The 1,153,433-nt window shown below is 38.6% G+C and overlaps 1 protein-coding gene, 4 long non-coding RNA genes and 5 pseudogenes across 22 annotated transcripts, besides 16 other annotated features; 5 read left to right on the top strand and 5 right to left on the bottom strand.

The window, feature by feature from the left end:
- RNU6-533P (RNA, U6 small nuclear 533, pseudogene) lies at window positions 24,157–24,263 on the top strand (annotated as a pseudogene).
- Window positions 54,151–54,356, top strand: MTND5P41 (MT-ND5 pseudogene 41; annotated as a pseudogene).
- On the bottom strand, window positions 54,364–54,887 carry MTND6P19 (MT-ND6 pseudogene 19; annotated as a pseudogene).
- On the top strand, window positions 54,961–56,084 carry MTCYBP19 (MT-CYB pseudogene 19; annotated as a pseudogene).
- LOC105379371 (uncharacterized) lies at window positions 65,496–138,804 on the bottom strand. The gene is made up of 4 exons (XR_949668.2): window positions 138,751–138,804; window positions 94,387–94,561; window positions 66,855–66,928; window positions 65,496–65,639 (listed from the first exon to the last, which is right to left on the bottom strand). It is a non-coding gene; the product is annotated as an uncharacterized LOC105379371 (long non-coding RNA).
- A 2,100-nt stretch (window positions 138,805–140,904) lies between these two features.
- Window positions 140,905–144,198, bottom strand: LOC105379370 (uncharacterized). Its single transcript, XR_949667.2, has 4 exons — window positions 143,501–144,198; window positions 141,852–142,086; window positions 141,161–141,206; window positions 140,905–140,996 (listed from the first exon to the last, which is right to left on the bottom strand). It is a non-coding gene; the product is annotated as an uncharacterized LOC105379370 (long non-coding RNA).
- Window positions 277,368–278,197: an enhancer, noted in NCBI's record as "OCT4-NANOG hESC enhancer chr8:35913168-35913997 (GRCh37/hg19 assembly coordinates)". NCBI's record gives its function as "activates a minimal SCP1, AML or CMV promoter by ChIP-STARR-seq in naive H9 embryonic stem cells {active_cell/tissue: H9 hESC(naive)}" and the evidence as "EXISTENCE:reporter gene assay evidence [ECO:0000049][PMID:30033119]".
- Window positions 334,431–363,225, bottom strand: LOC124902062 (uncharacterized). The gene is made up of 2 exons (XR_007061176.1): window positions 363,132–363,225; window positions 334,431–339,235 (listed from the first exon to the last, which is right to left on the bottom strand). It is a non-coding gene; the product is annotated as an uncharacterized LOC124902062 (long non-coding RNA).
- Window positions 352,835–353,336: an enhancer, noted in NCBI's record as "NANOG hESC enhancer chr8:35838029-35838530 (GRCh37/hg19 assembly coordinates)". NCBI's record gives its function as "activates a minimal SCP1, AML or CMV promoter by ChIP-STARR-seq in naive H9 embryonic stem cells {active_cell/tissue: H9 hESC(naive)}" and the evidence as "EXISTENCE:reporter gene assay evidence [ECO:0000049][PMID:30033119]".
- Window positions 387,797–388,339: an enhancer, noted in NCBI's record as "NANOG hESC enhancer chr8:35803026-35803568 (GRCh37/hg19 assembly coordinates)". NCBI's record gives its function as "activates a minimal SCP1, AML or CMV promoter by ChIP-STARR-seq in naive and primed H9 embryonic stem cells {active_cell/tissue: H9 hESC(naive and primed)}" and the evidence as "EXISTENCE:reporter gene assay evidence [ECO:0000049][PMID:30033119]".
- Window positions 472,466–473,665: an enhancer, noted in NCBI's record as "BRD4-independent group 4 enhancer chr8:35717700-35718899 (GRCh37/hg19 assembly coordinates)". NCBI's record gives its function as "activates an origin of replication core promoter dependent on BRD2, P300/CBP, MED14 and CDK7 cofactors, and independent of BRD4, by STARR-seq in HCT116 cells {active_cell/tissue: HCT116}" and the evidence as "EXISTENCE:reporter gene assay evidence [ECO:0000049][PMID:35650434]".
- Window positions 478,766–479,266: an enhancer, noted in NCBI's record as "H3K4me1 hESC enhancer chr8:35712099-35712599 (GRCh37/hg19 assembly coordinates)". NCBI's record gives its function as "activates a minimal SCP1, AML or CMV promoter by ChIP-STARR-seq in primed H9 embryonic stem cells {active_cell/tissue: H9 hESC(primed)}" and the evidence as "EXISTENCE:reporter gene assay evidence [ECO:0000049][PMID:30033119]".
- Window positions 504,024–505,223: an enhancer, noted in NCBI's record as "CDK7 strongly-dependent group 2 enhancer chr8:35686142-35687341 (GRCh37/hg19 assembly coordinates)". NCBI's record gives its function as "activates an origin of replication core promoter dependent on BRD2, BRD4, P300/CBP, MED14 and CDK7 cofactors, with strong dependence on CDK7, by STARR-seq in HCT116 cells {active_cell/tissue: HCT116}" and the evidence as "EXISTENCE:reporter gene assay evidence [ECO:0000049][PMID:35650434]".
- Window positions 537,307–1,098,372, bottom strand: UNC5D (unc-5 netrin receptor D). 18 transcript variants are annotated; one of them, NM_001438417.1, is made up of 18 exons: window positions 1,097,960–1,098,372; window positions 784,337–784,555; window positions 765,606–765,749; window positions 738,190–738,293; window positions 650,120–650,300; window positions 649,098–649,265; window positions 647,138–647,302; window positions 627,886–627,918; window positions 611,452–611,637; window positions 609,525–609,596; window positions 607,318–607,695; window positions 602,751–602,835; window positions 585,152–585,320; window positions 583,038–583,265; window positions 574,378–574,527; window positions 566,781–566,945; window positions 559,370–559,548; window positions 537,307–543,488 (listed from the first exon to the last, which is right to left on the bottom strand). In NM_001438417.1, the coding sequence occupies exons 1-18, from the start codon at window positions 1,098,060–1,098,062 to the stop codon at window positions 543,284–543,286; spliced, it is 2,934 nt and encodes a 977-aa protein (NP_001425346.1). In that variant the 5' UTR covers window positions 1,098,063–1,098,372; the 3' UTR covers window positions 537,307–543,283. The 18 variants fall into 18 exon arrangements, with proteins under 18 accessions (NP_001425346.1, NP_001425347.1, XP_047277336.1 ...); NM_001438418.1 differs by having other exon boundaries at window positions 609,555–609,596; XM_047421380.1 differs by lacking the exon at window positions 1,097,960–1,098,372 and adding an exon at window positions 1,073,650–1,082,436.
- Window positions 549,867–550,512: an enhancer, noted in NCBI's record as "OCT4-NANOG hESC enhancer chr8:35640853-35641498 (GRCh37/hg19 assembly coordinates)". NCBI's record gives its function as "activates a minimal SCP1, AML or CMV promoter by ChIP-STARR-seq in naive H9 embryonic stem cells {active_cell/tissue: H9 hESC(naive)}" and the evidence as "EXISTENCE:reporter gene assay evidence [ECO:0000049][PMID:30033119]".
- Window positions 614,356–615,258: an enhancer, noted in NCBI's record as "OCT4-NANOG-H3K4me1 hESC enhancer chr8:35576107-35577009 (GRCh37/hg19 assembly coordinates)". NCBI's record gives its function as "activates a minimal SCP1, AML or CMV promoter by ChIP-STARR-seq in primed H9 embryonic stem cells {active_cell/tissue: H9 hESC(primed)}" and the evidence as "EXISTENCE:reporter gene assay evidence [ECO:0000049][PMID:30033119]".
- LOC101929550 (uncharacterized) lies at window positions 623,527–661,684 on the top strand. Its single transcript, NR_125819.1, has 5 exons — window positions 623,527–627,501; window positions 628,193–628,266; window positions 630,121–630,167; window positions 653,715–653,996; window positions 660,672–661,684. It is a non-coding gene; the product is annotated as an uncharacterized LOC101929550 (long non-coding RNA).
- Window positions 749,467–749,971: an enhancer, noted in NCBI's record as "NANOG hESC enhancer chr8:35441394-35441898 (GRCh37/hg19 assembly coordinates)". NCBI's record gives its function as "activates a minimal SCP1, AML or CMV promoter by ChIP-STARR-seq in primed H9 embryonic stem cells {active_cell/tissue: H9 hESC(primed)}" and the evidence as "EXISTENCE:reporter gene assay evidence [ECO:0000049][PMID:30033119]".
- Window positions 800,022–800,609: an enhancer, noted in NCBI's record as "NANOG-H3K27ac-H3K4me1 hESC enhancer chr8:35390756-35391343 (GRCh37/hg19 assembly coordinates)". NCBI's record gives its function as "activates a minimal SCP1, AML or CMV promoter by ChIP-STARR-seq in naive H9 embryonic stem cells {active_cell/tissue: H9 hESC(naive)}" and the evidence as "EXISTENCE:reporter gene assay evidence [ECO:0000049][PMID:30033119]".
- On the top strand, window positions 808,073–810,249 carry LSM12P1 (LSM12 pseudogene 1; annotated as a pseudogene).
- Window positions 846,027–847,226: an enhancer, noted in NCBI's record as "P300/CBP strongly-dependent group 1 enhancer chr8:35344139-35345338 (GRCh37/hg19 assembly coordinates)". NCBI's record gives its function as "activates an origin of replication core promoter dependent on BRD2, BRD4, P300/CBP, MED14 and CDK7 cofactors, with strong dependence on P300/CBP, by STARR-seq in HCT116 cells {active_cell/tissue: HCT116}" and the evidence as "EXISTENCE:reporter gene assay evidence [ECO:0000049][PMID:35650434]".
- Window positions 901,289–901,489: a silencer, noted in NCBI's record as "peak6991 fragment used in MPRA reporter construct". NCBI's record gives its function as "represses an SCP1 promoter by STARR-seq MPRAs in K562 erythroleukemia cells {active_cell/tissue: K562}" and the evidence as "EXISTENCE:reporter gene assay evidence [ECO:0000049][PMID:32103011]".
- Window positions 956,033–956,532: an enhancer, noted in NCBI's record as "OCT4-NANOG-H3K27ac hESC enhancer chr8:35234833-35235332 (GRCh37/hg19 assembly coordinates)". NCBI's record gives its function as "activates a minimal SCP1, AML or CMV promoter by ChIP-STARR-seq in naive H9 embryonic stem cells {active_cell/tissue: H9 hESC(naive)}" and the evidence as "EXISTENCE:reporter gene assay evidence [ECO:0000049][PMID:30033119]".
- Window positions 956,533–957,034: an enhancer, noted in NCBI's record as "OCT4-NANOG-H3K27ac hESC enhancer chr8:35234331-35234832 (GRCh37/hg19 assembly coordinates)". NCBI's record gives its function as "activates a minimal SCP1, AML or CMV promoter by ChIP-STARR-seq in naive H9 embryonic stem cells {active_cell/tissue: H9 hESC(naive)}" and the evidence as "EXISTENCE:reporter gene assay evidence [ECO:0000049][PMID:30033119]".
- Window positions 1,046,684–1,047,184: an enhancer, noted in NCBI's record as "H3K27ac hESC enhancer chr8:35144181-35144681 (GRCh37/hg19 assembly coordinates)". NCBI's record gives its function as "activates a minimal SCP1, AML or CMV promoter by ChIP-STARR-seq in primed H9 embryonic stem cells {active_cell/tissue: H9 hESC(primed)}" and the evidence as "EXISTENCE:reporter gene assay evidence [ECO:0000049][PMID:30033119]".
- Window positions 1,047,185–1,047,685: an enhancer, noted in NCBI's record as "H3K27ac hESC enhancer chr8:35143680-35144180 (GRCh37/hg19 assembly coordinates)". NCBI's record gives its function as "activates a minimal SCP1, AML or CMV promoter by ChIP-STARR-seq in primed H9 embryonic stem cells {active_cell/tissue: H9 hESC(primed)}" and the evidence as "EXISTENCE:reporter gene assay evidence [ECO:0000049][PMID:30033119]".
- Window positions 1,098,373–1,153,433: the final 55,061 nt, after the last annotated feature.

Below are 1,153,433 nucleotides of genomic sequence, written 5' to 3'. Positions count from 1 at the left end.
CTGCTTTGCATGGTTTCCAAGAAGTCATATTTAATTCTCATCTTTGCTCCTCTATAGGTAAGCTGTGTTTTCCCCTCTGGTTTCTTTCAGAATTTTTTTCGTTTGATTTTCTGTAGTTTGAAAATGATATGCCTAGTTGTGATGTTTTTAGCACTTATTCTGCTTGTGTTCTCTGAGCTTTCTGGATCTGTGATTTGGAGTCTGACAATAATTTGAGGGAATTCTCTGTCTTTATATTTTAAATATTTCTTCTCTTCCTTCCTTTCTTCTTCTAATATTCCCACTACACATCTCTCTAACTTTGGTAGTTTTCCCACAGTTCTTGAATATTCTGTTCTTTTCTAAATTCTTTCTTCCCTTGGTTTTCCAATGCTGGAGTTTTCTATTGATATATCCTCAAGTTCAGAGGCTTTTTCTTCAGCTGAGTCCACTCTGCTAATAAGCCCTATGAAGGCATTCTTCATTTCTCTTATGGTGTTTTTGATCTCTAGCACTTCCCTTTGGTTGTTTCTTAGGATTTCCATGTCTCTGCATACATTGCCCATTTGTTCTTGCATGCTATCTACTTTACCCTTTAGAGGCCTTAGCATACTAATCATAGTTGTTTTAAATTTCTAGTATGATATTTCCAACACCCCTGTCATGTCTCGTCCTGATGCATGCTCTGTCTCTTCAAACTGTATTTTTTCCTTTTAGTATGCATTGTAAATTTTTCTTGATAGCTGAACAGGATGTACTAACTAAGAGATATTGCTATAAATAGTCCTTTAGTAATGAGGTGGTCAGAGCATTCTATAGTGCTATGATTAACTCTCAGTCTTTTAGTGAGCCTATGCCTCTGAACTGTGAGTTTCATAACTGTTTGTGCTTTTTCTCCCGTCCTTAGGCAGAACAGCATGGCTAGAGTGGGCCGGAATTTGGTAATTTTTTTCTCACACATGGAAGGCTAAAGTGGACTGGAGTTGGATATTTCCCTACCACAGGTCAGAATGGCTCTAATAAAGTCCCAATAGGTTAGGCTCTGGTTAACTAGCTTCTGCTGAGAACAGACCTTGTTAAGAAGAACAAAGCTTTCTGGCATATTTCTAAGTGGTCTCCTTTTCTTTTCCCCTGCTAGAAGCTAGGGGAGATTTTTCTTCCATATTTACTGTGAGAACCTGGTCAAAGTCCTGGAGGTAAGACACACAGGTTTGACCTGGGTCCTCACTTATTAATCTAAGAAGAGTGGTTGATTTTTCAATTTTTTAACTTTTTACCTATTGGGACAGATTGGTGGCTGTCAACCTCCCTACATATGGGAATGGAAACAGAGGTTATGGTTTATTTTTTATTCATTTACTCTTCATTCAGTCATCATTCATCAATTAATCGAATAAGAAATATTTACCATGCATTTGCTAGATCTTATCCTAGGGACTGTGGATATTGTAAGAAACACAATAGTCAGAACCATATGTTAATGAAACTTTCAGTCTGACAGAACAGCATATTTCAAACAACTATAAAAATATAAAATTTTATAAATTATAATAAGAATGATTATTGTATACTGTGTAAAAAAAGATAAAAAGTCACGAAGAAGAAAAATAAAATTATCTGTAAATCTTTCCTCCATTTATATTTCCATTCAAGGTTTCCTAAAATAGTAGACACTTGTTATTCCTTCTGTATTTCCAAAACTATTTCTTGGTTATTATTTGGTAAATGTCTATGAGGTTCTCAGTCTATGAAGATTCAAAGGGAAATATTTCTCTTTTTTTCTAATTTTCTTTCTGGTATTTCCAGATCTTGAAATTGACTTCAATGACTCTAATCTAGTTCACGAGCCATTCTAAAAGGGCTTACCATGGTAAAGGGAAGAAGAGTCATTTTGAGGAGATCTAATTATTGGAATAGGCAGCCAAAATTCTAACTCACTACTCATGAAAGCCTCTGAACTAAACTGTGAAGTTTACAAAAGTTGTCCTTTGAGCACTTTAATGTTGGTGTGCCTCTCCTAATGCGGCACCAACCCCTTGCTAGAATCTGGTCTTTTATGCCATCTGCTCAAGGTGAGAATACCACACTGCTAACTGTGGTATAGATCTTTCCTTACCTCCTCAGCTCTGCCAAAATGTGTATGTCCCCTGATCCAGTTCTTTGTACACTTTAAGTGAAATGTGTAGGCATTTATCAAACATAAAAGGCAAATATGTTGAATGTTTGTTTTTGTGTTTATTTGATGACTTCATCAGATGTCATAATGATCTAACTCAATAATTTGTTCGTGTCTTAAGAAGCTCCCTATGCATGCACACACACACACACAGACACACACATTCTAATGTGGAAAATTTTTATATGAAAATTTCTTATCAATGACATTTATAGAGGATGGATTTTTGTCACATGCCTTGAGACAAGTAGTTAATTTTTTTTAAGCATGGCACATTTTTAAATCTGCTCTTAAATGTCACTCTATTATCAAGAGCAGCATTTCATGTAGATTGAGAACAGTTGTGCTCGCTCAAACCAGAGTTTTCAAGAGGACACATTTTATTCTTTCTAAGTTGACTAATATCACCTAGAGGATAAATGGTTTGTATGATTCTTCTTTTACCCCTATTCTTTCTATTACTCCTTCTCCACAGACTTTAAGTAAATATTTGCTGATTTAATTGGATCAAGTTGATGGGATAGATAGATGGGGTCTATCTATCCCATCCCTGGAAAATAACCCCATTTGCTCTATGTAATAAACTCCCACTGACTCCTCACTTAGATAGGGCAACAGTAGGTGTTCAGGAACATGGGGGCTCCAGGAATGCCCCTGCTTACAAAGATTTTTATCCTACTCATTTTCAAGAGCCAGTGGATAAGCCATTTATCTTCTGTCACTGGACTAGGTTAAGCAAGATTCATGACTTTCCAGGATTGAGGGGCAAATAGGTAGGGCCACGTTCCACCTATACCATACAACCAGATCCAATTAAATCATCAAATATTTACTTAAAGTCTGTGGAGAAGGAGTAATAGAAAGAATGGGGGTAAAAGAAGAATCATCCAGACGATTTATCCTCTAGATGATATTAGTCAACTTATAAAGGCATGATATAAATAGCAGAAAATGTTAAATAAAAACACAAGAATCTCATTTATAAAGGCAAAGTGCTAAGAGATGTTATAAGCTAAAACATGAATAAAAGGCTTGGTTTTGAGCCAAAAAAGAATTTTCAGACTAAACCTTTGTTTGTTAAAACTATCATTCATCTTAATTAGAAGAAATTATAAATTGATTATCAAAATGATTTGAACTGATGTTACTGGGCAAGTCACCATGTATTTTGTAGCATTTTTTAAAAGTCAGACCTCTTGGAATGCCTGTAACAACTCTTCCTAAATCTTCCTTTCACTCACAATGACTGTTATCCAGAGTATTTATGAGTATAAGAAGTCCAGGTGAGGACTTCTTACCTGTCAGTCCATCCCCAGGGCTGGCTACAGCCAGGTGTCACTAACGATTTGGCATGGATCTTCCCCACTAGGCTTCTACTACATGGCTCACTTTGGTTGTGTCTCCATGACAACACTTCGGTCTAGGGGAAATTATATCCATTATCTAGTTGCTATGTTTCCATAATGTCCAGTAACTTATGTGAGTGATCCCCCTACCTGTTTAGTTACAATGCCCCTGCCCCCCAGCCTTTTTATTTTATTTTATTTTATTTTATTTTTTTTGAGACGGAGTTTCACTCTTGTTGCCCAGGCTGGAGTGGAATGGTACAATCTCGGCTCACTGCAACCTCTGCCTCCCAGGTTCAGGCGATTCTCCTGCCTCAGCCTCCCGAGTAGCTGGGATTATAGGTGCCCACCACCACGCCCAGCAAGTTTCTTTGTATTTTTAGTAGAGATAGGGTTTCACTATGTTGGCCAGGCTAGTCTCAAACACCTGACCTCAGGCGATCCACCCGCCTTGGCCTCCCAAAGTGCTGGGATTACAGGCATGAGCCACCGCGCCCAGACAACGGCCCCTTTTAAGCTTAGATATAAGTTTCTGAGGTTATTTCTGAGGTCAGTGGATTTGCACTATATTATTTCAATGAACTAGTTTGGACTACTTTTGTTCACCAGTAAATTAACTGCATTGGCCATGAACATACCATTTTCATGAGAATGAAATGGCTGTAGTTCAATAAATAGGGTCTTCTTTTTAACTTTCATTTTTCCCTTATTTTCTCAAGTCTTTAAAGAGAAATTGAGTTAACAGCCATATAACTACTTGTTAATGTGTCAAGTTCTCATTTATATAACTAAATTTTAATAAACACGCATGAGTAATGAATATAGAGGAAGCACCTAATTTCCTTCCCATTTTACCCTCCATAGATAGTTACAATAAAATATCCTGTGTTGTGAACATTGCATTTTAATGAATTTTAATATGCAGAATCCTTTTGGAGAGTTTTAAAAATCATTCTTTAATTACCGAGATCAGCTTGAAGCAAAGGATTTGAAAAGCATTGCCAAAGAGAAAAAAATAGTATTCTAGAAAAAGCCAAAGTAAAGCATTTTGACTATTTTTCTTCTGTTAAACTCATGGCACTACTATGTTAGCAATTACCATCTTTTAAGTCAAAACTTTAAGAATCACTAAATATCAGCTATTCAGCAGCATTGTGCAATTTGCTAAGAAAGATTTAAAGCCCAAGCAAAGAGAAAAAATATTCAAGCAGCTCTGATAAGCTCCCAAAGATCAGTCCTTATCTGAAAATTTGATAGAATCAGAGTAGAATGGAATGTCATAATTAACCAGAGCTATTTTTTAATCTAAACCATTTTTTCTGCTATTGAACTTGAGTGAAATTAATTCAGTTTGAAGAGGTCACTTTCTGATTTCTTCAATAAGATATTTTACCTGTCTACATGAGACTATCTGCCTTGGAATCAAAACTAGAAGAGTTTGAACTTCCAAATACTGAATTCAGGATCAGAAAAAAAACATTTTTTCAAGTGTGTCATCTAGTTAATAGTCAGACAATGGTTTCCTTGATTTATTAGACTGTAACATGCTTTTAACGGACATACATTCATTCATTTATGCAAGAATATGTTTACACTGGGAGTAGTTAATTCACAAGAAATTTTTGTCAATCACTCCTAATGGAGAGCATTCCAAAGATGTGCTATTCACTTTGACCTTGAAGCAAGAAAACAAGTAATAATTTAGAGATTATATGTTTTTACTATTAAGTTTAAGGAAAAATAGTTTGAGTCATACTCTCATTATGTTTATGTAATTTTCTGACTTCCTGACAGTTTCCTAGAAAGGTGAATGCTTAAGGTAATAGACCATCAATTCTCTCTTATTTTGTCTCATTGTGACTAATGTCTACCTTCTCACATCCCTTGCCCTAAATTATAAATTTGGAAGTTATTTTTAGCATTGCTATAATCAAAGTATTCAGCACGTGCTGGGTTGAAAGTGATTTTAGTAATTTGATAATTGTTTCCACTTTTTTCTATTAAATTGACAATTAGCATTAAGAGACTTAGTCATACTCTGCTATTTACTAACAGTGTGGCCTTAGAAAAGTCACTTGACGTTTCTGGACATCATCATCCTCATGTGAACTCCCCAGAGGAGGTTTGGAGCTGTAGATGGTGACGTAGTAGGGAAAACTGTAAGAAAATTTGGGATGGAGGTGAGCAGAAATCAAGAGGCTTTTGGAATGGACAGAAGGAGTAAGGACTTTAACTATCTATCCTATTGGATGTGGTATGAAACCCCACATGCTCTAATCTATGAGGTCCAAGTGCACAGTAGCTCTGTGAGCAAAATCCTAAGGAAGCACGAAGGCAGGGTCCAAGCAGTTTTGAAAAATCCAGGAAAAGCCAGAGACTAAGAGGCAATTCAAAGGAAGGACTTTACTGCTTTTGATGTTACTCCCTGGCCTTTGTCTACAGACTGGAAAGCAGCAGGGATTTGGAAGGAGAATGGGATACCACTGTAGAAACATTACCTATGGGCCTACCTGAGATATGGAACTCAGTTCCATGACTCATAGCACATAAAACGTCCATAGAGAGGGGGCAGTGGGAGAAAAAAAATATTGAGTGCACCATGCAACCCAGAGAAGCAGGCAGGCTTCAAGTCCTTGGGAGTCATGGTTACTGACAGAGTGGGGGAGAGGGCTGAACAAAAGGTATGATTCGAGTGTCAATTCCTGCTCATCCTAGTTGCAATGAGCATCCAGCCACCTGCCCAACACTTCTCTGTAACCAGTGGAGACCAGCTTCACAGGATATCCAGGACTATCATTTTGCAAAGTATTGGTGAAAGAAGCAGTTTATTTACTTCTTTAGTTTTGATACACTGTTCTGGGGAACTGAAACTTCAGAATATTAGAAATTTTGCTCTCAGTGTCCACCCACTTGGTTCAGCAGAAGGCATGGAATCTCAGCTGGACAAGTTAGTGTGAACCTTGGAATTTTGCTGAGAATGCTGAGATAAAAAGGCTCTCTTTTCCTCCCGAATGTAAATGAGGTATCCAACCTAGAGCTGCTGGTAGTCATCGTAAAAGCACAGAAGAGCAGCAGAGTGACAATGGAAGTGACTCCAGAGAAGAACATTTGAAAACTGGCAGAAGGAAAGGCATGCCATGTTTAGATCATCCCCTGGAATGGCCAATGACATGAGCCAGCATATTTCTTATCTTCCAAACCTGTCTTTTTCTTAAGGCAATTTATATTGAGCCTTCCATTGTTTGCAATCAAAAACAATTATTATACTCTCTAACCTAAGCTCCAGGCTCCCTGATCTGCCACTAACATGCTGTGGAATCCAAAGCTTATCTCTGAGACACAGCTTTCTTATATATAACAATATAACACATGGAGATTGGACTAGGATATATTTACAATCATTTTCATATCTAAAAGTCAATGATATCTGTGAACATCGTGTCAAACTCATATCAAAGTCTAGTTAACTAATTCTGGATTCTACCCTGAGTGTAAAATTTGATGGGAGAAAAAAGTTATACCTACCTAAAAGCCAAGAAAGAATGAACTAGAACAAAAGGTATCCAGGATAAACTGCAATGGCTTTAGAGTTTCAGCAATTCATGACCCTGGGCTTTGTCTTACTACTCTACTTAGGAAATACTTCAATAGTTAATGGAAGGTATGTCCACAGTCATATGGAATTATTAATGATGTAAAGGTGTGAGCACAACAATCACTGGGACAATTGGACTGAGATATAAAACAGAGTCAGTCTCTGGTAGAAGAGTTAAAACAAGTTTGGAAATTAAGGAGCATCGAAACAAAGTCAGTCCTCTTTAAAACTGAGATCGTTTCCTCTATGATTCCATGGTGTCTTATGGAGCTGGCACAGCATTCGAGTCAATGCCTGTGAAAATCAATTCCATGAGAATTATTTTCAGTGAATGTCACATTGCTTGCTTATCTCCTTTGCCTAAGCAACCCACTCAGCAACATTCCTGGAAATATCTAAACTCCATCGCAGATAATCCAACTGTATTGTTATTTCAATGTACATTTGTAACATGATGAAATAACATGTAACTAAAATCACATTGCATTTCACAGAATGCCAAAATGCGTTACTGATTGAAATCAAATATTTGAATGGTACCTCCTGCATATGAATGAAGGTGGAAACCTGTTCTAGCATCATTATCCCACATGATCTGAGTGGCAGCCAATATCTATCGCCTTTCTCAAAACCCCAAGTGACACTATCTGTGCTGCCATCTTCTCTGTTCCCTGAGTTATCCTTGTCTTCCATGCCTTCTTCATAGCCCTTTATTAAAGAAACAGAAAAAGTTATAGTTGCTTCTCTTTTTGAAAAGTCACCTCTCCTTTCTTCTGCCCATAATTATCATAGTTCACTCCTCCTGCAGTTCTTTCTGGGCTTAACAAATAATTATCACTAATTTTCATTAGTCTTCATTTCCTCAGTTAGTCCTCTAATCTCCACTAGACCTAGAACACCCCCCACATTTAACTATACACTACTGTGTGGTTAAAATAAGACATTGTGATTCTTTGATGGTTTGTTATAAAGCCAGTGGAATTTTACCCTAAAAACTGACAACCTCAATGTGTCTACTGAGGGTTCAGTTGGTTTAATGTATTAATATGCTACAGTTATAACCAAAGTCATAGTTATAGTTGCTTTATGCTTTATTTTCATAAGCCACAGATATTTGATTTAAGCTCATTGCAGCCTTTATCCATTAATCCATTTTTGGAATAAAAATAACTTGATAACATGGCAAGTATTAAGAAACACAGCTTTATGAACTATAGTGCAAACTTGATAGATGACCAATACCATTATAATGATGACTAAAATTCAAACATCAAATAATAATCGTCAGTCAGTTCACGCAGGCACACACTTATTGGTCATCTGCTGTGTGCAAAGCACAGGGCTGAGAATTGTGAGAGGTACACTGACAAATAAGCTCTGGTCCTTGTCTTTCAGAAGTTTACAGAACAGAGCTGACATCTTCCATCAGCTTAACAAGTGGAAACACTAACAAGATTCTGGCTTAATAGAACAAAGACCATGACAAAGATATAAGCAATGTGCTTTGGATACACAGAGGCAGGATGGTTAATTCTTTCAGGGGAAATTTTTACAGGCTTCCCAGGGGCATGAGAAAATAATTAGTAATGAAGAAAGGACATAGCAGTCCTAGGAAACCAAATGAACAATAGCTGTCCACTAGAAATCCATGCTTTCCATTATTGTTTTTGCCTATATTTATGATGATACAATGATAATCATTAGGTTCTACTTCATTACTGAAGTGGCACAGATCATGTCAGTAGAATGAAGCCACACATAAAAATGAATGGCATCTCATCAGTTTGTAAGTTTCAACTTGTCAAGCAAATTGCTTTCAACGCACGTGAATGGGGATTTCTGGGAGCTATGAACTGGATTACTCCTTCCCACATAGCCCAAGTCAAGTCAATGAAGTACCTTAGTAGAGCTTAATGTGGTACACAAACCTCCCTATCTCAACCATTTCCTCTCCAGCCAATTCCCTGTAAAAATATTCTTATCCAAATTTACATGCTGTTGAACTCCATAGTGAAGTTTTACCTGACTCTGCCTTTGATGGTGTTGTTCTGTCTTAGAGGAATACCTGCTACTTTCCCTCTGCCTTCCACATGGCTATTTGTCATTGTCCCTTTAGGAAGCTTTTAGTGACACTCCCTGGTGTGATTAGCATGCCAAGAGTATCTTCTCAGATTATTCAGGTACTAGAAAGTATGATAGCTTTTATAATACTTAGTTGGCTGTTTGTTTGTTTGTTTGTTTGGAAATAAGGTCTTGCTTTGTCACCCAGGCTGGAGTGTAGTGGGATGATCATAGCTCACTGCAGCCTGGACCCCCCAGGCTCAAGGATCAAGTGGTCCTCCCACCTCTGCCTCCCAAGTAGCTGGAACTACAGGTGTGCACCACCATGCCTGGCTAACACACACACACACACACACACACACGCACACTTTTTTTTGTAGAGATGGAGTCTCACTATGTTGCCCTGGCTAGTCTTGAGCTCCTGTCCACTGCGCCCAGACAGTTTATTGGTGTTTATTGCCTGCTAGGTCATGTGGTCCTTGAAGATCAGATATGTGTATATTATTTTTATTTATTTGTATTTGTCTATTGGTGCTTACTGAGAAATAGTAAATGCACGGCATATTTGGCCCCATTCTCTCTTTTCTCACTCACAACAGAGAGCCATATCCATCACCACATTATTTCTTGCTGAGCCCTTTCTCAAAATCGTTCTCATCCCAATTCTCCAGGCAGATGTTGTCAATCACTCAGAGTTACACACAAATCCACAGGCTACCATTGCCTTTAGCAGGCTGTAAATCCTCATATGAATAATTAGTACAGCAAAGAACACCTCCTGTTTTCCTAATACCACTTAGATCATGTATAAGTGCCTACTATGTTCAAGCCATCATGTTAGGTCATTTCTATGCCTTACCTGATGTAATTGTCACAATAATATGTTTGTGCTAAGTGTTCATTTCTTGTCCTCCCCTAGATGAAAAAAACAGATAAAGAAGAGTTAGACACTTGTCTAAGGCCATGCTAGGGAGTCTGGATTAGAAATCACAGCTATTTGACTTCCAAATCTAACGTCTTTTGTTACCTGCAAGAAGTTTGACTTGTTTTGCTGTTTGCTGTAAAGCCCTAGCTTTTAGCCAGTCATACTCAATGAACCCCAAGTCAGGCATCCACTGTTGCTGCCTCTGATATTGTTACCGACTAATCCTGCGTCCCTGTGCAACAGCAAAGAGACACATAGATCTGCTCAGTGTCAGCAAGTTGAGGGAGACGGCAGAGCTGGCCACACAAAGAAGGTGGGAGGAAGCCAGCTAAATACAAACTCTAGGGTTTTCATAATTTTAGGTGGAATTGGTGCTTTCCCTCACCTTTCCCCAATCACGTTTTCTGCACTCTTTCTTTTTCTTTTTTTAACTTCTTGCCTTTTAATAATATCTTTAAATATAGATATTTCCAATTCTCCAATAAAAAGATGTAGAGTGGCCGAATGTTTTTTCATACATGTTTCACTAGTCCAGACACCCAAGGGTATGTCCTTCTCTTGGGCATAAGAAAATCTAGAGTTATATTTAGGGTATCATAATGTGTGGTGAAGAGTGGACAGAGCTGGCATGCTCACAATGACCAAATTATGTTGGTTATATTTTAATCCAAAACATTGATCCACTATTAACTTGTAAATAAATAATGTACTTGCTTTCTAGACACATTCCAGGAAGACTAGAGAAACTGACGTTTATCTATGTGGAATAATCCACTAGTGAATTTCTTTTAGGATAGACCAAAGCTGATCTAGAACATAATCTTTACATACTTGGATCCTTCCCACCAGACAAAGAAGAACATCTGGGCTGAAAGGCACCATTAGGAGGGCAATGTGGGATGGTGCTGTGCTGACAACTGGTAGTCCCTGCCCTACATCTTTGTAGAGGACTGGAGCCCAGATTGGGCCATGGTCAACTTACATGTTGAAGTAAAGACCTCCTTCTAGGTGTGCATGTGCTTATTACAGATATGCCACGGTGCTAAGTACCCCAGGACTACAGGAAAAAATAAGAATACATCCTGTATCCGTGATCAGGAGGCACACAGGCCAGAGTGCCAGCTGTGGAATCGCAGAGCATGGGCTCAAAGGCTGGCTGGGCCATGACTGCCTGAATGACCTGAGGAATGGTCTCAGGCGGATTTGTAAAAAGAAGTGGAGACCCTGCCTGCCAGGAGGGGATGTGGTAAAGGGCACCATCCAGTCAGGTCAGGGCACCACGTCCTCTACTTGGAAACCTGCGCAGCCAGGCTGGTGGCCCTCAAGGCCAGGGCGGCCACGGAGAAGGCGGGCCTGGCTCCAGGCGGCACAGAGGCACTGGAGAGGCCCTGAGGGAGCCTGGTGGGATCTGGCTGGTCCTGCGCCCTGCTTCCAGCAGGTTCTGGCCCTGTAACCCGGGGGACAGGGCCAGCCAAGACAGGGCCATGGGGTGCTAGTCAGCGCCTGGGCCAGGCACCAGGCGGGAAGGGCTCTGGCGGATCAGTCCTGCACCCCTCACAGCCCCACAGCCCCACAGCGGGGCCCATCCAGAATCACACACCTGCCCCCAGGAGCAGGACGTCCCTGAGGCTAGAGAGTCCAGCTGGACCGGTGGAGGGGCCTAGCGGTTTGCCCTTTGACTCCTCTTGTAGGCGCTCCTCGCTGGGCTCCTGTGCACTCCTCCACACCCTGGCTCTATCACCAGCCCCACCGTGATGTCCCAGGTGCCCAGTGCGCGCAGGCCACAGAGAAGTGGGTGACTATGGAGTAACCTCTCCGCCTCTGACCCTCAGTTTCTTCCGCACACAACTCGCTCAAAATGGGCAATTCACTAGGCATATTTTGTTCCTGGTTCTGCTGCAGGTCCCGGCCATGCCACAGGCAACGTGCTCTTCTAAGCTTTTTTTTTTTTTTTTTTTTTTTTTTGAGACAGAGTCTCGCTCTGTCACCTAGGATGGAGTACAGTGGCGCGATCTCGGCTCACTGCAAGTTCCGCCTCCCGGGTTCACGCCATTCTCCTGCCTCAGCCTCCCGAGTAGCTGGGACTGCAGGCGCCCGCCGCCACCACCCCTGGCTAATTTTTCTGTATTTTTAGTAGAGACGGGGTTTCACCGTGTTAGCCAGGATGGTCTCCATCTCCTGACCTCGTGATCCACCCGCCTTGGCCTCCCTAGGTTCCGCTGCAGGTCTCGGCCACGCCATAGGCAACGTGCTTGTCTAAGAATATTTTGTCCTGGTTCCACCAGCGGTCCAGGCCACGCCATTGGCAACCTGCTAATCTTGTCCGTGAGGCCTTCCCAGCTGGCGGGGCCCCCCCTGCGGCTCCTGTGCCTGTGCCTGCCCCGGGAACCCTGGGCTCTTCCCAATTCCTCTTCAACCCTCTGCGATGTCCTAGGCCTTCTTTTCCAGCCAGGTGGGATGGCGCCCCTACAAGGCTGTGTCTTCTCCCTCAGAACACGGGCACCCCACTGGGGCACCTCCTGACTTCTGTGGTCTGGAGGCTCCCCTCAAGAAAGAAATCCATGCTGTCTGCTCGCAACTCCATCATGTTCGGACACCTCAGCCCCGTGAGGATTCCTGTCTCAGAGGCAAGCTTAACCTCCCACTGCCTGTCTGCTGAGGCACTGATGGGAGCTGGGTCAGACTTCCCAAAGGGAAAGAAGCCTCCAGCAGGGCAACATGGATAAGATCATGGGGGTATTAAGTAGAACATCAAAATCCAGGAAATGAAAACAGCCGCTTGGGAGGAGAAAGACATGGCAGGGCAGGCGCGGTGGCTCACGCCTGTAATCCCAGCACTTTGGGAGGCCGAGGCAGGCGGATCATGAGGTCAAGAGATCGAGACCTGAGGAGCGTCTCTGCCTGATCCCAGCACCATCTGGGAAGTGAGGAGCCCCTCTGCCCGGCCGTCCCACTGTCTGGGAAGTGAGGAGCGCCTCTGCCTGGCTGCCCACTCTTTCTTGTAACTGCCCTGTGAAAGTCTGAAACGGTAGCTGCTTTTCCTACTACATACACTCTCCTTTTCTGTCACACACACAGACTGATTTGTTATTTCTAGGTTGTTCTTGAATACTGGACTGTTGTTGATCATTGATTTTTTTTTTTTTTTCTGTCTCAGGAAAAGGAGCTGCAAGGCACTGCTTTTCAAAGAAAAAGAACGAGCTAGGGAGAGAAAAAATACACACATCTGAAGGATTGCATGGACTTTGTAAATAGATTTGTTTCCAAAAGTTTTTATTTTAATCCAATCAAAACATTTGAGCAACCTGAATGGTATTGCTACCTTGAAAAGAACTTAGCTGCAATTTTACAACAGAAGTACACCATTTTAAAGCTTAACATTAACATGCCTTTAGATTCAGTCGCTAACAGTGGGAAAGGATCATGATGTGTCTCTTTCTCCTGGGTGTTTCCTCTTTTACCACTTTTACCTCTTTTACTCTGCATGGCTTGGTCTTTGTACAGACTTTAATTCTGAATCAGCTTGGTCACTTCTTTCATCTTTCAAATTTCAGATTATATTCATATCCACAGATCTCCTGGTTTACATATCTGCCGAAAAACAATCTAGGAAGGCCGGGCATGATGGCTCATACCAGTAATGCCAGTGCTTTGGGAGACCAAGGCAGGAGGATTCTTTGAGGCCAGAAATTCAAGACCAGCCTGAATAACATACTGAGATTTCATCTCTACAATTTAATTTTTTTTAAGAATTAGTCAAGCACGGTGGTGCTCACCTGTAGTCCCAGCTACTCAGGAGGCTAAGGCCGCAGTGAGCTATGATCTCACCACTGCACTTTAGCCTGGACTGCAGAGTGACAGAATGAAACCCTGTCTCAAGAAAAAACAAAACAAAAACAACAAAAAACACTACAATTTGGGAAAATAACTGTGGCATTCAGAACTGGAACTCATATCAGTGCCTTTTCAGAAATGTATTTAAAATATTTAAAACAAGACCCATCTTAAACCTAGCTAAGTTTACCCAAATACTTTTAGCTGGAAAAAAATAAAACTCCTTGTTTTCTTCTTTTGCATTCTAAGCAAAAATAAAATTTCAACAAAAAAGTTATGTTTTAAGTTTCTAAAACATTTGTTACCCTTACAAATCCCTAAGTCTAAGTTAGCATGGTGGCAACTTAGTTTTAGTATGTGACAAGTTGATTAGAACATTTTGGAAAACAGTAGTGAGTTAAATTACCCTTAATTTTTCTTGAAAATAAGAATTTAGAAGTGGTAAAATTATGGCCCGAGATGTATTTGGTCTTCGATTATGTTTCTATACATTATTGCAGTGATACAAATGCTTATCTTTTTAAAAAATACTTTGATATAAAAATGTAGATATATGTACCCATAAAGTCATTGTAAATATTATTTAAATAGTTATCATAAATAAAATATTTTTCCTTGCTACTTAATACATTAAAGATACAAAATGTTTTTAAAAATCATAGCACAGATATGCAAAACTCTGTCTCTTCCACCACTGTCCCCATTGGAATCACCAATATATCCCATAGATTGCTGAGTTCTATATTATTTACCCTAGGGAGTCAATAGTTTTTTTTAATAAACTAGTAACTCTGAACAAGTACGTGAACATGTTTAGAACAATATTCTCAACTCAGAACAATATTCTGAAAACTTATGGCAGATTAACTCACTTTTAGCTGAAGCCTAATGCTAAAAAGATAAAGATTCTACATCAGTTTTAGGTAGCATCCTTCCATTTGTCTACTTCCGGAACCCAGGCTAACTCTCTTAGCCACTAATGCTTTGGGCGTAAACGCGACAGGAGTGTGTGAAATGAGCAGAGCAGAAACACCCACTGTCACTGTGGAGAAAGAACTCGCGAAGACTTGTCTGATCAATGGGGCCTCTCCCACATTGTCTTCACCCTTATCAGAAAACATCAGCAACATGCAAGGGTTTTATTTTTCTGAATTGTTTATCTGGATATGTTCAAGGTCATTGTAGAAACTTCCATCTTACACTTCTTCAGGAAGCATTTATCAGGGAGGACAATCTATGCAGAATCTCATGCAAGAGGTTAAGGGATGGCATTGGAGGCTTAGGGAAAGGAGGCCATTACAAGAATTTTATTTCTGCTATCAGGAGAGAATATAAGCACATGCAAAATAATTACTCCTTACGTTGTGTTATGCTTTACTGCTGAGTAAAAACATCCACATACACTATGTATTATATTTACCTTCATTATGACTGAGGTGAAGGGACAGATATTATGAATGTCTTTTATTTATTTTTATGTATTTTTTATTTTGATAGATTTAGGGAATATAAGTGTAGTTTTGTTACATGGATATATTGCGTAGTGGAGAAGTCTGGGATTTTAGTGTAACCATCATCCAAACAGTGTCCTTGGTACACATTAAGTAATTTCTTATCACTCACCCCTTCTCCGACCCTCCCACCTCTTCAATTCTCCAGTGCCTGTTAGTCTGCTCTCTATGTCCATGTGAACACATTACTTAGCTCCCACTTATAAGTGAGTCATCTACATGTGGTATAAGACTTTCTCTTTCTGAGTTATTTCACTTAAGATAATGGCCTCCAGTTTCGTGCAGGTTGTTGCAAAAAACATAATTTCATTTTTCATGGCTGAGTAGTATATCATGGTGTATACATGCCACATTTTCTTTATTCAATCCTCTGTTGATAACCACTTAGGTTGATTCCACGTTTTTGCTATTGTGAACAGTGCTGAGGGAAACTTAAGAATGTAGGCATCTTTTTATATAGTTATTTCTTTTCTTTTGGGTAGATGCCCAAAAGTGGGATTGCTGGATCAAATGGTGGTTCTATTTTCAGTACTTTGAGAAATCTTCATACTGTTTTCCATAGAGGTTGTACTAATTTTCATTCCCACCAACAGTTTATAAGCATTCCCTTTTCTCCACATCCTTGCCAACATCTGTTATATTTTTACCTTAATAATAACCACTCTGACTGATGTGAGATATCTCATTGTGGTTTTAATTTGTATTTTGCTGATGACTAGTGATGTTGAAAATTTTTGTACATGCCTGTTGGCCATTTGTATGTCTTCTTTTGAAAAATGGATTATTTTCCTGTTCTAGAAATGAGGAAAATATGTCTAGGAATGTAAGAGAATTACCTGTGGTAGATGGCATGTCTGGCTAAGTTTCTCACTCTTCTCTATCCATCCTCTTTACCATGGGACTTTCATTTGTCACATAAGGAGTGGGGAATATTACCCCACTCCTTGACTGGGACGCTGGCTTTATCACTTGCATTGGCCGTCAGAAAAAGAGGGAAGCAATCATTCTGAGTTCCAGCCTCAAAGCAACTTGCATGCTTCCATTTATGTCCTTGACCCTCCACCCCCACCATCAGGAGGACGTGCCCAGGCTGACTTATGGGTCCCAGGAGAAGGATGAGAAGGACATGGAGCACAGCCACCCTGGCTAAACCCAATTGCGATCAGCTGACCAGACCTGTAAAGAGTAAGAAATGGTTGGTCATTGCAGCCACTGAGTTTTGGCTCAGTTTTTTTTTTTTTTTTTTTTTTTTTTTTTTTGAGACGGAGTCTCGCTCTGTCGCCCAGGCCGGACTGCGGACTGCAGTGGCGCAATCTCGGCTCACTGCAAGCTCCGCTTCCCGGGTTCACGCCATTCTCCTGCCTCAGCCTCCCGAGTAGCTGGGACTACAGGCGCCCGCCACCGCTCCCGGCTAATTTTTTGTATTTTTAGTAGAGACGGGGTTTCACCTTGTTAGCCAGGATGGTCTCGATCTCCTGACCTCATGATCCACCCGCCTCGGCCTCCCAAAGTGCTGGGATTACAGGCGTGAGCCACCGCGCCCGGCCTTGGCTCAGTTTTGCAGGACTAACTAACTAACACATTGCCCAAAACTACACAGGTAGTTCGGAACTGAGACAGAGAAGCAGTCATTCCTTTTGCCTTAAAAACCGTTGACATTCTATAATGCCAGCCTGATCTCCTCCTAAACATATTTGTGGGTAGACAGCTTTTTAGTTGTGATGCTAAGAAACTCTCTTTTTTTTTTTTTTTTTTTTTTTTTTTTTTGAGATGGAGTCTCGCTCTGTCGCCTAAGCTGAAGTGCAGTGGCGTGATCTTGGCTTACTGCAACCCCTGCCTCCCAGGTTCAAGCAATTCTCCTGCGTCAGCCCCCTGAGTAGCTGGGATTATAGGCGCACACCACCACCCCAGGCTAATTTTTTGTATTTTTAGTAGAGACAGAGTTTCACCATGTTGGCCAGGCTGGTCTCGAAGTCCTGAACTCAAATAATCCACTTGCCTTGGCCTCCCAAAGTGGTGGGATTACAGGAGTGAGCCACCGCACCCAGCCAAGAAACTTTCTTTTAGTAAGCCGTACCTTATCTAGTCCAATTTATCTCTCATGAGTCCTAAACACAGCCCTCTGTGACAGATAGTCCAGCGTCCTATCCACCAACCGTTCCTACAAGTGATTTTCTTTTTCCATATACTCTCATGTAGTGCCCGTTTCTCCCTCTCAGCTCAACCGAATCTTCTACTGATTGAACACCCCACTTCTAATCCCCAGTTTTGAGAGCTCCCCTAATTCATCAATTCTCTGCTTACCTGGCACTTAGCATTCTGATGTGGTCTAATCCCACGCAATTACACCCTTAATCCCCACTCTTGAGACTGTATGTCTTGCCTCCATAGCTCAGCATGAGCTGCACACAGGAGCCAAGACCTCTCCTTCCTTGGTGCATCTATATGCACAGATGAGTGAATAAATAAATAAATGTTGGACATAATTAAACTCATTGAGTATGAACTGCACTAGTAGGAGGGCTAAATTAGCACAACATCTTTTTTACTTCTTGTGTAATTGCTTCACATCTCTAGACTGCTAAGAAGCAAACACAAAGATCCTGTGACATTGTCTTGCTCTCTTGTCATCTGAAATATTATGGAAAAAACAAGTAAGTGTACCTTACCCAGAGAGAAGAATGCTTTTATTCTCCACCAGGTGTCTCCTCAGGTTCAGCCATTTTCTGCATCCCTGTAAAAGATCAGCTGTGGCTAGGTCTAACGAGCACAAAACAGCGGAAGCCCACCTCCTGTAAAGGACTGCTGGGCCTGTTACATACCAGAGTAAGGCAGACAGAGTTACAACTTCAAACATTGCCTTCCCTGCGTGCAATGTGGGCACACAAATATTTAAAAGAACATACCTTTTGAAAGATATGTTCATGGATCATTATTTATCAAAATTTTCCAGCTCTTCTTTTAAAATTTAATTTCTACCTGAGGGAAAACCTTGATTACTATGCATATTACATTTATTATCTTTGGTATACAGGTGGCTTATTAGCAGATTTTGGTATTCTTCACTACCCATTTATTGGAGCTTTTGCATTTGAAAGAAAACCAAATCAGCAATAATAGCACAGGATTTTCTCTGTTGTTCTTTCCAGCTTTCCAATTGCTGCACTCAGGGTTGTAGGCTTATATTAGCCTTGCCAAAACTGTCATCCCTGTACTTCATTTCCCCTGATGTGATTATTACACATTGTATGTCTGTATCAAAATATCTCATGTACTTGATAAATATGCACACCTACTATGTACTCATAAAAATTAAAAAGACTGTCATCCTTAAGAAGGGCTGTTATTATCACCAGTATCTCCTCTGTGGGCCCAACTAACTAAGGGGCTTCCCAACATGGAGCGAGGCCTATGGCATTAGAGAGCTGTGTAGTCAGTGAAGGAGGAAGAGGAGAATCTGCCAGCTTGTGTACAAAAAGACACAGTTTTCAACTACACAACTTGTATAAGTACTAGGCCCTCCTGAGAAGACACTTCTTATTCTTATAGAGCATGCACACTGGTATTATTTCTTGCTATTTCTCTTCAAGGGTTTCCCTGGATACTTATTTTAACACAGTTTCCTCAAACGTGTGTGTGTGTGTGTGTGTGTGTGTGTGTGTGTAGAGGGAGTTGCACGTGTTCACATGGATAAACATGATCTAGGAATGAGATCAAATACTGCTTTGTCCTGGGCACTCCATCTTCTAGGGAGGGCTTTACCAGATGAGAGGGAAGGAGAATGCATTGTCGGCCCACTGACTTGCTAATGTCCCTTCCCACAGAGACCCACAGAATTGAATAACCTCGTCTTGCACTTTAAGATTCTGCCTATGACCTAATCAGGTAGATCACATTGAGGATGGGGACCTAGAATGGTGGAGATGTGATGTTGCGGGTTGAATTTTATCCCCCCACCCAAAAAAGATATGTTTGAAATCTTAAATCTGGCATCCCAGGATATGACCCTGTTTAGAAACAGGGTTGTTACAGAGGTAAGCAAGTTAAAATGAGGTCATGAGGCTGGGCATGGTGGCTCATACCTGTAATCCCAGCACTTTGGGAGGCTGAGGCAGGAGGATTTCTTGAGGCCAGGACTTTGAGACCAGCCTGGACAACGTGGTGAAACCCCATCTCTACTAAAAATATGAAAACTGAGGCGAGATAATCCCCTGAGCCTGGGGAAGTTGAGGGTGCAGTGAGCCATGAAGGCATCACTGCACTCCAGCTTGGGTAAGAGAGTAAGACCCTGTCCCCTCCAAAAAAAGCCATTTAAGCCATCATGATGGTGGTGTACGATATGTCACTAGCTCAACTACTCATTCTCAATTACCTCATCTAGTCATTAAGTCCCAAGGAAATGCTTGGGGTATGGCTACCATTGCTATGTTAAGCAAAAAATTCCACAGAAATCCAAGATAAAATAACAACCTCTAATGTCAGTTTTTGTCCTGCATTTTAGGTAGTGTAATGTTTAGATATGGGGGCATTATTAGGTAGCTGAGGAGAATTCGAATGAAGGAGACATTGTTGTGAAGTTCTGTCATACCCATCACATTTCCCTCAGCTCTGAAGCAGGCCTGGTGTGATCTCAGGATTAGAATGAGAGCCTGAACACTAGCATTCCCATCCGCCATTACTGAGGTGTTAAGTCCTACTGCCGAGATCTACCTTGGATGTCTCCCTGTCCTCCCATCCACATTTTCATTGTGGTAAGGTATGGAGTCAAATATTGGTATAGACACAGAGTAATGATACTGATATGGTTTGGCTCTGTGTCCCCACCCAAATATCATGTTGCATTGAAATCCCCACGTGTTGCAGGAGGACCTGGTGGGAGGTGATTTAATCATTGGAGCGGACTTCTCCCTTGCTGCTCTTGTGATGGAGTTCTAGTGTGTAGCACTTGCTTTTTCACTCTCTCCTTCTCCTGCTCCGCCATGGTAAGATGTGCCTGCTTCCCCTTCACCTTCCACCATGATTGTAAGTTTCCTGAAGCCTCCCAGCCATGCCTCCTGTTCAGCCTGGGGAACCACGAGTCAATTAAACCTCTTTTTTTTTTTTATATAAACTACGCAATCTCAGGTAGTTAGTTATAGCAGTGTGAGAACAAACTAATGCAGACACTGACTACTTGCGGATCTAGTTTTATAGCTACATAATCTGGAAAGGTGGAAGTGTAAAAAGGTGTATGAGTAGACAACACAATATGTTCCAGGACATCTAGAAAGAAATAACCATTCTCAATTAAATAGCTCTTCTCACAAGGCAGGGAGACTTCACAATACACACAGCTCTACTCAGGTTTTAATTCAGCCCAATTTAACTCAATATCTATTAAGTGTCCCCTCCCCCATACATCCAATGCTGCATTGAGGTTTACACAATGTTTCTGTTTTTCTTTTCTTTTTTTCACTGTTTTTTCTTTGCCTGCTTTCAAGAAAAAAGTACTGCCAGATTATCTCCCCAATCGGATCTCTTTCATATTAAAAAAATAATAAAGCTTTAAAAGTAATGGAAGAAACTGAAATTGTCTTTTATGAATGTATTGATGTCTTCTTTGGGGAGACACAGGGTGTAGACATTTGGAACTGAGAACCACTGTTAATAAAAGGGATCTTTGGGGTTCTGGGAGCTGCACCAGGACCAAGTGATAGATGCCCTTGACTAGGATGTTCTCCAAAGAAGATGGCCTTGTGCGACTACACATGAAGGCACACAGCTAGAAGCTCAGCTGCAATAAAAAATGCATGTAGACCATGAATGAAGACACCTGGGGGCAGAAGAGCATCCTGGTCATGTTTTATTCCCAGCAACTGACATGATGTCTGGCCCCACATGAAACCTCATCAATGTGTCCTGAATGAATAAAATAGCAGGATTGCTAGTGACTGGACTTGAGATAGATAAAAATAAAATAAAATACAATAAAGCAAAATAAAGATAAACATTGAACTCATTTGGATATTAAGTTCTTCACCCTCAGAATCTTATCGTCTCTACTACTCTTTCTCACTCAGAAGTCAGGGTGAAACTGATCAATTAACAAACCACAAATCCTGAATTGATTCTGTTTGTTTGTCAGGGGTTGAGCAGGAGGTGTGCATGGGTGGTATATTTGAGAACGCTCTAGTGTTACTATGCCCTGTAGGGGAGTCTTTCTATTAAAAAAAAAAAAAATCTATGAAGACTGGCAGTTTTCCATTCTACCGTGACTGCCTACATATTTCTCCTGAAGCTGAAGGCAAAGCGCTCTTATGCCATTGCAGTGCAGCTCAGGGTGGGATGGGGTAGGGAGAGTGATAGACCAAGCCCTGAGAACAAGAGCATGCTGTGGATAGGAAGAAATTCTTCCTAGCATAGCAGACTGTGACATAGAGAAAAATTTCAAACTTTAACTCTCAGCTTTGCCTGGATCTGTGTAATAGCCATTAGAAATAGCAGCAGCTGTAGATACAGAAAGCTGATGAAGTGTGAATTATGAGCAACTGCAGACAGAGACAGAATTCTCTGCAAATGGTTCATAAGCCTAAATACAAGGAAGCAATTATTCCAGGGCAGGCAAGCTTAGGGCACAGAGAAGGATCAGCAGAGTCCAAGACAAAGTATCCCAGACTAAGACCATTACAACAAAAGAGGATTTCCATTGGCTTAGGGCATAAATAACATTTCTCTCTCTCTCTCATACTCCAGTGGTGGTTTAACAGCTCCCTAGTGAGGCAAGATGTGATGCTCACACTGATGCTAAATGGTACCACAAGCATACCACTTGCAATTCTAAATATATGTTCATGCTTTAGCATACTTAGAGTTAACTTAATAGTTCACTCCACAGTATGGACCTGGTTATCTCAGATAATCCTTGTTTGCTTGTTATGATCTCTCAAATAAAAGATATGCCCCAATTATCAGAATATTTTCTCTCTTCTCAGTAGCCTCCTATTGACAACTGCAGTCTGGATTCCAGTTTCTGGATGAGCAAAACAGGTAGAACAAACAAACAAAACCATCTTTTAAATAATGCTTAATAAAGGTGTGCTTCTCACTATATTGCTTCACAAATTCTGGAGCTGGCTGTACCTTAATTGTTTGGATGCTAGCAATGCAAAACGCTGAGTAAAACAGCATCTGTTTGTGAAAACAAATTCTCGTTTTGAAGCTCCAGTAACAGAACTAGCCACACAGACAGTGGTGAATGCAATTTATTTTCTTTTAAGTTGTGACAAATACTAAATGTATACTTTTTAGTCTTTTTTCCCTTGGGAAAATGACTGCCGCAGGCTCCCTGCTGACAAAGCTTATCACTAATTCATTCGCCTTCTTTAACAATAAAAAACATTTTCCATAAGCTGAAGTGAATTTGCTACATTATAACTCAATCACCAACTAGGAGAAGTTTCCTTCTGCATCAGTTGAAAAACATTTAAATTTTTCTCAATTTCTTTGCAATGTTAACAATCTATGTGCTTTTATATTCCCATTTTTAACACTGAAAAAGTGATTTCTCTCATTCTTGAAATCCAGCATGTTCTAGACACTTAATCAAACCTCTCCTGTGTCTTCATAAAGTTGGCATAAATTACATGCATCTGGGAAGGCACTAATTCTGAAATTATTAAGTTTGTACAAGTAAATAAATAGGATATAGAATCTGAAACCAAATGGAAATTAAACTGACCTCCAGCCTTCCTGGAAACTTTTCCTTTTGTTTATTCATTTTCCTTTTCTTATTTGTAAGTGCTCACAACCTAAATTGGAGACAGTTCAGCTGAGAATATATTACAAAATAACATCCTTTGTTTGTAAATAGCTAACACACTATTTGGGCAAATTTCTTAAAGAAATGTGATGCTTTCAAAACAATCATTTAATTTAGAGGAGAACAATTAGTTGTTATATAAATAACTATCGGTTGGTTGTTGAAAGATTATTTTGGAGGCTATAAGTAACTACATCTAAGCATTACACTACTTTCCCCAAATTACACAAATATGAAGTGTATAATTAGGATGGAAAATTAAAGGTCTTTGTGCTGTCATGATATAAAATGGTGACACTGTGACTGTAGTTACAAAGAAAGCCCCATGTAAAAAACAAACCACAAATGGAAAACCCATCACAAAGCAAAGCAGCTTGTGGTGCTCTCACACAAGCGTGGTATCTATACAGTATAATTTAATTCAAGTGTCAGAAAACATTCCTCAGGGTGTCTAGGCTTGCTCTGTTGAGGTACGTGTCACCAGAAGTAACTCTGCTTCATGTTAAAACAGGAATCCCCAAACTTTGCTATACACTGAGTCTCTTGAAGACACTTTAACCCTGATGCCCGGTCACATTCCATCTTAATTAATTCAGAATGTTTGGAGAAGGTAGCCAGACTTTAGTTTTTGTTTTGTTTTGTTTTGTTTTTTAATTGAGACGGAGTTTCACTCTTGTTGCCTAGGCTGGAGTACAGTGGTGCAATCTTGATCTTGGCTCACTGCAAACTCCACCTCCCGGGTTCAAGTGATTCTCCTGAATCAGCCTCCTGAGTAGCTGGGATTACAGGTGCGTGCCACCACGCCCAGCTAATTTTGTATTTTTAGTAGAGACAGATTTCGCCATGTTGGCCAGGTTGGTCTTGAAGGCTTACGCCTGTAATCCCAGCACTTTGGGAGGCCGAGGCAGAGTATTGAGTATTTTTTAAAGATGTGCTTGCTTCGGCAGAACATAAACTAAAACTGGAACAATACAGAGAAGATTAGCATGACCACTGCTCAAGGATGACATGTAAATTCATGAAGCATTCCATAAAATTTTTTAAAAATAAAAAAATAAAGATGCTCAAGTGATTCTGATGTGCAGTAAAGTTTAGGAGCCACTGGGTTAAAGAAAAATAAAGGTTAAAAGATCATCCAAATGTCATTCAATGTTGACGCGAACAGCACTCACATTTTGACAGGATGGATACAAGTACAGGCTCCCATTTTTTATTTTGAAATCTTTGGGGATGATATGTTTTAATATGGGGCTTTCTTTGTAACTGCAGTCACAATGTCACCATTTTGGGAAAGTAGTGTAAAGGTTAAATTTAGTTACTTGCAGCCTCCAAAATAATCTTTCAACAACGAATTTTTAATTCTGTAACAGCTGATTTTTCTCCTCCAAATTAAATGACTGTTGTGAAAGCATCACATTTTTTAGAAATTTCCCCAATTAGTGTTTTAGCTACTTACAAGCAAAGGATGCTATTTTGTAATATATTCAGATTCTTTTCATATGTTATACATTACATAGACCAGAACAGACCAAATTGTGGAGACGGGGCACTCTGTAACCATAAAGCACTAATATTTCTGAAGGAAATAATTCACACTAAGTGAGATAATTGAAACTGTAGATCATCTCACCTCAACTGATGTCAGATTTTGACACCAAATATATTTTTTTCATACATTTGTAAAACCACTGTTGCTCACAGAGCTTTTGGGATTTTGTAATTGTGGATGAAGGCATGTGGACCCATAAACTGAGTCAAACCATCACTAATTCAAATCAGGAGGTAAAGCAAGATTTTATTCACAGCAGCAGCCCCTGCAAGGCTGACAGTGATGAGAGAGTGAATCCCACCACCTTCTCATTACAGTCTCAATCCCTTTTCTCTAGGAACAATTCTTTTAAAAAAATTTGTTTTTTAGTTCACACTCTTTTAATCCCTTAGTCCCCATAAAATAAACATTCTAAAGTGTAAGCAGTAGAAATAATGTAAACACTACAGAAACAGAAATAAATTAGTTTCTTGACAGAAATAAATTAGTTTCTAGACTTGGTGGAGGTCCTTTTGCTGAACACTATACTCCATCGAGAACAGAATTCATCTTGAAGGAAGAAGAAATCTTTGGCCTATTTCTCCATGTCTTCAACATTGCATAACAGACATTTTTCAAATTCAATTTCTTCTCCAACTGCACCAAAAAGGCAAGGATTAGTCTGTTTTAGGAGCCTGGATCTGGTTCTGTGAGAGCCATGTCCATTTGGAACAAGGCTTTAACTTGTTCTGTTTCAGTATCAAAATCTATGTCACAAAAGCAGCGCTGAGTGGGCAGTCCTGGCGTGGTGCTCATCATTCCTACCAAAGGGTAAATGAACCCATTGCCATTCTTATACAAGAGCTGACAAGTTTTCTAAAGGCTGAATTTTGTGTATATGTGTGTGTGTTCATACACACATATCTACATATATCATACACACACATATACATTTGTGTATAATTAAAATGCCAACCCATTGGGACCTATGCCTTCAAAAAATCAACCAGCCACAAGCCATAAGAATAATTAATCATCATGGTCTGTACCTCTTGAGGCTGTCAAATGGAATATTTACAGTTATGTGTAATAACCTGTTATTTAGTATCTATAAACCACAGTTGTGGTTCAACAGCTCATGGCTCTAGAAGTCAGTCTTATCACATCCAAAATAGAGCATGCTGAGTCAGTTATTGGAAACAGCCTATTGGCTTTCTGTCCTCTGGTGGAGTTGCTCACTGGTATTAATCAGATGAGGAGAAAACTCATGGATTTTTACTGGGGAAAGATAGGGATTGTCAATTAGAACAGGACCAAACTAAAGACTGAAGCTTTTACTCTAGAGGCATCTAAAGAAAACATAGCTTCCTAGTATGTGGTGAAAGACCCAAGCTGATTATAGTTTTGGTGCTAGGCAGCCAGTGGATAGCACCTCATAAGTAGTCTCTACAGGGATCTGATAGGATAATTCTATGAAAAGCACATGAAGTTAGAAGAGTCATCCCTGTGGACAAAGTTCCCAAGGCTTCCTTCAGGAACTCATTGAGAAATAATTAGCTTCATTTTATGACCTGAGTGTTTCCTCCACCCACTCACTCAGGGGCACCAAACTCAAGAATCAGGGGGAGAAGCAGGCCTCTCGTTCTAGTATTGTCCCAAATAGCCAAGTGCAGATTTTATCACAGTGAGAGAACTAGCAAGGATAAGAACTACTGACTCCAATTGAAAACCATAGGTAGGTCTTCAGAGCTGCTCAAAATAATCCTTTACTTGTTGCTATTCACCTTTATTCATTATGAATAATAATGAATGTCTTTGTAAATTATACCAAAACATAATTTTTACCATAATAATGGTATGAATGTCATTATTATTCTGAAGTCTTCTATCCCACCTCTCTCTCAGGAAATAGGCCTAGCTGACTAAACAAAATAAGTCTATCATATTTGGTTTCCCTTAGCTTCCTTCCCCACACTTAAAAATTGATTTGCATCCACACCCACTTTCTTGTTTCCTTCTTTCTTGTTCCTAGTCTAATTGTCCCACTTTTGCTACCAGCAGCAGAATGCAGGGACCCTCTCTCCTGCATTTTCTGTATTCCCCCTCCCAAATAGAGCTCTCTTTTACCTGTAAACATGCTAATACATTTACCATCTGAAAAACAACAGCAAAAAGTGAAATGACCTTCAGTTTTTCATAGCTTCACCTTCCTAGCTTTTATAGCCTAGGTTTCTTGAAAGGGGTGAATGAGAGATGAGAAAATGAAGATAGTTAACTTAGCTTCCCTTCCCACTAGTGCACTGAAATTGTTCTGGCTGGGGTCAATTATCCTAGCAGCAGAAATTCAATAGACACCTTTCAGTCACCTCCTACTTCACCTTTCTGCAACACTTTTCCTTCTTCCTGAACTAGAATTGGCTTTTTGTGACACCACTCTCTCTGGGTTTTCTTCATGTCTCTAAGACCTTTATTGTGTTTTCTTTATAAGCACTTCATCTTCAACCTTCCAATTAAATTATCATGATCTCAGGGTTCTGTCAATGATTTCAATTACATCTTTAATATCACTCAAATCCATCCTCTTCTCTCGAGCACCATGGACATTAGCTTAATTTAGAACTTCATCATTTCCATTTTGGATTCATCAACAGCTTCCTAACTGCTCCTCCCATCATTCTCCTGGTCTTGCTTCACTTACCAGCCCTTTGATGGCAAATACCTGTCACATGATCTGCATGTCTCTGCTACTGTGCTCTTGAAAACCACACTTATTTTTAACAATAGGGAAAAATATTATTTCTCTTGGAAGCTGAATCTTTCCTTGACTTATATTTCCATCGATTCCTCAATATGCCTCACATTTTCTAGATACTGCATGGTGAAGTCAAATGCATTCTTTTTGGAAGTGATACAATGGCAGCACACATATTTTTGGAAGTTCTTCCTGGGATAACAGTCATACCTGGATACAAAATTAAGGCTTTTTTTCTACATTAGCCTGAGCATAGCCTCAGAATCCTCTTCAACACAGTGCCAGTTTATGTAGTTTGAACACTAGTTGAAACTAATTGTCATTCTTGCTTTGAATATCCTCTACTCCACTGCACTGTGGTCCTTCTAAAACAAACAATACAATGTGACCCTGATGCCACAGCTGACAATGTTTCAATTGTTCTCTTTTGCCTATAGGATTCGGTCTGACTTTATTCTGACCCAGAAGTTCCCCAGGACCTGGCCTTGCCTATCTCAGCAGTCTTCCCTCCAGCACTCTCAGACTTCCCCAGTCTAAGCTGTGGCTTTCACAAACTACTTACTATTACCAAAGACTGCTTGTGCTCTTTTATTTCCATAGGATGTTTAAGGCTTCTATCTATGAGAGTCAATGATGTCAACAACAACAAAATGAGCATTTAAATTAGACAAAAGATCCCAGGAAGCACCTTAGCAGAAACCTATGATATCATGCATCACTTACGAATGGGCTATGTTGTGAGAAATGTGTCATTAGACAATTTTGTCATTATGTGAACATCATGGCATGAACTTACACAAAGCTAGATAGTGTAGCCTACTACACAGCTATGCTATATGGTGTAGCCTATTATTCCTGGGCCACAAACCTTTACAGCATGTTACTGTACTAAATACTGTAGGCAATAGTAATGCAATGGTAAGTATTTGTGTATGTAAATATATCTAAACATAGAAAAGGTACAGTAAAAATACAGTATTATAATCTTATCGGACTACCCTTGTAAGTGCGGTCACTCAGTCACTGACTGAAACATTGTTATGCATTGCATAACCGTACTAAGGATTAAAGAAAGGAAGAAAGACAGATAAAGAGTGGGAAAGTAAAAGAAACTTGTCAGAAAAACTAATAGAGAAAAGTGTTACAGCAATCAATGGAAGAGAAAAATAAAAAGATGTATGTGAGTGAGTCTGTGTGTGTGTGTGTGTGTGTGTGTGTGTGTGTGTGTGTGTCTTGCATCAGCCTACACTGAAAGTGCTGAGGAAAGAGTAGTGATTAAGAGAGGAAATAGATATATGACCAAAAAGATGACCAATAGTTTCAAATATTGCAGAATAGAGCAAAGTAAATCAGAACCAAGTAGAAGCTATTCAGTTTGGTGTCTAGATTGACGTAACTTGAAGTAGGTGTTTCCGCTGAGAAGTTGGGGGAAATCAGATTACAAAGTGTTAGGGACTGAGTAGGTAGTGAGGAAGTGACACAGAGTGGAGGAAACATGGTCTCCTTCCCCACTGGTCAGTGAGTTTCCTGGAGGCAGAGACTAGCATCTAGTACAGCATTTGTGCAGAGATTTCTTTGATAAGTATGATTTATGAAATATCCAGCTCTATACAGCCTGAAAGCCAAGACCTGACCATTGTCATGAACATGACAATGTGAGTACCTTTGATTGACGTTTATCAAAGCTTGCCATGGGAACCAGGTAGATCTCCTTTGCTCTAAAGGGTGGTCCATTTTTATATTGAAGCCATCGGACTTCAACATCAATGCCCTTTTGCTTGAAAGCAATTTGATACATTTGAATAATCTAAGTAGAGATTGCATAACCTCTGTTGGAGAATTCTGTGAATTAAAGAGCATTTAAGCTAGTTATCCTCTTCATTTTTATGCTTTTCCTTTGTGATACTCTATAGGCAGTGTAGCCCTTGTCTCATTTTTGACCGTCATCCCTCTAAAAGCTGATCTATGTTGCTTCACAGTTTCAATTATACCATGTCTTAATTGTTTTTCCCTTTTTGTTTGTACTTTGCTAAACCTTGTTGCTTTTCACTTGGATTGATTTAACAGCCTTTTTGAAGCTAACAATGTCTTGATTATTTTTTATGTTTAAATTCCTTTATAGATAATTTTCTTGCTAAAAATCAAATGAAAGACATTTTAAAAAATTTCCTTAAGTTGTTCCTTATTATCATGCAAAAATCTTAAACTGATTATCAACACTCACTAATCTGTCATTCATTTTCAATTGTTTCTCTAGTTACTTCTGTATGTAGCCTACCCCCAACCAAATCCATCAGTCCCATTCTTACCAGAGTCTTTCTCTCTAACTTATTCACACAGTTCTCACTCCTTTTCCTCTCTTTAGGGTATATCTAAATGTTCTTTTTCTTCATTTTGTGGGCAAGGAAATGCACTCCAGGAGTCATTCTTAGTCTTCCCCGTCTATAATTTGATTTCCTCATCTGTAAATGTTCACAGCCCTCTGTGCCTTTCTGGCGAGATGTATCATATTCCACCTTATATTATAGTTGTTTGCATGTGTCTTATTTCTTCTCCTAGATCTTCACGTATTTAGCCTAGTGCCATCCACATAGCAATTACTCAATAAATATCAAATGAATGCATAAATGCATGGATGAATAGGTGAGAAGAAAGATACAAGAGATTAAAATGCAAGATTAAAAACCAATCTGTGGGGATTTACTAAGCAATTTATTTAAAATATGTGGACTTCTAAATTGGCTAAATTAGGCAAACAAAGGAACACGGTATGTCTTAAATTTCACAGTTAGTATTAGATCCATCTCAATAGCCAAAGTCTCCTCCTCATTTGGACTGAATTGATGTAGCAAGTGACTGTACCCACTAACAAGGATAGAGGACTGGAACGTTTGTTTGTGGTGAAGCTAATCTTCACTATACAAATCTATGTTTTAAATGCTGATTTGTATATGCAGACCAAACAAATTAACAATCTTATGTTAGCAATGTTCCAATAAGCATTTTTAATGCAAATCTTTTAAAAGCACTGTCAACAATTAGCTGCATTTCTTCCTTAAAATGTTTACCCATAAAAGACCTAAATGTTTCACCCACCTAGCCCTTAAAAAATATATTAGAAATGAGACTGGGAAGCCTAAACCTCCGTCCCTGATCAAATGAGAGAATGAGGCTGGATTGACATAAAAGTATTGCCATTTTTGGAAAATAAAGCAAAATACTTCCCTTATGTAAAGAAGGTCAGAATAGCCATCAACTTGTAAAAGATGCAGCTCATTAAATTGGGGGCGGATTTGAAGATAGAAGAGTCAAGAAATCTGGAGAGAAAAAAAGGACTCTTCTACAGGTGAGCAGGGAGCAAGTTCACTGTTGTCCCAAAAAGAAGTTTGGAAGTTGAAGACTTGGGGGTGAGATGGTTTAAAGTCATTTAGGAGAAATAGAAAAATATTTTTAAAGAGATCCATGGAAGGCTGAATGTCATGAAAATCTACGGAAGAATTTTGTAAATCCTGCTGTTGTTACCAGAAAAGGATCCTGATCCAGAATTCAAGAAAGGGTTCTTGGATCTTGTGCAAGAAAGGTTCAAGGCGAGTCCTCAGAATAGTGTGAAAACAAGTTTATTAAGAAATTATAGGAATAAAAGAATGACTACTCCATAGACAGAGCAGCGGCATGTGCTACTTGACTGAGTGTACTTAAGGTTATTTTTAGTTATATGCTAAACAAGGGATGGATTATTCATGAGTTTTTCAGGAAAGAGGTAGGGAGTTCCTGGACCTCAGGGTTCCTTCCCTTTTTAGACCACATAAGGTAACTTCTGGACGTTGCCATGGCATTTGTAAACTGTCATGACATGGGTGGGAGTGTCTTTTAACATATTAACACATTATAATTAGCATATAATGAGGAGTGAAGACGACCAGAGGTCACTTTCTGTCATCTTGGTTTTGGCAGTTTTCGCTGGCTTCTTTACAGCATCCTGTCTCATCAGCAGAGTCTTTGTGACCTGATACCAGTCTTGCTGACCTCCTGTCTCATCCTGTGACTAAGAGTGCCTAACCTCCTTGAAATTCAGTCAAGCAGGTCTCAGCCTCGTTTTACTCACCCCCTATTCAAGATGGAGTTGCTCTGGTTTGAACACTTCTGACACTCTGGCCCCTTTCTCAATTGTATATATCACCGCATGCTTGTCATACTAGCTTATTGCATTTTTTGAGGGAGTAATAGGAATGGGATCATTATCAATGAGTTTACTCTCAAGATAATTATGCTACTAAGGAACAATTGAGCACAAAACACCATTATTTGTGGGATGAATTAATGCACATATCCCAATAGATAGATGGATAAATAGATGATCGATCGATAGATAGATAGGTGATAGATAAATATATAGATAGATAGACAGATAGATAGATAGATAGATAGATAACTTATCAGAGATTTTCTCTCTAAGACAAATGATGTGGCTTGCAGTTAAAAGTAAACAATTTAGAGGTTGGGAGCTGGACTAGCAGTAAGAAAATGTACCTGAAATTTGAAATTTCCCAAGCATGTGACCCTGCTGGTCTATAAAACTACTTCAAATGAGCAAAATAAGGACATTGATTGAGGCAAAGAAATCCACTGTGAAATGCTCATGTCTCCTTGGTGTGCGGCACATTTCAAAGTAACTAATGCTTCCAAATTACTTTATCCTGTGTACGCATCCACTTCCTGTCTCTGCCTGCAACATACATGTTTATAATGACATATTGATTTCAAGTCCAGCTTAAAATGGAATGGAAGCTGCCCCTCTACTGGAGAGGGGGCCGTTTCTCCTGACTCAGCTCACACTGTGTACATTCTTAATGCATGATCTGTCTACCGGGTGATTGGTCCTTGGACTATGCAGAGAAATAAGGTTGAGAAAAAGGGAATAGAGTAGGGGAAAAAAAAAAAAAGGAGATGGGCCCTTTCTCATTTCAGAGGTGAATTGAGTTCCAGGCCTGAGTTAGTAGTTGTCTATCAAATTCTGTCCAAATTCTTTCCAAAGTCAAACACTTTAAATCTAGCAACCCTGACAACTCAGGATACACATTTTAAACCGTAAAGTTCAGCTCAGCATTCTATTTTGACATTGACAGCCACTGCCAGAATTATTACCCTGCCTCAATTCATCCAGTGACTCATGAATAAGATACCAACCAAGTGAACAGAAGACCTCAGAGAGTTTCCATTCTAATTCCAGAAACTTCATCAATTCTGAACAATAAATACTCAGGAAAGTACACAGTAAAATACAGCAGCAACAAACAACATGAAATTACATAGAAAATATTAGACATGTAGAGGCCAAAATAAAACACAAACAAAAAGTGAGCCAAAATTATGGATGTTTAAAAAGCAAATACAGTTTTATTACTTTCAGCTGCATATAGTAACTTTGAAATAGTGTGTTTTTAGCTAGACAGACAACTGGCTCTGCTCTAATGAACAGATAAAATAAATTTGTTGCAATAACCTTCGATTTTCATAGAAATACCATGACATGTTTTAAAAAATGCTTTTTGATCTTCAGTAAAATAACATGTTAACATTCATCGGGTTATTACTAAATGCTGAAATGCTGAGACCTGTGTAAGATAATTTGCCCATGTTATCTCACTTAATTTAAATTCTAAAAGGCATTTAATATCTCCTTACAGGTGAGAAAAGTAAAGTTTGGGAAGGATAAGTAAAATGTCTAAGTGTGTATAACTAGTAAATGATAGAGCTCAAATTTGAGCTCAGTGCTTTTTGGGCTGCTGGTTCCTGCGGTATAGAGTAAATGTGCCCAAGAGCTCATTTATTTCTATTATTAAAATACATTGATCACCTGAGGTCAGGAGTTTGAGATCAGCCTGACCAACATGGTGAAACCTCATCTCTACTAAAAATACAAAATTAGTTGCGGCTTGGTGGTGAACACCTGTAAGCTACTCAGGAGGCTGAGGCAGGAGAATCACTTGAATCTGGGAGGTGGAGGTTGCAGTGAGCCAAGATTGCATCATTGCATTCCAGCCTGGGCAACAAGAGTGAAACTCTGTCTCAATAAATAAATAAATAAATAAAAATACATTATAGGAAATGTGACCAAAAATTAAGACTAGCTTAGCTGACAAGTGAAATTATGTAGTTCAATTTACATGTACAGATAATGTATATAAATGTTATATAGAAACAAATTTGGAAAGTCATAAGCTTATTCTAGTAATGCCACCAATCCTTAAAAATCTTAAAAATAATTTTAGAATTCTTATTTGAAATACCTTGAGAAATTTGTTTAAGTTCCTTATGTATTCTGAATATTAGAACTTTGTCAGATGCATGGATTGCAAATATTTTCTTCCATTCTGGAGGTTGCGTGTTTACTCTGCTGATAGTTTCTTTTGCTGTGCAGAAGCTCTTTATTTTAAGTAGGTCCATTTGTCAATTTTTGGTTTTGTTGCAATTGCTTTTGGTGTCTGTGTCATGAAGTCTTTGCCAGGTCCTATGTCCAGAATGGTATTTCCTAGGTTATATTCCAGGGTTTTTATAGTTTTTGGTTTAAGATTTTGGTCTTTAATCTATCTTGAGTTAATTTTTTAATATAGAATAAGTAAGGGGTTTAGTTTCAATCTTCCACAAATGGCTGGCCAGTTATCCCAGCACCATTTATTGAATTGGGAGTCATTTCTCCATTGCTTGTTTTTGTCAAAGATCAAATACTTTCAGGTGTGTGACATTATTTCTGGACTCTATATTCTGTTCCATTGATCTATCTGTTTTTGTACCAGTACCATGCTGTTTTGGTTATTGTAGATGCTGGTGAGGTTGTGGAGAAAAGGGAACACTCATACACTGCTGGTGGGAATGTAAGTTAGTTCAGCCATTGTGGAAAACAGTTTGGCAGTTTCTCAGAGAACTTAAAACAGAACTACTATTTGACCCAGCAATCCCATGATTGGGTATATACCCAAAGGAATATAAATTGTTCTACCATAAAGACACATGCACACTTATGTTCACAGCAGCATTATTTACAATTGCAAAGATGTGGAATCAACATGAATGCCCATCAATGGTAGACTGTATAAAGAAAATGTGGTACATATATATCATGGAATATTATGCAACCATTAAAAAGAATGCAACAACATGGATTCAGCTGAAGGCCATTATCCTAAGCAAACTAACACAGAAACAGAAAACCCAATATCACATGTTCTTGCCTATAAGTAGGAGCCAAACATTAAGTACACATGGACACAAAGAAGAGAACAATGGACAACAGGGCCTACTTGAGGATGAAAAGTGGGAGAAGGTTAAGGATTAAAAAACTGCTTATTGGTTATATGCTTATTATCTAAGTGACAAAATAATCTCTATACCAAACCTCCACGACACACAATTTACCTATTAACAAACATGCACATGTACCCCTGAATCTAAAATAAAAGTTTTAAAAAATTAAAATTAAAAAAAGAAATACCTTGAGAGGCAGTGTATGTCATACATGAAACGATATTCATGACATATTAATGGAGCACTGATATGGTTTTGATCTGTGTCCCTACCCAAATCTCATGCTGAAATGTAATCCCTAATGCCAGAGGTAGGGCCTAGTGGGAGGTAATAGGATCATGGGAGCAGAATTCTCATGAATGGTTTAGCACCATCCCCTTAGTGCTATTCTTGTGATAGTGAGTGAGTGAGTTAACATGAGATCTAGTTGTTTTAAAAGCATGTAGCACCTCCCACCTTGCTCTCCTGCTCCTGATCCAACCATGTAAGACACCTGCTTATGATTTGCCTTCTGTCATGAGTAAAACCTCCCTGAGGTCTTCTCATAAGCAGATACTGCCATGCTTCCTGTACAGCCAGCAGGACTGTGAGCCAATTAAACCTTGATTCTATATAAATTACCCAGTCTTGGGTATTTCTTTATGGCAGTATGATAACAGACTAATGCAAGCACTTTTAAGTCACAGTCACTAAGTTGGGAGGGAAATAAACATATATAAATAAATACAGTGATGTAATTACTTCTCTCTAGTCATTTGAAATATATTTGGGAGAATGGGATATTTTCACAAATACCTCAGTGTGAGACAGTTTGCAGTTCACATGTCCTGAGAGGGGCAATTTTCTGCATATTGTACATGAGTACATCAACGGCTATTCTGTAATTACATTTGGACGACTGAATAATTTTAGTTTTATTTTAAAACTAAAATATCCAGGTCATGCTGATGCAAAAGGTGGGCTCCCATGGCCTTGGGTAGCTCCGCCCCCATTGCTTTGCAGGGTACAGCCCCACTCCGGCTGTTTTCACAGGCTGGCATTGAGTGTCAGTGGCTTTTCCAGGTGCATGGTACAAGCTGTTGGTAGATCTACCATTCTGGGGTCTGGAGGATGGTGGCTCTCTTCTCACAGCTCCACTAGGCAGTGTCCCAGTGGGGATGCTGTGGGGGTTCCAACCCCACATTTTCCTTCCCCACTGCCCTAGCAGAGGTTCTTCATGAGGGCTGTGCCTCTGAAGCAAACTTCTGCCTGGACATCCAGGTGTTTCCATACATCCTCTGAAATCTAGATGGAGGTTCCTAAACCTCAATTCTTGACTTCTGTGTACCCACAGATTGAATATCACATGGAAGCCTCCAAAGCTTGGGGCTTGCACCCTCTGAAACAATGGCTCAAACTGTACCTTGGCCGCTATTAGCCGCGGCTGGAGCTGAGGCAGCTGGGACATAGGGTACCATGTCCCAAGACTGCACAGAGTGGGAGGGCCCTGGGCCTAGCCCAGGAAACCATTTTTCCCTCTTAGGCCTCTGGATCTGTAATAGGAGGCACTGTCATAAGGTCTTTGGCATGCCCTGCAGACATTTACACCATTGATTTGGTGATTAATATTTGGGTCCTGGTTACTTATACAAATTTCTGCAGCAGGCTTGAGTTTCTCCTCAGAAAATGAGTTTTTCTTTTCTATTGCATTATCAGGCTGCTAATTTTCCAAACTTTCATGCTCTGCTTTCTCTTGAGTGCTTTGCCACTTAGGAATTTCTTCTTCCAGATACCCTAAATCATCTCTCTCAAGTTCAAAGTTCCACAGGTCTCTAGGGCAGGAGCAAAATGCCATCAGTCTCTTTGCTAAAGCATAGCAAGAATCATCTTTGCTCCAGTTCCCAAAAAGGTCCTCATCTTCCTCTGAGACCACCTCAACCTGGACTTTGTTGTCCATATCACTATCAACATTTTGGCCAAAGACATTCAACAAGTCTCTAGGAAGTTCCAGACTTTCCCACATCTTTCTGTTTCTTCCAAGCCCTCCAAACTATTCCAACTTTTGCCTGTTAACCAATTCCATAGTTGCTTCCACATTTTGGGGTATCTTTATAGCAGCACCCCACTCTCTGTGGTGTCAATTTATTGTATTAGTCTGTTCTCATGCTGCTATAAAAAACTACGCAAGACTGGGAAATTTATAAAGGAAAGAGTTTAACAGACTCATAGTTCCACAGCGCTGGGGAAACCTCAGGAAACTTGTAATCATGGTGGAAAGGGGAGCAACCATGTCTTTCTTTACATGGTGGCAGGAAGGAGAGGTGCTGAGCAACGGGGGAAAAGCCCCTTATAAAATCATCAGGCCTTGTGAGAACTCACTCACTATCATGAGAACAGCATGCAGATAACTGCTCTCATGATTGAATTACCTCCCACTGCGTCCCTCCCACAATATGTGAGGATTATTGAAACTACAACATGAGATTTGGGTTGAAACACAGCCAAACCATATTACTGAATCTGGATGAATAGTTACCAATCTATAAATGGGGGAGTTGGAGAAAAGTTTATCTTTTCTTTCAATCCAACAATGAACAAATATTGTCTATGTGTTGAAAAGTGAAAGGATAAATTCTACAGTAACATATTATTATTTTATGATAGGGGCATCATCTTAAATTTTATCTACTACATCCTGGCTAAAATAATGGGTCTTATTATTTTAAGGTGAATCTGGCCAAAGGTGGATTGGACTTCTACCTTAGTTAACAAATTTAGATTCCATATTTAGAGAATACATTTCCTTTTTTAGAAATGGGCAAAATTGTTCACAGCTATCATAATTGAGGATAGCCAAAAGTCAGTTACAAGCTCTGAAGACAACTTGAAAAAAAGAAGTTGAAATTTATGAATGTCAGTAAAAAACCATTTTAAATGAATGACCAGACTTCCTGGGTGATCCCTTTAAAGGGGACAACTTGCCTTTGTCAGTCACACTTTGCAGTCACATCTCACGTGTAGTATAGTCTGATATGGTTTGGCTAGTCTGTATATTTGTTCCCTTCAAATCTCATGTTATAATATGATTACCAATGTTGGATATGAGGTTTTGAGGGAGGGGTTTGGGTCATGGGGTTGGATCTTTCATGAATGACTTTGTGCCCTCCCTATGGTAATGAGTGAGCCCTCACTCTATTAGTTCACATGAGATCTGGTTGTTAGAGAGGTGTCTGAGACCTCCCTTACCCTCCCTCTCTCTCATGTCTTCTCACCCTATGATCTCTGCACTCTTTGGCTCCTCTTTGCCTTCGGCCATGAGTAGAAACTTCCTGAGTCCCTCACCAGAATCAGATGCTGGCACCATGAATCTTGGACAGTCTTTAGAATCATGAGGCAAATAAACCTTTTTTCTTTATAAAATACCCAACCTCAGGTATTCCTTTGTGGCAACACAAAATGGACTAACACATAATCCTTACCTTGAAAGGTCACCCAAATCATCTAGTCATGGGAAGCTAAACAAATAAGATTTTATTATTTCCATCAAGCAAAATTATCTTCCTTCAGGACTTCACTCACTTTTTTAATGAGCACAGAATGAGGAAAACTTCTTTAGTTCAGAAATCTGTCAAAATCAGTCTTTTTTATTGTCTACTGTGCCTTTCGATGGTTTGCTAAACATTTTTTCTCATTTTAGTAACTCCATCAACAAAAGCATCTATGCTTATGGACAAAGAAAATAGGGACATTTAGTAATTATCTGACTTGCTGGCTGATGCAGAAATCCCCTGTAAATAATTCAATAATTCAGGCACTGAAGTGGATATTTTGGCCTGAGCTGTTCAATTGAGCTATCATAAATCATGACTAAACACAAGATTTTCTCTTTGTTTAGCACTGTAAATCAGGGACAAAATGAAAAGTATTCCTAGGTGTAGTGCAGATAAAAAGAAGAACACAAAAAGCAATTTTGTTATGCATTTTTCCCTCTCAAGGCTTTAGAATTTCTGATTATTAATCTTCCTTGGGAAGTTTCTATCTGCGTTTATTTCCAGTTATCTCATGAGCAGGTATTCTGGGAAGCTCCTTCTTTCTAAATCTAACCTTTTTTAATAGATAAGTAAGTATTCTAGGGGCTGGGAAATCAACAAAACCAAAAACTTGTTTCTCCCCACTAGTCACCAGGAAACAAGCATCAATAGCATATTAAAGGACAAAAATGGCTCAGGCCTGCTCTCTGTGCTGTGGAGACATCCATGCACGCTGTGCCCAGGGCAAAGAGAGAAAGGAACATTTATTGCTGATTTCCATGGTGCATTGTTGTAAAGATTCACAGATACAACTCAAGAAAGCCAAGTACATTGTTCGAATTACAGTTGAAGAAAAGGTAACCAGTGGCGGGCTGAGAGGAATAGTTGGAAAAAAAGTATTAGATATTTCCATGTCTCTCGACATTAACTCAGACAAGAACTAAGCCAAATATGAATTAAATACCTCCTCTGTGTCTTTTCTTACTTTCTATAAGTAAGAAAACTTTTCCTCCTTCATTAAACTTCTAATAACATGCTTCCTCCCTTTCTCTTTTCTCCTTTAACCAAATCCTTTATGCTCACAGCCTCTTTATGGACCCAGAAACTTCAGGTGTGGACACTGAGCAGGCTGCCTAGGCTGCCCCTCTGCTCTCTGGACAGCTTGTTGGCAGACGGAGGAGTTGCTACTCTTCTAGGCCTCACTGGCGAGGGAGGGCATTCCCAGGCTAGAGGAGAAACTACGAGAGCTCTTCACCTCACTAAGCTGCAAATGAAGACACATCCTGATTTTTATATAGCCATGGATTTGTAGTAATTTTATTATTTTTATAATCTCACTATGATTATTATAATAAAAGTTTTAAGTGCAATGTTCCTAACTCAAGGAAACATAAATGCTTAAGGTGATGGATACCCCAATTACCCTGATTTGGTCATTATATGTTGTATGCCTGTGTCAAAACATTACATGTACCCCAGAAATATATACAACTATTATATACTCATAATAATTAAAAATAAATTTAGTTTAAAAAGTAATCATCATTTCAAAGTGGTTAACGTTGCCTTATGAACTGAATTCATATGCGTGCACACACCCCATGATAAGGCAAAGGAATTGTTCTTCTGATTCTTGTTAATGAATCTAAATATTGTTCAAGTAGCATCTCCTATTCAGGGGAATCAAAAAAATAGGCCATTTTCCCAATGGCAAGATCTTCTTGAATTTTTGGTTCATTGGATTGTATGATGTTCTCCTTATTTTCTAGCATCTTTCCAAGTGTCCAGAGTTATCCAATCAAAGGATCATCTTGAACAACCACCGATCTGATGCATGGATTTTCCTTTATGATATAGTCCAGCTTCTGGTTAAAGTGTCCAAAGGGATTTGAAACTCACTGCCTCCTATGGTATTGAATGTGGCTCCAGATATTAGATTCTTTCCTTCTACTGACCTGAAATCTGTCTCCTGTAAGTTCCATCCTTCGGTCCTAAGTTATGCCTTGTTGTTGCATAGTTTAACTCCCCCACAGAAGGCAGTCTTTGAGCACACACACCTTAACTCTCAATTCACTCCTCCAAGTTTGTTCCTCATACCTCCTGATTCTTTTTTTTTTTTTTTTTTGGGATGGAGTTTCGCTCTTGTCACCCAGACTGGAGTGCAGTGGCGCGAGCTTGGCTCACTGCAGCCTCTGCCTCCCAGGTTCAAGCGATTCTCCTGCCTCAGCCTCCCAAGTAGCAGGGAGTACAGGCGCATGCCACCAAGCCCAGCTAATTTTTGTATTTTTAGCAGAGACGAGGTTTCATCATGTTGGCCAGGATGGTCTTGATCTCTTGACCTCGTGATCCGCCCACCTTGGCCTCCCAAAGAGCTGGGATTACAGGTGTGAGCAACTGCACCTGGCTTTTTTTTTTTTTACGGAATTTTTGCTCTTTCCCCCGGGCTGGAGTGAAGTGGCACAATCTCGGCTCACTGTAACCTCTGCTTTGTAGGTTCAAGTGATTCTCCTGCCTCAGCCTACCAAGTAGTTGGGATTACAGGCACTCGCCACCATGCCCGGCTAATTTTTGTATTTTTAGTAGAGGTGGGGTTTCACCATGTTGGCCAGGCTGGTCTTGAACTCCTGACCTCAGGTGATCCGTCCACCTAAGCCTCCCAAAGTGTTGGGATTACAGGCATGAGCCACCGTACCCGGCCCATACATCCTGATTCTTTCAAGTCTCTTTGTTGTAGAATTTTACTCCTTAGTTTGGCTAAAACCAGGTTAGGGTCGCACAACCAGGAAAATTTAGGCATGTAGATACATTGAAGGGTGAGTAGAGCAGGATTTTATTGGATGAAAAGGAAAAAAAAGAAAAAAAAATCCCTCAGCAAAGTGAGACGGAGTCCTGCTAACAGGCACCCCACCTCCCAGATGGATTCCAGGCCACACACACAGGAACTGAAGAGACCAGGCTTCTCTGTACTGAAAATGACATGAACTTCCTGAGGCTCCACCCCACCCTCTCAACGCACAGGTGTGTCGGAGATTCTCCAGGGACCCTCCCCCTTACCTGCCTCCTGCATCTATCATCTTCACCATCTTGGTGCTTCTTCTTTGGCTTATACCTTCATTAAACATGCAAGCAGTCCCTCTAACTTAATGTCCAGAAAGCAAGAATTAAAAGGCTCCCCTCTAAATGTACCTTTTTAAGTCAGTGAGCAGGCAACTTCTGAAAGAACCCCCAAGAAGAATTCTGCAGTTGGAGAAGCAATAGAAGGTAGAATTCATCTCTTGTGTAAACTTGCAAGGGGCACCATCCTCTGGGATGTGATGTGAACTTGCCTGGAGAGGCAGTAACAGGCTCTAGATGGGGAGGAGAAACTTAGATGTGTGTTTTGCTGTGGTCATCAGAACATGGACTTTGGAATCTGGCAGACCTGGATTTGAAGTATCAGGTCTGACACTTACTAACTTATCAATTGACACATTATTTAATATTACCAGGTCTTAGTTTCCTTATCTGTAAAATGAGTAATAATAACCTAAGTCCAGTGACTACAGAATTTTGTTTGTTTTTGAATGGGAGACTTGAAGCTGAGTTTTAAAAAAGAACATATATAGCATTAAGATCTTCCCTCTATTCAGTAGGAAAGAGCATAAAAGGAAATTACATTGTTTTCATGTATTCAATAATTCAATTATTTATTTAGTATGATTTATGTGGCACACACTATTCTGGGAACTGGGCAAAACATGCAAAACACAACTGCTGAAATTCTACTTATACTGATGTTTAAGATTCAAGAAAGAAAATGTTGATAAATATTACAAATAAAAAAGTTATCATTTATGTAATTCTGAAGAAGAAAATATGAAAAAGTCACCCAGTTGCTGCTCTATGTGTACTTCTTGTGCTACTAAGTTCTAAAGTAATTTTCTGTTAAGAACATATAGCAAGGACGCACACAAGAGTAGAGGGTAGAGTTTCCCTGGAAGGGAGTGGATATTCAATCTGTGAACTTGTCTGAAATGATTCAGAGCCTGGAAAAAGATTTATGACACAGTAGATGAGAAGGAAACTATTTTCTCTAACCCTGACTCCATTGAGTCTAGTGTGCTGGCAATACAGACACTTAAGTGTAGCTCTGGGTGACGGGAAGCTCTACAACAGAGCATTCCTCTAGTTAGTCAAGGAGGTTGCTTTGTAGACATCTAGGGAGATCCCTATTTGACATTCAATGGGGATAGGCTTCCAGGTCCTGAGAACAACGTCATCTAGTAGTAAGTTGTAAGTTTCTTCTGCATTAGATGCTTCCTTAATCTTCAAATGTTCCTTACTCTTTTGATAAATATACAATCTGGGTTTAGCTAAGCTGACCATGGCCCTAAAGCCATTACATTAAAGATAGCAACTTCTAAAGCACTGGTTGTCAACCAGGCACAGTTTTGCCCCTCCAAGGGACACTTGACAATGTGTGAGGATATTTTTTATTGTCATAAAAATGAGAAAGCCTCTGAGATCTAATGAGTAGAGGCCATGGGATGACGCTAAACATCCTGCAGTGCATGGGACAGACCCCTAAATCAAAGAGTTGTCTGGCCCAAAATGTCATTAGTCCCAAGGCTGACAGATCCCCTCTAAGGTAGTATTTGCTGCCCCAGACTTGTGCAGACGGAAGTTGATGTGTGCAGGCAAGACTGGTCATCTGTAGCCAAGTAAAGTGAGTGGCAGAGGCAGTGACCAGGATCATATCAGAAGCACATGTGTGACTCACTGTGTCACTCATTGTGGACACAGTGGAGTCCCCTGGAGTGAAGAGGAAAACTTGAAAAAGAAATCGAGGTCCTATCATCATTCTGGTGACACTAGGAAACTTTAGGTTCTACCAGTTAGCTTCTACAGACAGTAGAACTATTCCCAAATGAATCCTATTTTACTCCAAAGCAATCAGTCTTGACTTGGATGTTACTGCCTTTGGCCTTGATCTGCTGAAGCTTTTAAGACAAAAGTCAGTGCCACATTGCCCAGAGCCTAGGTGCTGTCATTGTCCTGAATGTGTGAAATGCAGAAATTGTCCTCATGCTTTGGTGGATGGTTTCGCAGTCTCTTAACAGGAAAATCTTTCAGTCTTCCTTTCCTCAGCCTTATCTTGCTATCAGTTTAGCGTTTGTCAGGGTTTTTAATCCTTTCATCTGAAATACCTGATTCTAGACTGATTTTTAACTTCCATTTTGCTGAGTCCTTGATTCTAAGTCAGTTGATATGCGTATATATTTTCTGTTATCTCTGCACAATAGATATTTGCCTGGATGGAATCATAATGGCAATAGATTTCTTTAGTGTTCTAAGATTGATTCTGAAGTGTTACTGCCCCATTTAGCGTGTCGTGTCATTTCTACAGCCTGCATTATACTTATCAATCTATTCACCTCATTACATTGTGAACAGGACTATGCCCATTATAAATTAAAATGCAATAGTATTATTATTGTGTTTCTTGTGTTTGGGATATATTTTTGCAATAGAACAAAAGTACAATAAATCATTTGCATGTAATGATTTTTCAGCACCTTTTTGAGATAAAAGGCACCCTGATTTGTGTTTTCAAGTATGACCTCCAAAAGATCTTCCTGAAACACAGGGAGCATGAAAATGCTGAGTCTGTAAATCCTTCTCCAGTTTAAGAAAGTTGTCCTGCTGACTCTTTAAGGGTCAATAGCATACGAATCCCTTCATCCTCTAGTCTGGTCTGTTGATTTGGATAAGCTCAGGGCTCTGTGATGCAATTTGAAATGGAAGAAACAAAAAGAATATGGAAGAATGGTTTATTAGGAATGTATTATATTCCATGGTAATGTCAATATAAATGCAAAATAAAAATCCAGCTGGACTTGAATGTTTTAGAAAGATTCTGTTATTCTTCACAATTTCATTAATCCAGTCACAAATAACAGTGGGCTAGTCTATCTCCCCCACCTCACCTCCTTTCCCCTACCTTCAGTCATTGTTCATTTTAAATAGTTTTAATGGCCCGGAAGTATTCATGAATTCTGGTTGTTTCACTCTCCTAATCATGTTGTAGGCTTAAAATTCACATTTAATTAACCTCTTCACCCAAGGCAAAAATCAATAAGAAAACTCCAAATGCTTACCATACCAATCATGATTTTCATTTGGAGGGAAACTGTTGAAAATTAGACATTAGGACGCCTGAAGAAAAGCAGAGAACTAGTGGTGTAGAGCAAAAAGAAGTTAACACATGAGCTATGAAAATGAAAGCACTAGATATGAGAGAAAATATTCATTCATTCAGATATCAGGGCAACTATATATTTCGGATGTGTTCAGAAAATTATATTTTATCTAGAAAAATTAGAGGCCATCTAACTCACTGAAATCCAGGTGATATAGAACCCAACTTCTCAGGACAGGGAAATGATCAAAAAAAGAGTTACAATTTAGAGAAAAGGCCAAAAATTTTATGGCTTGACAAATGTAGTTCAAATTCTGGCAACAATACTTTATCCATATTTCTTTCATCATGGATTTTAACATCGGTAAGTGTCAGTTTCCCCATCTATAAAATAGAAAAATATTTCTATCTAATAGAAATATCCTAAGGATTAGTTATGATTAAACCAATTGAGGAGAAAGATTTCACAGGTATGTGTGATAACACATTCAAACACACACACACATTGATTATTGATTGATTATTGATTATTAATTGACACAGAGGGGCATTGGGATTCAAACCAAACTAATCAGTATTCTTCTTTGGAAGTTGTAACTGCAAAAGGGAGTTAGTTTCCAGCCCCTCTCAACGAAGAGTGTTAATAAATGTAAGCCAAGAAGCCATGTTTCTTGACATGAAGAGAATATAGTGCACAGAAAGTATAGATAAAACACACACACACACACATACACACACACACAGACAGAGAGAAGTAGAATTGAGAGATGCAGAGATTGATTCATGTTGTTATTCATGTCAGGGGTTACAGCAGTTTACAGAGAACTTGCTATATCCACATCCCGCTTGTGTTTGGCTGAATGACTGCTTCCTGACCTTCTCACTTTTGACAGGATTATTAAGGCAAAAGTCACATATCATAAAATACATTGATTGTAAGTGTACAATTAATTCAATGATTTTTAGTCAATTTATAGAGTTATGCAACCATCAACACAGTCCAATTTAGACAAGTTTCGTCACTTACATTTGCTGGTTTGCAGTCAATTCCCATTCTCACCTCCAGTCCCAGCAACCACTAAGCTGCTTTCTGTCTGTATACGTTTGTTTTTCTGGGAATTTTATATAAATAGAATCATTCAATATAGGTCTTGGAGTATGACTTCTTTCACTCAGCATAAGGTTTTAAGGTTCATCCATGTTGAAATATATATTAATACTTTGTTTCTTTTAATTGATGAATAATATTCCATTATATAAATATATCATACTTTGTTTATCCTTTCATCAAGTCACAAATATTTGAATTGTTTCCAGTGTTGGACTGTTATTAATAATGCTGCTATAAAAGTTTGCATGTGACTGTATATATTATTTATATTATTTCTCTTGGGTAGGCATTGGAGTAGAATTGCTAGGTTGTATCGTAAGTTTATGTTTAAATTTTTAGGGAACAAATTGTGTTTGAAGGTGGTTCTACCTTGTACATATATACCAGCACCATTTCTTCATATCCTAGACAGTGCCATATATAAGGGAATAGGGTGTGGGTTACTTTAAGTTTGTGGCAATTGTCTGAATGGTCTATTTAAAAGGAGGCAATGGGAATGTGAGAAGTCCAGTCTGCAAGGCAGGAATGATGCCTCTAAGTTCTGATCTCTAGCCACCAGGTTTGGGCCATTTGGGTGTGGTGTTCTACCTCTAATTCAAGGCAGCAATGTTTGCTTTCTTGTTCCCGTTATAATGCCTCCACTTAAAGGTGATAGGTCATATTTATAAAAGTTCTAAACAGGACAGTATAGAAGTACATAGTGATAATTATAAATCCTTTGATTTATAACAAACACCTATTGCTATGGTTTGAATGTGTCCCCCAGTTTCCTGTGTTGGTACCTTAATCCCCAAATGGAACAATGTTGAAAGGTGGGACATTTAAGAGGTGATTAAGTAATGAGAGCTCTGCCCTCACAAATAGATTAATGTCATTATCGTGGGAGTGGATTCATTATCAAGACAGTGGGTTTGTTATAAAAGTAAGTTCAGCCCCTTCTTGGGCTCACAATCTCTTTTCCACCTTCTGCCATGGGATGACATAGCACAAAGGCCCTCTCTGGATGCTGATCCATTGATCTGGGACTTCCTAGGCTCCAGAATGGTAAGAATAACTCTTTTTTTTTTTTTTTTTAAATAAGTTACCCAGTCTCAGGTATTCTGTTCTAGCAGCATAAAATGGACTAAACCACATATATTACTATTAATGCCCTTTTTTAGGACTGCATTAAAAAAAAATCTTTTTTTTTTTTTTTTTTTTAGATGACGTTTCACTCTTGTTGCCCAGGCTGGAGTGCAATGGTACAATCTCCGCTCACCGCAACCTCTGACTCCCTAGTTCAACTGATTCTTCTGCCTCATCCTCCCCAGTAGCTGGGATTACGGGCACCCACCACCATGCCCACCTAATTTTGTATTTTGTAGTCTTTAAAAATCATATATAACAAGGACACATATGAGCTGGAATTAATCCCTATGCAGGACCTCTCAGGAAGTAGAGTGGAAGGATGAAAAGAAAAGACAAGGCCGGGCGCGGTGGCTCATGCCTGTAATCCCAGCACTTTGGGAGGCCGAGGTGGGCGGATCACGAGGTCAGGAGATCGAGACCATCCTGGCTAACACGGTGAAACCCCGTCTCTACTAAAAATACAAAAAATTAGCCAGGCGTGGTGGCAGGTGCCTGTAATCCCAGCTACTTGGGAGGCTGGGGCAGAGAATTGCTTGAACCCAGGAGGCGGAGGTTGCAGTGAGCCGAGACCGCACCACTGCACACCAGCCTGGCGACAGAGTGAGACTCTGTCTCAAAAAAAAAAAAGAAAGAAAGAAAAGACAAGTACTTTAGAGAGAAATACCATAGAAATGCCACTGATACCAGGAAAAATACACTTCTCAAGCAACGAGGGATGTGGCTTCCTTAGTCACTATTGGGCCAATAGATTGGCCAATATGATCTATTTCCTATTCAAAGGCACAAAGAATTTGTTAATATGAAACTTAGATTTTTATCTGCTCCAATGATTCAAAAGATTCTCTGATATTTATTTTTTTTTTCATTTTCTTTTTCTTTCTTTTTTTTTTGACAGAGTCTCGTTGTGTCACCCATCCTGGAGTACAGTGGTGCAATCTCAACTCACTGCAACCACTGCCTCCCAGGCTCAAGCGATCCTCCTGCCTCACCCTCCCAAGCAGCTGGGATTACAGATGTCTACCACCACACCCAGCTAATTTTGTATTTTTAGTAGAGACGGGGTTTCTCCATGTTGGTCAGGCTGGTCTCAAACTCCTGACCTCAGGTGATCCACTCACCTTGGCCTCCCAAAGTACTGGGATTACAGGTGTGAGCCACTGTGCCCAGCCAAAATAATCTCTTTAATAAAGCCATTATGCCTAGAATTTTTGTAAAATTACCAAGTCTTAAGGTATTTTTATATAAACTTCTATTAAACTAGAGCTACCATGCCTCACTTTCACTACCATTTGCACTAAACCTAAATATGGCAATTGACATTCACTGGTGTAATTCTACTTCCCATTTTTTTCTATGATAAGATACCCTTGAATCCTGATTCTATTGTCTAACTTCTCTGCTATTTCTCTGAAATTTACATAATTGATGCATTACATAACCATGATTTTTTTTGTCTTCACTTAAAAATTTATCTAGAGTAAGAATAATTTTGGATATCACCATGAAACAGGGACCAGACTTAACGTTTCATCTTAAACTACTAAAACATTATAAAAATATATATATATATATATATAAAATAATGATTGTCAGACATTGGACAATATGTAGTTTAGGACTGTGATTCCTAAAAGAGGGGAAACAAATGAGGTAAACTCAGAGATTATTCCAGCTTCTTGCCCAGACTAAGTTTTCAGGAGGCAGCATAGAAAGGGGATACCTAGTTGCAGCCCAATATTCTTTTTGCATAGAGTATATTGAGCTCAGTGTTGAAAAAGAAAAAAGAAAAAAATCTTTAGAATTTTTGAAGCAGATTACTGGAGAGAAAGAACTGTACAGAGAGAGCTCCAAGGATCTGCAGGGGTGATGGTTTCCCTCCAATCTTTGGTATGTATAAGAACTATGCAAGAGCATGGAAATAAGCATAGAAAGCAGTAAAATAAATATTTTTTAAACTCACATAAGGCTAGAAATCTTTTGCAATTCCACCAGACAGAGTGGAATGACCTCTTAATACACTGGGCTTCAGATAGAGCTCTGAGAGGATATCATCTTAGGAGTGGAGATAAATTAGCCAAAATCTAAAGACTAAACTGGATTTACTCTAACAAACCTCAAAAGACTTGAAAAAATCTAAGTGTCATCAGTACTTTAGCTGCATGCCAGGAAAATACATCATCATTTAAAGGAATAAAACAAAACTCAGGACACAAAAATATACAATCCACAATGGCTGACATCCAATAGAAAATTAACAGACATCTCAACAAGCAGGGAAATATTAAACAGTAGAAAAATTAATCAAGATAAACTGATTCACAAATGACAGAGATGACAAATTTAGCAGGTACAGATGTTAAAATAGCTGTCATATATATGTTCAGTATGTTTAAGAACAGAACATGTGAATATGATTAAGAAAGAAATACCCTTCCTCTAAGATCTGAAACAAGACAAGGATGCTCACTTTCACCACTGTTGTTCAACATAGTACTGGAAGTCCTAGCTAGAGCAGTCAGACAAGAGAAAGAAATAAAGAGCATCCAAATTGGAAAGGAAGAAGTCAAATTATCCTTTTTTGCAGATGATATGAGGAAAACCTAAGGACTCCAACAAAAAACTATTTGAACTGATAAATTCAGTAAAGTTGCAGGATACAAAGTCAACATACAAAAATCAGTAGCATTTCTATAGGCCAGCAGCAAACAACATGAAAAAAATCAAGAAAGTAATCCCATTTATAATAGCTACAAATAAAATAAAATACCTGGAAATAAACTTAACCAAAGAAGTGAGGAACTCTACAATGACAACTGTAAAAGTCTGCTGCAAGAAACTGAAGACAATTCTAAAAAATGGAAAGGTATTCCATGTTCATGGATTGGAAGACTCAATATTGTTAAAATGTCCATACTACCTAATCCAAAGCAATCTATAGATTCTATGCCATCACCATCAAATACTAATGATATCCTTCATAGAAATAGAAAAAAGAATACTAACATTTATATGGAAACACATAGGACCCAGGATAGCCAAAGCCATCCTGAGTTTCTAAAAAGAACAAACTAGAGAAATCATTTTATGTGACTTCAAATTATACTACAGAGTTACAGTAAATGAAACATCATAGTACTGGCATAAAAAGACATGTAGACAAATAGAACAAAATAGAAAACCCAGAAGTAAATCCATATATCTGCAGTGAACTCATTTTTCACAAAGGTACCAGAAAAAGACATTGGGGAATGTTTGTTCCTGTCAACAAAGAACAGTAATGACAGTTTCTTCAATAATGGTGCTGGGAAAATTGAATATTCCTATGCAGAAAGAATGGAACCAGACCCCTGTCTCTCACCATATACAAAAGTCAAGTCAAAATGGATTAAAGACTTAAATCCAATACCAAATTATGAAACTACTAGAAAAAACATTGAAGAAACTCTCCAGGACATTGGTCTGGGCAAAGATTTCTTGAGCACCCGAAAGCACAGGCAACCAAAGCAAAAACAGACAAATGGATCATAGCAAGTTAAAAAGCTTCTGTACAGCAAAGGAAACAATCAACAAAGTATAGAGACAACCCACAGAATGGGAGAAAATATTTGCAAACTATCTGACAAAGATTAATAATGAGACATTGTAAGGAGGTCACACAACTCAATAGGAAAAAAACTTAATAACATGATTAAAAAATGGGCAAAAGATATGAATGGACATTTCTCAAAAGAAGCTATACAAATGGGAAAGAGATATATGAAAAGGTGCTTGATATCATTGATCATCAGAGAAATGCAAATCAAAACTACAATGAGATAGCATCTTACCCTAGTTAAAATGGCTTTTATTCAAAAGACAGGCAATGATGAATGCTGGTGAGGAGGCGGAGAAAAAGGAACTCTTGTATACTGTTGGAGGCGATGTAAATTAGTATAGCCACTATGGAGAATAGTATGGAGGTTCCTCAGAAAACTAAAAATAAGGCCAGGCACGGTGGCTCACATCTGTAATCCCAGCACTTTGGGAGGCTGAGGCACACAAATCACCTGAGGTGAGGAGTTCAAGACCAGCCTGGCCAACATGGCAAAAATCTGTCTCTACTAAAAATACAAAAAATTAGCCAGGCGTGGTGGCGGGCGCCTGTAATTCCAGATACTTGGGAGGCTGAGGCAGGAGAATCACTTGAACCCTGGAGGTGGAGGTTGCAGTGAGCCTAGATCATGCCACTGCACTCCAGCTTGGGCAACAACAGTGAAACTCCATCTCAAAAAAAAAAAGAAAACTAAAAATAGAACTCCCATATGATCCAGCAATCCCACTGTTCGGTGTATACCCCAAAGAAAGGAAATAAGTATATTTAAAGGTTATCTGCACTCCCATGTGTACTGCAGCACTATTCACAATAGCCAAGATTTGAAGCAACCTAAGTGTTTATCAACAGTCAAATGGATTAAGAAAATGTGGTACCTATACACAATGGAGTACAATTCAGCCATAAAAAAATGAATGAGATCTTGTCATTTGCAACAACATGAATGGAACTGGAAGACATTATGTTAAGTGAAAAGAGCTAGGTACAGAAAAACAAACTTTGTATGTTCTCACTCATTTGTGGAAGTTAAAGCAATTGAACTCATGGAGATAGAATGTTTACCAGAGGCTGGGAAGGTAGTTGGGGGAAGAGGGGAGATGATTAATGGGTACAAAAATCAAAATAGATAGAATAAATAAGATCTAGTATTTGATAGCACAACAGGGTGATTACAGTCAAGAATAATTTATTATACATCTAAAAGTAACTAAAAGTATACTTGGAATGTTTGTAACACAAATAAATGATGAATACTTGAGGTGATGGATAACCCATTTACCTTGATGTGATTATTATGCATTGTATGCCTGTATCAAAATATCTAATGTAGCCCATAAAGATATATACCTACTATGTACCTATACAAATTTAAAATAAATAGAATACAAAGAAATAAAAATAAAATAAATAAAAAAAGAAATGATACAAAAAAGACCTAAATGAAACTTTTAAATGTGAGAAATACAACATTTAAAATATAAATATATTGGTTTAGATTAATAGCAGATCATACAGTTGATATGTTTAACAAAGGTTAGACAATGTAAAAGAAAAGATGGGTAACCCTAATGACGTAACAATAGAAATTGTACAAAACATGGCACAAAAACAAGTGAAACAAAATGCTGAGTCATGAAAAGGCATCCATGAGTAGTGGGATAATACCAAAAAAAATCTAATGTATGTACATTGTGATTTCCAGGAAGGGCAGGGTTGGGGAGGAAGAGAAAAATATTTGTGGATATGGATGTTGAAAGTATTCCAAATTTAAGTATTTAAAAAGTATAACATCAAATATTTATAAAGTTCTACAAACTCCGTGAGGAATAAACATAAAGAAAATGATGCAAAGAAATATTATAATCAAATTGTCAAAGATCTGTGATAAACAGATAAATATTAAAAACATTTAAATGGGAAAGACATAGTATGTACAAAGTTTAAAATATAAGAATGATAGAGTACTGGTCGTAAGGATCTATGAAAGCTAGAGATGATGGAGGAGAAACCTTTAAAATGTTTAAAGAAAAAACAAAAAGTAAAAAATCTTGTCAAGCTACAATTATATACCCAGTAAAAATATCTTCAAAAATGATGTGCAATAAACACTTCCAGAAAAATAGAAACTGAGAAAAATCATTGCCAGCAGGTTTGCTCTATATGAAATGGTAAAATTTTCCAGCATAATCCTATACACAAAAAATTGAAAAATGCTAGTAATAAAAATTATCTGAGAAATATAAAACATATTTTACTAATTTTATAATCTCTTTAAAAATAAGTGACTGCTTAGGGGAAACAAAATAAAAAGTGTAATGGATTTATTACATGTTGGAGAAAAATGCATGAAAACAACAGCACAAGGTATAAGAGAGGAAAAAATATAATGTTCAAAAGTTTTTATACTATTTGGGAAGTGCTATAATATAATTTGAAGATAGGCTGTTTTGGGAGCAAAAACGGAAATTTCCCTCTACCAACCTAGGTCCTGCGATCAGGGGCCTGCAAATTAAATGACAATAGACAGATTAACAGAAGAAAAGACAAGGTTTATTTACACAGGCATGAAGGAGCATTTGATGAAGAGTCTCATTGAACAGCTGGAAAGAGGGGTTTATATACCAACTCATAGAAGAAAGCAAGGGAGAGGAAAGGACGTCTATGGAAAAATGATGGGCTTTTAGGAAGACTAATGGCAGGTCTGATAGTTTGCGATAATGCTTGTCTGTGCAATTTTTCATCCCAGTGCTAGGGGTTGGCCTCCTTACTGGTTGTGAAGCTCCCCCAAGGAGGGAATTTATGGCAGTATCACTCTCAGAAGGCTCTGACTTTAGTCAGATAAGGGAAGCTCTGAAAGGCTTCTTTTGCTTCTGCTACAACTCAAAATATAGTTGCTTCCAGTGCAATAAGTAAAAAATGTAAATTGTGAATCACAAAGCAACAATTAAAAAAAATATATAGCTAATAAGCCAATAGTGGAAGTAAAATGAAATCACACAGAACACTAAATTACTTCAATAGAAGGTAGGACAAGAGGAAGAAAGACACAAACAACTGAGCAAATAGAAAATGAGTAGCAATATGGTAGCCATGGAAACACATGAGTCATAAAAAACTTATAAATTAGATTTTATCAAAGCAAAAACTATTTTGAAAGATACAGTTAAAATTTCCAAATGCAAACCACAACCTGGAAGAAAATATTTATAAAACACTTATCTGATAAAGGTGTTTGATTCAGAATACACAACATTTACAAATCAATTGTAATAAGAAAAACAACCCAATTTTTCCAATGGGCCAAAGATTTACACAGACAAATCACCAGTGAAAGTATGCAAATGACAAAAAGCACAAAAATGCTTATCATCTCCCCTCCTTGGGAAATAAAAGTTAACTAGAATGTAAAGTAATGAAAGTGAAGCCAAAAGGAGGTACTACTACCCACTGTTTAGAATGGCTATCTACCAATGAGGTATAAGGAGAAACTTGAATTCTTACATATTGATAATGAGAATGCAAAATAGTAGAGCTATTTTGGAAAATAATTTACCAGGTTTTCATAAATTTAAGAATACCCATACCATTCAACACAGCAATCAAATTTCCAAGGAAATTAACCCAGAAAAATGAAAGCACATGGTCAGACTGGAACGTTCATAGTAGCTTTCAACTGTTGAATGAATCAACTCTGATATATCCATGCAATAGAACACTGATCAGTAAAAGAAATAGGGAAGTACTGACATATTCAACAACATGGATAAATCTCAATGACATTATTCTAAATGAAAGAATACACACAGTTCACAGTTCACAGTTCACCGCACAACCCCCACTTAAATCTATCTGTAAGCCAAAATCTGGTATCACTCCTACTAGATCTAATTTGACTAGAAAAATTTATACCAAAGACAATCTCACAAACCCAAATCACTGCCTCCATTACTACAACCGCTCAAAAAGCCATAATTAAATTTTATTTCCTTTCTTTCTTCATTCCACCTGTCCTAACCTTACCTTTAATTGCATAATCTATTGCCCTGAGCAATTTCAGTTACAATATAAACACCAACAAACAATGTCCAACCAGTAACCACCACCAGTCAAAGTCCATAATCACATAAAGCACCCACACCCCATAGAATCCTCCTGAATTAACCCTGGCCCCTCCCCTCAAAAATCACTTAACTTCCCATGTTATTAAAATTTGCTACAACCACCACTCCATCATACTCTGCTGCCCACCAAACTAATGCCAGTTCCATTACTAAGCCCACTAGGACACTCCCTAAAACTTCAATGCCTGACCCTCATGCCTCTGGGTGTTCCTCAATAGCCATCGCCATAGTATAACCAAAAACAACCATCATTCTCCCTAAATAGATCAAAAAGACTATTAGACCCATATAAGCCCCACCATAATTTAGAACAATAATGCCACCTACTACACCACTAATAATTAACACCAAGCCCCCATAAATAGGAGAAGGTTTAGAAGAAAAACCTACAAACCCCATAACTAAAAGAATACTTAACAAGAATAAAGCATATGTCATTCTTCCTACATGGATTATAACCACGACTAATGACATGAAAAACCATAGTTGTATTTCAACTATAAGGACACTAATGACCATAGTACGTAAAGCAAATCTACTAATAAAAATAATCAATCACTCATTCATTGACCTTCCCACTCCATCCAATATTTCTATATGACGGAATCTCGGCTCACTTCTTGGCACCTGCCTAATCCTTCAGATCATTACAGGCCTATTCCTAGCTATACACTATACACCAGATACCTCAACCGCCTTCTCCTCAATCACCCACATTATAGCCGAGACATAAACTACAGCTGAACCATCCGCTACCTCCATGCTAACGGCACTTCAATATTCCTCATCTGCCTCTTCCTACACATCAGCTGAGGCTTATATTATGGCTCATTCTTGTTTTTAGAAACCTGAAACATTGGTGTTATCCTTCTGCTCACAACCATAGCAACAGCCTTTGTAGGTTACGTACTTCCATGAGGCCAAATATCATTCTGAGGTGCCACAGTAATCACAAACCTATTATCCACCATTCCATGTATCGGAACTGACCTTGTCCAATGAGTCTGAGGTGGATATTCAGTTGACAAGCCTACTCTCACACGATTCTTCACTTTCCACTTTATCTCACCTTTCATCATTGCAGCCCTAGCAGCCCTTCACCTACTATTCCGCCATTAAACAGGGTCTGATAACCTACAGGAATCTCCTCACTCTGATAAAATCGCTTTCCACCCTTACTACACCATCAAAGATATTCCAGGTTTAATACTCCTTTTTCTCACTTTAATAACACTAGTGCCATTTACACCTGACCTCCTAAGTGACCCAGACAACCACACCCTAGCCAGTCCCCTAAAGACTCCACCCCACGTTAAACCTGAATGATGCTTTTTGTTCGCATATGCAATCTTACAGTCTATCCCTAATAAACTAGGAAGCGTACTGGCCCTCCTGCTATCGATTCTTATTCTAGCAGCCATCCCTGCACTTCACACATCTAAACAGCAAAGTATAATATTCCGTCCACTAAGTCAATACTTATACTGACCCTTAGTCACCAACCTATTAATCCTTACATGAATCGGAGGACAACCAGTAAGCCACTCCTTTATTACCATTGGACAAGTAGTATCCATAGTATACTTCACTACGATTCTTACCCTAATACCACTCGACTCCCTAATCGAAAATAAGCTACTTAGATGAACCTGCCTTTGTAGTATAACCCAATACACTGGTCTTGTAAACTGGAAATGGAGACTCTTTCCCCAGGGCAACTCAGAGAGAAAGCACTCAACTTCACCATCAGCACCCAAAGCTGAGATTCTAATTTAAACTACCCTCTGTATTCTGATAAGGCATACAACACAACACATATGCACTTTATGATTTCATTTATGAAATGCTAGAAAAGTTAGAATCTAGTCACAGAAAGCAGATTGGTGAGTGCCAGGATCATGAGCTGGGGGCAGGGAGAGGAGATTGACTGCAAAGGACACAGAGGGAGGTTTTTGGAGTGATGGAAATGTTCTATATCTTGATCGTGGTGATGGTTATGTGTCTGAAACAGTTGTCATGACACTGGCACGGTGGCTCATGCCTGTATTCCCAGCACTTTGGGAGGCCGAGGCAGGCAGATCACAAGATCAAGAGATCGAGACCATCCTGGCTAACACGGTGAAACACTGTCTCTACTAAAAATACAAAAAAATTAGCCGGGTGTGGTGGCACGTGCCTGTAGTCCCAGCTACTCAGGAGGCTGAGGCAGGAGAATCGCTTGAACCCAAGAGGCAGAGGTTGCAGTGAGCTGAGATCGTGCCACTGCACTCCAGCCTGGGTGACAGAGCGAGAGTCTGTATCAAAAAAAAAAAAATGGTAATTTTATGGTACATAAGTTATACATCCATGAAGCCGATTTTCTAAAAAGTATAAAGCATCTCCCATGTTCCAGGTTGTGCTAGTTACCACAATAAAAAAGCCACAGTCCCTTCTTTTACAGTCTGGTCATAAAGGTAGACAACAAATGCAGTAACTGCAAATGATATGTGATATAATAGATGTATGCACAGGATTCTAAAGAAATAGAATTTTAGAGACTCAGGGGAAATTACTAGATGAGGCGCTCAAGCTGGCAAAGTACATATCTCTATCTTACTAGCCTATTAAATTTACAATTTTCACTAATACATATCATATAAGGGCAAAGTAATCTACATATCAGAATTTTGAAAATTTTGTTAACAAGATATTTACATTTAAGTTCAGATTCTTAAGAGAATTCTCTATTTTTTTCTGTGCATCCCTTGTACTTTTGTACTCTTATTTTTGTCTTCATTTCTGTGAAGTATAACAGAGTAAGACACAAGTCTTAACTGTACCACAAAATGAGTTTTTGCATGTATATTCCCTCATAACCACCACCCAGATCAAGGGTTAGAACATTCTTAGTCTCTTTTCTTTTTTTAAGGCATTATTTGCTGGTTGATTATTGATCAGTGTTTTGAAATTTGAGGTAGAAAAGAATGTTGCCACTCTATGGAAAATAATGTCTGGGGAGATCAAGATTGTCATTGCTAGGTAGGTTGTGGTGGCTTATTCCTATAATCCCAGCCCTTTGAAAGGCCGAGGCTGGCAGATTGCTTGATTCCAGGAGTTCAAAACAACCTAAGCAACATGGTGAAACCTCGCCTCTTCATAAAATACAAAAATTAGCTGGGCAAGGTGGTGTGTGCCTGTAGTCCCAGCTACTTGGGAAGGCTGAGGTGAAGGTTGCTTGATTCTGGGAGACTGAGGCTGCAGTGAACTGAGTTTACACCACTGCACTCCAGCCTGAGTGACCAGAGCGAGACCTGGTCTAAAAAAAAAAAAAAAAGATTGTAAAAGATTGTCATTGCTTTTTACAGGAATAGTTGAGGATTATCAATTTTGACTCTATCAACTTCATTATGAGGACAGCTAATTTAGGTAACATTTAAGCACTCCCATGGTGAAGCATGTCTTTCTGAGAGATGTAAATATTAATATTCTGCCCTTGGAAAAGCAATTGGAATTTTAAAATTATTCCACTGCAGGGGAAAACATAATTTTCAATAGGAGCATGTTGAACCCTAAATAAGGTGGGTGCATTATAGTGAGTCTCCTGTGTGCTTTTGAGTAAGGAAAATATCTTTGTGAACCAACCTTAAAAGTCACCTTTTCTATGGCAATAATGTGTGGCTACCTACTTAAAATAATAATTAATGCCAATAAAATTGACAATTAGCAGCTATCTCCAATTTTAATTAGACATACAAATATTCTAATTAACCAGTTTTGGACTTGTCTTGAAGCTGAAGGTCTTCTATTCTTTGACAGAGGATGACGACAACTCAGAAAAAGAGCAACACATCTGCTTTGAATTAGCCCATAGATCTGATTATCTTCTACTATGGTTTTCTGTCTTTGCATGTTAGTTGGAGCAATAAGTACCTCCGAAGGAAAAATCGAGTTTCTTTTCAGAAAGAGGATGCTAAGGTCTTAATGGCTATGTTCCCCTAAATATGTATGTTTGAGTACTAACTCCCAAGGCTGATGGTATTAAGAGGTGGGGCATTTGGAGGGTGATTAGGTCAAGAGAGTGGAGCCCTCATGAATGGGATTGGTGTCCTTAATAAAAGATGCCTCCCAGAGACCCCCCTTGCCCGTCTACCATGTGAGGTCTCAGCAGAAATGCACCTTCTATGAACTAGAAAGTGGACCCTGACCAGACACTGAATCTGCCTGCACCTTGATGATGGATTTCCCAGCTTCCAGAAGGTGAAAAATAAATTTCTGTTGTTTATAAGCCAGTTTATGGTATTTGTGTGTGTGTGTGTGTGTGTGTGTGTGTGTGTGTGTGTGTTTTGAGACAGGATCTCATTCCATCGCCCAGGCTGGAGGACACTAGCATGAGCACAGCTCACTACAGCCTCAACATCCTGGGCTCAGCCAATCCTTATACCTCAGCCTCCCAAAATGCTGGGACTAAAGCATGAGCCACTGCACCCAGTTTACGATATATTGTTACAGCAGCCTGAACCGATTAAGACAAGGATACAGCGCCCTGGGCCAATCCACCAAGCTTCCTCTGGCACCACAATCTTCTCTTGTCAGTTCCAAAATTTCTACCTTCAGACTTTTGTCAGGACTTTTCTGCTACTGGATCTTACCTGAAACTATTTCTATCCTGAATCCTGAGCTCACAGTGTGTGAGAACTGAGTACGTACTAAGGCCTGAAAGAGTGATGGAATAGGACACCAGAAAGGTAGATGGAGATGAGTCATAAATGTCCTTAACTCCATACTATGTCCTTTCTAACCTCCATCAATCAAAAGTGGTTTGAGGTTCTCACTTTTCCTTAATCTTGCTCTATTAATGGGGCATTGATGTTTTGTTTGATGACACATTGCTCAACCAAAGCAACATTTTACAAGATGTGTTCTCTTATCTATCCTAACTGAAGGAAGTGAGTGATGAGAATTTCAGGTCCTTTTCAGCTTTAGCAGGACAGTATTTCTGACCAACCTGTCCTTTCCCCTCCCTCGGATTACCCTATATGGGTACTGCCTCCATGTAACTCAGGGTTGGAATATCCCAGAACTTGGACGGCAAGGAGATGATATTAAGGATGTCACTTCTACCCCAGAAAGAACTACACTTGACAGCTGGTTTAACTAGTCTCATTTTGAAAACAATTTTGGACAACATGCCCTATTCCCTTTAATGGCTGAGGAAACTGAGGCATAGTTCTGTCTCTCCCTAGAATCTCAGCAGCTTTCTCTGAGTTCACTTTCACTCTATCAGGACATGAAGGCTACTTTGCTGCTGGTATTCAGGCAAGTTAGATTCCATAGTACCATCATGCTAGTATTCCCACTTCATTGACTGAAAGATTATGGTGTCAGTATCCAGTTTCTAAGACAGAAGCCTCTGGTTACAAATGTCCCGGATCCTGACATTCCCTACTGCAATTGCCAGTCTTCTGATGCACATCATTAGAATGAGATGGGTTTATTTGTTCTTTTTTTTCAAACTAAAGAAAAGGTCATGGCTTCCTGCTCAGTCCATTCATTGAAGGATCCAATGGATCTCTAAGCATCATCTTTGCATCAAAGTGTCCTGGAGCATCAGCACTGGAGGACATTGCATAGACTTCTTGGCGAGCTTTTTTTTAAATGAGGTTTTTATTTAGAATAATGTGGGAGAAACATTTTATTTGTAGTAATTTTGGATTTATCAAAAGTTGCATGCTGGGAGCAGTGGCTCATGCCTCTAATCCCAGCACTTTGGGAGGCCGAGGCAGGCAGATCACTTGAGGCCAGGAGTTTGAGACCAGCCTGGGCAATATGATGAAACCCCCTACTCTACAAAAAATTTAAAAGTTAGCCAAGTGTGGGGCACATGTCTGTAATTCCAGCATCTCGGGAGGCGGAGGCATGAGAATGGCTTGCAGAGGTTTCAGTGAGGCAAGATTGCACCACTGCACTCCAGCCTGGGCAACAGAGCAAGATCCTGTCTCAAAAAAAAAAAACTGTTGCAAAGATAGTACAGAGTTCCTGTATGCCCTTCCAGTTTCAATTTTCCTTAATGTTGACTTCTTATATTACTGTGGTAGATTTGTTAAAATGAAGGAACTAACACTAATAAACTCCAGATTACTTGAGTTTTCAGTTTTTCCATTAATAACATTTTTTTTTCTGTTCCAGGATCCAATTCTGACAGCTTTTCAAATCAGTCCTCTTCACGTCTAATATTGAAACAGGAGGAGTTTTCCCTTATCCCCCTTGCAGGGCATGCAATGGGGATGCGGCTCATTTCTCAGGTGCCCTGCAACTCAAATTCCTGAGGGAGCATGCAGACGGGCAGGTCATGGGGAGCATTTTTGGGCCCCAACCCCACAGCAGTGTCTAGGGTTGAGTGTTTACAGCCCCCGAAGCCCCAGGGGGCATGCGTTACAGTGTGCTCTTTCAGCTTAGCCATCCACAGGCAGCTTCTGTTAATCAGCTCAATTAGACCCTCTGCCTTATTGCAGGGACAGAGGGCTTTCTGTATCCCGGGGTTCTTGCCCTAGTGTACCAGAAACATCAGATCACACATGGGCTTGGAGAATGAGATTTTATTGAGTGATGGAAATAGCTCTCAGCAGATGGATGGGGAGCCAGAAGGGGATGGAGTGGGAAGATGGTCTTCCCCTGGAGTCAGGCCACTCAGCAGCTGAACTCTCCTTCAACTACCCCCAACCAAATTTTCCTCGACACCACATCATTCTGCTGTCAATGGCCTGCCGGCATCCATCAGTGTGTTCTTCTGCCGGTGTGTTCCTTTCAAGGTCCAGCTACTTCTGTGTGTACCCGATAGGGTCTCAGGGTTTTTTTATAGGCACAGAAAGAGGGGTGTGGCAGGCCAGAGTGCTCCTGGAAGATGCAACATTTGGGTGTGAAAACAGCAGCATCTGTCCTCACTTAGGTCCATGGTCACAGTCCTGAGGTTGGAGCCTTCTCCAGGGACCTCATCCTTCTCTACCTAGCACTTCCCTGCCTCTGCCCCATATCAATATGGGGTTCTTTCTAGAATTTATCTTCAAATATAAAACTTTTCTGTCTAATAGTTCTTTTGGTCTGTAGTCATGGATCTCAGTGAGAACAGCATTTAAGCCCCTAGCTGCATGTTTCTTATTTTCTTCCTCACAAGAGCAAACATCCCTTCTTCTAACACTTTCTGCTCTAATTAAACCAAAAGAAAGCAGATGGAGGAGGGATTTTTAAAATGTCTTTCATTCAGTTTTATCAAGGACATGGTGGACATGGGCCAGTCTCCTTTCATTTTCTCTTTCTTTCTTCTGAATGTAAACATTGAGGTCGAGTTTCTCTGAACTAAAAAGCAGCTGAATTTTTTCCTGGAATCAATAGACTGCTTCCATAGCATCCACAGTGAAAGAGAGAAAAAGCCCTTGATGATCAATGCCCCTGATATGCTAATAATTCTCTCCTTTCTGCATCTGAAGGGTCACTTCAGATGAAGTGACCTTTTTTAATAAAGTCATCTGGACCTCAAAATTTAACAGTAAGATGCATGCTTCTTGGTCTGAGAAGTTATGAAGCATCCTAATAGATTCAGTTTGGAATGCAATTCTTGTTTAGACAATCTCACCAAGTATGCAGCTCACGGGTTGTCCCTTTAAAGCTTATATAAGCGCAGCATTTAGTTGTCTTTTTTAAAAAAAATTAAACCTCTGAACCTGAAGTTTACCTCCTCTCTAAGCAATGTCAATTCACAGTCACTCAGTTTACTGATGCATGCCAAGAGAAAGAAAGCAATTATTTCTGAGAGTAGGCAAACTGGTGTTCATGGGGCACAGAGGAAATTGTGATAAGGATTTAGTATATTTAATTCACCTATTCATTGATTGAAGGAAAAGGCAAGAGGCAGAAGGAAATTAAATTATAGATTTTTATGTCCACTGCCTTGAGAATTCTTTGTCCATGTAACTGTTACACAGTTACATGGACAAAGCATCCAGTTAAAACTATCCCCTAGATTTTAATAATGACTACTTTGGTCTGGTTTGAGTTGGGGTTTGATTTGCTTCACAGGAAATCATAATTTCGTATCTCACTGAAACGAATCTAAAATTTTAAGTGTATGCTGGCCTGAAGCTTAATTGACACTGCTATGAAACATACCAAGTAGGTTTTTCTGAGCTGGGCATGTTGTGGGGGGCCAAAATGGCAGGATTGTTTGAGGCCAAGATGTTGAGACCAGCCTGGGCCACACAGCGAGACCCCTATCTCCACAAAAAATTTTAAAAATTAGCCAGGCATGGGCGTGTGCACCTGTAGTCCTAGCTACTTGGGAGGCTGAGTCAGGAGGATCACTTGAACCCAGGAGTCCGAGGTTACAGTGAGCTATGATGGTGCCACTGCACTCCAGCTTGGGCAACAGAGCAAAACACTGTCTCTAAAACATAAAAATTAAAAAGAAAGGTTTTGCAAAGGCAGTGGGGAGGGGAAAAAGAAGTATGTTTTTCTTAATAAATGAACACTATGAACAAAGACTCATGCAAAGCTTTAACCCTGTAAATGAGAAAAATTGGCTTTCAGATAGTGAAGAGGTTCAACTCATTGGGGTAAAAAACAACATTTTTTTTTCACTGTCTGCTACCAGTTTTACTCAGCTGATGTCCACTCATCTTCTTCCTTGAAAAATGGGTTTTCTTAATGAAAATTAAGTCTGATTGCATAATCTTTAATTACATTTGTTAGTAAAACAATTCCATTCACTTAAAAAAGTCATTATCATCACTGATTCAGAGATGTGTTCCTCCCCACCGCTCTAGCATGAGGATGGACTGGTGGCTCTGGTGGCTCCTACGGAAGTTGTGCCCTCTGCTCTCTCTAATCTCTTATGCACCTAAACACACACACGTGCACCTTCTCTGCATTTGCACTTTCAGTGTTTGGACAGGGATAAGGAATAGAGAAAACAGGTATTGTTGTGTGTGTCTGCGTTGAGTAAATAAGTCAATTGCTCATAGCAGTAGATCCAGTTTATTTTTCACTGGATGAGTGGTGCTTCCACAAGCCCTGCAAGAAAAGACTCAAATCCAAGAAGCTCACTTGGGCATGGGTGATTCCTTCTGGTTCTCACCCACATCTTCCAACTGACTGCCACGCAGTAGCATCACACTACAGTCTTCTAATATTTCCCTTTGCCTAGGGCTGCGATGGTTCCTAGCAAGTGTTAGCCTTCATTTCTTCTACTCATCACAGCCCCCACCTCTTGCTCTGGTTCTCCCTCAATTCCCCTTACCCACTAGCTATCCCTTCCCCAGTGCATGGTAAGTACCAGTCTCTCCCATGGGAGAGCAGATGTCAAAGCATAAATAAATGTCAGACTTCCCTTTTGGCTGAGCCCCAGGCTATAAAGTGATTCTCCTGTGGACTCCCTCCTTTAGCTGCTCTCCACAATAAGTGCATTAATTTAAAAGTACTTATATGTATACCTAGCTTTAAATTCACATGTTAGAGCTTTGAAATTGGCAAGTGTTTCACAAGTACTTAAATAACATAAAGAAAAAAAACTAAAGATCATGCAATTAAGTCAAAATTTTCAGTTGTGTTTTTTGTTGTTGTTGTTGTTGTGGTCACAACTCATTAATTTGTTAAATACATAAATAGCTTTTGGAAGAAAGTAAATTTTCATATATATATATATATATATTTTTTTTTTTAGACGGAGTCTCGCTCTGTTACTCAGGCTGGAGTGCAATGGTGCAATCTTGGCTCACTGCAACCTCTGTCTCCTGGGTTCAAGCGATTCTCCTGCCTCAGCCTCCCAAGTAGCTGGGACTACAGGCGCACACCACCACGCCCAGCTAATTTTTGTATTTTTAGTAGAGACAGGGTTTCACCATATTGGTCAGGCTGCTCTTGAACTCCTGACCTCGTCATCCACCTGCCATGGCCTCCCAAAGTGCTGGGGTTACAGGCATGAACCACAGTGCCCAGCCATAGTAAATATATTTTTTAAGTTATTCATAAAATAAAGCAAAGAAGTTATTGTTAATATTTAAATGAGCTATTAGCCTATAGCCCAGTTATATATTTTTTATTCTTTGTCTTATTCATTGTAGGAATGTAACAAGGTTGAAATGAATGCACTTCAACTTAAATGTAAATAATGACGATGACTATAAAGCTTTCTTTATTTTATATTATTGATTTAATCCTGCTGTCAACCTCACATACCGAGAAGTAAGATCATCCACTGGCATTTTTTAGGACAATCTAGCTGTTTTTATTCCTATTGTCTCAAAGGGATTTTAATCGTAAGCAGAACAGTAAAGTCTAAGCTGTTGCTCTTTGCACTATCTTTACACATTTCCCCTCTCACTGAAATCATCATTGCAAAATTATAACTGAGACAGTGAAAGAGATCTGATGTAACCAACTCCATTTTGCTTCTAACCTCCAAGTTGTCCTTGTTCATTCCTGGGCACAGGCTGAACTAACCTTGGGAGAAACTTAGTTTATAGTTTAAAACAAAGACGGTAACAGCTCTCTCCCAAAACAAACCTCCTTCTTGCCTGGGGTCTAGACTGCCTTTGTAAGACTAACGAGTTAGCCACAAGATTCGAAATTATGGTTTAGGAGTCATGCAGCTGGAGGCTACAAGATTCTGACCCTCCCTAAACTGCTCCTAAGATCAGTGCTTGAGATATTTTGCAGACCCTGGGTCAGCTGGCACCACCCCGATGGATAAGCTGGCTCATCTGACCTTGTGGCTCCCACACAGGAACTGACTCAGCGCAAACGGACAGCTTCAATCCCTGTGATTTTCATCTCTGACCCAACCAATCAGCATTGTCAACTCACTGGTTTCCCCCTGTCCCCCAAACTATCCTTAAAATGTCTGATCCCCAAATGCTTGGGGAGACTGATTTGAGTAATAATAAAACTTCAGTTTCCCACACAGCCAGCTCTGCATGAATTACTCTTTCTCTATTGCAGTTTCCCCATCTTGATAAATAAAGCTCTGTATAAGCAGTGGGCAAGGTGAACCCATTGGACGGATACATCACCACTAGAGGCTCTTTTCTTCCTCTTCCTTTGGAACCAGACCTCCAGCCCTGTCATATATTTCATCTTCTCCATTTGTAGATTTTTAAAAGATATTGTTATTCCTTTCTCTGGGTCCATAATCCTCATGGACCTACATTAATGGTGTAAATGCTACAGAGGAAAGAAAACATATGGATTGCTGACCAGTAAAAGATTTCTAACATTATTCTCACTATATAAATATTTGGGCATAAACTTATGAGCATAATGATGTTCCAGACTTAATTTTTTTAAAAACTTGTGCTAATATTATTGATTTCAGTGGCTATGATTTCACTAAATTAGAGCATGTGGCTAACGTTTGCATTCTATTGGCCTTTTCCAAGGTGGCTGATAAGCTCGATTTTCATACAGTGATCGCTGTATTTTGCTGCTTCTTTATCTAGGAGCCACCCTGCTATATAAATCAATGTTTTCTAATTTTTATTTCATTTAAACAGTAACATTAAGAAGTCCAATTCAGTATACACAAGGACCACAGGGTATATTCTCAGAGCTATTGTAAATCACTGTACTGCTAATCGATTGGGAAGGTGGTTACTAGCCTGGATATAAATTCATATAATGTTTGAGTAGTATTTACTTGACAATACTAATGTGGACAGGAGGCAGGGAAATACTGGGTAGAAGAGGGTGGTTCCCTGGCAAAGGATCCACCCTCAAGCCTGGAAACCTGTGGTCCAAAATGGGAACAGGCATTCCTATTTTCATGCCCAAATGTTGCCTTTTGGCCTGCCACACCCCTGTATCCTGTACCTATATAAACTCCAAGCCCCAGGCTCCATGAGCCGAAGAACAGAGGAGCAGAGGAACAGAGGAACAGAGAAGCAGAAGAGCAGCACAGCAGAGAAGGAGACAAGAGAAGGAGTGTCTGAACGTAGAGAGGAGTTCAGCTGGGGACGATCAAAGAAAAGATCAGCCGTGGGACCTCCAAAGTCCAGGGAACATCATCTTTCCACTCCATCCCCTTTCCAGCTCCTCATCCATCCCACTGAGAGCCACCTCCATTCAGCAATAAAATCTCCCACATTTACCATCCTTCAATTTGTCCATGTGACCTGATTCTTTCTGGATGCCAGACAATGTCCCAGGTACTAAGAGGGCACTGAGCTGGTTAACACTTAAGCTGTCTGCGAACAGCAGAGCTAAAAGATAACCGTAACATGCCCACTGGGTCTTCGGGAGTTGCAGGCACCCACCCCTAGACACTATCATGGGGCTGGATCCCAAAAGTGCTTGCCCCAGCTCCTGCACCTGCACGTCTATGTACTGCTTCCCATCCTGTAAGAGGTTTGAGCACATGGTGGTTGAACAGATGAGACATACCTCTGTCACTTGTCCTGCAAGGGAGGTCAGGGAACTCTGCCATTTTAATATTGCAGTAACCCACACAATGCTGCCTATGGAAAAGAAAAAAAAAAACAACAACAGATTGTTGAGCAACTTAAAAGCATGCAATTACAATATTAGAGAATGTATGTTTCTAATAGAATTATGTTTTATTGCTTCTAAAAGTTTGTAAATTTGCTACATAGAAATGGAAATTGAGTACTCAATATAGATCTGAAAAGTTCTCAGCTCTAATTTGTTTTCTATAAACTTAAATAAATGGCATTTAGCTGCTGATATGGAGGCTGTAGAAGGGAATTGAAGCTACATTAATATTCCTAACTACATACAGTTCTTGTCCTTAAAGAAAAGATCATCATCTTTGACCAAACTCTCAGCTTTGGGAGGGAAACACAAGGGGAATCAATAGAAGAAAATAGTGGCTGTCTGGGAGAATTGTACAGTACATTTGAGAATATAGCCATAATAGAGCACCCTTGGACCCATAGATTCTTTATTTTTAAAATTCAGTTAATTATCTTATTAGTTGAGTCTAAATTAGGGCAGTTTGATGTGTTACCCTTTAAAAGAATAGGCTTTTCTAGGTACCAATATTTCTTGTAATTAACCTCATGCATTCAAAGTTCATGTTCTTAAAGTGAGGTAAAGAGATGCTTCTCAGGCAACAACAGAAATGCATGACACCAGCAAAATGAGGATAGGGCTCAATGGAAAACAATGGTGTGATAAGCATGTGCCTTGAAGACTTTTCGCCAATCTCTGCTCCACCCTTGAAGATGAAATAGTTTGCCGGATGTTCAAGCAGCCCCGTGAAAGCAGCTCCATAGAGGTTATTGTTCTCTGACAGTAATTTACTACTTGCAGGAAGCTTTTAAATAGTGGCAACTAGTACTGGGCCTGAATGGCAGAGAAGAGCGTGGGGAAGGTCCCAACAGTTCATCAGAAGCACCAACACACATGAGGCATGTTTTGGGGAAACCTGGTTCAGATGCACCTGACTGGCTCTGGGTGGCTTGGATGAGCCATCTGTTCTTCTGGAACCTACTTTATCATCCATAAAATGAAGAAGCATGTAACTACAAAGATGTCCCTCCCAACCTATACTATTCCAAGCCAACAAAGACTCATTAATAGAGTCTCAATTGCTGCTTTAACTCTTTCTTTGACTAACACAAGCAATTCCATAAAGAGTCATATTATGATACCATGCAGATTGAGTTCTCAAGCAAGAAAATGGATGAGAATTCTGTCCACGAAAGCAGTCTCTGATTGAAATAAAACATTTTGGCTACTACCACCCCAAACATTAGATCATAAAACCCTAAGCATTCAAAAGGGGTAAAATAAAGCCATATGAGTTCAGTACCCTAACATTCAAAACACACACACAGAAATACTAATACTAATACTTCGGGCCAAGATGAATATGAAGTATTAAAAGAGCTGACTTTTACGGTACTTCCATATTGACATAATGTTATTATGTTGGTACTTATAACCACTTGGACACCAGGGGCAAACTGTTGCTGGTGAAAATCTTCAAACAAGTTTATGATATTAAAATAAATTGAAATTACGATTAATAACTGAAGTTTTCAATGACTTTTATACTTCTCTTAAAAAGGTTATTCTCTTGAATAGTTTAAACCATTTGGGACCATTTAATGAAGATATATAGATTTATTTTAAGCAAATGAAAAATACAGAGATTTTGCAAAGGTAAATTATAGCTGATCTTACTTCATTTGTTACCAATTACCAATTTTGAGTCAGTGTAGTAGGATTTAACAATTTAACCAAAGAAAAGTATTAATTCAAAACAAATAGACAAAAAGTGTGATTACAGAAGATTTCATGAAAAGAGTAAACAAATAAATATGTGTCTCAAATATCGCTTTTATCTTTCCATCATAATGTTACTTTCAAAATCTTTGTTTTTTTATTTTTATTTTTATTTTTATTTTTTTATTGAGACAGAGTCTCTCTCTGTCGCTCAGGCTGGAGTTCAGTGGCACAATCTCCGCTTACTGCAACCTCTGCCTGCCGGGTTCAAGCTGTTCTCCTGCCTCAGCCTCCCGAGTAGCTGGGATTACAGGTGCCCACCACGATGCCTAGCTAATTTTTGTATTTTTAGTACAGACTGTGTTTCACCATGTTGGTTAGGCTGGTCTTGAACTCCTGACCTTAGGTGATCTGCCCGCCTCAGCCTCCCAAAGTGCTGGGATTACAGGCTTGAGTCACCACATTGAGAAATCCTTTTTTTATACTTTTTTTTTTTTTTTCCTCCTCTCATCTCATTTAAAGCAAGGGTCCTGCTTCACTGGGCAGCATATTTCAGTCTCTCTGAAATGATTGGCAGATATAGCTGCTGCTCTGAGATTTTGCCTTTTGCCAACTACGTGGTGGTGATTTTAGTAATATCTTCACATTTAAATAGATCATACCTCACAAAGCCCCCAACAGATCCTCACTTACTCATTCCTGTAGTACTTCTAGCGGAGAAGACAGGGTTTGGCTAATCATGCCCTGGAGTAGAGAAATTAGAGATCCATGAGGATATGGAGATGACAGGGAAGCCCAGCACGATGGAGTCTCGGTCACAAAGCAAAGCCACCATAAGAAATCAGAAATCCTTAAGTATTTCCAAGGTCAAATTTTTACCTTATAAATATATTGCCTCTAAAATCCTCTTCCTATTTATAATCATGCAGGAAAGGAAAGGGAGATTACACCACTTCTAATTAGGTGGACTGGTTTGCTCGAAGGTATCTAAGAGGTTCCTCAACTCCTTCCCGCTTCTCAAATTTCTGCCTCTAAAGGAAGTGAGCAGATCCATTCCAGCTACCACAGAGCTTAGCCTAGTTTAGTCCTTCAAGTAACCCTGTCACCAGGACTTGCAGAAAGTTTACAACTTACAAACTACCGCCTCCAGGGCTGAGCTGCACAAGTGCCAAAGTAAGAGTGAGGACTGTGAATGAATTTGCTTATGTTGTGACACTAAAAATTAGTTATAGTTGCAATGTCTTTTTTCTTAACAACAGAGATACCTCCTGAGAAATGTGTCATTAGGCAATTTCCTTGTTGTGAAAACATCATACACTGTACTTACACAAACCTAGATGGTACAGCCTACCACACACCTAGGTATAGCTTACTTCTCCTAGGCTGCAAACCAGTGCAGCAGGTTACTGTGCTGAATACTGTAGGTCATTGTAACATAGTGTGTTTGTTTATCTAAACATAGCTGAACATAGGAAAGGTACAGTAAAAATATAGTAAAAAAGATTTAATATGATACACCTATATAAAGCATCTATTAGTCCGTTCTTATGGTGCTGTAAGGACATACCTGCAACTGGGTTATTTATAAAGGAAAAAGGTTTAATTCACTCATAGTTCTGCACGGCTGGCGAGGCATCAGGAAACTTACAATCATGGCAGAAGGGGAAACAAACACGTCCTTCTTTGCATGGCGGCAGAAGAGAGAAGAGTAAGAGCTATGCAAAAGGGGAAGCCCCCTATAAAACCATCAGATCTCACGGGAACTTAATATTATGAAAATAGCATGGGGGAAACTGACCCCATTATTCGATTACCTCCCACTGGGTCCCTCCCATGACATGTGGGGATTATGGGAGCTACAATTCAAGATGAGATTTGGGTTGAGTCACAGCCAAACCATATCAGAGCATTTACCATGAATGGAGCTTCTAGGACTGGAAGTTGCTCTGAGTCAGTGAGTGAGTGGTGAGTGAATGCAAAAGTCTAGAATATTGCTGTGCACTACTGAAGACTTTATAAACCCTGCACTCTTAGCCTACACTAAATTTATTTTTTAATCTTTCTTCTATAACAAATTAACCTTAGCTTACTGTGACTTTTTGTTTTATAAAGTTTTTAATTCTTTAAATCTTTTTGACTTTTTTGTAATAATACTTAGCTTGAAACACAAACACATTGCACAGCTGTACAAAAATATTTTCTTTCTTTATATCCTTATTCTATAAGCTCTTTTCCATTTTTAAGATATCTTAGTTTTTTCTTTACTTTTTAAATTTTTTTGTTAAAAACTAAAACACAAACAGACACATTAGCCCAGGCTTACAAAGAGTCAGGATCATCAATATCACTGTCTTCCACTTCCACATCTTGTCCCACTGGAAGGTCTTCAGGGGCAGTAACAGGCATGGAGCTGTCATCTTCTGCGATAACAGTGCCTTCTTTGGGAATACCTCCTGAAGGACCTGCCTGAGGCTGTTTTACTGTTCATTATACACACACACACACACACACACACTCAGACATATATATACACACATAGATATATATATACATACACATATATATGTAGGAGTGCACTTTAAAGTAACAATAAAAAGTGTAGTAAATACATAAACCGGTAACATAGTCATTTATTACCATTATCAAGTATTAGGTACTGTATATAACTGTAAGTGCTAGACATCTCTAAGACTGGCAGCTCAGTAACTTTGTTTATAACAGCGTCATCGCAAACATGTAACGCATGTTGCTATTACATTAGGATGGCTATGACATCACCAGGTGACAAGAAATTTTCAGCTCCATTATAATCTTATGGGACATCCATCATATATTTGGTCCATTGTTGATCAAAACGCCATTATGTAGCACATGACTGTGTTACGTATAAAGTATGCATAAGAAACTATTGCAATGCAAAGTTTTTTTTTTTGTTTGTTTGTTTTTTTTTTTTTTTTTGAGACAGAGTCTTACTGTTGCCCAGGCTGGAGTGGAGTGGCATAATCTCGGCTAACTGCAGCCTCTGCCTCCTGGGTTCAAGCGATTCTCCTGCCTCAGCCACCTGAGTATCTGAGATCACAGGCATGTGCCACCACGACAGGCTAATTTTTGTATTTTCAGTAGAGACAGGGGTGTCATCATATTGGCCAGGATGGTCTCGAACCCCTGACCTCAAGTGATCTGCCTGCCTTGGCCTCCCAAAGTGCTGTAATTACAGCCATGAGCCACCATGCCTAGCCACAAAATTTTAATAGACTTTTTAATAGACTTACAATGTGAATGTAAGTGCTATGCATTCAAAAACTTTGCAATTGTTTGTTAGCTGGGGGGCGGGGTTTCTTAAGGATGAAAAGAGTGTACAATAAATCAAGAACAGTTTTCTTTCCTGAGTCAAAATCTGTTTCTATTTATTTAATGGGGGAAAATGATCATCATAACAATTTTTTTAATGTAATTAACATGTATTCAGAATTCAGTGTTTGGGGCTAGGAAGACAAGACAGTTGAGGACACAAGATTCCTCTGTATGTGCTATAATGAACTGTACTTTATCAAATAGACTTATTTTAGCTCAAATGCACAAAGGAATAACACTTTAACAGTCAGGTGTTAAAGTCACAGAACACTAAAAAGGTAATATGTAAAATCTAGTCCAACCACGTCATTTAAAAATATTTTAATAAACCTTTTATTTTATAATAGTTTTAAATTTACAGGAAAAAATGCAATGATAATACAGAGATTTTCCATATATCTCATATTAATTTCCTCTGTTGTTTACATCTTACATGACTACAGCACATTTATCATAAATAATAAACAATATGGATATATTTTAGTCACTAAATTTTCTTATTTATATGGATTTCATTTATGTTTCCTTAACCTCCTTTTTCTATTCCAGGATCTCATTCAAAATACCACATTTTAAAAAAATTATTTATCTAACGCAATCAACTTTTTTTTTTTCTTATAGTTTAAGTTCTGGGATACATGTACAGAACGTGCATATTTGTTACATAGGTATACACATGCCATAGTGGTTTGCTGCATCCATCAACCCGTCATCCACATTAAGTATTTCTCCTAATGCTATCCCTCCCCTAGCCTCCCACCCCCGACAGGCCTGGTTGTGTGATGTTCCGCTCCCTGTGTCCATGTGTTCTCATTGTTCATCTCCCACTTATGAGTGACAACATGCGGTGTTAGGTTTTCTGTTCTTGTGTTAGTTTGCTGAGAATGATGGTTTCCAGCCTCACCCTGCAAAGGGCATGAACTCAACATTTTTAAGGCTGCATAATATTCCATGGTGTATATGTGCCACATTTTCTTTATCCAGTCTATCATTGATGGGCATTTGGGTTGGTTCCAGGTGTTTGCTATTGTGAGCAGTGCTGCAGTAAACATACATGTGCATGTGTCTTTATAGTAGAATGATTTATAATGCTTCGGGTATATGTGCAGTGATGGGATTGGTGAGTCAAATGGTATTTCTGGTTCTAGATCCTTGAGGAATTGCCACACTGTCTTCCACAATGGTTGAACTAATTTACACTCCCACTAACCGTGTAAAAGCGTTCCTATTTCTCCACATCCTTTCTAGCATCTGTTGTTTCCTGACTTTATAATGATCACCATTCTAACTGGCATGAGATGGTATCTCATTGTGGTTTTGATTTGCGTTTTTCTAATGGCCAGTGATGATGAGCTTTTTTTTGTATGTTTGTTGGCCACATGAATGTCTTCTTTTGAGAAGTATTTGTTCATATCCTTGGCCCACTTTTTTGACGGGGTTGTTTGGTTTTTTTCTTGTAAATTTGTTTAAGTTCTTTGTAGATTCTGGATATTAGCCCTTTGTCAGATGAATAGATTGCAAAAATTTTCTCCCATTCTGTAGGTTCCCCGTTCACTCTGATGATAGTTTCTTTTGCCGTGCAGAAGCTCTTTAGTTTAATTAGATTCCGTGTGTCAATTTGGGCTTTTGTTGCCATTGCTTTTGGTGTTTTAGTCATGAAGTCTTTGCCCATGCCTATGTCCTGAGTGGTATTACCTAGGTTTTCTTCTAGGGTTTTTATGGTTTTAGGTCTTATGTTTAAGTCTTTAATCCATCTTGAGTTAATTTTTGTACAAGGTGTAAGGAAGGGATCCAGTTTCAGCTTTCTGCATATGGCTAGCCAGTTTTCCCAACACCGTTTGTTAAATAGGGAATCCTTTCCCCATTGCTTGTGTTTGTCAGATTTGTCAAAGATTAGATAGTTGTAGATGTGTGGTGTTATTTCTGAGGCCTCTGTTCTATTCCTTTGATCTATGTGTCTATTTTGGTACCAGCACCATGCTATTTTGGTTACTGTAGCCTTGTAGTATAGTTTGAAGTCAGGTAGTGTGATGCCTCCTGCTTTGTTCTTTTTGCTTAGGATTGTCTTGGCTATATGGGCTGTTTTTTGGTTCCATATGAAATTTAAAGTCATTTTTTTCTAATTCTGTGAAGAAGGTCAATAATAATAAGAGCTATTTATGACAAACCCACAGCCAATATTATACCGAATGGGCAAAAGCGGGAAGCATTCCCTTTGAAAACCAGCACAAGACAAGGATGCCCTCTCTCACCACTCCTATTCAGCATAGTATTGGAAGTTCTGGCCAGGGGAACAACGCAAGAGAAAGAAATAAATGGTATTCAAACAGGAAGAGAGGAAGTCAAATTGTCTCTGTTTGCAGATGACATGATTGTATATTTAGAAAAACCGCATTATCTCAGCCCCAAATCTCCTTATTAAGCTGATAAGCAATTTCAGCAGTCTCAGGGTACAAAATCAATGTGCAAAAAATCAGAAGCATTCCTATACACCAATAATAGACAAACAGAGAGCCAAATCATGAGTGAACCCCCATTCACAATTGCTACAAAGAAAATAAAATACCTAGGAATCCAACTTACAAGGGATGTGAGGGACCTCTTCAAGGAGAACTACAAACTGCTACTCAAGGAAATAAGAAAGGACACAATCAAATGGAAAAATATTCCATGCTCATGGATAGGAAGAATCAATATTGCAAAAATGGCCATACTGCCCAAAGTAATTTATAGATTCAATGCTATCCCCATCAAGCTACCAATAACACATTATTTGCTAAGGATCCTCTTGAGAGTGACAGTTTTGCAGACTTTCCTTATTTTTGATGGCCCTGACAGTTTTGAAGAATACTAGTTAGGAATTTTGTAGTATGTCACTTAAGAAATAAAAATAAAATTCTAAGCCACCAAATGATTGAACAGATCTGCTCTTGGCCAAGGGGACCCCAGAAAAAATCTTGAAAATGGACTTCATGGCAATGAGATAGATGGGAGGTTGAGCACACCTCATTATACCCCTTCACTCACTAACTACTTTGATGATTTCTTCCCTAAGGACTAAACAGAAACAAGCCCTTGCAAGACTCCACACCTGGCTTCAACCAAACCTCATTGCTGCCCCTCCCTTTTGCAATTTTTGACAGAACTGACCAGCATTTCTTCCTGATAAGAGACTACCAACTGACTACAGAGTGGTTCTGGTCAGTCTACAGAGGATGAACAGTGAGAATTTTTGTGTCCTTTGCTTCACCTTTGAAATCAGAGGACCAAAAACTCCACCCCAGGATTATGCTAACACTGCCATCTTTTATACATGGGACCCATGAAGAAGCACAAAGCTCAGTTGCACATGCACACATTTCTCCTTTCACAAATATTCATGGATCTGCCTACAGCTTATTGAATGTGTATATTTGGCCATTCTGCACTGCATATATTTCTGTCCCCTTCGTTCCTCCCTTCAAGTGCCTCTTTCTGGCTTCTAACCAGAAGCTTCCCTGCTGGTCAGAATGGCCACCCTGCAGGCTGTAGCACTTTGTATGAGAAATAAAGCTCTTCTTTCCAAATTTATGACCTCATTAGTCTTCAACTGACACTCTCAAGTAGAGTTTGTCTGATGTTTTTTTTCTCATGGTTACACTGGGATTATGAGTTTTAGAGAAGAAGTCTAGTATAGAGCTCAGAATATAGCACCCTAAAATATGATTCTAGGGGCCAGAACATGCTGCTTCAAAGGAAGCCTGTTTAGCATAAGGAGTATTTTGAGCTGTTATTTTGAGAAACTGCAGACACAGGAGAAGCTCTGAGAAGTTACTTGTTTGTATGAAAAATTTACATATAAAGGAAATCTCCATTTGTAAGGGTGTCTTCCCCTCTGCACTAGGAAGAGAAGGATGACTAAATCATTAGAGATTATTATCAATGGCATGAATTTAAATCTGCAATACAAGGTTTTGTTTTACAGCTAACTGGGACTTTCCCCAGTCACTTCTTTATTTCTGAGAAAGATGATATTTAGTCTGAAGTCTAAGAGAGTTCTTTGAGTTCTACTCCAGAGATTTACTCATGTCTCTGGATATCTCCCAGAATATAACTCCTGATGTATACCTCTGGTGTACATATATTAAACTCCTGTTTGTTTTCCTCTTGTTTATCTGTCTTTTCATAGAGGAAATCCCAGCTAAGAACTCATTAAGGGTGAAGGAGAAAATTATTTTTCTCTTCTACATCTACAAAGATAAAATACCCTTCTCATTATATCATACAAAGGGTACATGCTATCAACATGACTTATCACTCATGATCTTAGCCTTGATTATGCTGAATAGTGCTTGCCAGGTTTCTGCACTGGAAAGTTACTTTTTTGTTCCATGTTTCATATGTACTTCTTGGGAGTAAGGTACAAAGTACAGCCCACATTTCAGGGGTAGGTAGTTATGCTCTATGTCCTTGAGGGAAGAAAATTTATATAAATTATTTGGAATTATTTTGTATGGACAATTTGTATCTTATCTCTTATTTATCTGTTTATTCATTCATTCAATTAGTTATTTATATCAATATGAATTCATAGATAGGTATTTTATACTTTGCATTATGCTTTGGATTATAATCCAATACTATATTACATATATGTATACATATACACACATATATATATATACACACACACACACACACACATATATCTCAAATAGTTCTAATTTTAGCCATTGGGAGCTCTTTCAATTGGCTCCTGTGTCCCTATAATATTACTTTTTGGAGCTCTCTTTTACTTTCTGGCACTACAAGATGCTCCAGGCTCATTTGACATATTCCCTGCCTCAGTCCTCAAATCAGCCATTTTTCTAAGTAGCACTGGTTCATTTAACTGGCAAATGGTATTAGAAACTGAGATTTGCATGCTAGTAATCAGGTCATCTTATAGATTACATAACTGAAGCTCAGAGATGTTAAGGGATTTGTTCAAGGTCCAAAGGTGACTACTAGCAAAGCTAACACTGGAATACAAGTATCTTGATGCCTGGATCACTAACCCTGCCTTACGCCACCTTGACTTCTCACATTCCAGGGCATGTAAATGAGAAACTATGTCCTTTGTTCCTGTAGTCGGGACATTCCAAGTATCCTGCACTTATGCATTTGTATTTACGCAGGACTTGGAAGCCCTGCCATGAAAGAGAAGATGAAAGCAAGAGAAACACAGTTATCTTAATAACAACAAAAGAAACAATGAGGAGCCATTTCCTCAAGCAAGGGTGAGGCTTAGGTTATACAGAAAATATCAGGTGTGTTCTTTTATGCTTAGAAAATCTGTGAAACTTATTTGAGTACATGGCTTATCACTTCCCAGATTTTTATCAGTTTGTCACATTCTTTTTAAACATATATCTTTAAAGCCACATAGACCCAGAGCAAGGATACCTGCACACACATCTCTAAAGTTTAAAAAAGACTCTTGCCAGGCACAGTGGCTCACGCCTGTAATCCCAGCACTTTAGGAGGCCGAAGCGGGTGAACCACCTGAGATCAGGAGTTTGAGAACAGCTTGATCAACATCGTGAAACCTCATCTCTACTAAAAATGCAGAATTAGCCAGGCAAGGTGAAGCATGCCTATCATGCCTATAATCCCAGCTACTTGGGAGACTGAGGCAGGCAGGAAAATCACTTGAACCGGGAGGTAGAGGTTGCAGTGAGACAAGATTGTGGCACTGCATTCCAGCCTGGGCAATAAGAGTGAAACTTCATCTCAAAAAAAGCAAAAAAAAAAAAAAAAAAAAAAAGACTCATATAGCTAAGAATTTGAAATCGATTATAAGATAATAAGAAATAATGTGTATTGTTCCTTTTGGAGGGACATATGTAGCACATTTTCCTTTAGTCTCTTTGAGATGTGCATGATGTTTTTATTAATTATTAAATAAAACAGCAAAAATGAAAATTATTTGGTATCAGAGGTCAAGCAGAGTACACATATCACCTTATTAAACATATTATATAGCCCAGTTGAAACTGCCTGATGGGTTCTTCTTGCTCATTGCACAGATAAACCCAATTCACTGAGACAGTGTTATTGCAGTAAAGAAAACATTTGTTTAATGAAAGGCCAGCCAAGCAGAAGGACAGGAGCTTGTTATTACTCAAGTCAGCCTCTCTGAGAACTCAGAGACTAGGGTTTTTATCGATAATCTGGTGGGCAGGGGCTAGGAAATGGGTGCTGCTGATCAGTTCTAAGTCAAATCATAGGGGTGTGGAAAATGGTTCCTCCTGCACTGAATCCACCTCTGGGTGAGGGCCAGAGGGCCAATTCAGTCATGAGTCACAAGTCCAGGTGGGGTCAGTCACTTCCCAGAAAACAAAAGTCTGAAAAATATCTGAAAAGACCAATCTTAGGTTCTACAATAGTGATATTATCTACAGGAACAATTGGAGAAGTCACAAACCTTGTGAACTCTGGCCACATGACTCCTGAACAGTAAGAGATTATAGAAAAACTAAGGGCCAGACACAGTGGCTCACACCTGTAATCCCAGCACTTTGGGAGGCCAAGGCAGGTGGGTCACCTGAGGTCAGGAGTTTGAGACCAGCCTGGCTAACATGGCAAAAATCCCTCCACTAAAAATACAAAAATTAGCTGGGCATGCTGGTGCGTGTCTGTAATCCCAGCTACTCAGGTGGCTGAGGCAGAAGAATTGCTTGAACCCAGGAGGCAGAGGTTGCAGTGAGCTGAGATTGCGCCACTGTGCTCTAGCCTGGGACAGAGCGAGACTCTGTCTCAAAAAAAGAAAAGAAAGAGAGAAAGAAAGAAAGAAATAGAGAGAGAGAGAGAGAGAAAGGAAGGAAGGAAGGAAGAAGGAAGGAAGGAAAGAAAGAAAGAAAGAAAGAAAGAAAGAAAGAAAGAAAGAAAGAAAGAAAGAAAGAAAGAAAGAATGAAAGAAAGAAAGAAAGAGAAAGAAAGAAAACGAATGAACTAGGGGACAATGGCTGGTTATTGTTTAGCTACCCCTGTTTCTTAGCAGAATTCAGGCCCCTCCCATAATCCTTATCCTGTGGCCTTTCATTAGTCTTACCAAGACAGTTTCAGTACTTGAAGGAGGAAGGCATCAGTTTTAGGGAGGGACTATTATCATCATTGCTTTCAAGTTAAACTGTGAATTAAATTCCTCCCATGGTTAACTTGGCCTATGCCCAGGAATGAAGGAGGATAGCTAGCCCGTGAGGCCAGAAGCAAGATGGAGTCAGCCATGGTAGTCTTCTCTGGATGTCATAATCTTTGCAAAGGCAGTTTCACAATTTCTATTTTTAAATTCATTAGATCATTCTCGTATTTGAGCCTTAGGTTAATTGTTTTTTTATCTACATGTGTGTTCCCAGTAGATTCCATATGGGAATTTGGATAAATTTGATACATTTTGATAAATAGCAACTAGTAATGCTTATAACTACTGTTAGTTATTACTAAGATTGTTCTAGCCATTATGGATGATATAAAGATGAATTAGTCCCAGAGCTTGCTGGTAAGGGTAACCCTAAAACATAACTCACTGTTGACTTCCATTGCTCCCAGTACAATGTAATATACAGAATAAGCATTAAGCAAGCAATCCTTGTTTAACAAATTAATAGTCAATCTATACAGTATTGAGCTTTTGCAGTCTCCACTGGTAATTGTTTCAATTAAAGTATTTACATTGTAATTAGTCAATAATGCAAATTGTGTGTTGGAAAGGCTTTTAATAATTATTTCTGTATGCTATCAATATCTTTGTAGTTTTGATAATAAATCCAGAAAAGTAAAACTGAGCCCATGACTGTGTAAAGCCTCTTCTTTATTTCATAACTGAAGAAGTGTGAGATATCTCTGAGGTAACATTTTCCTGAATGGCCATGCCTGTTGGTCATCCAAATTATTCCCAATAGTAAAGACAGATTTAACCACTCAAATTTTATTTTTTAAGTGGAAATTATATTTTAGATATACATTCTTAAAGCAATTTCTGTCAATTATTTTAATTTTAGCATATGAAATAAAGAATTTGACATAATGTTGAAATATATGTAAATTGTTCAACTTCCAAAATGTCAAGTTTTTTCACCTTCCAATTATTTTTCAATTTATTCTAAATCAGTATTTTATATGGGATTGCAATTCATGCCAACATATAACATTTATATCAATTACTAGTCATGTAGCAATCAATCTACTGCCATCTAGTACCAAATGTCTAATGCAGGCAAAGCATTTCATACAATAGTAAAAATAATCACATTTCTACTTACATTTACAATGGCTCATCAATATCTATCTCTGATTTATTGAAACACTATTGAAGGAATATAGTCAGAGTTACAGCTAAGGTATTTTATTGAGAGGCCATTTTTTACTGGCTTGTACTAAATAAAGCTAATTGATGTTAAAAGCAGTATCTTAAAGGGCTTGTTAAGAAATTTTTAGTCTCCAAAATACATAGATTTCTTTTTTTTCCTGATTTATATAAATTGAACATATTTATATCTTCTCTAAAGCAGTTTATTCCCAATCTCAAGTGGACAAGAACGGTTGTTTCTTTTATAGCCCTTTTTAGGTGTCCACAACCTTCATAATGAGTGGTTGAGTTTGGAAAGTAGCAGATGTTCATTAGGATGTTGCAGCAACTTTTCCAGCTGGTCCACATAAACCTTCAACCATATACCTGGAAAACCCAGTGGAGTTGATGTAAGCATATTGGTTAGTGTTATTTGTGTAAAGGATGCTGCTTTGCATCTTACTGTAAATCTCTCAAGCTCCCCAGTTTCTGACTCCATAGGAAGAGAAAGTTTTTCAGAACTAATTTATCAGTGGAATAAAGATACATATATTAAATATGGATCATCTTTAACTTTATTCTTAAATTTTAGCTCTTTTCTTTATTCTTGCTTTATTATTTTTAGGGTCTTTGTAAACTTCTTTGGTTTTGGTTAATTTGTTATTTTAGGAAAGCTCAAGTGAGTCCTGGTTTCCTATTAATTTGAAGAACATCTTGAGTAGAATAGAATCAAATCCCTAAATCCAAAGGAACAGAATAATATTCCCTAAACTGATCAAATTGAAATGAACCTATGAGAAAAGGTAAAGGCATTTGTGAAAATGAACTAAAAGTTTATCCCCCACTTTCTAAATCCTGTCGAATGCTCAACACACTGAAGGCTGAGTTCTGGTCTTCAGTCCGGCATATCATCATTCTCTGCACTGACATTTGGACTAACTTCACTGATCTATAAAGATTTCATTTTCCTCTTTGAGGATTAGGTGAAATTCTTCCCATCTAACAAAGGAGCAGACTATTAACACACCCACATTGCTAGTTTTCCTTTTGGTAAGTGAGGTAATCCAAAAACTGTAACAATCCATGGTTTAAGCTCAGATAACAGTTGTATTCTGAATATCTGAATGCTCAGCTTTAGGGAATTTTGAACATTACCCATATTTTCAAGGTGCTAAGAGAAAGATCTGTACCAACATTTTATCTTCTCAGAGCATATAAAACAAAATTGGATTTGCAAAGCATCATCCTGAAGGAAGATTAGTCTGCATCAGTAGGTATAAGCTTTAGGGAAAGATTGTGGTGAACATGCTGCTCAGAGGGATTCTGGGGCATCACAACAAGCCCAATACCTGGGGAACCTATATAGGACTCCTTGCTCTTCTCTCTTCTTGCTCTACAATCCCATCGCAAGCCTCTATTTTATGCCTATTTCTTCAGGGTCAAGATTTGTGGAATGTCAGTAAAATCAGGGGTTCACAGACTATGGCCTATGAGCCAAATCTGCCCCCATTGCCTGTTTTGGTAAATGAAGTTTTATTGCCAGCTGTGGTGGTTCACTCCTGTAACCTCAGCACTTAGGGAGACCGAGGCAGGGAGGATCACTTGAGGCCAGGAAATTTGAGACCAGCCTGGGCAATATAAGATGACTCTGTCTCCACAAATTAAAAAAAAAAAAAAAACTGGGAGTGGTGGCATGCACCTATCATCCCAACTACTTAGGAGGCTGAGGTGGGAGGATTGCTTGAGCCCAGGAGTTTGAGGCTGCAGTGAATTATGATTGCACCACTGCACTCCAGCCTGGGTAAAAGAGCAAGGCTCTGCCTCAAAAAAATAAAGTTTCATTGGAACATAGACACACATTCATTTACACGCTGACTATGGCTGCTTTTCGGCTACAGCCTAGCCTATCTTCTTTCTTACCCTTCAAAACAAAAAAAATGCTGGCCTTGAACTGAAGGATCGACTGATAACTTTGAATGTGTAAACACTGTGGTGGTTTGCTGACTCAAAAGGCCAGGACAGACCACATACATCACTTATATTTCTTCATTGAATAAAACAGCATTTTAAACCCCAGACCATTTTCTCATTTCCACTCTGAAAAGAGAACTATGTGGTACAAGTTAAGAAAAAAAAAAAAAAAAAGCCCGGCAGGAAGGAAACTAGGAATAGTTCATCTGACTTCATTACTTTTCCCACATAAGTGACTCAAAAACGCGGAGAATATTGTGGACAGTGGCACTCCGTGTTTCTTTACAGCTCATCATTACTGATGTTGCAAGAAAGCACAGGCTTCTTCACTGCAGGGTTGGGTTCTTTTGCACGCACACGCAGGCATGCACATGCCCACACGCACACATACACACACGCACGCACACACACATACACACACACGCAGGCATATACACACACACATGCACACACACACAGACATGCACGGAGCTACTCTCCGTGGACACCTAGCCCCTTGCCTCACTTTTTAAGTCCACTCAGGTGCTGGCCGCCAGCTGGCGTAAATGACAGATGATGCTAACTTTCAACAGATGTCTTTCTGACCCCAAAGATAATGGAAATGACAAATAATAACTTTGTAATTACCTTAACTTCAACCAAAGCAGAAGCTGAAAAATCACCAGATGAGAACTGCAGGGGACATGTGGGACGGACTTTCCCATTAAGCATGCTTAAGTGTCCCCTGTGCTGTGCAGCTCAGGAGCTGTGCCAGGAGGGCATGGAAGGCAGCCGAACATGCACCCAACCATAAATCTTCTTGGCCCCCTGATAAACAAACAAGACTTCAACATCTGCACTCACAGCTGACTAGAAATGGAGAAATGAAGATTAAATGGGAACTGGGGCACTGTCAGAGCTGGGAGCTTTACAGTTCCTTGGATCCTATAAAAGTCCTCTAATCAAAAATACATTTTAAATGCTCACATTTCATTTTTCTTTTCTGTTTTCTGGGACTGGTCCATGAGAAGAAACAATAGGAGAAACAAAAATGGCAAATAAAATTTGAACTGATGAGAGGAGAGTGTGCCTTTTGCTGGTATTCTAGGTGTGAGAAGTGGTTTAGACAACTATCCTGAAATGCAGTGCACCGTTTCGAATCTTGAACAATTCTGGCATGGTTGCCTGGGTTTCACGAGATTTCTGAGCACGTTGAGACTTTTCTTTATTTTTAAAAGTCTGGAGCTTGTTTGAGCTATGTCTGAATCACCACCCAGATATAAATTTTTTTAGTTTGACTGAAAATTCTGACCATGCTGTCTACACCTGGATTGAAATCAATCAATCAGTCTCTGGATAGAAACAACTCTCACTTGTGATGACGAACTGTATGTGTCAACCTGACTGAGCCAGGAAGCACCCAGATATTCTAGGTGTTTCTTAGAGGGTGTTTTTGGATGCAAGTAACATTTAAATTAGTAGACTGAGTAAAGTAGATAGTCCTCCCTAACAGGGCAAGGCCTCATCCAATCCCTAATCCGTCAAGGGCTTAAATAGAATAAAAGGGCTGACTCTTCCTTGGGTAAGAGATTTTTTTTTTCTGCCTAATGGCTCTCAAGCTGCAACATTAGCTTTTTTTCTGCCTTTGGACTTGCTCTGAAACATCAGCTCTCCCTGAGTGTGGAGCCAGCTGATCCTTGGACTGGAGCTACACCCACAACCCTCCTGGGTCTCCAGTTGGATGACTCACCTTGCAGATCTTGAGATTTGTCAATCTCCATAATCACATGGGCCACCTCTCTAGAATACACCTTTTTCTATGAAGACATATCTTGGGATTCATAAAACAATACCCAATGTAAGGGTCTCAAAAGCAAAAGTTTTCTCTGATTTTTCTCCTGCCTTCCTGTCTCTCAGTCCTGTCTCTCTCCCTCAAGGCTAGCCATAAAAGCTAGAATTTGTATTCCTCAAGGAAGGTCATAGAAACCAGAACCCCTTTTCCCTAAAGCTAGCCATCAAACCTAGAAATATTAGTCTAATTTCCCCCTACCTTTCTGTGTATAAACTGGCCATAAACAAATGATCTGACTTACTTTGTTTGACTGTAGGTCATAAGACCTCCATTTCAGAGAGGGTCCTGCCCCATACCCAGAGCAAAAGAATGCTGCTCAGAGAGGCCAAGAAGAATCTAGACAGACAGGCCTTGCTCAGTTTCCCCACTCAGTCTAGGAACATTAGGGCATACACTTTTTGTCCAATCCTATTTCTACATGGCTATTCATATTTATTGAACTTATGCATACAAATGGATAATTTCTCCTGTATCACTGGGTCATCATTCTGAAGGCTCCCATGTACACACATTAAATAAATTTGTGTGCCTTTCTCCAATGAATGAGCCTCTTACGAGCTGATTTTTCAGTGAACATTCAGGGGCCCAAGGGCATTGGCTCCTACATATACATCCAATTGGTTCTGTTTCTCTGGAGAACACTGACTGGCCATCAAATCTGAGGGTAATATCTTAGGACAGCATGAGATATCAACAATCTTATGATTGAAATCTTCCTGTATCTTCCTGCCATTGATACTTGTTATCCCCCTTGTAGCTATAATAGAGCAAGCCATATGACGACCATTGTCATTATCTGCGTTTGCAGGCTAACCACTCCAACTTGATCAAACCCTTCCTCATTAGAGGTAATTGTGAGTTCTTCCACCCTCTGTGTCACTCTTTTCTACATGTCCTCCAGTCTGTCTATATCCCACTTGAAGTGTGGTATACAGCCTTCTCTAGGTGAGAGTGGCATCATAACCTGAATCCTAGTGCCACATATCTACTCACCTTGCAGGGTATGTTGTCATTAGCTGTTTTGATGATTATATGAATGTTCTTACCCACATTAGCTTAAATACTGCTGCTAAACTAAATGTTTCTGCTAAATTGCATCTTGGTACAATAAGTTTTTGTTTGTTTTGTTTTGATTTTGTTTTTTGAACTACAAAAGCCTATTCTTGTTTTTTGTTTGTTTGAGATGGAGTCTCACTCTGTCATCCAGGGTGGAGCACAGTCATGCAATATCAGCTCACTGCAATCTCTGCCTCCTAGGTTCAAGCAATTCCCCTGCCCCAGCCTCCCAAGTAGCTGGGATTACAAACATGTGCCACTACACCTGGCTAATTTTTTGTATTTTTAGTAGAGATGAGGTTTCACCATATTTCCATCCAGGCTGGTCTCAAACTCCTGGCCTCAAGTGATCTGCTGCCCTCGGCCTCCCAAAGTGCTGGAATTATAAGCGTGAGCCGCCATACCTGGCTTCCAATCTTTCATCTAGGCTCCAGAACCAATTCCATCACCTACTGGGATGTCCACAGATATCCTACTGCAGTGAGCTTCAAGAGGAAAGAAATTTCTGTTTGTTTTATCCACTGCTGCATGCCAAGTGCCTAATGTACTCTCTGGCATCTAGGAGGTTCTCTACAAATATTTTTGAATGAATAAGCAAATTAATGTTTTGTGTTTTTTTTTGAGACAGGATCTCACTCTGTCACCCAGGCTGGAGTGCTGTGGCACAATCATAGCTCACTGCAGCCTCAACCTTTAGGGCTCAAGTGAGCCCCCCACCTCAGCATCCTGTGTAGCTGCGACTACAGGCACATGCCACCATGCTTGGTTAATTTTTTTGTAGAGACGAGGTTTCGCCATGTTGCCCAGGGTGGTCTTGAACACCTGGGCTCAAATGATCCACCCACCTCAGCCTCCTAAAGTGCTGGGATTACAGGCATGAGCCACCATGCCTGTCCAATAAATGAACTTTAAATGTAACATGCTCAAGTACGGTCTTATTATCTTATTCCACTTGCAATATACACTCTCAGGAGTGTGGTGCTGCCATCTCTGCAGCTACTAAAGCAAAAATTTGAGAGTCATCTTGCATTTCACTCTCTGCCTCATCTTACATATCCAATTACATCTCAAGGAACACAGATTTTTCCCAGAGTGTCTCTCAAATTGATTCAGTTTTCCCTTTCTCATCATTACTGCCATAGTTTAGGTCCTTATCTTTCCTCTATTGATGTTTTTTAATAGCCTCCTAAATGAATTACTGACTTTATTATCATCCCCATTCTTTTAATCCATTTATTCTTCATATTGCTGTCAAAGCTCTCTTTCTGAAATACAAATCTGATCAAATTATTGTACTGCTTAAAATTATTTATGGCTTCTCATGATTGTCACAATAAAATACAAATTCCTTAGCAAGCATCCATCATTTTAAGCTCTTTCATGAACTGGCCCATTCCCACCACTTCAGCTCCATTTTGTTTACTTTGACACCAAGTGCTCTGTTTTCCAGTGGTAATGAACATACCACACTCTCCTGTCTGACCTCTGCATGTGTTATAACCTTTACTTCTCCCCTTTATTTATAGAATTAACTACAACTCACCAAACCATTCAGGAGGTGGTTGCGGATCACCCCCAGGCTGGGTAAGACTCTTGTCTGCACTCACAGAACACCTGTGCCCACCTTTAGTTGTAGACAATCAAAATCAAGTGTGATAAGGGCATTCTCTCACACTTGATCCTAAAATTGGGTGAACTTGTAATCTGAGTGCACAATCCCAGGTTCAGGACATATTAAGTCCTCAGCTGAATGAATTGCACCCTATTAAGCAGGGCGAAAGGTGGGAGATGAAAAGTACTAAGAGAATGAGAGGCATTTCAGGACAGGTCATCCGTGTGAGCAAAGGCACCGAGGCAAGAGAACGTGGCTTGTGTCTGGGGGACTGTGAACCAGGCACATAGATGTTAGGGAGGGAGGAGGGCAGCAGAGGGCTAGAAAAAAGGCTGTTTGTTACAAGGAGAATTTCAGAGGTCAGTGAGTTGCCATCTGGCCTTACTGCAGACCTAGTATTCCATTTCTAGTCTTCTAGCAAGCCATAAGTTTTGTGCGTCCTTCTGACTTTCCTCTGGGTGTCCCACATCTCACATTTTGCACTGTCTCCCCTTCATCAGCAATAACAGCAAAAGTTGCTGAGTTCAGCACCTATTATCTTGTTAGCAAGACTTTCTCTTCAGTGCTTCCTCTTTGCAACTCAGTCTCTCTAATGCTGACTACTAAAATGACTTGATGTCCAGATGTAGATTCAACATCTGAGTCAGGAGCACTGAAATCTGCGCCTGCATTGTGGAAATGTGCTGGCAGATGTGACCATGATTTGTCTGTTGACATTCAACTGAACATTTCAAAGCTCTGAATAAAAACTCACGGCCAGGCACGGTGGCTCACGCCTGTAATCCCAGCACTTTAGGAGGCCGACGCAGGAGGATCACCTGAGGTCAGGAGTTCAAGACCAGCCTGGCCAACATGGCAAAACCCTGTCTCTACTAAAAAATACAAAAATTAGCCAGACGTGTTAGTGGGTGCCTGTAATCCCACCTACTCAGGAGGCTGAGGCAGGGAGAATTGCTTGAACCCAGGAGGTGGAGGTTGCAGTGAGCTGAGATTGCACCACTGCACTCCAGCCTGGGCAACAGAGTGAGTAAAAAATAATAATAATAAAAAAAACCTCACATTTATAGAGTACTTATCATGTACCAGGTATGGTTCTAAGTACGCTATATGCATTACCTCATAAAATTTCTATGAAGTACATGCCATTATTTTTCTCATTTTATAGATGAGTTCACTGAGGCACAGAGAGGTTAAGAAAACTTTCCATGGCCACACAACTGACAAGGGCTGGTGTCAGAATTTTTTAAATGTAGCTCTAAAATCCATGAACTTAATCATTATCCTATGTGCCTCTTTAAAATGCATAAGAAGTACAGGACATAGACAGAGTAGAGCTTCTAATATTTACTTTGCTATAAATTGTATAAATTTGAATAAATCAGAATCCCATGAGGCTTAGTGTATTTCTGTCTACAATGAACACATTTGTGTAGAAAAGCTGACTTCAAACATTTTTACTTTTATAGCCTGTAAAAAAATATATTTTTAAAAATATTGTATCCCATTGTACTTTTTAATAATACATCTATTAATAGATTTTCAATTATATGTTTAAACATTTGCAAAGAAAATAGTTTCCAGCATTTTATAATATAGATCTTAAAATGAAACTATTCCACCACTCTTTTAATATAGGTACTTCAGCTTTCTTCTGGTTACCGTTTGCATGTATATCATTTTCCATCTTTTAAATTTCAATCTGTCTGTGCCTTTCAATTTAAATTATGTCTGTTGCACAAGGCATATCATTAGAACTTGTTTCTTTTTTTTTTAATCTAGTCTGATGATCTGTGTCTCTTGACTGGAATCTTTAGTTCATTCATATTTAATGTAAGTATCAATATGGTTGGATTTATGTCTGTCATTTTGCTATTTGCTTTCCATACGTCTCCTTATTTTTCTTGTGGTTTCACTGTTTCTTTTTTACTGCCTTTTTTGTGCTAGACCAATATTTTTTGGTAAACCATTTAAATTACTTTAAGGTTACTCAAAGTAGTTTACTTTACTTTGAGATAGCCATTAATTTTTAAATTAAATTTCAGAGTGGCTCACTCCAGGGGTTGCTAAATGTATCAATATACTTCAGATTAATACTGACCTCATTCTAAAAAAATATAGCTCCATTCCCCTACTTCCTTTCTGCAATTATTGTCATATATATTGCATAGTAATACAGTGTTATAATCATTGCTTTAAACAATCTTATGGGTACTTTTAAGAAATTATGAGAAAAAAACATATATAGTAAGAGTATTCTATACTTACCCACACATTGGTCATTTTCCTGCTCTTCACTCCTTCTTGTGTATTTGAATTAATATCTGGTGTCATTTGCTTTCAGTCCATTGGACTTTCTGGTGGGACAGATATACTAGCAAATAATTTTCCTCGTTTTTTTTGGGGGGATGCCTTTATTTTGCCACATTTTTAAATGATAATTTTGCAGGAAAAAGAAACCTTGAAGACAGTTCATGAACTTCTACAACCTATTAAATGTGAGACAATTAGAACTTGGGGTGGCATTCCCCAAAAAGTGTAGTCTGTGGCCATTCATTTGCTATGAAATATCCATGATCTAGCATAGTTGAAAAACATTAGTTTCTTTGCAATAAGGATTCTGAGTCTTTCAACCGCTAATACATGTCTTGACTCAAAGAAGGTAGGGCTTGCTTTCTAAAACTCTTTTGACTATTGGGAACTTTTTCTACTGAGCATCTTGCTTCACTGTTGTTCGACAAAGAATAATGGCAACCAAAATGAGTGACTGAGGCAAAGGTCTGAATCATTGAATTTTGTTAAGCCAGCATTAAAGCATGTCCAGGAAAAATAGGAACCACAGAGACATCTATGGCTGTATTTCTTTTTTCTTTTCTTCCTTTCTTTTTATTGTTGCTATTGTTTAAGAAGGGTCTTGCTCTGTCACCCAGGCTGGCATGATGATGGCTTACTACACTTTTAAACTTCTGGGCTCAAGGGATCCTCCTACCTCAGCCTTCTGAGTAGTTGGGACTACAGGTGCATGCCACCTTGCCCAGCTGATTTTTGTATTTATTGTTGAGATGAAGTTTTACCACATTGCCCAGGCTGGTCTCAAACTCCTGGGCTCAAGGGATCCTCTCACTCCGGTCTCCCAAAGTGCTGGGATTACAGGTGTACAGGTGTGAGCCACCATGCCCAGCCCTGTGGTTGTTTTTCTGAAGAAGTTTTCAGGAGGTTTAGTACGTATACGTTTCCTTAAATGGAGGAAAGGCAGGTAGGCAGAGGGGCAAGTAAGATGCAAGATGAATGGTTACATTCTTGTGAGACCTTGGTTAGTATTCAGTAAATCTAGCTATATTTTACATAAGAGAAGGTGAATGTTTGAAGAGAAAAAGGCAGTAAAAGAAGAATCAATTATGCAGACCTCTCTTGGAAGGTGGAAGAATTAGTCTAGTCTTTGTCCTGCACCTGGGAAGACAACATTATCTATGTGGAATCAAACAGACTTTAGTTTCAGGAGCTAGACTTGGATTGTAGACCTAAAGTTATAATTGGCATGTCCTTGTTTAGGGAGACCAGCAAAGAATTTACTTATGGATGATCTGTGGGGGCAGTCCTTCCTAGATCCCTGAGGCCTTTTACCTTTTGTAGGGATCTGCTAAACGTGTAATGTTAGTAACCACTGCTCGTTTGTTTGTAAGAGAGTGTTGCATGACTCAGTCTCTCAGCTTAACCTTTCCTTTTGTATAAGAAGTTTGTGAGCCTTGAGATTTTTTATTTTGCAATATGTTCAAAAATTTTAATATAGTATGGGTAGGTACACTGACACACAGAAGAAACTGAGTGGGACCCAGTGGGTGAAGCCATGGTACGATGAAAAAAAGAGCAGAAGGATTGCATTTCCATCCTATCTACTCCCAGCAGCCTCACAGCAAGGATTATGTTATTGGAGAAGAAAGTCCTTTTAGCAAGGGTTATGACATTTATAGATAATCAAGAAAATATGCTGTGATTTATTTATTATTGGGTGTTTTGTTATTGTTACCTACTACCCTGCATTTAACCACAAAGCTTACTAAGTTATTTGGAATTTGGTCCGTCATCTTCACCTTAATGCACTCACATGCTTGACTGTTATAGTTCAGACTGAATAGAAAAATATATATATATATTTGGCAATTTAAACATCCCTATTTTATAATTACATTTTGATTGCTGAGGCATTATCAGGGCATCCTGCAAAGCTCAACAAATGCAAACCTAATTCTTTTTTAATACCAACCCCAGGAGGAGGTTAACTTGAAAACAGTAAGATTTATTTTTGAGCCTGTAGATTATTTTAAATACCTAACTTCTAGATTTTATGCACTATATAGAAGGGAGAAGACAGATTGTCAGAAATCTCTAATAGTTCTTCCCTTCCGAAGTTGCCAGGGAAAGGCACTGAGCTGAGTGGTCAGCTTTATAGTCTGGAAGGTGACTGCGGGAAATCCAATGTACATGACACAAAATATACAACAGCCCCTCAGGTAAGATGCATGAGAATTGGACTACATCCTTTATGGGATTATAATTATTAGTATGATGAACATTTATTTAGCTTTCGCTGTATATAATTTATCCACACAACAATCTTAGGCAGTAGCTAATATTAATTATTCACACTGTAAAGACCAGGAAACTAAGCTAAAAAGATTAACATGCTTAAGGCTTACTGGAGGTCTTGTTTGATTTCATATCTGTTTTTCACCACTGTTCTCCACTGTGGATAACCATTGACAAAGACTCTGTTTGATCAAATCTGAGTCCAGCTCCCCTGAACCCTCTCTCTAAAAATGAAAATTTGTGTACTTCCTTGTAGAGTTCAGTTTTAGCAAAAATCTTGCTAAGTCCGTTTGGTGAGAATTCCCCACCCTCAATAGCTGGTCCCTGATTAAACTCTTCATCCCTGCTATCCCCAGATGATATCAAATTACCCTAGCATTCCTGCAGCAAGAATTCTGTTAGGTCAGTTCAGCCAGAAGTCCTCGCAGCCTTGATGACCCACCAGTGCCCTACCTCCTCATCTTATTCCTTGGTTATTGATATGGTTTCGCTGTGTCCCCACCCAAATCTCATCTTGAATTGTAGCTCCCAAAATCCCCACATGTCATGCGAGGAACCTGGTGGAAGGTAACTGAATCATGGGGGTGGATTTTTCCCATGCTATTCCTGTGATACTGAGTAAGTCTCATGAGATCTGATGGTTTTATAAAGGGCAGTTCCCTTGCACACGCTCTCTTGCCTGCCACCATGTAAGACATGCCTTTGCTCCTCCTTTGCCTTCTGCTATGATTTTGAGGCCTCCTCAGCCATGTGGAACTGTGAGTCTATTAAACCTCTTTCCTTTATAAATTACCCAGTCCTGGGTATGTCCTAATAGCAGACATACCCAAGAACCTGAGAACAGGCTAATACAGTTAGAAATCCCCACTTGTTGTGATTGTCTTTGGAATTATGTCCAATTCTACACTGGAGTTTCTCATCCCCTATTGCAATAGTTTTTTTTTTTTTTTTTTTTTTTTTTAATAAATCTATCTTCACCTCTTCAACCTCTGTTCATCTCTGGCTTTCTTCAACACCATTCAGCAGTACCTCTCAAAGTATGGTTGTTTTAGCAGCAGCCTCAACCTGACTTGGGAATTTGATAGAATTTAAATGCTTGGACCCCATCCCAGACCTACTGAATCTGAAATTGGGGATAGGACCCAGCCACCTGTGCTTTAACAAGCCCTATAGGTGATTCTGGCACTCTGGAAAGTTTTAGAACCCCTGTCATTTAGCACAATACTTGTAAGTGTGGTTTGGATTGAGTTATATTTTAAGAGACAATATCAAGGATTTTTTTTTTTACTAAACATAACAAATCCATCACTCGAGTTTTCAGTGTCAAACTACAAAGCACATTACAGCATATGCCTTAAGTCCTATTTATGGAAATCCTTGACAAGATTTCTGGGTTTTTTGTCTTGTTTCTTATATCAGTAAGTATTCTTGATGTTACTGCATTGTATGGGCACCTGACTCAGCTGCGTTGGGGAGGTCAATCCACTTCTATTCAAATCTTCTGAGCTTCAATTTCCTCAGGTATCTACCCAATTTACCTATGAGAATTCACCAGTATCCAGCACAGTCTCCAGTGCACAGCAGATAATGAATATTCAATAACTAAATAATTGGTTAAATTGCTGGGTAGACTCTAATGCAGATTTCAAATTATTATTCTAGATACTCTTTTGAAAGTGGATTTTAAATTCTGTTGACTATGTCATTGAAGTGGTTATAACAAGAGTCTACCAAAGTCAAGCAATGACATATTTCAATAATGACAAATGCAGTCATTAGTCTCCAAAAAGGAAACCCCTCACCCCCCATGAACCATAGTTCCCAGGTCCTGTGTGGTGGTATTGGGTTAATTTCAAGACGAGGTAAAAATAAAAATGCCATGAAATTTCTGCATTAGTCTCTTGAAATACATGTTCAGGGAAAACCACTCACCATATAAGAATCTATCTTGAGAACTCCCTGCTGTAAGGAAACCCCAAGTAGCTAGCCATGTAGAGAGGCTATATGAATAAAGAAAATACCCAGACTACTACCAACTCTTCCAAGCATCCCAAGTGAGGCACCAGACGTGTGAGTTAAAAGGCCATCATGAACATCCAGCCCAGTTGAGCTTTTAGATAACACTAGCTCCATTTGCCATCATCATTATGATGGCTAAATATAATAGAATGAGTTAAGGGAGAAGGATAGGCACTATATGTAATTTATATCCTTTTGCTAGCTCTAGCAATACATTAGTGTTGCCTAAATGTAGACTGTAAGTGCTCTTATTGTAGGTAAAAAAAACTGAATTTGCATGGCAGTGTTGCATATTGCATAATTTAGTTGGGTTAGAAATTTCATTAACAGCACAGGGAATATTTTTATGAGTGTCCATGAAAGAAAAAAGAATAAAATTTGTATCCTGTTTAAAATTTTATAACTGGAGTTACACTGTACATTAAGTAGATCGGTTTCTAATACCACCAAAGTAAAGTGACAGAATGTTGACTTGTACTGCTTCCATAAAGCTGCAAACACTGGTATCCTGTGAACTAGCACCCAGTTCTCATTGTGACAGCCTGTTCAGAGAGCCAGGTCAATACACATTACATTTGCCACACTGGGGCCTTCCCTATGACACCTGGTAAGCCTATCTAGTTAGCATAATACAGCTTAAAATTTGTCAAATTCCTGATCCCATAAAATCACCTTTTATACTAAAATTACCTGTCTCTTTCTTCCATACCCTCCTTCATCTCCAATATATAGTAGTAGACTAAATGCATACCTTTATGAACTGCTTACCACTTGTCACATAGTATAAATGCTAGCTTTATCCTGCACAACTATAATAAATAATAATCTATTCATAGGCAAATGCATTTCTTAATTCCTTTTATACCCCCTACAGTACCTAGCTTTGTATATTAGAAATTCTTCAATAAGTACATGTTAAATGAGGGAAATGAAAAAATGTATGGTATGCTTGAAAGATACTGCATTTTATTTTCCACATCCAGATACTTACAGGATTGCAGATAGATTGTACTTTCTTTATCCTTAATCTCTGATTTGTCTACTGAACTCTACTCTTTATTCTCAAATGCCATTCAATCTCTACAATGGGCTGGATTCTTTGGGAATATAGGAGAGAAGAAGTAATATCTGTTCCTCTGCCACTGAAAGTTTCATGGCTGAAATCCCTATAACAAAAGACAGGTTAACAAGAGAAAAGTATGATAAATTTATTTAGCCAAAGTTTCACATGACACTACGGCCTTCAGAGATGAAGAGCCAAAGACCCAGGGAAAACTGTATTTTTATGCTTAAGTTTGATGAAGCATGAACAGTTGTGTAGAGGTGTAGTTGGACAGGCCAGGTGCAGTGGCTGATGCTTGTAATCCCAACACTTTGAGAGGCCGAGGTGGGCAGATCACTTGAGGACAGGAATTCGAGACCAGCCTGGCCAATATGGAAAAACCCTGTCTCTACTAAAACTGCAAAAATTACTCTGGTGTGGTGATGCACACTTGTAATTCCAACTACTCGGGAGGCAGGAGAATCCCTTGAACCCAGGAGGCAGAGGTTGCAGTGAGACAAGATCGCATCACTGCCCTCCAACCTGGGCAACAGATTGAGACTCTGTCTCAAAAGAGGCATGGTTAGACAAAAAAGTAGGATCTAATGGTAAAAAATTGGGGGGAACATAGCAAGGTCTTTTTTTTTTTTTTTCAGCTTTTTCTTGGCATCTCTGTGTCTTCATTTCTTTCCTCCAAGTATAAGACAGGGCACCCGTTACATAAAGGTTTTATGACCCACTTTTACTTGCATGGGAGGTAAGTCAGATAATTCTTTCTTTCTTTCTTTCTTTCTTTCTTTCTTTCTTTCTGTCTTTCTTTCTTTCTTTCTTTCTTTCTTTCTTTCTTTCTTTCTGTCTTTCTTTCTTTCTTTAGTTGGGTTAGAAATTTCATTAACAGCACAGGGAATATTTCTTTCTTTCTTTCTTCTTTCTTTCTCTCTCTCTCTTTCCTTCTTTTTTTTTTAAAGAGATGGGTCACTGAGGCTGGAGTGCAATGATAACTCATTGTCTTGAAATCCTGGGCTCAAGTGACTCTCCTGCCTCCTGAGTAGCTAGAATTACAGGTGTGAGCCACTGTGCTTTCTGAGAATTACTTTATGTAATACTATTACACAGAAAGGCAGGCAAGGTAAGAGTGTGACCTCCAGGGTGCTATATGTTGGGGTAGCATGTCCTACATCCCACCATGGAGAGACAAGCACTGATTTAAAATTCTGTAATGGAACTGTTAGACCCATTCCTCTCAGTTCACCTTTTGACTTGACTCAAATAACAAATACTCCTAATGTCCAACTGTTTTGCCTGTGGTAAAGGCTTCCCTTGGGGGAACATTGGAGAAATAAATTATAAAGTTATGTATGAGTACTCAAGGCTTCATAAAATATTAAATCAGCCTAAGAGGTGACCAGTGAGTCAAGCAACTGATATTTACATGCTTTATGTACACTTAAAAAATCTTAGCATAACATTTAATCTTGAGCTAATGGAAAAGGTATTTTGCAATGTCCTCTAAATTATTCCCAGAACCTTGTTTCTTAGTTTATAATACAAGAATGTTTTATTTGTCCACAATTTGGAGAATTTGGTTCATATGGTGCTGGCAAGCCCACCCGTAAAGAAAAAGTACCATACAAATATATGCTTTACAATACCTCAGGCACTGCAATCCACACCTTGAGATTCACCACCACTAAATACTTTTAACACTTAAAGGTTTAAACAAGAACCCTATTAGGGGGTCTACAATTTTTAGAGCAAGTTCTACTAATGAATTCCACATTGTGTAAGCGCACACACACACACACACATACACACACACAGCTCTACACAGTGTGCTGGAAAATACATTGTGGAGGAGAGCCCAGCTGGCAGGAAGTTCTCTTCCTTGTTCTCATCAAATCTTTAAAGTCCGTCCATTCCATTGCTTAACACGTAATTGCTGACCCCTCTTTTCTCTTCCTTAGTTTTATTCTTACTAATGTTCTCGAAGATTAAGAAAAACGAAAATTAAGAAAAAAAAACTCTATTCGTAAAAAGGTAGGAGAGCCTCAATACTTGGTTAGTAATGGATTGTTATCACTGAGCCGATGAAAGGGAAAGAAGAGCGAGGCACTGGAGGTGCATCAGAATGTAGCATGCATCAGGGGGAATTGAAACCTAAGGGGCTGCTTTCTTGAGGAGGGATGGACAAAGAAAATCTGGGAAGTAAAATAGCCAGAGTCAGGGAATGCAGTTTGCTGTGAGGTCAGGGATTCCAGCAACATAATACTCAAAAATGTAGAATTTTGTATTCATGCTACTCAACTTACTTCTTCGCTCCACTACACTCACCTTTTCAGAAGTAATTATTTTTTTTAACTTAACATGACTAAAATTTTCATAGGACATATTGGCAGCTATGCTTTAGACTATAAAAGTGATGTTATAATGGTAATAATGTTACTGAAAAAAATGAAATCAGCACTCTCTCATTTCCATACAATCCCCAGGAAAGCATCACATCAGTGGGGTTAGTTGAAACATGTTTTGTGTTTTGCAAACCAGTGAGCCTTAATTCTTTCCCCAAAAAAAAATTAGTGAGCCAGGTGGAGATGTGATGTGGCAGGGAAACCCTAACCTTCAGCATCCTTACACTTCAAATTTGTTAGCCACAGAAGTTCTTTGTATTTTGTTAATGGATATGTGGCATCTCAGATTCAACAGGTACTTGAGTTCCAGTGATGATGAGGCAGCTAACACAGCGACCTGTGTCTTTCTTTGCAGTTAAATGAGCCCTCTTGTTTCATCAGAGCCTGCCAAAAAGCCTACCCCTCCCTTCTCAGATGCCACTGATTCAAAGTGCCTTTATTCCCCCTATAATCCAATAGGATCTCTCCCTTCTGCACCTCCATCACGCATAGCATTTATTGCATCTGCTTTAGATCCTACTCATGTCTTTGTGTCCTAACTGTCTTTGTAAATTATCTACTCTTTGAGGGCAGGCATCCCAGCTAGTTGATCTTTGTATTACTTTTAGATTTTAATACACAAAGGATTTTTGTGCCAGGCACTATGATATGCCCTTTACTGCATTATCTCAATCCTTAAGACACCATTGATGTCCCCGTCATATGCCTGTGGGCCTGGCTATTGTAATGCTCCCAGGACTCCAGCTGCAGGACCCACACCTCCTTGCCAAAGGTTTACTTCAGAATCCACTCAGCTCAAGGGCATCACAGACTAAAGTGCTGGAGAATTAATGTTTCTTTCCAATGTCTTCTTTTTAACAGCCCTCCATAATTACTGATGGGAATTGGCATATAAATATCCCAGCAACATATTCCCCTTGGTGAGATAGCTCTGAGAAAGTTATTCTGCACAACTCCCAGCTCCCAGAGTTCTCTAGCTCATTAGTTCTCAAATTTGAGTGTGCATCAACATCACCTGCAGGGTTGTTAGACCAGTTTGCTGGGTCCACATGCAGGGCTTCTAATTCAGTGGGTCTGGAGTGGGGCCTGAGAATCTGCATTTATAACTAATGCCAATGTGATGCTGAGGTGAGTCAACCACAAACCACACTTGGAGACTCTGTCTTTGCTCCAGGTATCACAACAATAACTACTTTCTAGGCCATCCTTCCTTGGTTACCTTTCCTCTTTTCACTCCCTAGCTCCCTTTCCAATGTTTCCTGGGATCATCTCAGAAGTAAACTATTTGTACTCAATCCTTATGGTTATTCTCACCATGATATGCATGAGGAGTTTATTGCATACAGGGATTTGGTTACTTGTCTCAGGTTCCACAGCTGGAAAAGCCTAGTTGTTAACCGTCACATGACACTGTCTCTTTGTCATAATGCTTTCCACATAAAGTGCTCTATCAACAGTAATATAATGAAATCAAATGGTGTTGATCAACTATCAACACTGGCTTATGGTGTTTGGAGTCACAAAGGTATCATTAGGAGTAGTTCAAGTTTTAGAATAGAGCTATGCAACTGAAAAAGGGACCAGATTTATTTAAGCAAGTCTCCTAGCACCCGAAGAGTAGGATTGGCTTGGCTCTGTATTGACACCGTGGCCTCCTGGTGAAACTCGAGACTCCTGTTGCACTCTGAAAACTCACATGATAGCCTGGAGAAGATCGAATATCTGAATGCCCCCCCTCTGGAGATAGTTAGGCCCACTGTCTGCTGTCACTGATGCCCTTTGATTCATCATTTTATATTAGCCAAGAGCCCAGATCCATCTCTCTCCAATATATATCATATTTGCCTCAGCTCACCACTCTTAAAGAATTTTGGAGTGTGTGTGTATGTGTGTGGTTTTTTTCTTTTCCTTTTGTAAATGATGCTAATTTTTCCCCACACAGAACAAAGCATATGTCGCAGTTTGTGAGTGGTCTTATGATGCAGTCACACCACTCTTTAAACAGCCTTGTCAAAAATTTAGAGATGACTGAATACTCAAAGCTCAAAAGCAGAGAGGATTCTGGCTTCACAGATCAGTCAATCACGGAGCATTGGGCGCCCAGAGAGAGTTCTGCGTAATAGGAAAATAATATGTAATTGTGTGAACAATTCACTTTATTAGTTTCCTTGGGATTAAGCCTGTACCATCTATAGTCGATTTGACAGCAAAGAAAGGGGAAAAAAGGAAAAACTACATGCAATTTTCATAACTTATTCTGTAATAAAATTGAATTTGAATTGAATTGTATGGTAAGCTAAAAAAATAGAATGAATGTAAGTTTGATTTATTTTTAATTAATTTCAGTGATGGTAAAATGAGCCAGATTTCCAACTAGAGAGTTAGAACAATACCCAGAACAACAGAAAAAGTAGATAAGCAGGAGAGTTTATATCATGTAGAATGTCAGTATCACTTCCACCATTTTTCATAAGTCAATGGTTTGAAGTGCTTATACACAGCCCTTTGGAAAAGCATCATGGAATGTAAGATGTCTCTGTATCAGGCCTGATTTTTAGGTCAGCTTGTACAAAATAAGAATAGCACAGATATTTTGAAGCAACCAGACTTTTTGCCTTTTCAGTGTCTGCTGTCTACAAAATATTACTATTACTACTAAAAACACATCAGCAGTCACTTATATAGTGCTTATTTCCAGGGTCAACTTCATGGGTATAAGTCTCACAGAGCTCTACACTGAGAAAGGAGATCCCTACTGGGCTTTAATATTCTGCAGTTGCCATCTTGAAATTCGTAATAATTGTATCTCTGAATTTGTGTTTTGTAAGTAAAGTCCAATGGGCCAATACAGCATGTGCTGGAAGCTTGAAGTCTTGATTTATGTGCAGCCTACCTCCCAATGTCTCCCTATGTCCCCAGGATATATTCTCAGCCACCTTCTCTCCCACCCCTTGGCAGTACCCTGATGGCCTCCCTCTCCTTCTGCAGCCTAGTGACCACTGCCGCCCTCTGCCCTCAGCAGGGTACTATGTGTAGATACAGGAAAAATTGAGCTTTCATCCCTAAGACAATGAATATGACGAGATATCATGCCCATGATTACGTTAGGTCACGTAGCAAAAAGGATTCTTGTGAGAGGTAATTAAGGTTACTAATCAAATGAACTTGAGTAATCAAAAGGGGTTTCCAAGTGGGCCCAAGCTGATTACCTGAGACTTTTAAAAGCAGTTGAGTTTTGTCCAGCTGAAGCATCAGGAGAAGTCAGAGACATTGAAAGAATAAGGACATGGTGTGTAATTGATGCATTGAAGGTGGTGGGGCCATGAAAGAAGGCATATGAGCAGTCTCTGGGAGAAGAAGGCAGCCTTTGCTTTAGCAGTCAGCAAGGAAATGAAGACCTCAGGCCTACAGCCACAAGGAACTAGATTCTGAAAACAGCCTGGATAATTTGGAAAAGGATTCTTCCGGAACCTCCAGATAAGAACCCAACCTGACTAGCGTCTTAATTTTGATTTTCTGACAGCCCAGTGAAATCAACCAGGGCTTCTGACATATAGAACTGTGAGCTAATAAGTGAGTGTTGTTTTAAGCTGCTAAATTTGTGGTAATTTATCACACAGCAATACAAAACTAATACACCTCCATTCTTCCGAGATTGTCCCTTGGCACTTTTTTTTTTAAATAGAAGGTGGTTATCATATGAAATTAATGGTTGATTTAAGTAGACTCTTTAAAGACAGCTTTTCTGTGTTTACATCTACAAACAGTATTCCTCTACGAAATAATTTATGACAAGGCTGAATAGTTTTATGAGCAATAACATTTATAGTCATGTTAAATAAAGATGCATTAAAATATAAGAACCCTGTAGTGTTCTAAAATATATTCTAAGTTTCACTCATGTAGAGCCCATGTTTTATGTAGGATATTACAAAACTTAAGAGAAATGTTATAATATTCTGCCTCTCTGAGAAAGCCTCAGAGAGAGAGAGAGGGCAATTTGGTGGAGAGCCATCTATCCTGTCAATTTTACCTTTGTTTTTCAATCTTAATCTGGTCATTGTACATTTTTTATGCAAGTGAATTTTCAGAAGGGGGTCTTTAACTTTTGGCTCCTGTGAGAAACAATGTTGATGAATAAATGGGGCCAGAAAGAAGAAAGAATTTGCACTAGACTAAAGGAACCCAATTTGCTATACAGCCAGGATTCAGGCTTGGACAATTCAGAGTTGATTTTGGTCACTAGCTTAACTTCGTGTTCATCGTAACTCAGTTTCTCTGCTCTCTTTCTTTATCAATCTTTCTTCCCTGGCCTTTCACTGTGTGAGACCCTCCAGAGGCTAACTCTAGAAATGCTCAAGGAAAACCTTTCATTTATCCCTCTGATCTCTGCTGGCCACTCATCATCCCAACAGCAGGTGTCCTTCTCTTTGTGGTAGACTGTAACCATCACACCATTAGAAGTGAACATTCAAATTCCTCCTGAAATTCTCCTGAAGCATCCAAGTTGTCCAGAAAAAATAAAATTGAGTCAATGATCCACACCGAATAAATGAAATTTAAGTCAATACCCATATTATTATTTTAAATTTAATCCCTAATAGAGGAACATTGATTTTACTTTTTTAAAAATTTTATGTCACTCAGCTAGGAGACTCTTAAACACAGCTTGCTACCAACAATTATTTATGCTCCTTTTCTGAGCAGCACCTAATAACTGCTAATTAAGTCTTTTGTAGCCTGACTCTGAACTAATTAGGGTTAATTGAGCCTACTTGTGCATTAGATATTCTAGCTCTTGTCCTGATAATCAGGATTTTGGAGCACACTGAATATTTATTCAGTCTGTTAGCTTAGACTTCGCTCCACTGGACATTCTGCTGCAGGTCTTTGTCATCTCTTAATGAGCAAGAGTGTGCTGCTCTCTGCCTGATTTGCACATTGTGTTGTGTGTGTGTGTGTGTGTGTGTGTGAACAGCCAGGGAATGTGATAGAGAAATAAGTCCCAGAAGAGTGGGCAAGCAGTAGGGTTAGTGTCACATTATTTTGAAACTGCCTTTGCAAAATTATGACAGTAAGAGAAATTTGCCATGGCTGACTCCATCTTGCTTCTAGCCTCACAGGCTGGCTGTCCTTGCTCATTCCTGGGCCTGGGCCAAGCTAACTTTGAGAGAAATTTAGTTAATAGTTTAAATAATAGCTCTTCCCCAAACCAAACCACCCTTGTAAAACTAATGAAAGGGCATCAGGTTAGGAGGATGCGATGGGCCTGAATTCTACTTAAGACGTAAGTGCAGTTAAATGATTACTAGCCAGTATTCAGGAGGTCACAAGATTTGCAACTTCCCCAATTACTCCTATAAATAACATTACTATTGTAGAACCTACGATTGATGTTTTGAGATGTCTTTTCAGGCTTTTACATTTCTGATGACTCGATGGCCCCACTCAGACCAGTGACTCCTCTGTGGTCCTTACTCAGAAATGGACTCAGCACATGAGGACCATTTTTCACACCCTTATGATTGCATCCCCAACCAATCAGCAGCACCCATTCCCCTAGTGCCCGGCCCACCAAACTATCTTTGGAAAAAAACTCTAACCTCTGAGCCTTCAGTGAGATTGATTTGTGTAAAATTCTGTCTCCTGGTGGTGTGGCTGACCTTATGTCAATCAAACTCTTTCTTTACTGCAATGTTATGGTCTCAGTGGATTGATTTTGTCTGTGCAGCGGACATGAATAACTCACTGGGCAGTTACAATTTCACTTTTGACTTTTTAATCATTAAAGAGAATCACCAGGCCAGGCATGGTGGCTCATGCCTGTAATCTCAGGATCTGGGGAAGCTGAGGAAGGGAAGATTGCTTGAGTCCAGGAGTTCAAGACCAGCTTGGACAGCACAGTGAAACCTTGTCTCATTAAAAAAAAAAAAAAAAAAAAAAAAAAAAAAAAAAAAAAAAAAAAAAAAAAAACAGAGAGACAGCGAGAAAGAGAAAGAATTACTGAATTACAAAGGAATATTACTTCTTGGAGGATGAGAATAAAGTTTCTGAGGTTCTGTGTTTGTGGTTCACAAATAAGAATTTTTAGTCTTTCTTCCTGGCCCTATTCATTGATTAGATAGTCAAATCAACATATTTTTCCCCAAATATGGTTGTGTGGTATAATGAGAGTTTTATATTAAAAATCCTTAGAGGTCAACAATCTCTAGAGGAGATTTTTCTCCTATGTACATAAAGACAGGACTGACCCCCAAGGAGAACAGTTGTTCTTGTTCCCCTCCCTCTTATGTCATTATCCATTAGCAAAAATATAACCACACCTGAACAGATCCCTTTCCAAGATAATGACTGTCCCCAAGGAGCATTTAAATTCCAGATAGAACTATTAACATGTTAATTTGTTCACAGATCCAATCCTTCTTACTAATCATTTATTGCCTCTCAATAGAATTTCTCTTCTCTCCCTCCCATGACCTGTTTTATCAGGATCCAAGCCCCCATTCTTTCTGTAACCTCAAGATGGTATATAAGCTTCTCTACCTTACTGACTGGGAAGTTGGGTCTTCATTCTAAAGGCTCCCATGTACACACATTAAATAAATTTGGATGCTTTTTTTCTATTAATCAATCTGCCTCATGTCAGTAATTTTTCAGTGAAACTTCAGCCTGTGAACTGATATTGGATTGTGGTGCACCTGGATACATGTTATTATTAATACCATTATTACTATTATTTTAGGCATGATCATGTGGTTCATATTAATAGGCTCTGTGATAGTCAGCTCTGCATTCACCCCATTTCATGCCACTGACCATCCAATCAGTTTTTGAAATTTCCTTAAAAGATTAGATCATTTACATTGTAATCCCTTCAATTGATTAGTCATCTTTACTGTAAAAACAATTCTACATAAAATCAAATTTTTAAATATAATCACTGTAGTTTCTCATGGCTATACTTTTCTTTTTTCTTTTTTCTGAAAGATATTTCCATTTATTTCAGTGGTATATTAGCAGACTGAGATAGTTTTCAAAATAAAGGAAAGGGAAAGAAAGCAGTTTACCTAGAAAATAGATGTATAAAGTACAATTTTTTTTTCTTGTTTTAATTTTACTTTAAGCTCTGGGATACATGTGCAGAACATGCAGGTTTGTTACGTAGGTATACATGTGCCATGGTGGTTTGCTTCACCTATTAACCTGTCATCTAGGTTATAGGCCCTGCATGCATTAGGCATTTTTTCCTAATGCTTTCCCTCCCCTTTACCTCAATCCCTGACAGGCCCTGGTGTGTGTTGTTCCCCTCTCTGTGTCCATGTGTTCTCATTGTTCAATTCCCACATATGAGTGAGAAAATGCAGTGTTTGGTTTTCTGTTCCTGTGTTAATTTGCTGAGGATGATGGTTTCCAGCTCCATTCACCTCCCTGCAAAGGACATGATCTCATTCTTTTTTATGGCTCCATAGTATTCCATGGTATATATGTATCACATTTTCTTTATCTAGTATATCATTGATGGGCATTTGGGTTGGATCCAAGTCTTTGCTATTGTAAATAGTGCTGCAACAAACATATTTGTGCATATGTCTTTAGAGTAGGATGATTTATATTATTTTGGGTATATACCCAGTAATGGGATTGCTGGGTCAAATGTTATTTCTGGTTCTAGATCCTTGGGGAATCACCAGTGTCTTCCACAATGGTTGAACTAATTTAAATTCCCATCAACAGTGTAAAAGTGTTTCTATTTCTCCACAGCCTTGCCCACATCTATTGTTTCCTGACTTTTTAATAACTGCTATTCTGACTGGCGTGAGATAGTATCTCATTGTGCTTTTGATTTGTATTTCTCTAATGATCAGTGATGATCATATCATGTTTTTCCTAGGTTTCTTGGCCACATAAATATCTTTTGAGAAGTGTCTGTTCATATCCTTTGACCGCTTTTTGATGGGGTTGTTTTTTTCTTGTAAATTCGTTTAAGTTCCTTGTAAATTCTGGATATTAGACTTTTGTCAGATGGATAGATTGCAAAATTTTTCTCCCATTCTGTAGGTTGCCTGTTCACTCTGATGCAAGTTTCTTTTGCTGTGCAGAAGCGCTTTAGTTTAATTAGATCCCATTTGTCAATTTTGGCTTTAGTTGCTATTGCTTTCGGTGTTTTTGTCATGAAGTCTTTTCCCATGCCTATGCCTTGAATGGTATCGCCTAGGTTTTCTTCTAGGGTTTTTATGGTTTGTGGTTTTATATTTAAGTCTGTAACCTATCTTGAGTTAATTTTTTGTATAAGGTGTAAGAAAGGGGTCCAGTTTCAGTTTTCTGCATATAGCTACCCAGTTTTTCCATCACCATTTATTAAACAGGGAACCCTTTCTCCATTGCTTGTTTTTGTCAGGTTTGTTGAAGATCAGATGGCTGTAGATGGGTGGTGTTATTTCCGAGGTCTATTCTGTTGCATTGGTCTATATGTGTGTTTTTGTACCAGTACCAGTACCATGCTGTGTCGGTTACTATAGATTTGTAGTAAAGTTTGAAGTCAGGTAATGTGACTTTGTTCTTTTTGCTTAGGATTGTTCTTCTTGCTTAGGATCATTCTTTTTGCTTAGGATTGTCTTGGCTATATGGGCTTTTTTTTGGTTCCATATGAAATTTAAAGTATTTTTTTCTAATTCTGTGAAGAAAGGCAATTGTAGTTTGATGGGAATAGCATTGAATCTATAAATTACTTTGGGCAGTATGGCCATTTTCATGATATTGATTCTTCCTATCCATGAGCATGGAATGTCTTTCCATTTCTTTGTGTCTTGTCTTATTTCCTTGAGCAGTGATTTGTAATTCTCCTTGAAGAGGTCCTTCACATCCCTTGTAAGCTGTATTGCCAGGTATTTTATTCTCTTTGTAGCAATTGTAAATGGGAGTTCATTCATGATTTGGCTCTCCGCTTGTCTATTGTTGGTGTTTAGGAATGTTTGTGATTTTTGCACATTGACTTTGTATCCTGAGACTTTGCTGAAGTTGCTTATCAGCTTAAGAAGTTTTTGGGCTAAAATGATAGGGTTTTCTAAACATAGAATCATGTCATCTGCTAACAGACAATGTGACATCCTCTCTTCCTATTTGAATATCCTTTATTTATTTCTCTTGTCTGATTGCCCTGGCCAGAAGTTCCAATACTATGTTGAATAGGAGTGGTGAGAGAGGGTATTCTTGTCTTGTGCTGGTTTTCAAAGGGAATGGTTCCAGCTTTTGCCCATTCAGTATGATATCGGCTATGAGTTTCTCATAAATAGCTCTTATTATTTTGAGATCTGTTCCATCAATACCTAGTTTATTGAGAGTTTTTAACATGAAGGGATGTTGAATTTTATCAAAGGCCTTTTCTGCATCTATTGAGGTAATAATGTGGTTTTTGTCATTGGTTCTGTTTATGTGATGGATTATGTTTATTGATTTGTGTATGTTGAACCACTCTTGCATCCCAGAGATAAAGTCGACTTAATTTTGGTGGATAAGCTTTTTGATGTGCTGCTGGATTTGTTTTGCCAGTATTTTATTGAGGATTTTCACTTTGATGTTCATCAGGGATATTGGCCTGAAGTTTCCTTTTTTTATTGTGTCTCTGCCAGTTTTTTGTATCAGGGTGATGCTGGCCTCATAAAATGTGTTGAGGAGGAGTCCCTCCTTTTCAATTGCTTGGAATAGTTTTTTAAAAATGGTACCAGCTCCTTTTTGTGCCTCTTGTAGAATTTGGCTGTGCGTCTGTCTAGTCCTGGGCTGATTTTGGTTGGCAGGCTGTTAATTATTATCTCATTTTCAGAACTTGTTATTGGTCTAGTCAGGTATTCAACTTCTTCCTGGTTTAGTCTTAGGAGAGTGTATGTGTCTAGGAATTGTTTTAGATTTTCTAGTTCATTTGCGTAGAGGTGTTTATAGTATTCTCTGATGGCAGTTTGTATTTCTGTGGGATCAGTGGAGAAAAACCCTTTATCATTTTTTATTGTGTCTATTCGATTCTTCTCTCTTTTCTTCTTTCTTAGCCTATCTAGTGGTATATCTATTTTGTTAATTTTTTCAAAAGAACATCTCCTGGATTCATTGATATTTTGAAGGGTTTTTCATGTCTCTATCTTCTTCAGTTCTGCTCTCATCTTAGTTATTTCTTGTCTTCTGCTAGCTTTTGAATTTTTTTGGTCTTGCTTCTCTACTTCTTTTAATTGTGATTTTAGGGTGTCGATTTTAAATCTTTAAGTTTTCTGATACAGGCATTTAGTGCTATAAATTTCCCTGTTAATACTGCTTTAGCTATGTTCCAGAGATTCTGGTATGTTGTCTCTTTGTTCTCATTGGTTTCAAATAGCTTATTTCTGCATTAATTTTGGTATTCACCCACGAGTCATTCAGGAGCAGGTTGTTCAATTTCCACGTAGTTGTGCTTTTTTGAGTGAATTTCTTAATTCTGAGCTCTAATTTGATTGCACTGTGCTCTGAGAGACTTTTTGTTATGATTGCAGCTCTTTTGCATTTGCTGAGGAGTGTTTTACTTCCAATTATGTGGTCGATTTCAGAATAAGTGCCATCTGGTACTGAGAAGAATGTATACTCTGCTAATTTGAGGTGAAAAGTTCTGTAGATGTCTACTAGGTCCACTTGATCCAGAGCTAAGTTCATGTCCTGAATATCCTTGTTAGTTTTCTGTCTCATCTATCTGTCTAATATTGACAGTGTGGTATTAAAGTCTCCCACTATTATTGTGTGGGAGTCTAAGTCTCTTTGTAGGTCTGTAAGAACCTGTTTTATGAATCTAAGTGCTCCTGTATTGGGTGCATATATATTTAGGATAGTTAGCTCTTCTTGTTGCATTGAACCCTTTACCATCATGTAATGCCCTTCTTTGTCTTTTTTGATCTTTGTTGGTTAAAAGTCTGTTTTTTCAGAGACTAGGATTGCCACTTCTGCTTTTTTCTGCTTTCCATTTGCTTGGTAAATATTCCTCCATCCCTTATTTTGAGCCTATGTTTGTCTTTGCATATAAGATTGGTCTCCTGAATACAGCACACCAATGGGTCTTGACTGTTTATCCAATTTGCCAGTCTTTCTCTTTTAATTGGGTCATTTAGTCCATTTACATTTAAGATTAATACTGTTATGTATGAATCTGATTCTGCCATCATGATGATAGTTGGTTATTTTGCACACTAGTTGACGTAGTTTCTTCATAGTGTCATCAGTCTTTTTTTTTTTTTTTTTTTTTGAGAGGGAGTTTTGCTCTTGTTGCACAGGCTTGAGTGCAATGGCACAATCTCAGCTCACTACAACCTCTGCCTCTCAGGTTCAAGCAATTCTCCTGCCTCGGCCTCCCAAGTAGCTGGGATTACAGTTGCCTGCCTCCATGCCCAGATAACTTTTGCATTTTTAGTAGAGACGGGGTTTCACCATGTTGTCCAGGCTTGTCTTGATGGTCGTTATGTTTTGGTGTGTTTTTGCAGTGGCTGGTACCAGTTTTTCCTTTCCATATTTAGTGCTTCCTTCAGGAGCTCTTGTAAGTCAGGCCTGGTGGTGATTAAATCCTTTAGCATTTGCTTGTCTGGAAATGATTTTATTTCTCCTTCTCTTATGAAGCTTAGTTTGGCTGGATATGAAATTCTGGTCAAAAATTGTTTTCTTTAAAAATGTTGAATATTGGCCCCCACTCTCTTCTGGTTTGTAGGGTTTCTCTGGAAAGATCCACTGTTAGTCTGATGGGCTTCCTTTTTAGGTGACCTGACCTTTCTCTCTGGCTACCTTTAACATTTTTTCTTTCATTTTGACCTTGGAGAATCTGATGATTATGTGTCTTGGGGTTGATCTTCTTGTAGGGTATCTTAGTGGTGTTCTCTGTATCTCCTGAATGTGAATGTTGGCCTGTCTTCCTAGGTTGGGGAAGTTCTCATGGATAATATCCTGAAGTGTGTTTTCCAGCTTGGTTCCATTCTCCCCGTCACTTTCAGGTATAACAATCAATCACAGGTTTGGTCTTTTCACATAGTCCCATATATCTTGTAGGCTACATTCATTGTTTTGCATTCTTTTTCCTCTAATCTTGTCTGTATGCCTTATTCCAGCAAGGTGGTCTTCAATCTCTGATATCCTTTCTTCTGCTTGATTGATTCAGCTATTGATACTTGGGTGTGTTTCATGAAGTTCTTGTGCTGTGTTTTTCAGCTCCATCAGGTCATTTATATTCCTCTCTAAATGGGTTATTCTAGTTAGCAGTGCCTGTAGCCTTTTATCCAGGTTCTTAGCTTCCTTGTATTGGGTTAGAATATGCTTCTTTAGCTCAGATGAGTTTTTTATTACCCACCTTCTGAAGCCTAATTCTATCAATTCATCAATCTCATCCTCTGTCCAAATTTGTGCCCTTGCTGGAGAGGTGTTGCAATCATTTGGAGAACAAGAGGCATCAGGCTTTGGGAATTTTCAGCGTTTTTGCACTGTTGTTTCCTCATCTTCATGGATTTATCTACCTTTGATCTTTGAGGCTGATGACCTTTGGATGGGGTTTTTGCGGGGGGTCTTTTTTGTTGTTGTTGTTGCTTTCTGTTTGTTAGTTTTTCTTCTAACAGTCAGGGCCCTCTTCTGCAAGTCTGTTGCAGTTTGCTGGAGGTCCACTCTAGACCCTGTTCACCAGGGTATCACCAGTGAAGGCTGCAGAACAGCAAAGATTGCTATGGGTATACTTTTCAAGGTAGTTGAACAAGAACTAAAAATTTATTTTTAATTTCCATTAACAATAAACAACATTCCTAATCCCAACAAGATAACTGGCTGCCCAAAAGTTTCTTCATGTGTATTATCTGATGAGCCAGAATTTAGAACAAATAATCTGGCCATGGCACAGATTAAAATGGTGTTTCTCTGATGGACTTCTGATAGGGAGGTAGGGAGGCCATCATGGAAGCAAAGACCCCTATTTGTTTATCTCTTGTCATTAGTCTAATACATACTTCACAAGTGTGTGTTGACTCACGAGGACTGAATGAAGTAGTGACTGAGTGTGTCTTAATGACATGGCAAATAATTTTTTTTTTTTTTGAGGCAGAGTCTCATTCTGTCACCCAGGTTGGAGTGGAGTGGTGCAATCTCGGCTCACTGCAACCTCCACCTCCTGGGTTCAAGTGATTCTCCTTCCTCAGCCTCCCAAGTAGCTGGGACTACAGGCATGCACCACCACATCCAGCTAATTTTTTTGTATTTTTAGTAGAGACTGGGTTTCTCCGTGTTGGTCAGGCTGGTCTCAAACTCCTGACCTCAAATGACCCTCCCAGCTCAGCCTCCCAAAGTGCTGGGATTACAGGAGTGAGCCACTGTGCCCAGCCAGTTATTTTCTCTATCTTATGTATCTGTGTGATCTAGGTGTTTACATTATGCAATTCCTTAATGTCTATACTTCTGTCAGATTAGCAATTGAAAATTTACTGAGCCAGGCTCGTTCTGTCTGTTGTGAAGTGTGCCAATTACTGAGAAGATGAGTTTTGTACAGAGAAAGGGTTATTTACAAGGCAGCCAAGCAAGGAGATAGGAGAAAAGATCTCAAATCAACCTCCCTGAAGATGGAGTTTTAGGGATATTTATGGGATACAGAAGCAAGGTGGTCCAAGGCATAGTGAAAGGTGTTTGGGGGTAAGGAAAAATGAGTCAATTGGTGATCTGCACAAGCACAGTCAAGTTTCATGGCTCTCCATGGGATGCATGTTCACAAAATGGCATCATTAGCATGATCTAAGGGTGGAGATTTTTGCCCTCTGACATCAAAGGGTCACCCATCAGAGATTAATGCAGGCCAGTCAAAAGGTCTCAGCCAGCTCGAGCTAAACAAAAATGGACTCTAAGTTCCCACAAAACAACTTAAGCAACTGTTACTGTGGTGACCTATACACCAGAGATATTACCTATAAGGAAGCCAGTGCAAGGTTAGTTATATATTGCTTAGCTTCATGACTTTTAGGTCTATGGGTTTTAAAATAAACTAAAAGCAAGTGACTAAAAAACAAGGGAGAAAAGTTAACATTGGCGGGCCCAATCAGGTTAGCCCTCAGTTTTAAAAAGACCTATGATTTTTCATTTTGACCCCTCCTTTTTCAAATCATGAAACTGAGAATGATAGAGGCCAAGTAATGGACTCAAGGTCACTCACGATTAAATAGAAGCAAAGCTGAAATCCATACTCGGGGTAAAGGTGGCTCCCTGCAGATGGGTTTCATTGTGAATGAGATTCTGAGTGCTGATGTCATCTGTGCATGGTCATGGGAAGAAGCTCCGTCATCCTCAGGAATGAGACCAAGCCAGTTACAAAGAACTGATTCCAAGCCTCCAAGTCTGAACTAATGTCCACAGAGCACCTCGTTTCAGCTGTCCATTAAACAGCAATCTACAGGCGAACATTTCCTTTTTTTTACTTTATGAAATTTATATAAATATGATTCAGAGAAAAATCTTTGTTACAAAGCTTTTACTTTAGAATAGAAAGTTCCCTTTAATGTCTTATCTAAATAATATAACTACTTATCTATATATAGCATAGGGGCCAAGGGAAAACTTCCCCTTCACCACTGATGGTTTGCTGAAAAATCAACACACAAAAGGCAGATTAATAGGAGAAATGGCACACAAATTTGTTAGTGTGCATGGGGCAGAGTGATAGTGCCACCACACTATGGGTATAGATGATTATATAACCCATTTCTCAGGGAAAGGGAAATGGAAAATTTGAATGATTTTAGGAGATAGTAAATAATTTTTAGGGAAATTCAACAGGCTTGAAGAACATACAATGACCTGGGGCAAAGCCTGTTGGACTCAAACAGCAGACAATGGCTTGTGACAAAAGTCTGTCCAGGTGTGTTGACAGACCTCAGTCTTTCTTCCTGCAATATTGTCAGAGGCATTTGAACCACAGCAACTCCATCTTGAATATGAGCTGAGTAAAATGAGGCTGAAACCTACTGGGCTGCATTCTCAGACGGTTAATGCATTATAAGTCACAGGGTGAGATAGGAGGTCAGCACAAGATACAGGTCATAAAGACCTTGCTGAAAGAAGCCTGCTAACACCCACCAAAACCAAGATGTCCACAAGAGTGACCTCTGGTCGTCCTCACTGCTATACTCCCACCAGCACCATGATGGTTCACAAGTGAGTGCCATGGCAATGTCAGGAAGTTACCCTATATGGTCTAAAGGGGGAAGGCATGAATAATCCACCCCATGTTTATCATATCATCAACAAATAACCGTAAAAATGGACAACCAGGCCAGGCACGGTGGCTCAGGCTTGTAATCCCAGCACTTTGGGAGGGCCAGATGGGCAGATCCCGAGGTCAGAAGATAGAGACCATCCTGGCTAAGGTGATGAAACCCCATCTCTACTAAAAAAATATTAAAAAATTAGCCTGGCCTGGTGGCAGGTGCCTGTAGTCCCAGCTGCTCGGGAGGCTGAGGCAGGACAATGGCGTGAACCCGGGAGGCAGAGCTTGCAGTGAGCTGAGATAACGCCACTGCACTCCAGCCTGGGTGACAGAGTGAGACTCTGTCTCAAGAAAAAAAAAAAAAAAAAGGACAACTAGGAGCCCTTGGGGCTGCTCTGTCTACGGAATAGCCATTCTTTATTCCTTTACTTTCTTAATAAACTTGCTTTCCCTTTAAGGACTCACCCTGAATTCCTTCTTGCATGAGATCCAAGAACCCTCCCTTGGGGTCTGGATCAGTACCCCCCTTCCTGTAACAGTATGAATTCAGTTAATGAACACACAGGAAAGGGGCCAAAGGTAATTGTTTTCTTCTTTGGCAGGTCTGACCTTTAGGCAGATAAGGGAACTTTGGAGAACAACTGCATCTGGTGGATTGGAAGACACGGAGGATTGAGAGACAGGAGGGGTAGGGAAGGCCAAAGAGATACTAAGATTTCTTCAGTTCAAAGCACCATATTTTGGGATATCCATTTCTGAGCCCCAACAACAGATGTGCCCATACATGTAAACATTCAAAAAAAGCTATGTATAAATGGGAGTATATACCTTCATAACAAAGGCTATGGATATTTTTGGATCACTTTCAATAGACTTTACAATCCATCAATAAAATTAATACATTGCCACTGAACTCACAAAAACTTTGTGTCAATGGTTTTACACCAATGAGTCTTTTACATGACTTTAAAAAATATTGCCAACCATTGGCTGTGTATTGAAATAATATCTAATTACTGCTGTAGGTAGGGAAAATAATAGAATCTATAATTGTAGCAGAAAAACTGCAGTTTAAAGCATGCATGTGGCTGCTGAGATTTATGATTATACTAATCAAGTTAATGTCAGGGTTTATTTCATAATGTGAATTTTATGATTCAGGAAAACAACTATGATGGCTGAGAACAAGTTAAATGGATTTTTGTCCGAAGTATTGTTCCAGAGAATGATGTGAACACATATTGCAGTGTTTCCCAGGGAATTCTTTCATTTCTTTTCCTCACAGCTCTCTGCATTCTAGTATGATTAATATTACAGGCAAGTCTTGATTTTACTCATTTGATTACTATTACATGCAATTCTTGAGGGAAAGGAGCAGGGAGAGTACCGATGATTAAAATTAATCATATTATTCAAAGATTCATTACTAGTTTTTGTTTTACCTATACAAAACCATTTCTTGATTGTACCTAGATTTAATTTATAGAAATGACTAAATGATGACACACAAAGTTTTGTTACTCATAGTTCCCAAGAGAAGGGGACACAGGGCCACATAGAGAAGTAGCCTGTTCATTCAGGAAGCAGAAGGAAGGAAGAAGGGAAAAGCATGGCTCAGAGCCTTCACTGTGATTTCCCTGGGAAGAAATGGGTGAGACAAAGTGGGCAAGTTTGATCAAGTTTAGGATTAGATAGTTGGAATAATTTCAGCAGGCTCTGGGCTACAGGGGTGGTCTCTAGTTGTTTAGTACCTGACCCTGGGATAATTTAGGGCAGGACAAATATTGGCTTGGTGTCTGAGAGTTACATAAAGGAGGAGGTTGGAGATAGGAGCTTTGGATTCTTGGTTTGCAAATAAAAGGCATGTTCACAGGGTAGGTGGGCTGCGGCGGGGGAGCACATTTGCTATCTCTGGGAATTAGATAACTTTTGGAGGGACAGTCTCTCCCAAGCCAGAGAGGCCCCGAAGATGTCAAAGCTTCATAAAATATGAAATAGAAATAACACGATTAACATAATCATCCTGTAAGTTTCCTCTATTATTCTTGGTCTGTGCAGCTTCAAAAGAAAAGATCGGTTAAAGAAGGGATGAAGCTGAAATAAAGGAAAACTGGAGGGTCTTATTTGGTGTCACACAAAAAAGTTATTTCCATATCCGACCATGTGGTAAATGTGTTTCCCATCATTAAAATAAAATATTAGGAAATGAATTGCGTGTGTAACAAACATCATACAGATACATACGCATGTGTGTGTTTGTGTGTGTATTACTATTTGTTTGTACTTAAACTTGTTGTGAGTTTACACTCAAACTACTATTTAGGAATATGTCTTTCTTCTATATGTTAAAGCAAACTAAATATGGCCTGAGAAGGACTCCGTAATTCTATATTTGAGTCCTTGTGAATGAACTGCAACCTAACTTAATAGGCAGACAAGATTGTAAACCTAACTTAGGAGTATGCATCTGTAACAATAGCTGAGTCTTGGCCAATGCCGGCAACCATACTTCAACCACTCATTCACTGCTGAGTGTTCAAACTGTATTCAAATAAGGCAAAAACTGAGCTGTAACCTATCCAGCTATTTCTGTAACTCAATTCCTATTTCTGTATGTCACTTTCCTTTTTTTGTCTATAAATTTGTTCTGACCACAAGGCACCCCTGGAGTCTGTCTGAATCTGCTGTGATTCTGGGGGCTGCTCAATTCGCAAATCGTTCATTGCTCAATTAAACTGCTTTAAATTTAATTTGGCTCAAATTTTACTTTCATCATATACAATGTTCTTTTTCCCTTCAGAAACAGTATCTCTGCTCTCTCTCTTTCTCTCTCTCTCTCTCACTGTCTCTGTCTCACACACACACACAGAGCAAGAATTGAAACTTTTTAAATCTAAATTAGCCCTATATTTAATAACTGAAGGTAGCCATGAATTAACTAGATTATTTTTCTGAGACCTTGGACTCTTTACTTTTGAGGGACTGAATTTAAATCTCAATATTTATCTAAATATCTATTTTATTTTTCTTTTCTAGCTATTTTCTTTTCTTTCTCCTTTCTTCCCTACCTTTTCCCTGTCTTTCTTCTTTTGTTTTCTATTATTTTCTTTGAAGACACATTTCTATTATTTTTTGAACACTCAATAATTTATTGAGTTCAAATTATTCATTAAACTGGCTAATTATTAGTGATACAAGGATGAAAAGGCATCATTAAAATCTTCAAAGAGCTCAGATACTGGTGGAAAAACACTGTGCTGAAAAATGAATATTTACTGGACATTCTAGGGGCTATGCTAAGAAGAAAGTGGAAAGGAGGTAACAGAGCAGGGAGATTGAAGTTTGTTGAAAGAGTCAAGGAGTTATTCACAGAGGAAGAAATTTCAGCCAAGAACGAGCAAGCATTTGAAAAGTAGACAAAGGAAGCAAGGAAATTCCGGGAACAGTAAGAATATGTGGCCAGAGGTGAAGGGAAATCTAGCGTCTTTAAGGAGCTCTAAGTAGTTGAAACTGACTGAAGTTTAGGGATTATGGGAAGCAGAAAATATAAGTAAAATATAAGGCAAGGTTCATATCATGAAAGACTTTTTATGCCATGCTATAGAGTGTAGATTTCATCCACTCCATTCAACAAATATTGAGAACCTACTCTCAGATACCATTTGGAACATTGAGAAAAGGCAGCAAAGAAGACATCCCAAGTCCACTTACATTCTATTAAACATATAAACAAATGTGGGCTGGGTACAGTGCCTCACATCTGTAATCCCAGCCCTTCGGGAGGCCGAGATAGGAGGACTGTTTGAGCCCAGGAGTTCGAGACCAGGTTGGGCAATACAGGGAGGCCCCATAGCTAAAAAAATAAAAAATTATCTGGGTGTGGTAGTGTGCTGTGGTCCCAGCTCCTTGGGAGGATTAGGTGGGGGAATTGCTTGAGCCTGGGAGGTTGAGGCTGCAGTAAACCTTGATCACACCACTGCACTACAGCCTGGGAGACAGGGTGAGTCCCTGTGTCTAAAAAAATAAAGTTAAAAAATTAAAAAATGTATAAAGTGTGTCAGCTGGTGATACAAGTAAGGGCTTGGGCTCTGATATGAGTGCAATTTAAAATAGGATCATCAAGAAGCTCTCCATAGGACACATCATTTAAACAAGGGTCTACTTGGCTGTGAGAAAGGACATTGGAACAAACCTGAAGGAAATGTAAAATTAAATAACTCAAACTTAAAGCCATTGAAATTTTAAATTTTTCTGAGCCTTGAAAGGAATCTAGCTATATGGACTGAGTGACGGGGCACATAGCTGAAGCTTTTGCCTTCTTGCCTTTTTTTAAAATTATTATTATTCTATAAGTAATTAGGAAGAACAAACAGCAAGAGAGATAAGACCCACTCAGATCATTATCACTCCTCATAGAGTAATAAAGTAACCTTCCTTGGAATGTAGCAATCTGTAACAAATCAAATTGCTATAATGTATGCATCCGTCTTCTATGGAAAATGCAACCCTGCTGAAACTGCTCTGTCTCTCCCCTTTGTAAATAAAATCTTAACTTCCCTACTTTGAAGCACTGACCCCATTTGTTTGGAGTCAGTGTTTCCTGGGTGGCTACCCTCAAGCTTTTCACTCAAATACATTCTATACTTAATCATATTTTCTGAATCTCATTATTTAAGGTTGACAGAAGGAAGACAGAAAGCCATGGAAATGTTCTAGGCAAAGGCAGAGATGAACTTGAGACAACTAGGAAAGACCATAGGCATAGGCTGTGTGAATGAGGGGTAGATTTGTAGGAGAAAAGGTCAGAGAGATGGGCAGGGTCCTACCTATGTAATTACACAAATGAGAATGTAACCACCCAAGGGTTTCACCTAGACCGCTGCCTAGACAGAGCACTTCATTGACAGGAATTGCAATAGAGAAAGAGTAATTCATGCAGAGCTGGCTGTGCAGGAGTTATAGGGAGTTGAAGATGTCTTCTTGCACTGAGTCAGTTCCTGGGTGGGGGCCACAGGATCACATGAGCCAGTTTATTAATCTGGGTGGTGCCAGCTGATCCATCAAGTGCAGGGTCTGCAAAATATCTCAAGCACTGATCTTAGAAGCAGTTTAGGGAAGGTGAGAATCTTGTAGCCTCCAGCTGCATGACTCCTAAGTTTTAATCTTGTGGCTAATGTTAGTCCTACAAAGGCAGTCTAGTCCCCAGGCAAGAAGAAGGTCTGCTTTGGGAAAGGGCTGCTATTGTCTTTGTTTAAACTATAAACTAGGTTTCTCCCAAAGTTAGTTCAGCCTGTGCCCAGGAATGAACAAGGGCACCTTGGAGGTTAGAAGCAAGATGGAGTCGGTTAAATTAGCTCTCTTTCACTGTCTCAGTCATAATTTTGCAAAGGCGGTTTCAAGAAGGGGAATAGAATTTCATTCTGTGATGGAACGCTTTTGAGAGTAAGAGAGTAACAAGAAACATGAGAAGGTTTATATTTTACAAAAAAGATGACTGGTGTATTATATCTTAATTAGATAATGGTTTCACAAATATATTCATTTGTCAAAACACATCAACACACACACAGTATCTGTATGTAAATTATGCCTCAAAATATTTTTAAAAGCTAATTGTCCATGCTCTATGGAGATTCATGTATGGCCAGGTAGTGAAAGTAGTAGTTGTTGGACAGCCAGTTTTTTATCTTCTTAAAATCAGTTGAGTGTCATTGAAAAACTGGCAAAAAAAAAAAAAAAAAAAAAAAAAACAGGATCAGATTTATATTTCTGAAAAATAAGTTGAACAATAAGACTGCAGAATGAATTAGAGAACCTGAGAACAAAAAACCTGATTACACCACTGCCATTACTAGGTAGGGAATGATGAAGACCAGGGATAACATAAACAAAGAAGTGAGAATAAGTGAAAGAGGCATTCAGAAGACAGAACTGACATGATTTGGCCAATTGGATAAAAAAGGGAAGAGGGATAAGAGTCGAAGGGGAATGATTATCCAATTTGTGGCTTTGGACATTGGGGAAACTGTGACGTATTCATGGAGATAGAAGATATAAATCAGGAAATTATTTGTGGGATGCAGTTCTATTTGCAACATGTTGAGTTTGAGATGTTTAGGTAACATGCGACCATCAATGGCCAGTATGCAGCCATCAAAACAGGTTTGAGTGCTGACAGTCACATGATCTGTAAATAAAAGTTTATGAGTTGCTAATAAATGACCATTGGTTAAAACTATGCATGTGAATATAAATGCCCTCAGAGAGTCTTGACTCACAGCCTACAGTCTTCAAAATTTCAACACTATTATTTAGTATGAAAGAATGACTTTACCTCTCCATATCCCATATAATTTAATCAAGGCTTTACTGTGCATTCTATGTGCTCAGTGGTAAGCTAGACACTACGATTAGCAAAATTTGTGTAATTTACATGGAATTTCTCTCTTAATGGAAGACAGATACAGAAAATAGTTAACCAGAATTATCATACCTTTAAAAATCTATTAAGTCTTAACCATATTTTATAGAGGAATTACCATTTATTGTATGCCAACTACTTGCCTGGAGATAGATTTTCATAGAAATTTTATCCCTGGGTGACAGGCTGAAGTCTAAAGTGTCCCCAGGATTCCTGCATGTGATATGCATGCTCTGCACCATCCTGGGTTTGTGAATATCATAGATTTTACTCCCATGCTTAAGTTATGTTATATGGTACAGCTGACCTTAACGTAGGGAGAGGGTCCAGGTGGGCCTGACCTAAACACAGGAGCCATTTAAAAGCAGACTTTTTTCTAGCTGTAGCAGAAGTCAGAGAGAGGTGTGTTCGCTCTTCTGGAAAAATGCAAATGTTCATCTTGTGAACTGTCCTTGGGGGGCAAAGAACTGCAGGCAGCCTCTAGGAGATGAGGGCAGCTCCTTGCCAAAAGCTAGCAGGAAAACTAGGAACTTAGCTCCAACTCGAAGGAAATGAATTCTGCCCACACCCTGTGAGCCTGAAAGAAGGTCTCGAGCATCAGATGAGAACCACAGCCCAGACCAACACCTTGTTTTCAGTCCTGTGATATCCTGAGCAGAGATCAGCTGTGCTGTGCCTGGGCTTCTGACCAACTGAAACTTGAGATAATGAATGGGTGATGCTTTAAGCTGCTAAGCTGGTGGTAATTTGTTATACAGCAGTAGAAAACTAGTGCACACTTCATACTCAACAATTCTCCATGCTGAAGCTCAGGGAGGTAACATGCCCTAATTCCCAGTGCTGGTAAGTGGAGCAGCAAGGATTGCAACCCAGGAGCACCTGACTCCAAATCCCCTGCTTCTCTCCCCCATTGCTCATGCAGAGAAGCAGAGTCAGCTGGATTGCACAGTGGTGCAAAGGGCATAACTAAAGCTTAACATCCTCACTGAAAACCTTTGCTTCCTGTTTCTGTGCTGCCCGTATCTACGACACAGACCCAGCCTCCTCTTCAGCATCCATTTATCTGACTCCAGGGAGGGCAAGAAACACTCTTCTCATGTACCAATTAATCTTTGACCAGGAACACTGCCTAGCAGAGGTAGGAAGGGTGAAATGGAGTCTTGTTTTTAGGAACTGAACTGAGACCCCTGATTTATTCCACATTGTTTTTGAAACAACAGCTAATGATTTTGGTTCACTACCCACCTGGAGTAGATTCAGGGAAACTTGTTTGGGGGAATCACAGGAGAACACAGTAAGGGTCGGAGCCAATGCACTTCTGCCTTGGCAGTAATTCATCTTCCCCTAGGTTCAAAAGGCTTGGGTAACCAGGGGAGCATTTACTGTGGTCTTATAAAATGATGTCAATATCTTAATGACTATTTGTGCTGAAACAGGTGTATGTTTCAGTTGTTCTTATACTCCAGGTAAACCCAGTAAATATCCCCTTTGTGTCAATAATATACAATCTTAGAAATTCCTGGTTCTTAGATTCCTTATCTTCAACAGTAATATAGTAATACCTCATGGAAATATTGTAATGATCAAATGTGATAGTATGCATGAAAATGCATTAAAACTATACATTGTAATCCACATTTAGGATACTACCAGTTTAGTCTCAAGTTGTCTATAAAAAGCAAAAAAAATCTTAAATAATTAAAACTTCAAGCACATAGAAATTGCTAAATATGAATGGTTGGAAGCTAAATCTATTTTATATGTTAAGCCTCTCTCTCTGTCTCTGTGTGTGTGTGTATATATATATATTTATAATATATACATCTACACATATAGATATAGATGTATGCATATATATGCACACACTATATGCACATATGTGTTTTTCTAAAATATGATGATCCATTTTGACATTTTCAATTCATCTTACATCACCTAAAAAATGTTCAGTTTATATGTTAAGTATACTCAGTTACACTCTGTCTCATTCCCCCAACCTCTTAGAGACAAAGATGATATTACTTACAGCTGAGTCTGCACTTTTCTTAAAGCTGAGTAGTCTTGCTCAGGATAAACGGGGCTGTCTTGGTACCAACTATATCAGAAGCCTATACTAGGCTAGAGAAAACTGACAAATGAGATGCCGAAAGTGGAAGGGGAAATAAATGGAATGTCTCAGCTCCTAAAAGGGAATTACCCTCAATAGTGAGTGAGAAAAAAAGAAGAAAAATTACTGAGTGAGTACTGGAGAGTTACTTGAAATACATTTTTATGCATTGGACAATAGCGAGAAATTTGTCAACACTGGGTAGCATTATGTTCATCAGAGCTATAAAAAGGTTATGGAAACAGTAACCCAAAAGGAATAGAAACACATTAGAATTTATAGGACTAAATTGTTCACTATGTAAATGAAGCTTTCAAATATATATGGTTTATGGAAATTAATGTCTTATATTTATTACTCAGCTCCAAGATTAAAATTGGAACCACACTGATTAGGTAGCATTACAAATCAATTCCCATAGAGAGAAGTAATAATAATACATCAAAGTACAAATGCTCTGATTAAACAAGTTTATATATAAGAAGAAAAAAGACGTGTGCTTTTCTTGACTGCTGCTTCTGAATGCTAGTCAGTTTTTTTCCTCATTCTTTCCAAAACAATGGGCTGAAAGTAAACAGACAAGCTGGGTATGACACTTCTTATTTCAGTAAACACACAGGGAGAAAAAAGAGGGAGAGAAAGATCTGGGCTCCTTTCCCACAAGTTAAATATCAAATCATGTGAAGCTTGTATTGCTGAATGTGGCAACACTTCAAGTGCTACAATCAATGTAGCATTTAGCCAAAGAGAAGGCAGGAAGGCAAACAGAATGTATTACTGGATCATCTTTTAAATCAAGTCTCTCTTTTCCGTGGTTCTTTCCAACTGGGGAAGAGGGTTGTGTGGTGGAAGAGAGACTATTCAAGAATTAAAACATTTATTTAATTCAGTCAGATGTACTCATGACTTAAGAAAACTGACATTAACCATGACATTCAAAAACATTGGAACAATTTTTCCAAAGTGGGGAAAAACATTCTACTGAAAGATGACAGAATGAGAGTAAATTTAAATCCCAATGCCTTTCAGGGTGCATAGGAGGAAAGAAACATTTCTAAAAGTGTGCTTTCAAAGCCTTCCATAGGAGCATCCATGAGCAGGACCAGTGCTCACTGAAGTCACATATATCTAATCGTTTATATCTAAATGATTTGGGACCAGGTCTTCCATTATTAATAGACAGAGGCCTTATCAGGGAAAGTAGCAACAGATAAAACAGAATTCAAAACAGACAGGAAATTATTTTTTTTAATTAACAAAGCTACTTCCCTCATCATGTTCCTTCTGTCCAGATCTACCCTAAGGTCTCATTTGTAAGGCAGATCATGACTGCTCACAGGTGAGCTGATCAGGAAGTTTTTTTCTACTTCATTAAAGATGGATGTGATAGACTCTTAAAGTAGCTTCCATATTTTATAGCAATATTATTTCTTTTATCATGTTCTTCTTTTACTAAGATAAGTATAATGACCATATTCATCCCTCATATGGGAATAATTTGGGTCTCATGGAAATTTCTGGTCTCACTACAGTCATCTTGCAGACATTGATATGGTGTGCTAATGATTGTCCCCCTCACGTCACTTAATCATCTGCAATGTCAAGGTACACTTAGAACATAAAAAAAATGTGGGATTTGCTGTCTAATTGGCATATGCTGTATTGATCAATAAAAGACTGGATAGTTTCAGAACATGGCCATTTCATCGGGACACTGCCAAGTACAAGAAGAAGCCTCTTTATGGCACCAGAATCATCAGTCCTTGAATTTACTATTGTAACAATGCTTAATGTGATCGACACCAGCATGGATATCAATGCTTTGATCTCTCAACTTTTTAACTGGGTGGTCTCAGAATTATGTGCAAGGTACAGTGCCAGGTGAGCCTTGCCTTTGAGCATGCTGTCATCCATCAGTGGAGATGGGACAGATAAATAATGTCCTCATATCATCATTAATTTTAGTGTCATAAGAGAGACAGAACAAAAGTACAATAGGAGTTTAGATGAGTCCTCAGGAGCTATTTTTACAATGTTGAACATCAGCATTATATAAGGTTGGAGTTGGAAAGGTCCCTGATGTCAGCCAGTACTGTAGAAATAACCAGCTATAGCCCTTTCTCAATGTCCAGCCCTACTACCTACTCGAGGCCCCGAGGGGCTCAGTCACCACTCAGTCTTGGGTAATCCCATACTTAGATCTCATTCAGGCACGTCCTGATATCTGTTATGGAATTATGACTTTATTCCACATGTTTACCTTTTTTTTCTAGACTAATGTTGACAAAAAGAGTCAAACTCTGTAAAATATTCTTTAAATATTTCTTTAATATTTTCTTTAATATTTTCTTTAAGATTTATTCTGAGCCAAATGTGAGTGACCATGGCCTGTGACACAACCCTCAGGAGGTCCTGAGAACATGTATCAAAGGTGGCTGGGGTACAGCTTGGTTTTATACATTTTTAAGGAGGCATGAGACATCAATCAAATACATTTGAGAAATGCATTGATTTGGTCCAGAAAGGTGGGACAATTCAAAGCAGGGGGCTTCCAGGCTGTAGGTGAATTTAAACATTTTCTGGTTTACAATTGGTTGAGTTTGTCTAAAGACCTGTTATTAAAAGAAAGGAAACATTCACATTAAGATAAAAAACTGTGGTTCTTTTGAAGTCTCATAGTGGCTGCCCTTAGAGACAATAGATGACAAGTGTTTCCTATTCAGACCTTTAAAAGGTGCTAGACTCTTAGTTAATCTCTTCAGGATTGGGAGGGCCTGGAAGAAAAAGATCTAGCTATGTTAATATTCTTAACAGATGCAAATTTTTCCCCACAAAGGATGGCTTGCAGGGCCATTTCAAAATATGGCAAAGCAACATGTTTTGGAGTAAAGCATTTTGATTTTCTTCTTTGTCACATAGTGTTGTGCCAGAGTCAGATTGGAAAGTAAGTCACGATATATAGGGTTAAATGAAATCCATCTGATGAGAATTTATGACAAGTAGGACATGACTCCCTAGATCCCTTAGATAGGAATTTGGGCATGGTTAAAAAAAAAAAATCAAAGCTTAGCCCTCACTAACATTTCATTCTCTTCTTTTGGTACCAGCCATAAACTCTTCTCAGTTTGGGTTTCATTATTTCTTTTCCTGCAGCTGGCATTCATGGAGAATAGGGAAGGCTTCATAAAGAAAGCAGCATGGCATCTGGCCTTTGAAGGATGGACAGAATTTGGTCACATGGAAATTGGTGTGAAGGGAGGGGAGAGCATTTCTTACAGAAGGTATATCAGGAACCAAGACAGAAAAGGGAAAAGCATGGATGTTGTTGTGCATGTTTCCTGTAGCACAAGGATATAAAGGAGAAATGAGGAAAAGTTTAACAGCTACATTAAGGCCAACATGGGAGATTTAAATATCCAAGGTGTGAGGCCTTAATTTTTTTGACAATGGGAAGCCAGTGTCAGGACCAAGGGAAAACTCCCCCTTTGACCTCCAAAGGTTCACTGAATAACTAACAAAAGGCAGATTAATTGGAGAAATAGCATACAAAATTGTTAATGAGTACACAGGGAGATTTGCATAGTATGACTCACTCTTCTAATGGAGTTTGGAAGCTTATGTACCACCCTGGCAAAAAACATGATAGTGGCAAAACAGGTTATGGGAGTGGGGTGAAGAGGAATTCTGTTGAAGGGCAATAAATGATTACTAGGGAGAATGAATGGGTGGGAAATAGAGACTAAGTTGTCAGTAGCTGTCTTTGGAATTTGAATGATCCTGAGAGACAGACATTATCTTGTGAAAGGGTCTGTTCAAGTGTGGTTACATTCTTGGTCTTCTTTTCTGCAACAAATAATGAGATAGGAGGGAGGGGAAATAAAGAAAATGATTGTTCTCCTGCTGTAGTTGAGTCCAAAGTTTGTACTGCTCATTGCACGACAGCCAATAAATTGAGAAACAAGGAGTTAGGGCAAGAAAAGTGACGTTATTTTGGATGACCAGCAAACCGAAAAGATGGTGGACTAGTGTCCCAAAGAACCATCTTAAAAAATATGGATCTCAAAAATTCTTTTCATATTGGAAAGGGGCAACAAAGAGGGAGTTGAGGTCAGGAGGTGACTGGGGAGGTGTGAGGAGGTCAGAGAGTCCTTCAGGCTTCTTCTTCAGTTCAGCATGTCAAAGTGCCATATTTTGGAATATTGATTTTTGGCCCCAACACCAGGAAGGATATTTGAGCCAGAGATCACAAGGTCAGAGCTACTTTTATGGAAAAGTAATTTGGTAACTTTGTGTGGAATGCTTTAGAGTCCAAAAAGAGAGAAAAATAAAATGAGAAAGTAATTATAATAGTTCCTGAAAAACTTTGCTTGTCTGAATTAAGACCACAGTTATGGAAAAGAGAGGACTCATTATCATTGCCTCAAAGGAAGTGTGGCTAAGCCAAGAAGGAGAGGTGCCTTATAAATCTTGGCTTTCATTTTTCCAAAGTCTAATCCCATAGAATACCTTATAAAGCTTGCAGGAAGTAAATGGGTTGGGGAAGCAGAGTGTGCAAGAAACAAGAGAAAGAGACCCTTGCCCAAACTAGAAAATTTATTCCCCTAGACTGTAAGAGACAGATCTGTGGCTTACAGAACTGTGGGACCAGGGCACCAGAGAGGCCTCACTGCAAGCTTTAATTCAAGCATGTAGGCACAGAATCCTGGCCTCCTGAGATTCTTTCCTCCTATGCATAGCTGGGAAGGACCTAAAGGCACCAAGGAAGCAGGGAAGAGATATACCTCATCATCACAGATATCTATCAGGTGAGGTTCCCTCCAGTACCCCTTCTCTGTGGATGCCTTGGAATTGCATATGGCAATTATATATTTTTGTATCTTGGGCATATAGCACAGCATGTGTTATGCAGTCTGTATTCAACAAATAATAAATGGGGCATATTAATGTAAGTGGATGAGATTCAAGATAAATCCAATTTATTAAAAAAATGCCCTATAGAAAATAATAATAGAAATGTTTGTATTCATTTTTTCACTACTGATAATTACTTACTTTTTCTTCAAATATCTGATTTCATTGTTTTGAAAATTAAATTACTATACCTAGTACAAAAACAAATTCTATTTGCTCATCTGAAAGTTCCTGAATTTTGTCTTGTTGTTTTCCTTTTTTTTTTTTAACTCAAGGTAAATCCAATATTGCTTATACATTTTAAATCCCAAAAGATAACAATTCTTCCATTTAATTATAACATTAACTGGGAGGAAAACAGCTATTCTGCAAAAGCAAAATTTAATTATGGTTTTAACAACAATAAATATCTCTTTTTTAAAAAAACCAGCTAATTGCTTGCTTTCTTGCCACATTTAACTTTTTTTTTATTAATGGTTTCCATCGATTTACGTCAGAATTGAGTGTACTTGCTGACAGAATCTGTCCCCAGTTGTGTGTCTGTTCATTAACCCAGCAATGTCATACAAAGGCCAACTATTTATTCATTCCTGTACACTGAAAACTTCTGGAAGCCTCAAAGTAGGGTACAGCTGGAGCTGGGGACACCTTCTCTTATATTACCTCCCATTTACAGTTGAGGCTAGGTATTTTTCAGTGGCAAGAGCACCTCTTCTACAGCATATTGTAACCAACCTTATTATGCTAAATATTGAACAAAAAATCTATAGCCCGGCCCGGAGTGGTGGCTCACGCCTGTAATCTCAGCACTTTGGGAGGTTGAGGCGGGTGGATCATGAAGTCAGGAGTTCAAGACCAGCCTGGCCAAGATGGGGAAACCCTGTTTCTACTAAAAATACAAAAATTAGTCAGGCATGGTGTCAGGCGCCTGCAATCTCAGCTACTCGGGAGGCTGAGGCAGGTAATTGCTCAAACCCGGAAGGGGGAAGTTGCAGTGAGCCGAGATCATGCCACTGCACTCCAGCCTGGACAACAGAATGAGACTCTGTCTAAAAAAAAAAAAAAAAAAAAAGAAAAAAAAATTATAGCCTGCATACAAAGTCTTACTATTTTTTTTCTTACCAAAATTCCAATGTGGCTATGTACTGGATCATGGTTGTAACTCTCTTATAATAGAAAAAGATTGTCTAGGCTAGGCACAGTGGCTCATGTCTGTAATTTCAGCAATTTGGGAGGCCTAGACAGGCGGATCACTTGAGGTCAGGAGTTCAAGACCAGCTTGGCCAACATGGTGAGACCTCATCTCTACTAAAAATCCAAAAATTAGTTGGGCATGGTGGTGCACGTCTGTAGTCCCAGCTACTTGGGAGGTTGAGGCACGAGAATCGCTTGAACCCGGGAACCCGAGGTTGCAGTGAGCAGAGATTGTATCACTGCACTCCAGCTTGGGTGACTGAGGGAGACGCTGTCTCAAAGAAAAAAAAAAATTGTCTAAAGAGTCTAGGGCCAGGCACTGTGGCTCACATCTGTAATCTCAGCACTTTGGGAGGCTGAGGCAGGAGGATCACTTGTGTCCAGAAGCTCAAGGCCAGCCTAGGCAACATAGCAAGACCCTGTCTCTACAAAAAATAAAATTAGCCATGCGTGGTGGTGTGCACCTGTAGTCCCAGCTCCTCAGGAGGCTGAGGTGGGAGGATCGCTTGATCCCAGGAATTCCAGGCTACAGTGAGCCATGACTGTGACATTGCACTCCAGCCAGGGTGACAGAGTGAAACCTCTTCTCTGAAAAATAAAAATAAATGAATAAATAATAATGAAGAATCTGGAAAGTTTTTATACCAATGATTTTTACCCCAGTTTCTGTGACAGTAACTGCTTTAGGTTCCTTTATCTCATGTTTTTCTTGATCTTTATGGGAACTCATTAGGTAAGCAGATATGTAAAAAAAAGGTGAGAGAAACAAAGTAATACACTCCAGGTCATGCTGGTGGCTCAAGGCATAACTCAAATGTGCACATAATCCTTCTTGGTACCATGTCAATGTTTAAAAGATTTCCACCAATGTTTAGAAGAGCCTACTATGTGCTAGGCACATTTTAGGCCCTTAGAATAAAAAATTGTAAAAGGCTCAGTCTTTGTCTTTTAACAGTATTATGGTATTTTATAAAAGATTGGTCAGAAAAGAGGGCATGTGTAAAATAAACTAATTATTGCAGTTTTCAGGACTGATTTTAGGTTTCTGAAGTAAAGCAGAGAAATTAGAATTTAACCCAGGCACTCTATCTTTTTTTCCCCCATTGGTTTTTATATTACATTCATGCTTTGTAGACACAATGCTCCAGGAATGTGCAATACGACATGGTCTTAGCAAGGAGTGATTGAGTCACAAGATGTAGAAATCATCGTAAGCTGGCTTGGTGTGGGGACCTGAGATAAGAGTACAGAAGTAAGTCATAGAACACCAAAGCAGGAAGCACAGAAGCACCTCCTGATCAGCGAGGCCTGGGCTCTGGAAAGCTGTCAGCGAAACTGCCTTTGTCAAGATGATGATAGCAACAGAAATCTAGCATGGCTGACTCCATCTTGCCTCTACCTTCACAGGCTGGCTCTCTTTGCTCATTCCTGTGCATTGGCCAAGCTAACCATGGGAAGACTTGTTTAATAATAAAAAATATTTCCCAATAAACTTCCCAATGTACATGGGAAGTTTATTGTTCAATTTTGGATCAAGGATGATAATAGTCCCTCCCTAAAACTGCTTCTCTCCTTGTTCTGGGGCTGAAGCCACCTTTGTAAGACTAATGAGAGGCCACAAGATTAGAATTATGGGAGAGGCTGCAATTCTGCTAAAATATAGATATAGTTTCTATAATCCCTTAATGCCCAGGAGTCATGTGGCCAGAGGTCACAAGTTAAGTGACTTCCCCAGTTGCTCCTATAGATAACATCATTATTTTAAAAACTAAGATTGTTCTACTGAGATTTTTTCAAACCAACCTCACTTGGACTCATGACTCATGATTTAACCAGCCCTGCAGCTCCCCCCCACAGAGACAGATTCAGTGCACAAGGACTGTTTTTCACACCCCTGTGATTGCATCTCCAGCCAATCAGCAGACCCAATCCCTAGTCCCCTGCCCACCAAACTATCCTTGAAAAACCTTCACCTCTGAGCCTTTGGGGAGACTGATTTGAGTGACAAATTCAGTTCTCCCATGAAACTGGCTGCATGTTAATCAAAGTCTTTCTCTATTGCTATACTATGGTCTCAGTAAATTGGTTTTGTCTGTGCAGCAAGCAGGAAGAGCCCATTGGGTGATTACATCTGGAACCAGGGCAGGTCCTCTCCCTGACTCTTCGTGTCTTTCATCTTGCCTGGCCACTCATAAAGTCATGTTTCTATATGCATTTAGAAAACAAAATGCACCAGACAACTAAGGTGCTTACATTTAGGATATTGCAATAGGAAGAACACTCATTAATGAGGAACATCTCAAAGAAGATGGAGACATCTTGGGATTTTATAAAATGAGGGAGTCATTGAGGAAGGCTGGAAATGGATTTTGTCTCAGAATATGCAAGGGCAAGTCAGTCCTTTAAGGTTAGCTCTTTTACCCAATACGAAGAATCACAAAAGGGTGGGGGATTTTGCCAGTGCTTCTCTTTGCTGAAACACTCACCCTGCTTGTTCACCAGCATACGTGATCCAAAAATGGCCACTCTGGACCCTGTGTCTACCTAACCTCCCATCTCCACAGACAACTGGAAACCAACTCCTGATCAAATGCTCAAGAGAAAGAAGGTTAGAAAAAATCTCATGGGTCAGATACTTATGCTCAGTCCAATTATCCAACAAAGGCTGGGGTTAGTAGATCACGCACTAACAGAAGGGATCCATCACTTCTGCTGCCTTGGTGGGGATGGAAAAGAACAAGGCTCTCTAAGAAGAAATTATGAGGAAAGAAAATGCACCAATAAAAGTCAGTTACTTAGACAGCTGGATGTGGTGCCTCACACCTGTAATCCCAGTGTTTTGGGAGGCCAAGGAAGGAGGATCACTTAAAGACCAAGAGTTTGAGACCAGCCTGGGCAACATTAGTGAGACCCTGTCTCTACAAAAATTTTGAAAAGAAAATTAGCCAGGTGTGGTGCTGCGTGCCTGTATTCCCAGCTACTCTAAAGCCTGAGACAGGAGGATTGCTTGAGCCCAGGCGGTCGAGGCTTCAGTGAGCTATGATCATACCACTGCACTCCAGCCTGGATGGTAGAGTGAGACTTGGCCTCTAAAAAAAAAGACAGTTACTTAAAGGATAGCCATTGTGCAGCTTCTTGAAATGTTAATATCACTAGATAGTTTATGGGGAAAACGTTATTTACATAGTAGCACAGATAGGATATTGATCAAGGTGGTAGTTTCTGTATGCATATGTAACTTTATTTCTATTGAAAATCTCTAGCAGTGACCACAAAATATTTTAAAAATAACAACTGTTAATATTTAGAAAAATTTAGTTAATAAAATAAGTTAATACTTAGAAAAATTATTTATCCCAGGAATTTAGGGAGGATTTGACATTAGGCAATATATTGAGGCATTTTACTGCAAAAAGTTATAAAGTGAAAACAATAGAAGCTAAAAGATACTTCTTAAATTTAATTTTCATTCTCTATAAAAATTCATAAAAAGTTAGGAATAGAAAGAATCAGCACAAATCTGTTTAAAGTATCTTGCAGAAACTGATAGTAAGCATTATTAATATTAAAAACAAAAAAATTCCTATTGCTGCAAGACAGTAAATTTCCTCAGATTTTCCTCAAGTCGTCAAAATTCCTTTGACCTCTCTTACAGCCCCCAATTAATAAGTAGCAGGAACTGAGGTAAGTAATTCAGGCCAATTAAATTTAAACTAAATATGACCCAATAATTTAAACAGTTTCTCTGGGTATAACTCATTATTTGATGAGATATTGACTGTCTTTCCATTTCCTTGCCTTTTCCCCAGCTCTTCAGATGGCTCCTGGGGTATGAGGAGGCCTTACTCACTGTGTGACACAGGAAAAAAGGGACTTCCTGGCTTCTTACACGCCCCTGAGTGTGTACTGCCTGCCATATGAGGTGTGCACATTCTGCAGTGTCTGTATTTAACCTTGGTGTCTTGTAGAACTCTAGTCTTCTCTTCCTCCTTGGCTCTGCCAGGGCTCGGTCATCCCTCCAAATGCAGTCAGTGTTTTTGCCGCTATCTTTGGTATGGCATCTGTCTCTGAGCTCATGTCTTGTCCTCTCTGGGCCCTGGAGGAGACCCCCATCCCTGAGCATCTCACCCCAGCACAGCAGGCCCAGTGGAAAGCCCTCTAGCTCTAAATTCAGCAACTGGGCCAAATTGGAATGGAAATAACTCTGAAGAATTCCTTGCTGATTCTTTCTACCTGACCCAAGCTGCCCTGACCAATTATACTCTTTGTTGGTGCAAACCCAGCCCACAGAGCAATAGAGAAAGAATAATTCAAATTATTCAAAATTATTCAAATATCACTTCTATACAACAATAACAAAAGGAAGGAAGGAATGCTGAAAGGAAGGAGGAAAAGGTTAATAAAACATACCACCAACCCCCAAAAGAGCCAGTTCACATAAAGGAATTTATCATGGTCAATGCATACATGGAATGAGCCCCAACACCATTAGTAATCAGAGGGATAAAAAGTGAAATAGCAATGAGATCTCATTGTTCTCCCATCAAAAAGCCTGAGTTTGAATCCCAGCTCCATAACTGATCAGGTATCAAATCTTGGACAAATGACTTACTCTCTCCATGTCTGTTTTCTTTTCTGTAAATGGGATTAGTAATACTACCTACCTCAAGGGCTGTCATGACCATAAAATTCATTAATAGGTGTAAAGTGCTGAGAACGGCACCTAGTCAAAAGTAAGTACTCTTAACATGTTTGGCAAATAAATAAAACTAGTGTTAGAAAGAATATGGAGTAACTAGTCATTTATCACTTGTTTCTTGAGCATTTCTGCTGCAACAGCCACTATTCTAAGTGCTGAGGATGCAAAACAGAATCCCTCCCTCAGGGTGTATATATTCTAATGAAGAGTGATGCAGGGAAAACCACATATTTAAAAAGAAATAGGGGCTGGGCGCGGTGGCTCACACCTGTAATCCCAGCACTTTGGGAGGCTGATGCGTGCAGATCACAAGGTCAGGAGTTTGAGACCAGCTTGGTCAACATGGTGAAACCCTGTCTCTACTGAAAATACAAAAATTAACCAGGTGTAGTTGCATGTGCCTGTAGTCCCAGCTATTCGGGAGGCTGAGGCAGGAAAATCACTTGAACCTGGGAAGCAGAGGTTGCAATGAGCCGAGACCATGCCACTGCCTTCCAGCCTGGGCGACAGAGCGAGGCTCCATATCAAACAATAATAACAATAATAAAATAAAAAAAATAATTTAGTTAGATACTTTCAGGCACTAACAAATGCTGTGGAGAAGGTGAGACATGTTAAAGTGATGAGGAGAGGTGGCTTTAGCTATGGCGATCAGAAAATGTTTCTTAGGAAGGGTTACATTTTAGTTGAGATCTGAAGGATAAGAAGAAAACAGCCTGAGAACCTACCAGGAAAAGCGTTCCAACTAGTGGAACAGCGTGTGCAAAATTCAAGATTCTCCCAATAGTTTCTTAGATGGCTGGACAGATACAACATTTTAGGAAGGCCATCTGTCAGTATCTGTCAAAATATTTATGCCTTATGACACAGCAGTTTAAATTCCATGGTGGGAAATAGTGCACAAAAACATGTGTAAGGATATTCACAATAGAATGTTTATATTAGAAAAAATCAGAAACAACCTAATATCAATAGAAAAACAAATGCTATGATACTTCTATAATATAGAATACTATTCAGCATGAAAAAGAATAAGAATGCTCTTCTGGCAGCCAAGATGGCCGAATAGGAACAGCTCCGGTCTACAGCTCCCAGTGTGAGTGACGTAGAAGACAGGTGATTTCTGCATTTCCATCTGAGGTACCAGGTTCATCTCACTAGGGAGTGCCAGACAGCGGGCTCAGTACAGTGGGTGCAGCGCACCATGCGCGAGCTGAAGCAGGGCGAGGCATTGCCTCACTTGGGAAGTGCAAGGGGTCAGGGAGTTCCCTTTCCTAGTCAAAGAAAGGTGTGACAGACGGCACCTGGAAAATCGGGTCACTCCCACCCTAATACTGCGCTTTTCCGACGGGCTTAAAAAATGGCACACCAGGAGATTATATCCCGCACATGGCTCGAGGGTCCTACGCCCATGGAGTCTCGCTGATTGCTAGCACAGCAGTCTGAGATCAAACTGCACGGTGGCAGCGAGGCTGGGGGAGGGGCGCCCGCCATTTCCCAGGCTTGCTTAGGTAAACAAGGCAGCCGGGAGGCTCGAACTGGGTGGATCCCACCACAGCTCAAGGAGGCCTGCCTGCCTCTGTAGGCTCCACCTCTGGGGGCAGGGCACAGACAAACAAAAAGACAGCAGTAACCTCTGCAGACTTAAATGTCCCTGTCTGAAAGCTTTGAAGAGAGCAGTGGTTCTCCCAGCGTGCAGCTGGAGATCTGAGAATGGGCAGACTGCCTCCTCAAGTGGGTCCCTGACCCCTGACCCCCAAGCAGCCTAACTGGGAGGCACCCCCCAGTAGGGGCAGACTGACACCTTACATGGCCGGGTACTCCTCTGAGACAAAACTCCCAGAGGAATGATCAGACAGCCGCATTTGCAGTTCATGAAAATCCGCTGTTCTGCCGCCACTGCTGCTGATACCCAGGCAAACAGGGTCTGGAGTGGACCTCTAGCAAACTCCAACAGACCTGCAGCTGAGAGTCCTGTCTGTTAAAAGGAAAACTAACAAACAGAAAGGACATCCACACCAAAAACCCATCTGTACATCACCATCATCAAAGACCAAAAGTAGATAAAACCACAAAGGTGGGGAAAAAACAGCAGAAAAATGGGAAACTCTAAAAAGCAGAGTGCCTCTCCTCCTCCAAAGGAACACAGTTCCTCACTAGCAACGGAACAAAGCTGGACAGAGAATGACTTTGACGAGTTGAGAGAAGAAGGCTTCAGACGATCAAACTACTCCGAGCTACAGGAGGAAATTCAAACCAAAGGCAAAGAAGTTAAAAACTTTGAAAAAAATTTAGATGAATGTATAACTAGAATAACCAATACAGAGAAGTGCTTAAAGGAGCTGATGGAGCTGAAAGCCAAGGCTCAAGAACTATGTGAAGAATGCAGAAGCCTCAGGAGCTGATGCGATCAACTGGTAGAAAGGGTATCAGTTATGGAAGATGAAATGAATGAAATGAAGCAAGAAGGGAAGTTTAGAGAAAAAAGAATAAAAAGAAACAAACAAAGCCTCCAAGAAATATGGGACTATGTGAAAAGACCAAATCTACATCTGATTGGTGTACCTGAAAGTGACGGGGAGAATGGAACCAAACTGGAAAACACTCTGCAGGATATTATCCAGGAGAACTTCCCCAATCTAGCAAGGCAGGCCAACATTCAGATTCAGGAAATACAGAGAACGTCACAAAGATACTCCTTGAGAAGAGCAACTCCAATACACATAATGGTCAGATTCACCAAAGTTGAAATGAAGGAAAAAATGTTAAGGGCAGCCAGAGAGAAAGGTCGGGTTACCCACAAAGGGAAGCCCATCAGATCTCTCGGCAGAAACTCTACAAGCCAGAGGAGATTGGGGGCCAATATTCAACATTCTTAAAGAAAAGAATTTTCAACCCAGAATTTCATATCCAGCCAAACTAAGCTTCATAAGTGAAGGAGAAATAAAATCCTTTACAGACAAGCAAATGCTGAGAGATTTTGTCACCACCAGGCCTGCCCTAAAAGACCTCCTGAAGGAAGCGCTAAACATGGAAAGGAAAAACCAGTACCAGCCACTGCAAAATCATGCCAAATTGTAAAGACCATCAAGGCTAGGAAGAAACTGCATCAACTAACGAGCAAAATAACCAGCTAACATCATAATGACAGGATCAAATTCACACATAACAATGTTAACTTTAAATGTAAATGGACTAAATGCTCCAATTAAAAGACACAGACTGGCAAATTGGATAAAGAGTCAAGACCCATCAGTGTGCGGTATTCAGGAAACCCATCTCACGTGCAGAGACACACATAGGCTCAAAATAAAAGGATGGAGGAAGATCTATCAAGCCAATGGAAAACAAAAAAAGGCAGGGGTTGCAATCCTAGTCTCGGATAAAACAGACTTTAAACCAACAAAGATCAAAAGAGACAAAGAAGGCCATTACATAATGGTAAAGGGATCAATTCAACAAGAAGAGCTAACTATCTTAAATATATATGCACCCAATACAGGAGCACCCAGATTCATAAAGCAAGTCCTGAGTGACCTACAAAGAGACTTAGACTCCCACACAATAATAATGGGAGACTTTAACACCCCACTGTCAACATTAGACAGATCAATGAGACAGAAAGTTAACAAGGATACCTAGGAATTGAACTCAGCTCTGCACCAAGTGGACCTAATCGACATCTACAGAACTCTCCACCCCAAATCAACAGAATATACATTTTTTTTCAGCACCACACCACACCTATTCCAAAACTGACCACATAGTTGGAAGTAAAGCTCTCCTCAGCAAATGTAAAACAACAGAAATTATAACAAACTGTCTCTCAGACCACAGTGCAATCAAACTAGAACTCAGGATTAAGAAACTCACTCAAAACCGCTCAACTACATAGAAACTGAACAACCTGCTCCTGACTGACTACTGGGTAAATAATGAAATGAAGGCAGAAATAAAGATGTTCTTTGAAACCAATGAGAACAAAGACAGAACATACTAGAATCTCTGGGACACATTCAAAGCAGTGTGTATAGGGAAATTTATAGCACTAAATGCCCACAAGAGAAAGCAGGAAAGATCCAAAATTGACACCCTAACATCACAATTAAAAGAACTAGAAAAACAAGAGCAAACACATTCAAAAGCTAGCAGAAGGCAAGAAATAACTAAAATCAGAGCAGAACTGAAGGAAATAGAGACACAAAAAACCCTTAAAAAAATTAATGATTCCAGGAGCTGGTTTATTGAAAGGATCAACAAAATTAATAGACCACTAGCAAGACTAATAAAGAAGAAAAGAGAGAAGAATCAGATAGACACAATAAAAATGATAAAGAGGATATGACCACCGATCCCACAGAAATACAAACCACCATCAGAGAATACTATAAACACCTATACGCAAATAAACTAGAAAATCTAGAAGAAATGGATAAATTCCTTGACACATACACCCTCCCAAGACTAAATCAGGACGAAGTTGAATCTCTGAATAGACCAATAACGGGCTCTGAAATTGTGGCAACAATCAATAGCTTACCAACCAAAAAGATTCCAGGACCAGATGGATTCACGGCCAAATTCTACCAGAGGTACAAGAAGGAACTGGTACCATTCCTTCTGAAACTATTCCAATCAATAGAAAAAGAGGGAATCCTCCCTAACTCATTTTATGAGGCCAGCATCATCCTGATACCAAAGCCTGGCAGAGACACAACCAAAAAAGGGAATTTTAGACCAATATCCTTGATGAACATTGATGCAAAAATCCTCAATAAAATACTGGCAAACTGAATCCAGCAGCACATCAAAAAGCTTATCCACCATGATCAAGTGGGCTTCATCCCTGGGATGCAAGGCTGGTTCAATATACGCAAATCAATAAATGTAATCCAACATATAAACAGAACCAAAGGCAAAAACCACATGATTATCTCAATAGATGCAGAAAAGGCCTTTGACAAAATTCAACAACCCTTCATGCTAAAAACTCTCAATAAGTTAGGTATTTAAGGGACACATCTCAAAATAACAAGAGCTATCTATGACAAACCCACAGCCAATATCATACTGAATGGGCAAAAACTGGAAGCATTCCCTTTGAAAACTGGCACAAGACAGGGATGCCCTCTCTCACCACTCCTATTCAACATAGTGTTGGAAGTTCTGGCCAGGGCAATTAGGCAGGAGAAGGAAATAAAGGGTATTCAATTAGGAAAAGAGGAAGGCAAATTGTCCCTGTTTGCAGATGACATGATTGTATATCTAGAAAACCCCATTGTCTCAGCCCAAAATCTCCTTAAGCTGATAAGCAACTTCAGCAAAGTCTCAGATACAAAATCAATGTACAAAAATCACAAGCATTCTTATACACCAATAACAGACAAACAGAGAGCCAAATCATGAGTGAACTCCCATTCACAATTGTTTCAAAGAGAATAAAATACTTAGGAATCCACCTTACAAGGGACGTGAAGGAACTCTTCAAGGAGAACTACAAACCACTGCTCAAGGAAATAAAAGAGGATACAAACAAATGGAAGAACATTCCATGCTCATGAGTAGGAAGAATCAATATCATGAAAATGGCCATACTGCCCAAGGTAATTTATAGATTCAATGCCATCCCCATCAAGCTACCAATAACCTTCTTCACAGAATTGAAAAAAACTACTTTAAAGTTCATATAGAACCAGAAAAGAGCCCACATCGCCAAGTCAATCCTAAGCCAAAAGAACATAGCTGGAGGCATCACGCTACCTGACTTCAAACTATGCTACAAGCCTACAGTAACCAAAACAGCATGGTACTGGTACCAAAACAGAGATATAGTTCAATGGAACAGAACAGAGCCCTCAGAAATAATGCTGCCTATCTACAACTATCTGATCTTTGACAAACCTGAGAAAAACAAGCAATGGGGAAAGGATTCCCTATTTAATAAATGGTGCTGGGAAAACTGGCTAGCCATATGTAGAAAGCTGAAACTGGATCCCTTCCTTACACCTTATACAAAAATCAATTCAAGATGGATTAAAGACTTAAACGTTAGACCTAAAACCATAAAAACCCTAGAAGAAAACCTAGGCATTACCATTCAAGACATAGGCATGGGGAAGGACTTCATGTCTAAAACACCAAAAGCAATGGCAACAAAAGCCAAAATTGACAAATGAGATCTAATTAAACTAAAGAGCTTCTGCACAGCAAGAGAAAAAACCATCAGAGTGAACAGGCAACCTACAAAATGGGAGAAAATTTTCGCAACCTACTTATCTGACAAAGGGCTAATATCCAGAATCTACAATGAACTCAAACAAATTTACAAGAAAAAAACAAACAACCCCATCAAAAAGTGGGCGAAGGACATGAACAGACACTTCTCAAAAGAAGACATTTATGCAGCCAAAAAACATATGAAAAAGTGCTCACCATCACTGGCCATCAGAGAAATGCAAATCAAAACCACAATGAGATACCATCTCACACCAGTTAGAATGGCAATCATTAAAAAGTCAGGAAACAACAGGTGCTGGAGAGGATGTGGAGAAATAGGAACACTTTTACACTGTTGGTAGGACTGTAAACTAGTTCAACCATTGTGGAAGTCAGTGTGGCGATTCCTCAGGGATCTAGAACTAGAAATACCATTTGACCCAGCCATCCCATTACTGGGTATATACCCAAAGGATTATAAATCATGCTGCTGTAAAGAGACATGCACACGTATATTTATTGTGGCACTATTCACAATAGCAAAGACTTGGAACCAACCCAAATGTCCAACAATGATAGACTGGATTAAGAAAATGTGGCACATATACACCATGGAATACTATGCAGCCATAAAAAATGATGAGTTCGTGTCCTTTGCAGGGACATGGATGAAATTGGAAATCATCATTCTCAGTAAACTATCGCAAGGACAAAAAACCAAACACTGCATGTTCTTACTTATAGGTGGGAATTGAACAGTGAGAACACATGGACACAGGAAGGGGAACATCACACTCTGGGGACTGTTGTGGGGTGGGGGGATCGGGGAGGGATAGCATTAGGAGATATACCTTATGCTAAATGACGAGTTAATGGGTGCAGCACACCAGTATGGCACATGTATACATATGTAACTAATCTGCACATTGTGCACATGTACCTTAAAACTTAAAGTATAATAATAATAAAATAAAAAAAAAGAATAAGAACACCAACTTGAATTGGAAACCACCCAACTTCTGAAAGAAAAGAAAATTAGTAGGACTGAGTTTGTAGAAAGTAGCTGAGCAGAATTCCAGGTTTCCAGTTGCCTGGTTTCTCTCTGGCTTCAGGGGAGAAATCCACTCTTACCTGGGGATCTGAAATGCTAGGAGTTCCCTGATTTGAACAACCATGGCAGGAATGAAGACGAAGCATATTGACAAAGCATGTAAGTGTCCAGGACCCATCACAATGACATTAATTCCAAGTTCCAGAACCTCACATGAGTCCTTTTCAACATGGATCGCCATGGGTAGCCCATTTGGGAGGTTAGTCCAGGGTTTGAGGTCACTGTTAGGTTCTGTGAGTAAAATCTAGGATGAAATACTCTTGAGAGATAACCACAGGCTTCAAGGCTAGAGGAACAGCTAGATCCTATGCACTGGGAAAAGCCAAGGTTCAAATACTTAAGATCCATGCTCAATTCCAAAGTGAGGGTAGAGGCCAAAGCTAAGGAAAGGGTGAGAGTGCCAGAAGATTAAAGTTGCATGAACCTACTACTTCATTAGGTGGCCTGGCCAGTTTAAAAGGCCATGATCTGAGCAGAAACCATTAGACAGCAAATCTGAGCCTAATAAGATTGGCTAATAAAACAAGTGAGGTAGTTGAGCCTACAGTTGAAGTTTTTTTTTTGTTTTTTTTGTTTTTTTTTTTTTTTGAGACAGAGTCTTGCTTTGTCACCCAAGCTGGAGTGCAGTGGCATTATCTCAGCTCAAACAGCAACCTCCACCTCCTGGGTTAAAGTGATTCGGCCACCTCAGCCTCCCAAGTAGCTGGGATTACAGGTGCACGCTCCCATGCCCGACTAAGTTTTGTATTTTTAGTAGAGGGGAGGTTTCACCATGTTGGCCAGGCTGGTCTCAAACTCCTGATGTCAAGTGATCTGCCTGCCTTGGCCTCCCAAAATTCTGGGATTACAGATGTGTGCCACCACGCCCAGCCCTGAAGTTTCTTTTCATTAGGTGAGAGGCCAAGGAAGAAAATGACTCACAAGTGTGGTAAAATTCACTTCTCTTATTCTGTCATCAGCCAGTGTGTGGCTGTATACACCATAGCTCTTCCAAGGCCAACTGAATACCACTGCGGTACCCAAGGAAAGTTTTCTGCTCCCTGCCAAACTCCCTACTCCCTTTTCTACTAAGAGCAGAAAATTTCTAACAGTGACGATACAGTGTGTCTCCTGAGAAGTAGGCTCCTTTGCTAAAATTCCAAACACAGCATTCTGCTAGAACCCAATCAAGAAGTCATAGCCAGCACCTGACCTGCAGGAAAGAAAGCCTTCAATGCCAAAGGAAATGTGTACAGTTCTCTCACAGGTGATGGTTCAGAGACACTGCTTCAACAACTTTATTATGTAGACACAGGCCAGAGAGAGAATGCTGGGAGGGTGTAAGAGTGAAAAGTGAATAGGCTAAGTTCTTGACAGAATGATGAAGAAAAGCCAAAGCTTCTCCAGTTGAATTTCATGGTGGTGACTTTGTTGACAGAAGAACAACTTTCTCTTGGAGGCATCAGCTAAGACTATCCTTTCAGAGCCTTTAATCAGGGGGATATATATGTTCTCCACTGTATAGAGAACCAAGAGGGGGAATTGGCTATTCCTGGACAAAAGTCACGCAGAGCTTCCTGATGGCCTCCTGTCACAAGGTCAGGTTTATTGACTATTTCAGCCTTTGTTCCATGTAACTTATCTTGTGTAGGGTCTCAGAAGCCCACACACTCCTCCTGCAATGGAATGTGTTTGTTAAGAGTCATATACTAGCTCTCAGCAGTGTTTTCTAGCCAATCAATATGCTGAGAGGCTCTGTGAAAATAGGCGAGAGCCATCAAGGAGTGTCCAGTTTCTTTGTGTTTTCACTTTTATGTCTGTTAAAGGTCAGACACTATATTTATCACAATCAAATATACACGGATATTGAAAAGATATCTTTGTGAGCACATTGTTTGCAATAGGGTGGGGTGTGACAGGGTTTCCTTCTGGTTTCTAAAAACTTCACATGAAACAAAAGCACATTACACTTTTATATGTTCTCTTCCATCAAAGGATTCCAAAGTATTTAACAACTTTCATTAAGTTCCTCCAGCATCTCTCAGGAGCAAATCAATATTTTTTCACACACCTTGTTACAAGATAGGGAAATAAAGTCCAGGCCCCTAGCACATATTTAACATTCTTTTCTTGAAATATGAAAAATTCTTCTTGAATAGATTTAATTACAAGGGAGCAAACTTTTTTCCTTTTAATATGTCTTACCTTTTTTTCCTCAGTTAGAAGTGAGACCAAAAAAAGCAGGCCTTATAGAAGAAGCCTGAGGAAAATATGATTTTTTGGAAGCCTGAGGAGTAAAAGCAAAAACATTTTTTTAATCTCTTAAGCATTATGGTAAGATATCTGATTTTTTTTTCTGACTGTAAGCAAAAGTACAGCCATATTTTCAGAGCCCCCAAATATTTTTTTAAAAAAGATAGATTCACAAAAGCAACTGAACCAAGTCTTTACCTCAAAAGTGTCATCAGAATGAATTAGAAGTTGTTCCTCTGTCAACCTGTGAAGAGGATGGGGGTGATGACTTTTATTTTCTGTTTTCTTTGTAGGATAATTGGGTTTCTCTGTGTCTTTTGATTCAGGATTGACATGCTCTGCTCTCAAAATGTCTAATTGTCTACAGGGGAGAGACTAGGTTCTGCAGCAACCAATAGATCCTGGGCTGTTCTCCACATGATAGGACAGGAAAGGGCTGCTCTGCCCTGTCTGAGGTGGCTCCCTGGGGACTCAGTGGGAAGAAATAATCTAGAAGAACAAAGCAAGTTAACTACTCACATTTCTCCACCTGGAGGCTGCTGTTTGTAGGAAACAAATTGCGATAATAATAGCTACACTTCTGTCACCTTCCTAGGTTCACCTTGGAGAAGGATTAATGCTTCTGAGATGGAGGTTTCTTTGCTGTTAGGGTGAAACCATGAGTGCCTGCAACTCTCTTTTAATGGATTCTGGAAGTGGAGGCCGTCTGCATCTCCTGCCTCTGAAAGCTGGAATCTGAAAGCATCCAGGCTGAGCTGTATCTAGACTTCGTAGTTATGCAGCGGCTTCACTGCAAAATTCAACCTCTAATTCTAGTTGCTTATGGCATAAACAAAGGGAAATGGCAGCTATTTGGTGTGGTAAATGAACATTTTAGGATTATACCCACTTTTTCTTGGGTGATCTGTTCTCAGGCACTTTATTCCAATATTCTCTAAAGTGGTTTTGGCATATCTTGATGGTCAAGAGGGTATTGGCATTCTTCGTCTCTGTTCATGCCTGCTTTGCCAGGAAGAATCACATTCCCAGAGAGGGTTTTGCCTGTTGAGCTGTGTGTACAGATGTAATGAGATGAGTTGGTGGGATGGCTAAGCAATGGTAGCGTCTTCTTTCCCTACTGTCACCTACAGGAAAAAGAAATCAACATTGTGTTTCAAAAGACCCATTGAGGAAGGTCTACTCTGAAAGAGAAAGGATAAATCAAACTATTTTTCCTCCTCTCACACACAATACAACACAGAACACATCTGTGACCAGACCTACGTAGTTTTTCATACACAGCAAGCAATCCGTTCTCCAGTGAACACCAGCTGGATGTCCTATAATTCAATTCAATTTTCACACTGTCTACCTAGAAGTAGCATTAGATTCCACAGGTTCAGAGTTCAGTCCCATAAGACTGTCCTCACTTCAGATCCCAATTACAAGTCACAGGTTGTGATCTGTGTGCTTCTGACCAACTGTCTATAAATCATTTTCCCACTACCCACTCCTGGAGTTCAGTTAATTCTCTAGAACAGCTCACAGAACTCTCAAGGAAACATATTACTTATCTTTATCCATTTATTATGAAGGATATTACAAATGACACAGATGAAGAGCCAGACCAAGAGATGCATAGGGCAAGGTATGGGGTTGGGAGGGGCAGCGTGGAGCTTCCATGCCTTCTTTGGCTGCACACCCTCTAGGAACCTCCATGTGTTCAACAATCTAGAATCTCTCTGAACCCAGTCCTTTAGGGATTTTATGGAGGCTTTATTATGTAGGCAAAGTTCATTAAATTATTGACCATTGGTGATAAAGTCAACCTTCAGCCCCTATTCCCTCCGTCCCTAGATGTTGGGAGGATGGGAGAGTAGGGCTGAAAATCCCAACTTTGTAATTATGCCTTTGTCTTTCTAGTGACCACACCCATCCTGAAGCTATCTAGTGGCCACCAGCCACCAGTCATCTTATTAGCATACAAAAGACAATCTTATCAATAGGAAGATTCTAAGGATTTTGGAGCTGCACTCCAGGAACCAGGGGCAGAGACCAAATACATATTTTTTTTTTTATTATATCACAATATCACATCTACACATAGGAAAATCATATATCCTGGTTTATACCACCTGCTTTCCTAATGTAGTTGTAACTAATACTTGCTTTTAGACTTAGAAGTGTTCTGTTTTGAATGACATATGGTCACACTACCAGGCAGAATTTGCCCCAAAATAAAGAAAGAGAGAGAAATACCTAGTGAGTTAGACAGAAGGGCTGGTCCTAAAGAAGGAGAAGTCATATAGACTGACAACGAAGCAGGGTTTTACCAGGAAACAATTTCCTCATAGCACCCTGGACCTTCCTAGTATGTCTATTGAGGTTGATGCCAGGTGTTAAGAATCCAGACTACAGTAAGACCCCTATGCCCAAGCTTGAGTAGTAACAGGTCTACATATTGTGAATAGATCATGTGTACTTGAACAACATACATATCAGAGACCATCATGGTTGACTGAAGATTAGAGAACATTTCCTCAGTTTCTGGATACTCACATAAGCCACCTGTTTCCAAAAATATTAGAGTTTGAATTTCTTTGGGAGAAAGAAGTTCCATGACTAGTGTAGGCACGAAGTCAGAATCAATTTGATTTAGAAAGAATAAAAATGTAGGATTTGTTACAGCTAGATGCAGTGGTAGAAAAATCATACATAATATACAAGCAGCTAAGAGCTTCTGTTTGAATCACTAAAGTAATTGGTAGGCAGGTTGTTGTTGAGTTCAGGACCAGGTGGTTAAATCTGCAGTCTTGAGATCCCACAGAGAACATGTGAGGTTGGTGTTGTCAGTGGCCTCAGATTCCTGTAGGGTCTTGTGAGCCAAAGTGGAAAAGAATGGAGATGATGGCAGAACTGCTATAAGGTCAGTCATTTATTCAGTTGAGTCCACAAAGAGTTATTAAGCATCATTAATTCTTCCATGGCTGTGATGAAGTCTCTTACCCATGGATTCATAGACTATATGCTGTGAAGGTCCTTCCAACAAGTACACATTGTCTCAGATTGTAGAGTCACCTGTGGGAAGAGTGGCTTAGCAGGAGAGGTTTTGTGATTCATGTAAAACAGACCTTCACTACCCTCCATGTGCCCAAGGATTCATGTCTAAGAGAGAGAGGCTGAAATACGAGAAGAACCAAAGTCCTAACAAAAAGCAAATATATATTTGGAATAAATTATTAAAACACAGATATAATGGAAACATGTCCAGGGGAACTAAAGATTTAAATAATAATGTAATTAGCTAATTGATTAATGTTCTACCTCTTTCTTCAATGAATGTAAGAATGCAAAGGCATAAGTAGAATGTTATTATTAAGGAAGTAGCCTGAGAGAGTGAGTACTCACCTCTTACACAGCATAAATGTGCCTTATTTATTCTAAGGTAAGAATACAGGTGGAATATGGCTGCTGTAGGCAATTTTAGACTTTATATGTTAAGGAGGGCCTCAGAGAAAGACTCCTTGAAATCTTAAACAAGCCATGGTTGTTCCAATAAGGACATCTGAGGGCTTATATCAAGCCAAGTTTCATGAGTCAATGAACCAATGGAAGATTTTAATGTCCTGCCTGCTATTTCTCACTTGAGCATCCACAACCAGAGTACAAAACAATTTGAAGTCATAAGTGATTATGAGCCATAATAGGACCCATAGATAGCAGAAGCAATTGGAATTCATGGGACATCATGGACTTACTGGTCCTGAACAGCTTTGTTGGGGGCTGGGGCCTGAAGTGGACCTTGAAGTGTGGGTAGGAGATGGGTGGAACACCAATAATAAATTTCATCATTGTCCGCTGTTTTCATCTTGACCAACAGAAACTGAAACTAATGTGCTTGTTTTTTCCAAATTCGTGTTCTGCCAGAGGCTTCTCAGAGAATACCTAATAATAATAACAATAATAATCAGAATCAGCATCAGCATGACCTAGACCTTGAGGGGACACAATGATGAGTGTCTATGTCAGGGTTGGTCCTCCCATTTGCAGTGACAGTCTTCATAATTAGTCCTGGGTGGTTGCCCAGGAGGAAAATGGATACGTCCACTCTCTCATTTACTGAGGCCACCAAGGAGCCATTGATGAAAGTGACCTTAAGCCACAATCAACTTTGGCTAGCCTCAAAGCAGTGACCTTGAAGTGGGAGGGTCTAACTATAGACTATCTTTCCTCTGACAGGCTTCAGAGCTCTTGGCACATGGTTGATTTCAGCATTGCAGCTGTTGCATTAAAAATTGTTGTGCTGCCACTAAAATCTTCTTGCTCCTGCCCCTTTCCCCAAATAATTATCAGTTACAGCACAGATATTAAAAGTGTGCTTTAAAAATTAAAACACAGTTCTAAATAGAAGACCATATAAATGTGGAATTAATTGCTGTATATGCTTCGAATTACCGAGAGACTTCACTTTATTTCTGTCACAGCAGAAAGGGCTGCAGCGGGAAGAATTCATGTGGAGATCCAACCATGGCCTAGTTATTTTGTGTTTAATATGCTTCAGACATTTAATTATTTTTTATTAATTCATTTGCCATTAAACTGCCCAAAGACTTAGACACATTTTGCACTGCGTGGCATATCAGTGTGTTAGTTATATGGACTCCTTAAAAGGGTCAACATTAAAGTTCAGTATTGGGGTTCAAAAGAGATTAGAAATCAAACTTTGGCTCCATTACTTAACATTTGTGTGAATTTAAATAGTTAACCACTTCTGAGCTATGGTTATGTCATTTGTAAAGTGATTCCTACTTCCTAAGGCTATTATGAGAATTAAAAATTTTGGACTTAATGACTGTTTTAGGTAAGCACTCTATAAATGGTAATGATTATCTTTATTAGTTTGAAAAAATGCTAACCATGTACTATCCACCAAGGAAAAATACATACAATCATTGTTTGCTTTTCCCTATAGTGGTAAGCAGACTTCTTGAGACGAGCTCAAGTTCCAATTCAAACAGATGAACCTGAAAAAAATCAAGGTAGAGAGGAGTCTTTAGATGGCCTGGACCTCAGCTCACATTTTTCAGACTTATATCTTACTAATAATCCCAAAGAACATGCAATTTTAGTAAAACTAGCTTCTGTAGTGTCTGCTGAGCACTCCAGCACACTAGTCATTTCCCACCTACTCTGAGAAGACTTCTGCAACCACTACCACCTTTGTTGTAACCTCCATTCAACTCTGGCACTTACTGAAGAACCATGGACAGATCAGAGAATTGAGAACTTACAGGAACTCACAGAATGTCAGAGTGAAAAAGGACCTTGGAGATCTTTTTCCAAAAAAAAAAACCTGAGTCCTGAAAGATTAAATACCTTGTTCAAGGTCATACAACTAGAAAACAGCAAAAGCAGAATAAAAACCTGAGACTCCCACCTCCATTTCTACTATCCTGCACTGGGCTGGCACGCTTGGCTGCCTCGGCTTGCTGATTGGTTTCAATTTGGCAATTTCTAGACAAAAGTAACCACTCAAAATTCCTTGCAGGGAGATCTTGGGGGTAGCATAAGCAGCCGTGCAGGAATTAAAGGGAAATGTCTTTGCTTCTGTTGTTACTACCAGTGTGTAAGCATCTGTCTCCAGGAAGAAAGGTGATAATTACTGAGTCTTTACTTTGTAGCTGGCACCATGCTGTTATGGCTTTCCATGGCCTCACATTTTCCAGGCTTCACTAGTCTGGATCTAAAAACTGGAGAAAATAAGGGTGCTTTCTCACCATAATGGGAAAGCCAGATACCCTCCAAATCCTCCCTCCTGAATCAATTCTGGACATCCCATGGGGATGCTTCATATCCGCTAATGAACACCTTCACAGCTGCTGAGTGGCATCTACCATTTTCCTCTTCTCTTACTGCAGTTATTGAAAATTATCTTTTATCACCACAAACTCAGTGGAGATGATGCTGACTGTGAAGCCACCACAGTATGACATCTTTTTGGTGTTTCCCACCATGCATGGTCCTCCCTCACTAATCAAGCTGTTATGTTTTTTTTTCCTGCACCACATCCTGCTCCAGTAGAAAACCAAAAGGAAGGAAATACCGTTTCCTGGCACAAACACAACACATAGCTTCAACAAAGCAGGTCTTATACTCCCAAGTATTCATCTAGTGAAAATTGCTCTTATAGACTTTCCTTTGCTGATTATAGACCATGTTCTAAGACTCAGAAATAAGGTCCATGTGGGCTCTGACATGCTATGTGTGGTCCTGAAATCACATCTCCACTACAACACTTCTATCTTGTCCTTAAACAAAATTTGTCTCCTAAGCTTCTCCATTGCCTTATGATGGGTTACCCTCACATACACACCCCACCCAGGCTCTCCATGACTTCCTCACCAGTCATATCTGAACATGAATCTTAATTTAGAGAACTGCACTGACACAAATTGTAACTCATTTGATTTTAACAAAACTGTTACAGGTAGGAACTATTTTCTTTATCCTTCAGATATCAGCACAAAGTCATAGAACTTATTATAATCTAAAGCTAGGAATGGGAGGCAGGAATTGACCCAAAGTGTGAGCCTATCCTCTGGGCACTTTGCTACTGAGCCTCCTATCAGACTTGGGAAAGCCTCCCCTTGCCACCTCCCAACCATAGTCCTCTATGATAGTACCAGTCGGGTTCTTGCCTACCTTCCCAGTGCTCCTTGTTTGAGAGCTCTTCATGGTTTTCACGTGTTCTGACTGTAAATAAATTTATTGCAGTGTTTTATTCTACTTCCATTACCCTTGTGACCAATGTGGAGTCCCTGTTGTTCTCTAATGATATAGTAACTGCCACCTACTGCCCTGCATTATTGTGTTATTATATGTCAAAGGCGAATATTTTCCAAAGAAAACCACAACTACACCATGCTTATGATTAAAACTCATGGTGGACTAGGTACAAGCAAGCAAAGCCGTTATATATCCTGACAGTGACTAATAGAAGCTTGTGTCCTTGTTAATCTTTTAGTGAATTATATATACTGCACTGTATACACAAATGACAAAAAATACAATTTATCTCCCATGTCTTTAAGGATCTGGCCTATAAAAACAGGTCTATCATGAAGAAGCATTTTAATAAAAGATGGAATGACAACCTGGAAAATAAAACTGCCATATAGACACTCATATGTAATAGGATGCGAAGGGAAGAATGAACCCCTTGACTCTGATTTAGCCTGAAGTCATTGCAGACATCTACAACTTACTGGGAAAATCCTTGTATATTTTTCACATTCAGAGACCATTATTTAATATGAATATGGCACACAAGGAAGGGTTCCTGACATACCAGTCTCCCAGCGATTTATCTATAGTATTAGGGTTTCCAGGAAGGGTTCCTGACATACTGATCTCCCAGAGTTTGATCTACAATTTTAGGGCTTCCAGGAATTGAATGTCATTGTGGATGATCACTTTGTAGAGCAGGTAACTGAGACATGCAAGTTCAACAGGCAGCCAGCCGCCTCTTGCCTTCAATGTTGGAAAAGTACCAGGTCTCTTAACATCTTGGAAGAGGTGCTATCCTTGTTCAATTTAATTATTACCTCCCTTATATGACCAGGAACATGACATGACAGAGGCATTCTGAGCCATTCTGTCCATTTTGGTTTGGAAATCCCATGAGTTTTGGTTTGAAATCAGGCCATGAGTGCTTAAGTGGTAGGAAGACTGGCCTTGAGACACAGCTCTCCACTCATACATTGTATCTGTTCTTCAAGTGCTCCCCTTAACCACTGATCAGGAGGGAAATAATATTAACAGCAGTGACAGACACGAGTCCTTCATCATTTTTTCAAAGTAGTTTTTAGAAATATTCATTTATTTAACTTTCACCATACTATGTCATAATGTCTTTTCTAATTGTTCTACTCTAAAACATAAGCCTTAAACACACATTACCCAGCTTTGCTCTACCTAAAAAGAAAAATGCCCATTCCTTGTTCCCAATTGATTCTTGTTCTCACTCACTGACATTTTATCTGTTCCAGTAATGCTAACATTTTTCTGTAAGGCTCTAGATCTAAGTTGTCTAATAGGGTAACCACTAGCCACATGTGATAATTTAAATTTATTAAAATTAAATATAGTTAAAATTTTGGCTTCTCAGATACAATAGCCAAATTTTAATTGCTCAACATGCCTTGAAAAAGCCACATCTGCCAATGGCTATTGTGGAGCATAGTACAGATATGGAACACTTGCATTGTCTCAGAAAGTTCCATTGAACAAGGTTGTTCTCTGGTGAAAGTTCAGTTATTGTTGATGATATTGTCGATGGTATTGTTGATATTGTCATTGTTTTATTTTCCCAAGTATCTCAAACAAATTATTTATGGTCTATACTCTATTCAAGAATTGTTCTTCAGGCCATGGTGGGGTAACAGGTACCCGATATTTATCCTTTGATCTTAAACAACTAGAAAGTTGAAAAAAACATATGAAATATATTTTGGGGTTTTCAGGCATTGAAAAAGAGGCAGCACAGAGCTTGACCTCTGAAAACATTGAAATAAAGACAGGTAAGTTCTACAATTGACCCAGTGTGTGCCTAGTGACAGTTTTTAGGCTTAAAAATGTCTTAAGGAAGAGAAACCTAAACACAGCATAGATGTCTCCATGAGTATCTGCAGATGAGACAAATATTAGAGGAAAGGGAAGTCAGTGATGTTAGAATGCATGGAGTGGAGTGCTAGGAGAAGTGAATTCATGAGAATGAACTCTAGATTCCAATAGAGGGTGGCCTTCTTGGCTTGAGCTGATCACTGATCTACACTTCAATACAGTAAACTACTAAGTACTGGAGAAATAACTACTGAAAAAAATAGGCCAGGCCAAGCGCAGTAGCTCGTGCCTATAATCCCAGCACTTTGGGAGGCCAAGGCGGACAGATCACCTGAGGTCAGGAGTTCGAGACCACCCTGGCCAACATGGTGAAACCCCATCTCTGCTTTAAAAAAATACCAAAATTAGCTGGGCATGGTGACAGGCATCTGTAATCCCAGCTACTTGGGAGGCTGAGGCAGGAGAATCACTTGAACTCATGAAGCAGAGGTTGCAGTGAGCTGAGATCATGCTGCTGCGCTCCAGCCTGGGCAATGGACTGAGGCTCCATCTCAAAAAAAAAAAAAAAAAAAAAAAAAAAAAAAAAAAAACTGGCCAAAAAACAATTCTCGGAAAGCGTTGTGAAAAGTTTCTGTTCTCATTATCCAGAGTGACAAAAAAAAAAAAAAATATTAAACCACCATAATAGACATCACCCTGAGAAGAGTATCACACTATTTTTAGGTATAAATTAGCCTCATTTAAAGGGTGCACAGGACCCATTGTAACAAAGCTTACAAGCAACTTAACTGTATGCCAGGAAAACATGCAGCATATTTTCAAGAAATTTAAAAAAAAATTTGCCTCCCCAAAACATAAAATTCACAATTTCTGGCATCCAATAAAAAATCACCAGATATGACAATAGCCAAGATGTGGAATCAACCCAAGTGTCCATCCTGGAGGAGATTATGCTAAGTAAAATAATCCAAGCACAGAGAGACAAACACTGGATGATTTCACTTACATGTGGAATGTAAAAAAGGAGTAGAATGGTGTTTACCAAGGGTTGGGGAGATGTTGGTCAAAGGATACAAAATTTCAGTTAGATAGGAGGAATACGTTCAAAAGGTCTATTGAACAACATGGTGACTATAGTTAATAACAATATATTGTATTTTTGAAAATTGCTAAGAAAGTAGAGTTTAAGTGTGCTCATCACAAAATATCATAAATATGAGGTAATACATGTTAAGTAGCTTGATTTAGCCATCCTGCAATATACACATATTTCAAAACAATATGTTATACATGATAAATATGCATAACCTCTTTGTCACTTAAAAAATCATCAGGTGTTCCAGGAAGCATGAAAATATGGCATAAAGATAGTAGAAAATTAATCAATTAAAACAGACCACCAAATGGCATATATAATGAAATTACCAGGCCAGGTGCAGTGGCTCATGCCTCTAATCCCATTGCTTTGGGAGGCTAAGATGAGTGGATCAGTTGAGTGCAGGAGTTTGAGACCAGCCTGAGTGACATGGCAAAACCCCATCTCTACAAAAAATATAAAAACTAGCTGGGTGTGGTGGCATGTACCTATAGTCCCAGCTACTCGGGAGGCTGGGGCAAGAGGAATACTTGAGCCCAGGAAACAGAGGTTGCAGTGAGCAGAAATTGTGCCACTGTATTCCAGCCTGGGTGACAGAGTTAGACTCCCCCTCAAAAAAATAAAATTAAATAAAATATAAAATTAGCAGACAAGGATGCTGATATGGTTTGGCTGTGTCCCCACCCAAATCTCATCTCAAACTGTAGCTCCTATAATCCCCAAGAATCATGGGATGGACCCAGTGGGAGGTAATTGAATCATGGGGGCAGGTCTTACCATGTTGTTATTGTGATATTAAACAAGTCTCACAAGATCTGCTGGTTTTATACAGGGCAGTTGCCCTGCTCATGCATTCTTACCTCCCACAATGTAAGATATGCCTCTGCTCCTCCTTCACCTTCCGCTATGATTGTGAGACCTCCCCAGCCATGTGGAACCATGAGTCCATTTAACCTCTTTTTCTTTATAAATTATCCAGTCTTGGGTGTGTCTTTATTAGCAGCATAAGAACAGACTAATACAGTAAATTTGTACTGGTAGAGTGGAGTGCTACTATAAGAATACCTGAAAATGTGGAAGCCACTTTGGAACTGGGTGACAGGCAGAGGTTGGAACAGTATGAAGAGTTCAGGAGAAGACAGAAAAATGTGGGGAAGTTTGGATGTTCCTAGAGATTGTGAGAACTCAGAAGACAGGGAGATGTGGGAAAGTTGGAAATTCCTAGAGACTTGTTGAATAGCTTTGACCAACATGCTGATAGTGATATAGACAATGGAGTCCACACTGACATGATCTTAGATAGAGATGAAAGGCTTGGGAACTGGAGTGAAGGTGACTCTTGCTATGCTTTAGCAAAGAGACTAGCAGCATTTTGCCCCTGCCCTAGAGATCTGTGGAACTTTCAACTTGAGAGATATGATTTAGGGTATCTGGCAGAAGAAATTTCTAAGCAGCAAAGCATTCAAGAAGTGACACAGCATAAAAGTTTGGGAAATTTGCATCCTGACAGTGTGGTTAAAAAATAAAACTTTTTCTGGGGAGAAATTCAAGCTGGCTGCAGAAATTTGCATAAGTAACAAGGAACAGAATGTTAATCACCAAGACAATGGGGAAAATTGCTCCAGAGCATGTCAGAGACCTTTGGGGCAGCTCCTCCCATCACAGGCCCAGAGGTCTAGGAGGAAAAAATGGTTTCATGGGCCAGGCCCAGGGCACCCTAATGTGTTCAGGCTACGGACTTGGTGCCCTATGTCCCAGCTGCTCCAGCCATGGCTAAAAGGGGCCAAGGTACAGCTCAGGCCATGGCTTTGGAGGGTACAAGCCCCAAGCCTTGGTAGCATCTGCCTGGTGTTGAGCCTGTTGATGCACAGAAGTCAAGAATTGAGGTTTGGGAACCTCTGCCTAGATTTCAGAGGATGTATGGAAATGTTTGGATATCCAGGCAAAAGTTTGCTACAGGGACAGAGCCCTCATGGAGAACCTCTGCTAAGGCAGTGCAGAAGGGAAATGTGGGATGGGAGCCCCCACACAGAATCCCTACTGGCGTACCACCTACTGGAGCTGTGAGAAGTAGGCCACCATCCTCCAGACCCCAGAACGGTAGATCCACTGACAGCTTGCACTGTGCACCTGGAAAAGGTGCAGACGCTCAACACCAGCCCATGAAAGCATTCAGGTGTGGAGCTGCCCAAGAGCATAGGAACCCACCTGTTCCATCAGTGTGCCCTGGATGTGAGACATGGAGTCAAAGGAGATCATTTTGGAGCTTTAAGATTTGACTGCTCTGCTGGATTTGGGACTTGCATTGGGCCTGTAGCCTCTTCGTTTGGGCAAATTTCTCCCATTTGGAATGGGTGTATTTACCCAATCCCTGCACCCCCATTATACCTAGGAAGTAACTTACTTGCTTTTGATTTTATAGGCTCATAGGCAGAAAGGACTTATCTTGTCTCAGATGAGACTTTGGACTGTGAACTTCTTATTTTATTTTTTGAGACAGTCTCACTCTGTTACCCAGTCTGGAGCGTAGTGATGGTGCAATCTCAGTTTACTGAAACCGCTGCCTCCCAGGTTCAACCAATTCATGTGCCTATGCCTCTTGAGTAGTTGGGACTAAAGGCATGAGTCACCATGCCGAGCTAATTTTTGTATTTTTAGTAGAGACAGGGTTTCACTATGTTGGTCTGGCTGGTCTCAAACTCCTGACCTCAAGAAATCCACCTGCCTCAGTCTCCCAAAATGCTGGGATAACAGATGTGAGCCACCACACCCAGCTGGACTGTGGACTTTTGAGTTAATGCTAAAATGAATTAAGACTTTGACAGACTGTTGGGAAGGCATGATTGGTTTTGAAATGTGAAGGCATGAGGTTTGGGAGGGGCCAGGGGCAGAATGGTATGGTTGGGCTGTGCCCCTACCTAAATCTCATCTTGAATTGTAGATCTCATGATCCTCATGTGTCATGGAAGGGACTTGGTGGGAGGTAATTGAATCATGGTGGTGAGTTTTCCCATGTTGTTATAATAATAGTGAATAAGTCTCATGAGATCTTATTGTTTTATATAGGGCAGTTCCCTTGCACATGTTCTCTTGCCTGTCGCCGTGTAAGATGTGTCTTTGTTCCACCATGATTGTGAGGCCTCCCCAGTCATGTGGAACTGCGAGTCCAAGAAAGTTCTTTTTCTTTATAAATTACCCAGTCTTGGGTATGTCTTTATTAGCAGCATGAGAACAGACTAATACAGATACCTAAGCAACTATCAGAAATATATTCTATATGCTCAATAAGGTAGAGGAAAACATGAATATGATGTGGAAAGAAATGGAATATATCAAAGTAACCCAAGTGAAACACCTAGAGATTACAAATGAAATATCAAAAATAAAAAATATACCTTAGGTGGAATTACAGTAGGTTGTATTCTGCAGAAGGAAAAAATGGTGAATTTGAATACAGAAATAGAAATTATCCAAAATGAAACACAGGGGAAAACAACAAAGTGAAAGAAAAAAGTGTACAGATCATTGACATGTGGAGCAATATTGAATGATCTAAGAAACATGTACTGGGAATTTCAGCAGGAAAAAGTAGAATGATGGAAAAAAATGATAACATAATGTCATTTCATTTTTCAAATTTGATGAACACTTAGAATGCAATGAATAAAGAATCTCAATCAATAAACTCCAAATAGAATAAGCAAAATAAAACTACAATAACACACATCATTATCAAATTACTGAAAACCTATGATAAATAGAACGTCTTTAAAGCATTCAGAAAAGAAGAAATATTAAGTACAAAGAAACAAAGACAAAAATTTTACTTGATATCTAATGAGAAGTATGCAACTTAGAAGACAATACAGTAACATATTTAAATGCTGAAAGAAAAAATGGTCTACTCAGAATTCTATATTCAGCAGAAATAGCTTTCAAAAATGAAAATATGATATATTGGACAAACAAAAGCTGAGAAAATGTATCTACAGCAGACCTATACTATAAGAAATGATAAAGAAATTTCCTTTGGCAAAAGGAAAATAGTAACAAATACAAGTTTGGATCTACTTAAAGGAATAAAGTATTCAAAATGTGGGTAAGATTGAATGCAGAATGCATGATGACTAAATAATAAATAAATATAAAACAAAATTTGGGTAAGTATAGAAGATGTTACTAAACTTTTCAATCTCTTTAAAAAGTAACTAACAGTTTAAACAAAAATAATAACAATGTATCATGGGCTTTATAACATATGTATTTTAAAATATAGTCATAGCACATGTTTTAAATTTGTCAGTTATACTTGAAGTGGCATAATTTTATTTGAAAACAGACTGTGATAAGTTAAAAATGTACATTGAAAACATTAAAACAACCAATAAAAAAAAGAGGTATAGCAAATGAAAAAATAGTGGAGGAAGGAAATAATAAATATAATTACAGAAATTGGTTGGATACAGTGGCTCACACCTATAATCCCAGCATTGTGGGAGGCTGAGGCAGGGGGATCACTTGAGTGGAGAAGTTAGAGACCAGCCTGGGCAACAAAGCAAGACCCCCATCTCTACAAAATATTTTTAAAAATTAGCCAGACTTGGTGACATACACCTGTAGTCCCAGATACTTGGAAGGCTGAGGCAGGAGGATTGCTTGAGCCCAGGAGTTTGAACTTACAGTGAGCTATGATCATGCTACTGCACTGCAACGGTGGCAACAGAGAGAGTCCCTGTCTTTAAAAAAAATTTTTTTAAATGATAATAACAGAAATCAGTAAAATAGGCAATACAAAACAATAGAGAATATTAATCAAACTGCATGCTGTTTCAAAGAAAAGATGAGCAAAACTGAACACACTCTGCCAGACTGATTAAGAAAATCAAAGATACAAATAATCAAAGTCATAAATGTAAAAGAGGCCATCACTGTAGATCCTACAAATATTAGGAATCTAATCAGGGACCATTATGAATAACTTTATGGAAAGAAATAGCCATCATTGAGGAGTAAAAATGCTGTTCAAAGACACAAACTACCAAAGTTCACTAAAGAAGAAATAAATAGTCCTATATTTAATTTGTAAAATTAAAATCATAGTTTTAGGAATTACACAGAGAAATATTCAGATCCCAGTAGTTTCATTGGTTAATTCTATTTAACATGTAAGGAAGAAATACTACCCATTACACAAACTCTTCCAGAACATAGAAGATGAATTCCATCCCCCAGCTGATTTTAGGAGTCTAGTATTATCCTGAATCCAAAACCAGACAAATATATTGCAATAAAAGAAACTACAGACAAATATCCCTTATGAACATAAATGTAAAAATCTCTAACATATATTTAGCAAATCAAATCCAGCAATATATGCATCTTGACTATTTGGGCTCAGCCCAGGAATGCAATTTGGTTTAACATTCAAAAATCAATCCATGGTATTCACTATGCTGATAATCAAAATAATTATGATTATTTGATAATTATGATATGTAATCAATATATTATGATTTCAAGAAAAAGCATTTGACAAAATTCAGCACACAATTATCAGCATACTTGAAATAGAAGGGAATGTCCTCATCTGATAAATTACATCTCTTATAAAATTTATGGATAACATCACAATTAATGATGAAAGATTGAATGCTTTCTTTCTAGATTGAGAATGAAACACAAATATCCTTCTTATCACTTCTATTCAACATTATCCTATAAATCTTAAACTATGAAAAAGAAACAAAAAACCCCATGCAAATTGGAAATGAAGAAATAAAACATTCTTTGCCAATGACCCAATTGAGTACTTAGAATCCCAATAAATCTACTAAAAAGATACAAAAAAGGACAGATTAATTTAGCAATTTTGCAGAATAAAATGTCAATACTGTATGCAAAATTTATTGTATACACTATTCAGTGAGATAAATCTATTGATGACATATTTTGATGCTGCAACAATATCCAATTTATATAAAAGTTTCTAACACTCATTCTCAATTTTTGTACATCTCTCATTTTGGGCTTGTAACAAGAAGTTCATGGACTGGCACCAGCCTACAAACCACTACCCAAATGACACTCCCCCTTTTATTAATAAAGAAAGTGTTTAATTTATTCAGTAAGTACTTAGTATACATGAGTCACTGTGCTAAACACAGGGTCCCTCCCTGCAAATAAACAAGACTCAAGATTTTATGATAGAACCTCTAGCATAATATGTGACACAAGACAAGTATACCCATAATGAATATTTCCAAGACAACCTTTATAGCCATATGCTCTGAGAAATTGTCTGCATCTGACGAATGGAAGAATAGGAATGGAAGAGTGTACTGATTGGAAAAATCTTAATGATTGAAGATGCATTTGAATTCACCATAGAACAGCAACATAGCAACCCAAACTTAATCACATAACAATGAACTTAATAGTGAGAGCTAGGCTTTTCATATGAGTTATTTTTTCAAGCAATGGATTTCTACAAAACCTGGGATTTGGAAGGTAAGGAACTGACCTTAAATTCCGCTCTTCCAGTGTCCTCCCAATACTCCAAACCGGCTGATACTTCTGATTCCCCAATACATATGATATTCATGGCTGAAATTCCAAGCATAATATTTATATACAAATTGTGATCTCTGTATAATAGAATCATCAGTTATTAGAAATTGACAGTCTTAAGGAATCATATGATCCTAAAGTTTTACAAATAAGACAATAAGAGAGGAAAGCTTTTTCCCAGGTCATGTGGCTTTCCTGGAAACAAGAGCCTTTAGATTCACCTCTGACACTAAATCTACTTCTCTTTCCATTGTACCATAATGCCTCACCAGGTATAAAAGAAATGAAAAGCATTTGCTGCTGCTTCTGTTATTGCCCATAACTAACAAATTCAAATGAATGATGAGTGTGACAGGATGACAGCTTTACTCTAAGCATAAAGGCATGCGTGGACATCAGTGAAGAACTGAGGACAAGTTCCCCAGATACCTGTTTAAAGGAGTGGGGAAAAAGCATCCTGGGAAATAATGTTTCCAAAAGGAAGAGAAATTGAGGTACGAAGAAATCAATTGATATACATATTAAGGCATGATTGAAAGAATTAGGTAAATCTGAAAATATTAGGTTATCACTAATACTGTACCCAGTCCACCTCTCCTTAACTGACACCCACATCCCAGAAAAAGTAAAAGCTACAAGATGAATTTCAATAAAATATCAATGTGACATTGAGAGCAGTATTGGCCCTGGGCATGGCAATGGCAAGGGTATCAAGAGCACTGACATTGGAGGAACTAATCCCGATGAGGGCCAATTCATAGCTGATTTGTTGGTGCTGTCAGCATCCAGGCAATAGTTTCAACATAAATGCCATAATATAAGGGTCTTATTCTCATATCCCACCAGCAAATGGATTTAAAAGCACATAAAATAAACCAACAAAAATCATGGACAGTCCTCAATAAGACACATAGTAGCACGTCCTTGTTTTCAGAACACAAAGTCCTAACATAGGACAAACTACATTTAAAAAAAATATATCTGGAAATTCCATAATTCCAGAGCCCTTTCTTCCCACTGCTACACTCCTTTCAGTAGAACAAGGTACTCCTTATTTCCCAGTTCACATACAGAAAGTCAGTTTATTTTTTTTTTATTTTAAAGCATTTTTTTTTTGGAACAGTGTTTCTTAAACTGTAGGGTACATTGAAATCACCTTAAGGGCTTTTTAAAACAAACTGCTGTGACCAACTGCAGAGTTTCTGATTCAGTATGTCTGGGGCAGGCCAGAGAATTTGCATTTCTATCAAATTTCTAGGTGTTGCAGACACTGCCAATCAGGATACCAAACTTGGAGAATGGCTGCTTTGGAGCTATAGCCATCCTCCAACCTCTTAACACAACTTTTACATTGTTAATAACATGTGAATAACACATGGACAGTAATTTCATGTGCCTCCTTCCCTGTTTTGTATGCAGAGCTTAGTGCAGGGCAGGGCATAGAATAGGGGTTCAATAAATATTTGTTGTATAAATAAATGAAAAGATGAATGGATGAATAGCTGAATTGTGAATGAATGAATGAATGAATGAATGAATGAATGAAAAAAAGCATTTGCATTTGGTTTGCCTCAAAAACATTTGGAGCTATACTAAATGCAATGAAATAAAACACTACATGATGAAGAAACCCAACCAAAATGATCCTATCCCAGAATAAAGAAACTGTCCTAAAGATAAATATCCCATTACACCTTTTGAACCACAGAGAGCACATTTCTACCACTTTTCAAATAATCATATTTCCCTATTTCTAGGTTTTAAAGGTCAAAACGTTGAGTGCCAGCCTCAGAGTATCTTTCTGTACAATCAAATTACATTAATGATTTTAAATGAAAATAGTTATTTATTTTAAAAAAAGAATATCCTTCTCCTTGAGTAAAATAAATTGCCCACATGTGTTTATTTCTTCTTCCTCCTGGCATCCACTAAGTTATCAACCCACAAAGACAAAGACTGTGAGAGAGAAACAGCACCAGAAAAGAGAGGTCAATGCTATTCTAAAAGATGGAAAAGAATGTCTGAGTGATAACTGCCTGGGCACAGCAGGGAAGGCTGGACCTTGAGTGACTGCAGAGAAAAAAAGTAATGAGCAGCAAGTTGACCCATGCAGAGAACAGGGAGAGCTCCGGGTCTGGAGGTCCCAGATACCTCCTCTGGCCATGGTGAGAAGTGAAGCGAAGACAGGATTAATTGAAAGTTGTACAATGTGAAGTGTGACCTTCAGACACTCGTTCCAAGCCATGCCATTAATTCACATTTGAGATCTCACATTTGAGGAGCAGCGTTATCAGGAAATATAGAGACCAAGTCAAACAGGAAAAGGACGTTCAGAGAAAACAGAGGCAATGTGGGAAGCAGAATATATATATATTCTGATATATATATAAGCAGAATAATATATATAACATATATATTATTAACATATATAACATATATATTATTAACATATATATAATATATATAACATGCATATTAAGGAACTTATATATATAACATACATATTTTACATATAAGTTCCTTAAGGACTATATATTGTTTAGAAAGATGAAAGACACTTTTTTATTTCTGGAACACACAAAAAAGTATAATTTTTTAAAAAGTTCTTTTAGAACTGACCTACAGTTGGATTAAATTTTAAGGAGATGGCAATGCTGAGTCAAAGAGTAGCTTTCTCTCAGTTCGTTCCTTAGCTGGGGCCTGAGTACATGCCTACTTCATGCAGTGTTTCCCTTTGAAATATCCATGCTTTTTTAGTTATAGGAAGCCTGATCTCACCACACACCTTGGTGTCAAGCAGGCAATCCTGTGGTTGTTCCCATGATACTACTAGATATGTCAAACCATCTGAATGATTTTGAATTTAGAAAACAGTTATCATGTCTATATCCAGTGCTAGATAGAGCTGTGAAAAAGACATGCTCACTGTAACAGCCAGAAGCATCTAAGATTTTATAGGCAAATATGAACCATCATTATTGTAACAGTGAACAAATGGATCATCTCTACTTCCAAAATATCTATAAATAATACCCAGAGACCTGCTGCTCCAGGACAGAAGCCCATTTGATTATAAACAATTCAAAGAAAGAAATATATTAGGATTGATCCCAGCCACACATCTCAGCAGCTCTAACCCTAAAACCCTTCTGGAATCATCAGTTAAGATGATGGTCTCCTAAGATTGCTCAAAGAGAAACTAGAGCCAAACCCCTTTTGGCTAATTAGGTCCTATAAGTGCTGAGCTCCCCTGTATCTCTGAGCACTGTACACTTGCTTCTCTTCCTCCTCCATCCCAAGCCTCTTTCTCTGCCAGTCTGAATCCTACTCACCAATCAAGGCTTAGCTCAAGTACCATTTTCTTCAAGAAATGTTCCTGTAATTGAGAATCCAATGGCTTCTCATTATCTTCAGGATAAAAATCCAGATTTAATATGACATATTAAGCCCTTTATGGCCAGGCCGTAGCTTTCCTGTGTAACCTAATTTCTCACCCTTACTTTCCTCCACACTAGTACTTAACAACCAGCTCTCTCATACCTCCAGGCCTTTGTACACACTGCTCCTCCTGTCCTTAACTCCTCTCATTCTTCAAACCCATCTCAGGTCACCTGAATTTTGGTTTTCTTAAATGTTCCATCTACGTACTACCATTGCTTGTCTTCAAATACCCACTTATATCTGTAACTAAGTACTATTTATTGGGTACTTACAGAGTACCAGACATTACAATGGGTGTGTGCTTATATTACCTATTTTTTTTATAATTGCAACACCTGTATGTTATGTACTGTTATGCCTATTTCCCAGAAGATAAAAGCAGGTCTTAGAGAGGGTGAGTAACATATTAACCACAGGTTTAGTACATTGTAAAGCCAAGATGTGAATATAGATTGATTTTACTTGAAAGCCTATCTAGTTTCCTACTCAGCATCATGAACTGTTCTCTTGAATGAGTGCATAATAATGAATCCCATAAAGCAAAGGACCATATCTAGCTTCTTTTCTATTTTTATTTTTTTAGAGATGTGGTATCACCAGGCTGATCTTGAACTCCAGGCCTCAAGCAATCCTTCTGCTTCGGCCTTCAAGAGTAGCGGAGATTACAGGCATAGACAATACATCTAGCTGTATCTAGCTTCTTAGCATTATGTTCACATCATATAGCAGAGGGCCTGGGTTACAAGAGGTACCCAAATATTTGCTGAATGGATAAATGGTCTATTCATCCAATGTGTTCTCCATTGCTTGTATGCTCCTTAAGGATGGGAACAGCATATTAGTCATCTTTGCATCCTGAGATACTAGGCCAGTGTTTGTTGAATGAATGAATGAATGAATGTACCACATATTCTCTCTCTCTCACTCTCTCTCTGTCTCTCTCTCTCTCTCTCAAACACACACACACACTCACACTCACACACATACACACATATTAGTTTTTACTTGTTCATGTAGGGCCTTGGAATCATACTTTGCTGATTTTGGACTTGTATTATTACCCAAACAGATCTGTCACCTTTAATGGCCAAGAGCTGTATCTTTGGGATTAGGCTCTCTCTGCATTGATTAGCACGATGCTTGGCACCTATTAGATACTTAAAAATGCTATGTTGGTTGCCCCTTGCCTCAAAGAGAAAAAGAAATGCATCTTTTGAGTGGATTGTAAAAAAAAGCTTAGGTATCATTTGCTTGAGTAACTCTGATTTATCCCTTCAAGTGAAACACGTTTGGCTGTGGAGATTTGAAAGCCATCCCACATGGATGGTCCTAAACGGTACACTGGCACTGAAAGTAATCCTGCTGGGTTGTGAGCTCTGTGGTTTCCTGTGATGAGAGTGTTGCAGAAAAAACCATACCTGTTCCTCAAAGCTGGTGGGGACCAGGATATGGGTGAGAGGAGCATTAACATTTTACTTCTGTAAATTAGAGGTTTTGGCACCTCTGGGGAAAAAAAATCTTGTGGCCTTTTAGAGTCTGCAAGAGCTGCTGCCAAATGTCTTTCCCCTTGAAACAAAAACTGTGTTCAAGTCTTGATAATTACTACTGAGCTGTGCCAAGCCCAGAAATCCTTCTCAGCCAAGCAGCCCTACAGGGAGTTGAAATTTAAATTTATAATCATTTACCTTCAAAAAAAGTGAGTTTTCAGAACCAAGCTCCACAAACATAACTTTGGGTTAGATCTGATTTAGACCTGAGGCTGGACCTACCCGTATCAACTAAGTAGGAGAAAAGCAGTTCTTTTCTCCCTCTTTAATTTAATAGGGGAAATTTAGAGGGGAAATAATGAAAGAGTTGAACAGCTGAAATATCAGAAGCAAGACTGCCTTTGTTAGTACCATGTAGCCTGTTTTTCTGGAACTTTGTAATCCCAGAAATGAGTAGACTGTTTTTCATCTGATCCCCTGAGGACTCTTGTAGACTCAACAGAGACACAGTTCTCAAATCCATCTGATCCCCTTTGCCTATCTGAGCAGAATCAAAACACACAGAGGCCCAAATATTTGGCCAAACAACACAAGTAGCCAGGCAACAGATACTAAAAAAAAAAGAAAAATCAACTGAAAAAGACGGATTAAGTTGCCTGTCTTTTCTTCTGATAAAGACAGTTTTACCATTGTCACAGAAAACATTCATCGATATTATAAATGTCTGATTAATTCAGAATAAGTCTCTGTTTTCTGTTTTAGGTCCCATTGGTTTATGAATTCAGAATCATTAACAAACTGTGTGTCAATGCCTTAAGCTTTTATTTCTTTTTCTTCCTGGGAAAATTAAAGTCAGTCCCTGTTGGTTTCTTCATCTTTGCCCAACAAATGTACCAAAAAAAAAAACAAAGCAAGCAGCTTCACAATAGAGATATCTGATTGTAGAGTGTATGGTGGAGGCGTGGATGTTGGTAGTTAGATAAGGTGGGGCCAGGGGAGTACTCTCAGCAATGTCTTCCTATTGGGATTTGTCGACAGTGGAAGAAGAATTTAACTGCCCCTCCCTCCTTCTTTAAGTGTGACAAGGGTAATATATTACTGCCAAACCTTGTGCGAATGTTAAGAAACATCATTCCAGCTTTTAGAGTCAATGAGAAAAGCCATGAGTCTTGTCAAGTCCTTTTGCTACTTCACAGCATAAAACTGTCACTTCATTAATTAGATGAGCGTGCTGCCACGTGACTCCAGTATGCTCACTCTTCATCACTGATCTTTGTCAATTTCTGTAATAAAACAGCAATTTAATAATCCCCCCTCACACATTAGTAACTGTTTTATGATGGAATTTCAGTTTCCTGGTGGCACTTGATTAATCAGTCTGGGGAGGTCTTAAATAGATATATTAAGAGTTTAATTAAAAGGCAAGCTGCAAGGAAGACACAGTTCATAGAAAACAAGTTCAAGTGACTATATAATAAAATGAAATATACGAGGTCATCAGTTCATTCTTTGAGTCTTAGTCTAAAGGCAGACAAATAGATGCACTGGGGGCCCTACAGAGCTCCCACGTTCTGTCTACACAATTCCACAAATGTCTTTGTTTATTGTCTACCACCCCCACCTGCCACCTGCCATAGCCTCCTCCCTCCACCACCCGCAGCGGTTCAGGTAGCTCAGAGAACTCCTTGCAACCCTGTGCATGGCAGCTGTTGCCTCTCAAGAACTGAGATAACTTTCTTTCTTTTTTTTTTTTTTTTTTTTTTTTTTGAGATGGAGTCTCGCTCTGTCACCCAGGCTGGAGTGCAGTGGCTTAATCTCGGCTCACTGCAAGCTCCGCCTCCCGGGTTCACGCCATTCTCCTGCCTCAGCCTCCCGAGTAGCTGGGACTACAGGCACCCGCCACTATGCCCGGCTAATTTTTTGTATTTTTAGTAAAAACGGGGTTTCACCGTGTTAGCCGGGATGGTCTTGATCTCCTGACCTCGTGATCCGCCGGCCTCGGCCTCCCAAAGTGCTGGGATTACAGGCGTGAGCCACCGCACCCGGCGGATAACTTTCTTTTAGGAAGAGACTTCCTAAGAGACTTAGAAGTAACCTGATACCTCTCCTGTGGAGTGGAATCTCAGGTATGAACAGAGTATACATTAGAAACTTCTAGATACAAATGGAACTGGAAAAAAAAATTTGGCTTCCTCTCTGGGCACAAGGGGTAGGTAAAGAATGGTCTGGTGAAACAGGAAGTGCCTCAGTTCAGCGCCAAGGGAAATGGGTTTGTTACTGGTGGAGGGTGTCCAGCTTCTTGGCGTCTTGAACAAAGAATTGTACAAAACACACAAAGCAAGGAAAGAAAGAAGCAGTAAGTTGGGTGCGGTGGCTCACGCCTGTAATCCCAGCACTTTGGGAGGCTGAGCAGGCCGATCATCTGAGGTCAGGAGTTCGAGACCACCCTGACCAATATAGAGGAACCCCATCTCTACTGAAAATACAAAATTGGCCAGGTGTAGTGGCGCATGCCTGAAATTCCAGCTATTCGGGAGGCTGAAGCAGGAGAATTTCTTGAAACAGGAGGCAGAGGTTGCAGTGAGGTGAGATCGTGCCACCACACTCCACCCTGGGCAACAAGAGTGAATTCCATCTAAAAAAAAAAAAAAAAAGCGTGAAGCAACAAAAGCAGAGATTCATTGAAAACGAAAGTACATTCCACAGGTGGGAGCAGGCTGAGCACAGGGGCTAAAGAGCCCCTTTACAGCATTTTCTGGGGTTTAAATACCCTCTAGAGGTTTCCATTGGTTACTTGGTATACACCCTATGTATATTAAGTAGTGGCCCACAATCAGTCTGATTGGTTGTGTAAAGCAACCAATCAGAGCCTGAAGTTACAAAGGTTACACCCTATGCAAGCATCTGCTTGGTTGCAGAAAGCAACCAATCAGAGATACTTTCAATTTTCCATCTGCCACATAGAAAAAGGGAGGGGTCTTTTTGCAAAGAAAGTAGCCTCTGGTCCTTTTGTTACTTAGGTGTGGGAAGTTGGGGTTTTCCTTTTGATTTAGTTCTAGGCAGTCAGTGTGAATCAGCCTTAGGTTCCCTGCCTCCCAGACCCTATTATCCTGTCTCAGGTTCTGGTTCAGCTCTGCCACCAGCCATGACAAATGTCACTTGAATTACTCAGTTAATGAATTGAGTGCTTTCAGTCATTCATTTTTATCTCTCTCTGCTTTAATTTCATCTTCTACATGTTTTCTAATGCCTTTTTCACCTCAGACACCCCTAGATCCTCTGTGCTATACCCTGTTCCCCTTCCTGTCCCTACCCCTATGGCTTTGACAAGTGCTTTAGGGTTCTGGGAGAGAAAGATGGCATTAACCAGGAAAAAATGTGGAGTACAGTCTTACTGATAGATAACATTAACTAGAGAATCCAGAGGCAACACTATTGCATTCCTCAGTTAATTATGTATCTCCACAAGACCAAAACCCCAGGGCTGGGTAGGGGAGGGGAGAAGCTGAGTATTATAATAGAGAGGTTAAAAGAAACAGTCACAAAATTCAAACAGCTAGAAAGAAATATTAGAGGCTGGGCATGGTGGCTCATGCCTATAATCACAGCACTTTGGGAGGCCGAGGTAGGTGGGTCACCTGAGGTCAGGAGTTTGAGACCAGCCTGGCCAACATGGTGAAACCCCATCTCCACTGAAAATACAAAAATTAGCTGGGTGTGGTGGCCTGTAATTCCAGCTACTTAGCAGGCCGAGGCAGGAGGATCACTTGAGCCTGGGAGGCGGAGGTTGCAGCGAGCTGAGATTGCACCACAGCACTCCAGGATGGGCGACACAGCGAGACTCTGTCTCAAAAAAAAAAATAAAATAAAATTTAAAAAAATGAAGAAAGAAAGAAATATCAGAGAATATTTTGAATCATTGGAGTAGATAAAATCTAAGGTTCATATTAACAAATTCTTTGTGCCTTTGAATAGGAAATAGATCATGTTGGCTAATCTAACCCCAATAGTGACTAAGGAAGCCACATCCCTCGTTGCTTGAGAAGTGTATTTTTCCTGGTATCAGTGCATTTCCATGGTATTTCTCACTAAAGTACTTGTCTTTTCTCTTCATCCTTCCACTCTACTTTCTGAGAGATCCTGTGTAGGGATTAATTCCAGCTCATATGTGTTGCTGTTATATATGATTTTTAAAGAACCTCAGGTTTACAGAATTAAACATAAGCCTCAGTCCATGATATCCTATCATTAATGATTCATATATGATGTTAATTTACTTGATTTATTAATTTTGATAATATAATAAACACTCAAAAATGTACCATGCAACCAAATAATTGGAACTCTGACAATAATGTTTATCTATTTATATGCTCCTCCCATACTGTTCCCCTATTTTCCTTCCACCCTAAAATAAATACAATCCCAAATTTTGTGTTATTTATTCCCTTAAATATTAAACAGTCTTAGAAGTATATATGTATGCTTAAACCATATATTATTTAGTTTTACTTGCTTTTGATTTTTGGAAAATATTATTTTGCTATATGTTTGATTTGATTTCAAGTCGCTATGATTTGATTTTTTTCTTTTCATCCATATTGTAGTGAATACATGAGGTTGATTCAACTCACTGTCCTACAAAAGTCCATTGTTTGAATATATCATAATTTAATTATTCATTCTCTTAAATTTATTTCCAGGTTTTCACTATTATGAACAGTGGTAATGTGAAAGTTATTGTCCATGACTTCTGGTGATCCTGTGCAATTATTTCTCTCAGGCGTAAACCAAAAATTTGAATTGCTGGGTTGTAAGATACATAACTGTTCAACTTTCCAATATAGTACTCTTGTCCACTGATATCCATGGGGGATTGATTAATTTTACGATCCCCCTGCAAATACCAAAACCTATGTATGCTCAAGTCTCTTACACAAAATGGTGTCATATTTGCATATAACCTATGCAATCCTCCCAGCTACAGTAATTTAAATCATCTCTAGATTACTTATTATTACAGTATTATTTTTCATTTTCTTCATTGCTAATGTTGTTTAAAATTTCTAAATATGATTATTGGTGATAAATATTTTCTGTGAAATAACAATTTTCTCATTTTAATATTATATTGTAGAAGTTCTTTATCCTTTAAAGAGACAGCGAGTATACTTTATCAATGTATCAATTTATGTGCTGCAAATACACTCTTTCCTATTTATAGCTTGTATATTTTCCCATTTTCTTCAGCTATCTTTTGAATAGCAGGGGTTTTTATTTCAATATACACAGATTTATCTGTTGTTTCTTTTATGGTTATCACTTTTGATATCTTACTTAAGAAAAAATTTCCTACTTGTACATTATCTATATTATCTACCAAAACGCTAAAATTTTACTTTTGATATTTGAATCCTCAATGCATGTGAAGTTGTTTGTTTTGCATGGTGTCAAATTGATTTCAATTTTTTAGCCAGTGAAATAAGATAAGAAATTAAGTAATAAGGCTTGGAAATGAAGAAATAAAACTGTCATTATTTGCAGATGATATAATTATTAACATAGAGAATGCCAAAAAATCAACAGAGAATTGTTATATAAAAATATTACAGGTTATTTAATAAAATGTAATTATAAATAATAGGAGAATTGAGCAGAGTCTCACTCTGTCACCCAACATGGAATTCAGTGGCTCAATTATGACTCACTACAGCTTTGACCTTCTGGGCTCAAGGAATTTTCCCACCTCAGACCCCTGAATAGCTGGGGCTATAGGCACGCACGACCACACCCAGCTAATTTTGTGTGTGTGTGTGTGAGAGACTGAGTCTCACTATGTTGCCCTGGCTGGTCTCAAAGCCCTGGCCACAAGCAATCCTCCCACCGCAGCCTCTCAAAGTGCTGGGATACAGGCGTGAGCCCCCATGCATGGTCATCTATTGTATTTCTACACATCAGTAACACATAAGAAAATGTAAATATGTGAATAAAGATGTAATTCACATAGCAAGCAAAACTCCAAACTATTTAGAAATAAATCCAACTAAGATGCAAAGACCCGAGAGCAAAAAATTATAAAAATTTAACTGAGATACAGTCAAGAAGACCTAAACAATTAAAGAGAGGGCTGTGTTTGTGATAGGGATGTATCATAGAGATGTCAATTCACCCCAGATTGATCTAAAGATTTAACACAATTCCAAAGTCATAATTGGACTTTTTTTTTTTTTTTTTTTTTTTGAAACAGAGTCTCACTCTGTTACTCTGTTGCCCAGGCTGGAGTACAATCTCGACTCACTGCAACCTCCACTTGCTGGGTTTAAATGATTCACATGCCTCAGCCTCCAAGTGGCTAGGATTACAGGCAGGTGCCGCCATACCCGGCTAATTTTTGTATTTTTAGTAGACATGGGGTTTCACCATTTTGGCCAGGTTGGTCTTGAACTCCTGACCTTAGGTGATCTGCTCACCTTGGCCTCCCAAACTGCTGGGATTACAGGTGTGAGCCACCACACCTGGCCTCATAATCGGACTTCTAATGAGGCAGATTCTTAAATTTCTATGAATATATAAAGGGTCAGCAACAGACAAGACATATCTAAAGACAAATAATGGAGGAGACCAATTTTGCTATATATCAGGCTTCATGATGAAACTATAGTAATTAAGACAGGGTGTATTAATGCAAGAACAGACAAATTGACAAATGGTACAGAATAGAGAACTCACAGACCAACACATCTATGGAATTGTGAAAGGTGACAAAAGTGGCATAGCAGATCAATGTGAAAAAAATTATTATTATAAAAATGAAATTGGGAAAAAATAGTTGCTCATAATGTATGTAGGTGAAAGTTAGTTTACTGTCATTTGTATAATCAATTAGTATTTATTAAAGTGGTACTTCAAAGCTCCCAGGTTTGTCTTCATTAATAACAAGCTCCCAGAAGTCTTTCTTTCTGGGGAGATGCTGAACGCTATAAGAGGTAGATTACAGTCCCTGAGGAACATGCATGAATCACAACAGCTAGTGCCCATTTCTGTTTCAAAAAGAATGAGGCTAGTCAACTTAAAGCGTTTTTTTTTTTTTTTTTTTTTTTTTTTTTTTGAGTTGGAATCTCACTCTGTCACCCAGATTGGATTGCAGTGCACACAATCTCGGCCCACTGAAATCTCCACCTTCCAGGTTCCAGCAATTCTTCTGCCTCAGCCTCCCAAGTAGCTGGGATTACAGGGACCCACCACCATGCCCAGCTATTTTTTTTTTGTATATTTTTAATAGAGATGGGGTTTCAACATGTTGGCCAGGCTGGTTTGGAACTCCTGACCTCAAGTGATCAGCCTGCCTCGGCCTCTCAAAGTGCTAGGATTACAGGTGTGAGCCACTGCGCCCAGCAGGCTTGAAGTTTTTGTATCGGTGAGTGGGATGTGCAATTTGAGATCAAAGTCGAACTCCGTGAGGCAAAAAGGAAAAGCTGAGTGCTGATTCTGGCAGTCAGGAATCCTTAAAAAAAAAAGTCAAGTAAGTTTTTAAAACTTCAAAACAATTAGCTTATCCGCAATATTCATATATTCTGGTCTGCTTTTACTTCACAGTAGTTAATAAAGTCATGACTCATTTGCTTGGGCCCACACATTTCAGTACATTTCCAAGGTAACTGTCCATCACTGACATGTGTCTTTCCTATCATGCCTGAAACTTAACTTCTTGTAGACTCAATATCTAAGAGTGTGTGCACATTAATTCACTTCAGCCCATAAATGTTCTCTAGGTAGACGTTTACATGTTGTCTATGGAACCATTCCCTTAACCATTCTTTCAGCTACTCTATTGAGATTTATCTAAGTGTCACTTCAAGGATTCCTGCATGGTGCTCTGCAATAATATGTACCCAAAAGTTTTTCTTTTCTCACCACGTGTGTCTTAAAATATTTTGATTCAATGCATCCTGTGTGTCATTTCCTCATCTATTATTGATCTTCTGGGCTCTTAATATTTTGTCTTCGGTCTATAGACTTAAATCTTCCTCTTGAACTTGAGGTTGATGACACCGCTCAGACTCTTAACTTGACTCTGGGTGTTAACTGAAATTGTAATGCTCTTTGTTTTCATCCTACTTTCCAGGGTAATTTTGATTCCATTCCCTAGAACTAGAGCCAAAGCATCCTACCCTAGCTATAGTTCAAATGGCTGGCTTTCCTCCCCATCTTCTGATGGAGGGAGTAAGCCACACAGCACTATTACAAGCCTTCCAAAAAGGCACAGGTTTGAGGAAGCAGGATATATACATTAAATATTTAGAGAAAAAATCCCAGTTAGCATATGACTTCATGCTACATCTCTGCCTATTCAAATATACTCCATGTTTCAAATGCTTGGTTGAATTCTACTTCATATAGGAGGTCTTCCTATGACCTAATTCACAATTTACATTAAAGCTTTCTCTGCTTAGGAAATATGAAAAAGTATTTCAAAATCAGACAGGAACTTAGAACTGGATTTATGATTTGGAATCCTTTTCCACATGCTGGAATCCCTGTAGTTGTTGTCTGTTTCATTCACTTGGCATTTACAGACACATTAAAAATAATTAACATTCATTTGTAGAATATATGTTTCTTCTATTAGATTAAAAGCTTTTTGAGAACAGCTCTACAACCCTTAATGATACTTTCTTTATTAGTCAGGGTCCTGGGAGGAAGCAGATGGCATACTCGAACTGGAATACCAGGAGGAAATTTAATTAAGCCATTATTTACAATTCCTAAGAGATAGTGCAGTAGTCAGAGGCTAGTAATCATAGGGTTGATTCCCTGACTAGTTATAAAAGGCAAGAAGAGAGAGCAATTATCATAAGTCAGAAGCAGAGAAAACTATGTAGAGTGTACTGGCTGATCTTTGTACAAGGTAAGCATCTAGGAGTAGTGTCCTGTAAGGAGGATCCTAGAGACATCGGTGCCCTGGCCACATAAGCCTCCTTCCCTCCAGTTTCCTGGTGGTGCTCCACATTGAAAATCCAAAAGGAAAGCAAAATCAAGTGGAAAGGCAAAACTGAGTCCATTGCTGCAGTCTCCACTGGCAGCCTTTCAAGGCACAAATTAAAGTGGAGAGTTGATAACAGATCTGCAGGGACACAAGAGAGACATAGAGCACATTCTCTGACCCTCAGAATACTCGCCTAGAAAATGGAGCTAACGAACTGGAATTAAATTAGAAATAAATAGCAGAACAGTATCTGGGAGATGCCCATGTATTTAGAAAAATGGATAGTCTGTCAGTCAAAAAAGCAATCAATAGGGGAATTAGGAAACATTTTTCCCTGAGTGAAAAGGAAAGCACAATATACCAAAGTCTGCTGGATGCGTATAAAACAGTACCAAGAGGGAAATTTGTAGCTTCAGAACTACATTAGAAGAAAAGAAAAGCTCAACCTAACAACCTTAGCTTCCATAGTAAAGAAAAAAATATATTAAATTCAACCTAAAGTAAGCAGAAAGAAATAATAAAGGTATGAGCAAAAGCAAAATAACAGAAAGCAAAACATTACAGAAAATCAATGAAACTATAAGTTGGCTATTTGGGAAAAATCAGTAAAACTGAAAAATCTCTACCCAGAGTGATCAAGAAAAAAAGAAAAGTTATAAGTTGTAAATATCAGGAATGAGAAATGTGATGTTACTACAAATTCTTCAAGTATTAAGAAGATACTAAGGGAATATTATAAAAAATGCCCAATAAATTTGACACCTTAGATGAAATAGCAAATGTTGAGGAAAACACAAACTAACAAAGCTAACTCAAGAGGAAATAGATAACTTGAATAGCTCTATAACTGTTTTAAAATTTGAATTTATATTTTAAAAATCTGCTCACAGAGAAAACTCCAGACGCAGATGGCTTCACCGGAAAATTACCCCATTTAAGAAATAAATAATACCAACTCTATATAAAATCTTCCAGACAAAAATTGAAAAGAAAAAAGTAATTTCTATGTAAGTCATAAAGCCATCCCTCTCTGATACCAAATCCAGAAAAAAATCTTTCAAGAAATAAAACAAAAACTGCTTACCAAACTCCTCATAAACATAAGTGCAAAAATACTTAATAAAATTTTAGCCAATCAAACCCCAACAATACATAATATATTATGTCCAGATGGGATTTATCTCAGGAACGCAAGCTTGCTTTAACACTTACAGATTAATCTGTGTACTGTAATCCCTCTTGTCCATGGGTTATCCATTCCAAGACCCTCAGTGGATGCCTGAAACTTAGGATAGTACCAAACCCGATTGCTATCAAATCAAACACCTTTCTGTTCACATCTTCCATTCTCAAATTTAATGCCTTCTGTATCTTAACTAAGCACTTATCATGCACTGTGACCACAACTTTTGCAGCTTGAGGTGCAATGACAAAATTAACATGAAAGCTCTCAAATGTTCTAATTAGGTTTAAAATGAAATCGACCCATTTTGCTTATAAACATAGTTGCATGAAACTGTGGACCACATGTTCTGAAATTTAATCTATAATTCTTTTTTTTTTTTTGAAATGGAGTCTTGCTTTGTTACCCAGGTGGAGTGCAGTGACTCGATCTCTGCTTACCTGCTCACCGCAAACTCCGACTCCCAGGTTCAAGTGATTCTTCTGCCTCAGCCTCTCGAGTACCTGGGATTATAGGCACACTCCACCATGCCTGGCTAATTTTTGTAGTTTTAGTAGAGATGGGATTTCACCATGTTGCCCAGGCTGGTCTCAAACTCCTGACCTCAGGTGATCTGCCTATCTCAGCCTCCCAAAGTGCTGGGATTACAGGCACGAGCCACTGCACTCAGCCTAATCTATAACTCTTGGTCATCAGTTTCATTGCATCTTTGATTTAGTCTGCTTTTTTATCTCCTTTACACACTCTCTGCATCCATACTGATAAAACTGCCATAAGCCCTACTAGCACTTTCAGGTACTGCCTATTTCTCTGCTCGTCTTTATAGAAAAAATAAGTCTCCCCAGTGAGTTGTAGGTAGTTGCTGCAGGCATTTTCTCCCCATACATTCTCTCTTTGTCCTATGTCAATCAGGATTTCACGCTAGCACTTAATTAAAACTCCTCTTCAAAGGTTTCTAACACCTTCCCTTCTGCCAATGCAATGGTTAATTCTCAGGCATTATCTTACTTCATTGATAAGAAGCATTTGACACATTCGATTTCTTCTTTTTCTTCCTTTTTTTTTTTTTTTTTTTTTTTTTTTTTTGCTTCTAAGCCTGCATTTCTGATTTTTCTCCTACAACCCTGGCTGCTCCTTTCCCGTCTCCTTTGCTGGCTCCTCCTCCTCTTCCTGACCAGTCAAACTGCAGTGTCCAAGGATCTTTGGCTTTTTCCCTGGCCTTACTCCAGATGCAAGCATTCAGCTTCCAACCTGATATATTTTCTTGATGTCTACCAGGAATCTTTTTATTTATTTATTTTTTGAGATGGAGTCTTGCTCTGTTGACCAGGCTGGAGTGCAGTGGTGTGATCTCGGCTTACTGCAACCCCTGCCTCCCGAGTTCAAGTGATTCTCTTGCCTCAGCTTCCTTAGTAGCTGGGATTACAGGCACGCACCACCACGCCTGGCTAATTTTGTGTGTGTGTGTGTGTGTGTGTTTTTAGTGGAGACAGGGTTTCACCATGTTGGCCAGGCTGGTCTCGAACTCGTGACCTCAAGTCATCTGCCTGCCTCGGCCTCTCAAAGTGCTGGGATTACAGCCATGAGCCACCATGCCCAGCCAGAAATCTCAAACTTGCTATGCTATACATCTAAAATGCATTTTCTCATTTCACTCTCCATGTCTATTATATCTGCTTTTTCCATAGTCTCTCCCTAAATCATACTAAATGGCAGTAGCATTAACCTGGTAACTCAGACCCCACATTGATAAATCACCTGTGATACCTCCTTTTCCTTCACTCCTACATATACCCCATCAGCAAGTCCTATTGGTGCCACCTTCACAATGCAGTATATCCTTAATCTGATTGCTTCACCCTGCCTACACCACTACTACTCTGGTTATGACTGGTATTATGTATCTCCTAGACTGCTCTCCCTTCTTTCACTTTTGTCCCCCTAAAACCAATTCCCTTATGCTTAGCAGCTGAAGTAATGTTGCTCCAGCTCAAACTTGAGTGATATTCAGAACAAAGTTTGACCGCGATCCGTACTGTGATCGTAGGACTCTACATGATCCAGCCCTTCCCAGCTATAAGAATGAGAATATCTTATCCCCTAACTCTTTATCCTCTCCTCTCACTTTGTTCTAGCAACAGTGGGGTTATTTTCCTATTCATTAGCTATACCAAACTTATTCTTGCTTTTGATAATTTGTACTTGTTCCTTCCTCTGCCTGAAACACTTCTCTTCGAAGGACCTGCATGGTGAATTCCTGCAGTCCAGTCATATGTCTGTTCAAACATCACTAGCTCTGAGAGGCTTTCTCTAATTGTGCTACTCAAAAGAGCTCCTCTCTCTCTATTGTCACTTTCTATTTTCATATTCTGCTTTATTATACCTTAAAACACGTAAACTACATTGAATTGTGTATCTATTTGTTTACATATTTATGATCTGTCTTCCTAATTAAAAATATAAGTCCCATGAGGTAGGCTCTTTGCCTAGATTTTTCATCCCTATATACCCAGTACTTAAAACAATGTCTGGTCCATAGTACACACTCAGTAAGTATTTTACAAATGAAATTTTGAAGAAACTATTGCATCAGGTCAATATATTTAATTAAAATCTGACCCTGTTTTGCAAATTAGCTTTTTCATTTTTATACATGACCTTTTCTTAATTCCATTTTATGAGATAAAAAAGGAAAACGGGAATGTCAATAAAACAAAAGAAATTCTAAGACAAGCTTAGATTTAAATATTAAAAGCATCAATCATAATCATGTCCTGTGTTTCAACAGCACTTAGTGATTTTCTTGGTACTATCTTATATTCTGTCCTATTTAATCCATATAACAATCTTCTATTAGTATCTCCATTTTGCATATGAGAAAATGAAAACGAAATGAATCTGAGGGACTTTAACAAGTTCTTGCTGCTAAGAAGTGTCAGAGACAAGATTAGAAGATGCTTCTGTCAGACTCTTCATCAAGGATTTGCTCACACTCTCAAAGCTAATCTAAAAACTTTCTACTCTGTGCCGGGTCCAATATGAAAATCTGAAAATCGAACAAATTTGAAATTGACATTCCATGGCTCACATTATGAAAATGACAGTTTTCCTTAAGAGTCAAACTCTAATTTGAAAAACATTTTTTTCTGATTCTGGAACTCTGAGAATGAACAAGAAGGGGAACTTGGCTCTGCAAATTCACACTTTTGGAGCAGGGGCTATAACACGGGTGTCAGGCAGAGAAGACTTACTGGCAGGGAACGTACTCAGGCCCTATCTGGTAAAAAGACGTCCAGGTGGGTCAAGAATCAAATGAATTAATACAGAAGAGCAGCTGTAAATGTGCAGGTATAGGCTGAATTCAGGCTGGATATCTTAGCTTGGGGTTGTGTTTTATTTTGTTTTTATTTGTCTTATATTAGTGTGGTGGGGGTTTTTCTTTTTTAATTTGGGTTTAAATATTTCATATTCTGAGTATCTAACATAAAAGTCTGAGTTTCTCTGTTTTATTTTCTTTTCTTTTTCTTTTTTTTAAATAGAAGACAGCTGATTTACCATGCAAAATCATGGCAAACCATGAAACGATGTAGCTGCTGCCTCTTCAAGTGGGGTGGCTACTTTCTGTTTGCCACACTTCCCATTCTTACTCATAACTGCCACCTTTCTGCTTTGCTCATTTACATGGTTTACTTGATGCCTGTAGATATTTGAGTTTGTGATGTTAAATTTAGAGATTCCTAGCTATATGAAGCAGGAGGCACCAGAGCATCATCAATGAGATTGATTTATCAATGGTATAAATGAGTTGCAAGAACATGTAACTCCAAACTGAATATTTTTGTTTGGCAGCAATAAAAAAACCTCCTTGAAAAGTGTCTTCTTAATCCATGTGTTGCAGCTAGATAGAATAGATGGGTAGCCAAAACAGCAGCTTTCTAGTAGGGCTGATTCCCAGGTAATCTGCTGCTTTAACATATGAGCTGGGGATATTTATTATGACCTGATTTCCTCTCAATGTCTTCCTCTACAGCATCCTGTAAAGTCTTGGATGAAGATCTTCACAGGTATAGTATAACCCCCTATTTGTGAAGGGTGGAACGTACTACCTAAAATATAGACCAAGTATTTCTGTTGGTATTGTGTAGAAGAGAGCGAAAAGACAATGGAAAATAAGAGAGAGAACGAGAGACCATGGGCACTTTAAGTAAGGACAATACTGGAGACAGTGAGCTTGTGACAGTCCCTGTGTTACTTAGGACAATGCCACGGTATTGGGCATTGTAAAAGGAGAAGAATGGCACTTGCAGTAGGAGGCGATGTCTACTCCCCTTCTCACGAAGAAAAATACGGGAAGAATCTTCTCACTCCTCCTTCCCCAGAGAGGCAGAGTCACTTACATTACTCCCATATTTAGAAGATGTAGAATATTCTCAACACAGCCTCACATTGTCACAGTGCATCCAGTATGTTTGTTCTCATCCTATGACCTCTGGATGGTGATGGCATCTTCAGTGTGTCACCTCATGAGTGGCACATGCAGAGTAAGTTTCATTTAGAGAGAATGTGGTAAACATCACTTCGATTGACCTCTTTGGCCATTTCTGGGTGTCAGACTCTTGATTCAATAGGTAGAGAGCACCACCAAGCAAGGATTTTTCTAGAATTTGAAACTGTGAAGACAATAAATTGACTTATTGCAAATAACCAGACCTGTATTTTGAAATGAGGTCTCTTATAAATTGATTTCTAAATATATAATTACTTACAAAGAGTAGTTATGGTCTTTGCATCATATTCTATTTCCTCTTCACTGAAACTCTGGTTATAATGGTATAGGGTGGCCACAGGAGCAGTGTGGGTCTAGAGTGGCCCTTCTTCTGTGTGAGGCACATTGCTCTTCTTTGACAAAATCTGGTCTTCTCAGAAGTGTTTGCTTTTTATTTCAGAAACTTAATTAGTAATCACACAAAGTTATTCATATTTTCTAGTTACTCCTAGGCATGGCTTTCAGCCTCCAGGAGAACTTACTACAGCTCAGGTGAGAGATAGTGCTCTACCTGTAGGATCAGAATTCTTATTTCTGGCCTTTATGTTCTTTATATTACCTTTACTTTCTTTTATGTACTGTGATGATGTCGGGAAGTGGTTTTAAACTTTCTTTCAGAGATCTATATCTGTATACCTACTGGCAATGGGAACTGAAAATTGATCTTCTCTCCGATTTACAGTCCATAAAATTTCCTGTATTCCATCACAAAGATAGTGACTCGGAACATTACTTTTTAATCACTTCAGGCCTACTTCAGTGGTTTCCAAATGCCTTTGTGTAAATGGACTGCATCAGAATTGCCTGGGAAGTGTATTAAAATTACAGATCCCCAGGTTCCAACCCAATCATTCAGAAGAAACTCCAGAATTGACTCCCTTTAATCTGTATTTTAAACAAGAACAAAGGCAATGCTTATTCCAGCCCCCAGTTTGGAAATTTATAAAAACACTATGACTAACATGCACCTACAGCCAGCAGTCACTAATTTCTGAATCAATCAATCAATGAATGGGTAACATTCATAAACATGAAAAAGACAAAAAGGGTACTTCTGAGCCTTCTAAAACCCTGACCCCAGACAGCTGAAAGACTACCACCTGTTTAAAATATTAATGCAGCCTAGACTTCTGTATACAAGCCAATGTTTCTGCTGCAATAACCAGAAGTCAGACATATTACCAAACAAAAAAAACCCCAAAATATATTTTAGGCATCAAAGAGCTATGGAAGCAAGGAGAATTAGATGATCTACAGCTCGAGAGGAGAATATTTCCTAGGTGACCTGATTATATCCAACCTTTTTGTTCATCTAGGAGCATTTGCCAATCCTGTGAATAAGATAAGGATAGTGTTCACTGAGAAACTCTTTTGGGGAGAATGAGGACATCAGTAAGCTTTGTAGAGATTCTGTGGTGGTGGACTAACAGTTTAGAAATTTCGGAGAGTGCAAATGCATAGCCAGTTTTCCCTATGAGAAACTTGCTAAATTCCAGTGCTGAGTAGATGACTAGGACAGTAGGCTGAAAGTTTCTACAAGGCAGAGTAAAATTTCCTGCAGGTTCATGGTGCTTAGAATAAAGAAATTTGCAAGTAGGAGGCCTGCTTCAAACTGCCAATCTTTCCCTACAAATATTTGTCAAATTTTGAAGCTATATGGAAGTGGAGGTTGGGAAGCTGGGCTGGAAACTATGGAGAAAAAAACTTGATCTCTGAAATCTTCCAGAGCTAAAATATGAATTGCTGAAGACTCTTAAAGAAAGCTTAGGATGGCCATACATTAAGTAAAGAGGTAAAGCATGGGTAGCTTGATCTGATTAAAACTACAAACCAGTCCTGACTCAGATCTATTTCTGACTGGACTGAGATGTTTAGCTTCTCACACTGTCTTTCTAAGAGAAATGGGAGAATGAAATATAAGACCATTTGGAGTGTCTATAATTTCACTACACACAATAGCTAGCATATATTTATAAATTACTATACAGAGCCTGGGCAACATGGCAAAACTCCATCTCTACCAAAAATACAAAAATTAATTGAGGTAGTGGTGCACTCCTATAGTCCCAGCTACTCAGGAGACTGAGGTGGGAGGATAGCTTGAGACTAGGAGGTTGAGGCTGCAGCAAGCTGTGATCGTGCCACTGCACTCCAGCCTGGGTGACAGAATGAGACCCTGTCTCAAAAAAAATCACTAAGCAGGTAAAGAGACAAGAAAATACAACAAATAATGATAACTGGGAAACCCACAGATGATCTAGATATTGAAATGAGAAGTCAGGCATCTTAAAGTAGCAATAATTAATATTTTGAAAAAAATAGAGGACAAAATGAATGAAAACTGGATAATTTCAACAGAGAATGGAATCTGTAAAGCAGAGTCAAAAGAATAGTCTGAAACTAAAAATACAATATTTGAGATTCAATGCATGGGTTTAGAAGCAGAACATCATAGGATTAATGAAATAATCAGCAGTTAGTGAACAGGTCAATAAAAACACACATATTGAAACAGAGATTTTAAAAGATTAGAAAAAAAGACAGAAATGAGCACAAGACACTAGAGAGATATATTCAAAGAGGCTAATATATATAGGCTTGTAATTCTAGAAAGGATGTAGAGGGAATGAGACAGAGCCATCTTCAAAGACCACAGTGTTGACAATTTTCTCAAAATGGATGAAAGATATCAACCTCAAAATTCAAGAGGGTCAATTAACCCCAAGCAGAATACACACACACACACATGCACGCACGCACACACACACACACACACACACCTATCTATGTAAATTAAGGTAAATTTCCTGAAAACCACTGGCAAAGAGAAAATCTGGAAAGCAATGAGAGGAGAGATAAAATCACATACTGCATTCAAAAGAACAATAAGAGTGACAGCTGATTTCTCAAAAGAAGTAATGTAAACCCGAAGGCAATAAACTTTTATCAGACATTTTTAAAATTTGATCAAATATAGTCCAGCTAGAATGTTATAACCAGTAAAAATAGTCTTTGAAAATGAGGGTAAAATTAAGAAGTTTTCAGACAAAGACTAAAATATTTGTGGCCAGAAAACCTGCCCCAACAGAAAAAGAACAAAGAAAATTCTTCAAGCAGAAGGTCCCATCAGATTCCAGAGAAAAAAGTTAAAATGTAAAAAGAAATGAAGACTATTTGGAATTATAAATATAAGTGAATATTATTTTTATAAAACAATAATTGTAATGCTTTGGGGAGTTAAAATTATATGTAGAACTAAAACATATTAATAACACATAGGAGATATTAAATGGAATTTTAAGATTCTAAGGGTTTAATAGTATTAGTAACACGAGAAAAGCAATCACTTCTGTTGGGCTGTAATAAGTAAGAAATACATGTTGTAAGCTCTAGAAAACTAATAAGAGAACATATAACTAACAAATTTATGAAAAATGTATAATAATAAAAATATTTGATAATGAAAGAGAAAGCAGGAAACTATTTTTAAAATAAAAGAAACATAAAAAACAAATGGGCCCATAGAAAATTACTAGTAAGAAGATAGATATAAACCTAGTTTTATCAGTAACTACATTAAATCTTAAAAACTCCAAATAGAAGACTAAATGAAATTGTCAGAGAAAAAGAAACCATAACTGTGTAGTGTTTAAAAGTAAACAGTTTAAATATAAGACAGACAAATCTTTGAAAAAATATATACCATAGTATCATGTAAGCACTAACCAAAAGAAAGTTTCCAATGTCAGAAAAAGCTAATTTTAAATAAGCAAATATTATTAACAAGAAAGAACCACAGAATATTCTGGCAGTTGCTCAAAAGATTAAACATAGAGTGACCATATGACCCAGGAGTTCATAAGTATGGGGTCATGAGAAGCGAAAATGTATGTTCACTCAAAAACTTGTACAAGAAGGTTAAAAGCTGCATTATTCATGATAGCCAAAAAGTGAAAACAAGCCAAATGTCCACAATAGGGAAACAATATGCAATATGTTGTATACACATTAAATGGAATGCTATTTAGCAATAAAAAGGAATCAAGTACATGCTAAAACACACATAGACTCTGAAAACATTTTGCAAAATGAAAAAAACAAGTTACAAAAGACAGCATATTATATGATCCTATTTATATAAAATCCTCAGTATAGGCAAATCTATAAAGACAAAAAGTATATTAATGGTTGCCTCAGTCTATGAAGGTTAATGTGAGGTAGCGGGGAGTGATAGCTATTGGATACAAGATGTCTTTGGGGATTGCTGAAAATATTCTAAGCATTTGTGGTGATAGTTACACAACTCTGTCAATAATCAAAGATATTGAATTGCATATTTTAAATGGATGAATTGTGTGGTATACGAACTAAATTTCAATAAGGTTCTTAAAATAAATGAATAGGTACAGTTTCTAAAGCAAAAAATGTCAAACAGAGAACATCATAATCCTAATTTGTATAAATCCTGTGGTACAGCTACAAACTTCATAAAACAAAAATTAACAAAACTACTATAGAAGGAGAAATGTACAAATCCTTAACTATTGTGCGAACTTTAGCACATGTCTCTCACTAACTGATAGGAAAAGCAGATAAAGAAAATGAAAGTCCATACAGAATGTCTGAATAGCCTAATAGGCAAACAAACTAAACTGTCATATTTAGAACTCTGCACCCATAGACAACAGAAACACACGGAAACACATCCCATGCTCATGGATGGGTAGAATCAATATTGTGAAAATGACCATACTGCCAAAACCAATCTACAAATTCAATGCAATCCCCATCAAAATACCACCATCATTCCTCACAGAGTTAGAAAAAACAATTTGAAAATTCATATGGAACCAAAACAGAGCCTGCATAGCCAAAGCAAAACTAAGCAAAAAGAACAAATCTGGAGATATCACAGTACCAGATTTCAAACTATACTATAAGGCCATAGTCACCAAAATGTGTGGCATTGGTATAAAAATAGGCACATAGACCAATGGAACAGAATAGACAACCCAGAAATAAACCCAATAATGATACTATTTTCAAGTATACATAAAACCCTTACCATTAGAGCTGGGCTGTACAAAATAAAAAAAAAGCCTCAACATAATTCAAAAGATCGTTATCCTTCACAGTGCATTCTTTGGCCACAAAAATATAACCCCTAAAACTCCACTTTGTGAAAATTAATGAACGCACATTATTTTTGAAAAACTTCAATGGCAAAATAAGAACTCAAAATATAAATTAGAAAATATTTTGAAATGAATGACATAGAAGATACAAAATATCCAAACTTGCAAGTTGTAGCAAAAGCAATGGTGAGAGAAAAATGTACAGCTTTAAAATGTGTATATTAAAAAATAATCCTTTCAGCTGGAGCTGAAGGTAAGATGAAAAAAAGTAAGATAAAAATAAATGTTTAAAGAAAAAGATGAGAAAATAAAGTGAAATAGGTTCAAAGTTGAATGATTTGAAGTTTCTGTTTAAGAATCTAGACCAAAGGAAGATCAAATCAAACTAAAGAAAACTATGAAGAAAAGCATGACAAACATACTGGGAGAAATCAATGGCATAGAAAACAAGTGCAAAATACAGAAAAACCAAAAAAGACAAAATTAAATTATTTAAAATAAATGTTACAATTGATAAGCCTCTAAAACTACCTAATCAAGAAAAATGGGAGAAAACACAATTATCGATACTAGGAATTAAAGTGGATGTCACATTAATAACAGATAGAAAATCAATAAACAGCTGACTTAAGCAACACTGCAGATCAAATAGACCTAAGAAACATATTCAGAATTTTCTACCCAACAGCAGAATATATATACATATTTTTCAAGTGTTCACAGGGCATTCTCTAGGACAGATCATCGGTTAGGTCACAAAACAAGTCAACAAATTTAAGAAGATTGAAATCATAGCATGTATCTTTTCTGAACACAATCAAATGCAATTAGAAATAAGAAGCAAAGAGAAAATGAGAAAATTCATAAATAATAAAAACTAAACAATCCACTCTTGAACAACCATTGTGTCAAAGAGGAAGTCAACAGCAATTTAAAAAAATATCTTGAGACTAATGAAAATGGAAACACAACACACACAACTTTATAAGACACAGCAAAAACAATACTGAGAGAAGTTTACATTGATAATTGTCTACATTAGAAAAGAAAATATATCTCCAATAAATAAGGAACTATAAAAAAGATTAAAGTATAATATTAACAGAAGGAAGAAAATACAAATTATAGCAGAAATAAATGAAATAGAGAATATGGACAATATATGCTAGGCATGGTGTCTCATGCCTGCAATCAGAGCCTTGGGAGGCCAAAGCAGGAGGATCACTTGAGCCCAGGAGTTCGAGGCCAGCCTGGGCAACATAGTAAAACTCCTGTCTCCACACAAAAAATATTTTTTTAATGAGCTAGGCACTGTGGTGTGCACCTGTACTCTCAGCTACTTGGGAGGCTAAAGTGGGAGGATTACTTCAGCTCAGGAGCTCAAGGCTGCAGTGAGCCATGATTGCACTACTGCACTCCAGCCTGGGCAACAGAGTGAGACTGTGTCTCAAATAATAATAATAATAAATAAAAACAGAAACAAAAGAAATATTAACAAATAGATAAACAAAAGATAAAGATAACCCATATTGACAAACCCTTAGCTTAACTAAGAAAAAAAGAGGAGACTTAAGTAAAATCAGAAATGAAAGATGAGACATGACAATCGATGACTCAGAAATACAAAAGCTCTTAAGAGATGATTATGAACAATTATACACCAACAAATTAGATAACCAAAAAAATAATAAATTCCTAGAAACAGACAACCCACCATGACTGAATCTAAAATAAACAGAAAGCCCGAACAGACCAACAGTGAGTAAGGATGTCGAATCAGTAAACCAAAACCTCTCAACAAGGAACAGCCCAGGACCAGATGCCTTCACAGGTGAATTCTGCCAAACATTCAAATAATAATACCAATTCTTTTAAAACTCTTCTTAAAAAACAGAAGAGGGAATACTTCAAAACTCATTTTATGAGGCCATTTGTAATACCAAATCCAGATAAACACACTACAAAAAGAGAAAATGATGGGCCAATATTCCTGATGAATGCAGATGAAGAAACTTCAATAAAATACTAGCAAACTGAATTCGACGGCATATTAAAAGTATCATACACCATGAATAAGTGGGATTTTTCTCTAGAATGCAACATACTAAAATCAATCAATGTGATGCGCCATAGTAACAGAATGAAAGATAAGAACCATATAATGATCCCAAAAATACAGAAAAAGTGTTTGACAAAATTCAATACCATTCATGATAAAAAAAAATACTTTCAACAAAATAGGTATATAAGGAACTTACCTCAGCACAATAAAGGCCATATATAAAAATGCTACAACTAATATCATAATCAATGGAGAAAAACTGAAACCTTTTTCTTTACTATCCACTAAAGAAGCCTTCTCCCACCACTTACATTCAACATAGTACTATAAGTTTCAGCCAGAGCAGTTAGACAAGAAAAAGAAATAAAAACATTTAAATTGGAAAGGAAGAATTAAAATTATCTCTGTTTGCAAAGGATAGGATCATATACGTAGAAAACCTTAAATGCTATACAAAAAACTGTTAGAGGTAATAAATGAATTTAATAAAGTTGCAGTATAGAAAATCAGCATTCAAAAATCAGTAGAATTTTTATGCACTTACAAGAAACTATCTGAAAAAGAAATTAAGAAAATTTCATTTACAATAACAACAAAAATAATTAAATACTTGGGAGTAAACTTAACCAGTGAAATTAAATACTTTTATATACTGATAAACTATTTTAAAATTGATGAAACAAAGAAGACAGATAAATGGAAAGATAGCCCATCTTTATGAATTGGAATAATTAACATAATGAAAATATATGATATTTTCTACATATCTACAAATTCTATGTAATAGCTATTAAATGATCTACAAATGATCTACAAATGATCTACAAATGACCTACAAATTCTATGTAATAGCTATTAAAATCCCAATGATATTCTTTTCAGGAATAGAAAAAACAGTCCTAAAATTCACGTGGAACACAAAAGACTCCAAATAGTTATCAATCTTGAGCAAGAAGAACAAAGCTAAAGGTATAACATGCCCTGATTTCAAAATATACTACAAATCTACAGTAATCAAAAAAGTATGATGGTGGCATAAAATCAGACATATAGATCAATGAAACAGAATAGAGGGTCCAGAAATAAATCTGTACATTATAGGCAACTGATCTTTGACTAGGGTACCAAAAACACACAGTAGGGAAAAGATAGTCTCTTCAATAAACAGTGCTGAGAAAACTGGACATCCACATGCAGATGAGTGAAATTGGACCACTGCACTTAAGTGTGGGCTACAAAGTGATACTCTGTCTCAAAAAAAGCAAAAACAAAAACAAAAAACCCAAAACATATAAAAAGCTCAAACAACTCAATAGGAAAACAGGTAAATCCCAAATAAAACCCAATTATAAAATGTGCAAAGTACCTGGATATACATTTATCCAAAAAAGGCATACAAATTGCCAACAGGTACATTAACAGGTTGTCAGCATCACTAATCATCAGGGAAATGCAAATCAAAGCCATTATGAGTCATTGCCTCACATCTGTTAGGATAGCTACTATCAAAAAGACAAAAAGATAACATGTGTTGGCAAGGATGTGGAGAAAAGGGAACCCATATACATTGTTGGTTGGAGTGTAAATTGGCACAGCCATCATGGAAGACAGTACAGAGGTTCCATAAAAACTCCAGCAATCCCTCTTCTATATCCAAAGGAACTGAAATCGGTGTCTTTGAAGAGATAACCACACTTCCATTGTTACCTGCAGCATGTTTCACAATAGTGAAGATATGGGAACAACCTAAATGTCCATCAAAGTACGAATGGATATGAGTAAAGAAAATCTGCCCTATCTGTCTATCATCTATCTGTCTATCTACCTATCTATCTATCTGTCTGTCTGTGTGTATAGTGACATATTATTGAGCTTAAAAAAAAAAAAAAAGAACCATGTCAGATGTGACAACATGGATGAGCCTGAAGGGCATTATGCTAAGTGAAATAAGCCAGGTGCAAAAAAAAATAAATACTGCATGATCTGATTCATATGTGGGATCTGAGATAGTCAAATGAGTAGAAGCAGAGAGTAGAATGCTGAATTGCCAGGGTCTGAGGGATAAGGGAAAGAGGGAGATGTTGGTCAATGAGGTGCAAATTTTAAGTTACGCAACATGAATAAGTTCTGGAGATCTAATGTAGAGCATGGTGACTATGCTTAACAATACTGTATTGTATACTTGATATGTGCTAAGAAAATAAGTACATCTTAAGTGTTCTTACTACAAAGGAGGAGAAGGAGGAGGAGTGAAAGAGAAGGAGAAAATGATAATTTTGTGAGATGATGAATGTGTTAATTAGCTTAATTATGGTACTGTTATTCAGTTAATTAGCTAATACATTTGAAAATTTGAATGAAATGTGCAAATTCCTTGAGAAATACAAATTACAAAACCTGACAGAATTTAATATCTGAATAGTCTGGCATCTAATAATAAATTTGAAACACTTATTAAAACCTTCCCACAACAAAAACCCAGATGGCTTTCTTGGGGAAATCTTCTGAATATTTAAGGAATAAATTATACTAATTTGTACAAATTCATCCAGAATAATTGAAAGAGTGAATATTCTGTCTTTATTTTTAGGCTAACATAGACTTGATTTTAAAACTTTTCAAAGAACACTCCAAGAAAGAAAAATTATTACCTAATCTCTCACATAATCATAGATGCAAAAATCCTTAACAAAAGATTAGCAAATCAAATTCTATTATATATATGGAGATCTACATATATCTATATATATATACAGATATATATATGGAGATATCTATCTATCTATGTATATGTATGTAAAGATAATAGATCATTATCACGTTGGGTATTCCAGAGTGTAATGTATGAAAATTCAAAAATTAACCTATTGAATTTACCACATTAACAGAATAAAGAAAATAGTCATAGATAGGATCATCCAGATAAATGCAGAAAATATTAACAAAATTTAAAACCTGTCATGACTTTAAGAAATATTTTTAGCAAATTAAGACCAAAGAATATATTTTTTAAAACACTACAGGAAATATCATATTCAATAATGAAGCATGAAAAGCTTTCATCTGAGATTAGAAATAAGACCAGGATACTCACTTTAGACCACTCTGTTCAATGTTGTTGGTAAAGTCCTAAAAATACAATAAGGTAAGCAAAGAAACAAAAGGCAAATTGATTAGAAAGGAAAAGATAAAACTGTCACTGCTGGCAAGTTATATAATTATGTATACAAAATCTGCCAACACACAAAAACTCTTTCAAAAGAATATTGCAATTAATAGGTGAAGTTAAGAAAATTTTAAGATGCTAGGTCAGTATTAAAAATTAATTCTATATTTATATAGTAGCAAAAAATTAAAAATAAATTTTAAACATATCATTTATAATACTATCAAAAAATTGCCAGGTGTGGTGGCTCATGCCTGTAATCCCACTGCTTTTGGCAGCCTGAGGTGGGAAAATACCTTGAGCCCAGGAGTTTGAGACCAGCCTGGGCACCATAGCACGACCCTATCTGTACAAAAAATTTAAACAGTAGCTGAGCACGGTGCCACATGCCTGTCGTCCCAAGCTACTGGAGAGGCTGAGGTGGGAGGATGGCTTGAGCCCAGCACGTCAAAGCTGCAGTGAGCCAGGATCACGTTGCTGTACTTCAGCCTGGGTGGCAGAGAAAGACCCTGTTTCAAGAGGGGAAAACAAAACAAAACAAAATATAAAATGCCTAGGAAAATATCTCATAAGAAAATATGAAGAAATTGTAAGCTAAAAATTGCAAAATATTTTTGGGAGAAATTTTAAAGGACCCAATTAAATGGATGAATATATCACATTAATGGACAGGAAGACTCGGTGTTGTCAACATATCCATTTTCCCCAAAATCAACTTCTAAAATCAATACAATTCCTCTTTTTTTAAAAAAAGTATTTTTTTGGTGGAACTTAAAAAGCTAATTTAAGGATTCATGTGGACATGCAAAGACTTGAGAATATCAAGGCAATCCTAATAAAACCAAGATGCTGACTGACTTACTTTTGCCCAATATCAAGATTCATTATAAATCTGTACTGCAGGGGCAGACAAACTTACCAATGGAAAAGAATTGGATCTAGTAATCCAGTAATATAAGCACACCTGTATTAATCCATTCTCACACTTTTAATAAAGACAAACCCCAGACTGGGTAATTTATGAAGAAAAGAGGCCTAACTGACTCACAGTTAAGCATGGCTAGGGAGGCCTCCGAAAACTTAACAATCATGGCAAAAAGAGAAGCAAACACATCCTCCTTCAAATGGTGGCAGCAAGGAGAAGTGCCAAGCAAAGGGGGAAAAGCCCTTTATAAAAGCATGAGGTAATCTCATAAGAACTCACTCACTATCACAAGAACAGCATGAGGGTAACAGACCCCATGATTAAATTACCTCCCACCTGGCCCCTCCCAAGACACATGGGGATTATGGGAACTAACAATTCAAGATGAGATTTGGGTGGGGACACAGCCGAACCCTATCAATGCCCAATGACACAACAATTTACTTCTATCATACATCCCACAAGAATGTAGATGCAGGCCGGGCACGGTGGCTCATGTCTGTAATCCCAGCACTTTGGGAGGCCAAGGCAGGCGGATCGCTTGAGGTCGGGAGTTCGAGACCAGCTTGGCCAACGTGGCAAAACCCTGTCTCTACTAAAAATACACAAAAAAATTATCCTGACATGGTGGAGCATGCCTGTATTCCCAGCTACTCAGGAGGCTGAGGCAGGAGAATAACTCGAACCCAGGATGCGCAGGTTGCAGTGAGCCAAGATCAGGCCACTGCACTCAAGCCTGGGTGACAGAACAAGACTCTGTCTCAAAAAAAAAAAAAAAAATACACATGTAGGTGCATATTTACTAGAATGTTCACAACAGCGGTATTAGTCATCATTCCAAACTGGAAATTACCAAAATTCTCATTAACAATTAAATCATTTAAAAAGTTATTATAGTCACATGATTTAACACTATGTAGTATTGTGAATGTGAATAATTTACAGCAAAAGTACCTACACAGAAAAATTTAAAAAAACTTACTGTTGAACAAAAGAAGCCAATCAAACTAAATCTCTACTATAGAAGTCAGGGTTGTGGCTATCCTTGGCAGGGACAAGAAGGTAGTCTCTGGAAAAGAGAGAAAATAGCTTCTGTGGTGCTGGTAACATGGTATTTTAAATGTGTACTGGTCCTATAGTTGTGCTCCGTTTATGAAAAGTCATCAAGCTGAAAGCTGAATAATTGTAATTGAGCCTATCTTTGTAAATGTATTATATTTGAATAAAAACTTAAATAAATTAATTAAATATCATATAAATAAATCTAAAGCAGCCTAAACTATTAAAGAGTTCTAGAGTTAAAAGTTATTCCAAAGCACCATATATGTGCTTCCAGTGTGGGGAGTAACTGTAAATGTTTAAATACTTATAGAAGAAATGAATAATGAACATATAATCCTATAGAAAATTAAACAAAAATTTACGGAGAACTTACTATACTAATGTTCTGATGGATGCCAAAATGAATTACCACAATCCCTTTACTCAAGAAGTATACAATACATAACTGATTACAAACTTATAATAGTATCATTGGAAGGTCTAATAAAATAAATGTCATAAGATAAATACAAATAAATCACTGAAAGACAACTTTCAATTGCAAGTGGGAAGAAAGAAAGTCTATGGGAGAATGGTGTTGAAATTTACCCCGAAAGCCGGGTACAATCCTACCAGCTGAAGATGAAGCCAAGGCAGAGTGTATTTATTCCCAGCCTGTTGTTTTCAATACCCATTTTTAATTTTTATTCAAAGAGATGATAGTTCATAAATTAATGTAGTGCCTTTTAATTTAATTTTTCTGCTTGTTAGGCAAATGCCACTCCCTTCCCCCATCTCAATAACATTTTTTTCTTTATAATACTTCCACTGTGGCTTCATTTTTTTGTGGGTGCACAGTTCAGTGTTGTATTTTTCATGATTGAATTTCATCCTAGTATTTTCAAAGTCGTTTTGAATCCTTTTTTCCTTAGATTGTTAGCACTCATCCACGTTTACATCAGGTCTATCCGATGGTATAAATTGACTATGGCATGATCAATTTCATATTTTTCACCCTCTTAGTGATTGGCCATGTAGCAATTGACTGAGCTGAAAGTATAAGGATTCAGCAATTTTTATCACTGTAATAGTCAAAATGGATCATATATCAAGGTTTATTTCAACTATCTAGCTCTGGTATCAGATTTTATTTTATCAAAATAAAATAACTTAGAAAAAGACATTGTGCTTTATCTGAGACAAAGTTCATTCTCTATGAATTTCTTATATGGTGGGACTCTTCTTTATTAGATAACAGATGACAGATATTTGTGCCAGTCTCTGGCCTGTTTGCCCTTAGATCCATTGTTTTGTCTGCTTGCTCTGCCCTGTACTGCAAAGAATGTAGAAGGCTTGTTTCCAGCTGTATTTAGTCAGGAGGAGGTCCTCGTAGAAGATTGAAAGATGGAAAGAAGAGAATATCCGTTTATTTCTCTCCTTCCCTTTCTCCTCCAGAAAGTATGTTTAGAAGCAACTGCATTTCCTTCATCATTCCAACTTCCACCTTACATCTCCATTATGGTTTTAAGCTTCTGCTGGGACCTCCTGATTCTTGGCTCTAATAATGCTACCTCCTGTCTCTATTCTTTCTGACTTTCTTCCTTCTGAGTGGCTTTACTTCCAGTTGCTGGTTTCTCAATTCCTCTCTTCTGTCATCCACATAACCCATTCTCTGCATTTAGGTCTTTCTGTTTTAAATACTCTGAATGCTGTTTGCTGAATAGATCCTGACTAATATAGCATTTCATGCTTAAAGTTATAAATTTACAACCATCTTTTACTCATAGAAGCATGAGTTGATCATTTCATTAATGTTGCAGGGAATAGGAGCCCAGTACTTTTATTTGACACAATTGACAGATCATGACTAAAAATTACTGTTAGTTAAATTAGCCATAGAAGCTCAAGATTTGCTTGGCATGCACTAGCATGTCACCGCATGTATCTACCAAATTCATAACAATATAGGGAAAAACATGCAGCATCACTTTCCTTTTCATAGATGCAAAACCTGAAAGCAAGACACCATATTCATAGACTGTTATGGTCTAAGAGATCTTAGAGAGATAATCTTCAACAGGTTTCTCAATTCACAGTAGTGTGTGGAGGATTTTTGTTGTTTTTAATTTTTGTTTGTTTGTTTGTTTGAGATGAGGTCTTGCTCTGTCACTAAGGCTGGAGTGAAGTGGCATGATCATAGCTCACTGCAGCCTTAAACTCCTCGCCTCAAGCAATCCTTCCACATCAGCCTCCTGAGTACTAGGACTACAGGTGCACCCCACCACACCTGGATAATTTTTATATTTTTTGTAGAGATGTGGTTTCACCATGTTGCCCAGGCTAGTTTCGAACTCCTGGCCTCAAGCAATCTTCCTGCTTTGGCCTGTCAACGTGCTAGAATTCCAAGCATAAGCCACCACACCTGGCCAGGAGGCTGTTTTGGTATTTTTTTTTTTTTAAGAAACAAAAAAGTTGAGAATTCTCATCAAAATATTTTATAAGGGTATAAACTGAGACCCAAAAAAGTGAGAAGGCTTGTTCATGGACAAAGTGTAAGCTCAAAACTTTATGTGTGGTTCTTGGCTTCCAAAACCAAATTTTCAACAAAGTGAGAATTCAAAATACTCTTATAATTATAATTCTTCAATATCCCTTTCTTATCCTGAGAACCAAATAGAATTAAGTAGCTGTTGGGATCATTCATACTAGATTTTAATTTAATAATGGCAAGACCCATGTTTTATATGATTCATAATCCTTGCAAATCCTGGAAAAATGGTTTTAATTTCCATCAACACATGGTTATTAATTTTCTACTACATAAAAAAGACACCATGCTTTTTACTACTATGGCCAACCAGGCTTTAAATCAGATTTCCTGCTCTACACTGTATTCAGCTATATGAATGGATAAGTTGGACCAAAGATTAAATAGGTATAAGCATTTACTTCATCATTTGTTCATTTATTTAACAAATGTATTTTGAGCACCTTTAACGAAATACCAGTTTTGGATACTGAGGATATAGCAGTGCTAGAGCTTCTAAAATCATGGAAGAATAAAACATAAATAAGCAATAAATAATTTCAGCATGCCATAAATACTGTGGATGAAACAAACTGGATGTCGTGGTAAAGGGTTAAGGGTTGCAGGAATGCAACCCTTACATGCATGTTTTACACATTTTACAATCATGCATGTTTTGCACAACACAACCCTAGGAGGCGCCACTTATTTTATGGACATGGCAGATTTGTATATTTATTTCAAAAATTTTCCGGCAGATGGCAGCAAAGTGTCTTGTTCAAACACATTGGTATATTAAAATTATTTTTTTCTGACAGATATAAGTAAAGACTCTTGAAGAAGTGCTGCTTTTTTTCTAATTTGCCCAAAGGCACCATGTGGACTAATGAAAGTTCTGAAAAGGGGAGATAAACTTTAAAAAGAAAGTCAGATAAGACCACTTTGATGAAGTGACATTTAAGCTACGGATAAATAAGAGTCAGTCATTTGGAGAACAGGATTTAAGAACACTCCAGAAAGAGGGAAAAGTATGTGCTTGACATTATCTACTCTTCTCTTGTTTTGCTTATTTTGACATTATATTCTTACAGTTAAAAATCATAAAGTTCTTTGTACATGAACGCGATTTTCACTAGCAGAGTCTCTGCTTTGGATAGTTTTCGTTTCCACTGGTGATGACCTAATCTCTTTTCTCTCTCATTTCCAGGGCTTCTTGCTAAGGTTAAGAATTAAATATTTGGGCCCATAACCTAACGGAATGACCTCATTGGCAGGAGGTACTGAACAATTAATTTGGCCTAATCAGTCCTCGAGGAAACTTTCATTACTATGTATTAGGCCCTTCCATCATTCTTCCTTCTACATAACAGGTACCATGCCTTTTAGCCATACAACAGAGTTAAAATATCTACATATTATATATCTTATTCTGACAATAATAACTGCTAACGCTTGCAGAGTATTTATTAAATGTCAAGTGCTATGTTAAAAATGTCACTAACTTAGCTCATGTAAAAATAACAACTGCCGCCCGGGCGCGGTGGCTCACGCTTGTAATCCCAGCACTTTGGGAGGCCGAGGCGGGTGGATCACGAGGTCAGGAGATCGAGACCACGGTGAAACCCCGTCTCTCCTAAAAATACAAAAAAATTAGCCGGGCGTGATGGTGGGCGCCTGTAGTCCCAGCTACTCGGAGAGGCTGAGGCAGGAGAATGGCGTGAACCCGGGAGGCGGAGCTTGCAGTGAGCCGAGACTGCGCCACCGCACTCCAGCCTGGGTGACAGAGCGAGACTCCGTCTCAAAAAAAAAACAAAAACAAAACAAAACAAAAAACACAAAAAACCCCACAACTGCCTAGAGTAGATATTTTACCTAATCTATAGAGGAATCTGAGGCTTAGCACACCTAAGATGTGTGTTTGAATTTTAACCCAAATATCCTGGCTCCAGACTCATGCTCTTAACTCTTAAGAAAGACTTCAATAAATATTAGTATTACTAGATACCAAAGAGTGTAGTGATAAAGAATACAAACCCGAAAAGTTGAGATGCTCACCTCTTAGGTGACTTCTAATAACAACCCTAAGAGAAGATATTACAACCTGACTCAACTACCATGGGACTTCTGTTCACTTCGTGCTTTCCTATGGTTACTGGCTTTCTTGTTCTTAAAAAGAAATAATCTTCTTCAGCATACTCCTTAGAGTGACACGCTCTTTATTCTCTCCTAGAAGTACCTGATTCCAAGGAGGAGCAGATATAGAGTATGCCTAAAAATTTCTCCATTCACCTAGGTTCTCCCTTCCAAGAGAATCCTACTAGGGTTCTCTAGCTGCCTGAAGCATACAGCAAAGAACTCCAATTAACAAGAAAATACTTCTTGCCATCTCATATATTGCAAGAATACGGTTAAAATATTTAAAGTCTGCATGCAGACTTTTACAGAAATTTGCAATGTTGAAGTACAAGGAAAACGCGCATGATGGTACTAATTTGATGAGAAGACAATTCGAAGCCAAAAGAGTGTTTAGACATGTCATTTTATTAAACATCATAAACTCTGCTGTGTTATAGGCACAGTGGAACCAATAAACCATTAATGTGGCATCATGCAATAGCCAAGAGCAGAATATGAACCAGCTTTGATCAAGAGCAGGTGTGAGCACAAAGCCGAAAGTAAATTGTTCAATCAATTAATGAGAACAGAGTTAAATACTTTTGTTTATCGGTTGATTATAAATGATAGCATCCCAGTGGGAAGGGCTATAATAATTCCCTAACAAAACTTCATTATTCTAAAACACTACAGTAAATCTTTTATCAGCATCAGCCTGGCATCTCTGTTGCAAGAGCCAATCTGTACTTTGTGTGTTCAGCCCAAATGAGTGCCCAGAAAATGAGTGGAAGGGACTTAGGAGCAAAGCCCCAAATGTTCACGTTCCTTATCTTGATAAATACCCACAAGTTCAGTGGCTTATGTTAACTGTTAAAACATGCAAAGACAAGCTAGAATATGTGAGAATGGGCCTTTGGAGTAGAACTAAGTAAGCACTCCAGAGAAGCCAGGGAAAATTAAGAGTCACTCAAGGAAATAGGCATCCAGACAATTTCGATTTTTTTAAGTTTTATTATTGGGAGATTTTTTCCTAGGCAAGTATGTTCTCTAAGTCTCTAAAGAAGCCTCCCTAAAACTGGAAAGTTCCCCCCTTATGTCAGCTAAACTCTGAAACAAGCAACCTGGAAGGCAGCAAGTCGCACTTGAAAATCTGGAAATTAAAAAATAACAATCCAAACTGCAACCAACTTAGATCACTTAAGAACTTTGATCACTTAAGAAAGGGTTCCTTTCCCTTCCCTGGCCTTTGTAATTTTCACCCGGCTCTCAATGATAACAATTATAACCTCAATATTGTTACTGGTGCCCTGAGTTCTTGCAGTGTCCCAGGATCGAAATCAAGAGAGCCTACCAAGTACAGCATCGAAGAGAAAATTTATTTAGCTTATGCCCAAGGGAGCCAGCACTGAAAAAGGAAAAGGAATGGGCTGCTCTCTGAGGATAGCGTGTGGGTTAGTTTTATAGGGTCTTTCTGTAGGGAAGGGTTATATCAGGGCATGTATAGAAGGGCTTTTTTTAGTGCTGGCACAGTGGCTCAACATGCTTTTTCATATGTAGCATTAGCATTTTAAATCTCCAAGTCTAATTGTGCATGCAGGGTCTCTGGCAAAGTCCATAGCCACCTGAAATAGAAATTGGCAGTTAAAAGCTCATTGGGTCTTTTCTTACTGATTGGTTGAGAGTTCGACAAGTTAGAGCTTGAGTGAGGGGCTTTTATCCTTTTCCTCCAGACCATATTAACACAGGAAACCAACCAGCCTGCCTGTCTCAATATGATTACTTAAATCCTGCCAAAAGAGCCAGTTTCTAACCAGACTCTGGGATTAACCTTCACCCTAAATGAGGGACATATATAATGCTTAAGTGTGGCATTAACTCTCTAGTTCAACCTCAAGGGCAGTTTTTATATTGAGTGTTTTTGACCTTGGTAACAAGGTTCTCAATAACTGGATTCTCGACATGCTCTCCAGTTACAATGATTAAGTTAGTACCTGGAACTAATGTACATCTGTGGCTTGATTTTCTCTCTGAACCTGAATTTACCCAATACTTGTTCTAAGTCTCTACATATGCCCATATGCCTCCAACCTATTTGCTTCTATTTGTTTATTATTTCGGATTACATGATGTACATACATTTCCATTCTAACATTAGCAAATTTCTCAGCTTTAGTGTTAAGGATTTTTTGTTTTTATTTTTGTTTGTTTGTTTTTGAAACAGGGTCTCACTCTGTCACCCAGGCTGGAGTGTATTGGCACTATCTTGACTCACTGCAACCTCCGCCTCCTGGGCTCAAGCAATCCTCCCACCTTCGCCTCCCAAGGAGCTGGAACTATAGGCATGTGTCACCAAGCCTGGTTAAGTTTTTAATTTTGCGTGTGTGTGCGTAGAGATGGGGTTTCGCCATGCTTCCCAGGCTGGTTTTGAACTTCTGTGCTCAAGCAATCTGCCTGTCTTGGCCTACTAAAGTGCTGCAATTATAGGCACGAACCACCATGCCCAGCCTACAGTTAAGTTCTTATTCTTTCCTTCCAAACATATATTGAGTGCCTCTTTGGAACTTGGTCTAAAGAGAGAAAATGACAAATTTCCTGACTTTAAGAGTAACTGTGAGTGTCAACATTTGAATAAATCAGGATTCAGTCCTTCTTAACCCTCAGAACTTTCTGACCTTCAGGCACTAGTCTACACCTATTTAGTCTAAGGAACTGAGGCTGAGATCCCAAAAGGACACTAAATAGATTTCTCAAAGCTGATAAGCCTAAAGTATTCAGTGATAGTGTTTCCCAAGTGATGTCCATATTGCTAACTGGTTTGGCTTGAATTGGTTTTCTTTTTGTCTATTTTGCCTAATCAAGTTGTACAATATTAGGGCTAACAATGATACTCCATTTAATATCTGCATTAAGAAAAAATATTTAGTAATTTTTTTTTTTTTTTGAGACGGAGTCTTGCGCTCTCTCCCAGGCTGGAGTGCAGTGGCGTGATCTTGGTTCACTGCAAGCTCCAACTTCTGGGAATATTTAGTAATTTTTACAATAGATGTATAAACTTAATTCCTAGTAAGGATATTTTTAAAATTCCAATTAGAATATTTTGCCTTAGGTTGTGTCATGTTCTCCATCAAATGAAAGCATAAAGTTTTCCACACAGGTATTTAAATGGTGGAGACCCACCCAGTAACTCACTCAGCACCTTATAGTTCTAGCACTGATTAATAACACATAAATTTAAAGTTAAATTCAGAAAATGTATTTCCTTATAAATGAAAGATAATCCGTTTCCTTATTTTAAAATTTTTTCTGGTGGGAACATTTGTCAACATTCCTCTAGGCAAGTGTAGAGTGTAGTCTAAAAGACTACATTGTTGTGAGGAAAACTTTCCAACCAAAACTGATCCAGTGTACTCCTGATCTCTCATTTCACTCTCTCTCTTTACATGCGCGGGCACACACACACACACACACACACACACACACACACGGATAAATGCGTTCTATTTTAAGCATAAGATGAAGTTGAAAAGCAGCAAAAATGCAAGGACAAGTCCTCTATTTTTGTACTTTTGGCATTGATGGAAGAGATACCCAGAATTGCAGATTTCAACACTGAGAACAAACATTATTAAGATACCAGAAAACTAACAACACAGTTTAATGAGAAACAAATACTATGCATCAAATCGTTAACAGTTACCTTTGAGGATTATGGATTTTACCAATTAGCAACTTCTTTACAAACATATTACTTATTCATGAAAATTGATTTGATTTTCTTCGTCTAACCATCAGCAGCCTCATTTAGTGACCTTAGAGATAATAAACCTGGGATTATTCTGAGCCCTGGGGTAGATTTATAAAATGTTTTGTATTTATTTCTGGAAAGAAAAACTGATTTTTGATCAGAAGATATGGGCCTGAAGCTTAGTCCCTCTACTCATTAATTATATAATATTGTGCTAGATATTTAACCTCTGTGTGGCTTAGCATTTTCATCTATTTAGAAGTTAATGACAATATTAATAATAACTGCTCTCAATTTGACTAGGTTTTTGTAAATGTTTTTGATTCTTTTTATTGTAGTAAAATATATATAACAAAATTCCCATTTTACACGTTTAAGTGTTCAGTACTGTGGCATTAAATCTACTTACATTGCTGTGCAGCCATCATCACATCTATCTCCAGAACCTTTTATCTTCCCAAACTGAAACTCTATATCCATTAAACACTAACTCCCCACTGCCCTTTCTTCCGCCCTAAAAACCATGACTCTGTTTTCTGTTTCTACAAATTTGACTACTCTAGGAACCTGAAATAAGAGGAAGTACACAATATTTGCCCTTTTATGACTTAAAATATGTCCTTTTATGTCCTTATTTCACTAAGTAGAATGTCGTCAAGATTCTTATTCATATTGTGGCATGTGTTGAAATTCCCTTCCTTAATTAAGACTGAAAAATTTCCATTGTAGTTATGTACCACATTTTTTTATCCATTCATCTGTCATGGTGATGGGTGCACAACAATGTGAATGTACTTAATTCCACTGAACTGAACATTTAAAAATGGTTAAATGATAAACTTTGATGAAGGCAGAGATGGATTCACTATAAACTCATGAAGCTTAAGCTGCATGGCCCCTCACTTGTATAAGCTCATTCCAAGGTTCTGACAGGAGCCCAGGAAATGTGTGCACAAGGTCATTTGTGTTTGAAAATTTGCGAAAGTTGGCAGATGGCTCTTTCCGTTGTGAGTTTCTCTCTGTCACACTTTCTGTTATGATGGGTAGAATGGAAGAACTCTCTTTGATGACGGTGAGAATTTTGTGGGGTGCTGCTAAGAAAAAGTTGAGTTGGGTGTTCATTTAGTTTGGGTTGATTGGGATACACTGATGCTGTTTATAATCATTTCCCATGGAAGTTAACTTACCGCTAGCCATTCTATTAAAAACAGCATCTGGGATTCTGTCTCTGGACACTTTGCTGACTCAATCATTACAGTAGCACTATGATGCAAAAAGATATAAATATGTACTACAATACCTGGCACAGAAACTCTGTGATTCATGGAGGAAAAACAAGGTTTACAAATATTAAGTCATAAACTTGTCTATATAAAAATTCATTCGATCATTATAAATGAAACGTGACAAGCAGATAACTCAGTTCCTATCAATGTCTAGTCAAAACCGAAATATACTCAATAATGCAACATACAAAATTATAAAACTACCGTACATTTTTTGCATGGTAGTTATGCAAAATAGAATTTACCTAAATTCATATTATTGTAAAATACAAAATGATCCAAATACTACAAATAGCAATGAGTATGATTGTAAGTCATAAATGAAAGAAACTTGATAGAGATTTATAAAAATTTGTCTATACTACTAAAAAAATTATACGATATTACCGGTAATGAATTGTGAAGCAAAAAAATAAAAAGAGGAATGCTTCTAAACCCTTATTCATAAAGAAACAGATATTTATCAACCATGATAGATTTAAAAAATAATTTTTCAGTGGCTCATGCCTGTAATCCCAGCCCTTTGGGAGACCAAGGCGGGCAGATCACCTGAGGTTGGGAGTTTGAGACCAGCCTGACCAACATGGTGAAACCTGGTCTCTACTAAAACACAAAAAAATTAGCCGGGCATGGTGGTGTGTGCCTGTAGTCCCAGCTACTTGAGAGGCTGAGGCAGGAGAATCACTTGAAACCAGGAGGCGGAGGTTAGAGTGAGCCGACATTGCACCACTGCACTCCAGCCTGGCAACAGAGCAAGACTCCATTTCAAAAATATATGTATTTTAAAATGAAATCATTTAGCAATTTTTTGCTTAAATATAAAAATACTTTACTTAAAAAATTTACTTAAATTTCTATATTTTATAATTTTATATTTACTTAAAAATTAAAAAAATATATTTTTCTACCTCTCAGAGACACTGAAGATAGCATCAGGAATTTGCTTACAATCTCATCTTCACCAAATATTTGAAACTCTATTTAGACAAAGGTGCAGAAACACATGTGGTGAAGACATGATATTTCTACTCAGAAATAGAAGTTCTGATCTTGGCTTAAAAGTCTATGAGGTGAGGACCTCTGCATTGCAGACTCCAGGGACACAGGCTCTCTGGTCTATTGACTTGGAAAGCAGAGAGAAAGAGAAGAAATGAGAGACTCAGGCATCCTCTGTAATTATTTCTCTGTCAGAATTATAGTATCTCAGAAAGCAATCTGTCATTTGTAGGAAACTCTGTGAATCAGCCAACATTTTCTACATTATCAAAGAAATGTGATGTGGTTTGGAGGAGAGGTGGAGACAGTGAAAATGAAGATGCTATTATACTATGGCTTTCAATTCCAAGATAAACTTTCAGAGAAATTTGTCAAAATTAGCTACGATGTTCCTTCTAAGTAGTGCTCAGCTGTCACCTACTCTAGGAAAAGAAGAAGCATGAAGGATGACTTTGTATTCTTCACCATGTCTCCTTGTGTCTGTCAATAAGGAGATGACTATGAATATGGAGGATAGTCCCTATTGACATATTTCAATCATGTCAAAAGAACCAGAGAACATTAATACTAAGTATACCAGAAATTATAACAACTTTTTCTATTTAATTTTGCTATTGTGGCTTCCATCTTCATATTTCAAAGCTTATTATAATACATGACTCTTGCATTTATCCCCCACCCCAACCCCAATCAGTCAAGAGAGTTTTATGGATTTTCCTGAGTTTGATAGTGAAATGCCAAGAACCATGGAATACAGCCATAAAGAGTGTTAGTTATGGCTGGGCGCGGTGGCTCACGCCTGTAATCCCAGCACTTTGGGAGGCCGAGGCAGATGGATCACGAGGTCAGGGGATCAAGACCATCCTGGCTAACACAGTGAAACCCCTTCCCTACTAAAAATACAAAAAAATTAGCCGGGCATGGTGGCATGCACCTGTAATCCCAGCTACTCAAGAGGCTGAGGCAGGAGAATGGCGTGAACCCAGGAGGCTTGCAATGCCTCAATGCAAGCTCAGCTTGCAATGAGCTGAGATCACACCACTGCACTCCAGCCTGGGCAACAGAACGAGACTGCATATCAAAAAAAAAAAAAAAAAAAAAAGAGTGTTAGTTATTAGATGAATGTACTCCTCACTAAACACAGTTGTCTTAGGTAGGAAAGTTGTTTATGCCTACGGGAAATAGAGTATGTTAAATAATTAATCGAATTGAATCAAAAGATGGTAATTTGATCAGCAAACGTTTTTTATTAACAAAGTTGGGAGAAGAGATGAGAAGGAGAAAGAGATCATAACCATACTGGTGGGAAGATTTAGAGATATGTAAGATTATCATCACTTCCACTTCTCATAAGATAGAGTAGATATAATTTCCCTATTCTTCCCACTAAGCACAATTTAAAAACTCTAGACATTATATATAAAACAAACATAAGAAGACTCTAAAAGATGGAGAGAAGAAGGCAGACTGGATAGGGATGTCAGCAAGGAACAACATGGTGGTGAGTTTTGTAGGTTTTCTGTTTCCATCATATATCCCAAACTGGTAGCTGAAAAGCCAGTGTCCCAGAAACAGTGTATGAGGAATGGAAAACCTCAACGAAAGCTTGTTCTCTCTAGCCAAAGGATCAGGAAGGGGTAACATAAAAATACAAAAAAAAAAAAAACTTTTAAACTGTAAATTCTCTATTTCAACCAAACATCATAAAAATAAATACAGACAACTCCCCACCCACATCATCAAAAACCAAGGGCAAACACAGAATCCCATGCTAATGACACTGTTGCAAGGTGCCCCAGCAACTCTCCTAGCACGAGGCCCAAGAAAGCCAAGTAGGGAGTTAGGACTTCCAGCACTGTTGGGCCATAACAAGATGTTCCCTGTGGTGTCATTAGAGACTACATAGGTTGCCTGGACTTCCAGCCAACTGAAAATCAAAACAGGAGAGGGCCCTTCTCCTCCCCACTGAAGTGGTATCAGAGGATATCTAGCAGAGAGTCAAGTTTTTCATGACTAGCCATTAGTATTAAGGTCATCCCTCTGTGATTTCAGTGGAGACTACATGAGGAACAGTAACAAGTACTTGCCTCAGCCTGGGTGTTATCAGTAGAGGCCCAGAGGAAAGCCAGAACTCCTCCTCCACCCAACAGTAATGAGAAGCTCTCCCCCTCACTGGATTCAGTGGAGGCCAATGTGAAACTGGGCTTCTACTCCCACCTGACAGTAACAATTCAGCACTCCCAGGCTCTCACTGTTGAAGCAGTGTCAAAGGGAACCAGTTAAAATAGAGGGTTTAAATAAGATTCAGAATTTCATAATATACTACCTCAAATTTCCAGTTCTCAATTTTAAAAATCACTTGTACCAAGAACCAGGAAAATATCAACTTACAAAAAAGGGAAAATCAATAGATGCCATCACCTAGATGACAGAGATGTTAGAATTATCTGACAGAGATTTTAAAGTAGTCATCATAAAAATGCTTCAACAAGCAACTACAAACATACTTGAAACAAAATAGTAGAAAGTCTTGGCAAGGAAATAGAAGGTTACAGCAAAGAAATATATATATATTATATATAAATTATATTACATATATATACATTATATTTATGTATATATACACATTATGTATATGAAAATTTTAGAACTGAAAAATACAATAAACAAAATTTTAAAAGCTCAATGGAAAGTGCCTTGTTTAGCTCAATCTGCCAAAATAAATTACCACATATTGAGTGGCTTAAACAACAAAAATGTGTATTCTCATAATTCTGCAATCTGGAAGTTCAAGGTTGGTGCCAGCATGGTTAGGTTTTGGTGAGTGCTGTCTTTCTGACTTGCAGATGGCCACCTCTCCCTGTGTGCTCACCTGGCCTGTTCTCATTTGCATAACAGGGAGTGGGAAATCAATCTCACTTACTTTTCCTTTTCTTCTAAGGGTGCTAATCTCATCATAAAGGTCCTACCTGATGAAGTCATCCAAATTTAATTAACTCCTAAAGGCTTCAGCTGCAAATACTACAGCATTGGGGGTTAAAGTTGCAACATACAAATTTGGGGTTGGAGGACACAATTCAGTCCATAGCAGAAGGACTCAATAGCAGGATGGAGAGGCCAGAAGAAAGAATTAGTAAACTTCATTATAGAACAATAGAAATTACCCAATCCAAACACCATAGAAAAATTACTCTGAAAGGAATAAATGAATGGAACATCAGGAACATGTTCATCTATAACAAATATTTAACACTCATGTCATCAGAGTCTCAGAAGGAGAGGAAAATGAGGGCAAGGATGAAAAATTATGCAAATAAATACTAACTGAAAATTACCAAATTTGACAAAAGACATTGACCTAAGAGGCTGAGAAAACCCTACACGGAATGTAGCCCAAACAATCTACAGAAAAACAAATGTATCATAAGTACATTTCTGAAAACTAAAGACCAACAAAAAGTTGTAAAAATAGCAAAGTAAAAAATAACACCTTATCTATAAGGAGGGAAAAACTATCCAAATGACAAAAAATTTCTCATCAAAAATTATGAAGACCATGAGGAAGTGCCACAACATTTTCCAAGTCCTTTAAGAATTTTAAGTATAGAATTCCAAATCCTGTGAAATATCCTTTAGAAATGTAGGGGAAATTAAGCTTTTAAATGATAGAAAGATTAAAATAATTTGTCACTAGCAGATGTGCCTTAAGAAATACCTGAAGATAATTCTCTAAACAGAATAATTTGATAAAATAAATCTTGTAATATCAGTAAGAAAGAACAATGAAAAGAGTAGTGCCATGCATAAAAAACATAGATTTTTTTTTCTCTTTTGAGTTTTCTAAGTTATGCTTCATAGCTGAAACAAAATTGTAACAGTATGTGATATGTATCTAAATGTCTGTGGAGGAAATATTTTTTCCAGCTTTATTGAGGGATAATTGAAAAAATTGTTTATATTTAAGGTGTACAAAATGATGCTTTGATATACATATACATTGTAAAATGACTACTGGAATCAATCTAATTAACATATCTGTCACTTCACAGTTACTTTTTTTAATGGTGAGAACACAAGATTTATTCTCAGCCAATTTCAAGTGTACAGTACAGTATTGCTAATTATAGTCAGTATGTTTGTACATTAGAGCTCCAGAACTTATTCATCCTGCTTAACAGAAACTTTGCACCCTTGGACTAGCAAGGTCTGATTTCTCCCATCCCCCAGAACCTGGAAACTATTAATACCATTTTACTCTCTGCCTTTATGAGTCTGACTTTTTAGGTTCCACATATAAATAAGATTATGCACTATTTGTCTCTCTGTATCTGGCTTATTCTACTTAGCATACAATTTGCCAGGTTCATCTAAATTGTCACATATGGTATAAATTTCCTTCTTTATTAAGGCTGGATATTATTCCATTGTGTGTGTGTATGTGTATTCTTACTTTTAATCCATTTTTAAAAAGAAACTTCAAACTGTTTTTAATAATGGCTGTACTAATTAATATCCCCACCAACAGTGTACCAGAGTTTCCTTTTCTTCACATCCTCACTAATGCTTATCTTATGTTTTTTTTTAATATTTGCCATTCTAGCAGGGCTGAGGTTATATCTCATTGCTGTTTTAATGCATTTCTCTACTGATTAGTGATGTAGAGCATTTCTTCATTTATCTGTTGGCCATTGTATGTCTTCTTTTGAGAAATGTCTACTCTGGTCCTCTGCCTATTTTTTTTTTTTTTTTTTTTTTTGAGAGGGAGCCTCGCTCTCTCACCCAGGCTGGAGTACAGCGGCATGATCTTGGCTCACTGCAACCTCCACCTCCCAGGTTCAAGCAATTCTCCTGCCTTAGCCTCCCAAATAGCTGGGATTACAGACACCCGCTACCATGCCCACCTGATTTTTGTATTTTTAGTAGAGACAGGGTTTCACCACGTTGGCCAGGCTGGTCTCAAACTCTTGACTTCAGGTGATCCACCCACCTCAGCCTCCCAAAATGCTGGGATTACAGTCATGAGCCACTGCGCCAGGCCTCCATTTTTAAATCACATTATTTTTTTCTTGTTATTGAGTTGTTTGAGTTCCTTATATATTTTGGATATTAACCTTTATCTGATGTATGGTTTGCAGATATTTTCTCTCACTCTGTGGGTTGTCTCTCCACTCTGTTGATTGTTTCCTTTACTATTTAAAAGCTTTTTAGTTTGATGTAATCCTGTTTGTCTATTTTTGCTTTCATTACCTGTGCTTTTTGTGTCAGAGCTACAAAATCAGTGTCCAGACCAATGTCACATGTTTACTTCTAGTAGTTTTATGGTTTGGGATCTTATGTCATTATCTATTTTGAGTTGATTTTTTTGTACATGTTGTGAGATAAAGGTTCAGTTTCATTCATTTGTACGTAGAGACCTAGTTTTCCAAACACCATTTATTGAAGAGACTATCCTTTCCCTATTGTGTATTCTTGACACACCTTGTCCAAGATTAGTTGACCATAAAAACATGGATTAATTTCTGGGTTCTCTATTCTGTTCCATTGATTTATATGTTTGTTTCTATGCAATTTTCATTTTTTATTGTTTTGATTACTGTATCTGTGCAATACATTTGGAAATCAGAAGAGGCTGGGCCAAATGGCAGACTGGAAGCAGCAGCATTCGGAGGCTTCCATTGAAAAAAAACCATAGTAAGCGTGTGTATCCTTCACCGACAACAAATGTATCCAGGTTCTCTCATCAAAATTGACTAGAAGGCTGGCATGAGCCACAGAGAGAAGGAAGAGCAGTGTGGTGCTACAGCCCACCTGAAAGCCACATGGGGAAGGGGAACCTCCTCCCCCCAGCCAAGGCAGGTGGTGAGTGAGCGTGCAACCCAGCTGGGGAAAATGCTTTTCCCACAGAACTATGCAACCCATGGATGGGAAGATCCCACTTACAAACCCAAGCCACCAGGGTCTAGCGACCCAACCATGGAACCTGCATTCTTACAGCCTCTCAGTGGGAATCTGCTTAAGCTTACCAGGGGGAGGGGTGAGAGTTGCCTGCTGTGTAAGCCATTTGAGCTCCTTGGGGGAGGGTCAGCAGCCAGCACTGGGACTGGCAGCTGCCTAACATATTAAGCTCCCTGGCAGGGGAAGGATGACAACCATTTCTACAGCTCCAGGCTGTGCTCTTCCCCTGCTGGAGCCAGGGAGGCTGGATGGCTTGGTCCCAAGACTTGTCTCCACAGCCCAACACACTGGTTGTGGCCAGAGAGTCTCTTCAGGTATAACTCTGACCTATCCTTCTTCAGTGAGTCAGGCTTCCTTGCAGGATCTCCAATAACTCCAGCCAGAGGCTCAGGGACAGAATTTGGATCTCCCTGGGCCTGAGCCCTTAGGGGAAGGGGTGGCTGTAGTCACTGCAGGTGAGCAGACTTAGCCTCTCCTCCTGGTGGTTCTGAGGAATCCGGGCAGCCCAGATGAGTGGGTTTCCCCCCAGCAAAACACATCCTTTCCAAGGGACAAAGTGCTTCATTAAATGGGTCCTGCTCCCCATGCCACCCAACTGGATAAGACCCTCCAACAGGGGTTGTCAGACACCCTATACAGGAGCACTCCTACTGGCATCAGGTTGGTGCCCCTTGAGGTCAGAGGTCCCAGAAGAAGGTGTAGGCACCCATTTTTGCTGCTCTGCAGCCTCCTTGAGTCACATCTCCAGGTATGGGAAAGAATCAGATGAATAGAGCCTGAAGTGAACCCCCAGCAAACTGCAGCAGCTCTACAGAAGAGGGAACTGACTATTGAAAGAAAAAGAAGCAGAAAGCAACAACAACAGCATCAACAGCAACAACAACAAAAAGGCCCCCACAAAAACCCCATCCAAAGGTCAGCAGCCTGAAAGACCAAATCTAGACAACTATGAAAATGAGAAAGTATCATCAAAAAAATGCTGAAAACCCAAAAGGCCAGAGTACCTCTTCTCCTCCAAATGATTGTGACATCTCTCCATTAAGGGCACAGAACTGAACAGAAGATCAGATAGATGAACTGACAGAAGTAGGCTTCAGAAGATGGGTAATAAAAACCACAATGAGCTAAAGGAACATGTTCTAACCCAAAGCAAAGAAGCTAAGAACCTTGATAAAAGGTTAGAGGAATTGCTAACCAGAATAACCAATTTAGAGAGGAACATAAACGACCTGATGGAGCTGAAAAACAAAGCATGAGAACTTCGTGAAACATACACAAGCATCAACAGCCAAATGGACCAAGTGGAATAAAGGATATCATAGTTTGAAGCCCACATTACTGAAATAAGACATGTAGACAAGATTAGAGAAAAAGGAAAGAAAGGGAATGAATAAATCCTCCAAGAAATATGGGACTTCATAAACACACTGAACCTACAACTTATTGGAGTACCAGAAGGAGGTGGGGAGAATAAAAACAGGCTGGAAAACACACTTCAGGATATTATCCAGAAGAACTTTCCCAACATAGCAAGACAGGCCAACATGAAAATTCAGGAAATACAGAGAACACCACTAAGACACTCCACGAGTAGATAAACTCCAAGACACATAATCATCAGAGTCTCCAAAGTCGAAAAGAAGGAAAAACTGTTAAGGGCAGCCAGAGGGAAAGGCCAAGTCGCCTACAAACAGAAGCCTATCAGACTAACAGTGGACCTCTCAGCAGAAACTACACAAGCCAAAAGAGATTGGGGGGGCAATATTCAACATTCTTAAAAAAAAGAATTTCCAACCCAGGATCTCATATCCAGCCAAACTAAGCTTCATAAGTGAGGGAGAAATAAAATCCTTTCCAGACAAGCAAATGCTGAGGGATTTCGTTACCACCATGCCTGCCCTGCAAGAGCTCCTGAAAGAGGCACTAAATATGGAAAGGAAAAACCAGTACCAGCCAGTGCAAAAACACACCAAAATATAAAGACCAATGGCACTAGGAATAAACTGCGTAAATTAGTTTGCAAAATAACCAAATAGCATCATGATGACAGGATCATATTCACACAAAACAATACTAACCCTAAATGTAAACGGGCTAAATTCTTTTCAATTAAAAGACACAGAATGGCAAATTGGATGGGAAGTCAAGACTCATCAGTGTGCTATATTCAGGAGACCCATCTTATGTGCAAAGAAACACACAGACTCAAAATAAACAGATGGAGGAAAATTTACCAAGCAAATTAAAACCAAAAAAAAAGCAGGGGTTGCAATCCTTGTCTCTGACAAAACAGTCTTGAAACCAACGAAGATCAAAAAAGATAAAGAAGGGCATTACAAAATGGTAAAGGAAACAATTCAACAAAAGAACTAACTCTTCTAAATATATATGCATCCAATACAAGAGCACCCAGATTCATAAAATAAGTTCTTAGACACCTACAAAGAGACTTAGACTTCCACACAATAATAGTGGGAGACTTTAATACTCCACTGTCAGTATTAGACAGATCAACAAGTCAGAAAATTAACAAGGATATTCAGCACCTGAACTCAGCTCTGAACCAAGCAGACCTAATAGACATCTACAGTTCTTTCTATCCCAAATCAACAGAATATACATTCTTCCAAGTGCCACATGGCACTTATTCTAAAATCAACCACATAACTGGAACTAAAACACACCTCAGTGAAAGGAACTGAAATCATAACAAACAATCTCTCAGACCACGGTGCAATCAAATTAGAACTCAGGATTAAGAAACTCACTCAAAACCACACACTTTCATGGAAATTGAACAACCTGCTCCCAAATGACTCCTGGGTAAATGACAAAATTAAGGCAGAAATCAAGAAATTCTTTGAAACCAATGAGAACAAAGAGACAATGTACCAGAATCTCTGGGACACAGCTAATGCAGTGTTAAGAGGGAAATTTATACACTAAATGCTCAATAGGAAAGCTAGAAAGATCTCAAATTGACATCTAACTTCACAATTAAAAGAGCTAGAGAGACAAGAGCAAACTAATCCAAAAGCTGGCAGAAGACAAAAAAAAAAAAAAAAAAAAAAAAAAAAAATTAAGATCAGAGAAGAATTGAAGGAGATATAAACACAAAAAACCCTCCAAAAAAATCAACAAATCCAGGAGCAGGTTTTCTGAAAAAAATTAACAAAACGGATAGACCACCAGCTACACTAATAAAGAAGGAGAGAGAAGAATCAAATAGACACAATAAAAAATGATAAATTGGATATCACCACTGACCCCACAGAAATACAAACTACCATCAGAGAATACTATAAACACTTCTATGCAAATAAACTAGAAAATCTGGAAGAAATGGATAAATTCCTAGACACATACACCCTCACAAGACTAAACCAGGAAGAAGTTGAATCCCCAAATAGACCAATAACAAGCTCTAAAATTGAGGCAGTGATTAATAGCTTACCAACCAAAAAAAAAAAAAAAAGCCCAGACCAGATGGATTCACAGCTGAATTCTACCAGAAATACAAAGCAGAGTTGGTACCATTCCTTCTGAAACTATTCCAAACAATTGAAAAGGAGGGACTCCTCCCTAACTCATTTTATGAAGCCATCACCATCCTGACACCCGAATCGTGAAAAGACACTACAAAAAAAGAAAACTTCAGGTCAATATCCCTGATGAACATCAATGCTGAAATCTTCGATAAAATACTGGCAAACCTAATCCATCGGGACACCAAAAAACTTATGTACCACAATCAAGTCAGCTTTATTTGTGGGGTGCAAGGCTGGTTCAACATACACAAATCAATAAATGTAATGCATCACATAAACAGAACCAATGACAAAAACCACGTGATTATTTCAATAGATGCAGAAAAGGCCTTTGATAAAACTCCACATCCCTTCATGTTAAAAACTCACAATAGACTAGATATTGATGAAACATATCTCAAAATAATAAGAATTATTTATGAAAAACCCACAGCCTATAACATATTGAATGGGCAAAAGCTGGAAACATTCCCTTTGAAAACCAGCACAAGACAAGGATGCCCTCTCTCACCACTCCTATTCAAAATAGTATTGGAAGTTCTGGCTAGGGCAATCAGGCAAGAGAAATAAATAAAGGGTATTCAAACAGGAAAAGAGGAAGTCAACTTCTCTGTGTTTGCAGATGACATGATTTTATAGTTAGAAACCCCATCATCTCAGCCCAAAAACTTCTTGAATTGATAAGCAACTTCAGCAAAGTCTCAGGATACAAATTAATGTGCAAAAATCACAAACATTCCTTTACACCAACAATAGGCAAGCAGAGAGCCAAATCATGAATGAGCTCCCATTCACAATCACTACAAAGAGAATAAAATACCAAGGAATACAGCTAACAAGGTATGTGAAGGACCTCTTCAAGGAGAACTACAAACCACTGCTCAAAGAAATAAGAGAAGGCACAAACAAATGAAAAAAATTATATGCTTATGGACAGGAAGAACGAATATTGTGAAAAGGCCCATACTGCCCAAAGTAATTTATAGATTCAATGCTATTCTCATCAAACTACTATTGACATTCTTTACACAATTAGAAAAAACTACTTTAAATTTCATATGGAATCAAAAAAGAGCCCGTGTAGCCAAGACAATCCTAAGCAAAAAAAAAAAGCTAGAGGCATCACGCTACCTGACTTCAAACTATACTACAAGGCTGCATACAGTAACCAAAATATCATGGTACTGTTACCAAAACAGATATATAGATCAATGGAACAGAACAGAGGCCTCAGAAATAACACCACACATCTACAACCATCTGATTTTCGACAAACCTGACAAAAACAAGCAATGGGGAAATAATTCCCTATTTAATAAATGGTGCTAGCCATATGCAGAAAACAGAAACTGGACTCCTTCCTTACACCTTATACAAAAATTAACTCAAGATAGATTAAAGACTTAAATGTAAAACCCCAAATCATAAAAACCCTAGAAGAAAACCTAAGCAATCCCATTCAGGACATAGGAATGGGCTAAGACTTCATGACAAAAACTCCAAAAGCAGTTGCAACAAAAGCCAAAATTGACAAATGGGATCTAATTAAACTAAAGAGTTTCTGCACAGCAAAAGAAACTATCATCAGAGTGAACAGGCAACCTACAGAATGGGAGAAAATTTTGGCAATGTACCCATCTGACAAAGGTCTAATATCCAGAATTTACAAGGAACTTAAACATATTTACAAGAATAAAACAAACAACCCCATCAAAAAGTGGGCAAAGGATATGAGCAGACAATTCTCTAAAGAAGACATTTATATGGTCAACAAACATATTTTAAAAAACTCAATATTACTAATCATCAAAAAAATGCAAATCAAAACCACAATGAGATACCATCTCACACCAGTCAGAATGATGATTATTAAAAAGTCAGGAAACAATTGAGGCTGTGGAGAAATAGGAACTCTTTTACACTGTTGGTGGGAATGTAAATTAGTTCAACCATTGTAGAAGACAATGGAGATTCCTCAGGGATCTGGAACCAGAATTACCATTTGACCCAGCAATCCCATTACTAGGTATATACCCAAGGGAATGTAATCATTTTACTAGAAAGAAACATGCATACACATGTTTGTTGCAGCACTATTTACAATAGTAAAGACATGGAACCAACCCAAATGCCCATCAATGATAGATTGGGTAAAGAAAATGTGGTACATATACACCATGGAATACTATGCTGCCTAAAAAGGAATGAGATAATGTCCTTTGCAGTCATATGGTTGAAGCTGGAAGCCATCATCCTCAGCAAACTATCACAGGAACGGAAAACCAAATGCCCCATGTTCTCACCCACAGGTGGGAGCTGAACATTGAGAACACATAGACACAGAGAGGGGAACAACACATACCAGGGCCTGTTGGGGGGTGGGGGGTTGAGGGGAGGGAACTTAGAAGACAGGTCAGTAGGTGCAGCAAACCACCATGGCACACATATAACTATGTAACAAACCCGCACGTTCTGCATATGTATCCCGTTTTGTTGTTGTTGTTGTTGTTTTTTAGAAATAAAAAAAATCAGGGCATGTGACACCTCCAACTTTGTTCTTCTTGTTCGAGTTTGCCTTGGCTATTTGAGGTCTTTTGCAGTTTCACATGAATATCAATTGTTTTTTTCTGGCCGCTGACCTCGCAGGCTTCACTTCGGGAGGTTGCGCCGCCCTGCCCGGACCTCGGATCTTATCACATGGGACAGCGCGCACCTTATGATCTTGAAGAAAAGACACAAAATATTCACGTGATGTTTAGAAATAATTTGTGAGGGTGCGTCTGGGAAATCACGCAGCCATTGGGATACAGGCTCCGGGACCCGAGCATCATCCTCTCCTGGCTGAAAATTGTAATTATGACTCCCTCGTCCTCCTCCTCCGAGGCCGACTAGGCCAACAGGGTCTGGCTGATCCATGACGGCTGCGGCATGATCTGGGCCATCATGTCATGGCGTCTGGTCGTCTATGCAGACTTCCTGGTGACTTTGCCATGCTGCTGCCTTCCAAAGACTTTTGTACTCTGTGGTCAACCGGGTCACCTTTAACTGCTTGGCCGCGCTCGCCCTTTCCTCCCACCTGGGTTGCTCTTTGTGTCTGGTCTAGTGTGGCACACAGACCCGGTGGTGAATGTCCGTTCCTATAACCTCAGGGTTTCATTAACTCCTGGACACAAGCTTGTAGCGTTTTTCCTGTCTTAACTGGAGAAGAAACATTGCCTAAATAACAGTGATATCATGGTATATTGATGGAAAATATTAACCCATGGGGCTGTTTATTCAAATGAAGAGATTATGCTAGATAATTTCTAAAATCCCTTGTAGTTTAAATATTTTATTTTTCCAAAGAAGGGACTGAAAGCTGGGAAGCCTGGGGTTCTAGATTTTACCACTTTACCAGTCTTTCACTTGTTCTTTGGCCATAAGCAACTAATTTAACTTCTTTGGGCTAAAGGTTAGATGTTTTTCCTAAGTTCTTTCTAGCTCTGCGGTTCCCTCATTATCATGTCTCAGCTAAAGTGCAAACGTTGTGTTCAGCTAGCTGGTAAGAGTTAAAGGCTCAACCTGCCTGAAAAGTAGAGAGGAAGGATTCCATAAACAGCCATGTCATCATCAGACAGGGCTGATCCTTCCGAGGAAACAGTGCAACCTGGAGTTTAGATCCAGTGCACAGGACGTAGATTGACACAGGTGTGTGGAAACAAGAAAGGTGGATTGGGCCCGTCTTTGGATCAGATTCCTTTTAGGCTGAGAATAAACACAGGCCGGACCTGGCACAGTGAACTACCCTTAGTTCCTGATGTCTTGCAGGCCAGCAGATTCAGCTTCCACATTGGGTTTAAGGCTGCTTCTGAGTTTTGAGACATCCTCCATTTAGGGAAGGGCATTAGGGCCGATGGTACAGAACCTCACAGCTCAGCCATCCTTCACCTGCAGTCAGTGAGTTCCAGACTCCCGTGGGGAGCTTGGGGAAGATGCCCAGTGGCTGCTGGTGGGCGAGGCCAGGCATTAGCTGTCAATAGATTTTAATTTGAAGAAAGTTCTTTCCACTGCTTTAAAAAAATGGTTTTAAACCATGGCACAGGGACTCCTGAATTGTCAATTGAAAATCTACTGGGCTCCTGTTTATTTCTAAGCTATTTACGAGGAAGGTACCCAGAAGTTAATGTTTTATTGCACACCTTTCTAATAAATAAGATTAGGACTTTTTTGAGAATAAGCTGACACTGATCAGCTCACAGAAAAAAAATTTTTTCTATTTCTGAAAAAAATGTTATTGGAATTTTGATCAATATTGCATAGAATCTATGATTACTTCGGGTAGTATGGACATTTTAACAATATTAATTCTTAATATTTGACCCATGAACAAAGGATACTTTTTTATTTGTATCTTTAATTTCTTTCATCAATGTTTTATAGTTTTAGTGGTATTATATCTTTCACCTCCTTGGTTAAATTTATTACTAAGTATTCTATTCTTTTTGATGCCATTGTAAATGGGACTGTTGTCTTAATTTCTTTTGCAGGTCATTTGTTGTTAGTGTATTGAAACACAACTGACTTTTAATGATGACTTTGTATCTTATAACTTTACTGAATTCATTACATAATTCTAACAATTTTTTGGTGGAATTTAGGGTATTCTATATATAAGATCATGTTGTTTGCAAACAAAGACAATTTATAATAACTCTTCCCTTTCAAATTTGGATGTTTCTTATTTCTTTTTCCTGTCTAATTGCTCCGGCTAGGACTTCCAACATTATGTTAAATACCAGTGATGAAGGTCAGTATTTCTGATCTTAGAGAAAAAGCTTTCACATTTTCACCACTGAGTGTGATGTTATGTGCTTGTCATATATGGTCTTTATAATGAGGTACATTCCTTCTATACCTAATTTGTTAATGGTTTTTATAATGAAAGGATATTACATTTCATCATATATTTTTTATTCATTTATTGAGATTATCATATTTTTAACCTTTATTCTGTTAATGTGGTGTATCACATTTATTGATTTGCATAGGTTAAGTCATCCTTGTGTCCCAAGGATAAATCTCACTTGTTCATGGTGTTTAATATTTTAGGCAATTGTATTTAAATGGGGAAAGTCAAGGAACATAATAGGAGGTAAGATTTCTATATTCATTCAAACTGGTAAAACCTCAATCTGAGAAGATTGTGATGAGTCATAAACATATAATGTAATATCTAGAGCATCCTCTAAAAATGCAATACAAAAAGATACATTAAGACACTATTAATTTAAAAAAATATATATATTTAATAAGCCCATAGGAAGACACAAAAAGTAAACAGAGAAATGAAAAGCAGTGAGAAAAAAATCAGGTGGTTTTTTTCTTTATCATGAAAGAATATTTTCACAAAAAAGCAGGTGACTTAAGCCTTAACATATCAGTAATTGCATTAAATGTAAATTACCTAAATATACCAATTAAAAGACAGATTGTCACAGTGAAGTAAAAAGCATGATTCAGCTATGTATTATCTAAGAAACTTACTTCAAATATAATTATATAGGTAGGTTGTTAAGCATAAGGATGAATGTCATGAAAACATTAATTAATTAAAGCAGGAGTCACTATATTAATATCATATGAAGTATAGTTCTTAGCAAAGAAAAGTTCCTTGCCAGGAAGTGAGAAGGATATTATACAATGGTAAAAGATTCATTCCACCAAGAAAACATACCAATCCTAACATATATGCACCAAACAGCAGAGATGCAAAATGTGTGATGCATAAACTCATAAAACCGAAAGAAAAAAACAAATTAACAATTATATTTGGAGACCTTCCTTCAGTAATTGACTGAAAAATTAGACATTGAAAGTATAGAAAAACCCAACCACCCCATCAACAACAGAATTTAGTCAAAATTTATGGAATACTCTGTCAAATAACTGCAGGATATACATTATTTTATGCACTTATGAAACATATAACAACATAGACCATATCCTGGAATATAAAACAAGCCTCAACCTGAAAAAATAATCAAATTCATACAGAGTTTAATCTCTGACCACAATGGACTCAAACTAAGAATCAGTAACAGGTATATAACAGGAAAATATTAAAACACTTGGAAAGTAAACACACTTACAAGTAATCCATGGATCAAAAATAATTTCAAAGAAATTATTTAAATGCATTGAACTGAATGAAAATAAATATACAATATATCAAACTTTGTAGAACACAACCAAAGGGGAAATTTATAGCACTAAAATGCTGAAATTAGTAAAGAAAACTAGTCTCAAATCAATAATTTAAGCTTCTATCTCAATAACTTAGAAAAATGATGTAAACATATATTAATATGAAAGTATAAAGGTGAGGAAATAAAAAGTATATATTAATAAAATGAAAAACAGAAAAAGTTTAAAAATCGATGAAAGAAGCAGTTGTTTCTTTAAAAAAGAAAATAAACTTCAAGCAAGACTGGGGAAAAAGGAAAGAATACTCAAGTAAGCAATATCAAGAATGAAACAGGAATTATTACTACAACCCTGCAGACATCAAAAGGATAATAGGTAGTACTATAAACAATTCTATACACATAAATTTGACAACATAGAAAAAATTGACTACTTCCTCCAAAAATGCAAACTACTTCATCCATTATGAAATGGATAATTTGAACCCTTCTATAATCATAAGGAAAAAGTGCACTTTATTTTTTTTAATCCAAAGAAGTATCTAGGCCCAAATAGCTTTACTGGAGAATTCTAGAAAAAGCTTTTCAGCCTTTTTGCCCATTCTAGTATTATAGATTCTATGTAATGTCTTCTAGAAAATATAAAAGAAGACAAAATTTTCTACCTCAGTTTATAAAGCTGGTATTACTCTGACAGTAAAACCGGACAAAAATTGTATAGATAAGACAGCAGACAAATATTCCTTGTGAATATACATGCAAAGATTCATGACAAAATATTAGTAAATGGAAGTTAACAATATATAAAAAGAATTATACACCATTACTATGCAGAGCTTATTCCAGAAATGCAAAGCTGGTTCAGTATTTGAAAAGTCATTAATGTAATTGACCATAATAATATATTAAAGAAGAAAAATCATACTGCCATAAAAATGGAAACATCTTAAGCATCTTACAAACTTAAATATCCATTCATGATCAATACATTTAGAAAAATAGGAGTAAAAGGAAACTTGTTCAACTTTGTAAAATGTATGTACATGAGAGGCCAGGTGGAAGGACCACTTGACTCCTGGAGTTCGAGGCTTCAGTGATCTATGATTGCATCACTGCACCCCAGCGTTGGTGATCGAGGGAGACCCTGCCTCAAAAAAAAAAAAAAAAAAAAAAGAGAGAGAGAGAGACAAAATACTTACAGCTAACATCTTCTTAATGGTGAAACACTGAAGGATTTCCCTTAAGATCAGATACAAGACAAGAACGTTCACTCTCACCATTCTTATTTAACATAGCACTGTACTAGAAAGTTTAGCTACTGTAATAAGGAAAGAAAACAAAATAAAAGGCATACCTAGTGGAAATTAAGAAATAAAATTGTCCCTATTTGCAAAGCACATAGTTGTCTACATGGAAAATTCCAGGTAATCTACAACAATGTCCTAGAACAAATGAGTAGGTTCAGCAACATTGCAAAATACAAGATAAACATTAAAAAATCAATTGTATTTCTATACATTAGCAATGAACCTATGGAAACTAAAATTTAAAATATAACACTACTTATAATTGATTTAAACAATGAAGTGCTTAGGTATAAATCTAACAAAACATGCAGGAGTTGTTATGCAGGAAATTTTGCAATACTAATGAAAGAAAACAAGGAAGAGCTAAATAAATAGAGATATATACACCATTTATGGATTGGAAGATTTGATATAGTAAACATTGTAATTATCCCCAAAATGATATACAGTTTTATTGCAATTTTTATCAGAATGTCAGAACCATTATTTGTATACATAGGGATTATTGTAAATTGTACATGCAAAGGTGTAAGAACCAGAATAGGTGAACTAACTTTGTAAAAAAAATAACAAAGTGGAAGTAACTGCCTATCTGATATCAAGATTTATTACATAACTACAGTACCAAGACTGTGTTTTAATAGCAGAGGGATAGTCACATAGATAATGGAACAGAATAAATAACCCAGAAATAGAGCCACACATATATGCCAAACTGATTTTTGATTAAAATGTCAAAGCAATTAAATGGAGCAAGAACAGCCTTTCAACAAATTGTGCTGGACAAATTGGACATCCTAATACAAGAAAAAAGAAAGAACCTTAACCTAAGACTCACACCTCAAGCAAAAATTAAGTCAAAATGGGTCACCCCAGAATTAAATGTATAACACTTTAAATTATAATTATATAATTTAAATATAAATTAAATGTATAACACTTTAAATTATAATTAAATTTAAACTATAACACTTTAAATATATTTATATATACAGAAGAAAATCTCCAGGATTAAATATTAGGCAAAGAGTTCTTAGACTTTACATCAAAAAGGTAATCCATAAAAGGAAATATCATTAAATGGGACTTCACTGAAATTAACAACTTTAGTTTTGTGAAACAGCCTTTTAGGAAGACGAAACAACAAGCTACAGAATGGGAAAAATTATTTTCCTACTGCATCGCTGATGAAGAATTACTATCTAGAATATATAAAGAACAGTCAAAACTCAACAGTGAAAAAAATAGATAAAACATTTATGAAATGGGCAAAAATCATGAATAGACATCTCATTGAAGTAGATATAGAGATGACAAACACAAGAAAATATGTTCAACATTAAGAACATGTAAATTAAAGTTATAATGAAATATCACTAATATCTATTAGAATGAACAAAAAAACTAGTGATAATACCAAATGAAGATGCAGAGACAATGAATCGCATTCATATACTGCTGGTAGCAATATAAAATGGTACAGCAACTCTGAAAAACAGTTGTTTCAAAAAACTAAATTTTCAACTACCGTACAAATCAGTGATTGCACTTCTGGGCATTTATCTCAGATAAATAAAAGTGTATCATCACACAAAAACTTGTACACAAATGTTTATAGCAGCTTTAATTGTAATAGTCTCGAATTGAAAACAATGAAGATATCCTTCAATGAGTGAATGTGTAAACAAATTGTGATACATCCATGCCAAGAAATACTATTCAGAAATAAAAAGAAACAAATTATCACTACACATAACAACTTAGATGAATCTCCAGAGAATTATGCTGACTCTTAAAAAGCCAATCTCAAAAAGTTATATACTATATGGCTCCATTACATAATCTTCCTAAAATGACAAAAGTAGAGAAATGGAGAACAGAGTAGCGGCTGGCAGTGGTCAAAAAAGGGGAGTAGGAATGGAAATGTTTGGCATCTTCATTGAATAAATGTTTGTATCTTGGTTGTCAGGTTGCAATATGGTTTTTACATATGTTATTGGGGTGGGGGAACAAACTGAGTACACAGTACATAGGAAGTCTATTTCTTACAACTGCATGTGAATCTGTAATTATCTCAATATAACAAGTTAATAAAAATTACTATAAAAATAATTGCCATTCCTGTTATGTGTTAACCTCCAGATATGAGGAATACCCAAGTATTCATGGTTCAAGGAAATAAAAAATCACTGCCTAGGCTGTGGAATCAGAAACACAAATAGCAAGTTAGGAAAATAGAGATAAAACTGAGACAACACCAGCAAGTTTAGAAGAAGGGGCACACTTGAGCCAAAGCAGTAAAAGATACTAAGTGGTTATTTCAAATCAGTATGGTGGGTTTTCTCCTGCAAAAATTATTGCTATATTCACTTACTCAACAGATCTAAAGTGGAAAAAAAGCTATTTTTAATTTAATTTATCACTGAAATTTGAGAAATGAGATTTGGCATAGTTAAAAACATCCACCACCATCCTTTCCCTGTAAATGGAAAACTTAATAAAGTACTTTACTAAATCTTGAATCACAAGATTCAGCATGTGGTATGGCTAACAGTAAAAAATAAAGACTGACATAATTATAACTATTTTTTCTGAAACTTCATTGAAAAATGGAACAAAAACTAAGTTTCTATTTTGGATTTCTGGAGTATGAATTTAGATCTCCGGTAGAAACCTCCGCTTAAAAAGAAACAAATGAGACTGAAAAATGTACATCACAGATTCATTTTTTTTTCAGAAGGAAAGTAATTTGCTTCAAAATGCACATAAAGTAATTCTCTGAAAACTCACACTATACATTTAAAACATCAGCTAATTTGCGCAACGTATCTTTGCATTTACAACTATGACGTGATAAGCAAAGTATTAAGTTCTCACAGAGACGTCTAAGGTGTTCAATTGTGCCAACCTGGCTAGGCCATAGTACTCATATTATTAGTCATACATTATTCTAGAAGTTTCTTTAAAGGTATTTTTATATGAGATTAATATTTAAATCAGTAGACTTCTAGTAAATCAGATTACCCTCCATAATGTGGGTGGGACTCAACCAATCAGTTGAAGTCCTAAATAGAAAAAGATTCACCTCCCTCAAGAAAGGGGAGAGCCTGCCAGCAGATTGCTTTTGGATTCAAGCAACATCCAGGGACTCTGGCCTGCTAGCCTACCCTGCAGATTTCAGAACTGTTAGCCTCCACAATCCTGTGAGTCAATTTTTTTTTTTTTTTGAGACAGAGTTTCGCTCTTGTTGCCCAGGCTGGAGTGTAATGGCGCAAACTCGGCTCACTGCAACCTCCGCCTCCTGGGTTCAAGTGATTCTCCTGCCTCAGCCTCCCAAGTAGCTGGGATTATAGGCATGCACCACCACACCCAGCTAATTTTGTATTTTTTTTTCTTTTTTTTTTTAGTAGAGACAGGGTTTCTGCATGTTGGTCCGACTGGTCTTGAACTCCCAACCTCAGGTAATCTGCCTGCCTCAGCCTCCCAAGAGTCAATTATTTAAAGTCTCTCTCTCTCTCTCTGTCTCTCTCCCTCCCTCTTCACTGTCTCTCACACACATACACACACCCTATTGGTTCTGTTTCTCTGCAGAACCCTGATCAATACGGATTGGCTGAGAATGTTTCTAGAGGAAGTGAATCTTAAGAATGCATTTTCTGGGCCTGGCACGATGGCTCATGCCTGTAATCCCAGCACTTTGGGAGGCTGAGATGGGTGGATCACAAGGTCAGGACGAGACCATCCTGGCTAACACGGTGAAACCTCATCTCTACTAAAAAATACAAAAAATTAGACAGGTGTGGTGGCACGTGCTTGTAGCCCCAGCTATTCAAGAGATTGAGGCAGGAGAATCACTTGAACCCAGGAGACGAAGGTTGCAGTGAGCTGAGATTGCCCCACTGCACTCCGGCTTGGGTGACAGAGCGAGATTCCATCTCCAAAAAAAAAAAAAAACTGCATTTTCTGAATTGGTCCTGAAATTTCTAGAATCTGAATACAAATAGAATAAATTAGATTTAAAGGCACCAATGACTATTTCCATTAGTAAAGAAGGCACTGATAGTTCATGGCATGATGTAGCAACAGAGATACATAAAGTATCAACACTGGATACTCCTAATCAAATACTTATAAACAAGGTTTCAGGGATCTATGTATATGATAGCTTTGAATATTTTTGTTAGAGTAATGTGTATAATGAGACTGGCTAGTTGCTCCTAATTTTACTAGAGAAAGTAGAGAAAGAAAAAAATGAGCTCTTGACTTGAATTCCCAGCCCAAGTGCTGTGTAAATGTCTTAAAATTCTATGTCTTCCCTTAAAAAGACTCTTATCTTCTATAGCCACCCACTTGAGATTGGTGAAAACTAAACCCAGAATCTCATCCTGCAAGTAGCTGAATTACAACACAAACTGAATTCCCAGGCTCTCAGTGTCTACTATTAAAGGCATTGGTTGGGAAGAAACAAGATTCTAAAATTTGAATGGGGACATATAGGAAGATCCAGATGAGTCTGGAGACATTGAACTCCTAAATTCAGATGCATCTTTGTCAGTAGAAAGCAGCTGCTGTACTCCTAAGGAGATTAACTCTGCTTTGCCTGAGGAAACTGTAATGGCCTCCACTGAGGCAGCTGCCTTCCAAAACTGCTGATTCTCTGTAGGAATCACCCCCATGTTTCTCCTCTTTTCTTCTAGACCTATAACTAACCTGAAGTCCCAGCAAGCAAGCTCCTAAAGGTAAGGTACAAAGTGTGACTCATGAGAAATTGCATTACACTCCAAAAGAACTACGTGATTTCTCCAGTGTATACAAACGGAAGTGCAAGGAATATGAAATGGATATCAAGAATGTGGGATAACAGTAGAAGAAATGTAAAGTTGAGTCAGGGTGAATTTACTGATATGGCCCCATGAAGCAGAGATTATGGATTTAAGGTTGCAGCTCTAGAAGTCAGAAAGGGTTCTAACAATTTGGTAGGTTGGCTGAAATATGAAGCAAAAGTAAATGCACTTAAAATGCCATAACTGCCTTGGGATACTGTAGAGGAAGGAATTCAAAGGCTAAGGGAGATTAAAATGTTAGAGTGCATTTGCCATTTAAGACATGCTCACCCACATGGGGAGAGTCCAGAGAACATACCTTGCATTATGACTGTGAGAAACAAATTTGTGTGGGGAGCCCCAGCATCCTTGAGGGGCTCTGTGATACTCTGTGATAAATCGCTGTGGGTCAGAAATTATAGTGGGAACTGCAGTCACTGAATTGGGAAGCCTAAATGCAGTGGAGGAGACTGAATTTTGAAGTTGCAGGGGCCAAGTGACTGGACTCAACTGCAAAAGGTAAAGTGGGTGTTGTTACCATAATGGACAGCAGAATGGATGCAGTTATCAGAATAGTGTCACACACAGAGACCTATGGAGTTGGTGAGTTGATCAAGGTATGTCCAGAAGTGAAATAGATGGGGAGCCTATTAAATTCTTACTTGATCTGCATAAGCAGAAGGGTCATAGATTAAATGAACAAAAGTCTTACTTGAGCCATAAAAACAGGCAATCATAGCCCCCCAATTAATTCCCAGACTTGAGCTACTTTACAGACCCAGAACCCTTAAGTGAATGAGAAGACAGGTCTCTTTAAGGAAGGCCCCTAGTACAATGCCAAAATTTATACTGTTAATCATTCTCTTAGCCTTTTCCAGAAAGACATACAACCTTTGACCAGGGTAACTGCATTAGAAAAAAGGAAATAATCAGGCCTTTCAGGGACTACAAAACTCTGGCTCTGAAGTGGCACTAATTCAACGAAACTTAAAACATCACTGTTCTATCCATCAGAGCAGGGGTGTAAGGAAGTCAATGTAATTTTACTACGAGTCCATCTTGCAGTGGGCCCAGTGGGCGCCTGGACCCATGATGTGACTATTTCCTCAGATGTGGAAGGCATAATTGGATAGAGATACTCAGAAGTTGGCAGAATTGTCACATTGACTCCCTTGACCTATGGGTGAAAGCTGTTAAGTTTAGAAAGGCCAGGTGGAAGCATCTAGAATTTCCTCTACCTAGGAAGAAAATAAAACAGAAGCATTGCCACATTTCTGGAGGGGTCACAGAAAATTAGTACCACCATTAAGAAGTTGAAGAATGTAGGGATGGTGACTCCCATCCCATCCCCATTCAACTCACCTATTTGGCCTGTGTAGAAGACATGTGGATCTTGGAGAATGATAGTGAATTATTTTAAGCTTAACCAGGTGGTGACCCCAATTGCAGCTCCTGTAGCAGAATTGGTTTCATTGCTTGAGCAATTTACCACATCCCCCGGCACTTGGTATGCAGCTATTGGTCTGGCAAATGCATTTTTCTCTTTACCTGTTAGTAGAGAATGCCAGAAGGAATTTGGTTTCAGCTGGAAAGGCCAAATGTACACCTTTACTGCCCTATCACAGGGGTGGATGAACTGTCCAGCTCTATGTCATAATTTAGTCATAGGTAACTTGACCAGCTTTCCCTTCTACAAGACATCATACTCGTTCTTTACATTTTGCTGATTGGACATAGTTAGCAAGAAGTAACAACTACCCTAAACTTGCTGGTAAAATATCTGCATGTCAGAAGGTAGAAAATAAATCTGACAAAAATTCAGGATTTCTAACTCAGTGAATTGTTTGAGGGTCCAGTGGGGTGGGGCATATTAAGATATCCTTTCGAAGGTGAACAAGTTGTCACATCTTTCCCCTCCTACAGCCAAAAGAGACGTGCACTGCCTAGTGGGCCTCTTGGATTTTGGAGGCAATGTATTTTTCATTTGAGCATGCTGCTCCAACCCATTTACAGAGTAACTTGAAAATCTGATAGTTTTGAGTGGAGCCTAAAACAACAGAAGGTTCTGTGACAGGTTCATGCTGCCATGCAAGCTACCAGCCACTTGAATCATATGATCCATCAGCGTCAATGGGTTTGAGGTGTCAATCGCAAGAACTGTTGTTTGGAGGCATTTACAGCCTCTTATAAGTGAATCACAGTGCAATCCCTTAGAATTTTAAAGTGAAGCCCTGCTATCCTCTGTAGATAACTACTCTTTATTTGAGAAACAGCTTTATTCTACACCTGGGTCTTTGAGACTAAATGTTTAACATGGGCCACCAAGTTGCAACCTGATTTGCCCAGCATGAACTGGGCATTATCTGATCCATCAAGCCATGAAGTTTGGGCATTCACAGTGGTACTCCCTTATCAAATGGAAGTTTTATGTATGAAATCAGCCTCAAGCTGACCCTGAAAGCAATATGTCTAAACCCTTATGGTTCACACTCCTGCTACACTACCTTATTTCTCCCAGCCTGTACCTATGGTTTCATGGGGAATTCCCTACAGCCAGTTCATAGAGGAAGAAGAGACTCAGGCCTGGTTTACGGATGGTTCAGCATGATATTCAGGCACCAGCTGCAATGGAGAGCTGCAGCACTAAAGCCTATTTATGGGACATCCCTGAAGGACAGTAGCAAAAGGAAATCCTCTCAGTGGGCAGAACTTCAAGCAGTTCATCCGGTTGTGCACTTTACTTGGAAAGAGGAATGGCCAGGCATGCAATTATATACTGATTTATGGGCTGTGGTCAATGGTTTGGCTGGATGTGACCATGATAGAACTTGGAAGGAACATAACTGGAAAACTGATGGCAATGAAATTTGTGGAAGAAGTATATAGATGGACTTCTTTGAATGAGCAAAAAAAAGTGAAGATATTTGTGTTTCATGTGAATGTTCACAAAATGATGACCTCAGCAGAGGACATGTTCTGTGGATATCAGTCAGTTTATTTCTCCAGCTATCCCTGTTGTTGTCCAATGAGCTCATGAACAAAGTGGCCATCATGGCAGGGATGGAGGTTACGCATGGGTTCAGTAACGTGGACTTTCATTTACCAAAGCCGAACTGGCTATAGCCATTGCTGGGTGCTTAAAAAGCCAGCATCCTAAGGAATCCCCGACAAGTCACTATTCTGTTCCCTAGGGTGACCAGACAGCTACCTGGTGGCAGGTTTATTACATTGGAGAGCTTCCATAATGGAAGGAGCAGAGTTTTGTTCCTCCTGGAATAAACACTTACTCTAGAAATGGAATTGCCTCCTTGGCATGCAATACTTCTGCCAAAACTACCATCTGTGGACTTAAAAAATGCCTTATTCACCAGCATGGCCGGTACTCCACATAGCATTGCTTCTGATCAAAGAAGAAACTTTGGAACAAATAAAAAGCAGCAATGAGCTCATGCTCATAGAATTCAATGGTCTTACCATAGTTATCCATCACTTTGAAGCAGCTATGGCTTGATAGAATGATGAAATAACCTTTTGAAGACTCAGTTGTAGTACCAGCTAGGTGGCAACACCTTGTAGGACTCAGGCAAGGTTCTCCAGGGGACTATGTATGCTCTAAATCAGCATTCAGCATTTGATATTGTTTCTCCCTTAGTCAGGATTCATGGGTTCAAGAATTAAGAGATAGAAATGGAAGCGACATCACTGACTGTTACCCCTATTGACCCACCAGTTAAATTTTTGCTTTTTCTCCCCATGAATTTATGCTCTGCTGGCCTAGAGATGGTAGTTCCAAGAGAAGGAATGTTTCTGCCAAAACACAGAACAATGATTCAATTAAACTAGAAGTTAAGACTGCCACTCAGATACTTGGACTCCCTTATGAATCTGAATCAATAGGCAAATAAACGGAGGTAAGGAAGAATATGGCTATAACATAGGAGATCCCTTAGGGTACCTCTTAGTATTATCATGCCCTATGATTAAAGTCAATAGAAAAACTACAATTCAATTTAGGTAGTACTACTAATGGCCCAGATCCTCCAAGAACGAAGGTCTGAGTCACCCCATCAGGTTAAGAATCACAACCAGTTGAGGTGCTTTCTGAGGGCAAAGGGAACACAGAATGAGTGCTGAAAGAGGGTAGTTACAAATGCAAGCTCTGACCATGTGATCAGTTACAGAGAACTACAATTGTCATGAATATTTTTTCTGTTGTTATGAATATGTTTGTGTATGTGTGTATACATTTATACATTGTATGGATATGCACAATTTGTTTATAAATTAATTGTTGATGGATATTCATGTTTGCCTATTTGTAACAGACAATTTTGGGTTATTGCAAACCCAATTTTGGGTTATTACAAATAAGCTGAACATTCATGTACAGGAGTTTGGATGCACATATGTTTTATTTCTCCGAATTAATACCTAGTAGTGGAATGGCTGTGAAATATAGCATATATATATATATATATATAATATAGCATATATATATAATATATATTATATATATAATATTATATATAATATAATATATTTTATATATATAATATAGCATATATAATATAGCATATATATATAATATAGCATATATATATGCCAAACTGTAAACTGTTGCATTCCCAGCAACAGTCTATGAGAGTTCTAATGGCTTCACATCCTTACTAACACTTGATATCATGAAACTTAATAATTTTTGACATTCTAATACCTGTGTAGTGGTGTCTAATGTGGCTTACATTTGTGTTCTCCTTATGATGAACAATGCTGAATATCTTTTCATTTGTCTATTTGCCATCTTTAAATATTCCTTGAAAAAGTATCCATTCAAATATTTTTCTCATTTTTTGTCGGTTTGGTTTTTTAATTATTGAGGTTTGAGAGTTATTTACATTTTCTGGATTCCAGCTGTTTATTATATATATGATTTACAAATATTTTCCCCCATCTGTAACTTGTCTTTTTATTATTATTGTCATTTAAAGAACAAAAGTTCTTAACTTTTGTGGTGTCCAATTTATCCATTTTTTTTCCTTTCAGATTCTCCTTTTGGTGTTATATTTAAGAAATCTCTGCCTAACCCAGGGTCACAAAAATATAATGTTTTCTTCTAGTAGTTGTATAGACTCAGGTTTTACATTTAGGTCTATAGTCCACATAAAGTTTTTTTTTAATATAATGTGAAGTATTGATTAAAGTTGCCCTTTTTGCATAGATACATCCAATTATTCCAGCACTATTTGTGGAAAAGTCTATCCTTACTCCACTGAATTGCCTTTACAACTTTGTCAAAAAATCAACTGACCAAATACGTGTTAGTTTATTTCTGAGCTCTCTATTTTGTTCAGTGGGTCAATCTGCCAATCTTGAAGTTAGTATCACAGTGACTACATTTAAAACTCATGAAGTCAAGTACTGTAAGTCCCTGAAGTTTTTTTTTTTTCTTTAATCGTTTTGGCTGTTCTAGGTACTTTGTTTTACCATCTGAATTTTAGAATCAGCTTTTCAATTCCTACCCTACTGTAATTTCTTTCTTTTATTATTATTATTATTATTATTATACTTTAAGTTTTAGGGTACATGTGCACATTGTGCAGGTTAGTTACATATGTATACATGTGCCATGCTGGTGCGCTGCACCCACTAACTCGTCATCTAGCATTAGGTATATCTCCCAATGCTATCCCTCCCCCCTCCCCCCACCCCACAACAGTCCCCAGAGTGTGATATTCCCCTTCCTGTGTCCATGTGATCTCATTGTTCAATTCCCACCTATGAGTGAGAATATGCGGTGTTTGGTTTTTTGTTCTTGTGATAGTTTACTGAGAATGATGATTTCCAATTTCATCCATGTCCCTACAAAGGACATGAACTCATCATTTTTTATGGCTGCATAGTATTCCATGGTGTATATGTGCCACATTTTCTTAATCCAGTCTATCATTGTTGGACATTTGGGTTGGTTCCAAGTCTTTGCTATTCAATTGGTATTGGAAAGCCTGCTGTAATTTCAATTGGTATTGTATTGAATCTATAGACCAATTTGGTAAACGTTGACATTTTGAAATTATTGATAATTCCAGTCCATGGCACATGCTTTATCTTTCTCTTTAATTCTTTAATTTTTCTCAGCAATGCTTATAGTTTTCAGGGTTTACACCTGGTGCATGTTTTGTTAGATTTATTCTTACTTCATATTTTGATGTTATTATAAATAATACCACTTTTTAATATTTTTAGATTCTGTAAGTCTCCCTGCCTGCTTCTTATTTTTGGGTGGAATTCATATCATATAAAATTAACCATTTTAAGGTGAACAATTTGGTGGCATTTACTGTATTTATGATGTGTATAACCACCACCTCTATCTAGATCCAAAAGATTTTCATCACTCCAAAAGAAAACCCTGTATCAAATAATCAGTTGCTCCCCTTCCTACCCCGCCCCCACAAGCCCTGGCAACCACCAGTATGTTTTCTGTCTCTAAGGATTTACCTCTTCTGGATATTTTATATAACTCTATGTGATCTTTTATAAGGTAGCCACCAATATGTGGCATTTTTCATCTGGTTTCTTTCACATAGCGTAATATTTTTGTGATTATGTTGTAACATGGATTGTATTTGATCCCTTTTTATGACTGAATAATATTCTCTTGTGAACTTCCTTGGGCCTGTAGATTTGTTTTATCCTTTGTTTTTTTTGGAAGGCATTTAAGACAAATTCATGTTTTTAGTAGATAGAAGGTTATTCAGGTTATCTATCTCTTCTTGAGTGAGCTTTGGTAGTTGATGTCTTTCAATCAGTTTGCCCATTGCATTTAAGGCGTTGTATTGGCTATAAAGTTGCTTATAATAATCCCTTTATTATCTTTTTAAATATCTGTAAGTAACAACTATAGCAATGTCACTTTTTTCATTTTAGGTTTCTGTAATTTGTGTATTTTTATTTCCTAATCCATCTGACTAAAGGTTTATAAATTTTATTTTCTCAAAGAATCAGATTTTAGTTTCTTTGATTTTCTGTATTGCCTTTCTGTTTTTTTTATTTCATTCATCTTTGCTCTGATATTTATTATTTCCTTTCTCCTCCTTACTTCGGGTTTTATTTGCACTTTGCTTTCTAGTTTCTTTAAGTGGAAGCTAAGGTTGTTGATTTGAGACCTTTCTTCTCCACTAATATAGATGTTTAGTTCCATAAATTTCCCTCTAAATACTCCTTTAGATGCATTCCATAAAATTTGATATGGTGTCTTTTCATTTTCATTTAGTTCAAAATAGTTTTTGATTTGCATTTCAATGTCTTCTCTGGTCTCTAGGGTATTTAGAACTGTGTTATTCAGCTTCCAAATTCAGATATCTTCTGTTATTTATTTTTAGTTTAATTCCATCATGGCTATACAAGATACTCCTTGAATACAAGATATTCCTTGAATTCTTTTCAATTTGTTGATACTTTATGGGCATTAATATGGTCTATTTGGGTAAATGTTTTATATGTACTTGAAAATAACACATATTTTGAGTTGTTTGGTGGAGTATTCTATAAATACCAAAAAGGTCAAGTTGGCTGATGATGTTGATCACCAGTTCACTGAAGTCTTTTTGTATTTTCAGTCTTTTTCTCCCTATTTTCCATTATAGATATTACATTGAAATATTATATTTTCAATCTCTCTAATTGTTTCTAGCTTGTGTTTTCAAGCCTCCTAATTGTTTCTTCTGCAATGTCTACTCTGTTAATCTTATCTGTGTGTGCTTTTTTTTTCAATTTACAGACTTTTAGGGTCACAGCAAAATTGAGCACAAAGTAGAGAGAGTTCCAACATTTTCCCCCTCTGCCACTCAGCTTTCTCCACCATCAATTATCCTCCACCAGTGTGGTACATTTGCTATAACTGATGAACCAATATTGACACTTCATTATTTACCTAAGTCCACAGTTTACCTCATCCTTAGTTTTTATACATTCTATGTGTTCTGACAAATGTATAATGACATATATCCATCATTATAGTATCAGACAAAATAGTGTCACTGCTTTAAAACTCCCCTGTACTCTATTGGTACAAAAAGTAGTTACAAAGAATGAATAAGACCTAGTAGTTGATAGCACAACAGGGTGACTATAATCAATAATAATTTAATTGTACATTAAAAAATAACTAAAAGAGTTTCATTAGATCATTTGTAACACAAAAGATAAATGTTTGAGAGAATGGATACTTCATTTACCATGATGTGATTATTATGCATTGCGTGCCTGTAAAGTATCTCATGTACCCCATAAATATATACACTTCTATGTTCCCACAAAAATTAAAAATTAACAAAAAGAAGAAAGGGAGAAAATTGTACTTGAAGACTAAAGTATGGTTTCCTTCTGTGGGTTCCCCATCTGTCCAACAGATACCAAATACCCTTCCCCCCACTGTCAGTGGAAGTTCAGCTTTCTGCTATTGGAGCTTCCTTCTTTCACTGCACAATAAGAGTGTATACCGGCTTGCTGTCTACTTTTAAACTTGTATAGGTGTGAGCCATTATTCACTGAATACCCCACATTCCAGTGGACATGTCAATTGCTTTGAGATCTTTTCTTGAGCCACCCTTCCTCTCACATGAAGAACATGGGCAACTCTCTAAGAACATATTCTTTGCCAATCTTCAACTTTATGATAAATTTTTAGCCTTGTTTTATGAAACCTGGAGATCTTTGGTAAGCTAGGAGTCATGAAATCAGTCTTTCATAGTCTTAGTACAGCCTACATAGATTATCTGGCAACTACTGTTCTCAGCATTTTAAGGCCAAACACATAGATAGCAGGAAAAGTCTCTTTTGATAACCTGTTTTATATGTAATATTTTACACATAGAGCATTTGTTAGTGTTATCCAGTGTTTCTATGCATCCAAAATCATAGAAATACTGCCTGGCAAGTAATGATCTTTCAATAAATATTTGTTGAACAAACAAATCCGCAATTTTGAGGGTTATCTATGTTTGCTACCATATTAAAAAACCCATCAAGGTTTACAAAAGTTAGAAGACTCATAAAAAGAAATGAGAAATTATCAAAGATGAGGAAAATCTTAAAAGCAACTAAAAAGTAATGGCATGACTTTTTCTGTACAGCAGATTCACATCAGCACCAATAGATTCTCAAAGGCAGTACAATACTATCTCCAAACTGCTGGAAAAAAATAATAAAATTGCTTTCAATAGAAATTCTGTACCCTGATAGGTTATCATGTGGCAGTGGAGAGCAAAATAAAAAGTATTTTCTGACAAACAAAATATTCACACACTTACAAACCCCAAGTAAAATAACTTCTAAAAGGATCTATTTCATTAAATAGGAAATAAAATGGAACCAGAAGAAAGCAAGGTGATACAAAAAATGAGTGTGAGTAAAGAACTGGAAATATGTTGATAGAATTTAAATGAGGATTGGCTATTCACAAAATTACTAATGACCTAGTTTGTTGTGTCTCAAAGTGAGAAAAAACTAAAATAGTAGAAGCAATAATATGGAAAATGAGAGTAAATTGGAGTTAAAATATTACAAAATATCAACCATAGGAATAGAGATTGTGGCTAACTTTAGATTTTTACCTAAAGACTATTAAACATTTTTTTTCTTTTTGAGATGGAGTCTTGCTCTCTTGCCCAGGCTGGAGTGCAGTGGCACAATCTCAGCTCAGTGCAACCTCTGCATCCCAAGTTCAAGCGATTATCCTGCCTCAGCCTCCTGAATAGCTGAGATTACAGGTACCCGCCACCATGTCTGGCTAGTTTTTTTGTATTTTTAGTAGAGATGAGGTTTCACCATGTTGGCCAGGCTGGTCTCAAACTCCTGACCTCAGGTGATCCACCCACCTTGGCCTCCCAAAGTGCTGGGATTACAGGCATGAGCCACCGAGCCTGGCCAAGACTGTTAAACATTTTAAGGGTCAGCACTGAAAGAACAGAGACAAATTATGTAATTTCAAGAAGGAGTCAGAAAAAAAGAGAAATAAGAATTGTAAAAGTTTATAAAGGCTGGGCACTGGTGGCTCACACTTGTAATCCCAGCAATTTGGGAGGCTGGGGCGGGCAGTTTGCTTGAGACCAGGAGTTCAAGACCAGCCTAGGCAACATAGTGAGACCCTCATCTCTCCAAAAAAAAAAAAATTAGCTAGGTGTGGTGATGTGACCCTGTAGTCCCAGCTACTCTGGAGGCTGAGGCAAGAAGATCACTTGAGCTCAGGAGGTTGAGGCTGCAGTGAGCTGTGACTGTGCCAGTGCACTCCAGCCTGGGCAACAGAGTGAGACTCTGTCTTGGAAAGAAAAGAAAAAAAAAAGAATACCATTAAAAGTTTAAAAAATAGATATGGCAGAGTTAAGTTTAAATATGATTGCAAGAAAGAGAAAAAGCAGGCTTTGAAATGCAGGAACTGATCTGACAATTACAAGGCCACAGAGTGGACAGAAGTAGGCCTGGTACTAGAAGTTAGGCTATGTTGTTTTCTTCTTGGACATAAATAATCTCAAAGACCATCAAATTTAGACAAAGTCATTGTGAGGCCATAATAAAGTGAGACAAAATAAAACCACCGCAAAATATTATGTAAGCACAGTCACTGCCATTTAGCAGACCACAAAATACCAAACACCTCCCTCTCCTAGCAAATATGATTGAATGTTACTGTTTTCTAGACCAGTCTTAGCTTTTGTGTCACTCTAGCCCATATGTCTTTAGCTAAGATTTGTTAAGACAGCCAATTATAGAATTTTCCCCAGTTTCTAACAGCACTAAATCAAACATAAACCTCTCTTTTCTTAGACTGTCCTCCAAATCACCCAACTGAAGCCCAAATTACCCAAATAAAGCCCAAATTTGGTCATCTGTCCTTTATAATATCCTCTTACCAAGGTGCCCTGTTAATCTCCATTGGGTACAATCACCCATGATGTGATGAGTAATAAACTCAACTTGTTCAGCTCTAAGTGCACAGACGAGTGCACAGACACCTATAATCACAATAAAATTAAAATGGCATTTTAGTTCACTGTTCTTATCTATTTGTTCTTAGATAAATTTTTCAATAGCCCTACCGACAGTCCCCAAACATCCCCCAAAAAAATCCTGTTGACATTTTTCATTCATTTATTTATTTCTATTTTTCGCTCTCTGAATTTCTACTTCTATATTTTTCATTTATTTTAGGTACAGAATATTGTAGTAAGAAATGATTATCTCTCCAATGCTGGGTTTTCCCTTCCAGAAATATGATATATATCTCCATTTATACACATCACGGCTTATGGGGTTTTTCTGAAATTTTATTCACATAGATAATGTATATGACTTGTCCGATTTATTTCTAAGTAATATATAAGAACCTATTCCTTGATATATGTGTAAGAAGATTTTTACATAGGCATCTATGTATATACATATATATTTCTTTATGTAGTTTTTGTGCTTTTACAAATTACTCTTATTTATTTATATATTTTGTGCTATTATATATCACTATTACACTTTTTGTTTTCTAATTCACTGTTTTCTATTTTTAACTGTAAATTCTCTGTTATATTTTCTTGATCTCTTTTGAGAATTTAGAATAAAATGATTGGTTCATTTATTTTTAATAAGCATTTTAGAATATGGATTTTCCTCTCAGCATAGATTTGACCATATGCTATAAGTGGTCATACTGAATACAGAGTTCTCATTATTCTTAATTCCTAAATTATATGAGATTGCAATTATCATATTTTATTTTAGTTATTTAGAAATATTGACTTTTTTCCAGGTCAATAAAGCTTTGTCACTCTAATTGTTTGTAATCCATCTACATTTTTACAACAGGATGGTGAGAAAATCTTACTGTTATAATAACTGAAAGTTTCCTGTTTTCCTCATCTCTTTTCATTTTAAATAATTTTCCATGAATGCTTAAAAGGCAATATATTGTCCAGAGATTATAAATATATGTAGGCAAATCCTTTATACACATCCTTAATATACATGTATCTTTATGAATAAGCTTTTCCATATATATTACACTGTACAGTACACGTACTATATTCGTCCTTCTCACTATTGTGTCATTAGAGCCTGGCACAAGTACTCAAGAGATACTTTCAGCTGAATAATTAGTCATTACTTTCATTTACTCTTTTCCCCTAAATGATCTGTCAAACAATAAAAGATGTCTTAAAAACTCCCCACTACTATTGTTCTGTCAAATTTTTCCCTACGTGTTTAAAAACATTCAGCTATATTTACATTCTATGTTACTTTGTGTATGAAGGTTCATAACGTTTATATCATCACTGTGGATTTTTCTATCAAAATAAAATTACCATTTATGTCCATTTATTGCTTCCTGGAATTGATTTCTATTTTGATGCATGTGATAGCTCCAGTGTTCTTTTGTATTGCCTGATACATCTTTGTTCCATTTTTTACCTTTTTATTGAAATTCATTTACAGTTGTGTTTCTTGTAAAGGCTATATAAATTCTGTTTTGATAGTTTTAATTAATATGAGCCTATGCCTTCTAAATTGTGACATGTCATAAATATCTTTTATGCTTTTGGGTTTTATGCTTTCTTCTGTTTCTTTTACTATAGTGTTTTATAAATGTCCTTTACTTGTTTTTTTTCTATTTCCCATAATAAATTAAAATATATACATAGTGTCTTAATAGGATGCATTTACAAATATTTAAAATCACAAACTTTCTCAATACATCAGTCTGTCAAAGGAAATAATATACTGCTTTCCACCTACACCAAATTAGGAAAAAAGCATGCTTTTACTCTCTCTGCATCCTCAGCACCAGTTCCCTACACACATTTTTTTTTCTGATCTGAGACTGTAGATCAGAATACAGATACCAATATTGTACACATTATACATCTTCTTTGTTAGGAATCATTCTTGATATTTCAACTGTATTTAATTTATATTTATAAGTCTGTAGTTTTACTTCTATATTTAACTAGTTTCATGGTTTACTTCAGCTTTTATACCACAATTTTCCCATATTTGAGTTCTTTGACTTCATTTATCTCTAAGTTACACAAGAAGACATATTTAAATATCTTTCTTTACAGGAAAATAAATATATTTAAGCAATGTACTGTCTGATCATGTTCTTATGACACTTATTCCTCTTACTTTCAGGTGAACTGTAACTGATTTGTCATCTGATGCTCATACAGAAATTTAATTTCTCTTGTCTAGAGAGAGGTCTAATTTGCTTTAGAACAGATTTGTCCAAAAGACTTTTCTATGATGGCAGGAAAGTCTTTTATCTGCACTGTCCAATACAGTAGTTATAGTAGCAACCAACCACATGTGGCTACTGAATACTTGAAATGTGGCTACTATTAATTAGTTTAATTTAATTTATTATTTATATTACTACATATGGGTTACACATTGGATAGTACAGTTCTAGAATGTTCCAGAATCGTGTGAGAGAAGTGGAGTTCTGTTTTGCTTCTTCTTTCATTTCCAACCAACTCCTCTCCTGCTTGAGAACTGGATTTCCCTCTATTTCCTTTCTCTTGGAGTGCAGATCTGAAATCTTATTGCTTTTGGCAACAGGATTTTTCCTTTCATATTTTCCTTTCAAGTTTTCCTTTCGTATTTTTTCTAGTGGTCTATGACTACACCTGTCTCCTTAAATCACCAACGGAATTCCACTTTGGTCTCATTCTTATTATTTTTTTTTTTTTTTTAGTATGGGACAATGTGAGATACATTCTTTTATTATTTTTTCTTTTTTTAATTATACTTTTAAGTTCTGGGGTACATGTGCAGAATATGCAGTTTTGTTACATAGGTATACACGTGCCTTGGTGGTTTGCTGCACCCATCAACCCGTCATCTACATTAGGTATTTCTCCTTATGTTATCCCTCCCCTAGACCTGCACCCCGCTGACAGGCCCCAGTGTGTGATGTTCCCCTCCCTGTGTCCATGTGTTCACATTGTTCAACTGCCACATATGAGTGAGCATATGCGGTGTTTGGTTTTCTGTTCTTGTGATAGTTTGCTGAGAATGATGCCATCTCACACCAGTTAGAATGGCGATCATTAAAAAGTCAGGAAACAACAGATGCTGGACAGGATGTGGAGAAACAGGAACACTTTTACACTGTTGGTGGGAGTGTAAATTAGTTCAACCATTGTGAAAGGCAGTGTGGCGATTCCTCAAGGATCTAGAACTAGAAATACCACTTGACCCAGCAATACCGTTACTGGATGTATACCCAAAGGATTATAAATCATTCTACTATAAAGACACATGCACATGTATGTTTATTGCGGCACTATTCACAATAGCAAAGACTTGGAACCAACCCAAATGTCCATTAATAATAGACTGGATAAAGAAAATGTGGCACAGGCCTCAATCTTTTTTTCTTCTCCTCTTTCCTAGCTGCCTCTTATGCTATAAGTCTAGAGCTATTATTTCCATCATCATTATATTTGACTGCTGCCTGAGTGAAAGGAAAGTATTATAGTTTTGCTTCACCCAGGAGTTCTATTTGATGGAGGGATTGTCATATATATATATTTTTAAGACGAGATAAATTGGGCTTAGAAGGCTTAGATACAAAACTAGGAGAGAGTCTTCCTCTTTGTACGAGGGTTTGTTGGTTTATTTCCTAGGCTCTTCTCAGTCTCTCTCCTTGGTGTTTTCATCCTTTCCAAAGACACTGAGCTATGAGATGGCTGCAACTCACCTCCAGTCCTTGACTCTTCCGGTTCCTGCATTCTTCACTCTGCCAGCTTGGGTGTCTCACCATACCTTCTTCCCAGTTTTGGCGACTCCAGCAGATGTTGCCATTCTCTTGTTCCTTTTATAGCCACTTTTATACTTCCAGTGTTTTCGAAGCCAAATCAGCACTTTCGCCCACAGCCTCAAGACAGTTTTTTTTGTTTTTTGATTTTTGGTTTATTTTTGGCAAAATAGAGGCAGTTTGGCTGGACTGGGAGACACTAGAAAACACAGGAATCTATTCCTTTAGTTGTGTTCCAGACATCAGGTTCACTTGAGTCAGGAATGAGGTTGGGGGACTTTATAGCAAGTCTAAAATTATCTAGAGGAATAATAGTTTTATGACTTCCAAGACCTATCTTTCCATCTATGATTCAGCTCTTCCTCTGCCTCTATATTTCCTAGCTTAATGGTACCTACTGCTACAGGAGTTAAGAAGAAATCACTTAGGCAGATAGTAAGGGTATGGGCGTCCTCGGTAAGGCTTTTCTGTTTAATGAAAAGCAGCCCCAAATCATTTTCTAACAAAGAGGAGCCTGTAAAGTCAAGCTGCAGACAGATAAGCAAGCTGGGAGCTTGCACAGGTGAATGAAGGCAGGAACTAGGGACTAGACATGTTCGAGATGGCGTATCCATCTTCCCTTCTCTGCCAGCTATGTGTACAGTAAGGAGCAGACAATACGGCACCATCCAAGGAGAATTATTTGCATAATTAGATTAGGGTGGGGCGACCAGCCTTCCCAGCGCTATGTAAACGTCACACCTGATTAAACCAATCTGTGAGCACTACGTAAATCAGACACCACCTCCTCAAGCTGGACTATAAAATCACGTGCATCCGCTGCCAGCCAGTCTTTTCTTCCGGGAGACCCCTCTCTCTCTATAGAGAGATATGTTTCTCTTTCTCTTCTCTTCTGCATGTTAAACCTCTGCTCCTAAACTCGTGTGTGTCCGTGTCCTATATTTTCCTGGCGCAAGATTACTAACCCCAGGGTATATACCCCAGACAACGTAGCTGCTTCACTACTACCAAGAGACCTCTATCAAGGAATTCACTGATTCAAAGCCCCTCTCAGTTTCTGCTGCCCAGCTCATTGCAGAAACTGGGGCTAAGGAATTGATCTGCAGCCCCTGGTGGGCTATCCCAATACTGGTTTGCATCGTGGGGAGCACAGTATCTGTCCTTGAAGCTGTCACCATGCCTGCAAGATGGGAGGATCAATGCTGTCTGTGTTATCACCAGCACTCCCAGCTTTGTTTTATCAGAATTCTGATTTGTTTCCACCATAAAATCATCTTTCCTACATTTATTTCTGCTTGACAACCAAAAATTTTCAGTTACCTTTCCATTCTTTAAAGTTCAGCGCACTCAGTAGGGCACCTAGGTCCTCAAATTCGCTGTGTGACTAAAGCCTTTCAGCCTCTCTGGCTTCCTGGCTCATAAGGTAAACACACCCCTCGGTGCATAATCTTTCTTCTTCTTCTTTCTTCTTCTTTCTTCTTCTTTCTTCTCCTTCTCCTTCTTCTTCTTCTTCTTCCTTCTTTCCTCCTCCTCCTCCTCCTCCTCCTCCTCCTCCTCCTCCTCCTCCTCCTCCTCCTTCTTCTTCTTCTTCTTCTTCTTCTTCTTCTTCTTCTTCTTCTTCTTCTTCTTCTTCTTCTTCTTCTTCTTTTGACAGAGTTTCACTCTTGTTGGGCAGGCTGGAGTGCAATGGCATGATCTTGGCTCACTGAAACCTCTGCCTCCCAGGTTCAAGTGACTCCCCTGCCTCAACCTCCTGAGTAGCTGGGATTACAGGTGCCTACCACCATGCCCGGTTAATTTTTTTGTATTTTTAGTAGAGGTGGGGTTTCACCATGTTAGCCAGGCTGGTCTCAAACTCCTGACCTCAGATGATCATCCGCCTCTGCCTCCAAAAGCGCTGGGATTATAGATATGAGTCAGCAGGCAGGTGCAGAGTCTTCTATGCTTCCTGAGGCAGTTGTCTCCCCTCCTCCAGCAGAGAACAGAAAGCAGTCAAGCACTCTGTGCGTGACATCATCAAGTAAAGGACCTCATTGGCTCTGCACCCTCGCTGATTGGTTTGCAAACCAAGAAGGGGAGGGAAACCAAGAAAAGGAAAAGCCCTTCCCTGAGGGGAGGGGCTTTCAAATTCCAGGAAGTCTTTCCAAGTTAGGTCTTCCCCTCTGTTTCTCCTACTTTGCATCTTTCCTCTTCCTGTCCACCTCTTCTCCCCTTCCTCCTCCTGAGTCCCCCTCAATACCTAATGCAAACCGGGATCCAGATGGCTCACTAGGGGTTAAAGACCATGTTGATATATTAAAAAAAAAATGCAAAGGAGAAAAATGGGAGAATCTGATGATAACAGCAGGTGAGCTTGTCTGGGAGAGAAAAAACTGGAAGTGGGGGTGGGAGGTGCTGATTGCCTTGATCTTTTTAAGTTCAATACCTTTTATAAGGATATGTTTACCTGTGCATCTCATTTTGTTAATTTTGCTTGGTAGCTATTGTAGAGGATATTACATTTTTCCCCGAAAGGATTGATTTGAGTCTATAAAACAAACTCATAATGGATTAATAGGAAAAAAAAAGGCATTCAGATTTTATTAACAATGCATACAGGCACAAGAGTCATGCAAACATGAAAAACTCAAAGAAATTTCCAGATGGTTGAATTTTTTTTTTTTTTTTTTTTTTTTAAGAGACAGAGTCTTGCTCTGTCATCCAGGCTGGAGTGCAGTGGCGTGATCTCGGCTCACTGCAACCTCCGCCTCCCAGGTTCAATGATTCTTCTGCCTCAGACTCCCGAGTACCTAGGATTACAGGCGCACACCACTGTGCCCGGCTAATTTTTGTATTTTTAGTAGAGACGGAGTTTCACCATGTTGGCCAGGCTGGTCTTGAGCTCCTGACCTCATGATCCGCCCACCTCGGCCTCCCAAAGTGATGGGATTACAGGCGTGAGCCACCGCACCAGGCCTGGTTGATGTTTTTATACCATGTTGAGATACAGAAAGAATGGGGACTTAGAGCTTGGCAAAAGAGGTTAAGGTGGCAAGACAGGTTATACGAGGCAGAGAAGAGGAGAAAAGGCTTGGGGCAAAGGCTTCTGTGTTGGGCAGATAAAACCTCACAAGTAGTGCCCTCAGAAGAAATAGACGGTAGCCTGTGGTAAATGTTTCTCTGTCAGACCTTCAAAGGTGTCAGACTCTTCGTTCATCTTTCCTAGATCCAGACAAAGGGAAGCCTCAGAGAAAGACTGTTTGCATCTGCTGTTGATTCCACTTTATTTCCTCTACAGATGCAAATCTCCTGCACAAAAGACAGTTTTACAGGGTTATTCTTGTTTTTTTTCAGGCCCTTTGAAGAGCCACCTTGAAGGAAGTCAAAGAAGTATATTTCAGGGTAAAATTTTGTTGGTTTCCTTAACTATTTTGATTTTCAGTTTTATGCCTCTTTTGAACTTGAGAAAATTGACTTTGATTATGCCTTTATTTTATTTCTTCTCTTTCATATATTCTGTTATCTCTTATTGAACATCAGCTATCTTCATCTTTGATCTCCAATCTCTGTCTTCCATGTGTGCACTCTCTTACTATTTCTGTTCTGTCCACATGCTGGAAGAGTATCTTCAGTATGCCATCCACAGTTTAATGTAACCCGGTGCTGATTCTGCTCTTTATTGCAATTAATATTAATTTAATTATCCTATTGTGTTTTTACTTAGGGTGTAGTCATGCTTTATCTCTTTTAGTTCTTTTTTTATTTCTGCCTTTCACCTAGCATCTTTTAAATTTCAATTTTCTGTTAAGTTTTTTATAAATCAATTCTCATCTGTTATTTTAAAGTGTGGGGGCCAGACAGGCTTTTGGTTTCCTAAAGGTTTGCTGAAAAATTACTGACATGATTGATTAATAGAAGGAAAGGGCATAAAAATTTATTTATTTATTTGTTTATTTTTTGAGTTGGAGTCTTGCTCTGTCACCCAGGCTGGAGTGTGGTGGCGCGATCTAGGCTCACTGCAAGATCCACCCCCGAGTTCACACCGTTCTCCTGCCTCAGCCTCCCGAGTAGCTGGGACTACAGGTGCCTGCCACCACGCCTGGCTAATTTTTTGTATTTTTAATAGAGATGGGGTTTCACTGTGTTAGCCAGGATGGTCTCAATTTCCTGACCTCATGATCCGCCCATCTCGGCCTCTCAAAGTGCTGGGATTAGAGGCGTGAGCCACCTCGCCTGGCACAAATTTATTTAATTTGTATACACCGGGGCCTTCAGAATGAAGACCCAACTCAAGAATAAGTTACAGAAGCTTATGTACTACCTTGAGATTATAGAAAGAATGGGGACTCAGGGCATAACCAGAAGCAGGTTTTAGTGGCTAGACAAGTTATGGGAGGGAGAAAGGAAGGGACTTGGCTAGCAAAGGTGGCCTTCCTACATAGAGGAAGCCTCCTTTAAAGATAATAAATGATAAATGTTTCCTAGACTTTTAAAAATATCAGACTCTCAACCTCTCCTAGATCCAGGAAACATAGAGAAAGCCTGACTACACTAATGGAGATTCTCTACAAATGCAAATTTCCCCTACAAAAGACAGCTTTGCAATGTCACTTCTCTGTTGGCTCTGTGGCAGCCATTTAAAAATATGTCAAATACTTATCTTTGGGGGTAAAATATTTTGATTTCCTTCAGAGGTCTGTTTTTATGAATTTTCTTGAGAGTATAAGCCACATACTGTATGAAATTTACTTACGTATCCAGTTATAGATCATATTTAGCAATACTTTAATCTGCTGCTGCTTTAGTTCTCATGTATATTCCAGAATAAGTCTATGGACTCCATCTGTTTTTCATTTCCTTCCTTCCTGCATTGTTTCCTTCCTTCTTTAGGAAAGCCAGATCCCTTCACCTAAATGAGGAAGTAGATTCTGGTTTATTCCCCTTATTGATTGCTTCCAGACTCCTCCTTTTATAATAGATCACTAGAAGGAGTGCTAAATAAGGTACTGTGAAAGGAAAAGAAATCTCAGGACCCCAAACCCACTAAGCCAAGGGGAAAGTCAAGCTGGGAACGATGTCAGGCAAACCTGCCTCCCATTTTGTTCCTAAATAAGATAGATACAAAGATTAAAAAAGCAACATACCTCCCTGATAATTTGTCCACAAGGATGTTTCTTGTGTGCTTCAAGACCTTTACCCTAAAGCAGTTCTGTTGAATTTCACCCTGGCAATGTAAACGGATAGTTTATCTTCACAGGTGCAAGAAAGTCATCCCTCTGCTCACCTGAGACAAATGCATATCTGATTGCTTTATCTGCCTGATTGTTTATGTAAAAATGCAGATTCACTGAGCCAAACTAAATTGTGTATTCAGTGAAAGACGGACCAATAACTCAAAAGAATGCATCCTTTTGTCTCTTATCTACCTATGACCTGGCAGCCGGCCCCCACCTTTGAGTTATTCCGCCTTTCTGAACTAACATCTTACAGAATATGTGTACATCTTACACATATTGATTGATGTCTTATATCTCCCTAAAATACATACAAGCAAACTGCACCCCAAGCACCTTGGGCACATGTCATCAGGACTTCCGGAAGCTGTCACAGGTGTGTCCTTAACCTTAGAAAAATAAACATTCTAAATTGACTGAGACCTATCTCAGATATTTTGGGTTCGTGGTACACACACTCAAACCCAATTTCCAGTGCATTATAGCCTTTTATGTAGAATGGCTGGCCTTTTCTGCTTCTTGGCTACCTTCCTATTAGGAGCAGAGTTTATTCCGTACAATTTGAAGCAGTCTGTGGTTCTCCCTTATCACAAACAATAAGTGAAAAATATGACTCCCCAAGTGCAACTCTCCTGCAACCTTCAACCCTTTCCCTTTAAAAACTTGCGACCTAACTTGCAGACCACTACCCTCTTTCCATTATAGCTGTCAATTATGTTTCATATTTAAAAGTGTTTGATAGAAGCATGTCAAAAGAGGGGAAAGAGATAAACTAACTGCTCAGGAGAAGTTAGTTTTCTTCCCTTTGAAAATTTAAGACGTCTCTCTCTGATCTTGTGTATACAAGGATTTGATGGATTCAACACCATATCAACTTTTCTCCATGTGGCCTTGTCATTCTGCCTCAGTACTTCATCTGAGCTATGGTACATGGAAATTCTTTATTAAATGTGGCACATCCTAGAGTCAAGAACCTAGACCATTTTTTTGTACTTCTGAAAATTTGCATACTTTGCTGTATTTTCTCAATAATAAGATGAGATTGAGTGGGAGGCAAATTAGACAATTATAACTTTGCCACACATAGTGGTCCAAGTCTGGTCAAGTAAATGCATATATTTGCACAGATTATCTTTGGGCTAGTAATATGGCTCTTCCCTCACAGGGAAGTGGGCCCATATTCACAATCATAAGTGATAATTGAGTGTTGCCTCAACAACCCTCAGGAACTCAAAGAGGGTCTCATTGTTTAACTAAAGCCTTTTTTTTCTTCTAGGTGATTTATGTCGTCATTTCATATCTTTTTTACCTCCCTAGTATTTCCCATGTCTGTTTGCAACATAGCAGTGAGAGAAATCTAACATGGTGGACTCCATCTTGCTGCTAACCTCAAAAGCTAACTGCCTTTACTGTTTCCTGCACATAGGCCATGCTAACTCTGGAAGGAATTTAGTTTCTAGTTTCACTTAAAGCAAGGATGATAATAATCCCTTCCCAAAACAAATCCCCAAAGAGATTAGGAGGGTGTATTCACAAATAACAATGTTATGTTAAAGATTTACAGAAGCATTGTAACCTGACCAAGGATAAAGAAATTCTGCCACACAGTCAGACTCTTGCTGATGCCCAGAGGTCTGTGGTCACCAGTTACCTCCTGACCTCTACCCCCTTTTTGTTCCCTCTTCCCCAAAATAAAAAGAAGTTTGAGATTCATGCCTTTAAGATGGTTCTTTAGAGTGGTAGTCCACCTTCTTCTCAGTTTACTGGCTCTCTGAAATAAAGTCACTTTTCCTGCCACAACACAATAAGTCTGGCAACTCATTGGCTGTCATGCAGTGATCACTATGAGCTTAGGACTCAGCTATGGTAACAACAATCATTCATTTATTTGGCCAGCAGATATTTTACTAGGCTCTGTGTTAGGCACTGGAGATATGACGATGAGTAATGCATAGTTTTTGTGCTCATAAAACATATAGTTTAATGAGAAGAAAGCTACTAAACAAATAAACAAATAAATATTCATAGAAGTTGCATTACTCATTATGAAGAATAAACTGTGAACTTCGGTAGGAAATACAGAGGGGATTAATCTAAATAAGGCAGCTACAGACTCTTCTGTTTTAATTGAGAAGAAGCCAGTTTTATAACATGGCGTGAGGATGATAGTTGGTGTCCTAGGCAGAATTGCAAGTGGAAAGGCTCTGAGATAGGAATCAGGAGAGCAGTTGGAGGACAGTTGGAAGGGAGTCTGAGCATGAGGCTTGGAGAGGTAGGCGTAGAACAAAACATGCAGATTTTGAAGGTAAGGAAAATGGAAAAAAATTCTAAATATGGTGTGAAGCCATTGCAGAATTTTAAATAAGGAATAACAGGACATTTTAAATAGGGAATAATATATTTCAAATATGTGATTCTGCAATGGGGAATGGAGAAAGAGTGGAAGCAGGAAGGCCATTTAGGTTATTACAATACCCACACCAAAACTGGACACATTTGAAATGTATTTCACAGGTAGGATTGATAGGGCTTTCACTGGTTTGGATGTAGGATATACAGTACAAGAAGCAATCAGGGGTACCTTTAGCATTCTTACTTGAGCAACTGAGTGAGTGACAATATCTTGTACTAAAATGTGGAAGATTGAGAGAGCAACATTTTTGCTTGTTTGTTTCATGAGGTGAGGTTTCACTATGTCTCCCAGGCTGGAGTGCAGTGGCTATTCACAGGCACTAACATAGCACACTGCAGCCTCAAATTCTTGGACTGAAGTGATTCCCCTGCCTCAGCTTCTTGAGTAGCTAGAACTACAGGCATATACTCAGCTACAGAGGAACAGTTTTTTAGGAGAAACAGAAATCAAGAGTTTGTGTTTGGACATGATGATATGGATAGGAGACAGGGAAATACTGGGTAGAAGAGAGTGGGGTCTCTAGCAATGACTCCACCCTCAGGCCAGGACCCATGGCCCTAAATGAGAACATGCATTCCTGTTTTCCCTCCCAAATGTTGCCTTTTCCAAAACCACATTGGTCCAGCCTGCACCCCACCCTTTACCCATAAAAATCCCAAGCTCTACTGGCAGAAGAGCAGAGTGGCATGGCAGAGAAGAAGAGAAGAGAAGTGTCTGAATGTCAAGAGGAGAAGAGCCATCTGGATATTGGAGGCTACGGTCAGAGAGGAGTTCAGCCAGGAAAGGTCAGAGAGGAGTTTGGCCAGGGACAGCTGAACTCCAGGGGAAGATTATCTTCCCACTCCATCCCCTTTCTAGCTCCCCATCACACTGAGAGCCACTTCCACCACTCAACAAAATCTCTGCATTCACTATCCTTGAAGTCCATGTGGCCTCATTCCTCTTGGAAACTGGACAAGAATTTGGGATGCACTGGGTGTGAGAACCCAAAGAGGCTGTCACACTGACTCTCAACTGTGCTGGTTAACACTTAGGCATCCATGGATGGCAAATGCTAAAAGAGCATTGTTTGTAACACACACTCTAGGGCTCTAGAGGCTGCAGGCAACCCCTAGACACTGATGTGAGCTGGTATGGGGTTTGTTCCTGCTGGCACTCACTCAGCTCCTGCACCCACTCACCTGCACGCTCCCCCTCCCGAAAGGGGTTTGAGTAAACAAGCCACACCCCTATTGCAAGTCCATCGAAGGGGTCAAGGAAACTCTCCCATCTCAGTGATGTTTTTAGTGAGTCTTTGAGTCAAACATGTAGTTGAATATATGTGCCTGGAATTTTTCTAGACAGCTGAACTCCTAGAGAGAAAACTTTTGCAGTCATAGCATATACATGAAGTTTAAAGACATATGAGTAAAATATATTATCTAAGAAGAGATGGTAAAGAAAGCCCTTGACAACTCCAACATTTAGAAATTGGGTGGAGGAGAAGAACCCCGCAAGGGAGACTAAAAAAGAGAGGACAATGAGGTAAAAGGAAAACTAGTGCTCTGAGTTATATGAAAGCCAAGAGAAGAAAGGAAGGGAAAAGATTAAGGAAGACTTTTTTTAAAGTTGGGAGATTCTGGAGCATGCTTATCTACTAATCATAGTGATCTAGGATAGGTAAAAGAGACTAATGATGCAATCCCAAGAGAGGTTATCTGTAAGTGTGATATTCCTGAGAAGTTTGAAACCAGACCAATTGTCCCATAGAACTGAAGTTTACAGGTTTTTGTTTGTTTGTTTATTTTTTGTAAAATAAACATAGAAAGTGACCCTCTCTGCTCTTCAAACTTGAAACTTACTTCTGAGTTCCTTCCTCAGGAAACCAATCCTTAGGCAAGGACCTGAAACTCACTAGATCACTCCATCCAGACAGTGAGCCGCCAGACCCCTCATTTGTCATGATCACTTTTTAAGCCCTTCCTAATTTCTATGTTGTATCCCTACCCCCAGCTGGAAGCTACATTCCTTCCCTGCTATATAAACCACTAATTTTAGTCAATTAGGAGAGAGGGATTTGAGATTTGGCTTCCATCTTTCTGGCTTATGTCACCTGAATAAAAATTCTTCTTCCCTGGCAATACTCATTGTTTCAGTGATAGGCTTTCTGTATGGTGAGCAACGGAATCTAGACCAAACCCTTGGCATTTTGGTAACAAGTTGAGAAAGAATGGGGTTCAGAACAAAAAGAAGGAATTGAGCTGTGATAACTGGAAGGAAACTTTAGCTATTGTAGTAGGAAGAATGAAGAGAAAGAATAGATGCAGGTGGCCAATCGTGGTGGCTCATGCCTGTAATCCCAGCACTTTGGGAGGCTGAGGTGGGTAGATTGCTTGAGTCTAGGAGTTTGAGATCAGCCGGGGCAACATGGAAAAACCTTGTGTCTACTAAAACTACAAAAAATCAGTGGGTTGTCATGGTATGTGCCTGGAGTTCCAGCTATTCTGGAGGCTGAGGTGGGAGGATTGCTTGAGCCTGGGAGGTGGAGGTTGCAGTGAGCCGAGATTGTGCCACTGTACTCCAGCCTGGGCAACAGAGTGAGACCCTGTCTCAAAAAAAAAATTACATGCAGATAAGTTTATAGTCTAAGAAAACAATTTAGGATTTTACCAACCCCTCCTTATCTGTTAACAATTGAGATAAAGACTCCATCGCATACTCAGATCAGTCATCAGAAGGGCAACCATATCCTACTTAGGTAGCAATGAAATAACAAAGTCAAACGAAGACTAAACCGGCCAGATTTCTCCTTGTTACCTGATTAGCCATAGATTCTAACTTCTAACTTGTTTTGCTGCTTTCTGGAAGTCAGCTGCCTGACTTTGGATAACAGTGCAGCTGTGGTAATAAAGGTAGCTTCAGTTCAGCATTTGAAATAGACTTGCCTGTATTTACCCACACATGGTATGCCCGTTGCTTTGAATCGTTTCTTATCGGTGTTATAAAAACTCATTTGGTTTTAGTGATAAGAATTTAAAGTTGTCATTCTTGTTTCAAAACTAAAAACAGGGAAGTTCACATACAGACTGGGAGAGGAATACACAATGTCTTTTGAAAACTGAGCCACTGCACTGCAATACTGAAGAATAAAACAAAAGCATTTTTGGTATACTTAATTTTTTTTTACATTATCTTCAATGCAGGGCCCTGGGATTTTGAGCCTGGCTGGTCTAGCTCGCTGACACTGACATATTCCCTTATAGATCCTTCTGACAACACACAGCCCACTAGTCACCAGCTTAGAGTAATATTTATGGACACCTTTGAACACAATCACATAGACATACAGAAGAAGGAAAAGCAATGACAATTATTAAATAACACTTGCCTTATTTTTTCATATTTCTTAGACATGAAGTCAAGGTTTAAATGAACACATTAAGAGGGAGAAGTGCCTACTCTTAGGAAAAAGTGAATTGTGTTATGAAGAAAATTTCAAGAAATATCACCTAGTGGAGGATTTTCTCTTCCCAAAATGAAGCGTCACTTTAGGTTTCCACCTACATATGTCAATTTAATTGTAAAACAGATTTTATAAATCAGAAGTAATAATGGGGTGCTGGGTGAGTGGGTGTGTGTGTGTGTGCATGCATGTGTAATTTTTAAATATTCAATGTGCACATTTTGCACTCCAGAGAATTAATCAAACTGTCAAGTCCAGGACCAAAAACTGAAAAGCACACACAGTGGTATGTCATGGTAACTTAGCAACCAGAGCTGAAGAGGTTAAGACAGAAATTGCTGTCATTTCCTTATATTTAAGAATTTCTACCTTATACTTTCCCTGTTCCCTTCCCCTGCCACACACATTCTGATTCTTCCAGGTGGTAGTTTACTGAATCGTATCTTTTATATATTTTAATAATCTTGTGTATGACTTTCTATTTGTGGAGGATAATAGGAATCACCTACTGAGTACTGAATTTCAGAACATCTGTGAATGTGTTATTGATTAAGACTCTAAGTCTTTTGTACATAGCACAGGTGTTACCAACTGGACTCATAATTTCCCATCAAATCATGAAATACATAGGTGATGAACAACTGCTATTTATAAGTCCAGCACCAGGGTGGCATAACTGGTTCCATGGAAGGTCTATTCTGGTACTAAAGGTCAGTTGCTTCTGTTGCTATTACTACAGGGCCTACATATGGCAAGGTTAGTCTTCTGTCAAAGAAATTCTGGCTTAGAATATATAAAGGAAATCTATAAAGGAGCTCTTTATTTTGAGGCTTGAGCAAAGAGCAAAAATAAAGTATTTATTAAAAAGGGGTAAAACAGTATTAGGGTATACAACATGCTGATATATTTAACAAAGTGCATAATGCCCTCAAGGGCCTTGAATTAGTAAGAGTCAGAAATGCATATCCCATGCCTTCCAATCTCATCAGTGCTGGCCTGTCACACTGCACATTTTGCACTAGGTTTATTTGAGGGTAGCAATGGGCAAAGGTGAAGTGGCCCTATCTGCCTAATCTCCCTTATTCCATGCTGACCCTAGGACAGGTTGCTTATAAGATCATGTGTTTCCTTTAAGATACATGTGGCTGGTGGCCCTTTCAAGACTACAAATCCCTCTTGACTGTAATATGATTGGGCCAGATTTTGTGTGAGACCTTTAACAACAACAACAACAACAACAACAACAACAACAACAAATAAAAGGTCAGAAACTCAAGATACTATGTTAAAAAGAAAAATGTGATTTTGCCACCCACAAATAATCTCATCTTTTGACTAAGTCTCAGTTCTCTTCACATTCCTGGTCCTGCTCTGGTACATCTAAAATAGTGCCAGCCTCACTGGCCCATCTTCTCTAAGACTGTTAAACTTGAAAGCAAAATCACTCTAGATGTAGAACCACTGTTTTAAGGACTAAAAAGTAAAACATAAAACTGTTGTTTTTGGTTTCTTTGAATAAACATAAAAGCTGACCTCCCTAGTCATAAAACTTAATAAATTTTCATTTGCCTTATCTGAGTTCCTTTCTCAGAAATCTGACAATCAGGCCTCCCAGATAGTATCAAGGAACTGAAACTTTCCAGATCACCGTTATCTGGACAATGAGAAGCAGACCCCTCACCCATCCAGGCTGCCTAATGAACCACATGCTTATTGTTGACCAGCTCCACTCCTTAGTTCCTATTTTCCCACATGTAATTACATTTCTTTCCTGCTATATAAATCTCTAAATCTAACCAGTTGAGAAGATGGATTTGAGACTCATCTCCTATCTCCTCAGCTGTAGCACCCAAAAGAGCCTTCTTCCCTGGCAATACTTGTTGTCTCCATGATTGGCTTTCTATGCTATAAGCAATGAGACCTAGATCTTATCTTCCATTACTGGATTGTCTTCCATAATCCAGGAGCATGTACCTCCTGGGTTATGGAAGAGAATCCTCTGGAGCATAGGAAAAAATATTAAAACTTCTCTTAATTTTTTTTATTCAGGGAAAGGAACAAAATTATGGGTGGAATCCCATTAGCACATTCTCCTCTTTTTCCTACTTTCAGGGGATCACATGTCATACATGGTACTATGTGAGGTGCCTAAAAGAAAAAACACTAGTTTTGCCACACAGACAGATTAACAGTGGCATCCTTGTTTGCTTTTAGGGTGCTGCTATAGTGTGCAATTTATACTTGCTCAGTTAAGTGGATCAATTTTATTGTCCGGATTTAACTAAACTGATCCTCAAAGATGTACATCTAGCTTCCCAAATAAAAACAACACTGATTGAAGATTATAATGCAAGTATAAGGGAACAAAGACTAATTGATAGGGATGACAATCTGCCTTTCTAGCATATTCTCTTGGTAAATTTTACAAGGGAAAAAAAGGCAATGGAGTGAGACTTACAAGAAGTTACCAGAATTTAAAAAAATTTTCAAGGAGGTCTTTTGGAATGTGGTTTTATATTCAGCATCAATGAATGTCATTTGATTGTGCTCCATAATGAACTCAAGTCTAAGTAAATGTTGTTCCTTATTATGTAATCTAATGCCAGTATTATACGTATATAAGTTGTAAATAAATATTTATGCATTTATTGGGGTACATACTCAAGAAAATTTAATGACATGGATTAGATGTGCATAGCATTTTGCTTACTTCTTTGATCAGAACAAATTATGTATCAAATCCTGAAGAAAGTCTCTTGATTTTAATGAGAAAAAATACTTCACTGATGTCTCATAAGTTGCTCTCTCCTGCTAAATTTGGAATATATATTTTCTGTATGGCTTTTTGCTATTTTCACTTCAAAAGACTGTCAGCCCTTTCTTCCCCACTGCTGGGACCACCAAAAATGTATCCAAATAATGCCAAATATATTGGAGGAGGCAAAATCACTCTAGGTGTAGAACCACTGTTTTAAGGACAAATGTAAAATAACAGGTTGCTATAGTACAGAATATTGGGCAAGGAGGAAGATTTAGATAGGGCTGTTTGAGAAAGCCACTCTAAAGAGCAGACATGTGAGCTGATGCATGAGGAATGACAAGAAGCCAGCCCACCAGTGTGGGTGGGGAAGAATCTTGTAGGTTGCAGGAATACTGTAGCAAGCTGGAAGGCCCTAAGTTTTGAGCTTGATGGACTCTGGGAATTGAAATAAGGCCAGAGTTGCTGGAGTACCATGGAAAGGTATGACATACATGATATAGGCAAAGGCTATATTACGCAGGGCCTTGTAAAACACCAGGTGGATCAGTACAAATCCTAATCCTGTGTTGGAACTCAGGAAACAATACCCAAAATGAAGCCTCCAAAGCAGCCTCAGAAGCAAAAGTTTTTCTCTGACCTTCTCCTTCCCTCTTGTCTGTCAGTCCCATTCTACCCAGAGGCTAGCCACAGAAACTAGAATGCTTTCTCACCCAAGATGGGACGTAGAAATCAGAATGTATTTTCCCCAATGCTAGTTATAAAAGCTAAGGCTATTATTTGAACTTCCTTTCACTCCTTGCCTTTCTGTGTAAAAACTGGCCATAAAGAAGTGATCTTACTTACCTTGTTTGACTGTAGATCATAAGAACCCCCATTCCAGAGAGGGTACTGCTTCAAACTCTGTAGGAAATAATGCTGCCCAGAGAGGCTAAGAACAATCTTGCTGGGAGTCCTCACTCAGTCTATTAGGATTAGGTCATACCCATTTTGTCCAATCATATTTCTACATGGCTGACCATACTTTGTTGAACCTAAGCATAAAAATGGACAATTTCCCCTGTATCTTTAGTTCCTCATTCTGAAAGCTCTGGTGTGCATGCGAATAATTATGTATGCCTTTTCTCCCATTGATCTGCCTTATGTGAATTGATTTTTCAGTGAAACTTCAGAAAGCAAAGGGGAAATTTTCCCTTGGCCCTGACACTTGCAACCATTCTGTGGATCTGGAAGAAAACTACAATGTATAGTATTGTATAACTTTTTGTGATAATATTAGAAGATGAGTCCTATATGAGTTATTCTTACTACTAATTCAAGAGTTTCAGCTTTGTGAGGGGAAGGACTAGTGAGAAACACCACATAATTATGTGTAAAATTGACTGCATGAGGTAGAGTATTGGTTTCTGCGGTAAACAGATTATAGTTAATTTAGAATTAGTTGTTGATAGCTCAAGGAATATTCAGACATTGTTGATAGAAAGGAAAAGCTGGTGAGGGGAAAAAATTTATTTATTCATTTATCTTTAAGTTTAATTTTAGGCTCAGGGGTACATGTGTCAGTTTGTTATATGGGTAAACTTCTCATGGGTGTTTGTTGCACAGATTATTTCATCACCTAGGTATTAAGTCTAGTATCCATTAGTTATTTTTACTAATCTCCCTCCTCTCACCCTCCCTGCTCCAGTAGGCCCCAATTTTATTGGTCCTCTTTATGTGTCCATGTGTTCTCATCATTTAACTCCCACTCATAAGTAAGAAAATGCAGAATTTGTTTTTCTGTTCTTGTGTTAGTTTGCTAAGGATGATGGCCTCCAACTCCATCCATGTTCCTGCAAAGGACATGATCTTGTTCTTTTTTTAGCTGCATAGTGTTCCATGGTATATATGTATCACATTTTCTTTATTCAGTCTACTATTGATGGGCATTTAGGTTTATTCAATGTCTTTGCTATTGTGAACAGTGCTGCAATGAACACACAAGTGCATGTGTCTTTGGAATAGAATGATTTATATTCCTTTGGGTATATATCTAGTAATGGGATTTCTGGGTCTAACAATATTTCTATTTTAAGTCTTTGAGGAATTGCCACACTGCTTTCCACAATAGTTGAACAAATGTACACTCCTACCAACAGTGTATAAGTGTTCCTTTTTCTCTTCAACCTCGCTGGCATTTGCTATTTCTTGACTTCTTAATAACAGCCATTCTGACTGATATGAGATGGTATCACACTGTGATTTTAATTTGTATTTCTCTAATGATCAGGGATGTAGATCTTTTTTTTTGTATGCCTATTGGCCGCATGTGTGTCTTCTTTTGAAAAGTGTCTGTTCATGTACTTTGCCCATTTTTAGTGGGGTTGTTTTTTATCTTGTAAATTTCTTGAAGTCACTTATAGATGCTGGATATTAGACTTTTGTCAGATGCATAGTTTGCAAATATTTTCTCCCATTCTGTGGGTTTTCTATTCACTCTGTTGAGTTTCCTTTGCTGTGCAGAAGCTCTTTAGTTAGATCCCATTTGTCAATTTTTCCTTTTTTTCTCAATTGCTTTTGGCATCTTTGTCATGAAATCCTTGCTTATTCCTATATCCAGAATTGTATTGCCTCATTTGTCTTCCAGGGCTCTATAGGTTTGGGTTATACCTTTAAGTCTTTAATTCATGTTGAGTTAATTTTTGTATATGATGTAAGGAAGGGGTCCAGTTTCAATCTTCTGCATATGGCTAGCCAGTTATCCCAGTACCATCTATTGAAGAGAGAGTTCTTTTGTCATTGCTTGTTTTGTCAACTTTGTCAAAGTTCAGATAGTTGTAGGTGTGCAGCCTTACTTCTGGGCTCTCTATTCTGTTCTATTTGTCTGTGTGTCTGTTTATGTACCAGTATTATGATCTTTTGGTTAATGTGGCACTGTAGTGTAGTTTGAAGTCGGGTAGCATGAGGCCTCCTGCTTTGTTTGTTTTACTTAGGATTGCCTTGGCTATTCTGGATCTTTTTTAGTTCCATGTGAATTTTTAAATAGTTTTTTTCTAGATCTGTGAAGAATGTCATTGGTAGTTTAATAGGAGTAGCACTGAATCTATCAATTGCTTTGGGCAGTAAGGTCATTTTTACGATATTAATTCTAACTATCCATGATCATGGAATGTTTTTCCATTTGTGTGTGTCATCTCTGACTTCTTTGAGCAGTGTTGTGTAGTTCTTCTTGTAGAGATCTTTTCACCTCTCTGGTTAGCATATTCCTAGGTATTTTATTCTTTTTGTGGCAATTGTTTATGGGACTGCATTGCTGATTTGGCTGTAGGCTTGACTGTTTTTGGATTATAGGAATGCTGGTGATTTTTGTACATTGATTTTGTATCCTGATACCTTGCTGAAGTTCTTTATCAGCTTATGAAGTTTTTGGGTTGAGACTGTGGAGTTTTCTAGATATAGAATCATGTCATCTGCACCCAGGGGTAGCTTGACTTCCTCTCTTCCTATTTGGATGCCTTTTATTTATTTTTCTTGCCTGATTGCTCTGGCCAGGACTTCCAGTACTATGTTGAAGAGGGGTGGTGAAACAGGACATCCTTATCTTGTGCCAGTTTTCAACTGGAGGGCTTCCAGCTTTTGCCCATTCAATATGATGTTGGCTGTGGGTTTGTTATAGATAGCTCTTATTATTTTAAGGTATTTTCCTTCAATACCTAGTTTATTGGGAGTTTTTAACATGAAGGGTGTTGAATTTTATTGAAATACTTTTTGGCATCTATTGAGATAATCATATGGTTTTTGAATTTAGTTCTGTTTCTGTGATGAATCATATTTATTGATTTGCATATGTTAAGCCAGCCTGGCAGTCTAGGGATAAAGCCTAGTTGATCATGGTGGATAAGCTTTTTGATGTACTGCTGGAATTGGTTTGCCATGATTTTGTTAAGGATTTTTGCATTGATATTTATCAAGGATATTTGCCTGAAGTTTTCTTTCTTTGTTGTGTCTCTGCCAGGTTTTGGTATCAGGATGATGCTGGCCTCATAGAATGAGGCCAATTTTTTGGAGTAGTTTCAGTAGTAATGGTACCAGATCTTCTTTGTACATCTGGTAGAATTTGGCTGTGAACTCATTAGGTCCGGGGCTTTTTTTGGTTGGTAGGCTATTTATAACTGATTCAATCTTGGAGCTCATTATTGGCCTGTTTAGGGATTCAACTTCATCCTGGCTTGGTCTTGGGAGGGTGTATGTGTCCAGGATTTTATCTGTTTATTCCAGATTTTCTAGGCTATGTGCATAGGGATGTTCATAATATTCCCTGATGGTTATTTGTATTTCTGTAGGGTCAGTGGTAATACCCCTTTTGTTGTTTTTAATTGTGTTTATTTGGATCTTCTCTTTTTTATTAGTCTAGCTACTTGTCTATATATTTTATTCATTTTTTCTAAAAAACAAATCCTGGATTCATTGACTTTTGAATGATTTTTCACGTCTCAATCTCCTTCAGTTCAACTCTGATTTGGGTTATTCCTTCTCTTCTGCTAGCTTTGGGGTTGGTTTTCTCTTGTTTCTCCAGTTCTTTTAGCTGTGATGTTGGATTGTTAACTTGAGATCTTTCTAACATTTTGATGTGGACATTCAGTACTGTGAATTTTCCTCTAAAAACAGCCTTAGCTGTGTCCCCCAGTATCTTCTGGCTTGTAGAGTTTCTGCTAAGAGGTCCTCTATTTGTCTTATAGGCTTCCCTTTGTAGGTGACCTAAACTTTCTCTCTAGATGCTTTTAACATTTTTTTTCTTTTATTTCAACCTTGGGTAATCAAATGATTATGTGTCTTGGGGATGATCTTCTTGTGAAGTATCTTAATGGGGTTCTCTGCATTTCCTGAACTTGAATGTTTGCCTGCCTATGTGAGTTGGGAAAGTTCTCATGGACGATATCCTGAAACATGTTTTCTAAGTTGCCTACACTCTCCAACTCTTTCAGGGACACCAGTGAGTTGTAGATTTTGTCTCTTTACATAATCCCATATTTCTCAGAGGTTTTATTTGCTTCTTTTTATTCCTTTTTCTCTATTCTTGTCTGGCTGACTTATTTCAGAAAGCCAATCTTCAGGCTCTGAGGTTCTTTCCTCCAGCTGGTCTATTCTGCTATTAATACTTGTGATTGCATTATGAAATTCTTGTAGTGTGTTTTTCAGCACTATCAGGTCAGTTATGCTCTTTTCTATACTGGCTATTTTATATTTCATCTCCTGTATTGTTTTATTGTTATTTTTAGCTTCCTTGGATTGGGTTTCAATATGCTCCTACATCTTGAAGATCTTTCTTTCTATCTTTATTCTGAATTCTATTTCTGTCATTTCAGCTGGTTCAGAACCCTTGTAGAGAGGTGGTGTGATTGTTTGGAGGAAAGAAGGTACCCTGGCTTTCTGAGTTGTTAGGGTTCATGTGTTGGTTCTTTTTCACCTTTGTGGGTTGATGTTTCTTTGATCTTTGACATTGCTGAGCTTTGGATGTTTTGTTTTTTTTTTTTCTTTTATCCTTTATGATGACCTTGAGTGTCTGGTTGTGGTATAAAGTGGATTCAGCTGACTGGGTTTATTTCTGGAAAATTTTATGGGGTCACTCCTCAGCTCCCAACTCCTGGACTGTGTGCTGTAACTCTGGGGGTCTTGTATTGGGCACCAACTTTGTTCTCTGGCTCCTTGAGGTCAGGAATTCACTCTGCTTGGGGTGCTGATGTGCTCCTAGACTGCTGGTTACTACCCTCCAATGGGTGGTGTCAGCCAGAGTGTTTCACGGTGCAATAGCAGCATAATCCATCCTTTTTCACACATGCCAGCAGCAGCGAATGTGGCAGCCTGGTGGGGTGTATCCTCTTCAGCTGTGGCAGGGTGCTAGTAGGTGCCAAGGTGCCTGCCTCCGTGCAGGAGTTCACCACAGTGGCAGAGGCAGCTGGCTCAGGAGAGCCTGGGGGGCCCTTGGTGGCAACTGTGCACACAGTCGTGTTGGCAGTGCTATTGGCACAAGGGTGGGGCACTGCTGGACACAGGTCTCTGTGCACTCTTGTGTGCCACAGGCAGGCGTGACTGCTGAAGGCGGGCAGGGTCCACTGTTCTCTGTGACAAGTTTCATCCCTTGGCAGTGTTGGCTCAAGGTCATGGTGCTGGCAGGGTCGAGACTGGCTGGCTCTGTGCCTGCCAAGACTCCAACTGTAATGGTGGTCCCATGGGGGTGGGGGTGCACACTATACTCCCTCCAGTGCTGATAAGGCAGGGTTCACTCACACACACACACACACACACACACACACACACTGGTGGGGCAAGGAAGGCAAAACCTGCCCTCACACACACATGCCAGCAGAGCAATTAGCTGGTTGACTTGGGCCTGGGGGGAAGGTGTAGTGTGGGGAGGGAGCAGGCAAGCTGGTGCATTGCCATGGGGACTGCCCAGCCAGAGCTCTCTGCTGGTCAGGCATGGTCTGCCGGCACCAAGGGGAGAAAATTTAGATGCTATCGCTACAACTTAGAAAAGGTGTTTGCCAATTTCTCTAAGAAACAGTTGATAAAGTAAGTCACTGTGTTCCAATTTGCATAATGAACTTTGGCCAACTCCATGTCTCTAAATTTGTCTGCTTTTCTGCTGTGTATTTGCTGTGCAGCTTCAATTATTAGAACCTCAGTTTCTTAATCTATAAAATGCTAGGGTCTTAAGGTCTATTCATTATCTTAAATGGTGTAATTCTCTGTTTATATTTTCCTCCCTCAAAGTAAATATAATTTACTTTTTAGTGAAATCTTCATAACTATGTAAAATAATTGGGGGAAAAATGTTCTCCTGCATCTCTGTTGTGTGATTACTTGCATTTGCATTTGAGATAATAAACCATAACACCTTTTCTTTCATAACTCAATTTCTTTATCAAAACCTAAAGGTAAAACTGACTTTGGTCCAAACTCCAGCCAAAGATATATCCAGGAGCAATTTGCTGAAAAGAAAAAAACTTTCTTTTGCCAAACTTCCTTATGCCTGCTGCTCTTGAAAGCTATTTCTGCAGGAAAAAAAATCTATAAACACAGATATAAAAAGCTACTGTTGCCTCTGTTCAAGTTCCCATCACATGTGACCTGATTTTCTTATCCTCTGTGATGTCTGGACCCTTATTTCCCAGAGAGAGCCAAGGCGAATTGCTTTCAGGAGTCTCTATCTCTGTCTGCAAACCAAACCCAGTTTGCCCATTAGGCAGACATCTGGTGTGGAGACCATGGCAAAACATCCTTATGGAGCCTCAATCTGAGTGGAAGGCCAAGGTGCACTTGGTCAGAATTCATCTGAAGATCAAGAGGTCAGTGTCAAGGTAGATAAATGGGGTTGTTTCTGACACTAGGACTAAATGGAAAACATTTTGGGGACAATGAATGGCGTTGATGCTGTTTCCTGGAGAAAAGGGACAAAGAGTACAGTTGTCTAATGACTGCCCTTGAAAAAGTTGTTGCAAGGAGAAAGCATGACTCTGTGTGTGTATGTGCTTGTGTGTTTGTGTGTTTGTGTGTGAGAGAGAGAAAAAAATGAGTATGTTATAACTAAAATCTATAGACTATCAACAAATCATTCTACAGTAATTCCACCACTCCTTTAAATCCTTTCTGAAGTCTTTTTAAGAGAGATTTTTTCTTTTCCAAGATTCAGCCTGGACTTCCAGTCTTTTTTGTTATGATTTGTATCTACTCTTTGCTGTAGTAGTTTATTGAAGGTACTTTCTGACATTTTGGACAAAACCAATGCTTTCAGAGCCAAATTAAAAAGTTTGAGTAAGGATGCTTCTGTCCTTGAGTAAAAAAATAAAAAAATAAAAAAATTCTGCAGATATCTCTTTTGGATTTCAGGAAATTATGAAACCTAGGGTTGTTTAAACTTAAGGTAAGATCCTCGAGAATTTAAACACCGTAACATAAATACTACTTAAATCAGTTCATTATTGCCACATAACTGATGATCCCAAACTTAGTAATTAAGACAACATTCATTTATTTAGTTCCTATTTCTGCGGGTGGACAGTTTAGGTTGGTTTTCTCTTGTAGTTCTTCTGGCCTTGGCCAGGCACCCAATGCAGTAAAATGTATGTCAGCAAGGCAAGTCAGCAATTAAGGGCTGTCTGGCTATCGGATGGAGTGATGGCGAGACTGGGCTTCATTTCTCTCATCTTCCAGCATCATAGCCCAAATAGAATCACATGTGGTCAGAAGAGTTCAAGAAAGGAAGAAGTAACCTTGACTGGAAACTGACATAATGTCTATTAGCCCAAAGCAAGTGAAAACCCAAAGCAAGTAAAAAGCCTCAATTCACCAACTGGAAGGTGAGAGAAAGCTCAGTTCACCAGGTGGGGAATTACTGCCAGGGTTTGGTGGGACAGGCTGCAAAGTGCCTTGCAAAGGATGTGATACAAAGAAGGGCCATATTTGCAATCCACCTCACTACTCATTTGTACAAAAGATGCTAGGTAACTTTTGTATATTTTCATCAATGTTTAGAACAACTCAGAAAGTTTCCCTTTTAAAGGTGAAAAAAACAGAGAAGCCATGTAACTTGTCCAGGGTCATAAATGACAAGCAAACAATCTCTATCTTGGACCAGGATTTATGTGGTCTCAAATCTTTACTTTTTCTTTACTCTTATTTCATCTATTTCTCTATTTTCATAGTTTCAGCTCTGTTACATTCTTATCAAATTTAGTGCCTTTCTTCCTCCCTCTCTGTTCAAACTCTCATTAGACTTTATTACTCCATCTGTTTAATGTATTCATTTTCTCTAATTAAAAGAAAATTTGAGATTTGATGGATTTGGCCAAGACCAAAAGTGAACATTTTAGGCTTATTAAGTAAAACCTAAATAGTAATCTATACCATGGATTTATTACATATCAAAAACATTTATTGATTATTATCCAATCTTCATCAATATACTAGATAGAGACTGGTCGGGGATGGCGGGAAGGGAGGCATACAAAACACAGGCAGATATAACTAGGAAATGATAACAAAGGAGGATACATGTTCTAGAATAGACACGTAGTTTTAGTGGTCCCCTGTATCTTGACTCTCTCCTGAGAGGGAAGATCCTCCAAGATGAGTGCTCTGCACACGGTAGAATGCAAAGAGCCATGTCTTGGAAGTCATAACACTTGCATCCTGAGGCCCCTTGCATGACTAACTAGTTGCTTGTGGTTGGTACATCACCTGATTTCTCTAGACCTCAGTTTCTCCACTTATGAACTGAGGATGTTAGAGCTGTAAGCACCATGGATACAAAATAATCCAACCTTCTGATTCACTGTACAAGGACATCTGGAGAAGGGAATGTATAAGGCTGAAATTTAACCAGCCTGCTGTGCTGAGCTCTGCCTGCTAGAACAAAGTGCTACCTTGTTCAGTTTTCAAAGAGCCAGCTTTCAATAAGAATATGAACATCCCATGTGCCTACCAAGGGGAATACCTTTTAGAATTATCTTAAATTGCCATGTGGCTACCCTTGGTATTGCCCTTAATGTTCTCTGCTCATTGTCTCTAGTAAAATGGGAGTGAGACCTGCACAAGTTTTATGTTCTCCTCTTGAGCTGCGGATTAACATAATTACCATTTTCTTCTAATAAGTACAAGCACATGGTGACAGCAGCAATGGCTCATCCTCATAAAAAGATCACCTAATGTTCACTAATTGTCAGTGACATTCTCCCCCCTTATACCTGATGTCTGAGATAAACTTCTTCTTGGAAAGAACAAGTCAAAGGAAGGCTTGGGGAAATGTTTAAGGGAGCATTGGTCAGGCAAGCTCTTCTTTGGGTTTCTGGAGAAAGGTTATTTGCCTTGGTTTGTCTTTTCTTTCTTTTTTCTTTCTTTCTTTCTTTTTTTTTTTTTTTTTGAGACAGAGTCTTGCTCTGTTGCCCAGGCTGGAGTGCAGCAGCATGATCTCAGCTTACTGCACCCTCCACCCACTGGGTTCAAGCAATTCTCCAGCCTCAGCCTCCTGAGTAGTTAGGATTACAGGCACATACCACCACACCTGGCTAATTTTTGTATTTTTATTAGAGACAGGGTTTCACCATGTTGGCCAGGCTGGTCTTGAACTCCTGACCTCAGGTGATCCGCCCACCTTGGCCAACCAAACTGCTGGGATTACAGGCGTGAGTCACCTCACCCGGCTGGTTTGTCTTTTCATGCTGCTTCTCATTATCAGAGGAATAAGACGTTAGTTTTTCAGATGCAGGTATGCGCTAGAGGTTAAGAGCATGAAGAAGTCTATTTTTCTGGGGCATCATAGAATTGCAAGACACAAAGAGCCCTTCCACCCAACAGATGCCCAGCGAGGTGCTTCGGGATTGGTGTTTCCCCTGGTGCTTGGGACCAGAAAATTAACTTTTAATCATAATATTCATTTGCTGGCTTTGTGCCCCATACAGATCTCACTCAGGAATCTGACTTTAGCAGCCACCTAGATGTTCACAATGTCAGATTCTGGTCATTTTGGGCTAAAGTAATATAAATAAACATTCAGAGTGCATTACCTGTGTAAATTCTGCTTAGATAAATTCTTACTACGCTGATCCCTACTAATGCTGAACTTTGCCTCATCTGTGGCTAAGCATTGCCTTTATTTAAAAAATTTGCTTTTACCATCTCTACTTACTCTTTTACTAACAGGGCTTTTGGCTGTGTTGAAAACCACAATTACTTTTGCACCAATCTAATAGAATATCAATAAAGAGTTAATATTTTTTTCTGAGTTTTGTAATAATGCTTTTCGTGACCAAATGCTTTCTTTTTAATAATAATGATAATAATAGCAGTAACTCTATTAGTTTGTTAGGGCTGCCATTAGAAAAAACACAGGCTGGGTGGCTGAAACAAGAGAAATTTACCTCCTACAGTTCTGGAGGCAAGAAGTTCAGGATCAAGGTGTCAACAGGTTTATTTTTTTCTGAAGCCTGTCTTCATGGCTTGCTGTGTCCTCAGATAGACTCTGTGCATAAGCACCCCTGGTGTCTCTGTGTCCTAATCTCCTCTTATTAGGATACCAGTCATATCGGATTAGGGTTGGTGCTAACGGCCCCCTTTTAACTTAATTACCCCTTTAAAGAGCTCATCTCCAAACACTGTTGCATTGTAAAATTCTAGGGACTAGGGCTTCAATCTGTGAATTTTGGTGAACACAATTCCACCCATAACAGTTATTATTCTTATTTCTGGCAGGCATGATTCTAATCACTTAGTATATATTAAGTTCAGAGTTTCTCAAACAACACTGTTGACATTTGAACCAGATAATTCTTTGTTGGGGTTGCGGGTGGGAGCCTGTCCTGTGTGATATCAGATGTCTAGTGTCATCCCTGGCTTCTACCCGTTAGATTCTTGTAACACTTCTTTCCCAGGCAGTGACAGCCAAAATGTCTCTAGACATTGTCACATGGCCCCGGGAGATAAATTTGCCCCAAATGAGAACCAGAGACAGGGTCACACTCTGGTGCCCAGGATGTAGTAGAAGGGCATGATCATAGCTCACTGCAGCCTCTCTCAAATTGCTGGGCTCAAGCAATCCTCCCACCTCAGCCTCCTGAGTAGCTGTAACTACAGATGCACACCACTGCACCTGGCTAATTTTTTATTTTATTTTTTGTAGAGACAGTCTCGCTTGGTTGCCTAGGCTGGTCTGACACCTCTGGCTTCAAGCGATCCTCCTGCCACAGCCTCCCAAATTGCTGGGATTACAGATGTGAGTCACTGTGCCTGGCCAAGTCTAATCTTTAACTCAACATTGCAAGATAACTTAATATCCCTGCTTTGTAGAGGAAGACACTGAGATTAAGAGAGGTTGAATGACTGGCCAAGGTCACATACAGATTGAGTGGCAGGGCCAGGATTTGAACCCTTGTGACATTTTCCACGACATTACACTGCTCATTTGTGGCTACACTATACCTCTTCAACATTCACCACTGTCTCTAAGCCAAGTAAACCAAACTCTGAAATGTTGACCTAAAAATAACTAGTAATTACCATGTGATAATACTTTGTTTTATCTCTTTGCAAAAATCCAAACTATAAATTCATTGTCTTTCCCCAACCACTGACCAAAGATTATTGCAGATTGTCAACCTGACATTATGCTAACTCTCCTCTCTAAAAATGATCATTCATAAGTGAAAACTAGACAGAAGGATACACTTTAAGAACAACAGATTATAAATCTTAGCTTAATCTAACCATCCATCTATCCCTAAAATGTACAACACCCCAATGTTAAAGATAAAGAAGTCAGAGCAGGTGAGTTGAAATATTGCTTTTGATTACACAAAGAATTAGGCATAAAATTAAGACATGCTCTGCCTTGTGAAACATTATTTAAAAACGAAAAATTCCTGAGCAATGCACCCCCCGAAATGTGACAACTTCAGAAAGCTTTTCATTTTTTCTTAGGAGCCCACATTTTCATTAAATATCACCTGAACTTCTAATAACCTCCAGAGAGAAGAGAACACTAAATGATCAGGCAAGTGTGTATTTTGCAGTGTTTGGGGGAAGATCTCTTCCTAACTCTTGAGAGGTAATCTTTGCTTCCCCACCATGAAGCTCAAGACTTGATTAACTTTATCTTAGCATACCAATAAATGTTGTATTGGCCATAAAAACAGTCAGCCCTAGCATAAATCCAACTCCAGTATTTAATTCCTTGACCTTCCATGTCAGAGATTCCCAGAAGCAAACTACATGCCCTGTGAAGTGTCTCCTTTTTTTTGGCTCTAAATTTACTGCCTGATCACTGTGTAGCCCCTACACTCATCTTGCCATGAGACAACATAAAAAACAACTGTTCCAGAGACCTTCGTATTTTGGAACATCTTTATCTGTTCATCTCAGACTATTCCCTCTGCCCCAACTCCTCCATATAGTAATGCATCTCCAGGGAGGGTGCATTCATTTTTATTCAGAGTTGAAGCACATGAGAGAAAATCCTCATTTCAGTTGAGAATGATATCAAGCTAAATCCTCTAGAATGTTGTTTCTGCTGTATCCATTACTTTATTAGAAATATAATAACTTACCTTAAAAGATTTCTAATACCAATTGTTCACGCTACAATCCTTAAAGGGTGCTCTCCCAAAGAATGAATTTTGGAGGTAAATCTTTAAAAAACAAGTTCTGCATAGGAACTGCTAATAGAGGCATTGTTTATTTTTAAGAGGATATATTTTAAACCATATGAGAAGGCTACTTATCCTTGAGGAGACTTCTTTTATTTTTTTGAAATTTTTATTTCTATTTTTATCACACTGGGCTTTTTGTTTTTCTTTTTGTTTTTTGAGATAAGTCTCCTTCTGTCACCCAGGCTGGAGTACAATGGTGTGATCATGGCTTATTGGGCCTCAACCTCCTGGGCTCAAGTCATCCTCCTGACTTGGCCTCCCAAACTGCTGGGATTACAGGTGTCAGCCACCGCTCTCAGTTATTTTTTAATTATAAATTTAGCAGGGAAAGGTAAAACATAATGATCACCCTTTTGGGAGTGTCTGCGCCTGTGATTCTTAACCACGGTCACCAAAGTCACTCCTGAGGATTTTTCTGAACTATACCCCATGATGCTTCCTCCTGCAGAGAAGCAGATACTCTCTGATCTGTTGCAGATCACAGAGCTACTGTTAACAGCTATAGCATGTCTATCTCTTATGTGTATCTGGGCTATAAAATAGTATTAAGAACCACTGGTCTGTATTAAATAAAATGTAATTTGTTAGGTGGGATTTGTTAGAAGACAGAGTTTTAAGTTTCTCTCCTGGGTACTTTATTCTAATAGATAACCCTACAACATGCTCTTCTCTCTTCATGCATTTTTTTTCTGCTTTTTTATTATTATCATTTTTTGAGACAGTGTATCTCTCTATCACCCAGGCTGGAGTGCAACAGTGCAATCACAGCTCACTGCAGCATCGACCTCCTGGGCTCAAATAATCCTCTCATCTCAGCCTCTGGAGTAGTTGGGACTACAGCTATGCACCACCATACCCAGCTAAGTTTTTTGAGAGATGCAGGGGTTCACTTTGTTTCCCAAGCTGGCCTCGAACCCCTGGGCTCAAGTGATATCCTGCCTCAGCCTCCCTAAGTGTTGGGATTGCAGGTGTGAGCCACTGCGCCCAGCCTGCTTTTCCTATTCATCGTTAAATGCCCGGCTCAGCTGTTTCTACTCTGGAATCCCTACTCCTGGCTCACAGGGAGAGTTAGTTGTCCTGGCCTCTGTGCTTTCATGGCACCTTAATGTCTGCTCTCGAACTTTTCGTATAATTGTTCTGGAGTCTGCCCTTCCTCTTGCTAGACTTTCAGGTCTTCACAGGTAGGGATGATACTTGATTATCTTTATATCTCTAGTACAAAGTAACATGTCTAAATACAGTGGAGGCTCAAAAACTGCCTTTAAATGAATGGAAATGGGCACTTTAGGGAGAGGACAGGCAGAGTTTGAGGGAATTGAGAAATGGGTTGTGAGGAGAAGTATGAACAACTCAAAGAAAACTGTTGGCCCGTAACATGGCTGAGGAAGTGGCTTTAGGAAGAAGTCCAAAGACAAATTTTGCCTATTTCACAAATTTGTCTCTAGCCCATTAGAAAAGGACAATGGGCAAGAAAGAAATTTTCACTTTAAGTTTTGGGTTAAAAACTTATTGATTATTTAACCCTCAGTGTCCAGAAGGCTGGTGGGAAGGCTATTTTTTGCTGAGAGAGTTATGGGAAAGTGACACCCCACTTGGAAGTACTGATCCTTTTTTTTTCTCCAACCTCTCCATGACAATCTAGCAGCAACCAATTCAATATAATAGAGGTGTTCTGAAAATTTGATGAAAGCTTCACAGTAAATGTTATTTTAACATCAGAGGCTGCAGCTACAAGAAAACTAATTCCTAGAACTTATGAAAAAAGTAACAAAAAGGATTTGACAGTGTTGTTTCTAGTAATAATAAGAAGTAATAATATTGCCATTTAAATCTGTCAAAACCAAAACAGCCTGACAGAGCCATAAAAAGCGTAGTCCCAAGAGCAGACAGAGATTCCCTTTGCTTCACATGGGGTGACAGAGGGAAAAGTTCTCTCCCCTTTAACCTTTATAACAGGGAATAAATGCCAGAGCAAGACTCAGGGCTCTGTGGCAGAAAAGGCCAGGATCCTTAAACCTTGGATCTGACTCTGCAGATAATCACTTGCCCAGGTGCCCAAGGCTAGTGAAAATTAAAACGGCCTTAGCCTGGTAAGGACAAGATGTTTCCTCCTAAAAATTACGTGTAATATATATGTGAACTTCTCCCCTCTGGCTTGAAATTCTACTTCTCATCTGCATATTCTACTTTCATCCTTTGAACCCAAGAGCTCTTTAAAAGCCAGAGAAAGGAAACACAAAGCTGGCCAAGTCACAAATTAGGAAAGTTCTATTTAGGAGCCTTGGGTAAAATTACACACACCTGCATGAGACCTGATACTGGAAACCAGATGAGAAAGTCTGGGGAGGAAGCACTGCAGTTTTGGAGGCCATCAGGGAGCGTGGAAGCCCAGGAAAAGGGAGAAACGTGGTAAGCAGGTGTTCTGGGACAGCATTTGTGGTTTCCCTGAACATCCCTAGCAGGAAGGGTTTACCGAACCCCCCAGAAGGGGTTGAAATGGCAAGAGGGGATTTTTGTTCTGTTCACCTGTAGACCTCCTATCTACAAATCACAGGTCTGGGCAAAATACCTTGCTAAAATTTGTGTTAAATCATTATCACAAAACTTAATAGAGTAATGACAAACTTGTGGCATTGAAGTGTCTCTGTCAGCATTCAGATTCTCAGATATGGTCAAAACTTGTTTTGCTTCTCTGTTATCTGTTTCTTAAATCCTCTTGAGAGAAACTGTGACTTATAGAATGACTTGGTGGATGGTGAAATAAATGGAATTTATGAATATGCCCTCTCTTCTAGATATGTTTCCTCTGCTGAGAAATTGAACAAAAAAATCTAAAATTGGGACTAGGAGTGACTACTAGCAAAAGTAAAGTGGTCTGATGTAAAGAACATTAACTAGGGGCATGTCCTGTGATCTGTTACTGATTGTGGCAGAGACGGTTACATGCTTGACAAAACTGGTCTCATTTTCCTCTTGGGCACAAGCTAGACTGCTTTTGCCAACCTCCTTTGCTGTTCAGTGTGGCCATGCTACTGAGGGCTGGCCAGTGAAATGTGGGTGGAAGTGACGTTTGCCATTGCCATGTCTGGCCCATAAAAATAGCTGTATTTCTCCCTGTATACTGACTGAATGAAGAAGGCATTGTGGAGATTACCTGCAGGAGGCGGCAGTCACAAGATGGCAGGATGCTGGATCCCTGAATGTCCTAATGGAATGCCTCCCCCAGTTGCAAACATATGTACATTGGACTGTGCATGAGTGTGAAATTTTTATTTGTTAAGCTATTTGGATTTAGGAGCTTGTTAGACCAGATTGCTTCACATACCCTAATCAATTTGAGTACCTGAAATAAGTTGAACGTCATAACTTCGGTTTTTTCATCTGTAAAATGGGGTACTATCTGCCTATCCTTCTCTTTAGCACAGTTTTGGAAGCTCTTAAGTGAAGGAATATACATAATCAATATTGTGAAGCAAAGTATGATATAAGGCATTATTGCTCTTATATTTGATGCCCCCTAGCACTATCTCCTAATATCCAAAACTATTACTATCTCATTTGCCATCCAGGTGTGCCCCAGCCCAGACCTCTTCTTGGCAATGGGAGCGATTGATTCCCTAACACAGTTAGGAGATAGGAATCTCTCCCTAGTCTTTTTTTGGTAAGCATAGTGACACTTAGCGGTGAACTAACTTGCCAGATTCCTTCCTGACAGCAGGGTTTTGTTTTGTTTGATTTGAATTTTTTAGGAGAAGAAGGAAACAAAGCAGATTGGTCCATATAGATAACACGGGCATGAATGTTGACCAAGAAACATTTCTGAGACAGTTTCTCCAGGGATGAGAGTAGGCAGAGGCACATCCTGGTAAGTGTCTGGCTGCTGCTAGGACTCTGAAATAGGTTGATCTTCACCAAGAGAAGCAGGAGTAGAGCCAGTGGCAGTAACAGGACTAAGTGGAAACCTCTTTGTTTTAATTTGAAGAAGGCAAACAAGTCTACCTGTCTTCTAAAATGTTTCCTAAGTTGGCACCAAAACCAATGCCTTGTCTAACACACATGGGGTTTTGGTTCTACGAGTCTCTTGTTGAAATGGATAAGTTACATTTGGGTGTAGTCAAACTCTAACCTATTCTTTTATTATTGAGGCTGGAGTATCTTAGAAGCTATCTAGTTCCCTATTCCTTCATTTTGAATATTTGGCTGAAGATGAAAAATAATTTGCATGATGTGAGACTGTCAGCACCTGAATTTAGATCTCTTGATTTCTCATCCAGAATTCTTTTCATCTTAGCACACTATCTTGTATCCAGTGATAAGTATTATAATATTCTGAAAAAGATAAAACACAATTCTTTATCATTAACCTTGAAGATGGCATTTCTGTGCCTACAAATAGCAACATCACCTATGTCCTTGAATGTAGCATATGACATTTTATACAGTTGTTCATCTCTTGGGGGGTTGGGGCGGGGTAGAGGTAAGGGACAAAAGCTGACAAGTATTCTCTTCTATGCTCAGTACACATTAACATAGAGAATATACTTACTGCTATGTTTGGATATAGTGTGACCAAAACTAGTGTTGAAATTTTATCCCCAACCTAGTGGTATTAGGAGGTGGAGGCTAACGGGAAGTATCTGGGTTGGAGTAGGGAATGAATCCCTCGTGAATGGCTTACAGCTGTTCTAGCAGTAGTGCATTCACACTCTGGCAAGATGGGATTAGTTCTGAGACAATGGAATTAGTTCCCTGAGGAGTGGGTTGTGGGCCAGGTGCAGTGACTCACACCTGTAATCCCAGCACTTTGGGAGGCCGAGGCAGGTAGATCATCTGAGGTTAGGAGTTCGAGACCAGCCTGGCCAGCATGGTGAAACTCAATCGCTACTAAAAATACAAAAATTAGCTGGATGTGGTGGCATGTGCCTGTAATCACAGCTACTTGGGAGGCTGAGGCAAGAGAATCGCTTGAATCCAGAAGCAGAGGGCAAAGTGAGCTGAGATTGCACCACTGCTCCAACCTGGGCAACAGAGCAAAATTCTGTCTCAAAAAACAAAGCGGTTTATTATAAAGCCAGGATGCCCCTTGAGTGTTCTCTTTTCTCACGCTTCCCCCTTTGACCTTGTCCATCATGTTGTGACACACAGTGTAAGCTCTCACCAGAAGTTAGAGCTGTGCTTTTGAACTTTCCAGCCTGCAGAACCATTAGCTAAGTAAGTCTATTTTCTTTATAAATTTCCTGGCCTCAAGTATTCTATTGTAGCCACACAAAAGAGACTAAGATACTTACATTTATGAAAAAAGTAAGAACTTTACAAGTTCTTAGTAAGAATTACATCTTAAAAAATATGAAGGTATAAACATCAGATTTGTTAGACAACAATTAACCTTTTAAGTCAGCCAGAGAGAAGCAGTTGGAATAAACTTTAAGTTATACCATTGATGGGTAGATGGATCTTTGAGATATAATGACATATGACACAATAACTAATATTGTCACTTGGCATTGGTTACTGCATGCTAGCTGAAGTTCCATAGAACTGGCTATCTCACTACAGGTGTGTCATGTTACAGAAGGCCATATGTATGCTCAAAGTTAAAAATGTACTATACTGAACATCTTATCTTCCTTCCCAACTTCCTCCACCTAGATCATCCTTATCTTGGTTAAAGCCAAAAAAAACAATGCTCAAAAACTCTTTTTTTTTTTTTTTTTTTTTTTTTTTGAGATGGAGTCTCGCTGTGTCACCCAAGCTGGAGTGCAGTGGGGTGAATGCGGCTCACTGCAAGCTCCACCTCCCAGGTTCATGTCATTCTCCTGCCTCAGCCTCCTGAGTAGCTGGGACTACAGGCGCCTGCCACCACGCCCAGCTATTTTTTTGTATTTTTAGTAGAGACAGGGTTTCACCATGTTAGCCAGGATGGTCTCGATCTCCTGACCCTGTGATCTGCCCACCTCGGTCTCCCAAAGTGCTGGGATTACAGGCGTGAGCCACCGTGCCCAGCAAAAAAATCTTAAAAAGTTTAGCACTGTCCTTGAGTCCTCTTCTTTTCTTATGCTACACATTGAGTCTATTAACAAATCCTCTCAGCTCTACCCTCAAAATATGCTCCAATATGACTGGAGTTCTTATTATTGCCACCACAATCCAAACTAGTCATCTCTTGCTTGGATTATTTTAACAGCTTTCTTATTAGTATGTCTGCCACTACTCTTGACCCCATCAATTTGCTATCCTATGCCAGCATAATCCTGTTTAAAACATAGGTCAGATCTCATCACCTCTACTCAAAACTCTCCATGGCTTCCCATCTCTCTTGAGCCAAAAGCCAAAGTACTGCCAGCAACCCACAAAACCACACAAGGCCTGGTCCCCTCCTAGCTCTCTAACTTGCTCTTTTGCTTCTCCACTCCACAGTCAGCTTTGATTACACTGGACTTCATCCTACTGCTCAAACATGACACACACTCTCCCGCCTTCAAACACTGTACACTGTCCATTCCCTCCACTGGCACACCTTTTCCGGAACAGTCTCATAGCTTTTCCTCACTTCTGGGCTTTTTCTTCCAGAGGCGTCTTCTCCATGTGGTCTTCTTTGACCACTATATTTAAGATGAAAAACTCTCCTGCATTACTTCCCTCACATCCCCTCTCAATCTTTCTGTGTTTTATTTTTCACCATCCTTCTTATCAGCACCTAGTGTACTATGTTATTTATTTTGTTAATTGTGTGTCTTGTATCTTTAGATTGTAACTACTGTGAGGGCAGAAATTTCTGTCTGTTTTGTATATGGTAGTCTCTCCAACATTTAGAATAGTACTTGGCCTACAGTAGATGCTCAAAAACATATATTTATTGAATGAATAAGAAATTGTTGAATAGAGGGAAAAGTTGGTGTACTTTGGGTTGTTAGTAAGTCCTTATCTTCTGCTATTCTGAGAAATTAACCTTAGGGTAATAAGTTCTGCAGAGACAGCCTCCAGATAGAAAAGATCAGTACAACTACTTTTGTTTGTACAATATTGTTTTTGTTGTTATTTTCATTGGACTTGAATACTTTCAGGCAGATCATGGATATTACTGTTCACTACTTTTCTTATCCTCATGTCTTACACTTGGCTGAGTGACACATTTACCTTACTTGCTTGGCTTTACAAGGCATTTGAGTTTGTGACCCTGATAATATCACTTTAAAGACTTGTCTGTAGAGCAGTTTTACAGAGGCCAAGAGTCATTGATTCATTCATTGATTTCATTTATTGTGAATTGAGCATTTTTTTAAACTATGCTAATGCCAGAGAATCAAAGATGAAGGAGACCTTTTCTCAAAAATGAGAAAAGTATTGGGGTTGTCACAGAAAGTCCAAATCCCATTTCTAGTAAACCAGTTTAATGCAAATAACTCTTATTTCTTCCCAAGAAAGGAACATCTCAGAAATGCCATCAGACTGTAATCACCTGACAAGTTCTTCTTACCCACTGCACAGAAAGCCAATTCACTGAGACAGTGGTATTGCCGTAGAGAAAGAGTTTATGAAATGCAGATCTAGCCAAGTGGAAGGGTGGGAATTTATTACTCAAATTAGCCTCTCCAAGAATTTGGAGGCTGAGGTTTTTCAAGGACAGTTTGGTGGGCAGAGGACTAGGCAATGGAGAATGGTCATTGGTTGGGTTGGGGATGAAACAGTTAGGGTGTTAGAGCTGTCTTCTTGTACTGAGTCAGTTTCTAGGTAGGGGGTTTACCATTCCAGGTGGGATCAGTTGGTTCATACAGAATGCAAGCTCTGAAAACCATCTCGATTACCAGTGTTAGGTTTTACAATAGCAACATTATTCATAGGGGCAGTTGGGGAAGTTTTAAATTGTGTGGTCATTGGCTACATGACTCATGATTAGTAAGTGGTTTTAATAAAGCAAGTTATAAAACAATGACTGGTTAGAGTTTATGCCTGCATCCTAGCAGAAGAGACAATGGCTGGATAGAGTTTAACTATGTCTACATCTTAGCAGAATTTAGGCCCCTATTACAATTTTAACCTTGTGACTTTTTTTATTTTTTAATTCTACAAAGACAGTTTCAGTCTTTGAGCAAGAAGGAGGTTAGTTCAGGAAGGAACCTGTATTAGTCCATTCTCGCACTCCTATAAAGAATTCCCTAGACTGGGTAATTTATATGAAGAAAACACGTTTAGTTGGCTCATGGTTCCGCAGGCTGTACTGGAAGCATGGCAGCATCTGCTTGGCTTCTGGGGAGGCCTCAGAGAACTTACAATCAAAGCAGAAGGCAAAGTGGGAGCCAACATGTCACGTGGCTGGGGCAGGAGGAAGAGAGAGAGGACAGAGGTGCTACGCACTTTTAAACAACCACATCTCATGAGAAATTACTCATTATACAGTACCAAGGGGAGATGGTACTACCCCATTCACGAAAACTCTGCCCCCATAATCTAGTCACTTTCCACCAGGCCCCTCCTCTAGCATTGGGGGTTACGATTCAACATGAGATTTGCGTGGGAACACAGATCCAAATAACAGCAGGGTTGTTACTGTCTTTGTTTTAGAATTAAACTGTAAGCTAAATTCTTCCCATAGTCGGCTTGGGATGAGCAAAGATGCTTAGCCTGTGAGGTTAGAAAAAAAGTGGAGTCAATTATGCCAGATTTCTCCTTCTATCATAATGTTTGCAAAGGCAGTCTCAATACCAACATATTATTAGATGTTTCCTTCCTTTCTTAACGGTCTCCTGTCTCAGGTTTTTCTCAGAATATTTCTCCTACTTTCCCATCTTAACTGAACAGTAGGTTTATCTTTAAGGATTCCTGCTCCAGGCCACAATCTGTGATTTTTCAGACCCAACCAGGCTTTGTCTGTCAGCCTCATGGAGAGAAGCTGCCCTCCCTAGTCCAGACTTGTTGCACAGTCAGTGGGTTAGAGTTTTCTGGAGAGATTTATAGTCAAGTACACCATCCCCTGCCCACACACACAACCACCCCCTTCCCCTACCCAGACATGCTCACGTGCAATATCTGCATTCCTAGTCCAGGGGTCTCCATTTGGAGGGATCTTTCTAGGGGACCTTGGGCTAAGGCACTTTTCTTCACTTTAACTCAGCATTCACCACGCCAAGACTTTCTATCTTTCTCTTCCCCAAACCCATGGGTCCATAAAATGGCAGAAACCTTTTGTTTGGGGATTCTCTATGGTGAGATGATTTTCCTTATCTGTGCTGCATCAACCTACCTCTTGCCTGGTGCTGTTCTGTGGAAAAAAGGGAACATTGGGAAGCTGGTGGCTCTTGTTTCTACTTTTGCAGTAAATGAATTAGGTTTCATTGTGACTTTTAGTTTGGCTCATTGTCCTAAGTAACTGCCATGATACCTAACTGATGGCTGAACACTCTCTATATCAAAGAAGGTTGCAGGGGAATATAATGGACTCTTAATTCTCCTGTGTCTCCCCACCTCTTCCCATTTTCCCTCAATATCATAGAACAAGCAGAAAGTACAATATTCTGTTAGCTCTCCTCTGTCATTTTGAGACTATGACTTTTCACTTTTGTTTAATAATCCTTGCCACTTTGAAGTTAATTGCATCCACTGGAAGCTACTAATGGCTTCCAATTGTACCTAGAATGACATTTAAATTTCTTCTCATGGACAATAATGCCCCAGAGATCTGACCCTCACTTTTTTTCTGACTTTATTCATTACATTTTAGCCATTCTGGCTGTCTTCTTTCTTAAATACATCAAACTTTTCCTGTCTTGGACATTTTCTACATGTTTTACCTCTGGGTAGAATGTTTTCCCCAGATCTCAGCATGGCCAGCTTCTTCTCATGCCTAAGCTCAAATGTCACCTCCTTAAGGAGATGTTCCTTTTCCAGTGGGACCCCCATTCAGTCATTCTTTATTACCATGCTTCAGTTTTATAGTAATTGTCACTATCTTAAAATATGATATTTGAAAATTCACTTGTTTATGACTGCAATGTAAGCTATAAGCTCTCATTTATCATATTCCACTTATTAGCATAGTACCTGATATATAAATAAATAATAGATGTACTTTCTTCTTATCCTCCTAGCTGACATTCACCAACTTCCAGGTCACTGTTTGTGTTCTTAATGTTCTAAATGCATGTCCAGGTCACATTTGTGGCCTATTTAGTACCCTATTATATAGTTTTAAAAATTCTTCCTAAATGTATTTCACCATTCTCTACCTCAATAAGCCATTCTCAGAGCCATAATTTGTCATCATCTTGAACTTCTAAAATCCACCTCCCTTAGACCACAGTTACCTATCACACTCTTTTCTTAATTTCTACTGAATCTTCCCTTGAAGCTCATGTTGATTTACAGATCCTCGAATACCTTTTCTTCTGCTTCATAATTAACCCCTAAATTTTATTTCCTCTCCCATCTTCTCCTGAACTAAATTGCTAGCTGATGACTAAACATTTCGTGTACTCTCTCAAGGTCTAAAAACAATTCCTTAGTCACATGAGTGTATATTGGACTTTGGCAACATATTTGGACTTACAATATCAATGGAACTTTGCAAGGACAATGTTCTTTTCCTCTTGTTCTGTTCCAGAGTTGAGAGCAGAGCAGAATCTTTGCTCTGCTGGGTCATCTTTAAATCACCCCTAATGCCTAAGATGTTCTTTCTCATCTTCAAAACAGTTTCTTCTATTTTTTTTAAACTTCCAACTGTACCCCATCACCCTCATTCTCAATGTAAGACCACATATTTTCTATTAAAAAATAGATTCTTCTATTTTTCTAAACCTCCAACTATGTCCCATCACCCTCATTCTCAACATGAGACCACATATTTTTTTATTAAAAAAATAAAATAGATTCTGTCATATATGGATTCTTTTAATTTCCTACCTCTTAACATTTTTTGTCCTTGTTTCTTCTGATCTATCTCAGAGTATGAAGTGTACAATGTACCTATTTATTTTCAGTACCTAGTACACTTTTCAGTGGGCTTTGTTGTACATTGATTGAATAAATGACACAGGTGAAGGGCAGTTCAAAGCTTTATTAGAAGAAATTGAGATGTTTTAATATTCTGAAGACTAATACAGATGTGCTCAGACAGACCTATGGTCTGGAATAGAACAAAATACTAAATCCTCATGATACATTTAAACTAGTAGACATTTAGCCCTGCTGTCACACTGGGTCATATGTGACTGCATGTTAACAGATGCCACTGTGTTCATGGAGTCAGGAGATATAGTTTTCTAATCTTGACTGTTAATACTGTCATTGGCTCAACTTCAATAACTTCGTCCGAAAATGAGGCCCCTGATTGTCTCTAATTTCTCTGGCTCTAAAAGCGTATGATTCTTTTATTCCTTTGTCATTGTAGCAAATTGACAGCTAAAAGTGAGGACTTTGCTATAGAACAAGTGAACCCAGTGATGGGAAAAATATCTAAAGTGGGATTCTGGAAGAAGAGAATTCACCGAGGACATACTTAGGTTGACATGCTGAGTTTCCCTTACTGTTTTGTCTGGGCCTGGTCATAGCAGGACACATTAACACTTGAGGCCTGAACCTCATTCTTTGTACTTATTTCAAGCAGCAGCAGTAGAGAGGCAGATTCAGGTAGGAACATGAATTAGAAAGACCTTGTACACAATACAAAAGATGTACTCTTGTCAGAGGCATTCTAACCAGAGTGACTCCATCTTGAGTAGAGGCTGGGTAAATAAAGCTGAGACCTACTGGGCTGCATTCCCAGGAGGTTAGGCATTCCTAGTCACAGGACAAGACAGGAGGTTGGCACAAGATACAGGTCACAATGACTCTGCTGATAAAGCAGGATGTGGTAAATAAGCCCACCAAAACCCACCAAAACTAAGATGGCCATGAAAGTAACATCTGGTCATCCTCACTTCTCATTATATGCTAATTATAATGCATTAGCATGATAAAAGACACTCTCCCCAGAGCCATGACAATTTACAAATGCCATAGCAATGTCAGCAAGTTACCCTATATGGTTGAAAAAGGGGAGGGACCCTCAGTTCTAGGAACTGCCCACCCCCTTCCCAGAAAACTGATGAATAATCCACACCTTGTTTAGCTTATAATAAAAAAAAACTATAAATGTACTCAGTTGGAGTACATTTATACTATGGAGTGGCCATTCTTTATTGGAGTGGCCATTCTTTATTCCTTTAGTTTCTTAATAACCTTGCTTTCATTTCATTCTATGGACTCTGAATTATTGAGTGAGATCCAAGAATCCTCTCTCTTGGGGTCTGGATAGGACCCTTTTCTTTCTAGTAACACTTTTAGTTTTGAGGACAAGCAAAAACATGGAAGAGTTTTACATAATGACATAGATATAGTTTGGTGATGGTGAATACAAGAAAACCTATTAATTTTCCAGTGATTTACAGTGCACTACATAACATAATGCATTGTTGATTTGGAGTGTGAAAGCTGTTAATTTGTTCTATTTAGTCACTTTTTAGTTATGGCCAAGAAAGATAAGGGAAAGGACTAAGGATGGGTGAAGTCATTGTCCTCTATTTCTCTGAGAGTATTAATTGGTACTCTCCTCCATCAGACTCAAAACCAAGGTTTTCATAACTTGTAACATTTGTTACATTTTATATTTCTTTCTGTCACTTAGTCTATTCTTATGCCTCATATTAAGCCAAGAGAAATATATGTAGAGTGCTGCCTATGCTATTACTCACAAGCTCTGCTGGGACCAAGAAAATAAATATTTCCCCTCTTCTCAAGTATATTGTGTGTTTCTGTGTAGTTGTAAGGTTGGTAGTGAACCCAGTGACAAAGTCAGTGAGAAAGCAGCTATCCTTAAATTATTATTCACATTGTGTGTGTATGCGTGTGTGTGTGCATGCACGTTGTGCAATGCATTCTTTATTCAAAGATACAAGTTAATCATCTCTTTGTATGATAAGATGAATAATATCAGGCACCTTGGTGATGAAAGGAAAAAGGTGTGTTAGGGCACTACTCTAACTGTGTTTGTTGATTCAGGGCCTTTTGTGAGATCAAGATGGTAAGCTCCATTCCCATCTAGGAAAGCCAGTTTTAGTGGGATAAAATTCTGCTTTGAGCATCTAGATTTGAGTGCTGTCACCTGCCTTTTTTTCCACAAGGAAAAGTGGGCAAGAATGGGTTATCACAGATTATTCCCACAGGAAGGAGGGACACGTCTCATGAACATGCAGCATCATATTTGAGAAAAACAAAGAGTACATATTTGCTTATATGTCCACTTGCCATCTATCAGGTGGGCTGTGCCATTATCGGTTACTGAGAATGAAGAATTCTTTATAAGCAGGTGGTATAAAGTAAATAAGTCATACCCCAGTGGAAGGTCAGGTGGATGCTGAATATATGGTTTTATTTTTTAATGATGGAAAGCCACTTTCAGTTGCATTGAGCTTTTATTTACTAGTGGACATGGAGTGTACGGCATTCTGCAAATAATGCAGCTCCTATTTTTGCAATACAAATGGTCACATTTGGACAGACATGAAGCCAGGTAGTTTCATGTACTTAAAAAATTCACTTCAGTGAATACTATATGGATTGATCACAACTGTGGTCAACTTTGGATGGCTAAAAGTGGTAAAAAGCAAAACAGATGCTGATTTTTTTTTTAAAGGCAATTCAATTACCCTTTATCTTTCCCCTTAATATCACTAAAAAATGATTTAGATTGGAGTCATCCATTGTTTACTTGAAAGAACTTTTGCATCACCATATTCCTATCAAATATCCATGAGCCATGTATATTTAAGGACCTGTAAAATTACCCAATCCAGCTCTTTCAGCCCCACAGTATATAAAGTACCAAATAAAAATGAAAACAACTTTCAGTTCTTCTTTTGCCTAACAAGCAGGAAAACCTATTTTAATACCGAATATTCAATTGTAATGTGTGTAATTTTGTAGTCCTGCTGTAAAGAATATTTTTCCTGCTTGTACAAAGACATAACAGATGAAATTAGAGGATATTATATTGTCATATGCATCGGAGGAATAGAGTTGGTATTAAATCTTCCACATGGCACTCAGACACCAAGGCATCAGAAAAGAAAATGGCATTCCTCAAAATCCCTTTTCACCTTTCAACCCCAGGGGACCTCATTATATCTGAAGGAAGGTATTTGAAGAAGTCAAATGCAGAATGGGCTGTAAATTGTCATGGGGAGTTGTGGGAAAGGAGGGACTCTCATCTTGCCTGAAGCAGCGCCCTCTCAAGGAGCACGTAAAGTGCTGATTTCACATGCTTTGTTGATCCTCGAGTACTGTGACCATAGGAAGGGGAGGTTTGATTGATGAGACAGATCATTTAAGATTGTAGACACTGGCAGGTGATGGTTTTGAATAACAATGGCCAGAGAAGAGCTCATACTCCATTACTTGCAAATTCTGATTACAGACAAGACACCTGCAAATGACTCTGAGATTGGAGGTACCACAATCTATGTTTTATCAGCAACTCAGAGCAGTCTCTGTAGGGTCATCAACTGCCAGTCTTCATTGTATTAATATTCTAGGTTTTATATTCATTCAGATGAAAAAGTAATGAAACTTCAAAACGATGTAATCATATTACAATATCACTAAACTTACCTTCTAAGACACCCCCTGTGCTTTGGATAATGCTTTGTGTCATTCAATATGACATGTTTATTTATGCTGCATTAGATTTATTTTTTAAACTAGAGAGAAATAGTCATGCCTATAGAATTTTCTCATGATGGTTTCTCAAGTCCTGTACTCCTCTTGCATGGATTTTTTAAAAAAATTATTATTAATTGGAAGAGAAACTGTTGTGGCTCAGAAGATAATACCCTAAAATAAAGGCCTCAGAAGCAAAAGTTTCTCCCTGACCTTCTCCTGTCCTCCTGTCTCTCAGTCATTCTCCCATGAGGCTAGCCATGGAAACTAGAATCCCTCTTTCTGGATCATAGAAACCAGAACCCCTTCCCTCCAAAGCCAGCCATAAAGCATAAAAATATCACACTAACATTCCCTCTGGCTTTCTGTGTAAGAATTGTCCATTAAGAAATGATCTGACCTTCCTTGTTTGACTACAGGTCATAAGACCACCTTTACAGAGAAGGTCCTGCCCCACATCCAGAAGGAAGGAATAAGTGCTCAGAGTGTTGGCCAAGAAGAATCTAGACAGTCAGGCCTTGGTGGATTTCCCTACTCAGCCTATTTGCATTAGTTCTTACCCCTTTGTCATAGGGAGTTGTGGGAAGGGAGGAACTCTCATTTTGTCTGGAGCAAGACCTTTTTGTCCAATCATATTTCCACATGCTGCCCATGCTTTATTAAACCTAAGCATAAAAATGGACAATTTCCTCTGTATCTTTTGGTCTTCATTCTGAAGGCTCCTGGGTATACACATGAAATAAATGTGTGTGCCTTTTCTCCTATTAATCTGCCTTTTGTGGGTTGATTTTTCAGCAAACCTTCAGAGGGCAAAGAATAAGTTTTCCCTTGGGCCCTACAAAGCTGATTTGAAAAGAAATTAGCAGTTTTTCCTCACTTTGAACGTGTACATATTCCAAAATGTATTTTTAAATTTATGTAGCATGTATTACAACCCACATATTTTTATACATGTTATTTATTCATTTAACAAATATCTGTTAAGTGCCAGACACTGTCCAAAGAACTAATGATATAGCAGTAAACAAAGCAGACAAGCTTACTTCTTCATGGAACTTGCCTTCTATTCATGGGTGGCCACAAATAAACATGAAAGCAAATAAGAAAATAAAGGTAAAAACAGATTGTAATACATGCTATAACAGAAACAAATGGAATATACCAAACATTTATTGAACATCTACCATGTGCAAAACAAGATACTAGTTATTTTCAGAACACTAAAATGAACAACAAAATAAAGTTCTTGCCCTCAAGTAGCTTACAGAAGTATAAGAAAACATTAATAATCAATCACTTTGTTCGTGTTAAAGTATTATGCATATTATTGTTTATGTGGTTTTATCTTTGAGCTCAATTCCCTAATCTCTTCCACAAAATGTTCCTACATGACAGTGCCATAATAAACAATGGCTACATTTTAGGAGAGTTATGAGCAAATCTGAACTGAAATCCAGGAAGGGAATTAACTCTTTAAGGAAATTCAAAGAAAATGTCATAAAGAATAATTTTGTAATGCCATCCTACCTTGGGTGGGGCAATAATGTGAACTTCTCACTTTTTAAAAAGCTTGATATGTTGCTTAATAATCAAAACTAATAACTGACCTGATTTATTATTTGTTTCTGTTTTTGTTATTGTTTTAGACAGGGTCTTGCTCTGTGGCCTAGGCTGGAGTGCAGTTGTACATTCATGGCTCACTGCAGCCTCAAACTCCCAGGCTCAGGTGATCTTCCTGCCTCAGCCTCCCAAGTAGCTGGGACCACAGGTACATGCCACCACACCAGGCTAATTTTAAAATTATTTTGTAGAGATGGGGTTTTGCTGTGTTACCCAGACTGATCTTGAACTCCTGGGCTCAAGTGATCCTCTCACCTCAGCCTCCCAAAGTGCTGAGATTACAGGCATTAGCCATCATGCCCAGCCTGGCCTGATTTTTGAAAAAGGAATAGACATTAATTAAGTCATGTGGAGTGGGCAAGAGGACATTACAGACAGATGGAATAACATGTATTATGTAGGTGTATCTCCTACTGGTTCTGCTTCTCTAGTTGAAACCTGACTGATACAGTGCCTAGAACATAGCTACTTATTTGTTAACTTCACTTGAATGCATTTGCAATGCAAACACATCATAGTCTGTACATTTTTATTATTCACTCATACTTAGTCATCTCAGTTAATGACACTACCATTCATCCTGTTACATAACCTAAAAGCCAAAAGCCTTCCTTGAGAATTTCTTTTCCTCTATCCTTTATATGTAAACCATCACTGAATCCTACCAACTATACTTACTAATTATCTCTTAAATATCTAACACTCTCTATCTCCACTATCAATAACTTGGCTTAAACTACTCTTATCCCTTGACTGGATGACCCCAGAGCCACCTAACTCTTCTACCTGTGTAATGTGTGCTTAGTACTCAATCAGTTCTCCATTTTGCAGCAGAGTCACGTTTTCTAAAAACAACTATGATCATATTGACCTCCTGCTTCAAATACTTTGGTGCCTTCCTATTGGCCTTAAAAGAAAGGCCAACATCTTTATCCCATTTAACAGAGCCCTATTTGGGCTTCCTCTCAGAAAGCTTTACAACTACAGATTCATGTTGTTTTACTCCTTCCCTTTGTTTTCAGTTTTTTGATTTTGAGTGTTACATACTTCCCAAACCACCCCAGGCCATTATATGTATGTGTGCATATTTATAAACACATATACACACACCATATGTATGTATTTGTTACATGGAATTGGCTTACAAAATAATTTGGGAAGCCTATTAAATCAAATCTCTATAGGAACCTTGTCTCTGAGTCTGATTCAAGAGCTTGGGATTCATAGGACAGACATTCAGGAAAGGAAGATCACAAGCAGGCTGGAACTGAAACCAGCCCAACTGTCCCATGGAACTGATGTTTATAGTCTCTTTTGAACAAACATAGAAATTGACCTTTCCAGTCTTAAAACTTGAGCAACTTAAATTTGTCTTATCTGAGCTCCTTTGTCAGGAAACCAACTATCAGGTCTCCCAGAGAGTAGTGATACTCCAGACCTCTCACCTGGCATGATTGCATAACTGACCACCTGATGCCTGCTGCTGACCAACTCCTCTTCCATAGCCCTACCTAATTACCATTTGCCCATATGTAGTTATAGTTTTTCCCTGCTATATTAACCCCTAAATTTAGCCAGTTGAGGAGATAGATTTGAGAATGACCTTGCATCTCCTTGGCTGTAGTAGCCAAAAAAGCCTTCTTCTCTGGCAATACTTACTGTCTCAGTGACTGGCTTTCTGTGCAGCGAGCAATGAGACTTAAACCAAACACCTGATATTTTGGCAACAGAACTCCTTAAGAACAAAATGAAACCTTATCTGTTTTTGTGATCTCTGACTTTGGTAATGACAGTATCTCACAGAAGCTGGGACCCTTCATGGCAGTACTAAATATTCTCCCCACCACTGCCCTCCTGCCACACACCTGACCTAAGAAACAAAGAAATTGAAGGAGGACCAGAGGAAGGCAGAACAATTGCAGGCCCAGCTCTGCTTCATGCTAGAGGTGAGTCAGCAGTTGAGCCACATTTATGAGCCACAAAATGGCAGCTGCCTCCCTTCCACCTTCCAAACTTTCCAAGGATCTCCTTGTTGCCCACCCTAACAGGAAATATACAAGAAAGAAAATTCTGGAAAATGCAGTTCAGCCTAGACAGGTTGACACATCACAAAGCCATCATAGACACTGTGCCATTTTGAAGTAGTACTATAAAGATTAAGACCACGTTTTCTGACTTTCCATAACTAATGGTTTTCAAATCATATGGTAGGTTTAAATGGAAAAGCATACATAGGTGCCCTGGGAGGCTTGAGAGGCTTTTATCCTTGTCTGGGAGTTCAAAGAAAACTTTCTAAATGAGTTAAGTCTTAGACAATATGTGTGAAATAGACAAAGAATAATAGGAATGCAGTTGCAGACAAAGAAAGCATCAAAGCCAAGATGCAAAGAGGGTGTATAAATCAGCTTTCGCTAGATTACCCTGGAGCAAATTCCAGAATCTCAACATAGATTTGTTTTCTGTTTGTTTGTTTTGCTTACATTAATGTCTATCGCATTTTGGCTGTATCTCCTTCCAATCTTCTTCATTGTGAGCCCCAGGCTGAAAAAGCAGTACCCACCTAAGACATACTTGCCTCAAGGGAGAGGTAAAGAGAAAATAGCCAAATGACACAGTGGCTCCCTAAAGCTGCTCAGGAATTCATTTCCTCTCATATCTTGTTCACCAAAAACAGTCATATGTCCAAGCCTGATTTCAATGAGGCAAGGAAGTATAGGCATCCTATAAGCAGTAACAGCAAATATTTCAAACAAATAAAGTACAGGTGTCTAGGTCACAAATATTCATATCTCTCCATTGTGCGTGCTAAGTCTGCTCCCTCTCCCAGAAGTCTCATCCAGGCTCAAAATCTAGGATCTCTTGGTAATTTTTGTATCGAATCTGGACGTGACTCTTCTCAATCTAGTGACCTGTGAACTAAAAAGATAAATTGTATTTCCTCATATATCCCGTATGTAATAGTGGAACAGGAAGATTATGCTCTCCCATTTGGAGAGAAGAAAACAGGAGACATTCATCAGCCACTGTCAATAGCATTCAAAAAATTCATGAGGCAGATGTTACAATAGGTCCCTATGCTGGAGAACTAAAGGTTTCTTGATGGGGCCCGAGTTCTACAGCCTAGGAGTTGCTCTCCAGTTCATCATCCTCTGTGACCTTTGGCTCCACTCTTTGGGAGGCCCATTCTCTTTCTTTTATCATCATTGGCTACATCAGAAGATGGCACTGGAGAATGTGCCCTTCTTAAAGACTCAACGGCATTCTATACCTGCTTCCTTTTTTAAAAGTTTTGGGGCCCAAGATTAACTGCATTCTCCAAATCAATTTAGAAATTGTAGCAGGAACATTGTTTGCCACACCCTTCATTCAGACCATATCATCAGGCTGAATTTTGATTGGTCCTTGGCTTTCACCAACCTAAATTTGTATCTCTCTAGTTGAAAATGACAATCAAATGTATCTTCAAACTCTGCACATAACATAATTTCTGGATTTTCTATATTCCTTTTAACTCTGTGCAAATCAGCTGGTTCTTTTCTGAGCTCATCTTTTTTTTATGGTACTTTGACAAATGTAGCCAATAACACCCATGTTACCAACAGTCTTTTTCCCTCTTTATTTTCCTAAAGCCACACATTCATTAGATACATTACTTCGGACTTCTGAGTTATTATGGGTGACCATTTTACAGAGTGGAGTCTGGGAGTATAGTGACAAAACACATTTCCTCAGTTAGGCAACACCCACACATGACCCAGAATCCAAAGCCACATATTTTAGGTTTTGTCATGGAAGCATCAATTTTTGTATTAGATTTTGCTAGACTGTACTACAATAACCCTCAATCTTTAATGGCTTACAACAACAAAAGTGTATTTCTTACATCAATGTTGTTTGTTTGTTGGCTGCTCCACATCCTCTTTATTTTGGGACCCAAACTGAAAGAGCAGCCTCTAATTTGGGACACCCAGCCTCACAACAAGGGGGAAAAACAAAATGGTTAAATGATTCAGTGGCACTTAATTCTTTGACATGTCAACAGACACTTTCACCCACATTTTATTGGCTAAAGTCATATAGCCAAGCTAACATAATGAATTAGGGAAGTATTTTCCTTTCACAAGTATGAGCCATAAATATTTTGCACAAATACTGCAAACTCCCACAGAATTAAAGCTGGAGGGTGAGGTTCACTAACATTAGCATATAAAGTGAGAGTATAGGACAGGTAGAGTATTAGAAGAGATGTATTTGGAGGGCCCTATATGCTATCATGTACTTTTTGTTTTATAAGCAAAGGAGAATTATTACAGATCTTTAGGTGGCAACAAAGTGATATTTTCAGTTTATATGCAGTGTTCTAGCAGTGGCAAATACTGGAGACCAGTGAGGAGTTAATTTCCTCAAACTCAGTGGGTGCTAATGAGGATTTGAAGGAGAGCTATGGTAATAGATCAGGATGGGGCATGAGGTGTTGCATTCTTATGTAGCAGATAAAATATTCATAGGAAGAAGGTAAAGATTAAGAAGGGAAGGAAGATTGACTGTATTGAAGATAAAGAGGATAATTAATGACCTTAGAGGACATGGCGGTCATCCTCAAAAGAGGATGTTTGCTTAAATTAAAGGATATGGGAGTTGGGTAGGAGATTTGAATAGAATGCCAAAGATACAGCATCCATGAGGGGAGTAGGAGAGAGAACAAATAGAAGTTAAAACTTTCAGGTAATCAAGAGGCTTGCCTATAATTAGTTTGTAATGACTCTAAGGGATACATTTAGTTGATTTCTCCACCAATGCTTTGCAGCCTTAGAGGTACAGTGGAAATTCTGGGGTTCTCAAGGTAATTGAGAATGTTGATGAGAGAGTGACTGAAGTAATGAACTAGGTGGTCTAGGCTGGTTAGGAAAGTGAGAGAGCCAAGAGGTGGCTGAGAATCTGGAAGACAATGGAGAAGTCATAGGTCCCTTGACTCCCTGTATTTAGTCTGTACTGACTGTGTGGTTGGAGTGAGGACATGAAGAACATGATGGATAAGAGTTTGAGGTTAGAAAGTGGGATATTTGCATTTAACATTTCTGATTTGGTACAGTTGATGATGAGGATTAAGACAAGGAAAGGGTGCAGCTTGACTGATATTCAAGGGAAGTCTTTAGAGTTGGATAAATAAAAGAAATGTGAAGATAATATGTTGAAGTCTTTGTGGAAATGGATATTGAAGTCATTCTTGATGATGTGGAGGGTAGAAATAATTGTTATGTGTGCTTTGGGAAGGGGCAATTGTTGCAAGGATGGCAGGGAAAAAATAGGAAAATTATTGAACCTCTTGATTCCTCCCTGTGGTTGGCAGAATTCTCAAATGACCCCCTGTGGTCCACACCTTTGTAGAATTACCCATCCTTTGAATGTGGATAGTATCAGTAACTTGCTTCTTACCAATAGGATATACAAAAAAGACATATTCCAATGATTATGTTATATTTCATGACATAGATGAGAGATTTAGCAGATGTAATCAAGGCCCCTAATCAGTTAACTTTAAGTTAATCAATAAGGAGATTATTCTGGGTAAGCTTGACCTTGTCTGGTGAGCCACTAAAAGGGTATCAAGGTCAGAGATGGAAGAAAGTCAAAGAAATACTATCCTGCTGGCCTTAAGAAAGCAACAGCCATGTTGAAAATTTCCAAGAGATTTGGAAATCTTCAAAACTCCTATGGGGTGGCATAGGAGCTGAGAGCTCCACTCCTACAACCACATGAGCTTGGAAGAGCACCCCCAGACCACAATAAGACCCCATCCCTGGCTGACACCTTGATTGCAGATTTGTGAGATCCTGAGCAGAGGACCCAACTGAGCCACACCCAGACTCCTGACCCATGGAAACTGTGAGATAGTAATGTAAATTTTTATGTAGCAAGGGAGCACTAATAGACTACATTAAATATACCACCTGATGTTAAAGACTAAAGTGTTTTCAGAAATCTTATTTATCATTCTTTTAAAAATGTTTTCAAAAAAAATTTTTGCCTTCAACTTTTATTCACAGACACAAATATGAGATGGTTTCTAAATTAAGAATGTAGATTAAAGCATGAGAAGCAAGCTGTGCAGTAGATGGATATAGAACAATGGGACAGATCTCAGTCATAATTCTCATCACTCCTACTTCTCTTTAGTCAACTTGTCTGCATGGAGCAGAAACAAAAGGAACAAGTGCTTCCAGTCTGAGGGGCTGGATCTGCTGACAATCAACACCTTAGGAAAGGATGCTGGGCTAGGAGAGAGGTAAAAGAAGATGTGAAGTTTGCTGAATTGCTAAGACTGAGAATGGAATAGAAGTTGGGAGCAAGGGAAACAGAGATAAAGGAAAGAGAAGAGATAATCAACTGAGCAGCTGCTTTAATAGACACACATGATTTCTTGATGGCTAGTGATATTTACCCTACTTCCTAGAATAGTTGTCTTTGCAACTACTATGGGAGAGCTTGCATAGCCAGCCAGTCATGGCAGTGCCATGTTCTTAATAGTCTGAATTCTACACCTACAAAGTTATTAACGGGAACACTCAAACACTCGAGGACACCAGATAGGTCCATATACAAGTATCTTCTATTTTCTTCTTTCTTATCTATAGACTTCATTATAAGTGAGCAGGAAGGGGCTTAGTATCTGTTGGCTACCACAAAAATTAATAGCCAAGAGCAGGGAAGAAAGCCTTAACTATTAAATGGAAAGAAGTATAAAAACGTTTAGTAATCTATGAATACATATCGCTTCCACTTACAGAAAACACATTTTACATTTCAGTTTTGTTCTCAGAGTTCTCTTTGGAGTCAGAATGCAAAACTTTATGAAACTGCTAAGTGTTTCAGACTAAATTATGAGTAATACTTTGGGACATGATTAAAGATTTGTTAAACACACCACAGAAGAGTTTAAAGTGTGCAATGATTCAATAGGGTACAAAAGGGGTTGATATAGTGGGAGCCTTTGATTTATTATTTATGGAATCATACTTGAGCTACTGCTATTGAGTGATTTTTCATTGGTAGGCAAATATCCTTGACTATTTTGCCTCATGGTTATGGGAAGAGCGAAGGTGGAGTTGATTACCCATTCAAGATGAAAAACAAATGTCTTTATTGAACTCAAAACACTCTGGTGACCCTCTGAGAAAAGGCAGAAATCAGCATAATAGCCAAAATGAACTTCTACCAGTATATGTGATTTGAGGGTAATTTGTGTTTCAAAAACACTATTTTCAAAACAGTTCATTAATTCAACAAATATACATATCTTCCCCAGACAGGCAGATAGATAGATAGATAGATGCCCTTTATTCATAATGATCTCGACACATATTTCATTCAAAGAGAAATTAATCTCTTCCCTTCCCAGTTTATAAAAGCTATTTGACTAATTACATTATATAATGGTGTTGTCAAAAGACCTTTACCTAGGTGAGAATTCAATTATGTAGCATAGGCAGAATTAATCACTAATACTTTTACAGCCTGTGTATCTATCTCCATGGCAAGAGAAGTCAGAAAGGAAACTCAGTGGACCAGCAAGTTAAAGATATTCCTTTTGCTAGTTTGCAGTAGGTAAAATGAAGGAGAATGGTGTTCCCAAATGTATGGTTTGACTGAACAAGTGTAGATATGCAGAATTTCACAGCAACATGCTTCATAAAGCTACATCAAGTATTTTACACCTAATATATTAAGTAGATGAAAAATCTGAAGAAAAAATATATATACTTCCACAGACAGGATTAGAAAAAAAAAATTATCACAGTCAGTAAGCCTCTGGTAGGAGACAGGAGTAAATGTCTAGGGGAAATTGCACCAAGACTGAAATAAGACCAAAAGTTAATTGTGGAGATAACCCAGTGATTGTCAGTCCTGATTCTGAAACCACTGATTTTTAAAGAACAATAAGGGGAAAAGGGAATCATTATCACCCTCAGTGGCTTTTTTTTGCATATGAAAAACTTCAAACCAGAAAATACATCTTCCTTGTGCTCTCTAAAATATATATATACATAAATATGTTAATATCTATATATTAACATATGCTATATATTATCTAATTTTATATGTTAGATTATATGTATTTGTATATATAATGCACTACCTCTATATACAACTTTTCAATCTAGCTTTATAATACTTTGTCATGGAAAAGAAGATGATTTTTAAAGAACTTTCCAGCTCCCATCTTCCTCAGAATAAAAAGTCCCAATCCTTTTATATTTTTCTAGGAACAATTACTTTTCCTACCCTTTACTTATCACTCTTGTTTTCCTCTCTGGACTCCATCCAATCTTCAGACTCTTTTTTTTTTTTTAACTGAAGTTAAAACTGGTACAATGTCGTGTTAAGATCTTGGCCAAGTTTGAATAGCATCTATGTTTCTGCATCTTATTAAAACCCCAGAATCATTGAAAGTGAGTCTTTTTGTGCTCAAGGTCAGTGTAGCCTGGCTGCGCCCTCTTAAAAATAGGATATGACAAGAAAGAACTGTAATCTGTGTTCAGCGACCAAAAGAAGTTGCTGTGGATTCTTAAAGTGGTTTAGCTCTCTGTAGACATCACTGACATTGTTAGCTCATAGGCAAAACACTTTAAGCAGTGTTTATTTATAGGTGTTCCTTCAATGAAGTGACATGAGGCTCCCAAATGCTGTTCAAATCACTACATGATGAACTGCACATTAGATGATCTTCTGGCACTTCTGATATTAACTCCAAAGAATCACTTTAGACATGTGTATCTCTTTTCTCCAAACTGTGGATAAATCAAATAACAGTTGTTTGACTTCACAAGATTTAGAGCTGATCTACAATGTGATTTTGTGCCTTGTAGATAGAGTAATCAGCTGGAATTTTCTCAGGCAAAGTAATTAGGCTGCACAGAAATACTGCAGTTGCAGTCTAAAGGGGAAAAGAGATCCCAATCACAGAGGCCTTTTACATTTATTTTTATTAATCCCTAATGGTCATCTGCATGCATTGTGTATTGCCATATTAAAAAAAAAATCACAAATTGTTTACATTCCTTTAAGATGTTCTGATAATGGAATTGGAAAGTATCCCTGATTTAAATATTGCACAAGTATTAACTGTTTTAGAGGGGTGATTACAGATGGGATTTGCAGCCAAGCCATTTTCCCCAAACAAGTTCTCAGCTGCAGGCCATTTAAGTGCAGTTAATTCATTAGAACAAGAAGAACTTCAGTTAAATACATTAGCGATGAACTGTTCATCTGTAATAAGGCTGACTCATGCTGGTAATTTCTTGCATAGTTGTTATTCAACATATACTCTAAGTCCTGGCTGAAGGAGAGAAAAACAATGGCAAATGCAGTCTTTTAGTATCAGGGTTTGAGAATATTTTTTCTACGGCACTGGCCCAATTTGAGCATCCCACTGTTGCACTTCAAAGACAGGTCACACTTAGAACAGGCCAAGCACATTTCTATGACACCTTCTACAATGGCAAAAACCACAATTGCTTTTTTACCAACCTAATATCAGAGAAGGCTGGAGATCCAGGAAATGCAGGGAACAATATCAGAGGAAGAGTAGGGTTACTCCCAAAGGCTCATGTCTTCAGCTCTGGACCTTGAAATTACCTGTTTACAACAAAGCAAACCCTCCTTAGAACCAGTGACTCACCAGGGTCCTTTATTCCCTGAGCAAATGAATTAACTTGATAGTTGCTATTCCTCTTCCCAGAGCAGCCATGTGCTCTAATTGCCTGATTCCTCCTTCCCAGTTTGGGATGAAATAACTTCATATCACTTCCCATAGTAAGTCAAAGCATGTATCAGCACCCAATGGCCTCTCACAGATGTTCCGACTTGTCCTTCTCACCTCCCTTGTCCCCACTCCTTGCCTTCCACCCTCATCGCTAGATTCAAGCCCGTCTTCTCTCACCCCATGCCCTACCTAAAAATTTAGTGTTTCCAAGATCAGGCCTCCAAATCTCATTATTTCTTCTTATGTATTGTGCCTATAAAGTCAAAATTTCAAAGTGATAACAAGCCAGTAGAGATCCCTTTATGAAAACCTTGTGATTATTCCTTTAAAATTAGTGCTTTTCTTGCTAGTAAGTGTATAAGGCTCTTTTAAGTCTCTCTCCAATACTAATCTGATGTTTAGAAATGTGTGCTTGTCCATCAGAGAAATGCAAATCAAAACCACAATGAGATACCATCTCACACCAGTTAGAATGTCGATCATTAAAAAGTCAGGAAACAACAGGTGCTGGAGAGGATGTAGAGAAATAGGAACACTTTTGCACTGTTGGTGGGACTGTAAACTAGTTCAACCATGGTGGAAGTCAGTGTGGTGATTCCTCAGGGATCTAGAACTAGAAATACCATTTGACCCAGCCATCCCATTACTGGGTATATACCCAAAAGACTATAAATCATGCTGCTATAAAGACACATGCACACATATGTTTATTGCGACACTATTCACAATAGCAAAGACTTGGAACCAACCCAAATGTCCAACAATGATAGACTAGATTAAGAAAATGTGGCACATATACACCATGGAATATTATGCAGCCATAAAAAATGATGAGTTCATGTCCTTTGTAGGGACATGGATGAAATTGGAAATCATCATTCTCAGTAAACTATCACAAGGACAAAAAACCAAACACCACATGTTCTCACTCATAGGTGGGAATTGAACAATGAGAACACATGGACACAGGAAGGGGAACATCACACTCTGGGGACTGTTGTGGGGTGGGGGGAGGGGGGAGGGATAGCATTAGGAGATATACCTAATGTAAATGACGTGTTAATGGATGCAGCACACCAGCATGGCACATGTATACATATGTAACTAACCTGCACATTGTGCACATGTACCCTAAAACTTAAAGTATAATAATAATAAAATAAAAAAATATAAAATATTAAAAAAAGAAATGTGTGCTTGTGCAGGATCCCTATAAATGATCAGTATGCATTGCCTTACCCAGGGTTAATCTGTAATTTTAAGAGAATCTTACTATTTCTCTTGAAATTTAATTTAAAGAAAACACTATGTAAGGAGCATTCAAGTATACTAGGACCTAAATGGCATACCCACAATGAATTTAAACATTTTCAGGTATCAGCTTTCTTAAGATCAGGAGAGTCAAACCAAGACTAAGTATCAAAATGTCAGCTGGAATTCTTGTTAAAAATGTAGTTTTCATAGCCCAACCACCTGACCTGCAAAAGCACTATCTTTGGGACTAACACCTAGAAATCTTTGTTTTTAGGGCCCTCAGCTAACAATTTTATTTGTTTTCTCCAACTTTTAGGTTATAGGCTCCAAGAAGACAGGGATTTTTATCTGTTTTCTTCACTGCTGAATCCTTAGTGCCTAGATCAGTGACTGCTATTGGTTGTTCAATATTTACTAGCTGAATGAATCAACTCTCATCTGGAGCCAGGTTTGGAAAGTATTGGTTTAATGATGGATCACTGGAGCCAGATAGTTCTTAGTTTGAATCCCAGCTCTGGCATTTATTAACTCTGTGACCTTGGGCCAGTCCAAGGTCTTTTTGAGCTTCAGTTTCCTCATTTTAAAACTGGGGATCCTAAATCCTAAAATAAATATGTGTTGATTCAGTAAGGAAACTATTGGGTCAATGTAAGGATTGGGGATGACATATGGTAGAAACAGTGCCCCACTCAATAAATGGCATTCACTGTTACTAGTTGGATATAGAGGTAGAGGACTGGCCAGCCAGGGGTCATTTTTATGAGGACCTGGGGAGGCACATGGAAGACAAACTGGACACAATGAGGCTAATGGGTGGCCCTAAGAAAGAGCTGACTGGTGCTCAATTCGCATCATCTAAAATAACCAAATGCCCAGGTTATTTCTAATGATAGAATTTTAAATGTAAAGCCATGTGAGAAGTAAGAAAAATGGGAAATCAGTCTCATCCATAGTGCCATAAAGCCTCATAGAGAATTGACACTTGCAGACAGGGTGAAGCCCATCTCTCCACAGAGCTCTCACTGTCCATCTTTCCCTTAACTCTACTCCCTGCTCTGCTTCTACTCTGCAGGTGCCAAGGGTTCTTCTGCATAATCCACTGTTCTTTTGACTCTGTTTCTGAATCTATGCCTTTCTCTAGCATTCTCTTACCTTACTGTGTCTCACAATTAACTGGTAAAACGAGATCCTGCCTTAGAAAGTTTATGCAGTGTAGACCATCCATGTGAGTAGGCTTCTCATGCCAAGCCGGCTCACAGACCCCTGGGCAGCCCCTATAGATGATTGTGGCTGAATTTTGACCCATAGCATAACCCTTGGCAGTAATGATGGCAAAGTCAAATGCCCCAAAGTTTGTCAACATTTGTGTAAGAAGTCACTTTTGTTCATTTTTCCCAGGAGAATTAAAGGGTTGTCATTTTGATCATATTGCTTGGTGTTGTATCACAGAGATATCCATGAAACCCTGAGTGACTATTTTCCCATTGGTCCCTTGAGGACATTTTACATCAAGAAACAACATTAGATATCATTATAAATAACTTCATGACAATGGTAAACTTTACCCTATGAAGAAAATATGTAGTAAGATATTTTATATCATATCACTCAAATAACATCTATGTCTTAAGTTCTTAAACTTTAAAAAACGATCTTTACCATCCTTGTTTTAACCATACAGGCATTAAGCTTGGAGATAAGATGGATTACATGGAAGGAGGGGATATGCAGACCCCTGATATGAACAGTGGCTGGCAGGCAGAGAGCAGAGAGGATGCTGAGTGCTTCAGGGTGTGTTGTCTCTCAGATTGCCCTCCACCTAGCCTTGCTTTTCGGGAACTAAGTATGTCAGCTTCCTAGGAAAGAAGGGGCTTAAACCTAAAGCAGGCAAATAAAAAGGTGTCAATCTTAGAGGCCTGGCTGGAAAATAAATATGTAAAAAAAAAAAGTGTTCTCTTCTGTGACTTTAATAACAGAATGCAGCACATTCTGGAGGAGGAGTAGCCTTTCTCCAGCTCAGCGGGATGAGTATTGGCACAAGATAAAAGAATATCGCTATGCCAGTGGCAGATGATGGCAGAGAATGAAGCCTCCCATGACCACAAGAGGAAGGCCAGATGGAAGCATGAGGGATAATGTTATTCAGGATCCCTGGATTGTGCCTCAGTCCCCTCCCACACAGGCACACACCCCTCCCACTAGTCTCTTAAACCAGAAAGGAAAATTTAGGGGCTAGGGTTCCAGTGGTTCTTAAGGAGGGTGAGGAACCTTGTATTGATTATGTCTTGCTGCACAATAATTTGCCCCAAAACTTTGTAACGTAAAACAACAAACATTTATCATCCCATCGTTTCTGCAGATCATGAATTTTAGTGGTTTCTGGCTCAGTGTTTCTCATGAAGTGGCAATAAAGTGTCAGTTGAGGCTTCAGCCACCTGAAGCCTTGACTAGAGCTGGATGATCTGCTTCCAGACTCAGTGGTGTTTGGCTGGAGGCCTCAGTCATCACTACATCCTATGCCTCTCCATAGAGCTGCTTGAGTGCTCCTATGATACAGCAATTGGCTTTCCCCAGGCAAATGATCCAAGTGAGAAAAAAGAGGAAGCTACAATGCCTTTTATATTCTCGTCTCTGAAGTCACACCCTGTCACTTCCACTATACTCTATTTATTAGAAATGAGTCACAAAGTTCAGTTCACATTCAAGGGAGGAGTATTAAACTCTATTTCCTAAAGAGAGCAGTAGCAAAGAAAGCCATAGACATATTGAAAATTCACTATTCATACTCTGACTACATCTTATTTATATTTCTCCCACATGCGAAATATATTCATACCACCCCCCACAAGAATCTCAATACACTAATAGCTTGAAATCCCAGATGTGGTTATGTAAATGAGATTGAGGTGTGAACAAAGCTTCTCAGATGTATTTTCTCTTGATCTGAAGACCAGTGAACTAAAGAGAAAAGTTCTCGCTCCCTCCCCATACTCTATTTTCAGTGGTGGGATAGGCACAAGATAACTGCTGTAGGCACTCCTGTTCAAATAAGTGAACATGGAAAATAAACAGGAGTCACTGGTTTATACCAATTCTGACATCAAATCTGGGATGAGTTGTTTCTTGAGTGGAATACAAAAGGACAGGGAATAATTATCTATGGCTCTTGGTTCCACTCTCCTTTCTGCTTTCTGAGTCTTCCTTTCTTTTTCACGGAAGGTATCGTGTTTGTAGCTGAGTAGTTTTCTGAGCCTACTTCCTGTCAGTAGAATTTGGGGAGTCCATTTATTTAGTGCTGTTTCTACCCCCTTCTGTTCAAGCTGGCAGTGTTTCTGCTGATAAAATTCTTTTAAAAACATGTGGGTCTCCTGTGAATATTATTAGGCTCCAATTCATTAGAGAAAGCTACATCTACAAAACAAGATAAGCCCTTCTCTATCTAAGACTTTTGCTGAAGGACAGTATATTTAAGCTTCTTAGAAGCCATAATGTTTGATTGAGGGGAGTTCTGAGACATTCAAATCTTTTAAAGGCCTTTTTTCCCTGACAAAATGACATTCTGAGGCATTTCCATTGATCTTTCTGATGTCTTAATAAGAGATTTTATGGCTGCACCTTTATCATCATTGTTAGACCTGGTGGAGCCCTTGATTTGATATTTTCCCTGAAGCTGTTTCCTAATTTTAACATCTTTTGCCTCCTTTAGAGGCTAAGAATTTTTAAAACCAGAGACATTGGCTTCTTTTTACTTAGTGGACTTTCTATAACATCTCTCTCCTCTCAAATTTTACTATAAGCAGAAAGAAGAAATTAAGCAGCAAAATCAACATTCTGTGTAGAAATGTCCTTAGCTAGTCCATTTAGTTTATTAGATACATTTTATACGTTCCATATTATTGCAGGTGTCAATATTGCTAATGTGTCTGCCACCGTATAACAAGGGCCCCTTTCCTCCAGTTTCCAAGAAGAAATTTCTCACTTTCCTTGGAGACTTGTTGACAGTCTTCTCAAAAGTCCGGACTTCTACTAATAGCCTGGTCAGGGTACATTAGCTTTCACTCTTCTCAAATTCTTTCTAGCTCCTGCACATTAGTTAGTCTCAAAGTTAATCCACATTTTTAGATATGTGCTATGACAGCACCCCACTTCCAGGCACCCAAATCTGTATTAGTTATCTATTTCTACAATAACAAGTTATCCCAAAACTGGGTGTCTCAAAACAATAAAGATTTATTCTCTGTTTCTGTGGGTCATAAATTTGGGAGTGGCTTATCTAGATAGTTCTGATGTCTTTCTCATGAGATTGCAGTCAAGTCCAGGAGAAAGCTACAATTTTTTTTATGTCCCATTGGACTTCACATGCTTTCACTTTGGTCACGTGACAGGAGAAAGTTATGAAGGCCAGCTCCCACTCAAAAGGAAAAATATTAATCTCCCCCTTCTGAAGGTGAGTGTACCAAAACATTGGTCATCAGATTTTTAAACCACCAGAAGCCTGAGACTTTTATTATTGAAATTATTAACAGAACCATATTTTATCCCCAGGCAGATATGCCATAGGAAAATGATGACTACATTTATGTAATCAGAACTTGCCAAGTCTTTCAGCTACCAATAAGCTCAACATAACCAAATATAATGAAACATTCTCAAGTCTCAACTTAACCTTTCAGTAACATTGGACATAATGTCTTTTTTTCCTTGAAGTAGTTTTTTCATTGGGCTTCCAGAGCACTGAATCCTCCTGGCTTTTCTCCTGCCTCTAATTAGCTGCTTGCTTTCTATCGCATGTGCCATTTTCCCCTAATCTCTTTAACCCCAAAGCATTGGAGGGTCCTAGAGTTGGTTACTTGAACCTTTATTTTATCTATACTAAATCCTTAGTGACTTTATGCAATTCCAAGGCTTTAAATACAATGTGTACATATAACTGGCAAATTTATATCTCCCTCATGTAACTTTCCTCAGTTGTAGACTTGTATCCAATCACATCTCCACCTGAATGTCTACAGTCATCATCAACTTAGCATGCCCTTAACTAAGCATTTTATATTTACTGCAAACTTGCTCTTCCTGCAGTCTTCCTCATTTCAGGTCATGTCAACTCCATCTTTCCAGTTGCTTGGAATTCATTTCCATTCATGTTCTCTCTCCTTCTCTCCTTTATTATCTCTGTTTCTTTCTCTCCCTCTTCTCTCCCACATTTTTAATCTATCAGCAAAATCTGTTAGTTCTACCTGCAAAATAATAGATTTGTTGACCACTTTTCAGAAGCTCCACAACAACTACCACTGAGATCAAAGCCACCAGCTTCTATCTCATGGGTTATTGCAGCAGCTTTCTCATTTGCCACCTGTGCTCCCCCTTCCACTTTCACCCCATACAGTCTATTCTCAGCACATCATTCAGAGTGATCCTATTAAACATAAACCAGTTCATGTTACTCCTCTGTTTTATCTCTGCAATGCCTCCCTCTGTCATGCAGGGTAAACATCTAAGTCCTTAAAATGACCCAGGTGATCTCACACTATCTGGCTTTTGTCATTTTCTGGCCTCATCTCCTGCAATTCTCCGTTTTATTCATCTTGCTTTAGCTCATTTTCCTGCCCATTCTTGTTTAAACATCAGGCATGATTTTGCCGCAGGGCCTGATCATTCTGCCTGAACACTCTGCTCTTACATCTCCATATGATCTCACACCAATGTCATATTCTGAGTGAGCCCTACCCTAATTAGTTTATTTAAAGTTGTTCCCCCACCCAATGGTCCCAAATCATCTTTTCTGCTTTATTTTCTCCATAGCACTTATCATCATCTAAAAACCATTCATTTTGGTCAGATGCAGTGGCTCATGCCCATAATACCAGCAATTTGGGAGGCCAAGGTAGGAAAATCACTTAAGACCAGGATATCGAGACCAGCCTGGGCAACCTAGCAAGAACCTAGATCTACAATTTTTTTTAATTAGCTGGGCATGGTGATTCACATCTATATCCTAGCTTCTCAGGAGGCTGAGGCAGGAAAAACACTTGAGCCCAGGTGTTTGAAGCCAAGTGAACTATGATTGTGCCACTATACTCTAGCCTGGGCAACTGCGTAAGACCCTGTCTGTAAAAAACAAAAAAAGACAAAAACAACAACAAAAAACTATTCATTTTACTTATTTTTACAGAATGTAAACTATGAGGGAAGGAGATTTTGTTTGTTTTACTCAGTGATATTTTGTTAGCACCTAGGACTATTTTTGACACAATACATGTCCATTAGTATTTTCATTCTCATCTGCCTGGAAGGCGCTTCTTTCTCTCCTGTGAACGCCACAGCCTGACCACTCCAGACCTGCTCTTCAGCAGCCTTTTCTCACTAACTGAGCTTCCATTGATCTGCCCCACCTTCTCTTTCCTCAGCACTCAAGGCCATAGCCCAGGTTACATTATTATATACTTGTTTGTGTGCTTCATTTTTCTCCATCCTGCTTTTATATTCGTGTCTTGCTTGTCTAAACAGATCTTTGAAAAACCATATTCACTTCCGTTTTTTGGGATCACTCTTTTGCCCCTTTGCAATTATGCAATATACGCTTTATAAATTCATGTTTTATAAACAACTGTTAACCCCCTGTAGTGCACTTCCTAACCTCACACCTCTGATGGAAGATGCTACTTCGAGACAACACAATGTTTTTGTAAAATGCATACAGTCAATTTTGATTTGTACAGTAATAAGTTTCAGGAAAAACCAGCTGAGCTACACAAGCAACTCTGTTCTAATAGTCACACAGTTATTATAGTCTTTTTAGGAAATGGAATCTACTTTTCCACATGGGCTGGAAATTCTAAGATGTTAAAAATACGTTTTTTAAGTTCCGCTGAGATTTAGCTTCTTGTCATGATACTCTCTGAATGATTTCAGTGTTGTGTAAGGCATTATAAAACACTGTAATTTATGTGATCCTGAGCAAGTACCTCTCTAAGTGTTTGCCAATTTGTTCATTTCTGAACCTGCTCCTGATATCCCTGAAGGTAAGTGAGAAAACTCCCTTCATATGCAACCTAAATATAAGACAATGTCAAAATCAGTTATGTCAGCTAAATATTGCTGTAAGAATGGCTCAAAATTTTCTGTTATTTTGAAATTTTCAAGAAGCTCATCAAATGATTATACAAAGAATTATGCACAAATATTTTTTCCTTCTGTGAATTTAACATAATCCTCTGCTTTTTTCTAGATTAATCTCCTTATTATATCATGATTTAGACTTTGCTTAGTAATGTTATAGATTGAAACTGGCTCAATTAGCTCATCTTTGTCTGTCTCATCTCACCTTTGATACAATGCATGTCTGTTTTGGTTCCAATCAATCATCTTAGGTTATTAAAGACACACTTGCACACACAAATCCTAAACATGGAAGAAGGACTATTAAAGCACTAACCCTTCTTGGAGCAAGACCATTTGTATTAGAAAAAAAAAAAAAAAAAACAACTTACATGGTGTTCTCAAATATATTCACGTTTTGAATTAAGACTATCATCTAATAGGATCTGACTCCAGTCTAGAGATCTTTTAATTCATAAATAAATATAAATCGATGCAGCTTCTTTTTTCTCATGAAGAAATCTCATTAACCTGTTTGTTTATGCTGATACCTCTATTAATGTTTTAAATAATTTTGCAGAATATATATGACTACATAAAAATATTGACCCTGTATATCAATTTCACTTAATTTGACTGTAAGTTCCTGGTATTATCTCACAGATATAATTGGAATGTGTTGCTCTTGTTTTTGTCAGAGCCTTTCATGAAGCCTCATCCTAAAGGCTGCCTGTTAAGATGGGAATTTATCACATGTGGCTACAAAATATACATCATATATGTGTATATGATCTCAGAGCTAAAAGGACCTCAGAGCTTTTCTAATCATGGATTTTTGAGCTTTCTTTCATCCCAGCAAACCTGAGAAACAGACCAATCATTAAGAGATACTCACCATAGTAGTGGATTTCTATTTCCTATTGCCACTATAAAAAATTATTGTAGATTTAGTGACTTAACACAAACCTATTATTTTACAGCTCTATAGGTCAGAAGTCTGCAGCGAGTCTCATGAGGCTAAAATCAAGGTGTCCACAGCAGTCATTATTCTACCCACCAGAGGTAATGTTCTCAAGTGATGGAGGAGAATATAGAAGCACATGTTATTTGAAAAATATGCAATACTGCATTATGATTATGACCATGGACTCTGGTACCAGATAAACTCTCTGTGCCTCAGTTTTATAATCTTTAAAACTAGGAATGATAATATTAGTGACTACCTTATGTAGTTGTTTTAAAGACTTGATAAATGTATACATGTAAAAGCACTTAGAATAATTTTCAACCCGTAATGTTTGATATGATTTGGATCTGTGTCACTACCCAAATCTCATGTGGAATTGTAATCCCCAGTGTTAGAGGTGGGGTCTGAGGGGAGGTGATTGAATCATGGAGGTGGAACCTTCATGAATAGTTTAGCAACATGCCCTTGGTGCTGTTCTTGTGATAGTGAGTGAGTTCTCATGAGATCTTATCATTTTGAAGTGTTTATCCCATCCCCCACTCACTCTCTTCCTTCTGCTCTGGCCATGTGAAGTACTGGCTCCCCCTTTGCCTTCTACCATGATTGTAAGTTCCTTGAGGCCCCACCAGATGCCAAGCAGATGCCAGCATCCCTCCTGTACAGCCTGAAAATTGATAAGCTGTTTAAATGTCTTTTCTTTATAAATTGCCCACTATCAAATATTTATTTTTGTATTATTATTATACTTTAAGCTCTGGGATATATGTGCAGAGCATGCAGGTTTGTTACATAGGTATACACATGCCATGGTGGTTTGCTGCACCCATCAACAAATCGTCCGTCATTTACATTAGGTATTTCCCTTAATGCTATCCCTCCCCTAGCCCCCCATCCCCATGCCAGGCCCCCATGTGTGTGATGTTACCCTCCCTGTGTCCATGTGTTCTCATAGTTCAAATCCTGCTTATGAGTGAGAACATGCGCTATTTGGTTTTCTGTTCTTGTGTTAGTTTGCTGAGAATGATGGTTTCCAACTTCATCCATGTCCTTGAAAAGGACATGAACTCATCCTTTTTATGGCTGCATAGTATTCCATAGTGTATATGTGACACATTTCCTATATCCAGTCTATCATTGATGGGCATTTGGGTTGGTTCCAAGTCTTTGCTATTGTGAACAGTGCTGCAATAAATATATGTGTGAGTGTATCTTTATAGTAGAATGATTTATAATTCTTTGGGTATATACCCAGTAATGGGATGGCTGGGTCAAATGGTAGTTCTAGTTCTAGATCCTTGAGGAATCGCCACACTGTCTTCCACAGTGGTTGAACTAATTTAAACTCCCACCAACAGTATAAAAGCATTCCTATTTCTCCACATCCTCTCCATCATCTGTTGTTTCTTGACTTTTTAATGATTGCCATTCTAACTGATGTGAGATGGTATTTGATTGTGGTTTTGATTTGCATTTCTCTAATGACCAGTGTTGATGAGGTTTTCTTCATGTTTGTTGTCTGCATAAATGTCTTTTTTGAGAAGTGTGTGTTCATATCCTTCACCCACTTTTTGATGAAGTTGTTTTTTCTTTTCTTGTAGATTTGTTTAAGTTCTTTGTAGATTCTGGATATTAGCCCTTTGTCAGATGAATAGATTTCAAAATTTTTCTCCCATTCTGCAGGTTGCCTGTTCACTCTGATGATAATTTTTTTCTTTTTTCTTTTTCTTTTTTTTTTTTTTTTTGCTGTGCAGAAGCTCTTTAGTTTAATTAGATCCCATTTTTCTATTTTGGCTTTTGTTGCCATTGCTTTTGGTGTTTTAGTCATGAAGACTATGCCCATGCCTATGTCCTGAATGCTATTGCCTAGGTTTGCTTCTAGGGTTTTTATGGTTTTAGGTCTTATGTTTAAGTCTTTAATCCATCTTGAGTTAATTTTTACATAAGGGGGTAAGGAAGAGATCCAGTTTCAGCTTTCTGCATATGGCTAGCCAGTTTTCCCAACACCATTTATTAAATAGGGAATCTTTTCCCCATCGCTTGTTTTTGTCAAAGATCAGGTGGTTGTAGATGTGTGGTGTTATTTCTGAGGCCTCTGTTCTGTTCCATTGGTCTATATATCTATTTTGGTACCAGTACCATGCTGTTTTGGTTACTTTAGCCTTGTAGTATAGTTTGAGGTTAGGTAGTGTGATGCTTCAAGCTTTGTTCTTTTTGCTTAGTATTGGCTATGCAGGCTCTTTTATGGTTCCATATGAAATTTAAAGTAGTCTTTTCCAATTCTGTGAAGAAAGTCAATGGTAGCTTGATGGGGATAGCATTGAATCTACAAATTACTTTGGGCAGTATAGCCCTTTTCATGATACTGATTCTTCCTATCCATGAGCATGGAATGTTTTTGCATTTGTTTGTGTCCTCTCTTACTTTCTATGATAGAGGTTTGTAGTTCTCCTTGAAGAGGTCCTTCCCATCCCTTGTAAGTTGTATTCCTAGGTATTTTATTCTCTGTGTAGCAATTGTGAAGGGGAGTTCACTCACAATTTGGCTCTCTGTTTGTCGAGTATTGGTGTATAGGAATGCTTGTGATTTTTGCACATTGATTTTGTATCCTGAGACGCTCTAGTTGCTTATCAGCTTAAGGAGATTTTGGGCTGAGACAATGGGGTTTTCTAAATATACAATCATGTCATCTGCAAACAGAGACAATTTGACTTACCCTTTTCCTAATTGAATACCCTTTATTTCTTTCTCCTGCCTGAGTGTCCTGGCCAGAACTTCCAATACTATGTTGAATAGGACCAGTGAGAGAGGGTATCTTTGTCTTGTGCCGGTTTTCAAAAGGAATGCTTCCAGTTTTTGCCCATTCAGTATGATATTGGCTGTGACTTTGTCCTAAATAGCTGTTATTATTTTGAGATACGCTCCATCTATACCTAGTTTATTGGGAGTTTTTAGCATGAAGGGGTGATTAATTTTTTCAAAGGTCTTTTCTGCATCTATTGAGATAATCATGTGGTTTTTGTCATTGGTTCTGCTGATGTGATGGATTACGTTTATTGATTTGCGTTATGTTGAACCAGGCTTGCATCCTTGGTATGAAGTCGACTTGATCATAGTGAATAAACTTTTTAATGTGCTGCTGGATTTGTTTTGTCAGTATTTTATTGAGGATTTTTGTATTTATGGTCATCAGTGATATTGTCCTGAAATTTTCTTTTTCTGTAGTGTCTCTGCCAGGTTTTTGTATCAGGATGATGCTGGCCTCATAAAATGAGTCACAGAGTATTCCCTCTTTTTCTATTGTTGGGAATAGTTTCAGAAGGAGTGCTAACAGCTCCCCTTTGTAACTGGTAGAATTTGGCTGTTAATCTGTCTGGTCCTGGACTTTTTTTGGTTGGTAGGCTATTAATTACTGCCTCAATTTCAGAATGTGTTATTGGTCTATTCAGGGATTTGATTTCTTCCATGTTTAGGCTTGGAAGGGTGTATGTGTCCAGGAATTTATCAATTTCTTCTAGATTTTCTAGTTTATTTGTGTAGAGGTGTTTATAGTATTCTCTGACGGTAGTTTGTGTTTCTGTGGGATCAGTGGTGATATCCCCTTTACCATTTTTTATTGCATCTGTTTGATTCTTCTCTTTTTTCTTCTTTATTAGTCTGGCTAGTAGTCTATCTATTTTGTTGACATTTTAAAAAAACCAGCTCCTGGATTCATTGATTTTTGAAGGGTTTTTTGTGTCTCTATCTCCTTCATTTCTGCTCTGGTCTTAGTTATTTCTTGTCTTCTGCTAGCTTTTGAATTTGTTTGCTCTTGCTTCTCTAGTTCTTTTAATTGTGATGTTAAGTTGTTGATTTTAGATCTTTTCTGCTTTCACTTGTGGGCATTTAATGCTATACATTTCTCTCTACACACTGCTGTAAATGTGTCCCAGAGATTCTGGTACATTGTGTCTTTGTTCTCATTGGTTTCAAATAACTTATTCATTTCTGCCTTAATTTTGTTATTTACCTAGTAGTCATTCAGGAGCAGGTTGTTCAGTTTCCATTTAGTTGTGTGACTTTGAGTGAGTTTCTTAATCCTAAGTTTTAAGTTGATTGCACTGTGGTCTGAAAGACTGTTTGTTATGATTTCCATTCTTTTGCATTTGCTGAGGAGTGTTTTACTTCTATTTATGTGATCAATTTTAGAATCAGTGTGATGTAGTGCTGAGAAGAATGTATGTTCTGTTGATTTGGGGTGGAGAGTTCTCTAGATATCTGTTGGGTCTGCTTGGTCCAAAGCTGAGTTCAAGTTCTGGATATTCTTGTTAATTTTCTGTCTCATTGATCTGTCTAACATTGACAGCGGAGTGACACTATTATTATGTGGGAGTCTAAGTCTCCTTTTAGATCTCTAAGAACTTGCTGTATGAATCTGGGTGCTCCTGTATTGGGTGCATATATATTTAAGATAGTTAGCTCTTCTTGTTGCCTTGATTCCTTTACCATTATGTAATGCCCTTCTTTGTCTCTTTTGATTTTTGTTGGTTTAAAATCTGTTTTATTAGAGACTAGGATTGCAACCCTTGCTTTTTTTTTTTTTTTTTTTTTTTTTTTTTTTTTTTTTTTTTTTTTTGCTTTCCATTTGCTTGGTAAATCTCCCCCCATCCCTTTGTGTCCAGAATTGGTGGGTTCTTGGTCTCACTGACTTCAAGAATGAAGCCGCAGACCCTCACGGTGAGTGTTACAGCTCTTAAGGTAGTGCGTCTGGAGTCTGTCCCTTCTGATGTTCAGATGTGTTTGGAGTTTCTTCCTTCTGGTGGGTTCGTGGTCTCGCTGGCTCAGGAGTGAAGCTGCAGACCTTCACGGTGAGTGTTACAGCTCTTAAGGTAGCACGTCTGGAGTTGTTTGTTCCTCCCGGTGGGCTCGTGGTCTTGCTGGGCTCAGGAGTGAAGCTGCAGATCTTCGCAGTGAGTATTACAGCTCATAAAAGCAGCGTGGACCCAAAGAGTGAGCAGTAGCAAGATTTATTGCAAAGAGCGAAAGAACAAAGCTTCCACAGTGTGGAAGGGGACCCGAGCGGGTTGCCAATGCTGGCTTGGGCAGCCTGCTTTTATTCTCTTATCTGGCCCCACCGACATCCTGCTGATTGGTAGAGCCGAGTGGCCTGTTTTGTCAGGGTGCTGATTGGTGCATTTACAATCCCTGAGCTAGATACAAAGGTTCTCCACATCCCCATCAGATGAGTTAGATACAGAGTTTTGACACACAGGTTCTCCAAGGCCCCACCAGAGCAGCTAGATACAGAGTGTCGATTGGTGCATTCACAAACCTTGAGCTAGATACAGAGTGCCGATTGGTGTATTTACAATCCTTGAGCTAGACATAAAGGTTCTCCACGTCCTCACAAGAGCAGCTAGACACAGAGTGTCGACTGGTGAACTCACAAACCTTGAGCTAAACACAGGGTGCTGATTAGTGTGTTTACAAACCTTGAGCTAGATACAGAGTGCCGATTGGTGTATTTACAATCCCTGAGCTAGACATAAAGGTTCTCCAAGGCCCCATCAGAGTGGCTAGATACAGAGTGTCGATTGGTGCACTCACAAACCTTGAGCTAGACACAGGGTGCTGATTGGTGTGTTTACAATCCCTGAGCTAGATATAAAGACTCTCCACGTCCCCACCAGACTCAGGAGCCCAGCTGGCTTCACCTAGTGGATCCTGCACTGGGGCTGCAGGTGGAGCTGCCTGCCAGTCTTGTGCCATGCGCTTGCATTCCTCAGCCCTTGGGTGGTCGATGGGACTGGGCACCATGGAGCAGGGTGTGGTGCTCGTTGGAGAGGCTTGGGCTGCACAGGAGCCCATGGAGTGGGTGGGAGGCTCAGGCATGGTGGGCTGCAGGTTCCGAGCCCTGCCCTGCGGGAAGGCAGCTAAGGCTCGGTGAGAAATCGAGCGCAGCACCAGTGGGCTGGCACTGCTGGGGGACCCAGTACACCCTCCGCAGCCACTGGCCTGGGTGCTAAGTCCCTCATTGCCCAGGGCCAGCAGGGCTGGCTGGCTGCTCCAAGTGTGGGGCCCGCCAAGACCACGCCCACCCAGAACTCCAGCTGGCCCGCAAGCGCCGCACGCAGCCCCGGTTCCCGCTTGCGCCTCTCCCTCCACACCTCCCTGCAATCTGAGGGAGTGGGCTCCAGCCTTGGCCAGCCCAGAAAGGGGCTCCTGCAGTGCAGCGGTGGGCTGAAGGTCTCCTCAAGTGCCACCAAATTGGGAGCCCAGGAAGAGGAGGCACCAAGAGTGAGTGAGGGCTGTGAGGACTGCCAGCACACTGTCACCTCTCACCTTTATTTTGAGCCTATGTGCATCTTTGCACATGAGATGGGTCTCCTGAATACAGAACACCAATGGGTCCTGACTCTTTATCCAGTTTGCCAGTCTGTGTCTTTTAATTGGGGCATTTAGCCCATTTACATTTAAGGTTAATGCTGTTATGTGTGAATTTGATCCTGTCATTATGATGCTAGCTCATTATTTTGCCCATTAGTTGATGCAGTTTTTTCATTGTGTGAATGGTCTTTGCAATTTGGTATGTTTTTGCAGTGGCTGGTACCGGTTGTTCCTTTCCATGTTTAGTGCTTCCTTCAGGAGCTCTTGTAAGGCAGGCCTGGTGGTGACAAAATCTCTCAGCATTTGCTTATCTGTGAAGGATTTTATTTCTCCTTCATTTACGAAGCTTAATTTGGCTGGATGTGAAATTCTGGGTTGAAAATTCTCTTTAAGAATGTTGAATATTGGCCCCCACTCTCTTCTGGCTTGTAGAGTTTCTGCAGACATCCACTGTTAGTCTGATGGGCTTCCATTTGTAGGTAACCTGACCTTTCTCTCTGGCTGCCCTTAACATTTTTTTCCTTCATTTCAACCTTGGTGAATCTGAAGATTATGTGTCTTGGGTTTGCTCTTCTCAAGGAGTATCTTTGTGGTGTTCTCTGTATTTCTTGAATTTGAATGTTGGCCTGTTTTGCTAGGTTGGGGAAGTTCTCCTGGATAATATCCTGAAGAGTGTTTTTCAACTTGGTTCCGTTCTCCCCATCACTTTCAGGTACACCAATCAAATGTAGATTTGGTCTTTTCACATTGTCCCATATTTCTTGGAGGCTTTCTTTGTTTTTATTCACTCTTTTTTCTATAATCTTGTCTTCTCACTTTATTTCATTGAGTTGATCTTCAATCTTTGATATCCTTTGTTAGGCTTGATTGATTCAGCAGTTGATACTTGTGCATGCTTCACGAAATTCTCGTTCTGTATTTTTCAGCTGCATCAGGTGATTTATGTTCTTCTCTAAACTGGCTATTCTAGTTAGCAATTTGTCTAACCTTTTTTCAAGGTTCTTAGCTTCCTTGCATTGGGTTAGAACATGCTCCTGTAGCTCATAGGAGTTTGTTATTACCCACCTTCTGAAGCCTACTTCTGTAAATTCATCAAACTCATTCTCCATCCAGTTTTGTTCCTTTGCTGGCAAGGAGTTGTAATCCTTTCAAGGACAAGAGGCATTCTGGTTTTTGCAATTTTCAGCCTTTTTGCGCTGGTTTTTTCCCCATCTTCTTGGATTCATCTACCTTTGGTCTTTGATTTTGGTGATATTTGGATGGGGTCTCTCAGTGGACACCCTTTTTGTTGATGTTGATACTATTCCTTTCTGTTTGTTAGTTTTCCTTCTATCAGTCAGGCCCCTCTGCTGCAGGTCTGCTGGAGTTTGCTGGAGGTCCATTTCAGACTCTGTTTGCCTGGCTATCACCAGCAGAGGCTGTAGAACAGCAAAGATTGCTGCCTGTTCTTTCCTCTGGAAGCTTTGTCCAGAGGGGCATCCTCCAGATGCCAGCCAGATCTCTCCTGTATGATGTGTTTCCTAGTCAGGATACCTGGAGGTCTGGGACCCACTTGAGGAGGCAGACTGACCCTTATCAGAGCTCAAACACTGTGCTGGGAGATCTGCTGCTCTCTTCAGAGCTGGCAGGCAGGGACGTTTAAGTCTGCTGAAGCTGCACCCACAGCCGCCCCTTCCCCCTGGTGCTCTGTTCCAAGGATATGGGGGTTTTGATCTATAAGTCCCTGACTGGGGCTACTGCCCTTTTTTTTCAGAGATGCCCTGTCCAGAGAGGAGGAATCTAGAGAGGCAGTCTGGCTGCAGTGGCCTTGCTGAGCTGCAGTGGGTTCCGCCCAGTCCGAACTTCCCAGCGACTTTGTTTACACTGTGAGGGTAAAACCGCCTACTCAGCAATGGCGGACAACCCTGCCCCCACCAAGCTCAAGCGTCCCATGTCGACCTCAGACTGCTGTGCTTCCAGCGAGAATTTCAAACCAGTGGATCTTAGCTTGCTGAGCTCCATGGGGGTGGGACCAGCCAAGCCAGACCACTTGGCTCCCTGGCTTCAGCCCCCTTTCCAGGGAAGTGAATGGTTCTGACTCACTGGTATTACAGGTGCCACTGGGGTGTAAAAAAAAAAAAAAAAAAAAGCTCTTGTAGCCTGCTCAGTGTCTGCCCAAACGGCTACCCAGTTTTGAGCTTGAAACACAGGGTCCTGGTGGCATAGGCACTGGTGGGAATCTCCTGGTCTGCCAGTCGCAAAGACCATGGGAAAAGCATAGTAACTGGGCTGGAGTGCACCGTTCCTCCTGATACAGCCTCACACGGCTTCCCTTGGCTAGGGGAGGGAAATCCTCTGACCTCTTTCACTTCCCAGTTGAAGCGATGTCCCACACTGCTTCGGCTCACCCTCCATGGGCTTCATCCACTGTCCAACCATTCCCAGTGAGATGAACCAGGTACCTCAGTGGGAGATGCAGAAATCACCCGCTTTCTGTGTCAATCTTGCTGGGAGCTGCAGACCAGAACTGTTCCTATTCGGCCATCTTGCCAGCCTGATCAGCTCAAATATTTCTTTATAGCAATGTGAGAAGAGACTAATATAGTGTTCAAAGATATTTATAATTATTATGTGTCCTCATTGTCTGAGAATGATTAATTCAGTCTAAACTTCTATTACAGATGAAGAAATAGAGTCCCAGATAACTTAAATAATTTATACAAAACAATGTACTGGCATTAGATTATAAAACTTGTCACATTAAGATTATTTTGTACTATTGAACCAGTGTGTAACGAATCTGTTTTCAGTGGTGACAGAATTTTAAAAATACCTGTTTTCTTATTACTAATAATTCTTAATTAATTGATGATATAATCAACAAAACACTTCTCTCTTGCTTTAGTAATGAGAATCCTATGAACATATTTTCTTTCTCAATTTCCTGTAACTTGAAATTGAGAAATTGATAGGGTTATATTGTATTTGGTAAAGTATGAGATATCTTGCCAGTGTGGCATGAATTTGAGAAGACCCAAGTCCTATCATTTCACAGAATGAACTTGTCCTTGACTTTTTTGTCTAATAATAGTGTATATTGCCATTAAAATAAGTAGATGACTTTAAGCCTCCATTCAAAATGTGCCCCTAATTTACTTGCATTTATAGATTTGATTTAGTCAGTGTATCGATTAATTCTGTAACACCATCAACTGCTTCTCCCACCAAACTGACCATTAGAATAACCAAATTAAACAGACCATTCAAGGTGGCAAATTTTGGTGATTTTGGTTATACAGGAACTCTCATTGGTTCTTAATTTTTTAGTTTGCTTAAGAATCTTTCCAATCTAGGATTAGGATTCTGAGATTGCTTGTTATAGTTTCTGTGCTTATGATCCTTCCATATCCATCTGGCCTGAAATGAATTTTTTGAAATCTTCTCTTGCTGATGTGTTAAGCATGAACTATAAAGAGAAAAAATAATTTCATATGGAGAAATACTGTCAAGGACACATAACTTTATCTTTCTGATGAAACAGAAATTTTCCACTAAAAGTTCAATTCCTTCCGTACCCTCCTTAACTAAAACATTGAATAGAATCCTGAAATTTAAGAACTGGAAAAGAGCATAGAGATTATTTGATCCCAAGCCCTCATTTTGTAGATGTCTTAGGATATAGGAGAAAAAAATAAAAATGAGCAAGTTAATTTTAGGGACCTGAAAAATAATTTAATCACAGGATGTTTTTGGTTTGGCTCTAGGCCCAAAACATTTCATTTGATTGTGACTAAGACACATTTTCTTCTCACTGCTCTATTCTTCAGGCAGAGGCAACTAAGTGTTAATTATGATACAGTCCTTGATGGTTACTGTATCCTTTTTCCAAATGACTTTTACTGTTGTTTGGCTGCCAGCTAAAGATGGCCTTGTGATCTTAACATATTTTCAATGACTGTTCTACAAGAAATGTTTATATATTCCTAAACTACTGTGCTTATTCAGCTGTCAAGCTTCAGCTTTGTATTCTTCTCCTTTTAATGCTCTTCTCTTTTAAAAAAATCAGTTCCGAAAGACAAAAACTGAAAGCCCTTCCTAGATGCTGCAACTAAACCTGCTGGTTTTTTCCCTGTGTGTCCTTGATTAAGTCAGTTAAACACTTTGAATTTTGTCATCAGTAAAATGAGGACAATAACATATACAAAATGGGAAAATTATAAAATGGAGGCAGGCTTTCTAAATATCTGTTAGTTGTCATTACTCTTATTTCTTATTGTCAATTAGAAATGTTTTCTTTGAGGCCGGGTACAGTGGCTCATGCCTGTAGTCCCAAAACTTTGGGAGGCCGAGTCGGGCAGATCACTGAGGTCAGGAGTTTGAGATCAGCTCAGCCAACATGTTGAAACCCCGTCTCTACTAAAAATACAAAAATTAGCCTGGCATGGTGATGCGTACCTGTAATTCCAGCTACTCCAGAGGCTGAGGCATGAGAATCACTTGAACTTGGGATGTAGATGTTGCAGTGAGCTGAGATCATGTCACTGCACTCCAGCCTGGGTGACAGAGCTAGACTCTGTCTCAAAAAAAAAAAAAGTAAAATAAATGTTTTCTTTGGGCTGGCACCCCTGCATGCCCGGCCCCCATCTGGTTTTTCTCCCCTGCTGACTACCTGAATGCTACATGCTCTGCTAGGAAGTGACTGCCCACGAAATCACAAATTCTCCCTTCACTTTTTCTGTCCCTCTCTTTCATTTGTAGGTCTTCTAATTTTGAGCTGGTTCACTTTATTATTTCTTCTTTCACACAAGCATAGCCAGACTGACCTCACCCCACACGTGTTCAACTTTGTTGAGTACCTGCTTTGTGCTAGGTGATTTCACATATAATATCTCCTATAACCCTCAACTAAATCGGCAAAGGAGATGCTATTGTATTTCATAAATGATGACCAAGCCTCAGAGATATTAACTGACTTGCCTGAGGTAATTCAAATGCAAGTGTCAGGGTCAGCATTTGAAGCTAGCTTACCCCAACAGGTCCCTCAGAGTTGTAAGGAAGTTGTTGTTTTGTTGGTCCAACAGGGCCAATGTGTTAAACAACATTTGGCCCTCTTTTAACAGCTATCAGCTAACATTATGCCTCTGTAATAAGCTCAAAATTTATCTTTAACCAAAGGAAAGTTAGTTCCTATACCTCATTCTCACTTTAAGATAAAATCAGACAGATTATACACTTTGTCTATACAAGAAACATCTGAAAAAATAATACCTGAAATTTACAGAAAAGTACATTAACACAGATGATGATCATGCAAAGCAGTTTAAGAGAAGTTAGCTAGAATGAGAATTTAAGCCTGTTCCACTGTTGTGTGATGTCACCAGCCAGTACTGAAAGAAGTTTACGTTCACGACCTAATATCTTAATAATGGCTTTCTTCATTCCCCAAACAAAAAGGTAATCTAATTTATAAAAGTGGTGTTTTCCAATCAACACAGGGTAAAAGGTATATGTTCAGTAATTCTCTGGCAAATCATTTTATTATATTCATAGAAATGCATATTTTATTTCATATTAAGTAAAACATCTTGGCTAGCTTCAATTCCTTGATCCATAGAACTCAAAAGGGAGCAACCAGGATGAGGGCTCAGCTGCCGATATCCCCAAGTCCATTGTTAGGAGTCAAGTGGGAATTTCATGGACTCAAGTGATACTGCTCCTCTTTCATCACTGAGGTTTCTATCAGCAGAAATCAAGAAGTAGCCTGTGCACTTGATGCGAGACTGTTTCTTTGTCAGCTGGCTAAGATGAAAGGAATCACATAAATTCAAAATTAGACCACTGTGTTGTCAAGACCTCCAGTCACTTCCCAGGCTTTTCTTTCACTTTGGTTACTACTCAATCCTCTTTGCTGGTGTTCTTCTCTTCTCCCTATTATTAAGATGTGCAGCTCTCTGTCCTTGCACCTTTTCCCTTTTTAATGTTAGTCACTCTTTTGGGTACAACATCCTGTAACATGACTATACATACAATCTTTACACTAGTAACTCCCAAATTAATATACCAGCCCCATTCTGTTTCCTGAACTTCATACTTACTCTACTGCCTACTCAATATTTTCATTTGGATTGATCTGAGGCATCTCAGACTTAACAAATCCTAACCTAGATTCCTGCCCTCCTTGCTCCATGAAAGAACTCAATATACAAAATGACCCCCAAATGCTGAACAAGTTTGAAAACCAAAGAACAAGGCAGCCACGTCCAGTTTGTTGGTAACGGATGTTTTACTGGGGAACTTACAGAAGCATGGTCTTGGGCAGCTGCAAGACAGATAGGGCTCTGCACCCATTACCCCCAGACCCAGGGCTTATGTACCATATGGAAAAAGTATATGTGCTCCAGGAAGATAATGAAAGGCAACTCTCCAGAATAGGCAAGACTGCTATTAATACATGCGTCATAGCCTGTAATGTGTGTGGTAACATCAAGGTTGAAACATTGTTACACTAAAGACAGGAAATAAAGGAGAAATCAGGACTGGGGCTAATCAGAAGCCAACATGGCAGATTAGCATCCAAGATGGAGTCACTTTTGTCTCCAAACCCCTCTAGTCCAAACCTACAGTTTCACAATGTCCCTCCCACCCACGCTTCAGATAATGATGCCTTCATTCTGTAAGACGTCAGGGCTACATTGGTGAGGAAAAAAAGAGAGTTCTGTTTTTGTGGAAGTTATAAAACACAGAGACAGATATTAATCAGATAACCCTACACAAATTATGTAATTATGATTGTGCTAAGTGTTTTGGAGGAAAGAAGGCAGCTTGAGAGAACATTTAAACCTGACATAGACTTGAAGTCAGTAAAACAATGAAAGAAATGTCATTTGAACTGTGATCAGAAAGATGAGTTGTGAGGAAGATTTTCAGATGCAGGAAATAGTACATGCAAAGGCTCTGTGGGAGGAAGAGCATGGAATTTAAGGGGACCTGCATAGCTCAAGTAACATGCAGAGGGTGAGAGGAAGAATAGTGAAATAATAGGGCAGAGAGGTTTGCAGATACCTTTTACATGTTAAGGATTTGGGCAATGGGCAATTTTGACACATGATTCTGAGTAGTGTTACTGAGATTTGTAGGAGATCTGAAGTCATGTTATTCAAATACCTTCCAACAAACTATTCAAATGCTGTTTTCTAGTGTTTGAATATTTGCCATGAGCTATAGTTCAATGTAAACACTTTAACCAAGGAAGTGCAAAGAGAGGAAGATGTTTTTGTGGAACACCAACACAAAATGAGAAACTGATTTGAAATCTGAATTAGCAAAAACAATATGGATTTCATGGCAAAACCAAAATCAGGACAAGTAGACAGAATACTTTCATTGATAAAAAGGAAAATAGACATATATGAAGAAATATGTACCTTAATGACAAATTTGAAATGCTTCTGGATGAATTCTTAAAAATTTGACCACAAATGAACAAGGTAAGAAATTTTTTTACATTTACAATATTTGACATGAAAGAAAGGTCAAGACAGTTATAAGAAAGGACAATTAGTACTGTGTCTTTTTAAATTTAAGAATAACTCTTAACTATTAAATGCTATGGTTTCATTTTTCCATTTTAAAATTATTTTTATTTGACATTTATTTTCTGTTGATGTTCCCCTCATTTAATTTTTTTCTGCTCCCAAATGCCTTTATCAGGCAGAAGTTACTTGTACATGCTATTAAAATACTGACTCTTGTCACAATATTTGATTCATGACAATAATAAAGTAACCATTTATTATTATACCTTTATAGGATACCTCTGAAACAGTATATTCATATCACAGAAAAATAATGCACTATTTATTATTATGGGTACTCATTATTATTAAATATACGTAAATATTGTTGTTACAAAGCATTATTACCACCTCTCCCTAAAAAAACACATAAATAAACTGTTGTACATAATAGCTTATGATTTCAGGATTTCTAAGGAGTTCTCAGAAATTCTGATTTCTCATTCTCAAATCACGAAAATTACTATCTGTCAGGAACTTGGAAACACTAACAGAAGTGAGAGAAAGGAATGGTAGTATCTTGAACAATAGTGGTAGCAATGGAGATGGAAAGAAATAGACAAATTAAAGAAATATCTAGGAAGTAAAATTCATAGGAGTGGTAGAATAACTAGATGTGGAGAATGAGCTACAGAAGAGTTTCAAGAATAACTTCTTGTTTCTGTTATTGTGATGGTGAATGCCATTCATTAAGATAGAGACCATTGAAAGAGGACCAATGTATCAGTGAGGATAGACTGAGCTATGCTTAAAAAACAAGCATCACCCAATTACTGCTGATGTAAACAATAGAGGTTCAGAGACAGAAAGCAGAGTAGTGGTTCCTAGAGCTAGAGCTGAGGTTGAGGGAAAGACAATAGGGGAACGAGTGCTGATGTGTATAGTTTCTTTGCAGGGAGGGGGTCGGTATTTAAAATGTTCTAAAATTAGATTGTGGTGATAGTTGCATAACCCTGATTACTAAAAACTACTGAATTAATTTTATGGCATGTGAAATATATTTTAATAAAGCTTTCGTTCACTTCTCATTCACACTATATGTTGATTTCAGGCAAGACAGGGGATCTGCTCAGTGGCATATTCACTTCAGAACTAGGCTTATGGTTTTTGGACCATCTGAAATGTTGATTTGTTTGGGGCAGGGTGCATGAAGAGAACATGACAAAATTCACAGAAGCTTTTAAAAGCTTATACTTGGAAGTAATTAATGTCATTTCTGCTCATATTGTATTGGCCAAAGCAAGTCATGTGACAAACTTCAAGGTCAAAGAGAAGCACAATCTTATCAAAAAGAAGAGATCTAGAAACACACTAATGACTACTAGCACCAGGATTGGGGAGAAGGAGAGATCGAGAGTTCCATTGTAGACATGTTGAATTTGAGATGCTTTTAAAATAACCAGAGAAATATATTAAGTAGGCAGCTAGTTTGTGAGACTAGGAGCTTAGAGGAGCCACTGGGCTTCTTTAGAAATAGATGAGGTGGTCATTGACATATAGGTGGTTATTTAAAATCATGAGCATGGAAGAGATTGCAAAAGTAAATGTCATCTATAGATATCCTATAAGGCACACATTTCTTTATACACAGATACACACACACATCCCATTCTATCATGACTTCTCTCCTGAGCCATCTGGAATTACAACTGCTAAGAGCAATAGGGAAGATGTCATACTTTCTTTGGAATCTTAGAAATATTGAAGGTGACTAGAAGGCAATTGGTATTTTATGTCTGTCATTTTTTATTCAAAAGGCTACCGGCTCAATGAAACCCCTGACATGACATATACTCTCTTTGCCTTTCAATTTCCATAACACTTTATTTAGCTTTCTTTTATAATATACTTCATACTCTCCTTCATCATTCAATGTGTTTATATGCTTGTTTTATTCCTCCTACTAAACAATACATCTCTTGTTGAGGTCTGTGTTTTAATCTTTTTTATAGTCATCATAACACCTACCACCATACCTTCTACAGGGTAGTACAAAACAAAAAGAGTATGTTTTATAAATATGTTTTCTCAAATAAACTATAAGCTCTGTAAGTACAGATGATGTGCCCATTGTATCTTTGTGTTTTGATTTCTGTCTAGCATAGTGGTTTCCATACAGTTGGTGTTTGATAAATGTATTGATTGATGGATTAATTCAGAGAGAAATTAGAAGCCTTTGGCACATTATTTTAAGAGATTATTTAGGTTGCTTTCAGGTGAAAATATTTGTACAAAAATGTTTGGTGTATGTCCTTCACGTCAATGCAAACTTACATATTCAAAGCTATTAGCTACTACTAAGCACAGAACCAAAAATAAAGCTGGGCACTATGGTTCATGCCAGTAATCCCAGCTATTCAAGGAGGCTAAGATGGGAGAATCACTTAGGGCCAGGAGTTCAAGACCAGTCTGGGCAATATAATGAGACTTCATCTCTACAAAAAAAAAATTCAAAATTAGCTGGGCATGGTGGTGTGTGCCTGTAGTCCCAGCTACTTGGGAAGCTAAGATGGGAGGATTCCTTGAGCCCAGGAGTTTGAGGCTGTGAGGAGATATGATCATGCCACTGCACTCCAGCCTGGCTTATAGGATGAGACCCTGTCTCTACAATAAATAAAAATTTTAAAATAATTTTGCCTTCTCTGTCTATGATGTCTCAGACAAGTTATTGTTTTGTAAGGCATATTATTCTCTACATGGTATTCTATGTCTATGGAATTCCATATTCAAAATGTCATAGCAATTCTCAAATCATTTATTCTCACAGGTTAATTTTTTTCAAAGTAAATATTGAATATATTCATTTATCTGTTATATGCACATGTACATATATGGTCCTCTGTATTCTAATACGATTTTATTTAAAGGATCACTAGGAACTTAATAATTTACTAACATTTAAAAAAATATGATCATACAGACCCCATATAACAATATATGTAATTTAATAATGTAGCACATGTATAATTATAACTGATAATAATAAGTCAAGAACATAGCAACATAAGAAGATGCATGTTAAGGTAAAACAACTTTCCTTATAAGCATTATTATAAAAATAGCATTAATCTGACACAAAAATGATATGAAACAATGGTATAAAAATAAAGACACAAATCTCTGAGAAAAATAATAGATAATATATGTAGTATCTAAACCAATTGGTTAAGAAAACTAGCGAGGGGGTTCAGTTTTATTTGCATATTGTACAAAATTTACAGAGCCAAAGTCTAGAGACCCAGTGATATGGTCTTAAAGACATAAAACTAATTCAGTGAGTTAGGAATTGTTGCATAATATTCCAGGCCTACTAATAAGTCAGAAATTAATTCCCACCACAAGTGATCCTTCCAGGACAGACTTTTTCTTTGATTTGTACTGCTTTCTTTATTGCTTTTTAAATCCAATATAAATTACTACATATGAATTAATATGTAAGTTTATATAATAAAACATGTTTTAAATATACGAATACGTAAATATATATATATAAGTAACATATAATACAAATAAATATGCATAAGTAACTATAGCTACCAAGAACAAGCTTACCATTGTAAATTCAACAGCATTGTAGATCCCAAATAGCAGGGAGGTGGGAATTGAGGTGAACAGTGTTTAAACAAATTCACGAAACACAATTCTTAACAATGCTGAATTTTGCTTTGGCTTTCTTTTTGAAATCACGCTTCAGTGAACTACTAAAAATCTTGATCGAGCACTTACTATGAAGCAGTTACTGGTCTATGTTACATAAATGAAAACAATACAGCTCTTGCTTTCAAGGAATTTAGACCCTTAGTGTTGGGTCTTTGCTTTCACTAAAGACTTCAAAATTCTAGTTCTTATTTCCTTACAAAATACCAGCCCCACACCCCAACAGACAGTGAGTTGACTTGGCAAAGTGGATAAATGCTGACTCATTTGGGAAGAAGACAGTCTGAAGTGAGGCTGTCATCCTTGAATGTGCAGTAATAACCAATGGCTATAACAATCCCAGCAACAGATTAGCTCTGTCACATTTAATTACCACAGCTTTAACACAATGGAAAAAAAAAGTGCCTTCCCTTTTTTCACACATAAGCCCACCCAGCTGATATCTCCTGAATGCCTTAGCAAGGCCCTCCAGCACCCACCAAGACCTCCAGTCACGTAAAATAAACTGTAATGAAACTAGCTGCTAAACTAAGCATGATAATCCTAGCCCTTGAGATTTATTTATGCGAGTGAGGCATGAACTAATTCCCAATCAGATTCTAGCTCAGCATTTGCTGCTGAAAAAAAAATCATTTCCAATTACCAACAATATCTAAAGAGAATCATACACCTCTTTACATCCACATGCATACACAGAGTAGACAGAACATACGCGTTTACAGATGTTATTCCTGAATTGAAGCAGAGATCTATTGACCGAACAGATCAATAAATGCCATGAAAGTGAATCTTGACAATGGATGTTTACACTAAATTAGAAGGCAGAATTAAGGCTGACACCTTAAGGCTCAAATACGTTTATTTCCTTTGGTAAATGCACCTTCCCAGTGCCCCCTGTCTTGCCCTCCCTGAGACAAATGCTGGTCTCCTTTCTATCATGATAGATTTGTTTTCATTTTGTAGAATTTTATACAGATTCATACTGCATATACTCTTTTTTTCCTAGCTTCTTTCACTCAGTATAATTATTTTAAGATCCATCTATGTTGTGTGTATCTGTAATTCATTTCTTTCTATTGTTGAGTAGTATTCCATTGTATGTAGCTCTCACAGTATATTCACATGTTATTCACATGTTGGACATTGGGTTGTTTCTAGTTTTTGTCTTTACAAATAAAGCTGCTATAAACATATAGCTCTCATTTTTTTAGGGAAAAAATCAAGGAATGGCTGGTAGTAATGTAGGTATATGCTTCACTTTTTCAAGAAAATTCTTAAATTTTCCAAAGTGGTTACACTGTTTTATATTTCCACCAGCAGTGTATGAGTTCTATTTCTTCCATGTCATTATTAACATTTAATATGATCATTCTATAATTTTAGTCATTCTAATAGATATCTAGTGCTATCTCATTGTGTTGTTAATTTGCACCTCTCAAAAGACTAATGGCATTTCATGTGCTTGTTTGCAAGCTCTATATTATCTTTAGGTATGGATCTGTTCATATCTTTTGCCTATCTTGTAATTGAGCTTATTGAGCTTTTGCTTATTGTAAAGTATTAAGAGTTCTTTCTCTATTGTGAATGCAAGTCCATCAAATATATGATTTTCAAATATTCATCAGACATTTTTTCCCAATGTGTGGTTTGGCTTTCCATTCTGTTAACAATGTCTTTTGCTGAGTAAAGTATTTAATTTTGATAAAATCTTATATGTAAACCTTTGTTTTATGTATCATGTTTTTGGTGTCATAGCTAAAAAAAAAAAAAAAAAAACTTTGCTAACCCAAGGTCACAAAAGTTCTATTCTATGTTTTCCTCTAGAAATGTTATAGTTTTAGGTCTTACATCTTAATTTAGGATCCTTTATTTTATTTTATTTTTTTTGAGATGGAGTCTTGCTCTGTCTCTCAGGCTGGAAGGCAATGTGCAATCTTGGCTAACTGCAACCTCCACCTCCCAGGTTCAAGCAATTGTCTTGCCTCAGCCTCCTGAGTAGCTGGGATTACAGGTGTCTGCCACAATGCCCAGCTAATTTTTGTATTTTTAGTAGGGACAGGGTTTTGCCATATTGGCCTGGCTAGTCTTGAACTCCTGACCTCAGGTGATCTGCCCGCCTTAGACTCCCAAAGTGTTGGGATTACAGGTATGAGCCACCATGCCCAGCCTAGGATCCATTTTTAGTTATTTTTTTGTATATGGTATGTAATATACAGAGGCATTCTTTTTTTTTTTTTTACTTTTTAAAATATTTTACTTTTGTTTTTTACACATGGATATCCAGCTCTTTCAACATTAAGTGTAGAAGAGACTTCCTTTTCTTTACTAAATTATGTTTGTACCTTTATTGAAAATTAGTTATCCATATATGTGTGGGTCTATTTCTCAACTCTATATTCTGTTTTGTTGATGTATGTGTCTATTTTTACACCAATTCCACTTTGTTTTGATTACTGTGGCTTTAGAATAACACTTAAAATCAGGCAGTGTTAGTCTTCTTTGTTTTTCTTTCTCAACGCTGTCTTGGCAACTCTAAATCCTTTGCAGTTTCAAATTATTTTTAGAGTGTAGACATTGCTTCTGTGATTGATTTGTAATTTTAATTTCATTTTGGTTAGAGAGCATACTTTGCATGGCCTCAGTTATTTTAAATTTGTTAGATTTGTTTTGTTAGATAGAGTTTTGTTTTATAGCCTAGATTATGACTTACATGGATAAATGGTTCCTATCTACTGGAAAATATAAGTGTTCTTCTGAGTGAAGGGTTCTATAGATATTAATTAGATAAAGTTACATATGGGGCTGTCCAAATATACATTTTTAGTTAATTGTTTGTCTACTTGTTTAATAAATTATCAAGTAAGGGGTACTAAAATCTCCCACTATAACTGTGATTTTTTTTGTTTCTCCTTGTAGTTGTATCAGTTTTTGCTTCACTTGTTTTGTAGCTCAGCTTCTAGATTTATAAACATTTAGGAATATTATGTCATTTTAATGAATTGACTCTTTCACCATTATGAAATAAATTCTTTGTTCCTGGCAATATTCTGGGCTCTGGTATCTGCTTTGCTTGATATTAATATGGCCACTCCACTTTAATTAGTGTTAGGATAGTATATATTTCTCTATCCTTTATTTTTATGCTATTTATATTTTTATATTTAAATTGCATTTCTTCTAGACAGAAAATAATTGGGTCTTGCGATTTTCTTTTTACATCCATACTAACAATTTTTGCCTTTTAATTTGGGTATTTAGACCATTTATATTTAATGTGACATGGACCATTTATATTTAATGTGATTAATTATATAGGTGAGTTAAATCTGATATCTTGCTATTTGTTTTCTATTTATCTCATCTGTTTTTTGTTCCCTCTTTCCTCTTTTGTCTGTCTACTTTTAGATTAATTGGATTTTAAATTTTTATTTCATCTCTATTGTTGGCTTAGAAGCTATCTGTATCATATTTATTATTCTAGTGGAATTTATAGGGTTTCTACATTGTTAATGTATTATGTTCCTCCTACAAGTGATATTACAACATTTTACCTATGGTATAAGAACCTCACAGCTGCATACTTTCATTTCTACTCTCTTGACTTTTGCAATATTGTAGCTATAGATCTTAATTCTACATAAATTATAAACTACATATTGTGTTGTTATTTTGTTTAAATGGTTTAAAATTATGTTTTAAAGGTATTCAAATAATAATAAAATATTTTATATTAATTCACATACTTAGCATTTCCACCAGTCTTCATTCCTCTGTGTAAATTTCATATTTCTGTTGCCTATCATTTTTCTTATGACTACTGTAATATATATATATAAATACACATACACATATAATATTGCAAAAGTCAAAAGGGAGAAATGGGAGTATGCAGTTTTGAGGTTCTTATACTATAGGTAAAATGTTTAATATTGGTTGAAAGAAGAGTAATACAGTAACAATGTAGAAACCCTATAAATTCCACTTTCAAAAAAATATTTCACAGTAGTAGTCTGCTTGCGATAACTTCTTTCAGCTTCCATATATCTAAAAAAATACTTTTTTCCATTGTTTTTGAAAGAAAAGAAAATTATTCTGGGCATAGAATTCTAAGTTGAAGAGTTTCTTCCTGTAAAGAACATTGCTTCACTATCATCTCACTTACACTGTTTCCAATAAGAAATTTGCAATAACGTTTATGTTTGTTACTCTGTATGTAACATCTTTTTCCCCCACTGAATCCTGTTTAAATTTTCTCTTTTTATTTTCTTTGAGATGGAGTCTCACTCCATCACCCACGCTGGAGTGCAATGGTGCAATCTTGGCCCACTGCAACCTCCGCCTCCCAGGTTCAAGCAATTCTCGTGCCTCAGCCTCCTGAGTAGCTGGGATTACAGCCTCGCACCAACATGCCTGGCTAATTTTTTTTTTTTTTTTCTTTAGTAGAGACATGGTTTCACCATTTTGGCCAGGCTGGTCTCAAACTACTGACCTCAAGTGACCCACTCACCTTGGCCTCCCAAAGTGCTGGGATTATAGGCATGAGCCACCACACTCGGCCAATTTTCTTTTTGTCATTGGTTTTGTGTTACTTGAATATGATCTGTCTGGTGTGGTTTTATTTGTATTTCTTGTGCTTGATGTTCATTGTGTTTCTTGGATTTGTGGGTCTATAATCTTCATAAAAATTTAAACACTTTCATTATTATTTTTTATTTCTTTTGCTTGCCTATTCACCCACTTGTTCTCTCCTTGGGAGATTATTATTATAGTTATATTAGGCTACTTGAAGTTGTCTTCACCTAACTGATTCTCTGTGAGGTTTTTTTTTTAATTATTATTCTCTTTTCCCTTCATGTTTCAATTTTGATAATTTCTATTTCTGTGTTTTACATTTACTAATATTTTCTTCTCCAATGTCAAATCAGCCATGAATCCCATTTTGTTTATTTTTCTTTTATATATTAATATTTTCAATCTAGAATTTTGATATGGGTGTTTACTGTGGCTTCTATAACTCTGCTTAACTTTTTGTACATATGAAATACAATTATCATAACTGTTTTAATATTATTTTCTGCTAAGTCTATCACTTGTGTGTGTTCTGGGTTGGTTTTGATTGTTTTTTTCTCTCAACGTGGTTTATACTTTTCTGCTTCTTTTCAAGCCTGGCAATTTAAAAAAAAAAATTATTATGTTTTAAATTCTGAGATTCATATGCAGAACATGTGGTTTTGTTACATAGGTATACACATGCCATGGTGGTTTGCTGCACACATCAGCCCATCATCTACATTAGGTATTTCTCCTAATGCTATCCCTCCCCCAGCTCCCCAACCCCCAACAGGCCCTAGTGTGTGAGATTCCCGACCCTGTATCCTTGAGTTCTCATTGTTCAATTCCCACTTATGAGTGAGAACATGTGGTGTTTGGTTTTCTGTTCTTGTGTTAGTTTGCTGAGAATGATGGTTTCCAGCTTAATCCATATCCTTGCAAAGGACATAAACTCCTCCTTTTTATGGCTGCATAGTATTCCATGGTGTGTATGTGCCACATTTTCTTTATCCAGTCTATCATTGATGGGCATTTGGGTTGGTTCCAAGTCTCTGCTATTGTGAACAGTGGTGCAATAAACATACGTGTGCATGTGTCTTTATAATAGAATGATTTATAAATCTTTGGGTATATACCCAGTAATGGGATTGCTGGGTCAAATGGTAGTTCTGGTTCTAGATCCTTGAGGAATTGCCACACTGTCTTCCACAATGGTTGAACTAATTTACACTCCCACCAACAGTGTAAAAACATTCCTATTTCTCTGAATCCTCTCCAGCATCTGTTATTTCCTGACTTTTTAATGATTGCCATTCTAACTGGTGTCAGATGGTGTCTCATTGTGGTTCTGATTTGCAATTCTCTAATGGCCAGTGATGATGAGCTTTTTTTCATGTTTGTTGGCTGCATAAATGTCTTCTTTGGAGAAGTGTCTGTTCATATCCTTCACCCACTTTTTGATGGGGCTGTTTGTTTTTTTCTTGTAAATTTGTTTAAGTTTCTTGAAGATTCTGGATATTAGCCCTTTGTCAGATGGATAGATTGCAAAAATTTTCTCCCATTCTGCAGGTTGCCTGCTCACTCTGATGATAGTTTTTTTGTTTGTTTGTTTGTTTTTGCTGTGCAGAAGATCTTTAGTTTAATTAGATCCTATTTGCCTTTTTTTTTTTTTTTTTTTGGCTTAGGCTTGTCTTGGCTATGTGGGCTTCTTTTTGGTTCCACATGAAATTTAAAGTAGTTTTTTCTTATTCTGTGAAGAAAGTCAATGGTTGCTTGATGGGGATAGCATTGAGTCTATAAATTACTTTGCACCGTATTGCCATTTTCATGATATTGATTCTTCTTATCCATGAGCATGGAATCTTTTTCCATTTGTTTATGTGCTCTTTTATTTTCTTGGGCAGTGATTTGTAGTTCTCCTTGAAGAGGTCCTTCACATCCCTTGTAAGTTGTATTCCTAAGTATTTTATTCTCTTTGTAGCAATTGTGAATGGGGGTTCTCTCATGATTTGGCTCTCTGTTTGTCTGTTATTGGTGTATAGGAATGCATGTGATTTTTGCACATTGATTTTGTATCCTGAGACTTTCCTGAAGTTGATTATCAGCTTAGGAAGATTTTGGGCTGAGACAATGGGGATTTCTAAATATACAATCATGTCATCTGCAAACAGGGACAATTTGACTTCCTCTCTTCCTATTTGAATACGCTTTATGTTTTTATCTTGCCTGATTGCCCTGGCCTGAACTTCTAAAACTATGTTGAATAGGAGTGGTAAGAGAGGGCATCCTTGTCTTGTGCCAGTTTACAAAAGGAATGCTTCCAGTTTTTGCCCATTCAGTATGATATTGGCTGTGGGTTTGTCATAAACAGCTCTTATTATTTTGAGATACATTCCATCAATACCTAGTTTATTGGGAGTTTTTAGCATGAAGGGCTGTTGAATTTTATCGAAGGCCTTTTCTGCATCTATTGAGATAATCATGTGGTTTTTGTCATTGGTTCTTTTTATGTGATGGATTATGTTTATTGATTTGTGTATGTTGTACCAGCCTTGCATCCCAGGGATGAAGCCCACTTGATCATGGTGGATAAGCTTTTTGATGTGCTGCTGGATTCGGTTTGCCCATATTTTATTGAGGATTTTCACATCAATGTTCATCACGGATATTGTCCTGAAATTTTCTTTTTTTATAGTGTCTCTGCCAGGTTTTGGTATCAGGATGATCCTGGCCTCATAAAATGAGTTAGGGAGGAGTCTCTCTTTTTCTGTTGCTTGAAATCATTTCAGAAGGAATGCTACCAGCTCCTTTTTGTACCTCTGGTAGAATTTGGCTGTGAATTCCTATGGTCCTGGACTTTTTTTGGTTGGTAGGCTCTTAATTACAGCCTCGATTTCAAAACTTGTTATCATTCTATTCAGGGATTCGGTCTATTCATCTTCCTGGATTAGACTTGGGAGGGCATATTTGTCCAGGTATTAATCCATTTCTTCTAGATTTTCTAGTTATTTGCATTGAGGTGTTTATAGTATTCTCTGATGATAGTTTGTATTTTTGTGGGATCAGTGGTGATATCCCCTTTATCACTTTGTATTGAGTCTATTTGATTCTTCTCTCTTTTTTTCTTTTTTAGTCTACTAGTGGTCTATCTGTTGTGTTGTTCTTTTAAAAAAAACCAGCTCCTGGATACATTGATTTTTTGAAACATTTTTTGTGACTCTAATTCTTTCAGTTCAGCTCTTTCTTAGTTATTTCTTGTCTTCTTCTAGTTTTTGAATTTGTTTGCTCTTCTTTAGTTCTTTCAATTGTGATGTTAGGATGTCGATTTTAGATCTTTCCTGCCTTTCTCTTGTGGGCATTTAGTGCTATAAATTTACCTCTAAGCACTACTTTAGCTGTGTCCCAGAGATTCTGATATGTTGTGTCTCTGTTCTCATTGGTTTCAAATAACTTATTTATTCCTGCCTTAATTTCATCATTTACCCAGTAGTCATTCAGGAGCAGGTTGTTCAGTTTCCATGTAGTTGTGTGGTTTTGAGTGAGTTTCTTAATCCTAAGTTTTAATTTGATTTCACTGTGGTCTGAGAGACTGTTTGTTATGATTTCCATTCTTTTGCATTTGCTGAGGAGTGTGTTACTTCCAACTATATGGTCAATTTTAGAATAAGTGTGATGTGATGCTGAAAAGAATGTATATTCTGTTGATTTGGGGTGGAGAGTTCTCTAGATGTCTATTAGGTCCGCTTGGTCCAGAGCCAGGTTTAAGTCTCGAATATCCTTGTTAATTTTCTGTCTTGATCTGTCTAATATTGACAGCAGGGTGTTAAAGTCTCCCACTATTACTGTGTGGGAGTCTAAATGTCTTTGTAGGTCTGTAAGAACTTGCTTTATGAATCTGGGTGCTCCTGTATTAGGTGCATATATATTTAGGATAGTTAGATCTTCTTGTTGCCTTGATCCCTTTACCATTATGTAATGCCCTTCTTTGTCTCTTTTGATCTTTGTTGGTTTAAAGTCTGTTTTATCAGAGACTAGGATTGCCACCTCTGCTTTTTTTTTTTGCTTTCCATTTGCTTGGTAAATATTCCTCAATCCCTTTATTTTTTTGCTTTCCATTTGCTTGGTAAATATTCCTCCATCCCTTTATTTTGAGCCTATATGTGTCTTTGCACATGAGATGGGTCTCCTGAACACAGCACAATGATGGGTCTTGACTCTTTATCCAATTTGCCAGTCTGTGTCTTTTAATTGGGGCATTTAGCCCATTTACATTTAAGGTTAATACTGTTATGTGTGAATTTGATCCTGTCATTATGATGCTAGCTCATTTTGCCCATTAGTTGATGCAGTTTCTTCATAGTGTCAATGGTCTTTACATTTGGTATGTTTTTGCAGTGACTGGTACCGGTTGTTCCTTTCCATGTTTAGTGCTTCCTTCAGGAGCTCTTGTAAGGCAGGTCTGGTGGTGACAAAACCTCTCAGCATTTGCTTGTCTGTAAAGGATTTTATTTCTCCTTCATTTATGAAACTTGATTTGGCTGGATATGAAATTCTGGGTTGAAAATTCTTCTCTTTAAGAATGTTGAATATTGGCCCCCACTCTCTTCTGGCTTGTAGGTTTTCTGCAGAGAGATCCACTGTTAGTCTGATGGGCTTCCCTTTGTAGGTAACCTGACCTTTCTCTCTGGCTGCCCTTAACATTTTTTTCCTTAATTTCGACCTTGGCGAATCTGAAGATTATGTGTCTTGGGTTTGCTCTTCTCAAGGATTATCTTTGTGGTGTTCTCTATATTTCCTGAATTTGAATGTTAGCCTGCTTTGCCAGGTTGGGGAAGTTGTCCTGGATAGTATCCTGAAGAGTGTTTTCCAACTTGGTTCCATTCTCCCCATCACTTTCAGTTACACCAGTCAAATGTAGGTTTGGTCTTTTCATAAGTTCCGTATTTCTTGGAGGCTTTGTTCTTCTTTTTCATTTTTTTCTCTAATCTTGTCTTCATGCTTTATTTCATTAAGTTGATCTTCAATCTCTGATATCCTTTCTTCCACTTGATCAATTCGGCTATTGATATGTGTGTATGCTTCAGGAAGTTCTCATGCTGTTTTTCAGCTCCATCAGTTCATTTATGTTCTTCCCTAAACTGGTTATTCTAGTTAGCAATTCGTCTAATCTTTTTTCAAGGTTCTTAGCTTCCTTGCATTGGGTTAGAACATGCTCCTTTAGTTTGGAGGAGTTTATTATTATCTACCTTCTGAAGCCTACTTCTGTCAATTCGTCAAACTCATTCTCCATGCAGTTTTGTTCCCTTGCTGACGAGGAGTTGTGGTGCTTCGGAGAAGAGACATTCTGGTTTTTGCAGTTTTCATCCCGTTTGTGCTGGTTTCTCCCCATCTTCATGGATTTATCTACTTTGGTCTTTGATGTTGTTGACCTTCAGATGGGGTTTTGGTGTGGACATCGCTTTGGTTGATGTTGGCACTATTCCTTTCTGTTTGTTAATTTTCCTTCTAACAGTCAGGCCCCTCTGCTGCAGGTCTGCTGGAGTTTGCTGGAGGTCCACTCCAGACCCTGTTTGCCTGGGTATCATCAGTGGAGGCTGCAGAACAACAAAGATTGCTGCCTGTTCTTTCCTCTGGAAGCTTTGTCACAGAGGAGCATCTGCCAGTTGCCAGCTGGAGCTCTCCTGTGTGAGGTGTCTACTGACCCCTGCTGTGAGATGTCTCCCAGTCAGGAGGCATTGGGGTCAGGGACCCACTTGAAGAGGTAGTCTGTCCCTTAGCAGAGCTCGAGCACTGTGCTGGGAGATCGGCTACTCTCTTAAGAGCTGGCAGGCAGGAACATTTAAGTCTGCTGAAGCTGTGCCCACAGCCGCCCCTTCCCCCAGGTGCTCTGTCCCATGGAGATGGGCGTTTTATCTATAAGCCCCTGACTGGGGCTGCTGCTTTTCTTTCAGAGATGCTCTGCCCAGAGAGGAGGAGTCTAGAGAGGCAGTCTGGCTACACCACTTTGCCAAGCTGTGGTGGGCTCTGCCCAGTTTGAACTTCCCGGTGGCTTTGTCTATGCCATGGGGGGAAAACACCTACTCAAGCCTCAGTAATGGTGGAGGCCCCTCCCCACACAAAGATGGAGCATCCCAGGTCAATTTTAGACTGCCGTGCTGGCAGCAAGAGTTTCAAGCCAGTGGATCTTAGCTTGCTGGACTCCATGGGGGTGATATCCACTGAGCTAGACCACTTGGCTCCCTGGCTTCAGCCCCTTTCCAGGGAAATGAATGGCTCTGTCTCACTAGTGTTCCAGGTGCCACTGGGGTATGAAAAGAAACTCCTGCAGGTAGCTCAGTGTCTGCCCAAATGGCCGCCCAGTTTTGTGCTTGAAACCCAGGGTCCTGCTGGTGTAGGCACCGGAGGGGATCTCCTGATCTGTGGGTTGCAGAGACGGTGGGAAAAGCATAGTATCTGAGCTAGAATGCACTGTTCCTCATGGCACAGTCCCTCCCAGTTTCCCTTGGCTAGGGGAGGGAGTTCCTCAACCCCTTGTGCTTCCTGGGTGAGGTGACACTCCACCCTGCTTCTGTTCACCCTCGTGGGCTGCACCCACTGTCTAATCAGTCCCAGCGAGATGAGCTGGGTACCGCAGTTGGAAATGCAGAAATCACCCACCTTCTGCATTGATCTCATTGGGAGCTGCAGACTGGAGCTCTTCCTATTTGGCCATCTTGTCAACTGCCTCCAGGCCTGGCAATTTCTTACTGGAATCCAGGTATTGCATATTTAATGTCCTAAATATATTTGTATTCCTACAAATATTCTTACACTTTACTCCAAAATGCATTCACTTTACTTGGAATCAGTGTGATTCTTTCTTTGTTGATTTTAAAACTGATTAAGACTAGATGAGAGCAATACTCAACTCTATTAGTCCATTTTCATACTGCTCTGAAGATGTACCTGAGACTGGGTAATTTATAAAGAAAAAGAGGTTTAATAGACTCACAGTTCCACATGGCTAGGGAGGCTTCATAGTCATGGCAGACAGTGAAAGAGGAGCAAAGGCATGTCTTACATGGTGGCAGGCAAGAGAGAATGTGCAGGGGAACTGCCCTTTATAAAACCATCAGATCTCATGAGATTTAGTCACTATCACAAGAAAAGCCCAGGAAAAACTGACCCCTATGATTCAATTACCTCCCACTGGGTCCCTCCCATGACACATGGGGATTATGGGGGCTACAATTCAAGATGAGATTCGGTTAGGAACACAGCCAAACTGTATCAACAACATATGGCTAATCATGCTCCTGCACTGAATGTAGACCCTTTTGTGTATTCTTAATGCCTTGTGAATTATGAGGTTTTCCAATCTGGTTGTTGAAACAGGCAACAGGCACTACTTGTAGCTCCTTGTGAGTGCCAGGAACTGTTATTTCTTATCATTTTATGTAGGTCTTTCCCCAGACTTGAGTAGTTAACTGTAAAACCTGTTTTTATTAGTACTATACCAATTAGTACTATACTAAATACTTAGGAATCCTCTTCAGCTCTCTGGGATTTTGTGTCTTTGTAATTTTCTCCTGCCCGGTACTCTGTTCTTTGGACTCTAGTTTCTTTGGTTGTGCCAGACTTGCAGCTCTGTCTTTGCAATTCAGGAATTCTCCCAGGAACTATCTGGATTTTCCCTCTAGTACCTTGGCCTGGAAACTTTTCCAGTTGGGAATTGTTGTTTCATATATTTTCATTCATTTTTTTGTTGTTTAAGGCATGAGAGTAATCCTGGTTCTTATCACTTGTTCTTGACTAGAAACATAAATTTTGGGCATGTGGCTGATTTAGTAATATTCATTTATTTTATTCATCATAGCCAAAAAACTGAGAGCAGACAGGGGAGCTGAGGGTTTCATTTACTGTGTAGAGTAACTGAAATTTTTGTTTATGGCTTGACTTTCCCAGAGTTCTGACTTCCTTACGCAGCATAAATAGGCCCTGAGACCAGTGAATAGTCTCTTACATACCAAGCCAATAATTTAGGAAATGTAGGCATTCTGCCTCAGTCAATCTTCAAGTAACTCTATCATACTTACTTAGCATATTGATTGAGTCAGGCGTCACTGTGAAAATGTCATTAATTCTTAAGACATTTTATTTTCTATTTTCTTATACAGAAAGAATACATTTGGAATCAGCCTAGTTTTATGGAAAGGGAACTAGGTCTTGGAGAGCACTTACTAATCTTTTTCCTGCTCATTTTCAGACACAGAAGCTTGTCCTGGCAAGAATCCTATCTGTAAGCTCTACAGAACTAGCATTTCCTCAATTTCCATCTGCCAAGATGCTAACAGAGAACACATCAAGTAGGTGGAACACACAAGGGACTGACCTTGACTTAAAGCAAGTATGGCAATCTAAGATCTCTGCCATGACATGACTATAGTTTATGAACCATTTACAATGGTAGTAATATCACATTATTCATTGTCTGTATACCATGTGCCCCAGATATTAAAGCCAATTGATGCATACTGTCTTTCACTCAATCCTCATTTTGGTCATTCATTACTAATGGCCTTTTTCTTATTTTGTCCCCAGAAGGAGTCAATAGTCACAACCATTTTAGAAGATTTACATGTAATTATTTGGGTGGCTCTTGTGGAGTTAAAATGTTATTCTTTGCAGCTAAAGAAAAGCTATTATTTATGAGAAATGTGTAAGTTGAAAGTAGACAATTTGTCTAATTTTACGAGGCATTATTTTGTTAAGAAAATTAATCCTGGGCCTGCTGAACATAGTAAGGCATTCACAGAACCTACACAGAATCTTATCAGAACTTGATGTTAGCTGTTTTCCTGGGAATTGGTTATGGTCAATATGACTCTATACATTCAGGAAATATTTATTAAGTGATTTCTATATTCATAGTACCTTTTCATATATTCCTTTAACATTCAAAAGAATTCTGGTCCTATTTTCCTCAATTTACAGATGAAGAAAGTGAAGTATAGAAAGTGAAGCAAGTACCACAATGGCATATAATTGGAGTGGCCCTATCAGGGTTTGATTCTCAAAGTTCAATCTCACTTCAAATTTCTTGGTCTCTCCAGTGCAACATGCTGCCTCCAAGGATAATAGTCTCCACTCAAATCAGATCTTTCACTCTTTTCCATATATCATTCGGAATAGGCATGAAAATTTCATCCAACACCTATGTTTTATACCGAATAATTAAAATTTTTCTTACTATGATTGGTTAAAGCTCATAAATCATCTTGATAGTGATTTTTAAAAAAATTGCTTGACTGTTTATTGTGCCTAGTGAAAGTTATGAAAAAAGACTGTGATGATTTTAGTTTTAACTTATTATCTTAAAACATGCTGTTCAAGAAACCACTAGAATTGCAGTATTGATGTGCATAGAAAGCCTAGCAATAGAAAAAGCAAAGCCCTGAGGGATTTCATTTGTATAATATCCATTTTGGTGCTGAGGAGAAGGATACATTCAGCAATCTCACAAGTCAATTAAGTGTCAAATCTGGGTAAAGTCAGAAAAGAGAAATTTTTAATATGACATCATAAGAGGATTTCATAAATTAATAGAGTATTATGTGTTTTCTGTTTTTTTGTTTGTTTGTTTGTTTTTGAGATGGAGTTTCACTCTTGTTGCCCAGGCTGGAGTGCAATGGTACAATCTTGGCTCACTGAAACCTCTGCCTCCCGGATTCAAGCAATTCTCCTGCCTCAGCCTCCCGAGTAGCTGGGATTACAGGCATGCACCACCATGCCTGGCTAATTTTTTATTTTTAGTACAGACAGGGTTTCTCCATGTTGGTCAGGCTGGTCTCAAACTCCTGACCTCAGGTGATCTGCCTGCCTCAGCCTCCCAAAGTGCTGGGATTACAGGCATGAGCCACTGCTCTCGGCCTTACGTGTTTTTTTAAAGTCTGTTCTCTTTCTGCAAGCAGACCGGACAATGTAGATGAAAAGAAAATCTAAAAATCCAGAGTTAATTCTGACTCTGCTTTTATGCAGATATATGACTTTGGACAAGTCACCTAATCTGGTTGAATTTCTTCATATTGATGAGGAGAATAGGAATCAGAGGTTAAAAAAGTATCTTCCAACATTATTATTCTGGGCTTTTATGGTAAAATAGAAATCTCTTGGTCTATAAGCTTAAGAAATCCAACTTGATGACATCACATTTTAAAATAAGTGCCAAAGTAAGTCATAAGTCTTTTAAGTAGATAACTTATTTGGTTGTAATATGAGGAAACTTTTCCATTGTCTTGCAATATGGAAGTTTTTATTTTTCTTTTTAGAGACAGGTTCTTCTTCTGTTGTCCAGGCTGAAGTGCAGTGGCATGATCATAGCTCACTGCAGCCTTGAACTCCTGGGATTAAGCAATCCTCCTGTCTCAGCCTCCCAAGTAGCTGTGACTACAGGCAGGTGCCACTACACCGAAATAATTTTTTTATTTTAATTTTTGTATAGATGGGGTCTTGCTATGTTGCCCAGGCTGGTCTCAAACTCCGGGCTTCAAGCCATCCTCCCACCTTCACCTCCCAAAGTGCTGAGATTTCAGGTTCATGAGACACCATACCTGACCTAGAAGTTTCTTTTCTTCACTTCTTGTGGTCAGGTTATCTATTTGAGAGTGTCTAAGCATCATAATCAGAAGATGCTTTGGTCAGTAATAACAAAACACAGAAACCAAGCAGGTCGCTAACCATGTACTATTCAACTGCTGAGAAAAAATCATTCTAGATTTATTCTACTCTAAGTCACTGTTGTATTCTGATACATTCCTACATCATTTCTTATCTTTCTTACCCCTTCAACTACACTGATGTTCTCAATTGCCATGGAAAAAAAGGATTCACATAAGTTGTATAATTTTTATTCTTAGACAAAATACACACTGTATAAACACCAGACATACATATGGCAGACACATGGTGAAATTCTCTGTCTTCAAAAATCTCTCTGCCAAACATTGACTAATCTCTCTAATCTCTGTTCTCACTCATTCAATTAGCAGAAAGCTAGAAAAACAAGCAAACAAGCAAAGAGAGGGGGGTTGTCTGAAAAAAAAAAAAACAGCAAGGAAACAAATTCTAAAAATAGTGTATTATTACTAAAAGCTAAAGTTTAAAAGTATAGCATCCATTTGATCTCTTCCAAGAACAGGCAAATCACTTTTAATCTTTGCTCATAAATATCCTTCTTTTGCTCTAATTAAGCCTGTATTGAGTAGCTACTACAAAGAAGATACTATACTGTTTGTTACAGGAAACAAACCACGGTTTGTATTCCAAAGTAACTTACCATGTAACAGAAAAGGCAGACATTTACATGTATTATAAGTAAAAACAGCATATGATGCAGGGAAATGACAAAAGGTACATCTAGTGTATGATTATCTTATGCACATGATAAAAGAAGTTGAGTCAGGTTCATGCAATATTTATTCAATAAATAAGTGGTTTGAAAATATAGCAATACAATAGAATTACCTGAAGAGCTCTTTAAAAATATCAGTGTCTGGGCCTAATAATTAAAGTTCTGATTCAGTTAGACTGGAGTGAGGCACTGGTATTTTATAAAGACTTTACTGAGCATGGTAACAGGCAGGCAGGGTTGAGGACAAAGGCATTAGGGGTGAGGACCAATGTATTAAACATTCTGTTGGTCCCCACCAAAAATCAGATGCTCCTTATTCCCAACACCTGGCAAAAATAAATAAGTTCTGATCTCGGCTTTAAAGGTAATCAGTCTAATGGAGATTCTTGTTCAGTTATTTGAATTTGTAACCAACTGAATGATTGGACCATTATGATCTTGAAGAAAGAATTCTGAGGGAGTAACACAAAGCTCTGTCTTCTACAATGACTTTATTTAAAAAGTTCCCATTCATTACATCTGTGGATCATCTGTGGCTGACAGAAAAATTGCGTATTTGGAACAATTTGTATCAAAATTCAAGTGTATTTGAATGTAAGAGAAAAAATGATAAATCTAAAAAAGATTAAACAGGTCTAAGATCAACAGGGTAATAGTCTACCTTTGGGTCCTAATAGGCAACTGGGTAATTGTAGGACTGATAAGTTGTATCTTAGCAAATGCTAGAGAATCAATGGTGAATTTATTTTCAGTCAAATAAGGGCTAAAAAAATTGAACTGAAAAAAACCGTAACAACATAGTCTGAATAGAACTATAAAATCTAAAATGAACAATGACATAATCTCACTCTCTCTGTGTTGTCAGTTTGGACTTGGATCAAAGCCATCTGTTCATGCCCTCACTCTTAAAAGAGTTTTAGATGACTTATAAAAAACAAATGTAAATTAGCCAAGGCTGTGAAAAGTTTTGCACACAATTTATGTGAAGAATATTGAAGGAACTGTGGTAGAAATGTTAGGACTCTTTTGGCTGACTGTAAGAAAATGCTTAACTAAAAGTGGCTTGAAGAATTGTAATGGACTGAATGTTTCCCCCCAAAATTTATATGTTGAAACTCTAACCCTGAATGTGATGGCATTTGGGATTGGGGTCTTTGACAGGTAATTAGGTCTAATGAGATCATAAAGGTAGGGTCTCCATGTTGGGATTAATGTCTTTTTGAGAAGAGAAAGAGACTACAGCCCTATGTCTCTTTGCCTGGTATACACAGTTATTAATAGAGGGCTACAAACCAGGAAAAACATCCTTGCCAGAACATGGCATGATGACATCCTGATCTTGGCCTCCCAGCCTCCAGAACTGTGAAAAAATAAATAATAATAAATTAATTAGGCAACCTCATCTATGGTATTTTCTTATAGCCACACAAACTTGTTCTATAAGAACTTGGGTTCTTATAGAACCCAAATTTGTTCTATTATTCTCTATATTATCCTCAACTTTTTGCCTTTCATACTGTGGCTTGGTCACTCATGGATGCAAGATGGCTGCCCTATTATTACTTCACACACCCGTGACCAAATCAGGATAGTAACTTTCTCTTTGTGTGCGTTTATTATTTTTTTAATGGTGAGAAAAATGGCATAATACCCAATATGTGCCATTGTCTGATCTGACCACATACTTATCTTAGAATAATCTGTGATGCAGGGAATAAAGCTACCTGACCAATTTGGAACAATCATGATACATTTTCAGGGACTGTGAAATTCTTGGATGTAATCCCATATCTATGATGCTATAGAGAGGACGAACTTCTCAATAGCAGTCTTCCAACATTTTGATGAAATCCAATGTGAAATATGAGTGTATTCAAATATGAGTGGGCTTGCCCACTAAAAAATGGGCAAAGGACATGAACAGACACTTCTCAATAGAAGACATATGTATGAGCAAAAAGCATATGAAAAAAACACTTACCATCACTCATCATTAGGAAAACACTAATCAAAACCACAATGAGATACCATCTCACACTAGTCAGAATGGCTTTTATTTATTTATTTGAATGAGTAAATATATTTACAATGTATATAACAGACAAATGTACAATCAAGAATAGCATATACATGTGTGTGTGCACATAGATTGTTATTTATTAAAAAGTCAAAAAATAACAGATGCTGACAAGGTTGTGGAGAAAAGGGAACACTTACACACTGCTGGTGGGAATGCAAATTAGTTCAGCCATTGTGGAAAGCAGTCTGGAGATTTCTCAAAGAATTTAAATAAGAACTATCAACCCAGCAATTCTATTACTGGGTATATACCCAAAGAAAACTTGAGAAATGCAAATTAAAACCCCAATAAGGTCCTTAATCACATCTGCAAAGTCCTCATTGCCATGTAAAGTGCCATGTTCACAGGTTCTGAAGATTAGAACCTGGACCTTTTTAGAGGGTTATTATTCAGCCTCTCAAGATACTTCGAGTGCTTTTCTTTGCATCTGATTTTTTTTTTTTTTAGAATAGCCTAGCCTAAAAATGCTGAAGTTTCCCCTAGAAAATACATTAGAACTACCCTTAGTATTTCACATTGATATTAAGGAACAGAGTAACACAGATAAGATTTTCTATTTATAGTAATGAAAGATGCGCTGTTCCTTACTGGTTACAAAAATAAACATGACACTAAAGAAACTGTGTTTCTGGAATAGTAATATAACATATAACCATGTAAATGTATTTCCTTTTTTTGGACCACACTAGCCAAAAGATTGGGTACAAGGAGAAATGTGTTCCAAGAGTAGTAGCAGGGAAGAAATATTTCAGATAGCTATGCTCTTAGGTTGAACTATATGAAATAAAAACTCCACTGATTGTCCCATACTCTGCAAGGACACCAAGTTAATAAGTATCTACACCGAAAAAAAAAAAAACCCACCTTCATAAGAACCAAAAATCAGGTGAGTTCCTGGTTTTAACTTCTTATCCCTGAAGGAAGTACTGAAGAAACAGAAAAAAACAGCTGCCTTAAATCGCCAGTGCCACTCTCCCTGACCCACGGCAGTAGCAATCTGGTGCAGAGAGCATCTCTGGGCACAGAGGAAGGGAGATCACAGCAATTGTGAGACACCGAACTCAGTGCTGTCCTTTTAGAGCAGAAAGGAAAACTGGACCAAACTCAGCTGACACCCACCCAAAGAGAGAGCTTGGAAACCAGCCCTAGCCAGAGGGGAAGTGCTGATCCCAGAGGTCCAAACTTGAGTGCCTGAAAACCTCTCCACCAAGGGCTACAGCCCTCTATGTCTCCAAATAAACTTGAAAGGCAGTCTAGGCCATAAATACTGCAACTCTTATGTGAGCCCTCATGCTAAACTAGGTCCAGAGACAGTGGGCTGGAGGGCATGTGACATATTGCGATACTAACTGGGGCAGCCAAAAGAGTGCTGGCATCACTCCTCCCCTAACCCCAGGCTGCACAGCTCACAGCTCCAAAAGAGACTCCTTCCATTTGCTGGAGGAAAGAAGAGGGAAGAGTGGGGAGGACTTCATCTTGGATCTAGAATACCAGTTCAGCCACAGCACAATAGAGCACCAATCACCGTCATGAGGCCCCTTTTTCTGGCCCTAGCTTCCAGAAGACATTTTTTTTTTTTTTTTTTTTTGAGACGGAGTCTTACTCTGTCGCCAGGCTGGAGAGCAGTGGCATGACTTCGGCTCACTTCAACCTCCACCTCCTGGGTTCAAGCGATTCTCCTGCCTCAGCCTCCTGAGTATCTGGGACTATAGGCGCAAGCCACCACGCCCACCTAATTTTTGTATTTTTAGTAGAGATGGGGTTTCACCATGTTGGCCAGGATGTTCTCAATCTCTTGACCTCATGATCCACCCACCTTAGCCTCCCAAAGTGCTGGGATTACAGGCATGAGCCACTGCTCCCAGTCTCCAGACGACATTTCTAGACACACCTTGGGTCAGAAAAGAACCTGCTGTCTTGAAAGAAAGAACTCAGTACTGGCAGCATTCATCACTTGTGAACTTAACAGCCCTTGGGCCCTGAATAACAAGCAGCAATACCCAGGTACTGCATCGAGGGACTTGGGCAAGCCTCTGAGGCTTGCTGGTTTCAGGTTGAGACTCAGCACATTACCAGCTATGGTAGCTACAGGGCAAAACTTCCTCTGCCTGAGAAAAGCAGAAAGAAAAGTAAAGGAGACTTTGGCTTGCACCTTAGGTACCAGCATGGCCATGGTGGGTAGAGTACCAAGTGGACTCTTGGGGTCCCGAGTTCTAAGACATGACTCCTAGATGGTATTTCTGGACCTACTGTGGGCCAGTGAGGAGCCCATTGCCCCAAAAATTGAGTCCCAGGCTAGGTAGCATTCATGGCAAGCTGACTTAAGAGGCCTTGAGACTTAAGGGAACATCAGTGGTAGTCCGGCAGTATCATTGTTGGCTAGGGTGGTGGCAGCTACACTGCGAGGCTTCTCTGCCTTTGGAAAGAGGAGGGAAGAGTGCAAAGAACTGCAACTTGTGGTTTTAGAACACCAGGTAGATGTCAAAGATTTTTGACTCTAGTCCCTGATTCCTGGATGGCACTTCTGGACCCACCAGGGCCTGGGGGTACTTGTCATCATGAAGAGAAGGATGGCCTGGCTGGCTTTGCCACCTGCTGATTGTACAGTCCCAGGGCGTTGAGTGAACATAGACAGTAGCCATGGAGTGGCTACAGCAGACCTTGGGCAAGACCCAGTGCTGTGCTGGTTTCAGGCCTGACCGAGCACAGGCATAGTCATGGTGACCACAGGTTTAATTCATGTCACTTCACCCCCAGGCTTAGGTGGCTCAGAACAGAGATAGAGAGATTCTGTATGTTTGGCAGAAAGTAAGGGAGAGAACAAGTGTCTCTGCCTAGCAACCCAGAGAATTCTCCGAGATCTTGTCCAAAACCATCAAGGTGGTACCTCTATAAATTTTTAAGAACCCCAGTTTTACTGGGCTTGGAGTGCACACTAAAGCAGATACAGCTTAGATCACAACACCCAAGTTTTTTCAAATTTCTGGAAAGCCTTTCCAAGAAGAATGGCTACAAATAAGCCCAGACAGTGAAGACTACAATTAATACCTAGCTCTTCAATGTCCAGACATTAAAGAACATCTATAGCATCAACACCATCCAGGAAAACATGATCTAAAGAAATGAACTAAATAGGCACAAGGGACAAAATCTGGAGAAAAAGAGATATGTGACCTGTCAGATAATTCAAAATAGCTGTGTTGAGGAAACTCAAAGAAATTCAAGGTAATACAGAGAAAAAATTCAGAATTCTATCAGCTAAATTTAACAAAGATATTGAAATAATTAAAAAGCAGAAATTCTGGAGCTTAAAAATGCAATACACATTGGCTAGCTAGTTATCCCAATGCCATTTATTAAATAGGGAATCCTTACCCATTTCTTGTTTTTGTCAGGTTTGTCAAAGATCAGATGGTTGTAGATGTGTGGCATTATTTCTGAGGCCTCTGTTTGTTCCATTGATCTATATATCTGTTTTGGTACTATGCTATTTTGGTTACTGTAGTCTTGTAGTATAGTTTCAAGTCAGGTAGCATGATGCCTCCAGCTTTATTCTTTTTGCTTAGGCTTATCTTGGCTATACGGGCTCTTTTTTGGTTCCATATGAAATTTAAAATAGTTTTTTCTAATTCTGTGAAGAAAGTCAGTGGTAGCTTGATGGAGATAGCATTGAATCTGTAACCATTTTCACAATATTGATTCTTCCTATCCATGAGCATGGAATGTTTTTCCATTTGTTTGTGTCCCCTCTTATTTCCTTAAGCAGTGGTTAGTCATTCTCCTTGAAGAGGTCCTTCATATCCCTTGTAAGTGGTATTCCTAAGTATTTTATTCTCTTTGTAGCAATTGTGAAAGGGGGTTCACTAATGATTTGGCTCTCTTTTTGTCTATTATTGGTGTATAGGAATGCTTGTGATTTTCACACATTGATTTTGTATCCTGAGACTTTCCTGTAGTTGATTATCAGCTTAAGGAGATTTTGGGCTGAGACAATGGGGTTTTCTAAATATATAATCATGTCATCTGCAAACAGAGACAATTTGACTTCCTCTCTTCCTATTTGAATACGCTTTATTTCTTTCTCTTGCCTAATTGCCCTGTCCAGAACGTCCAATATTATGTTGAATAGGAGTGGTGAGAGAGGGCATCCTTGCCTTGTGCCAGTTTTCAAAGGGAATGTGTCCAGATTTTACCCATTCATTATGATATTGTCTGTGGGTTTGTCATAAACAGCTCTTATTATTTTCAGATGCATTCCATCAATACCTAGTTCATTGAGAGTTTTTAGCATAAAGTGGTGTTGAATTTCATTGAAGGCCTTTTCTGGATCTATTGAGATAATCGTGGTTTTGGTCATTGGTTCTGTTTATGTGATGGATTCCGTTTATTGATTTGCATATGTTGAACCAGCCTTGCATCCCAGGGATGAAGCCAACTTGATTGTGGTGGATGAGCTTTTTGATATGCTGCTGGATTCTGTTTGCCAGTATTTTATTGAGGATTTTCACATCAATGTTCATCAGGGATATTGGCCTGAAATTTTATTTATTTTTTTTGTAGTATCTCTGGCAGGTTTTGGTATCAGGATGATGCTGGCTTCATAAAAGTGAGTAGAGAGGAATCCCTCTATTTCTATTATTTGGAATAGTTTCTGAAGAAATGGTACCAGCTCCTCTTTGTACCTCTGGTAGAATTCGGCTGGGCTTACCACAAGATGGATTACAGAATTAAACACAAGGCCTGAAACCATGAAAATCCTAGAAGAAAACGTAGGCAATACCATTCAGGACACAGGCACAGGCAAAGACTTCATTACTAAAACACCAAAAGCAATGGCAACAAAAGTTAAAATTGACAAATGGTATCTAATTGAACTAAAGAGCTTTTACACAGCAAAATAAACCATCATCCAAGTGAACAGGCAACCTACAGAATGGGAGAAAAATTTTGCGACCTACCCATCTGACAAAGGGCTAACATCCAGAATCTACAAGGTACTTAAACAAATTTACAAGAAAAAAAAACATCAAAAAGTGATTGAAGGATATGAACAGACATTTCTCAAAAAAAGATATTTATGCGGCCAAAAAGCATATGAAAAAAAGCTCATCATCACTGGTCATTAGAGAAATGCAAATCAAAACCACAGTGAGATACCATCTCATGCCAGTTAGAATGGCAATCATTAAAAAGTCAGGAAACAACAGATGCTGGAGAGGATGTGGAGAAATAGGAAGGCTTTTATACTGTTGGTGAAAATGCAAATTAGTTCAACCATTGTGGAAGACAGTACTGCAATTCCTCAAGGATCTAGAACCGGAAATACCATTTGACCCAGCAATCCCATTACTGGATATATACCAAAAGGATTATAAATCATTCTACTATACAGACACATGCACACATATGTTTATTGCAGCACTGTTCACAATAGCAAAGAGTTAAAACAAACCCAAATGCCCATCAATGATAGACTGGATAAAGGAAGCGTAGCACATACACACCATGGAATACTGTGCAACCATAAAAAGATGAGTTCATGTCCTTTGCAGGGACATGGATGAAACTGGAAACCATCACTCTCAGCAAACTAACACAAAAACAGAAAACCAAACACTGCATGTTTTCACTCATAAGTGGGAGTTGAACAATGATAACATAGGATACAGGGAGGGGAACATCACACAATGGGGCCTGTCAGTGGGTGGAAGGCTAAGGGAGGGATAGCATTAGGAGAAATACCTAATGTAGATGATGTGTTGATGGGTGCAGCAAACCACCATGGCATGTGTCTATCTATGTAACAAACCTGCATATTCTGCACATGTATCCCAGAACTTAAAGTATAATTTTAAAACAATGCAACACACATACCGAAGAATGTATCAGAGTCCTTTAATAGCAGAATGGATCAAGCAGAAGAAAGAATTAGTGAGTTTGAAGACATGCTATTTGAAATAGTCAGAGGAGACAAAAGAAAAAAGAGTAAAAAACAAGGAAGCACGCTACAGGATCTAGAAAATAGCCTCAAAAGGGCAAATCTAAGACTTAATGGACTTAGAGAGGGAGATAGGGTAGAAAGTTTACTCAAAGGGATAATAACAGAGAACTTCACAAATCTAGAGAAAGATACTAATATCCAAGTACGAGAAGGTTATAGAACACCAAGCAGATTTAACCCAAAGACTACCTCATGAAATTGAATAATCGAACTCCCAAAGGTCAAGAATAAAGAAAGGACCATGAAAGCAGCAAAATAAACAAATAACATTCAATGAGGTTCCAATACATCTGGCAACAGACTTTTCAGTGGAAACCTTATAGGCCAGGAGAGAATGGCATGACATATTTAAAGTGCTGAAAACAACAACAACAACAACAACAACAAACTTTTACACTAGAATAGTATATCTGACAAAAACATCCATCAAACATGAAAGAGAAATAAAGATTTTTCCCAGACAAACAAAGCTGAGGGATTTCATCAATACTACACCCATGCTACAAGAAATACTAAAGAGAGTGCTTCAATCAGAAAGAAAAGGATATTAATGAGCAATAAATAATTACCTGAAGGTAGAAAATGCACTGGTAACAGTAAGTACACAGTAAAACAAAAGTTATTATTATGATATCATAACTGTAGGGTGTAAACTACTCTTACACTAAGAAAAAAGACTAAATAACGAAACAGTCAAAAATACCTACCACTATTCATGACATAGTACAATAAGATACAAATTAAAACAACAAAAAATTTAAAAGTGGGGAAATAAAGTTGAGTTTTTATTGGTTTTCTTTTTGCTTGTTTGTTTGTTTATGAAAATAGTATTAGGTTGTGACCAGGTTAAAATGATAGGTTTTAACGTAGTATTTCCAAGCCTCATGGTAACCTCAAACCAAAAAGCATACAATAAACACACAAAAAATAAAAAGCAGGAAACTAAATGATATCACCAGAGAAAACCGTCTTCACTAGAGAAAGACAGAAACAAAGAAGGATGAGAAGGCCACAAAATAACCAGAAAACAAATGACAAAATGGCAGAAGTAAGTCCTTACTTATCAATAATAACATTGAATGTAAATGCACTAAACTCTTCACTCAAAATTCATAGACTGGATGTATGGATGAAAAAACAAGACCCATTTGTGTGTTACCTACAAGAATCACACTTTACCTATAAAGAACACATAGACTTGAAATAAAGGGATGGAAAAAGATACTCCATGCCAATGGAAACCAAACAAGAGCAAGAATACTATACTTATGTCAGACAAAATCGATTTCAAGACAAAAACTATAAGAAGAAACAAAAAGGTAACTCTATAATGATAAAGAGATTAATTGAATAAGAGAATATAGCAATTTTAAATATATATGTACCCAACACTGGAGCATCCAGATATATAAAGAAAATATTATTAGAGCTAAAGAAACATATAGGCCCCAATACAATCATAGTTGGTGACTTTAACACCCCACTTTCAGCATTGGACAGATCTTCCTGACAGAAGATCAATAAAGAAACATCAGACTTATCTACACTATTGACCAAATGATCTAATAGATATTTACAGAACATCTCATCCAAGAGCTGTGGAATACACCTTCTTTTCCTCAGCGCATGGCTCATTCTCAAGTACATACCTTATGTTAGGTCACAAAAAAAGTCTTAAAACATTCAAAAAAATTAAAATAATATTAAGCATCTTCTCTGACCACAATGGGATAAAACTAGAAATTAATAACGAGAAATTTTGGAAACTATACAAGCACATATAAATTAAACAATATGTTCCTGAATGACCAGTGGTCCAATGAAGAAATTAAGAAAGAAATTGAAAATTTTTTTGAAACAAATTATATTGGAAACAATATACCAAAACCTATGGGATACAGCAGAAGAAGTGCCCAGAGGGAAGTAATTCAAATGAACAATCTAAGGATGCATCTTAAAGTGGAAAGTCAAGAGCAAACCAAACCCCAAATTAGTGGAAGAAAACAAATAATAAAGAGCAGAGCAAAAATGAGTGAAATTGAAATGAAAAAACAATACAAAAAATCAATGAAACAAAAAGTTGTTTTTTGAAAAGTTAAACAAAATTGACAACCTTTAGCCAGATTAAGAAAAAAGAGAAGATTCAAATAAAATCAGAAATGAAAAAGAAGATATTAAAAATGATATTGCAGAAATTCAAAAAAGCACAAGTGGCTACTCTGAGAGACTATATGCCAATAAACTGGAAAATCTAGAAGAAATGGACAAATTCCTAGATACATACAACCTACTATGACTGAACCTGAAAGAAATCCAAAACCTGAACAGATCAATAACAAGTAACAAGATCAAAGCTGTAATAAAAAGTCTCCCAGTAAAGAAAAGCCTGGGACCTGATGGCTTCACTGCTGAATTCTACCGAATATTTAAAGAAGAATCAATATCAATCCTACTCAAACTATTTCAAAAAATAGAGGAGAGAGTACTTCCAAACTATTATTGGTAAATTTCATACCCCTTCATGATAAAATTCTCCAAAACCAGGGATAGAAGGAACATACCTCAACATAATAAAAGCCAAATATGACAGACCCATAGCTAGTATCATACTGAATGGGGAAAAACTGAAAGCCTTTCCTCTAAGATCTGAAATATGACAAGGATACCCAGTCATCACTGTTATTCAACACAGTACTGAAAGTCCTAGCTAGAGCAATCAGATAAGAGAAAGATATAAAAGGGATCCAAATTGGAAAGAGGTCAAATTATCCTTGTTTTCAGATAATATGATCTTATATTTGGATAAACCTAATGACTCCACAAGAAAACTATTAAAACTGATAAGCAAATTCAGTAAAGTTGCAGTATACAAAATCAACATACAAAAATCAGTAGCATTTCTGTATGCCAACAGTGAACAATGTAAAAAAGAAATAAAAAAGTAACCCAATTTACTATAGCAAATCTAAAATTAAATATCTAGGAATTAACTTAACCAAAGAAGTGAAAGATCTCTATCATGAAAACTGGAAAACAGTAATGAAAGAAATTGAAGGGAGGTTCCACGATGGCCAAACAGGAACGGCTCCAGTCTACAGCTCCCAGCATGAGCAACACAGAAGATGGGTGATTTCTGCATTTCCAACTGAGGTACCAGGTTCATGTCACCGGGGCTTGTCAGACAGTGGGTGCAGCCCACAGAGTGTGAGCTGAAGCAGGGCAGGGCATTGCCTTACCTGGGAAGTGCAAGGGCTTGGGGAATTCCCTTTCCTAGCCAAGGGAAGCCATGACAGATGATACCTGGAAAATTGGGTCTGACATCAAGCTGCAAGGTGGCAGCGAGGCTGGGGGAGGGGCGTCCAACATTGGAGAGGCTTGAGTAGGTAAGCAAAGCATCTGGGAAACTCGAACTGGGTGGAACCCACCACAGCTCAAGGAGGCCTGCCTGCCTGCCTCTATAGACTCCACCTCTGGGGGCAGAGCATAGCTGAACAAAAGGCACCAGAAACTTCTGCAGACTTAAATGTCCCTGTCTGACAGCTTTGAAGAGAGTAGTGGTTCTCCCAGCATGGAGTTTGAGATCTGAGAACGGACAGACTGTCTCCTCAAGTGGGTCCCTGAACCACAAGTAGCCTAACTGGGAGATATCTCCCAGTAGGGGCTGAGTGACACCTCATATGGCCAGGTACCCCTCTGAGATGAAGCTTCCAGAGGAAGGATCAGGCAGCAACATTTGCTGTTCTGCAATATTTGCTGTTCTGCAGCCTATGCTGCTGATACCCAGACAAACAGTGTCTGGAGTCAACCTCCAGCAAACTCCAACAGACCTGCAGCTGAGGGTCCTGACTGTTAGAAGGAAAACTAACAATCAAAAAGGACATCCACACCAAAACCCCATCTGTACATCAGCATCATCAAAAACCAAAGGTAGATAAAACCACAAAGATAGGGAAAAACCAGAGTAGAAAAGCTGAAAATTTTAAAAATCAGAGAGCCTTTTCTCCTCCAAAGGAATGCAGCTCCTCGCCAGCAATGGAACAAAACTGGACAGAGAATGACTTTGACGAGTTGAGAGAAGAAGGTTTTAGATAATGGGTAATAACAAACTTCTCCGAGCTAAAGGAGGATGTTCAAACCCATCGCAAAGAAGCTAAAAACCTTGAAAAAAGATTAGATGAATGGCTAACTAGAATAAACAGCATAGAGAAGACCTTAAATTACCTGATGGAGCTGAACACCATGGGGCAAGAACAATGTGATGCATACACAAGCATCAGTAGCAGATTCAATCAAGTGGAAGAAAGGGTATCAGTGATTGAAGATCAAATGAATGAAATGAAGTGAGAAGATAAGTTTAGAGAAAAAAGAGTAAAAAGAAATGAACAAAGCCTCCAAGAAATATGGGACTATGTGAAAAGACCAAATCTACGTCTGATTGGTGTACCTGAAAGTGACAGGGAGAATGGAACCAAGTTGGAAAACACTTTTCAGGATATTATCCAGGAGAACTTCTCCAACCTAGCAAGGCAGGCCAACATTCAAATTCAGGAATTACAGAGAATGCCACAAAGATACTCCTCGAGAGAGCAACTCCAAGACACATAATTGTCAGATTCAACAAAGTTGAAATGAAGGAATAAATATCAAGGGCAGCCAGAGAGAAAGGTCAGGTTACCCACAAAGGGAAGTGCATCAGACTAACAGCGGATGTCTCTGCAGAAACTCTACAAGCCAGAGACAGTGGGGGCCAATATTCAACATTCTTAAAGAAAAGAATTCTCAACCCAGAATTTCATATCCAAACAAACTAAGCTTCATAAGTGAAGGAGAAATAAAATCCTATACAAATGCTGAGAGATTTTGTCACCACCAGGCCTGCTGTACAAGAGCTCCTGAAGGAAGCACTAAACATGGAAAGGAACAACCAGTAACAGCCACTGCAAAAACATGCCAAATTGTAAAGACCATCGATGCTAGGAAGAAACTGCATCAACTAACAAGCAAAATAACCAGCTAACACCATAATGACAGGATCAAATTCACACATAACAATATTAACCTTAAATGTAAATGGACTAAATGCTCCAATTAAAAGACACAGACTGGCAAAAGGGATAAAGAGTCAAGACCCATCTGTGTGCAGTATTCAGGAGACCATCTCACATGCAAAGACACACATAGACTCAAAATAAAGGGATGGAGGAAGACCTACCAAGCAAATAAAAAAACAAAAAGAAAAGCAGGGGTTGCAATCCTAGTCTCTGATAAAACAGACTTTAAACCAACAAAGGTCAAAAGTGACAAAGAAGGCCATTACTTAATGGTAAAGGGATCAATTCAACAAGAAGAGCTAACTGTCCTAAATATATATGCACCAAATACAGGAGCACTCAGAGTCATAAAGCAAGTCCTTTGAGACCTACAAAGAGACTTAGACTCCCATGCAATAATAACGGGAGACTTGAACACTCCACTGTCAACATTAGACAGATCAATGAGACAGAAAGTTAACAAGGATATCCAGGAATTGAACTCAGCTCTGCACCAAGCAGACCTAATAGACATCTACAGAACTCTCCACCCCAAATCAACAGAATATATATTCTTCTCAGCACCACATTGCACTTATTCCAAAACTGACCACAGAGTTGGAAGTAAAGCACTCCTCAGCAAATGTAAAAGAACAGAAATTATAACAAACTGTCTCTCAGACCACAGTGTAATCAAACTAGAACTGAGGATTAAGAAACTCACTCAAAACCCCTCAACTACATGGAAACTCAACAACCTGCTCCTGAATGACTACTGGGTACATAACGAAATGAAAGCAGAAATAAAGATGTTCTTTAAAACTAATGAGAACAAAGACACAACATACCAGAATATCTGGGACACATTTAAAGCAGTGTGTAGAGGGAAATTTATAGCACTAAATGCCCACAAGAGAAAGAAGGAAAGATCTAAAATTGGTACCCTAATATCACAACTAAAAGAACTAGAGAAGCAAGAGCAAACACATTCAAAAGCTAGCAGAAGACAAGAAATAACTAAGATTAGAGCAGAACTAAAGGAGAAAGAGACATAAAAACCCCTTCAAAAAAATCAATGAATCCAGGAGCTGGTTTTTTTAAAAGATCAACAAAATTGATAGACCACTAGCAAGACTAATAAAGAAGAAAAGAGAGAAGAATCAAATCGACGCAATAAAAAATGATAAAGGGCATATGACCACCAATCCCACAGAAATACAAACTACAGTCAGAGAATACTATAAACCCCTCTACGCAAATAAACTAGAAAATCTGGAAGAAATGGATAAATTCCTGGACACATACACCCTCCCAAGACTAAACCAGGAAGAAGTTGAATCCCTGAATAGACCAATAACAGGCTATGAAATTGAAGCAATAATTAATAGCCTACCAACCAAAAAAAGTGCAGGACCAGATGGATTCACAGCCAAATTCTACCAGAGGTACAAAGAGGAGCTGGTACAATTCCTTCTGAAATTATTCCAATCCATAGAAAAAGAGGGAATACTCCCTAACTTATTTTATGAGGCCAGAATCATCCTGATACCAAAGCCTGGCGGAGACACAACAAAAGAAGAGAATTTTAGACCAATATCCCTGATGAACATCGATGCAAAAACCCTGAATAAAATACTGGCAAACCGAATTCAGCAGCACATCAAAAAGCTTATCCACCATGATCAGGTTGACTTCATCCCTGGGATGCAAGGCTGGTTCAACATATGCAAATCAATAAATGTAATCCATCACATAAACAGAATCAAAGACAAAAACCACATGATTATCTCAATAGATGCAGAAAAGGCCTTTGACAAAATTCAATAGCCCTTCATGCTAAAATCTCTCAATAAACTAGGTATTGATGGGATGTATCTCAAAATAATAAGAGCTATTTGGGACAAACCCACAGCCAATATCATATTGAATGGGCAAAAACGGGAAGCACTCCTTTTGTAAACTGGCACAAGACAGGAATGCCCTCTCTCACCACTCCTATTCAACATAGTGTTAGAAGTTCTGGCCAGGGCAATCAAGGAGGAGAAAGAAATAAAGGGTATTCAATTAGGAAAAGAGGAAGTCAAATTGTCCCTGTCTGCAGATGACATGATTGTATATTTAGAAAACCCCATTGTCTCAGCCCAAAATCTCCTTAAGCTGATAATCGACTTCAGCAAAGTCTCAGCATACAAAATCAATGTGCAAAAATCACAAGCATTCTTATACACCAATAACAGACAAACAGAGAGCCAAATCATGAGTGAACTCCCATTCACAATGACTTCAAAGAGAATAAAATACCTAGGAATCCAACTTACAAGGGATGTGAAGGACCTTTTCAAGGAGAACTACAAACCACTGCTCAAGGAAATAAAAGAGGATACAAACAAATGGAAGAACATTCCATGCTAATGGATAGGAAAAATCAATATCATGAAAATGGCCATACTGCCTGAGGTAATTTATAGATGGGAGGGATAGCATTAGCAGATATACTTAATGTAAATGACAAGTTAATGGGTGCAGCACACCAACATGGCACATGTATACATATGTAACAAACCTGCATGTTGTGTACATGTACCCTACAACTTAAAGTATAATATAAAGAAAGAAAGAAAGAAATTGAAGAAGACACCAAAAGTGGAAAAATATTGCATGTTCATGGATTGGAAGAATCAATATTTTTTAAATGCCTTATACTACCCAAAGCAATCTACAGATTTAATGCAATCCCTATCAAAATACCAGTGACATTCTTTACAGAGATAGAAAAAACAATCCTAATTTTTTTTGGTTCCATGTATGAAACCTCAAAAGACTCAAAATAGTCAAAACTATTCTAAGCAAAAAGAACAATACTGGAGGAATCACATTACCTGACTTCAAATTATACTACAGGGATATAGTAACCCAAACAGCATGGTACTGGCATAAAAACAGACACAGAGACCAGTGGAACAGAATAAAGAATGCAGGAACAAACCCACACACCTACAGTGAACTCATTTTTGACAAAGGTGCCAAGAACATACACAGGGGAAAAGACAGTCTTTTCAATAAATGGTGCTTGGAAAACTGGATATCCATATGTAGAAGAATGAAACTAGACCCCTATCTGTCACCATATACAAAAATCAAATCAAAATGGGTTAAAGACTTAAATCTAATACCTCAAACTATGAAACTACTACAAGAAAACAGTGTGAAAAATTTCCAGGATATTGGTCTGGGCAAAGATTTCTTGAGCAATACCCCATAAGTAGAGGCAACCAAAACAAACATGGACAAATGGGATCACATCAGGTTAAAAAGCTTCTGCACAGCAAAGGATACAATGAACACAGTGAAAAGACAATCCAGAGATGAGATAAAATATTTGCAAACTACCCATCTGACAAGGGATTAATAACCAGAACATATAAGGAGCTCAAACAAAAAACTCTATAGGAAATAATCTAATAATCTGATCAAAAAATGGGCAAGAGATTTGCATAGACATTTCTCATAAGAAGACAAACAAATGGCAAACAGGCATATGAAAGGTGCTCAACATCACTGATCATCAGAGAAATGCAAATCAAAATTACAATGAGATACCATCTCACCCCAGTTAAAATGACTTTTATCCAAAAAACAGGCAATACCAAATGCTGGCGAGGATGTAGAGAAAAGGGAACTCCTGTACACTCTTGGTAGGAATGTAAATTAGTACAACCACTACGGAGAACAGTTTGAAAGTCCCTCAAAAAACTAAAAGTTTAGCTACCATGTGATCTAGCAATCCCATTGCTGAGTATATAACTTAAAAGAAGGGTCATCTGTGTAGGATAAGGAAATCAGTATATTGGAGAGATAATTGCACTCCTGTGTTTGTTGCAGCACCGTTTACAATAGCTAAGATTTGGAAGCAACGTATGTGTCCATTAACAGATGAATGGATAAGAAAAATGTGGTACATATACATAATGGAGTAGTATTCAGCCATAAATAAATGAGATCCAGTCATTTGCAACAACATAAATGGAACTGAAGATCATTATGTTAAGTGAAATAAGCCAGACATAGAAAGACAAACATCATATGTTCTCACTTGTTTGTAGGATCTAAATGTCAAAGCAATTGAACTCATGGACATAGAGAGTAGAAGGATAGTTACCAAACGCTGAGAAGGGTAGTGGAGAGCTGGATAGTGGGGAGGTGGGGATGGTTAATGGGTATGAAATAGTTAGAAATAATGAATAAGACCTACTATTTGATAGCACAAGAGAGTGACTATGGCCAATAACTTAATGGTATGCTTTAAAATAATGTAAAGAGTGTAAATGGATTGTTTGTAACTCAAAGGGTAAATGCTTGAAAGGATGGATACCCCATTCTCCATGATGTGCCTATTTCACATTGCAAGCTTGTATCAAAACATCTCATGTACCCTATAAATACACCTACTATGTACACACAATTTCTTTAACTTAAAAAAAGAAAGTAAAATAAAGTACTTTCAGATAAACAAAAAACATCGCAAACATACAGAAACAGGAATATTATAATGAGTATACATCTAGCCATCACCAACCTTTAGTTGGTATTAGTATTTAACTAATAATAGTTAAATACTATTATTATGCAGTATATTTCCTTTTGGTATTTTTGAAATAAATAGAGCAATACAATAGAAGCACATGTGTACTCTTCCCTCAATTCCAGCCTCATCTGGGGAACTGTAGAAAATATTCTTTATAGGCCAGGCAAAGTGGTTCATGCCTATAATCCCAGCACTTTAGGAGGCTGAGGCAGGAGGAGCAGTTCAGGCCAGGAGTTCAAGGCTGCAGTGAGCTATCATCTATCCACTGCACTCCAGCCTGTGCAACAGAGCCAAATCCTGCCTCTAAAAATTAAAATTAAATATAATAAAGAAAATATTCTTGATAGATTTTAGTGCTCCCTAACTGTATACAAGTTTGTCTTTCTTAATTGACAACAAAATCAATGTAGAGTTTCTTTTTATGTCTAGTGTGTCACTCAATCTTTTTCATAAAAAATATATTTTGCATGTTGGTTTAATCTGATTCCACTCAAAAAACTGAATATCCTTTGAACATTCTATCATATATGCTGAGGGGCAAGTGCAAAACTATCTTGAAGGCCTCTCAAAAGTGATCTGATTGGCTACTTGCACTGCTCTTTTAAAATTCTCTTTTACCACTTAGTATTCAACATACATTGGTAAGATTGACAGCTCTTCTTGGTCATGCCACGTGAATCTCTGTCCATGAAGTACACAATACTTGTTCAACACACATAAAAAGATCAGCCATGAGTATTAAGGGAAAGCACTCACAAAGCTCTGAAAAAAGTAAAGAAGTTGGACTTTAACTGATTATATTCAATTAAATACAAATGTGCTTGCACAAGTACAGTCATGTCACTTAATGACAGGGATAGGTTCTGCAAAATGCATCGTTAGGCAGTTTTTGTCGTGCAACATCACAGAGTGCACTTACACAAACCAAGATGGTAGAGCCTACTGACACACTTACTTTATAGTATAGCCTATTGATCTCAGGCTATAAACCTTTACAGCATGTTACTGTACTGAATGCTGTAGGCAAATGAGCAAATGGTAAATATCTGTGTATCTGAACCTATCTAAACATAGAAAAGGTACAGTACAAATATGCTATTATAATCTTATGGGACCTCCATCCTATATGCAATCCATCCTTCGCCGAAACACCATTACGCAGTGCATGACTGCAAAGCTGCAGAAGTAGAGGCAGAATTTTTTTTAAAATAAAAGTTTATTGGAATGTCGGAAACATCTACCTCTAGGGAAGGAATATTTCAAATATTCTTTTCAGTCTCTAATTTTGATTAAAGTTCACATCATTGCCTTCTATCTCTGGGCAAGTAGCCATTTCATCCTAAATTATTCTGGCAGCCTTCAAAATTTAGTGAAGGTTAGAAAGTTTCTTCTAGTAATGAGTGAAAAATTGAAGTTCCTGGTGAAGGATACGCTAGTTGGAGTTTTAAAGCCTGCAAACTTTTACTTGGCATTTGAAGTTTACAAACTTCAATTTTCTTTTCAAAACTGTCCTTGTCAAGGAACCCCTGCATTTCAATTGTGATAAAAAGAATTTCATAGGCCAGAGGTAAGAAAATTGGCTTTTGAAGAACAGGTAGACAAAGCGGAATATTTGATTACTTGTGTTTTAATATCCAGTTTTTAACTAGATTTGGAAAAAAATGGTGATAGCTGCTTCTGATGCAAAACACCATTTATTTCCACTGATATAATTTGAAAACTGCTGAACTAGTTATCACCAAACTTTTCAATGGAATTTGTCACCAGCCCTGGAGCAAAAATGACTGTAGCCTTCACACTCTCATTATTGTAGATGTGGGTGTGTTTCAATGTATACAATCCTAATAGAATTATACACTGGCATATGTAGAAAAGCTTTCATTTGGCAAGTAATTTGATATATGTCGAGACTTCATGTTTGAGTGATTCAATCTTTAGAATAAATGGTCATAAGTAAGGACCTGAGAACAAAGTTTTGCAAAATCTCAAATATAATCATCCCACTCTCCAAATACCATATTTTACTTTTCCAGCTTATTACCTCTGATTCGCTGACTCTAACAGTCAATTGAAATCATTTGAATCTACAATTCACGACCCTCCTTATCCTCGCATTCCCTTTTTCCTTCTCACCTATCTAAATCTCATGCTCTCTCATAGCTGCCTCATTCTCTCCAGCACCACCTTTTCACTGCACTGCACCGCACCACCAAGATCCCCACTGCCAGACAGAGGCATTCATTGTATGATGCTAAGTCTGTTGGTTGTTCCTGGCCCACAACTGAGTGTCATCCCCAGGAATTTCCATCCACAAAAGAGAGCTAACTTGCCCAAGCCTACCCCTCCCCTCCAGGGTAAGCTTACATCCAATGACTGGTTGATGTTGGCGTACAAAGCCCAGCACTTTTTTGCCTCCATTAAGGACATTTCTGAAGGGCCATCTCAGCTCTGTTCTCCCAATATCAGCTAAGAGCTGTGTTCTGTCACAGCCATGTGGCATTTCAGCCTCTTCCTGTGCCTAATCCTACCCTCTTTACTCCCATGCAGGTCTCTTGCCCCAACTGCTGCCCTATAAAACACCTGCATACAAATCTCCACCTCCAAGTCTGTTCAACAGGGAATGAGACTTAAACAGTTGCATGAAGAGTGGTGCCAGAGAGCAGATTCTAAAGTCCAGTTTTGGAAAGGGATCATCTGTCTCCAAGCTGGCAAAAAGGACAACATCACTGGTGGGAGGTGGAGTTATGACAACCCTAGAATGCTGCAGTGCTGTGATTATTAAAACTACCATTGGTGGCAAGCTGAGATGGGATATCCATAGTAAAAGTACACTGGCAGGTACTATGTCTCAAGCATTTGAGAGATTTAGGAAGTACTAATTATATAGAACTATATAGAATTGGATGGGTGTTGCTGGGGGTTATTAAAGCATCGTAGAAAGATAATGAAAGGCCAACAGTAGTTAATCTCCAATTTAAGGTGAACAATGAAAGCTTCCTTGGCAACATGCAGAGTCTTTCATCTTCTGCAGCTGGAGAACAGACAAATCTGAAGGTGAGGCCCAGGACTTAGTTGGTAGTAGAGTGCCATATACAGTTGAATTCTAAAACCTGTAAAGTCTACTACACCAAGACTAGGACTCTGAGAAGTAATGTGACTCTGGGCCTTGAGATGGGAACATGTAGATATTTGAAAATTTTGAGTGACTAGATTTCTTGAACATTTTCATACTATGTCAAACTTTGAGTGACTAGATTTCTTGAACATTCTAGAGCTATAGATCTGGTCCACTCCTTTTTACTAAAGGCCAGTGTTCTCCCCTTGACTAAAGAAGAATCAGCTTCAAAGCTCACTAAGGTGGTTGGCAGAATTTATTTTCTTGTAAATGTGGGACTGAGAGCTTCAGATTGTTTTTGCTTATCAGCCAAAGGCTTCACTCAGCTACTACATGCCATCCACATAGCTCCCTGGCATGTGTCCATAGATGGCTCACAATATAGAAGTTTGGATTATCAAGGCTAGCAGAAGATCAGTAGAAGTCTACCAGCAACACAGAGCCTTATATACCACAATGTAATCATGGGAGTGACATCCCATTACCTTTGCCATATCCTACTAATTAAAAGTACCTCATACGGCCGGGTGCAATGGCTCACGCCTGTAATTCCAGCACTTTGGGAGGCCAAGGTGGCAGATCACTTGAGGCCAGGAGTTTGAGACCAGCCTGACCAATATGGTGAAACCCCGTCTCTACTAAAAACACAAAAATTAGCTGGATATGGTGGCATATGCCTGTAATCCCAGCTACTTGGGAGGCTGAGGCATGAGAATCCCTTGAACCCAGTATGCGGAGTTTGCAGTGAGCCAACATTGCACTACTGCACTCCAGCCTGGGTGACAGAGCGAGAATCTGTCTCCCAAATAAAAAAGTATATCATTGATGCCACACACATTTTAGGGGAGGAGATGTCACAAGGGCACAAACATCAGAAGGTAGGAATCATTGGGGATCACCTTAGGGTCTGTTTTATTATTCTCTTGATAACTTTTCATACTATATCAACAAATAGAGTAGTCATGGCTCATGAGGGGCATGGTGACCAGAGGTTCAGAATCCCGATGGATTAGGGTTTGAATACCTCCCAAGTTAGCTGTCTAGACTAACAGAAGTGCTAGTCAAGGATAGCACTAAAGGATAGCACTCAAAGTCTATAATGGGTAGTAGGGAATAATGTATCAGTTGTGGCCCCAAGACCAGCTAAATTTTAGCAACAGAGACTGTAGTTCACCCTACCAATTTCCCTCTTATAGGTTTCCCCAGGAAAATAGACCATCTGAAACCCTGGGGTAGCTGTCCTCAGATAGTGAGAATTTATCATATGAAGTGAGTGGGTTTCAGTTGCACAAGGGGTGGGCTATAATGAATGCTGTGGTATGCCTCCCAGATCCTCTTTTTAGTACTGAAGGAATTATTTTCCCAATTACCAGAAGTGCTGCCTGCTGATGACTCACAGCTGACTCCTTCCCAGCATTGTCCTCAGCCAGAGGGAACTACCCTATCCAAAGTTACCCTCCATCCCTAGGGGCAGCCCACATCCCAAGACTGGCTAAAATTGGGATACAAAGGCACTCTGCCCCCTTTCCTCAACTGAAGCCATGTTTCAAGGGTCATTCCAGTTTCAGAGTCCTGACAATCTCTGAAGGCAATATCAGAAATCAGTTCTGCTCCCTCCTTCTCTGCAAATCTGCTACCCTTACTCCCTTAGAAATAGTTTTCACAAGAATACTCCCTGCAAAACCACCTGCATGAAAATGTCTGCTTCTAAGTCTATTTCCTAGGGAAGATAACCTATGACACTTGGCTAAATCACTGCCTGGTTAAACACAGTTCCTTTCTCATTCCATCTTTACTTTCATGCAGTTGTTGACGACTGAGAAAAACACACAGCAATGCTTACTGGCATCACTTCAAACTCAAGATTACTAACTTCAACCATTTGAAGTTGAACCCTTAATGCTTCCCAGAAATCTTACTATATTTACTTTGGGCATATCTTCATTTCACACTCTTTTAGACTACTATTTCACTTCTTTTTTCTTTTCTCAAATCTCCAACACCTCCTCTCCATTCTCACTTCCAACTGGCATTTTTGCTTTTTACTTTAATGAGAACATACAAGCATTCAGAATAGAACTTCTACACACTCCCACTTCCTCATCTACTTACCTGCCTGCACTTATGCATGTTACTCTTTATAACATGCATGTTCCTGGCAAGGGCCACTTCCTACACAAGTAAAAATTTATTCCAGCCCCTCTTTCCTCAAGGACACTGCTCCAGAAATTCCCAGTTCATTCCCATGCATAATATTGTTTTGCCTTTCTATTAGATATTATCCATTTGCACACAAATATAATGCTGTGTTTTCCTCTCAACAACATTTTATTGTCCAATCTTCTTTTAAGTAAAGACCTTCAAAAGAGTGGTCTATACTATTTCCTTGATTCATCCCTTCACGTTCCTTTTTGAACCTACTCCATTATGGCTTTTACCATCTTCATTCCATAGAAACTATTCTTTGGAAGGTCACCAGTGACCACCATGTTACCAAATCCATCTGACAATTTTTTTTTGAGATGGAGTCTCGCTCTGTTGTCCAGGCTGGAGTGCAGTGGCACAATCTCAGCTCACTGCAACCTCTGCCTCCAGGGTTCCAGTGATTCTCCTGCCTCAGCCTCCCGAGTAGCTGGGAATACAGGCATGTGCCACTACACCCAGCTAATTTTTTGTATTTTTAGTAGAGACGGGGTTTCACCATATTAGCTAGGATGGTCTTGATCTCCTGACCTCTTGATCTGCCTGCCTCAGCCTCCCAAAGTGCTGGGATTACAGGCGTGAGCCACTGTGCCTGGCAATCCACCAGACAATTCTAAATCCTCATCTTGTTCAGGATCATTTAATATAATCACTCCCTCTTTTGTGAAGCACTGTATTCACTTAACTTCTAGGATTTAATACTGTCCTGGATATCCTTCGACCTCACTGGACACTCTTTCTTGGTCTTCTCTACCAACACTCACCTCATCATCATGATGGCTTATTGTTGGAGCACCTTAGGATCAGTCCTCTGCTCTGTTGAGGCTTCCCTCCCTTGATAAACTCATGCAGCCTTATGCTCGTAACAACAATATAAAAGCTAATAGCTACCATGTTTACATTTTTTACCCAGAGCTTTCCTCTAAACTCCAGACATAAATATTTTTTGTGACATCTATACTGGAATGTCTAAAAGACATCTCAAACTTATTATGTTCAAACCTAAAATCCAGTCCTTCATCCCAAACCTTCTCCTTCTAAAAAAGTCCTTCCTATCTCAGTTAGTGGCCACTTTATCTTTCCATTTTCTCAATCTATAAGCCCTGGAGTTATTCAAGAATGTAGTCATTCACATACTACATCCAATCCCTCAGTACATCTATCAAGTGATTTTTTTCAAGGTGTATCCAAAAGCTGGCCATGTCTCATCCCCTCAGCCATCTTCCTGCTCTAAGTCACCATTTCCCTTCACTTTGTTATTGCAGTGGCCTACTAATAATTCTCCCTGAGATAGTTCCACTTCTTTACATTCTGTTCTTAATACAACATCCAGGGTAATCCTGCCAAAACAGAAGCTTCCTCATGTTACTCATCTGCTGGGTACATTCCAATGGCTCCCTGACCCACTCAGGGTAGAAGTCAATGCCCATATAATGGCCTATCTGCCCTATACATCCTGCATCCCGTCAGCTCTCTGAACTCATTACCCAGAACTCACCTCCCCTCATTTCATTTTAACCATACTGCCCTCAAGCATCCAGGCACTTCCCTGCCTTCAGGCCTTTGCAGTTGCTATTTCCTCAGCCTGTAATGCTTCCTTCTGGAGAGCTGCTTTTTTTTCTCATCTCCTACAGATTGTTATCCAAGTGTCACTTTCTCAGTGGGACCTTCCCTAGCCATATTGTGCCCCTTCCTTCACTCATGCTTCCTATCCCTCTTTCCCTCTTTCTTCTACCTTCATAGCACTTTCCTTTTTCTAACATACTATAGTGTAACTACTTGTTTTGTGTTATCTGTCTTCCCTAAGTAGACCTAGGTTTCATAAGGGGAGAGATTTCTTATTTGTTCAGTGTTTGTATTCCTAAGGCCCAGAATAGCTTATAGCACATAGTAGATATTCAACATTTTCTGAATAAATGAATCAATACAGGAATGAATGAATGAGTAAATGAACTAATGAATGAATAAAGCTAAATGCTTCTGAATCAATCAGGGCCTCAAGCAGGAAATAAATGGAAAAAAATCAAATAGGGAAACTTAGATAAATTTGAAATAGGGGCTTTTTATAAATATGTGTAGGATTGAAGGGTGCCAGTCAGGGTGGTGCAATACCCAGGGCCAGGCACAGTGGGAATTGTTATTCTTATACCTAAAGGATCAAGGGAAGGTATCAGATGCCAGAATGTGAAAAGAGTCACTATAAAATCAAGCTGCCCAACAGAAGTTGTAGCCTTCAGTAGAAACATGCAGTCAATCAAAGGTGACCAGTAGGGAAGCAGGGAAAGAGCCTGGTCCAGTAGGGAAGGAGCCAGACCTCAGCCTCCTCTTGCCCCCATCTATCCTGCAAATTCTTCCCCTTAGCAAAGCCTAGCTGCAAGTTGGAAGACAAGAAAGTCTCCCAGTAGAGTCCCTAATAGCCAGAGCTCAAGTACAAATAGGGTAGGAAAGTTTGGGGGGTGAGTTTGGAGAGGAAAAGGAAAAAAAATTGTATATTTGCATTTATTCTTTTTTATTTACAATTTCTTACTTGGATGGGACAAAACGAAAGCATTATTTAAAAATTAGCATACATTTGTTGTAGAATATAAATTTTGTTTATACTAAAAACTAAGTATTTTCACATTGCTTATGTATCACTTATTCCTTATGTATCACTTATTCCTTTCTTTATAAAATAAAAATATGTAATAATTAGAAGGTTTGGATTTTTTTTAACTTTAAATCATTACAGTTCATATTGTTTTCTCAAAATCAAACACTAACCTTTAAGAGAATGTCTAAAGGCTACACTCTTTGGCCTGTTCTGTTTAGGTGACTAGAAGAAATAGCACTGGGATTTGCTAAAGGGATCCTTGGAAATTTTTTGAAATAAGTCTTATTTTTTTAAACAAATGGAAGCAAAGTATAATGAAAGGAACTGAAGCAACAGCCATGCTGTGGAAAGATAAAACTCAGCCCAGGCTAAAAATAGTATCCATAACTGCTGATGAGAAAAAGGCACATCTGGTAGAAATAATGCATTTATCAGGTGGCACTTTTGAGAAGGTGCCTGCAGCATTCAGGACATTGTAACTATACCACTATGATGATACACTTAAGAAGCTGGAGTAGAAAATAAACCAAGAACATTATTCATAATGTTTAGGGTATAATGTAAATGGTGTTAACTTTCTGTCTTCTAGAAATGGGGCTTTCTATTTGTGAAAGAGGCTTCCCCTGCCTTCATTGAGCCTTTATTTTTAAAAAGCTTTTAAAAAAGTAAAAAAAGAAAAACACACATCTATAAAGAATGTGTAATTGATGACTCAACAAGGAGGTTAGGTAAGAGGTACTAGTTATTGGAAGGACTTTGGCTCAATTCTGAAGGCTCAAATGTGAGTTCTGCAGGCCTGGAGGGTGATGGCATGATACAGGGTTGCGTCATAATTCCAGAGAATTTTATAGTGATTCTCTTTGGAGAGTCCTGAATGTGGTGGTGTTGCTTCTGTGCCCTGTTGAGCATTCATTTCCTATGGAAATGCTGAGAGGGTAGTGTGAAGGTTAATACTGAGTGTCAACTAGATTGGATTGAAGGATGCAAAGTATTGTTCTTGGTTGTGTCTGTGAGGGTGTTGCCAAAGGAGATTAACATTTGAATCAGTGGACTGGAGAAGGCAGAGGGTCATAATTCCAGAGAATTTTATAGTGATTCGCTTTGGAGAGTCCTGAATGTGGTGGTGTTGCTTGTGTGCCCTGTTGAGCATTCATTTGCTATGGAAATGCTGAGAGGGTAGTGTGAAGGTTAATACTGAGTGTCAACTAGATTGGGTTAAAGGATGCAAACTATTGTTCTTGGTTGTGTCTGTGAGGGTGTTGCAAAAGGAGATTAACATTTGAGTCAGTGGACTGGAGAAGGCAGACTCACCCTTATTCTGGGAGGGCATGATTCAAATCAGCTGCCAGCATGGCCAGAATAAAAGCAGGCAGAAGAACTTGGAAACACTAGACTGGCTTAGCCTCCCAGCCTACATCATTCTCCCATGCTGGATGCTTCCTGCCCTCAAATATTGGACTTCAAGTTCTTCAGCTTTGGGACTCAGACTGGCTTCCTTGCTCCTCAGCTTGCAGACAGCTTATTGTTGGACCTTGTGATTGTGTGAGTAAAAACTCCTTAATACACTGCCCTTTATATATACATCTATCCTATTAGTTCTGTCCCTCTAGAAAACCATGACTAATACAGGTAGTTTTGTTTTCCTTCTGAATTTTGCTGCTGAGCAACGTATCTTTCTCTTCTTTAAACTTTGAGTTTTTGGAATTTGTGATCTATTTGTTTCCTTCCATTTCTCTCACAAACTCAAACATGCTACCTTTGGCCCACTCTTTTTGCATCTTATTTCCTCTCTACCATAGTTTATTAGCAAAGAACTTGTGCTCAGGGTGATAGTTACTATTTGTCCAATCAATGTTTGCTGATTTCCAGTAAATCCTATGGCCAAATCACTTGGTCACCTTTTATTCTTTCTACGAATTCCTGGCATCTCTGAATCAATGGTCCTACCTTATTGTTCTTTTCCAGCTCAGTAAATCTAAACTGTAAATAACAAAGAAATGTGCTTTTCTCCGTTCTCTTTAGCCTCAAGACTGACTCAAAACTTTATTTTCTTCCTCTGCATGCAACTCAGATTCAGACTTATGGTGGTCTAGGTCTTAATTCAGCCTCATCTAACCTACCTCAAACTCTGCTCCATCTATGGTCTCTAGACTGTAACAGATTATTTTCTTTGCATTCTCTACAGAATTGGGTGATAACATAAGAGAACCCTAGGGCAGCTTAGTTTAGGGAGCTATTAATTTGGACGTCACTGCTTGTGTGCCCATATCGACATGCATTTGCTTATGGAAATAGGTATCTATGCCAGGGTCCCGCTCCATTAATTATCACATCTGGCCCTTATAACAACGCTGCAAAGTAGGTATTGCTCTTTCTATACCACAGATTAAAATTCTAAGATTTAAATAAGTTATTGGTCAGGAGCATCCTCTTGATAAGTGGAAGAGATATAAAATGAAACTACTTATCTAAATTAGTGCTTCTCAACCCTTGCTGCTCATTGGAGTCACCCATATCAGGGTTTGTTAATATTTCCTGTATACACATTTCACTGAGAATCTTGGTGAAATGCAGATTTATGCTCTAGGGTAGGGCCCCAAATTCTGCATTTCTAACAAAGTCACCGATGATGCCAGTGCTGCTGGTGGTCACAGGACATACTTTGAGGAGCAAAGGCCTTGAGTGCTTTAAAGAAAATGTTTGTGCCAGACCCCACTAAACTATTTAGTCTTTAAAGATGGGCACCAGGCACAGAGATTTGTTAATTGTTGCCTAGGAGACTAATGCCTAGGCATAATTGAAAACTACTGGTCTGACATCAAAGTTTGCATGTATTCCACTATAAACAATGTCTTCTAATAAGAATTTATTTTACTGAAGTCTGTCTATCTAAGTAGTACTTTACATGCTACTTGTCAATGTATCATATAGTTAAGAGAGGGAAGGGAGATGTGTATTGGTTTTCTGTGGCTATTAATAAAAAAATTTATAATCTAGATGACTTAAAACAACAGAATTTTCTTCTCTCAAAGTCCAAAGAACAGAGGTCCAAAATTAGTAGTACTGGGCTGAAACTAAGGTTTGACAGGGCTATACTCTCTTTAGTAGGCAGGGAATAATCTTTTCTTTGCCTTTCTAGCTTTTGACAAATGCTAGTGTTCCTTGGTTTGTGACCATATCACTCCTATCTCTGCCAGTGTCTTCATATGGCCTTCTTCTCTGTATGTCAAATCCCCCCCTACTTCCTTCTTATAAAAATATGTGGCAGGCTACGGTGCCTCACGCCTCTAATCCCAGAACTTTGGGAGGCCTAGGAGGGTGGATCACGAGTTCAAGAGATTGAGACCATCCTGGCTAACATGGTGAAACCCCGTCTCTACTAAAAAATATAATAAATTAGCCGGGCATGGTGGAACACACCTGTAGTCCCAGCTACTTGGGAGGCTGAGGCAGGAGAATGGCGTGAACCCAGGAGGCAGAGCTTGCAGTGAACCAAGATTGTACCACTGCACTCCAGCCTGGGTGACAGGACGAGACTCCATCTCAAAAAAAAAAAAAAAAAAGAGTAAGAGATCGAATTAGAGGAAGTGACGGAATTAGAGCCCACCTGGGGACTCTGGAATCATTGTCCCATCTCAAAATCCCAAATTTAATCACAAAGACCCTTTTTCTAAATAAGGTAAAATTTACAGGCTCCAGAGACTAGGAGGTGGATATCTTTGGGGGCTAATATTCGGCCTACAAAGGATGAAATGGGATTTATAATATCTCAATCAATCTTGAATAACAAAACAAAAACACAGGACTCAAACCACTTGGCTTGAAGACTTATTATGAAACTACAGTAGTCAAGATGGTATAACGGTGGCTTAAGAATCAACAGATAAATCAGTGGAAGAGAACACAGCTCAGCAACAGACCCATCTATGAAGGACTATTGATTTTTCACAGAGGAGCCAAAGCAATCTAACAGATAAAGGAAAGCCTTTTCAACAAACGATGCTGCAAAAACTGGATAGTCACATGGAAAAAAGTGACTCACTATTCACACCATCCACTATAACCAATTTGAGATAGATCCCAGACCTAAACATAAAAGCTAAAACTGTAAAGCTTCTTGAAGAAAATATAGGTGAATATCTTTACAACTTGAAGAAATCAAAGGTTTCTTAGAACACAGAAAGCAATGACCATAAAAGAAAAAAAATAACAAATAAGAGTTTACTAAAATGTAAAATCTTTTACTGACAGACATAATTTAGAAAATGAATAAGTACCCCCACAGACTGGGAGAAGATAGTCACAAAATATATATCTGACAAATATTCAATATCCAGGACACATAAAGAACTCCTACAATTCAATAACCAAAACACAAACCACATATTTAAAAATGGGCAAAATATTTGAATAAATACTTGACAAAGGACGCTATGCAAGTGGCCAAGAAGCACATGAAAAAAGTCCTCATCATCGTTAGTCATCAGAGAAATGCAGATTGAAACCACAATGAGACAGCACTACACACCCACCAAGAAAGCTAAAATTAAAGAGACTGAAAACATCAAATGTTAGTAAAGATGCAGAAAGAAACAACTTTTATATATCATTGGTGAGAGTTTGAAATGGCAACACAATCACTTTGGGAAAAGGTCTGGCAATTTCTTATAAAATTAAACATCCACCCACCCAATGACTCAATCATTTCACTCCTAGGTATTTACTCAAGAAAAATGAAAACATATATTCACAAAAACAGTTGAAGAAGAATGTTGATAAGAGGTTAATTTATAGTAACGGACAATGGGAAAGCCCAGTTGTCGATGAATAGAAGAATGGATAAACTGTGGTATATTGATACAGTGGAATGTGACAACTCTGCACGTAGACCAGATACCCACTCCACATCACGTTCTCCCCATACTCCACATAAAATACCTACACATTCAAGCTAGTTATTTTTCAAGATTGCATCACTGATACATAGAAGAAGCATAAAATGAAGGCATTTATCTTATTTAGTGCTTATAAGCTTGCTCAGTAAAAAGAAACCATTGATACAAACACCGACATGGCTGCATTTCAAAAACACGAAAGTGTAAAAAGCCTGCAGATCAGAATACATACCGTGTGATCCATTTGTATGAAGTTCTAGAATTGGTGAAGTCAGTTTCTGGAGGGAAAATCAGAACAGCAGTTGGCTGGAGGGGATGTTGAGAGTGAGGACAGCCTGGGAAAGAGAAGGTGGAAATTTTCTGTGTGATGGTAATGTTCTTGTGAAGGGGCTGGGCTATGGAGGTTTATGCATTAGTGAAAACTTATCAAACAGGACACTTAAATTTGTGCATTTCACTTTATATATATTTTTTCTAAATAAAACAAATATGAAACTGTAGTTCATACTGAAAGGAAAGGACATGCTGAAAAGAAAACACAGCAATACATACAACTCACTTATAAATGCATCAAAAATAAGATGGATTGATAGATGAATATGTAGATATTAAGGCAAATATAGCAAAATATAAATTTTAGAATCTAGGCGCTGAATATATGGCTTATAATCTAAAATTCTGTACATTCAAAATTTTGTTCACAAAAAAATTTGGAAAAAATGGATTGGAAGGAAATGTTTTTGGGACTCTGAAACCCTTCTTCCCTTTCAGAATGCACCAACCATCCCACTTCTCTTTTTTAATTTTTAAATTGACAAATAATCATTGCACCTATTCATGGGGTGCACAATGATGTTTAAATATATACAATGTATAGTGATCAGATCAGGGAAATTGACATATCCATCATCTCATACATTTATTTATTTGTGTTGGAAACATTCACAATTCTCCATCTTCTAGCTATTGAAACTACATATCATATATTATTTTTAACGATAGTCATCCTATAGTGCTATATAACAGGGGTCTCCAGCCCCTGGGCCACAGACCGGTAGTGCCTTTTAGGAACCAGGCTGCACAGCAGGTGAGCAGGGGACAAGCGAGCATTATCATCTGAGTTCTCCCTCCTGTCAGATCACAGGGGGGCATTAGATTCTCACAGGAACACAAACCCTATTGTGAACTGTGCATGCAAGGGATCTAGGCTGTACACGTCTTCTGAGAATCTAACTATTGCTTGATGATCTGAGATAGAACAGTTTTATCACAAAACCATACCCCTTTCCCCACCGTGGAAAAATTGTCTTTCCCTAACCAGCCCCTGGTGCCAAAAAGGTTGAGGACTGCTACTCTACATCACTAGAACATTTTCCTCCTATCTAGCTGTAATTTTGTAGCCTTTAACAAATCTCTGTCTCTCCCTTCACCCTACCCTTCCCAGCCTCTAGCATTCTCTGTCCTACTTTTTACTTCTGAGATCAACTTTTTTTTTTCTTTTTAGCTTGCTTCCACATATAACTGAGAACATATGGTGGTTAACTTTCTGTTCCTGGATTATTTCACTTAACATAATGTCTTCCAGTTCCATACATGTTGCCTTGAATGACAAGATTTTATTCTTTTTCATGGCTGAATAGTATTCTATTATTTATATATACCACATTTTCCTTATGCATTCATTTGCTGTTGGACACTAAAGCTGCATCTGTATCTTAGCTACTGTGAAGAGTGCCATAGTAAACATGGGGATGGAGAAACTACTCCCTTCACAATAAACAGCTTGTCTGTGACATCTTCAAATAATTTTTATTTTATTTTCACTATGAAGTTATTCCTACTTTCTTTGCTGATGGGGACAGTTCAAATCTCTGAGATGACTTAGTATATTGCAGAGCATGAAATATGGAGTCAGCTAAACATACCAAGGCTTAAATTTTAAATTCACTCTATCTTACACTTATTAGCATGTAATTTCAGCCAAGTTATTTTGCTGATTTTGGTTTCACAAATTTAATTTGGTAATAATGATGATGATATAATACTACTAATAATACTTCTTTCATAAAACCAGTGTGGCAAATCAACACATTTTAAGATATGTGTTCTGTCTATAAACCTTTTTAAGACACTGGATCCTATCACATAGTCTTTGCTGTCCCAAACAGCTAAGTTTTATACCACATGTCTTGTTACTAAACTACTACCACTCTCCTCAGCACACTCCCACAGAGGCACAACTGATTTGGCAAACTGTAAACCAGTAACCAACACTGACTAGCCAGTGACATGTAGTTTGTGACCTAGTTCAAAAGAGGCCCTAGAATTATTACTATTTCTCCCAATAATGTAAATCAAGAGACCAGAGAGAGGTGGTAGTTGGTAAGGTTCTGAGCTGGAAGATCAAACCAAGGCTGGGATCATCCCCACTGGGCCATGGGTATGATGACTCAGTATATAACATTTATTGAGGGAGAAAGAAAAAGTCATGAGTAAGCAGAGAGATGCAGAGATGTGAGAGGCTATGCAGCTCCTAGGATATTAATAAAATAGCCCTGGTTTCTGATTGTTTAGCTTCCTGTTCTAGGGAAGCCTAACTGTTCCTTATTCTAATCTAGGATGTGCCTAAGATTCCTTGTTGAATATTTTCATGACACTCCCCTTACCTTAAACTAGGTTGCACGGATCTCTGTTAGTCAGAACTAGAGTATGCTGTGATAACACACACAAGAAAATCTCAATGTTTTATAGTCACAAAAACTTCTATTTATCTCTTATGCTACATGCCCAGCCCACATTAGTTGGGGCTCTGTTTGACAGTGTCTGAGGCCAACAAAAGGCCTTCTTGAAACCCATCAATCATCAGTTACATGGCAAACCACCGTGAGCTAGTTTATGGATCTACTATGTGGAAGTCACACTTGTCATTTCTGCTTTCATTTCATTGGTAAAGGGAGCCCCATGACCGTATCTGACTTCAACAGGAGAGAATATATACCCTCAGGGAGGAGCATTAAATATTGGTGAATGCTAAGCCAATCCATCACAAGAGTTTGTTTTTTAAAAGTTTTTCCATAAAAATAGCACTGAGTGAGAGATAATATATAGAATATAGCTGGTACCTTATAAATCATAAATCAAAGTGGCATTTGTCCCTGTGAAGATCTTTGCCCATTGAAAGCCTTTCTCAAAGTGTTAGAATGTTCTTATTCCTTCATTCTTTAGATACATAGAGTGCTCTTATATGCAAAGTAGGGTGCTAAATGCAGAATAAAATGAAGAATGAGATAGACAGAGATTCTACACACATAGTCCATAGAGAATAATGGATAATTAAAATCAACAAATAGATAACTACAATGCCTATTTTGATGTCTGTGATAAGACAAGTACTGGGTACCTGAAAACACAGGAGATGAATCTAATTTAGATCTGTGACACACACACATGCACACACACACACACACTCTACATATATATGTATATATATATACATATATATGTGTGTGTATATATATATATATATATATGTATATATATGTAGTACCTTGCTATGTTGCCCAGGGTGGTTTCTAACTCCTGGACTCAAGTGATCCTCCCACCTCGGTCTCTCAAACAAACTACTTCTTAGAGGGTGTAGCAACAGCTGAATCCATATGAATGAGAAGGAATTTGGGCAAAGGGCAAGAAGGAAGGAGAGTTTTATAGGTAGAGGGGGACAGCAAAGTTGCAGATCCAGTGATGAAGAAGGCATGAAACATTCAATGAACCATAAAAAGAGAAAAGAGGTGGGCAAGCAGTTGTGAGCTGTGCAACAGAAGTTGGACTTTATCCTAGGCAATGAGGAGCCATTAAAGGGTTTTAAATAGAAAAGGAACTTTATCAATTTGGAGCCTTAGAGAGATCACTAAGGACATAGCAAGTTTCTAGGGGCTTTGGTCTCCTGGTAAAGCCATGCTTCTATTGGCCAATCCTTACTTCCTATCCACACACTTGTCTTATTAAACAGAAAAGAATGGACTCATGTTTCAACTAAACTATGTATTTTCTCCATTTTTCATTATAACTATTTTGTACATGGTGTGCAATTGTACAGTGTGCTGAAGTAGGGGCAAAAGCAATAAAATGGAAACCAGACAACCAAGCACTAGCCTCAACTTTATTACTTCCTCAAAATATGATTTTGGGCAAATTACTTAACTACTGTGAAACATAGTGATAACAGGTTAGGGGCTTTGAAAAAAATAAATCTATTTAAGATGGGTAGCATTACTGGAAGGTTTTGAATATCATTAATTTAAGCAAGGAAAAGAAAACATCTGTGAAATAATTTCATTGTGAAGCAAACTGTATTAGTGTAGCATAATTTGCTTGTGTCATGTGGATAGATCTCATCAGTAACCTCTGGCAAATAAGATATTCAAGTAGCACTCTTCAGATATTGCTCAGATGAATTAATTGAATTTTTTCTTCATTTTTGTGGGTGACAGTTTACTCTATAGTAAAACAAGAACCTGTGGGAGATTTGATAGGCCTAACCCATGAGACATTTCTGAATACTGAACTTGGTCAATCGACATGAATTGTCCTTTCCTAGTTTGGATTGGACTTTCCAATTTGCATTTGAAATTCAAAATGTCAGGCCTAATACTCCTGCTGCATCTCTGAGGGCATGACATGGCCTTTATAACTAAATGTTAAAACATAACTCGATGCCTAATGCTTGCAATTCCATTTTCCAATCCTTGGTGCTGTCAAAGACACTATGTAATGTGCTGTCAAGCTGGGTTGGTCAAACTACACAGAATACAGTCTCTTTCCTGAATGCTATTCTTAGAACAAGGAGTATCTTGTAACCACTTTCTTGTCTCACAGAACACCAGCAATATCTAGGATTCATTTCATCTCTTTTCAAGTCACCAGAGAAACTCTCTGGAGGATCTAGAGAGGCAAACACCACAGAAATGGCTAAAATTCATTTTTTATTTTTCCTATTGGGCAATTTATTTGTTTTTCAGTTGTTTCAGCTGCACTATGGAAAACTGTCCTGCCAGTAGGTAAAATTAGGTATTTGTCAAAAATGGCCTTCCATCCTCTGCTATTATATGCTTGGGTGGGAACAAAAGTATAGCTACAGTAGTCCAGGCAAAAGGCACCTTAGAGTCAAGAGAAACAGAAATAGCTATCAAATGACTTTGCATAAGAGATATCCATGTGAAAGCTAGAATCAGCACTATTATTCAGTTCAAGGAAATATTTCACTATGGTGATTATCAAAAAGCTGCCTACGAAGGAGCTGAATAAAGACTGACAAACATTGTTTCCAACAGATTAATGAATGATAAATCCTGATGAAACAAAGCACCATAGAAATTCTGACTCCTCTTAAAGGAAATAACACAAAGTGGAAAATAAAAGGTAGGATAAAAATGCATATGATTCTAACCTGTCAGTGAAGCTTAAATAAATATGGAAATTTAGAAAAATGAAAGTAAAGTAATGATGGGTTTTTTCCTTCTGCTAATGGAAGAGTTGGTTACAAACCAACTCTCCATTTGACAAAAACTAGAATAGCTGGACAATTTTTAAAACTTGTGTTTGAAGGCTTTGTGACGTTCCTACAGCAACCAGGACTTGAAGTTTTGAGACACCAGTGAGAAGACTATTGAGATGAGTGTTTTTCCCCTCAAGGCATTTGTCAAGTATCCAGGACAAAAGAGAACCCAAGGGGAAATCAGTGGATAAGAGGTTAGGAAACTTAGCAGAACTTTTAGCAGTCTCATGGGGATGGAGTAACAAAAATATACTTCAGGACTCACAAGTTGGAGGGTGCTTGGTGAACATTTCAGACTACGAGTTTAGACCAAGAAGGACTATATTTTAGGAATAAGACAACCAAAACTAGATCTAGTGTCACAAAATTCTAAAATCCAAACTAGAAACAACTCAGACCTAAACTCTAATTGCCTGTCCCCAAACAAAAGTAAATCTTCTCTTAAGAATGGCAATCTGAGACAGATCCTAAAAATATTTATATACTTCTTTATAATGATGTCTGGCATTCAGTCAAAAATTATTAGGTATGCTAGGAGAAGGTATCAAATGACTGCAAACAAGGTCAGAAAATACCCAATACAAATTATTCAATTATCCAGATATTATAGTTAGCAAGTACAAAATATAAAATAACTATTTATAATATGTTCAAGATAATAACAGACAAGATGGAAAATTTCATCTGAAACTGGAATCTATAAGAAGTCAAATGAAATCTCTAGATCTGAAAAAAATAAAAAATTTACAACTTAATAGATGGATTTAAAATATATTGGACATAACTGCAGAAACAATGAGTAAATAGAACAAGAGAAGCACCAGAGAAAAAAGCAAGGATATAAGAGACATAGAATACTGTGAAAAGGATGATATATAGGTAATTGGAGAGAAAAGGAGGGAGAAAAATAGTATATTGACCAAGATATTTATGAAACTGATATTTTTAAAAAATCACACCAATAAAACACAAAGCTCTCTATATTCCCAAGCAGATCAATTACAAGGAAAGCAACATTTAGCTCTATCATAGTAGAAATTTTAGGGACCAAAGACAAAAGAAAAAAATCTCAGCTAGGCGTGGTGCCATGAGCCAGTCCCAGCTACTGAGGAGGCTGAGGTAGGAGAGGCTCATTTGAGGCTAGAAGCTGAGAGTCGAGTCCAGCCTGGGCAATATAGCAAGAGCTCATCTCTAAAAATAAAAAAAATAAAAATAAAAAACTCATAAGCAGCAAAAGGAAAAAATAAAACAATAAAATGGAAGACAGAAGGCAATGAAAAGTAATATTAAAAACAATGGGGGTGGCAGAATAACTGCCAACATAGAATTCTATACCCAGTAAAAATATCCCTCATGAATACAAAATAAAAAAGAGTTTTCAAACAACCAAAACCCAAACCAGGGGATGTTTTTTACCCGTAGATTTATACTAAAAGAACTATGAAAGTAAGTAATTTAGGCTGGAGGAAAATGCTCCCAGATGGAAACATGGAAAATCAGGAAAAATGAAGAGAAACTGGAAGAGAAAATATGAGAATCAATATATAGGAATGACTTTAGTAAAGTTTTAGCATACAAAATAAATGTACAAAAATCAGTAGTACTTCTATATACCAATAATGTTTTTGCTAAGTGTCAAATCAAGAACATAATCCCAACCAGGCAGAACGGCTCATGCCTGTATTCCCAGCACTTTAGGAGGCCAAAAGAGGAGGATCACTTGAGGCCAGGAGTTCAAGACCAGCTTGGGCAATATAGCCAGACTCCATCTCTAAATAATAATAATAATAATTAGCAAGGTGTGGTGGCATGCACCTGTATTCCCAGCTACTTAAAAGGCTGAGGCAGGAGGATCCATTGAGCCCAGGAGTTGAAGGCTGCAATGAGCTATGATCACACCACTGCACTCCAGCCTGGGTAGCAGAGTGAGACCCTTTCTCAAAACACACACACACACCATACACACACACACACACACACAACACAATCCCATTTATGATCACAAAAAATGGAAATATCTAGGAATACATCTAACCAAAGAGGTGAATGCTATCTACAAGGAAAACTATAAAACACTGCTAAATGAAATCAGCAATGACACAAATAAATGGAAAAATACTCCATACTCATGGATTAGAAGAATCAATATTATTAAAATGGCCATACTGACCAAAGCAATTTACACATTCAATGCTATCCCTATCAAAATATCAACATCAATTGTTGCAGAAGTGGAAAACACTATTCTAAAATTCATATGGAATGAAATGAGAGCCCAAATAGCCAAAGCAATCCTAAGCTAAGAGAACAAAGCCAGAAGAATCATATTACCCAACTTCAAATTATACTACAAGGCTACAGTAACCAAAACAGCATGGCACTATTACAAAGATGGACAAAGACCAATAGAACAGAATAGAGAAGAACCCAGAAATAAGACTGCATACCTGCAACTATCTGATCTTCCATAAATTCAACAAAAATAGGCACTGGGGAAAGGATTATTTCCATAAATGGTACTGGGATAGCTGGCTAGTCATATATAGAAGAAGGAAACTAGACCCCTACATTTTACCATATATAAAAATTAACTCAAGATAGATTAAAGATTTAAATGTAAGACCTCAAACTATAAAAATGCTAGAAGAAAACCTAAGAAATATCCTTCTCAGCATTGTCTTTGGCAAAGAATTTATGGCTAAGTCCCCAAAAGCAATTGCAACAAAAACAAAAATTGACAAGTGGTACCTAATCAAACTAAAGAGCTTCTGCACAGCAAAAGAAATAATCAAAAGAGTATAACAGGTAACCAATAGAATGGGACAAAATATTTACAAACTATTGGTCCAACAAAAGTCTAATATCCAGAATCTACAAAGAACTTAAATCAACGAGCAAAAAATAAATAATCCAATTAAAAATGCCCAAAGAATATGAACAGATAAAGATGTACAAGAGTGAAGAAATGCTCAACATCACTAATCATCAGATAAATGCAAATCAAAACCGTAATGAGATACCATCTCATACCAGTCAGAATGGCTATTATTTAAAAGTCAAAAAATAACAGACACTGGAGAGGCTGTGGGAAAAAAAAGGGAGTCCTTATACACTGTTGGTTGGAATGTAAATTAGTTCAGCCACTGTGGAAATCAGTTTGGAGATTTCTCAAAAAACTTAGAACTATCGTTCAACCCAGCAATCTCGTTCCTGGGTATATATTCAAAAGAAAATGGATTATTCCACCATAAAGACACATGCACTCACATGTTCCCCACAATACTGTTCGCAACAGCAAAGACATGGACTCAGCATACGTGCCCATCAGTGGTGGACTGGATAAAGAAAATGTGGTACCATGGAATACTACACAGCCATAAAAAAAGAACAAAATAATGTCCTTTGCAGCAACATGGATGCAGATGGAGGCCATTATTCTAAGCGAATTAATGCAGGAACAGAAAGCCAAATACTGCAAGTTCTCACTTATAAGTGGAAGGTAAACATTGAATACACATGGATGTAAAGATGAGAACAAGAGACACTGAGGACTGCTAGAGAGAGAAGAGAGGGAGCAGGGCATGGACTGAAAAACTACCTATTGGGTACTTTGCTTACTACCTGGGTACCAAGACCATCTATACCCCAAACTTCAGCACAACACAATATATCATGTAACAAATCTGCACATATACCTACTGAATCCTAAATGAATGAATGAATGAATGGTTTATAACACAGAAAAAGAAGAAGCCATGAGGAAGGAATGTTTGAGTCAGTGCTCTCAGGAACACTTCTGAGCACTGGACTCCAGCGGATTCACCTACTGAGTCAGGTCAGAGTGGTTCAGTCAATAAATAATGTTCTTATACACATACAAAATCAGAAATACTGATTCCATGAAATCAGTTTTTTGAATCAGAATATAAGTGAAATACAAAATAACACAAAAGGTAAGAAGAGTAAAGGGAATTGTGTTCTTAGGTCTTTGGACTGCCTGGAAAGTGGTGAACATTTCCATTTATACCAGACTTTAACAAGCCATGGATTCATCTTATTATCTCTAGAATAACAAATGAAAAATAAAAAATGTACAATTTGCAAGCTAATAGAGTGTGAAATTTGAATAATGATTAGAAAAATACTAATTGATTCAAAAAAAGGTGAGAAGGAGAAGAAAGGGAATACAATAGGTGAAATAAAAAGAAAACAAATATCAAGATGGTATGATTAAAACCAAATACATAAGTAATTACATTAAATTTAAATAGAATATATATTCCAATTAAAAACTAGATTACCAGACTGATTTTAGAATATATTCAGTTATATGCTACTTATAGGAGATACACCCTAAATTACTCATTTAAAAATACATACAGATTGTAGCACTCACAGAAAGATAACAGGAACAGATCAGTAGTATAAAAAGTAGACTTTAAAGCAAGAACATTACTATACATAATGAAATTAATGATAGAAGTGGTAATTCATCCAGAGGATGGATTCTTTATGGAGACAGAAAAGACTAAGCTTTGAGCTCCCATCAAGTCATTCTAAGACCTACTCCCAAAGGTCTAATTTATTAAACATTTATTTCTATAATTATCAGTTTATGATTTGCTTCCCTGGTCATATTATAAATTCACTGTGTAGAAATTCTATTCATTATTGTATACTGAAGATCTAGCACAGGACCAAGCACAGAGAAGGAAATCAATAAATAATTTTTAATTGAATAAAAGGGTGGATTAATGGATGGGCAGATGGTAGATCTGGGCTTCAGAAAAGCAGTCAATTTTGTTTATATGGTAAATAAGATTATATTGTTCCTGAAAACAATTACATAACTTGTAGTTTTTAACAATAATAATTACAAGTGCTTTACTAATGAAAATGCCATGTTAGAAACTTTCTCAAACCTGATCACACTTTCTCCCTTGAGTTTCATTGATCTCATTTTCTAGTAGTTCTTTGTAGTGAATGAGATGTTTATGAGAAGAAAGGTTGTTATAGATGCAGGTGTGGACATTCCTGCATCCTTTAGCCAAATGTCATCAATTTTCCACAATTTCCTCTAACAGTTACTTTAGCTAAACTCACTAGTTCTATGTTTTTAATTTTTTTCCGTTAAAGCTGCTCCCATCTTACTTATTGTATTGTAGTAGAACAAGCCACAGACAAAACCCCTCAGACACTGGGTTAAAGAAGGAAGAGGCTTTATTCAGCTGGGAGCATCAGCAGACTTGTGTCTCAAGAACTGAGCTCCCTGAAGAAAGAGTTCCTGGTCCTTTTAAAGGCTTACAACCCTAAGGGGCCCATGTGACAGGGTCATGATAGATTGAGCAAGCATGGTGTATGTGACTGTGTCCACATATGTTAGCGGTGGGGGTAAGCAATGCAAATATTTCTCCATACCATTGTCTGCGATGTATATATAGCACAAGTGGTTAGGGTGGGGGTTAATCTCTAACTTACAGGCCTGGCCAGTGGTGCCAGTTAGTCTGTTGTTTTTCAGCTTTTACTTCCTCCATCTCTTTGGAGACAGGGGACAGTAAGAGAAATGGCCTCGCTCCTCATTCCCCCCTTGGAGAACCTCACTCACTAGTGGGTGTTCTCACTGTCATCCTCACTATCTAGATCTTCCTGTGAGACAGATTGATAGTGATTCATGTAATACACTTGTGCTGAGGTCTCTTGAGGAAACAAGGTAGTAAAAAAACTCTTTAGTAACTGCAGAAATACGGGTAATATACAAGGGAGTAACATGCAGGTTCCTAACACTATTATTATTCCTAGTATAGGAGTTTTAAATCCTCCTAGAGCTGGAAACCATTTTCCAAACAGGGATCCAGGATCAAACCTATGGCAAACCTTATGGGCACATGTGCCAGCTTTGTCATGTCTCTAACTATATATTTGACTACTTGTCCTTGATCATCTATTTGCAGACAGCAATTGGTCAAGTTGAATTTTTCACAGACTCGTCCTTCAGCTGCTAGCAAATAGTCTAAGGCCAGTCTCTTCTGATCGATGGCATTTCTCATTTGGGTTTCCTGCCGGGCCAAATGAGTCAAAGCTCTGCCAGTTTCACTAGTGATTATTTCTAAGACAGCCTTAACCGTATGATCCAGTTGAGCATGTAGATGGGGGTTTGGTATCCCCTGAGCTGTCTTGTGCCCATGTGGCAGGCCTATAGTACTGTATGATCCTTTTGGAGGTCCACTCATAATCTTTTCAATTTCCTATAGCTATGCTTCTCTTTTCTCGGGAGGCATAGACAGGGAAACGTAGGAGCTCACCTGTGTTCACAGGCAACAAGAAAAAGGATGGCTTAATGGTGCCAATGACACAGCTACCTACCCATTGGTCAGGTAATTTGGTGTAGGCTCTATGCCCACATATCCAGTATAGTCCAGTGGGAGCTGTCCAGTGTCGGTGAGATTCTGGATGGGCCCAAACAGTCTGTAACTTGGGAAATTTATTGAATGGATTATTTTCAGTGCGGTTGAGACCCCACCAGATGACTGTCCCTGTCCTGCTCTTATACAACTTTTGTCCTAGGCAATTGAGCCTTCCTACAGGGATGGTGAAGTCCATTCCCTCTCTAGCTATGCAGTATTGTCCAATAATCAAGGTTTTAAAGACCCAGAAGTTGCTAGTTTGGGCCTTCTGGATTGGAATTATGTCAGGACCTGGATCAGTAGGCACCAATTCTCAGGCTTCCCAAGGCCATCAGTCTCCTACAGTGGTTCCCCCACATACATAACAGGAAGTAACATTGAGGGAATGAGCTACATTTTCTGCTAACTGGAGAAAGAAGTTCTTCATCTCTTTTTCCTTTTTGGAAGCTCTGGTGATGGCAGATTTCAGCTTATCACAAAAGGTCTGAAACACTGTTTTGGGAGAGTGCATCTGGACCTCCGCTTGGACTGAAATATTTACTCAGGGATTCAGTCCAGTTCCACTGATTCCTAGAGTTATATACTCTCCTGTTTTCCAATGGGGATCAAGGGGATTGGTAATTAGTAGTTCTAATGCATTACAGTGACCACTAGTGCAGGAAGAGTTACTCTTTCCTTTTTAAAGGTGGACAGGGTCCTTCTCATCTTCTTTTCAGGTGGACTAAATGATACAGGACCAGTAACTATATTCATCACTACACAGTCCTAATTCATGACAAACAAACTTATTTTCTACTATATATCTCCTTTCCCAATCTAGAGAGCCACATCTTATTCTATTTCCATGTGGGTCACTGTTGATTGCTGCACAAACATCAAATTTTAAGATAATTTGTTTAGGGACTCCTTTTTCTTCTCTTCTAGTTATTACTTTACTCATATTGGCTTTTCCCCAGTTCCCAGTCTTCCACCTTATTTCAAATACTGTGGCCATGGGGGGTTCAGATGGGTTATAACAAACACTAGGTTGTCCATCTTCTGGACTGCATACCTTATACTGGGTGTCATTATATAAAAAAATTCCTTTTAGAGTTCCCATGTATTCATAATTGTAAAACAGAAAGACTGTTTTAACCTTTTGCCCTACCTCAGTAACTTGATGTATACACTGGGAACAGTCCTCAGTCTGAGGAAGGTCTGTTGAAGTCCTTACTGTACAAGTCCAAAATTTAAGGAAAATGAGTCCCAGATGAGTTTCCTCATGCTTTGGCTGTGCAGGGACCAGTCATCTTTCTGGTGTGACTGGAGCAGTGCTTGTCGTCTTTCTTGAGGTCACTTTTCAGAGGTTGCCTGGGCTTGGTCTCGCCTCCCAGGTCTCAGGTGCTGCAGGTTTTACCCGTCTATGGTGGATCCAGGCCGGGATTCCCTCTACCTTTATAGCTGTGGGAGTGGTCAAGACGATGGTCTGGGGTCCTTTCCACCATGGCCACAAGGGGGCTACTTTCCAATCCTTGATACACACCTGATCACCTGAGGAGAAAGGGTGAACTGGGGAGAATAAGCTGATGGGGTACCTCTCATTTACCTAGGCTGAAATTGTTTGTGTAATTTTCCATGAAGTCTGTAGCTGTCACTGTAACTCAATTTCACCTAGCTCTCAAGGAGTGCCTGGGAGTCCCCTTAGTATGGGAAGGGACCCATGATATAATATTTCATAAGGGGAATATCCTGTTATTTTAGAAGAGCTACATCTAATGTTAAACAACACCATAGGGACAGCTTATACCCACTTTAATCCTGTTTCTTGACACATTTTCCTTAAACTATTTTTGGTAGTCTGATTCATCCGCTCCACCTTTCAGGAACTTTGTAGTCGGTAGGTGGTATGTAGTTTCCATGTGATCCCCAATACCTTTGCTGTCTTCTGTACCAAGTCAGCCACAAATCCCAGCCCGTTGTCTGAGCTGATTTGTAAGGGCAGTCCAAACCTAGGAAGGAGATCTCGGAGAAGCACACAGGTTACTTCATGAGCTTTCTCGGTCTGTGTTGGATAGACTTCCACCCACCCAGCGTATGCACACACTAGAACTAGCAAATACTTGTTACCTCCACATTTGGGCATCTCAGTGAGGGCTACTTGGAGATCTTCAAAGGGGGCTGCTCCATAAGATTGTATGCCGGGCAGGACATTTGGACCTTGCCTAGCATTGTGCTGCCAGTAGGTGACACACTGCTGCACCACTGTTTTGGCAAGGGCTGACAGATGTGAGATGTAGAAGTACCAGCCTAACAACTTTTCAAGTGACACTTAGCCTAGGTGGATGGTCTCATGTACAGCCAGTACGACTGTGGCCCCTAGCAGCTGTGGCATGGCTATTCCATCTGGTAACCAGATCCATCCCTCTTCTATCACCTGTCCTCCCTCTATCTGGAGAAAGTCCTTCTCTTCTTTAGAATAAGTAGGCACAAGGTCAGGTGCCTGAGGGAGCAGGGGGGCTGGGACTGACACCTGGTAGGGGGTGGATGCTGCTTTTTGAGCCTTTGAGTCAGCTCAGGAGTTCCCCAAGGCAATCGAGGTGGAAGCTCGCTGGTGTCCTCTTCAGTGCATGACTGCCACGTTTTGGGGCTTCCACACTGCCTCCAATAATTGCAAGATCTCTTGCTGATACTTTACGTCTTTTCCCCCAGAGTTTAATAGGCCTTTTTCCTTGTATAATGCCCCATACACTTGGAGAGTTAAAAAGGCATACCGAGAGTCAGTATAAATGTTTACAGTCTTACCTTCACTTAGCTCTAAGGCCCAAATTGAAGCAATGAGTTCAGCCTTCTGGGCTGAAGTGCCCTGGGGCAATGATTTGCTTCAGTGACAATGTCCAGGGTTACCACTGTATATCCCACACACCTCTCTCCTTGTGGGTTGATGAAGCTGCTCCCGTCCACATACAGCTCCCAGTCTACTGATGTCCAAGGATGGTCTCGGAGGTTGGGCCTGCTAGAATAAACTGAGTCCAACACCTCTACACAGTTATGTTCAACTGGGCTCTCTGATACCAGGAGCAAGGTGGTGGGGTTCAGGGTGTTGCAAACTTCAATGGTTATATGGGGTTTGTCACAGAGCAAACTTTGGTATCTAGTTATTCTAGCATTCATTAGCCAATGGTGTCCTTTGGTATTCATTAAAGTCACCACAGCATGGGGGGCCTTTATGTTTAGGTTTTGCCCAAGAGTTAGCTTATCCACTTCTCGTGCTAGCAGGGCTGTTGCTGCCAAGGCCCTCAAACATGGGGGCCAACCCTTAGAAACCCCATCTAGTTGTTTAGAGAAGTAGGCCACTGGCCTCGGCCAGGGCCCCACAGTCTGGGTCAAAACTGCAACTGCCATTTTTTCTCTCTCTGACACATATAGTGTAAAAGGTTTTGTCAGGTCAGGTAGCCCCAGGGCTGGGGCCGAAATGAGTTTTCCTTTTAACTCATAAAAAGCTCGTTGCTGTTGGGACCCCCATTCAAAATGTTCCTTATCTCCCCACTTTGTGACTCCATACAGGGACTTAGGCAATACTACAAAGTTTGGGATCCACAAAGTGCAGAACCCTACAGCTCCTAAGAATTCTCTCACCTACCCTCTGGTCTTAGGCTCTGGCAGGTCGCAGATGACTTGCTTTCTTTCTGATCCCAGGCTGCGCTCTATCTGATCAGATAGCAAATCCCAGGTAACATACCTGCTATCTGCAGATCTGAGCTTTCTTCTTGGACACCTTATACCCACAGTCCTCCAGGTGCTGGAGCAGGGTATCCATTCCCTTGGCACTCCCGACTGCTGTGGGTTGTCCCAGCAGGAGGTCATCAATGTACTGGAGCAGCACACAGCCTAGGTATCTGGCAGGAAACTTCTGGAGGTCTCGAGCCATTGCCTCTCCAAAGATGGTGGGGGAGTTCTTGAACCCTTGGAGGAGCCGGGTCCAAGTGTACTGAGTGGTGACACCTGACCCCAGATCCTCCCACTGAAAGGCAAACAGTTTTTGGCTCTCAGGGGCTAATCTGATGCTAAAGAAAGCATCTTTTAGGTCCAAGCAGGTGAACCAGCTGTCTTAGCTGCCAGTAACCCCAACAATGTGTACGGGTTAGGTACCATTGGATGCAAAATCACTGTAGCTTCATCGACCATGGGCAAATCCTGTGCCAGCCTGTAGTCCTTGGTCCCCGGCTTGGGAACAGATAGGAGGGGAGTGTTCCATGGAGACTGACAAGGGACTATAATTCCAAAGGCCTTCAGGTTCTTGAGATGGACATGGATGCCCTCAAGAGCTTCTCTGGGGACCGGGTACTATTTTTTCCTGACCGGCTGGGCCCCAGGCTTCACTTCTATGAGTACAGGGGCTTGGTTGACTGCCAACCCTGAAGGGTTGTCTTCTGCCCACACCTTTGGCCACCGCTTAGCCAGGCTGGTCCTATCTCTTGGCCTGGCTCAGTTAAGAAGAGGCTCCATTCCTCTTCCCGAGGAACCATAAGGGCCATGATGACTCCTGTTCCAGGTAACTTAGCTGTAAAGAGCCATGCTTTGTAAAAGAGATAGCGGTTCTCAGCTTGCTAAGTAGGTCCCTTCCCAGTAAAGGCAAGGGGCAGTCAGACATGTACAGGAACTGGTGAATTACCTCATGCCCCCCACAGTGCAGGTTCGGGGCAAACAGAAAGCTTGCTTTGCTGAAACCCCTGTGGCTCCGATTATATCAGTAGTCTTTTTGGATAAGGGGGTGACCAGAGTGGTTACCAGTATTGACAAGAAACTCAACATCCTTGCCCCCGACTGTCATCCTGACCATGGGCTCTTTGGAGGCACATTATCCCGGTCCCCCTCAGTCCAGTAACCCATCTTCCAGATTGAACAAAACCCCTTCATCCTTGTCTGAGGCCTGCTGCTCAGAGTCACCTTGTTTCCCTTTCAACTGGGGGCACTTGTCCTTCCAATGTCCTATTTCCTTACAGTAAGCACACTGGTTACACTGCAAGCATGGACGACCAGACCAGGTATTTTTCCTGGGGTCCCCCTTCTCTCACCCCTTTCGGGGGACCCCTCTAATAGCTGCAGCTAGCAGGTCGGTGTTTTGCCGGGCTTGGCATTCGCTCTGTCTGTGGTTCTCTCTGCAGCTTAATGCATCTCTATTCACAAACACCTGGTTGGCTATCTCCAATAACTGAAGTATTCATGCCTGCAAATCCAGTCTGTTTCTGTAGTTTTCTTCTAATGTCTTCTGCACTTTGATGATGCAAAGTCATCAAACATGTGCACATGGTAAAGCCATGTTAATCATGCACTGATTTTTTAGGGCTTTCAGGATCAAAGGGGGTATACATATGATAGGCCTCACATAGTCTCTCATAAAATTGTGCTGGACTCTCTTCCATTTGTTGAATAACCTCAGAGACTTTTTAACATTTGTGGCCTTCTGAACTCCCTTCTTTAACCCTTCCAGGAGGGCTTCCCTGTACCAGTTTAGCCTTTGCATACCCTGTCTTTCATTTGGGTCCCACTGGGGGTCTGTTCCTGGTAATTGGATCACATACTCTTGGGGATTTTGGTAATCAGCTGGAACATATTCCTCTAGCCACTTAGTGGCTGCTTGGAGCACCCTTCACCTTTCATCCGTGTTAAAGAGGTATATGAGCAACTGGTGGCAATCAGCTCAAGTAGGGCTATAGGTCTGGATAATAGTTTAGAGAAAATCAATTATAGCTTGAGGCTTTTTGGTATAGGATCGGGTATTGTTTTTCCAATTGAGAAGATCGTCAGAGGTGAAGGGTTGGTACACAAAGGCATGCCCTTCCACCATATGCCCATCCTCATATACCCCAGTATACCATTGCTCTCTCAGGGGCATTTGTATCCCAGTTTTAGACCTCAAATGGGCTGCCAAGGGAGGGGTTTCTCCCGAGGGCTCACATCCTTTCTTTTCTACTCTGGGTGGCCTAGGGGCATGTAGGCCTTGTGGAAGCTCTGGCGCAGTGGGCTCAGGAGTGGGAGGGCTTCCTTCTTGGTGAAAGAGTAGGGTGGGGGGCACTGGTGCTGTTTCTTGCCATTAATCTTCTGATGTTGGGTCGGACAGGACTTTAGGAGCTGACTCCCCTCAGCAGGTGGAGTGGGATTCTTCCTTGGCTATCTGTACCTTTGCCACTAGTACTGCTGCTGCCTATCCTCTTAACCACTGTGGGGAGTCTAAAACCAGCTGTAACCAAGTGTCTATGTATGGAAACTGGTCTGGGTATCCTGGCTTACCAGTTATCTTGTGCTATACCTTTGAAACAAGGGACCTGTCTAGGCTTCCTTCTGATGGCCACCCCACTCCTAATGCTGGCCAGTCTATTTCACACAAAGTTCTAAGTTTCTCTGGTGTCATAGTAACTCCATAGTCTCCATTAAAACCTTTTTTGAAATTCTTTAAAACAGTTCCTAATGGAGTGAGCTTACTCTGCATTTTACCATCTCCTTCCCAAGACAAGAAAAGAAAGAAGAAAAGAACAATACTCACACTGCAAGAGGAGATTCGTGTCAATCACAAGTATTCACTCATTTTCATTCTCCTTTCTTCAAACAAGCCAAGCCAAATCAAAATCAAATCAAAACTGAGACCAAAGTGCCAATAAGGGCACACCGTGGGTGATCAGGCCATGCTTCCACTCAAATGGAGTGGGCAAGTTCCCAGGACCGGTCCTACCATATTCCAGATGTCCAGACTCCAAGCACAAGTTCCTTCTGGGTGTTCAGCCACTGAGTTGATCCTCTGCAGGAGTCTGCCGTGCACTGCTCCGACGAGGTGTTCCACCGGGGCAAGTACCTACCTGGGAGCACTCTTAGGATCCACGTCACTCAAGCTAGCCAGAGTCCTCCACAGGGATGCTTTTCAGGGCAAGCCTAAGCTGCCTAAGTGGCTGCCTCCACCGTCCATCAACCACCTCACTTCCCGGTCAGGGAACCAAGAAATGTAGCAGGACAAGCCACAGACAAAACCCCTTAGACACAGGTTAAAGAAGGAAGAGGCTTTATTTGGCTGGGGGCATCGGCAGACTTGCATCTCAAGAACCGAGCTCCCCAAAGAAAGAGTTCCTGGCCCTTTTAAAGGCTTACAACCCTGAGGGTTCCACGTGACAGGGTCGTGATAGATTGAGCAAGCATGGGGTACTTGACTATGTCCACATACGTTGGCGGTGGGGGTAAGCAATGCAAGTATTTCTCCATACCATTTTCTGTGATCTATAGATAGCACAGGTGGTTAGGGTGGGGGTTAATCTTTAAGCTACAGGTCTGGCTAGTGGTGCTGATCAGTCTGTTGTTTTTCAGCTTTTACTTCTTTCTTCTCCTTGGAGACGGGACAGTGAGAGAAATGGCCTCTCTCCTCAGTATTATTTAGACTTTGCGTTTTAGATAAGGTAGCCAAACAGAAATGGTATAGAATTATGGCTCTCTTTCAATGCAACTCATAGGCTCCTAATTCAGTCATTTCCTGTGGTTTTATTGCTGATCATGTTCCTCATTGTCTCTTCTTAATCTATCACATTCACTGTCCATGTTCCCAAACCAAGTTGTTATGAAGAAAGAAAATCAAGAGATTCTTTAAGGAAAACAATCTAGATAACAGTGTGTTCTGTAGAACATTTAAAATCTTCAAGCATCTGTTCAGTTTTAGTTTTTGCACAGAAAACTACCTGATTCACAGTCATAAATACACTGCACCTTCCCGCAGACCTATAATTGAGTTAGTTTGGTTTCCCTGGCAACCACCACGATTAATTAGAATACTTGAGCATGGTAAGTTTATAGATGCAAAAAATATTTCGTGTATAAATAGTGCAATCTGTTTATGCTCAAAGGAATTTTTCCCCTCAGTTGAGAAATGTTTTTTTTTTTCTTTTTTGTCTGGATTAATCACATTTTCTTCCTCATAAACTCTATAAGTAATATTCAAGGATTAATGTTGATTGAACCCATTCAGCAAAATGTGCCAGCACTGACACTCTCTGGGTGGCTTCTGGCCTGAGTCCTGGGCCCCTGCTGGGGGAGACATGATTGCACCCTCACTGTATTTAGTGACAAAGCTTATGAAAGCATCCTATGGGTCTCATGAATCCCAATTGTTTTCCTAAACTACCTTGTAATGAAAACAGTTGTGGGCTGGGCGTGGTGGCTCACGCCTGTAATCCCAGCACTTTGGGAGGCTGAGGCAGGTGGATCACAAGGTCAAGAGATTGAGACCATCCTGGCCAACATGGTGCAACCCCATCTCTACTAAAAACACAGAAAAAATTAGCTGGGTGTGGTGGTGCATGTCTGTAATCCCAGCTGCTTGGGAGGTCGATGTAGCAGAATCACTTGAAACCTGGAGGCAGAGGTTGCAGTGAGCCAAGATCATGCCACTGCACTCCAGCCTGGTGACAGAGCAAGATACTCCATCTCAAAAAAAAAAAAGTTGTGTATAAGAACATTCATATGAAAACTGGTGTCTCCCTAAGATAAACTTTGCATAAAACCAAAGGAGCTCATTAATTAAAAAAAAAACCTCCAGGCAATCAATATTATTAATTAATCATATTAATGTTTCATATTAGAAAAAAATATGAGAGCTATCATTTATTGAATGTCTACTCAATACTTCATTGATTTCAGTGTTTCACATATGCTATTTCATCTTCGCAACATTTCTGTGAGACTGGTACTATGAACCTCGTTTTAGAGATATCCAAGCTGAGACCTTGGTAACTTAAGAAAATTGGTCAGATTCACTAAGTTGGGAGTTGCAACATAGGAAGGTTTATCTAAATCAAAGGCCTATGCATTCACACATCTGCCTGAGCTGTCACAACTTTTCCTCTAAAGTGGCCATGGAAGAAGGAATAAGAGAGATTCTAACTTTACATTAAAACAGGACACTTTCAATCTCTTGATCTGTAAAGAATCTATCTCCATTCTTCCCTGTGAAACAAATAAAATGGGATATACGTGTGATATATCAAAACTTCCTTTTACTAAGACATACTTGGCCACCAAATGACTTTTGCAGCCAGCTATAATTGAATTTTAAGCTAATTCTCAAGAAGTAATTATGTATAAGTAAGTCTTGTGCACCCCAGTTGGGAGTGGGAGGTAACAAAGTGAAGTGCAAAAGGCATTGAACTGGTGCTAAGGAGTTCTTTCACTAAGCAGCTATTTATGCTAGGGAAATGAATTTCTTCAGTGCTAACATAGGTTAGTATCACATATTACCACTTAGAAGTTTGGAGCTGGTAGAGGCTGTAGGAATTACTCATTGAAATAACGATATAAATTCCTCTCCATTCAGTCTTCTGGAAAATACTCTCTAGGGCTATCCCATTTCCTTTCAAAGGATAGGTATAATTTTAACTACAGAAATTCAGCTTCTTCCTGTATTGGCCAAGTTACTAGAGCCATGGGAAACAATGAGAACTTTTAGCTATTGTCTTAAAAATTTGCATATTGGAACTAGTTCAAAGCTCTTAGGAATGGAATCAACTGTCCTAACTATGACTACTTGCCAATTTCACCATTCTCCTCTTGTGTTAATAACAATTTCTTTCATTTAATTCTATTTTATTTCTATTAAATAGTGTTAATAACAATATTTTCTATTTTAAACACTAGAATATCTATGTTTAAAAATCTCTTTCAATTTTATTAAATTCTAATATACATTGTCCTGAGACATCCTGGAAATCAAGCAGATTTGGCATGTTTACTAGTTTTTTACCAAAAATTTGGCAGAAATTCCTTTTTTGTATGCTATTCTGAGCTGTAAATACATACTTCCTGCTAGCATATTTTAAACTAGGAAATGCATTCATAACATTTTAGACACTAACTGTATCAATATTTTTGGTATTTCTTGGTCATGACATTACTTTTTTAACATAGACAGATACTCAGTTTTAGAGTTATCATATAAATTGACTTTTGCTTAAAAACCTAGAGAGGTCTGAAGGTTATGCTCCTTAAATATGATTTGTCAATGGCCAGAATATGTACAGTGTACAGAATATCTAGCTTGTTTGCCTTTCTCCTGTCTCCTTCCCTCCCTCCTTCCCTCCCTCCTTCCCTCCCTCCTTCCCTCTGTCCTTCCTTCCTTTTTTCTGTTTTGAAAAGAAACTACTTCTCTTATTCTCTTCCCTTCCCTGCATCTCAAACTCCCCCTACCCTGGCCTACTCGAGACAGGAAGCTCAAATGATACACTTTAAGCAGCATCCATAACAATTCAGATCCTATGGCTAGGAAGTCCTCCTAAGATAATGGTGAAAACATTTCTCAAAGAGTAGACCAAAGTTGGAGGCAGGGCATTTAATAAATTTGTCTCTAGAATCTGTAATGTCAACTTCATATTTCTAGATCTCTTGAGAGAAAATTAAAAAACTCAATGAGGAAATAAAGACAGCTCTGAATATTTTCTGTCAGTTCAAATACTATAAGCAGGGTCTCATCCTATTCAGCTCTAAATTTTAGTACTAGCATAGGCCCGGAAGATATTAAGGGATCAATAAATGTTTGTCGGATTGAAGTTCAACATTTTTTAATATACTACACATGTTTATTTCTAGGAAATGTAGAATCATATTTGAGGAATTAACCAGTTGAATTAATGTAGCCAATATGTTTTTGCCCAACTATAGGGCTTTAGTTTGTTGCAAGACTCATATAAAAGTTAATTATTTTGCTATTTGAAAGAGTATGATCAAGTTCATGAATTATTAAAATGGTGCTAAAAAAAAAAAACTAAAACAATTGTAAACATTAACTCTGATTCTTTCTATGGTTTATGCAACCAAGATGTTTCTAAGGCAATGGCACCAGACACTACGTGGAGGGAAAATGGTTGTTGTCCCTGGCATCAACTCGGAAGTTGTGGATATCCCTAGATCATAACCCTCTGCACTAACTCCTTACCTCGAAACATTTAAAATATATTTTCTGTTTTCTTTTTCTTTTTCTTTTTCTTTTTTTTTTTTTTTTTTTGAGACAGAGTCTCACTCAGTCGCCCAGGCTGGAGTATGGTGGTGTGATCTCGGCCTGCCGCCAGCTCTACCTCCCAGGTTCACGCCATTCTACTGCCTCAGCCTCCCGAGTAGCTGGGACTACAGGCGTCCGCCACCAGGCCTGACTAATTTTTTGTATTTTTAGTAGAGACAGGGTTTCACTATGTTAGCCAGGATGGTCTCTATCTCCTGACCTCGTGATTTGCCCGCCTTGGCCTCCCAAAGTGCTGGGATTACAGGCGTGAGCCACCGTGCCCCACTTTAAAATATATTTTCAACGCTCAAAAAAAAAAAAAAAATGGCTGAAGGCTCTATGACAAGTTAACAAGTTATGTATTACTTTCTATGTTGAGATACTAATGAAGTACATACTATTTTCTGTTACACGCCTTTGTTTTAACTTTTCAGTGAAGTTTCATAATTCTTTTAGCCTATGCTTTCATAAACACGTCTAATTATGCACTTTGCTTTTTCATAGATATGTTATTATATCACCTTTTGCTTTGTCTTTATATACTTAAGACTCTTCACCATTTATATCCCTTCACATGGTAGCCCTTGAACCTATAATCTCTCAATCATTTCAGATTATCTTACCAAATGTATTCCATATAATGAATCTATAGGCTTTGAACCCAGAAATGGAACAATGTTTGGCCTATGGTTCCAAGAATTAGTCTGCTTATCAGCAGACCCAACCCAACTAATGCCCAAAGCAGGCTTAAGGTAGATGAAAATTGGTGCTGATGATCTAAATGCCTATTTAATGAGCAGTAGGATTCACCAAACAACAACAATCTGTCTTCATCAAATAGGTGGTAGAATTGTGGCTTTAGGTGCAAGTTAAGTTCTCTTGGCCCAGTAGCATCAAAATAGCTTGATATATACCCTCTTCAGTTTTCCCAGTGGTTTCCTAAGTGGTACCTCACATGTGCCCAAAGACCGATCATTTGGCTGCAAACACCACATGACATACATCCTCTTCTACATTGGTCCCACTTGTTATATCCCATGAAGTCTCCCCTGCCCCACTGCTCGGAGTGATCATCAGGAGACTGCAATACCTGAGACAGGGGTGCAGTCTCAGCTGGTCCATCCCAAAGCTGCCATTTCTCAGGGAACAAAAGCAGAGCTGAGTTCTGCGCAGAAGCACAGAGAGCAGCTTTCTTGCTAATGCTGTGTCATATTTTGTTGCCTGCCAAAAGAGCTTTGCTCAAGAATAGAGACCCGTAAATTTTTCTCATAAAGAGTTTCACAATTAAGAGTACTCATCTCTCAATCATAGAGCCCCCCATCCAGTTCAATGGACCAAAAAGAGAACTGGAGTTGTGTCCGTTTTCCTCCTCAGCCTTCAGCTTACATTAATAAGCCTCTCCCAAAAGAACATGATCTCCCCCAGATACCAATTTTCTGCCTCTGCTTTGAGATCGGAATTCTTAATCATAACTATTTTAGTGAAGTCTTTGGGAGAACAGTTATTCAGAAAATAAAAATTCAAACCTCCACATTTGAAGAAGCAGAACATTCTCTACTAGTTTTTCAACAACACATTTTTCAGTGCTTACTCATTGTAAATCTAAGGGGGAAAAAAACATAATCCAGAACAAAACCATCTTATTAAATAGAGAAATTTTTGAATGAAGCTGGGCCCCCAGTTGAACTGAAGGCATTGTTAGCTGTGTCTATCCTCTGCAGAGAGGGAGAGGACTCAAGTCGTAGAACTGGACTAGGCTCCCACCTGTCAAAGGAGCTAGTGAACAGACCAGAAACCAGGAGAGAAATGCAGGCATGGAGATTGGACTCTGTCCATAGGATTAGAGGGATGAGCCATTCCAGGGAAGATTTACCCAGGCAGCAGATTAATCAGACCCTATTGTAACAGGATGGCAGTCTCAGCAATTATTGACTCATGCTCAAGACAGCAGATTTTTGATCCTTCTGACAGCTGGTCCTCAGGCAAGGACTGACACTCCAGCTATGTCATATCTTCCTTGATACATAGCAACCAGAATGGAGCTCATTAACGCAGGTGCAGAAAAGCTCTCCCCACACCCAAATAGTTTGGTATAAAGACTGCAATATGTGCTTTTTGTTTTCAGCATCACTCATGGTTGGATTGCACCTATAGGCTTGTAAATCGATGCTTTTATTCTAAAGTCTTTTGTTGTGTCACATCTTGGAGTGACCTCAGCTGGGGGTCTGATACTGCTTTTCAGAGATTACAAGGTCATGATTTGAATTTCAATGCTAATAATATAAAAAACAGTCAAACAAGTCAGCTTTTATTGGGTCCCAATTTTGTGCTGGTCGGTGCTTGGTGCTTTGCAAGTAGGAAGAGCATGGGCCAGAGAACATCAAGGCCAAGCAAGCACTGTACATGCTCCCGACAGGAGATGTTCCTCTTTAGCACTCTTTCTGCAAGCATCACTTACACCTGAGTCAACTTCCTATCTGTCATTTGTCTGCACTCCTCACACCTAACACATAATGACTACCTTGCAAAGTGTAATCCACTTTACAAAGTCCATGTACACGTATACTCTTTCTTGATGCAGTAACCCTGGAAAGTACATAAGATAACATTTTTTCTACTTTCCTCCCACTGCACTCACTTTTTATCAATACTAACAGACCATTACTTCTCTTTCCCTTTTAAAAATCACATCATTTGGGGTCAGAAATAAACTCTTCTGTGGCTTGTGTTTGTGTTTTATGCTTTGGTTTTTGATCTTGCACCTGGAGGAGGACAAGCAAAGGGTGCGCCTTATGCACTTGCTCAATACACACTAGCAAGCTGTAGAGATGCAAAGTTTGTGAGATGGATCTAATTTCAAGGGAACAATCTTGGAGGAGCTGCCGGGTTCCCATGTGCCAGCTTTCTGTGTTATTTGTTTTCATTATTTGGCTAAAATTACCCAAGTATCCCTGCACCCACTCCCATTTTTTGTTACTATTGTTATATGTTTGTTCATTATAGCTGTTATCAAAGTACAGAGCATAAATAAACTACTTAGTAAATACTTTCTGAACAAAATACGACAAATTGTTCAGCAGTGCAGAAACAGATGCTCATTTACTCACTGAAAGCTTCTGAAAATAAGGTTTCCGTGTACCATAGTAGAGAAATAGGGAGTGAAGTGGCAGTTACATGCTTATTTGGTATGAGTACCACCAACAAGTAATCAAGCTATTCCCACCTTCCTGGCCACAGGACAGGTGAAGCTTTTCTTATTCTCCCTGCAGATGCCTGGGATGATAGGAGACTGAATTGCTGCCCACACTCACAGCCATTGCAGGCAGTGACTCAGCAGCTTCTCAGAGAGAAGTTGCAACTTGGGACCTCCAACACTATGGATAAGACACCTTTTCGCCAGGCCATTCGGGGTCACCTGCACACATACAGACATCCCCAGTGCACTCATGTTCCTATGTGCATAATCACACACACACACACACACACACACACACACACACACTTGCATAAACATCCTTGACAGAAATCTTCAGCTTGTGGCTAACACAGTCCTAAAATGGATTAGAGAAATAAATTTCATGCCTGAAATCTGACATATCTTCCTTCAGCTTACATCTTGAAAAGATGCCTTTAAGATTTTGTAGGTCACACAGAGTTGTTTGGTGTGGAATGGGTGGCAGAAGCAGGTCATATTCAATGTCCCCTGTCCACTGACTCATCAGGCATGGGGCCTCTGAGCATCTGTCAGGAGGGAAAAAATCAAGACACAACAACTATAAAGATTCTCCAGCCCAAACCAGTGAATAAAATAGTTATATTTCTGTAATCACTGATAAAGAGGAAATCTTACATTACAGTTCCTTCCTAGTGCCTAAAGCTATTGCTTGTGAAATATTCTACAATTTGCTTTAGCTATTTAATACCACCTCAGCATAAATTGAGCTGGATTCTTCACATTTATTAGCATACAAAAATCCATTTATCTCTGTCTCTTTTTTGCTTCAGGAACCAACCTTGCATTTCAAATAATAATAATAATAATAATAATAATAATAATAATAATAATAATAATAATAATGTACACGGAGCCCATAAAGACCCACTGATGGAGTGATAGATGTTTTTTAAACCCTGGGGCATTACAGGAGTTTATGAAGCAGTAAAACTTTCTCCAGGCATGAGAAGTGCAGACTGACAGAGACCATTTTATCTGTAAGGCATTAAAGTATAAGTGCTACATTGGACAAGCATAATAGAAGAGAAAAATAATAATAATTTCAGGAAAGGCGGTCAACTCCTCAAGCAAAAACAATCAGACCAGGAGTTACCTAATGATCGTCAGAAAACCTAGAAGGAGATAGCCTACGCGGCATCTGAGTTTTCATTCAGAGGAATATTGGCTGCCACTCTGCCCTCCATGTCATTGCAAAAGGCAGCAGAAATTTGAAGTAATTCCAATAAGACTTTTCTCAAGTAAAGAGAGAATCCTATATTCTCATTCTATCTTACTTCATTTCCCTCATCACTTTAGCAAAGACGTGTGTGGTGCTGTTTTCCATAAGTATTTAGTGAACATCTGCTATGTACAAAACAAGGCATTATGTGTTGGGGAGGTAATAGCCAGACCCCTGCACTCAGAATCTTGCCTTTTTATTGGGGAAGAAGCACTATACTAGTGAAAAAAAAAAAAACCAAAGCTACCAATTATCTATAACAGCAGTGAAAGAAGTACATGAGGATGATACATCAGCAAGAGGAATAAAAGGAGAGAAAATTTTAGATTATGTGATCTGAGAAATGTTGTAAGAAATAACTATACTGTGGGCTTTACTGAATGCCTTTGTTCCTTAGTCTCCTAGGATTCCATTTCTTCAAGAAAGCTCCAAACATTCATTCATTCATTCATTTTCTCTGTCTTTAGACAGCATGGTTCATAAACTATTCCAGTTAGAGGAACACCTGTCCTATTTTAAAGGAAGTGGATTTCAAATATTGTTTTTTTTAGAACATTCTAGGGTTCTAATCTACTGTAATGACACATCTACTTTGATCCAACTTCCTGCATTATTTGATTTAAGCATCTATCCTCTTTTTCCAGTTTTAGTAGGGAACCTAAAAAACTATTATCTCATCATCAAGCCTTCTTTTCTTCAGATAGATATGTTTATTTTTTTATTTAACCTTTAAACATAGATGCTATTTTTATACTTTGGTTTTTCCAAAGTGACCTCTTCTGGGACATCTCAAATATTCTTGCTCTACAAAAGAGCCCTATTTGGACAAAGTAAAGACATACAGTTCTTGATTTAAACTCTTGGTTCATGGCTCAGCAACCTAGAGATGAATTCAAATGACTACCTCATGTAAGGATACAATCATGTCCAAGACTGCCTCTAACAGTTATTCCCCATGCTTCATTTAATCTGTGTGCCTCTTTTGATATGACACTGACAGAGTTAAGTTTGAGTTGGGGAAGTGATTCCTTAAAATTGGTTTATCATTTTACTTATCCTCTCTCTTATCCTCTCTCTCTATAATTTCTCTTCCACAAAGCCATTCTTGTTTGTTTTAGACCATATTAATCTCCTTTTTTTCCTGAAATGTTATTGCAATTATTGTCCAAGTGTCCCTTTCAGCACACTTCATACGTAGCTGCACAGATTCTGCCATATAACTAAGGACTGAACACCTGGGCAATGCACAAACACCCTCTATACAGAATTTAGTGACATAGGAAATGTACCAAATACAGGTTCAGATAGTAACATATAATTATATTGTATATATTATTTTATGCATTATATATTAGATGTTGCATAATATGTGTTACAATATTCTCCTCAGTACATTCCTCGGCATGTAGTAAATATTCACCAAATACTTATTGAATGACAAAGATCTTCAGTGTTATACCTTATTTTAAAACCTTTGTGGGGTTGGGTTTAAACAAATCGGGCACAAATGTTGTCACAGAAGATTTTTTCTGCTTGGAAATTGTAAATTAATCTGTAAGGTTATTCAAGAAAAAACATAATTGTTTACATGTTTATTGGAATGGGTATTACATGGTATCTACACATTTTGAAAAAAATCCAGGAAGTATGGTACTCTGCAGAAGCACAGCCTACTCTGACCAAAACACTCATCTGACAAATGTCCATGGATGGTAGCCAGTGGTCACCAAATTAAACAAATAAGCTTCACCTGCCCTAGACTTTGCCTAAACATTTAAAAGTGACTCATTTTCTGAGGAGAGCAACACATGAGTTAGGATATTCCCAGTCAGTTTGAGTGTGACATCTGCCCCATCCCAAACAGAGGGCTCTCAGTTATCCCAGTACTGGTTGATGGAGAACAATGTTGCCCTGCTCAAGAGTAAACTTTTATTTTTTCTAGGACTTTTGCTGCTCCTTATATCATTTAGCTGTTGTGTTCATCAACCTATAGTCAAACACACCAGGGAATTCTAAATGGTGTGTAAAGTGAACATCTGTCCACTGCAGGATGGACACATCTGTACCCATTAATTTTTCATCATTTCCCCCAATCAGGGGTCAGATGTTCACAATGTGCTAATGTCCTGGCACCCCTCTCCCATGGATTTAGTGCCTCTGAAGCAGATCTTGCAATTACAAGAAAACAGGGTAGCTTCGGCAGAGAATGTGGAGAATCTACCTCCCACTCTCAGAGGAAAAAAGGGAAAACAATTATTTTAAAAGATTGCATCTTCAAAGAAACTGGAAACAAAAAATCAGCTTGCTGCTTATTAAACATGAGATAATCATCTTTGCTATTTCCTATATGCTTGTTTAGAATAAAATGGGAATGATTTACTTGCTGGAGAGCTCCCTCTTTTGTATTCTGTTTTTACATGTAATGGCCCATAACATTATCTTATTTTTCTTTCACCTTTTATCAGCATAGCTTACCAACTATTATCTCATTTTTGCTTACGTATTTCTCATTCTTTTATGCTCTAATTCATCTTTTTTTATTATTCCACAAGAGAATATTTTCAAAAGAGCAATGATTTGGTGCTGCCTAACACCTGCTCTTAGCCAGTCCACTTGCTCAGGTTTTCTGGTCCCTTCTGTTTCATTCTGACACATTGGGCTAGACACAAGGTAGGGACGCAATTTACAGCAAGACAAATAATCACAAACTTTGTATGTGGCTGGCTGGGATTAAAGTCCATAATGATCTAACAAACATTTTCTTTGAGGAGGGAAGCGCCTTCATGCAAATGTTACCATCATATTCTATAGAAACAAACTATTCTCAGAAGCATTGCCTTGGTTAATTACCAATCTCATGGTGTGTTAAATATCTAAAAATAACTATGGATTGTCCTTATTTGCAGAGAGTTGAAATCACAGCAGGAGGGCCATGAAGAGAGAAGATGTTTTTAAAACCTGGATGGTTTCCCAGGATTTTTCTTTTCTTTTCTTTCTTTTTCTTTGGCTTCCCACTTTCCAAAAATACAAAGTAACATCAGAGGTTTCCCAAGCTGTCATAAGGTTTGAAGAGAGCGTGTTGGCATGTTCATTGCCCCTTAGGAAGCACATCTATCTGTTTTTCTTCCCAGCTTTGCAGTCTATGTGAGCATTTTGTTAACAGCAGGTCAGCTGTTTCCAATTCAGTCGCTATCAACATAGACCTTGTTATCAAGGGTAAGAAAATACTTTTTTTGTGAGCCTGGTTTTCTTCAAGTCTCCCTTTTGTTAGAAACCGTAGCCATTACTGCTTTTGTGAATAAATTTCATCCAACAACCTTCCTTCCTTAAATAAAATTGCCTGGCTCCATTCCAGGTTTTTTTCACAATGACTCCAAACCACTGCCAACAGCAGGCACTGGCAAACACCGTAATTATCCAGTGGACATCGTTAGCCCAGGGCTTTTCTTTTCTTTCTGTTTTTATTATTTATTTATTTATTCATTTTTTGAGACAGTCTCACCCCGTCACTCAGGCTGGAGTGCAGTGGTGCGATCTCGGCTCACAGCAACCTCTGCCTCCCAGGTTCAAGCAATTCTCCTGCCTCAGTCTCCTGAGTAGCTGGGACTACAGGCATAAGCCACTATGCCTGGCTAATTTTTGTATTTTTAGTAGAGATAGGTTGCACCATGTTGGCCAGCTGCTCTCAAACTCCATACCTTGTGATCTGCCTGCCCTGGCCTCCCAAAGGGCTGGTATTATAGGCATGAGCCACCGTGACTGGCTGACTTTTCCTTTTATAAAATATAGTAGTTTGGCATTCTGGCATTAAGGTTTTGAGAACTTCCTGTCTTTACTCTTTATTGATCAACCACTACAGACTTTCTGTTTGTTTCTGAGGAGATAACTTTGATCCAGGTGTTCCAGGGTGCAAAAGGAAAGATAACAATAGTGTTTTAGATACAGATAGCACTCTACATTTTATAAAACATTTGCATAGATGTCAGATTTTTCTTCAAACTAGAGATTGGATAAGTATAAGATACAGTAACACTCTATTTTAGAAGACAAGACTTATACATGTTCACTTGATTTTTCAATCAGGAAGGGAGATAATATTTACCTAACATTGTACCAAGCATTGTGGAAAATTTTTACATATGTCATTTCATTTAATCCTCATAATTACTGTGTCCAGAGTTGGCTCCTTCCAGTGGGTTATTGGTCTTGCTGACTTCAAGAATGAAGCCACGGACCTCTGCAGTGAGTGTTACAGCTCTTAAAGGTTGCATGGACCAGAGTGAGGACCAGCAAGATTTATTGTGAAGAGCAAAAGAACAAAGCTTCCAAGGCATGGAAAGGGACCTGAGCAGGTTGCTGCTGCTGGCTGGGGTGGCCAGCTTTTATTTGCTTATTTGTCCCCACCCATGTCCTGCTGATTGGTCCATTTTACAGAGTGCTGTTTTGTCCATTTTACAGAGTGCTGATTGGTCCATTTTACAGAGTAAAATGCTGATTGGTGCATTTACAATCCTTTAGCTAGACACAGAGTGCTGATTGGTGCATTTTTACAGAGTGCTGATTGGTCCATTTACAATCCTTTAGTTTGACACAGATCACTGATGGGTGTGTTTACAATCCTCTAGCTAGACAGAAAAGTTCTCCAGGTCCCCACTTCACCCAGGAAGTCCAGCTGGCTTCACCTCTCAATCCTCCCTCTAAACAGGACCCCCACAGCTACTGTTGGGAATTGGGCAATGACCACTCTAGCTACTTCCTGCTGGATAGGGGTGAAGAAGTGGCCCTGCCGTGGTAGTGGAACTACCTAGGGGAACTCTCTAGGCCAGACAAAGGGTCAGTGCATCGGTCCAGGGGTCCTTGGTAGAAGTTGTTAGTTGAGCTCATTTGGGGTTCCATTTGTAAGACCATCTGTAGCATGATGGCCTCAATCCTGGAGGAAACAAATTTAATAAGGAGGTTAAAAATACAGGGCCCAAAGATGAGTAGCAGCAAGATGGCTGTCACAGGACCTAGAAAGGGGAGAAGCCATGTCACCCAACTCCAGAGGTCAGTATAAGAGTTTGAAAGGTGTTGTCTGATTTCAGAAGCCTTTTCCTGTAAATGCCAAGCAGTGTCTCATACTATCCCTGACTGGTTAGTGTAAAAACAACTCTCTTCCCCTAAGAAGGTGAAGGGTCCTCCTTTCTCAGCAGTGAGGAGGTCTAGGACCCAGTGATTTTGGAGAGTCACTGCTGCCAAAGAGTCTATTTGGGATTGTAGAGTAAGGACAGATTTCGTTATTTCTTGCAAACTGTCTGAGAAATCCTTTGAGAGTGTGTGGTAGTAGGATAATGAAGTGGATAAACCTGCTATTCTGGTTCCTGTAGCAGTGGCCATTCCTAACCCTATAAGTAGGGTTATTAGTTGTACGGCCCTGCGCTGATGGACTTGAGCTTTGAGGGGCACTGCTAGGGTCTGATTTCCACAAGATTAGAAGTTAGGATAATACATGTTACACTGTTAACTTTTAGCAAACTTTACTTTTGTTGAAAACCTTGTAAGTTTGGGATTTTAATTATTCTTTGCTATTAATAAGACCTCATTCAGTCCATATTAATTTAGAATTGGTATAGATGGCTCCTTCCTGATTCTGTAAGCAGTTTAAGATTTGGCTGAGTGCAAACAGCTTGCACATTTGAGCAGACCAATTATTAGGCAATTTTAAAATCCATTTGTGTCTTTTTCCCTTAATCGGGAGGAACCATCTATCATCCTGTTCTGAAGAGAATTTCTCCTAGGTCTGGTCGGACCTTTGTATGATAATTAATTAAGATTTAGATCCCCTGTTAGGAAACCTGCTGGGATAAGGATTTTTGATAGGAAGGCTATGGGTTGTCAGTGGCCTCATTGCTTTCAGGTTATGCCCTTGTTTACACTGAAAACAAGGTGGTATTGGAGTGTTATAAGATTATGGAGAAGACCTTCAATTATCAATTATAGGTTTTAAATTTACCCTGGCTTTTAAAGGAATAAGGTACACTGTTTTTTCTTAACTACTTCTCTCTCTCTCTTTGACTTTCTGTCGCTTTCTCTCTCTCTCTTTGACTCCCTTTTAGTCTCTCTGACTCTTCCTCTCTCTCTTTCCTTCTCTCTTTGACTTTCTGTCTCTCTTTCTTTCTCTCTGACTCCCTTTGTCTCATCCTTTCTCTTTGACTCCCTCTTCGTCTCTCTGTCTCTTCCTCTGTCTCTTTCCTTCTCTCTTTGACTTTCTCTTTCTCTTTTCCTTTCTCTTCTGGTCTTTACCTGCCTCTGCCAGCTGCTTTTTGATGGCTTTGGCAGTGTAAGACTGCCATCTCCTTGGGTTTTTGCACTGCGTGCAATAACTCCATGATTTCCTTGTGGTATTTAATGGGAGTTTCCCCCAAAGATTAGGAACTACCTTTCTTTCCATATGGCAGCATGGGCATGGAGGATTAGATAAGCAGACTTGTTATCTGTATACACATTTATTCTTTTTCCCTTTCCCAGTTCTAATGCTCGGGTAAGTGCCACTAGTTCTGCTAACTGGGCGCTGGTTCCTGGGGGAAGAGGTTTACTTTTAAGTACTGTTACATCACTAACTATGGCATAACCTGCCCCTCATATCCCATTCTCCCCAAATGAACTTCCATCTGTATATAGGTTAAGGTCAGGATTAGCTAAGGGGACTTCTAAGTGATCCTCTCAGGCGGCATAAATCTGGACTATAATTCGTTGGCAGTCTTGCTCAATTGGTTCCTCATCTTGTGGGAGAAAAGTGGCAGGGTTGAGGGCTGCACACGTGTGTATTTGAAGCACCGGTCCCTCAAGGAGTAGTTCCTGGTATCTAAGCAGGCAGTTGTCTGATAGTCATAAACTTCCTTTGGCACCTACTATGCCATTTACATCATGTGTAGTCCAGACAGTGAGATCCTTTCCTTGTATTATTTTGATAGCCTCTGATACTAAGATGGCTATTGCCTCAACTACCTGTAAACAGTGAGGCCAGCCTTTTGCTACTACATCAATTTCCTTACTTAGGTATGCCACTGGTTATGGGGTTGTCCCACAAGTCTGAGTAAGGACTCCAAGAGCTATTACTGCTCTCTCTGTGATGTATAAAGAGAAGTTTTATCTTGTGTGAAGGCTTAAGGCTGGAGCTTGTAGTAGGGCCTGCTTTAAGGTTTTGAAGGCTGTTTCTACCTCTGGTTCCCATTCTACTAGATGAGTATTTGCCCTCTGGGTCTCCTGGTTCCTCTGCCTAAGATTAGGCCTAGATATTTGACTTGTCATAGGCAGAGCTGGGCCTTCAATTTAGATGCCTTATACCCTTGATTAGCTAGGAAGTTCAAGAGATCTAGAGTGGCCTGCTGGCATGAGGCTTCTGAACTGGTAGCCAAAATTAAATCATCCACATACTGAAAGACTAGAGTGCCTGGACTTGAGAAGTGGCCTAGATCTTGGGCCAGTGCCTGACCAAACAGAGGAGGGCTATCCCTAAACCCTTGGGGCAAGACTGTCCGTGTAATTTTGGATGTGTGGTTTGTGGGATCCTCAAAGGCAAAAAGAAACTGGGAGTCAGAGTGCAGGGAGATACAGAAGAAGGCATCCTTGAGGTCCAGAGCCATGAACCATTCTGCTTTCTCTGGTATTTGAGAGATCAGGGTATAGGGGTTTGGTACAACTGGATATAAAGGAATTACTGCCTCTTTGATGGGTATAAGATCTTGCACTAGTCTCCACTGACCATTCGGTTTTTGTACTCCTAGAATTCAGGTGTTGCGGAGACTGCTGCATTTTCTTACTAAGGCTCGAGCTTTTAAATGTCTAATAATATCCTGTAATCCTTTATGAGCTTGAGGCCTTAAGGGATATTGCCTTTGATAAGGAAAAGTGGTGGGGTCTTTTAGCCTGATTTGTCCTGGGCAGGCATTTTTGCCCTTCTGAATTGTCCTTCCAATGTCCAGACTTCAGGGTTGATTCCCTCCTCAAGCAGGGGACAAAAAATGGGTAACTTGTTCCCCATATTCATGTAGATAATGGCTGCAGCTTTGTCTAATATGTCTCTCCCTAATAAGGGTGTGGGACTTTCAGGTATAACAAGAAAGGCATGTGAAAAGAGCAAAGTCTCCCAATTACAACTGAGGAGGTGGGAGAAATACCTGGTTACAAGCTGTCCCTAGGATTCCTCAGATGGTAATGGTGAGGACAGCTCTCTGGGACAGGAGATTAACACTGAGAAAGCTACACCAGTGTCCAGGAGGAAGTCAATTTCCTGGCCCTCAATGGTTAAACATACCCAGGTCTCAGTGAGGGTGATGACATGAGCTGGCACTTGCCATGGGCACCCTGTTGGATCATCTGTTGGGGGCTTCTGGTCCAGAGAGCCTTTGTCCTCTGGGGCAGTGCACCTTCCAGTGATTGCCTCGGCATAGTGGACGTGGGTGAGGGGGCAGCTTGTTTCTTGTTGGACAATCTTTTTTAAAGTGTCCTTGCAAACCACATTGATAAGCCTTACTGGGTGATTGGCCTGCTCCATTTTCTGTCCTCTCTGAACCACCAAGGTTTGTTTGTCTGAGGGCCATGACTAAGGCTGCAACCTTTCTCTGATCTTGCTTTTCCTTTATGGCCTGTTCCTCTTGGTCCCTATTATAGAACACCAAGGTTGCCAGGTTTAATAACACCTCCACATTTTGTTCAGGGCCTAGGGCTTGCTTTTGGAGCTTTCTCCTGATATCTGTGGCTGATTGGGTAATAAACTTATATTTCAGGATCAATTGACCCTTGAGTGAGTGGGGTGACAGGGAACTATATTTTCTTAAGGCCTCCTGTAGCCGCTCAAGGAAGGTGGGATTTTCTTCCTTTCCCTGAATTATGGTAGACATCATTGTATAATTCATGGGCTTTTTCCTAATTCTCCTTAGTCCTTCTAGAACACAGGTCAACAGACGTTTGTGACTCCAGTCCCCATGATCTGAGTTGAGGTCCCACTGGGTATCCATACTGGGGATGGCTTGCTGACCGATAGGGAATTTGTCCCTTTCTTAGGCTGTCATTCTATCATTTACTTGACTAAGATACCAGGTATCTCCAAACTCTCAGGCTGCAGCTAAAGCCACATTCTTTCCATTAAAGGCCAGGGTTTGATCTAACAATAGCATGACATCTCTCCAAGTGAGGTCAAAGGTTTGCCCTAGACCCTTTAGGACATCTATATACTTCTCAGGATCATCTGAAAACTTCCCCTGGTCTGCTTTGACCTGCTTTAAGTCAGAGAGGGAGAAGGGGACATGTACCCGGGTTGGGCCAAATTCCCCTCCCCGTACAGCTTGAAAGGGACATAACTGATAGCCCGGGGGTTTTTGTGGTCCCTTGGAGATTTACTTGCTTGTTTCCTTCTGGGTGGGGAAGATTAGATGAGGCTCATCATTAGTAGGATGGAGAGCTATAGGAAGGCTTGGATATGAGGGTAAGCTGAGAGGTCCTCTTGTGGGATGTAAATTGCAAGCTTTGCTTAGTTGTGGATTCTCCTTCAATGAGAGGAAAGCTTGGACATATGGTATTTCACTCCATTTGCTTTCCCTCTTACAGAAAAGATCAAGCTGCAGGATAGTATTGTAATTTATACTTCCCTCAAGTGGCCATTTCTCCCCATCAGAGAGAGAATATTGGGGCCAGGCCATAGTGCAGAAAAAAAATGAGCCACCAAGGGTGAGCCTGTTGATGCCTGAGTGTTTCCTATCTGAAAGAAAAAACCACTCTTGGTTTTGGTTTTTTTCCACCCCCCAACCCCTGCCACCCAAGAACCCACAATGGTCCCTGGACACTGCTGATTGGAATAGTTGTGCTCACTGACACAGCAGTAGATCCCCCTCTTGCTCAATTACCCACAACGGTCCCTGGACCCTGCTGATCAGAATAGTTGCAGTCACCAACACAGCAGCAGAAACACTAGTTTTCCTCCTAGACTACAAAGAGGACTGAGGAAGGTTGGATTTAGTGGCCCTTACCAATGCATTCTCAAAAACCTGCACTCTTGCCTTTCCTCTTAGACCACAAAGAGGAACAAGAAAAATCGGATTTAGTGGCCCTTACCAATGCATTCTTGAAAACCTGTTACAGTCCTAACTGTTTTCTCTTGTTGGTATTGGGACCTTACCCTTGTCCTATAAAGATGATGTGCCTCAAAAATGGACTGGAGGGCCATACCCTGAGGGAGGGAAGGGATCTCCATGGTTGGAAGAGTGACGCCTTTGTCCTCACCTCTCATCATATAAATAGGAAGGATATAATTTCTGAGGCTTCCCATATCCTAGCTTTGGGAATAGCCTTTGTTAGGCCTGCTAGTCTGAGGGAGGATCCTAAAATTCCAGATAGTGCCCCCCCCACTGATGGGGCTTTGGGAAAAAATTTTGTCTTTCTGATTGGTGAGGCTGGGTGCCTGAAGAAAGGAAGACAGCCCCAAAATTTATACTAGAAATCATTCTTATAGGAGAAACTAGAAAAGCACCAGAGACAGGGAGTGGTTTTTAGAAGCAGGACTAGCCTCAGAGAAGAGAGGCGGGAGGAAGTTTGTCTGACAGGCATTAGGACCCAGGAGGCAAGGGTCAGGATAGATAGGATAGATGGGTGAGTCTCGCTTGGGTGATGTGACATTGAGAGTTCCGCTCATGGTTACAGGGTCAACCAACTTTTTGTCAGGACCCCACAGCTGAATGGCTTTCCTCTCTGTCAACCCTCAGCTCAGTCCAGAAGTACAGGAAAAGCTGAAGCTGGTTCCAGGCAAACCAACACTCCCAGCTCTGAAGAGTTGGGGGTTGTTAGAGAGCCCTTTCCCAGAAAGCCTAACACCTGTGTCTTTAGTCTGGTGGCCACGCTAGTTGCTTTTAACTGGCCAAAAGGTGCCCAGTGTTTAGCCCCTGAATTCTAAGGAGAAATAGGACAGAATAGCAAGAGAAAGGGGTCCGATGGTACTCACCGCTTGGCAATAGTCCCTTTGTGGTCACCAAGATGTGTCCAGAATTGGTTCCTTCAAGTGGGTTCTTGGTCTTGCTGACTTCAAGAATGAAGCCATGGACCTTCGTGGTGAGTGTTACAGCTCTTAAAGTTGGCACAGACCCAAAGAGTGAGCAGCAGCAAGATTTATTGTGAAGAGCAAAAGAACAAAGCTTCCACAGAATGAAGGGGGACCCAAGCAGGTTGTCGCTGCTGGCTGGGGTGGCCAGCTTTTTTTCCCTTATTTGTCCCTGCCTGTGTCCTGATGATTGGTCCATTTTACAGAGTGCTGATTGGTCCATTTTACAGAGTACTGATTGGCCCATTTTACAGAGCAAAATGCTGATTGGTGCATTTACAATCTTTTAGCTAGACACAGAGTGCTCATTGGTGCGTTTACAATCCTCTAGCTAGACAGAAAAGTTCTCCAGGTCCCCACTCAACCCAGAAAGTCCAGCTGGCTTCACCTCTCATTACCTTTCAAGATAAATGTTGTCACCCAAATCAGCCTTAGAGAAATGACTTGTACAAAGACACATATTTGAAACCAACTCCAATACCTAATGTTGGGAGAAAAGCTGAGTGTTGGGAGAAGCTGAGGTAGGGCTTGCATGTCTGACATAATGTAAAAGAGTCATGGAACATGTCCAGGGTCCAGGATCTAAAACCCCTTGTGGCCTTTGGAACACCAAGCTCTGTGCTAAAACGTGGAAGGTTACCCTGAAGCGCCATAATCTAAGACCCGGGCATAAAAGCCCTCGTGGCATGGATAGAATCCAGGGCTCATGGCTCTGGAATCTGTCTAGAATTGGTGGCTGCTTGTTCCTTGTTCTCCCAGGATCGATGGTATCTTGAGTTAAAAGAACCTGCTCTCCATTATCTCAAGTAGCAGAGCATATGCTAAACTGTCACAACTGTAAATCATGTGCTTAATGCAACACTCCTTTTCAACCCCACATTCTCACCACCTGTTTCTTTGTTTGATCACCAATAAATAGTCTGGGCTTCCAGAGCTTGGGGCCTTCGCAGCCTCCATACTTAGCAATGGCCCCCTGGACCCACTTTCTCTCTCAAACTGTCTTTTTCTCATTCCTTTGACTCTGCCAGACTTCATCACCCTCACGACCTGGTGTTGGGTCTGATCACCCCAACACCGAAGCTTCTTCCACTAAATTATGCAGACAGCTATTTGCAACGAGTATCTTCTACAGGAACAAAAACTCAGTTGGCTGCTGAAGAACCCCGAAGTGTGAGTGTTTAAAGGTTAGTGAGGTCAGCAATAGGGATGGCCAGGTAGGATTTCATGGACTGTGGGCATCTGCTGGCTGTTAGCTCAGATTCTGATTCTCAGACTCATTATATGACCGATTGCAAATGAAATTCCTGTCTTGATCTCCATGACCAGCTTCCTGGGCTATGGGAATGTGTTCAAGTTCCATGAGGTTGGACAGTTTGAGTTCAATAACAACCTAGATAACTTGAAGAAGATTCTATTTTGTGTGTCTAGACCAGTGTTGAATAACAGATAGTCCTGCAAGTGAATCATTTCTTTTGTCTTTGATTTGCTAACACTAATTCTTAGAGCCAAATGCTGTCCAATTAGGAATGAATTGGTTCTGCTCTGCCTACTAATTTATCCCGAAAGAAATTATGAAGATTACAAAGTGACTTTAACTCATCTAGCTATAAAATGATACACAAATACAAATAGCTTCTCAATTTCCAGAAAACAAGTATACACTTATATCGCTACTGGGTTTCTAAATATTAAAATCTATTGAAGGCCAGCTTTATATGTGCCCAAAGCCCTACCAAGTTCATACCATTTTCTCCAGGAATATTGTCTCTAAAAATATATTCAACAAAGCCGAGTGCTGTAAAAATAGATTTATGAATTCTGTTAATCATCACATATCAACACATTATTTCATTCCAAACTAAATGAATTTTAATTTATGTTTCTACCCATGAAACAATCAGAAAAATCAAGATACTGAACATTTCCATTACTTTCAAAAGTTGTCTCTTGGCCCTTTGGAATCCACCCTTCCTTCCACCCTTGTGCATAGGTAACCACTGCCACTGTATTTTGTATTCTATAGAATTGTATGTTAGTGAAATCATGTAGCACATGTTATTTTGTGTGTGGATTCTTTCAGTCTGTGATTTTGAGAGCATCTATGACATCTGTATCTGTAGTTTTTTGCTTTTTATTGCTGAGTAATGTTGCTGAGTTTTATTCGTTCACCTGCTGATAGACATTTGGGTCATTTGCAGCTTGGGGTATTATAAATAAATCTTCTATGAATATTCATATACAAGATTTTGTATGGGAAGATGTTTCCTTTGTTTTTGGTAAATATCTAAGCAGTAGAATGGCCATACCATGTGGTAGGTATATGTTTAATTCATTAAGTGAAAAATTTTAAACTACCTAAACAAATAACAAAAAGTAAATCAAATATGCTCTCTCCAAATGGAACCACCATGCAGTAATTTCTAATTTTAAAAGTATAATTCTGAGGAATTTTATGAACATGAGAAAATGTTCGTAATGAATTATTATGTAAAAATAGAAAAAAAACGGGCTCTCAAAAGATGTGTATGATCTTTATAAAAAAGACTTGTAGAATATACAATAATTTCAACGATGGTTAGTTGCGAAGGTAATTTTCATTTTTTCTAGCTACAGAGGCAGAAATGTGTTATGAAAAAGGTAGCAATATGTAGTTTATGTATATATATAGTTTGTATATATTTCTTGTCTTTCTAAAGGCCTACCTGCACTCCAAAGGCAGGAGTTTTCGGGTGTGGGAACTCTGAGAAGAGAAAGTACAGTCAGAACAAATGTTTAAAGATAGTATTTTGAGTTGTTTCACTCCTACCCAAAAGGCAATGACCAGCTACTAATAGAAGTATAAATAATAGGTCTTCACTTCTTTCTGGAGCAAGACTTAGGGTGCATAAGTAAATAAATTTTTAAATTTGCCTACCATTTTATTGTTAACCAAGTTGTTTTCACATATAATGACTCTGGTTAATCCTTACAATCACCCTATAAGTGGTCCCAAAGGAGTTTATTGCTAGAATAAAACTGTAAATAGTGAGTTTAAACATTGCTAGCAGATAAAGCTCCCTCATCAAGTGTTTTATTCAAAAATATAAACTTTTAAAAAGTTACTTTATCACCGGCTTACTTTGCACATCCCATGTGTACAAGTGCTTGAGGAGAAAGCCATCATGGCATATGCCAGTGAAAGAATTATTCTGAGATACCTTTGTGTTGCTATAAGCAACCACAGAGATGTAAGCAGCAATCTAACGTTTGGGTCTTTCTTAATTTTAAGCACAGAAGATCCAACATAAGAAAATAAGGAATTCTTTTATTTTATTTTTTATTTGTTGAGATGGAGTCTTTCTCTGTTGCCCAGGCTGGAGTGCAGTGGCATGGTCTTGGCTCACTGCAACCTCCGCCTCCCGGGTTCAAGGAATTCTCCTGCCTCAGCCTCCTAAGTAGTTGGGATTACAGGTGCACGCCACCATGCCCAGCTAATTCCTGTATTTTTAGTAGAGACTAGGTTTCATGTCGGCTAGGCTAGTCTCGAACTCCTGACCTCGTGATCCACCTGCCTCAGCCTCCCAAAGTGCTGGGATTATAGGCGTGAGCAGTGCACCCAACCAAAAATGGTTTTCTCTATGTATCTCCTCTTTTCCTTAAATCCACCATCTTCTGCTCTCTCCTCATCTCCAATAATATTTTCCTCAGTGAAAGATGAGTGATCCCAACTCTAAAACCTAAGGTGGGTAAATCTAGGTCAGTGGCACAAAGCCTTGGTGATGTCGAATAGATCCTGTAATTAATGTTTTCTCAGGTCCTTGCTCTGGTCTTCTTTAAGGAGTGGTTCAGTCACTAAATATCCATTAGAAACTTGCAGACTAACTAGAATATGGAACTCATTTATCTAAAGCCGTGGTAAAACAAAGCAAATTCTCCTACCTTCCTTCCCCTTCCTCCGGGATTTCTAATCCCTAATTATTTTCGCCCCTTAATATTGCATTTATACAATTTATTTCACTTACTTTATTCAAACAAGCATCATGATTTTATACAATTTTTTCCAACCAAATTATCAGTTGTTCCATTTCTCATTTTATTCATCTCTGTATCACCTGAAGAACCCAGTATAGTGGCTTTGTACCTAGTAGGTGTTCAATATGTTAGCTGATTTAAATTAATTTCATTGATTCATAGTCCATTTTATGAGACAGTATCAGATTAATGTACCTGACAGACTGCTTTCATCATACTTTTTCTGACATAAGGATCTTCACAAGCTCCCTATTGTCACCTAATGTTGGTCTGTTAGTGCCAGCCTGATATAGACGGTGGACTTCCTGTTTTCCTTATGGATTTACTGTACATTGCCCCAAAAGCTCCTTTTCCTCCAAACCCAGAAAGAGATAAGGTCTCAGCAGCTTACACGGTCTTTAGTATGAGCAGTATTATTTCTAGTATAGGCATGTAACTTCCCTGAACAATATCAAGAACTGTGAAATTTTTCTCTGCTTGCAAGCTAACAAGTGAGCCTGCCACAGTTTCATGGATGCTGATAAAAAGCACAAGACTCCTATGTCAGACACACAAAAACTACATTACTCACAGCAATAGCACGTGTCAGAGTATTAGCATTTATGCTGATTCCCCAGTCTAGCAACACACAGAGGACCATATCAAACCATCCCATGCAGAACACATTACTCACAGCAACAGCTTGTGTCAGAGTATTAGCATTTATGCTGATTCTCCAATCTAGCAACACAAAGAGGGCCATATCAAACCATCACATGCAGTAGGTTCCATTCCAAGAAAGGAACCCTGAACTTGTGGAACTGGAATCTTTTGTAATGGTCAGAAAGCATGCCTGCCCTTTGCTCCAGAGGAAGATAGTATCTCTACCTTTCCAGGCTGTAGGTATATCTACCCTTTGCTGTGGAGGGCAACACTATCTCTACCCTCTAAGGATATTTGCTATGCAAATCTAGAACAAAAAGGGAGGCAATTTCTTGCTTCACAAGTTGTGCAGAGATGCAAGATACCGTGGGAAATTGGCCCCCACCACTCATCTCTATGTCATTCTGTTTCTGGCAAGTTTTCCCATGTGTATGCCAATCCAATGCTTACTCTGATTAATCTGACCAGCAGAGGCTAGGACCAAATCCATTCAATTAGTCTCATGCAGCATTTAATAAAGGCTACCGCCAATAGGACTCCAAGCCCCAGGAGGCAGCCAACCTGCAGTAGTAACCTGACCATCCATTCCTGGTTCCCTGATGCAGCTGAACAAACCGCATATGCCATCAGGATCTACTTCAGAAAGTCAAGTGTCTTTCTCTAAATTTCTGTGTTGACTTTCCCACTTCACCTGAGACATTAATCCAGGTACAACAGGATATATTAGCATTTACACAGACTCTGTGCCTTTTCCAGTAAGGAGGATATCTAGGGCAATATTTTCAGCCACAACAACCTTTTCCAGTGACCTGGGGTTAAACAGATTGCCTTCGAGGGCAAAGTTGGTATCAATGTCAGGGTCAAAATTTTTACCAACTTTTATATTAAATGACACTGTGTGGACACCTGTCCATCATATGTGTAACTGTCTATGGGGTGAGCGTAAATAATGAGTCAGTTATCTCTCCAGGAAGTTCCTACAAATATCCAAGGATGGCCTTATTTGGAATGATCTTGCAGCCATCTGAGGGCTACATGATATACTATTGCCTTTTCTTTAAGCACTTGAAGGTCTCTTACAATTACCTTCAAGATACAAGTCACCCTACTTTTGGAAAAACCACCATCCCCTTGCCACAGCTCCCAGGTCCTAAAGTATTGCCTCCCCGGCTGCTGAGATGGTTGTTTTTATCCCATTGCACAAAATGTGGCCTGTCTCTTAAACACCCTCAGAATTTTTATCTAGGAGAGCCCAGTGCAAGAGGGAAAAAAGAATTTGTATAAACCATTCAGAGATCCATTGTGGCTTCCAACTTTGTACCACATGGGCCTCCAAGGAGGACTGCAAGCAGTATATCCAACCAAGACATTATTTTTATGATCTTGGACTCTGTCGATCAAACAACAGAACTCAAGGGCCTGAACTAGAACTAAGTTTGACTCTCCTATGTCCCCTTTTGGCAGAAGTATCATTCACAGGGCATGTCAGCTGCGTTGGTGTGGGGTTGTCTTCAGGGAAAAGGAAAAAAACATCATATCCAAGAATGGTGGGGGAGGAATCCCAAGGTTTCAAAATAGATTTTTATAAAACCCTACTCCTTTCATCCTGATCACTACCCAGGAAGCAGGTGAGAGAAGATGATTCCTCTCTGGGTAGAGCTGCATTCAATGACCAAACTGACTTACTAGGGTATGGAGCAGGTTAGAGAGAGTCAGAAATCCTCTTGAGTTAGTTTTTGAAGAGGCCATTCCAAGCTCAATGATACCAGATGCCTGCAGATGATAAGGAACATGAAGGCTCATCAAATATGTTGACTCTCAGCCTGTTGTTGAGTGGTTGTTGTAGTAAAAAGTAAACCTCTGAATCACATTTTAAGTCTGAAAATGATCTGGAAAGCTGAAAACATGATTCGTTTCTAAAGCCATAATGGTGTAGCCAGCATCAACTGGCTGGACTGGCATCAGCAACATAGAGTCCTTTGTGCCCAGTCTATGATAGTTGATGTCTGGCCGTGTCCAGTCTATGATAGTTGATGTCTGGCCGTGTCCAGTCTGATGATGGACCCAGGCAGCCATGTGCCAGTCTCTGTAGTGAATGTTCTACTAACAGCTTCATTACAGTCAGTCTCATCACACAACAGGCCCTTCCTATGAACATGTGCCTCAGTGACACAGACGGTTCAATCAGCAATTCCAAACACTATTTTACTATTCTCCAAAGAGTATCTTTAATCTGCCAGTCTCTGATTTTTCCAAGGAGCAGACTGAATCACTGGAAATAGCTCAAAAGTCAATAAGAATATGACAAAGTTCATGAAGGTGGATATTGGCTAGAGTTGTAATCACAACCTTTTATTCTGCCCACTCAGTCGAGACGGTACACATCATCAGGTTTCAGCACCACTAAATCATCAGTTAACCAGGCGCAAGCATTTAGGAGAACCTCTGTGAATTGAGGGCCCTATTGAGCCAGTGGTTTTCCTATAGGCAGTGGAGTAGGGGAAGGTGAAGTTTCCTCCAAATGAAACAACTGTCACTTTTCCATGTAAAACTGCTGGGGCTGGTCCCTCTACATTCTCGAATATAACATTTTCAATGGAAAAGAAAATCTTGCACCCCTCTTACCTTGTCACTCAGTGAGTGTAAATTGATTCACCACAAATAGAAATATCAGTCTATAGAATATCAAAATCTCCATAAGTTAAGGGTTCAGTTTCTACAAGAGCCCAATAGCAAGCTCATAGCTGCTTTTCAAAAGGTAGTCAATGAGTCCAAACTCCCATGATGCACCCCCAGACTGAGGCTGGCTCCCTTTGCCAGAGGCTCCAGTTGGCAAAATCGTAAGTCATACAGACTTATAGTTCAAGTGGACTTTAGAGTTAAGGTACCCCAAAGGCACCAGTACCTCTCTATACATGTAACTCTTCCTGATTGGAATAATCCCCTTTGGCATTTATAGGACAGAGAAGTAAAAGCGCGTAAGATATCAATTCCTCCCACACATTCAGGTGTAGAAACAATAACAGCATTACATTGAATTGGCCCAGAAGGTTTTACCAACAAGGCCATGTTAGTTTTTCTTTCCCACCAACCTTGCTCAAAACCTACAAGTTGAATTCAGGTCCCCTCTCCCTCCACAGGATTTGGTAAGGTGGTGTCTTGCATGCTTGTATTCAATGGAACTATACAAGTTTAAGTCCTTCCCCGTCCGGAAGTTCCCCAGCATTCTCAGACTGGTGAGTATACAACCTTTGGTACTCCTTGGGACAGGGAGACCTCAGCCCTACTGCAAATCATCTTTTCCTTAAAGAAGCTGAGGTTGGAAAAAAGGGGGAGAGAGGGATCCGGTGGCACCAACAGCAAGGATGTTTGGTTTCAGTTTTTAGCAATATGGTGGCTGTTTATCACTCAACCAAATGAAATTCCAGTGTGTCTTCATCCATCCAAAGCCAATTTTAGCTGTGGGAACCCTTTGACTCAGCAGGAAATTGTACGTTTGGCGTCCTCCACATTACTTTCTAGCTAGAACACTCAGGATTGTCATGTTTGGGTGACCTTGAACTTGACTTTCACATTAGCATCTTTTTTTGTAGATAAGATATACAGATTTATTAAATAATGTTAGTATCTATGAGTACCACATAACTGTCTACTTCTCACATAGATATAATTGTCCTTCTGTAACAGTTTTATTGAGATATAATTAACATGCAATTAATTGATCTTTTAAACTCTACAATTCAAATCCTTTTTCATATATTCAGAGTTGTGCAGCCATCACCACAATCAATTTTAAAACATTTTTTCACCCCTCCAATGAATCTTCATACACATTATCAGTCACTACCCATTCATCCACACCCCTCACCAATACCCAGCCCCTGGTAATCACTAATCTACTTTCTGTCTGTATGGATTTGCCTATGCTGGACATTTCATATAAACAGATGTACACTATATACGGCATTTTGAGTCTGGTTTCTTTCACTTAGCATAATGATTTCAAGGTTTATCCATGTATTTTTTGTAATTTCTATTGTCAAGCTATAATTCACACAACATAAAATCTGCCATTTCAAAGTGTATGACTCAGTGGTTTTTAGTGTGTTCACAATGTTGTACATTCATCACTACTATCAAATTCCAGAACATTTCCATCGCCCCAAAGAGAAACCATGTACTTGTTATCAGTAACTCCCAATTCTTCACTCCCCACCATCCCCTGGCAAGATTCATCTATGTTATATCACATTAAAGTACTTCATTCCTTTTTATGGCCAAATGTTCCATTATATGAATACCATAATTTGTTTACCCATTCATCAAATGATGGACATTTTGGTTGTTCCTAGTTTTTAGCTATTATGAATCATGCTGCTATAAACATTCATGTATATGTTTTTGTGTGGACATGTGTTTTCAGTTCTCTTGGGTATTGCTATAATCTGAATGTTCCATAAAATTCATATGTTGAAACTTAATTGCCAATGTGATAGTATTAAACAGTGAGGCCTTTGGGAGTTAATTAAATGATAGAAGTGGAACCTTTATAAGTGGGACTAAAGCCAAGAGGCTTCACGTGGCATCCAGCCCCTTTTTGCCCCTTTGTCCCTTCCACTAGGTGAGGACACAGCGTTCGGTCCTTTTTGCTCTTCTGTTTCTTCCACCTTGTGAGAATACATCCCGTCCCACTTGCCCCTTCTGGCTGTGTAAGGACACAGCAACAAAGTACCATCTTGGAAGCAGAGAGAACAGTCCTCACCAGACACCAAAATGCTGGTGCCTTAATCTTGGACTTCCCAGATTCCAGAACTGTAAGAAATAAATTTATATTTTTTATAAATTACTCAGCCTGTCGCATTTCATTATAGCAGCATGAACAAACTAAGATAGGCTTATAGCTAGGTGTGAAATTGCTATGTCATATGATAACTTAATGCTTTGCTTTTATAGGAGCTCCCAAACTGTTTGCCAAATATGCTGCATGATTTTACATTCCTAGCAGCAATGTATGAAAGTTCTAATTTCTCCATGTCCTCATCAATCTTATTATTATCTGTTATTTTTGTTACAGCAGTCCTAGAGGTTATGAAGTGGTGTCTCATTGTGGTTTTGATTTGGATTTTTTGAGTATTAATATCGAGCATCATTTCATATGCCTATTAGTGTGCTTACATATCTTCTTCGGAGATATGTCTATCTATACTTTGCCCAATTTTTAATTAGAGTATTGGTCTTTTATTATTATTTATGTATTCTAGATGCAATTCCTTTACCTGATATATGATTTGCAGATATTTTATCCTTTATGTGGGTTATCTTTTCACTTTCTTGATGGTCTCCTTTGAAGCACAAAAGATTTTAATTTTGATGAAATCCAATTCATCTTTTTTTCTGCTTTTGATTTTGATATCATTATCTAGGATGCCAAACCCAAAGTCACAAAGATTTACTACTATGATTTCTTTTTAAGAGTTTCAAAATTATAGCTCTTACATTTCAATTGATAAACCATTTTGAGTTAATTTTTCTTAATGTGTAAGGAAAGGGCCCAACTCCATTTTTTTGCAGGTTGGTACCAGTTGTCCCAGGACCTGTTGAAAGGGCCATTCTTTCCTTCAGTTAATTGTCTTGGTATCTGTGTTGAATATCAACTGACCATAAATGTAAGACTTTATTTCTGGTCTCCTGATTCTGTTCTGTTGATCGATGGTGTCTATTCTTTTGTTCGGTAGCACCTTGTTTTGAAGGAGTTCACTTTAATCCTGAGCATTTGCTCTCCATTGTCATGGTAAAACCTCATAAATTCTTGCTTTCTTCCAAGATAAGGAATAAGAGAGTTTTCTAGGACAATTGAGCTAATCACAGGCATTTATATATAAATTTATTTGAGACAGTTTATCATTCTCCAGTGGGTCACTTCATCAGCACTGAAACTCATTCTGCATACTCAGTGCATTATCTCTGGTTTTCCATGGGATTTTATCTCTCTCAAGGAAATTTACCCAAGGAGACTGAACTGCCTTATAGCTGCCAAATCCTACAGCCAAATACTCTGAGATCTTTTATTATCATCTTCAAATGGATCTAAGGTTTGCATAAGACTGCAGGAAGGGATGAGTGATAAGATGACCCAGCTGCCATCTTTGTTCCTTCACACAGATAACATGGCCTGCCCTTTCCCTCCCAAGTAATCAGCCAACGTTCTGACAATTTGCCTGGATTCTGACCATAGTGGCTGTGAATTTCACTGCATTCATGATTGTGTAGATGCACATCTCTCTAACTGTGAAAGCTCTGAAACTTTGCTTTACTTATCAGCTAACAAGGTAGCTTGCTGCATTTTCATGGATGCTGGCAGAAGGCATGGGACCACTACATTAGAGACAAAGAGCAGCGTGTTACAGCAATAGCCCTAGTAAGTGTTCAGAGTAACAATATTTGTTCTAGTTCCCTTAATAGCCCTAGCAGTCTTAATTGCTACCTGGTAATATGAAAAGAAACAGATGATATCTTCTTATGCAATGGATTATCTTCCAGGAGAGATACCTGGTGCTTTGGGAACCCAATCTTTTATAATGGTAATAAATGTATTTACCCTTTGCTGTGGAAGGAAACACTCTTTACCTTCCAAGGCTTTGATGAAAACTGCCTTTTGCTCCAGAGGAAGACACTATATTTTCTTTTCTTTTCTTTTCTTTTTATGAGATGGAGTCTCACTCTGTCACCTGGGCTGGAGTACAGTGGCGTGGTCTCAGCTCACTGCAACCTCTGCCTCCCAGGTTCAAGCAATTCTCCTGCCTCAGCCCTCCAAGTAGCTGGGATTACAGGTGCCCACCGCTAGGTCCAGTTAATCTGTTGTATTTCTAGTAGAGACGGGGTTTCACCATGTTGGCCAAGCTGGTCTTGAACTCCTGACCTCGTGATTCGCCCACCTCAGCCTCCCAAAGTGCTGGGATTACAGGTGTGAGTCACCGCACCTGGCCTGGAGACACTAGTTTTTGTTTGTTTGTTTGTTTTTGAGACGGAGTCTTTGCTCTGTCGCCAGGTTGGAGTGCAGTGGCGCAATCTGAGCTCACTGCAAGCTTCGCCTCCCGAGTTCATGCCGTTTTCCTGCCTCAGCCTCCTGAGTAGCTGAGACTACAGGTGCCTGCCACCACGCCCAGCTAATTTTTTGTGTTTTCAGTAGAGACAGGGTTTCACTGTGTTAGTCAGGATGGTCTCAATCTCCTGACCTTGTGATCCACCCGCCTTGGCCTCCCAAAGTGCTGAGATTACAGGCATGAGCCACCATGCGTGGCCTGAGACACTATATTTTCTAAGGTGTTTGCTAACATAAACATCCTTAAAAAGATAGTTTGAACAAAGGCCAGTCAATACGTCACTTTGTAAGATGTGCAGAAATGCAAGAGACACATAAAAAATTGTCTCCCAACAATGAGCGACTCCCCAAGTTCAGACAGTTTTTCTCCTGCTCGTGAAACCCTTCTTGGCAGTTATCGTAAATACATCAATCATACCTCTCTGCAGAATGGCAATAAGATATGGGGCCATTGCCATGCCAGATCCTTATTGATTTCAATAGGGGTGGCAACATGTTTGAAAAGCCAAAGAGACCTGAAGCCAGTGAAGGAAATAAAATTTATTTAGGGGACTTCCATACAGAGTGGATCAGTGACCGCAGGTTGGATAGGAGAGGCACTACCCTTTGTAAAAAGCATGCAGTTTATACAGCATTTTCACTTAGCAACCCACCCCTAGAAACCTTCACCTGACAAACTTCATTTAACCCAAAACAAACGACCTCAATCCCTTGTATGGCCTACATTCCACAAGGTGGGCTGGGGTTTAGCTGTTCCTCACAGATAAGGAATGATTCTCCAGGTTGGCCATTCCCAGTTTCCTTAGCTCAGAACTCTAATCAGACATTCTTCCTAGACCATAGGATCATTCTCAAGGTATGTTTACATTAATTGCTGTTAGGTGCATCTTCCATACAGCCATGCATCGTATTTTGGTGATATTTTTGCTCATGTAAGTTTCCCAACAAAGCCTACTTCATGCCTAAACTATGTGATATGGAAGCGTTTGCCTTAGTCTACCAGTCCCCATTGTGGTCACATTTTTCCTTCCTCAACGACCTTTCTTCCCCTTCCCCTCTATGGATTCTTTTTCTTCCAAAGCTTATAACTACTGACACCATCTATTTTAGCTATTTCATCAATTTCAGAAGCCTCCACACAGCCTTTTCAGATAATTTCAACTATATCATCTCTCAGTTCTCAAATTCTTTGGCTCTTATTTTCTATACTGGATACCTGACCCTTTTTAATAGATTATCTCACTGTGTTTTGCAAGTTAATTTCTGTTTCCCAACCAGAAAACAAGACTGTAAAGACAATATGGGTAAGGTGTTAGTATTTTCTATCTCAGTAATGCTCAGCACAGTTCCAAGAATATAGTAGCCATTTAATAAATAGCAAGCCTCTTACTGTTGGTAAATAATGCAGGTCCAATCTTAGTTAGGAAAGGAGAAGAACCTCTGAAGCAAAACAAAGCCATCAAGTCAATATGACCTCACCCTCGAGCTATGTCAGACACATGGCCCAAAGAAGCTGGACAGGAGGACAGATGTTCTGGGAAAGCTTTAATAGGTAAAGATAATGAACAGGAGGAAGAAAATTACTTATCCACAATGCTCTGTTCATACCATTTTCTAGTGTAATTGCTACTGGAAAATGGAAAGGTGAGATGTTAGCTCTTATGCTCAAAGATAAGCAGACAAGTCCAGCTTGAGAGATTGTTATAACCTACCTGATTCTAACCTTGATGGGGATGTGAATAGATTAAGGAGCTGGCCAAGTAGAAAAAGCCAGGATTTTGAAGTTAGTCAACCCTGGATCCAACCACTATCTTCACTACTTTATTAGAAAGCAAGTTATTAGAAGCAATTTGTACACTCTCTGACCTTGTCCTCTGATCTGTAAAAGAAGAGATAATAATAATGATCTTGTGATTGTTGTGAGGATTAAAAGAAAGGGAGACAACAGAACATATTGGTGGAGTTCCTGAGTTTGAATCTCTGGCTTTGGGCAAGTTATTTGACCTCCCCTGCTTTAGTTCTTCTTCTCTGAGATAGGAATGTTAATATTACTTACCTCAAAATTGTTGGGAAGGTTAAATGGATTAATACATGTGCAGCCACTTAGGGCAGTGCTGAGCACTTAACAAGACCTCAATAAGTTTTAGCTTCAACTCTGATGAAGTATCTAAAGCAGTCTCTGATACCTGTAAGCACTCATTAAATGGCAGCTACCTGCCGGACATGGTGGCTCAGGCCTATAATCCTAGCAACTTGGGAGGCCGAGGCACGTGGATCACTTGAGGTTAGAAATTTGAGACCAGCCTGGCCAACATGGCAAAACCCCGTCTCTACAAATATACAATAATTAGCTGGGCATGGTGGCATATGCTTGTAGTCCCAGCTACTCAGGGGGCTGAGGCAGGAGAATCTCTTGAATCCAGGAGGCAGAGTTTGCAATGACCCAAATTTGTGCCACTGCACTCCAGCCTGGGTGACAGAGCAAGACTCCATCTCAAAAAACAAACAAACAAACAAACATTTATTAATAATCATTTACTAATAAGATTATTTAGGGAGCAGGAATTCTTCCTTTCCCTTCTCCTAAGCATTGGAAAGGATTCAGAACTGGGGGTCAGGGGACTATGATTCTAAAATCTGCACAGTGTTTAACCATGGCCTTGTCAATTATTTCAATTCTCTGGGTCTCAGATTACTTCTGCTGTAAAATTAAGTGTTTAGAAGATGATCCCAAAAGGTTACTTGCAAGCTGAAGACCTCTGTGTTTCTAAGTAGAATGTGTATATGCCCACTTGTACCTCATGGAACAGATCTGTGTTAGCTAAGGACTAGAATGGTGATTCTTAAAGAATCAGTAGGATCAACATCATCTGCAAACTTGTTAGATATGCAAATTGTGAGGCTGTGGCCCAACAGCTGTATTGAACACGTCCTCCTGGTGATTCTGATGTGCCCTAAAGTCTGAGAAACACTGAGCTGAAAGATTAGAAGAGACTTAATGAAGAGGGCATTAGAGACCAACTAGATTCTATCTTGAACGATGATTCCCTAACTGGTCTGTACACCAGATTTACCTAGGAAAAGATGTATTAAGTACCAAATTCTGGCTTTGGCTTTAGAAATTTGATTTGTTTGGTGTAGGATGGAGCCCAGGAATCAGCATCTTTAAAGAATTCTCAGGTGATTCCCATCGAGCCCCACAGATTGTTAAACAATCTGATTATGCAAATGAAGGGTGCCCATAGAAATTAAATGGTTTATGGAGGTCAAGAGCTAATTTGGACTCTAACCCAGGTGTTCTAATACTTAAGCCATTCTTAAATCATGTGTATTTCATTGCATTGTATTAGTCATTTTACAATCAGCCCTTTTTGGAAAAAAATCAGAGTAAAAATGTTGCAACTATTTAGTTGTCTAATATGCTTGCCCAAGGAGTCTCCAAGTCTTTTGAGATCAGAAGGCTATTAATGTTTTGCTTTTTCATTCTATCAATGGTTGTTCAAATATTTCCTTACACACACCTACCACCCAGAGTTCCAGTTTTTCATATAAACATGGATAAGTGGGTTTGTTCACAAAGGTTATTAAATATACTCTCTTCTAAGTTAATATTAAACAGGATTACAGAGATGGACTGTTGAAAACAGTAATCTCCATGCTGGCAAATTTCCAAGAAGCATGTCTCAAAGGGAAATAAGATAGAACCTATGACTATTGTTTACTGGGCATCTATTAGAAACAACCATTGATGGCTTCTAGAGTCATTTGCCTAACCAGGATAATATTTACAAGTGAGTTAATAGCTCTAAAACACTATACACTTAAAGGAACTATAGGAAGACAATTTTTTATATGACAAGGAAACTAAACTAGTACAACTTCTGCTTCACAGAAACTTACTAACTGAAATAGACAGGGCTTTCTAACTATATTTATTCCTCAAAGGTGTTTTACAGGTTCCACGAATTATTCTAACCTCATCTTTTACTTTATTTCAAACTATTTTAAAACCTGAATTCAAAATAAAATATGTGCATTCAAATGTGTTACAGGAACATCACATTGAAGATGACCAATATATTAACTTGACTGCTTGCTGATTAGCTTTATGTTATGAATTTGAATTTATATAATATTTAAATGTGAAATAAACTAATGAAATATGCTTTTATATATGGAGTTCATGTAGCATTTTATTATAAAATATGTCTAAAAATTTTAAAAATCACTGGACTAGAGAAAGATAAATAGGAGTACTTAAGTGTCAGAATTAGTGAATGCTATCTAAATAAAATAGCTACATGGAAAGAAAATATTTTTAGGTGTCTGAGGCATGCTACTGATATTTACTTATTTATTAGTGTGGATTCCTGGATTAACTTTACATATGTATGTCAGCTTCACATTATATATGATTTACAAAACTTATCCAGAAATAGATCTTTATTCATCCTTACCATAATCAAATTTTGTAGATTATTTTCTCTCTTCCTTTTCATAGAATCCTAAATTGCTAATATTTTCCCCCTAGAATTATAAGTGAAAAATCAATTAAACTTGGTCAGGAAAAAAAGATTCCTTTACAAAGTTTTTTTTAAAAAATTTCACCAGGTATAATCTATATCCAGACTGAAAAGAGAAAAAATGTTCATGAATAGTAAATCCATAATGGCTAAGTTACGAATACTTAAGAAATGATTCTATTCTCTTCTTTATCGTATCACAGATTTCAACTGATATGATATTCCAGACTATTAGCAGCATAGCTTTTGCTTAGATGAATCCAAGGTTTGCTTTCATAGGACTGGGCCCCATGACAGAGGTAAATTAATCATAGCTGATGTCTTCTCTCCGTTTTTCTGTTTTTCACTGGCTCAGTCAGGACCACATTCTGAGGTCCGTAATTTTCACCTTTTTTCCAGCAAACCCCGGGTTTCCACAATTGTGCCAAAAATAAAGGGGAATGGTCCCTAATACAAAAGCCCTTTCAGTATGCTTTATTAGCCATAACAGATAATGGACAAAAGAAATTATTCCAAAGAACAAATTTTGGGGTGGCCAGGTTACCTCATCAAGGATTCTGTGCTTTTCCTAGAAAGCAGGATGCTGTGATTTGAATGTATCCCCTCTAAAATTCAGGCGTTGCCAATATGATGGGTGCCAATAATGATGGCCTTTAAGAAGTGATTAGGCCTTTCATGAGGGCTTCTCCTTTGTGAATGGGATTAAGGCTCTTATAAAAGAGGCTTCTTGCAGCACAGCCCTTCTACCATGTAAGGATACAGGGTTCTTTCCCTCCAGAGTATGCAGCCCTCATCAGACAGTTAAACCTGCCAGGCCTACATCTTGGACTCTCCAGCCTCTGAAACTGTGAGAAAGTAAATTTCTGTTTTTATAAATTATCCAGTCTCAGGTATTCTGTAATAGCAGCACAAACAGACTAAACCACAGGATATGGTACTAGATGTTGCTTTCCACAATCCCTTTTTCTACATTGGAGTTCTTAATATGACTATTCTACTTTTTCCATATCTTGTAAATTGGGAGGATGAAAAGCTGTGCAATTTTAGCACAAAGGTTGCAAAATCATAAGGAATACATATGGGTGGCTATCTGGCTCCCATCACATCCCTAGTGGCTGTTTCCATGACTCTTCCCTCTCCTTCAGTTTATAGGCCATACCTCCTGGCCACCATTTGTGTAATGATGAGCACGTGAACCAAATCAATGCATTAGGTGTTCTGCTCCCATATTTTTCAAGCAAGAACTGGTGGGAAAGAGGTGTTTCAGTGTCTAGAGCTATGAAGATGTGGTTCAAAGCTGCATTCTTATTATTTACATCCTACTTTGGGGCATCTACACTTGGTATTCCCTCTGGAAATCTCTTCCCTTGATTTTTGCATAGTTCACTGCAGCTCATCATTCAGTACTCAGCACAGATATCACCTCCTCAGAGAAGACTTTTTTATTTATGTAAATTTCATGCTGTCTGCCTTACTGCCCAACCCTATATCTTTACCACTCATTTAATTATGTAACCCTCTTTTATTTTCTTCATGGACTTTATCACTCTTTTGAAATATGTACTTGTCTCAGTCTCTACTTCTCTTCTTTGTCTCTATGTCTGGTTTCTCAAACTTTGAGCTGTGATAGCACCTTATCACACTCATGACCTTACAGCCATGACTCCACCTCTAGTTACTATCTTGGCTTCATTTCTTCTATTTATTTTTCATTTATTTATTTATTTTTATTTTACTTTAAGTTCTGGGATGCATGTACTGAACGTGCAGGTTTGTTACATAGGTATACATGTGCCATTGTGGTTTGCTGCACCTATCAACCTGTCATCTAGGTTTTAAGTCCTGCATACATTAGTTATTTGTTCTAATGCTCTCCCTCCCCTTACCCCCTACCCACCGACAGGCCCCAGTATGTGATGTTCCCCTCCCTGTGTCCATGTCTTCTCATTGTTCAACTCCCACGTATGAGTGAGAACATGTGGTGTTTGGTTTTCTGTTCCTGTGTCAGTTAGCTGAGAATGATGGCTCCCAGCTTCATCCAAGGCCCTGCAAAGGACATGAACTCATTCTTTTTTATGGCGATGGCTTCATCTCTTCTTACCACAATGTCATAGTTTAAGTTTCTAAGATAATTTCATCAGACATATGTTTTTCTAAAGCCAGTTCAGAAGGAGGCAATCGGCTTAAGCATCACCTATCCTCCTTAGGTCAGGTGCACACCCCTGTGAAATGGGAAATAATCCTTTCCTCTTGTTTTACTTTTCCAAGTGGCTGCTTTTGTACCAAACAAGTGGTTTTTCAATGTGTGGTTCCAAGAACGGCAGAATCAAATATTGCCTGAGACCTTGTTAAAAGTGCAAATTCCTCAGGCCCAACCCAGACCTACTGACTCAGAAACTCTAGGAGTGTTTTAATAACCAGTATTTCAGCCTGTTTGGACAAACCCTCTAGAACTTCCAGGTTCCTGAGGATGATGGGGATACCTATCTTTCTATCTCCTAATATTCCCTCCAGAAAACAATATGGAATACTAAAAAGTCTCCACAAGTCATGCCCTCAGTATAACTTTAAGCGAATGCCCAAACTTCAAAATAACTGTAAATAAAAAATGAAAAATGGCCAAATCTCAGTCCACTATTTCTGACTCCCACTCTACCCCTGCTACACAGCAGGGTTTTGGCCATGCAAAGAAAAACTAAGAAAGACTTCAGGGAAGACAGAAAACAAAAGCCAGAGAAGGAGACCTGGTTCGAACTAAATACACCACGAGAGAGACTGTCTACTTTCAGTCCAAAATTATTAAGAAATTATCCAGGTAGATCAGAGCACAGACTACAGGGTGAAAGACTTAAAAGTATGTGCAATTTGAAGGTTCAGTCTTCAAACTTATAAATTATAGGTGAGAAAAAGAAGAAACAAGTATCCTTTGATATTAGAAAAAAGCAAAGAAGAAAAACTGAGTTCTGTAACTCAAAAGGTAAAACACACAGACACTTCATAATCCCTCTTTTACCACAAAACATACAAAATCTATCAAAATATCTCATAGAAGAGGAATTATTAAGCTAGGACTCTTGTAAAACACCCAATACCACAAAAAATTAATTAAAATTAAAACTAACACATTCATACAGAGGTATTACAAAAAGTCAGACAAGAAATGTCAATACACATACTAAGGGAAATTCCCCTTTCTCCTCATAAAAATTGACCACAAAACAGAAGAAAACTGTAAAACAATAGTCCAAATGGAATTAAATATTCTCAAACAAGTACTTAACGACATGAAACAATTGATGACATAGAAGAACTTGAGGAATTCTGCATGATGTAGTCTACAAAGGATGAGGTTTACCCAACCAGAAGATGATTAAGAAAACTTCAGCAAAAGGTCTGATGGTAAGCTCTTTACAAAATAGAATACATGCTAGGGCTTCTCAACTTTGGGCCTATTGACATTTTAGGAGGATAATTCTGTTTTGTTTTTGGAGCTGTTTATAAATCATAAGATGTTTAGCAGTATTCCCAGCCTTTATTCACTAGATGTCAGTAACACTACCCACCTCCACCCCACTCCCATAAAAATAAAAACTCTCCCCTCCATAATAGAAATAATAGAAAATAATTGATTGATATTTAGGCAATAGGTAGGACTTAAAAGATATCAACAAAAACTGATAAACCAGATAAGAAAATATTAAATAGTAAAACAATAGGCTAAGTGCATTTAAATATAAAACTAGAACAAAAATGCAAACATTACTAAACATTTTTTTTAGAAAAATAAAGGCAAAGGACACAAATATTGTGGAGGAAAAAATACTGGAAATAAAATAAATATATATGACTAAAAAATCTAAAATCAAACATATTAGATCAATAAAAGTGAACAGGCTTAACCTACATATTAACTTTAAAAGCATCCCAATTTGGCTCATAAAATAAATCCCAACTATATTTTTGATACAAGAACCAAACCTAAAAAAATTAAGCTGAAAAATAAGTGGTAGACAAAGCTATAAAGGCAAATGGAAAGAAAAAGAAATGAGGAAAATAGTCCTGATGTCAAAATAGAATTCAAGCCAAAACAGATGACAAGTGCATTTTTTAATACTAAATTGACAATTTACAAACATCTAAAATTTGTGAATAATTGTGCACCAAATAACACACCAACTATTTTCATTAAGCAAAAAATACAGTAGATACAAGGAGAAATAAGTGGAAACCCACTAAAAATAGTAGACTCAAATATACCATTCACAGTACAAGTCAAATCAAATGAACAAAAAGTATAAGGCATAAGCAACATAACCAGCAAGGTAGATCTTACAGGTCTATGTCAATTTCTACACCTGATAATAGAGAATGCACCTTATGAAGCGTTCATGGAACATTTATAAGAATTAACCACATATTAGATTTTTTAAAATCATTGTTTCTTACAGTACAAATATTTCAAACACCACTCTCTGATTACAGTATGACAAAGTTAGAGATTACTAACAACATGACAGCTCTTAAATCTAGAAATTTTAAACACTTCTATTAATTCTTCAAACTAAAATTACAAAATTTTAATAATATAAAATGAAAACACTACTAATATGCTTTGGCAGTGTCCCCACCCAAATCTTGAATTGTAGCTCCCATAAATCCCACGTCGCTGAGGCAGTGGCTCACGCCTGTAATCCCAACACTTTGGGAGGCCAAGGCGGGCAGATCATGAGGTCAGGAGATTGAGACCATTCTGGTTAACAGGATGAAACCCCATCTCTACTAAAAATACAAAAACAATTAGCCAGGCATAGTGGCACAAGCCTGTAGTCCAGCTACTCGGGAGGCTAAGGCAGGAGAATCGCTTGAACCTCAGAGACAGAGGTTGCAGTGAGCCAAGGTCGTGCCACTGCACTCCAGCCTGGATGACAGAGTGGGACTGTATCAAAAAAAAAAAAAAAAGAAAAAGAAAAAGAAAAGAAAAAATCCCACATGTCATGGGAGGGACCCAGTAGGAGGTAATTGAACCATGAGGGTAGGTCTTTCCTGTGCTGTTGTTGTGATAGTGAGTAAGTCTCACGAGATCTGATGGTCTTACAAAGGGGAGTTCCCCTGCACATGCTCTTTCTTCTTCCCTATAGCCATGTACAATGTGCTTTTGCTTTTCCTTTGCCTTCTGCCATGATTGTGAGGCCTCCCCAGCCTGTGGAACTGTGAGTCCACTAAATCTCTTTCTTTTATAAATTACCCAGTCTCAGGTATGTTTTTATTAGCAACGTGAGAACAGACTGATATAACAACATACTAAAAATCTATGAAACACATTTAAAGTCATGATCAGAGTAAACTTTATAGCACTGAACATTTCTATCAAATGCTATAGTGAAGTAAAAGAATGAAAATAAATTAGTTAAGTACCAGATGAAAAAATAGAAAAAAACAACAAAACAAAAGAAAGAACCAAGGAAGAAATAAAAGTATAAATCAACGAGGCAGAAAATAATGAAACCACAGACCTAATCAACAAATCAAATCTATTTTTTTAAAAAATAATAGACAAGCCACTAACCTACCTGGAAAGAGAAAAGGGGGAGAAATCATAATATGTAAAATAAGAAATAAAATGGAGAGACAACCACAGAAATTAAAAATAAGATACATTGCAGACAGCTATGGAAATACATTTCAAAACCTAGGTGAAATAGATTTTTTTTTTTTTTAGGGAAGTACACATTGCCAAATTTGAACCTGTTAGAATGACTCCAGCCAAGATTTCTGGAGGAGATGCTGCCATCCCAAGTGGCCCAGAGGGCAGGGCATTAAGCCAAAGATGATTGTTTCTTGAGCTTTAAGATCTAATGGAATATGCCTTACTAAGTTTTGGATTTGCTTGGGGTCCGTTATGTCTTTTTTTTTCCTATTTCTCCCTTCTAGAATGTGAATGTTTTTTCTATGTCTGCTTATCACCATATTTTAGAACATAACTTGTCTAGTTTTACAGATTCACAGCTGGAGAAGAATTTTGCCTCTAGTCTCATTCATATCTGATTTAATGAACTTTTGGACTTTAGACATTAGAATTGATGCTGGAATTAGTTAAGACTCTGGGGGCTGTTAGGATGGAATGAAAGTGTTATATATATGAGAAGGACATGAATTTGCAGGGAGCTGGAGCAGAATGCTATGGACTGAATTTGTCACCACAAATGTATATGTTGAATGAAGCCCTAATTCTCAGTATGACTGTATTGAGAGACAGGATTTTAGGAAGTTATTAGGTTAAATGAGGTCATAAGAGTGCGGTCTCTGATAGGATTGATACCCTCAAAGGATGAGCCAGAGATCAAAGCAGTCTCTTTCTGCCATATTAGGACACAGTAATAAAGCAGCAACCACAAGACAGGAAGGGAAACGTCACCAGGAACTGAATCTGCCAGCACCTTGATCTTGGACTGCTCAGACTCCTAAATTTGTGAGAAATAAATTTCTGTTGTTTAACCATCCACTCTATGATATTTTGTCATGGCAGCCTGAGCTGACTAATATATTGCATCAATATTAGTTTTCTATTGTTGGTAACTGTACTCTGCTTAGGAAAAGCTGAATGGAGAGTATATGGGAACTATTTTTGCAACTTTTCTATAAATTTAAAATCCTTTCAAAATAAAAAGTTATAAAAGTAAATTTTCAGAGCAATCTCTCCTGTTGATTCTGATGCATGCTAAAGTTAGAGAATGACTACACTGGACTAGTAGTCCTTGCTTCTTCCCCTCTTATTATTTTTCCCCGTAGAGGTGACATTCATTTGTCTATATTTCTCAAGTGGGACTACAAGCACCAGATTACTGCTCTTTTGGCTTCTTTCTTTACCCCGGATCTGTGCTTTACAAAATCAAAGTTTCACCCAGGTTGGCTTTTACAAGGTCTTGACTTAGGGCAGGAGTGAGAGAAAATGCTAGAAAGCTGCTTTGGCCAAAGTTCTAGAGTCATATTTTCCAATTCTTTATCAGTAATAAAGCTAACATCTGCCTTTTCCTGCTTCTGTCTTTCCAGTGGTTTTAAGTGTGTAAGTTGGAGTCCTCCCTAAAACCCCCACTCCTTAGTCCAGTCAGTTGTGATGGAGAAATATGAGGTCACATGATTTGTACAGGGCTTCTATTTCAGTGCAAGTGGTGGGGAGGGCAGTTTTTCTAAAATAACTCTTGAGAGCAGGTAGGAAAGTACATCTACCAAGGGACTTAAACTCATTTAAAATAGGGAACTATATCTAAAACCATAGAGAAATGTTCCTAAAATTTTATGCAAAAACATGACACAAAATTATATGCAAGATGCCAAGACAAGTCAATGGGCAAAGAACAGTCTTCTTTGATAAATGTTCTAGGACAACTGGATATCCACACGCAAGAGAATAAAGCTGGGCCCTTTCCTTATATAATGCACAGAAATTAACTCAAAATGGATAACAGACCTAAAAACATGTAAGAACTAAAGTTGAAATTTTCAGGAGAAAACATAGGAATGATCTTGGGTTAGGCAAAGCTGTCTTAGATGTGACACCAAAAACAAAAGTGACCAAGAAAAGATAAAAAGGACATCATCAGAATAAAAAAAAATGTGCTTCAAAGGAAGTGAAGACAACTATCAAGAAAATGAAAACCCACAGAATGGAAGAAAATGTTTTCAAATTATGTATCTGATAAGGGAATTGTATTTAGAATATATAAAGAACTTCTACAACTCAGTCATAAAAGGATAAGTAAACTAATTTGAAAAGGGGCAAAGGATCTGAATGGACATTTCTCCAAAGATGATAAATAAATCATCAAAAAGCACATGAAATGGTACTCAACATTATTAGCCACTTGGGAAATGCAAATCAAAATCACAGTGAGATACCACTTCACACCTACTAAGATGACTATTATCAAAAGTCAGATAATAACAAGTGTTCACAAAGATGTGGAGAGATTAGAACCCTCATATTTTGCTGCTTGGAATGTAAAATGGTGCATCTGCTTTAGAAAATAGTCTGGCAGCTCCTCAAAAAGTGAAACAAAGTAGCTATTTGCTGTAAGAATTCCACTCTTAGGTATATACTCCAGATAACAGAAAACACATTCTCACAAAAACTTCTACACAAATATTTAAAGCAATATCATTCATAATAGTCAAGAAATAAAAGCTGATGGATGAATGGATAAATAATATGTGGTATATCCACACATCAGAGTATTTTTCAGCAAAAAGTAATGAAGTATTGGCCAGGCGCAGTGGCTCACGCCTGTAATCCCAGCACTTTGGGAGGCCGAGGATGGCAGATCACTTGAGGCCAAGAGTTTGAAACCAACCTCTCCAACATGTGAAACTAAAAATACAAAAATTAACCAGGCATAGTGGTGTGTGCCTGTAATCCCAGTTACTCCAGAGGCTGAGGTGGTAGAATTGCTTGAACCAGGGAAGTGGAGGTTGCAGTGAGCCAAGATCACACCACTGCACTCCAGCCTGGGCAACAGAGTGAGACTCCGTCTCAAAAAAAAAAAAAAAAAAAAAAGGTATGAAGTACTGATATGTGCTAAAACATGGATGAACCTTGAGAATTACACTAAGTAAAAGAAGCCAGCCACAAAAGAGCATGTATTGTATGATTCTATTTATTTATTTATTTACATTTTTTGAGACAGCATCTCACTCTGTCACCCAGGCTGGAGTGCAGTGGCACGATCTCGGCTCACTGCAACCTCTGCCTCCTGGGTTCAACTGATTTGCCTCAGCCTTCCGAGTAGCTGGGATTATAGGTGCCCACCACCACGCCCGGCTAATTTTTTTTTTTTTTTTTTTTTTTTGGTAGAGATGAGGTTTCGCCATGTTGGCCAGGCTGGTCTCAAACAGCTGACCTCAGGTGATTCCCCCCATCTTGGCCTCCCAAAATTCTGTGATTACAGGCATTAGCTGCCACACTCAGCCATATTCTATTTACATGAAACACCCATAATAGGCAAATCCATAGAGACAGAAAGTAGTACCTTAGCAGCTTCCCAGGGCTGGAGGAATGTTTGGGAGGTGTGGAGGAGAGTGACTGCTAAGGGTATGTGTAAGGAACATGGCTGTGCTTCGGTCAAGGGTAGGCTGAGGTAGGATGTTTACATCTTGTGTGACTCAGCAAGTTCAGAGCGCAGCCGTGTAACTCCACTTGTTAACACAGCCATGTAGCCATAACATGGGAAGGCCATCCCTTGGCTCTATGCCACTATTGTCTGTAAAAGGTATAATTGCCCTCACACATAGCCTTAGCAGTCACTCCCCTCCACACCTGCCAAACATTCCTCCAGCCCTGGGAAGTTGCTAATATACTACTTTCTGTCTCTGTAGATTTGCCTATTCTGGATGTTTCACGTATATAAAATCATATGCCTGGGTGTGGTGGCTAATGCCTGACACTGCAGGCACGGGCACCCAGAGAAAGAGAGAGAGATTCAGAGCTGTCTGTCTTTGCAGATGGACAGAGGGGAGCCAGGACACAGCTGGGCTGGCTCGTGCCCAAAGAGAGAAAGAGTTAAGCTGCTGACCCTGAAGCTAAGGGAGAGCCGGCCATACAGCTGCAGGAGTGGGGGCGGCAGGAGCCACAGAGCCGGAGCAGGCACAAAGATAAAGGCGAGCAGTGTAGAGAGCTAGTGTAAGAAAGCTGCTGATGAGAGTTGCTGCTGAATAAAATCATCTTTCACCTGCTTAGCACCCCCCTAGTGTTCTTACTGCTCATCTACCCACTCCCTTCGGACCTCAACATGACATTTGGTGTAGTTGTGAACCTGACAGTACATGGCTTCTTTTGGTTAACAAAAATGTTTTAATTGGTTGTGGTAATGCTTCCACAACTCTGTGAGTACATGAGAAGCCACTGAATTGTACACGTTAGATGGGTGAATTGTATGGTATATGAATTACATATTCACATGAATCTATGAATTGATACCTGCTTTTTAAAGAGTACTGAGGGGAAAAAATTAAAACCCTATACAACTCTATTAAACAAAAAATTAACCTCAAAATCTTTAAAATAGTCACTGTGATTATTTCTAGGTGGTAAAATTAAAGGTTATTACTTTCCCCCTTACACTGCTACTATATTTTCAACATGCACAAATACTATTTTTAAAGAGAAAAAATAAACCTTCATTTTAAGTGATTAAAATGGAGAAAACATTGGCTAATATAACGAACTTCTCAGCATGCCAAAGAGAGCTATTTGTGGTGAAAAACATCAATATAAAAGACATTTATCAAATTCTGGGATGGCAATGTCTCTGGGCTGCAGTACATCTGACCCACGTGCTGGTTAGCTATGAATGATTGACACACCTGCTGGGCCACTCTTGAGAAAGGTCTCCTTTCTAAATACCACTTTGATTGGCATCAAGAAGCCTGGAATTGGAGTCAAAACACATGGAGCCCCTTACTATGTTGAGACTTCAGTTTCCTCATCTGTAAAATGTGGAGAGAAAATAAATAAGGTGCAATTGGATCCAACTGAACTACATCAGTAGTTCTCAGCCCTGCAGAATCAGCCTCCTCTGTGAACTTAATAGAAATGTAAATCCTCAGACTCCACCTGAAACCTACTGAATCAGAAACTCTAGGAATGGAGGGCAGCAACTGGTGTTTAAGTAAGCCTTTCTTGTGACTCTGATGCATGATAGATTTGAAAACTACTAATCACTGTTTCTTAAGGGGATGATGACAAAAATCACCATTCAGTACCTGGGGAATATTTTCAAATCACGTATCTCCAAATCACAGCCATTTTGAAACGCCCCTTTAAGGCCTTCTATATTCTCTTCCGAATGTGTACACACATGCACACACACACACACACACACACACACACACTTCAATTGCTGCCATAAGAAGCCACCATCACTCATAAGGATGCCTGTCTCTCAGGTGTCAAGGAATAGTCAAAACCATTCAAAACCTTCATGCAGATTTCCTTTAATTTCTTTCAACTCCAAAATCCTGTGATCTAGCAGAGTGAAAGGAACCACCCCACCGAGCTGGAATAGCTAACGTTGTAATTTCTGGCAAAAGCCAGTAGACATCTTTTCAGTTGGGAAGGCATTTTAGCACTTTTGAATTTACACCCCCTTCTTTTTGGAGATGCCTCCTGTTGCAAATGCTTATTCCTACCTTTATTGTATCTGTGTCTTGTTCATAACACTTTTCGTCTCTTACATTTAACTCCAGACATCTTCAAAAACTTCCTGCTGACAGATTAACATATTCCTACCTCCTGTCTTCTTCCTCACCCAGTTCTACTTTTCTTAATGTCTGTTGTAGCACTTTAGGGCCAAAAGCTAGCTGTGATTTTGAGGAAGTGGTATGTCATTTAAAATTAACTGTACACCTCAGCAGCAGGGGGTAAGGTAGGAGTTAATTCCTTCATGTAACATTCAATTAAAATACACAATGTACACACACTTAAAGAGAAAGGTGATATAAAAGCAGAAATTGTAAACAGATTGCTTTGCCTATCTGAAGGAATCTAAATTTATATTTTGTCTGCTAATTTGTTTGCTTTTCACCACTGATCTTTTCTAAGAGGCCCAATTTCTTTGTCCAGCACATTTTTTTATGATGCCCAGGACTTTCCATAAGTGCCCTGATCTGAAAACTACACAGAAAGTGTTTGCAGGCTGAGCGAGGAAGGAAGAGAAGATGGACCTCAAGTTGAATATCTTCTCTCACCTTTAGAATACAGCAAAAAAAAGGAGATGCAATTTGTTATACTCACATTGTTGAAAAGATTACCAGGAGTAATCTCCCTTAGCTACAGGCAAAGACAGCAACAAAGAGCTTGCTTCATCTGCCAACTGTTCTATGTCTTAAGGCAATGTGTTGATTCACTGAGTGACTGAACTAAGCCATTTTGCAGAATATATGAATCTTGCCTCTAATCCAGGTGCTAAATGTGTATGTTGCGGGTCTGTGTTCTCTATGTCAGACACGATCTGTAACATGATAACAACACTATCTCTTTTCCTCCCTTCTCTACTTATTTTTCTGTAGCTGAAGAGATTCTGTCACCTATCAGTAATATTTGGACCTTTTACCTAGTTTTTGCATTTCAGCCTACAAGACATTGATGGACCTCATGATTTTGTCAGTTTTGGTCATAATTTCTCATGCTCAAAGAATTTTAACATAATAATAAGATGATATTTTTATATGTATTCATTCCTGTCAAACCAGAGATCTGGAAAAGTATGTCCATAACACATATTAAATCAACTGGGAAAGGCAGACCATTCAAACACACTTGTTTTGCTCTCTACAATAATCTGGTAGCCCGTTTTACCAAGGACAAATGTGAAGTTAATTTGTCTTTGAAGTCCTTTTGTTTCCACTTCCTCCTTAGCTCTTCTGCTACTAAAAATATTTGGTGCCTCAACTCTATTCTAGTTCTTTGCTTTCTTCTGAGCAGATTTAATATACCCCAGGGATATTTTTAATTCCTCTCTGGCCCCAAAGCTTTATCGAATTAAAGGACTGTATTAGTCTGATATGTGTTGCTGTAAAGGAATACCTGACACTGGGTAATTTATAAAGAAGAGGTTTATTTCGGCTTATGGTTCTGCAGACTGTACCACAAGCATGGCACTCGCATCTGCTCAGTTTCTGGTGAGGCCTCAGGAGGCTTTTACTCATGGTGGAAGGCAAACAAGGAGCAGGCAGTCACATGGTGAGAGAGAGAGCTAAAGAAACGCCAGCATCTTTTAGACAACCAGCTCTCATGTGAACCAATAAAGCAAAAACTTATTACCATGTGGAGGGCACCAAGCCACCCTGAGGGATCCACTCCCATGACCCTAACAGCTCCCACCAGGCCCCACCTCCAGCATTGGGAATCACATTTCAACATGCCATTTGGAGGAGACAAATATCTACACTATATAAAGGACTAAAAGAATAATAGTAGAACCGTACTGGGTTTGAAGCCTTACCTTATGCCCACAACTTACCGAATAGCAATCTGTTGCCTCAAAAGATTGGTCTAAGAACCTCTTCCCTTCAATTATTTAATCATCTTTTTGTCTGTTTTGTAGAATCCTGAACAGATGCACTGTAGCTTTGGTGGTTTCATAGGATGTCAAGGAATGTTTATCCCCTAGGTCTCTTCGTATCCTCCACATATTTGCTATAGAACATATCCTTACTTTTCACTCCATACTCAATTACAGTAGCAATGGAGATACTGAGATGGGTCTTGCCACAGGGTGCTGGGTGATCAGACGCTCACTCACTACAGTGTAATGGATGACACCTTGGCTTCACATCTTAGCTCTGCCACACATAGGCTACATGAGCCTGTCTAAGCCTTAGTTTCTTCTTATCTGTCAGATACTGTATTAGTCCATTCTCACATTGCTATAAAGAACTGTCCAAGGCTGGGTAATTTTATAAAAGAAAGAGGTTTAATTGACTCACAGTTCAGCATAGCTGGGGAGGCCTCAGAAAACAATCATGGCAGAAGGTGAAGGGGAAGCAAGGAAACTTCTTCACAAGGTGGAACAGGAGGAATTACCAAATGCCTATAAAACCATCAGATCTCGTGAGAACTCACCAGCATGAGAACAGCATGGGGGAACTGCCCCATGATTCAATTACCTCCACCTGGTGTCTCCCTTGACACATGGGGATTATGGGGATTACAGTTCAAGATGAGATTTTGGGTGGGGACACAGCCAAACCTTATCACATACTAATAACAATTCTAAGATAATGCTATAATAATCACTTGTTTTCAAAGTGCCAGGAAGCATATTCAGTATTAGTTCTTTCCTTTTTTGTCCTCCACCAATTTCTATCATTAGTAAATATATTTAAGATTTGGCATATTAAGCCTCATAATTGAATCCCTGACCTCAAGGACACTAAAAATGGCATAAGACTAAGCTGCTTCTTCTAGTGGTAGAATTTTTTAAAAAACAATATAGCTTAAGAAAAAAAAAATTTCCCTTTCCTTGCCTATGTTTCCCAGAAAGAACAACTAATTGCTAGAATAGTGACATCTACTCATTGCCACTCTCTGTTACCTGGCTTAAGCTTTTCAATATCACTAAACTTGTTTTTCCTCTATCTGGGAAAATATTAACTAGAATACTGAAAACCTTCAGAAACCATATTTTGCATTTTCACTATTAGTGTGGAAATCAAAATACTTGTGCTATAAATGTGAATGCTATTAAAACTGCAAATAAATTTTAAAACCCATAAAATGCAAAGATTGTACTCTGTAAGCATAGATTGTCCCTAGATTTTTACATATTACAGGCTGTAATGTTTTTCACTATTTAATCTCAAGACCAGACCTGTTCTCTATCTGCTTGGCTACATTTTTAGATATACAGCCAGTCAAGATAAACATAATTTTGAGGACATGGTGCAATTGTCAGAGTTAATGACCTTCAACATTATCAACTAACACACCTTTGGCATTTATTTACCTGGAATAAGTATAATGCCGAAGACCAATTAAGAATGTATTTCTCTAGACCCTGGAGCAGCTACTATTTTCTGGGTTAAAAAAATGAAACTGGAGCTCTCAGAGGTTATGAAACCTACTGATTTGGTGTTTTTCAAATTATTGTCATATTGCACTATATTTTTGTCTCACACTTAAATTAGTGAAGTCATATGAAACTAAAACTCTGGCAGTTCTCTTGGGGAGTGATTGACTGGATAAACTTCCACTTCTAAATAATCACCTTCTGTAATATAACAGAGAAAGTTTTAAAAAGGGGGCCCAGGGTACCATTTCTAACTTGTACCAATTATCCTCCTTCACGACCATTAGCCACAACAGACATAATTTGTTGATTTTCAGGAATCCTGAAAAGCAATATAAAACATAAAGCAATATACACTGTTTACTTGGTTCAATTCTCATTTCTCAAATGTTGAAAATGTCACCTCTTGTCCAGAGAGTTGAGGCTTATTTTCAAGTCTATGGGCCCAACAGATTGATTTTCTCAGTGATTTCTTTTTCTAAAATATGATTTTTTACGTATAGTATCAGAAAAATGTAAAGATAGATACAATTATATTTGTGACTAAAATCAAAGCAATGGCCAGTTCTTCTAAGTAGCCATTTCTGATCACCATGCAAATCCTCTGCCTGTCACCTTCCTTCAAAAGGAAGCTGTATACATGAGAAACAGGAAGCATGAAATTGTTTACCTGACAGGAAAGCTTAGTGTGTAATGAAAAGTTACAACTTGTCATTGGAAGGAAGGAAGAAAGGTAGGACACAAAGAAACACGGGAAGAAAAGGAAGGATGGACAGACAGAAGAAAAGAAGGAAGGAAGAAAGGAAAGGAGGAAGGAAGTAAGGGAGGAAAAAGAGGAAATAATATAGAATAGAATATTCTAGAATAATTTCATTCTGTTTATATTGCGCTAGGTTTTCAAATGTCATAACTGACAAGCCCTGTGCAACACTGAACTCAACGTTCTTAAAGTGTTAGACTTGGCCGGGCGCAGTAGCTCATGACTGTAATCCCAGCACTTTGGGAGGCTGAGGCGGGTGGATCACAAGGTCAGGAGTTCGAGACTAGCCTGGCCAATATGGGGAAACCCCATCTCTACTAATAATACAAAAATTAGCCAGGCATGGTGGCATGTACCTGTAGTCCCAGCTACTCAGAAGGCTGAGGCAGGAGAACTGTTTGGACCCGGGAGGTGGAGGTTGCAGTGAGCTGAGATCCTGCCCCTGCACTCCAGCCCGGGTGACAGAGTGAGACTCCATCTGAAAAAAAAAAAAAAAAAGTTAGACTTACACTGATGAGACAAATGTTCTATAATCCATCCTAGAAATACATGAATCTCTAGTGCCAAGTTCACCAGAATTATTAAGAACATGAAGGTGTTAGAAGCCACACCTATGAGCATTTCTTTAGTGACTGAAATATGACAATTTTTCTTTTATTACCCAAGTTGAAAGAATTACTCAAATTATAAATGCAGAAATATAACTTAGATTTTAACTAAATGCTAATGTTTTGTCTACAAGGTAATTCCAAAGTGGTAATGTTAATGAGCATTCTATTTCCTAATATGATCAAGGAATGGCTCTCTAAATCTCTCCAGGGACCCTGTAACATTTTATACCTGTTTCATCACCTTTCATCAATATTCATAGACACATTTATAATTTTCAAAACATGAACAGAGCCCTGTTGGTGATACAGAGAAAAACACCAAAACTAGTTCTCGTAAGGGCAGTATTATGAAGGAAATGTGCCCTTAGGGACCCTCTGTTCCTGCTCCATCCCATCTCTGATCAGTGTCTCTTCCCCGAGATGAACAGTGCCTTCCTCCTGTCCACTGTTACCCAGAGCCCTCAATAACTCTTGATGTTCTGCTTCCCTTCCTCTCTATTCCCAAAACATCTTGCTACAATGCTAAAGTGATTGTAATAATCTAATTTGCATGCACACGTTAATGGTTTATAAGAGTTGCTTGTGTTCTCCCTCCCGGGCAACATACTTACATACTTGCATTTTTGTTTGAGTTTCCAGGGCTTTCACCTAAAGGAGCAACCTCACAATTTCAAGATGGTATTTGCTGATTTTAATAGAGCTCGGGGCTAATTCACAGACAGTATCATATGCAGCCACTGGCAGGAAGAGCAACTTCACTCCACCTCCTTTTGCCCGAAAGATGAAAAATCAATAACCAGTTTCTCAAAATGATTCTGCAATGGTGAGTCCACCCTGAATAGCAGAAGCACACTGTTTGGGTGACAGCCTTTGGAAAAACACGCCAGCCCCTGGTAGCACATGTATAGATGTATTTGTCACTCTGACAGCACTGCCAAGCAAGTGTCCCTCTGTCACTACATAGGATGAAAGGTGCGGACAGCCACTCCAAACATGGAAGAACACCTTCAGTAGTTATTGATTCCAGGAGAGGAGTTCTCAGAAGAGGGTGTACCCTTCCAGTGCCCTAAACCGAACATTGCTAGGGCTGGGGATAGAAATACCTCCAGGGGTCCATTTGCCACCCCCACTTTGCAAACTTTTGGGCATCCTCCATTTTACTCCTCCTTGTCTATCCTGTTAAATGGCAATGTGAAAGTAAGACTCATTTTAAAGGGATCTAAGAAAATTATCCTCTTGTCATGCAGAGCTTAAAGTTAAAGAATAAGGCATTTGCAGTCCTAATTGCTTTTCAAAGAAATAATCTGTAACTACTTGCAAGATTTTTTTTCTCTAAGTCCCCTCACTTCAGACATCTATTATATAGAATTGTTTGGTGGCACAGTTTTGTACACTGTTTTATCAATATTTGTCCCTTCTTAAGTAACTGTGGAACCATCTGGCATGCAGTAAACAGGCTTATGCATTAACTGACTGCACTCAGGAAACCTTGCAGTTAGCAATTAATTTTATCCCTGAATGATGCAGTGGAAATGATAATCGATGGGACAAAAATGGACAGTATTGGAAAAGAGCTTGGAAAACATCGTATGTCCACAGATGTAGGGGTTCCTTGGCATTCACTCAGATCAGAAATCAAATCAATGTCAGATTATCTTGTATTTTATGGATCCTCCTTGGTTGCATAAATGGCAGCCCACTGATCATAAATTCCATGCAGTCTTCCTTTAATGACCTTAATAGGTTGCCATTATTTTACTGTGCTAGCATTCAAAAATAGCCCATCTGGTATTCATAAATAGATGCAGGGGAGTGTGGACTTTGACAGATATAAATGCAACTGAAGAATATCTTCAGTTCAGGTAGAATCAGGAGCTTCTCTGACAAAACACCCTCAATGGGTTTCTATGATTCTTTCAGTAAATGAATCAACCTAAATGTCCACCATTAGGTACTGGTTAAGCAAATCATGGTTCTTTTACATGATGGATTATTATTTTAAAATATTTATTTAAATTCAAGTATTTTGAAAAGTATTGAAATGGCAAAAGCATGATACAAACTGCATGTGTACTATAATCTCTACCACATAACAGAATTGCACAGAACTACCAGCAAATGACTTCCACTCTTCCAGTCTCAGTTTCTTCTCCTCTGTAATGAGAAGTGTCCCAGTTTCAGTTCCCCCAGAGTATACCCACCCTGATCAAGTGTTTGAGTGCAGGTTGTTTATCAGGGCAATGGCTTCAGGAAGCCGGGTGAAGAGTGGGTGGGGAAGTGAAATCGAGAAAAGAAAAAAGGGTGCTGCTCAATGCGTTAATTCTGAAACACTAAAGACAAACCCTGCAGGAGCTCCTCTGAGATGATCACTCCTCAGAATTTCCTGCTGTAGTATTTGTTCATTAGCACTCATTCCTTATTCCTTGCCATTTGTTTCTTGGGCACTTAGGCCTGTACCATGTGGACCAGGCAGCTTCCGCAGCCAGAGGAGACCCACAGGCAGAGAGCTGCAGGAAACCTTCCAAGCATGGAACTGTCTCCAGGGCGGGTCACCAGGATGTAGGCAAAGTCAGACAGAATCTACTAGAAGGTGATTGGATTAGATGACTTCTAACATGCCTCCAATCCCTGAAAGCTTATTTAACAGAGAGGGATGAGGTTGAATGCCATAGTACTACATCTTTAGAATTTTTGGCAATAAGCTTTAGAAGTCTGTGATCACAGTTGTAACTAGCCCTCCATCCCATCAGGAATTCTGAAAGACAGTGTAGGTTATACCCCTGGAATATACTGAATAGACGGAATTGAGGTGTTTATCCACTAACTCCCATCAGTTATGTCTTGAAGACTCTTCCAAGTAGAGCATCAGCTCCCCAGCATTTGTGGCTGATGCCAAGGTAGGCAGAACAGACTTGGGTGGCCAGAAAATACCCTCAGGCAAAGAGCTGTGGTGCTTGGTGTTCAAAGTCAGCCAGCTTGCATGGAAATTGTGATGACAAAGGTATAAATGGGGCACTGAGAACATCTGCTCTAAAGGAGGTCAATTTGTTAAGCCCCAATGATATACGCAGAAGATTTGAGAACTCTGTGACGTATCAAGTACAGTCTGTAGATTATTGTAGATTGTTCCACCTACGGATGCCACTGGGGGAAAAAACCCAAACGTGAACACTTCAAAACCAACTCAAGCTTATTGCCACCATCAAGAACCTCCTAATCACCACAGCCAAGCTTCTTCATTTTCTTCAGACTGTTTTTATGAAGGTTCTGTCTCTATCACCCATTCAGAACTTACTGCATTCTTTTTTTGTTCTACAAGAAAATGGATGACTTGTCTTCCTAACTATATTGTAAGTTTCTGCAGAAAAGAGCCTCTGTTTTACTATTCGATGCCATTCTCAGTGCCTAGAACACAGGAATGTTCTACAAATACTTGTTGCCTTGAATAAACTGTAAAAAGTAAGTATAGAAAATACTAAAAAGAAAATAAGTTTGAAAATGGTATCTATGGCTAGTGGAATTGTTTTCTGTCTTTTCTTTTGCTTTCTTTTATTTTTAACTTTTTTTCAGAAAAGCAATATGTGCTCTTGTGGAGAATTTGGAAAGTATAGAAAGAGTAATAAAAAACTGCTTGTCTAACAATGAAAAAAGCAAAGAAACTGGCTACTTCTTAAAATCAAATTTAGTCCCATATTCAGCACTAGATCTATCCAATATCATAAGCTTCAACATTCAAATGACTTAGAAATTGGTTACTTAAGTGAGCATTATTTTTGTCTGCCCACCTAAAATAATAGGCCATATTTCATCATGGAAAAGAAATGGTAAGATTAAATAAATGACATAAATAACCCATCCATGTTAATTTCCGCCGTTCAACTTTCTTTACTCATTGCTTCTGGTCCTCTCTATATCATATAGAATACTTCTAGGTACAAAGCTTGCCTTATTTAATTTAGAAACCAAAATACACTTTAGTGTAGTGCTAAGCTTGAGAATGAGCTTCTTTGAACTGTGATGAACCTTCTTAATTTCAATGTATCATTATAACTACTAATTTAATTTTTCATGTTTTAGAGACACCTAGGTTTCAATCTGCACATTATTAACAATTAATGGTCAGATTTAGGATGGGATACTCTAATTTTAATAAAAGACTTCACAGGAAATGTCAGTGAACTCTACAGAATCAATCATTTATAAGCAGTCTTTGGTTTTCACTGAAATATTTATGAATGATAAAATTATTTTGACAAGGCAAAGTTCAACATGGAGGCCATTTCTGACAACACAACATGGTTTCATAAAAATTCCGAAGAATAATTAAAATAAGACAAAAAGCTCTGCCAGAGGAAATAGATTTTTCCATTTTAAACTCTCCAAGCAATGACAGACATTGATGTGAACACCCAGTTGATTATATATGCAACATCTTTTCAGGGTAAGCCCAAAAGAGGCAGCCAAGAATAAAGCCTGAGATAAATATACGTATAAGAAAATAAAACCATTCTCCAATGTCTTAGCAAGCAGATGTTTGTGTGTTTCTACATTGTAAGAATAACAGTCAAAAAGCTGGCTATACACATTAAGAATCAGGTCAACATTTTTTTTTTTTTGAGATAGTATTACTTACCCGCTCCTGCAACCAAATTGACATAACAGAAACTTACTGTGTCATGTTATTTAACACAACTCTAGCAGAAATATAGATGGTTACATTAAGAATATTCACATGATGGGCACAGTGAATTAGGGCCACTGTCTTGGGGATCAACAGGAAGAAAGAGCTGCCTTTCAAACTCTTTTCTACAACATATGTATAAAATTGGCCCTTATACCTTGGCAATATTGCCAAGCATAAAGGTGGGCTTCTTTTTCCATATAACCTCAGTCTGACAGCTTTTGATGTTCATTTTAACATAATTTCACATGCATGCAAATGGGAACCAGGAGGAAGCCATTCATAAATGGAGTGGGCTCAGTCTGATTTTCTGCTGACATTAAACAGCACACACCTGCTCAGGCCCCACCATGGTAAGTCAAATTGACAAGGCCTTAGTGTTCTATGGGAACTACAGTGTATTTGGAGAGTAGAAATAGGCATGGTGAAATGAATTAAACAACCCTAAAGATCAACAGCTTGGTTTACTTTCTTTCCATATCCTCCTGTAATAGAAAACATGTCTCAGTCTCTTCAATAAATGGTGCTGGAAAAACTGGATATCCATAGGCAGAAGAATGAAACTAGACCACTGCCTCTCACCATACACAAAAATCAATTCAAAATGAATTAAAGTCTTAAATATAAGACCTGAAACTATGACACTAGTAGAGGAAAATATAGTAAAAACACTTTAGGACATTGGTCTGGGAAAAGATATTATGAAAAAGACATCAAAAGCACAGGTAACAGAAGCAAAAATAGACAAATGGGATTAAATCAAACCAAAAAGCTTCTGCACACCAAAAGGAATCAACACAGTGAAGAGACAACTGGCATAATAGGAGAAAATATTTGCAAACGATGTATCCAACAGGAGATTAGTATCCAGAATATGCAAGGAATTCAAATAACTAAACAGCAAAATCATCATCATCATCATCATCATCATCATCATCCAATTAAAAACATGGGCGGCCAGGTGTGGTGGCTCATGCCTGTAATCCCAGCACTTTGGGAGGCCGAAGCGGGTGGATCACGAGCTCAGGTGATTGAGACCATCCTGGCTAACATGGTGAAACCATGACTCTACTAAAAATACAAAAACAAAATTAGCCAGGTGTGGTAGTGGGCGCCTGTAGTCCCAGCTACTCAGGAGGCTGAGGTAGGAGAATGGCGTGAACCCGGGAGGTGGAGCTTGCAGTGAGCTGAGATCCCACCACTGCACTCCAGCCTGGGCAACAGAGCAAGACTCCATCTAAAACAAACAAACAAAATAAATGGGCAAATGAGTTGAATATCTATTGCTCAAAAAGAAAAAAATACAAATGGCCAAAAGGTATATGAAAAAATTCTCAACATCACCAACCATCAGGGAAATGCAAATCAAAACCCCAATGAGATATCATCTTATTCCAGTTAGAATGGCTGTTATCAAAATGACAAAAAAAAAAAAATAAATGCTGACAAGGATGAGGATAAAAGGGAACTCTCGCATACTCGTGGTAGGAATATAAATTAGTACAGCCAATAGGGAAAATAATATGGAAGTTCCGAAAAAAAAAAAAAAAAAACCTAAAAAGAGAGCTACCATATGACCCAGCAATCCTATTGCTGGATATTTACCCGAAGGAAAGAGAATCAGTAAGCCAAGGATATATCTGTGTTCCCATGCTTATTGCAGCACCGTTCATAATAGCCAAGATACAGATTCAACCTAAATGCCTATCAACAGATGAATGGATAAAGAAAATGTGGTATATATTAACAATAGAATATTATTCAGCAATTAAAATGAATGAAATCCTGTCATTTGTGGTGACACGGATGAGCTTGGAGGACATTATGTTAAGTGAAATAAGCCAGACAAAGAAAGACAAGTAGTGCATGTTCTCACTCGTATGGGGAACTAAAAAAGTTGATCTCACAGAACCAGAGAGCAGAATAGTGTATACTAAGGGCTGGGAAGGAGGGAGAGAACCAGAGCTTGGTTAATGAATACAAAATTATGGCTAGATAGGAGAAATAAGTTCTATTGTTCTGTAGCTCTGTAAGGTGATTACAATTAACAATAATTTATTGCATATTTCCAAATAACTGGTGGAGTGGAGTTGAATGTTCCCAACACAAAGAAATGATTAATGTTTGAGGTGATGGCTATGCTAATTACCCTGATTTGATCATTGCACATTGTATACATGTGTGGAAATATCACACTGTACTACATAAACATATATAATTATGTGTCAATTAAAATTTTTAAAATTAAAAATGATCAAATTCTAAAACTAAAATGTCTATAAAATTTGTAGTATTTCAAAACTTTCTGGAGCTAGTCTGAAGTTCTTTCCATTTGTTTACTATTGTTTAAACACATGAATCCTGAGTTAGGAAAAATAAAAATATGGATTTGATATACAGATTTGCCTGGTCAGTAATCTCACATTAATTTAGAATAATTAAGCAAAAGTAAAATATCCAGAATATAGAAATGTTAACATTATTTTGAGCACATATATAATGTGTTATATAATTAAACTGTTTTTCAACAGAAGGCTGTGAAATGCTCTATTTGTAATATTAATGAGACCTTTATATTTTTAACATTAATCATATGCTAGCGCCTGTTGTTCAAGTAGTTTCAGAATACATGAAAACAATTAATTTCCTTGCGATTTTCAGGACAATGTCTGGTCTGCCCAAGGAATAATTATTTTCTACAGATGGTTTCGAATTTCTAACTAATAGATTCTATTCAAGTGATCACAGCTTTCAAATTAGTGAAACTAGCATTTATTATTTATTCCATCTCAGAGATTTGTTTCTGGAGGATTAGAGTTCAAATTCCATCAAGGACATAATGAATATAAGAGTTAACTTCTGAGTTTGAAAATGTGGGTACTCACAATGCCAGTGGTGGCTGGGCATGGTGGCTCACGCCTGTAAACCCAGCATTTTGGGAGGCCAAGGCAGGTGGATCATTTGAAGTCAGGAGTTTGAGACCAGCCCAACCAACATAGTGAAACCTCATCTCTACTGAAAAAAAAATACAAAAATTAGCCAGGTGCAGTGGCGGATGCTGGTAATCGCAGCTACTCAGGAGTCTGAGGCAGGAGAATCGCCTGAACCTTGTAGGTGGTGGTTGCAGTTAGCTGAGATTGAGCCACTGCACTCCAGCCTGGGCGACAGAGTAAGACTCTCTCAAACAACAAACAACAACACAATGCCTATGGTTTTTTCGGCAACCCAGAATGAGCTCTGCCCACATTTCCAATCTATGTCCCTCCTTCTCCCAAGTGTTTTTCCTATCTTCTCATCTCTAGCACATTGGAGAGTTCTCATTCAGTGTCTTTTCAAAAGCATCTGTTTTTGTTTTGTTTTGTTTTTTTGAGATAAAGTCACAGCCTGTGGCCCAGGCTGGAGTGCAGTGGTGCGATCATAACTCACTGTGGTCTCAAACTCCTGAGCTCAACCAAACATCCTGAGTATCTAGGACTACAAGTACATACAACCACACCAAGCTAATTTTTTAATTTCTTTGTAGATATGGGGTCTTGCTATGTTGCCCAGGGTGGTCTTGAACTCCTGGCCTCCAGGCATCCTCCTGCCTCAGCCTCCCAAAGCTCTGGTACTACAGGCTTGAGCCACAGTGCCTGGCCTCACCCTTTATTTTTCAACCAGTACCCCTTTCTAGTGCAGTCTCTTCTTCCTCCCAGGGATCATGCCCAACTCCTTCAAACCATTCTGGGTATCCCCTGCATAACACAGTTCTGATCCTGATATGTCTCTGTTCAGACATCTTCTGTGTTTCCCCATTGCCTGAGGTATAAAGTTCAAATTCCTGAACAGAAAGTGAATGCAGACTGAGTTACACAGTTACGCATTTGCATTAGTCAAGGGGGAAAAAAATTACACTTATTTCTGTGACTCTTCTCTACGTTAATATTTTCATCTGTGGAAATGGAAGACCTGGCTGGGCACAGTAACTCACGCCTGTAATCCCAGCACTTTGGGAGGCCGAGGCGGGCAGATCACGAGGTCAGGAGGTCGAGACCATCCTAGCTAACGTAGGGAAACCACGTCTCTGCTAAAAATACAAAAAATTAGCTGGACGTGGTGGCACATGCCTGTAGCCCCAGCTACTTGGGAGACTGAGGCAGGAGAAACGCTTGAACCCGGAAGGCGGAGGTTGCAGTGAGCCGAGATTGCACCATTGCACTCCAGCCTGGAGACAGAGCAAGATGTCGTCTCAAAAAAGAAAAAAAAGAAAGAAAAAAAAAAAACAGAAGAAAGAAATGGGAGACCTACATTACCCATGTTTCAAAATAATAGAGAATATTAATTCAAAATGTAAAAGTGAAAATGCTATGAAAAGCGTAAAACTAAATGCATTCAGGTTACGTTATCATTATTTATGTTGGCTTCTTTGCTCAGCAAAGTTCTGGTAGCACCAGGTTTTTTAGGCTTTCAGATATAACATAGGGTGGTACACTTCCTTCATTGGCCCTTAATTTCTGCCCTGCCACAGAGGTAAATAAGCTAAAGTCACACACACTTAGCTCCTTGCTGTGAAAACCATTATTATTCTTTTGTATAATTATTGCTCTTACAGATTTTGTAATTCTTCCTTTGCCTCTGACATTTTACTTGATGCTCCATATCCAATTTTTGTATAAATCAATTCAATTTAATCTCACCATCGGCCTCTTGAAACAACAGTTTCAAAATACCAGGCTTCAAAGTCTCTTTCTCTCGCTGCCTTCTCTGACTCTTCACTTGGTATTTCCAACACTCATATGGTCTCTTTGGAGATTTCCGCATAAAAGAAAAGATGCAAAAGTCCATAAGGAAACACTTCAAGATGCTTGTAAACCGAATTTTCTGGTCCTTACTGAGAGTCACATTTATAAAATTCATACTGGCAAAAGCTCAGTTACCTATTACAGTGCATTAAACTTAATCTTCTGTGAACCTTTCTATTAGACCCAACTCCAACTGGATTAGGCATACGCCATCCTGAGACACTAAAGCTGTCTAAAATGGATACACACACACACACACACACACACACACACACACACACACACAAATTTAGCTGTTTGCAGGGGGAATCCTGCCAAAGATTTCTTAAGGTTTGAACTTGGCAGTTTTCACTTCCTGAATTGATATGGATTCCCATGCAGATAATTTTGTTGTGTTTTATTTTTTTCCACCCAAGAAAAAAGACGGAAGGAAGGAAAGTAGAGAGGAAAGGAAAGAGAAAAGAAGACCAAATGAGACAAGAAACAATAAAGGAAAGAAAATGGCCCATGCGTAATCGCCAACTCCAAAGCATCCCTTTCCACCTGCAAAAAAGGAGGATGGCTTATGTCGTCATTCATTTCCTGAGTTCACTTCAGTTTTGATCTTCAATGAGAAAGAGGTTCTCTCTTCACAGCTGAGCAAAAAATAAAATAGTCATGAAATAGTGTTGTTAACACTTGTATTTGTGAATTAGCATGGGCCAATTCTGCTTTTGCATTAAGGCTCAGCATAGCTCATCCAGGTTTAAAACTTACTGAAAGGCAAATACTTAACCTTTGCTTCCTTCCTTTTCCTATGTACAGTTGTTTGGTAATTAGGTCAGGAACATCGACATAATATATGTCTGGAGTCTCTAATGCTCACTTTCTCTGGTTGCTGTTGGCATTTTACATTACATTACAAAGTAATGACAAAATACGAGTTGCGTTAAGAGCCTTGACAGAGGACATGAAGCATAATTTTCAAACGAAAAAAAGAGGACCTTCTTTACTATTTCAAAACTGCCCTAGTAAGTCTATTTAAAAATATGTATTAATTAATTTTATATACTAATTTTTTTGTGTCTTTGCATTTGGATGAAGCATTAAAAGGAAGATGCAATGATGAACAGTTATCATTAAGTTAAATTATAGTTTCTTCCCTAAAAGATTATTGAAAGACGTTCTAGTTTATTACTCACCTGAATGACATGTTGAACAAAGGAACTGAAATCAGCAAGCAAAGAAAGGAAAGAGAAAGCCAACTGAGTTGCATTATAAAACATAATCTACATCGCAACAGGAGAACATTAATTTAGAAGAAAAATAGCAAGGTTCTGTTAACAGAATAATGAATAGTTTCAAAGGTTTACCATATCAAAAAGCTCTAATTGTGTTCATTAATTCCCAGTCCAACATTATTGTGGGAAAACTAAATGTGAACAAAGCAATAATCTACCTCATATTCTCAGAAACCTGCGCAAATGCTTTCTATTCATTACCTTTACTTCGGAACGTCCCATCTTAATTACTGTGGCAATATAATGAATAAAACAGCCTCTGAAGATGATGAGGAAATGCATTGATTTCAAATATGATTTTCAAGGGTTGTATGAGGAGAGGTTGAGAAGAACACATGTGACCTTGCAGGTCACGATAGAGTGACAGAGGAAACACACAAGATAGTGTAATTGAAGAATTTACACTACATAGTATAGATTTAAATCTGTCATACCCCAAATATGAACAAGAATCTAAGTACTCAGAGAAGAACTAAATTTATAAAATTCAGTGGGAAAACAATGTCAGTCAAATTTGGTAATTTGGGAACGTGTAGACAAAACGTCCACATGAGTGACTGGCATTTTTCCTTCTCAAACTGGTTGTTTAGGCAACATTAGACTCAAAATTGATGCCTGTGTTCTAGGGGAAATAAGTTTCTCTGTTGCAATTTTTCATTTTTAATAATATTAGTTCAAATTTCTCCAGTGCCTTTTATTCCATTAGCTCAAAGCACTTTTCAAACCACTAATGAATTACACTTCCTAACATCCCAGCAAGGCAGAAAGCCTCCCATCCATTTTCATAGCAAAATGCTTTACTTCTAGCAGCACAAGCCATTAGAGAGTAGCCATGATTTTTTAAAAAATATTTTATCATTTTTTTTGCTTCCCATTTTATCTGCTGCTTCATAGGTAAATCTGAGGCATTAAGAGGCTTAATGAGATCATTTTAAAAGGGAACAGGCAGACCCTCAATACCCACTAATTTTGTCTGTCCTACATCTGAAAATTATTCACAGGAAATTGATCCAGCCAGAATTTTCAAAAGTCTCTCAGTGGAAAGACAAAGAACCAAAGGGAGATGCCCACATATTCAGTGTCTTCTCAGTAGGCATCTCCATTATCCATGTATGTTCCAGCCTGAAAGCACTGAAAAGGACAGGTTAGGTGACACAAGTTATTTCCCAAAACTGAGTGAATCATTGACAACATCATCCATTATACTGTGAGAAAGAAAGCAATTGTCAAAGAGAACAACGTTAATTTCAGGTACATTTAAGTAATAAGTCACTTCTTTATAAAAATTTACCCTGAGTGAGTCCTTTTGGATTTATAATTACTTCTTTATAAAAATATATCCTGAGTGAATCTTTTTGAGTTTATGAACAAAGATGAGATGGAAAGCCACTGAATTAATCCATTCATTCCCACTGTAAACAATTGAATATAACTTCTACAGTTATCATTTCTGGAGTTTTTATTTTGAAAACTTTTCACCAAGGGTAAAGGAAGACTTTTATCTGTTCTACGCCTACCGAATTGAACATATTAAATTCTGTAAAATAGTCATTATATTGTCACTTGTAATTTACCTTCTACATTACTGCATTTGGGTCTTTAATTACATGTTTTCATCACTAGAATTAGATACGGCTTTTTTGACCCCATGGTCCTTCCTTTTTCCCTTAACACCAAAAGGAGTCATCAAGATGGGCCTATGTCTCAAGTGACATGAAAATGAGAGTGGCGGGGTTCCATGGGCAAGAGTGTGGTAGAAGGAGGACTTTGTATTAATGTCAGAGGTCATGCTATTTCTGCTTGGTATGAAGTGAAGCAGAAGAGAAGAGCTGAGCGAGAGGACGCGGTAGAGATCTGGAACAACTTAGTAGAGTCCTCTGAGCCAGAACTTCATACCGTATTGTAGAAATATGTTATAAAACCTCAACTTATCAGGCATATCCACAGTCAAATGATACTTCAAACATATTCTGAAGTATAAATCCTATAAAATTATACCATAAAATTATACCATGACATAATAACAGCACCACCAAAAATGTACCATAACCACCCCCAGTCTGCAGAGATAAAGAAGAGTTGCCATGTAGCCTGTCTGGATGTGTCTAGTGAGTGTTTTGAAACAGACACTGGATAGCAGAATGAAGGGGAAACACATTTCCTAAACTTCCACATAAACACGTAGTTACCCTCCACCGACACCAGATGGCCTTCCACAGCCAAGTGTTCACTTCCCCACCTTAAGAAACAGTGATGAATATTCAGAATGTTGCAAAAAAATACTAGCTACAAGTGTGTTGTAAGCATTCTTGGATGAGCACATTAGCCAAACTTACAGCTATGGAAAGTAGAGACCACCTGTATACGCTTTTTCTAAGGAATTCAGCGTATTCGTTTATTGATGTAATTCTCTTACAACATTGATAATCAGAACAACTTCCTTTGAAAATAGATAAATGAATATTACTCTTTCTACTTAATAATGGAGATCAATGAGACACATAGAAATTAAGTTTGTGGCTAGAAAACGTCAGTGAAAGGATAACAAGGATAGCATTTGGAGGTATAAGAATTACTTGATCCCTGTAAACCTAAGTAAAGATTGGAAAACATGATGAAAAAATGGGTATAAAAATAATAAAGACACCAATATGTCATTTCTTATCTTCTTTGTGAAATAACCTTTCAAAGAAAGATCAATCTCAGCCCCCAAGCAAAGGATGTTAAGATCCCAGAATAAAACACACCTTATACTTTTGATTCTTATACTCTTCTGCCTTCCCTTTGCTTTTTGTTCTTTAGATGTTACTAACTCTAGAGAATACAATGGCCAAATCAAAGCTTTGCTGTGACCACACAACATGTCAAGTGCATGTAGGACCTAGAAGAAGCCAACAGACCTGGTAGAAAACAACCCAAAAGTCACAGACACACAGGCATAAGTGAAGAAGATTATATGTATTTGTACATATATATCTTTATATATACCTATCTTTAAGCTCAGGAAACTCTTCATGGACCTGTCTTTTCCACCTCAGTAAATATTCCCACTTTCCGAAGATAAGCTACTCAGCTTGACAATGATGAATTCTTCCTGTGTTTCTGCTCTACCTGGAGAAGCACAGAAGGTGATGGAATGAAAGCAGGAATCAGAGAAAGGGGTGGTAGGACTGAACCATCTGCTCCATTATTTTCCTTATTCTCTGCAGGCAAAAATCATGCCTTAAAGGAGGAGTAAGGCTGGTAATGTCTAAGAACTATTACTTTGGCAAGCAACAAACAGGAATCTTTTTGCTTTTTGGGGAGGGAAAGGGGGCTAGGTTTTAAGGGGTTGTGGCTAAGTTTCTCTTTAACATATGCTTTTGGCCTATAGCTCAAAAGAAGAGAGGCTGCATAGACCTGTCTGTTTTACTTGGAAACCAGGGGCCTACATTTGAATTCTAGCTGTATCATCCATAAATTCTGTAATCCTAGGCTTTACTTTTTCTAAGTGTCAGTTTTTGTAAAATAGGGATAATCTTTTATAGAGTTTAGTTTTAGTGTGATATTTGGGGTTATCTTATGTGGTGATTACATGAGATTTTTACATGTCAAGTGTTTTATACCAAGCATAGAACATAGTAAATACTAAATAATGCTGTGTTATTTTTCTTTCATTAAAATCCAAGATGAATGAGTGTGGCTTCATCTATTCTTTCCCACATTTTGGACAATGTTGGTTTATCAGGCCACAGCATCTATTAGATTGGTGCAAAAATGATTGTGATTTTTTTTCCATTAAAAGTAATGTAATAATTTCAGAAACAAGCTTCTTTATCCCAGTTAATAACTCATAAAAAATAAATGGAATTATATGGCTTGCAAAGCTTCAAAATCCAAACGTTTTTCAGTTTCTTCAAGAAGAAACTCATTTTCTTCTTTCTCTTTCTCTTTCTAGAAAAGGCTTCCTTTACTCATTCCCTAATTCTCTATTACCCTGCAGCTGCTCCAGCTGTTCCAGAGTGTCTTTTTCATTCAAAACATAACAAGAAGAAAACTCTCTTTTACATTCTTTAAAGTGAAACTTTCTTTAAAGTGAATGTATGTGCATAACTTTGTCAATTTTGAGTGGAAATACTGAGTCACTGAATATATATGTATCTTCAACTTTTCTAGTTAATGCCAAAGTATTTCTCAACTGGGTTTTGACAGTTTTCACTCCTACCAGCAGTGTAGAAGAGTTCCTGTTTTTCTTGGTTCAGGGAATCCAGGAAGGCATTGTTTGATTTGTTAATTTTTGCATATCTGGTGGGTGTATAATGGTACATAATTTGCATTTCCTTAATTATAAAGAATTTGAGCTCATTTTCAAATATTCATTAACGTTGGATTCCCTCTTTCCTAAAATGCTAATTCAAGTCTCTTGGCCATGTTTCTACAGGATTGTAGGAGTTCTGTTATTATTCTTGATATAAGTCTCATGGCAGTCATGTATATGGCAAATATCTTTTCCTATTCAGTGTCTTGTCTTTTTGTTCTGCTTATGAAGTCTTTTTTATTACTAGGAGTTCTTAATTTTAATGTAGTCATATGTAGTCATTTTATTAATAATTTCCATTATGGTTAGTGCTTTTCACTTCTTCTAAAAGAAATTCTACCCTACTCTGATTTTATCAGTTCCATTCTCCTTCCCCTCTGTTTTCAGAGAAGATTGAGTTTACTAGGCTCTTGAAAGATGCTGATTCAGCCTTGATTGAACAATGCTAAACCATACTTAGAACAATAGTTTCCTATTAAATGGAAACTGCTTCAGTGGCAGAAATCATATTTTATCCTTTTATTGATATGACAGCATTGTAAAATGTTCTCATTGCTTGTAGACCTGTGGATTTGCTGGTTTAAAGCAAAACCCTTCCTAGGAGATCATCAGTAAAAGATACATTCCTATTGACAGCATGATGTTCAAGAAAATGCTACCAAAATATTGATTCTTCACTGGATGAAGTGGTAAAAGGCAGAAGAAATGGCAAGATCATTAAAATATCATTAAGCATGCATCAGTTTTACTCAGGAAGTGAGATTTTCCTTTTCGGTAATAAATAAATTTTAAAAACAGTTGGTACAATCTCACCTCTAAAGAGGTTTAAAAAATAAAAAAGAATAGGATAGCAAAATTTCATAATATTAATTAGCATGCACCTACTTGGTCTATGTCACCAAAGAAGAATAGCATTTGTGGGCCAGGCATGGTGGCTCATGCCTGTAATCCCAGCACTTTGGGAGGCTGAGGTGGGTGGACCACGAGGTCAGAAGATCAAGACCATCCTGGCTAACATGGTGAAACCCCGTCTCTACTAAAAAAACAAAAAATTAGCCAAGTGTGGTGGCAGGCGCCTGTAGTCTCAGCTACTTGGGAGGCTGAGGCAGGAGTATGGCGTGAATCCAGGAGGTGGAGCTTGCAGTGAGCCGATATCACACCACTGCACTCCAGCCTGGGCAACAATGCGAGACTCCATGTCAAAAAAAAAAGAATAGTATTTGTGTTCATTCGTTTTGCATTGCTGTAAAGGAATACCTGAGACTAGGTAGTTTATAAAGAAAAGAGGTTTATTTGCCTCACAGTTCTGCAGGCTGTATAAGAAGCAGGGCACCAATACCTTCTTGGGTTCTGGTGAGGCCTCAGGAAGCTTCCACTCATGGCAGAAGGTGAAGTTGGTACATGTCATATAGCATGTCGCATAGCAAGAGAAAGAGCAAGAGAGATTCCAGGCTCTTTTCAACAAACAGGTCTTGCAGTAACTAATAAAGTGAGAATGAGAATTCACTCATTACAGTGGGTAGGACACCAACCCATTCGTGAGGGATCCACACTCATGACCCAAACACCTTCTACTAGGCAACACTTCCAACTCTGGGGATCACATTTCAATATGAAATTTGGAGGGGACAAACATCCAAACTATATCAGTGTTGTTTATTCTATGGCTTTCAGTTTTAATAAACATGGTCAAGACATTCCTGTTAAAAAAATACTGTCCACTTATTTACTGAGGGGAATGTTCTATGCCCCCCTTACAAGAACACCATCCTTGTACCATAATTAATGTTTACCCCTGGGCTCAAAATGCCCATTCAAACTGCCAAGGCTTATAGGCACAAATCAAGAAAATATAGCTACAAATCATTCTCCCCAAATAAAAGGGTCAACTGGTATTAAATTAGTTCATTTACAGAACTCATTGAAATTAGCAGCATGTTCTTAAATTGCTTCTTGATTGAGGACATTTGCCTCATTAATTTTAAACAACCTGAGAAGACTATTAAAGTCTTACAGAAAAAAAATGACCAAAGGACATAATACACAATACACATTACTATCAGGGTGAATGTAAAATCCTAGAAAATATATACCTAGAGTGAGAAATCCAAGATGAGAGGGTTTAACTGTCATATTCTCCCATGGAAGTTCCTGTCTTTTTTTTTGGTTTTGACCATTTTTTGTGTTGTCATTTTTCCAGTGAAGAACTTTCTATGCCACCAACCCACTGTCATATAATTCTCTGCTTTAGTGATTCCTCTTTCCTTTTCAATAAAGCTAGAATGCTTTTGAGGATTTAGCTCTGGCTCCTCCTCCACGTGTCCATTTAGTCCCCACCATACTTGACCCTTTCTGTTCCCTGAGTTTGCCATGTTCTTTTAACCATAATAGGTTTGTTCCTGATGCATGTGGCAAGTCAACATGCTAAGACACCAGGTTGCATCAGAGAAAGAGATTTAATTGGAGGTCTGCCAAATGAGGACATGAGAGGAAATATCAAATCCGTGTCCCCAAGGCATTTGGGCCTAGGGTTTTTAAGGATTTTGGAGTGGGCTGAAGTGTGGAGATGTTGATTGGTCAAAGAGTTCAGGGCAAAGTCATGGGACAGGGAGATGAAGAACCTGCATTCTCAGGCTGATTTGGTTCCTTTGGGGGTGGGGAGGGTCAAACTGGTTGGTGTCACCTACTTCACTGGAATTCAGGATCCAGGATCTGCTTAAGCATTTATTAAACAAAAACCTTATGATTCTAATGTCAGAGATCCTATCTATAGAAACCATAAAGATGCATGTGCTCTGTAACTAGTGTTATATGACTTCCAGTTACAAGGAAGTGGGTCAAAGTGCAGCCTAATTCGTGCTTAGTTATAATGATTTCTGGCTAGAATTGTTGTTAACTTTCTGGAATGGCTTCACTCTGACACACCTTTGGAGCTTTTTATATGCTTTATTTCTTCTTCTTTAGCCTAGGCTGATTTCTACCCACCTTTTAGAACTCAACTCAAGTATCCCTTCTTCTGAGAAGCCTCCTATAGACACAAGACTATCTTAGGTGCTCCTTGTTCTGCAGTTATATTTACCATAATATTTACCACACTAACATAATTGCCTGTTACTTTTTCTGTATCACCTATGAAAAGCCCTGTGAAGACAGAGACTATGCCTTATATACCGTTTTATTTCTAGCCCTGGCCTTGGTAGGTACTTGGTGGGTATTCTTGAGTGAATGAACAAATGAATGAATCAATTAGCTCAAAACTTATTAAGCATTTTTTTCTGTGCAATGCCATGTTCTTGTGGAGGACACAATGACGTCCCTATACTGGAGTGAGCACTCAGTATTTCACTGCAGAAAAGTCATGCACACAAATTACTAGAGTGTAAGTTACCAAAAGATTCTAATAACAAGGGTTCTGAGGAAGGAGTAACTATTTTTCCTTGAAGACATCAGGGAATTCTTCTGGTGTGGGAGAAGGTGGACAACATAGTACATTTTATTTTAATATCAACAGTTAATATGTAAGATTTGTATTAAAAAAAGATAAGGCAGGAAAGAGGATTCTGATTACAGGGAAGGAACAATATGAGCAAAGATCCAAAGAAAGAACGTTATTCATATATTTATTTATGCATTCATTCATTTACATATTAATCAGTGATCAAAAATTTATTGACCACCTCCTACTATGTGTCAGAAACTGTGGTAGGCACTAGATATTCAGTAGCGAGTTAAACAACCTCAGTACCTACTCCATAACACTTTTATTAAGAGGAAAGAAAAACATTAAATAACTAGTTCATAATTATCTACTTATTGTAAAAGTACTATATTAACTATATTTAAGAAGAAGGTCATACTTATCAGGAGAATGAGATTGAGGAAGTGTATTTTTATCATAACTTTTATTCTAGGTTCCGGGGTAGATGGGAAGGTTTGTTTTACAGGTAAACTGTGTGTCATGGGGGTTTGGTGTACAAATTATTTTGTCACTCAGGTACTAAGCCTAGTATTCATTAGTATTTGGTTTTCTATTCCTGAGTTAGTATGCTAAGGAAATTGGCCTCCAGCTCTATCCATGTTGCTGCAAAGGAATAATCTCATTCTTTTTTATGGCTGTTTAGTGTTCCATGGTGTATATGTACCACATTTTCTTTATCCAGTCTACTACTAATGGGCTTTTATAATGAGTGAAATTTGAACATGTTATAATCCTGATAGCAGTAATATGGAAGATAAGGTTAAGATACAATTGAAAGAGCAAATAACCAAGGAATGATATTTCATGAAATGCAAAAAGGATAGTCTCCGGACAACATGACCTTAGATTTTAAAAATCAGAAGCAAGAGAAAATGGGTCTATGTATAGGGTTTGGTGATTTAGAAGTGGTAAGTTGAGGTTGCACCTGTGGTTCTCTTTCTCTGAGAAACTGGAGGCCAGATAATTTCCTTATGGTTTAAAAAATGTAGAGAAAGGAAATGCTGTTAGAGGTTGAAGCAAATGAAAATGGGCATTTGTAAAAGAAAAATCCAGTTCAGTTTGACTTAGGGTTTGAGTGGTGGAAATTTTCAGAAATGAGGTTGGGAGTGAAAACTGGGGGCAAATTGTAGACAGTTTTGGCTAATAAAGCTCAGCATGCCTGCCCTTACACTTCTGGCTGACTTACTGGAGAAGTGGGAAAAAAGGAACCTGTAACTAAAAGCTACTTTATTTTTCAACTTAAACAGAAGAGACTCTTTTTTTATAAAACATCTTTATTCTTCCTGGTTGTGCTAGGGGAGAGGAAGAGGTCTTCCACTTTTTGTGGCTGCTTCTGGACTGATGTGAATAAATTCTTGGAAGAAAGGAAGTCATGGAACAACTGTTGCTTAAAAGGAACATAGACCACCTGACAACCTCTGCATTATCGGTAGACAAAGTTGGCTCTTATTAATGTCCTCTCACAGATAATGAGATGGCACAGTCGACAACAGATAGCTGGACCAGAGCTTCGAGATCATTTCTTTCATCTGTCTCATCTCACAGTTCATGAGAGCATGCTGGGTAGTGAAAAACCCCTGCAGTGTGCATCACAAGACCAGAGCTCTAGTTCAGCTTCTGTCTGACATTCAAAAGATCACTTAAATCCTGTCTTCTTCCATTTGTACAAAGAAATCCTTCGATTTGTCCAACGTTTGAGTATTTTAAATTGCAAATATTTCTAGATCATTACTTCTATCCCCAGTGTAGCCTCTGATCAATTGTGTTTTAACCATGGCTTTCCATACTATATAGGTCAAAGAATTTTAGCTGGCCATCTTATGCCAACCTTATAATCCTTCTAATCAATTTTGTGTCCTTCTGTTGATCTTATCAAGAGGTTATAACTAATTTGAAACATAATCAAATACAGCATACTGGAAGGGCAAACATGGTTTAGGAGAAAGAGAGGATTGTATTTTCTATTTTCATTCTCATCTATCTCTAATGCCAAGGATTGTGATAACCTTTCAGTCTACAGAATAGCTGTAGGCTAGTGTCTTCAGAGACCAATCTATACTCTCTCCCAGGTATCTGTTTTTACTTGTTTGCTGTTGTTCTTTGACATTTTTTCCCCTCTGGGAGTGTTCCCTTAAATATGCCCACCCTGAAAATACAAATAAATAGTCCACTGTGTTTTTAAGTAGACTTTGGGAAATTATCTCAATGTTCCTGGCCCTGAAATGCAAAGAAATAAAGGAAAATCACAGTCATGGTCCCAGTCAGCATCTTGCTCTGCTCCTGAGCTTTTCCAAGACACTAGCTGACACTGACTCTGGACAGGTCATGAGGGGGATAACTGTAGAATAGGTGTCTGTTTGTTTGCACATATAATTATGTGCAAGATCACTATTGATCCCTAAGACTATATACAGAAACACACATTCTATAGATCAAAATCTGAAAGCATATTCTATGGAAAGTTTGAATAATGGGTGCACCACACCTCTTTCTATTTGCCTTGCCCAAAAGGTGATACTTTGCAATGGAACAGTCTTGAACTTTGTTTTTCCTGTCATATCTAGAGATTCTTTTATGTAAAACTACATAGTTTCAACCTTTGAGGAGTCTTACTGTGAAATTGCTTATGCTCAGGTTGAGTTATTAATTTAGCCCCAAATTTCAATTTCAGACAGCCTGAGGCTGGCCTCCCTAGTTACCAATGTTTTCATCATCCGAAAGCCCTTTGCCCCTCCCCCCATAACCTTTGGCTACCTCATTACCCTCTTTTGCATAAATTTGAGCATGAAGTAATGAGTTTGAGAGAAAAATGGAGTAAAGCAATGCATGAGACAGCATGAAGGAAGCTATCTATTCTGCCACCCCTAACTTGGTGACAAACCGGTCAGCCTAACATGAATGCCAAGATAATTAGTGGGAATGCTCTTTATGGCTGCATAATTTCAAGCACATATTAACAAAATATCTCCACCTGACACTGTGTCCCAAGGTTACTTTTTTTTAATGAGCTGGTATGTGTCAAATATTAATCCTGCCATAAAAATGGAACCACAACCGACAGGAAAGCCCAGTGTGGATTTTCAGATCTTATTTTTATTATTTTTAACTCTTGGTTTTATGTGCATATTATGTGGACTGGAGACATAAAGGATGCCAGCTGACTCCAAAATTACAAATTCAAAATGTTCAGACCAATTGACTGAGTTGCATTTCATGGTTTCATCACAGCAGGATTTTATGCAGCCACTGATTGAGAATCTAAAAATCCCATTCTTTTTAGAGAACAACATCTTTTGCTACACCTAATTTCTACACTTATCTTCACAAATAAGTGGGGATATGTTTTTGTTAATATGAGAGAGTTCTCTCCGCAGCTGATGAATTTTCTTCTTTGCATGACCCAAGCATGATATTCCATCAAAGTGCTCATTGTCAAAGACAATTGAAAGGGAATGCAGAAGAAAAAAGAGACTATTAAGCACTCTTTGAAATTTATTGATCTAATTCTAGCTTATGAGGATATGTCAGTTAGGAATGCTTCTTGCCATAAGTCATAGACTGTATGTCTAAGAGTGGAACAAATGACACATGTACATGTATTATCTCCCTTAAGTGGACCAGTGGCAGATGCTCCTGGGCTGATCAGTTGTGCAGAAACGTCACTGGGTCTGTTTTCACCATTTTGGCTGCTCATCCTCATGCTTGTTGGTCTCGTGATTATAATATGGCTGCCAAACTCCTTCCACAAAGAAATCAAGGAGGTAGGAATGGGAGCAAGTAGGAATGAAAGGAAAGACAGAGTGCATCTTTTAAATCTCCAAGTCATGTCCCTCACCCCCCGATCCATCTCCCACACCAGGATTTATGTCTTATGGCCAGAATGGGAGCAGGACCCCACTGCTAGGATTATCACTGGCACAGAAAAATGGGATCACCATGTTTGGCTTGAACCAAGTATTGAATCATTGCTTGGGCCTCGATGCAGGGCCAGCTTCCACTGATATGGAGGATCTCTTTCTACCTAAAAATCAGGGGTCTGTTACCAGAAAATGAGAGAAGGTGGCTCCTGGGTAAGCAATTAATCATGTCAGCCACACAGAGTGGACAGTGTACCTTCAACACCTTGGATTGTTAGAGTTCTTTCTTCCATTGACAACCAGTTTGCTTCTATAAGTCTCCACTCATTAACTTCAGTTCCCAGTTCACTGCTTGCAGACCTTGGGTTTTCAAGACCAGGGCCATCATTTCTGAGTTGAGTGTATCTCCCAGCTCTTAGACTGCAGTATCAAACATGATCTCACAGTGTGCAGGAATACTCCAAAAGAGCATTGATAGAACATCCAGAAAATGATACTTTAAGGCCATATAAACTTTACTGAGTTCTTCATAAGTATTATTTTATTTTGCCATTAAAAGACATTACAGTCATCTCTTAGTATACCTGGAAGATTGGTTCCAGGACTCCATGGGTATGCCAAAATCCACGCACACTCAAGTCCTAAAGTTGGCCCTGCTCAGCCCTGCTTGGCCCTGCCCAGCCCTCCACATACTCGGGTTTCCCATCCGGTGAATATTGTATTTTTGATCAACATTCAGTTGAAAACAATCTGAATCAGTGGACTCATTCAGTTCAAACCCATGTTGTTCAAGGGCCAATTGTAATTGCAATTTTGGCACAGCCTAAATGAAACTCAGGGGAGGGAATTAGCTTGCTTGTCCTGTGTATTTTGCTGCAGAACAATAGCTTAACCAGAGATCTCTGACCCAAATTTCATGCCTTTTTCCTCTGCTACTACAGAGGTTGACCTGCCTGTGATTATTACCACTATGGTGGCTGTATCTACTGCTAGAGCTCTTGCTGACTGTTCTAGCTGCCACTTCTAGCCACTGTGGTAGGTTCCATACCTACATTATCTTTATATAACTCTTTCAACTGCCTTTTAGGATAATTATAATTAGCTTCATTTTTCAAATGAAGGCAATGAGGAAAAGGAAGAGCTTAATCGACCAAAGTTAGAGTCAATGTCATCACGATGGATTAAAACCCAAGCCTGTAGCACTTCAAATTTCACACTCTTTCCAACACACTGCCTCTCAATCACTATTTGCCCCAAGTGAAGGGAAAAAGGTTATAGAGAGGAAATGAGACTTCAAATGATATTTTCCTCTTATAATATTAATGTAAATTCTCAAAAAGCAACTGATCCAATCTGCCTATCATCTTTAGGTTGGGAGATGGGACAAATGATGATTTGAGAGTTAATAGCAAACAGGCTGACCTTATAAAATGTGTTATCCTAATTGGAGTATTTCTGCAAGTGGAAGAAGACTCTATTTAAAATTATGTCATGACAACAGGTATAAACAAGGGTTGTTCTAGAAAAATTAGGGCATATGGTTGACTAAACTATAAACCGTAAAATAAGAGCTTATAGGAAATAAAACCTAGGGGGAATAAAATCAAGCAACATCCAATTTAAGGTTCTGGCATGGATGTTCACTTCCTGTGCTCCAATTTTATCTCTAGGAAACTATTTCCACTCTGTTCCATGTGCAAAGTGCATCTGAATTGCTTTTATAAAGTGTAACTCCCCTTATAAGATTTAAGTCGTGGATGTTTTGGCTTTTTTTGTTACAGCAAATCTTGTTTATCTGCCTTTCTCGTCTCCCCAGCCTCATTCTCCAGGCCAGGCTTTTACGGAGGGGAGGTTCCAGGAGAGCCGTATGATGAAAAGAGCTTTAGCAGCTAAAACTGCAGGGAGCAGAGCACCATGGATCTGCAAGAGATTTTAAGAGTTGTGTTTGTGCTGGTTTTCCTTCAGTGCCCTCTAGGGAAAACTCTCTGGGAAGAAAATTGGTACTTGAGCCTGACAGGATAGTAGGAAGATCTTTATTCAACTTTACAGACTCTGTTGAACTATTTTGGGGGCTGTAAGGAAATCCAGCTGGAAGAGAGTGGGCCAGAAGCCCCTATCAGTAGATGCAGGTGGGATTCTGAGGCAGAAAATAAAACTTTTTTTTTTCATTTCTTACTGATTGTGTGAGCGAAGTGAGTTTTCAACCATCTGGTTCCTGGGAAAATGAGGAGGGGTGAAAGAGAACGCTGTCCCACTTAGTCTAACCTCCTGGGAATACTGGAGGAAATCAAAGCTTGCGGTGCCACAGGCAACCCTGAATTAGACTTTCTAGGCTGGAAATTGCCTATTGAGACAACCCACAGAATGGGAGAAAATATTTGCAAATTATGCATCTGACGAAGTACTGATATCCAGAATCTACAAGGAACTCAAGCAAATTAGCAAGAAAAAAAACAAGCCCATTAAAAAGTGGGCAAAGGATATGCATAGATATTTCTCAAAAGAAAACATATAAATGGCCAACAAACATATGAAAAAATGCTCCACATCTCTAATCATCAGGGAAAGGCAAATTAAAACCACAAAATGATACCACCTTGCCCCAGCCGGAATGGCCATTACTAAAAAGTCAAAAAACAATAGATGTTGGCATGGATGTGGTGCAAAGGGGATGCATAGACACTACTGGTGGGAATGTAGATGAGTACAACCTCTATAGAAAACAGGATGGAGATTTCTCAAAGAACTAAATCAACCATTTGATCCAGCAATCCCAGTACCGGGCCTCTTCCCAAAGAAAAATAAGTTACTCTATCAAAAAGACACCAGCACACATGTGTTTATCGCAGCACAATTCACAATTGCAAAGAAAGATATGGAGTCAACCTAATTGCCCATCAACTGATGAGTGGATAAGGAAAATGTGGTATATATATCATGGGGTACTACTCAGCCATATAAAAGAATGAGATAATGTCTTTTGCGGCAACTTGGATGGACCTGGAGGCCATTATTCTAAATGAAGTAACTCAGGAAAATAAAAAACCAGATACTTAGTTCACACTTACAAGTGGGAGCTAAGCTATGCGCACACAAAGGCATATGAAGTGGTATAATAGACATTGGAGACTCAGAAGGGGGAGGATGGAAGGGAGATGAGGGATGAAAATTTACCTATTGGGCACAATGTACGCTACTTGGGTGATGGGTACACTAAAATCCTAGACTTCACCACTGTACAATTCATCCATGTAACCACTTGCACCCCTAAAGCTGCTGAAATTTTAAAAAAAATTGAAATACATAAAAACGATTTTAAAAAAAATAAGGAAAGAAAAGAAATTGCCTATTGAGGGAAGGTACATGCCCCAAAGGCAGAGGAATGATTGGTTTCCCTGGTCATTTTCGCCCTTGCAACTGCAGTGGCATCTTGCATTCACACCAGCCTTGACCACAGAGATAGGATGTGTTGATTGGAACAGTCTGAGCCGTTCAGTGATTCGGCAGGGATGGAAAAACAAACTTCAGGGCTCTGACCAAGACTGCCTGACTCTCCATATGCTGCTTCCCTGCCACTCAGCTCCTGATGGATAAGAAAAGGTGGTTAGACGGGAGAGGGAGGTGGCGGGGAGCGCTTCAGGTGCTCCAAATTAGGGATAATTCAGCCTATTAGTCAAATGAAGTCAAAAAGTTAATTTGTAGCTGCCAGCTGTTGAAAGGAAACTTATAAAGCTCCACAGACCTACACAGCCCAGTGGGGGAACGCGGATGCAGAGCGATACACGCGGAGGACTTTGAATAAACACAATCAACAGTGTCAGCTGAGAAAAGCTTGGCGGTGGCCAGGTGGCCTCATGGACGAAGAGATAATGGAAGTAATGACGGTAGGTGTCCGGGGCGCCAGTGGGGAGAGAAAGGAATATTTCTTTGCTCCGGCACTGGATCTAATCCCTACTTACAGCACGCTGCTGTCAGCTGGTGCCAAGCTTAGAGGCCTCCGCTACTACATGGATAACACAGTTAGCGTCAGTTCTTTCTTTCCAGCCTCCCCTGGCAATTTATATTCAGCTCCTCATTCTTCCTCTACTTTTTTTTTTAAACCACCAAGTAGACATTTTTTTTTAACCAGTTCATCTCCTGCACTGACTCAGGAAGCGTGCATTCGAAGACAAAAGCAACTTTCCATTGTCACGCTGAAAAGAGAGTGGGTCCTTTCCTGGCTTGGCGTTAGGTCCAGGGTACTATGCACTCTTGAACTTATCACTCCTCCTTCAAATATAAACCATCCTGGGAATCAGCCTGGACTCCACCTTGAGGTAATTATCTAACTTTTGACTCTACAGAAAATGCAAGTGAACTGAGAAAGTACTAAGTCCACGATGCTTCCAAAAGTGTACAGGTGAAAAAATTAAAAAAGCAAAAAAAAAGCCTGCTTGATCTGCAAAGGCTTATTTTAAATCCATCGATAGAACTCTCAACCCCTCCGCAGCATTTAGCAGATGTCAGGAATACAGTATGTCTCATATTGCCTTGTGTCCATGTATCTATGCATGATTTTCTCTAGTATGTTACCGTCTACTCTTCAAGAAAAGTGCTTAGAAGAAAAAAATAGGTCTGGATAAATATCTATGAATGAAATAAAAGCTGCTCTTTAAATAGAAGCCATGACAATCAGCCATAGTTCTTTTTTTACTGTCATCAGATATGGAAAGCTGTCCATAGCATGTTTGAACATTTAATCATCCACAAAAGTTTCTTAATTACCTCATATCCTCCTCTGCCTTGAACACTGCTCCTTAAGAGTGTTGCACGTAATTTGAATGCATATTAAACTGGCCTGCTGTCTCTGGACTGAGTTTGGGTCTTAACCTTAGAAAAATGCTTCTCTTAGATCAGAGACTGTTCATATGCAAAAAGATTATCCCCTTGCTTGCTGAAAAGTTATGCAATGTTGTGGTTGTAAAATTAGGTCTTAATATCTAGCTGGTGATTAAGTCTATAATCACCCACTCTGTGGAGTGATTTAGGAACTCAGTAAAAGAACTGTTGATCTATTGAGGCTTTTTCCCTGGGGCTAGAGGCTCCACTAGCTGTACTATTTATATTGGAACTGAAAGGTAACACTTGGAACTGTGCAGACACTTGGCATGGATTAACTCCTTAAGTCCTCCCCACAACTCTGCAATGTTGATCTTCGCATGAGAGCCATGAGGATAATAATCATTTTACAAATAAGAAAAATGAGGTTCAGAAAGGTTAAGTAAACTGCACAAGTTTGCATAGCTTATCAAGTTGCAAAACTACCATTTAAGCTCAAGACTATCTAGATTCTAAAACCCATCATGTCTGTGTTTTCCCATCTGGGACACAGAACTCCCATTCCCTCAACCCAGTGAGGTCTCCAGCAAAGTTAGATAATGTGCTTAGTTACAGCAGTAATCTACTTGTAAAAGATAAGCACCTTCATCAGCACTGTGGCCAACTTATAATGAAATGTAACCATGTCATAACTATGTATCTTGAAAGTCCAAGTTTATGTTTATGAGCAGATTCCTTCTGAGTCATAACCAAATAATGTCATAGGACACCTGACAAACCCGTGTTTTACTTTGCTTTAAATAGGGGAAAGAAGTGGAGCCATCCCATGTCCTGCAATATCATACAACTAAAGCTGCACCAGAGTTGCCAGGGCCTTTGGCAGATTGCCAGGCGATATCCTGCAAAGATGCCCATCTCTGTGCATGCTGGTGAAGTGGCAGTAAGGTAGTGGTAAAAATGAAATGCCAATTATTTCTATTCATAATCCTGGTAAAAACTGACCATTTGAAAGTAGACCTTAATAATGCCACAATGCTAAGATTACTAGTATCTTTAATTGAATGAGACAATTTTATAGAATGAAACTTCGTTAAAATTTGTAAACATGAATTGATTGGTGTAAGTTTTGATTAAGCATGTGGTTTGACTGACTTGAACTAGCCGACAATGCCTTAAAGGTACTAATTTTAATTGGTAAAACACAATTACAAATTCACATTTTCTGTATTATTAAGCAAAAATACTGAGAGAGATTAAATATAGGACCAAAGTTGAGACTATTTCATTTAATCATTAAACTAAACATTATAAATTTAGTTTTATCAAAATAGTATCATGCATTATATTATGTTAATAATATTAATTTGAATCTTATTGATTTTTGCAGTGTTGCTTTTATATTTAATTTACAAACTTTGAGTTTACATAAGAGCTATAAACAAAAAATATGTTGAGTTACTTGTTAATATACATTAATATTCCAACAAAATAACTACAATCAGTGCTCAGGATTTAGAATAATTTTATTTTTACTGTAAAATGGTCCATAGATGATATTCAAGTTTGAAAGCGATTACACAAACTGCTTCCTTTAGGTAAATACAAATATTGGAATCTCAACCTAAAAATAAAGCAAACTAGAGAAAATTATCAATAAAATGTCATATACCAGGTTAGTATCTTGTTTAGAAAAGCTGTATTCATACGTATTTTTTAAATAGATCCAATGACCTATCATAAATAGAATTTATTTTACAGTCCTTTTTCTGTTTTTTAAAAAAATAGACATATATACAAATACAGATGCCTAATGGGAAGCAAATACAGATGATAATCAAAATGCTAATGGTGGTATTTCAGGTGGTAAGATTTTAATATTGCTTATTTTCTTTTTCTTATGTTATTCACCATTCAGTTGTTTTACAATAAACATGTATGTGTAATCAGGGAGAAAAGCCATTTTCATTGTGGAAAAAATAAGCCACAAGTAAAATACAAACAGTACCCTTGTTATGTTTATAAGATTGTATTTGCATACGAACAATCGTTGGAAAGGAATACTGAATATTGACATCAGTTTGAGAGTCTGAAAAGGTGAAAATAACTTTTTTAAAAAATGTAGATTTCTATTAATTTCCCTGTGCAATTATAAAATCACTAATTTCAAGGGGTATTGGAGGAAGAAAGGGAACCACATAGGAGGGAAGAAAGGAATGATGGAAAACATGAAGCAGAACCTTAATTTCAGACCAGGTTTCCCAATTCGAAGTCTAGCACTTTTCATAAATAACCAGTATTCATTCAGTAAGCATGTACTGGGTGCCTATGCTGTCATAGGGATAGGATACTGAAAGTTCATCAATGTACAAATGAGACGAAAATCCCTGCCCTAGTGAAGTGTAACGTGTAGTAGGGAAAGAGACAAAAAGCAGGAAGTAAATTATATAGCCTGTTAGAATATGGTAAGCATTATATCAAACAAACTAAGCTAGGAAAGTCGGCTTAGAAATGAAAGAGGAGTGAGGACATAAAATGTTAAATGGGTTGCTGCAAATGCCATTAATCCATTCATTTTTATGGCCAAGTAGTATTCCATCACATACATATATACCATAGTCTCTTTATCCACTCATTGATTGATGGGCATTTGGGCTGGGTCCACATTTTTGTGATTGTGAATTGTGCTGCTGTAAACATGAGTGTGCAAGTATCTTTTTCCTATAATTACTTCTTTTCCTCAGGGTACATGGGATTGGAGATTGTTCTAAGTGAAGTAACTCAGGAATGGAAAACCAAACATTGTATGTTCTCACTCATAAGTGGGAGCTAAACTATGAGGTTGCAAAAGCATAAGGATGATACAATGGACTTTGGGGACTCGGGGGTCGGGGGAAGGTTGGGAAGGGGGTGAGGGATAAAAGACTACAAATTGAGTGCAGCGTATACTGCTGGGGTAATGGGTACACCAAAATCTCGCAAATCACCGCTAAAGAACCTATGTAACCAAATACTACCTGCTCCCCAAAATCCTATGGAAATAAAAAAAATTAAAAAATAAAAAATGTTAAATGGGGCAGCCAGAGGAGGACTCATTGAGTTTTGGGCCAAGTTGAGAGAAGAAGCAAAGTGGTGTGAGGAAGCCCTATGATTATTGAAAGACCCTGTCCAGCAGGAAGAACAGCCAGTGCCAGGCCCCCGAGGCAGGAACAAGCCCGAGGCACTCCCATGACTCAGGGATGGCATGAGGGGAGAATCGAGAATCAAGAAAAGAAATGCAGATACACTGGGCTGTGGGGGGCAGAAAGTGCAGAGCCCTCCTGCTACCGGAAGGAAGGCTCTGAGCGTGAGCTGTCCAGGTCCTTGGCATTTTGAACGAAGAATTAAAAATGCACAAACAACACAGGAATGAAACACAGGAAGGAAGCAGAGAAAGCAGGGATTTATTAAAGCACGAAAGCACTCCGCAGGGCGGCAGAGGGCCCCAGCAAGTGGCTCAAAGGCCCGGTTACAATGTTTTCTGGCTTTTAAGTACTCCTTTTGAGGTCCCTATAGGCTACCCCCTTACCAGGGATGAAGGATTTGCTCTGTGGCTAATTAAAGGCTGAGGCGAATTGGTGCCATCTGCAGATAAAGGGATGGCCCGTGCTTGGCCCGAGGCCAATCCAAGGCACTCTTCCTTCCATTTGAGACGTGGTGGAAGCAGGAGGGTGGTAGGGAGAGTAGCCTTGGATCCTTTGTTTCTCGGTGTGGGGAGATGGGGTTTTTCCTTTTGGTTTAGCTTTAGGAAGTTTGTGTTAATTGGCTTTAAGGTCCCTGCCCCGAGACCCAGGTGGTTTCCTTTTAACTTTAGGAAATTATCACAAACTGGCCTCAGATTCCCTAACCACAGACCTTGGTGTTTTCCTTTGATTCAGCTTTAGGCAATCAATATGAATTGTCCTTAAGTTCTCTGCCTCTAGACTCTATTCTCTTGCCTCACTTCCAGGCCATGTCAGAACTTTGCCATTTGCTTTGAGGGAAACTGAGGGGCCACTGAAGTATAGAGCAGATGAAGGACATGACCTGAAGTTACTGGTTTTAGCAGGATCATTCTCTCTGTTAAAGGTAGAGTCATGCCAACACAGGCTGGGCATGGTGGTTCACACCTATAACCCCAGCATTTTGGGAGGCTGAGGTGGGCAGATCACTTGAGGTCAGGAGTTCAGGACCAGCCTGCCCAATATAGTGAAACCCTGTTGCTACTAAATATGCAAAAATTAGCTGGACGTGGTGGTGTGTGCCTGTAGTCCCAGCTACTCGGGAGGCTGAGGCAGGAGAATTGCTTGAACCCAGAAGGTGGAGGTTGCAGTGAGCTGAGATAGCATCACTGCGCTCCAGCCAGGGCAATAAAGCGAGACTGTCTCGAAAAATAAAAATTAGAAAAAGATAAATGTTTGAGAGATGGGTAACCCAGTTACCTGGATTTGATCATTATACACTGTATACTTTAAAATATCACATTACCTCCAAAATTTGTACAACTATGACATATCAATAAATACACACACACACAGACTGGGTGAGAGAGGGAGAGTAGGTTTAGGACTATCGTACGTATATTAGTCAGCATCCCAGAAGCAGCACTGGTACACTGCACTGGGTAATCTAAAGAACAGTTTAGTAAAGGGGCTATTACACTATAAAGCTGTGGCCAGGACGTCAGGAAACCAGTGGAACAGAGCAGGTACTATAACCACCTTTAGGCCTGAATGAATGAGCAAGAAGGAATCAGTGACAGAGAGTGCTGGGTGGAGAGGGCCCCCTGATGAGAACTGAGAACTTTGGTTGAGGTGTGGTACAACCAGGCTGTGACACCTGCCCAATTGTCCCAGAGAACTGATGTGTATGGTCTCTTTTAAATAAAGATAGAAATTAGCCCTCGCAATCTTGCAACTTGAGGAAGTTACACTTGTCTTATTTGAGTTCATTTCTCAGGAAACCAACCATCAAGCCTCCCAGATAGTATTAAGGAAAGGAATTGAAACTTATCAGATCTCTTGTGTCTGGACAATGAGATCTCAGACCCCTCACCCACTGTGACTGCCTAACCAACCACCTGCTTCCTGTTAACCAACTCCTCTTCACTACCCCTCCCTACTTCCTGTTTTCCTGCAAGTTACATTTATTCCCTGCTATATTAACCCCTTATTGTAGTCAGTCAGGGAGATGGATTTAGACTGATCTCCCATTTCCTCAGGTGCAGCACCTGATTAAAGCCTTCTTTCCTGGCAATACTCATTGTCTCAGTGATTGCATTTCTGTGCAGAGAGCAGCAGGACCTACATCAAATCCCTGGTGTTTCAGTAACAGCTGCAGGAACCCTGCAGGTTCCTGTGGAATAAACACACCAACATTCTCTTCTCTCCTCCTTTCATATCTTGCTAATATACCCTATTGACCAAACCAGTGGAATCCCAATAGAATGCAAGGGAAATCCTTGATGTCATCTAACTGTAGGTATGTGACCTACTGCCTGATTCAGTAGAGGGAGCTTTATTGGAATATACTCTTGCTCTTAATTTTCTTATCTACAGCTGCTTTTACACCATAACTGTGGAATTGAATTGCTACAATAGAGACCATTTGATCAGAAAAGCCTTAAATATTTACTATCTAGCCCTCTACAGAATTTTTTTTGACCCCTGAGGTAGCTCACACCAGTTTGCCTCCAGGACACAAGATAAAATGTATGGTGGGCAGTGAGTGGCTAAGGAGGGGCAAATGGCAGCTATCTATCACACCAGAAAAGAGATAACAGGGGTTGGGATATGTTTTATGTCTCTGTCTGTGGCCTATCTTGGTAAATGTTCCAGGAGCAATTGAAAAGCATATGTCTCTTCTGTTGTTTGATGAAGAATTCTATAAATGTCAACTATGTCAAGCTGATTTTTAGCAGAGGAGATAGTGAGAAGTGAAAGGATTCTGGAATTCTTTTGAAGTTAGACCCCAAAGTATTACAAATGACTTGGATTTGGAGCTTGAGAGAAAAAGAGGAGTCAAGGATGTCTCCAGAGATTCTGGCCTGAGGAATGAGGAAGGTAGTTTCGCCTAGGAGAACAGCTACAAGAGAAGGTTGATGAGGGGGTGGAGATAAATAACTCAGTTTGGGATATGTTATTAATTGCATGTTAGACATCACAGAGGAGATTTCTAGTACACAGTTTGATATACAAGTCTGGAGTTCAGGGGAGAAATTTAGCTCGATGTATAAATTGGGGGTCACAGTATACAGATGGTATTTGAAGTCCTGAGATCACATGAGACCACCGAGGGAGTGTGTATTAATAGAGGAGAGGACTAAATTCTGCATCCTGAGCTACCTTAAATCATTCACACGTAATTAAGCCACACAGCAATCCCATGACATGACTAAATTATTATCCCTACTTTGTACGTGAGACAAACAATTCTCAGAAGTCAACTTCGTCATCAAACGTCACACGTCTGTGAGTACTTAAATCAGGATTTGAACCGAACTCTGGACTTCAGAGCACATCTCTTTAATATTCCAAAATTAAGGCTCCATGCCACTGCCCCATAAGCTTCCCCCTGTGTTGCAGCTTCGGGCAGTACTCTCAGAGCCGCCACTGCAGAGCTCTATTCCCAAGGTTCTTCCTGGGTCACTTGGCTTTCATTCTGCTCCCATCCACACTTTCTGAGAAACTATTAAGCTATTGGCTGAAGAACTAAAAGGAAGTAGAATTTGCTAAAAGAAACAAGGGAGGGGGAATATAATACAAATATTTGTTTAATATAGGATGCTGCTGAAGCTTGTATATTTGATCTTGCCAGATCTCATGTCAAAATTTGAACCTCTATATTAGAATGGAGCCTAGTAGGAGGCGTTCGAGTCATGGAGGCAGATGCCTCATGAATGTCATGGTGCCCTCCTCTAGGCAATGAGTGAGTTCTTACTCTATTAGTTCTTTGTTTCTTTCTTTTTTTTTTTTTTTTTTTGAGGCAGGGTCTTACTTTGTCACCCAGGCTGGAGTGCAGTGGCATGATCTCAGATCACTGCAACCTTGATCTCCTGGGCTTAAGCAAAAAAAAGCAAAAATTTTTGCATTTTTGGTAAAGACAGGGTTTTGCCATGTTGTCCAGGCTAGTCTCGAACTCCTGAGGTAAACCAGTCCACCTGCCTTGGCCTCCCAAAGTGCTGAGATTACAGGCATGAGCCACGGTGCCTGACCCTTACTCTATTAATTCTTGTGAGAGGTAGTTGTTCATAAAAGAGCCTAGTGCCTGTTCCCCCTCTCTCTTGATTTCTCTCTTGCTGTGTGGTCTGCCCATGCCAGCTCTCCGTCACCTTCTGCCAGAGGTCCTCACCAGAAGCAGAGGATGGGCCATGTTTCTTGTACAGCCTGCAGAACTGTAAGCCAAATAACCTCTTTCCTTTATAAAGGAATACCAGCTTCAAGTATTCCTTTGTAGCAACACAAATGGACTAAGACAGATTCTGTCTATCTTACACTAATAATGCTAATGTTTTAATGGTAATATTATAAACATCTGTGAAAAGTAGTTTGAAATGTATTGGCATAATTATTGGATGGGTAGGTAAACTTTAAAATTAAGCTATTTCAAAAGCAAAATTTATTTGCATGTATATGCATATATGTGTATGTACATGTTAAACACACATATATATACGGATACCACACCCCAAAAAGCATGGAAAGATGATTAATAGTCCTCCATTATGCATCAATATGTAGAGTTGCTGTGGCCCAATTGGTAAATTTTTCAACATGTGGCATTATAATCCATTTTAGCACTGAACACTTTGGAGTTGCTCTACTGTTCAAATTAAAAGTATAAGGCCCCACCATGACACTAGGAAGTGAGGCCAAGTGTCTAGCATTAACGAGAAGACAAGTCAAGAAAAGCAAAAGGCTTTCTGTTCAAAAGCAGTAGAACCACATGGTGTTTGTAAGATACTATGATATGAAGAAAACAGGTTGTCAAAACACAACCTGGAGGCTCAGGCACTCATAAAGCCATGATGTAGCTCTGAACATGCTTTAAACTTCCTCAAAGGTACCTGTGAAAATATCTAAGGAAGCCATTGTACATTTATCAGTTCTGATGAACTTTTCATTCAGCCTCTTATTAACAAAAAGTTTAAAGTTATTTTAATGGAATATCAATAAAAACAGGAAACACAAAAGAACAGTGAGGATTTTACAGTGGTTCGAATGATCCTGTGTCATATACAAAATTCTATGATTGTTTATGATGCATCCTCATCTAATCAATTTACACAAAAGGTTTATTATACATATTTATATGTGTATGTGTGTGTATATACACACCACATATATACAAACCATATATGTACATATATATGCATATATATACGTGTGTGTGTGTGTATGTATATATATATATATATATATATATATATATATATATATAGTTTGATAACAGTGCTTAGAAATTTGGCCCCCAACCCCTTAGCTAGAGTGAATAAATTCAAGGCTAGTCTCACACTATATTAGAGTTTCCACGGGAAAAGCAAGTTGACTAATCACGCTTCTGCCAGGAATGTAAATTGCTGTGTGTGTAGGGCCTCCCCTCATGTTGTTTTGCACCAGGATTCTCAATAAGCATAGGCCTGTTGCCATAAAAGAAAGTCAGCCAGTCAAATCCTGCCAACTCCACTACAAAGATATATGAAGACCTCTTCCTGATCATCAATTCACACTCACCAAGCATGTAAGACAATGTCCAAGGCTCTCACTCTGGAGTCTGGGTAGGAGAAAATGATAGCTGTGCATTCACCTGTGCCCCACCAGCCCGACTGCATGGGGAGAAGTCAGCAGAACAGCTCTGGGTCCAGCTGCTTGGGCTGGTACTGAAAAATGTTGAATAATCAAATTGCCCATTTCTGCTCAATTGCTCTAATTTATTATCCCAGGCATTCTGAATGCTAATGAAAACCACCTATCATACCAGTCCATGTCACTCTACTTTATGATCTTATTAAAATCTCTGCATTTCTTAGCCCTGCGACAACAAATAGAGAGTGGGACAGCTGTCCTCCTGCCTCCAGTGTGGTTCAGACACCTGCCCTGCCACTGCTAACAGCTGAATGATTTAGGCCAAATGAGCAGCCTTGGAGTGATATTTTTATACTCGTGACAGGATTATATAACTTAGAGAAAGACCATTAGCGAATACAAAGGAATAAGCAGGATGGGGAAGCAGGTGAAAAATGGGCAAGTAAATCTTTGGGTCTGACTCTTCATAATAAAATGCCCTTCACGTTTAGATTTAATGAGCTGGTTATCTCACCAAAAGGGAAGGGGGAAGCTGTCGCCCAAGCTTCCCAGCTTTTCTCAAGATGCACCCAATTACAAAGGGAGACCAGGCAGATGCGGCAGGCGACGGACTCCTGGCTCTGAAGGGTGCTCGGTGGCAGAGTAGCCAGAAAGCCGTCCAGTGGGAGCGATTAGCAGCCCTCAGATCTCCAAGGCTATGGCTGGGAAGGGAAACATGGAGTTCATATTTGTGGCCCAAATATGATTAAAGCTAATGAATCTACAGCAATTTAGGCTTTTAGCATGTGTATCAGTTTTTGTGCCCTCTTCATTGAAATGGAAATAACACAATTTTGCTAACACCATATGGTGAGAGCTATTTGACAGAGAAGCCTAAAGCCATGTCCCCTGGGGCAGGAAGGGGCGGCATCTCACTATTCTTCATCTCAACATTGTTATTTAGTATTAACTATGAAAACCATATGATATGAAAGCCTCCAGAGAAAAAGTATTACTACCATTTACCATTCAAGAAATACATGCATTTAGTTCCCTCTTGGACATGATTCATTCGTAAAAGAAAAAATATATTTGATATTTACGTGCATATAGTAATTACCATTTCTCAAATTTCTATGCATTTTAGTTTCAGAGCAAACGTTAGCTTTTGTTATCGATGAGGCTCACATAAATTTATGTAGTTATAAGTGACATATATGCAGTATATATGTGTATATATAAACACATGTATATATAAATGTACATATAAATATACAAAACCCCTTAATGCTCCCTAACCTTATCCACTTATGGATACTAAGTTGAATGCCTATAGGTCAGACCCTATATTTGCGGTATTAATAACTTCCTCTTGTTGAATAGCAGGAGCTTATTGTCTTACTCCAGGTACTCCCAAGAGAGTTGTAAACAGGAGATGGAATTTGTTTTACATTTACTTTGGGCTCTGGGCTACCCCTGTGCTTCCCTGCCAGCCCACTAGGTATTAATGCTTACCTCACTTGATGGAATTTAAATCTGCTCAAAAAGAGTGCTGCCAACCCTTTTTTAAACTTCCAACCCTCTCACCTCCGCTCCACCCCCAAGCACACACACACAAGTCACAGACTTCTGTGCTCACCTCTTTACTGTTTAGAATTCTCAGCTTTTCTTTCCAGATGTCTGATGTTCATCTCTCTCTGGCTTGCAGAGAAATTCCTGCCTCTCTCTTCTCTGGGATGATGATTTTTTAGCTGAGGGAATGGGGAGCTGGTTATAACAGTAGGGTATCTTCCAGCACTGGTATTTGCCACCACCCCAAAAACACAGTTATTGAATGTTTAATACACCTCTCCTCCCAAGGGAGCTGAGTCACTCTCAGGGAGCTAAGTTGGGATGCATTTAAACACAGCCTCAGCTTACTTAGAAATACTCTTCCCTCTGACTTAGCCACTATTATTAAGCCAGCTCCTTCCTTCCTTCTGGTGATGTTTTTCATCAAAGCCATATCGTTCCTCCCCTGCAATCTGGTTTCTATCAGGGTCTATTCAATTCCTCATAAATATCTGTACTTCTCTGAATCCCAGTTGTGGTCAGCTTTTATATTCTTACCCATTGGCTTCTTGCTCCCAGGCAAATTATGGAATGTGGTTATTCTTAGTAGTGGGAGTTAAAAAAAAAGTTTGTTTTCTTAAATGCACATTCTTGCAGATCTTTGAGCTATACTCAGTTGGAAGCATAACCAGATGGGGAGAGGGATTCGAGGAAAAGCAAATAAAAGAGAGCAAGTGAGTCTGGAACTAGCTAGCCCTGAGATTAATTTATCTGTGTATTCACTAAATAATATGTTAAGATCCAAGCCAAACAAGGAGAAACATTGTAAACAATAGCCTTGGGATGTTAAACCTTAGCCTAATGATCATGTCAATATTGACCATGGAGATACTGCATTGTCAAATTTGTTAAACATTTAACCAAAAACTGAGACAAAGGGAAATCTGGTTGTCTATTCTATGGATCGCTTGCCATTCAGACTTTGTTTTGTATGTCTGGAGGTGCACAGTTGAATGCCAGGAAAGCACAATTGTTTTAATATTAGTTTCTCTCAGCTTTTTTATTCTACTCACTACTGGAAATAGCAGAAGGAGAAAGACAGGATGCTGCATTACTCAGCAGGCAAAAATCAAGCCCCTCTTGGCCTATTTCAACTCTCCTTTAGATGCATCTCTGTGTACAGAGATATGTTTGCATGTTCATGGAAGAGTGTGTGTGTGTGTGTGTGTGTGTGTGTGTGTGTGTGTGATCATTGCTATTCACCTGTGGTGGGGGGAAGTCTTGAAACACAAACTAGACTGATAGTGGTGGCCTTTAAGGCAAGACCCATTTATTGTGCATTCCAAGGGATGAAAGGCCATAAATGTTACCTGTCTCAAATCTGACTAACGCTCTCTCCTTTGCTGGGTGCTTCAAAAAGTGTATAGAGAACACTCTGGTTGAGCTGTGCAGAGTGAATCTGTAAAACAAGAGCTGGCTTCATCACTGTTACTGCCTGCCCATTCTCTTTTCTTCACCACTCCCTCCCGTAGCCACAGAAGAAGAGATATGTGAGACCCACACACGCAACCAGGTAGATGACTCAACATGTTCTTCCTGTTACATGTGCACACATTTTCAAAGACGGTCATCAGGAGAACCTCATGACTAATATGAGGAAATGACGTGTCAAAAGTAAAAATCCAAGGCTGGCAATTAGTGGCCCACACCTGTAATCCTAGCACTTTGGGAGGTCAAGATGAGAGGATCTCTTGAGCCCAGAAATCCAAAACCAGCCTGGGCAACATAGCAAGACCCCATCTCCACAAAAAGCAGAATTAAAATTAGCAGACATAGTGGTACATGCCTGTAGTCCTAGCTACTTGGTAGGCTGAGGCAGGAGGAGCCCAGGAGTTCAAGGCTGGAAATAGCAGAAGGAGAAAGACAGGACGCTGCATGAAATCTTACTCAGTGGGCCAAAATCAAGCCTTTCTTGGCCTATTTCAACTCTCCTTGAGCCCAGGAATTCAAGGCTGCAGTGAGCTTTGATTGCACCACTGTACTCCAGCTTGGGTGACAATGAGACCCTGTCTCTAAAAGAAAAAAGTAAAGAAAGAAAAATACAAAATATCAATTTAGACAATGGCATAGATGTTTAAAGAGGAGGAAGAGGAGACACATTAACATTCCTCAGAATTTCATTATATAGGCTATCATTTCCTTTGCCAGCATTGAGACACTGTGTAGAAAAAAATGGAGCTGATAGACGGTGAGCTTGACCATATTGAGAGCAGTTTTCCAGTGTTGTTAAAGAACTTAGAAATAAATTGGTGGCGTACATTTTAAAAACAAAACTATGCAAAGAAAAATATTGAGGCAACTATTAACTCTAAGGAAGACCAAAAGTGATAAAAGAAGACAATGTGATCTGCCCCACTTGGCTCAGCTGTAAAAACTGAATATTTAATGAATGAATATATTAGGAGGATAGAGCTGTTGGTAGAAGTTATGTGGAAGTTGTAAGAGTTAAATCATCTTTCATCAAAGAAAATTTAAAAGTATCTAAAACTTAAAATTTAAGAAGTAGCAATGTTGTTATATTTAGAAACATGGAGGTAAACCGAAGAAAACTAAGAGTTCAAAACAGCTCCCTCTGCTGAATAAATTGAATGGGAATGGGTGAGTCAAAGAATTGTTTATCATTAGAATAAGTCTTGTAGATCACTTGATTCTTTTCAAGTATGCACATATATTTTGATAAAAATAAAAGCTAAATTCAAAGTTTTCTAAAAGCCTCAAGACAGGAAAAGCGAAGTTTCTCTAGCTTGCAAGATATGCTACAGTTCCAGGAATCCAGACTAGTGGAAGGAACAAAAGGGATTCTTCTTCCCCTTATATCTCTCTTTAGGGATAAGGAGCCCTCTCCCAGAAGGCCTCCAGCAGGTCTCTTCTCATATTCTACTGTCTAGAACTGGGCCAGATACCCACCTGTTAACCAGTTGCTGGCAAGGAAATGGGACACTATGATTAACTTAGACTAATAAGAATTTAATTCCAAGTCATATGGAAGATGGTGAAAGAACACCCAAACACAATAGAAATAGGAAGAACAGAAACAGTTGAGTGGTCAACCAAAAGTGTCTCTCAGCACATAAAATAATTATTCTAAGACCCACCCTTGATTGTCTTTTGTTTTGAATCAGTGGAGGAATGCTGAAAGGCTGTAGGAGTAAGACCCACTAGGGACCTTATCGTGAACACATTCAGGATTTATTGTTTATGGGCTTTAGGCCTATACTCATGATAAAGGAAGTGTCATGTACTTAATGTCAATGGAACTATGTGTTATTCACTTGCATTTAGTTTTTACAAAGGGCCTCTGTTTTTTTGTTGTTGTTGTATGTTCATTGTCAGCATGCACAGGTTACAGTCCTGTGGTTCTGACAACCAATATTGTTTTACCAACTGCCTGAGATGTTTAAAGAATGTGTAAACTATATGTCTGTGATATGTACGAAGAAAGGACCTGGACTCTTAGAAACCACATACTTCCTGAGAATGCTCTTCCAGAAGCCATACTTCCTAAAAGACTGGGCCTGCTTAGGGGAATTGTGCACATAGTAGCAAACTGCATGGCTTTGGAACACATACACTGCCTAATCCATGCAGTAGACAACCTATGTGGCTGTGTTCAGCAGCCTGTGTGAAGGCCATCTTTCAGAAACTCAAGCATAGACAGTGAATGCTAACTTGAAGACATGTCTGACAGGTAAGTGATGCAAGGAAGAATTTTGATAACAGGCTCAAGGTTGGGTAGCTACCATCTTGGGCAATCAATATGTATCCCTGTATCTTGGCCCCATCACTCAATAGCTATTGAATAAGTCATTTAGATACTCTAAAACCCAGTTTCTCATTTGTAAAATGAGAGAAGAAATATTAATCATCCAACATTTATAGAACTGTTAATTAATACATTTGCATCACAATTTCCAGAACATAATTATCCAATAAATGCTTACCATTTGTTATTCATACCTCAGTATTGCTTTCAATACTATGCATGAAATAATGCATGTGCAGTGTTGAACAAACTGCCTGGAAAAGAGTAGCAGTGCCCCTGCTGAATTATCCAGAAAAGCTTTATTGGCAACTAAAGTGATGTAAAAGGTGCTGCCTGGAATTAGGCACCTGGTAGCCTCACATAGGAATATTTAATAACTGCTAGATATTATTATTGCTATTGATAATGTCCCATCCATCTTCTCAAAGGCCAGTTGTGTGATCTGCTCCTACTCCTTATGCAGATACTTCTTGGGCTACATACTACTAAGTCTTTCAAGGAGTCTTTGGTGTTTATTTTAAATCAAGTTCATGGCAGAATAGAGAAGAGGACCCCTGATAGAATTTACTGTTGAGACTCCTACCCACGGGAAAATTGTGAATTTCATTTTCACAAAGGACAGATTGATAGGCTGAATTGTCCTCAAATATAAAACTTTAAGTGGAAGATAACCAATGAATTCAACTCATTGTATTTCTCATTTAACATCATTTGATGACAATATTAATAATCTGGAAGATCCCTGACTAGATGCCCTACAGAACACAGTTGCAAGCACCAGGATAAGCAAAGCAGCCACGCAGCTGAGAGCTATCTACCGCCCATTTTTCTCAAGCGCCATCTATTGAATTGCAGTCCAAACTGCAACACCAAAAAATGCTTTGCTGTTCTCCCCTCTGTAAAACCAAGGGAAGGATTCAACAACAAAACCTGTACAGAGCCTTAGCCCTCTGAAAACTTCCAGAAATGAAGTTAAATGAATATATTCAATTTACACCAACCCTCCCAGATAAGAAAGAATCAGTGCAAGATGACTCCTTTACCTCCAAATGAGCCCAACAGCTCATCAGCAATAGTTCTTAACCAGTCCAAAATAACAGATATGAAATCAAGAATCCTGATGGCAAGGAAGCTCATCGAGTTTGAAAAGAAAGTTGAAATTCAATCTAAGGAAGCCACGGAGACCAGTAAAATGATTCAGGAGCTGAAAGATGAAATAACCATTTTAAGAAAGACCCAAAATGAACTTAGGTTTAAGTTCTTAATCCATCTTGAGTTGATTTTTGTATAAGGTGAGAGATGAGGATCATTTCATTCTCCTACATGTGGTTAGCCAATTATCCCAGCACCATTTGCTGAAAAGTGTGTTCTTTATGTTTTTGTTTGCTTTGTTGAAGATCTATTGGGTATAAGTATTTGGGTTTATTTCTGGGTTTTCTGTTCTTTTCCTTTGGTTGATGTGCCTATTTTTATACCAGTACCATGCTGTTTTGGTGACTATGACCTTATAGTATAGTTTGAAATCAGGTAGTGTGATGCCTCTAGATTTGTTCCTTTTGCTTAGTCTTGCTTTGGCTATGTGGGCTCTTTTTTAGTTCCATATGAATTATAAAATTGTTTTTTCTAATTCTGTGAAGAACGATGGTGGTATTCTGATAGGGATTGCGCTGAATTTGTAGATAGTTTTTGGCAGTATAGTCATTTTCACAATATTGATTCTGCCATTCCATGAGCATGGGATGTGTTTCCATTTGTTTGTTTCATCTCTGATTTCTTTCAGCAGTATTTTGTAGTTTTCCTTGTAGAGATCTTTTGACTCCTTTGTTAGGTATATTCCGAAGTTTTTGTTTGTTTGTTTGTTTGTTTTTTGGCAGGTATGATAAAAGGGGTTGAGTTCTTGATTTCATTCTCTTCTTAGTCACTGTTGGTGTATAGAAGAGCTACTGATTTGTGCACGTTAATGTTGTATCTGGAAACTTTGCTGAATTCTTTTATCAGTTCTAGGAGCTTTCTGGAGGAGTCCTTAGGGTTTTCAAGGTAAACAATCATATCATCAGCAAACAGTGACAGTTTAACTTCCTCTTAACTGATTTGGATGCCCTTTATTTTTTTCCTCTTGTCTGATTTCTCTGGCTAGGACTTCTAGTACTATGTTGAAGAGGAGTGGTGAGAGTGGGCATCCTTGTCTTGTTCCAGTTCTCAGAGGGAATGCTTTTATCTTTTCCCCATTCAGTATTATGTTGGCTGTGGGTTTGCCATAGATGGCTTTTATTACATTACGGTATGTCACTTGTATGCCGATTTTGCTGAGAGTTGTAATCATAAAGGAATGCTGGATTTTGTCAAGTGCTTTGTCTGCATCTATTGAGATGATCATGTGATTTTTGTTTTTAATTCTATTTATGTGGTGTATCACATTTATTGACTTGCATATGTTAAACCATCCCTGCATCCCTGGTATGAAACCCTTGATCATGGTGGATTATCTTTTTGATATGTTTTTGGACTCAGTTAGCTAGTATTTTTTTAAGGAATTTAGCGTTAATCTTCATCAAGGATATCAGTCTGTAGTTTTCTTTTTTGGTTATGTCCTTTCCTGGTTTAGGTATTAGGGTGATGCTGGTTTCATGGAATGAATTAGGGAGGGTTTCTTCTTTCTCTATCTTGTGGGATAGCGTCAAAAGAATTGGTACCAATTCTTCTTTGAATGTCTGGTAGAATTCTGCTGTGAATCCGTGTGGCCCTGGACTTTTTTTGTAGGTAATTTTCTAATTACCATTTCAATCTCATTGCTTGTTATTGGTCTGTTCAGGGTATCTAATTCTCCCTGATTTAAGCTAGGAGGGTTGTATTTTTCCAGGAATTTATCCATCTCTTTTAGGTTTTCTAGTTTATGTGCATAAAGGTGTTCATAGTAGCCTTGAATGATTTTTTTGTATTTCAGTGGTGTCAGTTGTAATGTCTCCTGTTTCATTTCTTACTGAGGTTATTTGGATTTTCTCTCTTCTTTTCTTGTACAGTCTTGCTAATGGTATATTATTTTTCTTTTCAAAGAACCAGCTTTTTGTTTATCGTTTATATTTTTTTGGTTTCAATTTCATTTAGTTCTGCTCTGATCTTGGTTATTTCCTTTATTCTGCTGGATATGGGTATGGTTTGTTTTTGTTTCTCTAGTTCCTCGAGATGTGACCTTAGTTTTATTTGTCTTTGCTGGATTGTGTTAATTCAAAGACCTTGTCTTCGAGCTCTGAATTTCTTTCTTCTACTTGCTTAATTCCATTGCTGAGACTTTCCAGAGCATTTTGCAATTCTAAAAGTGTGTCCAAAGTTTCCTGAAATTTTTATTGTTTTTTATTTAAGCTATCTATTTCCATGAATATTTCTCCCTTCACTTCTTGTATCATTTTTTTGGATTTCCTTGCATTCGGCTTTGCCTTTCTCTGGTGCCTTTTTGATTAGCTTAATAACTAACCTTCTGAATTCTTTTTCAGGTAAATCAGGGATTTCTTCTTGGTTTTGATCCATTGCTGGTGAATTTGGGGGTGTCAAAGAGACTTGTTTTGTGATATTACCAGGGTTGGTTTTCTGGTTCCTTCTCATTTGTGTAGATTCTGTCAGAGGGAAAGTCTAGGGCTGAAGGCTGTTGTTCAGATTCTTTTGTCTGATGAGGCATTTCCTTAATGTAGTACACACCCCCTTTTCCTATGGATGTGGCTTCCTGTGAGCTGAACTGCCATGATTGTTGTCTCTCTTCTGGGTCTAGCCCCCCAACAAGTCTACCCAGCTCTGGGCTGGTACTGGTGTTATCTCCACAGAATCCTATGATGTAAACTGTCTATGGGTCTCTCAGCTGTGGATACCAGCACCTGTTCTAGTGGAGGTGGCAGAGTGCAATGGACTCCATGAGGGTCTTTAGCTTTGGTGGTTTAATGCTCTATTGTTGTGCTAGTTGGCCTCCTGCCAGGAGGTGGCATTTTCCAGAAAGCATCAGTGTGGAGGAGGGACCAGTGGTGGGTGGGGCCATAGAACTCCCAAGATTATATGCCCTTTGTCTTCTGCTACCAGGGTGGATAGGGAAGGACTATCACGTGGGGGCAGGGTTAGGCATGTCTGAGGTCAGACTCTCCTTGGGCAAGTCTTGCTGTGGCTGCTGTGGGGGTGGGGGTGGGACTCCCAGTTCACTGGAATTGAGGACCTAGGTACCTAGGAGTATTATGGCTGCCTCTGTGGAGTCATGGCAGGTTGTCAGGAAAGACAGAAAGCCAGCAGTCACAGGCCTCACCCAGCTCCCATGCAAACTGAAGGGCCAGACTCACTCCCACCATGCCCACTCCCAGCCTCGCTAACAGCCCCGAGCCTGCCAGGTGGAGGGTGAGCTGGGCTTGAAAATTTGCCTGAGGCTATCTGCCTCCCAGCTGCAAAAGAAAAGGGCTTTAGTTCTTCCCCTGCCTGTGAATTCTGCATGCCCAGTTCACACACTTTCCAGAGTTCTGTCTAGGAGACTTCTCACCCCATTCAAATTGTTACAAAGTTCAGCTAGAGAATGCTTTCTTCCTGTAGAGTTTTACCCGCTGCTCCTCTGGCCACTCTCCCGATGGATCCCTGTGGTGCCAGGCAGGAATGGGCTGCTGGGGACCCAGCGAGGTCCTGGGGCCTTTTTGCTACTTCTCCACCCCTGTATTTCACTTGGCTCTCTAATTTGACTCAGCCTCATGTAAAGTTGGAAACTTCTCCCACACACAGACTTCGTCTTGTCCAGTGGGGGTGCATATTTGGGAGAGGAGGGTCTCCCTTTCCCAATTCCCCAGTTTGGGCATTCACAGTATTTGAGATATCTCCTGGGTGCTGTAGGAGCAGCCCGCTTCCTTCTTTCCTTCTCGGGATTGCTGGTTTGTTCTTGCAGTTGATCTGGAGATAAAATTCACAGTGCAAACGTCCACATGCTGCTCTGTCTGGAGCTGCAATCTAGTCCTGCCTCCCATCCGCCATGATCCCCCTATTCCACATTCTGGATCAGTTACATTTCTAGTGCTAAACTGCCATATGAAGGTAGTGGCTACTGAATTAAACAGTGCAGATCTAGAGGCCGTAAAATATACTTTAAATCAATAAAATTAAGAAGGACAATGAAGGGTAATAATAAAGGGTACAATCCAACAAGAAGCCTTAACTATTCTAAATATATGTGCACCCAAAGTTGGAGCACCCAGATTCATAAAACAAGTTTTTCTTAGCCTATGAAAAGACTTAACCACACAATAATGGTGGGAGACTTCAACACTCCACTGATAGTGTTAAATCATCAAGGCGGAAAACTAGCAAAGAAACTCTGGACTTAAACTCGATACTCAACAAATTGGACTTAATAAACAGCTATAGAATGCTCAACCCCAAAAGCAAAGAATATATGTTCTTTTCATCTGCACATACAATATAAGATTGACCACATTCTTAGTCATAAAGCAAATCTCAAGAAATTTTTTAAAAAGTGCAGCTATACCAAGCACATACTCAGACCACAGTGCAATAAAAATAGAAATTGTCATCAAGAAGATCTCAACTATACAAATACATAGAAATTAAACAATTTACTCCTGAATAACTTCTGGGTGAACATTGAAATTAAGTCAGAAACCAAAAAAAAAATTGAAAGCAGTGAAAATAGGAAGACAGTTTACCAAAAATCTCTCAGATGCAGCCAAAGCAGTGTTAAAAGTAGAGTTTATATCCCTAAACACCTTCATGAAGAAATTAGAAATATCTCAAATTAGCAATCTAATTTTTTACCTTAAAGGAACTAAAAAAAAAAATCCCAAAGCTATCAAGGAAAAACAATAACTGAAATTAGAGAAGAATGTAATGAAATTGAGATGCAAAAATTCATACAAAAGATCAATAAAACCAAGAGTTTGTTTTGTGAAAAAGCAAATAAGACTGATAGACTGGTAGCAAGATTAACAAAGAAAAAGGAAAAGAAGATCCAAATAAGCACGATCAGAAATGACAAAGGCAATATTACCACTGATCCCACAAAAATACAAAAGATTCTCAGACTAGTGTGGAGCAACTCTATGCAAATAAATTATAAAATCTAGAGGAAATGGATAAATCCTGGATGCATACAATCTCCCAGGATTAAATCAGGAAGAGATCTGAAACCCTGACTAGACCAATATAAATTTCTGAAATTGAATAAATAATAAAGAACCAACCAATCAAAATAAGCCCTGAACCATATAGATTCACCACTGAATTTTACCAGACATACAAAGAAGAATTGATACCAGTCCTACTGAAATTATTCCAAAAAAAAAATCAGTGAAGAGAACCTCCCCCAAACTCATTCTATGAAGCAAGCATCAGCCTGATACCAAAATCTGCAGAGACACAACAATAAAAGAAGACATCAGGCTACTCTCCCTGGTAAACATAGATGCAAAAATCAACGAAATATTAGCAAACTGAATCCAGCAGTACATCAAAAAGTTAATACATTACAATAAAGTAGGCTTTATTTCTGGGATACAGGTCTGGTTCAACATACACAAAACAATAAATGTGATTCACCATGTAAACATAATTGAAATAAAAAACTACATGATATTCTCAATAGAGAAAAAGCTTTGGATAAAACACAATATTCCTTCATAATACAAACCCTCAACAAACTAGGTATCAAAGGATTATACCTCAAAATCATAAGAGCCATCTATGACAAACCCCCACCCAACATCCCACTGAATAGGAAGAAGCTGGAACAGTTCTGCTTGAGAACTGGAATAAGATAAAGATATCCACTCTGACTACTCCTATTCAGCATAATACTGGAAGTTTTAGCCAGAACAATCAGGCAAGAGAAAGAAAGAAGAGGCATCCAAATAAAAAAAGCCAAACGATCTCTCTTCATTGATAATATAATTCTATACTTAGAAAACTCTAGCAACTCCACCAAAAGGTTATTTAGAACTGATAAACAATTTTAGTAAGGCTTATACATTGATGCAAAATCAATACAAAGCTCAGGAGCATTTCCATATACCAATAATATCCAGGCTGTGAAAGTCAAATCAACAACACAATTCTATTTACAATAGCCTCAAAAAATAAAATACCTAAGACTACAACAAACCAAGGAGGTAAAGTATATCTACGGGAAGAACTATAAAACGCTGCTGAAGTAAATCAGAGATGGCATTAATAAGTGGAAAAACATTCTACATTCATGGATAGGAAGAATCAATATCAATGGAATAGCCATACTTCCCAAAGCAATTTGCAGATTCAACACTATTCCCATTAAAATACCAACATCATTCTTCACAAAATAGGAAAATACTATTCTAAAATTCATATGGAATCCAAAAGAGCCCAAATCACCAAAGCAATCCTAAGCAAAAAGAACAAAGCTGGAGGCATCACACTACCAGACTTCAAATCATACTACAAAACAGCAGTAAACCAAACAGTATGGTAATGGTACAAAAAAAGACACATAGGCAAACTGAACAATATAGAAAACTCAGAAATAAAGCCTCACATCTTCAACCACCTGATCCTCAACAAGGCTGATAAAAGCAATGGGCAAAGGACTTTCTATTCAATAAATGGTTCTGGGATTACTGGCTAGCCATGTACAAAAGATTGAATCTGGACCCTTAGCTTTAAATTAACCCAACATAGGTCAAAGATTTAAATGTAAGACCTCAAACTATAAAAATTCTTAGAAGACAACCTAGGAAATACTCTTCTCAACATTAACTTTGGCAAATGATTTTTGGCTAAGACCTCAAAAGCAACAAAACAAATATAAACAAGTAAGACCTAAATAAAGAGCTTTTGCACAGCAAGGGAAACCATCAACACAGTAAACAAACAACTTATATGTGAGAGAAGATATTTGCAAACTATGCACCCAACAAAATCCTAATATCCGGAATCTATAAGTAACCAATCAACAAGCAAAAAACAACCCCATTAAAACATAGGCAAAGGACATGAACAGACACTTCTTAAAAAAGAAGACATACATGCAGCCAACGAACATGAAAAAATGCTCAGCATTATGAATCATCAGATAAATGCAAATCAAAACCACCGTGAGATATCACCTCACACCACTCAGAATGGCTATTATTAAAAAGTCAAAAAACAACAGATGCTGGCCAGGCTGCAGAAAATAGGACACGTTTATACACTGTTGGTAGGAATGTAAATTAATTCAGCCAGCCACTGTGGAAAGCAGTCTGGAAATTTTTCAAAGAACTTGAAATAAAACTATCATTTGATCCAGCAATCCCATTGCTGGGTATACAGCCAAAGGAAAATAAATCGTTCCATCAAAAAGACACATGCACTCATATTTTCATCATTGTGCTATTCACAATAGCAAAAACATGGAATCAACCCAGGTGTCCATCAGTGGTAGATTGGATAAAGAAAATGTGGTATGTACATACCATTGGATACTATGCAGCCATAAAAAATAATGAAATTGTATCCTTTGCAGCAACACGAATGGAGCTGGAGGCCATAATCCTAAGGAAATTAACACAGAAAAAAAAACAAATTCTGCATGTTCTCACTTATAAGTGGGAGCTAAACATTTAGCACATGACATAAACATGGGAACAGTAAGCAGCATAGACCATTATGGGGATGGGAGGGAGGGAGAATTGGGTTGAAAAACTACCTATTGGGTCCTATGCTCACTACCTGGATGATGGGATTCATACCTCAAACCTCAGCATCACACAGTAGTCCCATGTAACAAATCTGCATGTGTACTCCATGTATCTGAAATGAAAGCTGAAATTAAATAATAATCTGGATAATCTCCTACTTAGGAAATCAGATTTTAGGCAACATCAACCATGTATAACAGAAGAATAACTTTTTTTTTTATTGGAAAGGAATCCAAAAAAACTCTAAAATCAATGTACTGTGTAAATGATTCCGTTACAAGAGGTCAGTAGGATTTCTCTTTCCATTATCAGTTATTACATATAGTGCATTCTTTAAAAAAAAAATCTTAGGCACTTTACTTTCTGGTATTGGCAGTTTTCTTATTGACTGAGAAGCTGTAATTTCTTATAGAACAGTAATGATATAAAGAGGATCTGGGTAGCTTGCTACAGTTTAAAACACCACATACAGGCTTAGACAATTTAGACTCTAAAGAGCTGTGCAGGGTGTCATTGCTAAGAGACTGTGTTTGAATTCTGAAGCCCAGTTGACTTGAAATTCTGAAAATTGAATCATCTACTCTACCTACTTTGCACCATTATTCTGAAAATCATGTGAGCTCAATGATTTTAGTGTCCCTTATTGAATAAAAGCAATGCCATACATTGGCACAGCACTTTATGATTTATAAGAGGCTTTGCCTCACTCTTAGGTATACTGATTTGGAAGAGATGATATTTCATCTTAGAGGCACTATTTGCAGGAATTTTTGTTCTTTTTGAGCATAAACAGAAACATGAATCGTTGCTTAGAAGTAAAAATGTTAAGAATGTAATTAGGAATAAAATGACTGCTGTACTATTTATCCGTTAAACTCTTTAGGTTACATTTATGTACTCATCAAATTCTTTTAATTATCTTTTAAGATGGAAAAATAATGTAGGACATCATTCATGTTAAACATACCAAATCATAAGAGAAAGTATGTACTAAAAAATAAAATACCCTATCATGTTTGAATCCTCAATTCGCCTCCACAGAGACAACTATAATTAAAAGTTCCTTAGCACTTATTTTTCCTCTATTAATTTATTTTTAATTGACAAATAATAATTGTGTATATTTATGGTGTAGAATTTGATACATTGAAATATGTATACATTGTGGAACGGTTAAATCAGGTTAATTAACATATGCATAATCCCACATATTTACCATTCTTTTGTGTTGAAAACACTTAAAGTCTACTCTGTTAGCATTTTCAAGTATACAATACATTGTACTAACTATGTCCACATTGATGTACAATGGGTCATTGAACATATTCTGCCTAATTGAAATGTTTTATCTTTTGACCAACATCTCCCTAAGCCAGGTCTCTCTCCAACCCCCTCCCCCAGCTCCTGGTACCACTATTCTACTGTCTGCTTCTGTGAGTTTGACTTTTTTAGATTCCACATCCTAAGTGAGACTGTGCATATTTCTTTCTGTTCCTGGCTTATTTCACTTAACATCCTGCAGGTTCAGCCATAGTGTCACAAACACCAAGATTTCTCTCATTTTTTAAGGCTGATTGGTATTCTATTGTATATATAATACATACCACACTTTCTTTTTCCATTCATCTGTTGATAGGCACTTAGATATTCCAATCTTAGGTATTGTGAATAATCTTGCAGTGAACATCGGAGTGTAGATATCTCTACAATAATCCTTTCATTTCACTTGGATGTATACTCAGTAATAGGATTGCTGGATTATAAAGTAGTTCTATTTTTAGCTTCTTGAGAAAACTCAGTAGTGTTTTCCATAACAGCTGTACTAATTCACATTCACACCAATGGTGTGCAGGTGTTCCCTCCTCTCCACATCTTCATTAACACTTGCTATTTTTCATCTTTTTGATAATAGCCATTCTAACAGGTATGAGGTGACATCTCGTTGTGGTTTTAATTTGTATTTTCCTGATGATTAGTTGTATTGTGCATTTTTTTCATTTACCTTTTGGCCATTTGTATATCTTCCTTTGAGAAATGTCTGTTCAAGCCCTTTGCCCAGTTTTAAAATCAGGTTATTTGTTTTATTGCTATTAAGTTGAGTTCCTTATATGTTTTGGATATTAATCACTTTTCAGATGTATAGTCTGCAAATCTTTTCTCTCACTGCTGTGCAGAATCTTAACAATGAGATAAGCTCATTTGTCAATTTTTTCTTTTGTTGCCTATGATTTTGGAGTCATATCCCCCCCCAAAAAAGTCATTCCCTAGACCTTTGTCATGTAGCTTTTCCTCTGTTTTCTTCTAGTGATGTTACAGTGGCAAGTCTTAATAAGCCTTTAATCCATTTTGAATTGATTTTCGTATGTGGTGTGAGAAAAGGGTACAATTTCATTCTTCTGGATGTAGATATCATTGTCTCAACACCATTTATTAAAGAGGTCGTCCTGTCCCAATTGTGTGTTGTCAGCGTCTTTGTAAAAAAATCAATTGACTCTATATGTATGTATTTATTTCTGATGTCTCTGTTCCATTCCATTCGTCTGTGTCTATCTTTATGCCAGCACCAATCTGTTTTGATTACTATAACTTTATAGTGTATTATGAAACCAGGTCATGTGATGCCTCTACTTTTTTAAAAAACATTTTAAATTTTTATGGGTATATAGTAAGTATTTATGGACTACATGAGGTATTTTGATACAGGCATACAATGTATAACAATCACATCAGGGTAAATGGGGTGTCCATCACTTCAAGCATCTATCCTTTTTTTGTGTTACAAACGATTCAATTATACTCTTCTAGTTATTTTAAAATGTACAATAAGTTATCATTGACTCTAGTCACCCTTTTGTGACTAGAGTCTTATTGACCAACTCTTATCATTTCATCTAACTATAGTTTTGTACACTTTAACCATCCCCGCACCCCTCCACCCACCTCTTACTACCCTTCCTAGATTCTAGTAATCATCATTCTACTCTATATCTCTATAGGTTCAACTGTATCTTTGTTCTATTGTTCAAGATTGCTTTAGCTATTTCAGGTCTTTTGTGATTCCATACTACATTTTGAATCATTTTTCCTATTTCTGTGAACAATGTCATTGGAATTTTAATAGAGACCACAATGAATCTGTATATACTCTTGGGGAGTATAGACATTTTAATAATATTAATTCTTCCAATTCGTGAGCACAGGGTATGTTTCCAAGTATTTGTGTTTTCTTCTATTTTTTAATCAATATTTTTTTAGTTTTCAGTGTACAGATCTTTCATATCCTTGGTTAAATGCATTCCTAAGTATTTTTTTTGGTAGATATTGTAAATAAAATTGTTTTCATGATTTCTTTTTCAGAGAGTTTATTATTGCTATATAGAAATACTACTGATTTTTGTATGTTGATTTTGAATCAGCAACTTTACTGAATTTATGTTTAAATAGTTTTTTTTGGTGGAGTCTCTAGGGTTTTCCATAGTGTGTAAAGTTATGTCATCTGCAAACAGAGACAGTTTAACTTCTTGCTTTTTGACTAGATATCTTTTACTTATTTCTCTTACCTAATTGTTGTGGCAAGGACTTCCAGTACTATGGTGCATGTAAGTGGCAAAAATGAGTACTTTTGTCTTGTACCTGATCTTAGCAGAAAAGCTTTTAACTTTTCACCATGGAATATGATGTTAGCTGTGGATTTGTCATATATGGTGTTTATTGTGTAGAGGTACATCCTTTAATACTTAAGTTGTTGAGTTTTTTTAATCATGAAAGGACATTAAATGTTGTCAAATGCTTTTTCTGTGTCTGTTGAAATTATCTTTTTTTCTTCATTCTGTTACTGCAGTATAACGTACTTATTGATTTGCATAGGCTGAATAATCCTTGCATCTCCCAAATAAATCCCACTTGCTTATGGTGAATAATCCTTTTAATGATTATCCCACTTGCCTGTGGCTACTGATCCTTTAAATGTTGAATTTGGTTTGCTAGTATTTTGTTGAGGATTTTTACATCTGTGTACATCAGAATACTGGCTTAAAATTTTCTTATTATATTCTTGTCTCACTTTGATGTCAGGGTAATGCTGGCTTTGTAAAATGAGTTTGGAAGGATTCCTTCCTTTTCAATATTTTGGAAGAGTTTGAAGAAAATTGGCATTAATTCTTTAAATGTTTATAGAATTCAGCAGTGAAGACATAAGATCCTGGGCTTTCTTTTTTTGATGGTAGTCTTTATACTATTACTGAGTCAGTTTGCTCACTTATTGCTGGTCTGTTCAGATTTTCTATTTTTTCAGGATTCAGTCTTGGTAGAATATATGTTTCTAGCAATTTATTTCTTCTAGTTTATTCAATTTGTTGGCATATGACTGTTCATAGTTTCTTATGATCTGTTATGTTTTCACACTATTATTTGTAATGTTTCCTCTTTCATTTCTTATTTGATTTATATGAGTCTTATCTCTTTTTTTTGTTAAGCTAAAGTTTTGTCAATTTTGTTTATCTTTTCAGAAATCTAACTAGTTTCATTGAAGTCTAGTGCACTGAAACTAATTTCATTGAAAATTTCTATTATTTTTCTAGTCTCTATTTTATGTATATCTTCTCTGATCTTTATTATTTCCTTCCCTCTACTAACATTGGGCTTAGCTTGTTCTTTTTCAGGATCCTTTGGGTGTAATGTTATGTCACTTATTTGAGACTTTTTTTTCTTTTTTGATGTAGGCATTTGTTGCTATAAACTTTACTCTTAGAACTGCTTTTGCTGCATTCTATATGCTTTGGTATGATGTATTTCCATTTTCATTCATCTCAAAATATTTTTAAATTTTCCTTTTAACTTTTTTTTTGACTTGTATATTTGGAAGCATGCTCTTTAATTTCCATATATTTGTGAATTTTCCAATTTTTCTCTTGTTACTGATTTTGAGTCTCATACCATTTTGATCAGAATATATACTTGATATGAATCTAGTCTTCTTAAATTTGTTAAGACATGATATGATCTATCATGGAGAATATCCCATGTGTGCTTGAAAAAATAGTGTATTTTTCTATTGTTGGATGGAATGTTTTTTATATGTTGATTAGGCTATTGTGTCCATAATGTAGTTCAAATTCAAAATTTCCTTATTAATTTTCTTTCTAGATTATATTTCCATTGTTGGAAGTTTTGTAGTGATGCTACCTGTTATTAATGTATTGCAGTCAGTCTTTCCTTTCAAATGTATTAATATTTGTCTTATATATTCAGATGGCCTAATGTTGGTGTATATATATTTACAATTGTTGTATCTTCTCAATGAATTTACCCCTTTATCATTAGATAATGACCTTCTTTATCTCTTTTACAGTTTTAAAGTCTCTTTTTATCCAATATAAGAATATAAGAGACCTGTGCTCTCTTTTAGTTACCATTAGCATGGAATATCTTTTTCATCCCTTTACTTTCAACCTATAACGTCATTAAAGTGAGTCACTTATAGTCAATAGATAGTGGGAATTTTTTTTAGCCACTCTGTGTTTTGATTGTATAATTTAATCCATTTACATTTAAAGTAATTACTGATAACCAAAGAATTACTACTACCATTTTGTTGATTGCATTTTGGTTATTTTAAATAATGAAATTATTCCATTTGCTGTTTTCTGACTGTTCTGTAGTTCCTTTGTTCCATTTTTCCATTCTTGCTGTCTTTCTTTGTGGTATGATAATTTTTTGAATAAATAATTTCCTTTGTTCCATTTTTCATTCTTGCTGTCTTTGTGATATGATAATTAGTCTGTTCTCACACTACTATAAAGACATACCTGAGATTAGGTAATTTATAAAGAAAAGAGGTTTAATTGGCTCATAGTTCTGTGGGTTGTACAGGCTTCTGCTTCTGGAGAGGCCTCAGGAAAATTACAACAATGGCAGAAGGGGAAGCAGGCACATCTTCACATGGCCAGCAGAAGAGAGAGCGAGCAAAGGGGTAATTACTACACACTTTCAAACAACCAGATCTTGTGAGAACTCACTCAGTATCATGGGAACAGCAAAGGGGTAATCTGTCCCCATGATCCAATCACCTCCCACCAGGTTCCTCCTCCAACACTGGGGATTACAATTCAATATGAGATTTGAGTGGGGACACAGAGCCAAACCATGTCAGGCATACTTTGATTCCTGTGTCTTTATTTTTTGTGTATCTACTATAGGTTTCTTTTTTTTTTTTTTTTTTTTTTTTTTTTGGTTAATGTGAGGGTCACATAACATATCCTATAGTTATAACAAACCACTTTAAACTTATAGCAGCTTAACTTTGATTGCATTAAAAAACTCCACAGTTTTACTCCATATACCTCCATATTTTATATTTTTGATTTCAGTTTATATCTTTTAATGTTGTGTATTCTTTGATGATTATTATAGTCATTAATATTTTTGATAGTTTTGCCTTTTAACCTTCATACTAAAGATATACATGATTGTTCTCACTCATAAATGGGAATTGAACAATGAGAACACGTGGACACAGAGGGGAACAACATACACTGAGCCCTTTTAGGGGATGGGGGGCAAGGGGAAGGGAGAGCATTAGGACAAATACCTAATACATATGGGGATTAAAACCTAGATAATGGGTTGTTAGGTTCAGCAAACCACAATGGCACATATATGCCTATGTAACAAACCTGCACGTTCTGCATGTGTATTCTGGAACTTAAAATTTTTAAAAACTTAAAGATGTACATGATTTACACACCACCATTATAATATTATAATATTCTGAATTTCACTAGATACTTACCTTTACCAGTGAGTTTTATACTTTTATATGTTTTCATGTTATTAAGTAGTGTCCTTTTATTTCAGCTTCAAGAATGTCCTTTAGCATTTCTTATAATGCAGGTCTTATAATCCATGTAATGGTTATGACATCCCACAGCTCTTGTCTGTGAAAGCCCTTATCTTTCCTTCATTTCTGAAGGACAATCTTTCCAGGCATAGTATTATTATTTTTTTTTCAGCACTTTAAGTGTATCATCCCATCTCCTGGACTGCAAAGTTTCTGCTGAGAAACCTGCTAATAGTAATAGAAATTTCCTTGTACATAATGAGTTGCTTTTCTCTTGATGGTTTCAATAGTCTCTCTTTCTCTTTGATTTTTGAGAATTGAATTACAATGTGCATCAGCCAAGATCTCTTTATATTTATTCTATTTGGGGTTCTTTGAGATTCATGGATCTGGATATTTATGTCCCTCTCCAGATTTGGGAAGTTTTCTCTCATCATTTCTTTGAATAAGCTTTTTTGCCCTTTCTCTGCTCCTTCTGGAATTTCCATATTACATAAATTAGTTCACTTAATGGTGTCTCATAATTTCTGTAGACTTTCTTCACTTTTTTCCTTTTTATTTTTTTTTAAGGGACAAGGTCTTTATCTGTCACCCAGGCTGCAGTACAGTGGCATGATCCTAGCTAGCTTACTGTAGCCTCAAACTCCTGGGCTCAAGCAATCCTCCCACCTTAGCTTTTAGTAGAGACAGGGTTTCTCTTTTTTCTCCCAGCTGGTCTCGAAGTCCTGACATCAAGTGATCCTCCTGCCTTGACCTTCCAAAGTGATGAGATTAGAGATGTGAGCCACTACACTCAGCCTCTTTTTTCTTTTTGTTCATCTGATGGGGCAATTTCAAATAGCCTGTCTTTGAGACCATTGAGACTTCTGCTTGACTGAATCTTCTGTTAAAGCTCTCCAGGGGATTTTTTGGTTTAGTAATTGTGTTCTTCAGTTCCAGAATATTCATTCAGCTCTTTTTTATAGTTTTTATCTTTTTGTTAAACTTCTTCTTTTGCTGATATATTATTTTCCTGATATCAATTAGTTGTCTGTTTTTCTTATAGCTCATTGAGCTTCTTTAAGACAATTATTTTTAATTCTTTGTCAGTGAGTTCATAAATCTCTCTTTCTTTAGGTTCAGGTACTTGTGCTTTATTTTGTTCTTTTGATGGTGTCTTGCTTCCCTAATTATTTGTGATCCTGTGCCTATGCATTAATGTTTGCATACTTGAAAACATAGGCATTTATTTCAGTTTTTACAGACTGGCTGTGGCAGGAAAAGCCCTTCATCAGTCAGCCCTTTCAGACATTCTAGGAAGGCCATATATCATGTTCCACAGGTGTCCCTGCTGGTTCCCTGCTGGTGTCCTTGTGTAGCTTAACATGAAGCCTCAGTCAACAGGTGGGCACGTCTGGTGCCTGGGTTTGCAGGCTTGGGCCTTCAGCCTGGGTCCACTGGGGCAGGTCTGAAGCATGGATCTGCTGGGGTGGGTCCATGAGGGCCAGCCAGGTGCTGGGATGGGCCTGGCAACCAGGTCAATGGGTATGACTCTGGAGTGTGAGTCTGTGGGGGCTGGTCTGGCACTGAGGTGGGCCTAGATCCTGAGTCTTCAGGGGTGGGCCTGGGTCCTGGACCATAGCACCATGAGAACCTGCCTGGAACTTGAAGCTAGTCTGGTTCTGGAGCAGGCTTGGAGCCTGGGTCCATGGGGGCCAGTCTGAAGGTTTAGTGTATGAATGCTGACCTGAAGCCTCAGGCTGTATCAGCTGGTTTGGCTCAGGGGTGGGCCTGGAGGCAGGCCTGGTGCTGTGGGAGCTGTCTGAAACCTTGGTCTGCAGGGGTAGTCCTGGAGTCTGCATTCATATTGACCAATCTGGCACTGAAGTCTACTGGGATGGACCTGGACCCTGGGGCCATGGGGTCTCACCTGGAGTAGACATTTCTTTTAATAAAGAGGAATTAACTTACTTGTGTATGTTACATGGCTGTGTATGTAAGTCAAATATATATGCATATATATATATATATATATATATATTTTTTTTTTTTTTGAGATGGAGTCTCACTTTGTTGCCCAGGCTGGAGTGCAGTGACGCGATCTCGGCTCACTGCAAGCTCCACCTCCAGGGTTCACGCCATTCTCCTGCCTCAGCCTCCCGAGTAGCTGGGACTACAGGCGCCTGCCACCACGCCTGGCTAATTTTTTGTATCTTTAGTAGAGATGGGGTTTCACCATGTTAGCCAGGATGGTCTCGATCTCCTGACCTTGTGATCCACCCGCCTTGGCTTCCCAAAGTGCTGGGATTACAGGCGTGAGCCACCATGCCCGGCCAGACAATATATTTTTTAAACCAGTTTTATTTTTTTCTTTGGCCAGAAATATTAAATAGTTTTTATCCAAAGACTAAGTTCTAGTGAGTAGAGGTGGCTACCGAAGACACTGTATTGAAAAGACTTCTAAGGCCCATTGTAAATGTTCTCATTGGTACCCAATGGATAGGGCTCTTTGTTTGCTAAATATGGTACAGTGATTACTTTCCATTGAAGAACTAGATCAAGGTGTGATACGTTGTTAGTATTAACACCCTTATTTAGACTAAATTTTGCTATTTTAAAATGTTAAATTACATACAAAATAACATTTTATAAAAGCATTACCAAATTCTTCATTGTGTTTGGACTCCTTCTATCAGTCCCTTTCTAGGCAAATTGATAGGAATATATAAGTCCCTCACCAAATACTTTAATAATAACAATTGCTTCTTAATAGAAAAGTCTATCCTCTAAACATCCCAATATAATATGGAACTAAGCAGTTAAATGCGTGTTACAATAGAGAACTAGGATACAAACATTGTTTAGGAAATTTAAAATAAAATAGTGTGAGGAGAGCTAGTGTAGACAGGAACTGAAATCATTGATGGAGTAAGAAAAGTATCTGGGTTTTCTGTCTTTATATTTGGTAAAGTGTAAAGATGCCAGGCAGGCTGTTGAGAGGGCTGACTTCTAAGTTTGATAGAAATCGTATTTGCAGGCCATGTGCAGTAGCTCACGTCTGTAACCACAGCTCTTTGGGAGGCCAAGGTGGGAGGATTGCTTAAACCCAGGAATTCGAGAGCAGCCTGGTTAACATAGTGAGATCCTTGTCTCTACAAAAAGTAAAAAATAAAATAATTAGCTGGGTGTGGTCATGCAAGCCCGTAATCCTAGCTACTTGGGAGGCCAAGGCAGGAGAATCGCTTGAGCGTAGGTGTTTGACGCTGCAGTGAGCCATAATTGCACCACAGCACTCCAGCCTGGGTGATAGAATGAGATCCTGTCTCTAAAAAGAAAAGAAAGAAATGAAAAAAATAGCATCTGCTGCAAATTCCATAAGCTTATCCAGAAAGATGGGTCATGTGGAAATTCATTTATTCACTTATTTATTGATTGAGTCTGTAAATATTTGTTAAGTAAATACAACATCTAGGACAAAACTGCAGGATGTACACTTAAAACATTGACTCCTTTGGTGCTTTATGTCGTTGTCAGTTATCTTCTGCTGGAAGCGATTCATAGTGACTTCAATTTCTAGCTCTACCTCAGTGATAACAGTAATAGTAATAATAATATTAGCAACACTAACATTGACTAATATGACAGGCACCAGGCTGTTTCATATACATGTAATCTAATTACTATGTCTATCTTCTTCTATACCTTTAAGGTGGTAACTGTGCCAATTTTCCCATTAAATTATCTTTGGAAGGTGGTGATGTCATATAGTCATTATTACGATAATTTCCTGGCCCATAACTGTGTCAGGAACTGTTCTAAGCACGTTTACATGTATTAACTGAACCCCAGAAAGCCTTAGATTATTACTGTCTTCATTTAAAATATGATAAATTCAAGGCATAGTGAGGTTAAGAAACTAGTCCAAGGCTCCAGAGCTAGTAAGTGATAGCGCAAAGTTGTTAATCCATGTAGGCTGGCTTCAGAGTTCATGCTTTTAAAACTATATTCTAGACCAGGCACCGTAGCTCATGCCTGTAATCCCAGCACTTTGGGAGGCTGAGGCAGGCGGATCACGAGGTCAGGAGATCGAGACCATCCTGGCCAATATGGTGAAACCCCATGTCTACTAAAAATACAAAAATTAGCTGGGCGTGGTGGTGCACGTCTGTAGTCCCAGCTACTTGGGAGACTGAGACAGGAGAATCGCTTGAACCCAGGAGGTAGAGGTTGCAGTGAGCCGAGATTGCGCCACTGCACTCCAGCCTGGTGACAGAGTGAGACTCTGTCTCAAAAAAAAAAAACAAAAAAAAACTGTATTTTAATTATTGGGGCCCTTCTTAAATCCTCTTTTAGTTTTCTAAAAGGGAAAGAACATTCATCATTGTTACATCAGTGATGATCATCATACCAATGATGTATCTATTAATAAATGTTTTAACACTGTCTAATATATAGTAGATGTTACATAAAGGTTAATATTTTTTGTGTAACCATCATAGTACTTGCTGTTCTCTGGCCATTTAGAGATACGTTGTTGATGTTAAATCCTTCAAACAGCCCATAGGCAGTGTAGAATTTTTGATACTCACATTATGCTGATACAGACATTGAGGTACCAGGACAATAAGTAGATTTCACAAGATTATGTGGATGATAGGGTTCATAGGTGTGATAAGAATCCAGGCTGTTTGTCTTTTAGCCAAAAACTGTGCTTGGAACAATTAAGTTTGTATACAATAAAAGTCTTAGTATTAGTTCCCAGTGTTAGCCCTTTACCCCAAAATTATACTTTCTTCTACATTATTAGAAATATAATTGTTAGGAAGCTCTGCCTGTACATCCTAGATATAAAAATCTCTTTGGATTTTACTTAGGAAGCCACTAAGAGGCACAAAGACATCTGTGGTGTAATTCCTGGGTATATTCTAGGCCCACTAATAACGAGTATAACAACAGCTAACATTTATCGAACATTTATTATATGCGAGTAATTGTGTTAGGCACCTTTAATACATTTGCTTATTTAGTCTTTAAACAAAACAAACTTTCAAGGAGGTGTGTACTTTTATTTTGCCCAAATTACAGAAGAGAATTGTGAGTTTTAGACAAGTGTTAAGCAATGTGCTTAAGGTCATACATCTTAATAAGTGGGATGGAATGGAACTCAGATCCAATGCCAAATTCCAGAATTTTTCCAATTCCAAAACCCAGGGTCTTGTAACAAATAATTCTAGTTACCCCTACCCATTTCCATGAGCAACCTCCCCACTAAAAATGCTGTTTAGGCCTAAAAATCTCCACCGAACTTTCTGAGTTTAGTCTTGATTCCCTACTTTGTTCATTCCTTCCTGTAATCTTCATGGGACTTCTCATTAGATTTGCTCTACAAAACCTAAAAAACACAATTTAGGTGTGCTCAGGTGACCATCTACCTCCAAACCCACACTCTAGAATCTCAATACTATTTTCTATTCTTTAATTGACAAAACTGTGTGTGTGTGTGTGTGTGTATAGATAGATAGATAGATAGATAGATTTTTTTTTTTTTTTTTTTGAAACGGAGTCTCCCTCTGTTGCCTAGGCTGGAGGGCAGTGGTACAATCGGGTCACAGCAACCTCCACCTCCTGTGTTCAAGTGATTCTCCTGCCTCAGCCTTCCGAGTACCTGGGATTACAGGTGTGTGCCACCATGCCCAGTTAATTTTGGTTTTTTATTTTAATAGAGATGGGGTTTCACCATGTTGGCCAGGCTGGTCTTGAACTCCTGACGTCAAGTGATCCACCCACCTCGGCCTCCTGAAGTGCTGGGATTACAGGCATGAGCCACCGCATCCAGCCAATGTTTTCATATATATTTGTGGAATGGATAAGTCAAGCTAATTAATATACACACTGCCCCACATACCTAACCTTTTGTTTTTGTGGTGAAAACTCTTAAAATCTACTCTTAGCAATTTTCAAGAATACATTGCATTGTTATTAATTACAGTCACCATGGGATACAATAAATCTCCCAAACTTATTCCCCCTGTCTAAATTAAATTTTGTATCCTTTGACTAATATCTCCCCATCTCTCCCTTTCCTTAGACCCCATTAACGACCATTCTACTCTCTGCTTCTATGAATTCCTCGTTTTTAGATTCTACATATAAGTGAAATTATGTAGTATTTGTCTTTTTGTGCCTGGCTTATTTCACTTAACATAATGTCCTCTATGTTAATCAGTGCCACAAATAAAAGAATTTCCTTCTTTTTAAGGCTGAAGAGTATGCTATTTTGTATTTATACCACATTTTATTTATCCATTCATCAATTTGATGTACACTTAGGCTGATTGTTTATCTTGGTTATTCTGAATAATGCTGCAATGAATGTAGAAGTACACTTAGGACTTCCACACAGTGCTTTCATTTCATTTGGATGTATACCCAGTAATAGTGTTGCTGGATCATATGGTAAATTATGATCATATGGTAACTTTTTGAAAAACCTCCATACTGTTTTCCATAATTGTTGTACTAATTTACATTCCCACCAACAGTATACCAGTGTTATCTTCTTTCCACACTTGCACCAACAGTTTTTATCTCTTGTTTTTTTTTTCTTTCATAATAGCCATCCTAATAGACATAAAATGATATCTCATTCTGGTTTTAATTTGCATTTCTCTCGTGATTAGTGATGTTGAGCATGTTTTTTAAATACTTATTGGCCATTCATAGAAATGTCTGTTCATGTTATTTGCCCACTTTTTAATCAGGTTGTTTTCTTGCTCTTGAGTTGTTTGAGATTCTTATATAGTCTGCATATTAGTCTTTTGTCAGATATGTGGTTTGCAAATATTTTCTCCCAATCCATGGTTTCTGTCTTAACTCTGATTATTTTTATTGTTGTTCAGAAGCTTTTTAGTTTCATATGATCCCATTTGTTTTCATTTTTTTTTGCCCTTGGTTTTGGGGTCATATAAAAATATCATTGCCCAGACCAATATTATGAGGCTCTTTCTGTATGTTTTCTTCTAGTGGTGTTACAGTATCAGTTTTTAACATATGTCTTTAATTTATATTGACTTGATTTTTGTATATAGGGTAAAATAAGGGACCAATTTCATTTTTCTGCAGGAGGATATCCAGTTGTGCTAACAATTTATTGAAGAGACTGTCCTTTGCCCATTTTGTATTTTTGGCATCTTTGTCCAAATGAGTTAACTACAGTGTGGATTTATTTCTGGGATATTTATTCTGCTCATTGATCTATGTGTCTGTCTTATGCCAGTACCCATTTGTTTTGATTACTATAGCTTTGTAGTATATTCTGAAATCAGGTAATGTGATGCCTCTACTTTTGTTCCTTTTGCTCAAGATTGATTTGGCTATTTGGAGCCTTTGTATTTCCAAAAAAATTTTAGGATTTTTTTCTATTTCCGTGAAAATACAATTGGAATTTTGATTGGAATTTACATTGAATCTGTAGTTCTTTTGAGTATGGTATAGTACAGAATCTTATACTATAGTACAGACATGTAATAATATTTTTCCAATCAATGAATGCAGAATATCTTTCCATGTATTTATATTTTCTTCAATTTCCTTTATCAATGTTTTATAGTTTTCAGTGTACAGAACTTTCACCTCCTTGATTAAATTTATTCCTACTTCTTTTGAAACTTTGTTTTTAATTTTTTGTTTTTATGGGTAGTAGGTGAACATATTTATAGGTAAATGAAATGTTTTGATACAGGCATGCAATGAGTAATAATCACATGGAAAATGAGCTATCCATCCTCTCAGGCATTTATCCTTTGTGTTACAAATAATCCAATTATACTCTTTTAGTTATTTTAAAATGTACAATTAAGTTATTATCAACTGTAGTTATCCTGTTGGGCTATCAAATAGTAGGTCTTATTCATTCTATTTTTTGTATGCCTATTTTTTTCTATAGCTAGGGTAAATGAGATTTTTTAAAAATTTCTATTTCAGAGAGTTAATTGTTAGAGTATAGAAATGCTCCTGGGTTTTGTATGTTGGTTTTGTATCCTGCAATTTTACCGAATGCATTTATTAGCTCTAATCCTGCAACTTTGCTGAATTCATTTTCAGGTATACCTTGGAGATATTTCAGATTTGGCTCCAAAGCACCACTAAAAAACAAATAACACAATAAAGCGAGTCACACAAATGTTTTTGTTTCCTGATACATAGAAAAATTATGTTTATACTATACAGTAGTCTATTCAGTGAGCAATAGCATTCTGTTTTTAAAAGCCACATATATCATAATTTAAAAATACATTTTTTAAAAATGTTAATGATTATCTGGTCCTTCAGTGAGTCACAATCTTTTTGCTGGTGGAGGGTCTTGCCACAGTGTTAATGGCTGCTGGCTGAGCAGATTGGTGGTCATTGAAGGTTGTGTTGGCTGTGGAAATTTCTTTTCTTTCTTTTTTTTTTTTTTTCCAGACGGAATCTCGCTTTGTTGCCCAGGCTGGAGTGCAATGGTATGACCTTGGGTCACTGAAACCTCCACCTCCTGGGTTCAAGTGATTCTCCTGTCTCAGCCTCCCGTGTAGCTGGGATTACAGGCGAGCGCCACCATGCTCAGCTAATTTTTGTATCTTTAGTAGAGACGGGGTTTCACCATATTGTCCAGGCTGGTCTCGAACACCTGACCTCATGATCCACCCGCCTCAACCTCCCAAAGTGCTGGGATTACAGGCATAAGCTACCACACTCGGGTGGAAATTTCTTAAAATAAGATAACAGTGAAGTTTGCCACATTGATTGAGTTGTCTTTTCATGAAAGATATCTTTGTAGCATATGAAGCTATTTGATAGCATTTTACCCAGAGTAGAACTTCATTAAAAATTGGAGTCAGTCCTTTAAAGCTCTGCAGCCACTTTATCAAATAAGTTTATGCAATATTCTAAATCATTTGTTGTCTTTTTAACAATGTTCACAGGAATAGATTCCAGCTTAAGAAACCACTGTCTTTGCTCATCCATAAAAAGCATCTCTTCAGCCATTCAAATTTTATCATGAGATTGCAGTGATTCAGTCACATCTTCAGGCTTCACTTGTAGTTCTAGTTCCTTTGCTATTTCTACCACATCTGCAGCTACTTCTTCCACTGAAGTCTTGAAGCCCTCTGAGTCACCACCAGGATTAGAATCAATTTCTTCCAAACCCCTGTTACGCTTGATATTTTGAGCTCCTCCCAAGAATCACAAATGTTCTTTATGGCATCTAGAATGGTGAATCCTTTCCAGATGTCTTCAATTTACTTTGGCCAGATCCACCAGAGGAATCACTATCTGGCAGCTATAGCACTACAAAAAAAAAAATATTTTTTAAATAAGAGGACTTGAAAGTCAAAATTACTCCTTGATCCATGGGCTGCAGAATGGATGTTTTGTTAGCTGGCATAAAAACTATCAGAGCTCTTGGGTGACTAGATGCATTGTCAATGAGTAGTAATATTTTGAAAGGAATCTATTTTTTCTGACCAGTAGTTCTCAACAGTGGGCTTTAAATATTCAGTTAACTATGCTATAAACAGACGTGCTGTCATTGAGGCATTGTTGTTCCATTTATAAGGTACAAACAAGTGTGTCAGCCTGTCCTATGAAACTTTGAAACCAGACATTGACTTCTCTCTAGTTTGAAAGTTATAGATGACATCTTCTTCCAACAGAGGGCTTTTTGATCTGCATTGAAAATCTGTTGTTAGGGTAGCCCCTTCCATTAATGATCTTTGCTAATCTTCTGGATAACTTGCTGCAGCTTCTACATCAGCACTTGCTGCTTCACCTTGCATTTTTTTATGTTATGAAGATGGCTTCTCTTCTTAAACCTCCTGAATCAACCTCTTCTAGCTTTAAACTTTTATTCTGTGCTTGCTCACCTCTCAGCCTTCACAGAATTAGGAGAGTTAGGGCTTTGCTTTCAGGTTGGGCTTTGGCTCAAGGGAATGCTATGGCTAGTTTTATCTCCTGTGCAGATCACTAAGACTTTCTCCATATCAGCAATAAAGACTTTTGCTTTCTTATCTTTTGTGGGTTGACTGGAGTAGTACTTTTAATCTCCTTTAAGAGGTTTTCTTTTGCATTCACAACTTGGCTAACTGTCTGGCAAAAGAGTTCTCTCTCGGCTTTCAACATGGCTTCCTCAGTGAGCTTAATCTTTTCCAGCTTTTGATTTAAAGTGAGAGATGTGCAACTCTTCCTGCCACTTGAAACTTAGACGCCACTGTATGGTTATTAATTGGCCTGATTTCAATATTGTTGTATTTCAAGGAATACGGAGTCCCAAGGAGAGGGACAGAGGTGAGGAAATGACTGATTAGTGGAAAATTCAGAACACACACCTTTATCAAATAAGCTCACCATCTTATGTTAGCATGGTTCATGATGCCCCAAATAATAATAGTAAAATCAAAGATCACAGATCACTGTAACAGACACAACAATAATGAAAAGATTTGAAATATTGTGAAAATTACCAAAATGGGACACAGAGTTATGAAGTGAGCACATGCTGTTGGAAAAAATGGCATCAATAGACTTGCTCAACACAGGGTTGCCACAAACCTTCAATTTGTAAAAAAAAAAAAAAAAAAAAAATTATCTGTGACATTCAATAAAGTGAAGTGCAGTAAAATGAGGTAGGTCTGTATTAGTTCTAATACTTCTTCATTTACATTGACTTTACCCTGCTCTGGTCTAGTCCTGTTAAGCTTTCACTAAGGTAGAAATGGGGATCTGTTTACTTTATCCTTCCTGTTTGGGAATTCTGTCAGTAAATTATCTTCCTTGGCTTAATGCTACTTTCCTCTGATGGTCATCTTGCTCAGATAGTTTGTATTGCTGAATTTTGCCTACTATGGATCAGACACTGCTAGCATCTATAGAAACACCTTGTTTCCATGCTGTCTCATCATCTTCTTGGTACCTCAAAATTTAATAATTAAAACAATAATCATCTAATCATAAGAATTCCAGGAATAGGAGGTTCACATTTAAAGAAACTGCTTGTCTGCAATCTCCCCTTTGTAGTAGGAGTTCTAACCTGAATCTTACTAATATTTAATATCCCTGGATATACCTTAAACTGGTCAGTAAACCTAAATAGTCCTTGAAGGGTTATGTGTAGACTAGATTACTAACATTGCCTGGGCAAGGATACAGGAAAAAGTCCACCCCCGAAAGACAGTTTGAGGAGGTCAAAATAAAAGAACAACAACAAATTCTAGGCAAGTGCTCCATATATCCAAGATATGTTTATCCAGTTGATTAAGGAAGAGAGAATGTGGATACCTCTCTTCAGTGCTAATTCTTTCTAGCCAATAGGAGAGCTATATGAATCCATTCTGTTTGTCACTTGACTAATCTTTGCAAATATCTTATAAAAGTGGGCATGACAGTGGGCAGAAATGTGAGTCCACATTATAGATTAGCATCAGATTAGTGGAAATTAATGTCTTTTTTTAGTGGGAACCTGTTTTTAACTAAGATAGATGGTTTAAACAGCAGCATATAGATCAAAGAACATGTGGACTGAAATGGGCTAAGGGAAGGATGAATCCTTCTTTGTTTATTCACGTTCTTTGATTAACTTGAGGTAAAAACTACCCATGATTTACTTCTGTGGATATCCATGATTTCTTCCAGCTATCCCCAAAGGTAAGCAGTAGGAATTTGGGGAATTCCATAATGCCCTTTGGCACCTACCGCTGTCTTGAAGATCTAGCTTCTAAAGAATAGTTTCCAAAAGGCCATAGAGGAAGTGGCAGTGCAGGCTAATGAAAATACCTAGGCCTTGAAGAATAGAAATTCCCAGCTTATGGCTGGTTTCCCCCCATTTTGTTTAAAAGTAATGATCAATCACTTTCAAATGTGTTCCTCTTTTTTGGACCCTCAACTTTTTACTAGATGAGCCATTCAACAGTGTATTCAAGAGTGTATTTACAAAGAGCAATAATTGTGCTGGGCAGATGACTTTGATTTTTTTTTTAAACTCGCTTTTACAATAAAATAAATGTACAAGTAAGAAAATATTGACAGAGTTTTTACTATGTGACAGCTGGTGGGTATTAGGTAATTAATATGGACACTGCCTCCCATAAAAAAAAAAAAACTCAAAGAAAGGAAATACACCCAGAATCTATAGTAAATCGATAAGAAATATGACATACTCAATTCTGCCCACTTCCTTGACTTTCCCACCTCCTAGCCCAAATACAATGTGATTGCTTTCAACTCAAGAGTCTAAAGTCAAATTGTTCACAGCTCTTCCAGTAACCTGCCCAAATTCCTACCATTCCTCAGGGCCTCACTAAAGGCCACTTTCTGAATAAATCCTTGTATTCCTAATTCCTTTGCTCTGAGCTTGGTGTCTTACAAGTTTGCGCTTTCTGTTTTTAAAGATGGGGACTTGCTCTGTTGCCCAGGCTGGAGTGCAGTGGCATGATCATGGCTCACTGAAACCTCAAACACCTGGGCATAAGTGATCTTCCCACCTCAGCCTGCCAAGTCACTGGGACTTCAGGCATATGCCACCATGTCTCTCTAATTTTTTTTTTATTTTTAGAGACATAGGATCTTGCTATGTTGCCCAAGGTGCTCTCAAACCCTCCTGGTCTCAGATGAACCTACTGCCTCAAGTTTTCCTTTAATTTTGGTTATCCATTATTCATTATAAGAGTGTCCAAATCCATTAAGTTTCCTCTATGCTAATTGTGTCTCTAAAACTAGATTGCATGCTCCTTGAAATCAGAAACCATATCTTATATTCTCTCTGTGTTTCATACAGAACCTAGCACAGTGCAAAGAACATAGGTGATTTTGTTGAATTATCTAATTCTTTGCATAGCTTCTGTCTCTTAATCAGGCTGTCCTGAACATTCACCTTCTGGCATTTGAAACACATTTTTTAAAGATTCAGAACAGAGAAATGTTTGATATATGATGAGAGGCTTGGTTGTTTGTGTTTCTGCTTTACAGCTTCTTGTGATTTGGGGCAATTTATCTTTCTTACTGCTATTCCAGCTCTGACCTGTCTCGGCTTCCATAGCCTGAATGTCACATCATTGATCTGACTTGGATTGTATCTTCCATGTGTCAGAAAAAGGCATCTACTCACAGTTTTTTTCAATCAGGCTTAATACATCTAACAATCCCTAAGCCCACCAGGTAGGTTAAGGAGAATTATAATTTTAATTGCATCTGTAACAGCATACTCGGCATTGAACTTGGTGGGAGTACCATGTAAAAACTCAAAGCAAAGATAATCATGCACTTAACCTTTGGCCTCATGCTGGTTTTTGCTTCACTCAGTTGGAATTGTTAAATGTATTAACATTTATGATTGGTGAAGTTTCTTTTTTCCATTCTCCAGTTTAAGTGAACAAATAGGTGGTGGGGGCATTCCACTTCAATTAGGCACTTATTCTTTCCTGTGCTATGAATTGCCCTTGCCAGATAAATCCTTTTCTTTTTATGAATATGTCTCATTATCTACTTGTAGATTCACTCCTTTTCTTTTTTTCTTCCTTTCTTTATTGCAGTAAAGTACAAATATAAATTTTAAAAAGTTAAATGGTACTTCCAAACTTATACTGAAAAATAGCAATTTTCTTCTCCATCCTATTCACTCCCAATTCTTCTTCCCCTGAGGAAACGCCTTTCAACTTTTTTAGCTATTCTTTTATTTTTACTTCTGTATTTGTAGATACTGTTGTTATACTTTTCCTTGAAAATTTTTAGCTTTACATATTTTCCATTGAATGCCTACTAGACAGGATAAGACTTCAATTCTTTTGAATACTTAACAATACACCCACCCAACCACCCACACATAAACAAATGCATGCATGCATAACACAACCTCATTCACTCATAATACACTATTTTTTCAATATAGTTATTCTTTTCTTTCAATATAGTTATATCACATTTTTTGTTAGATCAATATTATGTGTTTATATTACTAGTGTCAGGCCTCTGAGTCCAAGCCTGCACATATACATCCAGATGGCCTGAGGCAACTGAAGAACCACAAAAGAAGTGAAAATGGCCGGTTCCTGCCTTAACTGATGACATTACCTTGTGACATTCCTTCTCCTGGACAATAAGTATCCAGAGCTCCCCACCGAGCACCTTGTGACCCCTGTCCCTGCCCGCAAGAGAACAACTCCCTTTAACTGAAATTTTCCACTACCTACCCAAATCCTATAAAACTGCCCCACCCCTAACTCCCTTTGCTGACTCCTTTTTCTGACTCAGCCCGCCTGCACCTAGGTGATTAAAAAGCTTTATTACTCACACAAAGCCTGTTTGGTGGGGTCTTCACACAGATGTGTGTGACAACTAGGATTTTGAAACAATCATTCACAGCTGAGCCATGTATAACACAATCACATCTTATTTCCAGTACAGTAGTAAGTCCTGAGGTCCCTTATTACCTCATTTTAATTTGGCTTAGTTATCTCTATATTAATCACAAATATGTCTCCAGATTCACTAATAGTTTTGATGATACCCCCTGAATATATTCAAATATGTTGGATATTATATCTGTTTTATTTTCTTGGCAGAAGTACAGTTTCTGGAACTCAGAGGCTTCTGGCTTCAATTCTGATTCATTGCTTTCTAAGTTTGAAGTGTACCAAACATCCTGAAACTATCTTTCTCTAAAATCCTGGAAATCCCTTTTGCTTCTCATTTGTTTTGGATCCTTATTTTTAGTATTCCGTTTTTCCATTTCTGGTTTTCTCTTTCGTTTTCATAAGCATATCTTCCAGGAGTTTCCTAGGAAAAGAAAATTTTGAGACATTTCCTGTCTGAAAATGTTTTTATTCTATCCTCCCAACTTAGTGATAGCTTGGCGAGGTATAGAATTCCAGGTTCTAAATTATTTTCCTTGGAATAGAGAACTTCAGTGATGTCCTTTCTCTGAAAACATATAGTAACTTCCATTTTAGGAGTTTGAAATTCTGAAATTTCAAAGTATAGCTTTAATTGCAGACCTTTAATATTTTTTATTCAGGATTTCAGAAGTGATATCTTTAGTTTATGTCATCCCTGACATTGTAGATTAAAAACAATTTTTTTGGCAATTTCTTCTACCCCTCACACCCTTCACTTTATCTGTTCTATCTGGGAATATGCATTTCCAAGCTTGATTCCTTAATTTTCTTATATTTCCTCACCAATTTTTGTATCTTTTGTTCTACTTTTTGGGAGTTTTTATCAACCATTAAGTTGGTTGTATAAATATATCTGTGGAATTACCTTAAATTTTTGTGTAATATTTTTAGTTTCTTAGAGCACTTTTTTGTTCTCTGACACTTTTATATGGAATCCTTTTCTTGTTTTAGGGGTGTATTTCTTACAGTATCTTTCTAAGTATATTAATTATAGATGCTTTTATTTTCTTGTTTTTGCATTTTAATTTTAGTCTCAACTTTGTTCATCCTCTTGTATCTTTTTCCTCAGTTTTTTTGTATTCTCTTTTTTAATTTTGGTATCCTCCTTTTACACTAGAAGCTTTTATCAAATGTCTGGTCACCATTGACTTTCCTTTCATACTTAAAAATGAGGCACCAAGAAAACAACAAACAAACAAAAAGCCCTATTCAAATGCTCTCTGAAGACAAGTAGTGCCTGCTCTCATTCATATGTAGGAGCTGCAAAAGTGCGTCTCATGATGTAGAAGAATTGTGGTTACCAGAGGCCAGGAAGGGGCAGCAGAGAGTCGGGGATGGGGGGCGGCGGGGGGGGATGAAGGCAAAAAAAAAATTTAATGTAAAAGCATAATCATGTTGATAATTTCATTAATTTATTCTAGCAAGAAACATTGTCCTTCTTTTGTAATAAGCCCATAATGATTTTTTTAATTGAAACTGAAGAAATTGTTGTTAACCAAGTGTGATTGCAGCTTTGTAAAAAGGACCTATAAAAGTCTTATAACAATAAACTTTACACGTTGGCCATTAAAATATGCAAGGAATTTCATCAAACAGATGAATTACCAGTATTTGTTTCAAAAAAGATTTCAGCTACAAATATATTCTAAAATATAGACAGCCTGTCTTTTGGGGCTCTTCTCCTAATACCTGGGTATTCAAATAACTAGGTTTAGGGGAAAAAAAACACGGTTTTTATCTATCAAAAAAGAAAATAGAAAAACTCTCTGAATGGTTGGGGCTTGTCAACTGGTGAGCTTCACGGTTGGGTAATAAGGTTGACTCTGCCTGTCTGGTTTAAGGATCTCCAAATGTCAATATCCAAACTTGTTTTCTCTGGGGCTTGTCCATTTCCTCACATAAGAATGTAGCAATTTTCTGGGAGGGGGATAGAAACCTGACAGGTAGCACTGCCGGAGATAAGCCTGGAGTGGGGGTGGAGGGGTTGTACAGCAGTCTCACTATTCAGTATATTCACCATCACTCTCCCTGCTCTAAGTATGGGACACACTCTTCTGTAACTGTATCTCTATTCTTTCTCTAGTTCTGCTGCTATCATGGAAAGGAGACACGGTTTGGAAACAATGCTGTGGGTCTATTTCTCTCTGTATTAAAATCACCACAGGGTTTTTCTTTTTTAAATTATTAGTTAATCGGGCAATGAAACCAAAAGGAAGCAGACAATTTAAGCAAGTAACCTCGGTGTGGAGGACATAAAGCAGCCACCCAGTGTGATGCAGAACGTGCCTGGGAGTCTCCCTGCAAATCTTAAAGCCTTTCAGCCAGTCCTAGGAGCTCACCGACTGACTCTGCTCCCCACTTTCACTGTGTGTTCACTGAATAGTCCCACTTTTAGAACAGTGCTTAGCACCTATTAGGTGCTCAATAAATATTTGTTGAACTAATGAATACATGACTTCATAACTTTGGCCTTTGATGGCTGAGCATTTTTAATTCCCTTGCAGACCCCTGCCCTGTAGGTCTGGTGTTCAGCGTTCTCAGGTATGCTACTTCAGCTGCTGCTCCTCTACTCAGATCAGTTTCTCTTCACTACACTTGGATCCTTTCCTGTTCTGGATATGTATGTGGTTCATGGACTGTTTATTTTTTTCTGTCATTTTTGTTGACATTGGCAATGGGAGAGATACAGGTTAATGTATGTTTAGTCTGCCACATAACAACATGAGATTTTCTGCCTTAATTTTGTTATATATATAAAATACTTCAAGTATCAAAGTATATAAGATAAAAAAATATTTCCATATCTTTTAGAAAAATCTTATTTTAGTCACTTTGATCAGATCTCTCTCTCTCTCTTTCGTTTTTTAAGGAACCCAAATATCACAGATGGATAGTTAAAGCCTCTTTTAACTTAACTTCAATTACATTCCTTTCCCTCATTCCTCAGAGGTAATTACTATAACTTCATTTGGTATGTTTTATATCCATCCATGTTTATTTCTTTTTCTCTTTTTTTTTGGAGACAGAGTCTCAGTCTGTTGCCCAGGCTGGAGTTCAGTGGCACGATCTTGGCTCACTGCCGCCTCCGCCTCACGGGTTCAAGCCATTCTCCTGCCTCAGACTCCTGAGTATCTGGGACTACAGGTGTGTGCCGCCACGTGCAGCTAATTTTTTTTTTTTTGTATTTTTTAGTAGGGACAGGGTTTCACCATGTTGCCCAGGCTGATCTCGAACTCCTGAGCTTAGATGATCTGCCTGCCTTGGCCTCCCAAAGTGCTAGGATTACAGGCGTGAGCCACTGCGCCCAGCCCCATGTTTATTTCTTAATGTACATGTATGTAGCCCCATATAATTTATTTTCTTTCTATTGTTACAATTCTATGTAAATAGTGTCAAATTGCACATATTATTCTGCCACTTTTTTCACTCAGCATGTTTTTGTCATGTACATGACACGTTGATACATTCATTTTACAGCTTAAGGTGTTCTATGCATATATTCTTTGTCTCTGACTTTTGCCTATCTTAGATTAAAAGCTATCATGGAACACAAATGGGGTCCTTAAAGCTCATTACATATCACCATTACAAAGAAGCAGCATAGTTTTAAGAGTCTGGACCCTGGTGTCAGGTAGGTCTGAATTCAAACCTGGAATCTTTCATTTACTAGTTACATAATTTAGGGCGAGTTACTTAATTTCTTAGCCCTTGATATCATTATTTATGAAATTTGTGTACTAATTATGTAGACCTTATTGGTGTTGTGTGGATTAATTAAATATATAGACTTTGGTGCAGTATTTGAAAATAGTAAATAGTCAAATAATGGAGCTGCTATCATTATGATGTTATATAATGGCCAACAATTCAACACTCACAGAATCTTGTAACTGGTAGTTTAACTATTGTAGAATGTTTGAATTCTCTTTGGAAATTTCCCTTCAAATTGTAATCTGGGTTCTGCCTGAATACCTTAAGTGACTTGAAATTCTAAGAGAGTCATCCCAGTTTTGGACAGTTCTGTGAAAAATATGTTCACTATAAGGGGGAAAAAAATGTTTCCCTGTGGTTTCTGCAGAATTGGTCTTAGTTCTACCACTTGGGACCAGGCAGAAAAATTCTAATCCCTCTTCCATGTGACAGACTTTCAAATATTTGGAGACAAATATCAAGTCCCCCCGAGTCTAATATTGAAAACAGAAAAAAGAAGAAGAGAATTGGTGCATGTCAGTGATGGATAAAGCCTCACATATTGAAACCAATAGGTAAAAGTAGAAATAAGTACCTTAGAACTTCTACTTTTACCAGTTCCTCCAAAATGAAAAGCTGTCACCAGAACCTCCCTTTGAAGAAATCTTGTAAGTGCCATTGAAGTTTTTTGTTACTACCTTTTGGGGACCTGCTTTGATGGTATTAACATAAGTGCTACCAAATGGACTGGGAAATAATCTTTAAACATATCTTATAAAGAGAGTCTTTATTATAATCTGTTACACGTTAAGCCTGAAATGAATAATAATAGAAGGGGATGCTCTGGTTTTACAAGGCGATAATGTGGTATCTGAGCAGTCAAACTTTATGGAGAGGCAGGCTGCAGAGCAGTTTTTCCCAGAGAAACTCTGACTACTGTGGAACTGCTACCAATCCAGAGGTGTGACCAGTCTCAGGAAGACTTTGGTTAACAAAAATAGTTCTTCTTCCTTAATTTTTAACTAACGTTTACTCCAGGTACTGTGTACAAAACATAGGCAATATACACTTATTATATCTTCCACTGAAGGTCTTTCTTATATATATATATATTTATTTATTTATTTTTGAGACGGAGTCTCGCTCTGTCGCCCAGGCTGGAGTGCAGTGGCACGGTCTCGGCTCACTGCAGGCTCCGCCTCCCGGGTTCACACCATTCTCCTGCCTCAGCCTCCAGAGTAGCTGGGACTACAGACGCCCACCACCACACCCAGCTAAATTTTTTTTTTGTATATATATATATATATATTTTTTTTTTTTTTTTTTTTTTTTAGTAGAGCCGGGCTTTCACCATGTTAGCCAGGATGGTCTCGATCTCCTGACCTCGTGATCCGCCCGCCTCGGCCTCCGAAAGTGCTGGGATTACAGGCGTCTTTTTAAAAATAGCCCACTTAGATAAAAGCATTAAAATGTAAAGACATCTGATTGAGCACTTTTCCCCTGAAATCACAGCAGATTCTCAGCCTGCAGAGTCTCCTTTGAGATGTCAACAAATCTTATAGTTTTTTTCTAATTTAGTGTAACTTAATTTATTTATTTTTTGAGACAGACTCTCATTCTGTCACCCAGACTGGAGTGCAGTGGCACGATCTTGGCTCACTGAAACCTCTGACTCCAGGGTTCAAGCGATTCTCCTGCCTCAACCTCCCAAGTAGATGGGATTACAGGGGCAAACCACCATGCCCAACTAATTTTTTTGTATTTTTTAGTAGAGATGGGTTTTCACCATGTTGGCCAGGCTGGTCTCATCTCCTAGCCTCAAGTTATCTGCCCACCTCAGCCTCCCAAAGTGCTGGGACTACAGGTGTGAGCCACCATGCCCAGCCAACAAATCTTACAGTATAGTTTTGACAAGTTGTTCCTCCTTAGGGTCTATAATGAGTGGCTAGGGCAGAGCTGGGAAAACTGTGGCTCTCATGCCAAATCTAGCCAGCTACCTGTTTAGGTATGACTCATGAGCTAAGAATAATTTTTACTTTTTTTTTAATGGCTTGAAAAATTTTTAATTATTTTTCATGATTCTGTTGGTCATGAATTCAGACATGACACAGTGGGGAATTTTGTCTCTGCTCCCCACGCTGTCCATTGGGCTGGAATGGGCAGCATGACTTCTTCACGTATGCATCTGGTTCTGCAACCAGGCATTGGTGCCTGCAGCCCTATTTGGTTGTGGTTTGTCTGAGTGGACAGACTGAGGAGGGGAATAAAGGAAGCAAAGAGCCACATATCTGGCTCTGCTGAGGTCCTTCCAGTGTTTCTTGCTGTTGTTTTTTATTTAACTTTTAAGCTCAGGAGTCCATGTGTAGGCTTATTATATAGGTAAACGTGTCATGGGGGTTTATTGTACAGGTTGTTTCATCACCCGGGTGCTAAGTTTAGTACGTGATAGCTATTTTTCCTGATCCTCTCCCTCCTGTCACCCTCCACCCTCAAATAATACCCCAGTGTCTGTTGTTCCTATGTGTCCATGTGTTCTCATCATGTAGCTCCCACTTATAAGTGAGAAAACATAGTATTTAGTTTCCTGTTTCTGTGTTAATTTCCTAAGAATAATAGTCTCCAGCTCTATCTATGTTTCTACAAATGATGTGATCTAGTTCTTTTTAATGGCTGCATAGTATTCCATGGAGGATATATATTACATTTTCTTTATCCAATCTACTATTGATGGGCATTTAGGTTGATTCCATGTCTTTGCTATCGTGAATAGTGCTGTAGTGAACATACGCATCTATGTGTCTTTATAATAGAATGATTTATATTCCTTTGGGTATATGCTCAGTAATGGGATTGCTGGGTTGAATGGTATTTCTGTCTTTAGATCTTTGAGGAACTGCCACACTGTCTTCCACAATGGAAACTAACTTACACTCCCACAACACCACAACAGTGTATCAGCATTCCTTTTTCTTCACAACCTCATCAGCATCTGTTATTTGTTGACATTTTAGTAATAGCCATTCTGACTGATGTGAGATGATATCTCACTGTGGTTTTGATTTACATTTCTCTAATGATCAGTGATGTTGAGCTTTTTTTATTTTTTAATTTTTATTTTACTTTAAGTTCAGGGAAACATGTGCAGAATGTGAACATTTGTTACATAGGTATATGCATACCATAGTGGTTTGCTGCACCTATCAACCAGTCGTCTAGGTTTTCAGCCCCCATGCATTAGGTTTTCAGCCCCCCATGCATTAGCTATTTGTCCTAATGCTTTCCCTCCCCTACCCCCCATCAGGCCCTAGTGTGTGTGGTTCCCCTCCCTGTGCCCATGTGTTCTCATTGTTCAACTCCTACTTATGAGTGAGAACATTTGGTGTTTGGTTTTCTGTTCCTGTGTTAGTTTGCTGAGGATGATGGCTTCCAGCTTCATCCATGTCCCTGCAAAGGACATGATCTCATTCCTTTTAATGGCTACATATTAATCCATGGTGTATATGTACCACATTTTCTTTATCCAATCCATTATTGATGGGCATTTGGGTTGGTTCCACGTCTTTGCTATTGTAAATAGTGCTGCAATAAACATACATGTGCATGTATCTTTATAATAGAATTATTTATATCCCTTTGGGTATATATCCAGTAATGGGATTGCTAGGTCAAATGGTATTACTGGTCCTAGACCCTTGAGGAATCACCACACTGTCTTCCACAATGGTTAAACTAATTTACATTCCTACCAACAGTGTAAAAGTGTCCCTATTTCTCCACAGCCTCACCAGCATCATTGTTTCCTGACTTTTTAAAAATCAACATTCTGACTGGTGCGAGATGGTATCTCATTGTGGTTTTGATTTGAATTTCTCTAATGATCAGTAGTGTTGAGATTTTTTTTCATATGTTTGTTGGCCACACAAATGTCTTCTTTTGAGAAGTGTCTGTTCATATCCTTTGCCTACTTTTTGATGGGTTTGTTTGCTTTTTCTTGTAAATTTGTTTAAATTCCTTGTAGATTCTGAATATTAGACCTTTGTCAGATGGGTAGATTGCAAAAATATTCTCCCATTTTGTAGGTTGCCTGTTCACTCTGATGCTAGTTTCTTTTGCTGAGCAGGAAGCTCTTTAGTTTAATTAGATTCCGTTTGTAAATTTTGGCTTTTGGCGCAATTGCTTTTGGCATTTTCGTCATGAAATTTTTGCTCATGCCTATGTCTTGAATAGTATTGCCTAGGTTTTATTCTAAGGTTTTTATGATTTTGGGTTTTACATTTAAGTCTTTAATCAATCTTGAGTTAATTTTTGTATAAGGTATAAGGTAGTGGTCCAGTTTCAGTTTTCTGCATATGGTTAGCCAGTTTTCCCAACACCATTTATTAAACAAGGAATCCTTTCCCCATTGCTTGTTTTTGTCAGGTTTGAGGTGGTTGTAGATGTGTGATGTTGTTTCTGAGGCCTCTGTTCTGTTCCATTGGTCTATACATCTGTTTTGGTACCAGTACCATGCTGTTTTGGTTACTGTAGCCTTGTAGGATAGTTTGAAGTCAGGTAGCGTGATGCCTCCAGCTTTGTTCTTTTTGCTTAGGATTATCTTGGCTATATGGGCTCTCTTTTGGTTCCATATGAAATTTAAAGTAGTTTTTTCTAATTCTGTGAAGAAAGTCAATGGTAGCTTGATGGGAATAGCATTAAATCTATAAATTACTTTGGGGGCAGTATGGCCATTTTCATGATATCGATTCTTCCTATCCATGAGAATGAAATATTTTTCCATTTGTTTGGGTCCTCTCTTGTTTCCTTGAGCAGTGGTTTGTAGTTCTCCTTGAAGAGGTCCTTCACATCTCTTGTAAGTTGTATTCCTGAGTATTTTATTATCTTTGTAGCAGTTGTTAATGGGAGTTCACTTATGATTTGGCTCTCTGCTTGTCTATTGTTGGCGTATAGAAATGTTCGTGATTTTTGCACATATTTGTTGTATCCTGAGACCTTGCTGAAGTTGCTTATCAGCTTAAGGGGCTTGGGGGCTGAAACAATGGCATTTTCTAAATACAGAATCTTGTCGTATGCAGAGACAATTTGACATCCTCTTTTCCTATTCAAATTCCCTTTATGTCTTTCTCTTGCCTGATTGCCCTGGCCAGAACTTCCAATACTATGTTGAAGAGGAGTGGTGAAAGAGAGCATTCTTGTCTTGTGCTGGTTTTCAAAAGTAATGCTTCCAGCTTTTGCCCATTCAGTATGATATTGGCTATCGGTTTCTCATAAATAGCTCTTATTATTTTGAAATATGTTCCATCAATACCTACTTTATTGAGAGTTTTGAACAGGAACGGATGTTGAATTTTATTGAAGGCTTTTCCTGCATCTATTGAGATAATCACGTAGTTTTTGTCATTGATTCTGTTTATGTGATGGATTATGTTTATTGATTTGCATATTTTGAAACAGCCTTGCATCCCAGGAAAGAATCTGACTTGATCATGGTGAATAAGCTTTTTGATATGCTGCTGGATTTGGTTTGCCAGACTTTATTGAAGATTTTTGATTCAATACGCATCAGGGATATTGGCCTGAAGTTCTCTTTTTTTTGTTGTATCTTTTCCAGGTTTTGGTATCAGGATGATGCCAGCTTCAAAAAATGAGTTAGGGAGGAGTCCCTCCTTTTCAATTGTTTGGAGTAGTTTCAGAAAGAATGGTACCAGCCCCTTTAGTACCTCTGGTAAAATTTGTCTGTGAATCTGTCTGTCGAGGGCTTTTTTTGGTTGGTAGGCTATTACTGCCTCAATTTCAGAACTTGTTATTGGTCTATTCAGGGATTTGACTTCTTCCTGGGTTAGCCTTGGGATGGTGTATGTGTCCATGAAATTATCCATTTCTTCTAAAGTTTTTAGTTTATTTGCTTAGAGGTGTTGATAGTATTCTCTGATGGTAGTTAGTATTTCTGTGAGGTCAGTGGTGCTATCCCCTTTATTATTTTTTATTGTGTCTGTTTGACTTCTTTCTTTTCTTTATTAGTCTAGCTAGCGGTCTATCTATTTTGTTAATTTTTTTTTTTGAAAAAACGGCTCCTGAATTCATTGACTTTATGAAGGGTTTTTTTTTTTTTTTGTCTCTGTCTCCATCAGTTCCTCTCTGATCTTAGTTATTTGTTGTCTTCTGCTAGCTTTTGGATTTATTTGCTCCTGTTTCTCTAGTTCTTTTAACTGTGAGAGTGTCGATTTGAGATCTTTCTAGCTTTCTGATGTGAGCATTTAGTGCTATAAATTTCTGTTTAAACACTGCTTTAGCTGTGTCTCATACATTCTGGTACATTGTCTCTTTGTTCTCATTGGTTTAAAATAACTTCTTGATTTCTGCCTTAATTTCCTTATTTACCCAGGAGTCTTTCAGGAGCAGATTGTTCAGTTTATGTTTATATAGTTGTGTGGTTTCGAATGTCTTAATCCTGAGTTCTAATTTGATTGCACTGTGGTCTGAGAGACTGAGGAGTGTTTTACTTCCAATTATGTGGTCGATTTTAGAATAAGTACCACGTGGCACTCAGAAGAATGTATATTCTGTTTATTTGAGAGTTCTGTGGGTATCTATTAGGTACACTTGATCCAGACCTGAGTTCAAGTCCTGAATATCCTTGTTCATTTTCTGTCTTGTTGATCTGTCTAATATTGACAGTGGGGTGTTAAAGTCTCTCACTATTATTGTGTAGGAGTCTAAGTCTCTTTGCAGGTCTCTAAGAACTTGTTTTATGAATCTAGGGGCTCCTGTATTGGGTGCATATAGATTTGGGATAGTTAGCTCCTCTTGTTGAATTGATCCCTTAACCATTGTGTAATGCTCTTCTTTGTCTTTTTTTATCTTTGTTGGTTTAAAGTCTGTTTTGTCGTTTTGTCAGAGACTAGGATAGCAACCCCTGTTTTTTTTTTTTGTTTGTTTTTGTTTTTGTTTTTGCTTTCCCTTTGGCTGGTAAATTTTCCTTCATCCCTTTATTTTGAGTCTATGTGTCTCTTTGCACATGAGAAGGGTTTCTGGAATATAGCACACTGATGGGTCTTGACTGTATCCAATTTGCCGGTCTGTGTCTTTTAATTGGGGCATTTAGCCCATTTACATTTAAGGTTACTATCGTTCTGTGTGAATTTGATCCTGTCATTTTGATGCTAGCTGGTTATTTTGCACACTAGTTGATACAGTTTCTTCATGGTGTCATTGGTCTTTATATTTCAGTGGGTTTTTGCAATAGCTGGTACCAGTTTTTCCTTTCCATATTTAGGGCTTCCTTTAGGAGCTCTTGCAAGGCAGGCCTGGTGGTGACAAAATCCATCAGTGTTTGCTTGTCTGAAAAAAAGATTTTATTTCTCTTTTGTTTATGAAACTTAATTTGGCTGGATATGAAATTCTGGGTTGAAAATTCTTTTTTTTTTTGAGATGGAGTCTCGCTCTGTTGCCCAGGCTGGAGTGCAGTGGCGCTATCACGGCTCACTGCAACCTCTGCCTCCCAAGTTCATGCCATTCTCCTGCTTCAGCCTCCCGAGTAGCTGGGACTACAGGTGCCCAATACCACGCCCAGCTAATTTTTTTGTATTTTTAGTAGAGACGGGGTTTCACCATGTTAGCCAGGATGGTCTCGATCTCCTGACCTCGTGATCTGCCCACCTAGGCCTCCCAAAGTGCTGGGATTATAGGTGTGAGCCACCGCGCCTGGCCAAAAATTCTTTAATAATGTTGAATATTGGCCACCAATCTCTTCTGGCTTGTAGGGTTTCTGCTGAGGGGTCTGCTGTTAGTCTGATGGGCTTCCCTTTGTAGGTGACCTGCCTTTCTCTTTGGCTGCCCTTGACATTTTTCCTTCATTTTGACCTTGGAGAATCTGATGATTATGTGTCTTGGGGTTGATCTTCTCATGGAGTATCTTAGTGGTGGTCTTTTGTATTTCCTGAATTTGAATGTTGGCCTGTCTTGCTAGGTTGGAGAAGTTCTCCTGGATAATATTCTGAAGTGCATTTTCCAACTTGGTTCCATTCTCCCTGTCTCTTTTAGGTACTCCAATCAATCATAGGTTTGGTCTTCTTACATAGGCCCATATTTCTCAGAGGTTTCATTCATTCCTTTTCATTCTTTTTTCTCTAATCTTGTCTGCCTGCCTTATTTCAGGAAGATGGTCTTCAATCTCTGATATTCTTTCTTCTGTTTGACCAATTCAGCTATTGATACTTGAGTATGCTTCACGAAGTTCTCACTCTGTGTTTTTCAGCTCCATCAGGTCATTTATGTTCCTTTCTAAATTGGTTATTCTAGTTAGCAGCCCCTGTAACCTTTTATCAAGGTTCTTAGTTTCTTTGCATTGAGTTAGAACATGCTCCTTTACCTCAGCAGAGTTTGTTATTACCCACTTTCTGAAGCCTACTTCTGTCAGTTCATCCATCTCATCCTCCATCCAGTTCTGCGCCCTTGCTGGAGAGGTGCTGCAATCATTTGGAGAAGAGGCACTCTGGCCTTTTGGGTTTTCAGCCTTTTTTCGTTGATTCTTTCTCGTCTTTGTGAGTTTGTCTAGTTTCAATCTTTGAGACTGCTGACCCTTGGATAAGGTTTTTATGGGGACTTTTTTGTTGATGCTGTTGTTATTGCTTTCTGTTTGTTTTTCTTTCAATGGTTAGGTCCCTTTTCTGTAGTGCTGCTGCAGTTTGCTGGGGGTTCACTTCCGGCACTATTCTTCTGGTTCACTCTTGTGCCTGGAGATGTCACTCCAGGAGATTGGAGAACAGCAAAGATGGGTGCCTGCTCTTTCCTCTGGGATCTCTGACCTTGAGGGGCGCAGACCTGATGCCAGTAGGAATGCTCCTGTATAGGGTGTCTGACAACCCCTGTTGGAGGGTCTTACCCAGTTAGGTGGCATGGGATGTAGGACCCATTTAACGAAGAACTTTGGCTGTCCCTTGGTGGAGGGGCTGTGCCTCGCTGGGGGGAAACCAACTTGTCTGGGCTGCTCATATTCCTCAGAATTAGCAGGAGGAAAGACTAAGTCTACTAGTCCGTGAAGACTATGGCCACCCTTCCTCTTAGGGGCTCAGGCCCAGGGAGATCAGAGTTCTGTCCCCGAGCCCTTGGCTGGAGTTGTTGGAGTTCCTGCAGGGAGGCCCTGCCCAGTGAGGAGGGATGGGTCAGGGTCAGGCCTGAAGAGGCACTCTGGCTGAAGGCTGCCGCAACCTGTGTGTTAGGCTGTGGGGGAATACCTCTTGGGACCAAGCAGTGCAGCCTCTCTGGCTCTGGCAGGGTAAAAGTGTCTGTTCATGCCCTTGCCCACTTTATAATGGGGTTGTTTTTTCTTGTAAATTTAAGTGTTTTTTTTTTAACAGATGCTGGACATTAGACCTTTGCCTGGAGCTGTAGAGATAGCTGCTGCCCTTCCCCCACCCTTGGAGTTTAGTGTGTTAGGCAGCTAGCAGTCTCAGTGCTGGATGCCGCCCCTCCCGCAAGGAGCTCAGACAGCTTAGACAGCAGACAACTGAAGCTGTGGTGATGCCGCCTCCCACTGCGCCTCCCCTGCCCCCGCCGGAACTTCACAGGCTTAGGCAGATTCTAGCTGAGTGACTGTTGAGAATCTGTGTGGCTCCATGTTTGGGACCCTAGGCCCCAGTAGCATGAGCTCATGAGTGGGATCTTCTGATCCATGGGTTGCACAGTTCCTTGGAAAAAGCAGTTTCCCAGGCTGGGTAGCATGCTCACTCACCACCTCCCTTGGCTGGGGGGTAGGGGTTCCCCTGCCCTGTGAGGCTCTCAGGCAGGCCGCTGCACCACACTGCTCCTCCTTCCTCTCCATGGGTCACGCCAGCCACCTAGTTAGTCCTGATGATAGAACCTGGATACCTCGGTTGCTGGTGGGGGATTCGCATGCTGTTTTGGTTCTGTTCAATGGGAGTCTCCTGTTGCCACAGCTTCTAGTCAGCCATCTTGGCCCTGCCCCCCATCATCATTATTCAAGCTTTTCTCAAAATATGCTTGCTGGCCACATGTGCTTCTTCTTTTGAAAAGTGTCTGTTCATGTCCTTGCCCACTCTTTAATGGGATTCTTTTTTCTTGTAAATTTAAGTTCCTTATAGATGCTGGATATTAGACCTTTGTTGGATGTGTGGTTTGCAGAAATTTTCTCCCATACTGTAGGTTTTCTGTTCACTCTGTTGATAGTTTCTTTTGCTATGCAGAAGCTTTTTAGTTTAATTAGATCCCAATTGTCAATATTTGCTTTTGATGCATTTGCTTTTTTTGTCTTCATCATGAAATCTTTGCTCGTTCCTATGTCCACAATGGTATTGCCTAGGTTATCTTCCAGGATTTCTATAGTTTTGGGTTTTCCATTTAAGCCTTTAAAACATCTTGAGTTAATTTTTTTATACGGTGGAAGGAAGGGATTCAGTTTCAGTCTTCTGCACATGGCTAGCTAGTTATTTCAGCACCAGTTATTGAATAGGGAATCCTTCCCCCATTTGTATTAGTCAGGGTTCTCTAGAGGGACAGGACTAATAAGATAGATGTATATATGAAAAGAAGCTTATTAAGGAGTATTGACTCACAGGATCACAAGGTGAAGTCCCACAATAGGCTATCTGCAAACTGAGGAGCAAGGAAGCCAGTCCGAGTCCCAAAACTTCAAAATTAAGAAAGCCAACAGTGCAGCCTTCAGTCTGTGGCCAAAGACCCAAGAGCCCCTGGAAAACCACTGGTGTAAGTTCAAGAATCCAAAAGCTGAAGAATTTGGAGTCTGAGGTTCAATGACAGGAAGCATCCAGCATGGGAGAAAGATGAAGGCCGGAAGACTGTTAATCTAGTCTTTCCACGTTTCTCTGCTTGCTTTTATCCTAGCCACACTGGCAGCTACATAGATGATGCCCACCCAGATTGAGGGTGGGTCCACCTCTCCCAGTCCACTGACTCAAACGTTAATCTCCTTTGGCAACACCCTCACAGACACACCCAGGAACAATATTTTATATCCTTCAATCCAATCAATTTGACACTCAATATTAACCGTGACATCCATTGCTTGTTTCTGTCAGGTTTGTCAAAAATCAGATAGTTGTAGTTGTGTGGCCTTATTTCTGAGTTCTCTACTCTGTTCCATTGGTCTATTTTTCTGTTTTTGTACTAGCACCATGCTGTTTTGGTTACTGTAGCACTGTATTATACTTTGAAGTCAGATGGCATAATGCCTCCAGCTTTTTACTTTTCGCTTAGGATTGCCTTGGCTATTTGGGCTCTTTTTTGGTTGTATATGAATTTAAAAATAGTTTTTTTATAGTTCTGTGAAGACTCTCAATTGTATTAGTTTTTGTTTTTTGAGATGGAATGTCACTCTGTCACCCAGGCTGGAGCGCAGTGGTGCAATTTCTGCTCACTGCAGCCTCTGCCTCCCAGGTTCAAGTGATTCTCCTGCCTTAGACTCCTGAGTAGCTGGGATTACAGATGCCTGTTACCATGTCTGGCTAGTTTTAGTATTTTTTAGTAGAGACAGGGTTTCATCATGTAGGCCAGGCCAGTCTCAAACTCCTGACCTCAGGTGATCCACCCTCCTTGGCCTCCTAAGGTGCTGGGATTACAGGCATGAGCCACCTTGCCGGGCCTCTCAATTGTATTTTAATAGGAATAACATTGAATTTATAAATTGCTTTGGGCAGTATGGCCATTTTAATGATATTTATTCTGCCCATCCATGAGCATGAAATGTTTATCCATTTGTGTCATCTCTGAGTTCTTTGAGCAGTGTTTTGTAGTTCCCTTTATAGAGATCTTTCACGTTCTTGGTTAGCTGTATTCCTAGGGGTGTGTGTGTGTGTGTGTGTGTGTGTGTGTGGCAATTGTGAATGGGATTGCATTGCTGATTTGGCTCTTGGCTTGACTGTTGTATAGGAATGTTAGTGATTTTTGTACATTGATGTTACATCCTGAGACTTTGCTGAAGTTGTTTATCAGCTTAAGGAGCTTTTGGGCTGAGACTATGAAGTTTTCTAGATAAAAGATTATGTCATCAGCAAACAAGGATAGACTGACTTCCTCTCTTCTTATTTGGATGCCTTTTACTTATTTCTCTTGCCTGATAGCCCTAGCCAGGGCTTCCAATGCTATGATGAATAGGAGTGGTGAGAGAGGGCAATCTTGTCTTTTGCCAATTTTCAAGGTGAATGCTTCTGACTTTTGCTCATTCAGTATGATGTTGGTTGTGGGTTTGCCATAGATGGCTCTTTTATTTTGAGGTATGTTCTTTCAATACCTATTTTATTGAGAGTTTTTAATGTGAAGGGATGTTGAATTTTATTGAAAGCCCTTTCTGCATCTATTGAGATAATTATGTGGTATTTGTCTTTAGTTCTGTTTATGTGATGAATCACATTTTTTGATTAGGGTGTGTTGAACCAGCCTTGCATCCTGGGGATAAAGCCTACTTGATCATGGTAGATAAGATTTTTGATGTGCTGCTGAATTTGGTTTGCTAGCATTTTGTTGAGGATTTTTGCATCAATGTTCGTCAAGGATGTTGGCCTGAAGTTTTCTACTGTCTCTGCCAGGTTTTGGTATCAGGATGATGCTGGCCTCATAGAATGAGTTAGGGAGGAGTCTCTCCTCCTCAATTTTTGGAATAGTTTCAGTGGGAATGGTACCAACTCTTTGTACATATGGTAGAACTCAGCTGTGAATCCATCTGGTCCTGGGCTTTTTTGGTTGGTAAGCTATTTATTACTGACTCAATTTCAGAGCTTGTTACTGGTCTGTTCAGGGATTCAGTTTCTTTCTGTTTGAGTTTTGGAAGGGTGTATGTATCTAGGAATTTATCAGTTTCTTCTACATTTTCTAGTTTATGTGCACAGAATTGTTCATAATAGTCTCTGATGATTATTTGTATTTCTGTGGGGTCAGTCGTAATATCTCGCTTGTCATTTCTGATTGTGTTTAGTTGAATCTTCTCTCTTTTCCTCTTTATTAGTCTAGTAGTCTATTTGATTAATTTTTTCAAAAAGCAACTCCTGGGTTTGTTGATATTTTGAATTTTGGTGTGTGTCTCAGTCTCCTTCAGTTCAGCTCTGTTTTTGGTTATTTATTGTCTTCTGCTAGCTTTTGGATTGTTTGCTCCTGGTTCCCTAGTTATTTAGTTGTGATGTTAGGTTGCTAACTTGAGATCTTTCTAACTTTTTGATGTGGATGTTTGGTGCTATAAATTTCACTCTTAACACTGCCATAGCTGTGTCCCAGATATTCTAGTATGTTGTATCTTTGTTCTCATTAGTTTCTAAGAACTTCTTGATTTCTGCCTCAATTTCATTATTTACCCAAAAGTCATTTGGGAGCAGGTTATTTAATCTCCATGTAATTGTATGGTTTTGAGTGAATTTCTTAGTCGTGATTTCTAATTTGATTGCACTATGGTCTGAGAGATTGTTATGATTTCAGTTCTTTTGCATTTGACAAGGAACGTTTTACTTCCTATTATGTGATGGATTTTAGAGTATGTGCCATGTGGTGATGACAAGAATGTATACGCTGTTATTTGTGGAGAGTTCCGTAGATGTCAGTCAGCTCCATTTGATCCAGTGCTGAATATCTTTAATTTTCTGTCTTGATGATCTAACACTGTCAGTGAGGTGCTGAAGTCTCCCACTACTATTGTGCGGGAGTCTAAGTCTCTTGGAAGGGCTCTAGGAACTTGCTTTACGAACCTGGGTGCTCCTGTGTTTGGTACATGTATATTTAGGATAGTTATATCTTTTTGTTGAATTGAACCCTTTAACATGATGTAAATGCCTTTGTCTTTTTTGATCTTTGTTGGTTTAAAGTCTGTTTTGTCTGAAACTAGGATTGCAACCCCTGCTTTTTTTCTGTTTTCCATTTGCTTGGTAGATTTTTTTCCATCCCTTTATTTTGAGCCTTTGAGTGTCATTATGTGTGAGATGGGTCCCTTGAAGATAACATATTAATGGGTTATTTTTTTCTTTTCTTCTTTCTTCTTCTTCTTTTTTTTTTCCTTTGAGATAAGGTCTCACTCTAGTTGCCCAGGCTGGAGTGCAGTGGCATGATCTCAGCTCACTGCAAACTCGACCTCCTGAACTCAGGTGATTCTTCCAACTAAGCATCCCAAGTACCTGGGACTACAGGCGTGAGCCACCACATCTGGCTGGCTTTTTTGTATTTTTAGTAGGGATAGGCTTTCACTATGTTTCCCAGGCTAGTCTTGAACTCCTGGTCTCAAGCAGTCCACTTGCCTCAGCCTCCCAAAGTGTTGAGATTACAGGCATAAGCTGCTGCTCCTAGACAGGTCTTGGTTCTTCATCCAGCTAACCACTCTGTGTCTTTTAATTGGGGCATTTAGCTCATTTATACTCAAGGTTAGTATTGACATGTGTAGATTTGATCCTGTCATCATGATGTTTGCTGGTCATTTTGTAGATTTGTTTATGTGGTTGCTTTACAGTGTCACTGGTCTATGTACTTAGGTCTGTTTTTGTAGTGGCTGGTAGTGGTCTTTCCTTTCCATATTTAGTGGTTCCTTTAGGAGCTTTTGTAAGGCATGTCTGGTAGCAACAAATTTCCTCAGCTTTTGTCTCTCTGAAAAGTATCTTATTTCTGTCTTCGCTTACAAAGCTTACTTTGGCTGGATATAAAATTCTGGGTTGCAGTTTCTTTTCTTTAATAATGTTGAATGTTGTCCCCCAATCTCTTCTTTCTCATAGGGTTTCTCCTGAGGGATCTGCTGTTAGTCTGATGGGCTTCCCTTTGTAGGTGACCTGACCTTTCTCTTTAGCTGCCTTTAACTTTTTTTTTTTCCCAACCTGAGAGAACCTGATGATTTCGTTTCTTGAGGAGGAGGAATTGTGAAGTATCTTACTGGGGTTCTCTGCATTTCCTGAATTTGAATGTTGGCCTCTCTAGCTAGACTGGGGAAGTTCTCAAGGATGTTATCGTGAAATATGTTTTCCAAGTTGCTTACTTCTCCTTATCTCTTTTAGGGACACCAATGAGTCATAGATTTCATCTCTTTACATGATACCATATTTCTCGTCAGTTTTGTTCATTCCTTTTCATTCTTTTTGCTCTATTCTTGTCTGACTGTTTTATTTCAGAAAGCCATTCTTCATGCTCTGAGATTCTTTCCTCTGCTTGGCCTATTCTATTATTAATACTTGGGATTGCAATATGAAATCATTATAGTGTGTTTTTTTAGCTCTATCAGGTTGGTTACATTCTTTTCCATACTGGCTGTTTTGTCTGTCTGCTCCTGCAATGTTTTGTCTTGATTTCTATCTTCCTTGGATTAGGTTCTGATGATCTTCGTTCCTATCCATATTCTGATTGCTATTTCTGTTACTTCAGCTATCACAGCCTGGTTCAGAACCCTTGCTAGAGAGGTGCTGTGGTTGTTTGGAGCAAAGAAGGCACTCTGGCTTTTCGAGTTGTCAGAGTTCTTGCATTGATTCTTTCTCATCTTTGTGTGCTTTTCTACCTTCAATCTTTGAGGTTTCTGACCTTTGGATTTTTGTTTTTTCTTTGTTTTTGTTGTTGTTGTTGTTGTTTTTTCTTTTATCTTATTTGATGACCTTGTGGGTTTGATTGTAGTATAAGTTACATTCAGCTGACTTGGCTTTGTTTTTGGAAGATTTGAGGGGGAAACACTCAGCTCCAAACTCCTGGACTGTGTGCTCTAACTCTGGGGAACTTGTTTTGGGCCCTGACTTTGTTGTCTGGCTCCTTGAGGTTAGAAATCCACTGTGTTGGGAGGCCAAGTTGCGGCAGCTACAGCAGAGTGCTAACAGGTGCCAGGGTGCCTGCCTCCTTGCAGGCATTCACCATGGTGGCAGAGGGAACACAGCTAGAGGGTGTGGGGGGCCCTGCTGGTGACTATGTGCATGGTCAGGCTGAAGGTGGAGTTGGTTTGGGGGCAGGGTTCTGTGGTTGCAGATTTGGGAGCATTCTCTATGCCCTGCAAGCAGGTGTGGCCACTCAGAAAATGGGAGGATCTGCTGTTCTCTGCACAGTGTTAGCACAAGGGTGGGACACTGGCAGGAGTAGGTCTGGCTGGCTCTGTGCCTACCTAGGCTCCATCTGCAATGGCAGTTGGTGGGGAGAAGAGGTGTGGACTGCACTCCCACCCACTGGTGAGGCAAGGAAAGCAAAACCTGCCAGTGCAGACACATGCCAGCAAAGTGATGTGGGGAGTAGCCATGGGCCCTAGGGTAGCTGCAGTTTGGGAAGGGAGCATGTGGTCTGGTTGGTGGCCATAGGGGACACCCTACTGGAACTCTCTGCCAGTCAGACATGGTTCACCAGTGCAGAAGCTCTGGTGCAGGGCCCCCAATTCTGCCATGCTAGCAGGTGTGGACAGGCTGGAGCCCTGGGATATGCCAGCAGACCAAGGGGTGCTCAGATTGGAGCAGTCCCTTCTGATGGGCAAGACTGCCCTGCAGAGTTCAGGTCTGACAGTTTCCCTAGGGTTAAAGTCTCCTATGGAAGCAAGTCAAGCCTAGGGGGATAGCCATTCCAGGCCATGCTCCACTACAGACAATCTTGCAGTAAACCATCTGGGCTCCACCTTAGTTGGCTTGCTGCCCCTACCACTTCTTTAAGGCTCTCCCTGCCAACTGAAGTGTCCCTGGTGGTCAAGGGGTCTCCTCCTGCTGGGATTTCAGAGGTCTGTGGCAAGAGTGGTTTGCTACTTGCCAGTTCAACTCACCTGTTCCCCCTGAGCCGCAGGGACCCAAGAATGAGTCCTGGTTCATGGTAGCCTTGTGCAGTGTACCCAGCTTTCTCTCCCTTCAGCCCAGCTTCTGTGTCTTCCTTCCATCCCCTCTTAGTGCTTTACTTCCAAAGATCTGTTAGGAACATGCAAGTCATCTTGGTCCCTCCCTGGGAGCTGTTCCCCCAGGCTGTGTCTAGTCAGACATCTTGCCCTCCCTCCTTACATTTTTAAATGATTGAAAAAACCCAAAAGAAGAGTGATATTATAAATTCATAACATTATAAGAAAATCAAATTTCAACGTCCATAAAGTTTTCCTGCAACACAGCCACACTTATTTACATATGCTCTATGACTACTTTTTTGTTATAATAGTAGAGTTTAAAGTTTCAGCAGAGACCTTGTGGTCTGTAAGGCACCTAATATGTTTACTATCTGGCCTTCCAAAACAGTTTGCTCAATCTTGGGCTACGGAATGAAAATCTATTAAGTGGGAGGGACCAAGATCTCATCTTGAAGGAAAAGAGGAAAACTGATGAGGGTTTGGGAAGAAAGGATTTATCAAAAACTGGAAAGAATGTCAACAAAGAGAGCTTGGAACTATTTGCATTTCAATGAATGCCATGGATCATAACTATGAGAAGCTTTTAAGATTCCTTAAAAGCTCATCCTAGTTTTGGACAGCTCTGTAAAAATTATGCTCTCTGTACAAGAAATATAAGGCTCTTGTAGTTTCTGCAGAATTGGTCTTAGTTCTACTACTTGGGACTAGACAGAACAGGTCTAATTTGTCTTTCATGTGACAGACTTTCAAATATTTGAAGACAAATATCAAGTCCCCCTGAGTCTAATTATATTGAAAAGAAAAAAATATATAGGAAAGAGAAAAATAGGGCAATTGGTACATGTCAGTGATTAATGAAGCCTCACACATTGAAACAGACTTCTGTTATACCTCCTACAGGCTAACCACATTACAATGACTATGAAAAACAATTCTCAAACAAGTTCAGGATTGGCAATTGCTTAGATTTAGAGACAAGGATGGAGAGTAAGAGAGGCCATATGACTTCTATCTTCCCTTAGTAGTTACAGATGTCAAATTACTGATGTTGGTAGCAAGTATAAACCAAAAATAAAATTATAAGCCCTTCAACCATCTGAATGGACCCATCCTCTCAGCAAAGGCATTCCAAAGTTAACCTGAAAAATTAGTTCAGGCTATGATCGGAAGGGGGAGCTGGACATGCCTCATTATACTCCCCTCTCTTTTGAAACTACTGATAAAACAGACTCTCTAAGTCTGATAAGAAACATTTACAATCTACTCTCTCTAAAGCCTGCTACCTAGAGGTATCATCTGCATGATAAAACTTTGGTCTCCACAACCGGTTATCTTAACCCAGACATTCTTTTCTATTGATGAGAACTCTTTCACCCAATTGCCAATCAGAAGACCTTTAAATCTACTTGTAACCTAGTAGTCCTGCTCTGAGTTGTCCTGACTTTCTTAACTGAACCAAGGTACATATTACATGTATCTGTTGATGTATTATGTCTCCCTAAAATTAATAAAGTCAAGCTGTACACCAGCCATTTTGGGTACATGTCGTCACGACCTCCTGAGGCTATGTCATGGGCAAGTCCTTAACCTTAGCAAAATACACTTTCTAAACTGATTGGGACCTGTCTCAGATACTTTTGGTTTACACATAAAAAAAGAAAAAGGCCTGCCAATTCTTGGGGTAAAAGAAGGGGGAAAAAAAACCCATAGAAGTTACTAGGAAAGTTTTTGAGAGATGATACACAAATAAAAGGCTCCCAGCAAATTTCTAAGACACACAGCATTGTCAAGAAAAAGTTGCTGAAGACTTGAACATACACAAAAAAGGTGGAGTATTGGGTGTGCCTAGCTGACCTTTTAGGATTATCTAGTTCCATGGGGGTATACTTCTTTGACCTCTATTGACTTGGTTACATTATTAGTTCTGCAGGGGTAGAAGTTAAATGATGGAAAACTGAAGTCATGCAAATGTCTCTTGTCCATAGAAATGCAAAGGAATTTTGTTCAGATACAATTAATTTCCACTCTGGTAGGAAAAATAACCCGAGTTTTATTGCCCTATGAGGTATTCACATGTAGATTGATATTCCCTATAGATAATTTTGTATCTATTACTACTCTATATGATATAAGATCTTAAACAGTTTTGCCTCTATTACCAAATTCACTTCAGAATTCTTATTTACATATACATGTATGTATATAGTGTGTATGCACGTTTATCTGTTCAAATTCTTCTTTGAACTGATTTTTAACATCAACTTCTTCATAAATAGTGAATGAGGTAAAGAAAATTTTTGTCTTTTTTTATATTTGCATGTGTGCCATGTTTTTAACCATTCAAAAACATTTCTTTTAATATAAAGATTTATATCAATGTATTCACTACAAAATTATTTTAGACATAAGAGTAGGTTTCTTTGCAAAGTGTTGTGAACCCATAAGTATCTGAGACAGGTCTCAATTTATTTTGCCAACTTTAAGAACGTGCTAGTGACACAGCTCCAGGAGGTCCTGACTATAAGGTTTTTTTGTTGATGTTAATGCTGGAGGGTATAATGAGGCATGTCTGACCCCATCTTCCACCACTGCCTGAATTAGATTTTCAGGTTAACTCTGGAATGCCTTTGGCTGAGAGGAGGGGTCCAATGAAATGGTCGGGTCATTTTATTTTTGGTTTACACTCTTTTTAATGTATTCATTTATTCTGATTGCATCAGGAAGGAAGTCTGGAGAAGACGCTAACGTGTCTGGACCAACTGTAGTGTCTTCTGATGGTTCCCAGGAGAGTTGCACAGCTTAGACTTGCATAGCGCCAAAAAGCTATGGCATGTAGAACTCTTTCATTGTATACCTTGGTTGTCTATCCTTTAGTAGCCCTAAATTCTGCTTTTGAATTAGGAAGACTTTCTGAACTACACACCTTATGGCTGAAGAAACATCAAGGCAATGTATTTTTAAGAAAAGTAGCACCCCATAAGTAGACCTAATTTAAACCCTGCCACTAACCAGTTTTGTAATCTTTGCCTAAGCCCTTCATTTCTCTATTTTATTTTGTTAAATAAGCACATTACTACCTACATCACCATGCTTTAAAGAAAATTTATAGACATAAACCAAGTAAATGTTGAAATGTATAAATAAGTGCATAAACCAAGCGAACTTTTATTCAATACATTCATTAATTTATTCCATTTTAGTGCCTACTATTATAGTGTTCTTTATCTCTGCCAAGGTAAATCTCTAAAGGATTCCCTTTTTTTCCAGGGCATCCTTATCTCTTGTACTATACTCCTCGCAAGGGTCTGTACATCTGACCCATCTCCCAGTCTTCCCAAATTTTGAAGTCCTTTTCCAATACCTTCAGTCATCAGCAAAATGCTTTATATCCTCATAAATTTCTGTTTCCTTCTTTTTTGCTCTTACTGAAACCCATCTCTTCCTTAAAACTACTGTGGCCCTTTTAGGTGGTTGCTATTTTCGCTCCTGTGTTTTCTCTACCCTTGGAGGTGGGGTAGGAGTTCTTTCTCCTTCTCGTTGCCATTTCCAGATCACTTTCCCTCTTCTTTCCCTAATATTTTCCATTTTTGATGCTCCTATTTTGAGGTAATGCCACCCACTATCTCTCCTGGTTGCGATCATCTGATGCCTGTCAGTTCCCCTTGTTCACAGAAGAATTAGCTCTGGCTCGGTGTCATTCTCTTCAGCATGCTTCTGTTCTAATTTTTGAAGATTTTAATAAACATATAGATGATTTTTTCTACCTCCCCATTCTTTCAATCACTTGAATTTTGATTCTCCAATGACTTTATCTTTTACAATATCTCAGCTACTTACCATCATTTTTATAGACCAGTGGTTCTCAACTACAGGCAATTTTGCTTCCAGGAGAACATATGGGAATGTTTGGAGATGTTTTTGATTGTCATAGCTGGTAGGTGCTACTGGCATTTAGTTGGGTACAGGATAGGGAAGCTGCTAAATATCCTATAAAGCACAGAACAGTTCCTTACAACAAAGAATTTTCCAGCCCCAGATGTCAATGAGGCTGAGATTGAAAACCCTCCCTTACAGGCCTTGTTTACAATGTGTACGCCCTTCCACAATCACAGTTTCAAGCATCTCACTTTGACTTCCTTTACAAAAGAAACAAAGAAAAGATCTCTCTTCTCATTACAGAAAAGCTCCTCAAAAGGGTGGATTATATGTGCTGGCTCCTTTTTTCTCTTCTCATTTTTTTTTTTTTTTTTTTTTTTGCTTGAATCTACTTTAAAATAGGCTTTCCGATACCATACTCCATCTAAACTGGTCTTGCCATGATCATAAAGAATGTCCACATTGCTTAATCCAAGGGTCACTTATTAATCCTCATCATACTTGACCTATCAGCAGCCAGCAGCATCTGAGACAGTTGATTACGCACACTTCTTTTTTTTTTTTTTTTTTTTTTTTAAGACAGAGTCTCTCTCTGTCACCCAGGCTGGAGTGGTGCAGTCTTGGCTCACTGCAACCTCCTCTACCTCCTGGGTTCAAGCGATCTTCCTGCCTCAAGCCTTTTGAGTAGCTGAGATTACAGGTGTGCACCACACCCAGCTAATTTTTTTTTTTTTTTTTTTTTTTTTTGAGATAAGAGTCTTGCTCTGTCGCCCAGGCTGGAGTACAGTGGCATGATCTCAGCTCACCACAAGCTCCGCCTCCCGGGTTCCTGCCATTCTACTGCCTCAGCCTCCCAAGTAGCTGGACTACACGCACCCGCCACCACGCCCGGCTAATTTTTTGTATTTTTAGTAGAGACGGGGTTTCACAGTGTTAGCCAGAATAGTCTCAATCTCCTGACCTCATGATCCACACGCCTCAGCCTCCCAAAGTGCTGGGATTACAGGCATGAGCCACCGTGCCCAGCCAATTTTTGTATTTTAATAAAGACGGGGTTTTGCCATGTTGGCCAAGCTGGTCTTGAACTCCTGACCTCAGGTGATCCGCTCATCTCAGCCTCCTAAAGTTCTGGGATTATAGTCATGAGCCACCATGCCCAGCCCATGCCCATTTGTTGTTTGCACATTCTTCCCTTGTTCAGACATCACCCTCCTGATTTCCCTTTTACCTCACACGCTACTCTTTCCCAGTCTCTACAGATTTCTTCTCATCTCCTGAAGGTCTTAATTTTTGAGTGCCTCAAGGCTTGGTGGAGTCTCATGATTTTAAATACATGTATATGCACATGTGTATCATTCTTCAAATTCTTCTTTGAACTGATTTGTAACGTCTTACCAACTTCTTCATTAGTGAATGAAGTAAATAAAACTCTTGTCATATCTTTTTTATATTTCCGTGTGTGTGATGTTTTGAACTCTTTGAAAACATTTTTCTCTTAATAATATAAAGACTTGTATCAATGTATTGTCACTACAAAATTCTTTTAGACATCAGAGTTGGTTTCTTTTCAAAGCACTTGTGAACTCACAAGTAAGTGAGACAAGTCTCTATCAATTTAGAGAGTTTACTTTGCCGAGGTTAAGAAGGCACCTATGATACAGCCTCAGGATGTCCTGACAACACGTGTCCAAGGTGGTCAGGGTACAGCTTGCTTGTATATATTTTAAGGAGACATGAGAGTTGTCTGTATTTTGGCAACTACCAAGTATATTCCTCTCCCTTGAGCCTCAAACTGATAAGCCCAGATGTATAATCCAAATGTTCACTTGGATGTCTCATAGGTGCTGTGAACCTCAAACACACAAAATAGAGCTCCTGGTCTCCACTTTCCTCAAAACCTATCTCCATAAAACTCTATCCCAGGTAGTGGCATCTCCATGTTTTTGGTTGCTTAGACCAAAATCTTGGAGTCATCATGGATTTCTTCCTTTCACAACATGTATCTGTTACATCAGCAAATTCTGCCAGCTCTGCCTTGAGAATATATCTATGATTCAAACACCTGTGATCACCTTTACTGCAATTGCCCTGCACTAACTCACAGTCGTCTCCTGTGAATTACTACAGCAGTAATCTCCCTGCTTGCCTCCTTCTTCCCCGACATATTCTCTAGTTGCCAGTGTGATCCTGCTGACACAGCTCAAATTTCTCCGATAGCTCCCCATTTCATATGGAGTATAAGCTAGAGCCTGGTAAGCCATCTATGATCTACCCCTTCACTTCTCTGAACTCACCTCCTACTATTCTCTCGCTCACACTGACCTCCTTGCTGCTCCTTGAATAGGTGCACCATGCTTCCACCTCAAAGCCTCTACAGCTGCTGGTTCCTTGACTTTGAATCCTCTCCTTCCAAGGGTCTTCCTGGTTCACTCTCTCATCTCCTTCAGGTATCTAGTCAAAAGTCACCTTCTCAATGAGGCCTTGACTGACAACCCTATTTAAAAATACAAACCAATGGCCAGGTGCAGTATCTCATGCCTGTATTCCCAACTGTTTGGGAGGCCAAGGTGGGAAGATGGCTTGAGGCCAGAAGTTTGAGACCAGCCTAGCAACATAGCAAGACTCTCTCTCTACAAAAAATTTTTAAAAATTTAGTTGGGTGTGGTGGCATTTGTCTGTAGTGCTAGCTACTCAGGAGGCTGAGGCAGGAGGATCGCTTGAGCTCAGGAGTTGGAGAGTTGGATGCTACAGTGAGCTATGATGGTGCCATTGCACTCCAGCCTGGGCAACAGAGTGAGACCCTGTTTCTAAAAACAACAACAAAACACGAACCAAATCACAACCCCAGATACCCTATTCCTCTTTTCTGCATCTAACTTACTCTGTATTTCACTTTGTATTTAGCCTTTACCCTGTCTTTCCCCACAAGAGTGACATCTCTGTGAGAATGGGATATTTATTTTTGTTTACTACTGAATTTCCATTGTGTACTACAGTGCTTCCTCTATAGTTACAAGCAGTAAAGGTTATTTTAAAAAATAAGCTCACTGAAAGCAGCGAGACAATAGAAGGCACAATTAAATGTGAATTGTGTTTTCCTGTTTGCCTAGATTTTAAAGGACAGTAAAAACACATGATAGTTTGGGCCCATAAAAGCCTAGAATAAGAAGTGTTAACTTTTATCTCTTTCAATGATAAAAACAAATATGTAGTTGACTTTAGGATTTTGTATAATTTTTCACTTAGGACATGGCTAACCACACACACATATTGATGATCTTTTTCAGTCTTTGGATTTTTAAAGATATGATACTAGGAGAAGAGATTACTTGTTTCTCTGGCTATTCTAGCTAAATTATTCAGCCTAGGGATTGGAGATGAAGGAACAAGTCATGGTCATTTAACATTTTTTATGTGTATTTCTAACAAATTGCTCTAAAATAATTAATTTCTAGTCTTTTGTTTACTCTTTGACAGTCAATGTACAATTCCCATTCTGTTAAAACACGTACCTGCATAGCACTTATTAGACTACAAAGCTTTTTTACCCCTTACATACAGTATTTCATTTGACCCCTGCTGTAGCCAAATATGGGAAGTGTGGCAGGATATTCATAATGCTGATTTTACAGAGGTGAAAACCGAGATTCAAAAAATGAAATGAATTGTCTGTGACTCCACTGGTAGGCATGAGAGCTGAGATTAGAACACATGTCTTCTCTTCCTATTTCAGGCTTTTCCCACTTAGCTGCACAGCATCTTTCAGATGGCTGGACACCTAACATTCCTTTTGAAGAAATGACACATTGAATTTTGCTCTGAGCTTAGAGCAAAATTGCAATGACCTGATACCAGTTACTTAATCGCTTATAAACATGCCTCCAACTTTTTAAAGAAGTAGTCTTTATAAGGTTTAGCAAAAATATAACTAATTCTTACAGTTTTAAGGATGTATTTCTAATGAGTTACAAAGAAACATGGTTAAATCAAGCATTCACAGGCAAGAATTATAATGTTAAAAAGGTTGCTAGGGGCTTATATGTTTAAAAATATGAAATTTTGTAAATTGCAGAGAAATGGGTGGATAGATAACAAATGTAAGAAAATCTGGACTAAATTAATTTAGCATGGAGCACACACTTTATCTCATATATCTTTAGAGAAAATATACACCAAAATGTGAACTCTGAGATGTTACTACAGCTCATTAAGTAAGAGTTAGGCGATGATAAATACTTGGAAAATGCTACAAACAGTAGCTGCAGTGGAGTGATTAAAAATGCACATAAACTTCTCTTTTCCTCAGTTTCTCCCTTTACAAAATATGAGCAATAATTGTACTGCCTTCATGTGATTACTAGGGGAGTAAAATGAGTGAATTCATATAAAGTGTCTAGAATATTGACTGCACTGAAAATAACTACCATTATTGTGTTAAAGCCTTTGAGAGATCGCACAATAAAGAAACCTCTGTAAATGAAATTAACTCATCCTTTTCTAAACATGGCTAATCATGTCTGATCAGAACCTAACAACACAGAAGAGAAGTTTGGGGAGTGCTACTGTAGAAGACTCAGGGTTGTAAGGACTAGAGGCATGAAAATAGTCTGGCTGCCTCTCTTAAATAAAATCTTTATTAATTGCCAATGCTAATCTTTCTGTTTGAATGTTCTTCCTCTTTTATTTTTTGCCTGACAAATTCTTACTCATCTCTGATGAAGAAATTGAAACCATGGTCCCAGTTCTCTATCCCTTCATGTATCCACACCCTTTACAATGTGATTTTCCAGCAATTCTCATCTAGAGGTGGATTCTATTTCCTTATCCCTTGAACGGGCAGGTCTTGTGGGTGGTGTTAGCCATTAGAATATTGCGAAAAAAATGATGATATTCCAAGTGTAGGCTTCACAAGAGACTCCACACATCTCTTTTTCTGCCTTTACCATGAGAACATGTCCAGCCTAGCCTATTGGACCATGAGGCACAAGGAGCAGAGTGTAGTCCATCCTGTTGTCCTAACCAAGGCCCCAAATGTAGAAGGAGCCTAATCTGGAAGAGCTAGCCCAGCTCAATCTTTTAATTAATTGCAGTTACATGCCTGAATCCAGCTGAGGTCAACCGTGCCAGGTTTAGATCATGAGGACCTCCCAGCTGAACCATACATTTATGTGAATAATATATGGGTGTTATTTGAAGCCATAAATTCTAGGGTTTGTTGTACTCTGTTATTCTAGAAGTCGCTTTATTAATAGACCACCTTTAGGTCTTAGCTCAATGGCAGCTTCTCCATGGAACTTTCCCTCACACAACACAATCTGGTTTCAGTGTTCCTCCTTTGTTTTATCTTAACAGTGGTGCTTCCCTTTTTCCTAACACTTTTTGTTGGATGGTGTAATAATCTCTTGAGTTGGAGATAGTGAGCTTCTTGAAGGCTGGGTTAATGTCTTAATTGTGAATGTCTGATTGTAGCAGAGAGGTCTAGCACATAGCAGATGATAGTGCTTGCATAACTCTTTAACATTTAATTTGTGCAAAAACTCATGGTTTTAAGGCCCTGGTGTCATCTGAAAACCAGAGAATGGATCGTCTCATTGGTGGAGCACTTACTTTATGCAGGAACACTAACATTTAGACAAAATGTGATTTGTCTTAGATATGCCTTAAACATGCATTTGCCTCATCATCAACTCTAAGTTCTTTCCTAAAATCATCTTATGTGGTATAAAAATATGGGACCTTACTAGAGTATTTTTAACTCACTTTATGAAGCATTAACCTTTATATTAGAAAATAAGTTGCATTTCACTTAATTCAGCGACAGTAAGACATGTTTTTTTTTTCTTAAATAAATTTTAGGTATCAGAAAGATACTAACATTGAGTACATTATTGGTCCTGCTGTAACCTCACTATGTGTATACAACGAATGCTCCAGGATGTCTCTATTCAGAAGCCCAACTAGCCAGAAACAGTTGTAGATGTGTTTATGGTTAAAATAGTTCTTGAACACTTACTTTATGCCCAGTGAACTGGATATGATTGTCATCTTTTAGAGACAGTCTCTTGGCCAAGGTCACAAATCCAAAGTGGGACAGACTCAGGATTCCCATCCAAGCCTATCTGCTCCCGAACTCATTCTGCTAACTACTATGCATACCACCTCTCTAAAATAAGATGAAAGTAAGCCCTCACTGACTGTTTACTAAGGACCATGGAGTGTGCTAAGGGCTTTACATGAACCCTTTCATGTAATCTTTAGACTTTGGGGAGAATATACAATTCTCTTCTTATCCCTATATTATAAATGAAGCAGAAATGTTAAGTATCTTGCCTGACATCAAGTGCAAAATGATTGAGTCAGGACTTGAACCCAGACTCTGCTGTCATGGAGAAAATGCTACATAACTATTTTTTGAGTGAATGAGTTAACCCCTGTCAGAATAAAATCAAATTCTAACAAATGTTCACTATATAAAAAAAGCATTAATTCATCCAAACTAACTTAATCCATTCAGAATTAGTTCCTAACTCAATAAAGCAGCTTTTAAATGAAGATTCAAATTTTTTTTAATAGTTTATTACAGGTTCAAGCCAATCTGTTACATTTTCATCCAGATGAACTAGTTTCATCCAGATGAACTAGTTACATCCAGATCTTTATGCTGGCCACATGATTCTTCTAGTTAAAATCTATTTTGAGGAACTCAAATTGGATTTATTTGCTCTAACTATTCAAATAATTCTGAGATTTTGGGTCTGGTGTTGCATAGCTATAACTGATTTACCTCGTTTAAGTCAATTTCAACTAATTTTCATTAGGCCTGTATATTAAGTATATTTTAATTAGCATTAAAGCTCTGCCTAATTTAAAGTGGTCAGAAAGAACTGTTGGAACCACACACAGCCTCTTTGTGGATATTCTTATCTGTCGCTGTAGTCCCATAAGAAAAAGAATTACATGGTCAACAGGGCTTAGGAAGTGCTGCATAGACTCCCCTCCTTCAGATCTATCATATACATAAATGTTTTCTTTTCTGAGATGGAGTCTCACTCTGTCACCCAGGCTGCAGTGCAGTGGCATGATCTTGCCTCACTGCAACCTCTGCCTCCTGGGTCAGGTGATTCTCCTGCTTCAGCCTCCCAAGTAGCTGGGATTACAGGCATGTGCCACCACGGCCAGCTAATTTTTGTATTTTTTTTTTTTTAGTAGAGACGAGGCTTCACCATGTTGGCCAGGCTGGTCTTGAACTCCTGACCTCAAGTAATCTGCCTGCCTTGGTCTCCCAAACTGCTGGGATTACAGGCATGTGCCATGGCGCCTGGCCATCATATACATAAAGGTTTTCAAAAGCGTAGTGTAGAGAATATTTCATTTTACTTCATAGCTTTTAAAACTTAATTTGAAAAAATAAATGTTTTTATATGGAAATGGTATTTTTTAAAAAACCGGTTTAAATCAACTTTTGACCTTTTTAAAAATTATAACTAACTAGTTTAAATAGACCAGAAGCCATCTTTGGGTGGAACATTCTAGTTCAACTGGCTCTGGCCTGTTCTCTAAGTAGTTATGAGTAAATTTGGGGGAGCTCTCAGCATTTTAAAACCTCTTAAAGCAGGTTTAATCAGCCACATGTCTTTGGAATGTACAACAATGTAACTATTAACATTTTCCCACAGAAGGGCAGAAAATGTTCTGTACAGTCTGGAAAAATAGCCCAAGCATTTTGAGGAATAAGGTGATTGGTATTCCAGTATTCCAGTTATGGTATGGCTATGATGACCTTGGATTGTATGAAACTATATCCTAAGGAAGTGTGTGTGTGTGTGTGTGTGTGTGTGTGTATGGTTACTGGCTGGGGTGGGAATGTTAGAAGACAATCTTCTTGCTTCCAGTAGCCTCACAACACTGCCTCACTCTCAAGGCTTGAGCAAGAAATTTGGTTCCATATGTTAACAGGTATTTGGAAATTGTCCTTTCGGAGAGCATTCCATCTCCTGCTAGGACATGGCAGGAGGTATACAAATCTCATCCTCATCGAGATTTCAAAGTGCCACTCATGTAGTATCCTAAAATGTCAATAAAAGACTCTTTATTCATAAATAACTGATATGCAGTAATTTACGTCTGTACATTTATCTTGAAAAGTCTGCAACCATCCAGTTTTTTTTTTTTTTTTTTTTTTTGCAAACTCGACATAAAACATCCAAACCGTCCATTTTGTTCAATACAATATAACAGAGCTGTTTGGCATTACCAAATATATATGTATATATATTTATAGATATGTACATGTGCTGAAAAAGAAGCCAGTGCAGCCTTTTCTAAGAAGTCCATCCAAGTTTACTGTACAACATTCAGAATTTACATTGATAATACAAGGCACAAAAAGTGTGGTATGAAGCCAAGGCTATGCTTCATTCAACCTCTCTCCTCTGGCTTGCTCAGTCCTTCAGCTTCATGTCAAATTAAGTGTTCAGCCCTGCTTTATTTTATTTTATTTTTTGGCTTTGAACACATCAAATAAAAGTTGAGAGTGGTATGGGTTTGAGATGTGAATCACTTGAAAGAACACCCCCACGCACCTTCCCAAAATAAACAGAAAAAAATGAAATCTGTTTTAAAATCTTCATGCAGAAATGGAGGTACGCAAGTACTCATATTTTTTGAGTTTGGGTCAGAAGAATGAGCCAGTTTTCCTTTAAATGCTTAGGTTGGAAATGTTTCTAGGTTGAGACTTCCTGGAGTGTATGTACCAATCAGACATGATTATGAAGAATGGGTAATTCTGAGTCTTTATTCCAATTTGGAAAAGGAGAACATTGTTCTTCCAACCAGAAAATTCCCAGATTCTGAGTGCTTTTCCACCTTTGTATAGAAAAGTTTTGAATGGTAGTGACCTACATAATCTAGCCATAAGCCTTGGAGAGTGTTTCTGATTGAAAGTTTTCAGTTACCCTCTGCTGAGGCTTATATTTCTGATACCTGGCACAGGGTGCTGTGTCTCTCAGCATCACTGGAACTAGTTAATGGAGGGATATTGGAATTATTAGGTCTATTTCTGATTGTAATGTCTGTGTTTCAGTAATGGGGTCATAAGGCATGATATTCTGCTGATAAACTCCCCTCAAATATTGTCTCTCCCTTCTATGATTCACCAGAACCATAGTTAAATCTCCACCTACAGAAATGAAAATTTAAGAGAATTATATAATTTGGCCAATTTTGGGATTTGAGTGTAAACAGTGCTTGAAATTAGTGAAATACTTTTTAGGGTTAGCAAAACTGGAGGCAAAGGGGCATTTCCATTGTAATCATGCCTTTTGTGAAAGTATTTTGACACACATTCCCATTCATGCAAAGAACTACCTTACCAAATTTAGTAATATAGTCTATAATTCAAAGCTATAACTTTTTTGAAAAATAAGTAAGATGGGGCCCTGCTGAACTCAATATTAGTAGTGGGGAAGGGAATTTTTAAGCTTAGGCATAACCATGAAGCTTGATGCCTTTTTTATCTTTGGGTCAGATGGAGGGCGGGTGCTAGGACATGAAGTTTAAATGTTACTGCCTTAGGTCCACCTCACGAGGACATTCCCAATCCATGATCTTCACAGCAAAAGGAAAAAGCAATGAGTAGCTGCTTCAAAAACCACAATTATTCTATGTCAGTTAAATTTCCTACTTCAGATCACGGTACTACACACTAGTGACTAACGGCCAGGTCTGATTTCCATCCCCTGTTACTTTTCGAAGAATTACAGTGTACAAGTTGCCATTTCAATGTCATGAATGACCCTGGAGTGGGGATGTCAGGAGTTCATGGTAGACACTGGCTCTCCTAGAATTGCTTTTGTAAAAACACCACATGCTGTCAATACAGCCAAACAGCTTTGTAACGGCAGCTTTTGAAAGAGTTTGGAACGTAAAAACACAAAATATGCAACACATCTAAGATTAGTAACATTTTCACTTTTGTGACATTGGACAAAATACATTTTTGCTTGTAGTTCAGGAAAATTCTATGCAGACAAAACAGTGGAAACTACGGAAACGGTGGTCATTCAGCTTTTGGCTAAAGCATCGATTTTCAAATACAGCACTATGGCAACTAACACCAAAGGCGAATAAAATTGTGTCATTCTCTGTAGGCCAACATTTTGCTCTCCCATTTGCTGTGGCCATCACCTCTAATCCAGTCAATGAGAGTTACTGAGGATTCAAACTCTGCAATGTTTCATGAGGAAACAATGACAATGGGCCACAGACAGTGGGCCGGAGAGGAAGATTTCTCAGCTCCTTCACGATTCCTGTGACCTTTACAGAGCTGGAACAGAGACCTCTGCGAGAACTTTGCCTTCAATACATCTGATAGCTATATCACTCAACACATTTACAGAGGGCAGAGGGACTAAGAAATTGAAGAGAAAATGGCTAAAAGGAAAAACAAAAGCATATCAAGAGATTTTATAACATTTTGAAATTCACAGGTAAATTTGCCAGAAGTTTGGCAGTAGAAGATATTATCTAAAACCAATTATCCTATTTTAATCATCTACATTTGTTTATCAATCCTGATGCTGAGAATGTTTCTCAAGGAAAATAGTTGCAATAAATCCAGAACTTTTAATCCAAAGAGAACCCTGTTTTAGTGATTTGACTTAACATCCCCTCCCAAAGACAACTGAAAGAAAAATACAGAGACCTTGGCAAAAGACACCACCTGCAGTTGGAGATAAAAATAATAATAAAAAAGTTCTTCTCTTTAAAGAGAACTGTGTCAATTCTTTTTCATCTCTTACAAAAAGGCCAATAAAATTTTTGTGGGAGTACATCTGAGTTTTATGAGACTTCCTGCACTGGTAAATGAAGTTTGCATTTAAATCCATAGAGCAAGCTTCCTTTTGGCTTAAAGGATTTTAATGTAAACCAGTAAGAATGTAGAAGCAATGTTGTAAAAACTGTAAATTAACTTTATGATGCTACAGTCTGGTGAATCTGTGAAGTGCACCATTTTGGTGGCATAATTTAAAGCCATATTTAAAGCATGACTATTGGACTTAAATGCCTTTGAGGACTGAAAGATTTGGCATTGAGTGGGATATTTTTGTAAAAATTTTAAGTAACTTACCAAGTACTCGAGGCCACTTTTAATTTTGTTTCATTTTGCAATAGGACAATAAAATTTCCAAATTAAGTGCTTGGATAGATGAGTAAATCTCTTTCAAGAGGGGTATTTGTGTTGTGACAGGCACATATTACAATAGGACTAAATTTAGGTCACAGTGAATAACTAAGTTCAAGTGTAAGCTCACTTTTTATCTGATCTGCAATTCTACCTCCTCCACCACACCTTGGTCTGTAAATCTCACAAATGTGGGTTCTCTTTGAAATTGTATTGTAACATACTGTGCAATCCTGACATGCAGTGACCACAGAATTTCATACATTTCTATAGAAATCCTATGTAGGATCCTAGCAGCAATAAGTAAAAGAAACATAAAGAAGAAACAAGACAGGCTGAAGGATGAATTTGATTGAATCTTAGGCTGAAGTCTGAGGTGAATTAAGTTAACTTCCTCCTTTGTTATCCTATATGATATGATGTTCAAGTTGTTTATAAAACCCAGGCCAAAGGAAAAAAAAATCCATGGGAGGTAACTCCAGACATTCAGGGATTGACAATAATCTTGTCTCATCTTAAAATAATCTAGATAGATTTGAGGGAAAATCATTTAGAATTTTCATCTATTTAAAAATACTTAAAATGTATCAAACATCTAAAAAAAAAGACCTATGTAGATTCACAGAGTAGATGAAACAATTATAATGCCCATTAGAAGGGAAGAGGGAAAATGCTAAAGACAGTTTAAAACAAAAATCCTCCAAGATGGATTCCAACATAAGCTCTATAATGTGCTTTCTACAAGTTTTTACTCAATAGTGAATGCAGCTTTCCTCTGCACACCACCTCATGCCAACCAACTAGTGACTGGTTGACCATCTACTTCTCTTTCTCTTTCAGAAATTCTATCAGTGATGCCAGATGATTTACATTTTCATGCTGTTTATCTATTGTTTCCTAGAAGAAATAAATAAGTTAAGCACACTAGCAAAAGGGTGTTTTCCTGATCTTGACATGGTATTGTGAAAATATGCTTGACAGTTCTAAGATGATTTCTTTGTCCTACATCATAAGCCTTTGGTTCCTGAGAAAAGCGAGATGCTTTTGAATTACATGTAGCAAAGACTTCTATCTAATATAGGGGACCATACATACCACATGTTAGTTAGAGAAAATGGCCAACACATTCAAGAGTTCTTCCATGCCTTACCCATGGTATCACAAATTCAACTCATCTTTAGGCCTTTTTCACTTGGCATGGAGATTCACAACATTATTATTATTATTTTACAAGGGATCTACAAAAAACTTGTTTAAAAAAATGGATCATATCCCAACTGCCAAGTACTCCCCAACTCCCCACCTCCCCCATTCCCTGACTACTTTTTATTCGAATGTAACCAACCTCTAAGTAGCTGACTAGCTGCCTTGTGGTTCATCTGGGTCCTTGACTTTGGTTGTCCTGATTGTGAATAGCAAGTTAAAATATCCACCAGAAGATGAGCAAGAGCAAATCTGTTCACCTTTAGTCTACCAGGACATCTTGTCAAAAATAATTTAATAGGATAAAAAGATGGAGTAAAGTGATAAGATGAGGGTCATGAATTATCTGTGGATTTCAATCTTCCACAATATCACTGCCTCCTAATGTAAAAAAAAAAATCATAGAGCAATAGCCATATGTTAGTGGTTCTATAGAGAAAGCATATTCAGGGAGGCTGAATAGTCACAGGGTGAAGGCTTCCTGAATGATGCATGTGGTTTCAGGGACACTGTGGTAGAGGATTCCTCAAGTCTATTTACTCAGATATCATTTAGAGCAAAGACTATCTGCTAATTTCCCAAGAGGCAAAATGAGGATCACATATAGCCTTACTGAGAGATTTTGTGATGACACAGTACCCACATGTTAGACAATTTCAAGAATCTGGATTGAAAAATGCAGTAAACTCATTTTCTTATAACAACAATGTTAGATAACTAGATCAACACGTGTCTCCTAGAATTACAGCTGATTTGAGGCCTATGGCATCTGCAGTTCATGTGTTTTTGAACCTGCTTTAATCTCTCCTGTCCCCATATCCATGTAATAAGCTGTGTTCTAATAGCACTCAGCAATTTGAGTGGCTTAGATGGGAATAGAGATGGTCCCACTTTGTTGTGTTAGAAAAAACAACTTTCCGTATTGACAAGTTTAATTATGCTCCTTGATACCTCCCTACTGCAAGGGGTAAGGAAGAGGAAGAAAGAATAAGGGTAGATTTGTCTCAGGAAAAAAGTAAAAGGTGGAGTACACTATAAGAACTAGTTTGTGGTCTGTCTTACCTCTCCATTGTGTCTCCATTAAGTGGCTAGAAGAGACAGGGAGCTGGTGCTGGTGTGATGTGCTCAGATTCTAAATTCTAAATGCCCTCCTTGACGTTGTTGAAGTCATACAAATGGGTTGGCAACCCTGTTTCACGTCTAAAAGCCATTTTTACAATGATCTCTGACATCACAGATGCCAGTTGGTAGAAAACTCTGACAATCTAGTACCAGAATCAGCTGGCCCTTTGGGGCACATCATTAAAAACCTATTTCAAAGCATGCACTTAATCAATCTCTGCCTTCCCAGCATTATCATAGCTCATCTTTTCCCACAGCTACTTCTGCCCTCACTTTTATCCTTGCCACTCCAAATCTGAGGAGTTAACCCAAATGTGGATTCCAAGGAGATAGTAGAGCCCTCTTATATGTAAGAGAGCTTGTACTCTTCCCTATTAACATGTTTTACCTATATAAAATTTAGTTTCTTCAACAGGGGAATCTCACTGATTATAAATGAAGGCTGAATTCCCCCAACGCCACTGGGCAGAAAGCGGCCTCTTTCCCATTTAAAGCAAATGTCCCCAAGCTGGCCATCACTCTGTCTCATGGGAGGAAGTGGACTAGAGTCCATTTTGCCTGCTGTAGTTGAAGTCGGCTTCATCAAGCTGGGATTCTGAAATGTTTGAGAGTTTCGTGTGTGTCCTCCCAATCTCTTCAAGGGCACAGGCCAGGGAGTCAAGATCACCATCATGCTGATGACGAGCTTCCCACAGGTTCAAAATGACAGCAGATGGGCTACTTTGTGTAGCGAAATAAGATAAATTCCTAGATGGAGAGAGTTAAACACAAAGAACAAAACGAAACATGAAAATAAAGGAATAAACACTGATCACCATAAGAGAATTAAAAATGAATTTTAATAGATGTTATTATAGTAGGGATAAAAAGCTATAGTAAGGCAGGTCTGGGGCAGTCTAATTTGTATCCCAGCACTCAGTTGAAACTGTGCTGTGGAATGTTACCAATAACCTTATCTCCCAAGTCTTGTTTTGTCTTTCTTGTTTGTTTTAGATACAGGGTCTTGCTCTGTCACCCAGGCTGGAGTGCAATGGCACAGTCACAGCTCACTGCAGCCTTGACCTCCTGGGCTTAAGTGATCCTCTTGCCTCAGCCTCCCAAAATGTTGGGATTACAAGTATGAGACACCATGTTTGGCCCCAAGTCTTTTGGGTCCTCACTTTCCTTGAACTCTGTGTGTGTGTGTGTGTGTGTGTGTGTGTGTGTGTGTTTTCTTCTTGACTATCCCCTTGACATGCTCTATTTCATTAGTTTATGTCATACTTTCACTCATTCCTATTTTTTCAAAATATTTGACCCCTCTCTACTTTGGCAAACATAAGAGCTTTCAAGGTTTTACCTTTGATTTCTTGTTGTTCTTTCCTTCCTCAGTGGGCTTATATGCTAAATGGAGTAGTTATCAAACAACATAGATAGTATTGTAAATCTATACCTCCAATCTTTAAGTTAATGTGAGCTAATTACAGATCTCTAAATGGCCTTGGGATTGTTCCAGTTACAGATGCCTCTAGCTCCACAAACGCAATGCATCAGAAACTGGTGTCTCCGTGCCTCCAAACTGGTCCTTCTTCTAACTAGAACAAGTATCCCAGTATTTATAACCATCTTTCTAATCTCTCACACTAGACCATTTGTTTTTGATTCTTCCTTTTATATTTTTTTTCTTTTTAACGTACTCATCAGCTTCTCCGTTGCTCTCCATGTTTACTACCTATACCTAATTTATACTCTGTCACTTTATGGTCTAAATCACAGCAAAATCTTTAGTTTTTCAAAACTCGAATATACTCTGCATTCTAGTTCCTCAGTCATGAAATATCTACTCTAGTTGTCTTCAATGACTTCCTTGGTCTGGCCTTGATCTAGCTATGGATATTGATATAAATATCCATAGCTAGATATGGATATCCCTATCTCATATATATATATATATATATATATATATATATATATATATATATATATATAGTCTTTTCTCCCACTCAGTCTTATTTTGCTCTTTGAGCCACTGACCCTGAGTTAGGTAACACTTTGCTTCTTGCTTTAATTTAATCCATTCAGTTCACTAGAAAGGTCCACTTCGTCCCTTTCTCCTCTTTATCAAGATCATACACACCCACAAATAGACAAGTTTAATTATGCTCATTGATACCTCTCTACTACAAGGGGCAAGAAAGAGGAAGAACGAACAAGGGTAGATTTGTCTCGGGAAAAAATGGTTCAGTTTTTTGTGTGTGTCTCAATGGTTCGAAATCCCAGTGGTGTTTGGCTGTGTCCAATGGTTCAATTCTCATCTCCTCTTTTCCCAGAATGATTTATGTCTTCTCTGAACTCTTTTTATGTTTGTACTTAACTTTCATGTGAATAAGATGCTTATCTATTTCGTGTGTGTGTGTGTGTGTGTGCGTGTGTGTGTTTTCTGCCTTCCCAATTTGACCACAAACACCTGAAGGGTAAGGATCATATCTACTGATTTTCTGAAACTGCTACAGCACTTATGATAATACTATGATAGGTGTTTATTCAACATTCTTCAGCCAAGTAATTGATTCCTACAGTGCTTTTTAAGATGGCATGCTGTCTTCAGTAAAAGCATGGTAAGCTTTAGGACAGTAACTTTTCTATGACGAAGACAAAGACAACACAAAAGATTACAGGTCACTGTTCTTCATAGGGACTTTTACAGTAAGGATAGAAATGTCATCTCTGGTAAAATTCTGATGAGTTGAAAAGATTTTCCAGAGCCAGCCAAGTATTTCCTATTTTGAGGATGGTATTACTTTCCCTTACCACACCCAGCTTATGGTCACAAAGACGACTGATGTAGAGTGGAGCATTCAGACTACAGACAAGCTTTTAAGGACGCGTTGCCATTTATAAGAGCCACAGATGCATGCACGCACACACACACACACACACACAGCAATTCTGAGTGAATAAAGTGCTGTTTTATTCAAAGGTCTTAAGATCCTGTTTACAGTCAGTTGGTTGCCAAACAGCACTACAAGTATGTTCCACTAATAGACATCTTTAATTGTGAAATAGAAAAGGCCGGCTTAAAAACATTCTCTCTAGTTTTTCTTTTTGTTTTTCTTTCCTTCCTCCTTTTCTTTTTTCTTTAATGGTTATTCATTGCTATACTAATAGAAATGGCAAAGCAAATCTTGCTTAAGTAGTTGAAGGGATCTTAGTTCCTCTTATTTAAGAAATTTGTTTTGGCTGAGTGTGGTGGCCCAGGCGGGAGGATCACTTGAGGCCAGGAGTTCAAGACCAGCCTGGAAAACATAGCAAGACTTCTGTCTCCACAAAAATAAAATAAATTAGCCAGGGTGCAGTGGTGCACACCTGTAGTCCCAGCTACTCAGGAGGTTCCAGTAGGAGGATCACATAAGCCCAGGAGTTCAAAGCTGCAGAGAGCTATGATTGTACCACTGCATTCCAGGCTGGGCAGCAGAGTGAGACCCTGTCTCAAAAAAAGACAAACAAACAAAAAAACCGAACAACTTTGTTTTGAATATTGGCACTTGTTCCTTGTCATGTAGAGATGTTTGTAGGGAAAGTTGCAATATCTTCCTATAAACACTGTCACCAAAACCCAGGTAGAAGGCACACTGAAGGAACAGCTGGGAGAGAGGCAAATGGAGAGACGAGGCCTGAGTGGACTCTGGGTCACCTGTGTGACAATCTTCTTTTATGTCCATCATGAGAATGATGACCATGGACATTCTTTTGTTTCTAGCATGGGTAAATGATTCTTTATGATCTCTATTGTTGTTTCAAAAACAACAGCTACAACAAAAAAGCAGCAGTACTTTCTCCTTATTAAGGATTTATAGTTACATTTTGTATTTGCTATCAAACAACGATGAACTTTTGCCCTATGGGAATGACTAGAATCTTTGTGAGCCTACTACCTTAAAAGTTAACACTCTATTCTATACCAGGGGTTGACAAACTTTCTCTGTAAATGACCAGATAGTCAATGTTTTTGGTTTTCGGGGCCACATGTGGTCCGTGTTGCTGCTACTCTACTCTGCCTTGGTATTGCAAAAACAGACAGAAACAATATGTTAAGTGAATGAGCGTGGCTGTGTCCCAATAAAACTTTATGTGGCACACTGATACTTGATTGATTGTCACACAGATTTCATATGTGGCACAATATTACTCTTTTGATTTTTTTTCAGACCATTTAAAAATGCGAAAACCATCCTTAGCTCATGGGCTGTATACAAGCAGGTGGTGGGCCAAATGTGGCCTGCAGGCCACCATGCTGACCTCGCTCCTCTGCTGTCTGTCTTGTAACCTAAAGTAGGTTTCCATAGCTAGTAGTGATTTGAAAGAAGATCAGGCTGAACTTCCTGCATTTGAAATAAGCAACTAGATGGCCAAAGTTGCTGAATCTCTAGCTCTATGTCCTGCCTCAGGCACTCTGAGAACTTTATCCTAGGTAAATGTTTGGGGATCTTTGACATTTCAAGACATGACAGGAACACCAGGGCATAAAAACGCAATAACAGAACCTTTAGAGAGGCATACAAACTAGGTTTTGAGGCTTCTAATGAATCATTGTCTCAACACAATATTAAAAATATTGGTGAGTACACCTGCCTCAAGAAAGAGAAGGGCTGGAGAATGACTCCTGCCAGTCACATGGTTCTGAAAAGTTCTGCAAATGTCCTGATTTGTGGAATAGGCACCCACGGCTAAACGAAGCTAAATGATCAAAAGAGGCAGAAACCTAACTCTCCTGGCACAGGTCTCTGAGCATATTGTAGCAAGTGAAATGTGCTCCCCAAAGCAAATTTTAAATTTATTCTTTGAATTTGCACAAGCACATTCAGCACAACATAAATCTCAAATTCCATTTAATTTTAATATATACATAGAAGAATATATTGGCCTTATTAAAAATAGTAGAATCAGCTTTGCAGTTAACAGACATCCTATTGTGAGAAAACATTTAAATGGCATTTTAAATGCCATTTTCAAGGCATTATAAATGTAAGTACTACAAATGTAACAAACCACACAGCTCATGCACCTAGAAGGTCGCAGTAAGTGAACAGAATGTAGAGGAGGGGTCAGCCAGTAACAGGGAAGAAAGTTTCATTATTGCGAAATCAAAACTTAAGCAGGGAAGATGAGAGGGTATAACCTTATAAGGGGGATAATAAAACTTAGGTGACGTCCAGGAAGATTGTTCCCATAGTACTTGGCCAATGAGGAACTGGAGGAGGGACTTGTGTACTAGGAGATAAATTACCTGCTGTAGCTGCCCTGGGTATGCCTGCCTACCAGACACCCGATCTTGCAAGACTGCTATTAAAAGTCTTACTTTCTCTGTTCTTTGTGCCTCTGAGTCTATTCTTTGGGTTTGGACGGGTGAGTGTGTTTCTCACACTATTAAACTACATTTATCTGTTTACAATAGAATAATATATAGGCTCGGCGTGGTGGCTTATGCCTGTAATCCCAGCACTTTGGGAGGCCGAGGTGGGCAGATCACCTGAGGTCAGGAGTCTGAGACCAGCCTGGCCAACATGGTGAAACCCCCATCTCTTCTAAAAATATAAAAATTAGCTAGGCATGGTGGCATGTGCCTGTACTCCCAGCTACTTGGGAGGCTGAAGCACAAGAATCGCTTGAACACAGGAGGCAGGGATTGCAGTGAGTCAAGATCACGCCACTGCACTCCAACCTGGGCGACAGAGCAAGACTTCATCTCAATATATATATATACCTAAAATCTCAATGCAATAGGTTACTTCTCAAAGATAGTTGAATTATTTTGCTGCTTACATGTGTGCAAATGCATTATGATTTTATGAAATTGGTTTGCCATGTATCCATCTCATCTCCTTGTGAAATTATTTGGATCCTAATCTACGTGACCCATTTCTCTTCATCATAATGCTGGTGCATTTGGGCACCGGCAGGTAAATGCACACACCATTCAGGGAACATTGTTAATACAGTACTACAAAACAGAATTCACAGCAATAGTTGATTTTAAGCAATTTCCTGAGTGTGTTTGATTTTTTTTTTTAATGGAACCAGAACATTAGCAAAAATAGTAATCCTGAATATTCAGACAGATGCCTGAAAATGAAACTATTTTTTTCTTTGACAAATTTTTAAGGAAGTGAATGCTTACTACCCTCATCTTAGATGCTTCAGATTGTTAACTTTTTTATGCATTGACTCCAGGGAACCTTTTGTTATAGCCTTTTCAAATTCTGATCAATGGAGGTAATTCTGAAAACTAAGATTTATTTTTTGCAGTGTCATTAAGATGTTATATAATATGCAGATGTAAACGAGCTACTCTCTATTTTTTATTAATTATTTTATTTTTGAGACAGAGTCTCATTCTGTCTCCCAGGCTGGAGTGCAGTAGTATGATCTCGGCTGACTGCAACCTCCACCTCCCAGGTTTCAGCAATTCTTATGCTTCAGCCTCCCGAGTAGCAGGGATTACAGGTGTGTGCCACCATGCCCAGCTAATTTTTGTACTTTTAGTAGATACAGGATTTCGCCATGTTGCACAGGCTGGTCTCGAACTCCTGGCCTCCAGTAATCAGCCGCCTTTGCCTCACAAAGTGCTGAGTTTACAAGTCTCAGCTGTCGTGCCTGGCCTAAACAATCTAATCTCTAAATTTTAGGAATTTACTTTAGCATTATTTTGTCTTCAATTCATTTCCCCAGCCCTATAGACTCAATAACTTTATCTTTTCCTTTGGAACTCTGAGTGAGCACAGATAAACTGTAAAATACAGGGACAAGCAGATTAAAGCTTAGGAGAAGACAGCCGAATACATTCATCTATGTAAGTTCATTGAGTACTAATGGTTTATTAAATTTAATTTTGTTTTCTTGAGCTTAAATGCTTTCTATACACCTGAGTTCCAGGGGATTTGTTTTATTACCATGATTAATTTTATCTTTCAGAGACTTCTCTATCACCATCCCTTGGCTTCAATTAAAAGCCCATGCATTATGTAGAAGCCAGGGCAGAACTGGAAACTTCTGAATCTTGACCTTACCAATTTCAGTTGGCCTATGCTAGACATAGGCCAACTTACAATGGTGTATATGAGTTAAAAAGCAAATTTTTTTATAGAATCTTAATTTTCAGAATACATCTTTAAACTAATAACCTTGTTAAAATAATAAAACTTTAGATTTGAGGATTTTTGGAAATAGTTATTGAGCCTTCTGTTTTCTTTTTTGGAGGTATAAAGGTGGGGTAGAGAATTGAGGAACCATGATAGAATTCTGCCTTATAGGTCTTTATAAATTATTGCAACACAGGGCTAATTTTATGAAAAGGAAAAGTGGCTAGAGATACCACCCTTTCTTTAGGACTGTGAAAGCTTTCAGATCTTCCCAAATCCCTGAGTATTCAAATGCAAATATTTTAGGGACTAGCACATCTAAATCCTCCATCAGTTAACAAAGAGATTAGATAACAGCAATGGAAAGGAAGGCACAGGGCTCAGGCTCTGTCTTAGCCCTGGGGAGGTACACTGAAGAGCTACCAAGGGCACCTTGCACTTCCAGCTGGAGTCCGCCCAGCTCAGCGTTCTGAGTCTGTAAGGGCCTCACTTTCATTCAAAATTCCAGATAACAAAGCTTTTATTTCAGTTACTCAGAACCATGGTACCAGGAGGACAGTCTACCTATTTGCAAGCTGTAAGCTCTTCCCGTGACTGCTTGTGAGAATAAATTTCATATAAAAATATACTAGGGGATTGCATTTGAGTTGCGGCCCCATATTCTTAGCAAAGAAGTCACTTCAACCCAGGTTCATGCAATAATTTCAGAATTTCGGCTTTTGCCCAACACTTTCAAATAGAAGGGAACACTTGTACCTGTGACGTGAGGGCAGCAAGTTTAACTGTTTAAAAAATGTTGCTACTTACATTACTTACATATGACTCTTTTTTTTTTTTCTTTCTCCAAGATAGGGTCTCACTCTGTCACCCAGGCTGGAGTGCAGTGGTGCGATCATAGCTCACTGCAGCTTTGACCTCTCAGGCTCAAGTGATCCTCCCATCTCAGCCGCTCAAGTAGCTAGGACCACAGGTGAGCATCACCATGCCCGGCTAATTTTTTTAAAAAATTATTTTTGGTAGATATGGGGTCTCACAATGTTGCCAGGGCTCACCTTGAGTTCCCTGAGATCAAGTGATTGTCCCATCTTGGCCTCTTAAAGTGCCAGGACTATAGATGTGAGCTACCATGCCTGGCCACTGTTTTTAATTTAGCTACTAAAAAGAGTATTTTTAAAAGATCTTCTGGGCCAGGTGCGGTGGCTCACGCTTGTAATCCCAGCACTTTGGGAGGCCGAGGAGGGTGGATCATGAGGTCAGGAGTTCAAGACTAGCCTGGCCAACATGGTGAAATCCCGTCTCTACTAAAAATACAAAGAATTAGTCAGCTGTGGTGGCAGGCGCCTGTAATCCCAGCTACTTGGGAGGCTGAGGCAGGAGAATTGCTTGAACCCAGGAGGTGGAGGTTGCAGTGAGCCTAGATGGTGCCATTGCACTCCAGCCTGGGTGACAGGGTGAGACTCCGTCTCAAAAAAAAAAAAAAAAAAATTTTTGAGTAGTTTGTCAGTACAAAAAGTAAAAACAAAGTTAAGCTGCCTATAATAAACTGGAAAACATCATTACAGTGTATAATCCTACTATATAGCACCAGATAGGGAATTGAAACATAGTCATAATGGAAAAATATTAATATCTCTGCTATCATTTTAATTGTCTAATTTAATGAAGGCCTCTTATGTGACCAAAACCAACCCTCCATATGCTTCTTTAAATGCAAATAGAAGAGAAAAGCCATTTATCCTCAAGAGCAGTAATTGAACACACCATAAGCATTTGACCCATTCATCAAGCTTTCATCCCCAAACTTGAATTTCACTGGGTAGTCAACAAACAGCAAAGCAGCCTACAGGATAAAGTAAGCCAGTGCTGCATTTTTAAAGACTAAGCAAGAGATGAGCACTATATAGTTCCTGCTGTCCCCCAGTATCTTCCAGTGAGAGGAAGCTGGCATGGAAAACCCGAAAGGGAAGGACATGGGCACCTGAAAACATGCTGAGTTCCAGTCTGCCTTGTTCTAAAAGTGGTGCATTAATTATTTCAGGCCAATTAATTTGGCAATAAAATTTCCCTCATCATTATCCTTTTACCTATTTCATTATCTGGTTCTTGGAAAAAAGCAAGAATTCTTTTTTTGGAAATGTATGAGAGCCCTGGATCCTTGAGGACTGTCTGTTGCCAAATGAGAACAAAGTCGGTTATAGTCCCTGTTTTCAATTCTCCAGTTTCATTCCTGACAGGATAAGCCTATGACAGTTTCTCAATTTGGGAAATGAAAAGACGATAAAACTTCACAAATAATTGAAAAGAAATAGTTAATCACTTGAAGGACACTAATAAATTAGATACAATCATTCCTAGGATTTTACAGTCTCAAATTATGTAAACATCCTTATTCAGATGTACTGACATTGTTAACTTTTTTCAGTACTATTTGAAACAGCACTTGTGAAGGGGACTATTTAGGCTATAAACGGGTTTTGGCATGCCTGTCTTTTCTGAAAACGTTAGTTTATAGGAAGGAAATCTATTCCTTCAAAACCTAGCACACACACACCCACTGCCTAGAAGAAATGCGACACCCCTTGTCAGCATCCCCTGGAGCCCACAGTGGGAGCATAACTTTAGTTCTCTTGGAGGAACATAAAAAGCTTATTTTCCATATTGCCTTTAGGATGGGCACCTGCCACTTACAAACCATATACAGCTTGTTCATGGCTAAACGTGTCCCAGAGCTGTCTATGTTCAGCTTCATATTAGCGGGCAGTTTCATGAATCACTGGCTTTGACAAAATGAAGCCCAAACCTCTACCACTTTGCTGTGTTGGGTCCCTCTGGCTTCACTGCAAGGGCTTTTTAAATTTTGGACCCTGTATAAATCCACACTGGACCAGAACCAAAAAAACCTGATATGGGCTTCATTGTATTTTTGACTACAAGGACCGATGTATAATACTATCTCCCTATCCAATCATTCTTCTTAGAAGAGTCATCTGGTTTCTAGAACCAGGTAATAAAACTTGACACGTAAATAAAAGGAAATAGTTAATCACTTAAAATATTCTCTCATAAATTAGATAAATCATTCCTAGGATTTTACTTTCTCAAATTATAAAAACATCCTTATTCAGATATAATGACATTGTCAGCTTTCTCAGTACTACTTAAAACAGGACACGAAGGCTGATTTTTTGGAAATGGCAGCCTCACACCCATTATTTGAAGGTTAGAATGTGTTTTCTAACTTGCAGAACCAAGAAAGCTTAGTTTAGTGTGATCATAGTAAATCCCCAAACACAAGAATGAAAATACCTAGAGCCCACAGTCACCAAGTAACCACACTTAGTGGTCTGCCTGTGAAGCTGGTGCTCTGTCTGCATCTTGTACTCATCATCTTCCCTCTTTTTTTTCCCCTCCCTTCTTCCTTCACTTTAAAGGAACATGGCTCTAGGACTCTCCTACCTCAAGTGATTTCGCAACAGTTATTCAGAAACAGATTGCTAAGCTGCCTTGGGGCCTTCCTCCATCCTTTTCCTCGGCCCTCTGGCCATCTCACTGTTCCTTTGCATCCAATTAATAGGATGGACAGAGGAAATGAAAAGATAGCACCTCAATGCGAGAAGATTCTGTTTCTCATTAAAGGCCCTGTTAAAAGATTTCATGGGAAACAAATTATAGCACAGCATGTCAGGCATGAGATATGAGGAATTTCACGTATACGGTTTTTACACCATAACCCATTAACTCTCAAATCTGAAGTGTGTTTGAAACATTTTAACTAGCAGACCAATAAGAAATATGTTTTCCCTGGCAAGTGCTTATACATGTTCAAACAAATATACTATTGAGGAGGGCACTGGGAAAAACTGTTAATAAGACATCATTTATCTGCTGCTTTCCATTTTGGAATCCTTTCTTCCATTGTGGCGGCCTCCCCTCTACTCATCTGCCCATATCTCATGGATCTCTTCCCATCTCATGAATCTGTTCCCATAGCAACTTGGTCAAGCTGGCTGTGTTTTCACAAGGGTTTCTGGAATATGAAAATTAGGAGGCATCACAGAAGAATGATCTAATAGAATTTCAGGTACTGTTAAGATCTGAGGGAAAAGACAGGAATCTTCCAAAATATCAGCCATGTAGCCTGTTTTAAGACTCATTTTCAAGATCCCCTGATGCTTGTTCATATCAATTCTATTTATTAAGAGGCAGGTTTTTAGGGTCAAGAACACTCTCCTGGCTAGGCATGGTGGCACACGCCTGTAATCTCAGCACTTTGGGAGGCCGAGGCAGGCGGATTACTTGAGGCCAGGAGTTTGAGACCAGCCTGGCCCACATGGTGAAACCCCATCTCTGCAAAAATACAAGTTAGCCAGGCATGGTGTTTCATGCTTGTAATCCCAGCTACTCTGGAGGCTGAGGCAGGAGAATCACTTGAACTCAGGAAGTGGAGGTTGCAGTAAGCCGAGATTGTGCCACTGCACTCCAGTGTGGGCAACAGAGAAAGACTCCATCGCAAAACAAACAAGCAAACAAAAAAGCCACTCTCCTGTGAAAGAGTTCATATCGTTCATTAGAGAAATATTTATTGAATAACCCCCAAGTAGATAGTCCTCTCTCAGTATGTTTAATTGTAATTTAAAAATAAAAAGTATCATAAAAAATACAAAGCACTATGGAAGTTTAGATATGGGGGAACACTTCTATGTAAAGCAGTTAGTTTCCAACATTTAATTTGTTAAGTCCTCTGCATTGCTCCCCACCACCTACCCGCTACATGACCAATTCGTTATTTCGCAGTTCTACCCAGCTACCAATCACAGGTGGCCAAGAGCATTGAAATGGAGTTATTACAGCTGAATTTTCAGAATAAATGTGCAATCTCAGCTTTGAAATGCAGCAAGTATGAACTCTGAGTAATAGTCAAAGTTTGCTCACAGAATCTATAACTACAACTGTTATCTATGACATTCTTTGCTAGGCTGTGTAGCTTATTTAGCGTGATCCATATGCCAGGCAAGCGGCAAGGCCACCTGTGTTGCCAGCCGTACAGCACACACTCCTGACATTTCTCGCATTCTCATCGACTGCTAAGCTTTTAACTTTACATTCCCTGTCTTTTCCTTCCTATTCAGATCTAAGTAGAAACTTGATTGGCAAAAAGGCATATTATCATCAGTGACATTTGCATTTACCAAAAGGAGAGTAAGAAAACATTTTCACTGGCAATAAAGTAAAAGCAAATGTTTTCTTCCACTTGTTTTGAAAGTTTTCCTTAATGATTTGAGGACAGTAGTTTTACTAGCTTTTAAACGCTTTTTGGAATTGAATGGAGGGGAAGAGTCAGGCGAAAGTGCAGTCACAAGATTAAGGTAGGTGAACTGCCTGAATAGAATGACTATGCACTCTGTGATCACCTTTTTGTGATCCCAGGGTTGATGAAATCCTCAGCCATGCATAGCTTTCTTACTCAATAATGTTGGCATAGAGACAATTTTAGATTTCTGTGTATTAAAACATTTACTATTAGTTCTAGACTACATTATTTGGACTCATAAGAGAGAAAAGACAATGGTTTGGGGCTTTTACAATGGGAAGTTGTGACAGATTACATCCAAAAAATCCCTGTTGTCTTCGGGACAGTACTAAAAACAGAAAGGGAACTTGACAATTTCTGCAAAATATAATTAGCTAAGAGAGTGCAAGGTGACTGTGAGTAGTTTTCTTCTATTCTTCTTCTCCAAGTATTTTGGTGGCCAGCTCTGCTGTAACCACACCAGCCTGAAGACAGAACTGAATGAGAAGGCCCTGTTAAAATATTTCATTTTACTTTCTAAAATTATAAAAACATCCTTATTCAGACATACCGACATTGTCAGCTTTTTCAGTACTACTTAAAACAGGACATGAAGGCTGATATTTTGGAAATGGCAGCCTCACACCCATTATTTGAAGGTTAGAATGTGTTTTCTAACCTGCAGAACAAAGACAGCTTAGTTTAGTGTGATCATAGTAAATCCCCAAACACAAGAATGAAAATACCTAGAGCCCGTGGTCACCAGGTAACCACACTTAGTGGTCTGCCTGTGAAGCTGGTTCTCTGCATCTTGTACTCATCTTCTTCCCTCTTTCTTTTCCTCCCTTCTTCCTTCACTTTAAGATAGAGCCAATAACATCCTATGGAAGTTTTACTAAATCAAGGCAAATTCACTTAAATCAGGGGTCAGCAAACTGCAGACTATAATCCAAATAGGGGTCGTTGTCTATTTTTGTGAATATAGCATACTGGCACACAGTCATATCTATTTGTTTACAGACTCTCTCTGGCTGCTTTCCTGTTACAGCATCAGAGTTGAATGTTGCCGAGTAGTTGTGACAGATCCCATATGGCCTAAACTCTTTCCTGTCTGGTCCTTTACAGAAAAAATAAGTTTGCTGGCTCTTAGTTTAAATCATTTTCACTCCATGATTTCACTATTTTTTGAGAGTAAAGCTAGAGATTAAAGAGAAAGGTAGGGAATGACACTCAGTGAAATTGATATGTTAACTGTATGAGGTTTTTCATTTATTTAGTATTATTGTTTTGAATCAGGGTCTTGCTCTGTCACCTAGGCTGGAGTGCAGTGGCACAATCATAGCTCACTGCAGCCTCAAACTCCTGGGCTCAAGCAATCCTCCTGCCTCAGCCTTCCAAATAGCTGGGGCAAGAGGCATACACCACCATGCCTGGCTAATTTGTTGAGACAGAGTCTCGCTCTGTTGCCCAGGCTGGAGCGCAGTGATGCGATCTCGGCTCACTGCAACCTCTGCCTCCTGGGTTCAAGCAATTCTCCTGCCTCAGCCTCCAGAGTAGATGGGATTACAGGTGCCTGCCACCATGCCCAGCTAATTTTTGTATTTTTAGTAGAGACAGGGTTTCACCATGTTGGTCAGGCTGGTCTCGAACTCCTGACCTCGTGATCCGCCCACCTTGGCCTCCCAAAGTGCTGGGATTACAGGCATGAGCCACCGCACCCGGCTAATTTGTTAATTCTTTGTAGATACAGGGTTCTCCCTAAGTGCAGGCCGGTCTTGAACTTGTGGCCTCGAACTTGTGGCCTCAAGTGACACTTCCACCTTGGCCTCCTACAGTGCTTGGATTACAGATGTGAGCCGGGCTATATAAGATTTAAGGATAGAAGTAGATTCCATATATTTGTGCTATTGTGATTTGCCATGGATTGTGAAAATGTCAAGGGGGAAAACTAGCATTTATTAAGAATCTACATATTCTGGGTTCTCTGTTAGAAATTTTCTATGAAATAGGTTATATGAATTATGTCAAAAAAATTTTCCTGGAGATGGGATCTTAAAGAAAAACAAAAACAAGTAAACCATCAGCCACATGAGCACTCAGGTTTTATGGCCCCAGACACAGAAGGGGGCAGTTGGCTCCAGGGTAGCCACTGACTGCTCATTAGTGCTCAGATACAAAAGGTTGTTAAACTTAAGTCTCCCAGTTTGAAATGCATTTTCCCTACCGTGCAAGGTCAGAAACTGATGACTTTGGAGGTACTCCCTGTAGTTCTCTTATGTGTACTATAAATGGAGAATAAAATGTAATAAGGTAGGAACATGTACATGCTTATTCAGCAAATTAATTACAGCATCTATGGGCACACAGGTATTTTGTGACAATTATTTTTTTCTAAATGGTGACTTAAAAAATCATAAACTTTTATAGCCAGCATGAATTAGACTTAATATAGTTTAGATTCAATTGCATTTCTAGAAAAAGAAACACAGGGATAGTAAGTGACTCATTTAGGCAGACTGGTATTGGTAGCAGAACCAAGGCTCTCATGCAGATCTTCTGAGTCCCTGTTCACTGTTCTTTTTTAACCGTGTTATATTTTCTGGGTTCATTTTTCATTTTTGGATCCATGTTGATCAGAAAGGGAAATTGACACAGTCATGGTGTTCACTGATCATAGACAAGACATCTCATCTTTTGTCAGAGTTGCTGGGAAATATTCAATCTAATTTTTTTCCCCTGTACACTCATACATTTTTGTTTCTTTCATTTTCAATATATGCCTTTTCAAACATATGTCTATTCTTTTCGGGCTTGCCTGTCTCTGTAAATTCAGTTTTCTCTTGCAGCAATGCCTCCGTCTTGACTTTCCTCTCTGAGCCTGACTGATTTCTAGTTGAGCCCTTCGTTCTTGGCTTCTGGATCCCTTTTGCAACTGAGAGCAGCACTCCATCCCTTCTTGGCAGACATCTACCCTCCCTTTCAGAGAAGAAAGAGTCAGGTAGGATGTCTGTGAAAATAAAGAACAAAAAATGAAAATGACAGAGCAAGCCAAACAGTAAGAAAATAAGGTTTTGCCTGAAAGAAAAAAAAAAATAGTACCAAAGGAAAGAGAAATAAAATGGTTCTGGCAAAATATATTCTCTTTTCTATTCATTCTGGGGGCATGCAGAGGGCTTACAGGGAGAGGAGATGTCATTTTTCAGGGCAGGGATGCTGTGTATCCCTCAAGCTGAGCCCAAACCTGCCTGGCCATCAGTGTTGCCCTGAAGAGCATCACCCCTGCCTGTCTTACCTAAAGTAATAAAGTCCATTATGGATCTCTCTATTCTACTCTCAACTACAAATGTTAGTGCAGTAATGAGCAGTGTCAGTTTTAGCAGCATGTTCATTCACAGTTCCTAGGCAAGCTTTTGCTTATTTCACATCCTCTGGTTTCAGACCCAAAAGTTATCTTCAAACTTCTTTTTTTCCTATTCAGGCAATCAATTTTGTAGGTTGAGCATGTCCTCATTAAGGGTTAAAGAATGCTTAGGGTTACCCGATAGTAGAGGGGAGACGTGAGAAATTTGCTTGTTTCTGCATCACTGGCTTAAGAAAGTGCTCTGTTCACTCACAGTCTCCAAGATAACATAGTCTAATCGCCCATTTGGGTGACCCAATTAGCAAACCTAGAGATGGTACCAGAACCAAAGTAGGGATTTTCTATAATGTTGCAAAAGGCAGAATGGGGTAGCAGGAAATGTCACACAGAGTGTCTTTTTTTTTTTTTTTGGAGGAGGGTCTTACTCTGTTGCCCATGCTGGAGTGCAGTGGTGCAATCTTGGCTCACTGCAGCCTTGACCTGCCAGGCTCAAGTGATCTTCTCACATCAGCCTCCCAGGCAGCTGGGATTACAGGCGTGCACCACCATGCCCAGCTAATTATTTTTTGTGGAGATGGGGTCTCACCATGTTGCCCAGGCTGGTCTCAAACTTCTAGGCTCAAGCCATTTGCCTGCCTCGGCCTCCCAAAGTGCTGGGATTTCAGGCGTGAGCCACCACGCTTGGCCTACTGTTATTTTCTTGCTCTTTCCCCACTTACTTAGTGGGAACACACAGGAAATATGGCCAGAGGAACTCATAAAAATATTAGGGCTCAGAAACTACATGGTTTCACTTAGCCCACTTTATGTTTCCAAGTTCTCTTAGTAACATCGTCTTCCAGAAGCTGTCCCCAATTACCTGTTGATGCTGTTTTTCTGTGCTAACATCTGCCAGTCCTTGCCTTTGGCATTGGGGGTATCAAATGTAGCACAAATCCGCTGTCTGATGGAGTAGGGAATTTTGAAGGCTTTGGGGCCAGTCTGTGCAGGGAAAGTGCTGTCCTCTTGTGCGAAGAAAGTGATGGTTTCTCGTTCACTCTATAAACAAAATAAGGAACGCATGATCAGATCTATCTGAAAGCAGTCCTGACCAACACTTTCATTTTTTAAGAAAATCTGGGTTAACACACATGCACAAAATGCTTGCCTGTTGTGATGGACTCTATAAAATACATTGATAAGTTCCCCTTTCTTCTAAGATAGTAAAGAACTTCTCTAGTAGCCTAATAAATTGTGTACTGGAAATTTACAACAGCCTCTTCCACTCAGGGGCGTCACAATGACTAGCTTCCAGCATTAAAAGAGCTGTCAGAGGCTGGGCACAGTGGCTCATGCTTGTAATCCCAGCACTTTGGAAGGCTGAGGCAGGTGGATCACCTGAGGTCAGGAGTTCAAGACCAGCCTCGCCAACAGGGTGAAACCCCATCTCTACTAAAAATATAAAGAATTAGCTGGGCATAGTGGCAGGTGCCTGTAATCACAGCTACTGGGGAGGCTGAGGCAGGAGAATCACTTGAACCTGGGAGGTGGAAGTTGCAGTAAGTTGAGATCCCGCCATTGCACTCTAGCCTGGGCAACAAGAGCCAAACTTCGCCTCAAACAAAAAACAAAACAAAATAACAAACTGTCAGGTGAGAGCAGAATTAGACTCTTTTTCTGTTTGTTTTTGCTCTCAGGCATAGCTCTAGAATCAGCAGGAAGAAGCTACCAAATGACAGATTTCAGTTCAGAGTGAGGAATGACCCTCTGATAGTCATAACTAATGGTGAATGGGCTGATCAAAGGAGCTGCCTAGGAAATGCCTTGTAGGAAATCTACAAGGGTATAATTGTATGTTGATTACCTTTAATTTTATTTTCTTCCCAAGTCCTAAAGTTGTGTGATTTTATAATAAGTATCTTTATTTCAAAATTAAATAAAATTGTTTCAGAATTAAATTGCTTTGGTATAACAGAGCCAGCCTTGAGTCAGAGTAACATATAGACCAGCCTGTATAGTGGTATAATCAGGAAGGCTCCTGCCTGCCTACCTGCTTCTGGTTTAAAGCTGTCCAATAAGAATTTGTCATTTCAATATTAATCCTTATATCCAACATGAAATCACACAGAAATGTGCCAGGCTGCAGTGGTTGCTAAGAAGTTTAGGTGGACTAACAGAATTTTAAGGACTGAAAAATATCCAATTGAATCACTTCCATGATTATAAGACAAAAGGGACTCTGCTGATGTAATTAATGTCCCTAATCAATTGACTGACTCAATTAAGAGATTTTTTCTGGGTGGGCCTGACCTAATCAGGTGGTCCTCAAATGAGAAGAGATAGGTCTTTTCTGGAGGTACCTTTTCTCCTTGTCTAGAGGAAAGCAAACAGCCAGTCTATGAGCTTCCTATAGAGGGGGTCATGTATCTGGGACCTGAGGGTGGCTTCTGGGAGCTGAGTGACCTCTGGCCAACAGCCAGCAAGAAAATGGGGACCTTAGTCCTAAAGCAATAAGGAACCAAATGGTGCCAACAACCTGTATAAAAAAAAAAAAAAGGACTCTGAGCTCCAGATGAGAACATGCCCTGGCCAACACTTTGGTTTCAGTCTTATGACATAATAAATCAATGTCATTTTATGCTTCTAAATTAGTGGTAGTTTGTTATGTAGCAAAAGAAAACTAATCCAAGGGGTAAGTAAAGCATCAGATCTGGGATTGAGTTAAGGGACTAGTTAGAACGTTTAAACTCCAAGAAGCTGTCCTTTGTCTTAGAAACTTGCCTGTTATGCCCTCCAAGTACACACATGCCCTTCCTTCCCTCCCTGAAATCCTGCCCTGATGCCTCTTCCAATTGTTAAATGTCTTCCTAATGTGGGCACCACAACCATGACGGCCTTTTTCAGCTAGCAGCCGGGCTCACATAAGTATAAACTATCAGGCTTGGTAGGTTGAAAATAGAGTTCTTAAATCTGTTAATTGAGAAAACTGATTGATACAGAAATTTCATTAATGATTGATAATGATTTTTGTCTCTCTGTAACTATTTAACACAGTTGCATTTTGAGGGCTCTGTTTTTGGAAACACAATGCATTAATCCACCAGTTCCAAAAGGATATCTCAGAAGAGATTCCAAGAAATGGCAGTTTCATGGTCACGCACATGTGAGAAATGCTGCATATCATACGCTCTTCTTAGAACCTCAAAGTACATGTTATTATATTAAACAGATTGTACTTACTGGTTTTAGTTATGTTCCTGGAATATTATAAAACAATATTCATCAAAACTATTCCAGTATTTATATAACAGAAAAGAGCATGGTTTTTAGAAGCAGAAAGACCTCACTTTGGAGTAAATCTCAACACTTTCTAGTTCAGTGACCTTGGATGCTACCTTATCTATCTCAGCCCCAACTTCCTAATCAGTTATTTTGCATTTGTATAGACTCCACAGAAGTTATGAAACCCGGAAAAATTCACCCAGGTAGTTTGTGACAGAGGTGAAACTAGAATTCTGACATCCTAACAACTATACCAGTACTTATTTCACTATAGCACCCTGTTTCAAGACAAGTGCCAAGAAATCTACAGTGCTGGGTGGTTAAGGAAAACGTTCTCTGAGTACAGTAGGAAAGACTTCATGGAGGAGGCATTTGAGTTGGCCTGAAAGATAGGTAGGCATTGACCGAGTAGAAATTAGGTGGATAGGTGGTTATTCCAGGCACAGTGGACAATTCTGTTCTGATATATTGAATGGTTATAAAATGAACCTACTCAGCTTCTTCCTGCTTAAACTAGGTTACAAGATACATCATTTTTATCATGGTTTGTAAAATTTCTTCTAGTCTCTAAAAATGCAAATCAAGTAGGAATAGTATCCTTGCATATTTTCTGACTTAAGACTATGATAGAAACTAGAAGCAGAATTTTTTTTTGATTCTATACAAGTTAACATGGTAGCTGCCATTGTCAATGCCAAAGACGTGGCTTATCAATGAAACTGAAAACATTGGAAGTGTCCATGCTAAAGGATCCCAAGGGAAAGAATTGGCCTCTGAAAGCCCTCATGGCACCTGTAAATTGTTGACCGAGCTCTCTCTTCACTGTGGGCAGAAGAAAAACCACCTTGATGCATGATATCTTCAGAGAAAACTGAACAAGTTGATCTTATTTGAAGGTGAATAAAGTATTATATGAGATTGAGTCTAAAAATAAGTAATTTTTCAATTTACTACACATTAATAAGTGGGTCCCTATTTCCCTCTTAAAGTTTTCAAATTTAAATATTTTCCAGGCATAAGGATGACACTTTATGTAACATTTATGATGCACTCTAAAAGACATCTGGGCCAAGTAATAAGAATCCTGTAGATACATCACATTTTCTGATTGTTTAAATTAAATATGCAGAGGAACAGTAGATCTTCATGCTCTGCACATCTGAGATAAGCAGCTGCTACCTGGTAAGCTAAGGGAGTTGTAAATCAATGAGAAATTCCAACTATTCTGTCTGTTGTAACAGACAAATTATCCCCCAACTTCCAACACTTTTGGAAGAAAGATAAGAGAACTGCTTGAAGGGAAAATTGTAACATGCAAGATTCCTTCAAGTTGTTTATATTGAAGAAAAGATTCTTTAATAATGTTACATTAATAAGGAATGATGAAATAAATTACTTGGGAATTCTTCCTTTCTCTTCAATATTTGCAAAATTGTTTTATTCCAGTCTGCAATTTTAGACTGTTGATACTGTTGCTTTATAGAATATTGGTTGGCAGTAATCATTAGGTAATTCAATAGGGTTAAATTTAAGGGGAACAACTTTCTTCCAAAGACTGATACAATAATGACCACACTAAAGAGTAAAACAGATATATTATCTTGGTCAGAAAAATAACTTTTAAGTGTGAAGGTGATATGAAGGACTGGGTTTGTTTGAAAAATCACTTAGATCAGAGGCATGAAGGGATATGTCAGGGATGAGGCTGAACATGAAGGATCAAATGCCTTCAATGAGGATGATTATTGCATTGACTTAAAGATTTAAAGCAGTATTTGAGATAGATATCTTATTAATATTTAAAAATCAATATTTAAAGTATTTTATACATCTTAAATCTTGATCCTATATAAAATGTTAATTATATAAATATATCTTACTAATGTATTAAACCACCTAAATGTCTTTTCCTGCCTAGGGGACATGAAGTATGATGTGCTTTAAAAATTGATCTATTATTCCTAACTCACCAATAGAGACCTGGGTCTAGAATGTATCCTGCACCTCCCCAGGTCATCCCAATTTCTCAGCACTTTTTGCGTCTTCACTTTTGCTGGAACCATTTACCAAAAAATTAAGTCATTTTAGGGAAAAGAGGACAGTTTTCTTTTCTTTTTGAGACAGAGTCTCTGTCACCCAGGCTGGAGTGCAGTGGTGTGATCTCATCTCACTGCAACCTCTGCCTTCTGGGTTCAAGCAATTCTCCTGTTTCAGCCTCCCGAGTAGCTGGGACTACAGGCACCCGCCAACACTCCCGGCTAATTTTTTGTATTTTTAGTAGAGACGGGGTTTCATGTGTTAGCCAGGATGGTCTTGATCTCCTGACCTTGTGATCCGCCTACCTCGCCCTCCCAAAGTGCTGGGATTACAGGCATCAGCCACCGCACCCAGCCAAGAGGACAGTTTTTATGCATTATATGTATCACCAGATGTGTGTCTTTCCTGTGAGTCAGACAATCCCAGGATTAAATGGGTTTGAGCAATCATTCAACCAAGACATCCATTTGTAGGCAGAGCTACATGTAGGATCTCTATTATAGAATGAACAATTCTAGTCCATCACACAAATGGTTACATCCCATCCTTTGTTCTTTTGAAGAAAGAACTTCCCAGTTTTCATATACTTTCAGGTACTGGAAGACAAAATTTCTGGTGCTGTGATGTTTGTCACTAGTACCTGAGTCCCTGAAGAGAAGCCATACTGTGAAGAAGGCCCACAGTTAAGGCTAATCCATTAGATGGCCTTGACTGGGGTCCAGAAGTAGTGTAGTGGAGTAGTCAGACTTTGATCTTCAAGTCAGGTCTCTGAGTTGGGTACTGTGGCTCTACTCCCTTATGAGTTCCATGATCTTTGATCTTGGACAAGAAAGTTCATGCCTTTGAGACTTTTATAGCATGTAAAATTGTGATAGCACTAATACTTAACCCACAGAGTTTTGATGGCTTTATGACAAATACGAAAGCAAATGAAATGATATCTGAAATATAGTGGCTTACAAAAGTTATTAGTCATCTTCTGACACAGAAAATGAGAGCAAATTAGACTTGTCTAAAAAATACAGTTTATACAAAATGAAGATGACAACCTGGGCCAAATTCTGTAGCTATGCTTGAAGCAATTAATAAAGTGATCCTTGAAAGGATCAAAGGGTTAATAAAGCCTCTAAAATGCAGCAGCCCTCAAATTGGATGACTATAGCCTAACAATAAATATTGAAATATTATTCTCATACTTGCCTCTCATTATCAAGAGATATTATGATGTTATCTTCTGCAAGGCATTTCTAAGTGACTGTAAACTTGTGAAGCATTAGAAAAGAAACTGGGGAGTAAACAATAAGGTTGTGTTTATTAGCTAATTTTCCTTTCAAGTGCTTTAAGAATTTATTAAGCAAGGAGCAAAAATACCTATCACATTCCTCTTACATAAATGTCCTGTAATAGCACAAGTTGATCACTAATATCTGGATGCCTTTACAAACAATAACCTTTAAACCCGAACTCATTGGCCTGTTAACGGACATCTAGGGCAATTTGGATGAGAGGGATCTTTTATGTTATGCCTTTTCATGCTTCCTTCTGAATACCAGCTCTTCTTGGATTTTTTGTTTTTATTTTTAAAGCCTTCCTACAATTTTTATTTTACTTTGGAATGTATCGTGTGAAATATACCAACACTGTTCAAGAAAGAGCCCCTAAAAATATCCTACCCCAGGTTTCCAGATCTACCTTCTCCGTCAAAACTACTTGAGCACATAATGCTAATTGGCAATAATGAACGCAAATACTGCATAAACATGTCAGTTAAGACAGCTATGAATTTTAAGGCACAATCCTTTGGAAAGCCATCCGCTCTTCAGAAAAACTATTTGGGGAATTAGCAATGCTCATTTTGCATAAACAATGAATTCAAATGAGAATAGAGAGAAGGAATAATGCTATACAGCTATAAATTATCCAGGAAAAAACCTTGAAATTGAATTGTAGGTATATAAATGTGTTCAATCTTCTGCCAAGCCTAAATTTATAAATATATATTTATATATTAATAAATGCATATATGTATATATATATTTATTTTATAAGTGAAAAACAAAAAATGTATGTTTCCCTACACTAGCCTGTAATGACCTGGAAACTGACAAACAAAAGCATCACAATCCCTCTTCTAATCTCTCCCTCTATCCCATTCAGGAAGGATGGCTATTGTCTACTTTATAAGCTTATGTTCAAAGCCATAAAGTCACTTGGTGGTTTAGGACAAATTGGAGCCATGATGGAAATCAGATGTCTTTTTGCAAAAGTTCTCCAGTGAATCCTCCCTTGACTGCTACTTGTAACTCTACCTTCCAATACTGATTTGACCTGGACAAAGTCCTTTCTCTCTTTGCACTTCTATTTCCTTACCTTATAGAATGAGATCCTTCTTATATTATTGTACTGTCCTGTCCTCCTTATATTATTGTATTGGAAGGGAGTAATGAAAATGTGGATGTACAGAATTCTGAGCCTGGGGAGTATGAGAAACAGTAAGACAGGGAGTCCCATCCCTGGAGATAAAATAGCACATATAGGGCAACTGACTTCTGGAAACTAGTCAGAACCAGCAGAAAAACAGTCTGAGGGTGGCTTTGTGCCTCTTTGTGGCATGTGTCTCAACTGTACCATCTGGCTTCAGTCTATAATGAATCTCAGCTGGTAATCCAAGCCTGCTGTGGAATAAGACTTCTTGTGATTTTGTGTATCAAAAGCCTGGTACCAGTTCCTTCCCCAGAGGTGCCTTCACAGTCTAAGCTCTCTGATGGGTTGAGTTTCCTTGCCCAGGGGGAAGTTTAGTTCAATCCTCGGCATGCGACAAAGCTTATTTTCCCTCATCAGTAATGAAGATGAAGAGTTTGTGCATTTTGAAGCTCTTTCAGAACCTGAATAGCACGGCTGGTAGGTATAGCTTTATTATTCTTATCGTCCTTCAGAAAGGGGGTCAAATGACCTGTAGATCAAGGACTCACCTCTAGGATTGATGTCTGCACTTGGAGGATCTGTTCATGGCCTTTGAGCTGCCGAATGCAGATTTTGCAGGACAGCTGGGTGGTAGTGGGCGTATAACGCTCCAGGGAGAAGGCACAGTGCAGGGGCTGCCGGTTACTGCACCACACGCGGGAGAACGGGACTTCCTGCAGGGGAGACGGAGAGAAGGGATGGTGTGCAGAGCCTGGCTGAGATGAACTAGAACAGGAGAGACTTAATAGTGATGATGATGATGATGATGACGACAACAACAACGATGAGGACAATCACAGCAGAGATAATTGCCTAGGCAGCTTTAGTGGAATTGTTGTAAAAATAATGTTCCAGCAAATGCCAAGCAGCACAAATGTAATTAATGTCAATTCCAACTGATAACATTTGAATTCCAAAACCGCACTGCAAGAGCTCAGATTTCACTTGGTGACACACAATTAGAAAGAATACCATCAAAAATTATCATTTTCATTCCCCAGTTAGAAAATATTTTCCTTTGGAAGACTCCTGTGGGCCATGCTTCTACTTCGGTCTGGGGTAGGATGTTATCTTTTCACTTATGTAAAAATTATGCTAAGGAACTGATTGGCCAGAACTTAACTCCACACCACAAACTCATGCAGAATTGTGAGAATACAATATTGCTAATGTATCCAACATAAAAATTAATACCCAGTGCAAAATCACACACATATACACACAGCCAGGGAGAGAAAGAGGGAGGAAGGAGGGAAGAGAGACAGACAGACACATACAGGGCCACCCCAGAGTGATCTAGTTTGTCAGTTCTTCATTTGCTCAATTTGTCCATTCAACTATAATGTATAAAGTGCCTGCTAATTACCACACACTGTACTAGGTAAACAATAAGAAACAAGAACAGATTCAGTCCCCTACTCTCAGGGGACATATGGACAACTGAGAGGCAAAAATACCTTTTAGTAAATGAGGAGGGAAATGATAAAATCTATAGATTACTCATTTTTCCTAGTATTAGCCAGTGCTTGCTACCAGACTGTGACTAATATGAAGTAGAAGTTAGTCACCGAAATTTTTTTGTGTACTAAAAAGCCTCTCTCCTTTCTACTCAAATGTGGCTTGGCCCTTGGCAATGACCACATATGCCTCTGGTAATCCTCACGCTCACTTTTTTCTCTATTTCTCACCTTATTAGTTTGCTCCTTTACCTATTGCTAAAAATAAAATTTTCTGCAATACTAGAACTGAAAGGTGGCAAGACATATATCAAGTCTGGAAGTTTGGAACCCTGAACTATGACTGGTGATGAAGCCAGCATGGGTCATGAGACTAAAAGAGCACGATTGAAATGACCGGTTCCCTTTGAGAAGCTATGAGTTACCTAGTTATTCCCGAGCCCTTATGTGCACACTTGTTTGGATACCTTGCTTCCTAATTTTCTCTATAGAAAGCCTCACAGATTTTTATTTTGGATACTTTCTGGTGGACTCAGGAAGGAGGGATGGATGGACTTTAGATTGTTGTGAACTTGAAGAGAGGAAAGCCAGCTTTAAGGGAGTATGAAATAATAAAATCAAATATTCTACCATGCATCTTAGCAATAAGCTGTGGGTCGTTTTGTTTGTTATTAATCCTGAACCAAAAGAAAAGTGGCATTTCAAGAAGGATGTAGAGAAGGTCTATAGGCAGGAAACCATCTGGCATTTCACGGACTTCATTCCTGTGCAAGAAGTGGGCTGTTAGTATGGAACTCTATCTTTGCCATTCTCTGTTCTTCCCCATGCGGAAGGGGCTGGAAGCCTAAAAACTACATTTTATAGACTCCCCTGCTGGCAGGAGTTCACATTCCCATTCTGACCACAAGAGGCACTCATGTTAGATTTGGAAGGGAGAGGAAACGCAGAAGCCATCACTGCCCCCCTAAGATCAGCAGGCAGACCCAAAGGCTTCAACTGACAGCCCAAGAAAGGTGTGCAGGGGCTTCTGGACATTCACCGGAGAATCCACTGCTTCAGTGCTAGTGCACTTCCCTGAAATTCCTGACCTGACTGGTTTTCTAATACCACTAGTAGCTTTCTCTGACCTTGGCTCTCTACAGAGGTTTTGTAATCACATAAATCCCTTGATTAAATTTCCCCTTGGTTGAAATGTCTTGAGTGCCTTCTATTTTCTTGACTAAAACAATCCTTGAAGACATTATTTTAGAAACAGATGTGAGTTGGGCAACCCTGAAAGGGGCTACTACTGAGTTCCAGAGGGAGGCTATTGTCTGGGGAAAATGCTGGAAGAGGCACCAAGCTAATGATCACTAAGTGTGCTTTTCACTGGAGGACAACTTGCTTGTACCATCAGCTGACAACACATGTCCGTTTAATGATATTGCTTTCCCACTTTCTTCTAATACAAAAATATTTTACTTATGATCTCTTTTCTTCCTGTGGTAGATCCTGCAGCAGAGGGCATTTCTGATTTGTGGGGCCTCCTGCAATGCCTACAGTAAGTCATTTTCTCTAAAATACTCCAAATGACTTTTCACTTGTATCATCATATGCACTTAGAAGTTCTGCCATTTCTCCTTGTTATCTAATGTGATTCTTTTCCTAATTCTCCTGAGCTTTGTTCCACTTTGTAAACCATGGGCAGCCCTTCCTCCACATCTCAGCCTCCTACACTTCTCTTTCTGCCTACTGTACTGTTCAAGATCCCATCTGCTCACACGTGCCCCAACTGCCATCTCTCTCTGAAGGACTCCAAAAACATCATCTCTGTTATTTATCTGATTGTCCTCAATTCCTGGCATTATACCCCTAAGCACTACAAATAATCTTGTTTGGTCTTTACTTCTCTGGCAAATTTAACTTTTGGAAACTGATTGCCATCATCTCTCTCTGCCATTGTTCTTCTCCTCTAATATTCTGGTTTCCATTATGCTTCCATTATGGCTAACTCTGGTCACCTACTCCCAGTCTTCCTGCCTTCAAGCTCTACTACATAGAGCAAATGAGGGGGTTGGGGCTTAATGGGAGAGGCAAATAGCTCAGGAAAACAGAAAGCAGAAAGCAGCTGATTGGGATTATTCAGGAAATAGCATTATGGTCTCTTTTTTACCTCTAATGATTGGGGGCAGGCAATGATGTGACCAGGCCACCTAGGAACTCTGCATTTATTACATGAGTCCTTTGCTTGGGAGACCACAGTGGTCGTTTGATCAACCTGCTGTGTGAAACTCTGTCTCCTGCCTGGCCTTCAAGGGCTTCCACCATCTCTTGCCCTGTACTTGTTCTCTCCATTCTTATTTCTATTAGCCCTCAAATAAACTCTCTTCTCCAAACCAGTGAATTTTTGTAGGGTTGCTTTGCACTATGCACTTCAATGAAAGTAACCATAACATAGCACTCTGGAGTTCACAGGTACTTTTGCCTAAGGTGGTTTTGCCCAGCTAAGCTAAGTAGGAGGCTTTTGTTTCCTAAAATTGAAATTTGAGTTATTATAGTGTAATGCAAGCACTTGGACTTCAGGGCTAGACAAAGAACCGTACTCAAGATCCAGCTCTTAAGCAAATGTACATTTTCTGCAATTTGATTTGAATCTTTGGTAATGCTTGCCTTCCAAAAAAAAAAAAAAAAAAGGCACTGACCATTCATTTAAAATGAGTATCTTCTCTGGTATCATTTGCTAAATTCTCTGTATTTTCTCCTAAAAACACTGGAAGAAATATAAAAGAGTAATGCCTACTGCAGAGATAATTCTTCCTTGCAGAAAGACATGAGAATTAGCACCAAAAAACAATAAAACAAAAACCCTCTTTTCTCTTTTCCATTCCATTGAACACAATCCAAACATTTTAAAAAATCTGATTTTAAGACAGTATCAAGGGAATATTTTTTATTGTTGACTTGAGTAGCAGCTGCCAATAGCATTCAACAAAACACTTAAAAATAATAGAATTAGAAGCACCGTGATTAGTGTGTTTTCAGGGCAATCATCTTCACTTTCATTTATTCAAAAAACAAAAACAAAAAACACCAACGAGCTCTCTGAGCTGAGAGGAATTATGTGGAAAGTAATATGGGAGGAGAAATTGTAGCAAAGTTATGGGTGTTTAAAGAATTCCGGAAATGTTTTCATTTTGACTCCTATTATAATTAGGTTCTTAGCAGATGGAGAGAATGTAAATCATATCTTAGCAGGAGACAGACACTGGGTTCTCCAAGATACATAGCATGCTGGAAAGACAGCTGCTTTTACCCTAGGGAGGTGACAACTTGACTTTGTGTTTTGTTGGCTTTTAAAAATAAATAATTTATTGTATTATGTTTATTACAGCTCCCCTACCCCACAGCTAGCAAGGAATAAAGGAAAGTGATTTAGGAGCTCTCAAGTCCCAGCAAGGAATAAAAGAAACTGATTTAGGTGATCTCAGTCCCAGTAACCTATTGAAAGAATAGAATTATTTACCTCCCAGAGAAGGGTTGCTAATTCTACAGAGGCGAAAATCACATATTCCTAATGTGGTAGAGTCTTAGGGACTGACAAGAAAATGGGAAATAATGAATTGTTTACTTGGGGAGACTAGCATCGTGGGCCTCAGGTTTTCTTTGAACCAAGGTCAGTGGCTGCTACCATAATGAGATCTCAGAAGAGCTGACATAGCCTTTCCTACTTCTCACCCAATATACCTGGCTTCATAAGCAATTACATCCATAAATTGTAATCCTCCAGAACCTAAACCAACAAGATTTAAGATCTAGTTGATCCTTCAATATACAGGCTCTCATCGCATATCTCAGGGCCCAACCTTGAACTCACACCATTCTAAAAACATTTCTCATGCAGTTTGCTGGTGTCTGATAGGGAAAACATTGTATGCACTGGGTACCTCCCTAGCTTGTACCTTTCTGGGAAGTTCTACCTTCCCAGAAGAAAATGGAAGTTTCCTAGTAGAGGAGGGGTTTGGTACTAATTGTAATAAGTCAGCTCCCAGATTCCTGATTTGAAGTTAGAGAAAGGGAGATTCACCAATTGAAGGAAAGTCCTATAAACAATGTCAGGAATAGTGTGATTTTCTCTTTCCACAATAGCTCTCTGGGATAACGAGAAATAGGCCCTGTTAGTTCCTAACCACTAAGCCCTAATGAAAAGCCATTATCCATTCTCCATGCCAAGTTTGTCAGTGCACATGATGTTCTACATGAGGTTCAAGTAGGCTGAACACAAACCCTCCCCTAAGTGCTTACATCTAATGCCCAGAGCAAACACAGCATGGTCATTAAGCCAAGCACAATATGCATTCACACAAGCTGAGGGATTTCAATGATGAGAAGGGCAAGGAAATTGGTGGTAGGGGTGATGAAGAGAAAGGAGGAATAGAGCGGAAAGCCATTTGGGGTAAGAAAAATGAAGTGGAAATGAAAACTCAGTGGCAAGCCTCCTGATGCAGAGAAAATTAAATTGTTTCTCAGCCTTCCAAGACTCTTTCAAATTATGCTCAATTACAAAAGGCAAATATTTATACATGTTCACAACTTCCATGTAATCCAGCCCATCCCGGCAGTAAAGCTTGCTGGGTTTTCTTGAAAGTCAACATCCTCTGGCTTTGGCTGGTCCTCTTGTACCCTCTGAGGTCAGTAAACACTTAGCCCCCTAAGCCTCTTCTTCCTGGGGCTTTCTTTGGTATCCCTAGTGTCGGAATTATTGTTTAAGTCATGCTGCAAGGTAATGGTTCCTTCATCTGATTTTTTATCTCCAAGCATTAAACTTAATAGTTCACTTTGGACCAAGTCACTTGCATCAGATCCAGTGAAATGAGGCCCTTATAACCTATAAAGATTAATACAGAGGAATTTGCATGACTATCAGGACTTGTTTTAACAATACTCTGAAGTTCAATTTGGACTAGAAACTTTGAATACTGCTTACCAGAAAGCAAAGAGACCTACATCTTGAATATCATAAACAACACAATATATTTATTCATAGAAAACTTCTCTCTATGGAAAAAATGTGGTGAATGTGCCCCTGGCCCCCTGAAAAAAAAAGTGTTCAGGGGAATGAGAGATGGTTGTGTGCTTTGAATGCACTAAACTGTACAGACGGGCAATTCCTCAGGTAATAAGTCTGAAAAGTCAATAGAAAAATGCAGCCCTGTCCAGTTTAAAAATCCTGAATTTTAGAAGTTGGATGGTTGGTGGTACAACATTTTTTTAACCATCATGATGCAATCAAGGTTTTCTCTTTGTGACTAGGCTTGTTCCCATTCTGACAAGCTGGTATACCTGTCTATAGTTAAAAAAAAAAAAAATGCTGCAAGGATGGAAGGTTACAAAACGCAGAGGACGCTACACATTATGCTGATGGGTAAAACAAAGAAGCCTGAAAGCATTCTGTGATTCCAGGTCAATGTGAGTCCGCCAGAAGCTTTTCCAGAGTGAAGGAAATATCCTGTCCTTAAGCACTTGAAGTACAGATGACTGGCTTTAGAAACTATGGTAGGCTAGCTAGCCGCTTACTGTAATATGTATCACTGGGAATTTTCGTAGACTTCAGTGGCAGGATCACAAGTTTCTAAGAGATCTTTTAAGGCTAAGCATGTACTTGAAATAACTAAATAGGATCCAAAGAGATTCTGAGTCTCCCTGAATTTTTTTTTTTTAAATCTCTAATAGGAGACATGTGGACAATAATAAGTATCTTTAGATATTTATAAAAGGACTCTTAAGAAAGGCGTGTTCTGGCTAGGCACGGTGGCTCACATCTGTAATCCCAGCACTTTGGGAGGCTGAGGTGGGCGGATCACCTGAGGTCAGGAGTTCAAGACCAGTCTGGCCAACATGGCAAACCCCGTCTCTACTAAAAAATAGAAAAATTAGCTGGGCATGGTGACGGGCACCTGTAATCCAGCTGCTCAGGAGGCTGAGGCAGGAGAATCGCTTGAACTCGGGAGGCGGAGGTTGCAGAGAGCCAAGATTGCGCCACTGCACTCCAGCCTGGGCAACAGAGAGAGACAGACTCCATCTTAAAAAAAAAAAAAAAAAGAAAAAGTAAAAGCCATGTTCTTTCTTTGCTTTTCAATTGGTAATTTCTTCTTCCCATCTTGCCTGATTCATTTGGAAGCAAGTACACTTCATATATGAAAGAAAAAAATCTCTTGTTTCCACCTGGCTAGCCATAGCTCTCTACAACTCAAAATCATCACCCTTAAGAAGTTCCTCACTGACATTCAGTTTATTCATTGCTGAATATGATTAAGATGCTGTCTCATAATGAACTGATTTTAATAAAAACAAACCAACTCACAAACCTGGCTCTATATTGTTAAACTGGCATCTTCAACCTATATTGAGCAATGATTCCAACAGGAGAGGAGAAATGCCATCTCACCTAACGTGCAAGCACCTTTCTTCCCACCCGTTAGAATGCTGTTAATTTATGACAATATGTTTCATTCCGTGTGTGTAGTCCAAACTGTTACATTTCTGTGACAGTTTTGAGGTGAAATCCATCCTTTAAAGGAGGAGGAAAATCAAGCAGACCCTTGCCAGGATCTGTGACATGCTTGCCGGTTAAAGCAAAGCCGTTTCTGTTAGAAACCCATTTGGCCAGTACCTGGCAGGCAGTGAATGGTTTAATTCTCCAGAGGAATGGGGGAATATCAAGGACAGAAATCTGAAGACTAAAGGTATTCCCTTTGAAATGCAGCAATTTTGGTTCTTCCAGGAGCTGTCCACCTTGATGCCTTTCATCTGAAACCACTTCCTATAGGAGAAGAAAAAGAAAATAAGATCAATAATGAAATATCCTGCTACTTACATATTTCCTATCTAGGGATACACATGCTCACTACCATGTGTCTTCCACAAATGGACAGAGAGCATAGGAGAAACATACTTCTTTACAACTCCATAGTCCATAAAGTTCAAGACTAAGGATTAACAACTGCTGAGTGACAAGTGTTGGGTTAGAAAGAGACAATTTGTTTTTTATTATTTGTGTTGTTTAGGCTTTAAACCACACTGTGCCTTTGTTTAAACTTCAAAGACCTCCCCTGACCCCAAGCAAATCGTAATACTTCTGGGTTTCCACAACTGTAGGAATTTCACTCTCTGACCACAATCAAGGGATGCATTCATGCTCAATCTGACACATCATCATAACTGAAAACAGCCCCCCTCCATTCTGGTTCAATTTTTCTTCACTAATGCAGGCACTATATGATATTTATTCTTTTGGCTTAAAATAAATGTCCCAGTGTGCATGTATCATGTTTATTTGTAGTAATGTTTGTAAAAGTTATTATACCAAAAGGTCAAGAAAAAATAAGTTGTGTATCAAGGTAGCTGTACCTCAGGAAAACAGAAATCAAATTTCTGAGGAAACACTCCTGTAGCTTTCACTGAAAAATCTTTACGTAATACAATCTAATACAAACTCAATCCACATACATTCTGTTGAGTAAACCATTTCATTGGTTCCAAATTTGTGGCATTAGAATCATATTGGAGAGACGATATAAGAAATGGAATAACAAAACAAATACATATTCAGGGAAGTGCTAAATGATTGTGCGGGGTTGAGGCTTTTGGTGTTACTGAATATAAGAGATCTCCCTAAGTCCATTTTTGAAATCACCATTAATTAATTGATATATTATTTCCTTGCAGAGCTAGGAGAAATTAAAACCTGAACTCCTTTATGTCCTATAATCTCAGATTCTTAAAAAAAAGACTGTTAGAAAACAAATAGGTTTATAAACACAATCAAACTTACATTTCAATTATTAAAGAGTAAAAACACCTCTACTGGTTATCTTATCCATCTCTTGTCCATAAGTAGAATGACAGTAACAAAAACATTTTTGACTAAAAAGTCACCCAAGTTTTATCCTTCACGTACACATAAACTGTTAATAGGTTGCTAGTATCTTTTTCCAGGACTAAATCAGTGGCATTTTCTCCAGCTCTTTGGTGTTGCTTGTGGGAAGGGTGTTTCTTGGGGCCCAAGGGTCAGTGTTGTAAACTAGCTGTGATGATAGAAATATTCTATCTCTGTGTGGTCCATTATGGTACCCACTAGCTAAAGTGGCTGTTAGCACTTGAAATGTGGCTAGAGTGATGAAGGAGCTGAATTTTTAATTAAAGTTAAATATCCACATGTGATTAGCAATGACCATACTGGACAGTACAGTGCTAGGTAATTCATAACCTTGTGGATTTCAGAGTTGAACGTGATAACATGGTAGCCAATGTCTGGTGGAGGCTACAAGGAATGGAAGAAAAGAGGCACTATGGGGAGGATAGGAAATTAATTCTAAATGCGTACTTGGCTGAGACATTAGGCAGTCTCTGGTTCCTTCTTTTGAGATTTACTAAATTTCCATCAGAGCTATGTTGGAGCTGGGCACTGGGTGTGCAGAAATGAAACAACCTCGCCACCAGGAAACTTACAATGTTGTGAAAGGGTCTGGACACTAGGCATTGTTCTAATATAGTATCTATTACCATACATGAATGCCTAGGAGGTTAAGAAAGACAGAAGGTGCCCCTGACCCAGATGGGAGGACAGACCAGGAAAGGAGTCTAGACATTACTAGGGGAGGTAGTATTTGAGCCAAACGTTGAAATAAATGGAGGAGCTGGCCATTTGAAAAGGAAGGAGAGAACACTCCAGATGCTGAGCAGGGCATTCACAAGCATGGTGGCTAGACGGAGCTGGGATGGAAGGCTGAGGTGGAAAGTGTGTGATTGGAGATGATGAAAATGTGGGGCAGAAACCAAATAACAAATTCTTGCTTGCTATGCTAAGGACTTTGTATTTTATTTTTGAGTAATGTTGCTCTGGTTTTAAGGTGCATTAAAACTCTTTTGGTGTCTTCATGCACTCAAAAGAGTACCAATCTTGTAAATTGAAGATAGCAGCATAAAATTCTAATCACATTTCTGTGTGGTCTTGGGCAAATTATTTTCTTTAGACTTCAGTTCCTTACCTGGGTTTATTTATAGCCAAGCAAAATAATTAATATGATAATATATTAACCTCTTTTTGCAATTCTGGTGCAAGATTAGAAACAAGCAGAAACAAACAAGAAATGTGCTTATTAAGACCATATTAAAGCCATAGTATAACAGCAACTCTTCTAAGTGTATTCGAACTAGGCTTTCTCAAATATACCCTTTTCTTTAAATTTAACTTTCCTTAATGGACATGAAGTAGTCGACGCCAGGAAATGAAGTGACTTGTTCAAGGTCATGTGTTATTTAGTGTAGTACTAGACTATTTTGTTAGAAACTACACACAATCGTTGTATTGAAGGGAACTTAAGATTTAGAGCACCAAGTGCCTTATTTACACATGAAAACATGGAAGTTCCCTGAAGAAAGTTATTTGCCTAAAGCCACGTGGCTAATGGGAGACCTGAGACTTTGACCAGGGCAACTTGATCATGGTCCAGTGTTTTTTCTCTTAGATTTCCCTGCCTTTTCTTACTACTATGCTTGACTTTCTTTTTTTCTTTTTTTTTTTTTTTTAAAGACTCATGTGAAGATCAGACTGTGATTAACTCTGTCTCATAAATGATTTTTCACTGGTGCAGGATATATGTATAAGATGACATAAGTCAATCTATATTTGCCCTAGAGTTATATATACTGTCTACACAGTCCTTGAAACTCAGAATGGATAATATTAAGAATTTAAAAAATAGATATCTGCTTATAATTATCATGGAAGAAAAGAGTACCTTTTTAAAAGTTCTGCTCTAGGGCCTCAAATTTAAATACAACATGATTTATTTTTTGCTCTTTTCGCTTACTCCTTAAATCTGCGCATATTGAGCCAACAATATACAATTAACAGTGTCTTGTAATCTTGTACAAAATATTAAGCAATTACAGTTATTCTATAACAAAACAATTATTAAAATGAAAAAGCCTGGTAATGAACTAATAATTGTATTTATAAATTTGTAAAGGCACAATTGGCTTCGAAGTTAAATAAATAGACTCCTGAGTATGAGCTTTAAAATACTCTCCAAATACAGTGGATTGCACTTAACACATAGTTCCCTGAGCCTACTGTATTACTCTGGGGGGCTAGGCCTGAGTATTTGTAAGTGTTTCTTGGATGCTTCTGATGACCAGCCAGGTTTGGACAACTCTGCTTAGCTAGTTCTAAATCACTCATATGGATCAATTATCCCCAAAGTGAGGCTTGATAGTAATTTGATTTTTCCAGTCTGCCTTCTATGTGACAAGGACCTCCTGTTAAATACCTCATTCCATTGTTAAACTAATAATCCGAGTTAATGGAACTAGGAAACAGGGTCTGGCCAGCTTTTGTATATGAAATGCACCTGAAGGCTCTGGATGGTGGTTTTTCTCAGCATTCTGTTTCATCATTTTACAGTGGGGTTGCAAGTCATCCAGTTCTAGAAGCTGTGGCCAGGAAAAACTTGTGCTTTGTGCCTCACTGAGCTCTTTATGTTGATTTAATCAGACAGGCAGCAATATTCAGGTGTGCTTCAGGGATACTAAAACAAGCAGGCTAAATTTACATATTTATGAGACAAAACTGTTTGAACTTACACACACACACACACACATACACACAAATTATGTCGCTATGGTGCTTTCCTTTAAATGCTTTACGTGAACAATATTTCCCAACATTGCATTATTGATAAACACAAGAACTACATCTAGAGGAAATCCTTTGAAATTAGATTCTAAATCCACCTTAATGCCAAGTAAGTAATGAGTACCAAGAGTACTGTATAGGAGTGCTGGGAGCAATGGCAAAAAAAACCCTAGTTGTTTTTTTCTATTTTCTTTCTTAGATAAGATAGATAGGGTAACAGCTTAATTCCTTGCTTTCCTATGTCAAGGTTTGTTTGGGCTGTGCATGCATGTGTGTGTTCGTGTGTAATAAAAGACAATAACCAAAATCCAGGTCTTAAAATGTTACTACTTCAAAGATATATCACCATTTCTCAATCTTTGGTTTGAATTTATCAAAGGAGGTGATGTCAAACATACAAGCATAAAATGGCAGCCCTAATTATTACAAAAACACAAAAGCAAGAAGGACAAGGAGTCATTTACTGCTTGTCTTCTTATTCTTTTCTCACCTACCTACAGGGAGATGACATTTTTATTTTTGAAAAACATAGCAGATTTAATTTTTCATAGAGACGATTTTAGATGTGTTTATCAGAACAGATCTTCAGAAATCTGAAACTAAATTATGTCTTAGCCAGGTAAACAAAGTATTTTGTTTTTGTCAAGGAAATTGCTAGTATTACTCAGATAAGCTACCCCCAGAGCAAATGAGAATCAAATAGAGTAGCCCTGTAGGGGGTACAGGGAAAGGAAGACAGGACTAAAAATAGAGAATGTCCCTATTTAGATACTGAAATTCTCTCAAGGAATATTCTATGGTGGGCCCATTATATTGCCTGGTCCCCACCCAGTTCTGAGAGGACAGGTGGAGTTGAGTCTCTACACGTTCCTTCTTGCAAGGTCTTCCGGGGAGAAGGTAGGCATTTCAGCATTTTATGGGATACAATCTCCCAGTGAGACATGAATGAAGTGAAAGATGCAACCCCGCACTTAACCCCAGCGTCCTTTTGGTTAACAGCACAGTTAGAGTTGGGCACATATCTGTTATCATTCTTTGAGATATGAAAGATGCACTGCAATAAATACAGCAGCTGTAACAACCATGTTCACATTGATTTCCTAATCACAACAAACGTATCATCATAAGGATAGTTGAAGCACATTCCAGGGTGGGCAATTTCTGCAGAAATGCTCCATGAAAAACTGCTTACTGATTTTGATTAAGAAGTCAGGGTTCTTTTAGGGTTGCAGAAAATATTATTACTGTATACTCTATTTTCAGCTTACGCTACAGAAGTTGGGAGAGCTAAATACTAATTTGTGAGGTCTTTTAGGGGTTCAAAAAGGGAACTGTTGTTAAGGCTTTCCTAAAATAGAACTGTTTTAATGGGTTAGTAACTAATTTCCTCCTCCAATGCAATATCACATATGAAGCTATCACACTATGAAATGATTTGGGATATGCAGGTGATCAAAATAAATCTCTGCAGAAGGCCTTGAACACATTCACTTAGCAAAGTAAAAATCCAGAAAGCAAGACAGTTTCAGAAACAAAACCCAGAAACTAAGACGGAGGAGTACATGGCTGTTTCCTGTACTAGGGAGTCTCAGTTCAGAAAAGCCACAAGTTTCATTTTAATCCATATGTGGGCCAGAAAAGTTATTCAAGCAAGGTTGATGATCTTTCAAAACCCCAAGGGGGATACATGGCCTTTCTGCTCATGACAGCTGTCATATACATCCTGTCAATAACAAGTACAACCAAACGCAGCTTTATTTGCCATTGTAGGAGAGAGAAAGAATCACTGGAGGTAAAAAGATTAGGACAAATGGGGTCAAAGGTATTTCTACCAAAAAACATTATTCTAAAGCAAAATTAAAGAGTTTTACTAATTTAAGAAATACCTCTCTGCTGGGCATGGTGGCTCACGCCTGTAATCACAGCACTTTGGGAGGCTGAGGTGGGCGGATCGAGACCATTCTGGCTAATATGATGAAACCCCATCTCTACTAAAAATACAAAAAAATTAGCCAGGCATGGTGGCAGGCGACTGTAGTCTCAGCTACTCAGGAGGCTGAGGCAGGAAAATGGCGTGAACCCGGGAGGTGGAGGTTGCAGTGGGCTGAGATCACGCCACTGCACTCCAGCCTGGGGGACAGAGCGAGACTCCATCTCAAAAAACAAAAAAAAAGAAATATCTCTCAATGATGAAATACATTTGGATTCAATTAGAGGGAGAATAACATTCTCCCTAGCACTGTCTAAAAAGATTCTATTACCAACCAGAAATGGGTAATGGTTTGAAAAGCTATGGTTATGGTGTTTTCATGACGTCCACAGTAATTTGTATTCATCTGTGAACAGTGGAGCCATGGTAGAATATGGTAGAGGTGAAAATAGATGATCTGAAAGTCACTGAGAACAAGCTCTTTAAGTACATGTCTATCTCACTGCTATATACATCAGCTGGGAGACTATTATTCAAAGAAAACTCCAGACTGGTTATGAGGGCTGACTTCCAAGACAATTGTGTGAGCAGCTCCACACAGTCACAGTAGTCAGCAATGGGTTATCTATATCAGCCAGGAGACTGGAAATCTTCCATGATGCTCCATGGTTACTCCAGTTTACTCAGCTTTTAAAATCTGGCTGAGTTACTAAACATCCAACTTGAGTCATGGTACATTTTATAACTGGTTAGTAGTAGTAGTGACCCCAAGATGAACCCTCTATTTAAGATATTTATTCTTTCTTTTTGCTTCCTGAATATCTGTTATATATTTTCTCTTGGAGCAATCCTCTTATTGTGGGGTGGGGAGTGCAGAGGAAGAGTATTAAATGACAATGGTGGGAGGAGGTTTAACTACTTACACTGAAGTTTCTTATTCCACAGAATGGCACACCTTTGAAAGCCACCCCTTTTGTGAGCAGCCAAAGATGAAGTGTGCCCTTCACAATGACCTGTGCTACTTAAGAGATACTCAGGGGCGGTTCAGGAACACAGGCTGGCTCTGTGTCACCTTTACTGGCTTATGTTCAGGAGTGAGGTCGTGATATTTTTTTCTACTGGTAAACATGAGTTTTCCAGCTCAGTGTCTTAAAATCTAGTTACTGAGGAAATACTCTGCATAATGGACTTAATGACCCAAAACTGGAATAGCAGGGATCTGGAATGAGGTGTGTCAGGAGAGCTATGCTATTTATATATGGGCAGAGCTTACACAGGCAGTTCTGCATCATCCTTGCTGCTATTAATAAACTTGCAGTCTTCCTGAGTAGCTAAATTAAAATGAATCTTACATGATTAAAAGTACCAAAAATGGAAAGGAACCTTGAACCATCTCTGCCCTAGTAGCCCTGATAATTAATAGACTATATGTCCAGGATAGAAAATGACTACCTTGTGATAGGTATGATTTATAATTGTGGTTCCCTAACTACAACCTTCAGTTGATTCAAGCAATTTTCTCACTGCCCTCTGCACATCAAATAACTCTTTTAGTTCCTGTGACTCATGCTGCTTTTTTTCTCTTGATGTGGTGTTCCTTTCTGTTTTGTTCCTAAATCGCATCCATCCATGGAAATTTGTAAAAGAGTTCCCAAAAACTCTTCTCCGTTTGTGTCTGTGTTTGTTTGTTGAATTCTGATTATGTTTCGGGTCAGTTGCATAATTTAGCACACAATGTTCTGCACATGCGTTAGTTTAGCCCTTCTCTCTTCTTGAATGCCAAGTACCCCAACCTCTCTTACATTGCTGACCACACAGTAACACGGCTCTTGCTTCAAGGTAGGTATCCCAGTCAAACCAGTGGTGAAACTGCCATTGGAAAATTATAACAGAAAATTATTACAGTGAAAGAGATCTGACCTAACCAACTTCATCTTGCTCCTAACCTCCAAGCTGTCCTTGTTCATTCCTGTGTATAGGCCAAACTAACTTTGGGAGGAACTTAGCTTATATTATAGTTTAACTTTGAAACAAAGACAATAACAGCCCTTTCCCAAAACAAATCCCCTTCCTGCCTGGAGACTAGATTGCCTTTGTAGGACTAACAAATCGGCCACAAGATTAGAAATTATGGTTTCGGAGTCATGCAGCTGGAGGCTACAAGATTCTGACACTCTCCAAATTGCTCCTGGGGATAACATTGCTATTGTAAATCCTAAAATCAGTGCTTGAGATATTTTGCAGACCCTGCACATGGATCAGTAGGCACCACCCTGTTGAATAAACTGGCTCATCTATCTTGTGGCCCCGACCCAGGAACTGACTCAGTGCAATAAGACAGCTTAGACTCCCTATGACTTCATCTCTGAAGCAACCAGTCAGCACTCCCACCTCACTAGCCCCTACCCACCAAATTATCCTTCAAAACAGTGATCCTTAAATTCTTGGGGAGACTGATTTGAGTAATAATAAAACTCCGGTATCCCACACAGCCGGCTCTGCGTGAATAACTCTTTATTGCAATTCCTCTGTCTTGATAAATTGGCTCTGTCTAGGCAGCAGGCAAGGTGAACCCACTGGGCAGTTACAGTGGCGTGGGTTCATTTTCTAGACCCTCAGTAATAAAATTTTCAATTGATACTGATCTTTTGGAAAACACACACTTTCATGACACCAAAAGAAAATTATTAAAACAAAGGCTAACCTGAAATGCACAAGGGGTATTGTCCACACAGTAAACTCTCAAGTTGTAATCCAGGGAGTTACAGGACATGCAGCCAAAAACCGCCACCTTCAGTTGCTTCACGGCACAGTCTGTGATTGGCTCTCCAGTGAGCGCATAGGTCCCAAAGCTGTCCAGGAGCACATGACACGCAAAGGGGTCCAAAAGGCAGTAACAGGATGTAGATTCATCTTCCACTGACATCACTTCCTGTTGGGAAAGGTATGTTTATTCTCTCACTTGGAAATAAGATGTGATCTAACCTTTATATTGCCAGGACACAAATAAATAAACACACAAATATAAATTTGTTTTCAGAATAGTCCTATTGCCCAATTATCCCGATGTTAACTGTTCCTCTTCTATCAAAATAACTGCTGACATCAAGAACTCAAGAAATGGGCTAGGCATGGTGGCTCATGCCTGTAATCCCAGCACTTTGGGAGGCTGAGGCAGGCAGATCACCTGAGGTCAGGAGTTCAAGACCTCCTGGGGTGGGGTGGGGTTGGGGGGCGGGGAAGGGGTCAGGTCGGGTCTGAGGCAGGAGAATCACTTGAACCTGGGAGGTGGAGATTGCAGTAGGCGGAGATCCATCCACTGCACTCCAGCCTGGGCAATAAAGCAAGACTCCATTTCAAAAGAAAAAAAAACTCAAGAAATGGTTATGTTCAGTGTGTTGGAATTTCTACTTCATTGGTTATAATAACAAAAATCACTTGGAAAGTTCTGTTTCTGGCTAATTTGTTCAATGTTGAGTTTTAGAAATCTTAAATCTTATCAATAAGCAAACTTTTTTTTTTTTACAACTATTTCTGACAACTCTTTAAATATCCTTAAGGTAATGTTTATTTTCTCTCAAACATTTTATCCTCTTTCATTCCACTGAAATCATTTACAAGGGACCACTAAATAAATGAATTGGATAAGATGTACTAGAATATGTCACCCTCCTTGATAAGAACTTTAGTATATGTGACTGGTTTGATAGAGCATAAATATAACACCATCTGTGTATAAGAGATTGTGAGGAAGTGCTGGGAAGAAAAATTAAAGTGGCAAAAATCAAAGCAAAGCCAAACATAATGGGAAGAGGACTAAAACATGGCCCTTTAGGAAACCCATGGAACTTCATGCCCCAGGAAATCTGCTCATGGTTGCACTAAAACGCACTAAATAGCAGAATGCATTCTGGAACAAAGAAAATAGTTTCAAGACACTAGTTGGCAGGGTAAAGGTAATCCATTGTAGCAACTGGGAATTTTCTTCTTCTAAAGAAACATGATTTTCCTTTTACTTCTTTGGCCTGAAGTGCCTTCTGGGAGGAAGACCCTAGGGCTGGCTGGAACAGGTCATTTGTGTTCCAACAAAGATAATTCTCCCAGTTTCATGCAAGCTGACTGCAGATGGACATAAAGGAAGCTCTATCAGGCAGAAAAATCAGAGCTTTCACTTAAAATAGTAATTCAATTGCAATCTGTCATTGCTGTGACTGTCTTCCCTGTTGTTAATGTCTTATTATGTATCCTCATTCTCTTTCCTTGTCTCCTACTGTATCCCTTTTGTTTGCACTCATACACACAGGAAATAGACACTGATAATAATTCTCAATGCATTCGTTAACTAAAAAAAAATATTAAGCCCTAAATGTGTTCCTGATTAAACATAGATACCTTAGAATCCCCAGGATGGAAAAAAACAGACATAGTTATTTTCTTTCTGAACACAGACTGCCTGCCCTGAACCTCCTCCCTAACTCCACAGAGGCCACAGAATAATGTCCATTCAGACAGAGACAAGGCCAAGGGGGAAGTGAAGGGGATCAATGAGCAGGTATGTAGGTGTAGATGAATATATGGGTAATTACAACTGTATTCTAAAACCAAACAAATCTGGATTATCTCTTGCTTCTCTTTTCTATTATAATGGGGGGGGAAGAAAAACAACTAGCCAATATGTTTAGGATATTATAAAACACTTGCCACCAACCCTTTGCCAACAACGAAATGCTGATTTGTGGTGTTAGATGTTAAGGTTAAATATATCCCATAGGTGGAACCCAAATCCCACTGTTTAAAAAAGGAAGTAAAGGGTCTCACCTCCCATTTGCCCTGCTGTGTCCTCTTCTTTAAATGGATATTCCAATGCTCAGAACTGACATCTGCACAGTGCGGGATGGTCAATGCAAAGGGAGTGGTGACGATCATGTCTGGAGGACCACAGGTGACTTCAGGACTCAGGAGCACCTCAGAGCCATCTGACTGGAGGCTTCACAGTTGAAAAAAGGATAGAAGAGAGAAGTATGTAGAGGAGGGGCCATATTTGAATGAGAATTTGGTTAACAGACTGGGGTTTTCTTCAGGCTTATAAATATTCCTTTCCAGGATTTTCTTTTACAAAGGACTGGTCTGGAGAACAAGCATTTGTCATGAAGTTCTCAGACACACGGAAGGAGTTTAAGCCTAGATTTCAAATCTAGGTTTTGACAAACCCACCAACAAAATGACAAATGCTTCTTTGGAAATACAGGGCAGAATTGGAGAATGCAAAGACCTGGCTGGTGGGTCATGCACCAGCTACTGAATCCTTATTCTTGTTGATGCCATTATCAATGAGCAAACAAAAACTTTATAGAAATGACTGGTCTGGTCATCTCATTACCATCAAATTCCTTTCTCATGAAAACACAATCTAAAATATTCTTAATGCTGGTAAATGATAAAGCAAATTATTATGAAGCAAAACAGTATTTTGAAGATACAGACTGAGTGTGTCTATTCTGGCTTTGAAAACATTTATTTTTTGCCAATGAACAAATACATAGCTTATATAGCAATAGCACAGTAGACAGCTACAAGTGTGCATAATATCATACATAAATGTGTATCTTTCAACTCTTTTCTATTTTAGATCTAAATTTAAAATCATTCAATCCAAACCTGGTGTTCAGCTTTTTTGAATTGTGAATTATTTACAGTGAGAATGCAGTGTCATGGAACAGATAAAAGAAAGTGAAAGTTAACTAAAATGGAATAATAATACCTCATTGAATGCCTCCCTCTTTCACGTCTTTGGCTTTTGTTTTTAATCTGTGCCCCCAAACGGTAAGGAGGAGTAGTTTACAGAACAGTAATCAGCGAGAAGAACCCAGATGTCTGCTTATTTTTCCCCCAATGGCATATGTGTTCTTCAACAAGCTATTTGATCCTTTGTTTGCTGGATTTTCACTTGTAAGAAAAATAATAATATTGAATATAGAGCAATGCTACGGGAGAGCTGGAATTGGTATTATTACTAAAGCTTTTACTTATACTACCTAGGAAGGACAGTTAAATACTTCATCCTTGACCAAAAAAGCAACCCGTTGGGCAAAATAAAGATAAAATTTAGTGCTAAAAGATACCATCTTTCCCAAGATCTTCTATAAACAAAGAGTTTTTCTCTGAGTTCATCTAATGTGCTATTCATTTCTGAATTGCTTATGTTGACAACTCCTATTCTCTCAAGTTAGTAATGGTTATACTTGAGCTCATTATCTATAACTTGCTGCTGCAATAAAGCCAAGCCATATAATTGAGGAGCATCTTATGTCTACTGCGTCTAAAACAGTAGATGTAACATTATCATGTTGTCTCCTCCCCTCTCCAAGAAGCCCTGGAGATGTCTTTAAAAAGTTCAGTCTTCCACAAAAGTAACCACAGTCCAAAATGGACAATTCTTCCTATACGAGCAAAACACAGGTTAAGATGATCATGTCTTCATTTACCTTTAAGTAGGGGAGGCAAGGAGAGCGGGACTGGAAAGCAGTGTATTAGCAACATCAAATGCTCTGTGGAAAGCCTAGAATAACATACTCAAGGTTTGGGGAAAAAAACCATAAAATTCAAATGTGCAGCCTGTATGTGGGTGCCTGCCAGGGCCATCAGAGAGGGTGAAGTGCTTTTCATGTAATTACCGCCTGCATTCATCATGGACAGGAATAGCAGGGATGCTTATGAGTGACCGATGACAAGCTCTCCTAAAAGAACTATTTAATTGCTTTCAGAGAATCATCCTCCTTGTTGAACATATTGTTCAAACATATGGGAATTTGGGGAATTATTTAATGCCAAATGAACTGAAATCAGCTAATTAGATGAACTCTCACACTCGTTGTGAATAGCAAGACTCCTTTCACAGTGGTAACTTAAACAGCTTTAGGAGTCAGAGGCAGTGCATATTGAATATGAGCCAGGGCATGGAATAGGAGTTTTGCATTAAATAGGCATTAGGCATTTCCTTACGTGCAGAGTAAGTAAATCAAGATTTATATTTAATCCTCCTACTGTGAAAATAGTGTCCATGGGTGTAGGTCTCTCTCTGGTGAAGGAACAAAACTTCACCAGAAGTTCACCGGAACTTCACAAAAATCTCTCCATTTTTTTCTCCCCACAATTAATAACAATATGCCCTTTTCTGCTACCTTCTACCTGTAACAATCAGGGAGATTTACAAATATTAATTAAAGCTCTTCGCACACCTATAGAGGCAGGTGTTAACAGCATAAGGTCACAGAGGAGTCAATCAAGGTGATGGCAGGAAAATAACCCAAAATTTCTCACTCACAGGCTCTTGCTCTCAGTGACCAGATTGTACTTTTCTTCTCTGTTACCGGAGATTTCTGGTCAAATTGCTGGATCTTATGACATCCCAGGGAAAGACTGGGGAAGGGGGTTACAATATAGTCCAGGGGTAATCATGGAAACAGATTCAGGACATTTGAGGACAGAGGGCTGGGGAGAGAAGCCTTTAATTGGATGTGGACAAAAAAAAAAATGAGCCTTCTTAAGGAAATCATAGATGGCATTTAAGCTTTCCCACATTGCATAATCCACAACAAGGCAGTATACATGTCCCTGCTGGGAAAAAAAAGGTAACACATTTTTCTAAAATTGCTGTGAGCTAATAACAACTGTGAACTAATAAAAGCAGTGATTTCAGGATAAAAATATGAACCACCTCGATGTATCATACACCCTAGTGTGGTCTGTAGACTGAAAAACCTTTTTGCATAGAACTTTTGCTACTTAATGTTTTTCATTGTTCTCTATCTATACATATATGTGCACATATACATGCATGCTGATATATTTGTAGTTTAAATGCTGTGTATAGATAGAAGAAGTTTAATAATTTAAGAGCCCGGTCTTATTTCTATAGGAACTCTGCTTTCTGAGATGACTAATTCATGCAATTGTCATACATTGTCATTGCATCAGTGTACGCTTTGACTTAAATTCTCAATGCCTTAGGCATGTGCATGGTGGGCATTTAAGGCTCCTTGGAAATGATACTGGTCTCCTTGCTTTTATCCTTGCCTTTCACAGCCTGTCCCCCATGCAGCCACCTCAGTCATCCTACTAAAAATGCCAGTGTGTTCTCATCTCATGGAATTGCTACAATTCGTACTCTGGAGTGCTGCCTGCTTCCTGGAAGAGTTTTCCCCTAGACATCCACATGATTTACCCCACCTTGTGCCTGTCAGGTTCTTGCTTAACTGACATCTACTGATGAGGTTTTCTCTGACCAGGCCTTGGTAATTGCAACATTCCCAATACTAAAAGCAGATCTTTGTTTGACTTTTTCTCCTTAACACTTAATGCCCTCTAGTGTACCATACCATTTGCCTATTTATTATTATTTTGTCTGTCCCACAAACTAGAATGTAAGCTCCTTGAGGCTAGGGAATTTTTTTTTTTTTGAGACAGAGTTTTGCTCTTGTCGCCCAGGCTGAAGTGCAGTGGCACCATCTTGGGCTCACTGCAACCTCCGTCTCCTAGGTTCAAGCGATTCTACAGCCTCAGCCTCCCAAGTAGCTGGGATTATAGGCACATACTACCATGCCCGGCTAATTTTTGTATTTTTAGTAGAGACAGGGCTTCACCATGTTGGTCAGGCTGGTCTCGAACTCCTGACCTCAGGTGATCCACCCACCTCGGCCTCTCAAAGTGCTGGGATTATAGGTATAAGCCACCATGCTTCTTAGCTCAGGGATTATTTTTTTTTCCTGCTTAGGTCATCATTGCATCCCCAGTGCTTCATACATGCCCGCTGTAAGCACTCAAAAATACTTGTTGTAAAGGACACAGAAGCCAGCTTGAAGAGATTCTCACTGATCAAATCTGGAATCTTTTGAGCATCAGAGTAAATCATGGCAGTAAAGAATTATAACCCATTGAGTCATACTATAAGAATCCACAAAATAAAAATCCATGTAAGAATGAATCAATGAGAAGGGAAAACTCCTCCACACAAGAGAAAACCAACTAATAAATATAGTAAACCATCAATTAGCAATCAGCTACATTAATACTTGGTTGAGAATCATAAATGGATGTTAACCTATTGGGTGAAAGTTTAAACAGTAATAAATAACTATTTACACATTCCCAAAGTATCTTCCCACAAGGTACTTAACTATTTACGAAGGGTAAAATAGTACTTCACAGCAGACACCACCTAGCATGAATGACCAAGTTAACGTTCCCAGGAATGGGATGGATCCACAGAATATACCTCCCGACAGGACACAGAGAAGAGAACCTAGCGTCACTTCTGTGACATTCCTGCTAAAAGTACACAGCCTGAATCTCCTCATAAGGAACCATTAGACAAGCTCAGAGGAAGGCACATTCTGTAAAATAACTCACCTGCACTCTTCAAAGCTGTCAATGTCATGAAATACAAAGACTCAGGAATGGTTCCAGATGAAAGCAGACCAAAGGCACAGGACAACAGCATGCAATGAAGTGACTTGGACTTTAATTTACTCTCAAGGACATTATTCAGATAACAAGTGAAATATAAATAAGGTGTGTAACGTACTAAGAGTATTTTGTCAATGTTAATTTCCTGATTTTGTTAATTGTGCTATGTTTATACAAGATAATTTCTTGTTTGGGGGATATATACATGGAAGTATCTAGGGATAAAGGGTCATCTTGTTCACAGCGGTTAAAAAATACACATATGCACATATATGTATATATATGTATTGACTTTTATACGTATATGAAGGAGAGAGGAGAGAGACAAATACAGAATATTTAGTAAAATATTAACATTTGTGAATCTGAGTGTAGGACACACAGGAATTCTTGATATTATTGCAATTTTTCCTTGAGTTTGAAATTTTGTCAAGATTTAAAAAAAATTTTTTTTTTTTTAAAGTGAGTGCAGCTGGGCATGGTGGCTCATGTCTGTAATCCCAGCACTTTGGGAGGCTGAGGTGGGGGGGATCACTCGAGGTCAGGAGTTCAAGACCAGCCTGGCCAACATGGTGAGACCCCATCTCTACTGGAGAGAAAAAAATAGAAAAATTAGTCAGGCGTGGTGGTGCATGCCTGTAGTCCCAGCTACTCAGGAGGCTGAGGCGAGAGAATTGCTTGAACCCAGGAGGTGGATGTTGCAGTGAGCCGAGATCACCCCAGTGCACTCCAGCCTGGGCAACAGAGCGAGACTCTGTCTCAAAAAAATAAATAAATAAAAATAAAAAATGAATGCATGAAAATAGAAGGCCCAGGGAGAATTTTTCCAGAATTCTTACAAAGAAATCAGCAGGTAGACTGCTCTGTAAATATCTGTTAAGTCCATTTCATTCTAGGCTACAATATAAGTCCATTGTTTCTTTGCTGACTTTCTGTCTTGATGACCTGTCTAGTGCTGTCAGTGACTGGGTACAGTATACACCGCTTGGGTGATGTGTGCACCAAAATCTCAGAAATCACCACTAAATAACTTATTCATATTCATGTAACCAAACACTGTTTCCCAAAAACTATTAAAATAATAATTTAAAAAAATCAGTGGGGCCACTGATTAATGTATGAAACACACAGTGGAGGATGATGAAGGTGCTGCAGTTGGTGACAGGGTGATGGTCCAGACCTTACCACGTAGTACCTAACATCCTACAGCACCCATCTGCACACAAGTGCCAACCAGAGGTCATGTTGAAGGTCAGCTACGAGGCACCAACTGCTAATAACCATGGCAGGATGGGAGGTGTATCCTGGACATTTTACCTCTGTGCTCAATACTCCTTGACCTGCTGCTAGGCTTGTAACACTTCGCTTTCTTTAAGGAAAGTGACCAGTTCCAAGTTCCAATATGAGGTTTTTACTGTAGCTGTTGTCTTCCATGCTGTGCTTGGTAATTACCATTCCCTCCTTTCCTCCTTGTGGTCTATATTCTAGATTAATGTAGGTTTGATCACCTTTACCCAGGGTATCACTCAGGAATCCAGGCAGGAGAGTAATGATAGTTTTACTATGTCAGACCCTGGGTCGATACATAATTAAGTCATATTTGAATGGAAAAGACATCAAGGCTGATAGATGGAAGCTGTACTCAAGTTTTCCATGCACAAGACATATAGTTTTAACTATTATTATTCATTTTTCATTAAGATCCTCAGATTTTGACCTGGGGTACTAAAATTGCTGTGGATAAAAATTAAGGTTTTAAGGTTTATTATTTGTCTCTCTCTCTTTTTTTTTTTTCTTGGAGTCAGATCTCTCTCCTACTCAATTGCTCTGACCAGAGATTTCAGATCAGTCCCAGGGACATGACATCATCGAATCTCCTAGACAGATGGACCCTTTAAAGCCAGCTTTTCCCATCAGCCAACCCCAACACTGTGGCTATGTCTTCTACTTCTGGTAATCGCTATGTGTGATTTAAGAAAACAGACTCCTGGAGAGGGAGAACAGGAAGTGAGCAGAATGGAGGACAAAAGTGACATTGAGCAACATCTTCTCTTTATTATAGCAGACTCCTGTTTTCATCTTCAAGTGGTTCTAAAACTGTGATGTTTTTCAAAATTTCTTAGGAAGCTTGTTTAAAATTATACTCCTGGATGCCACCAATGAAGATTTTGACTTGGTATTTCTGGGATAGGGCCCAGGAACCTGCATTTTCTACATGCAAGGTGGTGCTGGCACTAACATTTGAGAAAAGTTGTGTAGTTCTTAAAAAAAAATCCAAAGCAACATCTCATGCACTGGGGCCTTGGTGCTCCATCAAATATAGGACAGTCCATTCTGAAGTGGAATATAGTTGATGGTCAAGTTTAAATGCTCAATATTAAGGCCCTGGCTGATGCTACTATGATGGAAAATCCAACTACACGGGGACTGTTCCTACATCCTGTTTCTCTGAGTAACATGTGTATTAATAGGCAAGGATTTCAGGTTGGGGGGCTGATTAGCAGTAACTGGAAATAATGTTATAACTCATCATGCCATTATAGTCCATTCATAGGGGCAGGAAAAGGAGCAGTTAGAACAGTGGATTATTACAAGCAACAAGCTCCATTCACTGAGGATAGAAGCATATGGATGTACTATTAAAGGGCTTAAAGATCTGGGTCACCCACACGCTATTATCTGAAATAGGATCACAGAAAGAGATGGCATACGGGGTTGGGGCGGGAGGGGAATTATATACACACTGGAATGAGTATCTGAATTTGCTGAAATTTGAGCAACACCACACAGAGAGATTACCCTGTTTGCATATGTTAAACGGCTTTAGTTTACACACACATTCATAGGGTGTTTACCAATTAATATACTAAAGGAATCACAAATCATGTGTAAATCACCAGTTCCTAGACACAATTTAAGCCTCATCTTTCATGCAGTGTCAGGCTTGCATTTAGCTTGCCTTTTTAGAAGAAGTGAGATAGTGAGATGATGGCTCATTGAAAGTGCCTTAAAAATGAATGAGAGTGAGGAGGATGGGAGAAGAGTGGGACTATGTATCATGCTGCTGGGGCATTTTTTTATATCCACCACGCTTATGCACTTATATTCTGGATAGAGAAAACAGCCTTCTCTGGAGGTAATCTGAAACCTATTTCACAGAATCCTTTTATTTTAGGCTGGGGAGGGGCTCAGGAGTTTTGAGGCCAACATCTTCTTTGTTCAGATGCATGGCATGGGGTCGGTAACCCAACCAAAGTCACATCTCAACTTTGCAGAGCTGGAACCACAGTCTACTACTCTGTTACTCATGGTTGGGATAGGTAGGCAGTAGAAGGAAGAAGGAATATGTTCCCTGGGATATATTCTCCAAACCTGGAGTTTAAATTAAAATGTCGGCATGGGAATTAAGACTGCACTCATAGACACTAAACAAAGCCCAAGGAAAGCAGGGCCCTGAGGTACACAGAGGGGTCAAAATAGAGGCTTGTATTAGCTTCCCATTACTGTCACAGCACAGACTTACTGGCTTAAATCACAAATTATCCCACAGTTCTCTAGGTCAGAAGCCTCACTGAGCTAATATGAAGGCTGTCAGGAGGCTTGTGCTCCTTCTGAAGGTTCTAGGAGAATCCAGTTTCTAGAGGCTGCCTGCATTCCTTGGCTCAAGGCCCCTTCTTCAAGCCAGCAGCATGATACCTTCAAATCTGTCTCTCCCTCTGATATTCCTACCTTCTTCTCCTAAGGACCCGTACATTAGATAAACTTGGAGAGTCCAGGATAATCTCTCCTTCTCCTTTGATCTTAATTAATCTGCAAATTCCCCTTTGTACGGTTGTCAATTCACAGGTTCTAGGAACTAGGACGTGACATCTCTAGGGAGCCAGCTTTCTGCCTTCTGCCAGTCTTTTCATGCCTTGAGATCCCCCTGGGGCTGTCTCCTGATCCACTATTGTCTCTCAGACACCACGCAATCCAACCAAGGTATCTGTTCACTTTAGGGCTATCTTCATTGTTTCAGTTTCCAGAACACCCACCGTAATTTGCAGAGCGAAGCTCCATATTTGTATATAACTTTATGGAGTCCTGGAGGTTGTTATGGTTTAATTTAAAGAAAGATTATAACTGTGGGGAATAGAAGGTTGATTGTCCAGGTTTTCAAAGGGCTATGTGGATTGTCTTAGAAAACGTGGGAGCTGTCTCTGTGTGGGCTGGTGTCTTTGGGTATTTTTATTAGGCTATAACAAAATGAAGTGGAAAGGATGATATATATTAAATATCTTAATAGGACAGGTTATTTCTACTTCCAGCATGGGCAATAAAAGAGATGGCACATACAAATAAAAATAATTACAGTATGTGGTGCTCCTTTACAATATGCAATCAAACTCATGGACCAGTGACTTTCCCCTTATTGAATTAAGGTACACCTTCCATTCATATCTATTAATAACATTCACAAACCATTGTTATCTTGTCAATGGCATCTTTAATTAAAGACTCCTCTGGGCCACTCTAATCATTTCACATTGTGAGTGTCCATGGTCTTCAAATGCACTCAATCATTAAGATGATAGCAATTTTTATTTACTTGTGTTTACTTGTGGACTGAGGGGGTTTGAGGTGGAGAGGAACAGCAAGGAGAAATGCTTCTTTCCAAAAAGAGCAGGTCTTAAAATGACAATGTGATTTTTAAAAAATTTGTTCCTCTCCCCCTTTTCTATCTCTTCCTCTGCTCACTTATTTTGGGAGGTGGGGGCCGGCGGTGGGTTAATGGCATTATATTCTAACCTAAATGACTCTGTGAAGAAATCATCATGATTTCACTGGGGAATAGAGTACAATCTTCAGCTAAAGGTGCATTAACCCTTCTAGGCCATTAAGATACTATTTGATAAATTGCCCTTTTTGTTACACTGCATGGCACTGGTAGCCTGAAAGAATTAATGTATTTCCTAAATGGCAGCAATTTACTCCCCCTTGCATTAACAGAAAAAGCCCCCTTTGTTACCTGGGAGGCATCTTTCCTCAGTGATTCTCTCTATGCCTGGTATAGAGTTAATTAATGCCAAAAATCTTGGAAGAAATAGGTATATACCATCAATTGGATTCTTCTAAGACAAAAGACAGATTTCTAAGTCTCACAGCAACAAATCAGATTCTAATCCATGATTGACCATTGAACACAAATGATGACATGGACGATTCACGCATTTTCATCCATTGCTAGCAAGAAAAGCCTGACAAAATGGACAGGGAGAAAAGTTGTTTAAGGTGGCATAAGCTTGACTGACCTGCCCTGCTTGACTGGTCACTGATTTCCTAATCTTGGCACCAGCCCACATACAGTCTACTGTTTAGACTAATATGATGTACCTTTAAAGTATAAATCACATGCCAGAGTGTTATGAGAAACAGAGATAGACTCAAAGGAATTGATGCAGGGAGTTATCTGTATCTTCATGAGGCTCTTGGTTTTAAAGCCAACTATTAATATGTTTGCTATAATTGAATTAATCTTTCCTCTGAGTCTAGGACTGTGTTAGCAACAAAAAGAGATGAACTCTACATCACTGGGACAGAGCTAAAGCAAATTCCATGTACTTCAGAGAATTTCTGTCATCTATGTAATTAAAAAAGTAAGACCAGGTATAAAAAGATGATTTCCAAATGTAGCATTTAAACAGTACTTCACAGTTTGCACCAGACTTCTCAGCTATCAAGTCATTTTATCATCCTCACCAAAATCTGAAAGCAAAGTTACTAATATATAAAACTGGTAGATGATAAAACTGAGGCCTAGAGAAAGAGAATGATTTGCTCAAGTTTACACACACAGGCTGTTACTGAGAAGGGCTTGGAACCCAAGACTTCTGAATTCCTGTGTCCTCTCCACTCTACCATGCTATGTCATTTCTGAGAATTTTCTTTCTTTTCTTTTCTTTTCGAGACAGTTTCACTCTTGTTGCCCAGGCTGGAGTGCAATGGCTTGATCTTGGCTCACTACAATCTCCACCTCCTGGGTTCAAGCGATTCTCCTGCCTCAGCCTCCCTAGTAGCTGGGATTACAGGCACACACCACCACACCCGGCTAATTTTGCATATTTAGTAGAGACTGGGTTTTTCCATGTTGGTCAGGCTGGTCTTGAACTCCCGACCTCAGGTGATCCACCCACCTCGGCCTCCCAAAGTGCTGGGATTACAAGCGTGAGACACCAAGCCCAGCTGAGATTTTTTATTTCTTATGTTATGTCAACACTGAGGTCTGCATTATTTTCCTGACTAATTATTTATGATATCAGTTCACTTCAATGAGTTCCAGGACCAGCATATTCTTACTTCAGAAGGCAAAGAAAACAAAGGAAGGCAGAAGATTTTGCCTTGAATGAAGCAGGTAGGCATAATTACACCAAATATCATGACATCTTACTAGTTAAATGAGATTACGGTCACATGCTGTGGCAAAAGCTGATGTGAGATTTCAATTCAACAGTCATTTTTTGTTCTGGTTATAAATATTCTTTTTTCCTTCTTTATTAATTCTTCAGTCATTTTTTTTTTCCTACCCTTTTTCTTGTAAGTCAAAGAGCTATGTTTATTCCCTGGAAAGAAATCCAAAGTTGCTCCCAGAGCAACTATTATCACAAACTCTCAAGTGACCTTCAGTCAGCAAATCTCTCTCTCCTAATTAATCATCAGTTTCTGAGCCAGAATTCTGGGAATTATCTTCAATTCCTTCATCACACATTAACACACACACACACACACACACACACACACACACACACACACACACACAGAGCAGATCTTGCCAAGTTTCTCCCCAAGTCTATCTCAAAACTCCCCGCTGACAGCAATGTGGGGATTAGAGAATGGATTTAGAAACATTAAAATCTAGAGACGAGGGCACTCAAAAGTAGAGTAACTATAAATTATTGCCCAAATTGAGATGCTTTTGAGGAGGAAAAGAAACACTATTAATAATTGTGCCAAGGAAAATAAAACATAGTTTCACTGTGCTCTCAAGGAGGGTGCTTATCTAGTGAAGATTTGAACTTGGGCAATATTGGTGGAGATGAAACAGAATCTATCTAAAATATAAGCATGACTAGGTCTCCCAAAACTTAAGCCTCACTCACCCCTACCCACCAGATAAACTGGATATTCTCTGGGTGGCAAACATCGCTACACGATCTAGTCCTTATTTCTTCAGCCTCATTCCCTGTCACTCTTCCTTTCATATTTCGCTCTGCTTTGCTTAGCTTCCAAAATATGTGATGCTATTTATACCTCTGTGCCTTTGAACACACCACTCCCTTGGAGAGAAACCCCTTTTACTCTTTTAGTTTATAAGACAACTGTTATTTCTCTGAAACTTTCCCTGAGCCTTTAAACGGGGTTCATCCTTTCACTGTGGTCACCGTATATACCACACTGCAATATGATCATTCATTTAAAGAACTGGATTTGCTTATGGGGCTTAACCTATTATGGTATGAAATATATCAACTATGGTTTTGGTTTTCCTAGTAATTGTTAACAATTATGCTTGTTGAAACCATCCATAGTAGCAGGGTCCCTTGAAGACATTTCATTTTTCTTATATAACTGTTCAGTAACATCTAGTTATTAAAAGAGTGTAATTTGGTTTTTAAGACTCCTTTTTCTTTTATTGTTGTTTGAGACAGGGTCTCGCTGTATAGCCCAGGCTGGAGTGAAGTGGTGCAATCTTGGCTTACAGCAGCCTCGACCTCCCATGCTCAAGCCATCCTCCCACCCCAGCCTCCTGAGTAGCTGTGACTACAGGCATTTACCCCCATGCCCTATTAATTTTGTTTTATTTTATTTTTATTTTCTATACAGACAAGGTCTCAATTGTTGCCCAGGCTGGTCTCAAACTCCTGGGCTTGGCAGAAGGAGGGGGTGTGTTACCTTCTGAAAAATCAAGGCCCTCAAAGGTGCCAGGAAAAGCATATACAGTTTCATATTTTACTGAGATGAGCAGTTTAGAATAGCCACAAATGTCTACTATAACATAAAGAATAGTTCACTACAAACAGATTCATATCATAAAAACTCCATTCTTATTAAGAGAATGACCAGCTGGCCCATCTTTTAATCTCATTGATAAAAGATATATACCTGCTTTCTTTTTACTCTTTTGGAGATGAGGTCCTCTCAAATAGTCCAAGGACATTTCTGAGTGCTTAGGTCTGCATGATATATGAGGAGGCGTGTGTATGATTTTGTTTTTGTGTGTATGGTTTTTGCTACTGGGGAAGAAAAACCACAGTAATCTCCACAGTAATGGCTTATACTGCAGTGTTTGTGAGCCCCATTACTGGGAATGAAATTCTATCCTTTCTTCTCTATTTTCCAGAGCTAGATTCTTTTTGCCTTTCTAGCCTTGTATTTGCTCTTATTTCATGCCTTGCTATTAAAGCCATGGTACCATCTAAGCACCCTAAAAAAGATAATGTTTTCTATTACCACCACCTCTACCTTCTCAATCCTTACCCCAAAATGTACTTACTGGGCAGACCATACCATCTAACAGAAGTGGTTGAAATGTCCCATCTGGGCTGAGCCCAAATTTAAAAATATGTGTTCTTTTGTAAATTCTTCAATAAGATGACTTACAACATTTCCAATTTTAGTCTAAGCATTTGGTCAGGAGTATCCACATGACAGTGTAATTGGAAAAAGAAATGAATGTTTGTCTTTGGTTTCATTTTATTGCTTTTCAGAAGAAAGCCCCATATAATAATTTTCTGGTCCAGTTCTCTCCTCTCCAACCATGGGGTCGGGGGCGGGGTGCAAAAGGAGAGCTGGGAGAGGAGAGGAGTAGTGGGAACTTCCTGCTACATCTGTATCATTCTCTTATTGTAATGTCAGTGAAAAGAATCTCTGAAATGACATTGTTGATTTTTTAATCCTGTTTGAATACTTTAATTTTATTAAAATGATCTAAAGGCTGGGCACGTGGTGGTTTATGCCTGTAATCCCAGCACTTTGGGAGGCCGAGGCGGGTGGATAACCCGAGGTCAGGAGTTTGAGACCAGCCTGGCCAATATGCCCTGTCTCTACTAAAAATACAAAGATTAGCTAGGTGTGATGGCGGGTGCCTGTAATCCCAGCTACTCGGGAGGCTGAGGCAGAGAGAATCACTTGAACCTGGGAGGCAGAGGTTGCAGTGAGCCAAGATGGCGCCATTGCACTCCAACCTGAGCAACAGAGCGAGACTCCGTCTCAAAAAAAAAAAAAAAAAATTTAAAGTGTGTAGAATAAAATTTCCCCTCCCTCAAAAACATTCCCAATAAAATGTAAAAAAAGAAATACCCCAGCTGGGCGTGGTGGCTCACACCTATAATCCCAGCACTTGGGGATGCCGAGGTGGGCGTATCACCTGAGGTCGGGAGTTCAAGACCAGCCTGACCAACATAGAGAAACCCCATCTCTACTAAAAATACAAAATTAGCCAGGCATGGTGGCACATGCCTGCAATCCCAGCTACTAGGTAGGCTGAGGCAGGAGAATCGCTTGAACCCAGAAGGCGGAGGTTGCAGTGAGTCGAGATCACGCCATTGCACTCCAGCCTGGGCAACAAGAGCAAAACTCTGTCTCAAGAAATAAAGAAAGAAAGAAATACCCCAAGTCTTTCAAATTAAAGTTTGGGAAATGAGACAGGCTTTTTTTTTTTTTTTTTTTTTTTTTTTGACAGTGATTACTGCTGGTTTCCTCCCCTGCAGAGGGAGTAAAGCACTGTGGAGGGGAGGAGGCCACATCTAGCATGGATGGCTTACATACCCTTGATCCAGGAGGAGCCCCAGGGCTGAGATCTCACCAGCAGACTAATTCTGACAGCTCCAATTTCATGCCATGGCCTTTGTGTCAGGCCACTCCAGTACCTGTTCTTACAGCATCACTAAATATCTTCTATGTTATAAATGGGATAATGCATTAAACCAACTCTTTGCCTGTGGCAAGGCCTGGGCTACAGTTGGAAGGACACTGTTGAATGCAATGTTCTGGCATCAGGGTGACTTTAAAGGAGGAAAAAAAAAAATCACTGGGTTTAGACCCCTCTACCCCTCAAACCTCTATAGAAAACTACAGGAAAATGCATTGTGGAGGATGCAAATCATTGAGCTATAGACCTTACTCCTTTCTTTGTCTGGCTAATTCCTATTCATCTTTTAAGACTCAGTTCAGTGACATCTCCAGGAAGCCATCCTCACCCCTGTACCCCTCTTTAACCCAATCCTTAGAATGGATTAAAGGCCCTGATTTAACATACCAGTTCCACTTCCATTACATCACTACCCTGATATATTGGGGCTGTAACTCAGACATGGGCAACATAAATGTATAGTCAATAGGAGAAATGGAGCAGACTTTAATTTCAAGACAGCATAAAGATGTGGTTTGGAAGATCCTACTGTGCTCTGTGTGTGTGGAGGTGATGGAGAGTCCATAAATCCAGTTCTCATGATGAACTAAGACAGAGGGAACCGTGGTGGCTCTAGAGGTAAAGATGACAGGAACTGAACAGTGCATTCCAGCTCCATGAACTTCGAGGAAAACGGGCCTTCTTCTCAGCACAAGTTCAGGATGGCAGACGTACAGCCCAAAGTGAAAATGGGTTTTCAAGTGATATTACAAAGAAAAGGTGACACACTGGCCTTTTCCTGATCACAAGATTAAAAGCTGAAGAACCAGACCCAAGGAGCCTCCTTGCAGAGATGAAACAATTCACCCCAGCTTAAAATGAAGTAGTAGAAAGGTATTTGCTATTTTCAGTGTTTTTCTAAGTAGTCGTGAGCTATCAAAAGGGAGTGAGGCTTGTCAAGGAAGGTAAATGGCCTTTAGCCCAGTGACAGGTCATTTCCTTAGAGATAACATCTGGGAAGGTTTCAGCTACCTGAAAAGGAATGTGCGGCTTCCTGTAATTTTTTTTTTTCACAGTTTAGTAGAGAGAAAAATTCATACCTCACAGATCTAAAGTGTTAGAGAAGGTTCTTCTGTTTCTGTCCACCTTCCTAGACAGCAGTAGACACAGAAGGATAAACCAAATTGGTTACCATAGAGCTTACAAAGCATTCAAGGGGTGACCACAGGAGGCCAAGCTGTTTTTTGAGGTCTTTGGGCTCTTGTGAGTTCTAGGTGTTCCTCTCTCTTACTTTAAAATTGCAGGTAAGTTGTAAATGAGGTGCCTTGGAAAATGCGAAATTGCCCTAAGTTGGTTCTCATGTGATGAGCTGGGGATGGATTTGAGAGGAATGAGCTCAACACAGGCTTACTGGATCAATTACAACCAAGGGAGGGGGATGCAGAGCTAGGAGTGTGTAGGAAGCTGTGATTCAGGGAAAGTGGACTGGATTATACCTCATACTTGATTTTTGCAGCATGATATGTTTTAAAGCATATGTATAATGGGCCATAACCACAAATTCAGATAGGTATGGTTTCTTAAGTAAATCAACCTAATGGGTAAAAAAGGGGTGACTTCCATCCAGGGAACTCCATTTTTAGGTCTGCTTAAGTGACTAACCTAAGATTTTGAGTAAACTCTTCAAACCTTCTGAGCCTCTTTTTCCCCCCAGTTGCCAAGTGGAGATATTTAGACACCAGCACTTTTTCAGATATACAAGTAAAGAATCTAGCTTTAAACAACTGGGGAAATAACATGAGATCCCAACATAGCACAACCTGCACACAAATCCCCTAAGAGCCAGCCTCACAACCAAATGGCAGAACCTTTTCTTCCATGCCTCTCGAGCCCTGTACAGCAGAAAGTTAAAACCATTGAGTACCAACAAATCCTTTTATAGAAATAGCTATCAAAATCTGTTTAAACCATCTGTTTCTCTGGCTGTTTTTCCTCCCAGTGTTTTTCTTTCATGTGTTCTTTGCTAACAACAACAAAAATAATCTATTCTAAAATAAGCAAGATGTTATAACTAAAAATGCTAGAGGTATATATCCAGTTTATGAGAGAAATTGCTTTCTGAAGAGGAGTCAGGTTTATCTTGTGTGGAGGAAGACAACATTTCCAAAAATATTATACTTGCACTAAGAAAATAACCAACTATTTTCATTAAAAGGGAATGTGACAAGATTTGTATTTGTTCCTGTAATTGAATTTAATGCTGCTGAAATTTGTCAGGCCTGAAAGCAGTTGATGTTTCAGGTCATATTTTCACATTGCCTAAAATTGCCTAAGAAATTGTCTCTCGGGCAGTATAGAGTAGGTCTTCTGCCTACCGTAAAAGGATCACGAATCAATCATCGTATGTATTTGCCTAAGGCTTAGCACCAGTGAGTGCCTCCGGGGATATTTTCTTTGGAGAGGAAGACTCTGAGACAGTCAGCGTTTATGGAGTGGCACTGCTTCTGACCTAACGATTCACTGTTTTCCATTTGGTGTCTCTTGTGTAGAGACTGGTGACCATAAAACTGTGGAGTCATGTATGGTTTCATTTCAGCCAGTAGTTTTGCAATTGTTTTTTTCCTTTCTAGAGTCAAGGAGTTCATGATCTCATCTATCTATACACCTCTAAGTCTCATTCTCTTAATAGTTTCAGATTTTCTACAGAAGTTCCAGTCCATATTTAAAATGCCCTTTTTTTTTTTTTTTTTTTTTTTTTTTTTTGGAGACAGAGTCTCACTGTTGCCCAGACTGAAGTGCAGTGGCACGATCTTGGCTCACTGCATCCTCTGCCTTCCAGGTTCAAGCGATTCTCCAGCCTCAGCCTCCTGAGTAGCTGGGATTACAGGCATGCATCACCATGCCTGGCTAATTTTTTTGTATTTTTAGTAGAGACAGGCTTTCGCCATGTTGGCCAGGCTGGTCTCGAACTCCTGACCTCAAGTGATCTGCCTGCCTCAGCCTCCCAAAGTACTGGGATTACAGGCGTGAGCCACTTTCTTTAATATGCTATTCTCTGTCTCTCACCTGGGTTCACCTTGGTTGATGGACATATAAATCTCCCAAGAATTCTCCTCTGGGATGGCACCGTGTGGTATGAGTAAGCTCACCCCTAAAACAGAAAAAGCCAACAGGTTATTCATAGATTTTTCCAATTATCATGAAGTTTGTCACTCGAGCACCTTACAGATACCTGGAAAACAAGCTACTTTCTCATGGCAATTTATGAAATCTCAATCCTTGGAAAGTTTAAGGTTCAAGATTATAACAGGAAAAACATTGTTTTATAACAGTGACATAAGGAAGGGCATATTATTCAACTGAGTACTCAAATTAGTTTTTTTTTTTTATTTTAAGTCATCCCAGCATTAATTCTTTTAAAAGATTGAGTGTTCTAAGACCAGGCAGTATTAAACATATCTGAGAATGCAAGAGTTTATCCATACATCACTTAATCTGCTCCAAAATTTAAAAAAATGTATATCTCATCACTATCTGTTTATTTCCTGAAAACCTACATGAAATGATGGGTGAGTGAGTGATCTAATACTGTGCTAGAACCCAGGATGAAGCTGTCTTACCAGTAGTGCATCTGGAAGCAAGTTGAAGGTGGTACTCAGTGGGGTGTCGCATTTTGTCAAGAAAGTGAAAGCATCTGATGTACTTAGGAGCCTTATAGATTATTGCACAACCATGACCCTTTCTAGCAAACAGAACCTAGAAAGGGTTAAGGCGAAAGGTTACTTAACTAGAGTCATGTCAATGTCAGATTGGAAAAACTAGCAGCCTTACTTCCATAAAATCATACAATGCAGGAAGGGAAGGCACAGGAAGCCACATCTCACTGCATCTTAAATGTCCTCTCCTTCCTCTAAAACGCTGTGAAGAAAATACTGCACCTTGGCCAAGAAAGAAGAGTCTAAGGAGGGCAGGGATTCTCTTTAATGTAGCTTCTTGTTTATAAAAAGAAATGAAATAGAGAAACAGTAAGATCCTTACAAAATAAAATCTCAAGGCAACCTCCTATTCTTTGAGTAAGGCAGCTCTCAACTTCTTTTCCTTTCATTAGAGCTAATGTAAATCGCTCAGAAGAGTTTCAGGTTGCTGATGATAATTTAAATCTAGAGATGGCAGTCTTTCCTGATCTCCTTCTATGTGCCTGTTAGCAGCAACAAAACCAAAAAACGTAAACCTTATTGCAAAACAAGTCATTTATGATTCACATTTGTAAGCATTATTCAGTAATATGCTAGTTATCAGTATCTTTCACCAGCACTAAGAATAAGGCACGTTTAAATCTTGGTTACAGCTTGGCCTTATGGAGGTCCATTTATATTCTGAACCTTAATGTCAATAGTAGAACTATAATTGCCACACTTAGAGACCTCCAGTCCAACTCTTCCCTCCCTTGTCTATTCTTCCTTAAATGTAGTTGCCAAATGAAGGGGCCTCCATTATAAACCTCCCTGCTGCTAAACACAAGTTGCAAGACACAGGACATCCAGTGTGCTCGGAAGTCAACCTAAATACATGCCCTCGACATTCTGTCTTCTCTTAGTTTGACCTAAAACTTCCTCTCTGCTGCCGCTCTTTCAGGCTGTCTAGGTCATTACGATGACAGAGACATGCAGTCTGTATTTTTCAGACTTAGAAGTACAGGAAACTATCATCAAGCAACAATAATAATATTAAATCAATTACACTTATCACAATGCCACTCGTGTAGCAGGAAGCCAATAAACACATCATGAAGATATAAACGAAATAGGATTCAAAATTCTTAGTAAAAAAGACAGGGTCCGAGACATGTTAGCTTCTGTAGATCATCATAGCCTGATGGCCAACTCTCATAGCAAAACAGAAGAAAGATGTGTGAGGACAATTGAGAAAGAGCTGTCTGCGCAGATCACACCTTATTCCTTTCAAGTTGGCTTAATTATCTGTGTTTAGATTGAAACATTATTCAGAATACTCCTGAATTCAACCTGAATCTATGGGATCACTGGAGCTTTAAATGATTTTTCTCTCTTCAATCAGAAATGGTGTTATCTTTCAAACATACTTCCCCCACTCCTCCTGCCCAAACATGCAAATACTACGTGGAGTCTGAAATAGTCATACACAAAGGCACATGGGGAGTGGCAAGTTACAGATAGTGAAGAATGAGAGATACTGTGGGACAGCTTTATGCCTGTGATCCTCTAAAGTAGAATTCACTTCAATATGTCATTGGCCAGTTACCTCTGATTAAAGAAAAATATAATACCCCATACTCCACCTGCTACCCTGACAGCCTTTTATTTGATATGACCACAGAAGCACCAGTCTGAGCTTCCTGTTTTATATTTGGAATAATAAATAATTTCTAGAGTGTGGAGACCACCCTAACCTTTTGGAGAAATCATTGCTAGGCACCATACAATAATTTAGGATGGATGGCATTAGAGCAATCTAATTTCAGTGCCTTGCTTTCTTTATACTTTAGCTCCCTAGGGCATATTTTGCATTTATTTCCTGCAAATAACAGAGCATATGTTTTACTTCTCCACAGTTATTTTACATCAAACTTATTCCCAGTGAACAGCTTCAATCTTGTCCAACACTCCTTGTCAGGAGCTTTGAAAATGCCCCATTTCAAGGAGAAACTGTTTGGGAATCACTGACAATGCTGTCAGAACTTTTAGTTTTCAACGTTAGTGCTGCTCAAGTCAGAGGTGAAGGTAAATCTCTGGTTCATCATGATTTCATCTCGCTTTCTTTGATGAACGACAAACACAGCCAATGAACGGGTTGGTCATGGCTCTCCCTCTACATATGTGTAAACAGATGTGCACACACACACACATACATACACTAAGAAAGGAGGATGCAAAGAGAGAGAAGGAGTAATGGGCAGTTTATCAACTAATAACTGAGAGCCTTCTAAGTGCCAAGCATGAGCAAGAAAGAGATAAGATAATTGCATAACTTAATGCATGGCTTTATATGATTCTGTATTTTTGTTTTTATGGCATATATATATATATATTTTTTTTTTTTTTTTTTTTTTTTTAGAGACAGCAACTTGCTATGTTGCCCTCGCTGGTCTCGAATTCCTAGACTCAAGCGATTTCCCCACCTCAGCCTCCTGAGTAGCTGGGACTACAGGTGTGTGCCACTACACCCTGCCAAATTTTATATAATTCTGACACGTCGTGTTCTTTAGGGCAAGGGTTGTATTCTTTTTCTTTCCTCAGGACTCACATGTCTAGTTTATGAATTCTTACAGAAAAGTTAATTGGTAAATATGTCTGATTGACTCATTATCTTCCAATTATCAACTGGAAGAATTAAATCATGCGTAGGCATTCACACATTGACACGCATACACATTTGAACAAAGATCCTTACCATGTCCTAAAACATTGACCAATGAAGATTTAGAGAATTAGAAATTTAAAAAACAAAACCATTCAATTACGGCTGCCATTGAGGGCTATTTTGATGAAGTAAAATATGTTTTGAAATGAAGATTTTAAGGAAGTAATTGCTCTAGGGGAGAACAAGACAACATTCATCAACTAGAAATGAATTTCAGTCTCCAGTCTCTAAGCTACTAGAGGGGTCAGTTAGCTAGAATGGTAGAATCAGACTAGTCCTATTACAGATTTTATTTATGGAATGAAATGCTCGATTTGAGAGGTTGGTTAGCTCCACCCTAGAGAGACATCTGTCTAGACTATAATGTCCCTGACTCAATGCTGACCTGTTGTTTGATAAACACTTACAGATCCAACAGATACTCTTCCCTCTTAGCAGCCAACAGATCACTACCTGCTTCAGTGCACTACCTAATTCTCATTGCTTAGAAATCCGAGCAGAAATTGACCTTGTCTACCATCCACTTAGGTCTTAGGCAGCAACTTTGAAAACTAATCCATAGAAAGGATATCATTTTAAAAGTGATCTGGGCTGGATACTTTAAGTATCATGTCAAAACATCATGAAAATCTCCTCTCTTCCAGCTAAAAGGAGGAACAAAATATGTGAGAATTCATTATACTGACATAGCCCTGGAACTGAAGTTTAAATTCAAAAGAGCAACTCTACAACAACCCCTCATCGTTGCTCACCAGAAAGTAACACTATAGCAAGGGCTATGGAGTGTTCATTAGGTCAGTTACTGATGAGATGTCATTTCACTAAATTATCTAAATTATCAAACTAGTACATAAACCATGCTTAGGTATAAACATGGGGCCCTGGTCTGTCATGCCAGAGAATTTTTTCAGTGCTTTCTTATCATGCCTAGGAAATATACTCCAAAGGGGCTTAAAGCCTGGGGACTACCCAAACCTTTCAGGCAAATATAGTTATCAGCTCTAACAGGGAATCAAAGGGAGCATTCAATCCATGCTGAGATGAAGACTGCAAAATCTAATCTCAGCATTGGTTCTGGTTTGCTGTGTAAATCAAGTGGACTAGTGGAGCCGCAGTGTTTGCAGGTCTGATGAGGGGAGAGTAAACATCATAAAATGAATCTGATGGGAAGTAACTGTGTAAAAATGAAACATTTAAATGATGGAAAATACACAAACACACACTTACCACCCACCTGTATTTGGCATTACTAAGCGCCCCCCTAAATGGCCAAAGACACCAGTTGTCCTCAGTTCTGTCCTTGTGGGGAGTGATGACAGATTTTGGATGTAGGGCATTTTATTTCTGGGATGCATTGTACTAAAGCTGTGGTTGTTTCCATGGGGAAAAGTCCTGGAATGATTCTTGCCGTGGTACTCAGCTCTCTCAGACACTCCCAGGGAAACCATGAACGAGCTCTGGACTTTCACTTTGATGTCCGACAAAGGGTTAAAGAGTGAGGACTCTGTCATGAGCTCCTTGTCCAGAGGGTCCTGCAGACAGATGGGTCCGCTGTATGTCCGGCTCACTGTCAGATCTGGCTGCATGGCAGAATTCAGGAGCAGGGAGTTACCTGGTAAAAGAAAATTGATCTGTCACTCAGAAACTAAAAGGCATCTCAGTTACTCCTGTACTTCTGCCTCTGCAAACTGCGCAACAGCCTGCATAGGTGCCAGCAGTTCCAATCCAAGCTAGCTCTTCAGGACCACCCTGCCAGGTTGGGTGCTAGTGACTAGAACTTTTGAATCAAGAGCCCTGGCTTCCACCGTCCATTCTCTAAATGCCACTGACCCAAATCTTTCACTTTCCAGAGATCTTTCCGTGCTATCTTTTCAAAACAAGTATTTCTGGCACTCTCTCTGGCAACGAACTCAGGTATTATTGTTTATGTGATTATTTCAACTGGCAAACAGAAGCTAAAATAACAAAAAAAGAGGGGGGAGAGATGTTTTGCAGTCAAGTTTTGAGCAAAAATAACATCTGTTCATTTTAAATGGCAAGAGATGACAAAGCGTGGTGACTAGGTAGTGCTGTTTATAACAGAAGCTACATCGGTTCCAGTGCATTTCATACGGAATTCTGTGCAGATTCTGGAGCTGGGGAGGAAATGATGTGTCCTCAGAGCAAAAGGGTCAGGGCACCTCATGAATCTCACCACATCTGAGTAGCCAATTTGCTCTAATAACTCATATGTCACTCTGCGAGGGAAAAAATGCACCACCCAGAGACAGTGAGAAGCTTAGATTCTACATAGGGAGCAGCTTAGAATGGTTTCCTTTCTGTCTCAAAGGGAAAAAGTATATATAATATCTTTGCAAAAACATGAGAAATTGGGCTTTGTCATCTGCTGGGGCTCGCCATTTTTTTCCAAGCCAAATATTAAAAAGAAATGCTGTGATATTTTCTTGTGATGAAGTAATCTCATTTATTAGTAAATAACAAAATAACTCTCAGTCCCAAGCTTCACACCCATATCAGTCCGTCAATATGACATCTCAAATTGAAACCCAAACCATATTAAACAATTTTCCTTTGGGGCCTGACAAAAATGTTTAAAGTATGATCTTTCTGAAAATGTTGCAATTCTTGGCCATATTGTATTAGCCTCTATTGTTTTTCCATTTTCATAATTTGCAGCAACGCCAGTAGGAAATCTATCACCCTGACTTTTCCCATCTCTTGTTGTGATGCTCTAAGAATCCAGAATCACAGAGGAAAATATACAAATTGGATGAAATAAATAATGCTATAGAGCTAAAGGATCTTTGATTATTATTATTTTTTTTCCATGCATGAGTGTGTTGTATCAAGACCCAGGTACCATCAGGGAGCTGCGCTTTCTAGCAGGTCTGCACTGAGTTCTTCAGGTGACCACTTTGCTCCTGTTTATGGTCTTCCCAGGAAAGAAGCAGGACCAAAACCCATCTTAGATTAGAAAAGAGTTTAGAACAGGAGGTTCTGCGGAGACCTCAAAAGCCACATGCCTCAGTCACCTGGCTCTTTTATCTCAAGCCCTAGCCTCTGAAGTTTAATTTTTGGCTACGCTTAGAAGATCTGCCTAGTCTAAGTGACACAAGGAAGCAAAAATATTTCCTAGAGTGAGACAGCACTTGAGCGGGAAATGCCTGATTCTGGACATATGTACATATGATAGCATCCACGGTCAGAGAAAATTGGCTGCCAGCTTGACTGAAGTCTGACCAGCGACAGTCACCCACCGCTGGTCACCCCAGTCTTCTCTTTGGAAATCCTTTTTCAAGTCCCTAGTCTGTTCTGTGTATGGCATTCTATTTAAAAGGCTCAGTGTTCACCTTGCCGGGGCACTGGATGTATTGCTCAAAAACGGATCTCTCTAAGACAGTGGAGGTGAAAACCACATGATATCAGCATGAGGCAGATTACCATAATAAATGCAGGGAGAGTGGCATTTACCAAAGGATTTTTCTTGTATCATTAGTTCCATGATATTCTTGGCTAAAAATAAAAATAAAACAAAATGGTCAGGTAAGTTTGGTAAGACTAATATTGTCTTAGAGATTTACAATACACATAAGTTGAGTTTAAGTGTAGGCAAGTCAGCACTCCCCAGACAGGTGTAGGCCAGGGATCCACCCTTCTCACCTGCTGCCTGGTGCTCCACGGAACACGCTGGCATCCTGTACTAGGGTAAGAGGAAGCAACCAGCGTCTAGAACTCTATTCGCTGCATTTGTGAGCGCTTTCCATATGCCAAGGGCTTACCCATGTTATTCCAGGTGATTTCATCCTCAGAACACTTTGAGTTGAATGTTACTAACCCCATTTTATAGCTGTAAAACTTGAGACTCAAGAGGATAACAGACTAATTGATAGCAGTTTTAGACTAAAATCTAACTTCAAAGCCTACGGACTTATGCACAAAACTGTCTCTCACACTAATACAGCTCATCTGTTTTCAAGTGTTATGGTCTAAGATATTGATATTTTATTATTTGATGAAAATATGTTTCTAGTTTTTTAGGTAGCATAAAAATCAGTTCTTGACCAGACCCAGTAGCTCATTCCTATAATCCCAGCACTTTCAGAGGCTGAGGTGGGAGGATCATTGAGGCCAGGAGTTCGAGACCAACCTGAGCAACATAGTGAGACCCTGTCTCTATAAAAAATAAAAATAAAACAAAAACTTAGCTTGGTGTGGTGGCATGTGCCTGTAGTCCCAGCTGCTGAGGTGGGAGGATCACTTAAGCCCATGGGTGGGAGGCTTCCGTGAGCTATGATTGCACCACTGCACTCCAGCTTGAGTAACACCACTTAAAAAATCAGTTCTATATTTGGATTTATTTCCAATTAACTACATATACTAAACTATATGTCCAAATGTAGGGGATGTGTCTCTTTTGAGGCCTAACTCTGAGGTGCCCAGAAGTGAATGGCAAGAGGGAAGGTACTCATCTCTCTGGCCATCTCTCAATTTTTTCCAGCATGCCTGTGTTTCCACTTCGGAAGCCTGTCTACTCAATCACTGCCTTGCACTGAGACTTCTGGTTCCGCGCTGTAGGCACCACTGATGCACAATAAACAGAAATGAAGGTGACGATATTGACGATGAGGGTCAAGGTAGAAAACTTCATCCTCTGAAAAGAGACGGTTTCATTTTTTTCTAAAATGAAAGCTGTGTATGTTTCATCCCCACCTTGCAATAAGGAATAGATTTGGTTCCTATAACAGAATTAAATGACTCTGTTTTGAAAATGACATGATACAGTTTGACATGATAGATTTTCCTTCCCCCACAACTAAAGATTGCTTGGACTTGGCAACAGCTGAGAGTCGTTTCGGCTGGAATTTCATTTTTTTTCCCCTGGCTAGCTGACCCATCATCTATTCTCTAAAATCTGTTTACTTATTTAAAATAGAAATAACAAAATTACTCCACTTCATAAATAGGGTAATAAATATACCTGGGAGGCTGTAATATAGGTGTTAGTCCTCAGTCTTGAATGACCAATACTTTGGTTAACTAAATTAAATATACATCCTCAAAAGGACTTTTTTAAAAAGAAGGATAATTTGAAATAAAATAACTCATTAGGCTGACCCTACATCAAAAATGGAAATGCCTCATTGAAAATGTTGCTGATAATAAACCGAGATCCTCTTGTCCCTGTGGCAGACAAGGACCTAAGCAGACCACTTCACCCAGCCCGGTCTGTTCATGTGTGAAGACAATTTGGTAGCGGCTCCCAGTGCCAAGAGCTACCTTCACACAGGGCCCAGGAGAAGGCTGGGGTCTAGTGTGAGCGTAGTCTATGGCACTGAGGACGAGGTGTGGAGGGACCTATGCCGCTGACCTTGACGGACTGTTTTGAAGTTGAAGGTCTGGAAGCCACCTGTCAATGCAGAAGAGTCAATGACGTCCACGCCATAGTCACTCTGGCTCCGTCTGTAAAGGGTGACACCAATGACCAGGACTGCAACGGCCACGACGGCAGCACCCAAGCCCGAGTACAAAGCAATGTCGCTGGCATTCTCAATGCCTGAAAGACACAAGAGAAATTGTAAGTGACCAGCATGGGCACAAAGTCAAAGAACCACTCGGGAATACAAAAGGAAATGCTATTGGATTTTTGGAGCTACTGCTCAGAGACAATGACAGATGTACAGTGAACACAAGTTGTACTCACTTTCACACAGTAATCGTGTTTCTAAAATGCCTTGTATAAATCAAAGGGATGCTAGGCAAATATCTTAACTGCATTAAGGTAGCTTAGCATGTAATAGACTCTTGAATATAATCAATTTTGCAAAGAAAATAATGTTTTTTTCTAGTAAGAGCAGACAACTCCTTAGTTTAGGATGTCATGTTTACCTGCAAAACACTTTTTACACTTTTACCAGAGCGAGGGCAGACCCACACACAGTGATAAAATATGGGTGATCTGCTCTGCTTATGTGAAACCTGGGGCACATGCCTTTGCAGAGAGCAGTCTAGGGCAAGGAGATAACACAAAGTCTATTAGTTGAGAGAAAGACCAGAGTTCACAAATATGAATTTTAGCTTTGGTACAAATCATTCAGATTAAAAGTACACTGACAACATCAGTTTAGGGCATACAGTCATTATGAGAGAATTTTATTGTGGGATATGAAGGTCTTGGTCCCAGGTGCTGTTAAGTCCATGGCAGATGTTTTCTGACACCAATTAAATGCTAGACTCTAATAATTTATTGTGGAAGAGGACGGGTTGCTAGGACGGCACATGCTGTTTCTCCCATACCTCTCCTACTCCATCCTATTGAATGCATGGGCAAAGCAAAAATAAAAGCGTTAGTTTGAATTTAGAATGTGGGTGCCTCCCCACCCCGCAAGATGTGCTATAGCTGCTTTTCACCCTTTTTTCTAGAGGTGCGTTGGATGTGGTTATTCCTGTAGCAGATCCATGATGGCTCCTGCAATACAGCACACGAGATTTATCTGAGATAATATAAGTCTCAAAGAGGTGTAATCTTAGAAGGTGTGTGAAAATGGAGGATGGCAAGTGCTAACTACATAGTTAATCTTCCTACAGATTATGTGGTAAGTACACTTAATGGGTCCAACAGTAATTACTCTGTCACCCCTGTGTTGGGCTTAGAGGATAAAATAAAGCCATCATATATTTACCTTGTAATTGTGCAGCACTTACTATGCATTCACCGCACCCTAATATGGTACTTATGTTATCAAATGAGTAATACTAACCACACAAGGAAAGTGAATTTATTTTCAACAGTTAGTGGACTGTAAAATAGGGTGCTACCAAATTAAAGAGTGAACGAGGAAATCAAGCAGAACTGGTTCACTAATAGGGCAATAAACACATAAAAATAATTCTCAAGGGAGAACACAACCATCAAAAAAAAAAAAACAGCATCTGAAAGGTCAGAGGTTTATCAAATACATTTAATAACCATAATAGCATGGTGCCCGCTGAGAAACAGGGTGTGATTTAAACTTCCATTCCAGCTTCATGATGATTCAAATGTGAGAGAGACAGGAATGGAGCCTACTTCTCCAACCACTCATAACCATGGCTGAGTTGATAAACGTCAGCCTCAGTTTCCACGTGTGCCTCTGTCATGTGTGGTAAGAAGGAGGGCAGCTATCATTCTTAAGCTCCCACCTTCCCTCTACTCAATTAAGTGTCTTGGAGGGAATAATTATTCCCAGAGCAGACAGAGGACACAGAACACAGCAGATGCATCATGCCAGTGTATGGGAAGCAGTGAGGGAACTTTGGATTAAAACCAACTAGCATTTTTCCTCCCTTTCCTCCAGTTCCTTGGGCACTGCTGACTGATGACACTCTCACCTTAAAAGGTGTAGCTGGGGAGAACACACCTGCTCAGCAAATGAGCACATACAGAGAAACAGCCTGGCAGTGTGCAGAATGCAGCTCCTTTGTTGCTGAGTTGACAAAGTAGAGACAAAGACATCCTCAGTTTTCCAGGTACTAAAATAGGAAGGACCAGAAGCCAGGAGGATGACCAGGGCAAGACGCCTGGGCTGGAAATGGATTCAGTGGCAGTGAACATCCTAAGACAAAACCAAACAGCAGGAACAAGTTGTCTTTGTTCCCCTGGATTGCCATTTTGTCTTTTATGTTTCACTCCCTCCCTACCAGGTAACCAGAATTCTCATTCTCCCTCCAGATATAGATCCTGCTTTTAGGAATAACCCTATGTATGCCTGCAGACCAAAGTATCAATGTTTGATATGGCTCAGTGTGTTTTCTCTCCCAGGAACATCTGTAGAATCCATTTGACTTAAAGGAATAAAATACTAAATTATAAAATTTTAAAAATGAGTAGAGGAACTTCAGGGACAGGGTAGGGAAAGAAAGCCAGTGCATGGCGAGCACTGGCTCCCTAAGGCTCAACCTGACACTGGGATGGCTTGATCTACAAGCTAAGCGGCAGAGGAAAGGGATGCCTATAGAGAGATAAGCAAAATGGGAATTATTTTACAGAACAATTTGTCCTGGGAATTATAAAATTCAGCTTATAATAATTTCACTAATTCAACAAACATTTATTGAGGGGCAGCAATGAGGATGCATGGATGAATTAACACGTGGCTCCTATTCTCAGTCATTTCTTGTCTAAAGGTGGTAAGGACAAGGTAGTGATGAGATCTGGGTACTTCAAGTGCAGCCACAGAGGTATACACGAGTCCTCAAAGCCACATTTTACACTTCAGGAGATAGAACCAGACTTTACCCACAGCTCACATTCTTCTACAGTTGGGTCACTGTGCTTCTTTCTTCTTTCTTTTCTTTTTTACCCTTCTCTCTTCGATCTACCTGGTTGTACTTCACCTCATTCTTTTTCCTCTTCACACCCACACCTCCATCCCATTGTTTTCTGATCTTTCTTTCCAAGAGTACACAGTGGCTTTCTTTGTAAAGATTTCTGTGTGTTTACAAAAGTTGAAGTGATTCTCTTTCATGTGTTCAGTACTGGCCCCAAGGTTTAGTTCTAGATTTTTTTACCCTGACTTCATGAGAGAAGGGAGAAAGTCGTGTGTGTGTGTGTGTGTGTGTGTGTGTGTGTGTGTGTGTGTGTGTATAAGCACATGTGCATGTAAGCAGTGCCCCTGAAGAATCATCACACGCACACAAGAACACACTCAACTCCCTAAAGAACCTTGGAAGCCTCCGCCCCTCATTCCTGGGAGAATTGCTCCAGCCACAGGACCGCAAGGTGCAGTCACTTCCGGGGGACTGGCAACTTTTCCCATGACCATTCCTGCGCTCAGCCTTTCAGCCCTTTATTGCATTGTCATTCATCCCAAGTGCAATTGTAATTGATATCTCTGCTAGATGGACACTCGCTAACAAAAGGCCGTATGTAGTGGTCAGTGTAACATATACCCCCCGACCCCTACTCCACTAGGCATCTAGACCCTAGCCCTCTCCATCTACCCATCAGTCAGGGTACCCAGTGCAAAGTCTTCCTCTCCCATGAAGGTGATCCTGTCCTGGACAATCCAGCCAGTGCTGCCGCCCTATGGTCTTCTGAACAACTTGTATCACTTGTACTTCCTAGATCTCATTTTGGGTTGTGTTTTTTATTGTTAATTTTCAAACGCCAGTGAGTTGCTTTGTTTTCCCTAACTGCCTTAAACTCTTCAAAAGCTACAATATCTCTATAACTTCCCAGGGAAACTTGCCAATCATCATGAACAGCTATTTATTGATTGCCTGCCTGGCCTCCAACTGTGAGAAGAGAAATATCAAAGAAACCACAGTCTTAGGTTGATTTTAGAACCCCTGCTGCCAGGACTCTCTTTTCATTTACATTTACACATACGTTTATACCTATCCGGTCTCTCAAGTACAGTGTGGCTGGTTTGTTTGCTCAAAGTGATTTTGAACAAAAGCCCTGACTGAGCAGACTATTCTGTCTTTTTGTGGGCACAGGATACTTTTCCTTTTCTGTTTCATAAACGAAGCTTTACATATCAATATGTTACTAATGTCTTTCCTGTTTTCTTCATCCCTATTTTCCTCTCTCCCAGAGTCACAAAAGCTTCAGGCAAAGCTTGGGAGGACTCACCAGGTGGTAGAAAAAATTACTGTCTACATTCTACAGGTGTTAAAAAAAAAAAAGCCCCCAAACCCCACAAACAATGCAGAGCACTGACTGTGAAATCTCTTGTATTCCAAATTAGTCAGAAACTACTGAGGAATGTGCTCATGGCTGGAAGGGACACAGAGCATCTGCAGAGAAGGCTGAAAAGATTAATCGAGAGCTGGAAACTAGGACCCTGGAGAGGAAATGTTTGTGGGTTCATTTGGCCTGAAGACAAGGGAGCCTTAAAGTGACTTCCTGGTGATCTTGAATACATAAAATGTTGTTATAAGGAGAGAAGAGGACTACCGTCTTTGTAGGTGCTCAGTGACCATTCATTTATGATGAAGCTAGTAACCACCTCTTCACCATCTTTAACAAGAACTGCAAAAGAGGACATGACCTTTTATTATAGCAGTTGGGACTCTGGTTAGATATTACCATGACCTTTTCTACAATGAGGGTTGTTAAAAACCTGAATTGTATTTCTGGGGGAGATTGTGAAATCTCCTTTCAGAAAGTCTCTAAAAGAAAGCACGACTTTACAGTACTCTCCAGTTATTTTATTTTAGTTTTTTGGCCAAAGCTGGGGAGAAGGACTAAATGACCTTTCAAAGACCCTTTGAACTTCACAGTTCAGGGAATGGGTATTAACAAGGTGGATGGCTTTATGCATGATAATCATATCCAGTCATTTATTGTCATCAATGTGTCCAAAGGACTCTGTAGAAGGGCTTTTTAGTTGGTTTTCCTCCTTTTCTTTACATAACTCCCCTCTAAAAGATGTACTAATGCCAGCCACTTACTAATGGAAATTTAACTCAATGCTCATGTTATGACCTTAACTATATACCAGATTAGAATCTATGTTGCAGGATTTGGATAAGTGACTGAGAATTAACATAGGAGCGTAGCGAGTACCTTTCCAAACATATGATATTCTGTTTTATCTCCCATTGGATATTGCAGAATGCCATTGCTCCCATTTCAGAAAAACAAACATACTTGAACTGGTATATATGTAAGAGGAAGTGAATTACTAAGGAATCCATACAGTAAATACAGCACATCCTGAGAAGGGTAAGACAAACAGAAAACGAGGCAACCAGCCATGGAGATGGAATCCCATAGAAGGCCAGGTAACAAGCGCCCCAGGAAGCACCCTCAGCACAGGAGGTGGTGTTGATACAAAGTGCCCTGCCAAAATATTTAATTGCATGCTGAAATATGATGAAACAGAAGTTATTGTTAAAGTTGTTTATATATGTTGTCATCAAGAAGCAAACATTTTTTTTCCTTTAATTTGATGCATCAGAAAATAGCTTTTAAGTAGTTAGCCATGGCCAACCATGCTAAGCAATTTCAATTATATTTGCAGTCTTTAGAATCTCGTAATATCTCTGCCTTTCCAATTTCCCAACCTCGAAAATCTCAATTTGCTATTGTAGTTATTGTTTTACTGTTGTAATTAATGACAATAGTAGCTATATCTTAAAAAGCACTTAGAAGGCACTGTTCTAGGACTTTACATTTATTAACTCATTTTAATCTTCCAACAACCTTCTAAAAATATCTTCACTGAGATGTGTAAACTGAGGTGAGAGAATTACTTGCCTTTCTCAAAGCCTCATGATTGGTAAGTAGTCCAACTGGGACTCAATCCCATGCAGTCTGGCTCCAGAATCAATGCTTTTGGTCACTCTCTATCCAGTTGTTGACCTCTGTCTTCCTGATCACACTGTGTGACTACTCTCAGGAACCACAGTAACTCAGTAACTGAGCACTAACCTTATGCTGACTTCTCTTTCTCTAAGAACTACACAGATGATCACATTCTCATCCTCATAAAGAAAATCTATGAGGTAGGTATTATATATTAATATCTTATTTTACTGATGATGACGCATTGTCAAGTAAGTTAGTAACTTGGAAAATGGCAAAGTCAGGCTTTGAACACATGTCTGTCTTCACTCCCAAGCTGCTTATGACACGGTGTCTCTTCCTTGCGTCTCCTCTCTGCTCTCTCCATACCGGCACCTGGGTTAACTTGCCCTGCTGGAGGAAGTCACTAACTATAGCACTGGCATCATCAAAAAACTGATGCTATGCAACCTCACCCAGGCTTTCCTTGCAACTCAGTAATTATTATATTCACATTCTATGGCCAAATTGTGCTTTCCTCACAACAGCTGCTCTGAACTTTGTTCCTTTCCTTCAAGACCCCTACTCCTCACCTGCCCTCTTTCTTGTTGAAAATATGGAGACCATCCTATGTGAGTTCACTCCCCTGCAACTCAAAATTCCTCTGTTCCTTCACCCAATTTTCTTTTCTTTTTTTTTTCTGTTCCCTGAAGAGCTGCCCCATGAGGACCTGGCCTCATTCATTATTCTCTTTTGGTCTTGCATCTTCAAATTTTTCCTCCACAGCTGGGCCTTGCCCCCTGCCTACAAACACAGTCTAGTCTCTCTAATCACCTCTCCCCAAATCCTTCCCTCAACTTACTCTCTCACAAACTTCTCAAACATGCCGCCTTTTTAACATCTACTGATTTCTCAGCTCTTTTTCTACAAGAACTTCAAGCATTTTTTAACATTAAATATTTCTTAATACTTGTTCCATAATCTCCCCAATCAGTTAACACTGTACTGTTAACATAAAAAAGAACAAATAGAAGTAATACATATATAAGATTAGAAAATGTTCTAGGAAGTATAAACAGGTACATATACTATGCAAAAAGCAAGCTTGTCTTCCAACTACCACCTCTCCAAAAGTAGTAACTATTGATAGTACCTTGTGTGCCCTTTCAGAAAAAAAAATATGTAACTGTCCTCCATTTGTTTTTCTTTTCCTTTCTCTACACTAAAGGCTCTATATTATATTTCCTTTCCTATACTTTCCTTTAAGAAAATGTACGCTATCTTATCAATCACTTATCAGAACATAATATGCCTACTTCATTCTTTTTTTTGTTTGTTTTTTTGAGACAGAGTTTTGCTCTTGTTGCCCAGGGTAGAGTGCAATAGCACAATCTTGGCACACCGCAACTTCCATCTCCTGGGTTCAAGTGATTCTCCTGCCTCAGCCTCCCGAGCAGCTGGAATTACAGGCATGCGCCACCACACTCGGCTAATTTTGTATTTTTAGTTGAGACTGGGCTTCTCCATGTTGGTCAGGCTGGTCTCAAACTCCCGACCTCAGGTGATTTGCCAGCCTTGGCCTCCCAAAGTGCTGGGATTACAGGCGTGAGCCACTGCGCCTGGCCGGCTTCATTCCTTTTTCATTTGCCTAGCCCATACTCAGGTTGCATGATCACTTATTTAACTACCTCCCTACTGCTACATCATGTGATTGTTTCCATACACTGTAAAGTCTGTATGTGCCTAAACCACTGTTCTCTTGAAGGTCGTTTGCAACTGCATCAACTATACCATTCTTCATCTTATTCTTTACCACTGCTCTGCAGCAATAGACAAGAATAGCAAACTTCCTCTTAGAAAAAAACTGCCCCTTAAATTTGATTCTCTTGAAGTTTGACCTGTTCTTTACTGATTGTTTAGTAACTACCCTTCATTCTCCTAGTTCTAAATAGGCAGGCTTTAAAGTTCAGTTCTTGGCCCTTTTTCCTCTCTCTGTTCTCATCTAATTGGATAATCACTCACATACAGACAGTGCCAACGATTTCCTTGATCCTGAACAGTCTTAGATTAACATCTCCTGCCTCATCTTCTCTCTGAAGATCTGATGCCATATTTCCTTCCTGCTCGCTGGGCAAAACCACCTGCATCTTGTGCTCACATCTCACATTTGTCATCTGATTTACAGATTCATCATTATCACTCATTCTTACCTCTTCAAAATATTTTCTTCTCTTGAATTATCTTTTCTGGTAATGACACCACCAGGGACATGGCTCAAGATCAAAGAGTCATCTCTGAATCTGTTTCCATTCACTCCCTCCTCAAACCATTCTCATATTTGAGTGATTGTGTCTAGTGCCTCTCTCATCTCAATTTCAAAAGGAGACATCCCAGTGGATATCCACATGGACCAGTCCCCTCCACCCACACCCCCAGTCTTTGATTACTTTGAACCATTTTACCTGTGGATGACTTCCCAAACCCTGTTCTAGTACAGTCACCCTGACACCTTTCATGACTCTGCAGGATGGACTGGATCCACTCTGGGTGGACTTCTTTCACTGCTCAAGACACTTCACGTTCTGCTCACACTACAGTTCATGCTGTTTACCCACTTCTCATCTAGGTGAACCCTATTCTTTGGTCAAACCTGACTACTTATTTTTTTCAAGTAGACCATGTACTTTTGCAGACTTTTATTTTTGGCTCCAACTTTTCACCCTCACTGAGAGGCTCTCTCCTCCAATATCTGCTTCAATTCCAACCATCCTTCCAAGGTTGGCAACAAAGGTCGTCTATTTTATAAAATATTTTTGATAGTGCCCATTCAGACATGTTTACAGCTCCTTTTAGTAAGCTAGCCAGATTGAACAAATGAAAGTTTGACACACAGTTAACTCTAAATTTCAGATAAAAAATGAGTAGCTTTAGCACAAGTATTTCCCATGCGATATGTGGGGCATATTTATCCTAAACTTTATTTGATGTTTCTTTGAAAATTGAATGTAATTGGAGGGTCATCTTTGAACTGTAAAAGAACTATGCTTTTGCCAATCAGATGGGGAGACAAAATTGAAACAGAAGAGAGAGTCAAAAAGAGCAGAATTTGAACTCCAGCTCTAGAAAAAACTACTTTACTTCATGTCTTATTCTGAAAACTGAAGATATAAACTCTACAGATTTTTAGTTACTGAGAGGTAGAGAGATTCAGCTTGTAGATTCACATTTTTAACAAGCACCCAAGTTATTCTGGTGCTAAAGAACACACTAGTAATAGTTTATCACTTACTTGTGTCTGTGCTTATGTCTGAGGTATTTAATTAACAAACTCCCATCATGTCCATTAAGGGCAAAGTCAGCAAAATCATTGAAAATGGTAGTAAGAAAAGATATATACTTATGCTGGAATAAACATTAGATCATAAAAAATAGAAAATAGTAAAAAAAAAATACAAATGTTGCACATATATATGGATTGAATTGATTCACAGTAGGAATGATTCTGAAGGATGAAGCAAGTCAGGCAATTTTCGGAAAGTGCTATATTTATGTAATTGAAAATGATCAGCAGGAGATGAGGAAAAATGGACAAAAAATAGGAAAAAAAGAGTTTGAGACAGTGGTTAGAGCATCAGCTTCAATGCCAGTAGCCTAATGTTAGCTTAGGAGAGCCTAGAAATCTTTTGAGAATTGAAAGGTATGACCAAAGACACAGACAGTTTTGTGGATTCAAGATCCTAATCAAGTCTCCATAGCCTAAAAGAGCATGCTAAATTGCCAGTACAGCCCCCACATCCTCTGAGGAATTCTGTACCTGGTGAAGATCATAAAGAATATGGATCAACATGATCTCACTCTGAATGAACCCTCTGCATTTTGGGGAAAGGTGCAGAATGGAATTTTCTTCAGTGAGAAGAGCATACCTACTTTTCAGACTTTAAGGATGCATTCAGGCCATTGTTTGGTGGAAATGATTTAAAGACACATGCATTTTGGGCTTTAACCTAGTGTCTGGCACAGAGTAGATGATTGTTACAAGAAGTTTCCTTACTTTTCTCAAATCACTTATCTTCTTTCTGCCTTGTATTAAAATTGTAGGGAAGATGCATTTCTTGTTTCATGGAGCCAAGATTATTTGTATGGGACAATTGTACAATAAATGTCTTCTACATGAATGAATAAAATTGACTATATTGAAGCAAAATCTTGATTTTCTTTCTTTTTGAAATGGAGTCTCACTCTGTCGTCCAGGCTGGAGTACAGTGGCGCAATGTTGACTCAATGTAACCTCTGCCTCCTGGGTTCAAGCGATTCTTCTGCCTCAGCCTCCCGAGTAGCTGGGACAGCAGGCACTTGCCACCACACCTGGCTAATTTTTGTATTTTTAGTAGAGATGGGGTTTCACCATATTGACCAGGCTGGTCTCGAACTCCTGACCTTGTGATCCACCCACCTTGGCCTCCCAAAGTGCTAGGATTACAGGCATGGCCAATTTTCTTTTTCTTTAACACCAAAAGGTCCAGTGAGAAGTTAGCAGGAAGAATGAAAACCACAGCACAACAAATATTAATTGAATATCTACATGCTAGACTCTGGTAAATTGAACAGGTGTGATGATGAATAAAACTCTATACTGTATGTCAGATGGCAGGGACTATGTCTATCAGATAGGGAATCCAGACCAGAATAAAGGCAATGAAAATATAGAACAAAAACGGGATAGTTTGATACGGAGGCAACTTACAAGAGCAACTAACTCACACTTAGGGTGGTAGGTTGAAGGCCTTGCAGACATGAAATCTAAGTTGAAAACTGAAGGAAGAATAAGTTAAGCAGGTTAAGTGTTAGGATGAGGGAAAGAGACTTAGTCAGAAGTAACAGAACACATAAGGGAAACTATAGGCCAACATGAGCACCAGGCATTCAAACTGAGGGGCTTTGTTTTGCTGAGGAATACAGCAATGGTGAGAGGGTAGGAAGGAAAATACTTAACGGTAATAAAGAAAAGAAAGCTGGGGCCAGCGCGGTGGCTCATGTCTGTAATCCCAGCACTTTGGGAGGTTAAGGCAGGCGGATCACCTGAGGTCAGGAGTTCAAGACGGGCCTGGGCAACGTGGTGAAACCCCGTCTTTATTAAAAATACAAAAATTAGCCAGGCATGGTGGCAGACACCTGTAATCTCAGCTACTTGGGAGGCTGAGGCAGGAGAATCGCTTGAACCCGGGAGGCAGAGGTTGCAGTGAGCCAAGATCGCACCACTGCACTTCAGCCCAGGTGACAGGGCAAGACTTGGTCTCAAAACAAAACAAAACAAAACAAAACAAAAACAGAAAGCCGGGACCAGATCATATACATGTTAAGTGCTCTAGACTTCCTTTTAAGAATAATGCTGGCCGGGCGCGGTGGCTCACGCCTGTAATCCCAGCTACTCGGGAGGCTGAGGCAGGAGAATGGCGTGAACCCGGGAGGCAGAGCTTGCAGTGAGCCGAGATCAGGCCACTGCACTCCAGCCTGGGCGACAGAGCGAGACTCCGTCTCAAAAAAAAAAAAAAAAAAAAAAGAATAATGCTGAGCTACTGAAGAGGCTTAAACAGGAATGTAATGTGATCAGGATTTGTTTTAGATAGATCAGATAAACTGATGCAGGGCAAGACTGGCTACAAAGAGGCAACTCTAGAAATCCTGGTGTGGGAATGAAGATGGCCTGAATTTTTAGACTTTTCTTCTGGGACACCATTTTCCTTTCATTTGGTTTTTCTCTTACTCCTTGAGCTGTTACTTTTCTTTCTTCTCTGTAGTGACTTCTGACCTCCTCTACATCTAAATGTTAATGTCCGTCAGGGTCCATCCTCAGGTCTTTTCTCTTCTCTATTCACGCCATTATCTAGTGATCTCATCCAACCTAAGGGCTTTAAATATCATCGGGACACTGACAAGCCCCAAATTTATGGTACCAGCCTGCACTTCTCTGACTTCTCGACTGTCTGGCCAACGTCGGCTGTCTACTGAACCTCTCCATTTAAATGTTTAATAGGTAACTCAAACTTAGCATTTATAACACTGAACTCCTGATTCTCCCTCCAGTTTTGCTATGCCAAGTTTTCCCCATACCAGTAATGGCCAACTCCATTCTTCCAGTTGCATAGCCAAAATTTTGGAATCATCCATAACATTTTTCTTTCTCTTGTACTCTACACCCAAAACATCAGAAAATCCTTTTGACTCTGACATCAAAAGACATCCAGAATATGACCCATTTTTACAATTCCTCTTGCTACATAGCTGGCTCAAGCCACAATCATCTTAGAGCTAGATTAAGAGCCTAGGTATTATAACAGATTATTGTTATAATAGGTCATTGTGATAGATCTCCTTGCTTCTGCCCTGGTTCCCTATAGGTTTACACTCAACATAGCAGTTAAGAGCTTTTCCTTGAATATATTAGGTCATGTCACTCTAAATAAAAGCCCTGAATGGTTTCCCAGCTTCCTCAGAGTGAAAGTCAAAGTCCTTACAGTGACCTATAACAAACTCAAACTATAACAAAACAAAGTTTTCTTCCCTCACCTTGCTTCTCTGACCTTAGCTATTACTATTCTCCACTTCTCATTCTGTTGCAGACATCCTGGTCTCCTTTTGGCCCTCAGAGACTCCAACCAAACTCCCACCTCATAGCATTTGTGTCCTGCTGTTCCCTTTGCCTTGACTGCTCATCCCCAAGCTACCCAGAATGTTTGTTTCCTTGTTTTTCTCCCCTCAGTTCTATTCTTAAACATAACTTATTTTATTTTATTTTGTTTTATTTTTGAGACAGTCTTGCTCTGTTGCCCAGGCTGGAGTGCAGTGGTGCAATCTCGGCTCACTGCAACCTCCACCTCCCGGCTTCAAGTGATTCTCTTGCCTCAGCCTCCCGAGTAGCTGGGATTACAGGTGCACACCATCAAGGCTGGCTAATATTTGTATTTTTAGTAGAGGTGAGGTTTCACCATGTTGACCAGGCTGGTCTCGAACTCCTCACCTCAAGTGACCTACCTGTCTAGGCCTCCCCAAATGCTGGGATTACAGGACTCAGCCACCACGTCCAGCTACATAACTTTATTATAGAAACCCCTGAACACTTTACATCAAAAAGCATCACTCACTCTAACCCTGTCAGAGCCCCCCACCCTGCTCTGCTTCTCTTCATAACACTTAATACCATTCAGCACTATGCATTTTCTGGTTTTTTCCTGTCCTTCCTCACTAACACGTAAGCTTGATAGAAGGAGAAGCTGTATGTGTTTTGCTCAGTGTTGATTCTCCACCACCCAGAACACCTCCTAGCATAAGGTCAGCACTCAGTAAGTTGCTGAAGGAAAGAAGGGATGGGTTTGAGCAGAGTGGAGATGGAGATCAGCTGATGAACTTTTGAGATCTAGTAGGTGGCAGAATAGTCAGATTGTGATGAATTGTTGGGTATTGAGCAGGAAAAGGGAGATGAAGGAAATAAGAGGGCTCTAGGAGGCTCTCCAAGTTTCTGCCCTACACACTGAGTTGATGGTATACTGTTCCCTGAAATAGAGAAGATGGGAAAAGGATTTGATTAAGGACAGGGACAGAGAAGGATAATTTCAACTTTGAGGAAGTTGAGATTCAGGTTATTAGGACATATTCAACTGAAGATATCCTGGAGGTAGCTGGCTCTAGAACTATTAACTGAGTTTGTGCTGAACACTCATCTCTGTTAGGTACAAAACTGCATGGAAAGGAGATGAAGAGAGACTGTATAGTATTGAGTCATTTTCCAGGGAAAAGCTAAATCCTTTTCACCCCTTCAGGTGAACTTACCAAACCAGCTGCTACTCAGAAGCTCACAGCCTTTCAGAAAAAGGTATTCTCCAAGCCTCCAAGGAGTCTTATTGTCTCAAGGCAACCATTTTTCAGTTTGACTCTAGGGGTGCGTGTTTGCCATTCAGAACCTACTATATTTTACCGCACCTCCTGACATTGTTACACAACATTTATTGAAAGCACATTTGATGGTAATGAAGTTTCTATTAACTATGATTAAATCTCATAAAGCACCTGAAGATAATTTAAGATGTGCAGAAGCAGAAAATGAAACATTCGGTTTAGTACATTAGGAAACGTAATTGATTAAATTATCTCATTTACAATAAGTGCTTTCATGAGCTATGCAGTGCACATATTTTCCCCAGTTTGTCATTATGATTTGCCAACAGATATCTTAAGACTTCACTTTCTTTTTACACCTCCCCGCAACTCTAAGCTCGTGCCTCTGCCTGCCTGCTCATGGAGCACTCTGTGCAGAGCTCTGAGTGATGTTTTCTATCTGCCAGGCCTTATGGAAGATCATGTGTATGGCTATATATAGGCACAGGTTGTTTCTCAATTATCTTCATAATTGACTTTGATTTTGCATTAGTGATGATTCATGTAGTCTCACATTAAGCCCCTCTTTCACTGAACAACTGCAGCCTGAATTTCTATAATGCACTCCTAACCATGCAGCTTACAGAACCCCGATTGGATTCCTCTGGGAGCCTTTTGCAATCACATTGATTCTCTAAGGTCTTATTTTTAGAGAAATCACAAATTAAAACAGTTTAAGCGATTCCGTTGCAGTATCCAGCAATTAAGCATGGTGCTCAGGAACGAGAACCCCAAGCAAAAACTAATTCTGAAGTCCCTAAGGACTGGAAATGGCTTCTGCGGGGTTTATGCCTGGAAGTACAGATGTAACCAAATTAGAATGGCACAGGACTCACAAACTAAGTGTGAAATTAATTTTAAAAACACATACATGCATTTCTAAGTAACTCTCACATTGGCCACCCCATGGATACCTATGATCTTTTTTGTGCTATATGACAGAATCAGTGGACAGCATGCACCATGTGGCCGGGAGCAAGGTAAGAGTCCACTTACTCCACCTGTCATCCTGAGGGTCCTGACACAAGCACAGGCCAAATATTCAGTGATCTGTTTATTTCTCTCTCCCTCAATGCCCATACACATGAACACACATATACACAGCCAGGTGCCCCCAAACTCAGTCTTCCCATAAATTCAAAATCAAACATGCATGATGTCAGAGGACCAATACTTAAGTAGTAATGATTTTTTTTAATGGGCAGCAGACAGCAGGGAAATAAGTTTAAATGTTTATTTTTGCTGTTTTCCCAAATTCTTAGACTTTGCAAGTAATGATATCTTTGTATCTCCAGCCTTCCTGAAGCAACATAAGGAAATAGGAACAGAATGGCTTTACTGGATTTTTCCCTCATGTCTTGTGACCCCTGTCCCAAGTTACCTATTTCTGTCTATCCTCACAGGGTCTTAATTCTCTCAAAGAAGTTAGCTCATAATAGCTATTAACTCTTCCAAGCTCTTTGAATTTTAATACCCTAAGATTTAAAAGATCAAAAGTCATTCAGTTGATACTAGAATGAGAGATGCTAGGCAGGGACGTCTTTCACAAGCTTTACAAACCAAACCAGCCAGGCCGTTGTCTAATCTCCTACTAATGAGAGCTGTATTAATGTTGCCCCAGTATCTTGAAGTTTCCCTAGCGTCCTTTACATATTTCTGATGTATGAGAATGACTTGGGGAACATATTAACACATAGATTCTTAGGAGCTCCTCAACCAGGAATTCAAATTTATTTGTTCTGTTCTGAGGTGGTGCATATTTAATTTAACAAGCTCCAGCCACACTCTGAGATTCTGATGCATGTGGATTCTGATCCACCTTTTGAGAAACATTTTTCTAAAATCATGGTTCTCAGCCCCACCTGCACCTTGGAGTCACCTGAGGAGCTTTGAAAAATAGAGATACCTGGGTCCTGAAAACCCTCCACCTTAAATTCCAATAGCCTTGATACAGCCTGGAAATTGGGAATTTTAAAAGGCCTACAGGTGATACTAAAGAGCATAAGGTCAAATGCCATACTGCTAGCCATTCCAGCCATCTCCTCTCTCCAGCTCTGCAGGAAGCATAAAATGAAGACAATGCAAAGGCCTCTCCCATAAGCAAGCCTGGGTACAACGAGCCTAAGCCAGTACCAACACCCCAATCCTCAGCTCGTCATTATTTCACCATGGAGTTCTGGATCCTAATCTGCCCAGCTGCCATGGATTCCACAGGAGGTAAGATGCTAGGTGGAGAGACTTGTAGTCAGGCTTTTGCCCAAGGCTGCTCTCAAGAAAGTGTGTACTGACAAATATTTATTAATTTTAATGTGATAAATCTCTTCAGAAATAAGAATCCTAGATGACATTTGCAGAGAAATGGACTTATAGGCAGAAAGAATCAAGAGGAGCGATTTATTTTTACTGGGAGGGAGGAGAGGGGTGTGCATATTTCTTTTGGATTTAAACCTCTGATATGTGACTCTGAACTCAATGAGGAGAGGCCTCGAAAGCCCTGGATCTTTCATAGGAACTTCAATTCTGCTCAGCTCCTAAACAAATACAACAGCAAGGCAGCAAATATGAGAATAAATTATATTCACAAGAGGAAAAATAACTTACTTTGGGGTTTTATTTCATGAAGAGGTTTTTTATCTAAAAGAAAGAAAGAAAGAAAAAGAAAGTTGCATTTAATAAATTTACATGGAGCAGATATATTTCCTGTTTCACTTTATATCTACCTCTATAAATAAAACATTTTCTCCATTTTTATGGACAACAGGAATGGCATTGTCCATAGTTTTTTCATTCTATTTTTTAAAAAAATTTTCTCTTTTGAAAAATAAATAATTGTAAGATGATTACTTCATCATTTAAAAATTTATTTTCTTGTGGGTTTACTAGCATTTCTCTCTGTTGCATTTGCTAGATTCTTATCAGGATGAGAAAAGCAGTGAGCTTTCAGCCTGTCACTCTATTATATACAACCAGAAGCCTGCTCAGGTAAGGATGCTGTTTCACTCTAGATGATAGAAAAATGAACCAGCAAATAAATATTTAAAGGGATCCTGCCTTGGTTTGCAGTGATCACAGACTGGATAAAAAGTCCCCAACTCTGCCTGTTTATCCATTCTTGTCAGGTATGGGTGTGGCACGGTGAACACGTTAGTTTTGTTTTTACGAAACCACTCTTTTTGTTTCACATCTCCATTATCTGCTAAAATCTGTTCCATCTCTCTCAATGGAAAAGTTGTCATTTTATAATCACAGTATTTAGCAGTGCACCCATGAGATAAGGTGGATTAAGAGAAGAGGCATTAGGTTGGGCAGGGTGGCTCACGCCTATAATCCCAGCACTTTGGGAGGCCAAGGCGGGCGGATCACGAGGTCAGGAGATCGAGACCATCCTGGCTAACACGGTGAAACCCCGTCTCTACTAAAAATGTAAAAAATTAGCCGGGCGAGGTGGCAGGCGCCTGTAGTCCCAGCTACGCGGGAGGCTGAGGCAGGAGAATGGCTTGAAACCCAGGGGGCAGAGCCTGCAGTGAGCCAAGATCGTGCCACTGCACTCCAGCCCGGGCAACAGCGAGACTCCGTCTCAAAAAAAAAAAAAAAAAAAAAAAGGCATTCAGCATGGCCACAGGAGTCAGAGCTCAGCTGAGGAATTTTCTCAATGCCCCCAGTGTCCCCCATTCATTGTCTCCTGTCCTATCTCCCATCATTAAAATAATCTAATCTTACAGGTCACTTTGAGACTGGGCCTCTGTGGCTTATTCTATGTCATACCACAGTCCCTGTTCTCCCCATTCCCCCTGCCCTCGTCCATCTCAGGCTCACACAACTCCACCACCATGCAGGAACCCAAGGTGACTGCCCTTCAGACGCTATGCCAAGATTCTAGAAGATCTGCATGGTGCTTCCTCCTTCTCATTAGTCCTTTCTTAGGGTTTAGATGAGTCATTGTCTGACTACAGGGATCCAGGCTGTTGATAATCATTCACAGACTCACACAATGGTAGGGGGACCCTACGCAGTCCCCTTCTCTGTTTGCCCGAAGGTGAGCCATGTGAGGTGAAACTGTCATTTTGGATTATGTTTTTAACTGAAGCAAATCCTGTACGGTACACATTTGAGAACTTAAATATTATCTGACTGACTGCACCATCACCCTTCCCACGCAGATCAACACAGCTCTATTCTGAGTTCTCCATAGAGTCTTTCTCACCCTAACTCACTCCTGCATTTAACATGGTTTCTATGGAATGCTCTTGCATTACATGAATGCAGTGTGCTATAAATGCAGCTCCAGTGTGTTTTGCCATCTGATTTGTTGTGGAAGTCACTTTCACAAGGTGTGTATAAATCACACTCTTGAAAATGGGCCACTATTTTTTTAAAATAGAAAGGCAAAGTAAGAGGTAAAGGGTAATTTCTGGCAAATATTTCTTTAAAAAGAAAAATCCTTATAAAAGATAATAATTTGTTGATGTTGATATGATCATAGTCAGATTTTTTTTTACATAGTCAGGTTTCTTAAAACAGAGAACACTTGCATTTCCCTTACTGAACAGATGTGACGGTACTAGTTTTCCTGAGAGCAGGTGGTCCCTCTCGAAGTCCAGATGCTAATGCATTCAAGAATCAGAATAAAATGACTTTGGTGGTTTTAAGCTAACCTCAGTTTTTGCTTATTGCACAGTATCTGAAAGCATTTGGCATGGGGCACAGCGAGGCTGGCAGGCCAAGGCTGAGATGTCTGAAAGTGATACATTGCTACAACTACACTAGGAGACATGTAGAACATCTGTTTAGAACTCTGACTGAGCTTAACAGTATTTTCTTCCTTCTAAACCACAGGAACGAAGATTACTCTGGGTAGCAGAATGAAACTCCATTAAAAACAGGTGAGATATATAACTATGCCACAGAAAAATAAATCTAATACAGCCAGGCTATGAAAAAATTGGAGTAGTAGAATTCTATCAGGTATAGCTCTGAAAGAATGAATGAACGAATGTGACTGAAAAGCCCAGGGCCATGGACTTGAGACAGAGAAATCAGGCAACAAGGGCACACAAGGCATGAGTGCGGCACTTCCCCCTCTAACCTAGCTTTGGAGCCACTTTTATTGGCATTGTGGCATTAGTAGACCAGGATCAGAACTGGATTTAAACCTTCAGTTGTCTACATTCCGTGTGTCCTCAGTATTCTCACAGTAAAATGGGAATACAAATTCCCATTAAAAGTTGCTACTGTTGATTAAGCATGATAACTGGAAATCCATGCAGCATAGAGCTAGCACATGTTTGTCATCAATAAATGTAACAATCGATAGCTAATGACACAATTTCAACCTGTTATGATTATCATGATCATTGTCAGAGTAAAAAAAAAAAAATGCCTATTTGTGCTGCTGCTTAGAGAGAAGTCACAACTCCAAATCAGAAATTCTAGTGAATTTTGGGGATTCTTGAATGCATGTTAAAACTTGTATCTAGTTCCGGCCTCTGCTAATATGAGACCAACGCAAATCAAAACTTCAGTTTCCTGATATGTTAAAAATTAGGGCGGGGCTAGAATGCAGGCTCCCTTGCCTTCACCCACTGTAAATGTGCAGACCAGCAACCAAAGACATTCTACAGAGTAAAAATTATTCAAACGGCCACTTCTCTACAGTGGGACTTGTTATGCTAAGTTCCAGCATATCTTCTGTATCAGTGTGTATCCTCCTATGGAAATGGCTGGAAATCTCTGGTGCCCAAGAGGGTTTTAGTCCCCTGGCATCAGCATCAAAATTGGATTCTGCTGTGCTTTGTGAAACAACAGTACCTTGACAGGAATCTGCTAACATAGAGCATTTTCCCAAAAGGAAATATCTGATCGAGATTGTTCTACAATGAGCACAAGAGAGGGCTACCCACTGACTTCACTGACTTTGCAAGAAGTACCCACTCTATGATCTTTTATTCTGTTTGCATAATCATTTTCTCACAAGGCTCCCGGCCATGGAACATCCTTGATCAACTACATTCTCTCTGCTTTAATTTTACCTCTCTCCAAAGGCCAAGTTAAAATGACCCTTAGTAAATTAATCCATTAGGGCCATGGTTCTTGGTGGTGGTGTTGGCTTAGTGGTGTTGGCTGCATATTAGAATCACCTGGGGAGCTTTTCAAACAAATACTCATACCTGGGCCCCACTCCAAGAGATCTTGATTATTTGAGGTTTGGGTTTTTGTGATCATGATCACTTTCGGGCAACATATCTGGGATCTGTGTGGTCAATTTTAGTTAGTCTCTGCCTCCCTAAGATGCCTTGAGGTAGCTATGGTATATAAATGGTCCCAGAAGGGTCTCTCCTATATCTTGCAGGTGAGAGATGTTGCAATTTTGACCCAGTGGAAGCTGAGCTATAGTTTAGGAAAAAAATCATAGCAGTTTTCCCAGGGTCTAACATATACTGATTGGTACCTTCTGAGTAAGTTGGAAATTGATGATAAATTATTATAACTCAGTCTTATAATCTTTTTGTGTATTTATAAGTTAAAAATGCAAACATTTTTAAGTGTTTTAAATTGTCACATTTTATTTCACTTTTTTCATTTATTTCATTTTTATCCTTACACAGTTACTAGGTAGTTGTGCATCCAAAATAAAATATATATATTATATATTGTATATAATATATATAATAGATAATCACAAAGGGAAAAAAGCATAATTCCAGCACCAAGGGATAACCACTGTTAAGTTATATATACAAGCCTAGCTCTTTATCCCCTGTGATTTTATAGATATGAAACTACATAAAATTGCCAGTGATTTATCATTTTTACCTATAAAAATGTGGAATTGTCTTTTATGTATTGTTCTGCAATCTGCTTTTGTCACTTAGTACTGTAAGGCAGCTATTGCTTTGTGTCTGCCCTTGTGTATATGAGGGGGGAGGTATATATCTATATGATGGAGAAAGAGAACAATCTACCTTTTATTTTTGGTGATGATTCATTTCTTTTTCACCTTTAATTTCTTGCTTCCTTTTTTATATTCCATGCTCCTGAACCATTTCCATAGTATCCATTGTTCTTAGCAGCTATTTATAACATCATCCCTACATATCCAGCCTCTACTAGAGAACAAACGTGGTCAGCTGCATGCAGCCCACATCCCTGGGACTACAGAGAGTAGGCCCTGGGGGAAGATGGCACATGTGGACAGAAGGGTTCATCTCCAACCATAGAGTGAGGGCTGCAGACAGAGGGCTGCTCCTCAAAAGCTGTAGCTGGTGATTACTTGAAATCTGCTCCCACTGGTTTTGAATACTGCATAGATATGTTTGATACCAGGGCCTATGTCATTTTTAAGATTCAGTTAGTAGGGTTGCTTAAATGTAGACTAAATACCCAGTGGGGCAGCAACTCACTTCCCAGCAGCAATTCGAATACGTCATTACAGTCAATGTTTACCATTCTTTCATTTCACTAGACTAGTCATATCCCGTATTTTTACCTACAAAGACCACTTTAATTATTTTGTTTGTCATAAATCATATGCTTTGAAACCTTTTCCACCCCCAAAAAGATATGTGTTAACTGTTTTGTATTTTAACTTACCCTTCACATTCTTTGTACTCTTAAATGATTTAGGAGTTGATTCTGAAGTCTATAGAATAGTCTGCCTTTTGTATCTATTCTCTGGCTTATTTCCTTATTTGTTGCAATAATTCTCTAATATTAGCATGAAAGAATCTAACATGACTCCACATTGCCTCTGAGTCATGGTCAACTGCTCTGCCTACCTTTATGGCCTTGCATTTCTGGTCCCACCATGCCAGATATGAATTAGTTTCTGGAGCACCTCAGTACAAATCCATGTACTAGTCTGATAAATCTATTAACTCTCTCCATCGTCAACTCAAAGCTTTTGTTCAGGCTGTTGTCTCGCCTTGGGAAGCCCTTCCCTCTTCAGGGTTCTTACAGAAAAGTTTCCTGACTCCATGGCACAGATGGATTTCTGATTATTTCCTGAAATCTCTGGTGATTACTCCATTTGCAGGGATTGCTTCTCTCTCTCGACAGTTTGTCTAACTAACTTATAGTCACTAAAACACAACGTATTTTTTTTCCAAAAATTAATAACATCACAAATGTTCATTTGATATATTTTATACTTTAAAAATCACTGTCAGTTATGGGTCCCTAACATGTAAATCATATTTAAATGCTTATTTGTGTGACACTGCGACCACAGAGTCACAGCAAGAAAAAGATGGGGGGAACAAAATTAAGAGCTATTTGTTTATTTGCTGACTGGTAGAAAAGAGATTGAGGTTATTGATTATCAGTGTATTGCATGTATTCATGCTTTCCCTCTCCCCTCATAACTAGAAATAATTAAGAGCTGGTGTTATGCCCTCTGAATGCTATCCAAGGCTGCAGGAATTCCCAGGGCCTGGCAGATAGGCCTTGTATTAGCAGTGAAGGATAATTAGACAAACATGAAGTCTGCTTTGCATTGGCAACAACACTATGCCGGAATATGTCAGGGAGACAATGGCAAGTGGGGATTCTGTTCTCCTCCGAGTGTTCAAAGTTCATTTAGGTCATAGAACATGCAGGAAAACAAGCTCCAACTCTTGTATACATCCTAAAACTATTTCAGTGATTAAAAATGCAGAAATATTAAAAGATTAAGATATAACCCATCTCTAGATTTGACTCTTTTTAGTTTCCTTATTGCGTTTTTCTTTTCAGTTCATTTTTAAAGATCTTGGTCAGCAATGACCCTTCAGAGACCATATTTATCCCACTTAGTACTAGGTTAGTTCAGTTCTTGCTTTCTCACTTCAACCCTACTCCCCCCAGCTTCCCAGCCTGTATAGACATCACAAGATCTATTACCCCTTTTAAAATGCAATCTGAGCGTACTCATGGAGGACAAGCACAGAGAATAGGAAGTTTTTAGAGATTCCTCCTGGAGTTTTCCAATTGGTGATGTCGGTTAGAGAAATCACTGGTTTCCCCAGAGAAATCTGAGGATTAGTGGAATTCCAGGGCTGAATGGCAAAATCACCCACATAAATAACAACTTCTATGAGTTGAGATGCACATTAGTAAATGAAAAACGGTTCTATTGACATCTTCTAACTATGCATTGTTCAAGATCCCATCATGCTAATTAGATGAAGTCAGAAGGGTACCAAAACAGATGGCTCAAGGATGTCACTTCTGATGACAATGACCTTCCTGAATTGCCCTTAGTCAAAGCACATAATTAGTGTGCATTCAGGAGATGTAGTCTTCCCTCTTTTTTCTTTCAAACTGGGGGGACTGGACAAATAAGTATCCTTAATGACTATGCTCATAAGTGGCATTTACATATTTTTGAGCTCAATCATTGAAACATCTAGATTGATACCAACTTCATTGTGATGTCTATCCATTCCTACTGATTCCATGTGTGTTAGTTTTTGTGATGAATATGCAGAGTAAAATATGGTCTTGGGCCACTGCAAACACTTTTAAGCCAATATCTATGAGACTTTCTTACCAGTAATTAGCCTCAACGTGACAAAATGCAATGCTTCCAACTCTGCTCCAAGGGAAGATGCATAATAAAGTCCTTTTTCTAACCTATGAATTCTTTTGCTTTGATCCCCTACCTTCCAGTCACAATAGAAATATATACTGTATATATTCAAAATGGAACAAAAAGTCCAGATTCTATAATTCAAGCTTAAGATAATCATGTATTGGTTAATGTCATGATAATCACTGACTTGAGGCAAGAGTGATATTCAAATATTTAAAAATTGTTTAAAAATATCAAAATGAAATTAATATATTGAAAAGATATCCACATTCCCATGTTTATTGCCACGTGATTTACAATAGCAAAGATATGAAAACAACCTAAATGCCTGTTGACAAATGAATGGATAAAGAAAATGTAGTATATACAAACAATGAAATATTATTCACCTTAAAAGAGAAGGACATCCTGCCACTTTCAACAACATAGATGAACTTGCAGAATATACTAAGTAAAACAAGCCAGATGCAGAAAAATAAATACTGTTTGATTTCACTTATATGAGGAATCTAAAGATACCAAACTCATAGAGACAGAGAGTAGAATGGTGGTTGCTGAGGGCTGAGGCTGGGATGGAGGACATGGAGAGATAATGGTCAAGGGGTAAAAAGTTTAATTAGGCAAGATAAAGAAGTCCTAGAAATCTAATGTGAAATAATGTGACTACTGTTAACAATATTGTACTGTATACTTGAAATCTGCTAAGAGGGCAAGACTTAAATGTTCTCACCACACATGGACTAAAAAAAAAAAAAAAAGGAGCTATGTGAGGTGATGGATATGCTAATTAGCTTGATGTGGCAACTATTGCACAAGCACACATATATCAAATCATCAAGCTGTGCAATTTAAACATATACAATTTTTAACTTTCAAGTATACCTCAATAAAGTTGTAAAAAAGGAATCCTATTTGTAAGTGCCAGCCTTGCCATAGGGTCACAGTGGCTTCCTGCTGTGTCAAGGGTTGGTTGTTCCTTAAATTGCTCAGGAGGGAGGTAGGGAGGTTTGGAGAGGGAAGATGGTGGGGGTTGAGATTTGGGAAGTGTTTGTTATGATGACTAAGAAAATACTTAACTGATATGAGGCTATCAGTCCTGACTCATTAAAAAATGCTTAAAGGGAAATTGTAAATTGAGGACCCTTGACTTCCAAATTATTTTTCAGCTTCATTAGTCCTCATGCTAGACCAAACATTTATCTAACATTACAGACCAAATTACCTGTACATAGGGTCTACATCCGTCTTGTTTACCTATTTCCAGTACCTAGAACAATAAATAGGATATAGTAGGTACTCAATAAATATCTGTCAAATGAATCAGTGCTGCTAAGCCTTATACAGTGTCCGTAATTGCAATCACAAATATTACAAAGTCAAGGTTCATCAATTTCCTATGTTCTACATGAATTCATAGGATGTTGTGGCTACTTGATGAGGAGTTTGGAGTACAATGCTAAAGAGGCTGGATTTGATAAGTCAGTCCCTAAGTGAGGCCAGCAACTTGTTTTGTTGGGGTAGGGCAATTTGTTTCACATCTAAAAGATGCCCAAGTCACCTTACGTAACAGCCACTCAAATGGCTGATTTTAGGTGTGAATGAGAATAAACTTCTCCTCAAAACTCATTAAAAAATACATAATCTCCAAAAAAAAAAAAACATAATCTGAAGTCACTGACATGTCAGTGGTGTTATTTTCATATTATATATATGTGTATATATATGTTTAATATGTGTGTGCATATATATCTGGAAGCTGGTAAATATATAGCTGCAATGTATATTCATACTTTATATGTATATATATGTGTATCTATTTTAATGTGCTTATGTTGTGTGTGTGTGTGTGTGTGTATGTATATATATAAGTATGTGTATCTATCTATCTCAAGTTTTTAAGCTAAAATGAAACTTAGAGATCTTCTTGCTCAGTTTCCTCATTTTACAGTTACAGACACAAGGTGCAAGATTATGAGATTTGCCCAAGGTAACACACTAGTTAACAAAAGATCTGAACTGGGACCTAGGACTCCTGATTCTTTGTTTAGAGCTCTTTTTACTACCCTATGATATCTTTCTAAATGATCATGGCAATTTTCCATTCCACTGAACACTAACACTGTCCTGTACTAAACACACGTAAGAAGGCCAGGTCTTTTCTTATTCACAGTACTGACACTCTGGAGAATGGGGAAGGGCAGGGTTAATAGAGTTAATGATAGCGTCTATTGATGATGTTAGTCTCATCTTTATTATATTTATCACCTTTCGTAATGATCTTGAAGAGACGTGTACTTAGTTTGTAATTTAAAGAGAATAGGTGGAATCAAAACAAAGAGGTTTCCTTTATCTCTATTAATTTGCTTTGTTCAGCACACCCCAGAGGCCACTGAGTTTTTCACAACAGTAGATTACTCAGTTTTAAATCACTTCCCTGATTGGGTTCTTGCCACTTCTTTTATAGCCAAACCACTCTATGATCTCAGACATTAAATCTTTCTCTAGTCCAGACTAATATTTCTTACCCGGGGTTTTGTGCTGTTGAATCCTGATTAATTACACTGCAAATGTAAAATTTGTAATTTACAGAACTAATAAAATGAGGATAGTTTTGTTTATATGACAGAAAGCCTAAACTTTGGAAACATCCTGACTAGAAGGGACCTTGGATATCAATCATAACTGACAGCAAAAAAAAAAAAAAAAAAAAAATTAAATATTGATAATAAATATGGCAAGATTGCTAATTTTGGAATCTGGGAATGTGGAGTAAGAGAAGTATCAGGCATGCAACAAATCATTGTTCTAGAACTGGTTCACAACAGAACAGTAATCCCGGAATCTATAAATTGCTATACAGTCTAGTACAGTCTAGTAATGCATATGTTGTTGGATTTCGTTTCTCCTGACTCCATTGAGAAAGAATTTTTGAATTTGTGTTGACAAATTAGGATTTGCTTTATAAAAAATATTTTCTACCACCTGTAATCCCAGCACTTTGGGAGGTCAAGGTGGGTGGATCACCTGAGGTCAGGAGTGTGAGACCAGCTTGGCCAACATGGCAAAACCCCATCTCTACTAAAAATACAAACATTAGCCAGGCATGGTGGCACACACCTGTAATCCCAGCTACTCGGGAGGCTGAGACAGGATAATTGCTTGAACCCAGAAGGCAGAGGTTGAAGTAAGCCAAGATTGTGCCACTGCATTCCAGCCTGGGTGACAGAGTAAGACTCCATTTCAAATAAATAAATAAATAAATAAATAAATAAATAAATAAATAATATAAAAATACTTTCTGGCCAGGTTGTCAGAATACATGTATTTCTTATGAATGAGAGAAGCCTGTATATCCTACTCTCAATATGGCAAGAACTGCTTTTCTCACCTGTGGTTCAGGTGTTCTTCCTTCCCTCTCCTGAGCCTTTCTCTTGAGGGTTTATTTTATTTTATTTTTAAGAGACAGAGTCTTGCCCTGTTGCTCAGGTTGAAGTGCAGTGGCTATTTACAAGCACAGTCATGGTGCTCTATAGCCTTGAACTATAGGCCTCAAGTGATCCCCCTGCCTCAGCCTCCAGAATAGCTGGGACTATATAGGTGTGCACAACCATGTATGACTTTGAGTTGTTTTTAACTGTTAGTTAGAATCATAAGATTTTAGAACGTGTTGGGACCTTATAGATCCCCTGGTCTGTCACCTTCTCAGGACCAAATCCTACCAGCTGAGCAGAGGAAGGATAGAAAATGGAGAGTAGTTCATTCAGCTACTTATCAGAAGCTCTAGGAAAGGATATTGATTCTTTTGTCCAACAGAAAGTTTAAGATACCTTGGGAACTGTTAGGATTCTCCCAAACTCTTTTTGACAGCGGACAGTATTTCTCAAATTACTGCTCAAAAATAGTTTGTATAAAGAATGTAATGAATGTATAAATAATGTCTTCTATAGATTTTAATGACAAGTACATTTTATTTCATTAGACACTATCTTAACCAGATATATTAGGAAACGTGTTAATGAAACATAGAAAGTATCTCACTGTTGATACTCTTGCAGAACATGGAAAACATTTTTTTTCTGCCACAAGAATTCCTTTATTAGAAAACACACACATGTGCTGGGCATGGTGGTTTACACCTGTTATCCTAGCACTTTGGGAGCCTGAGGTGGGAGGATCACTTGAACCCAGGAGTTTGAGGCTGCAGTAAGCTATGATTGTGCCACTGAACTCCAGCTTGGGCAACAGAGTGAGACCCTGTCTCAAACAAAACAAAACACCACACACACACACACACACACTATAGTTATTGCTATTTTGTATAATAGAGTGCTTACTATGGAGGGAAAATGCTTCACTCAGATTAGTTTATCTTCTCACAAAGAATCCTTTGTAATAGATACTGTTATAATTTTTGTTTTATAGATAAGCAAATTTAAGCTTAGAGAAATTAAGACACTTGTTCAAGGTGTTCCTGCTTATAGTATTGTAATCAGAATTCAAACTCAAACTATCTCACTGCAGAGCCCTGAGGCTTCAACCTATCCTTCATTTAAAGGATGGATATTCACATCCAACAGGCTCAATTCATTCATTTCTTCCAATTCTAGGTTCCTGTCTGTCCATTTTGAGTACCTCAAAAAGAAAACAGCTGGTTTTAACTCAGTCACAAAGGAGCTTTGAGGGCTATTTAGCCTGTGTTCTGAATGCCAGATCAATCTAGGCCCAACCTAGGCCAGCCTCACTGAAGCTCAACCTCTGTACCTTCCAACAGTCCCCAGTTCAGTGTTTCTCGGGGATATCATCTGTAAAAGTTGTCTTTGTTAGGGATTTGCACTCTCACCGACGAGCTGGTTCTAAGATTATAATTTAAGACATGTTTTTAAGCTTCCTAATGGGTTTGTCTCCAGTTTACATCATCACAGGGACTCGTTCTTATGTGTTTGTTTAGTTTTCTTGGGTTTGTGTTATGTTTTACTTTGTTTTGCTTTCGTTTTTTTCCTCGCTCTCTAAGTAATATGACCTTGAGGTACATGCATCCTGCTCTCCAGCTGCCCAAATTCAGTTTTAGGGCCCTTACTTACAGTGGAGGTGTTTTATTTTGACTTCTCTCATAAAATGAACAAAGTTAACAAGATGTGCTTGAGAGAAACAAACTTCCAGAGATTATGTTTCTGAAGTGCTACATAGGACTTCCTGTCTAATTTCACCAAAAGAATGCAAGCATAGTGGAAAAATACATATTGAAATATCTTGGGGGGAAAAAGTGGGTAGCAATGGGAAAATGTAGGTAGAAGGAGATATCGTTAAAGAGAGACAAGCAGAATAACTGCCTTCATTTCTGTTAGCTGAGAAAGCAATTCTTACCTAGGCTCTTGTGTCTTAGCTCTGTACCTGTGGCACAGATCCATGAGGAAATAGAAGATGGTGACAACAGAAAAAGTTTTCTGGATGACAAAAGGCATCTGAAGTGTTTCAGACCTGGTTGGTAACAAAGGCCACAGATTTTTAATAGCTTATGAAATACGCATCCATCATAAACCAATGGATGAAGGCCAGTCTTCATTGAGAAGGGAGATCATGTTCAAAAAAACAAATGTCTTTTTCTTTTTATTAACAAGGCATAAAAATAGAAAAGTCAGTAGTGGATGGGCAACTAAGGGAGAAGCGTTACGGTAATTTGTTGCGTGCATTTTATTCTTGATCTTGTTTATGTCCAATCCACTCAGGATATGGCACTTGAGTGCAAGTGCCCATCGAGAGGCACAAAAATGACAGTTTTAGCTTTGTAAAAAAAATAGTTTTTAAAGCCTTCACGAAGACACGTGAATATTGCACTATGTCTGCTTTATTTTCTTTTTAAGAAACTTCACTCCTGAGCCACTCCACTCTGTCTTATTAAAGCTTGTTCCTCACTGGTCTTCATATTTGGTCCCATAATGGGAAAGCATTTATTTGGGGCATGGGGGAGAGATGGTTGCTAAGCTGCTAATGACACCATATGTGCCCAAATCTACATTATTATGACTCCTGTGGGTCTGCAATATTATATCCACATTTGCTATGCAGTATACATGAAGGCAAATTATGAATTAATCAATTGTTATGCAGAAAGGCAAGCTATTGAGTATTTCTAGGAAAAAGTCTTTGTGTAAAAAGGAGCACCTACTATGTCCTATAAATTAAAAGTACTTGGGAGAATTAGCGAGCAGTAGGATGCTTCATGGCCACATAAAAATATATTGTGCTGGTATGTTAACTTGCTAATGGCATTTTCATTTCTTGACTTTAGAGAGTTTAACTACGCTATCATTAAGCAATTGTGCAGTGTGGCTGGTTCAGCTGGTTTTGAAATATGAACTTGTCCAACAAAAAGTCTAGATTGAGTCAAGTATGATTTCTGACTCTGACCAAAGAAAGGACTTGACAGATTTTGTTTGGGTAAAGGGACACTCATCCATTATAATCCCATAAACAAAAGAAGTATTCCATAAAACCACTAGTACAGAAATAAGTTGTTTTAAATGTGTAGAGCTATCTCCAGGATGAAATTTCTCTGATTCAGTGCCCTAGGAAATACAGGGAAGGAACTCAGGTAATTACTGTAATGGATAACAATGAGGTTTAGAATGGTCCAAGAGAAAATGCTTAACAAAGCAAACATGCCTTTCCTGTGATTACAGGTTCACCTTTTCAGGTGCTTCGTCTAGGTCATTTAAGTAGATCATTGAATAGACAATGTGGTTAGATTATTAGATGTAGCTTGGGGATGTTTATTTAAACCTGCTATTGTGTAGACATCTTTATCCTTGATGGGGTTTCCTAACCATCAACTCAAACTTTTCTTATCACTGTAGCCATCAGAAGTGAAAACCACCGTTTTACTGATATTTCAGTTTTTGAACTGTCAATGTTGAACTGACCTATGTTATACCTTGACAAGACGAACGGACTAGCTATCAGGTAGCTAAGCCTTGGAGACTTCCTCTTTCAGGCCCCTGTGGCATTTCTCTAGCTTTAGTCTCACTACACATCTAGGTGCTAATCCCTTCTGAAGCATACCCATTTAATCTTCTCAAGCCAATGCCCTTAGTTTTATATCTGCTGGGGTTAAGAGAGAGGGAGCTGGCTTCTCTTATTCCTCAGGATCAAATTAAACACCCTGCTATTTTCACCTTTCTCTTCCTGTCAATGAGGCATGCGCAGCTTATTTCCCTCTGGCTGTGATCTGAGAGCACAAACGCAGGTATGTACAGCAAGGAGAAAGTCCAATGGTCAGGAAACTACCTGATTCTGGTGTTCAAGCTCAGAAAACATGGATCAACAAGTTCTTGCTTCTTGACAGTCATACCACATCATTACCTTTTTCCTCTGGAAAAGCAATACTCTAGTATAAAGGCACTGCATGTTTATGCTTGTAATTTAGATTCGTGGATTCACTGTTATTGCCCCAAAATTCCTAATCTGCTTCTTACCAGTCTTGGGGCATTTACCTACTTTTTGATTTTTAAGTGACAGGGTCTCCCTTTGTCAGCCAGGATGGAGTGCAGTGGAGCAATCATAGCTCACTGCAGCCTCGATCTCCTGGGCTCAAGTGATCCTTCTGCCTCAGCCTCCCAAATAGCTGGGACTACAGGCATGCACCACCACACTTGGCTAGTTTTTCATTTTTCTTTTGTAGAGACCGGGGTCTTGCTATGTTGCCCAGGATAGTCTTGAACTCCTAGCCTCAAGTGATCCTCCCTCCTGGGTCCCCCACCTGCTAGCATAAAAGGCATAAGCCACTGTGCCAGCCGTATTTATTTTCTTGTTGAGAGCATCTAGGTGTGGCCATCTGTGACAGTGTAACATTAAGATTCTGTGTTCTAGTCACAACTGACCAAGCAACAATAACACCCAAATATTAAAGTGATCATTCAGAGCTGGCAGCTTCATCTCTAGGAGAAATGCAACCCTCAGAGACAACAAAGAAAAACCAATTGTTTTGTTGAAGGCTAAATAAAATCAAAGACATGTAGGTCATCTAAGAGCCAAGAAATGCCATTGTGAATCCTCCACGAGAAGGTGGAAATTGAGGAATTGCTTTAGGGTCATGTTGAGTGTCAAGGAAGAAAATTAGGATGAAGAAAATTCCCAAATTGTAATATGACCTAGATTCTTCAACAAAGCTACTGCTCCATAAAGCTGTTGCCAAATGCTATTTTAATCAAAGCCAGCCTTCACTGGAGCTCTATCCTCAGAGCACAGCTATTTTCACCAAGAGCACTCCGACAGAGTACCAGTGAGAGCCTCAGAGTGATGCTGGCATCATTTAATTGGATTACTGTCCATTGCTTCCTGAAGAGATAGTGAAGTGTTATCTTTATTTATTTATTCTTTGAGACAGGATCTCACTCTGTTGCCTCAGCTGGGCTGCAATAGCACGATCATGGCTCACTGCAGCTTCATCCTCACACCTCAGCTTCCAGAGCAGCTGGGACTACAGGCATAAGCCACCATGTCTGGCTTATATTTTTTTAATTTTTATTTTTTGTAGAGACAGGGTCTTGCTATGTTGCCCAGGCTGGTCTTGAACTCTTGGACTCAAGTGATTCTCCTGCCCTGGCCTCCCAAAGTGTTGGGATTACAGGTATGAGCCACCATGTCTGGTGTTACTCATTTTTGTTGATATAGGTAGTCACTTTCTATCTAAAAGGACAGAATACATCCTGGAGTTGGGCTTTTACAAACACACCCGTTTCCCACTGATATGCAAATATATCTCAATTACATCAATAATCTCATAGACTTCACCCTTTCTCCTTCAAAACTCTTCATCACTATAGCCATCAAAAGCCTCTGATAATATTTGACAAATATACTAATATGCATACAATGAAGGCTAGAAAAAACATGCTGAAGTGAAAAAGGAAATGGAAGAAATTAATAGATTGAATAGAAAGAAAAGGCTTATGTAGCATTTTCAACTCATGGGGGTATTTAACAGAGATCTTTTTACACATTCCAAGCCTATCTTCCTAGCTATGTTATTTCCACTATAGGAATGGATTGAGCTGTTTTAATTTCACAAAAGCACATATGCATCCATGATGGTTAATTTTATGTGCCAACTTGACTGGGCCATGGGGTGCCCAGATATCAAGTCATATATTATTCTAGATAGTTCTGTGAGGGTGTTTTTGGATGAGATTAACATTTAAATTCACAGACTGAAAAAAAAAGCAGACGGCCCTCCATAATGTGGGTGGGCCTCATCCAATCAGTTGAAGACCTAAATAGAACAAAAGATTGACCCTCCCCTGAGTAAGAGAGAATGCTCCTTCTTGACAGCCTTCCAACTAGAACACTGGCTCTTCCTGCCTGACAGCCTTCCAACTGGGCCATCAGATGTTCCTGGTTCCATAGCAGCCTACCAACTTTTGGGCTTGAACTGGGACATTGGCTTTGCAGATTTTGGACTTGCTGGGCTTCAGAATCACATGAGCCAATTTTCATAATAAATATCTTTAAATATCTCTCCATTGCACTCTTCCTCTATGTGTGTGCATATCCTATTGGTTCTGTTTCTCTGGAGAACCCTGACTAATACAGCATCTCAGATATCAGAGTTAGGATCGAGGCTTGCCAGTACACTCTCAGTGCTGATTAAGTTCTTTCAGCCTTAAACAGAACTCTTATTCAATTGGTAAATGACAAACTATTACAATGCAAATGCAAAAAAATAATATTTGTGTGTTGGATAACAATTCTTTCTTACATTAAGAGATAACCATTATCTGTCTCCAATCAGTAATTCTCAGATTAAGTCTTAGTCAATTAAGATTGAAGCCTGATATCCATTGATTTTCCCCAAGTGCAAGTACAACCTGTGGTTGTTAGTGAAGGTTATTACTATGACTATAAAAATTTCAACCAGTAGCCAAATAGTTATATTGTCATGGTTCTTTAGAAGACATAAAATTCACTGCCCAACTGTACTAATTTATAATCATGGCCAAATATCTGGACATCCCATGGCTCAGTCAGGTTGACACATAAAATTGACCAGATGTATATGTACTTGTAAAATTCAAAAAGCTTAGTTCTTTCCTTGAAGCCACTCATGGTCATAGTTCAGGTAGTTGCTTTAAACAATTTATTGGCTTATTAAATGAACTCGTCCTATGGACACTGGCCATGTGTAGTTTTCTAAGTGTTCTCCTTGTATTTTCCTGTAGTGGAAATGAAAACAGTCACACCTCAAATGTGTGTATTAGAAAAATCTGGTGGTATTCAAGAGAGGTGAGAAGCACATTTCTTTAAATATCCTTCTATTGAGCTTGTGTTGAGATTCCTTACATTTAGGAAGCGGGAAAGCTTTCTGAAGGCAGCAGATGGTTGGTGTGCATTTATTGGAGAGCATACCCAAACTACAACTGGTGGGTAGGTGGTCTTCCATTACAGCTCCCTGCATTGTATCTGATGCATGCAGGGTAATCAGTGCTTGTACTAGCAAATAAAGGCACTATAGGCTATCAGGAAGTGCTCATTTCAATGTACTAATCATTTTAACCAATGTATGAACCATACAGAATTAGTCTGAAAATACAACAGGTAGCAGGTGCCTGCCTTCAAGGGTATTCAGTCATACTGAAGCAGAAGAATAAACCCAACTTAGATATTTCCTACATACTGTCATCTTCCCAAAGAAAATGTGATGCATCTCCCTGAGAAAATCACAAACTTGTAAGCTATGGTATCTTTTTTTTTTTTTTGCTGGATATTTCCCAGAGAAATTTCCGAGAAGGCGACCAGTTCTAGAGAAGTAAGTGCTCAGTCTTGTGTGTGTTTTTTTTTGTTGTTGTTGTTTTGTTTTTTTTTGTTTTTGAGGCGGAGTCTCGCTCTGTCACCCAGGCTGGAGTGCAGTGGTGCTATCTCGGCTCACTGCAAGCTCCGCCTCCCGGGTTCACGCCATTCTCTTGCTTCAACCTCCCGAGTAGCTGGGACTACAGGTGCCTGCCACCACGCCCAGCTAATTTTTTTTGTATTTTTAGTAGAGATGGGGTTTCACCGTTTTAGCCAGGATGGTCTCGATCACCTGACCTCGTGTTTTTTAAAGACCCCAGCAAAATCAATACACCTTGACTCATCTAAGTGGGTGAGTGGAGAAGAGATCCCTATCAAGTGTGCACCTACTCTGTGCCATACAACATTCAAATATGTTATTTTATCATTTAGCCTTGACAATACTAAAAAGTGGGTATCATATTTGGTAACTATAGTCAGAGAAGATAAGAGGTTAAGCAACTTGCCCAAAGAACACAAAGTAAATAAGGAAGAGCACCAAATTGAAACCTATTTCTCTTTGACTCTAGTTGACCCTCCCATGCCTTCTAACCCAGGCAGGCAGTCCCTTGGTGATGGTAATAATGTAATCTCAGGAATAAAGCCAAGACTTGGGAATTTTGAAACAAACATTCTACTTGCTACTCTGCCAGACCACTGTGATACAAAGCCACCCACTTCCTCAGGTATCACTCTCCTTTCCCCATAACTTTTTTTTTTTTTTTTTTTTTTGAGACGGAGTCTCACTCTGTTGCCCAGGCTGGAGTGCAGTGGCACAATCTTGGCTCACTGCAAGCTCCACCTCCTGGGTTCACGGCATTCTCCTGCCTCAGCCTCCTGAGTAGCTGGGACTACAGGCGCCCACCACCACGCCTGGCTAATTTTTGTATTTTTCGTAGAGACAGGGTTTCACCTTGTTAGCCAGGATGGTCTCGATCTCCTGACCTCGCGATCCGCCTGCCTTGGCCTCCCAAAGTGCTGGGATTACAGGCGTGAGCCACTGCGCCCGGCCTATTTTTAAGGTAACAGTAATAAGACATGTTCCTTGCCACAGAACCCATGGTCTCTAAAGATGTATTAAATGCTTTACTGTGTTTGCAAAATTCCTGGGGGGAAATATAACCACAGAGTGATCAGTATCAGAATTTCACCAAAATTAAAAATGGTAGCTTCTAAAAGTCTGAAGTATTTTCTTAACTATTTTTTCTTACTCTTAAAATGTTATCAAATTAGTAAGTATACACATCAACAGAATGCACAGTGATACAATATATGCACTTATACCATCTCTATTAAAAATGCATTTGTCTGCTTTTCTGCACTTTTTACCTAATTTATTTTTGCCCTTAGCAGCTTGGCTTTCTGCTAACTTATTTAACCACATTAATGGCTGTAGCTTACTTTCTTGAGATGCATAAATGGTATTATGAACAAACACTGAAGATGTTAAAGCAAAAGTGTTACCTAGGATGCAAAGACCATCTGTGCAGTTTTCAGATTCCTGGCTTAGACCTTCACAGAATTTGCCCCCATTTCTCGGGGGTGGTGCTGTGCACTCCCGGATCCGCAAATGTTCACACTCTGGACTGCAGACGGACCATTCGCTCCACACTTCCCAGCTCCCATCCACTTCAAAGGGAAACAAAAGAAACCATTGTTAGAATGAATCAAGTAGCGGTCAGGAGACTCACCCCAGGACTGCTGTTGTTCTAGAGCTGGATTTTAAGGAAATAACCACCAAACAGAAACAAAAGAACATATCCACTTATCTTCTCTCCATGGTTTCTTTCCTGAAGAGACAGGCTTACAAAAGCAGTGGTATAATACTCTTGCTATTTCAGGATGAGACCAATTACCAAATTGAGGCAAGCATTCATATTTCCAGCACCACTGGGTCAGCTAAAAATTTGTCATGACCCATTCTTTCCCAGTCTTTCATGCCCAAGTGCATCTTAGGTGGACAGATAAACTGTGTGCAGTAACCACTGACAATCAGCCACTTTCTTAGTGGTTGACAGTTTAGAACAGAGTATAATGAACTATCTTTAAGCCCTAGAAGCCCCTAAACAATATAAAGTTAAACCCAAATATATTGATAGTATTAAACTAAAACAGGTCAGTCAAACCCCAAGACACCAGGACTTATATAAATAGAATTTCTTGGGTCATGGACTGCTGCTGTATGTAGAAATGAACAAACTGAATTTAATTCCACTAAAAAGCAACCCTAGAGATCATGGCAGATGTCTGAGGCAATTGCCCTTTACCTCCTAGGAATAGTTCAACCATGCTTATGTGGGTTATTTAAGATACTGCAATTTTAAATCTAAAGCAATTAATCAAGAATAGGGTACTATAAAAAAAATACTGAACTTGAAGCAAAATGTCTGAGTCCTTGTCTTGGATCTGCCAACTTATCCGCTGAGCAATCCTGGGCGAGTTACTTAGCCTCACTTTACCATGTCTGCCAACTGGGGATAATAAAACTCACAACACAGGAGTAAACAACATTATGTATGTAAAAGCATCCTGCACAGTACCTGGCACATAGTAAGCACTCAATAAATGCTTATTGAACATAAGTCCAAAATGAAACTCCAAGAATATGCTGCTAGGAAGAGCCCCACCTTAACTTCGATTGCAACTAAATTTGCAATTTTATTATAAAGACATGAGACTCTAGTCCAGTGTCCTTGGAGTTAATGTTCTGTAGTGCATGTGAGACCCAGGGTCAATTTATTTCTCAGTGGGAGGATATGCATTTCATGAAGAAAGTCATCTTCCATCTCATCTATTTATCGTTGTATAAATTGGGTTACAGCCAGTAAGAGACAAAGGAATTTATGAAAGCCATACTTGGTAAATGAAGTATCTCTTTTTACAGAAAGAAAGGCAAGCATAGACCAAATGTAAAATATAGACTGCTGTGACAGTATACAGTCTCTATCAATTGTCTTATAAATAAATACAAAGCTAGAACTGATAAAGTTATTTGATTGATAACTAATGATAAAGAGTCAAACATTTGGTACCCGTTCTTTTGTGCTTTAAGACAACTTATCTAATCCCTGCTAACTATTATACAAATAAAGGCCACAAGATGGGAGAACCCAAGGAGAGAAGGGGATGGCTTAGCCCAACCAAATGCTAGCAGTATAACAAGACTTCATAGCAATTGGCTTATTGACGATGAATGTTCAGTGTCATCTGAGTATTAAAAAATATGCCCCAAAACATTGCACCGTGGTATTTCACCCATGTTGCTGCCATGACAATGAGCTTTACATTAGCACCTTGGATAAATGTTCTATTCTAAGAACTTGGGAGAGGGTAACTTTGGAAAAGAAGGTAACATTGATTGTTTCACACCAGCTTAATAGTGTTGGTGGATCAGAAGGGAAAAGGGAATCTGCATATATCTCACCAGGACAAAGAGAAGTGCAGGTTATTTTCTGCACTGACATTCCCTCACAAAAGGCCCCACCATTGAGAGGAGCTGGGTTGGTGCAGGTCCGGGAACGTTTCTGCCATCCTCTACCACAGCGAACATTGCAGGCTGACCACTCTGTCCAGGAAGACCAGCCTCCATTCACTGAGAGAGAAAAATGGGGAGGGGAGAAAAAAAGGAGAGAGGTTTTTACTGATTGCCTACTATGTGCAAGCCACTGTGCCAGGTGCTGTGAGTCAGGCATCCAGGGACCGAGAGACTGTGCAGCCCCCACTGGCTGCTCCATTATGAGACAACAGTGGGGGAGTCATCTCATCCAGTCCTCAGCCTATTCATCTGAAATAGGAGGGACACAGAATTTGCCTTGCAAGGAAATTATAAGAAATAGAAAGAACTCATCAATAAATCTCTAAAGCACTTGAAAATCCAGAGTATAAGAAGAAAATATCAGCATTTGAATTTCTATGACTTTAAGTGCTTCAAAAATAAATCCCAGGGCTCTTCTATTGTGGAAGGGAATGCCTTTACTTAAATAGCTGGGAACTTCTTTTATACAATACCTGAGATATTCAGCAAATAGTATTGTTTGTTTTTGGAGGATTTCACATACCAGGGGAGAGACTACCTGACAGCAGGTCTAGGAAAAACTGGGGTGAGTGTTGGGTTTGAGAGGCGTGGGAAGCAGAAGTTGCCCATCTCAATTCTTTTCAAATATAAACATAATGGAAGAAAATAAACAGCTTTTTATTATTTTTAAAAGAGAGATTGGAAATGTCACTGACTATCACATGGAAGTGCAATATTGGAAGGAACAGCAAACACATTAATAGAAATAGTGATGTTTTTTGCCTGCCAGACGAGGGAGGCAGGATAGAGCACTGCTGTGAATGAACCCCAAGGTCTTTGCAGCTCTCGACATTGAAAGTTTTAATAAAACACACATCCCTCTACCTCTTTCTGCCCTCCCTATCCATTCCTGGCCTTTGGAATGGTCTTACCGTAGACCACAACAGTGGCCGACAGGCTTCTCCTCTTAGCCACGATGTTGGCTGCCATGCAGGTGTAATTTCCTGAGTCCGAGAGCCGTGCCTGCCTGATGATCAGGTTATGGTCAGCCCTGGTGTCAATGTTCTCGTCTTGTTCAGAGTCAATGGGCTCTTCATTTTTCAGCCATTCCACCTACAGGAAGAAAGGAATGTTTACAAGTCACTAAAAAAATCAGAACTCTTTTCTGGAATTGAAAAGTGAGCAGATTCGGGTGTGGGAGAGAGATGTATCTAAAATATAGAGCAACAGCAATGATTGGTTTCTTTATTCCATATCCTGTCCCTTTTATTTGGTAAATTTGGTTATATTCAGGAAATGGATACTCAAGCTAATAAGTTGGGAGCAGGAAAAGAACACAAATATCCTACATTGACTTTGACCCATTTTCTAAAAATGCAGTGGAGGAGAGAAAAGAGGTGACTGCAATTAGGCCATTTCATTTCATTACAACGTTCATGATGATGATGATATTTCAATAATTGGTCCAAAGTGGAGCTCAGAAAATTAACATATAAATGTAGAACTTGTATTTTGTGTGAGAGGATATTATATTATTAGACAAGGTTTTAAGTCAAGATGCCTGAATTTAAACAAGTTTTGATAAAGGTTTGAGATTGTACCAAGGCTAAAGTAATACAGATTTGTGCAATCATAAGCAGATAAATTAAATTTAAAGCTCAGTGTTCTGTAGATTTTGAGATAAGTTTCTTTGGTGATCATTTACGTTACTCCTCCAGTGATCGAAGAGACATTTAGGCCTTGGGTTAGGTAGCTGACACAGTTGAGGCCCAGCCCTTCTTCTGGAGAAGCCCACCTTCCCCATCCTCTGAGCACAGGGTACTCCCATTTCGGATGTGTTTTCTCCTAGATGCTGAAGAACCTATTTTCTTCTTCCCAGTTTTATCTTGGTCCTATCCTTGGTCCAAACTTCTCTTTCCTTGAACACAAAAGGAAGACGCAGATGGAAGCCCTCTGCTCCCTGGATCCTCAATTGACTTCAAGTGGAGATATACCACCCTGAGCACCTCTATTTCATCACATGCCAATTTCCTCTGATCTGTGTTATTTCCTTATTCACTCTCTGCTTCCATGTCTAAGCAACATCTCTACTCTCTAGTGCCTCTTGGTAGTACTAGACACATCTCTTGTTTGACAACAACCATTCAGCTCTAGTTATCAGCATAGGTAAAACACAGTAATTTAACGGACACATAAAAACTGAAATTTATCACAGAAAGCAATGGCCGTGATGACATCAAAGAGAAGTCACACAGGAGCATACACATCAGGGGCATTTCATCATACTCTGCTCACCACAAGCACAGCTCACTGAAAGCTGGTTTTAGAATAAGATACTTCATTTCATTGCTTAAGTCTAAAGAATGCTAATTTATCACCAATAAAACGTGTCATCTGGGCCAAGTGCTGTGGCTCACGCCTGTAATCCCAGCACGTTGAGAGGCCGAGGCGGGCAGATCACGAGGTCAGGAATTGGAAACCAGCCTGACCAACATGGTGAAACCCTGTCTCTACTAAAATTACCAAAATTAGCCGGGTGTGGTGGCACGTGCCTGTAATCCCAGATACTCAGGAGGCTGAGGCAGGAGAATCGCTTGAACCAGGGAGGCAGAGGTTACAGTGAGCTGAGATCGCGCCACTGCACTCCAGCCTGGGCGACAGAGCGAGACTCCGTCCGCCCCTCCCCCCAAAAAAAGGTCGTCTCTTCTATAATTATTTGGTTTAATAATGATTTGTTTGTCTTTTTGAAAAGGGATTTATTTACCAGGGGAAAACATATTAGGATCCTTCCATACTTACCCCAAGTACCACCCCATGAATGAGAGCTTAAATATCCCAAATCATCACCATCCAAAACTTACTTTAGAAGAGGTTAATTTGAAAGAAAATGATACCAACTAGCACAAGGAAGAGATCTGAGAACTACAGTAAAATGTAAAATAAAGCTGTCAGAGCCGAGTGGTACCAAACAATGAAGTAAAAAAGCAAATCTCACTACCAAATCCCAGGGTTCCTGATGGCACCAGCCTGGAAGTGTAGGTACTAACAATGATCAGAGCCAAAAAGCGCTGCTCTGTTTAACAAAGTAGGGCAATGGAACCAATTTTATAATACATCTGACTACCAGCCTGTGACACAATATCTTCCATTCACTACTACCATTGCATATTTCAGAGCCATCCATTTGTTCATTTGACAAATACCTAAACATCTGTTGAGTATCAGAGATTGTACTGAGAGCTGGGTAAAACCAGGTGAACAAAACCAAGATGATCTCTTCTTTCACTGGATCTTACAATGAATGGGTAAAATAGAAATATAAGTAAATCCACATTCTCACCAAAATATAAGAGTTGAGAGTCACATTGTCTCAAGACAATGACTATAATAAATAAATTCCTCTCCCTTGAAAATTACCCAGTCTTGGGTATTTTGTTATGAGCAACAAGAAATGGACTAAGACCCTGCCCTGCCATGATCTTTCTGGGATTTTTGCAGTGGCTTCTTAACTAACTGGTCTGTCTGTGGCTTCTATTCTTGCCTCTACAGTTAATGTTAAGGTGTAACACTTACTGTAAAGTCAATAGAATTAGGTATTTTAAATTCCCATCACTCCTATATCACTGCAAGGAAGAAATTGGTCAGCTGAAAGCATGTCTGGGAACTTTTTTGCTCCACCTCCACTCTCCTCCTAGGTCAGAAATTCAGGGGTAAATTGCCTGCTTTCTGATTAATTTCTTACACTTGCTATTTGTAGCATCTAGCAAGCACTTCTCCTATGTTCCCCGCTCAGCTGTCCTCTTCTTTCATGCTTCTCCTCAAACAGTTTGTCAGGAAGTAGAGAAGTCTGGCACTGACCCATAAATAAATTATTCACACCAAGTAGATAGCCCTGTGGGCAGTGCTCCTGAAGATTGAAACTAAAGGAGTCCTAGCACCTGGAAATCAAGAAAAGCTGCCCTAAAGGAGTCTTGGCTCAGAGGAAAATTAAAGGTACAACCGTCAAGTAGAAACTTGGCTTCAAATTGAAAACTTAAAGAAAAATAAAATCATGCGCAAAAGAACGAGGCCAACAAACTAGGAAAATATTTGCCATAAATTTGATAGATATAAGGTTAATAATTGAATGGTATAAGTAAAAATAATATGAACGCTCAAACTTTCATTTAAGTTGATGATAAAAACCCATTCCAGTAAATCTGGCATAAAGATGAGTACATAGTACATGAAATAAAAAAAAATCCACAAAACACATGACAATTAAACAATTGAATAAATATTATGTAGCACTAAGAATAAAGTCTAAAATTAATAAGTTAGAAGTTAGAGCAATATGTTTCCTACCAAAATAGCCAAGATTAAAATCTCTCTCTGAAACACACATGGAGTTTTTATTTTAGTGATTTGTTTGTTTTTTATTGAGAGTGCAGACCAGAGAACATTTTACCTACTGTTTGATACCATGCTATGGATTGAATATTTGTCCCCTCCAAAATTCATGTTGACATTTAACATCCATTGTGACAGGATTGAAAGGCTGGGTCTTACAGAGGAGATCAGATCATGAGGACTCTCCCCTCATGAATGAATGAAAGAATGGATTAATGAATTAATGGGTTATCATAGAAGGGAAACTGGTGGCTTCACAACAAGATGAGAGATCTGACCTCGAATATTTGCCTGCTCAGCCTCATTGCCATGTGATGCCATGTCCTGTGCCACCTCTGGACTCTGCAGGGAGTCCCCACCAGCAAGAAGGCTCTCACCAGACATAGCTCCTCGACCTTGGATTTCTCAGCCTCCAGAACGGTAAGAAATAAATTTCTTTCCCTTGAAAATTACCCAGTTTCAGGTATTTTGTTATGAGCAACAAGAAATAAACTAAGACACTGTCCTACCATGATCTTCTTTCTAGGACTTTGGCAGTGGTTTCTTCACCAACTGGTCTGTCTGTGGCTTCTATTCTGACCTCTACAGTTGATTTTCTACAAAGGGATGAGACCACGCCACTTTCTAGCTTGAGATCATTCAGTGGCTTTGAATCTTACTTAGAATGAAACCTCTAGGCTAACAAAATCCTTATGGGGGTTCTAGCACCCTCTGTGAGTTAGCCACCTCAGAGCCTCGAGCTTTAGCCATGCTGTACTCCTTCATGCCCTTTGAACTTTCTAAAGTTCAAAGCAAGTTCCAACCTCAGAGCCTTCATACCTACTGATTCCTCTGCCCTGAAGAACTTTCCCATAGGTGGTACCATGGCTCAATCCCACTTTGCATTTAAATCTCAGGTCAAATGTTATTTCTTCACAGAGGCCTTACCTAACAACCCTTTCAAAAATAGTAAACCCCACCCCTTCCTGCTTTTTCTTCCTAATGCTTACCTCTGTTTGCTAGTCTTTTTTCCTTTTTATTTTTTGACACAATGTCTCAAAAGACTACTGCTGGAACACAGTAGTGTGATCATAGCTCACTACAGCCTTGACCTTCCAGGCTGAAGCAATCCTCCCACCTCAGCCTCCTGACTAGCTGGGACTACAGGTATGTCACCACACCAGGTTATTTTTATTTTTATTTTTTGTAGAGACAGGGTTTCACTATGTTTCTCAGGCTGGTCTCGAACTCCTGGGCTCAAGCAATCCACCTTGGCCTCTTAAAGTGCTGGGATTACTGGCATGAATCACAGTGCCTGGTTCTATTTGATAGTCTTAAAGATAATTATATCATTTGTACTCGTCATTATGGGCTTATGAATTTACCAAAAGAAAATATTAAGGGTGAGAGTTTAACAACAATAAACTATTTTTGATAGAAGAAAGAGAGAAAGAAAGAGAAAAAAGAGAGAGAAAAGAACAAAAAAGAGGAAAAAAGAAAGGATGCAAGGAGGAAAGAGAAAAAGCATGCCAAAGCTACATGACAAATAATGGGACTCAGCAATTGATTTAGTATTGTGTAGACATTAAATGTTCTGGTTTCAACTAGTAAAAACATAAAAAAGTGGTCATAATACATGAAAGAGTAAATATATAAAATTATGGTTAGTGTTATCATAAATTTATGAAACAAAAACAATAATAAACATATGTATGCTTAACGTAAACATTGGAAGAGAATGCAGTGTTTATAGAAGTCTTAACTGGGGTAATTATTCTTTTTTTCTGATAGTTAATTATGGCAAATTCAAGGTAAAATCTTTCATAATCTAAAAACAAATTACTTTAGCTTAAAAAAAATCTCTTTTATTTATCATGTAGCACAGTGATTTTCAAATTTATATTTAGCTGCAGAGTGTTTCTTCAATTCAAAGCTTATCTGAAACCCAAAATGAAAGAGGATTAAAAAAGGGAAGGTATTATGACTGATGCAGAAGTGAGGTATCTCAACTGCAGATGTGAGGGACCCTAAGATGCATAAACTTGGTCATGCCAGGTCCACTGCACAACTCCAGAAGAGATGATTCACATCCTCCCTTGTCAATGTAAATGATGTATGCTCAAGATGCTTGGTGCACAACTTGTGCTATCATATGAGCTGGCCCTGCTGTACGGTCTACCCCCAATCACTCATAGGCACTATAGACATATACTATGGTCTGCTTCTAGGACTTCCAAAATTATAGTTTGAAAACTATTGATAAGGTAAATAAGGTGTCCTAGGTGTGTGTATCTATCTATACACACACACACAGACACATACACACACGTATATATATATACACATACACACATATATACACACATATACATACACACACACATACACACACACACACACAGACACTCACACACCCTATAAAAACCTACTCTCATGGCTTTCTCATGGAAATGACAAGCATCAAATAACTTTTTACATATATACAGACCCCAGCATATCAGCATATATATATATATGCTGGTATACTTGATGTTTATGGTGTTATGACTGGGGTCCTTCAATCCAATTATGTCTATAAACAATCAACATAGTAGTAGACACTTAACTGTGGAACTGTTTTTTTATTCATAACCTAATAGTTTATCCATTTAACTGATGGCAGGATCTTTATGAGGAAATCAGTCTGGTATTTTCTGGGCTTATAAAAGTGACAAATTGTGCTTGGATTTATGCTTTTGTCACTTAGAGAAACTTTAAAACATTTTTGATGAGCTAAGTGCCCCTAATGTAGAACAGTTTAATAAATAAAATAGGAAAAAAAAATTCTCTACACCAGCAGTTGCAAACTCCAATGTTCCTGGGGGCCAGGGAGGTAACATAAATCAGTGAAGTGGTGCTGGGTACGAGACCCCCACGAGCACTGCTTGCATGTTAAAGACAAGGGACTGTTCTGCGTTTCCACAGAGGAATGAGCTCACACTCATTTTTCTTAAAAAATGTGGCATTTTCTGTCTTTTTAGACAGAGGCATGGGTATTTTTAAAAAATGATAGTGCAATGAAAAGTGACAATGAACTCATTTTTGCTTAATAATCTCTTTTGCTTTTCATGTGTCATGGTGGTCTTTAATTTACAGAGTATTTAGCTTTAGCATCAGAAATTATAGGAATGTGATGACCGTGGCAAAACGTAGACCGCAAGACCTGTGTAAATGTGTAGCCACTAGTTAGGGTCAGACTATCATTACCATGAGAGAACACAGGCACAGTGTGGTCAGATCTTATATTTTTCATGAAAAGCCAGAGATGTTTATTTCAATGTAATATTTTTTGATTCTTATATGATGGCCCGTATATTACAAAATTTATTATGAGGACCAAAAAAAAAACATATTCATGAGTGAGATGTAGATTTGCCCCCCTCGTCCACAAAAACCACAATACACCAGACTTCCGACCCCTGGTGAATGTTATCACAAAGAGGAGCTCAATGCCCTACACTGGATTTAATTTCCTTTCACTAAATCATTTTCCTCAACCATCCATGAATGTTATGGTGCATATGTGCTACTGCCCACTCTCATGGCTTTCTCGTGGAAATGACTGGCAAGCACATAACTTTTGAACCTATATCCAATATTCTGCAGGTATGATAAGGGTTTGCATGTATGCTGAGTTCAGAAATTATTTAACAATAAATTGCCTACACTGTAAATCCCTAATTAAGCTCTTAACAAAAGCAATACAGATTTTCAAATTAGCATTATGGGATCAATAAATTGACCACCTTGTGGCTAACAGACATTTGTATCACTTATGCACATGACCTCCTGCTAACAGGTCATCTTTCTGACAGAGAGGCCTAACATTCCTGAAGGTTGTTGGAGGCATTCACCCCTCGGATGAACAATTCTTTATCTGGTTTCTACTTATTTGGTTCACATAGATAATCCCAGTTCAGAACATGCAAAGAAACTAGTTACTTAGAGGTAATGAGCTTATGGATTTTCAGAACGCCAGCATTCATTAGCATAGTGTTATGTACAGATGGTCTGCAATTTGTAGATTTTTTTTCCAGTTTATAAACAAATCTGGAAAAGCAGAACATCAAAGACAATTAGATTTCATGCCAGACAGCAGGTTCCTGATCAGTCATTCTGGTTAGCTGGGGACAGAAGGTATGCAACTGATGAGCTTCTAGTTTTCTCACCAATAGGCAGCATGATGTAAACAGATTGGAGAGGGAGCCTCCACTGGAAGGGGAATAGAATGATGCATTGTGGGAGATTATCTTACCTGAGACCTGGCTTAACATATGAATATGTCTGCATGTGTCATAATATGTCACTTACTCTGATCTTTTATTAAAGACATCTAGTATGTATATACATAAACCTTACACCTAAATGTTTATTTCCACCAGACAATATGTGAGAATTTTCATGCTTCTGTTCTTGTTCTTAATGTTCTATAAAAGAATGAAAAGGAGAGTGATGTTATTAATCCTTTAGAAATGGAAAAAACAAAACCCAAAGACTAGTCTAGAAAGAGGAGAAAGCTGCTTTAAAATCCAGCTTTCCTCATATGCAGGACCCCAGGCCCCTTGACCTTTGAATTCTAGACTGGACCAACCCAAAAATCTACCCTCATATCCCACGGAAAATGCAAATCAGGCCCATTAATTGATATCATCGACCATGTGCTCCTACACTTCATTTCCAGCCCTCTCTCTTGGGATTTGGTAGACTCAGTATCAAATGGAGTTGTTCATATATATTATAGATGCAACCTCAGCTTTATGATTTCTAAAGTGTCTCAATTCATCTCATTGCCTGTGATCATTTTCTTTCTGCTCTACTTGTCGGCAAGCTTCTTAAGAACATGAACAATATCTCAAGTATCTCCCATCTAAGGATGTTCAATGGCACCTGCTGAATAAATGTGCTAGCCCAAATTGCTGTCCATGCAGATTTAGAGGTTGGTGCAATATACATACATGCACACATATGAGAACATTTCAAACTGTATTTTACGGATAGAGGTAAGGGAGGGGTCCATTATTCTTTGCTTTAGTTCCCAGAGCTGAGCATAGAAATGACCTAGAAGAGTAAGACTGCTGAGAGAGCTGTTCTTCAATATATTCTGGGAGCCACTAATATTTCATAATGGCTACACATTTTTCATACTGAATTTCACATATTCACTTAAGATTTGTGAATTATATTAGAGTAATAAATATTTTTTTCACACTATAGTAAAAAACGTCTTGGGAAGACAACCATATCTAGTGGGACAGGGTAGAGAGACAGGTCTATTAGAGATGTATAAGTGGTAGAGCCAGGGAAAAGCTGGAAGGCTACGGAAGTTCACAACATGATCACTCCCTGCATAAACTGAAAGCTTTTTGAAGTTAGCATCTTACAAAAAGCAAGACTGATTGATTGATTGTGCTTTTGTGAGAAAACGGGGAGAAGGATGAGGTCTGCATTCCAGCTGCTGAGCAGCTGAACTGAGACAGCACCCAAGGACATGAGGCAGGGACAGCCTGCACCAGGCAGAGGTGAAGATGGGATTCCCGGAAGCACGAGGAAGCCTTTAGACTCGCACATGCCAGGACTCTGGTCTAACCAATACATTTCTCATTCGCTTTAGGTTATAGTGTGAGTTTTGATCAAATGGATTATTTCCCAGCCTAATAATGATATCTAGCATTTCATGAACACTTACCATGTGCCAAATACTCTTTTAGGCACTATACATGTGTTAGTTAATTTAATCCTTAAAGCATCTCTAGGAGGTAAATACCATTTTTATCACCCCCATTTTATAGACAAAGAAACACAGATGTTAAGTACCTTGCCTAAACCATATATACACACACACATACACAAACACACTCACACACATTTATACACATAAACATATATAGACATAATTTGATTCCAAATTTAAGTCTTGCTTTTATCCACTAAACTCAGTTATCCTATCATTTGCTAGATTTGGTTGGAACGACTGTTGGCTCTTTGCAAAATTACATTGAAATACAGAAACTTATCACCATTAAAGAAAATTTTGAAAATGTATTTTAGGTTTTTATGATCACTCCTAAGGAAGAATTGCAAACAATTTTCTTGGGAATGGCAACATTGTTAGAGTAAGGGTATTGTCTCCCAGGTGGGTGATTTAAAGGACAGCTCTCAGTTGAATGCACACACTCCAGTTATATCATTACTGTCAAATGTTCAGACTGTGACCTGAATTATTTTGACATCAAAAACTTACTCAAGCTCAGTAACTGTCCACGGATAGGTCATGCCAAGTCAAGCTAGCCCCCTGAACATTATCTGGGGTCTCATTTTGCTTTTGGCACTGTGTAGAAATGGGTGCAGCACGTACCCATGAAGTCCTGCTGTGGCGATATATCCTAATGTCCTAAAATGTTTAAGAAGACTGACTGGATCTACGTCAACTGGAGAGCTTATAGGAAAGCATTTGCTTTTCTGAGAAAAGGGACTGGTATTCCTGTTCTTGTGACTGTATTGGACACCAATGTGATTCTAACAATATGGCAGCCATCTTGTGATCATGAGGAAAAGGCAAAGAAAACCACAGTGCTGTCGGCCATTGTCTTTACACTCACAAGTGAACATATTGTCATTCAATACACTATCTTATTTGATCCCCACGGCAACCCCAAGATAGGCAAAGAAAATCTTATTCTTCCCATTTTACCGATTATATGATTTGCCTAAGGCTATATGCTTGGGAAATGGTAGAACTAGAATTAGTAGCCCTCAAATATATATTTTTTCTACCACAAGGCATTAGCCATTTTCTTAGGCGTCTTAGTGACTATGTGAAAGGCTACTCTTTAATATTTGCCTAATTTGACTTGGCATTGTCTAATAAGTCTCCAAAGGGACTGAACCATTGCACAGTGATGCTTCTCTGCTCACAATGGGGCATATTCTTGCCTAATGTTAGTTCAGGCCATTACTTGCTTCACCACTTTCAGATTAGATGTCACCTGTCCTCTCCTCTCTCCTTGATAATATTTCTTTCAAGTTATTTATAACAGTACTATCATGTTTCCCCTTTTGTCTTGCTTTTCTTTCCAGGCTCTACAGATTGATTTTAAAGCCACCTACACTGCAGTTTCTTCAATTTAGCTCTACTTATCTGATTATGCATCACAAAAGGAAGCAGAAATTCAGCTTAATTGTGAAGCCATTGCAGCAGAACCAAGCAAATGATAGAAAACCTCATGATCACAGACAGAATCACACTCACTGATGCTGAATGAAATGACAGACATCCGTCCCTCTGCAGAAGCCTGAATACTGATCACAGAATTTTACGTTCTGACATTGTGTGTCTCTTGTCAGATAGTGTTGTCCTTTACTTTCCCCGCTTCAGTTGTGAAAGTCAGGTGCAGTCTCATACTATTTTTTTTTAAAATTCATTATGACAAGTAAATGGTCTCTGGGAAAGCGAACATCCTCATCCACTGTTTACTGAAACTGTAACACTGTCATGAGTGAAGAATGAAACATGTTTAATGTAAAGAGTTTGCAGAATGATGATCAGAGGAAAAGAACATTAAACAGAAGAAACATAAATATAAGAATGGGGAGAGAGATGTAATCAAAAGACAGCTTGTAAGGGAGGTTACATGCTGCCATTTGCTTTTCAGCTGTGTTTTCCATAGTGGGACAGATCTTGCTCTTTGTTACTTCTACTTTTGCTTTTTCCCATCTGCAAAGAGGGAAACAATCTGCTTTTGAATCTCTGGTGAAGCATCACCTAGAAGCTGCTGCCAAAGCTTGATATCCAGAGTGCTCTAAAACATAGTGTGATGTGCCCTTTCATCTTAAAGGATTATTTTTGGCTGGGCAGACCTCTCTAAGATAGATTATAAGGAGCTGGCTTTTAAAGGCAATGAAAACTGCTTCTGTATTCACATTTACCCCCTCCCTCCATTATCTGAGGTATGTAAATAATGTTTTAAAGTGGTGATGTGAGAATATTAATTATGTTTTCATTTCTTGTTCCTGTTACCATGTAATATATCTTCAAGTGCTGAGAAAACATCTTACAAAACCATTAAAGATTCCAAATGTTCATACATAAATGGGTGTTAAAAGCGGATGCCTGAGTTACATACAATTAATGATACACAGACACGTATCATACATACATGGACATGTACCACTGGAAAAATCAAGTCTACAAAGAATAAAAATATTTCTGTCAGTGAGTAAAAGGCTAATAATGTAATGATATCCAAAGGAAATGCAGGGACACATATGGATGAGCTCGGATTCCACATATTGGGTGACTAAGAATGAATTAGCATAAATTATAAATTTGTTCCAATTATAGAAGGTAATTATCGGAGACCAGCTTACAGCATTATCAAAATTAAAACAGCAAAGTGCATCTGTATTCCAAGTAGATGCCATTGAGTTAATCGTCCTGAAAAAAAAACCAAAAAGACTCTACACTTATTCATCTTCTATTCCTTTGATTACTAGACACTCTATCCAAGTTTCCCCTCAGCTGACAGACACAAAGTCACCATGAAGGAAGAAAAACATTTTGAAAATCATGCTTAATATAATAAAACAACTGCAAAACAACCAAATTCAAACTCTAAAGTCTTGTATGGATTATTTTCTAGATCAGTGGTTCAGATAGTGCTTTTAAATTTTAGACAGGAATTCACATCGCCTCTTGTGCTCTCTCCAAAATACTAATTAGGAATAAAGCTGTGACTAAACTTGTCATTACCTGCTCCAAACAAAAGTTCTTTATGCAGAAATCAACTGCTATTTTATTACAATACAAAGGTAGACATGTTGCTGTTCATATTATTTGTTTTCATTTGGCTTCCCATTATAAATGTAACCTGTTGCTTTGTTAACCATTGCCAACCTGGAAAGAACAAAGTCAAGTCAACATATTTTGAAAAGGAGTCAACAGATTTGGTATCCAAATTGTAGAGCTGAAAATGCAATTCCATTTAATGAGCTGAGATTATACATTTATATTAGAATATGCCTAGCAATTAAGGAAACAAATATAAGAGAGACACTCAAGAGATCACGGATTAATAAGACAGACAAAAACGCATTTCCATTGTAACTAAGCACAATGGTTTTACTATTATGAAGGATGGCCGACTTAGTGGAGGTGGGGCAAGGAAAAGGGGAGGAGAAGAAAAGGGACAGAAGGGAGACTCACATTTTATACATATTGATGGTCCAATATGTATTAGATGTGTCAGATAATATTCTAGGTTATTTCTCATCTTGAACCACTTGGTGAGTTAGACATCGTTAACTATGTTTTTATCATCTAAAAATAACTGAACATCAAAGAACTTAAATATGCCAACATATTCAAAATTCTGCCATCTTTTTATTTTAAGTTCCAGGATACATGTGCAGAATGTGCAGCTTTGTCACATAGGTATACATGTGCCATGGTGATTTCCTACACCTATCAACCTGTCATCAAGGTTTTATGGCCCACATGCATTAGGTATTTGTCCTAATGCTCTCCCTCCCCTTGCCCTCACATCCCCCAACAAGCCCCAGTATGTGTTGATCCCCTCCCTGTGTCCATGTGTTCTCATTGTTCAACTCCCACTTATAAGTGAGAACATGCAGTGTTTGGTTTTCTGTTCCTGTGTTAGTTTGCTGAGGATAATGTCTTCCAGCTCCATCCATGTCCCTGCAAAGGACATGATCTCATTTCTTTTTATGGCTGCATGGCATTGCATGGTATATATGCACCACATTTTCTTTATGCAGTCTATCACTGATGGGCATTTGGGTTGGTTCCATGTCTTCGCTATTGTCAATAGTGCTGCAATAAACATACATGTACATGTGTCTTCAAAGTAGAATCAAAATTATGCCATCTTTAAAAAATAGGTAAACAAAATCCCTCTTTTCCCTTCATGGCCAATGTATGTTGAATTATTTACCAAATATTTACCCCTTATCATCATATCCATTCTATCAAATCACCGAAGTGGCTCTTGCTAAGGTCATTAAGGATTTTCAAGCTATTACATCCAGTGCACATTGATCTGTATTCTTATTTGACTGTTAAGGGTAATGATGGCTGTTCTTGAATTTGTTCTTTCACCTGTTTTTATAATACCATATATTCTTTCCTCCTCCCACTCTGGCCACTCCTTCTCTATTGAAACATTCAGTGTTGTATTTCTTCAAGTCTCAGGTTTAGGCCCTGTTCCACGTCTTACTGCAAAACACCTCCCCACATGATCATATCCAGACTCATGTCATTCATGGTCATACACTGAACATTCCCAGATTGACATCTTCAGTTCATTTACCCTCTTGTGCTACAGACTCTGGTACTCAGAGACTTACTACTCAGTGTCTACTTTTGTGTACCTCAAAGGTACTTTCAGCTCAACATGTCAAACTGGACTTGGATTTTTTTTTCTGCATAAATAAGGGACGGATGATTTCCTTACCTGTTTGACATTAAAATATTTGAAACTTATCATCTGAGAAATAGAGATTCACTGAAAACATTTAAAGAGCTGGTGATAATAATATTACATTTAAAAGATCACTTTTGATATAATGTATAGAACACGTGGGATGGGGAGGGGCAGGCACAGCTGGCAACAGAGAGGTCATTGGGACACTGTAACAATGGCAGGGAGAAATTACAGTGGCTTGAAGGGAAGGTTTATAATGTGTATACAGTAAAGAATCTTGTAAAGGAATTAGGGGGTAAAATAGGATGGATAGAAATTTGCAACCGACTTGCTATTAGATTTAAGGAGACGGGCATCAAAATTTGGCACCCATATTTCTGACTTAGACAAGTGATATAGGAATACCAGGTAAAAAGGTCATTATTGCATGCTGCACTGTTAGGTACTGACTATTGGCTTGGTCCCTAATACACAAAGAGCACCCTGAAAATCAATAGATTGAAATGAAGAAAGAGAAAAAGAGAGAACAAGAAAGATCAAACTAAACATGGCCATAGAAAAATAAGCTAAGGATGTGAATAATTAATTCAGTGATGCATATAGTTAAGTTTGAAATGCACATAAGGCATTGAAATAAATATCTTCAACACAGATAAGTCATGAGCTCCAGACTTACTCAACTACTTTTTGAACATATTTATTCAAGCCTTCAGCATACATTCTATCAGAAACTATAGACAGATTGAAATCATGCAAAAAGTGTAAAATGGAAAGAAGTGGGAGTGGAGGGGGTGTGGGTTAGGACACACCACTGAAGAAAAGAAGCACTTCAAGATCAAGAAAGGGAAGAGGAAGATGCAGAAGTATGCTGATCATAAGGTAACAGACAAATCAGAAATTCATGAATCATGAAAACCAAGAAAAAAAACCATTTTAAGTACTGAAAATTATCACTGTAGTAAAAAGTGAGTCTGGATAAGGTGCCAGGCTCCATTTCAACAAGAAGCTCCTTCCACAGTGTGTTAATTAAAATCAGTTTAAAGGATTCCACTCGTCTTTGTTATTTTTAATGCAAATAATTATAACAATAAACTATACTTTCCTACTCTGTTAACTTTTCTCAATATTCACTAAAACTTCTCCAGAGTCAACTGTCCTCTTGAAAAATAAAGTGGCATCTCTAACTCACTCACAACTGCAAAACAAACCCCAGACACATAAAATATTAAAATATAATAAGTGCAACCACAAAAGTACCATAAGAAAGCATGGGTAAATATTCTTATAATATTAGGATGAGGAAGGATTTACTGCATGGTATGAAAACGAGAAGCCATAAAGACTGACTATTAAAAGTTCTATATAGCAAAAATGGTAAATATGGAAAAAAAGTTTAAAAAATGTTTGCAGCATGACAAAGTGTCGTTATACCAACATAAAGGATGATATTAAATATATTCTGCATTCAATAAGAGCAATAATGGTCAGTATGTTGAACCAGTATGTACTGCCTGGTCTGTAATATATAAAAAGCACCCAAAAATCAATAGGAAATAAAATTCCAACAGAAAGATGATCTAAGTACTTGAATAGATCATATAAAGGAGGAAAAATACAAATGAAGAACTTACCTATGAAAAGTCATTCATCCTTACCAATAATGAATATGAAAATGAGATATTACTTGTTGCCATGGCAAATATTGAATCTAAGGTTTGCCGAAGTATAGAAACAGAAGTTTCTATTCACTTTTGATGAATCGAAATTGGTACATTCCTTGTGTAGAACAATCTTAACAACTTTTATCAAAACTGAAAATGTTTCTATCATTTAATGTAAAATTCCACTGACTCCAGTAGAATAATCATGAGTAAAAGATCCAGAGATATGTGCTAAGAATAACTTTAATCACAACTTTGTTTATAGTAGTGAAGAAATTAGAAACAAACCAAATGTTCTTCAATCGATTAAATCAATTATGGCACATTTACTCAATGAAATACTATGCAACCATCAAAAAATATGCCTTTCTATCGTAATAGAATTGGAAATATCTCCACGGGACATTCTTGAGCATAAAAAGCAGATCAACAAACTGTTCTGTTATTATGTCTACATTCAAAGACACAGATTAATACCTGGAAGGTAGGTCAACAAATGTTATTTAAAATTTTTGGTGATTGGTATGTTCTTCTTATAGATTCCTAGATTGCTATAATTTTCTGTATGAGCTATTCATCAAATATTTCTGGCTCTCTGTTTTACAGGTAGAATCCATTTCCTGGCCCCTTTGTAGTTTGGCAGGATTACCTGTCTAGTTCTGGCCAGTTAGTTGTCAGTAGAAGAAACTTTTTAGTTCCAGGACAAAGAAGTCAGTTTCCTGTATTGAGATCCTCCAGACTTTTCTTTTTCTCCCTCTGCCACAACAGCTAGCTAACAGTGTTTTGGAAAATGGCCACGCCATCAGCCTTGAAACTATAGTAAGAGTTTAATCTAACACACAGCACCCAGCTGACTGTGATGGCCCTATAGCATGAGAGAAAAATAAATCTTTCCTGTGTTAAGCAGCTGAGATTTCTAAGTTGTTTGCTACTTTATCATAATTTAGACTGTCCTATTTTCTGCAATCTATATTATGTTTATAAGCAGGGGAAAAAAGCTATTTTCATTAAACAAATACATGTTCCAAGTTTGAAAAAAAAAGTCTAAAGCTCTGGATCTCTAAGAAGTAAACAAACTCTCCTATATTGTTTTTGTTTTTTAGTTCCGTAAACTAATGTATTAACTAGAAACCAATCTATTCCTAGATGGCTAGCAGGCTAAGTCTCATACCACATTTTACCTTCCCAGCTATCTTCCCCTAGTTATGTTAGACAACTATTTTATTTTTGCATAATCTTACACAGTGTGGATCATGGATAATGAACCACTGTGTCAAAACTCTAGGCTCTAAATCCACAGAGGGAAATTTAAATGAAATTACATTGCCTTTACATGTCATAGGTACTTCAGTTGACCATGCAATTTCACTAACCAAATTGAGTTTTCATTTCAGTTTATTTCTTAAATAACACAGGTAGTTTCATGAGTTACAAACATTCCAAGAGGAATCTAAAAACAAGTAACTTTGCACATCTAACATTTTCTCATTTGGGGAGGGTGTTTACGTTTCTCATCTTAATCAGCCTGGTCAATTAAATTGGATGGTTTTCTATTTGTTTCTATCCAGTTTATCCTCCTCCCCTTTGCATTCTGGTTGTTATGAACTAGCTCAGAGCTGTGGTTTGGGCTTCGCAACACTACAGGGAATGTTTAAAAAATAAACTAAATTGCCTTTGTGACTTTTTTTTTTTTTAAACTTGCTGAAAATGAGATTTTCAACAGCCTCCATTCCACGGCCCCCTCCTTCGTTTTTTATTTAAATTTTGGTACTAAAATGAGTTTACAATATTCTATTAATATCGCTTTGGAAGACACTTCTTTCCAATGCAATGTACGGATTAGTCCACAATTCTCCTCACTCCGATCCTTCATTGTTATTTGACTTTAGTGATGCCTATATGGATAAAATATTTAGCAATTTACGTGCCTTTAAAAATCCACATTTCCATATTATTTCTTCATAGGCATACATTTACAAAAAAAAAATTAAATTCCCATGCAACCCTCATTCCACCATAAAATATTGCTTGAAACAGGAAGTGGTCATAGATTTATCTCAGGGCACTTGGAGGGTCAATCCCTAATAATCCATTCAAGAAGGAAATATCCCTAATAATCCATTCAAGAAGGAAATATCCCTAATAATCCATTCAAGAAGGAAAACCATGATCAAAATTGTCAAAAAAAAAAAAAGTATAACCAAGTTTGGAATTAAATATTTGATTCTTTATTTTGTGAAAAATAAATGTATATATGAACATATTAATGTACATATGAAAGGGATATACAGTTCATAATTAAACAAATATAGGGTTAAAAGCAGTAATATGCTAGAACATAAATGTATACATTATATATCCTCACAGATAATTCATAAATTCAATAATTTACATCGACATTATTGAGAGTTACTTCTGTGTAATACTTACCTATTTAGTCCCTGTGAGATCAAAACCCTATTCTTCCTCTGCAAAATGAAAAAAATGCAAAATGCAAAAAAAAAAAAAAAAATGGCACCTTCTCTCCCCTACCTCATGGGCTTTTTGGGAGGTTGAAAATAAAACTGGAAGATGAAATGAAACTGGAGAATGAAATGGGAGGATGAAAAGCTTTCTGTAAAAGTAGAAAGCAATAAATTAAAATAATCTGATAGCAGATTTCCAAAACCCATGGTCTTATTTGGGTGTAACATCAATAGTTGAAAGAGATTGAGACCAGAACAGCAGCAGCTTGTACTGGATCCTGCATGCCACTCAAGGGGCTTACACTCAACCTTGAAGGCATTAAGAAGCCATTAAAAGGAGGAACCAAAGGAGTTCTGCTTAAGAAAACTCATTCTGACAGCAAGGCAGACAGTGACAGGTAACACTGGGGGTTTGAGAAACCAGAAAGGAAGTTGTAACTCCTTTAAGAGGCATAAAGGATGAAAGCTTGAATAGCACAATGTGGTTAAGTTGGAGAAGGCATAACACATAAAATAGCATTGATAACTAGTGATAATTTAGAATGAGAGGAAAGGCTGGGCACAGTGGCTCACATCTGTAATCCCAGTACTTTGGGAGGCCAAGGCAGGAGGATGGCTTGAGGCCTGGAGTTTTAAGACCAGCTGGGGCAACAAAACAAGACCCTGTCTCTATAAAAACTTAAAAAATTAGCTGGGCATGGTGGTGCACATCTGCAGTCCCAGCTATTTGGGAGGCTGCAGTGGGAGGATCACTTCAGCCCAGGAGTTTGAGTTATGATCAAACCACTGCACAACAGCCTGGATGACAGAGGAAGACCCATCTCTAAATAAATAAATAAAAATAAAATAAAATAAATTGAGAGAATAGATGAGTGAAAGAATCCTAAAAATAACTCAAAATTTCTAGCTTTGGCAACTTGATTAATGGGTCCAGATCTTCAAGGTCAAATGCCTTTTCATACAAGTCATTGTTGAGGTAATGTGGGAAACTTTTAAGAACCAATCATTAGGCCAGGTGAGGTGGCTCACACCTGTAATCTCAGCACTTTGGGAGGCTGAGGCGGGTGGATCCCCTGATGTTAGGAGTTCAAGGCCAGCCTGGCTAACTTGGTGAAACTGCATCTCTATTAAAAATACAAAAATTATCTGGGCGTGGTGGCATGTGGCTGTAAGTAATTCCAGCTACTCGGAGGCTGAGGCAAGATAATTGCTTGAACCCAGAAGCCAGAGGGTGCAGTGAGCCGTGATTGCACCACTGCATTCTAGCCTGGGCAACAGAGCAAGAAAGGCTCCATCTCAAACAAACAAACAAATAAACAAGAATCAATTATTGACTTAGGCAATTGGACTCAACCCAATTAAAACAAACATCCAAGCAACATGGCAGCAGAACTGTTTCTGATTTGAGAATAAAGCCCATTTTACCCCAGGATCTGTAGAATCATCATCAATGAAAATAGTGCTTCTTTGTGGGCTTTAGGTTGGCAGTGATAATTTTATAGGTAAAACTATAAAATAACTGCAGTTCTTGAGTTAAGATGAAACTATTCTGCCCTTTAAATATATCTGACTTTAGATTGTGTTCAGTAAGTGGAGTACACAAACATCAGAAGTATCACATCTGGAATGTCAGCACCCCTTGAAGAGGGCAATCAATGATTTTCTGGATGCAAGATAGGACTGTAACCAGTTTTTAATATACAAAAGTTCAACATCTGGCTGGTGGTTACAACTGATTTGCTAATAGCCTGTTCTTTTCAGTTTATAACCACACTCTTTTTAAAAAATAAAAGTTTGTAGGAGGCTCTTTACCTCATATTTTCAAATCAACCACCTCTTATCTGCAACTTTCTACTGTGAGTAGGGAACATCAAAATAAATAACTATACCATACTTCCTTTAATCATTTTACAAAGTGCACAGGACCTAACATAGATATGGGGGCATTTTGTGGGGAGTAATTACCATCAAAATCTTTCTCTTATTTTATAAATCATTCTCTCTTTTTCTGTCTTTTTCTCTTCCACATTCACATGTATACACCATAACCACTACATACATCATTGCTGCATATGCTACATACATATGTCACCACTGCATACACCTCCCGCCACCACCAGCACCAGAGCATGCCAGAAAGACTCTCAGACATGGTTACCGAAAAAGAACACCTTCATTTTCTTGCAGAGTTTTAGCTGGACATGAACACTCACATGCTACCTTTAAGCCAGAAGGCTCAAACTGTCAAATCCCACAGTTGCTATTGCAATCAATGGTGTCACTCTGTTCAGTGTTTAAGACCAGCAGAAATGTGAGCTGTTCGAATCTTTTTCTAGAGTACCCTGAATTGGAATAAGGACAGAAGGGATACCTAGCCAAGAAGGACTAAAAAGATCAGCTAATCATTTTCTTTAGCCACCTAAAGAATAGGAATGTGTTGACTGTTTGTCCTCTGCTCTCAGCAGTAGATCTGGTGTGCATCAGTAGCTCCTCAGGTCAATCCATTCATTGGTGTATCTGTACACACTGGCTGGTAATAAGTAACCCCCCTTCATGATGCTCTAAAGCAGCGGTCCTCAACCTTTTTGGCACCATGGACTGGTTTTGTGGAAGACAATTTTTCCACGGACCTGGGGTGGGGGAAGTGGGGGATGGTTTCAGGATGAAACTGTTCTACCTCAGATCGTCAGGCATTAGATAGATGGGACTCCGATAAGGAGCGTGCTACCTAGATCCCTCGCATACGCAGTTCACAAGAGAGTTTGCGCTCCTATGAGAATCTAGCGTTGAGGCTGATCTCACAGGAGGCAGAGCTCAGGTGGTAATGCTCCCTCGCCTGCTTCTTACCTCCTGCTGTGGGGCCCAGTACCTAACTGGCCACCTACTGATACTAGTCTGTGGTAGGGACTGGGGACTCCTGCTCTAAAGGAACTGAGTGGTAAAAACCTCACCGCTCTAACAAACTTGTGACTGCAGAGTGACCGTTTATATAACTTTCCATTTTAGAGCTGTGAGCTATTCATTTTTAGCCCAGATTTGCTCATGGAAAAATGTTAGTGGGGTGCAATACATTTATGCAGGGAGGACTTAGTGTTACCTGCTCCAGGCTGTGCATCTTTCTGTCCCCATCATGATCCTGGAACTGTACGACCCTTTCCCTTTCCCTGACAGTGTTTATTTTGCTTTAAACCAAGGCTCATCTCTTAAAGCTCATTTTTTTTCTTTGTTTTTTGCACAAATCACAGCTAAACACAGTTGTTCACCTTCTCATTCACACATTTGCAATCTCTATCAACCTTGGCAGTAATGCAGCATCACCTGAGGGCATCATCTGCTTTACGAACTACTGCAACTTCAATAAAGCAGGGGTCTGGCTTTATGATACCGGTCTAGGCTGTGAGTCTAACTACATATGGGGCTGCCAGACCATGTCTTATCACAGAACCAGATTTCACTTAAATCAGTCTAAACCACTACGCACAGTTTTTTTTTTTTTTTTTTGAAAGCTTTTGTTTAGTTCCTTTTGGACTCTACTAAACGTAAGAGATACAAAGGAGTTTACTTCCTAGGCATTTCATAGAGAAAATGCTGGAATGGATACACATTAATGAGAGTAATTAGTCCTGGCATCAGAAAATGTATTTTGCAACCCATTGCTATTTTTTCCTGTGAGAAGATAATGTTGGCAAAATGATGCTAGGTCCTTAGCCCCAGCATGTGGAGTGGCAGGAGAAGAAGCACCATGAATCAGGGAATAAGTGGAATGTACCCTCTTGCTCAGGACAGTCCCAGGTTTCACTGATGGAGGAGCCCATCAGGAATCTAAGAAAGGAAGCCTGTGCAGTGAGAACATCTTTAACTAAATAGATATGTTTCTTAGTTTGATTGTTTATCAAATGACACATACTTCACCTGTGACTGAGGATGGTTACAAAAAGTGGTAAAATGCTATAAGACAGGAAAGATAACTAGATAGAAGCTTTTCTCCAAGCTGACAGGAAGTCCTGTGTGCTGTGCATGATGAACAGGCTGGCCCAGGACTCTTCATCTTTCCCAGTAATGCAGGGGGTTGGTTCTAGAATCTGACATAAGGATCAACGTAGAAAAGTCGACTAAGGAAACCGGCATTAAGTCTAAAGCAGGACAAGGCCAGGAAGAAAAGCGAATCATTGCAGATATCAGTGTTAAAGTAGTAGATTTCTCTTTTGTCATGGTCTCTTTCTACCGAACCCTCCTGAGACCAGGGCCATGCCCCACAAACTCTCTCTCAAGAATACCAACCTAAAAGGAAACCAGAAACAAAGAGGACGTTAGAACCAACCTGCCTACTCCAAGACATGGAGTCAATATTATGCTGTTTTCTCTCTTCTCAGCAAAGGACTTCCCATTATTTCAACCATTAGAAATGGGCAATGCATCCAGTATGCCAGTCCCTTTCCAATAAATGCCTCTCTACATCTGCATCAATGAATCCCATAGACATTTCTTATTTGAGGCAACTCTATATGTATAGCACTGTTCTTGCAGCATTTAATCTGAAATAATTGCCAGAGGAATTTATAAGTCTTTTTTTTTTTAATTTTTCTTAACCTGATAGGGTCTCACTCTGTCACCTGGGCTAGAGTACAGTAGCATGATCGTAGCTTACTGCAGGCTTGAACCCCTGGGCTCAAGCTATCCTCCCACCTCAGCCTCCCAAGTAGCTGGGACTGTAGGCACAAGCCACCATGCCCAGCTAGTTTTTTAAATAAATATTTTTGTAGAGAAGGGGTCTCACTATGTTACCCAGGCTGGTCTTGATCTCTTGGAGTCTGGAGATTTGCAGGGAGAGGGAGCACAGTGGCTTGCTCTAAGCTGGTTTCATGGAATAAGAGCAATTAGAACCCAGTAGAGTTGGGCATTGGGCAGTAGGTGGTTGTCAGCCAGACTTTGCAGTAAACAACCCCAAGGGGAGGGACTCTACCTATTCCCACTCCTCCTTCCTAGTGGACGAGTCCCATGACATTATTTTATCTAGATGGATTACATATAGGTACAACTCTGCTCCTCTCTGGTTCTTTTTTCCCGTTTCCCGTGTTTTACAACATAAGCTAACTCCCAGTGGAATCTGAGTGATGAAGGGGTGCCTTTGGTTCTGCATACATTACAGGAATCAAAACTAAATGCTGGGTGATAAACACCACCAGAGAGCACAGAATGCTCCAGGAGAAAATGATCTTTAATGGAGTCGTTCTTAAAAGTATCTGCATGTGGCAACATTAAATACCATGAAGTCATGGTTACAGATCACAGACCTCAAATGCATGAATATTAAGGAAGAAAATAGCTGCGAAGCAACTAACAGCAAGTGGAAGAAGCTACTAAGAGAAAACCACATTCACCCAGTTTACTTCCTTTTATAAGACCAGCTCTAGGCAAAACCGTAATAGATAAAACCTTTTCTTCTAGATTCATGTTTCACCTTTTCTCTGTTCTCCCCATGCTCCTTAATCATTCCATTTCTATCATGTTCTGCCTACAGAGGTAGGATCTGAAAATAATTAGGAGAGGACGTAAATGACATAGCCCCTGGATATTTGCATTTTATTTGGGATAAAAGGTTTAATGTAAGGAATGACTTTCCAATAGTGAAATTTCAGGCAAAAATGGGAAAATGAAGGCTAGGTGGAAATGAATGGAAGTTTTGGGAAGTGAACTCTTCCTTAAATCATATCCCTTAAATGGTTTTCTTCATTCATGCCAGTTCTTGTCCTTGAAGCTGACTGCTGCTCTATTCTTTTCCTTCCCAAGAATGGGTAGTGGTGGCCTGGGGAAGGGGGGTTCCTTATAGCTTGGGTACATCAAGCTTTTCAGGGGCTGACTTTGCAAAAGTGTGATTACTATTAATGCTTTTCATAACACGTTCTGCATTGTTCCAGCAATGACATCAGCAATACAGAGGCACCAATTAGAAGCCATTCTCATGGAACACGCACTTGCTGTGGAGACAAGACCCATTTATATCACTGTCACCTTCAAGATGCTGCATGAGTTCATACCTCCACATAGATGCATGCATGTCGGTGTGCATGCGCACATACGTATGTGTGCTTGCACAAATTAACCTTAAAGATTCAAGTTAAACAATAAGTAGAGGAACAGAACTGAATTGCTGTGAGAAGTCAGCAGTCATCATAACATGTAACAACAGGTGATTAATGTAAACAAACCTCTACCATACCCACAACACAGCACTTGGTTTACTAGTTCTACCTTGTTCATGTTTGTTTCCATGATCACATTGTTTTGTCATGGTAATAATCAAATACATAAGTCTTCATTTCACAAAATTGATCTCAAACCTAAGAGAAGAGGAGGTCACTTTACTTTCTATATTGTCTAAACAAATCCAGAGAGGGATCTTGAGACATTCAATCATGGGGCTGTCATTTGGTTTGGGTAAGCATATTTTCCCTTCATTAGATTTAATATACAATCTCATTACAGAAATCTGACACTCCATACTCTCAATTCATAAATCAGCTTCTACTTTTGTTCCTACAGCTCAAGAAGGGGGAAAAAAACTATAACAAAGTATGATAAAAATGCATAGCATAACATTGTCTCAGCCACTCAGAAATGCCACTCCACTTCCTATTCTCATTGCTGATGTATCCAACTTCCACTGCCACATGGACTATCATGATGACTTCCATTTTTCTATGCAATCAGACATTTAAAAAATGTGTCACTCTGCCGGGCACGGTGGCTCACGCTTGTAATCCCAGCGCTTTGGAAGGCCGAGGCCGGCGGATCATGAGGTCAGGAGATGAAGACCATCCTGGCTAACACGGTGAAACCCCGTCTCTACTAAAAATACAAAACCATAATTAGCTGGGTGTGGTATCAGTCGCCTGTAGTCCCAGCTACTCCGGAGGCTGAGGTGGGAGAATGGCGTGAACCCAGGAGGCGGAGCTTGCAGTGAGCCGAGGTCGCGCCACTGCACTTCAGCCTGGGCGACAGAGTGAGACTCCATCTCCAGAAAAAAAAAAAAAAAAAAAAAAGTCACTCATGAATTCCTCCCTTTAAGGTCACTTCCTAACTTTTCTCCACCTAATCACATCAGCTATTCTTGATTTTTTATCATCATGCAACATCTATCATTTATTACGTGTAACATCATTACACAGCATCTGGGTACTTGCAGACCACCAGCCTATTTATAGAGCACCTACAATATGTCTTGTACTTTGTCCAGTCTTAAATGGGATGGAAAAGACTAGCAGACATATCCCCTGGCTTCAAAGATGGTGCAATACATATAGGAAAAACAATACCATAATATTAATCCCAACTAAAGAGGTTTTCTTAATGTTGGATGTACATGCTGACATATCTATAATAAATTGATGCCATTCATGAAATATCTATTTGCTGACACAATATACTTCCACTTAAGATTTTAAAAGATTGTAAACAAATAATTTCTTACACAGACAAAAAGAAGCTGTTTCTCTATTTTGTAACATTTTTACCTTTCCAGAATCATTAGTCTATTGAGGTCATATAATAAAAGTTTCAACCTCAAAGAGGAACAAAACCTAGGAAAATACGAATTCTGTTAGGGATTAGATATTAAAAATACATCTGTTAGTTTACTGGTAATATTATGATGCCTTCCTGTTTAACATGTATGTAGTCATTATGTCTTTGGCGGTAATATGTTATAGAGCATATTCTTTAAAACCTTTCTATTCCTACTTGTCTTTTCCAAGCTTCATTTAAATTTAAATCTTACTTAGGAAGTTATAATACTGTGCATGGTTAGTCCAATAATTCTTTCACCTAAAAGTTCCCCTCTCTAGATGTCAAATGTATAGATATTTGCTAGTATTAAATTGCTATGAAAATAATCACAATATTAACTAGGCATGGTGACTCATGCCTACAGTCCCAGCACTTTGGGAGTCCAATGTAGGAGGATCACTTGAGGTCATAAGTTTGAGACCAGGTTGTGCAATATAACAAAATTCGTTTCTATAAACAAAATTTAAAAATTATCCAGGCATGGTGGCACATGCTTGTACTCTCAGCTACTCAGGAAGCTGAGGTGGGAGGATCATTTGAGCCCAGGAGTCCAAGGTTACAGTGAGCTATGATCCAGCCACTGCACTCCAGCCTGAGAGACAGAGCAAGACCTTACCTCTAAAAAATAAAAAATAATGATCACAATATTCTATCAGGCAAAATACTGGTAATGCCCAAGAACTTAATTTATAACTTACCTCTAAAAAATAAAAAATAATGATCACAATATTCTATCAGGCAAAATACTGGTAATGCCCAAGAACTTAATTTATAACTGGAAATTAGCCCTTCAGATTTTTTGGCCACAGGGATCATAAAGCTTTATATTGCTCCATTTCTGCAAATGGAAATTAGTGTAAATAAACAGTGTACCTAAGAACATGATTTAACCCAAGGTGCAACAAACAAATAAACAACAATAGTAACAACAAAATCTCTAGCAATTTCAAACTTTTAGCCAGGACTCTGGAGAGAATGGTCATGAAAAAGCAACTGGCATATATATATATATATATATATATATATATATATATATATATACACACACACACACACACACACACACACACACACACTCCACTGCACTCCAGCTTGGGCAGCATAGCAAGATCACATCTATAAAAACAAACAGTCAATTTATTATGGTAAAGTGCCAAATATTGTTCCAGACTTCTTTATCTGAAAATTAACACTTGTTTTTGGAGAGGCATGTGTGTCTATGTGTACATTATTAAAAATCTGCTGAAAGATAGAAAGACTGAGAAGGCATATGTGAATTTTAAGCTTTTATAAAGATTGACAAACTATAGCACCAAATTCTTCCTGAACTGTGCTGCTAAAGCTCCCTGTGTGTGGCCTAGAGTAGATACTTTACACATTGAGAAATGTCCTGCTATTGGTATGTACGTCCCTGGGATTGAAAGAGTAAAGGGAGAGACACAGATTCTAGATTAGATCCAAATCCTATGGTAACAGGTGCAGCCCCTCAAAGAGGGTTAAGGTTTGCATTACGGAGGTTCAATGGAAGTGACTCTCTCTATGCTCTGATTTGAGAATTAAGGAGGAAGAAGAACAGGAAAGATAGATAGTATGTTCAATAGGAGAGACACTGTGAAGTGTTTAACTCTTAATGCTTTTCCCTTGGATGATGGGGAAAATAATATTTAATCTACAGAATTCAAGTGTTTGCTTTCTATGCTAGAATTCTCTTTTCATTAACTGTCAACTTCTCAGAAAAACCTGATATACCATATGGCATTGTCTGGTTATACTGGGATGGAAAAAGGTTGGAGGCAATAAATACAGTGTGTCCTATTGAACACACACCCTTTGCACTGAAGTTGCTTGGAGGCAATAAAATAAAGTGTGTTTTGTTGAACACACACCCTTGCACTAAAGTTATTGTGGAAATCTCAGGAGGCCAGGAGCCAAGTAAGCAGTGGTTTGTGGAAGAGATGCCTGGCACTTCCCTATCAGCGGAGAGGCAGATAACTCAGGAGTGGATGTGAGACAGATCCTATCTCTCCCAAATAAAGAAGAACAGGGTGACTCTTGAGGGAGGGAGGCTAAAGCTCAGATTACATAAGCATAATTAAAAACTACGATGTTCCTTCTGCTGAACAAAGAAAGATTTAATATTAATAGTGCCCAAGTTGAGTATTATTCCCATGCAAATTCAGATAGGTTTTTATATAAGTACATGACTAACATTTGGCCCAGCTTTGCACTGCTTAAATTACAAAGTTACATCTAGCACAACTGGCCAATTCTAGACAAAACCCTACACATTGTAGCTGTTTATTATAATTTGGCTGTGGGCATCTCTCCCTCTCTTGCCCACACCATACTGTCTGAAAGGACTGCCCTTCTTATAATGATTCTTCTCCATCTGGCTATTCTACCATTCTCCTCAAAATTTCTAAAACATTTGCTGTCTATACCATACATCTAAGACTTAGTGTCTTCAATCTTATATTATGAACTACTTTTTCATAAGTCCTGTCTCCTGAATTAAATTGGAAAGTTATTGAAGGAATGAAATCTATCTTTGGGAATCTCTGATATCTAACTAGGTTTATTATTAAGATGATGACCAGATTGCTTTTCCTTATGAATAAATGCAGAAAGGATCAATATCATTCTAATAGAGCAGCTGAAATACAAAAGGAGTTAGAGAGCTAGTTAGAAAGCCCATTCATTATCTCTAAGTATGACTCCTTAGATACCAATTAAATACCCTAAAGCAAAGGGCATCTACCTAGCGTCGTGAGTTGAGAAGACAATGTGTGCAAATACTTGTTATATAGCTAGGAGACTTTTATCTCAATAAGAGAAGACGGCAATATTTTTGACTAATACCCATGTGGTAATTGGCTAAAACCAGATGACTATGAAAAACTTAATTACAGAGAGAATGATAGCTTGAGCATGTTTAGTATGCATGTAAAGCAATTTATAATCCAATAAACCCTTTAAAATTTTCCTACACAAAGCAGGTTGGAAGAAAATTCTATAACTTTATTACTATTTTTCATATTAGAGAAAAGAAACACTGAATGGCTGAATTTCACAAGCAAGTGTATTGTCCAAGGCCACTTATTTCTGTTCAATGTCCTAGTACATTCTGTAGTTTCATCTGTCTTCCACTTTCCATCTGTGCATCATTTTTACCACCCTCAAGTCATAGGACTTCAGAGAAGGGACTCCATCTAGCTCAGTCCCCTTGCTTTCGATCTGAGAAAACCAGGGGCAGAAGAATGATACAAGTTACTTGAAATCACACAACTAATTTTTAATTTCTGACCTAGTATATTAACTGAAGTTAGCCACTCAAGTCATGGAAAGTATGTCAAAATCCCCCCATCCCTCCCAAAAGAAAGAAAAAGCTAACAATTTTGGTTCTGAAAACATGATATAATAGATGTGCAAAGAAATCTTACTAGTACAGAATAACTAAAAATGTTAGATAAAGCATGTCATGAAAAAAAGAAAAAAAAACCAACAACTTTGAAAAGCATCGCCAGGCTGGTGATAAAGTAAACAATTTAAAGCCAGTCTTCTCAAGGAGTGATCTGGGTGAGTGAGCCTAAGAGCAGGCATTTTCCACTGCTCCGTGCTCCAAACCCCAGGGTAGTGAGCCACGCGTATAGACAGGGGACAAAGCCTGAACTCAGGTAGAGTGGAAGATCAGATCAGGGAGCCCTGTTCCAAACAGGTATCAACAAAGAGCAATAACTCACAGAGCATGAACTAGAAAAAGCCCTGTCCACAGAAAACTTAGCTTTTCTTGGTGTTGAAAGTGGAGCAGGGAAAACCAAACGTCTTTCTCAAGAGTTCTTCACCCAAAGTCTATTCTCCAAAAAGTGAAGTCAGAATTCATTGATAGATGCATTAAAATCTCAGAATTTACCATTACAGGATTTATCCATGTAACCAAAACTCACTTATACCCCAAAAGGTATTCAAATAAGAAAAATTAAAAAGAAAAGGAAATTCATATAATAGGAAAAATATCAGGGAAAATTTAAGTGGTTATCAGATAAGAAGTGTCCATAAGTACCTGGCAGAAACAATTTACAAATTCTCTCCAGAAAAACACATTCTAAGCATAGGCCACAAAGAATTCCTGCAGATGAATCTCAGTTAAGCATGAGCTTATTATTAAAAAAAAATGTAACTAAGTACATGAGGAAATAAGTCTTATGAATAGGAATGTGCAGAGACAACAAAGTATCAGATTTGCAAAGACTGATGATATTATAACAAGTACAGAGTATGAAAGTTTCAGAATATTTAAATAAAAGAATGTATGAAGGTATAACACATTAAAATTCATCTATTAAAAATGACTGGGAAAGACTGAAATAGAACTTACAGAAATGAAAATTAATGAAATTTAAAACTCAAATGTACATTCAGTAGTTTAATCTATCTTCCACTTTAGAACTACAATATTTGACATAGTTGGAGAGTTTGTGAACTGACACATAAATATCAAGAAATTACATGCAAAGTAGCACCAAGAGACAAAGAAACAAAAGATTGTGCACAGGAGCAACTGGCTAGCAGACATGTGAAAACAGAATGAGAAGGTCTGACACAGTATGGTGATCCACAAACAGCATTAGCATCAGCATTTTCTCAGGACTCAAACGTGAACCTACCATGCTGTAGAAATTTGTGCTATAGGAAGCCCTTTAGATGACTTTTTGGTAGCCCAGGGTTTGAGAAGCATGGCTCAAATATATGTCTAGTCTGAGTTTTCACACAGGATATATAAAATGTTGGAAAAGTATCATTGAAAAATAGTTGAAATTTACTATAATTAATAACACCAATCCTCAGACTGAAGAAGGCCAATGAATCCCAAGTGGACAAATAAAAAGATATCCTCAACCATGCTCAGTGGCTCACGCCTGTAATCCCAGAACTTTGGGAGGCTGAAGTGGGCGAATCATGAGGTCAAGAGATCGAGACTATCCTGGCCAACATGATGAAACCCCATCTTTACTAAAAATACAAAAACTAGCCAGGTGTGGTGGCATGTGCCTGTATTCCCAGCTACGCAGGAGGCTAAGGCAGGAAAATCACTTGAAACTGGGAGGCGGAGGTTGCAGTAAGCCAAGATTGTGCCACTGCACTGCAGCCTGCCTGGCAAGAGAGTGAAACTCTGTCTCAAAAAAAAAAAAAAAAAAAAAAAAAAAAATCCTCACTTGTAGTGAAAATGAAGACCACCAAAGACAAGAGGATCTTAAAAGTTGGAGAAGAAGTAGTTCAGGTCAGAGTCATGTGAGATCAAGAGAATACAGGCTCCCCAGAGACAGAGAGAGAAGTCCACGTAAAAGCAGATGAGAAAGCCAGAGGCAAGATTTCTTCAAGATGATAACATGTACTCAACACTTAATATCTAATATGTTTAAATATATAAAGAGAAGATTTTCACACCTGGCAAAAATTTTAGGGGTGGAGTGAGTGATAACCACATAGAAAACTAACAAAATGAAAAAAAAAAACTCATAATAATTTCTCTCTGGGGAAAACAAAATATTTGTAATAAAAGTAATTATGCTATGCTTTACTCATCTGTGAATAGCTTTTATATACTCATGCTAATATAAATTATCATATAATGACCTAACAGAAGTTCCCTATAACTGTTTTGGGAACACGGGAGGCTGGGAAGTACATGCGTATGAAATGAGAGTAGGTACATCCTCATTTTCTATGAGTAATATGGTAAGTAATGTCTCAGTTTGCAAAATCAAGACATAGCAATTGACACATGGATGGAAATATTTTAAAAATTGCTAAAATAAGTAGATGACTTTGAAAAGCAATTAATGTTTTTATGTTTTTTTTAGCCATCTTCCTTGAACTAGTTGACTCTTTAAGTTCAAGTTTAACCATCATAAAATAACATTTTGCCTTCTGGCTCACTCTCAAAAAGTCGGAAATTTGAAAATAAATGCATTATTGTGTATGCAAGGCTATAAGGATCAGTCACAGCTGGTGAGCGCTCATATATAACAACTTCTATAAGAGCAACTTGGCATGGCAAGGCAAGTTAGGGTATGCCCAAACTCTGAGATTTGGCTTATTTTTTAGTGTGTAGCCTAGAGAATCACCTATACATTGGCACCAGGATGGGTGCACAAGAAAGGAAAGATAAGCACCATTTGTACATATCTGAAACCTGGATACAAACCAAAGTTTCTTAAGTAGCAGAATGACTTCATATGCTGTGATCTAGTCACACAGCAAAACAGTAAACAGCAGTGAGCATGAACTAGAATTATACACATTAACTTAAATGAATCTCAAACATACAAAATTGCATGAAATAAGCAAGACCCAGAAGAGTGTAGTTTCACCTATACAAAATTCAAAACTAGACAAAACTAAATGGGGATACATTATATATAGTGAAAGGTTAAAAAAGTGCTACAGAAGAAGTGAAGGAATCATTTCAAAATGGAGGTTCTCTCTAGTGGGGGAAGAGAGAGGTTGCAGGAGCACGAATTCACCCAGCAGGGTTTTATTTCTTAAACTGTTTTGTGAATTTTCTTATTCTTTTTAAAGCTGAAAATATGAATTACATATACTCTTTTGTATTTGTGATTAAAGTACAATCTGGCTCAGGCCACCCATTCAGAATCCACAATTTTCCAAACTGTCTGATCTCGGCCTCTCTCACTTTGCTGCTAGCTCTGTTCTCTCAACTGTGTTTACCTCTCTTTTTATTCATTTACTCCTTACATCATTCCCTTCATCCTTTTATCTTTTATGTTGACTCTTAGCTTCTAATCTTGGTTCCCTTGAACCACACTTTTTCTTCTTTTCCTTTAGTTCCCTGTATTTACATACAACCTTTCAGTCTGGACTGGCCCCAGGGAATTTCTGCCGTATTCACATATACTGCTTTCAAGGAACATGTCCCACCCAGAATGGCCTAGCTAATAATACACAGATATCAGAAAAATAAATATTGCCTGTCTTTATTCTCCACCCAGGGCTCTTTCCTTTAAACAACACCAACTCAGTTATGTCATGCAATACAATGGGGGCCAGACCCCATGAATATCCCATCATCTCTGATAGACAAGGAACATTCTATAAGCTAAGCCTGTCACATGACCACAGATCCAAACATCTGTCAGACTAAGAAGACTACCAGACTTTGAAAGGACTTAATGGGACAGATGAGACATGCCTATTTCTTAACAAGGTATCTCATTCTCATTGAAAACCATCAGGATTTGTAAAGATGCTCCTGAGTAATAGTAATGTAAATTCTCACTCCCTGCCTTCTCTGTACTGGCCCAGTACTGTATCAAAAAGACAGCAGTTCTTGGCTGGGCACCGTGGCTCATGCCTATAATCCCAGCACTTTGGGAGGCCGAGGTGGGCGGATCACCTGAGGTCAGAAGTTTGAGACCAGCCTGGCAAATATAGCAAAACCCCATCTCTATTAAAAATACAAAAAAAAATTAGCTGGGCATGGTGGCACATGCCTGTAATCTCAGCTACTCAGGAGGCTGAGGCAGGGGAATCACTTGAACTCAGGAGGCAAATGTTGCAGTGAGCCGAGATCGCACCATTGCACTCCAGCCTGGGTGACAAGAGTGAAACTCAAAAAAACAAAAATAGAAACAAAAAGACAGTAGTTCCTTTCTGCAATGTTTCCCCACTTTGTAATCCACAGTAGTGATCATTAAGGAGGAGTAAAATACTCCTGCTTGGTACAGTCTATCATATTAGAAACTGCTTCAGGGCTAAGGGAGGCTCCTGACACCCACAGTATATGACCTCAGAGAGGAAGAAATAAGAATAGGAGGAAGACGACATCAACAAGGCTCACAACAAGTCAACGACGGAGCAGGCCAGAGCCTCGGTCATCACCCATTCTCCATTCTATATTCCTGGAGCTATGGAATTATTTTTCTGATACAGGTTAAGTGGTTGTGGGGTGTTTTGTTTTTTGTTTTTTGTTTTTTGTTTGTTTTTTGTAGTTTCAATACACATTTTTATTTTGGAATAAAATTGGATTTCCTGAAGGTTTCAAAGACAATACACTACCCTCATATACCAATCTAGTTTCCACTGATGTTAACATATTACATTAACATCTGACCCATGATTATTAAATAAACTGCAGGCTTCATTCATATTTCACCATTTGTAACACCAATGTCTTTTTTCTGTTCCAGGATGGAGACGAGAATACTACGGTAGATTCAGTCATCGGGTTTCTCCAGGCTCTTCTGCTTTATGTCTGTTTCTAAGTATTTCCTAGTTTTTTCATAACCTTGGCAGGCTTGAGGAGCACTGGTCAGGTACTTTCTAGAAAATCTCTAAAGTTGAGTTTGTCTGATGTTTTTCCATGACTAGACTAAGTTTACAAATATGTAGAAGAATGTCTCATATCATCATGTCCTATTGTATCAGGGAGTTCATGTAATTAACATACCACTGGTGATGTTAACCTTGGTCACTTGGTTCAGGTGGTGTTTTCCAGGTTTCTCCACGGTCAGGTTATTATGTTTCCATCTTCATAGTGTTGATTGAAAAGGAGCCAGTAAGTTCAGGCCAATCACAGGCAATCATTCAAATTAATCGTTAGAGTCCAGACTTCTACATGAAGGTCAAGTAAAATTCTCATTGGATAATCTTCAAGGTCTTCAGTATGAACATACTCTTCATCCAGTGCTGGCTACAGCCAGGCTATCTCACAGTCCAGTGTGCTGGCCAGAGTCCAAGCTTTTATCAGGGCTCAGGATCAAGCCCATCAGGACAGGGCAACTGAGTAGAACTCCAGATGCCAACCAATGCCATCTCTTAGTGCCACTCCTGCCTGCTTTTCTTAATCTCAGTCTGCATGGTCTGAGTTGAAGGTACGCAACTTCCCTTGCCTAGTCCATATAATAGTTCCTCTATATTGAAAAATTTCTTCCATTCCAGAAATATTCTCCTTCAACGATTCTAGAAATCTAATGTCACAAATGTGATCATGGAAATGTAACAGGAATCTTTTAATTTTTTCTTTTTCTAAGAACATAATCTCAAAGATAAGCTAAATCTTAGTATGTAATAAAAGTGAAGTACCATCTCCTTCTAATTATTTTTGTTCTTGACATTGTATTGCCTTACTAGACCCTATATAGGTGCTTGTACTTTTTAAGGATGCCTAAATCAGTGTTAGATATTTCAGATTATAATCTATTAGCTCTACAGTGTTTACCTTGTCCAAGAACTTCCTTGACACAATATCATACCCTGGTGTAATGAATGCCATTGATCAAACATGTGACTGCATTATCAGAACCCCAACTTGTACATTGCTAAGAGTAGCCACTTTAAATTTTGTTCCTCGCAAACTATCTCACTATTGACTTCTTTAGAAAGAGCTGGAGATCTCTCTCCTTTTTTTTTTTTTTTTTTTTTTTGAGACGGACTCTCACTCTGTTGACCAGGCTGGAGTTCAGTGGTGCAATGTGAGCTCACTGCAACCTCTGCTTCCCAAGTTCAAGCCATTCTCCAGCCTCAGCCTCCCGAATAGCTGGGATTGCAGGTGCCTGCAACCATACCCGGCTAATTTTTGTATTTTTAGTAGAGACAGTGTTTTATCATGTTGGCCAGGCTGGTCACAAACTCCTGACCTCAGGTGATCTGCCCACCTTGGCCTCCCAAAGTGCTGGGATTACAGGCATAAGCCACCACGTACTGCCAGAGATAATGCTTTAATTTCTTTAAGCATTCAGGCCTGTGAGGATATTGTGGGAGCAGGTACCTCTGTCCCACTTTTTAATGATGTTAACAATCATAAAATGAACACTACTGCAAGGTAAACGGTTGTTTCTGGATTCAGGCCACATAATTACATAGTAATTTTGTACTAGAAAGATAAGTATAATGGGACATACAAGACCACGTTTTATAGAAATGAGCTGCGTATTTGGCTTTTTACTTCCAGTTTTATTTGGAACACCCACTCATGTTTTCCTTCCTGCAGGTGCTGTATTATGATTCACTGTTTGCAGAGGACTCCAGATTGTCCTATAGGAATATGTGGTGCACTTTTAAGTGATGTGCAGCGTAGCCATCAGTTGACTTCAATTATTTTCTAGTAAGAAATTAATGACCTGACTATTGCTGAAACTCTAGATCCCTTGACTACAGTTCATGGGAATGAGAACAGCAAATTATCTGAGTTGTCTTTGGAATACTACTTTATCTTGCTAACTTGGGAAGTAAAAATGTAGAGGAACACCCAGGCTTGCTTTCTACCATGCTTATGTAAGCAAATTTCTTGCATCTAGATTAAAAGATAAAAGAAGCCCAAAACCACTCCCTATAATTATTTCTAGTTTGTCTTCATTTATAATTAACCAGGAAGTGCTGGCACATTGCCATTAGATAAACCGTACAAAGGACCATTGTAGATAAGAATACTGGTGATTGTATTTTTGTGTTATCTGCTAAGAGAGCATTTGTCTATATAGCAGTCATTTCAGAGATTAGAATCTACACAATATTCATAGAAACCTAATGCTATAAACCAGTAAACTCCTCCTTGCATAGCTCCTATTCCCTAACATGAAGACTATGCATTAAAAAGACTGAGTAAATTAAAAGAAATAAATGTAATGCTTGTATAATTCTGGGTGTTCCTAAAGACATATAATTGTACACAACCACATAAGCATCACACACACACACACACACACACACACACAAATACACAGGAGCTCCAAATCAGGATTTTTAAAATAACAAAGCATCTTGATAAATGTACCATAGCCTAAAGAAATAAATTGTTTTCCACTGCTGGTTTGTGTGGTCCTTATTCTTGATTACAGCAGCAAGTTGAATAGCTCTGCTCTATGTGTAAAAGTAATGGAGACTAGATGTGATTATGTTCAGAGTTACAGCTAACTAGGAAGGCTCAGACACAAGACATTTTCTTTTGATAAACAGTTTCTTTCAAAGAATACATTTGTTTTGTTTTGTTTATAAGATGCAGGTGAAGTCAAACAGATAGAAACATCATTAAGATCTGCTAATGAATCATCCTCCTATTTGGACTGGGAATAAGTGTTTGAACTCAATGCTGTATCTATGTTTGAGGAAATACAATTATTGGTTAACAAATGTGTTACCTTTAGGTGGTAAGGCTTGGTGAATACTAACCACAAGCAAGTAATCATTGAGTCTGTTAGGCTAGAAAAATACAGTATATCAACAGCGACATCCCATTTTCACCTAAGCAAATATACATTAAATATATTAAGTCAGAGTTATTCTTTTAAAATTCTTTCAAAATTAATACTGCTCTTTTTCACTGGAAACATATTTATGATTAAAAGGCACAAAATAAAGACAAATAATAATCATCAGTGATCCCATCATTTAGGGATAATCATTGCTATAATTTTGGAATCTATCTATCTTTTTATTACAGATACACATTTATATATACCCGTGTCTGGAGCATAGGGAGAGGTATTAAGAAGTATTAAGCTTTAAGTACTATAAATCATCTGTCATTTAAATTGTTTTTATTTCCTAGAGCATTACAGACAAATATCAAACATGACACAGGAGCCCATGTTTCCATAATCCTGGGTATTTCAGGACTGGGTTGAGGCAGTGTACTGGTAATGATATCCAAACTAAAGATGAAATCAGAAAGAAATAGGGACAGGCAAAAATGAGCTGATTTTAATCAGCTCCTGACTGCCTTCCAATGTTCTTCAATGTTCTCCCTGTGCTTTACTCCATAAACGTCTTTCTTGAGTCAAACAATTTCTGCCATCTCAGCACTTTCATGAAGAATGTTTTAATGTTGTAGAAAAAAAGCATAGTGTTTTTCTCCTTTGATTCCACCTCACCTATCACCTAGTAATCTGCAAGCTGAAAGCAGAGATTATGTTTTCTCTGCCTTTCTCCAACCTAGCAAAATGACAACACAATAAGTGCTCAGAAAGTGTTAAATCTACTAAATTGCATGCCAATGAGCTACATTATATAAAAACATTGCTTAATTGATATTATTCTAATCCATTTCTTTGGTTGATTATTTTCGCATCATTTACATCACTTCCTGGGTTGACAGTCTCTGCTGAACTTAACAGATAGAAATATTAGTTTAATGTGGGAATCCTTTGCATAATCTTTTGAGTAAAGGAGTGTGTGTGTGTGTGTGTAATCTAAAGGAACACACACAGACTTCACTCCTATCAAGGACCAGGAGCTCAAGAGAAAGGGTGCAAGTTTAGGTTTTATCATTCTTTGACATATATGTCTCATCCATCTGGACCTTGACCAGCAAGTGTCTAGAATGGCAGGAAAGAGAACAATACCCTCAAGATAATAGCAAAATTCCTTTGCCCTGCCATTTTATATTCTCTGAAAAATGCCTATATCTACTTGAAAGCAGCCTAGTTCAAAGACCTTTGCATAATGCTACAGCAGGAAAGTGAGTCTCAATTTTCCACCCAGGAAAAACACTTCACTTAGATTACATAAGCTGGGAAGAAGGGTTGGAGTACTAGAAACAAGAGAGAATTCACACACACACACACACACACACACACAGCACACACACATATATACGATAGAAAAATGTTGCAAGTGGGTTCAAGTAATCTTATTATTTGTATGCAGTTTTTCTTTAGCTTTATTGCATTATTTTGCTAAAAGATTTTCCAGAGGCTAAAATTGCAAGCTGGGCAGCTTGTCTGCTTCTTTCTAATAGAACACAATGCACGCCAATGGATTCAATAATTAATTAATCAGAGCAACCAGGCTGCTGCTTCAGCTTCCTGCAAAACAGTAAATAATGCCCAAATTAGGGATCTGTCACCCATTTGAAAGTAATTCCCCTGTGCATCTAGTTCAGGGAAGCTTGTCTGAGGTTTCCAAGGTACCTGAAAGAGACACATATGAAGACAGCTAAATCAGACCAGTGCAGAAAGATGGAGTGGGTAGATGGACATGTTGTAATCTGCGTGTGTGAACTCTCACTGTGCCAGAGTAGGAAGCATTAAGCACAGCTAAAGGACATTGCAACCGCCCTGCCCAAAAGTCGCTATGATTGTCTGGATTGTTAGATTGCTCAAATCAGATCAGTGGTATACGAAGACAAAGACCTTTATTTAGAGTCCCTAGACATGATTATATCAGCTATATTATAAAAGAATCAATATCAGAATTCTACCATTGTCCGAGTGCTCCAAGTCTCACTTTTTGATATGTGTCTATGTCAATGAAAATCCTAGACATAAACATCTAACTCTTTTAGTGATTTCATGTGGTCTCTCTACTAATTGGGCAAAAATGTGATGAGCCACAACTCTTTAAGATGATCAGAAAAGAACTTTCACATGAAAGGAGAAAATGTTATACATTTTTAAAATATAATCCAAGGTGTTCTATATCAATGAAGGCAAGACAGGCTTGTGAGCTGCAGACAACCTGCATGATGGTTACAAAGTGAGCACTCTGAGTGTTCCCTCAGTTATTTTCAGTCTGATATAATCAGCCCAGAGATCTTTAAAACTGATCAAAATGGTGCTAGATTGTGGATGCAGGAACTAAAGGTGATGAGAAGCTTTTCATTCTGGGACTACGATGAACTTTAATTCTCAGGGTCTTATAAATAACTGGAGGAATAGAGGACAGGGAAAATGTTGAATCAGCAGAAATCGACTAAGCTACAGCAAAGGCAAACATCTTGGTCCCCTGTGGATAGACTTGTGACATCAGCTGTGTTAATAAGAAAAAAGGGCTTTAAGTGCTCAAAGCATGGCCACCAACAGGTATACAATTGTCCTATGGGATTCCTGTTACCCATTTCTCTGTTAACCACTTCTGTCTCAACCCTCCCTTCCCACTTACTGAAAAAGGATCAGGAGATCAAAAACCCTAACTCTATATAAGCCTTAATTTTAACCCAGTAGAGCCTGGACTTTTGACTATTACTATTTGTTAGCAATTACAAATGTCCGCAATACATGATGATTTAGAATTTTGTAGGAGGACAAATGTGAAATGTGCATAGTGAAACTGTGGCAGGAGTGAAGAATTAAGCTGGTGAGAAACATAGCCGATGGCTCAATATCCCCAACAGCTTTATTGTTCTCTACTTGTTTTGTGTAGGTGTAAGTATTATGGGGAAAATGGGGGGCTTCATCTCAGCTTGGAGGATAATGAAGCTCTCAGGCCCTGAGACTGATGAAGAGCAGGGATTTATTTTTTAATCATACCTCTAGTTTTGTTGATAGGGCTTAATTAAAATGGTAAAACAACCTCTCCAGATTTCATCGCCTACTCCATTGTCCTTCCTGAACCATTAGCATCCTAAAACATTTTTTAGACATTTAGAAGCCACTAAGTGACTCTGAAGTCATGCAAGGACTGATCTGATTTTTAAATCTCAACTGCAGCCCAGGCCAGTGGCTCACACCTGTAATCCCAGCACTTTGGGAGGCCCAGGTGGGTGGATCATTTAAGGTCAGGAGTTCGAGATCAGCCGGACTAATATGGTGGAACGCTGTCTCTGCTAAAAATACAATATAAACCCTGTCTCTACTAAAAATACTAATATGGTGAAACCCCATCTCTACTAAAAATACAAAAATTAGCTGGGGGTGGTGGCATGTGCCTGTAGTCCCAGCTACTCAGGAGGCTGAGACAGGGGAAATGCTTGAACCCAGGAGGCAGAGGTTGCAGTAAGCCGAGATCACCAAAAAAATCTCAATTGCAGAGCTTTTAAAACAGAGATGGGCTGCAAAAAGGAGGAGAGGCGAGATGAGGACAGAATTAGGGTGGTGGTTCTCAACCAAGGGCGACTTTTTCCTCCAGGGAACATCTGGCAATGTCTGGAGACATATTTGGCTGTCACAATTGGAAAGCAGGACTAAGTGGTGCCTATTGGGTGGAGGCCACGGATCCCACTAAACATCTACCATGCACAGGACAGCCCCCCCACAACAAAGACTTCTCTGGACCAAAATGCCAACAGTGCCGAGGCTGAGAAGCCATGAATCAGGGAGAGTAACTCTCACTTCTCCTATAGACAAGAAACAGCAGGGTGACCAGAAGCTGGCCTGTCCCTTTTGTTAAGGATGTCTTCCTAGCATGTTTCTAAGCCTGCTCCGTGGGCATTAACACTGTTCAACAAAAGACCTGTTTGCTTTACTCTATCTGGGGTGGGTTGGGGAGAAGGGAAAAACAATCTTGTAACTAAAAAGAAGGGGAAATGTATTTTGTAATTATCACAAAATTGCATCTTACTGTGTGCTTAGGACATCATTAAAATGTCTTCTAGGAGCTTAAAGTCTCATCAAAATTAAATCTGTACCGGGCCACAAAACAATACTTCCTAGTAATCTTTGCAGTATGTGCTAATTAAATTTAGCAAAAGCCTTAAGATTAGCCAGGAACCCAGCTAGGAAAGCAATCTGCTGATCTGCCCCATCTCCAGATTGATTTGATGGGTAGGCTGCCCTGATTCGGATTTCGCAGGCTTCAGAAAAGCACCCATGGCCAGTGCAACTCGGTTTATCAGAGAAAAAATTAACCCCCTACTTAAAGCCTGAGTGTAAACTTAGATATATGACTATGGTTTGTCTCAGGGTTCAGACTTGGGTAAGAGAGAGGACAGAAAAACCTCTAAAAAAAATTGTATCATGTTGTTGCTATTTGTTTGCAATCAGAGTCCTGAAAACCTCAAGAATATGATACCAGATATACTGTAAGTAAAATATGGGCAAAGAAAAAAGGTACTGTAAAAGAGGAAAAAAGCTCTTGATCCCAAGGCCTGGGATTGAACCACTGCTTTAACACCCATGTCCCACAGATAATGTGGCTAATTTCACAGCTATAAAATGAGGTGACAGGCAGCAGCACCCCAGTTAATTCTGATCGTATGAATGTGTGAATACTGGATTAAGATTTGCTGCTTTCATAGATCAGGGAGTGTAAGATAAACTCTAGGTGGAGGTGCAGAATCTCACGCAGGGAAAAAGTTATTCCTCAGGTCAGAGAGGCAGGGGGAGGTTCCAAGTCTCACACTATAAGTATCAACTGACTAATGGCAATGCTCTTTAAGAGAGATTTTAGCTCCCTGTTCATAACCAAATGTCTTGGAGTGTTTGAGAGAATTTTCAGGGTATTCAATAGTGAGATGGTACCACCATCCATACCTAAGCAAGAACCTGGAGAAATAAGGAGCTATAATTGTGCCAGCCCTTTTTATTTAGGATTATAACAATCTTAAGACAGCACTTGCAATTGGGATCTTTGAACCTGGAGTTTGAAATAAATATATTGTTTTCAAGGTCAATCTATTAAGATGTCCTACACTCCTATTTTCCCAAGCTACTTTGAAAAAGCCGTATTTTTGCACAGGTCCTGTGAACACAGCCCAAGAATTTGAGGCTCAGTTTATCCTTTTCTTTCTATCCATGAGATGATACAGAATACATATTATATTGTATTTATGACTGATGGCTAACATAGTCATACTTGATGACTGTCATAAAATATTACAAATTGTAGAATATGACTCAATGTCTAATGAAGGCTAAATGAAGGCTCTATGTATTCTCACCAAGAGAAAGATAATTATGTCCTTGCAGGCCATCCACTTAAACAGTTGGCAAAGATCTGATCAGACACCCCATCCCTGTGGACCTATGAGTTCTCAAATGTTGTAGATGCTGTTTTTTTTTTTCTTTTTTTTTTTTTTTTTTTGCTTTATTTTTTTTTCTTGTTTGGCAGTGAGATACATCATACAGCCACAATCCTGCTGCCCTAAAATTGAAACGAGATTGAATGATTAGAAGCTTTTGGCAGCTGTAAAATAGTGTTTAGTAGACTTTGCCTTCGTATCAAATGAGGAGATGAATATCAACACAGGAAAAAATTCTGCTCATTAGTCATATTCATATATACACAGCTTCCAGAAATGTGAGATCCTTGTGCCTTTGGGAAATTTCTTAACCCTAATCTATGTTTTGTGAATGTCTCTATTAAACAACTTATAGTTCTAGGCTTTGATTGGGCCCAAATCTAATCGAATTTCTTATCTCTAAAAAAGCTGTCTTATAAATAGAAAGAAACCAAGAAAAGGGATGTTCTCTAATGGGCTGAAGTTACATTTCAGAGAACTATTAGAAAGAGAGAGAGAGAGGAGAGGAGGAGGAAGAGGAAGAAGAGGACAGAGAGTTACGTTTAAATGACTGAAGAAAACTAACAATTTTCTAAAAAATTGATTTCAAAGAAAACATTCTTTTCTTTGTATAGCTGGACTTAGCCATATTTTAAAAATCATAGTCTACTTCATAGACAATGTAAATAGATCCGAATTCAAAAGACATGACACTTAAAATTACAACTGTGAAAAACATCTCTGCGTTTTCAGGGAATTTAGATTTTGAAAAATATAATTGTGATTTGAAATCAGGAATTTTTACCTTAATCTTCCACTGCGTCATCCTGCTAGATTACCTTTCTCAAGGCAGGACTGTAATAATGGGAGATGTCTGTGATTCTTACCATCAAATCTTCTTGCTCATGTGGAGTTACTCCAGACAGCTTTATATCATCCCTTCAAACTCCAGAATCTGACTGTGAGATACCCAGTCTACGTAACATCATATCAAGAAAGCAAAAAGTAGTTTTGACCACAAGCTACATTATTTTGGGTTACATTATTCTGAGTTCCATTATTATGGGTACATGATTTCTTGAAGGGCTGTTTACTTTCATGCCACAATCCTGAGTGGATGAATCACAATCTGATCAGGATATGAAAAGTTCAAGGACAGGGCATGAATGAACCCTTCATTTTGTGCAACCAAGAAACCTTGAGAGCAGGAAAATATTTGGCCTAGCTTGGGTTTAACGTTGTTACATACAAAGTAGGAATTAAAGTGTAAGCAGAAACTGGGGTTTCGCAATTAGCAGAAATCACTCTTTTTGCTTTCATTAAAAAAAAATTAAAATTTTATGAAGACCAATAGGACACATCTTAAATATTTTTCAAATAAATGAAATGGACCATGTGCTTGTACATTATTTAAAAAGTGAAATAGGCCAGGCACAGTGGCTCATGGCTGTAATCCCAATACTTTGGGGGTCTGAGGCAGGACGATCGCTTATGGGCAGGAGTTTAAGACCAGACTGGGCAATAAATGAGACCTCATCACTACAAAAAATTTAAAAAAAAAATAGCCAGGCATGGGGGTGCATGCCTATAGGTGGAAGGATTGCTTGAGCTCAAGAGGCAGAGGTTGCAGTGAGCTGAGATCACACCACTGCTCTTCAGCCTGGATGACACAGCAAGACCTTGTCTTAAAAAAAGAAAAAAGAAGTCAAAATACTTTATGTGACTTCTAATGAAAATAAGTAGTTCTTTTCTCCCACTGCTCCCTACTCTTGAGTTTTATCTTCCAGAATTTATATCAATATTTTAAAATTAAGGTAATATGTGTTTATAGTTATTAATTGGCTTTCAGATATTAGTAATTATCTGTTTCCCATATTAAGGATTAAGATTTAATATTACAGTACCCCGCAGAAACATATTTTCTATAATCATCCTGCCAATGTAATAAATATATTACGTTTGATTAAATTCACCATATTATGACTATTTGCCATTGTTTGCTTTCAAAATATGAAAGCAATATGCTATGATTACTCTTCTATCTTGACAACTTTTTTTCCCTATAGTTAACAATTGAATTAATTTTTGGTGAAGGCAATTTTTATACCAAATCTCCTAAAGAACTGTAAACCACTCAATATGAGCAAATAAATCAGGCAACCTGTCAGTTCCACCTTCTTTTTGAGATGTCCTTTCCTGGTCGCCCTGCCCCTTGGTTCCACATAGGGCTACCCACCCTCTTGTGCTGTTGCACAGGCCTTTGAGTGGACATGGTCCTGGGATCTCATTCACCATCATTCTTGGATTTCTATTTATTTCTCTCCTACACAGAATCCAATCATATCCGAACAATATTCATTTTCCCTTACTGTTGAGGTTTGCTTTGGGTACACAATTCAGTGTGGGAAAGATATACTTAACTATGGTATCTGTAGCATCTTTTCCTGAATCTGGCCTACAGAAGACTTAACAAATGTTAGAAAAATGAAATGAACCAATGTAGGTATAACTTATTTGGCTTCAGTTGCTTTTACCAAAGTCTTAACTAAGTTTCAATATGAATAAAGAGTTTATTTTAGTTCTTTTCATCTACTCTTCATACTGTGACTGAGGCTAGTCTCAGGATAATTTATGTCACTTTTTTTTTAAAGAGACAGGGTATTGCTTTATCACCCAGGCTGGAGTGCAGTGGCAGGATCACGGCTCACTATCACCTCCAACATCTGGGCTTGAACAATCCTCCCAGCTCAGCTCAGCTTCCTGAGTAGCTAGGACTGTAGGTGCATGTCATCATACACTCTAATTTTTTATTTTTTTTTATAGAGATGAGGTCTCAGTATGTTGCCTAGGCTGGCTCAAATTCCTGGCCTCAAGCATTCCTCCCTCCCTGGCCTCCTAAGGCACTAGGATTACAGGTGTGAGCCACCAAGCCTTGCCAAATTATGTTAAATCTTAATCCTTATCTTGTTAGAGGGCAAACAACTACACATAAAAAAAGTAATAATAAAAATTGAAAAATATAGATCATATAGTCCCCTCTTCTAGTTGTCTTTCATTTAGGAAAAGTGCATATTAATTTGTGCCAGATACTTCTGTAGGCATTAAGTTCTCATTCAGGAAATTCTTACTGTATTTAAAAGAGTCTTCACCTGCCAAACACCGCTCCAATTTTAGTTGATTCCGATTACCTTCCTTCTGAAAGCATAGTATTTAAGTTACTATGCGTAATGATTTCATCACTATGAGACAAGTGTTTGTTCTCAAAAAAATATGTACAGGAAGTATAGGTGACATGTCTTCTTTCACTATTGTGAATTTTAAAAGCAAATAATTGCCTTTTCTTAAAGATGGAAAAAGTATGAAAATCTCTAATTGGCTCTTGAAATAAAATGTATGAAGAAAAGATTCCATAAAAGAACACACCACAGGCTTTTTCAGTTTTCCCTTGCCATCCTTCTTAAGATACCCAGGGCTGAGAGTGACAGCTAGTCCAGAATCAGAAACATAATAGACTGACCTGGTCTATCATGTTGTATGTTGGCCGGCACATGGGGACTGAAGAGCAAGGTCAGCAAAACTCACATTTCAAAAAACAGCTGTTGAATAATATCAGAGACTGAGTGTCTCTTGAAAGCATCCTCATTATCATGCAAGAATGGAGAAGTCCTCTCTTTGGAAATGGAGCACCCCATTTTATTTTTCCTTTTGATTTAAACATGTGGAAAATTCCCATTAGTACCAAGAGATGGCAATGCAAACAGAGCAGGCTGAATCCTCCTGTTAAGATATGATGACCTGTGTTTAATTCTGCAGTTAATATGATGGCCATGTGTTCATTTCACCAATTTACTATATGGATACTTTCCTACTCAAGACTACTCTCATACCCATTAGAGAGGCCTCATGAAAACGTGAACTCTGTTCCCGTATTTCACATCCATCCCTAAAATGGGCTCATTATGACTGGCTTTCTCTCCATTTTACAGGTGTATTATAAAGATAAAAGGGCTACACCACAAGTACTTCGGAGATTTTAGATGGGAGGTGAAGTAAAACTACATATAAATGAATGTAACCTATGCACCTGAGAAGCTTAGCTTCCACATGAAACCTAAATTAATATTTTTGATTGGTATGACAATTGATCCTAGTTGTGCTAGAGTCTCTTTGTGACCCTATCACAAAGGAAAAGTGTGATTACTTTTTTAAAAAGACAAAAGCAGAAAAATAAGACAAAAAAGGTAAATTTCTCAGAGTACAAACCTGTTTATGGGCTTTACACAGAAACAATGTGTGCTAATAATTAGGAACCACTTTAGGAAACTGGTGATTGCACCTCTACTTGGAAAACTAATAGCAATGAATTGTACTATGTTCCTGGGCATGATCATAAGGAAGTTCAGCTTTTTATTTTGCAAACATTTCATCCTCATTGGAAGTGAGACATGAGAAAGGGTTTATTAGAGTTATTTGACGGGCAGTCAGAATGTCTGCAGAAACAGACTTCAGGCAGACTCGAAGTCCTGGTCTCACTAGGCAACAGCCTGTAAAACTGCCTTTTGACTTACCCACTGCCAGAGCAAACACACAGCAACATTGCTGGGATTATTTTGAATGTTACTGGGGTTACTTGTATCTGTTTAGTTAGCAGAAATGCATCCAGATTCTCCAAAATGTTTGGATGGGCAGGATATACAACAACCTTGTGAGAACAGAAAGGAAGGATATGCCTCTGGAGGCCTGATGAGGGAGTCTCCCCTACCCCATCCCCCAGCACTTTTCTGTGAGTGATGGATCCCTCACTGGGGAAGACAGGGCCAGGAGGGATCTGTGGAGTCTCCTGCTCTGTGAGGCAGTCTGTATACTGGCAAGTTCTTAGACTCTTTACCTAAATCAGTAACTATACTGGGAGCAATGGTATCTCCATGCTAGGGGAACATTTGGCAATGTCTGGAGAAACTTCAGTTTGGCACAACTAAAGGGGCATCAGGGAGTTCTACAGGCACCCAGTGGGTACAGCTCAGGGATGCTGCCAAACACCCATAATTCACAGGATAGCCTCCGGGACAAATAATTACCAGGCCTGAAATGCTGAGGTTGAGAAAACCTGACCTAAGTTAAAAGAAAATAACCTTTTGTTGTTTAATTTTAGGCCATTGACCATCTCCTTTATGACAGATGCTTAGTTACTAGAAACTATTACCGGTAGGTACAAAACCCATCATTCGACCCCGTTTGCTTTCTTTCCTTGCTCTATGAAATTGATTTATACAAATGAATGCAGAAGAAAATCAGTACCTCCTGCATAATCACAAGCATGTGCAATATAGAATTCGGCAGCAGATAATCAGAACTCTTAATGATGAGCAAAAATATAATCACTCTGAGGTTGTGCCATTGTATGGCCCTCCTTCTATACCACCTCTCAGCCAAAAATAAGATCTCCCGAGATTTCTGCTTCCTTCTTCCTCAATAGTTTCCTCCCCTATGACCACCATAATTTTACTTATTTGGTTTCCGTGAGGGATGAAGTGCATGCCACTTTTCAGCACACCTCAGTGAGTCTGAGAGAGGAAAGGCTGAAAACATAATCTTCTCCTATTGCCTTGATGAGGAAGGAAAATCTACACACGTAACTCTTTTCCCTTTTCCTTTCCATACAATTTTTGATCTTTAGTTTCTACATACATAACAACCTTATTGTATATGTGTCTTTTATTGTTAGCCTGCTCAAGTCCTTTTGTGAAAGCCGGCAGGGTATAAATTACAAATAAATAAATGCCACACAGAAGAACCCTTTACTACATGCAGCATGTGCTATTTATGGCAGGTTTCACATAGCCTTCATCAATGAACTGCCAGCAGTCAGTGTTGTTAAAATGATTTCTTACAACGAAGGAGCATTATCATGTTTTCCAAGCAGGCAAGGCAATGAGTTATTATAACTTCTGCTCAACTTCTTATTAAGAGCTGAACTGCTTCAAAGCCAGAGCTGGTTTCCTGGATAGGTGAGTAGACCTTGGACAAGTGACAGGAAAAGCAGATGACAAACACTTAACGGGTTAAGACAAAACGTGCATCCCTTTCAAAGTCAAAAGACTGTGTCATCTATGAATATAGTGGGTGATGCTGAGTGACAGCAAGAGAGGTATCAATACATAGGAGTATCATTGTACCCCAAAGGAGGTGCCTTGGTGCAAATACTCAAAATGAGATACCTGACATGGAGGAGGAAAGGGAGAGTCAAGGAAAGAAGAGAATAAGGGATACAGTCTCCCCAAAACACGATGTATATTACGGTGCTGAAGGATAGAGAGAGAGAAAAAATAGTGCACTCTTCCAAGAAGTCAGTGTCAAATTTGTGTAACTTTTTAGAAAAATCCAACCTGGGCACAGTGGCTCATGCTTGTAATCCCAGCACTTTGGGAGGCCAAGGCGGGTGGATCGCCTGAGGTCAGGAGTTCAAGACCAGCCTGACCAACGTGGAGAAATCCCGTCTCTGCTAAAAATACAAAATTTAGCCAGGCATGGTGGTGCATGCCTGTAATCCCAGCTACTCAGGAGCTGAGGCAGAGGAATCACTTGAACCTGGTAGTCGGAGGTTGCCGTGAGCCAAGATCCTGCCATTGCACTCCAGCCCAGGCAACAAGAGTGAAACTCCGTCTCAAAAAAAAGGAAAGAAAAAAAAAAAAGAAAAGAAAAATCCAGAGGGAGAAAAACAACTGTAAGAACTATTTCCTTATTTACCTTATAATTGCACAAAAAGCACTTGAAAATCAATATGTGCCATCCCATTGTCTGTTTTTTCCCCCCTGCATCAGTATTTGTAACCTTTCAAAACTAAATAACTTGTCTCTCTGTACCCTGAAATTCAGTATGCTTCTTCTAAATGCTCCTAATTCTATCAAATAGATCCATTTAGGTCACTGTCAGCCCAGGAAATGAATTCACAAAGCTCTAACAGGAGCTATCTAGTTGGAACCAGAGGACCTTGGGATGCAAATCATTCTCATTTTAGCACTCCCATTAGTAGGGATGTGTTTTGCTATAGTGTTTCTATTCTGCAACCTTTGCTACTCCTTTGTGCATTGCCTTGTTTAGTTTACAGTTTAACACAGAAGTAAAAATGTGCAAGCCACCTGGTTCTCAGGGAAAATGCGTGTGCCGTGCTTACTTGCCTTGATTGAATGGAAATTCTGTGTGATTCTGGAAAAATGCTTAAGAGTGCAATGCAAACAAAATGCCTAAGGTTTTCATCTCACTTTGGAGTTTACAAACCGTTTTCCAAATAATCCTGATTTTAAATGTTAACAACACCCTACAGAGATAGACATTAACTGGACTACGATGTGAAACCTAAAGATCACACAGGCTAATGAGTGATAAAGTTAAAATCAAATGCCAGTATTTTTTATTTGGTTTGGTTTTACAAAGCTTGTGTTCTCTGTAAATTCTAATAGCTGAATGGTTTGGACTAATGACTGGGCTTTGATTCGGCTTCTTGCCAAGATTATATCTTTCGCATTCCTTTCTTAGCTCTACAGATAGGATTCTTGGGTAAGTGACTTTCCACCTTATTCCTGGCTCAGGCTCTGTGATACCACATCCCTGCCTGGGCCCACTCCTTCAGCCTCCACGATCCTAGAAGTTTGTATTAGGTCCTGGAAACTGCAGACCTGGTCATTCTGACCAGGAATATTATAAGCTGTATCTGCGATCTAAGCTGGTGTGCAATGGTACAATCACAGCTCACTGTAACCTCAAACTCCCAGGCTCAAGCAATCCTCTTGCCTCAGCCTCCCAAGTAGCTAGGATTACAGGCATGTGCCACCATGTCTTGCTAATTTAAAAAAAATTTTTTTTTTGTAGAGATGAGGTCTCACTATGTTGCCCAGGTTGGTCTTGAATTCCTGGTCTTGAGAGATCCTCCCGCCTCGACCTCCTGAAGTGTTAGGATTACAGGTGTGAGCCACCGTGCCCTGTACAAAAAAGGATTTTTTTTTAAAAAAAAATCTCACATAAAAAAAGAGGCTAAAAGAAATTGCTCAATATTAGACTGGAAAGTTGTGTGGTTATAAAATTATTGGCTGTGGTTTAGAAAAGGTCATTGTAAATCAGAAAAAGATGAGACACAGGGGAACACCTCCAAGGGAGTATTTAAATTGTAACCTGGCAGCAAGTGAACAAGCATGTAGAGATATGCTGCTGATTTACTTAAGCATTGTAGAGTTGTGTTACCAACCTTTTACGCAAGAAGTCCTATCCTAAGGGAGCACAGGATGTCAAGGAGCCCTGAAATATTGCAGGTGGCAAGGCTGCAGGCTATATACTGTCAGGGGTGCTATTGGGGAGGCAGAGAGCCTTAGAGAGGGGACCCCATGAACCTGACATGGAGGAAATTACCAGGGACATAGACTATTGGAGTGCAAGTTGGTCCCTGACAACTGACTTCTCTTCTGTAGGAGGGAGCTGATTGTTAAAGCTAAAGCCCAAAGGAGGTGATAACCTGTGGGCAGGTTGTTTGCAGAAACAAGGGAGGTGAAGAGTAGTTTTGGACCAGGAAAGGGGCTCCAAAGAAACTGTAGTCAGTAGCTGAGAAAAAGAGATGGCTGACTGGAACAGGTTAGACCACACACCCTCGTGGGCCAGCCTAGACTCCTCTCCTTGCCTGAGCCCCTCTGGCCTGTAAAGTGGTAACATCTGAGAAGAGCACAATGTCCGCAAGTGTGGGCACATGGGAGGTGGAAGTGTGCCATTGGACTGACCATGTGCACTGTTCTGCAGTGAACAAGACAGAGAAAAAAAGGTAAGCCCTGGTTTAGGGAAGTGCTCTTCAGAGGAAAATCCAATTTCTCCTCTTACCTCCGCATGCAGCAGCAACAGCACAGGGATGAGGCCCCAGCTGGTTGAATGTTCTTTTATTCCTTTGGAAAAGAAGTGACCTGTATCAGAGGACAATCAGGTCGGCTTGAGGTCAAATGACACTCAAGCTCCAGAAGGGCCCAGGCCCCCTTCCTCAGCCTCCATAACCATGGTGATCATTGTGATTACAAATAAGAGATTTCCATTTCATCCCACAGGACACACAAAACAAAAGTAGCTAGACTTGCAGTTCCAGGTTATGCAGGGTATCAATGCTGGGTTAAAGGATGCATTTTCTAAATAATGCAGTTTCCTCACTCATGTCTCAACAAGTAAGCATGAGTTGCAAAGATGCCCAAATTTCACTCCAAATAGAAAAAATGGAAACTTTTCTGCCCCAAATGAATGCATATCCAGTGACAGCAGAGCTACAGATTTGACACTGGTTTCACCTCTTCTTGGTCTTAAGTGCAAGAAGGCTTGCTCTGTTGAAATGCAATAGATTCCTGTGCTTGAGCTGGGGAAGAACAGCATGGCTTTGTGATGAGCCTGTTGGACAGTGGACAATGTCAGATGCATGCACGGGGCAAATGCTTACATGTGCCCCAGTGAGAAACCTGTCTGATCATTTGGGTATTGGATAAATGATGCATAACACTTAATTGTTCTGGCTAATATAGAACCATATTAAATAATAAGACAAGTAAGTCAAGGTAATGTTAAAACAGGCTTTGAAGAAAGGGCAAGAACAAACCTCTGCAGATTCCAAAGCTCTCTAACTACTCTCAATAATCCCTATATTGTAATCCTATAAAACAGACCACCTAAGGATTCTTATGGTCAATATCCTTATATTATGGGTGAAGAAACTGAGTTCCAGGGAGCAAAATGTATTGCAGAAGAGCTGTCAGTAAGATCAGAATAAGTTCCTTACTCATCTACTCTGTTCGGACTACTTGCTGGAGAAGTGAGCAACTTCGGCCCTTTTCTGCTTCAATAAACTCTAATTTCCCAAGTCCATACGTGGACTGTGGTGACAAAGACAAATAAGGCTTGACATCCACTGATTTGAGAGAATTGGGTCAACAGCTTTCTAACAAAGGACAACTGATACTGCCCAGCAGTGCATGGTGCAGTTGAAGGGACATTTGACCAGGAGTCTGAAGAACTATGTCAAGCTGTGTGACTCTGGGTGAATCATCAGGCCTCTCTGAGTCTCATTTCATGCCTTCTATAAAACAAAGCAGTCAGGCCAAATGATTTTTTTTTTTTTTGAGACAGGGTCTCACTCTGTTGCCCAGGCTGGAGTGCAGTGGCATGATCTCGGCTCACTGAAACCTCCGCCTCCTGGGTTGAAGCCATTCTCCTGCCTCAGTCTCCCCAGTAGCTGGGACTGCAAGGCACACACCACTATGTCCAGTTAATTATTTGTATTTTGGTAGAGATGGGGTTTCACCGTGTTGCCCAGGCTCGTCTCGAACTCCTGAGCTCAGGCAATCTGCCCTATTTGGCCTCCCAAAGTGCTAGGATTACAGGCTTGAGCCACTGTGCCCGGCCCAGGCCAAATGATTTTTAAGACTCCTTTCAGCTCAAACATTCTGTGTTTCCACAAAGGAGAAAACCTAGTCTTAATGTCTAGAGAAACTACTTTCATTCCCAAATGATGATCACTGTGCTCAGAGACATCCAAGTGCTATCTTGAATCCTTGGGGCCCCAAAATTGTGCCCTTGGGAGAAGCATGGCTTAAATTAGGGATGAAGTTTGCAAACTTCTGGCCTATTCCCCCCCACCCCAGTACATTATTCTGGCTCTGAATTAATAACTTTGGTAGCATTGTAACCAGTTAGCCAAAGTAGATGCGGGGAGATTTAAGCAGCCTTTTTCCCGCCTTACGAATCACTAGATGAGCAAGGAAAATTTGATTGGAGGGTATGTACGGCCCTAAAATTCTTGAGAAAATCATGGAAATTTACCCAAGACAAGAATTTGCAATGTGGTCCCTGGAGAGAGCCAGAACAGGGTCAAACACACTTCACTGTCACAATATTCTTGGCTTGAAATCACACGGAGAGAGAAAAGGACACCACTGCTTCTGAGTTGCCAACCAGCCTTAGCTTTGCATTTTCCTCTACGTCAGGTATAGCCAGTCCGGACAACTCAGGCAATGTTAGAGGAATAGTTAGCTATCCATGAATTAAGACTTATTTTCTGAGATCAGGGCTGCTTAGAATTCAAATGAGTGGCTAATAATCCCTGATAATACACTAATCATAAAAAAGCAATTGAAAACAGGGAAAACAGTTGTAGATCATTGGATAAAAGAGTATTTGTATATGGCCCAAGTTGCTGAAATATAACCTTTGCCAACAAAATTCCACTATCATCATAACATTTCTTACAAGAAGTAAAGTTCGGTATAAAAAAGGCCAGAGTTCATCTATTGTGGAAGAAGCAATTTATTGAACTTATTTCATTGGATTAAGTAATTTCAGTCCAGACAATAAAAGATTTGCCAAACAAAGTCTTTTCCATGCGTAAATATCAATGAAATTATTTTATTAAGGTAAAATAAAAAAGACTGCCAGGGAAGGAAGAATTCTAAATGAATAATTCAATATAAAGGGGAAATGCAAAAGCAGGGGAAACAAAATCTTAGGGTTACCCGTAAGTTACAATACAACTTTGGGTCTAGGCCTCATACCATTAACTCATTTATAGTGATCTCAATACTTTTACGACCTGGGGTGGGGGGATAATTTAAGATTGTAAAAAACAGACAATACATTATAACACAGAAGCTAAAGATGTGTTCTAGAAATTGTATTTGTTTTTGTGAAACTAAAAGATATCTCTAATTACAGAATGACTTAGGAATTCATCTATGTTTTTTAAATTATAGATTTGGGGGATCCATGTACATGATTGTTACGTGGGTATATTGTGTAATGGTGGGGATTGGGCTTTTAATCTACCCACCACCCAAATATTGAACACTGCACCGAATCGATTATTTTTCAACACTCCCTCCCCTCTCCTACCCCCATTTTGGAGTCCTAGTGTCTATTATTTCCATCTTTATGTCCATGAATACCTTATGTTTAGCTCCTACTTACAAGCGACTACATTGAGAAAATGCAGTATTTGATTTTCTGTTGCTGAATTTGTTCACTTGAGATGCAACTCAACAAGAAAAAAAAACCCATTAAAAACTGGGCAAAGGACACGAACAGACATTTCTCAAAAGAAGAAATACAAACAGCCAACAAAGACATGAAAAAATGCTCAACATCACTAATCATCAGAGAAATGCAAATTAAAACCACACTGAGATATCATCTTACACCAGTCAGGATGGATATTATGAACAATTTAAAATGTAGTAAAGTGTCTGTGTTTAAGTAGCTTTCTACTCTTGGACTTAAAGCACAAAACATTGCTGCCATTATTTAGGTGGGGAGAAAAAGGCTTGCTACTGAAATAGTACTGGGGGTTTGAGAGAATAATGGCAAACCAGAAAGGCAAAGAATTAGAAACTCTGCATATAAAACTGTTCCATGGGCCCCTCCCCTCCTCTGCATCAAAGATACCCACAGAGGAAAGAGCACCAGAGAGGAATTTGACTGTTTTCATTTTGAGATTGATTTTGCTCATCTGTATAATCAGGGGGTTGGATAAGCCTATATAATTATTATAATTTTATCCAGATTTGACAATCACTAATTCTATGAGATACACAGAAATTTTCTAGAAGGGGCCACACTGTTGGAAATCTCTAATTAGTGTATCACTGAGAGTAAGTCTCATACCATGATAAGCATTAAACTAACTGCTCAGAGTGTCTATGCTAACAAGCTTTTCTTTTTACCCTTCAGAAACCTGCCTTCTTTCTGAACCTGAAAAACTTATCTTGGGTTATGTGGTACCTAGTAATTTAATACCTAATCCATTTCTGAAAACATTCATTTCAGACTAGTTGCAAAGTTTTAAGTTTCAATACTAAGAAAAGGAAAGGAAGAAAAGTCAGTGAAGAAGAGTAAAAACAGTACTTGTTTCTCTGGTTCTGAAAAATCTATGCACACTTTGTACATGAACATCTTTAAAAGCAGGATGTGTTTTTAGTTGATGACATCTTAACATTAAAAAGGGCTTTCTGGGCTGGGCACAGTGGCTCACACCTGTAATCCTAGCACTTTGGGAGGCTGAGGCGGGTGGATCACCTGAGGTAAGGAATTCAAGACAAGCCTGGCCAACGTGGTGAAACCCTGTCTCTAATAAAAATACAAAAATTGGCTGGGTGTGGTGGCAGGTGCCTGTAATCCCAGCTACTTGGGAAGCTGAGGCACGAGAATCAGTCGGACCTGGGAGGTGAAGGTTGCAGTAAACTGACATCATGCCACTGCACTCCAGCCTGAGCAACAGAGTGAGACTCAGTCTCAAAAAAAATAAGTAAGTAAGTAAGTAAGTAAATAAATAAATAAAGAGCTTTCTTAAAGGGCTATATAAAATAATGGTAATTTTTACAATTGATTAGGTCTATGAAACATGGTATTATCCATCACATACAGACTAATGCACACCTTGTTCCCTCAACCACACCCCCAATCAAAAAAAATCTAAACCCATTAGATGAGTAAATACAACAGAAGAATTTTCTTCTTTTTTGAGACAGTCTCGCTCTGTCACCCAGGCGGTAGTGTAGTGGCACAACCACAGCTCAATGCAGCCTCAACCTCCTGGGCTCAAGAGAGCCTCCTGCCTCAGCCTTCCAAGTAGCTGGGACTCGGTGTGTGCCACCACGCCTGGCTAATTTTTCTATTTTTTGGAGAGACAGGGGTCTAATATGTTGCCCAGGCTGGTGTCAAGCTCCCAGGCTCAAGTGAACCTTCCACCTCAGCCTCCCAAAGTGCTGGGATTACAGACGTGAGCCACCGCGCCCAGTCAAGTTTTATTCTTTTTAAAAACAGTACTGTCAACTGGGGAATGGCTCATGGAATTTCTTATAATGATGAATATTTAAAAGTCTAGGGTCATTTTCCATGGAAACAAAAAGACTGGATTTTGCTAAGTAAAGATGGCTGCATTCTCAGACAGAAGAAGACCAACATACTATAAATTATTTACCAGGGCAAAAGGCTGCATGACTGCTATGAGAGGAATGGTGACAAATTAATACAATAAAGATGCCCTGAGTGTGCTCAGAATCTGCAGCTCCCCTGATTCTCTGTCACTGCAGGATGATGAATCAAATTAGGTCAGAAATTACGAGATTAATTAAGCCAGATGATTATGTCTGAACGTTATTGTTCGGAAGTTGGAACTCTACCTTAAAGGTCATTGGATTTTACTCTAGAGGGTGTGTCTCAAGCTGATAAGAAGAATTAGGCAAGAAGAGGCTAATGTAATGGAACCTATGCAAAGCTTTTTCCTACTTGTCCCTGTTTTAAGTTTAAAATCCCTGAATACATTTTGTTCACATTTGTGCTTAATTTAGCAAAATTAATGAAATTGTTGCCTTTTTAACCATTTCTTAGTAGATGGGTGTTGGTGGAATTAGTTTCTATGAATAAAGAGTTAGCATTTACTAGGTTATCAGTACTGAAAAGTCACCAAAGTGCTAGTTAAAGAAACTATTCTGCTTCGGGGTAGCAGCTACTTCTCACATTGACAATAACATGAGCCAGTCTACAGATTTTTAGTAAGTGAATATATCTCCAGTACCAACAAGCCAGATACCTGGGAGAAAAAAAAAAGTATCAGCAAGGTGTTTTCATATATAGACTAGGCCCTACATGTATATGTATGTTTGTTTGATAGTATTATCCAGAAAATGTTTGAACTCATACAAAGACATAATGAAATATCTCTTTTGCAAGAGCACGCGGATGCCTGGATGATATATATTCCCAGCCTGTGCTCTAGGGAAAGTAATAGCAACACAGCAAGTGGAAATTGTACCTTGCTAGCTCTGCTTTAATCATTTTCAAGCACTCGTATCTTGCAGACAGCTTTGAACCCAAATAAGCTGAAGGCTACGTGTGCCCTGCTATAAATGCAACACCTTACAGAATCTAATTAATCATTTTCATTCATTTCTAGCCTAGGAGCATGGTTTCCATGGTTTACCAAGCACTATAATCTCATATATGCATATAGCTAATCAGAGAGTTAAATTCCAAAGGGAGGCTGCATTTTAATTTTTTGGTTATAATTACAATATGAAACTAAGTCATATACAAAATACAAAATACATATAGATATTTTTATGGGTTTCCAGGATATTTTGACTATGATTTTAGCACTCGTAAAGTACGTTAAGAATAATATATAGAGTTTATATATTGAGACTTCCTTAGATGCTGATTTCCTTTCCTTACCTTTAAAAAAAAAAAAAAAGTCTGAGTGGCCCCAGGGAGAGAAATCCATGTGGTATTTTGCAGACACAATGGAACATGAGGTCAGCTGCCCCTTTACAGCATAGAGCTCCCATTAGCATTAATGAGAATGCTACACATACATCAAGAGGGAAAAAAGACCCCAAGGGTTCTAAACAAAAGCTGAAAGACAGCCCTGCTATCTGCCAAGGAGCAATTTAATTAAACTCTTATTTATTGCTTCTCACTCCAGCTTCATGGGTTTCAGAGAGCAGCAGCAGCAGCAACAATGTTTGCTTATTGCAAAACCAGTCTTGCTTACTTTCAACAGGGTTTTTAGATCAATAATCATTGAGACATACATTGCACACTCTGACTTGAGAACTGAAGCCAGTAAGTCTTCAATGAAAAATGAAGCACACTTATTGTATTTGTAACTAATGTTCCTTAAAAGTAAAGCAAATATTGATATTCTAGGCACACATAAAAACCAAGATCTATAACTAAGTGTGTAAAATGCACACTGCACGCATTTAATAATCATACTCCATTTTCAGTAATGGGAAACAAGGTACAATGACTGCAATAATTCACCATCCCCTTTTTTTCTTCAGCAAGCAGCACATTGTTTTATTACAATATAGCAATCCTGCCACATTACATTTTACAGTATGTGTACAAAAACCATAAATACACTAGTCCATCTAAAATATGCAGCAACGGCTCTCCCAGCTTTAGTGATACTTGCAACTTTGCATTTTATGTGAATTTCACATTTTGTTGATGTGTTTGCAATGAAATCAGTACTGCCCAGAAGAGAAATTATTTTACATTTCCATTAAAATCTACAGTAGTAAATAAACCATCAGAGTTTATGTAGATATCCACCAGAACATCGAGGGGGAACCCATTAAAGTGCCAAACCCTGTGTTAAACATTTGATAAAAGAGCACCTATAAGGCGCATTTCTAACATTTTTTTTCAAGTGATAGAGTTTTAAAGATATTTTATAATACTGTACCAACCTCTGCAGAACACTCAAAAATCAAGGGAAGTTTATGTTTGTGAATAAAGCAGCTGTACAGCTCATCACAACGGAATGCCCTGTCAGGGCTGAAAACGAAATGGTGATATTAGAAAACAGATAAAAGACTACCAGGTCGCTGAAGTTCATAGACCACTGGGCTCAGATTCATACACACATATGCACACACATATGCATGTTCAAAATAAGCATGAAGCAGATTACAATAATTAAGGGATGATTAATAATAATTAACATTCCCGTAATTGAAAAGGCCCTATTTTAAAGAATTAACAAGTAGGTTTATGTAGTCACATATATATGTGAAATGTGACTCACTGCAGCTGGCTGACTGTGGAGAGGGAAGAAGCACAGCAATTTGTTAATTTAGAGAGATGCTGTGGATGGTTGTAAGACGCCCCCGGTTAAGTTTCCCCTTAAAAAATGAAACTGTAGTTAAGTGGAAAGGAACATGAAAAGGTGTCTGTATCCCTTAAAATGATGTGTCAAGTAGTATGCCACTCATTCTTAAAGACCTATCATTTAAATCTTAGGACAAGACAGAGGTATGGACATTATTATTTAATTTCTGTAAATAAGGATATCAGCTTGTAAGGCAGAACTTGTCTGAGACCACTCGGTCAACGATTGTCAGAAGTAGGGTTTGGATTCTTTTCTGTTGATTCCAAAGCTCAGGCCTTTTGTGCATGAATGTGCAAGACGAATACGGGACTATTATAAAATAATCATCAGAGGTCATGCATGTTGGGAATAAAGGATAAACAACATCAATTTTTAAACACCAGTCATCTTCACCTGTGCAACACTGGTGTTTATCACTGCAAACACACTAACTGTGCGGAAAGATATTCTTAAAAATTAGAAGATTGCATAGGTATTGATTAAAGAACTAAAGAGATTGTGGCTTCCACTATATACGCCATACAGCACTCTTCTCATCTGTAATCCATTAGTGTTATGTGAGTGAAGATGACTAATCTTTAAAATCAATGCCATACATCATTCATTCACAACATGCGTGATCTGTGATGACTTTTTTAGCTTTGTAGAGAAACAGGAAAAATAAGACTAATGAATTTTTTTTTCTTTTTGAGGTGGAGTCTCGCTGTGTCGCCCAGGCTGGAGTGCAGTGGCACAATTTCGGCTCACCGCAAGCTCCGCCTCCCGGGTTCACGCCATTCTCCTGCCTCAGCCTCCAGAGTAGCTGGGACTACAGGCGCCCACCACCACGTCCGGCTAATTTTTTGTATCTTTAGTAGAGACGGGGTTTCACCGTGTTAGCCAGGATGGTCTCGATCTCCTACCCTTGTGATCCGCCTGCCTCAGCCTCCCAAAGTGCTGGGATTACAGGCGTGAGCCACTGCGCCCGGCCATGAAATTTTTATAAAATCAAATTTATTTAAAAATGTGTAAATCAGATGGCATGTTGTTAAATGCCTGCTTCTAAATGAAAAAATGGTTATTAAAAAATGGCTGTTATTCTATATTAAAATCCTTCCCTGAAAAAAATATTAAAAGTTGGCAACACTTGTCTAATCCCTTTTCTTAGGGAAGGGGAAGAGGGGACTTTTTACTGGCTCATGAAACCCAGAAATCTGGGAGCCACTCGCGGCCCCGAGGGAGAGAGGCCATGCAATGGCAAGGTCGTCTTCTGTGCGGCTGCAATAAATAAACAGAGATGCCAGAAAAGAGGATGCTGAAAAGAGAGGAAGGGAGAAAAACAATTTTGGCAAAAACTTTGGCAACAGGGAATAATGAAGTCATCACAAAAAATAATAAAAATAAAATAAAATGTACGCCGCGGGTGTTCATAGCACATTTTCCGTTCCTGAGCCCAAAGTAATAGAGATTTTACTCAGCCAAAGAAAGTAATAAGGGGAACAAACAAACATAAAAATGACTCAAAGCTTGACACACCGGATGTATTGACCAAGTCCTCCCCAGGCTTGGTATGGGAATGGTCTGATAGCCGTGGCAGAGAACTCAAGGATGGCTATCAGATCGGACAGGGAGAAGAAATTACCATCCGAGAGACAGAGAGGCAGTGATAATTTATCCTTTTTGCTGACTCTATCACTAGGAGCTGGGATCCATTAGTCATATTGATTCTAGACGTTCCACCTTGACTGGTACAGAGCACTTGCAATGACAAAATCAAGTTGTTCACATTCTTCATTGTTTTACAATGAAAGTAAATGGCTTTGTCACTGAGAAAACATGAGTTCAACGGTAGCTACACTCCTAAAACTGAGAGAGATCATGATCATTCAGAAAGAATGCATTAGCTCTGACTGGAATAGGATGAGCTATTACAGGCTAAGTAGGATAGGTAAACAGTTTGACCAAATTATTGTAGGAAGAGAGAAGAATAAGTGAAAATTTCAACATGACCTCACTTCAACAACATATTACAAGGTGAGAATAAACACAGAAGCAGAACTATTTTTCCACACGTGAATGGAATGCTGTGGACAAACAATAACATAAAAAAAGTCTTATTAGATTTTATTATCTAATACTACTAACAACAAACATTTAATGTGCCAAGAACCAAGGTATATGTTAAAAAGACATTATCTTATTTAAATTAATCTCCAAAGCATCCTTAAGGGCATTTTATTCTGTTTTTTCATATGAAGACCCTTATGTTCAGAGAAGTTATAGAATTAGCTTAACACACAGCTAACAAGAGGAGGAACTTAGATTGTACCCCTCCCTTACCTGACTCATAGCATCAAGATCCATGCTCTTGAACAATATGCTTATAATAAATAATGTCTCCCTCTCAGGAGTTTTTTGTTTGTTTTGTTTGTTTGTTTGTTTGTTTTGAGACAGAGTCTCCCTCTCTGTTGCCAGGCTGGAGTGCAGTGGTGCGATTGTGGCTCACTGCAACCTCCACCTCCCAGGTTCAAGCGATTCTCCTGCCTCAGCCTCTCGAGTAGCTGGGACTAAAGGTGTGCACCACCACGCCCAGCTAATTTTTGTAATTTTAGTAGAGATGGGGTTTCACCATGTTGGCCAGGATGGTCTCGATCTCTTGACTTCATGATCTACCCGCCTTGGCCTCCCAAAGTGCTGGGATTACAGGTGTGAGCCACCGCGCCCGGCCCCCTCTCAGGATTTTAAGGGGCCTTCATGCAACTGCGTTTTGCAAGCCTGTTGCCTTTTAAGTAGGAACAGTAGTATCTCCAGTTAAGAAAACAAGAGATTTAAGCTTTCCTTGCTCTGAAGTGGAGGAGGGAGTCTAGAACACAGGTCTCTTGTCTTTGACATGTCCCATTTCCTCTTCAGCCACATTAAGTGGAGCCAAGGGTAAGTGTGTTCATATTGAATTTTGAAGAAACCACCCTACTGAAGGCTCAGGCACATGCTCCAGGAATATGCTGCACCTTCTAGGATCTGATATGCTTTAGCAGGCTCTCTACTCTGAGGTGAGTTCCTTTGCAGGGTAGTGGCCTGATGGTATTCATCTATGGTGTGAATTTTTGACCTACCAGTTCAAAGCTCTGCAATCTTTTTTATTTTCATTTTTTTAATGAGAAGCCAATGGCAGAGTGTAGACAATGACCACGGTGCAGATTCTACAACTTAAGCCTTCACCATACTTCCCTCATTGACTTCCTCTTTATTTATCTCTTCTTATATGGATCCACCTCATCCCTTGAATTCTAGCTCACAATGACCCAATACATGTAACTCTTGACTAATCAGCAAACCTAACATAATCATTCCATTTGAGCTTTTTGCCTAGTCTTGTCAATTAGGCATTCCTTCAACATATATTTTCTGAGTGCCTAGTACATGCTAGGTACTCTGCTATGGGATGGTTATAGAGAGAGATGAGGCGTGATACTCACTCCCTACACTGTGATCCCGGGCTCACAGGCACATGTTAACGACTATCTGTTGATGCTGGACTCAATTCAAACAAAAATTATTAAGCACCTGCTATATGACAGCCAATGTATGAGGTGCTGTAGAGAGCATCTTAATGAGATTCTAAGCTCCCTGAGAGGAAGACAGAGTCTCAAGGATTCTCAGCCAGGAATAACATTTGGCAATGCCTGCTGACATTTTTGGTTGTCACAACTGGATGTGGCCAGTGGGGGAAAGTAGGGTCTACTAGCATGGAATGGGTAGAGGCCAAGGATGTTGCTCAACATCGTACCCTGAACAGGAAAGCTCCCCAGAATAAAGGAGTATCCGACCCCAAACGTCAACAGTGTTAAGGCTGAGAATCCTTGCTCTATCTTACGCTTCTCCAAGTCTTAGTGAGTCTTCAGTGTTGAATGACTGGTGACTAGAAGGTGGAAAGAAGACTGTCTTTGATAGCAGCTGCCCTTAATTGCCTTAGGAATCCACAATTGCTTTTGGGAGCCAGGAAGACAACAGAAACTAGGAAACTCAGGGATGAAAGCCCAATAATAAGAGCATAATTAGGCCTAAGAACATAAGTAAATTAGAACTAACTTTCAGATTTTAAAGCAGGCATATGAAAGAAATAATGGTCTCAGCACTTAAAATGGTCCCAGCACTAAACAGGAGATAAGGTAAACCATAATTGCCTAAGTGAGACTTGACTGAATAAACCCAACTGCACACAGGCACACAGGGTAAAAGCAGATGCAAAGGGTAATCGGAACAGTGGGGGTAAGGGTCTGATGTGAGGAGAAACTCACTTCACATGATGAGTCGCAGAGGTGATCCAAGAGAACACAAAAGCCCCTTAGACTGCAGGACCAAAGAACCTTTGATGGGCTATCTACATTCTACGGATGAAAAGATCCTGGTCCTGCCTCATGGAGACAATGATGACAAAACTCAACTCTCCTTTGTTTGCCTTTAACACAGGCTTCAGTGAAATACTGTAACAACTCGGTACAGCCCGAGAAGCCGGAGTTTCCTACCTGCCTCCAATGGGATCAAAGTTACTGGTAAATGGAAGGATCTCAGCATGTTTCAGGGAGAATGTGGATCAAGTACAAAGGAGGTAAAGGAAATCTTCAAAGTCTTTGTCAAATCGTTCTGGAAGTCCATGTTGAATACAGAGGTGAAGGGATGGTGCAGGGACATCTAATGACATGAAGATCTTTGACCCCCTCTTTTGTTGCTACTTTTATTCTGAATGAGGGAAGGGCAAGGACACCCATTAGAGGACCTGTGCTGAGCGAATGAGCTGAGTTGAGGCAGTCATGCTTACAGGCTGCAGAGCAAGGCTAGGGCTGGGCCACACTGCTCTACATCAGGAATACAAAGCATCTACACTCTCTACACTGTCTCTCATAATCTCCGTGCAACAGGTGCAGTAGAAAGAACAAAAGAGCTTGAAAAGACAGACCTGGACTTGCTAAAGATAAGGAGTCCGGGGACTGTGGTCACAGCATCTGGCAGAGCAATTCTAAAAGGAGGTGTCTTCTAAGAGTTACTGATTCTTAAGATTGTATACAAGTCTGAAATCATTTACAAACAGTTTGTAAAAAGTTAGTTCCAACAATGATGCAAAGACAAATCACACCTATTTGTAACTTCTGACCAGCTGCCCAGTTGCAACTGGATTACCAGCTCCTTAAAATAACAAACAATATGGACACTGAAACAGACAGACAGACACATAAAGCTTGAGAAGCAAGTCGCTCAATGGCTCCCTACCACCTACGAGTGAAAAGTCCAGTTTTTTTTCAGGATGGAAGACAAGACACTTTGTGATCCAATGCCTGACTATTTTCTAGAGTCTCTGCTTCAGTGATTCTCCCACTTGTGCCTTAGGTGCTCTCAAAATGAAACTAATTGAACTTCCTGGGCAACCATGCCATTTCATACCTGCATGCTTTTGACCATGCCGATCTTGCTTCTTGACTGTTCTGTACAAACTCTCACCACAATGAGCTCATTCATACTTCAAAAGCCTATATGGGAATTATATTCTGCAATGTCTTGGTTGATCACCCTGGCCAACAGAAGTTATCAAATCCCTTCTATATTAATGCTGTTATGATTATTATTATGAGTAACACACTCTACTTTAGATGCTTATTTACATATTTATTTCATTTGTTGGATGCTTGAGCTTGTCAGGAACAGACCATGTCTCATTTATTACTGTATCCTCCGAGGCAAAGAAAGCATTTATTAAATAAATTGAAATCTGTAGTAAGACATTAAAGCTGTAGCAGATCAAGCAAGATGCTGTCCATGAATTGTCTTTGAACCATGCTCTGATTTCAAGTACAATAAAGTTGACCCAGCACCAATGGGGGTGTGGAGGGGCAGGGAGTAATGTGATACAATAGACAGGAAAGACACAACCCTGCCATAATGTCTATTTCCTTACTCAGCAACTTCATGGCACGCAGTAATTAACAAAGTGTCAGGTAGTGGCAAGATTTAGGCTTTGAAACCAAAGAGAACTAGACTCTTACCATCTGACAAACTTTGGGGAAGTTACTTAACCTAAGCTTCAATGACCACATCTGTACAATGAAAAATAATAAAGTACCTAACTCAGCTGAAAGAATACAACAGAATCACATAGTTAAATACCTAGGAGAAAGCCTGGCATGTGGGTCCTCAATGTATGGTAACTAACCATGATCATCAGTAATGAGGATTCTGTCATTTTGGCAGTTCACACAACTCAGTGAAATGCCATATAAATAAAATCTAGTATTTGTCAGCTCCCATCTCTACTTTGAAGTCTTTTCTCTCTTTAGCTTTTATTATTCCTTTGTAAAAATCTATCATTACCATCACCGATCTATAGCACCAATTCACATTGCCTATTAGTCTTATGAGTTAATTAAAACTGAGAATGGAAGCTCTAAGAAGACAGACTTTCCCAGACCAATGTACAATGTGCATTATCATTTAATAATCCTTCTAAAAATATCCCGTTACTGTAACTACGGCATCTCCACTGGTACCTAGATAACAGCGTTGAAAAAAAAGATTAAACTGATCGCCTAAGCCCACAGATGACTGATGAACTAGAGTGACTGCTCTTGTCAAGTTCTGGTGGTATTATGCAGATCTGTTTTTTGTTTCCCTGCAGCAGCATGCCAGAGCTGCCTCTAGAAGGTGATCTCCAAATGATGCTGTTGAGCCAGTATATGAATCGTCAGCCTGACACTTCCTGCACACAGAAATTAAGGTTTAAGCCATCACTTGTAACTCACAAGGGCCAGTGCTGGCAGCCCACAGAGGATGAGAAATATTGCACATGATTAATAAATGCATCTATAGAGAGAATCTGTTGAGAGGACTGACAGCCAGATCTGGAAGCCAATACTGAATCAACAATTAAAAGAACAGTTCCAAATCAGTTAAGCCAGAGCCAAGAGAGACTCAGTTATATTTAAATCAAAATTCACCACAGCAGGGGATTCTCAGCTGTTCAGTTCTGAATGTTGGATGTTTTTCTTGGAAGCTTAACTGATAGAACCAAGTGAATCTGAGTTACATGCAATGGGAACGGTGCAGCTGCTAAGCTGGGGTGGTGTGCCTGTAATCTGTGCCGTGGAAGCCACTGCAATTTGCACAAATCAAAGCTCTGGGAGTTTCAATAAGTCACTCATTCACTCCATGTACTGACTGTGCTGAATCTAAGGTAGCTCTGAGGGAAGATCACAGCTCCGTAGGATTTTACAGGGTGGAGAGGCTTGAGAGCTGTGCAATGCAATGAAAGAGGCCATCTAGGATTCTTTTAGCAGTTACAGATTCTAGAACTGAAGCTCAACTGCAGTAAGATCAGCTGGGTGTATTTCAAAAGTACACGTAGGCAGGTGCTCATTCTGCAGGTCTCTACCTGTGAAGAAAAAATGGTCATGCTCTATTTTACTAGCAGTTACGCAGAAAACTCTCCAGGGTGGGGGCAAGTGCACCTTCTAGTCACCAAAATTGGCTAAAAAGGAAAGAAGGTGGCATTTCTTCCTAAACAGATGATACACAGAGCAATTAGGATGTGGGGATCACAGCAAAGGATCACCAGCAGAAGCTGTGGCTGTGGTGATTGTGGCCGTTGTTTATCTGTTTTAATAAGCTCAGCCTAAGAAACAAAGGCAGTCTACATTTGCTAAGTGAATCGGGGTGGTGTGTGGTGCGCTTCATGGAAACACTAAAATCCATGCTGCCTCAGCAGGATTGGGATGAGTTCTTGATTCATGCCCATGGAACATTACTGCTGAATTACAGATCTGCAGCTCCTTATGTGGCGGCATCCCAGACTGCTTTTACTTCTGCATAATTCAAGATATAAAGACTGTTTATTGCCGCTAATGTTAATTTAAAAATCATACATTTCCTTTTCTTATATGAGGTTTCTTTAAAAATGCTTACTACCAACTGACTGCTGGCCTTCGGATCTTTCCTCCAAATCGCCTTCTCTCTGATCCATTTGCTGCTTCTGTCAATCAGAGAAACCTTAAGCACAACGTGCAAATTTTATATTTTTGAAAAACCCTATGTTGGTACAGGATAACGGATGTAATCTCCTACAAGAGGAAACAAATTGGAGAGGAGATGGAGGAGAATAAAGACAGGTTTTGTCAATAGTGTCTCTCCCATCCCATCAAGGCCTGCTCAAAGTTGTTACCAGCACTAAGCAACCCTGCCAAACCATCTCTAGAAGCTGAAAGTAGTGCAGAGTCCAATGCCATCAAATCGGGAGAGTTAACTGCAATCGGGCAGCAGTAGAGCTCAGACCGGGAATCACAGACATGCCCAGCAAAATGGAGGAAAAGCAGGAGGCTTGTATGTTCTTGTGCACACACACACATTCATAAATGCCATTCTCTTCCCTTCTGCTTAGCTTTGTATGCAATGAAATCAGATGGTGAACTAAAGACAGGCATGCTATCCGACTCTGCTGGTGCTCAGCACACAATATCTGACACATAAAGCGCTTTATCAGGTAAAGTTTAACAGAACAGGCTCTGAAGTCAGGCTGTCTGATACAAATATTGGCACAGATCACTCGGTATCTACCTATGCCCTTGAGTAAGCCGCTTGACCTCTCTGAGGCTCAGTTTGGTTATTTATAAAACTGGCATCTAGGCGCTTCAAAAAGTTGGGAAGATTCGGTGAACAGTGGCTGGCATTGAGTACACATGTACTAATGTTAGCTAGATAGCAGTTTCTCAATGGATGTATATATTAAATGAGTCTATCAAGGATAGCAATATTAGGGATATTGGTATATTTATCTATCAACAAATGGTAGCTTTAAGGATCGGATGAGTCCATGTATATGAGAATCTTTGTAAATTGTAAAGTGATATTCAACTTTAAGAGTTTACTACTATGTGCAGCCCACAGTGGTTGTGCAAATATTCATCCTCTGAGTCACATATGCTCCCCAGATATCTACCATAGTTTTAGATGCCTTTATGTTATCTACTGAGGGTGATGGGAGAGGATACTGAAAAGTATACTGTGCATTTCCTATCCTGAAGAGAATTAGAAAATATGACACACAGGCATGAAAAATTAAATATAAGAGAAAAATTTTAAAAAGCAATATGCTATAAAAGCCTTTAGGAGGGAAAAAAATGCTGTCCTTACTTGAGCAGTTCATGCCAGTTAAATTAGGATTTATAGAAAAGAGCCAAGATCGTGCCACTGCACTCCAGCCTGAGTGACAGAGCAAGACTCTGTCTCAAAAATTAAATAAAATAAAATAAAAGAGAGATCAGCGTCACCTGGGAAGGGCAGGGAAGAACTCAGAGACTGACTGGGTTACAGCAGATCCTCCTAGGCTGTGTAAACCACAAACAGATGGATGAGGGCAAGGACATTCCAAGCAAGGAGAAATAATGAGGACACAGAGAAAGGTCTGGAAATAACATTGTCAGAGAGTCATTCTTAGAAAGAAAGAGGGCTGATAATGTAGAGCTGACAGGCACAAAGAAAAGAGGAAGCAAAGACAAGCACCTAGGAAAGCTTTGTAATGTTATCTCTGGCCCCACGCTGGAGTGCAGTGGACTAGTCATGCCTCGCTACAGCCTCAACCTCCTGGGCTCAAGCAGTCCTCCTGCCTTAGCCTCCTGAGTAGCTGGAACTACATGTGTGCGCCACCATGCCAGCTAATTTTATTTTTTTAGTTTTGTGGAGATCGGGGGGTGGGGGACGGGGGGGGGGGGGCCCCTCACTATGTTGCCCAGGCTGGTCTTGAACTCCTGGCCTCAAGCGATTCTCTTGCTTTGGCCTTTCAAAGCACTGGGATTACAGGTGTGAGCCATCACACTCAGCTGAAAAGTGTAATTCTAACGTCCATGCTTCTGACCCTTCAGAAGTACAGAACAAGAGGGAAAAGGAAAATAAACACCAATTAGGAGCTTTAGATATCTTCTTTCCTTTTCTTTTTCAGTAAGGAACTAGAGCTTCCCAGCTAAAGACGTGTCAAAAGTCAGTCAATTAATAGGACTTATTTAAGGATCAGTATTAATGATGAGGGTATTTGGGCTGTAGACACACACTTTTAAAATAACTTATATTAACCTCATTTTCTTATCTCTTTTACCATAGCAAATTTTTTTATGGAAATGTTTTCAGAGAAGTCATTTACTGGTCCTTAATTACTAGCGTTTAACTAGTAAAACTCACTTTTTTTTTTAGAGTGTATTAGTTTTCTATTATAATATACATTCTAACCAAATATGGCTTTCTGCAAAGGTCCTCATTGTCAGTCTCCTCAAAGCAAAGTTTATGTGGACTATTAGACATTCTTTCTGCTTTGGCTGCACCAAATTAGATTAATTATTTATACCTGAGGCCCACTGCTTCAGAACATGGACACCCCCACTTAACCTTTCTCTAGTGAATTATTAAGAGTCTTACTTTTAAAATAAAATCCTCATTTCATAGTCTGTTTGATTGAGGTTAAACACAATAGTCTAGTGATTCCTGTATTAAACAGTCCAATGTCATAAGACTCTCTCCTGGGTTTTATGCCAATGAGCACATTTGAAACAAATGAACCTTTCATTAAGAACACCCTCACAGGGGAGAAGGGTAAAGAGCTTCTCGCTTGAAAACTGTCTGGCACCAGTCTGGGCAGAATTATTAAAACAGCAGGCAAGTCAAAGACAGTGTGCAGATTCTACTGTTAATACATCAGAAATAATTAGAAATAAGAGATATAAAAGGAACTTTGGGGTCCTCCCTCTTTATTCTACAGACAAAGAAAGATTAACACCCCACACACAGTCTTTAGCTCAGAGTGACTTGCTTTGTTCCAATGGATACTTTCAAATATTTGTCAAAGACATTCTGAAAGTAATAAGAGATGGCATAGGTACCAAAATGTGCAGGGTTTTTGTTTGTTTGTTTTTGAGACAGTTTTGCTCTGTTGTCCAGACTGGAGTGCAGTGGCACCATCTTGGCTCACTGCAACCTCCGCCTCCCAGGTTCAAGGTATTCTCATGCCTCAGCCACTCAAGTAGCTGGAATTACAAGCATGCACCACCATGCCTGGCTAATATTTGTATTTTTAGTACAGATGGGGTTTTGCCATGTTTCCCAGGCTGGTCTTGTACTCCTGGCCTCAAGTGACCCACCCACCCAAAGTGCTGGGATTACAGGCGTGAGTGACCATGCCTGGCCAGGTTTCTTCACTGCAAACAACAAACTCTGCTCTGGCCGATTTATGTGAAAAATAAATTTATTAAAGAGTATTAGTAGTGCTCAGAACCTCCAAGTGGGCCAAAGAGCCAGGTGAGGCTGCTAATTGGCCAGAAATAATGTTGAAACACACCATGGGGAAAGGTACACTCAACAACGACTCCTGCAGTGCAAAAAACATGAGGCCAGGAGCGGTAGCTCAGGTCTCTAATCCCAGCACTTGGGGAGGCCAGGGTGGGCAGATCACCTGAGCCCTAATGTTTGAGACTGGCCTGAGCAACATGACAAAACCTCACCTCTACAAAAAGTATAAAAATTAGCTGGGCATGATGGCGCGTAGTGGTCCTAACTACTCAGGAGGCTGAAGCAGGAAAACTGCTTAAGCCTGGGAGGCAGAGGTTGCAGTGAACTGTGATCGTGCCACTGCACTCCAGCTTGGGAGACAGAGTGAGATTCTGTCTTAAGCAAAATACAGAGCTCACAACCATGAGACGTGGGTGAGGTGCTGGTTCTTCTACCTGCCCTGAAGAGTGGGGTACCTCTGCCACCATCCTCTGCAGAGGGTTTCCACAAACCCACAGCATTCACTCCCCATCCCATCTTGTACGAGACCACCTGACTGCAGGGACCTAACTGCAAAGAAGATTAGAAAAGGCATTTGTTGGGCTTCTATCTTAGGTAAGTGAAACTTAAAAAGAAATTCCCCAAACATTGGAAAACATGACAGATATCCATGTGTCCCAAGATTAATAGGCCTTCTCAAAACCTTTTTTTACAAAACCTTTGTAGGATTCCTGAGACAAAGAAGCAAAAAAAAAAAAAAAAAAAAAAAAAGGCAAAACATTTAGCAGTTTCTAATACTAAATAAATGGTAAAGATTATTTTGATTTCTATTGTTCCTTCTTCTTTCATTTTTAAAGCTTTAAGAACCTTTGATTCTCCCAAAAAGATGTAAAACCCCATTATGTTTGGGGAACCAGATTAAAACAGAAAATTCTTATAATGTCTAACATGTTTTTAGCCATTTGAAGAAGTAGTGAGCTGCTAAGACCTTCATTTCCTCTTCTCAAAAGCCTTCATTTCCAGATAGGCATCTGGAAATCAAACAAGGAAAATGATCTCCTTTCCCCAATTACCCACCCCACCCTGTCACCCCCAAATTTGGTTCCTAACACTTGCATGACTTCAGCATACTTTATCATACAAAAAATACATTCTTTCATTCTGCTCCTAGTGATCAGCCAATGACAAAGCTGATTTGGGGCTGAGCAAGAAGCAGAGAACCTTCTCCTTATCTGTACTGCATTGACAAAAACCCTTGACCTTCCCGAGTTTTCTAATTCCAGCATTATCTTGACTCTTTGGTGAGATTAAAAACAAGAATAGTGCCTGGCATGCAGTGCCTCAAGGCTAGAATCTGTCTGTTGCTTAGCTTTAAGGCCTGAATTCTCAAAGACACTGAATTATTTTGAGTAGGCTGTTTACCTTGATGTGAGCAGAATTAGCCTTAGACACTAAGCCTTTATGGCAACTTTTATTGTCCAAGGCAAATATAACCTGTTAAGATTTACAGGCTGTATTAACAGCGATAACCATTTTACAGCCAACATCAGTAAATCAGGGTTTATTGAGAACTCAACAATTTTAATCTGTGGAAAACCATTAAAATGTCGGATTTTCATTGGACATAATTTCTAACTTTTATGAAAGATAGATTTTCCATTAATTAGGGAGTATAAAAAAGTGCAGTGTGGGATAATGAATTGTTTTGAAAAGAGCAAATTGGTTTTAGCTAAACAACAAGGGTCAAACATTAAAGTTGCTATCTTTAGTTAGAACTGCCACCAAAGTTAAGGCTAAAAATAACTGCAGTGACAAATATGTTCTAATACATCCAGCTATTAGGATGGGCTCATGAAGTTTAGAAACATTTGTGTTGTCATTCATTCACATTTCAGGTATTTTGTAAAACAATGTGTGTGACCCATTTTGTAAAAAATTCATGCGACCTATTATAAGTTATCTAAGCCAGTGTCTAAGTAAGTGTAATGAGAACCTTCCAGTTCAGGTAACATTTTCATAAAGTGTTTTAATAACAATAATATTACTCATAAGATACTTCAATGGTGGTAAGTTGAACAAACATTGGTGGTCACCAGCCTTCATTAATAATTATTTAATTCCTCTATGTGACAGATTACAAGAGATGGGGCCACGAAGCTTTTTGATAAGTGGCTTTATCTTGACCTTGAAGGACAAGAAGAGAGGGCAATGTTTGGGAGAGGTAGAGCTCACGGGAGTAGGCTGGTCTTAGCAGCTCACTACTTCTTCAAAGGGCTAAAAACATGTTAGACATTACAAGAATTTTCTGTTTTAGTCTGGTTCCCCAAACATAATGAGGCTTTACATCTTTTTGGGAGAATCAAAGGTTCTTAAAGCTTTAAAAATGAAGGAAGAAGGAAGAACAGAAATCAAAATAATCTTTACCATTTATTTAGTATTAGAAACTACTAAATGTTTTGCACTTTTTTTTTTTTTTTTTTTTTTGCTTCTTTGTCTCATAGCAAACCTACAAAGAAAACATTTTTTCTCATTTCCAGAGGAGAAAACTGAGGGTCAGAGTGGCTAATTAATTGCATTACAAAGTTAGTAGCCAGAGTCTGTTGGCTTCAAAGTTCATACTTTTCCCATTGTGCAACCGTGACAATCTTTGGTTCTATTTCTATCATTTCCATACCCCACTGATGTATACTAGGTGAAATGACACTGTCATACAGACACAAGTATGCATTTGTCAGAGTAAATTTGGGGCCTGTTTTGACAATGTGATCTGTCAGGGCTCTGGCCAAATGTAGAGAAAATCATAATGAGGGTAGAGATTGCACTCGGTTCTCTCACTTCTCTTTTTGTATGTCCCTTTTTCTTCTACATGGCCTCTTCTATGTAACTCTAGGCATCCGATCTCCTAGGATAGCATCAAACCTGTGCTCCTTGCCCTTCGAAGGACAGAGTGATGTCCTGTCCCAGGCTCCTTGTCCCCCTCGGCCTCCAAAAATTCCACAGTCTCAGTGCTCTGTTCTTAGTTTTATTATCAGATTACATATTTCAAATAAAGAGGAACAGAATATATAGCAAATTTGAGATTAGGATATTCACTAGAAGATAATTTAATCCAAACACCTTTAATTCTAAGGGTGGGATGATGGCAGCACAGTGGGCAGAGAGACTATCATTGGCCTGGTGGCTCCCAACCTTCAAGAAGGCTTGGTCCAATGAAAAACAAACAAAACCAAAAACGATTAGAGAAAGGACAGATCGAGCTTTAAAGTTGGCTCTTGGTGCTTCCTAGTGACCTGAGAGCTTAGAAAAGTTGCTGTAGGATAGACATGAAAGCTCATATAGCTTTTCAGCATCTCATAGCACTTTTTTTTTTTCAAATTAATTGAGATAACAGAAGATAAACCACCTACCATAGTACCTGGTAGGTACACGAGAACATTTCAAAAATGGTAGCTCTTTCTATTTTTATTATTCATAACACTTTTCTGGTCAGATAAATGAGTTAGTTGCCAAGAAAGTTCTGTCTTGCAGAGAGAAGTCTATTGTATATGTCTTGTGATAACAGAATTTGGACATGCCCCCCAAGGTGACTTTCAATGTGTCAAGTAGGAAACCACCTATTCCACTGAGAGACAAAGCCAGCTGATACACTGGGGGCCCCACCAGCTACATCCCTTTCCAGTGGTGACCCCATGAGCCCCACAGGAGGTGGGCAGAAAGGGAACCAAGTGGTGGCATGGAGAGGCTGGAACATGGCCTACACAAGGAAGATGACTTTGACTGTTAGCATTTCACAGTAATGATTACATGACTGACCAGTTTCTAAACACAGTTCCCAATTACTGCCATACTGGAGAGTCATTACCTATAGTATACTCATATCACTATGAAATTAATAGGCAGAATGATACATACTCGGTGACCTGACCACGTAACAGGCATTGGTAGACATCTCCACCCTAAAGGACACCACGACTGTGGAAGGGTATGAACATTTTCACGTTCCTTCTCCAACTTTAGAATTTCTTAGCTTTCTTCTCTCATTCTGCCTTGTTTTCAGCAAAAACATAGATGCTGATAGCAATGACTTACTGTGTAAGCTACTGCTGAAAGTAAAAGAGCTATAGATATTGGTGCACAGATAACGGTAGCATCCAAATCATGGAGAAAAGAAATTCCAAAATAATGCAAGTGTTTGAGACTAGGATACTGTCCCACATTAAGATGATGTTATACATACCTAACCCCACTAAAGAGTTGGGCAAAGGATATGAATATACATGTTTCAAAAGAAGACATACAAATGGCCAAGAAACATGAAAAAAAGTTTAACATCACTAATCATCAACAAATGTAAATTAAAGCCACTATGAAATACCACAGTGTTATACCAGTCATAATGGCTATTATTAAAAAGTTTAAAAAAAACTGGATGTTGACAAGATGCGGAGAAAAGGCAACTTTTATACAGTGTTGGTGGGAATGTATATTAGTACAACCTCTATGAAAAATAGTTTGGATATTTCTTGAAGAAATAAAAACAGAATTACCATTAGATCCTGCAATCTCACTACTGAGTATCTACCCGCCAAAAAAAAAATTAAATAGATACATGTACTCACATACTTATTGCACTACTATGTACAATAGCAAACATATGAAACAAATCTAAGTGTCCATCAATGAATTTAAAGAAAATGTATACATACACAATGAAATACCAGTCAGCTATAAAAATTGAAATCATGTCTTTTGAAACAACATGAATGGAACCAGAGACATTATGTTAATGGAATGACTCAGACAAAGACAAATACCATGTGTTCTCACATGTAAGTTGGAGCTAAACATGCACATAGAGTTTGAAATGACAGATAGTGGAGATGATGCAGGGTGAGGGGGACATAGAGTGTAGAATAATAGTGGAAACCAGGAAGAGGAGGGGATGGATGATGAGAAATTACTTGTCATTTGGGTGATGGATACACTGAAAGCCCTGTCTTCAGGGCTTACATGCAACCTATGCACGTAACAAAATTATACTTGCACCCCATACATTTATACAGATCAGATTTTTAAAAATAAATGTTTGCTAAGGCATCAATAGCCTATTTAACCCTTAATGTAGCTGAAATACTTTCCATATTCATCTATAATACAACATTTATAAAACAAGGCTTTTGCCCCTTCTCAGCCGAGAATTTCTGTTTTAAACTACCCTAAAGCCCCAGCTGCTCCTTGGAATTAGTTTCTGTTTAATTTCAGCTAGTCTGTGTCTGAAATTTATTCCAAAAAGCATATACATTTTTAAAATAAAAAAGTGATATGATGCCAGAGGTAGAATCGGAAGTGTACTGGGCTAAATAGCAGTCCCCAGACATTCATGTTGATTTGGAACCTGGGAACCTGATCTTATTTGGTAATTGGGTCTTTGCAGATGCTTTATGATGCAGAATATAAAGTATGAGGCCATGCAGGATTACAGTCAGCCATAGTCTAATGGCTGGTGTCCTTATAAGAAGAAATTCAAAGACACAGAGAGGAGAACACCATGTGAAGCTGCAATCGGTGGAGGAAGAGACTGAGTGACGTATCTATGTATTAATCCATTTTCATACTGCTAGGGTTAGGGTTAGGGTTAGGGGTTAGGGTTAGGGTTAATTTATAAAGGAAAGAAGTTTATTTGACTCATAGTTCCTCATGGCTGGGGAGGGAAGAAGGGGAAGCAAGGTACCTCTTCACAAGACAGCAGGAAGGAGAAGTGCCCATCAAAGAGGAAAAAAGCCCTTTACAAAAATGTGCCCATCAAAGAGGAAAAAAGCCCCTTATAAAACTATTAAATATCGTGAGAACTCACTCACTATCATGAGACCAGCATGGGGGAAACTGTCCACATGATTCAATGATCTCCACCTGGTCTCTGCCTTGACACATGGGGATTATGGGGGATTACAATTCAAGATGAAATTTGGATGACGACACAAAGCACAATCATATCAGTATACAAGCCAAGGGACACCAAAGATTGCCAATAACTAGCAGCATCTAGGAGAGAAGCATGGAACAGTTTCTCTTTCAGAGCCCCAGAAGGAATTAATGCTGTTGGATTTCAGACTTCTACCCCAGAACTGTTGGAAAATAAACTTCTGCTGTTTCAAGCCTCCTCAGTGGTGGTAATTTATTACAGCAGCCTGGGAAACTAATATAGGAAGTGAGTAACTACAATTTGGAAATGTGTCAGAAAAGGTAGATACCAGAAAAGAAAACGTGCTTTCTGATACATCTATATTTTGTTCCCTCGTTCCACAGCTCTCCCAAATATTTTTTTCACTGACATTGGACTGCGCTGCCACTGAAAGTTTTTCATATCTTGCTCTCCTCCTTGTGGTTACAGCTGAAAAGCACCCTCAGAAGCAAATGAAGAAAGGGGCTGAGCCAGTCTACAGAGCTCATTTGCCTTCAAGTGTAGGGTGCTGGGGCAAGAAACAGGTAGGGATGTGTAAAGAGCTGCTTCCAAGCATTCACCAGAGTTCAGCCTCTAAATAACTGAACAGATGGGCATGCTGCTCACCTCCTAGAAGCCAGCCTGTCCTCTCATAGGAATCCTCTACCAATCTCAGTCCTGAACAGCCACAGAGTTCCTATAATTCATAAGTCCCCTGCATTCTCTCAAAAGATGCTTCAGTGTGGGTGGCTGGGTATGCACACTCATGTGTGCATTTATGAAACAAAATGTATTTTTGCTTTTGGCTGCTATCTTACCAGACTGCACATCCTTTATTCTTCTCTCTTTTGTTCTTTCTTTTTTAAATTTATGTCTTCAACAAGCAGTGGGGGTGGTAAGTGGGAGCTAAACACTGAGAACACATGGACACAAAGAAAGGAATGATAGACATTGGGGTCTACTCGAGGGGAGAGGGTGGGAGGAGGAAGAGGATCAAGAAGCTACCTGTGGGGTACTATGTTTATCACCTGAGTGATGAAATAATCTGTACACCAAACTCTTGTGACATGCAATTTACCCATATAATAAACCTGCACATGTACTCTTGAACTTGAAATGAAATTTAAAGAAAGCCATAGACAACAGCACAGAGTGAACCTTAATGCAAACTCCAGACTCTCCTTAATAAGAATGTATCAATATTGGTTCGGTCATTGTACGGGATGTACCACATTCATGTAAGTTGTAATTACAAAAAAAGGAAACTGGGTCAGGTGCGGTGGCTCATGTCTGTAATCCTGGCACTTTGAGAGGATGAGCTGGGTGGATCATGAGGTCAGGAGTTAGAGATGAGCCTGGCCAATGTGGTGAAACCCCATCTCTACTAAAAATACAAAAATTAGCCAGGCATGGTGGTGGGTGCCTGTAATCCCAGCTACAGAGGAGGCTGAGCCAGGAGAATCATTTGAACCCAGGAGGCAGAGGTTGCAGTGAGCCGAGATCACACCGTTGCACTCCAGCCTGGGCGGCAGAGTGAGACTCTGTCTCAAAAAAAAAATAAAAAATAAATAAAAAAAAAGGAAACTGAGGGGGAAGGTACAGGAGAACTTTATGTAGTACTTCAACTTTTATATAAATTCAAAATAGTTTCACCTAATGTCTATTAATTTAAAAGCGTGGCAACACTGTCTCAGGAAAAGCTCCATTTTAGTTAATGTTTAACAATCAGCCAAATGTCTAAATATTGTATTGAGGTGCTCTTTACTATTAAAAGTTAATCAAACTTGAAGTGAAAATAAATTTTTATTTCTTTAGTTGTAGAACTAGTGATTGAGTTAATAAATTTATATTTGCATATATGGGTAGAGCCCACCACAGCTCAAGGAGGCCTGCCTGCCTCTGTAGGCTCCACCTCTGGGGGCAGGGCACAGACAAACAAAAGACAGCAATAACCTCTGCAGACTTAAATGTCCCTGTCTGACAGCTTTGAAGAGAGTAGTGGTTCTCCCAGCACACAGCTTGAGATCTGAGAACAGGTAGACTGCCTCCTCAAGTGGGTCCCTGACCGCCAAGTAGCCTAACTGAGAGGCAACCCCCAGTAGGGGTGGACTGACACCTCATACGGCCAGGTACTCCTCTGAGACAAAACTTCCAGAGGAACGATCAGGCAGCAGCATTTGCGGTTCACCAACATCTGCTGTTCTGCAGCCACCGCTGCTGATACCCAGGCAAACAGAGTCTGGAGTGGACCTCCAGTAAACCCCAACAGACCTGCAGCTGAGAGTCCTGACTGTTAGAAGGAAAACTAACAAACAGAAAGGACATCCACACCAAAAACCCATCTGTACATCACCATCATCAAAGAACAAAGGTAGATAAAACCACAAAGATGGGGAAAAAACAGAACAGAAAAACCGGAAACTCTAAAAAGCAGAGCTTCTCTCCTCCTCCAAAGGAACGCAGCTCCTCACCAGCAACGGAACAAAGCTGGACGGAGAATGACTTTAACGAGTTGAGAGAGGAAGGCCTCAGAAGATCAAACTACTCTGAGCTAAAGGAGGAAGTTTGAACCAATGGTGAAGAAGTTAAAAACTTTGAAAAAAAATTAGACAAATGGAAAACTAGAATAACCAATGCAGAGAAGTCCTTAAAGGACCTGATGGAGCTGAAAACCATGGCACGAGAACTACGTGACGAATGCACAAGCCTCAGTAACTGATGCGATCAACTGGAAGAAAAGGTATCAGTGATGGAAGACAAAATGAATGAAATGAATCATGAAGAGAAGTTTAGAGAAAAAAGAATAAAAAGAAACGAACAAAGCCTCCAAGAAATATGGGACTATGTGAAAAGACCAAATCTACGTCTAATTGGTATACCTGAAAGTGACGGGGAGAATGGAACCAAGCTGGAAAACACTCTGCAGGATATTATCCAGGAGAACATCCCCAATCTAGCAAGGCAGGCCAACATTCAAATTCAGGAAATACAGAGAATGCCACAAAGATACTCCTCGAGGAGAGCAACTCCAAGACACACAATTGTCAGATTCACCAAAGTTGAAATGAAGGAAAAAATGTTAAGGGCAGCCAGAGAGAAAGGTCGGGTTACCCTCAAAGGGAAGCCCATCAGACTAACAGCTGATCTCTCCGCAGAAACTCTACAAGCCAGAAGAGGGTGGGGGCCAATATTCCACATTCTTAAAGAAAAGAATTTTCAACCCAGAATTTCATATCCAGCCAAACTAAGCTTCATAAGTGAAGGAGAAATAAAATCCTTTACAGACAAGCAAATGCTGAGAGATTTTGTCACCACCAGACCTGCCCTAAAAGAGCTCCTGAATGAAGCACTAAACATGGAAAGGAACAACCGGTACCAGCCACTGCAAAAACATGCCAAATTGTAAAGACCCTCAAGGCTACGAAGAAACTGCATCAACTAACAAGCAAAATAACCAGCTAACATCATAATGACAGGATCAAATTCACACATAACAATACTAAGCTTAAATGTAAATGGGTTAAATGCTCCAATTAAAAGGCACAGACTGGCAATCTGGATAAAGAGTCAAGACCCATCAGTGTGCTGTATTCAGGAAACCCATCTCACATGCAGAGACACACATAGGCTCAAAATAAAGGGATGGAGGAAGATCTACCAAGCAAATGGAAAACAAAAAAAGGCAGGGGTTGCAATCCTAGTCTCTGATAAAACAGACTTTAAACCAACAAAGATCAAAAGAGACAAAGAAGGCCATTACATAATAGTAAAGGGATCAATTCAACAAGAAGAACTAACTATCCTAAATATATATGCACCCAATACAGGAGCACCCAGATTCATAAAGCAAGTCCTTAGTGGCCTAGAAACAGACTTAGACTCCCACACAATAATAATGGGAGACTTTAACACCCCACTGTCAACATTAGACAGATCAACGAGACAGAAAGTCAACAAGGATACCCAGGAATTGAACTCAGCTCTGCACCAAGTGGACCTAATAGACATCTACAGAACTCTCCACCCCAAATCAACAGAATATACATTCTTTTCAGCACCACACCACACCTATTCCAAAATTGACCACATAGTTGGAAGTAAAGCACTCCTCAGCAAATGTAAAAGAACAGAAATTATAGCAAACTGTCTCTCAGATAACAGTGCAATCAAACTAGAACTCAGGATTAAGAAACTCACTCAAAACTGCTCAACTACATGGAAACTGAACAACCTGCTCCTGAATGACTACTGGGTACATAATGAAATGAAGACAGAAATAAAGATGTTCTTTGAAACCGAGAACAAAGACATAACATACCAGAATCTTGGGGACACATTCAAAGCAGTGTGTAGAGGGAAATTTATAGCACTAAATGCCCACAAGAGAAAGCAGGAAAGATCTAAAATTGACACGCTAACATCACAATTAAAAGAACTAGAGAAGCAAGAGCAAACACATTCAAAAGCTAACAGAAGGCAAGAAATAACTAAGATCAGAGCAGAACTGAAGGAAATAGAGACACAAAAAACCCTTCAAAAAAATCAATGAATCCAGCAGCTGGTTTTCTGAAAAAACCAAACACCCCATATTCTCACTCATAGATGGGAACTGAACAATGAGCACAAATGGACACAGGAAGGGGAACGTCCCACTCTGGGGACTGTTGTGGGGTGGGGGGAGGGGGGAAGGGATAGCACTGGGAGATATACCTAATGCTAGATGATGAGTTAGTGGGTGCAGCGCACCAGCATGTCACATGTATACATATGTAACTAACCTGCACATTGTGCACATGTACCCTAAAACTTAAAGTACAATTACAAAAAAATAGATAGACTGCTAGCAAGACTAATAAAGAAGAAAAAAGAGAAGAATCAAATAGACGCAATAAAAAATGACAAAGGGGATATCACCACCAATCCCACAGAAATACAAACTGCCATCAGAGAATACTATAAACACCTCTATGCAAATAAACTAGAAAATCTAGAAGAAATGGATAAATTCCTCGACACATACGCTCTCCCAAGGCTAAACCAGGAAGAAGTTGAATCTCTGAATAGACCAATAACAGGCTCTGAAATTGAGGCAATAATTAATAGCTTACCAACCAAAAAAAGTCCAGGACCAGATGGATTTATGGCCGAATTCTACCAGAGGTACAAGGAGGAGCTGGTCCCATTCCTTCTGAAACTATTCCAATCAATAGAAAAAAGAGGGAATCCTCACTAACTCATTTTATGAGGCCAGCATCATCCTGATACCAAAGCCTGGCAGAGACACAACAAAAAAAGAGAATTTTAGACCAATATCCTTGATGAACACTGATGCAAAAATTCTCAATAAAATACGGGCAAACCAAACTCAGCAACACATCAAAAAGCTCATCCACCATGATCAAGTGGGCTTAATCCCTGGGATGCCAGACTGGTTCAACATACGAAAATCAATAAACATAATCCAGCATATAAACAGAACCAAAGACAAAAACCACATGATGATCTCAATAGATGCAGAAAAAGCCTTTGACAAAATTCAATAACCCTTCATGCTAAAAACTCTCAATAAATTAGGTATTGATGGGACGTATCTCAAAATAATAAGAGCTATCTATGAGGAACCCACAGCCAATATCACACTGAATGGACAAAAACTGGAAGCATTCCCTTTGAAATCTGGCACAAGACAGGGATGCCCTCTCACCACTCCTATTCAACATAGTGTTGGAAGTTCTGGCCAGGGCAATCAGGCAGGAGAAGGAAATAAAGGGCATTCAATTAGGAAAAGAGGAAGTCAAATTGTCCCTGTTTGCAGATGACATGACTGTATATTTAGAAAATCCCATCGTCTCAGCCCAAAATCTCCTTAAGCTGATAAGCAACTTCAGCAAAGTCTCAGGATACAAAATCAATGCGCAAAAATCACAAGCATTCTTATACACCAATAACAGACAAACAGAGAGCCAAATCATGAGTGAACTCCCATTCACAACTGCTTCAAAGAGAATAAAATACCTAGGAATCCAACTTACAAGGGATGTGAAGGACCTCTTCATGGAGAACTACAAACCACTGCTCAATGAAATCAAAGAGGATACAAACAAATGGAAGAACATTCCATGCTCATGGGTAGAAGAATCAATATCATGAAAATGGCCATACTGCCCAAGGTAATTTATAGATTCACTGCCTTTCTTCACAGAATTGGAATGACTTTCTTCACAGAATTGGAAAAAACTACTTTAAAGTTCATATGGAACCAAAAAAGAGCCCACATTGCCAAGTCAATCCTAAGCCAAAAGAACAAAGTTGGAGGCATCATGCTACCTGACTTTAAACTATACTACAAGGCTACAGTAACCAAAACAGCATGGTACTGGTACCAAAACCGAGATATAGAACAATGGAACAGAACGGAGCCCTCAGACATAATGCCGCATATCTACAACTATCTGATCTTTGACAAACCTGACAAAAACAAGCAATAGGGATAGGATTCCCTATTTAATAAATGGTGCTGGGAAAACTGGCTAGCCATATGTAGAAAGCTGAAACTCGATCCCTTCCTTACACCTTATACAAAAATTAATTCAAGATGGATTAAAGACTTAAATGTTAGACCTAAAACCATAAAAACCCTAGAAGAAAACCTAGGCAATACCATTCAGGACATAGGCATGGGCAAGGTCTTCATGTCTAAAACACCAAAAGCAATGGCAACAAAAGACAAAATTGACAAATGGGATCTAATTAAACTAAAGAGCTTCTGCACAGCAAAAGAAACCACCATCAGAGTGAACAGGCAACCTACAGAATGGGAGACAATTTTTGCAACCTACTCATCTGACAAAGGGCTAATATCCAGAATCTACAATGAACTCAAAGAAATTTACAAGAAAAAAACAAACAACCCCATCAAAAAGTGGGCGAAGGATATGAACAGACACTTCTCAAAAGAAGACATTTATGCAGCCAAAAGACACACGAAAAAATGCTCATCATCACTGGCCATCAGAGAAATGCAAATCAAAACCACAATTAGAATCTCACGCCAGTTAGAATGGCAATCATTAAAAAGTCAGGAAACAACAGGTGCTGGAGAGGATGTGGAGAAATAGGAACAGTTTTACACTGTTGGTGAGACTGTAAACTAATTCAACCACTGTGGAAGTCAGTGCAGCAATTCCTCAGGGATCTAGAACTAGAAATACCATTTCAACCAGCCATCCCATTACTGGGTATATACCCAAAGGATTATAAATCATTCTGCTATAAAGACACATGTGCACGTATGTTTATTGTGGCACTATTCACAATAGCAAAGACTTGGAACCAACCCAAATGTCCAACAATGATAAACTAGATTAAGAAAATGTGGCTCATATACACCATGGAATACTATGCAGCCATAAAAAATGATGAGTTCATGTCCTTTGTAGGGACATGGATGAAGCTGGAAACCATCATTCTCAGCAAACTATCCCAAGGACAAAAAACCAAACACCTCATGTTCTCACTCATAGGTGGGAATTGAACAATGAGAACACATGGACACAGGAAGGGGAACATCACACACCAGGGACTGTTGTGGGGTTGGGGGAGGAGGGAGGGATAGTATTAGGAGATATACCTAATGCTAAATGACGAGTTAATGGGTGCAGCACACCAACATGGCGCATGTATACTTATGTAACTAACCTGCACGTTGTGCACATGTACCCTAAAACTTAAAGTATAATAATAATAAAAAAAGAAAATATATTTTTATTTCTTTAGTTGTAGGACTAGTGATTGAGTTAATAAATTTATATTTGCATATATGGAAAAAAAGCAGGTAGGAATGTTTTCTTCACCTGTTAGTACCCAATCATGAGAGAAAGACAAAACAAAACAAAGCCAAAATGTTGTCTAATGCATTTTACATTTTGTGTAGGGCTAACCCTGGGATAACCTTAAATATTCATCAATATAATTAGCAGACTAATTTCCCTTCATATTCAATAAGTATTTATTGAACACCTGGATGTGAGAAGCATGTTTTTTAAATTTATTTTTTAAGCTAACAAATTGTATATATTTTTCATGTATAACATGTTTTGAAATATGTGTGTACTGTCGAATGGCTAAATAAGGCTAAATAATGTATGTATTACATCACAAACTTATTGTTCTTTTTGGGATGCAAACACTTAAAATCTACTCTTAGCATTTTTAAAGAATACAATACATTGTTATTAACTATAGTCACCATATTGTACCACAGACCAATAAACATAGTCCTCTCTAACCAAAATATTGTACCCTTTGACCAATGTCTCCTCAACCTCTCCCCATCTCCGCAACATGTGGTGACCACCATTCTACTCTAGTTCTGTGACTTCAGCTTTTTTTTTTTTTTTTTTTTTTTTTTTGAGACAGAGTCTTGCTCACTCACCTAGGCTGGAGTGCAGTGGCATGATCCTGGCTCACTGCAACCTCTACCTCCCGGGTTCAAACAATTCTCCTGCCTCAGCCTCCCAAGTAGCTGGGACTACAGATGTGCGCCACCACACCCGGCTAATTTTTGTGTTTTTAGTAGAAATGGGGTTTCATCATGTTAGGCAGGCTGGTCTCAAACTCCTGACCTCAGGCGATCCACCCGCCTTGGCCTCCCAAAGTGCTGGGATTACAGGCATGAGCCATTGCACCCGGCCAACTTCAGCTTTTTTAGGTTCTGCATAGAGGTGAGATCCCGTGGTATTTTTCTTACTGTATCTGGCTTATTGCACTTGACATACTGCCTGCTTGGTTCACCCATGTTGTCACAAATGACAACATTTCCTTCTTAAAGGCTGAATAGTATTCCATTGTGTGTGCATAACACATTTTTAAAATTCATTTGTCCATTGATGGACAGTTAGGTTGATGCCCTATCTTACCCATGGAGCTATTGTGAACAGTGCTGCAATGAACATGGGGGTGCAGGTATCTCTTCTACATATTGATTTCATTTGCTTTGTATATATACCTAGTAGTGGAATTGCTGGATCAAGTGGTAGCTCTACTTTTAACATTCTGAGGAACGTCCATACTGTTTTCCATAATGGCTATACCAATTTCCATTCCCACCAACAGTGTGCAGTGGTTTCCTTTTCTCCACATCCTTGCCAACACTTGTGAAAAATCTTTCACCTTTCTGAAAATAGCCTTGAGCAGCACTGCTTCATGTTCTGAGGATACAGCAATGAAGAAGAGTAAGCACAAATTTCCCTCACTGAATTTAAGTTTCAGTGGGGTAGAGAGAAATAAGCAAAGTAAATACAGTATGCTTGTGATAACAGGTAAAAAGAAAGTATATACCTAGTAGGATAAATTGCTGGGATAAAGCAGGGAAAAGGTGGAGTGGGGGAAGCAAATATTTGCAACATTTGCAGAGTGTACAGAGCAGGCCTTACTGAGCAAGTGATATCTGAGTAAGCCTTTAAGAAAGATGGGACAAAGCAGTGTGAGAACTGGGGAAGAGCCCTCCAGCAGAGAGGCCAGCACATTCAAAGGCCCTGGGGTAGGAGCATGGCTGGTGCATCTGAGAGAGATTGAAGGGGCCAGGGTGACTGTAGCGCAGTCAAGTGCACAGTCAAATAAAATATATAAGGTCACACCAGGCCAGATTATGTTGAATCTTGTAAAGCACTATAAGAACATAGACATTTACCTGGAGTGCTTTGGAGTAGCTTTGCAGGATTTTGAACAGAGCCCTTAAATGGCTGCAAGACCTTTGGTTGGTCACTAATACAAGCATCAGTTTTCCTGCTTCTAAAATGCAAAGGTTATGCCAGTAAATATCTAAGTTATCTTCCATCTGAAAAAAAAGTAGATCAATAGAGACCTAGAGTATGCGAAGTTCCTACAGGCTGATGGCTAATCAAAACATTAGCACCCCTCTCTGCTGCTGCCAAAGTCAATGGTAGTGACCCGGCACAGAACCAGAAGGAAACATGGGTGTACCAGGGGACACTCACACAGCTGGCACTACAGAGCCTAGACATTTTTATGCATAAAACATTTGTAAACTGGGATTTTTGAAAGATGGGCACTGAATGTAGAGAACTGCTGATACCTCTGTTAGGCTCCTAGGAACACATGCGATGTCCTAAATGAGAGGGATACAGTCCCTTGCCTGACACTTAACACCCTGTTCAGGAAAGGAGGGCATGCTGTTTGTAGGAAACAATAGGGCAGCAAAAGGAGATCAATATCTTTTTTGTTTGACATTCAATAAAAAATTTTTAAATAAGCATTTTCCTTTCTAATCATTTTACATCATGCATGGAGTGTTCACTTTAATTTTCAAGTCCGTTTACTTCATTTCTGTGAGCCATTTGAGCTTTGAATAGTGTCCACCCAGCATGCTTTCTAAATATGCAAGTATGTGTGTTTTTTCATTCCCCTTTATTTTATCTCCTTTTTTGTCCTGCCAATTACAAAATCCCAATTTTACTAAAATATGAAGCAAAGCCTCCTGGTTTTTTCTTTTTCTTTGTATATCTGCTTCTCCATGAATAAACAATAGCTCTAAACACTGTTTCCTAGCTTCCCATAGAAGAGTCAAACCTGGACCATGTGCTGCTGAACTCAGGCCTGTGAAAGGAAAATAAACCTTGGGGCCCCCAAATCACTAAGCTAAAGGGAAAAGTCAAGCTGGGAACCGCTTAGGGCCAACCTGCCTCCCATTCAATTCAAAGTCACCCCTCTGCTCACTGAGATAAATGCATATCTGATCGCATCCTTTGGAGAGGCTAATCAGAAACTCAAAAGAATATAACCATTTGTCCCTTATCTACCTGTGACCTGGAAGCCCCCTCCCTGCTTCCAGGGGAGTTATCCCACCTTTGCTTCCAGTTGTCCAGCTTTTCCTGGACCTGAACCAATGTTTGTCTTACATATGTTGATTGATGTCTCATGTCTCCCTAAAATGTATAAAACCAAACTGTGCTCTGACCACATTGGGCACATGTCGTCAGGACCTCCCGAGGCTGTGTCATGGGCACGCATCCTCAACCTTGGCAAAATAAACTTTATAAATTAACTGAGACCTCTCTCAAATTTTCGGGCTTCACGGGCCTAAATTTATAAACTTTTCATTATATTAAGCATGCCTTATACTTCTTAGTATTTTTCCTCCAATAATAGCTATATTACTAGTCTATCAGGGGTCATCTTTTCATTGTGAATAAAAGATTTAGAAAGACTTTCCTATGACCAGAGTGCATTACCAGGGACAATTATATTCGAATAGTAAGGTAGAAGTTCTAGAAAACATTCAAGAAGCAAAAAACATTGTGACTCTGGATTCTAGACACCTCGCTGTGAAGGAAGGATAACAGATCAGAGGCCTGTGGCTTCATCATTTTTTATATCCCTAATGCCTGCACAGTGCAGAAAACATAACAAACACTCAATAAATGAATGCTTGTTCCACAAAAAAGTGAAGGATGAACAAACACCAGTGACACTGGGACTGGGTCTTCTGACCTTTCCTATGGGCTTTTTCATGTGTGTTTGCCTGTTACAGCTCAGATTTGTTCCATAAGCCAATATGCATATCAGAAGATCTTGACTGAGGACAGAAAGAATGACACCTGCATGATTCAAGGTCCCCAGAACCAAGAAGACAGGTCAAATCCTACCCAGGCTGCCTACCAAGGGCCTTGTGCAAACACAGAAGTAGATGGGAGACAAGTTCCTTTCTAGCTTATTTCCTAGACAATTTCTTCACCGTGTTTAGCAACTGAGCCCAGGCAACAAGAATCCCAGACATGGGCTCCTTTACTTCCCTTCCAGCCACACAGGACTCCGCCCTCCCTCTTGGGAACAGGCCTGGTTCCTCCCGGTGACTGGTCCCAGGATCCTGTCTTACCTCGGCAGCAGGGACTCCCTCTGGTGGGCGGCAGTGCAGTACAATCATGCCTTCAATGGGAACTTCCCTTCCTTGTGGGTCTTGTTCAAAGTTTTTCCGTAAATCTGCAAAGAAGCATGAGATAGGTGACACTTTGTTTCAAGTCTAGTGTTATTCAAATTTGGTCCAAGTACAAAAAAAGTGAGCTTAATATCACAACCTAGACACACACACACAAAAATAAGTCACTTGTTCCAGGAATTCTAGAATAAGAGAATCGTTTTTCCAAATATTCATAAATGCATGTGAAATAACCTGGACAAAACAGTTTCTGATGTCCTATATTGATGTGAAGGATGAAATAAATAACTAGGAGAGTAGGAAAAAAAAACACAGAACACCCCATTGTTTCATGAGTCTTTGCCAGCATTATCTGCTGAGCATCTGATGAAACACTTGGACTAATAAATTGCCATCCACAGCTATTATGCAGTTGAGATGCACATGATTTTTTTCTATTAACTGAAGAGTGCATTATTAATCTGTAACCTCTGCCATTCCCTTAACCCTCTAGGGGGCTCTAGAAGATGCTAATAGAGTGAGATTACCTATTAGTCTTTTTATTTGTAACCAGGGAGAAGGGGCAACATTCAACCACAACAAAATCTATAACCTATCCAACCAAACATATAATTACAAAACACAACGCCCTCCAGTCAAACAGCAATGCTGGGTATTTGGGTAGTGCCCTTCATGGAAGGCTCCAGGCACTTTGCAAACAAGCTGTACTATTAACCTTTTACACATGGAAGGATGACACTTGCAGAGGTTAATTCGCTTGCCAGTGGTCACAGAGAGCATCGATGCCAGTGATGGGGAACAATGCACTAAGCTTCCTGACACCCAGGCTGAGTGTTAACCAGCAAAGCCTTCTCAGGGAAAAGGACATAGATGGACAGTGCAGAAGAGTTTCATTTGCATTGCTTTCCACTTGAGCACACGCTTCATTAAAAAAAGGTGGGGAGTTGGCCTTTACTTCTCTCGAGGTGTCATGACAACTCTTTGATAATCTTGCAGAACGAGGGTAATTCTTGCTGCCACTTGAAAGCACAGGATAGTAGGGCAAAGACAGGTTGTTTACAAGTCTTCCTCAATGTAAAAGATTTTGCCCTCCCTCCCTGACAATGCATTTTTCTTCAAATTGAGTATCTCAAATTACAGGCTGTGAATTTATTGATTTAATTTTCTTCAGTGCTTACAATAACATGAAATATGTTCTCTGTAAAGAGGAGAGCTCCAGAATCAGTTACATCTTTATAAATTGTATAAATACATTAAACTTGCCTTTAGCAAGTCAAAAACACTCAATGAATAACAAGCACGGCAAGCCATGTATTCACTTTCCTCCGAATTTTACTCTTAATGCTTTCCCTCCCAGAGGCAACCAATGTCTTTTGTTAGTAGCAGTGCTACATATTCGGAGGTCTTCATGAGTATATATAAGGCAAAGATCTTAAAACAACTTGAACTGCAGGTGGGTGACAAGATCCATTCTCTCATTTCTCTGCTGTCCCCTGAGTTTTAAAGCCAGCTTCCCTCTATCCGGGAACCGTAAATTGCCACAGCCCGTTTGATTCAGGACTTCTGACTCCAAGTATGATGAAGGTCACATACCTGATAACAAAACTGTGAAGGTTCTGTGAATAAACCCAGAATGAAAAATCTCACGCTTCCCACACAATTCTCCTCTGCTGTCTCACAAGGGATCTTTGGGTCAAAAATCCTTCCTCCATATGACTTGGTTATTTATCAGAACTATATCAAAATTAGTCTATCATAGAGCAAGAGTGACTTTAACATATAAGATGTCAGTTTGCTGATGAAGGAGCTGTTTTTTTTGTTTGTTTGTTTTGTTTTGGAGATAAGGCCTTGCTCCCGCCCAGGCTGGAATGCAATGGTGTGAACATAGCTCACCGTAACCTTGACCTTTCCAGGCTCAAGCTATCCTCCCACCTCAGCTTCCCAAGTAGCTAGGGCTACAGGTGTGTGACATCACACATGGCTACTTTTTAAAAAATTTTCTGTAGAAATGGGCAGATTGTCACTTCTTGCTTTGTTGCCCAGTCTGGTCTCCAACTCCTCCTCCGATCCTCCTGCCTTGGCCTCCCGAAATGCTTGGATTACAGGCATGAGCCACTGTGTCCGGCTTTTGTTTGGTTTGTTTGTTATTTTTGTTTTCCTTTTCCTTCATTGCTTTGTTTTCTGAAGGAAGTTTTGTTCAGTGCTGCTAAATGGTCATCCCAATTTTGACACCAATTAATCTGTATTCAGCCAGATAAAGTATAGAAAACATATAGTGCAAATTTCTATTTACATTCTACTTTTGTGTCCTTTCTTTGATCAATAGAAATAGAAAATGTAAAAAAATACTTAGTTTATGGCTATCTACACACCACTACATTAACTAAGTTATCAGGTGAAAAGACAACTGGAGAAATGTCATTTTTTTTCTCCCCATTCCAGCCTCTCAGCAAAATAGGTAAGTAAATACATACATATCTATTTATACACGTTTGTATAATTTACATATTTGTGTGTGTGTGTGTGTGTGTGTGTGTGTGTGTGTGTGTGTATAAAAACTACTGACAGTGGGACCTAGGAAACGGTATTACTCATAAACTAGAAACTTCAAGGAACTTCTAATAGATCTCACATAGGCAAGATTGGGTAGAAGAAAAGGCCAATCCAACCTGCTGCTCTTTCCAAATGACATTTGAAATGACTGGAAGAGTCCTAGCAAGACACACATTTCCCTCCCAAAGGTGTACATAAAAAGAACAAAGATTAAAGGCAATGACTGGGGGACAGGGAACAACTAGGGCACTATATATATCTGGATCCAACAGTGGTAACAGGCCGCCGACCTGTTAGGGAGCTGTAATGATCAGACATCATTATACCAAGTGAGAAACACAAGTATCATGGAGTCCTAGTTCTGGCTTGTACCTGATACTGGTGCCAGGACACTGACTACTAAGGAGGGCAAACTTTTGAATCCTAAGGAGGGTAAACTTACCAACAAATTCAAGTTAGCTACTAAATATAGTAGACATGATGGAAATAAACTCTTTAGACACAGAGGTATAGCTATGATTCTCACCATAGGGCACCCAGTCTAATTTGTTTCTGAATAGGCAATCTGAACACTTTAATCACCTATATGAGCTCCAAGCCTTGAAAGAAACGGACAGGAACTGATCCAATTTCTAATAGTAGGGAAAACATCCTTAGCCATATAACAAGAATTATACTACAAGAGAAGGAAACAAACCATAGAACCGAAAATAGATTTCTTCCTCTAAAAAGACATGAAGCAAGAGGCATATTTTTAGATAATTTCTAATTTTAGTTCTTTAAAGTCAAAAGGAAATAGCAACTGAGAATCTAGAGTAGAGAGTTATAAATAGGATAACATCTGAGATCAAGAAACCGCCACTATGAGGAAAGAAACTAACTGCTGATTTAGAAATATATAAATAAATATGGAGACAGTAAATAGCATATTGAATATTGCAGAAAACTGAACCACAAGACAGGCAGCATCAGTCAGGATGCATCAGAAAAACAGCAAGTACACCAATTGGTTTAACAGAAAATATTAATATAATGAAATTGGAAGATTAAGTAGGCAAAGGGGAAACCGCAGGAACATTGCAGGGAGCCTGGGCTTGGCAAAGGAGCTCCATACCCTTCTGCTCAATTTATAGATAGACCAGTTGGTATAGACATCGAAGATTGCTGTGTTGGTAACAGAGTAAGAAATGTCCTCTACTAGTGTGCTTATGGTGACTTGTTCTACATCTGTTTTCCTTGTTCTATCATCGGTTCTATGAAAGCAGGTTCTATGTCCTAGACTTTCACTCCTCTATTCCCAGTGCCTATTGTAATATCTGATACAGGGCAGGTTCTTAATAAATACCTGGTGAGTAAATGAGGTAAGGGGAAAGTGATAAAGTGACAATGAGATTGTCAGAGGGAGGATGAAATGAATGACAAAGTGGAGAAAGAGGAATACATTACATATAATAGGAATTTTAAAAGGACACAACAAGCTGAAGAAAAGAAACAAAAATCAATTTAATAATAATAATAATAGTTCTCTAAGCTAAAAAAGGACTTGAGTTTGCAAAATGACTCATTGGATATGAGGCAAACTAGCTTTAAAAAGAAACAACCCTAGATAGATCTTAGTTGAAACTGTTAATTTTAACAATATTAATAAAATGCAAAAGTAAATTTACAAGTATTTTTGCAGAAAACAAGCAAAAAGAATAATGGAACAAGAATATGGAATTTATTTCCTATATTTTTTATGTATCAGAGTATACTTAATCAAATTCTTTTTTATTTTTTGCTTTTTTTTTGTAAAAAGCATAGGAGCTAATTTTTTATTTGCAAACAAGTTAGTATTCATGAGTAACCTAACAACAATGTAGTGTCAGACATGATAGGACCATGAGATTGTAAGCAGCCACATACTCTTCCTGAAAACATTACCTTGTAAAATAAACTAACCAATGAAAAACAACTCAATGCAATAATTTCAGTATTTGGAAGTTGTCGGTTTTAAAAACCTGGCAATGGGCAATAAAAACACTTAAAAGTTTTAAACTTAAATACTTTTTATAATATAAGTAAAAATATTCACATAACTATCTAAGGGATCAGGGAAGAAAGATGCATAATATATCATAAATATGCATAACCAATGGTATGAACTTAAAATTGCTGGATCATAGATCTCAGGACCCCACCAGGCAGGAGTGGTCACCGGTGAGGAAGGTGGGGACCGCAGCTTGTGTTTTTGTTTGAATTTTGGGACCACCACTTACTCGTACCTTGACTCAGTAAGTATCCTCAATGTTTCTGCTTCAGCTTCCTCATCAGTGACATGAGGATAATAATACACATACATTTTGTTAAGACTAAATCCTGGTATATGTAAAGTCCGTTTAAGAGCACTGGTTGCTTCATAGAGGTCATGTATATTACTAGATCCTAAAGCCTTGATGATTAAAATGGGGTAGCTTTGTCATAAATCAGGCAAATTAACTATAAACCAGTGCATTTTTCAGAGACACTTAAATAAAAAGAATAATGCAGGATATGATTAAAGTGACACATAAATTAAGTGGGAAAAGGTATTAAGATGACTAGTTGCCCTTTTGGAGAAAAAAAATAAAACTAGATTAATGTCTTTATACCAAAATAAATCCTATATTAATAAGAAATATTTTTACATAAAACTACAGCAGTAATAAAATAAAATATTCATTGGATCTTAGGAAAAGGAAGGCTTTTCCAGACTTGAAATTAAAGATCCCTTAAGGGATTGATTGGTAGGTAGTGTTTTGTCAAAATTAAATTTTTTTTTTATCTAAAACATTATAAGCAACATCAAGGGCAGAGGGTTAACAGCCTTAATATATAAAGAGCTCTTATGAAACAAAATAAAAACAATACCCTCAAATAAAATGGCGAAGGGACGTGAAACAAAATTTATACAAGAAGAGATACAAGTGGCTAATAAAAATATCTAAAAGGACCAAATCACTAATTATTCAAGAAATGTCAAATTTTGGAACCATCAATATATGTCCTTCCTCTTGCAAGAGGCTTAGTTTTGTTTAAGTAATAATGCCCAAGGTTAGCAAGCATATAAGAAACAGTAATATTAAACACTGCTACAAGTGAAAATGGGCATACATGAAGAGCGAGCTGTAATGTGTTACTTCAAAAGTTCATAGATGAACAGTATGGCATTCTGTTTAGCAATAAAAAGGAAAGAATATTGATGCACGTTACAACATAGATGAATCTTAAAAATGCTATGCTAGGTGAAAGAAGCCATTCACAAAAGTCCACTTATTGTATGATTCGTTTATATGAAATATACAGAAGAGGTAAATCCATAGAGACAGAAAATAGATGAGTGGTTACCTAGGGCTGCAGCTGAGCAAGGAGTATGGGGAAGGACAGCAAAGAGAAGTAGTTTTGGTGGGTTTTTTATGTTGTGATGGAAATATTCTATAATTGACCCTGATGATGGTTATACAACTCTGTGAGTATACTAAAAACTACCAAATTGTACACTTTAAATAGGTAAACTGCATGGTATGTGGATTATATCTCAGTACAGTTATTATTAAAAAGAATTCATTCATATGGTTCAGTAATTCTACTTCTAAAGTTTTCTAAAAAAAAAAAAAAAAGATGAGAGCTCCACAGAAAAATGGATGCATAGTGGTATTGCTCAAATAATCATTTATAATGATGAACACTTGCTAATAACTTAATAATATAGGGGTGGTTAATTTTTTGGTGCATTCATACAATGGAACATTATGCAACCATTAAAAATCATAAGCTCAAAATATTTAAGATTACAGGTAAATATTCAGATTAAGTGCTAAATAAAATAGAGTGGAGTACATGATCTCTACCATATGCATGTTAGTAATAAAAATCACTCTCTCCCAAATGTAGTAATTGTATTATTATTAAATACATCTAATTCCAAAGTAAGTACACCTGCATTAAACACCTGTTTTGGCAGGTAATCCTTTTTTTTTTTTGAGATGAAGTCTTGCTCTTGTCGCCCAGGCTGGAGTGCAATGGCCCAATCTCAGCTCACTGCAACCTCTGCCTCCCAGATTCAAGCAATTCTCCTGCCTCAACCTCCTGAGTAGCTGGGATTACAAGCGTGTGCCACCACGTCTGGCTAAATTTTTTGTATTTTTAGTAGAGACGGGGTTTTGCCTTATTGGCCATGCTGGTCTTGAACTCCTGACCTCATGTGAGCCACCTGCCTTGGCCTCCCAAAGTGCTGGGATTACAGTCATGAGCCACTGCACCCAGCTGGTAGGTAATCCTTAATTTGCCTTCATGAGTTGTGTAGAAGTGCAATAGCCTTCTTCACTCACTCCCGCTGTTGACTCCCACTGGACACTGTGCCAGGCAATGGGGTACCTGACTGAACATGACACAGACTGCCCTGGCCTTCCCAGAGCATATGCTCTAGCAGGGTGACTAGCTATTAAACAAACAATTAAGAGGTATACATTTGAGTGATGAGATGGAGAAGTGGGAACTACCCTGTAAATGTAGCAGTGGGGCCCACATAAATCTAGTGATTGCAAAAAAGTTTCTCAGAGAGTAATATCTAAACTGAGGCAGAGAATCTCACAGGCCTAAAAACACACACCAGGTGCCATTTATAGTCTCAATCAGACTTGTACTGGCTTAAAGCATAACCACCATATCTCTTTCCTTTTAAACATATATACATATGCTCTCTCACTTTTTTCTTGCAAGTCTCTGCAAAATGCTTGCCTAGCTACCTCTCTTTCCTAAGTTTTCATATCACATGAGGACACTCTTTTATTAGACTTGTCTTCTATTCATGTATATTGAGAGGGTGGAGCATAAATAGATTTCCACCCTCTGATCTCACTCATAATCATGTGCACATGGTCTATGGGAAGAAGAAAAGCAGTCATTGTCACATTGTTCTGTATAAGGGAACTGAACCAAATTGCATACATATGCATAAAGATAGATTTTTAAATGTGGTTTAAAAATACAAAACCTTACCATCTGAAAATAGCAACTGGTGTGGGATTAGTATATATATATATATATATATATATATATTATTATAGTTATAGGAAAAACCCTAAAAAGAAATTACTAAACATTTTGAAGATTTTCCACTGGATGAAATTTGGTATATTAATTATCTCCTTTATCTGTTTCTGCATTTTCCAAAATTTCTGTAATGAATATGGATTACTTTCATAGCCACCAAAAATCACGTCCAAAAAAAGATCCCTTTCTTCTGAGTTGTCAAGCATCTCTGTACTAGACCAAACTGTATCAGAAGCCAGAAGAGAAGTACATCTTGTTTCATTTTATTGTACCAAGTTTCACTCCTACGATGTCTATCAAAGAAGGAAGCAAGGAAGATCATATCCTTCAAACTTTTCAGAATTGCAAATTCTGAAATACCCTTCTCTAATTTTATTTTAGTCATGGGAATCTGCACATGAGGGCAAAACTTTTCACTGGTTCTGTTTATTGCCATATTTCTGGCAGCTGGAAGATAGTGACTTAATACATATTTGTTGAATGAATGAATGAGCAAATGTAATTTCCCACTTCAACTCATCTGAATGATGACTATGAACTAATATGCAACGAAGTCTCTGGCAGTTAAGATGACTAGGAAAAGCAAAACCATGAACAGATATGTGCAATAGACTCTGCAATGATGCTAAAATAACACTTTCATTCATTGTCATCTTTACACACACATTGTGTGTGTGTGTGTGTGTGTTTGAATGGTACAATCATCAGCACAGATCAATTTGGAGCAGCACTCTGTCTAGTTCTGTTCCTTCTTCACCACATCACCCTGTTCAGTTCCACAGCAGAATGCCAACAAGACCCACAATGCCTGGAATCAAAGACAGCAGAAGTGAAGAGGAGGGAGAGGTGACAAAGCCGGGTACTTGGCTAACCTGTAAATCATATAACCAGCAACAGGATCATCCAGAGTCAGCAGTACCTGCCAATAAGTAGTATATCTGGGGCTAGACCTTGGGAAGCAGCAGCCTCCCCTTCCTCACCCCATGCCCTATTTGGCCTTTTTTGTCATTTTCCTTTCATGCTACTATGTTAGAAAAGTCATTGTAGCACAAGAAAATCAATAAAAATTCAATTCCAAATAATAGTTCTTTGCAGCTCAGCAACACCAGGGAGTTATCGGCTCATTCAATGTTCTGGCAGTTAATGCAATGAAATAAAAATAATTTACTCATTCAAACCAAATCAGCCAGTGAAAAATCATAGTCATTTTTTTAATAGTCATAGTCAAAGCCATTTGTTAAGATTCCAGGAGGATGGAATGATGTCCCATTAGTTGTCCAGCTACATTGGTATTCAAATAGGCTTTGAATCTTTGCCACCCATATTTCTCTGAAGGAACAACAAACCCCATTTGTCAGACATAAAAGAAAATTGTAACTTACCCAAATACAGAGTATTTATTGTAATAAAAGGGCTGGTTCACATGCAGGATGGGTGCATGCCAGCAAACCGGAAGTCAAGGCCTGGTGCTTCCATGTGGTTCCACCTCAATCCTCCAGCCCTGAGTTGTTATGACCTAAGAAGTCAGTTACTGGCTTCAGTTCCCGAGGGAAGGCACATAAAAGGCTTTCTGTTAGGTGAATTTTTTCCTCATTGTGATAGTCTTTTGTATTTGGCACATTATCTGCGCTCCTCCCGCAAGCGTGGCTTAAACCCTCTACCTTGCTTAGATCTATGTATTATGCACATTTCTTTTCTTTTCTTGAGTCTCACTTTGTCACCTAGGCTGGAGTGCAGTGGTGCAATCTTGGCTCACTGTAACCGCTGTTTCCCGGGTTCAAGTGATTGTCTTGTCTCAGCCTCTGGAGTAGCTGGGATTACAGGCATGTGCCACCATGCCTGGATAATTTTTGTATTTTTAGTAGAAACGGGGGTTTCTCCATGTTGGCCAGGGTGGTCTCGAACTCCTGACCTCAGGTGATCCACCCGCCTCGGCCTCCCAAAGTGCGGGGATTACAGATGTGAGCCACCATGCCTGGCTGACTCTGCACATTTCTTGACTGGCAGACCCATATTATTGATATTAGGCTGTTCCCACCTTTCATTTCATGTCTTTGTGTTAGATCTTCCAGTTCTTATTTCAGCTGTGTCTCCCTGAGTGATAACTGGCATTAAAGGACAATGCCACGTGTAGATTCCTATACATCTGGAACATATACATATATATGTGAATATAATATATATATTCCCCTTATTATTATATATTATATTCATTTTATTGTACCAAGTTTCACTGCTACAATGTCCATCAAAGAAGGAAGCAACAAAGATCATATCCTTCAAAGTTTAGTGAATTACAAATTCTAAAATGTTCTTTTTTAATTGTATTTTAGTCATAGGAATCTGCACATAGCACAAAACTTTTCATTGGTTCTGTTTATTGCCATATTTCTAGAATGAATATATATGTACATATATACACACACACACACACACACACACACATATTATGGTTGCAATAATATATTATATATATGACATCTTCCTGAAATTCCTGAATATTGCAACCATAACTCCTGTTCAGTAAATCTTACAGCAATAACGAAGAAAGGCCACCTTTGGACGGACGCCACTGAATCACCCTACAACTCTCCATGCACTCTCTTCTCTTGATGCCAGGCACTGAGCATTCTCTGCTTACTGGGACAGCAGGGTGTTTGGCTGATGCAAAAGGTCCTGTCATGCTGACGCTCCTCAAGGCTGTTTCTAGGACCATAAAATAACTTTGGGCCTTTGTGAGATCCCTTGTGCTCTGTAATCCCTCTGCTGGTAAATTGCTGTTATCAATAAAGCATTTTATAACTAGCACTGTGTATCATTATCCTGTGTTCACAAGTAGTGTAGCTTGTCAGGTAACAGTGGGGTTGCCAAGGTGATAGATATAGTTGTGCCTGCAGTAGGGACATATTATGCTGAGTAGAGACAGTTGTAGTTTTCCAAAATGCTTTAAGAACTAATTTAAAGTATTCTCTATTGAGCTACTCCCAACACAATAAGATCTATCGTGTTCAGCCTCTTTTGTTTATAAAAACAAAAATCATTCATATTCCAAAAAGAAATTGAGAATTTATTGAAAATTAGGAAGATAAAAATCTTAACGATGAGTTTAGGACTGACTGGAAACCAAGACAGACCAGGCTTGAAGAATAAGAAACACAATACAACTGTGTCTTACAAAGGCTATAACATAGCCAAACGAGGAGATAAAGAGATCCAGTTAGGGTCACGCATGGTGTCTTTTGCTTGTAATTCCAGGATTTGGGGAGGCCAAAGTGGGAGGATCTCTTCAGGCCAGGAGTTTGATACCAGCTTGGGCCACACAGTGAGACCCTCATCTCTCAAAAACAAACAAACAAACAAACAAAACCAGGAAAACAACAACAACAACAACAAAATAGGCTTGGGGGCGCATGCCTGTAGTCCCAGCTACTTGGGAGGCTGAGACAGGAGAATCGTGTGGGCCCAGGAGTTGGAAGCCACAGTGAGCTATAATCATGCCACTTCACTCCAGTCTGAAAGATGGAGTGAGATTCTGTCTCTATAAAACAAAACAAACAAAACAAAACAAAACAAAACAAACAAACAAAAAACAGGCCCAGTATAATTCTTTCCTCTGAGTTATTTCATGATCCTCTTAGCACACACATGGCCATGTCACTCCTGCCCTTCCTAACCAATCCCCTCTCGCTATTGCCCTAATGGTCTTAACTTTTCCGTCGATTGTATTCACTCATGGGTGCTGGTGTCTCAGGGCCACTGCCACCTGCTTCTTTTTTTGTGCCTTCTACCTTCAATTGTCACTACCAACTGCTGATTCTCTTTCAGGATGAGGTTATACTCAGAAGAGCAAAAATCTACAAGACAATAATCACTTAAATTCTTCTCAAGTGTATCTATCATACTGAGTCAATTCATGTGTCTATGTTGCCTGGGGGTAGATTCTTGGCCCCAAGGATACAACAGTGGGCACATGTGGCACCAGAATGATCAACCCTGCCTACGAAGCCACTCAGCACCATTTCCTTTGACAAGAAAATAATGGGTAGGAACCCCCCATAAGGAAACCATGCCTGTAGAAAGAAGGATTGCTGTTTGCTTTGTCTCCAAGTTCCATAGAAGGCAATTTCTGCATATTGACTGCATTGATTTGGTTGTGTCAATACATAAAGGACAGCTGAAGTTTAACGTAAATAGGAGATATTAACAATCTTCAACAGGAAAAGCCATTAACTAAAAATATAGAAATTCTCTGCTGCCTTGTTTTCAAGGCATTAAACCAAGGGAAAATACACTGATAACTCACATTTTGTATCTTTACATCATGTTCCACCAAAAGCTATAGGGACAAAATATCTGCAAGTTCCACATTCTGTACATTTGAGAGTACTGTTGTTCTACTTGCTGTGCTAATGAGAAAATCGAGTCCTAGGTGAATGCAGAAATAGCCACCAAATCAAAGTGTTTTTGATGGAAAACAAAAACAAAAGATCAGAGCCTGGAAGCACTGACTGCACTTAGGCTGCTCAGTTCCCAAGCAGGATATGGAAAGACTATGCTGGTCATATATATACATATACACACACTCAGGCACACACACATGCACACACACACACACTTTAGAGATTGGGTCTCTCTCTGTCACCCAAGTTGGAGTGCAGTGGTGCGATCATAGCTAACTACAGCTTAAAACTCCTGAGCTCAAGCAATACTACTGCCTCGGCCTCCCAAGAAGCTAGAACTACAGGCACATGCCATCAAGCCTGGCTAATTTTTAAATGTTTTTGTAGAGATGGGGTCTCACTATGTTGCCCAGGCTGGTCTCTAACTCCTGACCTCAAGTAATCTTCCTGCCTTAGCCTCCCAAAGTGGTGAGATTATAGTCATGAGCCACTGCACCCAGCCTGTGCTGTTCATCCTGTTGTCAAGTATCCCTTTTCTGAGACAGCTTAATTTCTACAACTCCTACAAGCAGTAATAGAGCTTATCTGCAGCTCAGCATCCAGCTGAGCACTGGAATGCAAAATGAACCCCATGGTTGAAGGGACAAAGTTTTAAAAACCACCTGGATGTGGAGAATCATCTCTGACTTTCCTGAGTGACCTCTGAGTCTTCTACAGGAAATTAGAGGGATGTGAACTAGCAACAAGTTTAAGAAGAAATGACCTAAAAATAACCTTAAGCTTTCAATACTCACCACCTCATTGTAATTCACTACCACTCCTGGAGAGGGATGAAAGGAAAACAAAGGGCTAGAAAAGAGTCAAAAAGAAAAGCCAACCCAGCAGCAAGAAAAAACAATTTAATCACATTATTAGTTTTTTGGTTCTTCCCTCATCCCACATCTCCATGAGGCCAGGAAGGTCAATCGGGACAAGATGAGGCCAGTGTCATGAGCATGTAAACACTGGATATGCCACTAAATATCTAACACCTCCTACCTCCAGCATGGCCTCACAGAACAACTGAGTGGAAGGAAGAAGGCTGCATTTTGCTTTCCTTAAGCCAATCTTGCCAGAACCAGGAAGATCTAAGGAACCACTTTCGCTCAAAGTTTTTCACCTTTTGGGTAGCCAAATCTATATTTTTTAAAAAATAAAACGACCCAGCAGAATGCAGATGAAACTATGAAGAACTGACAAGAAAGATGCAACCACTGCATCAGGAAGATGCTTTCCAGGAAAAGTGAATGAACAATGGCGGTGAAATAGGAGCTATCATGGGGATCTGAGAAAGAAATCACTGTGGCTGCAAGAGCCACAATGACTGGTGACTGGAAGCACTGTATAGTCAGGGAAGGGAAGAAAGACATGGGGGCTCATGCCTATGGGGCCAAAAGTTCAAAGTTTGGGAAGTCATGGTGTTCAACCATAGGAATAGCATGATCTGGTTTGCATTTTTCTTCAAGAGTAATCATTCTTGTTGCTGTGTAGAGAATGCATTTCAAGGCAGCAAGAGCAGAAGCAGCAAAGAGATTATCATAGGAGATAAATAATGTTTGTATCAGGTGGAGAGAAGAGGACAAATTCAGGATCTAGTTTGGAGGCAGAGGTGGCTGGACTTTTAGGTGAACAGGATGTGAATGAAGGAAAGAAAAGTCCAGGATACCCCTGGGTCTTGTCAGGAGCCCCTGTGGTCCCTTTACTGAATCAGGAAACACTGGGAAATAAACACAAATTTACAGCAATGATTTTTTTTTTCTTTTAATTTTTTTGTTTTTAATTATTATGGGTACATAAGAGGTACATATGTTTATGGAGTACATGTGATGTTTTGATACATGCTTACAATGTGTAATAATCCCATCAGCTTACTGGGATACCCATCATCTCAAGCATTTATTATTTCTTTGTGTTAAGAACATTCCAATTCCATTCTTTTAGTTATTTTAAAATATACAATAGTGTTCACCATAGTTCACATTGTTATGCTATCAAATACTAAATCTTATTCATTCTTTAACTACATTTTTATACCCATTAACTATCCCCACTTCCTCCACCATCACCCTGCAGCAGTATTGATGGAGTGAAAACCAAAAAAGTACTTTTTGGGACATAGCCAGTTTGAGACACCTACTGGATATCCAAGTGGATGTGTCAGGTAGGCAGTAGATGAAGAATTTGGGAGACAAGGTGCCACATTAAGGCTGAGCATGATCAGAATATAGACAGCAAACAAAGCCCTGGAGCGAAAGACTCCACCGAAAGAGAGGCTGGATTATGGAGGGAAGAGGCCTCAAGATGGAGATCTAGAATACTACAATATTTACAGGTGGGAAGAGAAGGAATCTGGACAGAAGATTCAACTGTGGTCAATGAGAAGAAGGAAAACCAGAAGACAGTAAAACCAAGCCCTCCTTCCAGAGATGAGGATTCTAAAGGTCCTGAGTGAGACCCTGGAATCTTAATTTTTAAAAGTTCCCCATGTGATTCTCATGTGTGGCCGGTATCAGGAGTCACTCTGAAAGTGCACAAAACTGAATAGTTGGTCCCAGAACTTGAACCCAGCTCTTCTGACCTCTACTTCCTCACTCTGTAACTCCTATTCCCTCTCTACACTTTTTAAAAATACAAGCCATTTCATCTTCATGCTGATATTAAATTCCCATCTATTCCTCAAATCATTAACTCTAGCTATTGTTCCAACTGTGCTCTCTTTAGTCAAACTTTGGGAAGGAGTTGACTACATCATCTCTGCTTTCTCCTCTCCTATAGATTCCTACATCCACACTAATCTCCTATCACCCTGGCTCATTACATTGTTTTGTTCAAGTCGATGGAGCCCTTCACGTCAAATGTAACAAAACTTCTCACTTCTTACTCCAATTGTCAGATCACATTGACACCACTGACCATTTCTTCCTTCATAAATCTTTCCCTTCTCCCTCATGGGTCTCCTAGTGCCTGTTCTACTTTTTTTTTTCTTTCAGTCTTATTCATGGGATTCTTCTCCTGTGTTCACCCCTTGACCATTTACAGATTTTCACTCATGTTCTGCTGGTTGTTTTTTTGTTTTTGTTTTTGTTTTTTTTCCTCATCAGCAATTTGAGAGCTGAGGACTAAGGTAGAGATTGTGTAGTACAGAAAAAAATGTAGCTAGTTCTCATAACAGCCTGCTCCTTCTATCTTCCTGACAGATGTCTACTCACCTAACTACCACCTACTTGCCAGTGACTCTCAATTCTGTATTTTTGATTCTGCTCTCATATCCTTGAAATTCAGGCTCATAAATACAACAGCATGATGAAAGCAGTCCATTGAATATTCCACAGGTAGTTCACACATGACATGATCAAAAACTAAAACCAGTATCTCATTCTTCAAACTGGTTTATTTTACCCTATTCATAACCTACTTAATGGAATAATTTGAGCCAGAAACCTAGCGAGCCCAAAACTTGGAGGAGTCCCCAAACTCCTCTCTTACTTCCCCTTAGTTCCATATCTAAGCAGCCATAAACTCTAGCTAATTTTACGTTCCTGAATCCTCACATTTGTACCTTCCTCTTCAACCTATGCTATGCCTGCAGAAGTTCAGGCCATATCAACACTCTCAAAGATTGGTGCAAAGCTTCCTTGAGTTGACTCTTGCTCCCCTTAAATCTTTGACAGCAGTGAATGGGAGGGTTGAGAGTTTGGAAAGTATGATAGCATCACTGCCTTGCCTATGACATTTCAATGGCCCCAAACTACATTCTGGACAAATCTAAACACTTAGCAGAGAATTTGAACACCCTCCATAATTTGTCCTGTTCACTTCTCTTTGGTAGCACCATCTTCTGCCATCTTGAGATTCATTCACTACAAGTACTGTGTTGCTTGCTTTCCCACATAGGTCACATGATGTTCCATCCTGGATGGATGGACTCAAACACTTTCCTTTACTTGGAATGCTCACTCTAAATTGTTACTCCTCCTTCTTCCTAAGGATTTAGCTCAGACATTGACTCAGGAAGTGTATCTTAGGCCTCAGGGATCAGTAAATTGTCACTCTTGGTGGCTCCTAAAATATATTGTGCCTACCACAAACCAGATTCCATGAAAACACTTGTTTGTATTTCCCTTATTATAAACTCTTCAAAGAAATGGACAATATTTTATTAATTATCGTGCTGCCTAGAACATGCTAGATAATTACCCATGGATGCCTGATACTGTTACACCTTAGTTAGTATTCTTTCACCACTTGGCAAGTTTCTGGAATGCATCTTCTCATCCTTACTTAGCTGGTGGAAGGATGTGAAATAATCTAAGATGACATTCCTAGGCTCAAAGAATCCCCAAAGATTAACTAAGGTAATATTATTTTGTTTGTTTTGCTTATCAGCTGTTTGTATTATCTGTTGGAAGTTTCCTTCAGTGGAGAAAATGAGAGTTGAATTGAAATAAAATCTATATCCTCTCCCCTGATAAACTTCTACTGAGGTTTTTATGGAAATGGCCATCTTCCAGGAACTTTTAAGGTGAATTTCACCATAAGAATGGCAGACTGAATTAAGCTGTGATTTCCTTCAAAGGTGGTAGCTATATTTCTGCAAATTCTTCTTGGTAAAATAATCGTTGGCAATAAATAGTATGAAGGAATACTATTTGGGGAAACTGTCTTTTTCACCATCCACAGTAAGATGTGGTGGAATACACTTCTGCCTTAGTGGTTCCCGTCTTGGTGTTCTTCACTGTGCATGTGTTAATTAAGCAAAAGTAGCACAACTTATATCAATTACATACGAGTTATTCTCTGTTCCTAGAACCAGAGTCTCTTACAGTTCAGTGTTGCTCACACTGTCTATTAAAATGCTTCTACTAAAAAAGGAGAAAAATTGATTAACCCCATGCCATCTACGGATGGAAACTAAAAAGATGTGGCAGGCACAAAGTAACTTTGAAGTTTCAAATTATATCTTCAAAATTTATGCAAGCATTTGCATTTCACTCCATACTGTATCCATGTTTTATTTTCGCAGATCTAAAGGGGAATATGATTGATGCTTCAGAAACATGTGCCATGTCTATCTGGTGGCTTCCTATATTCCTGGAGCACCAAGCAGTATCCCACATGTAGACAGCATTTTGAGAAACACAGTTAAATGAGCCATTACTTAAAAAGTTCCTCGACACAGGTATGTGTAATGCCTTCCTATGGTTAAACATTTTTAACCATAGGAAGATTAAAAATTTTTCTTTTCTCTTTCTTTTTTTTTTTTGAGACAGAGTTTTTCTTTTTTCTTTCTTTTTTTTTTTTTTTTTTGAGACAGAGTTTTGCTCTTGTCCCGCAGGCTGGAGTGCAATGACATGATTTCTGCTCACTGCAACCTGAGCCTCCTGGGTTCAAGCGATTCTCCTATCTCAGCCTCCTGAGCAGCTGGGATTACAGGCAGGCACCACCACACCTAGCTAATTTTTATATGTTTAGTAGAGATGAGGTTTCACCATGTTGGCCAGGCTGGTCTCCAACTCCTGACCTCAAGTGATCCATCCGCCCCAGCCTCCCAAAGTGTTAGGATTACAGGCATGAGCTACTGCGCCAGGTCACATTTTTCTAAGGATATCATTGAAGTGATGTAGTCTCCTGGGCCTATCACATCAGGATATCACATCAAATCACATGCTGTTGATTTGACCCATTTTCGGTGACATTAACATTGATTACTTGATCAAAGTGGTGTACTACAGGATTTTCCTTTGCAATGCTATTATCTAGTTACCCCTTTGTAATTAATAAGTATCTTGTGAAGTGATACATCCAGATTATATAAATATCCAGTTTTCCTGAAACTTTCACCCATTAGTTTTAGCCTCCATGCTGATGTTTGTGTGAATCAATTCATATTTCACAGATGTCTTTACAATAAGAAAGAGCTCTTCCTTGTGCCATTTACTTATATGTTCATTCATTCATTCATCTTTTAAAACATCAGTGTAGATTCATGGATTCGTATTTCATGAGCTATAATCTTTGCTATCATTTATTTTGATGCTCAAGTTGTCCCAGATTTGGTGAGTGGGAGCCCCCTCAGGGGTGCTGCTTCCTTTTCCCATGTTCAAATAGAGGGGCAGTAAATAGAACAATGGACCTTCACTCTCCAAAAACACAACATCATCAAAGACAAAGGAAGATCAGGAACTTATCCAGATTAAAGAAGGCTAAACTGACCTCACAACTGAATGTAACACATGATCTAGGAATTTGTTATTAAAGGACATTATTGCATAACTGATAAACTAAGATAATGCCCCTAGAATAGATAATAGTATTTTGTCAAATTATTGATAATGATACTAGTTATGTCAGAAAATGTCCTTGATTTTAAAACACACACCATGAAGTATTTACAAACAAGGGGGTATCATATCTGCACCTTAATCTAAAACACTTCTGAAAAAAATTTAATTTTCTCTATATAAATAAACATATAGATAAACACAGAAAGAGATCACGCTAACATAGTAAAATGTTAACATCTGAAGATTCTCAGTAAAGGGCTTAAGGGAATTCTTTGTATATATTGCAACTTTTCTGAAAGTCTGAAATTACGTCAAATGTTTTAAAACTCTGTTAGTTGCCAGGCGCGGTGGCTCATGCCTGTAATCCTAGCACTTTGGGAGGCCGAGGCGGGAGGATCACGAGGTCAGGAGATCGAGACCATCCTGGATAACATAGTGAAACCCCATCTCTACTAAAAATACAAAAAAGTTAGCTGGGCCTGGTGGCAGGCACCTGTAGTCCCAGCTACTCAGGAGGCTGAGGCAGGAGAATGGCATGAACCCAGGAGGTAGAGCTTGCAGTGAGCCGTGATTGTGCCACTGCACTCCAGCCTGGGTGACAGAGTGAGACTCTGTCTCAAAACAAACAAACAAACAAACAAACAAACAACTCTGTTAGTCCATATCTCACCTACTTATTGAATGCAGGATTCCTTCCCCAGTATCACTGCCAGACATGTATTCCTTGCCTATTTATGTACAGTTTATAGGGAGCTGTGGCCATAGAAACACTGTCTCATCAATGGGCATTTCTAGTTGTTAGCTCAACCCCAAATGTGCCACCTTAAAAGTCAGCTCATGTGATGCTGCCTCTGGCGTTCAATCAAAACAGAATAATCCTGTCCCAATTCAACATCAGACAGTTTGAATTCATACCTACCTTTTCCAGGCCAGTTATTTGCTTTTTATGTAACAACTGCATATTTGAAATGATTTCTTGAACCATCACCATTACTGACACCAGAGCCAACTTCATGGATGTGTGACCCATGCAGTCACACAGAGTTCCATGCTTGATTTAATGCACTTGCTGTTGATCACTCAAAACTCTTAATAACGTTTGAACAAAGGGCTCCATATTTTCATTTTGCATTGGGTCCTGCAAATTATGTACACAGGACTGCTGCAAAAAGTCTATGTGGTACCTTTGTGTAAACTGGACACCCACAGGCACAAGGCCTGGTGAGAAAACAGTACCTATGTGCCCAGGAAAACTAGCCTCCTCTTCCTTCAGGTGGATGAAATCACATTCTAGAGTGTGCATCTTGGCTAGTGAATGCATACTCCGGAATGTGAGAGGAGCTGTATTTCAACACTCATTTTTTTTTTTACCGGGCTAGATGCGATTACTTGGCTAGATGCACAACTTTATTTAGAGGTCCAGACTTTCAAACCCTGCAATAGTATTCCTATATATTAATTTCAGTCCATGGAAAAGGACTGAGCATTTACAGAGTAGAATAATATTGTCTCTTGGCTTTGGACACTTGTTTTTCCATGGGAGAGGAAGGAGAGTTTCAAGCTTTTGTATGATTTATACCAAGTGTTGAGCATCGGTCTTAATATTATGTTCCATGCCATGGGAATATATCCACATTCTGAACAGATAGGAAGGGAGCAGTGGAGGTATTATGGGCAGTTTAGGCCTCTTCCAGAGCTGTACACTGAACAACAGAGAGTTAGTGATTCTCATGCTTCCTAACTTCCATTCCCATTTTAGAATGGCTTCATTGTAGTACTGTTAGGAGTGCACAAACAAGAAAGGACAAAGTTGGCCCTTATCTGTCAATGTAAGCTATGAATTCACTAAGAAGCCAGATGCCATGTTAGATCCATGGTGCAATCATGACCTACAGCTAACAAAGGTCTTTTTCTAGAGCCATATCCTACACTGGCAGGGTTGCTTTTCAAGCCAAACACATTTATAAAACAAAGGTAATATACATGATTGTGTACTAGGCTAAGGAGTCAAGAAAAAGGGTAATGCAGGTTGAATCCTCAAGCAGTTTACGATCTAACTAGGGACATAAATCCACAAATACCTTCAAAATAACTATCATTCGGGGTATTTTAAGTAGTGTGGTAGAAGTACTAAATCGATGCTTTGAAAACTCAGTTAGACACTTAGAATTTATGAAATTTTGAAGCTGGGGGTGCCACAGAGCATTCCTTTCAATGACTTAGTTGGTATGTGAGGCTGCTGAGATCAACAAGTGATAGGGGATTTGCTAAACTAGGTTTTGTGAAGGAAACAGCATGCAAGATGGCCCTTGGATTTAGGGAGAGATTGGAGTGTGAGATGGGCCACAGAATATGTTCCAAGGATAAAAAAAAAATAGATAAGCAAGTCAAGGAGGGGAAAATGAGTCCCACATCCTAGACTCTAAGCATCTAGGTCATGCCACTAAGGTGGACAAAGAACACTTGCAGGGATATCATTGGAGATAAGAATGGAAATGTACAGGAAGGCTGCATCTGTAAGCCAGGAAGATGTGCCTAGATGTATTTATTTACATATTCAAATTTGTGGGTAGCAGAGGGCCATTAACAGTTTTTAGTAAGAAATTATTTGTCAAAGCCATGAAGCCAAGATCCATAATTGAGGTTTCATTTGATGTCTCTCTTCCATCATTTTCAAAAAATTTTTACCCTTCAAAAAGCAAATGAAAATAATACTTCTTTGACTATGGGAGTTTCAAAGCTTTTGAATGAAATTCTCTTTTAATTTCTTTACTCCTTCTTGGCACAATTGCATAGCTATTTTAGGGGTGTCTTAAATCAGCAGCATATTTAAATTATATTCAGGATGTATCACATTTTATACATTAAAAAACAAACAAACAAAATAGTGGTTTTCTGCTGTGTTTTCTTTCAAGTGGCTAACTTGCTATAACAGGCTTGACTAAAACAGGCAAACATTCCCTTTCTTCTCCAATCCCAACAGTCATATGGGAGAAAAGGCCCAAGTGTTAAGAAAAGTTTGCCCGGCCAAGGGTTAGTGGTATAGGCCCAATATTTTATAAGCAGATGAAGAAGAAGGAGAAAAACAGGGAAGAAAATAAAGGGCTAGGCAGCCAAATGTTCACACATGAAAATAAACAACTACAAATAATTGAATATTCCTAGTTTTGACAACCGTCCAGCAGCAGAAGTAACAGATGCCATGGCGTGCCCGTCTATCTCTGGCTCTATTGAACCAGACAAACGAGAGGAGGCCCGTGGGAGTTGTTCCCTAGAGATAGACTTCTGCCAATTTTGTGGGGTAAATGTAGGTTGGCTTTATTTATTTATTTTTACCTTTATAAAATCACTTTTGAAACTAGGCCTCCGCAATTTCCAGCCCCAGGCAGTTGGACAGCAGCCAACATCTTCCTGACACAGTGTGAAATTATTAAGGAAAAAAACAATAGTTTAAGATAACAGGCACTTTGGCTCCTAAAACAAAATGTGTGTGTGCATGCATGCATGTGTACACACACACACACAACTGGACCATGAGGAGGAATACAATTTACTCTTAAACAGAATCAGAAAGGAAAGCTATTACAGCTTTCTTCAAGGAAACACTCAAATGTACATGAACTTTTTTCTATTATGGTTTTTAAACTCCCACGTAACAGAAAAGGATCAACATACCTTAGTGCCAACAGCACTCAGGGTGAGAGTTTGAAAGATTCAGGACCTGGTTCCATGTTGGTATCAGCTGGGTGACCTTTGATCACCTAACTTTTTTTTCTTTTCTTTTTCTTTCCTAAGAGATGGGTTCTTGCTGTGTGCCCCAGGCTGGAGTGCAGTGGCTATTCACAGGCGCGATCATAGCAGACAACAGCCCCAAAACTCCTAGGCTCAAGTGATCCTCCTGCCTCAGCCTCCTGAGTAGCCATGACTACAGGCACGCACCAACATATCCAGCTCACCTAACCTTTTGCCTTTTGAAACATCACTTTCCCAGCTGTTAAATGAGGAATTTGGGTGAATGGTTAAATCAACATTTTCCAAATAGTGCTTCAGAAACATATTCTAGGGTCTTGTTACTAAAAGTATGTCCCACAGACCCACTGGCAGCATCTGTAGGTATCCAGGGAGTTCATCAGAAATATAAAATTGCGCTAGGCGCGGTGGCTCACGCCTGTAATCCCAGCACTTTGGGAGGCTGATGCAGGCGGATCACGAGGTCAGGAGATCGAGACCATCCTGGCTAACACGGTGAAACCCCGTCTCTACTAAAAATATAAAAAATTAGCCGGGCGTGGTGGCGGGCGCCTGTAGTCCCAGCTGCGTGGGAGGCTGAGGGAGGAGAATGGCGTGAACCCTGGAGGCGGAGCTTGCAGTGAGCCCAGATCGCACCACTGCACTCCAGCCTGGGCGACAGAGAGAGACTCCATCTCAAAAAAAAAAAAAAAAAGAAATATAAAATTGCAGGCCTCATACCAGCCATACTGAATTATTTTAACTGAATCACCAGCATTTTAATAGCATCCTGGTTGATTTGCATGCATGTTAAAGTTTGAGAAACACTGCTTCTGGGCAAGACAGCTCAAAGGTGATCATAGAATCACCTGGATACAACTTGATACAAACATGCCTTTCTAGGTCCTTTCTCCAGTCTCAATCTGAAAGCCTGGGGTGAAAGCTAGGACTCTGAATATTTAACTTAATACCCCATGGAAATCCATTTCAGTGAATACATGCATTATATAAATTTTTTTGTTCATATTATTTCCCTTTAAAATCAAATGATCTGAAAGTGGTATTATTCCAATGAGCTTCCTGGTGTTTTTGTAAACATTGGCTAAGGTGATCATGTCAAGACCCTACGTGTCAATGGATCCCTCAGCTGAATTGTCCCAGATGCCATAGAGGTTAAGCCCATGCAGTTTTTTTCAGTTTTTTGCTTGTTTTGTGTGGGTTTTTTTTTTTTTTTTTTTTTTTTTGACAGTCTCGCTCAGGCTGGAGTGCAATGGCACAATCTCAGCTCACTACAACCTCCACCTCCCGGGCTCAAACGATCCTCCCACCTCAGCCTCCCAAGTAGCTGGGACCACAGGCACATGCCACTGTGCCTGCCTAATTTCTGTAATTTTTTGTAAAGACGGGGTTTCGACATGTTGGCCAGGCTGGTCTCGAACTCCTAGGCTCGAGCATTCCACCTGCCTCGGCCTTCCAAAGTGTTGGGATTACAGGCGTGAGCCACTGTACCCGGCCCATGGCAGTTTTAAAATTGGTAATTCTTGCTGGATAATTGTTTAAACGCAGGAAACATAAGGAGCTCTGATGGTGAACTCCAACAATTTAATGAACAATATTAAAAGGATACCAATTTTGCAAAGCCCCCTCAAGATGATTGTCATCAGATTCATAAGCTACATTCATCTATCAAAATCCTCATTTAGCACATTAAGATGTCTCTAGTATTTCAAAAACCAATCTTTAAAAGAAGAAACATAGTGAATTATATCCAATTTAGCTTTTCATGTATTGGGAATAAAGACGATCCTCACACACAGTGTGTCACTTGCAGGAAAGTGCTTACAAATAGCAGCGAGAAATCTCTCTCATCCCCATATAGAATGAAAGACATTTTTCTCTAAAGTGGATTTTTTCTTTTCCCTGCAAGCAAATCAAAAGAATTCTAGGCAAGGTCCTAAAGGCAACTCCCCCACCCCCCTGACTTTTGATGCCATTACACTAGTTAAATTTCAATTTGCATTTTAATGTACACTGGTCCCCAAGTCAAATGCAATATTTAATGACAAATCATGTCTTGACTTGCATAAATAATTTTAAATAAATTAAAAAACCTCTCACTTGCTACATGAGAAGAAACTAAGTATGTGTTGCAAATATTAGAGATTATATTAAGTACATTGGATAATTTAGGCTTTAATAATATTCAGACATATTTTTATTTAGAAATCACATCTTTATTACATCTTTGATACAGATACAGAAGAGTGACAAAATAGTTTTTAAATCTCTAAAACAACTTGGGAGCTTATTACCACAAAAATATTTTATGATTCTAAAAAGGTGGGAAGTGATAGAACAGTGTTCTCTGGGGCTAGGCTCAGTCGTTCATGCCTGTAATCCCAGCACTTTGGGAGGCTGAGGAGAAAAAACTGCTTGAGGCCAGGAATTCAAGCAGCCTGGGCAACATAGCAAACCCCATTTCTCTCTCTCTATGTGTATATATATATTTTAAGTCCATATATATTTTACATTCTTTCTCTCTCTCTCTCTTTCTTTCTTTCTTGATGGAGTTTGGCTCTTGTTGCCCAGGCTGGAGTACAATGGTGTGATCTCAGCTCACTGCAAACTCTGCCTCCCGGGTTCAAGTGATTCTCCTACCTCAGCCTCCCGAGTAGCTGGGATTATAGGCATATGCCACCATACCTGGCTAATTTTTTCTTTTTTTTTCAGTAGAGATGGGGTTTCTCCATGTTGGTCAGGCTGGTCTTGAACTCCTGACCTCAGGTGATCCACCCACCTTGGCCTCCGAAAGTGCTGGGATTACAGGAGTGAGCCACCGTGCCCGGGCTAAGTGTTTTCTATTTTTCACATTGTTTATTCTCTCATGCCTGGGAGAGTTGGGGACTGAGGGCTGATCCAGAATAAATTTTTATAGAATCCATAATCTAAAGAAAAATTACTAGGTTACTAAAATTTTAATTCAATTTGTTTAAATAAGGATTAAGACACCTGCAAATGAAAGATGGTGGTGGAGAATCAAATATATCATAAAATAATAGCCGATGATTGATAAATGCTCATATGTGCCAGGCACAGTTTTAGATATAGTTTAACTTTAACTATGAAAATAATTCTATGAACCAGGCACCCTTTTATCAATGAAAACATTAAGACACAGAGATGAAATAATTTTTCTACCATCACAAAACTAAGTAGTAGAACTGAAGTTGGAAACCAACAGGACTCTGGAGTCTGGGTTCCTCCCCATGCGACGCATGTGTGAAAGTAGAAACTGCAGGTGTGATGGCACACGTCAGACATGCGAGGGTGACATGCAGAAGAGCAAAGCGTTTAGAAGGACCGATAATACTATACACCATGAATGGCAACGGGAAACTAACAAAGGTGTATTTGAGCCAGTCTTTGCAACATTTTGTAAGCAAAAACAAGGTTTTTCCCTGGACAAAACCCCTGGAAGTTTCCAGCAGGCAAGTCGCAATGAAGAATTAAGTGAGCAAGAAGGACAGAGATGGGGAGGACAGGCATGTGCAGAGATCAGGGAGAAGCTATTTACAGTAGTTCAGAGTATAGGTCATGTGGGCCTCAGAGAAGTGAAGAACAGGAAAGGAAAAAGTGAGGGTGAGCAGAAAAAAATTGAGGGGGTCTATATTGAAATCCCCTCTGCTGTTTTGCAGATAGAGCCTTGAAATTACCTATTTTATCTTGACTCAAGTCAGATGCCCTGGCTGGCCTGATTGAGACCATGCTGGGAGCACAGACATGAACTTAAGATGAGATTAAATGCAAACATATTCTCTCTCTCAGCTGGCCTGCTACTTTAAAGTCATAAAATAATTGTTGGCTAAAATTAATTAACTAAATAACTATAGGAAAATATTTCCCTTGGCTCTCACACCAAGAGCCTGGCTTGTGAGGTGACCTCTTCTCCCTGGCCTATCAGAACTCAGGCAATACCCAGGAGAGGGCCTCCCCAAATTGCCAGTAGAATGAAGGTGACATGTGTGTTTTGAGAGGAAGATTTCATTCCCCCTGGGAACATAAATGTCTCTGCAAATAGCAATTCACTCCTATTATTAATCTCTAAACCATCAACATCTGCTGCAGTCTCTCATCCTGTATTCTTCATGACACTCTCAAAAGGCAGTATTTGAATAAAACAACAATAACCATCTCTTCCCCTATCTCCCAATTTCTTTCTGGAGGTGATTTTACCATCCCAGGCACACAAAAGAGGTTTTATGGGGATCCATGGAGGTGGAATAATGGAAGTGGGAGGGCTGAAGACATTTGCAAGGAGGAGAAAAAAAGTTTGTGTATTTATGAAACTTTTTTAAAATTATAAAAACACTGATGCTGAAATATGATAAAGAAATATTGGACCCTTCTGAAAAGCAATTTTCTTTCTTTCATACTTTTTTCCAAGTGTGTATTTTTTTTTTTTTTTTTTTAGTCCTACTTGGGTCAAACTAATGCAGTTTTAAAACCCATTTCCATGTTTTAAGATTCAGAGAGAAGAGATTGAACAGTAGGTTATAAAAATCCCTTAATGTCTTTAATGTAGTATTCTTGCAGATTTGCTGGAAAGTAAACAGTCATTGCTCAACTTTTCCCATAAGTGCCCCTTGAACTTTGTCATTGACGGTGAACAGCAGAATCCATTTGCATGAATTTCATTCTCTCAGGAACAGGTTTTCCCTGGCATTGTTGAGACACCTGCACTCCGACTGTCTAGGCAGAATCTCCTAGCCAAACTAATTTGCTGAATGTACTCTGGAGGAAATTATCAAACTTATTTATTTATGTTTTGAGATGGAGTCTCTCTCGTTCTGTCACCCAGGTGGGAGTGCAGTGGCACGATCTCAGTTCCCTGCAACCTCCACCTCCTGGGTTCAAGCGATTCTCTTGCCTCAGCCTCTCAAGTAGCTGGGACGACAGACGCACACCACCACACCTAGCTAATTTTTGTATTATTAGTAGAGATGGGGTTTTGCCATGTTGGCCAGGCTCATCTCAAACTCCTAATCTCAAGTGATCCTCCCACCTTGGCCTCCCAAAGTGCTGGGATCACAGGCGTGAGCCACTGTGCCACGCCTGGCCAGAAATTATCAAACATTTTAAAATAACATTTTAGAAGAGTAAATTTAAGACCTCTCATTTACATTCTGTAGAAGCATCTGACATCTGTAAAACCTCTCTTCAGCTCTATTTAACTCTCATTTGTGGTCCTACAAGACAAGGTCACCCAGAATGTACTTACAGGCTATGCGCACAGAGGCCTTCCTGCTCTTGGAGGTACCCAGGTGGCTCCACGCCACACACTGGCACCAATAGTCCTCGGGCCCATGGAAGTCCTCCACCTGTTGCCTAGTAACATTGATGAACACTTCGCGGACCTTCAAACCTGATGGTGGGAGAGATAAGAGACAAATCAGCTGAGGCTGTTATATTTCTCAAACAGAAAGTTAAGGTTAGCCAAACCTTTTCTTTTTAATTAAACAATCCTGTTTTTAATCAAGGCAAGGTTTTAATTACTTTGACAATAATATATTACTGCTAATTAAATTTCAACAGCTGAGTAGGCTGGAAAGCACACGTGTAAAGTATTATCAACCAATTCCGGCTCCCATGCAATAGAATAGTTCTCACAGCACCTTGACTTAGTGCTGTTTGTCTTTCTTTGGTACTACATTCCTCATAGATTTTACACAATGTTGATTGCTGGGATTCTCCAAGCCAAAGAGGCCTCCACAAATCAATGCCAGGGACACAGTTCCAAGTTGTTCTAAGTGCCCCTACGTCTGGGTTTGGCAGCTGGGGTGAGTCATTGTAACAGTCTGGCTTAGAAGAAAGAGGAGTCAGTGAACATTTGCAGATGGGGTGACCAGGCTGAAAATCTGAGGAAGGACGAAGGCATCGGCATTCAAAGGCTCAGGACAACAAAGCCAATGGGACCAAAAGAAGGAATGAGCACAAAGAGGAGACAAGTTGAAATAAGTATTTTTTTTTTAAGCGATGGGGATCTCACTATGTTGACCAGGCTGGTCTGGAATTTCTGGCCTCAAGTAATCCTCCCATCTTGGCGTCCCCAAATGCTGGGATTATAGGTGTAAGCCACCGTGCCCAGCCACATGTGATATTTTGATACATGTATACAATATGTACTGATCAAATCAGAGTAACTGGGATATCCATCACTTAAAACATTTTTTGCTTTTCTGTATTTTTTCATTGATACATCATAGCAGTACACATAAACCAAGTTAGTCTTAAAGCCCTGAGAAGAGAACCCAGGGAGGCCCCCATAGCAATGGTATGAGGAGGTGAAGAAAGGGGGGTTTTTATAGAAAGAGTGGCTAAGGGCACAGCAGTGAACTGAGATGCAGCTATTAAGACCACAACCTTTTAATGGTTTTTTTTTTTTTTGTTACTTTACATCCTCCTTCTAAAATTAAACAAATTGTCTGGTGCTTCTAACTGGAGAGCATGAGCTTCTTCTCCACCTTTGACCAAGGACTATCAACCTTTCTTTCTTTGGGATGAGCAGTCGTCCTGTACCAAGGATGGAAGGGGCACCTCACTTGCCTCACCAGTTAACTCATCACAAACAGGGAAGCAGCCTTCACAGCCAGCACGTCCTCTTCATCCAGCACACATTCTCTGAGGTTGTGCTTTGCTCTAGGATAGGCCGGTTGGGAGAAAAAGAGGCAATGCTTATTGAATTCCATCTAATTGCCTCATGTCATGATAAGTCTCGAACCTATGCGCTCTTTACATTTCCACGGTACTCTGTGGCAGTGCATGCTATTGTGTCCCTACTTTGCAGAGGAAAGAACTATGACTCAGGAGGCTACGTCATTTGTCCACAGTCAGCGTTTGTAAATGAAGGGTCTGGTGTGTGAGCCTGGTGTTCGCACACCAAAACCAGCACTATGCTCAGGTGCCTCTTAACAATTCAATTCTGTTCCTTTATTTTAGTACTTACACTTGATTGTGGCAATAAGGTTAATACATGGAACTATTTTTTTAAATTAAGTACCTAACTATGCTTTTTCCTTTAAGTCCAAAAGAAATTCAGGGGATAGAAGCATCACTATAATCAAAATGAGTCCAGAACTCTCGATGGAGGAGGTGGATCATGATTATATCTTGGTTTCAGGATTTAAAAAACAAGAATGGAGGTGTAGGATTAGTCAGGCTGGGGAAACGTTCCCTTCCACTCAATTAATAACGTGTTATTTATGATGTGTGATGAGAGATGGTCATGGCCACATAAGTCACCATGTGCAGTTTGAGGTATACTTTCTAAATTTGTAGGAGGAACCCACGTAACAGAAAATCATCTTGATGACAGTTGGTAACTCACATTTCCCCTGTTTGTGAAAGCACAAAAGCACTGTGTTTTCCCTGTCAGAGACTATGAGTCCAGAAAGCCAACTCCTAAATCAAATAGGAGAAAAGAAGCCTTACAGATGATGATGATGTTGTTCCTGCTGCTTTGTTTTTTCTTTGTTTACACTTTAATGAAAGAAGAAATATGAATGGGCAGACAAAGGCCAGGAGAAGGCAGAGTTGGCAGGCAAAGGCAAGAGGGAAGAATGTCACAGAAAGTGGAAATAAAGGAAGGTTTTTAAAAAGTTTCTTAGAAGCAGACAAAAACATATACTGGGGAAAGGACACCCTAATTCAATAAATGGTGCTGGGTAAACTGGATCACCAAATGCAGAAGAATGAAACTGGATCCCTCTCACCATATACAACAATTAACTCAAATTGGATTAAAGACTTGAATGTAGGACCATAAGCTGTAAAAATTTTAGAAGAAAACCTAGAAAAATTATTGTAGACATTGGCCTAGGCAAAGAATTTATGACTAAGAACCAAAAGCAAATGCAATAAAAACAAAAATAAATGAGACTTAAACTTAAAAGCTTTTCCACAGCAAAAGAAATAACAGAGTAAATAGCCAACCTACAGAATAGGAGAAAATATTTGCAAACTATACATCTCACAAAGAAATAATATCCAGAATCTACAAGGGACTCAAGCAAGTCAGCAAGAAAAGACAAATAATCCCACCAAAAAGTAGACGAACAACACAGATTGTTTTCAAAAGAAGATATGTAAGTATCCAACAAAGATAGAAAAAAATGCTCAACATTACTAATTATAAGGAAATGCAAATTAAAACCACCATAAGCTACCACCTTACCCCAATCAAAATGACCATTATTAAAAAGTCAAAAAATAATAGATGTTGGCATGGATGTGGTGAAAAGGGAATAGTTACACACTATTGTAAGCGTAAATCAGTAAAACCTCTGTTGAAAACAGTATGGAGATTTCTCAAAAGACTAAAGTAGATCTACCACTTGATCCAGTAATCCCACTACTGGGTATCTACCCAAAGAAAACGAAGTCATTATATCAAGAAGATACCTGAATTTGTATGTTTATTGTACTACAATTCATAATTGCAAAGATAGGGAATCAAGCTAAGGGCCCGTCAACAAATAAATGGACAAAGAAAATGTATCATATCATGGAGCGCCACTCAGCCACAAAAAAACAATGAAATCATGTATTTTGCAGTAACTTGGATGGAACTGGAGACCATTTTCCTAAATGAAGTAGCTCAGGAATGGGAAACCAAATACTGCATGTTTTCACATATAATTGGGAGCCAAGCCATGGGTATGCAGGGGCATACAGGATGGTATAATGGACACTGGATTCTCAGAAGTGGGGAGGATTGGATAGGATGAGGGATATAAAACTACTTATGGGGTACAATGTACACTATTTAGGTGACAGGTACATTAAAAGCCCAGACTTCACTAGTATACAATTCATCCGTGTAACCAAAAACCACTCGTACCTCTAATGCCATTAATTTATTTGTTTGTTAGGACAGAAAGCAAGCTGGAGTGGAGCATGCATATTAGAAAGTAAAGTGGAGCAGGTAAAATGGAGGCACTAGGCTCTGGAGAACAGGGCTTGCTTTATGTTTTCCTCTCTGGGCAAACGGTCGATGAGCTCCTTTAAAGAGTAAAAGGTGGGAGAGAGAACATCCATCAATGCATACAGGTAGGAGGAGGTAAAGCGACTTCAATATTCCAGAGCTCCTATATTGCAGAACAGGGAGACCTATTAAAGCAGAATACACCCACACTTTGAGAAGTGGAGTCTCACCAAAGAAGCATTCAATAACCTTTAAGGTAAGAAATGTGTTTAAGCATTTTACCCAGCTGCTACAAGAAGACACTTTCATCTCTTCAGCACATAACATATTCTCCAGAATGGACCATAGGGTAGGCCACAAAACAAGTCTCAAAAAATTAAAAAAAAAATTGAAGAGGAGAGAATACTTCCAAACTCATTACTTGAGAGCAGCATTACCCTGATACCAAAATCAGACAAAGACACAATAATAACAACAAAACTACATGTCAATATAGTTGATGAACACAGATCCTCAATGAAATACTAGCAAACCAAATTCAGTAACACATTAAAGGATCATTAACCATAATCAAGGAGGATTGATCTCAGAGAGGTGAGGACACTTCAACATATGCAAATCAATAAACATGACACATCATATTAACAGAACCAAAAATAAGAAAAAATGATCATTTAAATAGATGCTGAAAAAGCATTTGACAAATTTCAACATCCCTTCATAATAAAAACCTCGAAAAATTATACATAGAAAGAACATACCTCAAACATTAAAGGCCATATATGACAAACCTACAGCTAACAACCTACTGAACAAAGAAACACTGAAAGCCTTTCCCCTTAATCTGAAACACAACAAGGATGTCCACTTTTATATTTTCATTCAACATAGTACTGGAAGTCCTAGCCAGAGCAATCAGGCAAGAGAAACAAATAAAAGGCATCCATTTGGAGAGGAAAAAGTCAAATTAGCCTTGTTTGTAGATGACTTGATCTTATATTTAGAAAAATGTAGAGTCCACCAAGAAACATTGGAACTGACAACCAAATTCTATAGAGTTGCAGAATACAAAATCAATGTACAAATATCAGTAGCAATTAAATATGTTAGTGATGAATAATCTGAAAAAGAAATCAAGAAAGCAATTTCATTTATAATAGCTCTCCCCACCCCCCCACCCCCCACAAAAAATACCTGGGAATGAACTTAACCAAAGACATAGAAGATCTCCACAAAGAAAATGATAAAACTCTGGTGAAAGAAATCGAAGAGGACATACACAAAAGTAAAGATATTCCATGTTCATGGATTGCAAGAATTAATGTTATTAAAATGTCAATACTACACAAAGCAATGTACAGATTCAAGACACTCCCTATTAAAATACCAATGACTTCTTTCTCAAACATAGAAAAAGCTATCCTAAAATTTGTACGGACCCATAAAAAACTCTGAATGGCACCAAGAACTCTGACGAAAGGATAGTATCTTCAATAAATGGTTCCGGGAAAACTGGATATCCATATACAGAAAAATGAAATTAGACCCTTATCTGTCACCATATACAAAAGTCAGATCAAAATAAAAACAAATCTAATATATGAAACTATGAAATCACTCAAAGAAAACATTGAAGAAACTCTCCAGGACACTGGTTGAGGCAAAAATTTATTTAATAAGTCCTTAAAAACACTGGTAACCAATGTAAAAATAGACAAATAGGATTACATCAAGCTAAAAAGCTTCTGAACAGCAAAGGAAATAACTAAAAGACAACCCACTGAAAATGAGAAAATATTTGCAAACTATCTATCTGACAAGGGATTAATAACCGAACATATGAGGAGTTCAAACCACTCAATAGCAAAAAACAGAACAAAAGATTTAAAAATGGGCAAAAGATCAAGACCTGAAAAGACATTTATCAAAAGGCCAAAAATATATATTTTAAAATAGCCAAACATCACTAATCATCAGGGAAATGCAAATCAAAACCACATCTCACCCCAGTTAAAATGTTTTGTGTCAAAAAGACAAAAAAAGATAGGTGCTAGAGAGAATGTGGAGACAGAGAACCCTCATACACCATTTTTGGGGATGTAAATTAATATAGTCACTATAGAAGACAGTATAAAGGTTCCTTGAAAAACTAAAAATATATCTTCCATATGATTCAACAGTCCCACTACTAGGCATATATATCCTCCTAAAAAGGAAATCAATATATCAAAGAGATATCTGCGACCCCGTGAATCATCCTAAGTATCCATCAGTAAAGGAATTGATGAAGAAAATGCGGTATATATCATGAAATATTATTCAACCATACAAAGGAATAAAATCTTGTCATTTGTAGCAACATGAATGAAACTGGAGGTCATATGTTAAGTGCAATAAGCCAAGTGCAGAGACAAATATCACACATTCTTACTCATATGTGGGAACTGAAAAAGTGGATCTCATGAAAATAGAGAGTAGACTGGTGGTTACCAGAGGCCAAGAAGGGGGATGAGGAGAGAAGACAGGTTGAAGAATGGGTAATAAAATACAGTTAAGTAGAAGGACTAAAATCCAGTGTTTGACAGTTCAGTACAGTGACTAGTTAACGATAATCTATTGCATATTTCAAAATAGCTAGAAAAGAGGAATTTGAATATTCCCAGCATAAACATAAGTGTTTGAGGTGCTGGATATTTCTATTATCCTTATTTGATTATTAGCCATTTTATGAATGTATCAAAATATCACAAGTGCCCCAAAATATGTAAATTATGTATCAATTAAAAAAAAGGAATAGGTTCAAGCTAATGGGAAGCACTTTCATGTTTTTCACTTTCCTCATCTTATAAGAATATCTAAGCTATGATTTTTTTCAGCTTGGAAATGAAGACAATCACTATCTCAAAATGGTTCAGGGTTATCATGTTTATAAAGTAGTGAATGTCCAAATCCAAAACACAAAACTTGCTATGATTTAATCTTGGCACCATAGTATTTTAAGAATACCCAGGATTTTTTTTCAATAAAGTATTTTAAGAGATTTAGATATGGAAGTGACTTTTATGAAGGAAGAAGTTGACACTCACAGGTCCTGAGAGACAGGAGTCACAGCAAGCCACATAGAGCCAGATGGGGAAGCATGGGGGTCTTTCAGGAGGCAGAACTGGTAGGGGAACATGTGGCCAAGGGCCTTTCCATTGTGGTTTGCATGGGAAGAAACAATATGCTGGGATTGGCTAGCTTGCATAATGTCAGTGGGCTCTGTGGCGTTGTTGGTACCCGAGTTGTCTGGTACCTAGTCCTGGGGTTAGGGCAGGGGAACAGTGATCTGGAGTATAAGAGCTCCATAGAAATGGTGGTTAGGGGTGTGGCCTCTGGATTGCTTGGTTTGCATATGAAAGGCAAACTCACAGGCAAGTTGTTTGATCTCTCTAAAAATTAGCCAGCCCTGGGCAGAGCAGTCCCTACAGGGTGAGCAAGGCCCCAACTAGAAAGGGTGGTCACATAGACAAAGAGAACTGCACATTGTGCTTTGGAAAGCATAAACAAGGGACCAGGGCACCCTACTATGAAGATTATATCTTGTCTTACCCCACTCTTGTCAGTAGGTTTTGTAACCCCTCATTCAGGCTAACCACAGTTGGGAGGAAAATGCTGAAGTCAAGATTTCAACATTAGGATGGCCCAGTTACCAGCAGAGGCTCCCCATGTGATCAGCAGAGCAAAGTGCATATAAAACAACTGCTCCCAAACACAGTATTTTCCCAACCAGTGGCATCAGAGTGGCAGGCTTCTTTAAAAGGCCACAAGTGACATTACCATCCCACAAAAGGTATATTATCTCTCTAGATTAGGCCTTCTTCTAACATGAGGTCTTCAGTTTTATCAAACCATCCCCTCTAAAAGAAGCCTTGGCAAATCACGAATTCTTTGTATTATATTTTCCCCCACCATAACAATAAATAACTGTTGAATAAGACAAACAATTTTTTAAATACATTCTTTCTCAAATCCTCACTGATCAAATGATATACATACAAATACACATTTACATAGGCAGTATGCATGTATACATACATACCCTTATACACATATGTAATAGTACATGAGTGTATACACATATATGCATACATATACGTGATATATTCACAAATGAGAAATATCCAAGGAATGCGGCTTTAAGAAAATTGCTCTTCCTCCACTGAATTTCATCTAACAGTGTTCCTGCAGAAACGGCTATTTACTTCAGTATCTCCAGAGATGGCAGCTAACTTGTTCATAGAAAATGCTACAGGGGAGCAGAAGTTCCAGGCAAATAAAAAATGGCATATCATAAATAAGAGTAGAATTGTACCTGATAACTGGCATGACTCTAATAAGCATAGAAAAGTCCAACCCTTTAAATTATTGTGCAAATTATAACCATCAGCCTTTGTTATGGAGTAGAGTCTTAGAGAATATACAAATATGACTATGGTACTGATATGCTAATAAGCTTTCTAGGCCGTTGGATGGTTTAGTTGTAGATAGACTAACGTTGGCAGCAGATGACTAATTGCTCTGCATGTACTAAACATAATGGAGCAGCACAGAACTTCATCATTTGTCAGCTTTATTTGTTTAAATGAGAAAAATGCTGACAGCAGTTATTGCTATAATCCCCTTATTTATCAGATAGAAAACACTAGTTACTCTTAGCAGGTCTAATCCTGTTGGGAGACTAAAAGTTAGAGGATTTTCAAACTAATTGAAGGTATATGCTTCACTGTGCAAGGAAGAGAAATGTAAGAGGAGGGAAGAAATGGAGAAGGGAAAATAAATAAAATGCTTTATTTCTGGTCAACTTTAAATAAAAGGGTGATGGTCATAGTCTAGGATCCTAACTTGTTCTGGACAAAATAGAGAATTCTGGAATAGTAGTTAACATTCAGTACCATGCCAACCCCAGCCCGGTGCCTACCAACACCTGGCCCTGAGCTTTTTATCCACCACTCATTATTGCACTGACAAAGCCATCAGCAGCATCCTGCTGTGGTTACTGTTTCCAGCCAGTTCTCAAACACACCTGGTAATGGGCACTTGGGGAGGAATTTGACACAGTTCTCAAATGCTTGCCTCTCCACTCAGCCTTACTGCTTCAATCATTTGGAAGTTCTCTGTAGTAGGATGCTTGGCTTACCAACCGGAACCAATAGATTCAAGAAGGAAGTGAGAATCCCTCCCCTCTAAGATGTTTCTCATATCCCCAACCATACAGAAGCAGTAAATGACCAGCTAACTAGGTTTTGGTAGAATGGTTTATCTCGTCCCAGTCTTGGTGCCTGTTTTCCGGGACCTTTTCAGTTCAATGTTTCACTTTCTTTGTACCTCCTTGTTCACATTATAGCGCTTCATGATTGGGGCTGAGAAAATGAGTATTCCATTTTTTGTAGACAAAGTCCCAAAGAATTACTCCAGTACAACTTCATGAGTAATGCTGGGCCTTGGTCAGTTCTCTGGGAGAGAAACAAAGCAATCAAATTCTCTTGAAAAGCAACAGACTTTTTTTTTTTCCCCTGGAGACAGAGTCTTGTTCTGTTGCCCAAGCTGGAGTACAGTGCTGCGATCTCGGCTCACTGCAACCTCCACCTTTCAGTTCAAGCAATACTTGTGCCTCAGCCTCCCAAGTAGCTGGGATTACAGGAATGCGCCATCACGACCACCTAATTTTTGTGTTTTTAGTAGAGATGAGGTTTTGCCTTGTTGGCCAGGCTGGTCTGAAACTCCAGGCCTCAAGTGACCCGCCCACCTCGGCCTCCCAAAGTGCTTGGATTACAGGCGTGAGCCACTGCGCCCGGCCTGAAAAGCAATATTCTCTTATATTCAAGAGTTTTCTTGAAAGAACCATGAACTCCCAAGATTTCTCAGCCCCTGTGATGCCTGGATTTGGCTGAGGTATCCTCTCTTACTCAGATGGAAAAAGTGAGTCTTCCACTTATATAAGGGAATGTTTTCCATTTGTCTCTTACTGCTTCAAGATCAGAGCATCGAAAACTATACTTCAACAATGAGATACTCCCTCATATTTTGAATAACACATTTTTATTATCATTATTAGTTATATAGTATTTGCATGGCCCTTTATTTTTATTAATACCATCACAGGCATTTTGGTCTTTTATCTTAACATTGTGTTACTATTATTTCTATTTTGTAGTATTATTATTTTGCCACAGGTCCCCTACCATAAGCAATAAATCAAAGATGTCATAAGTTTTATGACATGTTTTGCTGGAAAGACAATTATTGAGCACCCTGTATGTGTCTGTCACTCTGTTAGGTGCTGAGGATACATCGACAAGCAAAACATCAAGATACCTACCCTCAAGGAGCTTCTGGGTTGGAAGGGGAGACTTTTTTTTTTTTTTTTTTTTGAGACGAAGTTTCACTCTTGTCGCCCAGGCTGGAGTGCAGTGGCACGATCTTGGCTCACTGCAACCTCCACCTCCCAGGTTCAAGCGATTCTCCTGCCTCAGCCTCACAAGGGATTATAGGTGCCCACCACCACATCCAGCTACTTTTTGTATATTTGGTAGAGACGGGGTTTCACCTTGTTGACCAGGCTGGTCTTGAACTTCTGATCTCAGGTGATCCACCCGCCTCGGCCTCCCAAAGTGCTGGGATTACATGCGTGAGCCACTGTGCCCAGCCCTGGAGGGGGAGACATTTTAACATGCTCCAACAATGCCCAATGTGACAACAGCCATGACACCAGAAGCACAAGCTGCTACGAGATCACACAAGAGGCTGGGTGCCATTCTACCTATGACTTGAAAGATGTGTCCTTATTAAATATACAGCCTGCCTTCTAGACCACAGCTCCGGGGACTCTTTTAAGGACACATGTATCTCACACGCATTTGAAGTTTCAAAACTGACAGATAGGGAAGAAATGTCATGGAACCGTACCTCCGTATCTTGAGAGAGCTTAGATGTCTTCAGGCCAACATAGTACTGAAAGTAGTAAATTAAATACAGAAATGAAAAGGCAGAACAATGTTTCATTTTACTGGCAGATAATTAATTAGGGCTAAATGTCTTTTATCACTTTATCCTAGCAACAAGTTAAAAATGTATCTTGACCAAAAATAAAATAGTTATCCTTTGAATGTGCATGTGCGCCATGCCTAATGAATAGTCTTTTGTTTTCCCAGGATAATAAGCACTCCACGTATTCCTCAGAAGCACCGCGAGTTCAGTCTTAAGTACAGAAACAAAGAATACACCCAAGCTCTCCAGTTTCTTCCACACAAGAGATTAGAATTAATCAGCTCAGAGGTGTCTGGTAAAGGAAAGCAAATTAACTTCATAGTGTTGTCTGACAATAGCAAGAAGAGAAAGTGAAGAGGCGGAAGTGGACATGGAAAGGTTGTTTAGAAAACGCATCCCATGAATGACTTACTCCCGTATCACACTCACAACATGGTGGGCAACATGGTCATGATTTCCAATCCTGTTGCTTCAATCAATGACTTTCCATTCCTGCAGTCACTGAAATCATCTCCTGCTAGTAGCTTATGGCCTGAGGTCAGGACATATATTGTACCACTTGTATCACCTACAGTGCTACTATCAAAGGTGTTCAAACCAGAGCAACTCCATTTTGAGTGAGGGCTAGGAAAATGAGGCTGGAACTTGCAGGGCTGTGTTCCCACAAAGATATGCATTCCTAGTCTCTAGATGTTGGTGGTTAGGGGAACAAATTAATAATGTTTACTAAACAAACCCAGACTTGGGAGTCTCCAGATATCCTGATATCTGGAGAACAAAGGCATTCCTAATTTTGCTTTAAAGATAATATCAACTCTTGCAAAATATAGTAATTAAGAAAATTAATCCTTTATCACAAACCCTTGTAGCAGAGCACATCTCCCCACATATACAAGCATTGTACCTACAGTGGATGTGTTCCTCCTCTTACTTTCAGGAACATCCTATTCTGTCTATGGAGTAGCTGTACTTTCAGCACTTTACTTTCTTAATAAACTTGCTTTTACTTTGCACTGTGGACTTTCCCTGAATTCTTTCTTGAGCAAGATCCAAGAACCCTCTCTTGGGGTCTGGATCAGGACCCCTTTTCTGTAACACTGCCATGGACTCTGAGGGTAACATAGACACACAATGCGACCTGAATGACTGAATCGCATGCAAGTAAGGCAATGATACTCTAGAAAGGGCAAATATTTACCTGCCAATATTAGCCCTGTTATGTTCTCGGAATGCAAAATTCTATGATTATATATTTGTTTTTTGAATCATATTCACCATACACTTGTCTCATTCAAAAAGAAGAATAAAATAGCTATTTTATATTCATCATTTTGAGGGATAGTCTTGACTGAGCAATTGCTGTACACTAGCCCCTGGGCTAAGCATGTCACATGTATTAGGTGCTATGTGATTGTGGATGCAATTATCACTGCCATTTTACACACGGAGGAACCAAGGAGAAAGGAAGCTCAATTCCACATCCACCTGAAAAAGTATGTAAATGGAGAGCCTGATTTCAAACATTGCTTCCTCTACACCAAAACCCATGTTCTTAACCATTAGGCTAACCTCAGGTTTCTTTTTCTGTGTGTGTGTGTGTGTGTGTGTGTGTGTGTGTGTGTGTGTGTGTGTGTGCTGTTTTTTTATAGATCTTTATAATTATTCTTTTTTTTTTTGTATTTTTTTGAGGTGGAGTCTTGCTCTGTTGGCAGGCTGGAGTACAGTGGTGCGATCTCAGCTCACTGCAACCTCTACCTTTCGGGTTCAAGTGATTCTCCTGCCTCAGCCTCCCGAGTAGCTGGGACTACAGGTGTGCGCCACCACGGCCAGCTAATTTTTGTATTTTTAGTAGAGACAGGGTTTCACCATGTTGGCCAGGCTGGTCTTGATCTCTTGACCTTGTGATCTGCCTGCCTTGGCCTCCCAAAGTGCTGGGATTACAGGCATGAGCAACCGTGCCCTGCCTATAATTTGTATTTTAAATCAATGTACACACTTCTTAATGTGTGAACTAAAGAGACTGGTCAAGGATTTAGGCTTTGAGACAGATGTATGGTCGATATCAGACATTATTAAATTATATAAAGTGATTAGCTGATTTCTGTCACTGCTAAGGATGGATGAGAGTAAATAATCTTCTTATTTCCCTTTTGTAGGAAAAGCTAAATTGGCTATAGGAAACAAGGCCTTCATACTCTACCAGTTTATGTAGGGAATTCATAACATTTTCCTGAAAACCTTTTAAGAATATGTCAGTCTTCTCTGAGAAGTAGAGTGATGAACAAGATGAAATCTAAGGTGGGGAGGGAGAAGGCTTCCATAAAAGTGAGTTTGAAACCCACAAACTGTCAATAAAACACTTTAGAGATTATTTCTGTGCTATGTGGCCTAAAATATATGCTTCCCAAATGTACTTTAGTGATTTGTGAATCATTGAAGATACTTTCAAATTAATGGTTTTCTGGAAGATACTATATTCAAATCCCCATTACCAGCAGAGCAACATTCTAAGATATAAACTTTTAAGATTTAATACATTTTTATTTCTATTCTTCTCCCTTTTCTTGACACAATCCATTAACCTTTTATCCCCAGAGAGTGACTCCAGTTGTTTAAAAAGGAAATCACACACAATGAGGTCCCTGAAATGAAATTCTTTAAAAAGAAAAATATTAGTTTACTAGAGTTGAGACTTTCTCATAACACATTGGAATACACATTATTTCACTCATTAGAATTCGATATCTCTGAGGTGGAATAAGATAAGAGCCACGGCGTGTTGTTAAGAGAATTCCTATTTTTATTGAACAATAAAGAAGTGGTTTAGCTTATTGATAACTCCAGCTCCCCACAGGCCACATAATCTTGATTGCCAAGATATGTTTGGTTTGTGGTTGTTTACTATTGTGTGTATGACATATGTGTGTCTGCCTGTTAGAGTAAAGCTCCTAATTTCTACGTTACTGCATACACCATTCTTTTCACAGGGGTATGATTCCTGGGTTGAGATTACTTCTCAACTCTGAGCTTCCAGATGTTAACAGAAGAACAACACAAGGAAGACGAGTTCCCATATTTCCAAATGAAATGAGGCAGAACAAATGAAAGAGGATCCCTTGGCTAGTGCAGAGAACTGCAAGTGTACATTACTAAGAGGTATAGCCTTGTCTGTGCAAACACAGTAACTCATGTCAAATAAATTGTACTTTTTGCAGGAAAGAACTCTAGCTCTGGGTTTTCCAAGCTAAACTGCATGAAAACACACAATCTCTTTTCTTATTTGAACTGTTAGATGACAGGGCCAAATTACCAGAAAGACCAAAGGCAGTTTGCAGCCTTTAACAACTGAAAGGACTTATTGCTTCCAATTTAGGAACACGAAAGATTCTGTGTCTACTCCAAACACTCCCAGGTCCTATGCATTTCCCATTAGTTCTGTGAGGACAGAATGCCTATAAGTAAAAAGAATTATCAAATTTCTCTAGAATTTCAGAAATGGAGAATATGTTGTCCAAAGAGACATAAGGAGTTACTTTCGACAGGACTTAAAAAACCAGGGACAGTTTTCTCAGTCTCTCTGGTCAAATGTGGTCCCACCGTCCTTGGCTTCTCAGTGTCATTCACTCCTATTAGACTGGCAGGAATTATTTTACGAATCCAGTCAAAAGCCATTAAGTCTGTAAAGGTAGTCAAGTCCTGTTTCCCAGCTCTGCCTTGGAGAACCCAAGGGAGGTAATGCATCTATTTTTCAATACCTGAGGCCATTTTGTTTCCACCCTAAATTGCATTTAGGTATTGTTTTGGGGTATAATATCTCCACTCATCTTGTTCTTGTTTCCACAATTCTACTATTAATACAGAGCTTAGGAAACATAATTGCAGTGTGCGGCAGATAGTGATTTTCATTAACTACACAGAAGAAAACTGTTTAGGGAGAGACATTTCTTTCACATTGATTCAATCAAAATGACTTGGAAGAAAAAGTTGTGCTATTAAGTTCTTTACAAAAAAGTAACTGCTAAAATTTAAATCCTTTCTCAACAGCATATTTTTAAAAATCGGTATATAATATACTCAGATTTGGTCATTTATGAATTTTTTGTTTTGCTCAGTTTCTTTGAAATATGTCTTTTATTGGCTTTCTTTTTTTTTTTTAAGGAAGTAGAGAGGAGGAGATTTCTACATGGAGGTAGAGAATGTAATAAAAAACGCTATCCACATGACATGGAGTTGCCTAGCAATGCTAGGGGAATTAAAAGGGGGAAGCAATAACAAAACAGAATGTAGTGAAATTAGAAGAGGGTGCACTGTTGAATTGGCTTGCAATACTTCAAGAGGTCTTTATATGAGAAGGGATATAAGATTTTTCTAGCAGTGGTAACAGAAATGGCTGATCATTTTACAATATTCTTTCTATCTTTCATTTGGAAGAGTTTACCCAATGGGATTCGGCTATTTTGAGGTCATTGGTGGGCAAAATCTAGGACAGAGACATCTGATGATAAAAAACATACAGCCCCAGTGAGCCACTGGTATTTGAGTCCTTTTTAGTTGTACTAATTGAGCAAAAGACACAAGCCTGTCATATTCTGCCATTGTTTTGTAGCCTTTTGCTTATATGGTAGATGTCATTCCCTTGGTTGCCCTCTCCCAAATTCCACTGTCTTCCTTTGAATTTTTAATGTCAACGTAAGTGAGACTGCTGTTGTCTCTGACTCAATCTCTCCCAGCACCAGGCCTCTCCATCTAGGTCTCTCCTGGGTCCCAGCCTTGGGAGCACAAGATCAGAGACGTTCCTGAAACCAAGATTCAATTTGTTCTCTACTTTCCCCATCGAAATGCCAAATCCTTCCTTCAAAATCAAAACTATATCAACATTCCTGGAAATGTCTACCATTGCTTGCTATAAACTTTTGTCTAACAGTGCCAGAAACATGCCCAGATTAAAGGATTGGCTTTTACGAAGATGGAAGAAATGGTCAGGAATAAATAAATTCTAAAATGTTATATGTATAGGATGATACACATGGGTGACTGAAACCCTAAATAGATTCATAATGGAAAATGATGAGCCATGTACTTCAATCCATCCTTATGTCAGCAAGAAAACTTGTCAATATTTTGATTTGGGAGAAAAGTATAGAAATCTATAGGCAAAGGTGACTCATGGTGTTGAAGAAATTCATCTGAAGGAGAAATCGGGAGATCTGGGTCCTTGAAACAGCTATGCCACAAACTCATTGTATCTCTTAAATCTTAACATTTTAATGTATAAAATAGGGCTGTTAGATTATCACTAAGCTCTCTCTCTCTCCCAGTTCTTACATTTAGATTCTAGGATTCTACGCATGCTTTGGTCTGAAGAACATCTCTAAAAGGGGCACTTTTGTTTTTTTCTCTTCCTCCTACTAATTCCAATTTGAAATGAATAGGGAATTATTATAGAGTTTTAGGTGTTTCTCTCCTTTTTGGAGTTTTGAATTTATACTGCAATCCTACAGTAGTTCAGAACTGTGTAATGATTAGCAGTCTTTCTTTACATGTAAATAAGATGTTTAGTCCTTCGCCCTTCTCTTTATTGATAGAGTTTTACCTACATATCTTTTTGAGACAACTTTTTCCTTTTGCTTTGGAACACAGCATCCCCTGGTAACTTCTTTTTTCTTTTCCTTTTCCTTTTTTTCTTTTTTTTTTTAGACGGAGTCTTGCTCTGTCACCCAGCTGGAGTGCAGTGGCATGATCTTGGCTCACTGCAACCTCCACCTCCTGGGTTCAAGCAATTCTCCTGCCTCAGCCTCCTGGGTAGCTGGGACTACAGGCACCCGTCACCAACCCTGGCTAATTTTTGTATTTTTATTAGAGACAGGGTTTCACCATATTGGCCAGGCTGGGCTCAAACCCCTGACCTTGTGATCCACCCACCTCGGCCTCCCAAAGTGCTGGGATTACAGGCGTGAGCCACCGCACCCGGCTCCCCTGGTTACTTCTTTGCTGGAGGCTGATACTCCTATCCCTGTCTTCTGAAGAGGTATATCTCTAGGTCTACTTCCTTTTCAAGTAGACCTAGTTGACCCTTCCTCTCTAACAACTCTTCCACCCACATGGCTTCGTTCTTTCCTAATGATTCTCAAATCTACTCTTCTACCTACTAATTATATCAAGTTCCAAATCTACATCTCTTCATTATATACCATAAGCACCTCAAATTTAGCTTATCAAAACTATGATCTCACATTTTTATCCTTGTTAATGCAATTACTTATATTCTGGTTGTTATTTCTGTAGCCTCCCGACTCTTGAACCAGTTCTTACCTTCTCTCACCTGAATTATCCATGTCTCTTAGCTCCCTTGTTCTGGTTTCTGCTTACCAACATTTCTTCCAGATTCATTTTTTAAAGCAGAGCTCCAGCCACTGCATACCCGTACATCAATATGATCGATCACCAGAACCAAAATACCCATAAAACTAAGTAAAGGGCTCCACACTCTTATTTGAGGCCTTTCATGCCATTGATTAAACTGAGTTTTCTAGCCACTGGCTGCTATTCTTGTACATAAATTTTATATTTCAACAAAACCAAACGTTTTGCTGAACGTATACCAAGCTTTCTTCATTTACTAATGTTTGTGACCTTCAGGCCACTAAAACTCCTCTCTCCTCCATATGGTGTAGCATCAATTATGCCCATCTGACTTACATATTCATCAATGTTCCTTTCAACCGCTATCAAGTCTACAATACCTTTACTGATAGTCCTAGTTAGATGTGATTTAAGAAACAAATCTTCTGTATAATCATATTCTTCTTTTCAGATATTTATCCTAACTTCATCTGCATAGCATTCATGGGCATATTTGTCTTATCTCTGTCATTATGTGTAAAGTTCACCCCTATGGGCTATTTTCTTACCTATCTCTGAATACTCTGAAAGGCCTACCTTGTTATATAGAATATCGTTGCTATATAGTTAATAAATTAGGCTGATTTGAAACTTCAGAGTTATACTGATGTTTTTTGACTTATTCAAAAATCGGATATCTAGTGAGTTGACCAAGTCAAGCAGTTGACCATCTAAAAAAATCAACAATCTAACGTGTGACCAGATTGGATCTTGTCTGAGAAAGCAAAGTTCAAAAGCATAGATTGTTTCTGTCAACATTAAAATATAAAAGGATATACATTTTGAAGGCTTTGAGTCAAATTATCTCACTTTGACATCCAGGGCAAGCACTTTACTTAATCTCTTTGAGCCTTAGTTTCCTTGTCTACGAGAAGGTAATAATAGCATTATCTACTGCAGGGGACTGTTGAAAAAACTGAGCAAGATACATAATGTCTGTCAAATGCTTAAAGCCTGATATATAGTGAGTGGTCAATATGCATTAGCTAGTATAATCATAATTTCCATCATCACCACTTATCAGCCAAATTTGCCAATAATTTACTAATAATGTAAAGATGGTCCCACAATTCTTTCATACTGGAGATCCTGCTAGGATATGGTAATCTAATTTGGGATCTGCCATTACACCATAGTCAAAAAAAAAAAAAAAAAAGGACTCAGAAACCACCAAATGTGGAGAATAAAGTGCAAAGAATAAAATCTAGGAAAGATTAAAGAAACTCAAATCATGCTGCTTAACAAGGGGTTTGATGCAAGATTTAATATTTGTCCTCAAAAATATTCAGAATTCTGCAAACAAAAACAGTGACTCCCTGGTTTATTTCCAGTGATAATATTAATTTTCATACAAAATTTGGTGTTTAAAGTTATCTACAGCAAGAAAAAAATGCCTCTGCATCATATCGGAAGGGACTACCAAGGCAGCTGTAGGGTCATTTGAAGAAAAGGATTGCATCTTATATGCTGGGAGTGATGTAACTATGACCTCATTCACACAAGGCAATGGGGGGTGATTTCCAGTCTTTCCCAGAGATATAACCACAGGAGAACCTAAAGAGTCACCACAGCTGCTTCTGACTGCTGCACGCTCCTACCTGAGCTCTCGTCCAGAGTCTCTTCAGAGACGTGCTCGTTCTGATGGACCCACTCGCCGTTGCATTTGAAGAATATCTGCATGGCTGGCCTCGCTTTGCACCTGAGTGCAATAGGGTTGCTCTTGATAATATAAGCATCATCTGGCTCCTCTATGAAATGAGGCAGTGTCCCAGGAGCTGATGGGATGGATTCGGGAAGGGCTTCGCCATTGTCAGTTCCTGTGAAATCAAAAAAGACATCAGAACACAGCCTACATTGATAGCACATACACCAGGACACAATGGCAAACCTGCACCAGCTCTAAGATTCTGTGCTGGAGAAATATTCGCTTTATTAATAAAGCATGCTTGTAGAACTGGTGTAGATGAATTATCTTCTAGAAGCTGAACTAGGAGGATATGGTGCCTCCAGCTAGCCATGGCTTCAGTGTTATTGGATGAAACATAAGAATGAATAGGACACGCCTCAAATTTCTGTTTTGAATCCGAGCGTCTTTGCAGAAACAACTGAGATACACATCTGTGAGGTGAGAGGCTCTGGTGAATGGTTACCTTAAAGGGCTAATGACAACCCCAAGCTGCTTCAAAATTTTGAAAAATGGTGAGAATAGATGTTGTTCTCCCACACATGTATGTGAATGACAGGGATGATAACAGAGGATACTCAGCCATAAAATATGGTCAAAAGATTCCAAATGGTCTGCTTTCTTTACCTATGAAATGGTGGAGATTGTCTGGCAATCGTCTTGGATCTTGGATAACTCACCAGCTCACTGCCCCTTCAAAGGGAACATGATTCCATTTTGCTTGCCTTTGGCCCACCCTCTGCCCCCAGCAACCTTCCGCTGGTGAGAATGAACACAAATCGCTAATAGCTCTGAGCTTATAGCCAGTAGTTATAATTACATTTGATCAAATGAAAGGAATAAACTGGATTCTCCCCTAACCTTAGGAAATGGAGGAAGCAATATAAAAAGGGAAGTGCAGGAGGGAAAACTGTACTTCCCTGTTTCTTCATACAGTGAGCAAAGACTTAAGTCCCAGGAAACTGCCACAAAATCAAAGGCAGGAGGGTGTGATTGCTGAGCACAGTGGAGAGGACAAGGAGGAGTGGCATCTTGTACCCTCGAAAGGCCATTCTACTGTAAGACCAAAGAAAGCAAACATTTCAATAGCAAGATTAACTGCCCTAGAAATGGTTGTTCCCATTGAGACCAAACCAGTCTTTAGGATGGAGGAAAACTACCTAGTGAACCACTGGAAGAACAATCTCACTGTGATGGTTAATATGGAGTGTCAACTTGATTGGATGGAAGGATGCAAAGTATTGTTCCTGGGTGAGTCTGTGAGGGTGTTGTCAAATGTCAAATTAACATTTGAGTCAGTGGGCTGGGAAAGGCAGACCCACCCTCAATCCAGGTGGGTACCATCTAATCAGCTGCCAGCATGGCCAGAATAAAAGCAGTAGAAGAATGTGGAAAGACTAGACTGGTTGAGACTTCTGGCCTACATTGTTCTCCCGTGCTGGATGCTTTCTGCCCTTGAACATCAGACTCAAAGTTCTTCAATTTTGGGACTTGAACTGGCTTCCTTGCTCCTCAGCTTGCAGACGGCCTATTGTGGGACCTCACCTTGTGATCGTGAGTCAATACTCATTAAGAAACTCCCCTTTATATATACATCTATTAGTTCTGTCCCTCTAGAGAACCCTGACTAATGCACTCACCCATCAGATCCAACTCTCCGAAGAGAGTCTGGGAAAGGGCTGCATCTTGTGACCTGACCTGCTTTCTGCATGTCATTGATGCAGTTGTGACCAGAGCCTCTTACTATTCATGCTTAAGTCAACAACCGAAATCAGGAAGCATTGTCAATGGTAAACCCAATTCATTAAAAACAGGAGGATTGTTCTGACTGGCCGCGGTGGCTTACGCCTGTAATCCCAACACTTTGAGAGGGCTAGGCAGGCAGATCACTTGAGGTCAGGAATTTGAGAGCAGCCTGGCCAACATGGCAAATCCCTGTCTCTACTAAAAATAAAAATAGTATCCAGGCATGGTGGCACGTGCCTGTAATCTCAGCGACTTGAGAGGCTGAGGCAGGAGAATTGCTTGAACCTGGAAGGCAGAGGTTGCAGTGAGCCAAGGTCATGCTACTGCACTCCAGCCTCCAGCCTGGGCAACATAGTGAGACTCTGTCTCAATTAAAAAAAAAAAAAAAAAAAAGAGTAATGTTCTGTTGAGGAACTACAGGAGGAATTCTTAAAAGTAAAAAGAGGTACAAAGGCTCAGACTTCAAGAGGTATTTTGTATAAGGAAGAAAATAAAAGACACCAAGTTAGTAAATGGCTCCTAACAACTGGAAACACACATGCATAGTTTGCCACTGGAACAAATTAAACTTAAATGTAACTTGATTCTTCCAAATAAGATTTTTTTTCCCATTAAATACATCAGCTTAAGGGGAGAAAAAACAGCCTCACATAACACAGAGTTTAAGAGACTATAAGCCTTGAAATGTATTTGTAATGGAAAAGCTAACTCACATTCAAGTAATTGTCAGCATCAAAAAATTGTAAAGCAAATATTCTAAAAAGTAAGGGCAAACAGTTTATGTCAAAAATACAATAAAGTCAGAAAATAAAATGTGTATATGTCACAGGGAGTAAGAGGGGTTTCGGGGTGGAATCTCAGATGTGGTTTTTTAAAAATATTTTAATTATATTTAAAATGGATTTCATAAAATAAATCACATATTAATTTGTTTTGTTACTGAATGCTTATACCAATTTCTATCTTCAACAAATACCAAGTCCCCGCAGGATTTTGTAAATCCATATGTTAGAGGAAATGACAAAAGTATTAAAAGATTTTATATGAGCATCAACTGCTTACACTCCTATTAGGGGCTTTAGTTCTGTCTAATTCATTGTTCAATTCATAAAAGGACCACTTGATAAACAATACATACCCAAAGCTATAGTGGTAAGCTTAGCAGACACGTACAGACATGCAATCTGAATGATGCACTTTTCCTTTACTAGTAACAACGCATGAATACGTCTATGTATCTGGCACAAATGCCAGATAAATAAAGGGACTAGATCATGTAATAGATCAAGTTTTAACCATTCAACTCACAAAATACAGAGAGATCTAAAAGCAATTAAGTTCCCCTCCTCCCATTTTAATAAATGTCCTTTAGATAAGCAGCACGTTCAGCCTGCATCTGAAAGAAAGCAGGAGAGTGGAATGGACAAGCCTGAGGGTAACTGTCCTAGCTACCCGAGGATCCCCCTTAAGGATCAGTCAATCTTAGGCCAGGCACAACTCATGTCTGTAATTCCAGCACTTTGGGAGGCAAAGGCGAGAGGATCACTTGAGCCCAGGAGTTTGAGAACAGCTTGGACAACACAGTGAGACCCTCTTCTCTGCAAAAAAATTTAAAAATAAAAAAATTAGCTGGATGCATGCGTGTAGTCCCAGCTACTTGGGAGGCTGAAGTGGGAGGCTCGCTTGAGCTCAGGGGGTAGAGGCTGCAGTGAGTCAAGATCACACCACTGGCACTCCAGCCTGGGTGACAGAGAGAGACAGACCCTATTTCAAAAATAAATAAAGAAAAAAGAATCAGTTAACGTTCAGAGGATGAGAAAAAGGGTGGAATGTAATATTACATTTTTATTATTACATAAATACAAAAATTGTTGGGATCCATGAAAATAAGAAAAGAAGGAAAATGATTTACTAGAGTGGCAGTGGGAAGGTGAGGGATTGTAGGTATATATTTGTATACATATCACTGTTTATTTGCATCCGTCTAAAAAATGAGGTAGGTGAAAATAAGAATCTTTTTTTTTTTTGGCTTTGTATAGCGAAGTGCTGGGAGTAGTGACTGCCTATCCCTGTAGCCCGCCCTGCCTTCCCACACTCCAAGTTCCACACTGGGTCAGGCTCTCATTCCTGGTGCAGCAAAGCCCTGCCCAGTAGGTGGCTGCCCTCCAGCAAAAGGGCTTAATCCCCTCAGCAGGCTGCCTCTCCAGGAGGACACCCCTTCCTCATCCCACAGGGCAATGACTCACCTCTCTCCCCCTCTCCAACCCATACTTGCCAACCATGCTCAGCCCTGCCTAGTAGTTTTGAACTGAATTCTTCAGGAAACTGTCAATTCTTTCAGTAAAAGGGAAGGATAGGGAAGAAAGAGGAACAGGAACTGAAGTGGAAACTTTTAAGGGGCTTATAAATTGCTGACAGATTCTATTCTTTGGGACAGGGTGGGAGGAGGTCATTTACTTTAATAAATAGTTTTATGCAAGACTGCATGAATGCTTTTTTTCCTTCAAGATAAATTTATTCATAATCTCAACACATATGCCACAACTCCACTTTACAACTCAAAGAAAAGTTTTAAATTCTGGTAGGACAAATGGCTGGTGACTGATCCAGCCATCTGCCTCCTTCCACACCACATTCACAGCAGAGGCTGGAAAAATCACAGACTCTGATGACCTTCTTGCAGTTCAGCATGGTCAGGTGACACTGGTTTAGCACATGAGTCGTAAACAGAAGCTTCTGTGAAAGCTTGTATCTGCCTGATATAAAGAATAGGTGTGACCAGGTGCTGTGGCTCATGCCTGTAATCCCAGCACTCTGGGAGGCAGAGGTGGGCAGATCACCTGAGGTCAGGAGTTTGAGACTAGCCTGGCCAACATGGTGAAACCCCGTCTCTACTAAAAATACAAAAATTAGCCAGGTGTGGTGGCACATGCCTGTAATCCCAGCTACTCAGGAGGCTGAGGCTGGAAAATCACTTGTACCCGGAAGGCAGAGGTTGCCGTGAGCCGTGATCACACTATTGCACTCCAGCCTGAGTGAAAGACTGAGACTCTGTCTCAAAAAAAAAAAAAAAAAAAAAAAAACGAAAACGAAAGAATAGGTGTGGTTGGTACTGTCCTTTTTCCTGTTTGTTCCTGCCTTACCTGGTGAAGTTTGGGAGGAAAAGTCCAACAGGAACCCGGAAGTCCCAGCACAGACATCACTGAGAGCTTTAACTAACACCAGGATCATCCACCCCCAGATAACATATTACAGCTTTTTTTTTTAAACAATCCCTACTTATTTAACGCTACTGATAGATTTTCTGTTATTTGTGGCAGAAAACGTTCCTCACTGATACAGCTGCATCTTCCTTCTTACACAAAGCCAGCACTCCAAGCTTCACTTAATTAAATCCTAATGCCATCAGCTGTTCAGGAAAGAGCCTTGGTAGGCTAAGGAATGTGGAAACTCCGTTAGCAGAAAGTCAAAATAAGAGCTGCCGTTTACCAAGTAGCTACAGATTGTGGTAATAAGCCTTCTACACGGATTCGGTCATTTAAGAGACACAGAAACTCTCCAAGGTGGGTGTCACTGTGCATCTGAGGAGATGCTTTAATTATCTGCCTTGCCTAAGGCTGCACTGACAGTAAGTGGTGGGCTCAGAACTTGAATGCAGGTCTCTGACTCCAGCCACCTCAGAATTCCATTTTGTTTCAGAGGAATGGATTCTTATAAGTCTGATACTCTAATTTAGTGAGTGCCTGTCGCAGGGTAATAGTGTGTAGTTCATAAAACCAAAAGATGGTATAAAAACACACATTATCTGTGAGTCACTTCTTCACTTACAATAAGAATGACATTTACCTTAAAGATCATTTGGTTAACCTGTGAGCTGGACTGCGATTCCAGATCAGGATGGGTGTGTTAGGAACCCCTCCCAGAGAAGGCCCTGAGAAAATAAATATTTTTGAGAGAACTAGTGTTCTACCAACTATATTTAACTGACTAGACATCCTCACCAAAGTCAGAAATAAAGAAGTCAAAGAATAATTGAGAATAAAATAATAAGAATTTTTCTGTGTTTCATTTAGAAATAAATGTTTCTTTTAAAGCAGGAATATTTAACAACTAAAATTCCAATTAAAATATAAGGACGTGGTGAACATTAGCAAGAAAAACAACTGGGCGAAAGGCACTGCCATTCTAATAGGGTTAAGCATAATAAACTGCCAATATTTTATCATTTGATGTGTTGTATTTGTAATGCAATTGGGCACACCGGGGCCCACAGTCATCCAAAATTGGGATTCATAAAATCCTGATCCATTGGATTATTGTTTAAGTGAATTTGAGCATCAAGAGATTTTGAGACGTTCTAAATTATTTGTATACTTTTTTCTTGAGAGGACATTACTTTGAAATACATATCACTTTTTTTCTCCTTTTCTGTCTCCAAAGTATGCTTTTTCTGTCTCCAAAGTATGCTTTTCTTTTCACTATACTGGTATTTGTTTCAAAGTGTAAACAGGGACCATACCAAAAAGCAAAGACTAAATCTGCTAAAACTAAAGAACTTTACATGAGAATCAAATAACCTGACAAGGTCTGTGTTAACTCTGTGACCTTGGGTGAATAACTTAACCCTGATGTTCCATTTTTCTCATACACAAAAATGGATGACTAAAATCTGTTGGTGTTTTGTGATGTTAAAATATATGTAAAAATAGAGTAAATGGTTAAATGTTACATACATATCATGTGGCACCATGACCACAACCTTCAGCATCATCACTGGGTGGACAAACAAAAGCATAAAAAGGAAAGAATTACAATTATCATCCCTATGATTTCCATCCCCAAACTTATTATCCTAACATTTATATTTTGATTTTCTGATTGCTATTATCATTTTCATCTCAGAGTCCTAGTGATATGGACCGTTGCTTATAACACTTCTTTATCATTTGCTCCCTGTAGCTATATTAGTAAAATTCTGTTAGGTGAAAAATTCAGAATACATGCTGTGAAGCACTTATTCAATAAACATTCAGTGAAATGGTTACACTGTACACCAGGCACATAGCTATCTTGCAAAGCAGGCTAATAGACAATGGGTTTCCTGTTGGCCAGGTCCCAAAACTATTGGCTTTAATAGGCAAGTAGTTAATAAACATAGGAGATTTCATAATATTCCAGAGTCCTTCTCACTGCAATATGTAAATAGAGTAATGCTCCTTAGAATTAGCTCTTTAACTTCCATTCATTTTCTGTGAGTGTATTGGTCCACGGCAATGTGCAAGTCAGAGCAGAAAGCCATAGCAGGAAAACCAAGTTACATAATCTAAAAGAGAATACAATAGAGCCAGGCTTTCTGCCTTCATTTATGTAAATGTGACTTGTCTCCATATGGTTACTTAATTAGATACGGGATGCATTTCGCCCATTTAATGCAGAACAGCAGCCGGAATTTTACATACCAAATATTTAATGCAATTTATGAAACACAGACTCTTTCCCCAGGCCCCAGTAAAAGTTTCTTGTTTATTTTTAACTTGAAAACTATTCTTTCTTCCTAACCTGTAATAAAAATGGAAGCGTTTTATATCATTGCGTTTGCATCATTCACCTCACCTGTGCCAATCTTATATATGACTAAGATATTACTTTATCGAGCAGATCTTAAATCCTGCAGAATGAAAGATGGGAAAGAGTGCTTAAGACACATTCAAAGAAATCAAAGAGCCATTCTTAGTTCCTTAAAGAACTTCAGATTTCAGTAGACTCTACAAAAGCACGTTCATTATTCTCCAATTTATCAGTTTAATACATTCAATGTATTTTTTTTTAAATAGACGCATGTGCATGCCTACTAAGATTAGACAATGTTCTAGGTACTAGGGATTCAAAGATGACTAAGACATATTTACTTTCTGCCAGGAGCTCACAGACTAAAAATAGAGATAAATAATAACAAATCTATGACAAGCATGCTTAAATTGGAAGTATATGCAAAGTGTCATTGGGTACAGAGGAGAGAGCCTAACTGTCCCTGGGAGGGTTTATGGCAGGCATCACAGGGAAGATTACCCCTCATCACAGTCTGGATAAATGTGCTGACCAACTGGGCAAGTTGGAGAAGGTAGCCCAACAGCGGGCATGCCATGTGCAGAGATTAAAAGGTAAGAGAGAAATCTTAGGAAATGTGGGATGGCTGAAATATTACATGCCATGGGTACATGGAAAGGAATTTGAAAAGTTAGGTAGAGCTAAATATCATCTTCATTAGAATGCACATTTTAAAGAGTTTGAGATTTTATTAAACCATTGGTCTTATGTGGGTCTGTTAAATTAAGTTTAGACTAAAGCTGCCTCCTGACATATTTTAAATTGTGCCTAAAGCCGATGGTTCACATCGTGTTCAATAAGATAAACATTGAGCTGTAACTGATCTGGCTGTTTCTGAACTTCACTTCCGTTTTCTAAACGTCACTTTCCTTTTCTGTCCATAAATCGTCTTTGACCACGTGGCAGCCTGGAGTCTCTCTAAACCTATTTTGGTTCAAGGACTGCTTGATTCGTGAACAGTTCTTTGCTCAATTCAACTCGGTTAAATTTAATTTTTTTAAAGTTTGTCCCTTAGCAATTCTAACACCTCTCCTTTCTGTGTGCCTTGAACTAGGAACTTTCAGAGATGCAGACACAGAGTAACCACTAGATTATAGAAAGAAAGCTGTCTTGGTTTACAGCATGGGCCCTAAGACCAGTTCAGCTGTGCATTCTTTGAATGCAAGAGAACCCATGCTGGTCCTAATACACAGGACAGTTATTCTTTCAGCCACACTAACACAGGTGACTTATTTCCCAAGAGGGCCACAAAGAAAAGTTTTGTTTTTCTTTGATTGTTAACTTGTAACCATCATTTTAGCTTTCACTTAAGTTGTCTCCAAAACTGGCCTCTCAAATTGGATCTAAGCCAGAGATTCTACACCAGTTATGATGGCAGATACAGCTTTGTCCCCTAATGGAAACATACAGTGATTTAACCTGAGACACCTGTTCCCATAACAGTTTATTCAAAGAGACTTTGAAGTAAGATGTCAAATTTAGTCCAGGTATTTTTCTCTGGGTCACACAATGTTAGTAATTTAAGTTTGTATTAAGTTTTTTGCTTTTTCTCTATTTTTAGGTTTCTAGAATAAACACATAACCAGGAAACACACACACACACACACACACACACACACACACACACCCCTCTGCTTTGTGAAAGAATATAAAGGGCTTCATAAACTATGGCAATTTTAGCTTTCACTTCATGGTCTCTAACTTTATTGTATTAAAATCCACGTATCAGGGAAAAACAAAATATAAATGTATTTAGGAAAAAAATGAAAAAGAATAAGATTATAAGATTTATAACAATTATTCATTTTAAGATGTAAAAAAGAATATCTTGCTGAGAATATGGAGATGGAGTTTATAAATTGTTTAATTCCTCCCCCAACAATGGATACATTTGTGTATGAATATGTCCCACTGACTAATTTTCAAATTCATCTGAAAACCTAGTGGGATTTGGGAAAGGTTTTGCTTTCAAAGTGTTATCGCTTTTCATTTGTAACTGACAGTTTTCAAGAGTGAGGCCATTCATAGTTATGGAAAAATGGTTGTTTTAATGCAACATTGAATGACAGAAAACCAAACAATCAAACACCATTCTCATATTTTTCACTCTTGGAAAATTACCTTTCAGGAAGAGCTTTATGTTTTATGTTCTGCACACTAATACAGCAAGTATTTTCAATCTTTTTATGACAAAAAGACGAAACAAAAGAGGGAAAACGAAACTGTAAGGAACAAACAACATTAAATTCTCTTTGAAAGAAATACACTCCTGTTAGATGTCAGGTCACATAAAATCCTAGCCTGTGGCCACTTAGCTGCATATCTCAAAATGTAAATATAGGCTGATTTGACTGGAACATGATTCGACGGAATTTTTTGTATGTGATGTGGACACAGGCAAAATAGGGCAGAAGATCACCTTAGAGAAAATCCGAACCGACTCTCCTATCTTAGAAGTCATCCAGGCTCTCAGAGGCTAAACAACTTGTCAACGAGTTCTAAGTCACAGGCACAGGATAAAAACCTCTTTGCACTGACATCCAGAACAGCATTTTTTCATCACGCCCATTTTGTTTTGGTGGAACATGAAATATTAAATTGACAACTAACTTTTGTGTTATTATCTATTGAGAAATTTTACCCTCTAAAATCTTGGAAAGTATCTTTTATAGTGATCTTGTAACTTGTAAACATTCTATAGTTCAATATAGTAAAAGGGAAAATATAGTTAACATTTTATGATATATTTTATATGGAAAATTATGGTTTATACTAAATTATAGAAAAATACAAACACATGTTAAAAATATTCCTACCCATTGTCACCAAATTCCCAAAGACCAATACTATTAATAATTTGATATGATTCATTCTAGTATCTGTTTCTGATGTATACTTAATATTTTGGTTTTGTATACATAGAACACACATATATTTGTAATATATTATCTCATTTTTTCATGGTATTACCTCCTCATAAAACTAATTCTAATGATTGCAGGTGTGTCAGTGTTGATCTATTTCTTTACTATTGAACATTTAGTTATATCAAAATTTTCACTTTATATTGATACTATAATTCTGCACATATCTATATTACACCAAAATTTATATCTTTAGTACAGTTGTCCCTCTGAAGCTTCAATTCTACACATAAAATTGCCTCTAAATATAGTTACTTAAATGTCCTAAAGACCCCTCAAACTTTTATGCTTCAAACAGACTTATTGCTTGGCCCCAAGACTGTTTTTTGGCCTACATCCCATAAAGCTTGTAATAGCTCTAGTATTCACCAGGTTCCCTAAGTTAGAACTTGGGTATCACCTACTTTTCTCCCATTCAGCCCCTATATCGAATTCATCACTAAACCCCATTGATTCCCTCTCCTAAATATCCTTCAAATTCAGCAATTGCTCTTCATCTCCATTCTTCCTATGCTTGTCTGAATCACCACCATCATTCCCCTACATGACTACAATGGATCCTTTTTCTCTTCTGCCTACCCTCCTTTAATCCCTCCTACACACTGCAAAGCAGAATGCTCTTTCCAAAATTCAAATTCAAACATGTCATTCTGTCTTTAAATTCTTAATCCTTTGGATAAAATTCCTCCGTCTTTTGAATAAAATTCATATATATATATATATATATATATATATATATATATATATATATAATTATTTTTTTTTAAATCACGACTGACCAGGCCTTTCATGACGTGGGCCCTGTATTTACCACTAGCTTCAGTGCCTAATCACTTCACCACCTAGAAGCTATAGGGACTGCCACTCAATTCTTTTAGGAATCTAAACTCTCTTCACCTGGAGATCACACGCATGCTTTTCCTTCTGCCCCATGATACGAATGTCCCCCCTCTTTTGCTTATAGCCGATTCTCCTCCTTTAGATTCAGCTTAGCTGACACATCTTATGTAAGCCTACCAGAGTCCCCCAAATCCTAGGTTGGTTACATTCCTCTTCTTTGTTCTTCCATAATACTTTGTACAACTAAGCAACCATTCATGTATACCAATGCCCAACTATTCATGTATGTAACTATTCATGGATATCATGTATATCTAGACTATAGGTTCCATGAAAGCAAAGGATGTGAGACCCTTCATTATTTATATTACCAATGGTTAAATAGCTCTGAGACTCTACATGTGTTTGTTGAATAAATTTTTTAAAAAATAAAAATAAAAATAAATGAAGCTGTGAAAAAATCCTGTGACCATCCTCTTTGCAATAAAATGTACTGAGTGCAAATGATGCATTAGCAGATATCTTTTTAAATTTTTAATATTTTAATTTGTATTTATTTAATTATATGTATAAATAAAATATTTACTTATTTATTATTTTATTTTTATTTATTTACTTATTTTATTTATTTATTTTGAGACAAGATCTTTTCCAGGCTGGAGTGCAGTAGTGCCATCATAGTTTACTGCAGCCTCCAATTCCAGGGTCAAGTGGTCCTCCTATCCCAGCCTCCTTAGTACCTGGTACTACAGATGTGTGACACCATGCCCAGATAATTATTTTCACTTTTTATGGAGACATGTTTTCTCTCTGTTGCCCAGGATGGTCTTGAACTCCTGGTGCCAAATGATCCTCTCACCTTGGCCTCCCAAAATGTTAGAATTATAGGCATGAGCCACCGTATCCTGCCCTAAATTTATTTTCAAAAGGAGTATGCAAATTGACTCAGGCAGCAGCATTATAGAAGCTTAGCAATTTTCCTCATCCTCACCAGCTTTGAACATAATCTCTGAGATATTTGTTAGTTATTGGATAAAAATAATATTAATTGCTTAGTATACACTTGCTGATTACTAGCAAAATTAAATATTAAATCATATTTTTCTACTATTTTTGTTTACCTTCTGAATTGTTTATTCATATTTTTATCATTTAAGTTTTATGTTTTACACAGTTTTAAGGAGAATGTGGCTCTATAATATCTAAAAAGAAAACATAATTTGAATGTATATATTTCATTGTCTTATCATCAAGGTCTTAAATGATACCAATAACACCTTTTTTGTTGTTGTTGTTTGTTTTGTTTTGTTTAGAGATAGAGTCTCGCTCTGTCACCCAGACTGGAGTGCAGTGGCACGATCTCAGCTCATTGCAACCTTCGCCTCCCCTGTTCAAGTGATTCTCCTGCCTCAGCCTCCCGAGTAGCTGGGACTACAGGTGCGTGCCACTACACCCGGCTAAATTTTGTATTTTTATTAGAGACGGGGTTTCACCATATTGGCCAGGCTGGTCTCAAACTCCTGACTGCATGATCAGCCCACCTCAGCCTCCCAAAGTGCTGGGATTACAGGCAGGAGCCACCGTGCCCAGCCACACCTTGCTTTTTATGTTATTTCTTCCAATTCATTAATTCATTCGTGACCATATTTTTAAAAGAATTTTGGATTACAGCAATCAAGAGATGAGTTTCACTATCCCAAATGCAAAAGAATTTTGACCAGAAAGGGTATCTGTTGACAAAAGCAGGTCTTGTGCAGGGAAGAACATACATCTTTAAAAAATAAAAATAGAAATTAATGCTTTATGTGGAGGATTCATAAAGAAAAGGAAAAGACATGGGATTTGTTTTCAGTTTCTTAATGAGATGACCTTCTTTTTACAACAAAGTCCTTCTTCTGGAAATCGCCTAAGACATTGATATGAGGATGAAGTTTTGATGCTTATATGAAATCCTTTAATTCCTTTGTTATTTTTCCTAATACACAGATTGAGTTGAGCCTGCTCGGATGTGGTATTTAGTCAAGATTGACAATACACCACATGGTAATAGTGTCCAGCAAAGAAGCTGCGCCCTGATTTGATTTGACAGTTATCCTGATTGGGATGTGAAACTTGTACAACAGAGGGGGCTTAATTTCCTTATCCTCTTGGAGAAGATGCTAGACACAGTCAGAAACAGATTTATACCAAGTTGTATTTGAAGCACAAAATATTGTTCCTCCTGATATTTTTTATCAAGAGGCAATCTGCTACAGGGAAAGAAATGTGGGCTTTGGAGTTAAGACAGAGCTAGATTCAAATTCAGGCTTTCTTACTATTTAGCTGTGTGATCTTAGGCAAGATATTTAACCTACCTTAGCTTCTATATTCTTCCAGGTAGAAAGAGAATATCGAACCACAAGGTTGTTGTGTGCATTCAATAGCTACATGCAAATAAAGTTGGATATTGTAGGCATATAATAGGCAGTCAGTCTATAATAGGATATTGTTAGCATATTATTATTAATTAAGGAAAAATTAAGGGATGGATGGAGAAGGAGGAAGCAGAGAAAGAGTTGCATCCTGTAGATTATTATTACTTTTTGTCTGTGAGGGAGAAACTGCTAGAGCAAGAGCCCAGTCTACACAATGGCACTCTAGGAAATGCCTGAATATTTTACGTATTTTTTTTCCTTCCAAAGCAATATCTAACATTACAACCCAGTAACCAGTTCTAGAGACCTGGATGCTCTTGAAAGGTTAAGGCTACCTGCCTTTGCCGTAGTGTGTTTGGTAAAGAGCTTTATGTACATCACTGGAAGATCTGCTGTTGTACCTCAAGATTTTGGCATTTGACTTACGGAGCTTAAAAAAAAAATTAAAAAAAAAAACAGCAACAACAACAACAACAAAAAGCCTATTACATATCTGAGCTGTTTAGTACTACCTAATCAGCTTAATTGTACTGAGGTGAAGCCTGGTATGCATACTGTCAGCAAGAAGAACGACGGGGAGAAGAGCACTGTAATAGAGTAAGTTTAATTGCATTATGTGATTTAATTATTTAGTTATCTCAGCACCCTTCCTCCATGTACAAATGAATAGGAATCAGACAATCACGTGCATATTGCTAGGCCATTATAGTTTGCTATTTATCATCAATAGGTTGATAGCTTCCAGGTATCCATGGCTTATAGCAAGCACTTAATTTTGTTGGCACCCAGGGTCTGGGTCAGGAGATGGGTAATGACCTGTATTACTACTGTACAGGTTTTGAAATTAAAAGAAACAACCAATATTACTTGGTACTTTGGGGGAAGATATTAAACCATCAATCAAATGGGTCAGTGTGCCCTAAGAGGAATGAGACATTCCCTAACAGAGGTAACATCTAGAGCAAATATGTGGGAGTTCAGAGAGTTTCAAAACTTTCATGTTAGGTAAGTAGGCACAGAAAGGGAAAGAAAAAAATGGATGTTGATATCATTACACTATATATATGTATATATTTTCTCGTAACTCTCAATCTTTTTTTGTAGCCCAAATATATATTAAAACAAGTTTGACTACAGGGCTTTCCTGATCAAATGTAGTATCTTTGAGCATTTCAAATATTAAATTAGAGAAAAGACACTGTATATCCCAGGAAGGACCTATTCTGTGGTACCTTTACTTAAAAATGGCCCTGAATACTTTTTGGATACCATTTTATATAAATGAGTAAACAGAGCTATTTTGAATTGATCTTGAAGTAAATGTAGAACCATCAACCCAAAGTTTCTCAAGCAGAAGACCAGAGTAAACGTAACTTATTTTGAATTGATCTTTAAGTACATCTAGAACCATCAACACAAGGTTTCTCAAACAGGAGACCAGTGACAGTGTTTATAGTGGATGTCACATTAGTGTTAGAATTTAACATCATAACTGCAAATTAGAAATAAGCACACTTAGTACCCACATATGAAGACAATATCATGTCATTAAAAAACATTAAAATCTGTGTTTAGACAGTGTTTAAAGTTGACAGTAGGATGGAAACAATGGCACAACAGTGTCAGAGAAAGCTGACAAACAGCATTACGAGTTGCTCATCAAAAAAACTCTAGATATATGCTACATTACCATTTCCTCCCTATAATATTATACAATTCCAGCGATAAAAAACTACAAAAGAAAACTGAGACCTACAAATGACTTTTTTCCATTGACAAATGATGATATATGATATCAACTATAAAAACAACCAGTTGTGGCGGGAGGAGCCAAGATGGCCGAATAGGAACAGCTCCGGTCTACAGTTCCCAGCGTGAGCGACGCAGAAGACGGGTGATTTCTACATTTCCATCTGAGGTACCGGGTTTATCTCACTAGGGAGTGCCAGACAGTGGGTGCAGGCCAGTGGGTGCGCGCACCGTGCGCAAGCCGAAGCATGGCGAGGCATTGCCTCACTTGGGAAGCGCAAGGGGTCAGGGAGTCCCCTTTGCGAGTCAAAGAAAGGGGTGATGGACGCACTTGGAAAATCGGGTTACTCCCACCCGAATATTGTGCTTTTCAGACCGGCTAAAAAAACGGCGAACCACGAGATTATATCCCACACCTGGCTCGGAGGGTCCTACGCCCACGGAATCTCGCTGATTGCTAGCACAGCAGTCTGAGATCAAACTGCAAGGTGGCAGCGAGGCTGGGGGAGGGGCGCCCGCCATTGTCCAGGCTTGCTTAGGTAAACAAAGCAGCCAGGAAGCTCGAATTGGGTGGAGCCCACCACAGCTCAAGGAGGCCTGCCTGCCTCTGTAGGCTCCACCTCTGGGGGCAGGGCACAGACAAACAAAAAGACAGCAGTAACCTCTGCAGACTTAAGTGTCCTTGTATGACAGCTTTGAAGAGAGCAGTGGTTCTCCCAGCACGCAGCTGGAGATCTGAGAACTGGCAGACTGCCTCCTCAAGTGGGTCCCTGACCCCTGACCCCCGAGCAGCCTAACTGGGAGGCACCCCCCAGCAGGGGCACACTGACCCCTCACACGGCAGGGTATTCCAACAGACCTGCAGCTGAGGGTCCTGTCTGTTAGAAGGAAAACTAACAAACAGAAAGGACATCCATACCGAAAACCCATTTGTACATTACCAGCATCAAAGACCAAAAGTAGATAAAACCACAAAGATGGGGAAAAAACAGAACAGAAAAACTGGAAACTCTAAAATGCAGAGCGCCTCTCCTCCTCCAAAGGAACGCAGTTCCTCACCAGCAACGGAACAAAGCTGGATGGAGAATGACTTTGACGAACTGAGAGAAGAAGGCTTCAGACGATCAAATTACTCTGAGCTACGGGAGGACATTCAAACCAAAGGCAAAGAAGTTGAAAACTTTGAAAAAAATTTAGAAGAATGTATAACTAGAATAACCAATACAGAGAAGTGCTTAAAGGAGCTGATGGAGCTGAAAACCAAGGCTCGAGAACTATGTGAAGAATGCAGAAGCCTCAGGAGCCGATGCGATCAACTGGAAGAAAGGGTATCAGCAATGGAAGATGAAATGAATGAAATGAAGCGAGAAGGGAAGTTTAGAGAAAAAAGAATAAAAAGAAATGAGCAAAGCCTCCAAGAAATATGGGACTATGTGAAAAGACCAAATCTATGTCTGATTGGTGTACCTGAAAGTGATGGGGAGAATGGAACCAAGTTGGAAAACACTCTGCAGGATATTATCCAGGAGAACTTCCCCAATCTAGCAAGGCAGGCCAACGTTCAGATTCAGGAAATACAGAGAACGCCACAAAGATACTCCTCGAGAAGAGCAACTCCAAGACACATAATTGTCAGATTCACCAAAGTTGAAATGAAGGAAAAAATGTTAAGGGCAGCCAGAGAGAAAGGTCAGGTTACCCTCAAAGGGAAGCCCATCAGACTAACAGCGGATCTCTCGGCAGAAACCCTACAAGCCAGAAGAGAGTGGGGGCCAATATTCAACATTCTTAAAGAAAAGAATTTTCAGCCCAGAATTTCATATCCAGCCAAACTAAGCTTCATAAGTGAAGGAGAAATAAAATACTTCACAGACAAGCAAATGCTGAGAGATTTTGTCACCACCAGGCCTGCCCTAAAAGACCTCCTGAAGGAAGCGCTAAACATGGAAAGGAACAACCGGTACCAGCCGCTGCAAAATCATGCCAAAATGTAAAGACCATCGAGACTAGGAAGAAACTGCATCAACTAACGAGCAAAATAACCAGCTAACATCATAATGACAAGATCAAATTCACACATAACAATATTAACTTTAAATGTAAATGGACTAAATGCTCCAATTAAAAGACACAGACTGGCAAATTGGATAAAGAGTCAAGACCCATCAGTGTGCTGTATTCAGGAAACCCATCTCACGTGCAGAGACACATATAGGCTCAAAATAAAAGGATGGAGGAAGATCTACCAAGCAAATGGAAAACAAAAAAAGGCAGGGGTTGCAATCCTAGTCTCTGATAAAACAGACTTTAAACCAACAAAGATCAAAAGAGACAAAGAAGGCCATTACATAATGGTAAAGGGATCAATTCAACAAGAAGAGCTAACTATCCTAAATATATATGCACCCAATACAGGAGCACCCAGATTCATAAAGCAAGTCCTGAGTGACCTACAAAGAGACTTAGACTCCCACACATTAATAATGGGAGACTTTAACACCCCACTGTCAACATTAGACAGATCAACGAGACAGAAAGTCAACAAGGATACCCAGGAATTGAACTCAGCTCTGCACCAAGTGGACCTAATAGACATCTACAGAACTCTCCACCCCAAATCAACAGAATATACATTTTTTTCAGCACCACACCACACCTATTCCAAAATTGACCACATAGTTGGAAGTAAAGCTCTCCTCAGCAAATGTAAAAGAACAGAAATTATAACAAACTATCTCTCAGACCACAGTGCAATCAAACTAGAACTCAGGATTAAGAATCTCACTCAAAGCCGCTCAACTACATGGAAACTGAACAACCTGCTCCTGAATGACTACTGGGTACATAACGAAATGAAGGCAGAAATAAAGATGTTCTTTGAAACCAACGAGAACAAAGACACAACATACCAGAATCTCTGGGAAGCATTCAAAGCAGTGTGTAGAGGGAAATTTATAGCACTAAATGCCCACAAGAGAAAGCAGGAAAGATCCAAAATTGACACCCTAACATCACAATTAAAAGAACTAGAAAAGCAAGAGCAAACACATTCAAAAGCTAGCAGAAGGCAAGAAATAACTAAAATCAGAGCAGAACTGAAGGAAATAGAGACACAAAAAACCTTCAAAAAATCAATGAATCCAGGAGCTGGTTTTTTGAAAGGATCAACAAAATTGATAGACCACTAGCAAGACTAATAAAGAAAAAAAGAGAGAAGAATCAAATAGACACAATAAAAAATGATAAAGGGGATATCACCACCAATCCCACAGAAATACAAACTACCATCAGAGAATATTACAAACACCTCTATGCAAATAAACTAGAAAATCTAGAAGAAATGGATAAATTCCTTGACACATACACTCTCCCAAGACTAAACCAGGAAGAAGTTGAATCTCTGAATAGACCAATAACAGGAGCTGAAATTGTGGCAATAATCAATAGTTTACCAACCAAAAAGAGTCCAGGACCAGATGGATTCACAGCCGAATTCTACCAGAGGTACAAGGAGGAACTGGTACCATTCCTTCTGAAACTATTCCAATCAATAGAAAAAGAGGGAATCCTCCCTAACTCATTTTATGAGGCCAGCATCATTCTGATACCAAAGCCGGGCAGAGACACAACCAAAAAAGAGAATTTTAGACCAATATCCTTGATGAACATTGATGCAAAAATCCTCAATAAAATACTGGCAAAACGAATCCAGCAGCACATCAAAAAGCTTATCCACCATGATCAAGTGGGCTTCATCCCTGGGATGCAAGGCTGGTTCAATATACGCAAATCAATAAATGTAATCCAGCATATAAACAGAGCCAAAGACAAAAACCACATGATTATCTCAATAGATGCAGAAAAAGCCTTTGACAAAATTCAACAACCCTTCATGCTAAAAACTCTCAATAAATTAGGTATTGATGGGACATATTTCAAAATAATAAGAGCTATCTATGACAAACCCACAGCCAATATCATATTGAATGGACAAAAACTGGAAGCATTCCCTTTGAAAACTAGCACAAGACAGGGATGCCCTCTCTCACCACTCCTATTCAACATAGTGTTGGAAGTTCTGGCCAGGGCAATCAGGCAGGAGAAGGAAATAAAGGGTATTCAATTAGGAAAAGAGGAAGTCAAATTGTCCCTGTTTGCAGATGACATGATTGTATATATAGAAAACCCCATTGTCTCAGCCCAAAATCTCCTTAAGCTGATAAGCAACTTCAGCAAAGTCTCAGGATACAAAATCAATGTACAAAAATCACAAGCATTCTTATACACCAACAACAGACAAACAGCCAAATCATGAGTGAACTCCCATTCACAATTGCTTCAAAGAGAATAAAATACCTAGGAATCCAACTTACAAGGGATGTGAAGGACCTCTTCAAGGAGAACTACAAACCACTGCTCAAGGAAATAAAAGAGGATACAAACAAATGGAAGAACATTCCATGCTCATGGGTAGGAAGAATCAATATCATGAAAATGGCCATACTGCCCAAGGTAATTTACAGATTCAATGCCATCCCCATCAAGCTACCAATGACTTTCTTCACAGAATTGGAAAAAACTACTTTAAAGTTCATATGGAACCAAAAAAGAGCCCGCATCGCCAAGTCAATCCTAAGCCAAAAGAACAAAGCTGGAGGCATCACACTACCTGACTTCAAACTATACTACAAGTCTACAGTAACCAAAACAGCATAGTACTGGTACCAAAACAGAGATATAGATCAATGGAACAGAACAGAGCCCTCAGAAATAACGCCGCATATCTACAACTATCTGATCTTTGACAAACCTGAGAAAAACAAGCAATGGGGAAAGGATTCCCTATTTAATAAATGGTGCTGGGAAAACTGGCTAGCCATATGTAGAAAGCTGAAACTGGATCCCTTCCTTACACCTTACACAAAAATCAATTCAAGATGGATTAAAGACTTAAACGTTAGACCTAAAACCATAAAAACCCTAGAAGAAAACCTAGGCATTACCATTCAGGACGTAGGCATGGGCAAGGACTTCATGTCCAAAACACCAAAAGCAATGGCAACAAAAGCCAAAATTGACAAATGGGATCTAATTAAACTAAAGAGCTTCTGCACAGCAAAAGAAACTACCATCAGAGTGAACAGGCAACCTACAAAATGGGAGAAAATTTTCGCAACCTACTCATCTGACAAAGGGCTAATATCCAGAATCTACAATGAACTCAAACAAATTTACAAGAAAAAAACAAACAACCCCATCAAAAAGTGGGCGAAGGACATGAACAGACACTTCTCAAAAGAAGACATTTATGCAGCCAAAAAAACACATGAAAAAATGCTCATCATCACTGGCCATCAGAGAAATGCAAATCAAAACCACAATGAGATACCATCTCACACCAGTTAGAATGGCAATCATTAAAAAGTCAGGAAACAACAGGTGCTGGAGAGGATGTGGAGAAATAAGAACACTTTTACACTGTTGGTGGGACTGTAAACTAGTTCAACCATTGTGGAAGTCAGTGTGGCGATTCCTCAGGGATCTAGAACTAGAAATACCATTTGACCCAGCCATCCCATTACTGGGTATATACCCAAATGACTATAAATCATGCTGCTATAAAGACACATGCACACGTATGTTTATTGCGGCATTATTCACAATAGCAAAGACTTGGAACCAACCCAAATGTCCAACAATGATAGACTGGATTAAGAAAATGTGGCACATATACACCACAGAGTACTATGCAGCCATAAAAAATGATGAGTTTGTGTCCTTTGTAGGGACATGGATGAAATTGGAAATCATCATTCTCAGTAAACTATCGCAAGAACAAAAAACCAAACACTGCATATTCTCACTCATAGGTGAGAATTGAACAATGAGATCACATGGACACAGGAAGGGGAATATCACACTCTGGGGACTGTGGTGGGGTGGGGGGAGCGGGGAGGGATAGCATTGGGAGATATACCTAATGCTAGATGACGAGTTAGTGGGTGCAGCACACCAGCATGGCACATGTATACATATGTAACTAACCTGCACAATGTGCACATGTACCCTAAAACTTAAAGTATAAAAAAAAAAAAAAAAAAAAAACCAGCTGTTTCTAGAATTCATGATAAACTTAACTGGGCATTGTTAATGATTAAATATTGTATCCTTCCCCTTCCCACTGCCAAATTAAAATGTTGAAATTCTGATGCTCAATTCGCTGCTGTTAGGAGGTGGGGCCCTTATAAATTAATTAGGTTATGAGAGTAGTGACCATATGAACAGGACTAGTACCCTTAGAAGAAACAGGAGAGGCCAAGAGTGGTGGCTCACGCCTGTAATCCCAGTACATTGAGGGCAGATCACCTGAGGTCAGGAGTTTGAGACCAGTCTGGCCAATATGGTGAAATCCCATCTCTACTAAAAATATAAAAATTAGTTGGTTGTGGTAGTATATGCCTGTAGTCCTAGATACTGAGAAGGCTGAGACAGGAGAATCGCTTGAACCCAGGAAGCAGAGGTTGCAGTGAGTCGAGATCATGCCACTGCACTCCAGCCTGGGTGACAGAGTGAGAGTCAAAAAGAAAAAAAAAGAAAACAGGAGAAACAGGAGAGCTTCTTTTCATTCTGCTCTCCCTAATGTGAGAGCACAAAGAAGAAACAGCCATCTGCTAACAAGGAAGCTGGCTCTCACCAGACACAGAATCTTCCAGTACTTTTGTCATGGACTTCTTAGCCCTAAGAACTTTGAGCAATAAGTTTCTCTTGTTTAAGCCACTCGGTCTACAGAATTTTTGTTATAGTGGTCTGAACTGACTGCGACAGATGCCCATCTTTCAGGAAGGAGCTCTGGAATACAATGATTATTATCACATAAAAATAATTCAAATAAAAACAATCCCTACTGGATCACCTGCTGTATACAGCACTGGCCAGACAAGGAAATCAATCTGGAAGTACTTGAAGGTAAAAGGATTAGGGAAAATCATAAAAGTCTCAGTTTGGAACAAGGAGAAAAAAAAAAAATAACCAAAAAGCCTGCCTACAGTTTTTACCATTTGATGTATCAGAGTACAAGCGATACGTGTCATTTTTTAAAAAATCTTTTCTCTAAGTGACATTCCATTACATAGAGAACCCCCTTATAAAATGTGATGAGAGCAGAAGCAAAGGCACAGAAAGTTTTGACCCATGATGGATACAAACAGTCATTTACACATTCATTATAGACAGGGTCAAGGAGGAAGACCGTGTGCCTGCAGAAGATGGAGTCACAGAGGGTACCCAAAGATCAGATATATCAAAGGATGACACTTACTGAAACACACTGGGTATTTCTAGGCCATTTTTTTTTTAATGAGGGGAGGCATTTGAATACTCGGAGGAAACTAGCATATATGAGATAAGCATGTATCCCTCCTGGTTAATTGATCTCATTTCTTAGATGGCAGAAAATAGATTTTCTCAAGATGCGGAAAACAATGAACTCTTTATCTCTCAATATTTAAAGTGCTTGGAAATAATTTTGAAGAGATTAAAATGTTAGCATTGCAGAAACAAAAAAACAAAAAGAAAAAAAAGAAACAATTCACAGGTCTTCCATTTTACCCTGTGAATGTAGTCCCTACCTCTAACCCACACAAATCCCAGATAAAACGATTATGACAACTACAACAACTCAGGTGGAAGAGGCCACTGATCTAGGAATCTGCCTGGCTTTCAAGGTACTAAATGCTTTTGAGGCAGTGACTGTGTGGAGAACAGGCGAGATGGATGAGGTGAGTTCCCACTATTATTATAGCTGCAGTGTCCAAGGACTCAGGGAGCCGCTTTCTGGAGAGTGTGCTGCTCTCCCCAGGACTGCAGGGAACAATGCAAGCCTTCAAGATAAATGTGGACCCTGGGTTTGGTGGAATGTCTGGGCCTGTCGCAAATGCAGATTACTAGTTTTCTATGAGAAAGTAGAAAACACCAGATTTCAGTGAGATTAATTATACATCAAAGCAATGTTCTCAATTGGTAACCATAGACTTAAACGTAAAACTACTAGAACAGAATCATGTTTTTTCCCTTTGTATCACAGAGAATGATTTCACTGCTGGGCCAGTGTCACACTGCAGTGAATCGCAGAAGAATGTAATGCTTAGTGAGACAAATATGAAGATAATTACACCAGTTATATTTGGGACACACACAAAATAAGGGACCATATTTGTAGACTCTTTATGAACACTCCAGTGCAGGGAGAGAAAAGAAAATTTTCTTTTTTAATAGCTAAACTGGATTTTACTATGACTAAATGCCTTTGAAGTAACACATTGCTTTTCTGTATAATTAAAACAAAAAAGTTAGTTAAAAGAGCACATTACGGCACTCCCAAGATGGCGGCTCCTCCGGGCGAGTACTTCAGCGTTGGGAGCCAGGTGTCGTGCCGGACGTGCCAGGAGCAGCGGCTGCAGGGCGAGGTGGTAGCCTTTGACTACCAATCCAAAATGCTGGCTTTAAAATGTCCCTCTTCCAGTGGAAAGCCCAACCATGCAGACATCTTGCTCATAAACTTACAGTATGTTTCAGAAGTGGAAATAATTAATGACCGAACAGAAACCCCTCCTCCCCTAGCTTCACTCAATGTTAGTAAGCTTGCCAGCAAAGCACGGACAGAGAAGGAGGAGAAGCTGAGCCAGGCCTATGCAATCAGTGCTGGTGTCTCTCTAGAGGGCCAGCAGCTCTTCCAGACCATTCACAAGACCATTAAAGACTGTAAATGGCAAGAAAAAAACATCGTAGTCATGGAAGAAGTTGTTATTACACCCCCATATCAAGTGGAAAACTGTAAAGGCAAAGAGGGGAGTGCACTGAGCCATGTACGCAAAATAGTTGAAAAACATTTTAGAGACGTGGAAAGCCAAAAGATACTGCAACGTTCACAAGCCCAGCAACCACAGAAGGAGGCTGCCCTGTCATCCTGAGTCCGTACACATGGAGGACTCTTCCAGCATCCAGCCAAGGAGGCGCTGGTGGTGGCTTCAGCGGAGGCAGGCCGGGGGAGGGAAGGGATCCTATATGTCCTGTTGGCTCTTAACAAAGGGTCAGCATTTCCAAATCTTAGACTTGAACAAACAAAACACCCAACAAAAAAGAACAAGAGAATAATTTAAAAGTTGAATCATTACTTGACTAACAGACTTCGGTCCACCATGTCCTTTTCACAGCCCTCTTCTGGAACAGTCACCTTGTTAATTTTATTTTTGAAAATTATTTTCCCACTCTGCCCTTTACTTCTGACTTTCCTTTCCTAGTTTGTTCCTGCCATTCTGTTTTTATAAGTGGCTACACTTGCCTTCTGAATGATTGAAAGAAACTTTTACATCTTTTCTTCCAAAATAAAAGTAACAAGCTGACTGTGATTCTTAAGTTGAGACCAGAGCAGCAAACGTCTCACTTTAAATTTTTGTTTTCTTTTCCTTTTTTTTTCTTTTTTCTTTTTTCTTTTTTTTTTTTTTTGCACAGGGCATGGCTTGAATTAGTTTTATTTTTCTTAACTTTAAATATATATATGAAAATATATATTAAAATGTTCTCTAAATATTTTCTGCTTCTTGCAGGTCTCTTTTTACTAGATCATGGCTGTTCTTCCCACCTCATCCCTCTGAAAATAAAAATGTATTGCCCTCTCCACCATCCATCATAGCCAGGCCACTAACTTGACTTGGTGCAAGAGATTCTTGCTGCGAACTTTGTAGAGCCAGTGTGCAGATAGAATTTGGCTTTGAGGGTTCCTGATGGCTTTTTAGTCTTTAACTGTGTGTGTACCAGTCTCACATTTGGCCCAAACCTCAGGATTCTCCCTCTGCCTGTCTTACTTCATGGTACTAGAAGACCTTCCTCGCCACTCTCTCCACATGAGAGAGTCAGCTGCCCTTTCTCCTGTGCCTCTGCAGGAAGAACTCTCTTGCATGGCACATCTCAGCTCCTCATTGAGGGATAGTTTTCTTTGATAAGAAACCTGGAGTCCATTTACTCTGACCTCTCTTTAAATCTATATCCAGAGCCACTAGCCCAGGAAAAACTTGGGTGACCCGTAATTTCTCTTCTCCTGCTGTCCTTTTGCTCTTACGCCCCACCCCAACTCCCCTTAAATTTTACAGGCTTATGACAGTTTGTATGTGCTCAGCCAATGAGCAGAAAACCTGGAAAGAATTTCTGGACTTTAGCCCACCAGTTTGTCTGGTTGACTAACCTGCTGAGAGCTAAAATTGGCACCCATTGCCCCGTGCCTTCAGGCAGTCTCCTGGGGCAGAGTATGCCACCATCCGAATATCAGGCACTGAGTGGGATGTGGGTGATGCTCACATGACTGGCTAGAGCTTTGGGGGTGGGGTGGGGGTTAACTACTATTTTTTTGGCCATGATCTCTTTCCCCTTCCTTTTTTTTTTAATTAAATAAATGGATCAAATTAAATAATTCAAGCCCTGCCTTCAAAATGAAATTTTTTTTTTAGTATTATTTAGCAAAAACAATAAAACCCAAATTTTTTTAACCATCAAAAAAAAAAAAAAAAAAAAGAGCACATTACTAATTTCAGAGGATACAAATGGAATTTTAGGTTGCTCTGAAACTTCAACTAGATTTTATCCTCATGACCTTCAAGGGAATAATCAGGTCTGCCATTTCTTGAAAATTATCTACTTATACCAGGGTATCTTTGCATAGTTGCTTTTTAAAATTGTGAATTAATGTTGCAGATTAACTAATACAACAGGCCAGGCATGGTGGCTCATGCCTGTAATCCTAGCACTTTGGGAGGTCGAAGTGGGAAGAACGCTTATGTCCAGGAATTCGAGACCAGCCTGGGCAACATAGTAACACCCCAATCTCTACAAAAAATAAAAAGTTAGCTAGACGTGGTGGTGTGTGCCTGTAGTTCTAGCCACCTGAGAGGCTGAGTTAGGAGGATCACTTTGGTCCTGGATATTGAGGCTGCAGTGAGCCATGAGTGCACCACTGCACTCAGTCTAGGTGACAGAACAAGACCCAGTCTCAAAAAAAAAAAAAAAACTAATACAATGGCACCACTGTAATTATTTAAAAAAAAAATAGTTCCTAAATCACACAGTTGAAGAAAGAAATACATCTAGATCCATGCAATAGGCTTCATTATATTGTTAGATATCAAAGATAATCATTGATTGGCAAATACTGTTATCAGGCTATTCAAGCAAGTTTTCAGAGCAAGGTACAAATCATATTATGTTGTGGGTTGAGGAAAACAGTGCTTAAGAAAAAAACTTTAGATGAATATTAGGGATGTCTTTATTATGGAAAAAGCAGAAAGGAAGAGAGGGGTCCAAATCTACTTTTGGAATCATTACATATTAAGGCTTAGAAGAGATAGTAGAGATCATCCAGTTTCACATTTTATAAACAAGATGAGTATCTTCTTAGATACTTATAATTTGTCTAGGTTCACTGAAGTAGTTAATAGTACAATTGAGGTTAGTGTTCTAGAAACACAGCTCTTAAGAGTTCTTTCTACCATAAAGCATGGAGATTCCAGTGAAAAAATCTGACACTTAAACCCAAAGTTGCCTTAAATGATTTTTCTTCTAGATGAAACTTCCTCTCTTTGCAAAAACAGTTCACAGGGTAAAAATATCCCAAGGCATTTCAGCAATTGATTGAAATCACAAGCTCATTGTAATCATCTTCATAAACCCTTGGAGTTCTGTGAGGGCTCCTCTGATCAGAAAAAGGGCAAATGAAACATTTATCTTTGAGGGAATTTAGATTTGGCTTCACATGAGAGCTCATCAAAGACTAGGAGAATTGAGTTTAGATCAGATTACTGCTAAGTGGGTGCACAACTGATTAGAACAGTGATTCCCCAAATCAGATTTTAGACATCCAAGGATGACACCAGTTATCTAAAGCATTGTAACAGAATTTATCCCGAAAATACTCCCAGAGTAAAATAAAAAAATATAAATGTTAATTTTAGAATCACCAGATATTTTATGAAGATAGTAGGATGGGCAGTGGGTGTTGTGTGTCATGTTTGTTGATGGGGAGCATGGTGTTATGAAATCTAAGACTTTGGATGCACAAACAACCATGTGGTTTGGACTGTTCCTCCGGGGATGTTAAGTTCAGTATCTGAGGGAGGCACATAAAGCCTGATAGCTGATCATTGCTCTAATTTATGAAAACGTTCTGATTAAGGCTGGGCTATAGAGAATGTGTTCATTAAGGTGCTAATGCTGATGAGAACCAATTTAGCTAAGCGTGTAACAACCTTAGAGCAGCTACTTAAAATATCATGTAACCTTTTAACAATTTTGAAAAGTGGGTATCTAAAAATAGAAACACAAATAAAAGAGGTCACTAGGAACACTTCGGAAGGAAGAATAATCTTCTAACCCAGGGTCATATGATCTTTTAAGATTCAATTGAAATTCCCACCAAACAATCCATCACAGGGCTGGAAATTACAGCATTAGGATCAACTAACTGCTTGTAACCTCAACAGAGTGCTTAACAAGGCAGAAGCCTAGAGGCCTCAGCATTTTGAGGACTCCTGTTTTGTTTTTGTTTTTAATTTATGCACTTCTACATTAGTTAATCAATTATCTTTCTATGTTATTTGAGACACTGTTTCTCTGTCACACATCAACCACTCTTAAAACATGGTCCTTTTCATGATTTCCTAAAAATATAAACATCAAAATGTCCTGACTTACTTATTACACAAAGTCTTTGTTGAATAGCAGGATTAATTTAACATCCTTAGTACTGGGAGCCATTTAAGTGGTAGGAAAACATCATTTACATAGAGTATCAGATATTCATTTTCATAAAAGTAATATGCCCACTCGTCTTCTTCTTTGTTATTTTCTCTCACCTCTCATGCTCGTCTATTCCTCCTCTGCCTCCTCCCTTTCAAAAAAGTTTTTAAAAACTTTACATTTTTAGAAAAAAAATGCATCCCCTCTTTTTTTCTAATCCAAAACATTTCATATTTGTACAACCAAAGACTCATTAATGTACTAGGCTTAGAAAGCAATGAACAGTCTCTCCATGACATCACCCTTTGTCTATCCCTAGCAGTCTCTTGAGTGAAAAAGGAACAATATAAACATACACTGTTCCACTAATGTCAATTGCTCCATCTCCTTCAAAACAAAAGAGAAGGCTGTATGGAATTTCATTATGAAGTATTTTATACAAACAAAACTTTTAGTAATAAGCATTTATTAAAATTAGAAATGAATTGTAAATATTAGAAACAAAGCAGGACAATAAATCCATCACTCAGTCTAAGAAAATGGGACTTCCCCAGCACAGTGGTTCTATAATGAACCTCATGTGAAACTTAATGGTAATGACCACCACTTTGGGTTGGATTTTTTTTCTTTCTTTTTCAGATCTCTCCCTCCTTTATATGTTCATGGTTTTATCACATGGGTATACATACTACCCTAGACAACATACTGTTTAGCTGATTGGTTTTGAACTTTATAAAACCTGCAGCAGAATACATACATTCTTCTGATTGCATCTTATAAAAACATCTGATATATAACCCACATACCATATAATTCACCGATTTAAAATGTACAATTCAATGGTTCTAATATAGTCACAGAGCTGTACAACTACCACCACAATCTAAATTTAGAACATTTTCATCACCCCCAAAAGAAATCCTGAACCCATTAACAGTTGTTCCCCACTCTTCCTTATTCCAGCCCTTGGCAACCATCAATCTATTTTCTGTCTCTATGGATTTGCCTACCTTGGGTATTTCATATAAATGGAACCATAAAATGTGACCATTTGCGACTGGCCTCTTTCACTTAGCATAGTATTTTCAAGGTTTATCGATGTTGTAGCATATCTTGATGCTTCATTTCTTTATATTGACAAATAATATTTCGTGTCTGGCTATTCTACTCTTGGCTTTTTCATTCATCAGTGGATAGGCATTTGGGACATTTTATCTATTAGGGATAATTCTGCTATGTCTCTTCATGAACGAGATTTTACATGAACATGTGTTTCATTTCTCTTGGGTAGAGTATAACCTAGGTGTAAAATTGGGGGGGTCATATGGCAGCTCTATGGTTAACTTTGAAGAAGAGCCAAAGTCTCTTCCAAAGTGCCTGTACCATTCTACATTTCCACCAGCAATGTATGAGGGTTCCACTTTCTCCACATCCTTGCAAACACTTATTATCATCTGTCTTTTTGATTATAGCCATCCTAGTGGGTGTGAAGTAGTATCTCAGTACAGTTTTGATTTCCCTCAAGGCTAAGGATGTTGAACTTTTTTTTTCCATGTTTCTTAGCCATTCATATTCTTCTGATTGCTTTTCTGAACTCAATGTTGTTTTTACAGTTCACCTTTGTCAATGCATGTATTTTGAGTTTTTGCATTTTCATTATAGTATTCTACTATTATGTGAAAATATCGTGATTTACTTATTCAATCTGTCAATGGATATTTAGGTTGTTTACTTTGTTTTGCTATTTGAAATAATTCTGCTATGAACATTCTTTATATACCTTTTGGTATACTTTAAATAATCCCCCACCCTGTGCTCTTAATCATTCTACTAAATAAATACCTATATAGCCAATATGCCTTTGTACAACATATCAAGAGGCATATCTGGTCAAACTAGTGGGCCACATACTAAATATAAACCAGCTACTCGGTACTGCTTATGCGCATGTGGGTATGTTATAAATGTATGAGGCCTGCTAAGCAGATGGGACATAATATATATTTCCTGAATAAAGGGATAGATATATACATATGTATGCATAAGTACAGAAAGTCATATATAAAAACTGGGAGGTAATCATGTCAGCCCCATACAAGAAAGACCATTATAAGATCATATTATTTTAGTTTTAAGCCCTAAAAACTAAACAAGATATAGATAAATCTGAAAAAGAATTGATTAGAACTATACAAATGACCTAAAAGAGGAAACCCCAGAAAAAAGGCTAAAGAGACTAGACTCATGCAGGCTAAAGGAAAAAAAAGTACTTTAAATCATCGTATGGGATTAGAAGAAGTTATTTTAAGAGTAGAAGCAAGTTTGTAGCTGTTCTTCATTACTTCTGGAGAAAGCAAGAGGGAATGAGGCTTCAATTATAGAACTAGGATTTTAGGTCAAATGTTGTTAAAAATTCCCCACCTCTTGTGATCTGAGACACAAATATGTAACCAAAGGGATCTGTGGACTCCTACTCTAGTATTCTTTCTAAAGGTAAAGAGAATTTCTAAGATGAGTTAAATTTAGCCCTGTTCAGAGGCAGAGAGGTGCACTACTACATCAGTGATACCCAATTCCTTTGACCACGTCTTCCTAGAGAGTCCATGTTGTAAAGGATTCTGTCTGCCAAACAGCATTATTTAAATAACTGTTCTTCCTAAAGCTTTTAATAATTGGAGACCTATAGAAATTTCTATCAGAACATGAGCCAAAGAAAACATGCATAAATATGTTCTACATGTTTTCCAGAGAAAAACTGAAATCAATATACCTGTCTACCAATAGTAGATCTAATAAATCAAAGATGACATATTTGCAGAATAGAATACTATACTGCAGTAAGAAGGGACCATCGATCTATCTACCATCATATTTACCAACATATGTAAATTCAATTTATGTTGCATAAAAAAATGTTGCAGAAGGATATATTCTGTAGGGTTCTATTTTCATAAATTTTTATAAATCATAGTCATAAAGCAATGCAATATGTATTACAAGTACATAGAAGTATGCTAAGATATATAAATAAAATGGAAGGATATTAAATCACTGAGAGGAGCTGCTTTTAAGAAAATGGGGAAGGAAAAGAAAGTGGAAAGAGGTGTGAAAGAAAAGGCACTTTAATGTTATCAATAATGCTTATTTCTCTTGTTAAAAATACATTAGTGGATATGAAAAACAGTGCTACTTGATAATAAATAATTGTTGTCAAGGTTAAAGATACACAAGTGCTTTTTTTTTCAGTATTTTAAAAAGTTCTCAGGCAAAAAGTTTTCCACATCTCTGATTAATCCATTGCAACAATGTTTATGCCCCCCCCAAAATTCATGTTGAAATCTTAATCCCAAAGGTGATAATAAGAGGGGATGGGGGCCTCCGGGAAGTGCTCTGCCTTCATGAATGAGACTAGTGCCCTTATGAAAGGGGCACCTGTGAGATCCCTTGTTCCTTCCACTATGTGATGTTACAGTTAGAAGACAGCTGTCTATGAGGAAGTGGTCCTGCACCAGACACTGAAACTGCTAGCACTTTGATCTTGGACTTCCCAAGCTCCAGAACTACAAGAAATAAATTTCTGTTGTTTGTAAGCTACCCAGTCCATGGTACTTTGTTATGGCAGCACTGAACAAACTCAGACATCCATCATTACCAGTATAACCCTGCTGAATTTAAAAAGCTCCAGCCAAGTCAAAGAAATGCATTGGGTGAGTAATTCATACTTTGCATTATGCTTTATGAAACTCTGAAAATTGGGCACTCACCTCAACTGCTCTGCAAGCTCATGGCATCGAGGACTCCACACTAACATCAAGAGGATAGTGATCTCTCTTTTAAATCTTTTCTGGCTCCAGAACAGCATAGGTCTACATACTAATAGGTAAACTATACCCTACTAATTATGGGTCCATCCCCAGTCTCACTTTCCTCCCTTTAAGAGCAAAAGGAAACCATGACAAAAATATTGCCTATTTTCCGTTGTTCTTCATGTTAAGATTTGCTTTGTTTCAGGCCATCCCACCAGCAAGGATAATTGGTTCCTACCCTTTCTAGTTTTTCCACCCATATGCCTGGTTCCCAAATTCTTTGAACACGATTGAATGACAGTCTAGGTACTCTCTACACATTCCAGATGTCTTAGAAAAGTTAAAGAGAGGCACGTGTCTGAAAATGGGGCAGTATATGTGGCTTTGGGGAGGGGAGGCCTAAAGGGAGGATCTTGGAAAGGATGAAAGAGAGGGAAGAAACTCTCAACTACCAAAAGGCTGGACAACATCAAAGTCTTCAATCAGTGCTTTAAAAACTCTTGTACCAAAATGATTGTAACAGCAGAAATGAATGAATGAATGCAGGTTTTTAAGAATGTCAATGAAGAGAACAGCATGACCTCAAATAAGACGTTTGTCTTACCCATTTCAACTTAAAGTTCAGGCAAATTTAGATTATTGCTTTATGATATATCTAGTTAACAAAAACAAAGGCTCTGTGTTTTCAAGTAAAAATGACACTGAAGTAAAATAAGACGTGGCATGTTCAACCTGGGATTCCTCATACACTTGGACACTGCCAATTACCCAGAATGGTAAAGCTCTTCTTGGGAAGCACAAAATAAGCAAATAAAGGTATCTGTAGGGCTTGTGCTGGATACAGGAAGGAAGAAGGAACCCAGAGACTGAGGTTGAAGGGGGAGATCTGGGTAGATGAATTTGGGAGAGATAGTAGAGAAAGTGTTAGGAGGAAAGTTGGAAAATTTACTATCAGTTTTTTCATTCTACGTCTTGAGCAAATCCAGTACAAAGGCTGTTTGGCTTCCATCTATTGATGGCATGATGTAGGAAAGATTACGATCAACACAGTGGCTTCTAGCAGATTGTCAAAGCCCTCAACATACTGCCGTGGCTGTGCTAGTGGTGGACCACCACCAAATGACAAGCCAGGTGACACTTACGAGCTGTGAGAAGTACAAACGTCTGGTGCAAACCAGAACAGATTTTCAGGAGAAAAACAGGCAATTCAGTTTGGAGCAAGGCTGTTATTTCCACATTAACAACAACACAACAAAATGCTCTTCATGATCAAATCTGTTTTATTCCAGATTTGCATGCAACTGATGGGAATCAAAAATATAACATGAAAAATTCCATAAACAATGTCTATGAAGTGGTCCAAGACTGGAAAATAAGACATTATTTCTTGCTGCATATATCATGAAAGCCTTTTTCAAGAAAGTGGAATTTGTGCTGGCTCACAATGGGTAGGCAATATTTAAGTGTGATAAATAAGTAGGATGATAAATGACATAAAAAAAAGCATAGGAATTAGGTAATGAGACAGGAACTGGCAGGAGACAATAGTTCAGTTTGACGGGCTTGAACAGTTGATGGGGTAGGAAAAACTAAGATAGAAAAACTAAGTCAGGGTGTCATTATCCAGGGACACGAATGCCAGTCCAAGAATTTTAGCCCCTTCTCTGAGTCAGCTGAAGGGGTCTTATTATGGCATGGTAAAGTCTACACTTCAGAAAAATTCTTTTGATAGCAGCAATATTATTATTACTTATTATATCCATAAAGCAGTCAGAGAAACAAGGAAAAAATAGTTTTATATTGATTCTGACAGTTTAAAAGGTTGCCGCCCTTACATATGGACTTTTAAAATCTGTTTTTGTTTGTTTTTTGAGACAGAGTCTCATTTTGTTGCCCAGGCTGCAGTGCAGTGGCACGATCTTGGCTCACTGCAACTTCCACCTCCCAGGTTCAAGTGATTCTCCTGCCTCAGCCTCCCAAGTAGCTGGGATTACAGGTGCACACCACCACATCCAGCTAATTTTTGTATTTTTAGTAGAGACGAGGTTTCACCATGTTGGCCAGGCTGGTCTCGAACTCCTGACCTCAAGTGATTCGCCCACCTCGGTCTCCCAAAGTGCTGGGATTACAGGCGTGAGCCACCACACCCAGCCCTAAATCTGTATTTTGTTGATTGTATTTACTATGCTGTCTATATACCTAAATAAACTAGAGAGAAATATTAAACTCAATGGAGACAGTAAATCACTTGAACCTGAAATCAAATGGCAATTTCATCTATACCCATGCACTAATGCTGTTTTTGGTTCCATTTACCAAGAAGATGAACAACAATAATTTCAGGCAATTAATTCAGATCTTTGGTAAGGCCACAAAAGTTTTGCCGAATACAAGAAAACAGTTACAACATAAAGGTGAAGAACATCATTTGCCATGCTGCAGGTTCAGAACTATGTGAGTGTGTTTGTGTCACTGAAGCTAGTCTTTCAGAAATTGCCCTAACCACCGGAAATCCATCCACAGCTTCATAGACAGTTTAGCAAGCTGGACTCTGATATCAGGTAGTAGTTTCATTAGACCCTTTCACTTTCAAAGGATCCACAGTATAAACTTTCAGAGCCGGCAACATAATCCTTCTCATCAAATATTTGGGCGACAGGTGGAAAATTGTTCTGCCAGCTGAAGAAGACAAAATCCATTCCTTCTGGCAATTTTCTGCAATGAAAACTCCAAAAATGAATGTGCAATAACTTGTGGAAATAAATTTCAAATATTATCACACAAAAGCAGTGTGCTCAAAGTCTCCAACTGTAAACTAACTCCTGCTTATGTGAATTTTAAAATGTTGATTTCTTTTTGTTTGAATTGCCACTAAGGAAAGAGAAAATATTTTCAGACACAAAAAGCCAGAGAAATGCTAAATTCAAACAACATAAAGCAATGTTCAAAGCTATACTTTGTTAGTAGCATCTCTTGGGTCAGGATATAAAGACTAAAAGGCCATTTTCTATCGTTACCTAATTTCTAGCAACTGCGAGATTATCTGCTTTGATTGGAATGTTGTACACAAGCCAGCCTAGAAATGCGCTGGGCTTTGACTCTTCCTGGTTGGTTGCAGCAACTTCCATCTGCTCTCCCATGCAGAGATAGATCACTTGGCATTCCTGATAATGGTTCTTTTAAAGTTTTCTCTCAAAAGCCCTCATTTGCTCACTCCCTAGTTGTGTAAGAGTCTGGCAGATGGGTATGTGATGGCATGGGAGGCTGACAGGGTTTGCAGCAAGTTAATGAGGGAGAGAAGGTTGCACACTAGCAATCTGGGTTGGCAGTGTTGCACATGAACTGCTCAGCTATGCTTTCCTGCATAGGGATTCTGCATGTCAAGTATTCACGTGGCTGCAGAAATGCAAAATGGACTCAGCTGAGGGTCACGCCAGGTAGAAGGGTTCTGCCTTGAAATGCCACATTCAACAACTTCATTAAATCTTTTTCTTCACTTGGAGGACTTTTCCATCCTTTTCACCAATGGTTTTCTTACATGGCTTGTGTGCATAATGATCACCAATTGATTCTAATTTAGTTAGCTGGAATTCTAGAAAATCTATTGGTGAAGTGTATGTTTGCAATAGCTTAAAAATGTTAAACAAATAAGGGATGTAAACAAAATTGCCAGTTTACTGCATCATTTGGTTTTAGAAAGCAAACTTTTCATGGATTTTAAAAGAACCTGTTTAATGGGTAAACAACCATTATACACACATCATTCCCATTCAACAATATCTTTGGTGCTTTCTCCATACAAGACTCTGTGATCAGAGTTTGGAACATTCAGCAAAAAAAGGAGACAAAATCCTTGCCCCTCAAGTAGCTCACATTCTTGGAAGGAACAAGGAACTCATTTTTAACAAGTCTATGGTATGTTAGATGACAAGTAAGTGCTGTAGGGAAAAATAAAGCAGGGGAGAAGAACTAGGAATGTTGGATGAGAGAGAATTGCAACTTAGAATAGCTTGTTGAGGAAGGGCCCGGCCGGGCATGGTGGCTCACTCCTGTAATCCCAGCACCTTGGGAGGCAGAGGCAGGTGGATCAACTGAGGTCAGGAGTTTGAGACCAGCCTGACCAACATGATGAAACCCTGCCTCTACTAAATGCAAAAAAATCAGCCAGGCATGGTGGCACGTGCCTGTAATCCCAGCTACTTGGGATGCTGAGGCAGGAGAATCACTTGAACCTGGGAGGTGGAGGTTGCAGTGAGCCGAGACTGCACCATTGCACTTCAGCCTCGGTGATAGAGCAAGACTCTGTCTCAGGGGAAAAAAAAAAAAAAAAAAGGAGGGTCCAAGAAGGCAAAGGGCAAAGGAGATGAGGAAGCAATGCACATGGTTATTTTGGGAAGAACATGTCAAACCCAGAATAGCAAGTGCGAAGTCCCAGAGGTGGGAGCCTGTCTGGAATACTAGAAAAACCAAAGAAAGCAAGTGTGCTGCAAGGTGTGCATGGGAGTGTGGAGGGAAGGCGTGAGAGGGCAGGTAGGAAGCTACAGAGAAGAGGAAGAAATGAGAATAAAGGGGCAAAGCCAGGCATGGTGGCTCACATCTGTAATCCCAGCACATTGGGAGGCTGAGGTAGGCAGATTGCTTGAGGTCCGGAGGTCAAGGCCAGTTTGGGTAATATAGTGAGACCCCATTTGTGGGACCCTATACTCCACAAACACTTCTACAACCTCATCTCCATAATTTGATTTATAAATTTTTATAACAAAACCTCCTTAATGTATAGCTACTAATTATATATTATAATACCTTAGAATGATACATCTCTGTATTTTCTAAAACGGGTAAGTTCACCAAGCAAACTTAAAATGTATGCAAGACCAGGGGAGGAGCAGACTGTTGAAGCTAGATAAAGACCTCTGTTTTCAAAGAATGTCAGACACCTCCATTCTACATGGTAGCCAAGGATCTCCATTTAGTAATCTATTCAGATATATATATATATATATATATATATATATACATACATATCTGAATATATAATCTATGCAGATATATATATATATATATATATATATATATATATATATATATATGGCTCACTATTAGCCTTGAACTCTCAGACTCAAGAGATCCTCCTGCCTCAGCCTCCTGAGTAGCTAAGACTATATAAGCACGTGCCTGGCTAATTTTATAATGTCTTGTAGAGACAGGGTCTCACCATGTTGCTCAGGCTTGTCTTGAACTCTTGACCTCAAGTAATCCTTTTGCCTCTGCCCACCAAAGTGCTGGGATTACAGGCATGAGCCACTGCATCCAGCTCAGATAACCCTTAACCTTACTTGCATTAGTATATGAAAGGGAAAAGTAAACTTTTGAACTTATGCTTTATACTTTTAATGTGTTTTACTGTAGTATAACCTCCATTAGTTGATAGTCTAACGAAGTGAGGTGTTTTGATTGGGGGTGTATTCTGGTTAGAACCATAGTACCTCAGTATCTTAGAGGTGGAATACAATTTAAATATCTCAACATCATTTCAATTTTTGAATCCTACTAACATATCACCCATCTTCTGCTAGACCAGATCTGATGTGGAGGCAACCATTGCCTGTCAAGACCATCTCCACCTTCGAATAGCCAGGCACTCAGAAGGTCCTGGTCAAGGTTAAGTATATCAGTTTTAGAGTCAGACAGCTTGAGTTTAGATCAAGCACATCCAACCTACTCCATGTGGCTACATGCAGCCCAGGACGGCTTTGAACGTAGCCCAACACAAATTCATAAACTTTCTTAAAACTTTGAGGGTTTTTTTTTTTAATTTTTTTTTTAGCTCATCAGCTATTGTTAATCTATTTTTTGTGTGGCCCAAGACAATTCTTCTTCTTTCAATGTGGCCCAGAAAAGCCAAAAGATTGGATAACCCTGGATTAGATCCTTCCTACCACTTATTATTGTGAGGCCTTCATCAATTTACTTAACTCCTCTCGACCTTTGTTTTCTTCTATTTAACATAGGAATAGACATACAACTTCCTCCTGGAAGGGGATTGTGAAAATTAAGACCTTTTTTTTTTTTTTTTTTTTTAATCTTAGAGGTGGGAACTCTCTACATTGGTCAGGCTGGCCTTGAATTCCTGGGCTCAAGAGATCCTCCCACCTGAGCCTCCTAAGTGGCTAGGACTATAGAAACACACCACTGCACCAGCTATAAAAATTAAGACCTAAATCACATAAAATGCTTATTTCAGAGTGCACACAGAATTATTAACATGATTTTATATACTGGTCCTAAATTACCACAGGTTAGCCAGAAATCATGTTCATTGTATTTACACAAGGCCTTATTTCAGTATTTTCTTGGCATCTCAGGATTTCACAGCCCATCATGGTGCTAAGTATGGGAAGAATCAGTGAAAGAAGAACTGCTCTTACATAGATCTTAAGGTATAATCTAGAAATCTCTTTTGAAGAGGAAAGTCCCTGAAAGCTTGATTTTCCTAAGAGATGCAAATCTCTTATACTTGAGGGAAGACCAACAACAACAAAATGATTAATTGAGGTCCTCTTAGTTGGAGGCCAATTAATGGAGGCTTTGCTATATAATTGGCCTTTCCCTCAATTAGTCCAAATTAGTAAATTTTACTGTACATTTGTTCCTGTCAAGAGTGAATTAATAATTTAGGTGTGACATTAAATAAATACCAGACATTGATTTATATGTGTCATCTCTGAAAACATCCATTTTCCTGGCAAGTGAAGGCAGCAGGGAGCTTTTGCTTCACTTGTGTATACTACCCAGGACAAAAAAATGTAGAAAGCTTCCTCCTTAGAAAATCAAGTGGATTGACTCGAACTTATAGACAGCAGGCCTGACTTGTCTGGCCAAGCTGAGATGTTGAATAAGGCTGTTTGTACTGAGCTTCCCAGTGCATCCTGAGCTAACTGGTGAGGATATGGTGGAATCAAATATTTCTTGGTCTCAGGGCCACCTCATGAGGCAGAGGTGGTAAGAGGCTATTTATTACAACCTCAGCAATGAAGCCTTATTGTCGCTAAAAAAAGTTGAGGCAGCAGGTGATAACTGATCACAGGTGCAAACACATGCAACAACTGATAATATCTATTTCAACATAGGCAACGATGTGTGTGATACTGTGAAATACATATTTGGTCTTTGTTCCCTTTTCTTGGCACACAACTCCTAATATCCTGGGAATCTCCAAAGTGTTTTTTTTTTTTTTTTTTTTTTGGATATAAAAAAGATGACTGGTAACTGCTACCCCCTAGGTAGCTCCAGGGTGGGGGCTGGTCACTGGAAAGACCAAGACCAAGGCTTCAACAGAATGTTGTGACTTTCAGCTCCACCTCCTGAACTCCAGGTAAGGGGGAGGAGAGAGGGAATGAAGGTTGAGTGAATCACCATTAGCCAAGGATGTAATGAAAAATGCCTAGTAATGAAGTTTCCATTAAAACCCCAAAGGACTGGATTCTGGTAGCCTCCAGGTTGCTGGACACTGGAGGTTCTTGAATGATGGTGCACCCAAAGAGGGCACGAAAGCTCTGCAGCCCCTCCCCCATATCATGGCCATCTGGCATTCACCTGTATCATTTCTAATAGTCTTTATAATAACCAGCAAACCTAAGTAAGGGTTTCCTTAAGCTCTGTGATTCATCCTAGCAAATTAATCAAACTTGAGGAGGGGTTGTGAGAACCCCAGGATATAGTCAGGCTTTCAGTTGGCATCTGAAGTGGAGACAATTGTGTGGAACTAAGCCTTCAACCTGTGGGATCTGAATTACAGGACACCAAGTGTCTGCTGGAGAATCTGCCAGAAAGTTGCTTGGTGTGGGGAAAAACCCACGAATATCTGAGGTCACAGAAGTATTCTGTGTTGTGGTAAGAAGAGAATAAGAAGACCCCACTGTTTCTGTTTTGTTCTGTTTCCTATATGCTCACAGTGAGAAAGGATGGGAAAAGTATCCAATGCAGGGGAAGAAATTCAGCATGTAGTATGGCCCAGGGTCTCAGAAAGAAAAGAAGGAGAGAAGAGAAGAGAGGAGAGGAGATTCTTGTTCTCCCAGCAAGATAAGCTAAAAATTTGTACAGGGATCTATATTTGACCCTGTGCTCTCTTCCTGACTGCAGGGCTCTAGCAATTTGTACCCTTTCCTCCCTTGCTGCTTCTTGGTCCTGGCATGTACCCCTACATCCCATGGAGAGCTGAAGCCTGACCTCTTGCCCTTATCTCTACTACTTTGCTACAATAGTAAACCTATTTTCTTTGATTGGTGCACAGGAAATGAATAACTCGTGCTATTCCTGTGATTCTGATACTCCCTCTGGCCCTGTACCCCACCATATACTATTTCTCCGTGTCTACACAATTTCTGAGTACAGACCTTTATTCTATGACATAGTAGAAAATACTGGGGAAAGGGAACACTTGGCCCCCCGGGCACACAATTAAAGTTCCTTAGCCTCCTCAAGCCTCCCTCTCCTCCTTATCTATTAAGTTTCCAAAATCAACCTTGAAGAGTCATAGCAAGAATCAAAGAAAATAAGTAATTTTTCATTTACCTTAGACCTTAGCTATTAATAATAAATTCAAACTATTTAAGTTTTGACAAAATGCTCACTAAATCAAACCTGAGGCATGCACACTGCTACATTTCCTTTTCTAAAGATGCTAGAATTCTGCCAAATACCTCCAGTTCATTTCTAGACTGCAAACGAAGCTCTACATCTTTATTTTCCAGTGCTCTCCCTCTCAGCTCTGCCGAGCTTATCACCAGTGTGTGTAATTAAAGGGCTTAGTGCTTAGCTGGCATTCCAAAAGGCATAGTCCCTGCCCTGGTGCCACCTGCCAATCTATCCAAATTTGTTTTCTGCCACTCTGCCACTTCACTCTCTGAAATCTTCTTTTTTGAAGAGAAAGCTGGAAGAGATATGAGGTCACTTTCTACCTCCCAGCAGTGCTTCAAAAAATGTACAATTTGTCTTTTTAGAGGGCTCACTCTGGACTTGCCCATTTAGCAATTATGAGAAAAGATTCAAAGGCGGTAGCTTGATGCAAGTGATCCCTGCCTTTGTCTCTCACTAGTCTCTGAAGAGAAATACAGTCTTTCTTCTTAGGAAACTCCCAGTGATCTCTCATAAAGACAAAATGTCAGGCCCTCAGCAGATGAGGATAATTTAAAACATTAAAATAATCTAGACCTAGGTCAGAATTTTAACTTTTCTTCCCAGCTGTATCTGAAAACAATCATAGACTTAAACAAAACAAACAAAAGACTCCCCAAGGTCACTGTATGAAGAATGCACTGAAATCCAAACAGTGAAGTAACGGAATATCAGAGTGCCAAGAAGTTCCTAGAGGGAGCTTTTGGACTTTCAAAGCACTTCCACATATATTCACCCCTTCATTTTGTGCAACAGCCTTGGGATTGTTGTTATTACATTCATTTTCCTGAACAAGAAAATTTAAGTGCCATGACTGTCATGATAGGACCAATGTGTGACAGTGAGAGGGCTTCCAACTCCAGGTCCAGCATGGTCCCAACTAAACCACAGCCCTTGCAACCTACTCAGCTCCAAAAGCAAGGTTTCTTGGTATGCTTTTTTTCCTCTTAATTTTTTTAAAAAAATAATTTTTAATTTTTATGGCATATAGTAGGTATGTATACTTACAGGGAACATGAGATGTTTTGATCCAGGAATGTACTGTGTAATAATCACATCATAGAAAATGGGGTATCCATCCCCTCAAGCATTTATCCTTAGGGTACAAACAATCCAATTATACTCTTACAGTTATTTTAAAATGTACAATTAAATTATTAACTATATAGTTACTATTGTGCTATCAAATACTAGGCCTTATTTGCACATTCTATTTTTTTTACCCATTAACCATCCCCACCTCCCCTTTACCTCCCCCATCACCCCACTACTCTTCCCAGCCTTTGGTAACCATCCTTCTGCTCTCTATCTCCATGACTTCACCTGTTTACTCTCCTTTTATCAATAACCAAGACCCACGAAAATTTCTCTATCCACCACGCTGTGTTGTCATTGCCTCTAGGACCTTTGCCATGAAGTGATTCTTACTTACAGGGTAAAGATAAACTGCCTCTAATGGCACCAATAACCACAGTATTTCAGCCATATCGTGGGTCTGTGTAGAGGAACTGATAAGAAAAGCCCTGGGCCGGCGCGGTGGCTCACGCCTGTAATCCCAGCACTTTGGGAGGCCGAGGCGGGCGGATCACGAGGTCAGGAAATCGAGACCATCCTGGCTAAAACGGTGAAACCCCGTCTCTACTAAAAATACAAAAATTTAGCCGGGCGTAGTGGCGGGCGCCTGTAGTCCCAGCTACTTGGGAGGCTGAGGCAGGAGAATGGCGTGAACCCGGGAGGCGGAGCTTGCAGTGAGCCGAGATCCCGCCACTGCACTCCAGCCTGGGCGACAGAGCGAGACTCCGTCTCAAAAAAAAAAAAAAAAAAAAAAAAGAAAAGCCCTGATGGAGGCCTGCAAAAAGAACTTACCTCTAAGAAAACACCTTCAATGAAGGTAGATTTGTTTGTCAAACATAATTTTTAAAAGCCAGAAAATTATGAAATAAATCATTAAAGCAACATGGCCGGTATCATTTGCTCCTCGAGTTTGACAGCCCTCTTGCCCTTTTCCAAAAGTCTTGACCCACCAAGCCACGTCTGTCCCACTTGAGATTCACAGGGCTTTTCCACGCAGTCCTTAGATGCCTACACAATCACTGGTGAATGCTGGACACAGCTGTCCTGTTCTGAATCCTTCCTTTTATTACATTCCCTAAAAGTATTCAATCAGTGCTCTCAGACTCCTAGATATATGTCCCAACCCAAAGCAAAAAGTCCATGAATCATGTTGCAAGGTACAGTGACTTTAGATTCCGAAATACTTCAGTTCAAACACTGCCTAATCATTCCCTAACTCTGTGACCTCAGGCTAACTGTTTAAATCTTCAGTCCTCAAATTCTTTGTCTCTGACACTGAATGATTATACCTGGTCCTCTAGTGAATACTACTGTTGCTGAATTTCTTCCTCCTTTTAAAGGGAGCTGCTCTATCTAGTACATTCTTTATCAAGCCCCTGCAATTTCATATGCCAATCAGGATAATTCCATTTGCCATACAAGTAATAGGCAGAAGAAACCATTCTGACCACTGAAATGTGAATGACAGTATATTGGGGGACTCTGGGACTTAAAAAGATGTATCCAAGAAGAAAAGTGTTTATTTTTCTCTTCTGAACACTGTTGTGTCTGAATGTGATGGCAGAAGCTACCGCAGCTATCTTGCCTCCATGAGTGAAGCCAGCTTGTATGTATAGTCAACACATTGAGGATCACCGAATATTAAGATCAAAAGTACCTGGGTTTCTAATATCCTCACTGAACTACAGAATTTATAACCTACTTTCCATCAAATAATAAATATCGTCTAGATCATCTGAATCAGGGCTTTTTCCCACCACTTCAAGCTTAAAAGCAAGAAAAATAATTGAAAATAATGACAATAGCTAAACACACGTCAAGGAATTTCTCAGTGTCAAGTACAATGTGAAATATTTCGGTGTATTATTTCATTATCACAATAACCCTCTAAGGTTGTTAGGAAATAGCACAGAGAGGTTAAGCAACCTGCTTAATTCACCCAGTAGGGAGCAGGAAAGCTAGAGTCTGATCAAAGGCAGTCCGGCTCCAGAGCCAACCACTGTGCAAAATCACTTTCCTGACTTAGTGTATCTCAAAGCGGGGAAATAGGCTTCGGTTTAAAAATAAAACCATCTCGACAGCCCCTAATGAAAAGTTGGAGGAACTCAAACATACTGGTAATTTTGCAGTAATGCTGATGTTTTCCATCTGCTTCCTGCCATCTCAGGCATTTCCCCACTCACTGCAATTGCTTTTGCTCACCCTCCTAGTATCCACATCTTTGAGTTTATTATTTACATAAACCCTTGCCACAAACCTCCCAATCCTATCTTGATCATCTACACCCTTACCACAGACCTGGCCTCAAATTAATTCCACTCACATCTGATGCTCAATGCTAGCCTTTCTACTGTCAGGAGTTTCCAAAGCTGCATGAGCCTCAAGCTATTTTTTCAAGAACTGATTTAGTTTCTTCAAGCCAGGCAAGAAGAGTGGCCATTCAATTGTACTAAGACCTATTTTCTTTTTCGTATCTCCAAAGTAATCCCATAATTTGGGGGACCATTTATTTTGGGATAATTTTGGGGATTACTGCATTAAGCCTTGCCACATTTATCCCAAAATTATAAAAATGTACAAAATTTAGAAAACAGGTCATCATAATTTACAAGTATTTCTCTTTAATTTTTGATTTTTGTGGGTACAGAGTAGGTGTATATATTTCTTGATTACGTGAGATTTTGATACAGGCATGTGATGTATAATAATCACATCAGGGTATGGGGTATACATCACCTCTCATACTTATCCTTTGTGCTACAAACAATCCAAGTATACTCTTTTAGTGTTTGCAAGTAATTTGACTCAAGTCATATGAAGTTTCCATGAATACTTTACCTCGTCTTGAACAGTGGCTGTTTTGGGGGGCTACACATGAGTGTTTGGCATAGTTGTCTCTTCATCTGCAGAGGAAACTTGAACGTGGACACAGGGAGCCATATGGTAAGAGGGGAGGGTGGATTCTGTTTCACCATGAGAGAAGAGGAGTCATCTAGAACCACCATGAACAGATGCGGAACTCAGCAGAATTCAGATGCCTGAGTTCTACACCAGACTACACACATCAAACATTTTAGAAAAAGGCTCAGGAAGATGCACTCTACACTGTTCCCCAGATAATGCTGATGCATACAAAAATCTGGGACTCTATTAGAGTTGCCAGAAAGAACAAAGGAGCCAACAAACTAGAGGCTTTGAATGGAGTCTAAGCACCTCCAATAAGGTGATTAAGCCTGGTGGTAAAACCTCGGCCTTCCTTATCTTCTCTTCCTTTGCTCTTTTACAATGCATTCCTCACATTACACCTCAGGACCTCTCCACCATTCACAAGCAAGTTATTAGCTTGAAGGTTTTAAGAAGGCTGTATCTAATACTTCTGGGTATTCCCAAAGAGGATTGAAAACTAAGAGCTAACAACTGCATAGCACCCATGAGAGGCAATGTCTAAGCACTCAGAGATATTAACTCTTTTAATTAGCCTCACATAGCTATGAGGCTGTCATTTTTTCAAATTACAAAGATCAAAACAGAGAGCCCAAACAGCTTGCCTAAGGTCACACGGCAGGTCAGGGCTGATCCAGGATTTACCCAGGTATCCAGCTGGTGCCATAATTAAGTGAGAAGTCATCAATGGTTTTTGCTTCACTCTCATCAAACCCCCGTGAGTATGTGGCACTCTGTCCTTCTAAGCATTGTCCTCATACTTTCTCCTGCATAGAATACCTCACATCTTCATAATCTTTTTACCTCTCACCCACCCTTCCAGGCCTATAGTTAATTAAGGTCAGCCAAACCTGGCAACCATTTCAAGGGTTAAAAGCGTGAGTGATAATACTTTCTGCTTTATAGGATTGTTTCTGGAAGTTTAAGTCGTATATTTTAAATGCTAATAAGCACTGTGCCGGGCACTCAGCTAGCATGTTGAGCAGGTAACTATAATTAATGTTCTTTTTGACTGTCCCATTCTCTTTCTTTAGATGTTAAGACAGCACCAGACACAGGGAGGCTCTTTTAATACACACTCTTCAATGACGATGATTCAGAGGGAGCAACACCAGGAGTGGGAATTAAAATTCTAACTCCCTTTCTATTAAGGAAGCCACCAGCATAGTGTTTAACCATTTTAATTAACAAAAACTTACACTACTAATTACCCTCCATTCCTTCCTTCTTGAGAGAATGTGAATAAAACAGAGTGAAATATTCACAGTCCTGAGCACAGGGTCATATCCTTTCCCTGACACTTGCCAACTGATATGGTTTGGCTGTGTCCCCACCCAAATCTCATCTTGAATTGTAACTCCCATAATTCCCACATGCTGTGGGAGGGACCTGGTGGGAGATAATTGAATCATGGGGGTGGTTTCCCCCATACTGCTCTCATGCTAGTGAGTAAGTCTCAGGAGATCTGATGGCTTTATAGGGGGTTTTCCCTTTGACGCGGCTCTCATTCTCTCTTGCCTGCCACCATGATTGTGAGGCCTCCCCAGCTACGTGGAACTGTGAATCCATTAAACCTCTTTTTCTTTATAAATTACTCAGTCTCAGGTATCTCTTTATCAGCGGCATGAAAACGGACTAATACACCGACTATGTGATCTCTGGGAGATCACTGTCCCAAGTCAGATTTCTAGTGCCAGCCACACACTTTGAGTCCCTGCTCTGCCATGTTCTTAGCTGAGAGAATTTAGGCAAGGCTACAAGTCACCCAGGTATCTTGTAAAAATTCAGGTTTTGAATCCGTTGTTCTGGGGATAACTGATTTGTACTTCTACAACTGATTTTGTATTTTTAACAAATTCCAAAGTGATATTCATGCTCCTGGTCTATGGACCACACTTTGAGTAGCAAGGAGCTTGAGCATAGTTTCCTTGCCTATTAAGAAAAATGAAAATAACAGGATCATCCTTTCTGTGAGGATGAAATAAGAGAGTCCATATAGGCTGGGCGCGGTGGCTCACGCCTGTAATCCCAGCACTTTAAGAGGCTGAGGTGGGCAGATCACGAGGTCAGGAGATTGAGACCATCCTGGCCAACATGGTGAAACCCCGTCTCTACTAAAAATACAAAAAAAAAAAAATTAGCCGGGCATGGTGGTGTGCACCTGTAGTCCCAGCTACTCAGGAGGCGGAGGCAGGGGAATCGCTTGAACCTGGGAGGCAGAGGTTGCAGTGAGCCAAGATCGCACCACTGCACTCTAGCCTGGGCAACAGAGCAAGATTCCATCTCAAAAAAGAAAACAAACAAACAAAAAAACGAAGAGAATCCATGCAAAATCCTTAGTACACAGCCTTAGAAAGAACTCAAATCCATTTGAGATATTTTATTTGAAATAATTTTAGTTAGGAAGAATTGGCAGGACTGAAGTCCAGGGAGCTCCCATGGTCATCTGGGATAACCAGGATGGTAATGGCAGTCCTGAAATTTGATCCTGCCACACGCATGTGTGACAACTCTGCTTAGATCTGAATAGCACCTACTCTTTACAGGAAAAGAGCTTTGGCTTATAAGAAGGATAAACGTTATAGGCATCCCTCATCTCTAAGTTCACCCACCATTGGACTGTTTATCCAGCCCTCTGAGTGCTTTCGGTAGGCTCTGCCATGATATGCTTACCTTAGTGAGACTCTGCAGAAATTGAGGGATAACTTCCCATAAAACATGTTTATAATTGGCTATGGGAGACCAACACATTATATGTACCAATGAGGATTAATATGCTCGTAAAACACTGGTAGTAGCAGTCTCTCTTGCCAGCTGAAAACAATGCATCATCCCTTTTGTAGTCTCTTGTCTTATAAATTCATATTTTATTTATGTACAATTTAAAAATACTCAAACTTTAAATATTAAGCGGAGGGCAAGTTATCACAAATAATCATCTCTCTCACATTTGTTTAATGCCGAAGTTAGGGGAAAACATATCAATTAACACAGATCACTTTCTTCAACACACAAAGTTTTATTTGTTAACACATCAAATAAAGCACAAAGTAGTATTTGCTCAGAGGTAAACTACCAGAGCAGGAACTTTGTAAGGCTCATGGGAATTTTATATTTATGAAGTACATTCTAATGATGGTAAGAGTGGGGTAACTGAATGCAAATCCTTTATATCAATTCTGAATGGTAACAGTCATGATTTTAAATTTTTGTTTCTTCTTTTTTTAAAAGATACAAACTACTCAGAACTTTGGAGGCTTTCTGACTTATTTGTTTTATAACATCTGCCTTCTGCCCTTGCACGGAGATTTCAAAAGCTGAGACATCTTCAGCTAAGCTTTGACTGTGGGTGACTTGAGAGGCATTTCCCTCCAAGAGGAGCTTATAGCTATCTTCCTCACAGAGCCCCACTGCTCCACTCAGGGGCTCTGCCCATAGTGATCTGAATTTGAAAGCTTTCTTTCCCCGGCCTTATGCCTTCAAGTATAGAAACATAAAGGAAAGCCACCATCAGTACAAAAGCTACAACTAGGGCACAAACATGTGGGAGGCCAACTGGTGGGGACTCTTTGCTTTCAACCTTGGTCAGGCAGCACCTGGAAGTGACAAAGTTCTCTGGAAAAGTTTTTTCTGACACTAAGCCTTTCTAGATAGATGGCATTATTTCGAATGCCTTGGTAATCACGTTTTCTGAACCGTGTCAGTGTTTCCAGAGTAGTTTCATGGCTGACTCTCTGGGCAGACAGCCTTTGGTCAGTCAGACATGAGGTATTTATTGAGCAACTACTATGTAACAAGTGCTGTGCTAACCACTGGCAAACAAGTCAGACATGTCCCCTGACCTCACAGAGCTCATGGGAAAGCACCCAGAGGTGCAGTACCAAGAATCATGGTACTCTAAATGCTACTTTCCTCCTATTTCCTTTGAATTTTAACAATTTCCAAACCCCTATTAGAAAGGTTTTGGATCTTATTTTTAACTAAAACATTTTAAAATGTCATACTTGTCATTCTCCCTTGCCCCTAAATGTGGAAAATATCCAGTGAATTCAGCCTGATCTTTTGCTTTAAGTCATCCGTTCATACACATGCATTCAATCAATCACCAATCATTTATCACGCAGCCGTGATATACAAGGCTCTGTGCTAAATATGAGGATAATAACCAGCCCAAGATACCCGCAGCCTAGTAGGCAAGGTCAAAAACCTCAGTGGGTTAAACTATAATGTGACGAGTAGCATAAATATGGTTTACAGACAGTGTTGTGAGAAGTTCAGAAAAGAAAGATGTCAGGGATTACTTCCACAGAGAATAAAATATTTCATTCATTGGGTCACATAAATATACAGTTGAATAGGAACATGAATGGTTTAATAGAAGTACTTAACATCTTATAAGCCTAATAGAGTCAATAAAAGGCATTACAGGTTAAATGTAGCCCCCAAAAGTTAATGGGTTAAAAACATCTCTCTGCCCTCATGAATGGGTTAGTGTCACTATCAGGACAGTGGGTTCCTTATCATGGGAGTGGCTTTACTATAAAAGCAAGCTCTCTCTGGCTTTCTCCCTCTCGCCATATAATGCCCTCCACCATGTTATGATGCAGTAGGAAGGCCCTCAACAGATGCTAGCACTATGCTCTTGGACTTCCCAGTCTCCAGAACTATAAGAAATAAATTTATTTTCTTATTCAGAAAATAGACTAAGACAAGAGGCAAAGACATATTTCCTTGAAAACTAATTAATACTATCAGAATACATGGCTTAATGTCATTCAAATATGAAATCAATTATTTAAAATGAAAGGTGAGGGTGATAATTTGTTTTTGTTGTTGTTCAATACTGTTTAGGGTTTGAGTGGTGCAAGATGTTTACTATTCCCAATTTGATAGTTTCACTTGCACAGAATCCAATTAGAGTGTCAGATATTTTGCATTTCCAGTATAAGCATTAATAAAACATTGTAAGGGTAGGGGATGAGAGAATGAAATGTTTGTGTCTGCATGATTCATGGATGTTTTTCAATATCATGCAATGCTCCAACTAATGAGCAATAGCTGAGAAGCAATAGAAGGCATTAACTGTTCCATATTATTAATGCCCTGCTTGAGAATGAAGACAGGTCTGTTCCATGCTGCTTATAAACAGCTTGCAGTGCTCCTGGAGCTTGTCCTGGGCCCTATTCCTCCCTCTAAGCTACTCTTCTCATAAAGCTTTTCTACATTAAACCCAAAACTTTCAAAGGGAGATTAAATGGCTCCTCAAAAAAATGTTTCCTCTGGCTAAATGATGCCAGCACAGACATAATTAAAATATATTTGCCACATTTGTTTAAAAGTGTTCACTCCAGAGAACAAAGTTTCCCCAACAAATGATCTTTGTACACTCAGTACAGTCACTGAATCACATGTGGTTTGTTGGGTGGGGAAATTTCTGTCATTCGGTCAGTTAAGTTATGATGAATCAAAGAAATAAACAACCAAGAGGGAGAACTAAATGATAGCAAGGCTAATACTCAATCTTCCACAAAGGATGGCTAAAGTTGAGTTTTCTCTTAAGTGTAATTATCGACTTCATGTAGGTGCCTACCAGCTCTTAGGTCTAAAATGTTTGCTAATGCATGGACTTGCAAACTGGCAGGAGGATAGTAAAAAATAAAACTGAATCTTGCCCTGATCATAATTGCCCCTGTGGTGTGGTGTTTATTCTTAGCTAGAGAAACATTTCATTTATTGAAGCTATTCATCTGAACCAATCCCCAAGCTCTTCCCTCAACTTGATTTGCAGATCAATTGTCATGATTAAAGTTAAGGGGTGTGAAGGAGCCAAGTGCTGATTCAAATGGTAGAGTTGCTTACTGCAGTGTTATTCACATTCTGCTTTATACTGAATTGGTTGGGTTCCATTTTCAAGCAAGAAAAGTTTCAAAGCATTGCTGAATGCTTGGAAGCAAATGTTGAGGAACAGGATCTAATAGGGAAAAAAGATCCTAGGAATAAAAGTAATAAAAATACACAGGGTAATTTCTGAAAAATAAAAATGTTGCCAACTATGGTGTAAATCACACATTTCCTTTAGCGATTATGAGTTTTGAGCCAAGAAATCCGGGTTTGTGGATCCTTTATACACAATCACCATGGCTCTGTGCTGATGCCTGATGACGAAATTCAGCCAACCTCCAGCCATATCCATCCAAATGTATCAATATGGCTAATGATAATTCCTAAAACCAACATAAATCTACCCATATCTCTACCCAGTCCTGCATTTTCCTTCCCAGTACACTGGAGGAGCATCCAGTTTCCTGTTCCTCCAAGTATGCCTTTGATCCCACTCCTCCACAATGCTCACCCATCATGTTTGCCATCTCTTTCCTATATATAACTTTGCATGTTTCCTGTATTGATCCTTCTAGTCAACATTCAGCTATGGTCAAATTGCTACCATGTTTTTAAAAACATCATTCAGATTTACATTGCACATATCTCTCTTCTTCACAGAAGGATGGTTTTGCATCTTTTCACTGGGTTTGTCACCCAGTCTTTAATATACTCCAATCTGCTCCAACCAACCTACTCCAAGCAACACAGCTCCCACCCAGGTCAAAAATGGCATCCAAGATGATAATACCAATGGAAACTTTCAGCCCCTGACTTAGTAGACATGTCTGTATCATTTGACAGATATGACCTTTAACAGTTCCTTTTTCCTTGAAATATTCTCTTCACTTTGCTCCTGACTCTCCCCCGCTTTTTTTTTTTTTTTTTTTTTTTTTTTGTTTTGTTTTGTTTTGAGATGGAGTTTTGCTCTTGTTGCCCAGGCTGGAGTGCAATGGTGCAATCTCATCCCACTGCAACCTCTGCCTCCTGGGTTCAGGCGATTCTCCTGCCTCAGCCTCATGAGTAGCTGCGATTACAGGCATGTGCCACTACATCTGGCTAATTTTGTATTTTTAGCAGAGACGGGGTTTCTCCATGTTGGTCAGGCTGGTCTCAAACTCCTGACCTCAGGTGATCCACCTGCCTCAGCCTCCCAAAGATCTTGGATTACAGGTGTGAGCCACCATGCCCAGCCGATTTTCCTCTTATCTCAATGGACACCCTTTTCTCGGTTTCCTTCCAATTTATCCTTTATACAACCATTAAAATGTTGTGAGTTCTACAAGGCACAGACCTAGGCCATAATTATTCCCCCGTCTTTTTTTTTTTTCATCCATGCTCCATGCTTCCATTACCATTTGTAAAAATTAGATATTTCCATTGGCTGTCCAAAAGACATCTCACACTTGACATGTCCAAAATCTAACGCATCATTTCTCCCTTGCTGTTGCCAACCCTGCTTCTCTTCTGGCGCTACACCTCAAATAAAGAAACCATCAGGTTTCAAATTGGCTAGAGGGCCACAGAATAAATGTGATGGGGTTCGTGACATGCTGCACTGGCATTTGAGAAAACAGCAGTAGGGAGGTCACCCTCACTTTCTCACCCTCACTTTCTCCTAGTCTTGTCCCTGAAGCAGGTCTAATAACCTAGGAAAGCTTTTCTGACTTTCTGAGGGTCATAAGACCCTCATTCCAGAGGTGCCTTCCCTTACCCAGAAGAAAGGAACATCCTAATCTCTGAAGACACAGGGAGAGACCCAGAGAAAATCCTGAACAAATGGACCTTGCTAAGTATTCCCTAGTACATGGCCATTAGATCATCCTCTTTTGTCCAATTCTATTTCTCCATGACTATCTACTTCTTCATCAAACCTAGCATAAAAATACACAAATTTAACCATTTATTGGGGTCTTCATTCCCTATGAGGGCTTCTGGGTCATATAAAAGGTATATTAAATAAATATGTATGCTTTTCTTTTGTTAATCTATCTTTGTTATAGGGGCCTCAGTCATGAATGTAGGATGGGTGAGGAAAAGACTTTTTTCTCCCCTACACGTGTGCCTCAAACATTATGCTGCATGAAAGAAACCAGATTGTTTAAAAAAACCATGTATGATTCCATTTATATGAAATGTCCAGAAAAGGCAAATCTGTAGAATAGCTGCTTTGTAGGGCTAGGGATGGTAATGGGGAGTAGCTGCAAATGAGCATAGGATTTCTTTCTAGGGTGTTGAAAATGTTTTAAAATTAGACTTTGGTGATGGCAGTACAGTTCTAAAAATATACTAAAATTTATTGAGTTGTACACTTAAAAGTGGGAAATCTTATGGCATGTAAGTGGTATCTTAATAGAACTGTTTTTAAAAATTACATAAGTAGGAGTGACGCGTGACTCCCTTCCTTCTCTCCTAACCCTCCATTACTGCCCCATCCCTGAGTTCCACCGTTAGCCTAGCAAACTATTTTCTGAGTTATTTATCTCTTTCCATCTTGCTCCACTTTAATGTAAATTAGCATTCTCTTTTCCCTGGCCACTGTGATAGCTTTTCCAACGGTCTGTCCCATCAGTTATGACACCCACAACAAACTGTTCTCTATACTACAGCCAGAAAGATCTTTTCTGCTTACAAACCCTTTACTGGCTTCCAAAAGTCCTTAGATGAAGACCACATTCCTTAAATTGACCTCAGCAATTCAGCATGACTCTAGCTCCTCTCTTTCCAGTCTTCCTCCATCCCCTACTCACAGATACTTACCTATCTCTGTGTGCAACCTCTTCTACCCCAACCTCACCTGCTCTGTTTCTACTCCTCCTTTAGATTGCACCTGAAGGATTACCTTGGGGAAAACTATCCAAAGCAGTTTAGACTGAACCCTCAGTCTAAGTCAGCCCTATTGGTTATTGTTCTCAAAGAACCACAATTATTGTTCTAAAACCGAATTCCAGTTTGCAATTAAACATTCCCCACTATGATGAGGTGGATTAATATCTTCCCCTTTTGCCACCACGTAAAGTTGCCTGAAAGAAGGGAATACATATCTTTTGGCCCCTTTTTTCAGCATTGTATCTTTAGAACTTACACTGGTACTTGACCTTAAATAATTGTTGAAAGGATAACTTCTATTAGTAGTGGTTAGATATTAACACCTTTTATTAATAAGAAATCTCTTCTTTCATAGGAGGATCAAAAAATAGGGTTTTTACTGCTATTACTTAGTATTTCAATGAAATTTTTGCACACACTTGTGAAATTAGATTTCTACTGTCTTTATCCTTGTTGAACCCAGGTAAACTGAGAACTAGTCTCTGAGAGGCACAGACAGGGGCACCAGAATGGAAATATGGTAAACCTTCACCTTCCTATAAGTCAGGCAGAAATTAGCTTTAAGGCTGATCTCTACATCAAGCTTGTACAACCCACAACCTGCAGGACAGCTTTGAATGGGGCCCAACACAAATTTGTAAACTTTCTTAACACATTATGAGATTTTTTTGCTTTTTTTTTTTTTTTTTTTTTTTGTTGTTGTTGTTGTTCATCAGCTTTCACTAGTGTATTTTATGTGTGGCCCAAGACAATCCTTCTTCTTCCAATGTGGCCCAGGGAAGCTAAAAGATTGGACACCCTGCTCTAAATCAAGGCTCTCTTCCTATGTGGTATAAAAAGACCTCTTCCCACCAAATACAAATGCTTACACTCCAAAATTTTGCTAGAAAAAAGATATTTTGACATACTTTCCTTATCTCATTCCTGTGCTGCTGTTCTGAAGTATGACAGCATCCATGGCAAGTACGGAGTCCTCGGTCTCTCTCTTTGCCCCGTGATTAAAAATACACTTCCAACCATTGCTTGGCAAACACTGTGGCTGTCAAGCTCCCAGTCTCAACTCAGTCACTACTTTTCTTTCCCTGGGCCAGAATCCTGACCCTCACTGGATCGGTCCCCTGGGAGGGAATTTTTCTATCCCCTGAGTACCATTCCTTTACCCAAAATCCAAAGGCCTTAGAGGCCACCCTGTGGAGAAGAAAATCTAAAATATAGGCTAGAATAAATGCCAGAGTCATGTTCTAAAGGGTCTCCTTTAGAGACTCTTATAATGAAATAGTTAAAAAAACAAAAGTATAATTAAAGCGGAGCAAATAAAAGTCCTTTTTCACACGATAGAATTAAAATACTATTGGAAAGATAAAGAACTAAAATCACACACAAAAAATATAACGAATATATTTTCATGTTATAGATGGCGACTGTCAGAATTATTCTGGACAATTGTGTCTGAATAAATATTCCAAACACTGACTCAACTTATGCAAGGCACAGCTTTCAGAATTAGAATCCTGCCAGGGTATACGAATGATTTGAATAGCAAGTAGTTGAATGGGGAGTGCTGCTTTTCATCATGGTCACTATTTGTAATTCTTAGGAAATCAATTCTTTCTAGAGATTATTGATTTTCTATCTGTAAAATGAATATAATACTACTTGGCATTCTTATAGGATTTTTCGAGGAGTAACAAAAAATATTGTAGCAGAAGTAAAGTTTCTAGAAGTTCTAGGAACAAGCTATTATATCGTACCTCTATTATCAAGGGAAATAATCCTAATATGTAAATAAAATTTCATTATAATGTAAAATATTATTAGAGAACAGTGTGTTTAATAACTTATTTCATGTTATTTAGAAACATTTTGGATTAAAGTCTAAGGAGCATTTCTGAAGAGACACCAAATACTTAATCAGATACTTTATTATCAGAAATAGCATCATTTTAACTTTATAATACTAAGTGCTAATAATTTCACAGAAAAGGTAGTTTGTATATTTCTTTAGAGTTTAAGAGAGAAAGAGACAGCTGAAGTGCAACAATAAAAATTCAGAATAGACAAAAAAGAGAGGATAAGAAAGATCACTTTGAGAGCTTGACTTTTCAGTTGGGATCTACTGTATTAAATAGAACTATCTACTGGTGGAAAGTTGCTTAAGTCCTCTCCCGGTGTATCCAAATATTGGTTATTTTAAAACAAAATAACTAAAAATCAAATTAACTTTGGACTGTTTTCATATATGTTTCCTTTGCTTAAAAAAATTTACCTATCAATTTTAGTAACTTTGCCCATGGTATATTCTAGTATAACCTAGAAATGCAAGGTCTTATTCATGGAAATACGGAGAATAGAGTATTAAAGAAAGAAAAGAAAGTCTCCATTGAAACCCATTTTTAAAGCATTCTACAAAACAAACTTCATATAGAAAAACACAATAATATTCTGTTTAATTTGAAAAGTCCCAAATATTCAATATTCAATATTATTATTTCATATTTGTAACACCAACAACTCTTTTTCATTAATTCCATTTGGGAGCATGGATTTTTTTGCTTGCTTTTTTGTTTTGCTTTGAGGTAGAAACAACCTAAAGCCATCTTTAAATTAACTGCCAGCTAGAAAGGCAAATTTATCAATTACAAAGACATGACCAACAACATAAGAAAATGCTATCAAGTTTTAAAGCAACTGGCTTCCAGACCCACTTTGACACAACATTTCATAACACACACAACCCAGATACTTCCTCACAGTGAGATGGATAACACATTTCCTATTTTCAAGACTAGGAACAGATGCTTGACTAGAAGGCAAACTGTTGAATTTTTTTGTTTTTGTTTTTTGGTGTGTTTTTTTTTTTTTTTTTTTTTTTGGTCACAGACTTTACTGAAGCAACTCTTAATTGTTAGTGAAATTAAAGTATGAATAAGAACAAATTTAAATTGTTGTTGGGGTACAGAGAATGCCGCCCCAAAGTAAAGTGCTTAGGCATGCTGAGAACTATTAAATTAAAGAAAACTGGAAGGTCTTAGAAGCTGCCTCAAATCAAAGACTTTTTAACCATTTTCTCTCCTCCCAAAGCACTCTCTCTGCAAGTTTCCTTGTCGAACTGAGGAAAACTTCCTCCAAAAGAAATGCAATTGTCTTACGATCCCCACCCTAGGAATTTCATGGGATAACCAAGATTAAACAGAGAAGAGACAAAGCCTTCACCACACCCAGACTTTTTATCTATTCTTTTGAGCAGCTCTGAAAGATTACCTAGGAGACCTTGCTTGCATAATAAGACAATCTTTGTTTGCAGTGCAGTTCTGCCCCTCACCTTCCCATGACTTGCCCATTGTGGCCAGTTTTCTAAGAGAACAATTTACAGACTAGTATCTTCTCCTTGGGCCCATTTATTTCTCCCGAAAATCATTTACTACCCCTCACAATTGCTTACATTCTTCATTTCCTTCTCCCTATGAATAGCCCATTTAAGCCTCAACCATCTGGCCCTTCTTTGAGTCTCATATTTTGTGGCTCCTGTGCTTATATTTACTTTAATAAATTTACATGTTTTTTATCCTGTTAATCTGTCTACTGTCGGTTAATAATAGCAGACTTCCTCTTTCAGAGGAAGAGGAAAAATCCTTCTTGCCCTTACACATTTGTCATACATACAACAGCTTTGGAGAACCCAAGTTCTCAATCACTGATGGCCAACTTTAGCTTTTCCTCATTAAGGATGAAAATGCAAGTAGCAACTTTATATTTCCCTCTTTATATATTTTCCTTCTCAAAATGCTCTGACAGATGCAGTATACCCCACTGACAAAATTATTCTTCTGACTTACATCATGTCACAGTTAAAATAAAAAGAAAACAGATGAAAGATAAGAGAAATAAATCACTAAGCTCTCCCTCAGAGCTTAGTGATTATTAGCTGTAGAGTAATAACATAGCTATCTGTTGCATTTGACCTAAACTTGGAGCTCATTCTTTGCTTAAGGAAATAATGGCACTGAAATATAGACTCACATTTGGACCCTAGGAAAGGCAGGGAAAAAAAAAAAAAGAAGAAAAGTGATGTTCTGAAAACAATGGAAGGTAAATAAAATTAGTAAGTGAAACATTTGAGACTATCACTTATGGAGAACTGCTCCATGCAAAGCCACCTTTCAAAAGCGAGTCAAATCATACTCTTTGCTTTTATGTGGTTACACAGGTGATGAGAAGAAAATGGGCAAAAGGAAAAGCTAAGGAAGAAGGGACTCAATAACTATTCTCACATAAGCTAATTGCATAATATTTAATATATGTGTTTGATAGCTGGTCAGTTTCTGGAAACTAAAGGTCTAAGAGTAGAATAAATAAGAAAATGCAGTTTAAAATACAAGATGCAGGACATGGCATACTAGGAGGAAAATTAATCAAAACAAAGGATACATGTATAACAAAGTACCACTTTGTCAATCTGTAAAGAGCACTACTCCTAGATGCTGCAAACCAGTAACAAGTATTTCCAGTCGTGGATCCCTACACACACACACACACTCTAAAGTGTTGCCTACTCCTTGGAGTATATTTTTGAGTATGTTACGTTACTACCAAGGATAATAATGCAGGAGTCTCTCATCTTATGTAAATGGCCATATAACAATTTCAGTTTGAAAAATTAGTTAATATGAAAGAAAATGGTGATGTAGTAATCTAGCATTGGAATTTCTTTAAATAATGGCATTTCTTGTGTAAGCCAGGTATAATCTAATTTATCACCCATTGGCCTATTGTTTAAAGCCAAGTCTATCATGTAAATCATTACATTAATTGCCAATATCTCCCTAGTTCAGGTTATGCTTATTTAAAAAAAATACATGGCAAATAAATAATCACACATCCTCTAAAACAGAGCATTTTTATTTCATGTTCACAAAGTCATCAAAGATCATGAAGAGATACCTCCTGGAAGGACGTCCTTTTTTGATACCTATTCCACTTTTACAATTCACTCAGCAGCCCCAATTACCTGAATATAAACAAGCAAATAAAAAACAATGGTAAACCCTTAATAAGTAATATTAAAGCAGCGAAGTTCAGGTAGTAAAAAATAGGCATATAACCCAAGACTATTCATGCTTACATTGCAGCCAATTTTTACCAATTCAATTATTTTAAGTACACAGTGAAGAAGAAAAAAAAAGCAAACTAGGAATGATGAAAAGGAATTCCATAGGTGAGTGGATGAAAATGAAAAAAAGAAAAGACCAGAAATAGTTAAAGAAAATTTTGGTAAAAAATTAAAAATAAAAATTAAAAAACTATTCCTGATAGGTCAAATTAGATGACAACCTGAAGCCATTTGATGAAATAACAAACAGCTCAAAACCCTCTAGTAGCTTCTGACAGTACTGGCTCTTCCAGAGGCTTGTAAAATAGTAATGTTTAAGATGAAGCCTCTGAAACACCAGAAACATTTAATCCATGTCTACTGTACCTGACAGACCAATCTAAGGCATTACATAGTATGCTTAAATATATTACCATCAAAGATCCTTCAGGTCTTTATTTCAGGTTTGATATATAAAAGCTATATTGAAAGTTCTCTTCCATGAAGGCCCGAAATTCTTTTTTAATTTTTTTTTTTATAAGAGATAGGGTCTTGCTCTGTCACCCAGGCTGGAGTGCAGTGGCTTAATCACAGCTCGCTGTAGGCTTGAACTTCTGGGCTCAAGTGATCAGCCTCTGAAGTAGCTGAGACTACAAGCATGCACCAGTACATCTGGCTAATTTTTAAAAACATTTTTGTAGAGATGGATAATTTTAAAAAAAGTTGTAGAGATGGGGTCTTGCTATGTTGCCCAGACTGGTCTCGAATTCCTGGCCTCAAGCAATCCTCCCACCTCAGCCTCCCAAAGTGCTGGGATTACAGGCATGAGCCATAGTGCCCCGCTCCAAAATTGTTAATACACCAAAAGAAGACATTTCTGTACTTTTGTTTTTGGTGATTACCAAAAGAGAGGAAAGGAAATTGCTAAATAAGGAAATCCCTGGTTACAAAAAACAACCAACAATTTTATTCACAAAATATTACAACAAACGTAATATCTTCATAATGTATCCTTTCCTCTGGATTATGTTTAAATAAAAATCAAGATTTGTATATGAATAGTGATCTCTCTCTTTTTAGTGGATGATATTTACTAAGCATAGAATCTACAAAATCATCTTCGACCAAAAAATAAATAACACAAAATCTACCAAAGTTGAATGTTATTATAACTGAACATAAATCTTTGATGGGCTTGTCTCAGATCATGTCTCATTATTTCAAAGTAGATGGAATACCCTAGGCTATAATGTTTAAACGTTTGCAATAAACCAAAGCTACATGTTTTGTAGAAGTAGACAGCACCAATACAATGGGCTCCTTAATAAGTCAACATTTCAGAATAATATCATTGGAAAACTGCCAAGTGTATTAGTTTGCTAGGGCTGACATAACATGATACCACAGACTGGGTGGCTTAAACAACAGATACTTAGTTTCTCACAGTTCTGGAGGCTGAAAGTCCAAGATCAAGGTATTGGCAAATTTATTTTTCCTGCGTGTCCTCACTTGGCTTTTCCTCTGTGTCTGCACATCCCTAGTGTTTCTGTGTCCAAATTTCTATTCGTATAAGGACATCAGTAAGATTAGATTAAGGAGAGATTAAGGAAAACCACCCTGATGGACTCATGTTAACTTAATCACCTTCTTAAATGCCCTGTCTGAAAACACAATCACATTCTGAGACACTGGGTGTTAGAACTTCAACATATGAATTTGGGGGTGGCCGGGTGTTAGGGTGTTAGAACTTTCTGGGTGGCCAGGCACAGTGGCTCATACTTGTAATCCTAGCACTTTGGGAGGCTGAGGCAGGTGGATCACCTGAGGTCAGGGGTTCAAGACCAGCCTGGCTAAAATAGTGAAACCCCATCTCTACCAAAAATACAACAATTAGCCGGGATGTGGCAGCACGGACTTGTAGTCCCAGCTACTTGGGAGGCTGAAGCAAGAGAATTGCTTGAACCTGGAAGGCAGAGGCTGCAGTGAGCAGAGATCACGCCACTGCACTCCAGCCTAGGTGACACAGTGAGATTCCCTCTCAAAAAAAAAAAAAAATTGGGGGGAGATAATTCAGCCCATAATACTCTGCCTTATACGGCCCGCCCCCAAACTCAAGTTCTTGTCACATGCAAAATCCATTCATCTCCAACTTAGTAACCCAAACTCATTCCATCATCAACTCCAAATGTCAAATCTCTAAATATCATCTGAATCAAGTGTGGTTGAGAACTGAAGTGTGATTCATCCTAAGGCAAAATCCTTGTCCCATCGCCAATCTGTGAAACCAGGTAAGTTATCTGCTTCCAAAATATAATGGTAGGATATGCATAAGACAGACATTCTCATTTCATGAGAGCCAAACAGGAAAGCAGAATATGATCATATAAAACAAGTCTGAAACACAGCAGAGAAAACACAATTCAATGTTAAGGATCACCCTCCTTGGTTTAATGCTGTATCCTCAGGGCCACCAGGTGGCAACCCTGCCTTCCAGCCCCTTGAGTTAGAAGCATTACCCTTGCAACACTGGAAAGCAGCCCAGTCCCCAAGGCCCTCAGAGGCAACCCGGACTGCTAAAGCCCAGAAGGAGACAGTCTCCACTTCCAAACTTGTGACCTCCAGGCTCATGTTGGCAGTGGCACCCCTGCTGATTTCCAAATCACCTTCTGGGTCATTCTGTCCTTTTCTTGAAAGATAACCCATGTTCACAGCTGGACAGCTCTATTGTCCCATCCTTTAGAATCCAAGAAATCTACCAGTCTTCCTTCATTTTGTCCCATCTCTGTAACCTTTAGTCCCAGGTAGCAGTGTTTCTGCTGGCACAGTGCATCTCTACTGTCCTCTGCTGAGATGGCTGATTGTATCCATGGGTTACACCCACAATCTCTTTAGCAAACGGTTGCTCAGCACCACCTTTGGTATGCTCTCCAGTACACATTTTCTCAATTTTTTGCAATATAGATAGGCTGAGAATTTTCCAAATCTTCATGTTCTGATTTTTGCTTATCAATTCCTCATTTATCTCTCTCCTTTCATATTTTACTTGTAAGCAGTAAGGAGAAACCAGACCACACTTTAAATACTTTTCTTGGACATCTTTTCAAACAAATATCTAAGTTTATATCACTCATAAATTGTACCTTCCACAAACCACTAGAAAACAAGTCAATCAAGTCCTTTGCCGTTTAACAACAAGGATCACCTGTCCTCCCACGTCCACTATGATGTTCCTCATTTCCATCTAAGTTGTCATCAGAAGCTCCTTTTATGTCCACGTTTCTAGCAACAGTCTCTTCAAGGCAATGCAGGTTTTATCTAGCATGTCTTAAAACTCTTTCTACCTATATCCCTCACTCAGTTCCAAAGCCACTCCGCATTTTTAGGTATTTGTTATAGCAGCATTGCACTTGTTAGTACTAAAATCTGTATGAGCAGGATTCTCCAGAGAACTAAAACTAACAGTCTGTGGGGTGTGTGTGTGTGTGTGTGTGTGTGTGTACAGAGAGAGAGAGAGACAGAGAGATTGATTTTAAGGAATTGGCTCATGTACTTGTGAAGGGCTAGATATGTCTAAAATCGCAAGGAAGATAGGCAGGCTGGGGATCCAGGGAAGAGCTTCACTCTGAGTCCAGAGGAAGTCAGCTGGCAGAATTCCTGCTTGCTCAAAGGAGGTGAGTTTTTGTTCCAACTGATTGGATGAGGTCCTTTCATATTATGAGGGGTAATCTGTACTCAGAGTCCACTGATTTAAATGTTAATCTCACCCAAAACCACACCTTCACAGAAACACCTAGAATAATGTCAGACCAAATAGCTGGGCCCTGAGTACCAGCCATATTGACACAAAGAACTAACCGTCATGCAATATCATCTCAATTTCATGAGGCATTCATCAGGAATGCTGTGACTCATTACAAGATCAGCAGCCATGGTTAGGTTCCAAAGACTGAGGATTTTTTCCTCGTAAGTAGAGTAACCAGACTAAAATTACTTAGGCTTTGAGCTCAGTAAAAATTATCTAGCAAATCTTAGTTATGCCTTAGTGACCTGGGGGGTTGGATAGTATGGCCTGGGATTCTGTCACTGTCTAGCCTGAGCCCTGTCCTGGGAGCCTTAAAACTGAGAATCCCATCTCACATGCAGTTAGTTGTATGACCCTGGGAAAGCCAGTTCTCATCTCCTAGCCTGGGTTTCCTTAATGGTTCAGAGGATGCATTAGAAGAAAAGGCTTCTTCTATTTCAAAAATACTAATATACGGAGTAGCCACTCCAAATAACTTTTCCTTAGGATGAAAATAGAAATGTGTGACACTTTTCATATGGGCAATAATGATACCTAATCCATGGGAAGCATGTACTCACTTTGCATTTTTTCCTAGTTAAGATAGACATATTATTTAATCATATTTCCTTACCTGGTTCCCTCGTGACAAATCATAGACAGTCTGGCTAGCACAGGCTTTGATCTCATGGACCAAACCAGTCAGACATAAGGATGAAAATAAAACCTAGTTAATAATAATTAAAAAATTATGACTTGACTCTAAGTTTCAATTTTTAAAGGTTCAAATCCTCCTAAGTGTCCTATGGAGTAGAAAAGATCGAAGATCATTTTAACATTTTTCAGAAGAAAAGGCTCAGACTGAACCCTTCCTTGGGCCCCTCTCCATCAGCATCGGTATTAGTATTGAACTTCATTGAGCTTAATGCCATCACTCTGGGCACCTTATTATGTGCTTAGAGGATGGATCCCATTAGACAGCATGTGTTGGATGAATTACTATTGCAAAGGGAATTTAGCCATACGTATGCATAACAGGAATTAGAACGTGCTTTCCTCACAAAGCCCCCCAAAATGGCATTTATATCTACTCATGCTAATTAGGAAATTACTGAAAATATTTCCCATATTTAAAACAGCAGCACTCCTCATTGATATGCCACTCTCTCCTTATATGGGAACCCTGATATGAATCAAAGCAGAATAATAATCCATAACTGTCAAAGGTAAATTACTGCCTAGAAAAAAAAGCAGTGTGACATTTAAAGCATTAGGAAATAGTCAGCTAGACCCCATGTGATCCGCAAGCTGCAGAAAAGCAAAGGTGTGATCTGTAGGAGGGGCCAGAACCTGGGAGTTCCTGTTCCACTCATACCTGCAACACTAGTGCAAACAATGGGGACCATCTGGAAGAAACATTCTTCGATCATCTCCCCTAGGTCTACCATGGTTTTACATATGTTATTTCATTTGATTCTTATGACAGATCTTAGGTTCCAATCATCTCCATTTTATAGATCAAGAAATTAACCTCAGGAAAATTAACACTTTGCTCAGGGTCTCACTGCTAGCAAAAGGGGGAACCAGGATTGACAAGCAGAGTCTGACTTCAAAACCTATGTTATTTTCACTGCCTCACACTGCTTGTGCTACTGGGGTACCGCGGGTATTTTGCCGAGTTGTGCCACGAAGCAGCAAGGTATATTAATACACTGGATATTCATAAAGCCTCTGGGATTTAAAATTACATAACACTTGTCTGTGCTTCAGTTTGCACCACCATATCATGGAATAATAATTACCAATCTAAAAATGTTATGGAGATTAAATGAGATACTCCGTATGTAGCACGTACTAAGGATATAAGCCAGGATTCTTCCTAACATTCTGGAATCTGAAAATATGAATACATTTAAGGGATATATATGCCAGTCATCTTGCCCATCTCGCAGAGATGTTATACTGACAGTATTCTAGAAACAAATATTAGCTGAGTCCTGCAGATGTAGGAACAATTATTACTGGTATGGTCTTCAGCAGCAGAATGAACTTGAGGCCAAATACTGAAGTAGATGGCATGGTCTTTAATTATGCCACCAACTACTGTCTTGCCTGTCCTGCTTTCTTTGTGTTCTGCTTCTAAAGGTTTGCCTCTCCTGAGTTCTTGGGTTCCTCCTACTGTAGGGGAGAGCGATCCAATGAAATTATATAAAGTATTATGCTAGTGAGTTAGAGTGTTGCTACCATACATCTCTGCCTCAGTAAAAATAAAACAATTTTTAAAAGAAAGCTATTTACTTAAGGCAAATATATTTATTAGTGTGTTAAAATATTGAGAACTGGAGTTAGAAATCCTGGGTTAGAATCTTGGCTCTGCTTGTTACATCAATATTGAATAATTTGTCTAGACTTTGTCATTCATTCTAAGTCCCTCCATTGAAGATGGTGATAACAATGCCATCTCCAAAGGGTTATTCTAAGCATCAAGCAAGAGATATGAAGTGCTTGGTATAGCGGCCGCAGATAGTATGCATTCAATTCATTTTAGATTTTATTGTTGGAATAAGATCCATGATATTAAGTCAAAGAGAGTCTTAAAGAGCACCAGGATCCTTTGCCCAAGTCATGCTATGTCTCGGTCTGTGAAATACCTATTTTACTTGGTATTTCCTCCTGGTATCTGCAATTTTCATAACATGTCAGTGGGAAGCCATGGAAGGGTCTTAGCAGAGGAGTGGTGTGACACTATTTACCTTCTAAGAAGATCACTTTCACATGAGGCAAATAATGGCCTTCAGTGGTGCCATGTGGGAGCGAGGAGACTGGTTAGGCATGGAGATAATAAAGGAAATAGGGATATATTAGAGGATAATAAGACATGCTGATAGATTGGTGTGGGGTGAGCAAAAGAGAAAATGAGAATAACTAAAGATTCTGGCTTGAGTAGCTGCCCAGCTGGCCCCAGTGGAAACCTAGACAGTGAGTATAGCCAACTCTAGGCTTTGGCTGCTTAGTAAAGGTTCTGACAAAAATACAATAGAGAGGTTATGTGGGGCTACTGTTGTTGTTTCTCTTTTCCCTTCTTAATTTTTTTCTTTGCTTCTTCCCCCTTAATGGGCTTTGGACAAGGAGCTTGGCATTGATTTCTTGGTGATTGAATATAAATAACGCTTAATTCACTACAGGCAGAGATAAGGGACCTCAGCCTTCCCTTAAGGGTCATCATCCAGATATGATTATGTTGTCAATTGAAAGTAGGTCTCTAGAGGCAGCCAATTGATCTGCCAGTTCAGAAGCCCCTCATCTCCTCACATTTGAATGCAGCACAAATTTCCTGCTTAGAATCTTCATTCCAGCAGCCCTGTGTTAACCACATTCTAAGCTTCTAATGTCAGAAAAGCAGCCTAAGTGACTGCCTAAAGAAAAAAATAATTAAAACATTTTTATCTGTTATTGAGACTCATCCTGAGTTAATATATTGATTCAACCATTGCTCTTGTAAATGGTATTTTAAAATCAATACCCTCTCGGCCCCATGGAGATTAGGGGTGGGTAGAAAAAAGCCCTTCAATTCCTTTGTGCCTTGACACTTATCTGTTATAATAAATTGAGAGATACAAATTCTTGGGTTGCTCCATTAGTAGAGAGTCCAGTTTTGGAGAAAGAACCATACTACTATGTAGAAGTGGTCAAACACATTAAAACGTTCTATGTCCTGAAATCAGTTTTTGCCTTTCAAGCTAAATTTCCTTAACTAAAGCCACCAAAATGAATGACCTAATCTATAGTATGCTTCAGGAAGACTTGCTTGCTAGCAATGTATGAAATATACAGAACATGACTGATCTCTCTCACACACACCTCCTGCTGGTGACTGCAAAGGTAAAAAGATAAACTATTCTGAACTATTTATGGCAAGTTAGATATGCAAATTCATAAAATTTGGTCACCATCAGTAGACAGCACTAGTTCATTTCAGATGTCACTGTGAACCAGGAAGGAAGAGTTTTTCAGAATCTAATTTGTCCACAATGCTTAGAGTAAATTCTGTATCACCCTGTGCTGTAACCATATAAATCTGAGGTTTGGAGGCCTGTCCACCAAGATTCAAAACTCCCAATGCCCAGAGTCTCTCTAATTCATGTGAGAATGAACAACAGCACCTCTTAAAAAAAAAATGGGGCCAGGTGCAGTGGCTCACGCCTGTAATCCCAGCACTTTGGGAGGCCCAGGCAGGTGGAGCACCTGAAGTCAAGAGTTCTAGACCAGCCTGGCCAACATGGTGAAACCTCCTCTCTACTAAAAATACAAAAATTAGCCGGGCGTGGTGGCAGGCGCCTGTAATCCCAGCTACTCGGGGGGCCACGGCAGGAGAATCGCTTGAATCCAGGAGGCAGAAGTTGCAGTGAGCTGAGATCGCGCTATCACTCTCCAGCCTGGGGGACGAGAGCAAGACTTCATCTCAAAAAAAAAAAAAAAAAAAAAAAAAAGATCTCTTTAATGACACACTGATATAAGTAATTGTAGTTACCTTGCAAATTATTCATTTTTAGATTTCTTAATATTTGATTTGATTTGTAGTCTCTAAGTTTCATGAGGTCAGCATCTGTGTCTGTTTCCTAGAACCTATTATTGAATCTAGACCAAAGTAAATACTTAAATGTTGGTCAAATTAATGAAATATTATTAACAGGCCTCATTTAGACAATAGATTTCAATTCACAGATCCATATAAGAGGATTTTCAGTGGTTCGTCAACTGTGGCAAAGTGACTAGAAAGTGTGGCAAAGTGACTTAAACAATTAGAAAAAGAGGAGTAGGAAGAGAGGGAGCTGGCAGAGCAGAGGAAGGAGGAGAGTTAGAACAACAATGTCAGCACGTAGGCTTCGGAGACAGACAGAAATGTGCCCAAATTTTGGCTCTAGTGCTTTTCAACTTAGTCAAGTTTATCAATAGTAATACCTAGCATTTTTTGTGTGCTTACTTTGTGTCAGATACTGCATAAAATGCTTTATGAGCATTACAGTCAGGAGGAAAAAGGACAAATCCATCCATAAGGGAACGATTTAGAAAATCATGGTAAATTAATAACAGGAAATATGATGTGGGTATTAAAAGGATTACTTCTGATCCATAGACCTGGAGAGATGTTCGCTATTCAGTCTAGCTACAAGAAATTTATATAGTTTGACCCTACTTCAAGAAAGTTCAAAGAGGAATATAAATTACATATCCAGGTACACACTATCTATCATCTATCTATCTATATATTTCTCTCACACTTCACATGCAATTTCAGGGAATCTTTTTGACTCTCTAATATATACCCACCGCCATACATAAATGTCTGGATAACTAAATCATCAGGCTGTTAGTGATCTTGAAAAGCAGAGGGTGTTGGAGAGTGGGATATTAAACACCAAAACAAACAAAAAACCCACCCAGTGAAAACTCCAGCATATTATAAAGTTAAATAAAAATAGAGAATATAAAACTCAATCCACATTGCAAAATCCAGTTATTAAATATGCATGTGGATACTAACAAGGTAACTTTTTAATGGAAACCATTAATTAACAAGATGATAGGATTTAGTCTTCAATGTCTTTTGTTTTAACCCTTTTTCAATTTTACACCTTTTAAGAGTAATCTCTACTTTACATCTGAACTCAAAGGTTGACAAAGATGTAACAGCGAGGGAAGCATTTAGAGAATTTATTCTAAAGTTCAATACTACAAAATACAGAAAGTCAATGGAAATGTTGTGTTAAGCATGTAGGGGCTGAAGACCTGGTACAAGTCTGTTCTATAAGGTGGGGTTTCTGTTTTGATTGTTTTGATTTTAGTTTTTTGTGGTCATTTTCTGTTTTCTTTTCTTTCTTTTCTGAGACAGGATCTTACTCCGCCACCAGGCTGGAGTGCAGTGGCATGATCATGGCTCACTGCAACCTCCACCTTTGTCATTTTATATTGCACTAATACACGCTGCCTTAGCTCTGATAAGAACAGGGATGACATTACAACTCTGCCTTCTGCTCTCTAAATTCTCTGCCTCATCAGATGGGCAGTCAGCACTTTATTCAATGTTAAAGGTCAATCCCCTCTTCTGGTAGGATATGTTTGTCCAATAAAATATGTGCTCAGCTTTATGTGTTAGAAAGCAAATAAAGTCAATTGGCTTCAACCAAGATTATATCATCCACAGAATCAACTAAAAGATTTTGCCACAGAGACACTTTGCTGGAACCTGTTAACATCTCAGGTTCTCAGTTCACAAACTGCAGATGTTTAGACACTCTTCTGCACCTCCACTTGGCATTTCTCCACTTGGAGATCTAATTGTCATCTTAAGCCATCCATATCCAGAAATGAACTTCTTATCCTCCACCTCCATCCAAACAGACTGTACCAAATTCTTCCTCATCTCAGTGAAGGGAAACTTTATCATTGTGGTAATCAGACCAAGGGTCTAGAGTTATTATTCCATATGAACAGTAACCATTCCTGATCTCCTTTATCTTGCCCGATTTGTTTGTCTCATAGCACTTATCATCTCTATAATTTGCTTAGCTATTATGTTTTTTCTATCCCATACTTGCTAGAATGTAAGCCTCAAAAGAACATAAACTTTTGTAAATTCTTATTGTAGATATATCCTAAAAACATAGAACAGACTCTCACATATAGCAATTAAAAAAAGTTGTTCAATAATGATTATTGTTTTGTTTTGCAATAACAAGTAGGAGTGAACAATGAAAAAACATATCATCTTCTCTTTCTGCCAGGAAAACTCATAAGGACTCCTCAGGAGCTCCACCAAGGAAAAAGGACCAAGTCATGTTAACACCAAGACAATCCTCAAAATCCAGTGTGAATTCTTAGTCTCACTGACAACTCTTACAATAAAACAAAGCCTTCCTTCAAGATAGACCAGATTGTATCATGGTTGTTTTGTTTAGTTTATAATTTAAGTTAGCAGACTTTTCATTTATGTATTAAGTGGCAATACATATATTACTGTTTATGACTTTAGCTTCTCTTTTCATTAGAGGTACAGTGTTTGGCAATGGAACCATATACTGTTAAGAGTAAATATAGGGGAATTTATGTTCTAGAAAGGTGATATGCTCAATATTATGTATCTCAATTACTAGTTTGCTACTGAAATACAACACAGTAAAATACTGGAGACTAAAATTATCTTGAATATATTTATGACACTTCACTGATAACTCAGAGTGATCTGTTAGGGACTGCCATTGGAAACACACAATAGAAGTAAGTCCATTAGTGGTGCATTCCAGAGAACAGAGCGCTAGATCACCACATTTTAAAGCACTTTTCTTTTACTATTTTCATTTTAGGTTCAGGGGCTATGTGTGCAGATTTGTTATATGGTTAAATTGTGTGTCACTGAGGCTTGGTGTACAAATGATGCCATCACCAAGGTAGTGAACATGGTACCTGATAGGTAGCCTTCCAACCTATGTTCTCTCCCTTCCCTGACCAAGCAGTCCCTCATGTCTATTGTTCCCATATGTATTCAATATTTAGCTCTCACTTATAAGTGAGGAAAAATGGTATTTTGTTTTCTATTCCTATATTAGTTCACTTAAAATGATGGCCTCCAGCTACATCCATGTTGTTGCACACAACATGATGTCATTCTTTTATACGGCTGTGTACTATTCCATGGTGTATATGCACCACATTTTCTTTATCCAGTTTACTGTTGATGGGCATCTTGGTTGATCCCATGCTGCTGCCATTGTGAACAGTGCTGCGATGAATACATGTGTACATGTCTTTTGGTAAAACAATCTATTTTCCTTTGGGTATATACACAATAGTGGGATTGCTGGGACAAATCTATTTTTAAGTTGAGAAACCTTTATATAGAGTACATTTTGTTAATAGAGGGCTCCACAGTCATGGGATTGACACTTTTGTCTCACTAATCAGATATGGAGATCAGGAATCTTGATTTCTGATTCCTTTGTTTTCCTTCTCTACCAGAAGAAAATTGCCTTCATAAGGAATCAAAGACTCCTAATGGCTAACGATTTATTAGAAATTCTGTGTAACTTTCTGCCTCAGGCTTGAGACATAGTAGGCTCACTTGTTCTATGTGTTTCCACACCACCAAATGGCAGGGATAAAGCTCTCCAAAGCCTGTATGAGCAAACTTTTAACAGTTAGAAAAGAAAAATGCTGCAATCCAGTACTGAAGATGTTTCTGTAAACTACGTTGATATTTCTGAACTCCAAAGACAAAATTTCTCTAAGTCTTTCATTCCAAAAACACATCATGTTCTCCAAAGACTTGCCCTTTATTTCACTCAGAAAATTTTCTAAAACCCTCTTCTACAATGCCTAGTTTGAAATGTAATTTAAATAAACTCAATAGCTAAGAATTAGGAGCTGCAGTGTAATTCAACTAATAGAGCCTAAAATCCCTAATGATCTAATTAAAAGCAGGTTAAAGAATGTTGTACTTGACTTTTTGCTTCCTCAGATACCTCACACTTGATCAAAAAGCATAGAATGTTTAATGTTATTAACACATTTCAATACCATCAGTTTCAGACTGATATTGAAAAGCATTTAAAATAAAACCCAAATTAAAGATCAGGACTCAATGCTGATTTCTCCTTATGAGACAGCTATATTTCTTTAAGTAAAGCATGGTCTTATGGTTGAAATTTTGTTCTCATAGGAATAAATAACTTTAGCACCAAGTCAGCAAGGGCTGGGGAAGCACAGCATTTTGAAGTAAGAGTCCTAGTGAGAATAGATATGTAAAGCTAAATTTGCTTATATGTTTTCATCTAGGATATTAATGTACAATGTCACAACCTTTTTATGAAGAAAAGTCATTTTTTCTATAAGCTGCTGAAGGAAAAAGTCTTTTCATATGTGTGCATCTAGCCTATGGAACTTTTGACATCAAGTTTAAAGGTTGCTTAGTTACCAACCTGAAAGAACAATGTCATCATCAATATTTAAAACCACTGTGTTGACTTTCTGATGTGGGCTCACATATTATTTTTTCAAATTGTGGAATACTCTAAATAAAAATTCAAAAAATTTTTGAAGAGGTAAACCCATCTGTGTTGATTAATCTGAAGTTTTATCTAATTTTGGAATAGAGATTCTGAATATTAAGATCTGTCAATATCTAATGACAATGGGAAGGAAGAGAATTGGTCAGTGCATGAATTATGAATCTGCACACAATTCTTTGCTTAAAATGAAATTATTGATTAATATAAGGCTTTCTCTTCATCTCCATTAGTGATATCAGCTCCCTAGCATGGGATTCAAAATCCATTCTATTTACTTTTATTTACCAATAATAATGCCTAAAGATTATCTTCCTATTTAACCAGTAGCTTTGAGAAAAAAATATAAATAGAAACTCAATAAGAGTGGTCATTTCTTTTGTTTGTTGTGATCACCAGCAAGCATTCATGACATTCTACATATTTTTTTTATAAGTTGCGCTATGTATCAAATATTACCACTGAGTGTTAACTAGTGGCTATTTGGTAAAAATCACAGAATAAAAATGCGATCTTAAGTTCAGGGGCCACGAGACTCTAGATGAATTTTGACGTTTCAGTTGATTTTTGTAAACATTTTTTTTTCCTTTCCATGTTACTTAGTAGCCACACATGATTGTCTTTGATTGGGTGTCAGAATAGCCTGTGCATGGATTCATGCAAATTTTCTCCACATACTAATTCAAGAATAATTCTTTCTTACAAAAATTAGCATAATCAGCAGTTGCATCTTCAAATAGTGAGCATCATAAAAATCATTCTGTGAAAAAAGAAACCAGAGGTTGATTTTCAATGATGTGATGCTGATTTTAAAACTATGCCAGTAAATATCCAAATGACATGTAATGAATAAGAAAGACCAAACAAAAAAAAAAGACAAAAGAGAAAAATAAAATACTATGAGTCTCAGCCTTATGGAAGCATTATTCAAACTAGAAGTTATTATGAGAAATGAAAAGGAAATTCTTAAACTAATCAAAGAGAAAAGGGCTACATTCTAAGGCTTGAACACGTTAAAATTCGGCCATGGAATAATTTCAAAATTAAATGAAATGACTCACAGAAAGCAGGCAAATGACCTTTAAAGCACAAAGAAAATTACCTAAGAAGATGAGAAGGAGTATCTTTTCAAGTACAGCACATCAGATAGACCAGAAGGACCTACAAGGGGGCTGCCTGGTAAATGTAATGGACAGATGATGCTAAACATTCAAATGAATGCACTGCTATAATGATCACAGAAGGAATAAGATGCAGAGAGAAGAACCTAAGTCTAGGAGCAAAGAAGGCTGGGGGAAGCAGAATGGAAATCAATATTAATGTTAGAATTGGTGATCAAAGCATCACAGTACAACGTCCAAGCCCTGGGCTGTGAAGCTTGAAAGAAATGGAAAAAAATATGTATGCAAAATCCTTCATTTATTTTCCAGCCTGAGCTTTGAGAAGAAAAATAAACAGGATTGAACTGCCATAGATGGTAAGCTGCCTTAATTTTCAGGAGAGGTCTGAAATGTCACTGGAGACTAATCTAGGACAGTAGCCTTTCAGAAGGCAGGGTACGAGATAAAGGAGGAAAACTTAGCTCTGAAATAAACGAAGGGAAGACACTTGTCATTGGCAGTGGTGAGAACAGCAGACGCTACTGCTCTGACCCTGGAGGTAAGGTTCAGAGTGTTGGCCAGAGAGTGTTCATGTTCTAAATCACAAAAGATACACATCTCCTTTGTCCTTATTGGCGTATCATATACAATACCATAAAATACTTCCCTGGGAAAATGCTGTGAAAGAGATTCATCAAATATTAGAGTCAGAAGAAAACTTTGTAAGAATTTTCATACATCTTTATAGCTAGATGAATGGACTAATACTCAAAGAGGGGAAGTGTCTAGTTGACCTCACAGCATAGCCAGGATTATAACTCGGGTGTTGGGAGTGGTATTTTGCCTATTCCAGTGTACTTGTGAAGGCCCATTGCCTAACTCAGTTCCCAGACTTTTGTTTGCAGTAGAGTCATCTGAAGGCTCATTTCTTAAAAGGCAACTGCAGAAATAATGGCCCTAACCCAACAGCAGAAGACAGTAAACAATCCTGAGCCAAAGAGAATTATTCCAGCTTGCACATAGCACAACTGCCTTAAATCCAGAGCGAGAGATGTTGTTAATTGAGATCTTTTTGTGTGCAATATACGATAGAGTCACTGATGACAAAAACACTGTCCTCAAAAGGCTTTCAATCTAGTAACTTCACTGTTTATTTCAGACCAAGAGCCTAGTGGGCACTCAGTAAGCATTAGTTGAAAATGATGGCACTAGCATCTGCCAGCTGGTGATTCACAGATGTTCCATAGTAGAAAAAAAATGATTCTACTCTGAGTTTAACACGGGTGGCAAACTTCCCACAGATGCACAGAACAGTAAAAGGGATGGGTCATTATGGTCATAAGTAAAGTCTTGATAGGATGAATCTATGCTGCAATTGTTTTTAAACTCAAAACAAAAAATTTGGATCCAAACCAATTTGTCCCCACCCCTTTGTTAAAACACAATGCAAAGCAGACAGACGGTTTTCAGGATGGGTAATTCTGGAAAAAGGTGTTGACATGTACCTCCCACCCCATTCTCTTCCCACAAGCCCATTGAGAGGAGCCAGTACTGGCAAAAACAGCTATAGTTGGGTTCCTTTGGGAAATCCCTGGGAAAGACTACAGGCACAAGATAAGCCTGAGGACTGTAGAAGGTGGGAGTTGACACACATCAAGTACACAAGAACAGAGAAGCCCAAAGTTCAAGTCCCCAGACAGAGCCAGCAACAGGCAAGCAGGTGGCAAGGCTCTGGGTGGCCGTGGTGGCTGTTTTTAGGTCCCCTTCTGGGCCTCCACTTGGCTACTGTGTAGGCATGCCTAACAAAAATGGACAGAATGTGGAGAAAAATGGATATTCAGCAGACACAGACCTGGCTCTCCTTCGGCCTTTATCCCTCTGTCTCATTGGGGTCCCCTCAATTTGACTGATACTGATAGTACCAAGTCTGGACTCCCAAATTCACCTCCTACTCCTTTAATACTTTTCTCCAAGTTCAAGGAAAAACAAAGCAAGTAAAACAAAACAGAGACACTCTTTCCCTTATCCCTGAGTATTTACTGCTATTCTCCTAAATACTGAAGGCCCAGATAAAGCCTCTGAGACCCATCCAGAGAGAACCACTGAAATCAACCCCCATTTCCTTTTCACAATGTACCCTCCCAGGATCTAAGTGATTTACATAATGAATGACCTCACTCACCTACTGACACTCAGATTACCAATGCCCCACCTAAGGGGATGTGCATGATTCACTCCTCTGCTGAGCCTCCTTTCCACCACTGTGAAGTGGATCAGTTCACTAAAGCCTTATAGAAAGTTTTATTAGTCAAGGGAATTTATTATCTTAGCTACTGCAACAACCAATGAAATCTCAATGGCCTCATGCAATGAGAGGTTATTTCCTGCTCACATACAGTTCTAAGCAGGTCAAGGGGGACCCTCTCCATCCAGAACTCAGGGATCCCCAATCCCGCCAGGCTGTGATGGTGCCAATCGCCACAGGGGGCCTCCAAGGTTGCTGAGGCAGAGAAAGCCCCACAGCTTCACCCTTATTGCAGGATAGGCCAGTAAAAATAGAGAAGTTTATGGAATATTTAAAGTGTTCAAACTCAACTACGATAGCAATTATAACTTACATATAATATTATATGTATATCATATACATCGTATCTCAAATGGTCTTTTTCTCATATTTCTACAGTCCACCTCTCAACAGTCGCTATCTCTATTTTGGGTGGTAGAAAGTATTATCTTCTGATGTTCTGCTGAGGTAACTACATAAGTTGGAAAATCATTAAAAACAAAAACAGTATCAAACAAAAAGGAACAATTCTTTTGTCTTTGCATATATGAAGGATCAGAAAATAGACATGGTTAAGAACTGTGGTAAACAACTAGGAAAACTGTGAGTAGAATATAAAGGGGAAAATTACAATTGGTAATATCTCTAATGAACACATTGCATGGATGTACATCTGGATATAACATCCTATAGTGCATGTGCACACTGCTATGGTGTGAATGTGTCCTCCAAAGGTCCTGTATTAGAAACTTGATCTCCAATTCAGTGGTGTTGGGAGGTAAACTTAATGGGAGGTGTTGGGGTCATGAAGGCACCGTCCTCATGAACAGATTAATGCTGTTATTCCAGGAGTGGGTTCCTTATGAGTTCAGCCTCCTCTTGTCCTCTTGCTTTCTTTGCCCTTCTGCCATGGGAGGACACAGCAAAAAAGGCCCTCACCAGATGCCAACCCCTTGAACTCAGAGCCAACAAATTTCTGTTAATAAATTAACACATTTCTGTCAATACATTAGCCAGGCTCACATATTCTGTTATAGCAACACAAAGACACACACATCTACACACACCCCATAAATAGCCAAAAATATCACTGTTATATTGTTAATTGTGTCCACATATGTTAGATTTTTACTTAATGCCTCAAAACAAATGGAATATAATAATGTAATCATCCTGGTGGTTTCAACCTTCTGCCATTCAGTTCCCTCAGTTGAGAACACTGACTTAACAAGGTGAATGATTAGATGTGCTTCACATAATTCTTGGAGCTGCAGGGGACTCGAGCTTGTAAAGTGAATTCTTTCAACATAAAAAATATATTAAGAATGTATCTTTTAATAATGGGTGTCAATTAATGTGCAGTGGATGAGAAAAAAGTGTGTGAGGGATTTGCTCACCATTCCACCTACCAAATACTTATTGGATGCATACCACGTGCCAGCCACTATTCTTAAAGCTGTGGATATGGCAGTGAATAAAGCTTACAAAAATTCCTGTCCTCATGGAACTTATCTTCTAGAGTAAATCTGAGTTCGCTAATTTGCAATAGCCTTTTTTAACTGTCTCTTTTCTTCAGTGCTGATATTCTCCCCTCCCCATCCTCTGGGACATCCCCAGATGACTTCCCTAGACCTGTTTCCAAATACTACACCATCTCTCATTTCTCCTGCATTGTCAACTGAGGTTGGCATCTTCCCTTGTAATTGAGGTCATTGGCTCATTTGCTTCTTGGAAGTTTTGTTATCTATTTTCAGTGTAATCACATTTAAAGAAACATTACACTCTACAATTGGCAACTTGAATATTATTTTCACATTCTATTTTACTTAGTTTACTGCTCAGACAGCCCAATAAGACCAACTCTGGTGTGCCTTTGTAACTTATTTTTGTTACTCCCACCTGGTGTCATTGACCACCTGTGGAAAATCCAACATTTGGATGAAACGCTTTCATCCCGGGATCTTTATTTTCCATCTATCATTCTTTCCCACTCTCTACTCACTACCCTTCATGTGAGGCCAAGTAACATATGGCAATGTCCAAGGTGAGAAGCTTGCATTCTTTATTCATCCTGGCAACTAAATACTTCTATGGTTTTAAGTAACTCACTTTTCCTCTTTTGAGCTTCAACAGGATTCTCCGTTCAGGGTTTCTGAACAAAGAGTATTTTCTCGCTTTAATTTTCCTTGGGGCTTTATGGTGATAGAAATGTCATGCACTATTTTATTTTTTTGCCCCCAGAATGGTCTCTATTTCCCATATCCCTTCTGATAAGTGTGCTATCATTCTTGTCAGTCTTGATTTCCCCTAAAAACACAAGGTTATAGTTCACCTGGTTGCTTACCAGGGCACTCAGCATCAAGATCAAAAGCCTCACATTTTTCTCAGTGTTTTTCTGAATAGGCTTTTTTTTTGTACCTTCCTCCCACTCCAACATTCATCTCAGGTTAAGACCACTTATCAAGTTTCTACTCATCCTGTCAACCCACTCACTTCTCCAGAAGTCACTCATCACACCATTATTGTGGCCTATTCTCCTAAACTGATGCTCACCAAACCTTCTCCTCTTGTGAGTAGAGGTTCCCCACCTATGCCCACATCCCCTACACAACTCTGCTTCACCATGACAGTTTTCCTACCTATGGGAATAATAAGTGTTCTTCTGATGAGATCTCCTTTTCTAAATATACAAATCAAGATTCTTTTGCCTTCTTACAATAGATTTGATCTTTCATTTCTACATAAGTAGCAACTTCATTTAAATATTATATACTTGTAGTCTGTGTCCCTTTCAGTTTGTTCTTGTCATCTTAACTTCTTAAAGATAGGAACTAAGAAAATTTAAGTTTTACCTGTCTAGTACTGATTCACAAAGAAAACACTGAGATATCTGCTTATTTTGTTTTGTTTAATTTATTTAGTCATTGCATGGTTGGCAATAAACCACAATAAGGCATCAATATATCTCAGTGTAATGGCAGCTTCCTCTTTTAATAACTCAATGGATCTTTAAACACTCACCAAACATCACATTCTATAATAGCCACCAGGCAAAAGATGTCTTTACCAGTATGCGTTTGTGTAATTCATTAAAGGAAACAAAGAAATGGTTGTGGTCTACTGCATCACAATAGCTTTGCTAGATCTTAGAATATTATTTTTCTTAACCATGAAGGAGGAAAAACAAAGAAAAAACACAAGGAAAAGCTAACAAGAGAAAGGTGTAAAGCAATAGAATCCACTATAGCAAAATTTAGATGCTTTTGCTATTTTTCTTTTGGTATTAATTTCTTTAAGGTCCACTGGGGAACTTGAGTTAATACAGAAAAAAATCTTTCATTTATTTTCTCCAATATTATACGTTGGTTTACAAGGTGTTATAATTCACTTTAATTATTAAAAAAACCTCACTGAATGCTTTGTTAAAGTATTGCTAGCTTCATGCAGTGTCTTCTATTTGCTGAGAGGAGGATGCACACTGCCTAATTCCTCAATTCTCTATTCCTGTGAAATATTTTAATCAAACCTTCTGTGACATAAGTAAGTCAATAGTGATATTCATTTGCTCAAGGAATCTCCTGGTATAGTTACTACTTGGATCTTAGGGGCTTGAAATAAATGTGAGATGAAAAGGTTGTTAGTGGCTAAACAGTTTCTGTCATCTTTAGCTGCAGAACAAGGTCACAGAATATTCCTTCTCAAGCAACAGCTCGGTATTGAGGGGAGGGGTTGAACAGACAGCAGTGATGGAGGAACTGGCCCCGGGGTACTAGAACTGAGAAGTCAGGTTTGAGTGCTGAGATCTCTAATAACTTGCTGTGTGAAGTTAAGACTAATAATTAAATCTCTTTGAGTTAGTTTTTATAGTTACAAAATGGGAACTCAACCCCAAACAGTTGATGCAATGCCTAAGTGACAAACACACAATACAAATGTAAGGCCTTGGAGGTGGTGTTCTCACCCAATGCTGCTAAGCTGTGCTTCACAAGTCAGTGCCATACCAACTCTGCTCATTCTTTTTATTTTATTTATTTATTTATTTATTTATTTATTTATTTATTTATTTATTTTGAGAAAGTCTTGCTCTGTTGCCCAGGCTGGAGTGCAGTGGTGTGATCTCAGCTCACTGCAGCCTCAATCTCCTGGGCTCAAGTGATCCTCCCACCTCAACCTCCCAAGTATGGGCCTAAAGGCATGTACCACCATGCCTAGGTAATTTTTTTTTTTTTTTTTTTTGCATTTTTTGTAGAGATAGGGTTTCACCATGTTACCCAAGCTAGTCTCAATCTCTTAGACTCAGGTGATCATCCCACCTCAGCCTCCCAAAGTGCTGAGATTACAGGCGTGAGTCAGCACACCTGGCCTATGCTCATTCTTTGCACTAAGTACACATGTGTACATCTTCCTTCCCCTGCTAGACCATAATCTCAATATCAGGATCCATGGCCAATTCCCCTAGGTCAACAAGGTGTCATGACCTGCAGAAGAGACGCAATAAATGTTTGTTATGTTAATGAATAAATTACCTAAGATTTTATGTTATGGCCTCAAAACCATATTTAAAAGAGGAGTCTTTCTCTAATGTCCCCAACACCATCCTGAGGTGCTTACAAGCCATTTCACACAGACCTACATTAGTACCTGCCTAAATGAACTGTAATTATTTAAATATACATTTGTCTCCTCAATTACTAGTTGTATTTATTTACTTTGTGTTCTTAGCTCCTGGCTGAATGTTTGTTCATAATTCTACTTAATATTCAGCTGGAAAGTCATTCAAAATCAAAATTAAAAAGTATGTATTGAGACCAGTGATTTGTCCAGCACTATGTTTACAACATCCTTCATCAATTGTACTCAAAAGGTGAGGAGTGGCTTAATAATTATGTAGCATACATTGAAGAAGGGCAAGAAGTTCCAGTGTCCTTTCCTTCATTCCCGTACAACCAAGAAAGGGCCTCTAACATATACCTAAAGCTGTATCATATTTTGATATTTGTTCCTCTCATAAGATACAAAAATTATGATCTATGTTAGGTGCAAATCCAATAATGAAGTCATGAGACCTGATTTTGAGCTGAAAACCTCATATTCGTCATTCAGGTCTTTCTGGGGAAATGTGTTGTAGTTTTCCTTAAATGCCCTTCTTTAGTCAAATGGAAATATTACATAGATTTATAATCTCTACCTTTTTTACTTCTCTGCAAAGTAATTGAGCAGTTGGTATTATCGTGCTCTGGAAAGGTAAATAAATTAAAGCACAGAGAGTATATTAAGTGAGTATTCCAAAGCAAAGAAAGTTATTAAATCAAGGCTATACGGTCCCTTTCCCCACAAACATAGACACTCAATATGGGCTGTCCCAGTAAATGATGACAATGTTTTTGGTAATCTATGGGCTCTTTAGCTTTGGATCTGAAGATACTATTTACTTCTATTTACTGATTACTCCCCATATGAAGAATACTAGGCTAAGAGCTTTCATGCATTATTCCATTTACTTTAACTTGGCAAGGCAATGCTATTAGGCAAATTATTACCCCCACTTTAAAATGAAGGAAATGAGACTCATAGAACATAAATGGGCTGTCTAAGCTTAAATCTATGTATTTGACTTCGAGTATTAACTAATAAGTATACTTCCTCCTGATAAGGAGAAGTTTTTACCTACACAGGTCTGATAAATGAATGCCGTTCATAAAACTTGCATTCTCTTTGATGAGAATAGGTTGATGCCTCCTGTTATATCACAAGAGTCCTGTTAGTGAGGAAGGTGCAATAATAGATTATTTCATATCAGCTACCACCCTCTCCAACTCCCACCTCCACATGGCACGAATATTTATTTTCTCTCTGCAGAGGCTTTGCTGGCCACTTTTCTCCTATTTCTAACTCCAATTAGCAAGGGCTCTCTTGTTTCCCAAGCACTCCCACACCCTCAGTTTTCTTCTAACTCACCTGGTAAGGCAGCAGGCTGAAGACAAGAATCTTAATTAAAAAGTCATCAGCATTGTCCCGTGGAAATCACACCTTCTTTGCCAGGAGGTGTTTTCAATGACACCATGTATTGCTATTCAGGAATGATGGCAAAATGTGACTGCAATCACTTTTCAAGATTAAATGTCCCAGAGCAATTTGCTGCAGCTGGCCAGGTGATAAAGTAGTTAGTGCTGGAAACCATTCCAAGTTGTGACATAACTTTAAAAAATAGAGAATTCTGTCCTCCACGTTTAAACATGAATGTAATAACTCAAGGAGACAGAGGACACAGACAATAACACTACCAACTTAGGGAAATCACGGCTTTCTATATTTGAGATAGCTAGGCACTGAATATTCAAATTTGACAACTCATTTCAACTCATACAATAGATAGCTGGGAACTGAATGTCCACATTTGACAACTAATTTCTCCTTTATAGGAAAAATCAGCACTGAAATCGAACTTTTACAACAATGCATTATTTTACCCAAAGTGAAGGATGATTTTGATTTTCTCAAAGAGTGCAGGCAAACAGAGAATCCTATAAAGTGGTAAAAGAGAGCTAGTGATCTCTGTCCTTGGGAGTGGTCAAAAGTACTTGCCTATCCCTGTTTATCTGTGTCTTCACGTGCACATGCTCTCAATAGTTATTCATTACTCTAATATAGGGCAATCCCTAAACGACCAACACATTACCGGGCTAAGTTAGTTTCAACTATTACATTCTGAATGCCATCTTGGTTTTGACATTGAGAAATTTATCTAATTCATAGTAAAAGCAGGTAAATATCTGCTTTAATAATTTTAAACTTTGTGTTATCCTTACGGAAAAAGTTGACACATTTCTCAATTTCTTTGAGAGAATCTTAAAGAATTCATAAAAGGATTGTTTATATATCCTTTTGATAAGATCACAGAATTTTAGATTTGGTAGGAAAAAATATCACATTGGTCATTGGTGATCTAATACTACTTCTCAAACAATCTCCCACTAAAAAGTGATCATCTAGCCATTTGGCGAAAGCTTTTCGTTATCAGAAACACACTCCATGATTACACAGCTCTTGTTGGAAGATAGTGCTTGGTAATCTTGAATGAGTTCTATTCCCTCCACCCTACCCCAACATCTGCCCAAAGGTCCTAGTTTTGCCCTAAAATAGATACTGGATGAGAACACATCTTCTCCCTTCACTATCTGAAAGTTCTTTAAATATTTGGAGACAGTTATTGATAGGTTACTCAAACAAGTCTGATTTTTTCTTCTTTTTTTTTTTTTTTTTTTGCCTGTCATAGTTTCATTATGGCATGGAAGGTTTCAAATATAAAGGTTCTGGATTAGTTTGAACATTAATGCTGCATATCTAAGAGGATGAATCCAAAAACCTCATGTACTGCAGCTGAATCTAAATTATCTTCTACCCTGCCTTCATAGCTTAATTTCTGCTTTCAAGCTGTCAATCCACTCCCACTTTGAAACCAGCTAATTTGGTGTGTCCACACACTTCCCACTTCCTCATCTTCCCAGAGCACAGTTCCATGATGAATTCAGCATTGAGGAAAGAACAGGTAACCTCAGCTGGGTTCTCAGGAAAGGACATTAGAAATTACAAACTATCCATCCAGTGCTCAAAGACAACTGGCACTTGAGTTATGGGCATGTTTTAAGGAATTCGTCTTAAGAAAAAACTGTGAGGGAGTACGAATTTCTGAACTTACACACTCAAAACCTGCTTGTCTGAGAAAGCGTCACAAGGTATCACAAATGTTTTCACCCACTAATTTTATAGTTATTTCCATGACCTGGAATTTCACCCCTTGTCAAAGAGTCTCTAGGAGACAGCATCCTAGACTTTAATCATTTTTATTCCAAGAAAAAGTAAAATTAAGTTGCAGCAAGTGGTACAATTTTCCCATTTTCTCCTCACTTCTTGCAGAAAGAAATTCCAAAAATATGCTACGTAATACAACCATGCTCAAAGAAACACAATCCACCATTGGCCTATACTGCACTTGGGAGCATGCAGTTGTGCTGTCTAGAAAAGTCCTATGAGGCAGAGATTGTTTTTATTTCAATATATGTGAATACCAACCTCTCTTTTTATATGATCAATGAAATTCTCATTACATAAAATATGAAAAAATCTGTAAATTATGATGGCAAATACAGGACTGTTGAAATCCAAACTTTTCTCATTTTCAACTAAAAATTGAATTTCCATTTTTGAATGGCGTCCATGAGAAATAGTCTCATGGGATAATAGAAATGACTTTTTTAAGGAAATAACACCATCTTGTGGGCATTTAGGACTCTAAAGCTCAGTACCATTTCCAATGTGTTGCATTTTTACAATCTGATTAAAAAAGCACTGGCTTGAATGTAAAGTTTTATGAATTAGATAATGCAGAAGGATGCAAAGACAAATTATATATAAATCCTACTTCCTGGACACTCAAATCCAAGGTTAGGCACACACATGCATACACAGGTATCTAATAAGAAAAAAAGTGCTGATACAGAACATAAGGTTTTAGTTATGTTCAAGAGACAGTGAGAGATGAATTCTGACTGTAAGAATCTGGGAAGTCTTGGAGCAGGTGATATTAGTACTGGACCTTGACATCTTTATTAGACTTCGGTAACTCCTTGTGAAGAGGAAGATTATTCCCAACATTATGATCAGCATGAGGAAAAAGCATGAAGGTAGGAGTATCAGTTTCATCCTGCTGCTGTAACAAATCATCTACTACAAGCTTGGTGCCTTACAACACAAATTCGTCATCTTATAGTTCTGAAGGTTAAAAGTCTAATACAGGCATCACTGGGCAAAATCAGTTGTCAGCAGCCTGTGTTCCTTTTTGGATACTATAGGAAAATAACCCTATTTCCTTGCCTTTTCCAGGTTCTAGAAGCTGCCCACACACCTTGGCTCATGGTCCCTTCCTCCACCTTCAAAATGAGCAATGGTGGATGGAGTTCTCTGCATTGTCTTCTACGATAACATCCCCCTCTAACTCCTCTCCTCTGCTTTCCTCTTTCACTTTTAAGGACCCCTGGGATTGCACTGGGCCCACCTGAGAAATCCAGATCCTCTTCCTATTTTAAGGTCAGCTGAGTAGCAACTTCAAGTCCATCTAACCTAACATATTCACAGGTTTCAGGGATTAGGATATCTCTGGGAGACCATTATTCTGCTTATAACAGTGGAAGAAGACAATATTAAGAGAATGATGAGTAGATTGAGTTTCACATAAAGAAACAAAGACACATGAAAAGGATATAAGGAGGGATACAACTGAAAAGAAAAGGATTGAGACTTATGTGGCTTTTGAGCATACAATATTTTTTTGAGGTTGGGTCTTGCTCTGTTGCCCAGGCTGGAGTGCAGGGGCATAATCTGGGCTCACTGTGCCTTGGCTTACTGTGATTGAGACTTATGTGGCTTTTGAGCATACAATATTCTTTTGAGGTTGGGTCTTGCTCTGTTGCCCAGGCTGGAGTGCAGGGGCATAATCTTGGCTCACTGTGCCTTGACATGCCAGGCACATGTGGTCTTCCCACCTCAGCCTTCCAAGTAGCTGGGACTACAGGTGCATGCCACCACAACTGGCTAATTTTTTGTACTTTTTGCATAGACAGTGTTTTGCCACGTTGCCCATGCTGGTCTGGAACCCCAGGACTCAAACAATCTGCCCAGCTCTGCCTCCCAAAGTGTTAGGATTACAGGCATGAGCCACCGCGCCCAGCCAAGAAATATTATTTGACCTTGTCATAAAGAATATAATCCTGGCAGTGATATGTATGGTAGACTGGAGGAGATATCTACCCAAGGTGGGAAACCAAGTAGAAAACCATCACTATCCAGGTGGTGACAGATAAGTGCCAGAACTCATATGGGGATTGCATGAAGGAAGTGGCAGACATGAAAATCACTGTAAAGGCAGAACAGAGAAGGCTCTGAATGTTATCAGGTTTCTGGAGGGGGAAGAAGAGGATTTCAAAATCACTCATATTTCAAATGTGTGAAAAAAATGTTATGCTGTTATGTGTGGGAACACAGTAGCCCATGACTTGGGAGATGGCCAGGGTTAGGGATAAAAGTAGATTTACTTAAAGCTACATGAGTCAATAAAATGGGCCAGAAAGGCTAGATGAAATATAAAAATAAGCAGGTTAGAATTGACCTTCAAAGATTGCCTCCCATTTAAAAGTTGAAGAAAAAAAGGAAACAGAGGAAAAAGGCTAAGAGAGAATCAAGATTAGGAACAAGAAAGCTTAAGGAAAGAAAAAAGAAAAACTAGTGAAAAATGAAAGCTGCACATAGGCTGAGCAGTCAGCAAAGATGACTTACAATCCCAGAAAATTACAAATAACCTGGGCACTCAAGTGTTGGTGTAATTCAGCTTTCTCAAGGTTCTTCTCCAGGTGATGATAATACCACATATAGCAAATAAGTACACAGGTTTGAAACTATTGGCAAGAGAATCATTAGTCAACTGTTTTCTTTTTTATTATTATTATTATTCTTTGAGAGGGAGTCTCACTCTTGTCGCCCAGGCTGGAATGCAGTTGCGCAATCTTGGCTCACAGCAACCTCCGCCTCCCAGGTTCAAGCTATTCTCCTGTTTCAGCCTCCTGAGTAACTAGGATTACAGGTACCTACCACCATACCCGGCTAATTTTTGTGCTTTTAGTAGAGATGGGGTTTCGCCATGTTGGCCAGGCTGGTCTCGAACTCCTGACCTCAGGTGATCCACTCACCTTGGCCTCCCAAAGTGCTGGGATTACAGGCGTGAGCTACTGCGCCTGGCCGACTGTTTTCTAATACATAAGTACCTGTATAAGATTAGAAATCTGCAAGTTACTATGGGCAGGTTGTCACCAAAGCATAATAGAAAACCAACTTTTATTGCACATTTTCTACCGCCCACTTTTTAAGCACTTTACATTTAGCTAAAAAAGCAAATGGTTTCAGAGTATATATAATATCCAGGCACTACTCTACATGCTGTGAATGTAGCAATAACCAAACAGACAAAATTGTTGTCATTTTTTTTTTTTTTTCTGAGACAGGTTATTGCTCTGTTGCCCAGGCTGGAGTGCAGTGCAGTGTCACAATCAGAGCTCACTGCAGCTTCCAACTCTTGGGTTCAAGTGATCCGAATACCTCAGCCTCTCAAGTAGCTGGGACGGCAGGTGTGTGCCACCACACCTGGCTAGCTTTTTTTTTTTTTTTTTGATAGAGATAGGGTCTTGCTTTGTTCAAAAATGTCTTTATGAAGCTTGCATTCTAGTGGATTTAATTCAAACAATAGTATTATAAAGCAAGTCTTATCATTTTAGATGAAACAGGTATCATTGACTTCTGTAAGATCACATAGCACTAAGAAGTGGAGCGGAAGGGGCAAACTCAGGTAGCCTGGCTTCAGAAAAACCTTGGCAGGTACTGCCTTTCACAACGTAATCCCTACCCAGTTTGAAAAAGTGGTCAATAACAGACTGTTTAAAACTGTCGTATTTCCATATTAGCTCTAGAGACTTCAAATTTGCATAAATGCTTCTGTTTGTCTTATCTCTCTCGTAACTAATTTTTCAAAAGTCTGATAGCTACACCAGTAAAGGGAACAGATACTGGGATACAGCACTAGGCAGAGAGGAGAGGGTGTGCTCTGTGGGCAGGGATGGGACATGATTTTAGTTTGTGGGAACCCATCCAAGGCTGCAACAGACACAAATCCAATTGGAAATGCTTCTAATAACTATGCACGTTATAGTCCTGCCAGAAAGGAAACACTTGTCAAGAATACAGACTCAGCCTCTATCCAATCCAAAGAGGGATGGGAAGGATTACATAAGAGTGTGGTGTTCCAGAGAAGATCCCATGTCTTAAGAAAACAACATGAAAAACAATCTACTTTTAGCTATGTGCCCGAGATGGTTATACCTTTGTAAGGAGAGATCAAGAAACTCAGTTGCTGTCTTAACTTAAATTGGGGGATGGAGATATGAGACCAACCCCCCTTATAAATTCTGGAGTCTTTGATTACACCCATCAATAGGGCAGTGACTTTGGCAAGAACGAAGTAATTTGCTCTTACTCCTTTGGGTCCATAACTCACCCATGCTGGGAAAGAGATCCCATTTTCCTTGATATGACTTTCTTTTTTCTCCTATCAGGTGAAAATGTTATTTAATCCCAGGGAAATTTAGAATAAAGTACAGAAATAATGAAGTAAATTAGTCCCATAATATTATTATTGTTAGAGTTAAGAATATTTTGATGATCACTGGTATTGTAATTATACCATTAGTGCTGTTTAAAGAGAATTCAGCAGAGTATCTAAGATATCATCTCTATGATTCAAGTTTAAAATGATGCATAATAACCTTTAAAACTAATTTCAAGTTGGTAGCAGTGAGAATTTTTCTAAATTCTTAAATAATATTGTAACACACAGAAGAATTAAGATCTACCATATTTATAAATTATGAGATTGACGAGTGTTATTTAAGCACGTGGGTAAGTCTATTTGTTAGACAATTTTAGTAGTTAAAGAGAAAATAGAATATATTAAATTTATAAGTGCAGTTTAAAATATTTGAGCAATTTAATTAACTAGGTTGTTAAAAAAAAACCTTTAAAAGAGATTGCTAAATTTGCTAGATTTAGTAAAAGAATAATTAGATTTGTAAATTGAATTTAAGGGCTTGAGAGAAAACTGGGTTTTTGAATTTGTAATTTTAATAAATTGAATACTAATATTCAAAATGAAAATAACCCTTAAATAATCTTTTCTAAGCACTAGAGCAAGTTTTAAGGACACCAAAAAGCTCACAGATACCATGAAACTTTCCAGGGTGTCAGTTTCCTCATCTATTAGGAAAGGCCTGAACTGAAGAACCTCTAAAACCCCTTCCAGTTCTAAACATCTGAAGGTTGTGCCTGAACTGCTAAGCAGTTTGTTATTATAGTTTATTCAATGTTGGTCATATTTTCAGTCTTTTATATATGGCAACCAGGTCTAATTTCAATTCTTATCACAGATCCACAGTTATGATCTTAAGCAAGTTATTTCCCAAGCACTGTTATCTGCCCTCTCCTTACTGTCACCTGCCCTGTCCTGGAGAAGCAGAGTCCCCAGCAGTGGCTCACTGGGGTGCTGTGAGCGCAAATGAAGTGGTGTTTATAAACTGCATTCCCACAAGATGTGCTTTTAACAATTTTCTGTTATTGTTCCCTCCTACAATGCTAAAAGGTATGTATGAACAATATTCAAAGGGTGGGATAGATGCACATCTTCTCCAGCTGGAATGGAATTGCTATTATTATGTGTTATGGGATCCATTAATGATCCTGTATATTGGATTTTTTTCACCCTCTCCAGGTGATGAATGGGCTCTCCACCACCAAACACAGCTCCACTTTACTTCTGATCATGGACCCTTTCCAAGTGCAACCTGAGTATTCCTTTTTTCACACGCGTGTAGCATAGAAGTAAGAGATTCCGAACATAAGCAATGTAGACACGTAAGATATAAAGCCAGATAGGGAGTTCAAGCATAAAAAGGCCCCCAGCTCATCAACAGAAACAATGGATATGAACTTTTCAACAAATAAACTTCATCAAATGTCCGTTCCCTAACCAACTCACCCATCACCGTTCCTGGGAAAGACTATGAGCTCTGTAACTTTCTGCTAACTACCCAGGTAGCTAACATCCCGCATCAGCAATATTGGAGCCTTCCTTTAGGAGTTTATGTCCACAGAGCCACCAGATTTTATACTCAAAACATAGTGTCAAGTACAACAATCCCTAGAACAATGAAATCTTCTTCATTTGCCTAAATGCAAACATGAAATAACAAAAAGGTAAAAGCTCTGTTCAATAAGGAGAATCGCCCTGATCACATGCCCTGTTTTGTTTTCCAAATAGACCACTGGATGGAGGAAGTTAGAAAAACATAAATAGAGTAATTCACTGTTGCTGATGGTGAGGACAAATGAGCTTTCTAAATGTGCTGAAGGTCAGGGTGATTGAAATTAGCCTGAAGGGCATATGCCCAGAACACAGCAAGGAAGAAAAACAAAACAAACAAACAAACAAAAAAACCAGCCAGATAGAGATAGATAAGGAAAATTGTCTCCAACATGCGTGCAAAGGCTTCAAGCAGCTTGCAGATCTTTAAAGAACTCTGCATCATGCTCTAAACAAAAGGAGTAAAAGATGTAGGAGTGATAAATAAAACATGCTTTCAAAAATCAATGAATAAAAATTAATTGGCATTGTGGTTTAGCACTGTAGCTATTGCATTTCCTTGGTTTAAACTTTACCTTACCCAGGGGATTTCGAATAATTTGATGAAGCCATGTGTATTTCAGAGGTTTTGTGGTCCTGGTGTAATTTCCAGTTAACAAGTTCAGGCTTTACATTTTATGTTGCAGCATCTGGAATATTTCCTGATGTGCAGTTTGTTCTAACCTACATTTCCATGAGGATTCCTGAGTTGGCTCCACTCTGCTGTCTCTCAAGCTGTCAAGAAAGCCTCCCTGGGGAGATTATAACCTCTTCTAGGGAAAGCAAGCCTCAGGAATGTTTTGAACACTGAATGCTGCCCCCCTACCCCCATTCTCAGCAAGCAAGCAGCAGAGCTAATATCTGGCATCACACTGCCCAGTTAAGAGGCCTTTAATTTTTCTGGGAGTAAATAGAAAGTGATCATTCAAGTTGGTACATTTGGAGTTTGCGTATGTAAAAGTAAGCTTATTGTTTCCCTTCACTCCAAACTTCCAAATCATTTAGAGACTGGCTCTTTTGCTCAGGTGGGCTGGCTGACACTCACTAATTGCTCTAGTCACTTTCAGTGATGATGAATCGTGGAGCCGAATCCGGCAAGGTTAGACCCCTCCAGTTTAGTTACACTTGTCTAAAGGCCACAGCAGGTCTAAAAATACCTAATGAGCCATGTTCATGCAAATGTTTTTCAGTTATAGGATTGTCCAATGGCATAAAATCAAGCTAAAAATATATGCGACAATATGTTAGAAATCAAAACACAAGGCTCATTAGTGAAACAGAAAGGGCCCAAGTTTGAAATAAGATGCTTTCCCATTTGACAATACAAGTTGACTCCACCATCCTCCATAATGAAGTATGATTTAAAAACAAACAAACATTTCCTTCACCTAATCTGATGAATAATGCATTGGTGATGGTGACAGGTTTATAAAGAATGTGCTAGAAATTGCAGAGGCTATGAATCTTCTTAATTCTTCCCTGTCTAATACATGCCATGACCTTCAGCTTTGTGATTTGAACACTTGGCCTCAAATGTCAAAAGGCTTGTGCAGCCTGCCCAGCAAATTCAGCTATGTGTGATTGGATTCAACACCAATTCCAGGATTAATGTGTGTTCAACAAGCAGTTATACTTCAATAACATTTCACCATGAAAGAAAAATGGGGCCAAAAATTTTAAAATTGAAATGTTATTAGCCTGCTTTTCCTTGTTATTGGCAACAATATCATTTCCAGTTACAGGTTTGGGATGGCTGCCTGAAATTCTCCACCCTCACCTAACTGACCAAGCCACCCCAAATGAGTAAATGCAAAAGTCTTTTGCCTGCCCTAAGGAAACAAATGGTGTTAATCCTTAAGGAGCCAGAATTATTTATGCAGTCAGATCAATTAGCCTGTCCAGTAATCCCCTTCTTCCCCTCATACCACAAAAGAGCCAGGAAAAAGAAAAATACATCAATCAATGACTTCAATGGAGATAACCAACCAGCTCATGGACATTCTGAAATGTCTTCCCCATACATGTGTGGGAGTGGAGGTCAAGGGAGAAATAAAGGAGGCACAAAAAACAGAGAGGAGAAAAGTTGTTTTTATACTTAGATAATTAAAATGCCACTGCATCCACTACAGAGCTGATCAACTCATAAACCCCACAATGTCTTGGTCTTTATAGGATGCTCCATGCTTTATTGCCAATTTCAAGACGTCTTCGAAGAAAATTGTTTACCAGCCTTTCATGAGATTCTTGGATCATTTTGGATTGTGTAGAAATTTTGATAATAAGAAACAACAGGAAAACCCAGTAAAATCTGAGGCTTGCATAAGGCACAATGGCCTTAAAAAGGTTACTTGCATGGTTTTTGTTTCATTGATATCCACTCGGAGCACCTCTCTGGCCCTGAATGTGTACCAACCACTTCCAGTATCCCTGGGCTGTGCTCTCGGCACACCTCTTTTCATCCAGCTAGAAGTGTCTCATTATTTTTAATCAGCTTCTTTGTTTTCCTTAGTGGCAAGAGTGAGGGCTTTCTTTTCTCTTGCTTTCCTTTAGATGCTATTAATTAAAGATTCTTTGTTGAAGGGAAAAGGGACGGAATCTCATGGCCAACAAGTCAGTGCTAGTGGCCTCAGGAAATGGGAGCACTATTGCAACTACCAGTCATGGTGAGCCTCAGCAACAAGCAACTGTCAGGGTCAAGAACCACCATTAACAGTCCCCTCTGTAGAGCCTGTCCTAATGATTATTTGTACTAAATTAAAGAACTTATGATTGGGTTCATTACAAGGTAGGGAAAGGTACTGGGAGGCATTTCTGTGCCAGAAAACAGTCTGCCTATGAGGGAAGTGAATTCCCTCCTCTCTACAATGAGGAGCTTGCCCTGGGCAACCTCTAAGGTCCTGCTCTAACATTCTGTTCCGAAAGAGCGAGGATTCTTCAGCAACCATGTTACTATGGTGCAGAGCAGGCAGCAGTGCTCTCCAGTAATCACCATAAGGATAGACTCTCAGTCCACTACAGAGCTGATCAACTAATAAACTCCACAAGGCCTTGGTCTCTATAGGATGTTACATGCTTTACCTCAACTTTGAAGAGGTCTTCGAAAAAATTGTTTGCCAGCCTTTCATGAGATTCTTGGATCATTTGGGATTGTGTAGAAATTCCAAGACCACTGTGCTATTTTAATAAGCTCTTTTATTAAAAAATAACCATTGAGCCCTTACTGTGTGGACATTGGGATAACCACTGGGAACATGAGGGAAAGTAAGATCTAGTGTCCTCGAGCAGATGCTTCCCATTGGGTTCCCAAGGGACTCAGTAAATAAGTGTCTTGGAAACTTACAAAGCAGCAGAGAACTTCCCTCAGTCATGTCCCTTTCTTATAGATTTGGGGCATTAGGGCACAATTCAAATACTTCCCCAACTCACCCAATTAGAACCATTCTCCATATTTCTGCCTCCAGGTAGCACCCACATCAAAGACAAGAACATATTCCAAACAGCTTGAATGATTCATGACAAGGTAAACACTTGGTTTTATCACAGTGGAACTTGGTAAGTTATCAGTACCTATCATAACCATAACACACCTTCAAACTTGCTACCTTAAGAATGATAAATGGTATAAGAATTTGTGGTAGTTGTAGACAGTTAGACCCTGGTCATTGTCATTCTGTTGAGATGGAGCAGAAAGCATGATACAGGGTAAGGAATCAAAATTTAAAGTTTACATCTTTAAACTAGGAGAGCCTCTAGTCTGACACTTGAAAACAACTTTGAAACATCATGACACCAAAGAATCTTTCCAATTATGTTTGAAATCAGGAAATGTCAATTAAATTTTATTTTGTTTTAATGTTAAGCAAATGACATAAAAAAAGAAAGAGAAGAATTAAGTGTCTATTATATACCAGTCATTTTACAGGCTATTTGATTTCATTTTCAAATCAACCCTAATTAACGGCAGGTATTATTATCCCTTTAACAGAGAAGGAAAATGAAGTCAAGTTGGAGGCAATAAGAAACTTGCTCAAGGACATACAATAAATTTGAGTGAAAACTCAAAACCTCGAGAAAATGCACCACAAGTAACATAGGTAGAGGCATTTCATGCATCATATAGATTACAGCTGCTAAGTTAAAAGGGAGATGCATGTTTAGTGCATGTGATCTTGTAACTCCTCCAAAAACAGTCCAATATCCATCGTATAATGCATGTTTACTATTGCCCTTTCCTAACAAGCCAAAGAACTTCACTAAGGAATGCAGCGTTAAGGCCCAGATTCCCATGTAATGCAGTGAGGCACTATTAGATTTAACAACTCTTGACTTCTAACAAATATGCTGACAGATGAGGTCAATTACATCAATAACTTCTCCAATTGTCCATTATGGTCAAGTGGATCTTGACTCACCTAATACGTTTGTACTTTTAGGCAAAGTGACGCTTTGACAAGTCACACTGAAATCAAATATTTCTGGGAGATCCCTACCCCTCAGTTCTCGCAATGCTTTAAGGTCATGGAGCCCAATGTTAGGTAGAAGTGAAAATCTGCAAATGAATGCTAAACTGCTCAGGCATCCACAAAAAGGAGCTAATTGTATCCAAACTTATAATTGGGGCTTGTTGTGACCTTCAGCAGTGGATCTCAAAGTGTGGTACCTTAATCAGCAGCATCAGCATCACCCAGAAATGTAAAATCTTAGCTCCATTCCTAACCTATCAGAAATTCTGGGGGTAGGAGCCAGCAATCTGTGTTTTAACAAGCCCTCCAGGTGATTTTAACACACATTCAAATTTGACAACCACTAGCCAAAAGAGAACAATGGTTTAGTAATCCGGATTGGAAATATTAGAGGAAGAATCAGAAATGCCATTAAATTATAATGCCAGGTAATGTTCTAATGAAACTCTTTCCAGAGAATCAGAAATGCATTTACCTCTTTTAATAAATGGATTCTCCTCCTTAAAAATTATCTGAATTAGGCAGGCCAAGTAGGTCTAACTTAACTGCTAGGAAGTAGAATCCCTATACATCTGTTTGTTTTGTATATTTGTTTCAAAACTGCCACCCTGCACTTTTTACAAGGGATATGGTTTGGCTGTGTCCCTACCCAAATCTCATCTTGAATTATAGCTCCCATAATTCTCATGTGTTGTGGGAGGGCCCCAGCAGGACATAATTGAATCCTGGGGTAGTTTTCCCCATATTGTTCTTGTGGTAGTGAGTAAGTCTCATGAGATCTGATGGTCGCCTTTCACTTGGTTCTTATTCTCTCTTGCCTACCACCATGTAAGATGTGCCTTTTGCCTTCTGCCATGATTGTGAGGCCTCCTCAGCCACATGGAATGGTGAGTCCATTACAGCTCTTTGTTTTTTTTTGTTTTTTTTTTTAATAGATTACCCAGTCTCAGGTATGTTTTTATCAGCAGCATAAAAAGAGATGAATACAACAAGATATTAGAATATCCATTCCTACCTTTGGCCTGGTGTGGTGGTTCATGCCTGTAATCCCAGCACTTTGGGAGGCGGAGGTGGACGGATCACCTGAGATCAGGAGTTCAAGACCAACCTGGCCAATATGGCAAAACCCCGTCTCTACTAAGAATACAGAAGTTAGCCAGGCGTGGTGTTGTTTGCCTGTAATCCCAGCTACTTGGGAGGCTGAGGCATGAGAATCACTTGGACTGAAGAGGCGGAGGCTGCAGTGAGCCGAGATTTCACCACTGTACCCCACCCTGGGTGACAGAATGACACTCAGTCTCAAAAAAAAAAAAAAAGTATCCATTCCTAGCTATAAAACTTTATTTTATAGAATAACTTTATGATCAGGAAGGTCAAACATTTATTAGTACTTTATAAAATTGGGTCACTTTATGTCCAAACACAGCATTCTATAAGCAGATAGAAAGACAGATGACAGACAGGTTGATGGATGACACGATATCTTCTGTTTGTATAGTAATTTTTACTGGAGTAAACCTATAAGTCTCTATAGACCCTAAGAATTTCCATCTACTAGATTGTCAACTACATAAGTAAAAGAAGTAAGCCTTATTATGAAGGTGCTCAACAAATGTGTGTTGATTAAAAGAATAAAATCCATAACAAGGGATAAATTTCATTTGACTTCTAAATGACTTCTAGAGAACTGTGCCTGAGTCAGGAAAGGGAAGTTGCCATATGACAATTCCTCACCCGTGTACGGTAGATAGGAAAATTTTTTCCTTTACCCTCAGGTTCTGTGAATTAGGTCTGTTAATAAAACTGACAAAAGACAGATTAACAGGAAAAAGGCATACAAATTTCATTGGTGTTTTAAATTTTTATGGGTACGGGGGCTACACAGAAAAGAAATATACCATTTTAACAAAGGGCAATAAATTGTGGGGAAGGAATTAAACAAAGGAAAAAGAGTGTGGGCTTGTAGGGACAAGTAAACTGTGGGAAGGTATATATATGGGAAAACTAATAGAAGATTAGAATTTTTTAATAATATTTCTTTATGCAGACTCATCTCAGAACCTACTTTCTTGTCTCTGCTGATGAGGGTTGTTCTCCTCCTGATACAGGAAAGAGGAGGAGGAAACCTTCACAAAGGGAAATTTATGCCTGGTTTTTAGGCAAGTGGGAAGGGGTGAGCAGCTCTTCCTGTGTTTCCTTTTCATCTATTCCCTTTTATATCAAAGTGACATTTTGTAGATGGCATATTCATTCTGATTCCCTTCACTAGTAACTCCTGCATCTCTGCATGAGGTGAAAAAAATACCTCTACTGGATGGTTCTCTTCTGGTATGTTCCTGTGTGTCATGCTTTCTAAGACCTGGAACTTCCCCCTCCCCCAGCTAAAGAGGTTTGAGAACCCTTATTGCAACTATCAAGAGTGTTATCTTTCCCATTCCACTCCTGTTCCATATAACATGAAGTCACTGAGGCAAAAGAGGGAAAGTCTGTCAGGTTGGTAGATTACACGTTAGATCACAAAACCAGGACTCCAAGATCAAAGTATAATGGGTAACTGAATTTGCCATGCGATTAAAAGGAAACAAGTCTTGTATTAATATTTTTCTTTTATACCTTCATCTGTCTCTGATTCTATATTTTTCTACCATTAGGAGAAATAGCAGGGGGTAGGGGAGAGGAAAGAAAAAGGCAGCTTAGAAAAAATAAATCCAGCCCCTTTCACTGAGTGTGGGCAGGAGGTTAATTTTATACTCCAGCTAAAGGAAGATGAGGAATGTCCTGGTAGGCAGGAGAGTGGGTGGGTGGCAGATGTCTTACTCTGCCTTTTAGAAACACATGTTTGAAAGTAGAGTCCTGAATATGCTACCCCCTTGAGATGCAAAAGCAGCCAAGAGGCCTGCAAGGAGTGAACACAGACAAAAAAAGAACTAGGCCAAACAGCAATTAGAGAAGAAATTAACTGAGAAAATGCCAGAGGACTTTCTCTTCTCTTTTCCCTGTTCCCAGGATACAAATTTAAAACTAAATGTGAAGGAAACAAAATTATTCTATTATTGGATTTGCTGATCTCTTACTGCTTTTAAGACTCTGTGGTCAATGTAGCCCTACTACCTGCCTCAAATAATAATCATTTAGATTGACGTGACCAGGGGTTGCCAGAAATTTGAACTTTCAGACTCAATGCTACAGACTTCCAAGTTAACTATGTCCTTGGATTTCCTTTTTAGCACACCCATTTTTCAAGACCCTCACAGTACAACACCTTTGCTTCATAAATCTTAAATCTCCATTTTGATGGAGATAGTGCACAGATGGTCTCACTGGTCATGGCTAAAAAAATAACTCTGGAATTCTGGGATGATCATTCACTATTCTCGGTCCTAGAAAATGCTACTGGAGACAGGAACAGAAATTCAAATATGAAAATGTAAATTAATCCTTATGCCATTCATTTGAGGTCAGTAATTAGATTTCCCTACTTTCCAGTGAAGATATTGGGCATTCAAAAAAGAGGCTGTGGGTATTCTACTGATTTTGCACAACTGTAAAAGCTAGAAGCCTGCAGGACAAATGCATTAGTTAATTTTCCACTATCACACACTAAACAACTTTTTTTGGACTCTAGACATCAATTTGTTCCAATACTGAAGGCCCCAGTAGTAAAAAGATATAAAAATATTCAAAGTAAACTAATGCCTCCTGAAGCTCTTGGATCAGAATACTAATGCCTCTATCTGAAGAGACCGTAAGTCTGTTATCTTTCCATTAGAAACCTTTCACATAAATCCATTTGGACAATAAATACCTGTGGCTCACAGAACAGTAGTAGGTAATACCCACTTATTTTTCTATGTAATGTCCTTCTTTCTCAGCATGTCTTGTGCAAATTCATCAGCAACACTGTTTTCGTGCTTTAAATCATAAGGAATTCAAAAAAAGCTACTACCGTGTCTTTTTTCCTAACTTTGGGGTGTAACTAGGATACTATCATGCATGCTCAGGTGCTTGGTAAAATTTGTTAATAATAGATATTAGGCCGGGCACGGTGGCTCACGCCTGTAATCCCAGCACTTTGGGAGGCTGAGGTGGGTGGATGACGAGGTCAGGAGATTGAGACCATCCTGGCTAACATGGTGAAACCCTGTCCCTACTAAAAATACAAAAAAATAGCTGGGCATGGTGGCATGTGCCTGTAGTTCCAGCCACTCAGGAGGCTGAGGCAGGAGAATGGCTTGAACCTGGGAGGTGGAGATGGCAGTGAGCTGAGATTGTGCCACTGCACTCCAGCCTGGGTGACAGAGTGAGACTCTGTCTCAAAAAAATAAAAATAAAAATAAAAATAGATATTAGAATTTTCTTTTCTGCACACATACACGTGTACAAACTCACTGATATTCTAAAGAATTAATAAATCGTATGGTTCACTTGTGATTCACAATATTGATTCATATACTAATTCATCAAATATATATTAATTGGTTACTGTGTGCCAGGAACTGAGCACTGCATTCTGAAGTGGATATGTATGGTACTGCCTTATTCATACAAAGCTTCCCCTATAGGAAGAAGTAACACATACAAGCTTTTAATTAAACAAAGGAGCTAAAGTATTGCTTATTGCCTAGGCATGGGAATGAAGAAAGGGACTTCAGAGGAAGTGTTAGGGGCTTCAGAAAAGAAAGATCTACTTTAAATTTACCTCCCTCCTTTCAAGGCTTTCCCTTGAAAGGAACCTGAAATTTCTTCTCCCAATATCACACTGTGCAGAACAACATGAATTTGAGAAATCAACCACTAGAAAGACTGAAAGCACATAACCATGACATGATAAAGCTAGAAACATTCAGCAACAAGTTCAAACTAAAAACGCCCTGTATGCAGTAATCAGAGGACAGCATCATAGCAGGACCAAGACCCTCTGGGACATACAGACTGGAATATAGAAGAACAAGAGATAAACACAGCATATTGTTTAAGAATATAAAGGGAATAAAACTGTAGAGCAATTCTTCTAAGGTTGGAATCTTAGCTCAACCACCTACTGCTCTGTGACCTTGGGCAAGTCATCTAACTTCTCTGCGCCTCTGTTTCCTCATTTATAAAACTGGGATAACAATGCCCACCACTTTGGACCATTGTAAAGACTCAATGTCTTAATATATATAAAGAGCTTAAAATCATGCCTAATGATGTGCTAATTAGATGAAGTGTTCACTTGCCACCCAGTCAACTCTTATAAAAGGTTATTACTATAGGGCCAGGTGCAGTGGCTCATGCCTGTAATTCCAGCACTTTGGGAGGCTGAGGCAGGCGGATCACCTGAGGTTGGGAGTTCAAGACCAGCCTAACCAACATGGAGAAACACTATCTCTACTAACAATACAAAATTAGCCGAGCATGGTGGTGCATGCCTGTAATCCCAGCTACTTGGGAGGTTGAGGCAGGAGAATTGCTTGAAATCAGGAGGCAGAGGTTGCAGTGAACTGAGATTGCACCATTGCATTCCAGCCCGGGAAACAAGAGCAAAACTGTGTCTCAAAAAAAAAAAAAAAAAAAGATTATTATTATAGATGCTCCTCGATTTATGATAGGGTTATACCCCAATAAACTCATCCTAAATCAAAAATATCGTAAGTTGAAAATTATACCTAACCTACCAAATATCATAACTTAACCTAGTCTACTTTAAAGGTGCTCAGAGCACTTACTTTAGCCTATCATTGGACAAAATCATCCAACAAAAATCCTGTTTTATAAGTATTGAATATCTTATCTAATTTCTTGAATACTGCACTGCAAGTGAGAAACAGAATAGGTGTATGGGTACTCAAATTATGGTTTCTATGGAAGGCGTATCATTTTCACAACATTGTGAAGTTAAAAAATTGTAAGTTGTCCCATTGTAATTCAGAGACAATCTGTAGTTTTTTACTGAGGAAAATGCAGATTACCGTCAGAAATAATAGTTAAGTTTATCTTCATTTGTTTGAAGTATATTTTATAATCAATACATAATATATAGCTTTCTCTGAAGAATACAGGCAACGATAATACCTGTGTCATAGATGCAAGAACAGCATTATTTTGTTCATTCGACATAGTCAAAAAGCATTTTCAGCTTCCTAAAATTCTAAGGAAAAAAACAATCTTGATATTATAAATAGATATCAATATTATGAATAGATAAAAAGTAAAGGTTCTGGGTGCCCAGAATAGAAAACCTCGGTGAGCATACAGTGGTCTATCTTTTTGAGGATTATTCTCCGTATTGATAGAAGACCAGTAACTCACTCTGAGCAACGGACAGGACACGTGAGCCATGGTCTCTAAAAGTGTCAAAGATGGAGTTTTAGTGAGTCACTAGTGTGTGCATTACTGTGCATTTCCTCACCCAGATTTATTCAGCACTTACAGACAACACTCTTACTAAGTACTAAACAAGTTCCATTTTCATTTTTTGTCCTCAGGCAGCTTAAAACTCAGCAGAGGGATGATGCCTAGTATAATATGAACCTAACAAACATGTGTCACTGAATAGTTCCAGAATAATACAAAGCAATATACAGACTAGAGTGTGGAAAGAGATCAGCATGTGTCAAAATAATCTGAAAAGGCTTTGTGGATAAAGAAGATAAATGGGAATGGATTCTTGAAGGACAGGAATGCCTAGAACAGCTGAGAAGAGGGGTAGGTCATGCTGAATGGATCACCATGGAAGCCCAAAGGCCAAAGACTAGAAGGCGGCACATAGTAATCAATGTCAGAGGTCAGTTTAGTTACAATGTAGAGGAGCCTCTGTGGGTCTAAAATATATTACACAACTACCATGTGCAAACAGTAGGTCAGGTGCCAGAGATGGGAGGCTGGAGGAAAGAGTACGATGATCTCATGGAGCTTTTGATATGGTGGAAGACATAAAACGGGCAAGAATAATGACAACAGGATGACATAGAGTGAGTTAAGTTACATAAGTGAAATTCCATTTCCCAAGCATATAAAATAAAAGCTCCATGGCGGCAAGAACCAAATCTGTTGTGCTTATTGTTTTGGCTTATTGTATTGAACAGCAGATGCTCGATAAATATTTGTTTAATGAATGAACCCCAAAGCACTATAAAAGATGCTAAATGCATGGGGCGGGACAGGTCAGTAGAGTGGAGGGGAAGACTGAGACCCAAGAAATGCTTCCTGAATGAGCTGACATCTTCATTGAGTCAGAGACCACGAGCAGAAGCTCAATAACAGAGAGGACATGGAAGGTGCCACGGGAAAGGTCTCATGGTGAGGGAGCAAAAGAAGGGAGGAGAAACACAGGGTTAGGGAGAAGAATCGTGAGCAGTTCAACTCAGTAGGCACCAACCTAGAAAGTAGAAAGCTTTTTGAGTCTTCACCCTATTGCAAACTAATCATTAAGAAATTATATCAAAGAGCTACCTGTACTTGTATGTTTATCACAACACTCTTCACGATATCAAAGATATGTCATCAGTTTAAGTGTCCATCAACAGAGGACTGGATTTTATAAAATGTTGCTTTGGTGTTCATTCATTAAACAAATATTTATTGAACATCTACTCTGCCAAAACAATAAGCACAACAGATTTGGTTCTTGCCCTCACACACCACGGAATACTACTCAGTGATAAAAAAAGAATAAAATCCTACCTTTTGCAGCAACATGGATGGAACTGGAGGCCATTATCTTAATTGAAACAATTAAAAAACAAAGTCAAATACTGCATGTTCTCACTTATAAGTGGGAGCTAAACAATGTGTACACACGGACATAGAGTATAGAATAACAGATATTAAGATTTGGAAGGGTGAAAGGGTGGGAGAGGGGTCAGAGATGAGAAAATACTTAATGGGTACAATGAACATTATTCTAGGATGGTTATAGTAAAAGTGCAGATTTCAACACTACACAATAAATCCATGTAACAAAACTGCATTTGTATTTTCTATATTATACAAATAAAAAGAAATATGAGGGTTTAAATCACTGATTCCTGAGCCCCACCTCTGCTGGGGAGGTGCAGATTAGGGTCAAGAATTTGAATATCTAATCACTCCCAGGTGCTGCTGATGCTGCCTGGTTTTTAAATAGCACTTACCTAAAGAATACAAACTTAAAGACCAAAGAGTTTGAGTCAAGTAATGTCTATACTGGAAATTAATTAAAGCAGGGAAAAAATTTACTAAAAAATAAGGAATTATTTTTCAGCCTCCCAATCAGCATCATCACCTTTAAAGCAATTTTGAAATAACCCCTCATTTAACTCCTTTCCTCAAGTCTGTCTTAAAAATACTCTTTAAAAGTCTTAAAAATATGATAACTAGCAGACTGGAGCCCCCAAACCCCACTGGTCAAAAAGACATGGAAAAACCATTAGCCTGAAATCTTCCAGGGATAGGCATAGGGTAAGGGTGACAGAAGTATGAATAGAATATATATTTTTTTAACTCCAGTTCAGCCAGTTCATTTAAAAATATTAATTTCAAATTGGTGACAAAATGTGTTGCTGCTGCAGCTAGAAAATTCTGCAACAGACCAAAAGGGAGGCGGTGGTAGGATGGGAGGTTTTGGAGAATACTGGAAAAGAGATATAAAAATGAGATGACTTTTTAGGAACAAATTTGGAAACTTTCAGACAGAAGAGTATTATTTCCTGGTAGAATAATGCTTGATTTCCATACCTTCAGAAGTTCTCCTGTTACTGGTTTTGGACTGTAATTATAGCAGAAGACTCCAGAAGCAAAGAATAGGAGGAAATATTTGGAACTAGATTTTCTACAAATCTCTATCACTCGATGAGGGTAGAGGATGAATAATAAATGCACTAAAGTAATTTTTTCCTTGCTATGTCAGTACCCACATGAGATCCACAAGTCAGCTCACCCAAAACATCTACTGTTTTAATAAAATATGTTGTTCATTGGGATATGCGGGGACACAATTGTCTGCCAGGCAGATTTTTAGGCACTTTAAATTTTACTTTAGTCTCACAATTTCTCCTAGAAATACAGTAATATTCTCTCCATTTTATACTTGTAGAAACAGGCTTAGAAAATTTGAATGAATTGAAGGAAAAAAGGTAATGCATGTCAGTAGAAGGACTGAAACCTAGTTTCAACTGTGGACTCTCTGGGCTATTCTCCCATAGGCCACTTCCTTTTTGAAGTTGCTAAAAATTTTATAATCAGAACCTCTGAGTTTAGCTGCAGCTCTCTTAAAAAACAGCTAGCCATTTGTCCTTGGACAAATTAATTAACCCCCTGAATGCTATATGCCTTATAAATAAAGTTAAATTACATCAATTCAATAAGAATTTTAGTACATATTTTGTAGAGTTAGTGATAAGCATTTACTAGATTGTACATCTACAAAATACTGATGTTTTCTCCTTCCTTGCTAAGTGAGTTTAGCCAACTTCCTCCACTTCTGTGCCACCATGAAAACTTGAGTTTTTATACAAATTAGACAAGCTATTACAGGGAGAACACGTAAAACCATATGGCATTAAAAATTGTCGCACCAAAATGCTCACTCTTAGCTCTGAGGATAATGGCAATGATGATGGTGGTGGTGGTGATGGGAGTCGCTGTGCTAAGTGGTATTAATTAATATCTGCTCCAATACCTCTGGATATCCCTGTGAAGATGAGATCCATGCTTGTGAAAGCACAAACTGTAGAACACCAAATGGATATTAGTTTCAGTCTTCCCTCAAGGTGAAGCTCACATGCAACTGAGATTCTGTTAGGGAAGGAGTAATCCTCACAGGACAGGCCATCAGAGTCACTGTGTTAGGCAATAAAGTGTGGGTATGGGCAACAAACTGGATTTTCTCTATGAGGTGAAAGATCTACAGACCCAAGGGCAATTAACTGATGCTCCACGTCAGAATTTGCGAAATTAGAAAAGGGGGTAAGGAAACTGAAACCTTCATTAAAACAACAGGGAATTTCTGAGATTTGGAGATGTCTAATGAAACTCATTTATTTAACAAATATTTACTAAACCATACCCAGTTATTTTGCTAGGCTTTTTTAAAGAATGACAAGGAATGAATTAGTTAATTACACTTGGGTAATTACTTTTTTTTTAGTTTTTAAAAATTAGATCTACATCTTATATCACAATAAAACAAATGCTATGGAGGTTAAAGAATTAAACATAAAGATCAAATGCATAAAGTAATTACAAGAAAATGTAAGTGAATTTTCTTCTGATCTCCAGTTGCAGATTCTTTTGGGCATAGAGACAATGTAATATGGTATATGAGTTACGTTGCAATTAAACAAAATCTCAACAACATTAAAAAACCAATAAATCCCACATACAAATAAAACATCTGCATGTTGGAAATGCAGGGAATCATTTACAATAATATTTTTAAATTGTCAATGCCTTTGAGGACTCGGGGGGAAAGTGTGGGAAGGGGGTGAGGAGTAAAAGGCTACAAATTGAGGTCAGTGTATACTGCTCAGGTAATGGGTGCACCAAAATCTCACAAATCACCACTGAAGAACTTACTCAGGTAACCAAATACTACCTGTTCCCCAAAAACCTATAGAAATAAAAAATTTAAGAAAAAATTGTCAATGCCTAAAAAGGTTTTCACAATACATTAAGCAAATACAAGCAAATTATAAAATTATAATCATCATAATGGCCACCAGTTCAATTTTCAGTTTTAAACTTTTATATATTTTTCCAAATTTTCTAAAGTAACTTTTGATCACTCATAAATAAATACTACAGATGTATTAATCACTTTTTTAAACACAAAAAGAATTGAAAGCTGTGCATTTCTCAAACATGAATGAGCACCACCTATAGTTTGCTGATGGGTTCCTCCCGAAGAGTTTCTGATGCAACAGGTTCCCAGGTGATGTTGATGTTCCCATACTGGAGGGACTACACTTTAGACTACTGGGTTATAGATAGGATCATAGACTTCTGGGCCAGATTATCAAGTTTAAAGCTCACCTTCAACACTTGTTTTTAGTGGGTAAATTAATTAACCTCTGAGCTTTAGTTTCTTCATTTGTCAAGTAAAAATTAAAATGGCACATAATAGTACCAACCCCTTAAGACTGTTCCATAATTTAAATAAATTAACATTTACAGGGAACTCAGAAGCACACTTATGACATAGTAAATGTTAAATGTATTATTTTAGTGAGAATGAAAATCTAGCATTGTTCATATTTCACTAAAAATGTCAAGTAACAGGTTTAAAGATTTCTACCACATTTTGAAACTTATTCATAGTTTTTATTTTGTTAACTCCTTTTCAATTCCTTTGTAGTTGCTTGCCACAAAGTCTTTCAGAATCTTGAAAAGAATTATGTGTTTACTGAATGACTAGGAGTGGACAGAGTGGAGGGAGAGGCCAGTTAAATACTGAACCCTGAACCCAGGAGGTACTGGGGGCTGGCATGAGAGACAGGGAGGCAGGAAGTTGGGGGCTACACTCTGATACCAACAGAATAATGGATAAGGTCTGATGTACACATCACTTGGTCAAGAAAGATTGTCTACATTTAAATAATAAAAATATGACTCTAGGAGGGAAACATCATGATCCACAGCTAGGGTGATGCTATAGTTTATCATCTAAACTGAGACACTTTGAAAGTAAACAGAAGAAGGTGTTTTGTTAACAATTACAATTGGTCAAAATGCAAAAATGATACTATCTGTGGCTTCCACCTTTTAAAATATCAAAATTACTAACTAAAATTTGTTATTCTCCTTTATTGACAAGGATAATTCCTATGAGGTTTGTATTACTATGGAATCTTGGAATTCTAATAGTTTTCAGAGGAAGCATAAGTGTAGTTGAAATAATAGAAACCTAGGAGTCAAAGAGTCTTCAATTCAGGGTGGACAGTGGACCAGGCCAGAAATTTCCATCCTGGGTCCACATAGTCTCTCATTTCTGTTGCCATTGATCTTCCTAAGGCTAGGATTAATGAAGGCATGAGTGTTTTCTCTTCTAATTTGATTTCAGAAGATGAATGAATTTGGGAAGAGAGAGAGAGAGAAAGTGTGTGTTTCTATATGCATGGTATATGCCATCATGCATATGCATGCACACTTACACACACACACATACTCATTCTATGTGTTACTTGAAAGGGAAAAAGAAAATTAATCAGGCCCTTCCATAAAGGCTGAAAAAAGAAAGAAAAGAAGTCTGCAATAGGCTGATTACTTTCCAGGAGATAAACATTCTCTAAATGTTTAGAGTAATCTCAGATTGAACGTGCTTACTAACTGAAATTAGCCAAGTCCTCCCAAAGAGCTTATCACTCGGTTCAGTAAGAAGAGCTAGCAGAATGTTTAAAGAGTATGAAACCAAGTACTGTAACACATCCACACTTCAGTGGGGCAGAATAGAGAATGGGAAATTTGATGTTTCTTTCAGTAATGACTGCCAATTCAGTCACCTTCTGTATGGAGGACGAACATTCAGAGATGGGTGAAAAAAAGGTTCCCCCAAATACTTTTAACATTAGATAAGAAAGACTACCAAATCAAATTCTTGTGTTATAATCTGTCAAATAATTTATGTTTTCAACAAAAGTATGTGTTTAAAGAATGAGTGAGAAAAAACACTTACAATAAATATCATAAATTTCTATATTAAAAGCAGTGAAGAAAGTGACCCTTTCTTATATCTTTTAAGAGGATTTACAAATAGCATACAATTTCTGATTCTGTTCTCATTAAAAAAGATGATCAGCTAATATATATAACCTTTTGATACACTTCCATGGAGAACTGTATATGCAAATATAATTCTATATTATATCCTAAGTATTTACTTTATGACAATGATCAGACCTCAATAAAATGAGTTGGGAAAGATCATTTACAAAATAGTCTTGTACATTTAACCATAATAATAAAAAATATTCTTTCCAGTGTGAAGCTATTACCATTGGCAGGCAACGATCTGAAATAGAAATGATGCAGTGCCCTCTTTCTGAAATAGAACTAAATATTCCGCAGATTCCCATTGAGATCTGTCAGCTTTCTTTTGCAGATCACCAAAGAACTAAACCCACCATCACTTAGACCAAGCAGCAGAAGATGATGCCATAACATGCCTCTTCTTTTCAAGGTCCAGCTCTGTGCTTTAGATTCCCATCTCCTCTCACTGTTTCACAACTTTTTCCAGCCTAAGAATGCTGGCTGCCCCCTGATTCAGCATTCTGTGGGAGTCTGTGACTCCCACAGAATGATCTCCATGCCCTTCCCCTAGATCCTTCCTCATTTCCACAGAGAGCAAACTGACTCACTAGCAGAGAAGTCTCTGTATGCCCCAAGACAGCACACACAGTAGGTACACATTTTACAGAAGTTCTCAGAATATCCTTCTTGGTAAAGCACAGTACAGTGTTCTTAGTACATTAAATACGGTTACTTGGGTTTTAGCACCCTGAGATAGAATAAGCTTCGGATACCTGACATGGTATAAAGAAAATATGTGAATATGTCCAAAGCCATGAGGTCATTCCTCTCCTCTCTGAATTACTGGTTGTAAACCCAGAGGAAGCTACCTGATCCTAATGGTCCTCACCTATATTATGGTATTTTGATGTCTGTAATTTACTGTCAAATACTTAAGCACAGTGGTGTGTGTGTGTTGTGTGTGTGTGTGTGTGTGTGTGTGTGTGTGAGAGAGAGAGAGAGAGAGAAACAGAGAGAGAGAGAGAGAGAGAGAGATGGTGTAAGAAATAGAGTTTTAATTTACAACCAACCCAAGGTAATTACTTGTCTGAATTGGGTTTGCTCTCATATAATCTAAGCATTATAATAGCTACAACAAACACTTCAGCTGTCTTATCTCTGCTCGGGAAGAGAGCTTTTATTAATTAACATAAAACAGATTTTTCGTATGGATTTTCATTGGTGAATTTTGTTGTGCTTGAATTCCTTGGATTGGCTGGAAATATTATTCAAACTACTAAACAAACTATTCTATCAACAAGTTATACAAAGACCGGACATTTGAGGTGGGACTTGAGCTTTGTTTTTTAAAGAATCTCTAATCCAACCACTATTTCGGAAGATTCTGGTTACCAATGCTGATTATAAATTACATTACTGTAATTCCTCCTAAGTAAGATCTAGTATAGACTCTTACCTCATGCCTCTAGAGTAACTCTTGTGTTTGTCACAATCAATCTTTCATACATGCTGGGAGCAGAACCCTTAAATAAGGGAATGCTGGATGTCACTGTTTACCTAGTGTGGTGTATAACTAATTTCATACTTTCCTTCCAATAAATATATTCATGTGTAGTAGGATTTGGTACAAAATATACTTGTGAATGGCAGCAAGGTTATGAAGGAAGACACATGTAACTCTCACCTACCTTCAATAACTGTAGGTCCCTGCTATTAAAAAACAACAAAAACCACCAATTAAAAAAATCTAATAACCTTGAATAGCCAAATGTGTTTATGTCAATTTATAATAAACAGGAAGAAAAATAAAATGAAAGTAATTTCACGTTTTGCAAGGAAACATCAGCTGTACAGGTTGTACAGGGTTTTCTGAGGACAACATGTGCTATGGTGCACTTGGAATATAGATAGTGCTAAAAAATTATTTTGTTATTCTACAAATCAAATAGGTCCTGGAATCAGAATTCTATTGGCACAAGACAGGGCGCTTCATCAAACCCCTTAAAGAATTTCTGCTTCTTGTTGGTTGTCCCGCTTCTTATTAGATGAATAATGGTCAGACGATGGATTCTATTGCATATGGCGCTGATTCTCCTTCGTTCCTCCCAAGTAAGATCTAGTATAGACTCTTCAGCCAGCATATTCTCATTAACCTACTCTATGATACATCATAGCCCAAATGGGCAACTTATTTTATACTTCAGTTTCATTATACCAAAATCAAAGAGATGTCAATTGTTAGGAATCACTTTGAAAGCCAGTGACCCACGTCTAACATACTCAGTTTCTTAACTAACATTTTGACCTACTTCTGTTCTAGGATATTAAAAAGTTCACAATTCAAGGCACCACCAGGAAAAGGAAGTGGAGGAGACTAAATTACAGTAGTCACCCTTATCTACAGGGGGTACATTCCAAGGCCCTCCGTGAATGCCTGAAACTGTGGATAATAGCAAACCATATCTATACTACATTTTTTCCTATACATACATACCTATAATGAAGTGTGATTTATAAATTAGACACAGTAAGAGATTAATAACTAATAAAATAGAATAATTGTAACAATACTGTAATAAAAGTTATTTCTCTCTCAAAATCTTACTGTGCTGTACTCACCTATTTTTGGACTGCAGTTGAATGCAGGTAATTGAAAGCTAGGAAAGAGAAACCATGGATAGGTGAGGAGTATGTTCTGAGTTTCTCTCCCTTCTGGCTACATTTGAAACGGCAGTAGTGAAGAGCAACTATAATCTCTGGATCCAGCCTTATGAAATGTTAGGTCAAGGTCTACTGGTATAAGAAAACCAAATGTTCATGGCCAAGAGGGGAGTCACACCAACAGAAGATTGCCTGCCCCAAAGACCTGCAATCTTCCAGTAGCCACAGTTTTAGAAAACATATAAAATGCAGACTCTTACTAAATCTCGCTCAAAAGAGTAGATACAGTCTGGTCCCTACCCTCCTCTCAGAACATGTATAGTCTTTCATGGAGATAAGATCACCATATATGAATCACTGATCGGTATGTATGAAAACACATGAATCACGAATATTAGGAAGACAAAAATAGCACTCATCAATCAATGAACATACACTGATTCACTTGTGACAAATGTTTTATGTGGCAGAGTTGTCTAGGGAAGATAAAAATTGGCAACAGCCACTCACATTTGCACAGCGCTTCCATATGTATTAATATTCATGTCTAAAATAAAGAGCAAGGGTAGCCCAGGAAGGCTTTGGGGAGGAGATGTGATGCAAAGGGTTTGCTTCTAAATTAGTTACTTAATTTAGCATGCTAGTTAGGTACTTAACTTGCTAAATGGTGCTAGTTTAACAAATGGACCAAATATATTCATCAGGAAGATGCCAACAGAAGCAGACACTGGACTATCTGTCTGACTGAATATAAGCTCAAAGTTTCAAAGAAATCACAACAGAGAACAAAAAAGCTTAAAATTCATGTTTTAATAATTTTTCTCATAAAACAGCCTTCATGAGAAGCAGCTAAAAGTGGCTAAATTTTCCGAGACACCCGGGCTGAGTTTGGAAGAATGCACTCGCTAACAGTGATTTGTGTTCCTGTGATGTGTCCCCATGATACAACGGGGACTTTAAAATGAGACCATCAACATGCACTCAGAGAGCTTTCAGGATCTCAGTTAAGCCCAGATGGACATGCTTAGTTTCTTACATATGAAGAAACATTTCTCCACAACAAAGAATGGAGTTAGGTAGAGCCCCCAGAGGCCTATTGCTACTGCCTGGCAATACAGGTCACCAGCGTGATAGAGTTGAACTTGAGGACAGTATGGTAAACAAAACATTGAGGATTAGAAGGTGGGTTATGGGGGGAAAAGCACTGATTCTGAAAATACTTGTTTTGTGACCTTTACATCTCTATATAGTGCTATTGGATGTACTTTCTTACAACTGAAAATAATTTCACTACCTCCTTCAGTTTACCTTTAAAAGTGAAATACGCCATCCTGAGAGATTTTTGACTAACAGTGGAGTCAGGAATTCAGTAAAGGTATAGACACATAGCACAGGAACTGTGCTTTTCATATTTAGAAGGAAAACGACTTTCCATATTTAGAAGATGACTTTCCATATTTAGGAAAACGACTTTCCATATTTAGAAGATGGAAAAACGACTTTCCATATTTAGAAGATGGAAAAAGGACTTTCCATATTTAGAAGATGACACCCTTCTTGGGAATGACAAAGAACTCAGATATACCTTAGTCTATCCCATGGCTTTGGCAGGTGGAGAAAATGAAGCCTGAAGAATTAGGGTGTTGCTTTTCCATAGCTTCAAGAGACTTCTGCTAAAACAAGAATTCACGATGTCACAAACACGGTGTTCTTAATCAGACACTGGTTTTTAAACTTGCCCAAGTAGTTACCACTTAGAATGGGTTGATTTGGGAAGAATGGCACGAAATGTTTATGCAGCTTGTTCATTTGTTTTGTTATCTGTTGCCCCCAACTGGCCAACAAGGAGCAGCAAACACCAAAGGGGAAAACATGGATCTCAGAGAAACTGTCAACGGAGAACATCCCAAATTTAGGTTTCCTGAAAATTAAGAAGAAGTTACTCTCATGTTATTTTTCCTAACAGTGGCACACACTGAATCAGCTTGCAGAATGCAGGCATCATACACAGACATGATGATGAGAATGACGATGATTTATGGACAGCCTACCGGGAACCAGGCACTATTTTAAGTACTTTTCAGTCTGTAAGGCAATCTGTGGCATAGGCATTATTATCCGCATTTCAAGATCTAGAACTAGGGGCTGAGATAATTTAAATAATTTGCCCAAGGTCACACTCAGCTTAGAAAAAAAAAAATCAATGTATGAACCAGAGCTGTCTAATTCATCAGGCCAGATTTCTGGCCCCCTGCGTCCATCTCTCCCAGAACAGGGGTCCTTTTATCTCCACTTATATGCTTAGCCTTGCAGTCCCTTAAGCCAGACCTGACCTCAGAATTATCTGACATTGGACTACAACCTCAGGTCCTAATTTTGCTAAATGGGCCTCTGATAAATGTTCCCTGTTCTTGGATAAGTTGATATCCTAAATTCTTTAGCTCTCGGTCTCTGCTTTACACGTTCTTGATCATTCACTAGAGTTTTCACCTAACTCCAACCTTATACTTGGAGCCTTGCTTCCTGCTGCAAACTTTATCAAAGCAAATTTATGCGAAGGCCAGAATCAATGTAAATCTCCCACTAAAGATAGTTTGGCTTATGTTATTCTCTGCAGGAAAAAAAAAAATGTGTACACACACACAAATAAGGTGATCCTTGATAGTGAATGTGAGCATAAAGACATTTATAGTTTTCTATATACAAGATGCCCACATATCTTTGCTTAGAACAGACCTGATTTTAAGCTGGTTGTCCCAGCATGATTACTAATAGTGCCCCATTAAACTCTCCAAACCATCTGAGTTGGAATGATACATCTTAAAGTTATCCTAATCCTGTGCACCACTGAGGCACCATGAAGACACTCTACAAACGTCACTTAATCTTTTTTAAAATTTTCACATTCATTTAAAAATGTAGCTAACCTTATTCGCATTATACAAATGAGTTAGGTGAAAATCAGAAAGGTCAAAATATATAATTCAAAATCCCATTATTACTAAATGGAGACAAAATTCAAAGCCACGTCTGTCTGGAGTCGGTCTCCTTACTGTATCATATTGCCTTCTGTGAGGCTTTCTCAACTAATCTGTGTGGGTTTTTTTTGTTTTTTGTTTGTTTGTTTGTTTGTTTTGCCTTTTCCAAAATGGACAAAGGGTGGCTTCCAAATAGATTTAAAACATACTAATATAACATAAATTTGGAAAACATGGAAATAAGAATACTGAAAAACAAAGTACAGAGTTAAAACTGAGCCAGATATAACAGTAATACCAGATTATTTACCATAAGATTCAATATTCTGACTTCTCATGAGAGAAATCCAATCAGTTTACAAGCCAAATATCAGTAAGACAAAAAAAAAAAATCAACCGCTCAGAAGAAATCCAATTGCTCCTGTTACTAAATTCACAAAGCAGCAAACCATTTCTCGCAGAAAAGGTACTCACAAAAGGGACACTGTAATCCAATGACAAAGATCATAACAACATCTTTACAGAAGGCCCCACAAGGTTTTATAGATCTCTTTTCTATAGCCTTCTTAGATATCGGCTAATAGCACCACTCCAAACCATAATTCAGAAGACTCCGTGGGTGGGTGTTGGAGGATGGAGGAGAAAGAACGATTTTATAGGAAGCCAATAAAATATCATTCATGTATATAAATGTTGGTTGGCCTTGATCCTGGGACGGATATTAGCATATTTAATGGTTTAGAATATTTAATAGGTATTCATCAGATACCCATCCATAGATATTTCCTTCAGCTGAACAATTATATGGGGAAGACCTGTTTATCTGCTGTCAGAAAAGAACTTTGCTGACCATTCTACATGGATCAAAAGGATTACTTTTTTTTTTCATTGCAGTTTTATCTTAGAGATGTACCATCTACTCATTCCATGCTGGAGAGGAAATGTAACACATTGAAAAATCAAGAAGTCAATAATATAAACATAATATGATGGTTTTCAGGAAAACACCTATAGATAATGGCACATGTTTAAATTTTTATAATGAGCATGATAAATGCAATATCCATTCTAAAGAACATGAGAGCATACTTTGTCCCTTAGAATAACGAAGTATGAGCCAGGCACAGTGGCACAAACTTGTAATCCCAGGTGCTCATGAAGCTGAGGCAGGAAATTTCTTATGCCCAGTGGTTCGAGACTAGCCGGGGCAACAAACATGGTGAGACACTGTCTCAATGAAAAAAAAAATGACTAAAAATGAAGTTCCTGTGTAGTAAATGACAGTAATAAATTGAATAAGATTCAAGTATTGCTATTAAACATATTTAAAAGTTTCTAGGTACTTCCCCCACCAAATATAGAATCATATAGCAATTGGTACTAAATATTTCATGAGAAAAAGTCTCTAGGCTTTTTATATGTGTGTATGTATGTCTGTCATTTGTTTTGTTTCTTAACTGAAACACAGTAGGAGTTATGAATCTCAGTAGTCATCATTTTAGGGTATATAGTCCCTTAAGCATTTGTGGGTTATAAAAAATTTTTGTCTTCCAGTCTCCACATTCCCAATCTCTCCTATTGTGACAGAATACAGTTTTTGATTAGTATTTATATGGAGATACAATCTAATACTAAAAATTTCTGTATGACACCATCAACTGACCCAACTGAATGCCAACTCTTGAAAATACTAGAAAGTTTCTCAGCTAAATACACAGTTTTTGGTATACTCAAGAGCAGTTTTTGAGTGCAGAAAAGGACTCAGTTCAGGGCTTTTGTTTAGCTTCTATAATACTAATTTTAAAGGAATTATAAGCCCCAAAATATAGCTTTCTTAAATTAAGTAGATAAATGAATCCTATCCGAAGTGTAATAAACATTATTTTAAGGGTGCTGTGATTAATGCTTGTTTTGTTATAAATTTAAACATCTTCAAACATTTAAAACAGCTTTCATATATTTAATATTTCTGAAGACTTCAACAGTCTCACTTATAGACCCCAGTGTATAATCAAAATATTGTTAGAATCAAACACATTAAAACTATAATGTGAAGAAATGCAAAATTTACAAATTATGTGCTCTAATGTTTACAAGCTTACTAAGGTCCCACTTACAATCAGTTATAACTTAATTATTGAAATTACAAATTTGAAATTGAAGTCACAGAATAATCTATTTTTCTGATACTCCAAATATTCATAAATATTGCCAAGTATAAATATTTAAGAATCACTTTTAATATAAATATTAATAAAATCCATATCTTCTATACTTCATGGCTAAAACTTTCTAAGAGTTTGATAAATGCTTATTTCCAAGAAAATAATCATTTCAAGTCCATAATGTAACCCTGCAACATAATTTTGGTGTGATTTCTCAGTATTCTGCAGCTCAGAAAATGACCAGAATTCAAAGAGGTTGACTGCCTTTGACAGCTACCTTTAGAGGAAACTTTGAACACTATTTATAGCTTCCATGTCAATGATTCCATAAACCAGAGGAGACAGTGTCCAACACTTGAAATTCAAGTTTTACAGTTCATCTCCCCACCTACAACTAATTTAGATATATCAGTTGATTACATTTGTTTACTTCTTTGGCCCTTATGAGTTATTTTCATTTTATCTCCAAAAAAGCTTTACATTTTTTTGAATGAATTCTTACATTGTTTCATATGCTTAGAAATATTATAATGATGTAGTCAATTGGATTATTGTTATCACACATGGCTCTACTGTACTATTTGAATACAACTTCCAATGTCATTCTACCTGTAATTACTAGTTCTTAGAAACTGTAGCACTTCTGTATTACTAAGTTAGTACATTTTAGCCAGCATAATTCTTTTGCCAGCTTTCTCCAGAAATGCATTGAAGAAATGTAGGAGTGAAGACAGAGAATGTTTTGCTACTGTTGGAAAGTTATAACCTATCCTCTGTTACTACAAAAGTGAAATGCAATCTTTAATGTCTACATTAGGATGTGAATCATATTTAATCTTTCAAGTGTTCTTGGATTAATCTGTTTATAGTGTTTAAGATACTTCAAAACAAAATTAAGAATTTACCATATTGGTAATTATATATAAAATAGATACAGTAATTTTGATAAACCCCACATAAAAAACAAAAAAGATTAAAAACTCCAAATTATCAGTGAACCCTCTTCAGAAAAAACCATACTCCACAGTCTTTCCAAGTTTAAGATCTTTAACTTTTTTTTAGGTTCAGCACCAGTTAATGTAGAAGGATTCACTAAGTGCACAGATGAAGATATGGCCAGAATAAAACTCACACAGATACACACACACGACATACAATTTGAATAGCAGACCAAGAACTGGTTCATATCTTTTCACTAATAACTGACCACATCATTGCTTTAGGTCTAGCATTTACCAGAGAAAATATTTTATGCTTACTACATAAACTGTACACTTTTTGTTTGCTTTTAATGCAATTTGATCTAGGAAAGAACTATCATGTAAGTTTTCACGCTCCTAACTTGCTTTTAAATTTTGGTATATCATGAAAAATATATGCCTCCTAATGAATGGTATATGAAAACCACTTCTAATTAAATTGTGGAACTGTATTAATGTTACAAGTTTTGTATCTTGATTTATAATAAGAGAATGACAATTATTTATGAAAGAGGAGACAAAGTTAAAGTGGAAGAAGAAAAGATAACTTTAATTTATTCTGGGGAATAATTTCTTACCAAAAAAGCCAATAGTGTGTAAAAAGTCTGGAAGCAAATATTGTACATTTCCAGGTGAGAAGTTTAAAAACAGATTATTTCTGTTAACATAGTTATTACTTAAAATAAAAAAAAATTTAAAATTACTTACTTTAATTTCCAATACCCCCACCCAAAAAAAATTCTCACTTTGGAGGAACTCTAAGACAACAATTGATAGTTTTTAAATCTAAAATGGAATCATTGACTCTCATTAGTGGAACTTGCTACATTTTCATTAAAATGTTACCAAATTTATTTCCATATTTCAATTTTATACATGAGCTGATACGTAAAATCCACGTGAAATTGAGATTTAATTTACTGTCAATTTTGAGCCAAAACTTCATAAATTCACCAGGTTTTTCAATTAAGCTTAAAATTCATACTTTCCTAAATCAATAGATTTTAGTGCTTTATATCAAGGCTTATCATTATGTTACATATTCTGACTTTTTAATATCTAAAAAAAGCTAGCTTTAAAATAAATTATTGTATAAATAAGGTGAGAATCATAGAATACATTGCAAGCCTATGTCACAAAATAGAGTAGGAGTCAGGAAAGATAATTGATAAAGATCATAATTTAATTAAGAAAGTTCCACTGGTATAAATGAGAATATAGTATTTTCTTTTTTTTCTTTTTCTTTCTTTTTTTTTTTTTTGAGACAGGGTCTTGCTCTGCTGCCAGGCTGGAGTGCAATGGTGCAATCTCGGCTCACTGCAACCTCTGCCTCCCAGGTTCAAGCAATTCTCCTGCCTCAGCCTCCTAAGTAGCTGGGATTACAGGCATGTGCCACCATGCCTGGCCAATAGTATTTTCTTTATTCTTATGGCCTTTGAGTACTGATGGTTTATAAACCAATTAAAAAGATATAAGAATTAAATGTAAAGTTAGCATCATGAATATTCTATTCATTTATGTTCATATTCTAGTCTAATAAAATAAGCAACTATTTTTAAAAGGAGTCTTTTCATAACTGAATTGAGTAAATTTTTATTATTTTTTTTGAAGGGGGAGTTGATAGAAATTAATACATGTAAACTTGTGTAAGTTACCATTTCTTTCCTTAGTGAATCTGTTAGCTTTTCCTCTCATATGCTATCATAAAGCAAGAAGGAAATTTTAGAAAGTCAGAAAAAGAACATTTTAAATGATTTGAGACTCAATATTACATCCTTAACAAATGGACCAAATGGACCAAGGACATAAACATTTTGAGATGAAAGAAGAGATTCCAAGATATTTGTAAGTGCCAGGTAGATCTATCTCCTCTTGAGACCACACTATTTCATTAGGTCATCCAACTACAATTTGATTCTTGTTCTTTTTAGACAAATTTGGCATACTAATAGAAATTCATCACACAAGTCTTCATGCAAAGATAGTCAATGAAAATAAATGTGTTAGCTTTCACATCGAACATCAGAAATCAGTTAAGTATTCAATTCAAATTCATAAAAAGTTAAGTGCCAACACTTTTTTAGTTATTAAGGATATAATTATGTTTACGACATGGTCTCTCACCTCCCCAAATTTCACAGTTAATCAGTAAATATATTTTGTATTTGTTTGTACATTGCTATTTACCTGTGTAACAGAATGAAATGCTCCTTATAAGAATTTCAAGGAAATTAATTGTTCTTGGCACCAGACAAAGCTGCCTTGGCCTCGAAAGTGATAGCAGATCAAAGTACTCCGGCAGGACAGTCAACTATTTGGTGAATTGAGTTGGGAAACTGAAACCTTTATTCTCATGCAAAGATGAAAAATACACAAATATTATATCCGTGCAAGTAAGATAAGATGGTTTATTATTTAACTGATGAGGGACCCGTTTTTCCAGCTCATTCCACCCTGAAACACTTTCCTCTTGCTTTTCCACTAGCAAGCATAAAACATTAGTTGCATAGAATTATGAGCTAACCCCAAGTTGTTCTAACACAAGTGATTCTAGTTGGAGTTAAAATATTTACTATAAAGCTTATTGGTAAGAGTGAAGTGGATAAAGTTTATTGATAAGAGTGAAGTGGATGTGGGGCTTTTCAGCACCCTGGACAGCACCTCAAGCCAGCCTGGGAAGAGGTACTTTGTAAAACAAGAGAAAGAAAATTAAACATCTTCCAACTGAGTACTTCCCATAATTTTCTGATTTATAAAACTATGTCATAATAATGTTGTCTCATTAAAACTGTGAGAATTAAAAAACTATTTCAGGATGGGGTAATAATAACAACAATAATAGAGGTTTTTCTATGTGCCAAATGCTATTTTAAATATTTTCCCCAGCTAAAGTTGTTTGATCCTCACGATAATATTACGATGTAAGTGGCATTACTTTCCCTATTGTATAGATAAATAAACTGAGATTAAATAACTTACCTAAGGTCACACAGCTAGTATATTATAGATCCAGAATTCCAACTCAGGTATACTGACTCCAGAGGCCATACTCTTAACCATTCCTTTGTGACTTAATAAAGAAGTTTAAATTAAAATCAATATGCTTTTAAGGATTATGTCATAAAATTAATTTTAATACTGAATTTAAAGTTAACTGTAACTTATGAAGAAAATTGTTTAGTTTCTGTCATTTAACAAATGGCTCATTCTGCTTTATTTCAAGAATAATTTATTATTACTATTATTTGAGTTAAATCCGAATTCATAAATTACTTTTAAATATTACACTGTATTAGGTTTGGAAAGCAAACACACATTATCGAAATATAGACTGAAAACTATGTACTGTGATATCAAAAATAATACCAAACTAATTTCATTATCTGATGTTGAAAATTGTTGTACTTTGTCCATAAAATATATGTTGGTATATATAATATTTGTGTTTTAATTCTAAATAAAATAAGTGTTCAGGTGTTATTTTCAAGCTCTTCTCCATAAATAACCTATTGTAGTTGCAGAGTTTTTATACTTTCCTCAATGAAAAGCCAGATGGAATATAACCGCATTTTTCTTTCTAGCATTGGTTTTTTGAAGTCCTAGAAACATTCTTTTTTGTTTACTTAAGGAGCCTTGAAAATAATGGTAAAGATCATCTTGAAATAAATGTTTAAGTTATAATCTGTTATATTCCTAATTTCTTATTCTAGGCACATGATAAGCATAAATTAAATAATACAAGATTAAGCATAAATTCCATGTAAAATTATGCATTCTTCAAAATGACCAGTGCAGGTGGTGATGTTCAGATGAGTAATAAACTGAATGAATAACTGAGTCATGGACATCCTCAAATGAACTTCACTAACCATTATGATAACTACCCTTTTTACACTTATGGTCTTTTACAGGGAAATATTTAAACAAGTATTTACCCATTTTTGAAAATGGAAACTGAAGCAGATGTCAATAAAGATTCCTGGTTTATCTTATTAACAGTTTATAACAATTGGTTAACATATAATTATTTACCATCATTTAATATTCAAGTATACAGATAACTGAGGAAGTTAAATGACTGGCCCAAGATCACAGAGGTAATAACAATAATATACTTTCTCAAACTTTTTCATGCCATGTGTCCATCACAATGTTCAACATTCTACGACAGCACTTAAGTAGTGTGTTTGTGCATGCATGCATGTGTGTGTGATTTAGTATTTGTCACCAAGGTGCTTCTTCCATCATCTGTCACTCTGCACTCTTACTCTGGGCTTTGAGGTAGATCTTAAACCTCTGGGAAGAACAGAGCTGATAGGGGTTATCTGTTCTCAGTAGCAAAAATGTTTTTCCTCTGTTCTCATGCAACACAGAATAATTCTGTGACCATATATATGTGGAGGTTTTTCCCCCACCCACCAAGTGAGCAATCAGTTCTACAGAGGACACCAGCTGGGTGTCCTCTAATTCAATTCAATTCCAACACTATCTACCTGGAGATAGCATCAGATCTCCCAAGGTAATGACTCAGTCCCATAAGACTGCCCTCCACTTCCTATGCCAATTGCGATCCCCAGGTTGTTTCATTTGTGCTTCTGATCAACTTTAGAGTTTCTGGTGACCCCTTTCTTGGGTTTAATTGACATGCTAGAGCAGCTCACAGAACTCACAGAAACACTTATGTTTACCAGTTTATTATAAAGGATATTACAAAGGGTACAGATAAACAGATGCACAGGGCAACGCATGGGAAAAGGGTGTGGAGTTTCCATGCCCTCTCAGGGTGTGCCAGCCTCCAGAAACATCCAGATGTTCGGCTATCTGGAAGCTCTCTGAACCCAATAATTTTGGGTTTTATGGAAGCTTTAAGTAAATGTGATTGATTAAACCACTGGCCACTGGTGATCAACATAACCAAGGAGAAGCTCCTCTCTCCTCCTTGGAGGTTGAGCAGGCTGAAAGTCCCAATCCTCTAGTCAAGCCATGTTCTTTTTAGTGACCAGTCACCATCCTGGAGCTACTTAGGAGCTGCCAGCCCTCCAGCTCAACTTGTTAGCACACAAAAGACATCACCTTGGGGACTCCAGGGATATTAGCAGTTGTATTTCATAACAGTGGGACAAAGACCAAATATATATTTCACAATATCACATTAGTCAAAATCTATAGAACTACTAAGGATACAGAAAGAAATATAGTTGTTTGTCAAATGCAAAAACAGTCTTGAAATTCGAGAAAATGGTTTTGGGGCAAATGAAAACAAAATGCTAGGCTCTATAGTAACAAAAAAAAGATCATTGGTCGTCATGGGCTGGGGACTAGGGTAGGAAGAAATCACAAAGGATCCTAAGAAACTTTTAGAGGTGATGGACATGTTCTCTATCTTGAATGTGGCTGAATGAAACCTCAAAGAATACTCTTTAAATTGATGTAGTTTATCATGCACAAATTGCACTGTTATAAGATTGATAAAATGGAAAAAAAGTGTTATTTTATACCTTGTAGAGAAAGCTTAAATAACTCATTTCCTCTAGTAATATTTTTATCTTTAATGGCTAAATAATGAAATTAATGATGATATAATAAAATACAAAACAAGTTTGTATACTTATGCTCTGACATCAGTATCTAAAATCTTAAGAATGACACTGTAAGTAACCATTTGAGCTGAACAAACCCATATAAGTCACAAATATAGAGAAAACAGAGAGTTAGTGGTAGTCTGACTATTCACTGAAATGCCTATACAGGAAAAAGAAAAAAAAACAGGTTTCATGGAGAAAATCTAATTAATTAATTCATAATCTCATTTCATTGCTATCTCTATGAAAAACCTATAGCTCAGAATCTCTAGCACAACACTTCCTGACCTCTTAAAAAGACTAACCCACAGGATTCCTTAGTTCTTCATTATCAAAGAAGAAAGGGATAAAATGAAGATTATTGCAGCTTTTGAAAAATAGTCCATTTTCATGCTGACAATTAACCATGATGTGTTCTATACAATTTAAATGAAGCATAAAATAGCAAGCAGATCTCACTTTTATGGATGTAGCTACCATATTTTCCATTTAACCAGCAAACTGGGACAAAGTCTTTTAAGAGATGGATTTACTCCAGCTTAGTCACATCTCCCATTTTCTCAATGACGAATCAATTAACATATTAGATTTCTTTGTGAATTGTCTACTTATTTTTCAATGATTTTCTTCTGCTTGTTTAAAGTCAATAAAGCCTTTCACAAATAGTGAAAATGGTCAGGAAGGTAGTCACTCTCTCTTCAGTGAGGGATGGTTGGTTGGTGGTGTTTTCATATCTGAGCTGTCACTACCACAGACTTATTTTCTTTTGGTTTGGCTTCAGTTAAGTGATGTTAGAAAACCCTGTTGGATAAGTCCTTGCTGGTCAAGGGTTCAACACCAGCTTCACAATCTCAGGTACCCATTGTGAAACATGGATATCTAACAAAAGTTTATGGGGAAGTGAGAGTGTGCATGTGTATCATAGCCGCCAAACATCAGCATAGGGTTCTTATGCTGCACAGAAGAAAAGTGTGTCTTCAGTGGGGCAGAAGAGAGCCAAGGAGGAGCACAATCCATTTATTCTGCAAGAAAGTAGATTTGGCCGGGGGGCAGTGGCTCACACCTATAATCCCAGCACTTTGGGAGGCTGAAGCAGGAGGATCGCTTGAGCCCAGGAGTTTGAGACCCGCATGGGCAACATGGTGAAACCCTGTCTCAAAAAAAAAAAAAAAAAAAAAAATAGCCAGGCATGGTGGCATGTACCTGTAATCCCAGCTACTTAGAAAACTGAGGTGGGAGGATTGCTTAAGCCCTTGGAGGTGGAGGGCTCCTTGAGCTGAGATGGCGCCACTGTGCAGTCCAGCCTGGGTGACAGAGTGAGACTTTGTCTCAAAAAGAGGAAGTAGAGTTAAAAACATGACCTGACATACCCTTGGGTGTCAGATTTGTTTCCATGAATGTGGGAAAAGCTACCTGAGTAAGGTTCTTAACCTTGCTCTTAACTTTGAGACTCTAACTATCCATCTACATTTCAGTCTGGGCAGCACTTCCTTTATCTTTATCAAATATTGAGCTTCCACAAAATATTTCTTTCAAGCCAGAAGACTTTGTTATTGAAAAGTGTTTGTAAACCAGGACTCTATGATACAGTCACCATTCCTACTGCATCAGTGAGTTTTTACATGCACTGCCCTGATACAGTGGCTTACAGTTTTATCAGCAGGAAAGAAATATATCCCAGAAGCTTGTAATTTATAATGAGCTTTCCAGAGTCAACTTTCTTTTGATCATACTGATTTCACATTGAGGATTTTGAGTGAGGACAAAATTGTTAAAGAGAACCAAGGATAAATTATTCTAGTCTGATCAGTATATTAATATATGAAAGGACAGGGATTACAGGAGACTCCTATCAGGATCACAGAACAGGAAAGATCCGAACTGAAATAGTCTGTGATAAACAACTTCTTCCTACTTTATCAATGTTTCATCATCTATATCTAATATCCCTACTCATTCTTCAAAGAACAGTGCCAATCCCTTTGTCTCTCAGGCCTGATGATGGACAAAGCTGTCTCACTATGTTTGACATCCACCCTGCTAAAACACATGGGGAATTCACTGATAATAAAAGCAATTTGGTAAGTAGAATTTCATACAGCGGCAGTCTGAAAATCTCGGGACCCATTGTTCTGTTTTCCCATCTAGCAAGATGCCACCCAAGGTAGCCCCAGGTGGGTTTGTGAGGACCAGCACTCAATTGTCTATGCACATGTGTGTCTACTCACCTATGTGCATGTGAACATTCAGTAGAAGAGAAAGGAGGAAATTATGTCAGCAGAAGTGAAAGCCGGCCTTGAATACCAAGCATGTCAGCATCTTCTTATTAGGAAATTTCACCTGTCAGACCTAACAGAATAATTCAAAGGGGTAGTTGGGGGGAACCCTGAATTCTACATATTATATTGAGCTGGAGCTGAATATTCTCCACTTCTACTAAAAGCTGTTTGGTCAATTCAGGGGAATAAATCAAAGAAGATGTATTTTACCTTTAGTAGAGCCAAGTGATTGCAAAAATCAACTCGTTCATCATCTTCCATCACCAAGAAATTCAGTAAATAGTACCAGAATGGGAGTCAATAAATGTGCTTAAATAATACCATGGCTTTTACTCACTGTGCTTTTAATTTGGTAAATGAATGCCTTCCACTGGGTGACTACCCTAGAGTCCAAGCAATGACGTAGATTAAATACTCCGTTAGCTCTGCAAAGCTGAATGCATCTCAGAGGTCTAGCTAACAATAATGGTTCTGGAACATTCAGCCTAAATCTCCCTGCTGTTTAATTTCTAACATTGAAAAGGGGCATGTGGGTGCAACAAAACTCTGAAGTTAAAAAATCACCTTTTTAATAGTTTTAAGGATGGTAACTGTACAAATAAAAGATAGATGCCTTTAAGAAATACAAAAGGACATCCCCATAAAACAACTGCAGGATATTTTACTGATTACATTAAGTTAACCTCAAAATAACTCTCCTAGTGTGATACTAGAAGAGTATGTTTAGCAGAGCAAAGATACCTAGTTTCCTCTGACTTGGTTTCATCTTCATAATACTAAAGGTGTCATGATGATTATTTTTGAAATCACAAATGCCAAGATTATTCAGAAGAGAGGAGAAAACTTTTACAGAAGTTTTTTTTACATCTTTATTTTCCCTAATTCTCTAATTTTGTTATGATTCTGCACTGATCAAATTATGTTTAAAGTAGTATATTTAAGGAATAGTCTATGAATTCCATTCAAAGGACAGTAAGGCTACTTAGAACCATGTTTTATGAGGAACAGTTGAAAGAACTCAATTACTCAGCCTAAGGAAGAAAAGGCAGTGGAATATTTTGATGGTGGTGGGAAGAATCCACGTCTTATTGTCAAACACTTGAAGAGTTCTTATGTCTCGGTATCCTATGTAGTTTCAAAGGGTAGAATTTACAGGAATATGCCTTTTGGTTTCAACAAAGGAGAAAATTAACTGTTTAAACATGAAATGGGCCGCCTTAGGTATTGGTTAAATTTCTGTCGTTCATGGCGTTACATGGAGGGTTATGTGTCAGGCTACTAAAAAGGACGTTCAAAAATCATGTTAGTGCCTAAACCAGATGGTTTTTAGGTTTCTTCTGACCCTGAAATGGTTAAACGCCAGTCTGATCACTATATATTATATGTATCAAAACATAACTATGTATCCTATAAATATGTGCAATTATGATATGTCCAATTAAAAAGAAGAGAGGTAATTGTTACTTAACCAGAAAACAAACCCTCACAAATTCAGAGCCTGCCAATATATTCCCTCTGAAGGGCAGAGCAGGGTAGAACTGGCAGAAAAGGTGCCAGAGGATGACAGAGACGTGAATAGGAGAAAGACAATTGGTTCTGAGGGAGGAGAATCAGAGCCCTTGAGAAACGCATTGTCCTTGAGCAAGTCAATTTGACCTTCTAAAGTACAGCTTTGTTCACATTTCTATAAACACTTACTTAACTCACGGGCATGCTGCAGGGCTTACCATAATCCTAAGGTGACACAGTATACCCAGCACAGCAGTGTTTTAACCGGGGTGGGGGTCTCGGAGAGTTTACACATCAGCATTTACCACATTTTGTGCCTGGATAAACAGAAGCTCTAAGGAGCTGAAAGGATAGCTAAGAGAATAATGTCTTTAGCCAGGGACTGAAGTGGAAACTTCCCAGATCTCTGCCTTTTTACTGACTTGGTTTCTACGCCAAGTTTTTATAAGTAACATGCATTTTGGTGAGGCAAAAAACCAAAGGTAAAGATAAATTCCCTAACATTCACCTTTGTGAGAAGAGAAGCAACAATTTCTTTTTTCTTTTTATTTTTATTATACTTTAAGTTTTAGGGTACATGTGCACAACGTGCAGGTTTGTTACATATGTATACATGTGCCATGTTGGTGTGCTGCACCCTTTAACTCGTCATTTAACATTAGGTATATCTCCTAATGCTATCCCTCCCCCCTTCCCCCACCCCACGTGGGAATTGAACAATGAGAACACATGGACACAGGAAGGGGAACAATTTCAGCCCAGTACATGATCACCCACATTCTAACAAACATCCCCATCACTATCCCACAACCACAGCTTAAATGGAGAAAACAAGTCAGCAGCCCTGTAGAACACACCACCTAGGTGTCAACTTCTAAAGTGCCAATTCCTCATTGCTATAAATACGTTACATACTGAGTTACCTCCTGAAGAGCAGAGCAGCTTGAATTGGAGAAGGTAAGAATAAGAGAAGGCCTCCAGATTTCCTGATGCTCCTTCCCAGGTTGCAGGGGCATGAGTCCTAAGCCCACACTATAGAGATGAGTGTGTAGCTGAATCTGCGTCACCTCCAGATCACCTGAAGAGCTTCATAAACACAGATGTGAAAGCCTCCCACCCAGATTTACCAAGCCAGAATCTCTAGGAATGGGGTCTAGGGAATCTTGTTTTTTAAAGCTTTGTAGAAGATTCTGTAGCTGACACAAGAAACACACACTTCTTAGCTCATTCCTAGACTGACAGCCTGGATCTGCTTTGTCAGTACAGTAGGCACCAGCCACATGGGTGACTGAGCACTTGAAATGAGACTAGTCCAAACTGAGATTTATTGTAAGTGTAAAATACACACTGGGTTTCCAAGACTACTACTAATGAGAGAATGTAAAATATTGATTACATGGTGAAATGATATTTTGCATATATGTTAAATATATCATTAAAATTAATTTCTCTCATTCCTTTTTATTAATGTGATAACTAAAACATTTAAAAGTATATATGTGGCTTATAGCTATTATATGAATCATCTCTTGCCTTTCTATAGACTTTCTAATTTTCTTTCCCATACATTGTCTCATTACCCATACAACAATTCAGCAGAAGAAAATCCCTCAAACTCCCTCAGCATTAAGTACTCCTTGGCTGGGTGCAGTGGCTCATGTATATAATCCCAGCACTTTGGGAAGCCAAGGTGGGAGGATGGCTTGAAGCCAGTAGTCCCAGACCAGTTGGGGCAACATAGCAAGACCCCATCTCTACAAAAACTTTTTTTTTAATTAGCCAGACTTGGTGGCACATGCCTGTAGTTGCAGTGAACTATGACTGTAACACTGAACTTCTGCCTGCAGGGAAGAGTGAGAATCTGTCTCAAAAAAAAAAAAAAAAAAGTACTCCTTATTAACATCTTCCAGTTTACAAACTCTTCTATTATTTCTTAAGTCACTTCAGCTTCATTTCAAACTTTTTAGTTTCAATTTAAGGGCAGTCATTCTTCATACTTCTGTAGAAATAATACTGCCCCTACTTTTCCATTCTTCAGGAGATAGTTTCCAATTGCTTTGTCTCCAAAACATGACACTTGTTAAAAACTGTCATAACAAATTTAACAATCAAGCAGTACTTGCCAAAACAGTATTAGTTCAAGTTTTTGCCATTTTCCTGTTTATTACACCGAAACACTGAAAATCTGAGGAAATTTCTATGCACAAGTGTCTACAAATCAACTGAGAAAAATAGAATTAGCTACATGGTTTCTGACCTCAAAATAGTTTCATCAGGGAAAAGACCAGGGCTTATGTGTGTAAAAGACAATCTATTATAACCTGAGGTAGGAGCAGCTGACTTGGCAGGAAGGAGGAGGACATTTCAGAGAGGGAAGATGTCATGAACAATGCTGGAGCTGCAGTGAGCACAGCATCTGTAGGGCAGAACCTGGCCCCTGAGCTTATCTGTGAAGATGCTCAAGGGCACGTGTGGTGACAGGGACTAATGTAGTGGATGTGTAAGTCTCACTCACAAGGAGGACTCTTGCTCAACACAACCATGTTCTCTGTTCTCTCCTCACCAACTGAACTATAAGACCTGTTCTCCATGCACATGTCATAAAATTGACCACTAAACCACAGGTTAAGTTGCATTGCAGCTGCTTCTCAAAAGCAAAAGGGTGATTTTCACTTGGTGGGGGTCAGTACTGGAGGACAAGTACAAAACCTGGATTCCAGCAACTGCTCTTCACACATAGTAACTGCATAACCTGAGGCAAGTCACTGAAACTTGTGGAGGCTTTGTTTCTTCATCTGTGGGGCATTTGAGAGCCTCCAATATAACATCTACCCATGTGACCACTTTAATTACTGTAACTACACATAGACTAGGGGGAGCACGGGCTTTGAGGACAGATTATGTTCACATTTTTCCATCCCCTTTTTCCAAAAGGGAGAAAATACCACATACCTCACATGGTTGTTGTGTAAATTAAATGGAATTATTTCCCTACTACCTGGCACATAGTAGGTATTCAATAAACGATAATAGTCCTTTTCTCCATTACTATGATTTCAAGTGATGCCAAACCATGTCCAAATTTTCATGTAAACAAAATCAGCACTGGTTTTGGTCACATGAAAAAATAATTATCTGTGTGCATAGATACTGAAATTTGTAGAGAAATGGAATTTTAGCATCAATTGCAAGACATCTTTTGTCATTTTGTATTGCAGAGGCAATTCTCCTGCTTATTAGTGATTGAATCCAATGAGTGGTCTCCTACTAGGTATGACAGCTAAGTTTCCAGACATTCACTGACAATGAAAGAATATTGTCCCTTTAGAGAACAGTCAAACTCTCTCTCCGCCAGGATTGATTCAAATGTACTTGGCTCAGCAAAACATAGAATAACTGAGAAAATGGTCTCCCAATGAAACCCAGTCTTCTCCAACCTCTTTCTAAGCATGACACGTTTTTATTAGCACGTTCTTTGGTGTTGGTGTTTCCAGAGAGTCCCATTAATAAGCAGTCCAACTTTGGCCTTTACTGTAGGCCCTAAGTTTGCAGGAAAGGGGCCATATTGCAACCGGTGACAACTGGTGGCAGCTCGGAGAGTGTGAGATGGGGCTCTCTAGGCATCTAATCACTGCAACAATCCCAGCGTGAGGCTATACCGTTCATGGTTTACCACACACAAAACATCATTTCAGAGTTAAAAAAGCCAAAATGTAACAATTGTTGAAAAAAGATTCTCTTAATGGACATGAACAAAGTAGAAGGTATATTATTCTGTCCCAAATTTGGCTTTTATCTTGAGTCTTTCAGAAGAGCATCAGTGAATATATATTCAGAAAAGCCCACTGTAGAATAGGTCGGTAGATATGATGAGTTTAAGTTTTATTTCTCACTATTTTTAAAAGGTAAATGATGGTGTAAAGAAAAGTTTAGACTAGCCAAGAGTAATCTAAACCTGAAGGGTGGGATTATTTGGGTTTACTATTCCTATTTTTTCATAAATGTTGTATTTTTCTATGTGTGTGAGTACATATATATGTACATAAATATATGATATATACATATGTGTAGATATCTGATATATAACTATTTTACAACTATACAAATACATGCTCATAATAAAAGAATGCAATCAATAAAAAATTGTTTACATTATAAAACTAGTTTTTATACAAAACTGGATGAATTACCAACAATTCCTATTATTAAAGTAAAATTTAAAAGTCTCTAAAAACAAGAACTGTACTTATCGCCTGAATATCTTCAGTAAGAATCTGGTATATGTTTGTTAATAACATAGTGGCCTTTTAATTTGTGTTTATATAAATCATGTTTATTCCCCAATACTAATAATTCTCTTCTCCCTTTCCCCATACAGGCGTTAGGTGAGGTCTTCAGGCAGATGGCACCACTGGCTCTCCAGGTACAGCTGCCAAGTAGGGGCAAGTTACCTAGCACAAAGCCTGTACCTCAGCCCATGCCATTTCAGAGATACCAAGAAGTCATGTTTGGCTTCCAAATTGCACAGATCCCTTACTTACTCCTACTGTGTTCTTGAGATAATAAACCACTGAGGCACGTTTAGATAAAGGTTAATGTCATAACCTTTCCTGAGAGCAAACCTTGATATGGGCACAGAAGAGGTAGTCCTCTGTGGCAAGAGTCCCTAAATGGATGGAGGGAATGGAGAGGGATTCAATAGAAGCTATGAAAAAGGGACATTTTCTACCTTCACCATTTAGCCTGGGATCAGTCTTACAAAGAATGATAGCAGCAACTAACCTATAACTTAAGTCAGTCTCTGGTAATGCCAGAACAAAGTCATCACACATCATTTCTGACCTGTATCCTACTTGACTTGTCAGATACTTTAGGTAATAATGATTTTTTTATAGTTCTCCTGGGCCTACCCTTTCTGTACTAAGGCATGAGAGAAATATATATACTTTATTCCAACACACTGAAATGGCAGTCTCTCTAGGAAACAAAAAAAAAAGCCCATGGTATTAATACCATTTAATTAATAAGGCATCAGTATGATTTTTCCAGTCACTCACATCTTAAACTATAGGTTATTAAGGGACAAAGGGGAGAGTAGGAGGCACATCTGGCTTCCTAGAGGGAACTGGTGTCTTTGCAGATGCACCTGCTAGTCTGCTCCTGAGTTGTGGCTTCCACAGACTTCAGACTAATTGTATTCCAATTAATAGAGGTAACAAGCACTTTATACTGAATTTCATTTTCAGAGCTTACTTCAAGACACACACAAGACAGTTCAGAGTACCGCATTGGCAATCACCTTTATGAACCACCAGGAAGGCACTAGTGGAGGGGAAAGAAATAGGAAGAGAAAACGCTGTGTTCATTGATTCTAATGAGAAGTTTCCTAGGCAGGCAGATCTTGTTCTTAAATCTCTCATCAAGAGGGTATGTATGAATTATACTCCAGGTTTATGAATGCTTTAAATTGTATGTATATTAATAAAAGCTCTGTAGCTTCTTCAATTTCATGTTCTTTTATTGTAAAAAAAGAAGAAACAAAAAAATAGTTGCTTGAATGATTCTTCAATATGATAGACAAATTCCTAGGCAGGCAGGCACAGGTCCCTGGTGAAATCTCACCTTCAAACCAAAGACAATTTAAGGGCTGAAAACCCTTTTTTGATTTTTGATTGCCTTTTATTCCATCAAATAATGCTTTTTCCAGGCCCACCCATGGACCAATCAGCATGCACTCCCCCATTCCGAGCCCATAAAAACCCCCAGACTCAGCCACATCTGGGGCTATCTGCTTTCTCCCCACCCCACACACAGAGGGCTGCTCAATTTGGGTCTTCTATTGTGTCGAGAGCTGTTCTGTCATTCAATAAACCCTTATCTGCCTTCCTCACTCTCCGTTGTCCATGCAACCTCATTCTTCTTGGACACAGGACAAGAACCTGGAGCCTGCTGAATGGTGGGTGTAAAAGGACCAGTAACACTGTGATCCTCCCTTCTCACTTGTCAAGCAACAGGAGAGGAAGCTGCTGGGCACCACATACCCCACCCTGTTTGTCCTACTGCAGGTGGCAGGAACAAGCCATAACACGAACGAGCTGTAACACACCTCCCTCCCATCCACTGCGCTGTGGGTGGTGGAAAGGAGAGAGAGCTGTAACAGCCCTTGGGGGCTCGGACCTTGGGACTCCCCAAGCAAAAGCCACAACACCCTTTGGGGCTCCATGATTGCTGGACTCTCCAAGTTTTCTGGTGGCACCATGTCCCCCTCATCCAGATGCTGGCACCCAGGGTGGAAGACAGTCACAGCATGCTGGGACCAGCCATGGACTGAGCACAGAACTGCAGCAGGCACGGAATCTGGGCTGGTAGTGCGAGCTGAGTGCAGCCTGCTTGGCCAAGTGGGAAGAACTAGCCCAACGGTGAGCCTGGAGCTGAGTGAAGCCTGGGCAGAGGCATCACTGGCCGCAGAGATTTCTGGCTGGTGAAGCAGCACCAAAAGAATCCTGTGTCAATTAGCTGGTCACAAAGATTCAAAAGATTCCCCACATATGATTGGCATCATACTTACTGGAAGGCAGTCATACAACTTAAGGAGTGGAGTAATTTAAAAGTGGTGTTAATGAGCCAGTTTGTTGTAATACTTGGGGCTGTATTTTGGGAACCACATAGAGCTGTGAATTTCTCTGCTAATAAGTGTTCCTGGAAGATTTCTAGTTGTTTCTGCTATTGCACCTTAACAGTTTGTTCAAATTCTCAGGGTCCCAGTGAGCAGCAGAATTGAGTGACCATCCTATGAATTGTTAGGCTGTTTCCACAAATACCTAAGCATTAAAATATCCACGTCTACCACTTCTTCCTTCCAACCTTGAAAACAGTTTACTGACTCAAAAATAAACCTCCTAAGAATTTGTACTAAACAATTTTTGACACACCTTTAAGTCACTGGAGAAACAGAGGAACGAGTTGAATGCACCAACGTCCGTAGGTGAGAACATTCCATCATGTTAGTTTTGTGCAGAGCATGATATTACTGATGAGATATGAAGTGGCCATGGGGTGGAACTTTCCTTAATGAGGTTCTCCCAATTAATTCTCGCCTTTTCTTGTTTTTATGTAACAATCAGGAACTGAGACCAGATCTTGAATACCATTCTGACACACAGTTTGAAGACTAAACAGCAAAATGCTAAAGTCTAATTCATCAGAGATGCTTCCTGGTTCCATCAGCCTGCAACAGGGGTCTATATTACACAGAAAAGAGGGGTTGCAACAGGGGCTATAAAATCATCACTAATGTGCACTTGGATTAACAACAATATGCTCAAAATGCCTTTACATGTCAAGTATGAAGCAAGCTTTTGGCACTCGCAGATGGAACTAAAATGAAATGAAATGTTGGCAGCAACTCTCTAGATCCGCAAGGGAACAGGTTGAGTCTCTGATAACAATTGCTCCCTGGAGGCTCTGAGATTGCTGTGAGCAAACCCAGGGAGGCAGGGGTTACCAAAATAAACAATTGAGATTGTTTCTGAACACTACTGACCTTAGCCCTGGGCAGTAAGAGACAAAAAGGAACAGGACAGAATTTTTTTTAATAAAGTAAAAAAAAATATTTAAAATCAATCCCCTATCTCTATTTTCAAAGCTCACTCACTCTGCAGGGGGCTCAGGGTCTGCAAAAAGGAAAGGTCATGGAATTAAATGAGAAATGAATGGACTCAACCTGATTTAAACTAGCTCACCTAAGCACTGTTCAGCAGAGTTGAAAATTAGCATAGTTAAAATCTGGAAATCGGAGTCAGAAGTCCCATCATCTCCCCTCCACTGATTTACTATGTGACACAAATACTGTGCTTTTAATACTGTTACATATGTGTATCTGGCATAATGATTATTTTGTTGATTTGCTTAGAAATATGGAAGCAGAAATATAACATGACCAGGGTGGCTGTTTGGCAATTACTTTTAAAATGAAAAGACAGTTTCCATTTCAAGAGGGAAATTTAATAACAAAAAGGTGAAGACATCATAATAAATAAGCAAATGAAAAGAGATTAGCATGTTTAAAAGAGAAAATTTATTGGTGTAACACCTAGACTTGTGTCATTAAAAAAAAATCTATATATTTGACCTGTTACTTCAAGCAAAATAAGAACAGAGTGCTGTACTGGCTGATTCATTCCATGTTATATTGCTTTTCTGCACACTAACTTTTTTCAAATGGCTCTGTTGGAGAAAATAAATCATCTGTACAGCCCACTCCTTAGCCACATCAATCCTATTTAAAATGTATATCCAAGCTTAATCTAAGTACCCAAACTCACACTGCCCAGTGAATCTGAGAGGAAAATAAGTCTGCACATCCTTCTTTGACTATGAGTTCTTGAGGTAAACTCATCATTGCAGACCCCACATCCACAGGGATCATTTCAAGGAACCCCCAAAACTCATGGAGATAGAAAGTAAAAGGATGGCTACCAGAAGGTGAGAAGGGTAGTGGGGTGGGGATGGGGTGGGAGAGAGGTAGACATGGTTAATAGGCACAAAAATGATAGTGAAAATGAATAAATAAGACTTAGTATTTGATAGCACAACAGAATGACTAGTCAATAATTTAATTGTATCTTTTAGAATAAGATTGTAGTTGGATTGTTTGTAACACAAATAATAAATGCTTCAGGGGATGGATACTCCATTCTCCATGATGTGATTAATATGTATTGCATGCCTGTATCAAAACATCTCATGTACTTGATAAATATGTACATCTACTATGTACCCACAACAATTAAAAATAAAAATAAAAAATAAACAGAATTCCCTTCTTTCTCTGCAATAAATAAAGAACCCTCAAATAGCCAAGTATCATCTCAATGACAACTGAGTTTGCTGTTGAATCATGGGTGCTAAAAATAAAATTATTGTTATATACTTACTGGCTTCCTTTCAGATTAAGTTTGTCTGCAACTGATGCAAAATTGTATGTGAAATATGATCATAAGTAAACCAAGGCCATGGACATTTTTTTTTTCTCTTCCAGTTGGAAAATCTCAACAGTTACTCCTGATTCTACTCTTACTATAAGAAAAGAAATATCACAAAGTCAAACACTTGTTAAAACACAACAAAAGTGAAAAACAGGAAGGCCACCTGTATTTTCTTACACATTTAACCAATTAGATATTTTTAGGGCCATTCTCAAATTTATCTCTTGTAAGTGACTAACCATTTTTTGATATTTACATTGTCCAGGCATTTAAAGATCAACTTGTTTATGAAATACTAATTAAACCAAATGCCAGATTTAAATGTGTTCTCAATTAGTCATTTTTTAAGTATAAAGAAAAAAAATCAGTGCATTACAACGTGAACTTTTCTTTCTTTTGCTGGGCTCTGTACTTCTCTTTAGAGTGTTTTTTACAATTCCTTTGTATTCCTGAAATCCGGTTCTCCTTTTCTAGTTAGCAATCAATCAAAAAATGTAGCCAGCAGGTGCCATCCCTACACCAAGTCAGTCTCCCTATGGTTATGCTTCACCTTTTTTTTTAATTTTTAATTTCTGTGGGTATATAGATGTATAGACTTATGGACTACATGAGATATTTTGATACAGGCATACAATGCATAATAATCACATCAGGGTAAATGGGGTGTCCATCACCTCAAACAGTTATCCCTTGTGTTCCAAGAATCAAATTATGACCCTTCTTGGTACCTTGGAATGTTGCATCACGTAAGTGTTAATACTAACAGCAACAGCAGCAATAACAAAACTTCACTTTGCTCAGCACTTTACAGTTTGCAAGGTAAATGTCCAGCACAAATCAAACTCAGGTCTTTCAGATACAAGCTCAGTTATCTTCCTACTCTACTGTAGTTTACTTTTCTGGTCCATAAAATAATTACAAATTTTATGTAGTATACATGATTGAGAGTAGGAGAATAGGGAGCAGAGAGGGGAAAAGTCATGGTCTTCATAACTGCTATATATTTGGAAATACTTAGTGTTCAAAGTGGTATAACTAAAAATGAACACAAAAGTCAGGAAAGTAGTGGGAACAGCTGGTGACTAGAAATTCAAAGTAGCTGCCTGGACAATTCCTCATTAGCAAGTCACAGGGTACTTCCTGCATCCCATGGTCAATGTGTAAGAGAAGTATAGAGCTACCTTGATGAAAGGGAATCAGGGGGAGACGATTCAAGAAACCAAAGAGTGGTTGTTGTAAGAGATAGGGTAAAACCAAATGGCCATTTGTTTACAAAGTGAGATGGAGAATTTATCTTCCCTGTTTAACTCTGAATAGATTTTAAATAATATATGACATACATTTATTGCTTATTCAATCCATAAAAGAAGTGAAAATAAACAACAGGTGGATTGCATTGTCAAAGGGGGTCTGGAAATTTAATTTTGAATGCTAACTTCACATCAGAATCACCCATTCATGTGGGGTGACTTGAGTATCCAGACAACAATAAAGCCAAATCCTGAGGTTTGTCAGTCCATCAACACACAATTATGTCTTGATCAATTACAGACTTAGAAACAAACTATAAAACACTAGAAGAAAAATCTATCATAACTTCTGTAATAATGTTGGGAGAGACAAAATACTCTCTGCAGAATTCCTACATGATTTTGTTTTTATATAGTTATGTAGGCACCCAACCTGCCTTTCTTTGAACAAAATTCTGATTTAGACCTAAGGTGAGGTCTACCCACAGGTACCTTAAGGTTCCCTGGATAATTTGGCACACTCCTAGTTGAGTTCCACTAAGCATTGTGACAGTCATTGGAAAATATTTCTTACTAAATGACAAAAAATAGAGAAAAATAATGAGTCTTCTTGTTCAGGGCCTAGTGCATAATTCCAAGTTCACTACTGGGACTGAAAAAGAAATTAAGTTTATTATGATTTGGAAAACTGACCCTCCAAGAGTTGAAGGAAAGCTAGGAATGAATAAGACAACCAGTGTGACTGATGAGAGAATTTCTTCAAAGGTAAATTCTAAAACCTCAGCCCAGGTCAGACTTTTCACAGCCTGTGGTAAATGTGACAAATAAGACAATGAATTATTTTTCAAGAAGCTTAACTTCCTCAGAAATTTTCCTCAAATTCCTCTAAACTTATGGCCTGTGTAATTTTTTAGTTTTGAAAAAAATCCCTTTTAATAAAAGAAAGGATCATTATATAGATCCTAGTTTTGGGGTTTAATTCTAGAGTTTTAGGTTAGTAAATAAAAAGTTAGAACACCTATATTGGACTAACAACAGGTAGACTATTTTTTTAAATAAGGCAAGAGCAGCTGTAAGAAAAGTATAGCAAAGGTAGAAGAAGGAAGCTACAGTCTGAGGATGGATGGAGGTAAGATAATGTGTTATAACTACATGGCAAAGTAATCACCATAATTTTGAAACTTTAGGACAACTAAAATCCTGCACTAAGGTACAGCATAAGTATTCAAGAGCACACAAAGGAGAAATAAATACATTGTTCCTGCCTTTGAGGAACTTTGTAATCACAATTTGGTCATATGCTCTTGGGTCTATTTTAGATGTTATTTGTTCCTATCTTGGCTCCAGTATATACAGCCAGAGAAAAAAATTAAACAGTAGAATTAATGAATACTAAAACAGGTGGTTATCAACCTTAGCAGCACTTTCAAACAACCTAGAGAGCTTCAGAAACAAAAACAAACAAAAACAAACACATCAGGATTTGGGTCCCATTCCAGTCAAGAATCTGAGGTCAGCTTTAATGGCCCTAGAACAAGTCTTTTTTAAAAGCCCTCAAGATGGTTGTAATATATGACCAGCACTAAGACCCACTGATGTAGCATCCATACTCTATAATATTCTATAGGACAGAAAACTTAAAGACTTATCCTACTAGAAAAACTAACAACCCTTTCTGCTACCCACTTAAGAGATTGATTATGGTAGCTCCTTTTTCATCCACTTTCTGTGATTTCTTAAGCCAGTCTCAGTACTTGTACATGGCATTTATGAAGATCATAATCATTAAGTTAAATGGATCACAAGGAATTTGGAGTGAGTAGTCAGGGCTTTGTACTCTATGACAAGTTCCCTGGGTAGAGAGATCCTTTCATCAAGATCAAATTGACTACTTCTAAATGTTGTCATGTGACTTAGATAGTAGCAGAAAGTCAAAGGGCAATCATCATCATCATCATCCCCTTTAATAAATGCCTGTCAGCAGCACACCAACAGCTGCTATTTTTACATGCAGAATGCCGCAGTTAAAAAAAAAAAAAAGCCCATGGTGGCTTCAGGCTTCTGGCTATATTCTTAATGAGTTTAAGAGGGGAGTTAAACAGCTGAATAACTTTTTTTTTTCAAAGTCTGTAAAAACCCTAATCTCCAGATGTCCATCTCCAATTTGCCCAAAACAGTGAAGAAGAGAGAAAACACACACACACACACAACACACACACACACACACACACACACACACACACAGACCCGCCCCCACCTGATTAGGAATTCTGAGAGGGGTGCCTTCAGAAATCTAAGATGCAGGAGCATGGAACATAGCTAATGTAGATTCGTTTTGCATTGACTAGACAGTGAAATTCATGGTTGCCCCTTGAAGTAAACAAACCAGTTACTGGCAAACTTTGCATGCAGCTCCTAGCATTAATCCACTACATAGCGCATTTGCAGCCTGTCAGCGTAAACAAGAAACTGAATTGACAGTGAAATTCAATAGAACCAGGACATTTCATATGTTCAAAAAGAATCCAGTGAGACCCACACGTGTGTTATGAAGCACTCCCTCTGTAGACCTACATGCATACCTGACTTCCTCTCCAAAGAATTTCCTGCACCCCTCCATGGAATCAGAGCTCCTTTCAGTTTCTAGATTACTAGTCCTGGGAGTTGGAACGAACATCTAACTCTTATGCACAATAAATAGGAGAGCACTGGAGCCATCTCCCACACCTGATAACAAGCAGTCTACTCAGTAGAAAAGTCTCATCAGAACATAGCAGAATGGCCAACCTACTGGTGTCTTATCTCATGGTAAGAACTTCCTTCCTAAAGGCCTCATAGTGCTTTATTTACATGTGTTGATTCATCTTTTTAAGATTTCCATTTCTAAAGGGAAGATGACACTTTTATCATATTAAAGATAATAACACCATGGGAGGGAGAGGTTAAGAATTCTGCTTGAGGTCATAAAGAACCTGTGGTATTTAGGAATAGAAGTCAGATCTTTCTGATTGTGGTTCAGTGCTTTTTTTTTTTTGTCATAACATACAAAAAGCAAGGGGCCCAGGCAACAGAAACAGTGAGCATCCTTAGCCCAAGGGAACACCTCTGAAGTCTCTGTCAAATCATTTGTTTCTGCTCAATGCAATAGTGCTTACATTTTTAGCATAAGATCAGATCAGAAGAGCCAATACCACCAATCTAAGAAGAACATTTTCTCCCCATTACTGTCAGTGAGGACAATTTAAGTATAATCCTAACTGGTGCCCAATGGAGGGTTCTAAAATTAGAATAAAAGGCAGGAGCTCAGGGAACCTAACAGCCAATCCTGCATTCAACATGTACTGGAAGCAATTCTACTGAAGATGATGTAAAGCAGACCACCAGACACTGACCAGAGGCAGTTTACACACCAATAAAGTAACAGAGTGATTTTTAAAAAGTCAGGTAAACAACAGCACATACACTTTCTTCAGTTAAAGATGTTGTGTTCATTTTGAAATACCTACTCCTCTCTCTTTAATGATTTCCCTGTATCACGGGGACAGGCGAGGACATGAGGTGACATAGATCTTGTCTTTCATTTTGAGTAGAATAGAGCCAATCAGATATGAAGCATTTTACTCATTCAAGGAACACATATTGAACACTTTTAAAAATATAATATGGCAAGGACCATTCTGGGTACTTCCGATAAACATTGATAAAAAAAATTAAACAGTCCTTGCTCTCCTGGAGATTCTATTCTAGGGGGTAAGAGAGAAAATGAATAAATATACATATAATGCAATGTCAGTGCTATTTATAAGATTTAAATAAAATAAAGTTAGTTAAAGGAATTAAGAATGATGAGGTTGTGGTTTACAGGTAAGATGGCCAGGGTGGACATCTTTAAATAGGTGATATTCAAGCTGAGATCTAAATGAGAACTATTTTATTTCATCTTTCATTCAATTCATGAAAAATTTAGTAAGTGTCTACTATGTGTGAGCACTGTTCTGGGCATTCAGCACACATGAGTAAGTGGCTTTCATAAAATCTCTGCCCCATAAAAAATATTTAGGGTTAGGAAAGAGTGCTGCTACTCTCAAATTAGGAATGGTGACTGTCATCTTAGGTAGGACTCATCCAATTTCTGTTTGGGGTTTTCTTGTTTATTCACATTTAATGTACATGTTTAAGGAATTATACTTGCAACAGGTTTAAACAACTCAATTTGCAAATCTCAGGAGGGTTTTTCATCATCTCTGAGATATCAGGAAGCATTTTACACCAAGATAAAAACAAAGTTTTAAGTTCAGAAGCACCTCCATGGTGCTCATGGAGCCATGGGTCGTCGCTAGAATAGCACTGTCCTGTACTAACTAGGTGCCCCTCTCAAACTATCCTGTTATCTAGTTTTCAGTGATCTCTATCTCCCAGGTCTACCAATATTTTCCATCTGGATGCAGGAATAACATAAATAAAATATCAACAGGGGAGGCTTAGCATTAATGAGAGCTTCTTCCTACAGGGAAGGGACTGCAAGGTGTCCACACCTCAAATCAAATATTTAAGCTAAGAAAAAGTCCAGGCACATTTCTCATGATAGCGTGCAAAGGAAATATAAAACACAGTTCCCATAGAAACATGTAATACAACCTGAGAAAAAATGTGAAAAGACAGTCATTTGGAGCTTTGTCCTAAGAATCAGAAGATGGGGGCTCCACGCTTCCACATCAATTTCGTGTGCAACCTTGGGCAAGTTACATAATCTCTTTGAGACTCTGTTTTCTCATCACTGCAGTATTGATATGAGACTTTCAAATATCTCTGCAGAGCTCAGTTCAACCTGAGTAGCTCTGCTTTTATCTGTTCTGACTGTGTTTCTGGGTAAGATTTCTTTTGAAAAACGGTGCTCTGATGAAAAATAAAATTTTATAATCACTGAAAGAGATGTTCTTTGCATTCTTTCTATTCCACAATACCAAGACTCTTAATAAGATCCAAAAATCTCACTCAAACTTAAATGAGAAAGGAGGAGGGAGAGGACCTTTTTAAAAACAAACTGTATCCTGCCTTACAAAGCCACTTGTTAGTTTCCCCTATTCAAAGAAGAAACAAACCCTTCCATGGTACTGCTAGAACATCATTTTGACAACTGAACTCAGTAACCATTACGGCAAATCCCATAGAGACTTGTTTTTTCTTTTTTTTAAGGTAATGTGTACATTCCTTTACTTCTGAGGTTTTCCCTAGCTGACAGTATATGGGGAGAAAAAGCAAAATTAGTAGTATCTTTGTTAAGCTGCTACTTTATCCAGTAAGTATTTATTGAATGCTTACTACGTACCAGACAATAGTTGCTCATGTGAGTTACTAGATTTTCTCAAATTAGAGAATAATCTCCAATTAAACATATATCCAAGACGTAAAGTGGAGAGTTCCCATGGTGGTAGATTGGAAAATTCATTACTGTTCAAGTGTCAATTCTCCCCAATTTTGAGGAGGCCATGCGAAGGAAATTCAATGGAGAAAGGACAGTTTTTCAACAAATGTTGCTTTACAACCAGGTATGCTATGTTTAAAAAAAAAAAAGAGCTAAGATTCTTAAATCATAATTTATACAAAACTGACTCAAAATGGACTGCTGACTTAAGTATAAAATGTAAATCTATAATATTTCTTTAAAAATAGGAGGAAATCTGCATATTAAGTTTGGTGATGATGGGTTTAGATGTGACATCAAGGCATGATCATAGGGAAAAACTTGGTAAACCAAAATTAAGAACTTTTGCTCTGCAAAACATAAGGCTAAGAGAATGAAAAGACAAGCCAGAGACTGGGAAAAAATGTATCCGAATCACATATTCAATAAAAAATTTATACTCAGAATGTATAAAGAACTCCCAAACCTCAAAAAGAAAGCAAAAGTCCCAATTTAAAAATGAGCAAAAGATTTAAAAAGACACATATCCACAGAAAATAGGTAGATGACAAATAAGCATATTAAAAATCCTCAACCTCATGAGTTATTACAAAAAATTAAGTTAAAACCATGAGAAACCAGTATCCACCTATTAGAAGGATAAAATGAAAACAAACAAACAACAACAAAAGCAAAAGCTGACAACACCAAGGCTGTGGAGGCACTGGAGCTCTCATCCACTGCTGATGGAAATGCAGAATGAAATATGGTACAGCCTCTTTGGGAGAGAGTTGCTAAATTTCTTGTTACAAGTTCACATATACTTACCACACTCCTAGATATTTACCCCAGAAAAATGAAGACGTATGTCCACAGAGAAACCCATGTGAGAATTTTTAAAGCAGCATTATTCACAATTGCCCAAAACTGGAACCAACTCAAATATTTTTCAGTTATACATCCAGACAATGGAATACAACTGAGAAATAAAAGCAAATTATTGACTCATACAACAAGGATGATACACATAAGCATTAAGTGAAAGAAGCTAGACTTAAAAGGATATATACTGTGTGATTTATTTATAAGATACTTTAGAAAATGCAAAACTATAGGAGTTTTCAAGTTGGTTGCCAGTAGCTAGGAATGGAGTGTTTTCCAAATCACGAGGGAGATTTAGGAGAAATAAAATAATTACTCTGTATCTTGAATGTGATGGTGATTACACAATTCTATGCATTTGTCAAAATTCATAGAGCTATATGCTTTACTGTTTGTAAATTAAAATACTTAAGGCCATGGACATTTGTGATTGGTAGTAGTTTTTTTTTTCTTTTTAATCTCTATGTACCCACATATGGTTACACTGTGGGATTTAAGTTTTATGGGTGAATGTGGGTTTTAAATTGTGGTAGCATTAAGGCATTCAACAATTAACCACACTCTTTAATATAGGAAATACCCCTTCCGGTTCCCACATACACACAAAATAACCCATTTTAGTCACGCTCTGACAGCCATATAAATAAACAAGCAGCGAAACGTCAGCAGAAAACAGTTTCATAGGGGCCAATTGTCCAAGTATGGCTCACCATGTAATTTTCATTTAACATAATATGACAAAATGGTACACACAGAAAGGAGGTTCCTCCAACGGACTTTTTACATTCTGTTCTTTGCATTTTTCCTGATGTGCGTTAAGACTATCATTGTTAAAATTTGGGTGTTTATTCCTAGATTGTCATATCTACATCATCATATTAAACCAAAAAAATAAATAAAAAAGAAAGAAAAGAACTTTCAGGAGCATAATTATAAAAAAAGGAGATGATAAACTAGTTCCTTCATGTTTAATTGCTGAGTAAACTAAAAGTAAACATTGAAAACAAATCATTACACATAGCATGTTTAAAATAGATCTTATTGCATTTATTCAAATACTAATAACTTAATATTTTCATAAAAGTGCCTATCTGAAATTGATATGAATGACCACAAACATTCCTCTGACAGAGAGCTAATTTTAAATGATCTAATGATTAAGGAATAATTGCAGTTTAGTCTTTCATTTTAAAACATGCATGTGTATGTTCATTGCAGCACTACTAACAATAGCAAAGACATGAAATCAACCTAAATGCTCTGGATGAAGAAAATGTGGATAGACTGGATAAAGAAAATGTGGTACATATATACCATGGAATACTATGCAGCCATAAAAAAGAAAGAGATCATGTCATTGCAGGGAAATGGATGGAGTTGGAGGCCATTATCCTTAGCAAACTAACACAGAAACAGAAAACCAAATACTGCATGTTCTCAATTATAAGCAGGAGCTAAAGGATGAGAATATATAGACACATAGAGGGGACCAACACACACTGGAGCCTTTCAGAGGGTGGAGGGTGGGAGGTGGGAGAGGATCAGAAAAAATAACTAATGGGTACTAGGGTTAAGACCTGGGTGATGAAATAATCTGTACAACAAACCCCCATGACACAAGTTTACCTATGTAACAAACCTGAACTTCTACCCTGAACTTAAAAGGAATACATACATACATACATACATACATACATACATACATACAAATGAAAACCTGTATTTCTGTAGTGCAACTTCCGGGACTCCTCTGAGAAAGTGATCAGATCCAGTGTAGTGGTGTCTGTCTGTCTGCTTTTGCAAAATATATGACCAGAAAATCAAAAATAGTTAATCCTCAAAAATATTACTATCAAGTGTTTTTTTTTTACTTATACTAATATGTATATACAGTCATGTGTCACTTAACAACAGGGATATGTTCTGAGAAATGCATCGTTAGGCAAGTTCAACATTGTGCAAACATCATAGAGTACACTTACACAAACTTAGATATTGTTGTCTACTTCACACCTAGGCTGCATGGTATAGCCTATTGCACTAGGTTACAAACCTGTATAGCATGTTCCTGTACTGAATACCTTAAGCAGCCATAACACAATGGTAAGTATTTGTGTATATAAACATATGTAAATATAGAAAAGGTACAGTAAAAATACAGTATTACAATCTTGCAGGACCATGGTCATATATGCAGTCCATTGTTAACTAAAATGTCGTTATGCAGGGCATGTCTGTACATGATAGTTCATATATGTATACATATATATGCATGTATACACATATATACATGCACCATATATACCATCTATACGTGCATCATACACACATTATGTAATTCTTCTGTATGTGCAAATTTGTGGTGTAATGAACATAAAACTGGAAAACAAAACTGCTAAACTAGGAGATTATAATCTTAACTGTCACCAACTAGTTATAGGATCTTGAACAAGACACTAGCATTCTTTAGACTTCAGCTTCCTAAATCCAGAGCATCACTTCAAGTCCTAAAATTGTATCAGAGCCCCAGGGAAGCCCTTAAAAGGAAAGGGAGAACTTCCTGTTTATTTTCCCTCCCTGGCCTTCCCACACTTCACTCAGTCCGAGATTCTCTCTGGGAAATATACTTTTTGAAGCTGAAGCTGGTACTGTCTTTCACTCTTTGAACTTCTTTAGACCAAATAACCCTACAACAATTTTTCAGGACCAGCCCAATATGACTGAGATTAAAGTACCATCTTGGAAAATTAAGGTAGCTAAGTTTAATCATGCTGAAAAAAGTGGCAGTATTTGCTATCACTGAGAAACACGGTGAGTCATAGAAAAGTTCATTTTCATAAAAAAATAACTTGCAGGAAAAAGGCTCCTTGCAAAGTAACATCACTTATGATTTCTAAAAATATGTGCAATTTGTCAATACCTCAGGATGCAAATAGTGAAAACAGTTAACAGTTTACCAAGTATTGTCATCTTTTGGTTTGGCATTCAACATATGTTATTAAAGATAATTCAGTTATTTTTAAAGGCCTTTTTAAAAAGTAATTATAATTGGAAGGATCAAAGTTTGTTATCGCTAGTCTATCCCGTTTGAGGCACTATTTTACTATCAAGCCTGAAATATGATAAAATAGAAGGAAAAATCAAAGAATCTCATTAAACACATTTAGTTATTTGTAGTCCATAATTAACTTAATGCTACATTAACAAATTTAGCATACTCAGAAATATTTAATTTTTGCATTTTCCTTCCCTTTAGTCCATTTAAGTCTGCAAACCTAGAATACAGCTAAATCTTTGAGTTACATATGTCAGGATTCTAAATTCAGTGAATTATATTTATATTCACATAGATATTATTTTTACATACTGCAGTGCAGCACACTAAAAGGAAATTGTTACATGTAATAATATTTTCCTACAAGAAAGAAGTGCTAAAAGCTGGTCAGAGTTGTAACTAGAAATGAAGATGAAAATTAGAAAATGAAACAACTGTGATAATATGATTTCAGAGCCCGTAAAAAAAAGTTGTGAATAGAGAATGTCAACTCCGAGAAACAGTTTAACGTTAGGGGAACCGTCATTACCAAATGAAGACTAATTCTGACAGAAATAGAAACAAAAAGGTGGAGAGAATTTTTTCTTATACTTCTTTCACATTTACCATTGGAAATGTGAATATGCAAATTAATCATTTCCAATTATTATTAAATCTATATTGCTATTGCCAGGTCACATTGCTATACAATTTAAAGCCATTTGGTCAAAATCTGGCACAAGGTAATATGGGCATCATAGGCTCAGCTTAAATCCAGAAGTAACTCTATGATGTTATCTATTCAGTCTATGGAATTTCAGAAAAATGCAACATGTTAATTAGGATACAAGGTTCATTTTCTTTGGGAACCAATATGATCTTATTACACACCACCTGATTTCTATCATACACACCACCACTAGCCTCCCCATACACCCAACCTTGAGTTTCTCGTTGCTCCTCCTTTCCCCATTATCTGGGTGCATGCAGCTACCACTATTTGGGCATGGAATGCTGCTGGTATGAAAAATGAGATTGCTTGCAGGAAGTCTCTGAATTCTTGGCTTTAACAGCTCTTTGCTCACATATTGTTTCTAAAAAGCTTTATGTTTCATAAATACATCCAAATATATTTTTTAAATATGTGCACTAATAGTGAGGTAGCTCTAAAACTCATTTTTTAGTTAAGAATAGAATATTGAAGTATAGCGTCTAACTTAAAAAGTCACTTTAGCCATTCTTAGTACAGACCAATGCTTCTCCAACTTGAATGTACATAAGAATCACATGGGACCCAGGCGCGGTGGCTCACTCCTGTAATCCCAGCACTTTGGGAGGCCGAGGCCAGGGTATCACCTGAGATCAGGAGTTCAAGACCAGCCTGGCCAACGTGGTGAAATCCCATCTCTACTAAAAATACAAAAAAATTAGCCAGGAGTGGTGGCAGACACCTGTAATCACAGCTACTCGGGAGGCTGAGGCAGGAGAATCTCTTGAACCCAGGAGGCAGAGGTTGCAGTGAGTCGAGATTGCACCACTGCACTCCAGCCTGGGCAACAGAGCGAGACTCCGTCTCAAGAAAAAAAAAAATCACATGGGAAATCTTGTTGAAGTGGAGATTCTAATTTGGCATAGTTCAGGGTGAGGCCTGAATATATCCCTTTCTAATAATCTAATAATCTCCTAGATGACATCAACTCTGCTGTTCTAAGATCATACTTTCAGCAGGAAAGTATAGACAGCATTTGAACCCAAACCTTCTAAGTCCAAGCACCACAAAACCCAGCTTTCTTTATAACTAGTATCTATTCCTTCTATTCCTTCTCAAACCCTGCTGCTGGGTGTCAGGATGGTACATTGTATCTCACATATGTGACTCAACCCTTCAATGGCTTTCTTGGCCTCTTGACAAACCATTAAGAGGCTTCTTCCTTCTGAAATTTCTAACCATGCTGGGCAAACTCCTCTTCCAGCCCATCTCCACATACTGTTATCTTTCCTAATAGATCTACCAACAGTTACCATTTATCAGAAGGGTTGTCTTTGTTTTCAATATAAGAGAGGCTCTAGCAACTTCATGTCCTATAACAGGCTGTCTCAGGCTGTTAGGGAGTAGCTGCTAGAGAAGGGAATACCATCTGCGGGACCTCAGGCTGGGAGAACAAGTGCAGGCAATACGCATCAACACCCACACTGTCATCTCACACAGCAAACCAGAGAGCTGGCATGAGATATGACTTGGTGGGGGGAATGGAGAGAATGTCAGTGGAGGGAACAGAGGGGAAGATGGACAGAGGGAATGCAGTCCAGGAGACAGCAGATTTTGCTCCTCCAGGAGTGACTATCTGAATTTAGCTTGATCTAATTATTCAGTTGAAGAAGACAATGACGATGACCCTTTTGGTCATTCTCTATATTAGCAGCAGAATTTTCTTATTGTGAGCGAAAGAATGGCATTGAGGTATGGGTTGAGCATCCCTAATCGAAAAACCCAAAAGTCCAAAATGCTCCCAAATCTGAAACTTGTTCAGTGCCAACATGATGCTCAAAGAAAATGGTCACTGGAGTATTTCAGATCTTGGATTTTTATGTTATGATGCTCAATTGTTATGTGTTTTGCCAAAATTCCAAAGTGCAAAGAAATCCAAAATACTTCTGGTCACAAACATTTTAGGTAAGGAACACACAATGTATATTTGCACTTTCTTCCATTTTAGGTACTTCCGAAGACTCTGTCCTCAGTGCCTAGCTCAGTGTCTTACTCACAGTCTATGCATCACAATGGATTTGGGGATGGTGAGGAGGACTGAAACTCTAAGGAGTAGGCTTTAGGCTAGATACAGAAGCATCTTCCTTTAGCTGCCCAGACTGCCACAGTAGGTAGCAACACAAAGGTGTTAACACACAGCAGTTTTGCTAAGGAGGTGCCCTGAATGCAGCTTTTATAAATGTGACACAGTGACATAGGGTTGCTGGCCAACAAGCTTTAGCAAAAGGTAAGAACATTACAAATAGCTATGCTTTCATTTCTGTGATTTACATGGTATAATGTGATGACCTGGCCTGATTAGTAAATATAGGTGACATGGAGTAGAAACAGCAAAAGCTAGTAAATGTTAGCTCATGTATTCCCTGACTCCCAGAACCTGATAGTGTCCATCTTGTAATGACCTAGCAGGATTTGACCATGATACTGGAGAGAAAGAACAGGTCTATGAGGCAAAATGAACACTGACACAGGTGTGGCTTTCCAAGAGTGGGGCAGCACCAGATCCAAGGTAGGCACGAATATGGAGAGCTCCTAGGGAAATTAGGAACAGGATGATCTGAGGTACATCAAACTGTCCCCAATCCCTTAAGGGCCACAGTACTCAACCTCTCACTATTCTTTTGGGGCTAAGAAGTAAGAAGTGCTAAGGTTAGTAAGGATGGTCAGAAGAGGAAGCAGTAGCAGGAAACTAAGCATCCTACTGCAGAATCCTAATGCCTCCAACACTTGGAGGCCAGGATGAGAAGCCATTATCACATAAGCTGATCACCGAGTTGGTGAACAGACCAAGAAAACCAGTCTCCCAGTGTGTCATGAGAACATGGATTATGTGGACATTTCAAATTCTCATGTAGGTGATGATATGATTTGGCTGTGTCCCCACCCAAGTCTCCTCTTGAATTGTAGATCCCATAATTCCCACGTGTTGCAGGAGAAACCCAGTGCGAGATAATTCAATCACAGGTGCAGTTTTCCACATACTGTTCCGGTGGTGGTAAGTCTTACGAGATAAGATGGTTTTATAAATAAGGGAAGCCCCTTTCATTTGGCTCTCATTCTCTCTTGCCTGCTGCCAATGTAAGACGTGCCTTTCACCTTCCATCATGACTGTGAGGCCTCCCCAGCCACGTTGAACTGTGAGTTCATTAAACCTCTTTTTCTTTGTAAATTACCCAGTCTTGGGTATGTCTTTATCAGCAGTATAAAAATGGATTAATACAGGTGGAGAGGGGATAATGACAGATAAATGAAATAAAGATTACATCTTCTATAAGCCACTCCACGTAGCATGAAAAGACCAAACTCCTTGCCTATCAGTTTGTTAACACTGAGAAGTGCAGGGCCTTTCAGTGATCCACACGGAGCAGAAAAACAATCATGCACAGAATGATCAGAGTGTTCGCAGGTATGTACACGAGAAAAAGCTGTCCAGGCTCAATCCATTATTTACAACACAAAATTAAGATGAATATTTCTCACATCTCACTAAGAACACAGTCCAGGAGATGAAAGTAAGCAGGAAAGATGGCAGTATTTTCACAGGATAATGCCGACTTTGCCAGTTTCTTTTGAAGGCTTCAGAAAGGTCTTTGCTGTACATCTTCATCCAAGACAGTTTTCTAGAGAACCCGTACACATTAGAGATGTTTTTTTCTTTAATTTGTTCTGGAATATGAACCTGGTGCACAGGGATTTAGTAAGACGTCTCTTTATTCTAGCCTGGTGTCTGCTGCACCAACTTTCAGTTTAGGGAAAGAGAGGAATAAGGTTGAAACAAGCAGTGTACCCTTTCCTCTTAAAATGTCTTTGAAACATATGATATTATGAAGTCTTAAATAAAAGACAGGCAAGGAGAAACGAGGTGTCCTCATCTCAGAACTGTCTCGTTCATCTGTCAAGTATTTCTCTCCCAGCTTCCTTCCCTTTTTGAGATGGAGTCCTGCTCTGTTGTCCAGGCTGGAGTGCAGTGGCCGGATCTCGGCTCACTGCAACCTCTGCCACCCAGGTTCAAATGATTCTCATGCCTCACTTTCCTGAGTAGCTGAGATTACAAGCATGTGCCACTATGCCCGGCTAATTTTTATATTTTTAGTAGAGACGGGATTTCATTATGTTGGCCAAGCTGGTCTCAAACTCCTGACCTCAGGTAATCCTCCCACCTCAGTCTCCCAAAGTGGTGGGATTACAGGTGTGAACCACTGCACCTGGCCCCTCATTTTGAGCCACCGCACCTGGACCCTTGTTTTTTATAGCAGTATCTTTATCATGGTTAAATGGACTGTTTCCTTTTTAATTATGAGTATTTTACCTTCTTTTGTAAGAGGACTATAGTTACTCTAGGCTGTCATTGCTATAATTATATAATGTTGATGTTTATTTCTGGTAATTTTAGTAATAGTATGAATGCATGTTGTATTACTGGTGCCAAGAAATCAGCAGGACTGACGGCTTCCTGGGGACACATCCAGTGCTAATAAACAGGCATTATATATCAGTTATATACATGCCCCCTCCACTGTACACGTGCACAAAACTCAATAAGATGCAAAAACAAGTAACTAAAACAAGAAAAGTGGCAATTACAAATTTTCTCATCCCACTTCTCTTACTGTTCCCCACCAGTGGAGCTGAATGAGAGGGGTGACGAAGGATTATAATCGGCCAATTTTGAATGTGGTGGGAGATGAGGACAGGAGTGGAATGCCTATGAAATTCTGTCAAGATTTATTTCATCAACTATCAGATGATGCCTCTGGGTGTAACCTGATAAAAACCAACAAAACATGCTGGTATATTTGTTACCCTAATGACCGAGGAAAACACAGCTAGGAGAGGTGAGTGCAGGGTTTTGTTTTATTAACCAAAAAAATGAAGTTTACATCTGTTTTTAGACCTATAAGGAAGGAACAGAAAAGACCAGCAAAGAAGAAAGTGTCCCTGCCTGACAAAATTTTGCTTCAATTGTTGTTAGCGTAATCCGGGATAATGAGGAGCTTGATGGTTAAGCCCAATGGGAAAATATCTATCTTCCCATTTCAGATACTGAATTAATAACATATCACCAGAATATGCACACAACTACACACTCACAATATAGGCATCTTAAAGGTAAATTTATTAAAATGCATTTGGATTTTTAAAATTAATTTTCCCAATATATCAGCATTTTTTCCGTTAAAAAAAAAAGGATCTCAACTAAAAGTGGCTTACACTACAAAGACATGTATTATCTCCCAAGCACAAGTGTTGGGGGATAAGATGCTTCCAAGGCTGGTGCAACTACCTAATAATGTCATGAATGCCCCAGCTCCTCTCATCCTTCCACTCAGCCATCACCAGGGTTGACTTTTCATGATCACAATGGGCCTGCTATTGCTCCAGGCATCATATCCTTAATACTCTTATACAAAGGCAGAAGAAGTGGTAGTTTCTCCTCATACAGCTGTTTTTTTATCACCAGGGAATCATTGCCAGAAGTCACCAAGCTGATTACAGTCAGACCCTATTCTCACATTTCCCTTCAGGTCCCATTGTGTCAAATGCCTATTATTACTTGGCCACAGGGGCTTCAGAAAACATCGAGTATTTCATCTTTCATCCTTATAGTTGAGGATAGCTCTGCTGGCAAAGAGGAACCTTCTTGGTGGGCAATCAACTACATCCACACCAGTTTTCACAATTAAAATTTAAATTGTTATACTGAATTAAGAGCAATGAAAAGCCTTTATCCTGTAATTAAAGCAAACTTGATTCCAATTCTCAACTTTTTTCTTATCCTTTAAAGAGACACAGATGTTAAGTGTACTAACTTTTGACATATGTATGCATGCAAATTTGTGATGCCCAGATGTAGAAACTGGCTTATAAATGAGTTTCTAAAGATAGCAGAAAATACGTGGCTTGAAAGTTGACAAACTCTTCACTTTGAGTTGAATCAGAACAAAATAAAAGCTTTCTATCTCTAGAGAATATAATATCAAAATAGCAAAATTATAGCAGTTGGGGTAAATTTTAATTCTACCTACAACTTGTAGATCTATATGACTTATTTAGGCCTTAAAAGAAAAAAAATAGCAATGTCTGGATTACCACTCAAAGGACTAGGAAATGGCAGAGGTTCTGCATAGCATGAAGAGTCTATTGGTTTGCTCCTAGAAATCTATTTTGTGTTTACCACTTCCAGGAGGTCAGAGCAAAATTCCTCCCTCCAATGGTGAGAGGAATTAATGGTTATGTAGAGGACTTTTTTTTTTTTTTTTTTTTTTTGGAGATGGAGTCTCACTAGGTCACCCAGGCTGGAGTACAGTCGTGTCATCTCGCCCCACTGCAACCTCTGACTCCCAGGTTCAAGCAATTCTCTTGCCTTAGCCTCCCAAGTAGCTGGGACTACAGGTGCATGCCACCATGCCCTGTATTTTAGTAGAGATGGGGTTTCACCGTGTTGCCCAGGCTGGTCTCGAACTCCTGAGCTCAGGCAATCTGCCCACCTCAGCCTCCCAAAGTGTTAGGATTACAGGTGTGTGCTACCATGCTCAGCCACTGTTTTATTGAAAACTACTTAAACTGTTTTAAACTCCTGTTTAAAAATTTAAAGAATGAAATGAAATTTGAAGTATGCCCATTTTATTTAAAATGTGTCCAAATCACTAACAAAACCACAAGCCTGAGACTTTTTTGCAGAGGTAAAACATCCCACCACTAAACAGTCCACCACTACATTTTTCTAAGATAACCAAATTAATTCCTTATGTATTCAGTAAAGACACCTGAAAGATAAACCCAGGAATTTAAGGAAGAGCCTCTCAAATACAACTTCAATGTGGGGGGAGATGAAAGGAGAATACAGCGAGTGGAATAAACAAGAGACACTTTTTTTTTTTTAATGTCTGCTTAGAAGCACTGTTAGTATCTAATTACAAATTAAGGGGCTATTTATAAAGTATCTACTAGCTCTGTAGGGTGCTGGCTATAATGCCCATGAGCTCCTGAAACTTCACAGCCTAGTGGAGGTAAAAGATGTTAAACAAATAATCACATAAATTATGATATAATTAGTGATTATGAGATGAGTAGTATGGTGGAAAATGATAGGTTGTTATATATAGAGAAACACAGTGATTCATTTAAAAGAAGGAGGTCAAGAAAGGCCCCAGCAAGGGAAGGACCTATTAGTAGGGTGACTGAAATTCCCAGGTTACAGTTGTTGAACTGGAATGATTATAAATAACATCCCCTTTTCCTCTAAATAGTGTCCTGGTTTGGATGATAAATTATGTGATTCTCTATCTTTAAAATAAGCTTTAAAAAATTAATAGGCATTCACTAACAATAAGAGGTAACAGTGTTCCTATGTATGAATTAGTTTGTTCAAACCCTGAAGGTTCAGAGAGCCTGGTGAATTTGGAGAAATGACAGAAGACCAGCATAGATGCAAAGTAACAAAAAGAATGGTTCTAGACAGGGCTGGACAGGTCAGGATCACCTAATGTCATAATCTGGACGCTGGGCTTTGATCTTAAGAGCAAGGTGAAGTGTCAGAAGAATTGTAAGTAAAGGAGTAACATCCAATTTTTAAATCAAGAAAAAGTCTCAGGCTCTTGGTGGAGTGTGGATTAAATTAGGAAGGCAAATGTTGAATAGAGAAGCCAGTTTGGACGCTATTGCAGCAACCCAGACTACAAACGAGAGTGGCTTGAATCAGGAGGCAGAAGAGGAGAGAACAAATGAGACAGACTCAGAACATATTTTAAATCTAGATGAAACAGAACTTGGCAGACAACTGTACACTGGGATGAGGGAACAGAGCAAAGACCAGCTGAAAAGCACCTACTCAATGCATGATGTTAAGTGCAACTTGAGTTCTCAAGAAGCATCTGCTGTGTGTGTAATTACACTTCCGGCAAGCAAGTTGAGAAGGTTGTAAATTGGTACACGATTGTGCAAAAAAAGGTTAACATAGTCCAGACTGTTGTTCCTTAAAAGGACTGTTGACTAGGCTGGCCCTTGCCTGGCATCTGGGAACTTGTATTTTGTGAAGGTTTACACCATTCCTAGACCTGCTAAGCATGGCTCACTCTGCCTGAACTGTTTGTACAAACACTACAGCTTGTGTTAGACCCCTGCTTCCTTATGAAAGCCTAGAATGTTGGTATGTGCCCAGCAGAGGGTATCTACAGGATCAGCCTCCAATAAAAACCTTGGGCTTGGGCTGGGCGTGGTGGCTCACACCTGTAATCCCAGCACTTTGGGAGACCAAGGCTGGCACATCACCTGAGGTCAGGAGTTCAAGACCAGCCTGGCCAACATGGTGAAACCTGTCTTTACTAAAAATACAAAAATTAGCCAGGTGTGGTGGCACACACCTGTAATCCCAGCTACTTGGGAGGCTAAGGCAGGAGAATTGCTTGAACCTGGAAGGCAGAGGTTGCAATGAGCCAAGATCGTGCCATAGCCTGGGTGACAGAGCTAGACTCCATCTCAAAATAACAAAAAAACAAAAAACAAACCAAACAAACAAAAAAACCCTTGGGCTCAGAAGAGACACATAATACACATATAACAAAACTTCACATGTATCCTATAAATTTATACAAAAAAAAAAAAAGCCACCTTGGGACCAGGTATGGTGGCTCACACCTGTAATCCTAGCACTTTGGGAGGCCAAGGTGGGCTGATCACTTGAGGTCAGGAGTTCAAGACCAGCCTGGCCAACATGGTGAAACCCCGTCTCTACTGAAAACACAAAAATTAGGTGGGCGTGATGGCGCATGCCTGTAATACCAGCTACTTGAGAGGCTGAGGCACAAGAATCACTTGAACCCAGGAGACACAGGTTGCAGTGAGCTGAGATCGCACCACTGCATTCCAGCCTGGGAGACCGAGGGAGGTTTTTGTCTCCCGGGAAAAAAAAAAAAAGAAAATAAAAGCCATCTTCAGTTCTGAGTCGCTAAGGAGCCTCCCTAGCTGGGATCATCTGCATGTGTTGTCTTAGCTTGCTGCTGGGGGAACGAGGTGCGCCCGGTGTGACTCTACTGGAAGAGGACCCTTGACTGCTTGTGCCTGCTTTCCCCGACTCAGCCCCATGAGCCTTTTCCCTTTGCTGATTTTGCTGTGTAACCTTTCGTTGTAATGCATCATAGCCATTGAATACAACCATACGCTGAGTCCTATGAGTGCTCCTGGTGACTCATCAACCCTGAGAGTAGTTACGGGGACCCCTGACACAATGATCAAATTCCTAAATGTAGATTTCAGAGCTAAAATAGAGAGGAGGTTAAACAAAAGGGGCTGAGCAATGTGAGATAAATACCTCAGGGTTATGCCTTGAGGGGCTAGTTAGTCTAATACTTACTAAATTATTAATATTAAATGCTCTACAAATTGGTATTCCCATGGCTCAAGCTCTGGGGCTTTTTCTTCTTAATCCCAGAGAGATAAAGTCACCATATCAGGAAAAGTCATTGCTGATAAAAGTATTTTCCTGACAGTCAGGTCAAATTTCCTGTGTGCCAGTGCCCCAGCTCTATCCTGTGCTGAAGAATCGAGTTTGAATCCTGCAGCTATGGGCCACACAAGACATGTGAGGACTGTGAGAACGGGAGATTGAGACCTGCTGACATCTGAGGAAAATAAAGTCAGAGGCTGAGGAAGTGCCTGCAGATTTTTGTGCTGAATGAAAGGTGCTTTCTTGTCTTGTGAAAATCTAGTGTTAGCTGTTGTCTATGTATTCTGGATGGAAATGAGCCAGCACTAAACACAGAGAAGTGAGTTCTGAGCAGTTTAGAGTGGTGGTGTATGTTGATTAATCATGACCCCTCCAGCTTTCAAATGATTTACTCTCTACTACTAAATCTAAAAGTAAGTTCAGAGAAATTCTTAACTAAAAAAAGACAACTTGAGCAATATAGACAAAAGAAAATCCAAATGTTAGGCTAATTTTAACACTGACTCCACCCCACTATCTCCTGTTTTCTTTTCTTTTTGATATGGAAAATGTTGCTCAAATGGTGTTCTCTTTAACCCTATCAGATTTGCAGGTAGCTTTTTTGGTTAAGTCTTTTCTGATAGCCACATCTTCAGGGAAAAGCAGTACTTATCTTCATTTTGATGATCAACTAGCGTTATAAACTGTCCAAATAGTCAAGTTATAGTGCTAGATATTAGCAGAAAGTAGTAATAATAGAAACAGCCCTTGTTCTTTAAGATGTGAACATTGGAAAATAATACTGCTTTGAATAAAAGGTCTTTCTTCCAACCTGAAGTTCCCAAAGCACTTAACACACATTATCCATGTAATTTCCCACGAGTTCTATGCAGAAGAATAGCCCTATGCTTCTTATTTTTGCAAAAGTAACTAGGCAAAGCACATTACAGGAAAAACAAACAGCCAAAGAAAGCTGAGGGAACCTGAGGTCTTCCCATTGCTCCATCCATCTCTTTATCCAACAAATGTATTAGGTGTCAAGCACTGGGCACTCTGCTTGTTTCTGGGATACAAAAAGGGTATGAAACACTATTTCCATTACCCTTTATCTAAAGGTTGTCCCTTGTGCCTTTCTCACTACTAACACGACCTGAAAATTATAATGTCAAGATTTCTTGCAATAAGAGAAATCATACTTCTACATATTTACATAGAAACTCTTCTCCTTTTTCCTTAAGCTTCCTGCTATTGAGATGACATTGAAGCTGGAATTCGGTTCCTCCCTTTTTGGTCGTATCTCATTGTAGTTTTTGCTTTCATATTTGCTTTAAACAGCTTTACTGAGGTCGATTTTATATACCATAAATTCACCAGGCTTCCTAATTTTTTTTTTTTTTACAAAATGAAAATAAATGCTCATCATAAATTTCAAATTATCTAGATGCAGGTAAAGTAGGAAGCAAAAGCCCCAAGAATATGTCAATCCTAGCATTATTTTTAAAAATATATCTTTCCACATTCTTCTCACTATAAATATGGACATGGTTTTTTGAATATTATTTAAAATGAAATACATACACACAGAAGAGTAAATCATTAGTGTACAACTTTTTTGTATTTTCACAACATTGTAACTTGTTTCCAGATCAAGAAACATGAGAAATATACCACAAATAGAATTTTACTGTTCTGCAACTTCCCATGTCAGTATATATTCATTGACATTGCATCGCTTTCATAAATTATTTGCTTAATAAGCATTTAGGTTATTTCTAATTTTTCATCACATAAAGAATTATATGACAAACATCTTTGTACATATCGTTTTCTTCTGCTTTTGAAGAACTACCCCTAAGACACAAACATGATTGGTTTCATAGGAAAGGTTAAGTGGTTTGCCTGAAATACACGTCATGTAAACTCCTAGGGTCAAGAAGAGAAAAAAAAGGAAAAAGATAAACCAAAACGAGTGAGAGAGAGAAAAAGGAGAAAGAGGAAGAAGGATGAAGGAGAAGGAGAAGAAAGGGAAGAAGAGAAAAAAGAAGATGAAAGCAAAAAAAGTCCTTTACTAGGAATATAATTATTTCTTTTTTCTTTCAGCCACACAAAAGTGTAAAACTAAAATGATCTTTAAGATCTACAGTGAGTTCTTCCAATTTCCCTTTCCTTAAAACAGGCCTTCACATAGGAGCCACATATCTTCTATGGCTGGAAGACCTTATGGTAATGAAAAAGGGAGGAGGGAGTTTCCTCTGAATCACAGGTGCTTTTCATTTTCAATACCTAAAGTAGGACACTCCAATCTATGCTTGTCACTGGTGCTTTTCAAATGAGGTGACAACTGTCTTGCTGACTTCTATACTTTGGTGAGTACTATCTACAGTGTGTCTGAGAGCAGGGTGGATTCCTAATCCACATAAAGCATTACTGAGAATGATCTACATGACAGTGAGATATAAAAACTCAAATACAAGTCATTTCTCACCAAAGATAATTTGAAATAGTATTGTGACAAGTGAAAAGGGAGACATTAAAATTCCAGAGGATAAAAAGTAGGGCCGGGCGCGGTGGCTCATGCCTGTAATCCCAGCACTTTGGGAGGCCGAGGCGGGCGGATCACGAGGTCAGGAGATCGAGACCATCCTGGCTAACACGGTGAAACCCCGTCTCTACTAAAAATACAAAAAATTAGCCGGGCGAGGTGGCGGGCGCCTGTAGTCCCAGCTACTCGGGAGGCTGAGGCAGGAGAATGGCATGAACCCCAGGGGGCGGAGCCTGCAGTGAGCCGAGATTGCGCCACTGCACTCCAGCCTGGGCGACAGCGAGACTCCGTCTCAAAAAAAAAAAAAAAAAAAAAAAAAAAGTAGGAATAGGTATTTAGATATTTAGTTACATTTGCATGATTATCTAAAGTAGGTTTCCCAGGTCCTCATGGGACTAACTAGCATATGATGAAAAGAATAGTGGTTTCCTAAAATCACCCCAGAAAAGATTTTTTAAAAAGAACAAAATATATGAATGTTATCAAATAGATCCTATTGAGAGCCAACCTTATTCCAAGAAGAAATGCTACAATTCTTGCTTTTTATGAATATAAATAAATGCTAAGTAATAAATACCAAAGAATTATCTATACCATGAGATAGCCATTCTAGTGGCCAAAGGCTGCAATGAACAAGGTTCTTCCAATTTCTGTGAAATCCATCTTCCATATGATAGGCCAAATGACACCATCTTCCACCCCTTTACCCCCACCAAGTTGTCTTTATCCTAATCCCTAGAACCTGTGAGTATTACTTTATATGGCAAAAGGGACTTTGCCGATGTGACTTTGTAATGGGTAGAGTATCTTAGATTACTAGGTGTGCCAATATAATCACAAGGTTCCTTAAACATGAAAGACAGAGGTGTAACTTTGCGAAGAATGAATAGAGAGACACAATTTTATTGGCTTTAAAGATAGAGGGAGGGGCCAGGCATGGTGGATCAGGCCAGTAATCCCAGCGCTTTTGAAAGGCAAGGTGGGAGGCTAACTTGAGGCCAGGAGTTTGAGACCAGCCTGGACAACACAATACAATCTTGTCTCTACAAAAGGATAAACATTTTACAATTGGCTGGGTGTGATGGCAACCTCCCATAGTCCCAGCCACTGGAGAGGCCGAGGTGGGAGGGTCAGTTGCCTAGGGCCCAGGAATTTGAGGCTGCTGTGTGCTAAGGATGGTGCCACTGCATTCCAGCCTGGGTGACAGAGATACTGACTCAAACGAAAAGTGGAGGGAGAGATCTACTAGTCAAGGAACATGGGCAACCTCTAAAAGCTGAGAAATCCAAGGAAATAAATTCTCCCCTAGAGAACCTTTGGAAAGAAATGTAGCCCTACAGACAACTTGAATTTAGAGTAGTGAAATCCATTTCAGACTTCTTACCCACAGAACTCTAAAAGAAATCTGTGTTATTAAGTCTTAAGTTTGTGGTAATTTGTTACAGCAACAATAGGACACATACCATTTCTCCATCAAGATTGAGAATTGAGTCCACTATAGTCTTCAGTCCCTGTGCTAAAGAACACGAGACTAAGCAAAAAGAAAATGTTTGTAAACCAAGTACAATAGGTTACTTATCAGCAAGATTAATGGCTTCCTCACCAATATTCACATCCACTCATCTCACTTTGCCCACCAGACCAAAGTTTTTATGCCAAGAACTGCCAGTTCTAATCATCCTCACTTTGCGAGACTTGCCCCCAAATCACTCACCCCAGGCTTTTTAAATTATAAATACGCTTCCTATTTTCCTCTTTTTGAGAGGCTATGAAAACTCAAGTTGGGATTCTCCTCTACTACGTAAGTCTAATAAACTTAGCTTTGCTTGACCAATAGTTTTTCCTATTTAGCGTGTTGGTCACACACAACGTGGGGCATTTCTTCCACTGGTATAACTCAAAATGTCTTCACACAGCTGTGAAGACTGGGGGCATGGACCCAGAATAGACTACTACTATGTTGAAGAGAAGAAATATAAAAACAGAGTTATAGAAATAAAAATATACATTAATTGAATACCCTTTTGTTTCCCATTTTTCTTAATTAGACACTTAAATCTTGCATGTATGTTTGTGATGCTGGGATAAGACTAACTCCAAAAAATAATTTGCTTGGCTTCTGCTGCACTAACTGAAGAATTTCAATCTGGAGCTGAGAAATGATGATGGAGAAGAAGGAATCCCAGGAATCTTTTTTGGGAAAGTACACGAGGTGGCTTCTTCCGCACTTTACAACCTTGTATTTCATAACATTAAGGTTGAACAAATATGTTGCTTCAGCAGAACCAGGTCTAGTTTCTTTGCAAACGTTTTTGTCAAGACTGTTCCTCCTATGCCTACAGCATATAACATTCTTTATGCATCTCTCCCAGATTTTACTCCCTCCTGTACTTCCTGGTTAGCAGTCACAGATGAAAGTACAGAAGCTCAACCCAATACAAGCCCCAATGGCATACAAAACAAGAAAGCTCCCAGTGTGCCTTAAAGTACTTGGACATTGCCCACTAAAAACCAACTGCTTTTCTGCATGTGGAATTTAGATTTTGTTCCTATTTTTATTGTTTTTAACTCAGAACAATAGGGAGAATACATGGTACACTCTTTTAACAGCTCAGAAGACAATGAAGAAGAGTTATAATCCATTATATCCAAATTACATGTCAGTTGGAACTGGGTTTTCACTAGTGAACATGAACATTTAATCCATAAAGAGAAACTATTGAGATATTTGAAAATGAAATATATGCATTGGTAAATTTAGAGAGACTTAGCTAGGATTAATGAAACGCCAGAGTGTTACCAACAAATAAGAAAAGTATTTCTTTTGGTTGTGTTTACTTAACACAAAGATCAATTTTACTTTTTTGGAAACACGTTTTTACAATATTTTCTTTCAATTCTGTTCCTTAAAGACTTTGCTTCTCTTCTGGAAGTTTTCTCCATAATATTTTTTTTTTCTGCTATTGTAACCAATGCTGAGAACACACCCTTAAAAGAATCTTAGAAAAAAATGAGCATTGACATCATTTGTGTAATACTAATAACAATAATCAGGATGACAACTATTATTTATTGATAACCTACTATATATCCAGAGCCTATTTTAAGTTAACTCTCGATATAGTTTGGATATTTACCCCATCCAAATCTCATATTCAAACGTAATCCCCAATGCTGGAGGTGGGGCCTGGTGGAAGGTGATTGGATTATGGGGCTGGTTTTCTCACCATCCCTCTTGGTATTGTCCTCCTGATAGTGAGTGAGGTCTCATGAGATCTGGTCATTTAAGTCTGTAGCACCTCCTCCTTCCTTGCTTCTCCTCTGGCCATGTGACATGCCTGCTCCCCCTTTGCCTTCTGCCATGACTGGAAGTTTCCCGAGGCCTCCCCAGAAGCTGAGCTGATGCCAGCATCAGGTTTCCTGTACACCATGCAGAACCAAGAGCGAATTAAAGCTCTTTTCTTTATGAATTACTCTGTCTCAGGTATTTCTTTATAGCAATGCAAGAATGGACTAATACAATTCTCTTAACAGGTGGGATTAACAGGTGGATATCTTCTGTTGCCTATTCCGTTAATAGGAAATGATGATTATGACTATGTAGATTAACTCTATCTGGAAAGTCACACACATATTCTTTCTCAATCCCTTTAACTTCCCATTGCTTGTACATATTGCCCCACGAGACTTTTTTTTTTTTTTTTTTTTAAATCAGCCAGAACATTAACTTCCAGAATTCCATTAAGGAGGTAAACTATGGTTGCAAAATCCTTTCTATACCGCAAAGTAGTTTTCAGCCTTGGTATTATATATTTAACCATGCAAAGAATGAAAGGGCAAGTTATTTAGCAAGTCATAATGTTCTTTCTTGTTTTTTATAAAAGAGGCAGGGGAAAGATGTGGGGAGATCTAGGTTCAACAGGGGGCATCAGGATTTTCATCATTACAGTCATGTTATGGTATTGTTTTCCAAACAAAAGACGAATGATAATCTAGTTCTCTGTTACTCAAAGTGTGGTCCAAAAGCCTGCAGCAGCATCTGCATTACCTTGAACTTCAAAGAAATGCAGAGCCCCAAGCCCTACCCAGATTTTAACAAGGGGCTCAGGTGATTTGCACACACATTAAAATATGAGTGCAATGACCTAGTTTCTTTTCTTATAGTTTTAGAGGGCCACAAATAACAGAAATCAAGAATAATGCAGGATTTCTCAATCCTAGATGTCCATTAGACATCAGAGCAGAATACAAGTCTCCAGAAATGGACCCCAAGGTTTTGAATGTTTTAAAATTCCACAAGTGGTTGTGATACACATGTAGTGTAGAAAACCACAGGAAAAAGTGTGAAGAATCTTGCTTCCATTCAGATAAGAAATAACTATATACACAAACCCTAAATGATTCCAAGTTCACTTGTCAATTCTGAAATTAGTGAAAGAAACAGAAACAATGACAATGAACACCGTCAATGAACATTGAAAAAAATGCCTTACTTATTTTCACTAGGAAACCTTAGGCTTTCAACATTAGAGCTCTATTTTTTCATCCCTAAAAGTTAACTCCCTTATCAATGCCAAAATTTCACCTCAAAAGACAGTTTATTCAATGCATTCTGGAACAAATCAGTCCTTCTTAATTCAATAATCAGACAAATAAGCCAAAGATAACAACTATTTAGGAAAATGACATGTAAGAATCTTGGCAACATAGACTATCTTTCATCATCTTTATAGCCACAACACTGCATGGAGATTTTACACAGAAGTTATGTTTGAATTAAGCTGAATTGGCTGAAAATATGCCTATATATGAATATATGCCCTCCAAAAATCTACAACCATACTATGTACTTGCCCGTGATCTGTTTGACCATATAACCCTTTTATTTGGATTACTGTTGCAAAATGGTAGAACTTTTTCATCTAAACCTTTATATCTATAAAAATAAGGAAACACACTGCCTTGATAACTACATGTTGAACATGCTCCAAGTATGGTGGACTGGAGATTCAGTGCTAGGCAACTTAGGGAAAAGGGGCCATTGGTTAAGAGACTTCCTTTTTTGTTTTTTTGGGTTTTTTTCGAGATGGGGTTTCACTCGTCACCCAGGCTGGAGTTGCAACAGTGCGATCTTGGCTCATTGTAACCTCCACCTCCCAGGTTCAAGCGATTCTCCAGCCTCAGCCTCCCGAGTAGCTGGGATTACAGGTGCCTGCCACCATGCCTGGCTAATTTTTGTATTTTTAGTAGAGACGGGGTTTACCACATTGGTCTTGAACTCCTGACCTCAAGTGATCCACCCACCTCGGCCTCCCAAAGTGCTGGGATTACAGGCTTGAGCCACCGCACCCCACCAAGACTTCCTTCTTAATAAAAATCTGATTCCTGAGCAGGTCTTAAGGAAATTCCTCCCCAGTACTATTTCTTATCCCATTCTTGGCCTTTTCCCAACACTTGAGTGTCCTGCTCTTTGGGAAACCTGGTATTATTTTTCTTCTTTATTACTTAGCCGATCAATTTTCCCTTTCAGAAAAGAAGCAGATAGTATTCATTTACACACCACTATAATACTAAATAAATAGACTCTTCCCAAATGATTTTTATTGCTAATCATAATTACAATAATAGCTAATTCTTCTTGCATACTTACTGGATCCCAGGCACTGTCTCTCTAAATACCTGTACTCCTAAATCCTACTGAGATGGATGATATGAAGATCATGACACCCTCCTAATCCTACACATGAACTTAAAGACAAAGACGTTAAGGAACTTGTTCAACGTTGCACAGCCATCAAGTGGCCTAGCTGAGCGTCAAATACGGGTAGTCTGCTCAAGTATTTCCATTCTGAATCTCAACTCTGTATGTCTCTGCTATCTCTTATTTACTGAAATTATTAAATATTAAAGAAGGTTCCAGCACTAGCAAAAGAGAAGCATTTTGAGCAAGTGAAGAAAGCACTTTGGAGACAAAGGAGGGAAGTTTATCTATGAAAACTGCTTAAGCCAGGGGTTCTCATACTTGGGAATGCATCAGATGGACGCAGAGGGCCTGAGAATCTGCGTTTCTCTTTTTTTTTTTTTGAGATGGAGTCTCGCTGTGTCGCCCAGGCTGGAGTGCAGTGGCGCGATCTCTACTCACTACAAACTCCGCCTCCCGGGTTCACGCCATTCTCCTGCCTCCGCCTCCCGAGGAGCTGGGACTACAGGCACACAGCACCACGCCCAGCTAATTTTTGTTGTATTTTTTAGTAGAGACAGGGTTTCACCATGTTAGCCAGGATGATCTCGATCTCCTGACCTCGTGATCTGCCCCCCTCGGCCTCCCAAAGTGCTGGGATTACAGGTGTGAGCCACTGCGTCCGGCCTGAGAATCTGCATTTCTAACAAGCACCTAGGTGATGCTGATGCTGCCACTACAGCAGGGGGGGAATTCCTTCTCACCATCCATCATTTGCAAACTGCAAAAATCACATTCCATTATTCACGAACATAAGTCACTTCTCATTTCCAATCTTTAACTCCCCCTCATCACCACCTTCAGAAAAAATTCAGAGTGAAAAATAAAAAATAAAAAATAAAAAAAGCAAAGTAAGCCCTATCTATAGCATTTTCTACCACAGCTTTCAAAGGAAAGGTAAGCTCAAATTGTCCCTTTCCCACAGTCACAGATTTAGACATTTCCTATGTTTAAATTTAATGTGGAAAGCCTCCCGCGTGCCACTTTTGATAACAAATAACTCAAGATGCTCTTCAATGCCATTTCTTCATTTATATTTTCTTTACTGCTCAAACAACATAAGTGGGGGAACCCAAACAATTTTTCATAGGTCAGAGATTCCGTGCACCCAGTGCAGGCAGAGTTTGGTTAACAATACAGCAACAGCTCTTCTAAAATTACAAGCTAGACGTTTTTTTTCCCTCCTCAGGCTTTTAGTCGATTTCCCTTTCACAGCACTGAGCCTCTCTTTAGTAAAAAACAATTAACAGAAGAAATCACTGAATCTTCCAGTTAAAAAAACAATAAGGTACTTTTAGAAAGTCAACCGATTGATTTGCAGGCTCTCAGGGCTGAGTGATTTTCCTATTTAAATTGAGTGGGGTGTGTACATGTCTATAGAAAGAAATACCATGTTTCTCTATTTGCTAACAATTTTAATAATTCCTTGTTGGAAAGTTCATTTTTAAATTGGAGCGAATGATGCTCTGATAGGGTTTGGTTTAAGTGGCTTAAAAAAATCAGTGACAGGAGACTTTATGAATACTTCTTACTCCTAGAAATTTTTACTGAAAAGAGAGAAACTTGGGAGAAAGATGTAAAAATAAAAAATAAAAGATTAAATTAAGCATGAATGTTGGCGTTTCAAATGCAGTATGGTTTCCTTTAAATTTTAAGTATGAACAACAATTATTTCATGCTATGGACACACCTGAGATGTAGATTAAGAAGGGAAATCAATTATAGATAGTATGGAATCGTATCTAGATGTGAAAGTGAAGCAATCTACTACAACAAAATAGAATTTTGTTAGCTGGATATGGTTTAAGATGTCAGAAATTATTGTGAACCATGAAAAACAATTTCAACTAGAAAGAAGACAATCACTCATCTCTTTATTAACTAAATTTCTGCATAAATCTGAAGAAAGTGCCTACTGTTGTCTGTTAAAAAGAGGTAGGTAGGCCGGGCGTGGGGGTTCACGCCTGTAATCCCAGCACTGTGGGAGGCCGAGGCAGGTGGATCACGAGGTCAGGAGATCGAGACCATCCTGGCTAACACGGTGAAACCCCGTCTCCATTAAAAATACAAAAAATTCTCCAGGCGTGGTGGCGGGTGCCTGTAGTCCCAGCTATTCCGGAGGCTGAGGCAAGAGAATGGCGTGAGTCCGGGAGGTGGAGCTTGCAGTGAGCGGAGATTGCACCACTGCACTCCAGCCTGGGCGACAGAGCGAGACTCTGTCACAAAAAAAAAAAAAAAAAAAAAGAGGTAGGTAGAGGGATGTGAAGACAAAGCAACAGGTGTGACCCTATCTAATACAGTAACCATCCCCATTATGAGATTGGTGGCATGTAGGATTCAGATAGCAGAAGAATCTTAACTAGGTGCTACCAGAGTTTGTGTGCGGAATGGCAGCTTTAACAGGTCCAAAGAAATTCAGCCCTAGGGAAGATCAATACATTATCACTCACATCATTAAGAAGTGGACTGGACAAAGCACTAGAGAATCAAGCATAAGGAGTAATCCCCATGCTGCCAGAGAGTAAAGGGATGGGTGAGATCATCAGATGAAACAGACTTTTCCCACCCTAATTTCTATGATTTCATAGCACTAGCAAAGCCAAGAAAACTTCACTAAGGAAAGAGTGAGGTTACATGGCGGCCTGCCAAGGTCTCCTGTGACTTCACACTGGCATTCTCAAAATAGCAAGTGGGTATAATTTCAACACACGGTATGAAGGACCTAGACCTGATGTTCCCCCACCTCAACTTTAGTGTCTCTCCCAGAGAGCTCCCATGTAACTGACTCCCCTTCTATGCAGATTCCAAAGTTTAGTCCCACAACTTCTGGGGTGCCTAGACACTCCCACATTGCTGCCAGACTTCTGTCAACTCACAGATGTAAAAGTGTAAACCTTTAGTCATAAAGAAGACCAGAGATACACTTATGGCAGGTAGATCAACCGCCCTTCTCTAGGCTTGTCAAGTTAAAATATGAGAAAGAAATACACGGAAATTTTTACCTGCTAATTAATCGGCACAAGCTATAAATGTGGGTCACTGGCTCAGCTCTTTCTTTTCTTTGTCCCACTTTGGGTTTCTGCAATTGCCACCATGTGTAACTTTGATCAAGGGTTCTACATTTCATTAGGAGGCCATAAGGGTTTAGGGGAATGAACAGTGAAGTTCCACAGCATAAACAAGCATTAACAACAGAAGGCTCTTTTACAAGGTTGGCTCTGTCAGCAAAGACTTCAAAGACACAAACCCCTTCCAATTTAAAGGGGGCAGGAGAGGAGAGATACTGCAACACTGGACCAGACGTGTTAGAATGCATACATGTGAGTGCACCCATATTTATAGTACGTACCATGTGTCAAATCACATACACATTGAGCCCCTAGGTGCACAGCCTGTTCTAAATACCGTGGGAAACAGAGTTAATTTTATAAATACACATATAAGACCATATTATTTTAAATGTTAGTTTTTTTTTGTTTTTTTTTTTTGAAATGGAGTCTTGCTCTGTCACCCAGGCTGGAGTGTAGTGGCACGATCTCGGCTTACTGCAACTCCGCCTCACAGGTTCACACCAGCCATTCTCCTGCCTCAGCCTCCCCAGCAGCTGGGACTACAGGTGCCCGCCACCATGCCTGGCTAATTTTTTTGTATTTTTAGTACAGACAGGGTTTCACCATGTTAGCCAGGATGGTCTCGATCTCCTGACCTTGTGATCTACCCACCTGGGCCCCCAAAGTGCTGGGATGACAGGCGTGAGCCACCGCGCCCAGCCTCTTATTTTTATTTTTTCAGTAGAGACAGGGTCTTGTTATGTCACCCAGGCTGGTCCCAAATTCCGGGGCTGAAGCAATTCTCCTGCTTCCTCCTCCCAAAGCCCTGGGATTACAGGTGTGAGTCTCCACACCAGGCCTTAAATGTTGATGTTTTACCACCATGACACACATGAACTTAGCTGCATGTTAAAAATTAGGATATTTCAACAATAAAACAAGGTCATACACTGGAAACTAAGCTTTGGTCTGCAATTAATTGTAAAGCCCACCTGTTCTGCTTCATTTGCTACCACTTCTTCCTGTGGTCAACCACAGTCCACACTCACTCGGCCACTATGTGTTTGCCTATGCTCTCTTGCCTACCTTAGAGGCTCTTTATCTGTGTATTTATTCATTGGGCCCCTGTTGAAAGATCGTTTTACCTGGAAACCTCTAAGATAATAGCAGTCAGTTTTTCCTCTATAGGCTCAAAGGAATGGGTATACAATTATCTAATTCTAATAACACTTTTCGCATTGCCTAGTCATCTTCATTCCTTCCACGTGACTATGGCTTCTCAAGGGCATGATCTAATTACTATATTACGTATAGAGATTTCCTCTTGATGAGGATTTTTTTTATACTAGAATATTTGTCTGTGATGGGTATGGAGGAAATGGCAGAGTAATGAAAGCAACACTGGCCCTGAAATAAAAAGGCATGAGTTCTACCCTGAGCTCAGGTTTTACCAATGGTAAGCTGCTGGACAAACTATTTAATGTCATTGTGATGAAGTTTCCTTGTCTATAAAATCAGGGCGATAGTAAATTACCCTCTTATTGAATTACTTTAATGTGATCATTGATATCAAAGTGTTCTTTAAACTGTAAAGCGCTGTCAAACCATCACTAAATGCACTTCCTTTTCTTGTACTTTGCACTAGGGAGTATTTTAAGCAAGGTTTAATCCAACATCTGAAGTTTATTGAGCCTGTGCTGCCTTATGCCGCAGAATTCCTGGGACTTGCGTGAAAAGTAGACGACGACAGCGTTAAGAAAATGTAGGTAATATCCATAAACTAGAGAAGTAATTATGACCAAGGATGTAAAAGTGAAACATACACTTTCACAGAAACATCAAAGCCATGGTCACCGTCCAGGGGCATGCAGAATCTCACCAGCATTCTGGAATCCAAGCAGTGTGTAAGCTGGCGAGTGTTAATGCCCTTCTTGAGATATGACAGCAGGAGCCAAGTCCAGACAGAGTCACTATAAATCTACAAAGCAAAAACCTCCTTTGCAATTCTTATTCATCTTTTGGAATTTATTACCAATGAAATATTAAAGCCCCATCTCAAGACAACACAAAAGATAAAGTACTTTAGCCAGTAAACTTTAAGGTGAATGAAAAACTGTACTTTTATAAATAATACATCTTTAAAATCCCAAACCAGCAAAAGAAAGCGCTAAATTTTTTAAAATAAAAAAATAAGGGGCATCTCTGTTCACAGATGTGGAAGTTAAAGACCATGAACAAGTTCAGTTTTAGAAAAAATGACTTGAGGCAATTCTGAAAGTCTCTCCAATGTTCTTTTCTTCTTTGGCTAAGGACATCACAGACACCTAAAGCAGAATAAGAAATACAGTTGTCTGGCCTGAGTTACATATCAAAAAATGTCATCAACCGCTGTAGGGGAAAACACAGAACCTCAAACTCCAGCCGTCTAGATGCCTTTCAATTCACATTGACAGATTTTATCTTAGTCTGTGCAGAACTGTGAACTCCTCAAGGTTATTCCAGACTGCTTTGTGCTGGGTCTACTGTGTTAGGATTTTCAGGCACTTGTTACTTAAAAATGTATCTGTGCTGAAACAATCCATAATTACAAAGTTATTTTTAAATCCCAAAAGGCAAATGTGTTCTTTAAAAATGCTGCAATGCTCACTTTTGAAATCACATCCAACTTTCAAACAGGTTCTCCTGGCAGTGTTTCTGTACTACATCTTCTCACTTTTTAAGTTAATGAAGATTTAATATGAAATGAAATCACTGGCACAAAACAAAAGCAACAGAAATCTGTGACAAGAAATCATGAAAAGGAGAGGAGGCACCGGCTCTGCTAAGTCAAGCCTACGCAGGTGTGCAAAACACAGTGTGACTATATGCTTTGTGATAAAGACTTTATGCTTAGAATCAAAGGAGCAAAACTTCAATATTTCATGTTAGCACAGTGGCTTGGCAGTCTAAAAATTTAATAAGTGCTATCTAAACTAATGGCAGTGCTTCAGACTAGGGAAAAAAAACATGCACGAGATTAAGCATTCTAATGACACTAATGAAACTTAAAAGAATATAGATCATCTTCTCTTGAATTAAATGACTCACTCTAAATAAGAATAGTTAAGACACATAATCACGGCCCACAGCTGAGTCTGCAGAAGATTCTGCTGCAGAGCTGATGATTATGTCAGGCTCTCAGGAAAGCAGAATCACTGAGTAAGGGACTTGTGTGAGGCAGTAGCTGGAAGGGATCTGTTAACACAGCCAGTGTAGCCGGCCCAACTCCTCTCCAGTGTGAGAGTCTATGGTTATAAATCACCTAGGATTCAGGGCCCTGGAAGAGTTAGAGGTAAAAAGAACAAGATAAATTATTTGGACTCTAAAGGCAAAATTTAAGTGTCATTTGCTCCATAAAATCTTTCACTATCATCCCAGTCGACCTACACAGATCTCATTCAAATTCCTAGACGTTTTCTCTTCCATTCATTTGGAACATTTAGGAAGCTGATTTTTAATGCTGGCTATCATACCAATTTGACTGCCTTATATATTTAACTAGATCAATAATTCTTCCTGGAAGAATATTTTTCACACACACACACACACATTCACTCACTTACTCTCTCTCTCTTTCTCTCTCTCCCTCCCTCCCTCCCTGCTTCATTTGTAGCCATCCACAGAAGTTAAAACAATACCGTTCCCTTTTACTCATTATTCAGTGATTAGAAGGTAATACTTAGAGCCTTAAGCAAGAGGTTGGCAAGCATGATCCTGGCAGGTGTGACGTCAAATAAATTACTTTGTCTTCAAGGCTTCATTTCCCTTAAAGTGGACATAAAAAATGCTATAGGTTTAAGAATGATGATTCCAATGCGTACATAGTGATCAGTTTCTGCGCAATATATACAGATTGACATATTGCTTTGTCAATGCATGTTATTCCTAATTGTGTAACATCCAGAATCACCCTCTATCATCTAAATTCTAATTTTACTGCTTGAAGAGACCAGGTTCAAATAAGCTTTGCTTTCGACTTTCTAATCTAGAGGCCAGAATCCTAACAGCATGAAATTATAATAAAAAGAATAATCAATATTAATAAAAATCATATCCTAAATGGAATCTCTTGGAAAAAGATTTCAGCATTTCCCTAAATAAAACATTATGCCTTAGAGAGCACATCATTCTTTCAAACATGAGGAAAAGTTTACGTGTGTCATAATGTTTATATATGTCTGTTTACATGTGCACACTATGTACTGAATGCTGCATGCCCCCACCCCACCAAGTTCATATATTAAGGCTCTAACCTCCAATATGATGGTATTAGCAGACAAGGTATTTGGGAAATAATTAGGTTTAAATGCAGAGAGTGGGGTCCTCATAGTGGGACTAGGACCTTACGTGAAGAGACCAGAGGTCTCGGTCTCTCTCACTCTCTCTCTCTCTCTCCCTCTCTCTCTCTCTCTCTCTCTCCCTCTCGGTCTCTGTCTCTCCGTCTTGGTCTCTGTCTCTCCCTCTCGGTCTCTGTCTGTCTCTCTCTCTCGGTGTCTCTCTCTCTCTCTCTCTCTCCCCGACCCCCCCCCCACCCCCAATTATAGGTTAAGAGTTTTCTACAAGCCAAGAGAGGAGATCTCAGAATAAAACCTAGCTTGCTGGGGCCTTTATCATGGGTGTCCCAGCCTGAAGAACTGTGGGAGATAAATTTCTGTTGTTTAAGCCACCTAGTCTACAGTACTTCATTATGGAAGCAGGAGCTGCCTAAGACGATATATAAAAATGTATGTGAGTATATAATATAAATGTACAAAACATTAGCAGCTTTATATATCAAAACATACCTTGTTTAGGCTACTAGGAAAGGCAAAGCTAGACTTTATGATGTCTCAGTACTCCCTTTGTCTCTCCTCATACACACCTTTGTGTAACTATGAACCTTAATTTTGGCTTTCCCCTCATTAAGTCACAGGTTTTCCTAACCTGGGTTCTCAGGTCGATATTCTAGTGCCACAGAGAGTCCAGGGAGACTTAAAGATAGGGATAGGTCCATAGGAACACAGAGATGCACCGGTGGAATTTAGTGCAGGACGGTCCAGGCAAGTCAGAGAAAGCTGCAGGGAATGAGCCTGCAGTTGTTCTAGAAAAGAGTCACACAGACGTAAGATAATGGAAGAAAGGGAACAGACAACAGCATCTCTAGATATGGTAGAATCATGTGGCTCGGTCACTCAGTCTCTTAGGGTAGAAAGAGAAGAGTGAAGATGATGTTCAGATCTCCAACTTGCGGGGCTCAGGAGCAGCTGCTGTGGCAACTTAGTAAACAAGGAAGGGAAAGGTGATGGTGGACTGTTTCATCAGGATGGTGGGAATTGGGCTAAAATGTAACTAAGCAACATGCACAGTGTCCTAGAAGACTGAAGAGAAAGTCAGGGGTCCTCACTGGGTAGCTGTGTGACTATAAGTTACTAGGCTTTGGTGATCTCCTGTCAAAGGAGCAGGTGGAAGTAGAGGATTTTTATTCATTCCTCAGCTCAAGAGACCACCACTCTAATGTTAGCAGTCCTATTTCCCCAGTCAGCAATGGAGGAAATCCAAAGAATTATCTATTCTTCTCAACACAGGAGGTAGCTGTAAATATAAGGCCAGATAATTTGCTTCTATCCTTTCTAGGGTTTTGTCAATCATCAAGGACACCTGCTGAATCACATCCACTCCTGCACCTGACAAAACCAGAGACACTGCCTTTCGCTTTTTAGTGTAAGGTGCAGATGAAACACAGTGAGAAGGCAATTTGACTGAGGCTACTACAGGAGTTCCCCAGCCCACCATTCCCATTCTAGACCACACCTGTTCCATTCCTCATCCATCCTGCACCCTGTTAGGCCACAGGACCTTTACAATTCAGGTGTATAACAGAAATGCTCAAAATTTTCATCTCTCTTTAGAGCTTCCACTGGCAAATATAGTAAAATGAGTTCTAAAACTAATGGATTGATGGTGTAGGCACCATGTCTGTGTGGCCACATGGCTTCCAAAAGGGAAGAGAAACAGATTCCAAGCCAAGATCAGGCAGGTGCAGCCAAAAGTATGAATGCTGGATGATTCACACCTCTGGCAGGAGACATCAAATGTAGCAAACCCACAGGGTAGGGCAGGGTCTCAAATATGGGGCAAACTGAAGGGGGTGAGCCTCTTGACATCAACCTAGGCTTGCAGTCTTGCAAAAATGCTTGAAGCACCCTTTGTGTCCTGATAGATGTCACGGAAGGCTTGCACTACTTGCTCTTCAAGTCCTTTTGCTGTGCCCAGGACCCATGTGGAAGATCAGACACTCCAGGGAAGTACGGCAAGACAACTAGGGGGTTGACACTAAGTAAAAAATGAATCATAAGAGAAAATTTTCTGTTTTAGCAGAAGATAACATTTATAAGGTACTTTGTATTAGAAAGGAGAGGTATTGAAAAATCATGTGTACATCATATTTGTTAACAAGGGCTTCCATAAGGCAGGAGATAGGGGATCGCAGTCAGGAAGCCAGCATGCTTATCCTCTTAGAGGAGTTTTTTAAAACAGTAAAGGTTTGGGGGCATAGAGTGACGGCATGTGAGTGACCAGATAGCAGCAGCCAGAGTGATTTGTAATCACCTAATCACTGGGAACCAAACATTATACAAAGAGTTAGGGGGAGGACAGCACAAAGCAGGAAAAGTTCTGAGTGACACTGCAATGCTTGCAATATGGTGAGAGAATGAAGGATGAGCTTCCTAAAAGAGGAAAACAGAAATAAAGGACATAGAACACAGACTGATGACTTATCTCCAGAGGAAAACTAACTGTGCATAAAGCAAATCAAATGACTCACATGAGGCATTCATTTTAAAAAGTCTAGATATGACCCTTTGCCTAAATCCTTCAGAAAAGCGACCTAAGATGTCACAGGGATCCAGCAGTACCCACAGATACGAATGTCTTCCCCTTGCCTCACCTGGGGCACCTCTGATATATATTGTCACCTTTCTATGTAAACACAGACAAACTAGGGAACAAGGGCAGATGAATCAAAGGAACTCAAGCTGTCCCTGCAGTCCTAGCTTGGTTTACAGATACATTCCCAGCCTGCTCAGCAGGAAGCTGAGGTCAACATGCTGGAATGTGGCACGGGGAGCTTTCCCACTGAGCTGCAAATACAGAAACACTCCGCTTTAATAACCCCAATCCCGGGCCCTGCAGAGACACACGGAGCACTCAATGCCCTGGTGCTGCCTGCTGTGCTTTCCAGGAGAGCTGTGCTCAGTAGGAGCTGTGTTCACAGGTTCCTTCAAGACCTGAAATGCAAATAGGACACCTGCACTTCCACAGCACAAGACAACAGTCACTCCAAAGCTGAGCCAGGAGAGGATCCTAAAAGAAAGCCTCACCTTGTTACACAGGTGAAAGGACCACTGCATCCCAGCTCAGATTGGAGTGTCCCCAAATAGTTTTGTAATGGAGGTCTGCCATCATCCATATAGCACGCAAAGAGTATTTGCTAGGCAACAAGGCACTATGCAGAGGATGACCTGAGAAGCAGATAAAATGATACACCACCTGGTGTGCTCTTGTGAAAAAGCCTCATATCCAACTGAAGATGACAACACATACGTAAATTAAATATGCAAGGAGAAATAAGCAGTCAATCAATAACAAATCAAGTTTACCAAAGGAAAGCAGAAAAGAGGAAGGAGTGCACTATGAGATGAGGGGCTCAAGGATGCTTTTATGAAAAAGATATGACTTTTGCTGGTCCTTAGAGGATGGTAAGTCGTGGACTGATGGTGACATAGCAGTGATCATTCCTGGCGGATGAACACTATGAACAAGTGTGTGGAGAAGAGGGTTGCTGGCTAGAGTTCAGAGATCACTGTGGACAGCAACTGCATGTTGCAAAGGAAGGTTAGGACCAAGTGCAGAAGGCTTTGAATAGATTCCATTATCTAGACAGGAGGGATCACTAAAGTTTCAAGTTGGGGAGTGACATCCAAGGAGTATGAAAGGAATCATGGGTTTTTAGGACATGTCTTCCCACAAATTTTCATCAACTCTCTTTTTATCAATGGCATAAACTTCCAAAAAGGCATCTGCTCCTCCATTCTCGCTCTAAATAGACATGCTTCCCTACATACATATCATCTATGTTTTTTAGCCCAGTGTTCTTTCCAACCAAGCTAGGCACCCCCAATTTACACTGTTTACTCACTCACCCCTGGGTCCGGGGTTTAGTCTCACCACATGGGACTTTTCAGAAACAGGATCACTCGTTCTTCACCAAATACATCATTCTGTAAAAATTCTCTCTGGCCTGTGGTCAGAAGGTATGATAATCTCTTCTTTTAGGTAAAAGACTTTCAGGAAGGACTTGGAATTCCAACACACTCCTCTTTTCTCCTGTTGCTGTTGCTAACTAGTGCAAAAAGAAAATGCATGGAACAAATGATTGCCCCAAATCAAAGGGTTCCCCCAAGCAAATGATACACAGCATATCACTTACTCTTTAGATAGCACCACTACAGCACATTTCAATTCGTTTTGATAACTCCAATTTTACTTGAGATAGAAAGTGGTAAGATTTTGTATGTATGTGATCAAAAAACACATAATACAAGTAGGTTTCAGCACCATAAGATACAGATTGCAGTTTGACCAAATCAACGTCTGGAAACATCTCAAATTTCTTCTGAGATTCAGGAGGTGGGAGAGTATAAAGAGGTAGAATATCTGGAATTTTCATATTGAAAATCATATTATATTAAAAATCTAAAAATCATCAGCACTTGGGATTCCAAGCACTGCCCTGGGCTCTAACACAAAAGGGATTAAAAATATAATTCCTTGTTTCAAAAATGCATTTGAACTAAGGGGACAAATTCAATTGCCAGACAATTCCTTTATAGCTTTAGAAACTGCCGACTCCATGAAATGCAGCTAAATTAACAGTTTGGATAAGAGAAGAAAATTCTCAATGACTTTTATTTATTCTATTGCTTTCTCTCAAATGTTGGTGATTTGTAACAAATGAAATTCCATTGTTAAAATTAAATATAGATTGTAAAGCCAACACCATTAATCTTATTTGTTACTATTATTGTATGGGCATTGGTTTGCCATCACTGAGCATGGTCTGAACTGTAACTCACGTTCCTTTTTTGTGTGCATGTTGTCTTTTTTATTAGATAAAAGCCCAACTGCGGGAGGAGGGTTTCTTAACCATCTCTGATTTCCCCATGTAGAATTTGTTGAACATTCTTTTTCTTCTCTCTCCTTCCCCAGCACCTGTAAGTATAGCAAAGATCAACGTGTGGAACATTAAGAACCTATACTTCAGTGACTCATGCTAATTATCTTGGTGCCTTTAACAGACATTTTTTAGTTCAATTACTTTGTGATTCCACTGCAGACAGAGTCTTACACAGAGAGAAAACTCATAAAGCTTTCTTTCTTCACCTTTCAACGCAACAGAGATGGAATGAACCTACATGTAAATATTTTTTCCCCGCTCTGGATTGTACTTAAAATATTTTTCCCTGTAAAACAACCTCACTAATTTCAACTGTTCATCACAGGCTTTAATAATTTGGATATAAGCCTTAGCTGAAGTCCACTTTTCTATTATATAGGATTTTAAAAGTCAACTATGAAAATGAATAATATAGAAAATGTTGTAAAAAGAACATTTAGCTCCTTATAATAAAACTAATTTTCTCATTCTTCTTAGAAAGTTCGTTTATGTGAAAATTTGATCTGCTAATTAAAACTAGTCTTACCTCCTCATTAAAGTAGAGCCCCAAAGAATCTCAGACAAAACTGTCAGCATTTAATTCTCAATGCATTATGCAACCATAAAATGTATTTTTAAAAAGTTCTATAACTCCAAATTGTCACCAGTTCTGCTTCCCTAACAAAAGGTCTGAACCAATGAAGATCCTGGCTATACATGTGCCATCTCTGTTAGAAGGCAGAGGAAGATTAAAGATAAATGAAACGGGAATTTAGTGTGTCCTTTTGAGACAGTAACAAATAAGCATTTGGGAGCTCACTGATGCCTGACATGAGATGTGAACGTGGATGTGAGGAAAAAGCTAGTTCCTAATAGTCTCCTTTTGGTCTAGTCTCATTCCTGTGAGCAACCTAACTCTACCATACTTAGTCTATTCTTCATAAACAAAAGCTTTGCACATGCTTTAATCTGTACATTGTTACCTTCTTGTAGCTCTTAAGGAGACTGCTTTCATAGTAACTTTTCTTGCTCAACGGAAATGGCTCACTACCCTTTGAAAACTCATTCTCATTAACATTTCTTTCCTCCAACTTCTTTTCACCAGTACAACTTTAAAACTCTAACATCACATCATCATCTTTGGACACCTGGCTAGGAACACCAGACAAACTCTATTTAAAACACACACTTTCTGTCATCGTTTAAGTGAATTACATCTTGCACTAAACAGCAAAGGAATAGTTTATGGTAAAAGCAAAGTGAAGGTACAGTGGTTAATTTCTCCAACTGAAATGCAGTATCATCAATACACATTTAGGATGTCCATTAAACTACCAGTATGTCACCACGAAAACCCACAGGATCTCTCTGCAAAGTTCATATTATTTTTTGAACCAAATCCCTCATATAAAAAATAGCCTTTTAAATCTACATTATTCACTCCCTTGCGCTCCCTTCCCTGAAGATGAAATAATTCCCAGCCCATTTTGGAAAATAAAGCATGCCTGAGAAAGAAAGATCAGTTTGATCTTCAGAACCCTGGTGCTCAAATGAGATAAGAGAGTGTCAGTGGTGAAGTGTCTATCAACACCATTTTTCTGTAATAACAAAAAAAGTGAATATGAATTTAGACTCATGAACTGTGAGCTAACTCTGGGGTTTAAACTTTCAAATTGTGTACAACTGCAGATAGTTGACTCTAATCTCTTCTCTCAGCTCTCAATCCCCTTCCAGTGTAAGCAATCCTAAATGCATTGCTGATATGTTCTCAAGACAGGGTAAATTCAAAATAACATCATCATCTTCCTTATCAGGGAGCCCCTCGGCTGCATGAATTGTCAGCTTTATCGCACCAGAGATAGTAATTAAACCTTCACCAGCTCCAGCACATGTCCCAGCACAAGGAGAACAAGCATGTAGAATCATATTATGTGATGTTTATTAACTAGCAAATAAAAGCTCTGTTAAAAGAATATCCCTGACAGGAGAGAAGAAGGCTAAATAAGTCCATGCTTTATTGCTACATGTATTTTTAAAGAAATGCCTATTGTACTGTAGAGTAGGTAACATTTCCCAGTATGTTTGAAATCATTCACTGAGCACCATATGGTGCAGTAATGTCACTGAACGGTGGGGCACAAATCACTCACAATCCATTTCACTGTGCACTCTTATTTGTTTAAAAAAGCAAAACTATTCTGAAATGCAACACTGCCCTTTGTTACCCTTCAGAAAGAATCAAGATAGGCTGAGCATTAGTGATGCTATTTATTTTTACATAGGAAGCCACAGAAGAAGTACACGTGAAAAGGATACCCTTCAGGAAAGGATATCAAAGTTAGCCAATGCATGGGAATGGGGCAGACCACGGAGGGGGAACTGAGATTCCATTTACATGGCCCCCAAACTAAAGCAAACCACTGGCTCCAAGACTCAACAGAGTTTGGCACTCATTGAAGTGGGCAAAGAGACCATTTGCTCAAAGGAAATATGAATGGATTGAGTGTATAAAAATATTAAGGCAGTGCATAGTGGCTCACATTTGTAATCCCAGTACTTTGGGAGGCCAAGGCAGGAGGATCACTTGAGGCCAGAAATTTGACACCAGCCTGGGTAAAATGTGAGACTCCATCTCTAAAGTGTGTTTTAAATTAGCTGGGTGTGATCACAATTGCCTATAGTCCCAGCTACTTGGGAGGCTGAGGTAAAAGAATTTCTTCAGCTCATAAATTCAAGGCTGCAGTAAGCTAGGATTGTGCCACTGTATTCCAGCCTGGGTGACAGAGCAAGACCCTGTCTCTTGAAAAGAAAAAAAAATAATAAAATATTAGAGCATTTGGCCTATTATGAAATTGAAAGCTTATTCATTTCCTTTCTGAAGCTTCAGGTTCAAATATCAAACAATGGCTATGTAGGATAAGCCCAGCTGCTTCTCTGTAAAAGTATCATAACCCCCCAAAATATACAAGGTTAATCCAACATTAGAGTCAAAAACTAGATCTGGGCATGGTGGCTCATGCCTGTAATCCCAGCACTTTGGGAGGCCAAGGTGGGTGGATTGCTTGAACTCAGGAGTTCAAGACCAACCTGGGCACATGGCAAAACCCTGTCTCTACCAAAAATACAAAAACGTAACCAGGTATGGTAGTGCATGTCTGTGGCCCCAGCTACTTGGGAGGCTGAGGTGGGAGGATCGCTTGACCCCAGTGGGTGAAGGTTGCAGTGAGCCAAGATCACACCACTCCACTCCAGCCTAGGTGACCGAGTAAGACTCCGTCTCAAAAAAAATGAAAACTAAACCAAACCAAAACAAAACCTAGAGATGAGCCAAATCAAATAATACATCTTCCCATGTCATTATCAAATGGTCAGGGTGAGGGGGAAAAGTACAGGGAGTAGCTAGACGCAGATCAGAGGCTAAGATCAAAGACCTAAAGAGCAGATGCCGCCATGTCGTGATGATTCCCCCATAACCCACCCAATTAGACAACGGTTCATTGCTCATCCTTGTTTGGTTTTATTCAAAGGGACAATATATCCAAAGGCCCTAATTAAGAGGAAGGATTATAAAGCTGTCTTTAAACATCTACACCTATTGGGACATTATGTGGAAACACCGTAATACACAGCAAGGCAAATAAAACTAAAAGCACACCAACAAACAAGAAAACCTCTAGGACCCAGAATTGTAGGAGGGTGCACAGGAAATGGCCAGAGAAACAGACTATGAGAGTTATGACCTGGATTTTTTTTTCCTGTGAGTCTTCTGAAGTCTTGATAGCTACAAATGCATAACAAACCATAACTTGGTACAAGTTCTTCTTACCAAATCAGGAAAAAAATAGGTCCTCAGCCAAGTCCTTCCCTTCTCTTCTACAGCAGGTGTTTACTAGACAAAGGCTTGATATCTAGTCATAATTCTCTATGAGTTTTGCATGTCTCTAACATCCCCTTTCCCACTATATTTTTTAAAATGATAATCTCAGCCCAACACAAACCAAAATACAGAATATCATCAAAGGCAAGAGAAGGCACTGTTATAAGTCGTCTTGGCCTGGAAGTAGGAACACTGTTATTTTTCTTTTCTATATTAATGGGACCAAGATGTTATAATCATGATTAAGAGGTGGCAATCCAATGAAGCATATGAAGTATGAAACATAAATCAGAACATATCTAAAATGCTGTGTTCTCCATCTTTGCTATCTGAAAAACTTTGTGTGTGTGTGTGTGTGTGTGTGTGTGCAGTGGCACAATCATAGCTCACTGCAACCTTGAGCTCCTGGATTCAAATAATCCTCCTGCCTCAGCCTCCCAAGTAGCTACGACTAAAGCACACACTACTATGCCCAGTAAATTATTTGCTTTATTTTTTGGTAGACATAGGGTCTTGCTGTATTGAACTGCTGGCTTCAAGCAATCCTCCCACCTCAGCCCCACAAAGTGCTCAGATTACAGGTATAAGCCACCATACCCAGCTTTAAACTACTTTTTAAAACAAATTAAAAATAAATTTGTATGAAATGTCTTCACAAGTACACTGTAAGTAATTCTATATAAATTATCCATGGGTGTCTTCAGATGTGGTTGACTACATTGTTTTACCAATTACTTAGTGATTACATTTATTCAGCCCATTTCCATGAAGGATAGAAACTATGATTAAACTACAACCATTGTTGTGGCATTTGGCTCCATACCAACAAACAGAATAGATTCAATGGCCTCAGCATGGTTTTCATGTTTATTTCATTTCCATGCCTAAAAGTTACTTTCATTATTTGGTTCCTTTTTTTTCTATAGCTAACAGGAAATAAAGAAAAAGCTGACAGACTGTTAAGAAATATATACAACATTCAAACAGCACAAATATAAGTGAACCATAAAAATCTCAGGAAAATTACCATTTTCTCAACAACAGTTTTAATTTTAAATACTTAATATTCATAGGAAATCTCCTAGACACAATTACATTGACAAGGCTTTATACATTTCAAAGGAATATGACAGAACACTTAGTTAAATGTTATATTAAAGATTCATTGTAAATTAAATATTAAAAGGTATTCAACAGATCCAACTGTGGTTCAAATCCATCTGTTACTACAAACTATATTTTTTCTTTAATTTAGCATTGCCATATGCCACGGCAGAGCACCCAAGCTTTTCTTGATTTTCCGTTTGAAAACCCTCCTTCAAAATGAGTAGCCATGGTTAACTCATGGTATTTATTCTTCACTGTAGATGATCACAGAGTCATATTTCACTAGGTTCAAGTTTGAAAGACCACAGATACAATTTAATTAGAGAAAGCCTTCACCCCAAAAGTATTAGCTTCTTACAAAGTCTGCATAAAAAGTCTATCACCAACTTGGCCTCAAGTTATAAGAAACATGAAGAAAAGAAAGAAAGGGAAGATCATATATAATACTTCCAAGAGTGGGAAAGAAAAAATGCAGGAAGGAGAGAGGATACAAAGGTACAGCAAAAAGAGAAAATTGCAACACAGAAAATAAGTGGGTGGGTTTAATTCTCCATTGCTTACATCATGGACAATCTGGTTATTGAATATATAGAGAAAGCCTGACACGGAAGGAGCTAATGAAATCCCTACCAAAGCAAAGCTCAGGAGACATAGGTCTGCTCTTTATAGCCTGTTCTCAGGGGAAGTAAAGACAAAAACAGAGACAAACAAGAGTTATCTATAGATCATTCCACAGCCACCATCATGCCTACTCCCAGAGAGGTTGTACACAAAGAAAACAAACCAGAAGAGAAAAAAGAGCTCCACAGGACACATCTACGCATGGACATGGCCAACTAGACTAAGTCCCAGCACTCCTGGGCCAAGTCAAGAGGTGAAAACTGTGGGCACATGAGATTCACAAACTTAATATGGATTCAGGCTTTCTCTGACAGAGGCAAGAAGCATTCCAGGAAATAAGAACTCTTGTCCAACCTTTCTTCATAAATCTTCCCTATTAGTGTTTTCCACTTAATTATAAAACCACTATCTCTGAAATGTGTATATACTTGAATTCTGCTCCAAAACATCCTAAAATCTTATTTAAAGGAATATCATGCTATCTGTTAATGTCAATAAAATTAATTCAAAGTATAGTTCAATTCTAGATGGTGAGGATGCAAGGACAAATGGTATAGGAGGCCTGGACTCCATGTGATTCTTGATCTTAAAGAACTCATCTCCTAGGGAGAGACACTACCTGAGAGATAGGTGATTTAATTACAGTATACTCACCACCAACACTGTTTCTCTACACTTTAAAATTGTATATCATTAGATAAAATGTGTTTGAAGATAAAGATATATTATCTATAATACATACAGTTATATAATATGATATAGTCTTGTCAGACTGCCATGTTTAATATGATAAAGTCTTAGGTCAGACTGCCATAACAACATGCCATAGCATGGGCAGCTTAAACAACAGAAATTAGTTTTCTCATGGTTCCGGAGACTGGAAGTCCATGATTAGGGTGCTAGGATGGTCAGGGCTGGTGAAGGCTCTGTTCTTGGCTTGCAAACAGACACCCTCTTACTGTGTCCTTACATGGCCTTTCCTCCATGAGTAAGCATGGAGAGAGAGGAAGCTTTCTACTGTCTCTTGTTCTAAGGGACCCAATATCATAAGGGTACCACCCACGTGACCTCTTCCAGACCTAATTACCTCCCAATGGCACCACCTTCAAATAAATCCCATGGTGGGTTAGGGCTGGAACATACGAATTTTAAAGAGACGCAACATTCAGACCATAACAAATATATAAGAGACATAATACATATTATTTATATATATTTAATATAATATACAATTGAATTATAATTATCTATATTATCTTAAATTTACATTTCTTAGGTAATAGTAAAATTTTAATTTATATTACATTTCCTGAATATGATACAATAGGGTGGTTATATAATAGAATGTCTTTGCTTTTAGCAGGTAATATAGGCTGAAGTATTCAGGAATGAACTGTAAAGATATCTGAAACTATCTTTAAAATGGCTTAATTTAAAAGTATCTGTGTGTGTGTGGGTGGGTGGGTGTGCATGCATGCGCACATGTGTGCACATGTGTCGGGGGGTGGCAAATACTGCAAAATGCCAGTAATTGGTGAACCTGGATGAGGAGCTCTAAAACCAGTTTGTTGTTCTATTGTTTCAGCCTCTCTACAGGTTTGAAATTTTTCAAAGTAAAATTGAGAAAAACAGCAAATTAACCAAGATAATGTTTTCAATCTAAATAGTACTCTCATTATAGTTGTACCAGGTTTAAGTTCTCTTTCTTTTGCCAGGCATTTGGAAATATGTCACTTAGTGGACATAATTTGACCTGTTTTGCTTCACCATGCGCTTTCCCACATTATTAAAGCACTTCTAATTAAAAACAAAGGTAGGCATGGGCATACTTTACAAGAAACCTGCTTGCTAATAAATTAAAAATAGAGAGACATATAGAGAAGACGTATAGAGAAACAAACGAGGGAGAGAGATAGCAAGGAGCAAAGGGCCTTGTAAATGATTTATGTGTGGCCAACCTCTTTGTTCTGTCCCACACCACATGACAAGATGATTAACTGGTTTGACTCATTTGGTAGAACAAGCGAAGGAGACCAATCAGAGCAAGTAGAAGCAAACTCCAAGGCTCCAGCAACCCAAAGAACTGTCATTATAAATTCACTCCTCTTGCCTGCTCTGTTTTATGTATGTCCCTGACTAATGCCATATTTTTAATTTTTGACTTTGCTATTTTTATATTTGCCATATTATACCATTACAGAAACAGAAGTGAAGTATTTGAGGGTTTATACAGTTGAGATATGCATGTTCAATAGTTCTATTATGTTCCCAATAATTACAAATGCTCTTCCTCCTCTGGAAAATTGTAAGGACACATTCCCACATCTGCCATCAACACACTAGTCCCCAACATGATTCATTTATGCTTATGTTTTCATCTGGGGAAGACCTGGGTTCCTTTCAATACAAAAACAAAAAGTATATCTGAAGTCAATCTTTCTTTCTGTAGACAGGAAATAATAAATTGAAAAAATAGAAGTTTAATGGCAGACAGGAACTGTGGAAGGGCATGAAAGCATGGGAAAAGGGAAGAGAAGGTAAAAATTTACATATCACTCTTTCAATAAACAGGCAAGTAGGTGGGTAGGTAGAAAGCAACATGCACTAGTTCTAGATGATGCTCTAGAAGTTGTGGGGAGAAGCAGAAAAGTACCCCATGATCAAGTTGGAAATGCTCTTTACTATATCCCCTGAGAGATTCACAATGAACAGCAGCATATGAGAGGTTCTATGAAGTTCTTCTCTGAAAAATTACTAGTATGATTTTAAGAGATCTGCAGCCTGTTGTTACTTCTGTTAACTAAATTAGAACCACTAGAGTCATGTCAAATTGTTACATATTTCACATTATTAATCGTATCCCACTTGGAGTTGTAGAAAAGATTACACTAGAAGAATGATCTCTATTATGACATGAGCTAAGAAAATAATTTCCATTAATATTAGTTGATTGGCTTCTGATCAGGCTGTCTACCATGTGACAAAGAATATGTAATATATCTTAGATGATAATCATGCCACAATAACCCTGATTTTTTAAACTGTTTTCCAATACATTTCCAATTATATCCATAGCCTCTAAATTACTCAGGGGAAGAAGGATCTAGAATGCACATTATCCAGCATCCTAAATTGTTGGACCACAGATGAATCATTCACTTAGCAAATAGGTTGTGGGTGGTGAACACTGCTCTAGGTGAATCTAATGATATATATGATACATATAGCCTTTGCAAACAAAGACTTTACAGGAAGGGTAAGTGGACAATTACATAAGCAAATGGAGGACAGTTTGCTAGATGAGCTGACAAAACAAATACAAAACAGAAAACTCTCACCAGTTCTGGAGAGTCAAGAAAAATACTGCCTGAGAAGTTACATCTAACCTGAGACCTGAAGACCGAGTGTAATTAGCCAAAATAAGGTGGCTTATGTTTGGAGTGGAGGGCGAGCAGGTGTCCATGTAAAGTGCATGCACAAGACCATGTGGCAAGAGAGAAATGGGATACTGGGGCACATGGAAGAAGTTCCTTAGCATCTCTCTTGAAGGAAGGGTAAGGAACAAGGAAAAACAGTGAAAAAATAGGAATCTATGTGCCCTCAAACACTCCAAGACGCCTGATTTAGAAAAAAAAATGCAATTAGTTCACTTAAATGGGGTTTAATTCCAAGAATGCCTATATTTTGGCCAAGCATCCCAGGAATCCATATGGGATCACCTCTTCTTTCCTCTCTTTCCCACTCTGCCCAAATCCATAATATTTTTGGGATAGTGAATAGGTTGTCAAATGTCTTATAATTTGTTTCAGTGACTTACTATGGCCAGAGATTTAATTCTTGTTATGTCTTATTTATTCTTCTGTTTATTTCCTCCCCACAAAATGTGAGCAGTTCTTTCATTGCCTAGTTAATGTAAACCACAGGTGAAACCTTTCAAGTCAGGGCTTCTGCCTTATTTTTTCATTCAACTCTCATTATTTTTCTTAATAAGATGCACTCAAAGCATTCACTAGATTGAAACCTAGCTGGCCTATAGAAGGAAAAACTATTTTATTTAATACCAGGATTCTATTCCTATTCAGTGATACCCTTCCCCATTTCCCCTGGTACCTGGTATCTACAGAAATTATACCTGCCATCTTTAGCTTACATCTCCTCTGCCTGCAAGTGACCAGTTAACTGTTATCCTTCACAGCTGCTTTTTTTTTTTTTTTTTTTTTTTTTTGCAGGGGATGGCATGAAAGCCTAAGAAGATAATCCTCCAGTGAAAGAATTTTGGACAAAAACAGGGGTAGGGAAAGAACTGTGTGGCAGTACATGTTGTAGGGGCTTCCAGTTGGAATCTTTTCTTAAAACTGTTCTTCATGCATTGGTTTTTTTCAGATACCAATATATCTTGGAATTATTGCTATATTAGTTCACAGAGATCTTCATCCTCTGTGACAGCTACATAGCCCTCCATTGTGAGAATGTACAAAAGTTAACCCAACGTCTCTCCTACTGCTGAAGATAGAAGACTGTATAAAAAAAATCTATGCATCTGCTCAGTTGTGCAAAATGAAACACAGGAGGGATATACCAGACACTAATGAGATTGGCTACACCTAGGAGATAATGGGAATGGAATGGTAAGAATGAGCAATCGGGATTGAGGCTGAAAGGATGGGAAGGAGGTATTTCTCCGAGTATAACTTCTCATGTATATCTGACTTCAGAACTATGATCATGTTTCACACATTATATAATAATTAAAGATGAGAAGATGACATACCACTACAAACAAGTGAAACTAACTCTATTATAAATGCATAGCATGATCCACACTGAAGTGTTGAGATAATCTATATGACCTTGGAAATAGTAAATTGACTCTATGAAGATGAAAAGAACTTCACACAGATAGATTTTCTTTCACAGGGGTATGGGTTAGAAATTTCAATACTACTTTTCTATATTCCTTGATTAACAAATAAGCAAGCATATCATTTATAATGGTAGCCAACTTCCACAATGGAAAAGAGTTAGAAATAAAGAAATAGTGAAGGGGTAGGTTCTTGTTATGTCAAATTGAAATTAGAGGTACTGCGATAAACTTGTGGATTTTAGTATATATACTGATAGGTATGGAAATGTATACAAATGTGTGTATATATGTGTATGTATGTGCATGTGTATGTACATACATTTTCTAGTCCTGTTCACTGAGAAGGCCTGAAACCAATGGTACTCCAATAACAATAACATGCCTTACTCCCCAACCATGGTTTCCAAATACTATTCTGTAATAAAAGCAACCAGGAATCATTGGTAAAACACCCTAATTCCAGGGTCAGAGCAAGCAAAGCACAAGATGAGCCTGGAATAGCTTGTGGTATCATAAAATAGGAAAAGTGCTTTAGAAAATGATGGGGACATCAAAAGAAGACAGCAGCTCATTCCAGGGGCCTCATAGCAGGCAAATATGGGATAATTTTGACCAACAAAATACATGACAGCAATGAAAACTGAACCAAAAGCATAATAATCCATGAGCTCATGCTAATATAAAGAAATAAAGTATAAGAGAAAGCATGTCTTTACCATAGAGTACCAAGTGACAAATATAGAAAGAATAATGAAAATTTATTTATTTGTCTAATTAGTTCATTTTTGAGACAAAGTCTCGCTCTGTCACCCAGGCTGAAGTGCAGTGGCATGACCTCAGCTCAGTGCAGCCTCTGCCTCCTGGGTTCAAGCAGTTCTCCCAAGCTTAGCTACTTGGAGGCCTGAGACGCCTGTCTAATTTTTGTGTTTTTTATTAGAGGCAGAGTGTTGCCATGTTGGCCAGGCTGGTCTCAAACTCCTGACATCAAGCGATCCTCCCACCTCAGCCTCCCAAAGTGCTGGGACTACAGCTGTAAGTCACCATGCCTAGCCTAGAATAATAAAATTTAAATGTCACCATTTGGCAAAAAACACAGTATTAACTATTTAAGGAAAGAATCATCACTAGATGCTAAAATTAATGGGAAAAAGAATAAAGAGAACCAATATTTTATGTGTTCTTAAAGCACAACCATATGATAATTACAAAGGGAAAATTGTAACTTCTAAATTACAAGCAGAAAAACAAGCTTATAGGGGAGAAACCTGGCAGATAACATGTTAACCAAATGACTTAGTTTAGCATCACCAATAATGGGACAAATTAAGATTGTGCCTCCTAATACAATGCAGAGAAGGCCACAACATCATATCTGTGCTATGCATAATGAAAATGCACAATCTAAATACAACCCTGAAGAAATACCAGAGATGCCCAAGTGGACATATAGCTTATAATATGGTTTGGCTGTGTCCCCATCCAAATCTCATCTTGAATTGTACTCCCATAATTCCCATGTGTTATGGGAGGGACCCAGTGGGAAATAATTGAATCATGGGGGTGGTTTTCCCCATATTGTTCTCATAGTAGTGAATAAGTCTCACAAGATCTGATGGTTTTATTAGGGGGTTCCACTTTTTCGTCCTCTTCATTCTCTGTCTGCTGCCATCCATGTAAGATGTGACTTGCTCCTCCTTGCCTTCCACCATGATTTGGAGGCTTCCCAAGACACATGGAACTGTAAGTCCAATTAAACCTCTTCCTTTTCTAAATTGCCCAGTCTCGGGTATGTCTTTATCAGCAGCGTGGAAATGGACTAATACAGCCTAAAAAATAACAGGTTAATATGCTTCCCAAGTTTTGAAGTCATTAAATATAAAAACAGATGAAGAAACTGTTCCAAATTGGAGACTAAGATGAGGACAACAACTTGCAACACGTGACCCGGGATTGGACTCTGGACCAGAGAAAGGATATTAGTAGGAAAACTGTGAAATTAGAAATACGATTTGTGGATTTATGGGTTGGTAAACTAAGGCTGGCTGGTCACCTATTTTTATAATTAAGGTTTTGGAAACACAGCCATTACTATCCTTATAAGTATCTTTCATAGCTACAACAACAACAGAAATGAGAGATGAGATGAAGAACTTACAGCCAACAAAGCCAAAAATATTTATTCTCTGGCCCTTTACTGAAAAGGCATACTAATCTCTGAATTAGAAAAGAGTATTATATCATGTTAATTTCATGATGTTGATAATTGCGTGTGGTTCTTGAAAATGTCAGTTTGGGGAATGAGACAGATTTACAGGAATTCTGTTTTTGCAACTGTTTTGTAAGTCTGAGAATAATTCAAAATGAAGAATTTAAAAATCATCTATACCTTAGAGCCTAATTATTTCAATTGTCACAATGGTCCAGTAATTTGGCTCACTGCATTAAAGTTAGGGTCTTCATTGCCCCTGGTGAGACACAGCTACCCTCACAGAAAGCTAAATATGGAAATGCAAAACCTATGCACTTAGCTAGAAAGTGCTCTACCCAGAAGGCACTTTATGGTTACCATTTATTCTGTGTCAGGCTCTGGGCTAAGTGCTTTACACCTATTTTCTTGTAAGGAAGTGCATTTGCAAAAAGGAAAATCCATTTACTTAAAGAGTTCTAATTCCATAAAACACTTTTTACTAGCTAGTAAAGTGAACAGGCAAGGGCTGCAGAGGAGTGGCATGAGACAGTTGATTCAATTGCGAAATGCAACTTGTGAAAGAGTTATTTTTAGCAAAATTCCTCCACATCCAACATCCCAACCATATTAATGGAGGTTTTCTGTCTCTATTATAAATATTTTCCTAAAAAGAAACTTAGATCATGTCTGATACTACAGATTAATACTATAACCCATCAAATCAAAGATATTACTGAATGTTAAGATGTATCAAGATTTTATTTGCCACTAATTGCGTAAGGTTTACCAATTTTAATTGGAAGATGCCACCGACAAATAACCAAATTCAGAACTTAAAATGAAAAGATGTGTACCTTTGAATAAAATGCAATATAGCACATAATTGATATATGGTCAATATGCATTTTTGGAAGCATCTTTTACTCATTTGGGCTGTTCTAGGCAGAATTATATTCGAGGTCTAATTTAATAACTGAAGCAGATGGCCAGTTAAAGCTGTTGCTAAGCTTCACACTATTGAAAATGGTGGACAAGACTGGAAAATTTCATCTCTGAGGAATGAAAGAGAAGCTGCATAAGTGATTCTGAGAACCCAAATTGCCTCCTCCACAGACTCAGTTGGCTGCAAGCTAATCACCTCCTCATGCATCTGTGAATTTCCATTAGTGCTTTGCTACTGGTGTCAATGACAGTCAATACCCCACCGAAAAGAAATCACTCCATTAGTGAGGGATTTCTAAGCATTCCGAGTTGACTTCCTGATGGTCTCTGAGATAAGACACTTAGACGAATGACCTTTTTTGCGACTTTTGTCCTGAATGTGTGTTGTCTCATGGAGGTTACACAGTCTTAACATAAGGTCACATTGCTCCATTTATTTTATTTACTGTTCACTTTAAAATCAAGGACAGCCATGAGATTCCATAGTTAGGTCTTCTTAGACATCATACAGTCCATCCTTTTTTTCTACAAATGAGTTGACAGAGCAGAGAAAGGTGACAATATTTGCATGAAGAAAGTAGATAAGGTAAACTGGAACAGAGCCCAGACCAGAACCCAGGTCCTCTAACTCCCAGTCCAAAGCTCTTCCCATTTCATTAGCAGACGATTGAACCTTGTTTAATATTTGCAACCACCCTGAAACTCCCTCATCATCCACATACCATTATCACAATCCTGGCAAGCATGCTAGTTTTCAGACATTTTGGCATCCATTAAATTTATTTTCCTTCTTCAAAAATGAGCCCAAATGTGCTTTTGATGTTTGAGAGTATATATATTTTAAAAAATCTTTTTAAAAGCAACTTGAATAAAAATAAAGCTATCTAAAGCAAGAGTAATTTTGCAATAGTGTTCCAATCACAGTTCTCCCATCTGGGGAAACCAAGCAGAAAACACAGTAGGAGTTTTAAACTACACATTGTCAGTAGCTGCAATGTGTGTTTTAAAAAATATATATTGCCAATTTCACATCAGTTCTTGGAACATACATTCATATGGATATAGCCACAGTTTGCCACTGCCACCATGCCCATATAGTTTCCCAGACTCCTAAAATATGTACTCACACAGCAGAAATTAATAGATTGAATTCAAAGATGCACATACTTGACTTACAACACAGCTGTAGTTGAAATGTGGACACACAGAACATAGAAGACAATTTTCCTTCCAAGTAATGACTGGTAACCTATAGACGATGCACTAAAACAAGACAGATTATAGAATTCTGGAACACACTCAGCATTCCAGAGAATATGCCGAGCTGTGCATCAAGCCAATCAGCAGCTCAGCAAAGCCCAAGACCAGAGCCCACATCTTCCATAACTCTGATTTAATGAAGTTCGCAAAAGCTGCTTTAAAGGAAGGAAGGATTTGACAAAATTTAGGATAGAGAGATTCTCTAATGAAAGCCCTCCCTACAAAAATGAAAGCTTCTAGTATGAATTATAGGAATTCAATATGTTACAATCTTCTGGAAAGGTGATTCACATTTGTATGTAAAAGGAAATCAGAGACAACACTGATGTTGGGACATGGTGAGATATGCACAGCATCTGATCAGAGCTTGATAAATGAGCTGCAGACAGAGCTCTCAAGGACAGGGAAAGGAACTGTTAAATGGCACAGGGACATGAAAAAACCCTCTAGAAGAAACTAATTTTCTAGTGCATTATTATTTGAGTTTGCAAACCAGAATAATTTCAAGTAATTCAGAAAAAAAAGAAACTCTGAAACTCTTCTGTTTTTGCAACTGTTTTGTAAGTCTGAGAATAATTCAAAATGAAGAATTTAAAAAGCATCTATACCTGAGAGCCTAATTATTTCCATTGTCAGAATGGTCCAGTAATTTGGCTCACTGCATTAAAGTTCAGGTCTTCATTATCTAAAAATCTAGATAGTAAGCAAAGATCTGGAGGCAGGGCAAATCAAGCCCAACTTCCAGGCTTTTATGTTATAATGATAATCAGTATTCATAATTTTAGACACTAAAATTTTGAATCCTCATATAAAAAATGGATTTCAGAAATACATCTTTTTAATGAACGTGATGTAGAATTTAGTTTGAATAAACTACTGTACTCATTGCTGAGGGGCTAGAGAATATATAAGACGTAATACAGGTATTCAAAGAAAGGAGAAACCTTATTTCACTATATTTTGCAAAACTAAGTAATCCATGTATGGTATAAGTGGAAACTTTAGTAATCAGGCTATTCAGTTAATCAGAATGTCCCATGTCAAAGAACATTGGTGTTCACATACAAGATTGTCACAAGACCCACAATCTCTTCACACAGAAACTTTGATAACATTGTGATGGTCCACGAATAAAGATACATTCAAAGAGACTTGTATTCTAAAGGGGTGATGAAGTCATTGCATCCCATGGTTTGGCAATCACATAGAAGCTGGTAGATGGGTGAATAATTTGTTTTGAGAGACTTCACAGTCCATGTTTGAGGAAGAAAAGAAGCCACACGGTCACACTGGCCAGATCTTTGCTAAGTGTTAAAACAAGAACACACAGCAAAATAAAAATATTTGCATTCAAAAACAAATATACTACCTTTTTCTTGAAGAGTCTTATAATCTGTTTTTGTCTGTTTTTTAAAGACAGGGTCTTGCTTGGCCATCCAGACAGAGTGCAGTGGTGCAATCACAGCTGATTGCAGCGTCGAACTACTGGGCTCAAGTGATCCTCCTGCCTCAGCCTCCTGAGTACATGGGACGACAGGTGTGAGCCACCAGGCCTGGCCCAAGGTTTATAGTCTCTATGGCCATTTTCTACCTGTACCTTATCTATTCATGGGAATCATAATTTTTAAATATACCAATTCTTAACTCATTCATATAAAAACCCAGTGCCAATAAAAGCTTACTGTGATATTGGCTCCACAAAAATACCAAAAAATACAGTACTAGTTTCTATAATTTTATAAATAGCAAAACATAAATTTCAGTCAATGGACATAATTGTGTATCTCAGAAATACAAGAATGTCTCATAAGGAAAGAGTTGGAATAGAATGACTGGAACACTCCTTGAAGGAGGGATGAATATTGGACTATGATTTAAATACATGATACAGCAGACAGGAAGGGGGAACTACTTTTTTAAGTTCTAGGGTACATGTGCAGGATATGTAGATTTGTTAAATAGGTAAACATGTGCCATGGTGGTTTGCTGTACCTATCAACCCATCACCCTAGGTATGAAGCCCAGCACACATTAGATATTTTTTCCTGATGTTCTGCTTCCCCTGACCCTCACCACTAAACAGGCCTCAGTATGTATTATTCCCCTCCCTGTGTTCTCATTGTTCAGCTCCCACTTTTAAATGAGAACATGCGGTGTTTCGTTTTGTGTTTCCATTAGTTTGCTGAGGATAATGGCTTCCAGCTCATCCATGTCCCTGCAAAGGACACGATCTCATTCCTTTTTAGGGCTGCATAGTATCCCATGGTGTATATGTACCACATTTTCTTTATCCAGTCTATCGTTGATGGGCATTTGGGTTGATTCCATGTCTTTGCTATTGTGAACAGTGCTGCAATGAACATACGCATGTATGTATCTTTATAATAGAATGAATTATATTCCTTTGGGTATATACCCAGTAATGGGATTGCTGGGTCAAATGGTATTTCTGGAAACAGGGAACTTGTTCTAAAAGTCTAGATAGTAAGCAAAGATCTGGGGGCAGGAGAAAATTTTCCCAGTGCTCCAAATTTGATATAAATATGGGAAGATGTTGTGAGAAATGGCAGTAACTTCCTGTTGATGTGGAAGTCACTCATATGGGAATCTTACCTGCTTTTTTTTCACTACCAAGAAGGTAATAAGCAAAGAAACAAGAAAGGAATGAAGGAAGGGAGGATGGAAGGATGGAAGGAAGGAAGCTTGATAGCTTCTAGTCAGCAAAAGCATGTTCTCAATGAAAATTTCAGTGATAATTTCTTGACCCAGAGGATCATACCATCAGCCAAAGCATATATACAATTGGCTTTACTTATTCCCACAACTGATTCTTCATGGTGGGGGCTGGAGGGTTGGATTTACCAGGCACCGTTCTAGGTTTTAGCAATAGAGCATTCAAATAACTCAAGTTTCTACTCCCTCAAACTTGTAATCTAACAGGAGATACAGACTAGGAAATAAGCAAAGCCAACACAGTAATATTCAATACATCTATCCTGGGGGAAATAAGAGGGTAAAATGAGACTGCACAAAATTAGAATTAACCTGCTTCGGTGGGTCAGGGAAGGCCCCATCATCCAATCTGAGACCTAAGATGTGGTAGAGGCAAGAGAGAAGCAAAGCAAAGTGAAAAGTGTTGCAACCCAATGTTCATTTTGCCCAGCAGTCTGGGGTTAATGAGCAAAGCTTGTTAGGGGGACAAATATAATTCACACTGTTGTGACATCAAGTGAGAAAAGGAAACAGGTCAGAATAAAGCCAGAGGAAAGCAGCAGCTGTCATTCAGAGGCTTGTCAGGTATTTGACTTTTTTCTCGTGGTAACAAAGCCATTAATTAAAGGAATTTAAGCTGAGAAATCATATCATTAGATTTTTACATTAAGATGATCCTTTCAGATGCAGTGCAGAGAGGAGGGAGATAAAACTGGTTAACAGGGAAATCAATTAAGAGACTGTAGATGAACAAGAGATGATGGCAGCCAAAAGAGAAACACAGTAGCCCCCCTCATCTGTGGTTTCTTTTTCCACAGTTCAGTTACTCATGGTCAATCTTGGTCTGAAAATGTTAAATGAAAACTTCTAGAAATAAAAAAATTTATATTTTAAAGAAGTGTGGTACTCTGGGTAGATGGTAAAATCTCATGCCATCCCAGTCTGTCCCACCCAGGACACTAATCATCTCTTTGTCCAGTGGATCTATGCTGTTGATGCTCCCCACCCATTAGTCACTTAGGAACCATCTCAGTTCTCAGACCGACTCTCACATTATCACAGAGCTTGTGTTCAAGTCACCCTTACTTTACTTCTTAATGGCCTGAAAGTGCAAAAATAGTCATGCAGGCAATTTGGATTGGCCATAGAAAAGCTGTTAAGTTCTTCCTTTAAGTGAAAGGGCTAAAGTTCCCAGTTGAATAAGGAGAGGAAAAAAAAAAAAAACTTTGTTGATGTTGCTACAGTAAGATCTACGATAAGAATACATCTTCCATCCATGAAATTTTCAAGGAAAAAGAAATTCATGCTACTTTTGCTGTCATACCTCAAACTGAAATATGATTGGCCACAGACCATGATAAGTGCTCAGTTAAGACAGAAAAGGTATTAAATTAGTCAGTGGAAGTCATGAACAAAAATGTGTTCCAACTGGTGACAACAGGGTTCAGTACTACCCAGTTGGATGCCCAGAGGCATCCAACGGGGATTGTAGAATGTATCCCCAAAAGATAAGGAGGGAGTACTGTAGTAGTAAAGGGAGTAGGAAAAAATGTGAGTAAGCTCATAAGTGTTTAAAGAGAATTTTATCACAATTCATTACGTAGCTAATATATGGAGCACTAATCACATTCCTGGAGTAGCTTGGTTGTGGGGAAAATAGGCAAACGAGGTAAAGCATGCTCTCCCATACTGATAGAATAAGTGTCTTAGTCCATTTGTGCCACTATAACAAAATACCCAGGACTGGGTAATTTATAAAGAAAAGATAACCGGGCGTGGTAGCACACTCCTATAAACCCAGCTACTTGAGAGTCTGAGGCAGGAGAATTGTTTGTATCAGAGAGGCGGAGTTTGCAGTGAGCTAAGGTCATGCCACAGCACTCTAGCCTGAAGGCTGGGAAGTCCAAGATCAAGACTCCCCAGGTTTAGTGTCTGGTGAGGGCCCCATCTCTGCTTTCAAGACAACACCTTGTAAGCCAACCTCAAGAGGAGAAAACTCTGTTTTCTCACTTGGTGGAAGGGATGGTAGAGCAAAAGGGGCCTAGCTAGTTCCATCCAGCCCTTTTATAAGGTCACTCATGACCTTTTATAATCTCATTCATGAGGGTTCCATCCTTATGACTTAATCACTTCCTAAGAGCCCTGCCTGTAAATATTACCACATTGGCGATTGTGTTTCAACATATGATTTTCAGGGGATACATTCAGACCACATCAGTAAGAGAGCCAAAGAATTGGAAATAACACCCAACGTTAATAGTAGCACTGCATAACAATGTTCTTGGAGGATACTTCACTCTGCTTGACATGCACCAAGATGGAAGACTAAGTAAGCTACTTTCAAAAGGCTTCTATGGAAGAAAGGATAAGCAGAACTTTGGGGAATGATGGTTAGATTATAATAGGCTGCTAGGGGGAAAATGAAGAACAGAAGCTGCATTGGATATTCAGAGAGTTCCCTCCTGGGCAGGAATTTCCTAACAAAGTAAAGAAAATTAAGTTTTGGGCTTAGCACAGAAGCACAGGTTAATTGATAACAAGGAAGGAAGGTTCACTTTGAGGTTTGAGCTGATTGATGACTTTCAAAAACTTCCCAATACAGTCTTTAGGATCTTGCTCAAGTTGTTCAAAAAAAAGGGGGAGTTTGGGCAAATTAAAATTGAATTGGTCATCAATTCTTTGGCACTCTTCCTATTAAGAGGTAAAGTCTGTGCCCTGCCACAACGAATCTGGGTAGACTCTGTAACTGCACTAACCAATAGAATATGGAGAAAGGGACTGCATGCCAATTCGCCAGTCAAGTCCTAAAGAGACTGGCAGTTCTCATTTTCCTGTCTCTTAAAACACTGGCTCTTGGAAATCAGCTGCCATAAAAGAAGCATGACTACCCTGATAGCACTGTGCTGTGAGAAGTCCAAGCCACATGGAAAGACCATTTAGGATAATATGTCATGTGGAAGGACTGGTCACAGAGAATCAAGGTGCTGCACATGTGAGTGAAGACGACATCTTACAAGTGGGTCTTCCAGCCCCAGGTGTGGATGGAAAACAAACCATCCAGCTGTGCCCTTCCCAACATCCTGACGCAGAAAATCCTGACCTACATAAAATAGTTATTCAAGGCCACTAGGTTTTGAGTTTTTTAATGCAGCAAAGGATATATTGGACAAAATCATAAGTAAACTAAGAAAACCAGGCCACTTTTTTAGAGTTTTAAGTAACAACCTGCTTTTCTGGTATTAACAGAACATCTCCCTCACCTTAGTAAAGGTACATTAACAACAAGAAAGAGGTCGGATCAATGATGGTGGGTACTATATAAACTAAGCAAAATAAATTATGCATAATGAAAAGGAAAAGCTCAGTTACCTTGAAAACACATGCATATGAAACAGCTCAAGTTGCCCTGGAGTTCACAACATTTCTCTGTTAACATCTTGTAAGATGTTAATTTTAAGTGCTTATTAACAAAGATGTCATAAACTCATAAAAATTCTCCCCTGAGGTTTCTCAATGACAGTCTGTCACTCATATTTGTCTCTGCTTTGCTTAATATATCAAAAGAACAAAGCAAGAGAGGGGGGGAAAGAAAAGAGAATAAACATGGCATAGAGAGAAATTACCTGCTTATTTCATCTTATTCGTACTGGAACCCCAGATTAACACTTGGGGACAAGTGAAAAAAATAGCAATATGCTGTGATTCCAATAAATTTTCCTGTGTTTGATACAATTTCCCTTGCATGAAATTACTAAACATACCTAAAACAAGTTGCTGTAGGCAGTCACATTAATATATTATTCATATTATATTTTAAATATATGTTTCATTCATTTTCAAGCTAAGTGATTTACTTAAACTATCCAAGCTCCAAGCTTTGTAAAGAGTATGCAGTGAAAAGTCAACCTCTCTACAACGTCTCTAGCCAGTCAGTACTCTTCCCTGGAAGCAACAAATATTAATTTTTTGCTCTTATGTAAATACCATATGTTTATGTAATTATATGCTCATTTTATAAATTTTATACACGTGTATGTGCAGAGATGTGTAACTGTCCCCTTTTCTACACACACATTATCCAGCGTCCTAAACTTTCTTTTTCCCACTATCTTTTTTGGATTTTTTTCAATATTAATGCACATGAAGGTATCTTCTTCTTTTTAAGAATAATAATAGCATACTGCTCTGCATTTAATTGGAACCCTATCAATGAACTTTAAGATGCCTGTAGTCTTTGCTTTTTACCAACAATGTTGTGATGAATTACCTCTTCCATACATAGTATGCTAGTATGCAATATATCTAGCATTTCAAAAATGTGAGCTGTAAATCAAAGAATATGTGGGTTCATAGTTTAAATAATCACTGTCAATATTATGTACGTGGAGATTCTATAAAGTTACAATCCCAAAGACAACAGTTGATTTTATCCACCGACACGACAACAGTATTATGAAATGTTTGGGCTTTTGCCAATTTGGCGGGTGACAAATTGGCATTTCAGAGTGTTTTCTTTGGTAATTCTCAAACTCTAACTGTTACAATTGTAAATGTCATTTATGTTTAGGAGCCATTCATGACTCTGTGAATGCTTGGCTCATATTCTTATGCTATTTCTGTATTGAGTTGCTGGTTTTTCCCTATTGATTTCTACAAGTTCTTTATTTTAAAGATATTAGCCCTTTGGCTGTAATAGGAATTTGAAAAATTATTTTCCTAAGTTCCGTTGGTCTTTTGAATTTGCTTAGGGTAGCTTTTGTTGTGAGCATGTTTTTTATGTAGTTGAATTTGTCAAACTTTACTTCAATGGCTTCTACATTTAGGGCCATATTTGTAAAGGCTACTTTACATTTACTTTGTTTTAAGGTGTCCACTATTTTTCTCCACAAAAGGCAAAAGTATATCGGTCAGGTGCCATTATTAAGAAATACTAGCATTGGCCAGGCTCAGTGGCTCACGCCTGTAATTGCAGCACTTTGGGAGGACGAGGCGGGTGGATCACTTGATATCAGGAGTCTGAGACCAGACTGGCCAACATGGTGAAACCCCGTCTCTACTAAAAATACAAAAATTAGCCAGGCGTGGTGGCATGCACCTGTAGTCCCAGTTACTCGGGAGGCTGAGGCAGAAGAATCACTTGAACCCAGGAGGCAGAGGTTGCAATGAGCCGAGATTGTGCTACTGTACTCCAGCCTGGGTGACAGAGTGAGACTCTGTCTCGAAACCAAAAGCAAACAAACAAAAAAGAAATACTAGCATTGAGAAAATCTTTACAGAACAAAGATGTCTTCTAAGACCTTATTAATGAATAATTTATTTTTAGCAACATTTGAATCAATACAATTATAGTGCAATAAAAAGGGAAATAACTTCTTTTCTCTAAAGAACAGAATTTTACTTATAATTTATGTTGGTAGCTTTTTCTTTACTCTTAAAATCACATGTGCAATAAATAATTGTTATGAAAATCTTGTAAAGAGAATAAGGACCAATCAAACCAACAAAAAAATCATTGGATTTTCCTCCATACAGGATCATAACTATTATTTATGTGTATGTCTTTCCTGTTTAATTTCGGTGAACATGTATATGTAACTTTTAATCATAATTTGAACCTGATTATTTAACATAATAACCATCTTATGTGTCAATAAATATAGAATCATACCTCTGTGTTAATGATTAGTTATCTAATAGCCTCTTTACTTATATATTTTTCTTATCTCTTAATGGAATATCAGGTTGATTTAATTTTCGTAAATACCAAAAAACACTTAAATGTGTCCTTATGTAAATGCTTATATGTGTACTTGCATGATTATCTTCTGTTTCTTTGAACGTTTTTTAAAAATTGAAATATGTGAATCACTTTCAAGAGATTTTGCTGTTTACTGATAAATTGCCCTCCAAGAAAACTGGTACCACCAGTTAACCAATGTATGCATGTTTCTACCTTCTATATCCATGCCAATATCAGCACTAGTCATTTTCAAACTTTTAACCCTTTGTTAATATTAAAGGGGAAAAATATTACCTTCATATTTTACCTTGCATTTATTATCAATAACTTTAAAAATAAAATTAAACCCTTATCATATACAATTCTACTAAAGCAAACACTCTCATAGTAGGCAGTTGGCCTAATGACGATCCCTAAGGCTAGGGAGAGTGAAATTAGAAAATTTCTTTTTTAAGGTGGCAAATATTTAATGCTATACACTTCTTCCTTCCTAGGGGACAATAATCCTCAGTCTTTATGCACAGAAGAACAGTTGTTTGGGTCTATACTCTTCAAGAACACCATTGGTAAGGTGGCACTGGATACAATTCAGAAGCATGGAAGATACAACCGTGATGGTACGCCTTTCCATAATACTTGAGACTTCAAATTATTTAAACTGCATTGTTCTACCAGCCTGACTTTCTAAAATACAATCTAAATGTATAGATATATTTTATATTCTGAGTTCAGTTGCTTTAAATACTACTGTCAGGGATGTAAAAACCCCTGGATAAGATCACCTCTGACTTTTAAGGTACATAATAGTTTTAAAGGTCTATGAGTCATGTAGGGGATTATGTGGGTAGGAGAAAGGAAAAGGATTTTCAATGGTATTTTGGGGGAAAAAAAAGTGAGTCTCAAGGCTGTGCAAGTGAGGCCTCTGTTAAAAGTATTTGCACACGTGGATTCCTGCAGCTACTTTTCAACTGCCTCAGGCTTAAGTATATTTATGCTACTGTTTTAAGCTTGTCTGCTTATAAAGTTTAATTACCAACTCTCTCTCACACACACACACTCAACTGTTTGAAGTCAGCAGAAAGAAATATTCTCACTAGAATGACATGCAGTCTCAAGATACAGTCTGTTTGAAATAACTTTTTAGATATTTTCGGAATCTTTCCTTTCCCATTAAATGAAATATAAACATTATCTACTTAATGAATTTAAGGGATTGTGCTGAAAACAACAAAAACGGCAACAATCTGCAAGCACTTGATGGCCATGAAAGAAGAGAGTGCACAGATTGGAAATCAAAACAAACTCAAAAACATTAAGACAGCATGTTCTTACACATTTTTCTAAACATAACGTTTCCCATTCCCCCGGTTTATTAAACAAACTATAAACATCACTTCCATTGAGACTTAAAAAAAAGGATGGAAGATAGGAAATTTAACTGTTTCTAAATTATTATGCCAAAAATAATCATTTGGACCACCAGTATGAAATCACTTTTGGAGTCCACTTTAAAGCTAGAGGTTTTGAAATCAAAAGTGGGGAGGGTTGAGGGAATTATTGATTCCTGCAGTGTTCTCTAAATATATCGTTGAATAGTACATGTTTTTGAGTTTTATTCATGAAAATTATTCAAACATTAAACAAATACTTATTGTATGCCTACTACATGCTAGGCACTTTTATTTACTTAAGACATCAACATGAATGAAATAGACAAAGACACCTACGCTAAGGGAGACCCACTTCAGTAGGCGAGTCAGATTGCTGTAATTGCCTGCACTTATTTTTTTCAGGTAACATTATGTTTTTGAGATAGGACCCCATTAAATGACTATGCTACAATTTGTTTATCCATGCTTAAGTTAATGGACACTTAAATTATTTCCAAATATTTTTCTGTTAAATGGAACTGTACTGTAAACATTCTCGTACGCATAATTTGTTGCACATGTCCAAGCTTTGAAGGCAATTATTCTCAAAACATGGTTTCCAGAACTCTGGGGGTTCCCAAGACTCTTTCGGGAGATCCAGGCAAAAAAAATAAATTAATTTATTAAATTAAATTATTAATTTAATAATAACACAAGAATATTATGTGCTGTTTTCACTACACTGATATTGCACAGATGGTGGACAATTCAATGTAGACACAACCGCTGGTGCTGTTAGCACAATGGAAACTGTGGCACCAATCTTTATTAATCACTGTATCCTTTACTGCCAGTTACTTGCAGCAGAAAAAGTGCCAGTTTCAAGTCCTTGATGACATTAAAAGTCACTAATTTTATTAGGTCTCTACCCTTGAGTATATGTCTTTTAATAACAAAAATTATGCATAAAGCCATCCTGCAGCATATTGAAGTACAGTGGTAATCTTAAGAAAAAGCTCTCATGTGACTGAGTTATAAACTAAACTGGCTTTTCATTTCATGGAGTGCCATGTGTTACTTGAAAGAATGTCTGAAAAAGCTATAATTATTCAGACTTAAGCAGACATTTTCTCCAAAATAAATAATGAGACTATAATTGTTTTAAGAAACTGACAGTATTCATTGCCAATGACAAAATTTGTGCTTTTGATTGAAAATTAGAATTTTGGAAAACTTAACTGCTACTCTGAACTTTATAGCTTTCTAATATACAAAAGCTTTTCTGATGAAATCAGTGGCAATAGTAATGAAAATGGTTTTGATATTGCATTGTGAAATGGCTCAACATTCAGAAGATATAAATAACTCAGTGAACCAACATTTTCTAATTGATCATTGTTTGAAGTGACAAAATTATGGGTAAAGATATGCAGGCTAATAGAACAGAGTGTAAAAATTCTTTAATATGGTTTCAGATTCCTACATTGTCACTTAACTTCAAAAAACTACCACTTGTGAGGTTTTAGTGTAGCATCAAAAAGAATGCCATCAATATCTGAAAGGGCTGTTAAAAAACTCCTTCCTTTGTCAAGTATACTTGTGGGGCCAGATTTTCTTCACATACTGGAACCAAACAATATATCACACAGTAAATGCAGAACCAAATATGAGAATCAGCTTTCTATGAAGCCAAACATTTGAAAAGACATTTTCAAAAATTTTAAATAACGTCATGTAAATTTGCTAAATTTTTTAAGAAGTTATTTTTGATAATACACTGTTTGTGTTAACATATAATGGGTTTTATTGTTTCTAAATGTAATAAAGTTTACTAAAATTTCATGTCTAATAGATGAAAACTTACATAAGAAAAAATCTTTAGGGTTCTTGATAATTTTTAAGACTCTAAAGGTGTCCTGAGATAGTACTATTTGAGAACCTTGGTTCAAAGGTACATTCTTAGTATGGAAGCATTAAGTCCAGGATATATACATCTTCAACTTTATTAGATAATGAAAACATGTTTTCAAATTTACTTGTCATAGTAGGAAAAATCATTCCTCTTTCCTGTATCCACTCCATTTTGGGAATTATCAGAATTTTTAACGTTTGTCATTCTCATTGTCGTTCTTTGAAATATCAAAGAAATGATATTTCATTGTAGTCTTAAAGTTCCTTTTCTCATGACTAGATGAGAACTTGGTGTATTCTACATTGATTTTCCTAGGGTAATCTAAAGCTCCAAATAGCATTTCTACATATTTGATTACAAGAAATAAAGAAGTAAATTTCTACCTAATCATTAATATTCAGAATATCCACCTATCCTGTACTCCCCAACAGACTTTGTAATTATTGAATGTTTATTTCCCAACTGTGCCTAAGAACATTCCAGATACCCCTTTACTCTTGCTCCTCTGCTTCTGTGTCTTGCATTCATAACTTGTTAATTCCATGACATATATTTAAGTGAAAAGGCAAATTACAGACTAATATATATATAATTTTTTTTGGTAAAACAACACCACTAATGACATGAGAACTTAAATATACTTTAATACATTTTTATAGGCAATAGAAAAAGTGGAAGAGTGGACACTAAGCTACCAATATTAGCTGCATTAGATGGAGAGGTGGGGATAATGTCAGGAGAAAAGGCAGATAACCAACTTTTCCTTTATACATCTTTGTATTGCCTTGTTTCACTTGACAAAACAAAGAGGTACTACTTCTGCAGTTTGAAGAATTTCCATTAAAGAAATATGAAATAAAACTGAATATTTCTCCTTTGCATTTAGTTCCCAATCACAGGTTATTCTCAGCTGTGTTTCTGTTAGATCTTCATTCGTGTTTTGTAAACTTCCCTGGTCTTTCTTCAGGTGACCTCTTGGGCTATGCAGCATAAATTTCAAGTGATATTTCAACTGAATTATAGAGTTCAACAGAGTTAAAATTCTCATACAAAAATCACAAATGAGGAATACACTCATGAAGTACAAAGAGCACCGATCTTGAGGCCTGGCCTCTTTCTCTCTTTGCTGCCTCTGATTAGATTATGGTTCACAGAAGTGAACTTAGCAAGGAGAGAAGTGTTGGAGTTTGAGCAGTAAGGTATGATGACACTCAAATACCTTCCAACCAAATCCTAAAGGAATCATATCACCAAGAATCAGTTCAATGTATACTGGGGGAGACAATTATGGTTTTGCAATTATGGCTATTTTAACAAAATCTTTATATTGATATTCCGAGGGGAACTCTCATCTCATCCCAAAGAATCCATGCTGGCTGCAATGAAAATAACGACACACATTTTTCAGATTGAGTATAGACTAAAGATGAAGGGTGAATGCCATGTGTTCATCACACATGTAAGCAAAATCCTCAAAATATGACAAAGAAAGTTTGGTTGGGCTATAAAGCCTCTAAACATGAATGACTAAATACACACCCTACAAAGCCCACTGACCACTTGGGTAGATTATTGGCTCATGGAGCCAGAGTCTGTTCCAGCACACTGCCAAAAAGAATCTAATTCTGCTCCAAACCTACCAATTATTCTAACTCGTCAATCAATGTGTTCTGTCGACCACATTCACATTACAAGACTCAAAGGCCATTTTCCAAAACATTAAGCTGTTCTTTGCTATCCTTTCAATGGTGGTGAGCACCCCTCCCTTATATTTTAGTTCAACTTCTGCCAAGCTTCAATTAACCTATACTAAAGAATAATGGTTATTGTGCTTTAATGTATAAACTCTCTTGTCTGCATTGATGTATTGTGTTGCTCTGAAGAGGTCCAATGTGGCTTCTCAGAAACAAACCCAAACAAAAAGGGAAAATCATTACGTGAATGCCAACATCTGAAATACAGAATCATTAGAAGAAAAAAAAGATGTATATATTAAGGAGCAGTGAACACTTACTGCCTTATCAGAATGATCACAGTAATAATTCTAACAATGAGATTAATATTTGTAATAGTGACACACTACTATCTACAGTCAAAATAAGCAACTCATTCCATTGCATACTCAAGGCCATGGTACCAATTTTTCTGACCTTTGATTATACCAAATATTACATAGCTGAACATAAAAATTTTGGTTATATGGAGATGTAATACAATATTTAATACACATAACATGTATTAACAATGCATAAATATAATTTCATGATATTTCTGAAAAAGTAAAATGTTCAAAGAAAATTCCTGTCTTCTATATTACCCCTCCATTTTCTTTTGACAATTAACCCTGTTCCAACTATAGTTCACATACGGACTGTGCAACCATGTATTGAAACAAGGAAGAAAACAGCCCATATATCTAAAGATGAAAATAGACTCTGAAGTTCCATGTATCACCAACGTTTTTACATTGACTCTTCAAACATATTCAAGGAAAAAACCTTTAGAATCTTAATCAGTTTTAAATACTTTCTACATAAATATATACTAGTCATTATCATGTAAACAGTCTAATCAGACATGCATTCCCACACAAAGAAAATCGATTGTTTCCACAGACTTCCTCAGTCCAATCCTACTGTTTAAATAATCATGATACCATGGCTTCCACTCACAGTTCTTGCCTATGCTGTCCCAAAAGCTAGAGTTCATTTTCCTTTTACCCCAGGGAATATACAGACTGGAAACACATCAACGGTAAAGCAAAGCATTTTTGAACTCAGAGAATTCTTTTCTCTCTTTTAAGAATTTCAGCATGTTAAAAATGACTTGAGATTTCTCCAAAGAAAACACACGCCATGACCTGAGAGGTCAGGATAGACTATCCACAGACAAAAAAGGCCACCATAATAAAGTGTGCAAATCTTCTTTCTTTCAGTTGGTGATGCTCTTTACAAAGAGATGACTCTGCTTTACCTTAATTTTTTTTCTGTCAGGTCTGTATTGGAATCATAAAATCTCTGTTCCTCACTTTGGGCACTTTCCATTTTATTAGGCACTTTCATGCATGAGTTTTTATTCAGTGTTTGAGGTTAAAAAAAAGTCTAATATGTGTTTCATATCCTCTAAATTTTTGTGAGCACACAGAACATTTAAAATAAAAGTTTATAGCAAAGTCCCAGAGATATAAAGTTGGCATATTGTGTTTCTGAGCACACAGCTACGTTTACTCTTCTTCCCATGCCCAACACAGTCAAAGATGAAAATCACTTTAGTGAATAAAAGAAATCCCTCTTTTTAAATTACAATGAAAATTAGATCAGAAAATTTACTAACAGAAATGTGTTATTCAAATGTATTTGAAGCAGAGTATAGCAGGATTTTTATTTCTAGAAATGCCCCATATGACAAAACCAAACCACACAGTAGGATACTTTTTTCTTTCCAGGTTCCCTTGGAAAGGCTCAAGTATTTTCTAGCAGGCACTTTTTTTTCCACATTTCTGCTATTTTGTGTTATTTTCTCTGCCGATGCAAGCAAAAGGGGTCATGGAAAATTCTAGAAGAAAATCATTAAATGAAGACACAGCAGGTCAGGAATAAATGTAGGCTTTATAAAATGTAAACAGCACTGGCTACAGTCAAATATAATTAGATTACAAGCGTTCTTTTCAGCTCACACATGGAGAAAAGTGTATTTTTAGGTAAATGCCTATGAGTTAGCAAACACAAAAGTTAATATATAGATCAAACTTTGCCACATTTGAAACATTAAATGTAATGGAGTTGCACTGTATAATCCTTTTGGCATTTACTACAGCAAACCCATTAACCTACAGGCTAGACACATGTTTAGATTACTAATATATTTTTTCTATATACAAGCGCACAAACCCACTTAAGTATTAGTACTTATCTAGGGTATTAAACACTATTATGACAAGAAAGTCATCTCACGATTTTATAAACGTGTGCTTCTTAAAGGAATTTTGTATCTATCAGTAATACTATGTTTTGGCAAAAATGATGTTCACCTCATCCCCCATGTAACATTTCTATGCTTTTGAAAGATAAAATGTAAAGGATCTGAAGCATCAGGGTACTAAGATAATCATTCAAAAAGGCAAAAGATTCAGTGTAGTAAACCTCTTTACGAGACTGTAGTAGTTGGAGATGAAATTGTAAATGGGGAAGTGTAGATTGCTTTGATTTAGAAAATTGTTGCCATTAAACAGTTTACAAAGAGCCTACTGTTTCTGCATCATTATCCTGGATGTGTCAAAGTCAGCATTTTCACAATATTTAAAGCACTCCCAACTTCCTCATAAATATCATTTATACTCCTGCACAGCCATTCAGCATATCTAAGGATATCATTTACAGTCTTCTGTAGTTACACAGTAGGATCACCTGAGCCAATGCAGGTGAACATGAAATAAAGATATAGAGGAGGGCTAAATTCTCTCCCAGCAGAATCATGGAGATCATGGAATTGTACTGCCAAATTTGATCCAGGACTAAGGACATTATATTCCTTTGTGTGTGGAAAGTAGCCCAGAAGGTCAGCCGGGTCTGATGTGTACAGTCGCATCTTACTACCCGGCAAATCAATTTCAGATGAGCAGGTGGGCCCACATTCCAGCATTGCCATTTATTTTTCTTTATATACTTTCTGTTACAAGAGGCCTCTCTTGCTTACAAGAAAACAGAAACCAACCCAGAATTGTCTTTTCCTATCTTTCTGTACATTCAAATCCCAACAGAACCATTTCAAGCCACTACCTCCCACAAGCAACAGCTGCTCCAGGTGACACTAGTCACAGCAGTCTCTGAAATTCTCTAGCATTGATCAGTACAGGACACATCAATTTTGATAGGTAGTCTTATGTAACCTTCAGATGACTCTTTAAAGACATTCTCGTATAGGTTAATAACTTTAAGCTGCAAGAATGATAAAAGCAGTCCTTAAATAGAATTTTAAAACAAATTCATTTATGTTCAAAACAGCAAGGCTGCAGAATTGCATAAAGTATCCTTTTGTTTCTGAGGCTCTGAAAACCAAATGATGGCTAACATAGAAGAGAGGATACCACAAGCCCTGTGGCTGGAAGAAACAGAAGCCTGTAAGCAGCCACATAGTGAAAGGGAATCACTTAGCAAAGAAGATTTTTAGTTTCTTCATTAAAGCTAGATTTCTTCAAGTAGCAAATGTAAAAGCTGAATGGGTTACAAAGAAAATGCCAAATGGGGAAACATTTCCCAGATAAATGGATGACTTATTTTACCTATTAAGCCCTCTTACAAAACATCAAGAAAAAAACTAAAACCTCAATAAAAAAGATAAGCTATAAACAATAAACCAAATTAAAAGAGGACTGTGTATCATACAATGAAAGTATTCAATATTGAGTGATCGATGAAATCAGATGTTTTTACAAGATATTTATTATTTGCCCATCAGGTTAGCAAAGATTAAAATAGAATGATGACCTCTAACGTTTTTCTCAAGCAACAAGAACAAGACCTAAAAATACACAGGTGGTACAATTTAAAGTATGATTCTTTTCATTCTATTATACAAATCTGAGACAGGAAAGAAAAAGAGGAGAGCTCGACAGATCAGAGGAGAAACAGTTTTTGAATCCTCACCAAAAACAATTTGTATCTTAATACCCTACAACATTGATTCTCCAAGTAAAGTCCCCAGACCAGCAGTGTCAGTATCACCTAGGAACTTGTCAGAACCACAGATCCTTAGGGCTCATCCCAGAACTACTGAATCAGAAACTCTAGGAGTAGGACCAGAATTTGTCCTCTAATAAGACCTCCCCGTGATTCTGATGTACACTAAACTTAAGAAACCACTGCTTAGAAGACTACAGCTTGTATAAAATGTAGCAGAGGTATTTGTTTAAAATGCTCTGCACTCTAGCAGTTAAGAGACGCAATGTCATAATGGCTGCAGCACACTTTGAAATAGCACAATATCTCCCTCTATGTTAGATATATGTAGAGATGGGAATGTTCGCCAAATTGTTAACTAGCATAGAATCTAAATGGAGGTGATCGAGCACAGTGTCTCCCCTGAGCTAGTAAGGTAGTAGGTCTGTACCCAGGAATCTGTGAGCAGGATAGGTTTGTGCCCAAGACTCTGGGTTTTTATCAAGTATCCCACGTTTCCTTTAGGCTGGTGTGGTTCACACCACTTTACCAAATGTTATTTAAGAAACACCACTCTAGAGGTCTTGAGTATTTCTTAGTAAATGATGATGTGGCCTAGCAGACATCTGTCCCAAAATGTACAAGCAACTTCTAAGATCTGACAGACCAAATCTGTGGGTGGTTCTATCTGTACTCCCATTATCTGCCGATGGTGGATTCCCAACAAGTTACCTGATGAATCCCTGTTTTCCCACACATATTACAGAAGACCATGCCCAACATCTTTTAAATCAGAAGGTAACATGACAAGCAATTCTATAACATTATGTGATCACTCAGTAGAGGATCAAATCCCATATGACGAATAGGAATGAGCACTGGAGGCAGGAAAGCATTCTTCTCTCTTTTGGTCTGTCCCCAAGACAAATTCTGATCTACCTGGGATTCTGGGGTCACGGAAAAGGTCCAAAATCCTCGACCTGGATCACTGAGTTTTATATTATTTACAAGATCCCGCATGTGAGGTACACTGGGCCCTACGAATTCTACAAAGGGCTTTGCTCAGATAGCAAATAACCAGGGGGAGAAATTACTTAAATGCATCCACGGTAAATATTTTTCAGATGTTATAAGATTGTTACCAAGGAAACTTAAACAACGGGGAAAAAAAAGAGAAGACCTATATTCTACAGTACTGGTGTTGATACTGTGAAGCATGCCATTTAGACTACTGTGAAATTGAGTATTTGACATTTTGCCCTATTCTTCCCAAATATAAAAATGTTGCAAAAAGAACCGCATGGTTATTGCATAAACCACCTATACAACATCTTTTTCCTTAGTGTGTCTTATGAAACAGAATTAACTATGATCATCTCATTTTTTAAAAAATTAGCTGGTTGCTGCATGTTTCACTATTAATTCCATTGGCATAAAATATGTGCCACATCTCTGGTCACTTGTTATTAAGATGTTTTGCTAGTAGTTATTTCTCCTATCAAAGATGTATCTTTTCTGCCTAATTTACATGATTATTAAGCATCTCCACTTTCTTCTAAGTACTTGCATAAAGGTTATATCAAGACGACAGACTAAAAAGTATTTTAAAATGGCGAAAGAGAACAGGGAGAAGATTCTATCACTGCGAGTATATCCAATGATCAGTTCAATCAATTTTAAATTTGTCACTACTGGAAAAACAAAAAACAAAAAAAAACAGAAAAAAAAAAAACAAGCTCCTTCTTACGCTCATTCTGGTTTCGGCTTTTCTGATCACTACCGTAAATGTGAAAGGATATCCAAGTGATAGGTCAGCCAAGAATTAAAATCCATGTTACATGGAACTTGAGAAGAATTTCTGTTTAAGTAGGTCATGCCTTTTTTTCCCCATAGATATCAAAAATGAGTGACAAGTGTCCTAAATTGCATATAATTAGTTTCGAGGATTTATAAAAATTTCTAGATTATAATGGAAAAAATTCTAAATTATTCCAGTATGAATAGAAGAGTTCAGAGATTTTGCTCTGAGTATTATATCTCACCAAAATTGAATGATATCTTTGTGATTTAGCTGTGTCAACATCAGCTATTGGAGCAGGTAAATATCATAGATAACTACTATCACAATAGTCACAGGGCAGGGTATGTTCCTAGTTCTTAAAATTAACCACTTTTAAAGTAGGGAAGATTACATTCAGTTTAGATTCCTTAAAATTAACTGCTTTTAAAGTATGAAAGATTAAATTCAGATTAGATTTCTGAAAATATATTTTACTCTCAGGTAAGTGAATGTCAGAAGAATAGATTTTTGACCAAAATATGTTTCACCCATATAACATTAGATTTGAAAGTTTGGGCCCCTGAGCTTCAAGGCTGGAAATAAACCAACAAATCCTTATATCCTTGTTTCTGTGGCTATTATGAAAATCTCAACTTTAAGGTCCTCAAGTAAGAGTGCCTGTTGTTCACCATGCTTTGCACACAGTGGGTACATGTTCAGTTTCTTCTCCCAGTCATATATCCCAAATGACCAAATAAATTGCAAAGAGGTGAACAATGAATTCTGGACCTGGGTACCAGAGACAAAGGAGAGATGATTTTTCTGTAAGTTGCAAATGGAAGATTCCAAACCTTCCCTTTAACCAGAGATACTTTCTCCAATGTTTTCATCCATACTCTATAACTTCCCTGTGAACCCTCAAGCACACCAAACTAGTGACCATATTCCAAGTAAGGCAGTTAGTTCCCAAATAGAAACCTATAGAGTAATAACTCTGGTCCACATAGAGCCATGTGCTATGTTGCTGGATCTGGCCCTCAACAGCTTACAGTGTTCCTCCCTGAGTCCGTACTGGATGTCCAGCATCAAGGCATTCCCAGGAATATGTCTGTTTACAGTCGTGTATTCCTGCTATCAGAGACAGAAGTTTTCTAGACTATTGTGACCAAGTGATTTTGTGTATTTTCATGGGAATGGAGGCAGGCAAGGGTTCATGAGAAAATCCTCTTCCCATCATCTGGTCCTGTAACAGTGAAGCAGGAAAAGAACATAACTAACTCCATTTTTGTTTAAGAGGCCTTTACCCATTCCTGAACATAGACTAGGATAATTTTAGAGCAGTGAGATAATATGCAAAAATAGCAATCATGTAGTTTTTAAAACTAGCTCTGAATTAAAGGAGACGTGTGTAAACCAACAATGTTTTGTGAAAGATTTGTAGAGGCACTGTGACCTGACCAAGGACAAAAGTTCCCAGGCTCCTGGGACCCTCACTGGCACCCAGTTACTTTTTGATCTCAACCCCTTCCTCTTCCTACTGCCCTTAACATAAAAAGAGCCTAAAATTATACTGACTCAAGATGGTGCTTTAGAACAATAGTCCACCATCTTCTCAGTGTGCTGGCTCCCCAGATAAACCTGCTTTTCCTCCAAACAACTCTGTCTCTGGAGTTCTTGCTTTTGAGAGCTGAGCATTGGAACCTGGATTCAGTTACAGTCCCCGTCTTCCAATCTAGACATGTTCTACTCCGACACACTATCCATGCAGCAGCAGCACACAAGGAATTCAGGTCTCCTAAATGCTCAACACACATCCGTGTTTCCACGCCTCTGTATATTCTATTTTTAATTCCTGAAATTCCCTTGCACCTTTTGATGCCCTGGAGAACTAGCCTTCCTTCCAATCCTAAATCATACATCTTTTTCTCTGTAGACTTCACTTTGAGCATAAATAGACAGATGGAAAGGAAATAAATGAGTCCCACTACATTTTACATTTTACTGGATATGCCACCATGTTCACGACCTCAAAGTATTAAAATTAATCCCATCATATAGGACTTATTTGCTTATTTCTCTATCTTTTCCATCATTTTATTAACAAGTAGGATTGGTTGCTATGGGGAAAATAAATGTTTTCTTTTTATTCCTGGATCTTATATACCATTAACCACTCAATTAGCTCTCAATAGGGAAGGAAGGAGGAATGGATAGATTCCTTTATGTATTTGCACTGTACTTTGTATTCAAAGGTAGAGTTAGGTCCCAATGCCAATATACTTTGGACTACATCAAACTATTACATGGGTCTGTTCTCTAAGTTCTCTTTCTTTTCTTTTCCAACTAAGTTATCAGAAAGCCATTTTAGGCATAAAAGTATGTTATAGAAGGTAGATTCAGGTATCTCCTATGAAGTGATATTCACTACAATGCCCTAAATGAGTGAAAACAGCAGCCCCAAGGTACATACAGGCTTACATCAAGGGAACCTAGAGTGGAATTAAATATCTAGTAGCTTTCAAGGGCCTGATCCTGTGAAGGTGAGGAATAGAATTCAGGGCAGAAGTCGGTCAGGGTGCATTTAACAAGGCAAATCAGGGCTTGTGCATGGAAAACATAGACTGAGGCAGAAGGCAGAAGGCGAGGAAGAAGGAAACTGGCAGGGGTGAAAGCTGTGAGCAAACTGGAATGTGTCTAAAAGTGAGCCAGGAAGAAAAGCACAGTGAAGTCAGAGATGGGAGCAGAATCTCTTCCCCTCTACAAACCCTCCTCTGTGCTACTGGCCAGATGCCAGTCCTGCAATGGGCATTCAGTACTCTGGTCTCTAACAGAAAATCTCCATGGTCACTGAAAAATCTCAGTATAAGTATACACCTACTTCTCCTTGGCTCAGATGAGCTGGTTCTCAAATCTATCTCAGTGAATCAAATGAATCAAGCATTATGGCAAACATACTCTCTGGCTTCTCTTGTTTTACACACACACACACCCCAGAAAAACCAAAACTGGCTTAAATGAACATTGCTGAAAATATCACTGAGTTTTAAGCACATAGTCACATTTCTCGATTGTTATTAGTTGTTCAACATAAAAGAAAAAAAACCCTGAAGAATAGCAAATTTGACGATTTCAACAAACTTCCCTGTAGAGAGACTGGCATTTGACAGCTTATGCTGTAAGAATTTCTGGTGCAATTTCTACATCCTAAATGGTCACTTACTTCTCCAGAAATTAGGTTGAAAAAAACCACAGACATTAAAGACAACCAAGGAATGAAAGTTGCAAGAAACCACAGACGTTATAGACAACCAAGGAATGAAAGTTGCAAGGCTTCATTTTGAGTTCCTTTTTCAAACCTTGAAGTAGTACTCTGATTATGAATACTGTACAATAATTTTAATATAATCATTTGCATTCTGCAAACATTTTAAAGCAATGAGAAAGCAAAAGGCAAATTAAATTTTTACTGTATGCCAATCAATTTGGATAATGCAGAAGTGAAATAATGTCTCAAACACAAACCTTTAATAATTTATAACTTTGATGGTAATAACTAAAAATATGATTACCACTTTAGAAATGTTGAAATTAAACCAACAATTGACTTCCTTGGCTATCTGTTTTTTTTTTTCTTGAAAAAAGAAAGAAATAGAGTCAGTCTATAGTTGCATAGAAAGAGGCTTTTATGGTTTTTCTAACATAGATAATGAGAAGTTGAGTTTGCTTGAGAGAAAACATTCCAGCTACTTACTGAAAAGAGCAAAATTCAATGTGTGCTTCATACCACAGTAGAATGCTAAGAAGAACTGCCCACAAATCGGGGCATATTCCCTTAACTCGATAGGAAAAGCTGACTGCTTTCTTGATGACTGCAAGCTGAAGTCAACATATGCACCACCTGGACAGATCCACTGAATAGCATCAATGCGTAAGTAAAATGTTACTAGGGATCCAACATTACTTTTTTATGTCAGAATGGAAAAAGAATAAACCCACTTTGTTTAAAAGCAAGATCTAAGTAAGACACTGCCAAGTAAGTTTCCTCTGTCTCTAAGAATCCTCAAAGAAAATAACCAATTTTTAATTGAAAAGATATTTGCAACAATCTTGGAAACTCTTATCAAAAAATAAGGTCTTGCATACTAGTAGGGAGTGATATTGGGAAGGAGGTGAGGGGGAGGGACACAAATATATCGAAGACGTCCATGTCTTCTCAAGCATATATTTGAAAAAGACAAAATTAAGATATTTCAGTAGTTGAAGTCTGTGATGTATTATATCAGAATTTATAACCACTGCAAGATTTCTAAATCATTAGTCTCCTATGATGGGGTCAGCATTTTGAATATTACTCAGGGAAAAGAAGCTATATGTATAAATAAATAAATATGAAAAATACAAATGATAGTCCTGACAAAATTATTTCAGGGTTATAAGATAGCAACTGCTCGCTGGCATCTGTTCATCCAGCATCCAGCTGTTAGTGGAAAAGACTGAAAGCAGGTGACAAGTGCCACATTATGGTTAATTTCATATAAGAAGGTGCTGAGCAGAAAAGAAAATCCAAAACAGTAAACTAAAAATAAAGAAAAAAAAAAAACACTATTTCCTTTGGTCTATCTGGGCTTTGTGTTTGAAAAATCATCTCCTCCAGGGAGGATTCTTTAAGTATTATTCCACATTTGAAAGGAAAAAAATGTATATGTCTGCATACTATCCTTAGGCAGGCTACTTTCAAGCAGACTTGGAGGGAGGGAGCAGCTCAGCTCTGACCCTGTCACCCATGATGGCCTGGGAGCTCAGCTGTGTCTCCTGTGATGCCTGGCTGGTTCAGTATTCAGACCAAAAGAGTAGCAGCATTGAATCCAGTCACACGCTGAAGACTTCTGCACAAAGCACAAACGCACTTTTAAAAAATCACACCTCTCCTTGAGCAATGATAAAATTCTCCATGGGCATAATTAACAATGATTTCCACCCAATGTTTCGGTTGTAGGGAGTGCCAGAATGGTTAAGGAAGCATCTCATCATGTAATCTGTCACAAAAATCATAAAACTTTTGAGCCAGAGGCCAATTGTCTTAGTGGTAGAGAGGTTAAATGATGTCCCCAAAGCAACACAGCTAATAAAGAAACTGGTTTTAGCTTTCAATCTAGAGATTACAATGCACCAACCAAAGAAGCAGCTTCAAAATTGCATTTTCTTTATATTACCTCTTCTGTCACTGACTCTCCGTATATACATAGATATTTACTAACTCTTATTAAACTGATTACACATCCTGTGCATTTTAATATGTGAATAGAGTCTTTTAGAATTGAAATCTCTCGGCCGGGCGCGGTGGTTCACGCCTGCAATCCCAACACTTTGGGAGGCTAATGCAGGCGGATCACGAGGTCAGGAGATCGACACCATCCTGGCTAACACGGTGAAACCCCGTCTCTACTAAAAATACAAAAAATTATCCGGGCGTGGTGGTGGGCACCTGTAGTCCCAGCTACTCGGGAGGCTGAGGCAGGAGAATGGCATGAACCCGGGAGGCGGAGCTTGCAGTGAGTCGAGATCGTGCCACTGCACTCCAGCCTGGGCGACAGAGCGACACTCCGTCTCAAAAAAAAAAAAAAAAAAAAAAAAATTGCAATCTCTCATTTCATTCTATCCTTTCAAAGGTTGTCTGCTTAACATTCTATGTATTTCATTAGCGATTATTCACATCTCATGTTACAAGTAAATATATCTTTAAACAGAGTATTTATTAGATCCTATCATGCAGTGCCTTGAAACAATCATTTATCAAATGAACACATTTTCCTGAGATATAAGCTTAAAAATTTTAACACTAAAATTTTCTAAAGTTTTCAAATTGTTAAACTTAACAAAAACATAGTTAAGATTTTAAAACCTAACTATAAGCTAGACAGAGTGCTAAGTGCTTAACATGAGTCATATAATTTAATCCTTCTAAAAAATGTGTGCTTTTAGGCATTATCTAAGAGGTTAAAGGACTAATACAATGTCATAAGCTAGTAGATAGAACAGAAATTTAAAGCCAGGCAGTCAACAAGCATCTAGCACATGACCCAGCCATTCTATTTCTGGTTATTTAGCCAAGAGATTGAAAGTATTACCACACAAAGGTTTGCACATGAAGAATCATAGTTTTATTTGTAATAGTCAGAAAGGTGGAAACAATCCCAGCGCCCATCAATGGGAAATGGATAAACATTGTTGCATACATATACAATATATACTATTCAGCAAGAAAAAGCAACAAACTACTGATACACACACAGCATAGAAGAACCTCAAACAAAGTGAAAAAATTTTGACAAAAAGAAGAGCACATATATTATTATTCTATTTACATGAATTTCTAGAAAATGCAAACTAATCTATAGCAATACAAAGCAGATCAACGATTGTCAGGAAGAAGTAAAGACTAGGGATGGAACTCAGGGGTTTGAGGAAAGTTCTGGGGTGAGGCGTATGTTCATTATCTTAATTATGGTGATAGTTTCACACCTGACAATATCAGTCAAAATTCATCAAACCAGGCAGTTTTAAAAATGTACAGTTTAGGCCAGGTGTGGTGGCTCATGCCTGTAATCCCAGCACTTTGGGAGGCCGAGGTGGGTGCATCATCTGAGGTCAGGAGTTCGAGACCATCCTTGCCAACATGGTGAAACCCCGTCTCTACTAAAAATACAAAAAATTAGCCGGGCATGGTGGCATGTACTTGTAATCCCAGCTACTCGGGAGGATGAGGCAGGAGAATTGCTTGAATCTGGGAGACGGAGGTTGCAGTGAGCCGAGATGGTGCCATTGCACCCCAGCCTGGGCAACAAGAGCAAAACTCCATCTCAAAAAAAAAAATAAATAAAAGTTTATTGTATGTTAATTATACCAAAAAAAAAATCTAAGTAGTCTAACTCCAAAATTTATGCCCTTAACCACCAGAGTCTATGGCCTCAGATAAAAGTCCTACTTAGAAAAGAAACTATATTGACTTTAATTCCATCTCACTTATTTTACTCTCCAAGATATAAAGGGCCAATTGATGTTGTTCTAATTGGTGATTTTGTTACCTTCTTGCTAGTAAAATCTTTAGGGACAATTTTAGTTTTGATCATTTTGTCCCTACTCAATGTTTTCACTGACGCTACTTCTGCCTTTTCGCAGCTGTCTCTGATCACTGCAGTTAGTTTTTCCTTGTCTAGGTGGGTCTGTTTCTCATCTATTCTTTTAATCTGCTTTCTTCACTGTGTTTCAATCCCTTGGGTTGTGAAGTTATATTAAAATGAGCATACACTGCATATAAAGTTAAAAAACTATCAAAAAGGTTCTGTGTGGAAGGAGGTTTTCTGCCACATTTCCTACAGAGTAAAATGCTCTGTTGGAGTCATTTTTATTGATGTTGATAGTTTATTCACTTAGAGTACTTACAGCTGAATCTGAAGCTCTCCCAAAGTTTCTAAAATTTGAACACTGAGTAATATAGGTAATTTACTATACAAGCTACAATATTAACATCTTAAAATACTGTAGTAAAGTACCCTGTATTCTAAACTTGTAGTAACAGATTTACCCTCAAATCATGATTAAAACAAACACTGGCCTGGTGCAGTGGCTCACGCCTGTAATCCCAGCACTTTGGGAGGCAGAGGCTAGTGGATCACCTGAGGTCAGGAGTTCGAGACCAGCCTGGCCAACATGGAGAATCCCCGCCTCTACTAAAAATACAAAAATTAGCCGGGCGTGGGGGAAAGTGCCTATAATCCTAGCTACTTGGGAGGCTGAGGCAGGAGAATCACTTGAACCCAGGAGGCGGAGGTTGCAGTGAGCCAAGATTGCGCCACTGCACTCCAGCCTGGGGCGAAACTCCCTCTCAAAAACAAACATAATTCTCCTACTTCCGAGAAACCTAAGGATTGTACAATTTGAAGGGGTCACTTTAAGGAAAAGACTAAAAAATAACAAATGCAAAATTAAATCAGGATTTGGAAGGGGCCTATCTAATTAAGGGATTTAAAGGGCTAAAGCTTATATATAATTTCTTTTCCTTTATTTTTCAGAGACAGGGTCTCACTCTGTCAACCAGGGTGGCATGCAGTGGCACGATCAGAGCTCACTGCAGCCTCCAACTCTTGGACTCAAGCAATCCTCCTGCCTCAACCTGCTGAGTAGCTGAGACACAGCCAGCTAATTTTTTAAAAAATTTTTTGTAGAGATGGGGTCTTGCTATGTTGCTCAGGCTGGCCTCAGGCAGTCCTCTCACCTCATACTTCCAAAGGGCTGGGACTGCAGGCATGAACCACCACACCTGGCCTAAAGCTTAAATATCTTTAGCTATGTGCAAAACCCACCTGTGATTTTGGAGCAGCTTATTCATAAGGGCAGAGATCTGAGACATGTTCTTCCCCAAAATTATGTAAGTACTTGATTAGAACTGTATGTTCACCCCACTCAGAAGAGCAATCAAGATTTAGAGTTCCTAGAGGCAGCTATGTTTGCACAGTTAAAGCTGGAGTGGAGATCAAGACTTTATCTTCTTTGTCCCCAGCACTCAGTTTACCATACCTCAAAGTAGGCCTCCATCTTCTCTTTCCAAGCCCATTGAAGTTCATGTAAGAGTGGGGACCGGCACGCATTTAGCACTAATCAGCTGTGGCTCAATTACCAAATTTCTTGGCCCAGAAAGGAAGTGCCTAGAACTTTGCTCTGTCATAAGTGTAACTGGTCTGCCCCTATAAAATTGATAGTTGGTTGCATACAATTAAATTGCTCAATTACCTATGTTTTATGTTTTAAAAACCACATGAAACTATCATGGTCTGACCATCAGAACTCAACATATTTAACTGTAGCAACTAAAGCAAAAGAGCTGCATAAATCCAACAAGAGTTCACATGAAATCTTTTCATTTTCAACAATATTCACAAGACATTACTGCAGAATAAGGAAAAGATATTTGCTTCTTGTTGTTGTTGCTGCCTCTGCTATTATTGTCACTATCCTCAGTGGAGCCTGGAATATTTCTATTTGAGAATATTAGACCAAGAACTTTGAAAGTGAGCTTTTAATAAACCCATTCTGCTACATCACAGTACAATAGTAAAAGCCTCCAAAATATTTGCAGACTGAACACATTGAAAGCTCAACCTATATCAAACATGAATTTTAAAAACCTGCTAGGTATGTATACTCCTAGCATCATGTTAACCCTGATTTTAGCATGTTTATGCCTGAATCAGAAAGTTTATGGTCATATCCCTCAAGAAAATGCCCTTGCTGAGTCATTCTGACATGTGAAGATGTCAATGTAAGGCATCTTTATATTAGAAGATTCTGACATGTGAAGATTCAATGTAAGGCATCCTTATATTAGAAGATGAGTTTACTACCTTCCAGCAAGAGAAAACAACTGCAAATCAAAATCATAATGATGCCTACCAAATATTGAACATGTGCTATCTGCCTGGAACTATACTTTATATGTATTGTTGCCACCTCTACCAAGATCTGGGCAAAGAAAATGTGTTTTCCCATCTTCAGATGCAGCATAGAGAGAAGCAGAAGCACTTGGCAGATGTCCTATAGTCAGTAGTGATAGAGGCAGGATGCAAGGCTGACTCCGAAGGCCATTCTTATTTTACGCTGTCAGGAGGTTTGATGTGATTCTGTTCAATTCTCCTTCAAATCTTCTTCATGAGAACTGATTCATGATGAAAAAGAAACATTAAAAAGATTTCTGTGTGAGTCAGAGCACCCCCTCCAAGGATGGTCCATATTCAAAGACTAGCAAGACTGACTGCTGACGCAGGCTGAAGTTGTTTTCTCACTGGCTAACCACTAAGCCAGTGGACAAGCAGGGCAAGTGATACAGGCGAGGAGGCTAAGATGACTAGACACAACTCTGGCCTCCTCCTTTGGTTTTCAGAGGGTGCTCTTGAAGCTCCGTGGTTACTGCTGTGTGCTGGGTTTGAGCAATCCACCATATTCAGGGAGCAAAGAAACCTGTATCACATATTAATTTCACTAAGCCCAGGAGAGAAATGACATCAGTGCTCAGGGGTCTATAACTATGAGAGAAGGCGGCTACCATACTCATGAACTCATGTGTTTTAATTTTTATCGAACCACTGGACTTCAAGCAAGCCCAATGGCCCCCCAATATAACTCTCCTGTTCTTTTAAACTGTTTCGAATAATCTATACAGGGTCGTGAATTAATCTCTCATCTCTCACTCATCTTCCTCTTTTTCCTGTCTCTTAATCTCTCTGCCTTTATTTCTGCTTCTCCAAAATTCCCCTTTGGATAACAGTTTTCCAAAAAAAACAAATCAAGACTTAATATGATCTTAGCTTAGCAAACAACAAACCAACCAACCCATCCAAAGCAACCCTGAGCAGCCCCAGGAAGCACTTAAAAGAAAGGAAATGAGGCTGCATCACATTTGTGGTCTCCCTGGGGCCAAATACTTTACAGTGAGATGGTGCACTTCACTTATACAATCATTTTTAAACCCACTTATCACTTTATCCACATTTTGTATAATACAGTGAAAGAATACACTCGAAAGCCAAAGCATCCGCGCATTAAGGAGGCCTGTCATGGTTCATCTCGAGTTAAATTTTATAGGTTTTTTCATTGCAGCCCCCAGCTATGCCACTCTATGGTAATCAAAGTCAGGCTCGTTCATATCATCTTATGTATATTTCAGATTTCCAAACTCAAGGTTAGAAGCCTAAATGTATTTTGTTTTTCAAACATTCTGAAAAATGATAGAGGCCCTGCAAAAACGTATCTAGATTGGATCTAAATGGAATTATACCACGATGGCTGAACTGAAGATCAGCTGGAATAATGCAATAGCTATTTGCCCCATAACTGTAGCGCATCAGCTAGCAGTTTTGAACTATTTTTCTAGTCACCACTTCTGGTTTTATTAGCCAGTGATTAAAAGAGACCTTAGACTTCATTGAACCCTTTCCCCTTTATTTTACAGATGAAGAAAATGGAGTCTGGAAAGGTGATATGAACAAAAGGTAGCAAGAGCTAAAAGAGGCATAAATGTAAGCCAAATCTTTATCTTCCAATTACAAGCCTGTTTCAATAAATACAGTCTTTTTTCCACCTAAGAGGCATTTATTGAGCAGTTAATATGTGACAAATATTGCATTAGACAAGGAAACTATAATATGTACTAAGGTTAAGGACCTAGAATCTGGAGTCAGAGAAATTAAGAGTGTGAATCCAGCTTTACTACTCAGTATCTCTGTGCCTTTGAACAAATTACTTAGCTGCTGTGAAATATCAGAAAAGTTACTGCCTTTCCAATTATTATTTAGTTTTCTCCTTTGTAAGTGTGAACAATCAGCACACCTACCTCACAGGGTCATTGTGAGGATTAAATAAGGCACTGCCACTGAAGCACTCAGCAGGGTGCCTGGGATTTATCAGGGGTTCATTCAATGTTAGCCATTATTATTATTACAAGTTGAATAAAGCATTGCCCATACTTGCTCAAGTGCTAGAAGATCCAAGTTCAGAGACAAGCAGAGAAACAACAAATAATAATAGAATTAGTTCAGTACAATAAGAGCCTCATGTATAGAGGTAAGGGCAAGGAAGGGGGTGAAGCCATAAACTCTGGTTAGGTTGAGGGCCTCCTGGGGCAATTGCACTAGGCCCCAGTTACAGACTTTTTAAAATCATTTTTTCTTAATTTTTTTTAAACTGGTTTAGCTCTATAGCATACCCGATCATGGCCTAATACATGGAAAGGAGTCAGAGGAGGAAATATATAAACAAAATGATGAGTGAGACTTCAGATAGGAACACAAGCTAATTAACAGCACTCGGCATTTTCCTGGTGCTTGTCTATTCTCCGGTCTCATTAGAACCCCAGTCTAATGTGTTGCTTTCAAGATTGATGTCTACTTTTTCTATCCTTTTTTTTCCCCATATATATATATATATATATATATATATCAACCCAATAAAAAACAGAAAATTGGGAATATTCTCTACCTACATTAGTTTTATATGCTGAAAGCTATCTTTTTTTAAATCAGAAATATGTAATCTTCCTAGAGGACAAAAATAGAGCCGAAACTCTGGAGACGATAGTATGGCAGTAAAAAATAGGACTTGGGAAGTGGACAATTCCAAAATCAAATTTTGGTTGACTTTGAGCATGTTATTTAACCTCTCTGAGCACAATTTCCTGTACAAGAGAGAAGTAATAACATCTATTTTATGAGTGTCAGTGATGATTAGAGGAAGTTAGATATATAAGAGATACAGTGGCTAAAAACATTGTTTTAAATTGGAGAAAAACATGACTTTATGAGTGAAGGAACTCTACAAACTCATTCATCAGTATCTCAGAAAATACAACTGTGAGTAGAGATTGATGCAGGAGTGTGTGTTTTAAAGCAGGGAATTGGGGCAAAGAGATGTGAGAAGGAGAAAAAGACACATCACAAGAGTAATGAATATATGTGTGTGACTGGGGAAGAAACAAAAATAGAATACTTCCAAAACGCATCATGAAAGAAACAGTTCATCTCAACGCTAATATGTGGAACGATACTCCTGTGGCCTCCAAGAGTAAATGCAGCTCCTGACGCGGACTGACTGCCTTGGAAGAAGCTTACACCTTGGGCCAATCTAACTTTATTAAGTTTATATGTGATGTCTGAGCTGGTGTATTAAAATTTTCTCTCAAATTCAAGCCTTGTCTGCCTTAGAGACTGCTATGTTACCTCAGGAGACCCAATACCAACAAAAGTTTATAAGAAAGGAGATCCACAGACACATGTTTGAAGCACAAGTTGGATAATTATTACAGTTAGAAGACAAAAAGAGTTTTAGCCTATGCCGTGATGGGAACTATTAGTTCATAAAGGAAAAACTGAACCTAAGTCCTTTCCAGGAAGTGAATGTCCAAAGTCTTCTCAAAGCCAATCTTTAGACTAGAAAACAAAAAAAATACAAATAGCACCAGAAATAATGATTTGACTTTACTTCCCATGGAGGAAAGAAACTGTCACTGGCTTTACAGTCTGTGATTGAAAAGATTTTAGCAATACCAACTGTGAGTTTTTGAAGGGATTATTAAACAGCTCTAATACAGCATTAGGCAAAATAAATAAATAAATAAAATAAAGTAAATCTTTGTTAAAAGCATTTCTAGGGTATCTTTTATTCAAGCTTTTCTTATTTTTTGGAACAAATACACATATACATTATATAAGGGTTGCATCAACTGAGTTTTGGAGGTGGAGGGGTCACCCACATCTTTGCCAGTGTTACTCCAGCCAAAACAAACAAACAAACAAAAAACACATCCTAGCATTTAAATAGTGGAAATGTCCACGAAAACCTTTCCTTACCACAACTTTCCCAATCACATGGGCCAAAAATTAACAAATGAACCCACTGACTGTCATCTATCAAAGATGCTCTTATCCGAATCTTCTGTGACTTATTTCTCTGAGTAGTGTATCTAACAGCTGCCACCTCAAACATCCGAATCTCTGGGTTCACGCTTCTGATAAATGACTCTTGCAACATTGTACTTGTGAAATCAACTGACCAGCTGGGAGCTTGGAACTTTAACTCAGGCTGTCACCTTCAATCCATCATCCTGGATTGGAAGAGAGTCACAGCTCTACAACTGCAGACCGTGCCAGGGTCGGAAAGAGCAGTTGCAGTCAGTTAAGCAGTTTAGGGATCAACTTTCCAGATCCCCCCCCCACAACAGATAAGTATCTTGTTGAAAGGGGACATTTGTAAAATAAATGCAGAAGAGAGAGGTCAAATATGCCCCTGGCAGAGGAGCCCACCCAGGCACCTTGTGCACTCACAGAAATCTGGGCTCTGGGAAATGGTCTTCCTGCCAAATATGGACTATGTGATATTTTCCGTAAGTTGAGAATTCTCTTAAACCTTGAAATGTCGAAGTAAATTGACACCAGTGGTATGCACGGGTCATCGGCATGAGATGGGTCAACAAACATGCAATGTGGGAAGCAGGCATGCAGAAAATGCATTCCAGAGCAAATGGCATCTTTATAATCATTTGGAAAGGCCATTTAGTCCATGTAAAAATTAACTGATATAATTTACATAGTTGCAAGCGAGTGAGCTGTATGCTCATCACTGAAATATCCTTTGGGAAACATGTCTTAGAAAATATCATTACAGCTATATGTTGCAGAACTCAGTGGGCATCTAATTTTAACAGGAGATTCCTGCTGTTCATCTTTCCGCCAAGGCACTAAGGCAATGTACCCTCGGTGCTTTGCATTTCATAGAAATATATATCTGACCATTTCCACTAATTCAGACAAATTTCCCTCCAACAGGTCAATCCAGTGGGGGCAATGTTCATAACAACTCCCCACCGCTAAACCTTAAAACAAATTAAATATGATGTTACCTCAGGGATTGACCCTTCCTTCTTTTTGTATCCAATACACATATGTATTTGCCAACATCCAGAGGCCCTGAACGCACCAGTGCAGTGCCTCCCCTAGTGGTGATTCCTGCAGGACTTTCCTTTGTATCAGTTTTCTCATGGTGCTGATGCCTTATATGAGCCTTTTTTTTTTTCCTTCACTTTTTATTTAGAGAAAGAGTCTTGCTCCGTCACCCAGGTTGGAGTGCATGGCACAATCACAGCTCACCGCAGCCCCTGACTCCTAGGCTCATGTGAGTGAGCTCCTGCCTCAGCTTCCCAAGTAGATGGCACTACAGGCTTGTGCCTCCAAGCTTGGCTTTTATTTTTATTTTGGTACAGACCTTGTCTTGCTATGCTGCCCAGGCTAGTCTCTAACTCCTGGCCTCAAGCAGTTTTCCTACCTCAGCCTCCCAAAGCGCTGCGATGACAGGCATGAGCCACTGTGCCCAGCCTATTATTTCTTTTTCACTTGAAAACCTACTCTTGGGATTCTGGTGAATTTTCGGCTTCTTTACTGCCAGCTGGGCCTTCCCCTTCCTTCCTTTCTAAAATGTGTCTTGGTTTCCAACCACGTGCTTTGACCTATCCCTTCTCTGCCTGTTTTCAATTTCCCTGTGCAGCTTCTGACGCTACTGCACCATGGTGCTCGCTACAGTCTTATTCACAGGATCAGGTAACACTTCCAGAGTTGGAGGGAACTTGAACATCTGCTGCACCTGGCCCTGAACATTCCAGTCAAGGGGACAGCCCGCTTAGGCCTGAATAACTCCATAATGAGAAACTCCCTTCCCCATACAAAAAGCTAATCTATATTAAGAGAATTTGGTAGAAAAGTATTCATTATATGGAGTCTAAATCATCACTGAAGTTTCTACTCACTGGTCCCATTTTTAATCTCTTAGGACAGAACAAAATAAAGAATTTAAAGAATATGGACCTTGAGGACCGAAAGATGCCAGTTAGGATGATGGTAACACCTTGGTATTTGCTGTGTAAACTTGTGCATAATACCCAGCCTCAATCATCCTCATTTTCCCAACTTTATACTGAGGACGATGATAGGATGATGTTTTGGTGACCATTAATTGTGGTATTTTAGTACCTAGCACAACGGACATTAAGTAAATGTTCCATCCTTTTCCATTCCCCCTTCCTCCACCTGAGAACAAGTCTCAGATGTGTGAGGGTTTATCATGCCTTCCTTGAAGTCTTTTGATTTCAAATTCCTTAAAGCAACTGGCAACTCGCCATTGAGCATGTTCTAGTTGATATTTTTAACATGGTACCAAGAATAGAACGCATTGTATGTGTGTTCAGGTGAGTGTATAGCAGAACTATCAATTCCTTTGCTACTAAGTACTATAGGTATAATAATGCACTCCAAGTTCCCCTCTTTGACTCACACTGCCAACAGCTGATCATTAACACAGCCTTCTGCCAAACCCTCCTTTTACCTCCACCTCACTGCCATGTCATTCTTAGGTTTTTCAATCTTACTTTTCTGCCTGCCTTGTCTATGCACTGAGATCTATCTTCCTTTGTTACAAAACCATTGATGAGCTTAAGTTTTTACTGGTGGTCTTGAGATTGTCAACCTAGAAGCACTTAAGCATTATCAAGTTAAGTCTTTTTAAAAATAATTACTAGCATGTTTTATTCATCCCTAATGCCTAGTGTCTTATGTGCTTTAAAAATCACGTTTAAAAGTTAGCTGGTTAACCATTAACCCCAAAGCCCCAAATTCTTTATTGATAGATATAGAATGCTTTGTCATTTCCCTCTGAATTCTGCTTATCTGTTTAGCCCTGATTCCAAGGGTCTCCCATTTCTGAGGCCATTTCCAATTTCAGTTTTTTGTTGGCTGAGAGCAACCCATTTTATTTGGGACTTTCAGTCTTTACAAGGTTGCTTCTACTTTGAGAAATATGACTATCCCAGATTCTGTTGTGCTGAGTGATATCATTCAGCACCATTCCTGGCACACACCAATGTTGCCAGTCTCTCCTCACGCCTTTTTCCATGTCAATGCCAGAAAAAGGGGGCCAAGAATAGACCTTAGAGAAATAAGCCTGCCTCACAAAATCCTGTCCTAGGACAGGTGCAGGCTGCCTTTTTCAGCACAGAGAACTAATTAGCATTCATTTTCTGTAACAAGCAAGTTACTAATTTGATCAAAAAATCCAAGTAAATTTGCAGCTTCTCTTCATCATATAATATTCATTTTTATTTAGCAACATGGTCATCTCATGCTGAATATTAGTTTTGAGATTTTACTTGACTATATGTCTTTTATTCAGGAACCGCAAACACCAAGTTTAATCATTAAGATGGAATTAACAAATGGCTGCAGTTACCTATGAGAAATGCACATAAGAGTTGTTCAATAAAACAATAAAAAATGTAAAATCTACATTTGCACCACATTTTGCAATTTATGAAATGCTTTTAATACCTACAATACCTATTTTAAATACTCAAAAAGCACAAAAACAAAAGATGGAAATGACATAATGAACAACAAACTGGAAAGAAAATGGGAAAGGATTTTTATTACTTCTCCTTTTGTCTCCAAATGTCTTGCATGATACTTGGCACATAGGAAGCACTCAATAAATGCCCACTTAATAAATTATGAATAGATAATAGGATGACTCATCAATGACTCATCACTTTTTTTTTTTTTTTTTTTTTGGAGACAGGGTCTTGCTCTGTTGCCTAGGCTGGTGTACGGTGGTGTGATCATTGCTCACTGCAGCCTTAACCTCCTGGGCTCCAGTGATACTCCTGCATCACCTCTATAGTACGTACTGGGACTTATAGGTGGATGCCACCACGCCTGGCTAATTTTTAACTTTTTGGTATAGATGGGGTCTCGCTATGTTGTCCAGGCTGGTTTCAAATTCCTGGGCACAAACCGTCTTCCTGCCTTGGCTTCCCAAAGTGCTGGGATTACAGGAATGAGCCAACATACCCAGTCAAACATCATTCTTATGTTTGTCCCGAAGCTATATACACAGGACACGCTCTTAAGAGCACCGACCAGGGATTTTCCTAACGAAAATGAATAACCAACCTGCAAGCCCAACAAGGACAATGACTTTGCTACTAATTATAATAGTTTAATCACTCCATAGATTATGGAGTAATGCTGCCTGGGTGCAGATTCAGCTCCACCACTTAGTAGCACCTTGAGCAATTAACTTTCTGTGCTTTATTTTATCGCTAAAATGGAGACAAGAAGAGTGCCTGCCCCATATGGTTGTTTTAAGGAAAACTGGATTAAAGTATGTAAAAATATTAATTCACACACTATAAATGACATATGTTTTTGGAATTAGGAGTAGCAATATTTCTATTGCCTATCACAATGCTTGGTGCAAATAGCAGCTACTTGAAAGAAATGTATATTTTTCATAGTTTATATTCTCTAGAATTACTTCAAAATGGTGAAGGGCAGACTAAAGGGGGTTGGGGCAGCCAGGCAGTTTGCAACTCATTAAAAATGGTACGTTGCATTTCCTTAGAAGCCAAGTGACTCAGAGTAAAGGTTATGTCAATTAGACTCCACAAAAACATCTAAAACATAAAGACACCAATTAGGTAGCCACTCCTTTTTAGAGAACACATTTTCTCCAAAAGCTTAATCCTGATTACTTTTATATGGTCCCAGGTATCACAATGGCTGAATAAAGGCCTTTTTCGAGTTCCATTCATGTGAAAAAAAAAAAAAAAAAAAGAAAAAGAAAAATTAGAAAAAAACAGTAAAACATAAAGGCTTTTTTTCTCATGTCAGAGATGCAATAAATTAATATTTATCTTTTCTGGTAGGTGTACTAGTTTACCTTTTCACCTAAATATTGCCTGACTCAATTCTGATATATGTGAAGGTCATATTAGTCCTACTGCTAAGACTGGATTGCAGAGGCAGAAATGCCTGGGCTAAAATAAAGAAGCCTGTAAGATATATTATCAAGAAATATAGCGTGCAAATGGAAGGGCTTGCTGCTCTAACTAGATATTATGTGGCAAAAAAGTACTGTATGATTTGTCTCTTTAAACCTGTCAATCCAACCTCTTCGGAGAGTAGTAAACTCATCAAATCATTATAATGATTTAGAAAGATCGCTTAAGAAATCGTACGTACTGAGCCAAAACCTTGTGCCATGATTAGGAAAAATGAGAAGCATTAAGTTACCTATAAATAGGAAATCAACATATTAACCTTTACTTTCTTTAAAGAGGCAGACACAACATGCATTGCAAATAAGGAAATTTCACGTACACATATCTTCTATTCACATCATTATTAAATCCTCTTGAGAAGACAGGGTCAGAGCAGGGCTGAAAGCACACTGCTTCATTCAGTCCCCTAGGGGAAGCAAAAAATGTATTACATGAAAACAACAGATTGACACAAGGAACATGAGACTGTAGGTAGAAGAGATGGACTCAAAGCACATGCTAATCCCAATGAAGCTAAAAAGGTGAGTTTGTAAAATGAAGACTTACAAGTGTTTTGTGTTTTTCAACTTAGGAGATACTCTAGTAAACACTACTTTCAAAAGGGAACCAAAAAGAAAAAAAAAAGGGGGGAGAAAAAAACATTATTTTCAATTATTTATAGAAGGAAGGAATAAGAACCATGAAATGTTTGGAATTGAGAATGCCTGAGAGATGCAGGCAATAAATATGTGCACCTTTGAAAAGAGAAATCCATGGCCAAGGAAATAAATATCCCTTTCAATAAGACTACCTCTTAACACTAGAATCTGCTTACATAATGATAATGTGGACTTCTTTCACAACACTCATAACACTTTTCCTTCTAATGACCAACTCTTGATTATGTAGGCAATAATAAAAGCGAACATCTACTATGTTCAAGTCACTGGGCTGAGCATTTTACATACAAATTCATAACGCATTTCTCACAACAAACCATGAAATGGGTACTGTGGGTTTTAGTTTCTGCCTACAAAATAGGAATGAGGATATCCACTTAACAGTTCAAAAGACCTTAAAATCTGCACCACATGGTTTGTTAATTAGCATAGGGGAAGGTGAAGTAAGAAGTGATGGAGACAGAGAAAGAAAGTCAGGGGCCTCCTAATACCTCACAGGCAGTGCTTGCAACATGAAACCGTAGTGATCCAGGAACCTCCAACTTCAAGGAAGACTGACCCCTAATCTGCCTATATAGTTTGTTTGTCCTGTTTTCAGCATGTCATTGTATCTTCTCCAGTTATCTGCCATGCCCATTGCTGGTTGCACTCAAGAGGACTGTATTTGTACATTCTCACCTGCTATAAAGAAATGCCCATGACTGGGTGATTTAGAAAGGAAAGAGGTTTAATAGACTCACAGTTCCACATGGCTGGTGAAGGCCTCATGAAACTTACAATCGGTGTGGAAGGCAAAGGGGAAGCAAGACACCTCCTCCACAAGGCAGCAGAAGGAATAAACACAGGAGGAACTACCAAACATTTATAAAACCATCAGATCTCGTGAGACTCACTCACTACCACGAGAACAGCAGTGGGGAAACCAGCCTCCATGATTCAATTACCTCCACCTGGTCTCTCCCTTGATACATGGGTATTATGGGGATTACAATTCAAGGTAAGATTTTTGGTGGGGACATAGCCAAACAATATCAAGGACAGAATCAGGTCCTAAATGAGCTTACAGAACAAGCTGTATGATAGTTTTTGTCTGTTTGCTGACAAATGTGTGTGTGTAAAACCTACTGTCATTATAAACTGTGACCAAAAAGCAAATTGTGGTCCAAGGGTTATAAAGTCCTATCAACCTAGAACAATAAAGCTGATGCAAAATTAATATAGAGAGGTTATTGGAGCCAAGGTTGAGGATTGCTACAAGAACACACTTCTAAGCTGCCTTATGGAATGCTCCAGAGAACAAAGGAGATACCCAAGTTTTTGAAGAAAAAAAGGACAAATCAGGAGAGAAAGTGATTACAAAACTTGTTCATCAAGAATTCTCATTGGTTTACAGAAATACCATTGGTTAGTCACTGGCTATACATTTGTAAGTCAAAAATAAAACTCCAAGCCCCCCAATCAACTGAATGGACCCTTCCCCTCAGCCAAGGGCATTACAAAGTTAACAGGAAAACCTAATTCAGGCCATGATTGGAAGTGGGTGTCAGACATGCCTCATTATACCCTCCTCCCTTTGGATGTCCAGGCACAGCTGACCAGCATTAATAATCAAACACAGATCTTAAGGCTGACAAAACAGAGTCTTTGTAGCAATAAGGCACCAAATTCCAGCCTGACACTAGTACAGCATCACATAACAGCAGGCCCTGAAGGAAATGAAAGTATTTTAGCCCAAAATATATTTCTTTGACATATTTTGAAATGGCCACGCAAACCTGTTTCTTGTGGAGAAAATCCACATTCTGTAGAGATCCCCTTCCTTTCCCAGGTCTTTTCCCTGATCCAGGAGAAAATTAACTAAGAGTGTGGCATCTTTTTATGTCTGATAAGAGCTTGGAAGCCTCTGGAGGCTCCTTGGAAGAACCTGAAGCCTTCATCTGCATGATTAAAACCTTGATCTCCACAACTCCATATCTTAACCCAGACACTCCCTTCTACTGATTCCGAGTCTTAAGATAATAACTTAACTCTTTCAACCAAATGCCCATCCAAAAATCTTTGAACCACCTATAACCTGGAACTGCCCCCCACCCCCACTTCGAATTGTCCTGCCTTTCAGGACCAAACCAATATACATCTTACATATACTGATTGATGTCTTATGTCTCCCTAAAGTGTGTAAAACAAAGCTCTACCCCAACCACCTTGGGCACATGTTCTCAGGATCTCTTGGGGCTGTTTCATGGGCCACCGGTCACTCATATTTGTCTTAGAATAAATCTTTTCAAATATTTTACAGAATTTGACTCTTTTTGTCAACACTTTGCTGCTACTTACGGTCAGTGAGTCTAGAGACTACATGGCAAGAGGCTTCAAGAGGTGATTCTTTGGCTCAAGGGGGAGTGAAACATGACTGTTACATTTTAAATGTCTCTCTGGGCCTGATAATAATTTAAAGGGGCTCACATTCTCAAATAAAAGCTTGCTTTTTTTTTTTCTCCATTTCTACCTCCCTGTGGTCCCTGAATACTACTGATAGTTCCCAAAAGAACATGACAACTCTGGAGGACCATATTGTATTTGATAACTTTTCAAAGTTTCAACCACATCAGAAGCTAATGGCCAAAGTACAGTCTTATTCCTTTCTGGATTCCTCAATATGTAAGCTGAAATCAATTTATCTCAGTCTAGTGATTCTCTTTGCTAACCACCAATTTAAAAGAGAGAAAGGCAGAAGTTCATGGAAAGTAAGTGATGGAGAAGTTCTAACTGAAACACACATCCAGGGAGACAAGAACGTATTATATCATAGGAAAGAGACCATCTTATTAAGGAATACAAATTAATCTGACCTTTACCCAAATGCACATCAGATCAAGGATTCAGACAGCCTTCTGCACAGCCCTTAAAGAATCTTGGCTGTTCTTCATGCAACAGTAAAAGCAAAATGTGGTCTATTTCTAACAAGTAGAGGCATACATTTAAAATGCGGTCTGAAAACTGTAGCAAACCAATAGTGTGGAGCCTGTGGGGGGCAGAAGGAAGATAGGCTCAGGCTTCTGTAAATGAGATTAAGTTTGCCTGAAGGGTATATTTTACTAGGAAATTAGAATGTAGTTTTATAACTCATACAAAGGGGGAAAATCCAGACTTCATTGCCATACTTACATAGCTGAGTTCAAAGATGCCTTGTCAGCTCCATGCACTTCACACAGACAACATATGGGTATGAATGTTACTGCGCAGGAATCATGGAATCCTTTCTTTTTTCTAAAGACTGAGGGAAGAAGGGATAACTGTTTGTGGAACATGGGTGAGGTCCTTCTCTAAGATTTTATGCATTCAGACAGATTTTCTGTTATTTGAAACTCCTAAGTTAGTATTAATTTTTTTGTATTTTTAGGATATACACTTAAAGACACTCGTAATGGATAGGTTACAGCTAATTCTAGAAACCACATATTTTTTGCCTCATTATCAAAGGTCTCTGGTCAAAATCTGTATTCTTACTGAGCATATGCCATATGCTCAGTGAAACACAGCCTTAGTTGTGTTCAGGCTGTTTTAACTGTGCTTAGGATAATAAAGAAAGTGTAATATAATGGGAAGTTACTTTATCCATCTTTAAATGTCATCTATCTATAGTTCTCAGCAGAAAAGACATGATTATTAAAGACCTATTATGTGGTACTCACATTGACAATAAATAGTTAATAAATAGATAGAACTGCTTTTATTCCTAAAACAACCCTAAAAAATATGTATCATTAAAATGTTATGGATGATAAAACAGAATCAGATGCAAATATATCTGCCCCAGGTCACATAGTTAGTAAAAAGTGAGGCCTGCTTCAAACCCAGCTGTGTCTGACTTCCAAGATGATCCTCATTGTATGTGTCTTAGGAATTCATGTATTTATCATGTTCTCACTTTTTTTTGCTGCTTACAAGAGACATAATATGTCAGCTTCATTATTATTAATGGTGGGTGAATGAGAACTAGTATTGTGGAGTTTAACAGAGCACCAGGAAGACAACTGCCCTTATATATCAGTCCATCTAAATCCCTGACAAAGTATAATATTTTTTACATTTATGTAGAATTTGAAGTCCAACCTAGGGAGAGTTGGAGGCAGCGCATGAAAATGACAGGAAAGTGATACAGTATCTTCCAAGAACTGGGAAATAAAGGCAATCAGGTTGCCTCCTGAGAGTTAAATAGTAAAAACATGTAAAGTTCCCTTTCAGAGACAGAGTATCTCTTATGCAATAAGACTTGAAAAAGAATTAACACATGGGGTGGGAGTGAATTATCCATCAGAAGAAAGGACAGTCAGAACTAAAGAAAAGATAGTCACTAGAACAAGGGTTGGCAGTGCCTGTCCTCATACCGACCAAAAGACACAACCAAGAACTAAGTTGTCTTGTCTAAGTAGAAGGCAACTAAGTTATCTTGTCTAAGCACAAGGTAGTCCTACAGTGAAAATGGCATAAAAGGCAATATTAGCCTGGAATATGATAATTATATAATTATATAATGTTAATTATATACACATATAATTTACGTCACGTAAAATATGTGACAATTCTCCATACCTACCCTTAGTCTTACTCTGAGTTCGCTAAACAATCTGGCTTCCCAGGTCCATGGAGGCAAGAGAGAGTGTACACCGCAGATCGATAGGAATGTTTACTTTGACTGATTATCACGTCTCATTGTAAAATTGATGGGCGTTCTGCTTTCTGTTAGTCTCTTTCAAGTTTAGTTAATGTGATTCACCATCCTTAGTTGAGCACATCCTGATAAACTGTTATAATTAAATTTGGGGGCTGGTCAGCTAAAAATTATACCTTTGACAATAACAAACTTACTAAGATGTTTTCGTAATAGCCATTGTGGCCAGTGAAGTCAGCCAGTTATAAGCTGGTGACCAGATGACCCAAACTACCTTCTTTCAAACATTTACAGAACCAATTTAACTCTTTGAGAAGAGGTGTTATCTATCAGCAAACAGACTTCTTTATTTTAGCAGGAACAGGTGTACCAATCTATTTATTACATATAATATTTGGAAAAAATTAATCACAATGGTTATGGGACATTGAAATAGAAAATGTCGATGGAAGATTCACTGGACAGGAACTAGAAAGTTATTTCTAAACTCCACTGCTAATTAGCTATGGGACCTTGGAAAAATCATTTAACTGTTTTGATCCTCAATATCTTTATCTATAAAGTGGAGAAATTGAAATATCTGCTGTCTACGTTTCTTCCAAAATGCTAGCATTCACTCATTTTAAGTTGAGATGTTAGCTTATCTTCTAAAAGTCAGAACATTTATTTTGTGCTGAAATGACTTCATTTCTTTCATATATTGGCTTGCTACTGTCATGGTTGCTTTCGACGATTAAATAAATGTCCTCTAGTGGTCCCTAATATTGCTAACCCATCGGACAGCATATTTCCTGAAAATGCAAAGTAATATAAGCAATGAAGAAAACTGAACTCCACAGTCTCTAAATTATCTGTGACTTTAATTACTCATCACAGAGAAATGCAGTCTCAATAAAAATTTTGCCTAAATAATTATACTCCCGATTTAATCTGTAATCATTTTCATTCAGGCTCACGTGAAACATCCCAAAAATCAAAAGGCCAGGGATTGCTAAGTCAAGTAAGATAACAAAATCCCCCTTCCATTTCTGAATAGTTAGGCCAATGTATGTGATTTTTCTAAGATGCTGCATAAGTCAGTCTTCTGTAAAAATATATGTTCACACCTTGCAAGTTAGTTTGGCAGATGGACAATCACAAAGGAGTTTTGTGTTCACTGAATAAATACCATCTATACATTTAGCTCATAGAGACAGAATGAGGATTAGCATCTTTACAGGATCAATTAGCAAATATATTCAGTAAGCCCCTTTCTCATCTCCATTGTCAACTCCAATCATTTATTTATACCAACTAAAATCTTCTCCCTTCATTATTCATTATTGACTAACAAGTAATGAGGTGATTGTGCTTTCCTAAATGTGTTATTTATATATCCACACTATTTTAATTTTTCCAAGCAACTCACACCCAGTCAATACTGTCACATTAATACGAATGCTTTTCCACGTATTTCCTTAATTTAAATAAAACAATACAGCTATTCAACTGCCACTACCTTAGATCAGTCTTCCTTCAATATACTATTCGATTAATGTACTGCCTAGTCGGTTGGTCAGCCTATTTCCAATCGTGCCTCCCTATAATACATTCTCCATCATGTAGCTCGACCGATCTCTTTAAGCTATAAAGCTGATCATGTCAGCCTTCTGATAATCATTTTTCAATGGCTCTCCAATGCCCTCAGGATAAAATCCCAACTTCTTACAATAGCATACGATGTTGTTCATGGTCTGTATCTATTTGACCTCTTCCATAAAAAGCCCACAGAGCACAATGGGTAAGAATCTGCCTCTAGAGTCACATTGCCTGGTTGCAAAATGCCAGTCCTGCCACTTACTGGCTATGTGACTTTGAACAAGTTCACAAATCTCTCCATACATCCGAGGTAACTGGGGTTGACAACAATAACATGTGCCTCATTGAGATGTTTTAAGTTGCAATAAACTACAAAATTGGCCGCACATGCTTTCGCTCCCCTTAAAATGGAAGTCATTTCTCACATACTTCAATCTGGGTTAACTAAGTGACTTGATCTGGCTAAAGAGGAGTTAGCAGAGACTTGGAATGTGATTGAGAACTGAGATGTGTCCTCTTGCTGATTTTAGAGCCCCTGGCTGTCATGTGAACCAGCCTGGGCTTCTTCACTCAATGACCAGAGACACGTGGCCCAGTCATCTCCACTGCCCCAGCCATCTGCACTGCCCCAGCCAAAAGAAAAACAATTGCCAAACATGTGAATGAGGCCATCCCAGATGAACAGCTGAGCGCAGATGAAGGAGCAAATCCAGCCAAGATGACCCAAGCCTGCCCCATAGGGGAACAATCACCCTGCAGATTCCTAGACTCAAGAGCAATAGTAAATGATTGTCTTAAGTTACTAAGTTATGGGGTTGGATTTTTTTTAATGCAGAAAAAGCCAACAGATATAATACAATTGAATGAGTTAATATATGTAAATCATTTTTAAAAGTATGAGGCATATATATGAATATAAGCTGTTATAATTATAACTCAGTTGCCTCTGAAACATGCTGTTCTTACTGAGACCACTGGTACTTATAATCCTAGAACCTAGTATGTGCTGACATCTCCAGGCCTTTCTAAAGTTTACCAACCTGGAATACTGCTGTCCTTACTCTCACCGACCTGATAAACTCCTAATTCTCTTAGCTTAACTATACCTTCTTTTGTGGATCATTTCCTTACAGCATTACGTGGTGTTTAATATCCCTTCTGTGAATTCTCAAGAGTTCCATGCTTACCCCACTGTAGTGTTTCCATGTTGTACTGTTATTATCTATAGATTTGCCACCTACACCATTTTACAAGCTCCTGAGGGTTAGAAGCTATGTCACTATTGGGTATTAGAAGCTGTTTTATTTTCAGCAACTCTTTATTACAGTGCTGTAGTCAACCCCATAGAACCAACAAGAGTTGACTCTCCAAAACAAAATTATTTATGTTTGAAGGTTCGAAATGTCTTTAAATAAACGTCTGTTATGCCAAGACTACTTCACTATTGTAAGATTTTTTAAATAAATTAGATGATTTTACATATATTCCTATTACATTTTATTCAGTTGTTTCAACCACTATTCCTACTAATTGCTTTTCTTTTTAAAATAGAGCTGTTGTCAACATTAGCTTTCTCTCTAAAATGTGTCTCTTACATGATATGGATGTTTTCTAGGTCTTCATGCAGAAACCAACGATACAAAAATTGAATGGAAGTAGGCAAAATAATTGTACTTTCATAGGGTATGAAAGACCCCCTATACTTGAGAATACAGTGTTTTTTGTGGTCTACCCAAGAAACAGTAACTCCACTTGATCAAACTCATGTTCGTTTCGATCGAAATATGTAAGGAAAGAACCCATATACTCAGATAAAGCATCTCTTATACCAACAATCCAGTAACACTTTCTAAAAACAAGAATAGGCAGTTTGGAATCGCTTGCTTTTAATTAACACATCAGGATGGTTAGTGACCACTGCATTTTTTTCTGAGTGCTCAAAAGCCATCTGTTTAGTAATTTCAACTAGATTTTTTTGAAAGAGAAATTGTAACAATCTATTATTTTCAGAATCCAAATGTTCCATCAATTTCGAAAATTAGAACAACATTTCCATTCTCCTGACACCTTTCTTGCGCTCAATGAAGCATAAAAAAAATTTAACAGCACTTAACTTCAACACATCGATTCATCTTAACAAAAGTTAAAATAATGACAACGGGCTACATTTATGGAGCACTTACCATGTGTCACACACTGCTCTAAGCTTATTAGGTAAATAAACTCATTCAATCTTTGAAATAATCCTATGAGGGTTGTACTGTTATTATGTCCATGTAACAAATGATGAAGCTGCGGTACGGTATTAAAGGGCTGTAACTTACCAACACCACATAGCTCCCATGTGGCAGAGCCAGGATTTGCACCTGGGCAGCCCTATTCTGGATCCATCCTTTTAACTACTCAGGAGCAACAAAAAGAGACAACTGAAATACTGCTTTGATAACTAGTGTAATCAATCAGGTCTCCCACATGCATTATCCCATTTAGAAGAAATGTCAGTGGATGACCATCAAGAGTCTGCCTATCTCTGGCTTGAAAGGTTGTTGGTTGTTCTTTTTGCAAGTAATCGCAAACTTCCATATGGAATTGGAAAATTATAGTCATTTTCTCTCACCTGGGACTTGGTTCTATTCCATTTCATGGAAGAGAAAACTTGATGACTAGTCTACAATATGTTCAAATGCTTTCTGTAGCACAGTTCGACCATCAAATACAGTATCAGAGGAGCAGAGCATCATGATATTAAAGGACATTATTACACACTCCACCAAATGACTAAAGAAAAGTTTTCCATGAACTATCTCCTTGAAGATAAATATTTGGATAGATGCATCATATTTACAATTTATGTAAGCTTGCACTCCTTGTATTTTAAGAAAAGCACAGTTCACCTTAATGACCTATTGTGTGTAAACTCTAATAAAATAAATATGGCTAATATCTACTCCAGTGGTGACTTGTACTTCCTGTAAGTAAAAAATTTCATTAATTTCAACAGATTGGTCTTTTCAAACAACTTGTTGAGTTATTTTAATGTGGTTACTCAGCTGTCTGACAGAACTATCTCACCATCTGATACAAAACGGTCATGTGAGTGCATCCTAATGCAGCTAATTCTCCGCTGGTAGTGGAGGAAGTTGGCAAGGACAGATTAATTTGACAATTTAGATTATAAAGCAAAAGATTAAATAAATGTTACACAACAGTGACTATTTAGTGAGAGTTTATATTACGGAATACTATCCTACATTGAAACATGAAGTTCTGAAACAGAGGAGAAAATTCAACATAAATTCAACACTTCCTTTGATTTCAGTGCATCTGTGCTATGATCTGACGGCCCTTATAAGACAGCTGGTGTCACTGGGGTTCCTAAATATTCTGAGATGCTAATCAGTTGTTATGAAGCCTATTGAATATGTCAAAATTCATTTTAAAATTTTACCTTGTGTGACAAGCCCATCCTTACTGCCTTCAAAAGATCCTTGTATCCAATTTCCACACCTAATAATTCTTAGTCACATAGACAGATGAAGCTAAACTACCTTGCATTCTTCTCCAACTTGAAATGTGGTATGAACATACAAGAAGACACTTACTGATACACAGAGCATTAAACTTTAAAGTCATCAAGGAGAAGCAAAGCAATGCTGTTTTATCTTGGCAGAGAATGTATCCTGGACATATATTTAAATGTTTGACTTGCCTACAGTAGTAATTTCTGACATTTTCAAATGGTAGTGAATGCTACTGGCAGTAAAAAGCACAATTACATATTTGACAATTATGTCATCCTGGTTAGACATTTTGGATATTATTGTAAGCTATGTCGGATCTTGCCACAAGATGTGTTTTCAGAAGCCGGGTGATGACAAGGAGGCATCACAATGATTTATGGTGCTGTGACAGCATTCAATTAATTGTTCTTAGCTGATTTTAATTAATTGAAAAACAATGTTAGTTTGGGAAACATGACTTTAGCTCTGAGGATGAAATACTGATTGAATGGAGTACAGCACTTGCATAAAAGCCCTGATTCCAAATGAATGAGGGAATTTTTAAAAACAGTGGGAGGTGTTCTTTTTTTTCCCGTTATTCTAGGAAACAGATGGAAATATATTATGCCAATATGGAGTCCAGAGGAACGTTGATACAAGGATTGTAAATACCACAGGTTAAAACACATCCCAGTAATTCTCATGGAGGTCCTAATACAAGGTTATCTTCCTTGTACTTTTAAAATAACTTTGATCTGTTCTCTTTGTCTCTAGGGTCTTCCTTCTCTATTCCTTCTCCATCCGACTCATCAAACTACTTCCCTTGCAAGTTGCTGCTGAGGATGTGATTTAGTGCATTTTAAAGTCTGCACAGTTTAATTCATTTTAACATCATCAAACCATAGCTCATGCACCATGCCCAGCATATGTATTTTCTGAGTACTTGCCAAATGAAACAAATGATCTCCACCCTGACATATACTGGGTGTTTGCTCCATAGCAATCTCTTTACATATATTATCTCATTTAGCCCTCACAAAAGACCTAGGAAGATGAGGTTATTATTGTCCCTATTTTAGAGATAAGCAAAAAAAAAGTTTTCTGAGGTTAATTTGCTTACCCAGCCAAGCTCGCACAAAACCCAGGCCTGTCCAGCATCTGAGCCTGAACTTTTGACTACTACTCCACAATGGGCAATCCAGAGATCACATCGCTCCTCTGAAAAAAAACATCTTCCATGGTCCAGACTTTTTGGCACAGTGTCCAAGGCCTTTCTAAATATTCTCTGAAACAATCTTTTCAGCTTCTTAACCCACCATTTCCCTGCACACATTCCCACTTCCACTGTTTGTTTTGTAGACACTCAAATACGCAACTCTTATGCCATGTGTCCTTTCTCCAATCCCCCTTTCTCTCCTCTCCTTTTATGAAATTGTATTAGGCTCCAAGACCTGTTTCAGGTACACTCTCCTCCATGAGGCCTCCTGCACTGAGTCCTATGATGACTTTATTCTCTAGGCTTTCCTAGGCTTTGTGATTTATGCAATTATTTGTCAAATTAGGGTGGACACTGTATCTAGTCCTGCTTGCCCACTAAATTGTGTCTCTGAAAGCTAACTATGTCTTACTTTTACCTATTTATCCATCATATGGACCCAACTGTGTTCCCCAGGTATTCATATATTGAACCCCTAACCCTCAGCATGAGCATATTTGGAGATAGGACCTCTAAGGAGGTATTTAAAGTTAAATAAAATCATAAGAGTGAAGCACTGATCCACCGGCACTAGTATCCTAAAAAGAAGATGAAGAGACACACAGATGAAAGGTCAGGAAAAGACAGAAAAACTATCTAGAATGTGCTTTGCCTTACAGAGCTTTGTAGGTTACTTGCAAATTTTTTTATTTTTATTTTTATTTTTATTTATTTTTTTGAGACAGGGTCTCAGTCACCCAGGCTGGAGTGCAGTGGCACAATCTCAACTCACTGCAACCTCAGCCTCCTGGGTTCAAGCAATTCTCCTGCCTCAGTCACCCCTGTAGGTGGGATTACAGGGATGCGTTACCACACCCGGCAGATTTTTGAATTTTTATTAGAGATAAGGTTTCGCCATGTTGGCCAGGTTGATCTCGAACTCCTGACCTCTAGTGATCGGCCTGCCTCAGCCTCCGAAGTGCTGGGATTACAGGCATGAGCCACCGCTCCCAGCCTAAATTACTTGTAAATTCTTGAAAGCCTAACAATTTCAGGTAATTTATGCATAGCTTACTCCCTATCCCTTGTATTTCATTTACGCATTTATTGGGAGATTTGCAAAGAAGATATTAAAGCAAACAGAACATCAATTCCACACTGGATTATATACTAAAACATAAACAAAATTAGAAAATAAGGTATTAATTTCTATGGCACTGCAGTCTTTTTAAAGAGACACTAGAAACTTTCAAGGGTATTTGAATAATGTGTCTAAATATAAAAATAAAATTATCAGAATAGAGGTCAAGATATGAAGAATCTTGAATAACCTCAAAACTGCAGAAACACTTATGAATATTTCATTTAAAAACAATATTGTAATTCATAACTTATCAGTAAAACTATCACTAAATTTAAAATTAATCAAAATTCAAAGTTGGTATACTAGGTTGAAGATTCTCACAATTGTTTTGATTATCTGTAACAGGATTGCCTGGAATTCTTGCTTAACATGCAATTATTTGGGCCCTATCCCAGAACTAGTGAATAGCAATTTCTGGGAGATAGAACCTTGGAATCTGCATTTTAAATAAGTTCCCTATGAGAGGCTTACATCTTTTAAAGCTTGAGAAGACTCTACATTACTAGGTAATAAACAGTAACTTGCAATGAAAAAAAATGTGAGAGAAATGGTTCATAGGAATTCTGGTATTTCAGCCTAGAACAAATAATGTTTGAAAGCTAATAATAACAACTATCCACAACTAACCTTTGGGATTGATATTTAATTTTAGTGTCCTTGGCTTGTTTCAAAGGAGACTTACACTTAACTAATATTCACATTAACCAAGGACATCCAGACACATATTTCCCAGTTAACATAGTCAAAGACCCACAAATCCTGAGAAGAACTTGCATGAGCCATGAGAGAGACATAGGATACACAATGATTCTGGGTGTTATCCCTGAGCAAATGATGATGTGACTATGGCAACTAATGCGGGGCTTAACTCTCCTGTACCTCAGTGTTGCACCTGCAACAGGGGAAGTAGGGCTAGAAATCACTGCAGTGCCTTCTGTTTTGCAAATATACGACTTTTGGTAGCACTGTTATTAATCTGAGTCACACTTCAGTTTCCCAGTCTACAGGTTGAAATAGGCATCATCATTGCTTGGTGATAACAAAAAAAATGTGGGGGCATTTCACAAGTGTTTGAAGGTCCCAGAATTGTTCATGAGGAAGAATGAGAGCCCAGCTGATTAGGGATCGACCCTCAGCCAGTGTTTTTATGGAAAACAGTTTTTCTGGAAGGCACCAGGTAAAAGGCAAATGGTAAGCAATGGTCTTAAAATCACCACCCCTATCTAGCCAGCCGGGCTCTCTCCTCCCTTTTACCAGTTGACACAAGCTTCATGTCCTCTAAGTTTCATAGCATGATGATTCTTCCCTGTTAAAGACTAAAACATCCATGGCATGGAATAATCATAATTTTTTTTTTCAATTTACAGAATTTACCATGGCAAGCAAATGTATTAATGCATTTTTGAAAGATAGTCAATAACAGTTGAAACAAAAAGGCTTACAGGTGCTTAAAGTCTCAGTTTTCTTAATAAAGGAATAATCATTATTGATTCACAAGTCATGGCTGTGTTTGTAATTCTAGTATAAACATGGACCATGCATGGAAACCATCCCTTCTCAGGAAGTGTCATTTTGTATGTATAAATATTGATCGAGCTTTGGTTCCTACTACCAGATGGCAGACCTGTGAAATTCTAATAAAGCTGAAGAGATTCAAACAGATTATCATTCACTGAACGGCACTGGGGACCATTGTGAAGGTCAAAGTTTTTATTTCAAAAATAAGTAATTAGAGTTGACAGGAGAAGTGTAATAGGGCCCAAATGAATAAATTTGTTAATTGGACTTCCCTGGGGTAGTGGTTAACCCAGGACTGTGGTCATGAAACCTGTTCATATCTATAGTTTCAAGGTAAGAGTGTCCTTGGATTCCAGGCACAAAATGGAATCCCAGATGAGATTGTAGCATTATAGTAACCCATGAGAATTTGGTCACACCTACTCAATGTAAGGCCTTGTTAATTACTTGCTGACAGAATACCTCCTTGACAGAAACCCATGGTACACAAATATCATGTGTTAAAATAAAGGCTGCCACCTCTAAGATTATATTTACAGATACACACACACACACACACACACACACACACACACATACATTGTGACATAGAAAAGGCTTAAAATAGGAATCTCTTTTGGTTATATAGCAAGCATTTCCTTCTTCTTAGTAAGAAATATATAAAGCATAATCAAACTGGTATGAAAAAGTTGCCTCTATAGCAAATGAGAAGTCGATTATCACAGGCCTGAGTGCATACCCTCAATATCGCCACATATGCCAATAATTAGGGCTTGCACTTTCACACATTCCAAATGAAAATTTCAGAAGTTTCCCCCCAACAGTCTTTTCCATTGCAATCAATGTTGTGCTTCTGACATTGAATCAATATTAACTGTAAAGTTCCTGCGTGGCATTTCCATATGCATGTGTAGGAAGGCAAGGTCAATTCTATCCCACAGCATTTTCCCCTCACCTACCCAAAAGACTGCACTAGTGGAAATGCGAGGTTAATTAAACCAGGTTCACTGCAAGTGACCATGCATTGCCTGCCTTTCCTTTCTATTGCAAACTCTATCAATTAAATCTAAGGCAATTTAAATTATTTTCCACTAACTCAGGCTTCCCTTTTCCCCTGTCCATCCCTGCTAACTCTTTCTTGAGCCTCTCCTCACTTAACCAAAGAAAAACTTTTAGGTCTTCTCACTGTCCCATTAGTAACTAGTACCAGTCAAACAGCAGTTGTCTGAACCATGTCGTATAATACTTAATATCTGCTGCTTAGACTAATAATGCCTCCTCACCTAGGCCCCTCAACAAAGTACAAAATCTAGATCAGAAAACATCAGGCAGATAAGGACTCTTGTCTAGATGACCTGTAATCAGTAAAAAGTAGTAATGAGTCACTACAAAGACATTATTGACCTCAAAGTTAAGTTCTGTTCTTGAATTCTAAGTTATCTTATGGGATAGGCCAAGCTGGTCCAACCTGCGGCCCATGGACCACATGCAGTTCAGGACAGCTTTGAACAGAGCCCAACAAAAATTCGTAAACTTTCTTAAAACATGAGATTTTTTGTAATTTTTTTTTTCTTTTTTAGCTCATCAGCTATCAGTAGTGTTAGTGTATTTCATGTGTGGCCCAAGACAATTCTTCTTCTAATGTAGCCCAGGGAAGCCAAAAGATTGGATACTGTGGGATAGACCATCATTGTAATTTTCACAATTGTGAATACATTTGTGCTGACGAAATTTGAGATTTGACAAATAGCTCAAACTGGAAATCTCAAATGACAAACTAAATACAACAAGAAAAATAACAATGAAACAGCATGAATCTGATCTATCAATGATGGATCAAATTTTTAGTTAAACCATTTTGAACTATTCCAAACAGAAATGGAAATGTAGGCATAGAAAAATGTCTAGCCATCCAAGAAGTGTATTCCAACTTAAGCAGATACTCCATATGAACATCTTCAATGTAAAATTTTGGAGACAATTCATGATGGTGATGATTTTATTACAGAAGGCCTTTATTCTCTAATTCCCAATGTAAATCTAAAGTAATCACCTTCCTGAAATAGCTAATACATGAACTGGTTAGTAACCAACAGTTACTAATATTTCACTAAAGATTTCGAGACAAAAATAAAGTTCACTCAAAATATCACTTTTAGGCAGTATAGACTGCTCTCTCTTGTTCACTCTCTTTTTCTGTAAATAAGTAGTCTTCATAGTATTCAGGCAAAACCACAGAAAAATTTTAACATGTTAGGACTGGCTAAAAGTCCTAACAAGTTAAAAGCATCTCTCCCTTTAAAAATGACTACAATTATGCTTATAAAATTATATTTTAACCTAAAAATATAATTGATAATCTTGAGAAACTGTTAAACAAAAAAACCTCAGTGGATATTTTTAAGCAAATTCCATTAGGTGAGAACATATTGAAGCCATCTCATCAGAGGACACACACACGCGCACACACACACACACATCGCCGATTCCAATGTTCCTAATTTTACATTTTTTCATATACCTCAAATCATTTATTCAGTCTTCTGTATAGTTTAAGACAAATTCCCCTTATTCTTTTCACATTTCAGGTGAAGAACAAAACACTTAGCTATCCTTCTATTGCAGTGTTGTTTACTTACATCAAGTTTAGCAAATGGATTAATTTATCTCACAGAAAGCCATATTATCCTAATCATATTTCTGTGTGGTAAGCAGAAAAAGTATCATTTATATATTGGTAAGAAGAAAAAACATCAGAGAGAGAGAGAGAGAAAAGAATGAAAGAAAAAGAAAGAGAGAAAAAGAAAGAAAGAAAGAAAGAGGGAGGGAGGGGGAGGGAGGGGGAGGGAAGAAGGGAGGGAGGAAGAAAGAAAAAGAGAGAAAGAAAGAAAAGAGAGAAAGAAAGAAAGAGGCAGAGAGTGATGGAGGGAGGAAGAAAGAAAGAAAAAGAGAGAAAGAAAGAGAAAAGAGAAAGAGAGGGAGTCAGGCAGGGAGGGAGGAAGAAAAGAAAGAGGGAAAGAAAAGAAAAAGAGAAAGAAAAGAAAGAAAGAAGAGAGAGAGAGAAAGAAAAAGAAAGAAAGAAAGAAAGAAAGAAAGAAAGAAAGAAAGAAAGAAAAAGAAAGAAAGAAAGGAAGGAAGAGAAGAAAAAAGAAAAGAAAGGAATTTCGCCCAAAAGTCTTGGTATCAAAGTGGCTCACACACAATTCTATGGTATTTTACTAAAAACCCAGGCTTCCTCCAGAGGGGTGATTTCCTGGGTGTCTGGGTTGGAATATAAAGGACTTTAGATGGTCTCTCTGTTTTTTGAACCCCATCTATTTAATTTTAGAGAATCTCTGGACTTAAAGGGAAGGGACCTACTGGTGGGACATAAGCCACTGAGAACTTACCAACTCTAAAAGAATTCCATGCTATTTTAAGATAGTTCTGACCGTGGTTATTTCTTCATTTATATTCAATTAAAATTTGTCTTGTCACTTACGTCTATCCATCCTACTTCTCACTTGGAGTCACATAGAACAAATATAACCTCTCTTTCATATGTTTTCAAATATTTGATGACCGCTATCATAATTTGCTTATTTCTTAAAATGATAAGGTTGAAATTATTGCCATTTCATGAGGATGACCTTCAGAGTAAAGCTGGACGATCATGGAAAAAAATCATCAATGGCACTGCTTCAATTCTTCAGCCTAAAATAATATAATACATTTCTGAGGCTTTCAAACTAATATAAATGAATATAATAACTTCCTTTTGTTCATAGCTGATTACATTATATTACAACAGCACGACTTCCAGGGCTAGCATGCAAAAGTAATTTATTTTTCTCCCACATCTGTAACTATTTGGGAGAGCAGCTAAGTCTTAATAATTATGCTGCAGACACAGTAAATAGAGCAAACCCAATAGGTCACACTGTGACTATAGTTCAGAGAGAGAACAATTATTTTATCCCATATAATCTGCATCCAACATTTCATATAGAAAACGAAAGAGAAAAACATAACACTGGCTTACAAAATTATTACAGTCTTTTAATATTCACTCTTCTTTTTTTTCTGTTTAGCAGCTTTTCTGTCTGGAATAGGAAAACACACACATGCACGCATACACACGCTTGTGCACTTACAGCATAAATGACACGCCTGAACAATTTTCATTAAAAAGTCATTTCCTTTTAGGTTGTGATTCATTTTACTTTGTCTGACATAGATTAAGTTATTATGAAATTAACTAAAATTGCTGGCATGTCATTCAATTTTTTTTCCTCTTTTCCTCCCCCCATACAAAAACAACATTCCGCCATCTAAAGAATGGTCAAAGTCAAGAAACGGGTTTTCTTCTTTCATCAACAGATATTGCCTAACACTTTTTTTTTCCTAAGTAGAGTAAAATGTGCTGTCAAAAATGCAAATCAACAGCAAGTAAATATCTTCCCTGAGAACCATGTCTGTATCAGAGAGGCCATTATTGAGAAATCAAACCAGTGTGTTTGTGGGGTTTAGAATATATTATTAGTGAAATATGTGAAATATGAAAATGATTCTCTTGTGACACTTAAGGAAAAAAAAACCAAGTCCAGGGCAATTTTTCCTGCCAATCAAGGGATTCTGTCAAGACTTTCTTTGTTTTAGAAGTCAAATCTCATGGAGAGATCCACGTGAGTCCCTTTGAGAAATGCAGTCTAATAGCCTTTGTTTTTTTAACATGGAGGAGCTCCAAAACATACAAAACAAAATTAAAAGCACCATGACAAGGATAAACAACTTAGACTGTTTATAAAATACAACTAGAGAACCTGAGTAAACTGCACAAGCCTCCTGAGTAAAATGGCTTTAGCTGATCATTTACATGTCCTCATTTTGTTGTGGTAATGACTAAGATTAACTAAGAACTACATTAGCATTGTTGCCTGTGAAGTGTGCTTGCTGCTCTCAGAAGGCCTGCCTCCTCTTCAAAACCCATAAACAAGCTGCCTCACAGTGGACAATTGATTTTAGGCATTCGAGCCCATTAACTTCAGTACAATTATCAAAAAGCAGAGGAGAGAATGTATCCAACTAAGTAAACTCTCATTACTACACAACTTCTGCTATGCAACAGAATTTTTATACCAGAAGTTAGAGATAAAATCATGAAATTCTGAGTTAACTCAGATTTAAATGTTGGTTCCAGCACTTATGAGCTCTAAGCCTTTGAGTAATTAATTCTAATTATCTAAACCTACACTGTTTAGCCATGTATTCTACTGAATATTAGCCATGTATTAGCCATGTATTCTACTGAACACTTGAAATGTGGCTACTGTGACTGGGAAGCTGAATTATACATTTTATTCTGTTTCAATTAAATAAAATTAAAATTTAAAAGTAGATCCTTTAATTATTGGAAAAACTTTTAGGCATGTTGGAATACTTTGGGTCTATAAACCTATTATTTCAACTAAACATTTTATAAAATTGTAATGCAGATCAAATAAGTATTTCCAGTGAAAATTTAGCATCCAAATTGAGATGTGCTCTATGTAGAAATAGGCACTGATTTCAAAGACTTAGTATATTAAAAAAAGAAAAATACCTCATTAATAATGTTTGATATTGATTATATGTTGACATAATATTATATTGGATGAATTGAGTTGAATAACATATATATTTAAAATTACTTTCCCCTGTTTCTTTTTCTCTTTTTTATTGTGGCTGCAAAAAACTTAACTTATATACATAACTCAAATTTGTGACTTGCATGTTTCTATCAGATAATGCTTCTCCAAACGTTTGATTCCTTATTTGTAAAATGCAAGGATATTAACTACATTGTAGGGTTTTATAAACATTAAAATGTATACATATAAAGTATTAGTGGTCACTTTTATTAAGACTGTTTTATCTAACAGAGGATGGCATACTTATCTTGTGCAATATTTAATACCTTAAAGTCCAAATGTATATCAAATCTATTACCTATACCGTAAGTTTTTCTTTTCTCTTTAATACTTTGCAATACAAGATCTTCACAAATGCTTTAATGTGTTCTCCAAAAAATTAAAAGATTTTTTTAAAAGAAATTTAACTCATTTTCTATTGTGCCTTCAGACAGCATCCAGTCAAAATCCCTACTCTCTTTGGTCTATCATGTGCACTTGCGTGCACAACCCAACCCTTATTACAGCTGGTCACAGAAGGAAGGTTCTCTAAAACAGCTTTCTAAAATCGTCTAAAAGCCCTGGTGAAGCACAGCATCTGAGGAAAAGAAACCATGGAGTGCCCTGCGATGCTCTCATTTGGTGATAAGGTCATTTTGTTGCATCATTTTTCAGTTGTATTTGGTTTAGCCCTCTCCTTTTATAACAAGGGAGACATCCAGAATCCTAACAAAAGGAAATAGTGGAGAGATTGAATTTCTCCCATGAAAGGATTTTCCAGATTTGGCTCTCAGCCCATCTCAATTTGGAGACTCAGAGCTTCTCTCATTCCTTCAAAGTCACTGGCACCACTGAGCTGCTCAATGCTAAATAAATATTTCAAATATAAGGGTAAGCTGTTGAATTTATCCAAAGTGGATTAACAGATCCAATTCTATCCCTTCTTCCTCCCTCCTTCCCCCAGCACCTCTAATCCCATTTTATCAGGCATAAAATTTTACATTGCTCTAACTCATGGCCTCGCCATTGCCAAATTTCACAATTCATCTCCCAGGTTTGTTCTCTCTCATTCTCTCTCTCTGTCCGTGTCGAATAATTTTAGACTTACTTTGCATCAAGAGTTCCTGTACATCCTGCCTGCGTCAATAATTACTGTATTATTTACCCAAGAGATTTTCCATTTCCTTCATTCTTTTTACATTTTTAAATCAAATTCCGTGAAAACAAAAAAAGTTCCCTCTCCCCATTCTTCTATTCAAGTGTTTATTTATAGTAAATTATATAAGAAGGAGGCCATTTGTTTGAGGCTGCCTCTGTACTTAACGTTCCTATGTAACAAACTGCAACAACCTAACCTAAGAATGCAAACAAACCAAAACGTAATTTGGTAGTATAGTTTTTGTAACAGCCATATTTCAGCCAATCAGAGGCAGCCAACTCAATACGCTATGCTAAATAACAGAAATACCTCAGCCTACCATGCCGAAGTAAGGCAAACGCCTAGCTGTAACTAATCAGATGATTTCTCTACCTTGCTTCCACGTTCAGCTTGTAATAGCTTGCTACTCAGGTTACTGGATGGAGCTCTTTAAACCTCTTCTGGTTTTGAGTGCTGCCTGATTGATGAATTGGTTTTGCTTAGATAACCTCTGTGAAATTGGTCTAAAGCTCTTAACATTTGTACCAATAAGGACTCATCTAGATATTAATTTACCCTATAGGTTATAATGGAATACCATTGTTATTTATTGACTTATTTGCTCAAGCTGTGCCACCTTTGACCATTGGGAACTCTTGCAGGTTGAATCTTGTATCCTTTCAACATGTCCTTATCCTTTTTGGACCCCTTCGTACTTTCTGGCACCACAAGACATCTCAAGGTCATCTTACATTCTCCCTGTTCCATCTCTGGAATCAGTAATTTCTTGAAGGAGATAATTTCTTTCATTAAAAAACTGTATTTAGAAACCAAGATCTACGAGCAAGGTGTGCTTGTTGCTACTGGAGCTTCAGTGCTTCTAGTCCCTCTCAATAGGCAGAGCTAGGAAATACATGGATGTATACACATAAACATACACACACATCTGTATTCCTATTGGTGTCTATCTGCATATACATGAAAACCTATGCATTCATATTAATAACTCTCATCCCAATCCAACACCACAGGGTTTATTCTATATTCCTCCCTCTCCTTATTTGTAACTTGATTTTTTCAATACAAAGAAATCCACCTCTCATTATCTATAGAATACTATTTCCTCAATCCAAGAACATCAAAAGTAACTTCACAATTACTAATCCACACCCTGTGGGAAACAAAGTTACTAACTGAAGTACAGTATTTGCTATTTGTTTATGCATCTTCTAAACTTTAGTTTCATAATATCTAGTCAGAATATTGTTTTCCAAAGTTACTTAGGTTAGTTTTTCTTCTTCCTCCAGGTGGAGTCATTTATAATACAGTGAAGTTCATTTATTACTGCTTGTATTCCCTTTGGTTTCTTGGTTAATTTTATTTATTTTTAAATAGATGAAACATTACTCTGCTTTTTTTTTTTTTTTTTTTTTTTTTTTTTTTTTTTTTTTTTTTTTTTTGAGAGGGAGTCTCTCTCTGTTGCCCAGGCTGGAGTGCAGTGGCACAATCTCAGCTCACTGCAACCTCCACCTCCCGGGTTCAAGTGATTCTCCTACCTCAGCCTCCAAGTAGCTGGAACTACAGGCACGTGCCACCACAACCAGCTAATTTTTGTATTTTTAGTAGAGATGGCGTTTTGCCATGTTGGCCAGGCTGGTCTTGAACTCCTGACCTCAGGTGATGTGCCCACCTTGGCTTCTCAAAATGCTGGGATTACAGGCGTGAGCCACCATGCCCAGTCTACTCTACTTCCTAAAGGCCAAGCTAAACTAAGGCATAAGAGAAGTGCTGTTCTTCCTCATCTCTACTACCTCGGTCCTCTTCCTTCTACTCCTTCCTCATCCACTTCCTATAGGTAATTTATTTCACTGGTTTCTGATTTATCTTTCCAGTATTTCTCTTGTACAAATTAGCAGGTGCATGCTTATTTTTCATATATCCTTTTTATTTTATTAAGTAAGGAATATCTCAGAGTAACCCTTCTGCACTTTGCCTTTCCACTTTACAGCATATCCTGGACATTATTCAATAGCAATCAATTCACAGTAACTTTCCTCACTCTATTTTACAGTTGCATTGTACTCCACTGTGTAGCTGCACTATCATTTATTCAACCATTCTCTTAGGTGTGAATATTTAGGTAATAGCAAAACATCTAATATTTTGCTATTACCAAGAATACTACAGTAAATAATCTTATCCACTTGTCTTTTCATATTCTTGCAGGTAGATCTTTTGCATAAATTACTGAAAGTAAGATCCTGAGTTAAAAGTTGGTCTTGTTATGTATCACCTATTTTTCCTCCAGAAGAGCTGTGTCAGTTTGCATCTCCACTAGCAGAGAATGACAGTGCCACGCTTTATGTATTTTTTATTTTTACTCTAACACAACCTCCACAAAGCATGGAAATCATCAAGAGGGAAGAAAGGAAGGAAAGAACGGAGGAAGAATAGACCCAGCAGTCTGAACACATCACTGTCCAGCTTAAGGATGACGACAGTTCCTCACTGCCTGTGAAACGAAGCCCTTATTCTTTGAATACTCTTGCAAGGCTCTTTCCAGGCTTAGCAACTCTCTCCTGGCACTGCTTTTATCAGGGGACCTGCCATTCCTCAAACAGTCTATGATCAGTTTCCAACGTTGCCAGTTTGGTCACACTCTTTGCTTTGCTTGCAATTCCACACTCCCACCCATCATAACATATTTCGGAAACCTTATTCCAATTGGTCCTTCAAGCTCAAATGTCAACTCTACTTCCTCAGAAGAAGGGTATATTTTACATATTCCTTAGTGTTCTAGAAGTTCTTCATTCACACCATCCTGACTGCACTGAACCCACCATGGTATTATCAGCACCAGGCATATCTGACTCCCTTGCACAAGTGTTTAATCATTGACAGTGGAGACATTGTCTTTGAAGCTCCAGTACTGCAGGTGTACCAATTTTGAAATAAACAAAAAATGAATAAACAATACATAAAAATAACATTACCCTTTATTCAAAAGCATGCTTCTGTTTCACATGTTTCTTCTAACCTAATCACTTTGTTAATGTTCAAGTACCACTTCTCTTAATAAGCACATTTTGAAAGGGCAAATGCCAATACTTAAATTCAGTACTGCCAAGTATATATCCTTCCAACAATTTTCCTCTTCACATTATGTGGAATTTTGCTCTATTTTCCTTGCTTTACTTTCTTAGGATATTGTGCAACTCTACTGCTATTGAACACATATGTTTGGGCCCTACTCAACATACACATACTTTATCAGCCCTTCTCCCCGCCTTGCAGTATCCAAAAAAAAAAAAAAAAAAAAACCTACAACAATCAAAAATATTAAAAGCCTAAGTAATCAATCTCTATTCTGACAAAGAGTCAGGTGGTGACAGTACAATATACTGAGACATTAAATTGTGTTTTGTTAAAGTGTCAAAGGAGCCTTGCCCATCCCCCATCTCCAACACACACATTCAAGAGAGTACCTAAGCCTCTGAATCCAAGAAAAATGGACCTTCTCTTTTCTGAAGTAGAACTAAACACAGTTGTTTATAAAAACACAAAAAGAGGCTCAGAGCCAAAGTTTAGGGGTGAAGTGGATAGGGTATGCTTAAGAGTGGGAGAAAACTGGAGTGGGTAAATTGAGGAGGAAAAGTTGACTTCCCTTAAACTTGGAAAGAGCCAGGGACTATGGGGGTGTTTCTGTGAGTAACAGAGTCCTGGATCCTACTGGTGTGCAGAGTCCAGATCATTGGGACAGAGTTCTACACATTCAGCTGCTGCTCCCAGGACTTGCATATTCAGAGCAGCAGAGGAAGTCCCTGTGGGTGAGCAGGGGAAGCTCATAGTCTGCAGACAGGACTCCTGCAAGAGGAAGCCCTATGTGAAGCCTGAGACTGACCAGAAAGATCACCAGTACTGACTGTGAAGACAGAGAGGAATGCTACTGACTAAAGGCCAGGTCCTGTTCTCTGTTCTAGACACCAAAGAAACCTCCCAATTTGTGGCCCCGCTTAATGGAAGTCGTGGAATGCTGTCAAATTAGTGAGTTTGCGGTTTTAGTATTTTTAACAACCTGCTGACTGTAGATATGGAGCCTTATTAAGCTTGCCAAAATTTAAAAAAAAAATCATAACATCTTACATCTGAGTGTTAGGGAACACAATTCACACCTGTCACATTTATAATGTATTAAATCCGGAGGCAGCAAACACCAGAACTTTATCTACACACCCTCACCAACAAGTCTTCTAACATAGTTAGGAAGGGATTCAGATTACAGGTAGCAAAGAAAAGGCTGGGCCTGTGTCCTAGTGTAAAGACCAGAGAGCTGCTGAAGTGAATTCTAGGTTCCTTTGGCTCCTTAGCTTCCTGATGTAGCCTCAGCCAACCTACAAAGGGGAACAATATCATCAATAGATGTGATTCCATCATTTAAATATTTCTATCCTCTGCTACTCAAATCATGGGAAATAAAGGTCCAAGCAGTTGGTCACGACATCATTTCAGAGGCCTCTTCACCCTTCTACTCAAATATTTTCTGATATGTAGATGCCTGTAATTTATTGAAAAAATAGGAAAGGCTTTTTCAGGCTACAATTCAGAACAGTTGTCTTTAATAATTAATCCAATAACCAAGAATTCTTTGTGTGACTAGCTATGAGGATTTTTTGCTAAGCAGAAAAGGAAAGTGAGAGATATAAAACACTTATGATTGAGGGAGGTGTCAGGAAAAAAGTGCCCAAATAGAAGTGCTTATAAACACACTTCACCACGTTAGCTGAGGTGAACCCTGTGGTACTCAATGAAGGCAAACATAAGTTTTCCACTGAAGAGCTTCATCTAGACATCTGTTTCTCCCATGACTTATAAAATTTGTTTTGCGTAAATGTTCTGAGCTGAAGTGATTTTATATTTAGGATTTTCAACTTTAAGAAATCTGTTACTATCAATATTATTATGTGGCTGACTTTAAATATTGCAAATTGGCATGGCATTATTTGTTGACTGCCCTTAGAATGTAGGATAAAAATATGGGTATCACAGTACAATGAGTGGTGTTGTGTATAAGGGAGAGGGGTGATATATTTATTTTGGCCACAGAATGTAATCAACCAATATATTTTAAAATAAATTCAAAGAAGATACATGAATGGCCAAAAGATACATGAAAAGGTACTTACCACGGCCAGGCATGGTGGCTCATGCCTGCAATCCCAGCACTTTGGGAGGCCAAGGCAGGTGGACCACTTGAGGTCAGGAGTTCGAGACCAGCCTGACCAACATGGTGAGACCCCCATCTGTACCAAAAATACAAATATTAGCTGGTCATGGGGATGGGCGCCTGTAATCACAACTACTCAGGAGGCAGAGGCAGAAGAATTGCTTGAACCTGGGAGGCAGAGGTTGCAGTGAGCCGAGATTGTGCCACTGCACTCCAGCCTGGGCAACAAGAGCAAAACTCCATCTCAACAAAAAAAAAGATTCTTAACACAACTACTCATGGGAGAAGTGTAAATCAAAACCACAATGAGAGAACACCTCACACCTATTAGGATGGCTACTATCAAGAGGACAAAAGATAACAAGTGTTGTCAAAGGATGGAGAGAAAAGGGAACCTTGTACACTGTTGGTGGGAATGTGAATTGGTAGAGCCATTATGGAAAATAGTATAGAAGCTCCTCAAAGAACTAAAAATAAAGCTACCATGTAACCAGCAATTCCTGTTCTGTTTATCTGAAGGAAACAAAAGGAATAACTCAAAGAGGTATCTGTACTTCCATGATCGCTGTAGCATTCATGATAGCCAATATGCGGAAAAAACTCTGTTCATCAACTGATGAATGGATTAAGAACTGTGTAAATTTACAATGAAATATTATTCACCCACAAAAAAGCAAGAAATCCTGCCATTTGTGACAACATAGATGAACCTGCAGGGAATTATGCTAAGTAAAATAAGCCTGACAGGGAAACACAAATACTGTATGATCCTACTTACATGTAGAATCTAAAGGAGTCAAACTCAGAAACAGAGAGAGGAATGGTGATTGTCAGAGGCTGAGGAGTGGAGGAAATGGGGAATGCTGGTGAAAGGCTGCAAACTTTCAGTTATAAGATGAAGTTCTGGAGAGCTAATGTACATCATGGTGATGACAGTTAATAATACCATATTATGTACTTGAAAATGTATAAAAGAGTAGATCTTAAGTGTTCTCACCACACCTACAAAAAAAGCTGACTATGCAAGGTGATGGATGTATTAACTGACTTGATTGTAGGATAGTTACCACTTCACAATGTGTATGTATGGCAAATCACTTTGTGCTCCTGAAATATATACTATTTTATGAGCCAATTATCTCAATAAAGCTGGGAAAACATTTTTTAAAAAGCAAAAATGAAATAAAACATGGTTGGCCCTTGAACAACACAGGCCTGAGCTGTGTGAGTCCACTTATATGCAGATGTTTTTCAAAAAATATGTTGGAAAATTTTTTTGAAGATTTGCAACAATTTGAAAAAAACTTGCAGATGAACCATGTATTTTAAAAATTAAGAAATATTGTACAACTTAAGAAAAAGATGTCATTAATGCACAAAGTATATAGAGATACTAATCCATTTTAGCAATTACTACCATAAAATCTATTGTAAAAAGTTAACATTTATCAAAATTTATGCACACAAACACTTACAGATAACACATGGAGCCATTTTCAGTTGAGAGAAATGTAAACAAACTTAAAAGGTACAGTATTAAATCATAACTGCATAAATTTAACTATAGTCCACACTGTATTACTGTAATAACTTTGTAGCCACCTCCTGTTGCTATTGTAGTGAGCTCAAGTGTTGCAAGCATACACTTAAAATATCATGTGAAACTAATCATCTTTGTGTGAGCAGTTCATCTCTCCAGTAAATTGGGTATCACAGTACAAAGTGACCTCCCATGGTTCTTGCGTATTTTTCATTGTGTTTAGTACAATGCCATAAACTTCGAATAACACCACAGGATACATACACTTTCAAAGCACCACTAGTGATGCTGAGTGTTCCCAAGAATCAGAGAAAAGTCATGCCATTACAAGAAAAAGTTGAGCTGCTTAATACATACCGTAGATTGAGGTCTCCAGCTGTGGTTGCTATCCATTTCAAAATAACTGAATTCAGCATAAGGATAATTGTAAAAAAAAAAAAAAAAAGAAGAAAAGAAAATTTGTGAGGTCATCTCCGCAGCTACACCAATAGGTGCGACAACACTGCAGTTTTTGTGAAACACCTTTTTATTTCATGTTGAAAATGCAGCTTTTATGTGGGTACAGAATTGTTATAAGAAAGGCACCCCTATAGATTCAAGATTCAAGAGAAAGCAAAGCAAATTCATTATATGATACTTTGAGCAAAAAGAATTAAATGCCAGCAAAGGATGGTTTGATAATTTTAGAAAGTGATTTGTCTTTAAAAATGTCAAGATGACAGCTGAAATAGCTTCTGCCAACTAAGAGGCAGCAGATAAGCATCTAGATGCCATTAAGAAAATTATTGAGAAAGGATATCTACCTGAACAGGTTTTTAATGCAAATGTAAATGCTCTAGTCTGGAGGAGAAAGTACCACCTAGGACATTTATTAGTAAAGAAGAGAAGAAATTACCAGGACTTAAGGCAGGAGGCATACGCTAACCGTGCTGTTTTGTGCAAATGCAGTTGAGTTTAAAATTTGCATTGCCCTTATTTTTAAAGCTGCTAACTCCTGAGCCTTGATAGGAAAAGGGAAACACCAGCTGCCAGTCTTTGAGTTACATAACAAGAAGGCCTGGACAACAAAAATCCTCTTGGATTTATTTCATTGATGCTTTATCCCCGAAGTCAGGAAGTACCCTGCCAGTAAGAGACTGTCTTTTAAAGTTCTTTTAATACTGGACAATGCTCCTGAACACCCAGAACCCCATGTATTCAACACAAAGGTATCTAAGTAGCCTACGTACTCCCAAATACAATGTCTCTAATTCAGTCTCTAGATCAGGAATCATTAGGATATTTAAGGATCATTACACATGGTACCCTATGGAGAGAATTGTCAACACTATTGGGAGAGCCCCAATTGAGAGGACATCATTTAAGTGTGAACAAATTACAATATTGAAGATGCCATAACCGTTATAGTAAAAGCTATGAACGCCATCAAATCCTGACACAATAAATTCCTGTTGGACAAAATTATGTCCAGATGTTGTGCATGACTTTACAGGATTTACCACAGAGTCAATCATGGAAATCACGAAAGAGATTGTGGACATGGCAGAAAAGGTTGGGGGAAAGGGTTTCAAGATATGATCCTTGGAGAAATTCAAGAGCTAGTAGATACCACACCAGAGAAGTTGATGGAAGATGACTTGATGGAGATGAGTGCTTCCAAACCAGCACCAGATGATGAGGAAGACATAAAAGAAGTAGTGCCAGAAAACAAATTGACATTAGACAAGCTGAAAGAAGGGTTCCCATTATTCAGGACTGCTTTTGACTTCTTTTATGCTATAAACCCTTCCATGGTAAAAGCACTGAAACAACCAAATGGTGGAAGGAGTATCAGTAGCCTATGGAGACATTTTTAGAGGAAATAAAAAAGCAAAAATTCAGATAAATTATAATTTATTCCCATAAAGCTACATCAAATGTGCCTGCCTCTCCTGCCTCCCCTTCTACTTCCACTACCTCTTTCACTTTGCTGTCTCTGAGAGCAAACCCTCATCTTCCTCATCCGCCTCAGCCTAGTTAAAGTGAAGACAACAAGGATGAAGACTTTTATGATGGTCCACTTCTGTTTAATGAATAGTAAATATATTTTATTTTCCTTATGATTTTCTTAATAATATTTTTCTTTCTCTGTCTTACTGTATTGTAAGAATACAGCAGCCAGGCATGGTGGCTCACATCTAATCCCAGCAATTTGGAAGGCCGAGGTGGGTGGATCACTTGAGGTCAGGAGTTCAAGACCACCCTGGCCATCATCAAAAATTAGCCGCATGTGGTGGCACATGCCTGTAATCCCAGCTACTCAGGGAGCTGAGGCAGGAGAATTGCTTGAACCCAGGAGGCAGAGGTTGTAGTGAGCCGAGATTGCACCACTGCACACCAGCCTGGGCAACGAAGTGAGACTCTGTCTCAAAAAAAAAAAAAAAAAAGGAAAAAAAAGGAGGGACTACAGCATATAGCAAAATAACATACAAAATATGTATACATCATTTATGTTATTGTTAAGGCTTTCTATCAACAGTAGGCTATTAGTAGTTAAGTTTCACGGGATTCATAATTACACAAAGATATTTGACTCCACTGTGGGTCAGTATTCCTAAGCCCTGTGGTTTTCAAAGGTCAACTGTAAATTCAAGTTGCTTTTTTAACCATTTTTGAAAGCTTTGACCAATGTCCAACATTGCAATGCTACAATAATTAGAACAAAATTTTTCTGCTAGAAATGAATTAATAACTGAAGTTCTGAATATGCAGCATGCTCTAATCCTGGTTTTAAAAATCCCTAATGGGCTTTGTAGCAATGCAATTTGGCAAAGTGAGTAAAATCCTCACATAATAGATAAAGGTAATTAGAGATGCAGAACAAATTCTTTTTAAATGCCCTGAATGCAATTCGGACACTTTACTTCCTTCTTCAGAAATGGGAAACTAGTGAAGGGAAGAAATGAGACAAATCAAGAAAAGAATATGGGAAAATCGAACTGTATCAACCACAAAGGGATTTGGGGCTTGAGAGTTGTTAGAATTCCTTCTAGCTATTTTGACTTTCCAAAATCTCCCAAGAAACTGGCCAACTTGCAATTAGTGAATCTCTTTATTTAGAAATAGCCTAACTTCAATTAGCTTGCCAAAATGGGGGAAGAAACCTAGAAGAAAACCAGCGGGTGAATGTTCATGGATAACGAATATTTTTTCCATGGCTGTACAATCTCTTCTCATAACTAACAGCAATCATTCCAAAGAAGTACACATTTGTCTTCAGTATATGAAGAATAAATTGGTTTTATATCAAAAATAATCACCTGGTTAGACTTCAAACTGAAACTTATCTTTACAAAAAATGTGGCACTCTGAGCTACATCTATAACTGGTTACTTGAAATTCAACTACAAAAGAGAGAAATGAAAGAATGGAACAGAATAAATGGAATTTAGAATCAAGCGGTATCAGAAGTGGAATGTCCTTAAAGGCACACAATCCACCACCCAAACCAATGACACCATAAAGAAACAGCCCCAAGAAGTTACTGAAGTGTCTGAAAGCCAATCATTATATACAGGGAAAGCTGAGTCCAGAATGAAATCTTCAGTTTTCCAGCTCAGTTTTTTTCTACTGCAAAATCAGGCCCGTTTTCCCACCATCAGCTCCATAGGCCCATGGATGTGCTGAATTACTAAGCAAGTGATGGTCAGACACCAAGGATGTCATGTGAACCTGATGGAGACATATCCTTTATGGTACTTAGAATAGTTTGCTGGTTGACTTATACAACAATAAATAAGTGATTTCAAATTCCTTGTCTCTTTTTATTGTTTTTTACTTAAATTCTATTTTGTCTGATGTAAGTTAATTATCCCAGCTCTCTATCAGTTCCCATTTGCATGGGTAAACTTTCTCCATCCCTTCTCTTTCAGTTTGTTTCCTTACTAGTAATATGAGTCTCTTGTAGGTACCATGTGGTTAGATCTTGTTGTTTTTGTTGTTGTTTTTTCCATTCAGCCACTCTATATCACACAATTTGCTCCCAGCAAGGCAATTCTGAGAAACTCAGTTTCCACTTGGTTTACTGGGCATTGGTCTGAGGTTTAATTCTAAAATCCCTCTCCCACAAGGATAGCCAAAAGTAGCTGATTTCTGGTTACCCTTCCAATTTCTCTGACACTCTTTCTAGTCACACCTCTTTTTTTTTTTTTTTTTGAGATGGAGTCTCGCTTTTGTCGCCCAGGCTGGAGTGCAATGACACGATCTCAGCTCACTGCAACCTCTACCTCCCAGGTTCAAGCGATTCTCCTGCCTCAGCCTCCTGAGTAGCTGGGATTACAGGCACGCACTACCACACCTGGCTAATTTTGTGTTTTTAGTAGAGATGGGGTTTCTCCACGTTGGTCAGGCTGGTATCCAACTCCTGACCTCAGGTGATCCGCCCGCCTTGGCCTCCCAAAATGCTGGGATTACAGGCATGAACCACCGCGCCTGGCCTCCACACTTCTTTTTTTAAAATTAATATTTAAACATTTATCTTAGTTACTTTGAAGTATATAATACATTATTATTGACTATAGATGCCTTGCTATGCAATAGATATTAAAACCTACTCTTCCTGTCTATTAGAAACTTGGTAACCTTTGATTAACAACTTCTCATTCCCTCCCTCCCCAACCCCCTACCCTTACCCCAGCCTCTGGTAACCACTGTTCTACTCTCTAATTCTATGAGTTCAAAGTACAATCATACAGTATTTGTCTTTCTGTTCCTAGCTTATTTCACTTAGCATAAGGTCCTCCAGATTCATCCATGTTGTCACAAGTGACAGCATTTTCCCCTTTTTTAAGGTCTAAGAGTAGTTTATTATGTATATACACCATCTTTTCTTTATCCATTCATCCACTGATGGATGCTTAGGTTGCTTCCATATCTCAGCTATTGTGAATAATGCTGCAATGAACATCCCTTCGACATTGATTTCAGTTCCTTTGAATATATACCCAGAAGTGGAATTACTGAGTCATACAATATTTCTATCTTTAGTTTTTTGAGGAACCTCCATAATATATACATTCCCGCCAATAATATACAGAAGTTCCTTTTTCTCCATATCCTCTCCCAACACTTGCCTTTCATCATTTTGATAAAGACATTCTAATGGGTATGAGGTGATACCCATTATATAATTTATTTTTATTTTTATTTTTCATTTTTTGTTTCAGAGCCAGAGCCTCACTATATTGCTCTGGCTGGTCTCAAATGATCCCTCCTGTCTCAGCCTTCCAAGTGGCTGAAATTACAGGCAGATGCCACCATGCCTGGCTCTTTTATTGTGGTTTCGATTTTTCTAATGATTTGCAATGCTGAGCATTTGTTCATATACCTATTGGCCATTTATATGTCTTCTTTTCAAAAATGACTGTTCAAGTACTTTGCCAACATATAATTTGAGTTGTTTTCTTGCTATTGAATTGTTTGAGTTCATTATATATTTTGGATGTTAACCTGTTATCACACGTATTATTTTCATTCTCTTAAATTTGTTAAGATTTGTTTTGTGGCCTAATGTGTGATCTATCTGGAGAGTGTTCCATATGCATTTGAGGAGAATGTGTATTTTACCATTGTTGGATGGAATGTTCTGTACATATTTATTAGGTCTATTTGATCTAAATTACAATTCAATTCCAGTGTTTCTTTTCCATCTAGATGATCTGTCCATTGTTTAAAGTGTGGTGTTCAGATTCCCCTGCTATTACAGTATTGCAATCTATCTGTCCCTTCAGATCATTTAATAATTTCTATATGTATTTCAGTGCTACAATGTTTAGTGCACATATATTTACAACTTTTATGTCTGCTTGATGAATTAACTCCTTTGTCATTATGTAACAAACTTCTTTGTCTCTTTTTATTGTTTTTTACTTAAACTATATTTTGTCTAATGTAAGTTGGTTATCATTGCTCCCTTTTAGTTTCCATTTGCATGGAATACCATTTTCCATCCCTTCTCTTTCAGTTCATGTATCATTACTGATAAGGTGAGGCTCTTGTAGGTAGGATGGGGTTAGATCTTATTTCTTTTTTAATCCATTCAGCCACTCTATATCATTTCATTGAAGAATTTACACCACATATATTCAAGGTAATTATTGATAGGTAAGAACCTGCTACTGTCTTTTTGTAATTTGTTTCCTGATTGTTTTTTAGGTCCCTTCTTTTTTTCTTCCTTTCCTGCTGTCTTCCTTTGTGGTTTGATGGTTTTCTGTGGTGATATGCTTTGAATTCTTTCTTCTTACATTTTGTGAAACTGCTATAGGTTTCTACTTTTGTGGTGGTCATGAGGCTTACATAAAATATCTCATCCTTATGAAAGGCTACTTTAAGCTGATAACAACTTGCCTTTACATGCATATAAAAACTACACTTTCACCCTCCCAACAACTTTTATGATATTGAAGTCCAAATTTACATTTGTTTTTGTAATTTCTATCTCAACAATTTATTCTAGCTATAGTTGTTTTCAATTTTTTTGTGTGTTAACCCTCCTAGTAGGAATACAATTGTTTTATATACCACCGTTACAGTATTAGAGAATTCAGAGTATGACCAGGCATTACTTATACCAAAGAGTTTTTTACATTCACATATCTTTTGTTATTAAAAGCCTTTTCTTTCAGCTTAAAGAAACCATTTAGTAATTCCTGTAAAGCAGGCCTAGTGGTGATAAACTCCCTTAGCTTTTGTTTGTCTGTTTTTATTTGCTCGAAAGTTTTTTTTTTGTCCCTCATTTATGAAGAACAGCTTTACCAGGTATAGTATTTTTGGTTGATAGTCTTTCTTTTCCCCAGTATTCTGAGTATACCATCCCACTCTCTCATGGCCTGTGGGATTTCTGTTGAGAAATAAGCTGAAAGATGTACTGGGGCTCCCTTGAATGTGATATGCTTATTTTCTGTAGCTACTTTCTGTATTCTTTATCTTAATTTTTAATAATTTGATTATTATGTGTATAGTAAACTCCTCTTTGGGTTCAATTTGATTGGCAACCTCTGAGCTTCCATGAGATTATCTGTCTCCAGATTTGGGAATTTTTCAGCCATTATTTTCTTAAATATGCTGTCTAAGCCTTTTGCACTCTCTCATCCTTCAGGAATTTGTATTATGCAAAGGTTAGTCCACTTACTGGTGTTCTATAATTTTCATAGGCCTTCTTCACTCTTTTATATTGTTGATTTTTACTGCTTTGATTCGATAATTTCAAATGTCCTATATTTGAACTCACTGATTCTTTCTGCTGCTTAAATCTGCTTTAAAGTATATTTATTTATTTATTTATTATTTAGTCATTTTTTTTGAGACAGGGTCTCACTCTGTCACCCAGTGAGTGCAAAGGTGCAATCATAGCTCACTGCAGCCTCAACCTCCAGGGCTCAAGCAATCCTCCAACCTCAGCCTCTGAATATCTGGGACTACAGGCACACATCATCATTCCTGACTGAATTTTGCAATTTTTCTTTTTTTTTTTTGGTAGAGGCAGGTTTTCTCCATATTGCTTAGTCTGGTCTTGAACTCCTGGACTCAAATGATTAGCCGCCTCAGCCCCCCAAAGTACTGGGATTTCAGGCACGTGCCACCATATCCAGTCTTCTTTGAAGCTTTCTATTGACTTTTAGGGTTCAGTTATTATATCCTTTATCACTATGACTTTCATTTGATTTTTTTATTTGTTTCTTCCATTTCTCTGTCAAACTTTTCATTTTGTTTATAAACTGTTTTCTAAACTTCACTTAATTCTCTATCTGTATTTTCTTGTAGTTCCCTGAACTTCTTTTAGAGGATTATTCTAAATTCTTTGTCAGTCATTTCATAGATCTCCATTTATTCTGGGTCTATTACACAAGCTTTATTGGTTTCTTTTGGTGGTGTCATGTTGCCTGATTTTTCATTATCTTTGTGTCCTTATGCCTGTGCATTTGAGGAGAAAGCCAAATTTTCCAGCCTTTGCAGGTGTTTTTTGGTGGTTATAGATCTTTACCATTTAGTCTAGCCTGAGATTCTGGAGGGGTGGCTGGCAGCCTTTGCTTGGTGTCAGGTTCTATAATTGGGCTGAGCTGCTTCCTGTGCTCTGAGATCAAATAGTATTTCTGGCTGTGCTCTGTGATCAGTGAAACCACTAGCTGAACTTTGCCATCAGGTGAGGCTGCTGATTGGACTCTGCAGCCATGACTGATTAGGTAGAGTTGCAAGTTGTCTTCCCTGGCTCTGTTGTTTGGAACCTGTAGTTGGGCACGGCTGTATGACAGGCTCCCATGCTGGGTGAGATTTTTGTGGTTGTTACTCAGCCACACAAGGTGGACAAGGCCAGAGGATATGCCCTATAGACATGTGTGGACTTGGGCTTACCTACTGGTCTAGGGTAGAGTAGAACGCCAAGGTTTGGTGGTGGCCAGATGCTCTTTCCATGGGTAATCACTGACCTGCAACTGCCTCCTGGTTTGGGGAAGACATAATGAGAGCATCAGGGCTGAGTTGGATCATCTCTTCACTGCTAGGCTTGGGCAGGACCAGATATTGTGTCCATGAGTAATCACTGACATGCAGTTGCTTCTCTCCCAATCTGGGGAAGATTTCATGTGAGCGCCAGAACTTAGTTGGATTACCTCTCCACTGCTAGGGTCAGGCAGGGCCAGATGCTCCCTCCATAATCATTGGCTTAGAAGCACCTGGCAAATGTGGGGAAGCTCGCTAGGAATTCAAGCCTAGAAGACTTGTGGGCGGTGTTTCCTACAGTATGACACTGTTGGCTAGTTTCTCTGGTGTGGCACTCACTCCCAAGTTCTTGAATATTTGGGTTGGTATTCTTGCCTGTGGATAGTTGCTAGTTGGATTTCTGTGAGGTGAGTAAAGTTAAACAAAAATTCCTATTCCACCATCTTGTTGGTGTCACTCTGGGAAAATGGTCACACTTTCTTAAAGTCATATATATTGATTGTATTTGACAGACAGAGTGAAATGCAGCCCTATTTGTGATGATAATGTCTTTTAACAGTTGTCAAGACTGATTTGACAGAAGGCTACAGTCAGTCCTAACTGCCAAACAGCTTTTTCATTTTTATATAAAACTTTGGGGCCTCATAAATCGTTACTATATTTTATTTTTCCCTAAAAAATGACATACTCACAAACTGTGACTTACGTTTCTAATGTTTCTGTTTCTATGTTATTTTTTAAGATTATACTGTCATATAAAATGTGCTAACTGTACAATCACAGGACTTTCACCTCACTCGACTACAAAGTCCAAAATGTAGCTAGATAGAAAACTGCTTATAATGTTGATAGCCTCATTGTCAGATTCATGCATAAGGGAATTAATCTGTGGATTCCCCTGGCTATCTCTTGGGGTAAGGCTGACTTCTTACCCCAAGAGACAGGTAAAACACCCTTCACTGGGGCTCACCCAGAAAGACCTCTTCAGTAAGAAGCTTAACCTGTATACAGCAGTGATTACAATTCTTTGCTCTGGATTAAGAAAAACAAATTGTTTTTTCTAGATCCCTGAATAAATATAATTGATCAATTAGCTTGATTTTTACCCTTTATCTCACATGATAGCAAATTAAATGCTACCCAGAAAGCTTACTTGGATTCATCTATCACCACCTTGAAGAAAATTTAACGTTATTCACATATTCATAGAACACTAGAAATTGAACTTATGCAAAGCTTCATCTGAAACCAATTACTACTTCTAAACAAAACTAGAGCCAAACATTCGGGACAACGGTTATCTTCCAAATACTACAGAATGTCCTAGCATGAATGGCATAATTCTCCTAGGGAGACCCAGGGAAAGGTGTTTGCCCGAAAATAAGTTAGCCTTGTCCTGCAGAGAATAGGTTGGAAAAATACGCAGGCCTTTTCCTCATCCATGAGTCTAACAAGGACACTACTGCACTGTCAAGCAGTTTCATATCTGCCTAGCTGCAATTTGGAGTTGATAGGCCACAGAGGTGAAAGTCTTATGATTATACAATTTGTGGTATTGTATAACAGCATAAACTCAAAAAGTCACCAAAACATGAGTGTTGCTATGTAGTGAGTGTATCATTTAGGTATTGGTATCTATCTCAAAGCCAACTAGAATGAGTCTATTCTAAAATCACCAGTGATAAAGGTATCAAATAGGAAAAAAAGCACCCCAGGTCAAAAGAGGCAAATTGATTAAAAGAACTTTACTATATGTTATAGAGCTCAGAGAGAGAAATATTTTGCTTCTAGAAAATAAACATTATAGGCCAGGTGCAGTGGCTCACGCCTATAATCCCAGCACTTTGGGAAGCTGAGGCAGGCGGGTCACGAGGTCAGGAAATCGAGACCATCCTGGCTAACATTGTGAAACCCCATCTCCACTAAAAATACAAAAAAATAAAAAATTAGCTGGGTGTGGTGGTGGGTGCCTGTAGTATCAGCTATCCAGGAGGCTGAGGCAGGAGAATGGCGTGAACCTGGGAGGCGGAGCTTATAGTGAGCTGAGGTCGTGCCACTGCACTGCAGCCTGGGCGACAGAGTGAGACTCCGTCAAAAAGAAAAGAAAAGAAAAGAAACATTATATTTTAAATTAATTTCCCCAGATTTTCCTACTGCTAAATCAGAAAATAGATGTGGTTTATATGCCAGTGATAATGGATAAAGATAACTGTGAAATTGTCAGGAGGTAATGTATCTCCAACTCATTGCATTAAGTCTGGGATTTAGATGGATAGTGCTAGGAGTAGTGAAAGAAGGTAATATTTTTGTCATTCTTGTGCAAATAACATCTGTCACCAAAAGTAGTGAATTTTTTAAGCATTCAATTAAAAGATGGCTTTTTAACCTCTATGTTTCAAAGAAATAAACACTTGCTATTAGTTAATAAAAGTTGCTTATGCCCCCTATGAGTCCATAATAATTTCATATGCATAATTTTTAAACTCAGTATGATTTTTTCAGAGAAAAGCATACACTAGCATAATATAGTTTAATATAGTCTCATGCAGTCTTTATCTTATTTTATTTATTCATAAAACTGGCCAAGACCAAGATTTTCTGTTGATATTCTCACTAAATCTTCCTGCAATTTAAAATGAATCCATTCCAAAAAAGACTTCCTAGAGAAATTACTCTTGTTAAAACTTTCAAGATTTATTTTGAAGACTGTAGGTAATTGAATGAATCTAGATATAAATAGATCTCAACCTTGGCTGTGCTAGAATTATGTGGGGAACTTTGAGAAATGCTGATGCCTGGGCCCCATTCTAAAACAATTTAGGAATCTCTGAAGTTAGGACGTGGGTATGAGCATTTTTTTTTTTTTATTCGGAGTCTCACTCTGTCACTAGGTTGGAGTGTAGTGGCGCAATCTCAGCTCACTGCAACCTCCACCTTCTGGGTTCAAGAGATTCTCCTGCCTCAGCCTCCCAAGTAGCTGGGATTACAGGTGTGTGCCACCATGCCCAGCTAATTTTTGTATTTTTTAGTATTTTTAGGAGAGACAGGGTTTTGTAATTTTGTATTTTTAGTAGACACAGGGTTTTCACCATGTTGGCCAAGATGATCTCGATCTCTTGATCTCGTGATCCGCCTGCCCTGGCCTCCCAAAGTGCTGGGATTACAGGTGTGAGCCACCATGCCTGGCCAGGTATGAGCATTTTTAAAGCTCCGCAGGTGATTCCAATCCACATTTGAGGACCTCTGCTAATTTGTAATGTGACATGACGTGCCTCACTAATAGGGTTCTTTAATGTTTCACCTTCCATCACAGATATAATTAGAGGAAGTGGCCTGCTAAATATTGATGCTGCAGGCACAGACTTGACCGTGAACAGTTAGAAATCAACTCTTGTATTTGTATGCTGGGGACAAAAGTGACCAGAAATATTCTGACAGAGAATGATCTATTAAAAAAAAGATTACATGAGCAAATTTTCTCAAATTAAAAATTGTTCTCCTTTGTACATGACATAGTTTTGCTTTAATTTTCTTTTTCTCTACCATTGACAACCTCCAGAATGAAAACTACCCCCAAATAGCTTCCCAAGAGCATTAAATTACCAAATAAATAATGTTTGTGTTGATCACATTTCAACCGGTATTATTACTTTTAGCCAGCCTGGGAGTTATAAAACATTGAAAGTGTTAGTCAAGGCTGAAAGTCTATTAAGAGAAACATATGCATGCTTCCATACAGTAAAAAAGCTGCCCAAAAAAAGAGAGAATCCTTTATAAAGTACTTCACTCTAAATTTTAAAAAGTAAAAAGCCCTAATCAGTATATTTAGCAAGTTCCATTAGTACTATTTGAAGTAGCTGACTTTCCGTTAGCTGATGAATATTATTATTCCAGGATGGGATAACAAGAAGGAAAGGAAAGAAGGATATGCTGCTTTGGGTTGCTTTTTTTTTTTTTGTCTTTTAATAACTTGTTAGTTAAGCAAAATAAGTTCAGTTTAGAAATCACACATTTTAAAGAACACGGGAAGCATTTATATCTCAGATATTATGGTGCCGAATCAAGTTTTATGAACTCTCTTTCTATATTAATTTTGGTATCATAAAGTTGTTTAGGCAAAGTCATATATGCGGGACAAAAATATAAAAATCCTACCCCCTTCCTGACAACTCCTTATGCCCTATTGAAGAGACTTCACATGTGACAATAATTTCTGATAATCCAATTATAGAAGTAATTACAAAAGGGTATTAAGAAGGGTCATGGGATTGTTTAGTATAAGTTTGGCTTATTGTTCCTTACAAGAGGAATGTAGGCTACCATATTAAATTTACATAATTTGCAACCAAATTTTATCAGTAAACAGGTACAAAGAAAGGAAAATGAGGACAAGAAATTGTTCAAAAGGACTGGCAGCCATCAAGCTGACAGCATGCTGTCCTCCTTCGATGCTATGGTGCCATCAACAGCAGTATTCAGAGAGTGGCTGCTGTTTCATGAGGCATTTTAAAAAGAGACAAACTATGACTAGGTTACTTATCATAAGAAAAACAATTTGTTAGACCAAATTCCTGCTTCTGCAAATTGCTGTGAGCCTTTGGAGATTTAGAACTGCTCTTTACAGCTGAATCCGGCTTAGCTGGCTATTAAGTGATGGAAAATAATACGATATTTTAGTGCCTAAAAGAATAACCGAGTACATGTGCAGGGATAGGTCATTAAATGTGGATATTCAAAAGGTGGTATAAAAGTAACCCATACACAGAAAATGTAAAAGCAAAAAGGATATCTAGATTTAGGCTACATCATAACTCTATTCACCAAACCCAACGAAGTAAGCAGGCTAGGAATGGAGAGAAGAATATCTGCTTAGAAGTATCAAAGGCATGGCAGGATTTATTTCCCATCGTAATGAAGATGCAAGAACAGTGCAATGGGGCTGTCCTAGACCTCAGCTATAAGGCATGCTCACAGGAGAACATTCTGCAGGAATCCATCACACAGCCCATAAAAGGCTCTTCAGGGAAGGTAGCATAGCAATGCTAACCTTTCAAAAAGAAGAGGGCTGGGCGTGGTGGTCCATGCCTGCAGTCCCAGCTACTCAAGAGGCTGAGGCAGGAGAATCGCTTGAACCCGGGAGGCGGAGGTTGCAGTGAGCCAAGACAGCGCCACTGCACTCCAGCCTGGGCGACAGAGCGAGACTCCATCTCAAAAAAAGAAGAGGAGTTTGGCAAAAAAAAAAAAAGAAAAAAAAAGTATTAAAAGAGAAAGAGCTGTAATTACTCATTTGGTGCAAAGACCACTTCCACTCAGTAACATAGGTATAGCTCTTTGATAAATGGTGCCCCTTGTATAGCCGACTTAGTATGCAGACAGTCATCAAAATGTCTCTCTTTCTTTGAACCAGGGCAGGAGACGGCAAAGAGAAAATGTAGCATTGTCAGTAAAAAGAGGTGAATTTTCATCAGGGCAAAGAGTTAGAAGATTTGAAAAAAGGGCTTCAGTATAGAGAGGAGTTTGCCCACGGGGAGACGGATACACAGAAATGTGATCACAGAACCGAGATCTGAGGCACAGCGAAGGCCTGGTGAGGTGCTGAAGAGCTGAGTGAGTTCCGGCAACGGGAACAGAAAAAGAAGGCTTTGTGCCCAGAGTAACGGGGAAAAGGCATCAAGCTGAGAGATGTAATGAGTTGGGAGACAGGCACACATATGTTTGAAATAAATATCATTTTAGAACTCTATTTTTGTTAGGCAATGGGAAAGACTGAGAAAATTTGGGAATGGGAGAGACATCATTAGAATTGAGCATTAGAAAGATTAATCTGGCAACTGAAGATGGAATGAATCTATGGGGAAGGTAACCAGTGATAGAGAAGTCCACTGAAATACACTCTTTCAGGCAAGAGAAAACTAAGGCTAAACTGGTGGCAATAGAAATGAAAAGAGGCAGCAGTAGTAAACTAGACTGTAAATACATTTAAAGATACAATTTGTTTTAAGAGGTATCAGAGTGTTGCAAATATTGCCAAGACTATATGAACTCTATTTCAGTTGACAGTGGGTTAAGAGAATCACCAAAGAGAGGATGTGTTCCCTTTCATTATTAACGACCCCACCAACAATAACAACTACAACACTCACACAAATGCACAAGCACAACAATACCCACACAGAATCTCACAATCAATTCCAATGCAGAAATAAATATTTGTAAACTTAACTCTGGATCTAATGCATAACGTGAGACACAATGGACTCTCTCACTAAATATCAAAGGATTAAATACCACGATCTCACTACTGTCTTCTCCAAAAGACCCTTCATCACAGGTATTTTGCAGAGTAAGTGGAGACATTACAGATCCACCTCAATAAAGAAAAGGTAGCACATGCCTGTAATCCCAGCAATTTGGGAGGCCAAGGTAGGCAGATCACTTGAGTTCAGGAGTTCAAGACCAGCCAGACCAACAAGGTAAAACCCCAACTCTACTAAAAATATAAAAATTAGTGAGGTGTGGTGGTGGGCACCTGTAATCCCAGCTATTTGGGAGGCTGAGGCAGGAGAATTGTTTGAACCTAGGAGGCGGAGGTCTCAGTGAGCCAAGGTCATGCCATTGCATTCCAGCCTATGTGACAAAGTGAGACTCTGTCTCAAAAAAAAGAAAGAAAGAAAGAAAGTAAAGGTAGTTCTTTATAATGTTCATATGCTTGGACCTTTAACTGCATGATTGATGAGAGTGTGTTCTATTTCCACCATAAGAGTAGCCAGAATTCTGAAGTTTTCTTGATTATACAAGGCCAAGTCTATAGATTCAATTTTCTACTTTGGTTCCAATTTGCTCTAGCTAATTGGAAGCTGGGGATCTTTTGCCAACGGAAGAGCCAACAGCAACTGCAGTCTGAGCCTCTCTCTACCTCAATGTCTTTCTGAAGCAAAGCAAGTTCATTGCCTATCTGTTCATCTTCAGAGCATTATACATATGTGGAGGTAATCAGGTTAAAGGTAGAAGGAAAGAGTCACCAACGTGACTTGAGGTTTATGGGAGTAATAGACCTGGTTATTAACCAGCCATGGAAAATGATTCCACCACATTTTACATTTGGAATCTGTGTTCATTAATCACCATGGTGACCTACAACAAAAATACAATGCTGACAAGTTTTCTCTTCATTGCAAAGGGTCAGTCCACTTGGGGACAATTTGCCACCCACATGGAATTTATATTATTTTTACATTCTCTGGATATTGTAAAAGTTCATCACTGTATCTCAGAAACAGCTGGTTCCTATTCCCAATGTCATCTCTCCTCACTATAAATACAAACTCACCAAGGTACAGGTGGACAACTGAGTGAAGTACCAAATATTCCTTTTGAGTTTGTTTTATTTACCTTTTTCTTTCAGAAACACCGAAGGAAGGATGCCTTAACTCAACTCTGTAAGCATCAGACACTATTTACATAAGAACTGAGTAGACAGGCATTGAGTGTACACAGCATCATTAGAATTCAGCATACTCCGTGGCCTCCTCTGAGTAGCTCAGCAGGATGAGAGTTTCTGCTGGAGTTCGACAGAGCCTCCTAGGCTGGCGGTCATAGCAGGGAGCCTGGGACAGGGCAGAAATTGTATTTCTTCAAGGCTATAAATCCTGGCTCTTTCTTAGGGTAGATAATCACTCATTACTGGTGACAATAACTGGCACCCACCATACTAAACAAAACTTAACATTTAGTGGTGGATTATTTTTTAAAGATATCTGATAGCCAGGGGCAGAGAGGTGGGAAAATGAGGAGGTGTTCATCAAAGGTTACCAAGCTTTGTAAGATGAATATAGGATGAATAAGTGTAGAGATTTAAGGCACAGCATGATGACTATAGTTAATAATGCTGTACTGGGTTCTGGAAATTCACTAAGAGAGTAGATTTCAGGTGCTGTCATCACCAGAAAAACAAGGTTACTATGTGAGGAGATGAATATGTTAATTTGTTTGACTGCAATACTCTTCCACCATGTATACTTACATCAAAACATGTGTATACCATATACATATATAATTTTTATTTTAAAAATAATAAATAATAAATAAATTTACATCCCTAGCAACAACAGAAAAATGAAATTTGGTTCTCTAGGTAATGTACAGCTGCAAACACAATTATTTCCATCCCCCAATTCAAATATCCACTGAAATGACCAACTATTTTTTTAATAAGGAATAATCTGCTTATATTTTTCACAACAAAAAGAACAAGGATTTTTTTGCTAGATATAAAGCAGATGGAGTCAGACTGAGGAAAACCACCCTAATGAAGACATTTTAAATGTGAAGAAAGCGTGCACCTGGGAAGGTTGTGGAAGTGATCCCAGCTCACTACTGGCCATTAGGTAACAGTGTCAGGGCTGCTGATGAGTGTGGCCAGAGGGCAGCCGGAAGCACACGTGACTTTCCCAGTGCATCTGGGCGGCACAGCAGGAGTTGGAGGGCACTGTGAGCAGGGACCAGACATCAGAACTCAGTGCTAGATGAAGACTGGCTTTCACCAGGAATGAAGGATGGAGCCCAGTCCTGGCTGGCTGTTAAATCAGAAGCCCCAGACCAGGAAAGGAAGGGGGAGGCTAACTAACCCCTGCACACTAACTATAGAAAGAAACAGGCAACAAATAGGTCTGGCAGCCTCGGGTACTGAGTTTGCTTCTGGCCACCCCTGCCCAAGCTGCTGACTCTCAAATTTTCTCTCCTCCCTTCATTAAAGCCTGAATGATTTGAAGAACATTCAATACCATCTCTGAAAGAACCCACTGTAATTGCTACTCTTTGAAAAGCAAAGGTATTCCCCCATACATAAGCAAAATTTTGAAGAAGCAAAGTGACCATCTTCCCAAGAAAGACAACAAGAGATGGAAGTACTTATTTTAAATTTATTATTTTAGCAGAACTCAATAGCACACTGAATCTCTGACATGAGAGTAGAAGGTCATGAAAAGAAACAGTCAAGAGCAGGAAAAATAGAAAGCCCAGCTCACATAATGAGAGACAACAATGAGGGCCGTGAGCGGCAGTCAGGATTCTGGAAAAAAATCAAATCAGTAAAGTAAAAGCTTGAGAAAAGTCACCCAAGACTCAGGGGTAAGAATAAAGAGATGAAGATTAAAAAAGAAAAGCTAAATGACAATGAAGGCAGGTACAGGACATTCAATATGCATTATAGGAGCACCAATCAGACAACAGAGAGGACACAGAAAAAGAATTATCAAAGAAATGTAATCAAAAACTCTCCACAATTGAGAAAATGCTCCAAAAATGCACAATCCATGTACTAGCCTTTAAGAAACTGCCCTAAGGATATATTCCTGCCAGCAGACACAGCAATAGTTTCAATGCTAATTTATTAATTTACAGCAATAGATAACTGTCCCAAGCACAGTTGTTCCCAGATCAAACTGGGGGTTGGGCTGCTATTTCTCATGTCCCAATAATGAGATGCAGATGAACTGGAGAGGAAAAGAGTTTTTATTTCTGTAACCGGTTACGGGGGAAGGCCTGGAAATTATCGCCAGACCAACTCAAAATTACAAAGTTTTCCAGAGCTTATATAACTTCTAAGCTATATGTCTATGTGTAAGTGTGCATTCATCTAAAGACATTAGTGATTAACTTCTTTTAATCTATAAGTTCTGAGTCCTGAAGACCTTCTTCTGGAGCCTCAGTAAGTTTACTTAATCCAAATGGGTCCAGGTGCTAGGGTGATAAACCTTATTTTGTCTCCTGCTAAATCATAAAGGTTTGATTTAGTAAACCTCCAAGTAAACTTGTTTAATCATGCCTTAAGGTTCAGGATTGGACTAGGCAAAACTCTGTGGGCTTTTGTTACATTACAGCCTCTGTATAAGAGCACTGGCTTTTAATATTTCACCTAACCACTCAGTCAGTACTGAAACAGTTGCTATGGAGGCTAGTGAGACCTGGTCTGCCACACTATATCATGCAAAAATTCCCCTGATTTCTTCTTGCATACAGACCTACATGGGAGATTATATCATAACTCAGAAAATTGCTTAGTGAATGTGGAATCAAAACAAGTGAAAAGAGATGGACAAATCAAAACTTTAATGATATCAGCTTAAGGTAGCTACATGCAACTATCTCAAAATATGTACAGCCATGCTGATGACTTGAAAGTGCCTGAAGTACACTGACAAATGCTCAGCCTATGTTGGAAAGTGCTGGCACCGATCACATGGGACTCCTTGACATCCGTTGTCTACGCATCTGAGTCTGACACTCTGATGGGTTATTTATTAGCTGTGCTAATTCAACCAATTAACTTCCAGTCAACTCTTGCTGACCCAGAAGCAATTCTGATGTTAGGGGGGAGAAAAAAAACAACTTCCACATATATAAACTTTGATCTATTATATGTCAATATTCAATTTAACACTCAGAGGGCAAGCTTACTGCTGTTATCATGTTATTATGGGACAAATCAGTGTAAACCTCTTTACTGACAATTTATTCTGAGGATTTCAAAAATTTATTAAGAAGAGTGATTAAATAGATGTACACTGAAATCTTCACAACCTGCCAATAAAAAAACACGTTGTATCTTCAATTTCCATGAATCATTAACAAAAAATTGATCCTATATTAAACCACAAGGAAATCTTCTATCTCTACCCACCCCATCTTCCAAACAATGGACTCAGTACATGGACATATCCCATTTATCTGGCCATACATCCCTAATCCCTTAGAAATGTTAAACTATTTTGTTTCCAGAAGGTCTTGGTGTGATGAGAAAAAAAATGTAATTATAAATAAAAACTACTTACAATATAGGTGTATAAAAGTTAAGGCACACAAACAAAACTGAAGTTAAAGGCAAATCAATGGCACTTTACATATGTTACTTCAAGCCCCAGGAGATAAACTTGACTATGCCCATTTTACAGATGAGGAAACTGCCACAGTGATTTCCTCCAGGTCACACAGAGAGTAAATGGTGAAGACAAGATTAGATTCTACGTATGCCAGATGGCAAGCCATGCTTGTCAAAATACAACCGGGCTTCCACAAATAATGAAAACAATTAAAATAAGCATAACTTCATGGAGCTGAAATGTGCACAAACAAAACAAAAATAACTAAGAAAATGAATAAAAGATTTCACCGATATTGCCCCAGAGAAAAGAAAACCAGGTCATGTTCTTCTGTATGAAAGACACATTTTGCCACATTGACTTGTCACAATGATACTGATTTATATTTATGGAATTTTTTTTCAACACTCTTTACCTGACATTAGGACACATTAATTTATTTATAACAGATGGTGATATCTGTTATGAAATTTTGATTCAAAATATTAGATTTCTTCTACCCAAGGTCTTTGGGAGGAAGGGTAGTAGGAAAGATAGGAAATAGGTGGGAGTGAAATGTGGTCAAAATAGGTAGCACAAAAGGAGGGAGCAAGTGAAAGGGGAAGAGTGCAGCTTTGTCTTCTTATTTCATTATGTTTTCATAAATATATATATATATAAAAATATATATTTTGTTGTTGTTTTGTTTTCTTTTTTTGAGACGTTGTCTTGCTCTGTCACCCAGGCCAGAGTGCAGTGGTGCGATCTTGGCTCACTACAACCTCCACCTCCCAGGTTCAAGCAATTCTCCTGCCTCAGCCTCCTGAGTAGCTGGGATTACAGGCACCTGCCACTACGCCCAGCCAATTTTTTGTATTTTTAGGAGAGACGGGGTTTCACCATGTTGGCCAGGCTGGTCTCAAACTCCCAACCTCAGGTGATCCACCTGCCTTGGCTTCCCAAAGAAAAATATATTTTTTAGAATTGATAAAATTTTTAAATATTTTATGCATATATTAAATCATTTTGCCAACAAAAATGTTCTTGGGTTGTGGTTGCCTATGATTCAAATACATTTTCAATATTTCAAATACAAACACAAACTTTTACATCATAAAGCTGCAGGTCAGCCCACCTGTGTTAGGAGACAAATAAAATGATGAATTGATGTTGTTATCCAAGTCTGCCACCAAAGGACAAAACGTGGCATATCACACAGCAATGAGATTTGGAGGTTCTCTTCAGGCTGATATAAACGCTTGTCATCAATCCACAGGCCGTCGTCTTCTAGGCTGGACACATGTGCACACTCACAACCACACTCACAGGCCACACACCAGAGGTGCTGAACTTCATCCAATATCTGCTGGATAAACAGGTTACAAATACAATCTGGCTAGACAATTATTTTCTCTCCCTTTTGAGGCAGTTTAGTCTCTTAGAACACGAGTGCCGCTATGCTGAACTTAAGCAATGAGTTCTTAAGACAAATCCTTCTCTAGAGATTTGCTAAATCATCTGAAGAAACCATTTCACTCTCGGCTTTTCACCCTGGCAGTCCTTTTGCACTGTGGTGTCTTTAAAAACTCGCCTTTACACCATAGTAGGAGGAACTTATATATTCTGATGACTAAGAAAAGATTTTACTCTCTAAATGCCACCTGGTACCAGCAAGCTCTTTTGAACTTTACAAAGACAAGATTTGAGATTCTTAAAGGTTAAAATGAGCTCCATTCAGACCATAATTATGCTCAGTCAGTTGAGGTAGACAAATGAATCCTCATTACTGAGAAAGTTTAAAAAAAAAAAACCACGATAAATTGACATTAATATAAAAACTCCATAAAAGGCATAAAAATGATACTGGGAAGCCTATGAGAAAATGAAATGCTTTGGGTTGTTAAGCCTGTATTTCTCCCAGGGTTATAAATAAAATTTATGAAGGAGGATGTTAAATTTATAGTTAACAAACTTTTCCAGGCTTTGTGGACACTTAGTAAGAGTTTTCTGACCCAAGCTTACTGGAAAAGCAACCGATTTTATGCAAGCCAAAAAACACCCATCGGTCAAGTGGCAAGAATTTTCAAATATTACCATCCTAGAGTGGTTATGATATGAGACTAAAACACTGAAATTAAAATGAGTATCTTTTTCCTGAGTTTCAGCTATTAATTTTCCCTAATTTCCTTGGGGAAAAATACTTCTGAAATCCACCTTTTGGGGAGCTTTCTAAACATAAAGAAAACTCTTTAACACTGTGTTTCCCACCACAATTCAGATTGACTTACACAGAGGGAAGTTTTTATTCCTTAAGTCTGAAAGAGGCCTTGCTGTAAGCTTTTTCATCCTAATAATATCCGCTGTGGCAGTTCAAAATGAAAAGTTGGGGCAAGGACCTTCAGTACTTAAATTACGCCTACTGACTCCATCTTGAAACACCTATCTATTTCTTCACAGTTATTTATGTGTGTGTTAACATGTTGTGTAGCAACAGAACGATAAGATACATGCATTACCAAACTCTTATAATCGTTTTAATTGACTCTAGTTGATTAATTCGGGAAGTGCTGTTTTATTTGGTGTTGTGTCTGGGGACTCCAAAAACTTGTATCTGAAAAGATTATTGAGATACTCCATATTTAGCCAAATGAATGAATGCTGTCAGTTAAGTCCAGATTCCGTCTTTAAGACAAAAGCACTCATTCTCCTGCCTACTGGGAGTATTGGTGGCTGACAACTTTCAGTTGTCCTCCCCATTCATGAGCCCTCCTCACCCACAATTTGCTTAGAGCAATTGCTTAGACCAGAGTTCCTCAAATTATATCAGTCTTTGGAGCCTCTCCTGGCATTCCTTAAATTAAAAGTGATACCTAATGTACTGTTTAATAAGTAGCTCAAACAGCTTAATAAGTATTCAAGTCCCACTAGGCACTACACAACTTTTCAAACTCTGGAAGACTGGACATCACCACCCTTGTTTTCTATTTTACTTTGAGTTTCACATGTTACTTGCTTTTTAATCACAGTGACTACTGAAAACCTGGTTTTGGAAGGAAAACTGCAATCTTATGTAGAAGTGGCGAACTGTTTTGAGCTAGTAGCTCCTACTGAGTCCTACAGCACCCCTGAGTCCACTAAGGAGCACTGCGGCAGCTGGTGCACAGTGTAGAAAGCAGTCCTGGGCTGTAAAGGGTTGGCTCACTCTAAGTCACCCTCTCCCCAGGGGCAGGCCATGTTAGGTGACATTGGGGATGAAAGCAGGGCAGAGCAGTGTTCAAGTCCCGGGCACTTGCCTGAGTTTGGAACACTCTAAAGAGCCACTGTAGTTCCAGAGCTCCCCGTGGAATCCACTGTGGCCTCTGCTGCAAGGATATTGACCTTGAAGTTCTCCCTCTACTAGCCCTGAGTCTTCTCTTCCCCTCAGAGCTGATGCCCAGGGTGTGACCAGTGAACTTCCCGCAAGCTGGTCTGCACTCAGAGCCCACATCCCAGGGGAACCCAACCAAGGACGGTCATTTAAAACGGAAAATTCTAAAAAAGGAAGAAATCATTACATTCTCCAGCTAGTCAACTGAAAATATACTTCAAGTAATAGTTACTTTTTAAACATCATTTTTCAGTTTTGTTTGGGGCTCCATAAACACTCAGCAATTCAACCTCATGTTTTATTTTTTTTCTTTTCATGAAAATCCCACAGTTTCAAAAACAGCCTAGCATTAATTCCATTCCACAGCTGCTGTGTTCTCCCGGAGTTTTATTTTAGTGGTGGGTAGAATGACCATATGTTACACCTAACCAAGGCTCTACAGCACGTGCAGCTAAAAAGAGCTCCCATCCATACTGTGTTTGCCATGATATTCTTATCTACAGCGGTGACATGAAGGCTTCTCAAAAGATAACCTCAGGGCTGCAATTTATTTCAAACATATCTACTCAAATGGAAGCTCCATGAGGGGAAAAACTTTGTCTGTCTTATCCCCTGCCTATAGCAACGGCCAGCAAATTATAGGCACTTATACAGATAGAGTGCCTATGTAAATATATGTATACATGTATACATGTATAAATATATATGTATACATGTATACATGTATAAATATATATGTATACATGTATACATGTATACATATATATGTATACCTGTATAAATATAGGTATACATATGGTATACATAATATATGTTACATGTAATATAATATATAATACATGTATAATATAAATATATATGTATGCCTGTATAAATATAGGTATACATATGTATACATATATAAAATATATACCTGTATACATATATGTATACATATGTAGACCTAAATATAGGTACCTGTATAAATATAGGTATACCTACACACATATGTGTGTATACATATACATACACACACATATGTGTGTGTATACATATACATACACACGTGCATGTGTGTACATATACATACACACGTGCACGTGTGTATGCATATACATACACACATGCACGTGTGTATGCATATACATACACACGTGCATGTGTGTATACATATACATACACACATATATGTATACATATGTATACCTATACATATAGGTATACCTATATTTATACAGGTATACTTTTTTAGATTTATATTTAAATATATTTTAATTTATATATACAAATATATTTGTTGAATGACAAAAATCTCCAAAATCAAATTTTTTGCATTCCTGTTAAGGATGCTTATTTTCCTGCAATGTAGCCATAGGACAGAATTCATTAATCTCTCTTAAAATATCAGTTATGATTACTGTGACATGTATATATTTTAAAAATGTAGCTCACCCGAATAGATGTGCTCTGCTGATGAGAAATGGCAGGAGACCTACCCCAGTAACATAGTAATATATCCATAATATATATATATATACCATAGGGGCACATTTCAATGTTAAAAGTTAAAGAAATAAATAGTGATTTTTTTTTTATTGCAGCCACAAGTACAGTGACATAAGTTGGCAACTGGAAGAAATGACTGCCTATAAATTTACTGTATGTTATGAGCCACTGTTTTAAACGGCCATGATGCAGGTATCTGCTAGACACTTGTACAAAGCCAAAAGGTTCATAAAAATATAAATGAGCAGTGATGCTGTGTCTTAGATTTTATCATTTAAGATCTGACAGGACACAAGATTTTAGTTTTAATTTGAAGAATATACTAAACTGCACCAAACATGACTATAACGATAATGACACATACAGTCTATCAATTTGTCATAATCACTAATTAAGAAAGCCTATTGTATTATCATTATTGTTTATTAAGACTATTCAAAAGAAAAAGGCAGAAGCTGGGTAACTAGGGTTAAAAATTAACTCAATATAATCAGAGTCAGAAAATGGTTTCTCATAAAGCTCGTCTCCTGAGACAATCGGGAGAGAATGATTCCACTGAAAAGTAGATGGACATTGGTTGAATTAAATCAGCTACATGAGTGTAGTAGGTGCAGCAATATCTTGCACCAAACTCTACAAACAGCTATAACCACATGCAATCTTCTATCGAAAGCCCAAGAAATCGACTGCTTACCACATAATGAGTTTACCTGGCCACACTCAAGCATCCACTAGGTGACCGTTTAAAAATGAAACACAAACAGTACAGGAGGAAAATTGGGAGAATTTCTTATGGCTCGACACTGAGCTAAATTTCATGGCTGGTGGAAAGAAAAGTTCATCTCTCTGGTTGCCTCAGTTTCATTTCTTGTCCTTCCCTCTCAATTATCTTCTGATATACACAAGAGATACATTCAAAAGGAAGCAGTAGAATAAATACCTTCTCCCATCCTACTCCAAACAGTAAAACCCTACTCTGTGCCACTAAAGATCTCTCATACTTTAGTGGCTGGGGGATGCCATCAAAGCTGTACTGAACACAGGATTTTATGTAGCAGAATGGATATGGACATGCCCTTCAGAGTCACAGACCTGAGTTTGAATCTCCACACCCATCTGTGTGACCTTGGACTCACTGCTTAATCCCTGTAAACATAGTCTCCTAAAGGACCTGCTTCACTGGGTCATTGTTCAGATGAAATGAAATAGACTACTAAAGTACTGATGACAGCATCTCATACCCAAACCGGCGATGGGAGGCTGAATATCAGCACAGCAGTAGGAGAAACTGGAAGAGAATATGTCTGGCATTGTGCCAAACAGAAGAAATTTTTTTTAAATAAGTTGAACCCAATATGGTTAATGGCCTTTGCAAGCTTATGTATTACTGGGAAAGATAAACGAGAAAACTTAAAAAAACTAATCAACAAATACAGGAAAACATTGACACTATCATAAAGCAAGTGGAAATGGTGACCGTGGGAGCTGCGAATTCTGCAGATGTAAGTCAAGGAGGGCAGCATGAAGAAGCGAGCATTTGAACTGGATCTCAAAGAATGAGTAAGCAAGACAGGTAAGACTAGAAAGGCTAATATAAGAAGAGGAGAGTGCACACCCCAGACAGAGAGACAGGAAGGAAGATGGGTGTTCAGGGCCACCTGGGGTCTGACTAGAGCACGCTTGGCAAATGGGATGACTGTGGACTAGGGCTAGGCTGAGAATAGTCCAGATATCATTTTTTGTTTTGTTTTGTCATTTTTATTGGTACATAATAAATGTACCAATTTTCAGGTTACATGTGATAATTTACTACATTCATATAATTTGTAAAGATCAAATCAGTGTAACTGGGATATCCATCACCTTAAATATGTGTTTTCTTTATGCCAGAAACATTTAAATATTCTCTTCTAGTTATTTTGTAATAGGCAATAGATTAATGTAAACTATGGTTACCCACCCACATACTGTTTCATGAATTCGTGGTTCATCCTCCAGGTTAGTGATAGCCAAACTTTGGTCACTGAATAATTTGTTCAGTTATAATTTTTATTGGATCCCCAATAAATGTAGATTTATTTAGAAAATACATACAGTAATGTCTTCTTATCTATGTAGGGACCCTGCATAAGATACTTCTTTCTCTGACTGTATTCCTCATCCTTAAGGCAGAGATAAACAGTATCATTTTCATAGGGGTGTTATGAGCATTAAAAGAGTTAATAAGCAATATATTTAGAACAGTGCCCAGAGTCTAATAAGTTCTAAATAAGTCATCTATTATTATTATATTGTAAAATATATCCCAAACAGAAAATTTTAAGTAATGACAAAATATGAAGTAAATATTTTTTAAATGTGTGACATTATTAAAATAGGGCACAAAAGTTTTGAGATCACAGAAACATTAGTTATTAATAACCCTAGCCAGAGAAATGTGATTTAATATGCAATAGTACTTTTGACTATTTTGGTTTACTTGGTGATAAAGGAGTTCAAGGCTCTGTTTTTAAATTATGTTTATCACTATAGTACTAGGTTGTAATGGCTTTTAGAGTGGAAAAAGACATTGTAAGGAATCTATGAGACCAAAAGAACTACATTTCTGGGTGCACTTATTAAGTAATTTAATCATTGTTCAGTTCCATCCACGTTTTTCAGGTTTTTTTGTTAGTTTCATTTAATAAATTTTCATCTTCACTGATGTCACTAAGTTGTTCTAAAAAAGAATCAGAAGATACTGAAATTTATATTTTTAACAAACAGTTGGAAAACCATTGAAAATTTTGTTATTTGGAAAACATTAAAGTACATTTATAATATTATGTTTCTAAGTTTTCTAAGGGAATATGGGAATTTATAGGAAACAAAGAGTATTTGGAACAAAAAAATCATAAATTAATGCACTCACTTCCAAACTCTAACTTTTAAATATTCTCAACATTCTATAAGTTTATTTTTTAGAATCATTTATGTTTTCATTCATTTTTATGATGATGAGAAACATCAGATGTAGTTTTGTCTTTCTTTTTTCAAAATCTTTGCAAGTTAGAAATCTAGTGATACTCACTTGCCACCACAGAAAAGGTCAGCAAACCTGGAACAATTTTCCTTTCTGAAAAAAAAATACGTATTCATTTTGATGTTTGACAGTTCTTTAGGTTCTTTTGCCTAGGACAGCCAGAGAACATCTATGCGGTTCAAAAAATATTCATGGTCAGGCCGGGTGCAGTGGCTCATGCCTGTAATCCCAGCACTTTGGGAGGCCAAGGCAGGCAGATTACAAGGTCAGGAGTTCAAGACCAGCCTGGCCAACATGGTGAAACCCCGTCTCTACTGAAAATACAAAAATTAGCTGGGCATGGTGGTGGGTGCCTGTAATCCCAGCTACTTGGGAGCCTGAGTCAGGAAAATCACTTGAATCCGGGAGGCGGAGGTTGCAGTGAGCCGAGATCGCACCATTGCACCCCAGCCTGGGTGACAGAGTGAGACTCCATCTCAAAACAATAACAACAACAACAAATATTCATGGTCACTTCCCAACTCAGCACAAAATATTGTCAAGATTCTAGACTAATTTAACAGTCTTGTTCTTTTATGAAATTAGCTATATCAATACAACATGCTATTCTTTGTGCCTATGTGGTTGAAGATTTTTAATGTCTAAAGAGCTCAATCATATATGATGGAGAAATAGATAAACTTCATGTAGGGTGGTTTCTTATTAAACTTACCCTGGAAAAATTCTTTTTCCGCCATCAAAATGACTACTCAATCAGTGATTACACTTGCAAAATTTATTTATTGCTTACAGTGGGTATATATCTCTGGGTTAACTTTCCCTTAACGGCTCATCAAAAAAAAAAAAAAAAAATCAGTCCCTGTGGCAGTGATATATGGTCCCAAAAATGTTGACATTATTTCCAACTAGAGGTGAGTTCTATGTCTCCAACCTTTCAATCTGGTCGCCTCATGATAGCTTCCATCTATATAGCATGGCAGAAGTGACTTCCAAGACTGCATCTTAAAATTCTGTCTTCTGTCTACTTGTCTTGGAATAGGCATTCTCCAGAGGCTCCATTTTGGGATGCTTCCTCCCAGCTGCCATGCCATGAAAAGCTAAACTATACAAAAAGGCCATGTGTAGGTGCTCCATTAACCATCCCAGCTGAGCCCAGCCTTCACCAAGGTATTAGATATATGAGTGAAGAAACTTGCATTTGATTCCAGCCCCAACCATTCTGGTCACTTCCAGGCATTCAATTCTTCCCTACTGAGGCCCCAGAGTTCATGGAGCGGAGACAAGCCATCCCCATTGCACTCTGCTGAATTCCTGACCAGTGGGATCCAAGAGCATAATAAAATGGATGTCTTATGCCACTAAATTTGGGGTGGTTTCCCATACAATAGTTACTGGAATAGACCTTTATGTACTTCACAACTGAAATATAATCTAACAAACCACATAAGCTCTGAGATGTTGGAACATCTGCACTTTAACCTAACCATTTGGCAAACCTCCCATGACTAGTTTGTTCTAATACCTGTTCCTTCAAATCTTCAACAGTATTTACTATATATGGTTCAACAGTATTTACTATATATGGTCCAACAGTATTTGTCAGCAAAGGAATACATTTCAATTGAATGCTATAATGTTGGCTACATATTATTTCAGGCACCTTTACAAAGCAAAGAGAAACACACTTTTCTTCCAGTGGTATGTGGATAATTATCTTTTGTTTTAAAGAAACCTCGAATAAGCTCCCAAACATTTATCATCAAATTTAGTGAAAGGTGGTCAACTTACTAAATTGAAAGATGATTTTAAAGATTTTGAAGAAAAAAATAAGAGGTTTGCCCTAATGTTCTGGAGGCTTATTTTTACTATTGAAAAGTTAAACACATACAGTCAGAAATATGTAATATACTATCATGTACCCATCACCTTACTTCAACAATTATCAATACATAGCCCATCTGTTCTCATTTATATCTCTACCCTCTCTCCCTAACATTTCTAACACATTTTGATGCTAATCCCAGATATATTATTATTATTATTATTATTATTATTATTATTATTATGAGACGAGTCTCGCTCTGTCGCTCAGGCTGGAATGCAGTGGCGCGATCTTGGCTCACTGCAAGCTCTGCCTCCTGGGTTCACGCCATTCTCCTGCCTCAGCCTCTGGAGTAGCTGGGACTACAGGCGCCTGCCACCATGCCCGGCTAATTTTTTGTATTTTTAGTAGAGAAGAGGTTTCACCATGTTAGCTAGGACGGTCTCGATCTCCTGACCTGGTGATCCGCCCACATCGGCCTCCCAAAGTGCTGGGATTACAGGCCTGAGCCACTGCGCCCAGCCATCATATTATTTTTATAAGCATTTCTATATGTGTCTCTAATGCAAGGGTCAGCAAACTATAGCCTGCAGGTCAAATCCAGCCTGCTTCCTTCCTGCTTTTATAAATAAAGTTTTATTGGAACCTAGTGACAGTCATTCATTAATGGATTGTCTATAGCTGCTTTTCCCAGCAGAATTGACATGCTGGTAATAGAGAACTCATGAGCTGAAAAGCTTAATATTTTTACTATCTATCTTTTTTTACAGAAAAAGCTTGTCAATCCCTACTCTAAAGATGAAGAATCTTTATGGGGAAAAAAAAAGACCTAGCATAACACACCTTGCTAATCATTATAGCTCCATATTTAGAGAATATGATTAAGTAATAGCATCAGACTATGATAAGGTCACAGTCTTAATATAACCTAAGAGTAGAATTTATTGTTAACTGTAGTCTAAATAAGGTCACTTTAAAGTGATTTGTCTAACTTCTTGTTAAACCTGCTTTGACTGTTACTGTTTTTCCTCACAATATGGAAGATAGAGAGTATGCACTGAGACCTGGAGAAGCACATCTCTTCCACTTTCTTTGGTTTCATTTGCGGTTTGCGTTATTATGACTGTTTTCAATGTACTACTTGTTTGCAGGAATATTTATGAACCATCTGCCCATTTTATGCAGATCAGTGAAGACTAGAGGATCCCTCAGCTGTACTCTGCAAGCCTTCTGGGCTGTGCAAACTCCACTCTACTCTTAACACATCTCAGGTACACAGGATGGCCCTGCCAATAGCCTGAGTAGGCACAAGAGGCAATTTGTACTTTATATATAAAAAAAGCTTAACACCTTTTACTCTTTTTTTTTTTTTTTTTTTTTTTTGAGACAGAGTCTTGCTCCATCACCCAGGCTGGAGTGCAGTGGCATGATCTCGGCTCACTGCAACCTCCGCCTCCGGGGTTCAAGCAATTCTCCTGTCTCAGTCTCCCAAGTAGCTGGGATTACAGGCACCTGCCACCACACCTGGCTATAATTTTTGTATTTTTAGTAGAGATGGGGTTTCACCTTGTTGGTCAGGTTGGTCTCGAACTCCTGGCCTCAGGTGATCCACCCACCTCGGCCTCCCAAAGTGCTGGAATGACAGGCATGAGCCACTGCACCCGGTCAAATATTTTCTAGATTAAAAGATGTTGGCCAAAGCTTGGTGCAGCCACATGAATAATCATTACGAAGTATTCTCTATGTCCTATTATATACTTGAAACATTTCACATGAAAAGGCGTTTTGCTCCTGCACCCCAATAGACTGTATTGCAAATCCCACTTTGAAAGCTTGTGGAAGAATTTAACCACTCTATTCATTTGCACGTAGAACATCTGCAGTGCCTGAGCAAATAGATTAATGAATTGATAAGCTACAATTTTTGCTGTAAATTTAGTCTTTATATGCGATAGCTAGATATAGATGAGCCCATGCTTTCACTCTCCAAAATGCTACTTTATCTTACAAATCACAAAACCTTATTTGATTATGTTTTTTGCCTGGACCAAACAAAGGATGACCCATTTGTAAGCTTAGTCTCAAAACATAAAAGTGGTTTCTTTTCTAAGAAATGTATTAAATAAATACTGGTATTAATTATAGCAAAAAATCATGAGTGCATTATTTTCTGATAAACTTGTGACAATTTTATACTATTGGAGTTTGCAGCCAGTACAGGAGGGGTAGACAATATTATTTACTCTCACTTGTCAAATGAAAGTGAGAGGCTAGAAGTTTGCTTTATTGCCACAAGGCAAGTCAGTTGTCACTTGATGATCATCCAGGAGGATTTGAAAAATTGCAAAAATCAGCCACCTAATTCTAATTCCTAAGGTCAGGTCATTTATTCAGTTTGTATTCTGTCATCTACTCTACTATTATGAAGGCTTACTATTCAAATCATCTTTTAAATACTAAAGTCTTATTGTTCAGATACAAAGCTACAGATGTGTGGCTTCATTATTAGGTGGCTAGAAAAACTCCATTATGACTTAGAAACAAAAATTATTTAGTCAGGTGCAGTGGCATGAGCCTGTAGTCCTAGCTACTCAGCAGGCTGAGGTGTGAGGCTCACATGAACCCAGGAGTTCAAGGCTGCAGTGAGCTGGACTGCACTCCAGCCTGGGTAACAGAGCAAGACCCTGTCTCTAAAAAAAAAATGCTTTTAATTAAGAAAAATAACAATTTATTAAGTATCATGTGCTACACACAGATGACTAAAACGCAGTCTCTCAAAATTTAGCGCAAATGGACAGAAATAAGCAATTTATTAATTGTAATTTGATAAATTAAATGCCACATTTTAAGAAACTGGTCTCAGAGGGTAGTGATTCATTCTATTCAGAGGAATTATTAGAGGGATTTACAGTGGTTTTCACCTTTAAAATGGGCTTAGAGGGTTAAATAGGAGTTTGTCAGCCTGATAGAGAGGTGAAGCAACTTTGTCTCTTAAAAAAGAATATGTGAAGGTGCAGAGCTATGAAAAGTTCATGATATGTTTTGTGGTTGGAGTATAAAGTACTGAGTGGACAGTGGTGAGAGATGAAACTGGAATGGTAGCCTGAGGATACATCACATTACCAAGTCTGTTCCTTATCTTAATGGCAATAAGGAACTACTGTTGCTTTTTGGGGAGTGATAAAATAACAAGAGGCTTTTAGAAATAGATTTCTGGTACTGAAGATTAATCGTACTATGGAATATGAGAAAGTAGGCAAATCTTGCTCTAGTATTTAGTATCACAGGATTCCATCTTGAACTTAGGAAGGGATTGTTTATCTGTCTATAAATCACTTTAAGAAGCAACACAATTATTTTAATTATTTTAAGCATCTTGCTGAGAAATGAAGTCTCCAAAAGAAGAAACCTCCCTGGAAACAGGACATTTTGGTTGTAATGGAGCTGGGATCCAAGTTATTGTAATTCTCAATCCCAGAAACTAGCTCCCTCTGGCTCTCCAATGAAGCCCTTCTAAATTCTTTCAGTACAATCATTGCTCTTCAGGTTTGGGTGAAAGTCTGTTTCCTACTGAATACAATGCCTTACATTGAACTGTGCTGGAAAGGCTTGTTTGTTTGTTTTTTTAAAGCTGGTTTGGCTGTGTTCAATACTTAAGTAAGCTTTTAAATCATTTGAAATTGAACCTAATATGAAAGGCCAAATATTTAAGAAAACAGGGCTGCCTATTGGGCAAATATTCACACAATCTTTGAAACAGTCAATATCTATTCGGCCGACCATAACTATAGTTTCCAAGACATTAGTCAATGTAAATACATGCTAACTGGAAACAGAGGGAGAAATGACTCTAGAGGAGAAGGAACTCTTATTGGAGAAGCTCTTTTCATTTTAATTCCCTAAAGTTTAATAAAGTATAACTGAAGTATCTACTAATAAAAAAAGTTTCATTATAAGCTCTTACTCATTGCACCAGAGGCAAGGAACCCCATATGACTGTTAAAATTTAGTGAGCATGTACACAAATTTAACATTGTCCCAGTGCCCAGAATCATCCTCTTAATCTGGAGAATTTTCAGTGCTGTACCACGGAGGTATTATTTGCACAGGTCAATAAAAAGAGATCAAGAAACCCAGACAACTACAATAACCCACTTTTATTTTTTGCCAGCACTGACTTTATTTAGTAGCATCAGACATATTCTTGCTAGAGATATATATCTGGCTTCAAACAGTCGAAAAAGCAGCTGAGGAGCTTAATTAAAAACAACCTCCTTCCCAAACCTACTAACACAACGAAACCTCTAAATGGTCCCTGTTATAAAACTCAAGGAAATAGTGACATAGTGCACTTAAGATTGTTCTCATCAGAGTTAACATATGCCTGAAAACCATTTTTTGCTTTCAGTATAAGGGCAACAGTCCATATCCTGAATCGGTAATGAGCCTCCGTGAAATACACACACGCCCCCCACCCCCCTACACACACAAATCATTTCAAAGCCAGGTTGTATTTCCCTTAAAAGGAAGAGCACAAAAGATGAGCACTGAGAGTCTCCCATTGAGAAATAGCTCTGGCTGGCTCTAGCATAATAAACTGCTGTTTACCTTTTGGATTCTATTTATGCCACATGCACATTGTTCATCATTATTAAATGATCCTTTTTTATCTTTCTATGACAGTTACATATTTTAACAGGTGACAGTTTGCCTTTATAAGCAGCAAAACCCTGGTTTATTAGTATGCTTGTGTGGCATAAAATAGAGTTCATTTTTTACTGAAATAACTGGAGGAAAGAAACATCAATTGTGCAGGGTTCTGAATAGCTCAATGGGTATAGAAGGTACTGGCAATAAATTAAGATAGGTTTGCCTTATTTATGAGTCTTAGGTGTTCCTTCACAGTTGCTACTGTGCATGAATTTTAAGCGGCCCTTTGATGCGCAAGTCCATCTGAAGCAGCACTAAAAAACTCACATAGTTTCACAATTAATTGCTTCTCTGCAGTAAACTCAGAGTAGAATGTAACTCTACCACTCAGAATATTCTTTCTGGTGTGACCGTAGCAGTGAAGGCTGCTTAAGAAAAAAATAGACAGAAAGGGAAATTATGATACCTCTGAGTCACTGAAATGGCAAAGTGTGTTCTTTATCAGATTATACTGCAAATCCCAACCCAGATCATTCTGGAAACAGTCATCAGTGTCCTGAGTGCCTTCTTGGAACCAGGGTCTGGAGCTAATCCTCAGCCTGTAGATTAATGCTGCAACCACTGGGATACCCAAAAAAGACAACGTTTTTGGCAAATGGCATTTAAGAGTCACAGCTGCTACACGCTCCCTACGCCATTGTTCAAGTTTATATTTAATAATAGGCATAACTAGCACTTTGCGAGGCAGACGTGTGTGGATTCCCTGAGCTCAGGAGTTTGAGACCAGCCTGGGCAACACGGTGAAACCCCATCTCTACTAAAATACAAACAATTAGCTCGGTATGGCCGCATGGGCCTGTAGTCCCAGATACTCTGGAGTCTGAGGCTGGAGAATCGCTTGAACCCAGAGGTTTCAATGAGCACAGATCATGCCACTGCACTCCAGCCTGGGTGATAGAGCGAGACTCCATCTCAAACAACAACAACAATAATAATAAGCATAAATAAAACCCTTCCTGCAGATAACACTTTGGTCGTGTGTACTTTGTGGACGACGCAAATGGCCCATCCACCTCGGAATTGAGCATTGCCAATGAAGCCTGAGTCAGTAGATCTTTTCTATAGCTGCTTGTAGTAAGCACCTCACTAGGTAAAATATGGTGCTTTGGAATGATGGACCGCTCCAGAGGTGTCTACTGTATGTCAGGTGTGGTACAAGGCTGAGGTAATGGGGCTGGCTGGTGGCTAAGTTATTTGTTTCTCACCTGACAGGTGAACCGTTCCCTCTGCACTTTCGAGAAGACATAACTATACCTGTCACTCTGAAGGCAAAATTCACTCAGGAATAACACTGGCAAGTTCCTGATGGTGCGTTGATTTCATTCTCAGCGGTTAGAGATTTGGCAAATCATTGCCAAAGAAGGAGGCAGTCGTTTTCTCAATTAAAATCTTCAGAGACACTTTTTTATTTGTATCCTAGCATGAACCTGGGGGGAAAAATGATAAGGACTATTTCTCCTCCAGTGACTTTAAAAGGAAAAAATAAAAATCAAATTCCAGCTACAGCGGAACAGTTTCACTTTCCAAATGTGTACCCTTCCCTGCCCTCTCACCCCTCCCCACTTCCTCCACCTTTTTACCAGCGTCCACATACACTGGCCCGCAGGATATGTCTTCTACATGTTTTCATTACAGCATTTAAAAAAAAAAAAAAAGATCAGTCAGCTTTTTGCACTCTTCTCTCTCGCTAAAGTTGCTTCTGCCCTTTGAAAATATGAAAGCCCTTGAGTGATTTTATATTTTCAAAGGGTAAAAGTGCTAAAGAGCACTCCTCTATTTCAGAGAGGAGGAAAAAACGTAAATCAGTCTGACTAAAGTGTTCACTTGGAAAAGGTAAAAATGAACTACCAACGTGATGGGGAGTAGTTACTGCATCTAGAGTAATAATATATAGCACCCTGGAGTCCACGGCTGGAAAATAAAACACGAGGCAGCAGCCTCAGCTCAAATCTGCATGGCGTCTACTTCTGATGGAACCAATTCTTTTCCAAACAACTATTATGGTAGCTCACGTCCAGCCAGCATTCACTTCTGCCCAGGAAAGTACTGCAATGTGGGTAAAATCTGTGTCCACTCCCCAATCCCCTTCCATCCTAACTACCAGCCAGCCACTGCCAACCACCTCCTCTCCCTTCTCTGAAGATTCTTCCTTGGTGTGTGAATTCTCATTCCTTTCAGAAATCCACAGCCTTTTCTTTAATACACTGGCTTTTCTTCTCTCTGCCTTCTCCACCCCACTGTTAGGAATTACATTATCGAAAGGACTGGAGTTTAGAGCTCAACACCACAGAACAAACCAACACTTAACTGCTCCCAAGGACATTTATCTTTTTCCTTTTTCCATGGAATATAAGGTTTTGTTTTCTGTTGAATGCACCTTCCCAGACAGACCTAAACAGCCAGGGGGAAGAGTACTTCTCCAGATAACGGGCTTTGGTCTTCTTGGTGCTGCCCTGAATCACCTGTCTCTCAAACCTTCTCTGCATGATTCCCACTCAAAATTCACCACACAGATCAGTGATCACTTCCTCTGGGTAAACTCCTACTTCAAAGATTCGGGAGGCTCTTGGCTGTGATGCCATAGCACTCTGAGATGTTTCACTCCCTGCATTTCCCACTTTTCCTTATAGAGTTTATTCTGGCATCTCCCTTGCTAAACTGAAAGATCTTTGATGGCAGCTATAGTCGCTTTTATTTCTAGATCTCAGTTTCCAGCACAGTGTCTCAAATACAGCAGCAGCAGTAGTATTAATAATAAATGTAGATAAAATATTATCTATTATAAATATTTTAAATACTTTGCATATATTAATTTGCTTAATCCTCACAACACCCTGATGTGGTAGGTACTATTATTTATCCCCATTTTACAGATGAGGAGACGGAAACACAGAAAGGTTCAATTATTTTCCTAAGGACACACAGCTCATAAGTACTAAAAAGTGAATCCTAACTCAAGTAGTCTGATCCCCCACACTGTGTGCTCTGCCACTATTCTCTACTGTCTCTTTTAAAAATAACATATTACTATGGTTTGAATGTTTGTGTCTCTCTAAAAATCATGTTGAAATTTAATCCCCAATGCAACCATATGAAGAGGTGGAGACTTTGGGAGGTAATTAGGCCATGAGGGCTCTGCCCTGATGAAACAGGATTTGCCCCCTTATAAAATGGGTTGAGGCAGCAAGTGTGTCCCTTTTTTTGCCCTTCCACCATGTAAGAACACTGTTCCTCCCTTCCTCCATGTGACGATGCAGCAAGAAAGCATCATCTTGGAAGCAGAGAGCAGCCCTCCTAGACATCAAATCTCAGGCACATTGATATCTTGGACTTGCCAACCTCCAAAACCATGAGCAAGAAATGTCTACTATGTATAAACTACCAAGTCTAAGGCATTTTGTTATAGTACCACGAATGGATTAAGACACATGTGTATACAATAAATGTACTCCATACATTGTTTTGGAATGAATTGAAAATGAATAAATTTAGATCCATTGCTCACAATTTGTTATGACTCAGGAAAGCTACTTAATCACTTTTACTTTTATTTTCCTCTCTGCAATGTCACTTTTCTCCCTTTGAGAACTTAATAAAATAGGATCTGCAATCTGGCTAGCAAGGTGCATGGGTGTGTTAAATACGTATGAATTCTCCTGCGGTAATACTGACCAATGGTGTCAATAGTCTTAGGGAGTCTCTGGCAATAAAAGCTCAGTTAGAAATGCAGGTTACTGATTTTACCTGAGGCGACAATTTGGCGTATAATTCATACCACCAACTATTATTCGTTTGTATATCAATGCATGCATAATCTTTGCCCAAAGCAAGGTCATGTCATACATAACACTGACTCCATGGAAAAGGTATTACTATTGCAATTTTAAACCTAGTCCTCTGGATGTACAGAAAGCATCAGGCCCTGAAACAGCAAGCACTGTGAGAGTTAGAGTCCAGTCATCAGCCAGCATAACACTAGTAGGGTGCCTGCTGGCAGACCAGTGCCCCAGAGAGCCAGACTCTATCATTTCTGTGCTATTTAGGCACCGAATGGGGAAACAGAATCTGTGCCCAAGGACAGTTACACAGTAGGAAAAACTGTGATCTATAAACAGGTAATATAAGAGATAGCCAGGCTGGGCGCGTTGGCTGACGCCTGTAATCTCAACACTTTGGGAGGCCGAGGCAGGTGGATCACGAGGTCAGGAGATCGTGATCACCTGACCAACATGGTGAAACCCCGTCTCTACTACAAATAAAAAAATTAGCTGGGCGTGGTGGTGCGTGCCTGTAATCCCAGCTACTCAGGAGGCTAAGGCAAGACAATTGCTTGAACCAGGGAATCAGAGGTTGCAGTGAGCCGAGACGTTGCCGCAGTACTCCAGCTTGGCAACAGAGTGAGACTCAGTCAAAAAAAAACAAAAAACAAAAAAAAAAAAAAAACAAAAAAAGAGCAGGAGAGCCAAAAACAAAACCAAAAAGATGGATTTCAGTATGTATTTGCTCAGGGAACTCCCTACCGTATCTAGTGGCTAAGGAGAAGCTGGGAATAGCTACTTTGGAAAACAAACTACAGCTGGGTCTAAAAGGCATATTATATCCAATATATCCAAAGAATCCTGGACAATTCTATGTCCATCCTCTTCATTATGAAGTTAGAAGCACCTTGATATGATACCAGGACAGCACATATGTGTTGGAGTTAGGCTGCCCTGTGTTCAAATTCTTCCTGCTCCACTTCTTGGAAGTATGGACTTAGGAAAGTATATACCTGAGTTTTAGTTTCTTTTTTTTTTTGTAAAGCACATAATAATGTTCATTTTATAAGGTTATTGTACAAATGAAGACATTTTTATGGTAAGCATCTAGCACAATGAATGGCCCATAGCAGACACTCATATTATCACATAAAACTCCCGTCAGGGCGTTCGGGGCTATGGGAGGGATAGCATTAGGAGAAATACCTAATGTAGATGACGGGTTAATGGGTGCAGCAAACCACCATGACACATGTATACCTATGTAAAAACCTGCATGTTCTGCACAGGTACCCCTGAATTTAAAGTATATTAAAAAAAGTTATGCAGTCAGAGCTCAATTAACCCACAAATATTCATTGTAGTTGGTACCTATTCATCCACTCATCTATTATTCCTTCAGTGACTAAAATGTCCCAAACAAGTATACAAAGATTTAGAAAATAACAAGTCCCTGCCATCGAGGTGCTTTATGAAGAAATATAAACACACATTCAACGTGCTACATAGGGAACCATTAGCTACAAAACACTAACACCATGTATGTGTGTATACACATAGGGGAAGGCACTTCTATAGATGAGGAATTTTAGAAACCTTCCATTTAGAGATGAGTACTTTGGCTATGAAAGATGGTGGTGATGGAGGAATGAATAAATTGAGACCTTCATATAAAATTGAAGTCTGCTATGAAATATGGTCTTCAGATTTTTATTTTCTACCTCTTAATTATTTCAGATGCAGTTTATTAATAAATCACTTTGAGAAGAAGGTGGGAAGGAGACTAGGCAAAGACTGATTGCTCTCATCTTAATTAATTTGCCTATGAAAATTCCATGTAATTGTTTATTTCTATCTAAGACAAAAAAAGCAGAATATAATTTGAATATATGTCATGATGTCATTGCTTAGAGGTGAGGCTATACCACAACTGAGATATTCTCAACACACATAAGAACAGTAAATATTCTAACTAAACACACCCCAATTTCTCTGTGTCTACAGTTGTCAGAAGAGCTCATATTAGCCAAGATCTGATGCTGAGACAAATCTAGTATATGGTAGCATACCAGGAGTAGAAAAACCAGCCTTCTCAGTTGTTTTGGGAGATTAAATAAATACAATTTTTAAACAAACAAACCTCTGTTCTAAATATCAGAATAGTAATCTATCCACACAACATCCTCATCCTGAGAGATTAAAAAAAAATGATGTTGGTTTGTGTCTCTTAATTAGCTCATTTAACACAAAGTACTACTCCATAACTTTTCTGAAGAGCTTGCTACTGGTGGCCTTGAGTCACTATGATGGATGGGTGCGTCTACTCAGGATGACCAGTTGTTAAAAATAACAACTATGTGGTATTTTGACATTATCCAAAGCATTGAAGATGTGTAACAGAACATACAAGATACTTAGCACCAGTTACCAGGAAGCAAACATTCTGAGATGATAAGAAGAGCAACGCTAGAGTGTTAGTTTAGCACTTGAGTGACTGGATGTTCCTCTTCCAAAATGGTGGCGACTAAGAGAAACCAGCAGAGACCTGCAGATCAACAGGGGTACCATGAGAGATGTGGCTTCTAACTTAAGAACTCCCCTGAGGTGGTTATTTTGGGATTTTTTAGAGATTTCTGTTCTCTTTAATACTTTTCTCTATTTTCAAACTTCTTACAATAAGTACATAACAGAGCTTATTTATAAGCTCATTTGAAATTTCAAAAATTTTTGCTTCTTTGATTTTTTCATTTAGTACATCTTGGATACCTAATTTTTACCAAACATAGCCCTGTGCTGGGTGTTGAGAAGACACAGATGAAAAAATTGTCTTTGACTTAAGGGGTGACAATCAAAAGTGAGAGATACCATAAAAAAGAACTAAAATATGGTCTGAATGGTGCAGAAGGAATGTCAAAGTATGGAAACATAGCATTCAAAAGGAAGAAATTAATCTGTAAGGATAGAGAAGATCTATGGACAGTAGCACATGAAAGCAGTTCTCCTGAACAAGGGGCATGAACAAAGGCAGAGGTGCAAATCAGTATATTGTGCTTGGGTAATCCTGAGTGTTTTGATGTTAAGTGAACATCATTTTTAGTAATGGACTCAGTAAGTGTAATGGTCTTGGACCTACCATATATGTGTCTCTTCAACTTTTCTAGCATCTTCATATTGCTTTACACTTCTGGACAGCATTTTAATAGTTCAGCCATTTGATCATGGAATGGATATTAAAAGACACTCTGGAATAAGCTCAAGAAAAAAAGAGACAGTGATGCAAAAACATATGTGAAACTGGGCATTGCATCTAATCTCTATAAATCTCAGTGATCATGGATGGGCAAATATAATGGGAGTGGTCAGGTAATTTCTAAGACCTTCAATTCCAAACCCCAATTTAGTTCAATGATTTACCAAATATCTATTAAGTAAAAAACACTGTATTCATTGTTTAATGCTACCAAAGATGAACAATATATCCTTCCTGCTTCCAAAAGTTTACAACATAATTGGGAGCAAAAGAGAAATAAATATACCTAAGACAATAGCACAAGGCTGAATGTGAGAGGTGTATGAAAGCATTAAACTCTTAAGACAAGGAAAATTGTGGGACAGTTTCGAGACACATTACAGAGTTTAGTTCAGTAGAGAGTACGTGAAGGGAACAGTAGGAAATAAAAACAAAAACGTTTGCAGGAACTCTTTTGAAGAACATTTAATGCCAGACTAAAAAATTCCCATGTATATGTGCAACCTTCATAAATGATGAAGGTGACATTGCAGATCATTAGAGAAAGAAGAAGCTCCTCACTATATACTTCTGGAACAACTGCCTATCCACATGAAAGAATGAAATGAGGCCACGTGGTGGCTCACACCTATAATCCCAGCATTTTGGGAGGCCGAGGCGGGCGGATCACAAGGTCAGGAAATCGAAATCATCCTAGCTAACATGGTGGAACCCCATCTCTACTAAAAAAAATACAAAAAATTAGCTGGGCGTGGTGGCACATGCCTGTAGTCCCAGCTACTCGGGAGGCGGAGGCAGGAGAATCGCTTGAACCCAGGAGGTGGAGGTTGCAGTGAGCTGAGATAGTGCCACTGCACTCCAGCCTGGGCGACAGAGCAAGACTCTGTCTCAAAAAAAAAGAAAAAAAAAAAAAAAAAAAAAGGAAATAAAATCTCTACTCCAAACTCTACAGAGGGAAAAAAAAAATCTACTCCAGGTGGATTAAAGGAATAAATATGAAAGGCCAAAATATAAGACTTTAGAAGAAAGTATGGAAGACTGTTATCAATGAAATTTAAGAAGAATTTCCTAAGCATGACCCAAAAGAGCTAAACATAAGATAATTAAAAACACTGATTACATTGAAATTAAAAATTGTAGCTCCTGAGAACATACCATAAATAACTCCACTTCATCAGAAGATACCTAAAACAAGTGGGGAAGAAAGGAAGCATCAAAGTGGGAGAAGAAGTTCCAATCACATATAACACATTAAGGAGATACACACACACGCACACACACACACACACAGACTAGCTTGCTCACTCTCTCAAAACTCCTATAATTCAATGATGACAAACAAAAAATGAGAAAAAGCCATGAGTAGGTACTTTACAGAAGAAATAAAAATGGCAATAAAACATATGAAAAGATTTTTAACTTTATTAGTAATTGAGGAGATGGAAATCAACTCCCTACAGAGATAATCATATTATATCCAGTAAATGACTGGAAATCACTAGGCCTGGAAATATCAAATGCTGACAAATATAAAATGATGGGAACTCATATCTTGCTGAAATAATTGGCAGTATCTGGAAAAGATAGCATGTTCATCTTCAAGGTCCAAGTAATCTACTCTCACATATATAAAAAAACACTTGAAAGTGTATACCATTAGACACATACACGAATGTTCCTAGTAGCATTTTTCATGCTAGAAAAAAATCTGATAATCACCCAAATTTTACTGACAACAAAATGAATAACTAAATTATGGTATAGCCACACAACTGAATATTGTACTTCAGGGAAGTGAATCAACTAGGGATAGTAAATGCAGTAATACAGATGAAACATAATATTGGGTAAAAAAACAAACTGCTGAAGAATATGTAGACCACAATAAAATTTAAATATATCTCAAAAAGAAGCAAAAGTAACCTATGTTTAGGAGTACACACATATTTGTTTAAACTATTTTTTAAAACAACAGAATAAGCACAAAATTTAAGAGTGATTACTTTTAAGAAGGACCAGAAAAATGGGTTAAAGGAGAAATATGTAGAGGAGTGAAAGATGTTGATAACTTTACTTCTAAGTATAGTGGTAAGTTCATAGATATACATTTTCATCTGATACTTTTTAAAAACTATATTTATTCATATGCAACAATTAAATAAATCACAAAATGTTTTACTTGAACCAGGTTTTACAAGGGGCTTTTCATAAATAAAGAACCATTGGCGCCTGTAGTCCCAGCTACTCAGGAGGCTGAGGCTGGAGAATGGCGTGAACCCCGTGGGGCAGAGCCTGCAGTGAGTCGGGATCGCGCCACTGCACTCCAGCCTGGGCAACAGTGAGACTCCATCTCAAAAAAAAAAAAAAAAAAAAAAGAACCATTGGTAGTTAGGAACAGGGTAGTAATATTAGGAAAGCTTGCTTTAGATGTAATGCCTATGCTATATTTCCTACAATGGCAAAGGTGTGTAGGCCAGGGGTTCCTGCCCACCTCTTTTGGTTAACAGTAGACAGTGACTAGGGCCTCACCCTACTCCGTATGAGGAACTACCAGGCCTACATCCTTCAGACACTAAGATAAGTACAAAAATATTAGTCCTTTCATAAATATGGCCTCTTATCATTTACATCCTGAGATGTAATACCTAAGACACATTAGATGAAGGTTAAAGGAAAACAAGGAATCTCCATTTATGGGCCCCTATGTTCTTGTCCACAAGAGAAACATGGCACAATCTCTAACCTCATGTTCTTAAAATGTTCCTTCCATACTGTATAATCTTTCCATATAATCACATTAGTTTTATTAATACCTGAATTCTTTTACCCTAGCAAGAAAAGGCTAGCTCCCAAAAGGTGAAACGTTGTGTGCCAACATTCAATTTCACTCATGCAAAGGGTTTAGGATGTGATACGGTTTGTCTGTGTCCCCACCCAAATCTCACCTTGAATTGTAGTTCCCATAATCCCCACGTGTTGTGGGAGGGATCCGGTGGGAGATAATTGAATCATGGGGGTGGTTCTCACGAAAGTTCTCATGAGATCCGATGGTTTTACAAAGGGCTTTTCCCCCTTTTGCTCAGCACTTCTTGCTGCCACCATGTGAATTAGGACATGTTTTCTTCCCCTTCTGCCATAATTATAAGTTTCCTAGGGCCTACCCAGCCATGTTGAACTGTGAGTCAATTAAATATCTTTCCTTTATAAATTTCCCAGTCCCAGGTATGTTCTTATAGCAACATGAGAACAGACGAGTATAGGATGCAAGGTGGAAAGATAAGGCCTAATAGGGAGGAAGAGGTGAACCATTGGCGGTCATCTTCATACCTTATGCTTTTGTCATTATAGGAATCTTCAAATAACTTCTTGAATTCTCAAGAAAGGACAGTTTCTATGTTTATACACAATCAATGCATGCATTAAATCCATGGCTCTCATTATCCTAAGGAAATTAATTCAGAAACAGAAAACCAAATACTGCATGTTCTCATTTATAAATGGGACCTACACACTGGGTACACATGGACATAAAGATGGCGGCAAGAGACACTGGGGACTACTAGAGTGGGGGAAGGAGGGATGAAAAAGCAACTACTGGGGCCAGGAGCGGTGGTTCATGCCTGTAATCCCAACACTTTGGGAGGCCGAGGCGGGCGGATTGCCTGAGGTCAGGAGTTCAAGACCAGTCTGGTCAACATGGTGAAACCCCGTCTCTACTAAAAATAGAAAAAAATTAGCCAGACATGGTGGCATGCACCTGTAATCCCAGCTACTCGGGAGGCTGAGGCAGGAGATTTGCTTGAGCCAGGGAGGCGGAGGTTGCGGTGAGCCGAGATCGTGCCACTGCACTCCAGCCTAGGCAACAGAGCGAGACTCCATCTCAAAAAAGAAAAACAAACTAACTATTGGGTACTATGCTTACTATCTGGGTGACAGGATCAATCATTCTCAAACCTCAGCATCACACAGTATACTCAGGTAACAAGCCTGCACATGCACCCCCTGAATCTAAAATATAAGTTGAAATTATTTGGAAATAAATAAATAAATCCATGGCTCTCAGTCTTAAGTTCCCAAATTGGGAACAACCTGAGGAACTTAAAACAAACAAACAAACAAGCAAACAACAACAAACAAAACCCTGGGTCCTTCCCACTGAGATTCTGACTTAAGTGCTCTGAGATCAATGCCTTGGCATCAGCTGACTGAGAACTTCAGAATTAAACTCTTTCTCTTCAGAATTTCAATTACACACATGGGTGTTTCTATAAACAAGGGTTACATTAAACATTTGGGGCTCATCTTTTAATCTAACGTGTTCCAATAAAACCATTTAAACTTTTAAATAACTTAAAAAAACAAAAAAAAGTAAATGCCCACACACATTCAAAGCACCTATGATGTTCTCACCTAACCCTAGGTGAAAATACTACAGATGTTTTCCTTTCTGCAATTTTGAAAAAAAAAAATGGCTTTCAGTGAAGACAAGGGATTTGTAGATTCAAAGCCTGACCACTATTTCTAGCAGCAAGACACTTCACTGATAAATTGCTAAAAATAGCCAAACCTTGAATATTTTGACACCTAATCTCCAAGAATCAAGAGTTTTCAACACTTCTCCAGCAAGGTGGCTTCAACATGAATCATCATAATAGAGGCACAAGAGTTTCATAAGCTCTATACAGGGATTGCTTTTTGCACGTTATTATGGTCACAAGAGATGCAGAATTCACTTTAAAAGAAACTCAGAACTGCATGAGAAGAAGCAACCGAAGTTTTTATTTATTTATTTTATTATTATTATTATTATTATTATTATTATTATTATTATTATTTTGAGACAGAGTTTCCCTCCATTGCCCAGACTGGAGTGCAGTGGTGCAATCTCGGTTCACTGCAACCTCCACCTCCCAGGTTCAAGCGATTCTCCTGCCTCAGCCTCCCGAGTAGCCGGGATTACAGGCACCTGCCACCACACCTGGTTAATTTTTGTATTTTCAGTAGAGATGGGGTTTCGCCATGTTAGCCACTCTGATCTCGAACTCTTGACCTCAGGTGATCCATCTGCCTTGGCTTCCCAAAGTGCTGGGATTACAGGCGTGAGCCACCACGCCTGGCCACCAAAGCTTTTAAAAGTATATCCAGTCACTCTTTTTGGATGTAAATTTATGGCTTTTTGAGGATATCATGGACATATTACTGCCAACATGGAAAGCTGTCTTCAAAATATATATATTTTATGTAGATTTTATATATAATTATATATAATTTTATATATATAATATATATATTTTTTTATATATTATATATAACTTTTATATATTATATATATTTTATATATTATTTTTATATAATATATATTATATAAACATATATAATATATATTATATATGTTTATATATAATATATTATATAAAAATATATAATATATATTATATATGTTTATATATAATATATTATATATTTATATTATATATGTTTATATATAATATATTATATATTTATATAATATATTATATATTTTTATATTATTATAGAATTATATATAAAATATATTTTTAAAATATAAATATTATATATATTATATATTATATTTTTATATATTATATTTTATATATTTATATAATATATTATATATATTTATATATTTTATATATATTATATATTTTTATATATTTTATATATATTATATATTTTTATATATTTTATATATATTATATATAACATATATTTATATTTATAAATATATATATTATATATAACATATATTTATATATTATATCTATTTCATATATAACATATATTTATATATTATATCTATTTCATATATAACATATATTTATATATTATATCTATTTCATATATAACATATATTTATATATTATATCTATTTCATATATAACATATATTTATATATTATATCTATTTCATATATAACATATATTTATATATTATATCTATTTCATATATAACATATATTTATATATTATATCTATTTCATATATAACATATATTTATATATTATATCTATTTCTTATATAACATATATTTATATATTATATATTTTATATAACATATATTTATATATTATATATTTTATATAACATATATTTATATATTATATATTTTATATAACATATATTTATATATTATATATTTTATATAACATATATTTATATATTATATATTTTATATAATATATATTTATATATTATATATATTATATAATATATATTTATATATTATATATATTTTATATAATATATATTTATATATTATATTTTTTATATATAATATATATTTATATATTATATTTTTTATATATAATATATATTTATATATTATATATATTTTATATATAATATTTATTTATATATTATATATATTTTATATATAATATTTATTTATATATTATATATATTTTATATATAATATTTATTTATATATTATATATATTTTATATATAATATTTATTTATATATTATATATATTTTATATATAATATTTATTTATATATTATATATATTTTATATATAATATATATTTATATATTATATATATTTTATATATAATATATATTTATATATTATATATATTTTATATATAATATATATTTATATATTATATATATTTTATATATAATATATATTTATATATTATATATATTTTATATATAATATATATTTATATATTATATATATTTTATATATAATATATATTTATATATTATATATATTTTATATATAATATATATTTATATATTATATATATTTTATATATAATATATATTTATATATTATATATATTTTATATATTTTATACATATTTATATATTATATATATTTTATATATTTTATACATATATATATATAGAGAGAGAGAGAAGTTATTTAGGATCTCCTAGTAGATTCATACTGAACAAATTTATTATTAAGGATCCAGATGTTAAGTAACTGGAACAAAAGCTTAAGATTAAGACTTAAGGCACCCTAACTTTCACCCAAACACAAAACGAATCTATAATGCAAACCTTTTTTACAATATTATTTCTGCTACACCAAACTGCATCCATCATATCATGACCTCAGCATTCTGTAAGCCAAAGGAAAAAAAAAAAATCTCTGTAATTTCAAAGATATTTTAGAAAAATATAAACATTTAAATAAAAGGAAAACATCCTTTAACAGAAGGGTAAAATGATCAATAGTCTTTAGTCTTCTGGTATCATTCTTTTGAATTCCTTTGTGCCTCTATTGATTACTTTTGTTATTATAAGCCTGAAAGGGAAGAGGCAAGGACAACACTGAGAAAATGAAGACCTGGATTCATGGGCAGGGACGGACGGAAATGACCTCTAAAAGCCAAGCAAGCAACTTCACTCCTCAACACCTTTTTTTCTCATGTACAAATTTGGACTTTGGCCTGGAAATTTTAGGGCCCTTTTTAGCAATGTAATTTTATGATTGTTTTTCTTTGCAAATGGGAAACAGAGAGCCACAGAAACTCAGTGATCAAATCAGTGTTCAATAAAGGGCCATGACATAACACTATTCTACAAATCTAGAAAAAGTGTTGTATGCCCACAGCTCAAGCGAAGATAATTACTGAAAATGAGGACCAACTGGCTCCCTGATTCTTTAAATCTCTTAACAAAACATGACCAAGTCATTGATTTGAGACAAACTGGAGGGCCGAGTGCCATATCTTGTGAGTTTTGCTGGAGTCGTGATGCTTCGTGAAAACAATTTGATAAGACTTCAGATCTGCAAGTTTAACATGAAATTTCATATATCTGGTATCTACTAAAAAAAAGAAAGAAGTCAATCTAGCAAGAGGGGTCCCATACACCCAACTGAGCAATGGTGAGCTATGGCAGAGGGTGCCTAACTCCTCCAGGTCTTCTCCTGCCAAACCACTTCTGCATTAGTTATACATGTATGCATTAACCTACAGCCACTGATTTAAGAGAAATCAAAACAAAAAAAAATAGATTTCTCTTATAGTTGGTACATTCTTGAAAATGCTTAAGCCAAGGATTACCAACGTCATTATGAAGTCCCATTAACTTGTCCTGCAATTTCTATTTCCAGAGTATTATCCCTTTACTGAAGGTTTGATGCATATTTAAAATGCCAAGAAAAGCTTCCTGAAATGATAAAAAAATAATGTGAATAAACGGTACAGAAAACAAAGGGCGGCATCACGGAAGTTCAGAGCAGGAAGGAGCCTTAATGACAATTTAGTCACTGCTTCTCCTACAAATAAAAAGAACTAGAGAAAAAAGTGATGTTTCAAGTACACATAATTGTGAACTTTCTAGCCCCCCACATTGCTTAAATGGAAAGGAAGTTTTGACTTGAAGAGGAGAAAGGAAACAAGAAAAGACCGAGCATAGGGGGTTAGATGGGAGACACCATGGAGAGTGAAGTGATGGTTAGCAGAATTAAGCAGCTGACTTTTGAGTCAAAATTGTGATTACATCCCAAGTTTAAGTGTTACTAATGCCATTTAAATTAATGGCATATAACTTTAATGATCTAAGTTTGCTATGATGATGATATATGACATTCTACTAATATATAATACACACAGATATCCATGAATTACAGTCCTTATCACCTTGACAATTATTAATAATTGACTCTACAATGGTCTTCTCCGCTGCAGAATGTGGTAGGTTAGAGCTGTCTTTTCACATTGATATCCTGGAGACTGATGTGCATTGCAAGTTAGCTGCTAAACTTTAGAAAACATCAGATGGATATTTTTATTTTTTGCTCTAAGTTGAAAAATAAAATTAATAACAAACCTGTTATTTCTTTATAGCAAACCCCCAAACCCTTATATCCCTCCCACACACCTCACACTGACAAAACCTGTGAACATCCTGATTGCTTTTTTTAAGAGAAACAACTTTGGAAACCTCCCGATACAAGCTGCTAGTAATCACTGCAGCTTCTGGTCCCAAGACTGAGAGAGAAACAAGGGCTGTCTATTCAGAGGAAGGATAGATTCTTTCTTTTCCCAGTTCCTTTCAAAAGGCTTACAACACAGTTATAGTTCTCTGGCAAAGAACTGTATTTTGTGCTCTGTATTTTTTTTCCATCTCTCTTAAAAAAAACAGGCTAGACACTTCTTAATGACATATTGATGGAAATTGTTATTATAAGTCTAATTGTATTGTGCCACTAAACTGCTTTCGAACACAAATCAGAAGAATTTCGCTTTACAACTGGACACAGAAAGTAAAAATAAAGCACATACACTCAAAAGTAATAATAAAGACGAGGTATTTAGAAAAGTACGCAGATTGAGGAGCTAGTATACTTCTAAAAAATTGGTGTCTCTAATGGCATATTTATTTAATTAATTAATTTTTTTGGAGGGACAGGGTCTTGCTCTGTCTCCAGGAATGGAATGCAGTGATTATGGCTCACTGTCACCTCAAATTCCTGGGCTCACACAGTCCTCTGACCTCAGCCTCCCGAGTAGCTGGGACTACAGGCACGAACAACCACGTCCAGCTAACTTTAAAAAAAAAAATGTGCAGAGAAGAGAGTCTGGCTATGTTGTCCAGGCTAGTCTCAAACTCCAGGCCTCAAGCCATCCTCCCACCTCAGCCTCCCAAAGTGCTGGGATTATAGGCATGAGCCACTGTGACCAGCCTGTAATAGCATCTTTAAAAACAAAACCTGAGAAAAACTACTGTAATTTGTTATTTTACTTACTTTAATAAACTACTTTAAATCCCCTGATTTTTCAAAAGTTCTTCAGAATATTCTACACATCAATTACTCCATACTACAGCATGTTATTTTTAATATATTCATAAAGTTACTGTCCTCCAATCATTCCTGACACATTTGTGACAGCCCTTTGTCACAGACAGGGCCATTTCTGTTTATAACCATGAGAAACATACCACCCTACAGACCAAGAAGGCACAATAGGCAGTGAAATGAATTTTTATCCATTTATTTCTCTTTCTGTCTCCGATGCTTATACATCCACATCCCTGTCAAATGGACTATGAGTGAAGTGCTGTATCATCCCACCTCAGTATAATCAATCCATGTGCTAATAAAATAGAATTACATGGTAACATCATCGAAAAGGCCCTGAAACCATGAAGGCTTGGCTTCTAGTCCTAGCACTGTTTATCACTACCTGTTTAGGTTTGTTCGACTTTGGTCAAAAAATCTCTAAAGTCAACCTTAATTTCATCATCTGTTCAATATTAGGGCGGGTACAAAGATACAAAGCAATCAGAATTAAGTGAGTCCCCTAAAAATGTTAAGTTGCATGCACATGAATTAAACAGCCACGCATAATAGGACCACATGATAGATGTCACTTAATCATCTTTCTAGAAGAATCTATCTAGGAATGTAGGCCTTAGTATCTGTCTAAAACAAATGTCAAACCCTCTTACAACTATTTTATTCTTCCTCTGGTGAATAAAGTTTCCTAAGGGTTTTATCACAGTATTGATTAGATTTTTGAAATTTTATTCTAAATATTTATGCCTTAATAAAGTTCGAGTAACACACATTATTCAACATGTGCTATGGGACAAGCCCTATCAGGTACTGGGTAAGTAAAAGTGAATGAGATGGAACTTGCATCAAAGGCAGAGGGGCCTGACACAACCTCCACACCATGTTGGGATAAGGATCCAACCGCTTGGGAAACATCACTACCCCATATGGACTCACTGCTCTGTTTTTTTTAAAACAACTGTTCTCATTCTATCTCTTGCTTAACTATAGCCTCATCCCCTCATTATCCTGAACTTCGGATCATTCTTAAGCATATGTAGCTCCTGCCAAGAGAATAACGTGAAAGAGTGCTACAGAAAGTTAGAAAGGCCTCTTATTTAACAAAAATCTGACTTTGGGCAAACTGGTAAAATTCTGGGTGAGTCAATTTCCTCTTTATGACAAGAAATAAATTAGATGCAGATATAAGACCCCAATTAGCTCAAAAGGAAATCCAAGACTTTTAAAATATTGTGAAACTGGAGCAGCATCTTTCTTTATAAATGCTTTATATTGCATCAGGACGGCGCCCTCAGAATGCCTATTTGTTTTATAAGTGGCTGTTTGTCTGAGTTAAAATTGACATTTGTGTTTTCTTACTCTTCAATTGGCATTTTAAAAATATTCTTACATGGAATTCCACTTCATACTGGCTTGCAAAAGAAAAAACAATATTGAAAATAGAAAACAAGAATTACTATCATCCATGGCCCCCAGATGGTGTCATCTGGGAGTTTATCAGAAATGCAGAACCTCAGGCCCCTCCCCAGGTTTATTAAATCAGAATGTGCATTTTAACAAGATCTGCAGTAATTCAAATGCACATTAACATCTGAAAAGCACTGATTTGTGAGTTTCAAATATTACCAGCTTAGCTTCCATAACCCATGATCATTTGACTTCCCCTTCTCTCCCAGTAGGTTTATTACACTAAATTAAAATAAAGATGTTAACTACTAAATAAGTACTGTTGCTAACAGAAGACACCAATGACTTCTAAGCAACCCTAAACTACCAGATATTTATTTAGAGGCAAATCTTCTCCAATATTGAGTAAATACGTTCTCTTTAATAATAAGTTGCTGGCCAGGCACGGTGGCTCATGCTTGTAATCCTAGCACTTTGGGAGGCTGAGGTGGGCAGATCCCGAGGTCAGGAGTTTGAGACCAGCCTGACCAACGTGGTGAAACCCTGTCTGTAAAAATACAAACATTAGCCAGGCACAATGGTGCATGCCTGTAATCCCAGCTACTCGGGAGGCTGAGGCAGGAGAATTGCTTGAACCTGGGAGGCAGAGGTTGCAGTGAGCCAAGATCCTGCCACTGCACTGCAGCCTGGTGACAGAGCGAGATCCCATCTCAAAAATAAATAAATAAATAAATAAATAAAATAATAAGCTGCCAACACCTGTGAATTGTATCACACAAAGCATAGTCATCCCAGTGGTGGTGAGTCCCTTGAAGTAGTTCAGACAGTTTCTTCACTGTGGCCTCTTGCATCTTCTCCTTCCTATGCCTGCCTACCAGTTACTTACCTTCCCAAATGTCTGTGATGTCATTTCCCCTCTGACTTATCTGACTGGGAAGCCATAGCATTCAATTTAGGTAACGACAAAACATCTGTAAAGTTTCTTATTCAAATCCCACGTGGTTACAGTGATATTTTCCCACCTGTGGAAAAATACCCTTAAATACAATGTGGGCTGGAGTGGTGGGGGTACCTGTACCAATCTTTCTGGGAAGGAGGGTTCTTTTGCACCTTATGAATCCAGTAATTTGGGGGCAGAAAGTCAATATTTGCATTAAATAAAGCCAACATTGACCTCTCTTGGAAGACAGCTTTCAACTTTTTCAGTCTCCTCATTTATAAAATAAACTATCAAAAGAAAAGAAGTTGATAAATGGGTACAAATATACCACTTAATAGAATAAGACCCAGTGTCTGATAGATCAGTAGGGTGACTATAGTTTATAATAATCTATTGCATATTCCAAAATAGCTGAAAGAGAACAATTCAAATGTTTCTAGCATAAAGAAAAGATAAATATCAAAAGGTGATAGATAACCCAGTACACTGATTTGATCTTTACTAATTATATTAATGTATTAAGTTATTACTTGTACCCCAAAACTATGTACATGTACTATGCGTCAATTTTAAAAAGTGTTAAAATTTAAAAATAAAAAATAAAAGCTACTCTGAAGTTTGAAAAAAAAAAAGTGAGACTGGTCATATAAGAAGAATACTGACCTCATTTTATCCTTGTCCTGATAGAAACAATATTCAGAAATATTTTATGCTCTATAGTGGCCTGATATCATCTGAAAAATGTTACTACTTGGTTATTGTTTCTACTTTAGCCCCATAAACACAACCCTCATATTTCTATCACTGAATTCAGTGAAGTGGTGTGGGGGGAGTGGTGGTAGGGTGAGCACAAAATACTTACACAGCGAAAACATACTCCTTTCAAGAGAAAATTCCAAAACCACAGGAATTAGCAGTGGATTTCAGATAACACAATCCAAAATGAATACATTAACATCCACCTAATTCTGAAAATTATCTACGCACAGCGTGTGTATGCACACAATAAGGCCATACGATGCAATGTGGCACAAACAATTAAAAGTTCTTTTCAAAGTGGAAATGCAAAATAGAACGAATATCTATTTTCTATAAATGAATCTAGCCATCTGCCTCACAAGAGCAGCAGCAGGAGTACCCAAAACAGCAGAAACAGCAGCCTCTGGTGTTAACAATCTATTCTCAAATCTCATGCTCCACATTTCCCTGGCAAACAAGGCTAAAAATACAAGACATGCAACAAATAGTCTCGTGGGATCTGCCGTTCCATGGATGGCGTATTCAATCAGAGTCATATTTTCTGCCGAAATTCAAAATTGAAAACAAAAGCAAGCTATCATATTGGAAACTGGCACTCAGAATTTTAAGTGTGAATCCAATCCCAAAGTATAGTAAGCTGAATGGGGAGAGGGCGGTTATTTTCAAACAACACAAATCTTTCAGATTTATCTGAACATATTTATAGACTTATTTAAGGTACTCTAAATTCCTCTATGCCTCTTGATAGTAATAAAGATATCATTTGAGTACTTTTGTCATCAAAATACAAGGGTCATTTTCTTTTCTGCATAGTTCAGAAAAATTGTCTTTGTTGTGGGCCCTGGAGTCAGATGGAGTAGGTACAAATCTAGGCCCTACTATGTCCTAACTCCATGGCCTTGGGCAAGCTTTCAATCCTGTGTCCCTCTTTTCCTATCTTACCAATGGGGGTAATCACAGTACTTACCTCAAAGAGTTATCTTCAGGATTACATCAGTTAATGTTTGTAGAGCATTTAGAATTATGACTCTCACACATGAAGTAAGTACTATTATTAGGAGTATTATTTCATACTCAACTAAGTATGAAAGTATTACTAATAAGTATTACTATTATTTCATGTAAGTATTATTTCATATTCAAACAAAGTTGCAGAAATGTATTTATTATTTTAAGGAACAGGTACAATACAAAAAGAGTGCTAACAACATGATAATAGGTCTTATGCCGGCAGTAGCCATTTAGAAAGTAAAGGGGTGAGGCCAGATGTGGTGGTTCATACCTGTAATCCTAGCACTTTGGGAGGCCAAGGCAGAAGGATCACCTGAGCCCAGGAGTTCAAGACCAACCTGGGCAAAATAGTGAGAGCTAATCTCTACAAACAAACAAACACACACAAAAAATTACTGAGCCGGGTGTGATGATGCATGCCTACAGTCCCAGCTACTCAAGAGGCTGGGGTGGGAGGATCACTTGAGCCTAGGAGTTCGCCACTGCAGTGAGCTATGATGGCACCACTGCACTCCTGCCTGGATGACAGAGTGAGAACCTGTCTCAAAAAAGAAAAGAAAAGAAAAGAGAAAAGAGAAAAAGGAAAAAGGAAAGGAAAGGAAAAAAGAAAAGGAAAAGAAAGAAGGAGGGAGAAAATAAGTGTCTCTACATAGAATATGTGACTAAGAATGAAATAGAAATAGGGAACGTTTCCATTGATCTATTCTGTTGAGCAGTTAGTTCATGAAGGTATCAGAAGGAGGAGGAAGGAAGAGAAGACAATGATGTTGCTGGCCAAGTAACAGCCTGGACGAAGGGACAATCAGCATTAATGGCAAAGGTGTAATCAAGAAGGAGGGCACATCTGGGCTCCCTGTGAACACATGTGCCTTCCCATTATGAGGGCATCACACACCACCACCACCCCCTTCCTTAAGAGGATGCTATGGAATAAATCACTTGTCTTTGGGATTAGATTTTAATACATGTCTGAGTCTCTAGCCTAGATATTAAAAAAAAAAAAGCAGAAGGGAAGGATATCAAACATGCAGTATCTCCCAATAAACCAATTCCCTGATAAACACTGGCAGTGCTTTAAGTTGGGTACTGCATTTGGTAGGAAGAGGACAATAGAAACAAATTTATGAAGCATTGAGACAATAAACAGAAAAGTGATTTCCTAATCAATAAGACAGCGCAGTGTAGAACTACCTGACGGATTCAGTCATCCAGTCCTGAGAGAGCTCAGAAAGGATCCACAGCTCCAAATGTTTCCCTCCCCTGTGAGGTACTACTTAAAGAACCACAGACCCACCGATAGGTCATCTGGAGAGCAAAAAAAGTATGCAAAGGGTGACAAGTGCTATCATTATAGGGCTAGGTCAGAACAATTAATCTCTTATTAAAAACTGAGATGCTTAAAAGATCTCTTAAGAAGGTGCCACTGGGCTGCTCAAAATAAGAGCACAACCCAAGAATCAGGAAAAAATAAGTCTGGCAGGAAATAGGGGAAAAAGACTCTTTCTCATAGTCCTAGGAAGAGAAAGATTTGTGAGGAAAAGGAACAGAAGAAGTAAAGTGGGAAGGAAGAGGGTGGCCTCACAACATTCATTAAGGTAGAAATGACTATAGATTTTAAACTTTATGAGCTAGACAGATAGACGGATTTAAGTATGTGTAAATCACAAGACTATTATTATGCCTATGTAATAAATGTGTACTTCTCTTGCCATTAATGCATTACTCTAGTTATTGCAATCAAAATTTCATTGTCCAGGAAATGTTTTAAAGCAAGAAATTGTATGAAAGCTCAGCTTGTCTAAGATTATCTTCCTCTCTGCCTTTAATGACTACAGTATCTTATGTACAGTATCTAAGGCAAAAATAACAAGCAGATGAACAGCAGTCCCCCTTTTTTTCTTGAAGAACAAAAACAAATCAGTATGACAACATGATGTGGATTCAGTTAGCACTTGGCAGGTCATGAATAACTTTTAAACAACCTCCTTTTAAGTTGGAAAGTGTAAAAATATACAGTGATCATGGCACCAGAGTGCCTTCCTTACAATATGCCGACAGGCAGAGATGTTCATCTGAAGAGCTAAGTCTTACTTACAAAGGAGGGAAACAGAACATTGCTTCTTGGGCCACTACTGGGCTCTACAACATTTCCTTGTCCCAAGGGTCTTCCTCCTAGAGTATATTCAAAACCAATTTGAAATCTCCCTCTGATTTGCAGAGGTTTCTACATAAGTATGGAGGGAAAGGAAAGAAAAAAAAAAGTTGGTGCAATCATTTTGGAAACAGATAAATGATAAATATGGTAAAGAAAACGCTACTGAATTGTTAAATATTCTCATAACAGCAAGGCAAATGGCATAATTCTATACCCCGTTGGTTAGGGCAAGCAAAGTATCTTGTTTCAAATCAACAAGAAAAGTCCTAAAGAACAAAAACTATTAATTGGATAAGTAAGAACAACCTAGGGCTAATCCTAGAGAGTATGGTGAGACTAGTGGTCAGGCAAGCATGCCACACCAGTGCATCTTATCTTGGTTTTAATGAATGGACACCTTTCTGGGAAGGGAGAACTTCATAAGCACTGAAACACACCCTCTATTCTGAAAACTCCAATTACACCCAACTGTGCAAAGCCAGGTGCATGTGGCTTCACCGGTTTCACAGCCTGACTAGTGCTCATTTCTTGAGGACTCTCTGACAGTTGCTAAGGGGAATGGGCCTCATGCCCCAGAATGTAAAATATGACATGGGAAATATCAGTCAGATTTACGGCTCCACTCCATGTGTCTTGCATATTACTATGATCTGTGCAAGACATTTGTTGTAAATAAGCCTGCAGAATGTACAGCATGTTTTCCAGGAGACCTTTAAAGAACAGCTTGCAGACAAGAGGTGCTAGCCTTAGTTTCGCAGCCAGCAAAACTCCATCCAAGAGGCTGCTGGCATGTCCCCACCTCTTGTTTCGAGCTGGCTTCAAGACAACGTCACCAACCCAATTCCAAGGGTGAGTACCTGGAGTTAGTGACTGTGAGGTATTCCACACGAATAGTAAGTGGAAACTCAGACATTTAGATTAACATTTAGAAAAGACCCACTTTTCCCATAAGAGTGTATTAAAAACAACTGAGAGCTGACTTTGCAATGAGACATTTGCCGTACGTAGTAAATTAAATGGCTGAAGCTTGTGCTTCTTCCAGTACGAGAAGGAACTGTGGTTCATCATAACCCAGGGTGTACAATCACCGACGCTCATTTTTAAACCTCCCCTGCTTCTTACAAAGCCCGCTCCATTAAAAAAAAAAAAAAAAAAAAAAAAAAACTTTTCAGGAAATGAAATGCAAATGGGCAAAGAATAGGATCATACAATGGAGAGCCTCTATCAACCTCTTAAAAAGAAAATCTTTCTAGGCAGCCGGACTGCTTTTAACACGCCATAAGCTTTTATAAAAATGAGATAACATTGGTTCTTTTGTGATCGTCCTCAACCCTTTCCACCCTTTCACTCTCCAGGCTGGTCGGAGCATGTTCAGGAGACCGAACAGAGCAGGTGAAGTGGTCAGCTCAGCTCCACCTCTCCCCTGGCAAGTGTAAGGCAAATCATTTAACGGTATCACATATTCTAAGCCTGATGGATGGAACACAGAGAAGGAAAAAGGGAAAGAAGGGCGGGAAGGCAAAGCTTCCGATTTTTTTCAAAGGTAAAGCTCCGGTACTTGAGCTGTGTCTGAAACTGCCTCTGATCATCTTCAAAACAACTCCTTGGGATTTATCTTTAACTTGATGCTGCCTGTCCTCGCTCAAGGTGGAGCTGAAACCAGTTGCGAAATTTCCCTCTGCTGGAGTCCAGAGGATCCAAGAAAATGGGGTCTAGGCTTCTAAGTCGGAAAGAAGCAGAGGTTTCCCTGCGGCTCGGTGGGGCCCGCGCTTCCAAGCCAGAGTAGGCGCCGGGAAGGGAGAGGAGGCGCCTGGTGAGCAGCCTCGGGCCAAGTGCTCATCCCGGCTGGGCACTGCAGGCGCGGTTAAACTGGGATGGTGCACGCCGCTCTCCCGAGCTCCAGGGCTGGCTGGGACCTCGGGCTAAGGACGCCCGAGGGGTGCCAAGCTAGGCGCAGAGCGAAGGGACTTCAGCATGGGTGTTCCTCCCCTAAGGGAAAAGACACCCTCTCTGTTCAAGCCCACCCTACAGACACTCCCATCACCTGGCCCCTCTCCCCAGGAACTCTCCGACATCGCTATGGGCGCTAACTCATGACCAAGCTCGGCTTGAGAGGAAGTGGAGAGGAGAGGGGAGAGCGAGATTGGAGTGAAGACCGGGCTACTCCAGTCTGCAGCAATTGGGGAGGGCTTGGAAAATGGAGCAGGCAAGGAGGGTCCAGGAAAACGGTAGGGGCCCGGGTCACAGCCACCTGTAGGATTGCGGCAGATCGCAAACTTGGGTTGGAAGGCTGTGGTCCCCTCGGAGTCCTCCACTCGGCTCCCATCCGGTTGGGCTTGGAGCGCCGAGGTGCAGGGCGCAAGTTGGGAAGCCAACGCCATCGGTGCAGGTCCCGCTCCGTCAGGCTGGCGCCCCTGCGCCCTCGCCCCCAGCTGCCCGCTCCGCCCAGCGCTTACCTCGGGCAGCCGCGGTCCCTGCCGCCCAGAAGCACAGCCCCAGCCACGGGAGCCAGCGGCGCGCCCCTCCGCCGCCGCCTGCGGTGGCCGCCGCTCTCCCCATGCTCCTCGCCGCGTTCCGGAGGGCGGCTCTTCTTCACGCTCCGGGAGCCCGGGAAAGGGTCGGCGATGAGGGTCCCGAGTCGAATGGGTCTCGGGAGTCTTCAGAGAGTGACTCTGCTCCACGATCGCTTCCTAAAGCAGCGGGGCAGGGAGCTCCGAGCCGCCGCTGAATGGGCACCCCGAGAAAGGGCGCGTCCCCATAGCTTCCCACGGCGCGGCGACCGCTGCCGCCAGCGCGGATGCCGGAGTCGCCCGCAGTCCCCGCCGCGCAGTTCCCAGCCCTCGCGCCGCTGCCGGGCCCCGAACTACGGAGCGGAGGCGAGAGTCCGCATCGCTAATGAGACCCCCGCAGCCGCCCCTTCCCCTCCCCTCCGAGCGGCAGCCAATGAGCCGGGCTGGGGCGGGGCCGCGGGAGGGGCGGTGACGCGGCGGCGCTGGGCTGGGGCCCGGGAGGCGCAGGTGAGCCAGAGGCCGCTCCACGTGCCCCCGGGGCGCTTCGGGCCCCGCCTGCAGCTCCCCCCCCCGCTCGCGGAGAGAGGAAGCGGGCTGGGAGTCGGGCGGCGGGGATGCGGCCACGCCGCGGGGAGCTGAGCGGAGCCGGCTGGCCTCTTGGGGCGAACGCCGCACAGATATGTGGGCATCTCGGTTGCCTAACTCAGTCACCTGCTTCCAGGAGACCTCCGTTTTGTTCATCTACTTTGAGCCCTTCTAAAGTCCTGCCTCTCCTACTTCCACTTTTTCCCATTAGATCAGACATCACTCAGGAAAACATCCTGAGAAAAAGAAAGACTTAAAATAAATGCGTAGTGGGAAAAAATAATAATGGAGTTACTCCATTGCTGCAACTATGCTAACTTCATTCATATAAATAAAGAAGTGGGGAATAACAATCATGGGTGCATTAAGGCTTGTATAATCGATTTTTATTTTTGCTTTCTTTTTTTTTCGAATTCCCTATTCTGTTGTCCTGAACACTCCGGAATCCCCAAACTTTTCAGAAGCTCCCTCATTTCGAATGGCTCCTATTTTTGTCAGTTTTAATCTGAGCCCAAGGAATTGCCTTCTGGTAAGTATCAGGGAAAGGAGTGTCGACTTAAAAAGGAAGAAGGTGAGGCGAAATTAATATAAGTAAGAGTTTATTTGGGCCAAGTGTGAGGATTGCAACTCAGGAGTATAGATTTAAGTTGTTTTGAATATATATTTTGATTAGTAGTAGTTATAAGTGGATTCTTAAAGGCAAAAAAAAGGGGGATGGGGAGTGGACTGATGTAACATTGTTAGGAATTTATACTGATTTATTGAAATAATGTCGATTAGTGATTAGTTATATATAGTTAAGTCATAGGATGTGGGTTATACTGTTTGATGTGGTATTATTAGGTTAATTTATAGCTATTTGTAGTAATAGTATGTAGTTTTAAGAAATGAATATATAGTTTAAAGGAAGGAGTAGGGCATGATTGTGGTCTCATTCTAATGTCTCTCTGGGCCTGACAATTAAAAGGACTTTGAAACGCGCTGGACTTTTATAAGAAGAAGGAAAGAAGACTCTTTTTTTTTTTTTTTTTAAGTGTGGCTTGTTTTAGATAGATTATCAAATTTTTATTTAACTGCTTTCGAAAATACCTCACGGTTGCCTCTTCCCTCTGCTGGAGGAGTAACTTTAGAGAGCTTGTCCTAGGTCACTCAATTTCAGAGCACACCCAGGAAGTTGGTGGGGAGTCCCAGGCTCCCCAATTGGACTACCTCATTATCGCTGCCAGGATCGAGTCCTCAAAATGGCAGCAGAGCTCACCTTTTGCCTGGTAATCCCCCATAGAAAAGGGAGCCTTGGTTTGAAAGGCAACCTTCCCAGCAGTTCCTCACTACCCACGCTCAACATCAAGTACTTTTCAAAAATCCATGTCTCCCGCCAATGTGCTACCTGCTCCCAAACGCCTTTCTCTGAAGAATAAACAGTTTAAGGTGAGGTAATTGTTCTAGATGAGGTAATTGCACTAACTCACTTTCTTCCGAGGAAAAGGAAGATAATAGGCAAAAAAGATTGATTCTCTGATAAGCACTTTTGTGCCAGCCCTCTCTTGAGTGCCACCAGACACGTGAATGTCTGTGCAAGAAGCCGATTGTTTCCTCCGGTCGCCTTGCGGCTCAATAAAAGGTTTGGGACCTAGTCAAGAAAACCAAGCTCTGGGGAATGGATGCTTCAAAGCAAAGACTGATGTGGGGCTGGCTAGGGACTTGCCTGGAAATCTCTTTAGAATCTTGGTAAATGAGGGTTTTGTCCTTTTCTGCTTAGAAGGTGAATTGAGAATTAATCTACCAAATATGCTTTACCTGTCTTCTGGAAAATAGTCATTCATCGCCTGACTTTCCTTATTCTTCAGGACTATGTGGCAGTTCTGTCACAAATGAGGATTTTCTTAGAACAAAAAAGGAAAAAAGAATTACTATGTGTCCAAGATACTATTTAAGTCTTTCTACTGACCCACTGGGGGCAAAAATAAAATCAGTTTTATTTCAAAATGGGATATAAGTAATAGATAAGCTAATTTTAGGTTAATAATTCAAGTAAAATTGCAATGACAAATGAGAGTGAAGGGGGAAATTAATAACCTTTTAGTGTATACCATGCTCAAGGATTGAGTCTCTCATGCAGATTATTATTTTAAAGCAGAACCAAACCCTGCAAGGTAGGCGTTATTATTCCTATTTAGCAAGTGAGGAAAGTCAGATTGAGTTTAAAGGTGATTTGCCCAAGATCACATTAGTAAGTGGCTGAACGTCATGAATGATATACTAGTTTGTGTAATTTTAAACCCAAGATGAAGGCTGAGGTAGCATCCATTCAATCAGGTTTTCCAGAGATAGACTTTCCACCTCATCCTCCTCAGAACTGTTTAGATACCGGGTTGACAGAAGTTGAATCTTTAGTATTATACACACTGTATTAATTGCACATCACTATTATGTTTCAGATGGTAATATACCCTATATTAATCTAATCCTGGCTATTTTTTAACATGTGTGAATTGTACTTTATTCCATTATGGAGAAATATGTATATCTATTTGGAGAAATAAGTTGAGTAGTTGCTACCCAGGATCACTGTCTCTGGCCAAGAAACAGCAGGATGTAATAGAACTTTCGTGAGATTCAAGACAGGCAGAGGCTAGGCGCTGACACTATCAGGGACTGGTTAGATAGCCTCGGCCAAGTCAAGATCTCCTATCTTCTCTTCTATAAAATGAGAATGTTTGACTAGATGATTTTAAGATCACTCCTATTTTAGGAGCCATCAATTTTAACTCTACCATGTTATAATTTTGAATACCCAAAATTCTCAACTCATGATGATTCTGTCCCCATGACCTAATCATCTCTGAAAGGCCTCGCCTCCTAATATCATCACATTGGTGATTAGGTTTCAACATATGAATTTTTGGGAGAGACAAACATTCCAACCATAGCACCAGGTAATATTGATTCAATGAATAGACTTTATGAAGTGTTTTTCTCAATTATTTGTAGTTTGAATTGACTACACCCATTTTCTAACACTCTACCCATAAAGATAAAGAGGTAGAAAGCTTCTACTTCCATTGCCATTTGATCATCTCTAGCCCGGCAAGTTCCAAAAAATAGAAAATATTTAAGTCAAACTTGGAGGAGAGGACTTACAGATTGAGCATGGATAGATGAGCCCTTCCACATATAATAAGTATTTTTTTAAGCAGTTTATTATAATTCCTTAGGAAGAGCTCTATGTTATTATGGAACACATTGTTTTACCAACATACATGGTATAAGAGCGTAAAACTTCAAAAGACATTAAAGAATGTAGAAATATTCTACGTGATTAAGGGAAAGAATTTGTAGTTCTAGGAGATGGGGAAGGCAGAGGAGAGCCAAGTAATTGGTGAAAAGCCAAGCCTGCTAAGATATGGCCCTCCTCCTTACAGCTGCAAATCATCATTAAGGTTATGGAGGTGATAGAAATCCTAATGAGAAATGGTGAAGGGATTGGACAGGCACACCTCATTTCATGGGGCTTCACTTTATGGCACTTTGAAGATTCTGTGTTTTTTACAAATTGAAGGTTTACAGCAAGGCTGCATTGAGAAAGTCTATCAGTGCCGTTTTTTTCCAGGCACATGTGCTCACTTCATTTCTCTGTGTCACCTTTTAGCAATTCTCCCAATAATTCAATCTTTTTATTATTATTATATCTGTTATGATGATCTGTGATCAGTCATCTTTGCTGTTGTTGTAATTGTTTTGGGACTCCATGAACCATGCTCATATAAGACAGCAAACTTGATTTACCAATGCTGTGTGTTTTCTGACTGCTGCACTGACTAGCCATTCCCCTGTGCCTCTCTCCTTCTCTCACTGCCCTTTCTCTCTCTCTCTCTCTGTCTCTTTTTCTGTCTTTCTCCTTAGGCCTCCCGATTCCTTGTGACTCAAAAACATTGAAATAGGTAAATTAATAAAATCAAATGATAGACACAATTAAGATAGCGATGAATGCATGTTGAAGCCAAGATAAGCCAAAAGCTATGTGTCTTGTGCCAAACAGTTAGCCAGCTTTTCAATGCAAAGGAAAAATTATTGAAGGAAATTAAAAGTTCTACTCCAATGAACCCATAAATGACAAAAAAGCAAAACAGCCTTATTGCTGATATGGAGAAAATTTGAGTAGTCTAAATAGAAGATCAAACAAACCATGACATTCTCTTAAGCTAAAGCCTAATCCAGAGTAAAGCACTAATTCTCTTCAACTCTATGAAGTCTGAGAGAGATGAGGAAGCTGCAGAAGAAAAGTTGGAAGACAGCAGAGGTTGATTCATGAGGCTTTATGAAAGAAGCCATCTCCATAACATAAAAATGCAAGATGAAGCCACAAGTGCTGATGTAGAAAGTGCAGCAAGTTATCCAGAAGATGAGCTAAGGCTCATTGATGAAGGTGATTACACTATACAATAGATTTTCAATGTAGGTGAAACAGCCTTCTATTAGAAGAAGATGCTACCTAGGACATTCATAGCTGGAGAGGAGAAGTCCATACCTGACTTCAAAGTTTCAAAGGACAGGCTGACTCTCTTTTTAGGGGCTAATGCAGCTGGTGACTTGAAGTGGAAGCCAATGTTCATTAACCATCCAAAAATCTTAGGGCCCTTAAGAATTACGCTAATTTTTCTCTACCTGTGCTCTATAAATGGAACAACAAAAGCTAGATGGCAGCATATCTGTTTACAGCAAGTTTTTTTTTTTTTGTGTGTGTGTGTGTGTGTGTGTTTATTTTTATTTCTTTTTTTGAGACAGAGTCTCACTCTGTCACCCAGGCTGGAGTGCAGAGGTGCAGTCTTGACTCTGCAAGTTCCACCTCCCTGGCTCAAGGGATTCTCATGCCTCAGCCTCTGGAGGAGCTGGGATTACATGCACACACCACCACACCCAGCTAATTTTCTGTAGATTTAGTAGAGATGGGGTTTTGCTATGTTGGCTAGGCTGGTCTCTAACTCCTGTCCTCAAGTGATCCACCTGCCTCGGCCCCCCATTACAGCATGGTTTGCTAAATATTTTAAGCCCACTGTTGAGACGTACTGCTCAGATAGAAGATACCTTTCAAAATATTACTGCTAATTGGAAACACAACTGATTATCCGAGAGCTCTGATAGAGATGTACAAGGAAATTAATGACTGTTGACACAGTATCTTCAGCCCACAGATCAAGGCTAATTTTAACTTTTAAGTCTTATCATTCAAGAAATACATTTTCTAAGACTATGACTGCCATATACAATGATTCTTCTATTGGATCTAGGCAAAGCAAATTAAAAACCCTCTGGAAAGGATTCACCATTCTAGATATCATTAAGAATATTCATGATTCATGTAAGGGGGTTAAAATATCAACATTAACTGGAGTTTGGAAGAAATTTATTCCAACCCTCATGGGTGAATTTGAAGGGTTCAAGATTTCTGTGGAGGAGGTCACTGCAGTGTGGTGAAAATAGCAAGAGAACTAGAATTAGAAGTAGAACCTGAAGACATGCCTGAATTGCTGCAATCTTGTGATAAAACTTGAACTGATGAGGAGTTGCTTCCTATGTGAGAGCAAAGAAGGTAGTTTCTGGAGATGGACTCTAGTCTTCTTGAAGATCATGTGAACATTGTTGAAATGATGACAAAGGATTTAGAATTTCCCATAAACTTAGTTGATAAAGCACCAGCAGGGTTTGAGAGGACTGACTACAATTCTGAGGGAAGTTCTACTGTCAGAAAAATGCCATCAAACAGCTGAGGAGAAATCTTTCATAAAAACATGTCAATCAATGTGGAAGACTTCATTGCTGTCTTATTTTAAGAAATTGCCACAGCCACCCCAACCTTCAGCCACCACCACCTGATCAGTCAGTCAGCTGCCACCAACACTGAGGTAAGACCCTCCACCAGCAAAACGATCATGACTCAGTGACAGCTTGGATGATCCTTAACATTTTTAGCAATAAAATTTAAAATTAAATTTAAATTTAAAATTAAGGTATGTTAGACATAATGCTATTTTATACTTAATAGACTACAATATAGTGTAAACATAACTTTATGTGTGCTGGGAAACAAAAAAAAAATTGGTGTCACTTGCTTTATTGCAGTCATCTGGAACTGAACCTGCAATATCTTTGAGGTATGCCTGTATTTTGAGTCTAGATTACTGAAGATAAAACAGACACTCAGAAAAGATGAAAAATACCTTAGACATAAAAACATTCAAAAAGTATGGAGAAACTTTTTGATTATGCTAAATCATAGACTAGATTCTTTTAGAAGCAGAAAGCCCTTCATTCAAAATATGTACCAAAGCAAGAGGTCAGAAGTCAGTGAGATTGAGTCCTTTGGGAATAGAACACATTTACTGGTCATTAGAAATACAAATCAAAACCACAATGACGTGACAGTTAGAATGGCAATCATTAAAAAGTCAGGAAACAACAGATGCTGGAGAGGATGTGGAGAAATAGGAATGCTTTTACACTGTTGGTGGGAGTGTAAATTAGTTCAACCACTGTGGAAGACAGGGTGGTGATTCCTCAAGGATCTAGAACCAGAAATACCATTTGACTCAGCAATTGCATTACTGGGTATATGCCCAAAGGATTATAAGTCATTATACTATAAAGACACATGAACATGTGTGTTTATTGCGGCACTATTCACAATAGCAAAGACTTGGAACCAACCCAAATGCCCATCAATGATAGACTGGATAAAGAAAATGTGGCACATATACACCAAGGAATACTATGCAACCATAAAAAAGGATGAGTTCATGTCTTTGCAGGGACATGGATTAAGCTGGAAACCATCATTGTCAGCAAACTAACACAAGAACAGAAAACCAAACACCGCATGTTCTCACTCATAAGTGGGAGTTGAAAAATAAGTGGGAGAGAACACATGAACACAGAGAGGGGAACATCACACACCGCGGCCTGTCAGGAGGTGGGGGCTAAGGGAAGGATAGCATTAGGAGAAATACCTAATGTAGATGACGGGTTGATGGGTGCAGCACACAACCATGGCATGTGTATACCTATGTAACAAACCTGCACGTTCTGCACATATATCCCAGAACTTAAAGTATAATAAAAAATTAAAAATATAAAAGCTATACCTGAAAGGGAGAGAAGATGAACATGTGAACATTGAAAAAAGACTTAGGGGAAGAAGAATTGAAAATAAGTCCACAATGCATTTGTACATCATAATTTACCTAACCTTCTGGACTGAATGGGGAGTTTTAGCTATGAGTACTGTAAAAATCTTTCTTAATGTTGCTGGGGTCTTTTAAAGTTGCACACAGTTCCTCTCCTGGGCATGAGCAACAGAGGCAATCTTCCCATACTTGGAATGCTAACATTGTAGCTTTCCTTTCCTTGAAACTGATGACTATCTCTGAAGACCCAACTAACAATTTATTTCTGGCTCTGTTACCTCCAGATGTTTCTTATAAAAGCCCCTGTCTCTATTAATCATCTAATTATGATAATAAATAAAAGAAAACAAAAGATCAATTGTACAAAAGGGCAACAGCTGGCAACTTCAATTGGTGAACTTGGCAATGCAATTCAAAAGATATTCCACAATATCCATTGGGATATTCCCAAGTATTCCATTGGGAATACTCCATGCCAGTCATTTTCCCAGGATGGTCTTGTTCAAAAGTGGCACATTTTAGAAGTGCATGTGGCTTACAGAGAGCATGCTGAATTTTATTCACCATGGTGTGTGCTCACAGCCCAGCTCAAGATTCATGAACCTGCTGGAAACGGGAGAAAAATGATGTTAAAAGCTGGGGAGCTGCAGGTGCTTCACATGTGATGTTCTATCTGTGTACAGTAATCCAGGTTAACAACCTTCCCTGTTAAAGGCAATATGGAATCGTTTATTAAGTAAACTCTCTCTCACACACAAAATTAGAGAAGTCTATTTTAGAGATTGGTCTATGAAGCAGCAATAAAGTGCAAAAATCCAATACATTTGTTTAAAAGGGCAGCAGGGCACCAAGATACGACTTTAACTAAAAAGGTTTTCCTGACACTGCAAGTGTGCCTTGACCATTTTGTACACTGGGAATTCTTCCTAGAGCAGGCATCTTGGAGTTCAGCTGCAGCTACTGACACAGACGAATGAAAGAACTTAAAAATAATAACAAGGAACACAATTCTTTGACAGTAAAATTAATGTGATAGTACTTTTAAAAATAATAAACTGTGGTGAGAAAAGGTGAGATGTGTTAACTCATAAAAGATGTAGCCTCTGATGACAGCAGGACATGCAACCCCTGAGTTACCTTACCTAGGCATTTAGCATCAGAAATGTGACAATTACACATCCCAGCACTTGTAGGTCTTTACAGTAACCCAGCAATAGCCTGATGTCCTTCCATTTTGAGAGAAAATAGTAGGATTCTTATGGTCAAATAGAAATGCTGTCATATCTTTATGGGGTGTGTATTTGTGTCGAGTTTTTACAGCCTAGTTTTGTCTTTATTTACTCTTTCCACATTGCACCTTTGAATATCATTCATTCATTTACCTCTCTTTATCTACTCTGGTAAGCTCTATGCCTCTTGGTGCATAGAGAGAATGAAGGAAGAGACAGCCAAAGATAACTAAAGTGCATTTGTAGTTCTTGAAGGGTTCAAAGTCATATGACTGCCATGTATCCTCCACTAGACCACACAGATAAGCCAAACAGCTCTCCAAATAGAACAAGGCTGAAGGAGGCCTGAGAAGATGATTGCCCTGCAGTTTCTGGTCAGGAACAGAATCAAAAGTCAAAAATGTGACAAGTGAAAGAAACTCATATTCAAATGTCTGTATCCTCTCATTAATATGAGATTCACGGATGTTTGATTTCTCTGTAACTGTCAAATCCATGCAGAATAAATTGTTAGGGGGAAGTGAGCTTGATGCAGAGTTTCCAGAATGCAGACATGAGTAGGGTCAGCCCATATATTTTTACATGATAACTATCCATCTTACCTTAGACTAAGGACTTAGGAATGGATGGGTGCAGTTGGGGAATATCTGAATGTTAAAGTTGGAGACCAGGAAAAAATACATTTCCTGTCTGGAATACCAGAACCAAAAGAAAAAAGAGCTATCCGGCCTCTTGAACAAAATGTTACAAATGGAGTATGTATTCACGAAGTTGCCTATATAATTATGAATTAATCTAACAGACTTTATAAGAAGCCACTTGTAAAAATGACATCTAGAAATCACTAAGCAAAGAAAAATATGATTTGTCTGCAAGGTGGAATAAAAGAAGTAGGCATATAAGTTGTCTTTCTATTTATTTTTTATTTTCTGCTTGTCTTCGTTTCCTTCCTTTTTTCTTCTTTTCTGTTGACTTATCTTCTGGAATAAGATATTGTAAATTAATCCCTGTAACTAAAATAAGGATGACATCTTCAGCAGTCCTTTAAAGCAGGACTTAAGTAGCTGTTACATGATTCCAATTGAAGATGTGCAAAGAAAAGATGCTAGCTTAACAAACAGACTCTTCTTTAATTTTTAAATAAAGCGTTGACTTTTCTGGCCCAAATCTTATACCTGCTTCTTTTTCTCCATCTTACAGCAAAAATATTGAATTTATAATTTGTTATATCTTAAGGCTCAGCAAGTAGATTTAAAAGCATTCATTAGTAAATGACTGTCATGCATTCTGAAGGGGAAAAGATCTGCTTTACATGTTAAGTAGTATTTTACTGAAAATAAAATTTAAGAGAGTACCATTTGCAATTTAATTCAACCAAATATTCCACTTATCTTCTCAGGTATAAGGATGACTTTATCCCAATTCAAGTACCTGCTTTCCTAGAGACCAACAATCTAGGTCTAGAGATGGTGGAGATCACTAAAAGGTCATGATCATTATTAGTGCTTTAGTAAGAAACTATCCAAGCAGAAAATCATGGTAAAGTTCCTTAGATTCTCTTGCGCTCAAACAACTGACAATATATTTCCCTACTGAGAAGAGAAAGCAGATTACACACATACACACATACACACATATGTACATTCTGGGTAGATGCACCAGTTGACCCATAGAGCTATAGATACATATATGTTTATATACATACAGTATTGTGTGTGCATGTATATGAGTATATGTGAACTGGTGCATCTACGTAAAGAGAGAGAGAGAGGAGAGAGAGAGAAACAATAAGTAAGATATTTGAAGGTATCCTTTAAGGCTCTGAGAATAAAGAAATGACTTCTGACCAGGGTGACCTAGTAATTTTATACATTAACTAATCTTTATCCACTTACACATGTAGGAACAACAGATAACATATAAAAAAGGAAACTTGACACACACACAGCCTGGCTCAAATTCAAGATAAATATCTGCATGGATCATCAACAGAACAGAACTGCTAAATGGTGAGTTGGGATAAATCCAGGGACTTTCTGGGATCTGGCTTTTGAAGCAGGCAGTGGGGTAGGGGGTCTGAATAATGCAGTGCAATAGGGAATTAAGAGCTCTACCTCATATGTGATACCACAGCCAGTTGCACAGCTTGAAGCAGAGATTGGGATGGAATGACTCAACACAAGAGGACAGCCTGAAAGAAATGCAGTCAATCTATGGCTGCTATTTAGAGAAGCAGGAACTACAAGGCCACAACTTCCTTACTGGTAACTGAAACTAATCATACACTGGCTCAAGGAGTATGATTTCTCACAATAATACTACTTCTCAGAAGTTGTGAATGACTTTTATAAGACCTATTTTTGGACTTGGGGCCCTGGGTTTAGATGGGAGGCAATCTAAAGAATGGTAATCACAGAAGGAGAGAGATGATATGGTGATATGGTAGGGAGAGAGAGGCAGAAAAGTAATTATCTACCTTCAAGTGACCATACTAAATAATATCCTAAACACTTGAATATAATATGATGCTTAAAAATGCAGAAAAATAAAATCAACATTTGAATATCAATCCACTCTTCATTTAAAAAATCATAGACCTTAAAATACATTTATCTGGGATGCTCTAAGTATAAACAGAAGAAACATTTATTACATAATTATAAGAAGTAAATTAAAAATCTAAACCAAACAAACTGAAATAAAACAAGTATTGGTGGATTTTCAAAAAGTAGAAATATTAGAATTGGATCATATGGTCACTGAAAAGTAATAAACACACAGCTCAAGGCTGACAAAAATGAAGAGAGAATTAGTTAATACTACGGAAATATAACACTGAAAATAAAACCCAGGGAAACGTCAGAATACAAAAACATTGCTAGTACAACTTCAAACCTGTAAAAGAAGTTAAGAGACTTTGAGACTATATTGAGATACTCTGATAAACATTTAGTAAGAGTTAAAGTATCATGAGAATGGTGGAGAAGTAGGTTTTTAATAAATGGAAGTAAAAAATTCAAGATTACAGACAGAAATAACTACTCACTGAAAAGCACACTCCAATTATTAAGTACAATATATACAAATAAATACGTGCTGGGCACAGTTATCCCAGGACTTTGGGAGGCCGAGGCAGGCAGATCACTTAAGGTCAGGAGTTGACCAGCCTGGCCAACATGGTGAAACCTCATCTCTACTAAAAATTTATAAATTAGCTGGGCATGGTGGTACATGCTTGTAATCCCAGCTACTTGGGATACTGAAGTGGGAGGATTGCTTGAACCTAGGAGGTGGAGGTTGCAGTGAGCTGAGGTCACACCACTGCACTCCAGCCTGGGTGACAGAGAAAGACTCCATCTCAAAAAAACTATTAAATAAATAAATACATAAATAAATCCACACAGCTACATATCATAGTGATGTCACAGAAAATCAAGGATTAAATCCTGTTAAAATTTATCAGCTATTTTTAAAAAATGGATATAACCTAGAAAGAAACAGATGACAACAGATTTTACAACTTTCACTGTGGATGGCTAAAGACTGTGGAATACTATCATCAGCATCTTCAAGTGAAATCACATATCGATGTAAAACATAGTGAATTAAATCTATAGTAAAAACAGTTAAAACAATTTTTCACACATAAAAGATTGATATGCTTTACCAAGTGCAGATAGATATGTTTTTAAATGATTAATATTTTAATAAATTACAAAAAAAATATTTCAGCAATTAACTAGAAAATCAAAATAATCCTAGATCTACTTTCTGAAACTAAGTAATATAATAATTGAAATTATGGGTTAAATTTATAACATATAGATGAACAGATAATTGGTGATATTGGTAATAGCCCAGAAGAAATATCCAGAAATGAAGCACTGAGAAATGAATAAACAAAAAGAAAGAGAGAAAGAAGCACAAGAGATATATTACATCTTGGAAAGGTCTAAATTTGGAATTTTAATATCAGAAGAAAAGAGAGTGAGCTGGTACAATATTTGAAGAAATAATGTCTGATTTTTTTATAAAATCAACGGAACTCATTAAGCAAAGGTTTAAGAACTGCTACAAAGCTGAAGCAGAATACAAAAGAATAACTAACCTAGGCACCTCAAGTAAAATTCACAAAATAAGTTGGAAAAGAAAAATTAAAAGAAAGCAGTAAAAACAAAGGAATGATAAATTAATGATGATAAACTGCTGACATCTCAACAAAATGATGGAAGTTATATGGCAATGGAATATTGTCATCAAAAGAGTGAAAGAAATGCCAATTAAAATTCCACATGCAATGAAAATACCTTTCAAAATGAAGCCAAAGTAAACATTTTCAGATAAACAAAATATGATGGAATCTATCATTGGAGGATCCAACTTAATTGAAGTACTTAAGGGGAGATCTTCAGGCAGAAGGAGAATGATACCATGTGAAAAGACATGTACAAAAATTTTTTAAAAAGCAATGAAAAGATGACATTTACCAAAACAAACATTGATTGTATAAAAAAATGAATATCATAATATGCTCAAAATATTAATAGATATATGACATTTTGAAATGGGCAAAACTAACCCATGGGGTTAAAAGTGAGCCTACCATTAGGGATGAGGGAGAGCACAGTGAATAAAGGAAGCAAATAGGAGAATTTTGTGGCTGCTGGTGCTGTCCTATTTTTTTCTTGTTTGAGTGATGTCTTCATGGTTATGTTCATTTTATGATAAATCATCAAGCTGTAAAATTATGATTGTTTTTGCTGTTTGTTATGTAATTTATACTTCCATAAAATAATTATTGTTTTAAAAAACTACACTGAGATATCAAAACATCAAAAAACATATGATAGAATGGGAATTTTTTGCAACTATGTGATCAAAGCTAGATAATGTTTCTAATAATGATATGTTTCTACATACTGATAACTAAAAGTAAAATAATTTGATAAATTATAGTAAAAAGAATTATCAAAAAAGAAATTGAAATGGAAAATAAACACAAAATAATAAATACATAAACACATAAAAAATGGAAAATAAACAAGTGATCAATTTCATTAATAGTATGGGAAATGCCAATTAACTGTATGTTATACCATTGTTCATCCTTAATTAGATATAATATAGAAATGGTGATAATATAAAGAAATGGTCACTATCATATTTTATCGATTGGAGTGTTAATTAATATAACTCTCTTGGAAACTTTTTTGGCAGTATATATTGTACTATAATCTCATATTGATAAATTTATTCTAGAAGTCTAAAAATTGTTGTATATAATTTACATATACTAAGCTGTTTACTATTTGTAGGGGCCAACAAAAGCAAAACTAAACTAAAATCTTTGTAAATCTCATATGAATATACATCTACTCAAGGAAAATTTGAATAAAGTGCAGTACATTTATATGGTGAAATATTATGTAACTATTAAAAAACATGTGATAAATTCACATGTATAGACCTAAAGGAATATCCATGTTATATTATTAATGCAAAAAAGTTAAGTCATGAGTAGTGTGGAGTGATCACATTTTATTAAAAACAAAGAACCACCACAAAAAATTTAAATATATAAAATATTTTTATATCTTTATAAGCATAGAAAAATGTGGAAACAAGATAGGAAAAGTTTGTGAGTGGGAAGAGATGACTAACTTCATTTTATGCATCTTCACATTATTCCACTAGATAAAATGAGCACGTATTTCTTTTTAGGTTCAAAATTTCACAATGGAAATTTAACCAAAAATTATTTCCAGTTGTAAAACTAGCATAATTCAAACATGTAAATGTACAATACACATACCAAATAAATCCTGTATGAATATAGCTACAAAGCTCTCAATGAAAACAAATGCATTGTATATGTGTATATATATGTATATATGTGTGTGTGTGTGTGTGTGTGTGTGTGTGTGTGTGTGTGTGTGTGTTTCTTATTTCATTCAGGTTACTCTAACAAAATACCACAGACTGGATCACTTGTAAACAACAGCAATTCATTTCTCACAGTTCTGGAGGCTGGGAAATCCAAGATCAAGGCACCAGCAGATTCAGGGTCTGGTGGGGGCCCATTTCCTCATTTATACACGGCACCTTCTTGTTGCATCCTCACATGGTAGAAAGAGAAGCAAATTATCTCGGGATTTTTATAAGGACACTTATTCCACTTTTGAGGGATCCACCCTCATGAACTCATTTTATCTAGTTAACCTCCCAAAGACCCCACCCCCTAATACTATCACACTGGGGGCTAGAATTTCAACATATGAATTTGGTTATGGGAAAGACACAAACATTCCATCCATAACAATGTATAAAATGTCTATATTGTGACCAAGTTGGAATTTTCAGAAAACTCCTTTAATTTCATTAAAAGAGTTTAAGACTAGAAAACTGTTGGGAATGGCAGTTTTGTGTGTGCAGTATTTTGACCCCTACATGGCTACCCAAGAGTAGACTTGGACTTGGAACATTTCCTTACAAAGAGAGAGCCAGCCCTTGCAACCAGTGCTGAGCATACTGCTTTGTTTGGGAGTATCTTTCCTTGTTACAGACTTGATGTATGTTTCCTTGTTCTGCTTAAAGATGTGCATTTGGCCAGGACAGTGGCTCATTCCCGTAATCCCAGCACTTTGGGAGGCCGAGACAAGAGAATAGCTTGAGGCCAGGAGTTTGAGATCATACTGGGCAAAATAGGAAGACCCTATTTCTACAGAAAAAATTTTTAAAAAATTAGCGAGGCATGATGATATGCACCTATAATTTCAGGTGCTTGGGAGGCTGAAGCTGAAAGATCACTTGAGGCCTGGAGTATGAGGGTGCAGTGAGCTAGGATCATACCACTGCACCCCAAAGTGAGCAATAGAACAAGATCTTATATGAAAAAAAAAAGTGCATTATATGGCCCTCAGACACACTCCAGCTTTCTGTATTTCAGATCCCAGAGTGAGGCATCAGGATTCTTTGCCTGCAATAGGAGATGGATACATGTAGACAATCACCCTGCATCAGCTGCAGGCCATGGGTGACTAACGCTCACCCTGAAGCTAATCTTGCTCTGTTTCTTCTCTATGGGAGTAAAGCCTTGTTCTACTCAGTGTCTACGTGAATCGTATCTTCCTTGGTGACCCCAAACCATGGAGTGTGTTGTCATCATGGGAATGCTACTCCTGGTGTAGCGGTCTTCTCCCCTAGAGGTAATTACAAGTGTCACTTACTTAACAGAAATATTATAGCTCTTGAATAGCTGAAACCTTGCAGTAATCTCAATAAGTGCTAAAAGGGCAGTTGCAGAGACCAAGGTGGGGGTGTTTCTTGAGCTCAGGTGTTCAAGACTAGCATGGGCAAAATAGCAACACCCTGTGTCTACTAAATATATATATATATATATATATATATATATATATATATATGTGTGTGTGTATATATATATATATATATGTGTGTACACATATATATATAGCCAGGCATGGTGGCATGTGCCTGTAGTCGCGCATAGTTGGTAGGCTGAAGTAGGAGGATTGCTTGAGCCTGGGAGATCAAGGCTGTAGGGAGAAATGATTGTACCACTGCACTCCAGCCTGGATGACATTGTCTCAAAAAAAGAAAATTTAAAAAGAAGACAGTCACTACATTTTGCATTTATTTGTGACTAAAAATTACTAAGCTATAAAAGTAGTACATTCTCATGATTGACAACTATTCCAAACCCAGAGCCAAAGTTATAATGCAAAACGCACGTCGTTCTCATTAAAACTGTGAATAAGCTAGAATGCGATCACTCTAATTATTTGACAATATTCTAGATGATTCAGCCATGACAAAACACTGTTTTAAAAATTATGCTTATCAGAGAGACCAGTGAACAAACGTTATTTATACATGTATAATTTTTTACTTAGAAAACTCCAGAACTGAACTCTAAAAAATTACTAAATTCAATATGAACACTTCATTTTATAGCACATAAAGAAAAAATATATATAAATGCTAGATAAAATATTACCAACTTGTTTTTAGTGCATAGTCAAGTTCCCATCTGTCTTAGTCTGTTTTCTGCTGCTATAACAGAACACCACAGACTGGGTAATTTATAAAGAACACAAGTTTATTTGGCTCACAGTTCTGGAGGCTGAAAAGCCAAGAACATGGAGCTATCATCTGGCAAGTGTCATCCCAAGGCAGAAGGGCAAGTGAGCATGTAAGAGGAAGAGGAAATGGAGGCCTAATTTATCTTTTACCAGGAACCCATTGCCGCCATCACTAACCCACTCCTGAGATAAAGGCATTAATCTGTTCATGAGGGTAGAGACCTCACAACCCGATCATCTCTTATAGGCTGCAGCTTTTTAATATTATTACCACGGCAATTATATCTCCAATGCTTGTGAACTTCTGAGAGAAATACTGCACCACAGGAACTTCAAATTGAGAGAAAAATGCTGAAGCCAAAAATAAAGATGTGGACACCAGAATGATAAGTTTACTCTGAAACTGGTTGTCCTGAGGAATTTAACAAAGTTTTAAACCTACAGACTTGCACTTGATTGCTAGCTCTGGGGACCTGAGGCAAATGTTGGGTCTTCAGAAGGAAAGGAATTGGACTTCAGATCTGCATAGAAACTGGGGACCCTTAAAGTAATACAACATGACTGAAATTGGGGACCAGCAATGTCCACTTATCAACAGAGGGACAATATCAGAAGATTCGTCTTTCTTATCCTGATATCTAGGTTTTAAAAAACAGTTTCTATTTTGAAAGTAACCTTCCTGTATATAGATTTGGAGGTCAAAATGATATTACCTACTTGGTTACAGAAAAATCCAAGAATTGAAATTACCTCATGCTAGATGTGCAGTGTCCCAGGATATAGAGCAGTAGGAAAACGATATCCTCTTTGGAGCGCTGTTGCTTGAACTCTGGGATTTTACACATAAAACCCAGACAAACATGAGTTTATAATTAAGTGTGACAAATACTAGCAACTAACCGCAATAAGCATCAACAGAATCAACAAGCTGAAGAATGACATTACTGAGAACTTCAGATATTGCAATATTTGTTTATAAAATTTAAATAAGCCTTTGCACAATATTTTAAAATTGAAATAATGAATAACAGGACAAGAAACAAGAAGCTAAATAGACACAAAGTACTAAATGGATCTTTTCCTTCAGGAAGTTTACAGGATATTCTGTATTAGGATATTCTATAACACAGCATGTCGTATTCTTTCCCATGTATCTATAATTCAGGACAAAATTGGTAGACAGGAGTTATTTCATAAGTGTTTGTAGTTGATAGAGTTGCCCCAAAACAGATAGAATCAGAAGGTGCATGACAGAATTCCTAAAAATAGAAATAAAAACAAAACAGAATTTAGTCCATAGAAATATTGTTTTATCTATTTACTTTGGTGGGCTGTAAAATCCAACAGGTGTTTCAGAGTATTCAACAACTGATATAGAAGACAAACCTCTGTCTATGAAAGCATGGAATGTCTATGAATCCTAAACAAAAGTATAAAACTAGATAAAAAGAGGAATTGCAGGCTCTGAAAATGAGAAAAAGTGTGGAAATGCAAGAAGACCAAATGAGTAGCTTAGAGGCAAACACAGTGGGAGCCTGTGAACTTTTTGTCTAGAGATGCTTCTATTCCTCCTCCCCAGCATGATTAGTGAGACTTGTAGCTTTACCAGCAAAATAATGAACAAAAATTCTGGCACCAAAGCCACCAGAGTGGCAAAGTTAATTTGGGGCAGGTGTGAAGTCTTGTAGCTTTATCAGCTTCCTGTGGTAAACTCAGTAGGAAAACTCCTGGAACTTCAATATTCTGAGATTGAGGTCACCATCATGGCAACCAGACAACCAGCCAGAAATTAATGGGAGATCATGGAATGGTGAGAACAATAAAAGTGTTGAGATAAGTTTTCTACGTATAACTGGATGACTAGGAATCTACATACAGGAGCAGAAAAAGACTTGCAAGAACCCAGTAAAAAGTAAAACTCAAGGGAGACAGGCAAACTGCCACCAAATTTGAATGTGCAACCTAAACCACAAACAGATCTATTTGTATCCAATGAAGGACTTAGGGGCTTCAAGGTATTTGAGTATAATCTTTTCCCAGATCATTGACTAATAGCTATGCAGACATAAGGGCAAACTCTAGGGAACCAGACTGAAAAAAAGACTGAACAGAAGCATCCTATGGTGGACAGATTTCACAGTTTAATTCAAGGCAAGATATTAAAAACAAAACACAGTAAAAAAAAAAAGTCAAAGAAAACCCGGGGATGTTGCTAAAATATGTTATTTTAAACATCAAATTCTTAGCCAAAAATTATGAAACACGCAAAGAAACAGGAATGTGTGACCTATACTCAGAAAAAAGACAGTCAATAGAAACTTACCCTGATTGAGCTCAGAGGTTGGAATTTAAAGTAGTTTACAAACTTAATCAAAGAAGTAAGGTAAGCATGTTTACAAGTTTAAATGAAAATATGGTAAATTGACTCAATAAAGAGAAAATCGAGTGCCAGTTGAGAAGTAGAAACTACTAATTAAAAAAGAACTCATTGGAAATAAAGTTGGGACAATACAGTTATAAGATATACAAAAAACAAATAACACAATGGCAAAAATAAGTCCCCGTCAGTAATTACTGTAAATGTAAATGAACTAAAATTCTCAGCCAAAAGACATAGATTGGCAGAATGGATAGAAAAATAGAATATAACATTATGTGGTATACAGAGACTCGCTTTAGATCTAAGGGCACATATAACTTGAAAGTGCTAAAATAGAAAAAGATAGTTCATGCAAATGGTAACTAAAAGAGAGCGGAGGTGGTTATACCGATGTAGACAAAATAGGCACTATGTCTAATATTGTTGTAGGACTGAATGAATTATATATTGATAAAAGGATGATCTCACCAAGATCATATGTACCGAACATCAGAGCTCCAAAATACATGAAGCCACATTGACAGAATTGAAGGAAGAAACAGCTCTAGAATAATTGTAAGAGACTTTAAGATGTCATTTGCAAAACTGATAGTGTCCAGCTCTCAGCAAAGAAGGTAGCGCCTTTTTTTTTTTTTTTTTTTAGACAGAGTCTCGCTCAGTGGTCCAGGCTGGAGTACAGTGGCATGATCTAGGCTCACTGCAAGCTCCACCTCCCAGGTTCATGCCATTCTCCTGCCTCAGCCTCCTGGGACTACAGGCGTCCGCCACCTTGCCCGGCTAATTTTTTGTGTTTTTAGTAGAGACGGCATTTCACTGTGTTAGCCAGGGTGGTCTTGATCTCCTGACCTTGTGATCCGCCCACCTCGGCCTCCCAAACTGCTGGGATTACAGGCGTGAGCCACTGCGCCGGGCCGGCAGCGCCTCTTTACAGAGAGAGGAGCTACCTTCTTTGCTGAGAAACTAACATTTGTTGAGACGACCTGCCTGAAGAGAGGAGCTACCCTGCCTACTAGGAGTTGAACACTGGTGGGGACACCCTGGCTGCAGGAAGGAGCTACCCAATGCTGGTGTCCTCTGAGCTGTTACATTGCTTAATAAAGCTCCTCTTCGTCTTGCTCATCCTCCACTTATCTGCATATCTCGTTCTTCCTGGTCACAGGATTAGAACTCAGGACGGGACGAATGGCAAGGCTAAAAGCTGTAACACAAACAGGGCTGAGACACGCTCCTTGCTCGCCAAGTTGCAGGCGAAGGGAAGGAAAGAAGAGCTGTGGCCCTTTAGGGAGCCCAGACCTGGGAGCTCCCCGAGCCAGGGCTATGACCCACTCTTTGGGGCCCTGCGGTTCCTGGCGTCTCCAAGCTTCTGGGGGCCACTGTGCTCCCTGGTGCCAGCTGTGGAAGTGCTTGCAGTGCGCCTGGTCCAGCTGCAGCCTTATAGAGAGCCTGCGCCCGGGTACGACCTAGAGCTTCCTACCCCACTGCAGCAACTGGCATGTCTGACTGCGCAGTGGCCGAACCCCAGGCTCACTCACAAACCCCTCACCACTCCACGCAGTCTCCCTTGGCAGGCGTGGGATTCAGGCCAGTGGCCTGAATTGAGCGCAGCCTGCCAGGCTGAGTGGGTGGAATGAACCCAGCGGGCCTGAGCAAGACTCAGGCAAACGTGCCAATGGCCACAGAGTTTTCTGGCCAGGTAAGCGACACCCCAAAGGTCCCATAACAAAGGGACAACCAGATAGAAGATGAATAAAAAAAAAAAGACGCCTTATACAACACTATAGACCAACTGGATGTAAAAGACATACAGAACACTCCACCCAGCAACAGCAGAGTACACATTTTTCTCAAGTGAGCATGGAATATTCTCCAGGGAAAGTGATATGCTAAGCCACAAAACAAGTTTAGTAAATGTAAAAATATTGAAATCATACAAAGTATCATTTTAAATTACAATAGAATAAAACTAAAAATTAATGGTTGAAGTAAAACTAAAACATTGCGAATATGTGGAAATTGAACAACTGACTCCTAAACAATAAATCAAGGAAAAAAAGTCACAAGTAAAATTGGAAAATATCTTGAGATAAATAAAAACACAATGTACCAAAACTTCAGAGATGAAGCAAAAACACTGCCGAAAGGGAAATTTATAGTTGTATCGCTAATAATGATAGCTAAACAACATAAACAATAGACAAACAATGGAGAAAATATCAGTAAAACCAAGAGCTGGTTATTTCAAAAGATCAACAAAATTGACAAACCTTTAGCTGTATTGACTAAGGAAAAAAAGGGAAGACTCAACTAAAAATAGAAATAAAAGTGAAAACATTATTACCGATGTTACAGAAATTTAAAAAAATTACAAGAGAATACTATGAACAATTGTATGCTAACAAATTAAATAACCTAGATGAAATGGACAAATTCTTAGAAACACAAGTTACTGTGACTCAATTACATAGAAATAGAAAATCTGAATAGATCTGTAACTAGTAAGAAGATTGACTCAGAAATCTAAAACTTCCCGACAAAGAAAAGCCCAGGACTACGTATCTTCACTGGTACATTTTATGAAATATTTAAAGAATTAGGACTAATCCTTCTCCAACACCACCAAACAAAGTAAAGAGGAGGAAATACTTCCTAACTCAGTACCTGAGACCATCATTAACCTGATACCAAAGCCAAAGCTCCTACAAGAAAACTACAGACCAATATATCTTAAGAATATTGATGCAAGAATCCTCAACAAAATACTAGCAACCTGAATTCAATGGTATATTAAATAGATCATGTACCTTTACTAAGTGGAATTTATTCCTGTTATGCAAGGATAGTTCATCATATACAAAATGTGATAAACAGAATAAAGGGGCAAAAGGTAATCATCTCAATTGATGCAGAAAAGTCATTTGACAAAATTTAACATCCTTTTGTGGTAAAAACAAAATAGCAAACTAGTAACAGAAGGAACCACCTCATTATAATGAAACACAGCTAACATCACATGCAATGAATGGTGAAAAACTGAAAGCTTTTCCCACCAAATCACAAACAAGATGAGGGTGCTATTTTTCATTACTTCAATTCAACGTAGTATTAGAATTTCTAAGCAATTAGGCATGAAAAATTAAAAATGTAGCCAAATTGGAAAGGAAGAAGTAAATTATCAGTTTTCACAGATAACGTGATCTAATACGTGGAGAATCCTAAAGACCCCCCAAAATCTTTTAGAACTAACAGACAAATTCAGTAAATTTGCAAGATAAAAAACCAACGCACAAAAATCAGTGATGTTTCTATACACTAAAAATGAAAAGTAAAAAGAGAAATTAATAAAACAATTTAGAATAGCTTCAGAAGGAATAAAATACCTAGGAATAATGTTAACTAAGGAGGTGAAAGATTTGTGCACTCAAAATTACAAAATGTTGCTAAAAAAATTGAAGACACCAATAAAGAAAAGAGGCTTGGTGGTGGCTCCCACCTGTAGTCCCAGCACTTTGGGAGGCTGAGGTAGGCAAATTGCTTGAGCTCAGGATTTTGAGACAAGCCTGGACAACGTGGCGAAACCCCATTTGACAAAAAAATGCAAAAATTAGCTGAGCATGGTGGTGCATGCCTGTGCTCCTGGCCTTCTGAGGAAGGTTGAGGGGGTAAGATCATCTGAGCCAAAGAGGTTGAGGCTACAGTAAGCTGTGATCACGCCACTGTAATCCAGCCTGGGTGACAGAGGCCCTGTCTCAAAAAATAAAATGAAAAGGACTAAATTGAATTTCTACAAATTTAAATTTAGTACTGAAAGTTAAAAACCCACTAGTGGTTTAAATAATAGTAAGTTATTTCTTTGACTTCAGAGATCATATTCTTAATCATTATCCTACATAAGTTTTAATTTTACACGTCTTTAAATTTCCGTATTTTTTACTTTGAATAAAAATTTCCTTTTAGATATTAAATAAAAGATGCAGAATTATTTATGGATGTCTCTTGAATTCTTGTTTTCATAGATGACCCAACTAGTTTTGCTTGCATGATTTTGCTCCCAAATTAGTTCATAATTTTTCCCACAGTCTCTCCCTGCTCTCATCTGTGCTACTCTTTGTGGGGTAGATCTTTGCAGGTCTCAATTACAATTTTGCTTTCTGGTTTCAGATTCTACAATGGCTTCTTGCATCTTATCCAGTGAAAATAATTCAAGTTTGTATTTTAATAATATGTACAATGTTCCAGGTTCTCAAAGATTAGTGATATTACTGTATATCAAATAATATTACAAAATTATTAGATTCTGGCTCCCAAAACCTATGAATTTATGAATTTGAATAATAGACACATTTTTTCTTTTAAATGATCACTTTTTCTAAATGGTTTTCCCATGGCTCAGTACATCAAGGCAAAACCTTTCTGATTTTTAAAAATATTTAATACAACTAGTATATTCCTAACAAGGCCTAAGAAGCAACTATCATCTTTCCTAAGAGGGCAAAGGGGTACTTCAGGCTTTGATGTAGCCAATTATTTAGCTATTTAAAAAGTATGAATATTCACAGGACAGATCCTATCACAAAAGTCCGCTGACAAAGAATCCTGGACTGTGGAAGTGATCACCCTATGCAAAATAATAAATAATATGTCTGATGCATAATTTGAGCTTTGACTAGAACTCATTTGTAAAATAGTATTTTATTTCTTTTTATGTAAATAACATTAATTAATTGCTCCTCAAAAGTAAAATAAAATAAAGTTTGAAGCTGTTTTATTGGGTAAATTATCTTAGTCATTGGATAAATGGTCATTCTTTTAGTGATAAGTGTCCTGATTCCATTGCTGTAAAGGGAGTTACTCTTTTGCAGACATGTCCTCTCTTTTCCTGTGTGATCATGAGATGGTTGTATTATCTGTAAAAATGTGATGATGATAATTTTGATAATGATCATGATCATAAGGAAATACATGGTAACAGAGAAATTTCTGAATATTAAGTCAACTTTAGAACAAATGAATTGAGGACACAGAAACTAAAATCTGCTTTAGATTTGTAAAAACCATATTATTTATAAACATTTCTATTAACTCCTTACTAAGTGACATGTGACAACAATGATTTCACTAAATTAGAAAGAAGTTGGCATTCAATTTAAGGCATGGCTACAAGGAAAATCTGTATATTATTTTTGTCACTGCTAATCAAACGCTTGTCTTTTAGCTTGGTGTGTGCAAGAATTTATTCTCACTGGTTTGACTGAATAGAATTGGCTGCTTTGTAATACCAATCCCTATGAAACTCACAGACAAGATTACTCAATTATTACAGTGAAATAATAGGAATAGCTAAATAATCTTACCTGCTACTGTGACATTGTGGTGTGTTTTGTGTCTGTTAGAGTTCTGATTTCTGGACCTCATTCTGTAGGCAGTGGTTGTTTTGAATTCATAGAATTAAAGATGAGGAAGACCTTGAGGAGTAAATCTAATGCATTATCATAACATAATACATTTCCATTCTTCATTTTAGGATGTTTCCTCTACATAAACAGGGCTTGTCAACAGGGTAATCTTCTACCTGGAATATTTTGGAACATGAAAACATATCGGCAAATCCTTTAATTCAGAGATTTCCTTTCTTTATTGTTGTCTGAGTCATCCAAAAATCCTAGTATTCGACACTACCATATAAAGTATATATAAAATGGTTTTGAAGATGCCCAAAGCTCATCAATCACAGTTAAACTATTTACTTTTTAAGGACTTATTATAATGGCTAATCAAAAATATATGTGAAGTCTTTTGGGATAACATGTTAGGGCAGAATGTTTTTCAACTTTCTCCCTAAATTTCTAAGAAGTGGGGATTCCTTTTCTACAGTCTTAAGATAACTTATCACTTATATAAAAATATGCCTGCATCAATGGATACTCATTAAAGTAAAATATAATTTGGTTTATACCAAAGAACTCTATAATACAATGATATGCTTAACTTTTTATTTCAACAATGAACTACTTGTGTGATCCTTTGTAAGTGTTAAGTGAATGTGTTTATCACCTCACAACTTAAAGCAGTTAGATTGGTAATTGCTCAAGTATTTTGTCAAAGATTAAGTAAAATTGTGCATCGCACCATTTAACTTGGCCCAGCCATTCCTACATATCAACATTGCTATTGCTGTAATATAGAAAATCATCTTTTAAAATTTAACCAATTAAAGAAAAAAATTTTAGTGCAAGGTAAGCAGTGTTTCTATCATCTAAGAGTTATGATAACCATGACACAAATAAGGCATACTCTCAAAAATAAATATAAACAAGACAGAATTTCAAGTACTGAGAAACAAGTCAGAGCAAAGCCACCTGTTAAAAATAATTCAAAGGTTTTATATTCAAAGGTTTTATATTATGAGTATTTGTGTAAGAGGCTTCTGTTTTTTGAGAAGTGTGAACTGCAAATCACAAACTAAGAGACAGAAAGATGGTTGGGTGGTGATTGTGAAAGATACCTGTTCATTTCAGATCTTCAGTTACCATGCCATCATAAGGGAAAAGGTGATTATTTATTGACAACTTCAAAGAAGCTTTTACGAATGAAATAGGAAAGCACGTTGCGCATAAAGAATGTAGTGTTTGAAAAAAAGCATGGGAAAGATAGTGCTAAACATACATCTTCTACTTTAAATGAATATAGTTGTTTTTATCTGTAGAGCAAATATGACATTCCTTGAGTATATGACATCTGCTTGGTGGCATTTTTTCCTCCCTGAGTGTAGTCATTTAATTACCCGCATGTAATTAAATGATGCAAAACATTCCAAGGTTCTCAGTTACAAAAGTAAACAATTCAACAAAAAGTCTTCTGACTTTGGCTATCTGAAATTCATTATGTGTAAGTATATTAAAAGAAATAGCTTTCATGAGCATCTATATTATACCATCAAGAACTTTCCATATATATGAAATATACATATATACACACACACGAGAGAAAGAGAAAACTAAATCTAGACTCCTAAACTAAATCTAGACTTCCCACACCTTTTAGACACAGGGGAAAGAGACAAGTTTTGCCTTACTGGAGTAATGCATTGAGTTAGGACCTCAGCATAACAAGAGGTATAAAAATGTCCACAATGAACCAAACCATCGTTTAGCCCTGACTTTCTGCATTTTGCCAACTGATATGTTTGGCATATTTCCCTTCATCATCTCATTATTATGATCTAAATAAGACATGAGGGCAAAGCTCTGACAAAATACTGTAATTCAAGAGTGTGCATGACTCTCTGGTGAACAGTCACAAATGCTGGTGAAAAACTTGTCAAAATGATAAAAGATCCACATGTGGTAGAGACTTGAACTGAGCTGAACGGTGACATCACTGCTAAAAAGATGTGCCTTTTGGCTATTGTGGGGATATTCTCCAGCTATTATTCGTAGTGATGTGGGAGTGACTGGGCCTTGTTTTAATTCAGTTAGCAGCTTCCTGTTAATGCTTTGGTTATAGGTTATAGCCACAGAAAATATATCTTGTATATGTGAGTGGTATAATTTTGAAGACTCTAAAATATGGTAACAACTATGCTGACTCTATTATATAATGGAGGTGAATAGAATTCAATTAACAACAGACACTGTGCAACTCTTAATTTTCAAACACCAATCTCACGCCACTGTTGCTTCCTGAACAACTAAGCAAAAGGCAAGGAGTTAAACCACACATAATTTGATACACTGTAACCCAAGCAAGTATGGTTTAATCTTAGCAGAAACTTGAAGAACTGAACATTTGGTAACTTGAAGGTTATATAATTTTTAAAAGCCTTCATTTTATGAATAAGAATAAGATTCTTATTTGAATAAATAAGTAAAAGTGGATGACTATAGACATCAAAACATTAGTGAAACCATAAACACAGGTTCTGGAGTTAGATACTTTGAAGATACACTGTAAAATGATGGACAACTTCTTTCATCATTTATAGTCTCTTAAAGTGGAGTTCAGCTTGATGAATCAACTGATTTTGGTAGCTGAGTCAGGTATATGTTTTAGTGCCATAAGAAAATGAGAAGGAATGATTCTGTGAATCATTGCAACTAGCTAAGAAGGGAATTAACATATTCAGTCTCATCAGAAAGGTTTTTTCTTTTTTAAAACAAAATACAGCTGGTAAATGGGAATCAATTTGCACCTGCTATACTGCAAAAAATTATATTAAATCCATATTAAAAGAAATAGCTTTCATGAGCATATATCTTGTACCATCAAGAACTTTTCACAAAGACTTTGTCTGGAAGGTAAAAGGCTTTTCCCTCCAGTGTAAATAGTATCACAGACAATGATCAAAATGCTCATGCTTCTATAATTTTTGTGACACTTTTGCCTCTGTAAAGGGATAAAATTTTTATCTGAAACTCCTACATGATCAAGAGCTGCCTCTTTTGCAACACCAACAGGAGAAATAGTGACAAGCTCCCAGTGTAAAGCACCCATTTACCTTGCTGACCCTAAGCTGCAAGTCATTATATCGCCTACTTTGAATTAATGGTGAAACATTTATCTTGTTTCATACAATGCATGCCTTTTTCCATGCTCCACCTTTCACCTGACCTGTCTGTATTTTTATTATATAATACTTCTAACTATCTGAAGGTAGGACAGTCTTATTTTCTGACTGATCCTCCTGCTAGCAGCACATAACAGGTTTCTCTTTATTATTCTATGTTGGTGTGCTTTATTTGAAGATCTTCCTTTATTTTTGAGCACATGGCTCCTTTTTTTTCCATATAGAAGTGATGGTTATTTCATGGCCAGACAAATAAGCATATTTAAAAAATTGTTTTAAAACTATTTTTTAAAGACAGGATCTCATCCTGTATCCAGGCTAGAGTACCGTGCTATGATCACAGCCCACTGTAGCCTCGAACTCCTGGGCTGAAGCAATCCTCCTACCTCAGTCTCCCAAGTAGGTAGGACTACAGACACACGCCACAATGACTGGCTGATTTAATTTTTTTTCAGAGACAGGGTCTTGCTATGTTGCCTGGGTTGGTCTTGAACTTACTGCCTCAAGAGATCTTCCCTCCTTGGCCTCCCAAAGCACCAGGATTACAGGCGTGAGTCACTGTGCCCAGCTATATATTTTTAAACTGAGAAAAGATGGCCTTGAGTTATATAAACCTGAGAAAAACTAGAGAATTTTCAGTTACCTATTTCTTTAACTGAATCCACAGGTAGGAAAAGCCTGGAAAGAGTCTGATTATATATTTTCCAATCAACTTACATTTTTCATTTAACTGGTAGTGTGGGCAGGCCCACTTTTGAGTTTATGTGCTTGACGTTCCTGGTAATTTAGAGTGAATTTGAACAGGTGTATTAGTGTTGCCTTGTGTGACCCAAGAAGCCAGATTATTTAAAAATAACCCTGGAGGCTTCCTTCAGGTGGGCTGGACAAGGATCTAGTTTGGGCAGGCAGGAATGGACAGTTTATTTCCAAGCCAGAGAGGCTGCATCCGAGGTCAGCTTCCTATGACGTTCATGGAATCCTTTCAGGAGCACTGCAACTTCACAGGAGTCCAAGATTCTGGGCAGCATACATTTCCAAGCAATCCCTACAAACTGCTGGCACTCAAATCTATTCTGCCCGGAGTTCAAGATGTTTGTGTGTCTTCTCAGAAATAATGTTGCTTGCTCTGTAAAGAAGAAGGCAATAGGCTGGGCACGGTGGCTCACACCTGTAATCCCAGCACTTTGGGAGGCAGAGGTGGGCGGATCACAAGGTCAGGAGATCGAGACCATCCTGGCTAACACAGTGAAACCCTGTCTCTACTAAAAATACAAAAAATTAGCCGGGCGTGGTGGTGGGCGCCTGTAGTCCCAGTTACTCAGGAGGCTGAGGCAGGAGAATGGCATGAACCCAGGAGGCGGAGCTTGCAGTAAGCCAAGATTGTGCCACTGCACTCCAGCCCGGGCGACAGAGCCAGAGTCCGTCTCAAAAAAAAAAAAAAAAAAAAAAAAAAGAAGAAGGCAATAGAAGAGGGAGACCCTCTTCAGGAATGCCAACCCACTTAATTGTCTATGCCCAGCATGCTTTATTGTGGAATAATGAGGGTGGGAAGCGTGTCACTTTTCTTCTCTTAATTAACCCTGCCTGGTGAAATGGGCCTGATCTTGCATGACAATTTAAAAAAGAAATGATGCACATATGCAATGTGGGTGTCTATGATCACACACAGAAAATACGGATCTGAAGCCTATACCTACCTATTTTTATTTGTTCTAAAATTGCCTCCTTCCAGGTACAAGATTTCAGAGGAAATCTATGTGCCTACAATCTTTCCCTTGTATGAATACATATTTCCTCTGAAAGCCAGGTCAGTTCAAATAAGCTACCTGGATTGCCTGAGTTCCTGGGAATATGATGTGGTGTTGAATGAGTACAGAATTAATGCACTAACAACATGAAGCAGGAGGGGAATTAAATGAAGATCTCCTCTTTGACCCAGAGAAGGGAATATTTCCAGAGGCTAGCTGATCCTGAAGACATGTTATATAACGAGCCAGAAGAACTAATTTGCTGAATGAAGTCTGCTGAAAAACCACAATTGGCATGGCCATCTTCTGTATATTCCATAGTCTGCATTTTGCCTTTTGTGACAAATTTTCTTGTCCAAGAATGACTTCAACATTTATTTTTTGTTTTTTTTTACAACATTTATTTTAACTTTATCCTGATTTAAAGTACAGACTAACTTAGATTTTAAATACCCTTGATATTTATAAGCCACTTAGACACATGTTATTACTTACTGGCACTCATATTAAGAAACCTGAGCATTCCTCTATTGTCATTGTCATGGAGGAGACAGAATCTCTTCCACAGTGCCTACTGTGTTGAGAGATGTTCAGCAGGAGTGTCAGTGACTTTTATTAAGATACTTGGAAATGGGTGGCTTCAGTTAGAGTAATCTGCTTCAGTTTGGTATTCCTCCTTTCTTCTTATGAATACAGTAAAACTAAGGCTTTCATTTGGTTTATAAACATCACATACAAAGATCTGGCTTACATTAAATCAAATCACTGGGCAACAAAAGTGATTATCAGAATTTGAAGGGTTCTGTTCATCCATTCATTTACTTGTTTATTATTCAATAGTTCCATCAATCTGTCCATCCATCCATCCATCCATCCAATGACAGCTATGGCCCATCTGCAGCAGCTGCTGCAAGGACACCAGCTACTGCAGGGGAGGCACAGCTGGGGCTGAACACTCCCAGGAGCTGGCAGGGGGCGGGAACAGGTGGGAACCCCACCCCCTACCAAGTCGATTGGGCAGGAGCCCTGCACTGCTGGGCACAGCTGCAGCCTCCCAGCCACAGTTCCAGATCCCTGTATTCTTGGGGGCCTAGGAAGCCCCCCTCCACTCACAGGCTTGAAAGTGCCTGCTTCCACTCGCTGGCCTCTCTCTGCTCCCAGTGTCCAATCCAATTTTGGAGCAAAGTTGAAGCTAAGCCCTGGTGTTGTCACAACCCAGCCAGCCATGTGCATGCTTGGGGTGGTACTGACATGCCAGCCCCTGCCACTGCTTTGGCCCCCTCCAAAACTTTGGGCACTGATGAGCTCAGGGAAGGAGGTGGGGTCATAGGCTGAGCATGGCTCCAGACAGAGCTGTAGGCTTCCCTCAACACGAAAACCTAGACGCCATGGACAGCATGTTGATGTTGGCAAGAGGCAGACAGGTGGGAAGGGTTGGGTCCCTGGTGAAGCCCCAAGTTCAAGCCAGGGAGAGCCTGAAGCCTGGGGGCTGGGCTGCCAGTTTTAGGTTGAGTCGCCAAGTAGAATGAGAACTCATGGTGCTTTTTCCAGGCCCACCCATGGCTGGCCATGGACCAATCAGCATACACTTCCTGACTTCTGAGCCCATAAAAACCATAGACTCAGCCAGACTCACACACTCTTCCAGATGACCTGCCTGTGGAAAAGAGCTACCCACTATATGTCTCCTCTCCACTGAGAGCTGGACACTCATTGGGACGACCTGCCTGTGGAAAGGAGCTACCCACTTTGAGTCTCCTGAGAGCTGTTCTGTTGCTCAATGAAGCTCTTCTCTGCTTTGCTCATCCTCCAGTTGTCCACATACCTCATTCTTTCTGGATATGGGACAAGAACTCAGGACCCACCAAATGGTGGGACTGAAAGAGCTGTAACACAAACAGGGTCAAAATACATCCGTATCCTGTTATCATGTTGCAGGCGACAAGAAGGACAGAAGAGCTGAGGCCCTTCAGGGATCCCAGACCTAGAGGCTTCTGGATCCAGGGCTGTGACACCCTCTTTGGGGCTCTGTGGTTCCTGGTGTCTCCATGCTTCCTGGCGCCACTGCATTCCCGTTGTCTAGATGCAGGTGCTCACTGAGGAAGCTGCTTGTGGTACATCTGATCCAGCCACAGCCTTGGACGGAGCTGGTGTCTATGCAGTGCATGGCGCTGCCTGCCCCACTGCAGCAGCTCACGTGCCTGGCTGTGCACAGTGGCTGAAACCCACGCTCGCTCATTCACACACCCCTCACCACTCCATACTTGGCTTGCCCTTGACAGGTGTGGGATCAGAGCCAGTAGTGACAGCCAAGCACTGCCTGCCAGACTGAGTGGTTAGAACAAGCCCAGTGGGCATGAAAAAAACTCAAGCAGAGGTACTGCTGGCCACAGAGGTTTCTGGCTGGTGAAGCAACACCCTAAGTATCCCGTGATACATCCATTATTTTCTATCTAATAAATATGGAGTGAGTAACTATCACATGTTGGAACTTCCAAAGTGAACAGCATAGACAGAGTAGCTATTCTTATTAAGATAAAGTTCTAGCAAAATAGAAAGGGATATTATGTAAAGCTATGTTTCTCTCTCTCTCTCTCTCTTTCTCTCTCTATCTTTCTCTTTTTTTTCTTTTAGAAATAGAATCTTGTTCTGTTGCCCAGGTTGGAGTACACTGGCTCAGTCATAGCTCACTGCAGCCTCAAACGGCAGGACTCAAGCAATTCTCCCATCTTAGCCTCCTAAGTAGCTGGGAGAACAGGTGCACACCACTATTCCTGGCTACTATTTTTTTCCATTTTTTGGAGCCAGGATCTCATTACATTGCCCAAGCTGGTCTCAAACTCCTGGGCTTAAGCAATCCTCCTGCCTCAGCCTCCCATGTAGAAAGATATGTTTCTTATACAACTGTGTTTGTGGGCTAAGATTATAGCTGCTATGCATATTATTATATAAAAGTAATGAATTCACAGTTATGATAATCACTAAAATTGGGTACTGTGATTGTATATAAAATGAGGACTTAGTATGAGATTAGAAAAACCTTCCTAAGGAATGGGAATTCTAACTCCCTAAGGAAGAGGGAATTGCTTGTGCAAAGGCTTTGAGGAGGAAGAGCTTGACCACAAAACAAAATAATACACAACACAACACAACACAACACAACAAACACACTGTGTTTGGAGCATATTGAGCCAAGTTATAAAGAAGCAAGACTTGAGAGGTGAATGTGAACCAGATCCTGAAGGGACTTTTAGAATGTTTTAAAGGTTTTGATCTTTATCCTTAGAACAACAGGCTGTATGTACAGAATTCTAAGCAGGAAACTGACATGATCAGTTCTACTGCTTTTCATGTTCCCTTCCAAACCCTGTAAATTTATTATCATTATTACATAAATACTTTTCTATTTTTTAAAAATGTAACACTTTCTCTTAGTTAAAGTTGAAAAGATTTTAAAAAATTGTACAGTACAAATTTCCCTTCCACCATGTCTTTTGACCTTCTCGTTCCCATAGTATGAAGCAACCAGTATTACTAATATCTTGGCATCCTTCCAGAGGTACTACCATTGTGGACTTCATTTTGTAAAACATTTTTCTTACTGACAATATTAACATACATAAAAGTAGAGATAATGGTATAATGAACATCCATGTACCTACCACATAACTTCACCAATTGTCAAATTAGTGCTAATCTTGCACCTCTATAACTCCACCTACTTTTTTAGCAACCCTGTAATAAATTTCATTGAAATAAATTTCACATATCTTAAATTTTATCTGTAAATGTTTTAGAAATCATTTCTCAAAGGAGCCCCTTTTCCAACATAACATCAACATCATGATCACACTCCAGAAAATGCAAGTTCATTATTATAAAATTCCCAGTGTTTTACCCCTGTATCCCCATAAAAGCAGACTCTATCTACAATGAAGGTTTGAATGTCGTTATACCTTACCTTGGGAGGTGATACAAAGAAGCACTTAAGAGTGGAAGAAAGTGAGCCAGTGGAGAAATGAAAGTCAACAAAGAGGTGTGCAAAGGAAGAGGTTCTGTTGGGCAGAAGTGGGACTGAATTCCACTGGAGATCACTGGAGACATTGTATAGAACACATATTAGAAGTTCAAGGAAACTGGAAATCTCCTCTGATTGCTGCACCTCACAGGTTGCAGTGAGGTTGAGAGCTACCTCACTGGGTCTTCTACTCTGTTCCTAGGGCCAGAAAATGCCCTCAGACAGAAAGACTCAGGAGACCCTGTCAGGCCCAAGAACTGTTTGCCTCTGACCTCTGGTATAGGCTAAGGAATTTTCAGGAGGCACAGTCAGCATCTGACACATCACTCATTTTTCCCATAGCCTATATTATTTTCACTCTTTGTTTATTGAATTGGGGTCCAAAGAAGGTCCATGAACTGGAATTGTGCTGATTAGTAAGTCTCTTAAGTGTCTTCTATAGATTTACCTACCATTCTCCTTTTTTCTTGCATTTTTTGGTTATTGTTATAGAATCTAGTCTTTTTTTTTTCAATAGAATTTGTCAGACTGTATAGTGGAGTTCCTCTCCATAATGTTGTTTAACATGTTTTGTTGGTTTCTGTGTTTCATGCACATTGGTAATTATCATATTTGAGTTTAATTTTTTTCTTGCCAGATGATTTTGTAGGTAGTGGTATGTTCTTCCAATAGGACACATATAATTTCCAGTTTCCTTTTTCTCATTGTGATAGTAGTTGTGACTGAAAATCACTGAGCAGATGCATTAATTCATTAGCGGTTACAGAAGGGTAATAGACTAATTCTATCATTCTTTTTTTCCATTGTTAGTGTGAATACTTCTGTAAAGAGAAACTTGCCTTCATGAAATATCTGGTTGCTCCAAGGTATAGTTCTTAGAGGTTAAATGCTTGGTTATTTTCTTTTATTTCAAGATAAATGAGTTATTATTTCAAAATAATGAAATATTTGAAATTTGAATAATAATGAAATAAAATGAAATTATTATTTCAAAATAATGAGTTAGTCTTAATATATTCCAAAGGTGATGACTGATTTTGTGTGTGTGTATCACGAACTCCTAGATTTAAATAGTTTAATATTTTTCAGTGCACACAGTTCTTGTCCTTATTTGTGCTCACATTGTCTCATTTTCAACCTATTTTGAGTATCTGAACTGAGTAACCGAGTACCTGTTCAAGTTGATGCCCAAGTTCTTTTTTTTTTTTTATTTTTTATTTTTTTTAGACAGAGGCTCACTCTGTTCCCCAGGCTGGAGTGCAGCTGTGTGATCTCAGATCACTGCAACCTCCACTTCCTGGATTCAAGTGATTCTCCAGGTGCATGCCACCACACCTGGCTAATTTTTGTATTTTTAGTAGAGATGGGGTTTTGCCATATTGACCAGGCTCGTCTTGAACTCCTGACCTCAAGTAATCCACCTGCCTCGGCCTCCCAAAGTGCTAGGATTACAGGCGTGAGCCATCTAGCCCGGCCAGCGCCCAGGTTCTTTTGACACAGGGTAGTCATCTCAGAGTGTTTCCTTATTTTCTGGTATAGAAATGCTCGTCTTGTTTCCTTATGACCCCACCCACTTTCCTAGATACCCTTTCTTTGATTATTTTGGAAATCGTCCAAGATATTTTCTAGACTGGTAACAACTACTTTCTCAAGGAACTCGTTCTTTTTCTGTTCATGATGGCATGTCAAGACTAAACTGGGCACTGGGGAAGTTTTCTACTACTTGGTCACTCATTGTCATTGGGCCTTTCTCGATCATTAGGCCTTTCCGACAGAGCCAGAAGATATACATTTTTAAAAAATAAAATGAATTATGAATTTATACTGACACTTCCCATTAGAAATCAGGACTACAAAGATATTACTTAACATCATAGATCTTACGTCAGTATTTATTTTATTTCATGCCCCAAATCTTAGTTCTAAGTAACACCAATGCAATTCCTCATTTGCTTTGTTTCACACTATACACACAACAGCCTCATAATAATAATACATTACCAACAATGGTATGATTAGTGAGCTCAGCTACAGTTTTTTGTTTTACAGTTTTTTGTTCCCCTTAGGATCTATTCTGCTATGGATGTGCAGCCTACTTAATAGGTATTAAAGTCCCTTGAAATATTTACCGTCTGGGGATTATGTTAAAAATTGAATTATACAATTATCACTATTTATTTAATTCTTTTTTTATTTCTAGGAACATTTTTAAAAATTTAATTTTGTTTTATAATTATATATGTATATGATTTAAAAATCTGATTTATAAAACGATATATTCAAATAATTTTAGGTTAAAATGTTTTTCATTTTACTTTATTCTGATCTAGGCAACCTTACCAACATAAGCAGATACATAAAAATGTATGTATGAACAGATATGTGTGTGTGAATGTGTGTGTATATATATATATATATATATATAATACACATCTGTATTTGTATTTCCTTCCTCCTTAGATAGGTGATAGTACTTTTGAGAATGTTTTTCTCATTGATATTTAGTACAATACCTAGGAAGACAACCTGTCATGCCAGAAGCTACTGTAGGGTAAGAGTCAGGAATATATGGATGTGCGGTATCTGATAAGAGAAACCTGAAGTTCAACACAGCACAGTGGATGTTTGTGCTTTCTCATGCCTTTTCTAATGAAATTCTTAATTGCTATTTTACTTGCTGTTCTTTGTTTGTCGATGGTTTTGCCAGATAAAAATGATTCTTTGATGTGCCTGAGTTAAAGATTACTCTTCTGAATTCTGATAGCATTTCATACAAGTTGTTATAAGAATAGGCTACAAAATTTCCATTTGCAGGCACATCCCTTGTGCTACATGCACACTTCATGCAAGAAGACCTTGGCTTCCCAATGTATTAGCACTTTAGAAATACACTTTGTTCTTTTGTTATTTTCAATTTAAGGTACTACTTTTTGCATTTAGCAGAGTCTGGATTAAGTGTAACTGGATTAGTCAATTTTACTATAGATTACTGTTCAATTTAAGTCAGTTTTCTTTTGCCTGTGCTCTGGAATTAACATAATGAAATAAGATCTGGCAGTGAAAGGAAAACAAAGGCCATTTTCCAGGTTATATATGTACTTTTTTATTTTTGAAACACACAAAGTTTCAATTCTGTCATGAAAATTAGTGCTCTCTTATGACCTCAAACAAAATACAATTTCATATTCTTTTTTATCACACAGCCTGGGAAATGAAGTTGGCTTTAACCAGAGGAAGCTAGTACATGCCAATGAACTTTACTTGATTCATCAATAAACATTTTAAAAACTGGTGGGTTTTTGAATGGCGAGGACATAAGAAGAGAACCTTGGATGGAGGTTTAAGCAGCTTCCATGAATGGACACTCTGCGGTATTTAATTGGGGTGGCTGAATTGTAATGTGTAAATTGCCACACTTGAATTGAAGCATGGATACTTTATGAAGCCTTGGAAAACACACACCTAATTACATACATAAGCCTTTTAAAAATAATAGAATAAAAAAGTAATTTTGTTGTTAAAATACCATTTCAAAAATCAAAATCATTTAATTCAACATTACTTTAACAGGCTACCAAAAATTTAAACATAAGAAACAAAAAAATTAGGAGGCAAATACTACTCACTAAAAAAGATTTATTTCTGGCTTCCTTTAATACAGTCATGCATCAGTTAACGACAGGGATATGTTCTGAGAAATGTGTCATTGTATGAACATCACAGAGTGTACTTCTACTAATCTAGATGGTATGGTCTACTGCACACCCAGGCTACATGGATTAGGCTATTGCTCCTAGGCTACAAATCTGTTCAACATGTTACTGTATTAAATGAACACTCTAGGCTCTGGGAACACAATGGTAAGCATTTGTATTTCTAGACATATCTAAACATAGGAAAGGTTGTGCTTTGATGGCTATGACGTCACTAAGTGATAGGAACTTTTCAGGTCCATTATAATTTTATGGACCCATCATCGTATATGTGATCAGTCTTTGACCAAAATGTTGTTATGCAGAACAAAATGTGTCAAGCTTCCCTAATATTGTCCAAATTTAGTCAATTTACCAATACTTTCTTTAGCTGCAGCATTACACATGGCTGTTAAGTAAAAGTGGATATATTAATGATGATAATTTTTATAGCTTTTTCCACATGAGATCACTGATGACCTTGGGAAATCAATTGCAAATATTTCTGTGATAAGTAGAAGACGGTGAAGAAGTGAAGAAATCTGATGTAATTTACTCAAGCTTTTATTAAAATAATATTTATTACTCTTTTAAGAAGTCTAAGTGTATGTGGAACAGAAGTAGCATGGTAATGTGAAGATACAAGATAAAAGGACAGTTCTCTGGTAAATTTTTTGTAACTGGAATGGAAATTATTTTAGTTTTAAAAATTAAAATTTTGTTTTTTAAAATTTTAAACAATAAAAGTAAATTTTTATGGGCAATATTTTCATTTTGAAAAAAAAGATAAAAGTGGAATGTTATACTTTAAGGCAAGCCCTATTTCCTCTGGTTTTTGCCTGTTGGCTTCCAACAGGAAACCGTGTATATCAATTTTTTGTATACCTTTCCTGGCTTTTCTTTATGCAAATATAAGGAAATATGAATATATACCATCCACTATGCTTACTATTTACTTTAGAAGAATTGTTTATGCCTGATATTTTTAAGTTTACATTTTCTGGTGATTTCCACAATAATCATACTTGTATCTATTCGTTTCCCACAATGAGCATTCAAAAATTAATTTATATCTTCTTACATTCTTTATCCATTTCCCTGTCAACCCAGTATACCTCCCTCTTAAATGTACTCAATGGTATTTTTCCTTAGGGGTTATCATTGCACTCTTAAATATGCTTATATTTCTACGTGATTTGATTTGCTAGCTTTAACTGCTCTTTTGGCTTCTAGCTACTTAAGAGGAGACATAAGTATATTAGTCTGCTCTCATGCTGCTAATAAAGACATATCCAAGACTGGGTAATTTATAAAGGAAAGAGTTTTAATTGACTTACAGTTCCACATGGCTAGGGAGGCCTCACAATCATGGCTGAAGGCCAGTGAAGAGCAAAGTCACGTCTTACATGGTGGCAGGCAAGAGGGTTGGTGCAGGGGAACTCTCGTTTATCAAACAATCTCATGAAGCTTATTCGCTACCACAAGAACAGTATGGGGAAAATCACCTCCATGATTCAATTATCTTCACCTGGCCCTGCCCTTGACACATGAGGATTATTACAATTCAAGGTGAGATTTGGGTGGGGACACAGCCAAACCATATCGATAAGCATATTTACTTTACATGTAGCCTCCTATGTCTTCTCCCACTCTTCATTTTGTTAGTTGTTTTATTTCCGTGTCATCAAGCCACCTTGTATTTCCATATTCTTCTGATGCCCTTATCCCCACTTTTTTTTTTTTTTTTAATTTTAGGTGTAGCAAGATATATCCATTGCTCACCATCATTTTTATGTTTTTTGCCAAACTTTCCCCAGATATTTCTTAGTTGGGCAGAATTCTGATAACCCCTTCTTCAAGTAGAGAATAAGTTTTCTCTGCATTTTACCATTTTAAACTATTTCTCTGTAGTTTTAATAAATGGATTTTTATGTTATATGCCTAAAGGATAGCTTGGCTAGATAGAAAATCCTTGACTCAGATTCTTTTTACCTATAGTATTTCTTAGGTGCTGCTTCACTGTCTTCTGGCACTGGATATTGTGGTAGAGGCAGGAGTCTGATGTTATCAGACATCATATGGAATTTTGTTTTCATAGAAGTGACTTAATTTTTTTATCCCATATCTGGAGAGTCTTCCATTATATTTAACATCCAACAACTTTACTAGAATGCATCATGAAGTTGACTGCTCCAGTCAGCTTCCCCTGGGACAAAATGTAGGCTCAAAGTTTCTCTATTTTCAGAAAAAAAATTCTTGAATTATATTTTAAAATATCTGTCTTTGTTGTGGGCTTTTAAGAAATCCAAATATGAGCCATGTGTGGTGGTGCACACCTGTAGCCCCAGCTACTCAGGAGGATCAGGCATGAAGTTTGCTTGAGTCCAGGAGTTCAAGGATGTAGTGTTCTATGATGGCATCTGTGAATAATCACTGTGCTCCAGCCTGAGCAACATAGCGAGACCCAAGCTCAAAAAAAAAAAAAAAAAAAAAAAAAAAAACAGAGAAAAAAGAAATCCAAGTATGAATATATTGATTACTGATTACTCTTTCTCTTTCCTCTATATCTTTCTAGTCCTTTATTTATATTTCCTTTATTTATATTTTAGTTATTTATTTCTCGTTTCTATCAACTTTGTTCTTCATGTGGCTACTGGTAGCCACAGCATCTATTCTCCTAGTATTCTTTCCAATAATCTTAATTTCTGCAATCCTTTCACCTTCCTTCTCTTTTCCTGAGTTTGGTCAGCTCATGTCTCACATTTCTGTATTGTGCCACCATTTTCCCTCTGAGCTCTTATTTTTCTGCTTTGTGGTCTTCTTTCTCGCAGTGATTGCTTCATAACTCATTTTAATGGTGCAATCTTTGGCGAAATCTTCAGCAACAACTTGGCAATATTTTTCTGCTTCTTTCCTCCTGTTGGAAAGTTTTATTGCTTTTGTACACATTTTAATGGTACTTTTGTGTGGACTCAGTGCCACTGTTCTTTTATGATTCAAAGTTAAATATATTTGCAGCTATTTGCAGGAGTTTTCCATGGTAGGTGGGATGGGTGATGTATGGGGCATGGAAAAGGACTTACAGCTTCAAGGATTCTATCTTCTGCTGCCAGAGAAATAGACTATTCACTGAAAGTATGACACTTCTGTGTGTTTCTCCACATGGCTTCTCAACAGGCCTCCTCCTTTTTCCAAAATTAACTTGGCCCAGGAGGGTTTCTGCCACCAGTTCTGGTCTCATGGTGGCTATTTCTATGAAACTTATTTCACGGATATTTCACAAAACACTTTTTCACATCAGCTGTGCTCCCCAGCCCCTCTTGTCACTTTTCTTGGCATCTCTGTTCACTGAGGTTTCTGGATAATCTCAGTTCTGTTCTCAGTAGCTCCCATTCTGGTTTTTGTACCTTAGGATTGTCCTCTGTCATCAGGAAATACATTTTTGTTGGTGCTTCCTGGGATCTCCCACACTGAGATCCCTTAGTGTTTTGCCTACTGCTCACTGCTGCTCTGGCCAGTGCCCTTACAGCTCTGCCCCATGCCCGGCAGCTCTCTGTTTTCTTGTTCCACTTTAAATGGAGTGTTTGTGCCTTTTTGAAAGCACCTACGCCCACCTCATTATTTATTTCTAATGTTTCCTGCAGGAAGAGGGCAGATTCCTGATTTAAATTCTTGCTATTATATGCTAGGATGATTTTTGTTAGCTTTTTAAAAATTATTATTTCTTAAAGTGAAAATTGAACAAAGTGAAAAAACAGAAGGGAAAAAGGGAATGAAAACCCAGGAAAAAATATTAAGAAGAAATATTAAGAAGTGAGTTCTTAATTATACACCAACAAATTAGATAAACTAGAAAAAATGGATAAATTCCTAAAAATACATAACCTACCATGACTGAATCATAGAGAAAAAGAAAATCTGAACAGACCAAAAACAGGTAAGGAGACTAAATAAGATGTCTTTCATCAACGAAAAGCCAGGGACTTCATGGCTTCACTGATGAGTTCTACCAAATATTTGAAGAATTAACACCAATCGTTGAATGGGGGGCGGGTAATACTTCGAAATTCATTTTATTAAGCCAGAATTACTCTGATACCAAAGACATTCGATGACTCCGTAAGGAAAAAAAAATTACACGCCAATATCCCTGAAGAACATTGATAAAAAAACCCTCGAGAAAATACTAGCAAACTAAATTTAACAGCACATTAAAAGTACATTATGTTCAAGTGGAATTTATTCTTGGGATGCAAGGATAGTTCAACACACACGAACCAATAAATGTGATATATTATATGAACAAAATGAAGAAAAAAATTATATAATCATCTCTACAGAGCAATTAATCAAGAGAAAGAAATAGAAGGCACCAAACTGAAAAGGAAGTAGTAAAATTGTCTCTGTTTGCAAAGGACATGATCTTATATATAGAAAACCCTAAAGACTCCACCAAAAAGCTGTTAGAACTAATAAATGAATTCAGTAAAATTGCAGTATACAAAATTAACATAAGATTGTCGTATTTCTATAAAATAACAAAAAACTACCCCCCAAATTAAGATAACAATATTATTTACAATAGCATCAAAAACAATAAAATTCTTAGGAATATGTTTAACCAAAGAATTGAAAGATCTAAATACTAAAAATTGTAACACACCTATAAAAGAAATTGTATATGATGCAAATAAATGGAGAGATATCCCAGGTTAATTGATTGGAATAATTAATATTGTGAAAATGTCCATACTACCCAAAGCAATTTATAGATTCAGTATAATCCCTACTAAAAGTTCCAATGGCATTTTCCACAAAAATAGAAAAAACAATTCTAACATTTATATAGAACCATGAAAGGCTCTGAATAACCAAAGCAATCTTGAGCAAAAATAATAAAGCATAAGTTATCACACTAATTGTTTTCAAAATATACTCCAAAACTAGTAATCATGACAACATGGTACTAGCATAAAAGCAGGCACACAGGCTAATGGAAAAGAATAGCGGAGTCCAGAAATAAATCCATGCATTAATAGTCAATTGATCTTTGATAAGGGTGCCAAGAATACACAATGGGGAAAAGCAGTCTCTTCAGTAAATGCTGTTGGAAAAACTGGGTATTCATATGCAGAAGAATGAAACTGAATCGCTATCATATATTATATACTAAAATAAACTTAAACTGTATTACAGACTTAAAAGTAAGGCCTGAAACTGTAAAAATACTAGAAGAAAATATAGAGAAAATATTCTTGACATTGGTCTGGGCTATGATTTCTTTTGATATGACCCCAAAACCGCAGGCAATGAAAGCAAAAATATACAAAGGGGATTGCATCACACTAAATACTTCTGCATAGCAAAGGAAACAAAAGTAAAGAGACAACCTATGGAATGGGTGGAAACATTTGCAAACCGTAATCTGATAAGGGATTCATATTCAAAATATATTGGTAACTAAAACAACTCAATAGCAAGAAAATATATTTCTGATTGAAAAAATGGATAAAGGATCTGAATAGGTATTTCTTCAAAGAAAACATACAAATGCCAATTGGTAGGTGAAAAGATATTCAGCACCACCAGTCATCAGGAAAATGCAAATTGAACCACAAGGAGATATAACTTCATTTCTTTTACAATGGCTATTATCAGGAAGACAAAAGATAAGAGTTGAAAGAATGTCAAGAAAAGGAAGCCCTTCTACGCTGTTAGTGGGAATGTAAATTAGTACAGCCATTATGGAAAACATTATGTAGGTTCCTCAAAAAGTGAAAATAGAACTACCATATGATTCAGCAATCCCATTTCTGAGTATATATGTGAAGAAAATGTGATCAATACCTTGAAGAGATATCCGTATGCCCATGTTAATTGCAGCATTATTCACAATAGCCAAGACATGGGATCAATCTAAATGCCCATTGATGAATAAATGAGTAATGAAAATGTCACACATGCACATACACACACACACATATACACAATGGAATATTACTCAGCCTTTAAAAAAGAAGGAAATCAAGTTGTTTGCAGCAACATGGATAAACCTGGAAAGAATTATGCTAAATGAAATAAGCTAGGCACAGAAAGACAAACAATGCATAATCCCGTCTATATGTGGGATCTAATATAGTCCAACTCATGGAAGTAGAGAGTAGAATAGTGTCTGCCAGGGACTGAGAGCTGGGGGTGATGGAGAGATGTTGGTCAAAGGGTATAAAGTTTCAGTTAGGCAGGGTGAATATGTTCATTTAAAGTACAGCATAGTGACTATAGTTAATAAGACTGTATTCTATACTTGATATTTGCTAAGAGAGTGGGTCTTACATGTTCTCACCAAACATACGCACACAAAAATAACTATGTGAAGCAATAGGTATGTTAATTAGCTTGATTGTGCTAAACATTTCTCTCTTTCTCTCTCTCTCTCTCTCTCTCTCTACATATATATATATATGTGTGTGTGTGTATACACACATATCAGAAGAACACCATGTCGTACATGATAAATATATCCACTTTTAATTTGTCAACTATGCCTCAATAAAGCTGCAAGAAAAAGAAGAAAGTTTTGCGAGATGCAAAAGACTGCAGTGCCAATAATACACATCCTCCAAGACAGAAAGGAAAAGAGAATAGGGTAACACACAAGGGAATGCTAAGATCATGAGAAACATTTGTTTTCAGATGAAGGGTAAATGAGATTAGGAATTAATGCTAGATGAACTGGAATTTCTCTACATGGTGAAGATAAAAATCACTCCTTGAAAGTTAGAGATCTGGAGGTAGCAGTGAACTCCACAAAAGAAATTTGGAATCATCTGCTAAGGGATATTAAAGAAGGAGTTAGAAAATGGCAAAAGTTATCTAGGTAGTCTAGTTGAGTTTGGATAGATAATTTAGGAGACAACAGAAAACAAATGTCCTAAGCCAAGTGGGGTGGCTCACACCTGTAATCCCAGAACTTTGAGAAACAAAGGCGGGAGGATCACTTGAGCCCAGGAATTTGAGACCAGTCTGGGTAACATAGTGAAACCTTATCTCTACAAAAAATTTAAAAAATTAACTCAGCCTGGTGGTATGTTCTTCTACTCCCAGCTACTTGGAGGCTGAGAAAAGAGGGTTACTTGAGCCTGGGAAATCGAGGCTGCAGTGAGCTATAATTGCATCAGTGCACTACACCCTGGGTGGCAGAGTGAGACCCTGTCTCCAAAATAAATAAATAAACAGAAGTGAAAAGAAAACAGATTTTCTTGACTTTTCTCCCCATGCTCAGCAGCTGGGAGTTAACACATCTGGGGCAATAGGAAGGACAAAAGGGTCAGGGTTAGAATTTGTATAATGGAAATGGCAGAAGTTCATGGGGTGGAAAGTTTCTACAGTGCTCATAAAGATTATGCTGAAATGGTAACCATGAGGTCTGTGACTGCCTTAGAATGTGAGCTTTAATCTAAAGTATTCTCTATTAACCACAAGTCATTCATGGTTCTCTTCAAACATACCCACAGAATTATAAAGAAAGCTTTATACAATGTAAGGACAGATGAATTTCCCCGGCTATTTTTCATAATTGTAACCATCCACCTGGGTATTATCTAAAGTCTAAAATTCTTTATAAACTATCGTGCCCACAATATTCAATTCATTATTTAGTCAAGTACTGTGATTTATCTCAATATGAAAATATTTTCAGGTATGTAAAACCCAGTGAAAACATCTTAGATTAAAAAAACCACTTCATTTGAAAAGCATATTTTAGCCCTTTATAATTTAAGCAATTCAATCTCATTTAATATGAATGAGGCCAAAGTTTTCTATTACACTGAATTTTGTTTGTATTTCAAGTTTAGGTTGTGTTGGGAGTGTGTGAGCTCTATGTGAATGTGCATGTGTGTTTATATCAGAAATTTCTAAAGTAGCCTTTTTGTTCGTTCACAAAAGTGTGCAAGCCTTCATTCAATAATATATATCTTACATAAACTGGGATGAATGCTTTAGCTTTGTGGACCTAAAGTATCCCAAACATAACAAAGCTATGTCAACATATGCCTAAATCATAAACTAACTCTGGGCATGTATAAGTAGAATATTTTAAAAACCAGAACAGACATTGAAAAACAGACAAAATCCCGGAGAAAAACTTCCGGCCAAAGCAGAAAATATCAGCAGGTGTTGCATTTTCAGTAGGTACAAAGCTGGAATTCTGGTCATAAGGATATAATCAAACTCAAGCTCTTCAATCATTGGACTCAGTTATTTAAAGAAGTGGCAGAATTCCTTATAATACTTTACTTGTTCTGGAAGAGAGAAATTATCCCTATTTGATATTCCCTTGACTTAATTGTGTCATGATCCAGGTTCAGGGGAAGAAGCTCTAATCATTAACTACTTGTTCACTTCTAATTTTAAGTAACTCTGACATATGGAAAGCAAGAGTTCAAATCCATCTTTTCCCAAATAAGTGTCACTTCTATGACAAATTTTCATAACACAAGATCTGCCCTTACTCATATTGACTTATTAGTGCACAGAAAAGTTTTCAAAAAACATCAGCCTTTGGTTCTTAAGGGAAACTTTAAAGAAAACCTTATAATAGATGCTTTACAAGTAATAGACACATAAGCACACAAAAAAAGACAAGCTACTGATTCCTGGCTGTTTTGATTTTTGTTTGTTATTGCTGTCTTGTCTTAAACCTGGCTAGAAAACTCTTAAAGAGGGTAAGGATTCAGATTTAAATTTTGGAGCACATAACTTTTTCCTATTCTTTACAAGTTAATGTTTCTGCAAGTACTTATTGTGGAAAATTGTCTAGCGTGTTTGAAATGAGGAGGGAGATGTAGCAAAAGTGGTAGGATTAAAAAGAAATCAGTAATATTTTATAGTTGCTTAAGAAAACAAAGGAAATCAAATCAACAGTAATTTCTGCCTCTCAGAGAGGCAATGTAGCAGCTTGACTGTATGGGAAATTGTGGGTTTAGGGGGAAATATTTCAGATTCAAACATTACAGGAAAGTTACCCAAGGTGGTCTTTAAAACATCTTATACACTATTTTACACAGCACTGCATAGTTTAAAATAGAGATTGTTAAGTACAAAAAGCTATAGAGCCTCTATAGGAGAAGGTGGGATAGAGAAATTATACTTAAACATATAAGTTGTGGAGAAAGAAAGAATCTGGGAACGTTCATAAAATAATTATTCATGTACCCACTTTCTTCTTTCTTTTTACTTCTCAACCAGTTGAGATTGCTTTTACACACTCATGAGCCATAGTAAATATCTATTCAATAAATGAATGCCTTAATCAAAACCACCAGCTCTTCTACAATGTAAAGAAATAATTTTTTAAAAATGGAAGAGGCCCGGCACGGTGGTTCACGCCTGTAATCTCAGCACTTTGGGAGGATGAGGCAGGCGGATCATGAGGTCAGGAGTTGCAGACCAGCCTGACCAGCACGGTGAAACTCTGTCTCTACTAAAAATACAAAAATTAGCCGGGCATGGTGGTGCACACCTGTAATCCCAGCTACTCAGGAGGCTGAGGCAGGAGAATCGCTTGAACCTGAGAGGCAGAGATTGCAGTGAGCCGAGATTGTGCCATTGCACTCCAGCCTGGGCGACAGAGCGGGACTCTGTCTCCAAAAAAAAAAAAAAAAAAAAGAGAAAAGGAAGAAGACAGGTATGACAAGGAAGATGTTAGATCAGTGTATCACCTGAACATGGTGGTTACAAGTATAGACTCTGGAGTTAGGACCCACCTAGGTCCAAATCCTGATTTTACCACCTCTTGCTCTCTGTCACTAGGCAAGTCCTGAAAGCTCTTTTAACCTTGATTTCCTCATCTGCATAATGGAACTAACAATACCATCTACTTTATCCAGCTGTTATAAATATTTAAAGTTATAAGTCATGTTTTAAGTACTTAGCAAAATTTTGACATATAATAAGGACAAAAATAAATATTAACTTTCATGATTACGTTATTAACAAAACCTTATGGTGAAATAAGCTGTCTTACATTAGACACAGCACCTCATACATCATTAATTCAAAATCATGTAAATCCTAAACTGCTTCATCAATTTGTACCTCTTCCAGGAGATAAATAATAAAAATATGTGAGCAAAATAAATAATAAAGATAGAAATACATTTACATGTTCTATGTTTTTAAAAAGTTGGTCAAAATAGAGATTATTTGGGGGTCCCCTTGACCACTGAAGAGTAAAATAACCATGGGAAAAGGAGTTGGGCTGATGACCATCTGGGAATTCACTGTAGGAGGCACCATGGTTCTGATAAAAGTGGCCCGTGGAACTTAGGAAGGGAAACTCTTGAATGTTAATGATGGCTGAGATTACATGTCAGGGGACATTAAGTAAAAAGAGGAAAGGAAAACAATGTCTTCTTTTCCTTAGACAACTGAAACCTAGTTAGGTGAATTAAGTTGGAAGGGTAAATATAAAACGATAGGTTTGCGTCCAGCTTCTTCCACTTACTGCCTCTGATTTAGCTTGCTCTTCTTCCAATCAAAAGTTACTTTAAAGTTCTATGAGCATAGACTCTGAACCACTAGCCTGTGAAAGCTAGTCATTCCAGTGGGAATAGAAATGCAAGACTTCACTTGTCCTATCAGACCTAGATATTGTAACTCCTATGGGATATTGATATTGACATAAGATTAGCGGTATGTGAGGAGATCCATTCTATAGAAGCCACATGTTAGCAGAATGCAAGGAAATCACTCTTGCAGTTCCAGAAAATGTCACTAACTTAGCATGGGGTTTCTTTCTATGGGAAATCAGCCATTTGAGCTTGCAAAAATTACCCAGACAAAATGCCTCTCAGCAGTTGAACAACATAAAAAATGTACAAACTTGGATATGATGCTGCAACGAGAGACCTAATTATTTCTATCTCACTACCTTCCTCTAAATGCAGATGGTGCATGTTATGGACTGAAGATTTGAGTCACCCCAAAAATCATATGTTGAAGCCTCAACCCCCGTGTGACTATATTTGTAGAGATAGGGCCTGTGAGGGAGTGATAAAGGTTAAATGAGGTCATTAGGGAAGGGTCCTGATCCAATAAGGCTGATGTTCTTATAAAAAGAGAAAGAGACACCAGAGTTAGCTCTCTCTCTGCAGCATGTGAGGACACTGCAAGAAGGTGGCTCTCTGCAAGCCAGGAAGAGAGCCCTCACCAGGGACTGAATCAGTCAGCACTTTGATCTTGAATTTTTGGTCTCTAGAACTATGGGAAATACATCCCTGTAGTTTTAGCCACCCAGTCTGTCGTGTTTTGTTATGGCAACCCGCACTGACTAAGACACTAAAGGAGTGAGAACATAGACCTGGGTTCAAATTCTGAGTTTATAATTTAAAACCTCTGTGACCTTGGAAAAGACACATAATCCTTCTATATCTATTTCTTCATCTGTAAAATGGAGCTCATAATATCTTTTTTATAAGGTCTTGAAAAGATCAGCTAAGATAATGTTTGTAAAACACATGGCCAGAGGAGATATTAGTTTATTTCTTTATGTTTCTACCAAAAACCACCTCTCACACATCTATCTGACAGTAGGGGCAGCACAATGAACAAGCAAGACCCAGTCCATGTACAAAGGGAGCTCACTCTGTACTTTGGGGAGAAATGTTGGTTCTTTGCATTAATCTTAAAATGATTTTATGAATGGGCCTCATATAATGGGCAACTCCCAGAAATTGTATGCAACATTTTACATGTATGAGAACTTTGCTTGGGAAGAGACCAGCCCTTTCATTCAAGTCTCAAAAATGAGTGTGACCCTAAAAAGGTGAGGAACCAGCCACTGTCTAATCTATTAAATGTGGATAATAATGTTATCTAGCTCAGAGAGTGATGATGATAATCAGCTAAGACAGCTTATGTAACTCTTCCTTTCTGTCCTTAATATCCAAAAAGGACTGTATTGTTTCATTGCCCAAAGAATCTGCTCTTCTTGGAAGCCAATTAGGAATAGACTCTGTGCCCAGGAAATGCTGTAAATGTCATCTTTTATCATTTCCATTGGGTTTCCATTCAATCAGTGACAAGTTCAGCTCCCACAGGCTCACAGTAAGGTAGCTCTGTGCACCTGACTCCTCTTCCTTCTGCCCCCAGTTGAGACTGCCCTTCTCCTTTTCTACTCCTTTCCACAAGGTTCTCACCTCATCTCTCTATTTTTCACCTTCTATGGGAACTCCCAGTCTCTGGTAACCATCGTTCTACTCTCTATCTCCATGAGTTCAGTTGTTTTGATTTTTAGATCCCACAAATAAGTGAGAACATGTGATGTTTGTCTTTGTGAGCCTGGTTTCTTTCACTTAACATTAAATTATCGAGTGGAGCATTTTTGAGGCAATGGAAAGTTGCTCTTGCCACTATTGTCTCATCTCTCAAACACTCCTCTTCTTTTACAGATGAGGAAAAAGAGAAGTGAAATGGGAAAGAAAATCCAGTGTTTTTACATAGATTGAAAAACTTAATAAAATGCAAAGTAAAATAGTAATCATCAACATCATCATGGATAATTCTCAGTAAGGGCTTATTGCATTGTAGGCATTGGGATAAGTGTCACCTGCGGATCAGCTCATTTAATCATGAAAATTCTATGAGTTGAAAATATTATTCTCATTTTAGAAATGAGAAATGCAGGCTTACAGAGGACAGGTAATTTGAGGGATGGGTGGAAGTGCTCAGCTGAGCACAAGCAGACAGAACAGAGTATGGAACTCGGTCTCTTACTAGTCAACCAACACTATCCATTCATCTAAGTCTCAGTTATTATTTTCAGGCCTTTAAAACATTTACCTTTAGACTTATTTAGGACATATGTAATATATAATATATTATTGATGTATCAGGCAGATCATTATGAAATTGGGTTTGTGCATGTTAATGGCTTTAGTGGCAAACAGAAAGATCTAATTTGAAAATTTTTTGGCTGGTTTATGATTCAGAACCATTTACCATTGGTCCAATATTTCTTGCAAGAATGATAAGGATATGAGGAAAACCATATGAGTGTCAAAGTAGTGATGGTCACCAAGTTCTACCAACTAGAGGCAGGGGGTTGGCACTTACCATTTACATTGTGAAGTGTGTTTGCCTTGACTGAAGACATTTTAGTTGACTTGGAGTTGCTCATTTCTTTGGAGTAATCAGGCATGGAAATTTTGTTTCCTCCCAGCTAATCAGAATTTTGAGACCTGCTAAGAAATCATGAGAAAAAAGGCTCCATGTTGTTTTGACTTTTGTCAAATTCTGAAGGGTTTGGTAACCTGCCCCCTTCTGCCATTAGCCTGCTTCTTTCTGTGCAGAAATAGCCTGCACTTTGACATGGCCTTAATTTCATGAGAGAGCTGAAAGCAACTGTATATGTTTTACAAACCATAGTCCCAGGAGCACTGTATACCCCTGATCACCAAGAAGCTAAATTATTTAAAACTCATGGGATGTGTGTGACAGGAGGGGCTCAATGTCAACACTGAATGAGGAAAGGCTGGGCTGGTCATAGTTCTCACAGTTGGAACTTCCTCTTGAAGGTTGCAGAGTCCTTTTTGGTGGAAGGGACACGTTAATCAACCATCCAAACAAAAAATGAGTGTCACTGAATCTAGATTACACTAAGTTACAGGAGAAATTCTGACTAATGAAGTGGAATTAAACACAAGAAAAATACCTTTAAGTGGATGTATCAGTTCTTTCTCTGTGTTTAGCAACACACCAACAGAGACCGGGGCAGGGGTGTTTGTTAATATTGGTGGACTTCTTTAATGTTTACAGCTTAGGCAAGATATCCTCCTTATTAGCTATGGAGTGAGGAGCTTTGTCAGGTTTTCCACAGCACAGAGTAATATCAGAATTTGTCTCAGTGATGATAATGGTGACAGATGTCCCTTACTGAGTAGTTTTTTTTGAGTGAAGAGGGGTTATTACTGTCATTATTACTTTCTCATAGAGGGATTATCACAAACTTGGTGCCATATGGGGTGGTAACTTAGTCCCCGTCCTGCCAGGGCCAAGCATGATTTTGCACGGATTGAACTGAATGGGAATTCTTCCTAGGGTAGTTCAGGCCAGCAAATAGCTTTGATGCATTTCGAGCTGACAATGTGATTTTCAACTGTTCTCCATGATGCCTCAGAGCCACTTCAGATCTTTGTCATATGCCAACCCCGGTGGGGACAGGCTGACTTTGGTCTCTTTATTTCTTTCTTTGGGAAGCTCAACATTCAATCCCCCTGGAATATTTTCTGAGAATTCAAATCTATGTTGGCATGAGGGGAAGGGCACAGATAAGGAGCAGACATTCCCATGGGTCCCCTAAATTAAATGAAGTATGTGGCCTTTCAATGTTAGAAACTTAAAATATTGGGCATAAGATAGTAACAAATAATATATATTAGATGCTTGTGTTCAGACATTGTTATAAGAATGTTACAGACATTGTTTCATTTAACCTACAACCCCATATAGAAAGCACTAATATTGCTTCCATTACACGTATGAAGATTTGAGAGGTGGTTGGTTAAATAACCCACCTACAATGCCACTGCTGGTAATCTGCAGAGACAGGCTTTGAATTGAGGCATTCTCGCTGGTTCCAGAGCCCACCAGACAATTTGTAGTTTCTGTAAGCTTCAAAAATTTTGGAGGCTATATTTCACTGAATTAATAGGGGCTCAATTTCTTCAGAGTTTTCAATTAAGTATTGACTTCTCATCATGCTCTTTTCAATAAATTTCTTGCCATGCAAGAAAATTCAGGGACCTTCTTGTTGAAATACTGGATCTGGCCTTATTAGGAAGCTACTGCTCATATTCATTTTAAAAGCCATTCTATTGCCTCACAGACATCACTATCTGTATTTGAGAGGCTGTCTGAAAGAGCCTTATTATTGCAGCATGTTGCTGACAAGTAATGCACTATTGCCATCTATTGTAATGGAGAGTTAAGTTGATTTACTCTGAAAGATAGTGAGCTAATAGGAAACATTCACTGTGCAGTTGGGAACCACAATTCATTGTTCTCCTCTGTTCAGGAGCATCTCTCAATTGCTCAGGGCAAGCAAGACACATACCTTGCTCTCATGAACAGGATTTGACCTGAAGAACTCCAAAGCCCCTTAGTCCAAGATCATGAATCCTATTTACCGATGATGAAACTAAGGAAGATGATGCAATTCTTTGACTGTTTTTCTTTAAGCTCAACGGGAAACATCCGTACCATCATTTGCAGAAGCAACACATTGCAGAAGATCTCATTCTAATATCATTAGAGCAGTGAGGCTGGGTCTAAGCTCCTAGGGGTGTCACAGCATGATGGTGAAACAGATGCCTGCCTGTCATTTCATGTTGGCTACATCTCCTATTCCCCGATGAGATGCAAATAACGGTTCACTCATTTTGGAGAACTATCTACTGCATCCCATTGCCTTCCTGCCTTCTGAGCTGATCAGACAGTATTAGTCGGGTCTTCACGCCTACTTCGTTTCCTGCTGGCCTTAAATAAATTTGTGATCTGCTGATCAGTGTTTGTATTATTCACAGGAGCAGCCGGCATTTTGGGCTTCCTCATTTCTGACCTGCCATGGAGCAGGCCTGGATGTGCTGCCTATCTCTGGAAAGCACTGCAAGGCAGCCAGCATCACTACCCATTCAGCCTGTGGCCATTTGAAGTCTGGCATGCTCAAACAAGTCTCAAATACTGTCAGTTCTACTAGGAAATTAACCTGGATTCTGTTGCTTACGCTTAACCTTTTTGGCTTGTTCTCTTTTCTCCTGGGCCAGGACAACACACCCTTCAGTTTTGTATCCTACCATCTTTCAGCTTTCCTGTATTTGTTGCTTCCTTCTTTTAAAATTTATTTTCGTTCTTGAATTTTTTTAAGCAATTGAATGTCAATAGCTTTAGGGGTACCAGTGGTTTTTGGTTATATGGATGAAGTGTATTGTGGTGAAGACTAGGATTTAATGCACTCATCACCTAGTGTACCCAATAGGTAGTTTTTCATCCCTCACACCCCTTCCTTCCTCCCCCATTCTGAGTCTGCAATGTCCATTATACCACTCTGTATGCCTTTGTGTCCCCATAAGCTTAGCTCCTGCTTATTAGCGAGAACATGTAGTATCTGGTTTTTGATTCTCAAGTTACTTCACATAGAATAATGGCCTCCAGTTCCATCCAAGTTGCTGTGAAAGACATTAATTCATTTTTAAATGTCCAAGCAGTATTTCATAGTGTATATACACCATATTTTCTTTATCCACTCATTGGCTGATACACAGACACTTAAATTGGTTCCATATCTTTGCAATTGTGAATTACATTACAATAAACATATGTGTTCATGTGTGCAAGTGTCTTTTTGATCTAGTGATTTATTTTTCTTTGGGTAGGTACCCAGCAGTGGGGTTGTTGGATCTAATGGTAGATCTACTTTTAGTTCTTTGAGAAATCCTCATATTGTTTTTCATGGAGGTTGTACTAATTTACATTCCCACCAACAGTGTATATGCATTCATTTTTCATAACATCCACACAAGTATCTATTTTTTTGGCATTTTAATAATGGTCATTCTGGGTGGAGTAAAGTGGTATCTCATTGTGGTATTAATTTGCATTTCCCTGATGATTAGATATGGAGTTTTTTTCATGTTTCTTGGACACTTGTATATCTTCTTTTGAGAAATGTATGTTCATGTCCTTTGCCCACTTTTTAATGGAGTTATTTGTCTTTTTTTCTGGCTGATTTTGTTTATTTGCAGATTCTGGATATTAGTCTTGTCAAAAGCATAATTTGCAAATATTTTCTCTCCTTCTGTAGGTTGTTTGATTAGTCTGATGATTATTTCTTTTGTTTTGCAGAGATTTTTAATTTAATTAGGTTCCAATTATTTATTTTTAGTTTTGTTTTACTTTTGGAGTCTTAGTGATAATTTTTTTGCCTAAGCCAATGCCAGAAGAGTTTCTTCTATATTTTTTACATTTTCAGGTCTCAGATTTAAGTCTTTAATACATCTTGAGTTAATTTTTGTATATAGTGAGAAATAGGTATTCAGTTTCATTGTTCTGTGTGTGACTATCCGATTTTCCCAGCACTGTTTACTGAATAGGGCATTTTTTCCCCCAGTTTATGTTTTTGCAAGCTTTGTCAAAGATCAATTGGTTGTAAGTGTTTGGGTTTATTTCTGGGCTCTCTATTCTGTTGCATTGGAATATGTGTCTACTTTTATGCCAGCGCCATGCTCTTTTGGTTACTATATCCTAGTATTATAATTTGAAGTCAGGTAATATGATGCCTCCAGATTTGTTCCTTTGCTTAGGATTGCTTTGGCAATTCTGGCTCTTTTTTGGTTCCATATGAATTTTAGACTTTTTTTAATTCTATGAAAAATGATATTGGTATTTTGATGGGAATTGCACTGAATCTGTAGAGTGCTTTGGGCAGTATGGCCATTTTCACAATATTGATTATTCCAATCCATGAACGTGGGATGTACTTCCATTTGTTTGTGTCACTTATGATTTATTTCAGCACTGTTTTGTAGTTCTCCTTGTAGAGCTCTTTCCCCTCCTTGATTAAGTATATTCCTAAGAATTTTTAGTGTAGCTATTGTAAAAGGGATTGAGTTCTTGATTTGATTCTCAGCATGATTATTGTTGGTTTATAGCAGTGCTACTGATTTGTATACACTGATTTTATAATCTGATAGTTTACTGAATTAATTTATCAGATCTAGGAGTCTTTTGGAGGAACCTTTAGCATTTCCTAGGTTTAAGATCATATCATCAGCAAATGGAGTTAGTTTGTCTTCCTCTTTTCCAATTTGGATGCCTCTTATTTCTTTCTTTTTCCTGATTGCTCTGACTAGGACTTCCAGTACTATG

Source organism: Homo sapiens, chromosome 8 (assembly GCF_000001405.40).
Source record: "Homo sapiens chromosome 8, GRCh38.p14 Primary Assembly".
Taxonomy (NCBI): Eukaryota; Metazoa; Chordata; class Mammalia; order Primates; family Hominidae; genus Homo; species Homo sapiens.
Note: the sequence above shows the minus strand (reverse complement) of the source record. Positions and strands in the feature narration are given on the sequence as shown.

Coding starts and splice junctions, on each gene's coding strand:
- UNC5D (NM_001438417.1), bottom strand. CDS start 1,098,062: ATGGGGAGAGCGGCGGCCACCGCAGGCGGCGGCGGAGGGGCGCGCCGC. Junction 765,750..784,336: donor GACTCTGGACGAGAGCTCAG/GTAGGAGCGTGC, acceptor TCCCACCATCAG/GTTTGAAGGTCCGCGAAGTG. Junction 609,597..611,451: donor CTTCAAAACAGTCCGTCAAG/GTCAGCGGCATA, acceptor TTTTATTTTTAG/CCAAGAATATCATGGAACTA.